General features: G+C 46.5%; 172 protein-coding genes and 3 long non-coding RNA genes across 297 annotated transcripts; 93 read left to right on the top strand and 82 right to left on the bottom strand.

Moving 5' to 3' along the window:
* The first annotated feature begins 7,827 nt into the window (after window positions 1-7,827).
* LOC117897921 (protein hedgehog) lies at window positions 7,828-21,792 on the top strand. Its single transcript, XM_034807005.1, has 3 exons — window positions 7,828-8,747; window positions 16,869-17,130; window positions 20,900-21,792. The coding sequence occupies exons 1-3, from the start codon at window positions 8,280-8,282 to the stop codon at window positions 21,577-21,579; spliced, it is 1,410 nt and encodes a 469-aa protein (XP_034662896.1). The 5' UTR covers window positions 7,828-8,279; the 3' UTR covers window positions 21,580-21,792.
* Window positions 21,793-22,921: 1,129 nt separating this feature from the next.
* On the top strand, window positions 22,922-26,555 carry LOC117897252. Its single transcript, XM_034805974.1, has 2 exons — window positions 22,922-23,013; window positions 23,068-26,555. The coding sequence occupies exons 1-2, from the start codon at window positions 22,960-22,962 to the stop codon at window positions 26,398-26,400; spliced, it is 3,387 nt and encodes a 1,128-aa protein (XP_034661865.1). The 5' UTR covers window positions 22,922-22,959; the 3' UTR covers window positions 26,401-26,555.
* Window positions 26,556-27,228: 673 nt separating this feature from the next.
* LOC117898059 (histone RNA hairpin-binding protein) lies at window positions 27,229-28,373 on the top strand. 2 transcript variants are annotated; one of them, XM_034807227.1, is made up of 3 exons: window positions 27,229-27,481; window positions 27,544-27,693; window positions 27,760-28,373. In XM_034807227.1, exons 1-3 carry the CDS (start codon window positions 27,326-27,328, stop codon window positions 28,213-28,215), a joined length of 762 nt encoding a protein of 253 aa, XP_034663118.1. In that variant the 5' UTR covers window positions 27,229-27,325; the 3' UTR covers window positions 28,216-28,373. The 2 variants fall into 2 exon arrangements, with proteins under 2 accessions (XP_034663118.1, XP_034663117.1); XM_034807226.1 differs by having other exon boundaries at window positions 27,544-28,373.
* Window positions 28,374-28,748: 375 nt separating this feature from the next.
* Window positions 28,749-30,661, top strand: LOC117896290 (eukaryotic translation initiation factor 2D). Its single transcript, XM_034804508.1, has 2 exons — window positions 28,749-29,210; window positions 29,267-30,661. Exons 1-2 carry the CDS (start codon window positions 28,811-28,813, stop codon window positions 30,583-30,585), a joined length of 1,719 nt encoding a protein of 572 aa, XP_034660399.1. The 5' UTR covers window positions 28,749-28,810; the 3' UTR covers window positions 30,586-30,661.
* LOC117896295 (phosphoglycerate mutase 1) lies at window positions 30,632-31,774 on the bottom strand. The gene is made up of 3 exons (XM_034804516.1): window positions 31,587-31,774; window positions 31,024-31,521; window positions 30,632-30,966 (listed from the first exon to the last, which is right to left on the bottom strand). Exons 1-3 carry the CDS (start codon window positions 31,687-31,689, stop codon window positions 30,800-30,802), a joined length of 768 nt encoding a protein of 255 aa, XP_034660407.1. The 5' UTR covers window positions 31,690-31,774; the 3' UTR covers window positions 30,632-30,799.
* A 173-nt stretch (window positions 31,775-31,947) lies between these two features.
* LOC117896294 lies at window positions 31,948-33,101 on the top strand. The gene is made up of 2 exons (XM_034804515.1): window positions 31,948-32,113; window positions 32,210-33,101. Exons 1-2 carry the CDS (start codon window positions 32,010-32,012, stop codon window positions 32,967-32,969), a joined length of 864 nt encoding a protein of 287 aa, XP_034660406.1. The 5' UTR covers window positions 31,948-32,009; the 3' UTR covers window positions 32,970-33,101.
* A 280-nt stretch (window positions 33,102-33,381) lies between these two features.
* LOC117896293 (UDP-xylose and UDP-N-acetylglucosamine transporter) lies at window positions 33,382-34,671 on the top strand. The gene has a single exon (XM_034804513.1). The coding sequence runs from the start codon at window positions 33,503-33,505 to the stop codon at window positions 34,496-34,498; it is 996 nt and encodes a 331-aa protein (XP_034660404.1). The 5' UTR covers window positions 33,382-33,502; the 3' UTR covers window positions 34,499-34,671.
* Window positions 33,848-42,809, top strand: LOC117896298 (UDP-N-acetylglucosamine transferase subunit ALG13 homolog). The gene is made up of 3 exons (XM_034804519.1): window positions 33,848-33,858; window positions 40,757-40,761; window positions 42,167-42,809. The coding sequence occupies exon 3, from the start codon at window positions 42,170-42,172 to the stop codon at window positions 42,686-42,688; it is 519 nt and encodes a 172-aa protein (XP_034660410.1). The 5' UTR covers window positions 33,848-33,858; window positions 40,757-40,761; window positions 42,167-42,169; the 3' UTR covers window positions 42,689-42,809.
* Window positions 34,499-41,826, bottom strand: LOC117896286 (aminopeptidase N). 2 transcript variants are annotated; one of them, XM_034804491.1, is made up of 8 exons: window positions 41,416-41,826; window positions 37,589-38,316; window positions 37,373-37,528; window positions 36,590-37,306; window positions 35,863-36,526; window positions 35,603-35,808; window positions 35,241-35,549; window positions 34,499-35,180 (listed from the first exon to the last, which is right to left on the bottom strand). In XM_034804491.1, exons 2-8 carry the CDS (start codon window positions 38,290-38,292, stop codon window positions 34,946-34,948), a joined length of 2,991 nt encoding a protein of 996 aa, XP_034660382.1. In that variant the 5' UTR covers window positions 38,293-38,316; window positions 41,416-41,826; the 3' UTR covers window positions 34,499-34,945. The 2 variants fall into 2 exon arrangements, with proteins under 2 accessions (XP_034660382.1, XP_034660383.1); XM_034804492.1 differs by having other exon boundaries at window positions 41,458-41,826.
* LOC117896287 (V-type proton ATPase 116 kDa subunit a) lies at window positions 42,717-49,713 on the bottom strand. Of its 8 annotated transcripts, XM_034804496.1 has the most exons (13): window positions 49,625-49,713; window positions 49,003-49,156; window positions 48,763-48,939; window positions 48,576-48,704; window positions 46,579-46,679; window positions 46,060-46,101; window positions 45,490-45,616; window positions 44,276-45,431; window positions 44,004-44,221; window positions 43,757-43,762; window positions 43,448-43,658; window positions 43,207-43,378; window positions 42,717-43,138 (listed from the first exon to the last, which is right to left on the bottom strand). In XM_034804496.1, exons 2-13 carry the CDS (start codon window positions 49,117-49,119, stop codon window positions 43,033-43,035), a joined length of 2,562 nt encoding a protein of 853 aa, XP_034660387.1. In that variant the 5' UTR covers window positions 49,120-49,156; window positions 49,625-49,713; the 3' UTR covers window positions 42,717-43,032. The 8 variants fall into 8 exon arrangements, with proteins under 8 accessions (XP_034660387.1, XP_034660384.1, XP_034660391.1 ...); XM_034804493.1 differs by lacking the exons at window positions 46,060-46,101; window positions 46,579-46,679 and adding an exon at window positions 47,589-47,749; XM_034804500.1 differs by lacking the exons at window positions 46,060-46,101; window positions 46,579-46,679 and adding an exon at window positions 47,589-47,680.
* A 76-nt stretch (window positions 49,714-49,789) lies between these two features.
* LOC117896289 (augmin complex subunit dgt6) lies at window positions 49,790-52,160 on the top strand. Of its 2 annotated transcripts, none has more exons than XM_034804507.1 (3): window positions 49,790-51,185; window positions 51,242-51,813; window positions 51,877-52,160. In XM_034804507.1, exons 1-3 carry the CDS (start codon window positions 49,892-49,894, stop codon window positions 52,015-52,017), a joined length of 2,007 nt encoding a protein of 668 aa, XP_034660398.1. In that variant the 5' UTR covers window positions 49,790-49,891; the 3' UTR covers window positions 52,018-52,160. The 2 variants fall into 2 exon arrangements, with proteins under 2 accessions (XP_034660398.1, XP_034660397.1); XM_034804506.1 differs by having other exon boundaries at window positions 51,874-52,160.
* Window positions 52,077-57,668, bottom strand: LOC117896288 (CTL-like protein 2). 3 transcript variants are annotated; one of them, XM_034804504.1, is made up of 4 exons: window positions 57,509-57,668; window positions 56,940-57,257; window positions 54,928-55,275; window positions 52,077-54,869 (listed from the first exon to the last, which is right to left on the bottom strand). In XM_034804504.1, the coding sequence occupies exons 3-4, from the start codon at window positions 55,249-55,251 to the stop codon at window positions 52,794-52,796; spliced, it is 2,400 nt and encodes a 799-aa protein (XP_034660395.1). In that variant the 5' UTR covers window positions 55,252-55,275; window positions 56,940-57,257; window positions 57,509-57,668; the 3' UTR covers window positions 52,077-52,793. The 3 variants fall into 3 exon arrangements, with proteins under 3 accessions (XP_034660395.1, XP_034660393.1, XP_034660394.1); XM_034804502.1 differs by having other exon boundaries at window positions 56,944-57,257; XM_034804503.1 differs by having other exon boundaries at window positions 54,928-55,277; window positions 56,952-57,257.
* Window positions 57,669-57,866: 198 nt separating this feature from the next.
* On the top strand, window positions 57,867-63,137 carry LOC117896285 (yemanuclein). 2 transcript variants are annotated; one of them, XM_034804490.1, is made up of 7 exons: window positions 57,868-59,014; window positions 59,079-59,297; window positions 59,362-60,217; window positions 60,292-60,439; window positions 60,508-60,747; window positions 60,811-61,380; window positions 62,712-63,137. In XM_034804490.1, the coding sequence occupies exons 1-7, from the start codon at window positions 58,790-58,792 to the stop codon at window positions 62,770-62,772; spliced, it is 2,319 nt and encodes a 772-aa protein (XP_034660381.1). In that variant the 5' UTR covers window positions 57,868-58,789; the 3' UTR covers window positions 62,773-63,137. The 2 variants fall into 2 exon arrangements, with proteins under 2 accessions (XP_034660380.1, XP_034660381.1); XM_034804489.1 differs by lacking the exon at window positions 62,712-63,137 and having other exon boundaries at window positions 57,867-59,014; window positions 60,811-62,548.
* Window positions 63,138-63,275: 138 nt separating this feature from the next.
* On the bottom strand, window positions 63,276-65,154 carry LOC117896291 (beclin 1-associated autophagy-related key regulator). Its single transcript, XM_034804509.1, has 3 exons — window positions 64,770-65,154; window positions 63,649-64,700; window positions 63,276-63,586 (listed from the first exon to the last, which is right to left on the bottom strand). The coding sequence occupies exons 1-3, from the start codon at window positions 65,054-65,056 to the stop codon at window positions 63,432-63,434; spliced, it is 1,494 nt and encodes a 497-aa protein (XP_034660400.1). The 5' UTR covers window positions 65,057-65,154; the 3' UTR covers window positions 63,276-63,431.
* A 466-nt stretch (window positions 65,155-65,620) lies between these two features.
* On the bottom strand, window positions 65,621-68,443 carry LOC117896292 (pyruvate dehydrogenase E1 component subunit beta, mitochondrial). 3 transcript variants are annotated; one of them, XM_034804511.1, is made up of 5 exons: window positions 68,411-68,443; window positions 68,100-68,345; window positions 67,596-67,757; window positions 66,146-66,677; window positions 65,621-66,080 (listed from the first exon to the last, which is right to left on the bottom strand). In XM_034804511.1, exons 2-5 carry the CDS (start codon window positions 68,289-68,291, stop codon window positions 65,869-65,871), a joined length of 1,098 nt encoding a protein of 365 aa, XP_034660402.1. In that variant the 5' UTR covers window positions 68,292-68,345; window positions 68,411-68,443; the 3' UTR covers window positions 65,621-65,868. The 3 variants fall into 3 exon arrangements, with proteins under 3 accessions (XP_034660402.1, XP_034660401.1, XP_034660403.1); XM_034804510.1 differs by lacking the exon at window positions 68,411-68,443 and having other exon boundaries at window positions 68,100-68,397; XM_034804512.1 differs by lacking the exons at window positions 65,621-66,080; window positions 66,146-66,677; window positions 68,411-68,443 and adding an exon at window positions 66,773-67,283 and having other exon boundaries at window positions 68,100-68,404.
* Window positions 68,444-68,979: 536 nt separating this feature from the next.
* Window positions 68,980-69,961, top strand: LOC117896297 (uridine diphosphate glucose pyrophosphatase NUDT14-like). Its single transcript, XM_034804518.1, has one exon. It carries the CDS (start codon window positions 69,008-69,010, stop codon window positions 69,716-69,718), a length of 711 nt encoding a protein of 236 aa, XP_034660409.1. The 5' UTR covers window positions 68,980-69,007; the 3' UTR covers window positions 69,719-69,961.
* On the top strand, window positions 69,809-70,754 carry LOC117896296 (uridine diphosphate glucose pyrophosphatase NUDT14-like). Its single transcript, XM_034804517.1, has 2 exons — window positions 69,809-70,268; window positions 70,333-70,754. The coding sequence occupies exons 1-2, from the start codon at window positions 69,865-69,867 to the stop codon at window positions 70,562-70,564; spliced, it is 636 nt and encodes a 211-aa protein (XP_034660408.1). The 5' UTR covers window positions 69,809-69,864; the 3' UTR covers window positions 70,565-70,754.
* Window positions 70,755-110,300: 39,546 nt separating this feature from the next.
* Window positions 110,301-128,252, top strand: LOC117897428 (protein serrate). 2 transcript variants are annotated; one of them, XM_034806267.1, is made up of 14 exons: window positions 110,301-110,960; window positions 114,481-114,598; window positions 115,245-115,432; window positions 119,011-119,065; window positions 119,341-119,656; window positions 121,393-121,526; window positions 121,688-121,863; window positions 121,961-122,198; window positions 123,333-124,073; window positions 124,206-124,418; window positions 124,489-124,584; window positions 125,622-125,993; window positions 126,062-126,672; window positions 126,731-128,252. In XM_034806267.1, exons 1-14 carry the CDS (start codon window positions 110,661-110,663, stop codon window positions 127,484-127,486), a joined length of 4,314 nt encoding a protein of 1,437 aa, XP_034662158.1. In that variant the 5' UTR covers window positions 110,301-110,660; the 3' UTR covers window positions 127,487-128,252. The 2 variants fall into 2 exon arrangements, with proteins under 2 accessions (XP_034662158.1, XP_034662157.1); XM_034806266.1 differs by having other exon boundaries at window positions 121,958-122,198.
* A 4,317-nt stretch (window positions 128,253-132,569) lies between these two features.
* On the bottom strand, window positions 132,570-133,671 carry LOC117896880 (DNA repair protein RAD51 homolog 3). Its single transcript, XM_034805409.1, has 5 exons — window positions 133,470-133,671; window positions 133,301-133,407; window positions 133,082-133,239; window positions 132,890-133,018; window positions 132,570-132,826 (listed from the first exon to the last, which is right to left on the bottom strand). The coding sequence occupies exons 1-5, from the start codon at window positions 133,661-133,663 to the stop codon at window positions 132,656-132,658; spliced, it is 759 nt and encodes a 252-aa protein (XP_034661300.1). The 5' UTR covers window positions 133,664-133,671; the 3' UTR covers window positions 132,570-132,655.
* Window positions 133,672-133,959: 288 nt separating this feature from the next.
* Window positions 133,960-134,426, top strand: LOC117898131 (serine palmitoyltransferase small subunit A). Its single transcript, XM_034807325.1, has 2 exons — window positions 133,960-134,118; window positions 134,180-134,426. The coding sequence occupies exons 1-2, from the start codon at window positions 134,022-134,024 to the stop codon at window positions 134,335-134,337; spliced, it is 255 nt and encodes an 84-aa protein (XP_034663216.1). The 5' UTR covers window positions 133,960-134,021; the 3' UTR covers window positions 134,338-134,426.
* On the bottom strand, window positions 134,412-136,163 carry LOC117898130. The gene is made up of 5 exons (XM_034807324.1): window positions 135,815-136,163; window positions 135,539-135,755; window positions 134,827-135,482; window positions 134,661-134,767; window positions 134,412-134,602 (listed from the first exon to the last, which is right to left on the bottom strand). Exons 1-5 carry the CDS (start codon window positions 135,964-135,966, stop codon window positions 134,439-134,441), a joined length of 1,296 nt encoding a protein of 431 aa, XP_034663215.1. The 5' UTR covers window positions 135,967-136,163; the 3' UTR covers window positions 134,412-134,438.
* A 972-nt stretch (window positions 136,164-137,135) lies between these two features.
* On the bottom strand, window positions 137,136-138,728 carry LOC117898071 (phenoloxidase-activating factor 3). Its single transcript, XM_034807246.1, has 4 exons — window positions 138,581-138,728; window positions 138,359-138,513; window positions 137,970-138,298; window positions 137,136-137,903 (listed from the first exon to the last, which is right to left on the bottom strand). The coding sequence occupies exons 1-4, from the start codon at window positions 138,657-138,659 to the stop codon at window positions 137,294-137,296; spliced, it is 1,173 nt and encodes a 390-aa protein (XP_034663137.1). The 5' UTR covers window positions 138,660-138,728; the 3' UTR covers window positions 137,136-137,293.
* A 1,541-nt stretch (window positions 138,729-140,269) lies between these two features.
* LOC117898015 (serine protease grass) lies at window positions 140,270-141,885 on the bottom strand. Its single transcript, XM_034807143.1, has 6 exons — window positions 141,755-141,885; window positions 141,508-141,680; window positions 141,225-141,438; window positions 141,116-141,164; window positions 140,857-141,050; window positions 140,270-140,791 (listed from the first exon to the last, which is right to left on the bottom strand). Exons 1-6 carry the CDS (start codon window positions 141,822-141,824, stop codon window positions 140,367-140,369), a joined length of 1,125 nt encoding a protein of 374 aa, XP_034663034.1. The 5' UTR covers window positions 141,825-141,885; the 3' UTR covers window positions 140,270-140,366.
* Window positions 141,886-142,464: 579 nt separating this feature from the next.
* On the bottom strand, window positions 142,465-148,941 carry LOC117896898 (NADP-dependent malic enzyme). Of its 3 annotated transcripts, none has more exons than XM_034805433.1 (7): window positions 148,688-148,941; window positions 145,934-146,135; window positions 144,822-145,871; window positions 144,611-144,763; window positions 144,252-144,546; window positions 144,055-144,183; window positions 142,465-143,976 (listed from the first exon to the last, which is right to left on the bottom strand). In XM_034805433.1, exons 1-7 carry the CDS (start codon window positions 148,702-148,704, stop codon window positions 143,942-143,944), a joined length of 1,881 nt encoding a protein of 626 aa, XP_034661324.1. In that variant the 5' UTR covers window positions 148,705-148,941; the 3' UTR covers window positions 142,465-143,941. The 3 variants fall into 3 exon arrangements, with proteins under 3 accessions (XP_034661324.1, XP_034661322.1, XP_034661323.1); XM_034805431.1 differs by having other exon boundaries at window positions 142,469-143,008; window positions 144,018-144,183; XM_034805432.1 differs by lacking the exon at window positions 142,465-143,976 and having other exon boundaries at window positions 144,014-144,183.
* Window positions 148,942-149,077: 136 nt separating this feature from the next.
* Window positions 149,078-150,129, top strand: LOC117896900. 2 transcript variants are annotated; one of them, XM_034805435.1, is made up of 3 exons: window positions 149,078-149,128; window positions 149,186-149,691; window positions 149,750-150,129. In XM_034805435.1, exons 1-3 carry the CDS (start codon window positions 149,119-149,121, stop codon window positions 149,984-149,986), a joined length of 753 nt encoding a protein of 250 aa, XP_034661326.1. In that variant the 5' UTR covers window positions 149,078-149,118; the 3' UTR covers window positions 149,987-150,129. The 2 variants fall into 2 exon arrangements, with proteins under 2 accessions (XP_034661326.1, XP_034661325.1); XM_034805434.1 differs by having other exon boundaries at window positions 149,080-149,128; window positions 149,747-150,129.
* Window positions 150,130-150,906: 777 nt separating this feature from the next.
* Window positions 150,907-171,594, top strand: LOC117896323 (lateral signaling target protein 2 homolog). 4 transcript variants are annotated; one of them, XM_034804555.1, is made up of 6 exons: window positions 150,907-151,700; window positions 168,233-168,373; window positions 168,441-169,181; window positions 169,246-169,883; window positions 170,010-170,303; window positions 170,362-171,594. In XM_034804555.1, exons 1-6 carry the CDS (start codon window positions 151,665-151,667, stop codon window positions 171,356-171,358), a joined length of 2,847 nt encoding a protein of 948 aa, XP_034660446.1. In that variant the 5' UTR covers window positions 150,907-151,664; the 3' UTR covers window positions 171,359-171,594. The 4 variants fall into 4 exon arrangements, with proteins under 4 accessions (XP_034660446.1, XP_034660447.1, XP_034660449.1 ...); XM_034804556.1 differs by having other exon boundaries at window positions 169,246-170,303; window positions 170,362-170,863; window positions 171,048-171,594; XM_034804558.1 differs by having other exon boundaries at window positions 169,246-170,303; window positions 170,362-170,727; window positions 170,858-171,102.
* A 1,323-nt stretch (window positions 171,595-172,917) lies between these two features.
* On the top strand, window positions 172,918-175,898 carry LOC117899248 (cilia- and flagella-associated protein 58). The gene is made up of 4 exons (XM_034809128.1): window positions 172,918-173,565; window positions 173,636-174,253; window positions 174,311-174,627; window positions 174,682-175,898. The coding sequence occupies exons 1-4, from the start codon at window positions 173,060-173,062 to the stop codon at window positions 175,896-175,898; spliced, it is 2,658 nt and encodes an 885-aa protein (XP_034665019.1). The 5' UTR covers window positions 172,918-173,059.
* Window positions 175,895-178,903, bottom strand: LOC117896981 (cilia- and flagella-associated protein 58). Its single transcript, XM_034805536.1, has 7 exons — window positions 178,777-178,903; window positions 178,499-178,718; window positions 178,158-178,447; window positions 177,655-178,103; window positions 177,280-177,596; window positions 176,257-177,218; window positions 175,895-176,202 (listed from the first exon to the last, which is right to left on the bottom strand). Exons 1-7 carry the CDS (start codon window positions 178,867-178,869, stop codon window positions 175,927-175,929), a joined length of 2,607 nt encoding a protein of 868 aa, XP_034661427.1. The 5' UTR covers window positions 178,870-178,903; the 3' UTR covers window positions 175,895-175,926.
* A 54-nt stretch (window positions 178,904-178,957) lies between these two features.
* Window positions 178,958-180,649, bottom strand: LOC117896982 (palmitoyltransferase ZDHHC16). Its single transcript, XM_034805537.1, has 6 exons — window positions 180,606-180,649; window positions 180,393-180,540; window positions 180,022-180,331; window positions 179,750-179,961; window positions 179,364-179,689; window positions 178,958-179,304 (listed from the first exon to the last, which is right to left on the bottom strand). Exons 1-6 carry the CDS (start codon window positions 180,647-180,649, stop codon window positions 179,199-179,201), a joined length of 1,146 nt encoding a protein of 381 aa, XP_034661428.1. The 3' UTR covers window positions 178,958-179,198.
* A 204-nt stretch (window positions 180,650-180,853) lies between these two features.
* On the top strand, window positions 180,854-181,985 carry LOC117899240. Its single transcript, XM_034809116.1, has 2 exons — window positions 180,854-181,378; window positions 181,435-181,985. Exons 1-2 carry the CDS (start codon window positions 180,925-180,927, stop codon window positions 181,983-181,985), a joined length of 1,005 nt encoding a protein of 334 aa, XP_034665007.1. The 5' UTR covers window positions 180,854-180,924.
* Window positions 181,986-182,201: 216 nt separating this feature from the next.
* LOC117896486 (NKAP family protein CG6066) lies at window positions 182,202-183,876 on the top strand. Its single transcript, XM_034804826.1, has one exon. It carries the CDS (start codon window positions 182,283-182,285, stop codon window positions 183,756-183,758), a length of 1,476 nt encoding a protein of 491 aa, XP_034660717.1. The 5' UTR covers window positions 182,202-182,282; the 3' UTR covers window positions 183,759-183,876.
* A 57-nt stretch (window positions 183,877-183,933) lies between these two features.
* On the top strand, window positions 183,934-187,243 carry LOC117896485 (Y+L amino acid transporter 2). The gene is made up of 6 exons (XM_034804824.1): window positions 183,934-184,903; window positions 185,387-185,900; window positions 185,981-186,181; window positions 186,260-186,409; window positions 186,476-186,653; window positions 186,721-187,243. The coding sequence occupies exons 1-6, from the start codon at window positions 184,473-184,475 to the stop codon at window positions 186,780-186,782; spliced, it is 1,536 nt and encodes a 511-aa protein (XP_034660715.1). The 5' UTR covers window positions 183,934-184,472; the 3' UTR covers window positions 186,783-187,243.
* A 2,215-nt stretch (window positions 187,244-189,458) lies between these two features.
* LOC117896483 (carbonic anhydrase 2) lies at window positions 189,459-192,411 on the top strand. The gene is made up of 6 exons (XM_034804822.1): window positions 189,459-189,642; window positions 190,997-191,109; window positions 191,176-191,266; window positions 191,330-191,598; window positions 191,658-191,808; window positions 191,997-192,411. The coding sequence occupies exons 1-6, from the start codon at window positions 189,588-189,590 to the stop codon at window positions 192,251-192,253; spliced, it is 936 nt and encodes a 311-aa protein (XP_034660713.1). The 5' UTR covers window positions 189,459-189,587; the 3' UTR covers window positions 192,254-192,411.
* On the bottom strand, window positions 192,306-193,592 carry LOC117896484. Its single transcript, XM_034804823.1, has 5 exons — window positions 193,433-193,592; window positions 193,249-193,341; window positions 193,034-193,190; window positions 192,815-192,948; window positions 192,306-192,756 (listed from the first exon to the last, which is right to left on the bottom strand). The coding sequence occupies exons 1-5, from the start codon at window positions 193,521-193,523 to the stop codon at window positions 192,404-192,406; spliced, it is 828 nt and encodes a 275-aa protein (XP_034660714.1). The 5' UTR covers window positions 193,524-193,592; the 3' UTR covers window positions 192,306-192,403.
* Window positions 193,593-195,103: 1,511 nt separating this feature from the next.
* LOC117897838 (multiple epidermal growth factor-like domains protein 6) lies at window positions 195,104-198,993 on the top strand. Of its 2 annotated transcripts, XM_034806904.1 has the most exons (6): window positions 195,104-195,254; window positions 195,310-195,479; window positions 195,540-196,703; window positions 196,803-197,854; window positions 197,954-198,829; window positions 198,886-198,993. In XM_034806904.1, the coding sequence occupies exons 1-6, from the start codon at window positions 195,153-195,155 to the stop codon at window positions 198,939-198,941; spliced, it is 3,420 nt and encodes a 1,139-aa protein (XP_034662795.1). In that variant the 5' UTR covers window positions 195,104-195,152; the 3' UTR covers window positions 198,942-198,993. The 2 variants fall into 2 exon arrangements, with proteins under 2 accessions (XP_034662795.1, XP_034662793.1); XM_034806902.1 differs by having other exon boundaries at window positions 195,107-195,254; window positions 196,803-198,829.
* Window positions 198,994-199,059: 66 nt separating this feature from the next.
* Window positions 199,060-200,309, bottom strand: LOC117899365. Its single transcript, XM_034809344.1, has 4 exons — window positions 200,081-200,309; window positions 199,774-200,023; window positions 199,585-199,718; window positions 199,060-199,526 (listed from the first exon to the last, which is right to left on the bottom strand). The coding sequence occupies exons 1-4, from the start codon at window positions 200,217-200,219 to the stop codon at window positions 199,147-199,149; spliced, it is 903 nt and encodes a 300-aa protein (XP_034665235.1). The 5' UTR covers window positions 200,220-200,309; the 3' UTR covers window positions 199,060-199,146.
* Window positions 200,310-200,476: 167 nt separating this feature from the next.
* LOC117899368 lies at window positions 200,477-201,582 on the bottom strand. The gene is made up of 4 exons (XM_034809347.1): window positions 201,479-201,582; window positions 201,173-201,419; window positions 200,975-201,108; window positions 200,477-200,905 (listed from the first exon to the last, which is right to left on the bottom strand). Exons 1-4 carry the CDS (start codon window positions 201,561-201,563, stop codon window positions 200,595-200,597), a joined length of 777 nt encoding a protein of 258 aa, XP_034665238.1. The 5' UTR covers window positions 201,564-201,582; the 3' UTR covers window positions 200,477-200,594.
* Window positions 201,583-203,193: 1,611 nt separating this feature from the next.
* Window positions 203,194-204,568, top strand: LOC117899369 (activating signal cointegrator 1 complex subunit 2 homolog). Its single transcript, XM_034809349.1, has 2 exons — window positions 203,194-203,385; window positions 203,719-204,568. The coding sequence occupies exons 1-2, from the start codon at window positions 203,374-203,376 to the stop codon at window positions 204,421-204,423; spliced, it is 717 nt and encodes a 238-aa protein (XP_034665240.1). The 5' UTR covers window positions 203,194-203,373; the 3' UTR covers window positions 204,424-204,568.
* Window positions 204,569-207,440: 2,872 nt separating this feature from the next.
* On the top strand, window positions 207,441-210,990 carry LOC117899357 (tyrosine-protein phosphatase non-receptor type 23). The gene is made up of 4 exons (XM_034809329.1): window positions 207,441-207,756; window positions 209,649-209,821; window positions 209,878-210,151; window positions 210,214-210,990. Exons 1-4 carry the CDS (start codon window positions 207,748-207,750, stop codon window positions 210,826-210,828), a joined length of 1,071 nt encoding a protein of 356 aa, XP_034665220.1. The 5' UTR covers window positions 207,441-207,747; the 3' UTR covers window positions 210,829-210,990.
* Window positions 210,991-211,829: 839 nt separating this feature from the next.
* On the bottom strand, window positions 211,830-216,240 carry LOC117899342 (loricrin). Of its 2 annotated transcripts, none has more exons than XM_034809293.1 (4): window positions 215,932-216,240; window positions 215,513-215,867; window positions 214,903-215,112; window positions 211,830-213,277 (listed from the first exon to the last, which is right to left on the bottom strand). In XM_034809293.1, the coding sequence occupies exons 1-4, from the start codon at window positions 216,238-216,240 to the stop codon at window positions 212,493-212,495; spliced, it is 1,659 nt and encodes a 552-aa protein (XP_034665184.1). In that variant the 3' UTR covers window positions 211,830-212,492. The 2 variants fall into 2 exon arrangements, with proteins under 2 accessions (XP_034665184.1, XP_034665185.1); XM_034809294.1 differs by having other exon boundaries at window positions 211,830-212,123.
* Window positions 216,241-224,647: 8,407 nt separating this feature from the next.
* On the top strand, window positions 224,648-229,825 carry LOC117899350 (protein spaetzle). Of its 14 annotated transcripts, none has more exons than XM_034809309.1 (8): window positions 224,649-225,705; window positions 227,087-227,335; window positions 227,560-227,637; window positions 227,795-227,956; window positions 228,020-228,095; window positions 228,250-228,601; window positions 228,666-228,897; window positions 229,433-229,825. In XM_034809309.1, exons 1-7 carry the CDS (start codon window positions 225,643-225,645, stop codon window positions 228,847-228,849), a joined length of 1,164 nt encoding a protein of 387 aa, XP_034665200.1. In that variant the 5' UTR covers window positions 224,649-225,642; the 3' UTR covers window positions 228,850-228,897; window positions 229,433-229,825. The 14 variants fall into 14 exon arrangements, with proteins under 14 accessions (XP_034665196.1, XP_034665200.1, XP_034665199.1 ...); XM_034809308.1 differs by having other exon boundaries at window positions 228,247-228,601; XM_034809306.1 differs by having other exon boundaries at window positions 228,226-228,601.
* LOC117899376 lies at window positions 228,891-229,300 on the bottom strand. The gene has a single exon (XM_034809358.1). It carries the CDS (start codon window positions 229,132-229,134, stop codon window positions 229,006-229,008), a length of 129 nt encoding a protein of 42 aa, XP_034665249.1. The 5' UTR covers window positions 229,135-229,300; the 3' UTR covers window positions 228,891-229,005.
* Window positions 229,826-230,913: 1,088 nt separating the features above from the next.
* Window positions 230,914-235,861, top strand: LOC117899377 (endothelin-converting enzyme 2). Its single transcript, XM_034809359.1, has 9 exons — window positions 230,914-231,376; window positions 232,694-232,880; window positions 232,932-233,026; window positions 233,087-233,660; window positions 233,713-233,992; window positions 234,056-234,887; window positions 234,950-234,998; window positions 235,119-235,317; window positions 235,376-235,861. Exons 1-9 carry the CDS (start codon window positions 231,238-231,240, stop codon window positions 235,718-235,720), a joined length of 2,700 nt encoding a protein of 899 aa, XP_034665250.1. The 5' UTR covers window positions 230,914-231,237; the 3' UTR covers window positions 235,721-235,861.
* LOC117899372 lies at window positions 231,378-232,229 on the bottom strand. The gene has a single exon (XM_034809352.1). The coding sequence runs from the start codon at window positions 232,132-232,134 to the stop codon at window positions 231,571-231,573; it is 564 nt and encodes a 187-aa protein (XP_034665243.1). The 5' UTR covers window positions 232,135-232,229; the 3' UTR covers window positions 231,378-231,570.
* Window positions 235,862-235,937: 76 nt separating the features above from the next.
* On the bottom strand, window positions 235,938-303,342 carry LOC117899343 (RYamide receptor). 2 transcript variants are annotated; one of them, XM_034809295.1, is made up of 8 exons: window positions 302,868-303,342; window positions 276,732-277,610; window positions 275,415-275,531; window positions 274,329-274,527; window positions 237,031-237,099; window positions 236,665-236,972; window positions 236,257-236,348; window positions 235,938-236,184 (listed from the first exon to the last, which is right to left on the bottom strand). In XM_034809295.1, exons 2-8 carry the CDS (start codon window positions 277,427-277,429, stop codon window positions 236,078-236,080), a joined length of 1,590 nt encoding a protein of 529 aa, XP_034665186.1. In that variant the 5' UTR covers window positions 277,430-277,610; window positions 302,868-303,342; the 3' UTR covers window positions 235,938-236,077. The 2 variants fall into 2 exon arrangements, with proteins under 2 accessions (XP_034665186.1, XP_034665187.1); XM_034809296.1 differs by having other exon boundaries at window positions 236,738-236,972; window positions 302,868-303,336.
* Window positions 242,043-264,226, top strand: LOC117899379. Its single transcript, XR_004649175.1, has 3 exons — window positions 242,043-242,053; window positions 244,240-244,244; window positions 263,998-264,226. It is a non-coding gene; the product is annotated as an uncharacterized LOC117899379 (long non-coding RNA).
* Window positions 244,700-246,577, bottom strand: LOC117899378 (loricrin). The gene is made up of 3 exons (XM_034809360.1): window positions 246,522-246,577; window positions 245,913-246,417; window positions 244,700-245,845 (listed from the first exon to the last, which is right to left on the bottom strand). Exons 2-3 carry the CDS (start codon window positions 246,274-246,276, stop codon window positions 245,328-245,330), a joined length of 882 nt encoding a protein of 293 aa, XP_034665251.1. The 5' UTR covers window positions 246,277-246,417; window positions 246,522-246,577; the 3' UTR covers window positions 244,700-245,327.
* LOC117899358 (pancreatic triacylglycerol lipase-like) lies at window positions 280,133-281,254 on the top strand. The gene is made up of 2 exons (XM_034809332.1): window positions 280,133-280,188; window positions 280,253-281,254. Exons 1-2 carry the CDS (start codon window positions 280,149-280,151, stop codon window positions 281,236-281,238), a joined length of 1,026 nt encoding a protein of 341 aa, XP_034665223.1. The 5' UTR covers window positions 280,133-280,148; the 3' UTR covers window positions 281,239-281,254.
* LOC117899359 (phospholipase A1-like) lies at window positions 283,687-284,849 on the top strand. Of its 2 annotated transcripts, none has more exons than XM_034809333.1 (2): window positions 283,687-283,751; window positions 283,819-284,849. In XM_034809333.1, the coding sequence occupies exons 1-2, from the start codon at window positions 283,720-283,722 to the stop codon at window positions 284,810-284,812; spliced, it is 1,026 nt and encodes a 341-aa protein (XP_034665224.1). In that variant the 5' UTR covers window positions 283,687-283,719; the 3' UTR covers window positions 284,813-284,849. The 2 variants fall into 2 exon arrangements, with proteins under 2 accessions (XP_034665224.1, XP_034665225.1); XM_034809334.1 differs by having other exon boundaries at window positions 283,714-283,759; window positions 283,827-284,849.
* On the top strand, window positions 286,144-289,097 carry LOC117899360 (phospholipase A1 VesT1.02-like). 4 transcript variants are annotated; one of them, XM_034809337.1, is made up of 3 exons: window positions 286,211-286,265; window positions 286,324-286,415; window positions 288,187-289,097. In XM_034809337.1, exons 1-3 carry the CDS (start codon window positions 286,226-286,228, stop codon window positions 289,072-289,074), a joined length of 1,020 nt encoding a protein of 339 aa, XP_034665228.1. In that variant the 5' UTR covers window positions 286,211-286,225; the 3' UTR covers window positions 289,075-289,097. The 4 variants fall into 4 exon arrangements, with proteins under 4 accessions (XP_034665229.1, XP_034665227.1, XP_034665228.1 ...); XM_034809338.1 differs by lacking the exon at window positions 288,187-289,097 and having other exon boundaries at window positions 286,144-286,265; window positions 286,324-287,352; XM_034809336.1 differs by lacking the exon at window positions 286,324-286,415 and having other exon boundaries at window positions 286,206-286,265; window positions 288,095-289,097.
* On the top strand, window positions 289,818-290,943 carry LOC117899362 (phospholipase A1-like). Its single transcript, XM_034809341.1, has 2 exons — window positions 289,818-289,857; window positions 289,921-290,943. The coding sequence occupies exons 1-2, from the start codon at window positions 289,818-289,820 to the stop codon at window positions 290,895-290,897; spliced, it is 1,017 nt and encodes a 338-aa protein (XP_034665232.1). The 3' UTR covers window positions 290,898-290,943.
* Window positions 291,655-292,847, top strand: LOC117899361 (phospholipase A1). The gene is made up of 2 exons (XM_034809339.1): window positions 291,655-291,757; window positions 291,824-292,847. The coding sequence occupies exons 1-2, from the start codon at window positions 291,712-291,714 to the stop codon at window positions 292,795-292,797; spliced, it is 1,020 nt and encodes a 339-aa protein (XP_034665230.1). The 5' UTR covers window positions 291,655-291,711; the 3' UTR covers window positions 292,798-292,847.
* On the top strand, window positions 293,058-295,681 carry LOC117899339 (phospholipase A1-like). Of its 7 annotated transcripts, XM_034809283.1 has the most exons (6): window positions 293,058-293,150; window positions 293,216-293,492; window positions 293,548-294,374; window positions 294,408-294,671; window positions 294,729-294,769; window positions 294,860-295,681. In XM_034809283.1, exons 1-6 carry the CDS (start codon window positions 293,102-293,104, stop codon window positions 295,580-295,582), a joined length of 2,181 nt encoding a protein of 726 aa, XP_034665174.1. In that variant the 5' UTR covers window positions 293,058-293,101; the 3' UTR covers window positions 295,583-295,681. The 7 variants fall into 7 exon arrangements, with proteins under 7 accessions (XP_034665174.1, XP_034665173.1, XP_034665175.1 ...); XM_034809282.1 differs by lacking the exon at window positions 294,729-294,769 and having other exon boundaries at window positions 294,408-294,706; window positions 294,797-295,681; XM_034809284.1 differs by having other exon boundaries at window positions 294,408-294,731; window positions 295,047-295,681.
* LOC117899344 (tenascin-X) lies at window positions 296,122-297,741 on the bottom strand. Its single transcript, XM_034809297.1, has one exon. It carries the CDS (start codon window positions 297,708-297,710, stop codon window positions 296,205-296,207), a length of 1,506 nt encoding a protein of 501 aa, XP_034665188.1. The 5' UTR covers window positions 297,711-297,741; the 3' UTR covers window positions 296,122-296,204.
* Window positions 303,343-304,258: 916 nt separating the features above from the next.
* Window positions 304,259-305,771, bottom strand: LOC117899351 (extensin). The gene is made up of 2 exons (XM_034809318.1): window positions 305,479-305,771; window positions 304,259-305,411 (listed from the first exon to the last, which is right to left on the bottom strand). Exons 1-2 carry the CDS (start codon window positions 305,741-305,743, stop codon window positions 304,444-304,446), a joined length of 1,233 nt encoding a protein of 410 aa, XP_034665209.1. The 5' UTR covers window positions 305,744-305,771; the 3' UTR covers window positions 304,259-304,443.
* Window positions 305,772-311,022: 5,251 nt separating this feature from the next.
* On the top strand, window positions 311,023-311,962 carry LOC117899373 (leucine-rich melanocyte differentiation-associated protein). Its single transcript, XM_034809353.1, has 4 exons — window positions 311,023-311,170; window positions 311,244-311,480; window positions 311,536-311,684; window positions 311,754-311,962. The coding sequence occupies exons 1-4, from the start codon at window positions 311,135-311,137 to the stop codon at window positions 311,881-311,883; spliced, it is 552 nt and encodes a 183-aa protein (XP_034665244.1). The 5' UTR covers window positions 311,023-311,134; the 3' UTR covers window positions 311,884-311,962.
* A 675-nt stretch (window positions 311,963-312,637) lies between these two features.
* On the top strand, window positions 312,638-315,678 carry LOC117899346 (aldehyde dehydrogenase X, mitochondrial). Its single transcript, XM_034809298.1, has 6 exons — window positions 312,638-312,793; window positions 313,897-314,001; window positions 314,064-314,164; window positions 314,225-314,796; window positions 314,859-315,208; window positions 315,272-315,678. The coding sequence occupies exons 1-6, from the start codon at window positions 312,758-312,760 to the stop codon at window positions 315,563-315,565; spliced, it is 1,458 nt and encodes a 485-aa protein (XP_034665189.1). The 5' UTR covers window positions 312,638-312,757; the 3' UTR covers window positions 315,566-315,678.
* A 351-nt stretch (window positions 315,679-316,029) lies between these two features.
* Window positions 316,030-323,802, bottom strand: LOC117899352. Of its 2 annotated transcripts, XM_034809320.1 has the most exons (6): window positions 320,726-320,895; window positions 319,769-320,116; window positions 317,155-317,409; window positions 316,921-317,094; window positions 316,716-316,857; window positions 316,030-316,649 (listed from the first exon to the last, which is right to left on the bottom strand). In XM_034809320.1, the coding sequence occupies exons 2-6, from the start codon at window positions 319,830-319,832 to the stop codon at window positions 316,082-316,084; spliced, it is 1,203 nt and encodes a 400-aa protein (XP_034665211.1). In that variant the 5' UTR covers window positions 319,833-320,116; window positions 320,726-320,895; the 3' UTR covers window positions 316,030-316,081. The 2 variants fall into 2 exon arrangements, with proteins under 2 accessions (XP_034665211.1, XP_034665210.1); XM_034809319.1 differs by lacking the exons at window positions 319,769-320,116; window positions 320,726-320,895 and adding an exon at window positions 323,481-323,802.
* A 439-nt stretch (window positions 323,803-324,241) lies between these two features.
* Window positions 324,242-334,675, bottom strand: LOC117899335 (probable Rho GTPase-activating protein CG5521). 2 transcript variants are annotated; one of them, XM_034809272.1, is made up of 8 exons: window positions 334,093-334,675; window positions 332,624-332,734; window positions 331,912-331,929; window positions 331,440-331,611; window positions 330,409-331,375; window positions 326,157-330,349; window positions 325,898-326,094; window positions 324,242-325,839 (listed from the first exon to the last, which is right to left on the bottom strand). In XM_034809272.1, the coding sequence occupies exons 1-8, from the start codon at window positions 334,196-334,198 to the stop codon at window positions 325,574-325,576; spliced, it is 6,030 nt and encodes a 2,009-aa protein (XP_034665163.1). In that variant the 5' UTR covers window positions 334,199-334,675; the 3' UTR covers window positions 324,242-325,573. The 2 variants fall into 2 exon arrangements, with proteins under 2 accessions (XP_034665163.1, XP_034665164.1); XM_034809273.1 differs by lacking the exon at window positions 331,912-331,929.
* A 647-nt stretch (window positions 334,676-335,322) lies between these two features.
* Window positions 335,323-336,646, top strand: LOC117899223 (putative gustatory receptor 97a). Its single transcript, XM_034809097.1, has 2 exons — window positions 335,323-336,351; window positions 336,405-336,646. Exons 1-2 carry the CDS (start codon window positions 335,323-335,325, stop codon window positions 336,636-336,638), a joined length of 1,263 nt encoding a protein of 420 aa, XP_034664988.1. The 3' UTR covers window positions 336,639-336,646.
* A 135-nt stretch (window positions 336,647-336,781) lies between these two features.
* LOC117899336 (coatomer subunit gamma) lies at window positions 336,782-340,194 on the top strand. Its single transcript, XM_034809274.1, has 6 exons — window positions 336,782-336,938; window positions 337,237-337,892; window positions 337,961-339,431; window positions 339,496-339,681; window positions 339,754-339,906; window positions 339,975-340,194. The coding sequence occupies exons 1-6, from the start codon at window positions 336,899-336,901 to the stop codon at window positions 340,103-340,105; spliced, it is 2,637 nt and encodes an 878-aa protein (XP_034665165.1). The 5' UTR covers window positions 336,782-336,898; the 3' UTR covers window positions 340,106-340,194.
* On the bottom strand, window positions 338,040-346,177 carry LOC117899337 (protein pygopus). The gene is made up of 4 exons (XM_034809275.1): window positions 345,349-346,177; window positions 342,481-345,280; window positions 342,227-342,352; window positions 338,040-338,050 (listed from the first exon to the last, which is right to left on the bottom strand). Exons 2-3 carry the CDS (start codon window positions 344,964-344,966, stop codon window positions 342,232-342,234), a joined length of 2,607 nt encoding a protein of 868 aa, XP_034665166.1. The 5' UTR covers window positions 344,967-345,280; window positions 345,349-346,177; the 3' UTR covers window positions 338,040-338,050; window positions 342,227-342,231.
* A 210-nt stretch (window positions 346,178-346,387) lies between these two features.
* LOC117899334 lies at window positions 346,388-353,626 on the top strand. The gene is made up of 13 exons (XM_034809271.1): window positions 346,388-346,582; window positions 346,642-346,979; window positions 347,040-347,390; window positions 347,454-347,653; window positions 347,712-348,175; window positions 348,236-348,693; window positions 348,752-350,025; window positions 350,091-350,494; window positions 350,562-351,070; window positions 351,123-351,757; window positions 351,817-352,654; window positions 352,724-353,357; window positions 353,423-353,626. The coding sequence occupies exons 1-13, from the start codon at window positions 346,487-346,489 to the stop codon at window positions 353,531-353,533; spliced, it is 6,312 nt and encodes a 2,103-aa protein (XP_034665162.1). The 5' UTR covers window positions 346,388-346,486; the 3' UTR covers window positions 353,534-353,626.
* LOC117899364 (putative tricarboxylate transport protein, mitochondrial) lies at window positions 353,567-354,639 on the bottom strand. Its single transcript, XM_034809343.1, has 3 exons — window positions 354,343-354,639; window positions 354,055-354,278; window positions 353,567-353,993 (listed from the first exon to the last, which is right to left on the bottom strand). Exons 1-3 carry the CDS (start codon window positions 354,618-354,620, stop codon window positions 353,590-353,592), a joined length of 906 nt encoding a protein of 301 aa, XP_034665234.1. The 5' UTR covers window positions 354,621-354,639; the 3' UTR covers window positions 353,567-353,589.
* A 652-nt stretch (window positions 354,640-355,291) lies between these two features.
* Window positions 355,292-357,037, top strand: LOC117899348 (acyl-coenzyme A thioesterase 9, mitochondrial). The gene is made up of 4 exons (XM_034809300.1): window positions 355,292-355,482; window positions 355,544-355,614; window positions 355,679-355,921; window positions 355,980-357,037. Exons 1-4 carry the CDS (start codon window positions 355,361-355,363, stop codon window positions 356,903-356,905), a joined length of 1,362 nt encoding a protein of 453 aa, XP_034665191.1. The 5' UTR covers window positions 355,292-355,360; the 3' UTR covers window positions 356,906-357,037.
* Window positions 357,038-357,282: 245 nt separating this feature from the next.
* Window positions 357,283-358,792, top strand: LOC117899347 (acyl-coenzyme A thioesterase 9, mitochondrial). The gene is made up of 2 exons (XM_034809299.1): window positions 357,283-357,478; window positions 357,537-358,792. The coding sequence occupies exons 1-2, from the start codon at window positions 357,298-357,300 to the stop codon at window positions 358,757-358,759; spliced, it is 1,404 nt and encodes a 467-aa protein (XP_034665190.1). The 5' UTR covers window positions 357,283-357,297; the 3' UTR covers window positions 358,760-358,792.
* Window positions 358,793-358,795: 3 nt separating this feature from the next.
* LOC117899367 (60S ribosomal protein L6) lies at window positions 358,796-359,912 on the bottom strand. Its single transcript, XM_034809346.1, has 2 exons — window positions 359,752-359,912; window positions 358,796-359,592 (listed from the first exon to the last, which is right to left on the bottom strand). Exons 1-2 carry the CDS (start codon window positions 359,860-359,862, stop codon window positions 358,915-358,917), a joined length of 789 nt encoding a protein of 262 aa, XP_034665237.1. The 5' UTR covers window positions 359,863-359,912; the 3' UTR covers window positions 358,796-358,914.
* A 2,221-nt stretch (window positions 359,913-362,133) lies between these two features.
* LOC117899341 (cyclin G) lies at window positions 362,134-377,126 on the bottom strand. Of its 3 annotated transcripts, XM_034809292.1 has the most exons (7): window positions 377,029-377,048; window positions 374,448-374,450; window positions 366,562-367,367; window positions 366,257-366,496; window positions 365,816-366,190; window positions 365,530-365,744; window positions 362,134-364,237 (listed from the first exon to the last, which is right to left on the bottom strand). In XM_034809292.1, the coding sequence occupies exons 3-7, from the start codon at window positions 367,345-367,347 to the stop codon at window positions 364,162-364,164; spliced, it is 1,692 nt and encodes a 563-aa protein (XP_034665183.1). In that variant the 5' UTR covers window positions 367,348-367,367; window positions 374,448-374,450; window positions 377,029-377,048; the 3' UTR covers window positions 362,134-364,161. The 3 variants fall into 3 exon arrangements, with proteins under 3 accessions (XP_034665183.1, XP_034665181.1, XP_034665182.1); XM_034809290.1 differs by lacking the exon at window positions 374,448-374,450 and having other exon boundaries at window positions 377,029-377,126; XM_034809291.1 differs by lacking the exons at window positions 374,448-374,450; window positions 377,029-377,048 and adding an exon at window positions 374,769-375,265.
* Window positions 377,127-377,206: 80 nt separating this feature from the next.
* Window positions 377,207-381,432, top strand: LOC117899338 (mothers against decapentaplegic homolog 4). 3 transcript variants are annotated; one of them, XM_034809276.1, is made up of 9 exons: window positions 377,207-377,921; window positions 377,987-378,258; window positions 378,500-378,854; window positions 378,980-379,210; window positions 379,312-379,953; window positions 380,015-380,300; window positions 380,363-380,531; window positions 380,586-380,712; window positions 380,781-381,432. In XM_034809276.1, the coding sequence occupies exons 1-9, from the start codon at window positions 377,864-377,866 to the stop codon at window positions 380,990-380,992; spliced, it is 2,352 nt and encodes a 783-aa protein (XP_034665167.1). In that variant the 5' UTR covers window positions 377,207-377,863; the 3' UTR covers window positions 380,993-381,432. The 3 variants fall into 3 exon arrangements, with proteins under 3 accessions (XP_034665167.1, XP_034665168.1, XP_034665169.1); XM_034809277.1 differs by lacking the exon at window positions 378,980-379,210; XM_034809278.1 differs by lacking the exon at window positions 379,312-379,953 and having other exon boundaries at window positions 377,208-377,921; window positions 378,980-379,124; window positions 380,068-380,300; window positions 380,781-380,972.
* On the bottom strand, window positions 381,220-382,067 carry LOC117899371 (N-acetyltransferase 9-like protein). Its single transcript, XM_034809351.1, has one exon. The coding sequence runs from the start codon at window positions 382,039-382,041 to the stop codon at window positions 381,442-381,444; it is 600 nt and encodes a 199-aa protein (XP_034665242.1). The 5' UTR covers window positions 382,042-382,067; the 3' UTR covers window positions 381,220-381,441.
* A 101-nt stretch (window positions 382,068-382,168) lies between these two features.
* On the top strand, window positions 382,169-383,642 carry LOC117899356 (transcription factor Ouib). The gene is made up of 4 exons (XM_034809328.1): window positions 382,169-382,349; window positions 382,464-383,209; window positions 383,273-383,383; window positions 383,438-383,642. The coding sequence occupies exons 1-4, from the start codon at window positions 382,218-382,220 to the stop codon at window positions 383,577-383,579; spliced, it is 1,131 nt and encodes a 376-aa protein (XP_034665219.1). The 5' UTR covers window positions 382,169-382,217; the 3' UTR covers window positions 383,580-383,642.
* A 355-nt stretch (window positions 383,643-383,997) lies between these two features.
* On the top strand, window positions 383,998-387,626 carry LOC117899340 (colorectal mutant cancer protein). Of its 2 annotated transcripts, none has more exons than XM_034809287.1 (7): window positions 383,998-384,579; window positions 384,968-385,217; window positions 385,282-385,605; window positions 385,660-385,799; window positions 385,860-386,161; window positions 386,222-386,920; window positions 386,976-387,626. In XM_034809287.1, exons 1-7 carry the CDS (start codon window positions 384,280-384,282, stop codon window positions 387,106-387,108), a joined length of 2,148 nt encoding a protein of 715 aa, XP_034665178.1. In that variant the 5' UTR covers window positions 383,998-384,279; the 3' UTR covers window positions 387,109-387,626. The 2 variants fall into 2 exon arrangements, with proteins under 2 accessions (XP_034665178.1, XP_034665179.1); XM_034809288.1 differs by lacking the exon at window positions 383,998-384,579 and adding an exon at window positions 384,713-384,903.
* On the bottom strand, window positions 387,517-388,584 carry LOC117899366 (pre-mRNA-splicing factor SPF27). The gene has a single exon (XM_034809345.1). It carries the CDS (start codon window positions 388,522-388,524, stop codon window positions 387,634-387,636), a length of 891 nt encoding a protein of 296 aa, XP_034665236.1. The 5' UTR covers window positions 388,525-388,584; the 3' UTR covers window positions 387,517-387,633.
* Window positions 388,585-388,892: 308 nt separating this feature from the next.
* Window positions 388,893-389,661, top strand: LOC117899374 (S-phase kinase-associated protein 1-like). Its single transcript, XM_034809354.1, has 2 exons — window positions 388,893-388,909; window positions 388,965-389,661. The coding sequence occupies exon 2, from the start codon at window positions 388,983-388,985 to the stop codon at window positions 389,469-389,471; it is 489 nt and encodes a 162-aa protein (XP_034665245.1). The 5' UTR covers window positions 388,893-388,909; window positions 388,965-388,982; the 3' UTR covers window positions 389,472-389,661.
* Window positions 389,662-389,925: 264 nt separating this feature from the next.
* LOC117899349 (UNC93-like protein MFSD11) lies at window positions 389,926-395,341 on the bottom strand. The gene is made up of 4 exons (XM_034809302.1): window positions 394,894-395,341; window positions 391,296-391,465; window positions 390,768-391,225; window positions 389,926-390,708 (listed from the first exon to the last, which is right to left on the bottom strand). Exons 1-4 carry the CDS (start codon window positions 394,978-394,980, stop codon window positions 390,113-390,115), a joined length of 1,311 nt encoding a protein of 436 aa, XP_034665193.1. The 5' UTR covers window positions 394,981-395,341; the 3' UTR covers window positions 389,926-390,112.
* A 1,034-nt stretch (window positions 395,342-396,375) lies between these two features.
* Window positions 396,376-401,373, bottom strand: LOC117899353 (acyl-CoA Delta(11) desaturase-like). Of its 3 annotated transcripts, none has more exons than XM_034809322.1 (5): window positions 401,226-401,373; window positions 398,188-398,508; window positions 397,532-397,868; window positions 397,285-397,470; window positions 396,376-397,220 (listed from the first exon to the last, which is right to left on the bottom strand). In XM_034809322.1, the coding sequence occupies exons 2-5, from the start codon at window positions 398,495-398,497 to the stop codon at window positions 396,902-396,904; spliced, it is 1,152 nt and encodes a 383-aa protein (XP_034665213.1). In that variant the 5' UTR covers window positions 398,498-398,508; window positions 401,226-401,373; the 3' UTR covers window positions 396,376-396,901. The 3 variants fall into 3 exon arrangements, with proteins under 3 accessions (XP_034665213.1, XP_034665214.1, XP_034665215.1); XM_034809323.1 differs by lacking the exon at window positions 401,226-401,373 and adding an exon at window positions 399,212-399,231; XM_034809324.1 differs by lacking the exon at window positions 396,376-397,220 and having other exon boundaries at window positions 397,281-397,470.
* Window positions 401,374-403,222: 1,849 nt separating this feature from the next.
* LOC117899216 (coronin-1B-like) lies at window positions 403,223-403,876 on the top strand. Its single transcript, XM_034809089.1, has one exon. It carries the CDS (start codon window positions 403,223-403,225, stop codon window positions 403,874-403,876), a length of 654 nt encoding a protein of 217 aa, XP_034664980.1.
* Window positions 403,877-404,170: 294 nt separating this feature from the next.
* LOC117899215 (coronin-1B-like) lies at window positions 404,171-405,329 on the bottom strand. The gene is made up of 2 exons (XM_034809088.1): window positions 404,535-405,329; window positions 404,171-404,473 (listed from the first exon to the last, which is right to left on the bottom strand). Exons 1-2 carry the CDS (start codon window positions 405,327-405,329, stop codon window positions 404,171-404,173), a joined length of 1,098 nt encoding a protein of 365 aa, XP_034664979.1.
* Window positions 405,330-405,706: 377 nt separating this feature from the next.
* LOC117899375 lies at window positions 405,707-412,850 on the top strand. 2 transcript variants are annotated; one of them, XM_034809356.1, is made up of 3 exons: window positions 405,707-405,831; window positions 412,266-412,531; window positions 412,596-412,850. In XM_034809356.1, the coding sequence occupies exons 2-3, from the start codon at window positions 412,286-412,288 to the stop codon at window positions 412,599-412,601; spliced, it is 252 nt and encodes an 83-aa protein (XP_034665247.1). In that variant the 5' UTR covers window positions 405,707-405,831; window positions 412,266-412,285; the 3' UTR covers window positions 412,602-412,850. The 2 variants fall into 2 exon arrangements, with proteins under 2 accessions (XP_034665247.1, XP_034665248.1); XM_034809357.1 differs by lacking the exon at window positions 405,707-405,831 and adding an exon at window positions 409,894-410,009.
* LOC117899214 (coronin-1B-like) lies at window positions 407,398-408,051 on the top strand. Its single transcript, XM_034809087.1, has one exon. It carries the CDS (start codon window positions 407,398-407,400, stop codon window positions 408,049-408,051), a length of 654 nt encoding a protein of 217 aa, XP_034664978.1.
* On the bottom strand, window positions 408,346-409,568 carry LOC117899200 (coronin-1B-like). Its single transcript, XM_034809073.1, has 3 exons — window positions 409,062-409,568; window positions 408,710-408,982; window positions 408,346-408,648 (listed from the first exon to the last, which is right to left on the bottom strand). Exons 1-3 carry the CDS (start codon window positions 409,566-409,568, stop codon window positions 408,346-408,348), a joined length of 1,083 nt encoding a protein of 360 aa, XP_034664964.1.
* On the bottom strand, window positions 412,771-415,111 carry LOC117899354 (acyl-CoA Delta(11) desaturase). Of its 2 annotated transcripts, none has more exons than XM_034809325.1 (5): window positions 414,971-415,111; window positions 413,893-414,203; window positions 413,497-413,833; window positions 413,252-413,437; window positions 412,771-413,191 (listed from the first exon to the last, which is right to left on the bottom strand). In XM_034809325.1, the coding sequence occupies exons 2-5, from the start codon at window positions 414,191-414,193 to the stop codon at window positions 412,873-412,875; spliced, it is 1,143 nt and encodes a 380-aa protein (XP_034665216.1). In that variant the 5' UTR covers window positions 414,194-414,203; window positions 414,971-415,111; the 3' UTR covers window positions 412,771-412,872. The 2 variants fall into 2 exon arrangements, with proteins under 2 accessions (XP_034665216.1, XP_034665217.1); XM_034809326.1 differs by lacking the exon at window positions 414,971-415,111 and adding an exon at window positions 414,546-414,648.
* A 663-nt stretch (window positions 415,112-415,774) lies between these two features.
* On the bottom strand, window positions 415,775-417,325 carry LOC117899355 (probable enoyl-CoA hydratase echA8). The gene is made up of 4 exons (XM_034809327.1): window positions 417,234-417,325; window positions 417,072-417,174; window positions 416,224-417,012; window positions 415,775-416,168 (listed from the first exon to the last, which is right to left on the bottom strand). Exons 2-4 carry the CDS (start codon window positions 417,169-417,171, stop codon window positions 415,918-415,920), a joined length of 1,140 nt encoding a protein of 379 aa, XP_034665218.1. The 5' UTR covers window positions 417,172-417,174; window positions 417,234-417,325; the 3' UTR covers window positions 415,775-415,917.
* Window positions 417,326-417,615: 290 nt separating this feature from the next.
* LOC117899370 (proteasome subunit alpha type-2) lies at window positions 417,616-418,831 on the top strand. The gene is made up of 5 exons (XM_034809350.1): window positions 417,616-417,774; window positions 417,876-417,952; window positions 418,021-418,276; window positions 418,333-418,488; window positions 418,550-418,831. The coding sequence occupies exons 1-5, from the start codon at window positions 417,734-417,736 to the stop codon at window positions 418,722-418,724; spliced, it is 705 nt and encodes a 234-aa protein (XP_034665241.1). The 5' UTR covers window positions 417,616-417,733; the 3' UTR covers window positions 418,725-418,831.
* On the bottom strand, window positions 418,802-420,073 carry LOC117899363 (SUMO-activating enzyme subunit 1). Its single transcript, XM_034809342.1, has 3 exons — window positions 419,906-420,073; window positions 419,403-419,831; window positions 418,802-419,347 (listed from the first exon to the last, which is right to left on the bottom strand). Exons 1-3 carry the CDS (start codon window positions 420,010-420,012, stop codon window positions 418,870-418,872), a joined length of 1,014 nt encoding a protein of 337 aa, XP_034665233.1. The 5' UTR covers window positions 420,013-420,073; the 3' UTR covers window positions 418,802-418,869.
* Window positions 420,074-420,222: 149 nt separating this feature from the next.
* LOC117897747 (interleukin enhancer-binding factor 2 homolog) lies at window positions 420,223-421,716 on the top strand. The gene is made up of 3 exons (XM_034806787.1): window positions 420,223-420,445; window positions 420,520-420,648; window positions 420,707-421,716. The coding sequence occupies exons 1-3, from the start codon at window positions 420,269-420,271 to the stop codon at window positions 421,601-421,603; spliced, it is 1,203 nt and encodes a 400-aa protein (XP_034662678.1). The 5' UTR covers window positions 420,223-420,268; the 3' UTR covers window positions 421,604-421,716.
* LOC117897749 (sialic acid synthase) lies at window positions 421,644-423,030 on the bottom strand. The gene is made up of 2 exons (XM_034806788.1): window positions 422,517-423,030; window positions 421,644-422,459 (listed from the first exon to the last, which is right to left on the bottom strand). The coding sequence occupies exons 1-2, from the start codon at window positions 422,850-422,852 to the stop codon at window positions 421,677-421,679; spliced, it is 1,119 nt and encodes a 372-aa protein (XP_034662679.1). The 5' UTR covers window positions 422,853-423,030; the 3' UTR covers window positions 421,644-421,676.
* An 824-nt stretch (window positions 423,031-423,854) lies between these two features.
* Window positions 423,855-425,781, top strand: LOC117898591 (serine/threonine-protein phosphatase alpha-2 isoform). Of its 2 annotated transcripts, none has more exons than XM_034808137.1 (2): window positions 423,855-425,027; window positions 425,118-425,781. In XM_034808137.1, exon 1 carries the CDS (start codon window positions 424,019-424,021, stop codon window positions 424,925-424,927), a length of 909 nt encoding a protein of 302 aa, XP_034664028.1. In that variant the 5' UTR covers window positions 423,855-424,018; the 3' UTR covers window positions 424,928-425,027; window positions 425,118-425,781. The 2 variants fall into 2 exon arrangements, with proteins under 2 accessions (XP_034664028.1, XP_034664027.1); XM_034808136.1 differs by having other exon boundaries at window positions 425,113-425,781.
* Window positions 425,782-425,992: 211 nt separating this feature from the next.
* LOC117898602 (c-Myc-binding protein homolog) lies at window positions 425,993-426,860 on the bottom strand. Its single transcript, XM_034808151.1, has 2 exons — window positions 426,748-426,860; window positions 425,993-426,689 (listed from the first exon to the last, which is right to left on the bottom strand). The coding sequence occupies exons 1-2, from the start codon at window positions 426,757-426,759 to the stop codon at window positions 426,117-426,119; spliced, it is 585 nt and encodes a 194-aa protein (XP_034664042.1). The 5' UTR covers window positions 426,760-426,860; the 3' UTR covers window positions 425,993-426,116.
* A 110-nt stretch (window positions 426,861-426,970) lies between these two features.
* Window positions 426,971-430,249, bottom strand: LOC117898577. The gene is made up of 2 exons (XM_034808098.1): window positions 430,070-430,249; window positions 426,971-430,009 (listed from the first exon to the last, which is right to left on the bottom strand). Exons 1-2 carry the CDS (start codon window positions 430,148-430,150, stop codon window positions 427,163-427,165), a joined length of 2,928 nt encoding a protein of 975 aa, XP_034663989.1. The 5' UTR covers window positions 430,151-430,249; the 3' UTR covers window positions 426,971-427,162.
* Window positions 430,250-430,729: 480 nt separating this feature from the next.
* Window positions 430,730-431,940, top strand: LOC117898589 (beta-sarcoglycan). The gene has a single exon (XM_034808133.1). The coding sequence runs from the start codon at window positions 430,795-430,797 to the stop codon at window positions 431,857-431,859; it is 1,065 nt and encodes a 354-aa protein (XP_034664024.1). The 5' UTR covers window positions 430,730-430,794; the 3' UTR covers window positions 431,860-431,940.
* LOC117898576 lies at window positions 431,923-440,442 on the bottom strand. 3 transcript variants are annotated; one of them, XM_034808097.1, is made up of 13 exons: window positions 439,967-440,442; window positions 439,499-439,909; window positions 438,643-439,437; window positions 437,105-438,609; window positions 436,561-437,042; window positions 436,333-436,507; window positions 435,737-436,273; window positions 435,534-435,674; window positions 433,726-435,474; window positions 433,420-433,555; window positions 433,142-433,353; window positions 432,924-433,074; window positions 431,923-432,861 (listed from the first exon to the last, which is right to left on the bottom strand). In XM_034808097.1, exons 1-13 carry the CDS (start codon window positions 440,091-440,093, stop codon window positions 432,719-432,721), a joined length of 6,564 nt encoding a protein of 2,187 aa, XP_034663988.1. In that variant the 5' UTR covers window positions 440,094-440,442; the 3' UTR covers window positions 431,923-432,718. The 3 variants fall into 3 exon arrangements, with proteins under 3 accessions (XP_034663988.1, XP_034663986.1, XP_034663987.1); XM_034808095.1 differs by having other exon boundaries at window positions 437,105-439,437; XM_034808096.1 differs by having other exon boundaries at window positions 431,923-432,858; window positions 437,105-439,437.
* A 178-nt stretch (window positions 440,443-440,620) lies between these two features.
* Window positions 440,621-442,334, top strand: LOC117898584 (xaa-Pro dipeptidase). The gene has a single exon (XM_034808128.1). It carries the CDS (start codon window positions 440,768-440,770, stop codon window positions 442,226-442,228), a length of 1,461 nt encoding a protein of 486 aa, XP_034664019.1. The 5' UTR covers window positions 440,621-440,767; the 3' UTR covers window positions 442,229-442,334.
* A 365-nt stretch (window positions 442,335-442,699) lies between these two features.
* LOC117898587 (palmitoyltransferase ZDHHC6) lies at window positions 442,700-445,865 on the bottom strand. The gene is made up of 5 exons (XM_034808131.1): window positions 445,712-445,865; window positions 444,625-444,809; window positions 443,860-443,941; window positions 443,282-443,802; window positions 442,700-443,215 (listed from the first exon to the last, which is right to left on the bottom strand). Exons 1-5 carry the CDS (start codon window positions 445,770-445,772, stop codon window positions 442,784-442,786), a joined length of 1,281 nt encoding a protein of 426 aa, XP_034664022.1. The 5' UTR covers window positions 445,773-445,865; the 3' UTR covers window positions 442,700-442,783.
* Window positions 445,866-446,300: 435 nt separating this feature from the next.
* Window positions 446,301-447,744, bottom strand: LOC117898588 (saccharopine dehydrogenase-like oxidoreductase). The gene has a single exon (XM_034808132.1). The coding sequence runs from the start codon at window positions 447,611-447,613 to the stop codon at window positions 446,333-446,335; it is 1,281 nt and encodes a 426-aa protein (XP_034664023.1). The 5' UTR covers window positions 447,614-447,744; the 3' UTR covers window positions 446,301-446,332.
* A 547-nt stretch (window positions 447,745-448,291) lies between these two features.
* LOC117898585 (saccharopine dehydrogenase-like oxidoreductase) lies at window positions 448,292-449,782 on the bottom strand. The gene has a single exon (XM_034808129.1). The coding sequence runs from the start codon at window positions 449,608-449,610 to the stop codon at window positions 448,318-448,320; it is 1,293 nt and encodes a 430-aa protein (XP_034664020.1). The 5' UTR covers window positions 449,611-449,782; the 3' UTR covers window positions 448,292-448,317.
* A 141-nt stretch (window positions 449,783-449,923) lies between these two features.
* On the bottom strand, window positions 449,924-463,362 carry LOC117899199 (suppressor of lurcher protein 1). The gene is made up of 7 exons (XM_034809072.1): window positions 463,245-463,362; window positions 463,015-463,195; window positions 460,810-461,033; window positions 460,169-460,750; window positions 450,587-451,000; window positions 450,324-450,528; window positions 449,924-450,260 (listed from the first exon to the last, which is right to left on the bottom strand). The coding sequence occupies exons 1-7, from the start codon at window positions 463,360-463,362 to the stop codon at window positions 449,924-449,926; spliced, it is 2,061 nt and encodes a 686-aa protein (XP_034664963.1).
* LOC117898581 (DNA ligase 3) lies at window positions 450,953-453,673 on the top strand. The gene is made up of 4 exons (XM_034808123.1): window positions 450,953-451,390; window positions 451,461-452,259; window positions 452,323-453,483; window positions 453,544-453,673. The coding sequence occupies exons 1-4, from the start codon at window positions 451,036-451,038 to the stop codon at window positions 453,656-453,658; spliced, it is 2,430 nt and encodes an 809-aa protein (XP_034664014.1). The 5' UTR covers window positions 450,953-451,035; the 3' UTR covers window positions 453,659-453,673.
* On the top strand, window positions 453,854-456,284 carry LOC117898582 (probable cytochrome P450 9f2). Its single transcript, XM_034808124.1, has 4 exons — window positions 453,854-454,127; window positions 454,765-455,287; window positions 455,348-456,005; window positions 456,063-456,284. The coding sequence occupies exons 1-4, from the start codon at window positions 453,922-453,924 to the stop codon at window positions 456,227-456,229; spliced, it is 1,554 nt and encodes a 517-aa protein (XP_034664015.1). The 5' UTR covers window positions 453,854-453,921; the 3' UTR covers window positions 456,230-456,284.
* Window positions 457,557-459,772, top strand: LOC117898583 (fatty acyl-CoA reductase wat). Of its 3 annotated transcripts, XM_034808127.1 has the most exons (6): window positions 457,557-457,736; window positions 458,131-458,243; window positions 458,306-458,590; window positions 458,684-458,816; window positions 458,882-459,578; window positions 459,636-459,772. In XM_034808127.1, the coding sequence occupies exons 1-6, from the start codon at window positions 457,664-457,666 to the stop codon at window positions 459,724-459,726; spliced, it is 1,392 nt and encodes a 463-aa protein (XP_034664018.1). In that variant the 5' UTR covers window positions 457,557-457,663; the 3' UTR covers window positions 459,727-459,772. The 3 variants fall into 3 exon arrangements, with proteins under 3 accessions (XP_034664018.1, XP_034664016.1, XP_034664017.1); XM_034808125.1 differs by having other exon boundaries at window positions 457,585-457,736; window positions 458,306-458,816; XM_034808126.1 differs by having other exon boundaries at window positions 457,585-457,736; window positions 458,306-458,816; window positions 459,622-459,714.
* LOC117898594 (calmodulin) lies at window positions 461,450-462,565 on the bottom strand. Its single transcript, XM_034808141.1, has 4 exons — window positions 462,308-462,565; window positions 462,023-462,244; window positions 461,701-461,957; window positions 461,450-461,638 (listed from the first exon to the last, which is right to left on the bottom strand). Exons 1-4 carry the CDS (start codon window positions 462,347-462,349, stop codon window positions 461,467-461,469), a joined length of 693 nt encoding a protein of 230 aa, XP_034664032.1. The 5' UTR covers window positions 462,350-462,565; the 3' UTR covers window positions 461,450-461,466.
* A 944-nt stretch (window positions 463,363-464,306) lies between the features above and the next one.
* Window positions 464,307-466,199, bottom strand: LOC117898593 (glutathione S-transferase D7). 2 transcript variants are annotated; one of them, XM_034808140.1, is made up of 4 exons: window positions 465,710-466,199; window positions 464,918-465,133; window positions 464,721-464,862; window positions 464,307-464,669 (listed from the first exon to the last, which is right to left on the bottom strand). In XM_034808140.1, exons 2-4 carry the CDS (start codon window positions 465,118-465,120, stop codon window positions 464,343-464,345), a joined length of 672 nt encoding a protein of 223 aa, XP_034664031.1. In that variant the 5' UTR covers window positions 465,121-465,133; window positions 465,710-466,199; the 3' UTR covers window positions 464,307-464,342. The 2 variants fall into 2 exon arrangements, with proteins under 2 accessions (XP_034664031.1, XP_034664030.1); XM_034808139.1 differs by lacking the exon at window positions 465,710-466,199 and having other exon boundaries at window positions 464,918-465,208.
* A 500-nt stretch (window positions 466,200-466,699) lies between these two features.
* Window positions 466,700-467,753, top strand: LOC117898592. The gene is made up of 2 exons (XM_034808138.1): window positions 466,700-466,979; window positions 467,042-467,753. Exons 1-2 carry the CDS (start codon window positions 466,743-466,745, stop codon window positions 467,657-467,659), a joined length of 855 nt encoding a protein of 284 aa, XP_034664029.1. The 5' UTR covers window positions 466,700-466,742; the 3' UTR covers window positions 467,660-467,753.
* An 884-nt stretch (window positions 467,754-468,637) lies between these two features.
* LOC117898598 (glutathione S-transferase D2-like) lies at window positions 468,638-469,427 on the bottom strand. The gene has a single exon (XM_034808145.1). It carries the CDS (start codon window positions 469,372-469,374, stop codon window positions 468,739-468,741), a length of 636 nt encoding a protein of 211 aa, XP_034664036.1. The 5' UTR covers window positions 469,375-469,427; the 3' UTR covers window positions 468,638-468,738.
* A 1,137-nt stretch (window positions 469,428-470,564) lies between these two features.
* Window positions 470,565-471,276, bottom strand: LOC117898599 (glutathione S-transferase 1-1-like). Its single transcript, XM_034808147.1, has one exon. It carries the CDS (start codon window positions 471,229-471,231, stop codon window positions 470,596-470,598), a length of 636 nt encoding a protein of 211 aa, XP_034664038.1. The 5' UTR covers window positions 471,232-471,276; the 3' UTR covers window positions 470,565-470,595.
* A 920-nt stretch (window positions 471,277-472,196) lies between these two features.
* On the bottom strand, window positions 472,197-474,171 carry LOC117898606 (glutathione S-transferase D7-like). The gene is made up of 2 exons (XM_034808156.1): window positions 473,516-474,171; window positions 472,197-472,962 (listed from the first exon to the last, which is right to left on the bottom strand). Exons 1-2 carry the CDS (start codon window positions 474,142-474,144, stop codon window positions 472,290-472,292), a joined length of 1,302 nt encoding a protein of 433 aa, XP_034664047.1. The 5' UTR covers window positions 474,145-474,171; the 3' UTR covers window positions 472,197-472,289.
* Window positions 474,172-474,910: 739 nt separating this feature from the next.
* Window positions 474,911-496,179, bottom strand: LOC117898607. The gene is made up of 3 exons (XM_034808157.1): window positions 496,174-496,179; window positions 477,315-477,972; window positions 474,911-475,595 (listed from the first exon to the last, which is right to left on the bottom strand). The coding sequence occupies exons 2-3, from the start codon at window positions 477,944-477,946 to the stop codon at window positions 474,926-474,928; spliced, it is 1,302 nt and encodes a 433-aa protein (XP_034664048.1). The 5' UTR covers window positions 477,947-477,972; window positions 496,174-496,179; the 3' UTR covers window positions 474,911-474,925.
* Window positions 475,972-476,712, top strand: LOC117898597 (glutathione S-transferase D5-like). The gene has a single exon (XM_034808144.1). It carries the CDS (start codon window positions 476,019-476,021, stop codon window positions 476,655-476,657), a length of 639 nt encoding a protein of 212 aa, XP_034664035.1. The 5' UTR covers window positions 475,972-476,018; the 3' UTR covers window positions 476,658-476,712.
* LOC117898600 (glutathione S-transferase 1-1) lies at window positions 480,429-481,706 on the top strand. Of its 2 annotated transcripts, XM_034808149.1 has the most exons (3): window positions 480,511-480,560; window positions 480,615-480,626; window positions 480,911-481,706. In XM_034808149.1, the coding sequence occupies exon 3, from the start codon at window positions 480,911-480,913 to the stop codon at window positions 481,538-481,540; it is 630 nt and encodes a 209-aa protein (XP_034664040.1). In that variant the 5' UTR covers window positions 480,511-480,560; window positions 480,615-480,626; the 3' UTR covers window positions 481,541-481,706. The 2 variants fall into 2 exon arrangements, with proteins under 2 accessions (XP_034664039.1, XP_034664040.1); XM_034808148.1 differs by lacking the exon at window positions 480,615-480,626 and having other exon boundaries at window positions 480,429-480,556; window positions 480,904-481,706.
* On the top strand, window positions 482,919-486,042 carry LOC117899193 (glutathione S-transferase T2-like). The gene is made up of 4 exons (XM_034809056.1): window positions 482,919-483,015; window positions 483,074-483,737; window positions 483,819-483,873; window positions 485,258-486,042. Exons 2-4 carry the CDS (start codon window positions 483,088-483,090, stop codon window positions 485,903-485,905), a joined length of 1,353 nt encoding a protein of 450 aa, XP_034664947.1. The 5' UTR covers window positions 482,919-483,015; window positions 483,074-483,087; the 3' UTR covers window positions 485,906-486,042.
* On the top strand, window positions 486,158-487,088 carry LOC117898595 (glutathione S-transferase 1-1-like). Of its 2 annotated transcripts, none has more exons than XM_034808142.1 (2): window positions 486,158-486,303; window positions 486,362-487,088. In XM_034808142.1, exon 2 carries the CDS (start codon window positions 486,376-486,378, stop codon window positions 487,027-487,029), a length of 654 nt encoding a protein of 217 aa, XP_034664033.1. In that variant the 5' UTR covers window positions 486,158-486,303; window positions 486,362-486,375; the 3' UTR covers window positions 487,030-487,088. The 2 variants fall into 2 exon arrangements, with proteins under 2 accessions (XP_034664033.1, XP_034664034.1); XM_034808143.1 differs by having other exon boundaries at window positions 486,242-486,308.
* Window positions 487,775-488,507, top strand: LOC117898601 (glutathione S-transferase 1-1-like). Its single transcript, XM_034808150.1, has one exon. It carries the CDS (start codon window positions 487,817-487,819, stop codon window positions 488,444-488,446), a length of 630 nt encoding a protein of 209 aa, XP_034664041.1. The 5' UTR covers window positions 487,775-487,816; the 3' UTR covers window positions 488,447-488,507.
* LOC117899192 (cadherin-89D) lies at window positions 488,447-497,085 on the bottom strand. The gene is made up of 11 exons (XM_034809054.1): window positions 497,050-497,085; window positions 495,487-496,574; window positions 494,463-495,423; window positions 494,234-494,406; window positions 491,053-494,169; window positions 490,439-490,507; window positions 490,110-490,346; window positions 489,439-489,744; window positions 489,217-489,375; window positions 488,927-489,145; window positions 488,447-488,867 (listed from the first exon to the last, which is right to left on the bottom strand). The coding sequence occupies exons 1-11, from the start codon at window positions 497,083-497,085 to the stop codon at window positions 488,537-488,539; spliced, it is 6,696 nt and encodes a 2,231-aa protein (XP_034664945.1). The 3' UTR covers window positions 488,447-488,536.
* Window positions 497,086-501,619: 4,534 nt separating this feature from the next.
* LOC117898605 (putative gustatory receptor 89a) lies at window positions 501,620-502,802 on the bottom strand. The gene is made up of 2 exons (XM_034808155.1): window positions 501,887-502,802; window positions 501,620-501,820 (listed from the first exon to the last, which is right to left on the bottom strand). The coding sequence occupies exons 1-2, from the start codon at window positions 502,790-502,792 to the stop codon at window positions 501,641-501,643; spliced, it is 1,086 nt and encodes a 361-aa protein (XP_034664046.1). The 5' UTR covers window positions 502,793-502,802; the 3' UTR covers window positions 501,620-501,640.
* A 194-nt stretch (window positions 502,803-502,996) lies between these two features.
* On the bottom strand, window positions 502,997-504,210 carry LOC117898590 (caspase-3). Its single transcript, XM_034808135.1, has 3 exons — window positions 503,824-504,210; window positions 503,425-503,757; window positions 502,997-503,361 (listed from the first exon to the last, which is right to left on the bottom strand). The coding sequence occupies exons 1-3, from the start codon at window positions 504,152-504,154 to the stop codon at window positions 503,093-503,095; spliced, it is 933 nt and encodes a 310-aa protein (XP_034664026.1). The 5' UTR covers window positions 504,155-504,210; the 3' UTR covers window positions 502,997-503,092.
* Window positions 504,211-515,470: 11,260 nt separating this feature from the next.
* Window positions 515,471-572,996, top strand: LOC117898578 (collagen alpha chain CG42342). 22 transcript variants are annotated; one of them, XM_034808101.1, is made up of 18 exons: window positions 515,474-516,188; window positions 516,225-516,686; window positions 551,920-551,999; window positions 552,069-552,176; window positions 552,295-552,363; window positions 553,230-553,283; window positions 553,498-553,668; window positions 554,104-554,209; window positions 557,785-557,882; window positions 566,390-566,752; window positions 566,815-566,883; window positions 566,959-567,054; window positions 567,133-567,177; window positions 567,261-567,323; window positions 570,743-570,769; window positions 570,851-570,904; window positions 571,211-571,408; window positions 571,762-571,995. In XM_034808101.1, exons 1-18 carry the CDS (start codon window positions 515,933-515,935, stop codon window positions 571,933-571,935), a joined length of 2,493 nt encoding a protein of 830 aa, XP_034663992.1. In that variant the 5' UTR covers window positions 515,474-515,932; the 3' UTR covers window positions 571,936-571,995. The 22 variants fall into 22 exon arrangements, with proteins under 22 accessions (XP_034664010.1, XP_034664012.1, XP_034664011.1 ...); XM_034808108.1 differs by lacking the exon at window positions 571,762-571,995 and adding an exon at window positions 572,514-572,996 and having other exon boundaries at window positions 515,474-516,686; XM_034808107.1 differs by lacking the exon at window positions 571,762-571,995 and adding an exon at window positions 572,511-572,996 and having other exon boundaries at window positions 515,474-516,686.
* LOC117898604 (putative peptidyl-tRNA hydrolase PTRHD1) lies at window positions 572,982-573,645 on the bottom strand. Its single transcript, XM_034808154.1, has 2 exons — window positions 573,377-573,645; window positions 572,982-573,283 (listed from the first exon to the last, which is right to left on the bottom strand). The coding sequence occupies exons 1-2, from the start codon at window positions 573,560-573,562 to the stop codon at window positions 573,110-573,112; spliced, it is 360 nt and encodes a 119-aa protein (XP_034664045.1). The 5' UTR covers window positions 573,563-573,645; the 3' UTR covers window positions 572,982-573,109.
* A 1,405-nt stretch (window positions 573,646-575,050) lies between these two features.
* On the bottom strand, window positions 575,051-592,391 carry LOC117898603 (calexcitin-2). Of its 2 annotated transcripts, XM_034808153.1 has the most exons (6): window positions 592,369-592,391; window positions 590,559-590,562; window positions 579,390-579,454; window positions 578,048-578,100; window positions 577,560-577,679; window positions 575,051-575,686 (listed from the first exon to the last, which is right to left on the bottom strand). In XM_034808153.1, the coding sequence occupies exons 3-6, from the start codon at window positions 579,445-579,447 to the stop codon at window positions 575,363-575,365; spliced, it is 555 nt and encodes a 184-aa protein (XP_034664044.1). In that variant the 5' UTR covers window positions 579,448-579,454; window positions 590,559-590,562; window positions 592,369-592,391; the 3' UTR covers window positions 575,051-575,362. The 2 variants fall into 2 exon arrangements, with proteins under 2 accessions (XP_034664044.1, XP_034664043.1); XM_034808152.1 differs by lacking the exons at window positions 590,559-590,562; window positions 592,369-592,391 and adding an exon at window positions 583,912-584,008 and having other exon boundaries at window positions 579,390-579,536.
* Window positions 592,392-593,784: 1,393 nt separating this feature from the next.
* On the top strand, window positions 593,785-595,824 carry LOC117899739 (transmembrane protease serine 7). Its single transcript, XM_034809984.1, has 4 exons — window positions 593,785-594,436; window positions 594,492-594,681; window positions 594,740-595,435; window positions 595,499-595,824. Exons 1-4 carry the CDS (start codon window positions 594,331-594,333, stop codon window positions 595,752-595,754), a joined length of 1,248 nt encoding a protein of 415 aa, XP_034665875.1. The 5' UTR covers window positions 593,785-594,330; the 3' UTR covers window positions 595,755-595,824.
* On the bottom strand, window positions 595,779-603,171 carry LOC117899735 (sensory neuron membrane protein 1). Its single transcript, XM_034809980.1, has 7 exons — window positions 602,355-603,171; window positions 597,903-597,994; window positions 597,330-597,842; window positions 597,113-597,273; window positions 596,757-597,037; window positions 596,582-596,700; window positions 595,779-596,521 (listed from the first exon to the last, which is right to left on the bottom strand). The coding sequence occupies exons 1-7, from the start codon at window positions 602,389-602,391 to the stop codon at window positions 596,054-596,056; spliced, it is 1,671 nt and encodes a 556-aa protein (XP_034665871.1). The 5' UTR covers window positions 602,392-603,171; the 3' UTR covers window positions 595,779-596,053.
* Window positions 603,172-607,272: 4,101 nt separating this feature from the next.
* LOC117899742 (neuropeptide F) lies at window positions 607,273-608,664 on the top strand. Its single transcript, XM_034809986.1, has 3 exons — window positions 607,273-607,422; window positions 608,035-608,322; window positions 608,378-608,664. Exons 2-3 carry the CDS (start codon window positions 608,047-608,049, stop codon window positions 608,408-608,410), a joined length of 309 nt encoding a protein of 102 aa, XP_034665877.1. The 5' UTR covers window positions 607,273-607,422; window positions 608,035-608,046; the 3' UTR covers window positions 608,411-608,664.
* Window positions 608,665-609,073: 409 nt separating this feature from the next.
* On the bottom strand, window positions 609,074-610,926 carry LOC117899191 (synaptic vesicle glycoprotein 2B). The gene is made up of 6 exons (XM_034809053.1): window positions 610,833-610,926; window positions 610,447-610,771; window positions 609,849-610,385; window positions 609,642-609,786; window positions 609,170-609,575; window positions 609,074-609,108 (listed from the first exon to the last, which is right to left on the bottom strand). Exons 1-6 carry the CDS (start codon window positions 610,876-610,878, stop codon window positions 609,074-609,076), a joined length of 1,494 nt encoding a protein of 497 aa, XP_034664944.1. The 5' UTR covers window positions 610,879-610,926.
* A 43-nt stretch (window positions 610,927-610,969) lies between these two features.
* LOC117899740 (ATP synthase mitochondrial F1 complex assembly factor 1) lies at window positions 610,970-611,934 on the bottom strand. The gene is made up of 2 exons (XM_034809985.1): window positions 611,648-611,934; window positions 610,970-611,587 (listed from the first exon to the last, which is right to left on the bottom strand). Exons 1-2 carry the CDS (start codon window positions 611,893-611,895, stop codon window positions 610,993-610,995), a joined length of 843 nt encoding a protein of 280 aa, XP_034665876.1. The 5' UTR covers window positions 611,896-611,934; the 3' UTR covers window positions 610,970-610,992.
* Window positions 611,935-612,994: 1,060 nt separating this feature from the next.
* On the top strand, window positions 612,995-614,838 carry LOC117899738 (fatty acyl-CoA reductase wat-like). The gene is made up of 5 exons (XM_034809983.1): window positions 612,995-613,152; window positions 613,210-613,322; window positions 613,381-613,891; window positions 613,945-614,653; window positions 614,713-614,838. Exons 1-5 carry the CDS (start codon window positions 613,077-613,079, stop codon window positions 614,798-614,800), a joined length of 1,497 nt encoding a protein of 498 aa, XP_034665874.1. The 5' UTR covers window positions 612,995-613,076; the 3' UTR covers window positions 614,801-614,838.
* A 184-nt stretch (window positions 614,839-615,022) lies between these two features.
* On the top strand, window positions 615,023-616,955 carry LOC117899736 (fatty acyl-CoA reductase wat-like). The gene is made up of 5 exons (XM_034809981.1): window positions 615,023-615,174; window positions 615,294-615,406; window positions 615,469-615,979; window positions 616,039-616,762; window positions 616,832-616,955. The coding sequence occupies exons 1-5, from the start codon at window positions 615,099-615,101 to the stop codon at window positions 616,920-616,922; spliced, it is 1,515 nt and encodes a 504-aa protein (XP_034665872.1). The 5' UTR covers window positions 615,023-615,098; the 3' UTR covers window positions 616,923-616,955.
* A 304-nt stretch (window positions 616,956-617,259) lies between these two features.
* On the top strand, window positions 617,260-619,122 carry LOC117899737 (fatty acyl-CoA reductase wat-like). Its single transcript, XM_034809982.1, has 5 exons — window positions 617,260-617,387; window positions 617,445-617,557; window positions 617,617-618,127; window positions 618,179-618,890; window positions 618,948-619,122. The coding sequence occupies exons 1-5, from the start codon at window positions 617,312-617,314 to the stop codon at window positions 619,042-619,044; spliced, it is 1,509 nt and encodes a 502-aa protein (XP_034665873.1). The 5' UTR covers window positions 617,260-617,311; the 3' UTR covers window positions 619,045-619,122.
* Window positions 619,123-619,623: 501 nt separating this feature from the next.
* Window positions 619,624-621,505, top strand: LOC117897956 (fatty acyl-CoA reductase wat-like). The gene is made up of 5 exons (XM_034807058.1): window positions 619,624-619,791; window positions 619,846-619,958; window positions 620,018-620,528; window positions 620,586-621,291; window positions 621,356-621,505. Exons 1-5 carry the CDS (start codon window positions 619,692-619,694, stop codon window positions 621,447-621,449), a joined length of 1,524 nt encoding a protein of 507 aa, XP_034662949.1. The 5' UTR covers window positions 619,624-619,691; the 3' UTR covers window positions 621,450-621,505.
* Window positions 621,506-635,039: 13,534 nt separating this feature from the next.
* On the top strand, window positions 635,040-636,296 carry LOC117899022. The gene has a single exon (XM_034808782.1). It carries the CDS (start codon window positions 635,761-635,763, stop codon window positions 636,070-636,072), a length of 312 nt encoding a protein of 103 aa, XP_034664673.1. The 5' UTR covers window positions 635,040-635,760; the 3' UTR covers window positions 636,073-636,296.
* Window positions 636,141-756,476, top strand: LOC117899019 (probable serine/threonine-protein kinase mps1). 3 transcript variants are annotated; one of them, XM_034808778.1, is made up of 8 exons: window positions 636,141-637,024; window positions 693,892-694,073; window positions 707,825-707,943; window positions 708,007-708,230; window positions 740,053-740,118; window positions 750,566-750,657; window positions 755,296-755,493; window positions 755,563-756,476. In XM_034808778.1, exons 1-8 carry the CDS (start codon window positions 636,440-636,442, stop codon window positions 756,437-756,439), a joined length of 2,343 nt encoding a protein of 780 aa, XP_034664669.1. In that variant the 5' UTR covers window positions 636,141-636,439; the 3' UTR covers window positions 756,440-756,476. The 3 variants fall into 3 exon arrangements, with proteins under 3 accessions (XP_034664669.1, XP_034664670.1, XP_034664671.1); XM_034808780.1 differs by lacking the exon at window positions 636,141-637,024 and adding an exon at window positions 692,996-693,180; XM_034808779.1 differs by lacking the exon at window positions 740,053-740,118 and having other exon boundaries at window positions 636,146-637,024.
* On the top strand, window positions 670,998-679,107 carry LOC117899023. Its single transcript, XR_004649168.1, has 3 exons — window positions 670,998-671,014; window positions 675,552-675,559; window positions 679,017-679,107. It is a non-coding gene; the product is annotated as an uncharacterized LOC117899023 (long non-coding RNA).
* LOC117899020 (histone-arginine methyltransferase CARMER) lies at window positions 752,349-754,936 on the bottom strand. The gene is made up of 5 exons (XM_034808781.1): window positions 754,316-754,936; window positions 753,916-754,250; window positions 753,290-753,848; window positions 752,825-753,235; window positions 752,349-752,761 (listed from the first exon to the last, which is right to left on the bottom strand). The coding sequence occupies exons 1-5, from the start codon at window positions 754,515-754,517 to the stop codon at window positions 752,673-752,675; spliced, it is 1,596 nt and encodes a 531-aa protein (XP_034664672.1). The 5' UTR covers window positions 754,518-754,936; the 3' UTR covers window positions 752,349-752,672.
* Window positions 756,477-766,390: 9,914 nt separating the features above from the next.
* Window positions 766,391-767,714, bottom strand: LOC117896980 (putative gustatory receptor 85a). Its single transcript, XM_034805535.1, has 2 exons — window positions 766,595-767,714; window positions 766,391-766,543 (listed from the first exon to the last, which is right to left on the bottom strand). Exons 1-2 carry the CDS (start codon window positions 767,570-767,572, stop codon window positions 766,391-766,393), a joined length of 1,131 nt encoding a protein of 376 aa, XP_034661426.1. The 5' UTR covers window positions 767,573-767,714.
* A 181-nt stretch (window positions 767,715-767,895) lies between these two features.
* Window positions 767,896-770,518, top strand: LOC117897957. The gene is made up of 3 exons (XM_034807059.1): window positions 767,896-768,733; window positions 769,160-770,389; window positions 770,454-770,518. Exons 1-3 carry the CDS (start codon window positions 768,314-768,316, stop codon window positions 770,463-770,465), a joined length of 1,662 nt encoding a protein of 553 aa, XP_034662950.1. The 5' UTR covers window positions 767,896-768,313; the 3' UTR covers window positions 770,466-770,518.
* LOC117897958 (tctex1 domain-containing protein 2) lies at window positions 770,405-771,850 on the bottom strand. Of its 3 annotated transcripts, none has more exons than XM_034807061.1 (3): window positions 771,512-771,850; window positions 771,107-771,453; window positions 770,405-771,064 (listed from the first exon to the last, which is right to left on the bottom strand). In XM_034807061.1, the coding sequence occupies exons 1-2, from the start codon at window positions 771,765-771,767 to the stop codon at window positions 771,194-771,196; spliced, it is 516 nt and encodes a 171-aa protein (XP_034662952.1). In that variant the 5' UTR covers window positions 771,768-771,850; the 3' UTR covers window positions 770,405-771,064; window positions 771,107-771,193. The 3 variants fall into 3 exon arrangements, with proteins under 3 accessions (XP_034662952.1, XP_034662951.1, XP_034662953.1); XM_034807060.1 differs by having other exon boundaries at window positions 770,405-771,038; XM_034807062.1 differs by having other exon boundaries at window positions 770,405-771,033.
* Window positions 770,540-771,049, top strand: LOC117897960. The gene is made up of 2 exons (XM_034807063.1): window positions 770,540-770,661; window positions 770,830-771,049. The coding sequence occupies exons 1-2, from the start codon at window positions 770,574-770,576 to the stop codon at window positions 770,964-770,966; spliced, it is 225 nt and encodes a 74-aa protein (XP_034662954.1). The 5' UTR covers window positions 770,540-770,573; the 3' UTR covers window positions 770,967-771,049.
* Window positions 771,851-772,483: 633 nt separating the features above from the next.
* On the bottom strand, window positions 772,484-818,220 carry LOC117898453 (F-actin-monooxygenase Mical). 12 transcript variants are annotated; one of them, XM_034807866.1, is made up of 22 exons: window positions 818,139-818,220; window positions 817,242-817,270; window positions 812,317-812,416; window positions 799,841-799,907; window positions 790,687-792,353; window positions 790,494-790,626; window positions 789,896-790,428; window positions 789,607-789,671; window positions 788,701-788,964; window positions 787,420-787,944; window positions 786,734-786,997; window positions 786,260-786,674; window positions 786,087-786,202; window positions 779,769-779,930; window positions 775,570-779,709; window positions 775,364-775,396; window positions 774,240-774,525; window positions 773,931-774,135; window positions 773,794-773,871; window positions 773,626-773,726; window positions 773,366-773,562; window positions 772,484-773,300 (listed from the first exon to the last, which is right to left on the bottom strand). In XM_034807866.1, exons 5-22 carry the CDS (start codon window positions 792,350-792,352, stop codon window positions 773,295-773,297), a joined length of 9,189 nt encoding a protein of 3,062 aa, XP_034663757.1. In that variant the 5' UTR covers window position 792,353; window positions 799,841-799,907; window positions 812,317-812,416; window positions 817,242-817,270; window positions 818,139-818,220; the 3' UTR covers window positions 772,484-773,294. The 12 variants fall into 12 exon arrangements, 11 of the variants coding, with proteins under 11 accessions (XP_034663757.1, XP_034663758.1, XP_034663759.1 ...); XM_034807867.1 differs by lacking the exon at window positions 817,242-817,270 and having other exon boundaries at window positions 818,139-818,155; XM_034807868.1 differs by lacking the exons at window positions 812,317-812,416; window positions 818,139-818,220 and having other exon boundaries at window positions 817,242-817,260.
* Window positions 794,085-794,692, bottom strand: LOC117898456. The gene has a single exon (XM_034807878.1). It carries the CDS (start codon window positions 794,602-794,604, stop codon window positions 794,173-794,175), a length of 432 nt encoding a protein of 143 aa, XP_034663769.1. The 5' UTR covers window positions 794,605-794,692; the 3' UTR covers window positions 794,085-794,172.
* On the top strand, window positions 798,659-799,331 carry LOC117899182. Its single transcript, XM_034809042.1, has 3 exons — window positions 798,659-798,724; window positions 798,786-799,103; window positions 799,167-799,331. The coding sequence occupies exons 1-3, from the start codon at window positions 798,659-798,661 to the stop codon at window positions 799,329-799,331; spliced, it is 549 nt and encodes a 182-aa protein (XP_034664933.1).
* Window positions 818,221-818,545: 325 nt separating the features above from the next.
* On the top strand, window positions 818,546-819,920 carry LOC117898454 (WD repeat-containing protein 61). Its single transcript, XM_034807876.1, has 5 exons — window positions 818,546-818,648; window positions 818,704-818,995; window positions 819,049-819,287; window positions 819,360-819,547; window positions 819,609-819,920. Exons 1-5 carry the CDS (start codon window positions 818,646-818,648, stop codon window positions 819,880-819,882), a joined length of 996 nt encoding a protein of 331 aa, XP_034663767.1. The 5' UTR covers window positions 818,546-818,645; the 3' UTR covers window positions 819,883-819,920.
* LOC117898455 (protein NDUFAF4 homolog) lies at window positions 819,905-820,850 on the bottom strand. Its single transcript, XM_034807877.1, has 4 exons — window positions 820,619-820,850; window positions 820,473-820,564; window positions 820,159-820,405; window positions 819,905-820,087 (listed from the first exon to the last, which is right to left on the bottom strand). The coding sequence occupies exons 1-4, from the start codon at window positions 820,761-820,763 to the stop codon at window positions 819,948-819,950; spliced, it is 624 nt and encodes a 207-aa protein (XP_034663768.1). The 5' UTR covers window positions 820,764-820,850; the 3' UTR covers window positions 819,905-819,947.
* A 72-nt stretch (window positions 820,851-820,922) lies between these two features.
* LOC117897802 (dimethyladenosine transferase 2, mitochondrial) lies at window positions 820,923-822,576 on the top strand. The gene is made up of 4 exons (XM_034806851.1): window positions 820,923-821,484; window positions 821,546-821,685; window positions 821,739-822,055; window positions 822,115-822,576. The coding sequence occupies exons 1-4, from the start codon at window positions 820,998-821,000 to the stop codon at window positions 822,518-822,520; spliced, it is 1,350 nt and encodes a 449-aa protein (XP_034662742.1). The 5' UTR covers window positions 820,923-820,997; the 3' UTR covers window positions 822,521-822,576.
* Window positions 822,517-823,864, bottom strand: LOC117897803. The gene is made up of 3 exons (XM_034806852.1): window positions 823,618-823,864; window positions 823,062-823,158; window positions 822,517-822,987 (listed from the first exon to the last, which is right to left on the bottom strand). Exons 1-3 carry the CDS (start codon window positions 823,735-823,737, stop codon window positions 822,596-822,598), a joined length of 609 nt encoding a protein of 202 aa, XP_034662743.1. The 5' UTR covers window positions 823,738-823,864; the 3' UTR covers window positions 822,517-822,595.
* Window positions 823,865-824,164: 300 nt separating this feature from the next.
* On the top strand, window positions 824,165-826,413 carry LOC117897101 (protein cereblon homolog). 2 transcript variants are annotated; one of them, XM_034805745.1, is made up of 6 exons: window positions 824,165-824,294; window positions 824,364-824,440; window positions 824,477-824,720; window positions 824,782-825,457; window positions 825,517-826,019; window positions 826,083-826,413. In XM_034805745.1, the coding sequence occupies exons 1-6, from the start codon at window positions 824,273-824,275 to the stop codon at window positions 826,388-826,390; spliced, it is 1,830 nt and encodes a 609-aa protein (XP_034661636.1). In that variant the 5' UTR covers window positions 824,165-824,272; the 3' UTR covers window positions 826,391-826,413. The 2 variants fall into 2 exon arrangements, with proteins under 2 accessions (XP_034661636.1, XP_034661635.1); XM_034805744.1 differs by having other exon boundaries at window positions 824,364-824,720.
* Window positions 826,414-826,547: 134 nt separating this feature from the next.
* Window positions 826,548-827,944, bottom strand: LOC117897102 (E3 ubiquitin-protein ligase FANCL). Its single transcript, XM_034805747.1, has 3 exons — window positions 827,780-827,944; window positions 826,722-827,714; window positions 826,548-826,654 (listed from the first exon to the last, which is right to left on the bottom strand). The coding sequence occupies exons 1-3, from the start codon at window positions 827,891-827,893 to the stop codon at window positions 826,613-826,615; spliced, it is 1,149 nt and encodes a 382-aa protein (XP_034661638.1). The 5' UTR covers window positions 827,894-827,944; the 3' UTR covers window positions 826,548-826,612.
* A 371-nt stretch (window positions 827,945-828,315) lies between these two features.
* On the top strand, window positions 828,316-829,575 carry LOC117897103 (mite group 2 allergen Lep d 2). The gene is made up of 3 exons (XM_034805748.1): window positions 828,316-828,566; window positions 828,970-829,077; window positions 829,133-829,575. Exons 1-3 carry the CDS (start codon window positions 828,500-828,502, stop codon window positions 829,489-829,491), a joined length of 534 nt encoding a protein of 177 aa, XP_034661639.1. The 5' UTR covers window positions 828,316-828,499; the 3' UTR covers window positions 829,492-829,575.
* A 1,557-nt stretch (window positions 829,576-831,132) lies between these two features.
* LOC117896767 (NPC intracellular cholesterol transporter 2 homolog a) lies at window positions 831,133-831,822 on the bottom strand. Its single transcript, XM_034805242.1, has 2 exons — window positions 831,727-831,822; window positions 831,133-831,662 (listed from the first exon to the last, which is right to left on the bottom strand). Exons 1-2 carry the CDS (start codon window positions 831,812-831,814, stop codon window positions 831,253-831,255), a joined length of 498 nt encoding a protein of 165 aa, XP_034661133.1. The 5' UTR covers window positions 831,815-831,822; the 3' UTR covers window positions 831,133-831,252.
* Window positions 831,823-836,341: 4,519 nt separating this feature from the next.
* Window positions 836,342-837,162, top strand: LOC117896957 (NPC intracellular cholesterol transporter 2). Its single transcript, XM_034805502.1, has 2 exons — window positions 836,342-836,583; window positions 836,645-837,162. Exons 1-2 carry the CDS (start codon window positions 836,385-836,387, stop codon window positions 836,938-836,940), a joined length of 495 nt encoding a protein of 164 aa, XP_034661393.1. The 5' UTR covers window positions 836,342-836,384; the 3' UTR covers window positions 836,941-837,162.
* Window positions 837,163-837,861: 699 nt separating this feature from the next.
* On the top strand, window positions 837,862-838,516 carry LOC117899174. Its single transcript, XM_034809034.1, has 2 exons — window positions 837,862-837,909; window positions 838,010-838,516. The coding sequence occupies exons 1-2, from the start codon at window positions 837,862-837,864 to the stop codon at window positions 838,514-838,516; spliced, it is 555 nt and encodes a 184-aa protein (XP_034664925.1).
* Window positions 838,517-838,620: 104 nt separating this feature from the next.
* Window positions 838,621-839,254, top strand: LOC117899173. The gene is made up of 2 exons (XM_034809032.1): window positions 838,621-838,710; window positions 838,760-839,254. Exons 1-2 carry the CDS (start codon window positions 838,621-838,623, stop codon window positions 839,252-839,254), a joined length of 585 nt encoding a protein of 194 aa, XP_034664923.1.
* A 1,940-nt stretch (window positions 839,255-841,194) lies between these two features.
* Window positions 841,195-842,086, top strand: LOC117897680. The gene is given in 4 exon segments (XM_034806690.1): window positions 841,195-841,643; window positions 841,711-841,878; window positions 841,935-842,007; window positions 842,010-842,086. Coding segments are annotated over 4 exon segments (492 nt in total). The 5' UTR covers window positions 841,195-841,469.
* Window positions 842,087-842,661: 575 nt separating this feature from the next.
* On the top strand, window positions 842,662-843,327 carry LOC117899172. The gene is made up of 3 exons (XM_034809031.1): window positions 842,662-842,874; window positions 842,939-843,106; window positions 843,166-843,327. The coding sequence occupies exons 1-3, from the start codon at window positions 842,662-842,664 to the stop codon at window positions 843,325-843,327; spliced, it is 543 nt and encodes a 180-aa protein (XP_034664922.1).
* A 3,432-nt stretch (window positions 843,328-846,759) lies between these two features.
* On the top strand, window positions 846,760-849,276 carry LOC117898476. Its single transcript, XM_034807910.1, has 3 exons — window positions 846,760-848,214; window positions 848,270-848,478; window positions 848,575-849,276. The coding sequence occupies exons 1-3, from the start codon at window positions 846,940-846,942 to the stop codon at window positions 849,008-849,010; spliced, it is 1,920 nt and encodes a 639-aa protein (XP_034663801.1). The 5' UTR covers window positions 846,760-846,939; the 3' UTR covers window positions 849,011-849,276.
* Window positions 849,277-863,318: 14,042 nt separating this feature from the next.
* Window positions 863,319-864,081, bottom strand: LOC117898485. Its single transcript, XM_034807922.1, has 3 exons — window positions 863,776-864,081; window positions 863,541-863,708; window positions 863,319-863,485 (listed from the first exon to the last, which is right to left on the bottom strand). Exons 1-3 carry the CDS (start codon window positions 864,055-864,057, stop codon window positions 863,336-863,338), a joined length of 600 nt encoding a protein of 199 aa, XP_034663813.1. The 5' UTR covers window positions 864,058-864,081; the 3' UTR covers window positions 863,319-863,335.
* Window positions 864,082-878,216: 14,135 nt separating this feature from the next.
* On the bottom strand, window positions 878,217-885,874 carry LOC117898475 (synaptic functional regulator FMR1). 3 transcript variants are annotated; one of them, XM_034807908.1, is made up of 11 exons: window positions 885,700-885,874; window positions 884,565-884,940; window positions 883,651-883,700; window positions 882,105-882,428; window positions 881,877-882,042; window positions 881,748-881,815; window positions 881,375-881,684; window positions 881,171-881,302; window positions 880,616-881,108; window positions 880,453-880,524; window positions 878,217-880,388 (listed from the first exon to the last, which is right to left on the bottom strand). In XM_034807908.1, the coding sequence occupies exons 2-11, from the start codon at window positions 884,613-884,615 to the stop codon at window positions 879,946-879,948; spliced, it is 2,109 nt and encodes a 702-aa protein (XP_034663799.1). In that variant the 5' UTR covers window positions 884,616-884,940; window positions 885,700-885,874; the 3' UTR covers window positions 878,217-879,945. The 3 variants fall into 3 exon arrangements, with proteins under 3 accessions (XP_034663799.1, XP_034663798.1, XP_034663800.1); XM_034807907.1 differs by having other exon boundaries at window positions 880,453-880,527; window positions 885,700-885,873; XM_034807909.1 differs by having other exon boundaries at window positions 880,453-880,527; window positions 881,384-881,684; window positions 885,700-885,871.
* A 2,922-nt stretch (window positions 885,875-888,796) lies between these two features.
* LOC117898478 (carbonic anhydrase-like) lies at window positions 888,797-903,718 on the top strand. Its single transcript, XM_034807913.1, has 5 exons — window positions 888,797-889,097; window positions 893,383-893,454; window positions 893,962-894,120; window positions 894,177-894,985; window positions 903,705-903,718. Exons 1-4 carry the CDS (start codon window positions 889,070-889,072, stop codon window positions 894,830-894,832), a joined length of 915 nt encoding a protein of 304 aa, XP_034663804.1. The 5' UTR covers window positions 888,797-889,069; the 3' UTR covers window positions 894,833-894,985; window positions 903,705-903,718.
* On the top strand, window positions 897,126-898,061 carry LOC117899171 (carbonic anhydrase 6-like). Its single transcript, XM_034809030.1, has 4 exons — window positions 897,126-897,228; window positions 897,291-897,446; window positions 897,508-897,947; window positions 897,999-898,061. Exons 1-4 carry the CDS (start codon window positions 897,126-897,128, stop codon window positions 898,059-898,061), a joined length of 762 nt encoding a protein of 253 aa, XP_034664921.1.
* LOC117898477 (mediator of RNA polymerase II transcription subunit 15) lies at window positions 900,649-901,777 on the top strand. Its single transcript, XM_034807912.1, has 2 exons — window positions 900,649-900,672; window positions 900,755-901,777. The coding sequence occupies exons 1-2, from the start codon at window positions 900,658-900,660 to the stop codon at window positions 901,664-901,666; spliced, it is 927 nt and encodes a 308-aa protein (XP_034663803.1). The 5' UTR covers window positions 900,649-900,657; the 3' UTR covers window positions 901,667-901,777.
* LOC117898481 (chymotrypsin-2-like) lies at window positions 901,816-902,707 on the bottom strand. The gene has a single exon (XM_034807917.1). The coding sequence runs from the start codon at window positions 902,700-902,702 to the stop codon at window positions 901,851-901,853; it is 852 nt and encodes a 283-aa protein (XP_034663808.1). The 5' UTR covers window positions 902,703-902,707; the 3' UTR covers window positions 901,816-901,850.
* On the bottom strand, window positions 902,852-903,948 carry LOC117898482 (chymotrypsin-2-like). Its single transcript, XM_034807918.1, has 2 exons — window positions 903,043-903,948; window positions 902,852-902,985 (listed from the first exon to the last, which is right to left on the bottom strand). Exons 1-2 carry the CDS (start codon window positions 903,755-903,757, stop codon window positions 902,855-902,857), a joined length of 846 nt encoding a protein of 281 aa, XP_034663809.1. The 5' UTR covers window positions 903,758-903,948; the 3' UTR covers window positions 902,852-902,854.
* A 416-nt stretch (window positions 903,949-904,364) lies between these two features.
* LOC117898483 (chymotrypsin-2-like) lies at window positions 904,365-907,653 on the bottom strand. 2 transcript variants are annotated; one of them, XM_034807919.1, is made up of 3 exons: window positions 907,423-907,653; window positions 906,600-907,144; window positions 904,365-904,609 (listed from the first exon to the last, which is right to left on the bottom strand). In XM_034807919.1, exons 1-3 carry the CDS (start codon window positions 907,629-907,631, stop codon window positions 904,524-904,526), a joined length of 840 nt encoding a protein of 279 aa, XP_034663810.1. In that variant the 5' UTR covers window positions 907,632-907,653; the 3' UTR covers window positions 904,365-904,523. The 2 variants fall into 2 exon arrangements, with proteins under 2 accessions (XP_034663810.1, XP_034663811.1); XM_034807920.1 differs by lacking the exon at window positions 904,365-904,609 and having other exon boundaries at window positions 906,494-907,144.
* Window positions 907,654-907,782: 129 nt separating this feature from the next.
* On the bottom strand, window positions 907,783-908,885 carry LOC117898480 (chymotrypsin-2-like). The gene is made up of 2 exons (XM_034807916.1): window positions 908,073-908,885; window positions 907,783-908,012 (listed from the first exon to the last, which is right to left on the bottom strand). Exons 1-2 carry the CDS (start codon window positions 908,850-908,852, stop codon window positions 907,941-907,943), a joined length of 852 nt encoding a protein of 283 aa, XP_034663807.1. The 5' UTR covers window positions 908,853-908,885; the 3' UTR covers window positions 907,783-907,940.
* Window positions 908,886-909,287: 402 nt separating this feature from the next.
* On the top strand, window positions 909,288-910,308 carry LOC117898484 (chymotrypsin-2). The gene is made up of 2 exons (XM_034807921.1): window positions 909,288-910,141; window positions 910,209-910,308. Exons 1-2 carry the CDS (start codon window positions 909,411-909,413, stop codon window positions 910,279-910,281), a joined length of 804 nt encoding a protein of 267 aa, XP_034663812.1. The 5' UTR covers window positions 909,288-909,410; the 3' UTR covers window positions 910,282-910,308.
* Window positions 910,309-910,955: 647 nt separating this feature from the next.
* On the top strand, window positions 910,956-911,892 carry LOC117898479 (chymotrypsin-2). The gene has a single exon (XM_034807914.1). The coding sequence runs from the start codon at window positions 910,997-910,999 to the stop codon at window positions 911,861-911,863; it is 867 nt and encodes a 288-aa protein (XP_034663805.1). The 5' UTR covers window positions 910,956-910,996; the 3' UTR covers window positions 911,864-911,892.
* On the bottom strand, window positions 911,889-913,792 carry LOC117899170 (serine protease 53). The gene is made up of 3 exons (XM_034809029.1): window positions 913,023-913,792; window positions 912,870-912,962; window positions 911,889-912,757 (listed from the first exon to the last, which is right to left on the bottom strand). The coding sequence occupies exons 1-3, from the start codon at window positions 913,758-913,760 to the stop codon at window positions 911,921-911,923; spliced, it is 1,668 nt and encodes a 555-aa protein (XP_034664920.1). The 5' UTR covers window positions 913,761-913,792; the 3' UTR covers window positions 911,889-911,920.
* Window positions 913,793-913,954: 162 nt separating this feature from the next.
* LOC117896714 (chymotrypsin-2) lies at window positions 913,955-914,799 on the top strand. The gene has a single exon (XM_034805173.1). The coding sequence runs from the start codon at window positions 913,988-913,990 to the stop codon at window positions 914,789-914,791; it is 804 nt and encodes a 267-aa protein (XP_034661064.1). The 5' UTR covers window positions 913,955-913,987; the 3' UTR covers window positions 914,792-914,799.
* Window positions 914,800-919,545: 4,746 nt separating this feature from the next.
* Window positions 919,546-950,512, top strand: LOC117896556 (filamin-A). 10 transcript variants are annotated; one of them, XM_034804945.1, is made up of 18 exons: window positions 919,546-919,716; window positions 923,249-923,612; window positions 930,375-930,519; window positions 930,587-930,922; window positions 931,286-931,300; window positions 932,436-932,527; window positions 932,600-933,892; window positions 933,957-934,343; window positions 934,459-935,025; window positions 935,339-936,143; window positions 936,207-936,659; window positions 936,714-936,849; window positions 939,970-940,050; window positions 940,390-940,480; window positions 947,216-947,356; window positions 947,418-947,587; window positions 947,651-949,682; window positions 949,747-950,512. In XM_034804945.1, exons 1-18 carry the CDS (start codon window positions 919,702-919,704, stop codon window positions 949,929-949,931), a joined length of 7,308 nt encoding a protein of 2,435 aa, XP_034660836.1. In that variant the 5' UTR covers window positions 919,546-919,701; the 3' UTR covers window positions 949,932-950,512. The 10 variants fall into 10 exon arrangements, with proteins under 10 accessions (XP_034660836.1, XP_034660837.1, XP_034660840.1 ...); XM_034804942.1 differs by lacking the exon at window positions 919,546-919,716 and adding an exon at window positions 921,389-921,794; XM_034804946.1 differs by lacking the exon at window positions 931,286-931,300 and having other exon boundaries at window positions 919,547-919,716.
* Window positions 925,517-926,407, bottom strand: LOC117896565. The gene is made up of 2 exons (XR_004649034.1): window positions 926,077-926,407; window positions 925,517-925,982 (listed from the first exon to the last, which is right to left on the bottom strand). It is a non-coding gene; the product is annotated as an uncharacterized LOC117896565 (long non-coding RNA).
* On the bottom strand, window positions 950,435-953,912 carry LOC117896558. Of its 3 annotated transcripts, none has more exons than XM_034804958.1 (3): window positions 953,895-953,912; window positions 953,591-953,689; window positions 950,435-953,539 (listed from the first exon to the last, which is right to left on the bottom strand). In XM_034804958.1, the coding sequence occupies exons 2-3, from the start codon at window positions 953,669-953,671 to the stop codon at window positions 950,660-950,662; spliced, it is 2,961 nt and encodes a 986-aa protein (XP_034660849.1). In that variant the 5' UTR covers window positions 953,672-953,689; window positions 953,895-953,912; the 3' UTR covers window positions 950,435-950,659. The 3 variants fall into 3 exon arrangements, with proteins under 3 accessions (XP_034660849.1, XP_034660850.1, XP_034660848.1); XM_034804959.1 differs by lacking the exon at window positions 953,895-953,912 and having other exon boundaries at window positions 950,435-951,807; window positions 951,895-953,539; window positions 953,591-953,763; XM_034804957.1 differs by lacking the exon at window positions 953,895-953,912 and having other exon boundaries at window positions 953,591-953,763.
* Window positions 953,913-954,331: 419 nt separating this feature from the next.
* On the bottom strand, window positions 954,332-956,778 carry LOC117896559 (serine/threonine-protein kinase 26). 2 transcript variants are annotated; one of them, XM_034804961.1, is made up of 2 exons: window positions 955,212-956,778; window positions 954,332-955,097 (listed from the first exon to the last, which is right to left on the bottom strand). In XM_034804961.1, the coding sequence occupies exons 1-2, from the start codon at window positions 956,634-956,636 to the stop codon at window positions 954,648-954,650; spliced, it is 1,875 nt and encodes a 624-aa protein (XP_034660852.1). In that variant the 5' UTR covers window positions 956,637-956,778; the 3' UTR covers window positions 954,332-954,647. The 2 variants fall into 2 exon arrangements, with proteins under 2 accessions (XP_034660852.1, XP_034660851.1); XM_034804960.1 differs by having other exon boundaries at window positions 954,335-955,002; window positions 955,128-956,777.
* A 334-nt stretch (window positions 956,779-957,112) lies between these two features.
* On the top strand, window positions 957,113-959,050 carry LOC117896561 (CDP-diacylglycerol--glycerol-3-phosphate 3-phosphatidyltransferase, mitochondrial). The gene is made up of 2 exons (XM_034804963.1): window positions 957,113-958,386; window positions 958,442-959,050. The coding sequence occupies exons 1-2, from the start codon at window positions 957,325-957,327 to the stop codon at window positions 958,859-958,861; spliced, it is 1,482 nt and encodes a 493-aa protein (XP_034660854.1). The 5' UTR covers window positions 957,113-957,324; the 3' UTR covers window positions 958,862-959,050.
* Window positions 959,051-959,691: 641 nt separating this feature from the next.
* LOC117896557 (mitogen-activated protein kinase kinase kinase 4) lies at window positions 959,692-969,658 on the top strand. Of its 3 annotated transcripts, XM_034804956.1 has the most exons (9): window positions 962,266-962,394; window positions 962,817-963,052; window positions 963,444-963,644; window positions 964,482-965,278; window positions 965,335-965,608; window positions 965,671-965,919; window positions 965,975-968,705; window positions 969,143-969,322; window positions 969,386-969,658. In XM_034804956.1, exons 2-9 carry the CDS (start codon window positions 963,039-963,041, stop codon window positions 969,464-969,466), a joined length of 4,527 nt encoding a protein of 1,508 aa, XP_034660847.1. In that variant the 5' UTR covers window positions 962,266-962,394; window positions 962,817-963,038; the 3' UTR covers window positions 969,467-969,658. The 3 variants fall into 3 exon arrangements, with proteins under 3 accessions (XP_034660845.1, XP_034660844.1, XP_034660847.1); XM_034804953.1 differs by lacking the exons at window positions 962,266-962,394; window positions 962,817-963,052 and adding an exon at window positions 959,693-959,983; XM_034804954.1 differs by lacking the exons at window positions 962,266-962,394; window positions 962,817-963,052; window positions 963,444-963,644 and adding an exon at window positions 959,692-959,983.
* Window positions 969,659-969,708: 50 nt separating this feature from the next.
* Window positions 969,709-970,127, bottom strand: LOC117896564. The gene is made up of 2 exons (XM_034804966.1): window positions 970,038-970,127; window positions 969,709-969,968 (listed from the first exon to the last, which is right to left on the bottom strand). The coding sequence occupies exons 1-2, from the start codon at window positions 970,042-970,044 to the stop codon at window positions 969,760-969,762; spliced, it is 216 nt and encodes a 71-aa protein (XP_034660857.1). The 5' UTR covers window positions 970,045-970,127; the 3' UTR covers window positions 969,709-969,759.
* Window positions 970,128-971,135: 1,008 nt separating this feature from the next.
* On the bottom strand, window positions 971,136-994,715 carry LOC117899169 (choline O-acetyltransferase). The gene is made up of 9 exons (XM_034809028.1): window positions 994,509-994,715; window positions 993,904-994,105; window positions 977,900-977,979; window positions 976,687-976,878; window positions 973,123-973,884; window positions 972,651-973,061; window positions 972,449-972,595; window positions 972,181-972,381; window positions 971,136-971,959 (listed from the first exon to the last, which is right to left on the bottom strand). Exons 1-9 carry the CDS (start codon window positions 994,713-994,715, stop codon window positions 971,762-971,764), a joined length of 2,400 nt encoding a protein of 799 aa, XP_034664919.1. The 3' UTR covers window positions 971,136-971,761.
* On the top strand, window positions 974,072-975,029 carry LOC117896563 (peritrophin-55). The gene is made up of 2 exons (XM_034804965.1): window positions 974,072-974,198; window positions 974,259-975,029. The coding sequence occupies exons 1-2, from the start codon at window positions 974,111-974,113 to the stop codon at window positions 974,930-974,932; spliced, it is 762 nt and encodes a 253-aa protein (XP_034660856.1). The 5' UTR covers window positions 974,072-974,110; the 3' UTR covers window positions 974,933-975,029.
* LOC117896560 (vesicular acetylcholine transporter) lies at window positions 984,250-987,695 on the bottom strand. Its single transcript, XM_034804962.1, has one exon. It carries the CDS (start codon window positions 987,600-987,602, stop codon window positions 985,845-985,847), a length of 1,758 nt encoding a protein of 585 aa, XP_034660853.1. The 5' UTR covers window positions 987,603-987,695; the 3' UTR covers window positions 984,250-985,844.
* Window positions 994,716-1,003,022: the final 8,307 nt, after the last annotated feature.

Here is a 1,003,022-nt window from a genome sequence, read left to right as displayed (position 1 = left end):
GCAAAAGTGTTGCCATTTTTCATGTTGGCCCAAACTCGAGGGGGAACTCGGGCACCCACTCCCCGCACCAACTATTTTTAGATGTTGGCCAAGTGGACATGTACAAGAGCATCAGGGAACAGAACAGATCGCTTGCCTGAACGGAACAGGGATCAGGCCGAGGTCTCAGGATCGGCTTGGGCATCGGGAGGCTTCTTTCGCGTCGCGTCGCGTCGCGTCGTTTCGTGTTCATGTTCTGCAGTGTTTCGCACGCTGCACGCTACACGCATTTCCACTCGAAACTTGTTTCTGCTCTTTGCTGGTTGCTGTTGCTGCTTGCTGCTTGCAGGAGATGTTGCCTCCGCCCGCACGCCCCGCCGTGATTTGTAACACGATACATTTCGCCGCCGTTGACTGTGGCTGGGGGGGGATTCGAATCGGGGAAGCTGTGCGGGGGCTGGAAGGAGAGACTAAGAACCCGAGACCCCGGACGGATCCCTGCTGCTTCTAATGCATTTTTCAGCTCTTTTGCATTGGGCCCCGGCTCCGAGCGGCTCATTAGGCATTTTTAATTTGACAACGCGCGCAATTTATGTGGGAATTTCGCGGCGTATATTGTTTTGAGTCATCGCAAACGAAAGACTTAGGCAACGAACTCGTTGTCTCTCTGACTCTCTGACTCTCTGCCTGTGTCTCTGCTCAAAAATCAATTTTCAATTTGCTGCAGCGGTACCCCGGGACATGGTGCTACCTTTGAGCTTGGGCTCGAGCTGACGTCCTGCCTGCCACAGCAACACAGATCAAAGCCAAGGGAAGGCGAGCGCAAAAGCGACCCAAAAAAGAAAATAAGAAAAAGTGTTTAGAGCTGCCGAAGCTGTTGATACTCTTTGGAAAGTCTTCACGATGATGAAATCATGGAAAAACCGATTACACATGGGAAGTTTCCTTTTCCTTTGGCTTTCCTGTTTGGCAAACTTTTCTTCATTTTTTCACCAACCAACTCGCAGTCAAAATAAATTCTTTTTTGCCCACAAAATGCACCCAAAGTCGGTGCAAGCCGTGGCAGAACAAAGGGTATTAAAAATCTATTTAACCGACACAGGCGTTGACGTTGATGTTGATGTTGGCCTCAACTTAACGAAGTGTTGCCTGGCAGTCGTTGCCACGGCACCGCCCTCCAGAGCCCCCTTAACGCTGGACTGTGGCAGTGGCTTGGACTGTGGCTGTGGCTGCATTCCGCACTTGCGGTTAGCCACGAGCGGCGCATAACACAAAAGGGAGACATTGGCATTTGTGAAATTGAAAACCTTTTGCAGAGAAATGTGCAATTTTCTAAGACCTAAAAGTGGGGAAAGAAGTGAAGAAGCTGCAGACTGGAGGCTGGAGGCTGTATTTTTGGTGTTTGCTGTTGCAAGTTGTGTTGGTCATCAACTTTCCATAATCGGCGCGCAGACAACAAACAACTTGAGCCTGCGGCGCGGCCCGCCCGCTGGGGCAGCCAACAACAAGAGCAACAAGCGCCACTTTGCTGTCAATTCAAAATGATAAAGCAAACAAATATTAACCCACTCCAAGTGGACGCATGTGGCTGCCGTCTCATGGCACTTTCTGACAGCCCAGCGACACTCGAGCCGAGCCGCCGACCTGGGATCTTGGGATCTTTGACTGTGGGAATGTGGGAATGTGCCACGGTCTCCCCATAGCCACACATCCACACAGCAAGAGAGACAGACAAACAGAGAGACGATATTGCCACGGCTTAAATGCTGTTCCAGGCCATAATGACTTTTAATTTTTATGGCACTGGCTGCCGAGGATGCCGATGCAACATCAGCAGTGGCAGCAGCAGCAGCAGCAGCGGAGCTTAAGTCGCATATAATTCAAGTCCATCAACGCATGCGCTTCACTTGACCACCGCCATGATACACATTTAAATACTCATACGCTGCATGTTTGCTGTCTGTCCGCTCTCCTCTCAACTCCACTCCTCACCCATCTGATCCCATGCGATGCTGTCGCCTGTACGGCCACTTGAGAGGGCATCCATGTGACTCGTCTGCCTGGCCCAGCTCTAGGCTCTCAAGGTGCTCGAGAGGCTGTTGCTGCTGCTGCTGCTGCCAAAGGCTCGTCGAGTTGTTTAATATTTTAAGTAAGTGCTGCCGCACTCGGCTTTGTGGCAAGCTCACCTGGAGTTTGCAGCTATGGCAGGGGATTGTGCAATTTGTTGGTTTATTTTTGATCAAATATTTGTAGAACATTTTCTAATAGCTGCGGTACACATGTTTCACAGTATCTATCACAACTTTGATTTGTGGATAGGCTGTGTGGGCGACATGACTGGGGATAAAATGTTGAACATACTGGCTGCATTTTTGTGGTTTTGTCTCGTGCAAAAACTGTTGGCCAAATACGCGCCGCATGTGGCCATAATGTGCCCTTCCTTTGGGCACTGCTTACTCACGCTGATCGAGAGACTGTTCCGACTGCTGCTGCCACAAACCGCATCGATCGCTGCCAGCTGATAGCACAATGGGCCCAGCCCAGACGCAGGCACAATGATAACTATGCCGCTTACGACTTTTTGACTCTCGTGCCGGCCAGGATCAAAAGGCACAAAGTTGACAAATGTTTGTACACAAGAGAGTGAGAAGGAAGGCAGATAGGAATGGGCTGTAATGGTGAGAGGGAGACCCTTTTTATGCTGTCAATGTTTATGTTACATGCCCATGGCCCTGTGGCCCTCTGGCCCCTGGCGACTCTGCACGCCTTCCCCTTCCGTGTCGTCCCATTCAGTGGCATTCTCCTTTGTGGCAGCGCAAATTCCAGGGAATGCCGGAGGCACATCCTCTTCTCTCCTCTCCATCCATTTGCCTAATTTCTATCTGTAAAGCAATTCCCCAATGGCATTTCACTTGGATTTATTTATGTGAATTAAACAGGCCTCTCAGCTCACGCTCCTTCGTTCCGTACCGTTCCTTTGCCATTGAGCCAATACGAATCCATAGCCAAATGCACATCCAAAATCCCTGGTAGCCGTAAATGTCAACATCCATTAGAGACCTCAAACCGTTAGTGGCATTTGTCGCACGCTATGAGGCCGCAACAGCAGTGCCAGCAGCAGTGCCAGCAGCAGTGGCAATGGCAGGCAGTCGGAGGCACTCAGGGGCAGTCGGAGACAGTCACAACAAGAGGCCAAGCAACTCGGGGCATGATTGAGTGCCTGCTTCTTGGAATCAAATCGAAATCAGCATTGGCCTGATATGAGAATTGGGACTGTGATCTGTGGTGATTGTTGGTAGTTTCTGTGTGCGTACCCCGCACCGTGAAAAGGGGTTCCACGTTGCACCTTGGCACTGGAAATATTCTCGTAAATATTAGTTATTAAATTATTTATTAAATAACGCCGACCTTCACAGGAGTTAGCCGAGCAGCAAACCGGTGCGACAGGCCAAAGCACGCGTTATGGCCATTATCTATTAATTATGTGGCCAGCAGCTAATGCTCCATCTCTCTCTCTATTCTAATGCCAGAACTCAGGCAAAGTTGTGTGCAGTGGAAACAAAAGACTTTGGCAACAAACTTGCGAGCAGCCAACAGTCAGCGCTGTGACCATAAAGCACTTTAAAAATTCAATGAACCCCAAGCGAGAGCGGCATAGTTGGGGTTACCGAGAGATTTTGTTGACTATTAGATGCTCTTTAGGGGGCGAAAAATAGTGGAAAAAAAGATTGAACTGGGAGCAAAAGGATGGTGCAAGAAAAGAGCTAAAATCCAGGAAACCGGGAGAAAAGATTGGAGAAAAATGAAAAGAAATATTGTATGAAATAGTTTCTCATTTATTTCGAGCTAAAGGGAAGCTATGGGGAACCCTTAGTTATATGATATTATTGTGAAAAGGTTGCAAAATATGAGAAATATTTGCAGGCCTAAAATTAAATTAAAACAGTTGAAGTCTCAGTCCTATTTAGATTTTTCTAGAAATTAACAGAACTGTTTAAAATTATTTACAAAGAATATATTAAATTCTTGATACTTTTCCATTACCTTCGCAGACATTTCCCATCTTTTCCAAGCACCATGCCATAGCAAATATGCCCCCAAACCACTGACAAAACATTCCAAAAAGAAAACCAAAAAATACAAGTTTCATATCGAAGTTTTATGATCGAAGAAATAAGAAGAAACAACAACAAAAAAATGAGTAAGAGAAACAACAAGGAAAAAAAAGAGCAAATCAAAAGCGAACCCATGGCGTCGGTGGGAATGGTGGGAAGCCAAGTGGTTGGTGCCCCCAACTGGCAGCCATAGGGGGAGAGGATGGCTCCCTCCAGCGAGGGATGGCGAAGGCGAAGCTGAAGGCGATGGCACAGCCAGTTGGCCAAGAGAAGCAGCAGCCATGTTAACAACTTCCATTAAAAGAAATTAAAAGCAGACGGAGCCAAAGACGAAGACGAAGACATTGCTGGCGCACAGAAAATGGCGTTCCATCTGCTCTTTGGCATCTGCTGGCCTGGCCCTGAATCCCTGGATGGATGGATGGTTGGCATTCCTTTTCCTGGCCAGCAACGAACCTCGTCTGAGCATTTCCGGTTCTATTGGTCTACTGTTGGAGGCAGCAGCACTTGGAGCAGGTTGCCATTAAAATTCAATTTCGGTTTTCGGTTTTTTACGTACACATTAAAGAACGAGCTGTCCGTCTGTCTGTCCGTCTGTTGTCCCATTAATATTCACATAAATCAATGCGGGACCACGCTGGACCAAATCTAATTACAGAAACTAATCTTTGGCATTTTATCTTTTATTTCTTGCTTTTTTTTCGGTTTTTTTTATTGTATTTACGAAAGAGCGCGCGGATCTATATGATCGTGATTATGATGCTGCCCTCTCCCGCTCTCTCTCACAGTCTATTTTCCTGAGAGTCTTTTTCCAAGCAACTTTTTGGTGCGGTGTTGGTGTTGCTGCCTCTGTCGATGCCATTTATTCATGCTCATTAAGTGCTGGAGCGATTGTTGTCTGGGCCTCTGGGATGATCGGTCTCCTCTCTGCCGCTGTTCACGGTGTGTTCATTCACAAATGAGCGCCTTAAGCAGCTCCGCCCCATATGCACACAGATACGCACACACAGACACGCACACCATGCCACATAATGAGTTGCCGCAATACAAAGAAGCTGGAAATTTATGTGGCAGCCACATAGACACACAGACACAGGCACTCACACAGCAGCAGCATCAGGCAACAGACTCCACAGCCTCTTTGTGGTTGTTGCTGCTTGGCTGCTTGCTCTTACCGTTGCCCCCCTGCCCGTACAGCCCGCTGCTGCTCGCACAGCCCCCGCCTCGGAGCCAGCTTCTTCATCTTTAATTTGGTTCCGTGTATCTTGTTGATGGCGTTTTGCCTTCTCTTATATCTTTGCCGCCGCTTCCAAGCGTTCATTGCTATTGAATGTTGTTCCTTTTCTTTTTTTCTTTTCTTTTTCTTTTATCGTTCTCTTTCTTTTCTTTTCGTTTCGTTTTTTTGTTGAAATTATGCTACGCCTGGCATTCCTCGGCTGCAGCCCCAAAATGGGGTAGACGGGGCCAATAATGGACGCCTCATCGTTGGGCGAAGGCAGCCGTTCAAGTTCCGTTACAGGTGCACTTCGAGATAGAGATACAAATCAGATTGGATTCACATCAAACTATGAACGAGTACAGTGCCTGGACATGCCCTTTGTGCTGCCTGTCTGATCGCATCGCAGGTGACAATTCCTTGGACAAATAGGGCAAGCGTGTTCCTCTGTTCGCGCTTATAAGTGACAGTGTCAATACGCGCACATCACCAACGCTGGCAGCAGCAGCACCACTCAAGTGCAACCGCAAAAAGTTCCCCCAACAAAAGAGCACAGGCCTGGGGGCGGCAGAATAGTTGTAGTCTGCGGACCCGAGTTCAAAAGGTGCGAGAAATCACTGCAAAGTGGAATAGCGAAAAGCAAAAATCGTACCAGGGAACAGTTCAAGCGAAACTAAATGAAATGACCTTTCGACTTTAAGATACCCGCAGCAGGGCAAAAGACCAAAAGTGCTGGAAAAATATTTCAAAATAATTTTCTGGAAGGCAGAAGTATCCTTTATTGAGAGTTACAAATGCCGCAGGTGTTTATGATTAACAGAAATGTACAGCAGTCCAAGAAATTGATGCTGCTGCTCTAAAAAGTTCCTTTATTTACACCTTTATGAACAGAAAACATTCTCAAATGCTGCTGTTCCTTGTGCACTCCATTTTGATGCACACAACATACCCCTGTGTGTCATGTACATATACCTCGTATAATTAGCAAAAATCAACAGCAAATGCAAAGATACATCTGGCGAGTGAGACCCGAGCGTATAGCAAATTTACTGATCATTTGTCGAGCCCACTCGAGACCACGTTTCGTGGCGGTGCCGTTGAAAAATCAATCAAATTTGCAAATGTACATCTGTACATACACATATTTGTATTAAAATGGTTTTTAAAAATAATTCGCTGTTTGTACAATCTATTATGAGGGGCATAAGTTTCGTCTGTCAATATGTACATTCATATAGTATAAAGTCTTTGAGTCGAGCGGAACCTGCAACGATTAGATGTACCGATTTGCTCAGCAATTTATTGGATTGTATAAATGTATGATCACATATTGATAGCTGCACATCCTGTGCCTCATATCTAATCGAACTTCCGTGCGTTGTTGACACTTAATGAGTCATTAAGATGACATCAGCTGGAGGATGGCTAGAAGTTGCTTGAAGTTGCTGGAAAAGTAAAACCAAAACCAAAACTAAAACCAGAAACTTCCACAAACGGAAGTGGTTGTGCAGAGCCAGCAAAAGTGCTGTAATGACAAAATGAGGAGCAACGTTGGCAACTGCCAGCAGCAGCAGCATACATATGTACATAAATATGTATGTATACATAAATAAATGTATGTATTTATGTACAAGGAAGAGTGTGTGGCTGGCTGGCTGCCGCAGTAGCCCAGATGATGATCAAGAGGAGTGCAAGCGGTGGCCAAGACAAGACAAGACAGTCGGCGGCCACACAATACACAAAAAACCGGAACATTATTAATTTACAAGCAATAAACCGAAACACGAACAACAAAACGAAGAAAGCCAACGGAAAAATGTGAACAATGAGCAAAAAAAAAAAGAAGACAGAAAGAAGGAGCAAGAGCCGGGCCAGGCCAGAGCCAGGCCAAAAACCAGAGTCGAAGCCCAGAGCACAGGCGGCAGCTAACAAGCCACAAGAGTCGAGCGAGTCGAAGAATCGGAGGAGAGTCAATAGTGCAAGTGTTAAGAGAAATTGCAGCCAAAGATGTGGCCTGAGCATGAGGATGCGCCATGGGTGTATTGGCTCCGATTGTTGGCCATATACAACGCACACCAATGCAGCCAATTGGCAACACACCAACACACACACACACACACACAAAGAGCAGAGCCCATGGCCACAATGAACCATCATCCAACATCTGTTGGCTGCCATCTCCCCCCCGCTCCAGCAGGGAGCATGTACATAAGACCCGAAAACCCAACACAAATACACAAGCAGCGCGCTGTGTAGCTGTGCCTGTGTGCTGTGCTCTCTATGGTTATCTCGCTTGCACTTGTGCCGTGCAGCGGGCAGCATAAAAATGAACACCAGAGCGACACGATCGTGTGGGCCCGTTACCAATGAAGCGAGCCACCAACACAGCCGCAAGCAGAATGAACCGCAGCGATGAATGTGTGCCTCTGTGTGTGTGTGCCTGAGTGTACGCCGCCGCAGTCGGCTACAGCCTAGGGTTCTTGAAAGCACCCTCGCGTACACTCGTACTTGTACTCTATAACCGCTCGTTTGCTCACTCGCTCGCTCGCCCGCTCGGCCTGACTCTTCGTGCGCTCGGAAATGTCATTTGTCAATCACAGTGCGAGCGCAACGGTTGTCCGAGAGAGAGCTGCCAGCCGCTGTTAATGCCCAAAATACACACTGCTAACACGGCTAAAACACTGCTAAACAGTTAACACTCAATCACGACTTGTAGTAGGAAGTTCCAGATTACGTCTGTGCGCAAATTGGGCAAATCCCCTGGCAACCGAATTCGAAATCGAAAAAAACGAAAGACGAGCCACCGACAAAATTAACCAATAAAAGCAAAAACCCAGCAGCAACGGCTGCGGAGTGTGTCTCAGTATGCCAAAAGTGAAGTGCTAAACAACCAAAAAAAAATACAGCGAAGAGAAACAGCAAATTACACAAAGATATCGAGTCCAACAAATATTGAAACCGTTCAAATAATGGATAGCCACGCAGTGCCAATGTCCGTGCCTTGGGCGAGTGCCGCCAGTGTCACCTGCCTTTCCCTAGATGCCAAATGCCACAGCTCCAGCTCCAGCTCCGGCTCCAACTACAACACAGACTCTGCCAATACAAAGTTGCGCCACATTGCGTATACGCCGCGCTGCAGCAGCAGATGGACAATGCTGGTGACCGTGCTGCTGCTCCTGCTGCCGCTGAGCTTTACGCCAGCGCACAGCTGCGGCCCCGGCCGAGGGCTGGGACGTCGCCGGGAGCGCAATCTCTATCCGCTGGTGCTGAAGCAAACCATACCAAATCTATCCGAATACCAGAGCGGTGCCAGCGGCCCACTCGAGGGCGAAATCAAGCGCGATTCACCCAAGTTCAAGGATCTTGTACCAAACTACAATCGGGATATTCTGTTCCGGGACGAGGAGGGCACCGGCGCCGATCGCCTAATGACAAAGGTAAGTCCATTCATCCAATAGCTCTCTCTCTGTGGCTTTCATTGATCGATCGATGGAGCGATAGTCCCCCAGGGCGGGACTTCCCATTGGGGCTAGGCTAATACCCTGCCTATTGCGCACCGCTCGCACATACCCTCACATCTCCTCCATAAACCGAATGAATCGCTGCACGAACATACATACATTGTCGCGCGAGTGTCGCGCTGCTTATCAGCGATCGGCCGATCGTGCAAGATTAAGATTGTGGGCACTGTGTACCCCCCCTCCAACATCGCCATTGATAACCGCTACGTGTGTAGACCGATTGGTGCTGTGACCGAAACTGGCAACTCATCGACGCATTGGCTATTTATTTTATATAATTTATTGCGGCTCATAAATGGTGGCGAAATATGAACTCGAACATCGGCAATTATGATTAATTATGCATCTTATCGGGGGCACCAAGTGCAACTATTTTCAGCAAAGTGCAAAACAGGAAGACCAAACACTCGAGCGCCAAGGCAAAGCCAAGATAACCAAAGGAATTCGCCAGAACAAAGCCATAAAGCCATCACTTCCCCTCTCTTGGGCTCTAAACAAATACGAGTGCGTTCAACAACCTCTCATCCGCTGAGCCATCGAGCCGTTCGCCAATCGATCCGATCCAATCATCATAAATCGTTCTATGCCAGCACTCGCAAAACAACATTGTGAGCGAATGCGTTTTCGATTTCGCTATGAACAACAAACAAATATCAAATATGATCGATTAAGGGGGGTCCGCTCTGTGCCCACGCCTTCTCCTGCTGCTGTCTTCACTCACTGCGAAGGCACGCGAGCATTTGCCGTCTTATCTCTGTGTGTGGTGTGTGAGGCGTTAGTCTGATAAGAGTCTCTCACCTGGGAGCAAACTGCAGCCAAGTGCCACAAGTAGCTTATGGCCAGCCGTTTCGTGTTCGTTTTATTTGCAAACATATGTAGCTACAATGTGTACAGAGTACGAGTACGAGTGGCTTGTTCTATATTGGGAAATAACGAGGAAATGAAGTGTGGATTGGCAGGCAGAGTTAACCTGGTTGAGACTTCTTTACTAAGATTAAATTTTGGCTTAAATATTTGGAGTATACTAAGGGATTTCTTTGAATTATGTTCGGTAATGCAGAGGACTTCTGTCAGGGGTTTATTTTTAGAGCTAATGCTGCTGTAGCTAGGATTGATCTAGCAATCATTCCTGGGATAATTCTGTACGAATCTGCTTTAGATTTGTTCAGGTTTAACATCTCCCCGTTCGTACATCAAGTCAGCAGTTGATTCTAACGCTAATAGTGACTTTATTATGGTACTTGAATCCCAAGATTCAGCGGCATAGAGTCACAAGTCACAAATTCCCCAACTGATAAATCTATACAGCTACAATTATTTGTTGTAAATATTAGTCACTATTCATGACATCAGTTACGATTGGATTGGAGGTTCCTTTGGTGCCAGCATCAGCCCCTAAGTCCGAATGCCTTTTCGAGGGTATGTCCACATAATTTGTGTGCTCCACGCGAGTCACCTTATCAGTCACGTATGGGCATGGGCTAGGGCTGTAAACGGTGACTCAGTGTAAAGTTTTTTGCAAGTGTAAAACGCTCCAAGTACACGCTAGTAATTAAGGCGACAGCAGTTCTAATTAGCAGACGGTTGTTCTGCTTTACACACAGCATTTAAGGCATTAAAATAAAAGTCAGTTTGGGGACGTGGGCGCCACAGTCGGCACTGGCATTGGCACACTTCCCAGGCAGCACCACACACCCGGCCACAGGCTTATCTTAACAATTGTTGTTATTTTAATCAATTTTTAAGTGTTGACTGTGGATTTCGAAAAAGGAAATATGCAATGTGAACATTGATAAGCTGCTATAAGCGGTTGGCTATTAACGTTTTATGGGAGACTTCCAGTTTCCTTTTGAGAGCACTCCAACAGCGCGAAATATGAGTTATCTTTATGATTACCTGGAATCGTTGCTGCCAAAACAGTTGATTTAAGATTATAATTTAACACTCATTTTAGAATTATTGCACATAAAATACAATAATAATACATCATAAAAATGAACACCAGAAATAGCCATTGGCCCAGACATGAGAAGAGTGTTTTCTGTGCACGAATGTTCACTGTACTCTAACCAATTTGAGAAAAACTTGTGCCAAATGGCCACGCGCCCCTCGGGGGCCAAAGGCCATTAAGGCAGCCTGAAAAACAGTTGGTGCCCCGTTGGTGCCTCACCTTGAATTTGATGTGCAAGCGGGGCCCAAAGGGAACAGTTTTTCCTGCAAAATGAAGCTGCGAAACAATTAACAGTTGCACTGCACGGCAGCCACGGAGGCAGCGGCAACACGGTGACACTCGTTCAGGGCAATTGTTCACGGCAGTCAAGGACATGCCCGCCTGAGAGTTGGGCCAAGGCCATCAGCTGAATGGCCAAGGACAAAACCGAAACCCAAAATGGGCAAACATAAAACATTCCCATTGTGGCAGGGCAAATATTTACAGCCGTTCCGCTCTCCGCTACCGAAAAAACTCTCTTGCTTGACATTGAGAATTGGTAGCAGAGCAGAGAGAGAGCGCGGAGAGCGGAGATAGAGGGGGAGAGAGAGGGTGAGTGCAACCAGCAGCGCAACTAAATTGTATTTTATGTGGCACGGCTGCGGAGACCGATTTTGGACCCGATTCCGGACTGTGCGTGAATTTCAGTTGTTGGCGAACAATTCGTTTCGTCTCGTTTTTGGCCATTTACACAAGAAGAACGGCTGTCTGTGTGTGTGTGTGTGTGTGTGTGTGGGTGTGGGTGTGTGTGTGCGCAGTTGCATAAACAAATTGCAAAATTACACAAATTGCCGTAAAGTGCTAAAAATAAAACAAAATCTGTGCAAAACAGCAGCCAATAAAATGAACAAACTTATGACAAGTCATTGCGCAAACCCCCCAACCCAACCCAACACCCAACTCCATCAGCAGTTGTGCTCCAGGTAATTACAGGTAATGTGTGCAGCATGTGGCATGCCTCAGGATTAGACAAGGCAGCAGTAACCGCAGGCAGGGACACAGAGACAGACCGCCATCAGACCGTACAACAGACAAAAGAATGCGTCAAAAGCCGCAGCATAAGTTCTAAAATTTCATAAATTGTAGCAACAATGGGGCCGAGCCGAGCATTGCCGGGGCCTGTGGCCTGAGGGCAAAGCCAATGGGTAATCCGATATGATTATTGACATGCATGCAGCAGTCCCAGTTCCAGTCTCAGTCCTCCTCCTCCCTCTCCCTCTCCAGACGACATGCACATCAACATCAAATCAACTCAACTCAACTCAACTCAAATCAAATCAAAGTAAGCCCACAGCTAAGGCATTTTAATAGAACATTATGACTCAAAAATTGATCCTATTATGACAAAAAAAAAGCAGTCAAGGAGAGGGAGAAACAGAAAGAAAGAGCCGGAGAGTGGGAGAGTGTCTGTCGATGATGTCAGAGTCTCAGTTTCATTTTTGAACTCAAATCAAATCACGTCAAATGCTGCGATAAGCACTAAAAATTTAGCATATTTCGTGGGAACATTCCTACACTCCATCCCATGCGCTTATGAGACCACAAAGTAATCAAACTTATCAAACAAACATCAGTCAGAAAGGCAAAAAGTGGACAAATTGCCAAATGCCCTGCTGCTGATCCGCCAAGAGACACTCCGCGCTGGCTCTGTGTTGTCCCTGCTGTATACTCGTGGTGCTGTTTGTGTGGCTTTTATATTATTATTAATCAATTTGATACTTTTACGAGGGCACTCAAGCGCAAATGTTCAAGGATTTGCTTGGCCCCCAAAAAATGCCATCGATATTTGCTTCGGGCTCTCACGTTTGGTCTTAGCTTTTGCTTTATTTGCATAAAACTTTTATGAACTTGCTGGGATCAAGTTGGAGTGGGATATGGAGATCTGGTGGAGATCTTCGATCGCGTCGCGGCTATCACATTACTGCCGCGAGAGTGACTCACATTTCACATGCTGTTCTGGGTCTACCGATTCTTGCCAGTCATGGCAGAGGGGCACTGGGTCGGGGGCAGCCACATGCCCATCCCACCATCCCACCATCCTCCCTCCCTCCTCATCAGTGCCAATGTGCGGCTCATAACTCATCATCAAAGTTAATCACACATCAGGGATTATGGCGCTTATCATTTAAGACCCAAGTCCCAAGCTCTTACCTGCTGCCTCTGCCTCCAAATGACTTTTGCTGATCCTCTCTCTCTGTGGCTGTGTCTGTGGCTGTGTCTGTGGGGGAACATTAAATGTGGCGGTGTGTTGCAGGTGACGGGGAATAGGCCTCAACTGAGATTTAATTTACGATTTCTGCAAATTAATAGCATTTAATTAATAACAATAAAATGACGCCTTGCCTTTTATGGACATTTATTTGACATGAGATTTACGAGCGGTTTGTGTGTGGCAGAGGGAAACCCAAACCCCCCTGTGATGCATTTTCCCAGTGATTAAGCGGAAGCGCAGTCTCACATCATTGATTGAGAATTCCACACAGAGTGTCCCCCGTCTGGCAACAGAAGCGTTGGAGCATTAATCCAATAAGCAAATGCAAAAAAGGCTGCCCTTTCCTCTCCTTCCTTTGTTAATCATTTCCCATTTATATTGACAGCCCAAAAGGCAAAACAAACAGACAGGCAGGAGCAGATTTCAGATTTCAGATGCCAGACTGCTGATGGAGGCGACTGGCCTGGGGCACTCTGAGCTTTTCTCAGAGTTACGTATACGTAAACAATAAATAAATTACTGCGCCCAGAGTCCAGTGCCATTTTCTGATTAATTAAAACTTCAGTTTTTTCGCTTTCGATTTTTCTGCTCGCTGTAATAATTGCGCTGCCATCGCATAAACAAATCAAAGGCACGCCGATGGTTTATGGCGGCATTGGAGCTGTGAATAGATTTGCAACACAAATAAGCACAAAAATTGGATAGTGGATAATGGAGCGGCTTGGATTGGCATTGGCCCTGCACTTGAATCAATCAGAGGAAACATTCTCCTGCCACTGCTCTTCCCACTGCTCCCCTTTGGTGGCGCACAGTTCGCCAATTAAGTGTAGGAAATCTGTGTGCCTCGAGTGTGTGGGCCACACAGAGCGTGCCGCTGACAGACAGGCGAGGGAGAGAGAGCGAAAGTCTTTAAGTTTTGTTTTTTGCCTCCCTAAGTGGCCTAACACCCGGGCCACAGGGTCTACTCAAGTGGGCAACGCTTCAGTTCATCCTCTCATCCTCTCATCCTCCCATCCCCCATGCTCCTTCCTGGGGCGGCTGTTGACACACATATGTATATAGTAGTGCATCGAGTGGGTGACGTGATTTCTTGCTCCTTCCTTCTGCTTCGTTTTTTCTTTACTTTTTTTCGTTGTTGATTATATCCTGTGTCGTTGGCCTCTCTGGCTGCTTCCTCAGTTGTAAGTTTTCGCTTCCTTTTGCGCTTCCTTTTTGGTTTTTGCGATCGCAATCAGTGCACACCAGAATCAAAGGATATGCCATATCTGCTTACAGCATAGAGCACGTGCATCTGCAGCATAAGTAACACAAAAAAAAGGGGTGACACACAGGGAGAGCGAGCGACTCCTTGGCAGGCAGGAGTGCTGCTCCTCTGCCTTAACGTAACTTAATGCGCACTTGAATTATGTCGTTAAATTGTGTCGTTTCCTAATCGGTTTCCCGGGGCCACAAGTAATCCGAAACGGGCCCCAGAGTCCCAGTGGTTGGGGCCTGCCGCAGGAGTTGCCACAAAACAAACAAAGGAATTGCCTTGACTTGACTTGCCTGTGCCTTTGCCTTTGCCTGGCCATGGCTAATAGCCAGTCGCTGTTCGCTCCTCAAGTTGACTTGGCCTAATGATGATGAGTGCCTAATAATCTTCGTGCCATAATAATTTTGCCAGACCATTAAAAGCGTCAAATTGGCAGCCAGCCAGACAAATTTAAATCAATAAAACTGCAGTCGGGCGGCAATTAAAAACGCATCAAGCGCGTAGCTGAACAACAAAAGTTGAGACCCCAAACAAAAAAAGAAACTAAAGACACGCAAAGGCTATACAAAAGTCAAATGCAGGGCGTGTCCCTGTGCCTGGGTCTGAGGCTGAGGCTGAGGCTGAGGCAAAGTTCACACCTTGTTGGATGTCTAATTAATGCAGCTTTCAGGTGTTGGAGCAGGGGTGGATGTGCGTACCCCTTGCATGGGCCTATTTACACTTGACGCTGTTGTCTAACGGCCACTTACAATGCACACACATTATTTAGCCATCTTTTTGGGCCGGTGCCGCCGCCGCCGCCGACGCCGACGAAGGAGACTAAAGCAAAGGCGACCCCAGTCGATTCGGTGGGTAAATGTTTACCTTACGCACCCGTCGGCATCGAGGAGATCCCAGGCCGATCACTGGCATCGGGAGAGCTACACAGAGAGATCTGAGATCTGTCCGTTGTTTGTTCATTGCGCGTCGATTCGAGATTCGGACTCGGACTCGGACTCGAACTCAATGCATTAGCATGTTGGGCAAACATCGTTGTCGATGTGCTTAAGACAAAAGCGTTTGCTCTCGGCCACCCGTACCCCGAACCCCTTCACGCTTCTCTCTGTCTCTGTGTCTCTCTGTTGGCATCTTGTTTGCTCTTTGGCGTTACGCTTTTGTGCTCATTAGCACAGTCTACCAGTCCACACAGCCAGCCTCTCGACTGGTTAAGCCTTTTAATAAAGCAAAGTTTCAGCAGCAGCAGCTGAAGCAGCAGCAGACCCCCAGAGACAGTCCCCGTTCAAGCAAATATCATTGAACTCTTCTTGGAATGCGCTGAATGCGGTTGTGCCACCAGCACCAACTCAATTTGCCACAGTTTGCGGCTGTTGCGGCTGCTGCGGCTGCCCGCTGCTGTGTGACAAATTCAAAAATACGAATATTTTGGCCAAAATAATAGCAAACAACGAAGCAAACGAAATCAAAACATAAGCCAACAGCCAAAAAGGCAACAAACCGAAAAGGATCACCGCTCTCCGCTCTCCTCTCCCTGGCTCGATCTGCTTGAAAATTGATTTTACGCTGGCGAACAAAACTGCTCTGTGTTTGCACACAAAGGCAACATCCTGTCAGTGTCTCAAAGTCGCAGCCCGAAGTCCGTTGATAATTGATTTTTGTGGCTGGGCACAATCTTAAAGATACTTTTTGGTTGCTCCGTTGCTCCGTTGCTCAGTTTTTGCTTTTTGCTTTTTGGGTTTTTGGTTTTCTTCTTTTCTCTTTCAATATTTGCATAGACTTATACGAATCCTTTTTTGCCTGATTTGTGTGTGTGCGCTGGTAATTCTCGAGCTGTGTTAAAAAATCAAATGAAAATGCGCCGACAAAGAGGACAGGGAAATGGAAATGGGAAAGCGATGAGCACCCACCACATTGGCAAACAACGCGTAAGCATTTTCATATTATCGACAGCCAAGAACAAAGAGAGAAGAACACAAACTAAAGGGAGAATAATAATAATAAGACATAAGAGGTCTACAGAATATATCTTTAATATTTACCCATGGCCCATGGGCTGCAGCTACAGCTAAGGTTAAGGTTAAGGGTCAGTGTTTGAACTGCGCGTAAGCATGGGCAAATAAGCCTTTGGGCAGCAAAAGGGAACCTGCCCTGGCCCTGGCCCTGGCCCTGGCACTGTGTTTGTTGAGGTTGCAGCAACAGGTTCAAAGGATGCACCGAAGACGATGATGATAAAATAAATAGAAAACGGCATAAATACTCGTGTAGCGCGTCTCTCTCTCTCTGGTTACAAAATGAACGCGTTGGTTGGGCCCTTTTTGTGGGCCGACGGAATGAATGCCCGAATGCCCCGCCAACGCCAACGCCACGCCTCGTGCGTGAGAGAGTGAGTGAGTGAGTGGCAGCGAGATCGATCGCACACACACACACAGCAGCAGCAGCAGCAGCACCACTCTTGCTCTCTATCCATCTCTGTCTTACTCTCTCTCTCTCTCTCTCTGTCTCTTTTGGTGCGTGAATTAAACATGGCGGCGTCTTATTATTACTTTTTGGTACTTAATTGATTTCCTTTTCTTTCTCTTTTTGTAGCGCTGCAAGGAGAAGCTGAATGTGCTGGCCTACTCCGTGATGAACGAATGGCCCGGCGTTCGCCTGCTGGTCACCGAAAGCTGGGACGAGGATCATCAGCATGGCCAGGAGTCGCTGCACTATGAGGGTCGTGCCGTTACCATTGCCACCTCCGATCGCGAGCCCTCCAGATACGGCATGCTGGCACGCCTGGCCGTCGAGGCGGGCTTCGATTGGGTCTCCTATGTGAGTCGGCGTCACATCTACTGCTCCGTCAAATCAGGTAAGCGTTGCACTCCCAGCACTTTGTATCCCTGGCCTGAAGTGAATGTCCCGGCTCTGGGTGTTGGGTGGCCTTTTGTGGGGTGGAGTTCGTTTCCCAGTTAGCCAGAAGTGACACTAACAAGCGTAATTTCGCATGTTTGCCCCTTTTTCTTTGCGCTGAACTTACAGCAACGATTGCTAAGCTGACAGGCGTTGGCAAATTTCTTGTTTCATTCTGCACAGCGCTACAACAAATTAGCCACGGCTGCAGTTCACTTCCATGGCTCCCATGGCCACAGACTGAGGCTTCAGCTTGAGTCCCACGAAGAACACAAAACAGGAAGTCAAGCAGCTGCCATCGAAGTGTTGAATACCCTTTGATATTTATGCTTTAAACTTGGATTGGAATAGCAACAAGTTTGGCCATCGATTGGAGTTATTTTTGGCTATTTTGATGCTTAATTTATATGAAAAATAGACACAACAAAGGAACAGTCGCTGCTTGGATATTTTATGCCCAATTTCAAGCACTCCTCCGAGCACTTCCGCCATCTGTTGCACAGCCATTAATGCCCTCCGCTGGTTAGGGTATACAAACAAAAAGAACAAGTAAAAATGGGAAGCAGCAACAAAGTCCAAAAACCGGACTCGTACTCAAAGTCGTACGATGACTGGGTGCCGGGACGGGCGGAGAACTCTCTCGAAACTCACTTCGTATCGACTTGGATCGGGATCGGGTCTAAAGAGAGGCGGCAACTCCGACTAACCGCATTGGACTGCTTGTTGTTGCTGCTTGTTGGCTGTTGTTTTGACATGTTTAGGTTTGCGCCTGTCAAATTAAACGAATTGATGATACGACACCCAAAGCGTTTCTCAGGCAAACAGGCAACAGGCAGCAGGCCGCAACAACGAGGAGGAACCAGCGACCATCGAGCATTCGAGCAGGCAAAGATGAATTAAATGCCGAGCTAAAAACCTGAGCGCGGACCTAATTGAAAAAAAATAATACAGTGAGGCTTGTGCTGAGACTGGAACTGAGAGACTGGGACTGGGGGAGATGGCCAACAAGTTGGCATCATCAGTTAAGTGTGTGTATAGTTGGTAGGTGGTGCTGCCTGCAGAGAGTTGTTCGTTTGTGTCTGTGTCTGAGCTGCCATTATGGCCAGCAGCAACAACCAGTTTTCCCCGAAACACATAACGAAACTGCCCCAAAGACCGAGAAGGAAAATGCTGCGGCTTCAGCCAACCAAAACGGCCCAACACAATTCGATTTTTCTTTTGCCAGCAGATTTGTTTCGACATTTTGCATTTCTTTCGCTGTGTCTCTCTGGCGAGGGATTTTGTTGCCTTTCAAGTTTCCGTTTTCCCACACATTTAATTTCCATCTACAATTACAACATGCCACGCCCCATTCCCACACACGCAGCAGCGCCTCCTCGACGCGTCACAATATTTTGACTTTGGTGGCGGCTCATAAAGATGAAAGAAAGGAAAAAGGAAACCATGGTGCGCTGCCCAAGAGTGTCCTTGCTCATTGATTCTAATTGCCTATCAAAAGGAGCCGCCGTGGGTCCTGCAGCAGAGGCCCTGCTGTCATTCGACTGCCCTTGCACTCTGAAGAAAATCAAAAGGTCAGCCGACAAACGACAAATGCCGAACAAGTGGCAAAAGGGCAGCCAGGATACAACAGCAACAACAGACTGTGCCCTGTCATGCCATGTGTGTGGTCCTGTCACCTAAGTAACCCCCTACCACTGCCCCATGCTTGACCATGTGTGTGTGTGTGTGTGAGGCACAAATGGTTGCAGGCTATCAATAAATTACGATGCGATTGATTGCTGATAGGCCGCTGCACATAAACCACAAGCTTATGACAGTTTTGGCACAGGCCCAGGCCTAGACACAGCCTCAATCTCTCGCTCTCTCTTGCTCGCTCTCTCTCGCTCGCAGCTTGAATCCCAGCTTCGGCTTCAGCTTCAGCTTCGTGCCTGGCGTTCGTTGCCTAAGTCTTTTGTATGTTGGCCCAAACAGCAGCGGGCCACAGCAGCGACGAAGAGTAATGGCTGTAAACCTTTTTGTCGACACTAATTTTTTTTTTGTTTCTTTTGCTTTTTACCCATTGCTGGCCTGGCCTGGCCCGGCCTGCCTGTTGTTGTTGTTGCATGTGTCGCGCGCGCGCATTAAGGCCCCAAGTGTGTTGCTGTTGCTGTTGTTGTGGCATGTTCATGTTAATGCTGTCCAAACGATCAGTCACCAAGCCAACACACAGCCACACAGCAGAGAGCAGAGACCACCGCCGCCAAACAAGTGGTCGAACGAGCGAGCAGATCGGAGCGGATCGGTGCGGCTCTGTCCTCTGTTTTGTAATAATTTATCAGTTTAGTCTTCACAACAAAGATAAAATAACGATAATTTTAACCACTTTAATGGTTTATTAATTTATGACCCTTCAAGTTCTTCACTTTCCACTCACCGCCGACGAACGACGACCAGACCGGACCCGACGCCTGAGATTTTTCTCGTTTCCCCCTGCCTTCGTTTCGGTCTCTCTTTTTTTCGTGCTGCTTTTTGGTTTGGTTTTCTGTTACGAGCGAGCGAAGCAGCTCTTTAGGGCTAAAAAGGTAGATTTCACACCAATTTTTCTTGTTACTACTGCCGCCGCTTCCTACTTGTGCTGCCCTTTTGTTTTCGTTCTCTCTCTGGTCTCCGTCTATGGTCCATGGTCTACTGTTCTTCTGCTCCCGATCCCCCCATCGATTATGGGTTTTATAGACCCGCTGCCCAATACATGAGTATGTATTTAATCCGATTTTTATTGTTTCTACACTTTTGTGTGTCTGTCTGTCTGTCTGTCGAACTGTTTACCGAATGCATCAATGGGAATTTAGGCTGCATTTTCATTGGAATTTGGTTGCAGCAGCCACAGCCGCACAACCACAACAACCACTACAAAGGCCACTTTATGGCCGCCTCATTATAATAAAGCGCACGGTTAGTGGTCGGCCTTTTGGTCTGGAATTTTTAATTTGAATTTTACAAGCAGCATTACGACGGGTCGTCAGAGTAGGAGGCGCTTCGGGTGTGAAATATGCCTGATGTTGAAGGTGGAGAAAGTTCTAAAAATGGCCAAGCAAATGGAGCTGCAGCTGCTAGCCTGGGTGGGCTGATTGTGCACCCTGTAATCCAATATCTATTAATGATGATTAATGTTAGCGTTTGCCAGTGGCGGTATCGTTGCGCACTCTTATTGTTTTGGGTGGGTTGCCGCATGTTTGGTAATTGCCAACAGGTTGGACAGCAAAGCAGAGGCTGGGAACACATTTCGCTACCTGGCATCCCTTTTTCCCCGAGTCGTTGCCGTGTGGCCCATAAGCTGCTTTGGCTCGAGCGCAGAGCGAAGAGCTCTCCGGAGTTGGCTGATCCCACGGCTAATCTTGCAAGGAAAAACAAGATCACAATTTTGCACACGACTGCGGCTGCTGCTGCCTTTTGTGTGCTGCAATTGATATGCCGGTTATCTGCTGAAGATCGTAGTGATCTCTCGCTGAGATCGCAGATCGCATTAGGTTTCTGGTCTCGTGTGTTCAGTCCGTTTGCTGGCAGCATTGTTTCGCCTTTGGGCGGTTACGCTGTGCCAGCCCAGGATCTGTGAAAACCTTTTTGACTTGTTGGGTTTGGCAATTGGATGCTTAACGCCAAATTAGATTAGCCAAACTAATGCCATTACCTGCTGCTGCTGCTGTATAACAAACTCTAACCGAACCTCTCTCCCTTTTTGCTCTTTGCAGATTCCTCGATCAGCTCCCATGTGCATGGCTGCTTTACGCCCGAGAGCACTGCGCTGCTGGAGAGTGGCGTGGCGAAACCGCTCAGCGAGCTCTCCATCGGAGACCGCGTTCTGAGCATGGACAGCAACGGGCAGCCCGTCTACAGCGAGGTGATTCTCTTCATGGACCGCAACCTGGAGCAGATGCAGAACTTTGTGCAGCTGCACACGGACGGTGGGGCGGTGTTGACTGTGACGCCCGCTCATCTCATCAGCGTGTGGCATCCGGAGCGCCAGCAGCTGGACTACGTCTTTGCCGATCGCGTGGAGGAGCTCAACTATGTGCTCGTGCGGGATGCGGCAACGGGCGAGCTGCGTCCGCAGCGGGTTGTGCGGGTGGGCAGTGTGCGGAGCAAGGGCGTGGTGGCACCACTCACCCGCGAGGGCACCATTGTGGTGAACTCGGTGGCCGCCTCCTGCTACGCGGTCATCGACAGCCAATCGCTGGCGCACTGGGGCCTCGCGCCCATGCGCATTCTCTCCATGCTGCAGTCGTGGATGCCCGCCAAGGATCAGCTGCGCAGCTCGCAGCAGGCGGAGGGCGTGTCGCGGGCAGAGCAGCAGAACGGCATCCATTGGTATGCGAATGCGCTCTACAAGGTGAAGGACTATGTGCTGCCAAGGAGCTGGCGTCACGACTAAAGCTACTCGATGCGGGATGCGGAATGCGGAATGCGATAATTGTATTATATTTTGTAGTTATGTATATGCCTAATGTATGTTTAATGTATTTCAATGTTGAATATGAATATTAACGATCGATCGATACTATTTATTAACCACCCACACACACACACCACACACACACACACACAAAGATCATAAAAAAGAAAACGAAAAGAGCAAAAGAGCAAAAAGCAAACAAAAATCAAAATGATGTGAAAAATGGCAAAAGAAAACTATTGAAAAGTGTCCTTGACGTTTTTTGTTTTTTTTTTAACCAACATTCTAGCTATAAGTAGACAATCCTCGGCGCAGATCCTACAACAAAAAATACATTTTTCCTCGATAGATGACGCCCGAACTGTGGATCGTGGACCGTGGACCGTGGACCCTAGATGACTGTTATATTGTATATTATAATGAAAATTGAATCGGATAATTTATTAAAGTGCGGCAGCGTTCATATTTGTATATAGATGAAGCATTATAGTGACTGAATATTTTATTGTAATTGTGTATATAATACTTATATAGTTAACTCCGTATTTATACTTAATATTTAATGAATTATAACGAAATTGTTTGATAAATCAAAAGGGTGTTCTTATTAATTTAACTGTTTTCGAATGTGGATGTGATATTCCCGAGCCAAGCCTACATTAAGTCTGATTTGAAATGTTATTGGGTTATTTCTTGAATGAACCGCCAGATGCAATTCACCACAGACAAAAGGCTGGTCACTCTGCTTAGAGGGATCAAAGGACCTCATGGACACCTATCGTCGATGTGAGCAAATCGTAGCAGCGCCATCTGTCGCAGTAAAGGATTCGGTACATAGAAAATGTGAACTTGTGAAGATGGAAGAACTGCCCCCCAAAGCACTCCGAGCCAATTAAATTATTTACTTATGTTCCCTTTGTGCAATTTTCAGAAAAACAAAATAATTCAATATCTTCTTTGTTCCGCACGCTATTTTTCAAAAATTTGCATGATATCAGTTAACATACATACATGTCTATGCATGTTACATACATTTACATACTGAACACAAAGCTCCATTGCTTCCACAAGGGGTGATTTGAATGAAAAATTCAAATACAAATTTGTAAAATAGAAGGTCATAAGGTATACAATCCAATAAAAATTAGAGTTTATACTAAGCAAAATTGATTCTTCAATTGGATTAAATTATTGTTTCAGTGCTAAAAGTCTTTACAAGCTAGTAATATTAAATAGAACATCAAAATCGAGGAAAATAATTTAGGATTCGCGGTATATTTACAGTATATTTTGAAAATGCAAGGGTATATTTCGTTGAATACCCTTGCTTGAGAATCGAAATCAATCGAAATTTTGGGCATGTCCACCGGGAAAACGCAAATTAGCCACAGCGACTGTCTGTCGTATTTAAAGGTGAGTTGGGATGTCTCGAACGTGCGAATCTAAATGGTTTCTAACCCTCCATAGACTCTCGGCGATGTCAAGCCTGAGGAGGCGGCCCGGCAGGTGGCCCAACAAATTTCAGCGGAGGAGGAGGCTGCGCAGGGTGACACGTGCGGGGCAAACCAGGCCGCCCTGAATATCAATTTTCGTGTGTACTACCACATTCTGGACAAGTACGCCCTCAAGGATGAGCACTTTGCGGATTTGCCGCAGCGGCTGACCTGCGAGCAGCCAATCGCATTCCTAATGCTGCAGTCCGTGCTGCTCACCGACCACTGGAAGCGGCTGGATGCGGTTCTGCTGGAGGAGAGGTGCATCGCAGCCATACTGGCTGCCCTGGCGCAAAACAGCCTCAGTCTGATACCCGTGCTGAAGGCCACGAATCTGCTGGTGAAGAAGTTTCCGCAGCTGGAGCTGCTGCCGCTGAAACTGGAGCACTTTTATCACTGCCTGCAGCGTCAGAGCCAGACGGGATCACGCGAGGAGGCCCTGACGCTGTTCAATCACTGCTGCAAGCAACCAAAGCGAGCGTTCTCCTACTTCCGCCTGATCATGCAGTTCTGGCCGTGGACGAACCGCAACAAGTATTACCTGCTGAGCGGCATACTCAACTGGCACTCCCTGCCGGACCTGCTGGCGGCGAGCAACCAAAGCGAGTCGGAGTTCTTCAGTGGGCTGCGGCTCAGCCTGAGCTACAAGGGTCTGCGGGCAGCCAGCCAGTATCCGGTGAAGAGTCTGAGCAATCAGCGATCCCCCGCCCTGCTGGCCGGCAGTGTGGAGCTGCTGGTCAATGGCAGCGTCGCTGAGATACAAAACTTTCACTCGCAGTGGTTCCTGCGCATCCAGCAGCGCATTGAGCTGTTCGAGCTGCTGCAAGCCAATCCGCAGATTGTGGAATTTCTGGCCTGCTCCGAGGATGTGCGCACGCCCAACGACCAGCTGCGGCTGATACTCATCTTCAGCATGTTCGCGAAGGAGATTTACGCCACCTCCAAGTTGCACTTCTTCAAGATAAGCACCGAACTGCTGACCAACTGCAGTCAGTTCGAGACGGAAGCCCAGCTGCTGATATTTCGTTTCCTAGTGGAAAATCTGCCCAACTTTGCCGTCGAGGATTGCCTGGAGTTCTTCTACAGCTTCATCGAGCGCCATCGGGGTGTGGAGAGCTCCGAGTTTCGCAACACAATGCTGGGCAAGATGCCCACGATCATTAACCACACGGCCAAGCACTTCCACAAGGTGCTCAAGGTGGACAACGGCGTGCGCGTGGATGGCCTGGCTCAGAACATAAAACGCTTCTTTTCGCAGCTGCAGGAACTCATCGATCGGGACATGCACTGCGAGGTGTATCAGCCCAAGATCTTTGCCCTCAAGCTGCTGGAAATCCTCAACAGATCTTTGTACGCCGACCATGTGGCCAAGAATGCCAAAATGTGCAGCACACAGCAGAACCAGCAGATGGGCGCCTTCCTGCTCGATCGCGGCGTCTTTCGGCCTCAAGTGGTGGCCCAGCAGCTGTTTGAAACACTCAACAATCCCCAAGGCTTCGACGATGCCCTGGAGCTGACCGTCTCGCTGATCATTCAATTGGGACACGTGAACACGGCGCAGTGTGTGACCCGCTGCCTGTCACTTTGCTCCAGCTCCGACGTGGATGAATGTGCGCTCGTCTCGCTGTATGCCCAGTTGGCTGTCAAAAGCCAACAGGAAGCCAGCTGCCTGTACGACGAGTGCGTTAAGCGATTGCCTGAAAAGCTGGAGTCCTACCTAAAGGATCCTCTGCTCACTGCCAAAGCTGGTGGCAATCTCTTTGGCTACCTCTGCGTGCTGGACGAGGTGGTCAAAGCAGGAGGCCTACACAAAGAGTCTGAAATTAAGGATCTGCTGCCGCTACTCGAACGCATTCTGGATGGCATCTTGAAGTTTCTGAATCTTTCCAATGCCAGCAGGCAGTCGGAGGAGGCTGACACGGCGCCTAGTTTCCAGGACATGGACGAGAGCCTACAGCTGCTGGTCAGCGAGAGTGCATTTGATGCCAAGGCGGATGCCGAGGCCTGCGGGAAGTATCTGCTGATGAGCTTCTGGCTGACGTTGAAGGGCCTCTGCGACTTGGCCGCCAGCATGGGCTGCTCCCTGCTGCAAACGGATGCGGCACCCCATTGGGATGCCCTGCGTCGTTGCTTGGACATCAATGTGGCCGTGCTGACACGCTGCCGGCACAAGGGTGCCATTGAGTCCGGCGGTCTGAGCATTGGCCGACTCACCCGTGGCATAACCAGCACACTGAAGAGTGAGGATAAAGGATTCCAGCTGCTTCACGAGTGCCTCGAACGGGAGCTGCTCGCCGAGAGCCGCCAGGTGAGCACCACACGGCGTGGCGCTGGCTTCGCCATCATGTTCCTGCACGTCCTGAAGAACGACAATCCGCGGCAGCGTTTGCTCCTGCACCGAGCTGTGCAGGAGATACTACAGAGGCTTAACGAAAGTCGTCCAACGGCGGCCACAGACAGCAATCACGACCGCTGGGAGGCTCTGGTCCTGCACTATTTGTGCGTTTTGGTGCGCGATACGGAGCTGAGGCCGGCCATGAGCAAATACTACAACGAGATTATGATGGTGGCCATGGAGCACATCGACAACGCCGAGTGGACCATCTCGAATGCGGCCCTGCAGCTATTTGGAGCGAGTCTGGGCAAGCTGGTGGGCCAGCGACAGGCCACAGAGTTTGAGACGCGTCCCGCCTGGGAGCCCAGCGAGTTGAACTACGACGAGTTGGCCTGCCTGCTGCCCAGAGCCTGCGAGCACATGCTGGACTGCTGCGACAGGCGCGAGGTGGTCACCTCCTCCATTATACTCTTCCTGGGATTCCTCTCCAAAGTGGAGCATCTGCGCACCAGCGCCCACACTGACGTGGACCCGCGACTGCAACGCTTCCGCCGCCTCAGTTGGCGCCTGTTGCAGCACAGATGCGAGCAAGTGCGTCAGCTGGCGGCCACCTGTTTCGTGCGTGCCCATGAATTCCGCTGCGATCTGCCGGCGGCGCTGCTGGCCAGCGCCAAGCTGGCTGCTCAGCTCAACAAGGAAAACTTCTACGAGGGGCTGCTGTACACGCTGACAGCGGGCGTCCACAAGCTGCAGCATGAGGCCCGTCACGTGTGGAGCGGTGAGCGTCTGGAGAAGTTCTTTGACGATCTGGTGACCTCACTGGAAGTCAGCGAGCGAGTGCGTCGCTTCAAGCCATTCACACTGAACGTTCTGCTGGAGCTATTGGAGCTGCTAAAGGCCGTGGAAAAGGCGGCGCTGGTGCGGCAGCTGCTGCTGGAACAGACACAGACAGAGCGCTCGCTCGCTATTTAATCTGGATAAGCCAAAAAGTAACCATTAGTTTAGTCTCACTTTTGCAACGCTTTTACAAATATTCAAATGACGGGGCCGCTAGAAAATTCAGTGATGATATTCGTATGGAACCGATAAGAAATGTTTACGACCACAAACTGCTTTCTAGCGGCTGTACGCCGGAGGTATACAATCTAATAAAAAGTAGTATTTATAATAAGCTAAATTGATTCTTCAATCGGATAAAATTGTTTTTAGTGTTTCAAGTATTTGCAATCATATTGAACTGATCATCACAATAGACTCTATTGAATAGAGGAATATCACTCGGATTCGGTACATTTACGGTATATTTCGAAAACTATATGGTATATTTGATCGATATATCCGGAACTCAAGTGTAGGGCTGTCGAATCTTTAAAAAATATCATATCGGTGAAATATATTTTTTGTTGAAAATATATCAAAATAATATAAAATATATCACTGCAAAATTATCAAATTTATTGATATTTTTGGTACATTTTTGTTTTGTATGTATTCTCTGCAACTCAATTCCACGCTCTACGGAAATACATAATTCCCAAAGAGAATACATTAACCTGATATGTATATGTTTATAACATTTTAATCCTTATTTAACTTTTCTTTGCTTTCCATACTTAATCCTTTCAAGTAAGTGTAAGTAAGTAAGTGTTCAAAACACGGAAAGGCTTGTTCAAAATATGAAAATAGTCCATATCATAAAACAAATTTAATATATTGTTATATATTAAATATATTTTTATTTTGAAAAATATCGACATATTGATATTTTGATATTGTTGACAACCCTACACTTCACAACAAAAAACGCGCGAACGAAAGACGAAGAACAAGCCTGTCACAAACAAAAACTTAGTGTCGGCTTCTGAATTAGTTTTCTGTACTAATACTTAGTACAATCATGCTGTGTGAGGAACAACATATGTCTGTGGACAATACACCAGTGAAGGGCTCCGGCAGCCTGAATTCCTCAGCGTCCTCCATCTCCATAGATGTGAAGCCCCTTCGCCAGAGCTGGGCCAAGGAGGTCCGCGCCGAGCTTGGACATAGTGATGAGGTAGGGCGAAGCAGTCACACTTCCGATGAGACCACGACTAACCACTTTGTGCAACATTTTAGGCTTCCACTTCGCTGAACAGCAGTGCTGCCAGCAGCAACGCCGACCAGGGCCCGGTAGTTGATAAGATGGAAGCAACAGCGGCAAAGCTAGAGCTTGTGGAAGGAGCAGATCGTGGGATGGCGTTTGAGTTTCTGGATGATGTAAATGAGGTAAAGTTTGATCGTCTGCTTAAGGAGGAAAAACTAAAGACCCCCTACAAACGACGCCACTCGCAGACGCCACCGACAAACGAAAACAGTCGCTCAAACAGCCCAAACAGCAGCTTGTCGTCCGCGAATGGCGATGCTAATCCAAGTGCAAATACGAATCCTAAAATCAAGCATAGCCAGTTCAAGGGCCACAAGGAGGAGAAACGCGTGCGCCACAACAGCTATACATCGTCGACTTCCTCCTCCTCCTCGTACACCGAAACCGATCCCGCTGTCTTGTCGCGCCGCCAAAAGCAAATCGATTACGGTAAAAACACGGCCGCCTATGAGCGATACAATGAAATGGTGCCAAAGGGAACACGTTCGCGTGAGGATCCTCGCACTCCGAACAAATACGGAAAGTACAGCCGCCGCGCCTTCGATGGCCTGGTCAAGATTTGGCGCAAGAGTTTGCATTTCTATGATCCGCCCACACAGCGCCGCGGCGATGCCTACTCCAATTCCGACTCTGACTCGGACTAGGATTAGATGAACAGCAGTAAAGGCTTGCAGCAGGGGCGGTTAATGTTTCAAAAGGGGTAATAATAATAATTACTAAAAATATAAGTACAAATTCTATGAATCTAACGCATTACATTACCTATTACAAGGGCGTCGTCCTGTACATAGAATTGTTACCACATACATATGTTTTGTTTAATAAAATGGCGTCTTCATCTTCAAAATTTCTACCTGAAGAAAATGGAATTGCCTACGAAAAAAGGACAGCAAATTTTCCACTGGGATGGGCGGCTGTGAACGACGGAGCTGACCACTCGCTATTTGGCAACATCTAACATTAAGCATATCAAGTTATATTTAGCCCGAATTCACATAGAAAGCTATCTAATCTTGTGCAAAACAGATTTTTAGGGCTATTAGACCGAATATTAAAATCGAGGAATTAGGAAAATAACCGTTTTCAATTGGGGCTTTTGCAGGTTAAAGTTTACATTGCTAATTACATTTACTTCGATAAAAACGGCATATCGTTTACGGTACATCTCGATATATTTCTGCTTGCATGTGTTTTTTGTTTTGAATTATTTCATTTATTGCGAAATATTAGAAAGTGCAAATGTTTTTAAAACCATACAGACCCAAGAGCAGTGCGGCCCTCAAGGGTTCCGAGAGCAAGAAATTCCGACAGCGAGTGGAGCTGGCCTTTCCCAACATTTCGGTGGATCAGCTGGTGCCGGCAAAGTCTGCGGTCACCCACGTCAAGATTCTCACCCATGGCGGTGTCCAGAGCGTTGTCTACTGCGTGGACAAGCAGCCCATGTTCTTTGAGCTGGATGGCGGGCAGCTAGTGCCCACATTGTATGCAATGTGGATTGTGCCCAACATTTTGCCTTACTACACGACCCACGAAGGCGTCCTACCCAAACTCACCAATGGCGCGGACCTGATGCTGCCGGGAGTGGTGCCCCTAGGCGTTGGAATGAGCATGTACGGACACTACAAGAAGGGACAGTTGAGTGAGTTAGAGGCACACACTTTAAAGCTCTTTAATAGCTCTTTTTCTTTGTTGCAGTGGCCGTAAATCTAACCAACAACAAGTCTGCGGTGGGTGTGGGACAGTTGGCGCGTTCCAGTGATGATCTGTACATGTGCGGTGGCCATGGAGTGGCCGTCAAAATGCTGCATTTATTCGGCGACAAGCTCTGGGCCCACGAACCCAGTCTGGTGCAACAAATACCGCTGGTGCGGACCAAAGCCCTGTCCACCGATGACTTTCCTGCCCTCGGCGCTGAGGCGGAGAGAAAGAAAGCACCAAAGGCAGAAGCTGCGGATGCGCCAGACACATTTGCATCTGTGACACAGGCAGCGGATACAGAGCAGCTAGAGTCCGGCACCGCTTCAATGTCTCTGGCTGAGGACGAAGAGCACACTGAAACCGCGGACACATCCCCGCCAGCGGAATCGAATGAAGTGTCCCCAGAGTACATACTGAGAAACGCCTTTCTGTCTGCACTGAAAAACAATGGAAAGAAACTGCCACTGCCGCTGCTGACCAGCAACTTTTACCGACTGTACGTGGTGAACGAGGCGAGCGAGCAGATCGACCTGAAGAAGACGCGCTACAAGAAGCTGTCCAATTTCCTGGCCGACATGGTTGACCAGGGCTTCATTGTGGTGCGCGAGGAGAGCAAAGGCGTGGATAAGATTATCTCGGTGGATCTGGAGCATCCCGAGCTGGTCAATTTCATCACAGACGTGAAGGCAAACGAAGCGAACGGAGCGGCGTCCGAGACGCCTCTGTTTCACTCGGAGCTGAAGGAAATGTACATTGTGTCGGACGTTACGGCGGCCTTCTTCACCAAAATGAACTTCAAACGCGGCGAGGGCATACCCGTGGGGCAGGTCAAGAAGATTGTGCGCGAGTATGTGGCCAAGCACGGACTGCAGGATGTGAAAACCAAGCTGGTGCGGCCGGATGAGACGCTGCAGGAGCTGTATGGCAATCGGGAGGGCACGCTCAGCGAGGTCTGCTCGATAATAACCAGCAAGATGGAGCACTCATATCAGATGTGCAGCGGCAAGGACACGAGTGGCAAGCCCATGATACAAATGTCGCTGGCCACGCGATCCGGCAACAAGAAGGTGACGCTGGTGAGCAACATCGAGGCCTACGGCATCATCCTGGCAGAATTCATAAAGCTGTGCAAGCAGGGCGCCGCTGCCAGCACGAGTATTGTGAAGCTGCCGCATCAGAAGCTCGAGCAGCTTCAGATCCAGGGCAATCAGGTGCGATTTGTGTACACGCTGCTCACGGAAACGTACAAGGTGCCGCCCAAGTGCATACTGGGACTGGAGCTGGCCAAGGATGGCAAGAAGAACAAGAAAAGGTGATGGATGTCTGACAATAAATAACCCTGGATGCCTGGGCCTGCGTGGATGTGTTACAATAAATTATTTATTAACTGTAGAGAGTGTGGGGATGAACCATTTAAACTGCTACGATAACAACAAGAACAACGACTATGGGTTACCATGAAGAAGAACTAAAGCGTTGTCAGAGCCTCATCGTCTGTTAGAGCCGGATTTGTGCGGGGTTTTTTTCGGTCTACTTGGCCTTGCCCTGGGCAGCGACAGCCTCGATGGCCTTCTTGACGGTTTCCTCATCGCCGAGGAACTGCATGGACACCACCGGCTTGAAGTTCTCGTCCAGCTCATAGACGAATGGGATGCCAGTGGGCAAGTTCAGGGCCATAATGGCATCCTCAGAGAGATCTGAAAGGGATCAGCGTTGTTTACCAATGCAAGTTACACTCTTCGTCTCAGACTCACTATCTAAATGCTTGACGATGCCACGCAGACTGTTGCCGTGCGCTGCGATCAGGATGCGCTTGCCCTCCTTCATCTGGGGAATGATCACATCGTTCCAGTATGGCAGTGTGCGTTCGATGGTCAGTTTGAGCGATTCGAACTGGGGGAACTCCTCGGGCTTGGGGCCATCGGCGTAGCGGGGATCCTTGACAATGTTGTCATAGTAGGCGTGTCCGGGCTCCATGGGTGGCGGCGGTGTGTCGAAGCTGCGACGCCAGATCTGCACCTGGGCCTCGCCGTACTTGGCGGCAGTCTCGGCCTTGTTCAGGCCAGTGAGTCCACCGTAGTGACGCTCATTCAGACGCCAGGTCTTCTGGATGGGGATCTCCTTGTGGCCGCTGGCCTGCAGAATGCTTGCCAGGGTAACCTGAGCGCGAGTCAGCACCGAAGTGTGGGCCACATCGAACTCCAGACCAGCGTCCTTCACAGCCTTGCCAGCTGCCTGAGCCTCCTCCTTGCCTGTGCCGATCAATCGAAATTAAGTATGCGCCCTGTTGGATAACATCACTTAAAGCCCCCCTTACCCTTGTCGCTGAGATTGGCATCGTACCAGCCGCAGAACTGATTCTTCTGGTTCCACTCGGACTCGCCGTGGCGGACCATCACAATCTTGTACTTGCCACCCATATTTGCTGCTCGGAGTAGGTTGCGGAAAATTGTGTATACCTTTCGGGGCTGCTTATAACACAGCACTGTCGCTTTTCTTTGAATTTGCTCAAATTTGACCTACAAGGGGCCTCCTCAAGGTCGGAGTTGTCAAACGCGGGCGCCCGGTTGTATTTCGAGTGGGTGGATTTCGCAGGGTTGGCAGTCCATTCCGCGCAACAAGTTGGCAGCCACGTTGTGTGTTATCGAGTGTGACTGTGCCATCTCTAGCAGTGTTTTGATTGTACGGGCAACGCTTTTTTGTTATATTTTCGCCGAAATATTTTGTTTACAATTAAATAATGTCCGTCCCGGTGACTGCCCACTGCAGCTGGACTCAAACTGCTGGCAGTGAGCTCTCTAAACTGGTGCCCACACAGCTTTCCGATGATGATGTGTTTGTGAAGTAAGACAAAGGACTTCACGCCCCAAAAACTGGTTTCCATATACAATTATTACAAGCATTACATGTACATATATGTCTTTGTCTCCTTGTCCACAGACCCGACCTAGATGACGTTGTCAATGAGAGTCGCGCTGTCCTGTTTTCCCACAATGATGATCCGCCACCGCCGTGCGAGTTGCGTTTTCAAATAATTCCTCGGTTCAAAATCGCCGCCCTGACGCTCGTCTGCAGCGCGCCCAAGGTGGAACTATTTATAGGACCATTGCAGGAGTACTGCGAAACGATCTATGGCACTTGCCTCGAGGAAGAAGACGAAGATGTGCCCATACGCCCGTATCGCTACGATATGGAAATTGATCGTTCCGGCATTGCCGATATAAATCTCAAATTGCTCACAGCGGCCAATGAAATCTGCGTTTATGGGGCCATCCTCCATGTAGCGCCGAATCCGAATGGCATTACCACACAGCTACCGCGGCCTGTGGACTTGCAAAAAGTCAAGGAGCTGCTCCAAACAGGTGCCACTGGGGATGGCAAAACTAAGGCAGAGGAACACGGCGATAAGCTGCAGAAATTTATGTCGCTCATGAAGAGCTGTACAGTGCCTGCGGAGACGCCATCGGCAGCAAAAGTTGAGGATGTCCCGCCAGAGCTTATGTCCCTAATAAAAGGCTGTACCACGCATGCCGAGTCGCCCGCACAGGCTGTTGCTTCAGATTTGCCCGACCTCCAGGATCACATTGACAAGAAATTCGAGCAGCTGGAGCAACTTGTTACGACAAGACTGGAGGCGTTTGAGGCTCGGCAAACGGAAAAATTGAATCAAATTATTTCACTACTGCTGGTCAAGAACTGATTTCGGGAATCAAATCTCTATTGTTCATATCCCATATCCATATCTATATCTATTTGTATTTGTTTCATCTGTTTCGAATGTGATTAAACGAAATTTTCATTTCCATGACTAAATGTACGAATCCGAAGATTGCATTCATTCGTTTTCGTGGGTTTGATTTCCACTTCGACGCTGTCTCCGTATGAACTATCAATGCTTATCATCACTCAGCGGACCGAGTCGACACACAGTGGCTTCGACTCCATTGTTCTTTGCAGATTATCAGCTTCCAAGAGTCTGCACTACATTTAACTTTGTTTTGTTTTGTTAACTATTTTCTCACCACCGCTTATCGCTAAGGCTATCAGCTGTTCTAGAGATGGTAGACTATCGATAGCCACCTGTTGACCCTTTTTGTTCCTTGTTTGGTCGAAACCAAATTGGCTTACAAGTTCATCATAATGACCAAGATCAAGCAGAACCAGAGCCAAGGCCAACCGGTACCTTGATGATGTTCACTAGTTTATTCGTAGTCGTGCATTGAAGGCATAAAGATGCAAATAAGCCCTCGGTGTGTTCTGGCCATGGGCGGCGTACTTGTGGGCTGCTGCAGTGGCGGAGTCTTTCTGGAGCTGCTGGTGAAACTCGATCCGGGCATCGGAAACCTCGTGACCGCTGCCCAGTTTGCATTCGTAGCCCTGGAGGGGCTCATCTTTACATCCCGGCTTGGACTGGCCCAGAGAAAAATCAGCCTGCGCGACTATGCCCTGCTGGTGGCCATGTTCTTCGTGACGAGTGTGTGCAATAACTATGTGTTCGAGTTCAATGTGTCCATGACGCTGCACATGATCATACGTGGAGGTTCCCTCATATCCAACATGTGCCTGGGCACCATAATACTCAAGCAAAAGTATCGCTTGTGCCAGTATATATCGGTCGTCATGATTAGCGTCGGTATCTTCATTTGCACGTACGTCTCCAGCCGGGATTTGCCCGTCCAAAGCGCTAGGGAGAGCGCCACGGAGGCAGACGTTTGGCGTTGGCTTCTGGGTGTAATGCTGCTGGTGCTGGCCCTCTTCATCTCTTCGTACATGGGCATCACCCAGGAGCTGCTCTATCGGCGACATGGGAAGTGTGCCCGCGAGGCCCTGTACTATACGCACCTGCTGCCACTGCCTGCGTTCCTCCTCATGCACGACAACATACGAGCCCATTGGCGGCTGGCCTGCGCGGGTGAAGCCTACACAGTGCCGCTGCTGGGCGTGGCAGTGCCACTGATTCTGCTCTATCTGCTGGGCAACGTGCTAACACAGCACATGTGCATCAGTTCTGTGTATGCTCTGACCACGGAGTGCAGCTCCCTTACCGTAACGCTGATCATAACGCTGCGCAAGTTCATTTCGCTTGTGTTTTCGATCGTTTACTTCCGCAATCCCTTTACGGCCTACCACTGGCTGGGCACAGTGATGGTCTTTGTGGGCACGCTCATGTTTGCCGATGTCCTGAGACTGCCAGGCAGCAGGAGAGCTCCGCCTGTGAAACGTGACTGATGATGATCCATTTGCATTCCATTTAATTCGATTTACATTTAAGTACAAGTACAGGGTAAATACGGTTAGCAATTAAAACTAAACAAAATTATTACAAGACTCTCATAATTGTAATGAACAAAAATATGAACAAAGTACGAGCATACATTAAAAAGTACCAGAAAAAACATCGATACGATACGAGGCAAGGCGCTTCAGCTTCAGCATTGGACGGACCGTGGCGGGGTGCCGTCGCATTTGTTTCACCATCTGCCAAAGGCCAAAGGTTCAATCTCCTTTGGCGAAAACACTGGAGAGATATACATAAATGTAAATATAAATACTAAATATAAATGCATTGGTTGCCCAAGACAAAGAACTTAAAAGGTAAAAGCTAAAATGATAATGCAGTTGCAGTTTGCAAAATGTTTTTCTAATACTGCTGCAGCATTGATCCTGCAATCCTGCTTACGCTCCCTCGATCTTTGCTTCGATCTTCAGCCACTCGACAATCGACTTGTAGTTGCGGTTCATCCAGTCCACGCTGGTCTCCACCTGTTCCACGATCTGCTGTATGGGCCGATCGTAGTCCCAGCGTGCATCCTTCACAAAGTCCTCGAACTCGGCCAACTGGAACTTGGAATTCATGCGCTTTGTCGCAAACTTCAGCAATGTGTGTATGTTGGATATCTGCGAGCCCATGCTGCAAGGAAGAAATTACCAATTAAAATCTACAGAGGAACTCGTTTGGGAAGTGCCTTACTATGTGTTGATCTCTTGCCAGTTATTGCGTAGGAAATCAAAGGCTATTTGCTGACCCACCACCGTATTGGAGACGGCAGCAAACACCCGAAAGACATCCTGCTTGCGTATGTGCTGACCGGCAATGCCACGACGCAGATAGCGATAGAGCAGCCAGGGCTCCTTGGAGCAGCCGAGCGCACTCAGCAGCAGCTCCTTCTCCGCTGGTATGCTGGTCTTCAGATACCGCTCAAACGCAAAGTCCCACTCGTATTCGGTGCCATATTGTATGGCCGAACAGTAGACAACACCACGCAGATTGGGTCCAATGCTGTGCAATAGAAATCACATTAATTTGGGAATACATTTTAGGTTCCTGCTTACGGATTATTGGCATCGGGATTGGCGCTTTGCACCCAGTTTTGGAAGTGCCTATTGCTCTCGGAGATGCACTCCTGATGCCCCAAATGGCAGGCCATATTCAGTATCTCGGAACGTTTCAGCAGCAACAAGATGTCCTCGCTCTCCCGCTGCGAATCCTTGAATCCCACCTCATCGTAGACCTTTCGCAGCTGTTTCAGCAGATAGTTCTAAGGGGAAAGCTTGATTAATATGGAAAGTAAGTCCCATGTGTAACCCCATACCTTGAGCAGATCATAATCCCCAGAGTTGACAAACATGGAATCAATAAAATTAAAATTCGTGATGGCCGCCTTCCAGGGCACATGGCCTGTCTCGTGGCCCAGATACCGTGTGAGATTCATGGCCGTGCCATACGACAAATACGAGCCACGTGCCAGATTCAGCACATCGTCAATAAGCTGGGCCCGATTGGCTGGCGCAATCTCCTCAAAGTGCTTGGCATCCATCAGATGTTCGGTCACCGCTCGCCAATTGTCCAAATCGTAGTTGACGCGATAGTAGCCCGTCTGTTGGATGTTGAAGATGAACCACTTGGCAGTGGATAGATTACGGTTCTCCAGCTCGTACAGCTTTGTGCGCGGCATCCAGGTGGTGGGGCGAGTGTTGGCAAAATTCAATTCCGAGGCGGTGGTAAAGGTGATGGGTATCCACCAGAGCAGACCCTCATCCTCCTTCGTGGTGTTGGTGTAGACGAAGCGCACTTGCTCCAGCCGTATGGCGTTTGTGTTGGGATGCCGCGAGATCTTGACCACCGGATAGCCCGTCTGCAGCGTCCACGTGTCCATGATTTCCTTGACACTGGTGCTGTGATCCAGCAGCCCGGAGGATTTCGCTTCGTTGGTGAGGAAACGCCAGAGATCGTCCTGCGTGGCTGAGTTGTACGCCCTGCCAAGTAAATGGAGTTGAGGAGAGGAATTCTTGAAAGGTTTCTAGGGACTCTTCACTTACATCTCCTGCAGATACTTGCTGAGTCCGCGGCGAAACACTGGATTGGTTAGGAAGTGTGCCATCATTCGTATGATGGCCGATCCCTTGGCATACGAAATGCGATCGAATATCTCGGATATCTCCTGCGGATTGAACACCTGATGTGAGATCTTGTGCGATGTGGAGAGCGCATCCAGCTGGAACACCGTCTGCAGTTCATTGACCACAAACTGGTCCAGCTGCTTCCACTCGGGCGCCACAGCGTCCGCTGTAATGTACTCCATGTAGCTGGCGAATCCCTCATTCAGCCAGATGTCCGACCACCAGCTGGGCGTCACCAGATTCCCGAACCACTGATGGGCCAACTCGTGACCCACCACCGAGGCCACACGCTGCTTGTTGTTGGCCGTCGCGACACCCGGATCGTACAGCATTGTCGTCTCCCGATAGGTAATCAATCCCCAGTTCTCCATGGCGCCCGCCTGGAACTCGGGCAGTGCAATCATATCGATCTTTGGCAGAGGGAATGTCACATTGAAGAACTCTTGCAGAAAGTTGAGTATCTTCGGAGCGACACTCAGGGCATATTCCGCTGACTTGATGGCATCGGCTCTGGCCCACACCGAAATGTTGCCCGAGGAGATGTGCGTAAAGTCGGAGATGGCATAGGCCACCAGATATGTGGACATGGGCAGTGATTCGGCAAAGTGATCCCACACATAATTGGGTATGTTTTCGCTGTGGAAACACAAGAGAGGGAGCATTAGTGGGTCTCTCTTGGAGGGTAATCCCTTTCAGCCTTACTGATTATTGCTGTGTACAATGGGCATATTGGACACTGTGGTCATGTTGCTTGGTCGTGCAATGTGCAGCGTAAAGTTGGCCTTTAGCGCCGGTTCATCGAAGCAGGGAAAGGCGCGACGGGCATCCGTGGCCTGGAACTGTGTGGAGGCAACCCACCTGCAAGTGGAAACACAACTAGAACGGGGGAAACTTCACTGATAGGCTGCTAAGACTCACCTCGTTTCATTGGCCACTTCGTAGGAGCTGCGATAGAATCCCTGCAGATAGTCCTGAATGATGCCATCGAAGCGCAGATGCACCACATACTCGGCGCCACGCAGCAGCTTGTCGTACAGTTCGATGACAAAGAACTGCTTGGCTCCCACCAGATACTGCTTGTGGATACGCAGAGAGTCCTTGTCCAGCTCCTGCTTGGCCAGCACTCGGTAGACGGCGGCATCGCTGCGCGAGATATTCAGCTCCTCGGCGTGCATGGTGATGTTGTAGCAATCCTCGAGCACTCGAATGCGTATCTGCACGGTGCCAGCGAAGCTAAAGTTGCCGCTCAGCTGCGGCACCAGCGTGATGTTGTACTTGAGCGGCTGTATGGAGCGGGGCAGGCGCACATCCCGATCGTACTTCGGCTGTCCATCGTTGTGGCCGTGGCGCTGCTTGTGCCGCAAATGGACACTGGTGCAGACAATGTCATCGCCCTCGCCGGGCGCCTGTTGTTCGCATGTGGCAAAGTTGTACACAATAAGGCCCACGGCGAGCAGCGTGCACAGAAAGAAGGAAGCGAGGATCACGGCTGTCGTCAGAGACAAGCTGTAGCGTCGGCCCACCCGCGAGAAGCTGGTCGTTGTGGTGGTTGGGGCGGATGCACTGCCCGAGCGATTCTCCATGCTGAGATTCTCGTGCAGAGGCATCTCCTTGACGACCATCTTGTAGTAGTTAACCAATCAATTCTGCAAACAAACAGGAAGAGGCTATCGATTAGTAGTCAGGAACACGACAGGAACACCACTTCCACTTCCACTTCCACTTCCTGCTGGTGTGCTGTGGTTTGGGGTGGCAGGTAATGTGATATCCAGCTGCAGGTTCGCTGCAATCACGACAGTTCGGAGTATTATTAGTCTCTCCACTTAAGTGGTTTCTCTCTCTTTCTCTGGTGGCTCTGTGTCATGTGTCACCGCCGATCAAATTGTGCATCCCAACCCCATTTGTGGCTGGCAAAAGGAAGCGAAGCCAAAGCAAAAGGGTTGCCCGCACGTAAACGTTTTGTCAACGAAACCAGCGGGGAGGGGAGTGGCCAAGTACGTAACGCTGCCATTAGCTCATCCCAGACTGCTGCTTGCTGCTGCTGTATGATTAACAGCGGTTAACAACAAATCATTCATTGTTCATGTAAAACTTCATGTAGCGACAATCCCACTGCCAGACGAATAGATAAACATGCATATTCAACTGCCTTTTGTTAGCCCCCCAAAACGCACTTGCATATGTCAAGTAGTGGGGTTTTTTAAAGATCTACATAGATCTATAAGTAGATGTTTACCAGCATTCGCAACTTGGGGTTTTCCCATCAACGTAATCTTTTGATATTTCCCCACTAAACTGGTCCAAGAATGAAATTATAATATTACTTGACTTGAGAATGCTGTGTCTGTGTAGGCAATTCCTAATCGTGTGTGGTCAAGCGCTTTTACTCTTTACTCAGCAGACCCAGTATACAGATCTTCAGTATACAACAAGTTGGGGTTTTGTTGGGTTTTGGGCAAGTTCAAGAAGCCACAACGTTGCAGAAAAATTCCTTTAAATCAAAGTGAAGTAATGCTCGACTCAAGATGCGCAAGAGGATGCTTCAAAAGAGAATACAAGAGAGTTGCAAAAATATTAAAACTTTTTAAATTCCATTGTTAAAAGCTAGCATTTCCTTTTTTTGGGATTTGCTTATAAAGCAATGCCAAACACTAATTAATTTCAGATTAAAAGCAATAATAAAATAATTTTGGGTGGTGACCCTTCATCTGCAATTCTGCGAGATTACGATTACGGGGCTCAAGGTATGGGTACAACAGAATGTCCGAACTCCCGGCGTTATTATCAATTGGCAAAAGTTTGAGAATAAATTGAGGAGCGCAACAACAGCGTCATAAATCAGCTCATACGAACGAAGCAGAGGAGAGGAGAGCAGAGATGAGCAGAGCATTCATGCAAATATGTCCGCCCCGACTAATTGAGTTATGACATTAATTTGATCAGCCACTTTTGCTGCTCTGCTCCCCAGCTGCTGGCCCCTCTGTGGGTTGGGGGTGTGGTATTCCTCCTTCTCCTGCTGTTACTGTTTTTTTGTTATTTTTTTGCAAATTACAGCAATTAAACGCCGACAACTACTACAGAAGTCAATCCCCCTGACCCGATGCTGACACGATGCCTGACCTTCATGAAAATAAGGCTGCAAACGATATGACGCCCATGGGGGGTGGTGGGATGCTGGTGGAATGAGCGGGGACAGACTCCAGCTGGGGATCCAATTTATGGCTATATTTCATTGATAAACTGCGTGCAAGCCGATGGCGAGGCGATGATGATGATGGTGATGATGCAGCCATATGGCCATAGATATACTTTGTAGTCAATTAATTAAAACGAGGACATGGATGTCGTAGCGCCTTTCCGTCTGGCAGAAAGAGAGAATGTGATTTTTTTCCGCGAGAGACAGCGAGAGAGTAGAGAGTGTGGTCTGTTTCAGCGGACATGTAAATAGTGCTTCCATCTCTCTCGCACTCTCTCACACCCACGATTAAGACATTAAAACAAATTTAATCGCTCATCGCTTTTCCTCTCCTCTCCTAGCAGCAGCATCAAACGGGCATCACAAATACCAATAAAGACAGAATTTATTGGGCGCTGAGTGATTTCGGGCGCTCGTGTGGGAGGGGTGCATGCATGGGTGTGCGAGTGTGTGTAAGTGTGTGTGCTCTAGCACATGGTAGAATTACTAATAGGTAACGGATTCACCACAGTGCTTCTCATTCGAGGCCGGTAAATCTTGTCAGTCGTTTGCCAAACGTCGACGAAAGAGGTTGTGCAGCGCACGAATTTTTTCATTGTCTTCTTCTTCTTTTTCTTCATTGCTTACGAATGAAGACGTAAGCGGAAGACAATGAAATTAAGTACTGTACATGCAAGTACTTTTTTATTTTGGATGTATTTTTTATTTTTAGAAATGAAAATGTCTGCAAAATATTGTTTGCTGTGCCGATCCAAAACTTTGCATGGAAGTATTTTAGCTCCATTATTTAGCTCATTTATTATCGAACATCTTTTCTTTGCTGTCAGCAGAAACAATAAAAACGAAGAGTGCAGAACGTAAAACGTTTGCTATCTGCTAGAGAGAGATAGCTTGCCTCTCTGAGAGCTGAGAGAGCGTGGTGAATAAGCTTATGGGCCTGCACTCAGCTGACGACGTTACCTATTAGTAATTCTACCATGCTCTAGCAAGCAGGGGGCTGGCCGGCCGGACACAAATGAAGAACTGATCTCGGGTTGGGCCTCGATAATTTGCACTACCGCTCTAATTGGATTTCGGGAGTACGAAGATGATTTCTACAAATTTGTATTTGCAGAATATTCACTTTTTTCTATTTTCAATAAATATTTGCCATCATAAAAAGACGAGCCGACCGCCAAGGAAAGTTTTTTGCTTTAATTTATGGATCCTGAAAGCGTGAAGGCATAATTAGAATAGAGGAAGAGAGAGAAGAGGAGAACTAGTGCGCTGTGTACTCTGGCCAACTGTAAATATCATTTAATCGTTTCCAGATGCCGCCAAGTGAAGCGCAAATCCACCAGCAAACAAAAACATGAAAACGCCAAATAAAATAAACAAAGTTAAAAGTGTGCAGAAATAAAAACGAAATTAAATGAAGTGTTGATTAGTCAATTACTTTCCCACACGCGGACCCACGCAAAGAACATTTGAGTACAGACACACACACCTTCACACGCACAGCCGTCGAAGAGCAAGAGCAAGTAAGCAACGTGAGAATAATTCAATTTACCGTTTGGCCCTTTACTGGATTCGTTTGTTTACTCTTTCACACCTTTACTGTTATGCTGGAGACGACGACGACACCCACGCAGAGTGCACTAAATCGCATTTGAGTGTGGGTCACCCACACATAAAAACCACAACACAATTACACTGGCAAGAGCAAGTTTACATATGCATATATTCGAATATTTTGTATGTAGGTATAGCCGTAGCGTAGTGGCCAAACTTTTGCAGGCGCACGTTGTTGATTGATAATTGAATTAAATCTTAACAAATCACACTTCCACAGCACTTGTGCGCCGGCGTGCTAAGCTTGCAATTTGTCCCAGAGACCACGACGAAACGCCGTTATATGTATGCACCGGAGCACCGAACACAACAACCGTTAAGCTCAACGGCTGACAACGAACAGAACAGTGGTACGCGGTCTTATCGATAAAATACACCTACAACTTAATTTCGACGTCAAAACAGATCGCGAAGCTCATGAAAAATAGTGCATGTGTGTGGGTGATAAAATGAATGTGAACATTACAAGTTTCAAGTAAATAGTTAAAAAAACACTCAATACCATAAATTAATGTGTATTTAATTGTTTATTGCGTTTATTTGTAGAAAATATGTAAAAGTAACGGTTAATTTAATCGAAAAGCATGAGAAGCACCTCCAGTGAATGGCAAAGCGAAGACGAAGAAGAACGATAACTGCAAACAGCTGATATTCGCAAAACACGTCAATGCTGATACAAAAAAAACCCGTAAATGCATTTAAAAACCGTTTATGTGACTGTTGGCACTACAAAATTCGATGCCCTCATTGAAGCCATAACGTCGGAGTCGGTTCTGAAGGCCCTACAATCCCGGGAGTGCCGCCAGCTCATCCTCCAGCATGGCAATTCCCTGCCGAAGAGTGTGGAGGAGTCTCGCCTAATAAGTCAGCAATACGGCATACAATTGGAGCAGTACACGTTTCGACCCAATATAGAGGATATAAAGGCCGCCGATTTGATCATTGGACATGCCGGCGCTGGCACCTGCATGGATATACTGACCAACGGCAAGGTCGGGCTCATTGTGGTCAACGACGAGCTTATGGACAACCATCAGCAAGAATTGGCAAGGCAGCTGGCCACCGAGCGGTACCTTTACACATGCAAACCCAGCCAGTTGGCCGTGCAACTCGAAAGCCTAGACTTTGAGTCACTCAGACCCTACGAGTCGGCCGATGAGAATATGCTGAAATTTGTGAAAGCTCTTGACGAACTGACGGTCCAGCGATAGACACATTCCGCTAGCAAGTAGTGTTTGTTTTTTGGTGCTGACCCCTTAAGCGGGCGCTATGCTATTTATTTATGAGTATACGATTAGATATAATAAACACGACGGCAGACGACGAACTACATAGAACATTAATCGATTATGTATTAACATTTAACAGACGTGCTGAGGGTTGGCTATAGATACGTAAATTCACGATTATTGAACATTGAAGCGTATTTTATGTTTTGTTAAATTCCATTTAAATAGATCAGCTTATTTGGATAGTTATTTATAACTCAAAATGAGACTCTCAGCATGCTTTGGTTATCGCTGTTGCTGTTGCTGCTCCTGTGCCGCGGTGTCTCTTACTCCACCTCAGTTGCAGCTGATCCGTTCTCAATGATGGCATCAAAGGAGAATGGCTGGAAAGCATAGCCCTGACCCTTGTAGAACTTGCTCTGGAACTCGACCCTGTGGTAAAGATTTAAGAAGTATTTGATAAGCAGAGTTTTCTTTGAGCTGCTTCACTCGGAACCCACCAGTGCAGACGCAGTGTGTGCAAGAACGCCGACAAGCCTTCCATTAGCACCAGAATGCCCACAGTCAGTATGGCCCAGAAGGCAAACACACAGGTCAGTATGACGCCGCCGAACCAGCCCTCCTGCTTCAGACCAATGGACAACACCATGGTCCACAAGACCTCAGCCAGCTCTGTGGGTGGGAAAGAGGATTACACATTAGTTGGAGGCATCTGTACTTTGGGTAGAACTCTAAACTTACGTGCATGGGCCAGGGAGAGCGCCCACAAACGCAAATAGGAAGCGGTGTGAGAGACTGAACCCAGGACATATTCGATGGTGTGTATGCTCTGATGTATGAAGATCTCTGACATCTCCTCCTCCTCTTCGTGTGGACCGCCGCCACCATGTGGACCGCCATTGGACACGCCACCAGTCTCCGCATCGGATGAGGCACCAGCAATGGGCTGAACCTGTGCAAAAGTGAAAGAAAAAAGTCTGCGATTAGCAAGCAGGTCGAAGGGTTCACACAACAACACACATGGGGAAGTTACACTACGACACGACTAACCTCTTCCTTTAGTATTTGGTTTGGTATTACGTGTGGTTATTGGTGTAATTTGGTTTGGTTTAAAGGTGTGAATTAGTGTAGTGGTGTGTGTGTGTGTGTGTTTCAATGGAAGGACAGAGCACACAATAAACGAAAAGCGGTTAGTATACAAAGTCTGAATGGAGTCTGTAGTGCCATGTGAAGTGATGTTGTGATGATTTCTTGGGGTGATTGGGTGTGCGCACACGACCGTTGCGACTCAACTTACGTTGGCCAATTTGCGCGCCTGCATGATCAGCATGGGCTTGGCCAGCAGCATGATGGGAATACAGCAGAGGGCCAGCAGTACGAACAGAACTTGAACAAAATGCTGTCCCCAAAACATGTACACCTCACAACCCTTAACCGGATCCTTGGGTTTGTTAAACAGCACCATGTCGATGAATGTAATCAAAATAGAAGGTGCACAGGCTTCCGAGTAAGGTTCTGCAAGAGGAATAGTTAATTAAATGAAAAAATGGTTAATAGATTGCAACTCACTCGGATTGGTGGCCGCAAACTTAATCCATTTGATGAACATCAGCAGTACCATGTAGAAGAAGAGCAGCAAAAGGAATACCAACTGGGGAATGAACTCGTAGATCATCGAGATTCTGTTGCGGAAGTAGGTGTGATTGTGCCAGCTCATGACAACGCCAAAGACCATGTGTATCACACCGAATATAATCGATATCTTCATCTTGTAGGCATTGTGAAAGATGATCTTGTTGGAGCCTGCCACCTGCCAAATCGGATCCATGCCAAACGGATATGGCGTGCCCTCGTAATCATCCTTGGGACTGAGCTGCAGATACTTGTTCTCCATCACCGTGGACTTGTTGTACGACATCTGCCAGTGGGAGCCGAAGATGTTTAGCGACTTGGAGAATATATCGTTGTAGATCAGGCCCGTGTACATGGAGAAAACGCCCATCAGGAAGATGATGTAGCGACCGCCAAAGAATATATTCCAAATCTCGTTGTCCGTCTTTTGGGCAGCCAGCCCCTTCTCCTTGCGTATCATCCACAGTCCAAACAAGGCCATTATGGCGCCATGGCCCAAGTCACCAAACATCACGGCAAACAGAAAGGGAAACGTGATGATTGTGTATGGAGCCGGATTCATTTCCCTGTAGCTGGCCACGCCATACGCATCGATCAGGGCCTGAAAGGCCTTCGTGAACTTGTTAGTTCGATTATACGTGGGCGGATTCTCGAACGTTTGCATTCGATTAAGAATCGGCGGCACCGACGAACCCGATCGCTCTGTGCCACGACGCAGCGCCAGCTGAATGGTCTCGAAATCCAGCAGCGGCACCCAGCACTCGGCAATCAGACACTTTTGTGTCACATCCAGATTGAAGAGATTCAGCGTATGGTAGATGGCCTTGATCTTGCGCACCTTGACGAACCAATTCTTGAGGTTCTTGGCGGCCGCAACCAGCACACGATGGCGATGATCTTGTGTCTGGCCCAGCACCGTGTTGAGATCCTCGATGCGCGTCATCACACCCATGGCCATTTCACGACGATCGGCCGGCGCCTCGGGGCAGGGATACAATGTGGCACGGAAGCCCTCGCATATTTTCTTGACGCGCGTCTTCAACTGATCGCCCTGGAAGAAGATGATGAACACCGACTTGTGCACCTGATCGCCCTGCAAAAATAATTAACATTAGTTTTTATTATGGTTATTTATCTCTCTATTGACTTACATTTGTGGGATCCTCCAGCGGTGTCTCAATCATGGCCTGGCGCAGGAACACATTGCCTCGACAGGCGCGCCACAGCATCCGCTCAAAGGGCGGCAAACGCTCGCGCAGTATAACGCCAGCCACAAAGCTAGAGGAGAGTAAAGATTAGCCATGGATCTTCTATATTTGCAGCCGGGACATTCAACAGAAAGACATTCCAGTTATTTACGACAAAAAAGGAAAACTAAACTCTCAAGCACAAAATTTACCAATGGAGCGAGCGCAGCACGCGCAGGGAGGAGGGAGCATGGAATGAACAGATCGAAAAACGGCAAGGAACTTCTTGGGAGGATTGGAGGACAGGTAAGACGTTAGCACGTTGTACGGGGATCATCGGAGAAAGGTATGGTATGCGGTGCGGGTGCGTGTGCGGGCGAGCGAGCGAAGCTTATGAAATGGTCTCTATATATACAGCAGATGCGACAGAATCGATCGATTGAGTGGATGGAGCGAGCGCTTTGTTTGATCGATTGAGAATGATTGATTGATTGGTTTCCTAGACTAGTTCGGCAGTGTGATCAGGGTACCAACCATGGAAGAAAATCCTCACGTTCACTCGATTTTTCCATGTAACTAAATATTTGCAACCAAAGTTGTTTTGTTTTTGTTTTGTTTTTTTTTTTTGGACATTTGGAAAACGTTTTTTGTGTGGGGGGAAGAGAGGAAGCATAAGAAGAGAAGGACGTTTGTTTTAGTTGTTGCTTTTTGCTTTTGCTTTGTTTTTGTCTACACAGAAAATTATTGCTTCTTTGGTTATAGATTGTAGGGGTTAGGATTTCGGTTCCGATTTCGATTTGTGTGAAGCGCGGCGGCGGCGGCGGCGACTGCTGATTTCTCAGTTAGTTTTCTGTTTTGGCATTTGGCGGCGGCAGTAAGCAATAATTTTGTGTGGCATTGAGTGGAGTTCATTTAAAGTTAAATGGTTAAATGTATAGTTTATATAGTTTGTAGTAAGCTATGCGAAGGAACACACATTCCTTAGACCGAACTGGCGGAATGTGTGTGTGTGTGAGTGTGTTGTGTTGTGCCTGCCGAATGCTGGATACGTACCCAAGCTGAACGGGGCCCATGGAAGCACCAGCGGTGCGCGCCTCATCGGTTATTAGGGCGCGCGTCATCGATTCGGTGGTTTGGTTCGCACCGCCTTCTTGCTAGAAATTCAGTTTTTCAAAATTGATTTCGATTTCGGGTTTTTCGGCTAAGCATTTTACATAAGCTAAGCTAAGATACAACTTATGGTTAGTTTAGTAGCTCGCTGGTTAGTCAAGAACCGCCTCCAAAATTAGAAACTCATACGAGTCGCTTCGTGTGGAAATGTGTGAGGATTGTTTGTTGGATTTGGACAGGAGGAGGTTAGGAGGAAAGGGAATAGGAATAGTTGAGTATAGCCGAATGGATAGAATGGAAACCGACACCACAGCAAACGTTATGTAGATTATGTGCTTTTTACGCGTATATATTTGAATTCGATAGTCGCAGCCTATCGACACCGCAGCAAACACATCGATAGACAATTATTGATGGGACTGACACATACACACACACAAACACTGACATATGCATATATGGAAAATACTTTTTAACTGTACAAATGCAGATAACACCTAATGGGAGAGGGAATAGGCGAAACAAAAAATAGCAGCTATTTAGCTTCGGGCACCGACGCTTAAATACCCTTGCAGATTTCAAGTGGGTTGAGGTTATAAATTCGTTGATATGTGATGGAGAATCTACAAATCAAATGAAATGATGATCCTTTTCTTTGCATTGAAAAACAGACAAACTTAAGTTAAATGAATGCGAGAATAGATTTACTTAACCCAACGCAAACCTCACGTATGAATGGTAACACCGACTGCAAGGGTATCGTGTAGGACAACCAAAGAGCGGGAGGAGCAGGAGAGCAGATTCGAGATGGATTTATCTTTTTTTTTTGCGAGTTTTTTTGGCCCTGAGTTTAGTTTTCCCATTGTTGTTGTTGGCTTGTGTGATTTTGTTTGTTTGTTGCTGCTGCTTCTGTTGTTGGTTGTGGGATGTGTTCCGACTACAGCAATATTTACCCAAGTTTCAAATTTTGGACCGGCTGGCTGGCACGCACCGCCTCCTCGCCCAGCAGCTGCGCCTGCTCATCCTCGTTCTGATTGTCGGCCATCTGCAGAAGGCGCCGATATTTGTTGGATGAATGTGAGGGAGCACTCGACTTGTACACCGTGGGCACCGACTGGCAACACAACCGGGCAGGCAGTACGACAGCGGGGAGTGTGTGTCGTATGTGTGTGTGTGTGTTGTATATTTGTGTGGGTTGGTTGGGTGTTTTTTCGTTTTTTTGGTCAAGGTGTGTTTTGATTGATTGGATATTGATTGATTGATTGGATATATGGAAAAACAAAATGTAAAAAACGAATCATATAATAACCGAAAATAGCAAAAAATAATCATAAAATTAATACTAAACAAAAAGGCTGGGGAGGGGTCCTGGCATATGCATACATACAGATAATTTATATATGTACAATATACAGACTTAGAAAGCATTGAAGGTATAGAAGTATATAAACAAATAACCATAAACTGATAACTAACGCACACGGGAAAAACAAAACAATTACATCTAAGAATTGTGTACAAAAAATCATACGCAAGGGGGAAAGGGAAAGCACATATCATTTAGGGGCAGAATTGTGCCGAAAATAAAGGAACATCATCTGAAGGGATGTGCCAAGAGTTGTGTGTTTGTTGTGTGTTTGTCTTGTGTTCAGAGTTTGGATTTGGATTTGAACTCAACCGGGTGTTTTTGGGGGGAAAAAGTTTTAGAGATTTGCTTATGAAAACTAGAAACCAGAGGCTGCTGCCACACTTGTGTTGTCGGTGCAGGTTCTCGGTATTATTGCTTAGAAAAGTGGGTTAGTTCTTTTTGTTGTTGTACTTTTAAGCCATACATATGTTAATTAGAAATTAGGAATTGTCCGGCGACTGGGACTGGTTTATTTGGTTTTAGTGCCAACCACCGTCATGTACTAGTTGCTGCTGCGAAACCGCATGCTTACCTCGTCGAAGAAGACCTGCGTCTTGCGCAGAATATGCTTCAGTTCGGTCAGCTCCAGAAAGTTGCGCTTCAATGCCTCAGCATTCTGGTTGACTTCCCTCAGCTCGTTCTCCAATTTCTCAAAGGTGGCCTGTAAAAATAAACATGAAGCCATAGAAATCCATGTCCAAAGTGCCGCAAACACTCACCTCCAAGTCGATCATTTCACGGGGCTGTGGTGCCTCGGGACTCTCGCCCGTGTCCAGCATGGGTATGCCGTCCTTCTTAATCTCCTTCTCCAAATAGCGCAGCTTGCGCTCCATCTCATCGCAGCGGCGTACCTCATTGACGAACTTGCGCTGGAAGGCGTTCACATCGGGATTGAGCTGAAAGAGGGGCAGTATGCAGATAAGTCCACGTGTCTCTCTATATCAAAGGGAAGTACTTACATCACGGAACTGCACCAGGCCTAGTTCGCCCAGCTCCGAAACGCAGGCGTAGGCAGCCTCACTTTGTAGGAAGAGCTGGCATAAAGCCATCTCCTCGCTACGGAACAACGAACCCATCTTTGCAGCCTCAAAAGCAACGCCTGATTACTGATTTCTGCGAATTACAAATGTATACATAAATGCGTAAATTAAGTGAATCATCAACATGCGAGCAGTTTTAAGTTCAACTCGGACGGGGGACTCATTGCTTTGCTGGCTATCTTAAATTACAAGAACACTGCCTGCTCTCAGTGTGGTTATATTTTCAGTGCGGTTCGTATTACTGATTTGATTATCGCGAGAGTGGGCTGCGGCGGAGCACTTGTCCTTTTCCAGATATCTGCATAATCAGACCACTGCCTCTATACTATACATATTCGATTTCTATACCCCATACACATATTGATTTTTCGCTGGCTGCAGACAAAAAGAAAGTGCTACGTTGTACCCCGCACTCGATCCGCACTGACATTATTTCCGCCCCTTTATGTGTCACAAATTCACTTTGTTTTATCACTATCTAGCTAGCAAATTACTTTTAGTTCATCTAGCTGTATTACTCGTGTGTAGAATAATCCATTACCTATTGTTTAATAATATAAATAAATCAATTTCTGCACAAATTTCCAGGCAACCGATTCGACGAAGTTAGTGATGTGAATATGATTTTCATCGGTAAATTTACGATATGTTTTGCATGCTCAGTTGGTATATTTGTCGATAAATCCGCGGTCACACTGATATTCGCGAAACTTCAAACAACAGCGGCAGGCACAAAAAAAAAACCAAACATTGGGGCCATATTGGAAAATAAATTAATTAAACCAACTTGGGTGAATGAAAAACGAGCATGGACCGCACCGTAATTGCACCTTGGAAGGCCGAGGAGAAAGAGCAAAGCGAGAGGCTGCACAAGAAGCTCCAGGGCCTGGCTTTGCTGCATCCCATGGGCGACGAAATGCGAAAGCTGCTCTGCTGGGACATGTTCCTCAAACCCAATCAGGCGGCGTTCTTTCAGGTGATGCACTATCTGTTCCGACTGCTGGATCCGGCGGAGTTCAAGCGGCGCTTCTTCTGGCCAATTGCTGACAAAAAGGCGGAGGCCAATTTCCGCTCCTGCACCGTGGAGTACCTGAAGCACTTGAACGAGAAGCATCACCTACAGTGGGCGAACATCAAATCCTATTTGGTGGTGATGCCTGGTGGCCATAAGTTTATCAACTTTCTGCTGGAATTTGTTGGCTTTGTGGTCCAGGAACTGGTCAAGCAAAGGGAAAAGATTTTACTCGTGGACACGAATCCGGCGCATCTGCGGGATTTGAATGCCAAGGCAATGGGCAGGCAGAATGCTCTACTGAAGGAGTATGCGTCCTCGTATGTAGAGGAACTGGAACGGAATGCGACTCAGCTGCGAGAGAGTACGCAGAAGATAAAGAGCATCCTGGCTGAGATCTCCGACATCACGGGAGTACCCGAGGCACAGCTGCAAGACGATGCCTTCCTGGAGGAGTTTGAGGCAAACAATCGACTCGCTGTGCAGCATCAGGTATCTGCGCCTGCGGCCAGCAATGCCACACTAGAGACACCCCTGAGGGACCTCAAGGATAAGATCGAACGCTTCCATGCCAAGCAGGTGGAGCACAATCAAAACGAGGAAGCCATGGACCAGACACTGCGCGACATGCGCCAGCTCTACGACTGCGATGCTGAGCCTATGTGCGGCTCCAACATGGATGCTCTGGTGGGTGCCTTCAACATGGTCAGTCACACAATTGCAGAGCAACTGGATGCCAACGATCACTACAACGAGTCGAACGAGTTTGTGACCAAACAACTGCAGGAACTGCGACTCGAACTGGCTGAGATGGAGAGCCAGGTGACCAGAGTTCAACGGAAATTGAATGTTCGACTCAAAGAGGACACCGGCAGCAGCAGCAGCCTTCATCAGCTGCAGAAGCAGCAATCGGTGGCGGGGACACCGCGTCTCGATCTGCGAGCCCATGGCATTGCCAAGAAATTTGTATCCACGCCGCCCATTCGCTTCGATTTGGCTGGCAGTAATGTGCGCACGCCACACGTGCGTCTGCCACTGCAGGAGGACTTTAAGGCCAAGCAACTGGACACGTTTAGCAACAGTTTATTGGGTATGAAAAATGCATTAAATTACGCTTGCTACTCCTGATTTTCTATGCTCTTTCAGCACCTGCACCGCCACGTTCGGCACGCAAACTGAAAGCCCTTGAGCAGTCCACTGATCTCAACTGCACACTGAACCGCTCCAAGGTGGCCAATCCCATGCAGCTGTTGCGCACCATTGGCAAGTCCACGTCCAGGCCACAAATGTCCGTCACGCAGCAGCAGCAACAGCAGCACAATCTCTCAACGCTGGGCAGCAAATGGAAGCAGATGCAGGCCTCGTTCGGCTTTGATGATGCACCAGCGGGAATTTTAGTGCCTCCCGTTGCAGCTGTTGCTGTAGTTGCTGCGTCCCCTGCAGAGTCTTCCCCTGCTGCCAGCGAGCCATACACTCCTTCCAGCTGCAATGACTGCACACGCATCGAGCGCATTGCGCCAAGGTCTTCCAATGCCAACAGCTCGCTGGTGGCACAGAGTGCGGCTGTGCGCAAGGTTCTGGATCTGTCGCGTAATGTCCAGAATCTGAGTACATCGCCATCGGGCAGGCTGGATCCATTGGTGGCCGATACGCCACTCCACGAACCAATGCAACAACAAATGATGCCACGCGTTTTACTCAACGACAGGACAATGGATGTGAGTAGCAACTCAGACTCTGCTCTTAGATAGACTTCAGTTTAATTTTCTGTTTTGCAGCAGTTCGAGGATCCCTATGACAACAAGGAGAATGAAATGAATGCAATGAATGATGTATCCCAAAAATTTGACCTCGAGCTGAGCGACGATGGTGATGACCTGCACGACATAAGCGACAGCGTACTCAAGGATGTATCCATGTAGACGACAGTGGGCCAAAATCAAAGATTCCCTCCCACCGGCTTCCTTTTTTATGTGTGTTGTGTGGCAGTATTTAATGTTTATTATTATTATAATGATGTATTCGAAATTTATAAAACTTACGAACTAGCATTTATTTCACTTTTGTTGCACTTTTCGCACCAATCAGACTTTCCATTGAGCCTTCTTTCATGGAAATAAAAGGAATGGAATGGAATGGTAAAAAGGTGAAAGAATAGGAAACAAAAAGTAAACAAAAAAAAGGTTTTTGGGGAATTCAATTTTATTAAATTCGTTAAATATGAGTGCCAATTTGTATGCAAAAAAGAAATCAAATGGTTCAACGAGAGATATGTAAATCAGTGGATTGGCCAGGGCTACATCTTGCGGGTATATCAATGGCCAAACACTGCATGTAAATGTTTGTGTAAACTTTTATATTGCTTTTGTGTGTCTTTAGTGTCGTATGCGCTTATCACATGATGTCCAGGACAGACTTTCGTTCCATCATCCATAAACAAATTAAATTTACAAACTGTAAGGGTGTTTTGTGGAGATTAAAGGTACTGGCAAATTCTTTCAACAAAAAAAAACGTTGCATTTGCATACATTTGATGTAAATCTTATTGCAGCTCTCTCATCATCTTCATACTCGGCGGCGGCTTTGAGCAATGGTTTTCGCTCACAACCCAATAGATAAGGGTTTATATATGTATATATATAATATAATATTTATAAATATAGTTTTAGATGAGTTTGCACTGTCTTTTCCGTTCTCCTTACTTGCTGCGACGCTGACGTGGCGGCAGCTTGTTCTTCTTTCCGAGAATTTTCATTAGCTGCTTGGACATAAAGAAGGGCTTCTCGGGCGTGCCATCGTTTCGCTCGCAATCCTCGAGGAAGCACAAGAACAGCGTATCCACGGCCGTCGAGTAGACGCCAAAGAACACGCTGGTTATCAGAAAGGCGGCTATGACCACCACGGTGGTGGGCACGGCCCTGTAATGTAGCTGCACAATGGCCGGATTGTTGGCCAGAAAATAATATGTAGCCACGCCCGCACCGGCAGTGAGCAACAACTTGGATATAAAGAAGAGAAAATCGGTGACCTGATCCAATGTTATGACGCGTAGAAAGTTACGCATTATCAGATTGAAGGCATCCTTGGCGCTGGTGCAGAAGTTCTTGCCATGAATGGCGCACATGATGTACGCATTGCGATTGAGGAACTTCAGGAATGTCTCCAGCAGCCAGAAGAAGCAGCGCATGCAGCAGAGTATCGCTCTGGTCACCGCATTGTCGTACTTCTTCAGCTTCTCATTGATGTACTCCAGCACCAGGCGGATGAGACGCACCACGGCCAGGATGAGCGAGCCAAAGGCCAGCGTGCCCAAATGATAGAAGGCCGTCTGGCCGAAGGCACGTGCCAGCGTAAAGTAGGGCACATCGCGCTTCTTGAATGTCCAATACCAGCTGGCGAACGTGGCCGCCAGCACCATGTCGCTGAAGGCCGATATGAAGAAGCTCAGCCACAGGAAGCCGAAAATGTTGTAGAAGATGGCCCACCTGACCAGAGGCGGGTTGTCAATGTCCAGGAAGCTGCAGGTCGTCTGGGAGCAGGCCACACGCTGCGATTGCTGGAAGAAGCCAGTCGTCGAGGTCTGTTTGTTGTAGCAATGCTTCTCAAACAGCTGCGGATCACAGGCACTGCCCACCGTGTAGTTGATGGCTGGTCCCTCGCACACACAGGGCTCGTTGGTCACTTGACCGGCCTCGTTCAGTCGCTGCACCATGCGGAAAGACAGTTCTCCAATGGAGCCAAGATACAAGCCCACGCCGATGGCAAAGGCAATCGTGGCTATGAAAAGCACCCACGAAAAGATCGGGAAGAAGACTGTGCTGAAGACACTGCTCACTGCCTTGCTGCCCTCCTTGGTCAGGGCGATGGCAATGCGGATGCGCTTACGCAGGACAATAACCAACAGTAGGATCACCACAAAGCACACGCCCACAAAGATGGACAGGTAGAGCCACGTGCTTTGGTTCTGCAGCACATTCTTCACCGTCGACTGCAGATTGAGGCCATGTATGGGCACAGTGGGTGTCTTCTCCCAGAAAATGTACTGCCGCACAGTGTAATAGATGGCCACCAGGAGGCCGGTGAGCACGGCAAAGATGGAGAACCACAGTATGGGCGCCGAGAGCCAACGCATCAGGGCAATAAACACCAACGAGGCGATCAGTGTGCAGAAGCAGGCCACGAGGACAATGGACCACGAATTGACGAGATCCTCGACAATCTCCTCGCCCAGTCGCTGGGCATCGTGGGTGCCGTTGTAGAAGTGTGCCACCAGATTGCCCACCATCTTAGCCAGTCGCGTGTCCGTTTGCTTCATCTTCTCCTTGATGACGGCATCGTTTAGTCTTCGTCGGCACTGAACCGCCGGCTCTTCCTCCACGGGCTCCAGCCTGCCATTCGATTGCGGCAACACCAGCGCCTGCGACATGCTCAAGGCCATGGCTTGGGCCTGCAGTTCCGGCTCTGAGGTGGCATTGCCGGGCAGCAGCATCAGCTGGCGACGCGAGCGTCCGCCCTTGAGCAGAAACGAGGGAATGAACTCGCACATCTGTGGCGAGAATTCGAATATGCAGCGATTGAGGAAGGGCGCACTCTTGATGTACCAGCGAGCGCAGAGATTCTGATCGATGGCGCGCTGCATGTCGGCCTTGCTGCGAATGTTTGCCTTGTGCTCGTCGGTCAAGCAGATGAGGCGACTTCGCAGCTCCTCATAGCTCAGGCTGTCGTGCATTGTGTCCCAGATGAACGTCTGAGTGGGACAGCTCTCCACGCAAACCTGCGCAAGGGAAGGATTGGGTTCAAGTTTCAGGAATATTTACTTGGATTTCACTTACCTGTGGTGTGGGGCAGCCAGTAATCGGCACGAGCGGATCAATGCACTGCTCCAAATTGAAGAAGAACAAATGCTTCTTGTGTAACACAGAAGAATCAATGCCGCACTTCTGGTTGAACGAGTCCGTGGGCACCATCAGCTTATTGAGATCTCCATGGGTGATGGCATAGTGGGCAATGAAGCCCCAGCCAGCCAGGAAGAGTGCAAACAGCAGCAGGCAGGGCACATCCGTGCAGCTGCGATCCCTCTGTCGTGGTCCCTTGAAATTCCGATCATAGCGCAAGGGTTCGCCATACTTATTCATCAGCTCGTCGCTCTCCGTCATGTTGTCTGTGCAGCTTTTCGAGATCTGTGGGCGAGAATATTCATACATAGAAATGAGAAGAGTTCTCGTGATTGAAATCTTATCAACGCTGGGCCTCTTTTCGAGTGCTTTTTTGTCTGTGTAATGAGTGTCTTCTGCTCTGGTCTGGTTTGTTCAATTTGTAAATACATTTCCGTCCATGCGTCATCGTTTCTAAAATGGAACCAAGAGACGATACCAGAGACATACGACTAATAGTTCTCGTAATATGTATATGTATGTACATATGTACATGTACCGGTGTATGTACATACATACGTTTACATGTATTCGTATAGCGGGTGTTAGAAGTCACCCACCGGTACTTTTTGTTCTCGATATTCATTGTCAATTGTACGTGGGGAAATAAAGGGTATATGACGTGAGTATTTTATGTTCTTTCAAACAGACAAAAGCAAATGATCTCACTTAAAGTTGGTCTGTCAGGCAATGTCTGTTTTATTCTATTTTAATTATTCCTCCAAAATCAATCTGGATTCTGAAGTTTTAAGCGCGTTTTGCTTCTAAGCTGATAAATCACAATTTTCACTAATTTGCATATAAATTAACATTTGGCCAGCAAATAATAAATATACATCTGCAGCTTTCTTTATCTTTTATTGCTTTCACATTAAATATGGTTTTCCTGAATTATTCTTGAATTAATGAACTTATTTTTTAAAGCGTGCATTTTGTTTACTTATTTCCGCTTTTTATTTGTATACCCTTACAGAGGGTCTTAGTATTTTGCAATGTGGTTTTTAGATCAGTCAGTTTTTTGTCAGTCCATTTTCAATTGGATATGGCAACTGTCGTTCAGCTATTTAGTTCCACAGATATACATATGTATACATATACACGTACATATATCTGAATCCACGGGACGTTCCCTAGCTGCAACGGGAACTCTCACTGCAATCAGTTGTCAAAAGTTGCTGCTGCAGGGTATCTACTGCTTCGGTGCGTCAAACCTTGGGGCTTTCCCTCTTTCTCTTGTTCCTTTTGGCATCTCTTTTATCGCTTTTGCATGTCAATGATGCGAGATGTCGCAGCTCTTTGATAATGATCGTGAACTTTGAGACAACGACGACGACGAAGCGAACTCAATCGGGAATGATCAGCGCTGCCGTCGGCTGCCATTTGGCGTGTCGCAAAATGTCATAATGACGCATTAAAAAATAAATTAAATTCGTACGCGCTACTTGTTGCTGCTCTGCTACGGCTGCTGACTGCTGGTTTATTATTTGTTGGGTTTTTGTGCGGCCTGGCCTGGCCACTGCCCAAATGAAAAACCAGTTGACCGCCTCAAATAGACGTATTTTCAAACAAACATTTCGCTTATCAGGGAAATTCATTGGCCACATTTGGATTGCACAAGGCGACGACACATGCACAGATATGTTATTCAAGGTCATTTACCGCGTATAGTAAGTACATTTTGGGGGCTTTGTTATTTCGGAGTCTAATTAAAAGGAGAGACACGTTTTCTCGACACTTGTTTGCTTTGGGATACGTACGTACCGCTGGTACTTATGGGCCTTACGGAGGAGTCTGATAAAAGTGCTCTCTGTACACAGAGATAGATTCTTATCGTTGATGACGTTCAACACTTTTCCCTCCACTGTACACTTACTAGGTCCAGGTAATTGCTAATGGATGGCATTACTCACTCACTTCTGGGTCTGGCTATGCGTGTTGCTGCTTGCTGTTTTTCCGTTGCAAATGAAATGGACAAAAAGACAACAAAGAAGCTCTTTCTTTATTGTCGCTTCGCGCCTGCCCTGGAGACGACTGCTATGTGTGGGCGGGGAACTGGAGACTGCTTTGTTTCATTTGATTCCTGTGTCGTTCAGGGCCTTCGGGAGAAAGTCATAAAACGATGAGTGGGGCGGGTGGCTCCCTTCCTTTGTTGGTGGAGACTTTTAAAGCACCGAACGTTGCTCTTTGAACGGCGGCACTGGCGGTCACTTGCACTCGAGAGGGGGGCACTGCAAGCATAAAGGCAGCATAAAAATACATATATATGTATACACGAACGAGTGGCCTGGGACCACTGCACTGCACGGCACGGCACACTTTCATTAATTGCTCAATTCTTATCGTTTTCATTTGATAGTGGTCACAGTCAACCCATTTTCATTAATAACAGCTTGCAGTTTCGGTCGAATTTCTTTGCATGCAACGATTTATTGGAGCACCAGCGCAGCGCAGCACCTAGACATGTATGAACAAAACTCACGTATTTGCTCCAATCCACTTGCACTAATTATAAGCAAACACTTGGCGTAGTTCGTAGTTACGTGAGAGGCAATGGCAGCCCCACAATAATACTGAGAGAGACCCCAAAAACCCAAAACACTGTCAGCCCCCACTTGCTAACAACTTTCCAACCAACAGCTGCTCGCTGTCAGTGTTGCGCAGCAGAGCGATTTCTTCAAAACAAAACAGAAATGTGCAGCACTAACGAGGGCTGCACCAGCACCGTCAGCTGTTTGTTTAATTTTTAAAGATTTCGTGGAATTTCATCTACACTTTTTCTCAGGGGGCCTAGAACTAAAAATATGTGGTTCAAATTAAAGAAATTAAAATATGTACTACTTAAAAAAGGATATATTAAATGATTCCGTCCAGTGTAAGTCGTTGTCTTATCATATCTTAGTTGATGCTAGCGGGACAGGTATATTGCGAATTATCCGCGTCCAGTGCTGCAAAATGCTGGCCTAAAAGTTAAACGCGGGGTCGGAGCGAAGGCGAGAATGTGTAGCGTTGAGGACGGGCCACGGGATTTTAATAAGAAACAAATTAACAGCAGCCCGCCTGCAAAACCTGCAAAAGCGCGTATTTAATGCTTTTTAATGTGTCCTACTTAGTCGCGATTAGCCAGTGTTTGTGGTTCCGGTTGTGAGTGTATTGTTTTTGTGCCGGCAATCAAGTAAATTAAACCGAAATTTTTTTTTCCCAAACCAAACTGCAGAAAAGTGACAAATAATCCGTGGCCTGCATCTGCAAGCGCGGGAGGGGGGCGGCCAGATAAAGAAAGAGCGCAAAGAACGAGGGAAAATCGCTGTTGATTAACTTACGGGAAACGACACCACACCGAGGGCCCGTCGCGTTTGCATTTGTTTATGTTTTTCAAAGATTGTTTTCGTGTGTTGCAACTAAAATAAAAGCAGAGTAAAAGTGAAAACAGGCTATCAACGCTGCTGCTGCTATTGCTGATGGTAGTAGTTGTTGTTGGTGGTGTACGTGCAGAAACATAAAGAGACACATCCCTCCTCGTCCCACCTCGTCTCTCCCTCCGTCGCTCTTCGCAGGAGGTGGGAGAGCGAATGGTCGTTGACGTTGTTTTTGTGTGACACACAGAGGAGAAGAAGAACACGCGGCGCGTTGCGGCTGCTGGCAGCGGCGGCGGGCTCACGCTGCTTCCATCATCCAAAAGGGCGGGAAGCAGTCAAAAGAACATTTCTTCTCTTCGCTCTCGTTCTGTGCGTTTGCGCTTGCCGCTTGCCGTTGCTCGGAAATGTCGAGGGGGGGCGAACATAAGCGTGTCTCCCTTACTTCAATCATCCAAAGCGAATCGGTATTCTCGAGATTCGGCGGCAACATCTTGGAGCCGGAGGTGCCGGCCGTCCAAAATAAGCCAGCAAAGACAACAAAAAGCATTCGCATCAATCTCAAACTCTTCGAGACGGACACCGTCAACTATCCAGAGTTTAATTATTCAAAGCTTTTGTACTTGGAGAAGGTATGTTCAAGGATTGTGCCTGGGCTGTGCTTCCTTAATGTTCATCTTCATTTTTATTTTGCAGAAAAAGGCCAAGAAGTTAAAGCTAAAGACTGGCAACGGTTTCAGCAGCAGCGATCCGTTTGCCGACAACGATGATGACGTTCAGCGCATTGCCAAAGAGCTGGAGGCCAAATATGGCAACGCCTATGCCAAAGGACGTGGACGCAGCAGAAAGGAGGATCATCGTGACATTGGCGTGGGCTACGATGACACCGATTCCTTCATTGATAATTCCGAAGCGGTAATGCACGCAATCAGCACTCAAATTGGCTTCGGTGCTAACATTTTTCACATTTCCTTTGCAGTACGACGAAGTCATACCCGAGGAGGTGGAGACCCTGGAGGGTGGCTTCTACATCAACTGCGGCGCCTTAGAGTTCAAGCCGTTGACCAAGAAATCCTACACCACGCGAACGGATGCGATCATCAAAATGCCAGAGAGATCGCGCAAGCGCATCGTTTCCTCGAGCTCCAATAGTTCATCGTCGTCTTCGTCCTCGTCGTCGTCGTCGGGCGAGGATAATGACGCTGACGACAACAATGGATCGGATGATGATGATGGCTCATCGGATAGCGAATCGAATAGCGAGGACGATGACGACGATGATGATGATGATAATGATGAGGAGGACTCCGACAGCGAGAGCCTGGACGATGGCGACTCTGCCAACACAGCAAAGTCCAACACCAATGAAATGTACAAAGGCAATCATCAGGCAAAGAGAGCCAAGATCAGCTCTGGCGTTGGTGATGCGCCACCCAAGTCAAAATCAAAGTCAAAGTCAAAGTCCAGTGGTTCCAGCTCCAGCACCACCAGCACCAGTAAACCCACCAAAACGCTGACAGTGACCTCCTCCTCCTCGAACTCGCCGCGACCCAGTGCCGTGGATAATTCCGATTCGGAGGTGCGTCAGGCCCAGGCGCAGGCACTGAAGAAGGTGGTCAAGACAACGACCGTCAAGGACATGCTCAAGGCCAAAAGGGATAGCTTCCTGAAGTCACAGAGCGGCACAGCATCGGTTGCAGGTACTGTCGTCAATGGGGAACTGAAGTGCCATTCCACGGATGATCTGGAGAGCAGCTGTGACACGGACTCCGTGCCGGATCAGGCCATGACGGACAAAGCAGCCAAGAGCCAAGGCCAAGGGCAGGCTGGTGAAAGTATGTCTCACTCCACCGAGCAGCATGCTTGTGAGCGGAATTTAATATTGTTTTTCTGTTTGTTTCCTTTAAAGATCTGCGAACGGCTGACACGCTGCTGCCGACATCTCTGGATGCGCATATTCTAAAGACCGTCAACTGTTTCAAGGAGGTGGTGAAGAGCCGCGACATGTGCGGCAAAAAGTTCACGCTGGATAGCAATCTGAGCGCTCTGCTGCTAAAGTGAGTTTCACAAAGACTGACCAGAGGGAAGCCCAAACCTAAATGACAATTTCTTGCTCTTCTCCTAGGGTCTACGAGGCATTGCTCTGCGCGGATCGTAACGAACGGAATATGGTCTTCTCGCACATTGAGTATCAGCTGCAGCTGCCCAAATACTATATGCTGCGCAAGGGCAAGGCCATGCGCTCCAAGGAGGAGAGGAACAAGACAACCATTGCCTTGGACAAGCTGCGGCGTGCGGTGTCCGAGTCCATGCCCAAGGCCGTAGCCAGCTACGAAATGGAGTTGCATCATTTTGCAGAGCAAGCGTAAGATTAATTTAAACATTTACCAAGGGATTTGGCCGCTCATTCATCAAAATTACCTTTCAGTGCGGCGGATGTGAACTCGGAGGTGCCGCTCAAGATGCCGCGCAAGAAGTTCCAGTGGACCAGCGAGCTGCGAAGCCTTTTGTTCAGCGTCTATCAGGCACGCTGGACCTCCTATGCTGTGCTCGGCAAGCGCAAGGACTCGCTGGAGGAGTTCATCAATGGTTTTCTCAAGTCAAAGGTCCTTGAACTGTGGCCCATGGGCTGGATGCGTTACGATGATCTACAAAATGAAATCACCCGCCAAAAGAACTCCATCAGAAGGTCCACAGAGAAGACAAAGACTCCAGCGAAACCAATTGCCGTTGTTGCAGCTCCAGCTCCTGCTCCTGCTCCTTCTCCGGCGGCTGCTGCCACACCAGAGCCACTGCCGCAACCCAATAATTATCTAAGACAAGTGGAAGAGTTGCCGCCGGGAGCAGGACCAAGTCGATCGCGTGGCAACTCGGACACGGACTCAGCTACAAGTGCCTCATCCAATAGCCTGAAGCGCAAGCTCAAAGAGCAGCCAACCGGCAAAGCCACCAAGCCACCGAAAACAAAAATGGCAAAGCATCAGCAGCAGCAGCAGCAGTCGCAACCGCAGCCACAGCAGCCTCAACCTCAAGTCCAGGTAACGCCTGCTGCAGCAGTTGTGAATGTGGCTGCTGGCAGTCTGGAGAATCTTTTATGCATGCCCAGTACATCGGCACAGGCGGCTGTCTTGGCGGGAATGCTTGGCGATTTTGCTGTCTCGGCTAGGACACATTCGGACCAACACCAGAGCATGTACAATCTCATAACTGCAGCGACGCTGGCAGCTGCTGCCGCCAATCCTAGCGTCACGACAATCAACAGTCATCAGACAAACAGCAGCAGCAACAACAGCAGTCCAGCACATTCCAAGGTGATCAGTGGAGCACGACCATCGCCGCATGTCATCAATTTGGATGACTACAAGTGTCCCAGCGATATACTGCAGACATCCAAGCAGCTGGCTGCACATTCCTCTGCAATAACCATCACGCCGCAGCCCACTCCAGTCATTACCAGCACCAACAGCAGCGGCAGCAGCAGCCGCTTGTCCTATGCCACACAGTTGCAGAATTCTTCCGCAAATTTGGAGAGCAGCAGCGAATCCGATGGCGTTGAGATTGTTGGTGTCTATCCTGCCGGAGCGATGGCGATGGCAACTATAACAGCCACAGCAAAGCCGCAAAAAGCAAAAACAAAGACTCAAAGCAAGGCAAAGACTGCCACGGGCACAGGTACAAGCACGGGAAAGGCCAATGGAGCATCAGTGCTGGGCTTCCAAGCGGACAACATGTACATCTATAATAACAAGAACAAGAATAACAACAATAACAACAACAACAATCATCATCACCATCAACACACTGCCAAAGTGGGTGTGGGTGTGGGTGCGATGACTGTGGGTCAGCAGCAGCATGTCTACGATCTCAGCAGCAACGCCCAAGTAATGAAGACATTGTCCGAACTGAAATCCCTCGAGAAGCAATTGTCACTGCAAAACACTTGGCAAAAACAATTCAACGTCTCACCGAGCGGCGTCATGAAGGGAGGAAATGTCAGCGGCAGTGGCGGTGCGGGAACGTCAACGCATCAATGACCCTTGCTAAATGCCGCACAGCCATCGAAGGCACCAGTGTCGGCATTCTACAATCACGAGGCGATGGCAGCAGCACTCGTTCTCTCCTCAATGAGCTCCCTGGCCAGCTATGATCATCAGTTGGGTCTGCTCAACGGCAGCAGCGGCGGCAGTGGCTCCGTGGCGGTGCCCGTGCCCGTGCCCGTCTCTGTGCAGAGTAGCTCACATCTTGGGGGCTCCGGTTCCGTCCCACTAACCCATACACTGCCACAAGTATTTGTAAAGCCCTCCCCGCCTACAGCTGCCAGTGAGGCAGCCAGCAACAACACCAACACATCCATCTTACAACAACTGCCAACGAAGTTCGTTTAGCATAAGTCGTCCCTACTCAACCACTCGACTAAGATGCAGCTTGTAAACTGTGCTGTGCAGGTTTCATACAAACATTAGACAGCAGCGAGTGAGTGCGAGAGAGTGATCCTCAGTCGAATTCTCGACACATGTCCCGTGTGTGTTCGTTTCGCCTTTCCTTTTCATACAATTATACATACATCAATCAATCAATCAAGTAACATTTTAGTCTTTTAAGCAAGAAAGTAATTAGTCGAAGTCGGAAGTCGAAGTTGTGTGTGTAATTTGTACTTTGCAAGCATTAAATAAGCAACAAATTCGAAATTAGTTATTTATAGCGAAACATTTTTTATTAAATAAAGGAAAAACACAAAATAAGTTATGTAAAAACAAAACCCAATCGATTGCGTTTTACCCCTCATAAATATATATATGGGATTGGATATATACACACACACACATACATAGATATATATATTTTCATATCAATATTTGTTGTGTAAACCAAAAAGATAATGTTAAAACCAACACATCCATCCATACATTCTACTCTCTGATAGTACCCGCCCACTGCTCCTCCTCCTCCTCCGATAACTTAGCCTAATTTGTAAAAGATAACACACGTGCTTTGCTCGATAATTGCTGGGGGAGTGTGATGGGGAAGGCCAGCAGCAACATCTTGCGCTCACTTGATCCAGCGCAGCATAGAGGTGGCTGCCATACGCACCATGGCAATGGTCGATTGTTGGGCGACAGCCGGCATCAGATTGGGATCCGCAAGCTCTGGCTGTGGCGTCAGACTCGGCACCGATTCCCAGTCCAAGCGCAAGGAGTTCTCATCTGCCAGGAAAGTAAACAAATTTACAGATATAACTCCTTGATTAAACTCTATTAAAACGCACCTTCAGATTCCGATTCTGTGGCCGTTTCAATGCCAATTAATAGAGAGTCCACCGATTTCATGAGCGGCGCATTTGTCACATCCAAATGGCCAAAGCGGCCCAAGTCGCTGCGCTCCAGATCGAGTATGGCCAAAATGTTTTCGAGCGTGTGCTGTTCGTTGAGCGCGCGCAGCTTCACCTGCTGCGTGTAGGCCAGATACATGATATTGGAGTTGACACGCGACACCTTGCGCAGGAACTGCTCCTCGTTGAGCAGCTTGCGGCAAAAGTCCCCGTAGGCAATCTTATGTGGCAGCCGCACATTCAGATAGAAGCTCAGCAGCTGCGTCAGCTGCGCCGTGTACGTGAGGGCGCCCACAATGCGATACGCCTCGTAGCGACTGGGTGTAATCTCATTGGCCGTGGCCTTTGGCACATCGTCCTTGTTGTCCGACAGCCAGTCCAGGTAAGCAGTATAATCTCCGTTGGCAGGCAGCGAGGGTCCCACAATGCGGTACTGCACCTCGCTGATGCCGCTGCCATGGAACACCCATTTGCCACGTATATACGAGGTGTTCTTGGCATCGGCCAGTGCAGCAATTGTCTCTGCCTCCTCGCTGCGCTCGTTGCTCATCTTGCGCTGCTGCTCATCCTTCAGCACCACCTCTGTGATGGGAAAGATGTAGGTGACCAGCTGCTGGATGCCCCGACGAGCCGTCTGCTTGATGTTGTCCATCAGACCGAGATGCGTGTCGCGCAGCTTCTCGATCTTCTCGATGCGATCGAGCACATAGTCCTCCAGCATCTTCACTTTTATGGGATACTTGGGCAGGTTCTTGCGCTTCTCGTCATTGGCGAGACGCAGTTCATCACGCTGCTCGCCCAGCACCAGCAGACGCTGTGTGGTGCTACCAATCAGCTGCTGCAGCAGTTCCAGCTGTTTGCGCTTGGCTTTGATGGCCATCAAGCGATTCTCGTTCGACTTGTGTTGCTGTATGAGGCCCTCATAGCGATTGCTGTAGGTCTTCAGACCCGCCTGCAGACTGATATATCGCTGCTGCTTTTCCGACAGGCTGTAAAACCAAAATGATAAATGTATTAGGGGAAGAACGAATGGAATGACTGTGCAGAGAGTAGCAAACCTCTCGGCCCTTTCGGTGGCGGCGCTATGAGTAATGTTTCCATTTCTGACGCAATTTCGACAGTGGAAGCGTGTCGCAGTGCAACCGAGACAAAGAGGACATCGCAGACCAACTGCAGTCGCAGCAGCAGCTGCTATGGTTTCCTTTACGCTGTTGCCTCCATTTGGCTTCTTCTTTGTGTATCCTGCGCCATCACAGATGTCATCGTCGTCATTGGTCGAGGCACTGGATATTTGAAAATTCTCTGGGGCTTTGGAGCTTTCATCGGAGCTGGAGCTACTTGCCATTACAGCCAGAGCATTGTGTTTTCGAGTTTCATTTAATTGTTATTGTTATTGTTTTTGCAGTTTTCCTTTTTTTCTCTTCTTTGCCTGTCTATGGCGGACTTATCGACGAAATATATCGCCTGACCCTCACAAATGTACCGAAATATACCATCTCGTTTTCCAAATATACCGTAAATATACAGAGTCCTAAATCATTTTCAACGATTTTGATATTCTTTTTAATATTACAAGATAGTTACAACTCTCAGCACTACAGCTTTAATTTTTTCCAGTAGAGTAATTAATTCTTCACAAGATTGACTAGTTTTCATGACTTCCTTTTATTTGATTGCTCACAAACTACGGTTCATGCTGAAAAGTTAAATAAGAAATAATATTAGCATAAAACGTAAGAATGTAACGTTATTTGACTACTTGTTGCTAACATTTCGGCAGTGCTGCGCAGCGCATTCGAGTGGCCATGTGTTGCACAGCGCTGATATTGACACACGAATAAGCGCCACTCTCAAACGCGCAAATAATATTAATTAATTAAACGAAACATGCCAGCGGTTTTTATAATTTTTGTTTTTTAATTTCAGAAGAGATTTCTATAACCAAATAAATCAACTAGCAGGTTTGAAAGATCAACAAAATCCAATGGTGCTGCTTAAATTCAAACCCTTCCATTCCACTTTTCGATTTGTAGTTCGGTGCATTAATTTAGGGACAGCGAATGTCCATGTTTTCTGTTTTTTTTCGTTGAGGACAGTAAATTTAGTTAGCTCTGGGCGATATCGTGCGTGTGTGTGTGTGTGTGTGTTTGATTGGGTCTATTTTAGCGCAGCAGTAGCCTTGCCCGCCTTGCCGCCCAGCACTTTGAGGGCCGCCTCAGCCACATCGGCCACGCGGGGCAGAGCGTGCAGCTCGAGCGTCTTGGCATAGGGCATGGGCACATCCACACCGCAGCAACGCCACACAGGGGCATCCAGCTCGAAGAATGTCTCATCCTCCATGATGCGGGCGCAGATCTCAGCACCAACACCTAAAAAGCAGAAAAATAAAAGTTTATTCAGGGAGCTTTGAGCTGGAGCTTCTCCGATCGCTTACCGTGCTGAGGCCAGCCGTTCTCTAGGGTGACGAGATGGTGGGTCTTGCGCACAGAGGCAAAGATGGTCGCCGTGTCCAGGGGACGAATGGAGCGCAGATTGATGATCTCAGCCTCGATGCCCTTCTTGGCCAGCTCGGCGGCGGCCAGGAGTGCCGTCTCCACAGCCTTGGAATGCGCCACAATGGTGATGTCCTTGCCAGGCCTCATGATCTTCGCCTTGCCAATCGGCACCACAAAGTCCTTGTCGGTGATTTTATCATCGACGGGGAATGCAGTGCCGTACATGAGTTCGTTCTCCAGGAACACAACTGGATCGGGATCCCGAATGGCAGCCTTGAGCAGGCCTCGTGCATCCTCCGTGTCGTAGGGGGACACCACCTTCAGGCCAGGGCAGTGTGCATACCAGGCGGCAAAGCACTGAGAGTGCTGCGCGGCCACACCAGAGGCGGCACCATTGGGTCCGCGGAACACGATTGGTACATTGACAGCGCCAGCGGACATGTAGAACGTCTTGGCAGCGGAATTGATGATCTGAAGGGTGGCAGGGAAAAGGTTTTCAATTATTAAGGGACATACATCTCATGTGTGTGCCTGTGCCTCCTCCCTGTAGCTGCTCTTATGTCCAATTCAAGTTAATACAATTTGCATTTTATTTGCTGAACTTCACTTAATTCCTAATTTCTGCTTAATGATAAATGCGGGCAGGCGTCGTCCCTTCCAGAAGCGTGGCAATGGGTTATCGTTCGCCTGTCGCAGAATCTCGGCCACATGCTGCTCGGCACTGAACGATTCCGCCTGCTTGATCTGGGACATGAGCTGTGCCTGGAACGCCTTCTCCTTGCGCATCTCGCGACGCTGCCGCACCTTGGCCCACTCGAACTTCATCTTGCGGCGCAGCTTCTTCAACTTGTGCTTCTTCATCTTGCGCTTGCGGATGACAATGAGGCGGGCAGCCTCCATTTTGTCGGGTATGCTCTTGCCCAGCGGCGGCGAAATGATTGTCCGCTCGCCCACGCGATCTTTTTGCAGTATGTCGTTGATTTCGTTCAGCCAGGTGGAGCGCGGACTTTCAATGATCTTGGGCAGAGGCAGCTGACAGTCGCCAATGGGTGGCTTGACAGACTTGAGTAGCTTGGCCTGCACATAATCGGATAATATGGGAGTGGAGTTTGGAATTAGTCAAACGGTACAGAGGTGCCGGTTCTATAGGCTTTGTTTTTGTGTTGAGACAGGAGCCGCTCAACCCATATTATCCCATTACGCGCCGCCCCTTTTTGATTTTGTAATGAACTTGAATTGGACTAGTAGGAGTAATTAGCTAGCTGAGTGGGGGGGAGGGGGCACATTAACTGGAGTTAATCTCTCCTTTGGTGTTGTTTTTGGCAATGAGATAATATGAGTATTTAGGCAACTGCTTGGATGTAGTAGGGGGAACCAATCAATACTCACGTGATCAATGGCCTGCATGGCAAAGTTGAAGGTCATGAACTCGCAGACGGGACGCAGACCGGCCATGGCAGCACCCACAGCAATGCCAGCGAAACCCATTTCTGTGATTGGCGTATCAATGATGCGTGTGTCGCCATACTTCTTCCACAGTCCACGGGATACCTAGACAAAACAGATAAAATACAAATTGGAGCGATCATTCAGGGTAAACAAATCAGAAAGTTATTATCGCTGCTGCCCGTGTTATCAGCGTGCCAAACACACACACAATGCGTGACCTTGCCGATGCCAATCACGCAGCCTGCGAAAGGTAGGCAGAGACACGATTCCGATTCATTATCAGACACGCACTTGCCCTGCCCCCGCGGCTGGTTACTGCCACTGTCGATGTGGGCCCACTGCATCAGCTGTCAGCGCGAACTGTCACTGCTGGCCGATGCTGTTTACGTAATCGGCAAAGGGGGTAAATGTTGCAAGGGTTTTTCTTAGTTTCTTTTCGCTTACCTTGTAGGCACCGTCGTACTGGGCCACCTCCTCGCCCAGCAGGAAGACACGATCGTCCCGGCTCAGCTCCTCGTCGAGGGCACTGTTGAGGGCATCGCGTACCGTCATCTGCTTGGCGGCCAGCACCTTGGGGGTGGTGGAGAACGCACGTTGGGCGGCGCAGGCTGCCTGTGTCAGTCTCGAGCGCAGCATATTCGCTTAATTGATACACAGTCTGGCTAAATTTCAATCGGATTCGTTTCCCAGCTGCAAATCAAGTTCGGAAAAGGCTATTATCTAACGTTGGGGGAAAAGCAAAATATTTTACACACCGCACACCGACTGTCGACCCAAGATTTTCGATAAATGTCAAAATGAGGTGTCGTTGTTCAACACTCAGCGGCCATAGCGTTTTACAGCACGCACAATGTGACCACGGAATTATCGATCAAATAAACCGACGGAAATATACCGAAATATACCCTTTCAATTCATTTATCTCGACTTGGATCTTCTGTTCAATATTACCAGCTGGTTAAGACTCTCAGTTTTAAAAATTTAGTTATACTCGAATCAGCATTCAATTCCTCACAAGATTGGCTGATTTTCATGACTTATCTTTATTTGATTGATTGCCAATAAGGTTAAAACTTAAAGGGTCAACCAAAAAAATAGCAATAAAAGTTACGTGGGTGAACTCACGTTACATTGAACTAATTTTCGTGATTAAAATACCGCAAAAGTATTTGATATACTGTAAAGGGTAGCTCGACTGTCTCCACAAGATTTTCGATATATATGGAAATGTCAAAATGTTTGCGCAGTTGTTCAACACTCAATCAAAACTGCTGATTTCAAAAATTGCTTATCGAGTTTTGGCGTTTTTTACACACTGACTTTTGTTTATTTTAATTGTATTGTTTTTTGGAATGATTAAATTCTTCAGATCAGGCCTGCGTCGTGTCTGTTGTTCGGATGCAAAGAAGTCTACCCTCGGTCGACAAAGTAAAATTACGAGAATTTGGTTTTCCCCACCACCCGCGAAGTCCAAATGGATTCAACCCTGCACCGTTCATTACATGGAAAACGAGCGGCAGAAGGAGACGCACATTGTTAAAGTACTGGATGGTGTCTTGGTGCTTCTCTATAACAAGTCTCGGGATAAATTAATTTTTGTGCGGCAATTTAGGGCTTCGGTTTACCAAGCTTGCCTGAACTACCATCAGCCAACAGCCATGGGCGAAGTGGATCTGCAAAAGTTTCCGCCAGAGCTAGGCATCACGCTGGAGCTGTGCGCGGGCCAAGTCGACAAGGACAAGTGTCTGGAGGATATAGCGCGGGAAGAGATTCTCGAGGAATGCGGCTACGATGTGCCCGCCGACAGCATGCAGACAATATATCAGTACAGATCCGGTGTGGGTGTTTCCAGCGGCGCGCAGGCCTTATTCTATTGCGAGGTGTGCGATGAACAGAGAGTTGCCCCGGGCGGTGGTGTAGACAGGGAGGTAATAGAGGTCGTGGAGATGTCGCTGGATGAGGCCAAGAAGCTGGTCGAAACAGGCAATAGGACAAACGGCGGACCAGCGCTGCTTGTTGGCGTGATGTGGTTTCTGCTTAACAAAGCACAAAAATCTACGTAAAGTCATTCAAACGTTAGTGTGACCATGCCATGTTCTCAGTGAAATGTCATAAAGCTTGCTGGCAGCTGCCATGTCGTGTGCTTTTGTTGTTGTTTGTTGTCGGTGCTTCGCATCAGCTGTCTCCCGGAAAATATATTTTTAACACCATGGAAAACGTATCGAAGATCTGGTTGGGGCCGCTGCCCGCTGACTCCCCCTACGTGAAGCCATTCCGCATGTACTACATCCAGAATGGTGTGGAGAAGAACTGGGACCTGCTCAAGGTGCACGACAGCGTGGCCATCATATTGTACAACTCGTCCCGACAGAAGCTGGTGCTTGTGCGACAGTTTCGCCCTGCAGTGTACCACGGCGTAATCACCAGCGAGAAGGGAACGTTTGATAGTGTCGACCTACAGTCGTTCCCGCCCTCCATCGGTGTGACCTTGGAGCTGTGCGCTGGCATTGTGGACAAATCGAAGAGCTGGGTGGAAATTGCACGCGAGGAAGTGCTCGAGGAGTGCGGCTACGATGTGCCCGTGGAGCGCATCGAAGAGGTCATGGTATATAGGTTAGTAGTGCATGAAAATGTGGCATGTTGCATCTCATTCATCATCATCTCCTTGCATTTGCAGATCTGGTGTGGGCTCTTCGGGTGCCAAGCAGGCGATGTACTACTGCGAGGTGAGCGATGCCGACAAGGCCAACAGCGGCGGCGGTGTGGACGATGAAATCATTGAGGTCGTGGAGCTGTCCCTGGACGAGGCCAAGCGCATGCTGCAGAAGGGTGCCGTGAACAACAGTCCGCCCAGCTGCCTGATGGGCCTTTTATGGTTCTTTGCCAACAAGGCCCCCGCAGCGGTTTAGATAAACTTCCCCCACACAATGTTGACTCTCAAGGGGAGATAAGGCAGTTGTCTCGCAGATAAGATGGGGAACTGGACTGGCACTGGACGTCTGCCTTATAATACGTATGTTAACACACAAACACACCCAACACACACACACTTCAAATGCTTTCCAAATTGAAACATGTGAATGAAAAGTAAATCCAAAATTCACTGCCCCACGAGGCTATGTAAATTATATTTGTATATTTCTTTTGTTCCCTACATGAGAGAATAAACTGCAGGCATCGCACGGCACTGCGGCACTCGTATGAATTCGGTCAAGTGGAGGACTCCCACCTTAGCGGCAAAGTGCATAAATCGCTTATAAATCAAAATGCCCCAAAGGCCAGCAGAGAGCGGGGAGACAGAGCTTCTGCTGCGGCTGCCGCTGCTGTTGCTGCTTCTGAGGCTGCATCTAAACGGGTTCCGCCGCACCGCGTTCTTCCCTTCCGCGATGCGATCCGATTCAAACCGACGACTCGTGGTGTGCTGCGGCTGTTTGCCGTTTTTGGGGCCCCTGTCAGGCAACGTGTTGCGCGGCTCAGGTTACTTATTTATACACGGCCAGGGACTTAAGCTGCCGGGCCTGCTCCTGTGCCTCCATCGCGTCTGAAGATGGAGCCGGCTATAGCTTCAGCTTCGGCTCAAAACTCAAGCTCCATCTGCATCTGCATCAACGACAGAAGTTCAGGCGGTCATGGTGAGCGGTGGCGTGGAAATTTATTTACTTCAGAGCCATGATTTGGCAATATTTCAACATTGTAATAGAATTTCTTTCTTTCTCTCTTGCTTGCAGCCTCTTACAGACTTGACTTCCTTTTCGGCTGCAGCTCCCCACTCCCCATCCGCAGCTCACTCTTCAATCCCGAGGGCATGTGCGTGCATTCGATTTTTCAGCAGATAATCAAGGCCGGTTCTTTGTTGTTGTTTCGTGGCTGTTTGCTTGCGTGTTAACCTCATGTAAATTATGGCCAAAGAGGAAGGAGCCAGCCCCATGGTCAGCGCACAAAAACCAACAAAAATGCGAGTGTTGAAATTATATTTAATTTGCATATGTTGAAAGAGGAGCAGCAGCAAGAGCAGCAGCAGGAGCAGAAGCCACAGGTAGCCACAGTCAGGCCTTGGGGGCCAAGCCATGCAAATGAGTTGAGGGAGGCGCATCAGGTGTTGTCATGGAATTTGTCATGGCATCGCGAACAGTTCCTCCTCCCTCAAATGTAATGAATGAATTCCGCTTTTTCCCCCACTGCGTTTTCCTTTGATTTCTCTGGCAATCATCTGTCGCCTGTCAGCTGCTCCCGTTTGAAGTGCTGCGCATTGCTGCAGTTGCTTCAGGGCTCCCCAAGGTGCTGGAATGGTTGCCAGCGGAGCCAACTGATTGCCTTCTGTCTGTCGGGTCTGTCTGGGCTGCTGGCGCAAGTTGCGCAAGTCCAAAGTACAGAATTGCAATTATTTCATAATCACGTCCCAATTTATGTGGCCCCAGCGATAGGCCAGCGATTGCCATTTCGAATCAAAAGAGCTCTTCTGGCTGCTCTTCTATTCCTTTGGCACCGTGCTGACCTCCAGTGGCCGGCCATTGGAGTTGGCTGAGAACCAAAGCGCCCCGGGCACAACAAAATGGATTCCGCACACGAAACAGGAGCAGAAGGAGGGAGCAGTCTGGCCCGGGGGGAGCGCTTCTAGCATCGGGCATTGGGGATGTGGTGGCAGAACGGGAAGACGGAAGATCAAGAAATCGCGATCATGAGTCCGGCTCGGTTTTCAGTGCGCATGCGAAAATTAAGTGCAGCCAGCAACAATCATACAACAGCAACAGCGAAATTACCTGTAAAACAGTTATGGCTCTTGCGCGCATACACTGCAGTCACGGAAGGGTATGAGGGTTTTGGCAGGATGTGTGACAGAAGGTAAGAGAGCAGAAGGAATTTTCGAACTTAATCACACTTGATCACACTTTGGTGCAGTGAAATTCTTGAGTTGTACACCGAGAAGAAGGAATAAGACTTGAATAATTTGTAACATACTTTCACATCTTTATAGCCTAAGAAAATGGGAAACAAAATTACAGCAACGAATCGGTTCTGTGGCTTTGTTCATTGTTCTACTTATGATACTCCCATGTAACTCAAAGATCATCCAGCTAATAGCTCCCGTTTAACACATAATCCATTTCGAATACGCTTATCACAGCTCAAAAATACTCGCATCAGATATTGGGCTCATTCAATCTGCCCAAAAGGGTGTTCAAAGCTTCGGCCCCCCGAAGGCTTTCTTTCTTTGCTTGTCGGACATTGCTGCCGTTGCTGCTTCGGCTGCCGCTGCTGCTGCTGTGGAGCAATAATGAAATTTTTTATCGGATTTGATTATAAGTTGGCCCGGCCCCACCGCCTGGCCACCCCGCGGACGTCGTAATCTGCCAATAAGAAGAAAAGTACGAGTAAGCAAGGTAGGTTGAGTCGGGTTAGATGGTCTGCTGCTGCTGCTGCTGCTGCCTGGCTGGCTGGTAGCTGCCAGGGAATGGCATGAGGATTGGGAGCAGTGTGGTGGGGGGAAAGGCAACAACTATGTTGCCCACCGCTCATTGATTCCGCCTGCCGACCGACCACCCGTCCGTCGTCCGTCGTGATGCACTTTAATGAAATGAAATCTTATACTATCATGAGCCGCATGAACTGTAAAGCTAAAGCCCAAGCCAAAGCCAAAGCCAAAGAGTGGATGCTGCAGTGAGAATCGCGGGGCAGGAGAGACGTCGATGCCGAAGTCCGAGGCAGCCGAGGCTGGCTGCAGCTTTGGCCACTCAAAATGTATAATTATCTGGCGGTTTTATCCGTTTGCCAATATTAAATTTCTCATCACGCCCAGAGCGGGGAGCCTGAGAGAGGAAAATGCAGTTGCAGTTTGGAGTTCTTGAATGCCGCTGAAGCTAAGGGGAGTGGGCAGGGGGTACGGGGGGTGTCATGGGCACGGGCGCCGTCAAACAATTAATAAAAGGCCAAATGTCTGCAATGAAATTTATGCTGCCGCTGCCACCGATGCCACCGAGTTATATATAGAGTTTGGATTTCAAGTCTGGACTTTTCCTTGCTCCTTACTCCTTACTCCTTACTGTTGCTGCTGCTGCTTGGTGGGCCAAAAAGGAAATGGCTTTGGCTTTACCGTTTTAATATCCAGTGAACTTTCTAAAATCGATGCCGCCTCCGCCCGCTGCAGTCCACGGCACAGCCACCGGCACAGGTACACAGGGCTTCTTGGGGCGTTGTTCGGTCTGCCAGTCGCTGGTTGCACCTTGCTGGCAGAGACGACGGGCCGCAAGGTGCGCCATCGGACAGATCGGACAGATTGAGCACGGGAACGGAACAAATGTGTGTCATATGCCTGCCCATGCCTCAAGCACCGATTGTGATTATTGCCAAGCGGCCGTCCATGATTAACTTTGGCTTTATCAATTAATCAAGCTCCGTTTGCATTCACATTATTTATGCTGGGAAATTGTTGTAATTTTACGAGTAGTTTCTGCCTTCGCTTCCAGAGGGAAACAGTTATTTGCTGATCTCTCTCTCTCTCTCTCTCTCTCTTTGCTTCTCTTCACGCGACGCTCTTTTTGTGTTTTTTTTCCCACCCTTGACCCCACACAGAGTGGCTCCGTTTCGCAGCATTTTTCGCTGCGCTCCGTGCACGTGTGCACGTGTTGCCATTTTAATTACCCGCAAAGTGGCAACAAATATTTTTGGCCAAATGCGTGTAATTGAAATAAAGTCATAAATGGCTACAAATGTGACCGGCCCAATCGTCAGACCAAACCGATACACACTTGGCACACACAGAATGCGGTTAGTGGCGGCTAGAAAATATTAATGAAGTTGGTCCGGGCCTTAAGAAGCCATTGCCAGATGGCGAAAAATTTCACACTCTCGGCTTTGATTTATGACAGCGCTACGTTCATATATAGGAAAAGTCCCTGGAAGGAAACTTGATGGCTGAACGTGCCAGTGGTTGTCAAACTGGGCACAAGTTGCACCTGACCGGTGATTGGATTGAAAAGAGCGTAGAGTCTTAATTACAGGAAATTTTTGTTGTCAATATCGCACACAGTTTCTCTCTCCCACTGACACTCTTTCGAATGCTTCTCTTTCTATAAAGCTCTCTTGTGGTAAAAATAGATTTGCTGTAAAGAGAGCGGGTCTTTCTCTTCATGTTCCTATTGCCACTCTATTCTCTTTTAAGCGTAGCTGCAGGCGCTCTTTGCAGCGGCGTGCTCTTAAGACCCTGAAGTGGTGCGGTGCTCCGCCCACTGACATGGAAATTGGAAAAACCCACAAAAGCCACAAAGAAAGTGATACAATAAAGGTATAGTTATTTCATTAACTCTAATTGCAATTTACTACAAAACTTCAGCATTGTAACGGCATAAAGATGAGCTTTGCAAAAGAGAGGAAACTTTCGCAGCAAAGCTCTCCTGCCGGTATGGTTCTGTGACTCAGACAAAAAGTCCACCTCTTGTGTGGCCTTCCAAAACGAATGAGAGGGGGAAGCGACGGAAAGGAGCGGAAGGAGCCGCTTAATGACATTTCGATGAGCATTTAAATAGAGATTTCTTCAGTCTTAACAAGGCTGCAGATGGACCGCGCGGGCACACAATTAAAAATCATTTGCATATCAAACAGAAACAACAACAACAACGGCGATAAACGATAAACGGAGATGAAGCCAGAGAGAAGATTGGATAAAATGGAGGATAAGCGGAGAACAAAAGTGAAACGCGGACTGATCTTGTTGATAAGAAAGGGAAGGCAGCAGACAGGAGGCGAGGCAGCCAGGCAGGCCAAGCAGAGGAAGGCCGGCATTAAAAGTCAAAGTCAAAATCAACAAAGCACCGAGATGGCCTAAACAAGATCCTGATAAAGAACCAATACCAATCATGCATGGTCCCAAAACAGCTGCCACCGGCGACGATGACGATGGAGACGACGACGACATCCATATCCACATCCACATCCACATCCCCCCCGAATGTTGACCGCAACAACTTTGTTGCCTCAAGTTGTTGAACTTAACGCGAAATCTGGTTGTATGGCTGTGTCTGGCCCTGCGCCTGGGAAATTAACAAGAGTAACAACAAGAACACACCAGCAAACAGCAGCCACATTTCGGCAGAGTCCAAACAAGCATCCACATCCACATTCAGCTCTGGGGTCTGGCCTCTGGGCTCTGGGAATGTCGATGACGACGACTCTGTATGCATTTTGAAGGAGTTGAAACTGACTTGAGTTGAGTTGAACAGACAGCGAAAGATCGCTGGTTCTGTGCTGGTCGCTTCGGTTGGGTTATCTGATTTTAATTAAACGGCATCGCATAATAAATTATCTTCATTAGGGTTTACCTTGGGGGAGCAGCCCGAAACCGAAGCCGAACCAAACCCGAAGCGAAGCGAAACGAAACGGAAAAGAATCTTCTGCCCGATTCTAGTTGGACACAAATCCGAGTAAGTCCATTCCCTGCGTAAACCCCATTTCTATCCCCCCACTTTTCCTCATCCATAAATCAAAAAGCGAACGCATCCCCTTGACTGCAGTGCGTGTGTTCTCCGTACTCTCCGTTCTCCACCCATCTCAGTGGACCATCCATGTGTTCGCTGTGGTGCTCATGTTCATTAATGAAAAACCGGACTAACTGTCAAACAGAATCTGCAAATCATTCGACGCGACGGCTGTGCGCCGTTGACAGTTGGAAAAGCGCTGTGCCGCTCTGTGACCAGGAAAAATCAACACATGCTTAGATAATCAGATAAAAAACAACAGCAACAACAACAAAACCACAGGGAAAAAGTGCAAGCACAACTTGAGTTAATTGGTACAACACGAAGAGTGAATGTTCTTTCCCAAAGAGAGAGCAAAACTGTGCAGGAATTTTGTATGATTTGCAGAGATTTTAAGTCAGATTTTGATGGTGATTTGTGTAACAAAGTTTAAGGGAATAAAAAAATAGATATAGAGAATAGATCTATTTCCTTAGAATCTTCCCAGTGCAAAGCAACTCTACCAGCAGATATAGCTCCCTGCTCAGGGTATGGGATGATATCAATCGAGTGAAGAGTTAACTGGAAGTGGGGCACAAACCGGTTGCACATGGTCAACTGATTGACGAGTTGCGTACCTCAAATGTGCAGCTAACACGCACACAGGTGCGTGCCACTCCACTGTATGAGTGTGTGTGTGTGTTTGTGTGTGTTTGTGTGTGTTTGAGGAGTTCTTGGAGTCCCAGATGAAGGACTGGTACTGTGTCTGTAGCTGGAATCATCAATAATGGCAGCCAAAGGAAGCGCATGTACATGTCCATGTAGCGCTTAATGATCTTGAAATCGAAGTTGCATTAGCATTGAATGTGCCCCAAGCAGTCGCAGCAGCCGCAAAATGTTTCAATTATTTGTAAGCAGCCGCCAGCCGACAGCGAACAGCAGACAGACAGACAGACAGAGAAAAAAGAATGAGTAAAAAGAGTAGAAGTAGAAGAAGAGCAACAACAAATTATGAATAATCGAGTTCATTAATCAAGTGTTAATCTTCATGCATGGTCCGCAGCGCATTACATGGCCAAACACGCCGAAAATAATATGAAAATACACAACCAGAAACCAGCCCCCAACAGCCTGCTGGTCAAACCCTCTCCCCAGCCCCAGCCGCCGGTCTTAAGCGATTCGAGAGATTTCCGTAGAGTCCCGCAAAGCCGAAATCTCTAATTTATTGCTTTTCCAGCATTTTGCTAATGAAGACATAAAAACCGCAATCAAATTAAATATTTTTCTTCATGGGAACAAAATGTAAGCGGTACGGTACGCATTACTCATCCACATAGTCCATGGTCCACATGGTCCATGGTCCATGGTCCATGTCTTGCTTAGAAAATTGTTTGCGGCCATAACCTTGTGTCTGGCCACCAACTGGAACTAAACGGTTTGGGCGCCGCTTTAAAAGAACTTTGTCAGAAGCCGCATCGAAAGGAGAATCTTGCCCTATAAGTTCTATAAATTCGTTTCAATTTGTAACTAGTCTGGATACACATTTTAATCAGAAATTGTGAGAGCGATGGGTGTGGCCATTGATGGCAAACGGTTTGCTATGGTGCGAAGATTCTGATGATGAAGAGATGAACCAAAATGAAATGTTGAAATCAGCGCAGGAAATTGCTCAATCTTGTGAAATTCAAGAATTTATTCATGGATTAAAAATGCTTCACTTTTGCCACAGATTAAGGCCAGGAGTAAATACATTCTCCAGGATCAGCAACAATGATCCACCCAAGACATCTGTCCACTATGGCAGCTTTCACTTTAGATATTTTTGAGCCAAAGATTACCTTGTAAAAATCCTTAATGCCACATCGTTTAAATATAAAACTTTTCAGCGGAAGTCGTTGAATGCATCGGGCCCTCCCCTTAGCTTTTTATAGCCCAAAGACCCCCCACTCGTTTGACCCGAATTTTGTTGTGAAAACAACCGGAATTAACTTCCAATCAAATGCAAATGGTTTCTCCAGCTACAAAAAATTGAATGAAAAAATCTGAAAATTGCAGAGCTTAAGCCAGGCTTGAGCCACGCCCCAGCCAAAAGCCGGGCCACATAGCTTCCTCATTTCACATAAGTCAAACAAAATTCGCCCTTTAGTGGAGCTCGCGGCGGCAGATTATGGCTCCCCTTATTAAGGCAGCATAAACCCAAATTAAATTGTCGAATTAAGGCAACATCTTAGCGGCTGGAGGGGCTGGAGGGGCTGGCGGGGCATGAGCGGTGGCAGAGCAACGAGTTATAAATTTAAATTAAAACATATACAATAAAATGTAAATCTCTCGTGAAATAATAATAAACGTCTGCAAGGCGACTCTAAATGATGTAAAGCCCGCACATTTATACGAGTCCAAGAGGGTCCAAAGTCTCCGGCTCCAGCCGTGGAATGGATCAGCCAGAGCGCAACAATTTTGCTGCCACAAATTATATGGTTGGGGCAGCAAAACTGGCGAATTATTGTGCGTACGTAAAATATGAATTACACATGCGCCACAGCCAGAGCCACAGACCAGTCCCGAGCGCAGAGCATAAGCCAGAAATTAAGTTAAAAATAAAACTCAAGTTGAAGACCAACTCGAAAGGTAACAAAAACATGCAGCTACAACTACTGTACGCAAACACAAACAATACTCGCACCAGAAAAACAGAAAAAAAACACACCAGGAAAGCCAGTACCAAAACTGAAAAAAATTTACAAGTCACTCACAAACACATACGAGGGAAAGGGACAGGCACAGGGAGTGGGACAGGGATAGGGGCTGCATAGCAGGTCCCAAGCAGAAGACGACCCAGGAATATGTGTAAGAAAAAAAAAATCAAATTAAACTTCATACGGATCCCGCTCTCTCGGGTCGGTCTTCGAGAAAATATAAAGCTCCCAAAGTCCAAGAACCAGAGCACATCGCAAACACAGCAGAAGAAGACGAACCACCTCGGAACACAGAAAAAACACACACACACACACGCACACACTCACATGGGTTATAAAACGTGAACTGGGATGGGTGCTAGAGATGGCAGCGTGAGCGTGGCTGACGAGAACGTGCCAGGAGAGATGGGCATCAGTTGGGAGTGGATCGAACAAAAGTAAGTATATGTAAATGTATAAAAGTTTAAAATTTGGATCTACATTTATGGGGGAAACGGGCAGCGTTTAAGTGTTGGAAGAAGGCATCTAAAACTGCATAGAAATTTCGAACCTCAAACTTTTTCTTCCATTTACGGCTACTAATCGGTATTAAATTTTCAGTTTAGATTAAATTAAATTGATAATCCACTACTTTAAATCCAACCTAATCCAAGTCGAACTACAATTTTTTATGATTTACCATTACCACAACTGATTACCTTTTATCGTTCAATCAGAATTCCATATTGGGGAGTGCCCAACCAACTCACGCGCCCATCCCCAGTTTGAACCTCAGCGAAGCGCATAATCCAAAGAACCCAAAGAGGGCCCCTAAGAAACATTTGTGAGTCGAGCAAATAACACTTTATTTCATTCATTTAACAGGTTTCATTTATGAGCGGCCAACAACACCAAGAGGCAAGCAAGCAGGCAGGCAGTCCGTCAGTCAGTCAGTCAGTCAGTCAGCGTCCAAGTCAGCGTCCGCATCAGCGTCCGCATCAGCGTCAGAGGCCCAATGGTCAGCGGCACAGAGCTCTCGGCTGCTGCAGCCCGATCTGGCAATAGAGCTCGGAGTCAGTGCCAGACTAGGTAATGTTCCCACGAAACAGGTTGTGGCTCCAAAGCGCGGTCCACACGGTCCTGCAGCAGCAGAGTCTCGTGCAGCCAAACGGGGCAGCGGAGAGGCCTGATGCTGAGGCTGCGCTGACGCTGAAGTGTTGCGCCTTCGTGCATGGCCGAGAGCTATGGGCCACCGCCACTTGGGCCGGGCCGGGGCTCGGGCTGTGCCGCGCCGTGCCGTGCCGGGCATGGCTTGCTTCTCTTATTTTTTATTTACAGCTATGTGCGAGATGGAGCATTGGGTGTACGAGTGTACGAGTATATGGCCATGGGCAAGGCAGGCAGCGTCAGGGCTGCTGCTGCTTCTGGAAGCTGCAGCCTGGTAGCAGCACCTGGGGTTGGGTCCGCCGATCGCACTTACTTGCCGCCCCTTACTGCTGCTGCTTCAGACTGCTGCTGCTGCTGCTGCTGCTGCTGCAGGCAACTCCAAATCAAAATCTGTGCACAATTATGGCCTACACATCTGGTCGGTGGAGCCAGTCCAGGCATCAGGCATGTCTCTCACTGGCTCACTGGCTGGTTGGAGCGATCCGATGCTCGTGCTCCTCATAAATATTTAACGAGTTTCATTTTTAGCCCAGCATTGTCTGGCAGCATTTGCAACATTTGCCATTAGAAGCGAAGACCCCAAAGCTGCCATCGCCATCGCCATTGCCGGACGCCTCATGAGCTTCCAATTAGTGTTGGATTACATATTTGTAGACCGATTTTGTGGCATTGTAACCAAATTGGAACATATAAATTATGTACAAATTCGGTAGGAAATCCAAGCCGGATAAATGGAGATTATTACAGAGACAGCGAGAGACAGAGACAGGGAGAGAGAGTCTGTGGAGAAATATTCATTGTTGATTATAAGTTCAACTTTTTGAAGCATTCAAATTGGAAATTAAATCGCAATGAATCATCACAAAATTGAAGCCCGAAATGCGCTTCAATTTAACGCCTCGAAATTGTTATAAATAAACGAGAAATGTTCCGTTTGGGCTGGCGGACATTGTTAGCAAACAAATTTCATTATACATGAGAAACGGATTTGTTGGCGCAATCCATCAAAAGAGAAATGGGGAAACGAAGGAACGAAGGAAAGACAGCGGGTTGTCTGTCTGTCCCTCGCCCTTGCCCTTACCTTTTTGCCTCTTCCATTGCCTTTGCCTATTAATTTATTGTTGGTATTATTGTGTGGCTGGTAATCAACACGTTCCTTTGATGACCTTGCACTATACGACCATCGATCGTGTGATAAATCGAACGGAAATCATTAATAATCAAAAGCAAAATCGAAAAGCGTCGGCTCTGCCCTAATGACGGGGATCGGCACAGCCGTAGCCCCAGATAGGAGTACTTATGGCATGTAAAACGTTAACAGCAATTTGAGTTATGATGATTTAAATGTAGCATCCCAAAACCCATTCAAACACTTGACTCTCGCAGCCTTCGGAGTGGTCAGTGCGGCCGATGAAAGTTCAAATCAAATCGATCTCTCCGCGGCGGCGGCGGCTTCCCATCTTCGCCTGATGTAACTCTCGACCATCGAGTATTTGATGGCATCTGGCAAAAGGTCTGTCTGTGTGTCTGTCTGTCTGTCCCAGGCATTGGCGCGTCTTCGTTTGGCGTTTCGTTGACAGCAAAATTGCAACTTCAGTTTGCAGCACTTGGTCGGGAGTCTCCTCGTCGCTCCTCTCTCTCTCTCTCTGTTTCTCGATCCATTGTTTATTGGTTTTCGTTTTGGCTAAATTATATGGCAGCCATATAAAAAATATCAAGAAATGCATATTTATAAGCATTCAGGAGGAGCAGCAAGAGCAGGGGAGAAGGAGGAGCATCGACCAAACTCCGGGCTCACGTTTTCATTTGCCAGAAGGCAGGGAACATGCGATGACAAAACGACACGAAATCCTTTTTGTTTTTTTGTTGCTGTTCTTGCAGTTGAACTTCCCCTGCAACCGCCCCTAAGGTATGAGGCATTGTTGTTTGTTGTATGACGGGCTGCGACGCTTTTGACATGATCAGACATTTCCACAAAAAACAACGAGCAGGAAGACTCACACAGAAAGCCAAAGCGCATCAAGTGCAGGCTGGCTGCAGCAGTGGTACGATCCCAGATCCCAGAACCCAGAACCCAGAACGATCACAGAACGATCCTCACCCCTGTGATTCTCTGTGATCTGGTTGCTGCTCCTGCAGTTGTTCGCTGCTTGTTATTGTTCCTACTTAATGTCTTTAATATTCATGACCAAGCGAAAGTAAGCGACTTTGTCTCGATCGTGTCCGGCAAATCGAAGTCATCGAACGTTGATCGCACAACGTGTCGTACTCCTCTCCGCATTTGTTGTTGTTGTTTGCTGTTGTTGTTGCTGTTGTATCGCAACAACATCGAAATGTCGAAATGCGTGTTTTGGTATCTTCATATGAAGTTGAAGCACATTTCAAGGTATAACGATTTACTTAAGAAGCAGGGAAGTGCCTGCAGTTCTTTTGGAGGTAATAAAAGTACTTACGAAGGTACAAATAGGTAGCCATATATAGAGAGTTATTATCAGCAGAAAACTCATTAGATGATCAGTAAAAGATCTTACATATTGACAGCAATTTTGACTGCAAGAAATCTCATTGGAATCTCATAGGAAGATCTTAGATTTTGACTGACTTTTAGCTACAAAGAAAGATAGAAATTTGCAATTAATTCGAGGAGAATATAAAGTATAGAATTTATGTTCATTAAGAGTATTGAATGGCTGTAAAGTGCGACTCCATTAGAGCAATTTAAGCATAGAAAAATCATGTATCACATTATGCAAAAGATGTTCCTTGTCGAACGAGGACTTTGTGAACTCTTAGAATTTTGTAGCATGTTTATGATGCATTCTTGAAGCTTTTACTTACTCTGAAAATACCTTAAAGTAAATACCTGAGAAGACCTCAACGTAAATCATATTTCCAGACAGTTTCTACACTTTTCGAATATAAATATCATCCACTAAAATCTCCCACTAGTAATCCACTCCTCAGAGATTTCTGTTATTTGATATTCTGTCAACTTAATTATTGTCTTAAGTAAGCGTATCTTTCAGTCGCCTCTCCATTTCTTCTGGCTGATTAAATCGAACGCGTAATTCAGCCGGCGACTGTGCCTCGTTGAGGGATCGATGTCTTAGCCTCGTCACCGGGCACCCTGCACCCTCCAGTCTGCACTCTGCCCCCCTTGGAGTGTGCCCGTGCATGTTTATGAGCTTTGATGTTGCATGTTCGTGTTGTCGGTGTGCCTGTGTGTGTGGGAGTTTTGTGGCGTCTTCCTCGAGGGATCAACGATTAGTCAATCCATGAAAGACAAAAGACCTTTTGCGATGGGTAAATCCGAAACTTTGGACAGACTTTTGATCTAACAAGGCTAACAGCTGCCCCGTTGCCACTTTGCCTCCATAGCTGGTGTGTGGTGTGGCATATAAAGCAGCTACTTCCGCTGGTCGATCGATCGTCTGAGCAAACGCTGCAAATGCCTGTCTTTGGCTTTGATTGTTAACGCATTGGAAAACTTTCCAAGAACTCCAAGACTCATTCCAGACGTCCATCAGTTGGTCAGCAGCAGCGGCAGCGGCAGCAGCAGGCCTGTGAGGCCTCCCGTTTGATCCCCCGATCGGCTTGGAGCCACTCCAAGTGCTGTCCAGTGGCCAGAAACACACCTTCTGGGGGCTGCTGGCTGTCTAGCCAGCGGGCCAGGGGCTACGCCGACGGGCGACCGCGACCTGGCCGAGTCACGACTTGGGGAAAAAACATAAAAATATCGGCGGCAATAAATAATAACAACGATTTTCCAGACTATCTACCAGAGGCCGTTGCAGACCGTTGCAGCCAGATAGAGGAAGAGTTGGCCAACGGGTTGCAGCGAGGATCGGGGGGTGGGACTGTGCATGGGAGGACTTCATAGTACGCCTGTTGTGGCATTTGCATGGCACTCTGGATTTTTATTTATTACACACTCCTACATGGACGGACACACTTTTGGCAACGACTTCGGCACACACACACACACACACACACACAGGCGTACACATGTTTTTTGTGGCATTTTATTGCCGCGGCTAATTTGCCATAAAGAAAGCGCCAAAAATTATTTGTTACCAATAATTTTGTTGCCTTTCTGGTTGTGTCGTTTCACCCGGTTATTTTTTTCGCTTTTGAATTATTTTGCATTGAAAATTTGTGTGCGGCATTAACGTGAGAAATTCTGTGCGGATCGTTGTCGCTTTTGATATTTGAGACCGCACGCAGTGTCAGGGTGGGGTCGGGACGGGGCGGGGCATGGACTAGGCACGGCTACCCCTGCTAGCAGCTGCCACCCGCTGTGCCGGGCAGAGGCAACGCGTCCGAATGAGGTGTGAATTATATGAGCGGGCAGCTCTTAAGGTCTCACTGGCTTAGATGTCTCATATATTTAGATTAGCAAATAGAAGGCTTTTACAGGTGGATATTTGGACTAAAGTAGTACCTATTACTGGAGTAGAAGCTTTCGAAAATTATATGGAAAGATCAGGATAAACTATGAAGGCAAAAACACAGAATTCGGAGGAGGAAGGGCAAGTGCTTCGAGGTTGAATTTTGCTGGCATTTCTGTTGCATTTATTTTGACTGCTAATGGAATGTTATTAGAAATAAATATACCGAGCAAGAGGTGCATTTATCTATGATAAAATAAGTAGCAAAGATTACTCTTAATTGTCTTTAGATCATGGATAATTGTAGCTCATATCCCCTTACCACTTCCCAGCCCAGGGTACGCCCAAAACATTTATGCAAATAAATATAGAATGAGCTTCGGCGCGGGCTGCTTAAAGTTCGGTGCTGGGGGCTGCCCGCTGTGCATTTTGACAGCTTGTCGTACTCTTGGCCATCAAACTGCCGTTAAGTGGCCGACTTTATTGGCCTTATGGCCAGCAGCTGATAATGAGCAGCGCATTTCTAATCGATCTTGGAGATTCCACATCCCCGATAGAGGTGGAGCCAACTTGTTTTGGCATAATTCACGACCCACTTGGCCAACGCCATTTACTGACATTTGTGGCTTGTTTTCGAATTTCAACTGCCACATAAATTTCCCTCCCCCCCCCACACCCCACCAACGGTCGGCAAATTCTAAAATGTATAATCGTTTGGTGGAAATTTCGAAATTTGAATTCTAATCACATTTAGTGTCCATAATGATGGACATTTGTTTTATAATTTCATTAGCCGCTTGTCGGCCATCGGCCAGTGCCATAATTTAGCTCCAGAGCTGCGGTGGGGCCACCACCACTATAATTGCCTTTTGATTATAATTCGAGCAAAAAGCGACTGCGATTAGCATAAACATTTTATTGTTAAATTAATAAAAATTTTGTCAAAAGAAAAGAAACCGATAAGCTGCCATTCGATATCGGAAATCGCCGATCTGTAAATCTTGAAACATTTTCTGAAACAGCGACACAGACGACAGACGACGGCGACATCGATGGCGATGTTTTATGAATGTTTATTACATTTCCACAAAAATTGTCGCTTGTCTGGGGTTTTTATTGTCTGTCGGCTGCGCTGACAAGTGCTACATGTTTTTTCGCTCGTTTTGAATTTGATTTTGAATTGGTTTTACGATTTGGATTTCGGATTTTGGATTGTCTCTCCGTTTTCTATTGGCCAAAATGCATAAATTGATTGAAAGTTATGGCAGCGACGGGGCTGTATGTTTCCACCATGATCTGTGGGAGATCTGCCCAGCAGTGCCCCCAGAAGTGTGTAGTTTTTGGTGCTTCGGGTGCACGTCACTCCTCTCGTTGTGTGTGGCTTAACCCCTAATAACCTCGTTTGCTTTTTAGTGGGACAGCAGCAGCAGTCGAGAAACAGAAACCGAAACAGCTAAAACATTTTCTGCTTAAGGAAAAACAAATTGACAAATAACATAACCTCACTTAACCCAGGCTGCAACGCCTTTTTGTTAACCAAAATACCAGTAGCAGCAGCATTAGCAGCAGCCATGCAACGGCGCTTGCAACGCGCTGTGTGGCAGCCAGGCAGTGCGGCAAAACGACCAGAAAAAAAACTAAAACTGCCTCCGAGGTGGAGTCGAGGCGGTGGCTGTTTTAATTAGATGCCTCATGGGAGTATCTTTGCCTTTTTTTGCCCACCCTCTGCCACTCGTCTACAGTGGGCCTAATGGGCCTTGGGCTGTGATAAGCCATGGAAGTGGGGTTTCAATTTGCAAAGGCGGTAATGGACACTAAGTGGGTAGCAGAGTGGCGGTCTTAGGGGAATTAAATATTATGTTACTGATTATAATATTTAGTTGAATATTTATCCAAGCTGGTAATAATTTTTAGAGCTTAGAAATTGATGAAGTAATTTGTGGGAAATAATTTGCGATAGTTATTGATGAGTTTTATAACGTTAATAGATTTTTGATGAGAGATTTTTAATGATTTTGAATTAAAGAAATTGTTCTTAATAATTCCAGGAATTTTTTCCGAATTTGTACTATTTTTTATTAAGAATAAAACTAATATTTCTGTTCAGTATGAAACCAGTTGTGTGAGGATATCATTTGCTTGTCATTATTAATTAAATTACATTTATAACTGAACAGATGATTGCTCATTCAGTTGAGTATTTAAAGCCTTATTGTTGACCTTCGATTGTTCTATGAATTATATACTTTTTTCTTTATTTATATTTCTCAGTTATTAAGAATGTTACATATTAATTTAAAGTGTACATTTCAGCTCTTAATCCACCTAAAACCTCCCTATCCTCCAAGTACCAGCACTCCCGACAATTATAATAAATTCCCTTAACAGCTCTCAGCACCCTTTAAGTACCCATAAATCCCAACACACCCTGTGTGCTCTGCGTATACTTAATTTTTGGCTATTGACTTTCTATAACTTTCAGTTATATTCCGCTGCACTCCTCTTTGGCCAAAAACATTTTCCCATTGGCTTCTCTCTTTCACTGCTCGAAATTGCACTCTTGTTTTGGCCATTGGAACTTTTTCTTTGCTCTTTTTTTTACTACTCTTAACAACAAGACGAAGCCATGTAATGGCGACAATTCGCATACGCCCCAACAGTCAAAGAAAAAAGCCAAAGACAAGGCAAGGAAACCATAAAAAAAGAGAAGAAAATAAAAGGAGAAACAGAAACGTAACCGAGTCACCGAAATAAAAAGGTTAATTGAGGAAACATTGGTGGACGGGCGTGATGTGAGCATCGCCCAAGTTGAGGACCTCGATGTGATTGGCGAGAGGTCGCTGGGGTCGCAGCTGGCTGGAGTCGGCTATAGCCAGCACACACTGTAGATACTCGCTGCAGCTCTGGGGCTCCGACTGCTGCCTGTCATCGTCTTCAGTGGCAACTTGAACCGCCGCCTCGGGGCCATCTGCCCCCAAGCATCAGGAGGGGGCTGTCGACTGGGTGCGGTGGGTGGTGCTGTGGGAGCTGCAGGGAACTCCTCCCAAGCATGCCTGCCAATTGGAAAACAATACCGTTTCGCTTGTTTTTCGCTCAGTTCCGTTTGATTTACAATGCAACAGAAAAACCACAACCAAAAAAAAACAAGCCAAACGTTTGTCTATTGATTGTTGTGGTTGTAACTTTAGCTGTGGCTGTGTTTGTGGCTTTGTGGTAGGTAGACTTCGATCCAAAGCAACATGGACGCCATCATCGCCGCTGTTGCTCTTTCTGCACAACCGAAAATATTTTGCTTTTGCCGCACGAAACTCTGTTCCATCCCGAATCGCATCCAATGGGAGGGACTGAGTGGGAGAGAGCGGAGAGTCATTCGCTACTTGCTAACAACAAAAGTGTAACACAAAATCCGTGAGTTGATTTCTGCAAATACTCGTACATACATCGCACAGTACCCATAGCTACAGCCTCAGCCTCAGCCTTAGCCTTAGCCATACCCAAGCCATTTCATTCGCATCCATTTGGGGTTTTGCCTTCCCAATGTTTTCAGCTTTTTCAATTTTATTTTATTTCTATTTTGTCCCCTCTCTCTCTGCCTCTCTCTCTCTCTGTATTTTTGGGAACGTGAGTTGGGCGGCGATTTACTTATTTTATGACCCAACTGCAATCGCTCTCAGCATTTTTTTGGCAACTTGTAATTTTCGATCCGCGAACTCATTTTGCTTGAGAAGTTCATAGAACTTGGCCTCCCACCTGACCGCCCCCGCCGCCTAACGGTGCGCAGCAATAACGAAATCATTGCTCAATCGAAAAGCGTCCATAGTGCTCACGATTGTGCCACTTATTCGGTCAGTCGATAGATAGTCGATAGCCGATAAATTGGCTCGAGTCTCGAGATGTTGATGGCCCACTGGCTATGGGCATGGGCATGGGCATGGGGATGGGCCTCAGCCTGGGAAGCTGACGATCGTTTTGATTTCCAACTTAGTACGATTAAATTTGCTGCTTTAATGAAATCATAAATTATGCCGCCAGTGCAAGCCCATGGGCTGCCCTCGAAGGTACAGTGGTACGAAAAGGGGAAGACAGGCTGATTTTGGAGTATAATTTTGAACTTTTTGCACAACAATGTGGCAGTAAATTCTAGAAAATACCTGGAAAAGTACCCAACAGATCTAGAGTAAGCAAATGCTGTTCTACAGTTATAACTTTGATGTCTAAGGGAGTCTCTAAGCCTCTCGCACCACTGTGCATGCCTTTGGTTGGTGGTACTTGGTGGCTTGGCCTGCTGACCGCCCTGGCCGCCCGCTTGGCCAAAAACCTATTTGCGGTTTAATCGAATTTACTGTCCAGGCCCTGCCTGGAGTAGCGAGTAGGCCCCAAACCTGGGACATCACTTGCTGCAAGTGGCTGGCAGTGCAACCGTTAAGAGCTGGACAATCGGAAGGAGTTGCAGAACGGACAGATGGAGGCTGTGTTTGTGGCATGTACCAGATAGGATGTGGATGCGGGTTGCACATTGTGGTTATTAGAGGAAACCAAATTCGGCATTTTGTGTCGCTGCCATTATGATTGCATATTTCAATTTTGGGCAACAAAAGGCAATTTTCCTTTGGCCAAAAGGCTCGCACTTGGACATGAGTTGAACATGCGCTGGACATGAGACTGAGAGTGCAGCAGAGTTAAGCCTTAAGTGAAGCCAAAGCTAACCTAACGCGAACTGCACTTAACTATTTTTCCACCTTTTCGTCATTAAATTTTAATTGTGTTTCTCTGTGCACGCCCATTTCGTGTTGAGGTTTTTTCGGGGCTGGAGTTGTTGGAGCTGAGCATTTATTTAGTGGCCCTGGAGGGGATCGATTTCATTTACTTTCGAGTGCTTTGAGTGTTAACTGTTTGCACAAACAAAGAGGGGGGGAATGGGATGGACTGCCTCCTCCGAGTCCGAGTCCGAGTCGGAGTCCGAGTTGTTTGCCGAGTCAACAACATGGCTTTTGTTTTTATTTGCAATTTGTGGCTGACTTGCAGCAGTTGGAGTCTTACTTCTAATTACGAATTCCTTACGCTTCGTACCGAGGTGCTGGATGCTGGATGCTGGATGCTGGATGCTGGTTGCCAGTTGCTGTGACTGGGAATCGAATATTCCCCATACTTTTGTCAGATTTTTAGCATTTAAGCGTTAAAATTTGTTTGAACAGCAACGACGACGTCTGCGTGTCAATAGAAAATGTACAAACAAAAACACAAACACAAAGCAGACACCACAAAAGAAGGAACACAAAGAAGCGTGAAGAAATGTTTTTAGTTACGTTTTGTTTAACTCATCCACACACTCCGGCACTGGCACTGGCACTGGCACTCATAGATTCACACTCACGGGTGTCCCCGTGGTACATGGAAATTCCATCAAACGCAAGACAAATATGAGTTTTATAAGCCATGAAATTATAATTTGACTCTCGAGAGTGGTAAGTGGCAAAGTGGCAAACTGTGAGCAAACTGCATACACCATAGCTCATCCTCCTACCTTCCTCCTCCCTGCTCCAGCTCCATCTAATCCACTATTTGCTCATCACATTAGCTCTCGGCATAGTGTGGAGTCGGAGTCAGCTCGGGGCGAGGCGTGCGAACCACGCGAGTTCGTCGGAGTCTGGGGAATGACCGCATCCCCAGGGAAGTTGAGCACACACAAATGCGATTGGACATACCCTATTTATAAGGAAAGGTTCGTTTGTTCGTTCGTTTGGGTTTTGTATGCAACAAGGTAAATTCGGCATGCTACTTCTTTTGATTAGAACATTCCTAAGAAGTCGTTTGGTATTCAATGAGCGAATGGGAGTTACTAAGAGTACCTAAAATATACACCCATTTAGTGGATTATTTGCTTAAAGTAAGGGTAATCCAAAGCACTTAATTCCAACGGCAATTACTCATTAAATTATAATTAAATGCTGTATTATTTGAGCGACAATATATGCATGTGATTATGTAAATTTATGTGGGGGCTTCGATTTTTTGTAACAAGTTAAGTTTAATATTAGAATTAGAACGTCGCGACTTTCGGTGTCTGTTTTCTCACACACCCTTCTACGCCGAAGGCTGAAACTCCCCCGGCGAATCTCTCGCAAAAGCTGCACTTCGCTCTCGTATGAATTCGCTCTCGTTTGAATTCGCTCTCATTAGAATTTGCTCTCAGTAGAATTCGCTCTCCGTCGTTCTTGCTTTGCGCTTTGCTGTCGCTATCGGAATTCGCATTAACGGGTCTTTGCCCTTGCTTGTTTTTGTTGTCTAAAAATCGCAATTGGCAAAACCCACCCCACAATTACATATATCTTTGACTTTTGTTAGAGCATTCCTGCTTCGTGCAAACTTCTTTAAAGCAGCAACTAAATACGAGCATCTATTTCTTCATTTCTAATTAAAAAATCGCCACAGAAAGTGTCAGGCCCTTGCCGCCATGCTCGTAAGCCTCGCAAACATTTGGGTCGCTGTGGACCCGATTCTGAGGTTTGGACATGGTACGGGAATTGGTAGAAGGGAACATCGGATGGCGGAGGGACAGTGTCGTTTATTTGGGGGCCTCCGTAATCTGGCATGTCATCGCCTGGCAGCTTTCTGTCTGAGTCTGAACCAGAGTCTAAGTCTTGGTCTGAGTCTGAGTCTTCGTCTGCCTGTGCGCCTTCCACGAAAATGTGCGACTAATGAGCCGCCAAACCGCGGGAAAAATGACAAATTTTTGCTGCAGCGGCAACAGAAGCAACAGCGGCAGCGGCTGAGGTGCCTCGGCAGACAGCTGGCAAACGATTTGTAGAGCCGTTTAATATTTAAAACAAAAGACTCAGGCTACAAACCTTGAGTCGCAATCATTTGCCACAGAGCTGGGAGGAAGGGTAGGTGACAGGAGGGGAGGCAAACACATAAACCACCAAAACGAAAAGGCACGAAACAAACGTAAACGGAACATTTGCCATCGCTTTTGGGGCCCTGCTCCTCTCGCTGGGTTTCATGTAACTGCCATTTTTAACACTTAAATGAGGCAAGAGCGCAGTGGCAGCGGCAGGGGCAGGGGCAGGGGCAACAACCAGGAATCGTCGCTGGTCTTGTGGCCAAATGCAAATGAACCCACTAGCTGGAGCAGACAGACAGAGAGCAGCCCAGGGCCGCAGCCTGAGAGGCGAGAGACAAGCGCGAAATGGCAAATGGAGCTGCCTGTTTCGGGTTTCTGGGCAAATGTTCTGCAAAACAAAAACAGCTTCAACTCCCAACTAATTTAATTGATGATTCCCATTGGCAGACAGACATCTTCGATGTGGTCACAAAGAGGTGTCATCGCTTTCCTTCCTTGCGGCAGTCGTCCGTCGCCATGTCGCCAAGTCGTTTGCCATTGTCGTTGTCAGTGTCGTGGCAGCGAGAGCATGTCAACGCCGTGTTCATTAATGTCAAACCAACAAATCGAGTCAAATAAATTGAGGCTACGCGACGTTTAATTAGAAGTAACCAAACATCGAAACAACCCACCAACCAAGCAACCAACGAACCAACCAAACGATCCACAACTTCCGCATTTGGTATTCCAAAAAATAAAGTAAGGGAAAAGAAATGAAGGGGGAACGGGGGGAAAGAGAGTGCCAAGTAAAATGTATAAATCTTAAGCTGCAAACGCAATTCGATTGGCCGATAAATGCAATAAATCCTACAGCTCAGCCTCCACTCCAAAACACTGAACTTGAGTCGAATCCAACTGCTGGAAGCCAACAGAGAGTGGATCCCAGAGGCTGCAACTGCTGCTGTGCCAGCAATCATGCGTTAATTTAGTTGCATGTGAAGATTAATTAATTTCCAACATTTTTACGGCCTTCTCCGGGAGAATCAGCCGTCTCCTGTCTATGTTCTGCGCGGACTACCACGGCCAAAGCCAGCGGGTGCTGTCAGGACTGCGAAATTGCCAGAGGGGAGGTTGCAGCGGTTGAGGCTGTAAACGTTGGTAGCTGTAACTGGCTCGTAACTGCCATTTTACGGGGCCCCCAGCAAACGAAATCATTTTGTTCGAGGCCAATAAAAAAACGAACATTTGAGCAGACTCAACAAAGTCTCGTCGAAGTCTGGCAAAGACAAAGTTGGATTTGCTTTCGATCATAGCCATGGCCATGGTGATATTTACATAGAATTCTTCTGGTGTTGCTGTTGCCACAATTTCAAAATTCCATTCCCAAGAAGCAGCAGCAGTAGGGAATGTGATCCTGCCCTAATCCACACTGCACGCAGCAGCAGCAGCAGGAGCACTCGCTATCGGAGTCGCTTTTGGCCAATTCGAAACCTCTTCAAAATCGCATGTTTGCAACTGCAATCGAGCTAAATGGCGAAACGTTACCCATATGTCTATATGTCTACATGCCTATCTGTCTGTCCGTCCGTCTGTCTGTCCGTCTGTCCATCTCTGTGTCCGCCTGCTGGAACGTTGGCTCGTCGCTCGTTCGTTCGCTTGCTAGTCGCAGTCAGCATGTTTTCTCTTCTGGTTGGCTGCTCCTTGGCTTAGTTCTTGGCTTCCCTCTCCTCGCATTGTATTTATGGCTATTCATTTCGTGATCTACTGATTTCGCATGTGTTGGATGGGAATCCAGAACAGAGCCAGAACAGATCTCGGGATGAACTTGTAGCCTTTCGGTTCCATGGCCACGTACTGTGCAGCGGCAGCAGCCCCAAGACTGAGCAGCAGAAAAGATACAGAGACAGATACAAATATATGGATACACATTGCTTGGCTGCAGCGTGGAATGAAATAAAATAGAAATCATTAAGACCAAAAACACACATAGTAAATCTCATAAAGAATTTGTGGCAATTTCCTGTTCGATGATTTTAATGCCACAAGCAACCTGGGAAGCAGCCAGCAGCAACCTTGGCCAAAAACTCAACTTGGGAACCCTCGGCCTCTGGTCTGCTCTGATTCTGTGCCTGAGTCATGTTGCCGCCGCCCCAATGCTCGTGGATTGGTTTATTTCTCTCGTCGGGTCGTGTGCACAGTTCATCATCGAAACATAAAAATTCACTGCGTTCGTAAAAAACAAGAAAATAACCAAAAATCTCATACGAGTATCCAAAAAATCTTCATCTCATGCTGATGAGGAGCGCAGGCAGCTCCAGTTTCAAACGCATAGAGGCACCCGAAAAAATCGAAAAAAAAAAAACCAATGCAAACAACACGTGAGAAAATCTCACCCGAAAAAAAGACACTCGGCTCACAGACCAAAAAACAAAAAAAAAAGAAGTAGAGAAGATTCCCCTGAGCCAAGAACTTGAACGATTTTTATTTCTTGTTCAGCGGGCGACTAGGGCGACGATATCCATATGGTGACGAACGGCCACAGAATCTCTGGCCTCTGGGCCCCTTTCTTGTTGGCTTTCCGTTGGCTTTTTGTTAGAGTTTTTTCTTCTTTTTATTTATATTCCCATCACAACTGATTGCGCTTCGGTCGATGCGATTAGTGTTAAAAGGTATTAAAGCGGCAAATGCACAACACACGCAGGCCACGGGAAGCAGAGAAGGGACCAAGGGGACAACAGATCGGTGGATGTAGGGAATGGGAAATGAAAGGCAACAAAACGTTACAGTTGCCACTGTCCCACTGTGGCCCGCTTTTTTCGTTTGTCGCCCATTGTCGCCCAATTTGACACTGCACTCCGCGTCCCTCTTCCATCGTTCCGCGTAGCAGTCCACCGGCCCGGTCCGTCCCCATCATCATCATCATCGTCGTCGTTGCCGCCGCCAACGTCCGCAGTAAATTTGTTGTCATTTGATATGCGAGTCATGAGGATTATTAGGTTCAGCCGCCGAAGAGAAAAAAATAAACAGCCATGCGACAAACACACTATATAACGAGGGGGGATTTAAGAGTTGGCTGCGGGCAGAGGTTTAACTTTTTGGATAGAAAAACTTCATAGATTCCATTGATAAAATATTCCTTTCTCTAAATTATTTAACACCCAAATAATTTTGCAGTATAACAGAACAAAAGTAAACATTAAACTTGGGCCATAAAATATTCCAATTTTGATACCAAAATTAGCATTCTTCCATTGAAAATCCCTCGCTCTAAATATAATTAAATCTTAAATTCAATTTAAACATTTTTGAAATAAATTTACAAGCAAATATCGTAGTTGAACATGGTTTTTTTATGCTTTTCTCAATTCTCCTTCCATCAATAAATTTCCTCTTCCCTTTACTAACACTTCCAATGAACAGCAGAAACCCCCCTCGCAGTCGTTTAAGCCAGCACAAAGAAGACATTTGCCTGTGTCATTGTGGAGACAGCAATCCCCTCTAGTCACCGGCTCAGTCTCCCATTCAGAGACCCAGTCCATTCCCCTTTCCATTTCCATGTCCCCCCCGCTGCCGACGACTTCTGCTTCATCCTCATCATTATGATCATCATCGTGGTCGTTGTCACCATCAACGGGCTGTCATTATTGTCGTCTTTATGGTTTTATACTTTTTTAATTTGGAGCAAACTGTCGCTGAGACCCCTAGCCGATCCGATCCGATCTGAAGCCCGAGCCCAGGGCCCGAACCCGAAGCCCGAGAGCTGTGTTGGCTCGTTGGAATTCTCTTCTTTTGGGGGTATTTGTTCCTTTCTATTTGGTTTTTAGATTGCTTTTAATTTGAGTTATAGAACGTTTGCTCATTTAAGCCAGCATAAATCGAGATTTGGTTGCTTTTATGTATTTATTTTACCATACAATTTACACACTCCATTTGCCCCACGAGAGAGAGAGGAGACAGCTCCAGAGTCTGAGTAGCATCAGCTCTACTCGGCTCTCTGTTCTGTTCTCTGTTGGCTTTTCTTGGGCAGGTACGCACGCACTTCATTAAGGCTTTGTTTGCCAAAGGTGTCGATTGGTGTGTGCCCCGGGAAAAGCCATATTTGTCATCATAAATATGTGCGGCAGGCACACAACACAAAAGACTTGGGCCACAAACTTGGTCAAAGTTATGCGGCCGAGATCGGCATTCAGAGATTTCGAATTGAAAGAATCAAAAATCTGACACCTCATTTTGTACTTGGTAATTTCTCAATAAACTTCTTGAGCCCGCTGGGATGCGTGGGTAGATTTTCCACCGGGCCATAGGATGCCATTCAATCCCACTCTTGCTTTAGTCCAGTCATTAAGGGTAAGAGGGAGAGAGACCACCGCCGGAGACAGGCGTACATACACAGAACGTGGTTAGATTAGATCAATACAAGTGCCACCGTCCCCGGATCTGGGTCTGGACCTGCCCATGGACATGGATTGTGGATTGTGGCTTGGGACGCGTACATGGGGACGTTTGTCGATGTGTCTTTGCGATAGGCATTTAAATCTCCGCGCTGCCTCGTTCGTTCTTCTTTTTTCTGCGCTCGTTTTTCAGTTTTTTCTGTACTTCTCTTTTACTTTTTGCCTGCACCTTGAGTAATGCCGGTGGTTTGTGTGTTGATTTTGCACTCGAATGTGAAACGCAACGCGGCTCAAGTGGAGCATAGCATAAAGTGCTTAAATGTTTTCGATTGTTGCCTGTTGCCTGTTGCTGTTGTCGAGAACAAACAGTAGGCACTGTCAGACATACAGTCAGTCAGTCAAGTCTGTCCCTGTCGTTTGTTCCTGGCGGTGGCGGTTCTTGAGGTTCTTTATCATTTTGATGAAATCGGTAAGCTGGGAATGCGTTGTTGCACTTGTAATCTTGAGGCCTTCTGCCCAGCGACTTTTCCGCCTGTCCATCTCACCATCTCTCTCCAGGTCTCAGGTCTGTGGCCCCTGCTTTGCATGCTCTGCTCCTCCGCTGAGTGAGTGAATTATGTGGCCGGTGTCTGGCCGCGACTGCAACTTACTCTGACATGTCTCGGGAAAATGGGCCCATAATGAAGCGTATTTGACTTGCATTTTTAATCATCTGCAAGTTGCCACACTGCCCGCTGCCGCCCTGCCCCACTGGCCGCACGTTGGTCAGCTTTGTTGCACATTTGCAATTAAAATTCAGACTAATATAATGCACGTTCAAATGCTGTTTGGGGGTTTGTTGTTGTAGTTGCCCCATGCCCCAAAATGCGGCTGCTCCAGTTTATCGCTGTTGTGCCGCGACTGTAAATGTTTTCAAAATGTACACAAAAAACCTTAAACAGAAAAAACAAAACATTGTACACACGAGTAGTAACTGCTTTAGGCCATAACAAGTTTCAGTGCTGGCTGCTGTGGTGGTGGGATTTTATTTATTTATAAGCCTTATGGTAATTGCGAGGCGCGACCCGCTCCGAGGCGTAGTCGATCTGAATTACCCGCTAAACCAAGAGCCTAGCCCGACGCTGCCCGCAGCACTTGTCTAGAATGGCAGTCAGGCAGGCAGCAGCAGTCAGCAGTCAGCTGGCAGGCAGCTCAAGGTGAGAGATGTTGAGCCAAAAGTGTAGCAGTTAATGGAAATTTATTACATTCGATGGATGTTTGGCAAAAGGGATGTCAATAAATCGACTCAGCCAGAAGGTCAACTCAAGAGGGGAGAGTGGGAAACGGGAACTCGTCACGGACTTGTTGGAATTGGGTTTGCAGTTGGAAAAGAGCTTCACGGAATACTGCAGATCAGCTGTCAAGAGTGGAATCTGTCAGCTCGTAACAATAATCCTCAGATTTTAACATATATTCAATAATTTAATGGAGCAGGCTTTTACTTTTGATGGAACTACTTTTACTTGGCTTTACTTTGCTGTGCAGAGATTTTTTATGGATCAGAAATATCATTCACAAAAGGCAAAATATGTATAAATAAATGGTGCAGCATCATCATACTTGTTGAATGCATAAAAATACTTTCAAAGAAGCTACAAAAAAGTACTCAAAATTATATTATCATAGCGAATATTTTACACAACAAATTTAATCGTGGCCAGTTTATCTTTTAAATGATTATGTACAAATGTACTCTGTACACATCTATGTACATATTTACATAGATATGTATGTATTTACATTTTATTTGCACTAAAACAGTTTAGCCATAAGTTTGTGCATAATTCATTCCAATCATAGATGTTATTGACAGTGAAAAAAACTCTCAAATGTCAATGCCAAAAATTGAGTTGTCAAATTAGAGACCTTCACAGAATATCAATGTACAAAATTCACACATTAAATCAATCAAAATTATATCTGTTAACCCATTTTCTAGCTGCAAATTTACGTTCATCCCACGACCACTGCCTTTTATCACACATCCCAGCCCAAGATTACTCATCATTGCTGGCCAAATCTCCATATTGGCATTGCCTAAGCAAATACTGCTGCTATATGTAGGTACATAAGCGTATGATATATCGCATGACACAAATCGAGATTGGAATGTCTCTCCGATCGCACGATCGGCCCTCCGTCTGCTCAGGTGCCCAGTGAACGGCCGCCCCCACTCGTATTTTCTGTGTTTTTTAAAAAACTCTGTCCAATGTTTTTGCCTTTCCTGACTTCATTTACAAAATCTGTGCGTGCGCATTTAAGTCTCTGGTTCGTTGCTGGCCACGCAAAGTGTACGTTAATTTAACATTTAAGTCGTATTTTGTACCGACTTGAAGCTCATTTTTCTTCCACTCGAAAGAGAAACGTATTTGACACATTTTGCATTTTAAGCGTACCACAAAGTGTCGTATTTGTTGGGTAAACACGAGGGAAAAAAGGCCCAAAGAAAAGCCACAGCCAAAGACATAATCAAACAAAAGAAAAGCCGGAGAGGTGAGGCTTTTAAATCTCTGGCTTATTAACTTGTGGATGCTGTGCACGTGAGGCTGAGCATGGTGTAGATTTGTCACCTCGGATGCCACAAAAGGTGGCGTTGACAGGATTAAAGTGTTGCCACAAGAGAGACACAGAGAGAGATGCCAACCGAATGCAGATTCTGATTTATGTGGCATGTGCGTGTCCTGGCACTTGTCCCAGTGCTGCTCTGCCTGTTGCTCTACCTGTTGCCTGTTTGTTGAATTTGTTAATCAATTAGTCATAATTTACGGCTCAACAATAATCAGTGGACAGTGCCGGCACTGGAAGGCAATGAACTGAGATCTTGTTGCACTTGTTGCACCGTCTCTCTCTCAGATACAAAACGTTTTCAGGCCTGTCCCGCTGTACCTCCGCTCCGTCTGTGGGGCAAAAACACATTTGCCACAACGCTAATGATGCATTGTGGCTTGCATGTGTTGTCCGGTGCGCCCTTGCCTCCCCACCATCATCTTTCTCCACTTTTTAGCTGGCTACAAAAACAACTTAAGCGTTTAACACGATCTTCAATTTGCGCCGAGCAAAATATAAGAAACAAAACCCAAAAAAGCAAAGAGTCAGCCAGGGAACTGAACACACTGAAAGAAAGGAGAGGACTGAGTGCGGGGCAACAGCAACGACAAGGAGCAGGAGCGGAGCTGCAAAAAAGTCGTGCAGGGCTGCGCCAATTGGCATATAGCTACAGTGGGGACTCGCAGAGAGGAGACAACAGGTTAGAGATTGTAAGGGAGTGAGAGAAACTAAAGATTATAAGAAATATTAAAGAAATTGCACCCAAAACTTAGTCTAAAAGTGTGAAAAATCATTAGAATTATATTTCGCTCACAGAAAAACAGTGTTGGCTAACATTAAAATGATTGCAAGAGTGAATTAAACATTTTAGCACTTGTCCAAAACTTCTTTAGAATTTTTTGGCATGAAAATAAATTGTTTACCAATAATTTCCATGTAAAAACACTTTCCCCCTCGACTGCTACCCCCTTCCTCTCTTCGTGGTCTCCACTGTATGTGCACAGTTTTGGGGATGCACCAGGCACATAAGCAATGCCTCATGCTGTGTCGTAATCGCAAGTTCGTTGCCTAAGTCTTTCGCTTTGCCTGCCACTAAATATATCATCGATGCGCCCGCGCCGCTCGTCTGCACCGCACTGCACCCCTGCCCCTCACGAAGATTGCGGCTTTAAAAATATGTTGAGTTAAGCTAAACGATGCAGCAGCCAGTCCAGCCAGCATTGAACGGAAGGAAGAGCGGGTAGGGGCCGGGGCAGGGGCAGACACGGAATGAATCGCATGTATACGCCCATCAATGCTGCCACCGCAGTGGCAGGTTGAAATGTTGCGCCAAGTCTGGGCACGAAAGCGAAATGGAAACACAAGGATTTTTATGCCAGCTCGGCACCCTTTGGTGGCTACGTCTTCGTCGTTGTTGTTGGCTGCCCCATGCTTCGCTGGGCCACTGCCTCCTGCCTGAGAAACTCCTGCAGCAGCCTCAGCCAGAGTCCCAGCTTCAACTCCGTCTTCGACTGTGGCAATCGGATCGCGTACTTTGTGCTGTTCTACACGCATACAACAACAGACAGAGAGAGAGAGAGAGAGAGAGAGAGGAACGAAGTTGCAGCAATGAAATGCAGGTGCTTATGGCCTCCGTTTTGGACCCAGCTTTGGTGCCCCTTTTGGCCACTTTGTATGCCTCGGAGAGAGTCTTGTACGAAATTAACTACAAACAGCAGTACAAAATATTTTAATTAAAAATTCCTAATCGTGTGCGAAGCATTTTTTATCTGATTTCAGCTTGCCCCACGCCACACACACCACCACCAGCGTCTCCACCTTCGCCACCAGCAGCAGGAGCTGCGGCAGCAGCACCCAAGTGAAAAGGCTAAAAATGTATTAATAAGAAAAACGCCAAAAGGTTTGCGTGTGTGTGGAGGATGCCATCTCCCATCGCTGCCCGCCTGCCCCCATCTCATCTGATCTGCTTGCCACAGAGTCTCGGGATGCTGCACCGGGCACCGGGCAACGGGCAACGGGCACCGGGTCTGGCCCCAGACGTATAATAAATTGCATTTGCCTACCCGAGAAGATGCAGATATGAGGCCCCGTGCATTGGACTCAGTCTCTGAGTCTCTGAGTGTGTGTGGAGTTCGGTTGCATGCAACTGCAGACGACTGCAGATAGTTTTGCATCTAGATACTTTTGGCAGTAATGTGCGAAAATTTCATTGGGTGTCGAAAAGTTAAGTAGTGCTCGCTGCCGCTGTCTTTGCCTTTTGCCTTTGGCTCTGTCTCCGTCTCCATCTCCAGCTCCTTCTTGGACTCTGCTTTGTGTCTTTGCCTTTCGTTGTCTTGCCCCAGCGCTGCCGTTTACATTTAATGTGAGAACTAAACATTTGGCTTTTGAGCCTTCAATTTGTATTAAGTTGTTTGCATCCTCCGACTCAGGCTGCATCCCAGGCTGCGACTCGTCAACCCAAACACACAACAGCACAAAAAAAAGGAGAAACTATTCGCGATTGCTGGAAATTGCTGTCATGGCTTGACCGTGGAAAATTGTTTTGCCGCAACGAACGACTGTTATCAATTTCACTTGGCTAATTGGTTTCAAATTTATGGACCTGTAATTGATATTTATGTTTGTCCTCGCTTTACGATGCGTTGTCAAACGGTTGGCTGCTCGCTCGCTCCGGCAGCTGGAGCGGCATGCCCGCGTAATTGGTCAAAGTATTCTGCTATAAATCCTCGACTGGCGTTTACTGCCTCGGCTTACCGGCCGATAGAGACCCCCAATAGCTTGGCTACGGCTATCCCAAAAGACAATTTAACCATCCATTCTGAGATCGAACGAGTGAACGGTTATTAAACTGCCAGCCTAAGTTTCATAGCCACAAAATGTAGGAGCGCTGGAGTCAGTCTGCATTTGGCTTAGAGAATACTCCAAAAATATGTTGCAAGCGGCTCCAGCCTGAAGTTTTCCAATGGTTAATTACATTTGTTTAAGTTTGGTTCAAGGTCAAGGTGCCCATCACCATCTGGTTGCTGATAAAGGTGGAAAGGCAGTGGCGTCTGTGCATAAAAAGGGGAAGAAACTTCACAGAAAGCTGTGCCAGTAAATGCCAGAAAGTCGAACCAAAACAAGTCCACTTCTGGCTCTAAATATCTTCTATAACTTTGAGCCTAAAATTAATCATTTACCTACGCCACTGTTGCCACACCAAGTAGGATATGGGAGGCACCTTCCTTTGGTTATAAGAATTAGCATGCAAGCCCGAAAATAAAGTTCGTTTTGTTCGAATCTGTTCCCATTTTGTTCCTCTGGCCACAGCACGAACCCAAACAAACCTCCCGAACTGAAGCGAACGAACGAACCGAAAACAAAGAACGCGCTAATTAAAAATGCTAAAAGTTTTAAGCTCTCCACAGCCACAGCCACAGCCACATCCCAAAACCCAAATTCCAGCCTCCTTTTCAGCTGTCCATTTCGACTGGGATCTCAGACTGAGGCTACTCCGGCTGATGCTGATGGGCTCTACTGCTCGCTGCTCGCTGGTCGCTGGTCGCTGGTCTCTGTCCCGATCCCATTCCCATTCGCAATGCGATCAGAAGTGAATTTCTGTCCGGTTTCTGTTTCTGTTTTTGTTTTTTGGTTTTGTTTCTGTTTTTTTTTTGGGATCTTGTTGGAGTAGTAAACACCGCACGGCTGTCGATTTCTGTTTGCTGTCAGTTGAGGCTCTGGGGGTTGGGGCACTGAGGCTCTGACTGGGGAGACCCTGCCGTGGCACCAACCATTCATCTTTAGTTCGGCTCGAAGGGCCGAGCGCGTTTATTCGGCATTGGCTTCAGTTTTTTGGTCATTTGTTTGGAGTTGGCGTGTTGCTTATCCACAGACGATTCTGTTTTCTGTTTCTCGGTTTTTCTGAAATTTCCAATGAAACGAAATGTTGAAAATGCTCTGCCGCAAAACAGGACTCAACATGCAGAGTTTATAGGTATTTTAATTAGCTGAAATTTCTCGCTGGCTACACGGGAAACGGACAACACACGGAAAGGGCACCTACATAGGTGGTCCCACATATAAATAAATATCTTTTCTATGTAACACACGCAGACACATAACTCTTGGCTCCAAATGAGCAGCGATTTCCTTTGGGCACATCTACAAAAATTGATTAAAACTTAATGAAGCTTAATCAGCCCCGAAAATCCCCCCGTAAATGAAGCGATTACTCGTTAAAGCAATCCCATTTGGGGATTACGATCTCCCAAATGAAAGAAGAATTCAATTTTCCAGCAAAACTGAACTAAAAATTAAAATGTCGAGTTAGGACGGAGGGCGACACTCATCCGGACAGTGACAAGTGTCCGTCCGCAGCAACCCCGTGGCATCACTCTCAGCCTGTGTCTGCCTGCTTTTGTGGCAGGATTTTTATTGTTTGTTTAATTGCGAACAAATGGGGTTGGGGTAGGCGTGCGGCAGGGCAGGACAGGGCAGGGACTGTAGGGCGCACTTGAAAATTGTAACAGCAAAGATGATAAATGATTTGCAGCATTTAACCCTGCACTTGCACAGCTGTTGGGTTTGTGGCGGGTTCTGTCGGGTTCTGTGCGTAACATTTGCCGCAAAATCAAAAGAGGAAACCGCTGATGGTCGCTGGCTTGGGTGGTGGCAGGAACGCTGTGGGGAGGGTGGCTGGGCTGGCTGCCTCTCGGTGCACTTATAGCCACGAAAATGTAATAAAAACGTGCGTCTTCACTTCATGTAAATCATGTCAGCCTCGGCGAGTGGCGAAAAATATCTCCTTGCTGCAGAAGCCGCAGTTGCAGGCAGCACAAATGAGTAGTTGTAGTTGTCTGTGGCAAGTTCATCCTGACCGCAGTCGCGCTGGCACTCTGATGCTGATGCTGTGCGATCACAATCACCAAATGCTGCAGAAAAAGGTAAGGTGTCCCAGTCGGAGTTGGGAGATCGGGAGTTGGGAGTTTGCTGCTGCTGCTGCTGCTGCCGCTGCTGCAGTCCAGGGCGTCCACTGGCGGTGGTGGCGTGAACGTGCAAACATGTTGCACATGAGAGAGGCTGCCGCTAAAGTACTTGTACTTGTCATATTGTTATGGATTTATGGCGAACACGTATAGCGCTATAAAAATGACATATGCACGTGTATGGGTTAAAGTATGGGTTCGATATGCAGCGCCCATGCCCCATTGCTCCTCCTGCTCCTGCCACACTGCCACACCATCTTTGGTTTCTCGCTTACTGTGTTGCACATGCGGCACTGTCTCGAGGCGAGAGACATGAGCACGCGCAGCCATCTCGATTACCGCTCCCTCCCCTTCCCCTTCCCCTCCCCCATGGTAGCTGCTAACCCCCTCCCCTCCATGGCATTGCCTTGCCACTAATTAATCGCCTTTGTTCGTGTCATAATTCGATGCGTATGAAACATGTTTGCCTTACTGATTTCACAATTGCATTTCGTTCGCTGTCTAGGGGTGGGTTTTGGGTTAAATGAGGCATGCCACGAGTGTTTGTTCAACCCCTCTACGAGCTGTCTCCTCCTCTCTGCCTCTGTCCCTGCTGTTGATGAACATGTGTGAGGTTCACAGCGGCACAAGTGCTTTGGCTGCTCGCCAGCGAGGTGGTTGCATGTTTCTGGGTCAGGTCAGGTGGTTACATTGATGGATGGATGGATGAACGGTTGGGCGGTTGAGTAGCCAGTTCATTGTACCCCACATACCACAGAGGGTTGCATTTTTTAGAGTTTTTATTGCGGTTAGTGGAGCAAAACAATGGGAGGATAACACAGATAACATTTATCACTGGAAACTGTAAACGGAAATCTCTCTGCTGAACTTTATCTTGGTAGTTCTTGGCAATTTTTCAATTTCTTATTTAACTTAGGGTAGTTTGAAGGACAGCTGGGTAAGAGAATAGTCTGAAAGCAGGGGTTTTGTGTGGATTTTAGTCATGATATTGAGTTATATTTATTTTTAAGTCTTAGCGGCTGTAAACTGAAGTGTTTTATGGTTACAGCTTGATGCTTAAACTGGGTCAAAGTCCTTTAGAATACTTATTACTGTATACACAAACGAACTTATAAAAGAATAGCTCGGATTCCTGCAAAAATTTCTCGGCAAAAATGGGTTTAAAAATCTACTAGAAGTCTCCCTTCAGGTATGACCACAGCTCAAGGAGAAACAAGGCATTGATTTCAGCGATTATATCTCAAAGTCATCAGCTTTCTGAGGTTTATCTTTTACTACAAATTTCACTTTTGAATATATTTAACCAAGATTTCTTTCCGCATCTTTTACCTGTGTACAGTTTGCAGGATACCTTTGCTACTCCTTTGTACTTCCCCAAAAGGAAGTACCCAATGCCCTGCTCATTTCCGTAAAGACTCCACCTTTAAACTGAACTTAGACCCAGTTCCCAGTGTTTTGCCCTTAGGGTTTGTGTGTTTTTTGTTGTTGTGTGCTTCAAGTACCCGTAACTTCTCGCTAAAAATATGGCCCATAAATCTCTGTGGCCGGCACAAAACCAATAAAAGCCAACATAAACCACTAACCTAAGGCAATGTTTCATGCACCTCCGGCTAAGGGCAGTGCCGCAACCGAGAACCGCGAACCACAAAACCGCCACCACAGCAGCAGCAGCGGCAGCAGGAGTCAGAGGCAGCAGCAGCAGCAGCAGCAGCCAGGGGCACATCCAGCAGCAGTCGTCAGGAGGAGGCGGAAAAAAAGACACTTGAAAAATCTGTCATAAAATGTTGAGTGGTGTAAAACCAACTGCTTGAAATTGCCAACATATTTGCCTGTTTGTTTAATGAACTCAACCAACTGGTTGTCCAACGGGGGTGGCGGTGGTGGCTGTGGTGGTTGTGGTGCTGCTGCTGCTGCCTGATGGAGGGGGTGTGTCTGTCCCTGTGCGTTCCTGCTGGGAGGGTTGCTCATTGTTCGCTGTACAGATTTTTATTACTCAATATGTTTGATTTTATGGATTTATGTCGCTTCTACGCTCCACTTTTGCATCTGTCTGCTGTCTGCCTCCTCCATGTGGCAGCAAAAAAAAACAACAAACCAAAAATCGTCTCAAAACGAAAGCTAATTTCAACAAAGAAATGCCATTAAAGCCGAACAAGTGTCCAACTGGCGGCCAACACACAACACCAACTCGAATTATGAGAGACGCACACAAAAGACACCTGTAAGATGTTGACGATGTGCGTCCGTCCGTCCGTCTGTCCGTCCGTCCAGCTGGGAGTTCGCAGTCCGCAGTACGCCTCCGCGTCTGCCGCTGTCTCTGTTTGTGTCTCTGCCTGTCTGTGGCAGTGGCTCTGGCTATTAGCTGAAATCAAAACGAAAACAATGTAAACCACAGTCGGCTACAAGCCAGCAAAAATAATATCTCTGGAGACTCTGGTGTCTCTGGAGTCCCCAAGTGTTGCTGCTGGCCACCAACGCAAAAGTTGTTGCTGCTGCTCTGGTGTTTCCCTGGTGTTGCTGCTGTGTTGTCTTGCTCGTTGCAGAGGGTACTATGACTATGCTGAGGTGTTTGCAGAGCAAAAGAATGAAGGATTAGCGAGCATAGGAAGTATTTTCTAGATTTTATTTAAGAGCAAAAAAGGGAAATCTGCATTAAAGGCTGACAATTCTTTCAGTGTTTATATTGGAATTTGTTCCTTGTTGCCTTTGGAAGTATAAGTACAAATCGGAATATATAGCAGTTAGGAGAGTTCTACATCCTTTAACTGGTAGAGTGACACTTTGTCTCAATTCAAGTGAAAGTTTTGGTGGAAAATGCTATAGAGGAATATTTAATTTTGAATAAACTTTAACCCGTGCAAAAATTAGTGCAAATCTCAGCAACAGAACATATTATTCCCTTCCATTTCCATCTTAAAGTGTATCTAAACCGTCGCCACCAGAAGCTGGCAGTTCTTTTTGCTATCTTTTGTTGTTGCCCGTTGCTGGTCGTCGCCTTTTAGCCAATTTTGATATAACTGAAAGCGTCAATTATACGTGAAATTTATGATGCCGTGTGAAGAATAACACCAACTTGCAACATATTTGGACATTGCTTCGCTTACTGTGGTTGCCTTCGTTGTTGTTGCTGTTGTGCCGTTGTGGGATGTTGCTGTTGTCGCGGCACAATTGCCGCTCTGGGCTCTCTATGCTGGCAGATATGTACCTTGATAATGGGCATTGTGGTGCAGTTTTTTCCTCTTTCTGGAACTGGGAAAAAAGATGACAAAGGAGCAACAGGCCGCAATGCGACGGCTGCCCTCCCCACCCCCAAAGCCAAGTAAGTACGCGGAGGTACGCCCACCAAAACGGGACGGAGGGACGGCGGGACGGCAGCCCAATGGCACAAATAGCAAACATAGAGTCACATAGCAAATGGCCAAGAGAAGACATTTTGGGCACACACCAAGTCAATTTGTTTTATCTATTGTCGAACAAGAGTCATGTCACAATGGCCACAATGAGATTTACTACACTGCTCGAAAAATTGAGGCAACATTTTCAAGCAGATTTATTGGCCATAAATGTGTTAGCATTGCGAATGATTCCATAAAGCTTGGACTCATCAATGGAAAATGATGTAGAAATTATAGAAAACCAAATCTATGCTTAATTTTCTTACCGTGTAACAATTGTTGCTGCTGTTGCTGCTGCTGCTGCTGTTGTGGGCAGACAACTGTTGTTGCTGCTGCCGCTGAATGTTGCTGTTGCTGTGCTGCATTGGTAGCTGTTTGCTGTCGCTGCTGCTGCCACAACAATGGAGCGGCAGCGGCAGCGCAAATCAGCAACATGATTCGATATTTAGATATGCGCCTCAAGAAATATGAGCCGCTAACAACAACAGCAGCAGCAACAAGCAGCAGCAACAACAACAAAGATGCTGCCGCTTTAAGCCTGTCTCTTAGCTTGTTGGCCGCAGTGTAATTGCCAAGTTTGTGGCTTAAGTCTTTTGTTTGGGTTGCCCCTCGATTGGCCGGTTGCATTTAAATTTGATTTATACACACTCGCAATGCATATAATTGGATGGAAGTCGCCGCACCGCAATAATTGGCTAAAATCCGCTACGGGCCATGCCATGCCATGTCCACCCCCTCAACCAAAATGTTAGCCCAAATACCATTAGGGGGTGGGAGAGCCATTGACCAGGTGTTAATTGCCAACCCATAAAACGGTGTGCCCTGAGGCATGGGACTAGACTCTACAATAAGTAGAGCAGAATGCCAGCGCAGGGCCAACTTCCTTCCGTGCTGCCCTGCTGCCCGTGCCAACGGTGGCCACCGTCCACATTTGTAAACATAATTAAGTTGGAATCGTAAAAACCACAAGGGAATAAAGATCGCCTCGGGCTCCTACGGCCACGCATGCGTGCAGCCGAAGACGAAGACGAGACGATGCTTCGTCGCTTGCGAGAGTAGCCGCAGAAGCAGACGCAGGCGCAACAGCAGCAGCAGCAGCCACAACGGTGGCTCTGGCTCGTACTCGTAACTCCATTAACAAGTCAGGAGCCCGGGGCTCTGCGGCTGGACAACCAATCAGCGCCTGCCTAAAGAGCACACATTAAAGAGTAAACCGGTTCACCCAGAAGAGAACGTGTGCGAGAGAGAGTGTGTGTCCCCGAAGAGGGAGACTCCGCAGAGAGCGCTGACAAAGCCCGCAGAGCCCGAGCGAGCGGATGATCGGAGCACGATTGTTCCCCCCTGCGGCAATCAGTCGCGACTCGAACCCTGAAGCATACGCAAGCAGCGCAAAGCAGGCAGCGGAAGCTAGAGACACTTTGCCCATACGATTCCGTCTGTGCTTTTGGCTGGTACGAGTGCCACCACCACCACCACCAGCGAGCAACTGCAGCCAGAGCAACGCTCTCTTAAGCCGCCGTCACTGCTCTCGCGTGATTTGCTCCGCCCCCGTGGCTGCTGCTCGAGGGCTGAAAGTGCCGCAGGATTCGGTTAACGATTCGCGGCGACGCGTTTAGTCGAGTGCCGTGCTTCGAGCGGTGATGAGCCCCACACCTTCTGCAACGGTAAATCCCAACGAGAAATATTGGATTATTGTGATCTGTGATCCCACCCCACCCCTTTTGCCCAACAATTGTGAAAGTGTTAAATGTGCTACAATCCCCCAACCGCACCATTAAATTGCTGGCTGATTACAACAAATGACGGCAAAAAAAGCCAAAGAAGCGTAATCGAAGAGAGTAAATGGAAAGATCATAATTAACAACAACAATCAATCGACATCTTTCACATTTCTCCACGTGTGTGTTTGTGTGATTAATTTTTTCAAGATTGAGTAGAGCTGGTGGGAAGAGCAAACGGAAATAATTCTCAATTAAATACAACATTAAATACAATATATATCAAAATACAATGCCATCACATAATTGTGCGGAAAGAAAGGAATCACAGAGTGAGAGAGAGCGAGAGAGTGCGAGACATAAAAGTAAAAGTGCAAACAATGTGCGGCGGCCCCCACTGTCGTCCGCCTAGTGTGTCCCAGTGTCCCCACTGTGCGTTCCATTGATAAGGCACAAACACACGCAGACGCACACAGCGACACACAAACACACAGAGTCGTTGGCATAGGAACGAACACACACGCTACGAAATGGAATTGAAACGTGCCAAGTGAAAGAAAGAAATGAAAAAGAGAACACCAGAACAGCAGATAATACAAATAATAATAATGCAAAGCCAGTGATAGAGAGGGGAGACTCAGTGTGGGGGTGGCTATGTGGGGCGGTGGGAAAAGCCAGAGATCGAGAGCGAGAGCGAGCATTTACCATATGGCATGATTAAGTCGTCTGTTCTACAAGTTATGCGGATCGTTTCATTCAAGAGGCCGCTCGGCTCTGCCTTTCGAATTCTTTGATAAACTAGGAGTATTTATCGAGAACTGCTCACTGGAATATGCCAGAAAAATAACCCAGAAAGTACCCTGGACTGAAATAATAGAAGAGGAAAAAAGAGGGAAACAAAACATTATTGAAGAAAATAGGAAATAATATTCGACACCCAAATGATTCAATATTGATGATCATTTTTCATTATCAATGCATTATTTAAGAAGAGCTTTAGCTTCCGAGAATTGATAACATTTTGAGCCATTTCCTAGTATTCCATTTCCTTAGAAACATCGCATTATCCCGAGCCAAATCATTTCCTAGAGCTAGAGATAGAGCATTTACCAGTTACCCATAAATATGCCCACTTGGCTGCACTCATTCATCATTCCGCAAATTGCTAAAACAGTGTGCACCCTTTCGGTGAAAGTTCAGGTTGCGGGGGGTAGAAAAGAGAGTAGAGTGGAGAGCCATCCACTTGCAAAAGCCACTTCCGGTCATGCCTTACAGCAGCCACAGGCACAGCAGCAACAGCAACAACCGCAGCAGCAGCAGCCGCAGTAGCAGTGGCAGCAGCATCTGAGTTTCGCTTCAAAGTCAACGACTTCCGGGGAGGAGGCTGCAAGAGGAGGTCGCCTCAAGCAAATTACTTAATTAAATGGGCAATTAACACCCGGGCATCATCCGCCCGAGGATACAGTGGACTGAGAGGGCGCCTCAGTGGCAGGGGGGGACAACCGAAAGGCTGCCCCAAGGAGAGCGAAGAATGAGTAATGTGAGCAAGAGTGAAAATATCTGTAAATTAATATGCGCACAAGATGCAAATTGTTTTGTGGCCAAAGACACGGCTCCAATCCACCAGTAAAGGAAGAGGCAGCAACAGCAACGGCAACAGCAACGAGCCACTGCCAGAGGCAGGCAGCAACAGGCAGTGCAACAGCAACAACAGCAGCAACAACAGCGTTAAATTAACATAAATTGAATTGCATTTGCATTTGCTGCACGTTGCTGCCGCTTTTTTGCGGCTTGCCCTGGCAAAAGTAAATGTTTGCTGCGGTTTGCAGCCGGCTTCAGATGGTCGTGGCACTTGTTGCTGCCGATTTGCGGTTGCAACAGCAGCAACAGCAGCAAACTGCGTGTCAATTAGCGTTGATGATGCATGCGTCAAATGCATTGAAGTAGATTTGCAGCAGCACTTTGGCAGCCCGTTACAATTCCATTTTGTTCAACAATTATTTTGTTACAGCAGCAGCAACAACAACAATAAAACATCGCCGCCTATCAAGTGGAAGCTTATACAAAACAAATGAGAATATAGTACACAAAAAACCAATACTAGCGAACGCGTACGAGTGCGAGTACATATAAATAATAATAGTTTGTGATAACAACATTAACACACCCAACGGCGGGCAGAAAAGTGAACAAAAATGATACAAAATACTCGGAGCCCAAAGCCCACACAAACTGCGGCGAAAACAAATTGAAATTTTGTGCAAAAACGAAAATTAGACAAGCAAAACTACAAAAAACAAATACACAACAAAAATCTCCATATATGGGCTAATTAAAGAACCAAACTTCGATTTACATTCGTTGTGCAAACACAACCCGACCATTCCCCCCCATCGAGATTGTCGAGAAATCCTCTAAACCAGCATCACGCTCGCGAACGCCCACAGAATGTACACAATGTTTAGGAAACATTTTCGGCGAAAATCAACAGCATCGCAACCATCAGCTTCAGCATCAGCATCAGCCCCATCACAACACTCTGCCACATCATTGGCAGAGGAATCAGCAGAACCAGCAGCAGCAGCAGCATCCACAGACAGCCTGAGAATGTCGACGACAGCAACGAGGCAACGACAGAGGCCCAGGCAAAGGGAATTCTCGTCTCTGCCATCGCCCATCAGCGATTGTGGATCATTAAAGTCTGCCTGCAACTTAATTGCTTTAATTTTAATATTGTTAGTCCATAAGGTAAGCCAAAACAAACCCACAAACATGCAAAAAGCAGAGAAAAAAATAACCAAAAAAACTTTAAGCCTTTAAAGCGAAATTTATGCGGGTGTTTGAAGGCAAAGTTGATTCAACTTTTGGCCAAAGGCTAGGGCCCACAGCTCCAGAATTATGATGGGGGACGTAAATAATGATGATTTGCCTTAATACCAACTCAGTGATTTATCAATTTGGAATGCAGCGGCTTTGGTGCTTAATAGGGATCGTTTTTTATGGGGGTAAATGCTTTGCAGATTGCCAGGAGAGAAGCTGGGGGTTTTGGCAGTAAAAAGGTTTGAAAATATTGAATAAGGATTCGAACGCTCTTCCAATTAAAAGTAGACATGCCAATGATTCAAGGAAATATATCTAGTAATTAAAAGAAGTTCAAGCATTGGCAGCCAAAAAGAATTTTGTATAGTTTATGCTCTGATTTTAATCAAATTTATTCAACCTAAAGAGGTTCCACATTCCGATAGACTCCGTCACAAAATTAGTCTTAAAATAAAGACATTTCCATGACTAAGAATTCCAGACAAACTACAGATACGCGAGGACCCTTTTTGGGGTAACCGATCCAGCCGATTCGTGGGATGAGCTACAAATCTTTCAAAACCATCTTTCCGAGATGGTTCCCACACCAGGCTGACCGTCGGCAACGGTAGTCCGGGGGCATAGCTGAAGTTTTTTTGGGGTGTAGCCGCCATAAAGTGTTACATAAAGTGCCTAAACATGTATTGAGATGCCAGCGGAGAGGCAGCCCCAGCCCAAGTCGAAGAAGGCAATTAAACAGGCAAAGAGGCACACAGAGGCACACACAGAGAGAGGTACATGCATATATGGCAACGATATGGGATGGGGGGATGGAGAGGCCAGCAACGGCAGCCAACGAACGGTTCAAAAATACATAAAAATTAATCGCTGCAGCAACGGTGGGAGAACACACCATAAACCCAAACAACAATTTGATTAATACGCAGGCGATCGCGAGAACCAGACTCAGACTTGGACATTAGAATCCAAGAAGCGAGAGAGACAGCGGCAGGGGCAATGGGTATGCATGGATATGCAAGACTTTGGGGCAATCAAATTGATTACACACATTTATCTGCCGCCAGAGCAGAGCAGGAGCCAGAGCAGAGCCTGAATCTCGGGGCAGGGGATTGAGTGCATTGATTTAGGGTAAGCGAGGCGATAAAAGTCGCCGGCAGCGCCGTCCGTGCGTCCGTCCGTCTGTCCGGCAAATGAGAAATGGTCAGCGGACAGAGGCAAACAGCCGAACTGCCGACTGCAACTATTTAGTTGTTAATGAAGTAAATAAAAGTTAAATATTTTGTAGCGGCGATTAATGGTTTAGTTCCAAGGAAACGCTGCCTTTAGTCAGTCGTAAAGATTCGCTACGATCAGCCCACGTCAAGTCGAATTAGCCCAGTTTTATTTTTCGTGTCAGAGGATCTCTCTCTCTCTCTCTGGCTCTCATTTGAGCTGACATTTATTGATCATAAGCTGCGTATTAAACGAACTGAGCGGCAGAAACGTAATGCCAAAAGATGCGAAATTCAGAAATGTACAAAAATCAACAAAAAGCCCCCCGCACATTCGAAAGGCAGTCAGCCGTCTGGAGGCAAATGAGTTGGCAAAATGAGCTCCCACGATGCTGGAGATGCTGGTCCCCGTGGATCTGTGGATTCACCGATTCGAACGCATTTATGGCCAACAAAACGTTCCGTTTCTTGGCCAACTGCAGCTTTAATTAAAATTTCATTTAATTTCACATCAATTTTGTGTGGCGGCTTCATTAAGCGACCTGTTTACATGTGGCGCCGCAGCACTAATTCCTTAAGCATTTTCGGGGGAACGCTTTATCTAATCGAATTGATTACGTCAAAAGTTTGTCTCGAATATTAGCGGATGCAGCCAGGGGCAGAAGGGGTCGAGAGCTCCTAGCCAGCAGCAGCTGCACTTGCCTCATGAATGAAGAGTGCCCAAAAGAAATGTGATAAATAAATAGTAAGCAGGCCTGAGAAACCGGTTCACATCGCTCGATCAAGAATCCAATCAGCCTCAAAGTCGTAGCCGGTCTTGGCCAAACAAAAGGAAATCTCACATGAAAACGCTAAGAGAAAAAGCCAAAGAACTGGCCGCAGAGTGGTGCAGTCGAAGAGTGGTAGATGGAGAGTCGGAGGGTTTGGAGGAGCAAGCAGTTGCATTTGATTGATCTATGGCATGATCAACAATGCATGCGGCTGGCCGGCCACATCAACTTCGAGATGAAGCCGCAAGATCGAAGCTGGAAGCTGGGAGCTGCCAGCCGGAGTTGAAGTAGAAGTTTTGGTTTTTTGTTGTTGTTGTGTGGTTGCGGCACAAGGTGCACAGGTGCAGGTGCAGACTATGGCTATGGCTGCGACTTTGGCGACGTCTTTGGCTCGAACTAAACTGGCTAATGCCGTTAGCCCAAGCCTCGCCGCCTGCCTGGCTAAATTGCAATTTATTTCTAATAAACTTATCAACACTGCCAGCTACCAAAGCCAATGACAATAAATTTTCTGAAATATGAAACCATAAAAGCCAGAAGTCCAGGCCTAAGAGTTTTCATTAGCATATTTTCCACGAAGCAACAGCAGCAGCAAAGAAGTCCCCAAAGAGGCCTTAAAACTACAAAGTTGATGTTCGCTTCCAGATTCGTTTCGAGGATGCAGCAGGAGCCAGTTTTCTGCAGTTCTTGTGGCTAAATTATGATAAGCGATTTGCCTGAGAATAGTTAAACTTTATGCACCATTTATCAGGCAGCAGCGAGTCTGGGAGTCGGCGATCTAATGTGTTATTAATTTTATGGCAAATGCTCCTATCGATAGGCTTTTGATTTGTGGCCAGAGCACCGCCACTATTTCCACTATTCAATATACAGGTCCGGTTCGGTTCGGGTCTCTCTCCTGCCGCTGATGGCAGACAAAAGCATTCTAAATTATACAAACTGTTGGATATCTCGTTTGATTAAGTGAACCGAAATGCTGGACTCCAATCTTCAGTACAGTTAGGCATTGCTTTGTATTGGGAAAAGATTTCTCATTATTTCTCGTGTATCAAACGCTCCTTTCATTTGCCTATCCAACGAAAACCCAAGTCTTGTGCGTGTAGTATGCCCCCTCACACCATTCCATCTCTCATTTTTTGTGTTTTTAATTAAAACCTCTACCGTGGAGCCCAATCAGAGCGCCCTAGGTGGCTTATTAGCTTTTAGAGCTCCAGCAGCAGCAGCAGATCCGATACGATGCGATCCGATCAGATCCATAAAGTGTTGAGCATATTATTCGATTTACAGAGTCGGAGTTGGGGGATGGCGTTGCTGGAAATCCAGCTGGGAATGCCTTTGGGATTCACCTATTTTGGGCCATGATTGATTTGAACGATTTGGGGGCTTGAAATTTGTTCGCTTGTTTCCCAAACCATTCGATAATCTTGTTTCACTTTGATAATCATGTTCCTGCTCTCTCTCTTACAGATATCCGCAGCTGGTAACTTTGAGCTGGAAATATTAGAAATCTCAAATACCAACAGCCATCTGCTGAGCGGCTACTGCTGCGGCATGCCACCAGAACTGAGAGCCACCAAGACGACGGGTAAGTCTTTAAATTCTTTCAACGAAAGTAGAGTTAATCTTAAGGTAGAGATTAAGGAAGATTTTGCTTTTGTGTACTTTAAATATTTCCCAGTTTCAACTAAGTTTTCTTGAGAGATTTCTGAGACATTTTCAGTGCATTTTTGTGCTGTAACTTTATGGATAAAAATTGTCCAAAATGTTGCTTTAATTTACCCTAAAACCTAAGACAACATTTATAAGAATTGTATCAGATCTGTAGAAGCTTGCTGTCCGCTTTCTTTCTTGCCTCAACTCAAGTAATTCCTATCCGAAAAAAACATGAATAATATATCCTCAAATTAAGTTCTTATCCCAAAGAAAGTAAAACCAGTTCAACATGCTGCGCGATTATTACATCATTTCTGGAATGCTATCTAATAAATAATATATAAATGAAGCACAATGTTTATTTGTCCCAAAAAAAAATAACAGAGAGGCGGTCAAGGTCTTTTGCCTCGCTTCTATCACAATTTGCATTCTTTTGTTTTATATTTTTTCTTAAATTACTCGAATTATGCAATCTCCGACAACGAACTTTGAACAGACTTATACGCGACTCTCCCTAGTATTAACGAGCATGATAAAGCATATAGTTAACGAATGCTCTTCTTTTAATGTTCTTGCAGGCTGCTCACCATGCACAACGGCATTCCGGCTGTGCCTGAAGGAGTACCAGACCACGGAGCAGGGTGCCAGCATATCGACGGGCTGCTCGTTTGGCAACTCCACCACCAAGATACTGGGCAGCTCCAGCTTTGTGCTCAGTGATCCGGGTGTGGGTGCCATTGTGTTACCCTTCACATTTCGCTGGACGGTAAGTTTTCGTCTAGTCTTGAGTACTTATCCAACGTTTCGGTTCGCTTAGCGGCGCAGTTCCCACCCCCAAAAGCAGGCGCTCTCTTACTCGCTCTCTCTCTCTAAGCACGCTTTTGGCACGAGCTCTTCGAGCTCTCATTTTCGCTGCGGGTCTAGCCTTTAGATAGCGGGAGCTCGGGTCGCGGGTTCTCGTCTCGGCTCTCGGTTCCGCATGGAGAGCAGCAGAGCTGAACGAAGCGCAGCGATAAGCCCGAGCCGGCAGCATAAATGTGAATGAGCCGCTGCTGCCCAGCCCGTGCCGCGGCGACTTGCAGTGATAAGAAATGTTCCATACATCATCTATGGGGAGTACCGGAGGGTGCACAGAATTTCTCTCTCTTTGGAGCACTTCCTGTAGCCCAAAGAAACATTCCAGCGTTCCATAAGCTGGCGTGACAAGCGGCTTAATACGAGAGCATCTCCCCCCACATCTTCCATTTAACCCTTCTTCGGTGTAGATGCTTCCGCCGGTAGCCGAAAAAAAAGCAATTAAAAATTGTGTTTCATGTTTTTATGTGTATTTTTGCCCTCACTGCTCGGCTGCTCGGCTGCTCCTCCGCTAAGCGGCTTTCGGTTAATTAAGTGAGCATAATGCGGGCTTATGACTGCCAAAATGGTAAGAAATAAAACGAAACAAGAACTGTGAAAAATACCAACAGAATAAACGTGGCCCCAGCGCGATCTGTGTATGGGACATTAACTCGGTTAAGGTACAAAAATGTAACCTGACGGGGCGTACGAGTGGTCCGGTGGCTGTTGAATTAAAAGTGTTGTACAACGCTGAGCATATATGCATGGCTGTTCGGTCTTGTGTTCTTTCGTTTGCTAACTTGGTTAACAATTACACGCCTTGGCCCGGCCCAAAACTAATGCCAGCAGGCAGTAGAATGCGCAGTCGCAGTCGCTGTTGACGCCAACGTTGGCATGCGCGTCGTCGTTAGGCAGTTCTCCCTGTGCCGCAGAGGAGAAGGAGAATGAATAGATGGAGGAGATGGAGGAGCTGGTGGTGTTGAGTCAGTCGCTGTGAAGCGAGCATGCGTCAGAGTCTTGGCTCTTGCTCTGGGTCTCAGTCTCCGTCTTCGTCTTTGGGGTTTGGGTCTCTGCCTCGTTGCTGGTTCTGTGCCACCACCACCACCACCACCGCCTTCGACTGTGCCCCTGTGCCGGCGCGCACAAGTCGTGGCCTGAAGTGCGGACAACCTGTTTCGTGGGAACATTACCTTGTCGCGCTTGTCGCTCGGCCGATGGCGATGGCGATACGTTACGCTTCGCTTTGGTTTCGCTTTAATCTTTGTTGCTTTTGCTTTTCCTTTTTTGCACCAGCATCGAGCTGAAAAATGCTCCACACATGTGGCGGACCCATGGACTCCGTCTTCGACTGGGTGCCCAAAACGAACGAAACCTGGCAAAATGTTTGCCCTGGCTGGTGGCAAATTCTGCATACAGACAGACCGACAGACAGACAGACAGTCGGCGGGGAGTGAGGGTGAGAGCACCCTCAAGAAGCCTTTCACAAACTCATGAAAATCTTCAAAAAATCACCTGAGTTTGTCCCTCCCTCTCTCTCTTTTGGCTTTTATTTTGTTGTATTTTGCTGCTGAAGCTGCCGATATGGGGACCAACAATTGTCCCACTTTTTATTGAATGACTTCTTTTTTGTTGTTGTATTTCTTCTTCTCCAACGTCTGATGATTGAGTGAATGGCATGTTAAAACTTATAAACATGACTTAGGAAATACTTCAAGCCGAGGTTGGTTCCCTCAAGCAGCGACTACGGGGTATACGAGTACATCCAATACTTGTCGAGGTGGTGGTGGTGGTGGTGGTGCCGGAGGTACATACATCATAACATCATCAAGCCTTCAGTGTAACTGTCAAACACCGTGTGGAGATCTGGTGTTTGGTGGCTTCTCTGCCTCTCTGTTTTGAGTTTCACTTGACAATATTTTCCAACTGCTTTTTTGAAGATTTTTTGGAGTGCGCGTGCGCAGCCATTGAGCATTCTCGAGTGGATTTTGTGTTGTGCGATCAATCGATGAATGACTGAACATAATAAAAATTGTATTTCGCTCTGTTTTGTGATCCATTTTGGCTGCCCCCACAAATGCGTTGCTTTTGTGCTTTCATTTTGAAACTGAAGACAAGGTTCTTGACATTGTGTTAACATTTCAGTGGCCAACTTGAGGTTTGTCTTGATAATTGCTACTTGATTTTGGAGCGAAAGAAAGGGTTTTTCCATCCTAATCATCCACCCCATTGGCTCGTGTTTGTGTCTCGCTTTTGATGAAATTTAATACCAAAACTCAACGCCATTTTCAATTGAGAAACTTCCTGCTGGATTTTAGCTCGAGCCAACCACCGGAACAGACCCACAAAATGACAACTCAAATTGAATTGAAATTTGATACGAAGCCCCCCAGTATCATCAATTGCAAACGGATGGAATGGATGGATGGATGAATGGTTGGATGGATTTAGCAAAGTGTGTCAAGTTGTTCTTGCTGCTTTGCAATTAGCCAATGTCTGACTGGGACTGATTTAGTGTCGCGTCGCCATGGGCAATTACATGGGAACAGAACAGCACAGAACAGCACAGAACAGATCTCTGGCCTCGTCCAGTGCCACGATCCATGGCCTCCGCCTCCCACTGCTAAATGAGCATTTCCTGGCATCCAGCGGCGTCCAGCGGCATCCCCAGACAACGTCGTCGTTTAATTGCTTTTTGCCCAGCGAGAAATCTTCCTCAACGGCAAACGGCAAACGGCTCCAAGTCCAAGCAATTACAACAAACGGCGAATCTTCAATTTTTATAGGGCCCCAATGCAAAAAGGAGAAGAGGAGACGAACCAAAGGGGCAACAAAAGTAAATCTTAACTGCAAAGGTGATGGGACAGATTTCAGCAGCGAAGCTTTGATGCTCTGAAAGATCAAAGAATTAATCTGTACATTTGGATAAAAGTTGTTTGAGCTGGAGGGAGATTTTTAGCAGATTTTGGCATAAATAATATTTGTGTTTGCTGCTCAAAGCCGCTTCCTCTTGCTCATGTACCCCTCATTAAGTAGAGTATCCAAATAAAATGGAATTTGTTGTTGTATTTCGTTTTGGCCAATTGCTGCAATGCCATGGACATCGACATGGACACGGCCAGGCGATCTTGCTGTTTAGAAAGTCCAGCCTGGCTCTGGGTCTGGGGCTGAGTCTTGGATAAGTCTTGGCTCTTGTTGGGGGTCGTCGTAGTTGGCTTTGTCTTCTCCTGCGTGAAATTAAAGTGTTTTCCTTGGATATTTTCTTGCTCTTTTTGTTGCTTTGCATCTATCTGTTTGTTTGTTTGTTTGTCTGCTGTCTGATCGCTTTGTTTGTTTGTTTTTCTGTGTTTGCTGCTTGGCTGTCTTCATTTGCATTGGGGGCAGTCCGCATAGCAGTCCGACTCGACTTGAGATTAAACTGTCCATTAGCGTCAACGCAAAGTCAAACTTGAAAACCCCAAACTAAAGTTGCATTTTCTACTCCTTTTCCTTCTCTCTGTTCAATTACAGAAGTCGTTTACGCTGATACTGCAGGCGTTGGACATGTACAACACATCCTATCCAGGTAAGTGCGGTGGCAACTGTGGGGCTTGTCGACGCGAGGCATTTGGCTTAATTAGCCAGCGATGGTGGAGCCAAACGACAGCGATGCCAGTCGTGAAATGGTGCCAAACAACTAACTAAATTCTCTTCTCCCTCTGCCATGTCCAACTCCTTCGCTTTGGAACGCCAACGTTGATGCCACCCAAACAACCAACCAACCAACGACGACAACAACCAATTGTCATGCATCCAATTCAAACCTCTGCCACACACACAACACACACTCGGCAAATGCAGATGCGGAGAGGTTAATTGAAGAAACATCATACTCGGGCGTGATACTGCCATCGCCGGAGTGGAAGACACTGGACCACATTGGCCGCAATGCACGGATCACCTACCGCGTCCGGGTGCAATGCGCCGTTACCTACTACAACACGACCTGCACGACCTTCTGCCGTCCGCGCGACGATCAGTTTGGACACTATGCCTGCGGCTCAGAGGGTCAGAAGCTCTGCCTCAATGGCTGGCAGGGCGTCAACTGTGAGGAGGCCATCTGCAAGACCGGCTGTGATCCCGTCCATGGCAAGTGTGACCGACCCGGCGAATGCGAGTAAGTGGTCAAGTTTTCAACATTGTAATTACACGCACTCGAACCCCCCAACTGGAAACCCCCATTTAACGATGTGATTATGACACTTTTTGCATCTGGCGAAGCGACTTAATGGCTGCGAGAGGGGAACGGGTACGGGCATCGGCACACTGTTATAATGGCCAAGAGACGAGAGCCAAGAGCCAAGAGCTCCGAGTGTGGTTTGTTTTCTTTTTATGTGATCAGCAGAGAAATGGGTTCTATGGCTAGGCCGCTGCTCAGTTTGTTTTTCTCTTTTTGTGTTTTTGTGAGCCATCAACGGATGTGTGAAATAGCTGCCAGAGTTTCTCTCACATGAACGGAGTTGCAAATGATCAACCAGCCAGCAGACAGATCGACTGTGCAGAGCATCGATCTAATCGCGTTCCTAATCAATCGCAAAATGAAGCGAATTCCGCATTCCAATTGCGATTCCCATTGCCATGCCAATTCCTTATTAAATTGTTCTCACCCGGGAACTGCCCCATTGGGGGAGATAACCCCGAAGAGCCTCGCCCGTGGCTAGTGCTATAAAGTTGTAACCAACTTTTATAATCTGCAATCAAGTAAGAACCAGAGAGACTTAGTCTCTGGAGAGCTCTGTAGAGCACTCCTCGGCTCAAGTTCAGTCTAATCAAACGCCCTCACGATGGCCAAATGCTGATCGTCGCTGCCCGCCCCATGGAATGGTCATGCACAGCCGCAGCCGCAGCCACAGCCACAGACAACATTGCAACAGCCACAGGCGGTTGTGGCACGAAAAAACGTTTGTGTGCCTCGGTTGTTCCTGTTGCTGTTGCCGTTGTTAATGTTCCAGCGTAACACAGAATACGTGAGCCAGCGGCCATGATTGCATTTTTGCTTGGCATCATGATGCGCTGCTCCATGGCAGCTCCCCTCTGGCCGCTCTTCCTGCCTCTGGCATGGGTCCTGTGCCGATTCTAAATAGCAATAATTAGTGTGGCCTAGAAAGCATCAAAGCCAAAGCAACAGATGCCTGTCCAAGGCACAGATTTCCGCTCTGGCGGAACAACAATTATAAGCAAGAAGAAAAATTACTTTGCTGTTTGCACGTTGCTCTGGCTCTGGTCCAGGTCGGAGCTAGATTCGTTTACAGATAACAACAGGCTGCTGTTTTAATGAAATCATAAATTATGGACATCGAACAACGATGTCGACTGTCGGCTGGCCGATTGTTGGCCAGGGGTCTTGGGAGGCTGGCAACTCCTCTGTCCTATCGCTGGCAACGTCATGCCTGGAGCTTGTAGAGTTAGCACCTCGGCTGGCGGCTGGCAGCGATAACTGGATGGCCGGGCAATTTAACTTTGATCCCTCTGCACTTTGGCGTGTTGCAGCGATAAAATCTTAGCAGCTGAAGGAGCAGCGGTCCAAGTGGCAGCAGCCAACTTCTCTGCCACTCTAGCATTTGATGCATCAAGGCCAAAGTTCAAAGTGACCCAATTCGGTGGTGGCCAAATGCGTTCCCAGGCCCAAATTGAAATGTCTACGAAAAAACGAATGATCCAAGGGGAAGTGGATGAATGTTTTCCCCAGATACGGAGGATAACCCCACCAGAGATTGGTCGCAGTCGCAGTCCCCTTCCAATTAGGCCAACAACCAAGGCAACCCATTAGGGTTCTCTACGCTCAATTAGTGCTGTGCCCAGCCCCAACTCATCAACGTTTTGCACAACGTTTTTCTCTCTTTCTCATCACAGATGCCGACCCGGCTGGCGTGGCCCGTTGTGCAACGAGTGCATGGTCTATCCCGGCTGCAAGCATGGCTCCTGCAATGGCAGCGCCTGGAAGTGCGTCTGCGACACCAATTGGGGTGGCATACTGTGCGATCAAGGTAAGTGACCCAAGACCAAGCAATTACCAGATCCACATCTGGCAAGCAGTCTGGGAATGGACTGGAACGCGGCATCATCGATAATATCGAGGCTGCAACTGGCAGTGTGTCCGACCGTGGCTGAACATATTTCATAGTTTTGTTCGCTCTGCTCTCGACAGATTTAAATTACTGTGGCACCCATGAACCCTGCAAGCATGGCGGCACCTGCGAGAACACTGCCCCGGATCAATATCGCTGCACATGCGCCGAGGGACTCTCGGGCGAACAGTGTGAGATTGTGGAGCATCCGTGTGCCACACAGCCGTGCCGCAATGGCGGCACATGTACGCTCAAGGTAAGCCCTCAATTTATAGACATTTTCGCAGTGCCATAAAATAATTTAATATCCCAACGCCGTCTATCCTCGCTCTTCTCGCTCTCCCTACTAGCAGCCGATGAATGCAACGCGTCCGCCAGTGTATCGCATCATGCGTGGCATGAGCACTTCCATGGGCAGGCCGATAAGCCGTCGCAATTCAATACGTAGCCTGGCCAATCTGCGCCTGGAGTCACAGAATGGCAGCACCGGCGGTGCCTTGGGCTCCTCCCCAGGCCTGCCACTGAAGCCGCTGGTCGCTGAATTTACTTGCGGCTGTGCGGCCGGCTGGACGGGCCCAACATGCGAAATAAGTGAGTTTTGATTTAATTTTATTCTGCAGCACGCGATTAGCCACACAGCAACAGACACAACAGCTGGAGAGCTTCTCTTAGCAGTTACCTAAGCTAGTTGCTGCTGCTGCTGCTGCTGCTGCTGCTGCCACTGCTGGATGTTGCCGCTCGATCATGCAATTGAGCACACACGCATTTGACTGTAGCGAAATGAAATGAAATGAAACGTAGCACGCACAGGCAGTCGGTCCGCTTGCCGTTTCTTTTTATTTTGTTTTGATTGCTGTTGTCTGTTGCACGGGTGGCCAGCAAATTTGGTTCGATTCGGTTTTGCATTCCAATTGGAGCACGACGGAAAACACATTCACCAGCAACTATGCAATGAGCTAAAAGCTAATTGAGTTGCCGTTCCCCAAAAGCGAAAGAAATAACAGCAGATGGCAAAGTAATTGAAGGGCCGGACTCTTTCAATTATTGTTAGTAGAAGTCTATTCGTAGTGTATTACACTATTATGATTTTCACGCGTTCTCTTCAAGTCTCTTTTTTGTATTCTTTGTCGATTCCTTTTCCAACTCTGATCCGTTAGGTGTGACCGTACATTCATATCGATATAATACCAGCAGAGCAGGCACTCTAATATCTGCCTTGCATTGGCCCAATTAAATTTTGTGTTTCTTTGGCACTAATTACGTTGAAAGTTTCCCTGAAATTCCTGCTGAGCTGCAGAATTCGTTGCTAATGGCATGCCAAGGGTCAGAACTTTAGTTTTTGGGGGCGCTGCTTATCAGTTTTCGCACAAAAGCAAACAAATGAGTTGCGTGCAGCAGGAGCAGCTGAGCCAAGAACAAGCCAAAAGGAAGGAAGCGACCAGCCAAAAGATTTCAGCAAACTGATAAGCCAGGCACGCAGACGCTGGCTACCAATACTTATAGGATAAACATACATATATGTATGTATATAATATATATATGTTGTCCATCCACCATGTCAGTTCAATGACTTAGGCTTGAAGCTGTAGCTTAAGCCGCTGCTCTGGGAAAAGCCACCTGCTCGTCGGAGCATCTTCAACAACAAAATCAACACATTTGCACTTGAGCTCGGGGATGGCACTTAACCAATCTCTCTGTTTGCTCCTCTCTTTTTGTTGTTCCCAGATATCGACGAATGCGCCGGAGGTCCCTGCGAGCATGGTGGCACTTGCGTCGATCTAATCGGCGGATTTCGCTGCGAATGCCCGCCCGAGTGGCGCGCCGATGTCTGCCAGTTGGACGTGAACGAATGCGAGGTTCCCCATGCAGCCCAGGTCGGTGCTGCCAACACTCTGCTGACGACGACAGCCAGCGCCGTCATTGGGAGTAATCTGAGCAGCTCGGCGGCATTGCTGGCAGCGCTGACCAGTGCGGTGGCTGCCTCGAATGCTGCCTCCACCATTGGGCCCTGCATCAATGCCCGCGCATGCATCAATGAGCCGGGATCCTTCTCGTGCGAGTGCCTCGAGGGCTGGGGCGGTGCCACCTGCGCGGAGAACCTCGATGATTGCGTGGGACAGTGCAAGAACGGTGCCAGCTGCATTGATCTGGTGAATGACTACCGTTGCGCCTGCCGCACCGGCTACACGGGACGCGACTGTGAAACAGACATCGATGAGTGTGCCGCCTCCCCCTGCCGCAACGGTGGCGAGTGCGTGGACATGATTGGCAAATTCAATTGCATTTGTCCGCTGGGATACTCTGGCTCACTCTGCGAGGAAGCCAAGGACCACTGCACACCATCGCCGTGCCTGCAAGGACGCTGCCTGAACACGCCCGGCAGCTACTACTGCCACTGTCCGCCAGATCGCGCTGGCAAACATTGCGAACAGTTGCGTCCACTCTGCTCCCAGCCGCCCTGCAATGGTGAGTTTTAGAACCATGGGAACCGATTCTCAGAGCCGTCATTAAGCCCATCAATCCTGTCTCGAGCGCTTTTTGTCCCTGATCCTAGCCGCAGCTATGGAATAATAAGCCTAATCATGTCTTCTTCCACAGAGGGCTGCTTTGCCAATGTCACAGGAATGGGAACGGGGACAGGAATAGCTGCAACAGCAGCAGCGGGTACAACGACTAAGACAACAACGACAACGACAACCATGACGACACCGAGCGGTCTGCCCTGCAGCGGTCATGGCAGCTGCGAGATGAGCGACGTGGGCACCTTCTGCAAATGTCATGTGGGCCACACCGGCACCTTCTGCGAGCACAGTGAGTAATCAGCAAAGGGGAAGCGACGAAGGAAACAGCGAACTCAGCGAAACTCATTAACTTTCTGCAGATCTCAACGAATGCTCGCCGAATCCTTGTCGAAATGGTGGAATTTGCCTTGACGGTGACGGCGACTTTACATGCGAGTGCATGTCGGGTTGGACAGGTGAGTCGAGAGTCGAGTTTGAGTCGCAGTCTTCGGTTGAGTCTTCCTCTGAGTCTCGCGGCAGCAGCACCCCCTTTAAGCGGCCGCCAAAGTGAACGTCAAAGCGTTGCAACAAGTGCAGGCCGCTGGCATGGTTTTTTGTGATGTGTTAGGCTGTTGCTTACTTTCCTGCCCATGCCGAAGCATCGCACACCCTTTGGGTCCAGTTGTGTGAACAAAATCAGAGGGCAAAAGATTATCGAAAGTAGTTCTGCCAGGCAGTGAGAGTAGTTCTGAAAGTTAACCAGGTGACTGCTCTGCAATGCCCTGAAATATTAGCTGTCGTTTGTCTGCCACGCAATAGTCAAGCGACTCTTTTTTCGGTGAGCGCATTAAAACCTGCTATAAGCCGACTCGCGGACTGACTCCGGCTGGCAGGCGCATTATCAACGCTTGGGGGGCTCTAAATGGGCGCGAGTGAGAAGAGTTTGGCCACATTAAAAGCTCACCGACACAAAGAGGAGAGCATACACATACACACACACACAGAGAGAGCCGCCGCTGTTCGCGTCGGTCGCATTTATTTGAACATTGAAAGTTTGCAGTCATTACGGCTTCAAATTGAAGCGAATGCGCGCGCGGCTTTCGGAAAAAAAACTACGAGCCATGAGCTTCGATTGTAGCATTTGCCACATGTGGCAGAGCGGAGTGCCCAGAGCTGCAGCAATGGGGGGTAAAAGTGCCAGCCAAAAACCTCGGCGCATGATTTATTTTTGTTTTTAAATTGCGATTTGCATATTTCACGCGTTTCGCTTTTTTGTCACAGACACAGTCACAGATGGAGGAGATACAGATATAGAAAATGAAAATAGATACGAAAACAATTTAGTTACAGATACAGCAGACATCGATCTATGTCAGCGCACTTTTACTTTTTCAATTAGTTCAAGCCATGGCTCGGGGGGTCACGGCAATCCTCCGCCTTCTCCTTTCGTTTGCGAATAAAAATCTCCCACAGTTCGTTGTCTAAGTCTTGGGTTTCGTCTCTCCCTTTTCAGGCAAACGCTGCTCGGAGCGCGCCACTGGCTGCTATGCCGGACAGTGCCAGAACGGAGGAACCTGCATGCCTGGAGCGCCGGACAAGGCCTTGCAGCCGCACTGCCGCTGTGCACCCGGCTGGACGGGTTTGTTCTGCGCGGAGTCCATCGATCAGTGCCGCGGACAGCCGTGCCACAATGGCGGAACCTGCGAGTCGGGTGCGGGCTGGTTTCGCTGCCTGTGCGCCCAGGGCTTCTCCGGTCCCGATTGCCGCATCAATGTGAACGAATGCTCGCCGCAACCGTGCCAGGGTGGTGCCACCTGCATCGATGGCATTGGCGGCTACAGCTGCATCTGTCCCGCCGGTCGCCATGGATTGCGCTGTGAGATATGTAAGTTGGAGAACTCAATCCTACACTGACAGAGTGCTCTAATTTGTGTGTGTTGTTTCTGCCTTTAGTGCTCTCCGATCCAAAGTCTGCCTGCTTGAATGCCAGCAACACAATCTCCCCCTATGCGGCGCTCAATCAGAGCCAGAACTGGCTGGACACTGCCCTGTCCGGTCGCAGCGAGGACGATGAGCACTGCAATGCGTGCGTGTGCGAGAATGGCACCTCACGCTGCACCAATCTGTGGTGCGGCTTGCCCAACTGCTACAAGCTGGATCCGCTCTCGAAGTCATCGAATCTGTCGGGTGTCTGCAAGCTGCACGAGGTGTGTGTGCCGGCTCTCAGCGAGACGTGCCTATCGCCACCTTGCAACATGCGCGGCGACTGTCGGGCCCTGGAGCCATCGAGGCGTGTCGCTCCACCCAGTCTGCCGGCAAAGGCCAGCTGCTGGCCCAACCAGGCGCTGGTCAACGAGAACTGCGCGCGCCTCACCATTCTCCTCGACTTGGAGCGCGTGGGCAGGGGCGCCTCGGTGGAGGGGCTGTGCTCGCTGGTGCGTGTGCTGCTGGCAGCGCAGCTGGTCAAGCTGGAGGCACCCAATGCGCCCAGCCAGGAGCAGGGTCTGCTCATGGTGCTGTGCGATCTCAAGAGCGGCTCCAATGACACCATCGAACTGACAGTGGTAAGTCCGAGTGCCACAGGATCTTCCTAGAGCTACTATAACTTTCCTTTCCTTGCAGTCATCCAGCAAACTGAATGATCCCCAGCTGCCAGTGGCTGTGGCCTTGCTGGGAGAGCTGCTCAGCTCGCGGCAGTTGAATGGCATTCAGCGGCGCAAGGAACTGGAGCTGCAGCATGCCAAGCTGGCGGCACTCACTTCCATACTGGAGGTCAAACTGGAGACGGCTCGTGTGGCCGATGGCTCCGGTCATAGCCTCCTCATTGGTGTCCTCTGTGGCGTCTTCATTGTTCTCGTGGGATTCTCCATATTCATCAGCCTCTACTGGAAGCAGCGCCTGGCCTATCGCAGCAGCTCGGGCATGAATCTGACGCCATCGTTGGACGCGCTGCGGCACGAGGAGGAGAAATCCAACAATCTGCAGAACGAGGAGAACCTGCGCAGGTACACGAATCCCCTGAAGGGCAGCACCAGCTCCCTGCGGGCCACCACGGGCATGGAACTGAGCCTCAATCCCGCACCAGAGCTGGCAGCATCGGCGGCCAGTGGTTCGGCGCTGCATCGCTCCCAGCCGCTGTTTCCGCCGTGCGATTTCGAGCGTGAACTGGACTCCAGCACGGGCCTGAAGCAGGCGCATAAGCGGGGCTCTCAGATCCTGCTGCACAAGACACAGAATCTGGACATGAAGAAGAATACGGTGGGATCGCTGGACAGTCCGCGGAAGGACTTTGGCAAGCGATCAATCAACTGCAAGTCACTGCCGCCGCCAGCGTGTGACATCGATGGCGTCGATGTCCTAACCACTGTGATGGTCTAGCGGGGGCCTACTCTCTCTCTCTCTCTGTGCCGTGATCTCACCAACCGCCCAGACACCCCTCAGCGCTCAACGCTCACCGCTCAAAAAAGTTCCAATTTTGCCACAGCACGGGGCGCGATCTTCCAAGTGCATTAGTAGAATCTCTAGGGGAGTGGCAATGAATGAGTTAACAAAGTTATGTTCAAGTAGTGCTCCCACAGAGATGCCCAATTAGTTAGTTAGTTAGTTTAGTTTAGTTAGTTTGCCGCTCTACGGTTAGTGTAATTTCCGAAAACTCTTCTCTTCTCGCTAAGCAACAGACATCCTACTCAGTGTGATATTTAGTGTAACCCAGAAGCGCATTTACTCGTATTCGTATGTGCACTCATATAACAATTAATTAAACAATTCAAGATATGTGTACATATATGTGAAAGTTATGTACATATGTATGCGCGCTCTATACGATAGTTGTAAGCTGTAAATACTGTAAATTAGCAGTTACCGTTATTGTATTTGTGTCGATAGTTAACCCTAGTAAGCCCCCTACATAAATTATAAGCACCCCCCAAGCCGCAACATGTTGGACTTTAAAAGTTGTTTGCAATTGTACGCAATAATTAGTGTAAGTAAACAATTAAGCATTAAAGAAAATTAAGATTCAGCAGATGTATTTTATTGTGTATTATATAGCGAGATACGTGTATGTGTGTGTAGTAATATTTATTTATTATTTTAACATTGATCTAGCAGCAATAAAGCAAATACGAATAAAGTTAGTAAAAGATAAAACAATTTTCTAATAACTGGAGTGAAAGTATTTACACGACTAATGGGAGCCAATCAATGCATACTCTTCGCAGCACTGGAAAGAGAGGGACAGCAGAGCATTTCCTGTCGATCAGAAATATGTGTGTTTGTGTCCATTTGAAATATGCGCTAATTGAATGTGAAAAGCCAAATTGCAAGTCGGGCAAGTCGAGGAACAATGCCACAGAGGAGGAGACACGCAGAAACAGAAACAGCAAAGACATCGAAACAGATCAGCAGAGAAAAAAAGAGCGACCGAAAAGCAAAGAAAGCGAAATCGGGAATTGGGAATCGAGCAATGCATTTTGCGTTGTTTGGTTTCTAATTAAAATACCAAAAAGAGCACAGCCAGCAGACAGACAAACACACAGAGCCGAAAACTAAACCCAACGGATGATCAAGGTGCAGAGGCCAGCAGCAGCAGCCTCCTCCAACGTGCGTAAATTTCGTCAGCGGTAAACTTGGCTCAAAAACAAAACGAAATGAAGCAGAAAATGCCAGGAATTTTCGCTTGATTGTGGTTGTGCCTCTCTGTCGCCTTCACTCCACGCAGTTCCTCTGAGTGTTTTATTTAGTTATTGAACAGTGGTATCCTGTACCCTGGCCTCGGTAGCTGCCGCCCTTTTGGGACGACCGCCGCCTCAGAGGCGAAATTTTAGCGGAATTTTTGGCGCTTTTTTTGTTGCCAGTTGTTTCGGTTCTTTTTTTTAATTAACGCGCGATACGTTTTCAAGTTTTGGAGGTCCGAAGAGCAGAGCACAGCACATGATGGGCATATAACTCATTGGAATTATGGAGGAAAGAGCAAAAGCCGAGGAGAACCCAAGCCAAGACAAGGCAACAGACAGGCGGCCAAGGAGGAGCAGCGAGAACAGAACGTACATAAACTTTATCCGTCTATAATCTAAATATGTTTCTCTCTGTTGCTCTTCTTCGTTGTTGTCGTGGCTGTTGCAACAATTTGCTGCAAATTGAAAGCCAATTACGTTGTTTGCAGCATGCCAAGGCAGCGGCAGCCGCAGCCACAGCCACAGCCAACGATGCCCAGGACCAGGCTGCAGCCGCGACCGGTGCCAGGCCATGCCATACCACAGACCAGCCACAGATCCACGGCAGACAGGCACAAAATTGCGAGGCACACACAGCGCTTGTAGACGACATAAATATCAAATACAGGTCCATAAATTTGAAACCAATTAGCCAACTTAAATTGATAATAGTTGCTGTTACCGCCGTTGTTGTAGCTGCCGCTGCTGCCGTTGGTTCAGGGCATGGCATGGTCTAGCATTTGCCTATTGGCCGCAGGAAGCTGTCGCCGCAGTGATGCCTGGTGGACTCTTCTCAACAAGATCCGCTAATGGCAGTGCCATTCGATGACATACGTCGTTCGTGGTGAGCCGCCAATTTTCGTTTCGTCCGACAATTGCTGGCCATATATGCAACAGCAGCAGCAGCAGCAGCAACAAGAGAAACTGCAGCGTCTCATATGTCTCATGTCGTGCCTGTCGTGTCGTTCTAATCACAATTGCCTGGCCTCCTCCACTGCCGCTGCTGCTGCGCCTTTTTATGGCGCTTTTATGCAAAACAACTTAATTTCAATCCTCAATCCGCTTGCAACAATGCGGCGCGTAAAATATGCACTCGCAGCGAGGCAGCAAGGCAGGCTGGCAGACAGAAGGAGCAACAGCAACAGCAGCAGCAACGACAGCCAAAACGAAAGACTTTGGCCAACAAAGTTGTACAAATGTTTTGTCCATTTGCCTGTGTGTGTCGAGCTGTTATAGAAAATTATCTTAAACTGATTTGATATATATTCAAATAGGCGATGTGCGACACATGTTGCTGCTGTTACATGCAACATTTGCCGTATTTGTTGCACGCAGAAGCCAGAGGAGCCACAAGCAGCAGCAACTTGCCAGGTCGCTTGCCTGGTAGCCAGTTCGTTGTTATTTGTATGAAATGCAATGGATAACATCGCTTACAGTAAACGTTTAGTTTGTGTTTTAATTAAAATATTTTCATTTCCCCCGTGGCAGGCACCGGGAGACGGCCGGCCCGGCCAGGAGATTGCAGCTGAAAATAGCAGACACGCTGGGAGCTGCATCAAGATCCAGGCACATCCGTGTCGCTGTGGCCGACAAGTGGCATTTATAAGCAACATTATAAACTAATTTAGTAGCGCCAATTGATTGGCTAATAGAGCTGATGGAAAGTACCAGGGAAACCCAACTTTTCCATGATAGAATCTCAGCTTTAAGAGTCAATCCTCCAAGCAATTTAGTTGCCCCCTCAACTAATTGATTAACCAACTAGAAACGCGTAACCCTAATAGCCCACAAAAACAATGAAAAAACCCGTGTCTAAGCTGAGCTGAAAAATCACCCATTTGAGGCAGAACCACACGCTTTATAAATGTCGGAGGCGACATTAATGTACCACATTTATCTAATTAGACAAGCGTTCGGCGGCGCAAGATGCCCTGAGAGCCCCGCTTAATGTCTCACGCCAAATAAATTAATCAACTAATTGATGAGCATAAATTACGTGTATGCAAATGAGCAGAGCAGACGCTTATTGATGGCCAAACTGAATTAGATTGGCCAAATGAGTCGAGCAGAGCTCAGGCCATCAGATGGCCACCCACTGTGCAAGATTTGGCCACTCTCCAACACTCTTTATGTTGCTCTCTCTTTCGGCAATCCAATCGAAGTGCAGCGTACAACTCAATTAATAACAATTTCTGAGAACAATAAGGCAGGAGGCAGGCCAGGCAATCCTTTTTGGCCAACATTTGATTATCTCATGGCGGTTGTGGCTCTCTCGAGTAGTGGTTGGTGGCTACCCGCCGCTATCGGGTGCTGCCATCGAGGCAGCCAGTACGTCCGTCCGTCCGTCTGTCTTTCGGTCGCTTCGCAGTGTGGCGGAATTAGCCGGCTCTCGCCTGAACTGAACTTTGGCTGTGGTGCACGAGGTCGTGGCCAAATTGCCAGGCCATGCACAGCGGAATGTTTGTTGCCTTCCTTTTTTTTTTCGTTCACTTCACTTCATTTCTGTTTTGTTTTTTGTTTGGTTTTAATTGAAACCCGTACGAAATGGAAAATAGAAAATGGACTTTCAACTTGCGCCAGCAGCTCCAGCTCGGTAAATTAGCCAACAGACTATTTCTAATTTCTGCGGCCCCAGGGACCGGAGTCGGAGTTGAAGTTGAAGTCGGGGTCGGGTCTGCCCTGCAGTGCATTTGGAGGGCATTTGGAAATTTATGGCGGGCCAGGCGGTGTCGAAAATAGCGCCAGCGACAGGCGAGCGATGACGACCACGACGACTAAGACGATGCGAGGCTGATGTTGATGGCTTTTGCAAGTTTAAGTTACTTTCTAATAATGTAGCGAAGAAAACAACTGCGATGGCAGCGATGTGGATGTGGATGTGGATGTAGGATGAGGATGAAGCTGATGCTGAGGATGCATTGCACACGAAAGTCATAAGCGCAGCCGAGGCAATTAAGTTCGAGCGACAAGTTGCGCTGCTGGAAGCCGCCAGGAAACTGCAACGGGCAACGGCATCGGGCTGGCTGGCTGGGAGGGTGTGCAGCTGTAGTTACATGTTTATGGCTCGAAACGGATTGCACGTAATGGGATTTGTGCTGAGCGACAGCGATAGCCTGTGACTACAGCCAGCCCAGGTTCAGCATCGAGTTCGAGCTTGGGCTCGAGCTTCCACGGCAGTTTCAACTCCAGCGCCTCAATAAAGCCGATCGCATTACCAATTAGGCGTGCACACTCGGCTAAACAGCCTCCTCCTTGTTGGCCAGTGGAAATTGAATTAGTTGTCGCTGCATATGCGTGACTTGCCTTCGCTCGTATGAGCCAGTTCTGGTTTGGCTTGGGCTTTGGCTTGGTTTGGGTGTCGCTGCTCGAACGTAGCGTCCGTATGTGTAAACATTTTTTACACTTTGCCACATTCCTGCGTCGCGCGCATAAATCAGCCTGTGCTCGCCTGTCAATCTGCAACTGCAACGCCATTGATAGCATCGTCGTCGCAGTCGTTGTCGCCAGAGTGGCTTCGAGTGGTGCTTTTAGCAAGTGTTCAGCACCTGGCTGCATGGCTGCCTGGCTGGGTGTGCGCCGCCAGTTGTGGCTATGCCATGCCATTTTCTGTGCCAATGGGAATTATGGCAACTGCCTGGGGATCCTGTTTAGCCATTTTCCATCTCTCTGCAGTCATGCGAAAAATTGTATCAACTGGAGCGGGGAGTGGGGAGTGGAACTCATCGTTTGACTGATTGAGAGCGCAATTAAGCCGTGAACAACATTTGCCGCCAATCTATTATTCATTATCATTATCCAACTAAAAGTAAAAGTACAATCTACCAGCCTGGCCTTAATCCTTGACTAATCTGCTTGTTTTCCACAACTTTCCCAGTGAGCACTGGCCGCTGCGTGAAAACCAGATGCGCTCGTTGATCAAGTGCGAATACAGATCCCCCAGGGCGGGCACGACATGGAATTGCCGGCCGATACACCGATGCGTCAGCACATTGGTGACGACCCACTGTCACGGAGATACACAAAACTGGATTATTCAAGTCATTGGCAAACTTACAGCCGGACTTACAGCCACTGGGTGTTCGCGCTGCAGTCGCCTCATGCTTTGCAGCAGCTCCAGGAGCAGCTCGAAGCGCTGGGCGCCATCCTCCAGCATGCGCAGGGAAAACGCTAGCGAATCGATCACAATCACTTTTATCTGCAGAACAGGCAGGCGGGATCTTGAGTAAACAATTCAGTGAGCACGCATACATTAACATACATTTGGATGGGCAATCAGGTGCCGGTGAGAGCTCAGGACGGTGGCCATCAACTGGACTGCATCCGGGCAGCTCACGTAGTGAATGTTTTGCAGCATTTTGGACGCCTGAAAATCAGGTGCTTTGTGCTTATATTGCCTCTCCAGGTCTTCCGCCAGTTCTGCAGGTTAACAGGGTGTACATTTACATGAGATTCGACATTTAACTGAGGAACCACGCACCTTGCAATCTGTCTGGATGGAAATCCCGTCGGGTATCGATGAAAAGTGCTGCACCCTCCAAGCCGCCAGCAGATTTAGGTATTTGCACATTCAAGCATAGCTGCAGGCTAAAGAAACAACAGTCAAACATCATATAAAGCATAATTAATCATACATAAACGTAATTTACCACATTTTTGTTTTGCCGGTGCCCGAATTTCCAACCAATTCGGTTATTTGTCGCAAGGCAATTCCACCGCCCAAGTGTCTATCCAGACCTTTGTGACCCGTTGTAATCCTTGATTGGCTATCTCTTTGCAATATGTCCAAGCACGAGTTACTAAATAGATTTAACTTGTTCGACGATGAACTTGCATTTTCCATAGCCGCCAAAAATTGAAATATAAACAAAAAACAGCTGCTTGACACATAACTTGCATGAGCTGGCTGCTATGATACTTCTGAAACATTTTACAGCCCTGCGGGACTGTTTTATACGGACTACCTCAACACAATGTAAGAATTGGTTTAAATTCTCTTTAAAAAGTCAATTGCTTTACAATTTACTATCTTATTTATAGCGTATAAAATGTAGAGTGGGATACTTGACTGAAATCTTTTTCCGTTAGCCAGCACCTGATTGTTTTGCAGCCCTGCGCCTACCATATGTTCTTTGTTGACAGCCCACTTGCATTTTAATTCGTGGTTTGGCATTGGACTTTAGTCATTCGTAATTCAAAAAATGTTCAACCTTAAGCAACTAGCCACTCAGCTGTATCGCCAGTATGCACTGATCACATGCATTAACATGCTAGAGCCTTGGGAGAGGAAGCTAATCAGTGAGTAAATGTGGTTTTAATACGTTCAAATTTTTCTGATGGAGAATTTGCATTTTCGTAGATGGTTTCTTCCTGGTCATGCTGGCACTGGTGTTCTTCTCCAGCTATTGGTATCTGCCCAACTATCTGCAGAACCTACTTCAGGTTCTCACACCGCCCGCTTGGTCTGGTCAGACGGAAAATGTCGCCTATGTGGCACAGAAAATGGGCACAAGCTGAGCTTCCACCCAACTGCAGCCGTAAACAACAATAACCAACTAAACATTAATACTCTACCAATTGAAAAGACAACTAGAATGTAAAGAAAATGCCATTGTGATTTATTTTGACTGGTCCAGAATCTGTAAATAATTAATTGTGCCAAACCAAATTCGCTTGCCCCACTGCACGACCCTTTTCCTGTGTCGCACGATCAGAAAAACGGCCTCCACCATGCGCAGCGCGGAGGTGTTGAAGAACAGACCCACCAGGCCGCCCAAGGAGACTGCAAGAGGAGATTTAAGCGTTCATTGGAGTGTCCATCTGATCTGCCCGCTGCTTACTCAAGAAATCCAAAATGGTCTTCGACACACGCCGAACATAACGCTGCGTGGGCAGCTCCACGAGTGCCACACGCACTTTGGAGACTTCCTCCGCATCCTCATCATCGCTGAAGGAAGAAGAGAAATTCCATAAACTGAGGGCTTACTAGGACCGTGGCCCACTCACCTGTCTGCGGAGTTGTAAATAATATTATACTCGGGCTCCTCGCACGCGCTCATGCACTCGCAGGACTTGCGCTCCATCATTAGCTTCTCCCTGACTTTGGTCAAGCAAATCAAACCACGATAGTCGCAGACGGGCAGTGAGTTCTGCCCGGGCACTGCCATAAAGTGATTCGTGCAGTTGCAGTTGACGAGCTGCAGCAGAACGGTGCACTCCACCACGCAGCCCGAGTAGCTGTAGAACTCGTAGATGCCCTGACGATCGGCGACGTGCTCGTGGCCATAGCGACAACGCCGCTGCTCCATGCTCAAGTCCTGCACGCTCTCGTCGTTGTGCACTTCGATGACGTTCAGCACGAGCTCCTTGAAGTGGCCAAGCAGCACCGTTTCGCGAATCATGCCCTCGGACAGCTGAAAGGGCACATCGATGGGCGCGTGCACATAAAGCTGAACATCCGCAGCAGCATTGAATGTGAGATGTCCAGGGCCCGTCATGCGGTTGTTTGTGTACTGCACAGGGGCCACCTTGCGCGCCTGATGGGAGTTGAAGGAGTAGCACAATCCGTACTCCGTGGGCAGCGGCAGGAACTCATCGCAGCAGTCGAACAGCTGGTTCAGGTAGCTGCAGTTGACAATCAACTGATGGCACTTGGTGCGGAACTGCAAGGCGACAGATTGTGAAAGGGAAATCGAACTACCCTCCGGGTTGAACCTACCGCTTCCAGGAGCAGCGTGTAGTTTGCGGGGCAGCGCAGCTTGGCGCAGTTCTCGCAGCTGCTGCAGACGCCACGATAGAACACAATCTCGCTGATAAAGTCATCGATGTGCATTTCATGCTCGCTGCCAAAGTGACTGTCACTCAGCTCCCAAATCTTCTCAGCGTTGTAAATCTCGCACACGGTGATGGCCGGAAAGGTGGAGTTCCAATTGAGGCTAGGAAAAAGGCTTTAAGCAGAGGATTTCGGTCTTAATTCAATGCCAAAACAACTTACTAAATGGTATCCAAGCTAAAGGAAACCGAAGAGGATATATAACTATGCAGCAGCGACAGCGAGACACTGCCAAAAAATGGCAACGACTGATAAAATGTCACAAAGTAGAGCACAGCCTTTAGAGCGAAACCCTGCAGGCGGCTCCAGTTCATTGTGCATCGTTCAGCGGAAAAATACAAACTGTTGCCACAGGAAATACTTTTCGGGAGAGAGAGCTTTTTTCGTGGAACAATGGCAGCGATTTCAATGTCGGATATCCATCACAATCCTTTGTTCCGCGGCGTGTCCTACATTAGCAGCTGAACAAGCGGCACTACCCTGGTTTATTTCCATGGATTTAGTTCAATAACGCTTCGAATGTTAAGATTTTAATGGCATATATGGCATAAATCATATGTGGACCTGTCAAATTCGTAGGTCAGCGAGGCAATTAATTATTTTTGTTTCCAGAATTAAATAGATTAGAAGGTAGGGCTTTTCCCACTTCCGTAATCGTTATACTAGTATTGAAATTTCACTCAAAGAATCAAGATTTAGTATACAGCAAGTCTCTGAACTGTTTATATCATGCAATTAATTGCTTAACCGCAAAATTAAAGCATACCAAACGACTCACTTACGTCTTTACTCTTTCGCTGTGAGTCAGGGCTTTAGCATTTCAATCCCATATTGATGATAAAGTGTATAACAAGGGGAAAGAAATCACCACTGATGCTGTCAGAAATTGCATGTAATTCTTTAGTTGGTTCGGATTAATCACGCTACTGTTGCATGCCACATGAGTCACATAAAACTAAACTCCTGTCCATCAGAAAACTACACAAATGACTCAATAGCAAGGAGCCAATCAATTAACACTGCGGTTTCTTACCACCAAAGGGATTCCCATTGGAGACAAAGCCTTGAACCTCGCGACTTCATATCTTTAGATCTTCACATGAGTCAGTTCTAGGTTTTGGGTAAATTTCAAGCCAATTAAATGTGTGTATGAATCCCTAAAAAAAAACAAATAAACAAGCAACAAGAAATGTAGTTTCTCGTAAACACTAATTGCCCGAGGATTCCCATAGATTTCAAGATATTTACGCTGAGATTGAGGCACAGTAAAGTGCGTCAGAGTTTCAAGAGAAATTGTGTGCTGTGGAAATCATCAAAATCAACCAAATAAGAATATAGAGTGGTTTTGTTTTATGTTTATAATTAGTTCATTTTATTCATTTATGTTTTATTGTTTCACAACAACCTCAAAGTCAAAATAAGGAGAAGGCAAAACACTAGTGTTGACAAGTACCGAAAGTGCTGTAAGAAACCTTGTGCACAGTGTTGTATATTTTTACACATTTATTATACAAAAACTAAACCAAAAACTTTAAAAATATCTATGGCAAAGGGCTGCTAAAACTATGGACATAAATAAAGCGAAACAGTGGAGTAGTGGACGGTATTGGTAAGGATCTGTCAGGCAAATCAGACACCCAATCAGTATAAATTCTGCGTTATCCAGGGCAACATGTCAATGATGTTGGCAAAGACACCGGGCTGATTTCTGTTCGTGCCGCAGCGCTGGCCGCCAAACGAGATGACGCCGTACTGCACGAAGCGATAGTGCTGCTTGAAGCGATGCTTGAAGAACAGCGGGCCACCGGAGTCGCCGCGACAGGTGTGTGCAATGCCCGAGCCGGTGGCACAGATGTGATTCTCATTGACGGGCGCATTGTTGTAATAACTGCGGCACACGGACACATCCTTGCGGGTGATCAGAGCCCGCTGTTGTATGGAGGCAGCATCCTCCTTGTCCGTGCGACCCCAACCGGCAATCAGAAAGCTCTGATCGTGGGCCAGCTGCTTGGACTCGTCGTCGATGGGCAGGCAAATGGGTGCAATGTGTGACTTGGGCAGCACCACACTGCGATCCAGCTTGATCAGCGCAATGTCATTGTTGATCGATCCATGCGAGTAGCTGGGATGCACGCGAACATCCTCCACGCCAAAGTCCTCGTGGGGCGGCTGGCACACCCTATGAATGCCGCCCAAGTACGTGCAATCCTCTTCCCTGGCCAAATCGTGTTCTCCCAGCCGCACGCCAATTCTGCAATTAAGGAATTCGTTTAGCGTTAAAAAATGCATTTAAATTTCAACTTCTCGTTGTACTTACAGCGTTGGCTGTTGCACGATGCAATGTGCCGCGGTGAGTATGAAACGATCGCTGATCAGGCTGCCGCCGCACAGGAACTGCCGTCCGGAGGTCTCGTACTTGAGCAGCGCCACCCAGGGAAACTCTCCTGGCTTTGAGTTGCGGCCGCCACTCACCTTGGGATTGCCACGATTGCCGCACTGCGTGACAGAGTCGAGCAGCCGATAGCCCGCTGGATCGATGCGATTTAGATCGCCGGGTGCAGCCCTTGCCGTCTTCGTGGCTGTGGAGCGCTGTTCGGTTTGTTCCATGCGTGTGCCAGTGTCGCCGGGGCAGCATAAATGGAATTCCTGCAACAGAAGAGATTAATGTAGGAATCGAACATTCGCTTAAGGCTTTTCCGAACTTACATCCGTCTCCCCGTTGCACTGCATTTGCCGCATTTGATTCTGCAAGCGTCGCGGTATATTCCGTCCGTAAATGTCCTGCAGCTGCTTCACAAAGCCGCATTCCTGCGAGGGCACACACAGGCCCGAGGCGCCCACTGGTGTCAGACAACTGCGCTCTGCAAGTAAACAAAAGTTCCGGTTACGCCCATTCCCGACGAACCTCTATCGCTGCTGGGCACTTACGTGTTAGCGCCCGTTCTGGCCAGACGACAATCAGCCAGATGAAGCTCAAGCTGAGGCTGTTTGTGATTATAGAAGCCATCCTGCTGTGATTCGGTCTATCAACTGCCGCGCTCAGTGTTATTGAAACCAGTCTCTAGTTGGATATTTATTTATTTATGATCTGTAGACTACTGGTGGATAATTATTTTTCAACACGCGCGCTCAGCAGATCGACGGAGAATGAGCCGTAGATCGTCGTGTGCCGAGCTTTTGTATCCGAGCTCATCGCTCGGCAATCGCGTCTGGGGAAGCGCCAAGTCAGAATGCATAATTTGACTCGCGCAATACCCAGATCGCGTATACCCAACAGGTTTACCAGTGTCCGAGTAGCAGCGGCGCGCGCACGTGTTGACGCCCCAGATCTGGGCAAGATTATTGGCTACCATACTGCGCTCTCAGCTCAGCTCAGCTCAACTCGCAGCGTGCAGCGTGGGAAAAGCGATTAAATTCCAGGAAACCCCACATCGTACATCGATCATTCTCTCGAGAGTTTTCTCTCTGGCACGCGACGGGAGAGAGAGAGTGAGAGAGAGATCCGCGAGACACCCATTATAATCGGTACTTTTTTTTGCCTCAGTGAAGTGGAATTAAAACGTTTTTCGAAATTGTAATTTCTATCGCAAGTTCCCCACTCACACGCCCCAGTGGAGGACAGACAGACAGGTGTGTCTGTGTGTGTGTTTTGCTGTTCTAAAACTCGTTCTTTTGGATGCTCGTATGTGTAACATCGTTATGGAATTTCCAGAACTGAAAACCCCAAGCGGCTTGTGGGATATCAAACTCTTAGCTTAATTCGCAAATGCGTGGAGCACAATGCTACGAAAAAATTCCCCCAAATTTTGTGGTTTGCCAATGAAGCAAATCCTTTTAATTTATGTACAACGTACCTGTCAATCTGTCAACCCGTTTGGCTTGGGCACTTCCACACCCTCCATTAGGATAGGTCGGAAGAGCAAACACACACACGGTAAGGGAGCTTCCAGCTCCACTCAATAAATTTGTTTAATCATAATCAGTTTGTGTGTTTATTCCCACTAATAGATAGTGATAGTTGAGCTGATAAGCTAATTATATTATTGCTGATTTATTTTAAGAGCAATTCAAATAATTTTCTAGGTTGCCCATTGAATATTTTCATCGATTTATATTACTCATACGAGAGGTATGCATAATTATATTTATATATTTGAAATATTCATAAATAATGAGAAATTATTAGCCGGATGTGCAATAATCTTGGCTAGTAATGATTCATCAGAACAAACACAACGTAAATATATTTTTGCCACTGTTTTTTTTTATAATGAAAGCGGCGAGCGAGAGGTAGAGATGCTCGTAAAAACTCGCTTCGATTGTTTCCAGGCTGCAATATCTTAGTGCTAGCAGCTAATTTTATAATATAGGCCACTCATTTAATCGCTGTTCTTGGGAAAATGTCGCTATAAATGTTAAATACGTGGAAAGAACTGGAGCAAGCGAATAACACAAAGCTTCTGATTAAAATTGTTGCAAACTTTCGTATTTTTAAGAAGCATTTTCATAGCTTATTTGTGATATATTTGAGCTATCCCTTTAGATCCCTTTAGCAACTTCTCCCCACAATCTTTTCCCCCTTAAAACTCCAGAGACTTGTGAGTAACTTTAGAAATATTTAAATATAATATACTCGCATTTATTTATGGTTTTACTAACTACTTAAATACACAATAATATATTGGGGTGTAGAAGATCAACTCTCAGCTCTCGATTACAGTCCATGACTTGCCATGGTATCTGTGATCCATTGCACATACTCCCCGACATTCGTGTAGAGGCCGGGCAAACTTATTTGGCCACAGGAGACGACACCCTGGCTGACAATGCCAAACTCCACCATGCGTGGGGCAAACTCTCCGAGATAGCGGGCGGGCGCCTGCAGTGGGCCACCGGAGTCACCCTTGCAGGAATCCTGCAGATCACCGCCGCCGACGCACAGCTGTGTGGTTGGCACCTGACGACGATAGGCCTGAGAGCAGGCCGAACGTGGCTGAAGGGGCACATTCGCCTGCAGCAGCACATCAGAGGAGGAACCATTCTCCGTGGTGCCCCAGCCGGTGACAAAGAAAGTGTTGATCTGCTCCGCCTGCTGCTTCAGTTCATCTGTGATGGGCAGGCAGATCGGTTTGATGTGTTCTGCAAAGAAAGAGAAAAAGGAAACATTTAAGGCAAGTCTTGGGCTTGATCGTTAGAGAACTTACTCTGCACAGGAACGCTTCGCTTTAAGCGCAGCAGAGCAATGTCGTGCATGATGTGACGGGCATCGTAGTGCTCGTGGATGATGTACTTCTCAATGCCCACATCCACAACGGGCGGAGCACACTTCTTCTTGCGTCCCTGCTGGCGGCAGTCCTCCTCCGTGGAGATGCGATGCTCACCCAGGCGTATCTCATCGCTAGAGAAGAGAAGGAAGACGATGAGTTGGGTGTAAAAATAGATTTTAGCTGTGTTTTGTCTTACAGATCATCCTGGAGGCCATGCACACAATGAGCAGCAGTCAGAATGTAGCCTGAAAAGGGATTAAATTATGCATTTGCTAAGGAAAGGCACTGTCTGTGAGGTAACCTACGTTCTGAGATGAGAGCACCGCCGCAGAGGAAACGCGCCTCCCCGAATTGCTGGTAACGCAGCAGCGCCATCCAGGGCCTGGACGACAGCTTCACCTCATAGCCATTGGCCACACGCTGGCTGAGAAAATTGCCACAGTCGAAGCTCTCGTTCTTGAACAAAGCCATCACCTTGGAGTTGTGCTGGATCTGGGCAGCCGGACAGCAAAAGTGACGCTGGGCAAACAAAATCGAATCAAATCAGTTGACTTCTTGCTTGAGTTCTTTGCTGTGTGATTCGCTTACCACTCCATTGAACTCCCCACAGGAAGCCTTCTGCAGATAGCTGGCATAATCGGCTGGCACACTCTGTCCCGACTGCTGGCTCTGCGTCAGACGCTCCTCAATGTCCTTGCAGGAGGAGAAGGGCATACACTGGCCCGACTCCCCATTGGGCGTAGTGCACTCATCGGCATAGGCTGTACAGAGATTGTTTTTCAATGTTGAGCTATGGGCTATGGGCATGACAATTCTGAGAATTCATTACTCTAACCTGCTCCAGCGGCCTGTACACCGCACACGAGGGCAATGCCATAGACAGCGACAAAGCATCTGCTTATCATTTCAGAGAACAACTGATCGAAACGTAACACAAACCTGTGGGAAACTTTGCAAACTGACGCTCAAATCTCGACTGGGCGCTGCTGATCTCAGCGCTCAGGTTTTATGGCTGCGAGAGATACACTCAGAGCTCAGAGCTCAGGTTTTGTGTCTTAGAGAGATCATCTAGGCAGCGCTGGGATTGCATGCCTCAGAGAGATCTAGTCAGAGCTCAGGTTCTACATCTGAGAGTTCCACTCAGAACACAGCTTGAGAGCGAACCCGATTGAGAAGCTCTCCGATCTCCCATCTCCATTGTTGGCAAGAGATTTCTCTCTCTCTCTTTGTGATCAAGAATAAACACAGCACGGGAATATCCAAATATATACCTGCCTTTGATTGCACGACGACGTAAACAAAGCGACTTCATAAAATTGTTAATTTGACTCAAAACTTGTATTGGTGCTGCGCTCTCAAAGCGCCAACTTTGAGTGTATTAAATGTCACTCAATATTGTAGAGAAATGAAGGATTAAACATACCGAAAGAAAAGTGCAGTAACAAGTAGAAACTTCCAAATATATTCCTGAAAAATCGCAGAGCAAACTTAAGCCCGACTGAAGCTTGCTTCTGAGCTGTGAAAGCTAGAATAAAATATCTCACATTAATTTCTGTTGTTTAATTTTTATTGTTTATCGCACATCATCAAATCTAGTCAATTGTACAATGGCTGAATCGGTCCGATCGATTGGGGGGGCATTGGGGCATGGGGGTGTGTTCTCTCTATAGTTATATCATTGCTAGTTCGTGGTACATTTGGGTTGTAACAATAAATTATGTATAACAAAAGCTGCTTAACTGCGTTAATAAATATCAGACGTGGCTCAACAACAAACATAATCGATATATGGATAGATAAATGTGCGCACGGATATCCACACACAGGATACGCGTGGCAGACAACTAAACAAATAGGAATTTTAGACTCTATAACTTGAATGAATATTAATCGGCTGCTGCGAATTAGTTGCTCTTGGGGGGTTGTCTTTTTGGGGGGACTTATGCTCTCACCAGTTCTCGGAGCTGTTTAGCTTTGCTGTCTGTGGTTTTTGTGGGCCAATTTGTTGTGGGCGGTCGGTGGTAGTGGGTTGGTTGATTGCTTGCTTTGGGGGAAGTTGGTTGGCTAATTTATAGAATCTCTTCGTTTTCTGTATGGCAACGAAAGGGAAACATAGCAATAGATCAATCAAACAATTGTCGAATACCGCAGTTAATAGATTTGGTGTCGATATTTTGTGTGTGAGAGTAGAAGGAGAGAGAGTTATGAGTAAGCAATAGTTTTGATTTAGAAAATATATATAATATGTGAGTAGCTGCTCGCTTGATGCCGCCTTCAGAGTTAGTTACAGATCAGCAAGAGATAGAGATGGAGAGTGGGAGTGGTAGAGCGTTAGAGGGCAAGCGAAAGCCAAGAGAGAGAGACAAATGTAGAGATTAGCAAATCAAAAGCATGGCACATAGCAAACACATTTAGTAGTAGAGTTAATTGGATAAGGAATACTGCATTTGTTCAGTGTCATCGTTATCGTTATCGTCATTGTAATCGTCAGCGTCAGCAGTCGGTTTGTTATCGATCACAAAACAATAAACATTATAATTAATACATAACTAAAAACATACATATCCATAACATATACATATATAATACTATATATAAGAAACATATCGAAAAGGTGTACATTTAACGATTATTCCGTTGCGCCCGTCGCTCGAATTTCTACTACGCGCTTCCCTCTCTGTCAGGTGCGAATATTATTAACAAAGAGTGCACTCGTCGGGCGTGGGATGACAGCCGTAGTAGTAATAGAACCGTGGAACCATTCGCTGGCTGGAGGCAAACGAATCAATCGCAGAACATATTTATATATGAAGGATAATAGCAGTTGGAATCTGATTTTTTGTGTGTAGCTTGATTAGATTAGCAGTTTGATTTGTGGTGCTTGATGGTGAACGAACGAGCGGCATTGGAAGTACAAATAGTAGTAGTAGTAGCAGTAGTAGAAGTGGGTTAGGAGTTGCAACAAAAACATAGAGAGGTTGAGGTGGTGGTGCCAACACGCTTGAACTTGAACACGCTTTGCTTATTTGATGGCGGCAATGAGCGGGCTTTCTTCGCCTGTAACAGAATGAGAGAGAAATCAATAAATTAGTAATCACTTTTTTTTTCCATAGAGCTTGGTGGGCACTAATTCACGAGTCTTAATGTAGGGCATGCGAGGCCAGGTCCAAGTCACGGGCATCGAGCACTCATAGTTGAAATTATACAGCTGATCCTCCAGCCACTTGCGCTTATCCTGCGGCTCCGGATAGGTAGATGCCAGACCTGAACAAACAGCACACAAAAAGTCCAATTAATACATTATTTTGGCAGTTCTGAGTTCGATTCCTTACCCTTGTCATAGGCACACTTCGTAACACCAATGGCAATATTCATGGACACATCACGGATGCTCGCCAGCGGCGGGTACAGCGAGCCGCGCTCAATGTCGGTGGCCTCCGTAAAGTTGGCCAACTCCTGGGCGGCAATCAGGAACATATCGTCGGGTATGTGATGCGTGCCAGTGCAGATCACGCCCAAACCCACGCCAGGGAATATGTAAGCATTGTTGCCCTGACCCGGATAGTACGTCTTGTCGCCCACTACAACCGGTGGGAAGGGTGAGCCCGACGAGAAGATGACGCGAGCCTGCAAAAGAAAAGATTTATGTAAATAAAAGTCACTGGAAATTGGAGACTTTGTTGCTGCTCACATCCGTGTTTTGGTATGCCTCGTCGGCTGTGCATTCCGCCTTGCTGGTGGGATTGGAGAGGGCAAATATCACGGGCCTCTCGTTGTTGTCCGCCATGGTGCGCAGGATCTTGGGCGTAAACAGACCGGCACAGGCCGAGGCACCAATGAGCACCTGCAAAAGCAACAGTCAGCGCATCAGGAAAAGGAATCCAAAGGATTTTCCCACTCACATTTGGCTTTATGGCCGCGACAATCTGCTCGAGATCCGCCATGGGTTCCACATCCTTGGCATAGTTGACCTTGTGGCCGTCCAGGCTGCCCACCTTGCGGGTGGTTGTCAGCAGACCATCAATGTCCACCATGTAGATCTTGTGGTAAGCCTCTTCGATGGGTACGCCTTCGGCCACCATGGCCTTGACGACCAGATCGGCAATGCCGATGGCAGCCTCACCGGCGCCGGCAAACAGGAAAGTGTAGTCCTTGAAGGACTTGCCAGTGATGCGCTTGGAGGCGTACAAACCAGCCACAGCCACGGCGGCTGTGCCCTGGATGTCGTCGTTGAAGGTGCAGTAGTTGTTGCGGTATTTGTCGAGGAACCTAAATGCATTGTGGTTGCCAAAGTCCTCGAACTGGATGAGGGTGTTCTGGCCGTAGCGCTTCACCACCGCCTCCATGAACTCATCGATGAAGTCGTCGTATTCGCGGCCGACAACGCGCTTCTGGCGCAGACCCACATACAGGGGATCCTCCAGCAGATCGATGTTATTGGTGCCCACATCCACCACAATGGGCAGGCACTGGTGCGGCTTGATGCCAGCGAGGGCCGTGTACAAGGCCAGCTTGCCCACGGGAATGCCCATGCCGCAGGCACCCAGATCTCCCAGGCCGAGAATGCGCTCGCCATCGGTCACGCAAATGGCACGAACATTTGGCTCCGGCCAGTTCTTCATCACATCGAAGATGTGGCCCCGATCGTTGAAGGTGACAAACAGGCCGTGGGGACGCCTGTAGATCAGGCCGAAGCGCTGGCAGGCCAGGCCCACGGTGGGCGTGTACACAATGGGCATGAGATCCTCAATGTTCTCGGAGAGGAAGCGGAAGAAGAGCCGCTCGTTGCGATCGTGCAGATCGCTGAGATACAGGTACTTGTTCAGCGGCTCTGTGTAGCGATTCACGGCGATTTTGCACAGCTGCAGCTGCTCCTCCTGCGTCTTGAAGCGAGCGGGCTGCAGGCCATGGATGCCCAGCACTTGGCGCTCCTCCAAAGTAAAGGCCAGACCCTGCAAATGGCAAGAAATGGCTTAAAGTGGGGCACTCCTTGGGCTGTGAATGGTTATCTTACCTTGTTGAGACGCGGATCACGGATGTGATCGATGCCTCGCACCTGCGATGGGCAGATAATGTCGCCCACCACCTCATGATAACGACGGGCCTCGCACAATGCCAGAGCCGAGACAGCCGGCGATGTGGTTGTTCCTCCTGCTGCTGCTGCTCCAGTTGTGGAAGTGCCGCAGCGGCACAGTTTCCCAACAGTTCCACACAAACTGCAATGGAAAGAGGTGGGGGGAAAATTGCATATAATTTATCAGTTTGTCAATTGTGGGACGGCAATCCGCAACAAAAACCCCCCCACTGACAACGATGACACTCTTGACATTGTCACTGGAAGAAGTGCACGTATCTATCAAATTTAATACTATATATCTTTTATATATACAATGTGAGTGTGTGTTTAGATGTTTGTATATATACAAATTACTATTTTCAAGGTCGCTATCAGCTGGTTTTTGTTTATCAACGCATGGGGGGAGCTATACCATAACAAGAAAGGGAAGACTGTCTTTGAATGTCGAAGCTTATAATACCCTTGGAAAGGTTTATGATAAATTGATAAAACATATTAAAGTTATGTAAAACCATATCGTGAGACAAGTGTGATCCTTGGGTGGGATTATCTTTGGAAATATTTAAGTTTTACTTATAAAGTAAAACATTCCACTTCTAATCTATATTTCAAATGTATATTGTGTTGTTGAAAATATCTTTGCTGAAATATCTATGGGAACAAAGGCACTTTTCTAGCAAATATGAGTTTTTAGATCACTTGTTTCTAAGAAAGATTTCAGGTATTAGATCAGAAATCGATTTATGCTTCCAAAACTTTTAATCTCAGTAACAATACCCTCTAGCTCAGTGGGCCTCCAGTACAAAAAACTTTGGGTAAACTACATAAGTCACACTGCTGCTACCCCTGCTCCTCTCCTAAGATAAGAAAGATAAATGATGGATGAACAGCAACAAGAGAACATGGCGATAAAGCATGTATAACATATGTATTTCTAGTATTATTATTATTTGTTAAGTTGTCACTAATTGCAGAGAGAGATGAGCAAACAGAAGAGGGGAAAAAAACAGCAGCAGAACAAAATGTGTAGAGCCGTGTGACTGACTAATTTCTCTTTGCGGTTCATTGATGAAATCATGCTCTCCAGATCGTTGGCGATTTATGGCATAGCAAAAAACCCGTTAGTGACGTTGGCACAGCGAAGCGCATGACGCCGCCACGAGCCTCTAGCCCCTCGCCAGCACCCCTCTCCCCACGACCACTAATGTGTGTAACTTGATGAGAGAGCTTCTGGGCTGATAATTATCGAAAGAGTTGCTAGGGGCTGGCCTGGGGGAGCAGAGGCAGGGGCGGATGTGTTTAGGTAACGCTATCATTCCACCGTCAGTGGAGAACTCACATGAGCCCAGAAAGTGCTAAACAATTTCGCATATCTGCCTCCATCCAAACCAAATAGGAAATACGAATAAGTGCGTGTCACAAAATGTTTTCCAGTTGTTCAGTCAGTGTTTGTGTACAGTGGGACCAATAATTATTTTTTCGCCATTAATTTACAGGTTTATTGGTATTTAACTTTGTGTGAGGCTTAGAAATGAAATAGAAAAGCTTTCCATAAATCAACAAGTGTATATTTTACTGGAAGGAAGGTTTATCTATAAGCAATTTGCTGAACTATTTGTTTGCCCACTACTAAAAGTTGTAGAATTTAGATATCTAATCAAATCAATTAGTTTCCCATTTTTGTTAGTTTAGGATATTTGAATATATTTAGCTGCAAAAGCTTTACTCTTAGGGTGTGCGAATATATAACAAGCCCACTGTCTCTATGTGGTGGGCGACCAGCTGACCAGGCGGCAGCACCGCCCTTCGTGTGTGTGTGAACTTGAACAAGAGTCAATGTACTCTTTTTGGATTTTTGGAGTGCGTCAGCCATCTAACGGTTCGTCAGAGAAAGAGATGGTAAGTAGTCCATCCGGGCTAGGGGGCGTGAGCAGGAAGGAAGGTGCGCAGCGCTAGAATCAATTTGTTTTTGTGTTTTCTTGATGAACTTGGCAACGAAAAAGTGCTTACAAAAGCACAAACACCAGCAACAGCCTCATTAAGAAGCAGAAGAGCACAAAAAAAGGCCAACGCCAGCACATCTGTGGGTATACACACTAATTTTAGAATTTTTCGCCAGTTTCAACCAGAAAAGCCGTGTGCATATGTACATATGTATGTGTCCATGTCCATGAACGTGAAGGTGTCGTGTCGCCAGGTTTTTGGTATTGATTTTTCTCAGCTGTTTTTGGCAGCAAAGAGATAGGAGCAGAGTGCAGTCAAGTCTTATGCAATGCAGAAGAAAGAAAGTGAAAAGGAAGATGCCAAAGAATGTCCGATCAGCCAGCAGCTGGGAGAGAGGAAGCGGGTCAATGCCAGGCCATGTGCGAATATGTTGTACATCCCTCTCTCTCTCTCTCTCTCAGGCATCCCTTGGTAAGCACTCACGTGTGTTAATGTGTGAGTGCGACAAAAAGCGAAAGCTGCGCAAAGGCTGGATGCGGGAGGGAGGAGAGCAGACGCCTTTTGGCGGCCATCCGTCTGCCTCGTATGCCCCGCGTCGACGACTAGGTCACTGGGCTAACAGCTGGGGCAGTGCCTGCCACTCGTCATGTTGCATAATGCCCCACTGGCAGCCCCAACACATCCTCCCAGTCGTGCAATTGTAACTGGAGGCGAGTCCCTTTTTGCGTTTGCTTGGAATGCGCTTACCTTGGACGTGAAAACATTGTTGTTTCCTCGAATTGCTTTGTCGATGTTAACTTTTAGATAATTTTATTGCTTTTATGGAGTGACACTTATTCAAAGAAACTTGCTACACTTTTAATACTTTTTGTTAACTTTTTTGTTCGTGTGTCGAGCGGAGCGAATCGGAATAACGACCACCCTTATTTCCAGGGAAAGGAATTGACTTGGAGAACGCGCGGGCACAACAACCACCACGAGCGCGAGATGCCGATTTTGAATAAAAGCTTAAAGTTTAATATCGTTGTATCGATGTATATTATATGGCAGATAAAACACCATCGATACTTTTGCTCGATTTTTCCAACTGGTATTCAAATACCAAACGCAGGATTGCTTTCGATACAGCAGCAGCTGACAATTGTTTATTTTCATATTGTTGTGTTTTTTTTTCAAACATGGAGCAAAGTAAATCTTGTGTCAAAATTGTGTCAATTTCCATTAATTTACTTATCTGTATTGCAGGTGAAGAGAGAAGGTGGGACTCTGAATCCACGAAGCTACTACTCCAAATGTATTATGACAGAAGAGAAGAATTTCTGGATCCGATGAAGAGGAAAAGGGACGTGTGGAAAAGCGTTCTGCTAGAACTGGAGGAGCATGGTATTTGCGACATAAACGCCCAGCAGCTTGACAGGAAGTTTAGGAACTTGAAGAAAACGTATGAAGCGATCAAGAATCAAAAGAGGCAAACGAGGTGGGAGCACTTTGAGACAATGCATTCCATTCTTGGCAACATACCTGCAGCACCCTCTCGTTTAAAAAGGAGAAGCACTGAAGTATTGTATTTACCCGGCTGCCCGGAAGATCAGAATGATGTGGATGATGACTCGCATTCCGCGAGCACGAACTCAAAAACGATGAAAATGGAACCGGAGGTGATTTGGGAGGCACCCAGCTCCCCAATGGTCAACAACTCCCACATGCACGATACGGAAGCGAGTTCGTTATCCGAGAGTAACTACTCAATGGTGAGTATAAAATTAATAATGGATTTCTTAAATGCTAAACAAGTTACTTTTGCAGCAGACCAAAGAAAAGGAAGTGCAATGCATCTCTACGAATTCCAGTGCCATAGTAGACATTCTGCAGAACCTGGTAAAAGAGGCGAAGGAGCTCCCAACAAAGCAACCATTTAAGAATATGGAAGTATTGACCTACTGGGACTTTCTGCTGAACGATATGACTCCAGAGGCGGCAAGAGAAGCTCGCCATAGAGTCACGAATCTACTTCAAAACTCAGTCACCGCCAATCCCAAAAAATAATTATAGTGAAAGTAGAAAACTGATTAATAGTAGTAAGAATAGGTTTAAACCATGTAACTCTAAGATAAAGTCATTATTCGTGTTTAAAAGCAGCTTGGAAAACATAATTTTAACATACAATTATAAATAGAAAAAGTAGTCAAAGTAAAAGTAGTCGTTCCATTCCCACATTCTTAGTTTGAACATTTTCTGTAAGCAATACAATCAAATGTAGTCATGAAAACCTGACAATCTTGTAAAGAATTTATTGATGAATCACATAAAATTTTTGGTTTAGTGCTAAGAGTCCTCACTAGCAGATAATATTAATCCGAACATTAAAATTGGGAAAATGATTTACGCTTTACGGTATATTTTGAAAATGAGAAGTTATATTTTGAAGGGTTCTGCGGTATATTTGATCGATTAATCCGCAGTCACGCTTTTTCTCTTCGCCAATTCAAATCAAAGTGAGTACAATAAAAATGTTTAAATTTTAATAGCCAACTAAACATATCATAGGCGTCATGATTTGCTCTTTCAATTTCTTGCGTTTTAAATGAGGTTAATTTTGTAAAAAATATGTTGTTGACATGTAGAAAATGGGTAGTTTTCATGTAGTTACAATGTTAGATAAAATTACACTTTATCGTGCCTTTTCTGTTCAAACCTTAAAACACATAGTACTATTTAAGATATTGTTATTGCAGAGTGTTGACTCAGTATCGGTTAAAATTTGAGTTGGGAGTTTAGAGTCACAGCTAGCTTGTAATGTTACATGAAATGTTAAAAATTAGGATTTGGTATGTTTACGGTATGTATTGAAGATGAAAAGGTATATTTTCGTATATTTTCGAGGGACATGCGGTATATTTCAACGAGAAATCCGCGGTCACACTGCCAATCTTCCTCTTCGCCTACATTCCGCTTTGTGTTTTTGTTTCGCATTCGAAAAAAAAACTTTAAACTAAACGGACGACGCCGCTGACGGAAACGGCAAGGGCGGATGAGTGTTGCGCGAGTTTAATGGTTTTTTCGCTCCCGAAAAGCCAGTTTCACACATTTCGTTTAATATATTTTAAGAATTTTTAACCAAATCGACGCAGTTTCCGCCTGGTGAAATGCAGTTGCAAGTGTAATGTGCGGGAGTGGTGTGGAATAAGGAATAAGCGAGCAGGAAAAAAGTCACGCGTGTGATGTGTTGTTGTGGCTGCTGCTTCGAAACGCAAAGCAAAGAAAAAGTCAAAGCCAAAAAGCAAAGTGCAAAAGGCAGTCAAAAATTAACACCAGACAAGTACGATAAACAGGCCCCGAAATTCGGAAAAAATTATAAAAAAGTGTTAAGTGAAATAATGTGCATTTAGAGGTGAAATCGCGACGCAGAAGGCTCACAGCAGCGCCAGCAGAGGCAGCAGTCGCTAAACATATTGAACGCAGTGTGGCCAAGGCAGTTGAAGTAGTGCCGTTGTTGTTGGTCGTGTGTATTTCTTTGTTTTGTTTGGTTTTCGTGGTCCCCCCACTCCGAATCTCCTATCTCGCTCACACTCGTTCGTTGCTGAGTGTTGTTGGTGCGTGCGTGCTGTTGTACTAGTGTGCAAGGACAACAAAAACGCACTTCATTGGAAGAGGAAGCGATTGAGAGCATCAACAGCTGTGGCGGCGCTGCAACTGCATCGCTCCTACAACAACAACAGCAACGATGGACACATTTCGCAAGTGGCTGAACAAACCCAAGGTACAGTAAACGGTGACTCTGATAACCCAAATCATAGTTCCCTCTTATCACCTCTCACACTGGCTAAATATACGTATGTATAAAGAGTGTGCAGGGGAGGAGGGAGAGCTGTAATTAATTAAGAGCAGAGCAACAGTGCGAATGGTGTCAAAGCAACTCTGCAGTGTATGTGTACGTGTGTGTGTTGGTTCGTTTGTTAACTGTGTCGCTGTGACGTCAGCGTTTGCTTTGGCCCTGGTCAAAGCTTGCTCTCCTCTTCTCTCCCGCTTTGCCTCTCACTTGCTCTTTGTGTGCCAGCTGGGTTTTAACCGTTGCTGGATGATTAATTCGCTGACGCTGGCAGAACACGGCAAACAGCTATAGCACACATGCACACATACAACTGCATCAGTTGCATTAGCATTTTGTTTTTGCAGCATGTGCGACGTGTATGTGGCAGTGTCTGTGTGGAAACCGCATTCACTGCATTCGTTCCAGTCTCAATTCAAATTGGAAATACACTCTCACACTACAGTATGCACGCACACATGCTCACACGCACCAGAAACAAAAGCAGAAAAATGGCGCCAGCTGCCGCCTGTGTTCGTGTTTGCAAATTACAATTAAAACTAATTTATGTATCTACGTCTGGGGGTAATTTGGGATCTGTTCTTGATACTCGCGTTACTCGTACTCATACTTATGGGTGCAATGGAAAATTACTTGGAGTTTCCCATCAAAAAACTTGCAAAAAAAAGAAACAAAACAAAAACAATGTCAAAGCTGTTTGATGGGCCATCGGTAGCCTCGGCTTTCCAGTGATTGAGTAATTTATTTTTGGATTTTCGTCGGCATTCAGACACAATTCCATCACTGAATTCCACATTGCATCTATATTTAGCTCTCTCTCCCTCTCTCGGTTGCTGCCTGGAATATGCTGTACCGTTAGAAAGAGCGGGAGGGCGGTGGACGCCAAAAATAAAACATTGATGTTTCCATTCCCCCCGTCTCACATGCAGCCCCTTTGGAGTCAACCTCTCTGCTTCCGATGGCCGATCGCTCGTCAATCTGTCGATCCGCTTGACATTTTGATTGCCGTCGCCAGATTTTTGAGTGTATCCCCTAGAGGAAAACCAAAATTAGAAGCAATTTACACGTAAATCCACAATCCATTCAATCGAAGGCAAACACTACATCACTTTTTTGTTGTATAAGGTGTGTGAGTGTGTGTTATACGACGTCGACGATGACCTCGGGTTACCTGGAGGTCAGTGTCGACATTGGCTGGAAATCTCATTGTAGAAATAACGAAGCTAACAAGCAAACAACAGATGTTTCCAAAGGGTTTTCAGGTGTTTCAAGAAGAGGCCTCCATAGGACTGTCTATATCTGTCGTTAGATTAGATAAGATTATTGAAATGATGGAGATTTTGAAATGGTTATTGATAGTAAAAGGTAGTGGATACATTGCTAATGAAAAGTTACAACAAATCGAATATCTTGCAGTTTATTAAAATAGGTATTTTAAATCCTATTAGATGTTAAATCAACAACACTTCATGTACGTTCTCTAATCAAATTCGTTAAATAGCTTTCTTATAGTTTTCTCCACATAAATCGAAATGTCTCCCCTTCGTGGCAAAGTTCCGTCTGTGGTTAAACTTTTTCTTTTATTAATTTATTACGCTCTAAATAGATTTGAAAATTTAGAAATACAACATTTTCATTGCCTCACTTTCCGGATGCCGACACTTTTCTGCTTCTCTTTTGTTAATTAACACACTTCTCTCTGCTCCCTCTGAAGCCCCATCCATCCCCACCTCACAGTATTTTCCCCTTTTCAACACAATTGCAGCTCATAAATAACGGTACGTTTTCCTTGTTTTCTTGAAAAGCGCAAAGCAGATCAGAGCGTGGCAGCAGCGGCAGCAGCTGTGGGGCTGGCGGCTTACCTCCCAAACGAAATAGAAAATGCTGTGGGGGCCTACGGCAATTTATGTTTTTCTTTTTTTCCAGCAACTCTTTTTTTCCCCCACGTCTCGGGGTCTTCCCTCCACCTCCTATCCCTCTTCTATGCGGTGCCTGCTCTTCTTTCATTCATTCATTGACTGACTGCACACAGTTTTTCCGCACTCGTTTCCTGGTCGCCGACGTCTTCTTCTTTTTTCTGGTTTTCTTTGTTTTTGTTTGCAACTTTCTTTCTTCTTTGTGCAGAGATTCTGTCTCTTTCTCCCTCTTTATCTCATAAGGAAGGTTTGTGTCTTTGTCGCGAATCCAGATAAACCGTAATTTAATGCGACGACGGCGTTGCCAGATTTTACAAGCAAACCTCTTTGCCATATCAAATTCACCTTTCGATGTCGAAGGAATGTTTTGAAGAAACGGTATTTACGGAGAAGCAGAAGATTTCGGGTGATGATAGTTACAATAAGAGAAACACAGTTGCCAGATATGTAAATATGTATGTACAAATATGTGTACATACCTTTAAGTATTTCAACACGCGACGCGCAATAGATTCCATCGTTTCTAGCCAAGCATTTACATGTTAGCCTTGTGTACTACTCGTACTCGCACCGGATACAAATAATTAGTTATGCCTATGCCTCCCTTTCTCTCTCACACTCATCGGAACTCCCATTGTAAAACTTCTTCAAGTACTAGTACTACGTTTATTTCCCCGTAAAAGGGGTACAAAGCAATCGCCTTGCAATTGTTTTTCTTCTCGCGGTTTTCAATGTACAGAAAAAACGAAACCGACAACCGAGTGAACGTCGTCAGCGTCGTCGAAACAATGGAGGTGGAGGCTAGGCTGAGAGAAAGAGGCGCAACAGCCGTTGCCTGCAACCCACAAACAAAAACGCGATACGGATCCCAGTCAATGGGGCACTGAAAGGCAGCAAAAGGCAACGGGCACGCGCCACAGGCGATTGTAATTGATTATCAGATGGCTAGGAGGCGTCCCCCCCAATCTTTAAACTCTTTACAGAAGGAAGAGCCCACATAGCATTGCATCATTCCATGCCTTATAGCATACATCATTTTTGCATAAATATATAATCAAAACTCGTCCGACGGTGGAATATAGGAAGTGCCCCATGCTAAAGCAGACACTTTTCAATTCAATTGCTTTTACCCGTCTACTTATTTATAAATGTTTGACGATCAACGTATCACGAATAAACACGAGTGCGCGAGTACGGGTACGAGTATCTCTGTGAATATATCACAAATAGTGGGTGCGGGTCTCTATGATATTCATTCGTATCGGCAGTAGTCTGATCATTATTTAACACATGCTTTATACGACTATTACCGCCTCCCCATCGCTCATTGGCCATCCCCGGGGTATTCCCAGCAGTAGGGAAACTTTATATTTATAGTGTTCTCTCTTCTATGTTTACACCCTGTAATTGTAGGAGCATCAGGGCATGTGGGTTCTATGTTTCATCTACTGATTGTACGGGACGGAGATATTCGATCACTTTCTTATAAACATTTAGAGGCCTCTAGCTAGAGGAACTACACGTCATTTTCTGCTGATCATGTTTCAAGCTCTTTGAGCCATTAAATGTTGAACATCTTTAATTTTCTTTCTCTAATAATAGATTAAAATCAGCGGATATTTTAAATTCTGAATTTTCCATAACATTCCTGCATTATATCCTGTTTTCCTCTCTTGATTCGAATATCCCCTTCGATTTTTCGATGTTTTTATGTGTCTGTGATGTCTGTGCTTGAAATCTAATAAAATTTATACACGTTTTTCCTGTCTTTATTTTTTGTGATCGCCCATAAACTCATTTGAAGTTGGCATTGAATTGTTTTATGGCCAACAAATCCACAATGAAACAAAAGCAAAACCGTGGCAAAAAAAAAGTGAAATCTATTGGGCGCCTAGCAAATGTACAATTATTTTTGGGTTGTTTCGCCCTCTCTCTCTCTCTCTTTTTAGAGCATGTTGTAAGCAGAGCAGAGTAAAAAAACAGAGTAAAAAAAGAGTAAAAAAGGTGTGCAATTAAAGTCAGTTTCTATTGCGTAGTCGTCGTCGTCGTCGAAAACGTCCATTAACACAATAAACTCTGACTGTAAGGCCTCTGAAAGTTGAGGTTTTAAAGAAAAAAGCAAAGTTGTATTTTTTATAAAGAAAACATCATGAGTGGGCAAAATGGAAATTACAACAATGAGGACCATTTAACAATTGAATTTAAGCAAAAAGCCATGAAGGAGCGGCAGACGGCAACGAGGCGGTAATGGAGGGAGGGAAAAGAGGAGGTAGATCCGCTAAAAAGTCGAGTAAATTACACCGTAAAGTAGAGATTTATTCGGTACAGAAAATGGGTAATATCCGATAGAAAATTAGAGATATTTCCCCGGAACAAAAGAGATCAAATATCCCACAGAAAATTAGCGGAATAACTCTATCATAACACGACACTGGCATTATAGCAGAACAAATCTGAAAAGAAAGAACATTTACAATTTTCCATAATAAAGAAGTAAAGGAGTAGAAGAAGTAAAGAAATAAACTATTAGTATATCCACATAAAAGGAGGTTACTAGTGGAAGAAGAAGGAGTTCATGGAGGTACTTCAACCCGGTAGTCAGAAGTCGTCTGGCCATCTGTGGCATCTGGCATATTTTTAATTTTTTATGAAATTCAGTTATTTACGCTTTCTGAATCCGGGCAAAAGAGTAACAAAATAAAACAAAAAACAAAAGTCAACGATAAAGAAAAACCTCATTTATTTCTGAACAAAAGGGAATAAAAAGTGTTGAAAAAAGAGAAGTCTAAAAGAAAAGGTAGAGCACTACTGGCCTTAACTTGCTGAATGGTAACAAGTCAGTCATTATGGTATGCTCATTGCTTTCTCAATGATAAAACAGTGCGTTGCATAACTTTAAAGAAAAGGTATTGCAAGATAAACGAAAATGGAGAAAAATTGTCTTAAAAAAAAGAAAAATTATTTCCATCGAAGAATTTGATATTTAATGCCATTAAATGTGCAGCTAAGGGAACTGTGAATCCATCCGCATCTATCTCTATATGAATATTTGTACCATCTGTTTAATGTACCGCACTGTACTGCACACTGTACTCCTGCAACTGCATTTGTGAATGGCACCAAGCAAGAAGCAACATCGTCTACGTCTGACAGATTCAATCCAATGCCACACCAAAGTATTCGTGAGTGTATGAGTGACTGTAGGACTGCATGACTGACTGAGTGAGTGAATGAGTGCATGAGAGACAGAGTGAGCGATTGTGTGTCTGTGTGGAGTGAATGCCTGCCTGCCTGTTGCTGTGCCGCGTGTGCCAACAAAAGCAACAACCTGTTTCTTGCGGTGCATAATATTTGGGCCATATTGACATGTGCCGCCGTTGCCGCAGTCGCCACAGTTGCCGCCGTCGCCACCGTTAACGACTTGTGCTCTGAAAACTGTCCCCAATTTCAATTTGTTGATGTTCTGGTAAAGGCCAGTCGAGGTGGGCCACAAATGTTGACTCTACTGCCAGTCAACACATTACGAAAGCCTCTAGATAAAGAGCATTTAATTTTCACAGAGTAAACCAAGAAACAGTCGTTAAAGCCCACACGTAATGTTGAAAGATTGGAGGAGTTTTCCACTAGAAAATATGTTCATCTTGGTGCAGGAAGAATCTGCAAAGATTCGGTCTCCCAGAGGTTTTTCTAGCAAATGAATCATAGACTCGGCTTACAAACTATTTCATTCTGGAAAACTTCTAGAATTCGTTAATTTCGTTTAATTTCAACATATCTTCCACGATAAATATTTTCAGATGTAATCCGCACTGAAACGATGCCACACTGAATAGCTTCAACTATTTCATTTTGCTATGGCTGATTTAATAATCATTTTGTTGTTGAGCAGAACTTGTCAACAGACTCTCGTCAATCGAGAGAGAGAGAGGAAAACACTCGAAGCATTAGCCCCGAGTCCCCAGCTCCCTCGCCACTGTCTTTGTCTGTTTTTGCGTGTAACTTTTCCACTGAGCGCCGGGGATCTATTAAAAATTAACACAAAATTAGTTGATAATACGAATAGGAATACTCATGTGGCCAGGGCCCCTTTGTTCGAGCGTTGCGTGCTCTCCTCCTGATACCCTGACATCACCCTGACACCCTGCTTCCCTGATCCCCTACTTAGTAGTGGACTTTAGTGACGCATTTAAAGGCGATACACAGAAGCAGCGCCCTCTCCCTGATAACGCGACACACACACGGACTGTGAGGGTAAAGGCAGGTCGTGGGGAAATGACTGAATGAGGGATGGATCGCAAAAGCAAATAAGGAATATTGTAGGGCAGCGAGCGGGTTGCAAAACTCTACAAATGTTCCATAAAAAAACAGAAGATTAGGTGTAAAATTTCCAGAGAGTACAGAAATGAAGTAAAGTAAATGAAATTATGGAATTATTATAAAAATCTTGTATATAAATTCCAGCTACACCTTATTGTAGTGCATAACTTATTAACTCATTCCAAAACTATATATTAGATTCCTAGAAATCTTGAATGGAATGGAATTTCCCTTAATAAAGCCCCCAATCGATTTCAGTTTTCAGAGCAGAGCTCAAAAGTAGGGCGTGTTCCTAATGTTGGGCTTGGATTATTAGGCTGTCTGTCGGTCTGTCATTCGAGATTGATTGAGAGGTATTACAGGAAATAATTATACGATACGATACGTAGAAAAACAATTGCGATTATCATTGTTTTGTCAGCTGTTGTAAAAAGCGTACAAAGTTATTTATGTCAGAGATAATTTATCTCAAGATAAGTTAAGTTTTTATCATTGATGGCAAATAAATGCAGGTTTCCTCACCATAATATTACACGGGAAAACGATGACAATTTTTCGAATAAAATGTTGCCACATTTGGCATTAGAATGTTGTCACTTTTCACTGGAATATAACATTAAGGTCGACTAAAATATTGATTATATTTTTGCCACCTTGCCACTCCCGTATATTCCACTCACCATTTGTGGTAGATATTTTATCTATATCTTTTTGCCTATTTGCGATAAGATTATGCAACTGTTGCACGGCATTTGGTTTGCTGCTTCGTTGGTTTCCCTTTTTTTCCACTGTTGATTTTTATTGAATTTTCTTTGAATACTTTTTAAATATTTGTTTGGCAACAAATAATCCGCATATCTGGTGGGTAAATTTCCTGCCGAAACAAACAAATATTAAACTTGTACTCAGATTACATTTCGTGTGCAATATTGATGGATGGATGGCTGGGTGGGTGGATGGGTGGGGGATGCTATCACACAGACATCTCACACATTTGACAGCTGTCTGGCTGTTTGCCTGTTGGGGGGGCACTGATTAAGAGGCACATTCCAATGGGAATCCACTTGGATTTCAGGTTCAATGCAGGTCAAACGGTTGCACAATTGATGGATGGATGGAATGACCCCCAAGGCTGCTGGACAGCTGCAAGCAACTGCAGCTCTCCTCGGTGCATCGATAGTTCATTGGCTCCGAAAACATTCGAGAGTGGCCGGCAATATGTCAATTGTTTCGTTACGGTTTTTTGCAGACCAGACAGACACCACACACACAGCCACCAAAATATACCAAAAATATATATGAAAACGATTTTCCAATGGCCAGGCGGGCAGGCGACCAGTCGACCACCAGTCTGTGGGGGTAAAAAGTAAAAGCGGTGAAATTTTCACATTCACATTCACGAAGTGCAACAGCCTTGGAAGTAGCTGCAAGCAGCAGCAGCAGCAGCTGGCAAATACCGCCGCATCGATGCCACTCTCCTACTTTCGAATGGCAACAGCTTCAATTGTCGATTGCATTGCCGTTCCACTTATTACCTAATCCCCCGCCAGACATCAGGCATCCAGACATCGGAGTGGCGCAGAGTGGAGTCGAGTAGCCCTACCAAAGAGGGGTACAGAGACGGGGGTAGAGCGTTTCAGTTATCAGACAAACGTTGCATAAGAGTCGGCAGCGACTCTTTTTTGCGTCCGGCATATCAATGAGAGGAACAATGTGTGCGGGGGGAGAGAGATCGGATGCGCGTGTGGACAACCAACGCCCACGTATCGCACGTACTTACCACCACCCCCCCAGGAAAGAGCAGCATGTGGTGGCCAGCATTCGCTGGCTGTTTATTCAATTATCATCGACACTTCCCCGTTGTGTGACGCACTTTAACCCCTTCAATGGAATTGAAAATGGAACTGCAAATGGCAAAGCCAAAGGAAAGTGAAAGCGTTTTGCGGTTAACTTCTTTACCATAGGGGGGAAACCTTTGAAAGATTGAAGGTTTCTTGGGTTTCTGTACGTGGAAGGTTAAACCACAGACAGAGCAAGAGAAACATAAAAACCATAAGGTTTAAGGTCTACCATGATTGGAGGTAATGATTGCAAGTACGCACCAAAATGCATTGAGAACTTATTCCGGAGATAAATTCGGAGAAGATCAGGTTTCTTTATGGATCTGAGGGTATCAAAGGTACCAGATTTATTCTTCAGCTGTTGCACAAGCGAAAAGTTCAAAAGAGAAGGCCCGAGCATGCCATAAATGCCATAAAACTCTTCCATGAAAGTATTCAGATCTTATCCTAAACATCGCAAACTCTTTTCCCTTTTAAAATAATAATCACAAAGTTAATGACTAAAGGTCTTTGCGAAATCTACAGCCTATCTGTGGATCTGTTTCTGTTTTCGACACAGTGTTCGATTTATCAGATCTTAAACAGGTAATGCCTTAAGCATCGTATCGTATCGTATAATATAACTGGATTCCGATTCCACACCTGTTGGTTGAATCTACGTCGAACCCCGGCATGAGATAACAGAAAAACAAAGGAACAAATAAAGCAAAAAAAAAAAAATAACAAAAAACCATTCGCTTGGCCTACGTTTATCGATTTTTTCGATTGCGACATATTTTTTGTGTGTTTTTTGGTGTCGTGTTTGGTGATTTTTTTGTTGGGACTCATGAATATGCATTGGGGTTAATGGATGGCGCCAACGCCGCAGCAACCCGCACCTCCCCCATTTCCTTCATCTCTTTTGGGTTACTTTTCTCTTGCTTCATGGCAATATCTTCACTCTCTCTTTTTGTCTTTCTTTTGCACATTTTCTATTGTTATATTTTACTCTCTTGGAGTCTCTATTTCTCTTTGTATTTTTCACTATCTTCACTGTTTTCGTTTCTCTTTCTGCACTCTCTATTTCTGCATTATTTAATCTTTAATTTTTTCTGTGCTGTAATCATCCACTCCCTTCCCAGGGCACTCTTCGATGTATTTATATTATTTACTGTTACTTATGTATTTACTATTATTTACTATATTAATTGTTTAATTTTGCCAACGTTTCCGCAGTGATTTTTTCTCTCTTTGGTCTCATCTCTTTCTCTTTTCATTCTCTTTTCTTTTCTCTTTATTTAACTTATTTTTTCCGCTGCATTTCCTCTTGTTTTTTATGCTTTGATAATTTTTAAATGCAAATTTGTATTCGTTTAGTTTTCGAAATGGAATAAATTATGACATAATACCCTCCTCCGTTTCTTCGATCCGGATTGAATCGGTTCGATCCGCACATTAAGCGCTAATTTAGCGTTTCGCTGCGGTTCGTTCAACCTTTATTTGCCGGGTTTCGGTTAGCTCTTAGCTCTTAACTCCCAAAATAAAGTTATCCTTAAACGCAGCAACGACGCACTTCCTGCATCCCATAAAGGGATTGTTAATTTGTTTAATTTTTATGTTTTGAATGAAAGTTGAATGTCCTCCCACCCATTGGGGCTGATTTGTTCGGGTTCATTCCGGTTTTCGGTTTATGAGCAAAGTCTTTGTTTTTTCCGATGAGACATTTCGCGGAAATGCGTAATAATAAACGTCTGAGGAGGGGATCTTTGAAAATTGTTGATGATTTAGGGGAACATCATGTTACTTTTATTTTCACTAGAAGTTTCACATTTTTATTTATTTTATTTTTACAGAGTTTTCAAAACGTTTCTTACTTTTCTGCCAATTTTCAATATCTATCAAGCTCTTATTTGATCCATTATTTACCATCTATTTCCTAATATGATGTCCCTAAAATTGCTTTTGTGTTCCTTACATTTCTATTTCTATACATTTATTTCCGCTAGAATTTTAATTCTTTACTCTTACACACTTTTTCGTTTTACTTCTGCAGCATTGCTTTGATCTTTGATCATTGAGCTTTAATGCTTTGTGTGGTCCTTCTTTTGTCATAAAAATATAATATAATTATAATCTATATATAAACATAGGCCCCAGCCCTAGGAGATTTGTCTTTCTGATTTGTTTATATTGTGTTTGTTTTTTTTATCAGGCATCCCCTCGTTTATTTATATATATTTGTAGCTGTATATATGTATGGTGTATTCGTATTGTATGCTTTCTGTGACCGTGACTCAGTTTCCATCTCAATCTTTTACACTCTCCTCTCTCTGCTCTCTCTTTGTCTCATTATCTGTGTGCCACAGAGATGTGTATGCCCCGTCCTTAGCCTACTATAAAATGCTGTAATCTCATTTCAATATATTTTGGCAGTCATTAAAAGTGAAAATATATGCTATTTATAATGCCTTATATTCATTTGATTATTCATGCAAAAATTCATTGGAAAACCATCTCTATTTTGTTTTGTTTAGGATTTCCCCGATCTATCAACGTAAAGTAGCTGATGCACGACTTATTTATCACTCAAACGATTGTTTTCATTGTATTTTTTTATGCTGGAACACATTTTATGCTGGAACACATTTTATGCTGGATTTATTCCTCCACAGAATCAGAAAGAAAGTATTTCTTCTTGGTTAAAAGACTATAGATCAGGGCTCGGCACGGCCCTATCCCATGGGTGCGGGACAAGGCGCTGCTGCTGCGCTGCCCTTACGTACAAGCGTATTACAGTGATTCGTACCAATACCAATGTTCCGTTTTGCGTGCGTCTTCACACACAAACGCAAAAACGGCTCGATAATTGTATGGGTGCCGAGCCCTGCTATAGATCTTAGAATTAATTCAGCATTTAGCTCTAGACTTTACAGGAACAACATAACTTTTACTATTTCTACGAGTCAATGCAATAACTTATTCCAGTTTGAAACTTTATCCGTGAATGTTCTATGATCGCATTCCGTGGGGGACTTCCAGATACATTTAAATGAAATATGTGAAATGATTTATCAGCTAAGGGCGTGCACTCAAACGTTATATTTTTTATGGGTTTTGTAGTTAAAAGTAATAAGAGTTTTACACTCGATTGTTCTCACACTGTCGCTCTGTGTATTCCGCATTGCAAAGAACAATTATCACATGAAAGGCAATGATTTATAACCTGTTTTTGTGTATATTTCTGGTCTGGAAATCCTATAAGAGAGTAAAGTTTTGCACTTGATATGCAATTGATATACGTATTCGTAGTACTCGGCATTTGAATGATAAATGTATACGTAGATTCTCCGTCAATTAAATTACGACACTTAATTGTGCAGTTTGTTTGCAGAAATTGAATTCAATTTCAATAGTTTCAAACCGATCCGACCCGAGTGCACACAACATACTTGCCTCTGTATATATTCCGATGATCAATTAACCAACTGACTGATGGTGGGGCATGCCCCCGTTCAGGTGGAGTGTCCCCATTGTGCTCTCTACAAATTGGTTCGTTAGAAGGTCGTGGCTTCTGTGACCTCTACTTTTCACCTCTCATTCCTCATTCCTCAGTCTCCATTTCTCTTGTTCCAGACTTAGTATATATTTTCTTATTAAAGTCTTTTGCTCAATTGATGGCTGATTGGGAATAAAGTGAATTCCATTTCCATCTACAATATAGAAACAAATAATATTCAGGGTCACGTTCTCCTGTCTCCTGTCGCCTGTCGCCTGTCTGCCATCCATCTGTGCAAGACACTCCTTGGCGAATCCTTTGCGTCAGCAACAACTTTGAACAAAAGCCTCGTGCCGCACACAAGAATACTAGAGACACAGACAGAGACACAGGGTCCTTGCCTTTGTCCTTGTTCCCCTTGGCGAGATGGCGATGGCATTTCAAGGCTTCCACGAGGCAGACGCCTGTTGCACGTGGCACAACGAGGCCGTTGAATTTCTGACGTAAAAAACAAAACGTGTGTCCTTAATGTTAAGGTTATTGGCAATCACTGCTTTGACAGGATTCATTCAATCTTTTGATGGTAAATTTATGCTTGAAATAGATTTAACAAATGAAGTGGAAATCCATTAAAATTCAATCAAATTTGCAATTAAATTGTGATTTTTCCAACAGAATTGTTTTGAAATTGGTCTCCATCTTATTTATTTTGTTTTTTCTTTGATTTTGGCAAGACAATTTCTATAACTATTTGGAGTTATATTATTTATTTATTTACTTTTATCTGTAGCATGAACACAGCACCCCACCATATGGTTTTCACTTCAATATCGGTCTGTGTTTCAGTTTTCTTTTCGAGTGCGTTGTTTCTCTGTCCTGTTATCATCCCAAAAACAGAAGCTTGCTTTGTGCCTGTTGTGGTGTCTGTGTGTGCCTGTGGCTTTTAATTAGCTGATTGCAGGCAAAAACCAGTTGAAACAATAATTAAAATGCCTGAACAAAAGCATTTTCCACTCATACCCTATGCAAATAATCTGCTTTCTGTTTTATCTGTTCAAATATATACTCGTACGTACTTTGCAAGTGCTAGAAACTAGCAGAAACTTCAACAAAAATATGGCAAATATTTAAACTTCAAGTTCTTATAGTTTTTAACTGCAATGGAACGATTCTTGCTTGCTGACTGCCCTAATCGTAGAGCCAGGAAATTGCAAGATATAATTCCAGGAATAAATATGTATGATAATGGTATTTATGTAGGTTCCTTATCATTATTTCAAAAGAAAGGCAAATTTCTAATTTTTTAAGCAAACTTTTAATGTTCAAAAGCAGCTTCAAATATAAAGGAACTTTCGTTGGCAACAAGTGTTGTTTTGCCCTCAAGAATGTTCCGCCATGTAAATCAATTTCTCAAATGTTTGCTTGGCATTCTTTGGGCTAGTATTTTCCACTTGTTTCCACTTGCAAAGGTGAGGTGCAAACAACACCTCACATCTCTCACAGTTGTTTCTCTCTCTTGTTGCGTTGATTCCGCTCATGAATAAGTCACGAAGAAGCGTCATTTCCTCTCATTTAAAATGTATACAAGTGCCCAAAGAGAGGCTCAAAAACATGGCGGTATCCTTGGAGGCACATATATCATGAATTCCCCCTCCGCCCCGCGCTTCTTTCGTTCGTGGCTGCACCATGCGGGGTTGAACGTTCCGCTTGCCTCGAAACGAGCTTAAAATTTGTAATTACCATTTAACTTTTTTGTCTGTTGTTGGTTGTTTCCTCCGAATGGTGTGGTGGCGGGGGCTGAGCGGCTCTTTAATTACATTTGGGATTTGGCTAAATAATTTTAATGCATTTATGAGGCATGTAAAGTGCTTTTGTTGCTTAATGCGTTATTAACGTCAAGGCTGTTCGATATTTTATGGTGTAATATGTGGAAAACCATCACTTTTTTACTTCATTTTGTGTCGATTATTGCTTCGATTAGCCCGCTTTCGATACAAACTTGGTAAACTTTTAACGATGATTGATTCATTTGATTCCTTATCGATTGACCTTCTTTCGATACACATATGCTGTGAGTGCTTATCGATTGGTTCGAACAAAATTCAAAGATATCATATTCCCAGATAACTTTCTTCATAGAGTCAACAATTCCTACAAGATTTCGCTGTACTTCGATTCAATTGATTGAATATAAAGAATTTCGCTAACTTTCACTGACTTGAGATCACTTTTTACTGTACACCAACAATGATTGTACCCCACTGTGGGTGCTGATCCGCTCTCTGCATAGCTTTCACATAATTTTCGATCAATATTTGGACAGTGAGAACGAACGAAAAAAAGCAAACAATACAATTTACGTTGACTTCGGGCTGGCTGCTCCAATAAATTAACAGTTTGTATTTGTGTGTGTTATCTGTATTACTCGCACCTTATCCGTATAGAAGTACTCGTATAATATGGAACGTTCATATAGTATGGAGTGCCATATTTCCACTCACTTTTCCAGTTTTTTTGTTGTCCCTAAATTGCGACGCTAATTAATGGCTACAACGACACTTACAAAAAGTCTGTTCGGTGGCGTCAACACAACGTTTTGGCCACACAACGTTGTCATGACGGCCAGAACGAGAGAGCGGGAAATGAATGGGCCAGAATGGAGACAGAGCGGCGGAGAGAGAAGGAAATAATGGCTCAAACGGGGAGAGAGAGAGAACGTGTCGTGTCGAGTGGTAGACTGGTACAGGGGGCAACGCGGAGAACGTGTGAGGCACTGAGTGAAGCGTGCGGTGCGTCTTGTTTTTCCAGTCATTGAACCACATATTTACGCCAAGGCCCATGGCCTTGCCGCAACCCAAAGTATTCTCAATTACTTGCTTGATTTCAAAAAATGTTGCGTGGTTCGGTTCCCACCTTCAAACATTTCCAGAAAACATTTTCTGCTCATTTAATTGTTGTTTAAACAACCATAAAAGCTATATCCCTTTTTCGTGCGTGTGTGCGTGTGTGGTTCACCTTGAGGCCTATGTATTACTATGACGAAATCATATCGAACGACTATTGCCATACGAATACGATTTTCTGCAACGATTCATTGATTTGCTGTGTGAATCATTCATTGACATTCACCTGAAACTACGAGTAAACATTCATACTTGGAAGAGTTTGTCGTTGCTGTTTATTTTTGTTGGTCGCTTAATCGTGTAACTGGAAATCTAGCTAAAAGTGTAATTAACTTTTCTTTTTGCTGTTGTTGCACACAAAGTATGCTTGAATTATTTATTTGCATAAAACAGGGAATATTATGGAGAAGGTGAGGCACTGCCAAACACTGCAGAAATTCTGGAAATGCAAGGAGCTTATAAGAATGCTACCTGTACCTGGCTGCCCTCGCAAATTCCCTGCCAAACAACTCGCTTCACCTCAATTCCACCTCAGTGTCGGAGTCGTCGCCTTCTGCTGCGCAGTTTTGAAGGCAAAAAGTCAACGATATTTGGATTTCGGTGTGTTGGCTTGTGTGTGGTGTTGGTGTTTACCTTTATAATAAACACATTTCGTACATTTCGTTTCCTTTGCACTCTCGCAACGCTTGATATTTCGCTGCTCTCCCCTACTCCGTTTCACATGCATATTTGTTGTAATTCGTATTTAAAGAGAGCAAGCAAAAACAACCGCAAGAAGACCGAGACACTGAGCTTACCCAAGCACACACACACACGCATACAGACAGATATTCAAAGAAGAAAACAAGTTCAACTGCCGATAAAGCTCTGCTTAATCGTTGACTCTCTTTTGGTTCGCTCTGTTGCTCTCTGTATCTCTGCTGCTCTCTCCTCTTCTCGATATCTCGTGCTTTTGGGCAGGCGGCACCTCCGCTTAATTGCAGCCACGTGATTCTGCTAATGGCTCCTCCATATCATTAAAATTCAAATCACAATTGAGGGGCTCTGTGTCCGTGCTCCATGTTGCATGTTAGATAAGACATTTATTGTTGCTCGGTCTCCACACCCGAAGTTGGCAGCACCTGATTGCATCATCTTTAGTTTTCTTTTTTTTCCAGCAGTTTTGCTTTTTAACACGATAATTTGTAAAGGAGGAAGCTGGCTTGCAATGCTACAAAAGGGAGCACTGATTTTGGAGCCTTTCATTAACATCAACAGTCATTTCCATTATGTACTTCATAAATTTCGTTAGTCTTTATTTGTCTTCGGTGTAGTTTTTGATGTAATTTTTCCATATTTCTGGTTAGATTTGGATCACTAATTGGGAACACTTTTATTGGAATCTATCGGAACCAGTACCCTATGATTGCAGCACTTGAGTTGATTATTTTTATAGCGCCCACATAATGTTCCAGTTCAATTCATATATCTCGATATAATGGGCTTCAGTCGTGTGCGTCTAGCATTTTTTCTTAAGTGAAGATTAAAATAATGACGTTTTATTTTGTAAATAAATTATTTTCGTAGAAAGTTTATCCGTAATCCCAATTGAAAAAGGATCCACATCCCTTGCTTTATACATGGTTTGCATCTGCTTAATTGTCTACCAAAGATAACACCTCCTACTCATCATTTGATGCCATATACAATGTATACGTGCTTTAATGATTTGTTGTGAAATCCACCAAAAAACAAAAAACAAAATCAAAGCTTTAATTAAACGTCAGTCGGTGTCGGCGTGTCTGTGCCTGTCTACGTGTCTAGTGGCTGGCTGAGTCATAGTCACGACTTCCCCACCGACTGCCCCACCGTCGGGCATCAACTGCCATCCAACGACCCGTTGCACTTGTCACACGCTCTTTGCGGTTCAGTGATAATAATTTGCGTTGCAATTGGCTCTGGCGCGATAAGCCTTATCATTGAACTTATTACTCATACAAAATATCCGCATTTCCCCAACTCTCCTCTGCAGGCTGATGACAAGTCGCTGTTGGCGCGCTTTTTCCACGCTGATCGCTCCCTCACGGCAGTGGCCAGTGAACTGGACAGCTTTGATGGACGAGCGGAGCCGGATCGATGCTCCCGATTGGTCAGCAGACTGCGACAGAATCAGGTAAGAAAAAGGAGAAGCGAAGCGGCGTGTAAAGCCAACCACTAAAACCATTTATTTTGCCCCACAGGACAAAGTGCTTTCGATCACAAATCTGATTATGGAGGAGCTGCTCGGCGAGGATCGCGATCCGCGTGCGTTTCGCGCCAAGTTCCCCGAGGAAGTGCTGCAGGAGAATCTCGCTGGACAGCTGTGGTTCGGCGCCGAGTGCCTGGCGGCCGGCTCTTCGATCATGAATCGTGAGGTGGAGAGCAAGGAGATGCGACCGCTGGCCCAGGCCGTCACCAAGAGTCTGGGCAATGTGCGAGTTCTGCTGAGGGATCAGTGCCTGCGCAATAATGTGCCGAACAGCAAGACCCTCCACCTAGACCTCAATGACTTCACCACGGAGCAGCTGTACGAGAGCCTGAAGATCTTCGATCGCCTCTTTGCCGAGTTCGAGCTGAGCTACGTGAGCGCCATGGTGCAGGTGAAGTCGCGGCACGAGTACGAGATGCAACAGTGGATCGGCGTGCTCTTCTCGGAGACGCTGCAGCGTGCCCTGAAGATTGGTCTGCTCGATCAGGATATGGTGGATGCCTTCGATCCGGGTCTGATGTTCTCCATACCTCGCCTCGCCATTGTGGCCGGCCTTGTGGTCTATGCCAAGGGGCCGCTCGATATGGATATGCCTGGGGATCAGCTGTCGGAGATGTTTCGTCCGTTTCGCACGATCCTCATCAAGATACGGGATCTGCTGAGGAACCTCAACAACCAGGAGCTGTATCAATTGGAGAAACTTCTCTGCACCAATGAGGATATCAACACAAAGGTGGGAAATCGAGGGACTTTCCTTTGATTTTTGGTTTTCTAATGATTATTTCTCTGTCTTTCAGGTGCCTGTGGGTTCGAGCAGCATTGAGGCACCCACACCCGAGCATAGCGACACAGCGACAACAAGCAGCAACAATAACAACAGCAGCAACAGCACTGTCGGTGGTGTTGATTCGGGAACTGTGGAGCGACTGGTAGATCAGCGTAATAACAACAACAATCAGCAGAATGGCAACGAAGCCACAACAACGTTGCCGACACGCTCTCCGTCCATGTTGTCGCTATCGGCCAGCAGTACGCCCACAGCATCGCCGGCACCATCGCCAACGCCCTCGCATTCGATTGCCTCCTCGACATCGTCGGCTGTGAGCAGCAGCTCAACAAATCCCCCAGCCGATTGGTCAGATGGCGATGACGAAGACGAGGAGGAGGAGGATGAGGATGAGGACGAGGATGAACTGGAGGACACAGAGGATGATACAGATGAGGATCAGCTGCTCAAGGACATGGTGGCAGCCGACTGTGCCTCTGGGTATCTGATACCCAACACAAATCTGGGAAATCTACTGCAGCCGCAACAGGTTCCACTCACAGATAACTTCGTGGCCAGCGAAGACGATGATGAGCACGGAACGGGTGACCAGCAGCCGGCGCACAGAGAGCAGGATGAGGAGGAGCCCAGTACTAGTGCTGCACTGCAGCGGCTGTTTCTAGCCAGCAGCGATGACAGCGAACCACACAGAGACCAAGGAGAGACAATCAAAACGACAGAGGAACAAGGGCAACAGCAGCCGCAACAGACCCCACAGCAGACCCTCCAGAGCAGCCGACAACGGCATAGTCACAGTCACAGTCACAGTCATCGCCATCATCATCGCCACCATCATCATCATCACCATCAGACGACGCAGCCGCAGCAGCAGCATCCGCACCCACATCACCATCAACCGCATCCACATCGTCTGACACGCAGCGGACGTAAGCGTTGCAGCATTGAGGCCAGCGTGGAGGTGGAGCAGCAGGAGCAGGGTCTGGCCAGTGGCGACACCAGTGCCGCATCTTCGCTCTCAGACGATGTGTCGCTGGCGATGCGCAACACCACAGCACGGCTAAAGTTCAAGTGAGTTTTGCGTACCCCAGAAAAGGGAAAACCAATAATTAAGTCTCTCTTTTTGTAGGAGCACCGAGAACCTGCTGCATCGACTGTTTGTTTGCATTGCCGGCGTGGCCGATCAGCTGCAGACAAACTTTGCCTCGGACCTGAGGCAGATATTGCGCAGCGTATTCCTCATGAATATGTCGTCTGTGGAGGAGGAGCAGATCGAGATACCGGAAAAGACAAAGGAGTCGGAGCTGTTTGAGTTCCGTGCCTCCGAAAATGATGTGATACAGGAGAGCGCCGGCTCCAATCAAAGCATTTACTCAGCCGAGGAGGTTAACCCGGAGCTGGACAATGTGTTCAGCGCTGGCAATCGCCACTCTGCCGGCGCCACAATGCAGCGCAACAACACCATCGATAATCCGAGCAGCAGCAACAGCAGCAGTTCCGCCACGACCCGTAACCATGTGACGCGTAGTCGGAGTCTGGGTGATCAGCAGGAGACTGTTGCCAGGAGCATGCCAGCGGCAGTGCAGCAGCAGCAGCAGCAGGAACAGGAGCGGGTGATGCAACAGCATCAGGTGCAAGTGCAACTGCAGCGTCAGCGCAACAATTCCGTGGGCAGCAACACGCCCTCCAGCGCCTCCTCGACCAGCTCCAGCTCCGAACAGAATTCCCCCGTGAGCACACGAAGCGGCAGCAGTCGTCGCCGCCTGCAGAGCAACAACGAAACCCAAATGCCTTCATCCACAACGACAGCAGCAGCGACAGCAGCAGCAACGCTTGCGCCGCCAGCCTGGATACCCGATGGCAAGGCGCCACGTTGCATGGCCTGCCAGACGCCCTTCACTGCCTTCCGGCGCCGTCATCACTGTCGCAACTGTGGCGGCGTCTTCTGTGGCGTCTGCTCGAATGCCACCGCCCCACTGCCCAAATACGGCCTCACCAAGGCAGTACGCGTCTGTCGCGACTGCTATGTGCGGGAGGTCCAAGTCCGTTCCTCCTCCTCCGCCGCAAGCGTTGGCGTACAGATGCAGAGCCAGGCGGGACGAGCGCAGACGGCGAGCGCCTCTTAGGACCGGCCATTGGCGCTTTTCAGCGCAGCTGAGGACCAAAAAATAAGTGACGCGAGTGGACAGGAGATGGGAAAAGCAAACTGTGAAACGCAATTGTTCTTCAAAAATTGTTTTCTTTATTTTATACGTAAACCTAAACCTAAACCTAAACCCAAACCCATGCACAAAGCGGCGGGGGCTTGCATAAATAGATCGATCAGTTATACATATATATATAAATGACTATATATAATCAAAGAATTATGTATATAAATATTATTTTGTTTTATCCTCAAAAAACAATGACCAACCCAACCCAATCAAAACGTGAGGTAATGCTTCGGTTTAAGACTCTATTTTTGTTCATATCAAATCAGACTTGTCGACGGCTGGGCGCCAGCTATAAGTTTTGGCCAGCATTTCAATAGTAGATCGAAGAATACGTATTTTCGTTTTTGTTAGTGTTTATTTTTCGCTGTTTCTGTTTCTGTTTTCTATTGAGGGCTTTAGGGGAGCACCTAGCTCTAGCTTTAAAACATTGCAACAATCTTTTTGTCACTAGCCAAGGTCCAACGATATATATCGGGACAAATATATATATATATATCGTATAAGTGTATATTTTTCTAGCATTGATTGGAAGGATTGATCCACGACGTAGTAGCCGTTAATTGTAGCAAAAATTTGCGAAACATTTTTTGTGATTTATCGTAATTTTCTTATGTATTAATTAATTTTATTTGTAAAACGCTCGATCGCTCGTTCGTTCACCTCTTTCTTGACTTGCGATGGCATATGTTGTATGGTAGTCCTGTAATCTGTGTGTAATCGGAATCTGAAGTCCCTTAATTTCAAAAGTATTTCAAAAACAAACAAAAAATACAATAAATAGTAACCGAGTATCCAGTAAAGATACACCACATATACAATACAATACAATACCATACCATACCATACCATACCATATATATATATATATATTTTCTGATTCAGACTTGTATAAAACCAACAACAAAAAATAAGTGTAACAAAACGAAAATAATCTGTAAACAATTCTGTTTAAGAAATAAATGCAATTTTATGCGTAAATAAAATCCAAAAAGATTGAAAGTTTTTGGTTTTTTTAGGACAAATTGTGGCTCGACTCGTGATGCACAAGAGGATGCCGCAAAAGAGAATACTAGGGAATACTAAGCTACTCTGGAATAGAGAGTGCTAGACGTAACGAGTACTTTTTTTTTTTGTTTTGCTATTTAATCGCTACAGCGAAATTGGTTGGTCGCAGAGATGAGTCCGCATTGACCAGATACTTCAGTTTTGTGTTGAATATTATAAAAAGTTACTGAAAATTTTGAACTCAAAAAAGAGTTGTTTGCCGAACGAACACTAGAATTAGAATCTGTAACGAGTACTTGCAACGAGTGTAATAATAGTTGGGAGTCTTGGATTAACAGGAAATATCTTCCACAAAAATATTTAATTCAGAAACTTATCGAGAAACGAAACTTGTTCCAATTGCTCTCCTAGTAAGCCTCTCCGCAAACATCAGCATCATGTAGTAGTTGATATTAATTTCAGTTTGAATTCATTCATTACACCACACGTTTCCTTTTGCACAGGGAGTTTTCTTTTTTCCCTACTTACACACACCCACACACACATTTTCGTTTCGTTTGCACCTTTTGTGCATTGAATTCTGCAATTTCTTTGGCCAACACAAAAATGTCCGCCCGAAAGCGCAGCGGTTCTCGACCTCGAGCTACCAAAGAAGCCCTAGTGGAGCCCGAGTTGCCATTGGAAGAACTGTTTGCGGACAATGTGGACGTCGCACAGATCGATCTCCTGGAAGACCTGAATGAGGACTTCTTTAGCACATCCTATCAGCTGGTGCAGCATCTGTCCACACGAGATAACTTTGTGGCGGGCAAGATCAAGCAATATGTGGATATTCTGCACCGCATCCATGCCCGGTATGCCAGTGAGGTGGAAAGCGGCGTGGTCATGCGGCAGAAGGTGGCGAATGCAGACGAGAAGCTGGATCTGGCCCTGAAGGCAACGGCCATCTCGGAGTCGATGATGGAGAAGCTGCGTGAGGCTCTGACCGACTCCTGGCGCACCACAGACGCGGTGAAGCATCGGGAGGCGCTCATGCAGGGCCAACTGTTGACGCTGGCAAAGAGTGGGCCACGGCACACAAAGAGCGACACGCAGGATGATCATATCAGTCAGTAGGTTTAGCCCTTGCATATCCAAGAAGAGTTTGCTGTCTCCTAAAGATTCTCATTGTTCGTTTTGCAGGCAGGAGACGCGCATACGTGGCATGGTCTACAGGGAACGCGATCGTGTGGCTGGGGAGCTGAAAGACTATCAGAAGCGACTGGAGCTGAATCGCATCTACTCGGAGACACTGGACTCGGTAATTCAGTCGCTGCGCGAGACCATCTCTGGGCAGCAGATGCGCCTCAAGGTGCTGGAGGCCGAGGGCTACAAGGCGCAGCACAAGCATCGCAAGGACATCGAGATCTACGAGGAGAGAGTCATGTTAATGCGCAAGGAGCTGGATGCAGCCCAGCAGAGTCTACGCGCATTGCAGCTGAGCGAAAAGGAAAAGCTCGAAGTGATGGCCATGAACGAGAGACTCAAGCTGGCCAATGAGCATCTCTCCCGCGAAAACTACACCGTGTCCAGGACATTCCATCACAAGCAGGAGGAAAAAAATCGATTGGTGTTGAACCTCAAGATCTCCGAGGACATGAACAGTGCGCTGCGTCGGGACAACGACGATTTGGAGGCCTATCGGCGCAACATTGATCGCGAACTGAAGAAGAAAGTCGATGATGCGGTGCTGCTGGAACGTCGCTTCATTCAGCTGTCCAAAAAGAACTCCGACTTGAGTGATCAGATTATAGTTAAGGAGTGAGTCTTCCACCTCTATTAAGGATGCCTCCCCAATGATTCTTCCTCTCTCTGCAGCAACGAGATCAAAGCTCTGGAGAAGAAGCAGGCAATGACCATGGTCAAGCTGGAAGAGGTCACACACCAGAAGGATGACATCGTGCGCACACGCGGTAAGCTGCAACTGGAGATTGTTCGTGTTAATGATGTGGCTGCGGGTCTACGGCATGGCATGGCCGCTCTGCGCACTCAAATTCAAGATGTGAACGTGGATCTCACGCGGGTCAACAAGAAGCTGGACGAGAAGGAGCTAGACGTGCAGAGGATTGCCAGGGAGAAGCGAGAAGTCGCTGTGGAGCTCAATGAAGCGCACAAGAAGATCGAGAAAATAGAAGGTGAGACAGAGATGTGTGATTGCTGATGATGATTGCGTAATTTTCCTCCCTTAGAGTCACTGCAGATCAAAACCGAGCGACTGGAGCTGATCCAGGAGGAGCTGCAGCGCAAGCATCAGGACTTCATGAATGCCAAGAAGCAAATGGAGATTGCACACTCGGAGCGTGTGATGCTGCTCAAAACGATGGATCTGTGCTCGCGCGATCGTCAGATATTGCAGAGCACTGTGACCCGGCTGACGCATCAGATCAATCAGCTATCCAGCACGGTGGCCATGAACGAGAAGGACATCTCCGCGCTGCACAAGGACATTGATCAGCTGAACAGCACCATCAAGCAGAAGCAGAACGAGATCCACGCAAAGGAGCGGCTGCTGGCCAGCACGCGCGATGATCTGCGCGAGATGAAGATCCGTTTCGAGCAGTCACAGCACACGATCGATGAGGATGAGAAGCGCTTCAAGCAGATCTCCTGCACGCTGGAGGAGGTGTCCAAGGAGAAGAGCCTCGTGGGTCTGCAGATGGTGCGACGCAACGACGAGGTGCGGCTGCTGCGCGAGAAGGAGGCCATCATGCAGACGGCCCTCGACCGAGGCACATCGCAGTACAATCAGCGGCTGGAGGACATTCGTCTGCTCAAAATGGAGATCGTCAACGTGCGCATGTCCCACCAGTGCATGCAGCGGGAGGTGGGCAACAGGGCCACCATGCGCCAGGATGTGGTGCGACTGGAGCGGCAGCTGCTGCAGGAGCGTCTGCGCATCTCGGCCTGCACAGCGGAAATGGCCATTCCGCTGCGCATCCATCGCTGGCGCGTGATGATCGGCAAGGATCCCCGCCGCTACGAGCTCATACGCAAGATCCAGGCGCTGCTCAAGCGCAACATTCGCCTCAATGTGCAGCTGCAGAATATGTCCAAGCAGCTGCAGAATTCGGTGCGGCTGTACGACACGCTCAAGGCGCGCATCAAGCATCTGCCCGATCCCAGTGTACGGGAGAAGCTCTCCACGCAGCAGCGCATCAATCGAAGGCAGCAGAACAAGCTGCGCGCCTTCAAGGCCGAGCTGATCATCAACGAGATTGATCTGAAGAGTCGCGACTGTCTGCTCAAGGAGTGCCAGAGGCAACAGCAGCCCAACCAGAGTGAGGCAAACATTGCAGCGGAGCACAAGCGGCGCTTGGACAAGTACACGGAGCAGTATTACCACGAGAACTCCTCCGCCTCCGGCTATGGCTTCTGCAAGAAGAGGAAAGTGAGTCAGAGTGCCTGAGTAGCTGAGGTTTTATTTGTGCTCTCCATTAAAGCAATGTGGTGACCATCTTGAAGCCCGCTCCGAGGGTACGTGGCAGCTGCGGGGGTGCCGAGTAGCAGTGGGCCTGCATTTGCTCGAGGAGTTGCCGTTCCTCCAGCAGCTTTTGCTTGCGTTTCTTCTCCTCCAGCAGCTGGGTCTTGGTCAGCGCCAGATTCATGCGCATTTCCTCCAGCTTCACGACATGGGACTTCTCGTCCGCCTCCTTGACAGTCAGCTCTGCCTTGAGCACCCGCAGCTTGCGCTCCTTGGCTGAAAGGGAGGCCTGAAAGGGGAACAATGATTGGCAAACGAAGTGGAGTGAAGTTACCCTACTTACCTTAACGCTGTTCAGCTCCGCTCGCACCTTGTGGCTGGGCAGCTTCAGCATAAACTCTTTCAGCGCCGCATACAGCTGCTGCGCCTCGTTGAGGGCACGCTCATGCTCCAGCGCGGCCACATTTTGGGACAACAGCTGCTTGCGTAGGATGCGTATGCGCTCGAGCAGATCCATCTTCTCGGGATCCTTGCCGCTGAGCAGACGCCAGCGGTGCACATTCATGGGCGTGACCATTTCGTCCTGCAGCGCACGCGCCTTGATGCGCTCCTGGTTGAGCATGCGATGCATTTGCAGCAGCTCCTGCCGCAGATCGGCGGCACTCTCGCGATCGGCACGCAGCACATCGCGTTCGGTGCGCAGATTCTTGATCTCCACGCCCATCAGCCGCATGTCGTCCTGGCACTGACTGCACTGGCGCTCCGTTTGGTCGTAGACTGTCTGCAGATTCTCCAGCGTGTGCTTCAGTCGATCGTACTCCTCGTTGCGCTTGGTCAGCGCCGCACTGATGGCATTCTTCTCGTTCATGAGGTTGTCCACGTCCTTGCGCAGTCGCGCCAAGCGCTGCTCGTCCTCCTGCAGCGACTTGGCATGGCGATCGTTCTCCTTGCGCTTGTCCAGCAGCTCGGCCTTGGTGTGCTGCTGCCCCAGCTGCGCCTGTCGCACCTCGTTGCGCAGCATTCGGCGCTCCTTCTCCATGCGATCGATCTGCAGCTGCAGCTTGTTCAGCTCTCCATCCCGATAGGAGATCTTGCCCTTGAGCTTCTCGATGTGCGACTGCAGATTGACCAGCTGGTCGCGCAGCTTCTGGCGTTCATCGTCGGCCAGTTGGAGATTTCGCTGCAAACTCTGCCGCTCGTTGGCCAGAACATCGTGCTGCTGCTGAAACTTGGAGCACTTGGCCTCCAGGTCGCTGATGGTGCGCTTCAGCTCGATTTCGTAGTTCTCCTTTAAGCGCATTTCATCTGTGGATGGAGAGGAAACTCTTAGTAGAAACAGAACAGCAGAGTTCAGTCCTAAACTTACTCTGCAGCGCATCGAGCTTGTCAATCCAGTGCTGTATCTCATCCAGCTTCTTGGTCTTCTCCTTCTTCAACTTGTTGGCATCCTCATTGAGTTTCTTCAGCCTGATGTCCATGCTGCTGATGGTGTCCGTGAGGGCGCGCACCTCATGCTGTGACTCCTGGTGCTGCGCGCTCACCTGCTCCAGCTGCTGATGCTCCGCCTGCAGGTCCCTGCGCAAGATGTCCCGCTCCTTGGTCAAGTTCTCGTTGTTCTTCTCAAAGTGATGCACCACGCGACGCATCGACTCCAGCTCCTTGTCCTGCGTGCCCAGCTGTGTTCTGCATAGCAAGAGAAGGTTTTAGGTGGATTTTTATCTGCCAAGAAACAAACTCTTACTTCAGCCGTATATTCTCTTCTTCCACCTCCCGCTTGGCCTCATCCAGCCCAGCGTATTTGCGTGCAATTGTTTCCTGCGACTTGGCCAGCTTGCCATTGTCCTGCCGCACTTTGATCAGCTCATCCTCGCGCACCTTTAGCAGATTGATGCGCTGATTCAGCGCCCGCTTGTTCTTGTCGCGCTCCTGCACCGTGTACTCCAGATCCACGGTGAGTTTGGCCAGCTTATTGCTCGTCGCATTGTGCTGGGTATTCAGGTGTTCGAGGTTTGTCTTCAGCGAGAGAATCTGCAGATTCTGACGGACCTTGACCTTGGTCAGATGCTCATTGGCGGACTTCATGTGCGAGATTTGTTCCTGGTATTTGGTCTCGTCGCTCTTCATGGTGGCCAGCTCCTTGGCCAGAGCATCGCTCTTGCGCTTCAGATTGCAGGCATCGGTGGAGGTTTCCTAAGGGAAGAGCAGCTGCTGAGACTGATAAGACCAGGCAGAAAGTAAACTCACATCCAGCAGCTTGACCAATTCCTTGTTCTTCGCCTCCAGCCCCTCTATGGTGTTATCCAGCTCGGCCGTGCAGGAGCGCTGCATCTGCAGGCGCTTGTTCAGTTCGTTTATTTCGGCGGTGAGTCGCTCCCGTTCCTTGCCATCATCTCGCTTGCTCATGGCCAAACGCTTCTCATTCAGATGTGCCACCATTTGCTCGGATTCGTCTAGTTTCTCGCGCAAACTCAGCACCTCATCCTGTGCGGATTGTTCGCGGATCTGAGCGGCATCCTTCTGCTTCCAAGCGCCCTCTAAATAAAGGGTTGTAAAGCTCCTTTGTGGCTACACTGCCTCCCACTCACCTATGACCCCACGCAGCTCCTCGATGGTGGCCATGTCCATTTTACTCACACGCGCGGCATTCTCCAGACGCCCCTCGAGCGTCTCAATTGACTTTTGCAGCTCCTGCGCGCGCTCCCGCTCCAGGCGTAGATCATTCTTGTAGCGTGTGCCACAGATGAGCAGCCTCTGCACATTGTCAGCATTATTGGGCGTGTCCTTTTGCCGCAGTGCCTTGGTTGCCTGTGGATTAAAGGGGATTCAAATTGAGTTTATATCTGGGTAAACATTGAGACCTCACCTCTGGTATCTTCTCGCCCAGTTCGCGGTAGAAATCATCATCGAAATCATCTGGCACCAGCGGCTCCTCTTCAGAACCGGAAGCCTTCGACATGCTGCAGCTTTGTGCTTCGCTGCGCTAAAGTTATTGACAAAACCCGGCGCACAGGGGGCAGGGGCTGCCCGTGGCAACAACAGGTTTTGTTTGCTTGGAATCTCGTCATTTATTGGACAGCTGTGCAACTGAAGCGTCTGTGCTCTTAGTCGTTATGGAAACAAAAATAATCTACACTTGCTATCACTTAATATAATTAGGTTCACTTTGGAATTAATTAATTATCTATAAAGCTAGACTAAAGCTGAAGACGGAACACAATTCTTTGCATGCTAAAAACATTAAACTTAGGCTGAGGAATGCCACTAAATGGACTTTGTTTTTTTGGCCTAGGGCCACTCATCCACTAAGGCGACATCGTGCACCGTGTGAAAGCTGAGGCCAGTGCCCTCGGGCTTGTGCCATGAAGGCAACAGCACAGTACGCCAAAAGGATCTGCAAATGCACCGAAAATAAATCGTGCACACACACACGCAACGATTCTCTTCTCTCACCTGCCACGCACAAGGCCTAAGAATATTTTCCAGTTCTTTTTGGCACCGAAATTGTATGGGTTTATGTAAATGCGTTGCTCTTTGAGTAAACGTTTGCGCTCAGCTTCGTTGATGTGCGACTCCACGCTGGTCTCGCCGCGTGTAATCAATTTCGCATGCCAGCTGCAGAGTGTGCCCAAGGCTATGACCACAGCCACATTGGTGAAGGCCATGAACCACAGTGCCCTGCGCCTGCCCGGCGATGGAGCATCTGTGTCCAAGACTGGCGTGGGCAGATTGTGCACAGCCGGGGGCAGATCAAACTCATCGTACTCATGGGGATGTGTCTGCAGTGCATTGAATAAATAGCTTAAAATATTCACGCTACGATTTGTTAATGGATTTACCACTGGAATTATGTGTCCACTGAGATTAAACTTCACTGGTTGACCCACTAGCGGCTCCAGCTCGGTCCAATTTTCTCCGTGATCAAGCCAAAGATATTTATAGCCAATTTCCAGACCAAACAGAATGAGAAACAGGCAGCCCAGCGTGGTGTACAGCATGTAGAGGAAGAAGTAGCGATGATTGCCATATCCCACACAATTGTTTAGCCAGGCTGTGTGGACAAAACAAACTCAAAGAGATCAGGGGGCTGGCTTAAGGTTGAAATACCTACGACAGTGATGATCCATTTTCAGCACACAACGATTGCACACCGAACAGTGATGAGTGCGTGGCGGTTTTGGGGTCACACACTTGCCGCACATGGTGACCGCCTCCACCAGCAATACATTCTCAGGCGGATGGCCGGGCAGTGTGATCACAGCCATTATATAGTGGAAAATGACATTCAGGAGCAGCCAATTGCCGACAATTAGAACAAATGCCAAGGCCAGCTGGCCCTTGGCCAACCAGAAGGGAAAACCAATCCAGTAGGCTATGCTGACAACGGCCGTGGTCAGACAAGCCACTCCGATCACAAAGAACTGAAAGTGGAAGCTGCATGAGCATAATTATTGGCGGTGCTAGAAATCCCTAAATAAATACCGGTCCCAGGCAGTGGGTGTAGTTGTCCACAACCCAAAAGATGGGTGTCATGCACACGTCCGAGGCATAGGAGCTGTTCATATGAGCATTAAAGGTGAGCGAGTGCCAGCAGTGCTTCATGTAGGACCAACGCAGCCGGCACGACGAGCTAAAACAATAACAAAAATATTAGCAACGATTCAATGCCTCTAGCACGTGGAAGATGCGACTTACAGCAGCTCCTGCGTGGAGTTGCCACGCCATGTTATCCGCACCATTGCGGAGGTTTATGTGCTCCTAGTTTGATTAATAATTAGTGCATTTTTTGCATAAACAAATGGGACTATTTCGCAAAACAATTTTCTTCAGATTCGTGATCAGCTGTGAGAGCGATTGTACTATCGATTGGCATTTCGATGATTCATTTTCGATATGCAACAATTCAAAACAAAATTGGCAGTCAAGATAAGATAAAGTGCAGTTGTTTAATAGATTATTAAACTACAAGAATTGTTAATTACTGTGCAGAACGTGTCCGCATTTAAACTGTAAAATGCTTTCAAATTTGCCACTTGAGATCATTCTTAAAGTCTTTGGCTACCTCAGTGCCGAAGACAAACTGCAACTGGCGCAAGTCAACCAAACTCTTGGCAGTGCTTTTGTTTACCACAGTGAAGCCAAATATAAGAGACTTTCTTGCTACCTGTACACAGGCTACGAATTGAGTGTTATTCTGCCATTATGCGGCTCCAATATTTACAAAATTGATATAAGTGAGGAACTCACGGAGAAAACGGCTGAACTAATAACAAAATATTGCACCAACGTAGAATCTGCTACACTGGAGATTAGACATCAAATGTTCAACGCTTGCAAAGGGATTTTAAGCATAAAAAGCCTATCATCCATTTATCTGGTAAATGGCGATTATCGCGAACCGGATATGTTGCAGTACTTTAACCCAAACTGCAGAGTATTGACTTTATTTGACCTCTCCAATGTTCAGTGTAAGAGTTTTCATAACTTATCGAGAAGTAACATTTAAATGTTTCTGATGTTTCAGCTCAAAATTTACGGCGATTGATTCACTTGGAAGACTTGGATGTTGCTCCATTTGATTACTTGACAGACATGCTTAAAATATGTTCCCATTTAAAGAAACTTCGCTGCCTGAAACTTACCTATTGCAAGCTCACCCAGGAAGAGGATTTTCTGTATCCTGAATTGGAAACACTTCAAGTTTCGTATAGCAAAATTTACTCCGACTTGCCACGCTGTCCGAACCTCAAGCAACTATCTTTGATTTTAAATGAATATCATAATTCCGTTAAAATTATTAATTTTATTGTAAAATATGCAACGACACTGGAACGCCTGGTTATAACCATCGCGTATGATGAACACCACCCCTTTACTGCCCATAATTTACTAGATGCTCTCAGAGAGTGTACAAATCTGCAGTTTCTTCATATAAATTGTTTTCTTTTAAAGAATTTATTATCCGAAAATGTGGAGACTTTTATAAAAGTTTTAAAGGCAAATTGTTTCGATGCACAGCGTCGTTTTGTGTTGGAAGTGAGCCAGACAGCGCTGTGGGCATTGGTGAGTGTGTGAAATGAGTATTTCATTAAATGTAATCAATTTTTATTGCAGCAGAATGAAAACCAAACCTCAGAAGTGTGGAATTTAATTAGAGTTGTTCATTGTACCGAATATGATTAAAATTCGCTCAAATTATCGCACAAAAATACCGATAGTGTTTTGACGTAAATCTTTGCAGCGATAGCCATATCGATATATTAATATATCAATCGTTTAACATCACTATTAAATTTTGCGCCCGTCAAAATAAAAAATATTTGCATTTTCTTTTGAAATTAGAATTCGATTTGAAACTAACAGCAAATTGTAATGCGCTCGCGCACCAGAAGTCGCAGCCCACAAAGGCGTCGCGAGAGGCGTGAGGAACACTCTCGCTCGGACAGAAATGTGAGCAACAAGCCGGAGCGCCGCCGGTCGCCACTACGCAAGAGCAGATCCGTGTCCCAGGCACGCTCCCGCTCCGACAGACGAGTGAGCAGCAAGCAGGATCGCCACCGCTCGCCATTACTCTCCAGGGAGAGGGAGAGGGACAGACCTCGCCGCAATTCGCGATCGCCACAGACAGGTCGAAAAAATGAACGCGAGCGTCGCCGCTCCCGGGAGAAAGTATCAGCAGCACAGCGTCGTCGCTCCCGTTCCCGTTCTCTATCGTCCAGCAGCTCCTCGAGTGGCAGCAGCAGTGAGGAAAGCGGCAGCAGCAGCAGCAGCGACAGTCACACGACAAAGAAGAAACCGGCCAAGCCCGTGGATCGCTGGCCCAATGACCGCTTCAAGGACTATAACGATAAGAGCAAAAATCCCTTTAAAGGTTGGGTTGCTGGAGGCACCTTCATGGACGATCCTGCGGAGCCATCTACCCGTTCCTCCCACTACAAGGGCCGCGGTGTGCCCATCTATAATGACATCAGAGCCATCGACGCACGTCGCGAGCAACGTGTGCGCATTGGGGAAGAGGGCGTGCCAGATGTGTGGGCCAAGAGCCCGACCCGCGACGAGCTAGACGATGTGAAGCTGGTGAAGGGCTCCTACGTGGGACCCAAGAAAAAGAAGAAAAAGAAGGGCAAGGGAAAGAAAAATGATAAGAAATCAAAGAAGAAATCCAAAAAGTCGAAGAAGAGAAAGAGCAAGAAGGATTCAAGTTCCTCCGAATCATCATCCAGTTCTGGGAGCAGCGATTCCAGCGACGACAGCTCCTCCAGCGACAGCTCAAGCTCGGAAAGCGAGGACGAGGACGTGTGGCTGGAGAAGACGGCCGAGGGCATTAAGAAACCAAAAAAGAAAAAAGCCTCGGCCTCCAAGAAAGACAAAAAGGGCAAAAAGAAGAAGCGCAAGTCTGACAAGGCAGAGAAGTCGAAAAAGTCTTCGTCCGGCGGTGTCAAATCACGCTCCAAGGATGGCGGTAACAACGACGATGATGTGGGCCCATCTCTGCGCCCATCTGGCAGCTTGAATCAAAAGGATTTCGGACGCGCCCTGCTGCCGGGAGAAGGAGCTGCCATGGCCGCCTACATAGCCGATGGCAAGCGCATTCCGCGTCGTGGTGAGATTGGACTCACATCCGACGAGATTGCCAACTTTGAGTCCGTGGGCTATGTGATGAGCGGCAGTCGTCACCGTCGCATGGAGGCTGTGCGTATCCGCAAGGAAAATCAGTTGTACTCCGCGGACGAGAAGCGCGCCCTGGCCATGTTCAGCAAGGAGGAACGTCAGAAGCGCGAGAACAAGATACTGTCCCAGTTCAAGGACATGATTCACTCCAAACTCCAGGCAAAGGACAAAAAGTAGACACACAACAAATAATGTAAAACGAAAAGGGGAAAAATGTAAAAAGAAGGAAAAGACGGGAGAGAATTGTAAAAAAAATAGTTTTATAATAAAACACCCAGTTCCATGTCCCGCCGAATCTTTGGTATTTTGTATTCTACCGCCATTTGGTCACACTGTCGAAATGCCTGAAAACGTGGGGTTAAAAAACTCAGCAAAAAAGTGTCCTAATTTAATTGATTTACACTAAACTTACATAATTACATGGTTAAAACGACATTGGATAATTAGCAATTAGTCCATTGAATACGTTTCATCTGAACAAGTTCAAATTTTGTGGGATTTTGCATATGCCAATAACGCGGCAGCGTTGAGCCCCTCGAAGTGCAAGCGAGAAAGCAACAAACACGAAGCGCAGAGCAAAACAAAGTTCGCTAACCGGCAGATAAGGCAGAATATGAAGCAGAGGGCGAGAGTGAGAGTAAATGAATGATAAGAGCCGCCAACGACAATTGAAGCAGAACACACACACAAACACACACACCCACTCGTATATAGAGGCCCTTATATACAACACACACACACACAGACACAACAGTTGCGGCGCTTAATCAATTAGCTGGACACTGTCAGCGGAGGCGCCGTAGAAGTCCATTTCTGCTTTGACCGTCGACAGTCGCGTGCGTAGATAGCGTTTGCCGTCGGCCGCGGACATCCTCACCAACCTCCTCCATCATGCCTTCCAACGAGTTGCAGTCGCCCACCAGCGAAATGGTGCTGCTCACCCCCAACTCAGATAATCCGCCCAGCATAGTCGCTGCTGCCGCCAAGGATCAGCCACGCGAGGGCTCCGCCGAGTCGGACAACAGTCGCGTGGTGATGAAGAAACAGCTGGGCCTGCTGGAGGGTGTGGCCATCATCCTCGGCATTATCTTTGGCTCTGGCATCTTCGTCTCCCCCAAGGGCGTGCTACGCGAGGTGGAGTCCGTGGGCGCTTCGCTCATCATTTGGGTGCTGTGCGGCCTGCTGTCCATGATTGGTGCCCTGTGCTACGCGGAGCTGGGCACTGCCATACCCAAGTCGGGCGGTGATTACGCGTACATCTTCGAGGCCTACGGATCGCTGCCGGCTTTCCTATATCTCTGGGATGCAATGATGATATTTGTGTGAGTGTCACTCTGCTTTAATTAGATTCATTTCAGCTCTGGGGTCAATTACTTAATTGCTGGAACGCTGGAACACACAGATTAGACGGCACGGGTTCGGATCGGTTGTGGCAACAACAACCAGTTGTAGTTTGTTGTAGTCTGTGCGTGCTGTCTGTCAAGGTTAAGCCCGTGAATTCATGAAAAGTGAAACACATTCATTATCACCTGTAATCTATCACCGGCACGGCGCACCTACACATCGAAAAACATCACAAATGGATTTATTGGGGGGACCCATTGATAGCACATGTCTGTGTGTTGCATTAACTGTTTTACGATTTGATATTTTTGCTATTTGGAATCGCCGATAAGGCCACACAACCAACACTCGTTTGCATTAAAGTCTGTGACAATAGAGAGCGCGAGAGATAATCTCGAATTTCATTCGGAGTAAACTTTCCATTGATTCAATTGTTTTTCTTATCGTTTCTTCTTCTGCAGACCCACAACAAATGCCATTATGGGACTGACGTTTGCCTCCTATGTGCTGGAACCCTTCTTCGATAGCCCCTGCCAGATACCGAAGATTGCCCTGCAGCTGCTGGCCGCTGTGACCATATGCTTCCTCACCTACCTCAATTCGTACTACATGAAAGTCACAACGAAGATGCAGAACATCATCATGTTCACCAAGATTGCCGCTCTCGTGCTGATAATCGTCGTGGGCCTGGTGTGGATGCTCATGGGCAACATGGAGAACTTTGATAAGCCCTTCGAGAACACTGAGACTGATCCCGGCAAGCTGTCGCTGGCCTTCTACTCGGGCATCTTCTCGTATGCCGGCTGGAACTACTTGAACTTCATGACGGAGGAGCTGCGCGACCCGTACCGCAATCTGCCGCGTGCCATCTACATCTCCCTGCCTCTGGTCACTGGCATCTATGTGCTGGCCAATATGGCCTATCTGGCGGTGCTCACCCAGTCCGAGATGCTGGCCTCCAATGCCATCGCTGTGGTGAGCATCACCTAACCAATTGTCTGCAGCCAATCCAGTGCGGAATATCAAACAAACTTTTTCTCTTTGCTCATTCGCAGACCTTTGGCGATAAAATTCTCGGTGGATTTTCTTTGATCATACCCATCATGGTGGCCATCTCGGCCTTTGGCGGCCTCTCAGTGCACATTATGACCTCGTCGCGCATGTGCTTCGTGGGCGCCCGCAATGGGCATATGCCGGCAATTCTGTCCCACATCAGCGTGAAGAGCTACACGCCGCTGCCATCGCTGGTTTTTCTGGTGAGTCGAAAATTGACGCACAAAAGATGTATTGGAATTGCCTTGTAATTGGTTCTGTTCTCCCCCTGCCATTTGTAGTGTTTTCTCTCCATTCTGATGCTGGTGGTGAGCGATGTTTATGTGCTGATCACCTACAGCAGCATTGTGGAATCGTTCTTTATCATGCTCTCGGTGTCCGCTGTCCTGTACTTCCGCTACACGCGCCCCTGCATGGAGAGGCCAATTAAAGTGAGTTTAGCCGGCAGCGTGGAGACATAAATATTGTATAATCTATTGCTTGGTGTGTATGGACAGGTCTCTTTGTGGATACCCGCTGTGTTTGTTGTAGTGTGCGCCTTCCTAGTGGTCGTGCCCATTTATGTGGCGCCCGATGAGGTCGGCATGGGTGTATTAATCACCCTAATTGGCATACCATTCTACTATGTGGGAGTCGTGTGGCAGAATAAACCGAAATGGCTGGAGCGCACGATTGGTGAGTTGTGGTTCTCTTTCTCCATATTTTATTCTCATGTGTATAACATTTTTACGGGCTTTTATAGACTCTCTGACCTACACGTGCCAGAAGCTCTTCCTGTCCGCCAAGGAGCAGAAAGAGGATTAAACAAAGACAAACCGCAAACATGCATCACATGGAACACATCACAACTCAGTACAGCCGGCAAAATTTGTACCTTTTTCTATATTTATACCTACACAAAGCAGCTGGCGGGTGAAGAGTGGAATCTACCAAAAAAGAAAACCCCACAACAAAGTGAAAAAGTCAATATGTAATGAATCTTGGGACTTGCTTGGAACTAAGTGAAAATCTTTTATATATTTACATACAACATTGACCTTAAGTGCAAACAAAAACATGTCGAATAGTAGTTTATAGTTCTTAGCTCAGACCAAACGCTTCTTAGACTTTATTTCGACTGATTTTTTGTTCAAATTCGAGACCAAAACTGTTTTGCCAAAGTTGGAATTTTCAGTTCTAAAATCTGCCATTTATTAGCGGTTCCTTAACCACTATTTTGTTGCATTTCTAATTTGTTAATGCGTCCCCCCCTTATTTAAATTATTCATTAAATAAACATTTTTTGTACGTTTCGTTGTGACTTTTAGGCGCTGCCCGCCAAAGTATGCCACAAGATGTGGCCATCAGATAAGCCGAAAAACACTCAGATAAGGCCTCAGGGGAATCAATTGTAACAAAACCCTATCCGACAGCGTCCCTCCCGCTAATCAATTATAACTGATAGCCAATGGTGTGGTTTACCTGGAACGTTTTTCTATTTTTCTATTTTTAAGCCCCCGTGTGGACAGGGGAATGCGATTTCTGGCCAAAAATAAACCTCCCCTCTGACATTTTGGACATGTCCGGGGCAAACAGCACAGCATGACGCCAGCACTATACATATCAGCCAGCTGATAGAGTATTCCATACGGAGCACCACAAACAGACGCTTCGCGTAGGTGTTTTTTAATTGATAAAACTGTAGCGCGTATTGAGGATGCCTGGCACGGCCTGGTCTGGCCTGGTCTGGTCTGGCCTGGCCTGGTTGCGGGTGCGCCGAATCTATGCATAACTAGAAGGTGGAGAGAACACGCTGCCGCTGGCCTAATTTGTATGCGCCTGATTTAAGCGCCTCTTTTAATGGCTTTTTAAGCATATGCAAGGCAGGGAGAATATGCACACTTATTACCAGATCGATCGTAAAATCGCCTCCGTTTGAATTGTATCTTGATGATGGCTTAATAATTGAGTTATTGGTACGTTCCGTGCATGCAAAGCGATGCTTGGAGGGTGTAACTACTTTGTGGTTAGACAACGATCTCTGTTCTAGTTCGAGTCGCAAGTGCCGGTAGCTGATTGCAGGCACGTGAGTGCTGTGCTGCTGCTGCTGCCACACAAAGGAAAACAATATTTGATTAATTGTTCTACTACTCCTACGTATTCCATATTTATCTTAGCCAATTGGCAGTTGACTTTGTTGATTGATTCGAAGGCGTAAGCTAGCAAATATTTAGCTGGTTTTATCTGTAGATCAGTGTTTGTGTCAGCAGTTTGCATAATCAATTGACTCGATGGAAGAAGCCCATCCAATGTGGGTTGTGGGTTGATGATGATGATGGGGCAGTCCTTTGTCCAAGCCCATGTGATAATCATGCGATTATTTGCTGGCCGGAGCTCAAAGATTGACACCTTTGGGCAATGATCAAGCTGGAGGCTCTAAACAATCCGAATCGTGTTGCAGCAATTAAAGACGGTCAGTGGGAAAGCCAAGCCAGACCGACTAGAACTGGTAAGCGAAACTAATGGCAAATGATTGTAATTGGATTGGTCTTCTGCTGCCAAGAGCCACCAAAGTGTGGCCCACTCCCATGTAAGCTTACAGTGGTAAAGCCTTGCCCCAGACACATCGATCAACTATCAGACTTCGCGTGGCTGTGCATAGCCTATCATAAAGATATAAATAGCTATCGGTTCGGTTCGTTCTAAATGCCATTTACAATTCCCCCACATTCTCATGTAGATCACGAACTTCCTATACAAGTGTAAATGCGACTTTACAGATCGCTCGATCGCTCGGTCACAAAAAACTACAACAAAATGTGGAAACTGTAAAACGTGCGAAAAACGCTCAATGAATTTGATTCTGTTTTTGCCGCACCGATTGGCTGGGCGACTGCTGAAGACCCCGCGTTCAATTAGCGGCTTTCGGCATGACGTTGTCGCGACTTGTTGGCTTAGTAACGGCTACCGCTAAGAACACCCCCCTCCCCGCCCATGCCCCATTTGGGCCATAAGCAAATAAATAAATCAGCAAAATTGTATGCAAAACAAAATATTATCAGAAATGATCGAAAGCAGTTACCACTCTGGCTGGTGTTTGCCATTGGCATTAGGTGCGAATTATGACGAATTTTCTTTCCCTTTGATTTCGCCAATCGCAATCGGATGGCAATCGCAATCGCATTTGCACTCGCACGCCCCTGGCATTGATTCCTTTTGTGGCCTTTGGACAGTCGGCTCATGCCGTGGTGCAATAATTTCGGTTTTCTTTTATCCTATCCTAGTGCCCCGATTTCCCGATCCCCGACAGTGTTCTACAGGCAGCAGCCATCCATCCAACGATCGAACGATCGATCGTCGTCGTCGGCAGCGGCAGCTCGGTTCGTGCGCCTCGCGCTGTCTGTGTGTGCGAGTGTCTCTGTATGTGTGTGGTGCACGCGCTTCGGGCGGGGATTTCAGCTTTCGAATTTTCAAGTAGTTCGTTGACTGCCCGCTGAGGAAGTTGTGAAGGTGCCTCGCAAACGGAACGTCCCGCAGTTTAGAATCTGTCACCCGATCGGAAGGTGCTACAAACGCTTAAAAGGAGTTCACTTCTCACTCCCAATAAACAATTGAAATATAAACTCAATCATGAAATTATCCATAATAATCGAAGCTGCGTTCCTGCTCATCTGCTGGACTCAAGGTGAATATTACGTTCAAGGATACGCATTTTTTTAGAGTATTTTGTGTGATCGATCCACTGTCAGGTGATTCATAATGTTTTTGTTCGATTGTACTGTAAATAAAACAATAGTCAAACGATCATAAATCGATATCTATTCTGGTGAACTTTCGTCGGTTAATAATAGTCAGATGTGTGGACAGCTCATGCCTCGTGTTTGTTACGGGTTCCCCCTGCTATGTCTTGGCATTAACAGTCATAAGTACGCACTTCACGAACCTAATTTCGAGCAGTTTAATGATATTTATTACACTCGAAACTGTCAATTAGTACAGTTTACGGCAACCCATTGATTTTGATAGATTGCCTGCTCATGTAAGGTGTTCGGGAATCGCATTGGGAATCTCTTATGGGAACTTGCGTAACATGTAAATGGTTATCTTTATAGATAACATCTCTGGGATCTCTCCGATACTTAAAAGTAATCTTTAATTTGATTCTACAATCAATCTATTTTATCTACAAGTACGTGTATTTATTGGCAAATTTGTTTACAACGCACTTGCCACCAAAATGGTAATGAAAATTAAATGTTAGGCACTTGCTGGATGACATAATATCCAATGGTCATAGATGACAGCAGAATAAATTGAATTAATTGATTGCCCAAGCAAGTTGATAAGCGCGACTACAAATAAATAACAATCATAATATTATAATAAATAAACCAACTAATTAAACTAATTTATCAAATGGCCAAACAGCCATTTCTGCACTCCACACTCTTTCTCCCTCTCTCTTTCTCTCCATCTATCTCCCTCTTGCAGTGGAAAAACAGTGTCATATGATATGTTAATTCGCTGTGAAGCTTTTCAAACACAAATTATCACCAATCACATGCAAATTAGCCTTTAAACAAGTATTTCCTTTTCGCCTTTCGCGGGAACATTCCATTGAATTTTTGCACTGTGAAAATTAAATGAAAATTATTATTTGCCCCGTCTCCATTATCTATCCTACAATAAATAAATATATCTAAATCAACAATGCGATATCTAAATTTGTTGGCCAGAACGTGCCCTTGGGGCTCACGCTCTTTGTGCCGCACTTAGCCACTTGTCTGTCGGTCTGTCTGTCCATTGACTGCCGCTGAAAAAAACATTTCATATTTGTTTGCTGTGCCATCTATTATGCGGTAATTCACAAGTGCTCCTATATGTCAGAGATAGGATCCGCGAGAAGGTCGAAGTCGGCGCGGGGTGAAAGACATTCGGCACGTGATCGTCTGCAAATGTGGAAAACACTTTAATCGTTGTACATTCCATTAAGGATCGTCATGCTAATCAAATCCTTTTGCTGTTTTCCCCCTTTCCAGCTGTCAGCAGCCATGTGTTTGGCTACTCGGAGCCCAATCAGCGGCGCTGGGCCCGGCACCATGGCCACTGTGCCGGCAAGACGCAGTCGCCCATTGCCATCACCACGAGCAGGGTAAGCGGTGACCTAATTACCCCTTTGCCAGTCCTCTAATCGAGCGTGATTGTGTCCTTTTTGCAGACCATACCCGTTCATATGCCAGCCGTGGATATGATTGGCTACCACAACCTACTGCCGTATCCCCTGAAATTGGTCAACAACGGACACACGGGTAAGTGAGAGGGCAAACCAGAGAGAGAGAGAGAGGGAGAATGTTGATTGATGGTCTTTGCAGTCTCCATTGGCATACCCAAGGTCAATGCGAGCAACGCGGAGGAGGACTTTCTGCCCTACATTCGCGGTGCGAAGCTGCCCGGCGAATTCGAGGTGGAGGGCCTGCACTTCCACTGGGGCGACAAGAACAATCGAGGCTCCGAGCATGTCATCAACGACATCCGCTACACCATGGAGATGCACATTGTGCACCGCAACAAGAAGTATGCGACCATTGGGGAGGCGCTCAATCATCCCGATGGCGCTGCCGTGCTCGGATTCTTCTTCAATGTGAGTACGGATTGGACATGGAAATGATTTGTTAACCCATTATGGCAATCTCTCTGCAGCTCGATGAGGATGAGGGTCAGGGCTTGGTCACCATTAATCGTCATCTGCATTTGATAGCCGATGCCAACCAGGAGGCATCCCTCAATGTCACCTTCTCGCTGTCCTCCCTCATAGCCGGCGTTGATGTGGACAAGTTCTACACCTACAAGGGTATGTATCCACCAGGGGGGAAGCTGCTATTAAGCAGACATTTGCACATTCAATTAGCATTCAGGCGAGACTCTAAGTGGAACTGAATGGCAGACACTGATTACAATGACAGCGAATCGATGTCAACAACAACAAAACAGATGTTTATCCCACAACTCAATTAATGTCGCAATCTCTCTCTGATTTAGGTTCCTTGACAACGCCGCCCTGCTCGGAGGCCGTCACCTGGATCCTGTACTCCGATCCCATACCCATCTCCCCCAAGCAAATCTCTCGCTTCCGTCAGCTGTCGGACACGCAGGATGGCGCGTTGGTGGACAACTTCCGCACGCTGCAGCCGGTGGGCAATCGCCGGATCTTTGCGCGCACCGGACACGTGCGGCACACCTCAATTGCGGCCCTGAAGCACGAGGGCGACTATCTCAAGTACGATTGGTTCTACTGAACTCGAACGAGCAGGAGCAGGAGCTGGAGCTGGAGCACTGTGCCATGCCATGTTAGGTTACCATTTAAGTTTAGCATTTATTACTTTACACTAACAACTAGACGTAACACACCATCCGGGGCGGGATGTCCATTAAAAGAAATACTCTTCCTACGCGATCATCTGCGTTTTTCTACCGTACAGTGTCAGCGAGTTGGGTATGTCCTCCACGAAGAAGTTGGCGGGTATCAGATTGAACAACTTCTGCAGCAGCTTCAGCAGCGTTCGCTCCACAGTCTCGGCCACCAGGGGACGCAGTGCCTCAAACAGGTCCCGCCAATTGTCGTTGAAGAACTGATTGGTGCCGCGCTCCACCTCCTTGCTCTGGCCATTGAAGAGGTTCCCCATGTGGGTCTTCACCTTGCCCACATCCAGCTTCACGCGCGTTGATGTCACATTGTAGAAAGTGTAGCCGCCCTTTTCGTACAGATGTGTCTTGGTGCTCATCAGTATGTTGAGGTCATCTAGAAGTTATTCGTTTAGTTGTGGTTGATTTACCAAGAGGCAGGGATATTTATGTACCAATTTCGAGGAACATGTCGCCACCACCGCGCAGAGGCACGAGCAGAATGCGTCCAATCATTTGGTATTTGCAGTCCAAGCGCATTGTTGGCAAGTAGATTTTTGTCAGCCAGCTAAAGTCCTTTTTGCTGACCCTAAAAAGAGATTAAAAATCACTTTAATTTCCGCTTGAAAATTAACTTTATATGCAAAGTGCAAAGCATTCCAATCGACACTCACTTGCTCTCCTTGATCACCATTTTGCCAAAGCCGCGTATCAGCATATCCGTCAGATTAGCTGAAATGGTGGCTATGTCGCTGTTGTCCTGCTGAAACACCAGCTGATCCTGCTTCATGGGATCGATGGGTCCAAAGGACTCATCAATCTCGGGTATGCCTGACGATTTGGAATATTCCGATGAGCGTGGAAAGTTTTGTTAAGCTGAAAGCCTCACCTTTGATTACCTGATTCATGAATCGCTGAATCGAACGGGTTGAGCAGTTGGTGAAGGCGGGCTCATAGATTCGACACGATTCGATGTACGAGGCTGCAACATGAACAGATTTCCGGCATTAGCACAAGGTGCAACATGATTTGCGTTAAGAGTTCACACACTGACACATTAATGCTTCACTTACGCTTCTCCGTGTAGAATGCAACGCAGTGGCTGCCATCGAGCAGCAGCAACTGGAGCATGCCCGCGCACAGCAGTAACCCAATTATGTGCATTGGGGAAAAGTTGTCACTGTCACAGAGTAATATCACAGTTAAAGTCACCGCCTAATCGAGTTAGTCGCGGCTCGGCGAATGAGAGCTAACTCGGAGCGGAGCTGGCTTTTATCTCGCCTATTTATAGCCCAAGTGCATGTGCGGTCTGGCCATCCCAGCGACTCGAGTGCAATTGATGAATTGAGTGTGGCTGTGATGTGATGTGATGTGATGCCTGGGCAATACCAGAATCGAGACATTTTCATTTACTACGTCCACTTAAATTTATTCCATATTTATATTATAGATATACTTGCAGTGGCAGTCGTAGAAACTGTAGCGACTTCACCTTGCCACCGCACAGCGCACGAACCGGTAAGCTAATTTAATATCTAGATAATCGCACTGGCGGCTGGCAGCTGGAAAATACGTCGCCTGACAGTCAGGCTGTGTTCGCACCTAGGCAAAACTTAATTGCTAAACTCAGGTTGAAAACAAAGCAAAAATACCTGCACATTAATGGCCATAATAAAAACATTAAATGATCTTAATGCGCTGGAACATTGTTGAGCCAAATGGCCAATGTTACTATTGCACAAAGTATTTTCATCTTTGTACCAAACAGCAATAGAAATCTGGAGAACAGTTGAGGTTATTGCTGTGCCTGAAATTAGAATTTGAGTTTGAATTTATGTGGGTAAACTTCGCGCTACTTTCCGCGGAAATACAGAGAAATTAATGGGAGGCTTGTGCCTTCCTAATTTGCATTTCTATTTGTTTAATTATAGAATCTCAACGGATGTCTATCAGCCATCAGCCAGACATGACAGAAATGATTTACTTTACAACTGCTACCAGAAATTCTAGTATTGCCGTATCAAAATCTGAGCCCCCAAATGATTTGGACTCTAATTTTTAATCATTTGATGTGACTAATGCCAAAAGTATTTTCATCTTCTAACTAGACTGCAGCAGAGTCCAGTTCAAGTTATCGCATTCCATAATGATGTAATTAATGGCCTTGTAATGATACAAATAAATATTTTTGCATTGAAAGTTTCAATTTCGCTTGAATTTAAATGGGAGAGTGAATTTCGTGTACCCTCGTTTCGGGGGGAATACTTTAAACATGATAGGAGCTTGTGGCTTCTTATGTGCATAAATTTCGTAAATTTAATCTCTAAGAAAACAAAGTCTAAAACAAAACTGAGTCATGGATCTAAGCGATAGAGCATGTGGAATTCGGTATGTATAGAAATTAGTCCTATTCCCTAAGAGTGCATTTATTAGGGGTACTACAAGGGGGTTGGAGATAAGCATTGAAGATCTCTTCCCCTGCCAATTGCACGCATCAAATGAGCTCGAGTAGAGCTCTTCGGGGGGAACAATGTTCCATTATAATGCCGAGCCATTGCGACATTCGCCTGCTTTGGTGATAAGTCTTGTTAAAACGGATGCCATATACATATGTACATATATGTAATTGTGTACATACATATATACATATACATATACATATGTATGTATGTATGTATGTGGGAACTAAGAAGCGTTTGCAAACTTATGAATATTTTCTGATTTTTGCTGAGGCCTCTTTAGTCACATTTCTAAATGGATCAGAGTCAGTTGTTGGATATTTCTTAGGCAATCATGTTGATTGGCAAAATTCTAATACTTTCCCTACTTATCGGATTCTTGGAGGCGCAGATCTGTGAGGTGAAGCAGGTCAGAACTGTGAATGGCAAGCGCATGGTAAGGCAGACCTTTGGAGTCTCTTTCCACATACAATTGAAGAGTCTTTCCATAGGAGAGAAAAGTGCAAACCTGCTGCAGAGGATACAGAAGAATTGGGAAGGGTCCAAAGATTTCGTGTGTGGCCACCTGCCAGCGGCCCTGTGGGAGTGGCAAGTGCACGAAGCCAAATGTGTGCACCTGCAACGCTGGATATCAAAACTTTAACAAAGTTTCGTCTAATCGGTAGGAAGTTCCATATTTTATTTACTTAATAACTGTTTGGATTTCTCCATACCCTGACAGATGTGTTCCCGCCTGCAAGGGTGGCTGCAGCAAGGGCACCTGCCAATCTCCCGGACGGTGCGTCTGCTCCAAGGACCATGTACTGGACACCGCCAGCGGCAACTGTCTGCCCCACTGCCCCAGCGGCTGTCCCAACGGCAAGTGCGTGCTCCCCAACAAGTGCAGCTGCAACGCAGGCTACGCGCTGAATGCCACCAGTCAGACATGCCAGCCCAGCTGCGATCAGAACTGTGCCTTCGGCAACGGTGTCTGTGCGGCTCCTAATCGCTGCGAGTGCAAAACGGGCTACGTACTGGACAAAGACTCCGAGTCGTTCATGTGTCGACCAGTGTGCCGCATGGGCTGCGATAACGGCGTTTGTCGGGCACCCGACGTATGCGAGTGCAAGAAGCACTATCAGAAGGGGCCCGATAGGAACTGCGTGCCCATCTGCACCGACGGCTGCTTCAATGGCAACTGCACGGCGCCAGATGTCTGCGAATGCCACAAAGGTTACCTTGCCATCAGCGACTCGGTTTGCCTCCCCATCTGCAGCGCAGGATGCCCAAACGGGTTCTGTGAGGCTCCAGATATTTGCGCATGCAACGAGGGTTTTCTGAAGCAGGACAACATCTGTGCGCCAGTCTGCAAAGGCGGATGTGAGAACGGATTCTGCGAATCCCCCGGAAAGTGTTCCTGCAACGAAGGCTACGGAAAGGAAACTGAGAACAGATGTGATCCCATATGCGAGGGTGGATGCGAGAACGGATTCTGCGAGTCTCCCGGAAAGTGTTCCTGCAATGAAGGATACAGAAAAGAGAGTGAGAACAGATGTGTTCCCATTTGCGAAGGAGGATGTGAGAACGGATTCTGCGAGTCTCCCGGAAAGTGTTCCTGCAACGAAGGATACGGAAAAGAGAGTGAGAACAGATGTGTTCCCATTTGCGAAGGAGGATGTGAGAACGGATTCTGCGAGTCTCCCGGAAAGTGTTCCTGCAATGAAGGATACGGAAAGGAAACTGAGAACAGATGTGTTCCCATTTGCGAAGGAGGATGTGAGAACGGATTATGCGAGTCTCCCGGAAAGTGTTCCTGCAATGAAGGATACGGAAAGGAAACTGAGAACAGATGTGTTCCCATTTGCGAAGGAGGATGTGAGAACGGATTCTGCGAGTCTCCCGGAAAGTGTTCTTGCAACGAGGGATACGGAAAGGAAACTGAGAACAGATGTGTTCCCATTTGCGAAGGAGGATGTGAGAACGGATTCTGTGCGTCTCCCGGAAAGTGTTCCTGCCTTGAAGGATACGGAAAGGAAAGTGAGAACAGATGTGTTCCCATTTGCGAGGGAGGATGTGAGAACGGATTCTGTGCGTCTCCCGGAAAGTGTTCCTGCAATGAAGGATTTGGAAAGGAGAGTGAGAACAGATGTGTTCCCCTTTGCGAGGGAGGATGTGAGAACGGACTCTGCGAGTCTCCCGGAAAGTGTTCCTGCAACGAGGGATACGAAAAGGAAACTGAGAACAGATGTGTTCCCATTTGCGAGGGAGGATGTGAGAACGGATTCTGCGAATCCCCTGGAAAGTGTTCCTGCAACGAGGGATACGAAAAGGAAACTGAGAACAGATGTATTCCCATTTGCGAAGGAGGATGTGAGAACGGATTCTGTGAGTCTCCCGGAAAGTGCTCCTGCAATGAAGGACACGGAAAGGAGAGTGAGAACAGATGTGTTCCCATTTGCGAGGGAGGATGTGAGAACGGATTCTGTGAGTCTCCCGGAAAGTGTTCCTGCAACGAAGGATATGAAAAAGAGAGTGAGAACAGATGTGTTCCCATTTGCGAGGGAGGATGTGAGAACGGATTCTGTGAGTCTCCCGGAAAGTGTTCCTGCAATGAAGGATACGGAATGGAGAGTGAGAACAGATGTGTTCCCATTTGCGAGGGAGGATGTGAGAACGGATTCTGTGAGTCTCCCGGAAAGTGTTCCTGCAACGAGGGATACGGAAAGGAAACTGAAAACAGATGTGTTCCCATTTGCGAAGGAGGATGTGAGAACGGATTCTGCGAATCCCCTGGAAAGTGTTCCTGCAACGAAGGATTTGGAAAGGAGAGTGAGAACGGATGTGTTCCCATTTGCGAGGGAGGATGTGAGAACGGATTCTGCGAGTCTCCCGGAAAGTGTTCCTGCAACGAGGGATACGGAAAGGAAACTGTGAACAGATGTGCTCCCATTTGCGAAGGAGGATTTGAGAACGGATTCTGCGAGTCTCCCGGGAAGTGTTCCTGCCTTGAAGGATACGGAAAGGAGAGTGAGAACAGATGTGTTCCCATATGCGAGGGCGGATGTGAGAACGGATTCTGCGAATCCCCTGGAAAGTGTTCCTGCAACGAAGGATTTGGAAAGGAGAGTGAGAACAGATGTGTTCCCATTTGCGAAGGAGGATGTGAGAACGGATTCTGCGAGTCTCACGGGAAGTGTTCCTGCCTTGAAGGATACGGAAAGGAGAGTGAGAACAGATGTGTTCCCATATGCGAGGGCGGATGTGAGAACGGATTCTGCGAATCCCCTGGAAAGTGTTCCTGCAACGAAGGATTTGGAAAGGAGACTGAGAACAGATGTGTTCCTACGTGCGAGACCGGATGTGAGAATGGAGGAATATGCGTGGCGCCGGGGCAATGCTCGTGCATGGAAGGGTACATCAAGAGCGGAGAAAGTTCCTGCAAATTTCACTGCCCGAATGGATGTTTCAATGGATCCTGCGTCGCACCGAATCTTTGCGTTTGTGTCGACGGTTATGTCTACGAGTTTTCATCAGGGACGTGTGTTCCTAGGAATATTGATCAGCTTGAACCTGTCTCTTCGACTGACAGCTGGTATGAGGAATCCTCGGCCCCGTCGGAGAGTTCCTCCTCGATAGGAGATTTGTTGGTTTGGTGCGAGAAGTTCTGCTGGAACGGGACATGCGTGGAGGAGCAATGCACCTGCGAGCCAAACTACAAGCTGCAGAGAGACGAAAGGGATGCCGGACGGCTGCTGTGTCTCCCCATTTGCGAGAGGGAGTGCATCAACGGGTACTGCCTCTTCCCCGACGTGTGTGCCTGCTTCGATGGCGGAGAGCCAGCTGCCGGCTACCTCTGCCAGTCGCCAGACGGATCGGCCATGCTGGAGCACTCCCATGGACGGAGCACCGGCAAGAACCGATTGAAATGGCTCTTCATATTAGTGGGTATCGTTTCGGTGGTTTTGTCGATCGTCATTGCGTTTCTGATGTGTTATATCTACAAGAAGCACAGCTATCGAGTGGACAAGAATGGTGAGATATGCAAATTAAATCTGAGTATTTTATAATTAATTTTTTTGTCATTTCAGAACAAAAGTTTGGAGTGTACTTTTCAGCGAATAAAGCTGATATCATTCGAGCTTGAACTTCCAGTGTAAACCCACAATTTTCTCATTATTTAATAGAGCTAAGAGTACGATTATCAAAGGAATGATTAAATGTTAAACTCATTTTAATTGCAAATATTCTGTTGTACAAATAAAAAACATTTATTGCCACTGTCTCACCGACAAACCCTCAGCTCAAAACTGGAATAGACTCTCAAATGCACTAAACGGTTCTCCCAGTTCTCACTTTTCACTGGATTTGGATTCATTATCACTAGCAGCCACCTGCTTGGAGCCATAAAAATCCTGCGGAGTGGGTATATCTTCCACAAAGAAATTAGCTGGTATTAGATGGAACACCTTGGACATCACATCGTAGAGTATGTTCTCGACGGTTCCGGCAATCAACGGCTTGAGGGCCTCGTAAAAGTCTCGCCAGTTGTCGTTGAAAAACTGATTGGTGCTGCGCTCCACCTCGGGGCTGCGACCGTTGAACAGGTTGTCCAGATTGGTGTGCACTCGAGAGAGCTTCAATTGCACACGAACCGACGTCACATTGTCGAATGTGAAGCCGCCCTTCTCGTACAGCTCCGTCGTGGTTAGCAATAGTATTTCCAGATCGTCTATCGAGGTTGTGATTGTGATTTCTGAGGCTGAGCCATAAAATGCAAAAACACTTACGAATCTCTATGAATATATTGCCAGAGCCACTCAGTGGTATGAGTAGAATCCGTCCAGCCATTCGGTACTTGCCGTCCAGTCGCATTTTGGGCAGATAGATTTTGGTCTGCCAGCTAAAGTCCTTCTTGCTGACACTAATTGAATCACTTTATTGAAAAAGTGCTCCACTGGTTTGCTGCTACCACTCACCGGCTTTCCTTGACCTTGGTTTGTGCAAAACCCTTCACCACAAGATCTGTGAGATTGGCCCTTATGGTGGCCACCTCATTGTTGTCCTGCTTGAAGACTATGTCTCTCACATGCATAGGATCGAAGGGACCAAAGCTCTCGACTATCTCTGGAATGCCGATGTTCATTTGATCCAGCAGCTTCTGTATGCTGTTCGTGGAGCACTTGGTGAAGCCGGGCTCATAAATTCGGCACGAGGGCAGCCAGGATGCTGTTGGGAATCGTTGGAGTACCAGTAAAGTGGAGTAATTAGAAGGATGACACTTACGCTTCTCCGTGTAGTAGGCGACGGCTGAGACCATCGCACCCAAGGCAATCTCATTTAGGCAAAAGATCACAATTAATCCACCACAAAGGCCAAAAGACCTACGGCCATGGCGCGTGCTCATGCTGTGGCCGCTGCTCATGCTACTGTATCTTAAAGCAATTTTGTATCTAATATGTGTACTTGCGACTGAGACAGGCGCTTAGAGTCGCATTAATCGGTGTCACGACATGCAACCGACTAGCTGGAGGCGAGCTCCGGGCCTCAGTTTTATTCTCATTCAACGAGCAACGAGATCATAGATCCAAGATCCGAGTTGCGAGCGGTGACAACGTTCAACTGAGATGAAAACTTACAGCCATTTACTCGTAGTTTGAACACGAAGCCGGGTGCCAAGTGCAGCTTATACTTTGTGTTTAATTTCAGCTATTTCCTGTCCTACCAGGCGATTACAGTATTATTAAAAGTTATCACTTTATAAGTTATATTTATTCTAGGGCAGATAGTTCTTCCCCCTTCAGTGGAAGTCTTTGATGAAGTAACTGGCTGGCACATAGGCGAACGTCTTCTTCATGCGATCGAGCAGGACTCCTTCAACAGTTTGCTCGGCAGCAGGACGCAGCACCTCGTAGAACTCGCGCCAGTTCTCGTTGAATAGTGTGTGGGCACTGTCCTCTAGGGGCTTGTTGCCACCAAACAGATTGTCCAATTGGATGTGGAATTGCTTGATATCACGGAAGGAGATTTTCACACGATCCACCTCCGCGAAGCCACCTTCGGGTGTGACGCGTGGCCTGCCCGCCATTTCCATGTACAGCAAAGCTTTCTCTGCGGATTGCAATAAGATTAAAGATGGTCTTCAAGATGGTCTTAAAGATGATCTTCAACTAGTCTTACCAGCCTCAAAGTAGCCGCTGCCATGGCCATTGAGATTGAGGGCGACGACATGGCCTTTGAGTTTGTAGTCGAACTGGAAGCGCAGCTTCGGCACATAGATCAAAGCCTTCATCACATAATGTTTGGGATCATAGCTAAAGAGTAGGCGATTTCTTGAGTGAGTTTTCCATTTGTAGATGAAGAACTGGTAGATCCTACCTGGCTTCCTTGACCACCGCTTGACCACCACCCGTCACGTAAACATTCTGCAGATCCGCATTGATGGCTATGGCCTGGCTGGCATCCTGCGAGAATTTCACTCTCTTGATATACAGTGGATCCAAGGAGCCCAATGCATTGTAGCCGGGTATGCCATCCTTCCACTGATGGAACAGAATCTGCAGATTCTTGGCCAGGCAAGTATTAAGACTGGGATCGCCCACAACACAAGGTGTAAGGAAATCGGCTGCAAAAAATTGATTAATTTTCGATTGATTGTAGATAGAGTCCGCGGGAGTTCCTTACGCTTCTGAGCCAGATATTTCGAGCCTTCTCCACTGGCAGTAAGTACGACCAAAATGATTAAAAACTTGGCAATTTTTTGCAGCATCTTTGGACTGGGATATTAAACAGCTTTCAACAGTTTTGCACGTCTTGAACGCACCGAATGAAATGAGATTTCGAGCCTCGAGTCTTTGTGTTTTATTTGAAATGAATTGCCAAAAATCTAGAACTTTTGAAGCCATTTCATTGTTTGGATGTTTCATATAGACATCTTTAGTATATATATTTATTCTCTTTGTCTTTTTGTTGGTAGAATTAGTAAGTAAACAAGTTTGTCAACATTAGACCTGATGTGGTCGTACAGGGTGTCCAAATGAATTGTGGCCTGACATCTGAGCTGCTACCCTCTAACCGAAAATTGCACTCACCTTGATGTGACCCTTGGGCCTTTGACATCACGCTGTTACCTCGATTCCCTCAAGATCTGCTGTTGTGCACACACAATTATACTCGTAATATATACATATATCTATATGCCATTCTAGACAGCGATTATCTCACTTTCGCTAGAGCTCAACTGGTTTTACAAGACCATTAAAATGTGACGAGATCTGGTTGATTGGTGAAGTGAGAAATTATCTATGCGATTTTATAGAGCTACTTAGGGGAAGTGGGTATAAACTGCCTCGAGACCTCCTCTTCTGCAACTGATGATTGGTTTAGTAAGGCAAACAACCTGGCTCAAAATGCTTATCTGCATTCGACTGTGACCAAGGTCTGCGGATGGGCAGGGTAATGAACCCCCCATACGCTTCTAGCCATAACCAATCAAAAATGTTTATAAGTCCTAATCCTTTAGTTGCATTTGTGAAACTTTGGCCTTGACAGAGCTCGGCTCTGAGGTAGCAGACTGTTTAAGAATTCACAAAAATATACTAATTTTAGCTCCAAAATTTAATGCAAAAACTCAGCCAAAAATCATCACCTATTTTGTCATCGGCAACCAGTTTCTGCCAGCGGCAGACACATTGACTAGGTCAGTGGACCCCAAGCATATTTAATTTCTTTTTTGGCAGCTCAAGAGAAATGGTCAAAGCTCGATACACACACACAGATTATGCTCTGGCTGTGGCTGGGGCTGGCTTTAGTTGGTCGCTCGTTTGGCTGCTGTTAGTAATCGTTTAAAGGGGTGAGGGGGAATCGCTTTACATAATTGAAATACCTAACAAGTGCAGCCACTTCCGTGCACTGAATGTTGACTGCCGACAGAGTCTTGGCATTCAGCTCCGCTCTGTTTTGCTCCGTTCTCATTGCGTATGCGTGAGCGTTGGGAGCATAAATTCTGTTCGAGCCAAGAATTTTGTATGACGACGTTAATAACCTGATTGGAAATTGCTTCTCGCCCTGACTCCATGTCATATAATATACGTTGAGTGTGTGAGCGGGTATGTGGGTACTCATACGCCCAGCTGGCTGACTGCTTTCGATTTCTATGCTGCATTCCATGGCAGGTCCAAGTCGGTTCTCGTGCCCCGCCGAGACCGAGGCTCTGGCTCTGTCTCTCGCTTCGGTTTCGTTGTCGCAGCTGATCAGCCGATCGCCCGATCGCTCGACTTCCAGACTTCGTTTCACCGTCGAAGCTTTAGCTTATTTTTATATCGTAGAGTTTTGTGGGCCCCCTCTTTGGCGGGGCTTTGCGAAATGTTGCTGGTGGTATAAAAAGCGTTGCACGCCCTGATTTTCTTTCGAGTGTGTTGTTTCGTTTCGCAGAGTCTCGAGTGCAAGTGCAGAGCCATTTTCCATACATAATTTAATAACAAATCTTTGCAGTGTACATTGCGTGACTCGTGGTGCAACAAAGAGCGAGAGAGATTGGTGAAAACGATTCGACATTGATTGAAAATCAACTTGGCAAAATGATGAAATCGGTAAGACCCCGACCCAGAACCTAGGCGCTCCGCCAAAAACCCTTGACTGGGCGTTTGGGCAAACAATTTGCGCAGTGAATTTTGTAGAATGCATTCGACAATAAACCGGTTGAGCCAATGAGCACGTACAGCCCGCCCAACCCTCAAAATGTTGCTTGCAGATCGAAGTTTATGATAAAAAAGTGAACTAATTGTGGGTTTTTTTTGGTTCATTGTGTCCTTGAGCTACGGCGACTAATTCAATTATTTTGAGTTGTTTTATAAACAAACCATTTACAGTTAAAGTTAGCTTATCTCAATCCCAATCTTTGTCTTTCATTTTCTTCATTGTAGCCCATTTGTTGGCTGCTTTTGCTGTGCGTGGCCCACTGTGCGTTGGCGCAGTATCAGGACTACACCACGCCAGTGCCCATCCTCAAGCAGATCGACAAACACAACGATGATGGCTCCTACACTTATGGCTACGAGGCAGCCGACAAGAGCTTCAAGATCGAGACCAAGTACGCCAACGGAGAGGTCTACGGCAAGTACGGCTATGTGGACGATCAGGGCAAGGTGCGGGAGATCGAGTACGGGGCAAGCAAGCGCGGCTTCGAGCCCGCTGGCAGCCACATCAATGTGCCACCGCCGACGCTGAGCAACAGCAATCCCTACCCGCTGGGACCCAACGAGATCGATGATGGGCAGTACAGGGAGGATCCGGCCGTGTATTACAAGGACCAGAAGTACAATCGTCCAGCCATTGCGCCCAGCAAGTTCTCGCTGGGTGACTTTGGGCGGGGTCAGCAGCAGCAGCAGCAGCCGACGTATGCCCCAGCGCCGCAGCCTGCACCTCAGCGACCGTACTACAATCCCACGCCGCAGTACTACAATCCGCCCGCACCGCAGCCGCGCTACTACCAGCCCCCGGCGCCAGCCCAGAACTACTATGCCCCGCAGCAGCAGCAGCCACAGCAGCCGCAGCAGTTCCATCCAGCGCTGCGTAATCTGAACCTAAACACGGGATCCTACAGCATCGACTACACGGGCAGGAAGTAGGCGGGTCAGCGGGGGAGCAGGACAGCATCAGAGAGATAGCGACTGAAGTGTCCGAGGACAATGTCAACTTCACTACTGCCAAAAAAATCAGTCACTCCCGCACATCGGTTACACCCACTAAAATATACCAACTAAATGTATGTTCTTTTTGTGTTTTTGTGTGTAATAAATTGACTTTCGAGCGTCGAAGCGTTGAAGAAGTACAACTCATTTGGCACTCAATCCATCTAGCAAGCCACCAGGTTCCGCTTCAATTAGGCCGCCCCAAAACGAAGACAAAGACAAAGGCAAAGCCAAGAGCCAATGGCCAATAATCGTTAAGCCATTACGTCAACACAGAATGATCGGGTACAAAAACTGTGTTGCTGATTCGGGTAGAAAACCAAAGTGGATTGTGCCTCTGACTGGAATTTAGTGCACTTATGCAATGTGCTGTCTGTGCTGGCCGAAACCACTTTCAAATGCACTGCCACCAATGGTCTGGCCTGGCCAGCTGAATGCTGCCCCAAGCTGTTGGCTGGGTGCTTGGTGGTGCTGCATGGTGCTGGCTTCATGCCTTTTGGGTGTGCAGGGGCGTGTACTTACAGTGGTTTAAAGTTCACAGATAATTTCCAAGAAATTGAGATAATGCAGGTTGATTTGGTGGCCTTTCCGTGTACACGATCGTACTTTGAGAGCCTAATATGATCAGCGATGAAACCTAATTGGATTGCTTAATAATCTTTCTCATAATTCCACAGATAAAAGTGGAGTGAGGAGATTTTTTTCCCTATTTTATATCCGCCTTCAAATTTAATTTGAATTTCCATCCCACTGTAACTCTTTGGGCAAATCAAAAAATGTAAAACGCTCTGCTGTCAGCCCCACTGCAGAATCAAGTCCAGACTGCACCTATTGTGCCACACACAAGGCAAATATTTGTGTATTTATTTTTGCCGTATTTATATAATTTTTGCAGAGCAAACTGTAGTTTTTTTCTCTCTCTCTCTCTCTCTCTCTCTCTCTCTCTCTCTCTCCCTCTATTTGGAGTAGCTTTGAAACTTGTCTGGGCGCTGGTACCGGGCGCTGCCCTCGAGCATTGTCATGACTTAAGAATTTCCTGTAAATTTGTGAGCTTTGTTACTTCTGACTTCTGAACAGCTGCTGCTCCACCATGTAATGCTGGAGGTCGTGTAAGACTTGTACAAGTGGAATATACACACTCCTTGTACAGCCATAAGTAGGGCATCATTTTGTTGGAAAAATGGTAAAATGAATGGGTACAAATGGTTGCTGAATTAAGTGGAGTCCTGTTGGTATTCTCCTTTGTGGAGCAGGAGTACTTTCTGCTTCAGTTCTGCCACCACAGCTGTTTAAGTTGGTAGATTACTTCGTTGCACATTGTTTTCTATGCTATAAAGATGTGCATTTAAGTTGATTTAAAGTATGGTTTGCTTTTGTGTTTCGTGAGGTGTAAATTATTTACTCAATCCTTCCTTAAATAGTACAGAATTCACTCTTCTTAAGCTAAGTTCCTGCCCAAATAACTCTCAAGTGTATGCCAAATTCGTGAAATATTTTACCGCTTTTTTCAGCGACCTCCAGCGGCCTTGAGCCAGCCAGTGCGTCTACGCAGCCGCACAAGTTCAGGTGCACGCCCAATTGCCTCCTCCCTACACTCCTATTCGTGTGAAACCCGACCAGAAACTAGTATTTAACATGATACTTCGGAACAAAGCAAACACACACTCGCACAGAATAACGATCTTACGCACTTGAAGACTGACAGTGGGACTGGTACTGGGACTGGCACTGCCCTGCGTCATGGGCGGCACTTGAAAGTCAGCTAGAGCGGCAGAGAGAGTGTGTGAGGGGGTGACAGACATGGGCCTGGCAGTTTCCTGGTCTGGTATGTGGTGCAGTGGCCAACCAGTTTTCTCGCTGAACTCTCGACTTGCAATAACGGTCTGTGCCACTGTCTGTGTATGTGTGTGTGGCGCGACTTGCTCACTCATTAATTCCAACGGAATGACGACGGCAAGGCCACACCGAATGAATGCAGAATGTTGCGGGGGCAGTGAGGAAGGGATATTTTGTCGATGTTTCTTGCATTAAGCGACAATTGGTGACATTAGGCATACGCATAGGAAAATAACCATTGATTGATGACTGCTACTGCTACTGCTGCTGCTACTGCTTCCAAATGCCATCCAAGTGACCTCCAGAGACCACAAGGAGGCCACCCAATTGGGCAATGGCTTCTGCTCTGGAGGATTGCTTGGCATTTGGCGTCAAATTCGCAACACTTCATTTCACTTCAGTTCGTCGGCTCGTTCATTCATTAGCCACGTTGCCTGTCTGTGCTTCACATTGATTCATTTTTCACAATTTATGGGCCTAGCATTTTTGTGATTAATTGTCCATGTCCGGCCCCAGCCCAGCCCTTGTGCCTGTTGCCATGGCTTTGAGCAAGAGTTTTTTGCGGATGGCTGCCAAGTATTGCCCTTGGTTTGGAGTGTAATTTGTTAAATTTATTAAATTGTTGCCTGCTTTTTAATGATAACAAGTAGTAATTCAATTTGGACGAGTATTGGCACAGAAAACTTGAAATTAATTTGGGCGAGCAGTTGGTCAAAGTTGTCAGCACGAGGGTTGGTTGCTTTCGAGGTGGAAAAGGAGAGAGGCTGTAGGGTGAGTGAAGTAGAGGAAGAGAATTCCACAATCTGAAAGTTCAGCTTACGTTCTTTACAGTTTTCTATGTTCCCATATTGATCCAAGGAAAAGCTTGCAAAAGCTCTGCTCTCTCAGAGAAGCTGTCCAACACGCTCTTCGCACTCCTCTCTCTCCCGCTCTCCCGCTCTTGTTTGCTCTCTGTCCTTTTGCGCTGGCGTCGCTGACTTGTTGGTGAAGTTTCGTGGTGTTGCTGCTGGTGCTGCTGCGGCTGTTCCGTTGGTGGTGTCGGTGTTTGGTCCGTTAGCCGTTGGTATTGGAGAAATAAAAGGTTTTCCTCCAGCGGTATATAAAGCGAAATACAACAACTTGGGCGGCTCAGTCGGTCGGTCGTCGGTCTCCAGTCAATTCCAGCCTCAACGCGATCTCTCAGCACCCCCCTGGACAACGGCTTGCACACGGAATCGTTCGAGATTGTGCCGCTCCAGTACCCGGTTATATTCATTAGAGGAGTTGAAATTGAAAGTGCTTTGTTGTCTTGGATTTGTGGATTTTCGATATCAACGAATTCGTTGGGTGTTGCCCCGCGACGGCCTTCTCAGAGATTGCATTCACAGTCTTTAATCGATTCGAGATACAGTTCCAGCCAAACAAAAGCCAATCAACGGATACAACATGAAAGTGGTATGTGTGGGTGAGTGGGAGGGTGACTGGGTGATTGGGTGACTGGCTGAGTGGGTGGATTGGTTACACATAAACCACTCATAATAGCAAAGGTCACACGCTGAAGCCAGGCTCTGGGTGCTAACTGCTGAATGCTGAATGCGTGGCACTGTCGATGGTGGGCAATCAGGTGGTGCAACAACTCCAGCTGTAGCTCTCGAGGATTACGTCATTGGATTGCAGCGAATGTTGTGCAAATATCGCATAATTTGCTATGCAAATCGAGTGAACCGTTAATTTGCTCCCAGCCCCAGTCCCAGTGCCAGCCCCTCGATCGCAATTGTCGAGCAAGCAACCAGCAAGCAAGCAAGCGACATTTTCCAGCTCTCTTGTCTCTGGCACCCAATTTGGTAACTGGATTTTGACATAATTTATGGACGAACACAGCTCGTTTGGCAGATTCTTGGGAAAAGAGCACAGAAAAAGAGCAGAGCAAATAGTTGCAGGAACTTCAATCAGCAAAAGTTTTTACACACTAACAAGCGCCGCTACAGACTGTAACGTGATGCGATGCCGATGACGATGCCCATTGCCCCTTCATTTGCCCCTCCACTCGAGCGCGAAAATATCAAAGGCAATCGCTGGAATCCACTGTGGCTCTGGCTTTGGGTCTACCTTTGGCTATGGCTCTGGTTCACACGCGGTAGTCAAGTTTTTGGTCAGTTTGCAACGGTTTCTGCTTCGATTTCTGTGCCTCTGGTGCACCAGTGCACTGGGTCTCCGTGTGCATGTGTGTCCAACTTCGACTCCATGCCAACCAGACAGCCAGACAACCAGCCAACAGGCAGCTTCGACTCTGTCTCTCTCTCTGTCTGCCTGCCTGTCTATCCGTCTATCTTTTCGTCTGTCTGTCCGCAGGTCTGTCCAAGGCTGCAGCATGTGGTGCAGCGCGCTGTGGATAGTGAAAGGTTTTTGGCATGCGGAATGGTCGAGCAACAACAAAAAAAAGTAGCAGCTAAAGTCCGAAATGCCAAACGGGAGTAGAAGACAAAAGCAACTCAGCTCGATTCTTGGCATCGAGATTTTGTTTGCTGTGTTGGCCAAACTGTTGCCAGCAGCAAACATGGCAGGACTCTTGAGCTTGTCCTTCCACAGCAGCTCAACACTCTGAAGTGGAATTGAACTAGTTACAGGCTCGACTAAGCAGCAGCTTTAGCTTCATTATATGGGTTGCAGGCACTCTCTCCGTCTCTGGCTTAGTGCCCCTCAATCTGGCATCTGGCATCTGGCATCTGCCATTACCTGTCGTGTGGGCAATTTCATTGGCATTTGCATGCCACTTGCAACACATTTCCCTGGCGCTTGGCAAGTGTGGGAACTTCACATAATTTGCTGTGCCTGCCTCAGGATTACCCAACACCTCACAGCTGCTGTGGGAGTCCCACACAAATTGGCACTGCTCTTCCGTTTTGTCTTGCATCTTCGGTAGCATTTCTTCCTCCTGTTGCCACTGCCACTGCCTCTGTTGGGTATTCAATTAAGCCCAGCCCATATCGCGTGTCACTCTCCCTCTGGGTCTGGGACTGGGACTGGGACTGGGTCTGGGCTCTCACTGTATGCAACTCAACTCCCCATAAACGGGTATATCTGTGGTGTGTGTCTGTCGGTTCCTGCTTGGCATTGAGGGTGTCATTGGCCGGCGCAGAAAAGTGAAAGGCAAGCCTGACTTAAGACTTTTGTAGACATCGTCGCCGTCTGGCATTCTTTTGCCGTCAGCATTGTCAAGGTGTTCCGCTGTCCCAGGAAGAGGCGGAACGGAACGGAATGGAGTGGAGTGGAGTGGAGCGGATGTGGTGGCAATTAGCGAACCGGTTGCCATTTCACCAGATTCAATTTGATTCATTTCCTTGTAGCTGCAACGTTTGCTCTTGGTCAGCTGTCTGATTGGCGTGGGAATGGTGGGTGCCCAGGACTACCAGGATTACCAGGAGAACACACCGCGAACATCCCCAATCCGCCTGCGTCCCTCCAACCAGGCCGAAGTGGCGAGACCCACACCTGTGGCCATCCTCAAGCAGATCAACAAGTGAGTTGTCAGGCAATGTCTGGAAACAGTAATCACGCGATTCTGATGCTCCTTAGGCACAACGAAGATGGCTCCTACACGTACGGCTATGAGGGTGCCGATGGCTCCTTCAAGATTGAGACGAAACTGGCCACCGGCGAGGTCAAGGGCAAGTACGGATATGTCGACGAGACCGGCAAGGTGCGTGTGGTGGAGTACGGAGCCAACAAGTACGGCTTCCAGCCCTCGGGCGAGGGCATCACCGTGGCGCCACCCACACTGGTCGATGAGACGCAAAAGGAGGAGCCCGACTATGCGGATGAGCCTGTCCAGCGTCCCCAGAGGCCATACGTAAGAAAAAAATACATCTTCCGAGGCGCTTTTCCTTTTAAATATTTGTCTTGCCTTCGCAGCGTGTCCAGCAACAGCAGCCGCGTCCTCAGCCACGTCCACAGCCTCGCCCTCAGCCGCAGCCGCAACCACAGTACGTCCAATACGAGGAGGAGGAAGTGGAACCCCAGCCGCAGCCACCACGTCGCGTCCAGTATGCTCCGCAGCCACAGCCACAGCACCAACAGTTGGGTCCAGCGCCACCACGCCTCCAGGTGCCGGGCGCCCAGCGCACCACCGATGTACTGTACTCCCCGCTGCAGCGACCCGCCCGCCCCGAGCCCGACTACTCCCAGTCCCAGAGCTTCGGCGATGGACCCTCCAACGTCCGCATTTCGCGCCCCGTCTATGCCCTGCCTCCCGCCTCGCCGCCGTCAAACAGCGCTCGTGCCCAGGGCTTCCTGGCACCTGCTTCCGGAGGACGTCCGCTACTGGAGCCCGTCGGTTTCGGACCCTCGCAGGCGCCCGTTGCCCGTCCCGTGCAGCAGCAGTCCAGCTATCAGCCACAGCAGCAGCCACAGTCACAGCCGCGCAGCGGTGGAGGCGGCGGCAGTCTGCTGGATCAGCTGGCCCGCGACTACGCTCTCCCCCAAGGCAGTGCCCAGCCGCTGCACGACATCTCCTTCGGCTACTACTGAGCGAAGGAGTGGCGGTGTTGGTTGTCATGGCAGTCACGTTCGCTGCCTCCCAGTCCTCCTCTACAACCCAGAGATTCCTTGCTTTTAGGTCCTATCCGCCACAGGTGCACTCTGCCCCTGAGATTTTCGTAAGCGATAATTAAATCCATTATTAATAATCGAGTGGAGTGGGCTTTTGATTTGGGGAATGGGCGGGCAGTGGGAGAAAATTGATGTTGATTTTGAGTGTGGATTATTTTTTGGGCATTCCTTGAATGTTAGCTGGGATATCTAACTAGAGGAAGTTATTGGAAAGATTATCAGAGTACCTTGTCACTTAAATTAACACAATTTAAACCCGTTTAGTTGATTTAGATAACTATTATAGGAGTTGCGAGTAGCAGACTGAATTGAACTTTCAATTTCTTTGGACTTGTAATGTTTTTTCGTATATCCAAAATATACTACACGAAATTGATTTTCGTTTGCAGCATTTAGTGGCATACTTTTAGGCAGACCATTTCCACAGTTAATTTTATAATTTAATTTTTTTGCTTGAACTATTGAAAACTTATGAAAACACAGACTGAAAACATGTACCGATCAGTGTATTGCAGTGCATGTGTAGGCTTGCTTTGTCTCTACCTGCCTGTGTACCGTTAGCCGAAAGCACTGTAAATTGCAATAAAAAGGTTTGCATCGTCTGCTTTGTGCGACCTTCGCCTTCGAGTCGTGGGCATGCAGAGAATTGTCCCACAGGCTTTGCATTCCGTTTGTCTACCTGCTTCTGTGACATCACAGTCGTGGACAGCAAAATAGTTTCTGCCTGATATGATTTTAGTTTCGTCGAGGTATTGCTGCGTCTAACACTCTCCGTTTTTACATAACTTTTGATTTGAAATTGCAACCCCACAAAAGTATAAGCTCAAAAACACTTGTATTCAACGATTTATTTATGTAATTTAAATACTTAAGCGTAAGATGGGGGTAGGGGTAATTCAATTCAATTTAATGCACACTGCACTTGATTGTTTGGTTGGTTGGCACCCGCAAAAAGATTCTAGAAAACGTTTTCATCGGATTGGGAAATGCGTTTAGAATGAGAGGGGGAATTGCAACAAAAGTTATGGTGGTGGTGGGGGTGGCGGAAGGGCAGGAACGGTTTGACTAACTCTAGGATACATGAAGGCGGAGAGTGCTGTAAAACGGAATGGGCATGGTCCACAGCAACAGTTCGGTCCTGGTCCGCTACGAGGCTGGAAGGTGCTACGTGGCTACGTGGCTACGTGGCCGAGGTGGCGACTACTGCTGGTAGACTGTAAAGAGAGCGGTGAGAGGTGAGAAGGATATCCGGCTGATTTGATGGTTGCGGGTTGCAGGGTGTAGACGTGCTGTGTGGGTGCGGGCAAGCAGTGCAAGACAGAAAGGAGAAAGAAAGAGGAATAGCGAAGATAAAAGGGAATGGGGAAATGGTGCTCGGTGTCTGATTCATGCTGTGCTTTGGGACTATTCTCTCTTTTATTTGGGCATATGCTGGGGGAGGCTGCTCAATAAATAATTAATCACGATATAACGATGCCGATGAGGATAACATAAATAAGTTAACTGTAAACGATCTAGGATTAAATGCTGCACATGACTTAGAGGACTACAACTAGGTTCTAGCACACTTTGGTCTCTCCGGTTTACACCTCCAGCAGTCGGTTGAACATCAAGGGATCCTGAATCTCATAGTCCTGTGCCCGGAAGACACGCTTCGGCACATGGCGGCGCACCTTGTAGCCTCCGCTGTGGCTCTGGCGACCCGGCGGTGGGGCACTGTACACGTACTTGGACTTTTGCACCACCGGCGGCAGATAGTTGAAGGGCAACTCCTTGTGCACCTGCTTCTCGATGGCATAGTTCACGGGTCCGCTCTGGTGGTAATTGCCCTTCCGCTTGGCCACCTCCAGGGCGGCAATGATGGGCGACAAATCCTTCAGGGCGTTGCTCTTGGTGGCATGATAGTTCTCCACACGATACTCATTCACAACCTGTGGGGTTGAGGTTACTACGGAGGGTGCCTGTGCTGGTGGTGGGTAGTCATAGCCCTCATTGGGATGCTTCTGAATGTACAGCTCCTCGGCAGTCTGTCCTCCGCTCGGCCTCTTGGCCATCTGATGGTACACATCCGCGGGATTCTTCCCAGCCGGTCCATACGCTGCAGTTATCGATTCCGTGTGCGAGAGGGACTCCAGAGTGCCCAGATTATTGGGCAGCGGCAATCCATAGCTGTTGTAGACCTCCGCTTGCTCCAGTCCCGCGCCACCCGTGGGCAAATCCACCGTCTTGGAGGCCGTGTACTCAGTCTTGCCATTGGGCAGCAGATTGAGAATTTCCTGCAGTTGGTTCGCCGCTCGGCGTGCCTCGTCATCCGTCAGCTTCGTGTGGCGTCCATAAATGTTGAAGTCATTGCTGTGGGCGCTGGGCGCTGCCAGGATGGGGTTTTTGAAATTTGTTGCATGTTGTTGATTGAGTGTGTTTTGTGGTGTGTGGTGGTTTTGTGGGTGGTTGTTGCAGTTGTTCAGGTGGAGGTGTCGTTCGTGGCGGTTGTGTATGCAATGAGTGAGATTTCATTAGATTTACCAAATTAAATATTTGTTTTCTTTTTTTTAGCTGTCTGTACAATTGTTTGTCGTGTGTGTATGTGTGTGTGTTATATGTGTGTATGTGTGTTAGATGATTTCAATTTTCTGTACAATGATTTACACATTTTTAGTGCGCATTCTCTCTGCGGCTGATGATTTTCTTGATGATCAATGGATGAATTCCGTTTTTAGTTTTTTTGTTAGCTTTATGTGACACACGATCTACGTATATAGAGTTCTCCAGGGGAGTTTTCCATTGAAGCTTTTCTGTAGACCATTTAATGGGCCATTAACTGAATGGGTATGCGCACAGCTATCAAGTATGCGGCATGCGGCCACTGCAAATGGCTCTATAAATAGCTGCACAAAACGCTTTTAGTACTACAGCGTGTTAACGGACAGCTAGACGGTGACGTGATCAATTATTAAATAATGCTTAAAACTCTTTATATAGCTACATATTTATGTACATGGATTCAATTAATCTTCGCTTGCGCAATGTGTTAACAAAACCCGAATAAACTCAGCCCAGCAAATGTGTCAATGGAGCGCACTGGCAAGTCGATCCATGGATACAATGGATAGCACAAAAACACTGAGAGAAGAGCGCTATAGAGCGAGGGCTGTCGCGTGTTAATATTTACAGTATTTACAATGTATGTTTGTCGCTGTATTTGTGTGATTTTTGCTTCGTCTTCACGAATTATGAACCACGACGACGACGACGATGATGATGATGCTTTCACTTTCGCCTCTCGTTGTTTGCCAAGTGCGGAAGTGGGTTGCAGGGAAGCCAAAAGGGTGTGGCATGGTGGGGGGTTGGACTCTGAGGTAGTATGTTAATGAAGTTGAGTGATTTGCGCTTGTAAGCTGACGCGACAAGTTAACGCCTTGTGGGGGCCGAAGTTTGCTAAGTTTTGCTAACATTTTTAACAGCATCTTTAAGATACTCTTGTGGAAAAAGCATTAATATATATCCAATAAAGTTGATCCATAAGTGCAGTTGGGGGCAGTGAAAGTGATTCTGAAGGGAGTCTGATATTGAAGATTTGCTTTGTACAATAAGGGTAAGCATTTCTGTCAGTGATTTGCCTTAGATTTGCTTCAGATTTCGAGTGTCAGCTGTTCATAGCGTTGAGAAATATTCAGGGTAGATATTGCTTTTTTGCTTGAATCATTTTTGATAGTATTTTGATGGAATTTAAAACAAGAAACTTGAATACTCTTTCGCATATTTAAATCACTTTCAGTAGCAATCTTTAACGCTAAAATATAGTTCTCGGACATTTCTTAATTATTATATTTACATGTTGCATATCCAAAATATTTTCTAAGATTATTTTAGCACACTTCACCGCTATTAATATTATGATATCTGTATGTACAGGATAATGGAAGAGTATTTACAGTATTTACACCAAAACCACAAAGCATTTTCTTGGCATTTTCTGCTCAGAGAACTACGCACCATCGTGTCCATAGGCCGATGGCAGATAGTTGCTGGATGGTGCCTCAAAGGCAGCCGAATGGCTGACGCTGAATGGCGCACCGCCGCCGCTGCCGCCATAACTGCCACCAACCGGGGGCAGATACTGGTGCGTGGCACTGCTGTAGGACGGGGGCTTGGATGGCGGGCCGTAGCTGGCATGGCCACTGGGTATCTCGTACGTGGTGATGGCTGCAACGAGAGACAGTCAGAGTCAGAGTCAGATTCAGAGTCGGTGAGCCAAAATGGAACGCAGACGCCGATGCAGACCAAACGGGTTGGCCGCAAAAAAAAGTAAAAACGAAAGTTGCCGGCCAGGTTCAATGCACGATCCGATTTGGTTTTGGATGCCAAGCGGAGCAGCTGCCACCAGCACCATCGACCAAAGACCAAATCGGAGCTGGAAGTTGTCTCTTCCGTTTTGGATAGTGGACAGGGGGGACACGGGGGGAGACAGGAGCATGCATGCATTGCCTATTAGGCGGGTTAATTGTTATGCATCTAGTCCGGCGAGTGCATTGCATAAGCGAACGACAATCGACAATCGACAATCGCCCATCGCCGTGGAGTTCACGGCCCAATGGATACTCACTATCAGTATGGATCACGGGTGAGGGGGCGGACTTGTGGCCGCTGCTGCCACCGGAAGAGGCACCGGACAGGGAGCTGAGCTTCGCGAAGAGTCCGCCGCTGCTGCCGCTGGAGTGACTAGTGGAATAGGTGTGGGAGTTGATGTGCGCCGAATTGATGATGGATTTGCCCACATCGGTGACCTTGTCGCCGCCGGCTGCCACCAGATTGCCACCCGCACTCAGGGCATAGCCGCTGCCCTTGATCAGCTGTCCCTTGAGAGCAGTCACGCCGCCAGTGATGGCCTTGACCGCCTGGAAGATGGTGTTCAGCACGGACTTCTTGAACGACCACGGATCATAGTCCACAGAGTTGCCCTGCAAAAGCAAACAGAAAGTACATAGAGAGGCTGCCACGAGAGGAGAATTTCCATTCACTTACATGGACCACAATCTCGTGGGACTTGTAGCTGTCGCCGCCTCCGCCATGGCTGCCACCAGAACTTCCACCCGCAATCGAGGCCGAGGCCTGGCCAATGCCCGACAGCAGACCCGACTTCAGGTGCGCCACATAATCGAAGCTGCCGGAACGCTTGGCTATCTGTGACTCCTTCACGCTCTCGCCCTGATCGTTGTCCAGATCCGAGGATACATCCTCCAGGGAGAGGGATTTGTCCACTGCAGGATAGGCATGGCACAGCAGTGGCAAGGCAGCCAGCAGCAGCAGCAGGCTCACACGGAATGTCTGCATGGAAATGGAAATTGGAGTTGTTAGACAGCGAGTTGGTTGCATAATCTGGATAGGATCTATGTGAAAGGCACGTGATGGCCATAACAATGGCCATAGAAAAAGCTCAAATTCAATTGCCGAATTGTGGCAAGTCAGTTAGTCACTGACTGCGCTTGCAACACACCACAAAAAAGAGTCGAGTTTCCTCATCTGTGCACTCATTTGTCAACTGTCACCCACACAAACCCACAGAGGGAGACAGGGAGACAGAGAGACGGAGCCACAATGTGCAATCATAATCTACCACTTAATGTTGAACGTTTTGACAACGCAAAATATGTTATGCATAATCCTCGCTCTGCATCTGGTGTTCATCCCCCCCCATGGAGGCGGTTCACGGTTGAGCGGCGCTGGGTGGCGGGGTGGTGCAGCTTGACTGCTTTGACTTCGCTGCAGCGTTCGCATCGGTTTCATGCCCCATCGAGCTGTCAATGGCTTATAATTGAAACCAAAGTTCCCCCCGTATTGGCTGGCGCTACATTTAAGCTGCATAAATTGGGGTTGTCCTGATTGAAATTGAGGGAAATTGTTGCGTATTTCGTGGGAGCCAATTAATGGGGGAACTCTGATTGAATTGCAATCAATTGTTGCAAATTGAGTAATTGAAATGGAAATGATTTTTAATTGTAATGAAAGTTGCAACAAAGATTAAGGCAAGACATATAGCCAAAGGAATGAGATTAGTTCTGATTAAATATGCACTTAAATTAATGACAGATTGGAGGAGAATAATTAATAAAATATACAAAAACTGCGCTTTTTTCGTATTTAACTATTCATTGAATATTGTACATTCAATGGTAAACCAATTTAAATTTTATTTATTTTTATATCTATCAATAGCCCGACATTTTATGATGATTGAGTGCCTCTGAGATTTGCAATCCCTTCAACAGCTCGTTACAAATTTCATGAAATACAATCTTCAAATGAGATCGAATTCGGGTCAGTAAATCGATTGGGCAATGTGCAATTAGTGATATTGATATTTCAACAAAAAATGCTTTTTAAATTTGGTTTTTTAATGGGTTAAGTGGAACCACCTCGAAAAAATATTAATCAAATTTGCAGCCTTTCCCCGATGGCGCAACCCCGATTATGACTCTCCATATACAGGTGGCTGACAGGGTTTATGGTTCATTTCTTATACACCAGCATTGGAATTGGTTATGCCAGGGTCCAAATAATTGCAATTTGCATACAAATGCACAAATTAATACACACCAAAACAAAATCCTATCATGGTTCTCCTTCTGTGCTTGCGTTTTTCTTGGCAATTGCATAAGCAAACATGAAACCATTAGATTGGTAATAAAATAATAATTGAAAGTCTGATTTGAATGCTGCACCGGATGATGATGAAAATTATAATTGCCGATGGCCCAGACGATGTGGAATAAAAATGAAATAATTGCATGCAATGCGACTGCGAAATTTGATTGAATTCATGCCGAATCGAGATCGTTGGCATATTGAACTATTGGCCAACATTTACAATGGCCATCAGGCCATTAGCCAGCCATCTTCCCTTTGCCTGCCTTCTTTTATGCCTGCTCATTGTTACAGCCAATATTTGAACGCGTGCGAGAGAGTCTGAGAGTGAAAGTATTGTCTGTGCCGGCAGTCTCTCACCTCAACCGGTGTGCCGTTTGGGTGTCTCTTTTTTTGTTGTGCTCTGTGTTCATATTCAATTGGCATATTTTGTAGATTGCTCAACTCTGGATATCGTTCCAATACAGGGGCTAAGCATTAATTGCGGTAGGTTCAGTTTTCGGACTCGTTTATTGGTTTTACGTGCCCGCTCCTCTTCCTCAGCTTTATTCAAATTTTTGGAAAGCAGCCATGACACATAGAAGCTCAAGCAGGTCTGACATAATAATTATGCATGATGATATTTTACCTTCACACACGGTCAAATGGCGCTCCAGATGCATGTGACATAAGGTTCCATCTGAATGAGTGTTTTGACGATCAAATGTCGAGTGGGAGGAGCGAAGGCCCCCTCGAGTGCAGCGATGCATCAATTGGGATTTTTGGGTTAGCCAGAGAGCTTACATAACCAATGGTGTATCCATCTGTTCATTGGCTACCAAATGTCTTTGTCTGCGTGTGCGCTGTGGCTGGGAGAGTGCGATAGCCATCACGCAGCTCTGGCTTAGCTAATAAAGTCAGCGATGTGTGGCCAACATAAAGAAACGGGTTTCCCCACAGAATGCCTTGCACTTGAACTTGTTTCGACAAAAGAAATTGCATAAACGAGATATGGCAGATGGTGTGTGTGGGTGGGGGGCTTACCGATGCACTAATTAGTCCATTATCTGTGGCAACTTTCACTGCAGGATCAACAGCACTCGAACTTACCTTCATTGTGTCTGGATTTGAGTTTATTTTGTTTATGTTTTTTGGTAGATTTAGCTCAAATTGGGCCTTGGGTTAGCTGCTTCACTAATCCAGATCAAAATTCACTTTTACTGATGACGTCGGCGTCTGCAACTTTCTTCACTCCACTCCACCACATGCAATTGGCACTCGGGGCGGGCCTCAATGGCAAACCACTGCGACAGACAACCACACACTTGATTTTGGACCACTCTTTACGTATGCTCGTACCACGCTTCACGTTTGTTTTGTCATCGGCATTCGCACAGCCGTTTCGGGAGAAGAGAAGGAGAAGGAGTAGGAGAAGACACAAACCACACACTGAAATTTCACTCGCGACTTTCTTTCACCGTTGCGTTGTGTTTCGTTCCGTTCCGTTTCGTTCCGTTTCGGTTTCGTTTGTATCTCCCGCTCTGTGCTTTATGGTTTATTTCGGTAAGTGGGCTCCCTCCTCGGCAACGTCTGGGCTCGAACTGTGCTCGGGATTCGGCTGTTGGGGCTCTTTTAAAGAAAACGCTGAGAGCGCCGGTGCGAGTGCATTTCGAGCTGCTGTTCGCCTTGCTCTTAGCTGAACTCCAAAGAGTTGGCTCTCTTTCATGCTCTTTTTTGTCGGACAATTTATTACTGACAATTTTTTGTATTTTTTGGCAGCTATTGAGCTTGACACCGCAGAGAGTGGGGGCCGAAGCTGAGACAGTCTCTTGGCCAGAAACATGTGCGTCAGTCGAAACCGACACCGACATGAGCGAGTTCAATGCGTTTCGAGTGGCATGGCACCGGCACCATGGTGCAATCTACCAACTGCAATGCGGCTCATTAAATGTTGTGGCCCAAACGTGTTCAACACTAACTTGGCTTTGCTGACATGGCCCAATCAAAAGACTTAGGCAACGAACTTGAATTGTTTTTTGATCGGCTGAAGATCTGCAAAAGGAAAATTAGAACAAAAGACAATGGGGGAGGGATGACTCTTGATAAATGAGGCCTAAAATGCTAATGGAAATGGAATTGATCATGGCATTATGTAGTCCCATTTCGATGTAACTATTTAGATCAGATTTTCGAGACACTTCTGCTAACATTTTATATTCAATTTAAGACAATTTATTGGTTAAAGAACAGAAGAAGATTGACCGGAAATTACATTTCTGCCCCATCCAAAAATAACCCTCAAATACCAAAATTCTTGGCCCAGAGCTCACTTAACATTTCATCACGGAGATCATGGAGAGAGAACAACCTTGAACCCAGAGCCATTGCAATGGGTCTGCCTATGACTCAAGCCTTCAACTGCAGCCTCCGAGCAGTCAGAGGCCCCGCACGAACCCGGGGCAAGCCATTATCTAACGTTGCGCCAAATGATGGCCCAACTCTCAATGAGAGTTCACTGTCAGTATGTCAGAGGCTGCTGTCAGAAAGAGGTTCATGCGCAAACGCGCCACACAATTAAGGTAAACAAGCCAAAGGCGACGCACTCCCTTCTCCATTTATCATTATTTAGTACATTTTCCATGGTGACAAAAGAGTTAGCAATTGTCTGGCTCTGGGACTGCAGTCCTACGCAGCCAAGTGCTGTGTCCACATGCAAAATCTCCACCCCACAATGCACTCCCAGCTGTGGACAACGGTTATCTAACCGAAAGTGAAATGGGCCCAGACAGACCAACTGCCAACTCCAGCTCCAGCTACAGCTACAGCTGCAACTGCAAGAGCGTGGCACAGCCATAAATGCAAAATGCGAAAAGAGCATGAAGAAAACTTAACCCGAACATAATACTTAAGCACTCGCAGTTAACAAACTGTAAACTTGTTAAAATGCAAAAGGAAAACAGGCAGAAGGAAGGCAGACAGACAGGCAGACAGACCGACAACTGCAGAGTAATTGAAAATGAAAATATATATGTGCATGCACTCGTAAGCAAAAGCCCAACTCATGTAATAGCCAGCGAATATATACTAATGGGACACACTGTAATTGCAATTTGGGGGCGGAAAGTTGCCACAACCAGGAGTGTTTTTGAGCCACAGTTAGGCATCCAAAGGGATGCCCTGCAGAAAGGCGGCTTTACTTTTAAGAGATTTATTTTGAAACTCTGCTTGAAAACTCCTTGCAGTAAACATTCCTTGAAAAAACTCCTGAAAGCTGATCCTTATGGACCTCAGCGTATCTATTCACTTGGAACTAATATTTACCAGACAAGTCTTAGCTGAAGTTCATCTTCTTTAACCAAAAAAGGTACTCCACACTTCGCCTACTGCCCACCACTCACATTTGTTCCCAACATGAATTGTTTTAACAATTATTTTTATGTTTATTTTGCCCACTGTTTATGGGACTGTCAACCTGCCGCAGAGCTTGTGAATGTTTCTTTTGCTTTGTATAATTTGTGGTTAATACAAATTTCCGATGAACCGACTTTAGTTCGAGTTGATTGCACAGAAAGTGAATCTACTTTTTGGCCATGGAAGGAGGCCACGGCACCCCAACACATAAGTTTGAGTAGAAGCCAAGTCAAGCAGGAAGGAAGCCTCAGCTTCTGTCACATTTTGTATGATTTATTGCTGCGAGTGGAGGATGGAATAATGATTATAATATATGAGATAATGGTCAATGTGTAATAAAACAATAATAAAGACAACCCCAAGAGGAATGCGAGTCTAGAGTCCTCCAATAAAGGCACAAATTAATAAATAAAATGTCTTCAGCCAGAGTTCCACTTCCTGGCAGCATGGCTCGAGATCGGGTTTTAAATCGCGTCCAGCCAAAGTCCGAGGCCGGACAGCATGCACACATGTACTGTTAATTTTTCGCTCACTTTTCTCGGGTTTTCCTCTGCCTTTTTGTTGTTTTTTTTGTTTTTTTTTTTGTTAATTGACGTGGGGCAATTGCTGGCGCTGGCAAGCAAAATAAACAGGCGAAATGAAATGAAAATTTGTTGTGAAAAGTTTTCAGAGTGTAACGTGAAATGCGATAACAGGCCGTTGCGCATTGGGAAATGCTAGAAAAGCCCCGGCCAGAGCAGAGGGGCCAGCCACCAAAGAGCCACCGCTCGCTTCCTGGACTTCCTGTTGCTGTTGCAGTTGCAGGCCGCTCGTTAGTTGCGCAATGAACTTCAACTTCAACTTCAAAATTCGCAGCTGCCTCTGCCAGTGCCCGTGCCCCTCCTGCTACAGCCGCTGCCCGGCAGGCGACAAAATATTTCCAATCCATATCGGAAGTGGACCCGTTTTTTGGGACAGCATTTTCTGCTCTGTCTGTTGTATTTGTTTCTTTTTTTGGCGGAAACTGAACTGCATAATTCAATTCAATTTGGCACTTTAGTGTGTCGAGGGGATCTGGATCGGGATCTGGCTATGGCCAAGGAAAAAGTGAAAGCCTGCGAAGCTCTGCCATGATATTTGTCTAGCTCTTGACTAAGCGGGGAATCTTTACCACTCCTCTGTGGCAGAAGGAGACCCCGTGTGGCATTCATTTGGATTATGGCCATGATGCAATCGCCTGACAAATTGTGCTTGAGTAACATCAGGTGGTGCTACGACTAAGACTGCGACTACGACTACGAATACGACTACGGCTGCTGGTGCTGCTGGTGGGGCTGCTTCTGGTCCTGGTGGCCTGCGTCGAATTTATTTTCGAAGCCAACGCATAAGAAACCCCCCTAACACTCCCCCTCCCTTCCAGGTGGTGCTGGTGGCATGTGCAGCGTTGCATGTCGCTATGGGGCTGTCACGACGGGAATTGCATTTGCCGTACGATGAAGTGGTGCGTCCACATTTTTCCCCACTGCCGCTTTAATTGTGGCCAGTTGAATATTTTATTGAATGTGCAATGCAATTTCATTATTTATCAACACACACACACACACTTATGCACACTCGTAGGCAGGCTGTCATTAAATTTATTTCACCATTTTCTCGTTAACTTGACCCGGGAGCCGAGCGGCGAGTCGTTTGCTCGCTTGACTTGCCATGACTTTGGTGCCATCACATCGGCCGAGCGCTGATTTGCCAATCTGTGTGGCCACCACTCTAGTTCATTCACCACACACAAGGTGCCACATCGATTAGGGCTGCCTCTAATGAAGTTGCTTCCCTTCCCTGCCAATTAATAACTATTAACTTAATTGGATCAACTCATTCGCCAAATGAGAACCACTTTATAAGCACAGCTCTCTGTACACGTCTGTAGTTTTCCCATTGGCGTGGCGGGGTTTCTTGATTTACGAGGCGTGGCTAATGTTGCATAATCTTTGAGCCGAAAAGCCGAAGAAATCGCGATAGACACGCATTCAGTTTGTGTATAACCAGTTTCCATTCTAGAGTTTGCAATTTGTATATGAGTTTTTGCTTGATTTCATCACAAGTGTATCTATAAATAATTTTAGTGGTAGCTGGAATTGAATGTGGAAATGGCATAAATATCCTTACTATTCTTTAATTGTTGAATTCAGTCCAAAATCTTTTTTAGCTTCTGGGAATTGCACTAGGTACGTTTATCATGATTATATCCATGCTAAGGTTGTCCTTAAGCAGTTGCCCATCTATCAGCGAAACATAGATAATTGTTACATAAAATAACTCTCTTTCAGTAGTTTGAGATCAAAAACGCTCAGAAAAACAATGATCCAAACCCAGCCAAAGCCTTTCCTGCAAAAATTTAGTTCAATGTGTGTTTTCTTCACATCTTCATAATGATATTCGGAATTCATAAGCGGCCTATAAATATGCAATAAATAATAAACAAACCCTTAAGTATGTAATGAAATTACTTAAATTGTTTTCAAATATAAATCAACGGACTTAAACGCAATTTGAACTTAAAGGTGTTCAGTCCTTGCAATACTCTACGACTTTTCTTATCATATTTAAATACTACAATTTGTATGGAGCACTTCTTGGAGTTGCATCTTGTGATTTATTACTGGACCATCAAGAACTCTTTTGTGTATGCAGGTCAAATGCATAAGCAGATCCCATGACTTATCTGGGAAGAATTTCTAGACATGACTCACTTCAGAACTCATACAAGAGCATAGAGCACATTATTCTATAATTTTAGTAAACAATGCTAGTGAAATTCAAGCATTGTTATTCGTCATGAAATGCACTGATGATAATATGCTTGTTGGTTCAACAGAACTGACCCAGTGCACAATATTTCAGGGAATATTGAAACATTTATTGTAAACGTAATCAGTGAGGCTTCGTCACTTCCAGAAATACCTCAACCCTCGATAAGTGCCCTTAGCCAAGACAAGTTCAAGGCATGCAAGGGCCACGACATCTCTGGTCGCACTTTTATTGTTCGCTTTATGAACGGAGGCCGTTCATGGCATGGGAGAAACGTCAGCGTTCGGGTCTGGAGTGTGCGGTTTTAGTCGAAACTCTTGGAAATACCCATGATTCATGAATCAACGTCTTTCCCGCCGCTCGAGCCACGCTCCGTGCCAGATGGGGCTATAATCGGCCAGAATTTGTGACTCCCATGACGCGTGCGCCGGGGGATTTGACGTGTGTCGCACCGCCCAGCATACAAAGTAGGTAAACGCCTACGAAACGTGGAGAGCAGGTGAGCGCCCAGAGCTTTGGGAAAAAGCTCACGCTTTACTTTTACTTTCAGCGGCTACCAACGCAACATACAGCTGATTACGAACGAAAGTCAAGCTTAGGCGACTGCGGGAAGCTCTACAGTGGAGGGGAGACGACCGATTGCTTCACCAGTTTTAGTTGCTCTTTCTTCTTTATTTGGGTTTCGAAAGTATTCCAATATTCCTGCTAATCAAAACTTGTGTTTGTCACGAAGCCCCCAAACAATTAGCAGTAATAAAATCGAAAATGCCTGTGTTCTCCTCCCATCTTATGTTGGCTTCGCACTCGCTTGATCGCGCTCTCTCTCTGGGCACCTCTCTCTCTCTTTCTCATTCTCCGCGATTAAGCTCCGGCTAAAGCTGCACTTGACAATTGTTTGGGGCGCTTGTCAAACTTTGTGCTCAGTTGCTTCGCAGTCGCGCGCTCTCTTAGACGCTTTCGCCTCCTCCCGTTCGACCCGCTGCGCTCCGCTTGTGTGCATCTGGCTAATTAACTGAATGTCAAAGACTCCCCAAGACGCGCGCGCGCCCACTGTGTGCGTTACATTGTGAAACTCTTCAATCCGATACGGATCGGAAAAGCCCAGAGGCAGATGGTTCTCGTTCCATAAAAGCGCATGCCCGCTGCGATATTGGTTTCACTTTACGCCGGCTAAGGGACAGGCACAGGCACAGGCACATGCCCAAGCCCAACATATTACACCTCTCTCTCTCTCTCGCTCACTATCCGATCGAAGAAAATCAAAATTAAGCTTCAGCTTAATTCGGAATCGAAACCGAAAACAGAAACAGAAACGGTTCAGCAGAAACTAAAGTGAAAAGCAACACCGACTAATTGAAGTGTGTCTGTCTTCCACTTCCACTCTCCCTCCATATCGCGCTCTCTTCGTTTCGCAAGCGTGCAAAAGGAAACAAACAAAACGGAATAAAAAGCACATCGGAAAGAGCCCACCGCTCAAAAATATTTATAAATATATTAACCAAACGACAACTACGGCAGCAGCAGCAGCAGCAGCAGCAACAACTAAAACATCGTCATCATCATCATCATTATAATCAACAATAATACCTACCACTACCAACAAGAGCCCGGCATTAATATTTAGTCGTGCCAGTTTATTTATTTTATAAACGGGCGTATACGCCAAGCTCATAAAAAACGGCTACAACAACTGCGCGGAAAAAAATAACAAAAACAAAAACAAAGTTGAAGCAGTAAGAAAATCGGAATAAGCCCCAGACAGACCAAGCGATCATCGCCGCCGCAACTATATACACTCGTACCTGTATATCAAAACCCGACACAGACGGCTACCCCCACAGAGCCGTCCACAGAATCCCCTATACCCATATAGGAGTACGAGTGTACAGAACTGAACCCAACAAATCGGACAAGATGCCGCCCATGTGGTACCAGCTGATCAAAATTTTGGTGCTCCTCTTCGCACTCTTTACCACGGTGAGCCATTATTTTCAAAAATAATTATTATATCTGTTTTGTGTTGAGAGCATTTCCTGTTTCACATACAATATCATGCGGCACATTGGTATACACCACTCACACTCATATTGTCTTTCACACATACAAATGGCTTTTGGTTTTTATTGCTTCATATTTTGTATACATTTTCGGGTTAATTCAGATTTTTCATACACTCGAACGAAGGGCATCTTTGAGTCTGTTTTCCAGACGAATCGTAGCAGAACCTGTTCACAATGCCAGCAACAATTTATTGTATGTGCAATTTCCATGAGCACTTTTCTCTATTCCAACTCTCTAGTCCCCGTAATAAATGCATAGCATTGACATTGCAATAAAATTAATTGATATTTCTAATCCCATATGGTCTTCACACGACTTGCGCTGGGTTGATACAAAGATGATTGCGAAGGGATGATAATCTCTGTGCGAACAGCTGCTCAAGTCAATTACTCGGAACTAATGACAGATTGCACAATTAAATGTCAGAGAATGTGTTTGAAGCTCTCCCGCGCCTCTGCTGGTTGCTGCTTGATATGTTTTCCAGGAATTTCACAGATTACACGTCACAGCACGTCGCGACGATCAGCCAGCCATTTAGTTAAGTTCCATAGGGTTCGTGGAAAACCTAAAAGCAAAGATGGAAATACTATCCAATATTTGATAAACGGTTGCGAGATACTTGGGAAAAAACATTCCCGAGAAATTGTATAGCCGATGGCATCAAGTTCAAGTTGGATGGCATTTAAGATCGGGTTTTATGTGAAAGTCCCACAATGTTTTGGGTAAATTCTGAATGGCAAGGGTGTCATTTTTTTGGCTTATTCATTGAGCTTTTCCATGCAAATCATTGCCCATTGCATCACACTCATTCCCCTCTCTCAGTTCCCCTAACTTCTGCTGATTACACCAGCCACGATCGCTCTGTCCAGACCCAAAAAAACATTTGCTATTCGGAAACTACAAAAACGAAAAGTTTTGTCCAGCGATAAGCCTCGGAGGTTAGCCCTAGAACCGGCTATCAGTATTTGAACCCCAGCAGCTGTTGTCAGCCGTTGTCTAGGGTTCGGGTCCTAACTCAACGGCAAGTACTAAATAGTACAAGCGACTACAATCGACAGAGAGAGAGACAAAGAGTGCGCTTGCTCAGAAAACAGCTGTTCAAATGTTCAAAATACCAAATTGTAGTGTTTGAAAAATAGAGAGCGAGAGGGAAATCGAGAGAGACTTTGGTGGCAATCAGACAGACAGAGAGACAGACCATCGACCGTGCTTACCCCCTTCCTCCTTCCCAACACACTACGTTGTCCTGGCAATGTTGATGAACCGCAAACACAAATCTTCCACATGTATCTTTCAGATAGTTTGTATCAATAGCGAAATATCAAAACGACGCGAAGCTGAGGCAGCGGCAGCGACAGCGGCTGCGACCCTAGCAGCTGTCGAAGCTGCGGCGGGCCAGCTCAAGCCCAATCCCAACACAGACATGTCCGACTTTACGTCCGACAACCTGCTGCACATTCTACGGAGCAAGGCCAAGGAGCATCAGGGCAAGGAGCATCAAGAAGCAGCGAAGACAGTGGATCATCCGGAGTTGGAGCCGGCGGAGGTGTGAACCCAAGGCAGTTGCTGCCACATTGTGCCACGTACAACGACATAAACCCCCTCCTAAAACCCAATCCAATCCACGCCCAACCATTTGTCCTTTGTTTTTCTGTTGTGTTGTGTTGTTTGTGTGTGTGTGTAGTGTGGCCCCCTTCCGGTTTTCCATTTGCCAATCGAGAATAAAGCGTTTTTCCCTTCTTCTGTTTTTTTTTGCCATTTTCGCTTCAGTTGCCCGCCAAGGATCTCAATCAAACCATTAATGATATTTTCAAAGTGTACGACGCTCCAGGTGTACATATTTTTAATGTAAGTGTCTACACCCTTCATCCCCACACTGTGACCCCCCCTGCAGCCCATTTCATTCTCATTTCATTAAATCATTTGTTGGTTTGTTTGTGTTTGTCTTTGTGTTTGTGTCTTTGGTTTTTGGTTGGAGACTAACACGAGAATTTTACCTGCACAGACAACGACAACGGACTATGCACCCCTCATGCCCATACACACCATGATCGACCAGTCCCAGCCCCAGCAACCGACACAGCCACTGAAACAGTCAAAGCCACAGCCACCGCCCAGCCATTACCATCAATATCACAGCCTGAGCCAACAAGATCAATACTTCAAAGTGCAGCGCTCCCCGGATGGCAAGCTGAATCTGGTCTTTAACGATACGTTCGTCTCTTTGCAGGGCACAAATCCGGCAACGGTAACGATGCCAGACCAACAGGATGAAGCCCAAAGGACGCGACAGCCGCCAGAGAATCGTAAGTAGTCCGCAAAGTGGTCCCCAGTTCCCAGTTCAGTTACATTTTATACTCGCCCACAAATACAATTAACAACTAAATCGATCCCATACTCACACGGCCAACTGCCTTTGGCGCTGCCTAACTTCAGCTATTGTCTTTCCCGATTCAGCAGTCGTGCACCAGATGAGGACCCCCGAGCCGCCATTGATCAAGCGGGATATACCGCAGTGCGTCGAGGATCAGGACAACCACAAGTCCAAGTCATTCTGCACCGAAGTGCAGAACTATCCGGATCTGTCGCGCATCAAGGGAAAGCTGTCGCAGAATTTCTCCAATTTCTTCAGTGATCCCGAGCCCGTGCCCATGGATATCAGCTCACGCCTGGGACCCAACGATGAGGTATTTCTGTGCCGTAGCCATCGGAGGTATTTGTACCCCAAGTCGGGCCTGAAATCGGACAACACCTGGCAGTTTATAGTCAACAACGAAGAGTTCAAGCAGGGCATACTCATCGAAGAGTGCGAGTGAGTAGCTGTCAGTTAGCAAATCCCTTTTCCGATTATAAATATGTTGAATCTTCCTTTGCAGAAACGAGGACATGCCCTGTGACTACTCCTCGAGCTTCCCGCAGCGTTATAAGCCCATCTGCAAGCAGCACTATGTGATGCGAATGCTGGCCAGTATTCGCAACACGAGCGGCGAGGAGCTGGACGTGGCCCAGGAGTCCTTCAAGATACCCTCCTGCTGCAAGTGTGTGCTCAAAGTTCTCTAAACGAGACCAAACGAGTCGCTCGAGTAGCTGCGATAATGTGATTTGGAGGTATGATCATCATTTATTAACCCTCAAACGATTTGAACATTGAATTTGTAAACTTGTGCCAAAGACTGGAACAAAACGGACGAAGATCTGAGCTTTGGGGACGGCCATCTACTTGATCAACTTGCGCAGGGTATAGCCAACGGCGTAGAATCCCACCAGCTTCAGGGCCATGCCCTTGCTCTCCATCTTCATCATGCTCTTGAGCTTGTCCTGAACATTGCCGAAAACGCGATCCATTTTTACGAACAGTTGGGGCTAACAGACTTCAAACTTTTATACAAAAAAACGATCAACAACTTTTTGTTGGTTCGGTGCGGTGTTTGTTTTACTCGTTTCGAAAAAACTTGGAGGAGCCAAAAAATATTCTAGAGTTTTACGTGTGTACCTGCTTGAAACAGTTTTTAGAGACTGAGGAAAATTTGAATATTTCCATGTACGACTCTGTGACAGGCTGAGAAGAGGATTGAAAGGCTTGCTGTGTGCACAAAAGATTTAGATCCAATTTATAATTTTCCATTTTGATTTTTCTTTGCAGCACAAAAGTTTCACCCACCACAGAATGGCAGGCCAAACTGTCCCAGGGGTCGTTGTTTTATAATTTGTATTTCAATGCACAAAAAAACAAAATAATAATCCACCCATGGAATATAATCCAGCTGATCCAACTGGCAGATAGTCCGATCTAAGTTAAGGCATTTTAATTTCGTTTCTCATCGAGTCAGTGTAAACATATTCGTGTCATATTTTCCGCGCCTGGTTTCCTCCGGTGTGCCAGTGTCTAAGCTAAGCTAAGCTGCATGCAATTATAATGTAGTCCTAGAGTACGTAAAAATCATTTCAAAAATGTATGCTAACAACAAAAAATGTATAAAAAATGTACAATAAATGTATGCAAGTACATGACAGCAAAGTAAAGTTCTTTGAACCCAAAATAGAGAGCTGGTGGCAAATTTATTTACTTATTAATAATAATACTCATACCTCCCTTTGGGCAAACCAATTACTTCATGGCGAGTGTAAATACATCACACGGGGGAGCTGCAACAGAGTTGCGGCTAAGAGCGGGGCGTATGCATTCGTTCATATGTAGAAATCAATAGCATTTATTGATTCCGATTTCCCACCATAAACTATGTCAAAGTTAGGGGCCAAACAATGCGAATGCTTGTGGATTGCCAGTGGGCGGGCAAAGTGCCGCCATTTAATTACTATTATTAGGGGAATTCTTCCACGAGCGAAGTCAGTGCCGTGTCCTGATCGAAGCCAGACATTGGGCCATTGCTCAGGGTCATCAATCATGCCCCAACAAATAGCTACATACGTACATGTATGTGGAATTCCATATCAATTAGCAAGTACCCATAGAGCACACATATCCGTACCTATATAATACTTAATATTGTATATGGTTTCCCCATTGTAATGTCATTTATTTTCTCATTACGCCACTGGCCGGCCTGTGGCCATCGGATTGGATTGTGGTCGATTGGCCACTGTTCGTGTGAGGTTTGAATTCACAAAAGAAAGTACTGGGCACTCCACTGTGAAATGAGGAATACCCTAGAGAGGACTCTCTTATGTGAAAATGTCTCGGGAAGGGCATAATGTATTGACTTTATGTTGCACATGTTCTGATTGCTGCATTGACGTTGTTGTTCCCGTGTTATCCCTGTGGAAAATCAATGGACTCGTTCCCTTAAGGGGTATATGCTGGAACGCCACAACAATAGGGACAACATGCAGGACAGTCAGACACTGGCAGAGCTGTGGCAGTGTCTGCGTCTGTGTCTGTGCTTTGGCCTAGTGGTGCGGGCTCCTCGCTGGGCTCCCCGTAATTGCCGCGGCACATTTGCATGGCCAAAGGAGTTAATGGGGGTTGCCTGATTTGTTGGTTGTAGTAGTTCTGCTATTGTTGTTATTCGGTTGCTGTTGCTGGTGCTGGTGCCGTATCGGTGCCGACATATAAATACGTTCTGTTGACGACGCCAGGGCTCCAATACACCGGTTGTCGGCAGCTCCGTCCAGTCGACTGCAGCGCTGTCTCCACTTGAGTCGATTTTGTATATATAGAACAGTTGCTCCTGGCCTGTGCCTTTACTTCTTTTTGCTTGCATTATGCCAAATTATGCAATGGCCTAAAAGTCAACACAAAGACCCTTCAGAGACTGTTCCCAGACTGTAAATTGTCACTGAGATGAGCAACATGTTGACAATGTGATGAATAGTGAGTGTTCAGTTATCGCTGCTCATTGAGATGCCGTAGAGTGCTTGGAAAAATCACCAGAAGCTAAGGAAAAATCACAGTAAATGCACTTATTATCCGTGAATTGAGTCACTCGAATGGCTCGCAGGGGCAGCACGACCACTGACGCCATGGATGAGCGCAATCGCATCTGGACCACGGGCAATATAAATCATGGATTCTTTCACGAGAATCTACAGCAGCAGCCACTGCCCCTACAGAGACAGCAGACACCAGGTGAGTCACGTTTGCATTTACTTATAATTTATGTTAATATTTGTTGCTTTGATTCGTGTTTAATTAGCCAAGTTATGGTTGAGCATCCGAATTGAATCACCAGCGACCGCAAATATTCCATTGTGGCTGCACTCGCTCGTAATTCACTCAATAAATGACTTGAAGTGTCAACAGCCAGACTTTAGTTGGAGACTTTAGACCCTCACGGTTCGCCTGTGGCCAAACAATTGACAGCCAGCCCATTCACGTGTTCCGATCAGCATCGCCGAGTAGTTCTCGCCCTCCGTGGGCTTCAGTGTGATCTCGTCATCATCGATGTTCTTGTCCGAGTCTCTGCGTGTAATCATCTCCGATTCGCTAATGTCGCTCCTGATTTTTTGGGGCTTCCTGGCTAAGTTCTTGCTTCTTAGGTTCCACTCGCTGTTGATCTTTTGCTCCTCGGTTTCCCTGAAGTTTGCATTGCTGCCGCGCACGCTCTTCTTCTCTTTGATTAATTTCATTGGGGAAATGATTCTTGCTGAGGTGCTACGCTTGACCCTTCGCTGCAGCTTACTGAAGCAATTGTGCACCAGATAGGGGCCGACGATGGTGGCCAACACCACGAACACCAGAACATCGCAGATGCTGAGCAGATGCTCGATGCGTTTGATCATTCGGCCCTCGAAGCTGGCCGCCTCATTGAAGATCTCCATCATGTTGTACACATCGTCGGCCATCACGAACACATTTGTCTCCACCTCAGTCGTGTTGAACCACATCTTGGATGGGCGGATAATAAAACCAATTTCTATTTATTTTTTTACTGACAATTTGGGGGAGCCCGAAGGGAACGTACTGATACACAAAGCGTGACGGATAATGACAGGATACTCTGTGTCTACATTCAGTGGAAACCATTTTAAAATGGGTTAAACTGTCGCTGGACACGCAAAAACTTTATTTAGGGGCATTGAACCCAGTGTCCCTCTGGGGGCTATGCACCACGTGACGCGTGTGACAGGTGTATGCATTAGGAATGCGATTAGGGACACAAAAAGTGCAGGTCATGGGGCAGGAGACACTCGCCGAATGACGCACGGAGCTTGCGGTGCCCCCGATCAAGATATGGCCAGTGGCAGTGCCGCAGCTGTAAAAACATGAAGCTCCACGGAGGGTGTGTGGGGTGCGAGAGTTGTGACAGCAAAAATATTGACAGCATTAGACTAATTAGCGCTAATAAAACGTGCCACGAAATAAAAACACACATTCCGGGGCGACGATTGGGAGACCCAATTAGTGGCCCATGCCCCCGGCAATATATTTATTGAACCATTACAGGTGCTCTGAGCCTATTGTCCGCACCGGTTCGAGCCATAAGCGTTGATGGGCATGGCAGTGCGAATGGAAATGGAAACGGAAACGGAAACGGGATTGGCAATGGCCATGCATCGGCATCGGAGAGTGTTCGAGGCAAGCAACTGCCCTACCAGCGCATAAGCCCAAATCTGATTGGGATTCAATCAAAGTGAGTTGGATGTCCTCTTAATTACTCTCTCTGTAAACTCTATGCCTGCAGATTTCGACGCAGCTACTACCACAAGGTGGTGCTGGGTGCACTGCTGGCACTGGTAATCATTATGCTCATAGCAATCATAGTTCTAAGCGTATCCAGTGAGTACTCCTGGCACTGCCAGTGGCTGCCTGATCTGATCTTCCATTCCCCTTTTGCAGTTAAGAAATCGAATCCCATTTGCCGCAGTCGGGAGTGCATCCGCTCAGCGGCCAGCCTCATCTATGCGATGGACGAACAGACTGATCCCTGCGAGGACTTTTACAAATTCACCTGCGGCCGCTGGGCCGAGGAGCATCCGCGTCCGGACTCCGTCACCTCCAACGACTGGTTCCGGGAGCGACAGGCGCATATAATGCGGGTGGTGCGGGAGTTCCTGCGCTCAAACATCAGCAGCGAGGAGCCACAGGCTGTGGGCAAGGCCAAGACCATGTACAGGGCCTGCATGGACACCAAGCAGTTGGATGCGCGGAATCTGGAGCCGCTCGTGGGGTATCTGCTGCGCTTCCAGCTGCCCCTGCTGCCCACGTCCCTCAATCTGACGCTGGGCAGTGAGTCCAAGTACGCGGCGCAGGTGGCAAATGCCAGCTACAACTGGCTGGAGTCCATGGTGGCCATCAAGCAGCATCTCAGCATGGATCTGATCATTGGCTTTGATGTGTTTCCCGATCCCTTCAATCGCACCATCAATCGCATAGCGCTGGGCACGCCCGAAACAGAGTCAGCGTTTCCATTGTGAGTGTGGATTTTTCTCTACTTGAAGGAGTGTACAAATCCTTCGTTGCAGCAACAACGATGACTCGCACAAGCTGCTGCGCAAGATCCACCGAAAGACCATATTCATGCAGAACAGCGACGAGGATGACAGCGAGGATGAGCTCGAGAGCGAAGAGGAGGAAGCGGCCAAGCAAACGAGCGCCGGGATGTCCGCCTACCTCAACTACATACGCAAAGTCATCGAGAAGTATTTGCTGTACGTGGATCCCGATGTGAATCAGGAGGAGGCCACGCTGGGCATCTCGCAGCTGGTGAAACAGGGCGTCAAAGTAGCCAGGAAAATCCACGAGGTAGGAGCGACACAGAGAGGGAAGTTGCACCCAAAACTAATCAAAGAAATTCCCATTTTGCAGCTCAAAGAAGAAGCTGAAAACTCAACGAAACCTTCAAAGAACCCAGCAGATGACATCATCTACATATCGCTGCTGGAGCTGCAGAACCAAACGGACAAGAACATTGCCCCAAAGACGCTGCCCATTTGGCTGCGGTACATGGAGCTCATCCTGCAGGGCACACGGCATGCGGGCAACAGCCAGATGAGCACCAATCTGACGATCATCACCAGCCAGGCGGACATTCTGTATCTGCAGAACGTGGTGGAGTATCTGAAGGAGACGCCGGAGTCGCACATTGAGTCCTACCTCTGGCTGAGCACCATCGAGGAGTTGGTGCTGCACACGACCAGCTCCATGCGGCTGCTCCACTCGGAGTACATGCGTCTGGCCATTGGCACCGAGGGCAGCACACCACGATCCCTGTACTGCGCCAATGGTGTCAACAGTCTCTTCGGCATGGCAGTCAGCTATGTGCTGGCGGATGAGGAGTTCACCAGGGAGAAGCTGCCGCGCGTGGAGCGCATGCTGAGCGACATACGACGAGCCTTCGATCGCTTGGTGCGCTCCACGTCCTGGATGGATGCGGCCACCAAGCGAAAGACGATGCAAAAGTCCGCGGAGATGAAGAGCTTCATTGGCTTTCCCTCCTGGCTGAGGAATGGCACGGCGCTGAATGCGTTCTACGAGGGGGCAGAGGTGAATGCCAGCATGCACCTGGAGAATCTCATGGGATTCGTGCACTGGCAGATGATGGAGAAGCTCAACGAAATGGATAAGCCGGAGCCAATTGGCTGGGCCACCTCGCCCTCCAATGTCAATGCCTTTCACACATTTCAATCAAATGCTATAAGTGAGTGTGGGTGCCCAGTGCCTGTGCCAGTTCTATTGCTAATCCTTATTGTCTTTTTGCAGCGGTTCCCATTGCCATTTTGCAGTATCCTTTCTATGACCTTGGCCTCGAGTAAGTCTGTCCTCCACTTGCCGCACTTTTGCACAAGCCAACGAGCACCTCCTCCTCCTAGTTGCACTTTAATCCCCCTGCTGGAATTGCTGAACTGAATCCTTGGTGTGTCCTTGCTAGGGCTTTGAATTATGGCTCGATTGGCACCATCCTGGGGCACGAGCTGACCCACGGCTTCGATGACAGCGGACGGCGCTTCGACCGGGCTGGGAACATGGTCGAGTGGTGGTCCAACCGGACCATCAGCGAGTACATCAACCGCACAGAGTGCTTCGTGGAGCAGTACGGTCGCTATCATCTCGATGACATTGATGAATATGTGAGTAAATACACTGAGACATTAATGGCTTGTAAATCATCTTTGCGCTGCCCCGCAGATCGATGGCGAACTAACACTGGGCGAGAACATTGCCGACAATGGGGGCATGCGGGAGGCCTTCTACGCCTACCGCCTCTACGTCAAGGAGATGGGCAGGGAGCGCTCGAAGCTGCCCGGCCTGGAGCACTACACCCACGAACAGCTCTTCTTCATTGCCTTCGGCAATCTCTGGTGCGAGACTTACACCCCAGCAGCCTCACGCTACGCACTCAGCGACTCCCACTGCCCCGGGCAGATGCGACTGCGGGGGGTCCTGTCCAACTCGGAGGAGTTTGCCAGGACTTTCAGGTGTAAGCGCGGCACGGCCATGAATCCCAATCAGCCCAAGTGTCGCATTTGGTGAAGGCTAAACTTGGGGCTAAACGAAAACAGGAACAGTCAAGTGATTTTTCTACATCTTTGTACCACTTAGGAGCTAAGATTTTAGTTTTTAGATCAATTATACATACAGGATGTGTCTATTGCACGGTTCTTTACGATTGTGCAATAAAAAATGGTAAATGCTTAGCCCAAGTGGATTCCCGCACATTTATGCTCAAAATTGTGTCTCTCGTGACTCGTTCTCAACTGATTATCTTTAATATACATTCAATTAAATTTACAAAGATTCGACATTTACAAATACACTTAAGACATTCACACAGACAAACAGGGAAGTTGTCTGCGGGGAGATTCGGTTCTTTGGCTGCACATCTTCCACTTAGAACTCCGTGCAGTTGCCTCCATTCACATGAAACTCTCTTGAAGGCGGCACCTCGGTTGTGGCGGCTACCGCAAAACTGTGGTCTCTGCACATGAAAATTGGCTCTAATCGGATGAGAAGAATTTACCAAAATGTGTGGGCAATGTTTAGGAATGGTTTAAATGTTCGTTCCGTACCGCTTGCATAGAATTCGCTCGTAGCTTTCGCCTTGTGCTGATGTATGTGGTGCAGGTGTTCACACGATGCAGGTGGAAGGCCTCTTCGGTTCCTTCGTCAAACAAGAATAAGGAGAAAAGTTAGCAAACATTTCTGAGGCATAATTAGAGAGATTACAAATTGCGGTGCTGGTCATGCGACAATGTGGATACTGCTCCGTGCTGCTTGAGTGAGTGTCATGCAAATATTTATGTATCTAGATACTCGTAGAGAACAGAATGAAAGGAACAAAAGCTACGGCTACAACGGACATTCCCAGATCAGAGACGGAGAGACCGAACGACTGGCACAGACAGACGACTGAGAGACAATTAGATGTTGAAAACAATTACTAGAAAAACATATTTAGAGAGAGAGAGGGGTGGCACCTAATTCGTATTTTAGGTTTCCTGACTAGACCATCACCGTTTCGGCGATGATGATACTTGAAGGTCATCTCACCGGTTGCTTCGTAGCTGCGTTCGCCGCGACTGCGCAGATACCGATGCAGACAGCAGCAGCGACGCAGGCCGGGCACACGATACATAATCTGCAGGAATCCGCCGCGAAATCTGGCATTCATGTAGCAGTAAATGATGGGATTGTAGCAGCTGTGCGACATGGCCAGCCAGTGGAAGGCCAACCACACATACGGCAGCGGCTTCCACTTTCCGAACTCCTCGTCATTGAGCAGAAGCTGTCGAAGAGGGATTACTTTTAGATCTATCAAAGCTATGCCTTAGCTTCACGCTCACCTGCAGTATGTTGAATGGCAGCCAGCAGATGGTAAACACAATCACAACCGTCAGCATCATCTTAATCATCTGCAACAAGAACGGAAGTTTACTTTATTTATGTGTGCCACAAGTGCCACAATGACTTTGTCTATTTATAGCACTGCGGTCTGAGTGTCGCGCTTTACGACCTTGACCTCATGCCACTGACCCGTCGTCGCATGTGGCGACATTTTGGCCCTATCTCAGGCCATCTGTCAAGCCGTAAAAGCTGTGGCTGTAGCAGAGCCCTAACTTTACTTATAACAAAAGGGACAATGACTCGCTTTTATGGCCACTTGCAGCTAATTTTTATCGAAGCATCTGCTTTGAGTCGCAGCAAAAGAGTTGTGGGACTTGAGATTTGTTTAAGTTAATTAAGAATTGTGTGTGCCTTTTTGGCATACCTTTTTGGAGCATTAAATAAGTTTCTACATGCAACTTTTTACTACATTTCATATCTACATAGACATGTAAGGTAAACTTTAATGTCAGCTTAAAAGTCTGCAGCAGTTTGGGGCCAAAATTTAACCTCAAAATGCTTCAATATTTTGCCTTGTTCCGCCGCTTAGGATTTGTCTTCGTTTGTTGAATTTTTATCACATTTCTCCTGCAATCTATCGGAAGTGAAGGAACCCCTTTTCGCGCTCCAATCCCACCCTGACAACCGCTAAGCTGCGTTTCCTTATGTGGCACGCACAATACCTATAAAAATGCTACAAAAAGGATTTTGTTTTGCTTTGTTTTATTTATTGGGAAAAACCTCCGGCGACATGTGACAGCTGAAGGTAACAACTACCCGGCAAGCGTGTTGGCAGGGGAAACGCGGAAAATCCATAAGGTTGAGCTTTAACGAATAGTTTTGCCATAAAAAGTTACCCAACTGATACAAGACTTTTGGGTTTTTTTAGGTTTCTGTGCAGATATCATCGGGCTGCAGGAGAATGGCTAATATGATGGCATAATTTAGTTTGATGATGAACTCATTGGGCACGTCTCTCACGTGACCACCTGCGCTAGACATGGCATAAAGGTTTATGGCCCTAAAACGAATGCACGATAAAGTTGTTAAAGCCCGTTTGCCGCTTGCCGGTTGCCGTTTGCCCACTTGGCCAATAAAGGGAACGGCCATGGACAGACTTGGCTGGAAAAGAGCTACTGCGAATGCTGATGATGCAAAGGGCATAAACGAATCATATGCGAGAGAAACCTTTATTGAATTCTGCTGGGAAATCGGCAGCACAAAGCAATTGGATTGGCTTGCCATGCAGATATTATCGCATAAACGCCCAGATGCATATCTCTGCGACAGAGTCAAGGGAGTTTGTTGCTCAATGTTGCCGGCGATTATGAATTGATTCAATGGCCGCATGAATTCGAATCTATGTCCTCGAGTATATTTACCAGCGTCAGCAGCAGCATCTGCTGGCAGTTTGCTTTTTATAAAGGCAATTTTTATGTAGCTGAAGGGGAGGGACTGGGCACTGGCTCGGGGTCTGCGTCGCCCTACCAACTGCAGTTGCCAGGCGAGCTATTAACGAGTGCTCAACGAGGCCATTTGATTCGTTTTAATGCCTCGTTAGTTGGCTGCCCGGCTGCCCGGCTGACTGGCTGACTGGCTGGCTGAGTGTTAACAATGCAAACATTAAGTATACGCAGCGCTGTTCAGGCGTAAAAACACGAGAGACGCGAGGCAAACAAAGACGCAGAAGCCACCTAAGCTGGTAATGAATGTTTATACAAATACAAACACAAATATGTTTTTCTTGACGCCTCCGCTGGGAGCACACAGTCTGTGACCTTTGGCCCCGGCGCATGTGTCCGCTGTGCAGCCAAAAACTTTCCCTCAATCCAGTCGGATTTTGTGGGTGGCAGCTGCAACATCATCCGTGGCCAGCCTGCAGCTGGAGGGTGTCTACACGAGACAGGCACACTCAAGTCCATTACTCATGGAGGCATAAGAGCTGCCTGGAATTTGTTGCTGCCTGCGGCTCCAGTTTCATCTTTTTTGTTGGTCTCTGAGCTTTGACAGTCTCACGACTTAATTGGCGGCAGCGTCTGGTTGCCGGCATTAGCCACAATCATAACACACTTAGCCTTTGCTTGGGTTTTGGCTTTGTTTTGGTTTTGAACCGGTTGGCAGTGGCGGCAGCGGTCGCGCTTCTCCTTCGGTTGCGGTTACAGTTTATGGGTGCTACAAGTGTCATGCCCGCCCATCAAAGTTAAAGCCTTACATAAAAAACAGAGCTCCAGTTGTCCAGTACAGTCCGTGCTGTAATTCATCACAATGAGGGCCCCCGCCCACGCTAAGCATTAGGAACTGGGCCAACCAAAAAGTGAGAGGAGAGAAAGGCTGACAAATGAATTTTGATCCACTCTGTCTCGGAGAGTGTTCTCCGCCGAAAGACTGAATGATATTTCGATTTGAATAGAAGCCGCTCCACTCACCATGATGAGGTGCAAAGCGCTCGGCTCTTTCTCAGAGTAATTCACTAATTAAATTTCCTGACACGTTCGCGACTGCCAAATGGCTTCCACAGACCAAAGCCTCTCCTGTCCTGTCCTGTCCTGTCCCGTCCCCTGCTGACTGTCGTTCGTTTTGTTTAATTAATGAGAGGAGGGCGCCCGAAATTGATTGCTTTTTAAGTGCAAAGAATTTGATTTATATATTTAGCCAGTGGCAGTGGGAGGAGGAGGAGGAGGACAGCCGCCGCCTGTCGAATGCAAAATGTTTATTACGCTGCCGAAACTTTCATTACTCACGAGTACGAGTACGAATACGAGTCCCATGGTTATGGTTAAGAGTAAGTAGTTTTATGTTGGCTTTTCGCAAGATTTAATTTTGCTGCCGTTGTTTGGTTTTGGCTTTTAGTTTCTCAAGAGGGAGAAAGAGGCCCTAAGCGGTGAGTCCAATCAACAATGGGCGCGGTAAGCGCATTAAACGATTTTGATTGCAACTTTTTTTGGGCAGGGGCAGGTCTCTCGTCATTTTTATTATTACCCACAGACCCATACACCCGTCTCTGGGGGTTTTTCCCCCAGTGCTCAGCTTAATGCCATTGAAATCGTGTACAAAAATTGAAAGCAACATTTCATTCACAATTGGAAATCTCTTTTTTGGCGTGGGAGTTGGCCGCACAAAAACCAGTTTGCAGTCGGCGGGGAAGCCAGTTAATAATTACAACTGGAAACTAGTTCAATCGAGACAGGCATCCGGCATGGTTACGCTACTCGATTACCCGATTACCCGCTGCTATCTGTTTACAATCTATTAATCAATTCATTTGGCTCATCGATTAGCGCGTGCCCCGCCGGCTGCTCCGGCTGCTCTGGAATCCCTGGCTCAACTCTGGAGCTCACCTCTGGGATGCTGAGTGAACCCGCATGCCGAGCGCCCTGCGGTAATTGAAGCCACACTTAATTGCCAGACAATTGCGAAAGTGCCAGGTGAAGAGGTGAAACAGAGTCTGTGCTCAGCCAACCGCGGCTCAAATTGTTATCCATGAAATGGGCAAAAATCAAACGGTCATTAAACAACACCGTCGACAGTGGGGCAGCCCAACTAATCAGCAACTAATTTGCACAGCAATTTAACTCAAAACTTTTGCGGTTTGACTTTCTTTCAAGAAAGTGAAAAATTAATGTGGCGTGGGTGGTACTTCCCCTTTTGGCGAAGTTTCTGACACAGTTTTCATCTGAAAGTTTCCCCAACAATGCTTAGAAGTTCTGAAGGGAACTTAAGGCAAGGGACAGCAGATGAAAGGTCACAAATAGGAATTTTCTTTGTTATTTGTTTGGCATTTGTCTTGACCAAACATCGGTAATGGACGAAGTTCGTTAAAAGTATCATTAAAATCCAAAAGTCATAAAAAATAATCAAATAATCAAATAAAAACGAGGAGCACAATGAAACACGAAACCGTCTAAATATAGGAGCCGAGCAAATGGACTTTTTCTACGCTGCAATTATAGCCAAGGGCCAGGGTTTAATGTGGGGCCAAGAGCAAGGCATTGACCGCCCAAAAGTAGCAGCTAATAAGTAGATGGGAGAGATGGGAGTGTTACAAAGGAACAGCTCTTCCCTGAGCCTCTTTGGGTAAGCCATATTGGGCGATAAAACCACATAAAATTCAAAGGCCAGAGAAGCGTTTGACGGGTTTTTGATGAATCGCCATGACGGGAGTTTTTGGAAGTCTGCGGACTGCGTACGTGAGAGGACTTTTACTTTTACGACTGACATACATTATAATTAACACAGTTCGCGGTGGGGTCTGGGGCGTGTGCGTTGTCTGATGAGGTGCGTGAAGGGTCCGTCCAGGAAAGGGCCCAAGAAATACGCGCAATTAATTAAAGCGCCCAAAGTGTCATAAACCAGGGGCTCAAGGGGGAGCCCAAGCTCCGCCCTGGAAGCCCTGCAAGAGCCCCGTCAATTAAATGAAGAAACCGAAACCGTGAAAGTCGAGGACTGGCACCCCTTACTCCCCTGTCCGCCCTCTGTTTTTCCTTTCCTTTCCGCCTCGCTATCGCTGGCTCTCGGCTGACCGCGCGCGGAAGTGTTGTGCCTGCGATTTATTGTGGGCGTGTCACTTGCAGCCGGGGGAAAAATAACACTCCAAAAGAAAAGCCCTCGACGCGGCAGTGGGGGAGTGCAAAATAAAGGTCATAAAACTGTTCGTTTATGCCGCAGCATATTCGGATAAGATGGGGTGCAGAGGGGTCTTACGATAAAAGAATTTCGTGTCCGCGAGTCGAGAATTGCCTCTCGTGTTTACCTTATGGCCGCCGCTTACAAATTGAATTTTAAACATTTTTCTTTTGCACATAAATTGCTTTTTTCTTCCGCGTGGTCCTGGCCCTTGCCCTCTTTCGGTTTTATGCACATTTCTGCTGACATACATATTGAGAGGGTTTCTTCCAGATCATTTGCCTGGCAAAGTCTCTTTTTATTCGTGGGAGTTGCCTCGTTAGACGAATCCTTTGGGAGGCACACAAGTTGTGCTCTTCAGTTGACGGTGGCACGAACTCATCTCAATGCAAAGCTGACATTGTTGTCATAAAAGTTTCACTTGAGTTCTATCTCCGACATAATAGATTCTTGCGGCTTCTGTAGCTCTCGGCCAATGTCAAAGCGCTCAAGTGCCAAATGCATGTTGCCTAAAGAAAAATTGGCTAGCTATCAGCAAGAATGCAGCACCCAAATCCTGTCACAATAGAGGGGGAGATTGTGCTGCTCTGAACCAATTTTAGGGACAATGTTGCGGGCTGCCGAAACTTTACAAATTGCCTCCGCTGTGAGTGTGGGCGTGTGTGTGCCTCGTGTTGGGGCTTTTCCTATGTTTGATTTACACTCTGTCCAGGCTTCTGTACTGTACTGTTCCTGTCCTCCCTTGCGCACCACACCCCCTAACCATATGCAAAGCAATGTTTATAGTCTTTTTGGACTTTTCGTTTTGCGGACAATGTGCTGGGCGGACAACACGTTCGAACTTTTACGAGCAGGCACGGAATGGCACGGAGCAGGCCACACACGTGCAACGTGTGGCATGGCGGGTTTAGTGAGTGCATCAACGATATTGTTTCTCCAGCATTTTACGACCAACAATGGACACTTGGGGCAGGGCCACACAAGCAGGTCTGCTACAAGTCCGAGTAGGAGTAATTAGAAAGATGGCAGGCAGCTCCTTGCGAATGGGAATGGGAATGGTATCCATGGACATGCGGCTTTCAATCGGACATTGTGTGGCAGGCACAGGGCAAAGCCCAACATGACGGATTGCCATTGATTGTGCGAAGAGAGACACTCCACCAGCTACAGCTACAGCAAATTGCAGCAGTGTTTGCTGTTCGCCCAGACAGGCGGAAGCAAAATCATATGCCCGTAAAATATGATGCTGGGAACAAAGGCAGCGGCACAGAGCAAACCGAACCGAGGCAAATGATGCTGCCCAGACCAAGACCAAGACAGTAGGCAGCAGACGGGTAAAGGTACAAACATACATATGTACATACATCAGCAGTAAGCAGCAAGAGTAACAGTAACAGTAACACCGAAACAACCCCAACAACAACAAGCACACAAAAGTGAAAGTGACAAAGCAGAGAAGAGCAGCGCAAACCATAGCAGAGCAGAGCAGCGCAGAGCAAAGAGGAACAGCAGGGCAGAGCCAAAGCAGAGCCAGCGCAGCGCAGAGCAAAGAGGAACAGCAGGGCAGAGCCAGAGCAGAGCCAACGCAAAGCAGAGCAGCGCAGAGCAAAGAGGAATCAGCGCGAACGAGCGGCAAAGAGGAAGAAGATCAAGCAAGCGGCAATGACAATGCCAACGCTGTGCTGCTGCTGCTGTTGTCCCGTTGCTCTGCCGCTGTATACTTAAGGCATTAAAATACATTGTACGAGTGTGCCAGAGAGAAAGAAAGACACACAAGCAGAGCAGTACGTAAAATTAAACTAAGCGCAAATGCAACAAAAGGCACAAAAAAACAAAAACAAAAGCGACAGTTTGTCATTAACAAAGTAAAGCGGAAAGATCTGCCAAGCAGCTACCAGCATACACTCTACGAGTGTGCACTTAGTATTCCTCTGGCAACTGTCGACTAGAAGTTGCTTGAAAGATAAAAGCCTCAGTCAGAGAAAAACTTTCTGCAATTTTGCACACGGCCAGCGGCAGCGGCAGGGAGGTGTGGGTGCCAGTGGGTGCTGTGGAAAAGCGCATTGCTACAGATACTGAAAGTGTTTATAAAGTTTTCACACTCTTTCTATGGCATTCCCACAATTGCGGCATTCGAAAGAAAAACTTGCCATTCAAACGTTTCAATTTAATTAAATGGTTGGCCATTGCGGGTTCCGCTGCTGTCCACTGAATGTCACAAAGAAGTGCGAAAATGAGTGGAAAACTGGGAGCGTAGTTAAAGGATACCAAAATTATGTTCATAATATAAAGAAAGTACTTTTTAATTAGTTGCACAACTCGCACCAAGAACTTTCCCAAGAAATGCCCAATAATTTGCACTTTTCTTTTTGGTTGGGGATAAGCATAAATTTAGCGGATAACTGAATTAGATGGAACCTAATTGGCTAAGCGCAAAGGGAAGCCGGGAAAACGAGGTCAGCGGAAAGTGAGTCAAGGGAAAGTGAGTTAAAAAAGGAAGGGAATAAGAGTGAAATACTTCAGGATGTTCACTGCTAACCATAGAGGATATGTAGAGCTTATACACAGAAACGCTCGTAGTTGGTTTCTCGTTTCGAGCTCCCAAGGGAACTTTTATAAAAGTAGAACAAATGGATAAATGCGTATAAACATATAAATATAGTTACAAATAATGTATACCCCATTTGAACAATGTTAAGAAAATGTAAATGAGAAATGTAAGAAAATATGACCATAGAAAAAATCCTTTAAAAGTATTCCCTCAATCAAAGATGTTTTCCAGATCACAGGAAGTCATAGCAGATCGAAAGATCGGATGAGAAACTGAATAAAAAAGAAATTTTGTATGACTGGTATGATATGCTTTATGGGTTAATAGCTCAATCCAAAGATCTTGAAAGATGTTTCAATCCTGCTAGATGCAGGAGAGAGAGACTACTTCTGGAATGAGTTCTCCAGCAAAATTCAAATCACTTGTTGTTTGTTTTTTTTCGTAATTTTGTCACCGTTGTTTTTTTATTATTGAGCATAAAGTACTTATTGTCTAGTATAATTAAAATATATATAGATTTATGTGTATGCATGGAGCATTGTGTCAAAGCCCCGCTAAATCTTCATCTTCTATATCATCATCATCGTCATCATCATCATCATCGATTATGATCATCTTCTGTCATCGCTCTTTCGGGCGCCCAAGCGAGATTCCCATCCAAGGAACCCGCACTCGTCGCCTATTAGCTAATAGAATTTTCAGTTTCAAAGTTGAAGAAGTAGATGGATGGAGAGTAGAGTAAAGTGTGAGAGAAAGTGAGAAGTTTGGAAACGTATTATATACAAAAGTACCCCAATGTCCGGGGTCTGGATCTAGCCCCGTGTTGTGGAAAGATTGTGGCAGTGTGTCCAGGGGACCAGAAGAAGGGACACACTTTTGTGTGTGCTAAAAGATCGTCACGTTTCGGGTCAAGTCGCAGTGGTTGTGGTGGTGTTTATGCTGATGTGTGGTTGAATGTTGATATGTCGATGTGGTGGAGATTCATTGTGAGAGTGGGGGGTGTGGGGGCGTGTCAACGACAGGACTAGTCAGCAGCTTGAGCCGAAGTTGAGTTCGAAGTTCGCATTGTTGGTTGGTGAATGCTTAGTAGGGGCCAGACTTGCCGGGTGGGCCGTAGTTGCTGGACGGGGCCGAGATGGAGCCACCGCCATCGCCGCCAGAGTAGCCACCATCGCCGCCTCCGCCGGTGGAGTAGCTGCTGCCGCCGCTGCTGCCAGAGATGCCGCCAGAGATGCCACCGCCCGACTCCTTCTGGGTCTTGTACTTGATGAAGTAAACCTCGGGCTTTGAGGGCTGTGTGGGCGCGGGTGTGGGGATGACAATGTCCTGCTGATCCTCGGGCTTCTTCACCAACACATAGACCAAGGTCTTCTCCTCGTTCTGGGGCTGCAGGGGAATGACTGGCGCCTGGTACGAGGGTGGAGATGGAGCCTTAATGAAGATGATTTTGTAGTGCTTCTGGGACTGTCCGACGGGCAGATTGGGTCGCTGGCGCACTTCCTCCTGCTCTGGTGGCGGCACATGCACATAGATGTGCTTCTGCACCAAGGTGGTGCCACCGCCGCCGCCGCCTCCACCTCCGAAACCGCCAATGCTGCCGCCTGCAAAGTGAATTAAAAATAAAATTTAACTCCTGATCGAAGTTGCACCTTTGACGCTCTCACGCACCTCCGCCGAAACCACCGCCGCCTCCTGAGCCGCCTCCGAATCCACCTCCGAAGCCGCCGCCGCCGCCAGAGCTGAATCCACCGCCGCTGGAGCCACCGCCGAAACCGCCGCTGGAACCGCCGCCGAAGCCTCCGCTGGAACCACCGCCGAAGCCTCCGCTGGAGCCACCTCCGAAGCCACCTCCACCGGAGCCGCCGCCTCCGAAGCCGCCGCCTCCTGAACTACCTCCGAAGCCACCACTGGAGCCGCCGCCTCCGAATCCACCGCCGGAGCCACCACCGCCGCCGGGACGGTTGTAATTGTAGCCAGCCTCAGGACGGGCCGCGGCCAGGGCCAGACAGGACATTAGAATGAAGGCTTTCATGGCTGCTAAGTCACGGATTGATGGGCGTTGCTTGTGGATTGCACTTGGGGGCACTCGGATTGCCGGATATTCTGTTTCGGTTTCGGATCTAACAACACACGGCACACACTTTGCACTGGCACTATCACAGTAATCCTAGGTCTGTGGTGTGTGTTGTGTGTGTGTGTGTGTGTGGTGGAAAAACAAGACAAGAGTTAGGACGTTTTGGGCTGGAACACTTGGAGGACTTTGCTGGAGAGCCTCACGTTTTGGTATCCTCGACTTGGTGCTCGGATGTTGTTTATTAGACCAAATCAAATGCTTCACTGACGAACCACTGCAGCCGCATCATCAATTTATACAGAAATCCAGCTAGATGCAGGCTGCCTGCCGGCTGCTGGCTGCTGGCTGCCACAGAGCGCGGCACACACACAGCAACACTCAGACATTCGCAAAGCAAAGCCCAATGGAGATGCGAGAGGGTCTTTTGCCATGCTCATGATGATCATCACGTTGATGATGATGCGACTTATGGGGGATCTGCGCATGCGTGGCCAGGCCATGCCAAGTGAGCTGGCCAATAATGAGACTCTGCTTGTGGCCATCTCTCTCTTTCAGAGTCCGAGTCAGAGTCTCGAGTCTGTGTCTGTGTCTGGCTTTGGGGTTAACGTTGGCGTCTCTGTCTGTGTCTGTCTCCATGTGTGTAGGCTGCTGGCAAGTGAAACCGAAATTACCGCACAATCAACTTATTACAGCACAGCAACAACTCGAGCTTCACTTCGCTCTAGCAACGTTGGCTTCCCGTTGTCGGATGTGCAGGAGAGGAGAGTCACCGCCAGACTCTCTCTCTCTGTGTGGCTCTGCTCCAGTCACAGTCTGTATCCCAATGTCGTGCACTTTCGCTCTCTCACCGCTGGGCCTCTGAGGCCTGGGACCTCCGACTTGGCTTGGGTCTCGGCTGCCGCACTTGAGCGTCAGCTGGCCAACGGTGCAGACTCTGTCTTTGGCTTTGGCTTTCCTTCTGGCTTGGAGATTTCTGCACACGCTCACGATCACGAGCGGTGGAAAGTGAAAATCAAAAGAAAATCCCTGCTGCCGTACTCTCGAGTGCTAACAATGGCAATTTGAATAATTTTTCGAGACTTTTGTGGCCGAGTGTTGTGGATCTTTGAGCCATTGTGTTGTGTGGCGGGGGGGCAAGGAATGATCTCTCCCCCAACATATGACAAATGCGAGTACGTGCTATGACAGATTACAGACTGATTGAGTGGATGTGTGTGTGTTTTTTACGAGTGTGTGTGCAAGTGTGCCACTGTGCAAGGCCTACGCTACGATTCACAGATCTTGCCACAAAGATAATTCGCAACAAAAATTGGGTTGGTCGTGTTTGGGGTACAAAAGCGAAATTGTCAAACGGGATTAGCCTTGGGACTAGCCCCTAGACAAAGTCTAATGTCTAAGGTCTAAGGCCTTAACAATTATTTCGCCATGAATCAGAGACTTCATATATTTATTCTCCATTTAAACTTTTGTCTTATTTATTCTTGCATAATTGTTGTTCAAAAACTTTTTAAATGCCCATAAAATACATATTTTTGTGGCGCTCGCTCATCTTTTGTATTCTTCCTTCGCTCTTTCTTATTCACTCATTTAATTGCTTCAAGTTTAATGAAGTGCTCCCCACAAATCGAAGCGAACTTAACGTTCAATGAACCGAATCTAATGGCGAGGAGGGTGTGCGGGAAGGCAAGGGATAAAAGTCGGCGAGAGAAGAAAGGGAAAATTGTATAAACACTTTTTCAATTAGTTGGCAATTTTCGGGTCAGCAATTTAATGGGAGATTTTATGCCCAGCAATTCGCTGCCCAGCTGTAAGTTTTCGTTTGAGGAAGCTGCAAATATAAGTAGCATTCACTTTACTCTTTTCTGACACATTCAAGTCTTTGTTCGAGTGTTTGGGCGCCACTCAGCTCTCAGCTCTCGGCTCCCACTCGATTACTCATGTGTTGTGGCTAATGGATTGAGGCTTTCTTTTCAATCTGGCCAATTACCTGCGAATGGTTATGAATAATCTCGCGGATTATCATGCTCATAAACGACCATTGGGGGGGGCTTGTCTAGAGTGGGTCGGCTCGGGCGTAGATAATTATCACCCGAAGTCCATCAGGGGGGAGATGAACACAAATCTTCGGTTTATGATTGAGTTGCCAAATGGCAGAGAAACCCGTTGTCGATTCGGAGTCATACAAAAATAATAATAATAAAAACTGCAGTCCAGCTGTCAGTGGGAAATGGGATTCGTCCATGCAACACACACACACACACACACACACAGAGAGCATTTCCTGCCACAACAAATGGCCGTGCAGCGTGCAGATTTCACCTTGAATCTGGCACTCACAGATCTTGTTGCGTAACCAAAGCTTTGGCTGGGGCCATATGCAAAAATCCTAACGAGCGGCCAGCATCGAGCGACTTTTCGTGTATTGACAGACTTGCACAAGTACCACAATAAATTGCTCCACTGCAGGCAATGTGGCAATGTGGGAAACGGTAACCGATTCAATGTCGAAATAAAAGCCAAGCCGAACACCCGCAAAGCACTCCCAGAGCGACCACAGCCAGGCAGCTCCATTTGGAGCACTGGGAATGCCAAACGGAATCCAAGTTCGAGTTCACATCCGAGTTGCACTCTAAGCGCTTGCCTTGAAGTGCAAATCAAGGCTAAGTTGGCTAATTTCATGCGCTTTCTGTGGCTTTTTGCTAGGCATTTTCCCCACACAACTTCCGAATGCCTTTTGGGGGGAAAAGCGCCAAAAGCGCAGCGCCAAAGATCACCGAAAAAAATGAACAAAAAAACCGCAGCCTGCGGTAAATCTCACGCTCAATGGGGAGCATGAAGCATGCCCCTCTGGGGGTCAATAAAATATAAATAAATGGGAAGCAGCTTCCCCTCTTTAGGGATATCTTTAAGGGCAATTAGTTGGCTATAATTATCCCGTATTCGTGTTGGGTTTTAAATGGTAAATTCATTTAATTATTATGCAAATTTATCGCGCTTTAACCTCCTGCCTCCGCACCCCCTCTGCACTTCCCCTTTGAAAAGTGCTCCCCGAAGCCGCTGCAGATGGCTGAACTTTAATCGAAGAGCTGCCGCCTGGGGGGTGGCAGGGAAGTGCAATGCTTGTTGCATAAACGTGCAACATTTTCCATGACACTGAAAGATGGCGCCTGCCCCACGCTCTCAACGCACACGCAACGGGAGCAGCTTTGGCTCATCCCTATGCAACGGGAGGGATTTCGATGGATTGCTGGATGGTGGCTGCCGGATGGCGGGTAGGAAGCTGCCGACTACGACGACAGTTGTTGCTTCCTGCATCTATTGTCGCTTGTTATTGCCAGCGGGGGCACGGGGACTGAGGATGGCTTTGGCGATGGCTTTGGTGGCATCTCCACTGTCTGCCCAGCGCCACTTCCTGCTTGTTAAGCAAACGAAAAGAGAGACAGAGACGCAGCGGCAGAGCCAGAGGCAGACACAGACACAGAGACGAGCAACGTGCAAATTTTTTATATTGTTGAATACGAATTTTGTTTAAATTTTGCTTGTGGATTGCAGCATGAACGAGCGAGCGAGCGAACGAACAGTTTTTTGCCGTTTGACTGCTTTGCTTTTTACATTTGACATTTTTGGTGGCACTGGATGTTGCCTCTTGGCGCTGCCTCTTGCCGCTGCCTCTTGCTGCTGCTGCTGTAAATGTTTGTCGATGTTGCCGCTGGCTGGCGCCAATTGCATCTCCCATCTGTCCAGCGATGCTATCATCGATGGATGGGCAAGATGCATGCAAGATCTCTGCCAGACATATTATTTATTTTATGTTTGTTTCTCCGATTGTCTTCAATTGAAAATGTTGCTGCTGCTGCTGGCTGCTGCCTGTTGCTGCGGTTTTAAATGCTAATTAGTGTCAACGACTTTTTTGTTGCAGATTTAACGGCTGACCATTTGGCAATTTAAACACAGCAAATTGTCTAAGGTCGGGCGGCAAATGAAAATGTCTATGCCCAATAGCGGAGACCTGGCCCCACTCTTAGACACCCAACAAATATTTCCAGTCTGTGCTCAAGCCGTTTGTCATTAACCTTCGTTGGCAGCCAACAATTAAAAGTTGTTTTTTGGGCTTGATAAAGTTATTTCTACTGTAGGATTAGTTTGTGTCCCCAGCAGATGCTGCCCTAAACTTTTGCACAGTTTTTCACTTAAATTTAGGGCTAGAGGAACCACTAAATTTTGGCTTTAAGTTCTGCCCGGATGCTGCGTGGATGTAAAATCCAATTTGTTTGCACCCCAGCAGACCACATTCCAATTCCATTATAAGCAGAACAGTTGGCAGAACTTTTTTTTCACCCATTTCGCTTTTACTCTGCCGTTGCCCCGCTGCCTCATCGACTGCTGACTTGCAATCTATTTTTTTTACACACATTTTAGGGGCGAAAAGGAAGGAGATGTTAATTTAATTGCAGTACGTGTGAAGGAACGAATGAATGTGTGTACACGATGTTAAACCATTCCTTTGAATGCTTCCTTCCTTTCTTCCTTTCAATGTTGTGGCGGTGGAATTTGCATGACTTTCAGGCATTGCGGCATGTGGCAGGGCAGACAGATGGGCTGGGTTGGGTTGGGGCAGCTGCTGCCCCACTTTTTGATATGCATTCGTCTTCTAATGGGCTGCAATTTCCGTTGAGTGTTACATTATTCCAATTTGCTCGCCAGTGTGTGGACAACGGCAGACCCAGAGACCGTCCAGGTCCTTTTCTAACTGGCAAATGGAAAAGTCGTGTAGCGCGGCAGCGCATTAATCATGCGGTTGCACAGTTGCAGTGCAACACACGTGCCACACATGTCTCCGCGAAGTTCACACAAGTTGAAGGCAAACACTTGGCACTCCAAGAAAGTTTTTGGGGCTCAAAGTTGGAGCAGTTCTGCAGCAGGAGTGGCCACTTCTCAAAGCTGAGCTGGCAGGCAGCTGGGGGAGCTGACACAGTGACAGGCTGCAACAGCGGAAACGAGTTTCAAACGCGCACGCCCCTCGACTGCCAAAAGAGCAAAACTAAAACTCCAACTCCAAATTCAAATCCGAAAACGAAAGCAACTGCGCCAAAATCTGGGTCGATGTTGCCTGCAATTAAACGCATTACGTTGGAGGCGCACATAAATGCGAATGGCTCCATAAAAATAAGGCAGAAACGGGGTGGAGACGGGAGTGCTCGCGCAGCATGTCGTATGCGTAATTTTACAAATGAAGTGCAATTCGAGGCGCAAGGCTGGAAGCTGCTACCGCGAGTCGCGCGCCTCTCGTGTCTCGCAGCGAAAACGTGTGAAAAAGAAACTTTGTGCTGCGATTCCAATTGTGCTGCAGCCCCTGCTCTTTATGTCTGCCTCGTATCGTAAAAGTTTAGTTAATGAAATCGTAAAAGTCGGCAGCATTGAGGGAGAAACAATCAAGACGCGACGCCGCCCGGATGAAGGACGACTCGTGGATGGATGGCTGGATTATGCATTGAATTCCAATGAGGTTTTGCTCTCTCACACGGATTTGCATTTGCTGAAATTGTGTTGCACTCGTCAGAGCTAATAACTCGCAATTGATTCACCCCAGAGTCGGGAGTCTGTCGGAGTCGGAGTCGCAGATGAAGTTGGAATTTTAAATATTTGTATTTCACAGCACCCAGTGGAAAAGTTGAAATTGTGGCGGAGAAATCTACCAAATTGGAATTGGGTGAGCGTAATCTTTGGGGCAAATCTGGCGCTGGGATTGCGGTCACTGAGGCGTTGGTGCGCCTCTCCAAATGCATATTTAATGGCCGCCAATCGCTTGATGGATGTTGTACATAATTTCAGTGACATCAAAAGAGAGTTTTCCCAAAATTTGCTTTGCGCACTTCCTGGAGCCCAGCTGCACGTGCCCCGAAAACCAGAAACGCCAAAGAGGGAGACACACTCCGCGTCACGTGCGATTTTCGTCCCATCGATCCAACAATGGTCGAAGCTGAAGCCAAAGCCTTTTGCATTTGCATATCTGTCGAAATAACTCATCAAAGCGTCTGCCGTTCGTTGGGGTACTCCTCCCCCTCCTCCTACTCCATACGTGGCCAATTCCGCTGCAGTTGGCTTTTGTGGGCTGGCTCGTGGAATGATGTTTGGAGTCGGAGTTGGAGCTACAGTCTTGAATACTTTGTGTAATTTGGCGCGTTGGCAACTATGGAAGAAGATAATGCAAATGGTCATTAGGCGCAGAGTTGGATTTGCAACTTTATTGGCCGGCTTATGTAATCGGTGTGTGTCTCCTCTCTGTCTTCAGTGTCTCCTCTCTGTCTTCAGTGTCTTCTGTGGCTAGAAGCAACCACAATTATTTAAATTGCGCTGTCGAAGACTTAAAGATGCGTGGCCAGTGCCTGGGATTCCTTTTACTTTTGCGGCAAACACCAAAAAAGACTCTTTCGGGGGTATCTCAGGGGTATCTCTGCGTATCTTTGTATCTGCTTCATTGTTGCCTTGGCTTCCCCGACTCAAGTGGTCAGTGCATTCCTTGCCTCTCCATAAGCATTCTGCCTCTGATGTCACAGCTCTTGCGGTGCTTGCTTTGGGCACTCCTTGAACTCCTTGAGGCTTCTGTTTTGTTTTGGAGCCTTGGATTCATTTGTTGAAATCATTTCGAGGGCCTTGTAATTGAGTTTCCCCCCGCTCCCGCACTAAATTGCTGTTAAATTTCGAATCTGCTTCAACCCCTGAGAGCCGGAGATCTCCAACAACTTTTGGCCCAAATGTAATTGAAGTTGACAGCAGAGCAAAAAGTTTTGTGTACCATAGAGACGGGTGTGAGGGTGGGACATATTTGGTATTGTAAACAAGATGCGAAACATGGAATCATATTTTGCGTAAATGGGTTTCAGTTTTCACACTTTCGAGGGCCCTGAGACTGAGACAACAGACCGGAGAGCTGAGGTCACAAGATTGATGGAGCGTAGGCATGCCATGCCCCAAATGGCAGGGCGGTGCCGGAGGAAAAACACTTTGGACCAAAAAACAAAACACAGAAAGCGAGCACAAAAAACTTGTTAAAATCAATTAAGGGCAGCCTCAGCCCGCACTGACAGATCGGACCAAAAACCGAAATGAAAGTGAAAGAACGGCCCGACAAATGACAGCAAAGAGTCGGACCCATCGTTGGGTTTTTGTTATGTAAGAGCCGCCGTCAGGATGCAATCGGAATCGAGTTATGAAAGATGAGAGACTGCAGCGGTCTTCGCTTCGATTGAAAGTGCAGCCGAGCGGCGCGATAATCAAGGCGATTTATGGCGACGCAGCAAAACGCGTGGCAAAATGCACCAAAATGGATGCACTCCGAAAGACCTGCTAGCGCCCCCGAACAGAGTCTCCCCTTGCTCTTCGATTAGGTAAGCGGCCGGTCGAAGCGTAAATTGAGCCAGAGATAAACGACCAGTCCCCGGACTTCAAGCAGATTGAGATTCCCATCGAAGCGAACTTTACTTTCGCTTTTTGCGGTTTCGCCTGCCGAAGACGTTTTATGCCTGTTTTATTGGTTTATTTTGCGGATTTCTGTTCATGATTCACTTTGCAGAGGCTCAAAATTAATGTGAGAGCTTAGCCGGCATCTGAATATGCCAATCCGACTGGCAGCTGCATTACTCATTTGGCAGTCAAGGCAAAAAGGATTTTGTGCCGGGCGGTTGTCTGACTGGAAAAGGGTTACAGAAGCACTTGGAGAGCAGCAGGGAGAGGGCGTAGATCGTAATTGTGAAGTATGAAGAGCTGAGCTATAAGTTAAGTAGGGAATAGACAAGAGTTTTAAATTTAGGAGCGACACTAATCTCTTGGAAATGAAAACTCGAACGATTTTTGACTTTGCGGCTTCTTTTGTCGAAGAGTTATTGGGTTCAACATTGCTGGTAGACAATACAGAAGAAGTTAGATCTTATGCGACGCTTCTATTCTTCAGAATTACTTATTAGTTTCATATTTTCATCCCCTCAGAGTTTCCATACCTACGCTCCTTGGAGGGTTTCCAGTTCTAGCTTTCCTAATCTAGTTTCTAGTTGAACATCTATCAATATTGACTTCACTTTACACATATTCCTAGCGTATCCCCAGCTCGTTGTAATTGTTTAGTTTCAATTACGAGTAAATCAGTAATTTGATTTGGCTGTGCTGTGTGTATCTTCATGCAAATGTTGCTGCCGTTTGCTTGTTTTTGGCTGTTTGTCGGGTTGCCTCAACTGTGGTTGTTGCTGCTTTTGTTGCTGTTTTGCCTCCGGTCTGGTGTTGTCATCGTTTCAGTTGTTAAAGCACTCCGAAACCGCTTCAATTGACAGCGCAAATATTAATGAGCGAACGTGTCCGAGATGTTGACGATGCCCGACGGGTCAGGCAGGCAGACGGTGCAGACAGTCGATGGGGCGGCCACGATTTGGTATGCAATGTGGTGATAATTGTCCCTTAACCAAAATGACTTCATCGAAAATGCGGAAAACATGATCAATGGGAAGAGATACACACACAGAGAGAGGGAGAAAGAAGGAGAAAGATTACATCACTGGACACACGAAAGAGAAAGATTTCTGCGTTGCGTATTCTGTGGCAAGGCCACCGAATCATAAAACACCAAATTGCAGGCAATTTAAAACACCTCCAAAGCGATAAGTCCCCAAGGCACTTTGCCACTTTGCCAGCTGGCAGCTCACGCACAGCTGTCCGTTGTCCGCTGTCCGTTGATGAGGGACGCGGACGGCAGGCCGGACTCGTGGCACGCCAACGGATGCGGCGTGAAAAATGTATAAATATTTTGCAAGTTTCTTTCGAGCTGTAGATACATCTACTGAGTGCGCCGCCCCATCACACATCATCATCAACATTGACTGAACGGACAGAGGCTGAGTGGCAGACAGCCAGACACACACGCACTTGACACGCGGCTGGCTCGATTAGGGGCTTATGAAAATTGCACGAGGCACGCGGAAAAGGTCACTGGTGGAACAGGTTTCGATCTACATGGCTGCCACAGATTCGCGCATTTTCCCGTAGCTGCCACAACGAATCGAATCGAACAGAAACGAAACCGCAAGTGGTCGCATTAACGAGCTGGCCATTTGTAACCTTGCAGACCTTGCCACAGTTGCAGGCTTGTAAATTTGCAAAGCCACCGCACAGCTCCCCACACAGTCCACAGTCTGGTTTCGGTTTGGTCTGGCCAAGGCGAAGGAACCCGCTCAACATTTAACCTTTCGAATGGGGAAACGTGTCAGGAAGTGGCTCTGGCATAACACCAGACCCAAGGCGAGCCTCATTCGAAAAACACAAAATCCAAAGTGCATTCACAAGATACAAGATAAAAGACTAATCGCACAGTTGTGTGAGTTGAATTCAGCCACGACTTTGCCCTGCAGCCAGCAGATAGCAGACAGCCAGAAATTTAGCCAGAAATTTATCAGGAAAGTTATTGCCTTTTCATGGAACCTACTACTAGGACGTGTTTTAAATGTTTTGAAGTTTTAGGAGAGCATCTAAAATATGTACAATATAATCAATATTTACAATTCGTTTTAGTGTCGTTACTCATTAGTGTTTATTGGTTTTAATTCAACTTTAATTGGATTACTCTTGCATTTGCGATGGCCATAAATATCATTGGAAAAGTAAGCGGTTTACCCATCCAATTACATTTAATCTTTGAATATCGTTTTACTATGAGCAATTGCACTAACTTGATTATAGTTTTAGTGTTTAATTAAGAGAGTTGTTCTTCCAGTTATATTCTGGGAAGATCTTCAGTTTACTCAGCACAGCGTATGAGAAAGTTTTCCCACCACTTTTGCAATTGTTCCATAAGAATGCTGCTGCTGGGAGGTCTTCAGACTTACAGAACTGGTTCTTCAAGTTCTTGCCACAGTTGTTGCATTATCTGCCATGTAGTGGCACTTGTTCTTCAACTTTTAAGCAATTTTTTGGCTTTGGCCAGAGTCTCTCTCTCTCCTCTCTTTCGCATATTTTTGCCGCTGCCCGCTTTGGCAATACTTTTTCGATTGTGTTCGCTGAGGAAAGCTATTAGCCAGTTTCATTTTCCACGCCGTAAGCGGATTCCCCATGTGGCTGAATGGGCGTGGATGCCACACAAAAAATATGGAAGGGAATACCAAATGTCAAGATGGGTAAGTGGAAGCCCAAAATGCATGGCCAATGCGGCAGGTCTGCCAGGTCTGCTCGGAGTTGGTCTGCCAGTGCCATTAGCATTAGGATTATGTTTGGATTTCGGTCACACATGCAGGCCCGAGCGCGTATCTTGTGGCTGCTTGCAACGATGCGTTGCACCGTGTGCCACAGTGGCAACATGTCGCCGGCTTATGCAATGTCGTTGCATTGCTTGTCGCAAAACTCTTTTCGCAGTTATGCTAAATGGTCACATTGTCGAGGCAGTTAGGCGCCGCCCACTAATTGCCATTTCGCACGAACGCAGCTCCCAAATGGTCAGACGTGCAGCTGCAGCTGGAGCAGCAGTGGATGTATCTGTTTGTGTTTCTGTTTCTGGAGTGCGTGTCTCTAGCGGAGACTTTAATCAAACGGCGCACTCATTAATGCAATTGCTCACGGTTTTAATTAAGCTGAACCGAAGGCGCAACTGGCCAATCGGGGAGCAGGGAGATTAAAGTCTATCTGCAGCTCATGGACACATCTGCATGGACCACATTGTGTCATGTCGTGTCGTGTCTGCTGTTGTCGCTCCGCGCTCTCCCCCTCTGTGTGTGTGCACATGCAGAAACGTTGTTTATCTTTTCGGTCAAAAAAGGAGAGAAAGTGCTCTTCTTTCACCACTTCCTACCCGTACAGAGGGTGCAGTGGGGAGAGCGGGGCTTCTGCTAGAGAAATGCCCAAAATAAATTTTCCCAGCCAATTTTTTTGTTCGTAGTTTTTCTTTTCGTTTCTTTTCTTTGATGGTCTTGTGTTAACATCTTTCATTACACAGCGAAAGCAATCCGTTTTCGGACCTTCAGTTGTGGTTTCAATTTACAAACTCTGGAATTTTGGCGAGTCGTGAAGGGGGAAAGGGGAAGGAGCTTAAAGCCTTTGGGCACACAAAAATTTAAGTTGATTTAAGCTTAAAGTAGGATTTTAGTTAGTTTATTTATTTAATTCAACAATTACAATAATTCGCTAGTTCTATTGACTCTTTCTGGCAGCCCAAAAACGGGGGAAAATTGGGGAACTCCTCCTATTGCCAGCACGCGACATTTCCGTAAACGGCAGACAATGGGACAATAGTAGCAAAAGTCACACACACAGCGGACGACACCTAAATAGCACCATAAAACGTGGCAACAATACCCACAAAAGGCACACACAGACACCCACGAGGGGGAAGGGAAGGGAAGGGAAGGGATAGAGCTGGAAAAGGTCAGGCTGCTGCGTCGTCCAAGTCGATGATAGCTCCACATTATGCCCGTCATGAGAGCCACTAGCCCCACACGTATGGGAATGGTAGATGGTGGCTGGGGGTGTTCTGGGGGCAGGTATAATATTTACTGTTTGAAGCGGTTTATTCGAAAATGGCGTGACAACAAGCCAGGCTCAGCCGTGCCACATAACGAGAGACTCTGCACTGGGCGCTGGCCACTAATTCACTTCACAGTTTTTCGGAGTCCACAAGCCAGAGATGCGCTGCTGGCCCCGGCCCGGACTTGCTGCCTTCATCCACTTAAGGCTACAAATCATTTTGCGGCAGTTGGCAATGGGAATAAAGTTTTGGGCAAGGGTTTGGGGGTTGGGTATGGGGCTATGGGATGTAGATATAAAGTTGGGATGTGTGGGATGTGAAATTGCTGGCAGAAAAGAAACAAAACTCGCACACACTCCCATAGGGACACAGATAAGGATTGGGTTGTTCGTTTGTTCGTTTGCTGCCTGCTGGCTATTACGACACTTGTGGCAAGTGCAAGATTTATGCCGCAATTACGGCAAGTGTAAACTAATTACGGGTTTAAAGTGCCAGAGAGAGATAATGCCTCGAAACCAGACAACAACACGAAGCCAGAGCTGGCTTCAGTTCGGCTTCCACTGATGCTGCAGCGACACCCAGTGGCACACCAACCTCACGCCATCAACTGGCTCAGTGGCTATTACAGATTGGCTTATCAATTTGAATTATTTCTATGTCGAAAGTCCATTTGAGGGCTTCATACTTTCGTGACTGCCATTTCTCAAGTCCAGCCAGTCCACTTGCTACCTGTTGGCCTTTTGAATGCTGTGCCCCGCCGACTGCTGCCTGATGCTATCATCCAGCCACTGGAAATTTCAGACTGAAAATTAAACGGAGAAAAAGACTCCCGTGGAGCGGCGGGGCGTGCGCTTTCAGACAAATAAATGCCCAGCAGCAGCAGCAGCAGCAGCCTTTGTCCGCCTCATGGTGTTGTTCACATTTTAATTACAACGGCCCCGGTGTTGGCTGCCACCAGTCAGTGGCACTGCTGTGCCCAAAAAGGGGGGCAAGTGCGGTGCCAAGTGGCATTTCGGCTGCCAACATGAAGATCTCCGTGATGGCACGGCAAAGCCCGGGGGATAATGTGTCTGGCTTTTGGGTGGAGCTGTTTTAATGCTAATCCATTTCGGCCTGCCTGTGTTACAGCACCTGCTGCTGATGTGCCAGTCTTTGTTGCAAGTTAATTTGATTTTACGACTGCATAAAGTGCACGAGAAACAGTCACAGATTAAACCATAACTGGGAATCAGTAAATTTGCATTGGGCAAATGCATTTAGCTTGTTAGCTGTCTGCCTGGTCTCCATGGCGTCTGCCCGGCGTATACGCAATGTGACATTACAGGCAGCCTTCTCCGATGATTGCAGCTGCCATTTGATGCGTTCCAGTTCTGGCCAGTGCACAACATGTAAATGGACTTCATTAGACTGGTGGATAAACTGGTTCGCTGGTTCGCATTGATGTGCTCACTGACCCCGAGCGGAGGAGAACGCCTCTACACCCCTTCCAATTATGCGTGCCCCATGCTGACATCATGCGCGGGGCATCATCTTCATTAGGAGGCGGCTGATCGGTTTTAGTGCGTCACTGACACGGTTAGCTGGCATGTCGAACTGGCAACTCCGCAGTCGGATCTGCGAGTACCTTTCACTTTTGTAGAATAAACTTGTTCGAACTGCAAAGCAAACAAACAGCCGACAAACAAGCAGCAGAAACAACACTGCTGAGGAGGCTGCAGCGGGGCAGACAAGATGTTTCTTTATGCAACACAAGAGGCAACAAAGCAACCGTCGATGCAACAGATGTAACAACAAATGCTCCGACAGCTGTCGGCCAAACAGCAGCTACCGATGCCACACCAGCAAAGACAAGGCAATGCCACAGCAATACCCGCGATGACAGTGCTGCAAGTCATGCTGCAGAGGATGCACCACGAGATTAGAGGGGAAAGCAGCATCTCAGACAGTCTTGTAGATTTGTATTCTCCTTACAAGAACCGCACTGAAATTTATCTACACGTGGACGTGGCAGAGTTCCTTGAGCCTGGGAGCCATTAGAGTGTCTGTTTAATTTACGAACATTAATTGGTTAATTTATGGCTGCTGGCAGGCCAAACTCCTGCAACGTTGTGCCACAATAAACACGGCATTTAGTCTTATTGATTTAAGCAGAAATTACTAGCAAACGAGTAGAAGGCAAAACCGAAATGAATGGGTCCCGAAATGGCAGGCAGACGGATACATTTTATGGTCGGAGGGCAAACAGAGTTTCGGCTGCAGCGCGGCCCATAAAATCGAATGTTGATGTTAATGTCTTTCTGCGTGTTTGCTCAATAATTTATGGACACCATAGGCAGAGCCACCAGTGAGCAGAATGGACATTATGCAATATGCTCATTAGGAAATGATTGCACTACAAAACGCGCTTCGAATTTGGTGGAATGAATAATGAAGTCCAAGTCAATGTTTGGACATAAATCATCGGAGTCGCAAATGGTAGAGAAAACTTTGTGCTTCGAATTGTAAAGGAAATTCTAAGAGAAAGTTAAGGCATGATGTGGGATTTTTTCCTGCACAATGGGGCAGATAAAAGTATCAGTGAACTGTCATTTAATTGCCCTAAAAAGTATACTCCAGCGATGCTTTCAAGGCTCCAACTTTTCTAATACAAACCCTATTTCATTGAGGCAACTTTAAGCCTCAACAATGGCTCCATGTTCCATGCATGCCTAATCCATTTTGCAAGCAACAATTTAATTTCCAATTGCAATACAATTTCCCAACTTATTTGCATTTTCAATTCCCCATATAATCAATGGAAAAAGTGCATCTATCAATACTTAATTGAGCTACCAGAGAGAGGCCCCAGCAGACTGCTGGCAAGCTGGAGGAAAAACTAAAAACAAATATTTGCCCTGAACTAAAGCTGGCAATGTTTCAGCGTGAATTTAGCAACAGTTTCTGGAGAATCATTTTGAAATTTGTTGGCCAAACTGGTGACTGCAATTGCAGTTGACAGACAGCAGGGTAGAGGCAGAGGCTAACAAATTGTAGGAAAATAAATCAATGGCATGGAAAGGGCCTACAAGTATCTTGGAGAAAAAGTCTTGGGGCAGAACCGGAATTGCAGAGGGAGAGAGGGGCAGTTGGAGAGATGCAAACTGCGAGATAAACAAACGGCAGAAGTGGGGGGTGGGCAGGCGACTAATTGCAGCCTGTTGCTGAAGTTGTTGTTGCTGTTGCAGCTGCTGCAGCTGCTGCATCGGTGAGTTTTATCTTTTAATTTGCCACAAAACGCACAAAGTGCAACCCTGTGTGTGGGTGTATCTTTCCGAGTGTGTGTGTGTGTGTGTGTGAGTTGCAAGGCAGATCCACTGCCCAGGGGCCTGGGAATCCTCTCACTTTTTTTCACATGCACCGCCCATTGTGTCGGTATGTGTGCTGCCACTGCTGATGATGAAGATCCCAGCTGCCTGCCTCACTGGGTGCCTGATGCTGCTTGCTGGATATTGTGAAGGTTGCAGACCAAAAATACAAAATTTAGAATGTCTGGACAAAAATTGTATTAAGAATTTTTTTTGGGAACAGTCTTCTTATTTTATCGCAAAAATATTGAACCTTCCCCACTGTACATGCATTCCATAGAGAGCCCAAATGCAAGATCAGAAGCTTTTATCTTGAAAAGCTCTCTCTTTCGAAATTGCATGTGCGAGCGCCGTTCACATGTGAGCTTTTCTCTCCGCAAGCATAGCTTACGGCTAGCCCTTCGAGAACCTTCTTAGCTCTCTCATACCCAGCTTTTGGAGGGGTAAAATAGTTAGGCTAAGTGCATGCTGCACAGAACAAAAAGTGCATTCAAGGTTGGAAGACTTAATTAATGTGCGTACAGAACATATAAAAAGAAAAACGTGGTGAAAATTCTGCAAAACCATAAAAGGGAACATAAACCCAATAAAAACCATTTGAAAAGTGTTGTGGCTGCAAAGAACAAAAACAAAAAACCAAACCCTGGATAAGGTACGCAAAGAAAATGAAAAAGTGACCTTATTACATAATTTCACGTATGTACTGTACATACATAGGTTATGATCCACGTGTGGCAGAAAATTGCTGACCTGGCCTGACCACCCTCAAGGAGGGGGGGTCCGCTTCATGACGATCATCAGTCCTTCTTCTTGGTGCCACCGGACCTTGCCTGCAGGCATAGAAACGGATGGACTTGGCGATCGGGACCGAGCCGTTTATATACATATATCTCACGCGCAATTAAGCCGCTCAACAACAACGACAATATAAAACCATCTAAAAAATATTATATCACCGCGCCTTGTGTAAAGAAAATGTTGGTGCTTGCACATGTAGGGTGTGGAAAAATTAGCTCAGCGGTCATTGCCCTTGCGGCTGACCATACACCTATGCACACTTAACTAGACCCACCTGACCGTATGTCACCTATTCTCTCCTTTTCTCAGGTTATTAAAATTGTTCGATGCCGACATTCTAAAAGCCACTTAAGGGAAGAAAAAAAAAATCACAAAAAATCTAGAAAAGAAAATTTAATGAAAAGTTATGGATCGAAGAAAAAATAGAAAAGAAAATTGTTAAATAATATTAAATATTCCTAGACGTTAACTTAGAAATAGAAGAAGAAAAAAAAAAATGAAATTTATGCCTAGTTAAGAATAGATTTTAAAAGGTGCATCATCGGTCTCATTGTGTCCATGGAAGGGTATTGGTAAAATACCTCTTCATAACGCTTCTTGTTATTTTGCATATTTCTACATTTCTTTAACAGTTTTTATTGCAAACGTGAAATTGGGCCCAACGACACCAGCAGCTGTTTAAAAGTCTGTAAGTAGACACACATATATACACATACACTCCGGGTCAGGAGAATAGCGTCTACACAGTGAGACATGCATGCTTAACCATATATAAAATGAATTATTATTAACTACAATCACTACAATTATGCCACTTAATTCCTTTAATTAATTCATTCTTACTTTATATTTTTTGATTATATTATTTTTATTCATATTTGATCATTCTCTTGAATTCCTATGTCTTAAATTAGCCCCACATATATATACACATGCAGTAAAAATAGTTTTAAGGGTTAGGGTAGAAATAATGGGGGTTACAAACAACATGAAGTTATACAAGTCAAAGTAAAATTATAACGATTAACATGAATTTCTAATCTGATTTTTGGGAGGGGTTCCTAAGGCACATAGCGCAGCAGCAGAAGGTTTTGGGTAGAACCATAATGGCATATTCTTATGTTATTCTACATGGAGGGTGGGTCAAGAGGGAAGAGCACAACCACCTTGCTCTTCACAGTAGGTAGTGGACCTTAAGTTCCGTCCGGGTTTGTAATTCCGATCCCAGTTCCCGTAAATCTGTCTACGATTTTGTTAGGTGACGGAGTTCGTTTTCGCAGCACAACACCCACCCCATTTTCCCTGAGCCTAGCCGGCCAACCTTTAGTAGACAGAGAGTGCTGACGAGACGACACTTCCCGTGTCCGTTACATAACAAATGGCGCCCAACGTGGGGCCCAAATGGTCCGTATCTACCAACGTGTGGCCCAAATGGTCCGTATCTACCAACGTGGGGCCCGAATGGCCGTACCTACCAACTATATATTCTATGGTTATAGGTTCCCTCACGTTTTCCCCAATAACCTTCCCAATCCCTTCCGCAACCCAATATTGATCCAAATTTTAAAGTAGTTCAGTTTTTGTGTTATATATCCAGCTCGGAACAGCTGGGAATCTGATCATTGTCGGACCCAGACCAGTGGATATATTGCATAGAAGAAGATCACAGTAGACTTCATTATATCATTTCATCAGGATACTAGGAACGATAGTTCTGAGTAAATTGTTTCTATACCTAGTAGCGAAGACGAATGACCTTTATTCTCTCGAGATTAATTGAGACTTGTTCAGACTGGAGAATTCGGTCCTGTTCCTCTTTTTCTCGAAAGGATCAACAACTAAATTTTGTTTTCTTTTTTCTGCTTACGGACTTAAGGTTATAACAACTGAAGACATTCCTTCTGCTGTGCTGGTGCCTGATAGGAGACCCTCACAATCATTGCCCATATTTTCGAATTTATAATCAAACAAAAAAAATCTTTCGGGTCTTAAAGACTATATCGTTTTTCCTTAATCATAATTTGTTACAATGGCGGTAAGGCGAAGTATTGACAATATAAATGTTAATCTTGGCGAGGTAGTCGTACACTGCACTATATGCAATGATACTAGCCAGGACACCGACATTGTAGAAACCCATTGCAAACACAAATACCACAGGTCGTGTTTATCGGATTGGTTGACATCCAATGAGACATGCCCGATTTGTAGGCAGCTGTGTTCGTTACCGTTGCGTTCACAATCTCAATCGAATTTACAGAGTGGGGAAAATGCCGCGGCGAATTTTTCGTACACCGGAGCAATTCCGAAAAATCGTCCTAAAACAAGGTCACAGGTACGAAATACCCCAAAAGCCTCAAGTGCACGACCTAACCCACGACCAGGACCTGGCCAGACTAGACGTGTGCCGGAATCCAATGTTCTTTCCGAAGGAAATATCCAACGACTTATTTCAGAGTCCATGACTAAATTTCAGGAAAATATGACCGCAGTTATTTCAGAGAAAATAACAACGGAGTTGAGGAATCTGAACCTGACAAATGTTTCTAGGAACTTCAGGGATGAGCCCCAGCTGGAATGGGAGAGTGATATTGCTCCATCCTTCCCTCGAATGAGCAGCGCTAGTAATCTTCGTAACAATAGTTACAGGCCACGCCCATCTAGTGCTCGTGCGAATTTCACAGACATTCCTAGTGAACATCCTGATAAGATCTCAAATATCATTTCCAAGTGGCGTATAAAATTCAGTGGATCTTCCAAAGATATTCCCATCGAAGATTTTATTTATAGAGTGAATTGTCTTACCAATAATTGTTTAAATGGAAACTTTACCTTACTGGCGCAGTTTGCCAGTCTCTTATTTACTGATTCAGCCTTGTCATTTTACTGGCGTGTTCATAGGACCACGAATAACCTTGACTGGTATGAGTTATGCAGCCGGTTGCAAGAGAGATACCAGGATCAACGTTCGGATCGAGAGATCAAAGCAGCCATGCGTAGGCGTAAACAGGGTAGTAATGAAAGCTTTGACGATTTTCTAGATGCGATGCTATCTATCGCAGACTCTTTACGAGAGCCTATGCAGGATGGTGACGTCACCATAGAGGTTCGCGAGAATTTAAAGTCGGAACTGAAGCTCGACTTGCTTCATATCGAAACTCCAGATTTGGCAACCTTACGCAAGGAGTGTCACACAAGCACGAGGAATTCTTTCGAAATCTGAAGTCAAAGCCTTTTTCGCGACACGAAGTAGTGAATAGCAAGAGGTTTGTGAACTCCATAAGTCATGACGAAGAAGCTGAAGATAATTCCGAAAAAGAAGGGGACTCCCTTGACGAAGTTTATGCACTCCGATCTTCCGATTTTTAGTAAATGCTGGAATTGCGAAGAACAGGGCCACAAATACCAGGAATGCCTAAAACCTCGTCGTATTTTCTGTTATGGTTGTGGTGTACCTGATACGTACAAGCCCAACTGTGCAAAGTGTAAATCGACTACGGAAAACGTATCCCAGGATGTCCGTCGGTTAACAAGACGCGACATCCGACGTTAGTCTCGGATGTTCAACATATACATCTTATTACCGGACGTGAACTTAAACCAGACATATCCAAATCATCCTCAGACATACCAATCCCTCCACATTTCAGACCATACCATGTTAGACTTCGAGAATATCAGAAGCGTAGAGCCGAAACCTTCCAAACTATCCCAAACCTCCTTTAGCGGTGTTGTCTCGTTCAGCGGAACGAATGCGCGAATTTTGGAAGCGAAAGAGAAGCCTACGTCACGTCACTGTTTCCTCGGTCGTTCACAAAGCGAGCGATATTCGTCCTTTTACTCAAGTTGAGATACTCGGTGAGAGCTACCTTGCGCTATTAGATAGCGGAGCCAATAAAAGCGTCATCGGAGGAAAATTAGCCGATATAATTCTCTCGAAGAATCAACAAAAAAAAAAAATGAAAGGCGTTGTTCGTACTGCTGACGGTCAGACTCAGATGGTAGCTGGTTTTATTAAAGTTCCTCTGAATTACAATTCAATACACTCGGACTTTGAATTTCTAATAGTTTCATCTATCCAACAGGATATAATATGTGGAATGGACTTTTGGAAAAGATTTGGCATTTCTATCGTTCCATCATCATCATGGACAATAAGCGAATTATCATTTCAATCCGAGCACGAGTTGCTCAAGTTAGCCTTGTCGATTTCTCAAAATAAGCAGTTACAGCACGTGATCGAATTGTTTCCGTCTTTCGAAAAGAATGGACTGGGGTTAACAACCCTAATAGAGCACCACATTGATACGGCTAACAGCAAGCCAGTTAAGCAAAGATTTTACCCTTTGTCTCCAGCAAAGGAGACCCTTTATGCGCAGAGATCGATCGCATGTTGAGTATGGACGTTATTGAAGAAGCTCCGAGCTCCCCGTGGTCATCTCCTGTCACACTGCACATCAAACCTGGTAAGGTGCGACTTTGTTTAGATGCCCGCAAACTCAACGCAGTTACAGTCAGAGATGCGTATCCAATTCCAATCATGGATGGCTTGTTAAGTAGGTTGCCGCCGGTTCACTGTATTTCAAAGATAGACCTTAAGGATGCCTTCTGGCAGATTAGATTAGACCAAGAATCTCGTGCGAAAACAGCTTTCACAGTACCAAATAGGCCGCTTTATCAGTTTAAAAGAATGCCGTTTGGATTGACAAACGCGCCACACACGATGAGTCGGTTGATGGACATTGTAATTCCGTATCAACTCAAATCTCATGTGTTGGTATATCTTGATGACTTATTGGTGCTTTCAAGCAATTTTGAAGACCACTTGCTACATTTATCGGAAGTTGCTCTTCAATTACACAAGCCGGACTGACAATAAACGTGCAGAAGAGTCAGTTCTGTCTGAAACGGGTGGACTACCTTGGGTATCTTGTGGGTGAGGGACGCTTCAAGTTAATTCAGAGAAAGTACGAGCCGTGGATGAATTCCCGATACCGAAGACTCAAAAGCAACTAAGGAGATTTCTAGGAATGACTGGGTGGTATCAACGTTTTATTCCCAACTACTCTTCTGTTATCTTTTCTCTCACTGAACTACTCCGTGGAAAGTCGTATGAATGGAATGAAAAGGCACAAGCAGCGTTTGATGATATCAAGTGTAAATTATGCTCAGCTCCATTTTTAATTCATCCTAATTACGATAAGCCTTTTGTAGTTCAATGCGATGCATCTCTTCATGGGGTAGGTGCAGTTTTAGCCCAATGTGACGACTCAGGTTGCGAGCGTCCGATAGCTTACATGTCCAAGAAGCTGAACAAGGCTCAGCGAAACTACACGGTAACGGAACTCGAATGCTTGGCGGTAGTACTGGCCATAAAAAATTCCGCATGTACATCGATGGTCATCCCTTCAAAGTTGTTACGGATCATGCAAGCCTCCGTTGGCTTATGAACCAGTCAGATCTCAGCGGTAGATTAGCCAGATGGGCAATAAAATTACAAGGTTACTCGTTCGAAATCGAGCATAGGAAAGGAAGCGAAAATGTAGTGGCTGACGCTTTGTCTCGTTCATTCGAAGGTGTTACGGAAGTAGCGGTTTTGGAATGCGAAGTGTTACCGGAAATCGATTTAAAGTCGGATGCGTTCAGTCGCCGGAGTATCGATCACTCAGAGAGAAAGTCGTGCTCTCAAACTCCCAGATTTTCAAGTAATCGACGATTACATATATTATCGTACAGGGTTTTCCGTGTTGGATTCTGACCAAGCCGATGAGTCTTGGAAATTATTTGTTCCCGAAGCCTTGAGACAGGGCGTAATTAAAGCTGCGCATGACCAACCTTCCTCTGCACATTGTGGGATTGCCAAATGCCTCGACCAAATAAGGGCAACGATTTTACTGGCCAAAAATGGTAATAGACGTCCGCGATTATATTTCCGCATGTGATGTATGCCAGACCACAAAACATCCCACACGCTCTCTCAAACCTCCTATGGGCGCTAGAGTAGTTAGCGAACGTCCCTTTCAACGGTTGTACGTTGATTTTATTGGTCCCTTTCCTCGAAGCAGAAAGGGCAATATAGGAATATTTATCATCCTGGATCACTTCTCAAAATTTACCTTCTTAAAGGCGGTCAAGAAATTTACTTCCAAGATAGTGATTGACCTATTGAGGGAAGAGATATTTTCATGTTATGGAGTGCCGGAAGTGCTAGTGAGCGATAACGGTACGCAGTTTAAAAAGTAGTGATTTTTCTAAATTCCTTTTGAAGTACGGTGTTCAGCACTTATGTACAGGGGCGTATGCTCCACAGTCGAATGCCGCGGAAAGGGTTAACAGATCGATTAATGCCGCGCTCAGAGCGTACGTTCGTACTGACCATCGTGAATGGGATGTGTTCCTTAGTAGCATAAACTGTTCGTTGAGAAAATCAATACACCAATCAGTTGGTATGGCACCTTATTTCGTGGTCTTTGGTCAGCACATGATTTCACATGGCCAAGATTACAAAATGTTGCGAGAAGTCGAATTACTCAACGAGGGCGAGGGAAAATTGTCAAGAGCTGACGAATTTCAGAAGATTCGCTCAAACATCGAGAAACACCTGACAAAAGCTTACGAGAGAAATCAACGCACTTACGATCTGAGATCCAAGCCTCGTTCGTTTGAGGTAGGTCAAGAAGTAATAAAGAGAAATTTTTCTTTGAGTAGCGCGGCCAATAACGTTAACGCTAAACTAGCTCCAGTTGGAGTGAAGGCTCGCGTAAAGCAGAATTGGCCAACTGATTTATCTACTGGAAGACTTGAACGGTAAAGAGCTGGGGAAATTTCACATTAAGGATATTTGGTAGCTAGAAACAATAGTCTGCACCCTTCCTTGTTGTTGTTTCAGTTTTATCTTGGGTCAAAACCCTAAGATAAAATCTGGCGGGGGGGTGTGAAGGTTGCAGACCAAAAATACAAAATTTAGAATGTCTGGACAAAAATTGTATTAAGAATTTTTTTTTTTGGTACAGTCTTCTTATTTTATCGCAAAAATATTGAACCTTCCCCACTGTACATGCATTCCATAGAGAGCCCAAATGCAAGATCAGAAGCTTTTATCTTGAAAAGCTCTCTCTTTCGAAATTGCATGTGCGAGCGCCGTTCACATGTGAGCTTTTCTCTCCGCAAGCATAGCTTACGGCTAGCCCTTCGAGAACCTTCTTAGCTCTCTCATACCCAGCTTTTGGAGGGTAAAATAGTTAGGCTAAGTGCATGCTGCACAGAACAAAAAGTGCATTCAAGGTTGGAAGACTTAATTAATGTGCGTACAGAACATATAAAAAGAAAAACGTGGTGAAAATTCTGCAAAACCATAAAAGGGAACATAAACCCAATAAAAACCATTTGAAAAGTGTTGTGGCTGCAAAGAACAAAAACAAAAAACCAAACCCTGGATAAGGTACGCAAAGAAAATGAAAAAGTGACCTTATTACATAATTTCACGTATGTACTGTACATACATAGGTTATGATCCACGTGTGGCAGAAAATTGCTGACCTGGCCTGACCACCCTCAAGGAGGGGGGGTCCGCTTCATGACGATCATCAGTCCTTCTTCTTGGTGCCACCGGACCTTGCCTGCAGGCATAGAAACGGATGGACTTGGCGATCGGGACCGAGCCGTTTATATACATATATCTCACGCGCAATTAAGCCGCTCAACAACAACGACAATATAAAACCATCTAAAATATTATATCACCGCGCCTTGTGTAAAGAAAATGTTGGTGCTTGCACATGTAGGGTGTGGAAAAATTAGCTCAGCGGTCATTGCCCTTGCGGCTGACCATACACCTATGCACACTTTAACTAGACCCACCTGACCGTATGTCACCTATTCTCTCCTTTTCTCAGGTTATTAAAATTGTTCGATGCCGACATTCTAAAAGCCACTTAAGGGAAGAAAAATAAATCACAAAATCTAGAAAAGAAAATTTAATGAAAAGTTATGGATCGAAGAAAAAATAGAAAAGAAAATTGTTAAATAATATTAAATATTCCTAGACGTTAACTTAGAAATAGAAGAAGAAAAAAAAATGAAATTTATGCCTAGTTAAGAATAGATTTTAAAAGGTGCATCATCGGTCTCATTGTGTCCATGGAAGGGTATTGGTAAAATACCTCTTCATAACGCTTCTTGTTATTTTGCATATTTCTACATTTCTTTAACAGTTTTATTGCAAACGTGAAATTGGGCCCAACGACACCAGCAGCTGTTTAAAAGTCTGTAAGTAGACACACATATATACACATACACTCCGGGTCAGGAGAATAGCGTCTACACAGTGAGACATGCATGCTTAACCATATATAAAATGAATTATTATTAACTACAATCACTACAATTATGCCACTTAATTCCTTTAATTAATTCATTCTTACTTTATATTTTGATTATATTATTTTTATTCATATTTGATCATTCTCTTGAATTCCTATGTCTTAAATTAGCCCCACATATATATACACATGCAGTAAAAATAGTTTTAAGGGTTAGGGTAGAAATAATGGGGGTTACAAACAACATGAAGTTATACAAGTCAAAGTAAAATTATAACGATTAACATGAATTTCTAATCTGATTTTTGGGAGGGGTTCCTAAGGCACATAGCGCAGCAGCAGAAGGTTTTGGGTAGAACCATAATGGCATATTCTTATGTTATTCTACATGGAGGGTGGGTCAAGAGGGAAGAGCACAACCACCTTGCTCTTCACAGTAGGTAGTGGACCTTAAGTTCCGTCCGGGTTTGTAATTCCGATCCCAGTTCCCGTAAATCTGTCTACGATTTTGTTAGGTGACGGAGTTCGTTTTCGCAGCACAACACCCACCCCATTTTCCCTGAGCCTAGCCGGCCAACCTTTAGTAGACAGAGAGTGCTGACGAGACGACACTTCCCGTGTCCGTTACAATATGACACAGATTACGTAACACGAAATTAACATTTTAACACAATTCAACAGAAAGAGAAGACTGCGACGCCGACGACGACGCTGCGCTGCGCTGCGTTGCAATGTCTGCAGCCGGAGAAATAAAAATGGATGAAAATAAAACGCCAAATGGGAACCAGTTGCGGGACTGCGGGGACTGCGGCTCTGTGCGGACTGTGCGGACTGTGCAGTGTCCGCCTCTCTTGTGGACCTGCCCATGTCTGGCGATGGGTCATCAGTCTTTGTTCCGTGGCATGGTCAGCGAGCATTGGGCTGGGCTGTGGCATCCACAGGGGGCTTAGTTATCAGGATGATGACGATGATGCTGCTGCTGCTGCTGCGGCTGCTGCTGATGATGGCCAATACATGAACACTTTCGGGCCATAAGTTACGCCTCTTGCAGTCAATTATGCAATTAACGTTTTACATTCAAACAAGAAGCAAGTCGCGTTAACGGCAACCATCGGCATACCCTCAGTCAGCCAAATGAGGCAAAGTTTCCTACCGGCCAACACGTTGACAAAACAGATGCAGTCGCCAGCTGCCTGGCAAATCGATGAATGGAGGTATGCAGAAAAAACAAAAAAAACGACTGATACTCAATCCAAAAGCTGCAATCGCCAGCGGCTCAGAAGAGTGTGAAGTGTCATCGCCCCAGGTCGGCAATAGACCTGCCCTCTCGCTCTTTCCCCATCACTTTATGCTCACATTGTGGCTGATTGTTTTCGCCTTTTGGCACGGGTGGTGGGTACAGTGGGGTGTGGTGTGTGCGTTTCCCAGCAATTAGATGGACTGTGATTTGCAACTCGTGCAAACGAATTTAGGAAACACTTGACAAATATTGACAAAGTGCCACACAGCAAACAAACAAAAACAAAACAGAATACGAAAAGGGAATGCAATTTATGAATGCACGTTTTTTGCAATGATAAATTGAAATTCATTTACGGGCAAACGTTTTGCTGTACAAAGGGAACTATTATGTGATGTGAAAGATTATGATTGATGTCTCACTTTTGTGCTTTATTGCACTGTGCTTTGATGGTTGAATGAGTGAATTTAGTTGCAGTGTTTGATGGAATAATCTGGCTGCCATGACAACTGAAGTTAGCTTGAGGAATTTCGGTAATTTTTCCTCTCACTTCTAACCACGTATATCCACTCCTCCTGTTTAGCCAATGCACTCATCATTGCTGCGCTTCAGCCAACAATTAATTGGCAGATTACAAAATAATCTTGTAATTTTCAATTGATATTTAACGAGACAACAAAACGACAATTACGACCACGAGGAAGCTCGAACAGTGCAGCGCAAAAATGAGTAACGTCTCTCCCCTTGGGGAGAGCAAGAGAGCACAGCTCCCCCCCCTTGCGGAGAGCACTTGTACCGTAATTTGCTAATCATCTCAGCTGGCGATTGGCAGAAATAATGTTTGAAAGACGTAAGACACACACTCTCACACACACGAGGAGGAAACTGTCAACGGCAGCAGCGGGGGGAAGGGGAGCAGCCCGCTTGATAGGCGGGTCGAAGGGAGTTCGGCCGTCTGGCCATGAGAAAATGAGAAATCCAAGTCAGCAAAAATTGTTGCCGGGTTAAGTAACCAAATAACTGTTTGAAGCTGCTACTCGTAGTCGTACTTTTTGGGCAACTGCATCGAAGGATGGTCAACCATCACAGGAGGGCGATGGTGAGGCCAAATGAATCCAAAAAATCCAAAAACACAAAAAAAATGCTGAAAAGTGAATGGCAGATGAAGCTGCAGTCAGTCGTCGCCGGAGGCTCAAATTGGGTAACATTGCAGCACGGCAGTGGGCGAAACTGTCAGCCGCTGCAAGATGACGGAGTTCCTGGCTGCTGTCTGCCATCCGTCGGAGTTTTGTCTCCCTCATTTGCGGCCCTGTCTTTGTTCTCCCTCAAATATGGCGATTATAATTACTGCCCACTGACGGGATGTCTACAAGTAAATGTCGAAGCGGGGGCTTTGATTGCCAACCAAAGAGAGAGGAAGCTCCGCAATGTTCAGCTGTGCGAACCAATGGCCAGGAAAGGTCGTCATCGACAGCATACAAATTTTCACTCTCTCAGCTGAGCAGCTTTCTTTGTCGTCGTCGTCGTCTGGCAGTGGAATCTCAGCTGCACAATTGGCCACAGGCCGAAGGGGGCTCGTTTGACAACTGGTTACGTGGTCGTCTTACCACCCGCACCAGCACCCGAACCGACCCGCACTCGCACTCACAGTTGCAACTTGCAAGTTGCCAATGATTTCCTGGAAGACCACAAACTGCTGGATGCCATCTTCAGACGCAGCCAAAGTTGAAGACGATGTCGAAGTGACTGTCTTAGTCGCAGCCTCAGCCTAGGCCTCCAGCTGGCAAGTGGATAGGCGCTGGCGGCAAGTACGAGGTGTACCGCATAAATCTTTACTCATTTATTTGGCCGAAGCTCTGCTAGTTGCTGCGCATGCGCCGTGTGATTATGTGAGCATTACATGCCATTTGGCACGCTGCCAAAGCCAAAGCCTCAGCCCAAACCCAAAGACCAAACCCAAAATCCATGCACAAAACTCGTACCCAAAAATCCATGACAGTCGCTCAGAGGAGCAGGAAGCCAGCCTTGCCACGCTTGCTCCTCATTGACCCCAGAAATGGAAGAAGAAAAAAAATGCAAAATCAATTTGAAGATTGCTGCTTCACCAGCTGTCGTCGCGTCGTGTGGCACGGCTCGAGTGGATGCCTCTGTAGAGCAGCCTCAGTTCGCGGCAGTGGCAAGGTGCTGCTATTGGGGTTAAACTTTAAAGTCAACAAAAAATGCTCAAAGAAGATGCCTCGAATCGATTGAGACTCTTTGTTACAACTTATGAAACGATTCGATGAGTCAGGGAGAAAGAAATTCAAAATAAAGTTGTAAAATGTGAAATCATAATCAAAAAACTTTATTCAATTTTTTCCAGCAGATTAATTCCTTTGAAATGCACGGAGCAACTTTAAAACTCATCCATTTCTGCAGATTCAAATACCTAGAATCCCTTTTGAGTTTCCTCTTGGATTTGCAATTCAATCAGGAATCATCAGAATGTCCGAACAATGCCCAGTTGCATGCGGCAACACGTTCCACAGCAACACACGGCAAATGGGGAAAACATTTTAGCATATTAAAGGACCCCCTTGAATGGCAGCACAGAAAAGGGAGAAATGCCAAGCAATTGTCTTGTACTTGGGGCAGGCATGCCCAGCCCCAGACCCACCCAATAGACAGCCCAAAGGACGCACCAACCATATGCCGGCTCTTGTGCCATTTTATCTAATCCCAGAGTCCCAGGGGAACCCACAGGGACTAATGGCTGGGAGCTACCTTTTTGGAGTAAATTAGTTTTTGCGGTTGGCAGATGATTGACTTACCTTACGCTTGGAGCGCGCCATGCGCTGGTCCCGCGAGTTCTCCGCCTCGCCGGGCGGTCGCTTGCCCCACACGGCGATGGCGATGCGCGTGTACGTGAAAATGAGCACCAGCAGCGGCACAACGAACTGCAGCGTGAACAGGGACAGTGTGTAGTAGTACTCCTGATCGCTGGATGGCCACATCTCGCGGCAGATGAATCTGAGGTTCCACAAGGAGAGGCCATAGAACGGAGAGACAAAAGGCAAATGCATTAGTGGGGGTGAGGCTTCTCGTGTGGGTTGCATGTAGGAATCTGCTGGCTGGCTCTCAACATTCAACTGTCACACAAAGGCTGCAGGGACACACGGACACACCCGCATTCATGGCTGAGTGGGCCATTTCACTTTTATGCTAAGCACTTTTCCAGCAAAAACAAAAGCGGAAAAGGGCATCTACCCAAAAAATCATTGGCCCTTCGTTGGAGCTTAACGGGAAGCAACTGTTAAATTTGTTGCAGCGTTTTTATCATACGAAGCTGCAGGGCTGCACTTGAGGGTCCTGCTGCCGGACAATGGGTTCCGTCATCGCCGTCGTCCTGTTGTCGCAATTAGACATGACTTTTAGCTTTTTACTACGTGCGCCCTGCCATGGCTGGAGTGGAGCATAACTGAGGGTAAGCAGCCTGCAGATGAGTTTCCTATTTGCATTTACATTACACTTGATCCCAGCTGCCACCTACCAGCTCCAACCTCCATCCTGCTCCTTTATCTTGGCGAATAAAAGTTAAAAATACCGTCGAGAGCAGCCCAGCCCAGCCCAATGCCTGATTTGTGGGAGAGGCACAGAAGAAGAAAAATGCTTGTAATATTTTTTATTTGCACGCCACTCAAGAGTGAGTGTTTCGAGCAGCTCAAGCGGCAGCAGGAGTTTCTCTTTAAGTTGAAGTCCTTCAAGTATAATGCCCCAAACATCCATTTACGCACGAAGTCATTTCTTTAATGCTACATTTGGCACACACACCCACACACACACGGACGGGAGATGGATGTGGCAAACACAAACACTGGAGAGAGGAGGCCGCCTGCTCGCTCATTGTTGGTACTTACTTCTCGCATTTCTCGTGCCACACCGACGAGGGCATGACGAGGCGGGAGACGACAGGTATGGGAAACGCGGTGGCAAGTGCAATAAACCAAACGCCGCCAATGATAAATTTAGCATAACTGAAACGAGACACAGACAGAGAAAAACAAAATTTTATAAGTGGCCCATAAGTACATTTGATTCGGTCTCTTAAATATTTCAAAACATTTTATGCTATTTTTATACGCATGCTCTGACAGCACACCCAACCCCGCCGTGCCACGCTGCAAAATGCCTTCGTAAATTCTTAAACAGTTTGTAAATTCCCCGACACACGTGACGTATGAGTGATGCCGGTGCTGTCTGTCTTTCCGGCTGCTTATCCGCCGTAGTAAGCGTGATAAGCGAGCATTTACGGTGCGGTAGGGTTGTGGCTGAGGCAGTGGCTCCGTTGCGTGTGCGTTTACTATATTACAGTCACGTTGAATAATTATCAACCGTATTTACTTTATGGGCCCCGCAAATATTTGCACAACAGGACACTCACCCCCCGTCACACACAGAGACTGACGTAGGCTATGTTGAACCTCCATTAAGAGTCGCCCGGGCGTGAAATACTCACGCCAGAGCTCTTCAGCACTCCGCTGGAGATGGATGGCAGTGAGAGTGACACCGTCTGATAGTCGAGTGTGAGTGGCAATGGCAATGCCAATGCCGTATCGTATCCAGTTACCAAGCAAATTGACGTCCGGCAACGGCAACGGCAACTCCAGCTTGGGTGCCTTTTGGATTCAGGGTCTTGGATTACTATTTAAACCAATTAACACGAGCCGGCGAGCCATTGACGCCGCCACCCTGGAGACCAGCGATTCGGTCAAGTAGACACCAAAGTGGGGGCCCAGCAATGCAAATAGCCAAGTGGCTACCACACTTAACGGTGAGCGGGCACGCCAATAAGACGTCAAGACTTGCCTCCACTTGGCTTAAAAAGTTAAGGCAAACTACTTGAGCCAACGAATGAATATAAACTGTAACTAATATGGTCTTTAAATGCAATGTACTTAAGGAAATTTCCACGAATTTGACATTTGATTACGAGTTTTCCCAAAAATAAACATTAATTTCCCACCAAAAAACGAAGCACTACAAAAGAAAAGTTTTCAATTAATTTAACTGGCAATCAAAAGCGTCTCGTAAATTGTTTACAGCCTGATTTATACGCTGATACCCAAGCCAAGGCAATAATCATCGTGGTTTGGCATTTAACAGCTTTCCATGTGGGCGTAAATGGGGAAGCCAAAGGAAAATCATTACGCGGGAAGTGCTTTCCTCGTACTTACCGCTTTGTGATGCGTGGCCTGAGAGGCCACATGATGGCTATGTATCGATCAATGCTGATGGCCACCAGTGTGTAGGCGCTGACGAGCACAGACACCGCCTGCGAGTAGTTGACAAAGTGACAGAGCACAATGCCAAAGGGCCAGTAGTTCAAGATGAACAGCGAGATGAAGGACGAGGGCACACAGAACAGGGACATCAGTATATCGCCCAGTGCCAGATTCGCTATAAAATAATTCGTGACGGTGCGCATGCGCGGCGTGGACTGAACGATGTAGCAGACGGTGCCATTGCCGATCAGTGCGAAGATGAAGATTGGAATGTACAGCAGGTAGACGGTGCTCTTAAAGTAGTTGCTGGACCACACATCGTCCGAGAGGGACTCTGTTTCCTCGCAGCTGAAGTTCATGAGGACCGTGACATTGAGGCGCTCAAAGTCCAGGCCATTGAGCGTGGTCGTTGATGCATAACTGTAGACCGCCTCCGCATCGCTCACCTCCAGCTCCCCCGAGCCCACAGTGGCATTGTAGAGCAGCGAGGCGGAGTCTGTCAGTGAGAGGGCGGCATCCGGATAGTCATCCTCCTCGTTGCGCAGCAGGGGCTGCTGCGGGGCTATGTAGTAGAGTCGCTCGTCACTGAGCTCACTGCCGGCCGCCGCACCGCGCTGCCACTGCCACAGCAAGCCATTGTCGAACTCCATTCAACCGCGTTGTGGGGCACCGCAAACTCTTGAGGCAACTTTCAGTCGTTGAAAACTTTTGTGTCTCCTTGTGGCTGCGGCTGCTGCTGCGGTTCCTACGGTCTTGTTGTACTCGTCAGCATTCTGGCCCGAAATATTCCACGCTCTTCAAAGTTTTCCCTCGCCTGCTATCACAGGCAATCTGCAAGTAAACAAGTTGGAGCTGCAATTAGCGGGAATCACAAAATGTGCTGCACTACATTGCGGCTACTTAATAATTTGGCTAATCTGCTTTGAGCCAAAAAGCATTGCATACTTGCAGGCGGTGGTGAGTATAAGAGTTTCGGTATAATAAATTAAGGAATTTATGCATTTTTGTGGCTGTTTTTTCACTCTTCAAGGAAGCTAATAAAAGGACTTATATGAACCAAAGTGTACCCATTCTCACACACACAATTTCCGCATTCAAACAATGGAGAAAATTTTCTTTGTTTCAAAAGACAATGAAGTACAGGCTCAGGGAGAACAATGCATTAATAAATGAAGTTTTACAAGCTGTTTCACTTATTCTAATAGATTATTCTGTATCAATAATTTCCAACAAAGAGAATACTGACACCACTCCAACTCTTATTAAAGCAAAGTCAAGTTTATTATAATATTTCTCATTAGGTTTCAAGCTGCTCTTTCCACTCCAAATATTATAAAATAACTCCCAAATATGAAGCCCGCAAAGTTAATTTAAAGCAAGTTATCAATGTGAAATGACAGCCCATTGAAAGCAATTAAAAGTCTACTCGGTAATCGAAAATGTTAACAAAACAGAAGGGAGTGAGTGGCACACATACATATGTGTGTGCCACTTGGTAATTTAAACTTCTGTCTTTCGATACGTTGACAAAATGCCATCTGCCTTCAGCTCTCATCTCATTTAATTTCATATCATTTGGGTTCAGCTCACTTGGTTTTAATATCTCCTTGAATAAACTCTGACAACAACTGACAGACTCAGCCACCCACCAGTCATCGCCCATCACCCATTACCCATCATCCAGCAGCCAGTGCCAGAGCGGAGTACTGCAAGGGCAGGATAAGGTTATCAAGTGGGTAAATTGCTTATCTCAGCGCAATAATGAGGCCTTCGACGGGGTCGGCGTGGGACCCTTCCGAGTGCCTGAATATGTTCGTGACTCGGTTGTTGTCATTCCCTCACTCTGTCTCCTCCTTGTGCCTTCTGTTTTTTTTTTTATCAATTATCTTGCCACATTCCTTGGCCCCCGCATGTGTGCCAGCGTATCCCGAATCCCATTTGTGCGGATTTAAAAGGTTTGACAGTGGCGCAATGGCATCTCAGACCTTTTTCCGCTGCCGTTTCCGGCACACATTTGAGGAATTTCTGGTTGTATGCAAAACATTTTATCTCAGATTTCCGATAAGCATGGCAGAAACTTAATCAAAAATTTGTTGGAATGATGAACCATTAAGTAAGGTGTATATTAGATTAGCAGGGAAGAGACAATGGCATGGAATTACGCCCTGAAATGCTCCTTCTGTGAGAGAAAAACTTAATTAACTGGGCCACTTTTTGTGAGGAATCCTAGAGACTTAAACAAACTCCCATCAAGCGCATTATGAATTGAAACTTGTTCCAGCTTCTAAATTATGGCTAATACAAACTTTAATTTTAGTTGTGGACTTGCATACAAAATTCGTGTGCCCAAACATTGGTCGCACAATATTAATCATGCGCCAGGCAATCCAAAATTCGCACATCGATCCGTTCATTCATATGTGAAGCTGGTTTGGCAGTTGATTAATGGAACAGCTCATCAATTTTGTATTTGTATTTACAAGAACCGAAAAATGTGCCCGGAATGCCAAAAGCACGCAACATAATTACAAGCTACCGAGAAGAGCTCTCTCTCTCTCTCTCTTCTCCGTTGAATATTCGAACGGCTTCAGCCAATAAAATACAACAAAAAATACCAAGAAAATATTGAGAAAACCCGCCACCGCATCGAAATTAAAAGAGAAGGAGAGCCCGCAGGCTGGCGAAGGAACATGGAAATAAAATGCAAAATATTGACAGGAATCACGTACAAAAAAAGTGGAATATATGTGTGCGCCACACAGAAAGCCTAATAACATCTTAGATATCCAGGACAAAGTACCGCCAAGGACTAGGGCGGGAGTGGAATGGAATGAGAGGCAAATCAGATTTTTTGGGCTTAGTTGGCGCGTAATTCTGTTTAGGCTGAAAATTCAGTTTGGTGCAAAAGCAGCGGCTCCCACAACAAAGGCTTCCAACGAGAAAAATGAAAAGAAAAAAACGAAAAACAGGTGGCTGACAAAAGCCTAAATGGTATTTCATAAATTCAATTTACAGAAGAGCTACAGGGGCGAATAGCTAAATGGAAAGTAAAGCACTGCGTAAAAAAGGTACAAAAATATTGAACTAGGAGAAAGCTTAGGACTTTTCGCAGGTTCGTGCTGAAAAAATTGAAGCATTTGATAACGGAACTCAACAGATTGAGAATCCGTCCATAAATATCATATCTGATGCGGCATTCCATCAAAAACCGCAATGACCACTTGTACCGGAGGTGCTATCAGATATTCTAAGTAGTTAGTCCACCTCCAAGTGAGTCTAATCGGTTGATGATAAGTGCCCCCCGATTTGGCCTATAAAAGAGCGAGCCATCGACACATTTAGCAATCAGTTTTCGATTCTGAAACAAACATGAAGACCTTTATTCTTTTGGCATTCTGTGCTCTGGCCGGTAACTCCTTCGACTAAGACTCCTGCTAATTGTTTAACTAATAAACTATCATTATTTCTGACAGCTTCGGCTTACCCCGTGAATGAGGCTGACCGCGTCAATGGCGAGAACGGCTGGTACGTTCCCCAGCAGGACGGCAGCTTCGAGTGGGTGGACAAGGACGTCGCAGAGGAGTGGATGGCACAGCAGGAGATTCTCGAGTCTCGTGGCCTGACCACCGTGCCGGTCACCTTCTACCTGTACACTTCCTCCAACCCCACCAAGGGCCAGAAGATCTCTGCCACCTCCAAGTCCATCGACAACTCCAACTTCAACGCCGGCAATCCCACTCGCTTCGTCATCCACGGCTGGACCCAGAGCTACACCGCTGGCATGAACAAGCAGATCCGCGCCGCCTGGCTGGGACAGGGAGACTACAACGTCATCGTCGTTGACTGGGCCCGTGCACGTTCCATCGACTACGCCACCTCTGTCATGGCTGTCTCTGCCACCGGCAAGAAGGTCGCCAACATGATCAACTTCCTGAACTCCAACTACGGCATGTCCCTGAACGATCTGTACGTCATTGGCCACAGTCTGGGAGCCCACGTTGCTGGCTACGCCGGCAAGAACACCAACGGACAGGTTTACACCATCATCGGTCTGGACCCCGCACTGCCCCTCTTCAGCTACAACTCCCCCAACAAGCGTTTGAACAGCAATGATGCCTGGTATGTCGAGTCCATCCAGACCAACGGCGGCCAACTGGGATTCCTGAAGCCCATCGGCAAGGGCGCCTTCTATCCCAACGGCGGCAAGAGCCAGCCCGGCTGCTTCATGGATGTCACCGGTGCCTGCTCCCACGGCCGCTCCACCACCTACTACGCCGAGGCTGTCGCCGAGGATAACTTCGGAACCATCAAGTGCGGCGACTACCAGTCTGCCGTCAACGACCAGTGCGGCAGCACCTACAGCGGTGTCCGCATGGGTGCCGACACCAATGCCTACATGGTTTCCGGTGACTTCTATGTGCCCGTGAACAGCAACTCCCCCTTCGGCATGATTAACTAAACGAACATTAATAAAAAGCCCTAAAACTGAAAACATTTCACTCGATTCGGGCACAAAGTTTAAACTTTCTGTGGGCCAAACATCTATTAAGATTTTGCTCGTAAATTAAGGCGAATATTACAGCTAAGACCTGAGAATTGTATTCCATAAATTAAATTTGCAGCTTCCTGTAGCAAAGCGAAAAGGTACACAAATTTAAGGGGAAAGCCTCTGACTTTGTGTAAATCTTTTCATTGGCCCACTTTGTTTGGTGAAAATGCTTTGGGGAAAACCCCGAAACAGCAGGTAGCCTTTTGGGTTGGCAGAAATGTGTCTAAAGTTTGCCACAAAGCGTGGCGCTTCCTGATGCAGTTAGCTAGACTCAATGGCATTGCAGTGGCAGAGCAAGTTGGTATCCAGCTGCTGCCAAATAGCCGGCAAATGGTACACAAAGCTGCGTCCTTTGGGAGGGGAGCGATGGGAATGCTTTCGCAGCTAAATATTTACTCAGCCAAGACCAGAAATAACTTTTGGTGAACTCTTTTTCCCCTTTTACTCGGTTTGCCGCTCTTGCTTTTGCCAGTCTTCACTCATGGCTGCTTGAACCTCAAACCCCAAACCGCATTTATCTTTAGCAATGTCGTCAGAGGCACTTTTTGCCACCTTTTGCGGCATGTTTGTAATTATAATTAATGAGCAGCCCAACAGGCGCAAATTTACTCGGGGCAAAGTCAACAGTCGCAACATCTACATTGTAGTTGGCCCAGAGAAGAGAGCAGGCAGCGTTGAAGCTTGTGTGTGTGGCAAGTGCTTAGCTCTCCGTATGTCTTGTATTTAAATACGGAGAGAGACGTCTGCCCGGCAGGCAGTCCTTGTGCCCCAATTAGCTCATGTCGAGCGATGGCTGCAAAAATATGCCAAGTACAAAATGTGCGCAAAAGCATGTGCAGCGTTCCATATATGAGGATAAAGATTGAAGCTCCTCTTCAGATAGTTAATTATCTCTAGGAATATATAAATAAATTTACGTTTACCTAAGTACCCCCAAAGTAGGGGACTTTTATTCATAACATGTTTAACCTTCACCCTGAAAGTATTTCCAACACAAAAGAGCAACAAAATTTATTTGCCTCAAATGCTTATTTATGGGTTCAGGAATTTATTGTTTTTTCCCGGGGCCCAGGATGAAATTGAATTTTATTGTGGCTCAAATCCCTATTATGCGTGTGTGGTCGACCCTTGATTTGTGGCTTGAGGTCCACCCACACGAAACCACTGGCCAAAAGCGATTTCAACTTATCGCAGAAGTACCCAAAAATGTTGCTCTGATCTGTGGCCCACTCACGATGACATAATCCGCTGCGAAGTGAATCCGCTTCCCGTGGGGCAAATTGGATATGCAAATTGGTCCGTGTTGCCATTTAATTTGCTTAATCAAACGTAGCTGAACGTTTATCAGTCCCCCGGGCACGTGCCACATGAAATGCGACACTTTTCAAAATGCGATTAATTTGAAAATGTTCATTGAATCTGTCATCGACTGCGATGCCACAGACCCAACTCCTTGGGGGTCTTTGTGGTCGGTGCTGTGTCCACAAAGGCAACTCCGGGCAAATAGAACAAGGGCTGGGACCATTTTTTGGTTGTGGTTTCGCTCCCTTTTTGTGGTCATATTTGCGTTATTAATTGAATTAATCTCACAGTGAGGGAGCCTGAAAATATGCAACAGCTTTTCACCGATGAGTGGGAGTGATGTAATTTATTTTCAAGCACTCCAATTATCGCGTTGGCTGGGACGGTAACAAAAGTGAGAAGTCAATTAATGCCCAGGTGCCAGGTCAAATGTACCGGGAACGGTTCCAACTATTGTTGGAACCAGCTGCAAGTGCTTTTTCCACCAGAACATTCCACGACAAGGCGAAGCCGCTCAAATGCATTGAAGTGTTAAATTAAATGCCCATTTAATGACGCAAACAATTAAGCCCACTCGCCGTGGCTTACATGAGATTACGTTGGTCAGTTGGGCGCAGTTTGAATTATTTCTATGGGCGGTAGAGGGCCTCCCGGCGTAATTGATAGCTGCCGACAGATAGGCAAAACTTCTGATAGCGTTCGCTCTTTGTGCGATTGGAGACCCAGGTGGGTCTAAGGTACTCATTGCCACTCCCAAAATATACACGAATCACCATGGGTCCCCATTTTGGCTAGACACTTGACAGACCCCACCACAATAATAATAATATTCGCGAATCGTGCGGGAATGAAAGGCAATTGAAAAGTCAATCAATAGATAAATATTCCATCTGATTCGGCATTCCAGAAAGAAAACAAAAAACAACTTGCAGCGGGGGTGCTATCAGATGGTCGGCCGGTCATATTCTAAGTAGAATGTCCCCCACAAAGTGAGCCTAATCGGACGCCGATAAGTTTTGCCACCGGTTCGCCCTATAAAAGACCGAGGTGTCGACCTATTCGGCAATCAGTTTTCGGTTAAACAAGAACATGAAGACTTTCATTCTTTTGGCACTTTGTGCTCTGGCTGGTAAGTCCTTCGACACATGCCCCCCCAAAATATTTCTTAGCTAACGAATTACTATTATGTCTGACAGCTTCGGCCTATGCTTTGGACGAGGCTGACCGCGTCAATGGCGAGAACGGCTGGTATGTTCCCCAGCTGGATGGCACCTTCGAATGGGTTGACATGGATGTCGCAGAGGATTGGATGGACAAGCAAGAAGCTTTGGAGTCGCGCGGTCTGACCACTGTGCCCGTCAAGTTCTACCTGTACACTTCCTCCAACCCCACCAAGGGCAAGAAGATCACCGCCACCAAGAAGTCCGTTGATGCCTCTAACTTCAACGCCGCCCACCCCACCCGTTTCGTCATCCACGGCTGGACCCAGAGCTACGTCGCTGGCATGAACAAGAACATCCGCGCCGCCTGGCTGGGACATGGAGACTACAACGTCATCGTCGTTGACTGGGCCCGTGCACGTTCCGTGGACTACGCCACCTCTGTCATGGCTGTCTCTGCCACCGGCAAGAAGGTCGCCAAGATGATCAACTTCCTGCGCTCCGACTACGGCATGTCCATGGATGACCTCTACGTCATTGGCCACAGCCTGGGCGCCCACGTCGCTGGCTATGCTGGCAAGAACACCGACGAGAAGGTGCACACCATCATCGGTCTGGACCCCGCACTTCCCCTCTTCAACTACAACAAGCCCAGCAAGCGTTTGAACAGCGAAGATGCTCACTATGTGGAGTCCATCCAGACCAACGGTGGCACCCTCGGCTTCCTGAAACCCATCGGCAAGGGAGCTTTCTACCCCAACGGAGGCAAGACCCAGCCCGGCTGCCCCCTGGACGTTACTGGCGCCTGCTCCCACGGCCGCTCCACCACCTACTACGCCGAGGCTGTCGCCGAGGATAACTTCGGAACCATCAAGTGCAACGACTACGAGGCAGCCGTCTCCAAGGAGTGCGGCAGCACCTACAGCAGCGTCCGCATGGGAGCCGACACCAATGCCTACATGGTTTCCGGTGACTTCTATGTGCCCGTGAACAGCAAGGCCCCCTTCGGCATGATTCACTAAACGAACCGAACATGAATAAAACCTTAATTCAATCCAACTGAAAAATCCAACAAATTTCTCAAAAATCACTCGGGGCCATTAGGGGCAGGAATTGCCTTGACAGTTCTTCAATGAACTTCCCTATCAGGCCAATCAAGTCATAAACCTTAATGTCGTCCAAAGACCTATCAAGATAAGCCATAAATTGCGCTGAATTTGCTCATAAACTAGTCCTCGTCATCATAACTTTATGGCCATTTATGACAGCACTGTGCCACTTCAAGTAGATTTCTTAGCTGATTTATTACTTATTGTTCAGAAAATGTTTAATTGACTGGCGATCATTGTAGCGAGGTTCTACTGTTTTTGAGGGGTTATCTACCAAAAGGCTTTCCTAGGAATGCAAGAACTTATGTGAAGTACGGGCTACATATGTACATACATATGTGCAATGCATGTGCAATGCAAATCAGCTGGAGACTATTTGGAAGGGCTGACAGGCCGAACTTGCCGTTCAGCAAAGCTTAAACAGAGAGCAAGAGAGCCAGAGAGCGCGATATCAGAAATGCGTGAGTGCAGCTCAGCGCTGCTGCTGAGCGTGCACGAACGTGCATGCACGAATAAGGCGGGATAGATAGACGAAAGAACGGCCGCTGCCGCGCGCAAGCATGTGTACACATGCTGCTCAGCTTCTACCTGTACAGTTATATTTCAATTTCGCTATTCCCTTTTCAGCGCATCAGGCAAACCTTTCGCGGTGCTTCTTTCGCGTCGCTACTGTGGCCTACCTGCTTACAGAGCTATCCCTCTCTTTCATTCCTACGCCAGGGTACGTTACACAAAAGCTACCCACAAAAGTGCAAAGAAGCAAAGCGTACCGTGGTTCAAGAGACAATGATTATGGGAATACAATATACAGTTCGTTTTTAATTAAATTTAAAATGTGTATGTATGTACATACATGTACATATGTACATACATATTATTCTTTGCAACAATAATAAATATATAGTTACAAGGTAGGGATTTCATGGCTAAATATTGGCAACCAACCAACATAGCAAATACAAAAAAAAACTATAAATATTTTATTTCCAACAAAAACAAAATATTATTTCATTATAAGTCAAGTCATGGGAACGATGGATCTGCTAAAGTTGTACAATTAAAGCCAAAATTCCTTTCTTATCCTACTTGCCATGGGTTTTCCCATTCAAGTGCGGGATATTCCTAAATATCAACTATTCTTATCTACCTCGCCGCGGATATGACGGAGCTGTTATCAATGCTAATTTGAATCCGCGTAGCCCCACAATCATATTGTTGGATCAAAAATAGCTCTAAAGTGTTTACTTGCATTAAATTGCGATAGCTAGGGGGTCTATATAAGACTGAGAATGGCCACTGGACAGCACAATTGGTCAAGACCCCAATATGAAACTGTTATTTGTTCTAGCAGCCTTGGTGGCAGCAGGTGAGTTCTCCTCAAATATTACCCTGAAAGTAATTCCAATAATAAAAACATTTTGCAGTGAGTGCCCTTCCCGTTGACGATCGTGTCAATGGTGAGAATGGCTGGTTCATCCCCAAGCTCGATGGCAACTTCGAGTGGATGGATATGGCCGATGCCGAGGAGCTGCTTTCCGGAGACGATCAAATGGAGGGTCGCATCAGCACCAACGCCGTTAACTTCTATCTGTACACCAAGTCCAACCCCACCTCCAGGCAGGAAATCAAGTCTGATGCTTCCTCCATCAGTGGATCCCACTTCAACAGGAACCATGGCACCCGTTTCGTCATCCACGGCTGGACCCAAAGTGCCCAGGACGACATGAACACCCGCATCACCAAGGCTTGGCTGTCCCGCGGAGACTACAACGTGATTGTTGTGGACTGGGCTCGTGCACGCTCCGTTGACTACGCTTCCTCCGTGCTGGCTGTTCCTGGTGCCGGTGCTAAGGTCGGAGACATGATCAAGTACCTGAACGAACAGCACGGCATGTCCCTGGACAACCTGGAGGTCATTGGACACAGTCTGGGAGCCCATGTCGCTGGCTATGCCGGCAAGACTGTTGGCAGCGGTCGCATCCATGCCATTGTCGGTCTAGACCCCGCCCTGCCCCTCTTCAGCTACGACTCGCCCAGCAAGCGTCTCAGCACCTCCGATGCCTGGTATGTGGAGTCCATCCAGACCAACGGCGGCACCCTCGGCTTCCTGAAGCCCATTGGCAAAGGTGCTTTCTACCCCAACGGCGGCAAGACTCAGCCCGGCTGCGGCCTTGATCTGACCGGCTCCTGCTCCCATGGCCGTTCCGTCACCTATTACGCAGAGGCCGTCACCGCGGACAACTTTGGATCCATCAAGTGCGGCAACTACGAGGCAGCCGTCAACAACCAGTGCGGCAGCACCTACAGCAGCGTCCGCATGGGTGGCGTCACCAATGCCTACATGGTTTCCGGTGACTACTACGTTCCCGTCAATAGTGCAGCTCCATTCGGCAAGGTGAATTGAACCCCATGATCCCCCCTATTCAAGCAATAAATTGATTAAAAGTTATAAAGAAAAGTACATATCTGGTTTGTGGCATATTTGCAAACATTTTCTCTCGAAAGAGAGTCTTGGTTGGGTTATTTTCTCGTAGAGGCAGATCACAGATCTCTTGTTGATCCAACTTAAAATAATTATGTTGAAGCATATAAAAGCTACCCGTAAACAAAGATGTTCTCACCTTAATCGGCTCTTCAGCTATTAAGTTATGAACAAAGAACTAATCAGGGTACCCCACTGCTGTTATTATTTTCCCAAAATAGTTCAACAAGCCATTGATAAATAATGAAAACAAAAAGGAATAGTTTTATCATTTATGTAGATCTTTTAAGATATCAAAAGTTTCGACGCTTCCCTATCAGTCCTACGTGTGCTGTACAATCACAGAGTATTCAAAACGAACGCTAATTATGGCCCCATAAGAGTGTTAAAAACCCAAGTGTCCAATACTGTTGTGATTTCCATGCTTATCAGCTACCGAGCTAAGGACATGTACGGTTATCAATAATATTTTTAATCCAGCTAAAGCTACTATCTGATTGTTGTACAAAAGAGAGTTCTTGAGTGGTTACTTGTATTAAAGGGCGATTAGTTGGGGGCCTATAAAAGGCAGGGAATGGCTACTGAACGCCACAATTGGTTGAGACTCCAATATGAAAGTGTTCTTTGTTCTAGCAGCCTTGTTGGCAGCAGGTGAGCTCTCCTCAAATACTAAACCAAAAGAACTATTAAGACTAACAAAGGTATTCTCTCAGTTACTGCCCTGCCCGTTGAGGAGCGCATCAATGGCGAGAATGGCTGGTTCATCCCCAAGGTGGATGGCAGCTTCGAGTGGATGGAGCTGAAGGATGCCGAGGAGCTGCTTTCCCGCGGCGAGCAAATGGAGGGTCGCATCAGCACCAACGCTGTCAAGTTCTACCTCTACACCAGGTCCAACCCCACTGATGGCAAGGAAATCAAGTCCACGGCATCGTCTATCGGAGGATCCCACTTCAACAAGGACCATGGCACCCGTTTCGTCATCCACGGCTGGACCCAAAGTGCCCAGGACGACATGAACACCCGCATCACCAAGGCTTGGCTGTCCCGCGGAGACTACAACGTGATTGTTGTGGACTGGGCCCGTGCCCGTTCCGTTGATTACGCTTCCTCTGTGCTGGCTGTTTCCGGAGCAGGCAGCAAGGTCGGAGAGATGATCAAGTACCTGAACGAGCATCACGGCATGTCTCTGGACAGCTTGGAGGTCATCGGACACAGTCTGGGAGCTCAGGTTTCTGGCTACGCTGGCAAGACTGTTGGCAAGGGACGCATCCACTCCATTGTCGGTCTGGACCCTGCTCTGCCCCTGTTCAGTTACGACAAGCCCGACAAGCGTCTCTCCAGCGATGATGCCCACTATGTGGAGTCCATCCAGACCAACGGCGGCAAACTGGGATTCCTAAAGCCCATCGGCAAGGGAGCTTTCTATCCCAACGGCGGCAAGAACCAGCCAGGATGTGGTGTGGATGTTACTGGCTCCTGCTCCCACGGTCGCTCCGTTCTGTACTACGCTGAGGCCGTCACCGAGGACAACTTTGGAACCGTCAAGTGCCACGACTACGAGGCAGCTGTGGCCAAGGAGTGCGGCAGCACCTACAGTAGCGTCCGCATGGGTGCCGTGACCAATGCCTACATGGTCGATGGTGACTTCTATGTGCCCGTGAACAGCAAGGCTCCATTCGGCAAAATCGAATAGAGATCTGTGCCTTCTCGCAACAACAGTAACCAGAGCAAAGCTTCATTCGTTGCGACCGAATAGAGACCTCTGCTCAACCAACTCAATAAATATGTTGAAAAATTTGAAATCAAATCATCTTCACTTTTGCTTAACTGAAAATGTGTTCCCAAAAGGTTCAACCTCAAACCTAGTTACTTCTTTTGTTAAAATAATTGGAAAGTATTGTACTTTGTGTGTGGAAGCATTTGCAGTTGCAGTTTTCCGGGTATCTACAATTTCTCAATAAATACAAAATAAAGAACAAAATTGCATCGGAGATTTACTGAATGAAAGGCTCTAGCCAAACATTGGAAGGCTTTCTTGAGGCTTCCAAATTCTCTTCCGCTTTCCGTGATCCTCTTTAGTTTGAATTGAATCATAATTACGATTTCCTTTCACTTAGTTTATTCTATAAAAATAAACAAGATAAAGACCTGGGGACCCCTGAACCCCACCACGTCATATTCTCGCACCCGAGTCAAAGTTCCAAGTACAAACAATTTTCATTGAGAACATCTATATATCAGCAAAGCTGGGGAAATGAGTTGTTATCAAGTGAAGTTCTAATCTTAGTATCTGCGCATTATCTGATCGTTTCAGAAATGAGATTTCTCAAGTGTTTTCCGCTTGGACTCGTTCGATGATTAAAAAGCGATTAGCTTGCACCTATAAAATGACGGAGTACCCCACCTCTCCATACCACAAATTGGTGAGATTCCAGAATGAAAGTGTTATTTGTTCTAGCAGCCTTACTGGCAGCAGGTGGGTGCCAAAGGAAAATATCCAGAGGATAGCCAATACCCATAACAAGGCATTTTCTTCCAGCCTGTGCCCTGCCGATTGAGGAGCGCATCAATGGCGAGAACGGCTGGTACGTTCCCCAGGTTGATGGCAGCTTCAAGTGGATGGAGCTGAAGGATGCCGAAGAGCTGCTGGCCAACGCCGAGCAAATGGAGGGCCGCGCCAGCAATGACGTCCGTTTCTACCTCTACACCAGATCCAACCCCACTGATGGCAAGGAAATCAAGGCTGAGGCCTCCTCCGTTGACGATTCCCACTTCGACAAGGACCACGGCACCCGCTTTGTCATCCATGGATGGAATGGACGTTACACCGATGACATGAACACCCGCATCACCAAGTCCTGGCTGTCAAAGGGCGATTACAACGTGATTGTCGTGAACTGGGACCGTGCACAATCCATTGACTACGCTTCCTCTGTGCTGGCTGTTCCCGCGGCAGGTGAAAAGGTCGGAGAGATGATCAATTATCTGCATGAGCATCATGGCTTGTCTCTGGACAGCCTGGAGGTCATCGGACACAGCCTGGGAGCCCATGTCGCTGGCTATGCTGGCAAGAAAGTTGGCGACCATCGCGTCCACACCATTGTGGGTCTTGACCCTGCCCTGCCTCTGTTCAGTTACGATAAGCCCGACAAGCGTCTCTCCAAAGATGATGCCTTCTATGTTGAGTCCATCCAGACCAACGGCGGCAAACTGGGTTTCCTCAAGCCCATCGGCAAGGGCGCCTTCTACCCCAATGGTGGCAAGAAGCAGCCAGGATGTGGTGTGGATGTGACTGGCTCCTGCTCCCACGGTCGCTCCGTTCTGTACTACGCTGAGGCCGTCACCGAGGACAACTTCGGAACCGTCAAGTGCCACGACTACGAGGCAGCTGTGGCCAAGGAGTGCGGCAGCACCTACAGCAGCATCCGCATGGGTGCGGTGTACAATGCCTACATGGTTGAGGGTGACTTCTATGTGCCCGTGAACAGCAAGGAGCCTTTCGGCAAGATTGAATAGGAATTCGCACACTCATGGAGTGAATAAAATGAAACAAAGAAACGAACTTGAAGAGTGTCCATTTGTGTACCATCATTATCTGCATCTAGATACGGGGCTGTGGGGGTTCTAATCAACGTATTTTGCGTACGTCAGAGACTGAGCGCAGGGGGGACGAGCCTCGCAATCCCACAATCCACACACTCGAGGAAATTGGAGTCGCATTTGAAGAGAGTCTATTTTGGCTCAATGTGGGGAAGAAAACATTACTCTTGAGTTGAATTTTGTTATTGAGAGCTTCGATCATAAGGATGCAGATAAAAACCAAGTGGAGACGTGTGCCCTGTGCAAATCTATTTTTCTCTATTTATACGATTCGATTATGGCAGATATTCAATAATGATTTCGCAACAAGTAGCCTGACGGATTGATAAGACATTTGATTGACCGCAAAGTGGTGCGGTTGCTATATGATAATGCCTCTCGGATCGCGTCATGTGTAACCGAAAGCCTGAAACGTATCGGGAACGTGAACTACACGAGGCAGAAATAAAACCCTTCAAATCGAATCAATCTAGATGGACATTCTACTTAGTGCAAATTGCCAAAAACACATGTTCCACTCTTCAGGTTCCCCCGTCCAACGACCGTTCGTTCGAGTCCCTTATCGGTTGGGTGGGTCTATAATGGCGTGAGTGGCCACAGACCATCCAGTGTCCGTATCTCGAGTGTCCGCGCTTCAAAGTGTCTGAGATTCAATCTGGCGACTCGATTCTGATCCATATAAAGGGAACGCCGGTGTGGGCACAAATCGTCAGTTGAACGTTTCGTTGCCATGATCATGAAACTGCTTTTGGCTTTGGCTTTCTGCCTTCTGGCAGGTAAGTTAAATCTTTAGAAGATCCCAAGATCCAATCCAATTAAACCTATACTTCCCCCATCCATAGTTAACGCTGTTGAGGTGCGCGAGAACGGAGAAAATGGCTGGTATGTGCCACAGGCCGATGGCACCATGGAGTGGATGGACAGGGATGTGGCCGAGGCCTTCCTGGAGGCTCATGCCGAGAAGGAGGCACGCAACGTGCTCAACCCGGTGACCTTCTACCTGTACACCCAATCGAATCGCGGCTGGGCCCAGGAGATCAAGGCCTCCTCGTCGGTGATCTCTTCGTCCTACTTCAACCCCAACAACCCCACGCGCTTCACCATCCACGGCTGGTCCTCCAGCGCCGATGAGTTCATCAACTACGGAGTCCGCGATGCCTGGTTCACCCATGGAGACATGAACATGATTGCCGTCGACTGGGGACGTGCCCGCTCCGTCGATTATGCCTCCTCCGTGCTGGCTGTGCCCGGCGTTGGTGAGCAGGTGGCGAATCTGATCAACTTCATGCGCGACAACCACGGCTTGAACCTCGGCAACACGATGGTCATTGGCCACAGCCTGGGCGCCCATGTGTCCGGCTATGCCGGCAAGAACGTGAGGAACGGCCAGCTGCACACCATCATCGGCCTGGACCCCGCCCTTCCCCTCTTCAGCTACGACTCGCCCAACAAGCGTTTGAACAGCAACGATGCCTGGTACGTGGAGTCCATCCAGACCAACGGCGGCAACCTCGGCTTCCTCAAGCCCATCGGCAAGGGCGCCTTCTACCCGAACGGCGGCAAGTCCCAGCCCGGCTGCGGCCTGGACATCACCGGCTCCTGCGCCCACAGCCGCTCTGTGACCTACTACGCTGAGGCTGTCTCCCGGGACAACTTCCCCACCATGCGTTGCGGCAACTACGAGTCGGCTGTGTCCAGCAACTGCGGCAGCTCCTACAGCTCCGTGAAGATGGGCGCCACGGCCAATGCCTACATGGTGTCCGGCGACTATTATGTTCCCGTGCGCAGCGATGCTCCCTATGGCATGGGCAACTAAATCGATTTGCAATCAACAAATAAACTAAGCAAAAGCTCAAGCCAAAAGCTCTCGCACTCTCTCTCTCGAACATACAAGGCGAAAACGTTACTCGCTGCTCGCTCCACTCTCTCTCTCGCTACCCGAAAGCTCTTTTTTTTCAGGCAAAAGCTTTTCTGCAAGGGGATTTAAATCTTTGCGATTAGAAACGATCTAATCTCGGTGTTGCTGTTGTTGCCCTGATTTCGATTCCGGATCGATTTTGGGCAGACGGAAGGTATAAATACCGGCGACAGGTGTAGCTACCGAACCATTTAAATTTTCCATGCGAACGATGAGATTGTGTTTCCTTTTGCTGGTCTGCGTGATAGCAGGTGAGACTTTGCACTCCAGCCGCGGCATCCGTGGTGCAATTCAATGACAAAACACTTTTCTGCAGTGAATGCCTGGCCCATTGAGGATCTGTCGCTGCGCGTGAGCGGCGGCAATGGCTGGTATGTGCCCCAGACGGACGGCTCCCTGCGCTGGGTGGGCAGGTTCGAGGGCGAACGAGAATTGGCCCACTACGAGGCACAGGAGGCGATCATGGGTCGCCTGTCCACGAACACGGTGAACTTTTATCTGTACACGCTGAGGAATACCAATGCGGGGCAGCAGATCAAAGCCACTCGTGCCTCCATTGATGCCTCCAACTTTAATCCTGAGAATCCCACGAGGTAAGCTCCTACTTTAGCTCATAGTCAGAGTGAATCTGGAACAGTGCTTTTGCAGGATCACCATTCACGGCTGGAATGCCAACTACAAGGATGGTGTCAACACCAAGATTGCCGCCGCCTGGTTCCAGATGGGAGACTACAACATGATTGCCGTCGATTGGGTGCGTGGCCGCTCCCTGGAGTACGCCTCTTCCGTTTCCGCTGCCTCTGGTGCTGGCAAGAAGATCGCTGCTCTGATCGATTTCCTGGTGCTGGAATACGGCATGTCCCTGGATACCCTCGAGGTGGTGGGCTTCAGTCTGGGCGCCCACGTGGCCGGACACACTGCCAAGCAAGTCAAATCGGGAGAGGTTGGTAAGGTTGTGGGTCTGGATCCTGCCATGCCGCTGATCAGCTACAGCAACACGGCGAAGCGTCTGTCCAGCGATGATGCCAAATATGTGGAGTCCATCCACACAGCTGGCGGTACCATGGGCTTCACCAAGCCCATTGGCAAGGCTGCCTTCTACGTGAACGGTGGCAAGTCGCAGCCGGGCTGCGGCCTTGACATCACCGGCAGTTGCGCCCACACCCGCGCCGTCACCTACTACGTGGAGTCTCTGCTGTGGAACAACTTCCCCACCAAGCGTTGCGACACCTACAAGGAGGCCAACAAGAATGCCTGCGGCGACAAGTACAGCTCCGTGCTGATGGGCGCCACAGTGAACATATTCGTGGCCGAGGGCATCTTCTATGTGCCAGTGAACAAAGAGTCGCCCTTCGGTCTGGGAGAGCCGTTGGAGGAGTCCACAACTCTGGCTCCTGCCAGGCCCACAACTGTCGCTGATGACTCCACAACTGCTGAGGATTCGACTACTGCCGATGATTCGAGCACTGTTACTTCTGAAGTTGTAGAAGATTCGACGACTGCTGCAGCTGAAGAAGATTCCACCACCGCAGCCCCTGAGGAAGGAGGAGATGACTCTTCCACCGCTGCCCCTGAAGATGATTCTACCACTGACGGTTCAGGGGATTCTACAACCGCTGCCCCAGAAGACGACTCCACCACTTCTGCCCCAGAAGAGGGAGGAGATGACTCCACCACCGCTGCACCAGAAGATGATTCCACTACCTCACCACCTGAGGAAGATTCCACCACTGACGCCCCAGTGAAAGATTCCACCACTGCTGTCACAGAGGATGAAGATTCTACCACAGCTGCACCTGAAGATGACTCCACAACTGAAGCTCCAGAAGATGATTCTACCACCGAAGCCCCAGAGGAAGATTCCACCACTGACGCCCAAGAAGATTTGGAAGATGATACCACCACCGCAGCCCCTGAAGAAGATTCTACTACTTCTGCCCCAGAGGAAGATTCCACCACGGCTGCCACAGAGGAAGATTCTACCACTGAAGCTTCAGAGGAAGATTCTACCACAGCTTCACCTGAAGATGATTCCACCACTGAAGCTCCAGAGGAAGATTCCACCACTGCTGTTACAGAAGATGGAGAAGAGGTCTCTACCACTGCTGTCCCAGAGGAAGATTCTACCACTGACGCCTCAGAGGAAGATTCTACCACTGCTGTCACAGAAGATGGAGAAGAAGATTCCACCACTGACGCCCAAGAGGAAGATTCTACTACTTCTGCACCCGAGGAAGATTCCACTACTTCTGCATCTGAAGAAGATTCCACAACTGACGCCCCAGAAGAAGATTCCACCACTGACGCCCAAGAGGAAGACTCCACTACTTCAGCACCTGAAGAAGATTCCACTACTTCTGCACCTGAAGAAGATTCCACCACTGACGCCTCAGAGGAAGACTCCACCACTTCCGCCCCCGAAGAAGACTCCACCACAGCTTTCACAGAGGAAGATTCCACCACCGCTGTCACAGTCGATGGTGAAGATGATTCCACCACCGAAGCTCCTGTCACAGAAAATCCCACAACAACGACACCCGAAGACATCAACACACCGATAACCGATGCCCCTGGAGAGCGTCCCTCAACCGATGGCCCCGAAGATAACGATGTCTCGGGCAAGACCAAGAACATTTACATTTTCAACTTGTTTCTGATAAACGTCAAAGTCAACAAGAACTAAAACTATACAGTTCCTAACCTAACCAACTGAGCCCTGAACCGTGGGCGTGTTTCATTTCACAATAAATCCAAAAGCAATATGCAGAACATTTCCACATAAGCGTTTCAATTAATTGAAAGTCCTAAGGTCCTTGCAGACACGCCCATGAACTTAATGGGTATTCAATTTGATTTTAATTACGAATCAAACATCTTTTGAAGTTTCTGGGCCCCAGTTGGGACTGGAACTACTCGTATTCCTTTGTCGTGGAAGGCCAACTGGTGACGCACACACCCAAATTCCTTTGTGAGTCAAATCTGATTGCTGCTACTGCCACTTATCTGGTGGTCTAGCACTCGTACGTTTCCCAGTACTTTAGGGCATAATCAGTTCAAGCAACCAGCTGATTAAGAGGCAGCAACAGACATTTGCTTCGCTTATCGCATTTAGACCCAAAATTCACTTCTGCTGCTGGCCCAAAAGTCACTTCTGCTGCTGGCCAATAACTTTTGCCAAAAGTCCCAGCCACCAAAATAGAACAAACTTAAGCATCAGCTTCCCATTTAATTAGATTTATTGCAGCAGAACCAATTATCGGCGGGGAAGTCGGCAAATTGTGAGATAATTTATTGTGCATGAGGAATCACTCCTCTTGCTCGGTGGCGCAGATGTGTTGCTCGTCGAAAGCACAGCCCCTTAGTGTGGTCTCGAAATAACTGCCTTGTTCGCAGGACTGTTCCACGAGCTGCCCCTCGATGCATGCCACATAGCCAGCACAGTCCTGGGGATCAGCCGTCCGTCTGCCCTCAATGCATCTGCCTTTGGCACCACATCGGCAGTTGCTGTGACAAATTTTTAGATCATCGTTGAAGCATTCCAGCAATCCCGGATGGAAGTACTCTCCGCTGCCACAGCTATTGGCTACAAACAACCCATTGACACAGGCCAAGTAACCCCCACAGTTCTCGGCATCCTGCATCAGTTCTCCCTCCGTGCAGCCTGGCTTCTGGGGCACACAAACTTCATCCTCGTCGATGAGGCAGCCACTTGCTGTGGCATTGAAGTAGCTGCCAGGATCACACTTTAGTTGCACGAGCTCCTGGCCCACACACTGCTGGTAACCGGCACAATCTTCAGGATCTTCTACCATCTCGCCCTCGGTGCACTTTCGCACAGTTGGCAGACAAATTCCCTCCGAGTCGATCAAGCAAAGTTCTATTTTGGCATCAAAGTAGCTGCCGCTGGGGCACTGCTCTGCGACAAACTCTCCATCGATGCACTTTAGGTATCCGGCGCAGTTGTTGGGATCCACATCAAGGTCCCCTTCCTTGCACTTTTCGGGCGGTGCCACACAGATGCCATTCACATCGATAATACAGATCTTGAGGCTGGAGTTGAAGTAACTGCCACTGGCGCACTTCTGCTCCTCGAGCTCTCCATCGTTGCACTTTAGGTATCCGGCACAGTCATTCGGATCGGCTTGGAGCTCTTCTTCCGTGCAACTCTCGGCAGACACGCAGATGCCATCCGCATCTACAACACACATGTTATAGCTCACATCGAAGTAGCTTCCCTTCTGGCACTTTTCCTTCACTAAAACTCCGTTCACACACTGCAGGTAACCAGCGCAATCTTCGGGGTTCGCTTGGAGCTGCTCATCTGTGCACCTCGCTTGCAGGGGCGCACAGGAAACATTCCCATCCACGAGACAGTTTTTCGAGGTCAGATTATAGTAACCGCCAACGTCACACTTTTGCTGCACAAAGTATCCACCGATGCACTGCAAATATCCGGCACAATCCGTGGGATCCTCTGCCAACTCCAGTTCGGAGCATTTACTGGCTGCTGGCTTGCAGATGCCCTGGTCATCGATGACGCACACCTCATAGCTGGCCTCGAAGTAGGCTCCTTCGGGGCACTGCTGATGCAGGATGACCGAATCGAGGCACTGATAATAGCTGCCACAGTCCTGGGGATCGACTTCCACGGAGCCTTCCATGCACTTGCTGAGGTCCCTAACGATGGCAGGTAGCGATGGACTTGGCAGCAGACATACGAGTAGCAATGTCCAGAGGGTTAGCGATATCCTGGGCAATCCATCTCGTATCTCACCGTGGTAAAACATTCGCACTTGATGCGACTTTCTCATTTTTCTTAGCTCTAAAACTAAAACAGCAAACATCGCAGAATGCACTTTTATATGCCAGAACCATTACCATAATGGGTAGTCCGACTGCAGTGTTTCTGCCAGAGATAAGATCGAATGCTGGACGTTATCTGTACACCACTCGAATGGGAAAACTCAAGAGAACAATGCAACGGACAGCGGACAGCTGACTCAGCGGACAGCGGACAGCGGACAGATGACTCAACGCAAAGTCTTTTCTTTTGCATAAGAAAATACGAGAGGGAATTCTCGGGTAGCTTCGGGCACATGCCGGAGTCAAAAGGGTTAGTCAAACGATTCTTTCACAACCCAAATCTGAAATGTTCAACCCAATGAATGACAATGCTGAGGGGCTCCGAATTCAAGCTGCCGAGTGATTTGCATATATTTTCTTTGGGGCAAGTTTTCTCCCACTTGTTCGAGCTTGTTTCCGCTTGAAGTTCTGCATATGGTCGACAAATTAACATCATAAAAGGACAGAGCGAACCCCCATCTCCCCTGGGGCATTTGTTGCTTTTGTGTGAAGGTCGCACATGGCAGGCACATCATCTGTCAGTCGCCTTCCGGGCTCATTATTCACTTTTGCCGGGCGCCAAGACACGTCCTTAAAGCTTCCTTAAGCTCAAATGACCCTACACAATCCTTGTGAATCCCATGTTCCCTCTCCTTCTGCGCTTAGTTAATTTATCAAAGCTCAACTCATTTGATTCGTTGCCATTTTCTAGGGTTTTTAGGTTTCACTTTTCGCTCGATTTTGTTCGATTGTTGTTGGGGGTCACGAAAACCTTTTGGAGAATTCCACAATGGCTGCGGTCAGGACCAACAAAAAGAACAGGCAAATATCACAAGCATCTGTGGCAGCAATAAATATTCCGTTTGTTGCTCAAAGGGAAATCGTTTGGGTTGCCCTTTTTTCGGGAGGGTTGGTAGAAATTTTTAAACACGCTCATTCAAACGTTTTCCCCAATGACCGAAAGAAAAACACAGAACTAATGTTTCCTGATGCTTCCACCTAATGATACTCGTCCTCGTCGGGCAGTGAAAAGTCGTGCCTGGAAGTGTGTCAACTAACAATTGTCAGCGTCCTGGGAATAGCCCTCCTACCTAGCTTCACTCGTGGAACTCTGCTAAGGTGCAATTCTGCCACAGCAAAGGGCATGCCAGTGAAGTGAAATTGAAACGCCATTCAACGGTCGAGCTGTGTCCGCAGTTTTGCACTTTAATGGACTCGGGGAGATGCCCTTGCTGGGACATAATGAAGCCGATGGAGTTGTATTTAACAGCAGAAATAATTCACCAGGTGTGGGGCAGTGTCAAGGCTCGCATGTCCTGCAAATTAAAGCAGAAACTCGCTCACTCTGCTTTGAAGCAAATGCGAAAATGCTCATAAAATTACAAATTTAGCTGAATTAATTTTTGATTACATTTTATTACCGGCTGGGCGTAGGGGCCAAAGCCCCGTCGCATGCGTGGTCAAAAAAGGCTTCTGCTGGTTTTTCCCAAGCAGATTTTTTTACATTTCCACATGCATGAACACTTCTTCACTTCACTTGAGTTGAGTTCTTGTTGCTTACAATCGAAAAGTGGAATTCGACGAAACACTTGAGGCTGCCAAACAGAAGAGAAATTTTCTATCGCAGAGATGTTGAGCATATTTGGACAAGAAAGGACAAGAAGTCAAACAAAGAACCGGCAGCAGCTTAGCCGAAAGGCAACAAAATGTTGATGGATTTTCTCCTTTTTAATAATTTCTTATACTTCAATGGGGGCTGTTGAGACATTACACATACGCACCATTAGCAGCGAGATGTTTTCATGCTTGTTGCATGAACACGCTTCTCTTCCGGTCTACATATTTATAAGAACATTTGCATATCATTGGCAGCCCCAGCTCTAAAGCCCAGCATAAATCTGCGCGCCTTGAGCTCGAAAAAAAAAGAAAAAATGAATAAATTCTGCAGCAAAGAAAAAATGTAAGCCGTAAAAAAAACGTTGAATGACAAGAAACTTTTGGGCAAACAAAATGGCTAAGCAAAAGAGCAAACTTTAAGCCAAAGAATTTTTAATATTCCTTTCTTGAGCTGCTGCTCCACCGCATCCATCTTTTGGCTAGAGGTAAAAGTGCATTTTGCAGTTTTCGAGTTATGTATGTATATTTAAAAGATGTAAAGGAACAGCCAGAATCTGCCTCTCCCTGTCCCTTTTTATAAGTCTTCTTCTTCTTCAAAGTCTTCTTCTCTCCTAAATCACATTTTATAAACACCGACGGGTGGAAGATTTTTTTGTTGTCTTGTTTCTACCTCTAGTCAGTCAACTATTTGAAAGTTTGCTCTCCTGGCGTGTGTTTTCGTGTCTATTTTGTGTATAAACAAATTCAATTTGTTGTCATGTCGCTCCCCCTCCGGTTATCTTTGCCACAGTGTTACACAGTGTTCTTGGCAGCGTACACTAAGTGCTTTGAAGAACAGCGAATGGTAAATGGTGAATGGTGAGCAGCATCTCAAAAAATAACAACAAAAGAAAAAAAGCTGCTTATAATGTGTGTTTGTGCGTGTGCGAAACTTTTTTCAGTTTGCCATTTAAATTTGTTTAGTTTGCTCTTTTCAATGTGATTTCCGAAGATGTGGATAAATTGCCCAGCATCCGCCAGCCCCCTACCCTACGCCCAGAAGTAATCACTGCGCTGTGGACACATATTTCCTCACCTCAGTTTGGGGCATCTTTTGGCCAAAGTTCTGGGTCAGGAATTTTAATGCAGGCGTTGAGTTATTTGTGCAAAAAATAAATAACCAGAACTACGTGAATGTATACACAAGACCCGGGCCATTTCATTGAGTGGCCATTTCAATTGTGTTTCGATGAGTGCTGAATGGAAAGCAAAACTAATTTCCACCAAAATTAACCGCCACGTAAATATGTACGCAAACAAATCCCGCTGATTTGATCCAATTTAGTAGAATGCAATTTGGGAACTAGTTTGGTATTCATATTCGATGGCCAAATATGAAATTTACGAAACTGATTGGTTGGAAATGTACTAAATAATTTAATTATGTTGTGCTGGCATTGTAGGCAAGGATATAAATATTTAAAACTAATATTTGTTATGTTAGTAATAAGAATATAATATTAAATGGAGAACAATCAGAAGCGGGAGAAATTTTGGGTGGATTTTTTATTGAAAGTTGTGAATTACCTAATGGAACATATAATTCATTCTTCGGAAACAAATTTGGAAGTAAAATGACAATAACTTCTTAAAGATTATAAGTAGCAGAAACAGTTGGAGAAAATAAAATTCCTTATCAAATCAAACAGAAATTCCTTGCACATTGATCATTTCCAGAACCCTCTGACAACTTTTGTCTTTAACTTGTAAATGCTGATGTTTCCATGAAAATTAATCTACAAATTCTCAATCAATTTTCTTCTTTCCGCTCTCCCTATATATCCATTATAGGGATTTATTTGAAGTCAAGGCAGCTTTAATTTTTCATTGAATTTTCCCAATTTCCGTCTGCCTGTTTCCCGCCATCTACTCACATTTTTTAAATGTTTCTTGGAGCGCTTTTTCACAAGTGAAATTCACTTTTGCCGCGAATAAAACTATAAACTGAAGTACATAAAATGGGCATGACAAGTGGGCGTGTATGGGTTTGGGGAACGTGGACTCGTGTCAGAATCGAGCTGTCAAAAAAACAGCCTATCGGCAGAAAAAAAAAAACTTAAAAAAGGAAGCTGAGCAATTGCGACTGTCTGACATTGAATTGATTATTATTTATGATGATGCTGGGGGAGAAATGAAGAGGAAATGTCATTGCTGTCGTTAGGTAAACAAAAGTATTCCCATCAAAAGTGTTCGCTGTGTCAATATTGATTTTGACAGCTCAGTCTGTCGATCTGATTATCTTTAAGCAAACAAACAAGCAGACACACAATACACATGTAAATGCCAGGGAAGCTGTATCATAAGTGTGGATTTTATAAATAAAAAATACTGCCCGCGACAGCAACTGAGGATACATTTTGTGAGGACAAGACAAACAGATAAACCGATGCAGACAGGCACATAAATCTCGGCCCGCCTCGACACGCGTTGACATTAAAGCGACACATAAACCCAGCGAAAGTGTCAAGCAGTAAACAGCACAGGGCAGAGAGCAAAGGACCAGACTTAAATCAGGCCCAAACCAATTAAAGCTGTCGGTTCAAGGAACGGCCTTTGTCCCTTAGTGCGTCCCAAAAAAGCGGCAAAGAGATTCCGCTGCAAAATTGATGATAAAATACACGTTCACCTGCAGCACACACATGTGAGCAAAACGTTGAGGGGATTGCGTGCTGCATAATTTATAATTAGCCTCCTCTACAACGCCACCTTTTGTTGTACTCCCCCTGTCCTCTGTCAACGAGAGGCAAATGGATGCCTGGCGGACTTAGAGGACCGTCCTCGTACTCGTATCATGCAATATTTAGTTGCTCCGACTGGCGACAACAATGCGTATGCTTAATATACACACACACACATGTCCATGAGCAGCTTAACAGGAACAAACGGCTGATTGATGATACTTCCGGCTAAGGCCAAGGATAATGTAATATAAGTACAAAATTTGCAATGAAATTGTATTTCCCATTTGAGTGGAATAAAACGAAATAAGCAATCATAATGGACAGGACAGCCTTAGAGTCCACTGAGGGGATTTTTCTTAAAGCCAATCAGCTTACTGGATGACAGGTGGACTCTATCGCTCGGATGTGAGCCACAATGGCATTCAATTAGGAGTAGTTCCGACTCTAATCGAGCTGTTGAAATGGGTCTTAAATTGTATTTGACAGCTGTGCATTGTAGGTGCCGCAGGGAAATCAATTCTGACACTTTGAGGAACCTTCTCGGAGCTCTAAAATATTTATAGAAAAAAGGCTGGGTATGGACTGCCATTAAATGCTGGTCATGTGCCACTGAAAGTGAGACCCCAAAGCGAAGCTGAAGCTAATCCCACCCAGAACAGAACAAATGCCAAGGAGAAATGTGCGAAATCTGACTGAATGCTAACAAGTAGAAACAACAGAGCGACAAGCCCCAAGACCCAAGCGGAGGACAAGCTGATTAGCAGGCAAATAAAGCTCATTACAACTCACCTGGTGGCGAGCACCTCCCTCCTGCTGCTGCTCCTCTGTTCTGCAGCGTTTTGCCGGAACTGCAACTGCCCCCCACTGAGTGAGCAGGCGGCAATGACAATGTCAATGTCAATGGCAGAAATAGTAGCCCGAAACAATGTCGAACAATTTCACATCCGAGCCACACACACACTGGAATTTATCACTGGAATTATGTCTACCGTTTTGGGTATTGCGTATACGCAGACCACTTGATGAATATTCGCAGTTTGTTAATTGTTTATTGGTTATTGCATCGCGTGCCCATCTTCAATTGAATCGAATGGCTTTTTTATGCGTTTTCAAGTCGCGATTTCGTACGTGGGCCACATGGAAGTCAGTGTCTAGGCGATTGAGAACGCCCACCAGCGGTGCGAGTCGCACGAGCACAGAAAGCGAACTGAATGCCGCATCCGTCGGCAGTGGCTGTGTGGCAGTGGCAGCGCGCCCACCAGCCCTCCACTGCAGATCAGCCAGGCACGAAGCTACGGCACGAACCACTCGAGGCGGCACACTCTCATGCCCACTTCTGGTCCTTCCGGTAAGGCGACGCAACATGTTGCCATCGCTTTGCGCAGGCACCGCCAAACAACTGTTGGTTTTTGGCGGGAAACACGGCGCAACATGTTGCACGCAGCCACAGCCACAGAGGCCGGCACATGCCGGGGCAATGAGGAAAGGCATTAGCTTTGGCCAGTACTCAGCTTAGGCCTAACCGCAGAAAATTAACACAACGTAACGCAATTAAACGTGCTGTAAATCCAGCAAGGTCGACTCTTCGCTTAAAGGTCAATTATCATTTTTAAACGGCAGCACGAGTGTGCGTAAGTGTTAAACATTATTGAATCAGTGGAACGGGTAAATATGTGCAGGTTCAGATTTGTTTAGGGTTAAAAGATGGTAGAGGAAGAGCGTGGAAAAAAGTAGAAAGAATTAAAGCTGACCAGAAAATGAGATGCAAAGGAAAGGAATTTGTTCAAGCATCGACTAACAGTTGATTGTTTGGTTTCTTCCAAATCAAATACTCGAATTTGTATGCAGATTATTATACCATAAATTTACAGAAAGGAATTAGGGAATATCCTTGAAACTTCTTTGTATCTAATTAGGCACAGATCAGGCAAAGATTTATGTGAACATTCCCATGAGTGCGGAACTTTGTGAAGTTTCCCACAAGAGACCTTTAAATCCATAAGAAATTGCTTAGAAATCCTTCTACTACTGACTAAATCCTTTTCATATCTTTATCTTCGCTTGGCCTAACCTTTCTTAGACACTTTAAAAACCTTTTGAAATCCCATTCTACCTCCCCAATCGTACTCCAACTTGCTGTTTTTTCTAAAAATTCGATCTTTATTATCTACACAAAATGTAACAAATTTAACAAATTTTACAAACGAGCAAAACAACGTGAGATGCATGTGTGTGCGTGTGTGTGAGTGTGTGCATGGGGAAGTGTGAGCTGTGCAGGGGGTAAGGGGAATGCATCCATTTGGACATTAGACTATGACAAACGAGAAATTGGCTAAGACATCTCCATTTCCATCGTGTTTCGATCCTACTTCAACTTCTTGAGGAAGAAGCGGTTGGGAGGACCGTAGTTGGAGGCGGGAATGTGAGCCTGACGCTGCTCCTGCTGCTGCTCCTCGACAATGATGGGCGCCATGGAGGGCTCCTCGATGGCCAGGGCGGCGGGGGCAGTGGCAGGGGGCAGGTACTGGTTGGCAGGAGCCGACAGCGTGGTCTGCACCTCCTCGCCAGTGTAGGCGGGCGCCGTGGGTGCGCCATAGATGGCGGAGGGCTGCTCGATCTCGGGCTCGGGTGCCAGAGTGGTGGGTGGCAGAACATCGGCAACTTCGGCCAGCGGGGCAAAGTCCTCGGCGGTGGCCTGACGGGGCTCCATGTCGGCGGGTGGGACACCATAGACGGGCGCCTCCTCCTTCTTGGTCTTGTACTTGATGAAGTAGACCTCGGGTTTGGATGGCTTGGTGGGTGGTGGCGTCGGGATTACAATATCCTGCTCCTGCTCGGGCTTCTTGTGCAGCACATAGATCAGAGTCTTCTCCTCGTTCTGTGGTGGCGGAGGCACGATGGGTGCGCGCAGTGCCGGTGCCGATGGGGCCTTGATGAAGACGATCTTGTAGTGCTTCTGCTTGGGTCCCACCTGATGGGTGACGCGTGGCTGCACGGCATCCTCCTCCTCGAAGTCCTTGGGCGGCACATGGACGTAGATGTGCTTGTGGATCTTGGTCTCCTGCGGTGCGTTGTTGTAGCCGCTGGCATGCTGCACACCGGACAGGCGGTGGGCCATGTTGTAGCTGTCATCGTAGGAGTTCAGGGGCTCAGCGGAGGGACCAACCTGCTCAAAGATGGCATCCTGCTGTGGCTGCTGCTGCTGTTGCTGTTGCTGCTGCTGCTGGGGTGGCAGGTAATTCATTTGAGGCTGCTGCACTGGTGGCGCTGCAAAGTTGGCAAACGATTGCTCCTGTGGCAGCGTCTGATAGATTTGTGGCGCAACGGGATGAACTAGGAAAGAGCCAAAGAGTGAAATGTTAATGGATCTTCACCCCTCCGGGCTGCTGCCAATACTCACCATTCAATGGCAATGCCCGCTGGCTCTGCTGCTGTGGTAATCCATGGTAGGCATACGGGGATGGTGGCTCAGGACGAGCAACAGCTCCGGCGACCAGCGTGGCCACACAGACGACAAACAGCGATGAGACACGCATGGCTAACGATTGGATCCTGTGGATGATGATGAGGTCTAACCCGTAATCCTTTACAGCTCGATTGACTGACTGCTTCGATGGAGAAGCTCGAACGTTGACTGATGCTGATTGGAGCACCGCGTTGGCCATTTATATGTTTCGAGCGACGAAGCGTCGGAGAGTCAAAGAGTCAAAGAGTCGAAGATTCGGACACGCTGCTCAGTGCGCCTCAGCGCCTCCAACCAATCTCAAAATCTCATTACAAAAGGTAAACGGAAAAAATGAATTTAATTAAGCATCAAAAGAGATACACAAACACTCAACGGGCGAGACCGAACGAGAGCGAAAGAGTGGACACAAGAGAGAGTGCGAGAGCGATTGCCATGGAGATGAACTTGGACCAAGGCAGAGAGAGGACAGACGGAGGCAGCAGAGGACAGAGAGAGGCAGCAGAGCGGCAGCAGAACGGCAGCAGAGCGGCTGGACACGTGTCTTCTGATGTCTTCAAGCGAGAAATTAGAGCAATCCAAAATGGAGACAAAAACCTCAAGCTGTAAATCCATTTCGTTTACCGTTAAGCCAGCCACTGGCTGACCCACAGCCACAGCGGGTGGGAGCGAGCGAGCGAGAGAGATGTAGCGGGATGCCCCGAAAGCTTCCTCATCAGTCTGCGCCCCAGGCCGTAGACGCTTTTGTGTAACACTCTCACACACACATTTTGTACATTTTGTGTGTTTGTTTATTTGTATCTTGTCTCTGAGAGATGGGATGCAGCGGCAGCAGCAGCAGCAACCTTCGGCTGAGTGCGCCAAGTGTTATTTTCACAATTGGAGCGCACTCGAGCCGCTGTCTCGGAAATCGAAAGTGACCCACGATTACGCACTCGCCACAGGCACCCTCTGCACCCATTGAAGGTGCAAAAGTTCATTCATGTGGCAGCAAGTCGAACTTGTTCATGCAGTTGGTGGTGGGTCAGGTCAAGTGATTCCAAGGAATTCCTGCCCACAGATAAGCCGGTGGGGCTTAGATAATGTAAACGGAAGTAGAAACACGTGTAGGATATTTTTTGAGAGGTGGAAATGGTGTGAAAATAGAGCCTGAAAGTGCAAGTTCCTTTTTGTAGGTTCAGGATTTGTTGGAACTTAATTTTGCATGTACAAAAAGTGGAGCAGAGGGAGAACAATACAAGCTTAAAACTCAGCCAAACAGATGCAAGGCACGGTATACCCTTTAAAAAGTGTTCTCAAAGTGGAACCTGAGCCTGAAGGAATTTCCAGAATCTTGAAGTGAGAAAAAGGGCTACAAATTCGAAACCAAATCAATAAAACTCTCCTCGCCGGAACTCTCAATCAAAAACTGTCATTCATTACCACATTCTTACCTACCGAATTTCCCAATTAAATCAAAACAATACTTCAACGTAAATTCAATTAATTGAACATGAATAAAAAGAAAACAAAAACCCAAAGGGCCATTTCAAGGCCACTCACATAGTTTCCACCCAACTGTCAACGGGGGACAGTCGGACAGTCGTTCAGCCATCAACTCGTACTCGTACCGCAGACACTTTCAACACCTACGACAACAATTACGAAACGAGCGTAACAAAATGAAAATCAATTTTATAATTGAAGCCAAATGAAAGAGAGAGAAAAGAAGAAGTCGAAGCAATAAAATGATAAAACAAAACAGCAGCAGCAGCCGAAGCAGCAGCAGCCACCCAAATCACATGAGTAGCAGCGTTACTCTTGGATTGTAATTGGATTTGGTGCACGTTGGAAGATGGCAGATGGAAAGCAAATAAAGCGAACCCGAATCGGAATCCAACAGACACTTGTCCACTCTGCTGTCCACACACGAACAAATCATAAATCGTAAGAGTAATTGCATCGAGAAATGGTAAGTACATTGTTGGTACCACACACTGGACAAGAAGCTGGGGCGTACATAATGGCAGCAAGGTTGCTTTACGTCATCAGCGAACTGCCAGCGGACGGGCAGTGAATCAATGGAATTGATTGGAAATTGGTGCACTTGCCACCGCACTGAAGAAGCCGCAACTGTCCCTCTCCAGAGAGAGAGTGAGAGAGCTGCAGAAGGAAACCCGAAAATCAGGTCACCTGTGCAGTAGCCATCCATTGATTCGCACCGATCGCCTCACCTTACCCTTCGCCTCTTGGCATTGGCGCTGTGTCTCGTGCCCTTCGATTGTGCTCCATTGACATTGCCGCCAGGTCTGTGGTATTTCCAATCGATGGAGCACAGCTAGCTGGGGATGCTGCACACTCGACGTGCCACTTGTTGCATGTCAAGTGCCACGACGCTCAGCAAACGGCAACAAAAACGCAGAAGCTTTGGGGCTTTGTCATTGAGATGTGAACCCACCAGTCGATTAGGTGGCCAAGAGAAGAGCATTCCACAGAATGCGTAGGTCAAATGGTTGATAAAAATAGAAACAATCGACCAGCCTCTCTGTCAATTGCTGCTCCAAAGAAGGCTGAGACACAATGGGCTCTCGGGGGAAGTTGGTAGAAAGAAAACTCAGCTTAAAGTTGAGACTGAGGCAGCTTCCTGCTCCCACAATTAAAACTTTAATTTATCAATTAAACAAACACCTAAAAGGCTTGTAGTTATTCCTAGCAATGCCTTGTGGCAATAATCATTAAATTTCATTTCACTTCAAGCCCGAAAAAAAATGTTATTTTTACTTTTACCTCGGAAAGGAAGAGGCAAAGCGTAAAGATGCAAATCATGGCAGCAAAAAGAAGTTAAATTTATCCGCAAAATGTGTGTTATACATTTACTTAAATGCTTCAACCTACATTAACAGACAAATTATGACAAATGGCAAATGAATGTCGTTGTCGGTGTAGCCTCCGCCTCCTCACAGACTGGCTGCCACTCTTGCCCAGATGCGTTGACAAATCGCCAGGCTAAATGGTTTGCCCCCTGGCCACATACTGTAATGATGATGATTACAGCAGTGATAATGGCGATCGGCGATTATCTCGTTAATTAGAGGTAAACATCGGGTAACTTGAGCAGTTTTCACACCAGCACACATAGCCGCCAGGGGTGTCCCACCCATCAAGGTCATTCGATTTTAGCACAATTATCGAGCTTCCCTCATCACTCATCCCAGTGCCCAGCACCCAGTCCCCCCGTCTTGGGTTTTATGTAACTCCCACCATCATCATCGTGGGCCAGTGGGGGGAAGTAATTAAAATTGGAGCAAGTTTGAGCACTTTTTTTATTTCTTTGGTGTTTGGGTTTGGGCTGTGGGGCGGTCTCTATGGCAATGTTAATGAGGCTAATGCGGCGGTCAAAGCAAATTGGTTTTGGGTATGGGCTTCCCAATTTATTCTATTCCTTTATGCGACGAGCACCGAATTAAGTGCTGCGGATTAGTCATCAAAGCGGCAGGTAAAAATACAATTTAATTGCAGCTCATACTTGGAGAAAGTAGTTGCAAGGAGCACTCATTTCTCACTCCCCAACCGCTGCCCCTTGCCAGCCTCTACCCTTGAGCATCGAAGATTGCTCTATTGAAGATCACTGGCTATGGAACAATGGTCTGCTCAATGTTGACATTGAATTATAATGCCTATTGAAACGAGCAGCAATCAAAGGCCTATATATAGCGGCATAGCCTCTGCATGTTTACCACACACATGCGAGCACCGAGCGCCGAGCACCGAGTACGAGTATTACCAAGCAAAAGTCGAGTGCAGGCCGAGGGAAATAATAAGATGGTTAGCGGACAAAAGATCGAAACGCTTCGAGAGTGTCACTGAGTGTGAGTGGCCCCCTGGGAAGGGTTAAGGGAGCAAGAGCTGTCAGTCCCGTCAAAGGTCTGCCTGGCAAATCGATTACTTTTACCGCTGCGTGGACGTATCTATCTATCTGTATCTCTGTCTGCATCTCTGCCTGCCTGTGGGAGTGTCTTTGTGCGTGCGCGTGGTTGGGTTTCATTGAATTAAGTGCCTGGCTAAATGCCTGTGAGCCGTAATTTGTATCTCGCAGCTTGTTTATTTATGCTGTCATCTCCTATTGTTCGGCACTAGTTTGCCCAGCCCCCCCGTGCCCCTCTGCACTAACAATTTGTTAGCAGTTAGCCATTTGCAGTCGAAAATTGCTTGTCAGGCCGCGCTGTGGTCTCTTCGCTTTTGCCTCTTGTGCTTGTGGGCCGTCATTTCTGTTTGCCAGCCTAACTGGCAATTAAAAATATATTTGGCCGCACTTTGCCATTGTGGAGCACTGCCCCCCCTCACGCACCAACACTTGACCAACTCCACTCCAAGTGGTTAAAGCGCAGTCGAAGGATTTGTTCATATAAAAACGAAACATTTTGGTATGCCTGACAGCATTTTATGCTGGACATCGAGCAGCGCTGTGGCCGCCGGGTGCACTTGCCGCGGGATACTCGCCTGGCGCCCTCTACATGTCGGCTTTGCCTGCCGGCTTATCAGTACTTCGCATGCTCCGCTGCCAACTGCTCCCCTTTCTCTGCCTTCAAAAAGTACGCGCAACCATGGTAGAATTACTACTAGGTAACGGATTCACCACAGTGCTTCTCATTCGAGGCCGGTAAATCTTGTCAGTCGTTTGCCAAACGTCGACGAAAGAGGTTGTGTAGCGCACGAATTTTTTCATTGTCTTCTTCTTCTTTTTCTTCATTGCTTACGAATGAAGGCGTAAGCGGAAGACAATGAAATTAAGTACTGTACATGCAAGTACTTTTTTATTTTGGATGTATTTTTTATTTTTAGAAATGAAAATGTCTGCAAAATATTGTTTGCTGTGCCGATCCAAAACTTTGCATGGAAGTATTTTAGCTCCATTATTTAGCTCATTTATTATCGAACATCTTTTCTTTGCTGTCAGCAGAAACAATAAAAACGAAGAGTGCAGAACGTAAAACGTTTGCTTTCTGCTAGAGAGAGATAGCTTGCCTCTCTGAGAGCTGAGAGAGCGTGGTGAATAAGCTTATGGGCCTGCACTCAGCTGACGACGTTACCTAGTAGTAATTCTACCATGCGCGCAACGAAAGAGGCGTCAAAAGCAACAACCAAACAGCTGCGCAGAAGCCAAACAAAATAAAGCAAATACAAAAAGACTGTGGGGAGTAGGTAGAACTGATAAAATCATGGGGTGGACTTGCGGAATACCCCTTTGTGAAGATCGTTGACAGAAATTTGGGTAGTTTGAGCCTCAAATTAAGAGTCAGTCAAATTAGAGCTTAAATTGTACAAGCAATCAGATTTCCTTTATTTAGGTTAGTAAGGAGACACTGAGCCCATACTCCCTTCGCTCGCGGCATCGTACAGGGTACTACAGCAAAGAAAAAAGTAAGTTAAAACGCAAAAACAAAAGCTATTCGTCTCTGCGCTCGTTTCAACTGCAGCAACTGAGCAAACGGGGCTCGTTCGCCTCATTCGAGCCGCAGACGATCGCCGAAAAGGTATCCGAAAGCTCTACGACGCGCACTCCCAACCCCCACAGCAGAAGTAGAAGATCTCTCGCAGAAGATAGGGGAATCTGATGGCAATGCAAACGTTGACAGACAACGACACTCAGGTAGGGTAATTATTTTTGTTTATCTATGAGAGTGATTACAAACCGCACGACAAACAAACTGCCGCAAATGTAGCTCATTTTGGTGCAGCAGAATCTGCGATCACTGCACCCGGAGCTGGTCAAGCGGCATGCGGAGCACGTGGAGCTGCTAGATCTAAGCCACAACTGCCTGAAGGATCTGTCCTGGCTGGCGGAGTTCGAGCAGCTGCGTCACTTGGTGCTGGACAACAATCGGCTGCATGAGGCACAACTACGAACACTGACCCAGTCCCTGCCGCAGCTGGAGGTGCTCATGTTGAACAAGAATGAGGTAAGATCCTTTCTATCTTCTCAACAGAGTGTCTTATACGTTTTTGCCTTTGCAGTTCAGTGACCTGCCCTCAACAATGCGACTGATCCGACGACTGTTCCCCAACCTGCAGTACCTGAGCCTCCATGGCAATCCCATTTGCCCAGATGGCCTTGAGCTTCAGCCCTTCTCCGGCTACCTGCGCTACGACTACGCGTACTACAGGTAGGAGTGACCCCATCTTCTATTTTGGTATCACTTTCGGTTCATTGTCTTCTCGTTCCATCCACGCAGCAATTACATTGCACAGTCGCTGAGCAAACTGAAATTTCTGGATCATGGTCTGGTGCAACGCACCTATCAGTACGAGAGTTTTCCCATCAACAGCTACGGCAAACAGCTGATAAAAACAACAAGCTTTTGATAAGACAAGGATTTATTTTGATGGAATCTGCTAAATGGAATTTTGGTACACTAAAAAGCAAATCGAGAGAAGTTATATTGGGAGTTTGTGCATTTATACCTATAGAAATGATTGCTATTTACATATATAAAATAAATCAATTTATATGTTGATAAGCCCAATTTGCTTTAGATTCAATAAGATAACTGAAAGCTAGAAATCATGCACCCTGTATAAGACCCAAGCGTATAAGACTAAAGCCAAGACATGCACTGCTTTTCGGTTTAGCCAAGACAGCAACCGCCCAAAAGCTTGCATTCCAGTTGGCGAAACTTAGCAAAAAGGGAATTAGACGATAAAGGACAAGCTATAGAGAAGAGACTACAAAAACTTTGAGAGCTTAAGCTGCAAGTGGTTCGGAATGCGCTACGATAAACACAACAACTGTTAATATGGTGGATACATTAAAATATAATAAATTAATTCTCAAAGAAAAAAATTGTTAGCCTCTAACAGATAAAAGTTCTTGAATTTATCTACCTACGTTGGGTATTCATCAATCCTTAACAAACTGCTTAATCAAACCCAAATGCCCTTCGCTATTCATTTCATTGCAGGGTGCCAATAAATAATACAAGTTACGAGTATGTGTCTGCCTGCCGCTTAGCCTGCCGGCCGGCATATAGCAAAAACAGAGATAAATGACAATCCGAAAACAGAACCGCTGATAGCAGCGATGGCAGGCAGACTCGCAAACGTATCAAGCAGCCTATAAAAGCAGCATCTGGCAGTAATTCGTAGCATTCGCGTCAGCAGCAGCTCCTAAGACGACAGGCAGCTCCACTCCACTCCAGAATCCAGCTCCAGCCAGCAGTTTTTACAATCATCCAACAGTATGGCCGATCCCAACACAAAGCCCAAGTACACAAAAGTGAGTACATAAAGAGTAGAATAGAATATATTTTGTGGCCAATTGCATTTTGTATGCAATAAGTGTTTTGCAATTGATTAAACAGCCCCTGGCACACCTCAAAGCAAACTTCAGATAAGAAGTAGTACGAGAATAAAACCCAGACTCACTCTATCGTGTTTCTAATAGTAAAATCCAACTTGTTTCGAACTTGTTTGTGTCGCAATTTTCGAATATTCGCCAGTTTTTCTTTATGATTTGCGTGTGGGGCTGCGATACATACTCAGACCCACACACAACATACAGGGTGTTCTGTTCTGACCGTAATCTTGTGCTGTTTGACACTCAATAAACAAATCTGCCATGCCATAGGCTGTGGCGATAATAATGATGTGGTTGGTCTTCTGGGGCAAACAATACTGATAACATTACGGAAAGTTTAGGGGGGTCCAATGCTGTTATTCGAAGACACTGATATGGCGGAGACTTTGACACCAAATGTACCTAATGGGATTACGAGTAAATGTGTGTAAGGTGGTGTGAGCAGAGATGTGGAGCACAAAGTGGATAAGGGACATACTTTAAGTAAGTGAAGCTCCAACTGCAGAGACTTTAATTTAATTGAATTCATTGCATGTGATTCAATCCATTGACCCCGAAGTTCTATATGTAGTCACTCTGTGATTATGTCTCTCGGCCGTTAAAAGCATTTATTTATATCCCTAAATGACTACCAAATACCCCAAATCGAGAGATTACTTTGTTGTGTCAACAGTTTTGCTTGTACATAAAGTTGACAGAACGAAATCGTGATGGAACTTAAATATTACATTGAAAACAATGTCGCGTGCCGCTTGGAAAACTGAAATGGGGCAATCAGTGTGCTGACAACTTGTTGGGACACACAAAAGCTTGCCATCCCACAGATTAATAATCACAGATAGCAATGCACAAATTGCAACAATTACTGCCCAGGCCGGGGTGGAGTATGAGAAGATTTAAACACAGCCTCGAGAATTGTCAGGTTTTGCACTGTGAGGTTGGATAGTGCTATATATAAGTCCTTGATTCTACTTTGATGTCTGCTCGTTCATGGCCTACTTTTATTCCCCTTTCCATTGCAGCTCTTCATCAACAATGAGTTCGTGGATGCCGTCTCTGGCAAGACCTTTGCCACAGCCAACCCTGCCACTGGCAAGGAGATCGTCAAAGTAGCCGAAGGAGACAAAGTGAGTCAATGTTTCTCCGTTCGATTTAACACCCAAACTTATGTGAAATTTCTTCGCTCAAGGCTGATGTGGATCTGGCAGTGATTGCGGCCAAGAAGGCGTTCCATCGCAACTCGGACTGGCGCAAGTTGAGTCCCCTGCAGCGCACAAATCTGATTAACAAGTAAGTACAATCAGAGCCAGAATGAATCAATTTCCTTTAACCATTCCCACCCCCTTCCAGGCTCTGCTCACTGATGGAGCGCGACAAGGAAGTCCTTGCCAGCCTGGAGACCCAGGACAATGGCAAGCCCTATGCCGAGGCCCTCTTCGATGTCACCTACTCGATCCTGACGCTTCAGTACTATGCCGGCTGGACCGACAAGTTCTTTGGCGACACCATTCCCGCCGGTGGTTTCACCTCGATGACCCGCAAGGAGCCCGTGGGCGTTGTTGGCCAGATTATTCCCTGGAACTACCCGCTGCTGATGCTGGCCTGGAAGTGGGGACCCGCTCTGGCCGTGGGCTGCACCATTATCATGAAGCCGGCGGAGCAAACGCCACTCACCGCCCTGCACATGGCTGCCCTGACCAAGGAGGCGGGCTTCCCAGCGGGCGTCATCAATATTATCAATGGCTTTGGACCCACAGCTGGCGCAGCCATCAGTGAGCATCCGGACATTGCCAAGGTGGCGTTCACCGGATCCGTGGACATTGGCCGCATCGTGATGCAGGCAGCAGCCAAGTCCAACCTGAAGAGGGTGTCCCTGGAGCTGGGCGGCAAGAGTCCAGTTGTGGTCTTCGATGATGCAGACAGTAAGTGGCGACTCTGCAGCAAATCTTCATTTGGTTTTAGCTCGTATGTTTCCTGCTCTTAGTTGACTTTGCTGTGGAGACCACACACGAGGCTCTGTTCTCGAATCACGGCCAGAGCTGCTGCGCCGGCAGTCGCACCTACGTGCACGAGAAGATCTACGACAAGTTCGTGGAGAAGGCCGCTGCCAAGGCCAAGGCCCGCAAGGTGGGCAATCCCTTCGAGCAGAATGTGCAGCAGGGTCCACAAATCGATCAGGAGATGCTCACCAAAGTCCTGGGCTACATTGAGAGTGGCCAGAAGGAGGGCGCCAAGCTGCAGGCTGGCGGCAAGCGCATCGGCAATGTGGGATACTTCATCGAGCCCACTGTCTTCTCGGATGTGAAGGATAACATGAAGATTGCCCAAGAGGAGGTGCGCACATAGAGAAATTCTTTCATAAATTATTCCTTAATCGGTTTACATTTCTGCCCTTAGATTTTTGGACCCGTTCAATCCATCTTCAAGTTCAGCAGCCTCGATGAGATCATCGATCGTGCCAACAATGTGCAGTACGGCCTGGCCGCTGGCATCATTACCAACGACATCAACAAGGCGCTGAAGTTTGCCAACAATGTTGATGCTGGCTCCGTGTGGATCAACTGCTACGATGCCGTGCTCCCACAGACGCCCTTCGGTGGCTACAAGCACTCTGGCATTGGTCGCGAACTGGGCAAGGATGGACTGGACAACTATCTGGAGACCAAGACCATTACCATGAAGCTGCTCTAGGGAGTGGATTGAGGTTTCGTTTATGTATACTTGTATTTTATTTGCACAGTTTTTCAGTTGTCAGACGGTTAGAAATATTATTGCATTTTAAATAAAACAAAAAAACACTTGGATTAGAGCTTCGTTTTAAAGGATTTCTAGTCGAACGACCGACTAGCGAATGTCGCTTAACTTTTGCTTATTTATGGAGTAGGAATGGCAAATGGAAAGCCTGAAAGTATGTGAAATTTTCGCAATATCAAGAGCCATATAATTGACACCAAAATCATCTAAGTAATTCCCATTTTTCCCCTTTTTCTTCAGTCAAGCGACATTTTTCACACTACAAATTAATTCTGACTTCGAGGCACGAGTTCGCTTAGCTATAAAACATTGAAAATATCAGAAAACTATTCACTAAAGACTCCAGCTAGAGGAGAATGCTAAAACTTAGACTAAATTCTGATTGAAGGAGATGATTCCCCCTCGATGTAAGAATAAATATAAACCTGAGATTGCCAATTCTGCTGCCACGCCTTAGGCCAAACTGGTGGCTCGAACCGAGACTTGTGGCTGTCCATCCAGCAGCGGCAGCGCCACTTCACTCAAGTGCGACCTGGCACTCTGATAGTCCTCCTCGGACCTGGGCCTCAGCTGCGTCTGCTGCGTCTGCTGCTGATGCTGCGGACTGCTCTGCTGCACTATCTCCCTGTAGACGGGCTGAATGGGAGTCTGGAAAACGGTGCTCGGCCGATGCTCGAACATCTCATCGATGTCCACCAGCTGAAAGTCCACGGCGAAGATGAACCGCAGCACCATCACCAGCAGGGCCATGAGCCACAGCACCATGCCGATCACATAGCTGCAACGGAAGAGCTGCAGATACGTGTCATGGGAGACATTGTGCTCATGGACGATGGGCCGCAGCAGGGCGATGGCATCCCCGCAGCTGATGGCTGTGGGATCGGTGAGATTCTCGCGCAGTTGTCCGCACAATTGCTTCAGGTGTCCGTTGGTTAGGATGGTGTAGAGTACACTTCCCAGGCTCATAACGGAGAAAATGATGATGGAAGGCACTACAATGCGCCAGGGTTTGGGCAGGACACTGCAAGGAATTAAGATTGAGTTTGAATTGAGGCAAAAGTTACAGAGAAGAGGTTCAAACACTTACGAATTCTTTTTGCTGCCCGTCTGGAAGATCAGGCACATGGCTGTCCAGATGATGGCCACAATCTCTGATATGAGAGGAAATGCATAGACAAATTGTGCGCCAATGCCGGGATTCCAAAACGTGGCATGTGCATCGAGGGCCACTGGGGGGAGAAAATGCTTATAAAAGATCGAAGACCAAAAGGGTGGCATGATCGAAAGCTTACTGCTGGCGAGGAACTGACGATCTGCCTCCGCATTGAAGACAATTTTTGGAGTTGGCGCCTGCGTGGTGGTCTGCGATTGCTCCTCTTTATTGTCAGCTATGAGACGCTCCAACCTGGGGCGGTTCTCCCTCGACTCGTAGATATGTGGGATCTTGAAGGTTGGCTTTGTGGGTTCTGCAAAGGAAAATGCACATTTAGAATGTGTTTACAGTGGATTCCCCTGAAATCTCTTACGGCTCTCGCTCTGCAGCGATTCGGGTGCGACATCCTGGACGGAATATTTAGCTCCATAGGCCTGCTGTGTGGCCTTGATGTAATCCCGATGTAGAATCTCCTTGCTGCGATTATCCATTTGATCAAAGTTGCGCTCACGAAAGATGAGTTTGGCACTGACAATTCCCTCGTACAGATCCCCCGATATCATGTGCAGCGAAATGCTCCATATAATGGAGAATATTGCAACGAGTATCATAAGACATATCACGGTGTCTAAAAGGGAAGAAAAATATGAAATTTAGGTAAATAAAAGAAAGGGTTTACAGGTGAATCTATAACTATGATGGGTGCAAAGAGTTCCTTCTTCGCCAAACCCCATTTAACTCTCTTCTCCCTTCATTTAACTTGCTTTCCCCCTTTCAATTATGTCTCTAATGGTGATAATGAAATCATAAAAATAACCTCTGCCATTATTAAGCATTTCATGCACATTGTCACAACAAAAGAGCCGCTGACAAATTTGAATTGGAAATTAACAACAGCTCAAGCAGGCAGAGAGCTATATTTGGAAAATCAACTATTTGTTTATGGATCTGCAAGGAGCCGTTTGATCGCGTAGATCATATACAAACATTGCGAATAATGGATTACGACATTATGAATGCTATTCATAGAACGAATGAAATATTGTGCGGGGCATGTAAGCGACTGGTAGAAGGTTAGAGCCACAAGAGATGAAATATTATTTTCTCGCGCTATGTTTTTGTGGGACAAGTTTTTGGGCTGGAGCGGCGGCCAAGGTGGGTTAAATAATTTATTTGGTGCTTTGTTGTTTTGTTTTTGTTTTGCTTGTAAGATTCAGTTAACTGTGAACTCAGTCTGAGTTGCTCTGTGTGTGCGTGAGGTTATATCTGCGGCTATGATATCATTCCGAATGAACAAATTCAAGATGACGTCGATATCGTGACTGCTGGCCAATAAAATTCATTTCAATTGATGCAAAAAATATTCCCCTCCCAAATGCTTTCATTTCACATGATTCTGGATACTCGCACAAATTAAACAAAAGAACAAAATATGTACAAAATATGTATACAGAGCACTGCAGAGTCAACAAACAGATTCGCGGGAAAATATACGATGCCAAGATATGCGGAAAAGCATGCAGTGGGTCTCATGTCATATTACCAATTACATTTTTACAGACAGATGAGTTTTACAATTTCCCATACACCACTCGTATATCATAGCTACAGAGATCTCGAAATGGTTCCACAATTTTCATGCCCCAAGTGCTTTGAACGCATTAAGCGGAATGGTTTGTGTTCTTTTTTTTGTGTTCTGCTATTTGGATGGGCACAGACACCAGCACACACGAACAGAGACCATTTACTGTACGTTGCACGATCCCCCAGAGAGTGGGACAGTCGCTCTCGGTCTCTCTGTGGCATGACATCATGTGGCCCCTCATCTCTGCGGGACTGGGTCTGGTTCTGGGCACTGGGTGCGGGCAAGCACGAAGTTTTGTGAGTCGTTAGCGGTAGGCTAACCGCTTTTGGCCAGTTTTGGTAGCGAAATATGGCCCAAAGAGTAGGAGCTTTGTAAAGCAAACTATAAATAAAGATTACTAAAACGATGATACGATCGAGAAATTGTACGGAAGTTTCCATTCCCTAAAGCTGTTAACAATTTCTCCTACTTACAGTGTTTGTTTGCTGCTCTAATTGGCCCCGGAAGTTTTGCACTCAAGCCAATATGTTAGTGCCATTAACAGTAAGCACATGGCGTATGCGTATTTCTGATGGCGCCCACTCAAACAAACATTTTGCCACCACTTAGCAGCGGGCCAAGAGATGCAACAACTTGAATGTTTATTAACAATTCGGGGCAGGAGGTCTGTACCCAGCGTCAGAGCAAAAGAGGAAGCAATGTGCGAAATTGTTTATAAGCAAGCGAAACGAACTTAATATTAGCACACTTGCCCAAAGGCTTTAGGGCAGCATTTAGCACCTTTTGATTGGGTCGATTGCGGGTATAAAAAAAGACACAATAATTAGCACATTACAGTGGGGGAAATGGGTGATACATGAGGCTGTCTCTTGGATGTTAAATCAGCACCTGCTTGTAAGACAACTAACAAAAAACAGCGAAAGAGAAGCAGATTTATATGGAGATTTCATGACCTTCCCATTGACTTTGCCCCACTGTTCCCCCGTCGCAGCATCTGTGAATTTTCCAAACATTTTGCCAGCTACTCGCACAATTTACTCGGACTATTTATTGATGCTGAAAGACGCGCCCCTTGCAGAGCAGCCACCGTGACTGATGGACACAGCAAACCCAAACCTGAGTCTTACAATAATTGATTCGAACATTGTCTGTCAATGCCATGGGGAATCGCCGCCATCCGCTGTTTGAAAATTTGACATTCGAAATGTTGTTTTGGAATATAATTTTTAGTTTTATTTTAGCTTGGGTTTCACCTTCCTCTTGCGGCCGTGAAGGCTGCCCTAAAAATATGCCCAGGCCAGAACTAAGGGCGACCAAGGGCCAACTGAATGTTGTACATAATTATACATAGAATGTGTTTGGAAATGAATATCTAAGCGAATAAGTGAATGAATCAACGTACGGTTCAGATTGCGTATATCGCCAGTTGTGAGCTTTCCCTGTTTGTACTTTTTTATCAGCTCCATTGTAGCATGTTTTTTATGTGATTTATTATGTAGGAATTGTTGGGATTATTTCGCTCTCTCCCTCTGGCTGTGTGGTTGCGGCTTCCGTAGGATGCCAGAGTTTATCAAATATAGTTTGAATTATATTTATTTATAACGTTTTTCACATGGTTAGCACATCTTTTGTGTGCAGATTTGTTCACGCTTTTGTCCAGCCTAAAGTGGAAAATAGTTTTTACCTCACAGTTGGCCGTTTTATGGTCGTTTTTTATGGTCCAAACGGGCTATGATATTTATGGAGCCAACTGGCAGAAAACATTAAAAATAAGCGCACAGAAATTTATTAGGAAAACAATAAACAATTTTACAGACAGGCAAGTAAATTTCGAACGTAAACCAAATTCAATCAAGCAGAAGAGAACATTTTATATTTTTTTTTCTCTAATTTTTTTGTTTTTTTGCTCTGTGCCGTTGAGCGATTGGAATAATTGAAATTAATTGATTTGGAATTAATGTGGGAGAAGACAAATGGCGTTTGTGTTTGCCTGTGCTTGTGCGAAAGTTATTTCAATTGGATTCGGAACACCTTTGGCTATCAATTTACATTTGGCACACCAACAGAGGTTCAGCTTTTCAATTTTCAATTTCTATTTGCATGCCGCATTACGTATGCGTAGCGAAACCGAATTTAACACCTTTTTTGAGCTCGTTCTCGAATGTCTACTCTAATTAGCGCCAGGGGCTCATGGCATGTCCGTGTTTTTTTTTGGGACATGGGGGGATTTCGGCTGGGAAAAGCGTCAATCGTTTTGAATTCACAATTCCCGGCCAACACACACACAAACACAAACAGTTCAAGGTCATTCCGTAGTGTCTTTTTCGAATCTTGTTCTTTTTTGTTTATTTGTTATTACATTGATATTGATATCTCTTTGATTTGCATAAATCGTTTCAAGCAAAAGACACCGTTAATTGCCGAAGCCCCCAACCCGTGAAGAGGAGAACGACGCCGAAAGAATGAAATTTTGAAGCGAACTCCGTTAGCGACCGACCGACTGTGTCGTTCGTGAATGTTTCAGCCACTGAGGCGGCGACGAAGCCAGCAACGACAGCAACGACGAGCAATGGAGCGTTCTCCAGCTGACTGTATATATGTATGTACATTTGTTTGTGTATTTTTCGTTCACTCTGCCTGACAAAAAAGGTGTATTAGTTGGCGGTGGAGCATTTTCTGAGTTTCGAGCTTCTTATGCAGCTTTACTGCTAGAGGGCAGCTATGTACGAGTGTATGATTAAATTATGATATAGCCCAACGAATTTTGAAGCATTCTGTCAGATCTGCTACATTGATACAGAAATTAAACAGAAATCCAAGCGGAATAACAAATTGTTAGTCATCGTTGTGTGAAAAATATGTGGGAGAACCTATCCTAAGCCGAGGGCACAGAATATGCCCAATTGGCAAATATCCACCGTTATCAAGAAAGAGAGAGAGAGGCAATGACAGAGGCCACCCTGTATAAATTCACCTTGGGCACCGTACAACAATATGCCGCTCTCTCTTCATGTGTGTCTCTCTCTAGCTTTCTGTTTCTTTGGCACTCTCGTGGGAAAGAGAGCGTCTTCGGTTTTGTTTTGATTTCTCCGTTTTGCAACTAGTTGCTCCCCCACCTTACCCCCGCCTACCAACACAAACATGTTATTTTTTGTAGGTTTCGCTTCTTTCTTGTTTCTGTTTTGGTTCGGTTCCTACGATTTTGTTGTTTTCGCACTCGTTGCCCTCGTTGGGTTGCTGGGTGCGGGGGTGAAGTTTTTGTGCGTGGGAATAGGAGGAACGGAACGGAACTGATTGTTTTGTTTTGTCTATTGTTGTTTTTGTATGTACCTCTTGTTTTGTATTTAAAAACTTTTTTGTGTTGATGTTTTCTTGGATTATGATTGTGAGAGTGGGAGTAGAAGACGTTGTTTATATTTAAATATTATTTAAAAATAATAATGCGTAGTCCGAGTTCAACTACAATAAATATATGTATGTACATAAGTACATTTAAAGCTCTGATAGACGGACTTGATTCCATGTACATACTTCTGCTTGCTCTTGTTACTGCTTCAATCCACACTGTAACCAGGAACCCATCAAGTTTTCCCCACGCCTGATCCATACATATTTCTTTGAACTGTTCTTTACTTGTACTTACTCTATAAATAAAGTCACACACTTTATCAACACTCTATAGTTAATTATATTTACTGTTCCCTTCAAAACAAGCTTATCATCGAGTTGAAAGACTCGGAGGTTCCCATACTAATGGTCGTAGGCCACAACTTTATACATTTATTTTCGCGTTTCCCTGCCACGATAACCACATTACAGATTAGTCTCACTTATAGGCAAATAACCAAAATGTATATCACTTATTTGTTAGTTTTATCCTTAAATAGAAACATGCATTAAACACTTAGTCAAACAATAATCATCCCAGGTCCTGCTGCTCCACGTGTATTTCATTTTGTTTCGGCTTTTTCGACTGTTGCCATGGACGCAATTATCGACGATGACCTTGAAAAAACACGCCGCTTTTTTCATGTCCAAGGTGAGCTTAATTAGCGGCCACAAGGCCCAAGGACTTGCTTTTGAAAGAGAGTGTGTGTGTGTGTATAAAGTATCCCACAAATCGCGTGCCTGGCAGGCATCTAGCTGAAACTTCATCTGCTCGCCCCTCCAGGGACACATTGCGGTCACAGGGGCATTATTTTAAAGGCTTTTACCCATTTTAATTTGAATAATTTTCATTTGGGAACAATAAAGTAATGTCATTAAATATTTATGTATGTTTAGTAAACAATTCAATGAAACTTTTTCGATGTTAGTTCCTACGAAAGAAGTTTCATTGATCTATGTTTAATTTGGATGGACATGTGTCTTACATGTGTTATTAAAAAAGCAGAAAATCTAAAGACCAAAAGAGAAGTTCAAGCAGACGCAGCGGCGTGGTGGGTCTACATTTGACTATGTAAATTATAGCTAGTACATGGCACCATAGAAACGATTTATGTAGACAACATTTGAATGAACAACTGCTCGTAAATTTGTAGTCGTGGTCATTTCTTTCACACTTCAAGGACTTAAAACAGACAATTCCATTTACCAACTTCCATTTCATTTCACTCTTAAATTTCCCTGCAGTTTATCTTTAACTGCCAGATTGTATATGTAGATATTGTCCTACGTTCCGCTATTTAATCTAGATAACTTTTCACAGCCATTTGCAAATATTTGTTGTTAGCGATTTCCCAAATGGAGCAGACAACTCACAAGTAAACAGAATGACACACACACACAGCACATCATAATAGGGCTTCCACCTATAAGTGGATACACATGCAAATTGGGGTTCCATGCTTCAATGTTGAAATCGGCGATGACGTCGCCTGTTTATGCAAATCCACAATGGGGGCCTACAGGCAGTGCGACATTTCATGAATTTATTACAGCGGCATAGACAGCAGATACCCGTAAACAAACAAAGTGGAGAATACCATGAGGGGGAATTATGATTGCTAATCGATCAGAGAAGTTGCTCCATCCCAAGGAGCGGAGGTTCACAGTCCATAAGGTGATGCAATCGACCGTGTCTCAACGCGGCGTATGTGCGATTTTCCACTTACGTTCACAGCGCACCACCTCTCGACGAGCCTCACGCGTTAGCATCTCCAGGCTGTCGCCTATCCTGCGTATCCTCTGTGGCGTCCGGCCCATCTCGCTATGGGTAAGAGATCTCCGGCAGATCTCTCTGGCACATCTAATGTCACATCTAATTATAGTCTGGTTTACATGAGGCAAACAATTAGCAAAATGGCTATGCAAAAGCCTAAAACTTGGCTGCGCATTTCGATTCGCGACTTGAGTTTATCTTTGGAAATGAAACGACGCAACGGCACTGAAGTGGCAGTGGCAGTAGGAAAGACGTTCACACGACACGACCGCTCGACGAGAACTGTGCGGCAGCCAAGCAGCAGCGACAGACCATTAGGGGCATTTCTGTACCGGGGGAATAAATTCTAATTTGATGGCGTCACTAGCCGACGGTGGTTACAACAGAACGAGAGATCCCCAGCCAGGCAGCCAGCCAGTTTGTCTAGTCTGCAGTATGAGGGTGCATTGCCACCCCTAAAAAGGGATACCAAGCCAATGACCCCGCCAGAGTGTCTGTGCCAAGCCAAATGAGTGTCAGCAGGACGATTGCGTGTCCTTTAATTACCACAAAAATGTTCTAAAACATCTGGCCCAGAAGCACACCTGAGGGAAGGCCCAGCAGGGAGTGGACGCGTCTAAACTCTTTTCTTTTTTTTTGGTTTTCATTTTGTTATTTATTATACGAAAAAATACTCGCGTTTGTTTTCTCAAATAAATTAGTAAATATCATAAGTATATTGCAATTGTAAATGTACATAGGTTGTATATAACGCCATTTACTTGGATGTTAGTTACAAATTTTTCACATACTTTGCTACCTTTTGCTCTTCGATTTTCGATCGTTTCTGCGTTTCTCGTTTTTGCTCTTACAAAAATTTCCTTAAATGTTAATTGTGTGTTAATTCGACTACAGATTTCATAAAACATTTTTGTGCAACAAAAAACACATTGCAATTCACTTTACAGTTGCCCGTAATTACATTTTTAAGTATACAAAAAATTAACATATATTTTGTTTGTGTATGCATTGTAAATATATATAAATATATCAATTTGATCAATTCAATTCGTTGGAAACAAAGCGAAAGATATACACAACGTAATCTCTACAGTTTGTTAATAAATCATCCATGTAACAATTTCACGCACACACACACACACAAATAAAAGGCCTTTTGGGTTTGAACAATGTTTTTTCGCAAAGAGTAAGAGGAGAGGGGTATATGCTTAAGTCTAGGGGGGTGGTGGGGTGGGGGTTATATATATATCTATACTTAGAGCTCAGTTATATAATACTAGTAGTTGATGTTTGCTTTTAAAACGGGCAGCAGAGCAAGTTACCATTACAAAGAGACTTATACTTATGCCTAAATATTGGATTTTCAAATTTCTTTTTTGATTATTCTTGCATTTTGTGCGAATTTCGAATTCTTTGAATTTGTTAAAATATTTAACATGCAATTATGTTTAAAAAATAAAGGTATTGCATAACAGTTTGCTTTGAATTTAAACGCACACTTAACTGCTAAACAAAATGCAAATGAAACCATTAAACATTGCACTTAAGGCTAACATCAAATCAAATTAAATTAATTCTATAAATCGTACCATCATGAACATAATTGAGTGCAGCGTTTAAATACATAATTTCAAATCATTTGAGTGGACGTAACATGGTAGCGATAAATCATCAATAAATACGTAAAAAGATATATAGATAAATATCTCGTAGATGTGTGTAAAAAGTAAACTAAATAAAATTCACAAGTACTTAAAACACAATGTGATCTTGGAAATGGAGCGGGGAAGAGAGTGCAGCAAACAAATAAATAGTTAAATACATTGATTAGTTAGACTAAATGGAAAGCGATTAAAGAAATAAATTACAATAATTAACATAGGAGGAAACGTGTTTCGCAAAATACTTTTGTCGCAGGACTCTCTGGGAATCTGGACTGTGGCATCTCTGCATCGTGGGATTGTGCATCGCCTGGAACAAACTGTTAGGGCGGCGGTTGGCTGGGGGGGAATGTTAGTATTGGGCATCGAAAGAATACGAGAAATATTATTTAAAGCGTCGTTGCGGCATTGTTGGACTCTCGGGCGGTGTATCCCCACTGGCACTGACGCTGCCACCGCCAATGACAATCTGCTGCAGCGAATGCTTTTTAGTCACACTCTTGAATGGTGCGCCCAGCTTGCGGGGACCGCGTGGCGAGGCAGATGTCATGCTGCTGGCTGCCGCCGCCTCCATGGCCGCCGTTGAGCCTGCCGAGGCAGATGGGGCAATGCCCAGCATGGGCCCCGAATCAATGGAAGCCTGTACCCAACCTGCAAGCAGAACAGTTAGCCATCAAATTATCTTCAGAATTCTCTTCGCTTTGCTTACCCTTCACTGAAGCGCGATTATGATCGAGCAGTGCAGAGGCCAGTGGCGCTGCTGAGCTGCTGGCATTCGACTCCCTTAACATTCCCAACGTGGACAGCGGCATTGGGTTGTAGATGCGACTGGCAAAGTCCTCAAAGGTGGTGCTCTCCTTGTATCGCGACGAGACGCTGTCCAGCGAACGATTGCGCTCCTCGTAGCTGCAAAAAATTAAGCAAAAGTCATTCAAATACTTCGATAAAAGCTTCTGCTGTGAACTCACAATTGCTGATAGAGCGGCAGGGCAGCGCGCTTCGTTCGACTGGCATTGATCGCTGTCGCTCGGATGAGCGTGGCCAGGCAGGCGCCACTGACAACGCTCTCGTTGGCCAGCGGCCCGAACCAAGGCACCTCCGGCTTCCGATTGACAGTCACCCGGAACAGGCCGTTCCTCAGCGGATATACAACAATGAGAACGTCGCAGAACTCTGTGGGCAGAATGTCACGCCGGTAGTCCCTGTGGTGTTCGCTCCACACAATGTGCACCTCATCGTTGCCCAGATGACGCGTCTTCAGCAGCATTGCCTCCGATGAATCCGAGGGCATTCTGGTGGCCACATGGTAGACAACCTCCAGGAAGGGTGTGGCATAGTAGGGCGCCGTGGCACCGCAGCCCTGTCGCGGCAGTCCACCCAAGAAGCCATTGTGCGTCTCCAAATCGATCTCCCAGCCCAGCGCCGAGATGAACATCTCGTAGGTGCTGCTGCCGCTGGTGTTCCTCAGTATACTGCCCTTGTCCTCCTGCCCGGCGGCCACATAGATGACGGCCATCTTGTGCGTTTCGCGGCACTTTTGTAGATCCACATTCCGCAGCTCTCGCATCAGCTTCTCCGTGCGCTGCAGCAGATGCGTACGCGAACGCCTCTCCCAGCCAGCGAGTCCCAGGTGCGAGAAGAGCAACCGGCAATACTGGAAGGGCATCTCCGTGCGTGTGGGCAGCGAGTCAAACGATGCGCAGGCCGAGTGCAGTGATCGCTGATCTACAGACGATGATCCTGCGTGTTGCTGCAGCGAAGAGCTGGAGCCCGCGTGCCGCAACGCTGGCGAATGCGCTCGGGCTGTGTGCATCACAAACTCCTGCTCGAGCAGGCGCTGATTCAGGATCACAGAGATGGCTTGTGCCTCCTGGTTGTTGCCCAGCGCACTGCTGGTCGGCGCATTCAGTTGAGCGACATTCGGGGCCACACACTCGGGACTGGTGTGCCCGATGTAGGCCAGCATGTCGTCCAGCTGGTCTAGGTCCGGCGCCATGTCCTTGGCCAGCGGCAAAACTCCAGCCGGCCGATGGCGGAGCGTGTGACGCGGTGGCTGCATCTCCACACCCATCATGGAGGACACCATCGAGTCGAGGGCCTGCTGCTGGTGCTGGTGATGATGCAGCTTGGGCGTTGGTCGCTGCTGCGTGGTCTCCTCCGTCTTGCGCGGCTCCGAGTACAGAATGGAGGCATCCCAACAGGCCTTCCCATTGAGATCTCGCATGAGCACGCGCACCTGCTTCTCGGCGGTGACCAGACCCGCGGTGATGCCGCCTCCGGGCAGCTTTAGCGTGGGTAGCTCTATGAAACTGGCCACCAGACCCGAGTTGAGCATGAAAAGCTGCACATTTTGGGCACTCACCACCGACGGCAGATCCACAGAGTCGCGCCGAGAGTCCAACTGGTTGCCCAGCGCCGCACCGCCAATGTCATCGTGCTCCTCCACCATCGAACTGAGCCTCGAGGCGCCAATGCCCATGGGAAAGTGACCGATGTGGGTGACCAGATGCATGGACACGGCCTTGGCGCACAGTCGGATGGCCGTAATGCACGCCTGAATGGTCTCCGATGTTTGGTACGTGGCCTCCGGCAGTCGTCCATCGCCCTGCAGATCGTCGTGGGCAATGTGCATATCGAAGTCATCGTCGGAAGTCAGTTTCACGCGCTCGTGACGCGGTGCACCGGATGCCACCTGCAGTAGCACGCGCAGCACTTGCAGCACCAGCGTGTCGCCATTCTCGTTGAGCGGCGCCAGCATCAGGGCGGCGGGTATTGCCATGCAGAACTCCCCCAGGCAGAGCATCAGCGATGTGAGAACCACCTTGTCCGAGTCCTTGGGCTTCGAAACGTTCTGAATCTCCAGCGCCTTGCACAGCGCCGTGATGATGAGCTGCGGCACGCGCTCGATCGCCGCCAGTTGACGTCCACGCTCCGCACAGAGTTTCAGTGAGTCGACGGCCACCATGGCAATGGTGTGATGCTTGAACTGGAGCGCCTGGAGCAGCACCTGGAGCACTTCCTTTATGCGCGGATTGAAATGTTTCGACTCTTTGGGATGGACATCCTTGGGATGTGGCACTGCCTGCTGGAAGGGCGCTGCACGGCCAGCGGCAGAGTTCGTTGAGGGCTGGGAGAGGCGCTGGAGCAGCCACTGCCCCAGCTGGGACAGGGCTATGCAGCGGGCCTTGGACGAGGGCTCGCGACGCGCACAGCGCAGCACAATGTTGAGTATGTGATCTTGCAGATCCGGGCACTCCATCAGCTCGAATTTCTGTGGCGAGGGCTGCAGCACAGGACGCGGCAGCAGCGATGAGGGATAGCAGAGCAGGGAACCCAGCAAAGCTGCCACTTCGGCTCTCGGCGTGCTGCGGGAGACCTCCAGGGAGGTGAGGAGTATGGCGCTGGCATGCACCAGATCGAGCAGCAGCAGCGTGTGTCCCGGCAGCAGCAAACTGAGCAGCCGCGGTCCCTCCAAGTACTTGAGAATGGCATAGATGAGGTCGCGATCCTCTCCAGTCAGCAGCTGGTGCAGCGCATGGTAAAACAGCGGAAACTGCTGCCGACCCACGGCGCCGTGCAGAGCCAGCGAGCAGAGCAATTGCAGCGCCCACAGCTTGCCCTTCTTGAAGGAGCGATCCAGAGTGAGGGAGCCATAGCACCAGGGTGCGACAATCCCGATTGGCGGCACAAGTGTGGGTGGCGGCGGTGTGCTCTGGTTGTCCGTGGATATCCCTTGATTCTGCTTGATCTTTATCAGATTCTGTGTCATCTCCAGCAAATGCATAAACACCTGGGCATGCAGATCCGCTTTCGGTATGCGATTCACATCGCCCAAGGCGCCCAGCATCCGCTTCCACATGATGGAAGTGGAGTCCGGGTGCCAGCCCTCGGCTGAGCCGCCGAGTATGATGCAGCGACGACCGGAGACACTGCCCGAGCCACTGCCGCTGCCATAGCTGCCGGAATTGGCATCATCCAGGCTCGCATCGATGTGCAATTGTGCGTCCTTGATGGATCCCCCTTCTATTCCACTGCTGGCCGTTGGCGATGGACTCCTCGACCCAGCGCCACTCTCATTGTCGCCATCCTGGTAGCTATCCGTCTCGTCCGCTTCGCCACCCTTTCGCGAGGGTATCGCTGCCAGCGAGTCCAGCGACATGGCGCGCCGCAAGTCTTGCGCATTCGCTGTTCCGCCGCACTGCTGCATTCGATGCTCACCCAGCAGCTGCTGCTGCGACTGTTGCAGAGGCTTCGGCTTGGGCGTCACTGCTCGGCGACGGCGAATGCGTGAGTTTCTGGCCGCCGACGCTAAGCTGCCCTCGCTATAGCTTCTGCTCAGCATGGGTGTGAGGGGCACAGGTCGCGAGCCGTGCCCGGTGCCGCCCTGCGATTGCGAGTGCTGATGGCCGTGCGGCCGTTGGTGGTGCCCCGCGGGCAGCAGTGCCACCTGCGTGGCCTCGTCCGAGCGACTGCTGTTCGACTCGACCAGCGATTCGCGTTGACGATTATGCCCGCTGCTGCTGCCAATCGCCGAGCCAGCGGCGGGTCCTCCATTGGCCGTGCTGCTGCTGCCACCCGATCCCTGCCACACGGTCCCAATGCGGCGACGCTTCTCCGCGCGACTCTCTGCCACACGATCCAGCGGCAAGTCGAGCAGACTGATGCCGTAGGTGTAGCGCGAGAAGACACGCGTCAGCGTCTGTATCGTTTTGTTCCACTCGACAATGAGCTCCTCGCGATGCGTCAGCGACTGCAGGACATTGAGGAACTTCTCCCAGAGCAGCACATTCACGGGCACTTTGGTGTGTGCCCGTATCCACGTGACTATCAGCGTCTGGAAAATGGCTGAGCCCAGGATGCCGCCCAGAGTGGCGGTCTTGGGGCCACCGCCGCCACCTCCGCCGGTCGAACCATGATGATGTTGATTCTGATGCAGCACCACGGAGGTAACCTGCAGCAGAACGAGCAGCAGTTGCTCCCACGTACGCGAGTCCATGTCCGTGTTCATAACCATCGTGCGATAGACATTTAGAACCTTCTTGCAGATCTCCGTCTGCTCCTCCAGCGGCGTGGAGCGATAATTGCGCGATCGAGCGGGGAAGCAAATGTTCAGATTTGCCGTATTCACGAGGAACACATTGGCAGCATTCGTGACAAACACCTGGAAGAGAAATACTCAATGAAAACAGATCAAGGAACTCTCAAAGGGAAGTCCCTTACCTGCAGCACATTCTGCCTGCCGGCTCGCACGGCCAACTGCTCCTTGGAGCCCGCTATGGCGCCCACATACGAGGGCGTGCGCAAACGCTGGCTGCGTGGTGTGCCACCTGCTGTCGAGGCAGGCGGCGGATCATCGTTGGGCTCCAGCAGAAACGGCGGCGGCGTCTCGCCCGTCATCCAGTCCCTATAAACCGCAATGGCCGTGCGTATGGCCTCAATCTGCGGCTTGGAGGTGAAGTTCAAGAGGAATGCCTGACGGTAGACCTCGTGGACAAAGTTGATGTTCTCGCGGCTTACGTAGAACACGTCCCGCACGATCAGTCCCTGCTGATAGCCCTGCAGGCGCACATGATCCACATCCTCGATGTGTAGCGTGCAATCCAGACGGTGGCTGAGCAGACGCTCGTGGGTGAAACGCGACACCCAATTGATGAGAACCACCACACAGGAGGCCATGACCTCGTCCTTCTTGTTGATGGAACGCATCACAGGCATATCCAGGCGGGGATTGTAGATGGAGCAGGTGACATCGAAGTTCGGCGAGAAGACGGGCAGAAAGACGTCCATGAAACGTTGCAGCAGGAAGGCAAAGGCTCGATGGTCCTTCTGTGCGCGATTGTCACGCCAGCGCAGACACGCGGCCGTGTGGACCATGCTATTGAGCAGCACCTCGAGTCCATCGCGGGGATCTGGCGGCGCTGACTTCTCGCTGGAGGATGGCGGCAGCAGTGCCATCAGCTCTGAGCTCTGCACGGGATGGGAGAAGGCATTGTCGTGGAAGACGGAGGCCATGCCACCGTCTGCCTTCATATTCGGATGTGTAAGAAAGTCCGAGGCGCTGAACTCCGTGTCGGGGCCCAGCACGCCCTTTTGGGGGACAATTAAACCGGGTATCAGATCCGCATACATGGCATGCACATAACCGGGAGCATTCTCGCCCAGCGTCTGATACCAGAGCAGGAAATATCTGCAGGAAAGAATTCAGAGATTAGGGGAGAACTTTGAGAGCTTTGTGTTGCCTCAGCACTCACCTGACGCCTTCTCGTCTCAGCTTTGGGGAGTTGCCCAGATGCAACAGCTTGGCCATAATGCGACTGAGAGAGTGACACTGCCAGCGACGTGCCAACAGCTCTGGCAGCAGGCACAGAATCTTCTCCAGCAGCCATAGTGAACCGTCTAGCTCCTCGCGGTGTGCCTTGTGAACTGCATGATAAAGTTTCGATTAGAAATCAATGAAAAACCAAAGCTGAAAACCCATTTTTTGCTTCTAGCTAAACATTCCAATGTGTGGACAAGCACAGGAGACATACAGATAGAAGATAAAAGATGCATGTGGTGCAGATAAATAGATAAATACAGAGAGAGAGAGAGTGAGAGTGAAAGAGAGAGAGGAGTGGGCATATGGACACATGAGGATAATGAAAACTGAATTCAAAGCACGAAAGTTCTTTGGGGGAGGAGGATGCAAATTCAATTTTGTGTCAAAAAACCACATAAACTTACCAATATGAAACGGAAGTTCTGCCAGTTAGGGGATTTACAAAAAACACACAAAGAGAGAGTGAGAAAAATATATATAGAGAGAGAGAGAAAGAAAGATATTTTGTTGGGGGGGGGTAAAAGAATAGAAGAATGGAAGTCAATTTAGAATATTTTGCATACACAAATCTCATTTGTTGTCGGCTATTTAATGGGGTCTAAGCATAAAGATTAATGGTAAACCCAAACATAATAAGAAGCACAGACCCAGTGCCAGTGCCATTTACGGTCGTCGCAGTTTGCTTTTCTGCTTTGCTGTTTAATTGCTCGAAAATAAATCGTCGGTAAAGATACCCAGAAAAATTAACCAAATTTAAGTGGGCCAAAAAAAGAGAGGGGAGATACGTTAAACATTCGTTTATGCTGAAGTTTGGATACTCTTTTGATACTACAAATTATATTGAAACGAAAATCCTTTCACTTATGGGAAATGCTACAAATGTACCAAAAGGAAGGCCACAAACTACAGTTTTAATTATAATTGTTCTCCCTTTAGGACTCTGTTCTATAACTAGTCTTAAAACATAAAACAAATACTCATTCATTACCAACAAAAACTACAAATAGCCCATGGATAGTATAGGGTAAAAACACTCCATATTTGGGCCACTATCCAACACAACGCACTCCGTATTTGGAGCACTGTCGACGAACTCAGAATTAAAGTTGAAATTACCTTTCTGCTTTAGGTTCGCCTCCGCCTGTATGAAGGTGTCGTAGAGTATGAAGTACACATGGCTGTAGTTGGTCTCGAACAGCGACTTGGACTCCTCCAGCTCCACATTATCTACAAAAGAAAGAGGGTGAAAAAAGAAACGAGGGCAATTGTTAGGAGATTGCGTGGTACAAATTGCATATTGCTTAAATACAATCCATCAAAGGTTTCTATTTATCTACAAGTAAACGATAAGAGGGGCAAAACAGAAGTTTCTGAAGCACCTGCCGGCGCACTGATAAGCGAGAGGGAAGGTTGGACTGGGGACTGCAAATCCAATCCAGGCAGTCAATATCAACATTAGCGAATTATCTATGGAAAACCACGCATGACGATGCACAACAACAACAACTAAAGCTACACAAAAAATAATAAAATAAAAACACGTTATGATGGGTGCTCAGTGGGTATGAATCATGGGAGGGTTGGCAGCGGGCTGGAGTGGGGTGTGGGGTGCCAGTGGTGCCGGCTGCTGTCATCGGCAAAAGGCACACTGCAAAACAGAAGAAAGCTAAACAAAGAGTAAAAGCCAAATAAGAAACCTCTGTGAAACCGGTTTCATAGAAGGCCAAAACGAAGATGTCTGCCGCGCGCTGACTGATGATGATGAATATTGTGTGGCAACAACAACAACAACAATAGCCAGCAACAATTGGAAACGCTCAGCGCAATGGGAAGAATGTGTAATGCGTGTAATTTGCCAAGGGACAAAGGCAACAGAAACCAAGAGAGCAATAGCTACGGCACCTGTTGGAAATCGTTCGTTCAGTGACACAAAAAGAAAGCCACTCAAAGTCAGAGTCAAGCAGAAGGAGGAGGAGGGAGTAAGCTATGGCTAGAAGCAGGGCACACGGCACAGCACATTCGTTGGTCATATCTAACGTACACGACTTGGAACTGAAACCCGTCGACAGCACAGTTGCCACTGCCGTTGGGCTCTAGCTTTTTGCGCGCTCTGTTCGTTTCTCATTTAACGTGAAGTTTTCACACATCCCGATGATTGCCACATAGCGTAGTAGCGGAGCATCGTAGATCCATTTGTGTGTTGCTTTTTGCATACATTAATGTTGCCCGTTGGAAAAACAGAGAAGCGTGGAACGGGAGAGAGAGCGAGAACTGTGTTTTTGTTTGTGCTTTGTGTTCTTTTGCGCCCAACAGGAAATGGCCATCGCTACGGCTGTGCCCCCCCCAGCCCAACTGATGGTCTGTGGGCAGAACGTCATTGAGCGAACTCAAAATGGCTTGAGCGACGCCCACCTGCTCGGACAAACCATTCCATTTCGACCAGTTCCAAGCCATTGTCATTGCTATGAATGCAAATAAATTATGAAATAATTAACACTCGAACCACTGAACAACAGCAAATCCAACGTCAACACAGTGTGGGCAGTGGCCTTTCTACCTCCGCCTCTGGGGACCTCAGACCTTACCCAATATCATGCGCAGATGTCGCAGGCGTGAGGCTGAATCCTTTTTGCAATCCTGCAGCTTGGCCGTCGACTTCTTAACGTCTGCATGCGATTTTTTGGTAAACATATTTGCACCTTGTGTTCTCTATTGCTCAACGCAGAAAATTGCGCACACAACAGGCTCGTGTAGGGGCAGGGGCGCAGGCACAGGTTGGCGGCACAGGCACAGGCACAGGCATGTGGGGGTATACACTTTCTATTTGCTATTTTTCAGTGCTATTTATTTATACGCGCACGCTAACCAAAACACTTTGTCCAGCGGAGCGCCCCCGGAGAAATTATTAGCAACGCCCGCTCGTCCCTCTCGACCACTCGCCCGCTCGCCCGCTGACGTTGCCAGCAGAAGCACCAGCAGCGTTAAGGGGGTGCTTGGGTGGCTTTTCTCTGCTGCTTTGGTAGCTCTTTCTTGTGGTTTTCCCGATTCTATCTCATTTTTGATTATTCACTGACACACACGGCGGACGCGAAGTAGCAATTGCAGGCACACGGAGACGATTTTACAGCACATTCCAAGTTTAATGTTTTCTTTTCTTTCGTATTAGGGATTGTTGATATTATATCGATATATCGATACGGACGGCGGATTTGTCGAGAAAATATACCAAAAATATACCTTCTCATTTTATAAATATTACGCAACTATGCAATGTTTTTCTCGATTTTGATATTCTGCTTGAAATTGCGACCTAGTTGGGATTCTCAGTACTAAAAATATGATTTTATCCCATTGGTGTATCAATTTTGAATAAGACTGGTTAGTTTTCATGACTCCCTTTTATTGGATTGCTCGCAAAGTAAGACTACAACAAAAAGGTCAACCAAAAAAATAGCATAAAACGTTACGAGAGTGTGCATGGAATGTTTCAACTCGGACTTGTTTTTGCATTGATTGGAGGCCTTGAGATTTCAAACATTGCCTCAATTCGAGGATCCTCTGTGCATAGACCGAAATACAGATGTGCGTCTGTATCGTTTCCATACAAATATTAATATTGTGTCAGTCAAGCGAAAGCTTAGTGCATCGCGTACTAGGCTTAATACGATGGAACATCGTTATTTTAAATTACTTGGCTCATCAAAGCAAATGCGATGGATAGATATCAACAAATCAGCGATAAGGACGAAGCGTAATTAAACGGCAATTAAATCAGTGGCACTGTGCAAGCGACGATTCCTAACCAATTTAGTACAATGGGAATCCTGAAAGGTTACACAACAAAAAGGTTACTACCACGTCGTTTTGACCGCTGGAAGATCCACAGTAAAATAGTGCTGCCATGTCTAACCATGACCATATTTCTGAACACTCTCTACGGAATTTACTGGGGTCGCTTCAGCTTCAAGCGTTCCAAGTTTATAATCTCAAAGCCGGTGGCTGTGTACAGCATTTTGGTGGGCTTGAGCTTTGCCGTTTACTACGTGCGGCAGGTGTATGAAGAGTTCACCAGTGGCCGCATCACCAGCAGGGATACCATTAAGATATACTGCTACATGAATGTCTGCGTTTGCCTGCTCAACTATGTCACACAGTGGGCCATCGCGGGACCTATTGTACGTTTCCAGAACAGTGTTCCCCTCTTTCCTGTTGCCAATGCCCTGGATGTGTCCATGATGATGGTGTGGCGGGCACTCCTGCACTGTGTCCTCAAGATGATGGTGTGTCCGTTGATTGTGTACGTCACACTGGTGCTCTACCAGCATAGAGCCCATCCGGACATGGAATGGACCATCATAGCCTCCGTCCGAACCATGATGCCTCTGATAATATCGAATCAAGTGAACAATTGCTTCTTTGGTGGATTGGTGATTGCCAACCTAATAGTTGCCGCCATCAATAAGCGGATACGCTGCATTGTCAGGGAGGCCAACATGCTGCAGACACCAGTGCAGATGGAAATGCAGAAGCCCTTCTACCGCATGCAACGCTTCTGCGAGCTGGCCGACAGTCTGGATGAGCTGGCCCTCAAGTATGTCGTGACTGCGTCCTGCTCCAAGGGATATCTGCGCTTCACCGACTGGTCCATGATCGTATCGATGGTCATGAATCTGATTGGCATCACTATGGGATTTTACAATCAATATCTGGCCATTGCCGACTACTACATCAATGAGGAGGAGCCCTATGATCTGTATCAAGCCATTGTCCAGTTGGTGTTCCTTTCGGTGCCGTTCATGGAACTCATCCTGGTCTCTCGTATCAGCAGTCAAATGCTGCAGGAGGTATGTGTAAGTACAAGAGGAAGTATATATTATAGTGTATCAATCATTTATAGACCAAGAAAACTGGAGATCTCTTGCAGCGCATCGATCTGCAGCATGCTGATGTTCGTTTCAAGCAAGTTGTCAACTCCTTTTGGCTGCAGGTGTCCACATTCGACTATAAACTTATGCCACTGGGACTCCTGGAGCTGAACAGCTCGTTGGTCAACACCGTTTTCTCGGCAGTCACTGGATTTCTGTTAATTCTGATACAGAGTGATCTCACGTTGAGGTTTTCGCTCAAGTAAAAATAATAAATACATGAATTTTCAAACAGTATTGTTTTCCGCGGTTTAACTTAAGCAGTGGGGTGCCAAGTGGGTTAAGTTCGTTTACTCATCTCTCATTTATTGTATATCGGTACATAATATAGTACACTTAATCGATTTCGGTATATTTCCGTATGTCTTAGACTTATCGATAAATCCACTTGTGACGTGTAAACGCAGGCCGAAAAAGTAATTTTATTTGTTTTCTATTAACGATTTTTAAGTAAGTTTTATCAATAATGGGTTCGTTCCGCCGAGACAAAGACGAAGAAGAAGACGGTAAGTAGCAATTTAACTCACAGAACTTACTAATCGCACAGAACGAAGAGCCCCAGAACGACCGATAAGAGGGGAAACTCCAGGCTCTGTGAGAAAGGTGCTCCGCTGGCAACCAGCAGACACACACCCGCTTACACACACACACACCCACTGAAACTAACACAAAAACCAGAACAAATATAACAAAAACATAAAGAGACAACCAACAACAACAAACACTGCTAAGTTACTAAACAAATTTCGTATGTACTGACGGAAAACATGAAATATTTTTCCTCCCTAAAAAAACAACGCCCAGGCCCGACAAATGCATACCAGAACCTGGAGAAGACGTCGGTGCTGCAGGAGACGCGCACGTTCAACGAGACGCCGGTGAATGCCCGCAAATGCATTCACATTCTCACCAAGATCCTCTACCTGATCAATCAGGGTGAGGTGTTGGTGCCACGCGAGGCCACCGACTGCTTCTTCGCTATGACCAAGCTGTTCCAGTCCAAGGATGTGGTGCTGCGTCGCATGGTCTATTTGGGCATCAAGGAGCTGAGCTCGGTGGCCGAGGATGTGATTATTGTCACCAGTTCCCTGACCAAGGATATGACCGGCAAAGAGGATCTGTATCGTGCCGCTGCCATTCGTGCCCTCTGCAGCATCACCGATCACACCATGCTGCAGGCCGTCGAGCGTTACATGAAGCAGTGCATTGTGGACAAGAATGCCGCCGTCTCCTGTGCCGCTCTAGTCAGTTCGCTGCGACTGGCCACCACCGCCGGCGATGTGGTCAAGCGTTGGGCCAACGAGGCTCAGGAGGCAATGAACAGCGACAACATTATGGTGCAATACCATGCGCTGGGTCTGCTCTATCACATTCGCAAATCGGATCGCCTGGCGGTCTCGAAGCTGGTCAACAAGCTGACTCGCAGCTCCCTGAAGAGTCCCTATGCTGTGTGCATGTTGGTAAGTGAAGGAATGGCAGCTTTGACGCTGGAAATTTTATTAATGAATGTTTCGTGCATCCCCCTTAGATACGTATTGCCTGTAAACTCATCGAGGAAGAGGATATACCATCGGAGGAGCTGTCCGACTCGCCGCTGTTCACCTTCATTGAGACGTGTCTGCGCCACAAGAGCGAAATGGTCATCTATGAGGCCGCCCATGCGATTGTCAATCTGAAGAACACCAATCATCGCATGCTGTCGCCGGCCTTCTCCATTCTCCAGCTGTTCTGCAGCTCGCCCAAGGCCACGTTGCGTTTTGCTGCTGTTCGCACGCTCAACAAGGTGGCCATGACCCATCCGGCGGCTGTGACCACATGCAATCTGGATCTCGAGGGTCTCATCACGGACTCCAATCGTTCGGTGGCCACTTTGGCAATTACCACGCTGCTAAAGACTGGTGCCGAGTCCTCGGTGGAGCGTCTGATGAAGCAGATCTCCACATTTGTGGCAGAGATCTCCGATGAGTTCAAGGTGGTGGTGGTCCAGGCCATCTGTGCTCTCTGCACCAAGTACCCAAGGAAGCACACGGTCTTGATGAACTTCCTCAGTGGCATGCTGCGCGAAGAGGGCGGCCTTGAGTACAAGACATCCATTGTGGACACCATCATTACGATCATTGAGGAGAATGCCGATGCCAAGGAGTCTGGCCTGTCGCATCTCTGCGAGTTCATTGAGGACTGTGAACATGTCTCGCTGGCGGTGCGCATTCTCCATTTGCTGGGCAAGGAGGGACCATTTGCAGCCACACCCTCCAAGTATATTCGCTTCATCTACAATCGTGTTATCCTGGAGAGTCCCATTGTGCGTGCGGCTGCTGTGACCGCTCTATCGCAATTTGGAGCCTCCTGCCCGGCTTTGCTTACCAACATTCTGGTTCTGCTCGGTCGCTGCCAGATGGATCCGGACGATGAGGTGCGCGATCGTGCCACCTACTACCTGAGCATCCTCAACTCGGAGCGTGCCGATCTGTACAAGAACTACATCATCGAGCGCGAGAACTGCTCGCTGGCGCTGCTGGAGAAGGCTCTGGTGGATCATTTGAACGGCGATCTGGAGAAGCGCTTTGACATTTCCGTTGTGCCCAAGGCAGCGGCTATTGTCCGTCCAGAGATCAGCAATGATGTGATGCTGGTCACCAGCGCACCACGCCCGCCGAAGATCACACGGGAGGAGGAGAGCGCCTCGCGTTTGGCCCAGCTGCCGGGCATTCAGGTGCTCGGTCCCGTGCACCGCAGCACGGCACCCATACAGCTGACCGAAAGCGAAACGGAGTATACGGTGCAGTGCATCAAGCACATCTTTGGGCAGCATGTGGTCTTCCAATTCGATTGCCTCAACACATTGTCCGATCAGTTCCTGGAGAATGTGCGCGTAGAGCTGACCCTGCCCGAGGGTTTCACCACCAGAGCTGTCATACCTTGCCCCAAGCTACCGTACAACGAACTGCAGACAACATATGTCATTGTAGAGTTCCCACCAGATGCGGGAAGTTCCATAGGTAAGGCTCCACACTCTGCCAGAATATCCTCAGACTGTGCTCAACCGCTGTGTTCTCTTTTCAGCAACCTTTGGCGCCACTTTACGATTTGTGGTCAAGGATTGCGATCCGAATACCGGAGAGCCCGACTCGGAAGAGGGCTATGATGATGAGTATATGCTGGAGGATCTGGAGATCACAGTGGCCGATCAGATACAGAAATCGAAAAAGAACAACTTCCAGGTGTCCTGGGACGCTGCCGATAGTGAAGGTAGGAAAGGAAACTCCCTCTGAAAAAGTCCGATAAATATTTATATATTTTCTTTCTTGCAATCTTTCGCAGAGTGGCTGCAAGCCGAGGATACGTTTGTGCTGTCAGCCGTCACAACGCTACAGGATGCTGTCAATACCATTGTGAAAATCCTTGGCTTGGGCTCTGCAAATCTATCCGAAAAAGTGCCCGAAGGCACTCACCTGCACACGCTGCTCTGTTCGGGTAGGAGTCTCGGTCTCAGAGGATCAGAATTGCAATTTAAACCTTTTTTCCTCTTTGTGGTATTTCAGGCACCTTTAGAGGCGGCGTCGAAGTTCTGGTGCGGGCAAAGCTGGCACTCTCCGAGGGCGTTACGCTGAATCTGACGGTGCGCAGCACAGATCAGGATGTAGCAGAGCTAATAACAGCAGCCATCGGATAAGACAGCGAGCCATGCAGGAATCTTGTTCGGTTTCTGCGTGCCGTCAATATAATATAAACGAAAACTATAAAAAAGAAAATGAAAACCCTAAAAATTAATCGAAAAATACATAATTTTATACGTTTAAGTGATTGTCTCTGTAATATTTGTGCCCCTAACTACCCCCCATTGGCCCTTAACTGGCAACAAGCACTCCAAAGCGATGGCTTGGCCGACAGCGATCCACACACAAACATTCTTTGAATTGAATTTGAATTGTTACAACGTAGGGGCTTTGTGAAGCATCTTGCTCCAGCATCATTTAAATTTTAAAATATATTGTATGTATATGTTAATGCCTGCCCACACCCCCAATTAGCCTGGCCTGTGCATTTAGCCTAAGTATAAAACTAAAATTATGAATACATACATGTACTATATGCAATGCAATCAGAGTGAAGTTTGAGTGTTTTATTTTGTGAAGAACGTGCTTGATCTTAGCATAAAGCGGCAGATTGATGACTCGGGGACTCGTGGTGCACAAGTGGATGTTGGAAAAGAGAATACCCGTGCATAAGACTGCATACATGTCGTGTGCATAACGTGAGACATTGATTGTAGACTGATGAGAGTTTTTATTTTATTTTTACGTTTTTGGACAAACTTTCTATTGGCTGGCTTGAAGTGTTCGACGAGAGATGAGTACTTCCACAAGCATAAATCCAGTTGCTTCGCTGCTAATATGTTCCATAAGTGAAAGGACACTACGGAATTTTTTACGAATTATAAAAAAGTAAATAACAGAAAAATCCGCAGTAGACAACACAAATGTTCAATCCACAAAAAAAAATTCGATATTTGAAAAACTCATTCTTACTTTATTTTTTGTGTTTATATTGTAGTTTTTATTTAATTATAAATAACTTAAAGTTGCAATATCCTAGAGTACTTTTTTTGTTTTTCCTATTTTTACAAATTTGTTTTTGCCTTTTTTGAATCATCGTCGTCGTCTGTTCTGTTCCTTCTTCCACTGTTCATTTTCTGCTGCGTTTTCAACATTCGTCTTAAATTACAAAATTTTGTTTATATCTCGTTCGCAATGAATTTATAATTTCTTGTGCTTTTTCGTTTGTTTTTTGTTCGCAGTCGATTTACGCGATTCTCTTTTTTGCTATATTTAATTGTGTAAAATGTAACTCCAATCAATCAATCAATCAATCAATTATTTAAAATGTAAGATTCACACGCAGGTATAAAAAAATAAAATAAAATTGATATTAACAAATAACACACACACTCTCGCACACGCACAACACGCAGCACGCACTTTTTGCAGCACAATTTCACATTGATAATTTCATTTCGTTACAATTTGTTATACTATTTTTTTTCTCTTTTGTTTATTTAAATATGTCATTAGATATATGCATGTAATTATATAATTATGTCAGTGTGTGTGTTTTTGTGTATATTTGTCTATGTGTGTGTGTGTGTGTTGCACTTTTTCCCCCATTTAACCCGCGGACAAGAGACGCTCTGACGGTCGTGTGTTTGTTTCTTGTTCCTTCATTTAGCGCTTAGCTTTTCCAATTTTGCTTTATAATACAAACTAGATTGTTGTTCCCTAGCTTGGGGGCTTGCATGGGTTCCCTGCTGGGCACACACAACACACTGCTGCTGGCTGCTGACTGCTGGCTGCGTCTGGTCTGGGTTTGATTGCTCTTTTTTGCTTCTTGCCTGAACGAACATACATATTACATATTACATTTATATTACAATTAAACATATTTCGTTTACAGATTTCGTTAAGGTTTGCTTGCGCATAAAGAGGATTTTGGATTGGAGTTTGAGCCGAGTGGGTGAGTAGGGTGGTGCGAGCCCGGAGCTGAAAGTCACAACACTGCTCCGGCACTTTATAGTTCTCGGGTCTCCTGCCATCGTCTGTCCCGTGGGTTATCTTGGGGGGCGGGTGTGTTGGTACATAACTTGACTATTGAGCAGCTTATAATTGTACATTTAAGATAGTAGAGTATGCTTGGATATTTTATACAGTGAGTGAGTGCTAGCTGGTGTTGTTGTTGTTGTCGTTGGTGGTGGTTGATTGATAGGTTCCTTGTGCTGCCTGCCTTCCGCCATTCCTACGCTCTTCAACATTTGAACTTGACCATGGGAATATGCTTGGAAGACACACACTTGTCGCAGCACCACTCTGCAAACACCTCCTTGTTGAGCATTTGGAAGGCCGCCTCTGTCAGGCCCACGCAGGTTCTGCAAATATCCGATTAAACGGAGAGAGAGAGAGAAAGAACACAAAAGATTTATGTTTAGTTACGGGGAAACCCTTTAATGATTTGCTTATTGCTAGTTGCGCACTTTGCTGGTGGCTGTTAATTTACCTGTGAAAGAAGAAGTTGCATCCGGATTCACAGAACACGGCCTCATCGTTGTCGTTCACCTCCTTGTGGCACATGCCACACGGGTATATGGGCGGCGCATTGGGATTCTGGGGATTGAAGACCATCGGCTGGCCAGGCGGATACATCTTGCCCCCGCTCATTGTCATCGGTTTGGGTCCCACGCCCATCGGTCCACCCATTGGACCGCCGCCACCCATGGGTCCCATGTTACCCATTGGGCCGCCTGGACCCATAGGTCCTCCGCCGCCAAACATATTGGGGCCGGGGCCACCCATGGGACTGTGATGATGGTGGGGATGTCCATGTGCATGGTGGGGCGACATGTGCGGGTGCGGGGGTCCATTCATGCCACCTGGTCCTGGGCCCGGCCCTGGCACACCGCCCATATGCCCGTGTCCCATATGCGGACCCGCATTCCCATGCGGTCCGCCCATCATATGGGGATTGGGGCCGCCGCCACCCATGTGTGGTGGCATGCCGCCGGGACCGCCATGCATGCCGCCGCTCGGTCCGCCGGGACCCATCATATGAGGCGGCGGCGGTCCACCCGGATGATGGTGCGGATGATTCATGAGCTGCGGGTGCGGTGGACCAAGATGCGAAGGTTGCTGAGGCGGCAACATCTGATTCATGCCCATGCCAGGGCCGTGTCCATGGCCATGACCGTGACCGTGACCGTGCCCATGCCCGTGACCATGCCCATGACCGTGTCCGGGTCCATGTCCCGGAGGACCGCCCATGTGCTGCTGCTGTTGCTGCTGCTGTTGTTGTTGTTGTTGTTGCTGCTGTTGTTGTTGCTGCTGTTGTTGCTGCTGTTGTTGTTGCTGCTGTTGCATAGGAACATTCGGGTTCATTTGCTGGCCCATCATGGGTCCATTGTTATTGTTATTGTTATTTTGTGGACCATTCGGACCGGCGGGCGATTGAAGCGGACTGGGGCCAGAGTTGGGCATGCCCGGACTTGGGCCGGCACTGTTCAGCGAGTGATGCGGTGACATGGCGGGCGGCGCTGGCGAGGATGTAGGCACTGACGTGGACATCGAGCTGGCTGTCGTCGCTGTCGATGTTTGCGTGGGCGTTGACCCCGTTGCCGATGCCGAGGAGGCGGCCGACATTGTGGGGCCATTCGATTGCAGTGACGTGGGCACTCCGAGACGGCCACCGGCTGGCGACAGATGAGGATTTTGATTGTTGTTGCTTGAATTGTTGTTGTTGCCGAGCATGTTGTTGCCCGGTCCGCCAACTCCTCCTCCTCCTCCGACGCCGCCGCTGTTGTTGTTATTTGCAGGAGACATGCCACCAGGTCCGACGAGGCCACCGGGCCCAGGACCAGGCCCTGGACCGGGTCCACCTGGCATATGACTGCCATGATTCGTCGGTCCATTGCCCAGCGGACTGTGCAACGGAGGCGGACCCATTTGTCCATTGTTCATGGGTGGCTGCGGAGGTTGTTGCTGTTGTTGTTGCTGCTGCTGCTGTTGCTGCTGTTGTTGCTGCTGCTGCTGTTGTTGCTGCTGCTGCTGCTGTGGCCCAGGACCACCGGATGGCGGCCCAAGCGGGCTACCAATCGGATTACCCATCGGCGAGCCCATGGGCAGCGAATTCATGGGCGAGTTCTGGCCAGGACCACCAGCTCCTCCCATGGGGGAACCCTGCATGGCCCTCTGGTTGGGTCCATTCGGACCACCGCCCATTGGCGAGAGTCCTCCCATGCCCATGTGATGTGGTGATATGCTTGGTCCTCCCATATTGCCCATTGGACTCATGCCGCCCATGCCGGCCATGGCGCCCATCGGACTGCCCATAGGCACGGGGCCACCGGGACCAGGTCTGCCGTGGTTCATATGCGGCGGCAGTCCCACTCCAGGTCCGGGTCCCATCGCATGCGGATGCATTGGACTCATGCCGCGCATCGGCGGCGGACCGCCCATGTGGTGGGGTGGCCCATGCGGGTGTCCCATCGGTCCACCGGGATGGTGCGGATGCATATGGGGGTGCATATGCGGCGGACCACCGCCCATGCCCATGCGATCCTCCCAATGCGGGTGCGGATGGCCGCCGCCAAAGTGTCCCGGTCCGCCAGGACCTCCGCCCATTTGGTTCATGGCCGCCATCGCTGCGGCGGCCGAGCTCGACATGGCCGACACCTGGGGACTGTCGTCAAAGGGATTCGAGGCAATAATGGTGTCTCCGAAGCCACCCATCGGCGGTGGCGGCAACAGATCCTGGGGCGTTGGTGGTGCTGATTGTTGCTGCATTGAATTGGCAGCGGCGGCCGCAGCTGCTGCCGCCGCCGCCGCTGCCGCAGCTGCCGAGTTGGCGGCATTCGAGGTTTTCCGCCGCTTCTTCGGATTGCTCGGCGCCGAGATGATATCCGACGGAGGCGGCGGTTTGAAGTCAGGCGGACAGAGACCGCCTGCTGGACCCGGCAAACGATATGGCGCCATACCGAGATTATGGGTCATGTTAGAGGTATTTTTCTTCCGAATGGTGGCAGCTTTTTCTTTAACTACGGGGGGAAGAAATTCTATCTAAGCGGCGTCGTCAATCCCTCGCTGGAGATCTCGACGCGGTGTGAAGAAAGGAAGAAATGCGGCTTCGGGGTGGACTGCCGATGCGGCGTGTGATGCTGGACTTGATGTTCCTGTAGCTGTTGCCGATTCGATGGTGATATGGATGGATGGCGGCGCACAATCGCTTCACGGTGATCGGTGATCTTCTGCTCTCACTCGACTGTTATCCACTTGGTGCGGCCTGATACCGCCAAAAGCATATCGACCTAAGCAAAGAGGGCAGAGCGTGAGTAATTTTGTCAGCTAATTGCTCAATTATTTTTCACATATTTACCGAATCATCTTAGCACAAGGACAACAAAATTTTTAAAAAACTATTCCCAAGAACGAGCACGGGCACGGAACAACGGCACAACGGCAACCTTTGCAATTTGGAGCTGGCAACTCTACGCGCGCATGTCGTCAGCGTTGGCAGCGTCGTGTTGTCTCGAAAGCGCCAAGCCAAGCAGCAGCACCTGCAGCGGCGCGGCTGCAGCACACACAAAAACAAATATGCACTGGATCTTTTTCGTCGTTTATTGCAATTACGTGCTGGCTTTATATTTATTTTACTTCCGATTTAATTGGTGTGGAAGCTGTAAGTGGACGCACGCTACGCTGCAATGCGCGTTGCCTTTTTGTTTTATTTTCTCACACACAGCGCCACTAGCTCTGCTTCTTCTTCCTCTTCTTGCCAGCGATTTTATGTTCTCTTTGCACCACCGCCGCGGCAGCTATTCGCTGCGTTTGGCCTTTAATTGCAGCACTATGGGGTATAGTGCCCAATATTTAGCACACGATAATGGTTAGCGACAATTATTATTAAATAATACACACTTTTTGTACTTTGCACGCGATCGGGTTTCGTGGTTTTCTTTTTTGTTGATGGCCGCTGCTGCGCTACTGCAGCATCAACTTTTAATGAGTAGCGGATTTGAGTAATGCCGCGGCCCAAGGTAGCACACACTATCGGGGTTCAGTGGGAACGCACTGTGTCGGATTTTATCATTAATGCATCCAACTTTGTTTATTTTGTTTAATTTTTGCGTTAGAAGAGCGAAAAAATATAAATAATTTTCATCGCCTGCCAGCCAGTGTGACCGTATCTCGATAAACCCCAAAATGCCGGAATTCCACAAGACGAAAAGAGGGACCAGAGCAGGCAAATGCATGTTTGCCCAACGATAATGTAAAATGAATTACAGAAAATTTAGTTTAACAATGAAATTTTTAATTATTTGATTGTTAATTCCTTTTTTCAGTTAAATTATATTAATTTCAAATATTGTCAAATAACTTTTCCTCGATTCGAGTCCACCGATAACTAGTTTTAACTATCAATGGCATCCCATCTCTAGCTAGGGTGACGCTTGTTTATTGGCGCTGTTTGTTTAAAATTTGTCAAATTCTTAATTTAATCGAAGTACTGCAGAATGTGGAGCAACTTTGAGGCGTCTCCTTGCGAGGATGAGACCATATCGAATGTGTTCTCCTCGCGTGGCATGTTCCGGATAAGCAGCGAGGAGGAGGTAATGTTCGCCATTCAAACGAATCAACAGTTAGCTATGCTACAATTTCCCTTTGTTAGGTCGAGAAATACCCAGAGGTTTTGGCTTCCGTGCAATGCGGCAAAATGGTGATATCCATAGACAAGAGTCTGCTGCTGCTGGAGGACGAACTGGTGGCGAAGTGCAGCTTCCTCAGTTTCAGTGCGCAGATCGAAGCCATTGCCATCTCCAGCAGCGGCAATCTGATTGTGTGCGGCCTCAGCGATGGCGAAGTTCACGGTGTGTTCATCAAGGGATTGCTTTTGTTCAGCGTTTGCGTGAAACTGGAGGATGTGAGCCTTACGGGTGGCACCTTCAGAAGCATCCACCAGTGCGATCAAAGATTCTACTTTACCTGCAAGAATGGTAGCATCTATGGGTGAGTCGCTGCATGGAGGAGTTCCTTTGGCCTGAAATGACAAACGATTCATTCCTGTAGCTTGAGCGAAATTGATGAAGCCACCTTGGAGTCTGCGACGAACATAACCCTCAATGACAACGAGACCATTGCCTGCGAGAAGGCCATCCTGGACGATGTCACCATCAAGCGCATTACCAAGGGTCGCCCAATGGGCAATGTCGACTGCGCTGTGCTCTTCAAGCAGCTGTCGTCGGTGGGCCACATTTCCGCACAGAATAATCAGGAAGTGCGTGGCGCGGATCACGGCTTGATCATCTCCGGTGATCAGGGCACGGCCAACTTCAAGACGTCGGCTAATGATGTCACCCGCATCAGCCTGCCTGCGCATTATGGCAGCCTGAAGCAGATCTACAATTTGGATGATTGTGTGTAAGTTGTGGAACAAAAGTTTTCCGTGGGCTAGGTCTTATTCGGATTTCATATTTGCCTTAGGATTGCACTCACCAACTCTGGTCACCTGCTGGACATCTGTCCGTACACACGCACAGTGAATTTGTGCCAATCGTCACAGGGTCGCACCTTGTTGATCGAGGATCTGCTGGTCATGGAGTGCAGCGAGGAGTGCATTGAGCTGCTGATTCTCACCAAGCCAACGGATGAGGGGCGCTTAATGAAGATTGTGGAGTATCCATGTAGGTTTTTCTTACCATTTCACGCCATTATTTACTTAATCTTCTATAAATCCCACAGCTCTGAGATGCAAAAATGAAGTGGAAGTGCCAGAGCATGCCTGGCTGGTGCGCCAGCCAAAGTGTGCCGTCAATCTGTACTATTTGGCAGCCAAGGAGGCGAACCAAAGCAGTCTGCCCTCAGTGGTGGAAATGATGCTGGTCTCGGAGACGGATCCCAGTGATCGATTCAAGAAACTCGTGGCCAAGGGCCGGCTGGAGGAGGCCGAGGAGTTTGGCAAACAATTCGAGCTGTGCCTGCAGCCGATCTTTGAGGCCAAAGCCAAGCGCATACTGGTGGAGCTCTGCAACTCCGATTCCCAATTGAAGGACCCTGAAGTGGATGCTAAATTCCAGATCCTGCTGCAGTTGCTCTCGCAGATTGAGAGCAAAGCGTTTATTAAGAACAATCGCATGATCAACCTAAGTTCGCGGCACATTCTAGAGCGCTATCTGCGCGAGATTCAAAAACGTTTAAGCTTCGAGGTGGGTCTGGGTTTGCTTTGCTTGTGGGTTTGGCTTTAAATTTATCTTTTTGTTTTGCAGGAGGATGAAGAGGATATGCTGGAGATTGACGAGCAGCTGCATCGTCTCAAGACTCTGGCCATTACCGATCCGTACGAGTGCAACAGCGACTGGCAAAAGTTCATTTACGACAACAATTTGGTGCGCGTGGTCAAGTCGCTGTTCAACACCGATATGCCCACGGCCTGTCTCATCTGGCGCCGCCATTCCAGCAGCATTCTGCCGCACCTCAACGAGGATGAATTGCGCACACTGCTGGGCTTCATACCGAGCAACACGAAGCCGTTTAATGTGGTGCAATGGCTGCGTCAGTTCATACCGATGGTCAGCAATACGCATCCCAGCATTATGCCATTCATTACCGACTGGAGCATTGAGATGACGCGCAAGCTGCAGTATAACACGCATTGGCCAAATATTGGCCTGGAGTTCGCCACCAAAATCTTGGAGATTTTTGAGGAAATTCAATTTACATATTCGTAAGTTCCATTGGAATGCAATCCTCAAACAAAGTTGTGATTTGTTTCCCCTTTTTAGTGACGTGCGACGGCAGCAGGAGCGGAATGTGGGTAAGCTGCGGGACCTGGTCAATGCATTGCAGGATTTGTTTGTGCTAAAGACCAACTACAACATGGGCTTCACATTGGACAACTACATGCAGGACTCGATAGATGCCACAGCCTTGAGCATACTGCAGCATGTGCAGCTGGATAAGCTGCAGCGACTGGTGAAGGACTTTATGTATCCCATATTCCAGGAGAAGGGACGCCAGCCACTGGCCGTCATCAAGCAGTACATTGCCCAGCTAGTGGCCAGCCGTCAGTCGTCCAGCAAATGGCTGGAGCGGGCCATGGCCTGCATTGAGCTGCTGCACAACGAGGACAGTCGCTTGGAGTGCGCTCTGTCGGTGCTGCAGAATGCGCCGTTGCCTTGGCCCGAGACTTTGGGGCCGCTGATCAAGCTGCGCAACTCAACGCATCCGCTGGCCGCGAAGATCAATGCAGAGTATGAGATTCAGGTGATCAAGATCATGAAAGTGAAGTATGGCTGGCCGGCAGACAGCTCGGCGGACATCAACCTGGAGCTGTTTATGATGCGCATCGTGAAACTGAATCTGCCCGACATGCTGGACGATATACGCACACTGACCAAGGCGGCGCCAGAGATCTCCACCGGTGCTAATTTCAACTGCTGCTACCAGATGGCCAGACGCGGGCAAATCGAAATGGCCTACGAGTTCTTCAAGTCTCTGGGCAGCGAAACGAACGACAAGCATCGCCTGGATGTCGTGGAGATCTTTGCCAATCTGCTGGAGAACAGCTCCACGGCTTCGTTTGTCAACGAAACCAAAGTGCAGGAGCATCTGAATGTGCTGGAACTCTTTAAGCTGTTCCTGCCACACGTTGAATCTGTGTACGAGCGTCGCTACCTGATCATCAAGCATCGTTTCCATCTACGCGAGAAGTTCAGCATTGAGCTGAGCTGCAGCGGCGAACTTATCCCACTGTGTCGCCGCCACGAGCTGCTGGATGAGGCGATTGAGAGGATCATTGAACGTGCGCAGGCCACGCTGAATGTGTCCGCTTTTATGGCCAGCGAAATGGGTGAACTCTGCACGGCGCTGGATCTGTCGAAAGTGTTTGGTCTGCAGCGGCTGTGCCAGCGTGTGGCATGTCTGCCCCTCAGCTGTGCCTTGGCCTATCATGTCCTGCAGTTCTTCGATTGTGTGCCAGCCAACAGCAGTGATTACATTAACCTGGCCTTGGAGTTGATTGTCCAGCAAATTGACTCGGCAAAGGGCAACAATCAGGGTGGGTTTTGGCAGCTAAAAGCGTGTCTGGCTTTTGCTTATCTCTCAAGCTATTTCCCTTTGCAGACTCTCCATCATCGCTGCAATTGATCAACGAGAGTGATCCCTTGAGCTTCCCTCTGGCCTACGATCTGCTCACGTCTGCCTTGCTGCATGAGCGAAGCCGTCGGAGGGATCTTGTGGAGCTCATTCAGTACATTCGTGTGGCAGTTATACACTATCCCCTGGATGCCATCACCACGCACTACAATGGCAAGGAGCAGGCGATCAATGAGAACATTTGTCGCGCCCTGGATGGCACGCCAATGGCTTTGGGCGAGACAACGCTTAACTTTACGAGTGCCCTGAATGGTTCGTTTGATGTGAAACCACTGCCGCAGCAGCTGCAGCAAACAACATCGAAGAAACGCTACTCGGTGTCCATGTTCGATGAGGTGGAAGTGCAGCCAGCACAGCAGCCGCAACAGAAGGTATGCCTGATCTTTGCTTGATGCCCTGTAGCATCTGCTAACCAAAGAACTTCCCTCTTTTGTGCAGCGAAACATCAGTGGTCGCCTGCCCATTGTCAAGTTCTTGGCCCGCACGCTGCTGGTGATGATTACAGAGGCGGAGCCCACGAATTCAATGCTGCTGCAAGTGCGCCAATCGCTGGCGGAGAATGTCAAGGCAGACATTGATGGTGCACGCGCCGATTTCTTTCTGTCGCTGGAGTATCTGACCAAGGCCAAGGAGCACGATGTGTGGTATGTGATGTCGCAGTATCTGCTGGAGTATCAGAAGCAGAACTGCAAAAAGAAGCGGATCATCAATGAGGGCTTCATCTCGCTGCAACTGAGGCGCATCTTCCGGAATGCCATGAACAACAAGGATGCTAATTTCATAGAGCTATTCAGCATGCTGGTGGCCGATGGTGAGGCGGTGGCACAGCTCGATAAGCTCTCCACGGAGGTGAAGACCGATCTGCAGAAGATTAACTTCCTGACGCTCTCGGCCATGTACAGCGAGCACATTGAGGACATGGACAATGTGCAAATAATACGCGCCAAGTGGGTTAATTTATTTCTTCATTTAGTTGCTTATTCATGGATGTTCTTTCAGGCGCCTCAAGCTCTATTATTATCTGGAATTCTGTCAGCAGGATCCACGCATCAAGGGCAAGTTCAATGCGGACATGGACAACATTGAGCATCTGCTGAAGGAGTTCCACAACAAGCAGCTGGACGTGACGCTGCTGGAGCGCATGAGCCGTGACTTTGGCTTTGACTATCAGAAGATTCTCATCACTCAGATTCTAAGCATACTGAATGCCCAGGAGCTGCGTTTCGAGATCAAGCGTGACACCTTCGGCGACGATGAATTGGTCATGCTGAGCAGCGCCCAGGAGATGCAGGAGATGTGCCAGCCGTACATCAATGAGATCAAAAACGTGGAGCTATTTACCTCCAAGCTGAAGCAATTTATTGAAGAGATCAACATCTACTTCTACGAACTTTACATGTGCGTCATCAACATCTTAATGTTCTTTGATGCTGCACCCAAAGAGATGGAGATCTGGACCAATATTTTACACTTTCTGCGCCACAAGATGATCACGCGACGACGCAATCGTCCGGGACAGCTGGAGACGGACATGTGGCTCAAATCGCAGCGGGAGAATGGCGTGCTACCGAAAATCTCGCGCTATCGTTTGCCCTTCAAGCCAATTGTCGAGCAACCGCTGAAGGATATACTCGGTATGTGGCCAACAATATTTACCCCTGGGAATTACTCACTTGTTTGCCTGCTCCTACAGATAGCGAGCTGAATGTGGACAACTGCCAGAGCTGGTTTCCGCTCATCCAAATGTATACGGCCCTCAAGGGCTCCAAGGACAGCAACCAGAACTGTGATTACTTCTGCATGTCGGCGGTGAAGAACTCAATAGCCGAATACAAGTCGAAGAACGAGTCGGAATCGTGGAGCTTGCATCCCACAAACAATGCCTTTCTCAAGTCGATCCTGCGGCTCGTGAAGAAGGTGCACAATCCGAACAAAGCCTTTCTCATACTCTACTTTGTGTCGAACTATGCTCGCGATGGTGCGGACATGGTGGAGGCCTCCTACGAGTGCTGGAACTTTATCAAGGAGAGCGGCCATCTGATCACCGATGCCAAGAGTCAGGAGCAAGTGGCGAAGGTGAAGCGTCGCTATCCCATACAGAAGACACAGCACTTGCTGTATGTCTACGGCCTAACCGACGAGAAGCTGCTGCGACTGGTGGAGAATCCCACGGAGCTGATACACAGCCTCTACCACCACGAGCTGATCATCAAGTCCAGCAAGGTGGACATCAATGCGCTGGTCACGGAGATAGCCAATCTGCACGATCTCAACTTGGGCTCCATACAGTTCCGTTTGCTGCAGAAGTGGCTCTCGGTGACCATGGAGCCGGCAGATGGCACTATGCTGGAGGAGACTTTCTTGGAGGATCAAAACTGGTCCGATCAGCATGGCGCGGGCGACACCAGCTGCATTGGCGGCAGCAGCAGCGATGATGCCAGCGAGAATGTGGTGCGCGCATTTTATATACTCAGCAGCTGGCCCAAATCGGAGGCTGTGAAGTTTCTGGTGGGCCTAATATTCAAGGGAGGGTAAGGGGAACATAAAACTTTGTATATTTATAGTAGAACAATATATTTATCGCTCTCTCTCTGTGTTAGCTCCGTGAACACCTCCACACAGCTGCAGATGTACGAGTGCTATTCGAAGCTCAACGATGGCAGCAACTCCTTCACGAACACCATCAGCCAGCGCCAGTTTATCACCATCAAGTGCGTCCACGAGCTGAAGGCGCTCGGCTACAAGTCAAACATTGACAAGTTCGCCGATGATCACTGCAACAAGATTGATATTCTGAAGATGATTTGGCAGCGCAATGCCGAGAATCCGCTCTCGCTGGAGGTGATGGCCAACATTTGTCTGGGCTTTGATATCCACTTGCCCAAGATCTGGAATGGCATACTCAAGCGTATGGTGATGTTTCATATGCTGCGCGAACTGAATGCCCTGCTGGATGTGCTCAGTTGTCGTCCACAGTTGCTGCATCTGGATGGACTGGCATTGGCCTGGGACTATGTGCTCTGCCATCCGCTGAAGAATGCCGTGCAGACGCGTTCGTTTGCCCAGGAAGAGCTGCTGCACAAGACGCTGTTGCGGCTGCAAGGCTGTCCAGTGGTGCATGCCCTCAATCTCGTACAGTTTGCCGAGCTGTGCATACTGATCCATCGACCACACATGGCAGCAGCTCTACTCAGCTTCTGCCAAAGCAGCGAGCAGCGTGAAAAGGTCAAAAAGGTGGGTGTACTTTCAATTAATTTAAGGTATAAAAGAACTGTCTTTAAATGTTCATTTTATTGCAGCTAATTGCGAACCGACAAGGAGACAATCTACGGCAACATATCTTGGATTTGGAAGAGGCTGGCCTGCTGCCTGTGGTACTCAATTTTGCACTCAAAGAATTGAAGCTGTAGACATGGATTTGCATTATATTTTGCCCATGCAAACAATATTTAATTAATGTTTAAATCTATTTCCAAACTAAATTAAACAAATCCATAATCGAATCGTAGATCATGAATGTAATGGCCACATCGAGACAGACTCTGCCCAGGCGTGGCACTGTGCCTTTGTAGAAGGCCATGGGACCCTCGTGGCGTATGATCTTCAGGGCACAGTCCACCGAGTTCTTGTATTTAGCCGCATCCAAGCTCTGCATGCGTGTCTTGACCACATCGATGGGATTATTGCCAAACACCGATGCGGCACCGGCAATGGCACCAAAAATACCAACCAACACTTTTGGCACCGACTTTGTCCGGTCTTTGCCCGTGTACAAGTCCTTCAGCGAGAAGAGCACAAAGAAACGAATGGCCTGATTGGAGCCCTGCTTCACCACAGTGGCTGGCAGTCCCTTGTAAATGCCACCAATTCCTAGGGCAGCAGAAAGACAATTCAGCACATGGAACCTTATGTCAGTCTCTATGATAATTACCTTCACTCTTGAAGATCTGCCCAATGCCATGAAACAGACCCTTGTACTTGGGCTTTGCGCTTCGTTGATCGCTGATGAAACGCACCTTGATTGTCTCCATTGGTGTGACGGCCACAACCGCCTCTGTCATGCCAGCCAACATGCCGGAGAAGAAGCGTTTCGTCATGGTCAGTTCTCCACCATCACCGCGCATCTTAGTGCTATAGAACTCAAAGGCCCCAAACCTAATCCACAGTAGTCCATTCAAATTGTCAATCTATATCTTTATCTAGAGGTCCAGCTCCTTACCTGGCTGCACTTTTTGGTATGCTGCCCAGCAGCAACACGCTCAAGCCGCGATAGAGGCCAAAGAATCCCTTATTCTTGACCGTTTTCGTCACACAGTCGGCGATGCCATTGAATTTCTTCAGTTCCCCCTTCTCGTCCAGCTGCAGTTGTGTCTTCACGAACTCCGTGGGGTAAGTGATGAGAATTTCCAACCCACCAGTAATACCGCCGGCAATGATGCCCTTCAGACCTTTTTCTCCACTGTTGGCTGCAACGGGAGATGGCACAGGCGGCTGCATTATTACTTTATGCCTTTTGAGCTTGAACTAAATAATATTTTAACAAAACGAGAAAAGTCAAAGCCGGTCTGCTAGCTCGAGTGACAGACAGGAGTGACAGTTTGTATTCGATTGCATTTAGAATTCGAATACGTCGGCGACTCCTTGATTAATTCTTGTTGTAAATATTCGTCAAACTTTTGTAAAAATGTTGCATTGAAAACTCGATGAAGAAGTGGCACTCTAGGAACAGTTAGTTTGAACTCCAACCATAATTTGTTGTCTGCAAATTTCCAACTTGCAGCAACTTTCCACTTAGAAAGCATTATTTCATTACAAACATAAATAGTCTCAATTATCAATTAATTCATTCACAAAATAACTACAACGAGTTGTAAATTGTGTTAATTGAGGAGAGAATTTGGGGAGGCTCGATTTTCGTATTTAAAATTAACAACCTGCACGCTGACGTCATATTTATCGCTATCGCTGCACAGTAGCAACAGTGGCTGAAAAAATGAAGAAAAATGCAGTTAGGTATTAAAAAATGTTAGATATTGGCTTGAAACTGCTTTAATTATAACTAATTTGCATTCCTGCTTGCTTCAAGTTCTACAATGAATACTTTTTCGTTGCCATTGTACGTTTCTTGTGTTTCCCACACGCATTTGATTGTGTGCCCACTGTGCCAATCAGCTGTTTCTGCCAGCAGACTGGAATTTTGTGCCGAAACAGAAGTGGAAATCTAAATTAAACTAAAAATGCTGCGTTCGCTGTTTGGAGCACAAAAGTGCTGGGGCTTGGTCAGCAGATCTGCTGGTCAGAGCCGAAAACTCATCGATATGAGCACAAAGGTGTCGCCCGCTGCCTGGACAGTGTCCAGGTGAGAGTTCAATCGATAATAGAAATCTTGCAGCTATAATCAAATGTGTATCTATAAACAGAAGGCATTATTCACCGCCCACGCACATCAAGCAGTCGGCGGTGCCCAATGATTCCGGCACCATGGCTGAGAGTAAGAACAGCAGTGACATCAATCTTCCGGTACTCTCATTTCACACCTGAATTTTCCTTTGCAGTCAAGCTGGAGATGATGAAGAGATTGGGCCTGGAGCCGGGCTATAATCCGTTGCCCAAGTCTCGCGAGCATTTACTCAAGTATCAGCCGAAGCTGGAGGATCTGCCGGCACGCGCCATGCAGGACTCGTTCACGTCGGCTATTCTGCCCCTGAGCACGGACCGTACGCTGCAGGACAAGTATGTCAACTATGTGGGCAGTGTGCGCTTGGGCAGGCTGCTGGAGGATATGGACATGTTTGCAGGTAAATGGCAGACATCAGAAAGAGTCCATTCATTTGCCCACCAATTGATATTTTCCAGCCTGGTGCTGTCACAAACATTTGAAGCTGCCCTATCTGCCGGAGGGTGTGCATCTGCCATACACTTTTGTGACCATACTCGTGGATCGCATCGATTTCACCAAGCTCAAGGCCTCCGGCACCGAGGATATTCGTCTCTCCGGTCATGTCTCCTGGGTGGGCACCAGCTCCATAGAGGTTGTGGTGTGGCTGGAGCAAATGGTGAATGGCAGCTACATGAAACTGACGCGAGCTCTCTTCCTGATGGCCGCCAGGAATGCCATCAACACGGCAGCTGCTCCCGTCAACCCTATACAGCCGGCCAACGATGAGGAGAAGGTCATTCTGGCCGGTGGCAAAGATCGCAAGCGTCAGCGCCAGATCCGTTGCGCAGAGTCCGTCTTCAATGTGGAGCCCAACGATCCCGAGCAGACGCTCATGTATCAGCTGTACAAGCGGACCACGCCCAGCACCACGCTGGAGCTGAACAAGCGCATTCTGCCGCCCAACTGCCGCTGGATGTCGGACTCGTACCAGATGAGCACCATACCCTCCTTCCCGGAGCATCGCAATCACCATAATCGAGTCTTTGGCGGATTTCTTATGCGCAGCGCGAGCGAGATAAGTTGGGCGGCCGCTTTCCTCTACTGCAAGAAGCGGCCCAAGCTGGAGCACATCTCGGACATCAGTTTCGAGAAGCCAGTGGGTGTGGACAGCTTCATCAAGATGACCGCCTATGTGGTCTTCACGCAGCTTAACTACATGCAGATCATGACCGTGGCGGATGTGCTGGACACGCAAACCGGCAATCAGGTCACCACGAACACATTCTACTACACCTTCTCGGCGCCGGATGCAGTCACAGAGGTGCTGCCACGCTCGTATCACGAGACCATGTGGTACATACAGGGACGCCGCAAGTTTGAGGCCAGCATGGGCATGAAGTAGACATATGTATTTACATCTGTGGTAAAACATAACCCAATGATAATTAACCGAGCCGAGGCTATATGATATGATATGAGATACTTAATATTTCCTGTTCAGCTGTGCAATGTGCTAATAAAATGTAATCCTCTATGCTGATAGCGTTACGTCTAGGGCCCCACAGAGACTGTTGTGGGCCCAAAAGCTTTTTCAACGCAGATGTTAGATTAGTTCTCCCTTCAGCGGCAGCGACGTGTTCTGACCTTCTCTTCGTGCTCAACGTCTCTCCCACTCTCTGAGCGCTTTGCACCTGCATCACTGCAAGTTCTCTGTGCAAATGTGTTTGAGTTTTATTACGTGATATTTTTCAACAAGCAGGCGGGCCAGTAGTGACAGCAAAACTACTCGGAAAGATGCATCGTTTGATGGCACGTGGAACGTGTAGAATTCTAGCAAAGAGCTGGACCCACAGAGGTTCTTCAGAGCCCTGCACATTCATTGCCAGCCGGAATCCCAGGCCATATGGAACGCAGAAGTCCGATGGCTTCAGCCACATGCTGACATCCGATCACTGTTCGGGCAACCTAGCAGATGGTGAGTGACAAAAGTGCACCGAAGAGAATTTACTCAATGTATCCCCATCCCTGCACAGTTGTTAAGAGCATCCGCGATCGGGTAGATGTGGATTTTGGCTATCATACGGTGCCCAAGCCGCGCGATCATCTCTTAAAGTACCAGCCAAAGCTCGAGGAGCTGCCCACACGCAGCATGCTGGACTCGCACACCACGGTCGTGTTGCCTCTTAGCTCGGATGAGTATATACGGGAGCGGTATGTCAACTATTTGGGTAGGGTACGCATGGGACGCATCATGGAGGAGCTGGATATGTTTGCCGTGTGGCTGTGCCACCGGCATGTGCTGCTGCCCAATCTGCCAAAGGATGTGCCGCTGCCGTACACATTTGTCACGCTGCTCGTCGACAAGGTGGAGTTCATCAACATTGAGCGGCTCAAGGCCAATCATGACATCCATCTGAGTGGACACATTTCGTGGACGGGTCGCAGCTCCATGGAGATCACCATCTATGTGCAGCAGCTGGCGGATGGCGAGTACATCGATGTGACAAAGGCTCTCTTTCTTATGGTGGCTCGCAATGCCACAAACACTGGCTCGGCGCCCGTTAATCCCCTGAAGCCTGCCAATGACACGGAACAGGCCATCTGGCAGGAGGCCGAGAAACGCCAAAAGCAACGCCGCACAGCGCAAACCGAATCGGTGCTCAATTCTCCACCGCGAGAGCACGAGCAGGCCATTATGTATGACCTGCTCAAGCGCACCACCATACCGGACAACATGGACCTCAATCGACGCATTCTGCCCCCCAAGTGCCGATGGATGCAGGACTCGCAGCAAACCACCATGATATCCCCATTCCCAGAGAATCGCAATGCCCAGAACACCATATTCGGTGGCTACATCATGCGGCAGGCCGTCGAGATTAGCTTCATTATGGCCAGCATCTATCTGCGCGGCCGTCCAATACTCCATTGCATCTCGGACATTAGTTTTCTTAGCCCCGTGAAGGTGAACACGTTCCTGCAGATGACCGCCTATGTGGTGTACACGAACAAGAACTATGTGCAGCTGATGACGGTGGCACACATTTGGGATGTGCAGAGTGGCGAGGACAGGACCACAAATATCTTCTACCTGACCTACAAGGCTGACAAGATTGTGGACGAGGTGCTGCCGCGTTCGTATCGCGAAATGCTATGGTATATCCATGGCAGGCGAAAGCTACTGGCGGCCCTCAAGCTGGAGCCCGAGTACCCAGGCGAGACCGATGGAGAGAAAGCAAAAACTGAAAATAAATGAGACGCGCTTAGTTCTTTCATACCTCGACACAGAGTGTTGTTCCGTTTTGTAATGTTTATTTTACAAATCATTTTGTTGTTGTTTTGTTTGTTGTAACCAGCGGGCTTGTACAAAGTATTTAAAAATCCTTAAATTGAAGTAGCATGGTCCACCGCTTAGAAGCGCATGCGGTGTGGGTATTGGGAGGAGTGCAGGGCGAACATGTTCTGCAAGTACCTTGCGAAGTATTTACCCTCGGGATGGGCCTTGATGAGCTTCAGCAGGGCACCGTCCACCTCCTTCTGGTCCTTCTTGCGCTGCTCGTTGGGCACGAAGCGCTCCTTCTTAGCGGCGAAGATGTCAGCCTCACCCGACTTCTTGTCCTTCTTGGCCTTGAGGCGACGGAAGTAGGCGTCGTTCAGGTGCTCGGGCACCTTGTACGAGCCCAAGTCCACACGCGACGACGTGCCGATGACGAAGCGCTGGGAGATGCGACGCAGTGGGCACGAGTTGAGTGCGAAGGGACCGGTGACCAGGAGCAGGCCAGAGTTCAGCACCTTCAGCAGAACGACGCGCTTGCCCTGGTGGCGACCAGCCAGCAGAATGAGCACGGTACCGGGCTTCAGGTTGCGGCGAGTGTTGCGCTTGTGCTCGGTGAAGTTGGCCTTGGAGACGCGCTTCTTCACGAAGGTCTTCGTGGGGTAGTTAGCCTTCGACTTGTTCAGGAAAACTGTGCGCTCACCGCCGTTCTTGGGGCCACCGATCTTCTTCACCTTCTTGATTGGCACCTTCTCCTTCTGCACCACGGGGCTCTTCTTGTCCTTCAGGCGGTACAGGGCACGACGCTTGTACATCTACAATCAAAACAAAGCGCACACGGTCATAAACATATCCATCCGTTCGTAGTCACATCCAATGCGGTGGGGCACCACCACGCTTTGTCACCGTGGAGGCGTCACATCAAAGCGAGAGTTCAATAGACGAGTTTTCAATGTGTTTGGAACGCTATTTACCTGAGCCTTGGAGTAACGCAAGATTCCGCCCTTCAGGTACGAGTTGAGGGGGTGCTTCTTGCCCTTCTTGGCCGATTTGGCGACTTTCTTAGCTTTTTCGACGGGTGCCATTGTGGAGAACACGTGTACACAGCACAAAATTTATTTGGAAAAGGAAGGTTATGTTGCTCAGCAGTGTAGGGTTGTCATAACTATATCAAAATATCGATATATCGATATTTTTCAAAATGCAAATATATTTATATCGTGATATTTTTTTGCGATATTTTTTGATATTTTATGTTTGGTAACTAACCACAGGATCTTATTAAATAAATAGGCTTTATTGCATTTGTGCACAAAAGTTGATGTATGTAACGCACAGAAGGAAATTTGTTATAGCCCTTAAAGTATATATATTCTTGAATAGGCCCAATTGCCGAGTCGATATAGCCATGTCATATACACGCTCAAAAGGATTATATATGTGAAGCAAAGAAATATTGAATAAGTAAAATTTAAAACACAGAAAAGTGGAAGAAGGATAAAATATGTTATATTCAACTGTAAGGTCTCTGTTTTCTTTATGGGAACTATTTTTTTGAGAGCGGAATTGACTTTCAACAAATTTATACAACCAAAAAAATTTGAAATATATCGATATTTTTGCAGTGATATATTTTATATTATTTTGATATATTTTCCAAGCAAAATATATCACTGATATGATATTTTTTAAATATTTGACAGCCCTAGTTTTCGCGGACTAATCGACAAAATATACCGCACATTCCTCAAAAATATACCAAAGTATACTATCTCATTTTAAAAATATACCGTAGTCTAAAGTCATATTCCTCGATGTTGATGTTCTATTTGATATTACTAGCTTGCGAAGACTTTTAACACTGAAACAATAATTTAATCCGATTGAAGAATCAATTTGGCTTATTATAAATACTACTTTTTATTGGAGTGCCGTCAATTTCTTCCCGTGCAACTGTGGACGAAAATGTAGTATCGTAGCAATGGTTTCCGCGCTCATCGACTAACGAGGGTTTCGTCTTATCGCAATCAAATTCAAATTGGGAAACTTGTTGACCATTGAGCTGAAAAGATCGCCCCAAATAAAAATAGAAAACAAGTTTTGGTTACGATTTAATAATACTTTTTTTTCCATTTATTTGTTGTAATGTGTGTACAATGATTTTAATCACGATTTTTCAGTTGTTTTCAAACAACATTATCTCATTTTGTTTTTACACAATGATCCATTTGTTCATGATTTGTTTGGGACTGTCTCCTCCTCCTTAAAGTAAAACCTAATTGCAGGCCGTGATTTCGAATAAATTAAAATGAATGGTTTATAATGTACAGAATGAATTCATTTCGCGTCTGGTTAAAATTCGTAACTAATCCTAAGGCTAAACCTCAACCAATGCTTTCGCAAAAATTAAGCTCAAACTTCACCAATGAGGGAAATGAGACAACTAAAAATAATACCTATAAATAGACATGTTTGTTGGATCTTAGTACAGGGGTGTTTTTTTTTCTGAACCATCAACATAAATGAATTGTATAATAATTGAGATTTTGTTTTCGTGTTGTTCTTGATTGCAAATATTTAACTAACTCCGCGCTAAATACAATGTAAAATTTGCTAGTTTTAAAAATACGAAATACATGCAAGTATTTTCTTGAAATCTCAGCCCGCCCACCAGCCGCACAGCGGGAACATGGTGGCGTGGTGGCAGTCGACGGCATTTTAAAAAAACTTAGCTCTAATCCACCGCTCCCGTATCATCGGCTTGGCTTAATCATTATTTATCGCTTATTTGTCAGTTTGCCCTTACAAAAAGTTAGACTAAGCTTAAGTTGATTTCACATCTTGTTGTTGTTTTTGTTTGTTTGTTTTTTTTCTCAGCTTGTGGTGATTTGCCAGGCAATTGAACACATTTATCTCTCTCGCTTAAATATATGTGAATAAAGTAAGTTTTTGCTTTCACCTACTCGTATTTTCAGCGCTTGACGTTCGACGGTGTGTTCCCATTTCATAGCTGAACAAAGCTACTCGAAAGTGAGTTATTGCCAAGAAGAGGAAATAAATATACTAGAGGGGGGAGAATACGAATCTATTGCACAACTTGAGGATTGCTTGGGGTTCGTTTAAACAAATGAATATTTACAGCAAATTCCAAAAGTTTTATTTTACATTTGTCCGAGTGTCATGCATCGGTTTGTGTTGTGTTTGAGGCTGTGTATATGGATGGTGGTACTCACATTTCGCTGGAGTTGTTAGCTGCATTTTGGGGCGGCTGATCCCGGTCCACGTCTTGCTACACACACACACACATACACTTGGCACATGCACACGCAAAAAACAAAGTTAAATAAAACATTGGATTTTGTTGTAAATACTCATTGAAAAGTGTCTACCACTGTGGAGGACACAGTGGCAATCGCATTTTATTTAAATTTACAGAAATAGTGTCGATCCAAGGATCGCAGGCACATAAATCTATGTGTGAGTCCCTTTATCGGGGGAAAGATGTTTAAAAAAAAGAATTTGTAAAATTTGAAAATTGTTTTTATGTTTCTCTGATCAACTTTTTCTCCATTTGCGGTAGTTTTTCTTTTCATTTATGTCTGTCTATGCTCTCCACACACGTTTCTCTCCTTTCTACTCTTCCTTCTACACATATCTCTCGCTGTCTCTCTGTACATCTTGCTAAATAATGCATCATAATTTCTGCTTAAAGTTCGCCGCGCTTCAATCTTAATTTGAATTTCGGTTTTTGTTGCGGTTCGAATTTTTTGCTGGTTTACGTAAACTAGGATTTAGTTGATATTTAATGTACTACAACATATGTTTGTTGGTCTTGTTTTTTGTATGGTTTTTTTTTTACATATCGTTTAATAAATTAAATAATATTATATAACAAAAAAGAAAGTGTATACGGTTGTGTAGGGGAGGAGTAAAATATAAAAAAAGGATCACCGTGTTTATACTCATTTCCAAGCATCAATTGTTTTGATTGATTGTTTGAAGCTGTCTAATAATTGTTGATTCCACCATGATAATGAAAGATTTTCAGTTTTCTTTTCGGGCGGCAAATGGTTTTTGTTTGGTTTTGTTTGTTTCTTTTTTGTTATACAGAGAAAAATCTACTAGACACACACTACTGGTACAATATCGTGGATTTTCTCCTTGCATAATTGATTTAATTTAATTGGTATTGTTATTGTTAAGAGTTCTTAGTTGATATAGGCGGCGAATTATGTTTTTGTATAGTTTTTCTTTCATCTTTTTTGTTTTTTTGAGCGCGGCTAAAATTATGGATATCGCATCTGATCGGTTTCTGTTTTCTGCTACCTTAAAGTTTAGGTCTGTCTATACGTAGAGAATTTTTGTACTTTTTTTTTAAGATTTTATGATTTTTTTGTTTGTATTTTTGTGGGTCCTTTGATTGGGGGTTGGGATTTTATAACAGAACTGATAAGAGCAGCACAAACATGGGGAGAACATAAAGTTTTTAAAACTAATTGGTTTTTTGTGTGTTTGATGATTTTGATGTTTTTTTGTAATGTTTTGTTTTTTGATATATTTTTTTTTGCGGTTACCACCAAAAAATTGCATTCCCATTCCAGAGTCTGGTTTTGTGTTTTTTTGGGGCTGGCAACTCTGCAATCGTTTCCTCCTTCTCTCTGATCTCAAATAATGATCCGGAACGGCATCAATCTTTTGTATGATGGTCCGCAGCATTCGTTTTTGTTTTGTTTTTTTTGTAATTTTTTTTTTTGCTTTTGATTTTTTTTCACGTATTTTTTTGTCTGCCGCAAATAAATTGAAAAAATGGTTGCCTCTCTAACGGGCGCGCCTAGTGACGCTTCTCTGGCAACCTGTTCTGGCAAAAGGGGAGACATGGGGGGTGCTACTTTGCTGCCTCTCTCCTTTTTTGGCTTCGCCTAAAACTCAATTGTTTCTTAAATGTTAGAACCAGCGGTAATAATATATATGTGTATGCCAAAAGAATTATGATGCAGTTTAGCAAAATATACACACACTCTCTCAATCACCTCTCTTCTCTCTCTCTATGCACGCACGCACACGAAACGCTCACTCAATCCAATCCACAACACACTGACGGTACACACACCACACACACGCAAATGCAACAGCAGTTGGTTGTTGTTGTTGCTGCTGCAGCTTATCCTTTGTTCGCTTTTCCAATGCAGTGGGATATGTTTGTGTGTTTTGCTGCTGCAGCTCCTGCCGCTGCCTTGCATTCCAGGAAGATGGCGGCTCCATTTGATGTCTGTGTCTCTGTGTGTGATGTGCCCGTCGAGTGCGTTTCCGTCGTCTCCGTTTCGTGGCTTAATCCTGCTCCAGCTGTTATCTTGCAGTGTGGGGTGCTGCTGAGTGGCTGGATACTAACATTGTTCGAATATTGGAATTATGGGTGAAGTTGGCCAATCTTCCTCCTCCTCAGAGCTAATACTCTCGGTTCTGCAAAGATTGCAAAAAAAGAGTAGGGAAAAATAGTTCAATATTTGTTCATTATGCAATAAAATTTGATTGATCGAAAGCGGGGCAATTAATTATATGGAGGGACCCTGTTCAAGTTCAAGTTGAAGGTCTCCGCCCCACACAACCCACTCGATTCGTATCAGCTGATTATTTGCCAAGTGCAATATTCCCGAATACAAAAGTCGCCTCCAAATAGTGCATTGAACTTTCTAAATGTTTATGACTAACGAATGGCTCGCAAAAAAAAAACGTTTGACTAAAGTATAAGATAAGATAGCAATTAAGAGAAAAGGCAACACACAAAGAAAGCTAGCAAATAAAATAGAAAATACAAAAAAAGAAGGAATACATTCAATGACATTGAACATGCATTCTAAGTTCATTGCTAGAATTCAAGGACAAACACATCCAACAGCTGTCTGTTTGGGTGTGTTGTTATATCATTGCGAGCGGGAAGCAGACGACACTAGTGATGAAAGAGTGCAAAAAAAACAGGCTATGGCAAACACATAAACACCATCATCTACATACGCATCTAAAATGTGAAAAGATCTGCGAAGAATGTCTGATCAAAATATACAAAGTTACGTAAAAGCTACCGAGAATTTGAGCAATATAAGTATTTTGGTTCTATCAGAGCACTCTCTATGCTTTCATCACTACTCTGTTTTCCTATAACGAGCTTCTCCTGCTCTCCTCTCGCTTGCTACCCCCGTTACTCTTTTGTCTACCCTCGCTTTGGACTTTCTACGGGAACGGACAGGCGGGGTTTATGTGCGTGTGCCGCTGTTATTTCATTTCGATAAGATTGTTGCCGAAAAATAACAAAAAACAAACGTATACACGCGCACGCACACACCTACATACTATACATAGAGGTCTATGGGCGGGAGCAGAGGTGTGGGGGCGGGGCGGAGACGGCTGGTCGAACGAGCCAACAAGTCTCATGACACCCATAGGCTGTTTTGTTGTTGATTTTTTGGGTGCCGTGCCTGATAATGGAATCGCTAATATTCTAGAAACTTGTTTACGCCAAAAAAACGTTCAGTTCAGATCGTCATCGCTACATTTTGCTTACATATTAGGATCGCAAATACATATAAATACTAGAAATGTGTGAGTGTGTCAAACCATAAAAAGAAGGCACTAAAAATACAATTTCTATGGCCAGGTTTTGCAGGGGAAAAGTGAGGTCTTCCGTTAGAAAGATCAAGGCAGGAAAGGGCCAACCTTGCAGGGGAAATGTTTGTTAATAGAACTGAGAAACTCACCTTGAACGCAGGCCATCGTCAAGGGCATTGGAAATGCCTTCCTCAATGGTGGGCAGGTCGGAGGAGAAACGATTGATTGGGCGCAAGACGCGCAGCGTGCGACTGGACAACTTCCAGACAAGCCGTTGCTTGTAGGGCGCCTTGTTCTGACCATTGTAATGGGACAGAATGCCCGAAACAATGCTAAAGCCGCAGGTGAAAACGCGATCGGGAATCTGCAACAATTACAAATCATTAGAAATACATTCCAATCTCTTAATGTCGCGTTGTCTAGACAGACACTCACCCTCATGTATTGCTGCAGGAAGAGAATATACTCAAAGACGTGCTTCAATTCGGGACTGCCGCGGGTATACGACTCCTTGATGTGGAAGTCCAGATGCAGGCAGATGAGCACCAGAGCCAAAGTTGAGGGCGTAATGACGGTGGTCTTCACGTCGCACAACAGGATCTCCAGACGGTTCTCGAGCTCCTCCAGCTTAATCAGCTGCTGGAAGAACTTGAAGAAATCGCCGCCAATCTCCTTCGCCAGATTGCGGAAGAGGGCATAGTAGATGCGCAGGTAGCTTACGGATGTGATCGGTGCATGTCCCATCTGGACACCCAGCTTGTTGGCAATCACGCCAGCCATGCGTTCCAGATCGCCAGCGGTACAACCACACTGAATCAAAGAATACACCATGAAATGCTGCTCCTTATAGACTCGAGAGTTGACAAGAAAACCCACCTGAGATATTGTAACCAGATCCTCGGCAGGTATGGGCTTCAAGTCCAGCTGCTTGATGGCCAAATGGAAGGAGGCCACGCTCATGCAGGCCATGTGCTTGGGCTTGACAGCCATGCGGTCCAAAAAGCGATCCACCAGGCTCATAGCCGAGAACAGGACATCAGATGGCAGCTCATACCACATCTTCAGGCAGCGTAGCACGTACGCAGAGCCGTCACGTCCTCCGGCAGTCACCTCGCGCTAAAAGAGAAAGGAAAGCTGTTAGTGATGCGCGCTTCAGGGCATCAGATCTCTTGTGGACCTACCCTCGACTCCTTGGGCAGCAGTAGGACTGTGTGATACTTGTCCTGCAAAACATCGTACTCCTTGAGAGTCTCGTAGAGCTCGTCGGAGGTGAGAGCGTGCAGTTGGTCCTCCAGCTGCTTCTTCGCGGAAGTTGGTTCATTGCCAACACCGCCGACTGCTCCTGCCTCGGCCTCCAGATCCAGTTGCTGTTGCTCTTGTTGTTGTTGTTGATCGTACTTCTGATATTCCAAGCCAGCAGCACCCGGGGTCCCGTACCGGCCCTCGTCCGCAATCCTCATCCAATCAGTTGGCATCTCTGCATTGTGGTCCATGACATTCCCCAACTTGCCCCCAACCGAAGCCAAACCACCGGCAGCACTAACGCTGCCGGCGAGAACAGATGCAGCCGCTGCCTGGGCCGATGTCGAGGGTTGCTCATCATCGACCAGGATCGCGTTAATGCTGTTGGCGTCCATGTTGTTGTTGCTGCTGCTGCTGGTGGGGGGCAAGGCGAATCCTGACATAACCGACGACGACATCGATGTCCTCTGCTGCATCAACTGCTGCTGCTGCCGCTGCCGCTCAACCGCCTCCAACTGGCAATAGTACTCGATATCCTGCTCCTGTTGGTACTGGGACTGGTATTGGTATTGGTACTCCTGCTCGTAGTGGTTGGTAGGTGGCTGCTGCTGATGGTCTAGCTGTTGCTGTTGTTGCTGGTATTGGTATTGAGTATCCTCCAAACCACAATCAACGACGTCGGCGGCGTATTCGGCGGCAGCAGAGTAGCGTACAGGGACAGACATTGTGAGGGCTGGCCTAGTACCTGTGTTGGTGGTTTTAAGGTTTCGAATTGTGGTTTCAAGGAAATGGTTTTTTATATAGTTAACGTAGTAACACGCCACACTCTCTCTCTGAGTGACTCTCTCTGTCTCTGAGCAAGAGCAAGAGCAAGAAAGAGACAGCAAAGTAAAGTGCCGTTGCAAAAGAAAACTAGGCCACAACACACACAAATTGCGTTGGAGGAGGAGAAGTGGAAATGAACAGGATGTCTCGATTTCGTTCTCGCAGTCCTCTCTCACTTGTTTGACTTTTATTTTCAGCTTTTTTTTATTTGAAAAAGGAACAACAATTTCAGGCTTCCCAATCTAAGGGCGATATCAGCGAATGAAACTCTCGCAGTTGGAAAGTTCAGTCTCAATCTACAGCTCGAATTTGTTGGTGTACACAGCAAAGGAAACACCTGGCGCTTCTCTCTTTGGTTCTCTGAGAGCAGTATGGAACTGTCGCGCTACCGAAAATAAAACAAACTGTTTGCTACTTGTAATGCACACACTGGTCTCAGGGCTCAGGATTCCGTTGGAACGGATAATGCTTTGCAGCAACTTTCTTCTGGCTATACGGTTAAGATATAGCAGCTCTGTGACCTTAATGCAATTCTTTCAACAATTTGCAAACAGCGAACAAACAAAAACACCCTCAACAATGGCTGGACAACAAATTTGTAATAGTCAGTGTACCAAAGGACAATTTAACGATAGCAACGATTCAATTATTGTTGTCGTATCAGTCAGATTTTGTCTGGCGTACGCTGATCTCTCTCAGTTGTTGTCGTATATGTAAATCTCTCTCGAGCGAGAGAAATATCTTTAGAGAAAAAGTGAGTTCAGGGGCAAAAGCGCTAGAAAGTACGGTTTATTATGTGTTCGCTCAATGCTTGTCACGATAATAAAACACTTGCGTTTATGCCAACTCAGTTTTTCAACACTGTTACTGTTACAGTTACAGTTATATTTATGTATTTTGCAAAGCTCGGTTTAGTGAGCTTTTTATTGCTTTTAGCTTGACGCTTTTATGATTTTTTGGCTATATTCAAAATAAACTTACTCGCTGCAAAAGGTTTTTTTGTTTGCACAATTAAAAAAAGTAAAATATTATTACAGTGTTTCAAAAATAAAGTGGAATAATTAATGGAATGAGATGGGGTTTGTCATGCATGAACAAGTGCAATGCACTTTTCCGACTGATTTGGATTCGTTTGTTGTTGTTATTTTGTTGTGTTATTTTTCGTGTTCAATACGTTTCAACGAACTCTTTAGACTGGGGGGAAATCAACCGAAAACCTGCATACTTTTACACCTGCAAGCAGCGAGCGAACAGTGGTACGAGAACCATTTGTATCGTCCATAAACAATGCTAATGATGATGATGACATTGGAATACATTTTATTTTGAGTGACCGACCGAACGATCGACCTCATGAGCGACGACACATTTTTCATTCAAATCGCGCCAACACAAGGCTGTGGGCGGACGGGACGGGCGACAGTTGTTGATGGACCCCAAGGCAAACCACGTAAATAGATCGAGATATACATAAATGCCCCATTAAACCATGTACAAGTATTTTGCATCCAAATTATTCAACTCTTACGACAGATCAAACACGAAATCTAGCAAATAAATGCTCAACAGTAAACTCATACTAAGTGCTGGAAGAATATCACTTCACACTTCCGTCGAAAGTCTCGTTCTTCCCCAAAAAAACTGGCGATTAAAAGTCGAACAACAAATGAAAACCCAAACAAAAAGAGCACTTGAACAAACAACAATAGTAAAAGCTTCCCACCCCAGACGCCATTTTGTTCTAGATTAATTTGAAAGAAGATTGGAAAGAGCAAAGGGAAGGGGAGAGTAGTGGAGGCAAAAATCAGTTTGTTTGCAGTGATCATCTTCGCCCAAATGAATGCTTTCTCCTCTTTGAAGCAAAACAAAAACTTCAAATCGTGTAAACAGTCGGATGATAAATGACATAAACTAACCAAACAAAACCGAAATAACCATACAGATCTCGTACCACACCATCCACTCGAATATGAAATCGCATAGTCGGAGGCCTGAACAATTGCCTCCAGATGTTTCGAATGGGCATAGGGCAAGAGAGTGATGATAAATACATTCGATGGAAGTGGAAGTACAGCCCAGCAGATCGCACAGATATTTATTTATAGATTTACAGATTGGATTGTAGACTCGCTCTGAGAGGCGTTGAGGAAATAATCACAACAATCCCAAAGTCCATGTCCGTGGCGCCAAAGGTTTCTGTTTGAGGCAGTAGCAACCTCAATTTGAATACGAAAAAAATAACCACAATTTAAAGCATTTAACCTGCTTCACGGCTAACCAGATGAACAAGGCTACTTTGCTTATTAACAAAACAAACAGCTGTTAAAGGCAACTACAACTGATACGCCAAGTGCATGCATATCTGAGCCGACTACAGAAAACCCAAAATATTCAGTAAGTAAACCCCGAATTTTGATGACTTCGGTTTTCAGTTATAATGGGGTCACAGACAGAAACGACGACCGCGCCCTGAATCATCTTTTCGAAGTGACATTCGAGGCAACGATCCAAAGAAATGAATCAGATGCGGGGTTTCAGTGACGCATTGGAGAAGGGGGGAGTCGAATCGAATCTTTTGAAAGAAACCAAAATGTCTGCATTCAACAAAATACTTCCGTTTGACTTGTTATTTACCCAATCAGTTCTATTTTTAAGCTTAAAAGCACAGACAGAATCAAAACAACAGACAATGGTTAAAGCCAAGTTAGCTTGTGGCAATTCAAGGTCGCCCACCCACCAAAAACTAGTTTTGAGAGGGGAAAACACACACACACACACACACACACACACACGCACGCCACAAAGCTTCTGTTTCTTCAGTGCATGACGGGCATTAAGCGATCGCAGCTTAAAGCGCTCAACAAAAGCTTCCCTGTCTCGCCCCGAAACGACAAATGATAACGGTAACAATCGCTGTGCGGGCTAAAGTTCAACTGTTATGCTTCTAGCTCTGTGCAAACCACCACCAATCATAAATCAAGAGAGAGAGAGGGGCAGCTAGCCATAATTATAGCACACAAGCATCACACATCACCTCTTCTATGTATTTTTCGCTCTGCCCAACCCTCACACAGGTACCATTTCCTTCCAGATATTTGAACAAAAGTTATCACTCTTGTGATCTTAGCCAAGGTTTTCTGCTCGACTGCAATTCCAACAAAAACCAAAAAATTAAAAATATTTTTTTCCTCAATTTCTCAACTCAATTTTTTCATAGTTTCTGTTTTGTTTTTTTGTCGTTTTCCTTTGCTGACGCAAAGCACGTACGCACACAGACACATACACCGTAGAGGTCTGGTCTCTGTGTGTGTGTGTATGAGCTATGGCCATATATAATATTGTTGTGGGGCTGTAAAAAGGCCAAAAAACTTTTAAAAAATTTCACTTTTTGCCTATTTTTGTAACGGCAACGGAAGGCAACCGACATGGGGCGTGGCTTTTAACGCTGCGCGACAGGTGTGAAATATTTTCAGCGGTAAGTATAAATTCCATAATGCTGCCACCGCCGCTTGCAATTGAAAGCGTTGCGCTTCCAAAACGAAAGTGAGATTGTTTATCTCTCAAGCCAGAGACGCACTAAAATATGTTTCATATTTCTTCTTCCCTCCACAAAACAGATGATCAGCACAGAGCGGGATGGCAATTGCTTTTTAGTTATTACGTTTTAGTTTTTCGTTTCGCTCTTTTCCCGCTTGCTTTCGGTGAGGAGATCGAGCCTTTCGAGCCAACAACAAACAGTTTTTGTTCATTTATCATCGTCATCGAATGAGTTTTCGAATTCGATGAAGGTCAGCCAAATGACAGGCGGTGGAGAGTGTGTAAGCAAGAGAGAAGGAAAGAGAGATCGATTGAAAGAGATGCATCTCGGTAGAGACTGGAAGACTGGAACGTGATTAAAGTCACGTAGAAAATGAATGTGGAAATCCAGCTTCAACACATATTCCAATTATCAACCCCTGCAGGAAAAAAAAGGTGAAAAGAAACTTTTTGACTCTGGTTTAGCATTTAATTAACAGAAGGAAACTGCAGTCAGCTTATTACAGGGTTGGTTTCAACAACCCTCCGAAAAATAAAAGCCTCAAGTTCCACCCTGCTGACAGACATTGGGTGAAAATTTAAATAAATATTGCCACCAGAGACACTCGGGCACGAATGACTCAACAGTGGAGTAAGGGGAGGGGCAAAGAGAAAAGACAGACTGAAGAGAGCCTGTGCGCCAGTGCGCAGGCGCGCCGCCAGCCAACAGCAGCTGCTTCTCTCCTCTGGCATGTGCTGGAAAAGATACGAAAACGAATGCGACGACTACTCACAAGAGGAGATTTATGTTCATTTCCCAACAAACAAAAGAAAATACATTTTTTTTTGTGGGCCCCTCCCTCGGCTTCCTCTACGTGTTCCTATAGTAAACAAAAAAAGATAACCTTAAACCGAAATAACAATAGAGAAGCGAAGCGATCCAACCGATCAGCGGGCATTGTCCTCAATCTCTATCCCTCTTGCTCCAAAGATAGTGAGCCTCATGCCATCCCTCTCTCTCTCTGGTTCCACAGAATGTTAGCAGTGTAAAGGCATTTTCCCGCAACTGTCCCGCGTTCGACCTTTGGGCGGGCAGAGCAGAGCGTCTGTTCATTCCACTTTTGCTAGTTCTCTTCCGTACTATCGTACGACTGTCTGTCGAGTGTCTCGGGAATCCATTGAATACAATTTGCATTGCCCACATTATCTATACCCAACTACCTCACCTTAGACTCTAAGGCTTAGAGCCATAGTACAGAAAGTACTACACAAGCGACCAAAACCATTTCGTTATCAACGGAAATGCAATTTACCATTTTTCCGCCGACGTAAAGTCTTGACTTGGAATGATAAGCATGAGCTAATCGTACGAAAACTACTTTGGACTTTGAATACCCGAAAAAGTATATAGCAGAGGCAAAACTGTAATGTTTCACTCTGTGATTCACTGAGGAGGAACAAAGGAACTTTGCATCTGTGTTTCTGTAGAAGGGATTTCCACACTGCGTGTTGTGGCTTACATCATTGTAATTGCTCGCTGGCTGCACTTTAATTATACTCATAGTAACCAAAGGTCCCGAGGCGTACAATTACAGTTAGATCATATGTAAATATAGTTAGTAAGTTCCGCAAACAGACAGTTATAGATAGATAAGAGACACCTACACAAACTGCCATCCAAGGTGCCCCAGATGGACAAGCCATTTATGTAGATATCATCCGATACTGATAACTGATAAAAATGCAATCCCCATTTGGCAATGTCTCATGATGACTTATACTCTGTAGAACAACGGGCGGGCTGGAGCTTATCATCATTCGGACAGTCGTGGCGTAGTCGTGCCAATATTTCGTAACATTCCATGACGTAAACGCAAGCTCGATAAAGCAATTCGATCTTATCTGCCTGTAGCTTATTCTCAGTTCAACAAGAACCCATAGAAATGCCCACAGAGCAGCGGATAGCAGCAGCTGCAGGGTGCAGCAACAGCACCAGCGACAGCAGCTGTCTCTTTCTCGCTCCCAACGGCTCAGAATATTGGAATTTTTCGTCACCTTTTCAAATTAGTTAAAAAGGGGTGGAAGTCGATGGCTGGTGTTTAGAGGGATTACCAGGAAGAAGGGTTGATTGGATTGGTTGCTTCAGTTGAGAGCTTTTTCTGCTAACCATTTGATATGTCAACTCTTTTGGGTTCGTCAGCTGGTGTCCAGCCAAAAAAAATGGCATTTCAGGCATTAAATTTCACTTTTGGCCGACGCATCGTCGCGTCAAATGTCCAACAGCACGCTGTTTTTGCATGAGAAGTTTGACTTGGCCGCATACCCAAGAAAACAGGTAACAGACGGGTGAGACGGCGCCTTCCTGGTCCTAAACCGCAAGTGAAATCTTAATAGATGACGGTTTAGGGGCAGACGTCAGATGGATTACGGTTAATTGAAGGGCGGACGGACATCGGCTCTTGTCCGTTTTGTTCCAGAAGAAGCAGCAGAGAATGAAGCAGCTACAAAAAGGTAATTTTTAGCCAGCGTAAAGAGGAATAGAGGAAAACCAACGGTACAGCAATAGCACTCCCACGCCACACAAATACTCACGCACTCTAGCTGTTGTGTGAGTGTGTGGCGAAGTTCCCCCCTCTTATTTTTGAGCGTTTTTGGAGGCTACAGAAAATATGAAAATCAACAAATTAAGCAATTTTGTGTGCTTGCAGAGCGCTCTTTGGTTTCTACGGCTGCGCAACAAATTGAAATCAACAAATATGACCCAGAAAACAGAAAAACATTGCTGAAGGTGAAATCAGCCAGCAAAAACAAGAGACTCGGCCAGATTGGACCACAGAGCTAATACTTGTTAATTGTGTTGGAAAAAGAAACAACTTGTTTTCGAAATTATCCAAAAGTTATTGAAACCAGACAGCAAGGAGTTTTATAAAGTATTTCTTTATATTACTTTGGCTGACGCAATTTCAAGCCCGCACACACTAAGCTTTTGTATGTGTTGGAGTGAAACTGTATGCATCTGCATTGGTATGGGGTATGTATGAGGCAAAAATCCAAATGGGCACACAACACACACTCAAAGGCCTTTGTTTGCAGTCGTCTGTGTTGGGAGAGGAACGCTGGCGATGAAACACTCTGCTGATTGTGACGAGCACAAGAGAGACAGAGAGCGAGTCAAGAAAACAAATGGGGAGAATGAAAACATAGAATGAGGAGGTTACAAGGGGGGAGCAAACAACTGACGTAAAATGAAAGGAATACTTAAATGCATTTGCGTATGCAAATATAGAGGAATATAAATTCGTCTAAGAAATTCTCTCACGGGCAAGTACAACTGTACTTGAGAGTGCGTCTAAGTCTAAATGTATTAGTTTGATTAAAACAAGTTGCCAAACAAAGGCCTCCCTCCTCCAATGGCTGTACAGCTTGCATAAAAAGCATAGTAGCCCCACTCACACATACACGTACACACTCCAGCCCCAAAAACTCGCTCTCTCGCACTCACAAACACACACCAACACACACGCAGTGACAGCCAAACAGCTGTGAAACGAAATGAGAGTGGAACAAACACGTAAATTATTTCTTCATATGTACGCGCACTCGTATACATATACTTGCATATGATAAATTCTGTATGTATGCCTCAATTGTATATTATTTGATTTCTTTTGGCAAACAAAACATCATCCGACAGACTGAAAAACAATTTGCCAAACTAGATAGATAAAGTGTGTGGAAGACCTTGATTTTCTTTTGCAATAAGATTGAAAATAACATTTTTTGGTTTAGTTTATTTGTTGCTTACATTTTTACAGCCATTTTGTTGTTGTTTTCTGTTGCGCAGGAATGTTGAGATGAATTATTTTATTTGCAAATGGTTTTTATTGCACTTTGAAAATATTTATGCGTAGAAGTTGTCGCCTGGCAGCTTGATTCGTGGTTCTGGTTAAAAAAAGGTTTCGCTATAAAACTCGTTTTTCTGCCATTTACGCTAGGTTTAACTAATTTGTACTGCAAATTTCTATCACAATTGAAAGTTTTTCTGCTTCTTTTGATTGTTTTTCGAATCGATTTTTCCCACACACTAGATTAAGAGTGGTTGGGATTTTTCTCACATCAGCTGCACTTCATAGTTCTGCAGGTTGGGGTTGCATATATCTGAAGGCCCTCTTAGCTAAGCTTTGTACATTTGCAGGAAGAAAACATACGCTGGTTCTGCAATGAACTGGCTTTTCGCAGCATACAATTATACAAAAATTTCTATTTCTATGCAAACACACGTACAAACGACACACACAACGGTACTTCGCTTTGGATTTTATTTTTTCAATTTTTCACGCGCCCGCAGCAACCGTTCGGTCCAAATGAGTCCCGCATTGACCAGGTACTTCAGTTTTGTGTGTTTTGTGTGAATGTTATAAAAAGTTAACACGCTTGTTCGGGTTTGGGACTTTCTTGTCAGGGAAATCCTCTCCTGTGACTAAACGGTCAGGGAAATCCTCTCCTGTTGCTAAACGGTCAGGGAAATCCTCTCCTGTTACTAAACGGTCAGGGAAATCCTCTCCTGCTACTGAAATTACTATTTTTTATGTTGTTTTCGCTGATAGGTGCAGTGTGACCGCGGAACTATCGATCAAAATACACCGCACAACTCTAAAAAAGATACCAAAATATACCTTCTCTTTTTAAAAATATACCTTAATCTTAATATTCCTCGAATTTAATATTCTGTTTGATATTACTAGCTAGTTAGGAGTCTCAGCGCTAAAAGTATAATGTTATCAGATTTATCAATCAATTCTTCACAAGATTTGCTAGTTATTATGACTTTATTTTACTGGTATCTTTCCAAATTGCGTTTAAAACTAAAAAGGTCAACCAACACAAAGAGCCATGTTGCTCATTCCACGGAACATGTTGCTGGCCCAAGTGAATGTTGCAAACGTTAAAAACGTTGGAGGGCAAGAAATTATGGGAAATTGCAATGAAAATAGCTTCCACGAAAAATTATAAGCAAGTTGCAAGTTCACAACTCAGCTACTGGATATTGCTAGACTAATTCCATTTGCTGGATATCTAGACTCAGTCTCCCCTAAACTGTAGCCTCATACAAGGTGTTGTCGACACAGTTTTAGATTCACTGCTGTAAAAATACCAAATACAAATTCAGACAATTATTTGGTATTGTAGCAAGGCGCCAGAACCGGAAATTCAAATACCTTCTACAAACAGTAAAACACCTTTATATTAAACTTTGATATATTTTTGCTTAAACAAGTGCCTGTCTGAGATGCGTAAACATTCTTTGATCTTTTCAAGGTTTGCTTTGAGAGGAATCGGAAACTTCCTACATATTTCACAATCAATGCCAATACGCAAATATTCGACAATATATGTATTATTTACGTGCATACATACATATATGTAGTAATGTGAAAGCGTAAAGATTAGGGAGGTTCTAAGACGTTGTTGATAAGATATCGAAGCATGGAATTTACGCAGTCGGTTTTTCGTGGGTTAGCAGCAGCAATGGGAAGTGCACTTGCAGGTGGCTGGCCTTCGAAAGGGAAACTTTGTACTGTTACCAAGCGCATTTTCAAAGGGGGGATGGGGGAAGAGATGTGAGCTATTTCAGGGGCCCAACACACACACACACACATAGTAACGCACTTCTAGAAATTTGTGAGGCACGAACAACAACCTGTACACACACACTTGCATAGAAATTACACATGTATTCAACGTATGAATGAATTGGGCGAAAGTACGTGCGTTGCTATTAGAACATTTCTATGACGCAGAAGCCAAATAGGCATCTGGTGCACATTTAAGTAATCACTTCTTTAATTCAACCAATTGGGAGTTTGAACCTGAAGAGTTTCCCCAATTTCGTCATCATTCATGCACACGAACACACACACACACACATAGAAAGATAGAAAAAACGCGTGGCGAATGTGGGACATTTTCAATTGATTTTACAGCCGAAAGAGTCGTTTTCTTGTATTGATTAACACTTTAAATTGATGATGGGTGGTTAGTGAATCTGTTTTATATCCACTTACCCGGATGCCTCCGTTTTAATCAGTATTTGCGCTTCTTTTTTTTCACCGGGGCCAAAAATATAAATCTTATTCCAAATACAGTGTGACTGTATCTGATTTATCCAGCGTGACCGTATTTTCAATATATTAAGTGGTATATTACGGTATAGTCGCGAGGGTCAGACGGTATATTTTTTTCGATAAATCCGCGAGCACAAAAGGCAAAGCAATTGGGTGGAAAAACTGGATTCGCAAACGAAATGAAAATAAACTAACAAAAATAGCTGCAAACAACTGTGGGAGAGCAGAAACAAACAAAGATCGAACTCAACTTTCTTAGCCTGTGTATTTGCTGGTGTTTTTGTGTGCCTATGTGTGTTCGCCTTCGTTTATATCGCTGCAGCAGGAGACCAATAGATTGTGGAGGAGGAGAAGGAGGGAAAGCATTTGGTTTTTGCAAGGAAAAGCATAGCCGCCACCTTTGTAATTACGCCAACTTTGTGGGAGTTCAAGTTTAGCTGCGCGCCTGTGTGCGTATCCGTGTGTGTTTGTGCTGTGTTTGAAATTTTGTATGCTCGTGTGTGTGTGCAACACCCCCCAAGCCTGAGCAAAACACACGCATACACAGACATCCAAGAGCCACACGGATTGTGTGGGCCGCCAGGAGTAGGAGCAGGAGGAGGCTGAGGCTGCTGCTGCTGATTTCCGTTCCCCCCTTCTTCTGGTGGCGTTCACCGGTCGCGGCAGCACCTTGTGGCCATCCGCTGGATACGGATTTTGTGACGGCGGCGACACCACAAACGCCGAAGTGGATGCCCATGCACGCGGTGGCCTGGGCATTGCCCAGGACTTTGGCATGGGTCCCGGTGCCGGTCCGCCCGCTCACATGTACGGCGCCGTAGCCCCCCAGGACAGTAAGTTATCGCATATCCTTTGCCTTCCAATCACTAATTGGTGCATCGTCTCCCCCCTCCAATAGTTATTGTCCGGGACATGGTGCAGATGCCACCGCCGCCGCCCTCGAATGCACCCACATCGGCGGACGCCTGCCTGAGCATTGTCCACTCGCTGATGTGCCATCGGCAGGGCGGCGAGAGTGAGGGATTCGCCAAGCGCGCCATTGAGTCGCTGGTGAAGAAGCTGAAGGAGAAGCGCGACGAATTGGATTCACTGATAACGGCCATCACCACAAACGGTGCCCATCCGAGCAAATGCGTGACCATTCAGCGCACTCTCGACGGTCGCCTGCAGGTGAGCGATCTTTGGCTGGAGCGAGTAGGAGTCTATTTATAGATGACTCAAGCCATTCGCTGTTGTGTGGTTTGTGGCCTGCCCCTTATCGCACCTGGTTTGGCTGGATGTCTCGACTCTGTTTGCTTACTGAATTTCCGGTTTTCTGATAGCGCTATTGAAAGGGGAACCCAAACGCGCGCAGGGGTCAAATCTCTTCGCTTATCTGGCATCAAAGTTTAATTGAGTTTTCTGTTTGCAGGTCGCTGGACGCAAGGGCTTCCCGCACGTGATCTATGCACGCATCTGGCGTTGGCCCGACCTGCACAAGAACGAGCTGAAGCACGTCAAGTACTGCGCCTTTGCCTTCGATCTCAAGTGCGATTCGGTGTGCGTGAATCCCTACCACTATGAGCGCGTCGTCTCGCCGGGCATCGATCTGTCCGGCCTCAGCCTGCAGTCGGGTCCCAGCCGCCTGGTTAAAGACGAATACTCAGCTGGCCCATTGGTCGGGGGCATGGACATTGATGGCAATGATATTGGCACCATTCAGCATCATCCCACGCAGATGGTGGGACCCGGCGGCTATGGCTATCCCCAGGGACCCGCTGAATATGGTAGGACTTTGCCCTTTCTTGCTTGGATTTCTTATAATTTGATTTGATTTCATGTTGATTTCGTTTTTGTTAATTTTTATGTTTTTGTTTTTATTTACTTTTTGAATTTGGGGTTCTTCGTGCAGTTGGCGATGGCAGTCCTTTGGGTGCAATGTTCTCCACTGGCCGAACAATACCAAAAATTGAGCCACAGGATGGCGTTGCTGGATCGCGCAGTTCGTGGATGGTGCCGCCTCCGCCGCGGCTTGGCCAGCCAACGCAACAGCAGCAGCAGCAACAACCCCCGCCGCCCCAACAGCAGCAGCAGCAACAACAGCAACAGCAAACCCAATCCCAGGCAGCCCCGCACGCACTTTGTAAGATTTTTGGTTTTTACTTTTTGTTTGAGGGAATTGATTTGAGGGAAATATTTCTATGTTGCTTGGTATTTACCCCGTTTTTTGTGCCTCATTTTCAGCTGTACCTCATGGTATGCCGGGCATGCCAGGACCCATGAATCCTGGCCCAGTTATGGCGCCGCCACCCCCGCCCCAACAAGCACAGAATCCCCAGGGCAATGGTGTGCATCATGCCCAGGCCAATTCACCCACAGATCCCGCCTCCGCAATGGCCATGCAGCAGCAGCAACAGCAGCAACAACAACAGCAGCAGCAACAGGCGCCGGGTGGCGTGCCCAATGGACCGAATGGAGCTGTCAATGCCAGCGGCGGACCTGGCAGTGGTGGGCAGTACTATGGTCCACCACCCACATCCAACCAGATGCAGAATGTGGGCGAGAACAAGTTCAGTGGCAGCGGAGGTGGCGGTAACGCAGGCCCCGGTTCAGCCGTTCATCCGCAGCAGAATGGTTATGTGTCGCAGTCAGGATCCGCCAATGCAGCAGCACCCTTTGGGGCACCACCACCCACCTCCCAGCAGCAGCAGCAACAGCAGCAGCAACAACAACAGCCGCCATCCAATGTTCAAGCCAACTCATCAGCTGGCGGAGCACAGGCCAGTGGTGGCAGTGGAGCTGCTGGGACCTGGACCGGGCCCAACACTCTAACCTACACACAGTCCATGCAGCCGCCCGATCCGCGCTCACTGCCGGGTGCTTTCTGTAAGTGAATGGTTAGGATTTCCATCTCTGTAATCTCTAATCTCTTCTGTCTATGCCTTAGGGAACTCATCAATGTCCGGTGACCTGGCCTCCCCACAGCAGACGCCGCCACAGCAACAGCAGCAGCAGCAACAACAGCCACGCCTGCTCTCACGTCAACCGCCGCCAGAGTACTGGTGTTCCATTGCCTACTTTGAGCTGGACACGCAGGTGGGGGAGACCTTTAAAGTGCCCTCGGCCAAGCCGAATGTCATTATCGATGGCTATGTGGATCCCTCCGGTGGCAATCGCTTCTGCCTGGGAGCCCTCAGCAATGTGCATCGCACAGAGCAATCGGAAAGAGCCAGGTGGGTGCTTTAGACTCTAAATATAGACAGGAAGATGACTCATTTTCGTGACTCTTTTGCAGGCTGCACATTGGCAAGGGCGTTCAGTTGGATCTGCGCGGTGAGGGCGATGTCTGGCTGCGCTGTCTCAGCGACAATTCTGTGTTCGTACAAAGCTATTATCTGGATCGCGAGGCTGGCCGAACGCCTGGCGATGCTGTGCACAAGATCTATCCGGCAGCGTGCATCAAGGTGAGTGTTGGGATCGAGTGTTTGATTTCTTTTACTTACTTATTTCCTTTGCAGGTGTTTGATTTGCGTCAGTGCCACCAGCAGATGCATTCGCTGGCCACCAATGCGCAGGCAGCTGCCGCAGCACAGGCAGCCGCTGTGGCCGGTGTCTCCAATCAACAGATGGGCGGAGGCGGCAGAAGTAAGTAGCCAGAGAGAGAGTGACACACTCCAACTCCAACTTATCTGGATCCTTCCATTCTATTGCAGGCATTACAGCGGCCGCTGGCATTGGTGTGGACGATCTGCGACGTCTTTGCATATTGCGTCTGAGTTTTGTCAAGGGCTGGGGACCCGACTATCCACGACAGTCGATCAAGGAGACGCCCTGCTGGATCGAGGTGCATCTGCATCGTGCCCTGCAGCTGCTCGACGAAGTGCTCCATGCCATGCCCATCGATGGGCCACGAGCGGCTGCCTAGCCGCCGTAGGATCCCGGCAGCATTCATATTTATTAACCATAGCAAGGCACACACAACGCATGTCTACGTTTAGGAATCGAAAGTTTGCAAAGAGAGAGATTTGGTTTTTGATGATTTGATTGCAATTCTGGATTATGTTTGCCTTTAATTATTTAATAATGATTTTTATAAAAAATTGAAACAAGTGAAGCGCAGTTTTAAGCAAGCAACTAGTTTTATGTACTATAATTAAATACATACAAAGTACACGCACCCCCCAAACACACACACAAGCTGATGGACAGACAAGAAGCATACACAATCATCATCATCCTCCCCAGCCAGCCACAAATTCAGCAGCATCGATACAGCACACACATACATACATATGGATGTAAAATGCAACAAGCGAAACAAGTAGTTTGTAACAAATAAGTTTAATAAACAGAACATAAACGAAATGCGAATGATTAACTATTATAATCCTCCATCTTCAGCTCCACTTGCTTGTCCAGCCAGTCAATCCATTCCGTGGTAATCTCACGCTGCATCGTTACCTCGTGGAAGACTTTGACGCGTGCGGTTTCCACAAATTGAAAGCTCTCAAACAGACGCAGCGACACGGCATTGTCCATGTCAATCTTCACCTCGAATTTGTGCAGCTGCAGCTGGGTTTGGGCATACTTCAGCATGAGCAGCATGGCCTCGCGTCCGTAGCCCTTGCCCCTCGCTTGGGGCTCCGCGATCATTATCTCTGCCTCGGCCACCCGCTCATTGCTGTCGGGATCAAGGCGCAGGAAGAGATTTGTGTCGCCCACCATGGCGGCAATCTCATCATTGTCACGGGCATAGATATCGGCGGCGAGGATTATGAACGTAAGTTTGTCGCTGTCCTCGCGCCAACTCTGCTGCATAAGGTACTCCTCCGAGAGTGTCAGCTCCTCCGAGGCCGTCAGCTGCCGCAGAGTCTCATTGCTCATCCAGTCGTGGTATTTGGGTACATGTCGTGCCTCATAGGGGACTAGGGTGATCTTGTTTCCCAGCAATTTAATGTTTTCATTCAGATGCATGATGCGAAGAGTGTTACATAAAAATAGGGTATGGACAACAGGCATAACTGACCAGAAAGTGAACGCACGAGAGGTGAAAACCACCCTTTTGCTCACATACCTTTCTTTGACCGACAGAGTTGCCAGGCTATTCAGCACAAACGTATGAAGTTTTTCAGTAAATTCGCACTTAAATAATGGAAAAGTCGAGCATATCTCGCGATTGCCGCGCTTGCGGCAAGTTTATTTACAACACAACATCCAAGAACCTGTTCCAGGACCCGGAAAACGTAATGCTGAACCAAATCGAGGCCTTAACGGGACTATTTGTAAGTATCCAGGTTTTAGACACGTTCAGACCAACTGATGGATTGGGAGGTCTACCATCTCCACACATCGGTCCCAACCGTCTTTTGACTTTATGTTTCTTGCTTTTGCTGTAGCTGCTCGAGCATGCTAATCTCCCAGCTCGCATTTGCGGCCCCTGCGAGGTGTCCCTGAGGGAAGCCGTGCGCTTCCGGGAGCGTGTCATCCAAACCCAGCAGCTGCTCCAGAGCGGTCCAGAGAATGTCGAAGAGATTTACTTGAACGCCACTAAACAAAAGTCAAATGAGGAAGCACAAGAGGCACAGTCTGATTCTGAGAGCGAGGAGGAGAAAGAAGACAATGAATGTGTGACGTCGATAGAACTAGAAACCTTCGAAGAGGACGAGGAAGACGATGCTGCGGTGGTGGTACCGGAAGATGCGACACTTGACTCGACTGCTCCATCCAAACCCACGACCGAGACGGAATCAAAAGTTGCAAGATGCCAACCGCCACCACGTACCCCCACCGTTTACACATCGATGACTTTTGTGGACAACAGTAAGAGTCGAAACCAGCCGCGCACCCAATGGGACAGGCTCACCGAGGAGGAGACGGTGGCTTTGAAACGGGAGCGCCGCAAGCGCGACTGCATCTGTGAGCAGTGCGGCCGTCACTTCTCCTGTCCCAGTAATTTCAAAGTTCACCTGCTCCGGCACTCGGGTGTGAAGAATTTTTCATGCGAGCAGTGTCCACAGAAGTTCTATACGGCCCACCTGCTGCGGCGCCACGAGATGCTGCATCGGGGCGAGCGTCCGTTTCCCTGTCAGTACTGCAACATGTCATTTAACAACTCCAGCGGACGCATCCAACACGAACGCATGTAAGAAACTAGGAAACGTCCAGCCCCCGCAAACTTCTCTGATTTTAATTCTTGTACTTGCAGTCGCCACACCAACATTAAGCCTTACAAGTGCACCGAGTGCGATAAATCCTTTGCTGTGAGTGGGAAACTCAAGGTGCACATGCTTAGCCACACAGGTGTGCGCTCCTTCCAGTAAGTTTAGCTCTACACCGACTTATCACACATTTTAGATCCTATTTTTTGTAGCTGCGAGCTGTGCAAAGTGTCGTTCATACGGCGTCCCCATCTACAGGCACACTTCCGCTCGAAAAGCCATGCCCAGAACTTGCAGGCCCAGGAATCCTCTGCCAAAGTATTGGAAGTCGATGTTGAGACGCTTCTTCAGTAGAATCTTAAGCTAAGCACAGTTTGTAATATTTAAATACAAGTCATATTTATTTAGTTGTGTAAAATTCTCGCTGAAATCGTTCAACACAGGGTAAACAAATTCCCATACTACAGGTTGACAAGCAGCTGTAGTCAAATAACGTAACATTCTAACGTTTTTTGCTAATTTATTTTGCATTTACCTTTTTACTTTGAACCGTATTTTATAAACAATCCAAAAAAAGGAAGTCATGAAAACTAGTCAATCTTGTGGTAAATCGATCCAGCTCTCGGAAAAAATTATAGTTTTACTGCTGAGAGTTCTAACTAGCTGGTAATATCAAATAGAATATCAAAATCGGTAAAAATGATCTTTTTCAATTGGTATATACGGTATATTTAAAAAATTAGAATGTATGTTTCGGTATATTTCTTTGGTATCACTGATGTATACACATTCTGATAAGAACGCAGTAAACAGTTTTTGTTGATTGCAAAAAACGTTAATTTTTGAGTTAAAAATGCCTTAAACAACGCATCAAAAGTGCCATGTAGAACGTACCCAGTGCCACAATGTGTGAGAATGGAGCACAAATCAAAAACCAGCCCACAATCTTAAGCAGACCGCAACAAAGCCGAATCTAGTCCAAGAGAATTTGCTACCACCCACACACACACACACACACACACACACACACACACAGCCTCCCACACACAACGAAATGTCAAACGATGTGCAAATAGCAAGTGACGCCAAGATTGGGATCGAGGTGCACCGGCGAAATGAGAAACAGCAGCACCACCAGCGAGAGGTCACTGGGATCACAAAGAATGCTGCTGGCAGCGTCGTTGGTGAAGATATCGAATATGTTTTCGGTAGCATATCGCCGCGGGGGGGCTGCACCAATGCCAAGCACCTAGTGGGCTCCTACGAGCTGGAGTCGCCGGAGCACACGCCGCGCGACACAACCGAAAGTGACATCAACATTTCGAGCTGCTCCACGCTGGACATTGTCAATAAAGTAAGTTGTGACGGGCATATAGTATATTGGTTTTGTGGTCTGTGCGCACAGTGCGCAGATGCGTATCGAGCCGAAGGTCAAACTGCAACGGAGAATGCACCACCAGCAAACGGCTGACGACGTAATAGCCAGGGACAGTCAAAATTTTCCACTGTGGCCATGATTGCGGAGCAACTGCTTCCGCGCAGCCTGAGCTGCATGTGCTGCAGCGACACACCTCCAGTTCCTGGTGGCGTTGGCGGCTTTGGGATTCAGCGCGCTGAAAAGCGACACAGCTGGGAGTACACGCTGATGGCCCAGCCACTGGCCAGGCGACCCATTAATGTGATGACGACATGGTAGCGGACTCCATTCGTGTTACTAAGTGCCATTCTTTCTTGTCTTGCAGGTTGAGCAACTGTCGGTGCAGCAGCTGGAGAATCGTGTGCGCGAGCTGACACAGCGCCTGCAGCAGGCGGAGCGCCAATTGTCGGAGAGCAATGCGGAGCGGGAAATGTGCCACAAGCGTTTGGAGGTGGTCAGTCAGGCGCACGAGTGTCGCATCACGGAAATGCACTGCGTCATTGCGGAGCTAAGCAAGAAACTGCGCTCCAAGCAGGATCATATCATAGTCGAGGAGCAGGAGCCCGAGGGCAGTGGTAAGCGAAACCTTCTTGGAATTGAAATTCATGGAAATTCTGATTCAAGTCTCCACCCTTTTAGAGCTGAGCTATCAGGAGGGTTCTGTGTACAACTCGGAGCTGAATCTGACCAATCCAGATGCAGAGTGTCAGACGGAGCCCATGGAAGATCTCTACAGCGCCGCTAGCGTGGATAAAATCGGCCTTAAGGCACAGGAGCTGGGCAACAAGGGACAACTAGACGCTCTGCAGGAGGAAGTTTTGCATTTGAGGGCCAAGATCTCGCTGCTCCAGTCGGAGATTGCCACCAAGGAAACACCTGTCGTTGAGGAGCAGACGAAGGTGGACTTTTTTGCTGGTGAACAAGAGGCCAACGAGAGTGGACAGCGTCTCAACGATTTGAATGGTAGGCGGAAAGCTCTGACCATAACCAGGCTCCAGCTAACCATTTCCATTCCAGCTTGTGTATCGCTGACCAGCCCGCAGAAGCGAGTGCCTGCCGTTCCCAAAATGGCCGAGCGGGTGAAGCTGCGCTGCGCCAGCAAGAACGAACAAGACGAAGAACCAACCAGCGAGGCACACACGGAGCTAAGCAATGAGGTAGGTGGCTGGAATCTCTCGCTTATCCTCCCACTAATCTATAAATTATTTATCCATCAGCACATTAACTTGGTGGAGCATTTGGTGTGCGAATTGAAGGAACAAAACTCTTTCATGGACAGCATCATGGAGCCGCTGCACCTGAGCAAAGATATGGAGCCACATCAGCGTAAAATGGAGTATCTGAAAATGCGAAACACAATTCTGGCCATGACGCTGGACGAGTCGAAGGAGCACACCGAACACTTGTACTTGCTCTGCGGCAAATACGAGTCGAATGCGGTGGCCCTGCAGCTGGCGCTCAACTGCAGCGATCGCGCCATTGAGGCTTACGATGTGATGCTGGCACTCTTGGAGACCAAGTAAGTCCAGGACGGAGCCTGGCAGAACATTTTAAAATCATTTAAAAATCTCTTAACTAGGTTGGCACTTCTGAGCGATAAATCAGCGGCAGCGGAGGAGAGTCGCCGTTCGGTTGAGGCGGTGGCCAAGCATCTGTTGGCCCGCCTGGACAGCGAGAAGAATGTGTGCGAGAACAGTCTGGGTCCGTGGCAGCACAATATAAATCTGGGCGGCGAGGATGATCCGAAGAGTGCGCGGCCATGGTGTACCGATGATGACAATCGTCTGCGCAATCACGTCTCGAAGCTGAAGGGCCGCCGCTCGACGGTGCAGCATACAATCGTCAATCTGGAATCACCATTCAGCGATGTATACGAAAGGAAGCGTCTGGCCTTGGAGAAGGGGCACGAGTACAAGAAGTCGCCCATCGATTTGGATACGGCTGTCATCATGCAGGAGCTGCTCGAGCTGCAGGACGAGAACATTGAACTAAAGACCAAAATAAATGAGGCCGAGCAGGACCGACAGCATTCCAAAGATCGCGTGGCCATACTGCACGTTGCGCTGCAGCAGCTGCAGCTGGCGAATCGCGTGTCCTACTCTGAGGCGGAGCATTCGGCGCTCACCGAGCAACAGTTGGTCGAGGCCCTAACCCGCGAAACAGAACTCAAGGGCCGCCTGCAGACGCTTTTGGGCAACTTTACGGCCACGCAACGAGCCTCCGAGGAGAAGTACGAGGAGCTGCAACAGAGCGTACGCGAGCTGCAGCAATCCAATCAGTAAGTGTTTGCCATTCCAGCTGGGCTGCAATACTAATGTATAAATATTCTGCAGCAATTTGGGACAAATGTTGGAGGCCAGCAGGCGCAAGTATCAGGCGCGAGTAAACAAACTGGAGCAGAGGATTGCAGACTTGCGGCTGGACCATGAGCGATGCAACAAGCATGTGCCTGAGACAACGCTGTAGATGTAAGGATGTCCAAAAGCTGACGCGTCACCCAGAAGGAGTGGCTGCGGCGTGTGCTGTGCGCTAAGAATCTTTACTTAACCCAATCATATCGCTTCTGCTAACGCTATTCCCACCATTATCCAACGCACCGCACGCTCAGCATCCATTACCTCCAGTGTGTCGCGTCAGGAGCAAGACAAGTATCACGAATGTGCCATGCGACTAACTTGTAGCCGGTGGCAAGGCCCCGCGGCGTATCAGGCTGGATAAACTACATACATATTTACGTAAACATATAAACAACACGGTGCCACGGGAACTGAGCTCCAAGTTGATTCTTATTAGAGCTGGGAGCTAACTCCTGGGCGCCACAAAGCAATTACTTATACGATTAGATGAAACGAAAAAGAAACGAAACGAAAGAAGTTACTCACGACGGGAATCCTATATTTATACAACGTATTCGCATTATGCTGCTTGTTATATGAACTCTATATGTATTTAAACTTGTACAAATTATATGTCTACTGAATCTACATTCATTCACTCATTGGAGGATTCATCCTCGGCGGCAGCATCACCATCAACACCAGCATCACCATCACCATTGGCATCAGCGGCATCGTCTGCGTCTGCGTCTCCATCTGCATCTGCATCTCCATTGTTACTGCCACTACCGCTGGCACTGCTATTACTATTACTATTCGAATTGCCATTTCCATTACTCTCCATTGCGATGTCCTCCTCCACATGGCCGTTTGTGTGCTCTGGCGTTGGCGCGTTGTCATTAGCTGTGACCGGGCCAAGGGTTTGCAAGTGTTCTCGGGCAGCCTGTACCAGCTTTTCCAGCTCCACGCACTCTGTTTCAATCTCGTAGTTCTTCGAGACGAGCAAAACCCAGTGAGCGTCCAGGGAGCGCAGCCTTTCGCCCGCCAACGTCTGCGCTTGCTTGCGTTGCCAGTTCACGTCCTGTATGTCCTTTTTCAGTTGCTGCAGCTGCAGTTGCGCTTTGGCCTGCATGGCGGTGAATACCTCCAGGTAGGATTTCCACGCTTCCGTGCCGTAGTCCAGCAAAAGTTCCAGATTTAGAGAGCGCACGCACTGGTGCTCCAGCTGGGCCATGGAATTTTCAATGGCCTCTTGCCAGGCAGACACCTCGCCTAGCTTCCCGGATGGCGGAGGTGGCAGCTCGTACCGCTTCATGGAGAGCGTTTCCATGGGCAGGCGATTCTGTATGCGCTCAAATTCGTTGACCATCAGCGGTGTCTCGAATGGCGAAGTGGCCGGCAGCGGCAGATGGTCCAGGTAATTCTTTGTCGGCCGGTAGCGTCTGCATTCCTCTTCCACCATGGCGAGCGCCGATTCCCTGACACCAACGTCGTCGTATCCATGGTCAATGTAGGGCAAGGCATCCACAATAACTTCTCCAGCCATTTTTTATTCAATTTTTGCAAATAAACAACACTTTTAATGGACACAGAACGATTAACATTAACCCATAGTCGATAAGTGGGTATTTATATTCACACACGCATATTATGAAACTTGAAGAGTTTTAACGCAGCTTGGGTGAAATTTTTTCTGTCAATAATTGTTTGCAATCAAGGGAAAAAGATAAATCTATAAGTAGCATTAAAAAATTACTATTTAACACGTTTCAGCTCAAGCTGTTCAGCCGTGGAAATGGAGCGGGAAGCAGTGGGTTAAGTTTATTTTCTTCTTCAGTAAATATACGGTATTTTTATCTATTTGGGAAGGTATTTTTGGTATATTTATCGTCAGCCACACTGCTCTGCACTTTGCTTTATTTTCCAAAAACGTAATTATAATTGCAATTTGCAACTAGTAAAGTAACTTAAAACCATATCTTGCAGCAAACAACAATCGTCAAAATGCCCAGCATTAAGCTTCAGTCCTCGGACGAGGAAATCTTCGATACCGACATCCAGATCGCAAAGTGCTCTGGAACCATCAAGACAATGCTTGAGGATTGTGGAATGGAGGACGATGAGAATGCAATTGTCCCTCTGCCGAATGTGAATTCCACCATTTTGCGCAAGGTGCTGACCTGGGCTCACTACCACAAGGACGATCCACAGCCCGTCGACGATGACGAGAGCAAGGAGAAGCGCACCGACGACATCATCTCGTGGGACGCCGACTTCCTTAAGGTAGACCAGGGCACACTCTTCGAGCTAATACTTGCCGCCAATTATCTGGATATCAAGGGACTGCTCGAGCTGACTTGCAAGACCGTGGCCAATATGATTAAGGGCAAGACTCCAGAGGAGATACGCAAAACTTTCAACATCAAGAAGGACTTCAGTCCCGCCGAGGAGGAGCAGGTGCGCAAGGAGAACGAGTGGTGTGAGGAGAAGTGAGGTGTGACGGGCCAAACAGCGGGGAGGGAAAACGTGGATCAGCCCACAGCTGTTGTCTGATTACACAATAATTTAAGAATTTGGATTATTCCGAAATAATATTGTAGCCAATGCGTAAGATAAAATGTTTCCTTCACATACAAATATCTCTAACGTCACTGAGTTCGAAATAAATAATTACTCAACGCTATTTAAGGCATTGTCTTAAAATTCTTGTACACTATATTTCTCTTCGACACGGCTTTTGAATATATAGCTTACTAATACTCAAAATCTGTGGTTGAATTTAATTTACAATTGCACATCGTTGCTTAAAATAAATAAACGCACACACATATACAATACACACATATAAAAACATATACATATATATAGACAACTAGATTTACAATTACAATATGTTTTTTTCGGTTATCGGTTCTGGAATTCCAACATTAAAATACATATAGCAACATTAGCGCACAACAACAATCAATTTATCAGTTATTATCAGTTGTCTAGGAAGACGACGCAGTCGCACGCATTTCAAACGTGCTCACAAGGAATATAACAAACATTGGACAAAGATTCGCTAGCCCTAAACGGAATTTCTTCAGCTAATACTAGGTTTAACACACGGACAGTCCCAGCCCGGCCAAGCCTTACTTTTCCAGTGCCTCCTGTTCGCGATGCTGCCGCTTGAAGCCCCACTCGACAAAGACAAAGGCAATGGTGCCTATGGTGCCAGTGACCACAAGTATTGCCAACTGGACGTACAGCCCGAAATGTGAGGAGTAGAAAAAACTAATGGCCGCCGCCACGGACTGTGTGAACTTAAACAGGGCAAAAGCGCCCACGGCATTGTTCACGTACTCGCCACCCAGCATCGAGTAGATCTGGGTGTTAAAGCAGGCATCGCCCAGGCCGAGGAGGAAAGCACAGACCAGGGCAATGCTCGCACTGGGCGTTTCCAGGTACGATATATCGGTGGTATCCTTGAATGGTGCGCTGTTCGGCAGATTAATGAACGTCATGAAGAAGGCCGCCATGTGCATGATGTAGCCAACAATTACGATGGGATCGCGTCCAAAGCGTGTTGTCTTGTTGCCCAGTATGCCAAAAAGTCCGCCTCCGAAAACTTCTCCAGCGCCAATGCAAATTCCCACGAGGCCAACAATCTCCTTGGGCGTTTCAGCGATTTTCGTAGTAAAGCCAATTGCGGACCCAAAGACGCCACTAAAGAACGACAGCTCCAGACCTGTAAAGCAAGCAAAAGTCTATTATTCATTGCCCAAAAGGAGCAGCTTCCAAACGCACCTGTGTAGAAGAAAGCCAAGCTAAGGAGCAGCATCTTCTTGGTAAAGAAGAGTTGACCTGCCGACTTAAGGGCATACATTGCCTGATCCCAGCCCGTGTGCTTCTGCTCCAGCTCATTGTCGTGCTCGGCGTTGTCGGGCATGGAGCGCAAGGCAGCCAAAAACACAATGCCCAGCACGGCAATCACAGTGAGCACGCCTATGACCAGATTCCGGGTTTCCTTGTCGATGCGTGTCTTGTCCTGGAACTGGTAGTAGACAAACAGATTGCCGATGAACATGCTGCACTGCAGCAGGGCCCAAAAGACGCCCGAGTTGCGGGAAATGGTCGTCGATTCGCTGCAACGCGCCAGATAAGTTCCCTGGCCAGTCCAAGTGATGGAAGCGCCCAGGCCCAGCACAGCGCTGCCCACATACAGCAGCACCGTCGAAGGGAACATAAAGGTGATCATAAAGGCGCTGAAAGAAGGAACGGGTAGAATAATCGTTTTTACTGAACCATTTTAAATTCCTTTGCGGATCTACTCACGTATAGGTCAATGCTCCAACCACCATGGCCACTCGGGGACCCGTGAACGATATGAATGACGGCGCCAGCCAGTTGGAGAGCGAGAAGAATAGATAAATAATTGCCAGACTTGTGTAGCCCTCGCCCTTGAAGTTATCATCTTCCTGGGAAATGCTGTCCAGTATAGTTTTCTAACAATGAAATTGAAAAGAAATTGTATCATTTGATTATCATTTGTAAAACGTGCCAGCCGTGCCAGCCATGCTAATGAACCGGCAATCAAGTGACTCGAAAAATATAATATATTTTATTGTATTTCTGTTTAAAAGTTATACACAAAACGTGTTCTCGATTCAAGTACAAATGGAGCTTCAAATACAGGTATTTCTTGTCCGGATGCAATATGAAAAATAAATTAAAAATATTTCAATAATTTACTAAGAACGAGTATGCTGCACTCTGCAAGCAAATTCAAGTGCAATGCTGCAATTCTTGCCCACATTCTAAATATGAATGGAAAATTACTAGCTGAACGAATACGAAACATGTTTTCGGTTTGGGTATTTTCCATTCAAAAGGACGCATCTGAATGCAATGTGGAATGATATCGTTATCTCGCAGCAGAAATGCCGACTCTGACTCTGACACGATTTTGATTTAGATTTGCATCAATTAACTGATACTGGCCCGGTCTGGTCTGGTCTATGCTGGTCCTTGTGCCCAATATTGAAGTCCAACATGAGCGTGGAGTGGTGCTGCATTATCAGTACTCGATGCAGTTCTCGACGCCCAGCCCAGCACTTTGACAGCTTTAAGCAGGCGAATGTCAGTACTGCGCGTCAGATTGTGGAAGTGAAAGTTGAACATTCCGATGTGAGCTTTTATTTTCTGCAGTGTAACTAGCCTTCCACCCACCCATTCCGGATGAGCTTTTCGAAACGGAAGTGCTCAGACACTGTACATAGTCGTAAGTAATTGCAATGGAATACAGGAACTCTCTAGAACGGGAAGTTGTTGGCTCAATGCTGAACGGGGGACTTTTTTATATGGCAGTTCATATAGTACATAGTAGAGATGTACATACATAGTAACTAATACAAATGTTAATGTAGCTGTTTTAATTGTTCAATTGCTACCACTCACAGGCTAATTCTTAGCCTATTTATAGGTATGCTTACACGTGTATAGACATTAGAAAACTATTTTTAAAGCCGAGCAGTAACCATCAAATGATTCCGATAAGAGCACTCGAGTCTCAAGTGCAATCTATGCTTATCAGCAGCCAAGCGGCTAATGAGCACAATATCAATGAACTTTTTGTATACGATCTTTTGATTGATTTACCATTGAGGTACGTAGCTGAGATTTGGGTCAAGTTTTGTGCAAACAAAACAACAAAATTGAATGAAAAGAAAGCTGCAGTCAATGGCTGGAGTATGCCAGGCCATGCCAGACCCCAAATATATGTGGACTACTGATTTATTACGCAAAATAAACTGGCACAACGACTCTCAAAAGGTTCGAAAAAATGCAGAAACAAGTTTCGATTTTATTTCTGTTGCTTTTGGGGCAGACATTGTTGCTGCAGCGGTGCGGGCAGCGCAGTTGTCGCTGGGAAATTGTGGGCTCGTCGGGCTAGCACACCCACTTTTTGTTGTTGTTGTGTAAGCGGAGGCAGGCGCCTAACGGTTGTCTGTGTTATGTTTTCGCGGGGCGCAGGCGCAGGTGCTCCGCGCGTGGCGCCCACTCAAGCACACACACTTACATGCATATATGAATGTATGCATGTATGTATATTTTATGTACATTTGAATGGAATGGAAGTGTGCTTATGTATGTATGTTGGTCAACCTGGCTCGCTCTTTATATTTATTACTGACGTGGCCTTGAAGCCCGACGATGCTTTCGTTGTGTGTGTGTGTGTGTGTGTGTGTGTTTGTTTGCAATTGCAATTTCAATGACATTGAAAGAGTTGTTGTTGGTGGGCGCTCCATTGACGCGTTTTCGCTGTCTGGTTTGACTACCCTTTGATTTTGATTGCGCAATCAGCTGGCAAAAGGTCTGAGCAGCCAGTCGCTGCTTGCGGATACTAAAATTCCCCAAGTGAGTGTTCTGCATCCAACTCCTCGTACACTGATTGCACCATATGAGCCAAGGCCTCACTGCTGAGAGACTATTGTCGATCGATAGATTGGTAGTTGGTAAGTCTCGTTGGTTAAAGCACGCCCTGCCTGGCATTCCAACTGGCTTTGGCTGTTTTTTTTTTGTTTTTTTCAGAAGCAAAGCCAAGCGGCGTAGTAAATTGTTTATAAATTGTACAAAAACACTAACTAGAGGGCATTGCGCATGCGCCGCCGTCCGTGCTGAAAGGCCACAAACATTTCAACAAAAAAAGGCACACAAAAGTGAGAGTATTCAATCGGATAATTACGAGTACTTAGTGTACATTTCGATAATCATTTTTTCTGCGGGAATTTACAGAAGGTGGAACAGCAACAGTCCATTGAACCATAACAAAATGCGTGAATTTAAGCGCACAAAACAACGACTGCGTCGCAGTTTGTAGCCGGTTTTTTTGGGTTTATAATAAAGAGCGCTATGCTATGCATACGTAATCAAGCCCACCAGTTTTTGGCCATATACATAGACGTCAATCCCGTCTATATAAATATGTACATACATATGTAGGTACATAGTTTCATATCTACATTCATACATTTGTGTGCAAATCTTTTCCGGTTTATTTTTAGCAAGGCTTGGCCTTGATCTATTGGCTTTTCGATTAATCGGAACAGATAATAAACAAATGAAGCCGTTATGCATACAAAAAGTGAATGAAAGCTTCGATTGTACTAGATATTGCTATCTTTTATCATTGTCAATAGTCATCAGCGGTGCATGTTGACAACAATTATAATTATTTGCTCATATTAATTAACTAATCACCGTTGACAGATAACGGAACACAATTTCAGATAGAGGGGCGTGCCTCATGCCTATCCGTATATGAGTTACAGACTTCTCCATCAGTGGAGTTAACCCTAATTGAAATATGACCTCTTGGGGTCACCGTCAACTCCATTTCCATTTTCATTTTCCATTCATAACGAACGCTGAGACTGCCTGAGGCTTATAAGCTGCCAAGTGCCTTTGCGTTTGCCTTTGTTTGCTGCTTATCAATTGGATGGTCCACCAGTCCACACCCGACCACATTTTACTGCCATCTCAATGATGAATATTACAGCGAGAACAATGGATTCATGATTTATGAACTTTGAACGCTGTACTAAGGGAAAATAGAATGAAATTCCTCCCCATTTTATGTGCACTGCCCCAAATCAGGGTAATTTACTCAATTACTGATTGAGGGGTGGCGTGGCGTTTTCGTCCTCGGCCACTGTGTGCGTCGGAGTTACTGTGTGGGGTAGGGCCAAGGATACGAGAACGTCTATTGGCAAGGACAAGGACGAAAATGCCAGTGGCAAGGATGTCAACAACGCCCACGCATACATACACACACACGTTTCGTGGCAGCGACAGCGAGAGTGAGACGGACAGATGCCAGATACCAACACAACGGACAACACAAAACACACACATGGGCGGACTCTTCTCTTACCTCAATGTTGCACATGGTTTGGAACGCAGTAAAAACGAACATGAAGCCGCAGCCCAGGACGAGAATCATCAGGAATTTCCTATCCATGATGCTGCCTCTGGTCTCAGTTCTTTGTCGAATGGAATGCAATTATAATTTACGTTTACGTTCCGTACTGCATTTACAGTTTCGACGTCAGAGCCACCAATCGACGACAACAATGGCGCTCAACGCGAGAGGGCGGGGGCGCGTATTTTCGGTTATGGTTGATGAGTAGTCAGCTTGTGCTAGGCAGTAATTAATTTTGAGCGTCTGCATGTATATGAAACACTCGTTAAAACATTAACTAAATGCAAATGGCTTCGATTGGAAATGAAACAAAAACACGCAAAAACCCAAACCAAAACACACACCACACCACGATATTTAAATGCAGTGTTTACGCGACGACGGCTGAGAGTTGAATCGACTACAACAAATAAATAAAACTCGGAGATAGTAGCTATCACGAGAATTGGTATAAATGGCTTAGAGGTATGGACAACTTCTCTCTTTGCGGGACCAATTTGTTTATGTCCCTCGAAGAGTCCAACTCTGTCCTCACCTAATATCGTAATACCATGATTTTGTTGTGATTTTCGACCTTTTCATTCACATGCGTGGCACCGCCTATCGATAGATAGATAGATATTTGCCCGCGAAATAGATGTATTCCATCAAAATCAAATTGAAATGAACAGTGGATTTCAAATGTTGTCCGATGGGTAACCTTGGGAAAATTAGCTGGGATTATTTGGAACAATTGACAAGAAGTCCTCTGAAATTTACGCTACGACGGTTGGTGGCAGTGTACCCGCGGACTTATCGATCAAATTTACCGCACGACCCTTAAACATATACTAAAATATACCTTTTAATTTAAAAAATATGCGGTGAATATACCGTAGATCTTAAATCATTTCTCAGCGCTGAAACTATAATTTTGTTTAATTCCGCAATCAATGGAATGTTACTATTATAGAATTTTCAATGAATAGGGAGGGAGACTTACAGAATCTGTTCCCTTATCCTTATATATGTCTCTTTTGAAAATCTGCGAGATTCACAAGATAACAACGTATCGATACTCGCGCGCGAATTGGATTTATTGCATCAAAACCAAATTGATTTGAAAAGTGGTTTCATGATGTTGGGTTTTTTAATGATCTAATAGAAAGTGAAAACCCAATTGTTGAACCCAATAGATAACTTGGGAAAATTACCGGGGATTACATGGAAACATTCAAGTCAAAGCGATGGAAAAATAGTCTACGGAAATGGGGTTTCTCACTTTGTTTATTAACATTTAAAGAAATATCATGTTTACGTGAAGGTTTCTTTCCGTGTGCTAACATCGATCGTTTGTTATATAATATTTATGTATGTATAGGTATGTATGTGTATTAGTTTATTGATTATTCCTCTTGTATGTTTTTGGCTTACTCTAAACACTAAAATCATTCGTTTGCAGGTATTCCTCGTTTTGAAACAGCAAGTTCAACTTTAATGTGTATTTATTAAACTTAGTTTTTAGCTGAAAATATCTCCTCCTCCTTCCTCTTCCATTATGAACTCCAAAATAATAGTTAATACAAAGCACAAATTTGACTCAATTGTACGATGGAATTACAAATCAAATCTGAATCTGAATATACAATGTTTTGTTTAATCAAATGTATGCACATGTAAATTTTAAGGTAGTTTCTGTCTGTCTTCAAAAGCAATTCCAGAGCGAAAAAAACATATTTCCAGAGCTGGATTAACACAGACGGTATAGAGTTACGATAAACAACAAACATTTATCCTCAACGTTTTATCTTAAAATTAATTAAATGGTTTTACTTTTTTTTACGTTTTATATGCGCTGCTAAGGAAATGTTTCGCGGACACGTGCAAAATGGAAAATTGTGTTGGTTTTGATTGATTTTCGGCTAAACCCTCCCTGATCAGCTTCCTATTTGCTTGCTTGCTCCCTCGCTCGCTCACTCGCTTAATCGCTTTTCTTGTTAATAATCAGCGCTTCTTCGATCTCATCCGTGGGCTGATCGCGGTCGCCCCAGCCCCAAGTGGCATGGGTGCCGTCACCAGTGCGCTTCACACGCTTCTTGATGATCTCTGCGGACACGGTCTTTAGGTCGTAGGCCCAGCCAATCTTGGCGAAGAAGTCAATGAAGGCGGTGGTGAAGTTTAGAGAGTATTTGCCAAGCTCGGCCGTCTTGTAGTCCCAGGGGAACACATGATGATAGTTATGCCAACCCTCACCGAAGGCCAGAATTGCGACGGAGATGTTCTGGGAGGGGCTGATAACTCTGTAGACGAAAGAAGAATATTACCTTTCAAAAAAACAAAGAATTACTGCATGTGCACACTTACTTGTCATAGGGGCGACCACCGAACTTGTGGGCGGCACTGTTCACCAGCCAGGTCACATTCAGGATGAAGCACCAACGGAACATGGTGGCCACGAACCACGCATTCACAAACGTCTCATTCCAGAAGTACATGGGAATGATCGTTGGCAGAATAAAGCAGGCCAGAGGCATCAGAATCATGTAGTATCTGCAGGAACAAGTTTGACTTAGACATTGATACGATGGGATGGCAAAACGCGTCCACTTACTTCTTCTGGAACATCAGAACGGGGTCCTTGCGCAGATCAGATAGATCAACACCCTTACCCTTGGCCTTAACCTCGGGATGCTTCTTGCACAGCAACCAGCCAATGTGCGAGAAAAAGAAGCCACGGGTGGCATTGTGGGGATCGGCATCTGTCTCCGAGTACTTGTGATGGACACGATGATCGCGCGCCCAGTGATAGGCGGCATCCTGGAAGGCAATGGTGTTGAAGGTAGCCAGGATCACACGCAGCGGCCACTTTGCCTTGTATGAACGATGGGCCCAGAGACGATGAGCGCCAGCAGTGATTCCCAATCCGGAGACGGCATATAAGATGTAAGCTGCAAGTTCCAAAGCAAATTTGAATTACTGTCTGAATCTTTGATGAGCAAACAAAAGGTTGTAAATCGATGATTTAAATTATAACCGCATGCAAATAAATGTGAATAGCTGTCACTGAATTTATATTAGAGGCCGACTAATCAGCAGTCTATGAATGTTCTGCCCAGTCGTCCATAGATGCCACTTGGCGAAGGTTATCAGTGCTGAATGAATGTTTGTCTGAATGACAAAACATTGATAGCCATGGCATATTCAAGCGTCCGGCACGCGCTAGGAAGATGACCATAATGGGTAACCATAGGGATAGGGATTTCTTACCTAAGCCGATTGTCTCCCACTTCGCGGAGGTAATCATCAGATAAGCGCCGTAGAGTGCAGCCAAATGCAAGTATCCAAAGGCAATGATGTTGCGCCAGACGAGCTTCATTTTGCGCTTGTCCGCCTTCTTCATCGGCAGAATGTCCTTGACCAGGCCGCCATCGGTGGTCTCCACATCGCACTCGAAGAGCACACCAGTGGAGTCCTGCTGCAGCTTGGTGGGGTTCTGATCGGAATCAGCGGCTGCATTAGCTGCGGCGATCAGCGAGTCCGTGATGGACTGGGCACCGGCATGGGCGTTGGGCGGCATATTGCATCAACCTTCAAGTGAAACAAGAAAAATAACAATTTAATTAGTGTTTGTTTGGCATCATTCGGTGGGGTTAAGCAATTAGCTTTTGCACTTGACACGCTTTGGGTGAGGCAGAAGGCAGTGACTCCAAGTTTTATTACTGCCATTTGCAGACCTGTCTCTATTACACCTTGAAGCAGCAGCATTCAATTCAGTGTCTTGCCAAATACGTTTCGTCGGCATGCTGGCTAGACCAGGCTAGCCGCAGAACAAAGCTACAAAAAATCAATACAGCTGGCGCACATCCTGGCCAAAGTCAAAAGGATTCATTCCGAGCGTGAATAATATGCCGGTGTGGGAAAGGGTACAGTTGGGGCTATATATGGGTCACTGGGAACCTTTCCTTGCCCCAAGGTTAATTGCTTATACCGACTTCCTGGAAGTGCGTTTAATCTGAGCTGAGCTGAGCCTCCGCTTGTGGAAAATTACTAGCTCATCAAATTTGGGCATGCTTTGTTATACACACACACACACACTCACGTACTCGTACAGAAAATTAGCAAGAATTGGCGAATCGGCCGAGCACAATATAGCAATATGTAATCATATGTTTATATGTGTGTAAAGTCTAGTCAGCTATTTCCTCAACACTTGGGATTGCTCCGATATGTTCCCTGTGACTCTTTTTACCTTATAAAAACTGTAGTTTTCTTTTTTATAGGAATATAGTACTATATTTGCACTGACGACAGCCGGACGAGCCGCTTTGGTTAAGTTTTAAAACCGATATGTGTATAAGTTTCGCACGAAGAACTCTTGCTGTGCAAAAAGCTTTCCGCTCTGGCTCTCGTTATCGCTCTCACACACGTAAGCTCAAAAGTCTGCAGGGTGGAAGCTTTTGCAGGTGTTCGCTCAGCGCGCTGGACACGATTAGATTAAATTGGATTTCTTTTGGCCATCTCAGCGATCTGCCTATTAATACTTTTGTGCACCTGCTAAGGTCAGGGCTAACAATTATAATGTATGTCTAGACTAACTGCTTTGACTAATCTAATCAGTATGGACGACCGAACACGTGTATGTTGATGGTGCGTGCTATTGGACTTTATGCACACCACAACACAACACAAACATCTTTTCAAAAACAGATGTGAATCACATATGTGTGTGTGAATTATAATTATGATGTGTCTATTGCTGATTTCATCAGCTCACAAACAATTGCAAGCAAGAACAATAGGAACATTACCCAATTCAACACGTGAACCTGTGTCAAAGTGAAAGCTTTTGCATCATACGATGCTCACGCCAGAAAAGTGGCGCGCTTAGGAACGCCAATAAAGAAGGTAGAGAGATAGTAGAGGAAAATAATAAGAAATAAAAAACTGTACAAACACGCGCACATAAGAGTGTTAGGTGTTAGTGTAAAAAAAGCAGATCAAATCTGAAAGCTTTTTCGCAGCAAGAGAGGGAAACATGAGTAACAGCTGTTAATTCTTGTACAGAAATAAGCTTTAAATTTGACCAAAAGCCGGCAAACAAACGCACTAATGACCAACACCAACAAGACTTTTATCAAGCACCGCAAAATGTGAGTCGCGCATTGAACTTGAAATATGTCGACGTGTTGTCTGTCTCTCTGTTTGTATGCCATTCTCATTTATTGGTAGCGTGGGAGCTTACAACAGAGAGAGCGAGGGAAGCAGAAAGAAAGTACAGCCCAGTGCGAGTTGGAGATAGAGAGAGAGACAATTATGTATATGTATACAATGTATACTATACATGTACATATGTATGTACATTGTTTGTTCTCTAGAGAATCACGTTGCAAAGTCGTGATGCAGTGGCTACGCTTCTTGGGTTCAACAACGCTGTCGGGTCGGTAATTGGAGCTTGCTTCACATGACTGTTGTGGATTTAGTAATGTTTATCGAATTTAAAACATTTAATTGGTTCTGGTGTAAATGAAGTGAGAAATTGTGTTGAACTCTCCCCGAGCAATATGTACATTTAATTTGCAATTCCATTACGGTTTAGTTGGTTGTCCTGGTTTAACCAATTTGCAATGCTAAGTGCCCGTTTAATTATTCTCAAAGTTCAGTAGCCGAAAAAAAACAATGAGGAGTTTAGTTTAACAGGAAAAAGCATTAAAGAGTAGCAGCAAAGTGAATTAATGAAGTACACCTAAGCACCCACCCCCTCCCCTTATTCAAGTCTGAATGGGCGAACACTCAAAACTAGCCGAAAAAAACAAAACCAAAAATAAGCGACTAGACCGACATCTAACCTTCCGTTAAACACTTTGACCGTTAAACTGAAACCTTGGCGGACTACAGAGGTATAGTGGCTGCTTAAAAACTCGACCCCAAGATCGTCCAGTTAAGAGTTTGAAGAGCAAACGCTGAGCGCAAAAGAAACAGAAATACATGGCAGACAGAGATCGGAGATCGAACTACAAGCTACGCGTACATATGTACACACGAACGAACGTCTCGTTTGGTACATCGTATTTGTATATACATAGTATACAAGCAAGTATCGGAGATAAAAAGCGCAGAGGAAATGAAATCTAGAACTGTGTAGAATAATTGTTGTAATTTCTTGCTTTGCTGGCGCCTGGCATGCCGCTTTTACGTAAACACTAGACACACAAAATCCTGTGGCAATGGCTCAACAAGTCATTGCACTGCCTTAGACACTATATTATGTACATGACATCTGGAATAGTCCATGGCTAGTAACCAACCTGTTTCCTTGACCAAGTCGCTTTTAACTTCTTTAACTCGCGCTTTTCTTTTCGCACAGTTTCTTGTTTCAACTAGTATTTGTTGTGGGAGCCACAGCACGTCCGCACGCTAGACAATATTAAGTTCAACTAACTAAACTTTCGCGCACTCTCAAAAACGAAAACATTCGTACGAGGAAAGCAACAGCCGAGATGGAAGCGAGCAAGCGACCGAGCCGAGCGACAACGTCAGAGCTTTTTTCTGTCGGCGTGTGCATTTCATTTGTGCCGGGGAGTCGATTCTTGCCTAGGTTCTTTAGATTAGCAGCATGCACGTAGCCCACCAATCGATGTGAATTTACAAATTTGGGAGAAATTGTAAACATTCACTCTTTAATGACTTCAATTATCCAAATCCTAAGTGAACGATTGAATCCGAGGCAGTTTTGCATTTTATCTGAGCGATAATATCAATACGCCGCTTGTAAACAATGCAATTTCTAAAATTAAAAGCCGCACACATGGACTGGACCAGCCACCAGCCCGGTCCAGCCAGCGGGTTTAGCCTTCGCACTTTGTACCAGCAGTAGGTTTGGACCATGTTAACCCAATCTAATCGATGTTTTTCGCTCGGTGCGCCGTGTTAATGATAATGGGTTAGGCCGTGAATCCAGTTGCCCTGCCTTATATTAATCTGCGTATAGATAACTTTATTGTTCTTGCACTTTGACCAGGCCAAAACCAGTTGGTGAGTCCAATCCCTTCACGCAGTGGCTTGAGCCAATGTTTTTTTTAATAGCAGACACATTCCAGATTCATTTGCATATCGCCGCTTCTTTCAAACACAGAAGTTCAGGTTAAGTAAGCCGAGAATATTTACGAAAATACGAAGGCCATATGGCTAGTTTCAATCTTATTGCATTATTCATACCTCCACGATGATATTGTCTGCCCATTTGTATATTTGTGAGCATGTGCAGCCGAAGCCATTGGTTGCAAATAAATACAACATGATAGGTGTGGGAAATAGTATCAAGCTTACAATCAAAGAAGTGATATTTAGGATTGAATTCTGATATTAGTAGTATGAGGCTTTAAAACCGGGCGACGAGGTTTCATTGACACGTAGTTTTGACCATTTCTAATAAAGAATATTAAATACATACATACATATGTATGTAGATGTATACCTGCATACGTACATATGTATGCATTCATCGACATTCAAGGACAGGCTTATCTGCACACGTAGACAGCAAGTTTGGGTTAATGCGCATTAGAATTATGAGCTTGAAATCTGCAAAGGTGCCTTTAGCGTAGATGTATGGATGTATGTAAATACATATGTACATATTTATATACATACATACATTATGCATCTATTGTTCCTAGAATGGGGTACCAACTATTTTGCGTCATAGCATCTGATGTGATGTGATGTCACTGCATATGTATGTATGTATGAGTACGCCTCAGCTTTGCGTGCAAACAACGTACATATGTTGGTAAGTGCGACGTACTGCATCTATAGATTATGGAACTATTAATTAAATGCGATTTGCCATTACTTGTAAATCTCATCTGTTCATCCTAATCAGGTGCGGCGTTTGCAGATGGATGTCGCCAGCCGCAACAGGCACGGTGTGTGGTGTCGCTTATCTCAGCAATTGTTCTGAGTGCGTAAATGTGCATAATGTTGCTTGCAGGATATTGAAACTTACGGGTCCTCTGAGTAGCTTCCACAATAAAAAATAAAACACTTCCTTTTCGTTTGAAAAAATTCAGCAATTTTTGCGTTTGTTTTTGGAATTGGAGATGAGCGTCAAGTATCGATTATCTGAGTTGGATACATCGATATATCGCTTGCATTTATTGCACTTAATTACACATCACCTGAGACGGGGACAGCCTTAAGCAGTTGCATGCAAAAATAACACAACGATTGCACAGCCTAAAAATTTACTAATTTCCAGCTCCCAAAAGCGAGAAAAAAAATATTTTTTACAGTGTGAAAAAAAATGTCCAAGTTTATTTCAAAATTCCGTCAGCTACAGGCGCGCACTTTGAGCCGCGAGTGTTGCCATGAGAATTTGCGCGTCACAAAATTCGGCTGGGACGCGACCATCTGCGCGGTGAATCCTAAATTTGTGGAGTCGGTGGGCGGTGGCTCGTTTGTGGTCATACCCTGCGCCCGTGTGGGTCCCCTGCCCATGGACTATCCGACAGTGAGCGGACATGGCGGCTGGGTGCTGGACATTGCCTGGAGTCCGCACAACGATAACATTATTGCCACGGGCTCCACCGATGGTGTGGCACGTGTCTGGGCCATACCCGATGCCGGACTGTCTGAGCCACTCGAGCGGGCTGTCGTTGATTTGAAATTTCACAAAGGACGCTGCTGCCTCGTGCTGTGGCATCCGTCGGCCCTCAATGTGCTGGTCACCGGCGGCTCGGACAATCAGCTGGCCATCTGGAATGTGGGCACGGGACAGCTGCTCAAGCTGCTGGACACGCACCCGGCCCTGGTGTACAGTGCGTGCTTCAATTGGAATGGATCCCAGCTGGTGACCAGCTGCCGTGACACAATGCTGCGTGTCCTCGAGCCACGCACGGGCCAGCTGCTCGGCTCGGCGGTGTGCCACGAGGGCGCGCGTCCCACTCGACGGCTGTAATGGCTGGGGTGGCCGCAAACAGCTGCTCGGGCAGCTCCTTCGGCATCGTCAACGACATAATCTCGCAGACACCTTTGCTATTCAGGCGAAAGATCTTTCCCAGCTCCCCGTTCGGCAAGTTGCAGCCACGTTTGGGCATCAGGCAGACGCCACGCTGCGACTCCTCCGAGGCGATTGTGTTGATGTAGTGCAGAAACGGCGGCTTGTCCGTTACCTGTGTAACGTGTGGCGGAGGTACAGTTGTGCTGCGGTACAGTCCTGCAGCTTATACTCACCTCATAGTAACGCAAAATGTTATCCCCGCGTCCGCACAGAAACAGCAGACCGAGCTGCTCGGCTCGGCGGTGTGCCACGAGGGCGCGCGTCCCACTCGACGGCTGTAATGGCTGGGGTGGCCGCAAACAGCTGCTCGGGCAGCTCCTTCGGCATCGTCAACGACATAATCTCGCAGACACCTTTGCTATTCAGGCGAAAGATCTTTCCCAGCTCCCCGTTCGGCAAGTTGCAGCCACGTTTGGGCATCAGGCAGACGCCACGCTGCGACTCCTTCGAGGCGATTGTGTTGATGTAGTGCAGAAACGGCGGCTTGTCCGTTACCTGTGTAACGTGTGGCGGAGGTACAGTTGTGCTGCGGTACAGTCCTGCAGCTTATACTCACCTCATAGTAACGCAAAATGTTATCCCCGCGTCCGCACAGAAACAGCAGACTTGTGTCCGCATCATAGATGGGAAAGAGCAATCCAATCTGCGAGTCCACATCGACCAGGGCCAGGGGTGGCTCCAGCTGCTGCAGCGAACGCAGCGAGTACTGGCGCTGCATGCTGCGACTGTACCCGGTGGTGAAGATCAATCCCTGGCGCAGCACAATTACGCGTGTCGGACGCGCGCCCTCGTGGCACACCGCCGAGCCGAGCAGCTGGCCCGTGCGTGGCTCGAGGACACGCAGCATTGTGTCACGGCAGCTGGTCACCAGCTGGGATCCATTCCAATTGAAGCACGCACTGTACACCAGGGCCGGGTGCGTGTCCAGCAGCTTGAGCAGCTGTCCCGTGCCCACATTCCAGATGGCCAGCTGATTGTCCGAGCCGCCGGTGACCAGCACATTGACGGCCGACGGATGCCACAGCACGAGGCAGCAGCGTCCTTTGTGAAATTTCAAATCAACGACAGCCCGCTCGAGTGGCTCAGACAGTCCGGCATCGGGTATGGCCCAGACACGTGCCACACCATCGGTGGAGCCCGTGGCAATAATGTTATCGTTGTGCGGACTCCAGGCAATGTCCAGCACCCAGCCGCCATGTCCGCTCACTGTCGGATAGTCCATGGGCAGGGGACCCACACGGGCGCAGGGTATGACCACAAACGAGCCACCGCCCACCGACTCCACAAATTTAGGATTCACCGCGCAGATGGTCGCGTCCCAGCCGAATTTTTTTGACGCGCAAATTCTCATGGCAACACTCGCGGCTCAAAGTGCGCGCCTGTAGCTGACGGAATTTTGAAATAAACTTGGACATTTTTTTTCACACTGTAAAAAATATTTTTTTTCTCGCTTTTGGGAGCTGGAAATTTGTAAATTTTTAGGCTGTGCAATCGTTGGAAGCTGTTTGGTAACTGAAATTTCCCTGCGACAATTTGCTCTACACAAAAGTCAGGGCAGACCTGATCCCCTGCTGAGTTTTGGGGGTCCGTTACTCCGTTGACAGGCAAACAACAGGGCTCCTTGGTGTCGTTTCCCTGTGTTATTTTTGCATGCAACTGCTTAAGGCTGTCCCCGTCTCAGGTGATGTGTAATTAAGTGCAATAAATGCAAGCGATATATCGATGTATCCAACTCAGATAATCGATACTTGACGCTCATCTCCAATTCCAAAAACAAACGCAAAAATTGCTGAATTTTTTCAAACGAAAAGGAAGTGTTTTATTTTTTATTGTGGAAGCTACTCAAAGGACCCGTAAGTTTCAATATCCTGCAAGCAACATTATGCACATTTACGCACTCAGAACAATTGCTGAGATAAGCGACACCACACACCGTGCCTGTTGCGGCTGGCGACATCCATCTGCAAACGCCGCACCTGATTAGGATGAACAGATGAGATTTACAAGTAATGGCAAATCGCATTTAATTAATAGGTGTCACATGGCATAGAAACTTTGAGGGTCACTCTTTTCCTAATGCAGGGATCCAGAAACCACGTCTTGGTTTTATCTTCTAACAATTTCATGCGCTCGTATACGGCCAGGTTAACTAACAGATATTTGAATTTTATATTATTTATATGTTTTCCTCTCAATAACTCATAAAGAATTTGTAGTTCCCAACTTTTCCCCTATACTTTATTCCTGCGAATTAAACGGCCTTGGTGCGCATTCTTAATAATTTAAATGCCATTTTTGTTGACTTACAAATTTGTGTGAAAATAAACATCTGGTTGACCAGATGGACTACCTCTGCATACTCTTGGAGTAAACAACGGACATTGTTTCAAGGTTAAGCTATGTCTTGGGCATAGAATTTCTTTATATGAATATATAGGATATGGATAATGGCGCCTTGCAGGCAATCAGCATGGCATGCCATGATCCGTCTAATCATTCATACCTAGCTGCTTGCGACTTTGTGAAGGTTATCAGTCCTTAAATCAGAAAAACACCGATAACCCTTGTGAATTGAATCGTTTGGCACGCGACCAGACGATGATAACAATAATAAAGATCGCATGTCCAGTGTACGTGTACTGTACATTAAAATATCACTCGCCAACAAAACAAAATGCCAGCTATCCAGATTACTTTCAATTTCAATGGCCGCCGCAGGGGCACGCGCACCATATGCAGCATATTTCATCGCTAAACATCATGGATTATTTATAAACATTTTTAGTAATTCATTTCCGTTCTTTGACGTCAAATGCTTGGACAATAACAAGGCCAGAGTTCACAACTTTCTAGGGGACTTTGACCAGGTATTATCCTTGATAAGTGGCTTGTCACTGACCACTTCTTTTGTTGATAAGTGGATGCCACCGTGTGGAAACCCCGCGTAGCCGCCCCCCCAATTAGTTAAACTTATCTTGGTTTTCCTTTTCCCATGAACTGAATTTATTCTGGGACTGATTATGATTGCATGAGTAAGACAAGAGATAAACACCTGCAGCTCGAATATTTCAATATTGTTTGTTAATAGATAAGAAAATTTAAGTAATTATAGAAACTGCAATCAAAAAGGGATTAGCAGACCAATTTCTGCAATAAAAATTAGACGGCCAGATTACTTAAACAATAAAAGACTAAAAACTAATTTGAAAATTAATTTTTGTGCAAGGTAAAAGGGTTCAAAATCAACAGGCATCGATATATCGCTTGCATTTATTGCACTTAATTACACATCACCTGAGACGGGGACAGCCTTAAGCAGTTGCATGCAAAAATAACACAACGATTGCACAGCCTAAAAATTTACAAATTTCCAGCTCCCAAAAGCGAGAAAAAAAATATTTTTTACAGTGTGAAAAAAAATGTCCAAGTTTATTTCAAAATTCCGTCAGCTACAGGCGCGCACTTTGAGCCGCGAGTGTTGCCATGAGAATTTGCGCGTCACAAAATTCGGCTGGGACGCGACCATCTGCGCGGTGAATCCTAAATTTGTGGAGTCGGTGGGCGGTGGCTCGTTTGTGGTCATACCCTGCGCCCGTGTGGGTCCCCTGCCCATGGACTATCCGACAGTGAGCGGACATGGCGGCTGGGTGCTGGACATTGCCTGGAGTCCGCACAACGATAACATTATTGCCACGGGCTCCACCGATGGTGTGGCACGTGTCTGGGCCATACCCGATGCCGGACTGTCTGAGCCACTCGAGCGGGCTGTCGTTGATTTGAAATTTCACAAAGGACGCTGCTGCCTCGTGCTGTGGCATCCGTCGGCCCTCAATGTGCTGGTCACCGGCGGCTCGGACAATCAGCTGGCCATCTGGAATGTGGGCACGGGACAGCTGCTCAAGCTGCTGGACACGCACCCGGCCCTGGTGTACAGTGCGTGCTTCAATTGGAATGGATCCCAGCTGGTGACCAGCTGCCGTGACACAATGCTGCGTGTCCTCGAGCCACGCACGGGCCAGCTGCTCGGCTCGGCGGTGTGCCACGAGGGCGCGCGTCCCACTCGACGGCTGTAATGGCTGGGGTGGCCGCAAACAGCTGCTCGGGCAGCTCCTTCGGCATCGTCAACGACATAATCTCGCAGACACCTTTGCTATTCAGGCGAAAGATCTTTCCCAGCTCCCCGTTCGGCAAGTTGCAGCCACGTTTGGGCATCAGGCAGACGCCACGCTGCGACTCCTCCGAGGCGATTGTGTTGATGTAGTGCAGAAACGGCGGCTTGTCCGTTACCTGTGTAACGTGTGGCGGAGGTACAGTTGTGCTGCGGTACAGTCCTGCAGCTTATACTCACCTCATAGTAACGCAAAATGTTATCCCCGCGTCCGCACAGAAACAGCAGACCGAGCTGCTCGGCTCGGCGGTGTGCCACGAGGGCGCGCGTCCCACTCGACGGCTGTAATGGCTGGGGTGGCCGCAAACAGCTGCTCGGGCAGCTCCTTCGGCATCGTCAACGACATAATCTCGCAGACACCTTTGCTATTCAGGCGAAAGATCTTTCCCAGCTCTCCGTTCGGCAAGTTGCAGCCACGTTTGGGCATCAGGCAGACGCCACGCTGCGACTCCTTCGAGGCGATTGTGTTGATGTAGTGCAGAAACGGCGGCTTGTCCGTTACCTGTGTAACGTGTGGCGGAGGTACAGTTGTGCTGCGGTACAGTCCTGCAGCTTATACTCACCTCATAGTAACGCAAAATGTTATCCCCGCGTCCGCACAGAAACAGCAGACTTGTGTCCGCATCATAGATGGGAAAGAGCAATCCAATCTGCGAGTCCACATCGACCAGGGCCAGGGGTGGCTCCAGCTGCTGCAGCGAACGCAGCGAGTACTGGCGCTGCATGCTGCGACTGTACCCGGTGGTGAAGATCAATCCCTGGCGCAGCACAATTACGCGTGTCGGACGCGCGCCCTCGTGGCACACCGCCGAGCCGAGCAGCTGGCCCGTGCGTGGCTCGAGGACACGCAGCATTAATGTCACGGCAGCTGGTCACCAGCTGGGATCCATTCCAATTGAAGCACGCACTGTACACCAGGGCCGGGTGCGTGTCCAGCAGCTTGAGCAGCTGTCCCGTGCCCACATTCCAGATGGCCAGCTGATTGTCCGAGCCGCCGGTGACCAGCACATTGACGGCCGACGGATGCCACAGCACGAGGCAGCAGCGTCCTTTGTGAAATTTCAAATCAACGACAGCCCGCTCGAGTGGCTCAGACAGTCCGGCATCGGGTATGGCCCAGACACGTGCCACACCATCGGTGGAGCCCGTGGCAATAATGTTATCGTTGTGCGGACTCCAGGCAATGTCCAGCACCCAGCCGCCATGTCCGCTCACTGTCGGATAGTCCATGGGCAGGGGACCCACACGGGCGCAGGGTATGACCACAAACGAGCCACCGCCCACCGACTCCACAAATTTAGGATTCACCGCGCAGATGGTCGCGTCCCAGCCGAATTTTGTGACGCGCAAATTCTCATGGCAACACTCGCGGCTCAAAGTGCGCGCCTGTAGCTGACGGAATTTTGAAATAAACTTGGACATTTTTTTTCACACTGTAAAAAATATTTTTTTTCTCGCTTTTGGGAGCTGGAAATTTGTAAATTTTTAGGCTGTGCAATCGTTGGAAGCTGTTTGGTAACTGAAATTTCCCTGCGACAATTTGCTCTACACAAAAGTCAGGGCAGACCTGATCCCCTGCTGAGTTTTGGGGGTCCGTTACTCCGTTGACAGGCAAACAACAGGGCTCCTTGGTGTCGTTTCCCTGTGTTATTTTTGCATGCAACTGCTTAAGGCTGTCCCCGTCTCAGGTGATGTGTAATTAAGTGCAATAAATGCAAGCGATATATCGATGTATCCAACTCAGATAATCGATACTTGACGCTCATCTCCAATTCCAAAAACAAACGCAAAAATTGCTGAATTTTTTTTCAAACGAAAAGGAAGTGTTTTATTTTTTTGTTGTGGAAGCTACTCAAAGGACCCGTAAGTTTCAATATCCTGCAAGCAACATTATGCACATTTACGCACTCAGAACAATTGCTGAGATAAGCGACACCACACACCGTGCCTGTTGCGGCTGGCGACATCCATCTGCAAACGCCGCACCTGATTAGGATGAACAGATGAGATTTACAAGTAATGGCAAATCGCATTTAATTAATAGGTGTCACATGGCATAGAAACTTTGAGGGTCACTCTTTTCCTAATGCAGGGATCCAGAAACCACGTCTTGGTTTTATCTTCTAACAATTTCATGCGCTCGTATACGGCCAGGTTAACTAACAGATATTTGAATTTTATATTATTTATATGTTTTCCTCTCAATAACTCATAAAGAATTTGTAGTTCCCAACTTTTCCCCTATACTTTATTCCTGCGAATTAAACGGCCTTGGTGCGCATTCTTAATAATTTAAATGCCATTTTTGTTGACTTACAAATTTGTGTGAAAATAAACATCTGGTTGACCAGATGGACTACCTCTGCATACTCTTGGAGTAAACAACGGACATTGTTTCAAGGTTAAGCTATGTCTTGGGCATAGAATTTCTTTATATGAATATATAGGATATGGATAATGGCGCCTTGCAGGCAATCAGCATGGCATGCCATGATCCGTCTAATCATTCATACCTAGCTGCTTGCGACTTTGTGAAGGTTATCAGTCCTTAAATCAGAAAAAACACCGATAACCCTTGTGAATTGAATCGTTTGGCACGCGACCAGACGATGATAACAATAATAAAGATCGCATGTCCAGTGTACGTGTACTGTACATTAAAATATCACTCGCCAACAAAACAAAATGCCAGCTATCCAGATTACTTTCAATTTCAATGGCCGCCGCAGGGGCACGCGCACCATATGCAGCATATTTCATCGCTAAACATCATGGATTATTTATAAACATTTTTAGTAATTCATTTCCGTTCTTTGACGTCAAATGCTTGGACAATAACAAGGCCAGAGTTCACAACTTTCTAGGGGACTTTGACCAGGTATTATCCTTGATAAGTGGCTTGTCACTGACCACTTCTTTTGTTGATAAGTGGATGCCACCGTGTGGAAACCCCGCGTAGCCGCCCCCCCAATTAGTTAAACTTATCTTGGTTTTCCTTTTCCCATGAACTGAATTTATTCTGGGACTGATTATGATTGCATGAGTAAGACAAGAGATAAACACCTGCAGCTCGAATATTTCAATATTGTTTGTTAATAGATAAGAAAATTTAAGTAATTATAGAAACTGCAATCAAAAAGGGATTAGCAGACCAATTTCTGCAATAAAAATTAGACGGCCAGATTACTTAAACAATAAAAGACTAAAAACTAATTTGAAAATTAATTTTTGTGCAAGGTAAAAGGGTTCAAAATCAACAGGCATCTGGCTATTTTCAATCTAATTGAATATTTATAGCCGCTTATGCATGATATTAAGTGCTGGCAAATAAAGGTTTGAACACCATCCTCATTGCACTTGATGGAAAAAAACTAAAGCACAAAGTGCGGATTGGAAGTGGCACTGAACATCGCTGATCTTTTCAAATCAAGTACATTTGAATCTTTTACAATCTCCTTGAGATCAACAGATCCCGTGGATCACGTTATATTCCATTGGACGTCAATTGGAAAAATTACAGAACCCTAATCAGATGACAGATGAACGCGTGATGCCAATTGTCCCTTAGAGGGTAAATGTATTTGATGCATACATGCTGTGGATGCGTCATAGCATGTATGATACTGTTACTAGAGCGTGTCCGAGTAGGAATTACATTATAAAACTGGGCAGTAACCTCTTAATCATTTAAAGCGAAGGAAAACCCTTCATACCCCTCATAGATTACAGCTAATTTCAAAGTTTCTAACCCTTTTTGCCTTGTCTTCGCAGAGGTGGAGGGCTCATAGAGACTAATCAACGCTTTGCTCTCTGGCCAAGTACATTAAGCACCCTACAGCGCATTTTATCCTCTTGTTGATAACATATTTAAATCATTAAATGTCTCCTGTGAGATCTCATATCATGCAGCAATTTTCGCATCTTCTATTGGCCAGGTTATCGGCGGCGCTGATAGCCATAAGGTGCCTGGGGGAATCTCTGCCCCTAAAGATTTTCCACTTTTGCAACAAAGTTTCTACTAACGTAGGAATCATGACATGGCTGTCATTCATTTTCAGCAGCAGTAGCATTTTCCTTTTTGGCAATTGTCAAATTCCGTTTTAACGTAATTCTTTTCAGGAATTTTCAGCATCAAAAAAATGTCGCAAGCAGCACCTGAACAAGCTGCAGAGCCGGCAATGGAGCCCCGACAACGTGTGAACGACTCAACACATCTCAAGCGTGCTCTAAATGGCATGTCTGCACTGATGCAAACAAATTTGTCGGAGCCAGCGCTTGATCTGTGCCTCGAGCTACTTGAGGATGGAGTGTCCCCCAAGGCTTTGGCTAACATTGTGCTGCGTGCACAGGAGATCAAAAGAACAATGAACAATGAAAGCCTAAATGTAAGCATTAATTATGATTGGTATTCCCAGACGTTTTTTCCATTCTTTTCAAACTTTCCTACAGACATAGCGATAGCCTTATCGGAATCGTCACACCACAACACGACTGGCAACTGTTCCGGCCGGCTGGGCCGGAGCACCACGTCACGAGTACCACGTAATCAGGAGAGAAGCACACTACCAGCACACCACTCATAAAAATCACTCGAACAGCTCTTTGATAGACAAAATCAATTATATTTAGTATAATCGCTCAATAGCTGACATTATCACACACCATCTATAAATGGCCAATTAAATTGTTAACTGTTAATGATTAGGGGGAATAGTAGTTCTGGAGCTCACTCCGACTTTTTATCAAGAAATAGTACATCTTTGGCATCCTCCGCGGTCAGATCCTTGTCGCCCCAGCCCCACAGCTCGTGGGTGCCGTCGCCCGTGCGCTTGACACGCCTCTCAATGGTGTCCGGAGCGACGGATTTCAGATCATAGGCCCAACCGATCTTGGCAAACATATCAATAAATGCTGTAGTCATGTTCAGGTTGTAGTTGCCCCACTCGGCAGTTTTGTAGTCCCAGGGGAAGACGTGATGATAGTTGTGCCAGCCCTCGCCGAAGGTGACAGCCGAAACCGTGGCATTCTGCGATGGATTGATGGTTCTATAAAGGAAGGCACACATTTATTATTAACAAATCAATGAATTTGTTTGTAAAACTTACTTGTCATAGGGACGACCACCGAATTTGTGTGCGGCACTGTTGACCAGCCAGGTCATATTCAGCTGGAAACACCAACGGAACATGGTGGCCACAAACCAGGAGCACAGCAGCGACTCATTCCAAAAGAAAAAGGGTATGACGGTGGGCAAAATGAAGCAGGCCAAAGGCATCAGAACATGGTAGTGCCTAGAGTCGAATATTATTTATGAGATTTTGTAATTTCCCCTTCTTCTCCGCACACTCACTTCTTTTGGAACATCAAAATGCGATCGGCACGCAAATCGGACAGGTCCAGGCCCTTGCCCTTGGCCACCACATCGGGATGCTTCTTGCAGAGCAGCCAGCCCACATGCGAGAAGAAAAAGCCACGTGTGGCATTGTGCGGATCGGCATCCGTCTCCGAGAACTTGTGGTGCACACGATGATCGCGCGCCCAGTGATAGGCGGCGTCTTGGAAGGCGATCGTATTGAAGGTGATCAATATTAGGCGCATCGGCCACTTGGCCTTGTAGGAACGATGGGCCCAGAGACGATGTGCGCCGCCCGTAATGCCCAACATGCCACAAACATATAGAGCGGCAGCTACAGAACAGTCGGAGTTCAATTTCGAGCTGCATTAAGTTGGATTTGAATTTGCTTACCGAACAGCACGGTGGCAGCCTTGGCCTGGGTGAGCATCAAGTAGCCACCATATAGGGCAGCGAAATGCACATAGGCAAACAGCATAATATTACGCCAGACCCACTGCAACTGGCGGCTCTCGGCCTTCTTGAACTGGAAAGTGTCGGTGGCTAGGGCACCATCGGCTGTCTCCACATCGCCCTCAAAGAGCACGCCCGTCTGCTTGGATGACTCGTCCTCCATGTTGTTCTCCTTTAGCAGATCGCTGTGGACAGGCACCTTTGGTAACGTGTCCGGCAGTCCTACGGCATTTGGTGGCATGTCGCCTTTGCTGTAATGAATAGAGAGCACATCACATCACCTTTTATAAGCTTGCATTTCCTTATCGATTCGCCATTGAATATATTAAGTGTGGATTGCAATTTTGAAATGCATTCAGGTCGCATGTACATTGTACATGTTACATATAGAGACTTTACTGAATCAAATGTCGATTATAAAATATCACGAGCACAAAGACTGAACAGCCCTAAGGCGAGTATCATAGAGATCAGAAGATAATGGATGCTGAAAAGACTAAGTTCCAGCCTGAATTTTGGTATCGTTTCTTAACAGATTCAACTACAAAATAAGTCCGAAGGTGCCTTAAAATACAAACTACTAATTCACTTACTTTTATAAAGACAGAAGGCCAAAGACAAAAAATAGCAGCCTGAATGGCTAATGAATTGAAATGAAATGCTCGGCATTGCAACGATTTTTTGTATTTATACCCCCAGACAGTATATATGTACAAGTGATTTCACAAATATCGGACTGATCGCGGGCTTGATATCGATGTGGTTCTATATAGTCGCAGGAATTCGCCGTACTTATACTTCGAAAAAAACACATTTAGCGCGCGTTTTAAATTCAAACAGACTAAATCTGAGGCAGTAGCCAACGCGGAAAAGTTCATAAATATATGAAGAAGAATTTGCCAAGATGGAACATCAGATTGGAGCATCACCTGATTTTTTAAATATTATTTCACACCCGCAAAAGCGAAGATTGCCACTGAAACGCGCCACTTTTTATGTGCAAAAATCTTTACTGTACCTGAATTATTCACTTTGCTTTTTGTTTAATTAAATTTAATGTGACGGTGAACTTTTAAAGGTTTATATTTTCAAAACTGAGCGCTCCTTGCAACCGCTTTGAGCCGTAGCTGCCTTAGAACTGTTGCCAGGAGTGCCCGTATCCCCAGTACGACTTTCAAAAGATTTATTTCACAGATTTCACTCGTTACCCATATGCATGTACATATGTACATATATTTCTATATACAAATGTACATGTATTGGTACACATTTTTGTAGTTCTCTCAATCTATAGAACTTGAAGGTACATTCGCTACACTTTTGATGCTGCGCATCCGTGAATAATTTGAACACAACACTCACCAGAAGGTCTTTATTAGTAATCAGGAAATGGAATTTAAGTTTTATGTATACTACGAGGAGTACACAAAATGCTGGGAAAGGTAAATGTTTGGCCAAAGCGGTCTTCCACCAAGAATCAATGAGTTCCTACTATTACTGCTACGCCCAACACCTGCTGCTCTTAAAGAACTTTGTTGACTTATTTTGGACTTATTATTATTTAATCGTAAACGACTACGTATCGAGATTGTAAGTTCGCCCCCTCGCAACAAAACAGAGCGCAAAGTTCAGAGAGTACGATCCCGACGATAAACGGCAACGAATGGAATATGTCTAGACTCTGGACACATTCAGTGAATCATCCGTCCAGGTGGTGGTTGGTTGGCAGATTGTTTTCACAATATACATTATAATTTTGAGCGCTTTAATAGCTAGGCCTGATAACAAACTCGAAGAAGATTCATCGGCAAAAGCAGTTCTCTAGTGATCAGAGCTGGTACGCCTTTGCAGCGTCAGCTTATAATTTTGTATTTGAATAAGTTAACAAGGTCAAATGGATCAGTTTCAAACTGTGGATGAGAGTGTTATATGTACAAAGCTATAGCATATGATGGAAAAGCTCAACTATGTTTCCTTTGGCTTTTCTTTCGATTCAATGTTCGGGTCACTGCTTTCGGCTGGCTTTTCCTCCGTTTTCTTTGACTTTTTCTGAGCCTTTTCGGCCAGCTTTTGTTTCTCGGCCTCAGCGCGAGCGGCCTCTTCATCTTGCTTTTGCTTCTCCTTGGTCGCAGCCGCAGCTGCCACCTCCTCATCATCCCAGTCGGCCATCGAGCGATCGCGCTTCAGCCACGAGTGTGTGGTGTCCGGCTCAAAGGCTGGAACAAAAAGGTAATTAAATTGTGCATAATTTATGCCTCGTTCGCAACCTACTCTGATTGAACCACTTGATTCCGTTTTGCATGTCCTCGATTATCTCGCGCGACGTGTACATTACTTCGTTCTGCACTGCCTGATGGAACGTCGACGTCTCAAAGGCGCCTGAATACACCGAGTTGCGGTCATGATTTAAAGCGCGTTGTGGGAACTTTGCCAGGCAAGTGGCCAATTCCAGGGCATTGCCCAGTGCTGTGCCAGTGGGAACTATGCGATTTACCAGCCCAATGTCGTGGGCCTCTTGCGAGCCTACGGGGCGACCCGTGAGTATTAAATCGAGAGCACGAGACAGGCCAATCATGGCTGGTAAACGAATAGTGCCACCATCCAGCATGGGTACTCCAAAGCGACGATTGAAGAAACCCAAAACTGCAGACTCCTCCATTACGCGCAGGTCGCACATTAGCGCCAACTCCAGTCCATTGGCGATGCAGTAGCCGTTGATGCCGCACACGACCGGCTTTTTGATCTGGCGACGCGTGGGCCCAACTGAGCCTTCGGGACGCATAAGTATATCAACGCTGATCTCCTCCTTCTCATCTGTACTCATTTCCAATATATCAAAGCCAGAGCAAAACGACCCGCCTACACCGTACAGGACGGCCACCGGCGATGTGTCGTCCGCCTCGAAATTGGCAAAGGCATCGCAAAGCTGGGAGGCGGTAATTGAGTCGATGGCATTGCGCTGCTGCGGTCGATTTATTCCAATCAGCGTAATGTTGTTGTCTTTTTCCACAAGTATATTCTTTGGTGGCCCCGCGGCAGCCTCTGTCTTGGCTGCAGCATCTGCACAATCAGAGATATTTGTTAAAGTGCAGCTTTCCATTATGTCATGGCGTGCTTACCTTTACGCAGCGCGTTTGTTGTCGCCAGCGTGCGGCCTAAGGGGAAACGTGCTTGCCGTCCCACCTGCTGTCCCAGGAGTTTGCCGAATTTACGCAGCATGTTCTGTCGGATTGTCGCGTTACATATATTGCAAATTTACTTGGATTAGCTACTGTGCTTACCTAAAAATTAAATAAGTTCGTAAAAACAATTCTACAAAAGTCGTGAGTCAGGGTTGACGCAGTTTGCAAGGGCTAGCTTTTTGAGAATAGCGTTTGCCCATTTTTTTTTTAAATATACCACAAAGGTTTTCATATTCATACGATTGTGAGTTGCCCTGGTCGATACTTTTGACGCCGGTTGACAACTTTTTCACGAGATATCACTGTTTCTTTCCTGGAAGTATATAGTATTTTAATTGTTTCTGCAATTTCTTCGATTTCGTCATCAAAACTTCTTAAATAGTGGCTAAAACAGTTCGATGTTGAGGAACTATATACTTTTCGGTATATTTTTAAGTCGAAATTGAATTTTGATATTTCGGTGTATATTTAAGGGGCAGACGGTATAGTTTAGTCCGCGGTCACATTGTTTGCTGTGTCATTTAGTGTTTTTTCTGTGCAAAAAAAAAGTCGGCTTTCTTTATTTTCTATATAAATTACTGCAAGTTGTGCCGATAAATATGGCTAGTGAACGCTATAGCTTTTCGCTGACCACCTTCAGGTAACTAGGCCAATTAATTCATTGACAATGCCGCATATTTCCCTCCTAAACTTAACCTACAACAATGACTGGCATAAACACAACTTTTTGCTGCATTACAGTCCTTCGGGAAAGCTGGTCCAGCTGGAGTATGCTTTGGCGGCGGTATCCGGCGGCGCCCCCTCCGTGGGCATCATGGGTAAGGCTTCATGCACTTCATTATATTGCACATTGAACATTCTGATTCCAATGGTCTGGTTCTCCTAGCTTCCAATGGTGTCGTTATTGCCACAGAGAACAAACACAAGTCGCCGCTGTATGAGGAGCACAGTGTGCACCGCGTGGAGATGATTAACAAGCATATAGGCATGGTGTACTCCGGGATGGGTCCCGACTATCGCCTGCTTGTGAAGCAGGCCCGTAAAATCGCTCAGACCTATTTCCTGACATACAAGGAGCCGATTCCCGTCTCACAGCTGGTGCAGCGCGTGGCCACCCTCATGCAGGAGTATACCCAATCCGGGTATGTAGAGAAACAAACTGAATAATCGCTTCGAGTACTTACTGTCCTCATTTTAGTGGCGTGCGTCCCTTTGGCGTATCTTTGCTGATTTGCGGCTGGGACAATGACCGTCCATATCTCTACCAGTCTGACCCATCGGGCGCTTACTTTGCCTGGAAAGCCACTGCCATGGGCAAGAATGCAGTCAATGGCAAAACCTTCTTGGAGAAGCGGTAAGTGTGCTTTAAAGCAAGTTAAAGATTTATTCATCATCCGTTGGATTTCCACCTGCAGTTACAGCGAGGATCTTGAGCTGGAAGACGCTGTTCACACAGCGATTTTGACTTTGAAGGAAGGCTTTGAGGGTAAAATGACTGCGGACAACATTGAGATTGGAATCTGCGATCAGAAGGGTTTCCAGCGTCTGGACCCTGCCTCCATCAAGGACTATTTGGCCAACATCCCCTAAGCGTTAGGCGCCCCATAAAATCGATAAGGAAACCCAAGCTAAGCTTTTTGTACGAGTACGGGACATTAAAAAACAAATAAAATTAGAACTGTGGTGTTATTTGAAATTATTAGAGAAATGCAAAATTTTTGTTTAATGGATTCCATTATCCTCCGATGACTTGAACGTATCCTGCACATGTATCCGGATCAAATATGAATAGGTTACGATGGGGAGCCTCCATTCTGGTCACCACTTTGATGATCTCTTGTGCCACAACGCCACCCACCACAGCGACTGCTGGTGAAATCTGCGAGAAGAGAACCTCCAACGAGTTGTCACTTAGTGCAGATTTTGGGGCCAGTTCAGCTCGAATTGCTTTAAGCAAGCCTATGTCCGCCTCCCTGGACTTGTAGCTGGGGTCGCGTTTGTGTGCGGTGCGGAACTTTTGAAGAACGCCTAGCAGGATCACGCCAGGTCCGTCCTTTTTCAATTGGCGCTGGTAGCCGGCAGCATTTGCATCGAAATCAATCCAGGCCGAGTATGCAGGGTAGTTCACTTCCCGCTGAACTGGAACAGCATATTTTTCGAACTTTGCTTTCTGGTTGGGCTTGGCTTCCACTTCTTTGAATTTGACAACATCCCTGGGAGCAAGGAGAATTAGGGCTTAGAATACATTAGGAAGCAAAGGGAACTTACTCGACATAGCTATGGCGCTGAAGACTAGCAAAGTAGAATCCAAACATTCCCCACACATCACCGGCAAAGAACTTGACACCCAACTCTTGGCAAATGGCATCGATTCGCAGCAATTCATTATTGCTCTGACCAATGATCAGCACCACGTCAAAAGTGCCAAAGAACTCGGCTGTCTTCTCCTCCAGCGGTTGAGTATCGGCAGAGATATCCACCATGGGATTGAGAGCTCGTGCACGCTCCAAGGATGCCTTTGCTCGGTTCTTACCCAGAGATTCGCGTGCAGCGAGGAACTGAGAGCAGAAGTCCTCCTCAGTAACAACCTGGACGTCGTGGAGCGTCACCGAGTTGACTCCAGACAAAATAATGTTCTTTGTAACCTCGGCACCCAAGCCATTTAGCCCGGAGATGAGTATCTTTGCAGTGCGTAGGCTGGAAACAAATAAAACATAATTTTGTTATTCCGCCGCATTGCCGCCATTCAGCCGGCATTTGCCCGTACATACCGCTTTTGCGATTCAAGGCCCCAAAGTCGAATTTGCCTGTCATAAAGCTCGGTCTCAGCCTCCGTGAGCTCAACGGCAGTATCCTTATTGTCCACTTCAACACCCATTATTAGTTTATTAAATATTTCACGTTCACTGAAATTATATGCAGAAAATTTTCAATGGACGCTGCAGGCTCCAGCCAAATAGTATATACTATTTGGTTAGTGCTGCAGCATAAAAGTACTAACCAGTGGTATATTGAGGTATATTTATCGGTATAAAATGGTATATTTGGTATATTACAATTTCTGGTCACACCGCTCTACGTCAACCCTTCCGATTGTTGTCGGCAACGCTCTGTCGCTGCAAAAATAATTTAAAATGCATTTTCCGAGAAATATGGTGCGTGGATCGCTCCGCGGTGGCCGGCCCATGCGAGGAGGCATACGTCCGCCCTTTAAGAAAACGTTTGTTCCCCGTCATCCATTCGACCTAACGCTGGCTGAGGTCTTTTTCCCCAAAGTGGCACCGGCGGTAGATGATTCTGCTCTGACTGCGGTAAATCGATACACACACACACGAACACGCATAGACACATGTATTTACAACCATTCAAATTTCCATGTTTCTAGGCCCTGCTGAAGCGCAACCAGGACTTGAGCCCCACTGCCAGTGAACAGACAGCAATTGGTAATTTGGTAACCAAAGTTCAGGCTGTTCTGGATAACCTTGTTGTTGCCCCTGGAGATTTTAATACATGTGTAAGTTAATGGGAAATCGAACGAAAAGCAAGGAGCTTAATGTCTCTTGTTCTTACAGCAACTAGAAGAGGTGCGCCAAGTGGGATCCTTCAAGAAGGGAACTATTCTCACAGGCAACAATGTGGCTGACATTGTGGTCATCTTAAAGACGCTGCCAACGAAGGAGGCGGTCGAGGCTCTGTCGAAAAAGGTGGAGGCCGACCTGAAAACAAGCATGAAGACTGAAGTGCTTACTAAGGGAGACCAGCATACAATTCAAACTCACTTGCGGGGCTTCGATGTGTCCAATGTACAGGCCAAAGTGCGCATTATGATTGCCACATTGCCGCAGAACTTGCGTAAACTAGAGGCTGACATCCACATGGACCACAAACTGATGCAGAACCATCTGGCTGCCATCCGGCACACGCGTTGGTTCGAGGAGAATGCCCACCACTCGTCAATTAAAGTTCTCATACGCATTCTGAAGGATCTCACCAAGCGTTTTGAAGCCTTCTCACCGCTCTCCGCTTGGATGCTCGATTTGATAGCTCATTTGGCAATTATGAACAACCCATCGCGGCAGGCTTTGCCCATCAATTTGGCTTTCCGACGCGTATTCCAACTGCTCTCCGCTGGACTGTTCCTGCCCGGATCGGCAGGCATTACCGATCCCACGGAGCCTGGACACATACGTGTACACACTGCCATGACATTGGAGCAGCAGGATCTCTGCTGCTACACTGCCCAGACACTGCTTCGTGTCCTGACACATGGCGGCTACAAGCACATTCTCGGCATGGAGGGCAACACTAGCATAGTACGCGAAATGTCAGTATGGAACGGAGTGTGCGTGTCTCCCCTCACTGCCGTCTATGAGAAGCCAACGGACAAGAAGGAGGGCGACCTCGAGGAGGACATTGAGATGATCGAAAACGAGAACGAGGAGGAAGGCAGCGAAGATGGAGCCGAATAAGTCAGCGAATATGATTACTTTTTAGACATTTATTTAATAATGCACGCGCTGTATTGAGTGCTAAAGTATTGACTTAAAACTTTACCATGTTCCCGGTTATGGGTTCATCCTCAGAGACACTGTCTGTTAATTCCTTGCCGACTATATCGAAATATGTTTCGGCAGGCAGGCCGTTTGGCTCACTAACTTTGATGGCCACATTGTTCAATTGAAGCTTGTGACCTTTGTGCAGGCTGCGAGCAGCTACAAGAGATTTTCCGAGCTTATTTCGACATGGGAGCTCGCAGGGCAAAATCTCTTTTTCTCCAGCGTGCCGAAGTGCTTCTTCCAGTTCCCGACCATTACCCAACACGGAAATTATGTCATGTGCAGCCAAGGGTAGTTTCTGGAGTTTAAAACTTTCAATTGCCACAATTAAAGACTTTAGTTCAAGCGGTTCAAGTGAGCAACGATGGTCTGAACCTTTTTGATTCTTGTCCAGGGTGAAATGGCGCTCCACTATCCTGGCGCCCAGCAGCACAGCTGCCTGGGTTATGGCCACACCAAGCTCATGTCCGGAATAACCAATGACTACATTGGGAAAGCGTTGCTTCAGCATGGAAATCAGCCGCAAATTGCAATCTTTGGGTGGTGTGGGATACGCCGAAACACAATGCATGAGTGCATAGTCCGATTTACCAGCATCCTCCATTATGCTGACAATCTTGTCAACTGTTTGGAGTGTCTGCATTCCAGTTGAAATGACCAAAGGTAGCCCGAGGCCAGAGGCTTTTTTTAAGAGCGGAAAATTGTTGGCATCCCCGGAACCTATTTTAATAAATGGAACCTTTAAATCTGCCAGAAAGTCCAAAGAGAGCTGCAACAAGGGGAAGAACTATCAGATATAATATATAAGATTTAATTATTAATTTACCTCATCCATTGCGGAGGCAGTAAAATCCAAATTTAATTCTTGGCTGTAAGCCTGCAGCTCTTGGTACTGCTCTTTGGAGAACTCCAGATATTCCTTGTGCTCTCCATAGGTCTTGCCCCAAGCATTTTCGCTCACGTAGTCGCGTGCCAGTGCGGACCGTGTAAACTTTGCTGGTAAATTTGATTTTTGAAATTTCACACAATGGCATCCTGCTTCCTTGGCCTTTAATATCATCTTTTTGGCCTCCTCCAGGCAACCCTGATGGTTTTGGCCAATTTCAGCTATTATGTAGACACCATCGTCTGTTTTTTTCTCCAAAATGTCCAGTAAGAGCATGGCGGAACAATCTGATTAGCTTAATTTAACAGTTAATTGAAATAAAGTGGGGCGTGGGGCTAATCGGATTTCGCGGCTTGTCGATAGTTTGATACGATAAAATGGCGTCTGTTCCACCTTTATTCACTGATGTGGCAGCGCTCGAATAATTGCCACTCTAGTCGTCCTGCTCACACCAAAACTGCAAATAAGTGCAAACGAGACAACATGAGTGTGTGCAGCATGACTATACTCGTTTCGCTTCTTCCTGCAGCGGCTAGTGTGGACACACTCGAAACATTTTCATCCCAACATTTAGTACCCTTGTAGGAAAGGATGTCCTCGAGTTGAGGAAATGCTGGACAGGCTCCAATCCATGCACGAACAAGTCAATCTGTGTTGGAGATCTATCTCAACGAAATTTTGTAGATTATTGGTATCGATTGTATATATTTCTATATATTTACATATGTATATACATAGAAAGTCTAAGATAAAGACATTATTAATGTTTGAGAGTAGCTTTAATAATATAATTTTAATAGTACTTAATGGAAATAGGGTATAATAATGTCCGAACCATACCATACCTATCGGTTGACATTCCCACTCACGTAACGTGTTATGCTATTTTGGTTGGAAGAACTTTTTAGTTTTACACTTAATTTGGAAAGATTCCAATCAAAGGAAGTCCTAAAAACTAATTAATCTTGTGGAGAAGTTATTGATAAATCGTATAAAATTATAAAAGTAACGCTGAGACTCCTAACTAGCTGGTCATATCAAAAAGAAAATGAAAATCGAGAAATATGATTTAAGATTAAAGGATATTTTTCTAAATGAGAAGGTATATTTTTGAGGGTCTTGCGGTATATTTGATCGATAGTTCCGCGGTCACACTGCTGGTAAGCTGTGAAGCTCTAGTCGTCCTGCTCACACCACAACAGCAAATAAGTGCAAACGAGACAGCATGAGTGACAGCATGACTAACTACTCGTTTCGCTCCTTCCTGCAGTGTGTGCTGTGTGGCTAGTGTGGACACACTGGAGAAATTTTCATACTAGTAAGCTGTGAAAAGTATTTTGCGGAAATAGATTTGAAAAATTCAATATTTCAAAGCTATTTCGGCCCTACTATCCATCGTTTTTGGAATACTCAGGAGCAGCGCAACAAAATAAAACAGAAAAATGGCCGATGTCATGAATATAGACAGCATAATATCACGTCTTCTGGAAGTGCGTGGGGCACGGCCAGGCAAAAACGTTCAGCTCTCTGAGGGCGAAATTCGTGGGCTCTGCCTCAAGTCGCGCGAGATATTCCTCTCGCAGCCCATTCTGCTGGAGCTGGAGGCCCCGCTGAAGATTTGCGGCGACATTCACGGTCAATATTACGACTTGCTGCGCCTGTTCGAATACGGTGGCTTTCCGCCGGAGTCAAATTACTTGTTTTTGGGCGACTACGTTGACCGTGGCAAACAATCGCTGGAAACCATCTGTCTGCTGCTGGCCTACAAGATAAAATATTCCGAGAACTTCTTTCTGCTGCGCGGCAACCACGAGTGTGCCAGCATTAACCGCATCTATGGCTTCTACGACGAGTGCAAGCGCCGCTACAGCATCAAGCTATGGAAGACCTTCACCGATTGCTTTAATTGTCTTCCCGTGGCTGCCATTGTGGATGAGAAGATATTCTGTTGCCATGGCGGTCTGAGTCCGGATTTGACTTCGATGGAGCAAATCCGTCGCATTATGCGCCCCACTGATGTCCCGGATCAGGGTCTGCTCTGCGATCTGCTGTGGTCCGATCCGGACAAGGACACCATGGGATGGGGAGAGAACGATCGCGGCGTGAGCTTCACATTCGGAGCCGAAGTGGTGGCTAAATTCTTGCAGAAGCACGAGTTCGATCTCATCTGCCGTGCCCATCAGGTGGTCGAGGATGGCTACGAGTTCTTCGCGAAGCGTCAACTGGTCACTCTCTTCTCGGCACCAAATTACTGCGGTGAATTCGATAATGCTGGCGCCATGATGTCCGTGGACGACACACTGATGTGCTCGTTCCAAATCCTGAAGCCAGCAGATAAACGTAAAAAGTAATATCATTTAAACCTAACAAATCCTTTTCTATACAAAAAACAAAAGAAACAACCCAAGAGAAAATAAAAATGCTTAGAACACATCGGATCGTGGATTGAACGTAAGTGGCTAGAACCAAGCAGAACCCTATTGTGCGTCACAGCTGAACACTTATCTCTCTATCTTGGTCAATTTTTTATCGACAGCGTAGGCAGGCCAAGTCGAAACAACTACATACCAGCAGCCACACCTGCAGAGGGGAAGAGCATCGAACAACCACACACACATACACACACAGACACACAAAGTCCAATCCGACGAACCAATGACCTCCTGGACAAACATCTAATGGAGTTTTAATCAATTGAGATATGATCAACAATTACAAAACAAACAATTGACAAACAACATAATTAAAAGCAAACATATTTATTTTTTTCAATCCAATCCCATATAAATACGTATAACGGGAAACGATCATACACACAATCACATCTATACACACACACACCTGCAGATTAAGCAGGTCCGAAGAGGAGAAGGAGGAGAGGAGAGCTCCCAGCAGAAACAGGAACATATTTGACGCCTGGAATTCAGTCGGTCAAAGGACAAAACATATACATAGAAGAAGGGGGGCCCTGTAAAGCTCTTTGGCCTTAAAACATTCAACAAAAAGATGAAACAAAAAAGGGAAAATGATAAAAAAGAAAAGAACGCTTGCCAAGAAAGTGAAACGAAAACACTTAAGTTTTGACCTTCAAATTGAAACAGAATAAAATACGTTTTTTTTTCGTCCACCAACCCCTGCAGCTCGATGAAATGATAAGGGACGAGGACGCGCCCGCCATGCACTCCGACGTCAATACAAAATCAATGAAAATTATTTTGCATCTACTTCCATTTTGCCCCCAAACCGTGTTTGCTGCAGAGCAAGGCGAGCCACAGACCACACAACAAAAAATACATGTAGAACTTTTTCGGTTATCCATTCTCTTATCATTTTAAAGGATGTGTTTTTTAAAATTTAACTATTATTAATATGTATTATGAAACTGATTTCAATAAATATTTGAAAAATCCATAATGTAGCATATCGTGAGTGCTTTTAATGTTGTAGTTTATTTACATTTAAGAAAATACTTAAACATGTTCTAAATGGATGATTTCATTTCGCATGGAATGTGTTTTGAGTGAGAGTCAGAAGTGAGATTTACTCGGTATTGTCGGTGGTGCTACTGGCTTCAGCCTGGACGGATGGGCTTTGGGTTGGACTATCATTTGCAGCCTCTGCGACAGCGGCCACAATTTTCTCCTCGATCTGACAAACTTCCACAGCGGCTGTCAGCTGCTCAACGCTGTTGTTCACAGCTGCAACTGCACCTGCAGCTTCTTCAGTTACAGCGCTTGGCTCTGGCAAAACCGTCTCGACACCATGTGGTCCCACGTTCTCAATAGCAGCCTCAATTGTAGCCACATTTTGGAGCTCAGATTCGTCGAAGAGCTCGCTCGAGTGGAGCGAAGCTTTTCCCTCCAGAGCTTCGGGGTCAATGGTGTTAATAATGCCGCGAAGTCGTTGTATTTCCTCGTTGGCCGACTGCAATTGCTCCTGAAGCCGCTCGTACTTGTCATGCTGATGGCGGACCGCACCAATGTTGTTGCGAATGTACTCCATTGGATTTTCAGGCCGCTCTTTTATGACGCGTATGAAGACCTTGGTGAGCGAATCCAGAACGCTGCCGCGCTCCAGATAGCGACGGATCTCATCTCGTTTTGGGTCAATTGGCTGTTGGACACAAATCGCTTTAGTTATATAGTTAATTTCGTATTTAATAGCAACTAACCTTAAAGGACATCTTGGAAAAGAAGCATATCAGTGTGACAGCGGGTTCATCGATCAAATATACCGCTCTGACCCTCAGAAATATACCTTTTTAATTTCAAAATATACCGCAAATATACATTATATCCTATAACCAATATTAACAATTTGAATGTCTTCGATTGACTTAAAAAGGTTTAATACTTGAGAACACATTAACGATAGATTATTGACTATTATTAATGTTTTGTATTATTGTAATCAATGGATATTTTTATTTACGTGAAGGAAATCAAACAAAATATTTTCAAATTATTTCATAACTCTGCTCATCGGATGTTTTGAAAATATCAACAAAAATATACGATACGAACTAAGGAACAAGTATTGAAATCAATTTGTTAAACTTAACATTATACATATTTAAAACTGCCAAATCAATCATCTTTGGGGTTCCCCAGAACGCTGTACACTTCCCCGTATCGCTCAAAGTGTTCAAAGATGTCATCTTCGCTGGAACAAGACCCACTGGAGGTCTCCAACTCGTGCACCAGAGTATGGGCAGTGTCCGGGCTGGCACTGAGTGCGGACGCCAGCTTGGGAGAGGGGCGATAATACACCGAGCGACGGCTGTCGTAGCTGCGACTGCCAATGTGATACTTGAGATATTTTCTGGCCCGTCGTTCTCCAATCACCCGCCCAAGATCCTGCTCGGTGAGCGTATAGGTTTCCGATCCGGCTGTGTTGCTGCTGTGCAGCAGGATGCCCCTCTTGGTGGTGAAAAGTGGTGACGGCTTTGCCCCTTTTGCTTCACAGCTGGTTGTCGATGTCACCACAGTGCAGTCAGCCTCTCCGCCCGCTTTGTTTGGTTCCTCACCTGCTATGCTCTCCGTGGATGAGTCAAGTATAATAATTTCATCTATTTTGGGTTCCTGCTTCGAGCTGCTCACGGCAGAACGATTCTTAGCGTTCAGTTTGTTGGGTAGGACCCGAGTACTGGCCGTATCATTGGCCAGGGCGGTGGAGTTGCAGGCCACGCTGTTGTTATGGAACAGAGACTGCTCCTGCGATGTCGATTGTGGGTCCACCTTTGCCCTATGGTCTGGTCGGCGCATCAACTGCTCCTTTTTAAATGTTTCTTTTGACAAGGCCAGTACTCTGTTTATTTCCTCATCCCTTTCATTTAGTTTCTTCGAATTGCTCTTACTTGTTGACGTGCTCGGTGGCCATTCATAGGGGCTGCGGGAACTGGCTGGAGTGGCGCATGGTTTTGGTTTTACAATTGCTTTCTTTGACGTTTCTTTGTTGGATGTGCATTGGAAATCTGTTGCTTCTTCGCTGATTTGAGGCAAACTTGAAGCAGATTTCGTATTTGGTTTCTTCTTGGCAGCAGTTTTGGGTCTCACTCGCTTTTCCTTGGACGCGACAGGTGTGGAAATTTCCACGGATGATTCTGTTGCTACAATCTTCTTGAAACATGCACCAGAGTTGGGAACTGGCTGCTCACTTTGATCATTTATGCAAATCTTAGCGAATGTTTGGCTCATCTTGTTTACATCTGGCGTCACGCCCTTCACAGGCTTGGCTACATCTTCGTGGAGGGTTACCGGCAAGGTTGAGGATTCTTTTGCCTTTGCCTCGTCTACCCCGATTGCAGGCAAATTCTTTGTCTGTCCGGACACCACAGTTTTCTTCTTTTGTGTCTCTTTCACAGCCGACATTGGCTTGCTTGGTGTTTTCACCGCTTTTTTATTTTTGGCCACCGTTTTCTGTTTTCGCTCCGAGAAACTCATCAGACGGCTTCTACCTGTGAGTTCGTTGTCATCCGAAGAATCCGTTTCCATCGCCTGAAGCGCGTGGCGATGCTCTTCAGCCTTTGTCTTGGCCACATTTTCGCTGATTGGAGGCAGTCTGGAGGCAGTTGATTTGGCTTTCTTTTTGGGCGCCTTTTCTACAGACAAGATTGCTGGCTTATTGCGCTCCATTCGCTCGTCTTCATCGGAAGTGTCGCTGCCCATTAAATTTCTAGCCATTTGCCTGGTCCGCTCACGCCGTGGAGTATATGATGCTCCAGCGGAAGTTGCCTTTCTGGTCACTCTATGCGGAGTTTCACGCATAGCACGGTCACGGCTGCACTTCGAGCGAACGCTCTGTGGTGCTTTTAGCAGCCTTAAATGTTTCTCTCTGCAGGTTTGCAGACGATTGCTGCATTTGGTGGGCGTCTCCATAAGCACGGGACTGTTGCAATTATCCACAACCCATTCCTCCGTCGAGCTGTTGGCAATGTGCACCACGTCAGTGCACAGACGGTCGCTGTCACAGCACCTGCATTCGTTTTCCAAGAGTCGTGGCCGACGGTCCAGCTCCTCCCGAAAGCTGTGTGGATGTCGCAAGCATAGCATGGAGCGTGATGATGCTGATTGGTGATGATATTCTCGCCGGCCGCGGTATGGACAGTATTCATATGCGCTTCTGGTTAGCAAAAGTCTCTGGCAAGATTTGCAATCGCAGCCGGCTAAGGCGGCATCTTCCCCGCTCGACGGCGACCCGAACAACGAAGAATCGGGGCGTCGCTTACGCAGATACGAGTGATGGCTGCGGTTGCTGTAGGAACGGTGCAGGGAAGTGCTGGCTATGTGGACCAGTTTCCGCTTCCTCTCACGACGGCGTTGCAGCACAACCTGCATGTGACGGCGGTGCTCTTGCTCGTCATATGCGTACTTGCCATACAGCTCGTCAGCACGCCTGCGTGGATGAGTGCGATACATTTTAATGGTCGACCCGTTGGACATCTTGGGGTTGGGTGCATTGCGTCTGGGAGTCTGAACTAGGTAGTTGTCGCTTTCATCGGAATGGGAATGTTCATGCCTGTAATCGTACATTCGGGAATTCTCCTCCTCCAGATAGATACTGTTGTTGCGGCGCATCCATTGGCCCACATGTTGTTCGATCTTTTGCGGATCGAAGGTGTCAAGTATTTGATCTAGTCCAGCTGCCTTCCACTTGCGATTGTGCTCCTGGAGAACGGGCATCGTTTGATTGAGAATCTCCTCTAGTTCGGCCGTTTCAGCTTTGTTCTCTCCAGCGCACAAAATCATCGTCAGCTCCGCCTTGCTCATGGCCATTGTTGTATTAATGTTCCCCATGCCCAGGTCCTCTTCCTGCCGGGCATCTTCTTCTGCCTCCTCACCCTCCGGCACATCGGGGTCTATGTCTTCGCCTTTAAACAGATCCTCAAAATCCTCCAAATCAAGCTCTTCGCCATCGTCCATTTCCATGAAGTTCTGCAACAACAAAATCGCTTAGCATTCGGAGCGCAAAGCAGAAATGCAGGAAAGCCTCACCTGTATCATGTTCGCCCAGATTTTGGAGCGCTCGTACACTAGCCTCTCCAATGTTTCTTCGTTCACTACGGCGTGCGACATGTTTGCACATTCAGCTTTATGCTAATTTCGTTTTTTAATAAACAAAAAACAAAGCGGCGCCAGAAAAGAAGCGGTACATTTGAAGTAAAAAAAAGGCTATTATTGTGAACGCGGAACATACCGAAATATACCTTATCTTTTTCAAAAAATACCCAACAAAAAATATTCGTGAAATTGTTTATTCAATTTGCTATTGCAAGCTAGTTGGGAGTCGCAACACTGAGGAGGAGGAATTTGAGGAATACATTTTCTTACGGTTTGGCTCATTACAAAGGGCCCCTTTATTGTATTTTGTGTAAAAAAAATGTTCAACACAGAAGGTATACAAAAAAAATTTTTTTTTACATAGCAACTACATGGTATTTTCACAATTACTACATATCAACAACATATAATGAAGTATGGACCCTATCTATACCCTAATTCCTTTAATGAACGTTACAATTTAAATAATATAATTATAGCAGATTATCTGTCCTGCAAATCCAAGTAAATAGTCATATAAATATTTAAATTACGCGCCTATTGATATGTCTGCGCATGTCAAAGACTCGTCTATATGTACCCACGCACCTATTTTAGTATCATTAGATACATATTACTGGAGAAACTATTTTGCAAGAGCCCCGAATATCATAATTAAAATGAATTCATTTGAAAACACCTTTTTCCGTGGTCCATCACCGTCCTACTCCGATGATGCAAACTCTGAAAATGCTTTGTCGCTGACTCTGCCCATTGGACAAGCAGTTGAGGATAATGATTTTTTCCATGATGATCCCAAGACGGACCCCGTGGACTACTTTGACGAGAAGTTCGACAGCGACAGCTGCTCGCGCTTGCACCCTGGCCAGCATGGGCGCAACTCCTTCGCTTTCTGGACCATTGTGATTATACTTCTGGCCCTGACTGTGGGCAATCTGCTTCTTACGCTGACAATTGTGGGTGTCCTGCGCTTGGGCAAGGGTGTACAAGGTATGGAGCTGATTCCCGAGGTGGATGTCGTCAAGTTCTATGGCTCAACCGATGTGGAGCGCCTTCATACCAACTCAATTGGTCAGCTGCATGGCTTCACGGATGTGCCAGTGACCATCAGTAGTGATATGAGCAACAACAACAAGACCGATGCGGGCGTGCATGTGCGCGTTTTCCGCAATGGAAATGGTGCAGCCAGTGAGCGCGACCGCATCGTCGTCGACAAGGATTCCATTCTCATAGATGCTACAAATGTGTTTGATGTGAAAGATCCCGTCGATCGGCAATCCATTTTTACCACTCATCGTCCCCAGTACAACATCCCGGATGGTGTGGATGCTCTGCAGGCGAAGGTGGTGAGTGCGAGCGGCATCTCCAGTCCCATTGACGTGCCCTTGAATTTGGAGAGCGATGGCCGCATTGTCATCAAGGGGTCTGAGGGTTTGTTCTTCGATGCCGAAAGTATTGATTTACAAGCCGAGCATCACGTCTCCATTAACTCCACCCAAGGCGCTACTGTGCTAGAGGCTGGCACTGGCATATTCCTGGACATGGATCGCATCCCCATTGTCAGCTCCGAGCTGGGCATTCGCACGGGCAGTGTCCAGTACAAGATATGTGTGTGCATGCCACAGGGAACTCTTTTTCGCATAGCCATTCCACGTATCCACAATGGACCGAAGATTTCGTGTGCCCACTTCAATAGCCAGGACGATCCGTGTGAGGTCAATTAATTAGTTGCATTTATTCGAAGCTTATATGTAATCCCAGTAATACAGATAAATACATGAATCATATATCCTTAAATAAAAGTTTACTTAACAGTTTTGGTTTTTATTTTCGAGGAAATGTACAATTTTTGTTGATGGGGAGAAAAGGGAGTTTGGATATGCTTTTGAAAACCGATTCCTACTGTTGTTTTTTCACTTTTAAGGACAGTTAGAACTATTTGTTCCAATTGCTTGCTATATATAATACAGAAATGGTATTCAAATCGCTGCTGTATGAGAATGTACACGTGAATGGGAGTGACAGGGCGAAATATATAATTTCGAATGAAATATTGAACTCTTTTCCGAAACTAACAACAAATACTCGTACAAGAATTCGCGTCTAAAACTACACTAAAATTATTTCGAACGCATTCCTAAGCAGCGTTCGCATTCACTACTCCGGAGCAGCACTCGCAACCGCTCTCACTTTTGAACGGAGCCGCAGCAGAGCCATAGCCGCAAACGGGAGAAAGCCTTAGGCTCTGCTCTGGTGTAGTTTTTTCGGGAGCAATAGCGGATGAGAGCAGAATAATTGAAATTACGGTAAACTACGGCTCTCAGGTGTTTTTGTTGTTGCGTCGATTCTGTGAGCGTTTTCTTCGCACTCTGGTTCATAAGGCACCGTTATGCAGGTTCCTCGCTTGATGAGTGCGAACCAAACGTTCCCAGAAGCCAGCTTTGAGCTATTGCTCCCAAAAAAACTAGAGCAGAGCAGAGCAAGTCCTTTTTAGTTTTTCAGCTATGGCTCTGCTACGGCTTCGTTCAAAGTATGAGAAAAACGAAAGACCACGGAGTAGTGTATCATTTTCAAACGCGGTCCCTAAGTATTCGGCGGTGGGGGATTATGAAGTCGGTTCTTTGAAGTTGTGGGTGGCACCAAGTCTACCAGATTGTCCGGCACCATGCTAAGAAGCTCAGCTTCACTTAGATGCGCCAAACGGCCTTTGCTCTTAGTCGTTGCTGCTAAAATAAATAAATTAAATGAATACGTTTCGCTTATATCGCATTGATTGTTGGAGTCTTACCCGTTGCATATGGCCTGAGTGTGGTTATTGCATCCTCGGGATTGTATTCCTCACTGTCCCCAACCTTCGCCGCAGAGTCCGATTTGTCCTTAATGCTTGCCAGGATCTTTGGAAGATCTGGTGGAAACGATATTCTGGATAGGGCAGATCCCTGCACAAAAAAAAGTAAGCCCCAAATGAGGATAATTGGGTTGGGAAAATGTCAATGAATATCTTACAGAAGGTTCCACATTGAGCAGGTCCTCAATTTCCAATTTCTGTGCAGCGATTTGTTTGTTTAACTCATCCATCTGTCGCGCCAGACTGCTGGCAGGAGCTGGCGCCGTAACACATTCATCGCCGGAACTACCGCCTGGCGAGTACGGTTCATTGGCGTCATCTTTCAGAGCTGGCAACGCTGGCATTGGCACTGCTGGCGGCACAGTTGCAGCTGCATTGTAAGATTTCAAGTAAGTAAATGGATAAACAGTGTATTGTTGTTGTTTCTGGTGCTTACTCTTTCGCATTTTTGCAATGGGTGCTTTGATGATGGCATCAATATCGAACTCGTCATCCTTAGAGCTGGTCGAGTGATTGCTCGGCTTACGTCTGGGACTACTTGGCGGTGTAAATGATGTTGTGCTGCGTGACTTCTTTAATATAAAAAGTGTAAGTGTTTAGAGGAGCATATCTAAAATATCACACCTTAATATACAATTAAAAATACGCGAATATGTTAATTTATATTTATTATAAATATTGTCTGTCTGCTTCGAACAGTAATAATACTTCCTTTTGTCAATGGACACTCAATTCTCCTTACCTTTGCTGCCTTGCTGCTGCTGCTGCTGGTCGCGGGAGCAGACAAAGACGTTGGCAGACAGTGCACCATAATCCCCATCAGTGTATTGGGCCTCTCCGTGTCCTCGTAGAAGGGCACCAGCTCTGTGATATGCTCCAGCACACTGGGCAATTTATCCTTTGATCCCAACGGAAAGATGTAAAAGTCTCGAATCTGATCCGCCTCAGCCTGAATCACACCCAACCGTTGCCGCGAGTCCAGATATTCAAAGAAGTGATCAAACTTTTTAATCTCACTCGGTCCGGATGGGAACAGATTCACTAAGACAACCTCTTTGGTAGGGATCTTATTGATCTTCTTGATGTATTCCCAGACATTGAGGCGTGCTATGCGGCCAATCACATCTAGTTTGACGGGCATTAGCTTGGGCAGTTGATGCGAATTGCTGAGAAGAGGATGTGCCACCACCTGGAAGTTTGCCACATCTATCATGCTGAGGCTGCCGGACCACAGCGTTCGTTTGGGCAGACCTTGCAAATAGCGAGTGTAGCTGTCCACCGGACTAACTGGCGAGGCTGCAGGTGTGGCAGCCTTTGCAGCGACTGTCGTTGAGGGAATAGCCTTGACAGGGTGCTGCTGCTTGGGAGAATTGTCCATGGTCTTTGTAGACTCAAGAGTTTTATCAATCAGGTTATAGGCATGACGAGTGCCTCCTCTGGTCTCCTCTGGCTTCTTTTCTCTAGGCAAGGCTGCTCGGTCATTCTCCTCTCTTCTTTTGGTTGGCGTTGGAATACGTTCATCTCGATCTTTACTACGCTGCTTATCGTGATGACGGTGTGTTCGTTCCCCGCCAGTCTCCACATCGTTGTGGTGCCTTCGGTGTCGCTTCTCAAGGCTGCGCGTTTGACTGCTCGAACGACTGCGACTTCTCTTGTGCTGGTGATGTCGCTTGTGGCTCTTGTGCCGCTTCTCCTTGGACGAACCGGACTTTTCCCTAGAGCTGGCATGCTCTACGCTGACATCCTTGCTGGAACTGTCGTGATCGCTCATCTGAGAGTTGTGCTTTGTGTCCGACTCCAGGAACGACTCTTCAGGCAGAGTTACGTCCAATTTGGGTGCAATCTCCTCCTCCCCTTTGTGGGTTTTCAACACATAGTTCTGCGTACAGGACAACATGTCTAGCTCTGACTTCTTAATAATCTCCAGCTGATGACGCGTCTCTTCCTCCCGCCACTTGGCAAGCTCCTGGCTGGCTAGCTCCTCGGGCGTCATGGCCACCAGTTGCTTGGGCTCCACCTGCTTGGCACAGATCTTCTCGAACAGCGTCTTGTTCTTGCGATCCTTGATGTTGAACATGAGTGAGCGATATTTCGACTTGTACTTGGCACCCACATCACAACCAAACGAATGATACATTTCCGACTCCACACTCTTGACGAACTGCTCCGCCTCAATAGCTGTCAGCCATTGCGTGGTAGTGCTTGAGCTTGAGCCCGGTTCTGCGTCTTGAGCCTCCTTGATGCGCGCCAGCAGCTGCTCCTTGAGCGTGCGTCGCACATTCAGCCGTATGGGCTCGGGCTTGCTGGGAGATCGTGGCGCGACCACGTGGGCCAGCGGTTTGTTGTTATCTCTTTTGGGCAGGGCGTGAATGGGTGGTGTGGCTACTCGCAGCTGCTGTTGGACCTTCGTTGCACTTGTGGGCAGTTTAGTAACCGCTGGGGATGTCTCGGGGGTTGCTGGGGTATCCGAAATCCGTTTGAACTGACGCTTCTAAGGAGACAAACATTCGTGTGAGCGCTTGAAAACTAATAACAAATATTTAAGCTTACCTCTGTGTCTAGGGACTGAAAGCTACCCGAAGGCAGCACCTCAAAGGTGGGATTGTCTTGTAGCCATTTTCTGAAATGCTGAGCTATGGGTGCCAAGTGGCCAGTAATGACACGCCCACTCTTACGCTCAATCACATTAATCTGAAATAATTACAATTGGTTTAGTCTGTTGGTATCGAGTGGGCTGCTTGTAGCTTTTGTACCCGCTCAATTTTCGACACAGCGTCCGCCTGACGCAACACATCCTCAAAGAGATCCTTCTTTTTGTGCCTCTTGGCTGCCTCTGCGCTGTTTGGGGAATTCATTTGCGCTGATTGCATGTCCAACGACATCGGCGACACCGGACTGTCGGGACTCTTGGCAGACGTCTGCGCCTGGACTGCGTTTTGTGCATATTTTCGTATGCATTCATCGCTACAATAAACAGACTGGGAGCCAGCTGTCAGTCGCCTGCAGACCACACAACTGGTGGCACTCGGCGCTCCTAATTTGACAAACTGTAGCTGCTGCTGCTGCTGTGGCTTCTGTAGCATCATTTTACCCGGCGGCTGCTGTTGATTGGTTGGCATTCGCTTGGTCAAGGAACTACGCAAAGGCGCAGTGGCGACAGTAACGCCCATTGGCAGCGTCCGATTGGGCTGTGGAGCAACAGGCTCCGTCAAAACTTTGGTTTCGCTTGAGGTTTCCTCTGTTTGAATGGCCGGCCTCATGATCAACATATCCGTAATCCTTGGTTGGTTCTATGGAATGCAAAGATTAGCGAACTATTGATGGATAATGTAATTAATTTTGCGCTTACCTTTTCCTCCTGCTTCTTAACACATTTGGGACACTTCCACATGATGCTCTTTTGCTCCATTTCAATGCCCATGGATTTGGTGACACCCACACAGGTGCCGTGAAACCAATCCTCACACAAGTCACAGCAAATCATGAACCGATTGTTGTGTGGCTGACGGCAAATGCACCAGAGCCTAAAGCATTTAACATTAACTTAGTCTTTAATTAACTTTAATAATTTGCTTACTTGTTTGGGTCATCATCATCCTCCTGAGATTCTGAGGCTTCGGTGTCATTCGACTGACTCGCATTTAACTTCTTCGTTCTTCTGGGCACAGTCGAGCGTCTCGCCAGGGATGGCTCTCGTGGATTGGCACGCTTTGGCACGACTCCAGGTTTGTGGGGCGTTTGGCTTTCGTTGCTGAAGCTGCTGCTATCCAACGTGACGTCCAGAATCGTCACACTGCTCAGATTCAGATCCCCCGAACTTGAGGCTGCAGAATTTGTGGGCGTGAATTGTGCGCGGCGTTTCGCGCGTGTTGTCGGGGCTTCTATGGGGGGCAGGTAAATGACTCGTCCATTGCCACGCACAACCTTACCCTCGGGACGCATTTGTGCTCCGACTGATGCTGGAGCGGTTACTGCGCTGCTTCTCGATGGTGTGCTGCAGGCCATGGGCATGGGGGTTAGCAGATGGCTGTGCTCGGCGAGAACTGCAGGTGGATGTGGCTGTAAGGCAGAGATTTAGAGTTAAGGTCAAGTCCAAAAGGGAACAGATGGGTTTCTCTTACCTCAGAAGAAGACGTATGCATAATAGAAGGGTGGACCAGTGCCTCAACAGGTGGAGGTAGAGACACAATCGCATCTAGACCGCCAGGGTCGGCGATGGCCAGCACTTGCTTCTCCACCTCAGCCTTAAAGTGCTTATCCTCTTCGATCAGACCAACCACATGCTGCAGGAAGTCAGCCGTGATGGCATCTTCATCTGGAGTATTCAACAGACGGGCAGTGTCCAAGTCAATGGCATCATTATCATCCACTGGCACAACGGCATTCAACAGACCCTGAGTGACCACCGGTTGGACGTAGTCCGTAAAGATTTCGTCTTGTTTTACTGCTGGCATTGATACTGTTGCGGCGACCACTGCTGCTGCTGCTGCTGCTGCTGGTCCCTGATCCAGCACCGATGCCGTACTCTCCAGCATCTTGACCAGTTTTGGTATATTTTCATCTGCATTCACGACTGCTGGCTGCTCGACGAGCGTCGTCTTGAGTAGTTCATCCTTCACTATCGAATCGATGAGGTCCAATTGCTTGTCATTTTCGGCGGCCAGCTCGGAGGAGCTCTGATGCGTTTCGATGACAATCTGTGAGGGCAGCTTATGAGATTGAGCCGTGCCCACGCCGATGGGCATAAAGCCCTTGGCTGGTACAGGAACTGTAACTGCAACAGCAACAGGCGACTGCTGCACATTAGCCGCATAGCTGGAACGCGGAGTGACGGGCGACATGTTGGATCGCTGCCTATGTGGATCGGGCGAAGATTTCATGTTGGCCGCGTGATTCTCGCCCAGCAAACTGTTGAGATTGGTGAAAACTCCCTTGGGGCTAGACGTGTTCTTGTTGATTATAATTTCCTTCACGTCCTGAGGAGGCGGTGTACTGTAGCCACTAGGCGCTGAAGTATTTAAAACTTTTCCCACATGCACCAGCGGTGTCCGACGCACCTTGCCCCCTGTGGACGCCAGTCCGAGCGCTTCGCTGGACAGCGGTGGTTTCCTCATGGCCAGCGTCTGATGGGTTGGTCGTATTTTAAGAAATGAAGTGCTGGTGATTCCTCTGCCCAATGGTATCACAGTGGGCGGCGCCTTTGGGGTTGGCAGTTGAATAATCTGTCCAATCTGCGGCGCACTCTGCTGCTCCTTCCGCTGCGTTGCAGCTGGCTGCATTTGTTCCTTACGCTGTATGGCAGTCTGTGGCAGTTGCTCCTTCCGCTGCGGGGCAGTCTGTTTCACCATCTCCTTCCGTTGCTGGGTAATATGTGGCGATTGCTCCCTGCGCTGCTGGGTAATCTGTGGCGATTGCTCCCTGCGCTGCTGGCTAATCTGTGGCGATAGCTCCCTGCGCTGCTGGGTAATCTGTGGCACCAGTTCCCTACGCTGCGCGGAACTCTGTGGCAATGGTTCCCTACGCTGCGCGGAAGATTGTTGTACTGGATCCCTACGTTGCGGCGTAATCTGTGTCACTAGTTCCCTACGCTGCGCAAGACTCTGTGGCACTGGTTCCCTACGCTGCGGGGCAGTCTGTGGCATTTGCTCCCTTCGCTGCGCGACACTCTGTGGCACTAGCTCCCTGCGCTGCGGCGCACTCTGCGCCACTTGTTCCCTACGCAGTAGCACTTGCTCCTTGCGCCGCTTGAGCTCGGGGAACTGCTGCTGCGGCGGTGCAGGATGTGGTGGCAAGGGTTTCGACTGTCTGGTCGGCCTACTGCTAATCTTTCTCGCCCGTTTCCGCTTGTTGGAGCTGCGACTGTCGTGCCGCATCTTGAAGTCCATATCACTGTCCCTGTCATTGTCCGTGTCCTGAAAATCGTCGCTCTCCTCGCTCATCTCTTCGGTGTCGTACAATTTATCGGCATTCTCGTCCTCTGCGGGATCCGAGCTATCTGCTTCCTCATCATCTTCTATGCTGTCGTCCACGGGAGCCATTACTTTGACGATGCTACGCCCAGACCTTGGCCGGGCACTTAGCATAGAGTTTGTAACAATTTCTCGCCGCTCTCGGGGCAGTGGCAGTGTCGGCGTTGGCTTCGGCTGGTGCTTGCGTGGCAGCGGCTGCTCCTGCTGCGGCGGCTGAACGGGCAGTCGGTGGACCTTGGCTTGCAATGGAGTGAAGGGCATGGCCGGCATTCGTTTTTTGGCATTGATTATTTTCACATTTCCCGGTGATTGCATAACGATTTTCCGACTCTGAGCTTGCTTTTCCATGGCTATTTTCTCGGCTTTCTTGTGGAGTTTCATTTGCTCCAGCGAAGTGAAGGGTGTATAATTGTGATCGTTTTTGATCACTTCCAGGACAGCATCCGTCTCCGGTGTCCTCTTGAATATGGACAAGCCAGCGAGCTCTGTGAATAAAGCGTACTTTAGGCGACACCAAAATGGATTGGTTATTTATTTGATACTTACTTAGGGCATTCTTAACAAGAATGTCGGCAGTGCCCTCGGCATAGAATTGCTCCACACGCAGGCCCACAATCTGCGGCCGTTCTTTTGGTTTGCGTCGCTTCTTCTTTTTGATTACTTTTGGCTTGCGGCCCGGACGCTTTCTGGTTTTGGGAGCCTCCGTTTCGGTCTCTGTAGAGTCATCGTTGACCTCGTCGTCGGTGTTGTTGTCATCATCGGGGGGATTGTGGTCCACCTCGCTTTTGACGTCATCGCCGCCACTTTGGCTCCCATTGTCGCTGTCCCACTCAGAGTCCGTCGCAGCATCTAGGAACTGCTCTAGTTCCTTTAAGCGTTCAGCCTCCTCCTGGTCCACCATGCTAGGCGTGGGCGAAGTGATTCGCACCACGCTGATGGTTGCAATCGATTTTTCCTCTAAGAAATGAAATTGTAGTGGAGCATGTAAGTGTTATTAACCATAAGTGTCCATACCCATGAGGTTCTCCATGGCACGCTCATCGAAAGAGATGCCATTTTTGCTGTAGACTACAACCAGATTTGAATCTCCCTCAGCCGCTCGTCTGGCACTCGGTGCCTCGACGAATACCGAACTAGACATTGTGCTGTCTATTCGTGGGATGGTCAACTACAAACACATTGCAAAACTTTGGCCCACACAACGTTTTCAGTGCTCTATTCTATGGTCTTCGTAATGCTTTGAGGCATTTGTTGTTTTGCTAGTGCCCGCCGCGTTGCGACGCCGACATCCGAATCCGGGTCAGCGTTCGGAAACAGTTGTTAATATGTAATACTATAGTTGCACCACGCCACGAACACGTGCTAGAATATATTGCTTTAGGATCACACTTTAAATGGCTTTTTCTAGCACTAAATTTGTAATTCTACTCAAATTTATTGAAATGAAATTCGCAAAAAATTCTTTACGTGTGACCAGATTGACAAATGCTGAAAAGTTATCGACAATTTCTAGTATTTTCCATTATGGTATTTTCGATAGCAAAAAAGAAAATCCAGATTTTCTATTTATCAGTATTTTCGATTGCACAAAGTATATCGACATTTTCTAGTATTTGGCGTTGTCGGTATTCTTGTATGTAGCCTGTTGCGGTTGACAACAAACAAAGACAGAAACAACAACAAAGTGATAAACATATAATTTACAGCTGCTATTGTTCAGTTTACAGATATCGCTAATCGCCTTGGGGTGGGTAGAAAAACCCATTGCAGCCATACAGTTATTACTCTTTCGTATTCCAAACTCATCGCATCAACATGGCCGCCTTTCAAATGGGAACGGGCTACGCAGTGCCCATGAGCCTGTTTAAAAACAATAGAGATCGCGTTTGCAAAGCTCTGTTGCAACAGCTTCAGAAGAACCTCAAGTTTGACTCGGGCAACCTGCTTGTGCTGCTGGAGGGAGGCAAGGATAAGAGTTTGTACAACACCGACGTGGACTATGTGTTCCGACAGGAGTCATATTTCCAGTATCTGTTTGGAGCCAAGGAGCCCGGCTGCTACGGCATCCTCACAATTAACGTACGGACGGGAGGTGTCGCCAGTGTTCTCTTTGTGCCGCGCCTACCCGAGGAGTACAGTACTTGGATGGGCGAGCTGCTTACACCAGCTGAATTTAAGGCCATGTACGAAGTGGACGAGGTCTACTATCTGGATGAACTCACTGACTATCTGGAGAAGGCAGCACCCAAGCTGATACTTACGCTCAGTGGCACCAACAGCGATAGCGGCCTCACCATGCAGCCACCCGAGTTCGATGGCAAGGAAAAATATGTGACCGACTGCGACCTACTCTATCCCATATTGTCCGAATGCAGAGTCATCAAGTCTGCCGAGGAGATCGAAGTTCTGCGCTATGTGGCCAAGGTCTCGTCGGATGCCCACATTAGGGTCATGAAGTTTATACGCCCTGGCAAGATGGAGTTCGAGGGGGAATCACTGTTCCTCCATCACGCCTATTCCGTGGGTGGTTGCCGTCATGCCTCCTACACATGCATCTGCGGCAGTGGCACCAATTCGTCAATTTTGCATTATGGCCATGCCGGCGCCCCCAACAGCCGACCCATTCAGGATGGTGAAATGTGCTTGTTTGACATGGGAGCCAACTATTGCGGCTATGCGGCAGACATTACCTGCACTTTCCCGGCCAACGGCAAGTTCACGGATGACCAGAAGTTCATTTACAACGCTGTGCTGGATGCTCGCAACGCCGTGGCCGAAACAGCACGCGATGGCGTGTCGTGGGTGGACATGCACAAGCTGGCGGGCAAGGTATTGCTGCAACGTCTCAAGGCGGGTGGCATGCTTCAGGGCGATGTCGATGAAATGCTCGAAGCTGGACTCTCCGCTGTCTTTCAGCCGCACGGCCTGGGTCACCTGATTGGCCTGGATGTGCACGATGTGGGCGGCTATTTGCCCACTGAACCAAAGCGTCCGAATGAGCCGTGGCTGAGCAAGTTGCGCTTCGCTCGTGTCCTCCGGGCTGGCATGTACGTTACCATTGAGCCGGGCTGCTACTTCATCAAGCGACTGATGGACGGCGCTCTGGCCAATCCAGAACTAAGTAAATTTATCAATGTGGATGTCTTCAATCGTTTCCGCAACTTTGGCGGTGTCCGCATCGAGGATGATGTTCTCATTACCCAGAATGGCATCGAGAATTTTGCAATTGTTCCAAGGACCGTTGAGGAAATCGAGGCAACCATGAGCTCCGACTAGCTCAGTGAAGGTTGAAGGTGTATCTAATGCACACAGTATACAATATCTATATAAAATATTGTCATAATCAAATTATGGTTAACCAATAAATACATTTCTTGTGGGATATGATCGATAAAATCGAAAATTAATTGTAATTTTGTATGCCATTTAAATTTACGGTTTTTTTAGTGTTGAACAATGAAATGTGCTTTTCCTTTGAGATTCTGTGGGTCGCAATGGAAAATCTCTTTAAACATCATTCAAGTGAAAAGTAATTGCTGTGCTTATACTCAGTTCAGGCACTGTACACGCTATACACACATTTAGGAATGTAATCGCTTATCACAAAACCCAGATTGATATCAAGTTTCGCGTTTGTTTATTGGCCAACAGTGTTAACAATGTGAACGACAGAGAGAGAGAGAGAGAGAGCGAGGGAGGACAGGAGGGGGCTGGGAGCGGCAGCTGGTTTAAGCGAAAAAAGTCGAATGTCTTTCAAGCGTTTACTAATCTATGTACAAGCTGGGGCGACTGTGTGTTGCCGTGATGTGTACATTGCCCCGATTGCTCGGGTTACATATACTTCTTGGCGTGTCCATTGCGTTGCTGTTGCTTTAGTTGAGCATGTCCTCCGTTGCATGTTCCGTTCTCGGTCAGATTGTCGCTGCCAGGATCTCCGCCGCACTCATGTACCTCGATAAGCTCGACAGCGCTTTGACGTGGAAACCAGCCACGAGTATGACCCCTACGCTGATGCTTTTTGTCACCGCGTAGCTCCTGCTTGGTGAGTTCCCGCTCGCCAAAGAGCCAATGCTTGCGAAAGCGCGTCACCTTAATTATGTCACCTGGCTGCAGGCGTATACGCGGTTCATCCGTGCAGGGAGCACCCATGCATACGCTCCAACCCTGTGAACAAACGGGCAGCCAGCGACCCGTAACGGGACTATGACACTTGTAGGTACGTGTCCGGGCTCGCTTTTCCTCCTTTTGCGCCAGCTGCTCTCGCTGGTGGAGGGATAAGAGAAACGGGATTTAAAATTCAGCATCTGTCTTGCGTCTGGCCACACTTACTGTCAATGTGTACTGATCACAGCCCTGTGCCACGGGCCACTCGATGCCGTCGCCGAGTTTTTGGCATTCGTCATTGAACACCTGCTTCAGATTGAGCCGCCAGCCCAGATCGTATGGATAGATAAAACTGTCCACTTCCTCGCCATTCGCATAGCGGCGGTACTGTGCCTTCTCGACTATCCAGATTTCAATGCCCGTCTGATTGGCGACAATCGTCTTTAGTTGAATGAACAGCAGCATGCCCAGGCCAATGACCACGCCAATGGCCAGGCCCATGCCTGTGATGCACAGTATGATGCTGACCACTGTGAACTGTACGCTGGCCAGGTGCACCAGTCCATGGGTCAGATAATAGTAGCGATAAATTCCACGATAAAACGATCCGCACAGGATGACAGTGGCCTGCATGCTGCCCAATATGGAGAAGAGCAGGAAATACGAGAAGTAGGCATGATTGGCCCAGCCGACACAATGGTTGATCCACGGGCAGTGATGATCCATCTTCTTGACGCAGCGGTTGCCTAGATAGAAGAGAAATGATTAAAGTTCTTGCTTTGTGGGTGCGAGGATCGACCTACACTTGCGACAGTGATGGGAGCGTGGAGCTTTGTAGCCATCGCACGTCTTGCAGTACTGCAGGTGCTCTGTGTCCTTGGGCTCCTGCCAAAAATATGGATATTAAATATATGTATATATGCGTGATTAATGCACCCTGTCGCTAAACTACGGCTTACAACAGAAAACTTAACGACGCACAGCTCATTAGCTGCCGCCCCTCTTGTGTGTCTGGGACCTGCCTACAAAACATTTATGCAAATTTCAGGTAATTGCATTACCCGGACCCGGAGTGGACTGCGTTCGCGTGCAGGGCATGGCCGTTAAGTCGCTCCATAAATTATTTGTGGGCCACCGCGTCATGGCCAAGGAAAAAATTAATGTGCGCCGAAAAACGTTACCGGGTTCGGGTCCTGGCCCAGCACGACATTTACGCGATTCAAAACACACGCCACAGCAGGGCTGGCTGTTGGCCCATTTTGCTTGAATACAAATAAAGCAAAGAAATTCCCTAAGTGACGGCCAAGTGTTGATGGCACCCCTGGCTCGACTCTCCGTTCTCTTCTTCTCCTTTCATTTGTGTGCTAAACTAGAACTTCCGCTACAGAATGACGATGCACAATGCGGACCACGAAATCCACAGTCCACACTTCGTGTCGGTTCAACAATTTGTTGGGCGCCAATTGGTGGTTGGAAAAGATCAAAAAGGTAACAGGTGTTCGGGAAACACCCCTCCAGGCCAGCTCTAATCGTGTCAAAACAAAATGTATTCTTTTATTGTTATTTACCTTTGGCTGCCACTGTCTGGGCAATAGGCCGGGACCTGTAAGTGTGGCCATGACGTAATTGAATGTCGCCAGTGTGGAGAGCATTAGGAACAAGGCCTGATGGGCAAAGCCAGCGAATGATTCATTTGGCGGCCACCACATCGAGTTCATGTAGAGCGTTGTCAGCGTTATGCACTTGATAATGCCTGCAAAACGGGTCAAATAAAAGATAAACATGTTAAAATAAAATTTGTTATTATTATTCAGCTTATTTCAGAGTTAGGGACTGAACCTGGTGGTGGGTTATTCTTCGCTTCGTTGCGTGTATAGGAAATGAAACTCATTATTTCGTTTATGGCCAACCTTTTGGGTTGATTAAGCGTAACCGCGCCCCAGCAATGAGTGCCTCCGGTCTGGCCAGGGCCCATCCCTACTCCTGGCCATAAGCCAGCAACAAGCAGCCGCCGTCCAATTTAGACATTAAGGCTGAAGGCACACAATTACAATTGTACATCAAATTCGATATCAAAAATTTCCGTCTACTTGTACTGCCAACCGGAAGTCTTACGGTCGTTTCACCGTCTCTGCCTCGCCAAAGGACCAAATGGTCAATTTGCACGCTATACTTGGACTGCGTGAAATTTCCGATAGCACAGGAGCCAACGACACTTTGAACAAGAAGAAATAAAAACCGAAAATACATGCAACTAAAACGCAATTAGCGCAGCACATTAGGAAAATTAAAAGGCAAAGTTGCTGCCGGCTTTGTGACACTCGATTGGGGGCTCCGTGCAGCGGATGTGTGGCGTGCCGGACCCTCTCTGTGACCCGTCCATCATAGCAATTTGAAACGCGATATCTCGATCCAGACATATACAAAACGCGGGCGTTGCCTTGTGGGCGTTTGCAAGACCCACCCACGTCTTAGAAAGAGTAATTGAAGCCTTGTTATGTGCTATTTGTGGCCGTCTGTCTGTCCAGTCCCCCGAGCAGTTCATTCACTTCACTTAGAGCCAATTTGCAAACTTTTCTTTTTAGCTTGTTGCTGACAACCAAACTGCAAGCTGCTCTCTTTACACGGGCCAATGGTTCTTTCGGTCGTACTTACTCAGGGCTGTGATTGGGCCCCAATGTATAAATCGGCGAAAGCCGGATATTTCAGCATTCATAATTTTTAAATATCGCGTTGGCGTCCAAAATGGTAGTGAGGAAAGGTAAACAAAAAAATAGTTGTAAAAACAGATAAGTGTGACCGAATTTGGTAGGCAAATATATACTGTACCGCCGAAAAATACTATAGCAAATAATTTGGTATACGCACGTGCAAAGCTTGAAAAATACTATCCATTCTATTTCTAGTGTTCGTTCGGCAAACAACTGTTTTTTGAGTTCAAAATTTTCAGTAACTTTTTTATAATATTCATCAACACAAAACTGAAGTACCTGGTCAATGCGGACTCATCTCTGCGACCAACCAATTTCGCAGTAGCTATTAAATATCAAAAAAAAAAAAAATACTATCAATAATTTAATGTGCAAACTTGTAAAAGAATTTCTGACAATAAAACGAACGGAAAAGTCATTATAAAATCAAATAAAAGTCCTTTTCAATTATAGAAAGCCCTTTTTGAACCATGTGATTGAAAAAGTAGAGTGGAATACCACTTCCGATAACAGCGATATGCACAGTGTGGCCGTTAATTTCCCGCTTTAAATTCATATACAAAATTTACTTGTTGGCTACAATCTCGTACTTAATACCATGTTCGTGCTTCTCCAACTCGCTGATAAGGCTTGTCTTGGAAAATGCGGCTCCTGGTGGCAGGACTCCGCCTGTGCTGGGCATTTTATCGCTCTCATTCAGAATGGTCTTTGCCGTGGACAACAAGGCGACACAGGCGGAACCGTAGGCAGGGTTAGGACCCGTTATTTGTACTGTTAAGGTTTTGGAGAGTGGTGTGGAGCTTTCGACCAGCTTCTGTGATTTGGGCCATCCGGTGGCTTTCATTGTCATCCTAAAGAACGTGCGCTCCATGCGCGCCTCGCTAGGACCGTCCCGAGATGCCATACCGCCGGAAAAGAAGCTTGGATATTTGAGCAGCAGCTGACGACCTAACGAAAACTTGGCCAAGATTCCAATAACAGCAGCTAAGAAAACAACAACGCCAGCGACCCACCGCGAGGGATACAACATGTAGGCTTGCATCTGAACCGGACGTTTCTTCTCATTCTCGTAAAGGTAGCGCTGCGAACGCATCACCACAGGTAGGTCCGGTTCCGGGAAGGGCAGGATCACTTTACCCACCTCATTCGCAATGGATAGTGCCGCTCGTGGCTTCAGCTCGGGATGGAATTTGGGCAGACGGTCTGGGAAAAGCTTCCTGCGTATCGCGATTGACTCGCTCCTGTTCGCGATGGCGTGAATGGCACTCTCCCAAGTGCCAGTGTTGACGGAAGCGCTGCCCGTACCTTTGGTACCGCCCTTGACTCCAAAATGGACGAAATTCTCCACCGAGTTAACAACTCCATCAAAGTTCTTCTCTACGAAGACAACGCCCAAGTCGGCGGGAATGGAATCGAAGCCACAGGCGCTGATTACGTACACTCCACGCTCCCTGGCAAGATCGTTGTACTTCAGCTGTATGGATTCCATATACTGAGGCTCACCGCTAACGTCGACGTGATGTGTGCCTGACTCAATACAGGCTTTTACCACATTTTCACCAAAAAAGCGATACGGCCCGGCAGTGTTCACCACAATGCGGCAACGCTGTGCCATTTCCAAAAGTGACGCCTCATTGTTCACATCGGCTATGATGATGGGTGTCTGCGAAAGATCTGTCTTGGTCTTTGCACTCATTTCCTTAAGCACCGACTGAAGTTTTTCCTGGTTACGTCCAGCGATGCCCCAGCTCAGTCCCTTGAGAACGGACACAGCTTCCAGGACGGTGTATTTGCCGGTAAAACCGGTGGCACCAAAAATAATGGCATCCAATTTCTTAGCTTCCATTGTGTAGGGGTCACTGCAAAACTACGACGAATATATAATTAGTTGCTTAGTAATTGCCTATCAGCTCGAAATGATTTGCTCCTTTTTGGTGTTCTTGCCGTGTTCGACAACCGAATAGTTATTAGTAACGATCAGGCTAGACAAGTGTATTTATTCCTCTGATAACAAGGCGGCACCGGTGACTCCACAAAATAAAAGCAACTTTTGCCCAGGTGATTAGCTGTTAAAAACACGGTGGCTAATGATAACATGATGATGAAGTTCCGTCATCGATGGCACTCAATACCCATCGATATTTAAATGCATTATTTTTATATATTATGTTTTATAAATGAAATTGTAACCAAAATAAGAGCAATTAGGTTGTAGAAATGTGGGAGTGGGACCGAATTGGAGAGACAAATATATACCGCCAAAAAATACTATAAAAAATAGTTTGGTATACGAACGTGCAAAGCTTGAAAAATACTATCAATAATTTAGTGTACAAACTTCTGAAAGAATTTCCGACAATAAAACGAACGGAAAAGTCATTATAAAATTCTCGAAAAAGTGGAGTGGAATACCACTACCGATAACAGCAATAGCCACATTGTGGCCGTAATTTGCGATATGTATGTATGGAAATGTAAACATTCGAATTAACTTTGTTGCTGTGGTTTATTATGAAAATCCAAGTCCCGCTTTAAATACATATACAAAATTTACTTGTTGGCTACAATCTCGTACTTAATACCATGTTCGTGCTTCTCCAACTCGCTGATAAGGCTTGTCTTGGAAAATGCGGCTCCTGGTGGCAGGACTCCGCCTGTGCTGGGCATTTTATCGCTCTCATTCAGAATGGTCTTTGCCGTGGACAACAAGGCGACACAGGTGGAACCGTAGCCAGGGTTAGGACCAGTTATTTGTACTGTTAAGGTTTTGGAGGGTAATGTGGAGTACTGGTCTGTGCTTTCGGCCAGCTTCTGTGATTTGGGCCATCCTGTGGCTTTCATTGTCATTCTAAAGAACGAACGCTCCATGCGCGCCTCGCTAGGACCGTCCCGAGATGCCATACCGCCGGAAAAGAAGCTTGGATACTTGAGCAGCAGCTGACGACCAAAGGAAAACTTGGCCAAGATTCCAATAACAGCAGCGAAGAAGACAACAACGCCAGCGACCAACCGCGAGGGATACAACATGTAGGCTTGCATCTGGATCGGACGTTTCTTCTCATTCTCGTAAAGGTAGCGCTGCGAACGCATCACCACCGATCGATCCGTCTCCGGAAAGGGCAGGATTACCTTACCCACCTCATTCGCAATGGATAGTGGCGCTCGTGGCTTCAGCTCGGGATGGAATTTAGGCAGACGGTCTGGGAAGAGCTTCCTGCGTATCGCGATTGACTCGCTCCTGTTCGCGATGGCGTGAATGGCACTCTCCCAAGTGCCAGTGTTGAGGGAAGCGCTGCCCGTACCTTTGGTACCGCCCTTGACTCCAAAATGGACGAAATTCTCCACCGAATTAACAACTCCGTCAAAGTTCTTCTCTACGAAGACAACGCCCAAGTCGGCGGGAATGGAATCGAAGCCACAGGCGCTGATTACGTACACTCCACGCTCCCTGGCAAGATCGTTGTACTTCAGCTGTATGGATTCCATATACTGAGGCTCACCGCTAACGTCGACGTGATGTGTGCCTGACTCAATACAGGCTTTTACCACATTTTCACCAAAAAAGCGATACGGCCCGGCAGTGTTCACCACAATGCGGCAACGCTGTGCCATTTCCAAAAGTGACGCCTCATTGTTCACATCGGCTATGATGATGGGTGTCTGCGAAAGATCTGTCTTGGACTTTGCACTCATTTCCTTAAGCACCGACTGTAGTTTTTCCTGGTTACGCCCGGCAATGCCCCAGGTCAGCCCCTTGAGAACGGACACAGCTTCCAGAACGGTGTATTTGCCGGTAAAACCGGTGGCACCAAAAATAATGGCATCCAATTTCTTAGCTGCCATTGTGTAGGGGTCACTGCAAAGCCACGACGAATATATAATTAGTTGCTTAGTAATTCCTTATCAGTTCGAAATGGTTCGCTTCTTCTGGTGTTCTTGCCGTGTACGACAGCCGAATAGTTATTAGTAGCGATCAGACTATACAAGTGTATTTATTCCTCTGATAACAAGGCGGCACCGGTGACTCCACAAAATAAAAGCAACACCTCTTGCCCAGGTGATTAGCGATAAAAAGCACGGTTGCTAATGATAACATGATGATGAAGTTCCGTCATCGATGGCACCCAACACACATCGATATTTGAATGTATTATGTTTATATATTATGTTTTATAAATGAAATTGCAACCAAAATAACAGCAATTAAGTTGTAGAAATCCTGCTGTGAGGGCGCCTGAGACACATAACTCTGCATTGAGGCATTGCCCCGCAAATCGGCGTTGGAGTTATTCGTTGGAATTGGCTCAAATGTGTACAGCGCGCGAAAGCCAATGGCCACAAAGCGATCGTTGGAGTGCAGTGTCACCCGAAAGAAATGACCATCCGAGCGCATTTCAAAGTCCTGCAGCTTGCCACAGTATTTACTGTACTTGCGATCTGTGCTCATGAAATTCGAAAACTCCACATAATCGCTGGCGGTCTGATGATCACAGCTGTAAAGAAACCACATTGTCAACACTGACACACAAAAGCAAATAAAGCGAAAGTGAACCTACGCGCCAATGCCCTCCACATCAAAGTAAGTAAAATGTACCACAACTCGTTCGTCTCTGCCGGCGTAGAAGTAATAGTTGCATACCACGTTCTCCAAATAAAAGCCAGGGAAATTGGGAGAATGGAAGAGCCCGCTGATGCGTTCGCTGCTGTTGTAGACGAAAGTGCATTCCTCGCCCTGTTGGACGCCCGACATGATACCAAAATCTATAAGAACGTTAATAGATTATACATAGATTACGCCAAATAGATTTTGTCTACTAACTTGTTAGGAACCTGTACTCCGCACGAAATCCGTAATATTGCACCTTGTTGGTCATTTCAGGTGGATACTTTCCAAAGTACTGCATATGGATCTGCGGGCCATTCGACATCAGAGGTTTGGGCAGAAACGCACCACAGACAAGCTCACGTGTCTCGTATCTGCCGCGCACTTCAATCATCACGTGGAGGGCATCATTTGCCTGGCATTCGGTGGAGTTTTCGTGTATGGTTGGTATATTAAAGTCATGAAAGCGGATTTGAATGCGTTCGGGCGGTTGCGCTTCAAAATCGTAGCGGCAGAGAATGTTTCTCGTGCCAGTGTTGGCAACGCCAAAGTTCTTGCTGTAGAACAGCTGATTTGACTCGAATGTTCCTGATTTGTTTACACGCGAATCGTACGTGTGCTGGCATTTCTCTGTAAAATTTTGTTATATAGATGTTTTATATTATATGTTGAGTCTGGTAAAGGGGAAGAGTCATATTCGGTTGTTAGCTCGTCTTGGCAGCAGCATCATGGGCAGCAAGCAGACGGAGAATGAGGACAATAAATTGGACACATTTCGGCGCGTTTGTGATGAAATAGCGGCAGAGTCAAGCTACCTAAAGAAAGTGGACAAACTACAGAATTTCTTTGAAAAGGGCACCAGTGGCACTGGCTTCGAGGGCGACACATTGCTGTGGGTGCAGTTTCTGATACCAGTAGCCAACCAGCGTGTCTACAATTTGCAGAACAAGGCGCTGATTAAGCTATTCTCACGCATTTTTAATGCCAACCAGCAGCAAATGCATCTCGATCTCGAGCAGGGTGAGCTTTGCACTTAGTAGTATGATGCGAAAAATGTTAATAATACTTTTTTCCTATATACTCCCCGCAGATGGTGACGTGTCCGAGACTCTACGCAAGCATTTTGCTGACTCAACCAAACTCAAACCGCAGAAGCAAAGCAAACTTTATTTGCAGGAAGTGGAGAGGCTGCTCACCCAGCTCGAGGAGCGCACCAAAGAGGATGAACAAACGGAACTTTTGCAGGAGCTGTGCAAGAAGGCAACCGACTTGGACTTGCGCACCTTCATTCGACTGATTAAACAGGATCTGCGCATTAATGCACGCGCCAGACACATTCTGGATGCCTTTGGCCCACTCGCTTATCCCGCGTATCAATCGTCTCGCGATCTGTCAGCCATTGTGGAACAGTTTGCGGACAAAGGAAACAAGGCCTGGGCGCTCAGCAAAGTGAAGCAGACTAAGAAAATTGGATTGAGCGGCAGTGGGATTCAAGTAATGACTCCAATATCGCCCATGCTGGCCAACGCCTGCAAATCTGTGGAGGAAGCGTTCAAGAAGAGTCCCGGCGGGCTGTACGGTGAAGTCAAATACGATGGCGAGCGCGTGCAAATCCACAAGCAAGGCACCGAATTCAAGTTCTTTAGTCGCAACCTGAAGCCAGTGATGGACCACAAAATCAAAGCTCTAAAGGACTATATACCGCGAGCCTTTCCCGGCGCGGGGGATATGATTCTCGACTCTGAGATTATACTGGTGGACACAGAGACGGATGCCATGCTGCCCTTTGGCACTTTGGGTGCGCACAAGAAGCAGACGTACGCTAATGCTTCGGTTTGTCTGTTTGTCTTCGATTGCATACTCTACGATGGAGACGACTTGACGCAGCTGTGAGTGCAGAACAGATCCTCCATCCAGTCCCTACAATAACCGCTTTTCCCTTTTGCTCTTAGTGAGTTCCATAAACGTCGCAAGATACTCGAGGAGAACATCAAGCCCTTGAAATCGCACGTGCAGCTGTCCGAGTCTCAGTTTCTGAAGACCAAGAACGAGCTGGCCATGATGACGGCCAAGGTTTTGCATGCCAATCTGGAGGGTGTGGTGCTGAAGAGTCCCAATGGCAGCTACCAGCCGGGCAAGCGCAACTGGCTGAAGGTGAAAAAGGATTACCTCTTCGAGGGTAAAATGGCAGACACAGCGGATCTCGTGGTGCTGGGCGCGTGGTTTGGCTCCGGGAAGAAGGGCGGCGTGCTCAGCATCTTTCTGATGGGTTGCTACGATGAGCGCGATCATCTGTGGAAAACTGTGACGAAGGTGCACTCTGGCCTGGACGATGCCACCAACGAGGAGATGCATGCCACACTGATGAAGCTAACGGAGCGTGCCGATGCCAGTAAAACACCCAATTGGCTGCTGTGCAAAAAGTCACTGGTGCCCGATGTCCTGGCCAAGGATCCGGCAAGCATGCCAGTGTGGGAGATAACTGGCGCTGAGTTTACCAAATCCGAGGCACACACAGCGTCCGGCATCTCCATACGCTTTCCCAGAATAACACGTTTGCGTAGCGATAAAACAGCGAAGGAAGCGAATGATTTGGCCCATTTGGAGGACCTGTACGAAGCCTCCAAGAAGAGCGTCAATGTGGATCTGCTGCTGGCCAATTGTGATAAGGGTGCGCTCGATGCGGAAAAGACGCCAAAAAAGATAAAGCCAGACGCCAATGCCCGTTCAAGCAGTAACAAAAAGCTAAAGAGATCCCCCATTGAATCGGACGATGACGAGAAGGCAGGTCGGGCGCCAACGAAGACCAAACGCAAGATACCAAAGCTAGAAAGTATTTCACCATCACAAAAGGGCCTCAAAGATTATTTCAAATCCAGCAAAACAGAAGTAAAAACTGAAATAAAACAGGAGGAAAAGCCATCGGGTTCCAAGCAAGTGGAGAGCCAGTTATTTGCGGGTCTGTTGGCTCAATTTGAGATGAATCGCGAACTGAATAAAGTTAAAGATGAATTTGTGAGGCACGGCGGTTCGCTCACAACGGATACAAAAAAAGCCGATTTGGTTTTCTACGATAACGATGCAGAAAAGGCTTTGGATTTCGACAAACTGAGGTACTATTTCATGTATTTTATGGGTTCTTGCTTTGTAAACAAATTGAATGTTTTCCGCAGGTCTCTTTACCGCCGCAGCTGTCGTCATCTCAATGTGCGCTGGCTCCAATCATCCATTGAGCATCAGAGTCGGCAGCCCTATCCACTTTATGCTGTATTGCTGAAGCGTTGCTGAGTTTTGCATTTGTTTTGAACCATTTCAACATACAAGTATGTTAGATTAATTGATGAAATTATATACTAGATATGTATGTTTATCAAAAGCGGTGCACGATTTCATACAGCGGCGACACCACGCAAAGCTCTGTTTGAAAGCTTTGCGCGGTGTCTAATAAAAACAATTCCAGTTGTTTGGTGGCGTCGCAGTTATAATTTGAACGCTGGAATCAACGAACGCGCACTGCTTGCTCCCACGCCCGTACTGAGATCATCAGCGAAATGTTATTAGAATTTCTGGCACTGTTTGGCATTGCCTTTGCGCTGTTCTATCGCTGGGCAACGGCAAACAATGACTTCTTCAAGGAGCGCGGTGTTAGCTTTGCCAAGCCAAAGCTCTATTTTGGCAACATGGCACAAATGTTTCTAAAACAAAAGGCCATGTTTGATATCGTGTGTGATTTGTACAACAAAGGCGGCAGCAACAAGTGAGTGTGAATCCACATCTAGTTAGTTAATTCAAATCAACGCACTTTGAACCTATTAAGAGAATATAAATAGATACACACACTTATGGGTAGTGATGTGTAAATCAACATACAACTGTCAAGGTCAATCGATCGTGTGTATCTACGAATAAATATGGGCTGGGTGCGGTCACGTTTGGAGAAATTACATATTGTACCTGCATATATAGCAAACAAATGCTGATGATTTCTTAACGAAATGTGTGAAATTATCAGGCCCAAACAATGTACTTCAGGCATATGGTGGTGGCAAATAGTTGAGATAATTTTTAATCAGTTTATCAGTCGAGTTGATTTGAATGTTATCAATGTGTGGAAACGCTTTGCTAGGTACAAAGGCATAACAAAGCTAATGCCAGGTGTACACAGATAATTATATACACAGATACAGGTTTTGTTTTATGTCTGAAATTTAATCAATTAACTAAAGGAATCAAAGCACATCTAAGACCAGTTAGAATTCCAGCAAACTTTTGATGTTTTAGCTAAAAAAAAATGTTTATCAATTTCTAATCTAATTTCACATGACAAATTGGCGTACAATTATCAGTGCAAACGTTTATCAGTCAATAACCTTGATTACTTTATTTTCCCGCAGAGTTTTTGGCATCTTCGAGCAGCGCCAGCCACTGCTGATGATCCGCGATCCGGAACTTTTGCGGCAAATAACCATCAAGGACTTTGATCACTTTATTAACCATCGCAATATCTTTGGCACCGGCACCGACGATGATCCACATGATATGAGCAATCTCTTTGGCAGCTCGCTCTTCTCCATGCGCGATGCACGCTGGAAGGACATGCGCAGCACTCTCAGTCCCGCCTTTACGGGCAGCAAAATGCGACAAATGTTTCAGCTTATGAATCAGGTGGCCAAGGAGGCGGTGGATTGCCTGAAGCCCGCGCAGACGGCAGCCGGAGAAGGCACGGATCTGGACATGAAGGATTACTGCACACGCTTCACCAACGATGTGATTGCCTCCACGGCCTTTGGCCTGCAGGTGAACTCGTTCAAGGAGCGCGACAACACCTTCTACTCGATGGGCAAGAAGTTGACTACATTCAGCTTTCTGCAGAACCTCAAGTTCATGATATTCTTTACACTCAAGTCGTTGAATAAGGTTTGTGGTTGGATAATGGAACGCCGAAAACAGATCTAATAATTCGTTCTCCCTTTGCAGTACCTCAAAATTGATCTCTTTGACAAGAAGAGCACAGAATATTTTTGCCGTTTGGTTCTGGATGCCATGAAGTATCGACAGGAGCACAACATTATCCGCCCCGACATGATCAACATGCTGATGGAGGCGCGCGGTCTGTTCCAGACGGACAAGACCAAGACGACGGTGGTGCGCGAGTGGAGCGATCGCGACATTGTGGCTCAGTGCTTTGTCTTCTTCTTTGCCGGCTTTGAGACCTCCGCGGTGCTTATGTGCTTCACGGCCCAGGAGCTGATGGAGAACGAGGATGTGCAGCAAAAGCTGTACGAGGAGGTGCAGCAGGTGGACATCGATTTGGATGGCAAGGAACTAACATACGAGGCCATCATGGGCATGAAGTACTTGGATCAAGTTGTCTCCGAGGTGCTGCGCAAGTGGCCCGCAGCCATAGCCATAGATCGTGAGTGCAACAAGGACATAACCTACGACCTGGATGGCCAGACCTTGGAGATCAAAAAGGGTGACTACATCTGGCTGCCCACCTGCGGCTTCCATCGGGATCCCAAATACTTTGAGAATCCCAGCAAATTCGATCCCGAGCGCTTCAGCGATGAGAACAAGGCCAACATCCAGCCATTCACATATTATCCCTTTGGCCTGGGACAACGCAACTGCATTGGTGAGTGGGAGTCAGTCCTTTAACTTGCAGAAAGTTATCTTAATTTTTGTTTTTTAGGTTCCCGCTTTGCCCTGCTCGAGGCCAAGGCTGTCATTTACTATTTGTTGAAGGAATATCGCTTTGCTCCAGCCAAGAAATCCTGCATTCCCCTGCAGCTGGCCAGCAATGGCTTCCAGCTGACGCCCAAAGGTGGATTTTGGGTCAAATTTGTTCCGCGCAATTAATTTCTATGCTGTGCCACAATGCTTGTTATAATTATTAAATATTTGCCTAAAAGTATGCAGCGTTATTTTGTTACTGTTACCGCCAGCAAGCCTGAGCGATCGAAGCTCTGTAAAGTAAAAGATTTCTTAATTTCTGTACTTCACTTTCTGGTAGATGGCAAGGGGTTCATCTGTGACATGAATTCTCCCTGAATTACAATTCTAAAAGTTTTTTGGACGAGAATGCGTCTATATATTTGTTCGTGGAACCTCCTACGATAGCTGCCTGTTGCCTGCCTGGTTGCTGTTCTCAATTTCGCATTAAAAGTGCCTTAAATTTCGGTTGAAAATGTAAGAATAGAATAACGGCTATGACTTTTATTTATAAATAAAACAATGGCGCATCTTTGGGCTCTGATTTACGTAGACGCCTATGTACACACACTCTGCTCAAATGTGAAGTATTTGCTTGGTTAGCTAACGAAATTCGTACACTCGGTAATCCTAAAGATCCAGAGGTGTATTCTCTGAACGGAGGCAAATGGAACATAGAAAGATTTTCGGTAAGTAAAAGTGTAACTAAAGTTTCTTTAGCGTGAAAAATAATATAATTTTCATTGAGAAATGGATGCACTGTCTGTCCGTTCATCTTCCCTGCACGTGCAGTGATTTGTGCAACTGGAATGCACACATGTTTGACCAAACTGAACCTTAAAAGATATTCAAATCCACACTATGATTACGCTGTGCACTGTGCAATTTTAACTGACTTCAATTTGCACCTTAATATTGCGATTTACTGTGTATAAAGGGGGCTTGCCTGCAGTCAAAGCATTCATTAATCGAGAGACACCTTGTTTTTTTTCTTCAGAATTACGGGAGCGCAGCACTCACCATACGAAGTGCTTATTTGCTTTTGCCCACAAAGATAACTACCGGGTTTTTGTGTGCGCTTATCTCCAGCCTCGGCAAATAGGGAATGGGCCAAAGTTACAGCGTTTTTCAATTAGTCAAATGTGGCAGGTCCAAGCTAAGTTGGGTCTGGCATGGAGTGCGCTCACCCTCCCAAGGGTTCAAAGGGTCGCAATGCCACTTGACACGGGCCATGCAAATTCGCACATGAGCCAGAACCAACAAGTTCCAATTTCTAAACAGGGGTCAGGGCTAAGCAGGGGATAAGAAATTATTTAACGAGTCTCTCTGGAAACAACCCATAATAATATATGAGAATGCGCTTTGCTTTGCTTTGTTTTTGGTTCATCGATCAGCGGTTTGGCTATAAATACGGAGTGAAAATTCTAAGCAACTCTCATTCAAGCAGCAGTCGCGTTCGGCCCATCAATTCTTGGGAATACGTTTAAAAAACATAGAAAATATACATAAATATATATTGTACATGTCTGTGTTTGTGCGTTTAAATAAAGAAAGGAAAAGGATTAACGTAGCATCAGCAGAATGTCGGAAATGCAGCAATTTTATAAAGACAAAATCATGTTGCTAACTGGCGGCAGTGGATTCTTGGGCAAAGGTAGCCAGAACTTTGTTTTGTTTTTTGAACAAATAATTATACACTGGACCGCACATAAATTACACAAAAATATGCAATTAAAATGTGCTCTTTATGAACTTCCAAGCCAAAGCCAAGCCAAACTTCATGTTTGCCCGCTTTGAGGCAGTGTTTTCCCTACAAAATAAAATGTTTTCCTTTGCAAATATCAAAGTTGAAGAATTTCAATCTATTGGCTAAAATGTGTGAATAGATTTGGCATTTTTGACTTATCATACGCTGCATAACAAAAGATTGAGTGACACCCCCAGATAAGGCGCTGAGAACCGGCTGCAAAGGCCATCAATCGCGACCAGATCACAATTCGAATTCAAGTTGAATCTATATTTTGTTTTTGTGTGTCTTTTGTCTCCAGTGATCATTGAGAAGCTGCTGCGCACCACAGAGGTGAAGCGTATCTATGTGCTGCTCAGGGCCAAGCGCGGCCAGGAGATCCAGGAGCGCTTTGTGTCCTGGGAGAGCGATCCAGTGAGTAGTCCCTTCTGCTGCTCTCTGGCGAACTAAGTCGAATAATCCGAAGCATTCTGAAGGTCTTCGATATACTACTGAGAACCCAGCCCAAGGCCATGCAGCGTGTGACGCCCATTAGAGCCGATTGCCAGTCGTCCGATCTGGGTCTCAGTGCCGCCGATCGGCGGCTGCTGATTGAGGAGGTGCAACTGGTGCTGCACGGCGCTGCCACAGTGCGCTTCACAGAGCCGCTGCACATAGCGCTGGCCATCAATACGCGAGCCGCGCGGCTGCTGCTGCAGCTGGCCAAGCAAATGCAGCGCCTGGAGGCCTTTGTGCATGTCTCCACGGCCTACTCCAACTGCGTGGTGGAGAAAATCGAGGAGAAGTTCTATCCGGAGCATCTGACCTGCTCGGCGGACAAGGTGCTGGAGCTGAGCGAGTCGCTGGACGCTGAGCTGATAGACAACATGGCACCCGCGCTGATGGGCAGATATCCCAACACCTACACCTACACCAAGGCGCTGGCGGAGCAAGTGATGCAGCGGGAGGCGGGCGACGTTCCCGTGGGCATCTTTCGACCGGGAGTTAGTAGGTGTTTGGTCCGGTAAAGCTGTTGCTGCTTTGGTAACTCTTCCTCCCTCTATTCCTCCCAGTCATTGCCAGCTATAAGGAGCCCATGCCGGGCTGGATCGACAATCTGTACGGACCCATTGCCGTGCTGTATGGCGTGGCCTTTGGCGTGCTGCGCATCACGCGACTCAATGTGAAGGCACAGGCGGGCATTGTGCCCGTGGACTACTCAGCCTGCATGGCACTGGCCACGGTCTGGCACACGGCCATAGAGGCCAAGCCGCAGGGGGATCCGGCCATCTACAACTTCACGCCCAGCGAGGAGAACCTCATCACCTGGGGCGACTTTCGCGACAAAGCCGAAAATCTGGTGCACAGCTATCCGCTGAGCAAGATGATGTGGTGTCCATTTCTGCACTGCACCACCACCCCCTGGCTGTTTAGACTCGTGGCCTACTTCTACCATCTGCTGCCGGGCTATGCCATCGATGTGGTGCTGCGTTTGCGTGGCCAGAAGCCGCGCATGATCAAACTCTATGGGAAAATACACAAAAACATCAACATCCTGGCACCCTTTGTGGACACCACGTGGAAGTTTGATACGACCAACACGCAGCGGCTGTGGCAGCGCATGTCCTCGCTGGATCACAGCTTGTTTGACTTTGACATGCGCGGCATCAACTGGGACGATTACTTTCTGCACGCGCTGTCCGGCATTCGCATTTACTTGGGCAAGGAGCAGCCCACCACCATAGGCAGGGGCAAGCAGATACTCTGGCGGTGGGTACGAGATTTTATTTATATTTCCCATCAATTTTTGAAGATTTTTTCTCGCAGCTTTCAGGTCTTGCATCGCATTTTGCAGCTGACTTTGTGCAGCGTCGCTGCGGCTCTCTTGTGGTCTCTGCTTAAGCTCCTAGCTGCCTAGGGAACACACACACACCCTCCACACACACACACAAATCGTAGCTTAATTGAGTTCTTAGTGTAATAAATAAATGTTCTTGGCCCAAAGCAGACTCACTGGCGGGCAATGGTGCACAAACGGCCAACGATTCGCGCAACGAAGAGACCAGCAGCAGCAGCGGCAGCAGCAGCGACAGGCGCAACATTTGTACGCGACGAGAGCTCAAGACAGACTGAATCTATCCTTCGACTCATTGCTCCACTCAGACCCAGTCGATTGGCCACATCCGCTTCCGGCCACAGACAGACGGAAGCTGTCGAGGAGGCAAGGCGTCAAGGAGCAGCAGTTAAGTTTTGCCGCCATTTGCCAACGATTAGCATAATTCGATTGGGTCGATTGGGTCGATGGGGGGATGGAGGGGGGCTGTAATCTAGGCTAATATATGAGGCGCCAGACAACTCACCAAATGAACGTCCGGGCTTCGACAGCTCCGCATCCGCCTGAAGACTGTTCGCGCTGTTGGCCAGCGACGATTGCTGATGCTGCAGCTTCTCCTGCTTCGATGCCACACTGGCCGCCTCCAGTATGGGTGCTGCGGGTGGGGGCAACGGCAACCCCTGCCCCGTCGACACAAACTTGTACTTGCCGCGAAATCCTTTAGCTGTGAGATTCGAGCTGGCATTAAACTCCAGCAGCATGTCCGGGCCGCTGCTCACGAGTCGTCGCGTGGGGCAGGGCGTGCAGAGCACATCCAGCACGGCGTTCATGTGCGCGGACTCCGCATCGAAGATGGTCAAGGCATCCAGTTGACAGCCGCCGCTGAGCACTGGCGGCAGTTGCAGCTCCTCGAAGAGGAGTTCCACGCGCGTATCGGGCCGCCCGATGAACTTGTAGGCGCACTTGATGTGCGCGGGATAGTGGGCCGGAAAGCGGGGCGAGTGAAAGTAGCCCTGCCCCAGGCTGCCCACCTCCCCGGCCAGGCTGGCAAAGAAGTAAAAGTCGCAGTAGCTGTGCGGCACCAAGCGCCCCTCCGTCTTGAAGTTTTCTGCAATAAAAATAAACAAAAAATTCAAAAAATAAACCCAAGAGCGGTTCAGGGCTCACCTCGTTTCAGAAACCTATAACTGGCCGTGAGGTTCAGCTGCCAATTGTCCAACTTTGTGGGCGGATGCTGGAAACGCAGCCGCAATCCCAGCAGCCTGCCCGAGCTATAAATAGGCGTGGCAGTGCGATTCTTGCTGTGCTGGCAGAAAGTGTCCGCCGGCAGTGTTGAGTTCTCGATGACGGGCTCGCGCAGATACGGAAAAATCTCAACGCTGTCCAAGCACCTGTCACGAAAATTGCAATGCAGAAAATAAGAAAAAACGATGCAGGAATTTTTGCCTGCCATGGCAGATGCGTAACGATGTCTGAAATTTATTGGCCGATACTTTTGGGGCTGGCTCGTTGGTCAGCCAGCCTATAAATATCCCAACCCGCTTTGCCCATTAAGAAATAATTCCCATCGCTCTCTGTGGGTTCTTCACGATTTATTTTGACAAAAAAAAGTCGCACAAAAACTGGCGCCAAGAGTTATACGATTCGGATATACGAGGCAGCTGTTTTTCAATATCTTTGGAGATGGGGAAAATGGAGGCTGCAATAAATTCCTTTTAGTTTAAGGGATTTTTCAAGGGAAAAGTTTTAATTTTTCATCATCTGAAAGGGGAAGTTGTGCTCTCGAAAACCTCTAAAATAAATTATGTATTCCATTTCGGTTCCTTAGGTTTCTTTTCGCTTGCGCATGCCGCCGAGCATGCGGCAGAAGGCTGGATAATCAATCATTGGCGGCTCCTCCAGGGACTTGGGCTTGGCCATTGGCGCATGACTGAGCGCCTCCTTGGCCTCGTTGAGGCTCATTTTGTCGCCATAGTTGGTCAGTTCCTCGTAGATTCTAGAGTGTGCATAAGGGTTGGGGGTATGCTTAGTGTTTTCACCAGAGATTTTCACACCCACTTGCGTTCTTCGATTTTGCCCGTGCCATGGTCGTCCCATTTGCTCCAGGCCTCCAGCAGCACATCCTCGGGATCCAGTTCCTGTGTGCGGCGCGACATCAGACGTACAAAGGCCTCGTAGTCGAGCGGTTCTTTGGCCTCCAGCATCATTTGCTCCAGCAGCTGCTCGTTGGGCTCGTTGCCCAGGGCAGTGTAGGTGAAGCGCAGATCATCCTTCGATATCAGGCCATCGCAGTCCGTGTCAAAGAGCGCGAACACCTTTGGTCGGTAGAATCCAAACAGACAGTCAGTCAAACCAGTTCCTGTACTCGCTGCCAACTTACTTCCTTCAGCTCCGCTAGCTTCGAAATGTCCAGCTCGTGGGGCGCCACATCATCGTCGGCGCTCATCTCCTCCGGCAGCGTGTAGTGGCCACCGCTGTCGGGCAGCTTCAGCGAGGGATTGAATATCTCATTGATCACGGCCATGGCCTCCGATTCGGCCAAATGTGGCGGCGGCTGAGGTGTCTGTGAAGCCTTTCGCGCCGAGCTGGCACGACGACGACGCTGCAGTTGGAATTTATGGAATTTTTACTCTCCAGTCTATGGGTTGGCTTTTTGTTCACTCACACGCTCCAGATCCTCCAGGGAAACTGTTGGATCCATAGACATTTTGAGTCGTTGAATTTGTAGTCTTACACACAAAATTTAAATTATTATTTTAAACGTTTAACTTTCATTCACTCGATGACCGTGGAGCGTACACATTCCTGCGACCCGCGACTGTGACTGCAACGGCGACGCGACTGTTGCACTGCGACGGCGACTGTCGAGGAACACTTTAAAATTTATTCATACGTACGACGGCGCGCTCGGTCCAAGCTCCACTGAAATCTGCGTGGCCAGTGCTCTCCAATTTTATTGACAAATCGATTCCGAAATTTGTGTATGTAATTTGTATGTTCCTTGGCATATCCGGGGGGTAGGGTTGAGTGGTGTGTGCGATGTGCATGGGATTTTGCATAGAAATTGACACAAATTTGCGGGCGCTGACCATTTCCCTCGATTTATATAAATAACCAGGCGTGCCGGTGGCCACGGCGTCTCCACCGAACCATACCGCCCGCATGGCCTTCATAAGGTATTTTAATTACATTGCGCGCTGCGCTTCCCTCTCTCGGATATTTGGCAATCGCGTTCACCCTGCCCAAGACAAGACGGGATCAGCCTTATCTATCGATGGTGCATCTCTTTTCGATTTATGATTTCTGATGGCTGTCACAGACAGCTGCCCGATGCGCAAATACGCAGATCAGGGCGGAAGCAATGCTACTCACCCGACGCGCAGCTGCAACTGCTCAAGCTGAAAGGCAACCAGCTCATCATCCATTCCACCAATAAACACCATCAGGCAGTTGTTCTTGGCGCCGAGTGCCTGACTCGCGTTGATGCTCAGCCTGCCCCACTGGCTGGCATTCCGCTCATTGGCATGCAGGCAGGAGCAATCTGCAACGGATTAACTGCATCAGTGGGGGTATCCTTTGGCATCCGTTACTGGCACACCTACCCAGCCACAGTTGCGACTGTTTGCTGCTGCCAGCCACTTGCTGCTGCTGGCCATCGCTGCTGCGAATCGCCGCCAGAGCCAGAGCTAATCCCAGAGCTAATAACCAAGCGGCCTCCATATTCAGCGGCCAAAGTGAAACTGTGCGGCCAGCAATCGTTATCCTTTTGCTCCACCCAGGCTGCTGTGGCTGCTGCTCGGCTCGGTCCTTGTGGTTTAAAAATAGCCAACACCTCGCATCCAACTGGGCTTCTGCTGCTTCAGCTACTCCTTGCCGTGCCATTAAATCTCATTTGAGGTTTTTATGCTGGCTTTGTTGCAGGTGTCGTCGTCGTCGTCGCCATCAAAGCCCGTTGATTAGTTTCTGATGCTGGCGCCGGCTTATGCTCCCTCTCTCTCTACCTTTATCGCTCTCTCTTGGCTCCCCACTCAAGTACACACGTTCCCATATTTGCCTGCGGCAAAGTCGGGCAGCGTGTCCCTTCCACGGTGTTTTGGTCAAGGTATTTTTAAATGTGTGCCGTTTCGTCATTGTTTTTTTGTGGATAGCTATTGCAGCGGCAATGGGTCCGCTGTCCAAGTTGTAGCAGCAAATTCATCTCAAATTTTGAACAAAAATTCAATTAAAGTTAGGGCCGATAGAAAAGGAAATTGAATTTGTGGCGTTGCGTACTTCTACGTGCAGGCAGTTGAAGATTTTGTGTTTCTGTTTTTCTTCTCAATGATTTGTGTTTGTCTGTTCGTGTTCGAAGCTTCACTAAACTCCCAACTGCGCTCCAAACTGCAGCAACATCCAAAAGCTCAGATCAAAGCTCAGGTAAGCAGCGATCAAAGTCAACACAAGCAGAGCGCGAGCTTTAGCGGGAGAGAACTAATAGAGCGAGATGGGCAATAAGAAACAAGAGCAACAACAAGCAATTTTTCACTCTGGAATTTACTGTAAATATTAGAAATTATACGCCGTTCTGCTGCGAGCACCTTGATGTAAATAAACCCACTCTGACTAGTGCATAACGTTTATTAAATACAACACTTACGAATACACAATAGATAACTGCACGGGCATAATAAACACTACGCGTATAAACTCATATCTACACATTATTGGGCTGCTGCCTGATTCATCTTAGCCTTGAACATGTCACCCATTAGGGTTGCCTTGCTGCCATTCAGCTCCTCGTAGTCGTATGGCGCCACGTGCTCCTTGCAGCGCTCCAGCCACTGCCTGATGTGCTTATAGGGACGCAGTTCAAAGTCAAATGCCTCCAGCTGGGACACGGTGACAAGCAGCGTCAGATCGGCAATGGTAAAGTGTTCGGCGGCTGCAAATTGTCGACCCTCCAGAATGGTGTTGAACCAGCCCACCGCCTCTGAAAGCTTGGCGCGTTTACCCTCATCCAGCGGAGCGCCAATAAACATTGTGGGGAACTGGGGAAAAGGGATTATGACTGCTGGACGGGAGGCAGGGGATGTACTCACATAGTAGTCCGTGAGGCGCATGTAGAGTGTGCCCAGATCGAACTGCAGACGTTGATCGACCAGCGCACGCACCCGTATATCCGTGGGATAGAGTTCATCGCTTTTGCCATAGGCAGCCACCAGATATGCAAGAATAGCGCGACTGCAATGCAAAGACTTTAAAGTTAAAGGAACTTTCCTATGGCAACAAAACTCACCTTTCCCAGAGTACCAAACCCTCATCGTTCATGGTTGGTATACAGTGCTGGGGATTCATGGCCACAAAGTCCGGCTTCAGCTGCTCCCCCTCCAGTATGTTGACGATCTTTAGCTCAAAGTCCAGGCCCAACATTTTGGCCAATAGGAGAATACTGCGGCAGGGCGGACTGGGTGGCAGGTAGTACAGCACGGGTGGTGACATTCTTTTTCCACCGCTGAGCAGTAAACAATAAACGAATTCGGTTACAATACGCTTCGTGTCGCTCATTGGCTGAAATTCAAAACTGAAATGCCAACACGCTGCCCATTGACCGCTCGAGCAGCCCCAAAAACTACTGGCTGGACAGTACACACCGCAAAAAATCAATGCATCGATTTTGTACATGTATTTTTTATTATTTTGACTTGAAGGACAAGTCCTGCGGCTTGTCAAAGTTATTTAAAAGTAATTAAAACTGATAGAATACTTTTTGCGGTTTTGCGGCAGACTGATCTTGGCAGTTTCACAGCAACGAGATTTTGAGAGCAGTACACTCGTGAGAGTACCAAAAGTGACCGCTGTTAGGTGTGATGGCGCCACTTAAGCCGCCCAGCAGATGGTAAAATGTTGAAAGTTTTGAAAAATTCAAAATAAAACAGGGTATGCAACCATTCGATTCGCTTTCACGCTGACAGTCTAAGAATATGGCATACTTCGCGTCGACAGCAGTTTAATTGCACTCACTTATTTATTCATTATGGGATATGCAACGAACGGGGGCGGAGGCGGGGCTCTGTTGGAGTCTACTCACACAATTTTGTGCACCAGCTTGTGCTGCACCACGGCTACCGAGTCGATGTCTATGCAATTCCCCAGTGTGTGGCAGTGTGCCGACGAGTGTCGTGTGGCAAAGTGCGTGGCGTGGCTCCAACTGCTTGCCCCACAGCTTCAGCCAGCTGCTTCTGCTCCAAGTTCTGTCCTGGCTGCAGTTGATGCTGCCGAACGGTCTCCGGGATTGCAATCTCTCGACTGTCGCAACTTGGCGATGTCTCTGTCCGTTGTTGTATCCGCCGTCTGTCTCCTTTAATTTTCTGAATAAGTTGTCCGCTGTCTTTGGAGTTTCTTTTGTTTTCGTTTAGTTTTCATAGCGAACGTTGCCAGGGACGACCACCCTTGTCCTGGTCTGGTCCTTCCTCCTCCTGCCCCTCTTCTGATGAGTGTTCGCCTGTCCGCTGTGTTCGTGCGGGGGCAGTGGGCGTGTGCTGGTGCCGAAACTCGGTCAAAATTTTCCTGTTCGTGTCTAAAATTATACGACTACATAATTTTTCCCAAGCTATGTTTCGCCTTTCTTTTTTTATTGATTGCTAACAAATTTTCCAATTCAATGCACTTCATAGCGGGCCACCGCTCTGGCTTTGGCTTCGGCTTGGAGGTGGGGAGCCACTCGTATGGATACCGTTTTGATTGGCATCACTTGAAATTTTTAGGAATTAACTAAACAATGAAGATACCCATACCCATCCCCATGCCCATACACCATACACCATCGCGTGCTGGTTTCTTTAGAGGGCCGTTCAAGGACATGCCAGGGTCGGTAATTATGGCCAGCACTGTAAGGATTATCCCGAATCTCAGGCTCATCTACCTGTACTGAGCCGGACAGGTAAATGGCAGCAACAATGCCTCATTTAGAGGATTCTGGAAAAGGCTCTCTGGGCTGTCATTAAATTCCCGGAAAATGTGACATAAATTGCAAAATGTAGCCCGAAAAATGGCCTCAGCGAGCCTATAAATAGCCCAACCCGAAGACGCTGCAGGATCAGTCGATAGTCGAAGAGCAAGTGATGAAAATGTTGCGCCTACAATGCAAATCCCATTCGGTGTTGCTGCTGCTGCTGATGATTCGAGGAGCACTCAGTGTGCCAGCACTGGATGCAACACCCGCGGCAGCCACACCAAACACCATCGACGAGAGTGACAAAACGGCCGACGGGAGACCACCACAGGGGGAGGCTCCACTCAGCAACAACAGCAACGAGACGAGTTCACAGGTGGCAGACTCCTCTGAAGTGTCTTCAGTGGTAAGTTCTCGCGCAGACCAATCTTTAACCTAAAGCCGGAACTAATAATCGAAGATTTACAGCCCGACAACGAAGCCAGTGCCAGCTCCATTGATCCCACAACCATCTATGCCAGCGGACTCATCACACCCGAGGCTTTCCAGCAGTATCTGAGCCAGTACGGAGCTGCGGCTTATGCGCGCTTTGGCGGCAGCTACCCAGCACCGATATCCGCTGGAGCGCCTGGCCTCTATCCCTATCCCGGACCCATTGTGGTGCAGACCGGCTATGAGGGTTTTCTGGTGCCCGCCAATGCCGCTGGCCAAGCAGACTCCACAACTGTGGAGGCAGCTGCACCAGCTCCTTCCTCCTCCAACAATCCACTTCTTGCGTTCGCCTCCAGGCTGCTGCCGACCATCCTGATGTCCACGCTCTTCCGCATCGCCGCCGTGGTGCTCTCCGCCGTGGGCGTTATACTCTTTGGAGGCGCCATCACGAACGCTCTTTGCCGGATCACGCCCATCTGTGATATACCCGCCAAGGCGGTGAACATTCTGCGCACGGGCGGCGCCCAGGATGTGGGTCGCATGCTGGCCGAGGAGATGACACCGGAGCGGGTGCGACGTGCCACGGAATTCGTGCGGAATGCCATCCGCAAGTATCGACAGCTGCAGAAGTTGGTGGAGCCAGAGTCCAGCTAGGGTGGTGGCGCTGGCCTGGAATGGGTTTTAGATTTATTGTTCGCTCGTTAATTAAATGAAAGGCAAAATGTACTTTTAATGTGGTCATAAAAAAAACAATTTAACATTTTCTTGTCACTGATGGGACTGTGGTACACTCCCTGCCCCTGGCGTAAACTTCTCACGCAGCCCTCTCGCGGCTTTTATGGCACACTGAGCAAATGCAAAATGTAAAATATGTATGTATGTATGTACATATGTATGTGCAAACACTGCCATATGTAATTGATTTACGAGCGTTTGTGTGTGTGTCTGTGTTCAATGCCACTAGCTGCACGTTTGTTAGTTAACTAAACTTGCGAATGTTCTAATCGTCCAACGGTCAATGGCCGTAGCCCAGCCCCAGCACGGGGAGATTTATGTGAGGGGGATAATCATCGCGTGCATTCAACTTTATTGCGATTGCAGTCGTGCCGGGCACATGGAATTCTCATAGCAACTAACAAGTTAACAATCTCACTTTTTTGATCAATGTCAATTAGTTGAATGACGCTTTGAATGTTAAATAACTGTGGAAAATCTCTGTGGAGTTGAGAAAGTTTATTTCTGCGCTGAGAGATGAGTTTCTGCACTGCCCGGAGCTTTTCTGCCAGCTGGCTTTTTGCACTGCCGCCCGCTGTACATAAACATTGTTTACCGCAAAAGCTTACGCACGTTTTTTCGGTTCTTTATCCCGCCACCTTCGTTTCTTCAGTTGCATCAGGTTTGCGCTGTTCTCTCGCGCTCTTTAGTGCAGCTGATCTAAAGAGCTTTCTTCTATGCATGGGAGAGGAGTCATAGCTATGACTCTTTCTTGCTCTATTTATAATTAAGAAGCATTTTCCAAAACTAATATGCCACAAAAAATATCATACATTTCCTTCAGCATACTCCACTCTTGAAATGTTAATAAATGCCACCCATTACATTACAAGCGCAACTAATTACAAGATAAGAATATATATAATTGGGCTGCTCCCCAAGGCAAAATTTATTATTTTATTTTTATGATGAAATAAATATGTGAGGTATATTTGACAGTATGATCCTATACATCACTTCTATTTGGAATCCATGAACCCTTTGATGATCAGTACACCCTCCCAGTTCTGCTCCCAGCCGGGAGTCACCTCCTTGGCAGTCTCGTACCACTTGGCCACATTCGGATACTTCGAAAAGTCAAAGTTCACAATTTCAAAGGTGGAGACAGTGGCCAAAATGGCGATGTCGGCCACAGTCAGACTTGAGCCGGCAACAAACTCATCCTCCTCCAGGAAGGTATTCAAGAGCTTAAAGGCCTTGTCCACTTTCACCATTTCCTCTGGAGGAGCTGGCTTTTTGGTACGTATCTGCGGGTAGATAGCCTTATAGAAGCTTTGGAACAAAGGGTCCATGTCGAAGTAGAGGCGTTGGTTGATCACAGCTCGCTTCTGAGGATCTGAGGGATAGAGGGAGTCGTCCTCCTTGCCGTACTTCTCCACCAGATAAATGATAATGGCACGCGACTCCCACACCGAGAATCCGTTGTCCACGAGCGTGGGAATTGTGTGCTGAGGATTGAGCTTCACAAACTCTGGCTTCAGCTGATCCCCCTCCTTGATATTCAGCACCTTCAGGTTAAGTTCAAGTCCCAGTGCCTTGGCTGTCATAACGACGGAGCGGCAAGGTGCCGAGCCCGGGTGATAGTAGAGATCCATGTTGAAGAATGTTGTGTTAGCTGCAGAAACTTGTTGCTACTGAACGGATACAAATAATACGACCGGCTTTTATAGCAAAGTTTATAGCAGGCGGCAAGCCCCCTGCGCACTCGTATAAGTGTATGAAGCTCTTTTTGGGCTACGTGGTACACGAAATCATATCGATCGAATCACTCATACACGTATGAACATATGTATAACTCGTACTCGAAAATCCCTATCAAAAATAACAACTCTTTTCTGTTCAGTAAACATTTCTTGAATATACCAAACATGGGCATACCACTCGTACATACATACATACATACATATATTCGTATTATCTTCGCGAAGATAACATTTGAGTGGAATTAAGTACGGACTGTGACCATTTATTTGCTAGTGGAAAGATAATTATAATAATACGTCCATATGTATGTATGTAAATATATATGTACATACATATGTACATACATTGTATGTACCTACGAGTAGCTTCCACATATTCTTGTACATGTACATTTATTAAATATACTTTAATTTTTTATAAATTCTTAGTTCTCACAGCTCATTGAACGGGAATATTTCCTCCGATTATAATCAAACTTGGTTGGTCTTACCTTGGCCGTTTAAAAACTGTGGAAACCCTCTGTGGAGTTTAGAAAGTGTATTTCTTCGCTGAGAGATGAATTTCTACACTGCCCGCCGCCTACTGCGTGTCTGTAGCATTTCTACCTGCCGGCTTTTTGCACTGCAGCCCGGAGTGCATAAACATTGTTTACCGCAAAAGCTTACGCACGTTTTTTCGGCTCTTTATCCCGGCACCTTCGCTTTATAGCTGCAGCAGGTATGCGCTCTTCTCTCGCGCTCTTTAGCGCAGCTGCTCTAAAGAGCTTTCTTCTTTGCATAGGAGAGGAGCCATAGCTATGACTCTCCCTTGCTCTATTTACAAATATAAATAAGAGTCATATTCCAAAACGAATGCTACAAAAATAGGTTAAATTCCCTTCAGAATTCTACTTAAAGGTAAAAAATGCCTCCCATTACATTGTCTAAAAGCTAATCCAACACATGGAGTTTCATACCAAAAGCGGAACTAATTACAAGATAAGAGAATATATAATTGGACTGCTGCGCAAGGGAACATTTATTATTTTATTGTTAGTGTGCCCGTGTAATCACTATGATGAAATAAATAAGTGATTTATCTTTGACAGTATGATTTTGTTCTACACGTCACTTTTAATTGGACTCCATGAACTTTTTGATGATCAGTACACCCTCCCAGTTCTGCTCCCAGCCGGGTGTCACCTCCTTGGCATTCTCGTACCACTTGGCCACATTCGGATACTTTGAGAAGTCAAAGTCCACAATTTCGAAGGTGGAAACAGAGGCCAGAATGGCGATGTCGGCCACAGTCAGACTAGAGCCGGCCACAAACTCATCCTCCTCCAGGAAGGTATTCAAGAGCTCAAAGGCCTTGTCCACTTTCTCCATTTCCTCTGGAGGAGCTGGCTTTTTGGTCCGTATCTGCGGGAAGATGGCCTTAATGAAGCTTTGGAACAGCGTGCCCATGTCGAAATACAGGCGTTGGTTGATCACAGCTCGCTGCTGGGGATCTGCGGGATAGAGGGAGTCGTCCTCCTTGCCGTACTTCTCCACCAGATAAATGAGGATGGCACGCGACTCCCAAAGCACGAATCCGTTGTCCACGAGCGTGGGAATTGTGTGCTGAGGATTGAGCTTCACAAACTCGGGCTTCAGCTGGTCCCCCGCCATGACATTCAGCAACTTCAGGTTAAGTTCAAGTCCCAGTGCCTTGGCTGCCATAATGACTGACCGGCAAGGTGCGGAGCCCGGGTGATAGTAGAGATCCATGTTAAAGAGTTTGTCGGTTGTGACGATTGTGTTAGCTGCAGAAACTTTTTGCTACTGAATGGATACAACTAATACGATCGGCTTTTATAGCAAAGGTTTGTCTCTATCCCCTCTGCGCACTACTAAACGTGAATGAAGCTCGTTTTAGGGCTACGTGGTACACGAAATCATATCGATCGAATCACTCACACACCTTTGTATAAACCGTACTCGTATTTCCCCATTAAAACGAACCAGTTTCTCTTTAGTAAACATTTCTTAAATATACCAAACATGGGCATCCCACTCGTAAACCCGTATTATCTTCGCTATGATAACATTGGAGTGGAGTTCAGTACGGACTGTGACCATTTATTTGCTAATGGAAAGATAATTATAATAATACATCCAAATGTATTTTCATAATTTTTCATCAATTCTCAGTTCTCACAGCACAGTGAATAGGTAGGCGTCCATAACAATTTTTCCTTAGATTATATTCAAAATGTGTTGGTCATGGTTTTCACCATTTCACCACGACCTTGGCCGTATATTTATTTTTGTACTTACTTTATACATACATTGACATTTACATAGTCATAGACACAGCCCTAAATGCTCTCAAAGTCGAAGCGCCTGATGACCTTTGTGTGATTTCTGGTCATCCAAGGATTCGTTATGCCAGAACTGTTCCCATGGAAGCGCCCCTTTTCCACAAAGGACACTAATCACTAGAATACACATTTGATTGTACCTAATTATAGGTTCTTGGCTAATGACGTGGTACACACATGCAAGTACCTACGCGTAGCTTCCACAAATTCTTGTACATGTGCACATATGATGATGGGTACATTTAAAATATAAAACATTTATAATGGGAAGAAAGACAAATGGGAATGGGAATTATGGGAACGTTTGGCATATGGAACAAAGGTAAGCATAACATGAGTAGTGTCTAAAAATGATTAAAAATAGGGTAAACCTTTATATCTGCATTGAAAAAGGACCATATATATTTTGCGACGCTCTTTTATTGCTTAGTTTTTCTTTAATATAACACTAAAATGACTTAAATTCTACTTAAACTCTGGCTTCTTGGCATCAAACAAGTGTTTCCTGGACAATAAACCTTCCAGTGTATCCTCCCAGCCGGGCGTCTCCTTCTTGGCATTTGCGTACCACTTGGCCACATTCGGATACTTCGTCAAGTCGAAATCCACCAGCTCGATCGTGGCGATGGTAGCGAGAATGGATATGTCCGCAATGGTTAGCTGGCCGCCAGCCACATAGTCCTGTCCCTCCAGGAAGGTGTTGAGCAGCTCGAAAGCATTTTGCACCTTCGTCCACGCTGCAGCGTCGCCGTAGCTGCCAGTTCGGAGCAGTGGATAGTAGTAGCTGGCAAAGGCTTCATACAAGGTGTTCATATCGAAGTACAGACGCTGGTTGATCAGGGCCTGCTTTTGGGGATCCTTGGGGTAGAGGGAATCATCCTTGCCGTACTGCTCCACCAGATAAATGAGGATGGCACGCGACTCCCAAATGACGAATCCATCGTCCACGAGGGTGGGAATGGTGTGCTGTGGGTTTAGCTTCAAGAATTCCGGCTTCAGGTGCTCTCCCAACTTGGGGTTCAGGAGCTTCTTGTTCAACTCCACACCGACAGCCTTGGCAGTCATGACCACAGCCCGACTGGGTCCGGGACTGGGCAGATAGTAGAGATCCAAATTAGGCATCGCGATTAAAAGCAAACTGTGTGCTGCTGAGTGGAGAAGTGAACTAAAATGAAAACAGCAACAGGCTTCATTTATATAGCCACAGCAGTCTGGAATTATCTACGTTTTGTGCGCTGACTGTATGGAAAATATGCCCGTCACCGTTTGACATCATCACAATTCACATTTCAATTTATTATCACATATGCTAGCTCATTTCGGCAATATAAACATTGATGAATTGTTTGATTGATGCAGGACTGCATTGGTGATTCCACAAAATATCTGTTATCTGCAGGAAAATTTACTTAAGGAACAACTTTCATATGAGTTTCCCAATTGTTGTGGTTGTGATATCAAAATATCTGTCTACGATAGGATCTCAGGATTTGTACGTTGAATTGGTTTAATATAATTGCTTTCAGCTTTATTATCCACTCTGAGGTTGAATGACCGAAATGAGCTGGGACGGGACACGCTCTGGAACAGTCTTATCGCACTTATCACTTATCAAAACAAATGCGTTAAGTAAACAATAAACAATAACTAACTAGCTTAAGAGCAGACATTCTTAGGCTTTCTTTGGCTGCAGTAAGGCTCTCATTATATCGAGTCCTGGCCGGGTCTCCTCCCAGCCGGGCGTCACTTTCTTGGCATTTGCGTACCACCGTTCCACATTCGGATATTTCGACAAGTCGAAGTCCACTGCTTCGATCGTGGAGATGGTAGCCAGAATGGAAATGTCAGCAATGGTTAGGTTGCTGCCGGCCACATATTTCTGACCCTCCAGGAAGGTGTTGAGGAATTCAAATCCAGTTTCGAGCTTCTTGAACGCCTCTGGAGTGCCGAACTTGCCAGTGCTGAAGGCCGGGTAGTAGTAACCGGAAATGGCGGCATAAAGCGTGGCCAAATCGAAGTAGAGACGCTGGTTGACCAAAGCACGCTTTTGAGGATCCTTGGGGTAGAGAGAGTCATCCTTGCCGTACTTCTCCGCCAGATACATGAGAATGGCACGCGACTCCCACAGCACGAATCCGTCATCCACCAGAGTGGGAACGGTGTGCTGTGGATTGATCTTCACGAAATCCGGATTCAAGTGTTCCCCCGCAAAGACATCCACAACCTTCTTGTTCAATTCGACACCGACAGCCCTGGCAGTCATGATAACAGCGCGACTGGCACCGGGGCTGGGCATGTAGTAGAGATCCAAGGTAGGCATCGCGATTGTACTGTGAAAGAAAGTCAACTGAACTTGGGCTGCCAGAGCAACAGCCTTATATACCAAATGGTACTTAATCTATATAAAATAAATGACTGCGGTGCTGTTCATTTATGATTGAAAATGTTGTTCGATTTATGTCATAAATTATATGGCCACCAGTAACAAACATATGTATGTATGTTTATATGTACATACATATGCATGAAAAGCGCACAACAAATGTTTTTCGGTAATTCCTTCTTTGTTTCTGTAGTCACAGCATCTACTTACATACAAACATACATAAGTATGTAAGCTTCTCTCTCTCGCTCTCTATCAGCCGGCTTTTTGCACTGCCGCCCGCTGTACACAAACAATGTTTTTTTTTACCGCAAAAGCTTACGCACGTTCTTTCGTTTCTCTGTGCCGCCTTCTTCGTTTCTACAGCAGCTCTCTCGCGCTCTTAAGCACCAGCTGCTCTAATGCTCTCTCTCTCTCCTATGGCTCTCTCTTGATATATTCTGATATTTAATAAAATCAAATTTAATATGCGCATTTGGCGATTTAAGAAGGTTAAAAAGGGCATGTTCCAAAACTATAATGAAATATTAAGTAACAAATATTTTGCTCGCTCTTTAAAGTTCACAAAAGCGTAACTAACAACAAGAAAAGAGAAAATATAATTTGGCAGCTGCCAAAGGGAACATTTATTATTGTTTGATTCGTATGCCCGTGAACACATTATGATTAAATAAATAAATACAATTGACAGTATGATAATATCATGCACGAGTCACTCTTAACTGGACTGCATATAGTTTTTTAACCACTGCACACCTTCCCAGTTCTCCGCCCAGCCGGGTGTGACCTCCTTGACCTTCGCGTACCACTTGGCCACATTCGGATACTGGCTGATGTCATAGTCCACCACTTCGAAGGTGGAGACAATGGCCAGAATGGAGATGTCGGCCACAGTCAGAGTAGGGCCCGCCACAAACTCATCCTCCTCCAGGAAGGTGTTCAGCAGCACAAAGGCCTTCTCCACTTTCTCCATTGCCTCTGCAGTGGGTGGCTTTTTGGTCACGATCTGCGGGAAGACGGCCTGATAGAAGCTTTGAAACAGGACGCCCATGTCGAAGTACAGGCGTTGGTTGATCAGAGCTCGCTGCTGGGGATCTGCGGGGTAGAGGGAGTCGTCCTCCTTGCCGTACTTCTCCACCAGATAAATGAGGATGGCGCGCGACTCCCAAAGCACGAATCCTTCGTCCACGATGGTGGGAATTGTGTGCTGAGGATTAAGCTTCACAAACTCGGGCTTCAGCTGTTCCCCCGCCAAGATGTTGCAGAACTTTGGATTAAGGTCCACACCCAATGCCTTGGCTATCATAATGACGGAGCGACAAGGCGCCGAGCCCTGGTGATAGTAGAAATCCATGACAACGCTTGTGGCAGCTGCTGGGAACGTTCTGCTACTAAACTGAATGACAAACAAACAACCAGCTTTTGTAGCAAAGCTTTCCAAGAGAGCTTTCCCGCTACATCTAAACATAGCTACGCGGTACCCGAAATCATATCGATCGGACTACTCGTACAGATACAACTTGCACTCGTATAGTCACTCCGATAATAACAAACATCAAAAGTGTCTGTTGCCACTTTAATATAATTTCCTGAATTATAGGAGGAACATATTTTACTCGCCCTTGCCACTGTCCACCTATGAATTTGCATTGTTGGGTTGTCAATCGCCGTTTAGTAATTAATTTGATGTTGATAAATGACCAACAAATTTCACAGATATTCTGCATTGTTTTGGTATATAAGGGAGTTGTTCTGATAGCCCTCAGGCAGTTCACTTTCCCAATCCCTACGAGTAACACGGAACAATCGCAATGCCCACGTTGGATCTTTACTACATGCCCAGCCCCGGTGCCAGTCGGGCTGTGGTCATGACTGCCAAGGCTGTCGGAGTGGACCTGAACAAAACGGTCGTGAATGTCATGGCACGGGAACAACTGAAACCAGAGTTCATCAAGATCAACCCACAACACATCATTCCCACCCTTGTTGACGATGGATTCGTCCTGTGGGAGTCGCGTGCCATTCTCATTTATCTGGCGGAGAAGTACGGCAAGGATGACTCTCTCTACCCCAAGGATCCTCAAAAGCGGGCTCTGGTCAACCAGCGTCTCTTCTTCGATTTGGCCACTCTGTACGACGGTTTCTCCAGCTACTACTACAAATTTCTGCACACTGGCAAGTTCGGTCCCCCAGAGGCCTTTAAGAAGCTCGAAACTGGATTTGAGTTACTCAACACCTTCCTGGAGGGACAAGTCTATGTGGCTGGCAGCAATCTCACCATTGCGGACATTTCCATTCTGTCTACTATCTCCACAGTCGAAGTGGTGGATTTCGACTTGGCAAAGTATCCGAATGTGGCCAAGTGGTACGCAAATGCCAAGAAAGTGACGCCCGGCTGGGAGGAGACCCTGCCAGACCTTCTAGCCATGAAACCCTTCCTACAGCCTTAGAAGGATTAAGAGCTTATATAATTGTTAGTTAATGTTTTTCAAATGAGTAAAATAAATATTTGTAACATATAAATTAATTGAAGGCATTGAAATTATGATAATTTTGTTCGCGGATACTTAATGTTGATTTAGGACGACATAAAATCGAAACTTGTAGTTTTCATCGATGATTAAAATTATTCAGCAGCGATGAACCATGTTGTTGGAAGTACACAAATAAATACATTATTTTTTCTCCAACCAACCTTTATGGGTTATTTTTGCATCTAAGATAAGGTGGGGACATTTAATAGAACGCTATCATATTTTTCCACTTACAATTTTTCCAATCAGTAAATTTGTAAACATTTTTCCACTCACAAAACTTATCTATATCTGATTTAATTCCATTTGAACGATCAGCCTTGATGCGTGGAAATAGTTCAAGCGTTTTTATGTGCAAACTGTTATAAAAAGCCTCAGAGCTCCTGTGAGTCAAGAGAGGATTTACTAGGCCATCTACCAGGCAGATAAGATAAGTAAAAGACCCACTCGTAAATGGTATAGAATTTGACCCAGAAATAAACCATTAAAGCATGAATATACATGAGTACTCTTAGCTGTTTTTAATTTACATAAATAATATACAATTGATTTCGAATTTACTTTGCCTTAGACGTCATTTCTTCGATAATTTTCTTCAGCTGCAGCAAGCCATCCCAGTTCTCATCCCAGCCGGGAGTCACCTTCTTGGCATTTGCGTACCACTTGTCCACATTCGGGTACTTCTTCAAATCGAATTCGACAATATCGAAGGTCGAGACTGTCGCCAGGATGGCAATGTCCGCAACGGTTAGCTGGCTGCCAGCCACATAGGTCTGTCCCTCCAGGAAGGTGTTGAGGAAATCGAAGGCGTTTTCCACCTTCTTCAGTGCCTCAGCATCGCCAGGTTTGCCGGTTTGGAAATATGGGTAATAGTACTTGGCAAAGGAATCGTACAGGGTGCTCAGATCGAAGTAGAGGCGCTGATTGACGACGGCACGCTTCTGGGGATCCTTGGGGTAGAGGGAGTCATCCTTGCCGTACTTCTCCACCAGGTAGGTGGCAATGACACGCGACTCCCAAATGGCGAAGCCGTTGTCCACCAGCGTGGGAATGGTGTGCTGTGGATTGATCTTGACGAATTCAGGAGCCAGTTGCTCCCCCTTCATGGTGTTCAGGAGCTTCTTGTTCAGCTCCACACCCAGTGACTTGGCTGTCATGATGACGGTACGGCAACCACTTCCACCCGGCATATAATAGAAATCCATGTTCAGATATTTATGTGTGTTTTTAACTGTTGCTCGCTGAAGAGGGAAAAGTAAACTGACTTGCGACTGGCAGACAAACCCTTATATATAGCAGAATTATGTACAATATTACTCATGTCAACGCGTTCGTTTGTTTTTTTGTTTGGCTGATATTCGCTCATAAGTACCCACCCGACGCTTCAATGAAAAAGTGCTCATCATGGTGATTATTCGTTGGTTTGTTGGGGAAAGCTTAGGGGGCATAGAAAATTACCCAAATGAGTACATTTCTTCTAGGCTTGTCGTGATTAGATGTAGATTTTTGAACATAGCAACTATTGGCCACTTTATGTGGTAGGACAACTAGCGCTAATTAACTGCAAAGTTCAGTATTTATTTAGGCAAACAGCAACGCAGCTGCACACAATAGAAATATAAGCATCAAGTGGTTTAAATGATATTCAGCAAAGCACACACTCTGCTCTCCTCACACCATACACGCCTATGTCTTTATGTTTTAGATAAAGCTTTTTAAGCTTCCAACGTTTCTCTTTCGCAGATTTGTGCTCTTCATTTTCGCATCTCTTGCACTCTCTTTCGTTTGGTTTGTTTCTTTGCATTTCCTTTCCTTTTTTGTTTGTGGCCGCGTACCTGTGACGCATATGTACATCTTGTTGAATGCTGTCCAACTGGTTCTCTTGGTCTGCTGTGACCTTTCTCTACATTTTACGCTACAATTTTGGGCCGGCTACAAACCAGTTAGTGGCGAACTTCCATTGTTTATGTTTTTTGTTTCACATGATTCAGCGTATTGTATTTCCCAATTCTATCCGAATGAGTAAGTTCTAGGGGTTTTGGGGTTTTACGTTTAAGTATGTATGTATAAACTATGTATACATATGTACATATATTTACATATGTACATAGTTTATGCCGTAGGTGTACGCACAACGAATTCCCTTTAGCAATTTCACAACTAAGAGTCGGATTATTCTGGAACTCAATTAAGAGAAATTAGTTTGCCGCAGTCGTCGAGTGACGTGTCGCTCCCTCGCGAAATATGTGTGCTGCCTCTTTAATGTTTTGTTATTGAATCTTTTTGCCGGTCATGCTGATGGATGATATTCCCGGTTACGAAAATGATAAGAGAGACTGTCCACCACCTATCCACCCCCAGCAAGTTATCGGGGAACGTTCTAGAGGTGGTGTCTGTCTTTGGAAAATAACATTTCATGAAATCCGAAGTGGGTGTACTCTACGGACAAAAAACAAATCTAGATTATGGCTCAATTATAGATTTAGAAACACATTTCCCAACTACATTAGCCTCTGCAAGGGGTAGAAAAGGTTTTGGGTCGGTTTTCCATTGATTTTTACTAAGCAACAATCTATTTTATTTATCTGTGATTATGTACTATAGCCACAACAATAGCCAAGGTCCCCAAAACATTTTACCTAAATGTAAAAATATGTACAACTAAGAGGCCATCACATTTTTCTCTTGTGGCCATTAATGGAATAATTACAGAATAATTTGAAACCAATGTGACTCTCTAATACAAAGTTTGCATGTCCCTTTGGCATACATATGACTAACGGGTGACTATCAATCGATAAGAGACTACGTGTTCGGAATGACTTTTAATTTGGACAACCCTCTAGTGGGTCTAACTAACTAGCCCAGTGGCATGAGTCACAGTCCATTCAATATCAAGGCTAAACGTTTGGCTAATTCCATTTTTGCATGATTTATTTATGCAGTAAACACCGACCCATGAGCATGTATTGGCTTGTGCATACATATATGGTAAAAGTACAGTAGGTACAGGCAAACCACTTTACTTGGGAATTTCTGCCAACTGTTGCTGGTTGGTGTGTTGCTGTGTGTGGCGGCTGTCAGAAATGAGTGTTTGCCAGCCGGCCGGCATATGGACTCTTATCTCGTTTGTTGTTTGCTTCGTGCTCAGTTTTTTTTTTGCCTTTTGTTTTTCACATTTTGTGCACTCGATAAAAGTGTTTATTTTCAAGCGAAAATTTGCATTTGTTCCACCGAACACAGATGTTTGCTCAACAGAACAGTAATAAATGAGATGAGAGAGAGATAAAAGAACCGCGCAAAGCAATGCTAAGAGAGAAAAGAGACAAAGAGAGAGGCGAAAAAGAAGAGCAAGAGCCACGTTCCGCTATGGGATCGGATCATTAGAAAGTTGCAGCTTTCTGTGGCAGCTGCAGGCAAAAGGAGGCAGCCACGCCTACGTAAATGCACAAACACCTAACAGGCACACATTCGTGCTCGTATGTCAAGCTCTTTTTATTCACTCAGCCAACGTTATACATTCATCAAATATACATACATATGTACATACATACATAAATACGTGTGTATGAGAGAATGTGTTGCGTGTGTATATAGCAGACACGAAAAACAACTTGCGGCTGTTTCTCTTTACGGTGACTCCCCACCCAGTCAACCCCCCGCAAACCCACCAATGAGACGACAAACAGCGCTGGTTTGCCGGCCTGGGCTCGCTCTCGTAGGCTATAAAAGCTGACTGCCTCCGCGAAGTGTGTTCAGAAAATTGTGAATTTTGGTACAGTGTGCTTCGGTGATTCTCCAACAAACAAACAACTGTAAGTTTCCATCCAATCCCACTATCTGTTTGTGTGTGTGTGTGTTAGTTCGAGTGGCAAAAAAAAAAATAAGGAACAATTTGCAAAAGAAATATGAAAACGAAGGAATTGTTGGAGCTTGGCTATGACTATTTATGACATCATCGTCATCAGTGTGCCCATGACTTCCATGGGAGTAATTTACCAAGTGAATTTTTATAATCGCCGACCAATTAATGCCTTGCCTTTGTCTGAAACTGAAATTATAGAGCGTGTCTACTGTAATTGCTGAATATCTTTTCGCTGTTCTTTTCGTTTCTGTTCTATTCTTTGCTGACCAGTTCTGTTTTGTGTGTTTTTTATTATAGGAAAAACATGGCTGATTTCTACTACTTGCCCGGCTCCTCGCCCTGCCGCTCGGTGATCATGACCGCCAAGGCCGTCGGTGTTGAGCTGAACAAGAAGCTGCTCAATCTGCAGGCCGGAGAGCATCTGAAGCCCGAGTTTGTGAAGATCAACCCGCAGCACACCATTCCCACTCTGGTGGACAACGGCTTCGCCCTGTGGGAGTCGCGCGCCATTCAGGTCTACCTGGTGGAGAAGTACGGCAAAACCGATTCTCTGTACCCCAAGTGCCCCAAGAAGCGCGCCGTGATCAACCAGCGTCTGTACTTCGATATGGGAACGCTGTACCAGAGCTTCGCCAACTACTACTACCCCCAGGTGTTCGCCAAGGCGCCCGCAGATCCCGAGGCATTCAAGAAGATCGAGACTGCCTTCGAGTTCCTGAACACCTTCCTGGAGGGACAGGAGTACGCTGCTGGCGACTCGCTCACCGTCGCCGACATTGCTCTGGTCGCCACTGTGTCCACCTTCGAGGTGGCCAAGTTCGACATCAAGAAGTACGCCAATGTGAATAAGTGGTACGAGAACGCCAAGAAGGTCACCCCCGGCTGGGATGAGAACTGGGCCGGCTGCCTGGAGTTCAAGAAATACTTTGAATAAGTTAAACCTAAACACCTGCCTGATATTCGAGTTTTTACACTACACATAAATATATTTGATCTAATATTTATTCACGTTACAAAACAATTCCAAATTGGAGTGTGTCCATTTGCAAATTGAAAATAATTTATTCGCATTAAATGAGTGTTCACTTTTTTGAATGCAACAAAACAACAACAAACGAGAAGGGACGTGGGAGACGCTTCTTACGTGTCACAACATTGATACCCGGTAGTCAGTACTACATCTGTACCTTAGCGGTTTTTTTGGTTAAATTTTCCATTTTTCCTTCATCTGTAATCTATGTACATCTACAACACTTCTCACGCCAACACAATCTTTTAGCTCGCCCCCCTCCCCTAGATCCACACACTGCAGAGTCACGGTAGAGGCAGAGGCAGAGGCCGCACACTGCGCGAAGCAGAGTGTGAAAGAGAGAATGTGCAAAAAACAAATACAAGCTGCGGGACGGGGTGGGTTTAGCCACTGGAAATTATTTCTTTTCTGTTTCTATATTCTGGCTATAATAATGATCCAATCGGATCCCAATTGGGAGATCTGATAGATATGGTCATTCCCTATAGAATGGCGTTGTTAGTTTTTTTATCTTTAAAATTGTAGGTTGGGGAGGTTTTTGCCCTTTTTGGGGATGGAAGGGGACGGGGCTCATTTTTGAAATACACTTGTAACAGTGTGAGCATACAGAAGTCTGGATGGTTGCTCTAGCTCTTATAGAATCTGAGATCCAGGCGCTCATAAGGACGGATGGACGGACGGACAGACAGACATGGCCCAATCAATTCGGCCATTGATGCTGATCAAGAATACATATATACTTTATGGGGTCGGAAACGTTTCCTTCTGTGCGTTACATACAACCGTTATTCCCCACAAATACAATATACCCTATTTACTATTCGAGTACCGGGTATAAAAACCTAAAAATATAATTTCCTATTTAGGAAGGGGAAGGAAGGGGACGGGGCTCATTTTGGAAATGCACTTGTAACAGTGTGAGCATACAGAAGTCTAGATGAAAAATTTGGTTGCTCTAGCTTTATAGTCTCTGAGTACTGGACGGACAGACGGATGGACAGGCAGACAGACATGGCTCAATCGACTCGGCTATTGATGCTGATCAAGAATTTAAATACTTTATGGGGTCGGAAACGTTTCCTTCTGTGCGTTACAAAAGTCCTTTATTCCCCACAAATACTCTATTTACTCTTCGAGTACCGGGTATAAAAATGTTCTTAATTGTGTATGTGTGCGCGTGTGTGTTTGTGGGTGTAGAGAAATGTAAATGCAAACAGTTACGGCTCTGTGGGCTTATCTCTCTTAAATTGCAAAAGGGCGTGTGCAAAAGCTTTCGTTTGCTATAAAAGCACTAGCAAATGCCGGCTATGGCACAGTTTGAATTGCGAGCGAGAGCGAGCAGGAAATCATCAATAAAGAAGATCAGCAGAGAACAACAAGTAAAGTGAAAAGAAAAACATAGTTCCCTTAGGAAAAAATAAATAAAAAATCTTACAGATTTCCACACCATTATGTTGGACTTTTACTACATGCTATACTCGGCACCCTGCCGTTCCATTCTTATGACTGCCAAGGCATTGGGTGTGGAGCTGAACAAAAAGAAGGTTGACCTTGACGCTGGCGAGCATCTGAAGCCGGAATTTCTCAAGATCAATCCGCTACACACGATTCCAACACTCGTGGATGGTGACTTTGCCGTGTGGGAGTCGAGGGCCATACTCATTTACTTGGTGGAGAAGTACGGCAAGGACGATTCGCTGTACCCCAAGGATCCCCAGCAAAAGGCTGTGGTCAATCAGCGCCTCTTCTTCGATTTGGGCATACTCTACCAGAGCTATATGGACTACTATTATCCGCAATTGTTTGACGAAGTCAAGAAGCCGGCAAATCCCGAAAACTTCAAGAAGATCGATGTGGCCTTTGGGCAGCTCAACACCTTATTGGAGGGGCAGCAGTATGCGGCAGCGAACAAGCTGACAATCGCTGATGTTGCACTCCTGGCAACCGTTTCCACGTTCGAGATTACGGAATATGATTTCAAAAAGTTCTCGAATGTGGTCCGCTGGTACGAGAATGCCAAGAAGGTCATCCCCGGCTGGAAGGAGAACTGGGAGGGTTGTGTGTACTACAAAGATTTGTATTTGTCGGATTTGTTGAAGAAGTAAGACATTTATATTGAGTTAGCAATAAAGTTGCATCAGGAGTATGTCAATGACTTCTCGAACATGATAAGCACGATTAGAACTGTTGTGAAATTGTCAAAGGTACACAACCTCAAACAATTTCTAGGAGCTGGGGTAGGTACACCGATGCGATAGGGTTATAGTGTAAGTATAAAAGATTTCCAGATAAGCAACCAGGCCACAAAATAACTAACAAATAACAAAAAAAAAAAAACACTTGAAAACAGTGTTGTTTTATGGTCCTAAGTTTTTCCTACTCTCAAGTTTTTTTCCTACTGGAATCAGTTTCAGTTTGAAAGTCATTTTTCCCTTTAATATTTTTGTTCTCTCTCTGTCTGTGATCAAACCGGTTTAATCGCCCAGCCAAAATATTTGTCAATTATCACTTCAACCTAATTGAACCATCAGCGAAATTGTATTTTTAGGTTTTTATACCCGGTACTCGAATAGTAAATAGGGTATATTGTATTTGTGGGGAATAACGGTTGTATGTAACGCACAGAAGGAAACGTTTCCGACCCCATAAAGTATATATATATTCTTGATCAGCATCAATAGCCGAGTTGATTGGGCCATGTCTGTCTGTCCGTCCGTCCGTCCGTCCTTATGAGCGCCTGGATCTCAGAGACTATAAGAGCTAGAGCCACCATCCAGGCTTCTGTATGCTCACACTGTTACAAGTGTATTTCAAAAATGAGCCCCGCCCCCTAGTGCCCCGCAAAAGGGCTCCCAAACCTAAAATTTTGAAGATAAAAGAAAACTAACAACGCCATTCCGTAGGGAATGACCATATCTATCAGATCACTAAATTGAGATTCGATTGGATCATTATTATAGCCACAATGAAAAAATTAATTTGCCACCCCGTCCCGCAGCTTATATTTGTTTTTTGCACATTCTCTCTTTCACACTCTGCTTCGCGCAGTGTGCGGCCTCTGCCTCTGCCGTACCTCTGCCTCGTCCTCTGCCGTACCTCTGCCTCGTCCTCTGCCGTGACTCTGCAGTGTTTGGCCCTGAGAGAGGGTGGCGAGCTAAAGGAGCGAGTTGGCGTGAGAAGTGCTGTAGATGTAGATGACAGATCAAGAAAAATTTTAAATAAAAAAAAAACCGTTAAGGTACAGATTTAGTACTGAGTACCGGCTATAAAAGTTGTGACGCGTAAGAAGCGTCTCACACGTCCCTTCTCGTTTGTTTTTCAATTTTTGTGTGTTTGCCTTTTGCATATAAAATACTGCCTTACCGCTGGAGCGATATTCAGTTTTTGAACGTGGCTGGCGGTTAATAGAGCTCCCGGCACACAATAGCAGCTACACAGCTAATTTCTCGTAAGTTCCATGGGGCGAATAAACATTTTTGTTTGGTTATTTTTTGCTTGCTCATCATGGGCTGTTATGTCATTGAATTCACGGAGTACTTTCGGCACAAAAGAAAGTGATTAACTATTCGTATTTGTCCGATTTGTTTGCTTATTTGTTTGTTTGTTTGAACGCACTTTCAGAACTTTTTCCATCACACAGAAATGGATTTATACTACAAACCCGGATCTGCGCCCTGCCGTTCAGTTCTTATGACCGCCAAGGCCCTTGGCGTGGAATTCGATAAGAAGATTTTTCTCAACACCCGTGGCGGGGATCAGTTCAAGCCGGAATATCTGAAGATCAATCCACAGCACACGATACCGACACTGAATGACAATGGCTTTGCCCTGTGGGAGTCGCGTGCCATTATGGTGTATCTCGTGGAGAAGCACGGACAGCATGACAAGCTCTTTCCCAAGGACACACAGAAACAGGCACTGATCAATCAGCGTCTGTACTTCGATATGGGAACGCTCTACAAGAGTTTAGCCGACTACTATTACCCGCAGATCTTCCTGAAGCAGGCGCCCAATGCGGAGTCCTACAAGAAAATCGAATCTGCCTTCGAGATCTTCAACGCGCTCCTCGAGGGACAAACCTATGCAGCTGGCGACTACAGCCTGGCTGATATTGCGCTCTTGGCCACTGTGTCCACCTTCGAGGTGGCCAAGTTCGACATCAAGAAGTACGCCAATGTGAACAAGTGGTACGAGAACGCCAAGAAGGTCACCCCCGGCTGGGATGAGAACTGGGCCGGCTGCCTGGAGTTCAAGAAATACTTTGAATAAGTTAAACCTAAACACCTGCCTGATATTCGAGTTTTTACACTACACATAAATATATTTCATCTAATATTTATTCACGTTACAAAACAATTCCAAATTGGAGTGTGTCCATTTGCAAATTGAAAATAATTTATTCGCATTAAATGAGTGTTACTTTTTTGAATGCAACAAAACAACAACTGAGAAATGTTCTTTATTGTGTGCGTGTGTGTGTGGGTGTCGAGAAATGCAATTGCGAACAGTTACGGCTCTCTGCGCGCTATCTCTCTTAAATTGCCAAATTCCGAGCTTTCGTTTGCTATAAAAGCTCAAGCAGATGCCGGCTATGGCACAGTTTGAATTCTAAGCGAGAGCCAGCAGGAAATCATCAATAAAGAAGACTCGCAAAACGAGAAAAAAAAGTAAAGTGGAAAGAAAAACATAGTTCCGATAGTAAAACATAAATCAAAAATCTTACAGATTTCTACACAATTATGTTGGACTTTTACTACATGTTGTACTCGTCACCCTGCCGTTCCATTCTTATGACTGCCAAGGCATTGGGTGTGGAGCTCAACAAAAAGAAGGTTGACCTGAACGCTGGCGAGCAACTAAAGCCGGAATTTATTAAGATTAATCCGCTGCACACGATTCCAACGCTCGTGGATGGTGACTTTGCCGTGTGGGAGTCGAGGGCCATACTCATTTACTTGGTGGAGAAGTACGGCAAGGACGATTCGCTGTACCCCAAGGATCCCCAGCAAAGGGCTGTGGTCAACCAACGCCTCTTCTTCGATTTGGGCACACTCTTCCAGAGCTATGTGTACTACTACTATCCGCAATGTTTTGAGGAAGTCAAGAAGCCGGCAGACCCCGAAAACTACAAGAAGATCGATGCGGCCTTTGGGCAGCTCAACACCCTATTGGAGGGGCAGCAGTATGCGGCAGCGAACAAGCTGACAATCGCTGATTTTGCGCTCGTGGCCACCGTTTCCACTTTCGAGGTCTCGGAATATGATTTCAGAAAGTTCTCGAATGTGGTCCGATGGTACGAGAATGCCAAGAAGGTCATGCCCGGCTGGAAGGAGAACTGGGAGGGTTGTCTCTACCTCAAAGATTTGCATTTGTCGGAAATGTTGAAGAAGTAAGACGTTTGTTTTGAGTTAGCAATAAAGTTGCATCAGGAATATGTCAATGACTTCCCAAACATGATAAGCACGATTGGAACTGTTGTGAAATTGTGAAAGGTACACAACCTCAAACAATTTCTATGGACTGGGGTAGGTACACCGATAAGATAGTGTTATAGAGTAAGTATAAAAGATTTCCAGATAAGCAGCCAGGGCACAAAAAAAACACTTGAAAACATTTCGGTGTTTAGACATGTTTTATGGCCTTAAGTTTTTCCATCTCTCAATTTTTTTTTCGGACTGGAATCAGTTTCAGTTTGAAAGTCATTTTTCCCTTTAATATTTTTGTTCTCTCTCTGTCTGTGATCAAACCGGTTTAATCGCCCAGCCAAAATATTTCTCAATTATCACCTCAACCTAATTGAACCATCAGCGAAATTATATTTTTAGGTTTTTTTTCAGTTTTTTTCACTTTTTGGTTATCTTCTTTGTGTGTTTGCCTTTTGCCTATAAAATACTGCCTAACCGCTGGAGCGATATTCAGTTTTTGAACGTGGCTGGCGGTTAATAGAGCTCCCGGCACACAATAGCAGCTACACAGCTAATTTCTCGTAAGTTCCATGGGGCGAATAAACATTTTTGTTTGGGTATTTTTTGCATGCTCATCATGAGCTGTTATGTCATTGAATTCACGGAGTACTTTCGGCACAAAAGAAAGTGATTAACTATTCGTATTTGTCCGATTTGTTTGCTTATTTGTTTGTTTGTTTGAACGCATTTTCAGAGCTTCTTTCATCACACAGAAATGGATTTCTACTACAGACCCGGATCTGCGCCCTGCCGTTCAGTTCTTATGACCGCCAAGGCCCTTGGCGTGGAATTCGATAAGAAGATTGTTGTCAACACGCGTGCCGGGGATCAGTTCAAGCCGGAATATCTGAAGATCAATCCACAGCACACGATACCGACACTGAATGACAATGGCTTTGCCCTGTGGGAGTCGCGTGCCATTATGGTGTATCTCGTGGAGAAGCACGGACAGGATGACAAGCTCTTTCCCAAGGACACACAGAAACAGGCACTGATCAATCAGCGTCTGTACTTCGATATGGGAACGCTCCACAAGAGCTTTGCCGACTACTACTACCCGCAGATCTTCCAGAAGCAGGCGCCCAATGCGGAGTCCTACAAGAAAATCGAATCTGCCTTCGAGATCTTCAACGCGCTCCTCGAGGGACAAAGCTATGCAGCTGGCGACTACAGCCTGGCTGACATTGCGCTCTTGGCCACTGTGTCCACCTTCGATGTGGCGGGCTTCAACTACAAGCGGTACTCCAATGTGGCCAAGTGGTACGAGCAGGTCAAGGAGGTCACGCCCGGCTGGGTCATCAATTGGACTGGTTGCCTGGAGTTCCGCAAATACTTTGACAACTGATTGGGTTCGGTTTATTGCACTTGGTTCTTAGGAATAAACATCTAAGCTAAACTTAACTAGACTAAAGATTGCACTTGGTTTACGTATCAACTAGAAGAGCGAATTCGATTTGCTGAACTCGAGCGGTCGCTGAAAGGACTGCTCCAGGTTGTGCAGCCGCTGCTCCAGATCGTTCATGGAGTTGCGCAGCGCATGGCCACGCGGGCGCAGCGAGATCTGTGGCGAGCTCTGCATCAGGTCATCCTTGACGCCGGAGAACGAGTGTCGCACACAGGAGCGCTTCTCGAAGCGTGTGTTCTGATAGTGGGGATTGTGCTGCTGCTGCTGCGAATGGTGATGCTGGCGATGCTCACAGCTCCCGGTGCGACAATTGTGCGCCACCAGCGGTTCATCGGTCTTCAGGGAATCCTCGTAGGTGTCGCTGAAACAGCGACAGGATCGATTCAATGATCGAGAGTTTATTTTTACTGCGCCACTCACCTGCTGTCCGTGTTGGGCAACTGTTGCTGCTGTCGTAGCTCTAGGTGGGCCTTGGCATGTCTGGGACAAAGTACTTCGGGATTATTGAGGCGCTTCGAGCCGCCGCTGTGCTGAAACGAGTCCGGCGAGGTTTCGTACAGCTCGCGGCTGCTCAGGAACTCCACACCCGAGTCCTGGCCCGTCGAGTGCAGCGAGAACAGCGACGTTTCATAGTTGTTTCTGCAATTTGAGAGCAAAAAGGTGTTGGTTATGGGTTGACCCAGTCATGTCTTGGTGCATTCTCCACTCACAAATTGTTCACTGGCTGACAGGCATTATATTTGAGCACAAATGGAGTGCTGCCTGTGCCAATGTTGGCATCGGTGGCTGCTGCGGCTGCTGCTGCTGCCGCTGCCTTGGCAATGGACTTGGGCAGCGGCACATCAATATATTCTCGCTGTCGCTGCTGCCTGAGGATGAGAGGAGTTTGCTCGATTCATAGATAGAATGGAAACCCGTTTGGGGCTGCTTACTCGTTCAGGTACTGATGATGCTGCTGCTGCGTGGCCAGAGCCTGTTGCTGGTGATGATGATGCAACTGCTGCTCCAGTTTCTCCGTTGCCGTCGCCGTCGACTGTGTCTGCGCCGAGGAGCACACCGACTCGGGCATGAAGGCGCTCGTTGGCCGCTGCCCGCTGCTGCCCTTGCTGCAGCGCTGCGTGTGTCGCTGCGGACGTTGGCGTCGCTGCTTCTGGCCACGGGCAGAGGAGCCAATGCCGGCTATGGTGTATGTGAGGCCGGCATCCGAGGCAGCAAAGTCGCGCTGTGACCAGAGGCGGCTGCAGAGAGACATTCGATTTAGAGTGGCAATCATTGCCATTTGAGTTGCAGTTGTCAACGCAGCTTCTGCCTCATCTAATTGCCTCATGTTGCCTGCTTTGGTTGTTGTGTTTGTTGTTTTTTACCGTTATAATTTAATCGGAAAGGAGAGGCCTGGGGGACAGTGAAGCCGGTTTGCCAAGCATCAACAAGAGCCCCAACAGAGCAACAACAACCAAAGCAGAGCCACATGAAATTGCAATCATCTAAAGATTTATTGCAAGCATTAAAAATGCCTCAAGCTTAAGGCTACTCCTAGTTACTACAGACTATAGACTATGGCTAACACTGGATGCATCTTGGGAGCAGTCTTTTGATTCTTTACCGTTTCTGGCGCATGCACAGATAGCAGCAGGCGGAGAACAGTGCCCCCAGTGTGATCAAAACCAGCAGCAAGACGGTCACAAATTCCAGTCCACCCATGAAACTGGCTGCGGTGGCGTGGGTGGGTCGTGCCGCCTGCCCAAACTCGGCCAATTCGATAATGCGCGGCATTGACTTGCTGCCATCGACTTTCTGCTGCTGCAGCTGCAGTGCATCCAGCTGTAGGCCCGCCAAGGAGCTGCAAGCACGCAGAGAGAACATCAATGTGGTATAAATTTGTGAGCTTTAATGCGGTTATTGGTTGGGGGAAAGAGTGGGAGGGAGACTTACTCCTGCAGCTGTTCCATTTCGACAATGGCATTTGTGTGGGGATCAACGGCGTAAATGTAGGCATTGGTGCTGTAGAAGAAACAGTTAAAAACGATCAACGATAAGCTGACAAAGTGGATTCGATTTGGGGAAGCCAAGCTCTAAGATCGCAGTCTTTTCTTGGTAATTATTGCATCTCTATTTGCATATTTTTAACAAGTATTTTCTGCGGTTACTTAGCTGCTTGTCAACGAAGCTTCGGCTGCCGTTTGCAAGCTCATTTCATGCACACAATTACAAACTCTGCACAGAACACCAAACTGATTCATGTGCTTTGAGCTTTCCGGCTATGTTTGTCTCTTTCTGCCCTGTGTATGATCAAAGCTGCAGGCAAAATGCTGCAGCGTGTAAAAAAAACATGCAGCCACACATATTCCCATGAAAGCTTCACGTGCTCTCCGATGCACCGTTTACAAGCGGCTTTAGCACAGTTCTCTCTGCATAGGCAAAGCCACGCGAAGCTTTTACGCTGTGTGCCGACTTCGCTGCCAAATGCCTTTTTCTATGCACAAAGAATACGATACGACGTTGCCAAACTTCTGCTTTAGTCAAATAAAAACCGTAATTGTACTTACGCTGGCTCCAGTGCATTCGCGTGTGGCTCCAGCAATCTCACACGCACATCCCTGCCAATTGCTGAGCTTAGCGCCTCCATGAGACCCTCAATGCGACGCTCCACCTCCACGGGTTTGCCTGCGACCACCAGACGCACCTGCTTCGACTCATCGATGATGTAGACAAAAACATTGACAATGCCGCTGCGCCCATCGTCGGCGCCCAGGCGATCGGTGGCCTTCACATCGAAGCCATACAGATGCTCATCGCGTGGCAGATCGCCCAGCAGCCGTATATTGCCGGTCGTCTCATCGATGCCAAAGAGACGCGTCGGCTCGTTCAGCAGACGGTAGCGTATCTCCGAATTGAGACCCTCATCTGCGTCGCTGGCTTGCACGCGGGTCACTGGATAGCCAAAGCTCGCGCTCTGCGGCAACACTGCCACAATGGGCTGCCCGTTGGCACGGAAACGCGGCGCATTGTCATTCTCATCGGTGATGTGCACCAGGATGCGGCACTCGTTGAGCGACAGTCCTTCGATGCGCTCATCCACCACGGGGTAGGAGACGCGGGCAAAGTTGCGCGCCTCCCTGCTGAGGCGATCCGCGCGTATCCTCAGCTGATAGCGGGAAATGTGCTCCCGATCGAAGGACTTCAGTGCGTAGAGCAGCATATTCTTGGCATCATACTCGAAGGGGGGATGTGCATCAGTCTCGTCCAGGCCCTCCTCCAGCCACAGCGACCAGCGGTAGTGCTCCGAATTGAGTCCCGCACTGAGATTCAGACGCATCACCTCCAGCGGCGCCTCATTGTTCTCGGCCAGCTTCACCTCGTAGTAGGCGTGCTGGAAGATGCTCACATTGGCGGGTGGCTCGGGCTTGGGCGTTGGCTTCGGTGGATCGGTCACCGCCTGACCCTGCAGATTGACAATCACCACAGCGGTGGCCGAGAGCGAGGGGCTGCCCACATCCGAGGCAATCACAGAGACATTCAGGTGCTCGTAATCGTTGTAGCCGTTGATGCGGGACACCGTGCTGATGGTGCCATCCCGCGAGTCGATTTGGAAGAGCGGCTGCACACCCTCCTGGTGCCGCATGGAGTACAGCACCAGCCCGTTGCCATTGCCCACATTGTCCTTGTCGATGGCCGTCAGTTGCCGCACAAAGGTGCCCGGCTGTGTGCTGCGATCCAGATACGCCTTGTAGACGGGCAGCATGAGCGTGCGATCCGCCACATTTGGCCAGTACTTCACGGCCTTGGTCTGGTCATCGTAGCCAATGAACTCGGGCCGATTGTCGTTGATGTCCAGCACATTCACCTCCACATCCACGCTGCTGGACAGGCGCTGCAGCACCGTCGCCGCATTGTCGGTGGCCACCACCTGGAAGCTGTACTTGTCGCGCAGCTCCCGGTCCAGCTGCCCGTTGATCTTCAGCACCCCCGAGGCGGGCTTGATGGCAAAGGGCAGCGTGAGGTCGCTCAGGCTGTACGTGATGTTGGCATTCTCGCCGTAGTCCATGTCAATGGCCATCAGCTGGCCCAGCACACTGTCCTTGTAGTCGCCCTCGGGGGTGTCGAAGCTGTACCAGGACTTCCTGAATGTCGGCGCGTGGTTGTTCACGTCCATGACGGTGAAGCGCAGGCAGGTGGTGTCCTTGAGGCCATCGATGTCGGTCACGCTCAGATTCAGCCAGATTTCAATGTTGGCCGCCAGCGGAAAGTTCACCGACAGCTCCCCGCTCAGCTTGTCCATCGTGAAGTGCCGCACACCCTGCACCCTGAGCAGCGGCATGCCCGGCGAGCGCTCCACCTGCTCCCCCAGCAGCTCGTAGTGGAGCTGCGCATTGCGGCCAAAGTCCTCATCGCTGGCACTCAGCTGCAGCAGTTTCGCCCCAATGGGCGTGTCCTCGTAGATGGCAAAGAGCGGACACTTGTTGGGCAGGGCACGCACCATGCGACGACGCGACTTGGCTCGGCCCACCACCCCAATCCCGACTGGAGCTGCCACTGCCCGCTCCCTGTCCATGTGCAGCCGCGGGGAGCCAGGAATGTGATAGGGCGGCGGGGCCAGCATCATGGCAGCTGTGGCCTGAGGCGCGGCCATGCCGCTGGAGCTCTCCACAAAGTAAATCTCCATGTCCGTCGTGTACTCGCGTATCTCCAGGCGCGAGTCCTTGAACACCGAAATGCGCTCAAAGATGGGCGCATTGTCGTTGACATCCGCCACGAGTACAGTCAGATGGGCATAGCCCGACAACCCGCCGCTGTCCGCGGCAATCAGCTTCAGGTTGTACAGCTGCTGCTTCTCCCGGTCCAGGCCGCGCTTGCCCGTGTAGCTGATGCGGAAGTAGGGGCCGGAGCTCAGCTTGAAGTTGGACTGCATGAAGGTGGTGTGCAGCTCCTGGTACTTGAACTCATCGTTCCACTGGTCCGTGAGGTTGAAGATATTAAATGCGCCCGTGGTGGGTGGCAGCTTGTGCTGGCTGCTGTTCCCCGCGCTGCCGTTCACGTACTCAATGCTGAACTCCTCGCTGTACTCGCCCTGCAGCTGCACACGGAACTCCGCATTGGCGCCCTCGTCAGCGTCCTGTATGTGTATGGCATGGTTCATGGACAGCTCCGTGCCCGCGGCACAATTCTCGTTGATCAGACCCACATAGGTCAAGGCATTGAACTTGGGCGCATTGTCGTTGACATCGTCCACCTTGATGTTCACCTGGTAGATGCCGGCGCCGCTCACCAGACCCGTGCTGTACTCCACAATCACCGTCAGCTCGTAGCTGGGTTGTTGCTCTCGATCGAGTCCAATCAGCGTGAGCAGCGTGCCATCCTCCGTGATGGAGATCTTGTTCACCACCTCCTGCTGGTTGGCAATGATGTAGCGCAGCTTCACATTGGAGTCACCCACGAGGCGACGCGGCAGCCGCCGCTTGGTCTTCGAGCTGCGACTGCGGCTGCGATTGCGACTGCGGAAGCGGCTGCCCATGGTCAGGTTGCCCACATCCGAGGGCAGCTCGCGGTAGCTGCCCAGCTCGTTGTTCACCAGATTTATGCCATTCTTGTACAGCAGCTGGCCAATGATGCCGCCCACAACATTCTCCTCCACGTGGAAATTGATGATGTTCATGTTGATCTCTCTGCAGGAGAAGGAGGAGACAGATTAGCGCCAGCGTTGAGGCTGTTGCCCGTGGTGTTACTCACTCTATGACAGGTCGCAGCGGCACCTTCTGCTCGGGTTTGTGTACAATGTGTATCGTCAGATTGGTGATGAGCACGCCCTCATCGCTGAGCTCCGCTGCGGTGGGTGCCGCTGCTGTGGTCAGCCCCGAGGAGCTGCGTGACATGACCAAGGACTGCGTGGAGTTGGCAAAGAGCTGGCAAAGAAAACGTAAGGAAAAGCTATACAGGACACAGCTTAAAGTGAACTCACATAATTCGCCACCGCTTCGAAGTTGTAAACTTTTCTGCTAAACTCGGACAACTCTCTTATGACAGTGATGATGCCCGAACGCTCCTCGATGGCAAAGGGCACACCCTCCGAGTAGGTGTGCAGCAGATCGTACATAATCTCATCCTCGCCCTCGTAGATCAGCGAAGTGCGCACCTGCCCCACCGAGGTGCCCAGCGGTGTGCTGGCGCCCACCCAGAACTCGTACGGAGCGCCCACAAAATCTATGGCCTGATCATCGATCGTGGCATAAACTTCAATGGTGATGACGGCCAGCGAGAAGCGTCGCTCCGAGGGATTGGTGGGCTGATCACTGGCCTCCACGAACACGGCAATCCTTCCGCGTCGGAGTGGTCCACCCACGAAGATGGTTCCGTTCTTGTTGTCCAGCCGGAAAGGGATGTAGCCGCTGCCCTTGGGACGCTGCAGCTCGTACAGCAGCTGCCCGTTGGGTCCATCGTCCGGATCGTTGGCTGCCACCTGGCCGATGACATAACCCGTGGGCGCTGTTATGGGCACCTTGAACTCGTACAAATTTCCGTGCTCGAACTTGGGCGTGTTGTCGTTCGTGTCCAGCAGCGTAATCTCCACCTGCACGCGACTCGGGCCCGGCTTCTTGAGGTGCTTGTCATCCAGGTACGAGGGATTGCGCTCCAGAGCCTCCACATTCAGCTGAATCGATCGGCGCTGCTCACGATCGAGCAGTCGATCATCCCGGACCGTGATCCAGCCCGTGCGTGAGTCAATGCGAAAGGCGCCCGTGGCCTCCTTGGTCTCCACGAGATTGTACAGAAACTCCGAGTTCTCGCCCTGATCCCGATCGATGGCATTCACCTGCAGCACACTGAAGCCCGTGGGCAGGTTCTCCACAATGGAAATGTTGTAGAAATCGGCCTCAAACTCGGGCACATTGTCGTTCAGATCGAGGACTTCCACTTCGATGCTGCAAATGGAGAATAATCAATCATTTCTGACTGCCAGAAGCCCTCAGAGATTTCCCACTCACCGCGCCAGAGCCTTCTTCAGAGGATTATCCTTCTGCCGCGCCTCCAGCTGCAGCACGAAGGTGTTGCCCGGCAAACTCTCCTCCTCCAGATCGATCTCCTTCTGCAGATACATCACCCCGTTGTGGGGATTGACGCGGAACAGCTGCCGCTCATTGCCCGATATGATCTCATAGACGAGCGTCGCATTCAGCGAGTCCTGGTCGAAGGCCATGATGGGTGGGGCAAAGTACAGGGGAATGCGCACGGGCACACCCGTCATCGGGTGGAACTCGTTGATCCTTGTGCGATAGACGCCCTCGGTGAACTTGGGCGGCAGGTCGTCCACGTCGCGCACATTGATCGTGATGGTGGTGTTGGCCTGGTTGGCGGGTGTGCCACGATCCCAGGCGAAAATTGGCAGCTTAAACTGCCGAATGCCGCTGTCAAAATCCAGCTCTCGCTTGAGGATGAGCAGCGGTCGGTGGGGACTCTTGAGCGCAAAGTACGGACTGCCATCGCCGGACAGCTGCTCCGGCACGGTGGACATGCTGAAGTGCACCTCCGAGTTGGGGGTATTCGGCTTATCGCGATCGAACGCTTGCACACCCTCAAACACGATGCTCTCCACGGACGTGTTCTCATCGACATCCACGACGTAGGGCACATTGAGGAACTCCGGGGCATTGTCATTCACATCCTCGATGTACACCGTGATGGACAGGTAGCTGCCCTCCTCCAGCTTGTCCTGCTTGCCGGCGCAGAGTATGCGAAACTTGAGCAGATTCCGCGGCACATCCCGATCCACGAGTCGCTCCAGCGAACGGGCCAGACTAACCACCAGCGTGGTGGCATTGTGCTCCGTCAGATTGAAGTACTTGTGATCGCCGCTGGCATCGGCGCCCTTGAGCGCTGCCGTGGCGCGCGGATAGGCCTGCACGCGGAGTATCTCCTTGCCCACTTGGGCATCTTCGCGCAGTCGAATGAAGCGGACACCTTCGCTTTCCGCCGACACACCGTCGACCGTGTGAAAGGCACAACTGCCGGAGCTGCCTAAAGTGGAGCAAGAGCGAAGACCGTCAGAGATTGGACAGAGGAAAAAAAGTAAAAACTAAAAAGGAAACAGCAACAACGTTGACAAATTGTTGGTGCTGTGGGTTTGGGCATGCAAATTTGCATCACGCTGAGAACCAAAAACGGAACAACAATTGGGAAATCGCCACAAGGCGGCGGCGGCGACGTGCGAAGCGAAGCGTGGGGCGGGGCGGGGCGGGGCGGGGCAGGGAGAACTGGCGCCAAACCGAAAAACTTTCTACGTTTTGTCGCGTGGCCCATTCCGCAGCGATTTTCATGTGCAGTTGCAACACTTTTCCACATGCATTCAAGTGTCTGCCCCGTCTGCCCCGTCGCGGTGCTGGCGCTGATTGCCAGGCAGCTCTTTGCAAATTATTTGCTGCCTGCCGTTCCCACCCTCATGACATAATTAAGACCTTTTTTTTGTGCTGTTTGCTGCCTGCCAAAGGCAACCAAATGCGTACCAAGTGACAAGGGGCTGTCCCTGTCGTCCGTCCGTCTCCCTGGCTTACTGACTGACTGACTGACTCTGCCTGGCTTGCTGACATTTCTCCACTTTAGTTTTCTTTCTTTCAGTTTTTTTCGGTGCATCCACTACGCTGGAAAATTATCATTGTTGGCTGCAGTCTGCAGTGAAATCTTCTTCATCTGTTGAGGCTGTCGCAGGCCCCTTGTAGGCCTTTGCTTGTTTATTGTTTTATTTGCGGCTTGGTCTTATTCCATTTTTTGTTGCTGCCGCTGCTGCTGCTTATTGCAGTTGTAATTTGAGTTCGCAATTTCTATTATTTACTTGCAGTTTCTGGCCCACTGCGGTGAGAACTGCTGGCTGCAGGGTTTTCCCTCAGATACTTAGACATGATATGAAGCTCTGATGCCGCCATGGCATTCCATCAAGCAGAATCAGACAAGCCGATGCAGATGCAGCTGCAGATATTGTATGCCAGAATATTAATTTTGAGTGTGTGCATATTTTAGGCTGTACTTTTATTGCATTAATTAGAACACGAATAAAATCCTGCATCCGGCACTGTGTGCACATTTAAAAATTGAATTTCGTTTAGAAAATATTTCTATGTCTGCTCATAATCCAATTTTGAAGTCTTAAAGCAGTTTCTAAGACAAATTTCCAGTCTAATTTTTATGTTCAATTGTGTTAAATATAATACTGAGTTATCATTAGTTGGTTAGTTACTTTTTAGTTACTTTATAACTGCTGCCCTTTAGTTTTTAGTCGAGCTGTAAGCCTCCCTCTCTAGTAACCCTTTCGGGTTCGAGCAATCGTTTATTTTGTATTCCAAGAACCAAAGTAAGGGCCGCTATGTCCTCTAATATCTTTCATAAATATGCTCAATCACTGTATATTCAGCTTATTGATTGTAGCTTTTCTAAATGAACTTCTTTTGTTTTTTAAGATTTTTCTTAAGATGCCTAAACCCAGCACTAAAATGCACAACAGATTTTATGTGTGTGTTGTCTAAAGTCATAAAAAGAAGATGAACTGCAAATGTAACGGAATCTCATCGGGTTTCCAATTCCAACATTCCAAGCTCTCCAAAAAGGTATCACTTGTTCCATTTGGAAGCCCAGAAATGTCTCAAAAGGAGTTCAGCTGCGCCACTACCACGATTTCCGTTGAGAATTTGTATGTCTAATCTTTTCACTTATTTGTTTAGCTCATATTAATAGATAATCGCTTTAAATAATCTTATTCCTGTGTCATATCCATGCGTTATATGTATTTCCACACACTGCCAATGCAAATGTTTCCCAATCACATAATTCCACTCGAGTGTACACTTAATAATGAGTTCGCTGCCTCTCCTCGATGCCACTAAACACTTTCAAGATTGAATACTTTTCGTAACGGTGCCCCAGCTCATTTCCCACAACATAAATGTCATTCCCATTGTTCTCATAAAGCAGAAAATTATACGAGCAACTCATATGCACTATTCCACATCGTTCTACACCATTCTACACATTGGGGCTGAACACTTTAGCACTTGCTGGTTCATTTTCCATTCAAGTTTAGCCCAGAGCACTCGTTTGGCTGGCTGCTTGTCTGGCCATCAAAGTCAAGCGGTCATTCCAACTAACACAAAAGAATTACAATTTTAATTAGAACATTGCCACAGCACAGCACAGCACACACTCCAACTCGCACTCTCCTACTCCTCTGGGGCGCCCAAGCTGCTCGCTGAGTTCAAGGCGGTCACGCCCAGAGTTGGCAGCAAGGTGCCCCCGCTCCAGCGCTGGCCAGGAGCAGGTTGCTGCAAATGGGTCAGCCAGTAGTCTTCCCTGAATGGGATGTGGGTCAGTCCACTGTCCACTGTCCACTATCCACTGCCCGGTTGCATAAGCAAATTGCTCGCTGCTGTTTTAGTTGTTGATCGATTTCCTTTGCAACATTTTGTTGTGTGAGGAAAAGCTGTCGCTGCAGCAGCATTTAAATTTGAAATTTGGGTTATTTAACGGTTTTGGTTTCGGCAACAGCCGCCACAAACGACCATTGCCACAACGAGACAAACGGGTTGATGGGAAGGCAGCAGGCAAGACGAAAGACTTGGGCGACAAACTGCGATTGTCCAGCATCGATTAACGCGTACACACATTAGCGGGTAAGTAACTGGAAGATTGATATTGGCACAAACACACAGCGACACACACAGAGACACACACTGCGAGATTTACGAGCATATCCCGTCAGCTAATAAGGCTATAACGGCTTTTTGGCCATGCCAACGAACAGAAACAGAAACTTGCCTTGCACTTGTCCCGCTTTTGCCGCTTGGCCCACAACCAATAGCCAGGAGAGCAGCCAAAAGGCAAGGGCACAGGCACTGGGTTGAAGCGGGTTTCGGTAGGTCATAGTTAGGCTTTAACTAAGCTTTTATCCTTGTTAGTTTTGCTGCTGCTGTTTTTTACACACTTTTTAGTGGCCGACTCTCACATCGCGACGCTCACAACCGACTGGGCAAACACCGCACGACCAACTGAAGCGATCTTCACCACTGCAAGGCCCACTCGGGCATGGGGCTGGGACTGAGGCTTGGGACTGCTTGGAGCTGCGATGAGACTAGTTTTTCACACACAGCGCCGAGGAAAACAAGAAAAGCCATGACAACAAGTTGCAGACAGAGACTCTGCGGCAGAGTGGGAGGCAGGCTTGTGCACATCCTTGGCTCTGCGCTCTAAGCAGAAACACAGTTGCAGAAACACAGTCTGCCTGTGGCATTGCGTGTTGCAGAAAAGACAAAAGACAAAAGGCATGAACGAAAGCGAGAGAGAAAGAAGCGCGAGCAACAGGGAAGGAAGGTGTCCGGACGCTGACAGCAAAAGCCACTCGGAGAGTATAAACAACAAAAGTGATTAACATAAAGCATAAACAGTGCAGGCAGGGCCGGAGCCCTGTCGATGATGTGCCACAGAGTTGTTGATGACTGCTGGAAAGCAGTGAGCGAAGCCAAGTCATCAAAGCACAAAACAAATCACTGAATACGGAATACGAAATGCGAACGGACAGACAAAAGCCAGCGATAAGCTGCTGGGCACTCCAATCAAAGGTAAGCCCCTCGGCTTGCAATAAAGGCAGCAGCGGCAGCAGCAGCGGCAGCAGCGTGTTAACGGTTCTTTGGCTATGCTGCTGCAGCGATCGAAACAGAACAGAAACAACACAAGGGAACTGCAGGGAGGCGCACCCAAAAGGCAACAAGAAAATTGTACAAGCGAAGAAAAACTGAAAAGAAAGGCAAAAGGCAGAGGCAGAGCCATAACTTCCATAACTTTACATAACACCCGAAGAGTGCAGAGGGGAGTGGGGAGAGCGAGCAGCAACTGACCGACAGCTTGAATCAACCTACGCAAAGGCTGGATGGTTGGGGCAGAGGGAAGGGTAAGCAGAAGGTAAGACGATCCGAACCGATGGAGTCAGCGGCTTGGAAAATTGGCGCGTGCGAATGCTCGCAGAAGCTACTTGTGCTTGGGCCTGGGCCTGGGGCTTGTGGTTTGCTGTAGCTGCCTGTTGCATCGGGCAGAATTAATGCTAATCAGCGAGGGTGGGTCCAGAAGTTTGCCACAGCTTGGGCAAGTGAAAGCAGGAAGGGGAATGCGCCGCCATACGATATGCAAATCAATGCAGAGCATTCGATAACACCTGACGGCGAGGCATGAGGCAAGCAGCATGCATCGTTGGGCTTGGATCGACTTCGAATACGTTTCAAAACCCTACAGAGATCAATTACTCCATAATATCTACCCCTCTAGATGCACATTCGCAACTAATTTATCTTTATGCCAATCATAACTTAAGTCTTGTGACTAAGTTTATCAATTTTTGATGTTTGTTTGACTGCAAATCCATGCCAACTCGTTTGGGGGATTTCGTTGCGCTTCGCTGTGACTTTCGTTTCGTTTCCAGTTTATGCAATGGAATGAATGGACGCGGCCGCTGCCGGGGCCAGGTTAGCCAAGTGACAAAAAAACGTTTCTCTAAATCAAATCATATAAAAATTCACGAATGCGACGAAATCGCCAGCGAAAAAATAATATTTACGAGCATGTATTGAATGAATGGAGCTTTATTATATCTATTTGGGACTGCACTTATGTGAGTCGTAGCTGAACTTCAAGGCCTCGGATGAATGTACCCTGAATAGCAGTTGAATTAATTTTTTGAGCCGCATTTGGTGAAAGGATGCCAAAAAAACAAACGAGCATCTTTCAATTTTTGCGCGCAATATTTAACATTGGCATTTAACATGAGGCATTTAACATTGGACATTTAACATTAACATGGTAACTGACAGAGACTGGCCCACATAGCACTGTTACCACTGTGCAGCTAATGCTCAAACCATTTAGCAGAGGCATGCACCACAACACCGTCTGGCAACACTGCATGAAGCGCATTTATTTGAATTTATTTATTTGTTTTCAAAAAAACAACCTTAATGGACTGAAAACTAGTAACTTAAACAATAATTGATGCATTTGTTTGTGTGCTGCATATATTTAAGTGCATAAAACCTTATTTCGAGTGAAAAAACAGTGGATTTATCGCGTTAATCTCCGAACATGTAATATCAAGTGAACTTTTCCTTACTTTCAGTAATCTGTGTGCTTCATGTTCTCCAGGCTGAACTGCAAGATAATGACAATAAAGTTCATGGCATACGAGACCAGAAAAAGCCAAAACGAATGATCCAAGGTGAACAGGCCCAAAACGGAGAACTTGAGGCTGTCCAAAGGTGCGACCAAAGGAAATGATGTGCTGCACTCCATTTCCTGCAAAGATAAAAACAGAAAGGGAGACTTGAATGGGCTACCCCCCACTGTGTGGCAGCCACCCACCTGCTGGTTCAGTGCTGGCGGCAGATAAGCCAATTCCAGGCAGCGCTGACGCAGATGGGCGTGTCGCACCTGGCAGAGATGGGCGGCCAGAATCAGGGCATAAAGCTGAAGGGCGGCAATCAGACAATAGTTGGAGATGGTCAGCGGAACGCCGTGCTGCGACACGAAGTACGACATGTAGGCGTACATGTTGGCCAGAATGTTGACAAAGTAGCCAATGACCAGGAGGAAGATGCCCAGCTGAAAGCGGCCAACAAACTGCGTGGAGAGGCGCAACCAGCGGCGCTCGCGTTGCAGCAGCCGCGCCAGAGCTGGCGACTCCTGCTCTAGATGATCCAGACTAGCCAGCAGCAGCAGCATGCCCCCGAATATGCCATTCGCATACACGCTGCTCACATGCTGCACATAGAGCTGGACACTGTAGGCCAGCAACTGGGTCCAGGGCAGTCGACTGCCCGCAGCCTGGAGGAAGGGCACGTTGCAGAGGAGTTCGTAGAGCGACAGGAGCAGCTTCAGCCACAGCAGCAGCGTGGACCACCAGCCCAGCCTCCGTTTGCGATGCAGCAGCGCCAGGCCAGTCAGCAGCCTGGCCAATCCACGACGATGCCACAGATGGGCGCCCAGCAGGGCCAGCGAGACGAACACATCGCCCGTCATGGCCGCCAGCGCGATATTCTTGAAGATCAGCGAGTGCCGCACATTGGTGGCATCGTACATGGCCGCGCTCTTCCACAGCATCAGCGGCGCCAGTCCAGTGAGCAGCAGCCAGCGGAGCACACCGCTCAGCGTCAGCAGGCGGCGGCAACGGGCTCCCCGACGCCGACTGTAGCTGAAGGGCGCCAAGGCCAGCAGCTGCCACAGCCAGAGGAGCAGGCAGAGTCCGCAGACGTGCGGCAGTCGCGACATGTTCCGCACAACTAAGGACACCAAGGACACCCTAAGGGGCACTTGTCCGACTGCCTGTCCGTTCTATCTGCTGGAAATCAAGTGCAGCCCCGCGACACGCTCGTTATCAGCGCACCCCAGGGGCACTAAGCCAATTCCTGATAAGTGCGATCGATAGCCACTCATGCATGTGTGTGTGTGTGTGTGTGTATATATTTTGTTATAAACAAATTGCAAACATTATTACTCTACTGGTATGGTTTCTGTTTGGCTTCGTGTTCCTCCTTTGGGGTGTCGTGAGTCAGCTCTGTGCCGCGGCGTTCAGGTCTTGCTTCTGGGCTTCACACGCAACTGGAAGGTTTTGGTCAGCGTGGACATAAAGTTGGGCATTTCCTTCATTTGATTGAGGGCCTCGTTCTTCGTATTCGACTGGTACTCGTAGGCCACCTTCCGGTTGACGGCGGTCAGCAGGCGCAGCAGCTCGACGCCCTCGGGCTGGCCAGCCTCATTGAAGGCGGCCATGTCCAGGACGCGGCACAAGCTCTGAATGAACCACGAGCCATCGTCCACATTGCGAAACGAGAAAAATTCTAAAAGGAAAGCGAAAAGAAAAGTATAAATTGGAAAAGTGCAATTTTAAGTGCAAAACTCACTGTCGAAGGTGGAGTAAAAGACGAGCATGTCCGCCGTGCTGGGTATGGCGTAGGTAATCGGCTGCACCGGCGCCACTGCGGCGGGAGCCAGTGATCGGGTCATCACCGAAAAGGACTCGAACTCCACGGCCTTTTCCAGATTCTCGCCACGGCAGGCCTGTATGAAGAAGAGCTTCGGCTTGTTCTTCAGCGTCTTGCATTTGTCGCCCAGGAAGGGGTTCCACAGACGCTCCACCGGGTAGGACATGTCCCTGGCATAGACCTTGCCCTCGGTGCCATGCGACATGACCACAAGCACAAAGCAATCATTGTCGCTATGATCCTCGAGTGCCACTGAAAGTTGCACACACAGAAAAGACTTCAATTGTAATCCTCTCTAATGCTTTGAGGCTTACTCACCCTCCTTCAGCATATCGTTGATTTCCGCGAAGGTCAGATCGTTGTAGGTTCGCACATCGAAGCCGAAGGTCTGCAGCGTGTGCTGCATATCGTCGCGATCCCGTTCGGTGCCCACGCGCTGCTTCTGCCCCTTGACATCCTTGTGGTTGAGGATCAGCGCGATGCCGGCGCTCGCGCAGTTCTCGTAGGTATCCTCCACCGTGGGTCGGGAGGTGATGATCCGCTTCAGATCCGCCTCCGAAGTGGGCGTCTTGGCGATCTGTGTGGCATCTGCTTTGTCTTTCTTGTGCTTGTTCTTCTGCCCGAAGAGCGAAAAGTCCGTGTCGTCCATTTTCCGTGTCTGTCTGCGCTGGGGTACGGGCAACCTGTGACTAAGCGCCGTTCCACAGTTTCTAACTTCCAAAAAGCTACCTCTCCAGCCCCGTTATCTTATCAATGCAACCGCCGTCGTCGTTTTATCAGCAAAGGCCGTCTCCACTCTTCGCTATAAATTTTGGAAATGTTTATGGTGAGGGCGGCCCTCTCTCCCTCTCCCTATGCCTCTCTGTGAATGTTGATTAGCCTGCTCCAGGGGAAGTTACATTCATTGCCGGCAATTGGCAGCAAATAAAATTGCACGAGACAATTTGATTTGGAGTCGAACGAGTCGGTCACGCCCCGTCCATGGGGTAGAAAAGTCGAGACGGAAAATGGAAATTGCCAACATCCGCCAAAGTGTCATCCTTGCTGCTGGCCTGTTTGCCTGCTGCCACTTGATGTGTTTTCAATAATTTTCAGATGCGCAAAATGTCAAAGTTTGCCACCAAATTCAAATATTGCACGCACACAAAGTAACGGAAACCGGAAATGAGTATGGCACCCCAAAAAATTGGCAAGCAAAAGAGGAGTGTGAAGGAGTAGGATAAAAGTGCCATCGCTGACAAGTGTACCCATGTACCCATGTACCGGGAATTGGGTACCGTTGAGTGTACCTCGAGCTGAGACTTCTACGTGGGTCATGTTCGAGTATTTTAACATAATAATCTCTTGATTATTGTTGATCAATGTTGGCTTGAAGTGCACAATTTCCGCTAGCCAACTGAAAAACGCTAGATCTGTAAGAAACTAGCTAAGTTGCCAACACTGTTTTCAATTTCCATTGCTGAGCGAGAGCGTATTGCTCACTTTTGCGTGTCAAGTATGAGCTGCTCTCTCGCTCTTTCGGGGAATTGCTTGTTGTCAGAGAAATTCTCGCCTGTGGCCGATCCCATTGTGAATGGGCATTATTGTCATATTGTGAATGGGCAAGCAGTGTGGCCAACTCTTCGTAAAAAAGCTACAACACTTACACGAACCCGGTCGTGTTCAAACACACGAGCACCAAACACAAAAATCCAAAAATTCGAACCGAGCGGTCGAGTCGCGCGTCAACGAACAAAAATAACGGAAGGCAAAAACGCGTGCGTGTTTGACGGCAAGAGCTTCATTCGCGCGAATTTCGAAACCCAACTCCTCGGCGCGAGTTTCGTTCCCTTGTTGTTGTTCTTAGCAGCAGGAAAAGAAAGCAGAAAAGAAGCGAAAAAGCAAAACAAAGTTGTGACAAAAAAGCAACACACCGACAAAACAGCACCCCAGTGTTTGTGAGTGGCAAGTGCAGAAAGTATAAATATATTGTAGTTGCTGTATTTTGTCGAAATTAAATTATGTTGAGTGCTTAACACAGCTCGAAGGTGAAGTGCAAAGCGAAAGGAGAAAAGAAACGCCGCCGCCAGGCCAGGGCATAATAAAGCAGCGCGTCGCAGCATCCAGCGCCCCCCGCCACATCCATCCATACGTCCACCATCCTCGCCAAAGAGAGGTGCAGGCGGCGCAAAGTATGTAAAAGGTGAACCAAACAAACTGTTTGATTATAATAAGCGGCGGGTCGGGTCGGATCGGCATCGCCCACGAGCAGTGTGCCGGGTGCCGGGGTAAATGCATATGCACACGAATCGGTCATGTTCATTTATTATACCAGGTACTCGGCAGGGGCACAAAGGGTATGTTGTGTTGGTGCAACAGTCAGATGGAGTGGTGGATAAGTTTTGATTATCATTAAGCCAATAGCAGCAATGATGAAAGATACACTGGAATGTTCTTCCGAATAAATGTATTACTGTATGCCGGTTGTGTTGCTGTTCGTATAAATTCCCGTTGGCCGCTGTGTGTCCCGTTAGCTTATCAGAAATTTGTGCAACGCATCAGTGTCACTGACAACTGCAGTTTTCGCACTTTTTATGTTGTGGAACTCTACTTTCGTTCGTTTTGGCTGTTATTTTAGACATTAGCTGATGAAAATCACATCCTGAGTACAGGATATGGCATCCTGCCTATGGCTACTTTGGAGTTTATTTTTCTTTCTATAACTATTTGGTTAAGTACTTCCCGAGTAGCGGGTATCTTATAGTCGGAATGTTGTTTTTACCTTTTTTTCCTTACACACACACACACATGGCCATGTACCGCTGCATAGCCATGTGTGTGTGCGTGTGCTTTGTATGCAAAACGTTGACAAAAATACAACAAAAATTAGGGGGTTGGCCGACGACCGACAGGATGACAAAAGAAAACAAAAACCGAAATACGTTTTTGGGCTGTTCCCAAAAACAAACCAAAACAAAAAAAAACGAAACGAAAACGAAATCAAATCAAAAGCAACTCCGCGCCGACGAGCAAAATAGGAACACAGCAAAAAATAAGAGAGAGAAGAAAAATCTTCAGTTTGCTTTTAGGCGAATGGCCCGGGCAAAGCGCATAAAAAAATAGATTAACATACGGGAAAAAACATTGAAACTCTGTCCCAGCCCCAGCCCTAGTCGGGCCCTAAGCTCCTGCAGCAAAAACAGAAATCCCGCAACAACAAAAACAAATTGGCATCAAACCAGTTGGCAGAGTGACCAGGTCTAGGCGATTTGTATGCTTTTTATGCGCCTCCTCTGCAAATGAAGTTGCAGCGGACATCTAATGAAGCCCCAGACCAGGCCAGTCCCGGCCACGGGCCCCGGGGGGGAGACCCTTAAATTACTGACACACCTTGCTGAAATATTCAAGATACTTTATGGGCAAATATGCCTGCCACAGCACTCCGAGCGGCGTGCCACGAGCCACAAAGCCATGCCAGACATGCCAGCAGGTTGCTTGTTGTTCCCTTCCAGGCATGTCCCCCCTCTCTGGGTGGGTGTAAATTCTGTAGCAAAACATTCATTTATGATCTGGCGAAGGTTGCGCTTTTCGCTCGACCCTTTTCATTATGCTCCCTGGAGGCCTCTTCGGGGTCAGGTAGTCGTCTGTTGCCTTCGGGTTCGGCCATTTCTACAACATTTTTATGAACTTCTCAGCCTGAGGGCAATTATTAAATATTCAAGCTTTTTGCAGCTTTAAGATAAGCTTAGGTTGGGCTCCTCTTTGATGTTTTTTTTGCTGGCAGGGAGGGAGAACACACACAACCCCCGACAATCTGTTGGCATGCGGGAGACAGCAGCAAAGGCAAACAAACATTAATTGTAACTGTAAATGGTGTGAAATGAGTGAGTGAACTGAGCAACTGACTGAATGAGTGAACGAATGAATGGATGAATGGATGGATGCTTAGCAGCAGCTTGAATGAATGACAGTCAAGTCGAGTGGCGGCTCCGACTGCTCCAACTGGTGCTAGTGCTGGTGCTGCTGCTGCTGCTGCTTTTTGGTGCTTCTGCTCTCAGAGCACAGAGCAGTGAAAATTGCGTTAAGTGGATGTCATCGCAGCCCAGCGACAATTTTGATGAACTCAACAAGAACACTTGACAGCGTAGTGGCAGAGTGGTAGGGCAGGGAGCAGGGAAAGAGGCAGAGCGAGAGCTGAGGGACGGGCGGGCGGGCACTGCGAGTCCGAAAGTAAACGAAACGCTGTCGCAGGCCATGCAATAAACGAAATTATGACGCTAAATTGAACACAAAACGCCCAGAGAGTGAGAGGGAGGGAGATGCAGAGAGAGAGAGATCCAAAGAATAGTCCAGGGAAAGTGTAGTTGAACGGGGAGATGGAGATGTTTGATGGGGTTTGAGCATAGGCAGCCGGGGTAGGTAGGGTTTCATTTTCAAAAGCATCATCGCCATCCCACTTCCCTTCGACACTCCACTGCGCCTCCTCCTCCCCGTCCGACCGTCACATTTAACGCGCGAATGAACAGCAATCAGCCGAATGGGGGGGACTTGGACAGGGAATGGCCCTTGCTCTGGACCAGAAGCTGGGCAAATGGAACTGAACTTAGTCGATGGAACCCGCAAAACTGTAACTGGTTTTGTGTGGGGTTCAAAACCATCGTGCAGCAGGCAGGCAGGCAGGCAGCCGCTGCTGAACATAACAATAAAAGTCATGATAGACACGGAAATACGGAAATGCTATTTTTGGGGTTGTGCCTTCACACGGGAATGCGAATGGGAATGGGAATGGGCATCGGAATCGGAATCGGGAATGGTCCACGTCCGCTCTGCACTAAGCGGAAGGTGAAAATTAAGAAATTAGCGTGAACGTTGGGGGTGGGGAGTACACAGCAACGCATACACGTTGAGAGGATGAGCGGTAATCGCTGTCTCCCTCTCTCTTTACGAGTTTGGGAGACTGGGAGCTTGAAGCTGCTCGTAAATTGCCAGCCACAGCAGCCACCGCCGCTCACTTTAACTTAATTATATAATTTGTGAGACAGCAGCAGCAGCAGCAGCAGCAGCAGCAGCATTCACCACTGGGAAGGGAGACCAAAAAAAAGCAAAGAGAAGCTACACCCAGCAAACGTAAGGTTTCCAGCAACTAAAGTCCGGAGAAATACCCTCAGAAAATGTTTGTAAAAGGTTCTTAAAAGTTGTAATTTAGTGCAGGAATTTCCATTTTGAATTTGATTTACATTAATGGAAAGGCAAACAAATAATACTTACATAATCCATAAATTCCTGGTAAACATCTCAGGCAAAATAGGCAAACCTCCCTCTGTTATGACAGGGTATCAAGACAAGCGGCAGATTGCCTGGTTTCTGCGGTGCACTGAAAATTAAATGAGCCGAATGCATTTAAGCCCAAATCAGCGCAAGCCGTCGGCTTAGTGCTGGCAAACGACGACGAGGACAAACTCTCTGTCTTGAGTGAGTCAGCAGGCAGGCAGGCAGGCAGCAGGACCAGAGCCAGAGCCCAGGCTGACAGTCGGTTGTAGCTGGAAAAAAAAAAGTAAATAATCCTTTAACCACAAAGCAATTATGCAGCACAGCGGCAAAGGAGACAGGCCCAGACCGAGGGAACGAACGAACGGGCGAACCAACGACACAGACGACAACGCCAGCAACGGCAACGGCAAGCGGCAACGGCGACATCTTGTCAGCCAGTGAAAAATTACCAACCAATGACAGAGACAGAGACAGAGACAGAGAAGAGAGAGAGAGATAAAAGAAGATAGTGGCTGCCCACAGGTTGCTGTTGCTGCCAGGAAAAATTACTTAAATGTCCACCAAGCCAAAAAGTCTAGCAAAAAGCTGATGTGAAAATTTAAATGGCCCGACAGCTGCACATGGGCGCCATGTGCCCCACATGGCTGCGTTGCACTAAGCTGCAGTGGCACGCAGAAAGGGCCAACAAAATGTTGATAGTTGCCGAAACTGTTTACAATTAATTATACACACATTTTTGGACACAAAAGGCAAACCCCCTATAAAAATCACTGTTGAACATTGCAATGTTTTCACGAGGAGGTGACAGGGCAGAGGACACGACACAATGCTGCCATTACTTATCCAACCTTCTGTCACGGCATAGTACGTGCTTGCGGTTAGGCCGAGCAGCGTTCGGGGAATACTGTCCAGAGGGAGCGGAGGGCACTCTGCATTGACCAGCCCAAAACGGGTGATTTGATGCGTGTCTGCGTGTCCTTTTGCGGTCAGCCTAATGCAGGGGATTAGCCCATCATTTTCTAATCCTAAGAGACAGTTCAGAGGGTGATTTGGGATTTGTTTCCTGTTTTAAGCGGTGTAGTTTTCTGAGTATTTTGCATCATTTACAAGAGAGTTTTAATTGTATTATTTCCATTTCCCACGATATAAGATCAAACGCAGCTCAGGTTGCCATCCATTCTTGCAGCTTTGGGTGTAATTTAAGCGATTTTCTATGCCTTCGTAGCCAGATCAGAGCACAATTGATGGGCAACTGCTTATGGCCTTTGCCTTGAGCCCCCACACAGACCACAACATGTCCACACAGGCACACACACAAGCACGAAGAGACCCAGACAGACCCCACTCCTTGTCGTGGAGCTGCTCGAATGTCCAGCTGTGTGTCTGTTTACATAGCTGGCTCCGCTCTCTCGCTGTCCTGTCCGGCCACAGTCCAGACGGACGTTGCTTAATGTTCCTCGGTCTATCCTCCCCTGCCCTGTGCCTCAATTTGCGCCTAAGTTCTGACAGACAACAGACGGTAGACGGCACACAGAGACGACGGGTAGCAGAGTCGTCGGAGCAGACCTCGCCTGCGGCTTTGGTCAGGCGGCGAGCAGCCTTTGAGCGACCTTTTAACGGGGTCGCGGACTTACATTTGTTGCTTTCCAGTGGCCCGGGGGAGCCCGGGGCCCTGCCACAACTCAACTCATTCATAAAAACGCACGCAAAGTCAACTGTTGCAAGTCCAAGGTTGAAAGTCTGCCACTGCCACTGCCACTGGTTCATGGACTACAGTGCCCCTGCACCCTCCACCCTCCACCATCCACCTTCTGTGCTGTGCTCGAGCTTTTATGCAGTTAAGTGCTTAGTTGCGTGTAACTTTACACTGTTAAACAAACTCACTCGCTGCCTGACTGCCGCCGCCTCCCTGCAGTGCAGAGTCGTGTGTGTGTGAGTGGCAGGGAGGGGTCTGCCCCCACGGATGAGGTGTGACTCTGCCGTGTGTGTGTGTCTGTAAATAGAGAAGCGAACGGGTTTACACCCAAATGCAAGGACACTCATTAGAGTTGGTTAAGGCTAAGGCTAAGGCATTCCAGGGGGGAGTGAGTGGCAGTGGCAGTGTCAGTTAATTGTGACACGAACATTACTTGGCTAAATACCTAACTGAAATCAAATAAAAAGGAATTTGCCAGAGAGGGAGAGACAGTCTAGACTCCAGAGAGATGCCAGAAGAGCAGACTCCACGGTGTCTGTCTGTCTGTTTTCAAGCTGTTTTGTGCAACAAACTGTGGAAACTCCAGCCACAGCTACACCTACTACCGAGAGGCATAAGGGAAAGAGCTTGTGGCAGAGAGGGAGGGGCCTCGGTGGGGCAGTTAAGGGAATGCTGTGTAAACAAAGGCAGACATTGCGTGTGCCAAAAATTCCGGACATTTTTAGGAGTCAGAGCATGTGTAAGCTGGATTTTTACAAGCAGACACATACTTACACACACATGTGCCACATGCCACACACACACACACACACACACACACACCGAGCAAACCAAACAGTCGATTGCTGTCGCAGGGAGCAGGGTCCTGCTGCTGACTCCTTGTTTCCCTTCGCATTGCCATGTTTCCTGTCCAAGTGCTAAATTGAAATTCCAAAATTAAGTAATTTCTCCCAAGGGCAACTTCTGCTGGGGAATCTTTCTTACACACTCGCCCGGGCCACCCACCCTCAGCACATAAAAGCACAAAGACGCCTCCCAACAATGAGTTGCACTAATAGTTTGTAAGTTGCAGGGAGTGCCAGGGGGAGATGTGTGGCAAGAACATAAAAAAAGAGGGAGAAGAAAGAGCCCTAAACCGATGAAGAAGGAGCCACAGCAGCAGCAGCAACAGTAACCACATCAGCATCCAGAACAAGTTGTAAAAATTACAAGGAAACATATCCTGTACATATCCATTCCTCCCCCACACTTTCTGGTACTCTAAGAAACATTAAAACTGAAGCCAAGATTGGTTGTGGCAAAAGTGATTCGCATTATTTCATCGTAAACTGAAGTGCTGACATCAAAACGGAATACAAACTGAAAACATCTCATAACAAGGAGGAATTGTAATGGATTACGAGTAATGGCAGAGGGAAAACTACCAATGAAACTATCAGATATTGCTCTGAAAATTCCTATTTTGCTTACCTTAAAGCTTATAGAGGATTCCTTTCAGAAGATTTTGAGCTCAGTTGCCAATCGCTTTCGCTACGAACAATATCCAAAGTCTCAGAGTTCTTAAATTCATTGAATGCAACTTCTGTTTCTTTTTTTGGGGTTTGGGTTTCCACTTCCACTTCCAACTTCTGGCCCTTAATCAAAACTGAAATGGGGGTACGCAGCACTTTCTATGGCTTTGCCTCTGCACTGTGCCCCAAAATCGAAAGTTGCCCAAAATCCGTTACGCCCTCCCAGCCCCCCGCTGCCTGACAAACATTATCGCCATGTCTCTCTCCCTCTCTCTCACTCTCTGTCGCTTTCAGTTAACTTCAAGGAACTTCCACTACCACTTCAGCAATTTTTTCTTTCACTTTTTTCAATTTAAATGATGGAGCAGTAAAGAAGAGAAAAAAGGAGCCGAAGGAGCAGAAGGAGCGGAGTAGGAAATGACGCTTCACTCTTGTGAGCAAGGGGCGTGGGTTCCGGCTGCCAAACAACAAAAAAGAAAAGAGGAGCAAAAGGAACAGCAGAATGGGGGGAGGAAAACTTAAACACTTCTTGCATTTTTCTTATGGCACGACAACTATTTATTGCCTCGTCCTCGTCCCTGGCCTGGCCTGGCCCGGCCCCAGACGAAGCTGTCGAGGATGCCACATTGCAAATGTTGCCTGCTGCTTGCTTTTCTAGTGGCAGCAACAAAGTTGTTGGATTTAGCTTTGGCGGCAGCCCATGTACCAACTACCATTGCTGATGTTTGACTACGATGATGATGCTGCTGCTGCTGAGCTGATGATGATGATGAAAAATGCACATGTGTTGCTAACGGCCCCCGATTATTTTTATTGTTTATTTGCTTTGATTTTTGCCTCCTTTTGGCATGTTCCTTTTATATGTTTCTCTTTTTTTTGTTGGTTGGGTTTGCGCATTTGTGCGTAACGAATAAATTTAGCAAAATAAATAAGGACAATAATCCTTTTGAATGCATTGCAATTGAGCTTTTTACAGCCATTGAGCAGACCAGGCCACCACAAACACACTCACACACACACACACATGCGAGCGTGTACGTGTGGCACTTAACTCCACATTGTGCCGGACTTAGAAAAGCTGCTGCCTCTTGCATAGGATGCGATAGGATTTCATTTGTGGGCAGCAAACGTCCGGGCTCGGTACGGTCCGGCTGGGTCCGGCTCGGTCCGGCTGGGGCCATTGAAATTTCGCTTGATTTGCATTTCAATTCGAAATCAAATTTTTCAATTGCCAGCTGGGCACACACACTATCAATATGGGCATACTAAGTGGCTACACCACCCACTCAGACACAATCCCACACACACACACACACACACACACACACATGGGTGGCAGCATAATTCAATTTGCGTTGAAAAGTGCGAGAAAAATAGGAAGCAGAATCCATAGCATACTTTCTAGAACAGCATTTGGCAGAGTCCAAAGTCATTGGACTTTATCGCACACACACACACACACACACACACACACACGCACACTCTTACTCTGTGTCTGTCTCTCCCTCACGTAATTGACAAAAGCTGCGCGCACCAAATTGTTGAAATTTTAAATCAATTTACTTTATATTGAGTTACTCCCCAGCCAACCACCCCAAATAGCATTAACCTTTTTGGCTTCTACAATGTGTAGCATCGAAATCGATATGGAAGTAGGGTCTGGGCTGGTCAGTAGCTGGAGCCAATTGCAGTGTCAGCACACATGCCACCGCCTCTGCACCGCTCCTATTTGTGGAATTAAAAGCATCTTTCCATTTCCACTGCAATTGTGGCTGCTGCTGCTACACAGACTGCGCCGTCATCATACTCATTGCTAGCATCATCATCATCATCATCATCATCATCATGATGATCATCATCTTCATTTGGCCATTATTGGCTTCCAGAGGAGCGCACAAGACTTTCAATTAGTTTTATTAGGGTGTTCCAAACATTCCATTGACTTGAGCTGGGTGGGCTTTAGGGGGAGGCTGCGGAGCGGGGTGGCTGCGTTATTGTTGTTGTGGCTTGTCCACCCGTTGCCGTTGCCTCCCGTTTGATATTGGCCTTTTGACTTTAATGCTTTATTTTTTGTTCGGCTCAATTTTTGTGGTTGCGGCTTAGGCGGTGTTCCTGGTGGGGGGCGGCCAGCCATCGATGGTGCGATTGTTTTTGAGTTTTATGTGAGAGCTTCAGTTATTTTTGTTGTTCGCTTGTTTGGCGCTTGATTGCGCAACACCCACGCACAATCCATCAGCAGAAAAAAAGAGTAAAAGAATAAAATGTGAAATTGTAAAAATTCTGTGAACAAAAATCAACCACAACGAAAAAAATGGAACGATTTTTATTGTGCCATCAGTTGGGTTGGGGTTGGGGGGGCAGTATCATGTGCATATTTAATTTGTAAACTTATTTTTTAATTAAATTACCACATAATTTCGTGAGAGAGAAAAAGGAAAATTTTATAGTTTTGTGAAGCTGCTTGGAAAAGTTGCTGCTCCTCCTCCTCCACCCTCTCGCCCATTGGTCAACTTTTTGATACTTTTTAAACTGTATTTCGTTGTTGTTGTTTGCAGTTGCAACTTGCGAACAAAGTTCTCAAGCTCATTTCATTTCTCTAAAGAGCATTTCAGTTGGCGCTGTTCACGTTGCTTCCACAGGACTCCCAACCCAAAGCCCAGCCCCAGCCCCGCCATCAAACAAAAAGTATTCTTGTTTCTTAGCTATAATTTCCACTTTATGACTTTTGTATTGCTGTTGCCACACCTACACGCCGCACACGCCCCCCCTACACACTCTGATCACCCTGTTGATGGTCGGTCGGTGGCATGTGGGGCGCAGAGTTGAAGGCAACAAATGTTTTTGACACGACAAGTCTATGGGTCAAATGCCCTCGTACTTCTGCCCGACCCTTGTGGCGCTTCTTGCTTCTTTATTTGAGTTTTTTCTTTGTTTTCTTCTCTCTCTTTTTTTTGTCAGTTGTTGCCGCTGCCACTTGAGCTAGAAAAAAGTTTCGGAGTAAAAAAGTTTCGGTTGCCCGCGTCTTGCGAGGCACTTGGTTGCCACTGGCAGCCACTGGGGGTGTCGCCACTGGGCTGGTGGCACGGCTGGGTGAACTTCAAAACGAAGTTAGCACCAGTGGCAGAGCCAGGACAGGACTTGTCACCCGTCCGTGGCAACCGAGCCTGGCTGATTATTGAAAATGCGGCGACACATAATTCGAGTGGCATGGAAAAAAAGTTTTCCCTACCTCCTTCGCTTTCCTCCAACTTATTTTTCACTTTTCTTCTCATTTTGCTGTCGTTGCAGTTGAAAAGTGAACGGATTCGCCACGAACAGCACCCACTAAACAAGTTGCAATGTGAAGAGCCCTAAAAGGACAAACCAACGAACAGAAGTTGTCAACGAGCATCAGCAGCAGCAGCAGCAGCAGCAGCAGCAGCAGGGAGACAAGTCCAAGACGAAGGAGCACCAGCAGCAGCACCAGCAGCAGCAGCATCTGCTTCAACGATTGACAGGACAAAAACAAAAGGCAACCAAAACCAAACCCAACCCAGGGACTTGTGTGCAGCGGAGCACGCAGCAAAAGTTTTTCCCCGTCTATATTATTCGGTTTTCCCCGCTTTCCATGGCCGCTGCGTTGCATGCTGGGCAGGCAACAACGGGGCAGCAACATTAGAAGCGCAATGTTCTGGCCAAATACCGCAACGAAATAGAATCGAGAACGTGGATAGTGGATAGTGGATAGAGGATAGCACTCGACAGAAAAAAAGGAGCAAACGCCAGTGACTTGCCGCATATGTGTGTGTTTTGTGCTGGCTTTTTCTTTTTCCCTGTGTGATGCCACAAGGACACACTTCAAGTGACAGCAACAGCAACGTCAGCGGCAACAGACTCAAGTGCAGCAGCAGCAGCGGCAGCCCCACAAGGAGGCAAGTCTAGGGAGTGCTGAGGGAGGGGTCGAGAGACAGCTTTCCATCTTAAACGCAGCATGCGCAAGCACAAAGCGCCGCCCAGCGGCAGCCCAAGGACACAATCAGATCCAGCTGCAGCAGCATCCACAGTGGAAATTCAGGCAGAGCAGCAGCAGCAGCAGCAGCAGCAGTGCCTGCTCCTAGGACACAATCAAATGGCCAGCAATGGTCCCACACCAACAGCAGCAGCAGCAGCGAGCACAGCTAGTCGCCTGGCAGCCCCCACCGCGAGCTGTCAGGACAAGCCGGATCAGCAGCAGCAACAGCAACAGCTACAACAGCAACAGCAACAGCAGCAGTATCTGCAAGCATCTGCCAGCTGCAGCAAGGAGCGACCTCAACCCACAATAAAGCTCATGTCCATGCTGCAGATCGCCAGCTATGTGCTGTGCCTGTGCGCCTTCAGCTTCGCCCTGTACGCCAATGTGCGACAGACGCGAATGGAGCAGCGCCTGCAACGCCTCCAGCAGCTGGACGCGCGCATTGTCGAGCTGGAGCTGAGGCTGGAGCAGCAGCAGCTGCTCCACTGGCCCGCCGAACAGACGCCAATTCTGGACAACAGACAGAACGGCACCCAGCACATGACGTTGCATGTGCGCCGAGAGTTGCATCGCCTGCGACGCGATGTGTCGCACCTGCAACTGACGCGACGCCAGCAGCGACGGCAGGCCGCGGAGGCGGCAGCAGCAGCATCAGCAGCGGGCGAGGGTGGAGCAGCAGGAGGAGGAGGAGCAGGTGCAGGAGGTCACGGCGAGTGCCAGTGTCAAGCAGGTGAGTCTCCTAACTAAGCTTTTAAGCTGACTTCTAATGCCTTTTAAAGGTTAACCACGAAGACAGAGATTTTCAGTGCTGCGGTTAATTATGCATGGAAATTGTTACCCTGTGCAGAGGGGGGATATTGGTTTTTATTAGTGGTTTGTCAAGCAATTTGGAACTTCGTAGGGTGTATATATTTTCGAGAGTTATTGCGCAGCAAGAACAGTCTTAATTCGACTGTCCCTGTACAAGTTGCCCATAAGCGAACGGAACCATTTTTCAACATTTTCACCAATGGAGAGCAATAGCAGGCAAAGACTCTGAATAGTTTGTTCTGATATAAAAAATACATTTAATATTATTCGAATTTGGTTGGTAGTAATAAAAATAAGGAGCGATCTTCGTCATGCACACTCCATGTATTTGGTTTTTGCTTTCTGGGGAAATTCTCTTCCTTATTGTTCACTTGAGCCAAGGGAACTTTGATATACCGCTAATTATCGATTGGATCACAATATCATAAGGCTTATAATTCCCCTTCCCTTGCTGCATTTGCCTTGGGTATCGCAGCCTTTTGCCGGCCTGCTTTTTCTTGTCAAATTGGGACCAAAAATGTGTTGGCCATCAGGCGCCTACATTTGCGGTTGGGTCAGGCTGATGGTCAATGTGCAATTGGTCAGAAATGTCAGACACAGCCACACACTCATGTGCCACACACACACCCACACCCACACCACCATGCCCATAAGTCAACAAGTCGTTGTGGCATGTTTGTGTGTGTGTGTGTGTGTGTGTGTGGGGTCCAACGAAATTTAATTATTTGCGCTCGGCTAAATTTATGGCAGTTTAGAGATTTCATTAATTGGAAAAGTGTTTTCCCAGACCCAAAAGCGACCTCCCACACCACACCGCACCACACCACACACCCACGCAGAGCGGAGGGGTACAAATAAGAAAAAAGAACAAAGAGGACGAAGGAGGAGGTGTGGGAGTGGCCTTCTTGCCTTCTCTGTGTGTTTTTGGCATTCAGTTTTCCCCCAAATTTTTTTTGCCGAAGCTTTTTTTTTCCTTCAGCTGCTTGTCTCTGTCCGTCGCTCTCTCTCTCGTGACATTACCGAAACTTTGATTACTCGGGGATTAGCAGAGGGCTCCCATGCACATATTCACCCAACCAGAGGGGGTGTGAGTGTGGAGCACTGAGCCTGGCTTCCTTTTGGCAGCCAGTTTGCCTTGGTGGTTTGCATAAATTTTGCTTAAAATACTTTTTAAAAACTTTTTGCGACACCCACGATGCAGGCGCAGAGATACAGTGAGAGAGAGAGAGAGAGAGCGAGAGAGAGACAACCATGTGGCATATACATACGGCCCCCCCCGTTGTGCTATGCTTGTGGGAGTTGGGTCCTTGTTGTGCTGCTGGCCTTGTCCTGGCAGCACAGCCTGGTCGTATTAACGCAATTTGTCTTGACATTCGCACAATTAACTCACCCGCTAAGCTGCCGGGCAAACTTTGCCTGCTAATCCCGATGAAACTGGAGCCCGGGCATCGCTCCTCATGATGCATCGAATTATATTCCCAGCCAGAGCGGAGCAGAGTCTAAGTAGGAGTCGTGGCATATGAAGCATACGCACAGCATTGGCCCAAGTAAACGCTCAGCGCAATTATTTAACAACTTTGCCAATTCCAGGCAGTCAGCCAGCCAGTCAGCCAAAGTCTGCCCCGTGCCCCCGTCTCACAGGATACTCGAGACAAGATAGGACACAAAGTTTTATAATCGATGCGCAGCCAGGTCGAAAGTTTCTGGGCAGGGCAGGGGGCGGTCCAAGTTTCTTTTCAAAGTCACTGCATATAAATAAATTTCTCTCGGCTGCCCCCCCGGCTGCCCGCAGAACGACTGCCCGGGAGAGTCTTGATAAGAGCGTGCCAGGCGCCAGGACACACAGCCTTTTCACAACTTTAAGCCACGCACAATAAATCAAAGCCCGTGTGCGGGTGAGGGGATGGATTGGCAGAGGATTGGCAGAAGATGTCGCTTGCTTATCGGAGCCCTAGACGACAGGGAGGACGACGATGCGGCAAAGCAAAGTCATCATCGGTTAAGCCAAGTTTTGCTGCATATGCAGGTCCTGCTGCTCCTTCAGCTCCTTCTTCCTTTGATTGCCTGCAAAGTTCATGTCAAGGACATTGCAGTGACAGTCGAAAGGATGCTGCTTGAGGGACTTGTACCACTGCCGCATTCCGATTAAGTCCGATTAGTTCTTTGGGTTTTATCGACATTTTCCTCTCCTTTCTGTACTTTCTGCAGTTGGGCATAAAATTGATAAAATTAGTGCGACAGCAGGCAAGTGGCATGCCACCACAGTGGGAGATACTCAGAGGAATTTCAAAGTGCAAATATATGCAATTTAATGGACACATCCCCAAGTGAGCCGCAAACAAAAACTCATTAAAAATGGAGGATGAAAAGTGGGAAATTCCATTTTTTATGTGTTATTATTTTGGAATGTTTAACGACTGAAAGTTGTGCTGCATCCCATGGTGGTACGTGGCCACATCCCTGTCCCTGTGCTATCCCTGGCTTTGGCCTGTCAAACTGCAAATGACATTTGGCCACTTCTCATCTTCTCGCATCCTCATCTCTCATCTGGTGGCTGCTGCATACACAAAGAGCAGAGTGGAGGTGAGTGTGTGGTGTTGAGGGTTGAAGCACGAAGAGTTTTAGGTAGCACCCAGGAGTACCGCCCCAGCCCCTCCCCCCTGTTCGAGTTTAGTCTGTCTAAAGCTGACCATACGCTGGTGATGCTGCTGCTGCTGCTGCTGCTGATGCCACTCTCGTTGTGTCCAGCTGGAAACCCTCAATTTATCATAGCCAAGCGCAAAATCCACTTTAGAACCCCACCAGCAGCAGCAGCAGCAGCAGCAGCAGCAGCAGCGAGAGCATCGTTGACTGCGTGTGACATTTTGCAAAGCCAAAATATGTAGAACAAGCCACAGAGACACATCGAGCGAGGACACTCGCATATGCCACTCAGTCACAACAACAACAGGAACAGCAGGAACAGCACTGACAGCAGTTGGAGCAAATGTCATATGAACTATGGAAATTCCCAATTAGGTTTTAATGCGTACAAGTGCTCTCTTTATTCACTGCAATTTCTCATGGGCTAAAGCCAGACGCAGACAGAGGCAGACTCGGAGGCAGAGTCTGACGATGAGCTCCTGCTGCAGCTGCGGACTGGAATTCAGCTCACGATTTGGGAGTAACGCAGAAGCAGCCCCTGTGGACTGTCTTTATGTATACTTTTGGCAGTCATAAATTTCAATCACGTTGCCAGGGGATAACGATAACACCGACTGGATATACTGCCTGCCTTATATGTATATCAGGTCTGTACGAACGATTCGGAACATCTCTTTGGACATATGCTGTCTCTGCTGGCAGCCACAACATCCCTCAACTCAATGACTCCTTTTTTGTGTGTGGTTGTGGTAGGGCGTGTCAAAGCAGCAATCACATAACCCCCAACCCCAACCCAAATTCCGCCTGTTCCTGTTCCTTGAAGCGTACCCACAGTGGCTTGTGTGCGTGTGGTTTTTGGAGCCCATACCGGACTCAGAATCAGAATCAGAACCAGACCACACCTCCGTTGCCATTCCACTCCGCTTCGCTCGACTCGGCTTGACTTGGACCAGTGCGAGTACGTGGAATCCCCAGTATCGATTGTCGCTCTCTACACATCAACTGATTTCCTTTTCGATTTCAATTTGCCAGGCCCAGGCTGCCGCTCTGCCTCTGCCACTCCTCTCTCAGCCTCTGTCTTTGCTTGTTGTTTTCTTTTTTTTGGTGATTTTTGTTTATGCCCCTTCATCGAGGCAGTCAGTCGTTAGTTTTGTTTGCCTTGTTTTTGGCCAGTTGTGTTTGTTTGCTCATTCGTTTCGCCTCGTTCCTGCCTGTGTGTGTGGTGTGTGTGTGTGTGTGTGTGTTTGCCGGCCTACAATTTGTGAGTTTGCGTGACTTTTGGCTTACCTGAGCGGAGGATGCCCACCACGCCTTGATTGCCATTTAAATGCTGCGCTAATAGCCCAATAAAACATTACAGTTTGTTGCACTAAAGATATCCGACAAACAACAGCAGCAGCAGCCACATAAAAGCCAACACCAAACAACAAAAACAACAGCAACATTTATTAATTAGTGAAAAAATTAATGCCCAACTGTCAACATTATTCGTGGGCCCCCCATCCTCTCCCCCTCGGACCAGGGGCGCTGCGAGAAAGCGCAAAAGGGATCGGTATTGGGGTATGGTTTCTCGCACCCACACACGACGACGACGACGACGTCGACGCCGCCACATTTGTTGACAAATTTATTTGTCGTGTGCCATGCGGACAGCCGGCTTTTGGCTGCCACATGTTGTGGTACCCAGTAATTGTTATGCCCAGAAGGTTATGCCCGAATAAAAATTCTTTTATAAAATTATGGATGGTTACAAAGAGGAACAAAATAATCACCTGTAGCTCTACAAACTCCACTAATTACAGGGCATCCGCTAGTCGAATTACTCCACCGCATAACTGCCTCTTGTTTCATTTTATTTGTGGCCCAGGCATCCCCAGCCAGCCAGCCAGCAGCTTCATCTCATCGATGTTGCTTGTTGCCGAGCATCGAAATTCCTCAGTGGAGAAAAAATGCTATTAAAAATGCTATCACAAGAGCCCCAGCGCCCCAGAGTCAGAGCCATGGGCAGAGCGGCAAGGGCAGGGCAGGGGCAGGGCAGCAGCAAACTAAAAGAGAAAATAAAATAAATTCATTGGCAAAACCACAGAAAAGAAGAGCCGAAATGAATTACCCGGCAAGAAGAATTTCATAAATTTCATCTGATTGCGTTCCAGTGTGTGTGTGCCTGTGTGTGTGTGTGTTGGGTGTGTGCTGACATTTATTTTTGGCACGTAATGCTATATTTTTGTTCCATAGTCCAGAGATCCTTTTAATGAGCCAAAAATGTAATTTGGTGCTGGAAATGGAATATCCGCCGCTTGCCCCGTTTGCCTGTTAGCCTGTTAGTTCATTTAAATTCAAAAGAGCTCAAAAGTAATGCCTGTTGGAGACACAAAAACTGTGTGTAAAATTATGCAGTACAATTTTTAATGTGGGGATAATCCCCCAATAAGCTATTCCACATTTCCATTCGCATTCATTGTAGAAATAAATTCGTTTGATTTAAGTCTTTCCATAATAATGCTGATGTTCCGCGTGTTCCACATTTGTCGGATGAAATTAAAAGTTTTAAATACGAATTAATTTATGGGAAAAGAGCTGCTTCCTTCCTCACTCAAATTGCTGATAAACTAATTAACGATGCGATAAATTAATTAATGAAAATGTTGCTATGGCTGTGCGGGGGCGGAATGTCTCTATTAAAATAATTTCGTGGATTCTTTCAATTTTCAGGCAGTTGTGCTTAATTTTTAAACCAATTGTGTCAAGCAGCCACACTGTCATTTCTCTTTGGCCATTACGTTTTTGTTGCCAATTAGCTAAGAAAACTTTTGGGTTGGGGGATAAATGGAGATGGAGACATCCTGCTGTCTCGCTGATCATCAATCAACTGGAATCCCAACACCCTGGCTCTGTCTTCGTCTTTGTGTGAGCTCAATCAAGCATTCGAAATGCTTAAGGCACAGGTACAGAGGGAGCTCCAAAAAATGATACAAACATACGCACGAGAGTGTATATTTGTGGGTCTGTGTGCCTCTGCAGCTGTGACCGGCTCTGGCAAGTGCCTTTGGTCTGCTCTGGATTCGGTTTGGTTTGCAGCAGCAGCAGCAGCAGCAACGCTTTGGTCTGGTTTATTAGCCACATATGCTGGGATTTTCTTTCCCGTTTTGGGTGGAACTCATTCCGGGAACTGCTGCTGCTGCTGCGTAAATATTTCAGCGGCAAACTGAAATTTATTCGACTTTTGGCTTGCACACACAGGGAGAGGCGCTTGACAGGCGCGCGACGACGACGACGACGACGATGGCGATACAGTTCCAATTGCCAACGGAGCAATGGGTTTGGTTTTGGGGGGAACGTAGACAGATTTCATTTTTATACATTTACGTGATTTTCAACGACAATTCAGCGACACAGCGCGAGCGTACAGCGACGCACATGCTCCAATTTCATGGCAAACTCTCACGTACGCAGGCAGGCAGGCAGGCAGCAGCGTCCAATGGCAGAAACTCCACGCCGCACTCGACTCCATTCGATGGGAGCTGTGGGGTGGGGACAGGGATTGGGTTTGGTACTGCGACTGCTTTATGATTTATTGCCTTGACACTGCCTGCGTGATGCTGCCTGCCCCTTGCTCCATGCCTGTCGTTCTCTCTCCTGTTCTGCTCTGCTCTGTTCTGTTATAGCCTGTCCTCTGGCCGTTTATTTAAGCCATCTCTTTGTTTGTTTGACTGACTATCCGCAGCCATAGGGAGACACAACTATTCGTCGTCAGGATTTGTTGGGACATTCTCTGGCACGGCATGACATGTCTCCCCTCCACATTTAGCGATAAATACAAGTTTTATGATGGATAATAAATGGCTTTATTCGCGTTGACAAATAGTCTGCTTTCATTTGTTTTTCCTCACTGCGTTTTCTTTCCTGCTTTGGCATTGGCATTGTCTTTGTTTTGTTTTGTCTTTCCTTTTCCTTTCTGTCTTGATGCCTCACGTTGATGAAGCTTCCAGTCCCCAGCTTCCGGCTCCCGGAGGCAGAGGTGGGCCCGATAAAGATGATATATGGACGGACGGGGCTGGCTGCCTGGCCAAGTGGGTGGATTATGTTTTCAGTCTGGGATTAGCAATTACGCTTATAAATAGAATTTCCCTCAATTTATCATGCATTTTTTTTGGCTTTCTTGGTCGGAAATCGACTGAAAATAAACGTTAAACGTTCACGTTTATTGCATCATTCCGGGAATTTGAATATGCCACCCAAAATAATGATAGACAATAATTTTTGGCAGTGCTTGCTGGCTGGTGGCTGCTGGCTGGTGGCTGCCACACCCAGTGCGGATGGATGCGTGTGTCCCAGTGGATTTAATGGCCAAATCATTTTGTAGCCTTTTATGCCGAAACTCATTAACATTTTTCCCAGACGACAGACGACACAGCCACACAGCCACACAGCAAAAACAAAGTTATTCATTTTCAATTTTCGACTATTTATGCAAATGAAGTGCGAGTATGAAGCCATGATGTGTACCAAAATATGCATAAAATCTGAAAATGTCATCATTGTTATTTTATGCCCGATGAAGCGAAAAATATCACTCATACGCCCCATGGCGAGGGTCCCAAGAACGCCTCATTAGGCTGAAGTCCCCCATCACCCAGCCAAAAGCCATGGCCATGGCTTGATTCAGTTTCAACTTCGGTCTCGGCTGGTTTATCTCCCCTTTTCTGGCGGGCGATTTTGTGTTTTTAATGTTTCAATCAAATGAAAAATGAAAATGAAAATCAAAACCCCCATCAATGTCAATCGCTTCGTTCGTTTTGCCTCTGCCTCTGCCTCTGCTGTGGCTCCTCAACTCATTTGAAGTGTTTTACAATCTGGTAACACAATCTGCTTGTAATGACTGTGTCCCCCCCACAGCAACCGAAAGCCAAAATCAATCTTGACCGCTTCTCAGTCACCCATATCCATTTCATGCACTGGGAATCCCTTCTCTTCTCCCTCTCTATCTCTGACTCTCTTTTGGGCTTCCTTCACGATTCGCCTGCTTAGAAATTAATTGATTAGAGCGACTGGACAGCGTCGACATTCTTACAAATCACAATCGATCATTGTCGAAATAACAAACCATAAAAAACACACACAAAAAATAAATATATATTAATCGTCAAAGAAAAGAAAACGAAATACGCTCCTCCTCTTCCCCCTTCCTTGGCTTCATGCTCGATTGCTTGTTGGTTATAATTAAATTTTCCTTCGTTTTTTACGTTTTTACATCTTTTTCCCAAGAAAACTCAATAAAATTTTGTGTGTTAAAAGCATTTGGCTGAGCGGAGCATCGCATCGCATCGATGCCACTCTCTGGAGAGTAGTTGGACGGAAGGAGTAGGGTGAACAAGTCAATAACCATTTCAATGCTACTGTGCGTGATGCGAGAGGCATGAGTAATTGACTATCAGCCAGGGAGAGTGGCAAAGAATGAGCAGCGCAGGGGAATGCCGAGGGAATAGGGCGACAGTTGAGTCGGAGTACGGGGCAAGTAAGGATCTCTCTGGCACTGCAGTGGACATGGCAAACTGGTTTCTTGCAGTTGAGGTTGATAAATTATGGTCACATGAGAGCGCTATTAATAGTGTCTGGGGCTCCGAGGGTTTTTGCATATGCTGGGAACATAATTCCCTCAAAAGATGGAATTTTCCCTCTTTTTTTGTTTTGTTTTTTTATCTAAAGATTTCACGGTTGCTCCGCATTTCAATTGAAATTCAATCTGGCTTATCTCTCGAACTGTCTTGATCTTAAGTTGAGGCTGAGGCCCGTATCTGATTTCTTGAAGAGAACACAAGGGAAAAGGGAAAATGAGTAGAAAAAAAATGAAACCAAATCCAATCGATGGGAAACTCAATTATTGGTAGCAGCTCTTCCGCCTGTGTGAATCACTTCAAAGGTAGTTTTTCAATCACACCGTGACAGTGGCAGTGGCAGTGGCACTCCCCCTGCTTCACCCTTCCCTTTTAATAGAGTGGCGACAATTACCTCTAGGTGCTGGTACGGGGGAGCTTTGCTTTTGCTTTTGAAGCTGAATCATCAGCAACCTACCAAAAGATTCGTGCTAAAACTCAATCAAAATTGTCGCCATTTGTCAAAGTGATGGCCCCACGCTCCACACCTTCTCTCGGTCTGTCCCCCAGCCCAAACCAGCAGAAACTTCTTTGTCCCTTTGCCGTGCCACACCGCACCCTTATGGTGTGGTGTGGTGGGTCGTGGTGTGTGTGCAATTAAGTTGAGCTTTGCTTTTGCTTTTGCTTTGTGGGTTTTTCCCTTTTTGACTGTCTGCGCGCGGCGCGCCTTGTCTGGTGCCGGGGCCACGGCACAGTCTCTGGGCCTGGCATTTGCATTTTGTCCTAAAACGCGCATTGTGGGGCATGCATCAAACCAGCACACAATTGGAGCGCCAAAGCGTTCCTAAATCTAATCAAAATGCGACTCTTTGGTCGGAGTCGTTGTCGCCTGTTGTCGCTGTCGCTAGTTGTCGTCTGTTGTCGCTGCTTGTCGCCTGTTTACCATTCGCTGACGCCTTTCTTTCGCACTCTCTGGGCCCGGGCCGGGCCAGGCCGGGCCGCCTTCCAATCAAGCGTGTGAGAGCGCGCGGCATCAGAGTCTGGCCATAGTCGTGTACGTGTATTAGCTACCATACTAACTCGTCCCAGTACTCGACTCTCAGTCGGCTACGTAGGCCGATCATCGGTCGCCATTTCGCCATTCAAATTACCAGCAACAGCGACAGCAACGGCAGGCAGCAGGCGGCAACAACAAGTTTTTCAAGTGCATGGCAGACAACACCTTTTGACATGTTCGTTGCTGCTGCTGCCGCTGCTGCTAGTCGCTGTTGTCTCTGTCATCAGTGTGTCTGTTGTGTTGTCTACCGTAATACAGTGATACACTGCCAAAGCGACAGACAGTAGGCGACATGTCAAGTGATTTGGAGTGCAGGGTAGTGGAGGGTAGAGATGTGCAGCGTAAAGTCGAATTATTTATGCAGAACATCTAACGTTTGCCGTTTGGTTTTTATAGCGACTATTTCTGCAGTTTCTGGGAATATTCTTCATACTAGAACTTTACTGTTGTTTTGCTAGTGTATCTGCTGCGTCGTTGTGTGTCTCTTTGGTGTCTTCTTTCTTGTTTTCATTGCATTTGCCTAGCTCTGGCTGCGGCACTGGACTGCACTAGTGAGTCCCCCTGTCTCTGGTGGGTTTTCGGCTGGCCACTACCCCTGCCCTCGCCCCTGCCCCTGTTGGCTGGTTTGGTGACTCTGTGTCGTTGCCTTTGCTGGGGCTTTGCGGTTTCTGCGTTCCGCCTGTCTGGGGCTGCAACTGGGACTGGGTCTGGGCTCTGGGGGCTTTTGTCACACTCATCTTCGTTGGCCCGTTGTCACGTCAATTTCATTGGAATTGCATTTTGGGCGGCAGCCTTGTCGACGACGCAGAACGCATGCGCAACGCTGCAAAAGCTGCCACACGGAGATGGGAGGACGAGCAGCCGAGCAACCGACCAGCCGACTGGCCGACCAGTTTGTCAACCCAAAGCCGTTGCCGTGGCAGCTTACAAATTTAATCAGCTTTAAGCGGCGTACCTCTTTGGCGACTGCGACTGCAACTCTCCTCCCCGCCAGTGTCTTCTGCATTCTCTACGCTCCACTTGGACTCTGACTCCCCCTCCCACCACTGGTCTCTCTCTCTCTCTCTGTGGCCCACCCTCCCTCCACTGGTCTGTCTCTCTCTCATTCATAACTACGCATCGCCTTTTGGTTTCCAGTTATTCACTCATTTCGTATGCAAGACATCGGCTGCATTCTGGAGCAGTGTGCACAGTGGTGCGAGGGTTGTTGAATCTGATTATGTTAAGTGGGGGATGTGCATGGGATGTGGATGTGCGCTCGCGTTCACTTAACACCTTGCACCCAAAGAGCGGAGCACTCATGCATGGCGCTCTCATATTTATTTATATTTGGCCTTTTCTTTGGCTCGTTTCCCCCCGCATCCCACTGCCTTTTCAGCGGCCTCAGGGTTTGTGTGAAACGTTTTAGCATCTCTCAAGTGCTGAACACACTCCAGACGCGTATAAACAGGGCAACATTTCCATAGTTAAACACATTAAGCATACACATACACAGCATCGTCGAAAATGCATTTGGTGTAAGTGAAATGTTTGTGTAAACAGAGTAACAGTGCCACAAAGAGCCACGGGTAAACATGAGAATTCGGATGGCAGAATCCACAGCACAAACTTTCACGCAGATGATTCACGTGTGCACGTACCACTGTGCCATGCACCTCTGTCGCTGTCGATGGCCATAAGCTCTACAGTTTACTTATCTTCTTCTCCTTCTGCTTCTCCCTCTCCCTCTCCCCTGCCGTGTGTCGTGTCGTCTCTGGTGGACCAACAACGCCGAAGAGTTGTCAATTAAAGTCAACACTAGAACGAAGCATGATTATAGAGCTATAGAGCGACAACGACAACGATTGCCGCCTTATCAAGCGTACAGCGAGGGGTTGCGGAGGGGGGAGCCCGCATCTCTTAACTGGCGAGCGAGTGGAACGGAGTGGAAATGACTGCAAGAGAACCTGAACTGAACACACACAAATATTGAGGAGAATCACATTTATTATGTTTAACAAACCCGAATGGCGTCAATGTCCCAACACCTTCAACTCGGCGCTGGTCTCTAGTATCAACGTGGAGTTCAAGATACAGATACGGAGATACAAAGATACATGGGCAGAGACATTTTTATGGCGCTAGGAAATACAGCTTACAGTTGTCACTACAAATTGGTTATGCTGCTAGTTGGGGTTCGCTTCGGTGCGAGTTTGAGTTCGAGTTCGTTGCTGCCCGTCTTGGTCTTGAAGGTCTGATTAAACGCCATAAATCTTCAGGGATTCTTTTTGTTAGAGTGGGAAAGTGTCGGGACTAGGGACTGATGCACCAAACACAAAAAACGTTGACAACAAATGGAATCTTCTCAAGCGTTTTGTTCTCTATCCAAAAACGGGAGTGGGTTCACTGATCTCTTCTCAGCTGCTCGACACATTTAACACTTTATATAATTTATTGTAATTTTTCTCGCTTCCTCTGCTCCGTTGGGCATTTTCATTGTGGCAGGCAGTGAGGCAGGGCAGGGGGATCCGTTGTTAACAAAACGTTTTCAACATACATAAACCTCGCACCTTTTTCAGACTTTAGACTCCCTCTCCCAGATGCGGCGCAGCATCTGCATCTGCATCTCTATTGCAGCCATCAAACCCACTCAAAACTCACGATAATTTGTACGAGCAGTTACGAGCAGAGTGTTAGGCCGGGGGCAAACGAGTTGCACAACTCCGGCAACGCGGCTTAAGACCCTGCTAAGCTCCAGCGGATTGAGTAAATACAAAGTTTATGCGTGGGCTGATCGTGATTAGCAGATACATCAAGATCGTTACCCTAGAATAAATATCAATTGATTGAATCTCACAGAGACTTGACCCTAATGAAAACTCGAAGCGAATACCGTTTGAATTTTTACATTTGCATCAAATCGAATTGAAGCAGAACTAGCCTGGCAGCTTGATTAAATGAATCCAGTTGGAAAAAGGAGTTAATCAACCAGTTGACGGGCCGGAAAATACCAGCCTTTGAACCCTCATCAAAAGCCTAATCCCACGTGTAAACACAAATGCTGCGCTGTGGTCCGCTCGCTCTCTGTCCCTCCCCTTCTGCGCTCTCTTTATCGGTTGCCTCTCTGCGAAATATGCATCGCCCTTGTGCTAATTGCCGTTTGTTCCCGGTAACAAGCCACTGCCTGTACTGCGTCATCTCATCTCATCCTCCGCATAAGAGTGTACTCACAGCGCACCTCAAGAGTCTCTTGGTCGTGGTTAGTTATTAGAACCTTGTTCGATCTCTATCGGAATCGGTTTTGTGCAGCATTAACTCTGTTTGCCTTTCCCTGCTAAGCCGACCCTACGCCAGCCTGAGGGCTCTGGCTTACCCAGCACCCAGTACCTAGTACCTGTGCCCCCCTGTTATTCCCTCTCCTTTGTTACGTTGCTGCTGCTGCTGGTGCTGGTGCTGGTGCTCTTTACATGTCAACGGGTCCTAAGCTGGGAGCAGCAGACATCCTCCTACCTGCCTCCCTCCATCAGTGCTGCTTTTGTCTCTGCCTAGCTGCTGCCCTGCCTGACATCTCTCTCTCTCTCTCTCTCTCTCCGTAGGTTGTGTGTTGCCTTCGCCTTTTGTCTGCGATTTGTGTGTTTCTCCATCGCATCGCCTTTTGCCTGTTCTCTTCTCTTTCTCGCTGTGCTGTCTTTGTGGAACTCGTTTGCATATTGTCATAATTTCTGCACTCACACATGGACCCTCCTCCAGCCGCCTCCGCCTAAATAGCACAGCTCCGAGTCGCGTCGACTCCGGGGTTCACTCATTTCTTTTTATTTTGTGGCCATTTGTGGGCAATGCTGCATGTTTTATTGTTACTTTGATTGCATTTATTGTATTATTAAGCTGCATTGTTATGAGCTCTAAGCCGTCGCTGCCACAGCCAGCACCCACAGCAACATTGACAGACCGACGCGACCGAGCCACAGAGCGACCCTCGCTCCCTGCTTCCTGGATGGTATGGATACAAAATCTAGGCAGAAAGGGTAAATCGATTGCCACGAAATGAGCAAAAGGGAAATGGGGGTACATAGTTCACTGAATATTTTTGTCAATCATCAAAGTACAACAGAAAACTGCCAAAAGAGAGGAGGGGTAAAAAAAAAAAAAATATGCATGGATTACCAGTTTTACATAAATTGCTACATTCCATGTTGCTCTGGCGTAATGGGGAAGGAAGTTTGTTATGTATTCCCATAATCAATTTTAAGGGTAAGAATATTTCAGAAATCGGTGCTCATATGGATTACAATGACGTAAAATATGTGAAAGGACCAACGTTTTGCATGAGAGATTTCTGTGGTACGCGTACGAATATTATCCTCTTTCCGTTGCCTGGGTGATCCGCAGTTCGTCGCTCTTTCTGTTTGACTAGCGGCCTGCAGGCGTCTGTCGTCATTTGGCATTTCCATTAGCAGCGCGATCACCCAAACTCTGGCGTCTACGAGTGGAGTTGCTGCCACTGAAACTGCAATTGCAACTGCAACTGCAACTACATACATCTGCTTCAGCTCATGTGTGAAAGAACCGAAGGTGTCAGCTTACCAGCCAACCAGGCAGGCAGGCGGGAAAGCAGGAAAACCACTGGCGGGCAGGAGAGACTGTCAGAGAGAAGGAGCAGGAAGAGGAGGAGCATTGGCTGTCATAAAAAATCGTTGAGCGTAATTAGGCGTGTTGTGCTCCGCGTTGTCGGCTCCTTCAATGACTCACATGTCGGGGTGCTCGAGCGAGCCGATATATCAATCTGCACGCACTGACGACGGCCCATTAGACATGCAAGCCATATGCAAATGTGCGCGACTGTCGGATGGGATTGTTAAATGCAAATGCCAGACTCTTGTCAGGGTTGTCGTTTGCGACAGGCCTGCCAGGGTTGCTCAATAAACTGCGCTAATTAATCTCCACTGCCGTTCAATAGTACTTGCCACAACTTGTAACGCAACGCCAGCTGCCAGGGCCCCTTGCCTCTGATTAGCAAACCCTAATTAAAGCAGAGCAAACTTATTTTCCGCCACGCCCTTGTGTGGTGCCTTTGAACTTGCCACATGCCCCCCCTCCATCCCCTCATGTGTGCATAGGAATGCTTTTCTGTTTGCTTTGGTAACTTTTCTTTCTTTTCTTTTCTTTTTTTTTTTGCGACCGGGGAAAACTTTTGCTACCAATTAACGAAAATAAATTGTACGAGCATGAAGGTGAAACTATATTTCAATATGGGAATCAAGGTTGGAGGGGGAAATGTTGTTTGATTGGAAAATGTCTGAATAATTGAAGAGGGAGCACTGCGAAACGCTTCAAAGGGGCAAACACTGGCTTTAAACTCTCGTAGATCCCGAGGACTCTTGAATGCCTTTGCCATTCCTCTTTTTGCCTCGTGGCAACAACCAAATTGAGTTAATAACTATAATAGAGCAATTGTGGAGCTGGTGGGTGGTACTTTAGAGATAAACAGAAAACACCCAAAAAATCACACACACAAGCACAAAAGTTGTCGAAAAAGTTCGCCAACTCTGGGGCAACAAAATTTGTTGACGGTTTTTACGGGGCGGGCCACAAACAAGCGGATAAATATTTAATGCACTTCGTGCTCTCCTTTTTATTGAAGACCAGAGGTTGGGGAAAATTTAGAAAACTAGTTAAATATCCAACCCGCCCCACAAAACGGTAAACCAAAGTCAAGTGGGGAGCGCAGCAGAGCAGAGCAAGCCAAAAAAAGAAAAGGTTGCACTTTTTATTGATTTGCTCTTTCTCGCTCGCTGCAATTTGTTTGCAGATAGTTGTTGTTTTTTTTGGGGACTGGGGTTGGCATTGTGTACATGTAACCTAGAAAAAGACACCAGTCATAAATAACGAGAATGTAAGTCGCCAGTGGATGGCAGAGAAAAATGAATTGAAAATATGTAGGGAAACATTCACCGGAAAAAACTGGAAGGCCCCACCAATATCGCCACTCGCCGGCCCATTGTTGTGGCTTGTGTTGTTGCTGATGGCGTTGCTCTATTGTTGTTGTTGTTGTTGTATTTAAACAACGACAAGGAAAATGCTGCGCCTGCAGGTTTTATTTGGGTCCGACAATACAACAAGCAGCAGCAGCGGTGGCAGCAGCAGCAAGAAAACCAAAGAAGAAAAATAACTTTTAGCAGGCCAAAAATACAGCAGCGGCCAAAGAGAGTTAGAGTGAGAGAGATAGAGCGACAGAAAGGTAGACAACAAGACGATCTGGGCAGGAGGGGAAATTGGACAGCTAGACAAACGAAAAGTAACCGAAAAAACAGCAACAATATAACACAAATTGTTGAAAATGCTACAAAAGTGGCAGCCTTTACATTTGCCTCCAACAACACATAATAACAACAACAACAGCTGGGGCAAGACAGCTCGAGGCACTTTTTTCCTTTTCGTTTTTCTCTCTTTAATTAATTGCCAAAAAGCGAGTCAGACAAAAAACGAAAGCCAGGCCAAACACTTGTGGCCCAGCAGAGTGGGTCCCAGACCCGGACGAGACCTATGCTCCGGCACGGGGTCGACTGCTCGACCGGAAGGAAGTCAGTAAGATTGTGCACAAAAGCCTCTCACACACACTTATACTGTGTGTGTGTGTGTGTAAGCTCAGACTGTTGCCATTTTGTAGCATACTTTTGTGCGCGCTGCCTCTGTTTATGCGACTTGTAAACTTGGTCGTTGGGCAAACGCTGCTGCTCCTGCCTGCTGCCTGCTGCTGCCTGTGTTTTGTTGTTATTTTCTCACTTCCCTGCTGATTGCCGGCAACATATTTCGCAAATTGCTGTCAAAGTGTTAAGGAAGTTGACTTGGCTCGGCCTTTTAGGGGCCAACACCACCCCAAAAAAAGGACCGCAATGAACTCGAGTAGCTGCCTACATATTCAATGACTCTCCCCAGTCTCTCCTGTGTGTGTGTGCTTCTCTAATTGCAGGAAGGGCAACAAAAACTGTCTCGAAGATGAATTGCTAATGGTTTTGTGTTCCCCTTTTTTGTTTGGCTGTAAACCCTGCCTTGCCTGGCCGCAAGGCAACAAGAAATTCGAACAATGCAAACAGTAATAATAATTATAATCATGAGGCGCAAGAGTTGTTATAGCCCCAGTTTACAGAGTTTCAAGTGTTGGCCAACAAAAGAACCAAGAACCGTCAAGATATATGGATAGGCGGCTACTTGGCATAGATGCCATGATGATGATGATGATGGGCTCTCAAAAAACCAAAGTAGAGAATGAATGTTGATGAAGATGGAATACGAGTGGGAACACGAGTGCACCACTCCCAGGCGGACTCCTCGAGTGTGTTTGCGAGTGTGCGTGTGTGCGTGAAAGTTTTCAATTTCCATGTTGAGCTAGAGTAGTTGTTGTTGGTGTAGAATCTCACTTGAGAAGCGTTTTCTATGTGGAGAAATCCCTGCCCTAAATCCACCTGCAGTCACTTCAATTAGTTGCAAATGCAACAGCAACAACAACAACAACAAGTAGCACGAATAAATTCAAGATATTTTTCAATTAGCAGGGCTGCTGCTGCTGCTGCCGCTGCTGCTGCTGGAGGCAGGAGTGTCTACTGTCTTGAGCATTACTTGGAATTGGCAAAGACAGCGTCAAGAGTTTCAGTGGCTCTGGGCATGCAATTAACGGCATCACGTGACCTGCAACCCAAACCGAACATGCCACCATTGAGTGGCATGAAAAATGAAGTAGAATCGAAGCCAACGCAGTCGTCTGACTGCAGTAGGCGAGGCGCCTCGTCGTTCCACCTCCATCGCTCTTCGACCGCACTACGTCCCTCCCCTCATGCCCATTCCGTGCTCAATCACAGCCTGAATTGACTTTTGGGCTGCTGTGCATCATTAATTTACTCAAACCCCGAAAATTCCATTCCCGAAAATTCGAATTGAAATTGACTTGGGGCTAGAGAGAGAGAATCGAAGGGCGTTCCGTTTGCGCCAAAAACCAAATGAAAATAATAAAAATGTAATTAACGCCCAGGCCATAGACAAAGTGTAAGTGGGGCATGGCCACAGCTCGGGGTCCCAGGGTGCCGTTACCCCCCTCTGCCTTCCTTCCCTCTGCTCTTTGACTGTGGGTCTCCATTTGGCTCATTTCTTATACAATTAAGTGGCCACTGCTTATGGCGAGGCCGGACAGGACAGGGACAGCGGCGAAACCCCGTAGATGTCTGCCCTTCTTCAACTTTGTCTATGGCTGTCATGAATCTCATTGTGCAGGGGCGGCTGTGGGCGTGGCTCTTTGTTGCTGTTGTTGCTGCTGTGGCTGCGGCTGTGTTGTTATTGCTTATCTGATTATGCGGATGGCTGAATACTGAATTCCGGCAGCAAACAGCGGCAGCATCTCCGCCATGGGTCCCGGGATGACACGTCAACGACAGCTCCGTGGAGAGTTCAAAAGTTTAATTACCATTTCGCAGTAATCAGTGCGTTTGGGTAAATAGAACCATACACAAAATAAAGATTAGCTGGAGACCCAAAGAAAAAGTTAGACAAAAGTTGACTTTACGATACGCTTCGAGCAGAAATTTGGAATTCCAAGAAGATCGAATTACAGCGGAGAAATACGACTTGAATTCTAAAATATAAAAAAATATCCTACAACGATTTGCCATCGTACTAACAGACAATATTTTCTTTTCAATTTCAGGTATGTTCTGAGAATATTTATGATGTAATTGATTGATCCATCCCAAGTATGTACGATGAATATTATCTTATTCTTTCACAATGATAATGGGTTTAAACTTCCATTCCCAAAGAGTATTCACATTCTTTGCTACTGCCCCAAAGGAATCTCTCGAGGCGCTGGCTTGCCCAACTTTCCTTCAGGTGTGGGGGCAGTGGCTTCCTGTTCCCCATGGGGCTTATTGGATAAAAATAACAAAACAAAAAGTTGATGAACAACAAGACAATGAACTATGTTAAACTTCCAGCCACAACGGACTTTGCTACACTCCGTAAAGCATCCCACAGACACATTTTTGAGACAAGGACAGGGGGCCAGAGTGGCGGACAAAGGGTCCGTGCTGGCCCTCGGGGGAACTGGGCCAACAGAGCGGAGAATGAATGAGAAGCGAATCTAAGATACAAAGAAGCTAATAGACTGGCCAGGGGGGAATGAATGCTTCGGCGTGGCAAGGCTTGCTGGGATGCTGGGGCAGATGGCAGCAGGCGGCAGGCAGAGCAACTAAGTGGCAACTGTTCGACGCAAGATAAGCCCCGTTGCATTGACCACTTGGTCGATACGAATAGATTGGGGGCTACTTGGTGTCCACTTAAGATATACAAAAAGCCAAAAGATAATGGAGGAGAGCCCCACAAAAAGCTAAAGATGCTGCAAGGCAAAAATCGAAAAAACAGGAGAAAAGATAGATGGAAAAAGAAACAACAAAAAAATTGATTAATGGATGCAAATGATTGAAAAACGACAAGCACAAGAACAACAAATGGAATTTAAAGAAAAGGGTAATGGGAATGGGGAGGAGCTGTAGAGTAGTGGAGAGAGGGTGGGCGATCTGTTGGAGAGAGAACATCAAAGTTGAGGTGCATGCCACGCGCCATCTGGCCGATGCCTGCTTATGGAAGGTGCTGACCCCAAAAGCAGGTCCACGGGAAGAACAGAACCAGACGCTGGTCGCTCGGTCTCCAATCAATTAAATGGGCAGCCGTCTAGTCAGATTCTTCCATGGTACATGGGCATGCAAATATGTACACACATATGTACATATGTATTTACGTTTGTACTATGTACACGAGTATGTACTACGCTAAACAGCCTGCGTTTGCTTTTTATTGCACACTAAAAATGATCCACAACGACTTTAGATGCGGTGGCGTCAATCCATCCATCCATCTGTCCATCAATCCAGTTGTCCATCTCGTCTGCTGACTGACCCCGACTGCAATTGTTTTGTTTGCTTTAAGTCTGCCTCGCCACGCAAAAATGTACACACACGCACGCAAACACACATATGAATCACAAGAGAACCCTGCAAACGTGTGATTCGGTCATTTGATACCCTTCAGTCGTTAAATCAATAAGTCTCCTTCTTCATCACGACTGTTCTAGCTACCAAGTCCTTACCATTTCTGGTACATCAACAGACAGATAGTTCTCATAGTTACCCGGATGCCTGACTGGACTGCAACTCTCAAGTGCAAATTTCCATTACAAACATTCCACGAAACATAATATACCTTTAGAATGCACACCACCAGTACTGGGTATAAAAACAAAACCAGTGGACAGACACACGAGAAACAACAGCAAAAGAGGAGAGGAAATTGTAGCGCAAGAATAACAAAAAGCAGCAGCATCGTCGCCGTTGACGTTGTTAAAGTACGGTAAATGTTTGTGGATTTTATTGTGACTGCAAAGAAGAAGTAGAAGATGAAGACGGAGTCTGAGACTGAGACGATGACGTTGATGAATTTCTATTTACTTTGTTTAATTTGTGTTTTTATTTGCCATTCGCCCGAGCCACTCAATAGCCAGCATCGAATGTGGTTGAAGAAGGAGTCAGAGGAGTCGGACTCGTCTGCCTGCAATTAACGCAAAGTGCTTCCCTGTACTTCTCATCGAGTAGGTGGGTGGTGTGTTGTGGGTCCCCAAGAGAGAGGTAGTAAGAGAAGCGAAATTTTTAAGCTGCAATTACCGTTCGCCTGTTGCCCATTTAATTGATTTTGACGCCGGTCCGTCGTATAACGGTGATGGGTTTGCGCAGTGCCTCTCCTACTCCTCCTCCTCTACCTACCCGTCCCCTCTCCTTACGTTTTACTGCTGCAATTAGTGCACAGGGCTACCTGCCTGCTGTGCGTCGTGCTGCTTACTGCATTTTCAATATGTGCTAAGTACACATCTCAACCTCTCTCTCTCCCTCTCTCGGTCTTTCTGTGCTCTTGCTCTCGCTCTCTCTTTCTTTGCCTTTCTTAAGGTCAGTTGGTAATCCGAAATGAAATCTTAGAGAGCTCATTGAATAACTCTCATTTTTCTTCGGCTGCCGCTTGTTTTCTTTACTTTTCTTGCTTCCTTCCTGACTGCTTTGTTTGTCCTGTGATTAACTACTGCCACTCGTACTATGTACACTCTCACCCGCTCTCTTTCTCTCTCTATGCTACTTCCAATACCCTTTCAGAAGTACTTGTGATATTAGCCAGAACGTTGCAATGTGGAGGAGAGTGCTCCTAACCAAGCAAACCGTGAACCTGTTTTAGGCATTGATTTGAAAGGGTATCGAAACCTTGGGCCCCGAGGCTGGCCTTCTTTTCGTTCACAGAGATTTTGCTTTGCCCAGTTCCTGATATCCTGTTTCCTGCAAAGGAAAGATTTTTTCTAAATTATGTACACAATTTGTAGCTGGTAAGCATGAATCTGCAGAAAAAAATCTGGAGTTAATTATTTTCACTTTCCTGAGAGTTTATTTTTGCACTTTAAAGTTTAAATAGGAATAAAATATCTAGAAAAGCAACAGAAAAATAAGAGCAGATAAATCCAATCCTTCTGCCACTGAATTTCCATTGGGACATTCATCATTTCCATTTGGTGCACGCAGGGGACTAATGCAACAAAAAAGAAGCCAGAGATGGAAAGTCAAAATATGGAATTACCATGAAAATGCAATAAATTTTTCCCTAACCCCAAACCAAAGAGAACATCCAAGCCAACTAATTTATGGAATGACATGAATAAGATTTGCTAATCAATCAAAATTATATCTTACTCATCTAAACAATTTCGGGCATATTTAATGAAGTTTCAATGTAGTTTGCATCCCCCCACTACGATTTGAGACGGCCCTCTCCCATCATTAATCATCTTTGCTCCAATATAATAGTTTTGGCAATTCTCCCAACAAAAAAAACACGGCAACTGCAACCACAAATAAGAGCAGCTATTGGAAGCAATGCAGTAAATCAATTGCAACCGAAACTAGAAATTATATGAGCCGTATATATGCCCACAAAATGGTCTCATAACTTTCCGCGCCATTGCCGAATGGTTGCACAGCCTCAATCTGATGCCAATTCCCTTGCCCCTTGCCCCTTGCCGCCCACTGCAGTGGAGAGTGAATAACTCAACATTCGAGCTGAGCGATTCATGAGTGTGTGCTAATGCTGTTTGTTCTACTCGTTCTTTTCTTTTTGGTGTAGAGATGGAGATGGAGATGGAAATGGACATGGAGAAATGAAAAATATTTCATGAGAGCGTTGAAAGGCAAAGGCCTGGCCTAGTCCTGCTGTGGAATAACTAATAAATTGGCGCTTAATCAAGTTCTGGGGGCAACAGAAACCAGATGCAGAGATGCCCAGCCACACAGAATGTTGCAAGCTGTGTGGTGGGGCCGGGATGAAAATTGTGTATCAAGTGGAATTAATTTAACCCACGAACCGAGCCGCAGCCGCCGCAGCAGCAGCAGCAGCCTTGGCGCCTCTTTCAGCAACTCTTATGTATAGATATGGAAAAAGTAAATAAAATGCAATCAAATTAAATGCAGCACAAACAAAAACGCAACAACAACAACAACTGAAGTGGCAGCAACTTCAACAGCAACAACCAGCCACAGCTGCGAGTGCACTTGAGAGCATAGAGAGAGAGCGGGAGAGCGGGAGAGAGAATGGGAGAGAACTTTGGGGATTGGCGAGCTCTGGCGCTAGTAGAGTCCAAGTAGTTGATACTTCTGCCACTCCTACGGCTACTCCTACTCCTGCCACACCATTCCCTATCAAGCCATCAGCCTCCCAGCCTCCCAGCCTGTTGCTTGTCTTGTGCCCCAGCATGGTGCAACATTGTTTTTGCTGCTCCAGACTTTGCTCGACTCTGTGGAGCGCTTTTGTTTTTTCGTTTTGTAGGCGCAGCGGAAGCAGGAAAAACAATAACAACAAAGCGCATGAATTGTGGCAACCACAGCAACAGCCACAGCGCAGCCTCCTCCCACTTCCCCAACCAATAACAACAAACAAGCACTACTTGAGGGGCATTGAGGGGGCGGAGTGGAGTACTAAAACTGGACTACAAAATTATAATGCTGGCCCCCCAAATGCTATTGCCATGGCTAAAGTTGTTAAAGAGCTTCAGCCCCGAAAAGTTGTTGCTCCAGAATCTTGAACTTCTTTTTGGCGACTGCCTCCTCTTGTGGCATGACAGCAGCGGCACACACACACAGTCTCGCAGTCTCTCAGTCTCTCAGTCTCCCAGTTGCTAGTCGGCTTTGTATTTATTTTGATTTAGCAAGTTCTTTCCGCTTTTTTTGTTGTGTTTGGTTCGTGGCGCTAGTGCGAGTATTTTGTTAATGATGATGAAGCGCAGCATGTTGAAAGCTAAATAAACAGGCGCAGGGGGAGGCGGTTGCAGCTGCTTTTTTTCACACACACACACACACACGCACACACACACAATCACTTTAATTAAGCAAACATTCAAAATGCTCAACGCTGCGGCTAAAAAATTCATTAAAACAAAGTTTTGCTTCGGTTTGATGGCCCCAGCGGCGGCTAAAACAGCGCAGAAAACGCACAAAATTGCTTGCGGCGGTTCTGGGTTGGGATGCTCCCACTACTATATCTCCTGCTGCTGCTGCTCCTGATGCTCCTCCTACTGCTGCTGCTGCTCTGTATTGCCTTTAAGCAAACAAAACGCACGCGCGTCACTCGCAGACATTTAATTTGCATAAAAAGTTTGCCAGCTCACGGACTCCCGCTCCTCAGTCACAGGACCCAAACGCTTTAAAAACAGAGAAAAGGGACCCAACAGAAGCAGTAGCAGAACCACCCATAGCCTCTGCTTTCTTTCAGGGATACACAGGGATAGGGCTAGGGCTGATATCTCTCCGCTGTAAAGTCTTTCGTCTTGCGATCCCTTTGTGGGCGTTTGGATTGTTTGGCCGCGGCAGCCACCCGCGACAATGTCGGCCAGCATAATGGCAATAGACAACATTTGCATAATGTTAATTTTAATTTGAAATTTGGCCACTCAACGTTGGCCTACTCGGCTCGTCTCTGTACCCTGTCCTCCGCAATTCTCTTACAACGTGTTGATGCGGCACATTAAAATTTCAGTCACACTAAAAGCCCACAAATCATTGCGTGTCCCGTTCTCAAGACAAGACAAGACAGAACATAACTTTTCCACGGGATTCAGTACTCAGCTGCGCATTTGGCTCACTGAAAAATGATTGCACTTCGTTGCTGATCTCTTTTATCGTACAACTGTATCCAGTTTTTGGGGGTAAAGCATGTTTTCTGCTTGGGCAGCAGGCCTTGTCATAATGCGACTCTACTCTGCTCGGTCTTGCTTGAGGTCAGGCCTGGCAGGCCACAGAGTGCAGCCGCAGCAGTCACAAAATCAGGATTTATGTGACCCGTTTATGGGGCCACGGCACGGCAAGTGGCTTTCCGCAGCCATGCAGCCATGTCCTGGCACAAAGTGCATAATTGGCAATGCTGCCCTAGTCGGAGATTTATGCAGCTGCTGCTGTTGCCTGTTTCTCTTGCTGCCATTGCTCCTGTGCTGTGCTCCTGCTGTAAGCTGCATAATTAGCACATTGCCACTTGTGGCTAATGACCCTGTTAGACACGAACACATCACATTAGGGGCAGTCGGATGAGCTTACCGTCCAAAGGACATGCAGCAAAAGGTCAACCCACGCACCGGGGCCAGCAATAAATAATATATATGTATACACGTTCAGCTGGGCCCAGGCTCATGTCTCTCCCTCCATCTGCATGTTGATCTGAGTGGGTCTCTGGCCCCCAAGTGCATTGCCCCCGCACGGCCCCGAGGGTTCGTTGTGGTTCGTTCCCTTCTGGCTGTGCAGCGGACGTTGCTCTGGCAAATCATGCTGTCTAAATTTGTATTTATTAGACAATGCGCCACGGGGCGTATGTGTAATATGCCATGCCATGCTATTAGATGCATTCCAATCCAACATGACAGCCTCTGCGCTGTCGTTCGTGCCTGTCTGTGTGTGGGTCCATGCCTGTGGTTACAACATGAACTCCAATCTCTGAGAACGTGGAGTGGGTGGAGCCTTGACGCTGTGTTTGGCTGAAAGAAAGCTCGGATTAGCGCTGAGATTCTGGCTCGTATATTTTCGTGCTCAGAGAACGGTTCTATTGAACCCGTTTGAAGTGCTCACATTATCATATTCCCCAGTTGCCCAGAGCGCAAAAAAGATCCAATAAAAATAATGAAGCTAGAGACGGAGCAACAGCAGCAGCAGCAGCAACACTGCTCCTTGGGTGCACATAAAAAAGGAGGAAAGCAGCGTCTGAAAAATATAAAAAACTTAAAATAATAGCAGAGCAGAGCAGAGCAGACGCTGACGCTGGTGTATGGTCTGCTGCATATTTTGACTCCGGAACAAATAGAATTTTGCATTTGACCAAAGAGTGGCGTGAGGAGTGTTTGTGTGGTGTGTGTGTGTTGTGGCTTGGTGTGCGGCACATACTCAATTTATTTACAGAGCGTAACTTTCAGTCACAACTCCTCAGTGGCACTGGCACTGCTGGGCGTGGCTTGTGTTTTGTTCATTTGCACGCCCAACACTCTTTCCGTTCTTTGTTCCATCCTTTCGCTCAATGGACAGCGACAACCAACTGCACTTTCGTCAGACATTGGGGGGTGGAGCGGGGGAGATAGACTGCAGTCTGCCACTCACACTCAATCACACACTCAGTGACCGTTCAATGAGCAAATAACATGTCAAGTCTCATTATGTTTCGCTCACAATTCGGTTAGACGGGGCCAGGCCATCAGTGGCACAGTGGCGGAGATGCTATCACAAGTCAAGAAGCTATAAAAATAAAGGCAAGGGCTTTATCTTTATGGATCTTTATGGATATTTATATGGACAATAATGTAGGCAATGAAATAAGAAGCGGAGTGTGTCCTTGGTCGGTTCCTAATTCTTAGATAAGGTGCAGACGTGCAGGAGTCTGAATACCCTTTCAATAATTGCTGTAAGAATATTAATTCCTGTGAAAACTTCCTCTGTAAGTTTTTAGCACCTCGTAAAATATTTCCAGCATTTTTTCTAGCTTTATTTTCATTATAAATTTAGCATTTAATCAACCTCTGGACCACTGTGGCTGCCCGCTCCTATGCTTTGCTGATGCTGGGCCTTTGCTGATGCTGTTGTTGGTGTCCGTCCGTCGATTGAACTTACTCTACCGACAGCAGCATCGTTTTTATCAGTCAACCAGCGCCCCTTGGCCCTGCGGCCATTGTCCAGACACGGTCTAGCCCCATCCACCTCTCTCTCGCTCTGGTTATATATGTACATATCTACCTCCAACCCTAGTCCATCTCGCTCTGCTGTGTGTCTGCTAAAATGGCTGGCAATTTAGAATTTATGGCAGCTGCATGATTTGTATGATACGAACGTAAGCAGTTTGCACTCACGTACTCGTACTCGTACCTCGGAGGGGAGGGCTATCATCCATCGTTGAATGGGGAGCAGGAAGTGGAACCGAAAAGGGTTGTGCCTGTATCTGTATCTCTCTATCTCTGTCTCTGTCTCTCTTTCTGCTCTGTCTCTGTCTCTATGCCCCGGGGCAGCGGCGCATTTGTCTATTTGAACTTGCGTTCGGGGCGCTGTGTGGCAATGTGATCATTTAATTTGAATTCGCGTCTGAAATGGCCGCCGGGCTGAAAATGAAACAACGCAGGATGCCAGCCATGAAGCGAGAGAGAGAGAGAGGTGCATAAAAGGTGTATAAAAGCGCAAAGCTTCTCCTTCCACTCTCTGCTCTGTGGTACGAGTATTTTTTTAGTCGCTGCTCATTTGCATTTGTCTGTGAAATTGGTTAATTTCATTCGCGCAGTCGAGGCTTGCAATTTGCTCATTAAAGTGCAGCGCCAGCTGCAAGGACAAGGCTTGGAGGAAGCAGAGCCTTAGCCAGGCCGGGACATCCGGCCATCAGCTGTTGTTGCCACTGCCTCAGCTGCTGCTGGAGCTGCTGCTGTGGCCATCGCATTATGCGCGTAAGCGTAAAACTTTCAATTATTTAAATTATGCCACATGAACAATGCCACAAAAGCTTCTACCCCAGCACACACATATGCCACACCAACACCAGTGGCAGGAGCAACAGCAGCAGCATCTGCACCAGCTGCAGGCTGTGTTCACTCCGCTGTTCTGTGTTGCTGCTTCTCCTGCTGCTGTTGCTCCAACAATGTCGCCCATCGTCATCTGCCCCCGTCTGCTGCTTGCATGTTACAAAATTGCCGCAAGTTAAACGCATGTCGACACAGAGGCAGAGGATCCAGTACATGCGGCATGCGGCATGCCCCATCCACTCCCCACGCCGCCGACAGACTGCACGTTACCCACATAATTCATTCATATCATCAGCGCTTCCACAGACACAGCGCAAGAGGAGCAGGAGAAGAGACACAGCCAGATGAGTGATGGCTCCCACATATCGCGCATATCGACATCATAACCATTGTGTAAATGTCACTTCATCCCATGCCACCGGGACAGGAGAGCACAGCGAGGTGTCAGGCGACAGGGAGTTCCTCTACCTCCCTCCACACTGTCTTTTGCCTTTCACAGCTCTTCCTCGGTCGTCTGTGCGCGTTATTTATTGAGAAATGTTGCACATACGCCGTGTATTACGCGTCAAAAAGGAGGACTTACTAAAGTGGGTGTGCTCTCGCGATATCCTGGGATTTTTCAAAAGTGGGAACAAGAAGTGGGAACAGGGACTGGCTGCTATCTCTGACAAATACAAAAATTACGTGGCTCAAAACTGGCGATCCACTGCCACCGCCGCCTCCCACGCCGTTTGCTGACAACACAATTAAGCCATAACTCATCGGCCAATGGCCAGCGGGCTGCTGCTGCTGCTGTTGCATTTTGTCAGTCTCTGTGTTCTGTCGCCCCTCGGTTACATTCCATTACAGCCATAAAAAGAGGCTTACCGCCGGGCAATGCCATGCCAAAAGTCTGCACGAAAATGAATGCCACACACGAACGGCAGGCAGCAAAATGAAATAAACCGATCCGAGGCGAGGCGAGGCGAGGCAGAACAACAACAGCAAAAAAAGAGCAGATGCCGCGGGAATTTCTGCAGATACAGATACCGATACAGCTGCAGATACAGATACAGATACAGATACAACTGGCCGTGCATACATATAGATACATATTGCCATTCATTGGTGTGCCCTGCCCTGCCACGGATGCTGCGTCTCTCGTCTCTCGTCTCTCGTTTCATATTCGCATGTATTTACTTTGTATCACTTGTCACATTTTTTATTATCATTGCCTCTTGCCGCCGCCGCTTTCCACTGTTGCTGTGGGTGTTGTGATTTTTTTATGGCTCATCTGCTGCCCAGGGACAAGCTGGCTGGGCGGGCGGCGAATATTGTTATTATATCATTCTTCATCAGCTTGATTCCCCCATTCATTGTTGTGTTTATAAGGCACACAGCACAAAAAAAGAGGAGCAAAAAAATATATATATTTGTTTTGCTGCTGCTGCTGCTGCTGTGGCAGCTGTTGAAGGGATTAATTTCTTGATTTACCCAAGGAATAGCAATGTGGCAGTGCCAGTGGAAGTATATCCACAAATGCCATTTGGTGGAGCATTTCTTTGTTCTTTTGCCGTTGTCCCTGGCACCAGCTAGACGATGATGATGATGCCATGCAATTGGTTGGAAGCGTACTCCTCCACTCATCTTGTCCCGCTGGCATCTACTGGAAAATATGCTAATGCCATTAAAGGAGAGCGCTGGCGCGGCATCAGGCATCAGTCAGCAGCGTATCAAGAATGGGGGCAAAAAAAGTGAAATGAAATTCTTATTTTCGTTTTCGTTTTCTTTTTCTTCACATCCGCGCGTCAAACACTTTCTATTGTTAAGTGGGAGGGAACCCAAACCCATCATCAGTTTCGTATTTTTCCACGGGATTATCATTTCTCCTATTTCTGTTTTGTTTTGTTTTGTTTCCCCACCCATTCGGGGAAGATCTCTTGAAATTGTTTTACATTTTCCTCCTCATTCATTGGTTCATTGTGAAAAAAACAAAGCAACCATTTCCATGGGATTATCCCTGGGATTTAATATTAGTTGTGTATTTATTTTCCATTTGTGTGTGTGTTATTTTTATGCGTGGCACAAAAAAGAAAAGGTTTGCATATCGCGGAAACTGTTTTTGGGTTCGTTGGCCAAGCAGCAGCCAAAGCCCTTTGCCAATTACTTAAACATAAGGTAAAGCCTCCGGGGATTTACAAGTGTTTTCCCACCTACCCGTGGCAAAGGGGACAATCGCTTTAATGGACTGACGAGCAGATTGCCCTTGAGCCAAGTTCCGCCCCCAAAGTTGCGCCAAAGTTTCGTGCCAAAACGGGGAGGCAGCAGGCGTATCCATTGCGTAACTCACACGACTGCAAAAGTTAGAATTGATTAATGCCAGTGCCGGGCTTTGTTTTGAGTCATATTTATCCGTACATTTGCATGCAACTTAAGCCTCTGGCAATGTATCCTTATTGCTGCTGCGACACTTACCCAAATTGGGAGTTTAATCGAATTGCATTTGAGAGGCAAAAGCAGAGAAAGGCTGCGTCGTAAATGCAAATGTAAATGCTGCGGCTTTAATGCACAACTGAATGAATTATTTTATTAGCGTTTAACAAAGGAAAAGGAGCCGGGCAGAACACGCTCATAAATATCAAAGTGATTTCAATTCCCCGCCGCTCCATTAAAATCACATTACCCGTCACAAAATGCCATTTAAATCATAACAGAAAAATGTTCGAAATAAATTCATGTGGCAGCGAAACATTAAAGTTGAGCAAATAAAAAATTATGCGCCGCTTGCATAAATCAAAGCATAAACTGCAATAAATTATGCAATTTGCATTTAAAACTCAAATATAAACAACAAACAATTCGTAAAAAGGAAGCGCAACAGAAAAACAGCAGCAGAAAAATCGTGGAAAATATTGCCAGAGACGACAACAAATAGAAATGAAATGACAAACAAATGTGAAGCTAATTTGTCAGCTTGTTGATGCCACACATCCACTGACAGACGGAGCGACAGGCACACACACAGCACACACACAGCACGATGAGTGTGGCAGGCAGGAGCTGGTGCTGCCGTTGCACAGAGCGACAGAGACCGACCATTCCGTGTGGGAGAACCAATGAGACCACAAAAGCCATGAAGCCGTCACTCAATCAGATACGCAAAACGAATTGAAATCCATGGATGCTGAGGGTGCTGCTGAATGCTGACTGCTGAATGGTGAATGCAATTTGCAATTAAAGCAAGAATGCAATGCATTTTTTGTTCATTGGATAATTTCGAGGCAATTACCTACAATATTTATGGCCAGACCGCAAACACATTTGTCCAGCGCTGCTTTTACATGTGTAATTGGCAAACAGCAGAGTGAAATGCAGTCGGGGCGGGGGAGAGGCGGGGCAATTGGTGGGCGTGTCACTGTGCACAGTTTGTGTTAATTAATTGCCCAAACTGTGACACCTGTTGGTGCAGTGTGCGTGCCATTAGAGCAACAGCCAAAAAACACAGAAAGAAATCTACACACAAACTGCCGGCAATTGCCACGCAATTAGCAGCACAAATGAACAAGAGCACGCCATAGATTTAGAGCTAGAAAATGCCTCCGCAGCAGCAGCACTAATCAGAATGCACAATTTATGGCTGTCATTTAATTGGGGGAACGGCAAAGGCAACGGCAACGGCAAAGGCATGCCACGGTTGACATGTCGACAAATCGAGGATCAACAGGAACAGCAGCTACAGCTACAGCAGCATATGGGTTCCATAATGCAACAGATTTGTCAGACATTTGCCTGCTGGCCATGGCAGCACACGACACACAGAGAGAGAGAGAGAGAGAGACCTGCCTGCTGGCAAACATTTGCAGTTGTCGTCTGTGTGTGTGCTTGCCAGGCAACTGCCAGGCATATACCTCGTGCAAATTGACGCCTGTAACTACAGAGAAGAGAGTGCCACATGTGTGTGTCTACGTCTAATCCAAAAGGCCAATAAAAGTTTTGCCATAATGCATAATGTCGGATGTGTTGCCCGAAGGAAAATAACTAACTTATGCCTGGACTCTACTTGGCTGGCTGATTATAGCCTGACTGCTTTCGTGTGTGTGTTTGCTTCTCAGTTTGGGAGTTTCCTCCCCCCATCACGACTTAACTCAATTAGAAGGCCAATTGTGTTCGCTCAAGTGCAATAATTAGTCGTATAATGGGAGCACCCACGAGACGTTGTGGCCGTCATGGCAACCACTTCAATTGAATTATAGTTTAGAATCAAGAGATGCCCGCCCAGCCAGCTTGTGTGGTGCAATTTAATTTGTGCATTATATTGGCAGCATCCTTGACCTGTTGCCAAATCGAGACCAAAAGGACAGGGAACCAGCCACTGTGTCAGCCCGTATCCGGTTACTAATTTATGGACATTTATTGCATGGCAACCAACGCATAAAACCGGCTACGAGCCTAATGAGTGGGCAGACATAAATCACAGGCGAACAACAGGTTCCCCGATAATCCCACAATCATATGCGACCGGCCAGGTTTGGCTCAAAGGCGGGCCCTGGCTGCTTCCTGGAAGTAACCGGATCGCTCTACAATTACAGTATCCTCTCGGAGCATGGCTCTGACAACATGAGACACTTGGCGAACAAAACACCGTTAGCAAAGAAAGCAGCAAAAAAAAAAAGTGAAGGGCCAGGAGCCAGGAGCCAGCAGCAGTACAAGGAGCAGAAGCAGAAGTTGAGCAACGAGACGACACAGGAATGATATTGTATGGAAAGTATCGCATATCAGCAGACGACAAGGACAAGGACAAGGACAAGAACAACGCTGAGAACCGAGGACACTTGGACGTGTGGGAGGAGCAGCAGAAGGAGCACCCGGAGCAGGACTCCACCATTGTCTGAATGTAATGTAGCGCCACATTTTCGTGCGGCTGCCACTGTTGCCATGTTTTATTGTTCGCTTCTCCTGCTTTTTGGGGACACAGACGCACATTTATTGAAGATTTACAGCGGCAGCTTGCAGACAGACAACAAACAGCAAAAGGGACACGGACGGGGGCAACATTTGGTGCGCCTTTTGGCAGCAGAGTCGTACAATATTTTCCCTTGTCCATGGACCATAGACCTTCGGCTACGTAATTTCATTTGCGTTAGGAGAATCTCACGAATCAGACGAATCGAATGTGGGGGAAAAGTTTTGCAGTTATGTCCGCAACAAGAAGGAACACGAGCAAATGCTTATAAGTATGCTCGCCATTTGTCTGCGTGTGTTTGGCTGCATTTTGCTGGCAGTGCGACTGCCACTGGGGCTGCCACTGCCACTGCTGCTGACGCACGTACCGGAAGTGTGTCCCCGGGAGGGTGACAGGCAGAGATGGAGAACGGAGAATGGAGAACGGAGAATGCAGCACAAGGACGACACACGTCACGGCAAAAGTTAAAAGTTTGCCATCAATGTTTGCATTTCAAGTTTCACTCCTGGCTGGCAGTTCATTTTGCTGCGCACAGACGTCCTTGACAGGATGACAGGAGGAGCTGGAGCAAAAGCAGGAACAGCTGCTGCAACAAGCAATGCCTCACGCAGTGGCACTGGCAGCATGCCACTACTTTAGCTAGCATCCACTTTCTTTTTTTCATGCCTTTTCTGCTGATGAAAAGCTTATGAAAAATGTATTGAGTGGCTTTAAACTTGGCAAAAGTCAGCAGAGACTTGTGCCATATCCCAGAGAGCTGATCAGCAGTTGATTTGTTGCTTAGAAAATCAGCTCTCAATAAAGACTCTGCTTGAAAGAGCTCTGACCATGGCCAATCTCTTGATTTGCCCCCCGTGCCATGTCTTTGGAGTAGCACGAGTCCCTCTGGTGTCTGCTGTCTCTGGTGGTGGTGCTGCTGCTGCTTAAGGAACTTTCGACAAATTAGATAATTCTCTGGAAGAATGAACAGGGTTCCAGCTCCCAAGTGTGGCGGCAAAGTTTGCTGATGGTTATACGGCATGGAACAACTTCAATTCCCCGATCAGGTGCCGCCACTCGAAGGGTCTTATGCCAGTCCCTCATGTGTGTCTGAGTCTGCCTGTCGTGTGTTTTATTTGTCTCGCTTTTCTCTTGCCTTTTGTGTGTGTGTTTGTCAAGTTGTTAAGCTGCTGCTTGTTGTGTGCACATGGGTGTACGTGTTGTCCTGGTGTTTTACGCACAATAAACGCTGCCGGGCGTCGAGTATTTATTTCGCGCACAACTTGACATAATTTCTATTTTTCTGCCAAGTGGCTGATGCAGCAGTGGCACATCGATATAGAAAGTGTGTGCATCATTATCATCATCAGCATTAAGAACCCACATTGAAGACGACAAAGCCTGGCACAAGTTTTGACTTCAACAACTTCATCTCTCATCTCTCATCTCATCAGTTTGGGGGAGCGAAGCGCGCACTTAGTTTATCTGACAGCCTATGCGAGTACGTGCCAGTCCAGTATGTGTGTGTGTGTGTGCGTGTGTGTGCACAATAAGATTTCTTAGCGCATTAAGCAGAAGTATCAACGGGAGAAAGAACAACAACAACAAATAAATGCCATTAGCAGCCAGAAAACTGTAAGCCAAAATGGCGCCATCAACGCGAAAATAATACGGCAAAATGCGGCGTTAATGGCAACGCTGAAAGGCTGAGTGAAACAGAGACAAAAGAGAGAGACAAAGAGAGACTGAGCAAGAGAGAGAGATGGAGCATGAAGGGCTGCTGGGCGGGTGCTGGGTGCTGCTGCGGCGCATGTGAAGGCAAACGATATTATGATTATGATTATTATGTTGCTATTAGATTAAGAGCAATTTTAACTTTTTCCGCTTGCAGACAAAGGCTTGCCCGCCCGACTACCCTGCGCCCCCTTGAACTCATTTCCTTGCGACTTCTCATCTTTTCTCTTCGTTTTCCTTTTGCTGTTCTTTGCTTTCCTTTTTCCTGCATCAACGCCTTCCGTTTGGCTTTGGCTTACGACACTTGACGCCCAAGAGGCAGCAGTCCGCACAGTCCTCTCTCCGCATCACTCTCCTTCCCCCTCAATCCTCTACCCAGCTTCTGCTCCTATCACAGTCCGGGTCTTAGCCACGCTTAATTGGTTGGCTTTTATTACTTGGCAAGTGCTGCAAGCGCATAATTTGCCACGCCACTGTACTCCACTCCGCTCCACTGTGCCGTACAGTGGGCCATGCGCTCTCCGGGCTTAAGTAAATTCAAAGGTGGGATTATGTTCGTTAAAGTTCTGTCTCTGTGGAGCATGAGAACAATTGAAAATGGTATGAAAATACCTGCATAATTGATCAATTAAATGGAAAATGCCATCAACTATTCGACTGCTTGTGAAATTCCATAAATTTGTTGACTGTTTTGGGAAATGCTCCAAAAATGTGAAGGAATTTTTGGCATTGGATTGGAAATACATATTTTTGTGTGGAATTTCTTTTGTTCTCAGCGCTTGCCTGAGATTCGTCTCCTCCTGCTCCTCCCACGTTTAGGTGTGCGTGCGAACTGGGAAATCTTTTTTTAATTAAATAAGCAGCCCGTAGCCCGTAGCCTGTAGATTAGGGGCAGGCGGGCGGACAGCGCTCCCTCCTTGGGAGTCATGCTGGCTGCCTGTGTCGGCTCACTTCGCACCTAATACACACGACCACGCCCACACGCCCAAGAAGCCATTCAGCCAGGCACCCAACTCCCCAAATAGCAGGAGGGGCGTCCGTGCGTTTGGTAGTTTGTGGCGCCATTTTAGCGCGAAATGAATTTAAATTGTTTGCCGTCGCTTCCTGCATTAAGGGCAGCTTCCTTTTCTGTAGACCCAAAGCTTGCCTCTTGGCCAAAAGAACAAAAACGAAATTACTTAATTACAACAATTATTATATACCTACTTCGCCCCCCTGCCACACTCCGGGCAGCAGCATGGAGGATGTGGCTGCTGCCTGCCTGCCTGCCCTGATCTTTTGTTGCTTTTGTTTGCTGTTAATTTAATTAAATATTTTCACACCTTCTGCTGCTACATGCACATTCTACAAAGGGTTCGCCATAGATTTCCTCTTGCTCTTTAGACATTTTTAGGTGTTAATTTCCTGTCTAGTGCGAGTAAATGCAAAGCAACAGCAACAAGCTGCCTCCGCTGCCTCCGCTGCCTCCGCTGCTGCTGCAAGTCGGCTCCAATAAAAATAATTGCCATGACCAGACAGGCAGGCAGCAGGCAGCAAGCAGCAGCAGCCGGAGAAAATTACAAGGCACTCACTTCGCTTCGTGTCCGTGTCCGAGTCCTTGGGAGTTTTATGCCACGGAAAATTGCATGCGAAATAATTGAAAAGCATCGACTGCAGCTTTGTCCTGCTGCAGTCCTGCTCCTTGGCTGCACTCTCTCCCCGTCGTAGATAAAGTTTTCCCGCCCAGCACCGAAATAATAGCAGCCAAAGTGGTTGTAAATATTTTGTGCCCAGCATCCGCTTTGGGCCCCTCTCCACTCTGTGTGTCTGTGTCCGACTGTCCCGCAGCGTGACAAAATGCTGCGAAAAGTCATTTTTCAGCTAAATGAATTTGCGCCAAACTGCGCAAAAAACAACCAGCAGAAGGCAAAGAAAATGGCCGAGCGCAGCGCACTTTTGGGCCATCCCAAGGAGCTGGGGCGAAAATGGCTTTGTCATGGTGTGTCCTGCGAGTGCTGTGGGCCAGGCGGCAAGTTCAATGGGCAACTAATGAGGCGACCTTAAGATTACTTTTTCACGATTTACTCAGCGCAAAAAGTTTGCTCTCTAACCAAGTGTCCGTTTTCGTTTCTATCATTGCAGGTCCTCCAGGACCGCCTGGGCCGCCCGGCAAGCGAGGGAAGCGCGGCAAGAAGGGCGACACCGGCGACAAGGGCGATGCGGTAAGTGGCAGTGTGCACCGAGATGCCTCCATATGCTAAGCAAGAGAGAATTTTCCCCACGATCTGCAGGGTCTCAATGGCATCAGCGGCGAAAAGGGCGCAGCTGGGAAGCCCGGCGACAAGGGCCAGAAGGGCGACACTGGCCATCCCGGCATGGATGTCTTCCAGACGGTGAAGGTAAGTTCCGTGTTTGCAATCCAATAAAAGCATCTGCTGCTGCTGCTGCTGCTGCTGCAATTCTCGGCTCAAAGTTGAATAGAGTCTAACTGGATCTAAATTGCTTTTGCATTCCTAGGGTCTGAAGAGATCGGTGACAACGCTGCACGGCGGCACGTTGGGCTATGCGGAAATAGTTGCTGTTAAGGTATAGCCACACCCAAGAGCTCCCCTAATCCTTGCTCTATCACTCACTCACTTGAGTTCTCCTGTAGCCTGTAGTTGTGGACGTGGTCATGGCCACTGCTCAAAGGGCAAATGCAGATGATGGCCAGGAGATGGCAACAAATTATTTGCAACTTGTTGTCCTTGCCTCCGCACGCTCTCCGCCACTCTCTTTTCGTGTGGTCCTGTTTGCTGGTTGTCTGCATTTGTCCTGCCAGAGTCCTTGTAGTCGTTGTAGTTGTATTTACGAGTATTGTAGCTCCCTCCCTCCCTCCCTCCCTCGCTGCATTGTTGTTTCTATCCGTAATGCTTTTAAGTTGTCTCTCCACTCGGCACAGTCTGTGTTGTCTGTTGTCCTGCTGCTCCTTTGTTTAAACTGCACCATAAATTTGTTGCAACATCGCTGTTTGCTAGACTTCTTCACCTCCTTCCATTTCGCTTTCCTTTCTTTTTATTTTATTTTTTATTTCCCTTCTTTACTCTCCAGTGGCTGACACTTTTTGGCTGCCTTTTCATTTCGTAGATTTCTGTGTGTAATTCTTAATGGAATTTTCCCATGGCCATGGCCATGCTGTAGACTTTGACTCACTCCATTTGGTTGTTGTTGTTGTTGTTGTTCTTAGTGTCGCTTTTATTTGCTTTTCATTTGCTTAATTTTGGCTTTTTGCAGCAGCCGAAAACGTTCTGCGGTTCTTCTTGGTATTTTGTTGATTTATTAACCAATTTATTTAATCATTTTTCATTTGAATTTTACTTTTGATTAACTCATTTTTGATTAACTTTTTTTCCAACTCTTTTTGGTTTTTGTTGTTGTTGTTGTCCTTGTTTTGTGGTTGGCGCCGCTGTAAGGACTTGCAGGAGGCTGGCGTCAATGTCTCTGCTTCCACAGTCATACAGCTGAAGGTAAGTCTGCCTGCTGCCACACCCACACACGCACACACGCACACACCCCGAGGACGCATCCTTTACTCCTACCGCATGTCCTTTACTTTATGTCCTGCACGTACATCCTTCTACTTCTTCTGCTAACCATCACTCCCTCTAGTTAATCTCCGCTCGAGCAACTCCATGGGCGATCCTAAGCTAATAAACATCTCTCTCTCTCTCTTTGCATCAGGGTGAGCCTGGCGAGCCTGGTCCGCCAGGTCCTGCCGGCGAGCCTGGGCAGCCGGGCGTGCCCGGAGAGCGTGGCCCACCCGGAGAAACTGGAGCGCAGGGCGTCCAAGGTGTGGCCGGAGAGCCAGGTCCCGTCGGACCGCCCGGCGTGTCTGGTGCACCTGGCACGAAGGTGAGTACGAGCACCCCCGAAGGTGATTCACCGGAAAACCGAAACCCCAAGACAAAGACCCCAGATAAGGACACCCAGGCACACACGAAGAACGAGCGAGCCCAAAAGAAGATGTCAGCAGGATTAATGCATTATCCGTATCTGTTGCATAAACATTGTGACATTTTAAGTGACTGACTGCCAAGTGATTCGTTGTCGTAGTCCCATGTCCTCCCAGACTGGACATGTGTGCCTGTCCGCCTTTTGTTCGGCTCTTTTCTCGGGGTCTTTCCACATTATTTATCGTTTATTTATGTATTAAGCGCCCGCTTTCGGCTGCCACACCTTTCCCGTTTGACATTTTCCTTTTTCTGATTTCTGTTGCATTTTCCACTTAATTTTCCACAATGACTCACTCACATCCTCTCTCCCCCTCTCTCTGTCTCTCGTTCACAGGGTGACAAAGGCGACCGCGGCGATCGTGGCCTAACCACAACCATCAAGGGTGACGAGTTCCCCACGGGCATCATCGAGGGTCCGCCGGGACCGGCTGGACCACCTGGTAAGTGGCAGCTGTACGGGTCTCCGTCTGTCTGCCTGTCTGCCTGTTTGTTTGTTTGTTCATTTCATCCAACAGCCACTTAAGCGCTCTTAGATACGCAGATACACGCACTCTCAGATACGCAGATGCATAGATGCAATCGCTGGCTTGGGCATTCCGACGTTCGCTGAGTTTTTCAAGTGTTGCCACGCGGCTGCGGGTCGCCTAATTTATTGTCATCCTCATCTGGGAATGCACTCACTTTGCCTCTACGCCCCCGTCCCACACCTAATTGAGTCATTGATGAACGCGCCACATTGCGTCCCATGATTTTGGCCTTTGATTTTTGGCCTCTTATTTGTTGGCGTGAAGAGCGGCGTGGCGCGGCGTTGCGGCATCGTTAAAATGGAAATCAAAATGCCAGCGAGTTGCATTTCCGCCGCCTGCCTGCCTGCCAGATTTTTATGGGCTCGCACATTTTTAAATATTTTATTTGATGCCTTCGCCCATATTTGGGAAATATTTTGGGGAATTTCAGTCGGCGCTGCCGCATTTCGCGATAACATTTACGACCTTTGGCCCATTCCCGCCATAGTTCGACGTCACTTAAATGCGCACCAAATTGTTGGGGAGCTCCACAGCCGCTCCAGCCTCCAGTCTCTCCATCCTCCGATCAGCTGCCTCCCACTCGCTGCAACAACAATAGAATTTCCATTTGTTTGCCTTGGCTTTGGATTTTATGAGCCTCTCCCCCACCAACCGACCAGAAACACATTTCCGCACTTTATTCGAATTTAATAAACGAAAATAGACCCGAAAAACATAGTATTGAAGCCACTAAATCCAGCAACTACATGTCCAACGATTTCCATAAAAATTTGTAGACACCGTGGAACTCGGAACACTTTGAGCAGTCGTAAAAATGCAACTTTATGTCATTTATGTTGCTTTTAGCGGCTCATTAGCATTGGGACTGGACTCCAAAACAATACACGGAGCCATGGGGTTGGGGTTAGAATGGGTTGTCGTGGGGGGCAGAGACTTGTACTAGGGGCACTCAGGGGGCATCATAAATAAGGCCAATGATGAGTGGATAGATTGATGGCCCCATAAATGTCGTGTAAGCTCCTTTTGCCCAATTGATGGATTGTCAGACGATGGCCGAAAGGAATTTTCAATTAAACTGCTCCAACAGAGATTCGGAATAAGTCCATTTATGTTTTCTTGGAGTGCCCCTAATGCATTTTGAGCGTGGCATCAAATAAGCGCTTGTCCGCAGCTTGTACGAACCCGCATCGTTACGACAGCAGCCGGAGCCTCCTCCTCCACTTGCCGCTATCTGTGGCCTGGCATCAAAGTGCCTCCGATGCGGTTGCAGTTGCATTCGATGTGATTGCGCGATTGCGCTGACGCTGCTCATGTAATGGCCATTGTTTCTAGATCTGCGGCAGTTGATAGCCCAGCAGTTCCAGAGTTGCACTGTGGCAGAGTTGCACTAATGCCGCGTCCCCTCCGCCTCCTCTGCGTCTGCCTTGATGGACATGAAATTGCAATTTATTTGTTCCGCTTGGCCCCCGCCAATCAACGACCAACAGTGGCAAGTCGTCGTGGGACATCTTTTGGTCTTGATTTGAATAAATTGAGTGTCATTTGTATTTGGGATTTCCTTGCCGGCGTTCGTCCGGTCTCGACGGCTTATCTTATCGCTCACGTAATTAGTTAAGCTTTTGCCCAGCAGCAACCATCGCTCACACACAGCAATTGAATGTGTTCCATGCTGGACCCACACGAGTCTCAGCTGTAATGGCGAGAGAGCAAAGGAATTCAATTTATTTCATGATTTATTTGAATTTCATTTCATTTTGGCTTCTGGGTTTCTGCTTTTTTTGCTTGATTGCATTTCGTCTCTCTGAAATTAAAACTTATCTTTGGGCTGGCATCTGCAAACAAGGCAACAATCCGCAACAAGACCGGCAATCCAATATCCTGGACACTATAAATCCACAATCCTGCCACCCGAGTGTACACTGGCTGCCAGGCTCGGACTCTGCCTCGGACTCTGCTGTCTGCCTTTTGTGGAAATAGTTTTTATTTGTATTTTGTTTTGTATTTTGTTTGCAATTGTCGCCTAAAATGCTTAACGGTGAATTATGCAACCATAAATGGGAAAACTCTGCCACAGACAATGAAAGAGCGGCAACGGGGGGCAGGGGGCAGACACATACTTTATAAACAAATGGGAAACGACATCTACAGGATCGTCGTCCCCGGGTTGGCTGGCAAAATTTATGCTCAACGAGCAACTGACCAAAGGACAGCCCCGCAGCTCACCCTAAACCCAATTTTACGAACTTAATACATTTTCTATATCTTTTCGCACAACGCAAACACACAGAGACACACACACACACAGGGGCAGTTTTTGACAAGCCACACAATTGGATTTATCTATGAAATGACTCTCCTCACTTACCAAACCCATTCCTGTGCCCTCCCCTCATTGTTGGCTGTGCAAACGGTCGCATTTAATGGCCATGGTAAATAGCAGTGCCAGTGCCAGAACCCATCATGGCATAGAAGGAACGAAGCTATTTCTCATTATTTTAACTAAACAGGTTGCCCCGTGCCACCGTGGGGCAAAGTCGATTTAACGCTGATGGATTTATGGGCCACTTGGAGGTATTGCCAGCTCAACAACTGAATCCGCAAATTGAGTGAGAAGAATGAAGGGGACGGAGGGGAGGGAGCGGAGTGAGCGGGTCTTTGATGGGTAGAAGTGGCTGTCGTTGGAAGACCAAGAGATTGGAAACAGATGAACACAAATTGGATTTGAATGGGTCTCGAGGAGGCAGGAGTGCGACGAGGAGGAGCAGAAGTATTTGCTGTGCGAACACAGATTCAATTTCATCTGCAGTTCATTGGGCATCCTTGATGGCATAAATAAATTCCAGCAGCTGGGAAAGTGCAACTTTTGCATATTAAATTGTTATTCTGCATCTGTTTGCCTTTCAATTCCGTTGAGTTGCAGCTGCAGGAAGGCTGCAGGTACGGGCGCTTGATGGCTGCCTGTCTATAAGTAGGTCAAGTCGCTGCAAGCCAAATGCATTCTCCTTAGCGTCATTAGCATAGTTCTTCAAGCAAACCTCAAAGCTACCTTGAACTACGATGAGCTCAGATCGATTGGCAACCACTGTGCACAGGGAACCCCGAACCCCGAACCCCAGTTTCAGTTTTATTTCATTCTTGGGCAAATAAACAATTTGCATTTTGAACTAAGCCAAAGCATCCTCCAACCCATCAAGCGGCAGTCCGTCCCTCATCATCAACCAGTTGTACAAATTGCTGACCAAAACCAACAGATGATTGTGTGCCTTCGAGTGGGGGCTTACCTGTGGGCAGGGCAGTCAGTTTATTGAGCTCTTGTTGCCGCCATAATTACAAAAGGTAGCGCCAGGTCACGCCCCAACCGCTGCACTGTAGCTGTATCTGCGTATCTGCGTATCTGTATCTGTGTTTATCTGTATTTTGTTTGCACAAATTTGAAATCTGTCACTAGAAATTTGAGGCTAAAATTAACATTTTTCCCGCCTGCACAGGTCCACCGGGGGAGCCCGGCGTGCGTGGCGAGGCGGGACCCATTGGACCAGCTGGACCACCCGGCGAGAAAGGACCGCGCGGCAAGCGTGGCAAGCGGGTGAGTAATCAAAATGAAGAAAAAACTTGATTTCCACTCGATTTTTAATTGGAAACCCAACTCGCGCGCGCCTGTAAATTTGGTTGAAAAAAAGAAGCAAAAACAGCGCAGAAACAGCGCGAAACAAGAAGTGTATTATCATGTAAATTACTTTTGTATAAATGTGTGTGTGTGTGTGTGCGTTAATGTTATGCTAATCTGTAAATAAAAGTGCGTACCCAAGGGCGTTGGGTTGTAAATATGAACGTGACACACACGCACACACTGTGAGCTCTATGCTATCCTTCCGCATGGCCGGGCTGAGTCCTCTCCTACCCACCTGCATGTTGAATGCTTCTTTCCCATATGTAATGAGCATGTTTACACGACTCCCAGCCAGGAAGGTGCTGCTGCTGCTACTCATTACACACAGCCAGAAAATGTAATGAGAACTGTGTACATAGATGTACAGACTTACACCTAAGTTTGCGGAGTATGTGCCTGAATATGCTTAGATTTTGTGAGCACTACTTTGACAGGCTGCGAACACCCGAGAAGCTGTAAACTACAATCAAAGTTCGCCCGGAACCAAACGCTGATGTAAGGTGGAAGCATCCCAGAGACACTCTCTGCCCTGCTGAAACTATGTCGCAGCTCATCGAAATTGTCAAAAATGTGTGTTTCGCGCGGCTCTAATCTTGGGCCTTAATTTATGGGAGCATCTTCCCGGGAAATACTCTCTGTCTCTGCCCCCAGATACAATCGGTCCCGTGTCTAGTATCTGCAGCATTTATCTAGTCATTTGGTATCTGCGATGGGCGCTGTGGCGGCTCTTCTTGCTCGGGAATGTCAACAGTGCAAAGATACTTAACATTTTTATTGGCACTTGAAGTGTCGGCAGCTGTTGCCGCCCTCTGACGTGTTGATGGATGCACGGACATGGAGCGGCAGGGAGCGCCCATGGTGGTGGAATTTTCATTTCATTTTCCTTTTCTTTTCTCCGCTTTGCTGTGCTCTGGGTGCTCTGGCTGTCGGTGGGGGCATATATGAATATGTAGCCCCAGCACGTGTTTGTGTACGTTATGAAAAATGCATAAGCGCCGCCAGGCGAAGCAGGAAGATTGTCAGAGTGTGTGTGTGTGGGGGATGATCTCCCTGATCCTGTGCTGGCTGTACACAGGAGTATTTGCTATTGATATGGTGTGGGGTATACACATTTGCGCATTTTGCCAGCATTCAGGGAGCTCTGAGGGGGAATGGCAGACAACATTCTGATTATTGTGCAAGAGGCAAAGTCAAAGTCATGGCTGTACACTCGAGTTGTTGCTGTAATAACGCGTAATGCCATAAGAAACAGACGATGTGCGACGACTCCAGCTCCAAACCGAATGCCAATACGCCCGGCAGCAAAACAACAAACGGCGGCAGGCGGCAGGCAGCAGGCAGCAATCGGCAACGTGCAACGCCGCTTTTATGACTCTGCCGTGGATTTTCTTTCAATCCCAACGAGGGCAGCTCCATCATTCTGCAAGGGAACGCATTAACTGTCAGAAACAGTACCATAAATGTTAATTGGTTTCCTGGTTTGGCATTTAAAAACTTTTAATTCATTTATTTGCTTAATTCCCACTTGAAATTTTAGCTCCTTTTTCTCCAACAAACTCCCAACAAAAGCAAGCAAAAGTCTAGGCAATCGATTGGTCGCTTCTTTTCTGCGAACAACTTTTCAATTGCCACCCGGAGGCAGCTCTTAGTCGCTGCCCCACTGCGTGACTCGATGTACGCTTGCCGCAACTCCTGCCACCAGCATCAGCTGTGGCGCTGCAGCAACGTGATGTCAAAACAAATGAAAGTCATAAGAAACGGCAGGCAGGCTGCCACACTGCCACTGCTGGTGCTTGGCTTTGGCTTTGGCTTTGCCTTTGGGGGCCTTCTTCGGCAAACAAACAAAACTTTTTGGCAACAAACAGAAGAGCAAAAACAAAGAAAAAAAGTATCTCTATTCGCACCCATGCGCTACGCGCCACAGGCAGCGCACAGCATAAAAAATTATTTGCAACAATTGCCGTCATCTTCCGCTGAAACGTGACGCCCGGCAGGCCCAATGCGGCTTCGATTTTTGGCCCACGAAACGGCCGCCCATGTGGAGTTGGAGGATTCCCAAAAGGATTCAAATCGCTGGGAATTAATGCGAAGACGATGCCCGCGCCGTGCGTCAGAGATTCCCCCATTTTGGCCAATTTGGAACTGCAATTCATTTGGGTTAAAAATTCTTGTAATTAGTTCGGCAAGTCGTAAAAAATGCCTCAATTGCTGGTGTGCTATTTTCAAATTGTACATTTATCCGTCGCCTGCCTGGCCCCCCGCCCCCCCAGCACAACTGCCAGATGCTTTGGCCAAAGCCATTTCATTTCCATTCATATTTTTTGTTGCCTTCCTGGTTTTTTGGGGCTACAGCCCGTCGGCGTCATAAAAAAAGCATAACGCAATTGTTGGCATTATAAATTTTGACATGTTATTTTCGTCGCCTCGTCAGAATAAAATGCTCGTATAGATTGCCACATGGTTGGGGCAGAGACTGAGGCATGATGATGGGTTAGCATATGAAATGAATGTGATGTGTCTGGTGAGGCGCGAGGAAAGAATTGAGAGCCGAAGCTGTGCCCTGCCCAGCCCCCAGGGTGTGTTTCGCTTCCGCTCAACTTTGGGTCCAGGCAAGCGCTAATCCCAGTGACAAAAGACAAACCAAATCAGCTGTGAACAGCAGCGCTCAGCGCTTGCCAAATGCCATGAAATATCGGCAAAGCCCTAACCCAAAATAGAGTATGAAAATGATGATGATTTTAGCCTGCATGGCTGCGGGGCAGAAATGAAATGTACGATCCGGCGGCATATTAAAAATTTAAATTAATTTCAAACTGTGTGTGTGTGGGGCAAATACGGCGGGAATTTATTTGTATTTATTATGCGCACTCTGACAGAGAGAGAGCTGGATTGGCGCGACTCTTGCCACATTTAAACAATATTTTTGGTTTTAATAAAGTTGCAACAATAATTCACAGATAACCCACAGCATGGCAGGGGCACAATCTCGGCTTGAAACAAAAAAGAAAAACTGTTTGTGAAGCGTTTATGTCAAATTTATGTTAATATATTTGAAAATCGTTGCTCAGTTCGGTCTGGGGCCCATGGCTGGGGCCCATGTCAAGTTTGTTGTCTTTCGGGCCGGCTGCTCACATCAGCATAAATTTCCCTGCGAAGCGCAACCCGTCGGCTCGCATTTCTTATCAACGAGAAGTTTTCCCTGCTGCCAGGCTGTCTCCGTAAATAGAGTCATAAAAATTGCGAAAGTCGCAAAAAGAGATGCGAAGGGGCAAAACTTGTCAATTCGTTACACGTCAGACGGTGCCCAAGTCGAGGGGTTGGTAATGCGATCCCAGGAACTTCACACAAGCAACCGCAGCCGGAAGCTGCCTTGGCGCAAATCAAAGACTTAAAGTTGCTTACATGGAAAGCTAAATGACAACGAGCCAGACATGGCAGTGGCTGAGGCTGAGTCAGACCCTTTTCGAGGATGTTTTGCTGCCACTCCAAAGGGTTCATCTCTTGGCCAATTCGTTCGCTTGGGTGTTGCCTAAACGACGCAATAAGCTTAACACTTTCAGCACTCCCCTGCAGCACTCCCCCTCCACTCCGCTCTTTGCTCAATCCTCAGATTTTCATTGCTTCAGCTTGAGTGGAGCCAAGTTGCCTTCCTTTGTTTGATATTTTCACTGATTTGGCAAGCCCCACGCAAGGCCTTTACAATTCACCAAATGGCCAACAATGTGAGCTGCTCACACATGTGTGTGTGTGTGTGTGTGCGGTGTGTGTGTTACGTCATTGTTCATTGAAAAGTGCGCAGCATGCAAATTTGCACAGGCTCTTCCACTTCCTCCCTTTAGCTCTTTTGTGCGCAATTTTCCAATTTTCCTTGGCTGCGGCAATTATTTGCGGTCAATGTCCATATATCTTATATGGATGGCGGGATTGGACCCTGGAAACTGGCAGCACAAAAAAACAGAAACCCGGTCAAGCATAACGTGGCCCAGGACATGCCACAGGACATGCGTGGGACCATGTGTGGGTGTGTGTGTGTGTGCTGGGTGCGTGGCCATGTAATGTCCTGGTGCCCCAAGGGTGTGCGTAACTTTTATTTTATGGCCGCCGATGATGAGAGCGCTGTGGGAGTCACAAAAACGATTGAATAAAGAAATCCTGGCACACACAACCTTAGCGACAACACACACACACACCCCCCGGAAACCCCAAGCCCCCCACCAACTTGCTCCACGCCTAGTCAACCTCATAGAAATTTATAGGCACGCGTGCCACATTGACGTGGGTTTGAGGTTACACAGAGAGAGAGAGAGAGAGAGAGAGAGGAAGGCAGGCAGCATCCTGGGGGGTTGGGTGCATGCAAAAGTAGCAAAATTATTCAGCCAGAGAGCCCTGCCACGCCACACACAAATGCCAACTGCTGCCATCTTGGCATTGATGTGCCACCAATTGTTGTTGTTGTTGTTGTTGTTGCTGTTGCTGCTTGCTACTTGCGTCGTCTGTGGCAGCAAAACGACGAAATCTTTAACAACGATTTCCCTAAATACTTCCGAATTTCATACATGTTACAATATCACGGCAACGGCATCAGCGATGGCAGCAGTGGGGCAGGGGGCAGGAGATTGGCAAAACCGCAGCAACAATGTTTGTGGCGGTGGGGCAGTGGCAGGGGCAGGGGCAGGGGCGTTAGCGCGAAATCACGTGAAATTTTTACAACAGAACTCAACTTGTTTTTCTTTTTCTTTGGGTGCTGCGGGTGCACAGTGGCTGCGAGCAGCGTGAAAGCAAACAGAAAGTTGCAGCCAACGGAGAGGATATTGAGAAAGTTGCACGCAGCGCAGCGTTCGATTAGTTTTTTATTTGCTTAAACTTATGCGTGGAAAATAAACTGCCAGTTCGGGTTGCAGGATATATCAGTGGACACTTATTCATATTGTTTATAACTGCTCGTAGTTTTCCAGTTTTACCACCCATTGTCCCATCTCCCCCATCAATGGGAAGCGGCGGAACATATTACGAATTTAATGCGCTCGCGTACTTGCGAAGAACTTCCCTTTCCCCATCCCCCATCCATTCCCGAATGTTTTGTAAACTTTTGTGGCAAACGCGAAACGCATTACACGCCATGAAGTGGCGGGATTTCGGCTGTGCGCCCTGGCATGGGGCAAGTTGTGTGTGCGAGAGTGAGCCGGAAACGGGCTGCAAAACTTTCACCTCAGGCGGGGGAGCTCTTTTTTTTCGTTTCTTTTGCAACTCCTCGCTGCTGTTGTGGCCTGAGAAAAATATGAAATTTCCAAAGAGGAAACTGCCAGGGAAAATGAAAAATTGAGGGAAATATGCGCACACGCAAGATGGTGGCGAAGCAGACGGTGGCGCAGAATGAACGGATGGAGCCCATCAGCTGTACTTGAAGTTGAGTTGCTGCCCTGCCCCTGCCCCTGCCCCTTGCTGGTCGCTTCCTTTATCTCTTTCGCACGCAGCGACATCCATCCGCCAAAGGTCGCGTCGAGATCAAAATGATTTTCAATTTAACGCGTTTACGTGCGGCCATTTGTCTGTTTTACGCGCTCTTCGGCGGGGAGCAAGCTTTAAATGGCGAAACTACGCCGGTCGCATGCTGAGAGGCAGTCCAATGATGCGGCAGTCGGACGGACGGACAGACATGACACGAAATTCAGGCAATTAATTTACAATTACAATCCGGCATGGGCAACTAAATTGGAAAAAAACAAAAAAAGAAATGAAAGGTTGCGCCTGAAAGTATGCTGCAAAAACGTGTGTTGACTGTGGCATGGGGAAATTCATTTGCTGCATCATTTGTGCGTTAAATTGAAAGGCGTTTGTGCAAATATTTCCAATATTTACGCATAATTGAAGAGAAAGTCCCAACACACACATACACTTATTTGAGTGCTTGTTGTTTGTGTCGGGTGGTCGGGGGATACTTTGAAAATTAAATTCAGCCCAAGGCGCTCGCTCGCACAAATATTGATACATTCTAATGGATTTCCTTACAGACAAACACACACTCACACACACACACACATGCACATGCCGTAGCTGATTGGGATTTTGGGCTGACTGCCGAAAAGGCACCAGCAGCGGGAGCAGCGGGAGTGGCAGCATCAGTTTCAGTTCTTCTTTTTTTTTTAGGAGTCCTTTCGTAGTTAGGCAGCTGCGCCAACAATCGTCCTTGCGAGTCTAACAAACATTCAACCAATACACTTGGCCCCCGTCCGCATCCCCATCTGTATCTCTATCTGTATCTGTATCTGTGTTGCTGTATCTTTTATTTATGTTATTTATCGTATCTGCTGGCTGGCTCCGGGCTGCTGCCGCTGCTGCTGCCTTTAAAAGCCTTTAAACCCTCTGCGTATGGCCTCTTTGCTCTCGAGTTTTTTGCTTGAATGTCTCGTAATTATCGCAAAAGGCAAATGTTAAGCGCTCGGCTTTAATTCAAATCGCTTTAATTGCTCTACAAATGGCCAGCTGTGCGGAGAAGCCGCAAAGGAATTTCCCCTCTTCCGCATTGGAAACAATGTGCAAAAAGTTGGGAACAAAGCGCCAACTGACGCATCCACTGGCTTCCTATTCCACACCTGCACACACACACACACACACACACAGAGAGAGAGAGAGAGCGCATCCATATGCAGATGAGCTCCCGGGCGTACTCCTGAAGAAAATGCGCAAAAGAGAAGAAAAAGTTGGGCAAGAGAGTTGGGGGGAGGGAGGTTAGCATGGGAAGTGCATTTGTGGTTAGCTTTGGCTGCAGCTCCTGCGTGTCCGTGTCCACTGATGATTCCTTCGCAGCTTCCTTCTGTGCAACTTGTCCTTGGCTGTCTCCCCTCTCCTTTGTCTTGTGCCATTTGGGTGGAACCAACAACTTGTGCATATGCCACGCCACATCCTGTCCGTACAAGTGTGCGTTAAGCGGTTACATTGTTGTGTATGCTCTTCCCCTTCGCTTCCCCTTCTCGCTGTGCTGTGGTGTGGTTTTTGTGCTCATTGTTACAGCCACTGCCATTGCGCGATGCTTTTCTTGCTGGGTTTTAATAACTGTAAGTACGCTACTTCCTGTGACAACAGAGCGGCAGCAAGAAAATGTAATTGTTGCACATGCCTGGGCATTTTGCAAGGATATTACAGGACATACACACGCACAGACAATGGCTCAATGGCATAATGCCCAGCGCGAGGACAACCCAATGGGATAATGGATACATTTAATCGGATTTAATCGTCATAACTCAATGCCAGACGAATAAGAAACTCAACTTTAAGCGCTTATGTCTCGATTCGAGTGTCTCTATTGGCTCGAGCCACTCAAGCAAATGGTTTTTCCCTCTATTTTGCTCGCTTCTTAACATGTTTTCCCAAGCGCTTTGGAGTTGTTTTTGTTTGCTTGCCTTTTATGACTTTTCTAATAGAGGTTTTTGTGCGGCGGCTGCCACACGGTCGGGTCTGAATGCAACGCCACAAAGCTTTGGGTAATTTTCCACCATCTTTACTTCACGGTGGTGCAGCTAGGGGGGAGATCTGTGTGTGTGTGTGTGTGTGCACTTTGGACTCATCGAAGCTTGGGTCCTGGTGCGGATTCGGCTCGTTGTTGTCTCTCCAAGGCAGCACTCTGGAAATTTGCCTAGAAGCGCACACATTAACCACACAAAAAAAGAAGCAAGAAAAAAAAACAATTAATTGTCTTTGGCTATGCACACAGCCACACAATGGCATAGGAGCCAAAGAGCAAAGCACACACACACACACATGGGAGTACATTTAGGTATAAAGCACACACACAGGCACACACACACACACAGCCATAGACTTAGAAGCACTCGCACAGGCACTCGAAGCACGTAGAGAAGTCGCTGGCTGTCGTTGACTTTATTTTCGACTCTCGCACTCGCACACACCCCGCTGCCCGCTCCCCGCTCCCCGCTGCTCCACGGTTCCATCTATCCCGTCATCGGTTTTAAAGATTTTCTATGCAGGCATTGTCTGAGCCTTGGAGAGCGAGTGGGTGGCAGGCGGCTCCAACTTGCACTTAACACAATTTCGTGGCACACAAAAGACTTTCGCTGCGGCGCACGGCACCAGCCACCAGCCACCAGAGCACACCGCACCACAGCACCACCGCACATCGCACTGCCCCCAATCTAAGCCACACCCAACCCCACTTCGGTTTTTGGGTTTACTTTTCTTTCTTGTTTCTGCTCTCTCTTAGCGGCGAATTACGCGCCGCTTTTGTTGCCTCTTCAAAGCGTGTGGAACGAGCGCGTGCAACGCTTCGGGCGATGCCACGTGGCATAAATTAATCTTCCCCACTAAAATTTGCCATCTTATTTCTCCCCCTCCGTCACCCCTCAACCCCTGCCCCTGCTCACTCATCTCCAACCATACCCACATCGAACGCATTGCCACTGCAGCTGTTTGGACCTGGTGGCACGAAGCTGGACGAGGACTACGATGATCCGCCGGTGACACTGCTGCGTGGTCCTCCCGGACCGCCAGGACTTGCTGGCAAGGATGGCCGCGACGGACGCGATGGCAGCAAGGGCGATGCTGGCGAGCCGGGAGAACCCGGCTCCCTGGGTCCACGCGGCTTGGATGGTCTGCCCGGCGAGCCTGGCATTGAGGGGCCGCCCGGTCTGCCTGGTTATCAGGGTCCGCCTGGGGAGAAGGGCGATCGTGGCGACATTGGGCCTCCAGGATTGATGGGTCCTCCTGGACTACCTGGCCCACCTGGCTATCCTGGCGTCAAGGGCGACAAAGGCGATCGTGGAGACTCGGTGAGTACTTTTCAAATTCTCTGGCATTGAATGTGCAGCTCAAGGATCTCCTCCCATTTCAGTACCGCAAGATGCGTCGTCGCCAGGATGACGGCATGTCCGATGCCCCGCATATGCCCACCATCGAATACGTAAGCCCCGACACACACCCCCCAAAATGATTAAGTGCCAAGTGATTTGATTTCTTTCCTCTGCCCCACCCGCAGTTATATGGTCCGCCGGGACCACCCGGACCCATGGGCCCGCCCGGGCATACAGGCGCCCAAGGCGAACGCGGCTTGGATGGACGCAAAGGGGATTCGGTAAGAGGAGTTTGAGTGCTGCTTCCAACTCTCAAATTGCTAACCAACTACTCTTCTCCTCTCTCTGTGTTTTTGCAGGGCGAAAAGGGCCACAAGGGCGATCAGGGCCCCATGGGGCTGCCGGTAAGTAACTGAAAATTGCGAGGGAATCTTTTTCTGTGGCAGTCAGTGCTGTACTGTACCTTTCGGTTTATTTATGATTTCAGGGCCCGATGGGTATGAGAGGCGAATCGGGGCCCTCCGGTCCGGCGGGCAAGGCTGGCATACCGGTAATTTTTTGAATTGAATTTGAAATTGAATTTAAATTGTGCTTTATTATTGGAAAAACCTTATTTGTTTTTTGGCTTTTTAATTTGTGTAACAAAATTTGGAATTAATCTCCCGCTTCCTTGCTTAGCCCACGCACTAATCCTTTTGGCTTTCTTTCGTTACTTTTCGATGGCTCTCGTGACTAAACATTTGTCTAACATTTTTTGTGTGTTCTCTCATCTCTTTCTTTCTGCTGCGGAACAGGTGTGGGGCGACTACTAATACCATTAAAAAGGGTGCAGGCAGAGAGAGTCTGTTAAACAATAACCAACAAAAAACACACGAAACATTTGCGCCAAAAAAAGTCTAAATGAATTGCGATAAAAGAGCTAAACATACCAACACACACGCACACACTTACACACACACACACACACCTACACATATATAGAAACAGAATGTCTGGACGAACTCATACATATGAAGAGGAAATGAAAACAATTTTAATCAAAGCAAAACAAATGTTCAAAAGTTAAAATGCCGCCGCGCAAACGCTTGTCAAATGTGCTCTCAGTTGTCGTCTAAACATACATATATGCACATATATTATATACGTGTATTTGTAACAGTATACATATGTATATGAAAGTTGTAAAAACACGCACCCCATGTACAGAGAATTGAAATTGAATGGAAAACAGCAGCATGTCAGCACAGTACCAAATAGGCAAACAAATGGCACACCCTGGCCCCGGCCCTGTCCCTGGCATCGATCGCATGCAAGAAAGCATTAATATTAATATTAATATTCATATCATTTAAAAACAACGCCCCAAGAGTCAAATAAGTATTTATGTATACAAGCAAGTGAAACAGAAACGAAAACAGAAACAGATATGACAGACCAGACACATGTTCGTGGGTCTGCAGAGTCACATGTATTTACACACACACACAAACACGCATCCATAAATTGGAATCAAATAGCAACCTGTACCACACACACACTCATACTTAATCACACAAACACACATCAAAATCAACTAACAAATATGCAATGCAAATATTTTAATTGCATTTCATTCGCCACTGCTCTGTGAGGAGCGAGATTGCAGCAGCAGGAGAAGCAGGAGTAGGAGCAGCAGCAGCAGCGGGTAACGCGGGTAGAGCCTCTCGAAAATGCATAAATCATACGCACCGTTGTACGTGAAAACAGCACACAGAGAGAGAAAGAAAGGATGCCAATCCCGTTGCTGGTTTCGAGTGCTTTCCACGGGTGCGAATGACTAATTGATAGATTATACTTCAACCGAAATCTCAATCGTTTGGCAATCGTTGCAGTAAGTGACTTAATTAGTTCACTAATTAGATTGTGTGAAGGATTGGTCCGATTCCAGCTGCCACTGCCACTGCCACTGCTTCTGCCCCTGCCTCTGCTCTGCTGCATTGTCTTAGGTGCCGTCCATTGGCTTTGTTTGAATACTCGAATACGAATAGTTCTCATTCATACAAAGCATATCTGCCAAACGCTTCTAAATGTGAAGAAAGCAGCAAGAATAAATATTCTACCCACAAAAATGAATATAAATATACAACATAAAATATACAATGGATAAATAATAAATGTGTATTGCCCCCCCAAAAACCCGTAAGAATAAAGCAGAAGTTGTAAGATATTTTGATCCAGTTTTAGCTCTCAATGTTTAACGATTGTAATGTCTACAAGCATATGGATATGGTTTGAATATTTACAATATAAACTTGCACTAAAAGAGATATTTATATATACACACAAGCAACTCAACGTACTCGAACTATTTCCACTTGGTAAACCAGAAAACAAAAACAAAACAAAGAGCTATCCAATACAATTGTGCATATTTCTCAGTGTTAACTCTTGAAATAATCTCAGCAGCGACTAGTTAGGTTAAAGTTGAATTCAAATTCAGTCCCAGATCCCCGAAATATCAAACAATAAATACATAAGTAAAGCCCACTATGTATCCTATTGGTTTCATCGAACATCTCAACTAAAGTAACGCAAAACAATTCTATATATGTATGTACATACATACATATATGTATTATGTAACATATAATATGTATTATGTAAAGGCAAAATGTAACTGTAGCATTTTCAATTTTTGGATGTTCAAACTAAATGCAAAGGGAAAGGACAAATAAAAATCAGCCCCAAAAAATGAAAGATAATCAATGCAAATGAAACAATACAATGCAAATGATGACAAAAGTACGAGAATGTATGTACATTCTGCCACCCTCGTCACAGGCCGCACAATTCAATGGAAAATTATATTGAATATGCAAATGAGAAATGGAAATGTTTGCAGCTTTAACAAAAAATAAATATAAACGCACTGCGAACGTACTGCGAACGGGCATCGAAACTCACAATGAATATGTCAATTTGTTTTCAATTAGATGTGTCTCTCCTCTCGTTGTCGTAATGATCCCCCTACCCACTGCCCACCAGGAGTGGAAAACAGCACACACAGAAAGCAAACAACAGTTTGCATGTCAATTTTCATTTAGAGTCAAAGAGCCTCCCACACGTGTACATACCAGCCGATGCTAAGTCTTAAGCCTTAAACATAATTAATGTATTAGTTTTCTAGCCATCTTATGCGCTCCCTCTCTCTATACACCTACAAAATACTCACTCTAGATCCTTCTTTCTCTTTCCTAACTAACTATAAAATCAACTTTAAACTTCAGTCTCTCCTTCGATGGATCCATAGGCTAGAATAATGAATAAATTGTGTGTTTTCGCGATTAAATTATAACACTTACCCCGAAACTATTGTATAATTAATTAAAGAGGAGAAAGTAAAGAGGTGCGACGTGCCCATGCCCCTAATAAGCCAGCCGCTAACAATAATTGTAAGTGTAAATTTGTTAATTAAATTACATGCTAAAAACGAGCAGAGTTTGCAAGCGAAAAAGACACAAATAAAAACATATACAACCTAAAAATGTATGAATATAAATTGATGTGTATTTATGTCTATATAATTGCATACATATGTACATTGTGCACGCGAATACATACATAAATATATTGCGAGTATTTTTATCCATCTGTGCACTGCATTCCAAATGTACTGTATGATTCGAGCAAATAAATCTAACCCCCCAATTGCTAATTATTCGCCAGCATTGGAGCATGGTGTGTGTGCAAATATTGAGATGGCAAACAGACGACAAACAAGACGAGGAAGTACAGTTGTAAAATGGCTAAATGAAACAGAACTAACATAATTTTCGTTTTAATAATGCATTTTTCAATAAAGTGATGGTTTTTTACTAAACACAAACAAATATTCATTGGCAAAGAGTGGCATTTCCCCACCATTTCGCACTGCTTAACTAATCACACGCTAAACCCATCTCTCTCTCTCTCTCTCTTCACTGGCTGCAGGGTCCACCGGGCTTGGATGGCATGAAGGTATTTTCCATTAGGCTGCACTGACCTCCTCCTCGTATGTTTCTTGGCTATAACCGATCTTTCTTTTTGTGTTATTCGCAGGGAGCGCAGGGCGAGACGGGCCACAAGGGCGAGCGCGGCGATCCAGGACTGCCGGTAAGCACGCAGCAGCAGCATCCTGTCCTGCCCTGAACAACACTTCCCTGTATTTATATGTATCTACTTTATGTGGTTGCTAATTTCAATAATTTGTGTCTTCTTTTCTCCTTTTTTCACTGTTTTTATCTCTGTTTGCATGCACATCTCCATCTCTCTCTCTCTGTTGGCGTAATACACTGTCCTCCAAATGCTCTTTGCCACACTCTTTGACCCCAAAACGAAACCAAACACCCTCCTACACACGCACACTCGACACTCTCTCCACTTTTGCACACACTTTTGTATGTGAAATCCGAAAAAAAGGGCACCGATGGCATACCCGGCCAGGAGGGTCCGCGCGGTGAGCAGGGCTCGCGTGGGGATGCCGGGCCGCCCGGGAAACGGGGACGCAAAGGAGATCGCGGCGACAAGGGCGAACAGGGCGTGCCTGGACTGGACGCACCGTGCCCCCTGGGCGCCGATGGGCTGCCGTTGCCCGGCTGTGGCTGGCGGCCGCCAAAGGTTAGCATGTGATTCGTTTTACACAAAAAGAACCTCAACCCCAAAACCCAACCCTTACCCCACACCCCCCAATTGGCTAACAAAAAGTTGATCATTGAAATTTTGCATGCATCAGTCCTGAATCCCTTGGTTCCAGATCCCTGCTCCCATTCCCCCTATGTAGCCTATTCGTATGTATCTTTTTGTCTAACTTGGTTAACTAACTTTTGCTTTTGCACACACAAACACACACACACACACAACACTAATACACTTGCGTATGAAAACGCATACAAACAACCGAACTATTCGACACCCCAATGCCACGCCATGCCGCAAAACGTGAACCGGATACGATGCGAAATGCGGAATAGGAGCCAATCATCTCAACGCCCGTGCACAAGGATTATTTGCCCGATGTAACACAGCCGGAAAGCAACGCCAGCGATTACGAGCAGGAGGAGGAGGACGAGGAGGAGCAGGCGGAGGCGGAGGATAATGAAAACGAATATGATGAATATCAGGATAATTTGCATAACAATGAGTGAAAAGGAAACAGGCAGGCAGACAAGCAACCAACCGACCCAGAAAATGGCAAACACAAACATACCAAAAAGCAAACAAACAGAAACGCCGCTCCCTCTCACTCTCCCTCACACTCTGAGAAACACACACACAAAATCCACTTACACTTCCACTTGAAACGCACACACTTAAGCACACACACAGGCACTCACGCACACTGGCACACAGAAGGCTTTGGCAATGGCAATGGCGACTAGTTAAGCATTTCCGATTTCCGCTGCGAGTGAGCTTTGGTTTCTGTTTCGCTCTGTTGACATTTGCAATTAGCGTTAACAAATGCCAAGTGGATAGCTGCTGCTGCTGCTGCCAACGGTCCGCTTAAGTAGTTGCCATTAGCATACACTCGACCGCTCATCCTCACTCTCACTCACTCACTCTCCCCCCCAGCAATTACCCTTTCGCCTAAACATAGATACACAAACACTATCGTAGCTTTGCTCTAGCTTGGTGATGGTTCGTGCCGCTCATTTGTCTCTTTTTGATTCCGCATCCAACAAACTGTGGCCATTTCTTGGTTAACCCATCTGTTTCAACCCAGCAGGAGAACTGGCAGGCCTGGCTCAAGGACGAGCTAAACGCGCTGCAGCATACGCACACAAAAAACTAATCGACAGTCGCAGTCCCGGTCCCGGTCCCCATGCGGCAGCTGCATCGCTGGCGTACCGCAATATCCATACGAAGAATCTAAGCGCTTTGCTCATAATTTTAGTAATTTGTTATTGTTAAATGTAGAAATCGAACAAACAGCTCTACACACACACTGTACTGTATAATCCTCCAATTACTATATCCTGCATCCTTCATCTGTGCCAAATTGCTCCAAAAGTTGCAAAAGTTCGGACTACCAGCGCCATGACGTGTCACTTTGGACACAAGCAACATTTAATTCTAGATTTAATGTACCTCTATAAATATCTACGAGTATTTCTACGGCAATAAGCACACAAAACCGGAATGAACCCAGCTATTTTTTACAGAAACTATTTAAAAACAAAAACTTAAATAAAAATCGAGAAAAGTTAAATGCATTTTTAAGTCGACTGCCACGAGGGTCGCAGCACTTGGGACATGCTTGGGGTGGGGACAAGGGGAGTGCTAGATCCAGTTGAGTAATTACTTTTGAAACTTTCATTTTGATTACTCTTTCAGGAGCTTAAGGTGCTTAACGTATTTATGAACGCTTTCCTTCACATATGGCTTCAATGCGATGCAGGTGGGAATGTTCTCCGGCTGCTCAATCCACAGTTTGTGTTTTATTTCATTCTCCTTCAACTTTTCGCCGAGTTTCATCAGCGCCGCCTCGTCCTTGGCCTGATGGAAGGAATGGAATGGAATGGAATATAATACTTTGATTATTGTCTGTCCCATCTGTCTGTCTCTGCCAATGCTGAGTCGCATACGCACCTCCAGCACAACTTTGTGCATATTGTCGAGATCCGCCAGATATTGCTTCGTGTCGGCATCGTCGGCATTCAAGTGCATCACGGCGGCCGTGGCATGGCAGCATTGTGCAATAATGGCACCCAAGGGCCAATTGAGCGCCGAACGCAGGTCACTCCGCACCACCACATATTGCACGATATTACTCATAGTTTTGGTAGGTTTTTAATAATTATTTGCAAAAAAAAGCTTAAAACGCGGGCGGAAAACAGCTGTTGGACCGGTGATTAGTGTGACCGCGACATTTTCGATCAAATATACCTCATGAGCCTCAAAAATAAACCGACAAATAAAAATGTAGTTATCAATGACAAAATGTAAATAGGGACCAGAGTGATATTTGATATTCTCTTTAGTATTACCAGCTAGTTGGGACTCTCAGCATTGAAAATATAATTTTACCTACTTGATGAATCAATTCTACACAAGATTGGCTTGTTTTCATGGCTGCTTTTAGTGCATTGTTTACAAAATAAGGGTCCAGCAAAGAAGTTGCTGCCATATTGCCACCTAGCGAGAGCGTTGCCAGACGCAGATAAAAAGCAAATATACTCAGGAACTCAAAAAGTGCTACTCATCATTTGAGTTTGAATTTGAAAATGAGCGCCAGGTGCACTTAGTACCGAAAACAAACACGTTGGAGCGCCACAAGTTAGTTTCTGTGTTACATATTGAATGTATAAATCATGTACAAATGGCTGGCAAGGAAAGGAAGGACGTTCAACTATTTTGAAATTTATGTGAAATATCTCTTAATGTTTTTGATTCTAAAAACTTTGCTGACTCACTGCACTGTTGCTCCCTTCCAATGTTTAAATTTGTTTTTGTGGAGAGGGATTCACATATGCAACTTTAGTTGGTTGAAAGATGCTTCACATGCAGCGTGTAAGTATTCATCATCAATTCAAAATTTTTCTAACCTCCCCATATCCCCCCCTTGATTGCCCCAAGGGGTCCATTTTCTGAATGCAGAAAACACTGTCATTATGCTCCATTAGCGATTGGGAGTGCTGATAACATGGCTAATCCACACAATTTGGCTGCCACTCACGACGATGGCCGTTCGCAGTTTAAGTGCTGCCTGCATGCAGTTGCATAAATTACGACGTTCCGCCTCCCCCCAGGGAGTGCCAAGGAGTGCTGCTGACAGGATTTTAATATGCATAAAATGCTGACCAAAACGCAGATCTTATCTGAGCCAATCCAAAGCGAAGGCAAATCAATTCACGCTTTTTGAGCAACAAGTGAAGGGATACGAGCAAGGATGCGTAGATATTTGTTGGATTTATTATTGTAATTTATTGGAACACTTTACATTTACAATTTATATTTAAATTTAAATTTATGCGCCACAGATGCGAGGCGATAAACGACGACTACACACACATAAACAATTTGACATTTGACAGTTTAATTAATTTAATTGCTGCTCCAGCACCACCACGCAGACACAGGATCTGGCCTGCGGATATATTTGATATCATTGCAAAGATATTTAGTCGTTTAGTTCGTAGTTCGTAAAGGTACAGTCACGCATAAATGTGCGGGTATTTGTGTTTAAATGTTTAATATGTTTTTCTTGCTTTGCTGGCTACGCGCTTTAGGATCGGTATATAAAGTATAAATAGACAGAGATTAGATTTACTCTCTACTAAATTAGAACAATTTATTTTGGGCAAAACTTGAGATACTTTGGAGAGAGAGAAAACAACACTCAACTATGCGTACGAGTAGCAACAACAACGACGATCGATCGAAATCGAAGTCGAAGTCGAATTGGAAGTTGTCTTCCTGCTGCCCGCACCATTATCAATCAATTAACGTTTACATATATTAAATATTTTCTTTTGCTATTTCTGTTTTCATTATAATTTCACTTGTTGCGTTCATCAGTTGGTGGCCATGACCAGTGGGGGGCTGAGGTCTCGGTCTCCGGTTCTAGAAAGTGGCCTAAAATGTGGTCTTGCCAAAGATGAAGTTGCCGGGCGCATTGACGTCCTCGGCGGCAAAGTACTCCTTCCACAAGGCGGCAAACTGCTCGCGAGTGACGTCGGTCTGGCCCTGGGCCATCTTGCTGAATGCCTCCTCGCACTCGTTCTTCTCCAGGCCGTAGCTGGAGCAGACCAGCGTGAACTCGGTGACATCGATGCCGCCATCATGCGAGGCATCCTCCAGGTCGAACATGAAGTTCATGTACGCATTCTGCCAGCCCATCACGCTGCTCGGATCCTTGGCATAGGCGTCCCACATGTTGCACCACTCGTCCACGCTGACCTGAGGAGTACACGAGACAAGAGGCAAGAGTCAAGATTGGTTGGGTTAAGAGCGCCAGATTTATGTATGCAGCCCCGCCCCGCCCAGTGCCGACAAGACCATTAGCTGGCCCAACCGCAGGCGGAACGACGGAGGTACATAAAACATCCATCCCACTGCCTATTAAACGCGTTATGGCCGTGTTATGTTGGGTCTGTCGGAAAGTGGTTAGTGGGTGGAGGGGGAAGGGGAGGTCACTGGGGTCCACTAGGGGGTGTAATTTATGCGTCATGGACGGCATCTAGCGATGCGTTATTAACGTTTTGCTGTCTGCCAATACCAAACAACGGCAATTACCGCAACACAACGAGGAACGTCGACCATCGACGGCAACGCCTTGACCAACTTGGCAGCGGGTCCTGCCCCGATTGCAGTCCTCCCCATTAAATGCGGCATCTTCGACAAAGCCAAAGCAGCCGTTTCGCTTTGCCACGTTTTAATATGGCCATAAATAAGCAGACAGACAGACCGAGAGCCAATTGTAGTGCCAAAACCAAAGCGAACTCTAAACAGCAATCGAACTACATGGCGGCATATTTTTATGTTTATGGCCCATTCAGATCCTTGACCCTCAATGCAAAGCCAAAGAGGGTTGGCTGGGTGCTGCGTGAGCATCTTCCATCCTTGGCAAGTCTATTTTCCAGCTAATTTGAGGGCACATTCCCATTACCCCCGTGACACGACTCTCCCTTACTTTGTGTGTGGAGAAAGGAGAACAATAAATCTTAAGCCGCGACCAACAATAGTTGTGCTCTCCCTTCACCCCCTCTTTCTCTAGCTGCTAAACTCCGTCAAGTTTGTTGGCCAGTGGCCAAAAAGTTTTGCGGCTTTGTTGCATTTGAAGTTGCGCCACCTCATTGGGCCGTAGTTGAGCACAAAATATCAGTAACCCGATTGCCCGTAACCCGTGCACCGCTACAATAGAACTAAGCCGAGGTTTTGTTGGTCTGACATTTCAATTTCTGTTCACTTTGTATCCATTTCGAAGCGCATTGCATTGCGTTGCATTTGGCGTTGGTGCGGCTTTGGTTTGCTCGATGCTGGCATTGGCCGTGCGCGGGGGAGTGGCGGGGTTGTTATAGTAGTAGGATTATAATTTAATTTGCTGCACTCTCCGTACGATTATGGCATATCCATTGTGCCAAAAGGGGAAACTTGCGCCAGTTTCTCTCCACTCTCCACTCTCAACTCTCGAGTCTCGAGTCCAATGACAAAGTTTGCACTTCGTAATGAGAATGTGGCTGGCTGGCAAAAACGAAGTGAATAAAGTCTTCCTGCTGCCAGCGGAATTCCGATTGAATTTCTCAAATAATTCACAATTCAATTTCCGCTCGTTGGTGGGGAATTTGTTTACCAGCCCGCCACCTGCAAGTGCCACTCCCACTTGCCACATTTCACACCAATAAAAAGTGGGAAATTTATGAAGCAATTTTTTGTCTTCTTTGGTTTTTCGTGTGTGTCTGCCTGGGCCCAGACAATGCCAAAAAGTGCACGAAATTTGTAATGTGCTGGCCTTTACATGGAAATACATATATGTAGGTGAATGTGTGTGTATGTGTGGTCTGGAGTGTCTGTGTGTAGGTGCTGGACACTTGTCAACTGCTGCCACAATGCCATCGAGAGCAGTCCATGGATTTCAGCACTTTCGGCACTGACAATGAAGCCAGAGCCGTTCAACAAAAGCCCAACAGCTGCAGCACCTACCACCCCCCAAGTCCCCTTCCCACTCTGCAACCACCAATCGAAATCCAGGACACTTGACATGCAGTTGCCGTTTTCTTTTTTCCTTACGAAATTTACGACACAACTGAAGGGGAAAAGGTCGGTTGCTCACCTGTCCATCGTTATCCTTGTCCGCCTTCGATCGCAGTCCAGTCCAAATTTCCATCATCAAATCGTACGTCTCCTTGTTCTTCGGCGTGTCCTTAGCCCAGCCGCGCAGCTTGCAAACGCGCTGCAAATGGACACACCAGAGAGAAAAAAAACAATAACCGTCAGTCAGCACGCGTACACAAATTGAGTTATCGGGAGGGAGTTGGGTTTCGATGCCAGGGAGCGGGCCAAACTGAATGCAAATCAACAAAAAACATTTGCCCAATTCGAGCATTGTTTTTGCCCTCTCGCCATTGTTGTTTTTGGGCTGAGGTGGAGCACATGTGAGTGCTTCGCTCTGCTCCGCATTTATTTGCGGCATGCAGCAACCAAATTTTGCGCAGAGTTTGCAAGTATTTTGCCAGCACAAAAATTTATTCAAATTTTTTCGGCTCGGTTTGTATTTTTTTGTTTGTTTTATTGGTTTAGTTTCCGGGCTGCTCCACTTACCTCGATGGCCAGTTCGAAGTCCTTAACGTCGATTTCCCCGCTTTGGTTCACATCTGTTTCGTGGGGGAAGTACCGTCCATTCGCATTGTTGGTTATTTTCGGGCAATTCAGTTGAATGCAGCGAGCGAGCATAAAGTGCATGGGATGTCGACGCAGTTGTGGTCCCGGGAGGTACCGAGAACAGAAAGAAAAAGAGCGACGATGAACAATGTGAGCTGGCTAAACGGATCTCATGGCAAATGGCGGACACCACAACGCAGCTGTGACAAAGTTCCGGCCCACGAGAGTGTGTGGACACCGCGTTCCATTCAACAGAAACATCAAAACAGTTGCAGGCCAGGCAAGGCCTCCTCTTCCCGCTTTCCGCTTCCTTCCTTCTTCTCCAACACTCCATAAACATTTGGCTTTTGGCCATGGCGGACCTGTCATTATCATTTGCAACGGTGTGCTGCACGCGGTCGGGTCCACTTCAATTTCAGTGTCAAGTGTGCGGCACTTGCGTTTTATGACTCTTTTGCTGGCACCCACAGGGGCCTCCTGCCCTTTGTTATTTTCGGACCAGCTGCTGTCAATGAGGGGACCGGGCAACGAGCCAACCCAAAGCATTGTTGCGGTGTGTGTGCAGGGATAAGCCAGTCAGTCACACAGGTGAATTAGTAGTCGTAATTGAAAAGCACTTAGCTGGACCTCACTGCGGTGTTGCACTCCTCGAAAGTTTTCCCTTTCTTTTTTTGGCATTTGCATTTGCCTTTTAATTCAATTTTAAATTTGTTGGCAAGTTTTGTTTGACTTCTCCGACAAGTTCTCGAGCATTGAAGAAGGTCATAAAGTGGAATGGCGCACTTGGCGCACTCAAATGGAATTTATGCTTGGCTCATATTACGTATACGCGATGCGCGTCTTGTCGGCTTGCCAAAAAGCTAAAGAAGATGTCGCCGAAATGGAATGGCATGCTAATACACATATGTCATTCGTATTATGAGTTGGCGGGAGTGTGTGTGTCCCAGTGGATAATATGTGAAATCCTTTTCCATGTCCCACATTTACTTTCGGCACTTGTCTCTCTGATATATTTGACCCATTTAACAATCCCCCACATTAGACAGCAACTCTCAAACAAATCGTGTGCAATCTAATCAAAGTTTTCTCTGCTTGTGAAACGCATGCGGAATTTCTCGTTGGCTTCCCTTTGGCCAATAACTCGTAGCAAAGAACAATACACTGGCATCGATTGAGGTGGTTTGTCTTGAGCAACTCCATGCTGGTGGCTGATGGCTGATGGCTTTCGGGGCCATGGCCATGCATCATTCTGGCACGCACACTAGACTCCTCTTGCACTTACCAAAGAACACGTTGAACAGGAACATTAGCTTCTTTTTGCGGAAATCGGAGATCGACATTTTGCTGCTGGTTGTGGTTCTTCCTCTTCTATTGTTGTTTTACTTGTGCAGTTTTATTGGCTGTGGCCTGCTGTGCTGTCCTTGGGAAACTGCAACGACAACAGAAAACAATAAATAAAATAGAAAACTCAATTTATTGGGGGGCGTACTACCCAGAGGCAAGTAATATCCAAATTGGTAATGAAGTGTATCCCCGTAACGAGACTGCTTTCGAATTTAAATCGCTCTCTCAATTAGGGGCTGTGGCAGTGCCAAGCGAAGTGCTTGGATCGTAAAATTAACAGTCATGGCCAGGAGCAAGCTGGTAAGGAGCCAAACTCAGAGCTACGGAGACTGTGCCACAGCCACAGCCAAGACAGAGAGAGAGAGAGCGGATTTGGTGTGCTCTAGTTGACTGGCTTAGTTTATGGGAACTAATTCAGCCAAAAAGGAAATAAAACAAGACAGTCTAAGAATGCACAAAAAAAGCAGAGCCTCGCGTAATGCAAATGCATCCAAGCAAGGGTCGCAGGTGTAGGGGGTAGGGGTATTTTCAGCCAAATCTGACACAAATGCAGGCAATGGCTTTGGCTGCCTCTTGCATCCTTTGTGTGTGTGTGTGTACGAGCTGCTTGGCTCATTTAACCTTCAATCAAAAGCACACCGAGGGAAGGGCGGCCACACGGGAGGAAGGTTGAGCGGAAGCAGGCAGGAGCAGGGGCCATGTGCTGAATTAAACAAAACTACGAGCAAACCCGCACACGAGTATGTGGATACATGTGTGTGTGTGTGTGTGTGTGTGTATGTGTGTTTGTATGGTGGAATTTACTGGCATCAGGCCCTGTCGAGCCATGAGGCCATCATCAGGCAGCAAATCATCAAAAGGCATGGTCATTGCCATCCATTCCTCTGAAAGACTTCGTGTTTGCTTAACTGCCATTAAGCGGGGCACGGTTGGGCGTGGCATTGTAGGTACGAGCACGGGGGCGTGGCCAGAGGCCATCACAATATTTACTTTAGTTTTACTTTCGGTGAACAGAGTCAGGCAGCTCCCAGCTCCCAGCTGCCTGGCAATTTATTCATCTCGCAGCGGCACGGCACGGAGCAGTCAAAGCATAATTCCACAACAGAAGGAAATTGCAGCAAGGCTGCTGTCGAGTAGAATGCAATGAGGAGACAACGATGCAACAACGAAAACTGTTGGCCAAGTGCTGCCAATGGCTGATGGCCGATGGCGGATGGCTGATGGAACCGGCGGCACTAAAACCAAAGCATTCGTGCAATGTGCTTTGCCATCCCGTTTTCGTTTTCGTTTATGTCTTGTTTTGTTTTGTTTTCCGAAAATGCACTTTGCCTTGGAAATAAAATTAAATGGCATATCTCCGTAGTCACAAATTTGATGAGCTCATGAGCGTAAAATGGGAAAAACGAAACGCAAAACAACAAGAACTGCCTGAAGAAGGATGCGCTGGCAGGTCAGCTGCAGGTCTGCCCAGGTTGCTCTCTCTTGCCAATGCTAATATTTGTTGTTTTCATTGGCGAATTGGCTGAGCTTAGTGGCAAAACGATGCTCGACCTTTGGGAGAGTGTTTGGTTTGCGGGGAGTGTTGACTTATCGCTTATGGACAGACAAACCATCAAGATGCGGATAAATGTTGTTAACAGGGTTGTCCCTTTTCACTTTGTTTAATTGGGTGAAAGTGGATTTAGAAGTGTCTAATTTGAAGTGCAGAATGCACTGGAAATTAATTTAAAATATGTAAATACTTGTAGCTTAAATTTGGCATTCAAGTGTCACAATCGGAATGATTTAAGCTGGCAGAGAAAAAGAGGAACAACAATTCCCTGACATACGAAATAAATGTGCACAATATTTGGAAAGAATAAATAATCGCACGATAATGAGATACATTAATAATTGAAATTTGTATGATTATGCCGCACAATGTTGCCTTTAGTGACACACACTAACACACACACACACACACACACACACACAGGACACGCCACCCACAGCCACATCCGACTGTCACAGTTCATTAATTTTCCACGTGCGCGTCAATTAACAACAGCTGAAGGGGAACGGAGGCAGGAATTGGATAAAAAATAAATATTTATAGCCTGTGCACACAAAAAATAAACTCAGATCTCTCAACTTACTGGCAAAACAGAACAGAAAATGTGAAATTCAATTTGGCGCGCTTTTCATTTTCAATTTCAATTGCAATTGCCAGACGATTGGGCATTGCCTTTCATTCGGGCTGTCAAGCTGCCACCTGCTATAAGACCCTGCTGCTCCACAGGACGGACGCAGCAGCAGTTTAAGCCAATAAATCGCCTTTAATTCGCAAGTGGAGAGTGGCAAATGCAGTGGAAACTTAAAGCCTTTTAAATGGCCTGCCGTGAGTATTGTTTGTCTGCGAAATGAATAATTAAAAGTGCGCACAAATTGAATTCGGCGGCAGGCAGCTTACGCATACGCCGTGTAGCGCCGATGTTTGCCGCTGTGGCATTTGCATTTATATCGGCATCGAGTGGCTTTGTGAAGCTTACCCCTCGCCATTAATTACTAATACTCATGCGCCAATGCATAAAAAGCAAGCGTTGCCAGCCACAAATGGGCCGGGCGCCTGGCTTTCGTGGCACAAGGCAACCACATTAACATCGCTGAACGCTCGTTAATTAGTTTCTCTTTGAGTTTCAGTTTGAGCTCTGGAGATGTCTTTCTAATAAAGTCAATATGGCAGCGCCTCGATTATTTTTTATGGGCCATTCCTCACATAAATATCCATCAGCAGAGTTCATAAATTTCGTTATGAATACATAAACATTTTAATTGCAGTTTTAGTGGGCTCTGAGCAGTGGAATGGGCGATTTGATTTGATACCACAATTTATGGAGAAAATCGAATTAGAGGGCGGGGAGGGCAAGGCGCAATTTAATTTACATAAACCATTTTTTGGTTTGCTCGACAAAATTAAAATACTCACAGGCCGCACAGGAGAAAAATGGCAATAAATTATGTGGGATTGCAAAACCCAATTGACAGGTGGGTAAAATATAAAGTGCTGAAAAGTATGCTATGTCCACAATCAAGCTGAGGGAATTTGCCAACAATTTTCAAAAGAATTAAAATTCTTTTGTTGGCTGCTTTGATTGCAATCGAATGAATATTCATCTCAAAGGGGAAAAGAATTTTCTTCCCTGAGATATTTAAAATATTCGATTGGAACATTGATTGACAGACAATTGGAAAACTTAAATTTGTTTAATCCCCCACTGGCCTCAGTGACCAAATGACCCAGTCGCCAATCGTAAGTCTCAGCTCCCACCTCCGCACCCGTCCAATTCCCAGTCCCAGTCGCAGTCGCAGTCCCAGTCCGAGCGCCTTTGATTGGCATGGACTCTCTTTCTCCGTTCCGTTCCGCTTCGAGTGCTGCGGCTGTGGCACAGTTTTTTCAACGGTCGCTAATTACTTTTGCGTTGCCGTAAATTTGCGCAGCCAATTTAAAATAATAGACAATGCAGGCGGCGGCGTTGTCGTTTGCTCTTTATCTGCTGATGCAGCTCCATGGGCGCACCGCAAACTGCGAACTGCGAACTGCAAACGGAGCACAAGGTTCTGCTTTTGTTGCATTGTCCGTCCGGTTCTGGGTCCGGCCTGCTAGTAATTTCGTGTAATTTGCATTAATTTACATTTAATTTACTTTACTGGGCCGCCACAGTAACGGCAAAAGCGAAGAGGAGCGAAGACAATGCGCGGCCTAAGGCCAGCGACGCATGCCTGGCCAAACAACAAGCGCACGCGGACAGGACGAGGATCCTTCGAGGGCGAATCTGTCTGCTGTTGGCACATTGCGCTATTATTTTTCTTCGCTTCTCCCTCTGGGCTAGCAAAAAACTTTACGAGAAACTTGTGGCCGAACCGCCCAGCACCACTTGCAAATGAATTCATTATGCCAGCGAAAAGGTGCAGAAGTATAAAATTTTCTTTTTCTTGTCTGTGTCCGTGTCCGCGTCCGTGTTTGTGTCTGTTCTCTCCTGTACCTTTAACGTTGCCGTTAGCGTTCCCGTTCCTTTAGAAACTATCTGCCCACTTAGCCAAGAGCACAACTCAAGGAAAACTGGGCCTCTGGTTCCTGTTGAGCCATCACCCTAGCCTCCCGACTCCCGTCTCCCCTCTCCACTTGCTCTTATTCTTTGGGGCACTTGTGCTCGTTACTTTTGGCTTGTTCTTGTTCGCTTGTTCTTTTGTCGGTTTTGAAATGTGTTTTTTCGAAAATTGTGTGGGTTTATTTTTGTTGTTTTTGTAACGGAAACTCTCAGCACTAACACAGGCACACGCACGGGGCTACATGAACACCAAAATCAACACCAAAAGTGAAGCCAATTGCAGCTCCAACTATAACTTCAACTGCAACTGCAACTGCAAATGCATCCGCACCTGCACTCACACAAACGAAAGACTCGAATGTTTCACTTTACCGTTAGGTTCTGGGTCTGGGCTTCCACACTCTGGACTCTGGGTTCTGGGTGCTCGTGGACTCGTGTGTGCTCGGCAACGCGGTTCGCCGTTCTGTGATGCTCGCTCGGGTTGAGCCAGCGGCTTTTATACTCGTAAGCGCCCGCCCAGCCAACAGCAGCAGTCCATGTCCACGGCGTCGACGTCGCTGCTGGCATCGCTGTTGCATCGAGAACTTCGTTGGCAGACGAGCAACGCTACGTCGTCGACGTCGTCGTCATCATAGTAGCTCTGGGTGCTTTTTGTCATCGTGCGCTTTATCTTATCGCAGCGTCGTCGCTGTCGCTGTTGCTGTCGCTGCTGGCGTGCTGTTCTTTGAGTGTATTTGTGTGCAGTTTATTTCATTTTTTGGCCACCACGTGCACTGTTACGGCCTCAGCATCAGCATGCGGCATATTTGGTCATGGGTTTGTTTTGAGATTTAACACTCACAGAAAACTTCATGCTGTGATTTCTTGTAGAGTTTTTACTTTGAAGTTCAACTATACAAAGTGGCGAAATTAATTAGATAAGATACATAGATGGGGGAGTTTAAGCAACAATTTACTGGTCAAAGGCTAGCTTGTTACTTTGTGTAAACTTGAATAAATACTAAAAAGTGGCTCGAAAATAGGCAACAAATATCTAATGTAATTTTACAAATATTTACGAAAAGTGTGGCTCTATTTTTAAGGCCTAAAACAATTGATTACTCTGCATTTGCCACTTAGAGGATGATAATTACTGTCATATATCATGGTCATTGGTTTTAGTTTTAATAGCTTGCTGGAGAATGTTCAGTTCAATGCAACAATACAAATTGCACCCACAACCAAAGAACATTCCCGAACTCTCCATTCCATTCCATCATTCCCCCAAAGTACACCATTGCAGTGGTGCATTGTTGTGGCACTGCAGCGCACTTCTCGCAGTGCACCACAGCATAACAAATCAAAAATGTGCAAAAGTCCTGGACAAATTTTTAGCATAGCCTTGACACACAGACAATAAAATAAGCACACACACACACCAACGAACATAAATATGTACGATTATGTGTATAGAGCTCCCTCTGCTAAGGTAAATTGTGGACCAGCTGCGGGATGCATCGGTGGCAGTTGGCAGCATAATTTTTGGTAGCGCACTCAATCTTGTGCCAAAGTGTGGACCACCAACCGGGCAGGCAGCGCCAGGCAGCCAGGGAATGAACATTTAAGCAGAGCAATTTCCCGCCTGTCTCTCTCGCTTTTAATTACACAAAAAACACTCCTACAAACACATCCACGTGCACGCAGTTGAGCTCAGCTCATGTATTTCAGCTGTTAATTGTCAAGTTTTGGGCTGAAATGTCGCTGCCAATTTATCAGGCGTCTCAAGACCAGTCCACAGTCCGCACAGCTCGTCTCTCCTGCCTTGTGCTGCCTTTCCCATGCTGCGCCGTGTCGTTGTCGGCTCAGCTCACAGCAGGCGGTCATTCGGGCACGGTCACTCGGTCAGAATGTTCCAATTCCATGTTGTTGCAGACAACAGATTTTGCTGCTGCTGCTGCTGCTACTGCTGCTACAGCTGCTGCCTATTGCAGATGACCGTTTTACCAATGTTTCGTTCCAGTTTGGGGCCCATCCATGGCCCTGTTCATGTGCGCTTCTGCACGTGTGTGCAACGCGACGATGCGTGTTGGAGTAGGCAAATGTTTAAATTTCTTTTTACCTGTTTGCATCTCAAGTGGCCAGAGGCGGTTCAGCCCCAGCCAGCTTCTCCCTCTCTGTGATTGTGATTGTGTGTGTTTGTGTGAGAGGAAACGGAAGCCGGCATTGACACAGTTTGAAATTTACATGGGCCCCAGCAGTAGCAGTCCCTGGCTGAAGACCAACTCAAATCTTGAATGCCTTCTAGCGTTTGGCCCCATTTCTCGGCGTTTAGCTGTCCACCTATTTCATGTTGTTTTTCTTTAGTTTTTTCCTTCTTTCTTTCTTTCTCGTTTACCATTTCATGTCTCCTCTTCATTTTACTCTCCGCTTTTGGCCCCCGCCGCTGCCGCTGCCGCCGCATAAGTGCTGCCACTAAGCGTTCCGTTGTGGCTCACACACGAGTGCCCTGGGATACGGTACGAGTACACACGTTAACCTGAGCACGGCAACGGCGCATTATTTGAAGGCAGGGCTGTCTGTACACCCACGACAGAGCCACCCCAAATACACCTGACATGCCCCATGAACTGCCTACAGCTGCAGCAAGCTGCTCCTTTGGCTCTCGCTGTTGGTTGCCTTTTGTGCGGAGAACGTTTCGTGCCAGCCAGCCACACACACAGACACACACACACACACTCGCAGTCTACCTGCCTCGGCAATGGCAATGGCAACTTGATTAGACCAACATGAAATTAAGTAATTTTGCTGTATTGTTTAGTGTTGTTTCTCAGCAATGGCAACGGCAACAGCAGCCACCACAATGGCCAAACGAGAACAAAGCGACTCTCGAGTCTCGAGTCCCGAGTCCGGGCCAGCCAGGAGCTGCACACAAAAGCGAACAGAGAAACCACGAAACAGACCGAAATTAATGAAAATATTTTTATCTCAGCTGCGAATGAGTCGCCCAATTCGGACACTTTCCCAGGCGCTCCCTAAAACAGTTCATAAATCAAACGAGCGACGAGTGTATCTGCAGCAGCAGCACTAAACAATAATAAAAGGATTTCTGGCATTAATTTTAAAAACAAAATGGAAGAGAATACAATTTAAATTGTATGTTTAAAACAATTGAAGGCATTTTTAGGTTGAAATTTGAGTTAAAATGTGTTCTCTATGCATAACCAACAAATCGTTTACCCATTAGACTGTGATGCTCTTAGCATAATCAGCATAAACGGTGGTTGGGAGGGGGGAAACACTTCTGGCCATGAATTCTCAAAATGCATAAGCAATTGGAGGGAACATTTCATATAATCCGCACCCGTAATGAACTCATTTTGAATTTAAATTCACTTTTGCTGAAAAACTGTGCTACAATTCAGCGACGAGTTCTAATTTCCATATTCGCTTGCCCCTTTACGAGTACGAGAATATACCTGGAAGAGGACCAAAGCCACAGCCAGATGCAACTGCTCTGGCTCTGCTCTCGTTCTGAGGCATTTGTGGCGTTGCAAATTGCAGCACACTGGGCGGGGCGGGGATAGGTGAGTAAACCGTTAACTCTTCAACGCCCACCGCCCTTGTTTAGACCTGGACCAGGACCCAGACCTGGACGTGGACCTCGACCTGTCCCTGCTCCTGTCCCTGCCTCTGCCCCTAAGCTGCTCCTGGCCTTCCTTGAGCGTGGGATTAAATCAGCTTGGCCCTAAAAATAACGCAAGCTTGTCATGCATGGCAGTGGCAGCACCAGCACCAGCAACGTGTGGCATGGGGTGGCAGCTCTCGAGTTTCCTTCATGGGTGGGCGTGTCGTGGCGTGGCGTTGCTCGCTGCTTTTCTGTGTAATTTACTATTATTTTTTAAGCACTTCCCTTTCAGGCACCGGTGCTACATACAAACAATTTTATTGTTTGTTTCATTTGGCATTTTGTTTGTGTTTGCCGCCTGCGTCTTTTCTCTCTACGCCACTTTGTGGAGGTGCCTCAGGCGCCTCAGCAGCACGTGGGAAATTACACATGTCCCATGTACCCCCGAAAGTGTTTTCAACATGTCTGCCCTGCAATCTGCATGCATCCTTCCAGAGACACAAAAAATATATCTGCATCTGCACCCTTACCCTTACCCGCATCCGTATCCGTAACTCTGACTATTTGTTTGTCTTCTCATTTTGTTGTTTGTTCGCTTCTTCTCTCCGCCGCTGCTGCTGCTGCTGCTGCCGCTGCTGCTGCTGCATGTTTTGTGTGTTGGCTGCCAGATTTATGCTTTGGCAAACGGAATTTGTCTCGTGTGCTACAACCCTCCCCCGCAACGTAGCGAAACGAAAGCAACGCAAAGTAAAGCTTTCCCCAGCATCCATCCATCCATCCATTCATCCCATCCTCCACCCACAAATCCGAATAAGAAATTGATGACCCGAGATATGCGCTGCAGTTGCAGATTCTCCTCAGGCCAAATTGAATTTGCCGCTCGGTTCGTTGGTGTATCCGACGCTTGCGTAATTATTTCCACGTGCTTTGAGGGTCATTTCGGAATTATTACATTTCCCACCCACAAAACAAAGGCCTGTACTTACCTAATGCTTTTTGGCCTGCTCTGCTCTGCTCTGGTTTTTGGCTTGGCCTGGCTTTCGCCCCTCTTTTGAGCCCATAAAATGAATTTTAATTTGACCTGCCACCTGCCTGTCCACAGAGCCCCAGGCCAAACATGACCTTACCCCCCAATCTCCCCCCAATCCACACCCCCAACAAAAAATGCAGAACACTTTTTGTGTGTTTACAACCCGAAACATTGCAAACAAAATACTAAATAAGGAATTAGAATTTTGCGAATTTAATGCCCAAGAAATGCTCTGTAAATGGCAAATTTTTTGCAATTATTTTCGTTAATTTAAATATTTGTGTAGCTTACAATCTAATCTTCAGTCAACTGATGAATAAGTTTCTTGACAGTTTCTAAGCAAAGAATTAGAGTCATCAAGTGCTTATCTCAGAGATAGCGTTAACATGTTTAACAAACTCTCCAAAGATCCAGCAAGTGCCTCCCATTCAAGGTCTCATTTGAATGGTTGCTAATTCCGATCCAATAAGTTAGAGTATCGCCGGAGCTGGAAACAAATACGAGTATGTACATATGCAAACACATATGCAAAATAAATACCAGACCAAACGGATGGTATAATAACAATTATTGCTTCGCCCTGCCCCAAATTTCCCAATCCTCTTTTGGCTCGGACTTTCCGCCAGGCTCGGACCAGGACGGGGGCAACAGGACAGCGGAAGCTGAAAATTTCATTGATTTTGGCAACGGCAACGGCAGCGGCAAGGGACAGCGGCCAGCGGGAAACAGGCGACGGAAGCCATGAAAAAGCCACCAGTCAGCAGTGTGCCAGTCAGCACTCAGTAGGCAGTGGCCCAAAAATGTTGGTAGGCCCCAGTCCAGGAGGCCACTTGACTGGTAATTTATATCTTCGACGACCTCGTGTATGCGATGGGCGGGGACAAGGATTTGGGAAGGGTTGGGTGCTGCCTCTGGTAATGTGTGAGGTCTAGGCTAAGGTTATGACATGCCCCCGGCCAAACATTGCCAGCCAACAAATTTGTCTAAACAACAATGGGGTCGAGTGCGAGTATCTTTGTTTTTTCAAGGGAATTTTGCCGCATTTGTATCTGCGACTGCGTCACTTTCACCCGCAAAATGTTTGTCAGATAGCAGGAAACATTTTGCCAAAAAAGAGCTCAACGACTGATCTCCGATAAGGCGAACAGGGGGATGCTGTCTTATCAACGTGAAATGAAGACGTCAACGGAGGCAGAGCATCATCCATTAGGAGGCAGCTGCTGCTGTTTTGTGGGGATCTGAGGCGGAGGCTGAGGCCCTAATTGGAAATTCAAATTTCATTCAATTGCCTTGGCATCTGACAGGCCTCCGGCCACGGCCTCGGCCTCGGTGCCTGCAGCTGCCCCTCCCCAGCCCCCGGCCATGCGAAGTGCAATTAGCAATTGTGCCCCCAACTGGGGAGACAGCCAGCCAGCAGTCTCGCTCAGCCGCTTAGTTATTATATTTATTTGTGTTTCTTCGCGGCCTGCATCTTTCTACTCGTATTTAAACGAGCATTAGGTAATTACTGACTTTATCTGCCTTTTGGACTGTGGCACATCTCTATCTGCCGACTGACTGCCTGCCTGCCTGGCTGCCTGCACTGCGGCACAATCCACAAACGACAGCAGCACCTCCAACAGTCGACAATCAACAGCAAACAAAGATTCATGACATAATTTTGGTATTTAATGTTTTCTTCACTTTGATTAGACAATCTCTTTGGGAGAGGAAAAGGAAAGACAGCGCTGCGCACCGGTTTGACTTGCTGTCGGGATGCTGCTGCTGCTGCTGCACTGCATTCGACTGCGGGTTCAAATGAGTTCGAGGCATTTAAATGTGCAGCCAAATAATTTGCAACTTGACAAGCTTATATGTATCTGCCCCCCACTCGCATGGGCCACATGGAAACCACAAATTTTGCGCCACATAAAACAACCGCCAGAAGAAAACCAAAACCAAAAACCAACAGAAAAGCCAACAAACAAGAAACCAAACCGCAACTTCCAGACAATATAATTTTTTTGTTGTTTGTGTTTTTTGTTTTGTTTTGCTTTTGCTTTTTCCGCCAACTAATTGCTATTAATAAAACAGCACAAAAAAGCGAGCAGAGGCGGAGTCGGAGGCTTCGGCATTGACAGCAGGTGAGACGCTATTATGGGACCGTCTTGGGTGGGCGCTGCATGGAGCAAAGCTTTGGCCTAGGCCGATCGGAATGGCCAAAAGTCGTCAGCAGCCGATGATACACTCCACACAATGGGGCCCTTGCTCTTGTTAGCCCAAACTGCTTGGTGGCTGGTGGAAAGTTCACCCGAATTGAATGCCATTGTCTGGATGAAAGCTGCAAAATGGGAGCTGAGCTCATCTGTGATTAGTCTTTTGTGGGGCTTCCCACACCTGTTGAACGCTGCTAGCCCGAAATTCCACTCACGACCACACAAAAAACGGGCAAACCAATATGCACATAAAAATTCCAAAATTTATTGCAGCAGCAAGCAGGAGCAGCAGCAGCAGCCGCAGCAGCAGCAGAGCTAATTGTTTGAGTTGCTTACAATTAAACACGCGCAAATACCGAGCAAAAGTAAACACTAAACGTACTGCCGTAGAGAAGATGAACGAATGCAAAATACTCTTAGCATGAGGCATCATAGCCTGGGCTGTGGAAACCCCCTACAGAAAGCTACGATGAAGAGACCCGCATGCCAGTTGCATTTGCCCTTCGTCATCGGTGAGAACATTAGGCGGGAAAGGTTTGTACATTTTCAATTAAAGTTATGTCAATCCATGCTGTAACTTTGTGCTCTGGCTGTTACCCAACATTAGCTAACAATTAATTACGAGTACAGAGATGTTAGGGCATTGACAAGGCAATATTGCCACTCTGCATGAGTCTCATGAGTCTCTTTTTGTTTGACAAAGCCAAGCAAAACACTTGGCACTGCTGGGGCGTATTGTGTGGCATGTGGCATGCCATTGCCATTGCCATTACCACTGTCAGTGGCAAAGCAGCGGCCAGCATAAACTTGGAGATACAGGAAACGGCAGCAATGAACACCAACAACAGTGGATAAATTTGAGCACCATCCGAAGGGGCAGCAGCAGCATCAGGCAGCAGCAGCAGCAGCAGCTTGGAAACGTGCGAGTCAAGTATACAAGACAGCAGCTGCGGCAGCAACCACTTGAGGCCAGGCAGGCAGGCACTTTCGTTTTCATCTGATCGTCAGTCGGGTGGAAAGCGTCTGTTGCCACAGCCACTGCCACTGCCAGAGAGGTTCGTTGGTAATGTAATGCGCGCATCTTGAAGATACACCACAAGGTGGTTGCTGCTGCTGGTGGCATGCAAATGCAAATGCAACCTGATATCGATCAGCTGTAACGCAGCTATGAAGTTGTCCAACTATCCCAACATTTGTCTAATTGTTGAGTTTCTCGAACTCCAGCAGAGTATCCAGCAGCTGATGGCCGATAGCCAGCCACATGTTGCTTGCTGCTACAACACAATGATGCAACTGCAATTGAATAACATCAGAAGTGGCCAGCGGCCAGCGGCCAGCGGCTGGAGAGAAATTGCAGCCCATGCACACAGCGGACACTCGACAACATTCAAGGTCTCGAACTTCGATTTCTCTCAAGCCGACTCTCCCAGAGATCTACAGAGATCTACGTGCCCACTTTGTCTGGCTTGACTAATTCGTCCGTCCATTGCCATTGCCATTGGCTGGGCTGACCCGCAACGCTTCCGTCGATTGTCATCGCAGAGGCATGCGTAAAATTTTATTTTATTTCAATTAAATCCGTTTTTATATTTCAATTTTGGTTTTTTTTTGCGCAGTTTGGCTGGAAAGTTCCCAGCAGAGAGCAGGGAACTTTTCCTCTAAGCTGTCTGTTGATTTTCGGTTTGGATTGGGCAAGCGATTTGTGATTTCTGTTTGAATTTTTTTCGATTTTTTGATTATCCGGCAGCAAACTTTGTTCGTCATCGTCAAGCATCGAACAAACATGTACGGCACGGCGCCTGTTAATTGAACAACAACAACAAACTGCAATAACAAACAGCATTGGGTAAATGCCAACGCCCACCGCCACCACTGCAGCCACCAGAAATTGACAGGCTGCTGCTGCTGCTGCTGGCCAAGAGCAACTTCGGCAGTCAGCGTCTTGGCTTAAATGATCAATCGGCTGCACAAACAAACTTCCCGCTGCTGCAGCTTGCAGCTTGTTGTTGTTGGTGTTGCCGATGTTGCATTAACAACTTCCCCATTGGCTTTGTGTATGTTTTTTTTGCTGTTGCCTGGGTTGTGGCTGTTGCTGTGGCTGTTGCACCAACAAGCAACATGACTTATGGGTTTGTGCATCAACACGGAATTCAAGTAAGTCGCTGCTGCTGCTCACGCTGCTGTTGCTGCTGCCTTCATCGCGTAATGAAAACGAAAGTAACTCGCACTCACTCACCTGGCTATGCTGCCGGCCTGCTCGCTCATCCCCCACTCATTCTCCCACTCGCTCGCTCACTCACTCGCAGTCGCTCAGTCGCACGCTGGGCCGGCAGCCACACGCTGCATCATTCACAGTCGGACGGTAGCCGTTAGCCGCGCATATTTATGTGCATATTTAACATTAAACGCAATTAAGCTAAACACTTACATTGACATCGTACATTGAAGCAGGCGTTGAATAGTTGGCCTGCTAATCACTCACTTAAATGACGCACAAGCGAGTAGGGACACGAAATGTGCTCCATATGCCACAATGACATTCGATTGAGTAGGTGAAATGAAATAGATTAGCCACAGGTCCCTCAACGATTGTGAATTGTGAACTATGCCTGTCGCTTGGCATTTAAATGAGTTTTAGATATAATTGGTTGAAAGGTTGGTTTGCCATTTCTCTCACTCACTCTGTGGACTGGTAAACAACATCACGAATGCCTTATCTAACAATCTAGTGTGCTGGGATTAAGATGCAATTCAAATTCAAATTAATCAATATTTAGCGCACATTGCCGGCCGCCGACTCATCATCATTCAGAACGCTTCTTATGCATACCTAAGCAGATATATGTATGACAAGTGCGACCTAATTTTCCATCAATATTTGCCGTCTTCTCACTTTTCACTGTGAATGATTTCGGACTGTGCGGCCCGTCCAACTTACCCTTTTCAATCTCATCCAACCATCGTCTGTGTCCCCCAGCTCCGATCTGCACACCGCACCGCACCGCTGCCTATTTTTTTTTCACTTTCGTTCGCTTTTGTTGTAACGGGCGGGGGCATGCAACACTATAGCGCTGCCAGCAGTCGACTGCGCAGCATCCAGCGCGATGTAAACGAAACGGTAAATGTTTGCTGGCAAACCCGAGCAGAGCACAGTTGCATTTTGGCGCTCGTCCCAAGCGATTCGAGCCCCATCCGCCACATCCGACACTCTCGCTGCCGTCGCCGTCGCCGTCGCCGCGCACGCGCTCAACGAAAACGAAAACAAAAATCTGCGAGCCAGCAGCGGCAGAAACACAGAAGCAACAGTAAACGCGAATAACCGTTAATATCGAACAGCCGCAGGGCGCACAACAGTTAGCTTGGGCCCCTTACATAATCGAGAGAGGAGAGGTGGGGGAGAGCAGCTTCTGGTCTCAGCTGGCACTTCCACTTCCATTCCCACTTCCCCTTCTACTTCTGTGCGGAATTTTTTGGCGATTTTGACGACGCCCAGCTGGAGCTCTTGCGAACTGCTAATTAATGCTCAGTCGTGAAGTGAAAAGCCAAAAAGCGAAGCTGGGAAACCTCTTAAATTATTATATTTAAGCCATTAAAAAGGTCTGGGCCAACCCAAGTCGAAGCCAAGAGCCAAGCCGCGAGTGCGGACTAATAAAGAGACGCCAGTGGAAGTCGCAGTCGTAGTCCACCTCTCGTGGCACCCCCTGAACCTGAACCGCCACCCTCTGTGCAGCCTCCGCTCAGCTCATTTGACTGCGAGCGTGAAAGTGAAAAGCATCTGGACAGTGGACAGCGGATAGTCGAACGTAGACCGTCGACAGTCGACACCAGCATCATCAGGATACAGCGAGTCTCTCTCTCCATCTCTCAAGACAAAGACATCTGGCTGCTGAGGGTCAGTCATGCGGACGATGAGCAGCAGCTGAGCAGCAGCTGCCCGAGGAGCAGGCAGCGAGATCCACGAGATGAAGCAATCACAGTCGCCACAGCATCAGCTGGCAAACGCCCTGGCCCTGGCTTTGCTGCTGCTTCTGCTGATCTTTCCCAGCAGCTCCAGGCAGTTTGAGACGGGTAAGTCCGTTACGGAAAAGTTTTAGCTTCCAATTTATCATCTTCCCACTGGCAGATTGCGGCTGTCGTCCATCGTCAAGGCGAGGACCTCGAATCATATCTGGTGCGACGACAAACGAGGGCCAATTTCCCTGGCAGGCATCGCTGGAGCTGCTGCATCCGTCCCTGGGCTTCCTGGGCCACTGGTGCGGAGCTGTGCTCATCCATCAGTACTGGATACTGTCCGCCGCACATTGTGTGCACAAGTAAGTAGGTTGCAAGACAGTCGTAATCCGCTGCTAATCTGTTTTGATTCCTTCCCAGCGATCTCTTTAATCTGCCCATTCCGCCGCTGTGGACCGTGGTGCTGGGGGAGCACGATCGGGACGTGGAGTCGGGCAACGAGCAGCGCATACCCGTCGAGAAGATTGTGATGCATCAGCGCTACCACAACTTTCGGCACGACGTGGTGCTCATGAAGCTGTCCAAGCCGGCAGATCTCACCCGAGCCTCCAACATTCGACGCATTTGCCTGCCCTTCATGCTGGCCGAGTCGCAGCCGGATGAAACGGCAGCCGCAGCAGCAGCCACAGCAGCAGCGAGCGAGGATGTGCTCAGCCAGCAGCTGGAGCTGGAGGATGTGCCCGAGAAGATAGACAACTTTCTGCGCAGCGTGCAGAGCAGAAGGCGCTATCGGAATGTGACTTCGCCCAGCATGCGGGAGCTGATGAACATGAAGATTCTCAGCCGGATGCGCCAGGCTCTGGCACAGCGTTCCTCCCCACGCAGTCTGAGGCGCACTCGAAGGCGCAACGACAAGCTGATGAAGCTGGATCGCAGACCTGCTGACGGGGAATCAGTGGAGCAGAAATATCTCAAGACAAATGGGGAGCTGGACATGGATCCGCGCGAGATGGCCTTCGTGGACTGTGTGGCCACAGGCTGGGGCAAGGCCAACATCAGCGGAGATTTGTCCAGTCAGCTGCTGAAGACGCAAGTTCCTCTACACCAGAATGGCAGGTGAGTTGGTTGCTCCCTCTCAGACTAGATGATGGCTGTCTTCAACCATCAATCGAATTCCAGGTGCAAGGATGCCTACGGCAGCTTTGTGAACATCCATGGCGGCCATCTGTGCGCCGGCAAGCTGAACGGTGAGGGTGGGACGTGTGTGGGCGACTCTGGCGGACCGCTGCAGTGTCGCCTCAGCCACAACGGACCCTGGATATTGGTGGGGGTCACCTCTTTTGGTTCGGGCTGTGCCCTCGAGGGTTTCCCGGATGTCTACACCCGCACATCGTTCTACATGAAGTGGATCGAAGACACAATTGCCTCTCATTGACTGGACTTCACAATGCATAATTATAGCTAAGGCTATAGCTATCGACCTGTATTTATCGAATGGGGACAAACTCAACTGTACATTACCCTAGCGCTATCGTTATCGTTATCGTTTCCGTTATCTTTATCGTTATCGTTATCGTTAACTATTACGTAAGCATAGAATGTTCCCTAAGTTGTTTCCAATGAGCACAAAATAATTTACACCGAATCTTAACTCATAATATCACAGTGGGGGGAACAGTCCACAGTCCATCCATCCCCTTCTTGAGTTCTCTTGCCTCTGCTTGTGGCTGTGCCCTAAGCCTCTGCTGGTAGCTTTGGCTTCAAACTGGGGCTGCCGTCGGACAACAGATGCTGCTCCTCCTGCTCCACCTGCAGCGACGCCACAGCCGAGGACTTGCGGAGCGTGGACGCCGCCAAAGTCAAACTGCACGGCCGACCGCCCTTCTCGGCCTGCTCCACCTTGAGGAACTGCTGCTGCGCGGCCGAGGGCCAGAAGCAAACCATCAGGGCCGCACACAATTGGTAAACGCCGGCCAGCAGCATTCCCAGGGCGGCGGTCCACTGCAGCAGATGGAAGCCCCACTTGATGCCGTGTATGAGCATCCGCAGGCTAAAGGAGAGCACGTCGATGTTCAGATCGACCCACAGCAGAGGCAGAACCATGTCCTCAAAGGGTTCCATTAGACTGTTGAAGTTCACTTTCCCCACCACCTGATTGGCCTGCAGTCGCAGATGAGTTCCCTGCATGGGAGCGCCCAGTTGCTGGAGGGAAAGAAAGGATTAGTTGGGGAAGAATTCTCTGGTTTGGTGGGTGGCACTTACTGGTTGCACCACAAAGGTAGAGCCGAAGCGGGACTCGTCTGGTTTGAGTCCCTCGAATGGTTCCAGCAGGCTAGGATCGCCGTGCATGAAGTGTGGATAGGTGATGGCCAGTGGGATGTCTATAAAAGGGAGAGATTAGATGTGTTTCCTTCATCCATTTGCTATCTGTACTCACTGTAGTAGCAGGGCGACACGCTGCCCACACCCTTCTTGAGGCAGCGATTGTTCTTGCAGAAGCACGAGGAGTTCGGATTGCCCAGCTCGCTGTCAAAGACATCTGGAGCCATCACAAACTCGTACGCATCGATGCCATTCCGTGTCCGAGTGGTGTTGAACGTCATGGGCAGGCGGCGGCAGAAGGTGCGACGATAAATGTAGAACGCGTCCTGCGCGTTCATGTCCCGCGGAAACAGAGTGGCATCGTGGCTGCCCCAAATGCGATTGCACATCGTGCCACTACCAAGAGACGAGCAAACAGTTTATAGTTCGTTTTTACAAGGGATATAAAGGGAGGAGGGTTGTGGCACTCACTTGCTCTTCGCATCGTACTGCCATTTCGAGAATCCGCGCTCTCCATTGATGCTGTCCAGCGTGTAGCCACGCGGAGAGTTGGGCAACTTGACGCCATATTTATCCTTGCGCTCCGGCAGATTCATGTTGACAACATTGCTCTCATTTCCCTCACGGAAAAGCTAAGGCAGAAAAAGTTATAAGTTTCCCTGCACATCGGTTGGGGTTGGGCACTTACCTTCTCCATGATGCCAAAGCTGGCGAAATCTATCCAACTGGGCACAAACTTGGCCGCCAGTTCAACTAACTGATCTTCGTAGCCCCACATGTACTCGTGGACACTCATCTCGAGTATGGGTTGAGCATTCAGACGCTTGGCCACGGCACTTAACCCGAGCGAGGCGAACAGCGAGAGGCTGGAGGCCAGGGTGGTCACTCCCATCAAGGGAATGTTGGGCGCACGAATGCGATCGACCTTCGGATCGCCCACGGAGCGCTCCGGCACAAAGATGTACTCACGTCGCGGCGAATAGGAGATTGTGTTGTTGGCCTCGTTCAGGGTTACATTGTGATTGGTCAGCACCTCCTTGTACACATACGGGCCGACCTCAACGAGCTTCAGCTTGGCATCTGTCCCGCCCGTAAACGCATCCACATTGGTGTAGTTGAACATGTAGACATTGATGTACACATCAATCGGTGGATCGAGCCACAAAAGGTACAGCAAAGTGCCAGGCTTCAGGCTCAATTGCTGTGCAGAGTGGGTTGCATATTAGTTGGGATCTAAGCAGCTCTTTTGTTCATTACTTACCACATCCAAGATACTCTGCACTGGATCTGATATCAGGATGAGTGACCCAAAGAACAACAGGGTCATCCCAAGTGCCGCACATCGCAGCAGCTCTGCAATAAATTAGATCAACAGGTGAGTTATGTGTTGTCATGCAACGTCTGGCAACTGGTTTGCCTTTGCCACAGTTCCAGTTTCAGGTTCAGTTTCAGTTCCAGTATCGCAGATCGCAGATCGCGTGCGCCTGCCGTATGCCGTCTGCCGCCTGGCCTGACCTTCGGCGCGGCTTTCGGGGCAAAGATCTGCGACCTACCTCAATGGCAGGAGCCAAGCGGTAGCAGGAACCCAACCAAAAACAGAAGCAAAATCGATGACGCAGCCACGATGACGATGCCCAAAAATGTGCGAATTTCGATGTGCGGTTCAATGAACGTTCTTCGATTTAACAGGGAAAGGGCAAGGATAAGGGGCAGCAGAAGGCTAACCGACTTGCTGTTGATTCTAGGAAAAGTCAGACTCAAAAGCGAGTTTCTTTGGCCTTGTTTAGAATTGTTGACTGCACGGAAGATGGGCAGGGCAAGGCGATCAATCTATGCTGCTGCTGGACACATTTATATCAGATTTCACATTTCATATTCATACTTCAAGTGAAAAATCACTCACTTTACGACACACCGACTCAAACTCGTTATCGCAGTTCTCGGCTAGCTTTGAGGCTCACCTTCCTCAAAGATTATTGGTCTTTGCACACTTGCCGCGAGTATTTCCGCATTTCCGCACTCGAGAAACCCTGGCCCCAGACGCGGCATCCAGTCTGGGCCTAATCCAGACTATGGTCACACCCCAAACACTCACTCGCTCGCTACTCATCACCGGTGCGAGTGTCGATCATGGCCAAGTCGTTGCTACGTTTCTTTGTCATCAATCAAGTGCCAAATCTTAGCCCATTTATCAGCCAGAAACAGCAATAATTGTTGCCAAAATAAGAGGCATTTCTAATGAAATAGGAACAGAAACAAGCACCTGCCCAAGATCAATGAACTGGCAAAAGCAAGCCCCTAGCAAATAGCAAAATCCACAACCGAACTGGAAGGGAGGGGAGTACAGAGCCAAACAGCATAAACACATTAACAATTTCTGCTTTGATGTCAACTTTGGTGTCAGAAATAGGTTCAAGATTTCACAATCAAAACAAACCGCGATGATACATGGCGAGCGAGCGGACGAGCGTTCAGCTAAAACCAGTAATACATTTAAATATATCTATCTTTGAGAGAGGAAACGTAGGCTCACAGTGGTAGACTCATACATATCCTTGCCTTGAGCGTGACAGCAGAAATTACCGATATCAAATGGCCCCATCCATAAATTAAGCCGCAGACAAAGCGTCGCAAATTATTCTGGTGCAATGGAGAGACGCAGACGCAGATCCAAAGTTGAAAAAAAAACCAAATACCAAAATAGCAAAATCAAAAAACCAACAAAATCTCCATTGAAAGACAAATGCGAAGAGTTGTTGCATTATGCAACAATTGCATTGCCAAAGCAGTGGCCAAAGCCGAAACGACGATGACAATTTGAAAGATTGTCGAACACGAGACTAAAACCCAACCACAGCTCAGCTCTGAGCTCCAGCTCGCAGTTCGCAGCTCCAACTCTGGCTTCAGTATGAATGAAAGACGACGCTTGTCTTGCCAGTTGCCAGCTGATTTCAGTGATCGTTTTGAACTTGTTTCTGCCAACAGCAACAGCAAAAGCAACAGCAACAGCCAGCAACATGTCTCGGCTCAATATCAGTCAGTGCGAGGCGCCATGAGGCATGCCGTACAGATATATCAGTTACTAAGTATGAGCCGCTGCCGCTGCTGCTGCTGCTGTCTGTCTGGCATTGCCTCTGCAGTCGGTTTGAAGTTCAAGTTCGCTGCAATTTGCCGGTTAGTATACAAATAAAAACCTGAAAATTAAATCCATCTTAAAATGCACGCGGACATACGGGCGGACAAAGATTTTTTGGGTTTTTTTCTCGGCTGCTTTTTGTCTGTCTTTTAGTTTTTGTCCCGATGTTGAGTCAAAGATCGACGACGGCCGGACAGTGTCTGAGTGTGACCCACAAAAGTCAAGAATGAATATTATTTTTTTGTTTCTGACAGCCGGACGTCGGACACCGAACACCGAACGGCAATGTGTTTGAGCCACCTTCAAGAGCGTGTGAGCCAGCCGGAGAGCTTAGAGCCAGCCGACTGCACGGCTGTGTGCGTGCGTGTCCGAGTCCGAGTTCGACTTCAAGTGTGTGACTTCCGTCAAACGACAATAAATTAGGCAAATATACTAGGCGGGGAGGGGGTGTTGGTCAGGTTGGGTCGGGCTGTGTCGGGCCTAGAGAGATATTCGCACTCGTGTATCCACAAGAGACGCTCGCCTCGCACTGGAGATTCCATTCGACGGGTCTGTCTCTCTGGCTTGTGCCGATCGATCGATCCGTTTGGTGTTTTGTTAGCTTTTTGCTGTCGTCGTTAGAGTCATGTCTCAGGTCTCTGGTCTCAGCTCTCCTCAGTGACGATGTTTGTTTGACTGTTTGCCTGCCTGTTTGACTGTGTTTAGCTAATGATTAATCCCGCATTTGTTGCTATTTGCTTTTAATCATCACCAAAAAAACCCAAAAACCCTTAAATAGTCGCAGTCAAAGTCTCGCTGACAATTAGATGACTGCCAATAAGGAAAAGTAAATATGTGCGAGCATCCCGTGTAGTTTACAACTTCCCCAATCCGATTACAGCCTGATTCAGTATGCCTTTGAAATAGATACTCCATATACATAAATATGTACATACATACATATGTACATGTGTACATACATTCGTACATACATATGTATGTACATTGTTGTTCCTCTTTAGATGTTCTTTTTCTTGTTTGTTGTTGTTGCTTTTGTTAATGCCTGTACAATAGCTATTATTTGCATTGTTGTAGATTGTATTGATTTATTATGAGAGCTCTGGGTAAATTAGTTAATTTGTTCTTAGGAATTTCTAGGAGCAATGCAAGTCATTCCACTGGCCGGTCAACAAGTTGAATGCTGGCAAGGGATTTCGTATCTGTCATCATCATGTGGTCTCTGGCTCTGACTCTGGCTCTGACACTGACTCTGCTCTGGATATATTTATGTGTGTACTTATTATACGGGTCAATCTCGCTGGGCAATCATCGCCGCGGTTCACCTTCAGTTTTCCCACCGTGTTTATGTTGATTGAAATCATCGAACTTCATGGTAAGGTAATACGTGACATTTTCAGTCACAACCGATTTCATTTCAAATCTTAATTTATTCAAACTTAATTGCATTATTGCGTCCGGATAGATCCGTTAATACAACACACACACACACACACACACACACATACGTACACGTACACGTTGAAGACTCAACTTTGGAATTAGTTTATTTTCAATGACTTTGCCTAAACGCTTTAGCATCTATCTACGTACAATGTAGATACGTATGGCAGTTATTAATCGGACTACAATTAATTAGAGAACCCTACACTACGCCCTTGGTACTCACTGGCAGCTTCCATCAGTGTCATGTTGTTGTCATGCTAATTTGCTTTGCCCTTTTTGTGTTTTCGATAATAAGCCAACAAAGAGAATAAGCCTTGGCCGAGAAGAGAACTCATTGGCCGTGTGACAAACGAACTCTAGAATGCAATAATTAATACAACACAAATCTACGTTTTGTTTGTTTTAAAACCAATTAATTAATTCACAAAAAATATTCTATTTTTGGCACACACGAGTGTGTGCGAATGCAAATGAGTGTCGACGTGCTGCCCAAAACATACTCGGACTTTAGATCCGATCCAGATCCCGTTTCCCCCGCCTAACAGCCAACAGCTAACAGATCGGACATAAATTTAAATGAATATTCGAGCGTGTGCCAGCTGTCATTAATTTGGACAAATGACGTGAATAAATGTGGGAATAAGTATGTGTACATTTTGCATTAGAACTACTTATTTCGGTAGGTGCTAATGTTCCCCTGGGAACTGGCTGAGGAAGGGGAGAGACATTTCCAGACATTTCAAACACTCGAGAGATCTGCTTGATTGGCATGCAAAAGCGTTTACAACTTGCACAATCCCTCTGCTTAGCTAACTTACTATCTGTAGCTATGTACATTTCAGCAGTTTTCAGCAATCGAAGCAATTTGAGCAGTTTTGTGCAAGATTTGTTCGTTGTTGCTATTTTGCTGACGTTTTTACGATCGCGTGGGGGCAGTATGGCTGGCGGACTGCCTGGCTGGGTATCTGGCTTTCTGGCTGCTCCCTTGGCTGCTTAAGAGGCGGCTCGTATTAACGTTTATGGGCCTTTGGCTTTGACCAATGTGGACAACGGTCGCATGGCTTAATTAAGAGTCGATCCAACCACACTCGAGAGCGGCGTTGCTCTGGCTATTTTCGGTTATATAGTACTCACTTGCATTGCGCTGGTTTTTGTTGGTAAATAGTTTCATTTCAGCACTTTGAAAATGTGTCTCTGGCCGTACGAACGAACAAACGACTGACTGACCGATAGACCGACAGACCGGGTTTATGTGACTTTTCTCAAGCCGATTGCACTTGATGGAAAGGAACTGAACTGAACTGAACGGAACGGAATGGCGCTCTGGTTTCTGGATAGGGGCGGTATGTGATATCGCAACCGCTTGAAAATTGATTGGTTATTTACTGATTTATGACGAAAATCAATTAATCTTTGTGTTATTATTTATGGCCGCAAATTAAACTATTAACAGGTCTGCCGATCCAGCTTTTGATTGAGATTGAAATTGAGATTGATTCAGATTAAAATTCCGATTCCTATGCCGTTACCGATTAAGCGCTGTGTGGGGATTCAATTTGCATGGCCCCTGCAGCGGATTAATTTGTTTTGATTTTCATATAAATATGATTCGAATTAAACGGCAATAAACTTGTCGTTATACAAAAAATATGAATTATTCCTGGCTATATTTTCTGATTATCTTTCCACTTGACTTCACTGCTGCACCGCGTGTCCCGATTCGATTCGATCCGATCTCATCTGATCTGATCCGTTATGTTCCGTACATCAAATCTGATCCGTCTAAGCTGACTTATTCCTTCCACCAGGGTTAGGATAGAATAATCCGTCCGTCCGTCCGTCGGTGGCTAGTGTTTTGTTTTGTGATGTTTTTGTCGCTGCTGTTAAGTTGTGATATTGTTTTGTTTTGAATCGACTGTCACGCACTTCCTATTCCCACAAATTTTGACAACTTAATGCGGCGATCTAGACTGCAGTGGGGACCTTTATATGGACTATTGGGCCGAGCGGAGCGTACCCGACCCCAGTCTCCCCCGATTGTCCGCCCCCCAAGTCATAGCCACAGCCACTGGCCGAACGAGAGCGACCCGAGCACCGATCGAGTGTTTAGCAGCGAGCTGGCGTCTAGCATCGAGCATCTCTCGCTCCAAAGCGCGAACCGGTCCACACTCAAGCCTCTGCTGGGCTTCGGGCTTGGGTTCGTGCTCGTGCTGGGGCTCGGCTGCGGCTCAGGTACGCGTACGTATCACACACGGAGGAACACGCGAGTTGTACACAGAGAAAACATCGAGGAACATTAAGTCTACATGTTCTGTGGCAAGAAATCCCCCAACTGAGGTGCGGGGCAGCACCCCTTGAGTTAGTTAGAACGATTCCGGACAGTGGAGTGGAGTCAGTGGAGGGAGGAGGGTTGGGTGGGAGATCGCTTTAGCTTCGCAAATTGTTATTTCATATATTTAATGGCCACAAATGACTCTATTTAATCTCCGGGGCTCGAGCCCCGATATGTACAGTGAACACGCACACGTGCCCGTGCCCTTTTCTCTGTGTATAAATATGCATGAAGTTTTTGCCCGCAATTAAAAGCCACTTCTTGACGCAATTACACATCCAGTTCTGATTCTTAGCAGATAATAACGATTAGCCATTAACTGGCTGTTCTGATAATTAGCCATCCGCTATTTAGTTTCGATACTAATTGATGGTGTGCACTGGTACTAGTACAAGTGCAAGTACAAGTACTAGCTCGATCACCCGATCGCCCAAGCTCGCTCTAAGACCACTGGCTAACAATGCCTGAGCGACAGTAAATCTAATAATAGTGTCTACTTAATGTCTCGTTAGTTGCTGACCTATTTCCCTTCGAACATAAAATGGAGCACAGGCATCGAGGGAACCTTTGAGCGATCGATGTGGTCACATGTCACCAAAGCCGGTCAGCCACGTGCGTGCTCCGTGCTGGACCCCTAACAGTTCCCTGTGCTGTCTCTCTCTTCTCTCTCGATTATGAGCATTTGTCTGAGAATTGCCATTTTCTTTGTTTTTTATTGCCCGCGTATTACCCGGAATTGTCTGGGGGTCTCTGTCTGTGGCTCGCTGTCTGAGCCGTCTGGACTCTTGGCACCACACACGTCAACAACTCATATGATCTGATCCCGAATGTGCTCGGTTCAGGCCACTAACTATCACTTGACATGCATGTCGCCATTATCCCCAACGTTTTGCTGGTGCTCCCCCCAGATAATTGTTGTTGTTGTTTGTTTGTTTATAGCAGCTCGTGCCGCCATTATGGCCTATCACAAAGTCCCCCTCGCTACCGACGCTAGACGCTTTTTATGCTTTTCACGAAAGTTCTAGTGCACGCAATAAAAAAGCTAAAGCAGAGAGCTGAAAGGTGTGTCATGTCCTGGCTAAAATGAAAGCTTTTCTTTACTAGCTTTTGTGTATTTGGCAATGCTGAAAGGATGACAGAACGATGCTGTCTTTTGTCTTTTTTTCCCATCAGCTATCTCCCAGAAGTTTTTGTTTCACACCCAAAAACCAAAGACCTAACAAGCATCTATGAATTGAAACCACGCCAAATATTGACTTTTGCTGTGCTGTTTATATGTTTTCCTTTGACGTATGTGAACAAACCTTTGACCCCTCTCCCTCTCTCTCCCGCTGGCACACGGAAAGTGGAAAAATTCAAAATACCACGAATCCGTCTAGCCAGTTAGTCAGAGTTGTTGGATATAGAACAATATTTGCATGAACAACAAAAGTTGTTATTTAGCCGTGAAATTTGGAGGTGCAATTATCATTTGGTTGCAAATAAAGTCAACGATTGTCTACGATGGGCAACCTCTGGCCAATTAGCTCTGCTCAATCCTCAAGGCTAGGAAAGCCCCCAAATAGCTGCCTGAAGGAAACGGAATGTTCACGAAACTGCGAGAGAAATTGTGTAAAATAAAAAATTAAAGTAAATACTAAACCTAACAAGAGGGTCTCCAAATTATTTCGCATACATTAAACGCTCAATTAAACTAAGTAGTTTCTTAACGAGCTGCAGGGGCCAGCGGGGATCATCCCAGAATCCCAGCCGCACGCTGGATTATTAACATCTACAAACAGATTCTCAAGTTTTGAGCTCAAATTGGTAACTGGCATGCAAATATACGAGTTTATTCCACTATGGTATTATGTACCCAGAAATGAATTGGCATGGGCATGGCATGGGAAAAGGGAAATCCCAGCCAGACATGCAATATGTGGAATGGGACGCTGTCCGCCCACAACTATAAAATTAAAACTGTATCCGACCAAAATACGAGCCACTTTCGCGTAATTGCAGCGCCCAGACTCTTTGCCTTTGCATTGTCTTGACAGGTTTTCGATGACATGGAAAGGTGACAAAAGCGTAGAGACTCAGACCCAATCCGCAGAGAACAATGAGATGCATACACCATGCAGCGGCAGCGGCAGCGACAGCGACAGCTCTCAATGCGGAACTTTGAGCCGCTGACATCCTTGAACCAGATGCCGACCGACTGGCCGCTCTAGGGCTCTTTTGCTCCGGGGCTTCCCTGCCCAGTAAAAACCCAGAAAGTAACTCTGGACCTTGATTAGTCTTTGTTCGCTGCACGAGTAGACAGACGACTAAGTGTTGACCGGGGTGACAAGGTAAGCATATGGAAAGCTGGCACTTGTGGCAGACTGACCTGCCGTGTTCAGGCTTGACCAGATCACTGCTCCAATTATTAGAGGCGGCAGTGGGCGGAGGGCGGTGGCAGTGGCAATCAGCAGCGCTTAATGGAACTAGAACTGGAGCTAAACTCTCAGGCGAACAATGAGGAACCAACAATGTTGGATGGCAATTAGATTTAAATATGAATGGCTACCGCCCAACCGCAAATGAATAACTAACAAGTTTAATTGGAACGATATTCTCAGCAACAACAGCAACCACAGCATTAATACGCAGAGATATCCCCCGTATCCAGCGTACCGCAGAGACTGGCAAGGGGAATGACAGAAAACAACAACAAAAAAGTTAATGCTGAGCGATAATTAGCTAGAACGTTTATAACAAATATTAAGTTAATAACATAAACGCATAGAAGAAGTTGTCGTTGATGTGACGTCACTCGTCGCACAGCGCTGGAATGTAGCGTGCATTACGTATACGCACTCGGACACTTTCGAACAGATTAAAACACGCTCGACCGCTCGGGGAAGTGCTGTGGAAATTACCTTACCGCATTGACCCCAAATTAGACGGCAATGCAAAGTCGAGCAGTTTATGCAACGCCAAGCCCGATGCCCGATGGCGTTTGCGTCGCGTTCGCGTATCGCAATTAGCGTCGCCAACTAAGCCAACAGTTATTAAACAATAATCAAAATATTATAATTAATGATAGAGTTGCCAAGCGGCAGGAGCCCTCTCACACATAAATCAATTGTACGAGCGACCCGGCTGACGGTATGCAACATTCAGGTGGGAGCAGCAGGCGCTAATCCTTCTTATCGAAAATTTGTCATTTATTCATTTATGCGTAATTCTGTATCTGCGGCTCTCTAGATATCTCGTTAGCCAACTGTCATCATTTGTTAGCGCTCAACAATCTCCGTGGCCCCCCACCCATCCAATTGCCCCTGACCCCTGCCTGCTCTGGCTGGCATTCTCATTCTAATTTCCATTTCCATTCGCATTTTCCGAAAACAAAAACAAATACGAGTCCCATTCGAATCGCATTGCCACTGCCACTGCCACTGCCACGCCCACTCTGTGGCACTTTTCCGTTCCAGCTGCTGCTGCAAAACTTCAAACACAGGAGCTGAGCAGCCACATAATTATCTTGCATATGAAAATATTTTAGAGGCTTCGCTCGGTGTTCGGTTCGGTTTGTTTTTGCTCCCACAATTTCCGCTCGTTTCGGATTTGTTCTGCTGCTGGGATGTGGTGGGCGGCGGCGGCGGCTCTGGCCACGATAAGCACAGGCCTCGTATCCTTCTGCATCATGGCACGCGTCGGTTACGGCCCCTATAAATACCTGTTGCCAATGGCTTTTGGCCAACATTTATTCACGATTGCGTCCGCTGTTTACACACTCCGCTGCCGGTGACCAATTGCATTGTGCATTCTCCCTCGCTCTCTCGTTGTGTGATTACATTTCACAACCATTTGATAAATACTCAACTGTGTGGCGGTAATCTTGACCAGGTAAGAATGGTTTCTGCCTTGAAATTCTCCCTAAAAAAATAAAGTTAAAGTTCTCGAGAGTTCACTTCGTCGAGTGTCGTTAGCAGTGGCTATTTTTAGCCATTAGGAAATTAAAATGTGAATCTTTGTTCTCTGAATTAGTCGAGAAAGCAGTATAAAATGCTTAGGTTTCGCAGGCAGTAAAGTAAAGTTCTGATTCGTAATTGCAACGCTTCGCATGGGTCAAGAGTGACCTTAGGTAGCAGCTAACTGATATATAATGGTTGTAATTATTAGTTGTATATTGTATATGCGCTGCACTGCTCGTACGTCAGTACGGCACATCCAAATCATGGGTTGGGATACCAGAAACGATCGTCAGCAAAAGCAAAAGCAAAAGCAGAGGACAGAGCACAGGCCGTGCGCCCATTTAGCTTGCTCACCCCGTGACTCCCTCCCAGCCATAAATTATCCGGCGAGAATGCCAGTTATTAAATGTGGCCCTACGAGGGCCCGGCCCCAACCCAACCCAAATGGATTAGTAATAGGCCGCAATGTCAATTAGCTCATAGTAAATAATGTAATTTCCCCCATCGTTTCCCATGCAAATTTTCCACTTCCAACGCTCTCCAGCAATTTCGCATCATGTCCAATACAATGCGTTGCATTCTGATTGTCTGCGTGGCACTGGCACTGATCGCCGCCGGCTGCAACGTGGAGGCATCCAACTCGAGGCCACCGCGCAAGAATGACGTCAACACCATGGCGGATGCGTACAAGTTTCTGCAGGATCTGGACACGTACTACGGGGACAGGGCACGCGTTCGCTTCGGCAAGCGAGGCGGTCCACTGATGGAAATGCTGCGAAATCGCGAGCTGGAAAACAATATGCCCAAAAATATCAACAGCGGCGGGGAGTTGGTAAGCAAAAGGGAGCGAAATATTGACAGAAATCTCTTTCATTTCCCACTCACAGATCCGCTCCCTGGATGACGAGGGGATATTCTAAGGCCCAGAACCGTGACGACGACTTAAACTCATTTATTTGTTGTTACTCCAATTGTTTATAGTATTATTTAATGCATCTTTTTTGTCGGGGCAATAGTTTAACGCATGTTGAGAAGATTAGTTGTAGTTGCAGCTGCACACCTAACACTTACGGATAGATATATCTTCCAGCTCTAGTCTTGATGTTAGTTGAATAAATGACACACATAAAATAATCCAACAAAATATTCGCCTACTGGATCTGAAGCAATCGAAATACAAACTGCAAAGATTAACTGATTGTTTTTCTAAGTAAAGTCGCAAGAGGAAAAGCCCAAGTTTTTTGGCAAGGAAAAAAGAGGATGAAGCCAACAGGTGAGGGCTTGCAAGAGAAGAACATTTGTTTCCCAATCAAATCTGGCAAGGGGAGGGTGCTCGAATGCTCGAATTTGTGGGAATAAATGCATTCCGTTCTCATTCCGTTGCCTACTTTTCGGGCCATTTGCTCTAGTAATCTTTGGCATGTAATTGCAGCTCTTTGTAGGAGGCATAAGCCAATTAAATACATCTTTGGACGACAGCTTTATATCTGTATAGAGGCTAGCATTATTTACGGGTTCTTTGAAAAGTTGTAATGCCATTTATCAGTCTCAAATTATCGCAAATCTCTCGCTTTGCACATAGCTTAGATTGTTAAAAAAGCCTCAAGACTAGCAGAGCCTGCAAAAGGTTTAAAGATAATTAGTTCTTGGACAGATTCAGATCTTGCTCTTGCTCTTACACAGCGGCAGTATTGCCATTGCCAAGAGAGTAATCTCGCAGTGTTCCTCAATATTTGAACCGACGATGGTCGTGCCCACAACAGCGCCCCAGCGGCACCACATGAGACTGATGCACAGAGCCTTGGCGCGTATGTAGGTGGGCACAAACTCCAGCAGGGCGCCGCCCATCAGTGAAATGATCAGGCCCGGCAAGGACACTAAGAATACCAAGCAGAAGAGCTGAACATGATGATTGGCCACGAATATCAAGGCAAATCCGCAGGTGGAGGCAATGAGGAGGGAGATGACCAGCAGGCCCTTTCGCGGCACATAGAAGAGCAGCAGCCAGCAGATGTTGTACAGAATGATGTAAGTGGCGCCCAGAATGAGCGAATCGTAAAAGCTGTGCAGGTCATCGTTGCACACCTAAGGGATAGGAGGAGGGGCTGAAATGAATGAGAGACACATAAAGCAGAGCAGCGGGATGCTAACGACAAGAATATCCTCTTCGGTTTCCTGCATCAAGCTGGGATTATCCTCGAAGAGCAGGCTGCACAGGGTCATGTGTTCGCTGGGTCCTACGCGCATATTCGCACGATTACGCATCGAAGTAAACCAAATGCCCAGACCGTTGGCTCTGTGGAAGTAGGGAGAAAGTAGAGCTGGAAGGGAATACTCTCCGGAGAACACTCCACTCACAGCAATCCCATCACAAACATAACCGCACAGCCGCTGACAAAGTAGCCGACGAAGGGCTTTCGGAAGAGCGGCATCGCATCATTGAGCATCGTGCGGAGGATATTGTTGGCATTCTTCTGCCGCTTCACCTGCGCCTTCTCCTGGAACTTGAGCATGTTCTCCACCTGCTCGGGTGTGAGGGGATGACCGGTGTTCTTTCGGCACACCCAATCCATCACGTCCATGCCCTTCTGCGTCTCGCCAATCATGAACAGAAACTTGGGGCTCTCCGGCATGCGGAGCAGCAGGAAGAACGCCAGCACTCCGGGCAGCATGAACATGCAGCCAAGCAGACGCCAGGGTCGCAGCGTCAGGTCGCCCACCAGCTCCATCTCGAACTCCATGTAGGACGTGCCCTGGAACAATATGCCCCACGCTGGGCAGTACAGCATGGCGAAGCCCGCGAACATGTACAAGTGGGTGACGACTCGTGCCATGATCTGCTTATTGCAGAACTCACTGAGGTAGGTGACAGCCACAAAGCTCGGTCCGGCCACGCTGCACATGATGCGGGTATAAAGTTAAAGCTGCAGCTGGCAGGGAAGAATATCCTACTCACAATATGCCCGTGACAAAGCGCATGACATAGAAGCCGGAGAAGCTAACCATAAACATGGAAATGATCGAGCAGATATTGCTCAGCGAAATGGTGCGCAAGAGGATCCAGCGGCGACCCATTTTGTCCGTGATGTAGCCCCAGAAGTACGAGGAGCAAATGATGCCCATGAAACCTGCGGCCATAATCGAGGACAGCTGCATCAGACTCATCCGCAGGTCGCACACAGCCGCTGGTCCTATTATGCCAACGCCCATTGTCTCCAGAATGGCCATCATCTGCAGCAGGCCCAGGGTCAGAGTGGCAAACAGATGCACTCTGCCGAAGCCTAAGGGTGTGTGAGACACTCTTAGTTGTCCTCCAAGCACATGCATTGACAGCCACTTTACCAATCTGCTCCATGACAGTGTCGAACTCGGTCAGCTGCTGATTCATTTTGTATCCAAATCGAAATCCAAGTCCAAGTTCTCGTTCGAGTCTAAATACAATTTCAATTGACAGAGCAGATCGCTCTGCTTTTGTTTTATTTTGATTAGTTTGTCAATGTGTCTATGCCAGCTGAATGTTCTCCACCTCCTTGATGAGATCCGTGTGCTTGAACTCATCGGGGCGCTTGGTGAACGTCTCCAGGAGCTTCATCTTGCTCTCGTCCGTCTTGTAGTAGAACATCTGCAGCTCGTTCGCCAGGCACTGGGCCTCCTGGGCAGTCAGCACCTTCGAGTCGTACTCGCCGCGCATCAGCACCACGCCCTTGTCCTGCACCTCAGTGTAGTGCACAACGGTGAGGCACTCGGGTGCATTCTCGTGGTGCACCTGGTACGCGAGCAACGGCGTGAAGTGGACCGTGTTGGCTGCAAACTGCAGCAGGAAAAATTCGAAGCCCTCGCTGCGCGGCAGTGGCAGCAGGAAAATGGGATGCTCCTTGGCGCGGCCCATCAAGGTGTCGTATTGGGCAGTGGTCAGGGTGGCCGCCAGCACCTCCTTGGTCTTGTGGTACTCGATCCAGATCTGCGACAAATCCTCGGCGCTCTTGTCAGCCAGCAGCTCCAGCTTCATGATGTCCGACAGCTTCTTGTGCGGCAGCTCGGCAGCCTCTTGCTTCTTGGCCAGCTCCTGCTTGGGGTTTAGCAGCTCGGAATAGGACCTGCAAAATGGTCAACCAATCAATCAATCTGTTATTGCTGCCCACTGTATTTGCACTCACCTGGCCTGGCTTTGTCCATCTTTAATAGGATTCACCACGCGCTCAACACGATCGAGAAACTCCTCGGCGGATGTCTGCTGTATCTTGGCAATCTTCTCCGCGTACTTCCAGTAGTAGGGATTGGACTCCTTCAGCTTTTCCACGGCCTCCTCGGCGGCGCGACGTGTCTGCGACATGGCAATGCTCCGTTTAAAGGCTAGGTTATTATTTTGGAGAACGCGAAACAAAAATTTCCGGGCGCATGCCATTTCCAGCAAAAAAACACAATTTTTTGATATAGAGATTACACAACAACAGCTGTCTACAACAGCTGTCACAGTAGGCACACAGAATTGATCGATAAGATATACCGAAATATACCTTTAAATTTGAAAAATATATATAAATCTTAAATTATTTCCTAAATTTTGATGTTCCATTTGATATTACTAGCTAGCTAAGAGTCTCCACGCTAAAACTATAATTGTATCCAATCTATCAATTAATTCTTCACAAGATTGGCTTATTTTCATGACTTCTTTTTATTAAATTGTTTGCAAAATAGATCTACAGCTAAAAAGGGCATGGTTATTATAATGAAGATACAACAAAAAGTAGCAGTATACCGAAAAATACCAACGTGTGACAAACACCATTTTTCGTTGATATGGCACCTCTTCCGCGGGCTTTTTGAATTTCAACTCGTATTGTATGATTTATTAATATATTTTTCAATTGCCTGTTGTAAACTGTCATTCGAAAGCTCATTGGCTGATGGAAAATCTCTCCCTAAAAAGTAATTTAATTTGAAAAATATAGATTTCATTGATTTTTGTTTAGTAGGGCAATGAATTCATAAAATATTCGTGAATTCGCACGGGTTCATACATATGTACATATGTATGTATGTACATATGTGCATGTATGTACATACATACATATATGTTTGTATGCTTGTCAGCCAGCAATCAAAATCAACGGGGCGAGTTTTACAAATTTATTGAAGACTTTTGACATTCCTTTGGCATAGATTTGGGTAACAAATGAGTCCAATCCGCCCGTGAAGTTCATGTACGAGTAAATATACCTGTGCAGCAGGGATGCGCACGCAGCTGGAGTTCGATTTATGTTTTAATTATTTATTTATGCTCAATACCAGCATCAAAGATCCATCCAAATGCGCGAAATAGAACACCCAATAAGGGGTAGATCTATGCCACTTGGTTGCCATCCCTGGCACCGACTTGCAGGGGTTTTAATAAAGCTATATATAACGGCAGCCGACACAAGGTGCACTCACATTTAAGCTATTCCTCGCGATTCGCGGCCCGTGAATCGTTTAGCGTTTTGCTGTTTGCATATATTGCACGGGTTCCGTTCTCTCATGATATTTGCAGTCCGCCAGCGCCCCAGCCCCCCCAGCCACCGCTCCAGACCGTAAATCTCAGAGATGGATTCTGACATGCAAAAGTATTTTGCCCACAAAACAGTTTTCCTCACGGGTGGCACTGGATTTTTGGGCAAAGGTACATATTTCCCATTGTCCCTGGCCAAGTCCTTAGCTTAAGGCCCCTTCCTTTCAGTTGTCGTGGAGAAACTTTTGCGTAGCTCTGAGGTGAAGCGAATTTATATCCTGATCAGACCGAAGCGTGGCGTGGAGATTCAGGAACGCATCATCGTGTGGTCACAGGATCCTGTACGTAATGACAAACCATAATAGCAGGTTCTCTCATCCAAGACTCCCCGCCAAAAAGGTATTTGAACCGCTGCTGAAGACCAGGCCAGAGGCGCTGCAACGAGTGTGCCCCATCGCTGGAGATTGCCTGGAGCCGGATCTGGGCATAAGCGACACGGACCGAAGGCTGCTCTCAGCAGAGGTGCAGCTCGTCATTCATGGAGCAGCCACAGTGCGGTTCAACGAGCCGCTGCACGTGGCACTGGCCATCAACACTCGTGCCACGCGACTGATGGTGCAGCTGGCCAAGCAAATGCTGCAACTTGAGGCATTTGTACACGTCTCGACTGCCTTCTCGAACTGCGTAATCCATTACATCGAGGAGAAGTTCTATCCGGAACACTTGACGTGTGATTCCGAGAAGGTGCTGCAGATGTGTGACCAGCTGAGTGAGGAGCTGACGGACAACATGTCGCCTGCCCTGCTCGGATCGTATCCCAACACCTACACCTACACGAAAGCCCTGGCGGAGGATGTGATACTGAGAGAGGGAAGCGACCTGCCCATCTCCATCTTTCGTCCAGCAGTTAGTAAGTGATTTGTGGGGCAGCTTTAACCCATTTTTATGTTCATTAATTTGCAGTCATTGCCAGCCACAAGGAGCCCATCTCTGGATGGATTGATAATCTCTACGGACCCATTGCCATTCTTTTTGGCGTTGCTCGCGGGGTTCTGCGCATCGCCACAATCGATGTGAAGGCCCAGGCCAGCTTGGTGCCCGTAGATTTCTGCGCCAACCTGGCTCTGGCCTGTGCCTGGAGAACCGCACAGACTGAGCAGCGGGAGGGAGTTGCTCCGCCGGCCATTTACCAACTCGCACCCACCGCAGGGAACTGCCTGACGCACGGAGAGTTCAAGGACTATGCGCTGGATGGACGCCAGCAGTGTCCACTCACAAAAATGATTTGGTATCCATTCTTCCATTGCATCACCACGCTGTGGCTCTTTCCCCTTGCAGCCTTCTTCTATCACACCCTGCCCGCCTATGTCTTTGACCTGGCCCTCTGGCTGAGTGGCCGCAAGCCGCGACTGGTCAAAGTCTACCGCAAGATACACAAGACCCTGGGCATATTGGGGCCTTTCTCCAGACAAAGTTGGTACTTCGATATGCGGCAGACGAATCAGTTGCGAGCGATCATGTCGGAGCAGGATCGCAGCTTGTACGACTTTGACATGGCGAGCCTGAACTGGAAGGAATACTTCGAAAAGGCGCTGCTGGGCATACGCATGTACTTGGGCAAGGATCCACCCACCACAGAGTCATTAGAGCAGGGACTGAGAGTGATAAGAAGGTATATTTAATCACTGTAAGTTCAACTTTTCGCTGCTGCATTTTGCTTTCTACTCTTAGGCTAAAGATGTACCACCACCTGCTGCAGCTCAGCCTCGTCTGCCTTGCTGCATTCATTTTGTATTCGCTAATCAAACATTTTTCCTAGATTTTTGTATCAGTTATTTATGGTTTTGTGTGTGTTTCGAATAAAGTAACCAAATGCAGCGCCCACTCTTGGCCCCCTTCCTCGCATCAACTGCATTATGTTCCTGTTATGACTTGACTAAAATCAACTTGCAAGTGCACAAAACTGATTTGAATTCTGCATTCCGAGTGTGCAGACTGACCTTTGTGGGGCGGAAATTATATTTGTCCATATAAATAGCGGCACTAGTCCGCGATGGCTCCTCAGTCTAGTCTTTCTTCTGCGCGGCAAGCTAACTAATTTCTAATCCGTGGTCACCATGAATTCCGACATTCAGGGATTTTACAAAGGCAAAACCATTTTCCTAACCGGTGGCACAGGATTTTTGGGCAAAGGTAGGGCCACCTCCACCCATCTAACTCCTTTTCCCACACTCTTTTTGTGGTGGAAAAACTAATATCAATATGCAAGAGTCTAAGAAGCAAGTGCAAATTGTTTGTGGTTTGTCTTTCAGTTATCATTGAGAAGCTTCTGCGGTCAACGGAGGTGAAGCGCATTTATTCCATGACGAGACCCAAACGCGGTCAGAGCACTCAGGAACGTGTGGCCAAATTGGAGACAGATGTGGTGAGTAATGGAACGCCCCCCTGTGAATCTTGAACTCATGCCAGTGACCCCAATCCATGCAGTTGTTTGAGGAGCTCTTGAAACTAAACCCCGATGCCCTGAAGCGCCTGGTGCCCATCGTTGGAGATTGCCTGGAGCCGGACCTAGGCATAAGTGCGGCGGATCGCAAGCTGCTGGCAGCTGAGGTGCAGATCGTCATACACAGTGCAGCGACAGTTCGCTTCGACGAGGCACTGCACCTGGCGCTGGACCTCAACACCCGCGCCACCCGACTCATGGTGCAGCTGGCCAAGCAAATGGTTCATCTGCAGTCCTACGTCCACATATCCACAGCCTACTCCAACTGCGTGGTGACGAGCGTCAAGGAGAAGCTCTACCCCGAGCACCTCAGCTGCAGCTCCGACAAAGTGCTGGCCATCCGCGAGCACCTGAGCGACAAGCTCATCGACGACATGACCCCCGCGCTGCTCGGCCTGTACCCGAACACCTACACATACACGAAGGCTCTGGCGGAGGACGTGATCCTGCGGGAGGCTGTCGGCTTGCCCGTCTGCATTTTTCGCCCAGCAATTAGTGAGTGTTTTTCCCGCCCTGCCTGATGATGATGATTTGCTACTGACTCTCTTTCGCAGTCGTTCCAACCTACAAGGAGCCCGTCTTGGGCTGGTCCGACAACATGAACGGACCCATGGCCATCATGTTTGGCTGTGCCCTCGGAGTAGTGCGCTTGCTGTGCATCGACACGGAGGCGCACATTGGCCTGGTGCCGGTGGACTACTGCGCCAATGTGGCTCTGGCCTGCGCCTGGAAAACCGATCAAAGTGCGCACAGCAGCGGCGGTGGGGAGGCCGGAGGTGGCAAGCCGACCGTCTACACGCTGGCACCCAGCGAAAAGAATCTCATTACGTTCGGGCGGTTCATTAATCAATCGGTTAGTTGTCGCGACATTTTCCCACTCTCCAAGATGGTGTGGTACCCGTTCGTGCATTGCGTCTTGAATCCCTGGCTCTTCAGCATCGGTGCCTTCTTCTATCACATCTTGCCGGGCTACTTTATGGATCTAATGCTGCGCCTCTCGGGCCGCAAGCCTCGCATGGTGAACATCTATCGCAAAATTCACAAGAACATTGCGCTGTTGGGTCCATTTACGAGCAGATCGTTTGCCCTCGACACGAGGAACACGAATCGGCTGCAGGAACTAATGTCAGCCAAGGATCGCCTCATCTTCCAGTTCGACATGGCCGTCATGGACTGGGAAGACTACTTCAAGACGGCGCTGCTTGGCATTCGAATTTATTTGGGCAAGGATCCCCACACTCCCGAGTCCGTGGCGCAAGCGCTCAAGCTGCTAAAGCGGTAAGTGGCAGAAGAAGATGTCTCTTGAAGAATTAATTATATTCTCATTCCCCCTCCTTCAACTTCCAGTTTAAGGTTTATGCACAACACTTTGAAGGCTTCGCTGGCGTGCGGTGCGGGCGCCATTCTGTGGTCACTCTTCAAGCTAATAATGAACTAGAAACCGTGATTGAATAAAGTGTGAAAAGTCGCAGAGTTGTGGGCTAAACCTCAGAGGGTTTCTTTTTGTTGTACTTTAAATATTTGCCAATTGGGCAGACAGACAAATCGATTGCGGATCGTGTGTGCTATCGAAACACCCCGCTGAGCAATCGAATAGCTTCCAATCGACTGTACGACTAGCGATTGCATTTGCATTAATTATTTGGTTTTATTTGGGTTTGCATTCATTAAGAACACGGGGAAGGCAGACATGACCTGACCCACCCAGTGACAACACGACTTAATGCATTCGTTTCGCATTCGCAAAATCACATAAAAAGTGACGCGAATTCTGCTGAGTTCTCTGAGTACTTTTGGACATTGCCTGCACATCGACTTGCCCTCAAAATGGAGTCTGGCATGCAAGGATTTTACAAGGATAAAATTGTCTTTATCACCGGTGCAACCGGATTCTTGGGCAAAGGTATTTCTAAGCCCTACAAGCTCCATGTACAAATTATAATTCCAATGCCAATTCCAGTTATAATCGAAAAACTCTTGCGTTCGACCGATGTGAAGAGGATTTACATACTGATTCGGGGCAAGCGTGGCAGGAACATTCGGGAGCGTATTCTGGCATGGGAGAAGGAAACGGTAGGTCTACTTGTAAGTCTCAGACTCAAAGATCAAAGTATTATCTAACCATCTACTAGCTCTTTGAAGGACTGCTGCAATCGAAGCCAAAAGCCTTTGAGTGTTTAATGCCCATCGTTGGAGATTGCCTGGAGCCGGATCTGGGCATAAGCGACACGGACCGAAGGCTGCTCTCAGCAGAGGTGCACATTGTCATTCATGGAGCAGCCACAGTGCGCTTCAACGAACCGCTGCATGTGGCACTGGCCATCAACACTCGTGCCACGCGACTGATGGTGCAGCTGGCCAAGCAAATGCCGCAACTTGAGGCATTTGTTCATGTGTCGACAGCCTACGCCAACTGCGTAATCGATCACATCGAGGAGAAGTTCTATCCGGAAAACTTGACCTGCAGCTCGGAGAAGGTGCTGCAGATGAGTGACCAGCTGAGTGAGGAGCTGACGGACAACATGTCGCCTGCCCTGCTCGGATCGTATCCCAACACCTACACCTACACCAAGGCCCTGGCGGAGGATGTGATACTGAGAGAGGGAAGCGACCTGCCCATTTCGATCTTTCGTCCAGCAATTAGTAAGTGATTTGGGGGGAATATTAACTAAATTGTATGTTGATGAATTGCAGTCGGTGCCAGCCACAAGGAGCCCATCTCTGGATGGATCGACAATCTGTTCGGACCCATTGGCCTGATCTACGGCGTCGCTCATGGAGTCTTGCGCATCGCCAGCATCAACAAGGATGCTCTTTCCTGCTTAGTGCCTGTCGACTACTGCGCCAATGTGGCACTGGCCGCTGCTTGGCAGACGTCCAAGCACAGAAATCGCCTCGAGAAAGCGGCAGTGCCCGAAGTGTATACGCTGGCACCCGCGGCACAGAACCCACTCACTAATGGGGATTTTCTCAAGTATTGCCATAGCGGCCGCGATCAGTTTCCACTCACCACGATGATCTGGTACCCGTTTCTCAACTACGTCAAAACACCGTGGCTCTATCAGTTGGCGGCTTTCTTCTACCACACCCTGCCCGGCTATGTTTTCGATCTGGCACTGCGTCTCACAGGAAGGAAGCCTCGCCTGGCGGAGGTCTATCGGAAGATTCACTACAATATGGACATGTTGAAGCCCTTTACGCACCGAACCTGGCAGTTTGACACCAAAAACACGGACCGCATGCGGGAGTTGATGTCCGCCGACGAGCGTCGTGTCTACAACTTCGACATGGGGGCTCTGGAGTGGAAGGAATACTTCGACAATGCACTGCTGGGCATGCGTCAGTATCTGGGCACGGATGCCAACACGCCAGAGTCTATTGAACAGGCTCAGCGGCTATTGAAACGGTAATTTGGAATACACTTTATGTTGATTTTTGATGCCACAATCCGCTATGTTTTCAGCTTGAAGATGTTGCACCACAGCCTACAAGTGGCAGTCTTTTGTGTGGCAGGACTCCTGCTCTGGTGGCTACTCAAGCCCTTCTTTTTTTCCATTTAGTGTTCGAAGAGTATCCAATTGGGGTGTTGGAATAAATAAATATTTACCTGCCCAACGGTCACTTATTACTTGATTCTCGTAATGCCAATCGCCTTTCCACTTAAACTGCCGAACTAAGCACAACGAATCGAGAATATATACTCTCCCGAGTGTTTCTCCCATGCAACATTTTAAACGAAATCAATATGCTGGCAGATTGAATACACAAATAGTAGCAGGGGTGTTCTCGGTGTAAGTTGGCTTCTTGCATTCATTAATTTTAAATAAAAGAGACATGCTGGCTGACCTCTTGGATACAGTCCCCCGTTCGTGGCACTATTATGCGATTCCATTCGGAAATACGTAGCACAGCTACAGTAGACACCAGCGCAGGCAACACTTTTCTTTTGGGGGGAAACTCTGAGATCTGCATGAAATAAATAAATATTTGAGTACTCGAAAGGCTTCTAATTCTACTTCAATTATTTATGCGACTTTCTAGTGGTAGTTCTCAGGTTCCCACTGTACACAATGTATTTAATTCATACATATAAAAAGGGCCACGCAGTTGAAACTTTTTCTATTTTAAGTTTCCACTTTGGCCCGTGCAAACGCTTCGCTCCGATCCACGATTAGTCCAGGGGGATTGAGGGAACTGCCAAATCAAAATGAAATTGGAAATGGAAATGCAAGTGGAAACCGAAATCCAAGCGTTTTACAGAAACAAAACCATTTTCATAACTGGAGGCACAGGATTCTTGGGAAAAGGTAAATACTCAGCGAGATTCGGATACGAAATTGAAGCATTTTTCGCTCTTTTAGTCATCATTGAGAAGCTTCTGCGCACCACGGAGGTGAAGCGCATTTATTCGCTGATTAGGAAAAAGCGTGGACAGGACATACAGGACCGCATAGCCTTGTGGGAAAAAGAGCCGGTAAGCCATCATTTAAGCCATGAATACCCTCACATCAGTAATGCCAAATGGGGGCAAAGATTTTCGAGCTGCTCTTACAGTCAAAGCCTGAGGCTCTGGGTCGCGTAGTGCCCATCGCCGGAGATTGCCTGGAACCCGATTTGGGCATAAGCGACACGGACCGAAGGCTGCTCTCAGCAGAGGTGCAAATTGTCATTCATGGAGCAGCCACAGTGCGGTTCAACGAGCCGTTGCATGTGGCACTGGCCATCAACACTCGTGCCACGCGACTGATGGTGCAGCTGGCCAAGCAAATGCTGCAACTTGAGGCATTTGTTCATGTGTCGACGGCCTACGCCAACTGCGTGGTGGATCACATCGAGGAGAAATTTTACCCTGAGCTTCTGACAAGCAGCTCCGAAAAGGTGCTGGAGATGACTGACCAGCTGAGTGATCAACTGATCGACAACATGACCTGCGAGCTGCTCGGATCGTTTCCGAACACTTACACCTACACCAAGGCCCTGGGCGAGGATGTGATCCTGCGGGAGGCGGGCGATCTGCCCGTGTGTGTCTTCCGACCAGCCATAAGTGAGTGCTTGAGGGTTGCCATTGGAGGAGGACCTTCTAACAAAATGTTTTCCACAGTAATTGCCACTTCCAGGGAGCCCGTGGCGGGTTGGATTGACAATCTTTACGGGCCGATCGCCTTGTTGTACGGCGTCGCCTACGGGATCCTGCGCATTGCACTGGTCGATGTAAAGGCGCAGAACAGTGTGGTGCCAGTGGACTACTGTGCCAATGTGGCTTTGGCGAGTGCCTGGCAGACGGCTGCTGTGAGAACCGTGAGCTCTGCGCCCCCTCGGATCTACAACTTTGCGCCCAGTGAGGAGAACCTCTTGACTTATGGCGAGTTCAGGGACAAGACGCAGTCAATTGGCGAGAACTATGCAGTGTCGAAGATGATCTGGTATCCGTTCCTGCACTGCATGACCACTGCCTGGCTGTATCCCCTGGCTGCGTTCTTCTATCACACTCTGCCCGGCTTCGTGGTGGATCTGGCGCTACGTGCAGTGGGCCGAAAGCCGCGCCTCTTGCAAATATACCAGAAAATACACATAAACATGAAGCTGTTGAGGCCATTCACCTGCCGCAGCTGGAAGTTCGATGCGATGAACAGAGATCATCTGTGGCAATGCATGACGCCGCAGGATCGGGAGCTGTACCACTTTGACATGCTGGCTCTGGACTGGGATAACTATTTTATGCGTGCCCTGCGCGGCATGCGTGTCTACCTCTGCAAGGAGCCACCCACTCCCGCATCCATTGCCGAGGGTCAGCGGATATGGAGGAGGTAACTGCAAGTGACACTTCTAGGCATCCTTGAAGTTAACTTTAACCTCTGCTCTTTCACTTAGATTTCACCTGCTGCATCGCACGTTGCAGCTGATCCTTGTTGGCAGTGCTGCAGCTCTTATTTGGTGGCTTCTCAATCTCGTTGCATCCCTTTAAAACAAATACTTGAATCAATTCGAAAATATTTAAGCATTAAGCTAACTGGTACTCTATTTACATCCATTTGTACATATTTATGTATGCATTTATGTATCACTATGTAAAAGCCACAACACGCCAATCTTATGAGGGATGGCTCGAATGGGGCCTGGCTTCGAGTACGAGTATTACTGGGGCAGAGACTAGAGACTACAGAGCTCTCTTCGATTATATGCCTGGCGTGAAAACTCACCCTTAACTGCAAGGCCACACTGAAAGAAAGAGAGGGAGAGGGAGAGGGAGAGGGAGAAAGATTAAAAGTTTATATTCTTTCGTTTAAGCTCAGCCGTCTCTCCATCGATTTTAATGAGGCCAAATTTCTGCACCTTAAACCTTAAGCTAAAGCTAGAACCCTAAAATACTTAATAGATGCATTCATCAGCTTTTCAGACTGCGATACCTCTAAAAAAAATCCGTTTTTTTAAATGAATTAAACAATAGTTTTTAAGAAAAATTTTAAGCACTTATTTTATCAGAAAACTCGGTTTGGAGCATAAATAAAAACTTTAATTTTGTCGGGTAGTAAATAAAATGTTTAAATAATAGAATGTATTTTTTTTTATTAAATTTGTATGTCAAACTTAAAATCAGAGTAAGAAAAGAACTTCTTTACTCTTTATTTTATTCTTCTTTTATGTATTTTCTTATGCTTGAACCCATTTTTTTGTGTGATCTATGCACACAATGGACTAGAACGCGAATAACCTTGCTAAATCCAATTGAAAATTCAAGCAAGTATGCAAGTATTATTAACACTGGTGAAATAATACCATAAGTATCGTTTTACTCTCATCTCTAATAGCTTATTTTTCATAGCACGTAGCACATGCGAGATAAAAAATTTTATGAATTAATATTTTATAAGCCATACACAAGGTCAATGGTTATTTTCAATGCTGAGATGTCAAAGGTGAGAAATTATGTACATGTATTATGTATTATGTATTACGGTTCTGAAACGTGCTCCGAATCCATCGATATATGCGATATGACTCATGTGCTTCCGGTGCACCGAAGACGCAGAAAAGCGCAAGAAAAAGTAACATAAATTGGATTAAGAATTGAATACTCTACAATATCTATGCAGTTAATTGCTTCCGGCGGGAACCGAACACTTTGTAAGTCTATTCAAAGATAAATTTTCGTCACAAATATGGACTTGTTAAAAAACTAGCCATTAAACATATTCAGAGGTCAGTTTTTTAATTTCAAACTCACAAACAACTTTTTAATACCTGTCTGAATCAAGAATTTTGTAAAACATTTACTTAAATTGGTCGATTTAGCAATTTTTGCACTTTAACTTCATAAAAAAAATCAGTTTTCCGAAAACCTTATATTGTTCGTAGCAAACAGCTGACTTTAACAGCTGTTATCTTAACAGTGGTGCGCACTGTTAATTTTCTGGGTATGTTACATTACGGACTGATGTTATCCCTATGTATATCTTCTAAAAAAATATTACTTTTTTGACTTTTGACAAATGAGTTTCGTCCAGAAAAAGTGGTCAAATGCCCCATAGTGCGGTGTGAATGTTTCATATTGGATTCCATGCGAATAATTTCTTGTAATGTTCATTTCAGACTGAAGTGATTGTATTTTTCATTGCCCTGGCAATGGGACAGGTTGAGTCAGCCCCAATGTGTTCAGTATGTGCTTGCTTAATCAATATCGAAATCGATGGCAATGTGACTGCGGATTGCTCAAATCTGCCAAGACTGGACTTTGAATGTTTGGCAGAGTTGCAGCCACACACCCTGAAGCTATCTGGCAATGGTTTGGAGGAAGTCCCATCAAACCTCAATATGACGGGGTTTAAAAACCTAAAGCACCTCGATCTGTCCGAAAACAAGATTGGAAGGCTATCCAGCTGGAACTTTGGATCAATGGTTGGTCTGGTAAGAATAAACCTTAGCGGAAACCAACTCACAGAGCTGCCCCGATCTATTGCAAAAATGAAAGAAATTGATGTGAGCAACAACCAACTCACCGACATCTACAGCATCATAGGCTTGGTAAACATTGTCGCAATAGTCAAAGGAAATCCAATAAAATGCAACTGCACATCTCCGAAAGTGAAGAGGATATATGAAAAGGTTTGTGTAGTGTGAGAACATATTTCCAAGCATTAATAATGATTTATTTATTTATCAATTAGAAAAAAAATGTTACTCTGGAATGCATTTATGGCGATTCGGAAGTTCCGCGCCCCTTACCAACCCAGTGCCGAAGTGACATCATCGAAAATGTAACTCCGTGGAATATTTGGATCTTTCTACTTTCCATCATTGTAATCGTCGTTTGCATCATTAAGCACTGCAAATGTCAGGTTTGCTGTGACAAAAATAATTCAAAGACGTTGATCAAGGGGCAAAGCAACGACATTGTCTCAGACGTGGAGTAATTTGTGAAGAAAGGGAATCGCTGCCAATCGTAACATATCTAATTGTAACACTTAAAACGATGCATTTAGCCGAAGGTTTTCATTGTGTACTGTTCTTACATACATATGTATGTATACATACTTTTATTCGCACATTCTTACGCACGGCAGCGGACGCTTCTCTCCAACTAGCTCCAAATAAATTATTATCTTTAAAACCAAATTTGCCCAAGCCAAATGTTTCTGTTAAAAAAAAATAATATTAGTTTTTCCCCTGTAGGAATCATAACTGAGGTACTCACATCCCATTGCCGATGCCCATTATCCTTTGTTTAAAATCACATCACTCAAAGCGTTTTAGAACTTGGTCATTTTATTTCAAAAGTCAGCCACATACTGATTTCAGCGCATTCTATGCTCACTCAACCGAACTGACTCAACTTCAAAATATAACGAGAAGGGACGTGTGAGACGCTTCTTACGCGCCACAACTTTTATACCCGGCACTCAGTACTACATCTGCAACTTAGCGGTTATTTGTCAAATTTTACATTTTTTCTTCATCTGTCATCTACATCAACAACACTGCCCACGCCAACACGCTCCTTTAGCTCGCCACCCTCCCCTAGAGCCAAAAACTGCAGAGTCAGGGCAGAGGCAGCGGCAGAGGCAGTGGCAGAGACGTGTCAGGGGTAGAGGCCATAAACAGCGCGAAGCAGAGTGTGAATGCTGCGGGACGGGGTGGGTTTGGCCACTGAAAATTAATTTCTTCATTGTGGCTATAATAATGATCCAATCAAATCCCAATTTAGTGATATGATAGATATGGTCATTCCCTACGGAACGGCGTTTTTAGTTTTCTGTTATCTTCAAAATTGTAGATTTAAGAGGTTTTCGCCCTTTTGCGGGGGCGGAAGGGGGCGGGGCTCATTTTTGAAATACACTGGTTGTGTGAGCATACAGCAGTCTGGTGCCAAAATTTGGTGGCTCTAGCTCTTATAGTCTCTGAGAACTAGCCGACAAACAAGACGGACGGACGGACGGACGGACAGACAGACATGGCTCAATCGACTCGGCTATTGATGCTGATCAAGAATATATATACTTTATGGGGTCGGAAACGTTTCCTTCTGTGCGTTACATACAACCGTTATCCGCACAAATACAATATACCCTATTTACTCTTCGAGCACCGGGTATAAAAATACTTTTGTTATGACGAACAGAAGGAAGTACATAATACATTAGTACTGTACATCTACATATATGAAAAGGCTACTGATAAGTCGACTTTAAATAAGAAAATTAATAAGTCAATTCAACTGCAGCTAAGCTGTTTGCGACTGTTGCGAAATTGATAACGCTCGACACTCGACAGCCACAGATCTTTGGTCAAATAATCTCAAAATACAAATTATTCGTCATTTCGCTATGCAAATGGGCCAAAGTTTGTGCTTCACTTGTCTTATTTGATTTAAGGTAGAAGCAAACAGAGCACTTACCAACTTGTAGCACAAAGCTTGGAAATGTATAAAACTTTTTAAATCTGTTAGGAAAACCAATCTGAAAAAATTCTTACTTCTCATATTTGTATATCATTTCAACAAATACTAAGTGATATTTTTAGGCTTACCAACTGCTGGATGGTTTTTTAATTGGAAATCTTCCACATAAATTATTTTTAGTTTTTGTTTCATACCGATTTTCCTTCTTTATTACTGAGTATGGTAAGTTTGCGACTTGTAATATAACGACCATAAAGATCGATATATGTACTTGTGGTCTCAATAGCTTTTGCTCCTAAAGCAACTGTCCCTGGACTTATGTAAACATCGATAACACAAATAGAATATTTGTTTAACAAGCGGACAAATTATTCAGTTTTGCTAGTTGCTAGATTTTGTGGTTCTGAGATTCCTTTTTTCGGATGCTTTCTGAGTGCTTATTATACGAAATAGTCGATACGATAGTTGATCACGATATACGATAGTAAAGGAAAGACTATCGTTCGATTGCACAACCCTAAGCCTATAACCAGATTACTAAAAATTTCTACAAAAATAGTCAAAATTTAGATTTTACATCATATTCAAAAAGGAAAAAACAAGCAACACATTCGGATAAAGAAAGCTGCCAGCTAATATGTGAGCAAATAAGTGAAACCAATATACCAGCTCGTATCAGTTGCTTTTCTTTTGCGATTTTCTTCGTTTTTGCCAGTCATCGTTGTCTCTTCTCAACTCAAGCACCGGTACCCGCAATAGGTAAAAGCTAGAAAAGTCACACGGTGTCTCGGGCGATGTCTCTCCCGAGTCTCTTCTCGTTTTTGGAATCCTCTAGAATCGCCAAAGCGATTCAGCCATTTAAAGTCAGTCAGATAATAATGTACGTTTGTGCATACATACATACATATGGTATGTATTTTCATCACACTTTCGTTATCGGTTCCGTCTGGACGTTGATATGCAATGACTGCACCATCAAGTGGCCCATGCGACACCAAGCCAAAGCCTAACGTTCGCATATACAGTAAGCACACATATTATTCGCACACCACCTTCACCCTAGTTTGAACACCTATAACTTGGCGTACGGTCAACGTAAACCGATTTCCATTTGGTCATAATTCGAAGTTAAACTTGACCCATCCCAAAAAAATTACACAAAATTTAATATTTTTGCTTCTGTATCTGTGGAGAAAATAGGGCATGATTTACTCAAAATATTAGCATCAAAATCAATTCAAGAAGTTTAAGTACACAGAGCTTAGCCATTCGGTTATCCGGGATTCGTATCAAGTATCCGGTATCTGGCACTACACTCCCCCTTAATCAAGATAAGGAGGAAACACGTATGCCAATGGCCACTTGCAAGCTCAGAATAAAAGAGTACCATACCTTTAAAACAAACAACAGATGGCAAATGGTCTCGGGTTGTCGCATCACCCGACAAACGTGGCCAGATATCTCGAAAAAACGCACCGCTGAACTATGCAAACTCAGCAGACATAGGTGCAGCGTAGTCATTCGCTCTCTTACTGGGCATTGGCTGATAGGCAACCACGCAAAGCTGTAGAGACGAGGATGAGGAGGAGACAGTAGAACATCTGTTCTGCTCCTGCCCGGCTCTCAGTAGAAGGAGGCTAAGATATCTGGGCTCACCTTTTCTTAACGACATTTCACAAATGGCTACTATGGGCCCCAGGAAGATAGCAAACTTTGTGAGAGCATCTGGATTGGAGCACGGTTGACACTATGGCAAACGGGAGGAGAAGAGGAAAAGATCCAAGCGAAATCACAACGGGCCGAAACCGGCCTAAGTGTGTGGGGATTTTGAAATTCCGACAACCGCCTCAACCTAACCTAACCTAACATCCGGTATCCAGATCCGTGCAGTTTTCTATTTTAAAAGCAACCTGCAACCTTTATCTTAAAATTGAATGGCCCTTCATCTTGTGCTGTTGGTCGTCGCATTGCACAAAAACTTTGACACTTCCTCTTAATCTCTCAGCTAAAAAAGTGGTAATACTTGACCGTTGCAGATCACTGGATTTATGCAATCAATCTGAGATCAATGGACTGAGTCACTTTAGAATCGTTTGAAGAATCGCACATGCATAAAAGTATATGCAGATCTAATGGAGAGAATAGCACCGCAGACAGACTGTGTCAAGTTGTTTTATATTATTATTTTTTGGTGTGCCTATGCACAGCTTTAAAGACAGGTAAGCCTCTTCGTAGCACTTTCTGGACTGATTAGGAAACACAAAAATGACCACCTTTGGCGGGGCCTTAGCAAAGATTGTGCATGTGGTTTTTTTGTTTTCCCCGCGATTAATTAATATCAAAAAACCATAAATTTCTGTCATATATGTACATGTCTACAGATTGGACTTCTTTTTATTTTTAGGATGGCAATAATACTTGTTTTTGTCTTCACTACTTTGGTGGTAGCTGCTGGAGCAAAATATTACAAAAGGGTTGACGAGTGGACGGATACGAAATGTGGCTGCCCGATCAAAATCAGCTTCGATCTCTATGTAAATGCAGATTGCTCAAATCTGCCAAGACTGGACTTTGAATGTTTGGCAGAGTTGCAGCCACACACCCTGAAGCTATCTGGCAATGGTTTGGAGGAAGTCCCATCAAACCTCAATATGACGGGGTTTAAAAACCTAAAGCACCTCGATCTGTCCGAAAACAAGATTGGAAGGCTATCCAGCTGGAACTTTGGATCAATGGTTGGTCTGGTAAGAGTAAACCTTAGCGGAAACCAACTCACAGAGCTGCCCCGATCTATTGCAAAAATGAAAGAAATTGATGTGAGCAACAACCAACTCACCGACATCTACAGCATCATAGGCTTGGTAAACATTGTCGCAATAGTCAAAGGAAATCCAATAAAATGCAACTGCACATCTCCAAAAGTGAAGAGGATATATGAAACGGTTTGTGTAGTGTGAGAACATATTTCCAAGCATTAATAATGATTTATTTCTTTATCAATTAGAAAAAAAATGTTACTCTGGAATGCATTTATGGCGATTCGGAAGTTCCCCGCCCCTTACCAACCCAGTGCCGAAGTGACATCATCGAAAAGGTAACTCCGTGGAATATTTGGATCTTTCTACTTTCCATCATTGTAATCGTCGTTTGCATCATTAAGCACTGCAAATGTCAGGTTTGCTGTGACAAAAATAATTCAAAGACGATGATCAAGGGGCAAAGCAACGACAATGTCTCAGACGTGGTGCAATTTGTAAAGGAAGGGAATCGCTGCCAATCGTAACATATCTAATTGTAACACTTAAAACTATGTGCTTATGTACATATACATACTTACATATTCTCACGCACGGCAGCGGTCGCTTCTCTCCATTGAGCTGCTCTCTCGCGCTCTAACTATTAGTAATTTCACTATGGGCTTAGCCGCACCCCGAACCATGGTGAATTTACAAACTGTAAATTGCTGAGGACAGCTATTGTAACAGCTAGCTTAACACAAGTATTAAATAAATGCAGCCAACTCATAGTAACGAATTTAAGATCATTCTGCAAAACGAATGTCAATGTCGATGGTGTGCGACACCAGTCATGGCAAGCCATCCGCGGTAATAAGGTATGGATCATAAGCGGACTCACCGATTTCCATCCGATCAAGGGTCCTGGTGAAGGCGCCCATTGAGCGTTCAGGATCGCACACCGGGGCAGGCCGATCTCTGTGCCCCTTCAATTGGCGCCCCCTGGCGACAAAGTTCCTAAGATTTCCGTTCATACCGTTTAGCCTGTGTCCCGCTTTGATGGTATCTGACACAAGCTGGGAGCGATGGAAGTACAATAAAATCACTCAATGTTGTTGACTCAATGTTAAATCTTGAAATGTTAAATGTACGCTGCTGAATTGTCTTCTTTGTTTAAACATTTCTTAGCCCTGGACATGCTACATCAGGAGCAACGAAAGTAGGTCAATCTGCCTCCTCATTATCGTGGCTGTTGTTGTTTCGGCTCTCATTTGTCCTTGATGTTGAATGGCTGCAACATGAAAGCAAAAAGATGTGCTATGATTTTGTTTGTTTTTATTATTTACTTATTATTATTTGTTTACTTACTATTATTATTACTTATTTGTATTATTAGTACTTATTATGTAGTATAAAAAAACACAGAAAACAACAAATAAAAACGCTGAGTTTTTCGTGCACCCGAAATATACTTTACAAATTCGATTTTGAATTTTGATTGGTTGAAAGTTGAAAACGCGTAAAAAGTCGGAAAAAGTATTAAAAGTATTTGTTTCCGATATAGAATTTCAAAGTACTTGGCAGGAAATAAGAAGAATCTTTAATATTTAGATCTTCAAGACAATACGTACTTGATTTAGAGCAATACAGTTGAGAGGGAAAACAATAATTAAATTTAAAAATAATTTTTAAATTGAATTTTATTGAAAACTCACACTCACACTAGATATGTACAGTTGCGGCGAAAATAATAGCACCGCGTGGTACAACAGTCTTTATTGTTTAACAAAATGGGTTCCATACAACATTTTTTGCACTTTGAAGTAATATAAAGGAGGTTGAGATGTCTCCTATCTGAGAGAAGTGTCCTTACTCTTACAACTTTTGCGGCTCTCAATTATTTAGGCAATTTTTTGAAAAAGAAGCGAAATTGAACGGCAACAAAAATGGCACCAAAATTTGTATATCATAAAAACTTTTACTTTTCCGAGCTTTTTGATATATTATGTTTTAAATTGATATAATATCCGGTAGCTTAAGTCGTTTATAAACAGACAGTTACAAAATATTAGTTTTTATGGGTAGTCGAAAGCACTTTAGGGAAGAAAAAAGCCAAACTTTAACTCCAAAAGAAGTTTGTATCTAAGTTAAGTTCGAATTCATGTATGTATGTATGTACATATAGTAGTTCTGATTGATTCGGTACTTTATTGGGCTAAAATGGAAGTTCTTCGCTCGAAGGTAGGTCCGATTGGAGACCTGACAATAAACCCTAACTTTTAATATTTTTTGAAAATCTTAAGTTAATTCGAACTACACTGAATTCTACTTAGCGGTCTGCTCAAACTCCCTGACACAATTTTCCCTTGCGCAAAGTGGGTCATGCCAAGTGACGTTCGTTGCCTTTGCCGGTTGACCCATTTGTTTGCAGAGTTGCAAATGCTGCCAAGGGTGCCTGCCGTGTCGAGGTTTGGTTTGGTCCAAATTCGGGGTAAGTTTTGGGGGTTAATTTGATTTGATTGTTTTCTGTTGTTTACGCTGTTTATGGGGTGGGGGAGTGGGATGCCAATTGTTTGACTCTGACAGCTGGCCGCAGCAGCTCTCTCCCCGCCCCACCCAATCGCAACGAGACATTTATTTGTCTATTACTGCGTATCGATGTTTGTCTAGTGCCCATATTTGTGTATTGTCCAAACAAACGTCTTGCATCTGAGCAGCAAGACAATGAAAACTGTTGTCTGTTTTTCCACCAGAATTTATGAGCCAATGTCAACAGCACGCACAGTCGGAGTGCCAGTCCCAGTCTCCCAACCCGAGCATGGAATGGCAATTGAATCGTCCATTGGTGAAATCAACCGTCCAAGGAAAGTTTCTGTCAGGTGAATAATGTCCGATGTCCGCTGTCCGCTGTCCGATGTCCGCTCTCCGCTATCCGCTTGACCCCAGCCATGTAGGCTAGAGGTGCTGGAACCGGTTGTCAAAACTGAGACTCTGGACATGCTTTTTTGTCAGTCAGTCTGTTCAGACTGCTGCACATGACATAAATTTGTATCTGCAGCCGATAGTGAGTCTTGTAATGGCAGCATGTAGCTTGTATCGCTGATCATCTTTGTCTACAATTTATGCTTCCTGCTGACAAAAGCCTCGGCATCCACAGCCACATCCACAGCCACATTCACAACCCCATCCTCATGTCCAAGTCGGTGCTGACATGTTCACATCAATCACACGACGACCCTGCTGGCCGTTTGTAACTTGATTTTCCATATCATACCCTAACCCAAGCCGACCTGCTGGATGTCAAACAGAAGATACTCCAAACAGCGAACAGGTAAACATTCTAATGATCCAAACACGCAACTCAAAATGTCATAGAGTACGGGTAGGAGTAGGAGAGTGGGAGTGGGTGTAGCAGGAGTTAATGTTGTAGCTGGAATCAGAGTCTGAAGATTTCTGAATGTGGAGTGGCGCACTCAAGGGCGATTTTCATTTTCCGCCATCCGCCATCTGCGACTTGCGACTTGGGGTTTTGTGTGTGTTTGTGTTCGGTGTGTTTGTTTGCTGGCAACTGACAGCTTTTGATGGACATCTCGACGCAGTGTCGGTGGCATGTCCACATCAACATCCATGTGCAGGCTCATGTCCATGGCCATGATTCCACGTCAAGTGCCCCCGTCATGCTGGCAAATTTGCCCAGCTTGACAGGTGCTGCCCTGGACACTGTGGGGGTGAGGACAGGCGGCTCTAATTAGTGCTCAGCCTTGGCTAAGATGGGGTTGATTGCGCATTAGTGGAAGGAAGTTCCCAAAAATATACATATGAAACTTTGAAATTCTGCAGGGATCTTGGGCATTGAATCTGTGGTGCATCATCTTGCAGCGATCGTGGCAATTTCAAGTTGATTTCTGTTCAACAAAGCCCTTCCATTGTGGCACCTACAACCTACCCCTTCCCCTGCCCTACCCCTCATACTCATATCTACTGCCACTCATACCTATGGCTTTAGCTAGGCAAAAGCGTAATTGAATGGAACGGAATGACATACATATTTTCGAAATCCGGTTTCGAAGGCAATCCAATCACACTCAAACAGATCTATGTATGTACATATGTATAGGCATACATACATACATTAATGTACATTAATGATAAAGGAGAGAATTCGAAATGAAAATACGAAATAACAGCGGACAGCGCTGAAATGCAGCGGATATAATAATAAGATGCTGTGTCTCATTACAACTTTACAAAGAAATCCCAAAAATCCGGTTTAATTTTCATAAAATTCCAATTAAATTACCAGCGCTCTTGTGTGCTGAAGGGCGAAGGGTACAGAGAGCGGTACAGAGAGAGAGAGAGAGGGAGAGAGACATAACATCAAGTGCAACAGCTGCTCGCTCTGCTGTTCAGAACTTTGTTGGAAACCAATGGAGCCAACCCACCCCCATGACACCATACATTGGATCTGTTATGCTAAAAATGAGGCCGCTGTTGGCTAACAGAACCGTTCCCGTTCTAATTGTTTACAGTGCGCACGCTCTCTTACACGCTCTGTTACGTTACACCGCTGGTCTTACAGCTGTTATCGCTCTCACATAATTCTCTGGGCGACTCGACTCTCTTGCGCTCTCAACTGGTTGACCTATTTTCCAGTTTGGGTAATGTGTCAGTGTGCATGTGTGTGTGTGTGTGTAAGCATTTGCTTTCCTGTATCTGTATCTGTGCATTGCCTTCTGGTATCTGCATCTCACTCTCTCTGCCCCATCTAATGCCGATGCTTTGTTTTGGTTTTGCCTTTTGCGTTTCTTTTGCTTGTTTTGTAACCTCACGGATTCACGTATTGCATTCACATTTACATTTACATTCACTTGAGCGATGCGATGCTGCTGCTGCCTTTTCGTAACTGCGTATTCATTGTAGCTCTGGCAACGCACTGTTGACTCCATTCGTTGTTGTTGCTGCTGCTTTGGAATTTTCACTAGAGAAATGATTAATTGAATTTGTCAGATGGTTCATCTTTGCACTTGGCCGCCGTTTTCTGCTGCTGCATGTGTGTGTGTGCGTGTGCCCCTACGGGTTTCCTATAGGTTTTTCTTGAAGCATTATCAGTTCTTTTGAGGCTTTTCTTTGGCCACTTCATCACCAGATTACAATATGCGGACTGCTCCTATCGCATTTGCTGTCCTGCCTCTCCGTTTTAACTGTACTTTGGTTAAATGGTTCCTGCAATCAGGATTTTGACCTCCCCCCAGACAAGATCAAAACTAAATACGCAGCGAACTTGTTCGAGAATGACGTCTCAAAATGCTGGTGGCATGAAAATCCCTTAAATCCACCCCGAAACTCGAAATCAGATAAGGGGAAAAACTGGCAACAATAACAACTACGCAAATCCATGGATGTTGGATGAAGTTTGGAAGTTGATTGAAGTCGCAGAAGTGTGTGTACACCCCACGCCCCAGAGGAATGGAAGATACCCCTGCCACTACACAACAAAATGGTATACATACATACATACATATGAATGTACTATGCCTACAGAGGTCATTCCAAAGGCAACAACAACGCAACATAACAGCCAACACACAATACAGTACATACTCGTGCAACGTAGCAGCAGTGCGGCCCCCAAAAATACCAAGAATACGAATAACAACAGCAACAGCATGGTATCCATGTATGCCCAAGCGATGTAAACAAAATCGAATGAATATCAAAGCATTAACAGCTGTGAGCTACGCGAAGAGAGTGAGAGAGAGAGTGCCAGTGAGAGAGCGCCAAACACAACACAGACACAAAACTTCTCACAAGCGCGCGGCTCTCTTTAACTGTTAAATTCTGTGACGTTGCAGACCAGAAAACCGGCCGGCGCTTGAACATTGCCCTACAATAACATCGCTTGGCATATGAAACAGAAACGAGAAGAAGGGTAGGAAACTGATGAGCGAAACTAACTGTTAAATAATGCAAAGTAAATTATTTCTTATAATCAAACTTCACGAATGATTCCATTTTGACACTGTGCCATTAGGTTTAATCCCAAGATATCTATAATTATTTTGTTAATTAAACAGCAAAATGTACATCTGTTAGCTCAGGCACACTCTGCACTCTGTAAATTGTTTAACAAAATGTATCTGAAGGGCAGCAGAGAATGTGAGCGCCGAACATGTTTGGCTCTCTCTCTCGTTTGTTTTGCTCAACAGCTGTTTGTTGCTCTGGCTCCACTCTGTTATTGATAATACAGAGCGAAACGCAAGCACACGCACACACACACAGCCACGCGGACAGTTATGCGGGCTCTGTTGACAAGTGTCTGAGTTTTTTTTTTACTGCGTAGTATATTTCTTTTTTGGGCCAACCAACGACTACGTCGGCGCTGCCACCTCCTGGCGATGGCGTCATAGATACAGATACGGGGGATAGCCAGCAAGCAGAGAGCTAGAGAGAGAGAGGCCGCTGGCTGCTGATAAGCGTTCGCTCCAGCAACTGCGTCGCGTTGGCAAAAACCACATACAGTATCTGTGGGTTATTGTATGTGGAAATCTACCCAGGCAAATGATTGACATGAAAAATCCTTACTGGGTCGTGTCTGTTTCCCTCTTGGGGTGTGATTACAGCGATTGTTCGTTGGTGCCGCTGTTAACCAAGTCACCAATGCATTTCTAACAGTTTTATGCTGGCTCACACACACACAGTCAGACACACGCTCCACAAATTTATGTATACGTATGTTGTTTTGCTTTTCCAAGCAGGTAGATAGATCCGATAGATACAGATACGTTTGTACATAACAGAGAGGCAGAGAGAGAGCGAACACAGCAGAGCGAAAGAGAGACAGAAGTATCTGTGAGTGTGTGTTTGTGTTTGTGAGTAACTGTAACTCGCCGTTCGTTCGCCGTTGGCCCGTTCGCTCGCTCGCTCGCGTCAGTCATCAAAACGAAACTCTCGGGTGCAGACGATAAGCGCTTGCGAGAATTCATTTTGTGTCCGTGTACGCCAAACAATAACAACCCACTCCACTCCAATCCACTCCCCCCCAAAAAAGATATGTGTATTTTCAACAATAGCCACAGTCATAAAACAGTATAAAACAAAAACAATCGACACAGTGCGTGCGTGTGTGTGTTTGAGTGTTTGTCTTGCTGTTGTCCAGCAATCAATCGCCGAAGTCGCAAAGTCAAAGAGTCCAAAGAGTCGCCACGGAAAAACAAAACACAGCACAGCCCAGCACAGCAACACAACAAATCAGTGCAGCAGCCCGCGAGAAGTGCATCCATATTGCTCTCTGGCGAGTGTCGTCTCTGTGTGTGGGTGTCTCTGCATCTAAATCTCTGCCGCCCTGTCGGTGTGTTTGAGTGTGTGTGTCTGTGTGCCTGAGTGTCGGAGAAAAACTCGAGAAAAAGTGAAACGACCGGCGAGCAGCGAAAGCAGCGCGAAAGCAAAGAGCAGTAATAAGCATCCAGCAAACAAAAGAAAAATCTACGATAAAGTGTGTGAGAACTACGGGAAAAAGCTTCAATTTTATGTGAGCACCAACCAGCACCAATCATTCCCCTCACCTGATTGACCGATTGACTGATTGAGACTCCCCCCAACAGCGTGTTAGCCCCCAAACTGACGTTCAAAGCGGCCAAAATTGGATTATGCTCAGGCACAAACGCAACTGCCACGCCATTCAGACGCCCAGCGACGACGAGCATGTGAAACTAAAGACGAGTGGTGCCCCGATTGATGCACTGCATCCACTCCCAACCCAATCGCAGTCACTGTCATCCTCCTCGCTGCTGCTGCTGCCGCTACTCCCGCTCATCCTGCAGCGCCTGCAGAACAATCAGCGCCTGAATCAACGCGTCACCTTCTCCCTGGAGCTGTACCACAAGAACGTGATCAAGAAATTGCCCGCCCTCAAGCAGCTCGAGGTATACAAGCTGACCAAAAACATCTCACAGACTTAAGTTCCCCCAAGCCCCATCCAAAATTCAAAGCAAAAACTCCAACAAAAGACCAGAAAAGTGCAAAGTAAAGGAAAGTGAACGTGAAACATACGGAAAAGTGCAAAAATTAAAATCGAGTGCAATAAGTGCAAGGAAAAAGTGTGTCCCACCCAGTGCGGAAAATGTGGCGAGTTAGCAAAGCTAAAATCTGGCACTGAGTTTGTAGAAACAGCACAAAAAGAAGAGTTAGAATTCGGTTCCAAGCGGATCTTGAATCAAAGTTTAAAGCAACAAAAAGAAAAACAATAACGCAGTTTGCGGGATTAAGTAATCCCGTAGAATTGAGATTTTCGAGAGAGAGAAATCGCCAGAAAAGCAACGTACAAAAATGTCCACCGGTCGTCGTTTGGCAAAACGCTCAATCATTGGCACCAAGGTGTGCGCCCCGGGTCCCGAGGGACTCCTGTATTCGGGCGTCATCGTCGATGTGAAGACGCCTCCGTCGTATATGTCGGGCAAGGCTCTGGCACCGCTGTCACCGCCACCGCCGCCGCCGCCCACCTTCCTGGCCCCCGGGGAGCCACAGCTGAACGCGGACACGCGCTATCTCGTCCGTTTCGATTTCAAAACGCAGCAGCTTCCGATGCAACACGCTGCCCCGTCGACAGTGTCCGCGTCCTCGTCATCGTCTACGTCCACGTCCCCTTCGGACGCATCGGTCATCGTGGAGGCCCGCCGGGTCGCCAGCGTGCACATCAGTCCGGCCCAGGCTCTGCGCCGGAACGCCATGATTAAGGAGTTCCGCGAATCGGATCTTATTGGACCCGGCTTCCGCTCGATTATGGGCATACAGCTGCAGCCCGGCCAGCGAGTTTTTCTCACCTACAACGGACGCGAGCAGAGCGGCGATGTGGTGGAGCACGATGCCAGCAAGGACGAGGTGGTTGTCAAGATAACCACAGTTGGAAATGAGGTGAGTCGAGTCGGGTCGGGTCGGGTCGGGTGTGTGGGTGCCACTGCAATTGCAGCTGGCAGTGGCAGAGACGGAGGCAGCTCTGTCATCATTGTGCGACGCCAAAGTATGTCAAGGTTGGCTCTGCCCCATCCCCAACATGGCTGGGGCGCGCAGCATACACACATACAATATCTATGCTGTATCTATGTACAGGCGCAGGCATATTCGGAGCATATATGTACAGCATGCAGCAGCAGCCCCAGAACCTACACCAAGTACCTATGTACATAGAACTAGTGCGGGGTGCATGGGGGGACTTCTATGTGCAATCACGTTCTATGTGGCACGACGAAAAAACCAAAAAACAACTCGAAAAAATGCTTGTCGAGGGTCGCATTCTGCTTTTTGGCACGTAATTGGGTTACTCTCTGGGTTGGCCTTCTTGGACATGTACACCCGACACACATTTCGATACGTGGGGCAGAGGCTCCTTGAAGGATGGTCGTGGGTTGGTGGGAGCTTGCCACAAAATCTAATTAGCTTTGAGCTAGCTTCTGCTGCCACATAATCCTTCTCCCCCACAAGCACATTGATAGATACAGATACAGATACAGGCAATGCCCCCTTGCCGTTGCGTCACTCGTCGAATCGTTGAACTGATCCGCAAACAAAATGCACGAGTAGATCAGGAACAAAATTAATAATAAATAAACGGCTATGAAAACGAATTCGGGAGTGAAATATCGAGTCACGAGTCCCACATATGCGAAGCGAATCCGATTCGAGTGCGAACCCAAAGAATTTCAAATCGTCAGAACAGATCCGATCCGAACCGATCCGATCCGATCGTTTGCTCCCCAATGACGACGACGACAACGAATACGAATACGAATACGACTATGATGTGGCGGCTGATGTTGGCGATGATGATGTCGTAATGAAAATTTGTTTAGAATTTAGTTTCGTGAAAGAATTTGTTGAACGTGAGATAAAAATTGTAGGAGAGCGCCCACAACAAGCAAACTAAAAAGGGGGAAATGCGCTACAATTTCAGGGCTAAATAGAGATGTGTACGCTTTACAGATACTTAATTATATAGATTAATTCCACTCCCGGTGCGAGTCTGTTTGCCGCGCCCTAACAATCACAGCGAGAGAGAGGGAGAGGCAGACACAGATCAGATGAACTTTTTGAATTGCGTCATAAGTCGGGGCATACAGCCACAGCCACAGAGCTACAGCTACAGATGCAGCTACAGATGATGTGTATGAATAGCCGGCTGAATGTAGATGGCAAAGATAGTTAGATACATGAGCGAAACACATGCATCTTGGAGATACATTGAGACTGAGGCCCAGGCCAAAAGGCAAGCGGTTTGCCGGCTGACTGCGCTCCAGAGAGAAAGAGAGGGGACGAGATAGCGCTCTTACCGGCATCAAGCTGTGCTCTCCTCTCTTCTCACTTACCATCTGTATCCATTTGTATCTCTCTCTCTCTCTCTCTCGCTGGTTCCCTATGCTCCCTCCCATCTGGTTCCCATTGCATTTGGTTTTTGTTTTTGTGCCTTCTGCTTTCCCTTTGCCTTGCAGTTGCTGTTGTGTGCTTCCACTCTCAACTAATAATCGCTTAAAAACATTTGTAATTGCTGCATTCTACGAAGCGAGATACAAACGCAAAGATACAAGCACGCCAGTTACAGATACAGATACACAGCTACAGATACACGTTCGGATAGACGGACTTCAATGCCAAGTCAACTGCCGCGTATCTTTTCCGTGCGGCCAGTCAATAAATTTGTCAGCTCTAGCTCTCTGCTCTGCCAGATGTGTGGGCTTGTCTCCGGCTCGATGTCGGACCCATTGTACGACCCGCAAGATACAGCTACAGATACCGATACTACGATACTGCCATACTGCGGCTTGGATCAGGTCTGATGTGTTGCCCAAAATGGAAAACGCTGAAAAATGTATTGTAGTTTTTTGTTTGCTTTTACGACTTGAAGCCGACTTGAAAAGCCTCCAATTTTCGACTCAAATCTTTTGGCATAATCAGCTATGGAAATGTAAAGCGAGGGCCCACTACCCCCCAGCAAACCATCTGCTCCATGACCTCATCATTAGCCACCAAAATTCGACAAAAAATAACTGGAAAAGTGAGGAAGAAGAGACTCCGGACTCCGGACTCCACTTCGTTGTAAGTCAATCAACAATTGGTTGAACATTTTTTGTTGTTGTGCGGCGGCTGGTTTTTGTAATTGAAAATGAAACTGGCAGGGGGATGGGCATGGTAGGGGGCAGGGGGTTGGGGGAGTGGGGAGGTTATTTGTTACATCTATCAATAGTTTTGTCCTCGCTGGCATGTGATGGTCACGTGTGTGTGTGTGCGTGCGGGGTTTGGCTCCAACACGACAAAAACCCAAAAATTTGTTTTTCGGTTCAACTTGAGCAATTGCCTTTTGTTTAGATACAAACACAGTCAGAGGAGGGGGAAACCAGTTGGAGAGCATTTTATTTGTTGTATGTTTTTGTTGTGTTTGCCTCGGAAACGTGAGGCAATTAATTCTAAGGTTATTCCAGCAACGAGAAACTTGTTGCACGCATTTCCAACGCCATCTTTCAGTCCCATTACCATTTACCATTTACCATTTCCATTCGCATTTCAATTACAATGAGGTATAATTGTCGGGCCATGAATCAAATGTCCGGCAGGACTCTAGTACGTTCTCCTCCTGCCAAGTGCCCGGGCAGCATATAATTTGCAGGTCCATTTAATGGAGGGCGCATGGCGCAAGAATTAAGCTCGAATGCCAGCCAAAATGTCGGGAATCATTTGTCAGTTCAGTTCAGGTCTGTGGTTGGCCCCTCAAGACGAGTAGCAGTTACATGCTTCCCCCTCACTTCCGCATTTTCAGGGCCTGGCCGGACCGGGACCAGTAATTTGTATGTAGTTTCCTCTCGGCTGCCCGGCTTTTGCATTTAAAAAGAAATTCATTTTAATGACATTGAAATTGACATCGCTCCGTGATTTTGTACCGCACACGCAACTTCTCCTCTCCTCGCCTCTCCTCTGTTTGTTTTTTATTTATTTTTGGGCAGCAGCTTTCTGTTTTCTGGGTTACCCCATTTCTCTCTTTTTACTTTCATCGCTTTTTGGCAATTAATTAACGTGTCTGTGGGTTTGTTTTGGCCTCTCACTTTTCGGGCTGCGACCCATTTTGCGACTGCATTTTGACCAGGTGAACGGCAATGACAGTGGCAGTGATTTTTTTTTATTTTTTTGGCACGCTGGAAGTTTTTTTCTGTTCCAAAATAAATGGCCTTCTGGTTGAGGAAGCTGCTGAAAGTTGTGAGCCGATAATTGCCCACTTTCCTCACTTTCTGCTTACATAAATCCATTAGCTCTCCAAATATATTTATCTGCGTTCATTTATCAGTGCCTTGCTCCGCGGAACTACTGTCCATCGGTGCCTAGAGCCCATCCAATATCCCTTCAATCAGGTCGTTTACGAGGCATTTGGCAAAACGTTTTCCGAGGCCATGTTTTCTCCCATTATTCCTGCCGTGATGTGTCTGTTCCTGTCCCACACTCGGTTGTCCCTTTTGGCCTGCCCCTGCCTGTGTCTCATTTCGGTTACTCCCCGCTGGTTCGACGGGGTCTCGGTATCAGAGCGGCTAACGACCTGCCATAGAGGGTATGGGTATGATATCCACTATCCTCTGCTCTATCTCTCTGTCTCTTCCGTTCTCATTCGCACTCTTTCCAGCACTAACTATCGCGCTCTCTTTTGCGCTGCACAGCTGCATTGCTATGGTTTTATGATACCGGCAAAAACATTCCTTTTTTCGTTTGCTTCTTGTCGTCCTGCGTGTCGTTTTTTGTTTGAAAACAGGCCACAAAAAATGAAGGCCTGGCAGGTCACTCGAGGGCCATTGTCTGGGGACCTGCATCAGAGTGTGGGCATTCGACGGGCTATTATTGCTGCTGCACTCTCATGACTAATCGACCTTGCAGTGCCGATCTTTCAGGTAGAGAAAGTCCGGCTTTTGCCAAATGCTACCCAAAAATGTGCACTCTAATTGGAACCGATAAACCGAACTGAGAGCTGAGACTGAGTCGAAAATTGTCATAAAACATGTGGCACGTCGTGTTCTTTGGGGTCTTTCAAATCGGCCAGCCTGCTTCGCTGACCTTTCTGCGAGGGGTGTGCGAGAGCTTGAACGTTGACTCGTCTCGATGCTCCGAGTCTTGGGTGTTGGGTTTCAGGCGGCTCACATAAAGAATGTTTATGTGCTCTCCGCTCTGCTCTCCATCAAATGTCATAGCATTCATTTCTCTGTCCATCAAAAGACAGGTTTTGTTTTTTGTTGTAGCTTCTGACTCATAAAGTGCCCCTAAACGAAAGGGAGCCCAGCCAGCCGCTCTCACCCACCGAGCAACCACCAAGCGACTCCGAACCGAACCTTAACTCTGAAGGTAAAACTCTCGGACAAGAAGCCCAAAATCGAAACGACTTTCAAAATGCATGCAGCTTGTTTCGGTTTCGTTTGAGTTTGAGTTTGAGTTTTGATTTCAAAGCGCCTTTTTGTATCTCGGTTTTTGCTGTTTCAAGCGGCATTTCGGCATAAGCTCCAACAACCAGATACTCACACACACAGAGACAGCTGGACATGGTGCACACCTGATTGCTGCTTGGTTTTCGAGTGTGTCTCTGTGTGTGTGAGCTTGGCGTTTTGGGTACATGCCACCTTGGTATGTGGGTCAATTTGAAATGGGGTTTTGATTAACGCTCAAAGACAGACACAAAAACACACACAGAGAAACAGAAAGACAGAAAAGTAGAAAATAGCCAAAATAAATGCAGGAAAAACTGAATGATTACAAAACAGAAACCAATAAGCAAAAATCCTTATCACAATCCCCCATTCGACTAGAATAACTTTTAGCTATTTGTTTTCTCAGATAATAAAATCTATAAAATATAAATTCAAACTTTAATTGCTGTTACGACGCCAAAGGGCTAAGTCTCATTCCCAATTGGGGGCTTTAATTATTGATCTTCGACAATTTGCGCTTTATTTGATTGTGTTTTTGTTTATTTATTTTTCGGTTTTATTCACACGAAAGTAGGTTAAGTTTTTGTTGCTTTATGAATCTTTTTGTGTGCTTATTTTTGGTGATTTTTATTATGACTTAATTTAAAAGTGAAAGCGTTGAAGCTGAGCTTTTTGTTGCTGCTGCTGCTTTTGTTGATTAAGTAAGGCCGGGAGCAGTGGGGTTTGTGGCTGAGGCAGGGGCGAGTGCCGCAGAATGTACGCACATAAATATTATAAAATGCAGGAAAGAAAACCTGAAGCCAAACTCCCATGTAACAGACACAGATACAATCGCACACACAGCTGGAAGGGGCAAAGATAGAAGAGAGAGACCACGGCGACCCGGCACAGTCAGCGGGGTGCGTGGTGCTTGGTGCGTGGTGCGTGGTTGGGTTGGGGCGTCGTCGGAGTGTGCGTGTCCGTGGCGTGGTGTCTCGTCTCGTGTGCGTGCGTGCCACAGAACGTAAACAAAAATACGAATGTAAAGAAGAAGCGGAAAGTGCGAGATAAACAGAAAACAGCTGTACACACCAGCCACCATGTGCGACAGAGATGGTTGGCCAGAGAGAGAGAGAGAGAGAGCGAGAGGCAGCAGTTGGAGAGCGAGAACGAAAGAGAAGAGCAGGCAGGCAGGCTGACTGGCAGGCCTAAGGCCGAAGCGAAGGCGGAGGCCAAGAAGTTGTCCCCGTAAAACCCGTTTCCGACAACAGCAACAACAGCAGCAACGATAGCAACAACAACAACAACAGTTACGCACTTTACGCACGCTCAACTCGACATGATTGTGCCTGTCTCTGCATGTGCGTGTGCGTGTGCGTGTGCGTGCCTGTGTGTGCGTGTGTGATTGAGAGAGTTTTTGTTTTTCTTTTATTTATACTTTGATGAAAAACCGGCTCTGGGTTTTGGGTCTGGGTCTTGGGTTTTCGAGTTTTTGGGCTGGGCTGGGGTATTCTTCGAGGCTCAGGGCTCAGCTCGGGCTTCGATTCTGTGGCCTGAGCGGAAATACGCAGCAGCAGCACTCACCACACACACACACACACACACACACACACTCAAACAGCCATGCAAACACATGGGCTGGAAACAACGAAGAAGCCACGCATGAAAATTGCTTTTCATGTGGCAGCCGAAAAGTGGATAAAATAAAAGAAGACGTCAACGTCAGCAGCGGCAGCGGCAGCGGCAGCAGCAACAGCAACGACAACGTCACCAGTTCTGCACATAGAAACTCCCCCCTCCCCACTCTCTGCCCTATCAACGGTTATGTTTCCCTTGCCAGTCCCTCAACCTCCTCACACCCTTGGCCATTCTTTCTCCCCTTTTATCACATTTTTGATTTTGTTTTGCGCTCATTTCGCTTCTTGCTTCTGCTTTTGCTCTGCTCCCTCTTCCTTCTCTCTAATGCGAGGCCATTGTCACTCTTCCTGGGGGGTAGTGTGTGCGAGGGGGAGGGTGTGCGTCTAGGGCATGGAGAATAACTGTTTCCGGTATTTGGGTCACATGAAATTTAATCAAATTAAAATGTTTCAACGCCCTGGCTCTCTGGTTTACCTAAATAGAACAAAATATACACACAGCCACGCGGATTCCCCCCTCGAAAATGGAACCCAACTGATGGGTGGAGGGAGGAATGCATTCCAGTGGAGCTGCAAGCAAATTGAATGCAGCTTGAGCTGGCACTGGCTGACTGCAACACTTTTTGCTGCTTTCTCAAAATGGTTGCAAAGTGTGGCTGTACGCTGTGTGGCAGCATGAAGCTGCTGGTGCTGCCACTGCTGCTGCCGTTGCTGACTTGAATTCGACAAATTTGCTGGCAACGTGTGAGGCAACGCTGATGTGCAATTGACAGTGGCAACTGGCACCCTGAGGGTGAGACGAGATTCCCGTGGGGAATCAACAGCAGCTCAAGTGGCAGCCACCGGCACACTCGTACATACGAGTGGAATCAAATCTGGAAATGCCTGAAACGCAAGGCGATAGTAAATCTTGTATGCTTATCGTATGGCTTATCACAGCCGAAATGCTCCTCTCCACAGCCAGCCCGAGGTGTCAATTGAGCTCAAGGCGTTGCCGAGTAGTGTTTGGGGAAATGAGAAAAGTTGTTTTCGGCGGATAATTGAAGAAAGAAAGAAAAATTGCACAAAAGGAGTTGGTTCTCTGAGCTCTCAACTATTTCAATGCTAGTCTGAAATCCCCAGATAAACCACCATTATAATACAAGTAATGGACAGTTAAAAACAAACTCGCAAACTTCACACTTTCTAGCGCTGTTTGGCGTTTGGCTCCGACCACTTTCTACCGCAATTTCGAATGCAGGCGTCTGCGGACTCTCATTCATTCATTCATTCATACAATCTGTCTGTCTGTCTGTCTGTCAGTCAGTTAGCCACCGGCCGGCTGGACCGCTGAAACCGCCAAAAAATGTTTCCCCTACCCCACGAAGAGAGAGAGGGAGAGACATCATACGCATATGTTACAGAGCGGGCGGATGGATGGCGCCAAAAACAAAATGGCAGCCTCTCAAGCTACGAAAAAACTACAACGCAATATGGTCGCCATTTTGTTTTCACACCGTTATGTTATGCTGGCCCTATGCTCACTCGCGTGAGTGTGTGTGTGTGTGTGTGTGCGTTTTGTGCTTTCGATTTTTGTGTTTTTTGTTTTGTTTATTTGGAGGCTTCTTCTTTTTGGTTTTCCCTCGGCCGCGTAGGCGCATAGTCGACGACGACGTCATCGGTCGCCTCTCAACGTCTCCTCCCCAGCCCTTCCCCTGCTCTAACAGCTCCGTCAGTCTCCCCCCAAACCCGCGCGCTATTTTCGTATATTTACATTTCGAAAGCTACACAGAAAGAAACGAAACGAAACAAAAGGAAACCGAGAAAAAGCTTGCGGAGTCACCGATATCTTCACGCATTTTCGATGCCAATCATGCGTAAATTACGCGATTAAATTAACTTGAATGAGCTTCGTGCAGCATGCAAAACAACACAAAATAGAGGCGGCCCATCGCAACTCCCGTCTCTCCACCCCACAGACAAATGCGCCGTGTTCGGGCTTTAACGGTTTTCACCTCGCCCCACATAACAATCAAATTTGCCTTTTGCCTTTGCCTCGAGTCTTTGGCATACTTCTTTCGGCCATATAAATTCCAAAGGGGCGGCGTCCACAGTGGCGCCCCTGCTCAAGGGGTTGACTGGCTAGAGGTGGGTTCTGGGCTCCTGCGCTGCGCGTACTCCGCCTCTGGGCAGTAACAATGCTTCCGTTTCATGGGCATCTGCTACGCAATTTCTGTCGTCATCATCGCTCACTGCGTATACGTAATGACAGAGAGACAGCCAGACAGACAGACTGAGAGACAAACTGGAACTGAAAGTGTTTGCTGTTTGTGTTTTGTTGTTTGTCTGCTTACGTCGCATTTTCGATGGTTGTGCGGACGGACTGCTTATCACTAAGCCGCTTCTTACACTTTCAATTCGCTGGGAAATCCGGAGAGGAAAGTGGCAAAAAAAATAAAGGGGGGCAGGCAGGCTGTGTTATTTGTGTGTGCGAAACAAAACGCTCCCCATCGTCTTCTGGGTCTGGGTCTGCCTCGTGCAATTCTCATTGCAGTCCCCTATTTATGTGTCGATTATTTGCCAAAACGATCCCGGGCCCGGGCCACCCTGTGCGTTTTATATTAGCTGATTCCGAGGCTGGCTGTGGGTGGGTGGGGGCGAAGTCGTAGGCCTCGCTGGGCGTGGGTGTGGGCGTTGAAATGGGGCATAAACAGTGCGTACAACGTCACAGCGTAAATATAGCCTCAACATTTGCTTGACTCACTCCACGAGGGGTTGTTTCCTCCATTCGTTGTTGGTATTCGTATTCCGGCATGACGATGACGTCGTCGAACTGTTGTACTCTTTGGATATTAATTGAATCAATGCAAAAATTCCTTAAGCACTTGCCATAACAGTTTCTTCTCTTTCTTTCTTCTCTTTTTAGGTATGTGTCTAGGAAGTTTTCCCTCAAAAATGTTTGCCGGCGTAAGTAGAAACGCATAGAAAATGGCAAAGCGCTAAGCCAAAATTCCATTGGCATTTTCTTGACAATTTCTGTGTGTGTGTTGTGCTGCTGCTGTGTCAGTCTGTGCTACAATGAAGGCTCGTAAAATTTTATCGACAATAATAAAATTTAATTGAAACAGGAAACTCTCGCATAAATTCCCAGATCCGTATTGAGACTTGAATGACATGAAGGGAGCGGGGAGGACGACGACCAGGACTGTTTTCTCTTTTGTATGCAAGCAGCCAGGCGGTGGGGTTGTTGGGTTGTAGTTTATGTACATAGGAAATGCAACTGGATATATTCAATGTCGATAGTCGAGGGAGCTGTGAGATTTGAAACTTTTTAATATTGGGGCAATCCCTGAAGCGCTGATATCATAAAGCTTACCCAATCCCCAAGCTTGCGCTTAGCCTTGGTCAGGTCTGGGCATCGATTTCCGGTTACAACAGCCACACAGCCGGGCTCCATCACTCAACTAAAACGTAGAAGAAAAGCGGAAAGTTGAAGATTTCTTAGAATTAGTTCAAAGTCAGGATTAAATATTCGATTTCTTGCATTTTTAACTCATAAATATTATCATTCTGGTGTGTTACCCTCAACGATTTGTCACACTGCTGTGGCTTGAACCCCGATTATGTGTGGGCAACCCGAGGCGTTGATCATCTTCCAATGAATTCCACATTACTCATGGTCACTCCATGTTCCTGTTGCGGCGCCTGTCTCTCCGTTATAATTTCATGTGATTGTGAGTGGCTCGGGGGGAATCAAAATTATGCATAATAAGCCGTAGATTTGTACGAATAAAAACACACACACAACTGGGCAGCAGGCTCTGTCCAGTCCCAGTTCTTGGTCCCCGTTTCATATCTGACGAGTGCCCGTGCCCTGGCTGGCCGTGCCTGGCGTTTTCATTCTCTCGCCTCGCCTCTTCTCTTCTCTTCTCTTCTGTTCTTTCTTTTTGTTTATGCGCCCATTTGGGTTATTCAACTTTCGGGGAATGAGCAGAGCCGAGTGCCGAGCCGTTGATCCCGTACGGGACTGTGTCTGTGCGGTGTTCTGTTTTCGGGTTTCTCGATTTTCGACAGTTTGTGGGGGGGTAACAAACGCATTTACATATTATTGATTGCCCTCTCTCTCTCCCGCTCTGCCGTTCTCCCGCTCTGCCGCTCGCTGTGTGCGTTTTCAATCGCACGCTGTTTAAATCGCCTGGAATTTCAGACTGCAGTCGTCTCTGGCGGCACTTGTCGCGTTCGCTCGCTCTCCTTCTCCCTCTCTCTGTTTTTGCTGTTTTGCTTTCGTTGATTATGAAATTATGTAACAATTTGTGAGCCGAATAATCGGATTGCAGCCTTGAGTATTATTGAATCATTTGCTTATTCCCATTCAAGTTTTGGTGTGAAAGAATGTCGAGAGCAAAATCCAGCCGGGGGTTGCTCAAGAGGGTTCAACGTGTTGCGCTCTCTCGCTCTCTGCGGCCAACAGCTGCAGCAACAGGTGATCCTGTGTCTGTGTGTGTTCGTGTCTGTCTCGCCAGATTTTGATGAAGGTCAACAAACTGCGGTGGTGGATTGGTTTGGATGCGACGCCGGCAACGCCAAACCTGAGGCAAACGAACTCATTCTCTATTCCTCCCTCTCTTTCCCCGCCTCTCTCTCCCTCTCTGTCTGCCTGTCTGAGCATTTGTGTTCCTTTTTTTTGTGTCGGCATTCAGCGAAGCCTAAAAATCGTAATTTGAATCCAATCTTCTTGGGGATTCTCCCTCATACCATAGCCCATGCCCAAACCCTAAGCGGAATCCACAACGAAACTCCGACCGAGTGGCCCGACAATAAAAACAGAAACCATACAACTGCAAGACGCTGGAAATTGGTTACAAGAAAAACCCATTAAATGGAATAAGCGAAATAAAACTCGAGACCGAAATGCGTGTCAGATTTAATTCAATTCAAAACTATGAAGGAACGTTAGACAAAAAAGAGTCATAGAAACAAAGGGAGAGACGGAGGAATACGGAATACGGAATACGATTTCGTCATAGATCCAAAAATATATGTATGCCGTGTGCCCGTTTGCCCGTTTGCCCGTTGCCCGTTGCCGTGTGCCGTTTCGGAGTCGGTCAAGAAACTCGGGAACACAAACACAAAAAAATAAAGCAAAATAAATAAATAACTATGAGACAATGACTCGACTCGGCAGCAATTTAAGTCTTGTTGCTGGGCCTCTGCCTCAGCCACTGTTCTTCCCAGGTTTATTGACCATCCGTTTAGGCCCAATGACGAAATAGCTGCCTGCTTCCAGACCGGTCAAAGTTCCGCCATGGGCTGGGAAGCTGTCAGCTGCCGGCTGCCGGCTGCCGGCTGCTGGCTGCTGGCGGGGCCTCGTCCCTTATGCTAATGGATGAGTGTTTGGCATGTGCCCGCTTCTATTAGATTTCTATTTGCATTTAGTTGGGCCTGCCTCATTGAGCTAATTGAGTACGTGACGGGGATTCTGCCACGAACAAATAAGTAAAGATCAAGTAAGTCTCTACAACCCCCCACAGGGTGAGGGATTAATCAAAGTTAGTCCACTTGACAGCGGCATCAGCTCACCGTTGGCTAAAATCTCATTTGGGGTGGGCAGCGGCCACCCTTTAACCTGCGGCGGGTGTCTGGTATTTGACCCAGTTGAAGTTCTACACTGTAAAATTAGTTACAGAGAGATCCTACCAGAATCCAGATCCCATATCCATCGGAAAACAGTTTTTACATATTTTTTGTATGGAAAGTTTCTTCAATTTCCAATAGTTTTTCCAAGTGTATGGCTCCTGCTTGCCCCCAAAACAAAATGGAGTTCCTGCTTCACTCAGTTGCCTAGGTGCTGGCTGGTGGGGTGTGGCATGAATAAAAATGGGTCAAACATTCGATGCCGGCAGGGCAAACTTGTTGTTATGGCTGAAACGGAGACGCTGCCACCTCAATCAGCGGCATGCAAATTCCCAACGTAAACAAGGCAACAACAGGCGGGCTCAACAAACAAACAAACAAATGCTGAAACGGAGGAACGAACCAACGAGCCAACGAAGGAAGAAACGTTGAAACGAACGAACGAACTATGAGGCAAATTATGACATACATTTGACGGAGCCTCCGCCTGTCGGCAGGAGTGCAGATATCATCGTGGCATGGAAAATCCACTAGATGGATGGCTGCGATGATTGAGTTCGTGTTTGGATGGAACTTTGTTAGGCAGGGATGTGGGGGAAAGACAGACTGGGTGTGTTTCCCTTTGAGTAACGGCGGGTACACATTAACTTGGCCCCGCACGAATATTGCGTAGCCAACGAGGTGTCCAACCAAGTCTAAGTGTGTCACCAGCCATCGACGATAATACAGGCGAACTTCTCTAGGATGGAAGCGCAATATGGCAGAGAAATGTTGTGCCAGAGAACTGGGAGGTCATCTACGAGGAATGGGATTTGATGGATCGCTGATGTTACCTTAAAGGCAGTTTTGACTTGTGTGAAGTTCGAGCTGCAGCAATTCGACTGTACAAAAACTTTGTGCTACTTTCGTAGCTTCTGCTAGACTCCCTGACACACGGCACAGTCTCGTTCCGGAGCCAGTGAGTCTCAGCCAGCAGCAGCAAGCAAATTTAGCGCCTCGCCTTGTAGCAGCAACTAAATTTAAACTAAGTCACAGCCGCAGCAGCAGCAGCAGCAATGCCAAATGTTTGTGGCAGAAATTTATTTGGTGTCAGTGTTACAATGTTGTGTGTCATGTTGTGGAGTCCGAATGCCCCGTCGGGCAGTGCGTAAAATGAAAAGCGAAAAAAACGAACACGAAAACGAAAACACGAAGCTCGCACAGACAAACACAAACAAAACTAAATGAGAGACGCCCACTGAAATATTTGATATGCAAATGCGGCAATTGCCAAAGTCATTATGCAATTGTGGATCGCTCAATGCCTTACCTGTGAGAGATGTGTGCTTCCACAGCAATATGCACAGCCAGTGAATAGTTGAGCAAAAGGTAGAATACATCGTCGGAGTGTGAACTTTTCTTGGTGTGAATAATAACTCGTCATTATTGGATATGCCTTTTCCCAGCCGTGTTGTTATGCAGCGCTCCGAATATTTACTCAATCTTTCAGTCAGAGCAACTGCAGCTCCCCCCTATGCTCGTTGCTCTTTTGTCTCCTCCAAGCAAACACATAAAAAAATAAATAAAAAAATAAAAGATGAACAAATTGCGCAATTTAATTGCTGCGAGCAGACTTTTTGATTGAAATTTATGGCCTATGTTGTCCTCCGTTTTGTGTTTTTCATTTTTTCATTTTCCATTTTTCACTTTTCATCTCTGCACATCGTTTCTACGTTTTTACAGTTTTACATGTTCGCCGCCAAAGCCGAAGCCTTCTGAATGTTGGTCAATGGCGTTGAGAATTCGGAATTCTGCGTTTATATTCTTGGCCCAGATGATTTTTTATAGCACCAATGAGGCATGCTTAGACGCTCCAATTGGGAAATGCCTGCCTGCGGAAATTACAATATTAATTTATCTTGAGGTGATTTACAGCGCCTCGAGCACAGCATAACTGATTGAGATACAGTGGCTCGGGTGATGCGGGGAGAAGCTATTTTTAGCTGCCAAAAATTGTTTGTTTTTGCACCTCAAGGAGAAACTATTTCGAGTCGCTTCCTATGTGCGGTGCATTCTACTTATACATACCACTCGGCACTCGAGTAAATACTTTGCTGATACATATTCAGGCTGCAGATAATTGATAGGCGAACAGGGGGAAAATATTAGCATACAATCTCGTGTGTACATGTGAAGCTGTGGAGCTGAGCTGGAGATAATGTCAGCCAGGGGGAGAGGCTGAAGCGCACAGAGAGTGGCCTAATTAGTGTCAAGTGTTGCCCCAACAACGACAACGAAGACAGCAGCAGCAGCAGCAGCAGCAACTTCAATGAAAACGACAACATCGCTGACAATGGCTGGACAAAAGAGGGAAGTCAATTAGAAAGATACAAAAGCGAAGCACACAAAACTCTGGAAGCCATGGGATTCGGATGAGTAGCGGAGTAGTCAGGGGGTTGCATTGCAGCATTGCAGCACCCGACTGGCTCCTCAATATGCAAGCTCGTGTGCTGCAAAACAGTGGCTGAAAAAAGTATCTACAAGTACGCTTTGTTGACAGCCAGTGGGCGCGCTCACAAAACGAAATACAAATCGAGGCGATAGCTGTTGTTGTTGTTGTTGTTGTTGTTGTTGCTGTTGTTTCTGTTGTCGTTGCTTCGAACTGAATCATGACCCAATAACCCAATTTTCCCCAATGCCCCGTCTCGCTCGCACTCCGCAACCGCAATGACAGCTGCAAGTGGCCCCAGAGGCAGCGGCAGCAAGCGGCAACTGTGCAATGGCAAAATGTATCGCTCAGATACGAGATACTCGCGTACAGCAGCAGCAGCAGCAGCAGCAACAAAAAACTCGGATAGGCTTTTGGAGCTTAAAGCGTAAGCTGCCGCAGCCGTTGGCATTGAGCTGCACGGATGGGACGAGGATTTGGCGGGGTTCAGGGGGGATTGGGCTGATCGGCACGAGGAAGGTGAACGGGGACTCTCATGAGTGTGAGCGAGTGTGAGTGCGAGTGTGAGTGCATTCATTTTCATGAGTGCAACGGAAGACAAAGCAAAAGCAGCAATAAATAAGCTTATTTTTAGTTAACTTGTTCAATGTTGTTTGCCGCTCGTGTTCGCATTAGCGGCAAAACGAATTCCGCAAGCAAAGAGACATGCAGATCGAATGTATATATAGGAGGAATATATGCACGAGTATGTGCCGCACCCCCTGCCGTGCATTGATAAGACCTCAGCCAGATTTTGGGTCGCCGCAAAAGTGAACTTTGAAGCCGCTTCAATTTCAAACTGCACTCAATAACAATTGCAAATCAAATAAATGAATGCAAATATGCCAATCAGTCGAGTCACTCCAGCCAAGAGTCGTTCACGCTGCGCTCCCATTTCAGTCCCAAATATTTATTAATTAAAACCAAATCAAAGCCGAGTGCAACCAGAGAAGAGTCCGGTGCAGGGGCTGAGGCAGGGAGTCTGTCTGCTTGGACAGCATAAATTTTGATAATTCCCCAGTAATTTGGCTTTGAAATTTAAGTTCATTTATCTGTCAGGCTGGAAAGCAATTAGAAAACAAAGATTTAATTTCCTTGACAGTCCAATTAGTTGTTGTTAAGGTGCCCAAAGTCAGTCACACGCACTGCTGCGCAATGTTTATATGCTAAGAAAATGTTTTAACAACCTGCCCCCACTCCGCTCCAACACATATGAAAATGTATTTCTTTTGGCTATATGCTATATGGAATTTATGACGTAGATAAATTTTAATGATTGGCGGCACGCCTTGAATTTTAATGCACAGCCTTGGACATTCAAAAACGAGACGAAAACAAACGAAAAACGAGACTTTTTCGACAGTTTTGAATACAAAAGCCCAGAGCCAAAAGCCATAGCCAAAGCTTAACCCCACTCGAGATCGGTGCGGAACCGAGACTCAACAACATTCATCCACTTCCACCTCCAGCTCCAAATCGAAAAACAAACAAAACGAAACCAAAACCAAAAAAAACTGAGAAATATTTTTAGTCCACTTTGCATGCTGCCATCACGTGTCGCCTGCGCCTGAGAATAATGTTTGAATTATGTTGATTTTATGTGTTCGATATTTTTGTGGCCTAAGTAGTAAATGGAATGGTTTCATCCGGGGCCAGACAAACTCGATACGAGTGACGTCCGCCGTTGTTACCTGAAACACACAGACAAAACAAGAAATACAATCAACAAAATCACAGCGAAACAAGTTTGTTACGACATCAATTTCCCAAATATCTAGAAAGCAAACTCGGTCTTGGGGCAGGCAAAGTAAATGTTTCGAAATAGCTAACTTGTAGCTCAAAGTTGTGTGTCTACGCCACTCGTGATTCTGATTGTTTTGATACCCTTATGGAAGGTATTACTTATGATTTTATTATCCATCTTTTTTTCGTATGTGTTTCCATGGAAACTAATCCCTTGGTCGTGGCTTACATATCGTTCTACATAATTTAATCAAAATCAGACTGTTATCGCTCTCAAAATACGAACGGTGCAAATTCTAGCGTATATTATGCTTCGCTTCGGGGCCCTGAATATATCTTTTTCTTTCTGGTTTTTTTTTTGTGTTACATTGTTTCCGTTTCGTCGAACATTTTGTGGTGTGGTGTGGTGTGGTGTGTAGGCGCTTCTAAAACGAATTCAAGGTTGATTACCGACATCGGCGGTCCCCCCTCCACTCTAAACCCCCACTCCTCGCTATCACCTTCGTGAGTTGCTGATTTCGATGACATATGAAAAATTCTAGTGGTCCGACAGGCAGACTTTACTGTACACGAATAAGGGCCCAATGTTTTTTGCCGTTCTATTTTTCTTTCTCATGTGGTTTTTTGTGGTTTATTTTATTATTATTTATTTGGTGTGGCGGTTGGCGAGCATAGTTTTTATCGGTGGCGTTGTGTGTTTGTTAATTTCATAAATTAAGCAGCCATTGTACACCACTGCTAGACCCCTCACTCCCCTGCCCATACATTTGTGTGCTGGGAAAATATGAATAACATCAAATGGTACGACGATATGTATTTCCCCCCATTTAGCTCTCCATGTAAACAATGCCCCCAAAAAGAAGGAAAAAAGAAGGAAAAACGATGTTGATTGTGTCATTCAAAAATATCTCGCAGACTGGAATTCAATTTATTTATCAATCGCAGCCCTCGCAGCACAACTCTTTGAGTTCTGGCTCTGGCTGCCTTTATCAGTTCTGGCCTGTAATTTTTGTTTGGATTTCTCCTCTCTCTCCGGCCACCGTTCAAGGTGAATTATATTAAGGAGAACGAGCGAATGCTTGTTTATGTAGCTGTAAATGGGCGCTGCTGCTGCCTACGGAAACCTCGAACTACAAACAGATTTTAGGCATTATTTGGCTTCAGCTTGTTTTTTGCCGATATTTTTTGTGTTTTTTTTTGTTTTTTCGGCATGTCTTTACATGGCAGCTAGTGGGTTTCGTAAGAGGAAAACATAAATATACAATACAGACTGGGAAAACACAAGGTTTTCCGAGCTTTTGCGAGTTTTTAATAAATCCCATGCAGCCACCAGGTATGCGAGGGCCAGTTTTGGGCACCCGCAGTATTTACATAGTTCGAATGGAAATTCAAATAAACTTGGCATGAAAAAACGTTTTCGGTTCTGTTCAGCATCCATCCATCCGGGTGGAGTAAAACTTTAAATTTCAATTTATTTTGCTATTCGTACCGGATTGGCACCCACCACTTTCATACCCAAAAAACTGAGTCACAAATCCGTCTGCGTTTTTGGATATTTGATTGAATCCACATGGCTGGGGCGGGAGAGACTCGGAGCAGCCAAACCAGTGCTAACGAACAACACGCGCCTCGTTGCACAGGTTGTACATCTGAAAAAGTTGTGCAACAACCAAGTGCAGTATCATCTCTCCGCTGCACCTCTCTCCCCCTCTCTCTCTCTGTGTCTGTCTGTGCCGCTCTGTCTGTTTGCTTTCGACTGTCATGATAACGAAAATAAAACTATTAACTTTTAACAAGTAAAATTAACAACTATTGCCGGCATTTGAGTTTTTTACGTAAGTGCAAAAATATCTAGTTGTACACAGCTAAGCAGCAGCAGCAGCAAACAGCAGGAACGAGCCGCATTTTTAATTGTTTGTCATGCTGTTGGCCCGTCTGTCTCGTGATGCAACAGAAGGAGTCTGTTCCACTTGCAACTGCCTTACAAAAATCAATCTAATGAGTCTATTGGGGGCGCGACTAACCTTGCCTGGGCCAGGGGCGCGACTGACTGAATGACTGACAGGTCGCGAGACCCTCACTCATGCTGCTGGTGCTGCTGGTTGGTGGCTTCTGTTCTGGCTATCAGTGGTGGTGCCACAACAGCTACAACAGTGCGCCCTCATAATATGGTAAATGCAACCTTGGGGGCAAGAACAGACGGCAATGCGAAATGAAGGCGAGCCAATGGCATAAATGGAACTGACATTGGCTATGCAAATGCATCTATGCATGCGAGGGGGCTGCTTAAAGAGTTGCAACACAACAAACAAGAGGAAACCTACCTCTGAACACACTTCTCGCGCAACCCTCGCTTGTGTTCGATTCAGCATTTGCCATTCAAATTGATGGATTTTGGCACGTTTTGCCCAAGTTTGCTGAAGCGGGTGTTTTGTTTCGCGCTCCACTATCTGTCGCCGGTTCAGCCGCTGCTTTGCCCAAGGATGAGCACATCGACAAGGCTACCTACCCTCCGCTACCTCACACCACTCTCCATCCACCGGCATGCATGTGGCCCGCCCGGAGCTTTCTTAGCGGCAGTGCGAGAGAGCGAAACACCGGAAGGTTGAGTGCATTTTTTGTGCACATCGCTAATCCGCGTGACATTGTCAGCTGAAATTCCTTTTAATGTCATTTCGTTGTCTCTCTCTCTCTCTGTGTCATGCTCTCACAGCCATCGCACAATCACTCTCACCTGCAGGCATTTCTAAATGGACAGCTAATGGCACCAGAGGAGAGAGAGAGAGCGAGCACAAGAGCGCGCGTTTAAGCTGCTGTCTGGAGAGGGAGGGAGGCAGGCAAAAGAGCGCGGGAGAGTAGTGTGAGCTTGCGAGCTTTAATCTGCGTTTTAGTTTACACATTCTGCCTGCTCCCCCCTCCGCTGCTGATTGTGGTTTTTACTGTTGCATAAAGCTTCTCGATCTCGATCTGGCATCTCGCTTCCACCACACGCGTGAATATCTACTTAGTGTATTGCAAATGTGTGTGGGGGTGCATACGTGTGTGCCTAACCTTGCGCAAATATTGCAAATTGACCTTTACATAAATAAACGTTCCGGCTCCGCTGCCGCAGTCGCTGCTGCAGTCGACATCGACGTTGTCGTTGTCGTCACACATGTGGAAATACGTGTGTGGAAATGCATGAACTTTTATTGCAACGCCCTGCTCTGCCGCCCGGCTTTAGCAGTATTGTTATTGTTGCTGTTGTCGGCCTGCTCTGCTCTTCACAATTTAACGCTTTTCCATTTTTCATGTACAACCAGGAATCTCTATTGTTTCGCTATAGTTATTTTTTTGTTACCCATTTCCCTGGCAATTTGTTTGTGCAACATTTGATGCGCTTGAAAAAATACTCATAATTATTCAGAACCCTGGAAAATCTTTTCAAACTGTTTTCCCCGCGCGTAATCTGGGGAACTATTTGATGTGTTTATTTTTCGGTTACACAATGGCATTTAGGGAATTTTTTGTGTGGAGATTACTGGAAAGAGAAAGGGTTTTGGTTTCCATAAAATCGATGACATGTTGGTGCATTTATCTATCAAAACTATCCCCTTTACTACAATTTTTTATAGAATTTTAAATCAATTAAAATAGTTTGAAAATTCCAGAAAATTCAGATAAAATTATTTCAAAAGAAAAAAAAACAAGATAACCCAGTGGATCCCATCGCTGCGCTCTCATCGTGAAAGCTTTTCCATGTCAGCAACAATTAAATCACTTTCCGATGCATTTGCAACTGTTAATGGTCTAATTTTAAGCCAATTTCAAACAGAATCAACTCAGTCTGGAGACACACAATAATGTTTCTAGATTTTTGGAAAGCCCTCAAAATGGTTTCAGGGAATGTTGAAATATGCACGAGAATGCTGCTCACCCCAAAAATGTGCCTGGCTGGCACTTGTTAAGCTACTTAACTATTAGTGCGCTGAGGATGGAAATTAGTGTCGGAGGAGAGTGCGGAGCCAAACAACAATGTGACGTCAATTTTAATGGCATTTTAATGGGTTCGGGGGGAGATGCTACGCTTCTACTTGTACGAGCACAACCGAGCGACAGCAGCCGCCATGGCAATCAAGTCTTCGGTAGTCGAAAACGCAAACGAAGACGAAGACGAAGTCGCAGACAGCCAGACTCTCTTTCTCTATCTACTGTCTTCTTCTTTGGAGACGCAACCATAAATGCCAAATATGTAATTTGCATTTAATTTGACATCTGAAATGTATCTGCATCTCTGTCTGACTGTGTGTCTGTAGCCAGTTTGGCAGTTTCAATGGCAATTAGAGTGACATTGTAGTCAGGTACTTGCGGCTTCCTGGCTGACATTGTCTGACACAATGCCACCAAAGGAATGATGCATCCTGCCTGCCTGCCTGGCTGGCTGCCTCGAGTGTTCTTCATGGCTTTGTCGCTACTTTCACTTGCACCTGACCGACCATCTTTGGGCGTAGGTTTTGTTCCCCTAATCAGCTGGATGGGGCTTATTTGTTAAGAGACGAAGGTTTCGCATTTCGCTTTGCTATTTAACCGCTCTTTATGACATCAAAAGGAGCTCCTCCTCACCCTTCATATTGTCAAGTGCAGTGGCAGTGGCAGTTGCAGTGGCAGTGGCAGGATTGCAGATGGCAGTCCCCTCGCTGGCGCTGCTTTGACCAGTTTCCGCCTTTTGAAAGTGTATCAAATTTCCGTAGAAAAAAGGGCTTTTTGTTTATCCGTTCAGTAATGTTCCAGTCTTTGTAGTGTGCCGCCAGAAGGGGTGGACAAGCAAACTTGTATTTAATTAGTTAAGTTCTTCACGTCACAAGTTCCTTTTCCTTTTTTTCCATTAGTTCTTTGTACTGGAAAAATATGAAAAGAAAGCCGGCTTAATTAATAGTTAGAAGAGAGAGAGAGAGAGAGAGAGAGAGAAAACTCAAGCTGCTACAAAATGTATGCATCTGAAAATGGAAAGTTTTTTCTCTTCTCGAAATTATTTTCTGCACATTTACTTTAGTTTCTTTTGACCGCCTAAAATTAGCAACCAATTTCACAACTGATTTCGTTTTTCCGACTAAAACCAACCAAAGAAGCAGCGAAACAATGACTTGAAACATTTCCATAAATTATGTTGCCATTTAAAATGCCATAAACATAAATTTCTTAAAAGGTTATTATCGTATGGCAGCGTCTTCTGGCTGCTTCTTAACTTGTTTTATGCAAAAGCAGAAAAACGAAACCGAAAATTGTGCAAAATGCGAAATGTCTTTTAGCGCGTCGTTTACAAGCCATTTCCATTTTCATTTTAACTGCAATCGACAGCATAAAACTGTTGTTAAAAGCAGCAGAAGCGGCGGCGACGGCAACTAAGTTTAAAAACAGAATTGCGTGTAAAGTCAGTGCTGCAACAACAGCAACAACAACAACACCCAGAAACAACGACTCAAAAAACTACAACAATAGCAACTGGCAACAAAGTGCGCGAAAATGTTCAACTTGAAGTTGTTTTCCCTCCATCTGTCTCGCTCGCTCTCCAGCGCTCTCTCCCTATCGCTCTCTGTCTAGCTCTTTGGTACTTGTTTTATTGCAGTGCATTTGCAGTTGTCCATTTCTCTATTACCCCCAGGGGGTTTTCACTTTTTCACTTCGATTCCCCCCCCACTCTCACTCCCACTCCCACTCCCATTCAATCTCTCTATCACTCTCTCTCTTTCTGGCACTATCCCCAGTCAACAGCTTTTGGCGTAATTATGAAACTTTTTGCATTTTAATTGGATTTTTATTGATCTTACGCACGTGATGGTCGGACATGGCCCACAGACATTTCCTCGGTGTTTCCGATTGCAATATTGCAATATGATTAACGGCCGAGCAATGGCCAGATCATAAAACAATGCAATATGGGGGCCTAACGGTATACGCAGCTCAGCGCAGCGCAGCGCAGCCACCACGGAGCGCTGCGGAGCCCAAGACAATGGCCGTTTGGGATGGAAAAACGAGAAAAGCGGCACAGAAATGCTAATGGGAAAACGTGAGTTTCGCTCGGGCTCATTATTGCAATTGAAATTTGCCAGCATTTTCATGGATTGTTGTCAGTGGTGGAGAGAGAGAGAGAGAGAGAGAGAGATTGAGAGGGTAGATGCGGGCATATTGGGACAAGTAGAGAGTGTAGAAAAGAGAGCCAGGAAGCCTCCACAACGAAACCTTAAATAATCCTTTATCCAAGGGTATCCAGCAGCTCTTTCCACTTCTCCATTCATACTGCAGCTGATAAATTTCATAGACCGCGATAGGCATATTCGGAACTCGCACCATAAACGGAAACCCAGGCCAGCTGTGCGTGTCCCCCGGTGCAGGACGCCTCCCCGCTCCACCTCCGCTCCCCGCTCCACTGTATCAATTTTGCAACAGCAACAAGTTGGCGTGCGCACAATTTCCGAATGCGATAACTGCCCAGAGATATGTCAATCAATGGCTGCGGACCCCCCCTAGGCTTAATACTAATGCTCAATTTATTGGATGCATAATTATGTACATTTTTATGTACTTATGTACATATGTAATAGTCAGTGTGCAATTAACTCATTTTGTATGCCATTTCTCCAGCTACTTTTGATTGCAAATTATCTTTGCTTTAAGTGCAACGTTTTATCCATACTTAAATCCTTGAATTCAATTCATTGAGACCTTTTTTCATGCAGATAATGAATGTTTCAACTGTTTTTGTTAAAGATTTATGAATATGTAAAGGCAAAAGGGTTTACAGCGCTTCATGGCTGATGAAATAATGCACACAGATTCCGGGGGGATTATTTCATTTCATTTCGCTGGAGCTGGAGTTCGAGTTGGAGTTCGCGTTGGGGGGATCATTAAATCAATGAACTTTGGTGGGGGAGACACTTATAATGGGCAGATATCAGATTTATAACCGGGGCGCACACACCCTGGACTTTAACGGTAAACCGTGAGTCAAAAGAAATTCCCAAATTTATAACGCACAACCGGTTGGAGTTTTTATTTTTGACTCGTTTGGATTTCAAGAATTTCAGGCAGCAGGAGACCCTCTCCCTCCTGCCTCTTTCTGCCAGCAATGTTGAAGGGCAACCTTCACCTTTCGATCCCTTCGGTACGCGCCACTTTCCACCTTCTCTCATGTGCACCACAATTTCGTAATTTCGAGACAGAAACTGAGAATGGCCGTTCGAAATTCGAAAGTTATTACCGCTTAATTTATGGGTCAAATGTGCACACGATGCGTTTCCCTTTTTCGCGTCACAGATTTGAAAGTGCAGATACCACGAGGAGCGACCAGCGACCCTAATTTATATGATTAGCAGCAGCGTACCGGGCATGCAGATAAGAACGCCAAAAATGATTCACTGGGAAAAACGGAGAGCCGTCCCAGGTCTCTCTCCAACAAGTGGGTCAGAGGTATTGGACGAGCGAACCAAACCAAACCGAACACAAAAACCGATACGTTGAACAATGCAAATTTCAATGCTGTTGTTGCTGCTGTTGTTGTGGCTTTTGTCATTTGGCAGGCGTTTCGAATTACAGCCAACAGGCAACAGCCAAACAGCTCCTTTTACAGTCAGGCCAGAGGCACAGTATGCAAAAATCCAAAACAGCAAACGGAGCGGGGGGCTGGGAGAGCGAAACGCGTCTCAAGGCGAGGCAATGTCTAAATTTCCAAATACGCAAAAATGCTAAAATGGCACGCCGGGTTTTGGTGTATTTTTTGTACGTTTGTTTGCGAATAATTGAAGGTGGCTGGCTTGGCCTGGCCCCGTGTCTGTCTCTGTCTGTTTCGAGTAACGCACGGAAAATGCATTCGCAATTGGAAATTCAAATTCCGTTTCACGGGGAAACGGGGAAACGGCGCAAGGAAAAATCCCGAAGAAATGTTTTGCCTGAAGCTGGGAAATCGTTTCGTATGCGCAACGCATTTGTTGCAACCTGAACATTTGTATGACAATATCTTTTGGCACCCAACAGCAGAGCAGTGGCAGCAGCAGAGCAGCAGCTGCCACATTCATTGCCACATTCTGTGGCTGCCATAATTAAGTTACCAACGCAATTACAGGACTTGCAATTATGATTGGACTCTGGACTCTGGACTCAGGGCTCCGACACTCTGGCTGGTATTTGGACTGTGTTTGCATTTACATATGGCAGCGACTGTGGTTAATTAAAATGCAATTGTCAGCAGCAGAAGATGGAATTTAATTAAGTTGTCAGCTCCCTCAGAGACAAGTACCTCAGCCGCAAAAAAGGAAACCCAAAAATGGCATAAAATTCAGCTGCAAAAATGAATTTCTCTGAGCAAGAGGCATCAATCTTTGGGCAATTTCCTATAGTTTATGGCCTTAACCCATTAGCAATGGTCATTAGCAAATGGGTTCGTTCAACCACGAGCTAAACAGCGCTTCGGGTGCCCACAATTTCAGGTGCGATTCATTCGAATGACTAATTCGAGACCCGAGCCCGATGGGATCCATCGATCGCTTATGTCTTTATCATTTGATCTCTCGCCAGGCTAAGCTACGAACAAATTGGCCAACACACTGCTACCAGCATCCAGTTATGACCATTTAGGCCACAATCTTCCAGCGCCAATCGGGCTCCATAAATATTGCGCTCATCTAGTGTTTGGGACTGGGGCAGAAATTGATTTGCGGTGTTGCATCTCTCAATCTATTGCAAAATTGAGTGCGTTGCCGCTGGTCGGTATGGAGAATTGATGGAACCACTGGCCGGCACATGACATAATTAAGCCCCAGCCTCATGCCCCCGCAACTGATGCACTCAAAAGAAGTTTTGGCCATTGATTTATGGGCTGGCTAAAGGATAAAGGAGAGGGGAGAGGGGAACGTGGCTGGCCGGCTACTCATGAAGATTGAAACATATTTGCCTTTTGCAGCTCCTTTGTTTGGCCAATGCACATGAAGCATGGAGCATGGGCATGGAGGCGCAGTCAAAGCGATACTTTGGGGCATAAATCACATCGCCAGCTACCGGGCTTTTGGGTGATTCGAGACCTCAAGCAAAACCCAACCGGTCTGTGGTGCCACAGAGCACAGATATGCGTTTCATTTGTGCTGTCCAAATGGCGCACAAAGGGCCGGGAATGGGGCACCAGCATCCAGTTTTGACATGGACATCGGCCACGACGATGCGCGTTGGCATTGGCAACACGAACACACAAAGGGACGGGAGGGGGCGGGGCTGCACTCCCTGCGGACTGTGATTCACGGCCCACCTTAAGGCTCATTAAATTTCACCGCCACATAAAGTTGCATGCAGAATTACCACACTAATGAAATTATTTTTCACTTTTACTATTACCCGAATGCACTCTCTGGAAGGTGCTGGAACTTTAGCCAGAATTTTGTGACGTGCAGGGAAATTAATGAATGGGAGAACACAATTTTAACTGCTTAAATTATGATCTTTATTCGCTCATTGTAGAGCTGTGCTCAGCTCTTTAGTCGGACAACTCTTTACACAAATTCTGGCACTAATTTTGATCTGATTTGGAATGCGATGTGAATTTTTCCAGTTCGTTGGCTGCCTTTGAAGTCTTTTCTTTGGAGTGTATTTTATGTTTAGAACAAGGCAAACACTTGGCATTTTCTCTTCTAGCTTTTCTTTTCTTTTATGAGTCGGTCTGGTCTGTAGTTTATGACAGTTTTTCGGGCTTGGGAGAATTCTTTACGAGTGCTCGTAAACCGCCGTCAGTGGGGAGAAATTGTTATCGCGCCACATTCAGCATCCCGAAAATGATTTCTTTAACTCCATTTTTATTATTATTTATGCATGTGCGACTATGTTCTAGTTTGTTGTTCACTCTGCCACGGCCATGTCCTGCATGCATGCATTTCGTGGCTGCTCTTTCCACGTCTCGCACTTGGCTGCGGAAACTGAAAGTTTTGCACGTTTGGCAGTTTGACGAGCAATTACGTGACATGATAACTCTAGCACTGCGAGTGCTATTATTAACATATATTTGACACGTTTCGCACAGAAAAGAGTGCAGCAAATATATGAGCGAGTGAATAGTGCAAATTGAAACTAGAATAAAGACAGAGTCAAGGCCTGATAGCCACTAAATGACGCAGGGGAACTATTTCTTATAGAAAGTAAAGTCAAGACTTGTTCCCTTCCGCACCCACTGCAGTTCGCCCTTTACTTGCCTCTCCCCTGTCGACGATTAATTACTAACTCTGATGTTTGACATTTAAGAGCCAAAAGTTAGCGCTGGCATTTCGGATTATGGCTTTGTTTTACGCTTAATAAATGCTGTAAACTTTATTCTGTTTGGAAAAATGCAGAATAAATTATTGTGCGACCTGGACAAAAGGCACTCCAACAAAGCCACGAAAGCAAACTGCAGCACAGCTCCTCCTCCCGGGCCACCTGTTGGCTGTAATGTTTTTGTTTGTTTTTGTTGTAATTAATTGCCACTTCTGCCTGGTGGCTGGTGGGAGGTCTGTGCATGGTGTGCGCTTCTCATTAAGTTACGCGGCAGTTTTTTCTCTATGCAAAAAAGAGTATTTCAAAATGTCAAGAGCTGTCTTCCAGAGAGCGTAAGCCAGCGTCAAAAACTGTGTTGCGTGTGTAAGCCGAAGCCACAGCAATAAAAACAACGAAAAATATGTAACAAAAGCTGCACAGAAAAGCTCAGAAATGATTGAAAGTCAACGGCAAAGTTTGAAGTTGAAAATTTGAATTTAATTGCTGCCGGCAATGGTTTCATGGCCAAAAGTTGTTGGCTGTTGCCAGTTGCAGTTGCTGTGATTCTTTTTTGCTGTGTTTTTGGGTGTTGCCAAATGAATTTACATAATAAATTGCACAGCTTGCTGCTGCTGCAGAACTTATACAAAATATTATTGCGTATGCTTGTATTAATTATTATTTTTCTGTTCTTCTCTTTGCAGGTAAGACACGAATTTCGACAGCAAATTGTGCTTTGCATTTGTATAAACATTTTCGGATGGGAAAGGGCACAACTTGGAGATAATTTCGAGCCCGATTTGACTTCCGTTTTTGCTGGCATTTTGCATAAAGATAAAGCGCGAAAGCTGCAGCTATCTGTGGATCGATAGACGCCGTACAAGTAAATGGAGCGAAGTTGCATAATTTCATGCGCATAGAGCAAATAATCATAATCACTACGCAGCAGCCCCGACACCCCCACCCTCCCCCTCTCTGCCGGAGCAGAGGGTGTCAGTTTTCAATTTCTCACATATTTTAGTGCCATGAATTTTGTGTTTTTTTCTTTCTTTCTTTCATTTTTTGCGATTTTGCTGCACACAATTTGCGTGACTTTTGTCAATAACTTTGCTCTCACATCGCACTTGACTCCCCCCCAACCACTGGTGTGTGTGTGTGTGTGTGTGTGTGTGTGTGCGGTTCAAAGTGTCATACATGGATTTCCGCATATTTCATGCGCTTCGCCTTCAGCTCGAACATAGCATTCCCATTTGCCGTATTTTTATGTTAATTTATTTGAATTGGGGAGAGAAAAAAGTCAACACAAAAGTTTTTGTGGCACCGCCACCCACCCCCCCAGATCGACTTAATGACCTGCCAGCCCTGCAGCCCCGCCCCCTGCCTCCCTGGCTTACCCTTTTGTGCGACCCACGACAACGCACTCACCTGGCACTCATCCAGAACGGTAAACGGAGAGGGAGAGGGAGTGGGAGTGGGAGAAAGAGAACTGTAACGGGAACGGGAGCAACAGTGGGAACCAGACATCATAATTCAGTCACATTTGTTGTGCCTCCAACTTCCGGTTAACTTGTTTCCCTGCCGCACTCAAAGATTAAGGAAAACTGGAAAATACAACACAATTATTTCTGTTTTGGCCACGGCTTCGGCTACGACTTGGACTTGGGCGAAATCCCACAGATGTTGCTGCTGGCTGACCCTCTGCTCGGCCAAGTAGCAGCTGCCGGATAGATGAAAATCCAAATGGTTTTCCACAGTCCGCAGTCCTCAGTCCGCGATAGCGTATTCGGTATTCACTTGCATTCGAGTCCTAATCAAATGAAATGAGCGAGTGCCCGCTCCCGCATTCAAAAGCGAACGAACCTGAAGCAGCAACAAAAAATGAAGTTTGACTTTCACTTGGATGCGAGGGGGGAGGACCGGCGATAGGAGGCCTATCAGACTCACAAATGAGGTGCCTATCCGCTGCACTGTGGAGATTGCCCTTCGGCGCGGCTGTCAGGTTGAATTAAGCCAAACAATTTGACACGAAGACAATTAAGCGGCTCAAGACTATCAGCCAGCAGCAGTGGCATGCCAGTGGCAGTCCCCAAAAAAATGAAAGTCGCAAGTTCACTTTCGGTTTTGCTTGTTTCTCTCTCTCGCCTGTGTTGGTGTTGTGCAATTGTGCCGGTGCCACGAGGCCAACTGCAAAATATGCCGTAATCGTAATTGCTGCGGCACAGGCAGGGGCAGGGGCAGGGGGCAGGGGCTGGCAGCGGGGGCGACGTCATCGCCAGCGCATAATTCAATCAAATAAAAAAGACAAGAAAGAAAGGAACGAGCCCAAAAGACCGAAAATGTAGATACCCTAAAGCATAGACTGTTCAATGCCCTTCCCTTGAGCCTCTTCCATCAGACACTTCCCCTCTCTGCCTTGCAAATGAATTCCCCAGAATGGTAATACCCACTGCAAGGGTATCCAAAACATTCCGCCACTTGCCGCTGGGTGCTGCCAGTAAAAGTTGAAAATTTACTTTGCCACCAAGAGGTGGGAGGAGGGAACTCATTCGCACTTGGTGCCGGCGCTGGCCCATTCACTTGGGCGCCCAAGAAGTAATCGCAAAGTGCATCAAGCATACGCCGCGTTGTCATTGAGATGAAGTTATTTTTAGCTCCAGCCATAACCCACATGCCGAGCAGAGTCGCAGTCGCAGTCGCAGTCGCAGTCGCTGCTGTTGCTGTTGCTGTTTGCCGCTGTGCCACATTTTCCTACATACGATTATTAATTTGAGCCCGCCAACTGGTTTACGAACGGCAGAGATCTGGCAGAAAAAACTGTAATTCATTTGTAACTTGCAGCGACGACGACGTGTTTCGGGGTGGCAGTTGCTGCAAACTAGAGGAAGGTGCACCCAGTGCTCCGTGCTCCGTGCTCCAGCGCAAACCAGTTCCAGTATTGACCGGCGATAGCAGCAATGGCCCAGAGGCCTCGTTCGAGTCGCGATAAAATGTTAAATGCTACACAGATTGATTTCGCCCAGCATTTTGCGTTGTGGCATTTTTGAAATGAATTATGTAGTCGTATGCAAATTGCCTCAAATGCACAATCGAATTGGGTTGCTTGCTGCACGGCATTTGTCGCATCCGACTCGAATCTGAAATTCAATTTGTTTTACAATTTAATATGCAAATTTACCAGCAGCCCCAGCGCCAGCTTGGCTTGGCTTGTCCCGATTTCCCTTTCACATTGATTATGCCATCTAAATAATGGGGCACAGTTTTGAGGAACAACCAGCAGAGTCTATAAATAATATTGAACTTCTTTTGTTCAACAAGCGAAACACATGTTTTGGGCGCATAATGAGGGAGGGGGGTGTGTGCCTCTGCCCCCTGCGTGTATTTATAGGTGCTTAATAAAGCCATTAACTACGGATAAGAGCTACGTGCAACCAGTTGAATGCCCTTGCCACGAATGCGAATGTCCGCAGAATTGTGCTTGGATATGGAAGGCTTGTGATAAGCAGCTCAAGGCTTCTAATTAGGCACTAGACGGGTTCCCAATACGAGTCCTGGCGCCTTTTGTATCGCGATTAAGACACACACAACAGAGCAATGTGCAACTGTGCAATGCTGCAGATTGTTGCCATATCTGGCAATTATATCTGCTTGCAGCCAACACCCCCAACCTTTGTCACCACCGCCAGTTCGATGGATATTAAATTCAGTCATGCGTTAATTTCGCCCCAACTTAATTACCGCACCAAACAATCTCTGGGGCAGCCCAGCCCGGTTTGCATACCGGTTTCATATCGTATTCATATGATATTTTTCATGTCCGTGGGCACCTGCAAGCTGGCAAACTGGCGAACTGGCGCACTGGCGAAACAAAGTTGTTGATCGCAATTTCATTAACTGCAATGTTTACACACGACCAATAACAACCAACAACCGTATTGGTGCGCGCCAGCAGCGCAAACATTGCGACAGCCAATACAGTTTTTTATTCATGTTCGATTATCACTCGAACAAAATTTCATATTAAAATATTTAAACATTTTTTATGCACATTTACTTTGCTCTGTGCCCTCCTGCCTTGCGGAGCCTTCCTTTAAAGTCTCCTGCTGGAAAATTACTTTGTGGCCAGGTCTAAGCTCCCAAATTAACGCCGGGCCCAGGACATCGTTAGAGCCATAATCCCCTGGATTTTGGCCATCAAAATAATTGACCAGGCCCAAGTGTGTGTGTGTACATGTGTGTGTGTGTGTGAGCTACTCGAATTTAATTCAATTTTATTCAAATTTGTGTCCGGCAAAATTGCCGACACTCGACATCGGCAGCAGTGCAACATGGGAGGAGGAGGGTGGCATGGGCAAGTGAAAATCATATTTGTATGCTCGCTCCCCTCCCCTCCCCGGGAGTGTGGGGCAGCAGTGTAATTTCATTCCATAAATTTCCACTTAATTAGCGGTCAGGTCCGGTCACCTCAACTCAACTCTCTCACAGCTCCTTCCTCCCTATCCTGCTCTGCCCTGCGTCATGGTCAGCAATTTATGCTTAAATTTCCGCTGCACATTTTTCAAGGCGATTGCGTACACGCTTTTCAACTTCCACTTAACCTATCCCGCCGTGCTATCCCGTAATTTATGCTAATTTTACGCAATTTTCTTTATATATCCGTGCTCTGTCCGGCCGCAGGTCGCCGGTCGCCGGTCTCCGGCATGGGCGTGGCTCCGGCCATGGCGTGACGTGGCACACAGTCGAGTGCAGTGCAACATGTAAGCCAAATTGTCATGAAAATGTAACAGAAAAGTAAATAAAATAAAGCATAGAAATAGCTTGTAAAAAAATACGTAAAGAAAAAGGAAAAACTGTGTGTGTGGCTGGCGTTGATGTAAGGTTAAAGTGGAATCAAATTAGTGGACGGACGGACAGTTCGGAAAATTTATTTCACGCACCTTGGACTACTTAGAGGCGTTGTCATCGGGGCCCGAAAAGCGGGCCAGACAAGTTTCCCAGGCGACGCTGCGGCACGCACTTTGCCAAGTCTCGAGACACAAGAATGAAGTGAAATGTGTAAGGGAAACGACAGCCGAAATACTCTATCTAAAAAATAAAAATAAAATAAATGTGATAGCTATTGGACTTTCGGTTGCTAAGTTTTGTTTGAAGAATCTTTAGAAATAAAACTTAAACCTAAAGTAATATTTAATTGTTGCTAGCATATGCTCTAACCCATCATACCCTCTTGGTTAGGGTATCAAAACCAGAGAGCTACATACAAAAAGTCTTGATGTCAACACGCAATCGACGCCGGCCGGCCGAGAGCCACATAATAAAAAATAAATGCATTAAAAATCGAAAATCTCAGCCCGTTCAAACTGGCACAAGCAACGGTACTCACACACACACACACACACACACACACAGCCGATTGCCACACACAGTTGCAACACGACAACTTTTCTATCACTCGCACTTAATTCATTTTGATTTCAGTGCAAAGTGGAAATTTATTTGCATAAATTAAAACACAGAAAATGAGGCAAACAAAAACAACAAAAAAAGGGGGGATAAAAAGAGGAAAATGAAGAAAAATGAATAGAAAATATACATACAAAAATATATGTAAATACACGGCACTCTGCACATGCAACTATGTAGATGTGGGCGGGGCACACTCCCTCCCCGCTGCACCACCACACAACCACCTCCATGCATCCATCTATGTATCTATGTATCTATGTATCTATCCGGCTGTATCTATGTATCCTCTATGTATGCATGACAAGTTGCCGGCTGGCTGCCGCTTTGGGCCCGTTATGTTGCCTGTTGCCGTTGATGTTGCTTTGGCTGCCACACCGCAGAGCGACACAGAGAGCGTGATGGAGAGAGAGAGAGAGAGAGAGAGAGAGTGAGAGCGTTGGTCTGTTGCATAAATAGAAAATTTATTTATTGATTACGCCGTCTGAATTCCCATATAAACACAGTTTTATTTTTCTGCCTTTTCGGTGCTTAATTTTATTCGAATTATTTGTAGATTTAGTATTGGGTTTTTTGTTTTTAACGATTATTGACGATTAAATATGTTAATGGCCATCGAAAAGGGTGAAAATAATGTTTAATTGGGTAGAATAATTAGTATCATAATTTGGTAGGCGATGGTAAGGCAGAGATAATAGGTGATAATGATGTGCAAACCAATGGGTAATCCCTCGCCACTTTGGAACTGCTAATTGGTGGAGCGGGGTTATCCATACAGAAAGAGACGCTGCAGAGGGACATGTAAAATGCTGCTAAAAGAGGAGATTGGATTCTCCCATTCCCTCTGCTACAGACACAGACTCCTTGCCACCTTTTTAGTCGCCCATTTCCAAGCTTCTGCTGCTTCCCCCAGCCAATTCCATCCACAGTTAATCCGGTCTTAAGCCCCTGCGTTTCCTGTCCGCTCATTTGGCCAGCTTCTGTTCAATCAGTCATTGGGAATTAGTCAATTTAACTGCGACTTCCTCAGCACTGGCAAATGGCCTTGACGGCAGTAGGAAGCAACAATGCAGCTGCAAAAAGCAAACAAAAACAAAAAAACAGTGTGAAAACGACAACAAAGAAGCAAAAAGAAACAGAAGCAGAAGCAGAGGAAGAATTGTGAACACAAACAGCATTTTGCACATTATTAACAAGTTGAAAAAGAGGCATGCAACCGATCATTAGAGAAGCTCGTTTTCCAATTTGTTGCTTTGTTTGTTTTGTTATTGAGGCAATTGCTGTTGCTGCTGAGTTTCAATGTCAATTTGAATTAATTAATAGAGAAAAGCAACATGAAAGAGGCAACAAAAAAAAGCTTCAACGCATCGAAGCGTAACAAATCGCCAGGGACAGACGGAGGGGCAGCATCAGGCAAAAAGTCAGGCTGGAAATTATCATGCAACAAACGATATCAGCAGGCAACAATCGATGCAGCAAGCCATCAGTGGGGCAGCATCAACATCAGCTTCGACAGTTTCAGTTGCATTTTTAATGATTTCCATAGAAGTGAATCTAACAGCAACTGACAATCGTTTGGGCAGATGGAGACACAGAACACATACAGATGGAGATACAGATACAAGTTGCTTGGTCGAGCATATGGTAGATGCCAGGCACGCCCTACCCGCTGCCGCTGCCTGGCTGCTGCTGCGGTATGTGTGGATTGCATGTGAACAATGTGTAAATAGTTTTAGCAGAGAGAGAAATATCATCATCATGTAAGAGAAATCAATTTGTTGTTGGCACCCGGCAGCAGCAGCAGCAGCAGCAGCAACAGCGATGATAATGATACTGTTGCCACAACAACAACAACGAGCTGCAGTTCCCCTCCTCTCTGCCATGATGGACAGTCCGTCCGCCCACTTGGGAAATGTACCAACTTTTATGCAGCGAATGCTCAGCCATGAAGTTTTGATTATGGCATTTTAATCAGCTGCTGCTCCTCCCCACAGGAGAATTCCGATCCATTGAGCACCGAAACAATTTTGCAATTATGTAGCTCAGCGCAGGGGCACACGCAGAAATATTTAAATATGTTTTAATGCAATTTCGAGTTAATTAAATGTTCACTTATTAATTTTAGAAATTATTTGTATATTTAAAAGTGGATTTTCACACTTAACTTATGCTTTCCCCTCCGCTCTTATCGTTTCAGGTATGTTCAAAAGAACTCCCTGGGAATGGTAATGCTCATCTCAAGTGTAATGTGCCAGAGTCCACTTTGTTTTATAATTTCGAAACCAATCTGAAGCTGGAGCTGAAGCTGGTGCTCCCAAACCGCCACATCACCTGGGACGCTGTCTCTCATATGCACATATCTGAGCAGCAACAATAATTGCCAGTCGAGTGTGGGGAACTTCAGACAACAACTGCAACTGCAAGTTGCAACTCTCTGGAGCTGAAGCTGAAGCTAAAGCTTTGGCCGCGGAGTGGCAACAAAATGATTTACAAAAGATAACACAAAAAAATTGCCTGCTCGCCTCGTACTCGTATGTTTTGTGGCCTACAAAAATCTGAGGGAGAAAAGCAAAACAGAAAATCCATGAAAAGCACATTTGAGAGCGGTTAATGTTTGTGGCTGTTACTCCTCGGCTAATGGTTCTGTGCCCCACCTCTTGCCTCAGCCACTGCCTCAGCCTCTGCTGCACTTTAAAATGATTTTCCAAAGTTTTGCAGCAGCAGCAGCGATGGCAGATACAGATACGAGTACGGGTAAAAGAAAAACCAAAGCGTTGAAAATTTCAGCTGGAAATTACTTGTGCTGCTCGGTAATTCTTGGTGCATTATTTAGCCAGACAAAGCGGCAAAATGGTGAAAGAATTTCCTCACAAACGTGAGAATAGTGGCAAAATAATTGCGAACGATTTTTGTGGCATTTGTTTTTCGCCAAATGGAAATTGATTTTCAATAAAAGAAGAAAACTTTGGCATGGCAAAAGCATTTCAGCCAGCGCCGAACGAACTTGTTGAATGAAGATGTATGGCTCTCGACTGCGTCTTGGCATTTTCTTTCGTTTTTGGGTTGGCAACTCCCAGTGCCAGTGCCCAACCCCCTGCCTGGCAGTGCCTCCTCGATCAGAGGTTAAACGTTGCGTTTGCCAAGCGTTTTTCCAGAACCAGCTGGAGCAGCAACTTGATGGCTGATCATCAACATTAAAGCCAAGTGCCTTGCTTCGCTGCCCATGGGCTCTTTGGCCATGGCTCTTACCCTTCTTCTCCGTCTTCTTCTGGCCAGAAAGTGCAGCTAACCTATATTTTAGCCGTGTTCATGTTGCTGTTGTTGTTGCTGGAATGGCGTTGTGAAAAACATTATTAACCGATTTTTATTGCATTCTGCTTTTGGTTTGGCTCTGGCTGTTGCTGTTGTTGGCATTGTTTTGGTGTTGTGCTCTGCGGCTGCCGTCGCCGGTCTGAAGGCATTTGAAGGCGGTTAACTGGCCATTAAGGGGCGTTCCTAATGCATCTCGATGGAGCGATGGAGAGACCTGCCTTTGGCTCTGACTCTGGCACTGACTCTGTCTCAGCTTCAGCTTCAGTCAGCTCCATCTTCGTTTAAATCCATTCGTGCCACGATGAAGAAGGAAAAACATTTTAGTGCCTGGCTGCTGCCTGCTGCCTGCTGGCTACATACAAATTTTCCTTGGCTTGGCATTTGGCTGCTTGTCGTTGGTGGGTTGTGCCCGGGCTCGTAAAATCATAAAACAAATTAATTGGCACTGTGTGTGCGTGTTACCAACCGTGTCTATGTCTCTGTATCTCTGTGTGTGTGTGTTTGACCTGGTCAAGCTGCATGCAGCGTTTGTGCATCAATTTTTATTCTTCTCGAGCCGTTTGTCCTTGCCATTTTCGCCAGTTTTCCGCTGGTGCGGTTTCCGCTTAGCTCATTTGCATTGCAGCCTTTGCTGGGCATTGTTTTTTCTACTCTTTTGCTTTGGTTTTGGTTTTTTTCCTATTTTTTGAGGCCACTTTTGAATGCAACTCGTCGTCGTCGATGGTTGAATCGGTTTTGTGTGTCGTGTCGCACTTTTAGTTTCTGGTTTATTTAATGACTTTTTGCAATTGTTTTCGTGAGCGGATTTTCAAAATTGGTTTCAATGGGCTTCGCTTTGTTGCCTGGCTTGGCTATGGTTCGCTTTTGCCTCGCTTTGGTTCGGTTTTTTCTGCCTTTTTGCAGCTCAAGGTTAAGTGGCATTCGATTCGTTATTGCAAGAAATAAAAGCTGCGCCCCTTAGCGTCGTTCTCGCTGTGCTCGTATTATGGTAAAATTTCATTGAGCTGCTATTAATTGCCGCCCCGCTTGGCTTATGAGTTTTCAATGTGGGCTTGCCAGCTACAATCCAAGTGTACCGCAGCCACACGCGGGGCACGCGGGCCGCGGGACGTATACGCAATGTGTCGGCGATTCTGGCTTCATTAGCAGTTGGCTGCCCTGTGCACACATTTTGATAGATGAATGCCGAGCACTAAGTCATCATTAGCTCGACTGCCATCTATCATGATCTGCAGATCGTTGCGGGATTAGCTTTACAGATTGATTGCAGATCGTTGATCAATGGCAGGGCAGATACAAGCTGGAATGTTGTTTTGTTTCTCTAATCTGGTATCTTTTAAGCATAGTAAATCTTGCTGCAACAAAGGCATCCATCAATGGTGCTATCTTCTAGCGTTGATCGATGTTCTCTTGTGATCTTCTCTCACTCCACCCTCAACCGTTTGCACTTAACTGCCCATTGCATTTGCTTTTGACATTGCCATTTGCCATTGGCATTGCCATTGGAGCCAGAGCCACAGCTCCAACCCTCCGAGTTGGACATCCCATCCCGAGTGCTCGTGCAATTTACGCATTTCATTTGATTTCAGACATTGCAACGTCGTCAACGTTGCTGCCCGCTGCCTGCTGTTGCTGTTGCTGTTGCCATTGTTGTTGGCTGCTGGCCTGGCACATGGCGACCTTCCTTGTTACCAATGTGCCATGGCAAAATTAACGGCAATTAACTTGATTCGCTTTTGTTTCAGCCATGACTGGCACTGCATTTTTCTCCCGCCCCAACGTCTTTCTCCTGCCTGCTGCCTGCTGCCTGCCAAGCCAATGGGCATGAGGTAATAATTTACGAAATTGACAAGTGAATCATTCAGCGAGGATGGAAACGGCGTTGGCTCTGGCGTTGTCGATGAAGACAGAGTGGACTGACGATGACGGTGGTCTCTGGTCTCTGGTCTGGCGGAGGCAGACGGCGAACGGGCAACGGCGACTAAGCAGAAAATTAACGAGTAATTAGAAGTTCCACTGAAAGACGGCATCATCTTTATTGTCTTAGTTGGTTGATGTTCCCGTTCCAACCCCCGTTCCACCCCCTCCCTGTTGCTGCTGCTGCTTCTCTGGGGGCGTGCGTCAAGGAAGTGTCGCCACTTAGAGGCTTCTTGCTGCTGCTGCTGTTGTTGTTGTTTTTTATTCGCCTCCGTTTTTGTTTCCTTTGTTTTGTCAGGCATTGATTAATGAGCTGCGTGGCTGCCTGCTGGCATTGGCTTTGATGTGGCAATGTTGTCCCCCCAGCCCCTTTGTGCCTCCACATGAGTGCAACGTTTATTTAGTTTGCATGTCGCTGGAGATCGACAAGCAGCTGATTAGCGCGGAACATGCTGGAGAGTGGAGAGTGGGGAATCCATACAAATATGGCAGCAGCTTCATGTCTTGTCTTGCAGCGAACGTAGCAGGGAAACACACATTATGGGGCTACGATCAGCGATCTAAGAGCATTGAGAAGTTCATTCTAACAGTGTGCCTCAAGGCAGAGTTTAGCCTGATGATCTTTCATTAGTGAGTAGATCAATGGAGCTGATTGCAGGCCAAAACCCAAATGGGAAATGGCTAACAGTAACTGCAATCAAAGCTGTAACGATCAGCGATTGATGGGAGATTGTTCCACGATGGAACCTCCAGCAAATATTAATTTATTCCCGCAATGAGTCAGTGATCGATCTCCTTTCATTATCACTTATAATTCAGTGATAATTCGCAGCAGGTAGCCGCATTTGCTCACTCCTGCGTCGCTTGTTCATCAATATTAAACGGAGCTGACCATTTTTGGGCACTGCAACTTCAACACAAATTGTTTGTGACTAATTTACACACTGCAAAGGTCATTGGTTTCCACTTCAATTAGCCTTTTGCACGACTTGTGGCTGCCGCTGACCAAATCGGAGTGCGTCTCCGACAGCGGCCTGTCTCTCGCCCGTTTGCTGATCGAAGTCTGATGCCACAAGACACTCAGCGGGCTTATGACAACAGCGCATGGACTCGAATCGAATCGAATCGAGTCGAATGGATTGCATTCAATTGCATAAAATGCCAAATTGTCTGGCCGGAGCGATGGGGACTGAAATGTGGCCAAATTTGGCGCTGCCAAGTGGAAAATGCAATGCAGTTTTCCCGACTCCGGTTCCAGCTGGTTTATGGGCTGGCTGCGACGGGTACCGGCCGGCCGGCTCGCTGGCTAGCTGGTTGCCAGGCCCAAAATTGGTGAGCAACTGTTGCCTGGCCGCCGGCTGGTTGCATGCAACAAAGTCAGCGACTGACTGTGGTGCCGGTGGTGCCGTCTCGCTTGCGCCCATCCATTTAATGTCAGAGCGCGCAAATTAAACGGTTTTATTATGACAGCGACTAATTCGCAGCCACAGCAGAAAACCAGAAATGTCGCGCAAGTGCAGCGATCTTTGGACACCCAACAAGCAACAAACAACCACAACAAACAAGCAACAAACCAGCAACAAGCCAACAGCAAAACAGCCAAGGCAACCATCAAGGAGCCAGAGTCATAAAATTAAATTTAATCCGCATGAAAGTGGCTTTGCCTGTTGGCTCTTTCACCTTTACAGACACCCACCGCGTACCCTCCGCCTCTTCACCGAGCTGAAGTTTTGCACACACTCACATACATTTATTTGCCAACTCATTTAAGCAAATGACCAGGCCAAGACATTGTCCAGCCAGATCGCGATAAGTCGGGAGGCGAACACACACACAGAGTGTCGGGACTCTCAGCTGATGGCATTCAACTCTTAACTCTTAATAAATTGATGTCTCGATCCCCCCCTGAGCGCTGCCTGATTCCTGTGGGAGCTTTTCTTTGTTGTTTATACTCTTTCGGGGGGTACTTTGATTGTGGCAAGAGCCTAAGAGTTCTGTCCGGAATATTTCCAAATGATTCGCCATCGAAGATAAAAATAATCTGGAAAGAGATGATTGATTTCTTCACATACTTCCATGTGGAATCTCGCTGATGATTCACTGAATAAGTCCCCTCCAAATCCAACTGTATCCCATCATCAGTCGTTTGCCCTTCCCAAGGGTATTCCAAGATTCGTTGCACAGCCTTCGTTTTTATTTTTCTTTCTTTTTTTAATTTAAAATTTAATTCTGGTGTATATACATTTTTGGGTAGCTGCTTATCGGCTTGTCGTCTGCTTAAAGTGTTAAAACATTTTTGAACTCGATTGCCGCCGACACAGCGAAGAGCCGAGCAGCTACTTGAGCGGCTTTTGTTCCTTTTTGTTTGAGTAAATGCCGCATTTGGGTTAATTTTCAGTTTGTTTCATCTCTTTCTCGTGTTCTGTCGTTGTTTTCAACGCATAATTAATTTAACATGCACTCTGAGTAACCCGAAATGGGCATCTTTCAAGTGGTACTCGAGTGAATCAATCTTGAGATTTGCTCGACGGCTGCTCCAGTCGAGGCTCTTGTTGAGACATTTTTAAATACTTCATGAAAAGCGCTTTAAGCGAAATTTGTCACCACTCGAAGGAAGGGAAATGGCCAGAGGAATACCTTGAATCGGAATCGGTATCGATGGGATGCCATTTCCCAAGCACTAATTAGTTGCAGGCCACCAAATGTTGTCTTTTGTGTGGGGAAAAGGGCCACAAATGAATACAAACTTGTCGGTGGCATCCATTAATGTGGCAAGCGGCTTTGAAAGTTATGAACAAGCGGCATGCGGCTGAGTGATTCATTCTGGCCGTCACTCACTCACGTAGGCCTTCATGGCTAATTAAATTGCTTAAATTGATGCAAGAGAAGGTTAAAGTGTGGGTGTTGGCAGCCATGTGGCAACATCAAGAGAGGCACACACATACCTTTACATGCAGCTGCATTCGATTGGCATATGTAAATGTTGAATTTTGGTTAATGGCTGTTGTCATGGGCGATACACCCCCACACAAAACGCTGAAAAAATAAACATGTGACACATTTTAATACGTGAAAATGTGTGTTGGTAAATCAAAAGTGGATCATGGCTGTTAAGGAATTTCCAACACATAAAAGAAATTACAGCGCTCCTTCTGCTTGGTCCAATAAAATTGCTCCAACAAAGACAAAATGCAGCAATTAAGCAAATTGGAAAATTGCATGTTCGGGGCAGTGTTACGGACACTTTTTAGCCTTGTTCCGCGTGAGTGTTGGCTAATGTCAAAGATATGCATCGACAGGGGTGCGAACATGCTGCGATCCCCTCCACAACCGATGGGGACTGGACAAAGCCATTAAAGAGGCCATCATTGGCTGCACACACTCTCCACTCTCCACTCTCCACTCCGCACGAGATACAGATGCAATGTCTGCAGATAAATAACACAAAAAACGAGTGAAAAAATCTTTAGAAATATTTATAAATTAATCAGGCGACGCAAATATGCAAAGCGGCTGCTGCAGCAAGGCCCCCTTTTTGTTGCAAAATTTATGTGGCAAGCGTCAAGCGGTACCAAAACGGTAAACGAAAAAGTAAAACCGCTCCCCTGCCGCTGCGCCTGCGCCCGTTCATCGTTTTGGCTTTCGGGGTTCGGGGTTCGAGTTCTGGGAGTGGCGCCCCAGCGCTGACTTTGGCTCTGGGGTCTCCGTGTGTCTCCGGGGCCAAGCGTATCGTTTTGTAAACAATTTCTGTCTGCCGTTGCTCATTTCATTTTTCATTTAGTCTTTTTTTTCGGTGTCTGCTCTGCGGCTTAGAGACCCAAATGCTGACAGCCAAAATGGATGGCAAAAGGCGAGACCTTGGGCCTAGACTCTGCCACTCACTCGATGCTGAAAATTCTGAAATATTACATAATTATGACCCTGGCTGGTTAATTGAATTGGAATGGAGTGGACTGGAGTGGAGCGGAGCGGGGCTTGGGCAAAAGTCAAGAGTTCAGCAAATGTTCTCGATTCTCGGTGATAGATTTTCGTTGCTCAATGCCCGAATGGTTGCCCAATTTGTAATTTGAACTTCACAGTCGAATGCCTCAACTGTATCTGGATCTGTCGCTGTGCCCTTAGCCCTCGTCTCTAATTGAATCCAAAGTTTTCCCATTAACCCACTCCGCTGCTCCTCCCACCCCTCGGAAAGTGTAAAACAAAACGCAAAACTGACAGAGGAAATATTTTCTGTACAGTTTTCACTGCGTGAGTTGCATAAACAAGGGATTGTTGCTGCTGCTGCTGCTGCTGTGGTTGGCTGGCTGATTGCCCCATGCCCCATGCCACAGCCAACCTGCCACGGAGTTAGTTGCTTAACGCTTCGTCAATTCCCCTCCTCTCCTACTGTTTGCTTTGCTGCTGCATTTTGTAGGCCTTTTCACAAAGTTGACCTCATTCCCAAAAACAACAAAAAGAAAATAGAAAGAAAGAAAGATACAAAAAGATAGATACAAATTAGTGTAGAGTTCTTGGGCTAATGAGTGTGTCTGTGTGGGGTTAGTCTGTGTCCCTGTGTGTGTGTCTCCACATAATAAATGACTTATAAATATGATGAGGGGTCTGCGCCGGCTGTCAAGAGTTTGAAAACTGCTCGAATTCCCCTGGATTTCTAAACCAATTAACTTGACACACAAATGTCACGTTGGCCTTTTGCTTTTCTGTAATATTTTTTAACAAAAAAAAAATGCCACACAGGCGTTGACATGCTGGGCGTGACGTTGTAAGTGACTTTAGCTGTTGCTGTTAATTCGTTGCACTTGACGACCGTTTTGGCATACACTTCCTGGTCACCCTCTCTCTCTCTCTCTTTTGCTGGAGCCACCACGCATCTACACGTTTCGCTATCGAAGTGCAAAGATCAAATAGTAAAGTAGCCGCAAGAAGCACGAAACACACAAGACACGGAGTCAGGCTCCAAGCCCAAACAACTGTCAACTGCTGCTACTGGCCGTAATTAATTGCCAGCTAAAACAAGTCGAAACAGAGACAGAGGCAGAGGCAGCAACTCCAGCCTCAACTCTGCCCCCTGCCCAGACCAGACCTCGCTCTTGGACACTTTATGCGGCAGATGTGCCTCGTAAAGATTTCCTCACTGTGGAACGTGTGCATAAAAAGCATTTCAAGCATTTTCACCGGCAGCTGTGAAGAGTCTTTCGTAAATGAAATACAAAACTTGAAGGCAATGTGTGTCAACCGTGGCTGGACACAGCACTAAAAACTTTTCAAAATAAATAAAGAAATTGCCATGCTTGATGAATGTTTGCATATAGAATTGTTATCTGTTGAAAGAGTTCTGTGAGCATCAGCGGGCAGCTTCATTGAACCTCACGCTCCACAGACCCAAAGAGACACTCCACGCCCCTCTTCCGCGACTCATTTGATTGTTAACTGCGCATTTAGAGATGCGCTTGAGATGCATCGCCAATGAATGCGGCAATTAAATCACTTCTAATGAGCTAATTAGAAACAAAAAGGCACCAAAGACACGAACAATTGTCGGAGATTCTGCGCAAAAAGGCAAACAATAAAAAAAGTGCAGCGAAATTTGTGTAATGATTTGTTCTCAAGTGCACGCAGCTGCGCGAGAAATACAAAAATTGAGATTAATGTCAACCAGTCAGGCAGTCAGTCAACAATGGCAGGCTCCAAGATTGAGCTGTGCCCCCACACACCCCTCTCCCCTTCCACCTACAGCTGTGACATGCGCTAAATCTGTCGACGCCACAAATGGGGACGTGCCAAAGTCGCGATTTGCAAATGACACGTGTGCGGCGGGGCGGCGGGGCGGCGGCGATGACCAAACAAAGCGGAGACAGAGGCAGAGACTGTGGCAAGGTGAGGCTAAGCCAAAGGGAACGCAGCTGAATGCGTTTTGCCTCTAGATAGCGATAAGCAGCCATTAATCAGGCCAGAAGTAGAAGCAGCAGCAGCGGGGGCAAGTAGTCTGTTCCGTGCAACAGGCACGTGAGCGCTGATAACTCGTAGCGGAAGTCGGCTGGCTCTTGGCTTGCTGCATGTTGTGGCTTGTGACACTTGGCTGGCTGATAAGACGCAAGCCAAAAATATTACGAAACAATTTGACTGATAAAAACGTTAACCGACTGAGGCTGAAGCGTCGCTGCCAATTGAGCAAAAGTTTTCTTTTTTACTGCCTGTTATCTATGCAGCAAAAGTTGAACTGGCAGTTATCTATGCAGGTGCCCTCGCGATTGCGGCAGCTCAAAATCACTGCCACGCTCCCATTGTGTGTGTGTCTGACAATGAGCAGCCGCCAGGGGCAGATATGTCGCCATTAATCGAAGTAGTTGAAGCAATTTTACTATCAGCCATGGCCCTTTTATTTACCCATAAAAAACGCATCACACACGATGCTTGGGCCAAGGCGTAAAATTTAAATAAATGCACTTGAAAGGGATTCGAGGCAGGCAAATGACCCCATTAACATTTCCACGCACACACGGAAAACCCCTCGGCAAAGGGAGGCAGCGGAAAACTCTCTTGGGTGCATGCCTGCACGTGTAGGTATATTTTTAGGTTTCTTCTTTTTTGTTCTCCCTTTTTTTCGGGTACCTCGACGATGAGTTTGAATAAATTAGCAGCCGCTCCCGCTGAAGTATTCGCCTTTAATTACATGCAAGTTGTCTCGAAATTAAGTGGCCGCAAAGCAGTCCCAGTGTCGCTCCTAGTCTCTGTGTGTGTGTGCCTCTAATTAGGCCGCTCTGAGCACCTGAACCTGTGTAAAATATTATGCCACGCCGTGGCAGAGGTAAAGACAGACAGCGACAGCGACAAAGATAAAACAAAGTAAATACGAGTGGGGACGGCACGGCAAAGGCACGGCACAAAGGCAGCTCAGATCTGCGGCGCAGCAATGAGCAGCGGAGAGCAGCAGCGGAGAATGGTGGAGACTAGTGGAGAGTAGCACCGAAGAGCAGCGGAGACTAGCGGAGGAGCAGCGGAGAAGATAATCATTGGACTGCGGTCAGAATGCCTGAGAATTCCCGGGCATAAAAAAAGGTGTTGAGCGGCACCAAAAAACATGCCTGCAGATACGCATATCTTTGTGTATCTATGTGAGTCAAGTGCTTACTCTTCCTCCCGCTCTGCCTGTGTGTGTGTGCGTTGCTAGCTGGGTCAAAGGTCAATGTTATGGAGTGCTTAATCATTCCCAGAAATGATCAAGGTAGGTAGCAGGCAGCAGGCAGCTTTTCTGTATTTATTTTAGGCTGAAAAATAATTATATTCAATTTCTCCTGCTAACAATAATCTTTGACAATTCCACGCTCCCTTCAACAGACAACTTATTTACGAGTATGTACAAGCATATCTGCATTTTTGTTCAATTGTCAGAGCGTAACTGCAAGACAAATAGCGGAAGGCCAGCCAGCCCGACAGCCACTCCGATAGCCAAGTCTCGTCATGTTCAAACTAGCGCTAACAGTTTAGGCAAATAAACAGCGGCAAATCTACCTCATTTTGACCATAAACCCACACACGGGGTAACCATTGTGTTTTGGCTGTGTTTGCCTAGACACCGCCACGGGCCCCTGCGCCCACCCTCCGCGCAGGGAGCAGAGCAAACATTTCCGCATTCGCATGCAAAACGCAGCCATCGCTGCTGTTGCTCTTCTCATTATGGCTAATGATTTTATGCTGCCGCTCGTTAGTTTTTTGACAACTCAACTTTTCGGCCAAGCCAACAAGCAACAGCCAGCAGCATCAGCTTTGACTCAATTACAATGTTTCCTTTATCCTCCCATTGCATCTCCCATTTGTGACTGCAAGCAGCCAGAGGTATCTTTTTCGTGGAATTTGTGTGTCTCTCTTTGTGGTCTCTCTCTGTGTGGAAGATGTCTGACATTCGATTGGGACAGAGAGAGCGAGGGGCATGCCTGAAATATAATCATACTTTTGGCAACAATTTTTGCAGATTGAAGTTGGTTTTTGTGTTGCTTTTTCTCTTCACAAATTCATTCACCTGTGGAAATTTGTATATGGATTTTTTTCTGCTGCCACTACCCACCCATCCTCATGCAACTTCTGTGTTGTTGTTGTTGTTGTTTATGGCCTATTGGCTACTGTTTTTGGCCACATTGTTGTTGTAACTTTGTTGCATTACTTTCACTTTTTTTCGCACGGCAAAGCTCGCAACTGGCAGCGAGCGGTTTCTTCTCTTCTTCTGCTTCTGCTGCCCACTTGCTTCTGGGGAGCAACTTTGCTTTATGCAACAACTTTAACAATTCCCTCCCGTCCCGCATATTTTTCTGCAGCATTTGCCGGCTGCCGGGCGCGCTGCCCCACCGAACGATTTGTGGCCCACAGGTGTTTACCAGCTGTCGAGGAAAAACTAACTCCAAAATCGTTTTTGGGTTTCCTGCTGTGGAAATTTAAATGCAACATTTGTTTGCCAACGCTTTATTGAGCGATTAAAGCAAGTTGTAACCCACTTTTTTCCGCTTACTCTCTTTACAGGTGCGTATAAAAAAAGACATAAAGGGGGAACACTCGTATAATGTGATCCAGGTAATCCTTACGATGCCAAGCGGTAAGTAGTGCTGGGCATTCCTCTCTTCATTATGTAGTTTAGAGCCAGAGCTCACAGAGCGCCTCTCTGTTGCGAGGAGATTCCTTAATTAAACTTTAGTTTCCATGCACTTTAAGTTGTTTTCAACAAGTGCCTTCTGCCTCCATGCTCATGCCACATGCCTCGCTGCCGTATCATAGCAAAATGGGCAACAATTTCAAAAGTTTTCAAAGCTGCCCGCCGATGCATCGGCAATGACTGCCCCGTTGCCGCCTTCCTTAGCATCTTGGCAATTTTCAAAGAGTGCAAATACTTCGACAGCAGCAGCAGCAGCAACAACCAGCAGCAGCAGCAGAGATAACAACAAATGCCAATCATTGTTTGCGTAGCACATCAGCAGCTGTTTGCACCGTCGAGCAGCGCCGACACATAAGATACACGCGACTTGCTGCCGCATCGCAGCCAAGAGCCAACAGCCATGGAGATGCTTTTATTTTGTTTGGCTTTGCCGCCAAGTGGCGCGAGCTAAAGCTCCAACTCGGACTCGGACTTGAGCTCATAGTCCGTGTCCGCAGCCATGCGAAAGTGTTAAGCTAGTGTGAAGTTGGAGTCCCAAGTGACAGAGGCAGGAACGGAGTTGCATATCAGAACTGATTCTATCTGGAAGACTTCAAGTAACTCCAGCACTTAATCAAGATAGCGCTAGGATCATTTGTAGATCATTAATCCTTTATCCATTCATCTACATATGTATCTCTGTAGGAAATTAGGTCTATCCCTTATAAATCTATAAAATATTCGCTGCGCTCCACAATCAAGATGTCTCCACGCTAATGAAGCTCTTCATAAATAACTATAAATAGTTTATTATTGTTTATTTTTTATATCTTGAGCATAAAATAACTCGAAATGGTTTCCTCCACTTTTGGTCTCTATGGAAGGTCTTTTGTGGCTTTGATTTTTGTTTTGGTTTTAGTATTTGCTTCTTGTTTTATTTTGTGTGCTTTTGCCTTATGCTAATGCCGAGACGTGCAAAAATTCGCACTTTCCAACTCGTTTGGCATGCCAAAATCCCATTCCAACGAGGCGAACTTTGCATTGTGGCTTTTGGTTTTGGTTTTTGGTTTTTGTTAGTTTTTGCGAATTTTATAAGCGAGTGAATGGCCCAAATATCAATTAAGGCCAGCATGTTTTCACTTTCCGTTTGGCAAGTGGGTCAGACACAGCGGCACAGACAGTGCCACAGTGCCACGAGTGGCAAAAGAATGCTGGAAAATATATGTGGAGGATTTTTCTTCTCAGCATTTGCACGACGACGACGATGGCGACCCACTTCTTGCTTGGTTGACCAAAATCATATAAACCATAAATTTGCGGCATCTAATGGCATGGCAAACAAGTTAATTTGCAACTCCAGCAACCAACTGGGACAGGCCACACCTGCAACATGAGTCAGACCGGGCCGGAGGGTGGGGGGAGCGTGCAACACCCTCCAGTCTCCATGGAGGCAGTGCAGGCGCAGCTGCGTAAGTTTCCGGGTTAATGCTAATGCTAATTTAGTGTTATGTCTCATTGTTCTCAGGCCAAAGATACAATTGCCCAGATAGAGAGAGAGAGAGAGAGAGAGAGACACAGAGGGGCAGAGTGGAGCAGCGGCAGACGCGGATGCAGGCAAATGTCAAAAGTGAAACAAAATAATTATTATGCTGGCGGTTGGTTTGTTTTTCAGTTTCGAGTGCGTTGAGGCACCGTTCTCTAGCTCCAACTTCCATCTTCCATCTCTGCCCGCCTTGGCACAGTTCTCTGGCAACTCCAGTGCTCCGCTCTTGAGCATAATTGCATAGCCTCGACATGAGTTGGCCCACATTCATGCTCATTACTCGGCTGCCAGTCCCAGTGCCAGCACTAACTCGTATCTGTATCTATGCATAAAGATAATAACACGGTCTGTGCCTGTGCTACACCCAACTCTTCACTCAACTTTCCACAAAAAACTGCACTGAAATTTGTCATGTTCGTGGCCATTTTGGGGATGGCTTATCAAACAACTAATTCGAAAATCATTAACTTTTATGGCTCCATTCCAATGAAAGAAACGCCCGAGCCGCTTCCATGCGCAAAGCAACTAGGAGTCGGGTTTTGATAGAACATTAAAGACTATTAGATACCCTTTAATGCCATATAGTAAGTGTATGACAAGACAGAAATTCAATGGGAACTTTATTGTAAAAGTTTTCCACACATTTTCTTGATTTTCATTCGCTTTTAGTTTGATTGAAGTTCTGTATTCCATACTGCCTTTTGGTCTACGATTACAGGGTACTCAGTGGGCACTCATTCGCGTGCTTGCCACACGTCAAACGCGGAAATTATGGCATTCAGCTTTGGCGGCTAATCGCTGCTGGACGACGACTGGCAGCCGCAGGATAATGCGCCTGGATCCGATCCCCGAATGCAATTGCCAGCGACTTTTTCTTCTAATTTGCCGCTTCCTGCGCCTGTCGCCAGTAATTGCAGTCCAGCCACCGCTCTGAGCGGGGGGAGGGTTACCTATATGAAAGCCAATTTTGAAAACGCTCAAACGCTGACACAAGCGTGGATTTGCCTGGACTGGACTGGACTGGACTGCGTGTTGGCAGCGAATAAAACGATGGCAGTTAGAGGCTAACGGCATCTAATAGATACTTTGCCACCTTGGCATTAACAGATACTCGCCGCTTGTGTGTCTGCAGATGCAGATGCAGATGGATGTTTGCATTTTGCCTTGGCTTCTGTGTGCGTGAAAAAGAGGCCATAAAGCAGTGGGAAAATAGTTATATCCAGAGCAGCAGGGCAGTTTGATTAGAAGTCTCATTTTTAATTGAATAAAGCAACTGCGTGAAACAATAGACAGGGCTTAGATTGTCCCTACTCCTGCTGTCTCATATAATTGAAAAATTCTATGAAAACATCAGCCCATTGTTGCGGAAAATCCTCAACAACTAAGACACTTTTCTGATATTTTCACACTAGACAAAAACACAAATTGCAATGTGTAAAAGAGCCAAACCAAATGTGTTATTTCGGACATGCCCGCCTGTGGTTTGGTCATCAATTTTGGGACGGCTCAGCCAATCGTTTAATTAAAATCTTTATTGCTGAGCCGTGCAGAGAATGCCACCTGCGATGCACTCAAGAGGCTGCAAGCTGTAAGCCTGCAAGGCCCGAAAGATGTTGCCCAAGAGTGCTTCGGGCCTAGCCGAGAAGCGATTTCAATCCGTTGTGAAACTCTGCGAGAGGGAGAGCGAGCCCAAACCGTGTCGAAATTCGAGAGTTGGGAGTTGCCACCCGCAAATCTTTCACCTGCCACAACGCCCCCGTCAGACCCGCCCGCCTTCGTCTACAAATTGAGCGCAAACGCATAATTAATTCCAGTGCCGAGGCAACGGAGGAGAAAAAATGAGAGAAAAAATTAAGTTAATGTTTGGAAATCAGCAGGTAGCCAGCTTCGCCCCCAGACAGAGACAGTCGCACCTCAGACATAGCGGTAATTGTGCGGCAGCAGCAGTGGCATGCCCCAAGCAACAGTTTGGCTTTTGCCTAGCAACAAGAAAAAGTCGAAAAATAATAATTGTGCAGACTGTGAAAGGGCAAAGCTTGAAGATCCTTCGACTCAGGGTTGCCACAGTCGAGGTTGCTATCGATTGGGGGATCCTTCAACTTTGGACAAGTCAATCTTGAGGCAAGTGCTGCGGCAATTACCCCGCTAATGCGTTTGCGCATGCGTCTATGGCCTCCAGACACGCTCTCGAGTCCCGCATCGAACGGCCACAAATGTGCGAACAACAACATCATCGAGTCATTGAAATTTGAATTTGAATTTCAATTCGATTTTGTTGGTGGAGTCAGTGGTGGTGGAGAGTCAATGCCGTTGGCTGCTGAAAGTTTCTCGCACCTGCGCAGCCGCTTGCATGACTTGCCAGTCTGCACAGAGGCCTCCTGCTCAGCCTCAGCCTCAGCCACACTGCCTCTGCGTCTTCCATCTTCCAACTTCTAGTGTATTTCCACTAGCTGGTTGACTGACTTGCGTTTCATAACACCCATGAAAGCCGAGGAGTCGTGGTTGTTGCTGTTGAAGCTGCTTTTTAGTTTCACTTTTTTGTTATTTTTTGGTTTTTACTTTCACTTGCGAGCTGTGGCTCTGCCGCTGCCGCTGCCACTCGTGAAGTGCCTGGGCGATCAAGAAATCAAATTCAATTTCATTGTTCCCCGCTCCACCCCTCTCCACCCTGTCTGTCTCCCCACCCCATGGGCTTTCTAAAATGCTACAACAAATTTGATTCGCATTTGATTGAAATTGTAACGCATTTAAAAATTGTTTTTGGCTTACAATTATGCGAAGACCGAGTCCTAGCCTGCTCTGAGGTTTGGCTTTTGCCTTCACTCGCTGCACTTTCGTTTTCCGCTTCTACTCGCTGCAATTACACTCCGCAATTACAGTTATGTTTATGTTTTGAATTTATGTTGGCTCCGAAAAACCGCAACAACAATCAAAGCAACAATCACAGCTACAACAACAGTTGTTTGTTGGCCAAATTACCCGTTAGCCATGTTACGTACGTGCTACTTAGAAACTTTAAGCGGCGTCTCTCGAATGTGTTTTTCGTTACATTTTATTGTCGAATCGACTTTGCAGGCATTTCCATTTGTTTTGGGAAAGTTTTTAGAGTGTTTTTCCGCAGAGAGGGAAACAAATCAAAGCCCAGAGTAATTGCTCAATTGAGATATCAATAGTCATTCAATAGCAGAAAAGAGAGCCATCCGCTGTGGCAGCTTAACTGTCTGGGCATAAACCTCGATCACATATCACATTTCAGCACACTGTTCCAGCCTTCCCGGTCTTCTCTGTAACTAAGTTTAAACTTTAACTAACCCTCAAGCACCACCCACTGATCGGAGACCAAAGATCGATCGCTGCTCAGTGGCACTCTCCATGCAGCTTGCATCATCTCAGACCCGAGACCTGACCAGGCCAACATTCATTGCGAAAGCAAAGCGAATCGCACTCATAGTCGACAGCAGTGAGTGTGAGTCGAACCGATCGGACGATCCGGCGATCGGCTTTACTTATATAATGACCCACAAACTGCTGTGGCATCCAAAAGAAAAACAGTTTCTTTAATGACTTTTCTGGGTGCTGCCTGGTGCCTGCCTGCCTGCCTGCTGTTGTGGCTGTTGCTGTTTATTCAAACTTCATTAGGCAGGCAGCTAGCAGGCAGCCGTCGCATCTCTCAACCAATAAAGCTGAAGAGAGCGCCCATTAGACAGCTCAAACTGTTTCGCATTATGCTCGAAATGGGTTAAGTGGCTTTCAATTTAGATACAGCAGCGAACACAACACAAACACAACAAAAAATGCGAACGAACACAATATTCCATTTCGTTTTGCTGAGTGACTCAATGGGAGCAGGGACAGTGTCGAAAGGGGGGTGGTGCGGCCACGCCCATGTTCATGTTCACATGTGCACAACAGCAGCAACAACAAGAAGAAAACTTCCGGCATACTGTGGCCCAACCAACCCCATCATTGACTCACACCCGCAGCTCCTCCAAGTGCAAAAAGTGCGATGCGCTGCGATACAAATCAAATTTGTCATTCAATTTCGATTTTCCATTTGCACGTTGAATCGCAATTGGCAGGCAGAAGTTGCATGATCGTGCAGGGGAAATTACGTAAATTCTGATACACAAAGCCAGATGGATGCGAAAGGAGAACTTGCGCTTCCAATGACAATGGCAAAAACATTTATTATCGCGGACTCAGCTGAGTCAGCCTGCGAGCGGCTCGGCTCCCCGCTCGATCATATTGGCAGCGAGTGTCAAAATTATCAGGCGTTAAGCAGCCAACAATGGGAGTTGCATTTTGCGGGACAATTAACCCAAATTGTGCTGCTCAGCACGTGGGCAAAGCTCCCAACTCCACTCCCCTGTGGTCCGCGTATTCTTGCAAAATTGCAGCAGCCGGAGATGGAGACGCAGATGGAGTAGCAGATCATTGCCCAAGCCAAGCCAAGCCAGCTGGCAGCAGACCTCGTTGGACATTTGAAAGTCTTTGCTGTTGCATTTGCAGTTAACTCAAATAAAATTGCCAGGGCCGAGGCAGGGTAATGGGCAATTAGCTGCTGCAACCTTCTGGGCCTGCCTGGGCCTAGTAGTCAAACAAATGAGCAAAGCGAAAAACCCACTCGGGGGGACTCTGGAGTTTAGTTCGTCTGACATGGATATGGCAATTTGCTCGCCGGTCAATGGGATACAAGCACTCTCGCAGATACGTTCGGGCAGATAGCCTTTAATTGGACTTAACTGGCTGTCAATGGTGGCAGCAGCCAGCAGTCGGTAAAGGCAGTGCTGAAGAGGGTGCCGGGGGTGCCAGGCAGTCGGTCTCTACATGATCATGCAGGCAATGAGTGATCGCAGTCGACTCGTAGAACTGCCAATAGAGGAAAGTCGAAGGCAGGCAGGCTGGCTGCCGGCTAGAAAGGACTTTTACTTATACGTTCTAGCCTACGAAATCTAAGCACACAATTTATATTGAGTGCTGAAATTAGTCATGAAACGGCTTAAATGCAAATTGAATGCATTTCATTTCTGGTTTATGGTCAAAGCACGTCTAAATATATGTTTATTTCAAATGCAATTCAAATGCAAATTAAGTGAAAGCAAATAGAAGTGCATGTAGGAAAACATAAAGTGGATATTGGACCCCAAGGAATGAGTCATCGTTGGGTAATATGTGTGGAAAATCTTGATGTTTTTTAGCACCAACTCTTTACTAACATTATGTGAAGTTATCAAAGAATCTTGGAAACCTTTTGTGCTAGAAATCTTTCATCAAACTCCTCTCTGTTATATTTATTTCTTTTATTTAAAGTTCATTTAATTTCTGCCTGTATTCTCTGTATTTTGCCAGGAATCTTTTTATAATTTTGCATATTTTCTGCTTGCAAATATCTAAACTCTAAACACTTGTCATGCAGCTGAGCTACACAGCAGAATATAAAGAAATTTAAGCACCATTTTGGCTATCTAACCCGCATCGATTCTCCATAATTAGACTCCACTTCCGACCCATTTTTAATGGCAGTAAGCGAAAGGCCACACAATTCCCAATTCCCATTCCGCTCTCATACATTTTTGCGCTTTCAAGCTTCCCAAAAGCAAAGTGCAGATATTTACGAGTGCGAATGCGAATATCTTTTTGCTCGTTTTTCGTGGCGAAATTGCGCATGCGCCTCAGGTTTCCGGCACGCGTTCACGCATTTCAAAATGATCAATGTGGCAGCGAAGGGGTGCAACAGGCAGGGCAGGGGAAGGGGCAGGGGAGCCTGGCACGTTTCCCTGATAAACATAATGAGGATGGTGACGATGCAGCAGCAAGTGACAAATCTGTGCGCATGCGCCACTGCAGATACGCAGGGTAACTGGACCGGTCCCAGCAACAGCCCCAGCCAAGACCCCGAGCTCATTCGATTGTTTGCTTAGTTGTTGTTGTTTAAGCAACGTAATTGCTTTGACGCGTTAACCGCATGCTCCGCCCTTGCCCTGCCCTTGCCCTTTCCCTTTCCATCACTCCTTCGGGCAGCAGACACAAATATTTATGCATAAGTATGTACATGTGTATGTAGGCTGCTAGCCTTGTGGTTTCCCCTTATCTGGTGTACCGTATTCATTATCAGCTGTGGAACACATATGACGATTCCGTCTGCTAGTCGGTTGGGAAGGGGAAACGGGGAATGGCAACGTAATCGGCTCACTCGCTGGCCGCATTTCCCAGGCTGCATTCGCATTTCGGGTGCGGTTTTGCCCACTTTTGTGTGGTATGAAAACAAAGAAGAAAAGAAGGGCACACACACATACAGCCGTTCTTATGTGTCTCTGATAAGCTGCACTGCGGTGAAGTTACTGATACGAAGGAGAGTGGCTATCAGCAGCCAGCATTGGTCAGCATAATCGCAGAAGCAGCAAAACAGAAGCAGACTTCCAGTCGCACTCCAAAAATGTTTTTGTCTTGCATTTGGTTTTGTGCCATGGGGTGGTAATCTCTGCTTTCAAGCAAAATGACAAACACGTTTCCACTTTCCCTGGAGTTGGGAAGACAAAGCACAGACGGGTTCGTCTTGTTTCACGAAATTTGAATAGTACCCAAATAGGGCATGGGATCGGATGAACCTCACTCAATAGCCCCCGATTGAGGTCAAGAATCATCATCAGCTTTCCTCAAAACAGGCCCCAAGCAGGGCTTTCCCCCAGCATAAACTGTGTAAAAATTAGCCTCCCCCTTCCGCGCTCTCCGTCTTCCCATCACAGCCCGGCACACAGCGTGATGAGTAAATGCTCCAACTGCTGTCACTGTGTGCGTCATAAACACTGCATAAACATGATGGCATTACAGTCTTAAACCTAAAAATCCCCTACTAAGTGCTAAAATCCCAGCATGGGCTAAGCCAGAAAGTGAGAAGCAGAGATAGAAAGGCAAACAGATAGAAAACACGTGTTTGCGCAGGTCGAAGTTTGGAATACACTTCCAGGTAGATCGGTAGATGGAGAACTAATACTCAGTGCGGCCTGGAGGTCTGACCTAAAGTTAATCAACTCTATGCAAGAGTATTGTGCATGCGGAATATCCAACGAAAAGCGCCGTTTGCCGTTTGCTATTTGCCGTTTCGTCATCGCATCGTCAGCGGGCCGGCGCGTCATAAACAACAGAAATATTTCTCTTAAGTCAAAGTTAATTGCTCTTAAATCAAAGCGAACAGCGAGCGGCGATTAGTGGCAGCGGCAGCGACAAAGGCTTCGCGATCAGGGAACACAGAAGAGCGGGAGAGGGATATGTTGGACAGCGGGCGACAGGTAAACGTAAACACATTATATAAAGCAAGTTTTGTGACTGCACTGCGCCGACGCAGGTAGCTGCAGCATACAGCGGACAACGGTGGACATTGGACGTCGGAAAAGCTCAAAGATATACCGCGATAAACTAAACCCGTACATTTTGCGTTGAGTTACGTAAACGTGAATCGCTTTCGAGTGCTTTGAGTGAGTTGTTTTTCGGTGCCGTTCAGGTTTGCATTTCGCGAGTCGTTCGCGAAGTGAGCGAGATTGAGTGAATGGGAGAGCAGCGGCGACGGCGCAGAGAGCACATCGCATCGTGAGTGAGTGAGTGGAGCCGAGAGCGGAAGCGAGCGCACGGCTGTTGCAGGGATTGAGATACATAAACAAAACGGCAAGCATGCGAAAGGCCAGCACAAAGCAGAGAAACAAAAACAAACGTCGCGAGAAACCGGAAAATTCGCGAGTGTCAGAAAGGGATGGCGAAGGCCAGAGCGAGAGCGCAAGCAGGGTGGTGGTCGTTGCCTCCCCCGCCGCCACCTGAACGGCAAAGAGAGCAGAGCGTGCCAAAGAGAGCCCGAGCCGCAAAGCCCCCACGAAAGCCCCAAAGCCGAACGAGGCCGGCCGAGCGAGCGCAAAAGCCGAGTCCACTGCGGCCCGGCGGCAAAGGCAACCAGCCAGCACCAGCGAGCACCGCACAGAATCATTCTTGAATGCGCGCGCGAACGATTCGCACCAGCCAAGAGAGCCATCCGCCAGCCAGCCAGCCCCAAAACAGATACAAAATCCGCCAGCTAAAAATTCGCAAGTTCGCAGCCGACAACTCCAGCAAGTCGAAACAAAATACAAGGGAGAAAAGTGCAAGTGAAGTTCGTCGAAGTGAGAAGTGCGAGTGCCGTTGCGATTGCGAGTGCGTGTGGAGATACACAGATACGGAGATTCTCAGATACGCAGCTACGCACCGTTTCCGCCGTGATAGAGAGAGAGAGAGGGAGAGCGATAGATAGAGAGCGAGAGGCGGCATACGCATAAAAACAAATTAGGAACGAGGCCTAGTACCCCAAATTCACAAACCAAAACGAAGAAGAAGTTGGCCAAAAAAAGAAAAAGCAAGAAAATAATTTAAATAATTAAAAATAAACACACGCCGCTGCGACGTCAACGTTGTGTGTGAGTGAGTGAGTGTGTGTTCGTGTGTGCGATTGTTTGAGTGTGTGAGAGTGCGTGTGCGTTGTATCTGACAGATACGGATACGCCGCCCCGCCGCCGCTGACGCATTCGCCCAGCTACCGTTATACCGCTGTCGCTTTCGCCGCTGCCGGCCGGCGTTTTGTGCCCAATCAACGCACATCACATTCAACAAATTGAAAGCCAGAAAGCGGCCTCGACTCGACACGACTCGAAAACCGCTCAACGGAAAACGCGAAAATGTCAATCTAGTTGCCACACAATCCTATCGATAATCGCGGTTGTAATAAATATCTAGCACCCAAAAATACTAAATATCATCAAAACTAAATCGTTTGTGCAACACAGCAAAGGGAAAAGCAGAAACACACACTTTCATTTGGTTTTTCATTTTATTTTGGCTCGCTTTCCTCGCTCTGTTGCCAGTGCAAAGTGACAAAAAGAAATACGAATTAAAAAGCTTGAGGGAAAAATTGTGTATAAATAAATTAAAGATACACTATACTTGTGCAGCAATAACTGAATGCAGATGTTCTGCTGCCGTTCGGCATTATAAGTGTCACAATCAATTGTTGAACCTGCAAGCGGATTGTGCAAGAAAATAAATGCTGCAAGCACCCAAGGTGATTACATAATAAATGCTCGTAAAACAAAACCCCCGCATGCCCTAAGAGCTGCAAGTCTGGACAAATATTTGTTGTAAAACCAAGTTAGCAGCGTTCAAGGTCGCCAGATATATTATATATCTACATATCTTAAAGATACATTTACGAGTATCCGGCAGAGAGTGTGGTTTCTCAATTAGCGCAGTTGCATTGGCAGCACCCACGCGCCAGCTCACAGATTTTTGCATTTTACCCCCCACCAATGTCTGTATGGAGCCCTGAATTGTGGTCTGTAATTAACCTTGAAAGTCCCCCCACCATTAGAATTTCCCTCGGATTGTTATTTTGCTGTGACTATCATTTAATTGGTTTTCATTTCTCGGAAATTATTAGAGCCCTACTTTTTTTGTGTTCCTGGAAAACTGCAATAGAAATTAAAGTATTTTTTTGTGTAGATATTTTCCTTGCGTGTCAGTGGAACAGTGCCCTGCGGGGGGTGGCTGGGAAAACCACATTAAATATTTTTTGCCATTTATTCAATTAAGAATCGCTTGGCAAGTCTGCTTAAGTACATTTACCAGTCATTTCTTTTTTATGGGATGCTCAATAAACTTGCACAGCAACAATTAAAACAAATGAGTCACAGACTCGACAACAACAACAAATAAAACATTGCGACAAGACATCGAAAAGCCTGACTAACCAGTGTCTCCCTTCTCACTCCTGCAGGAACCGATTGAGCTGAAAAAGCGTCTGGAGGAGGTGCGTCTGCTCGAATCGAGACGCTCGGCACGTCTGGCCGACCAGGATCGCGACACGGACTTTGCCCGGCTCGCCGACATGAGTGGGGACCGTCGCCGCACCACCACCCACAGTATTGAGGTGCTACCACATCTGACGGGCCACAGCAAGTGAGTAGATGATCCCATGTATAAAACTAACAAAAGTATGAATGGTGGGCTGCCTGGTTGTACCCGTTTATAAAGATATATTATTCCGTTTTCTGCTTTTTCGATTGTTTTTTGCATAAATATGCAACGTCTGTGGCGTCTACATACTCGTGCACATATCAATAATTTATAAGCGGCGACAAATTAGCGGAACAAGACAGTCCCCAGCCAGTCACGGACATTATTCTAGGGACAAATGTACAAATATCTCGTATATAGAGTTGTATTCAGTCTGTCTTATCCGAGTGCTGTGCTGCGCCTCTCTGCTGCCGGCCATGCCACGCCCCAGCTGTTTAGCATAGACGCCGCCGCCGCCGCCACAGCTGTAAATGCACTTACATAAAGAGCTCCCAAACCCACTCTATGCAGCCCTCAGACGGCCAGACAGAGAGACATCGAGACAGACGAGTGGCTCAGTGCCTGGCTGCCTGGCCTGGCCTGCCGGGACGGAACGACAACTGATTGCAAAATAATTCAAATTTTCAATTACTGTCCGCTCAGACGTCGCGACGACTACGTCGAAGTTGACGACGTCGACAAAAAAAAGAAGCAAACAAAAAACAAAATAAGAAATACTAACATTTGATTAGGAACGATAAGAATATGATAGAGAAAGGGAGAGCAGAGCAGCAATCTTCTTTGCTGGATTTAAGTAGATCAGGGGAGCAATAAGTTCTCGAGCTGCCAAGTATTTAATCCCGTCTGGGAAATTCCTGGAAGATTCTGTGAATCTTCTGTGAAGAGCATTCGCTTTGCGACTTTCGTGAAACTGGGGGAATCGCCACGCTGATTGTTGCGTATTCCATTTCAATTTAAATTGATAAGCCTCGCGCGCCGCTGTGCTGTCGAAACTATTAGTCGAGTGTGCAAAGGCTGGGCAGGGACAGGGCCAGGGGCTGGGGATCGGATCGCTGAATGCCGGCCACGTTCTCAATTGATAATAAAAATAATAACAATAATAATCAAAATAAAGAAAGCAAAAGGCGGGCGGCTAGCCTAGAGAGAACAGAACACAGAAGCGGAAAACAAAAAGCGCAAACGAGCGGGCAAAATATGGCGCGTCATGTCCCAGGCGTTGGTGGGGATTCATTTGGAGGGAAATGGAACTTCAATTGCGTCGCAAATGCGAGCGACGACCCATCCAAAGTCGAAACAACAAAACAGCTGGAAAAGTTGCAGCTAAAACTAAAAATCATTGTAAAATAGTTGCCGCTGTCGGCAAAGAGAAACTGCAATGCGCCAAGAGGAGGCCCAAAGTCAACAGCAACCACGTTCCATGCCAAACCATACCATACCATACCATTCCGCTCCGTTCAGTTCCATTGTGTCCGTTGTCTGTAATAAAATTCAAATAAAATTCAATTGAGTTCAGTGCGAGTCGCTGCGCCAGTTTAATTTAATTAATTACAATGCCAGCGCAGAGCAGAGCAGAGCTTACAGTTTTCTGTAGCGGCATCGGACACCCTGTAGTACATGGGATAGCAGCAGAATTAGTTATTAATGTCCAAATATGCATCACAAATAGAGAACAATTATTGAAACTGGTATTTTCGTTAGCTCTCAATTTTAGTTCATTCTTTGTAAAGTCTTTCAGCTCTTCCTTATGTTTCCGTTACACCCACGCACCCCACCCCACCCCACCGTCTACCCTTTTGCCATCTCCAGTACCCGGGGCATACCCTCGTACGTAGTCGTTTGCCGGCTTTCGCCGGGTACGTCGCACTTTGTTGTTGTTGTTTCAGTTTCGTTTATCTTTTACTCAGTCGCGCAGCCTCTGCCGCCGTCATTCCATTCCATTCCATTCCATTCCCTCCGTCTCAGTCGCAGTCGCAGTCCAGATCCATGTTGTTATTGTTTCATTGAGTTCGAACTCGAATGCGAACGCGGAAGTATTTTTCGTTTATAGTATGTTTTCGCACACACTGATACGCAAATAAGCTCTCCCACTTGAGTCAGTGTGTGTATGTGTGTGTGTGTGTGTACCGTCGTCTATCGTCGCCATATTCTTTATGTGGCTTGATGTTTTGATATGCCAACCCCCTCCGATACAGAGAGCGAGAGCGAGAGAGAGACACACGTGTAATGATAACAACTCGCTCACCTTGCACGGAGCCCGCTTCCGCTGCTGCTGTTGCTGCTGCTGCTGCTGCTGCTGCTGCCTCTGCCGGCACAGCTCCCACCGCCCCCGTGGCTCATCGAATGACACGCGCTTCTCACGTAATGCGACGTAATATCAAAAAGCCCCCCGCATGCTCCCGCGTGCCGTTCCAGTTCCACGCCATAATCTGAAATGTGCTTTTCTCGTTTACGTGCGCGAGCTTCTTTCCTGCCTCCCCCCTACTCCCATTGGTATTTTGTTTTTAAAGTGTTCTCTCTTTTTATTATTATTAATTTACATAGTTTACCCCTTCACCGATCTGCCAACCATCCCCGCTCTCACATGAGGAGTGCCTGCTCTGATAGTTCGAGTAAACAGAAATCTATTTTCCCGATGCGAGCAACGTTTTTCTTTCATTTCCCTCTCCCAACGTGTTTTTATGATAATTTGCTGGGTAAACAAATCAACAGTTAAATAATATTTACCTCTTGCTCAGTCCCAGATTTAGTCATATAATAGTTGTTATTGAGGAAATAGTTTGCCCAGAGACACTTCTGAAAATCGTTTTGTACTTGCGGCTAATCTCTGCACAAATCTTCGGGCATCCCTCGCTGGCAAGTGCCCGGCTGCCAGCCCACCCTTAAACTGTCATTTAGGACCATAATATGGCAGTGTAATTGCAGACAAAGAACACGGAGGAGACACAACGAGAAGGAGTAGGAAAATAATGCAGAAAAAGCTTCGAAGTGCGACACAAAAGATACCCTATTTGAGCGAGGGATATCCACTCCGATATCATAGTTAAGAAACGACTCAAAAAAACAAAGAAAAACCCATAAAGTACAGAGAACAAGAACAGAAGGTTCGAAAAAAATGGCAAGCACTGAATTAAATGCGGCAAAAAGTGGTAATAAATATAATAAGCGCGTAATTATCGCGTAAATGTCAATTTACGCGGCGAATGCGTTGCGTCAGTGCTAATTTTTAACGCTCGAATGATCCTTAGTTCCCCCCTGTCACCCGCTGTCAAACCCATTTGTAGTGGTTCGTGCGGGGTGTGGGGCAGAACGCCCGCTCGTCTCTAATGGAAGCGTGTAAGCGTCAATTGGCCAGGTTGCTCTGTCGCTGCTGCCTGTTGTAATTGCAATGATTAACAAAGATGCAGCAGGGTGGACAGCAGGGGGGCAAGCTGCAGTCTCCCGGTGCCGCTGCTGTTGTTGTTTATTGCAAAAACAAACAACATGAGAAAATTGCAATGGAAAAAAAGAGAACAGAACAGAAAAGAACATCAACAAAAATTAATAAAAATAATTTACAAACGAGTTTACCGTTGCGAAACAAAAAGCAAGCAAAATGCACACAAGCACAAGCAAAAGCAAAAACAAAAGCAGAAAACAAAAACAAATGCATAATTACAAAAGCAAACAGATAATGATAAAAGAACGAATCGGTCTGTACCCTATAAAGAGCTGTAAATATTTCTTATAAATATCTGCGCATTGCACTGCTTGGAATTTTATTTAAATAATTAATTCAATGGAACAGAATAGACGAGTAAAAGTCCTTCGAAAGTTATAGAAAAGTTTACCCGGATGATAATTCGGTTTAGTTTTAGTGTTAGTCATGCTATTCGCTCAAAGTTCGTCCCTTTTATTCCGAGTTTGCGGGTTTCCGAGTTTGCCAGCAATTTCCAATGCAAATTGGTTGAGAATCTCTGGCTACCCTTCAGCTGGGACATTCCAATGACGAAAACTGCATAAACAACAAGTTCAGGTGACGTCAAGAAATTAGCTTTAGCAACAACAACAACAATCATCAAAGTGCACGACAATTTATAGAACAACAACAACAGCAAGTGGGAGCAGGCAAATTCAGCTGCGGATCGTGGCCAAGGAGCAGAATAGAGTAGAAGAATTCTGAATCCCAGCCGGCAATTAGCCGAGACTTGAAAAATATTTACCCCGTTGTTTTGTTCTCAGTGCTGCCAAAAGAATATACGTATGTACAAATATTATTATGAGCGACTGTGTTTGTCTTGCCCTCAAAAATACGCGGAGAGCAGCAGCAGCGAGCCGGCAGCCAGCAGCAGCGGCAGCAGCCATCGCACACAGCAGAGAAATAAAAGGAAAAAAAATAATACTTAATTTCAGTACAATAAAAAGTCAAGTCGAGCGCAAAAGTGGGTCAAAATTATTATTGAAGCAGAACAAAAACAAAGCCAGCCAGCAGCAAGGCAACGATAATGGCAAATGCAGCAAGGGGCAGGGTGGCGGAAGGGTAGCATTGGGGGAGAGACCAACAGAGAGAGAGAGAGAGAGAGAGAAAAATTTATAATAATTTTCTAAGCGACGGCCCCTCGACGGGCAAATTATTGAAATGCATTCGCATTTCGCATTCACCCCGGTCCGAGTCCGCGAAACCAAATCTGAAACGGCCCAACAGTCAGCAGTCCCCCAGTGCCCAGTCCTCGGCCTAGGTACCAGAACAAAACAAAAACGGAAAGATACATGCTCCAATACGAAGGTAAGACAGAGAGAGAGAGAGAGAGAGAGAGTCGGACCCCTCCATGTAGTATCCATTGCCCAGGCAGCGTTCCAATGAACGTAAACACAATTTCCCAATGTTCTGCACGAATAGTTTGTTTGATCGTAAAATTTTATTTCTGCATTCAAATCGCAGCGCAAAAACAAAAACAAAAACAAAAACACCAAAATGCCATTGCCATTGCAGTTGTTGTTTTGCATTTTCGTTTGGTGCCTGACGTTACCTTTTAGGTCTTTTGCCTATGATTTGTGTTAGAGTCAGACCCAGAGTCTATTTTGTTTTGTTTCGCTCACTGGCCAAGAAGTGCTTCGTGCGGAGAAGGGAACCGAATCGATGCGGTTTAGTGCAGAGTGTGTAGGGTCATGAGTTCTCCCCCCCTTGCGAGAGGTAGACGCTCTTGTGGTCAGTCGAGTCTAGAGAATGGTTTGAATAGTCAGAATTGGGATAACAATCAAGACCATAATTTGTATGGCAAATAATGGTACGTAGCTCGTAGTACAAATATCAGACAAAACCCTCATTACCCCATTTGCATTCTGCATTTGAGATTCTTTAGAATTTTCTTTTGCCTTAACCGACGAACACCCTGCCCTGGCTATACTTTCAAATGCATTTTCCACTCCACTCCACTGCGAGTTTTATCTTGCATTATTTATGCCCAAATGCATTAATGGGCATCCCCCCCCAAGACCCACTCCAACCATCGACCCATCAACACCCGACCCCACGGCACTGATGTGAAAAATACTTGGCCAATATTCTCGTACTATTAGGGTTAGATGGTGGGGGCTCCAGGCGTGTGGGGCGGCGGGACAGTGAATCTAAAACGAATGTGTTGACGTTGATGGGCGAAACAAGCTGTTGAAAAACACATCGAGTGTGAGGGGACGGGGACGGGGACAGGGAGACTGAGACGGAACCCCACGAAAAAGGGGCCAATGAAAATGGTCCATTTTCGTCAGCTAGTAAATTTTTAGTGGCCCCGGCTACTGTGTCCACTCCGAAAATGGGGGCACACAGCGACGGACACTCGAGTATTGTGGCAAAAAAAATAGCGGAGATCTCTGTTGCCTCAGCAACCGTTGCTCATAAATTAAAGTTTCGTCTTGCGATTCTCTGCGCCTCTGTGGCTCGTCGATTTCCGAATCGCAGGCAATAAAATTTAACGTGCACACTTATGACCGAAAGCTGCCCGAATTGGCCAAGAGGAGGGACAACGGACTGGAGTGCTGCACTGAGTACTGAGTGCAACATGCAACAGAGCACGCAAGACGCAAATGCTCGTAGAACGAGAAATGTGCAGAAATTAGATTGAATTGTTCTGTTTCTGTGGCAGGGAGTGAGTGAGTGCGGCAAGATAGGGGGAGGCGGCTGCATAATGACTGGGTCGCCGGACTCCGGCCAGGGCTGAGGCAATTTGATTGAGTTGTTTCCAATTGAAATGGCAAAAACGCTGCGGGTGTTGGCACTGATGTCCGACAGCAAATGACTCCACTCGAGTCCGCTCCACACTCCACACTAGACTCCAGCTACACCCCTGCACCCAGCAGAAACAAAAGTCATTTGGCCAAAGGAAAACCAAACCAAAAGCAAACCAAACCGCACTATAATTTCCAGTTACAGTTACAGATTTCTAGCCTTCTAGCGGCCCAAACGGTGATTTGGCTTATTTCATTCGCTCGTTCGGGGCTGCCTGCGGTGGCCACAATTGGATTGCATTTTCAGTTCCTTCAACTTCAACTTGCAGCGCTGCAGTGCCACAACTGTGGCCTCCACGCGGCAGGCAGGCAGGCGGACTCTCAATTAGACCGAAGTGGAGTGCAGTTCCCTGCCCGGTGCCCTGGGGCTGTGTCATTCATTTCGGTGACCTACAAGATCCATCATTGTGGGTTGCCTGCTGAAATTGTTGCGTCACGTTCCTTTTTGGCCAATTGGCAAGGCGAATGCAAATGCAAACTCAAAATGCAATATGCAACACGCCCCCGTGCAACAAGGGATTCTCACCTTGACTTTGCGAACTCTTCATTAAATCAAGCGTCCAACACTTGGCTCTGGATACGGGCAGTAACGAGGGTAATCAAGTGCAGAGTCCGCGTGGGTTAAATAGTATTTTCCCGCTTCTACGCTTTTCTCTTGCCGCTTTTGTCCCTCTTGTTTGCTCCCTCCCTGATCATCCCCCCTCCGTGGATAATTAAAGTGCCACGGAACGGCGCGAGTTTTTCCTCTTGTTTGCGTTGGACTGTCACTGTTGCGATTTGTTAATTGAATTAAATGCTGGCCATGCGGCAGTGAGCAGCGAGCAGCGAGCGGGTCATCAAAATGCAGGAGACGGCATTGCCAGCACGATGGCAGGGGATGGGGGCTGCTGTCCCTCTCCTCTCTCTCTGTGTGTGTGTGCAACCCATTTAGCCCGAGTGCACGGTGCACGGTGCCGCAGTCGAAACGTAACTGTAAATGCAAACGCACGTACAAGTGCCGCCAGCGGCTTGGACTAGGCCAAATGTGCCGCAGCAGCTCGGCTCGCACAGTGGCCAGAATATCGCTAGAACATTTGAATCTTTTTCTTTGTTTGCAGGAAACTCTCTTTTTCAACCCACTCGAAACTCTCATTTTCTGTGGCTTTCTCTTTGATTATTTGTTGCTGATATTTTTCCATAATCCATCCTTGTCGGCCATGTGTGCCACTTCCTTTGGTGTTTGCCACTGTGCCCCCGTAGGCGACACTGGGTAATTCCCATGGCCAAGCCAAGTACCGCTAAATTGTTGCAGCAGCGAGACTCTGCGCGACGCTTCCTGACGCTTGGCGCTCTGCATGCTAAGCAGCTGGAGGCGATGGCGGTGACACATGAGCGACAACAGCAGTGGCGGTGGCAGTGGCAGTGGCTCTACTCTGCCCACATACACAACGTACTTTGCATGCGTTCATGTCCGCCCAGAGCTACCTGTGGCAGGTGCAGCCATGTCTCTCTCTCCGTCTAACTTCCATGTCCAAGTGTCCATGTGCCGTGTGCCGTGTGACAACTGCCAGCTTGTTACGCCCTTTCGACTGCCTGTCACACGCTTATTGCTCTTGTCAGTGACTGTTGCTGGTCGGCTGCTGGTCGACTCTGTGGGCTGCTGCTGCTGCTAACTTCATTTGCTCTTTGCCAGTTTTTTGTTTGGTTTGAGTGGGAAGCTTTGCGGAAATCCCATCACGTCACGTGTACAGCGGCAACTTTTCAAATTGAATTTCGCCGATTTATCAATTTCCCCTGAACAAAAAACAAACAATAGAAAGTGGAAATGGAAATGGAAAGATGTGGCAGAGGCACACACACAGCTGACAACGTTGGCCAATGTCTAATGACATTTCGGCCAAGTACAGTAGGCCCCCAAAGGCAAGGTGCAGCTACAGAAACAGAAACGGAGAACTGCCTGGGGAAAAGCACTCGCCCCCAGAGCACTTTGAAGTTGCTGCTGCTGCTGCTGCTGCCTTGTTGGGCCACTGAGGCGGCTCATGGCCGCGCATTTCCAATAAGCCCACGGGGCGGGCACACCTTGGAGAGTCGCTCAAGTTCAAGTTGAGGCCTCCTGTCGCGTCGCCCAGTGGCCCTTGTGGCACAGCAAAAATAACAAATAACAAATAGAAAAGAAAAGAAAACGCCGGGCGGAAAGGCAGTGGAAGACACACAAAATCGACATTGGCGCGGAATTAATACGATTTTTATTCATGACTCCTAGGCAGGCGAGGCAAGGCAAGGCTCGAGACCGGGCAGCACAGGGAGCTGCTTGGGGTGGGGCGATAGCCAATCTGCTGGCTGCCGGCTGGCTTCCGTTCCCGGAATGTGGTGACAATGTCTTCTTGGGCTTTTCTCTGCCACCGTCTGTGTCTTTGCCTCCGCCTCTGTTTTTGTCGTTAGCCTCGGCTTGGCTTTGGCTTTTCCTTTTGGCTCAGACAATTGCATTGTTGGCTGTGCCGCTGCTGCTGCTTCTGCTGCTGTCTCTGTTGGCCGTTGTCGCAATGCTAGTAATTTGTGCAAATGAGCCTCTAAAAGGCGTGGAGTGGAGGCACTCGGACGTGAGACAAGCCACCCAAAAGGGGGCTGGGGGGATAGTAAAATAGAAAAATAGAAAAAACGAAATGTTTAAAGCGCCATTCGGCTATGTAAACGATGCGGGCCGCTACCCAAAATGTACACGAAAGGAAAGCTGTTAAATGCTTTTGCCTCGACATGTTCCTTGGATTTCGTTGCCTGCCCGTAAAATGTAATGATAATGCTGCCAAAGACTTGGACTTGATTTTGCAGTTCCTTCCCCCGTAGCAAATACTTTCATTCATGACACGACATGACGTATCCAATTAGATTTGCTTTTTGCCGAAAACAACAGCACGTGCTTGGGTCGGCTCGTACCGCCGAAAACTACCGCCAAAAAGCCGTAAAAAACTACGCAACGAAAAAATAACAATGGGAACAGCAAAAGTATTTACTACGATATCGCAGCGCGAGCGCCTCTGACGTTTCAGTTTCACGCAGAAATCTGAGTCAAAATAAAACCAAAAGTCAACAAAGCGCCAAAGAGCGACACACACGCACGAAGATCGTGAGAGAGCGGAGAGTGGAGCGGGAAGAGAGCGGGACTGCGCCATTCGCTTACGAGTCGTCACGCACGACGCACGACGCCCGCTCTCTCGCTCTCGGCGCTCACACACTTTACAGTTACGCACAAAATTTGCAGCAGCAACAACAAGAGAGCACAGCGCAGCTTTTATTTGTTTCTTCTTAATTTACTTCCCTCTCTCACTCCATCTCTCTCTTTGGCAATTTGTCCGCGTGGCGCTCACCTGCGTTTGCCTCCAAAAAAAATAATTCAATATTTGTTTGACTTTTTCCTGCTGCTTTTTTTTCGGTCTGTCTGGCGCTACCTGACTTTGAGGCCACATTCCCTGCGTAAAAGCCAGGCTTTTATTTGCTCACTGTTTGTTATTCGCTTTTGGCAGAAAGACAGATAAAAAAGCAAAAAAAAGAAGAGAGTGAGAGACAACAGAAATTATGTGTGTCAGCGGTGGGGCTGGGGCGAGGGAGGCGGCGATGAAACCTCCAAATTAACAGCAACAACAGCCAGAAAGAGGTCGCCGTTGCCTTGTTTAAATAAAACGAACAAATAAAGGGGGCAGAAACAACAAATTCAAATTGTGTCATGTGAGAAAAACTCTCAATGGCGGTGGAGGAGGAGGCGGCGCTATGGGCATATGGCAAGGAGGCCAATTGACTCACCGCACGCAATGCAGACTGGCAGACTGGCAGACAGGCAGACTGAAAGCAAAACTAACATCAGGATTGCCTTGAACAACAACTAACAACAATCCCAGGCACTTGTCTGCGCTGCGTCTTGGCCTGGCCAAATATAAAAAAACACAAAAAAACAACAGAATTCATTTGGCAACGTCATGGGCAAATAGCAAAACAACAAAAAAAAACCCCAAAATATGCGAAAACAAAAATACGAAAAAAATTATTTATAAATAAAAATGCGTAACATTCCCCTGCCCGCCGCTCTTTGGCTTTGTTTTGGTTTTCTCGTTTTATTCATGAGCAGCGAGAAACTATTGAGAAGCCATTGAGAAGATGGCAAAAGATCTTCACGGACAACTTCCTGTTTTGGGCCATCAAACAAGATCGATTTGGGTCAAAGATTGTCATTACAAGGGGTTCAGGTTTGGCTTTGGCTTTGGCCTCTCCTTGTGGCATTCGTATTTGCCTTTAGCTTTTAGCTTCGGTTTCGGTTTCAGCTTCAACCTTTTGCCGGAACATTTCCGTCTTTGTTTTCGTTTTTTTGCTGTTGCTGTTGACATTGGCGGAGTTACTTGAATAAACTCTGGCTGTACGTACTTTTGTACCTATTTTTGTGTATTGGGCATTCTCTCTTATCGTGCAAACTGATAAGCGAAAGCTCTTTCGCAAGGCAGCTCCAGGCTGAAAAACCTCAATGAAGTTGAGTGGCCAGCACCCCACCCCACCCACTGCCACTGCCCCTCCTCCTGCTGCTACTCCTCTTCTAATCAGTGAAATCAGGCAGCGACTCTGCTTGCGTTTTTTTTGTTGCTGTTTTTCTGTTATTTTCGCCCTGCGTATAAATTACACTTGAAAATTGTTTAGATTTTGATTGGCGATATCTGCGGGCTGCCTTTTGCCAGTCGCTTTGTCTCGCTGGAATCACGTTGGGTCTGGAACTGGGACTTGGGTTGAGGTTGTGTTTTGGGGTCGAGGCACTTGCACTTTCCCCTGCAATTTCGGTGAAAGTTGCAACGGGATAAGGTTCGCCCAGCAAAGTCCCAGCAATTACCAGCCAAAGTGAATCCCCCAGCCCCAGCCCCAGCCCCAGCCCCAGCACGTGGCTAATTCAATAAACTTTAATTGTAAGCCAGCACAGAAATCACAGCAAACACACACAGAAAAGTGGGGCTGGAAAAGCAGCAAATTTGAGGCAATTTTCACTAATTTTTGTGCAGCATGCAAACAACTTCCATGGCACCATCTTGCCTCTGCCGGGTGCCTCCTGCCCGCTGTCCCTCTTGGGGCATATCATATCGCATCTCTTGTTTCACCGACATTCGCTGAACATTGCAATGTAATTTTGCTTTCAACACCTATTTTTTGTTGCCTTTGCCTGCTGCTGCTGCTGCATGCAACTTCACGTTGCAGCTCCCAGCAAACGTGGGCAAATAATTGCCAGCAAAACAGCAAACAGCAAACGGAAAACGGGCAAACGGCATAAACAGAGACAAGCTCTCTGTCGAGTGAAAATCATGGCGCATTTCCCAGGCTCAGCTCCGAGCTGCCAGAGCTGGAGCTGGCCCCAAAATCGGGCGCGAATATATCGCATTTCAATCACGCGCCACAAACAACGATCCTCAGCCTCCTCCTGCCGCTGCTCTCTCTCTTGGGGCAATTTACGTGCGGCCACGCAGTGAGTAAGCCAAAAAGGAGACCTGGTCAGAGAGCAGCACTAACAGCGGCCCAGGCCATGCCATGCCAGGCCATGCCACAATGCAACTGCAACTGCAACTGCAGCTTGCAGTTTATTAAAGTTTTGTGGCTGCGCAATGGGGCGGAAAGCAAGGCAAACCGGGCCGGCCTATTCCCTGCCTAACGGTACCGATTGTGCGCATAAAATGGCCACATCGTGATGGCCCAAACGCCTCCCCCTGCACTGCCCATCCACTGTGATGTCTGTCAGGCACGCGCCTTTTGCCGGCCGGCACAAAACACTCAATCTGTGACCGCAGCTAATGCAGCAGCAGCAGCAGCAGCAGCAGAGAGAGACTTCCACTACGACTTGGAGATCCAAGAGATTCGAGTGGGAAACGCGGAGCGAAGTGCAGCTTAGACGTTAAAGGAAATGGCGATTTATGCGCAAATTTACTTTTATGCGATTAGCAACGATCTGAAACAGAAATTTATCGGTGAGTTTAGTAAATTTAATTGGGGCGCAACGTACGGCAGAAAGCAGAGGAGCAGCAGCCGGAGCAGCAGCAGCTGGGAATTGGCCGGAGAAGGTGCTGGCTGCTCACTCAACAGTGGAGGCTGTCAGCCATGGCATTAGACAAAAGGCACAACAGCAGCCGCAGCAGCAGCAGCACAAAACCTGGTAGCAGTGTAATAAAATTTTATGGCTCTGGGAGCAGGAGCGCTGCATTCACTTAAATGCAACAACGGCAACACTGGATGGAGTCTGCCAACTGCCGACTGGCCTGCCTGCCTGCGGCTTTTTAGATTGCACAATGGAGTCGTAGAGTCGTAGATTTTGTTGGCCAGAGAGCCAGCCGGGGCACGACAGCAGATGGCCAAGAGATAACGAAAGTTGAGAACACACTTTGGTGATAATGAAGGGAAAGGCCTGGGCCCAACCCTCGAACTAAAGTTTGACCAGCAAAAGCTACTTTCGCAGTCCCGCTCCCTGCTAGAGTCTGATGTTGCCACTAAGCCGCTTAAGTCTGAGCATCAATAATTGCTTAGTGCAGCAGCAGCAGTGCATTCGGCGGAGCATAAACAGACAGCCACACCCACAGCCCACTCCACCTGTGTGTGTGGGAGGCAGGGAGAGGTTCAATGGCGTGCACTTGGAATATTTTAATCCCGGCACGCAGCAAGTGTTCGATGGCATCCTTTGGTGCACTCCTTCAACGCCACTCAACGCTGATGATGGCATGGCCGTGGCCATGACGACGTCTCAATTGTTGGCATTTGGCTCAATTACGTCTGAGGGATCGAGGACGAGGGCCAGCGAGAACAGAGGCAAAGTCGCACTCCGTTTGATTACTGGGAGTGTGGGGAGGGCATTCCAAATCAGTTTTTCCGTTTCAAAAATGTTTTGAATTTATGACACGACTGCGGCTGTCGCGTCTGGTGTCCCCATGGCTGCTGGCCCTCATTGTGTTAGTGCCATCGAAAGCTTAGCTGGCTGACTGCATTCTTATGCGAGTTGGCCATTGTCGCCGTCTGCCTTTTGTTCAATTTATTTGAGCGTGCAAACGCTCTTCATAAAGCAAATGCAGAAGGATATCATCTCCGATTTTGGCCACTGAAGGTTGCCGCAAGGTTGGCTTAAAGCAAAGGCGAAGCCCCAGGGCTCATGGGTCTGTGAAGTAAATGCGTTTCCATCGCTGCAAATATGTGAGGCCATCGGAAAGAGGCCAATTAATGACGAAACAATGACGCGCGGCTGTGGCTGTGGCTGTGGGCACTGCGGATTGGGGCAGAAATTAGTTAAATGGAAAAATAGTTTTGCGATGTTTTGCATTGAAATGCCGCTGTGGGCGATTATCGCTGAAAAGACCTCGCGGCATTGTGGCTGTTGTTTGTGTAAATTGCAATCGCGGCGGCGGCTTTGAAGTCAAAGCTGCCTGCGTGTCTGTATCTTTATCTCCTCATACAAAATCTGTACTGCGCATATGTGTGTGTGTAAATGTGTGTGCGTGTGTGGGTGTGCAATTAAATCATGTCTTAGAACTAGGCCAGCAGCTGTCAATGAGCCTCGAAATATCTGCCATTACTTTTGATATTAATTTCGAAACAATTTCTCATTTCAGCTCGAGGAAACGTCCGTCCAGCGATCATCAGGACTATGGCAGCAATCCGGGCAACGAGGATCAGATGGTGGAATGCAATGCCGCCATGATTCTCATGAAGCTGCACAATCCCAATGGCGGTAGGTCGAACCCGCACCGAACAGACCCCACAGCCTCAAACTCTCTTTGACATTTGTTTCCAGTGTCTGACCATTGTCTGGGCTCCAGTCCCGGCAGCAGCTCATCGGCCTCCTGGAGCTCCGGCTCCGCCTCACCGCCCCTCAGCGATGATGGCCACGGGCATGGCCATCACAGCCCGAACATATTGTCGCCGCACGATGCGGCCAATGCACGCATACGCACAACATCGGTGTCCACCTCGGACGAGGGCATTGTCATTGATTTCAAGGATGATCGCAAGAAAAAGGTGAGTCGAAGATTCCACTCAAAGATCTAAAGATAAGAACTGTATCTTAAGGGGCAGGCGGGCGGCCAGGAATGCGGTCAAAAATGTTTTGAGGCGGTAAACAGAGCGTGACACTTGTGTGTGTGTTGCAAGCGCTTTTAATTGCAACTTTGTGCATGGTTTTTAATTGCCATAATTATGTAAATGTCGGTGCGGGTATTTATTTTTGGCACGTCCGCCTGGCGTATGCTTGATGCAACACTGCAGCGACACATTGCTCATTACTCATACGCACTGGCACACAGAAGCAACAGACTGCAGATCAAAAATCAAATAAATGTCAAAAATACTAGAGGAAAAGCAGCAGCAAGCAGCAAGGCAGGGGAAGAGCCGATGTGGCATAGCAGTCCATGGGTTTTTGTACAAATTTTCTCTGAGTTTTTGTGCCCCAGCAATTGCCAACGCATCAATCACACTCCCAAACACAAACACACACGGAAAAAAGGGCAATGTCAGCAGCTCACACACATTCATTACAGCAAAATCAATAGCCCCACACTCCGCCCTCAGCCCTTGAGAGCCAAACGTTTCCACATTTCAGCCATTGGACGCGACTTGGCTCTTTAATTAATTATGTTTGAACTTTAAGGGCCTCGCTCTGCCACCGCCAAAAGTCCAGCAACGAAGACGCCAACTGAAACGGAATCTTACGCAATGGCTAGCCAGACCCTAACGCTCCCACTTCCCTTCCCTTTCTGTTCAGGTTCCCCCTGCTGATAGTTTTCGTCGGGCAAGCGGACAGTCTGGCGTTTGTTTGTTTGCCCACAATCTATGTGCCTCAACCACCCGCCGTCGCCAAACCCTAGCACAACTTGTTATAAATATCTGTGTGTAGTGTGTGTGTTTGGTGTGTGTGTGTGTGTCTATATCGTTAGTAACGTTTAAGGGCTCTTAACAGCAAACACACACAAAAGCCTCACCAACAACCAGCATGAGGAGGAGGCGGAGGAGAACAAATATCAAAAGTGAACAGCAGCAGCCACGGCACACCACAATTTGTTAACCTTGAAAGTCTGATTAGATTTTTCATATGCTGCTTATGTATTTGTGGTTGTTGTTGCGGCAAGCCCCAAAGTTTCCGCTGTTTTATGCACGGCAAGAAAATCTAGCAGACTTCTTTCTAAGCCCCCCTAGAGTTTTCCTTTCATTTCAATTAGTCAAACATTTTCAATTATTGCTAAACCAACCAACAATCGATCTATCAGCATGCATCCCAGTCTCTGTCTGTGTCCATCTTTTGGCCAGCCAGCTGCACTTTCACTTTGGTAACCTGTTGCACAAGCCGCAGCCAAAAGAGTTGACCAAAGGCTACAGAAAAAACTTCCTGCTGTCCGCTGCTGTCCATCTGTTTTTGCCAGTTTTGCATTTAAATTTATGTCAGAGTAGGCAGACACGCCCACATTATCCAGGGGGGGTTGGGGAGTGCAGGGAAAACAAACAAATGAATGAATAACAATGGAAAAGTTTATTTTGCCAAGTCAAGGCGTGGCTCTGGTTAATTGAAAAGATATGTGCCGCATTTCCGCATCTTGAATCGCAATGCAAAATGCAAGCCACAAGCAAAACAGATGGATGGATGGATGCATGCATAGATGGACGGCTGAGCAGATGGATGGATGGATGGGTGGATGGAGGGATAAGTGATCGCAGTTCACTGTAGCTGCTGCCTCTGCCGTTTGCTGGCATTGCGAATCGAGAATGAATGCAATTAATGTCTAATTGTGCGCAATTATTGTCAGTTGTCAGTTGTTTTTGCTCGTGGTGGGCCTGTGTGATGTGCCGCAGCCCCGAATCAAATGGAGATCTTCAAGGTGGCCACGTGGCGCATACGTAATGCTCACTCTGCATTACTCATACGCACCGTGTGCGGCTGCTGCAACCTTCGCTTGCAATGGCATCCAAATCCAAAGTGGAATAACTATAAAGTGCAGCAATGTGAAGTGCATAACAAGAAATTACTCATGCGCCGTGTTTGCTCAGCCTTTGTGTCATCAGCGTGCATCATTATGATGACGATAATGATGATGATGATGTTCATCAGCGTCGTTTTGGGTTATTACTTTAAATGCAGATTTATGTGCATTTACTGCCACCCAATGACAATCACGCGCTCGAGCCAGGGACTCGCTCGCTCGCACGCCTTTTAATCAAGGCCTTGGCGGTTGCCGTTTGCCGTTTGCCGATTGCCGCTGCAAGGCTGCAGCCAAAGCCAGAGCCAAAGCCAAAGCCAAAGCGAAACCCCAAGGCATCCGCAAACCGCAATGGGTGGTTAAACGTTGCGGCTATAAATTTATATGCAGACACACACACACATGTGCCCCGGTTGGCCAAAGGAAGTGCCCAAGCGCACAAGTGGGCAAGCGCTCGACTGACACACAAAGGGAAGGACACCGAGTGGGTGGCGCTGGCGTTGGGTGTTGAAATTATAAATTAAACTCCCATGATTGCATGTGACAAGCAATTAGAGCGAGCAACAATCTGCGAGGACAACGAGTCCGAGTCCGAGTCCGAGAATTCTGTTGCGAGTTTTCCCCGCAGCTTTTCCAATACGCGCTCGTGTGGATCCCCACCGCACACTGCATATTCCCTTTGTCGCTGCGGCTAATTGCATGTGCCCGTGGCCCCTGCCCCCTCTCTGTTCTGCTCTGTTCTGTTCTGCTCTCCCTGCCATATACTATGCACTTTATTCCAACTAATTTGTTTTATAATATCAAAAGGCAGCAAAAACGAAACACACACACAAATTATAGTGCAGAATGCGAGGCAGACAGCGCGGCGTGTGCAAGGCGATGACTAGGGGTTGGGTGGGGGCAGGGGGTAGCTGAGGGTTTCAGCGCTGTGTGTGTGTGTGTGTGTGTGTGTTGCGGTTAGCTGGCATTAAGCTTTCGCAACTGCCTGACAGTTGAAAGCGGCAACAAAAATCGCTCAAAACACAGAGAGAGAGAGAGAGAGAGAGAAGGGGAAGTCGCGGCCAGCCAATATGGCGCGGCACACGTGTCTAAGTTTTTGTGTTTGTATGGGTAACAGTGTGTGTGACTGCAAGTGTGTGTGTGCATGCCACCGGCTTAGCTGCTTTTCTGTGATTTTATTTGACAAATGTGCAGCTGGCCGAAGGCACAACAAGAAGCAACTGCACTTCCCCCTTGCCTTTTGCCCTTTCCCCTTCAAATGAGCTTAAATTTATACTCTTATTTATGATCTTTGTTTTCGGTTTGGCCTGCATTAGTTCCTCCTTCATATTTCTTTGCTTAACTCTGTGCAATTTATTTTTAAACACCAAGCAAGCAGCAAGCAGAAATCACAGCAGCAAAGCCAACACAAAAATGTGTTAAATTTTAATTAAATTTTTGTATAATGCTTCGGGGCTGCTCTGCTCTGCTCTGTGTGTGTGCTCTGCAGCAACCTTGAATCAACATTCACTCTGCACAGATACACAGAGCTACAGATACAGCTATTGGCAGCAGTCACCTGAATAGCAATTGCTGCCTTTGGCACTTGCCTGCCACTTGGCCACATAAAGCCACACACAACATCGACGTCAGCGCGGTGCTCGGTGCGCGGTGCTCGTTGCTCGCCTTCTCATATGGCAGTAGACCTTGAATTCTGATTAGGAAGCGATTTAGATGTGGCTCTCAGGCACCGCTCTCTCTCTGCCCGCTTGCGCGTGAATTTATTGAGTTATTATTAAAAGTTAATTGTGCTGCTAAAAGCCATTTGTCTCTCCACCCTGCTGCGGTGTGTGCAATTGGTGCGGCATAAGCGCAACAATTGCAAATGACTTGGCCAAAGTGTCGACGACTTGGCTGCCTGCGTTGGCTGTTTGCTTGATTGGGAAAGACACTCACAGACACTCGGGACGGGACGTGTATGAGTAATGACTGAGAAGCGAAACAGCTGGGCGCAAATGTAATTATACCTTAAAGGAGAACGAAATGACAGGCAGGCAGGCAGTCCAAGCAACCTACACCCAAACATCAAATAGAATCCCCAAATGGCTTACTTGGCCACACAAAATTCATTTAGTTTCATTTCCATTTCTATTCGAATTTCGCATTTACATTTTGTGCATTTTGCACAGTGAAATCTACCGCAAAATGGTGACTTTATTTATGTATTCCTCGAGCGAAGCTCTGAGGCTGTCAAATGCTGCCTTTTGTTGTACAATTGCAGCCACAATCCGTCAAAAGTCAGTTGCAGGAGTGCCCCCAGACAAATAGCCATCCATTCGTGCGTGTCAGTATGCGTGCCATGAGTGTGTAAGTGTGTGTGTGTGTGGGAGAAACGAACTCATAAATTTGTCATAATTGCAGCAATGAGACTAAAGCAAAATGCCATTGGAGCAGCTAAATAAAAATGCAATAAAAATATCTCATACGCAGTTAGAGACACAGAACACAGGGGAGAAGCAGGGGGGCAGCAGAAGTGTGGAAGATTTTCCGTATTGGAAAATGTAAATGCAATTTTAGTCACTCTTGTCCACGCAGCGCGAGATCTGTGCCAAGTGCAAGCAAAAATGCAACAAATGCAGCGCCAAATGTTCATGTTCAAGGTGACAAAAATGCCAAAAATGAACCCACACGAAGCAGCCAAATGCCACCGAGCTCATCGTTTGGCCTCGTTTGCAGTTTTGTTGCATCTTCGATTCTGCTATATTTGTCTTCCAGGGGGGAATTTCTAGGTATATTTTGTTCACTCTGCTGCCTTGTTATGCCCACTGTTCAACGCTGCATTCGCTGTCATCCGCTTCCAAAAAAGCGCAACGCCGAATGCGGTATTTGGCATTGGGCGGAGGCAGAGGCACACACCGCACCCCCCGCTGACACACTTTTGCCGGCACAGGCTGCTCCTCCATATTCAATATACACATCAGATCTGTGTCTATATCGTGTCTTCTATTTTAATATCCCTGTCCCCATTGTGGCAAGGTGGCGGCGGCGCGCCATACATTGTGGTCAAGTTGGGGAATGCATTTGCAATGTTTGCGAAACATCTTTTGGCAAAACGTTTGCCACGAGCCACAAATGACACACAGCCACTGCCCCCCCGCTCTGCCACACCAAAGTCTCATTTCGATTTCATTTTGCATGAACGAAAAAGAACTTAGATCAGCGAACAAAATAATAGAAATGGGCTAGAACGAGAGGAGCAGCAGGGAGAGTGCAGGGGCAGGGGCAGTGGCAGTGGCAGTGTGCAAGGGCTGCCCGGCGAATTGGCCTAGTTTCGGGCGTACCACAACAAAATGGCGGCCCTTGCAAACTGTTGTCGTGGCTGTACTTTTTCCACAGCGCCGCGTGTGCAATGCCAGCTCAGTGTCTCAGTGTCTCAGTGTGTGTGTGTGTGTGCAGTTTTCTAGGTTACAGCAGACCATATATAGTACATAACTATGTACATTTATGTACATTTATGTACATTTATGTACATTTATGTATGTGGACAATGTTTGTATGCGGATGCGAATGATGATGCCGCACTGTTGCAGGCCGGCCGGCAAAAGCGAATGTTGCGCAACAAACAGCAGCGCCTAGGCCATGAAAATGCATTTCTCTCTCTCTCTCGGTCTACCTCTTACCCTCTCTCCCTCTTTGTCTCTGTGTATCTCGTTTGCCATGCGCACTTACTCACTCACTTCCGCTCAGCTCGCCGCAAAATTCAAACACACACAGGCACCTCTCTCTCTCTCTCTCGCGCACACAGTCAAGCCTTGCTGTTGATGATGCACTTGGGGCTGGCTGCTGGTGGTGGGGTGTTGCAGGGGTTTTTGTGTGCTCTAAGGGCTACGGGGCAGCGCGCGACGTAGGAGGTGCAACGGCACGTGTTCGCACACAGATGCACAAATTGTGTGCAATTTGTCGCTGCCAGCGCTGACTGCGACGGCGACGTCGACGCCGAAATTGCTCTGACGTCGTCAAATGGCACGGCACAGCGGGGAAATGTGTGGCAAATCTGGCCACAGTTTTGTGGCACTTTTGGGGGTTAGCCAAAGTAATTCATATCGAGCAGATTTTAAACAGATTTAGACACAGAGAGAGCGAGCTTTTAATTGGGTTCCTCAGCTAAGATGACAGCTCGAGGAATGATTTCCCACTCAATTTATGCACCGATCGCTGATCAGCGACATGCCTCGTTAGGCATATTTATACGTTGCTCGTTTCTATTTGCCCAATCAATGCTAACAACAGGCAAACACATGTATTTTCGCTCATACTTAAATTTCCATTAATTCTGCTCCAAAGCATAAATTAAATCAGATCCACAGCGATCTTCTTCCGCTCTTTCTATGCAGCAGTCCACTTAATTGTACAATAAACCATTTCGGGATATGCGAATGCATCGCTGGTGGAATTGCTTTTGCGCTCGATTCACTTTTCATGGCTAATTAATTTTCGCATTGCGCAAAATGAATTCATAATGCGAAATGCCATGAATATGCAAACGTGCGAGTATATCACCCTCCCCTCTCTCCCTCCCCTTGTATACATAAAAATATATCTGAAATTTATTGTTGGCGTCGCCGCAGTCGCCATAATTAAAAGCCAAACAAGCGGCAGCCAGAAGCCAGTAGCAATCGACTTGACGCTGCTGCCCGCCAGGTGATTTCATTTGCAAGTTGTTTGGCTCAGTTTTTGCTTTGTGTTTTGTTTTGGCTTTTGATATGGCAATCTTTGTGGCTAATTATACGCTTAGTTGACTGATCGAGCGGGCGTCGAGGGTGTCAGCTGCAGCAGCAGCAGCAGCTTCCCCTTCGCTCAGTCAACAATGAATGGAAAATTGCTGCGGCTTACATCACTCACAGCAGGCAGGCAGGGCATGGTCGGCCAGGGGTTTGTCAAACAAATGGCACATCGTGCATGTGTTTTTCTATTGCATTTGTTTTATTAATATTTAAGCGCTCAATTGGTGGATGATCCAGGGGTTGGGCCATGCCTCTCTCGAGTACGTACACGTGTCGAGCATGGCTCCAAGTGCGCAACAAGCTGACGTCAGCAGTGTCAGTGGCGGAGACTGCAGCTGAGGCAGTGGCAGTGGCAGTGGCTCGTTGACATTTGCATTGGGTGGGCGTGTATTCCGGAGTGGAAAGGCAAGACCGGCTTAATTAAAGCAGAGCAATAGCATCGGCACGCCTCGCAGCTTAAAATGCTTTGCCTCGTTGCCCGGTGCAACCCCACAAATGTTGACAGCCGCCGAAGCGCGGCACTTGTGGGCGGGAAGCAGCAAAACTGCATTAAAATTCAAATGCCGGCAATGTCAGGGCTGTCCACAGAGGGAAGGCAGTAAAGTGCAGCGGCAAGGGCCGGAGGCACTGGCATTGGGATTATTGTCACAGCGCAAAGGCAGACAGTAAGAGCAGTAAGAAATGAATGTAAAGATGGTGGGCAAATGGAGGAGAGTCTAACTTATAAATATCCTTGTGCATGACTCACACAAACGGCTCCAAGTCGGTGGATTCTCTGCTCCCTTTCCATTGATATATTTGAAGAATCATTTATTATATTTAGAGCTCATTCAACAATGAATTTCCTTCTATACATCATGATGTATGGTCTCTGGAAGATTGTGTTCTCCGTCAGCAAACAAATGTTCGCAGAAATGTTTGCAACAAGTCAGAGGAAAGGCAATTCGTTTTCACCTAAGCAGCAAACATGACAGCAGTTCTCATCTCGGGTTTGTTTGCTGCTTGTTTTTGCTTTCTTTTTCCTTTTTCTTGCATACCAAATTGTTGTCGGGGGCAACAACAAACTTGAAAGAGAAGAACATCAGCGGAGGAATGTGTGTGTGTGTGTGTGTGTGTGTGTCTCTGTTTGAGGTAAAAAACAAAACAGAGCAAAACGAAACGAAACGGAAAACAAAAAGTTGGGCAAAGTCAGCGGCCAACACACACAGAAGGAGGGAGAGAGAGAGAGTCACACACTGACGTGAAGGCAAGTTGCGGGCCAAAAGCAGAAATGCCGACAAACACACACATACAGCAGCACACTTAAGCGCGCACACACACACACACACTCACACACACGGACGGAGGGAAACATTAGTTGGCAGCGCATAAAGGAATTGCAAATGTATTCAAGGTCAGGGCAGACATGAAAAACGAGAAACGTCGCCGTCAACGCAGGCAGCGGCAGTGGCAGAGAGCCGACAGAGGCCGAGAGTGCCACAGGGGAAGATTCCCAGTGGGTGGATGAGCCACCCACACACACACGGAGAGAGGGGAAGCAGGAGCAGAAGCAGCAACTAAAATCAATATGGCAACACTTTTAAGGGTTGCGGCGAAAAACCGCCAAACCCTTGAAACCAGCAACCCGCACCACACTTCCTTCCCCCTGCCAACGGGCTGGCAAAAAAGGAAAACAAGCGCAAAAAAGAAGAAAAGAGGTGACTGGGGGGAGGGAAATCAACGTCATCAGAGTGGTTCAGTGGGTCGTCATAAATAATGCTTCGGTTTTCCCGCGCATTTTCGGCTCTCTCGCTGTCTTTGTCTCTCCTTCGCACTCGCTGCTCTGCTCCTTCGCGCAATGAGCACAAAAATGGCGGCCCACGAAGCCGGGTTCGAGTCGAGAACATTGCGCAGGCTTCAACGAGAGAGAGAGAGAGAGCGAGAGAAGCTCTGCTCGTTGCTTAGGCGAAATTTAAAATCGGGAATACATTTAATTATAGCCAGAAACCACTCAGAGGGCGACACCATTCCAATTAAGTCCAGCCAATTACACGCAGCAGCAGCAGCAGGCAGCAGCCAGCAGCCAGAGAATTGCAAATTGCAAAATTAAGTTTGAGTTTTTGCTTCATCGCCTCCGCTGCTGCTGCCACGCTGCCTCGCTGCCACGCTGCCTCGCTGCCACTCTGCAAATGAATCGATAATGGTTCAAGGTTAGCTTGCGTGACATTTTCCGCACCAGTCGCCGGGCGAGCAACAATTTGGCGGGGGGGGGCCGAGCCGAGCCGCTCTGCACGGTGCGGCAGTAATTGGAAAAGTCAGACTGAAGTAACCGTAAAGTAAAGTAAAGTAAAGTGGAGGGGAGGGGCAAAGCTAAGCCACAGTTGCGTGTGCCATCATCATTATGGCGATTGTTGGCACGAGTATAGAAACGGCGACTGGCAGACCCGCAGACCGGCAGCCTGGCAGCCGACTGGGCGTATGTGCGATATTGCATTTATGTATTGATTTTTATCCAGTGGGAACCAGAGGGAGCCAACCCGATGCCTAGAACCAGTTATTATCATAATTATTGCATGGAATTTCCCATGCGAAATGCAAATAGATTTCTTATTCAAATTGCAAACGTTTCCTAATGCCATTTCCTAATCCCCCCGTCTCTCTCTTTGCAGGTGAGTAATTTGTCGCTGGAGACAGGCTAATGTCTTCTAATTGACTTCTGTGAGTATGAAGCGATCCAATCATCATGTTCTATAAATACCAGCCATACTCGTAAGCATATCCGTGTGGGCAGCGAGTGGGGACCTTGACATGTCAGCAGCAAGTTTTTAAATAAATAAATGGCAACCCAATCGGATTGGAAAGTTGTCTGCTCCTCGAGCGTCTGGAGTGGGTTGTTCTCGGGGTCTATGCTCCCAAAAGTATGCCAGGGCTCCCGTCGATCCTTCACACAGCACGCCTCAATTGTTTTAATTAGCATAATGACACTTAACAGTGTCTAGACGGCAACAAACAGCAGCAGTGCTCGGTATTTTTTTTTGTCTGCTTCTGCCTTTTCTCCTTTTTGCCATTTCGGCTGCTAGAATTTCCCATGCCCCCAAAATCCGGCATAAATCAGTGTAAAAACGGCGACATCCGCGTGTGCCCGACTCCGGTCTGGTCGGGCTTTTTGCTGCTTTGGCCAATTAATTGGTTAAACATAAATCAAAATGTTGTGTTTGGCCAAAGCAAATTTGTGCCGACAGTGCAATAACAAAATGTTTGCTTGGCTGCCCAAAAAGTGCTTTCAATTTGGGAGCAAAAAGCTGAAAGCAGCAAGAAAAACCCCATTGTAAATGTGCCGCCTGGCAACAGTTTTTCGTGTAAATTGCCGAATGCATTTCGGTCGAAAAAAAACCACAACGAACGATTTCTGAAAGTGTTTATCAATGTTTAACAATTAGTCATGAGGAAGAGCCGCACAGAGCGACGCAGATAAAGATAGAGAGAGAGAGAGAGAGAGAGAGAGAGGCACACACACGCACACACCTTTGGCCATAATAATAATCATTATAATAAAATAAAAACCGCTGGCCACTTGGCCTTGGACTAGGTTGATTGCATTCTAGCGGTCAATGCCGCCGCCGGCGTCGTCGTCGTCGTCTTCGTTGACGTTGCCGACTAACAACAACAACAACAACAACAACAACAACAACAGCGGCAGCAGCAACGAAAATTGAAAACGATCGCTTAGCTGCTGTCTCTGTCTTGCTGCCTGCCAGCCTTTGGCCAGCTTTCTCCATCTCTTTCCGGCCTGCGCTGCGTTCAAATTTGATTTCAAATTTGTATGCGCTCTCTCACTCACACTCACACTCACACGCGCTCTCCGCTCTCTCTCCCTCGTAGTATTAAAAATTGTATTTATTTGTTTTGTTTTTAGTGTTTGTTTTTTTTCTGTTTTTTTGCAATGACAAAAGAAAAATATCGGAGAAGCCAACAAACAACATTTTCGAATCAACAGCAGCGGCAGCGGCAACTATTTATAAAATGCGCTTGCCTGGCCAAAGTATTTCTCTCCCTCTCCCTCCTTCGCTCTCCCTCTATCTGTTGCTCACTTTGTATCCGAGTGTGTGTGTGTGTGTGTGCCCGTGCGAGACCTGCAATGCCGGAAAGCAATAGCAAAGAAAAAACGTCGTCAGAGCATCGCTGTGACGCCAGCCCATGACGACAGTTCGCACTCACTCAGCGGCAGCAGATACTCAGATACTTCGTATCTTTTGGATACATTTCAAAACAGAAATAAACACATAAGAACCGCCCGACGCCGGTTTACCTTTGAATGGCATTTGCATAACAAGTGTCAAGCCGAGAATCCACACCCAACCCTGCAGCCAGCAGCCAGCCGCCAAGCCATCCTCCAGCTAAATCGGCTTGAAGATGATCCTTCTCTCTCTCTCTCTCTCTGCCCACATAAATAATTCAGAATTTAGAATACGCCTCGGATCTGTTCTGTTTCCAGCCACAGTGCATTCAACCTCTGCGAGGGGTTTCGGTTTCGGTTTCGGGTTCGCTCGCCCCGAGTGCCCCCGACTCGGGCGGCAGTTCATTCGCTTTTGGCAAATATTTAAATTTAAAACACTCGTAACTACGCGCCAGTATTATTAGCCATAATACGCAAGTGGCAGCCCCGCACCGGGCATGCAAATTGTATTATTTTGTATTTTGTATTTTGTATTTAAATTAAATTTTGTATCTGCTGCTGCAATCTGCCTTCTCTTTATATTTCCTGTTTTTGTCAGCAGCATAGTAGATACATCCCATGATAAATGATAAATTACCACTTAGTTAGTCTTTGTTTGAACCCAATCGCTTTTGGATACGCTCAAGATCACGTCATCGCGCCGAAACAGGTTGCACTGCAGGCAGAATTGATGAGACAGTAGCGGCAGCAACAAATCTGTAGAAAAGAAACCGTTATTGTTATGATTTTAATGGCCCCAAAAGCAGTTAGCTAAACGCTTTCTCCAGTGCTCAAACAAACACACAAAAACTCCAAGCGCGAAGCCGAGAAACAACCTGCCGAAAAGATAACCAAACTGTGGGCTGGCATAACCTTGACGTCGCCTGCAATCGGTCAGGCCAGAAATATACTTGAAATGCTTCACACATTCACACATTCACACTTTTTGGCAACGCACTCATTTATGGCCTTGCAATGCTTAGGTTTTGGGTTTTTTGAGTGGCTCCCAGCCCACTTCCTGTACGGCTTAGAGCAGTCCCTCATTGCTGTGGTCTGTGTGGGCGAGGCTAGCTGGTTCAGGTGCTTTCAGCTCTTTAGATCTCAGATCCGCTGACCGCCTGGCATCATGATGAATGACTGCAACATTTATAAATATAAACAGAACACACAAACCCCAACACACACCCGTGTGAGCAGCGAAAGCCGTCGAGCAGGCCAGCAGCCATCATCATAATGAAATAAGCTAAGCATAACAAATGCGTCGAAATATTTGCGACAGGTTGCAATAGCTCCCCACAGACAGCCAACATTAGGGGGACTGGGGAAGCAAAAAAATTATATAAAATCAGCGAGCGAAAACAGCAAAAGCAACAGCAAAAAAAGCCCGAGTCACTCGATGTGCATGGCCTTGAAGATTTCGCTACAAGCAGCAAGAAAACAAAAAAAAACCAACCCAACACCAGAATGAATATCATAAAAATATTCACACAAAACAACACAAAATGAAAGCAAGCCAAACACAACAAAAAATGCTAATAATGAAAGCCACTAATTTGCAGCAGCAACAGACAACAAATAAATAAAAAAACATTAATAAATGCAATAAAAAGCGAAGAAAATGTTGAGTAGAATTTCCAGATAAAACTGAGCAGCCTTAATGATTATTTCTGATTGAATTGTCATTAGTTTTGGTCAAACATTCAAATGATTGCCAGGGATTAGCATCATAAATGCTGGCTAATTGAATATACAAAAATGTACTAATAAATGTACAGAAACATATTTACATACATATTTACATACCCGTATGTACGGGCCATTTTTGCTGCCTGTTCAATTTTCAATTAAAGTTTTTGTAATCGCATTGTGGCCGGTCAAGTGGCTTTTGGGCCAAAATATTGATTAATTGCAGTCATGAGGTTAATAGGATTACAAATTGTTTTTGTTGTTGCTGCTGCTGCCGCTGCTGCTGCACGCTAGATGGCGTGCCAAGTAATGCTGTGTGTGCGGATCGTCAACGATTTTGACAAGTCAACAACGAGATTTGACTGGCGCGAGGGAGATTGATGTCGAATGACTTGCCACCTGCCATTGGCCTCTAATTCGACAAAAAAAGAATCTCCTGTAAGCCGCTTTCCGAAATGTTTGCCAACTTGCAACTTCTGCTGCTTGGATGTGTGGCAGCAGCGCTGTCTGTGTCTCTGTCTCTGTCTCTGGTTTCATGGGGCAACTGTTGATTTGTGGTTTCTTAGTCATTGTCATTTGCATTTCCTAACCGCAATGTCTTGAGGTCACTCTGGCAGCTATGATTTTATTACAAACTGAAATGCAACCGCACAACAGCCACAGCAACATTGTGCCGGCTTTTGTTTAAACTTTGGACACAGACACAACGGGAATTTCCACAGCAAAAGCCACTCTAATTGCCATTGTATGACTGGCAACAACTACAAGTGCAGCAGCAGCAGCAGCAGCAGCAGCAACAATTGCAAAAAGCTTCATCATCATTACAAGCTGGGCAGGGGAAGCTTGGGGCTTTGTTTTTGTTGTTGTTGGTGTTGCAGCAGCTATTGCTTTTGGCGTCAAGCTGTCTGAGTCGAGTCGAGTCGAGTCGAGCGGCTTTTCCAGCCATTCACTCGCATGCATTTTTTATATTTTCCAACTACCAGCAGCAGCAGCAGCAGCAGCAGCATTCGAACAGCTTTTATGTATTTATTTATTTATTGCATATAAATGCACGCCTTAATTAACCAAAAACCCACCGTATGCTGTTGCTTTTTTTATGTCTCTCTCACGGATAGTGTTGTTGCTTTTTTGGTGTTGTTTTTTGCTTATGTTTATCGCGACTTACTGACTAATTATTGCTTTATGAGCTGGAACGTTCTTTCCCTCCATGGAGTGTGCACTCCACTCATAAATCCCACCCAAAACGGGCACGAACAAAATAATTACTCAAAAAGTGGGTGGCAAGGGGCGGTTGCAGGTGCCCCAGGCGGACGCAGACACAGACACAGCCACAGACACACGCTGCACATTGCGTGCAATTTCCAACTGAAAAGCGTAAATTATGGCGCTATTTATTTATGTTGCTGCTTTTATTGCCGTGTGCCAGTTGCATTTGTTTAAAATGCCGTTTGACAAACATCAAAGCCGTTAAATGTTACTTTGACATGTGGCAGGCAGTGCCCCCAAAGGGCTTTCCATTGGGGGGTGTTTGCAGTGCCTGGCCTTAGGGCCAATTAGATGAGTGAAATGTGTCACCGAGCGAGGTGGAGGGAACGCTTCACCATCAACGTTTATGCACCCTGCACCCTTTGGACTACTCAATTACAGCTTGTGTTGAAATAGGTGCAGGGGAAGTACCTTTTTACAGACAATAAATGTGAGTCCAAGTCTGAGTAATGCAGAAATTCGACGGAAATGGCTCGCTCGCTCGCTTATCGCGGCAGCTCGCTCTTGACCAACATTTCATTCAGTCCAAAGTCCATCCCAAGTACCGATGCTCATTTCACATTTCACATAGATTCGCAATTATATTAAAGTGCTTTGGCAGTAAACAAAATTCCGGATACGAGCGGGCGGGAGATGCGGAAATAAAGCGCCGAAAGCAGAGCAGCAGCCAAAGAGAAGAGTTCTAGAGTGCATGGCAAGGGGTGGTGGAGAGCAGAGTGGATAGAAAAAACGGATCTGGTTTGCTGACACAGCACAAAGGACTCCTCTTCGCATCTAAAAAGGGACTTGCTGACATTTTTGCACCCGGCAAACCCCCCAACCGCTTTTCCTGACTCCTTCTGGCCCTGCTCTGCTCTGTTTTCCCTTTTTTTTTGCTGTTGCTGTTGCTGCTGTCATTTGATAGACGTAGTTTATTCCTCTATATAGACAGTTTTGTATCCCTCACCCTCACCCTCCCCCTGCCACTGTCCACTGCCCCACCGCAGGTCACACAAGTCGAAAAGCCAAAGCCGAATCCTAGGCACTCAAAGCTTTTTATTTCCCTTTTTTTTCGCATTTGTTTTTGCTTTTTGTTGCTTCTATTGCTTTATTTTGTGTTGCCCCTTTTTCTGGGCGTTGCCATGGAAAAGCGTTTTGTCAAAGCGACAGGTGAGAGTGGGCTATGGCTATGGCTATGGCTATGGCTGCTGGGATGCTTAAATATTTAAACAGCGAGTGGACCGGCCCGGCCAGATGCTGCTGCTGCTGCTGCTGCTGAGCCGAGGTGTTGTTAGGTAGGCGGAGGCCAAAGGTAAAAATAAACGATGCCCTGGTTAATGGCAGAGAATCAGCCAAGCAAGGAGCCAAGCGAAGAGGCCTCAAAATAGCAGCAGAGCCAGTCGTAGGCGTGGCAGAAGCTAAATGGCCTGGAAAGGCTGGCCCGGAACAGTTAGAAGCTCCAAGTCGAAGCCGTTAAAGCTGGCCAAGATGATGTCTTCAGTTGCTGGAACGACTGCCAGACTGGAGTTTTTCTCTTCGATTTTTCCCCGAAATCACTTTTGACAGCTGCAAGCTTCTGCAACTGTTGCTGCCACCGATTGTTGCACTTCAACTTGGCTACTAATGAGGCGTGACATTGATGATGACTCGGGCACGCTGAGCCCGAATCGCTGGCATCATTTGTAATGTGTCATGATTATGCAATATTCGTGCAACAATTACGGGCCAGACATTTGCATAAAAGCGGACGCCCGTCAGAGACCCACTTTGAGTGGCAATTTTCCACTCAACTCGGCCAACAGCGAAAGCCCAATGGAAAAGCAGGCCAACACGAGCAGCGAACGGGTTGCAAAAGACAACAGGAAGCCGAGAACTGCAGGCGGGCTGCCTGTTGCCTGCTTGGATTCAGTCGATCTTTTGGATCTGCGCATGCGCCGCGGCGAATGACAGCTCAGCCGGGACTGTGGACATTGGACAGTCACTGGAGAGACACTGCGAACCGGCCGGCTGCCGGCTGCACTGACAGCTGTTGATTGATGAATCCTACAGCCAGCCCCCCGGTCCAGCCCCACGGGGGCTGCCGACCAGACCCGACGAACACTGTCCAGTTGACGTCTGTTGCAGCTTGCGGCGATCTTTAAGCTATCGAACTGTCCAGCTCCCAGCTCTCCCTGCTCCCAGCTCTCTCTGTCTTTTGCTATCTCCGACTGGACCTGGACTGTGGCTAAAGATTGATGATGACGCAAGCCCCCATGGCCGCTGCTCCTCGCTCCGTTTTATGGCCGCGCTTGTGCAATAAACACTTCTAATTGTAATTAATGAGGCGATTGTTTAGTTTTTATGTGTTGATTTTTCTGATTTACCGCCACAACAGTGCAACATACAGTGTGTGTGTGTGTGTGTGTCCCTGCCACAACTGCAACTGTCCCAAGTCCGAGTAAAATGGAGCATTGAACCTTGAACGATAATCAACACTTGGACACTTGGTTAAAGGGCCGGCCTGCAACAGAAGCTCTCCTCTCCATAGATTAATTCGTTCAAGCCGTAAAGTGGCCACCAACTGGCTCTCATGCAGGCATAGGCCCAGGCCCTGCCTCGGCCAAGACAAAGCCCAAAAGACAACGAAACTGAAAAGAAAAGCAAAGAAAACAAATGAAATGAAAGGAAGACAGAACTCAGGACTGCCTCTCGGTGGCTGCAGAGCTGGAGCTTGGCTTGTTGCTGTGCATTGAACTTGATTGCCATTGCAACCATTTTCCTTCTCTTTTTGTTTTTTGCTGCTGCTGCTGCTGCTGTTGCCCGACCCTTACGGCTGTCCTGTCCTGTTTTGTGCGCTGTCCTCTGTGCGCTCTGTCTACCATCCTGTACACGTACGCCGCATACTCGTACTCCTCAGCCTCAGCCTCAGCCTCATCTCTTGTCTGCACTCGTCTGCAGCTATCGACGCGGATTTATCTTAAATGCTGCGTTTAGTTTTCTGTTTTTCCTGGCTGTTCCCCACTCTCCACTCTCCACTCCCTGTCCATGTAGTCTGCGCTTTTCTCTGGCCTTTTTAGCTTCGTGTTTTCGTATATTGGCAAACACTTTTCGGGTTCAGCTCAAATTAATGGCTCCGGGGTGCGCCTAATGATGCCCGGCCCGGGCACAAAACTACTACAGAAAATTCACTCCAATGAAAATGTCAGCCGAAGCTTTTTTTTTTATTTGCTCCAGCCATGCCATGCCACATGCCCCAGAGAGGCAGAGACACAGTAGAGAGAGAAGGAAACACGACTACGAAATATGTTTAACAAAAATCAAAATAATTGCATTGCTGACGCGTCACGCTGCTGCCAAAGGGGCGACCGGGAGGAGCTGGAGCTACGTTCTATCTGGGGGCGTGTCCAGGTGTTTGTTGACATGGCGCTTTGCATGCGGCCCTCTCATAAATCAGCGGGGCCAAGGGGTCAAGCGGTGCTGCAAAACGGGCTTCGAGTGGCTTATAAAAGGCAACAATAATATGCAACAATCTCTGCCATCTTTCGGTGCATGTGGGACAGGCAGCGGCAGCGGCGGCACTTTCCCCCAGCGAATGGATGTTGCAGCCTCGATGGCCGCTCTTGTCTTGACTCTTTTGTCAGCATTAACATACGTAAGTGTCAGCTGCATGTTGCTACTGTGGCTGCAACTTCAAACAGAGGCACAGCACAACATCGTTGGATGCCCCCGATCGCATGCGGCTTGCATGCGGCTGCCGTGTGGCAGTGGGGGCATGGAGGCCAATTGATTTATCGTGACAATGAGTGCAGCTCCCGAGCTTCGCTATCGATGTGTAAATTTGAATTTCGTGGCTCATAAAGCGGACAATGGGGGCAGCATTGAAAGACAAATGTGGCAGCTCCAGATTGTTGTCGGCAGCATGTTGCTGTTGTCTCTGCCACTGCTGCCACTGCTGTTGCAGCAGCACTAAAAAGTGAATGCCCTCACGGTGACGTCACTGGTGCAACTCCAGTTCCAGATCCAGTTTCTCGCCTGCTTGCAATTATCCAAAGCCCAGAGAGAGCGACAGAGAGAGAGAGGAGAGCGAACGATGAGCAAAATACAGAATCCCGAAGAAATATGGAAACCAAAACAAACTGCACGATATCAAAACAAAGCCAAATGAGGGGCAGCACTGGGCTGTGTGCCACAGGGAGTGGAGTGGAAGTGCAGTGCAGAAAGAGGAGAGATGAAAATCGAGTGGAACGAACTCTGTTGCACTCTGCAGTGAGGCAGTGGCAGCAGCGGCAGCGGCAACTGTGGGAAAGGCAATGTGCCGGGTCGACGGGTGTTGAAGTGGAACGTAACGAATGAGCGGGCAACAGGCGATGGCAAAGAGAGAGTGCAGAGGAGAGCAGTGCCAGAGAGAGAGAGAGAGAGAGAGGATGCAGGCTCTGTGGCAGAGTGGCAGCAACGATGACTAAATGCAACAAGCTGCGACTTTGACTTGCATTTCGCATTCGCATTTGTGGTAGTAAACTAAAGTTGATGAGCAACTTCAATGGCAAGTGGCAGCAGCAACAGCAGCAGCAGCAGCAGCAGCAACTTGAGCATTATCTACTGTTGCAACAACAACATCCAGCCAGCCATTCGAGTGTATGTGGCACACAGGCTGAGGCTGAAGCTGGCAAGAGGAGAGGCTTGGCTGGGGCTGGCTGTAGCTGTGGCTGTGGCTGTGCCGAGTGCCGCAGCACTCGCAAGTTGCACAAACATGTTGCTCACTGGCTCCGCGACATGATTCTGAGGCGCAGATATAAAACCGAAAAACAACAGCCACATCCAGATCCACATCCCCAGCAGAAACCAAAAGCAAAAGCTGAAGCAGCAGCAGCAACTTGCAACTTGGAAGGCACAAAACAACACCAGCTACGACGACGACGCCGACGATTGGGGGATAGCCAGAACAAGAACAATGTTGGGTTAGGTTCCTCGCGAAACTGTTGCACCCCGAACCAGCCCTCTCCTCACCATCCCTGCAGCTCTGCTGTGTGTGTGTGGAGCCTGGCCCACAACGTCTCCGTCTCGGTCGTAGATGCCGTTTGGCCGCTCGCCATCGTCATTATTATCATCTGGTTTTGGTCTGAGGTCTGGACTCTGGACAATTCTCTACCTTCAATCGTAGCAGCCCCAGTCCCATCCCATGCCCAGAAACAACTATTGTCCATAGCCTCTCTATAGGCTATACTCGAACTAGCTGCTTATTTCAGTGGTCGGGCAACGGGCAATGGGTTCGGGGAAGGGTAAGCGGGGAGGGCTTATGTTTGTTGCCTTTTGGTTAAGGCTCTTGTCATTGTAGTTGTTTCTGCTTTAATTTAGATGCATCTTGAACAGTTTCTTTTCTTTTTTTTTAGTTTTGTTTATTCCAAGTTTTTCCTTTATTTTTTTGTGGTTTGCAAACATGGAAAATGCCAGCAAAAAGGAAACTTTCATAAGATAAACAAAAGTTATATATGCATATATGTATGAGAAGAAGAGGCGGGAGAGGGGGATTGGGTTCCCAAATTGGTGGGGGTTTTACTTACATGCCTAGAAAATATTTACCATGTCAGAAAAGTTCCATAACTAATTTTGTGTTTCCATCTCTCTCGTTTCAGGTGAGTTTTACCCTCTGCTGATGTGCACAATCTGAGTTCTGAGTAAATCCGAGTAAGTCATGTGTTTAGCATTAAGGTGGATAAGCCCCACCTCTGCCCCACACTCGTCTGCGTTCCATTAAAAGCAATCAGAACTGCTGGTCGCGCCCCTTTTTGCGAATCACAATCCACAATGAGACAGGAAACAAGGAGCGTAAAATTGTTCAAGCAGCTGCTTTAGTCACTTGTACATGCCCTTACACAGGGTATTATGATTATGTGCAGCAGAAAGCAGCTGTAACCGATAGAAATATTCATAACAAGACTCTTTCGTGGCTGTATTTCTCTTGCGATTTCTCTCTGAGCTGCACTCTTTAGGTGTCAATCTGCTGCAGAGTATCAATGTCTTCGACTGTTTCAATTCCAGTCATTCCTCCGCTTTGTTTTTGTGCTGCTGCTGCAGTGGCAATCAACTCATTAGCTAAAGGTCTCCAGCAACAAGAACAAAGGCGGCTTGGGAGAAACCAACCGCGTTACGCATTTTTAATTGCCAACTTGGCCTGCCCAGACAAAAGGCAGCAACAACAGAAAACACACACACACACACACAACACTGCGGCGGCAATTAAAAAATTAAGCAACAAATATTTTTTGCATCAGCTGTTGGGTGTGGAGCGGGGCAGCAATGTCAACGAGTCGCAGAAGCATTTCCTGGCAAACAGAAGTGGAGCTCGAGAGACCCCGAAAGCCCAAAGAACAAACCCCAAAACCCAACCCGATGGAACTTCGTCTTAGAAGTCGAATGGGAGCGTGGCTGTGTTGGCTTTCCGCCTTTGCCCCTCTCCCCCTCTGTAATTTATGCGCCTCTTCGACGCGCTTGCCAATTGCCTGGTGCCGTTCTTCTGCGTTTTGTTTTTGTTTCCAAGAAGCAGCAGCAGCAGCAGCAGCCACCAAGCAACCCATCCGCTATTCGTATGATACGTACGAGTATGCCTTGCTCCATCCTCTTCCATCTGCCATCCTCCCTCCTTCCTTCGTATGCCATTCTACATCATCCGCCCGTCAGCTTTGCGCCCCCGCGCAACATTGCAAAGATTTCTTTATTACTTGGGCACGTTCGTTCCCGTGTTTGTTGTTGCTACTCCCGCTGCTGCTGCTGCTTGGGGTCGAGGCCGGTCATTAATATCCACGCATGGAGTTCACTTCAGTTCGGTACGGCTACGGCTACAGCTACGGCACTCCCCTTGTGCACCACCCACCCACTCACAGCTCTCCCTCCACTCACAGCACATCTCTTCATCTGCACCCACCCCCCCTTCGACGATTCGTTCCAATCTGAATCAGCTGTATGCATAATATTTGTTGTTTGTTGATTCTGTCAGCGTGTTGAGGATCCGCTTCGTCACCTCATCGCTTGGGCTCTTCATCGTTTCTTTTTCTTTTACTTTTTGTGCTTTATTCTCTGCAGTTTCTTTACCATCTTTAGCCTCATCATCCTCTGGGTCTGTGTCTCCATCTCTGTCTCTTGCGATTCTTTTGCGCGATTCTTGTGCAGGTCAGTTCTGCCGTATGCGGCGATACTCCCCCTCTCTCTCTCTCTCTCTCTCTTTCTCTCTCTCTATCTGTTGTTGTTGTGGCTATACGTCAGTGGCTTTGCCAAGCAGAAATCTTTGTCTCTGCTACGCTTCTGTCGCCATTTCTCCACAGAGCCACAGCAGCACGACTTATCAATGTTGTTGTTCCTGGTTGCGCTCTCTCTCTCTCTCTCTCTCTCTTTTGGTCTGTTCTTCTGTTCACGAATGCAGCCTGATAATGATAATGATAATGATTATGATGTTATGGCTGCTGTGGCCTAGATAATGATGTTTGTTTGCTGCCAGCTTGTACACAATGGATCTAGTAATGCTGCCAAAGTATGAGTGACAACCATAAGCAGTGAGATATTTAGTTACTCCTACTACTAGCTGTCTATTACTCTTAGTTCTAAATCCTCAACTTTCTATATGCTGCTTCAATGAAGATTATTCCTGACCCTGCCTGAACCTCTTCCTTGTTGCATCTGAGCTCCCTTTTCCTTCGATCAGGTGCTGGACGTTGTCTTGCGCAAGTTGCTTGGCCTCCTCTTTCCATTTCTGCTTGCTGCCCATTTGCTAGTCTTAATCTTGCCTCGATGTTGTTCTCCGCTCTTCGTTGTTATTGTGGCTGTCGGTGCCGGCCGGCCGGCATTATATCTCATTACAGAGATCAGCATAAATAAGCAGCGAGCACGAGTACCGCGAGCAGCAGCAGCACCAACCCAAACCTGAGGAAAGAGCGGGCCATGCAGCGATTAAGCGATACATTCAGCCATGTTCATGTATTCCCCAAAGACCAGAGAATGGCAAAGAGATGGAGAGACAAACGAGAAACAGAGGGAATGAGGAAGAGGAATACAGCTGGAGAAAGGGCACAAAACTCTTGCGTACTTGCCCGCCGAGGCAATTGAACTCGATTGCAGCGCGTGAAGGTGGACATGACGGACCCCGTTCGCTGTCTCCCTCTCTCTGTCTCCGTTCCCGTACCCATACTCCACTCCATTCCTCGATGCTGATCTTCTGTGTCCGTGTTCCATCGAGCAAAATAGAATTTGTTATTGTTGCCGTTGCCGTTGCAGTTGAGGCAGGGCAGGGGCAGTGCCTGTGCCTGTGCCTTGACCACATGCGTCATCATCATCATGTTACCCGTGTGTAAGAACATGATCATTACGCAAACACACACACAGCCAGAGACAGATAGAGAGAGAGAGAGAGAGAGAGAGCTAGAGGATGAGTGTGGATACTGATTCCCCACTGGACATGAAGCCGGCTGCTGATTCAGCCTCAGCCTCCACCTTCTCCTCCTCCTTCTCCTTCTCGCTGGATGCGCCTCGTTCAGGCGTTTTTAATGATGCGTCAGAATATTGTTTACGCATCATTTTACATGTCGGCAAATGGGAATGGAATGGAATGGGTTGTGGAGTTGCAGTGGCGTGGATTTGCCATGAAGTGGAGTGGAGTGGTGGCACGAGGAATATCATAGATGCTCCCTCCGGGCATATGCTGAATGGTAGATGGGTTGCAGCTCCAGCTCCAGCTCCAGCTCTTTCTGCTATAAAATTATGAAACCTCTTCGCTCTCTCGTGGTGCCTCTGCCAAATTCCATCGTGATGTGTGCATTAAAGCACGAATTAGCCCCCGGCCATGGCCGTGGCAACAAAGTATCTGCAGAATATGTCTTAACCCATCTCTCAGCTGCGGCCGAGGCTGAGGCTGGGGTACTGGATGCTGGGATGCTGCCTTATTAGCCAGTAGACCTTCCAGGCAGACCCAGACTCTCCCCCCTCGAAAACTGAAAAGAAATTTCAATAAACATGAAATTGTGAAATGTTTTAATCTCTCCCCCGCTGTCCGGCATATTTTCCTCCAAAAAATAAAGCGCTTAAATGTAGGTCTGCCTCCGCTCCTCTCTCCCTCCTCCCTGCCGCTGTCGAAAAACTTTTGAATTTATGATTGAACAGCAGCCATGCCAGGGAATCCACGCTGTGCGGCGCACAAAGAAATTCCAATATCGTTTTTATGCCTACGATTTTTCGGGCTGGGTAAAAGTGTTGGCATGGCGCCCGGCCCCAAACAATGGCAAGGGGGAATATGCAACAGCAGCAACAAGAAGGCTCCTGCCACTCCTGCTGTTGCATTTATGCTTGAGCTTCTGTTTATGCCACTGCCACAACTTCGTCTTCTCGCAGTTGTTGTTCCTGCTGTTGCTGTTGTTGTAATTGTTGCTTTGGAAATTAAGCGAAAAACTTGTCAAAGGCATGTCCTGGTGCCACCATCCTGCCAGCTACTGCTCCAGCTCCAGCTCCATCTCATGCCATCGCCCACACCTGGCGAAGGCAAAGTCAAGTGCAGCGTGGCGGGGGGGAGAGTGGGGATCCTACCTATGCCTTACTTGGGCTCTCTCCTGGCCCTCGCTGACATGCAATCCGAGGTACATGTGCCTGCCTGCCGATTCTTGGCCAGGGTTCAATGACACACAGGATAAGCAACACAGGAACAGAGCTACAGAGCAACACTGCCTGCCACTGCCACTGCCACTGCCACATCAGGCAGCCTAAGTACAACAACAACAACAACAACCGGCATAAACTTTTGCTGGGGCAAGAGCACACAAAACGTAAACGTTGCAAAAAGGCGGCAAGCAAAAGCGAACCCGAAAACAAAGCCAAGTCCAGAAGCAGGCCGTCGACCAGCAAGGGGGTGCAGAGAGGGGCAGCAACATAGGGAGCCTAGGCAGCGGCACGTACAGCACAGCTACTCATACAACTCCCTGCTGCCGCTGCCGCTGCCGCTGTCGTTGCACTTGAGGTTAAAGGCAGTGGAGCAGCCAGCCCCAAGCCAAACCAAACCAAACCCGAACCCGAACCAAAACCGAACTGAGGGGAAACCTGTGTACAAATACTCGACATGCACGACCATGCCCCATGTCCCCTCCCATCTGGCACTCCACTGTGTATCCTGTTTGCCTATGTGTCGCCCTGCCCTGCCAGTCCCTATCCCTACTTTGCCCTGCCTATCCCTACCCATCCAGTGCATATGTTCGAGTTGAATGGATTCTTTGCCCGAATCCCTTGCCCTGGACATGGGCATGGACTGGGTACATGGACATCGACATGGACCTGGAAGCCCTAGCAAAGCTTTTCTTTTGCATTTTTCGGAGAGAGTGGCACCAGGTTGCGTGGCAGGACACGGACACAGGCCCCTGCCCCCTGCCTACCATTTACTTACCCTGGTTATTAAAAATTCCTCTCCACTCGGGCCCAATATGAATTGAATTCAATAAAATATGAGTTGAGCCCCAGCCGGGGGGCTGTCTTCCCGTAGCCCAAGCAAAATCGGAGATGAATCTTCAAAGCATACAACGGGGCGCCAGCAAAAGTTCATTTGAATAGACTGCAAACAGTCGGAGGTGTCTTCTATCCATCCTGCAGCTGGGAGTCCCCTTTTGATTGTTCCAAAGAGGCGATCAAGTACGCACCAAGGAAATGTACTCGGGCAGGGGCATATTTGTGCCTTAAATAGACCCTGGCCATTACCGATGCATATTAAATAATATATTGAGCCCTGGCCATTAGCTTAGATCGAGGAGGAGTGCAGGAGGATGGAGTGCAGATGGAGCTGCATTTTCATAACAAAACAATTTGCAAGAGCCACGGAGCGAGGGCAACAGCATAAAACCGGAAATCCTTTCCAACTCGCATATGGCACGCAAAACGAAGGCAACTTTTCCATTGGTTGTTACTCTCCTCCTCGTTGTTGTTGTTGTTGTTGTTGTTGTTTTTACTTGATGTTGTTGTTGTTGTTGTTTTGTTGGGTTAGGTGCCCCGAAGCTACGATTGTTGCTGTTGCCAGCGCCGCGGAAAATTGCCGCTTTTAATATTACCTTTTATTTGCAATTTCTGCTGGGAGAGCTGGAGAGCAGAGCAGAGCAGAGCCTTTTGTAATAATGCAGTGCGCATGTAATAGGAGCCAGGTGCCAGAGTGCCGACTCGCCTCCATCCATTTATACCTATATTCGTATATATTGCAGCAATCATTTTCCCACCCAAACCCCAAGCCCTGCCACCACCTGCCGTTCGCCGTTCGCCGTTCGTCGTTGTCATCTGCCACAATTTGTACGCTGTTATTAACTTGGACATGCTTGCATAGAGTATTTATTTATTTTTTTCATAGCACACATTCTTTTTGTGCATTTCTGTTTTTCATTTCATTATTAATGGCATGATACGGGGCAATATGTAATATTTTACAACGTTTGTCAATTGGCCTCCTCCTGTACACAGAGTTGCAAGCGGCAAGCGGCAATAGCAAAAATACAAGCAGCCAGTTACAGTACTTATTTGCTTTTGCTTTTTGCCTTTTGCTGCATCGATTCATTTTAATAACATATCCCCACTGGCAATTCCTGCAATCACTGCAATCACGGTACATACACTTATGGGTGGGACTGTCGCCAGGCCCCTCCCCTGCTGCTGCTGCAGATTTGCAAACTTGGAAGTTCTCCTCAGTCGGCGCTAATCAGTCGTTGCCCCCAAAAAAATAACAAGTGCGAAATACATTCCCCTGATAGACAGATAGGCGGTGATAGAGTGCGGAGTGGTCGGTGTTATCTGATGTTGACCTCCCGTTTCGAAAAACTGCGTTTGCGTTTCCTTTGTGACACTCAAAAATTGCGATTCACAAGCAGGTAGCAAAGGAAATCCAAGCAAAAGTAAGTCATTAAACCTGACATTGACACGGAATACGATTATTTATAGCGTTACACAAATAAACACAAAAGAAATCAAAATAAACAAAGAAAATTATCGCATTTGAAGTCTGCACTTCCTGTTCAACCCATAAAACCCATGACTAAATTGGGGTATTGTAAAAATTGGAGTCCCCTTGGAAGCAGACTTCTTGGCAGCCACACAAACAAAATAGTTGGGGAAAACAGTTGAAATAGTTATGTTTGCTTTTCATTTTATGATGCAAATCGTTCGGGCGGAGTAGTTCCTATCTTATCAGAGGGCAGTGCACATAAAATAGATGTTTTAATACTCGTATGCAGTTTCAACGGCAACAGCAGAGAGACAGAAAGACAGACAGCTACAATGGAGACATACATACATACAGTTGTGTTCAATGAAATAGTAGTGCCGCGCCACACAATTTTCACAACTATTTTTGAGACCTTTCCAGTCTTTCGAATTGAACATGTGATACCTTTTTTTTTTTGGAAAGCCTGATATGTACACATTATAGCCCAGAAAGAATCCTGGAACATTTGCATTCCATCTTCTTGTTTTACATAACTTTAGAAAAATACCCATGAAAACTGCTGTTCAATAAAATAGTAGTTTTTTTTTAGAAAATCGAAAAAAACAACGAAAGTGGAATTAATGCATATGTTTCATGTTCTATATGTTTCTTGAGGTTTAATATGTAGTTTTTAATCAAATTTGTTTTCACTATGGCCCTTCTCGAACCTGGCATGTGTAAATAAGGTACTGCCCAAGCTTAATTAGGATCTGAGACTATAATTGTTAAACCACTTGGCCAACTTGACTCTGGTTGACGGAATTATATTCATAATTACACATTTCACATTCCACAATAAGATTTCGTTGGGATTTTGGTCTACAGACTGAGCCAGACATGGAAAAGTGTCGACCTTTTCGGATAAAATTCCATTGCTAGCGAGCTTTCTTGCGTGTTTCAGATCATTATCTTGTTGATCTATTTTTTTGCGCGACATTTTTCAATAGTAATATTAACGTATTGTATTAAAAAGTTTGATTGCACACACCACTTTATGAAATACGTCAATACGAGGCCAGGAAGTAAGAGTTTATATGGGCTGTAGCTCTTAAGGGCCAACCCAACATGCCCAATGTTGTTCTTTTCTAGAATTTGGGCAGTTATCAGATATCTGTGAACGCCAAACATATTCTTTTGAGTCTTCCTTGCCATATAAAACAACTTTACACTCATCCGTCAAAAGTATTTTTCGGACTGTGACACGGCCCAGTCCACATGCCTCATGTCCTCATTTTTCAAAACATGAGTCGTGTACCCATGTGCTTTTATTCTCAAACGCGTAGCTTCCGGGGACCTTTTGCAACTAAATAATGTGCAATCAGTCGTGTATTAACTATCAAAACACTTTCAGAGCGATATAAAATTGTTTTCATAACTTTTGAGGATGTTGAAGACCATGGTCTTGCCTTCAACCATTTTCGACCATCTACTAAAAGACAATTTTTTTGCATAAAAAATCATTTTTCAGGGTGCTTCTTTTAGTTTAAACTATTTAATATAACAGTAAAAGCACATTCAAATTAGTTTTGAATTCCATTATACCTCCTGATTTTAGTTTTTAGTCGAATTCTTAAGTCCTTCATATTAGACCGTTCAATGATTACGCTCTACGCTCAAAAAACAAAAGTACCGTTACATTTAAACATTTCATTCATCAAAATATTCAATATATAAATTAAGCTTACTGATGGTAACTTTTTTGAATTGATTTAATTTGTTTTTAAATTTTTTTTTAATACTTGCACCCAGCACTACTATTTTATTGAACAGCATTTTTTATGGGTATTTTTCTAAAGTCATGTAAAACAAGAAGATGGAATGCAAATGTTCCAGGACTCTTTCTGGGTTAAATTGTGTACATATCAGGCTTTCCAAAAAGGTATCACATGTTCAATTCGAAAGACTGGAAAGGTTTCAAAAATAGTTGAGAAAATTGTCTGGCGCGGCACTACTATTTCATTGAACACAACTGTATGTACATGACTGAATGTTTATATTTATACCTTGTTGTGGCATGGAAATGGCGATCGAGAATGGGAAAAGCTCTGAGAGCAGGAGCAGATACGCGTGGAGGGTGTAGATGTGCCTGGGGTTGGGCGAGTTCATTGTCATCAAGGTCGCATGGACACTCTTGCCCACAAAGTGTGAATGTCGGTCGGCTGCTCAGGGGCTCGGGGCCAGACGTACATACTTAGCTTCTGATAAGCCACCGCCACCGAATATCAGCTAAAAATCTATAATGGCAGACACAAAAAAATAAAAACACAGCAGCGGCAAACCGCAACAAGTTTGCCCGTGCTGAGGGGGTCGTTGCCCTTGCAGTTTACACTAAATTAAGTGCATTAACATGCAAATTAAATTTAGTTTAATTAAATTATGTATAAACATTCGAGTCGCCAAACGAGTTGTTGTTTTTGCCTGTCCGCAGAGTCAATGCACTTGACTAACTGACTGATTGACGGTCCAAGAAATTAAAATTTAAATTGAAACAAAACAAAACAAAACAAAGCGAAAACAACTTTTACGTATAGACAGCCATAGGCGATATACCGTTGGTATCCGTTGCGCAGGTTTCTTCAATTACTTTTTGTTGTTTTTGCTAATAAGAAACTGAACTGAAAGCAAAGGATTTTGGCTTGAGCCAACACGCGGGTAGGGTATGCGGGAGAGCAAAAGCAACTGCGAAACGTGCGGTAATCTGTCTCTCTCTTTCTCTGGATTGACTCATTCTAACCTCGAGCATATGCATGCACTCCCCCTATTGCACTTCCCCTCTCTCTCTATTCACTCTCCACTCTAGTGTTTTGTGTGTGTAATCTGCTGGCAAAGTTTCATTGACTCGCGCGTAGGCAAAAACGCTGCAATTAAAGTATAAAATGTGCCGCTGCACAAAGGCAGGGGAGGGGTGGAGAGAGATGACTGCTCGGCCAGAGGTTTAAAGATTATTTACGAGTCGTTGCTTGTTAGTCACGTTTTTGGAGCAGACGTTGCTCAGAGTTCAGCGAGAGGTTGCTTGGAGGGAGGGACGTTGTCCAGCGGCAGCCGGCAAGCAGCAGGTAGACAGCAGAGTGGGGAGAGCGGGAGACGAGAGAGCAGCAGAGCGGGAGAGCAGAAGAACATGCAAGCAGCAGTAAGTGTAACAGCGGGAGAGCTGCAGAAAGGGAGAGCGGGAGAGCAGAAGAACATGCGAGCAGCAGTAAGTGTAACAGCGGGAGAACATCAAAGCGGGAGAGCAGAAGAACGGCAAGCAGCAGAAAGGGAGAGCGGGAGACGGGATAGCAGCAGCGCAGAAGAATGAAATGAGATAGAAACAAATCAAATCAAATGACAAAACAAAATGTCAATTTGCAAGGCAAATGGAATAGAATGGAATCGATTCCGAAACACACGGAATGGAATGTGTGTGCTTTGAAATCGGAACCAAAGGAATTTCCTTATAAAGGTCATTGGTTATACCCGTTCAGACCGTTAGCTCAAAGTGTCCTTCAATGTCTAGACGTATTGGGCAAAACGCACACAGCCACAAATAATGCGTGATTCTGTGGAAAATTCATCGGGTTTATTCAACTCTGCTCAGTGGCTGAGTGGCCTCAGTGGGCGAAGAAAAGTCTACAAAAGTTGCCACAAAATTTACGGCCTTGCGACGCCATCAGCAGCAGCAGCATGCGGCCCGTGGCCAGTTTCACTTTTAACGGTGTGGCCGGGCCAGCAATTAGTGTCGAGTAGATAGGAAACGTAGTTAACCCGCCATGAAATATGTTTGATGTTTAAACACTTTAACTTCCTTAAACAAAACCATAAACCATCAGGCCCCAATCCTTTGCCCCTGGTTAATGGGCCACCGCCTAGGCCCTCCGCCATCCGCCCATTTGGAGCTTTTATGATTTCGGATTTAACTTTCTGCCGTCGCCGTCATTTACCCACGATGCGTGCCAATGACACAATAAAAGTTGCCACAGGCAACCAGCCACACCATGGCTAGGGCATCCCGAGATCCTTGAAATGAGGCGTTCGCACGCAGGAGCGATGTCCCCCGCCGAAGCCCCGAAACCAAATCCATGGACGGCAACGCACCTCGTCGTCTGCCTGCCGCCAAGCCATAAAAATAGCTAAAGGAGGAGGGCGGGCAACGCACTGCAAACAATCGAGAACAAAAACTTGATCCACCAACAAAAAACAACAACAAAAGACAAGAGAGAGAGGGAGAGAGAAACAAAACGCGGCCACAGACAGACTTGAGGCAGAGAGAAGCTGTTTGTGGCAGCAGCCAGGACACGACTAAACGACACCCTGGACAGCGAGGATTGGCTGAAACGAAGCTGTTAAGCAGCCTAATAGGCCCACAGATTTTCTACTGGAAAAAGTGCGTGAGTCGGCCTCGTTCATTGACTCTGCTCTCGCTTTGTCCTCGCGTCTCCTCTTCTCAGCAGTGCTCTGCCTTGGCCCGCTCTTCTTGGCCTTCTTAGCGTGTTGTATCTGTTAATATTTTTGTTTCTTTTGGCCGCCGGGCTCAGCATGAGCTGGGGGAGAGTGAGTGCCAGCCGTCAGGCAGTTAGGCAGCCTCCTTGGCTCAGTGTCAATGGCATTCAAGCTGCGAGGCAAGTCGACTCGACTCGACTCGAATCGAGGTTATTGGACCCACCAACGCCATTGCCACCCATCGTCCTGTGCCATATTTTTAGCCTACTTTTGCGAGGCAGCAGTGGCAGCAGCAGCAGTGGCAGCAGCAGCAGTGGCAGTGACTCCCAAGTATATTTGGAGGTCAATTATCTCAGCTGGGCCAATCCATCATTTGGCCATTGGCCAACGCCCGTGCGTATGCAACGCAAGTGGGAGAGGCGACTGCCACCTGCCCTGCTTCATAATGATGAGTAATTTCGGGACTCATTTCTACCCAGGCCACGCGCATCTTTAATATCAATTAAGAGTGCGAAAGTACAGCTCCGATCTTATCACAAGCCTTTTATTTTTTGGCCACCTTTAGTACTGGGGAGAGGGGCAGTGTGCGGGTCTGTTGTGGGTTATTCAACTTTTGATTAATGGCGGCGCATGCATGACAAATGGCCGCCGGTTGCTGCACTTGTAATTGTTTTTTCGCCATCCCCGTTCGCTCATTTAATTAACTAAATTTATCGCTGTGCCAAGTCAGACTCAAAACAACTCCGGACTGGGCTGGGGTGTACTTACTCCTTAGTCATGTATTTAATTTTCGATCGAGGCGCTTTGTTAGCCGTTAGTCGAGCTCAATTAAAGTTCGCCTTTTTCCCAGAATGTCGGCTGGCCGAAAAACCTGGAGGCCAGCGTCAGAGTCGCGTCAACATGCAATCGCCAAGGCAACTCCTAGTAATTACTCGCAATTAACATGAGCAATTAAGGAGTGGGGGGGCCGGCGGACTGATTCGTGAAATCATGTCAATGCCTCACATTTATTGTTAATCAACGGCCAGCGAACATGAAAATGGCAAAGTAAAAGCCTCCAACCAAAAAACAGTAACAGAAACAGTCGGAGAAACAGTAAAAAATCCGATATAAATCGTCAAAGAAAATGCAGTGCATATTTATGGGGAATGAATGGTGGCGGCAGTCGCTAGTTTGCTCACGAAAGTCGGCCAACAATTTGACCCCGACATGGTAAACTTGGAAATGGGAACACGAGGCTATCTGTGCCGCTTCCTCTGCCTATCCTTGCCGCATGCGAACCTGCGGCCTACAAAGCTGCGTTGCGCTGCGCTGCGCGTTCAATGCCAACAAAAAACGTGGAAAGTTTCACAGCAAAATACCCAGAAAATTGAACTGTGCTGGTGGGTTGGTTGGTGGTGTTTAAGGGAGTGGAAAAACCTGAAAGCTTAAATACCTCACTGCCACTTGACACAAACACAAAGCTTCAAGGGAGGGAAATTACTCGTATTCAGAGTCTCGGAAAGGCCTTCAAAGATATGCAGATAAATATGAAAGCGAGAAATAAATGAAATGAAATAAACATTTTAATTAATGATTCTTTTTTTGTGTCTCTTTTCAGGTGAGTGCCATGAGGTCTCTTATCCCGCATTATGGCTCAACCTTCGCATCGCCCACTGCCAGAACTGTAAGTTGACTTTTGCAAATAGCTAAAAAGGCATTAATGCCTGCATACCCCATAAGCCAGTGGCCAGAACAACTTTCGGTTCATTGGGCGTGACAGCCAAAAAAAAATAAATACAAAAAAAAAACCAAGAAAAAGTCGAAAAAAAAGTGGAAAAAAATAGCCGAAAAACGCCGTAAAAATTCATTGAACGGTTAACGAACGAACAGTCGAGAGCGCCCCATTGAATAGAGTCAGAAAGGCAATTTAAGCGCCTTTTGTTCACATTGCGCATACGCCGCGTCTGCCGCAGTTGCCGCAGCTGCAGGCCACAGACACGGTCCAGACCCAGTCATTACGAAAGTTATTCAGCCAAAATGTTTGCCCTGGCCATTACATCAGGAGAAAAAAATGCGGAAATTCAGCTGGACAAGGCAAGGAGGAAAATTTATGAAAATTGCCAGGTGCCCGTGTCTGTGTCTCCTTTTTTTCACTTTCGCTGTCAATTGTTTGGACTGGGGGGACAGCTGCTGGCTGGCCAAATTCGGGTTTACTCTAGCGAGCCGAACGATTTGCATTCCATTGGTGTCCATGTCCATGTCTGTGTCCATGACTGTGATGACTATGTCCATGTCCAGCAGTTGTCAAATTGTCAATGCAAATGTTGCGTCATGTCAATTGGCAGCATTCCATCTGCTGCTGCTCGTTGCCATCTATTTGAGCGTTGAATTTCAATTAAATGTGTTTGTAACCGATCCATAAATTGCATTTGACCGATATCAGGCGACATTAGGGCTAAGCAGTCAGAGATCGTGTTTCCCCCACAATGTTTCGTGTGTGCAACCCTCTGGGGGTTGGCCATCGCCTTCGATTATCGTTTGGCGCCATCCGGCTCAACTGACTCCTGCAAGTCACGAACTTCTCGTTCCACATATCAAATTGCAGTTGCTCAGCATTCGAAAGCCACAAACCCCCCGAAAACACGACGGAGATGCCCAACCGCAAGCAAATTGAATTAATTAAGAAATGTGTATTATATTACCAAGAAAAACAGCAGGGTGGGCTGCGAGTGGGTGGTGCCAGTGGGCGGGGGCTAAAGGCAAATGATAAAGCAAAATTAATAATGAACCAAGAGGGATGGAGGGGGGGGGGAGACTAAGCTCGGGTCACCGCCAAAGCTCCCCGCTAAGCTATGCGAAATTATGAAATTGATTTAAGCTGCCAAATTGCTTAAACAATATTTCTTTTGGTCCGTTCTTGCTGGATTCCTTCACTTGAACAAGCGAAAGTCCCTGCACAGTTTACTGTTTATTGTTCGAGTCAATAAGAGCCAAAGGGGGGCGGGCTAGGGAGTAAGCCAAGGAAAATTCTAATTAAAAATCTTCCGGCATTTGGCATTTTATCTAAACAGGAAGCGGGCAAAGAAGCCGCAAACTCGAGCTGAAGCTGTAGCTGAAGCCACACAATGGCCGAAAGGGAGAGCAAAAAGGAGGAAGAGTAAAGAGAAAGGAAAAGGAGAGTGAGAGTGAGAGAGAGAGAGAGAGAGAGAGAGAGAGAGAGAGAGAGCTTGTGATGACACTTTCGCTGGCTCTGCTTGGCTGCTCTTGATGCTGCATCAGGAAAAGTCTTACCGAATTGGGTCAACCAAGAAATTAAAAGGTTCCGCCGGAGACAAGGAGACGTGGCTACAGGGGGGCGGAAATGGTGACAATGGGGGTGGCAAAAACAAAAGGAAAAGTTAAAAACTTCCACTTAAAGCTGCGCTGCCCCGTTATCATTTGCAATTAGACGCGTTGACACTTGGCCAGTGTGAAAAGTTCCAGCAAAAAAAGTGAAAAGTGAGGCAAAATTCAGCGGGAAAGTGAAAAGTTCAGCTAGCGAGGGGAAAACTGAACCAAAAGTGGTTGGTTTGGTGGTAAGCAGCTGCTTGCCTTACTCCTTGGAGTGTGTGTGCGTGTGCAACGAATTGAATATTTAAATCCCACACACAAATCCGTGCATGCCTCAAATTGAAAAGGGTTGCAAAGTCACCCTGCCACAGCCGCTCTCTTTCTTGTGCCGCATTAAATATGCAAAGAAAATGGAATGGACACAAAATTATGCTTGTTGCAGGTTATTTGAAGTTATTTTTTGCAGCTTTTTCTTTGTGCAATTTCTCTTATTTTATTTTTTTGGAAAATTCGAAATTGGTTTTAAATTTGGCAACATTTTTTCCTTGTTCCCTTCTTGTTTATACCCGAAATCAACTTTACTTTGGGCTGCGTGCGTGCGTGTTCAATCTGCAAATGCATTGGAAATGAAATTGAAATTTTCCCTGCCTCGGGCACTGTGTCTTCCCGCCCCGCCAACTCCCTGCCTCCGCAGCTGTCTGTCTGTTTGTGTCTCTCTTTTTGTGGAGTTTGACTTTTTGGCTGTCTGTTGTTGTGCAACAAGCAATTTTCAATTGGATTTGTATGGCTTGCTTGCACAATTTCCAACTCTAAATCAAAAAAGAAATACTCTGGCAGCAGCTGGTGCTGGATGTGGCACAACTTTTGGGCAGATAATACTTAAAGCAGATGCAGATGGAGATACAGATACAGTCTACAGCTGTCCCACTATGTACATAATCATTCTAATCTCTGGTTTATTGATTCAGAGACTTGGCTTAGGCAACCGAAAAGTGTTTTTGGGTTAGTCAAACACACACACAGGAAATGTTTGCCAAGCCACAAGTCCTGAGCCAAGCCTTCAATTCAATTCGAAGGACTTTTCCGGCCACTTTATTAACAGCTTTTTGCAGCAGCATTTTCGCCTGGCATTTGCCTAAGCTCGTATTAACCCATTTTTGGCCACGCACACACTCGGCGTAGAGAAAAGTTGGCTTACCTTTGTGGGGATTACGAGGGGGGACCTTCAACATGTTGCATGGTAGGGCGGAACATGGCTGGTAGTCTGTATATGAATATGCCTCCATTTTCGGCGACACTCGAAAGCCGATTGCCGTCCTGTCTAATTTGCTGGCCATACGCAGCTTATGGCTACAACTGTTCCCCGCTCTACGTTCATTTTGGCCATATTAAAACGGCATTTTAAACACACACACACACACTTACACACAAGGGCCACCTCCATCTCCCTGCTGACTCTGGTCCTCCTGCAACATTTATAACTTCTTTTTTTTTTGGTAAATGACAACGACAACTTTTGAGTGGCGCATAATACCTGAAAAGTAATGTGCTCCCCGCAACCATCCCTCATCCTCCTTCACTGCCCTTGGGGAAATGATAGACTCCGTCGAATGGCACATCCCAAACCATTCCCACTCCAAGCAGCGCCACAACCCAATCCCATGAAGCAGCAGCTCTTGCCCCACAAGTTGATTATTTTTTGGTCATTTTGTGAGTGTGTTTCCCGTGTGTGTGTGTGTGTGTGTCTGCCATTCTGCGCAGTTTTTCCGTCAGTTTTCCTGTTGGAAAATTATTAGATGGCCATTTTTCCGTTCGCTTGTCGACGACGGCACGTGCCCCGCCCCGCCCCGTATCGAGGCATCAAGTTCCTCTTGTCAGGGCCAGTTTACGAGGCGATTGCCTGCGAGGGCCAAATTGAAATGCGCCCCTCAAGAGACCCCAAACAGTCTTCAAATGGTTGAAAGAGTTTTTAGGGCAAGAACAGGAAAAGAAAGCTGAAAATGGAAGGGAGCAAACCCATCTACAGTAGAGATATTTTCTCCATTTGCTAGATGGCAAATCGGGAAAAAGTGAAGCTTAACTCTGCTGAATAACTGATTGCAGCTGCAGCTCTTTCATTTGCCCATCGAAGCAGCGTGGCATTAAGCCTTCAGCTTGCACAGAGTGACAATCTGCTTTGGTGTGTGTGTGTGTGTGTGTGTATACATCACACGTACATACACAGATGCAACTGTAGTGGTAGCTGTGCACATAATGGCATCTACGCTTGACCTGGTTTAGTTCTGCTCTCGCTTCCCCCCCAACACGTTCACAGAGCAAATGGCAGGCCCATCCTTATCCACAGCATACATAAATTTGGCCAAGTACAGTTGCTGCCATATGTATGCTCACACAAGCAGGCCTTGATGGTGGTGTTGGTGCATCTGTTGTTGCCGCTTTTGTTTCGGAAGCTTGGCAATTGCAATTTCGCAAGGTCATCCAGGCGCAAAGTGATTTCTCTCTCCCTGCCACTCGCTCTCACGCTCCCTCTCCCTCTAGCTCTCCCTCTCACTCTCTCTATCAGCGACAAGTGCTGTGTTTGACCTAGTTACTGGGACCCCTGGCACACTGCCTGCATTCTGGGTCAAACATAGCAGCCAAGCCGGCGATGAAGGATGAAGCAGAATGGAGATGCAAAGCGCGAGAAAGCGAATGCGGGTCAGGCCGGAGCAAATGGCAGCCAGTGAGGGGAGCTAAAATGAAAATGGATGAGTTCCCTTCTACATCTATGCATTGTACATATACATACACATTTACATATATGTATGTACATATGTATGTATAAACTGATGTAGGTACAGTCTGTCGTTTGCTGCTTGTCCCTGGCCTCTCGTGTCACCGACTCTGACATTTCGTTATAAGCCAATTACTTTTTAGGTTTAACGTCCAGTTCGGTCTCTGTGCGGCCACCCCCGTCAACCGCAAAACATGTGCGAGTCCGTCTTGATTAGGAGCGCCTTCCACAGGCAGCAGTCAGGCTGACAGTCAACCCATTCAAGCTCCATTTGGCAATTACCGCAGCAATAAAAGTCAACGGCAAGTGCAGCCAGCCACAAATTGTAGCGAGTATCAACACCCCAAACGCCCACCGTCACTTACGTGTGTCAAATAATAATTCCGTTGTCCTGCGGGCGGCTGCTTATCGGTCCCGGGGCCAAGTGAAAAAGGATTCTGCCAGGGTGAAAATTTACATTTTACAATTTACGCAAATTTTTATGTCATAATTGGATTCTGTCTCGGGCAGGGCATTGTGTGTTGTTTGGGACAGTCGAGCGAGCTGCTCCCCCCCTCCCCGATAGATGTGACAATGGGCAGTGATAACGAATGCAGGGGATGGGGTGGAGTTAGGGTTGAGCTGCCTCAGCCTGCGGTGGCCATTAAGTTGGCCCGAAGGATGCTCGCCTTGTTATTCGAGCATTTTCACTGATAAGAAATTTAATGCCCTGCGCCCGGGGGGGTTGAGCGCCGTGCCTCCTGCCCCATGCTGTGGTAAATTGAGCGTGGCCGGATATTGTCGTCGCTTGCACACATAAAGAGGCGCTCCAGCAGCAGGAGGAATATGAATATGTATGTGGCATGTGTGCTGCACATGTGGCAGGTGACGAGTGTTGCCTCTGAGCTCCTGCATTTAGACATCTGCCTGCCCCGTAGCAGCTTCTTCTCTTAAACTTTTCACTTTCCCCTCAAGATTTATGCAGATTTATTTATTTATTTAAGTGTTGCACACTTTTGGGCTGCTCAGTCGTTGGCCTTCATCCTGCTTCCGTTTCCGTTGCTGCTTCAGTTTCCGTTCCATGCTGGCAAACTCTAACTATTGCATCCTCCTCCATTATTTTATCTAATTTGCCATATACAAGTATTTATGGCTGTGTGAGTTTCCACACAAAAGTCGCTCACGAACTTTTCGCATAAATTTTATATACGCAACGTGTCAGCGTTTGTCCGTCTGTTGGATGCTGGCTGGCAACCCCTTGAGCTGAGCTGCGATAGCTAACAATTTTGGCCATGTCAAGCCAAGAGTCGGTTATTGTGCGGCGCTGTCTGTTCGAAATATCAAAATCAACGCCATTGTCATAGTCGGTATTTGTTGAATGAATGAGCACTCAACCTCAATTTCAGCTTCCATCGTTTCTCCCTCTACATTTCCGTTCATTTCCTCGGCTTTTCCCGCGGCAATGACAATTTCGCGTGTGTTTGTCACATCAGTTATGCAGACGTGTGTTTCTCTGTGTGTGTGTCTGCGTAGTTATATATTTATGACACTCTGTCACTGTCGACCTCTGGCTCTGCTCTGCTCTTGCTCTGGCGCTGGCTCTTGTATGCTCCTCGTGCGTGCTTTTATTTAAACGCAATCAAATTAAGCACCCAGCAAATTGGCAAGGCCAGGCAGCGGCAGCGTAATCAAATTTTCCAAATTTGTTTTAAAAGGTGGAAATCAAATATACAGCCAACCCCAAACTATGCCAACCCCCAAGCCCAAACACAGCCGGGGCAACCCCGGCAACTCGTTACAGAAAAATAACATCATTTTCCCCAGCAAATTTACTGTGTTCTCGCTTGATGATTGCAGATGATAAAGTAGACCAAAATGTTGTTGAAAGCAGTCCCTGTGCTTGTCTCTCTCTCTCTCTCTCTCTCTCCCTTTCTCTTATCTGATGTGACCCAATTTCGGGCCAGCCCTGAGACTGCTGCCTGTACGCTTGCCGATAAGACTTTAAAGCCCGACTCACACATGCAAATTGTAGCGCGGATTGCTATTCCAATTCGATTTGTGGCAGGGCTGGCAAGCAATCACTTCCCCTGCATGTCTCTTGTGTGTGTATTCTCCACGTCAAATATCCAACTTCCACTTCAGAGTCTCCCTGCCAGTCTCTCCGTCTGCCTGGCAATGCAAATTATAAAAATTGCCATGACGAGCTTAGCCAGCTTTAATGGGGCGTATAAAACGAGCAGGACAGGGCAGGGCATGGGCCCCGCGGGGCAAGCCCATCATTTTCGTTGCCTACTTTTGTGCGCCGCTTAGGGTGGAGGTGTGAGGCCGTGGGCCGTGGGCCGACATTAATGGGATGCGGGCGTTGAAATGTAAACGGCGCCGTGAGTGCAATTCGAGTTTGCCAGAGTATTAAGCCCTATTAGGAGATTTTCGGGGCAAGCACTCGCAGCAAAACCTTTTAAGATTTTCACAAAGCGCAAAGCGAAAAGAAAAATGGAAGAAAAAAGGCAACCAAATCCCTACGTGGGCGCATTTTCAGCTCCTAATGAAAGGCATTTCTGCCTGGCACACAAATTGGGGCATGCATGCAGCAGGGAGAGTGGAGTGTGGAGCGGGAGAGAGCGCCACCACATCGATATTTTGTGTACAAAATTGTGTGCTATTTTCGGTCTGCTGTGCGGGAGTCAATAAATTATGCTTCCGCTCCATTTTGCGTGCTCCGCGAAGGAGGAGTGTGGTGGGGGGTGGAAGTAAACGCCCGTTATGCTGTGCTGCTTCCAGTGACCCAATTTCGTTAACAGTAATAGCACACTTCCAGCCACTCGCGCGCTCTCTTCGTGCTCGCTCTTTGGTGGCACACTGTTGCACGGTGCGCGCTCTCTCTGCTCTCTGGCGCTCTTTTGCACCCTCTGTAGCTCGCTCTTTGGCCTGGCTGGGCGCTCTCTGGCCCTGTTAAGCGCTGCAAGTGACGTTTTCATGTGGCACGGACAGGGCCAACACACACAGAGACACACACACAGAGCCAGAGACAAGCAGGGGCATGGCCAACCCCCAAGCAGCCACTATATACAGTTGACCCAATTTCGAGTTTGTCCTTCCACAGCTGTTCTGATTTCGGTTTCGATTTCGGTTCGCATTTCCTCCTCGCTTTTTTCCTTTTTGTGTATTTTTGGCTCTCGGCCATTTCTCTGGTGGTTTGGGGTTGTTTATGCTTCCGCCAAATGCAGAGCCAAACCAGAAACGGGAAAACTCCAAGACGAGCGAGAGAAAGAGAGAAAGGGAAAGGGAAATAACTTTTATTTATACATCGCACGTAGTCTGCGTGGGTGTGGGTGTGTGTGTGTGTGGGTGTTTAGTGCTCTTCAATTTGGGGCTGTCAAGTAAATTTTCATTGAACATGAAGGCTGCAGAAGGCATGGCAACAAAGGTCTGCAGATAGCATCAGAATAATCAATTGCTGTGCAGGTGGGCAGCAGACAAAGACTAGATCAGGCAGAAGAACTCTTAGATCTAGAAACCTGATCATGCCCTGCTCCTTCCCTGCCTTTTCTCTACCCCGTCTTCAGCAAATATTTGCTGAGCAATGTGCAGGAAGCTGTTCCGCCTCCCAGTTCCAGCAAATACAAATATACTTCCCTGACATCTGGGTCTTTGCCTGGAACTGGCGCCAGACAGCCTCTGACTCTGCCAGAGGGATGAAGCCGCAAGCAAACCGGGAATGCCATTCCACCCAACGCCCACTTTCTCTTTCCGCTTCGAGTTGAAACTGCCGTAAAGAAGATTCATGTTATGCCGCCCACTCACGAGACCCGGACACAGACACAGTCGCAGTCGCAGTTCGCAGTTCTTTTCCGTGTTCCCAGTCCCTGTCTGTCCTGCTGCGAGCCGCCAAATCAGGACATAGTGCGGTAGTCATGGACCAGGGTGGAATTTTATTTCCCTTTCTTGGAGCTGGGGGGAACGCCTGCTGCCAGCTGGAGTTTTGTGCCGCCAAGCGACCAGAATGGTTTTCATTCATTAGGAAACGAGCGCTGGCCGCCCCCTGCGCCGAACGTCCCTCATTAGAGCTAAATAATTAACACACAGACACAGACACAGACAGAGGCGGAGACCTGAGACTGGAGACATAACTTGGAGCTGCTTTAATTTACTTTTCGATTTGGCCAACTTGGCAGGTGGCAATAAAACGCAGCTGACGGGGCAGGTATGGCGGCAGAAGAGAATTGATAGCACCGCCCACTCCACTCCCCTCCACTCCACCTGCCACACAAAATGATTTGAAACTTGTTCCGGGCATTAATTGAATATAATTGAAACGCCAAGGCTAAATCGAGTTGAATTTGAATACTGCGTATACGCAGAGCGATTGACAAATGGAGGAAATTAAATTGCTGCGCCTGCCACAGCTTATCGGGGAAGCAAAACCTGTACGTTGGCAGTGGCAAATGAAGAGTCAGTGGCAGTGGCAACTCATTGGTGGGCAAGTCACGAACAACTTGGAGCCAGAAGCAGCAGAAACAGCAGGAAATATGTACTTGGCCAACACATCTGGCACAGACGGCCACAATTGTGTGACTCTTACGTGTAGGTGTGGAGTCTGCTTTGCTGTGTGTGTTTAGGCATTTATTTATGTGGCAGGATGTGCCTAGCCGCTGTGGTAGGCTGGCCGCAAACGAATTATGTGGCTCCAGCCCCCACTAATTGCGCCAAGTTAAAACGAAAAGTGTGTAGAGCTCTCTCCACGCTCTCTCCCATCTCCATTTCAGGCAGTTAATGTTGTGGCACACACACACACACACACACATGCTCCCACCATAGATGAGTGGCAACCACGTGCGTCTACAATTTACGCCGCTTAAGTAGCGCAAGTTATTTATGTTTATGATTACGTTGCGGTTCGCAGAACCTCCCTCCGCTGCTCTTGTGGCAAGGCTGCTCCTGCTTGCTCCCTCTGTATGCTGTGGCAGTGAAACGCCTGCATAGAAAACCTTCTACAATTTTGTGTGGCATCATCTATGCATGCTCTGCAGGCGAACAACAAACGAGCCGTGACCACAATTGTTTGGTGGGTTAAAAGTTGTAAACAAATCGTTAATCATTTGGCGTGCAAGGCCAAGTTGGGGTAGCAGCGAAAAATTCAATTTTCAATTTGTACAAGGACATGCGAGCTAAGCAAGGACGCAATCAGTTGTTTGCAGTTCTGCCCGTGCCCCCGGAACATAAGCCAGCATAAAAGTGGGTCAACAGCGATGTCGCTGCCGCTGGCGCTGCCGCTGCTGCTGTCGATGCTGCTGCCTCTGCCTCTGCCTCTGCTGCTATCCTAACCTTCATCATAAAGCGCAGCATAAATGCAGGCGCATAAAAAGTTAAAAGCCAAAGAGTAGGAAAAAGCGTGTCAAGGCGAGTGGCAAGCGGCCAGTGGCAAGCAGAAAGCAACCCACAAGGTGACCCAGTAAATAAGAGTCCGTGGAGCGGAGGGGCGTTTTGCAATTGGGCCACTCGGGCAGCGGCAAGGACGAGAACGCTGACGCGGCCCGGGACCAAGACCGGACTCGGACCCGGGCCCCTTATCAGTGCAGGCAGCAGGCAGCTGGCGGCACGCTCATTCGTGCGGCATCGTTTTGCTGCTCGTGCGCCTTGCTCCTTGCAGCCATGGCAGGCAGGCAGGCAGTCAGCCAGTTGCATTGTCCGCACCCACACAGTCGCATTTGGCACCGGGCCGGCACCGGTTGATAAAAACGCTCCAGCTCGTGCTGCACTCCCTTAATACCGCCGTGTCTCCGAATCCTATTCCGATTCCTTCCCTTTTGTGCAACATGAACACGCTGGCGCTCAACTATTACGTGGAGCGTAGTGAATACGAGAGCTTTGGCGGCGATGGAGAGGCCAGTGCGGAGGGAAACAGTTCCTCGCGCTCCTCCACACCGCCCACAGACAACAGCCATTCGTATATCCATCCAGTACGCTAAGTTAACAACCCGAAACTTACCCCCAATCTTTCCTTATTTAATGTCACTCATCAAAGACTTTTTTCTCTACTTAATTGCAGTCCCGCAAGTTCCGCTGTACCTATCCAAATTGTAGCTTCAAGGAGCACGATGAATCGAAAATGAAACGTCACATTAGTATCAATCATTTGAGGTAAGTAAATCACAATTTCCATTACCATTCCCCATCAGTTTTTTCTCTCTCTCTGGTGTGCTGTGCTTCGAGAGTCCTTGGCAGCCAGGCACAAAAGCCCCAAGTGATGGACACACAGCAACACAGAATGAGCAGCAAGTGGATTGGGCCTTGACTTAGCCTGCACATATCAAAAGCGGGGCTCGTGGCTCTCGGCGCTCGTCTCTCGGCTTGTACAGTGTTGCCTCAGCCTCAGCCTCAGGCGACCTTCTGTAATCGTTCCCAGAAGTGCACTTCATCGAGTTCCGTTTCACTGTGTGCCCAAGTGCGCTGGGTGGTTGGTTCGCTCGTACGTTCGGGGCGCTCAAAAGTAGAGCACTTGTACATAGCAAGCGGGTCAAATGTGGCATGTGGCATGTGTGTGTGCATGCTGCCTCCCCCCAGATTACTTTGCGCACTTGCAGCAGCAGCAGCCGCAGCCAGCGGTGAGTGTGAGGCACGAGTGTGCGGGGGCCCGTCCGCGACTGCGCTGCACTTTTTGGGGCCAAGGTCCCACAAGCCAGCAGCTCCCCCACACACACACTGAGCTTTGACACTTGTAAATCTCGTTTCCTATATAAAGGCAAACACCCCCAAGCACCAGTCCGCCTCGGTGGGGTATGGAAATAAAAGTGCACAAAATAAAAGACAGTTTTCGGGGGAATTTTTTGTGTTTTTGCTGCTTTTGCATTGACATTGTTGTTGTTGTTGTTTCTCTCTTCTGCATAGTAATATGCGCGACATACATATATGTATAGTATATATTTAGGTTTTATAGGTTTATGCTTAAATATTTCTGGTATTTGTATGCATTATTGTATGAGTGTGTTGGGTTGGGTTGGGTTGGTGTTGTCGTTGTTGCTGTTTGCTGTTGGTGGTGTGATTTGTGGCTTGACTACGCTAGAAAGTACAGTACGTACACATATGAGATGCACAGAGAATGTATGTAAATGTATGTATTATGTAGTAGTTATGTATGCTGTAGACTACGTGTATATCTCTAGTTATATTTATATAGATATAATGCCAACTATTCGCTTGGCAGGCTGGCAGCGTTGTAGGATCATCTATGATGGGACTCTTTTTAGTAGGGAAACTCAAAGCCAGAACATACTAACACAATTCATATTGGTTTTTTGTAAGCATAATTCATACATTTATAATCTCTAGGCGGGAATCAGTTTTATAAATAAAAGTATTTGTTTCTTTTTTTTTTTTGCTTTTGACTTATCCACTAAATCCTATGAGCAAATTTCTTATAATTTCACAAAACTAAAATATAAATCGCTTGAGGCAAACGCAGACAAAAAAGAATTGAAACTAGCTTGCAAGAGGTACACACAATTCAATACAATATAATATAATATAAGATAATATAATATAACACACAAATAGATACAAATACAATCTGAATATGTTACGAGTTTTGTTCAAAGCTTTCAAAGACTGCAATTAGCAATTGGCAAATTGGCATTAACTAAGAATCAATTAATTCCGAATTAATCATTCAGTTGCAGTCCCACACACAAGTTGATTAAATATCGTTATTACATTTTACATACGGTTAAAAACACTAATTACTATGGGCTAAAATTAGCTTATGCTTATTGAATATGCTGCGTGTGTTCTAAACAACTACTTTTTAGTCTGCCTTGGTTTCTTGATTGTTTTTCTTTTGTTTGCGGGTTTGCTGGTTTCTGGCTGGGCTTCCTATCTCTTCGTTACATCCGATCGTTTTTAAAATAAATGAAAATATAAATATTTAGGCGCATACAATAGGACAGTGGAGGCGGGAGTATAAAGTTGCAACTAAATTTCGAGAGTACAAAAATAGAATTTACAATTGTTCAATAAATAAACCTAATTATAAAAAAACAGAATTATAACAAAACAAATCTGACAGAAACAGAAGGAGTAGAATCGGTTGCAATCGGTTAACTTAGGGCACGAATTTATAGCAAGGAGCATTGCCAGCATGTTGCATGTTTACCGTCAAACTAGTGCGGATGCATGAGTCCGTGGGTTATGTCCATGCTGCCATCACCGATTCCATTGACACCAAGAGCACCATTTAGCATGCTAGAAGCTAAACACACAAAGGGATTAGTTAAAGAACTTTCAACTTTTATAATGTGTGTTGAGTGCTTACAATTTCGCGAGCCCTGCGTATCGACCTGTGTCCAGTATTGTTCAGACGGGCTCTGCGTACTAGTCCCCGGCGGCGCCTGGACCGGCGCCCCCGTGTACCGAAAATACGGATTCTTAAGATCCAAAGTGTTGCTCGATGATATCAACGTGCCCTCAATATGCAGATCGATGGTGACATCGTACGACTGCCGCCGATTGGCCTCGAGCAGCACCCGTCCCGTCAGCGTCTGGCCCTGCTTGATGAAGATGGGCATGGGCAGCAGGCAGCGCACCTGGTACCAGTGCGTCAATGGAGCCGTGGGTGAGGTGGAAAGCCACACGTTCTGGCTGCTGCCACTGAACTCAACGTCGAACCAGAACGCCAGCCCATGACAGATGCCAGTTTGGAGTATTTGGAATTCCAGGGGGATATCTAAACAACAGATTTTTAACTAAATTGTAGCCAAAAGTAGGCAGCAAAACATACCAATTAGATGGAGATCATCCTCCTTGTCGTTGAGGAAATCGCAAACATGCCTAACAGACTTTGCCATGCAGATTCGAATGTCGAAAGTGTCCACAATCGGCTGGCGGAAGTACTCCTTCATGCCCTCCTTGTGCAGGGTGGTGAGGTCGACGCCATGGAAGGCCGACTGGTACCAGAAATTTGCCTTGTTGTACTGTTCCGAGTAGAGCGACTCGTCAGAGAAGGGCGCAATGTGGAGGTCCCCGTGTGTGGGATACATTTTGCCATTGGGCTTGAGCCACTTCCTCGCATGCAGATAAGTCTCCAGCATGCGTTCGTTGTACAGCATATAGCCCATGGGCTCAGATATGATGACATCTACTTTCTCGGGCAATTCGATCTCCTCTATCTTGCCGGGTATCACAGAGATCTTATGCTGCACGCTGTTCGATTCGACCAATTGCTGCGCATACTGAGCCATATTAGAAGCCTCAATGGCATACACCTTAGCCGCACCAGCCTGTACGGCAAAGAACGACAAAATACCAGAGCCAGCTCCCACATCCAGTACGATTTTATCCTGCAAAAGAAGGGTTGAGGCGTTGATTAGCGGTTGACTCTAAGCTGATGTGCGACTGTTAACTGACTTGGAAGTCGACTGCATTTCCCAGAATGGCCCTTTGGTACGTGCTCGTTCTCACATAGTCCTGCATCATGTTCTGCTGCTGACTCAGATAGCCGTAGAATTGGAAATACTGCGATGCGGAAGACTCCTCGGTACGCTGCGAAAACACAGACTTGGGCCTTAGGTGTTTCACATTCTCCACCACCTTGCGGAAGAGCTGCTGGTCCTGGTCGCTGGCAAACCTCAGCACCAGGTTGTCCGACTCCAGGGTGACTGCATAGCTACGTCGGCCCAGCTGGGCCGCGTCCGTGTCCGCCGCTATCATGTACTCCTTGAGCACATTCTCCCGGTCGGCATCTTAAATGAGAGAACACAAATTATGGTGGGACGACCAGATGGCAGACAGGACAGCTGATAATTACCCAACACTATTCGCAGCACAATGCCCTGGGAGTCGTAGCTGCAGAGCAGCGTACAGCTGCCCTTGTATTTGTTGGTAAATTCGAGCTTCTGCTCGTCAGCGATGGCGCTAATTACGACGCCGCTGAACTGGCAGTTGCTGAGCGGGCAGAGGGCGGCGGCGGCGGAGAACTTCTGGTGCTCCTCAGGTCGTGGAGTGGACATGCTGGCGTAGACTGTGGAAGTGCTGGCGGCGCGTTGGAAAAAGGGTGATCACAGTGTTTCGCGCTTGTTAATTGACAATGTAGGCCGTGCGACACGGATATACACACACACACACTCAAACTGGCGCAGGCACAGACGGGCACAGACGACGCGCAAATTTTTTTTTTCGTTCGCTCGTTGGCGGCAGCGGCGGCGACGACTGCAAAATTTTCCACAACAAAAGTGCGATTGCTTTGTGGTTGGCTGTCGGCTGGCAGCTGGGGAAACACGCGCGTTGGCTGTCGGACAATGAGTAATGCACTTCTGGCGCGTTCTGTGCTGCGTCTGTTGCAAAATCGATCACTTTTTGTTGATTTCGTATTGATTTCCACACGGGAACGTGCGTTCTTTTTGCAAATTTTTTGAACAGTGTGACCGCGGATTTGCCAATGCGCGAGAATACCGCCTGACCTACACAAATATACCGAAAATATACCGGATAAAGAACGAACTTAACCCACTAAGCACCCTTCTATTAAAAACGGTGAAACAGCTTGAGTTGGAAATAGTTCTTTATGTTAATGCGCCTTGTAGCTTTATCTTTACTACATTACAAAAACGACAATTGATATTACAAGCTCGTTAGGATTCTCACCATTGATTGATGATTTGATGAAGTTTAAGCATCGATACCTAAGAACGGAACTTCGGCTCCGGAACAGGTTCACTTTCCGTGTGAATTGCAAAACAAATAACCGTCGTAATTATTTAAATGGAATTTTTTCGGTTAATTTTGCAGCAAAGAGGAGCCCGACTCCGGCGACTATGACTCCTGCAGCGAGCACGAGGAGGATTTCTACTACACAGACGATGACGGCGATGATGAGTTGGTGAAAAAGCCTAGTCTAGCCTCGGAGCCCACGCTCAGCCACCGGGACATGGCACGTCCACCGCACGAGGATCCCGAATACCAAAAACTGATTGTCGGGAACTTCAAGTGAGTGCGAAAGAGAAGACAGTAAAATAAATTGTGACAATAATGCTTATTCCCCTCCCTCCCTTACAGGCAAGGACGAGCTTTGCATAATTATAACCACCAAACGCATCAGCAGCAGCTGACGACGGCACATCACAGCGGCGGCGGGCGGGGCATGCACCACATAAGCAGCATCCCGAGCAACCAGCAGCAGCAGCTGCAGAACAACAACACCAGCTGCACACCGACATCGCACCTGGCCCACCACAACTACACAAGTGGATGGCCGACCAGCAGCCCGGGGGCGAACACGACGGCCATGCCGTCCCCGGTGTCCACGCTGAACAAGCACGCTCGCACATCGTCTTCTCGTCCGTCCCACTCGGTAGCGCCATATCCATCACCGACGTTCGTCCAGCAACAGCAGCAACAGCAACATCACCGGCACAGTTCTTCTTCGAGCAACAACAGCAATCCGGTGAGCCCGGTCATCCACTGCAACAGCAGTGCCAACAATATGCTGCAGCAGCTGTCGCAACAGAACGTGACGGTGACGGCGCACGCGCACCACAGCCAGGTGCAGCACCACCTGTCCAGTGTGACCATAACGCCAAACTATCATCCGACCCAACAGCAGCAGCAGCAGCAGTCGCTGCCGCCGCACCAGAGCCAACAACAACACCAGGAACAGCAGCCGCCGCATCCGCACCAGCCACATGTGCGCGGCCAGCAACAATCAACTGCCAGCAACCTGGTTGCAAACAACAACAACAACAACAACAGCATGCCTCTGCAGCACGTTGCCGTGCAACAGTCTGTGGGCGTGGCCAAGCACACGCCCAACTCCCCGAATCGTCGCACGCGGGGCGAGAACAAGAAGTGCCGCAAGGTGTACGGCATGGAGAAGCGCGACCAGTGGTGCACTCAGTGCCGGTGGAAGAAGGCTTGCAGCCGCTTCGGCGACTGAAAGCGGCAGAAGTCGTCGACGGAGGCGGTCAACCAGGCGTCGGCGTATCTGTCCAAGGCAGCAGCAACAACATCCGCAATCACAACCACAGCCACATCCACATCTACATCCACAGCAACAAATGCAACAACAACAGCAACTACAGCAGCAGCAGCAGCAAAGATGACAACAACGATCGTGAGACTAGCCGCCGAAGTGGCTGCCGGCAAGCAGCTGCCCGCCGCCCTCACGATCAAAACGAATCGGCGTTACGGAGGACAAGCACAAGCCCACCACCACAACCACCACAATCACCACCAGAATCAGAATCCGAATCGCCACCAGAGCCATCACCATCCGTATGGAGTGACGGCCAACAGCAACACGATCTGCAACAGACCCGTGCGCATCCGCAGTGTGGCCACCTCGGTGATAGTGGCGCCCATTTCGTCAACGTCAAACCCCACCAATGCTGATGGAGTAGAACGAGGAGGAGCAGGAGGAGGTGGAGCAGCAGGAGAGAGTGGATCCGAGGCCGACAGCGAGGAGCAGGTGGCTGCTGCCAATGGATTGCTGGCCTGGAGCCGGGCTGCTGCCAGTCAGCAGCAGCAGCAACAGCAGCATCCACAGGTGCACCACCAGCACCAGCAGCCCGTGCTTATGCAGGGCTAAGGCCCCACACCCCCAATCCCTTGTTGATCCCCTCTCACTCAGTTGTTGTAGATTGTTGTTGCCTGCCACGACATGCGGAGGCTGGAGGCAGGAATGCTGAGCGCTGAAGCAAACAAAAAAAAAAGCAAAAGCAAATGAAAAAATGGTCTCTTACATAATTTTTACTCTGCATGGAATGTGCACCTTAACACGTAACGGTATCTCTTTTGTTGTTGTGCTGGTGTTGCCAACTGCCGTGCAAATGTTGCAGACATTTGTGCCCCGGGCAACATTTGCAATCTACAATAATCTAATTATTATTATTATTATTATTATTATTATTATTATTATTATTACTATTGCTACGCGTAACTATACATTACATACATATATACATACAATATTTATTTCTAAAAATGACTTTGTTAATTCTTATGTTAGACACAAAACAAAACCAAGAAACACGGTAGACGGCAGACGATGGAACCAGAACCCGGACCCATGTACCCGGGATCCCCAACGGGCCACAGGGTTCGGTCGTTCGATTTTTATATACAACAACAAAACACAAAAAACCATATGAATGTGTGTATGAACATTGAACATTACAACAAACAAAAAAAAAGCAAAAGAAAAAACCACAAAAAAAAGCGGAGGAACACAACATAAACAACAACCAAGAAAGAAGGAAGAAAGGAAGGAAAGAAACAAACAAACAATATTTAAAGCAAATATACATTTGATTTTTTAGTTTTAAGGAACTCTAGTAAATTTTTTTCTAGTATTAAGTGCAATTTCTGTTCTACTTCTTGCTCTAAAAAAGAAAAACCAACTCAAAACAAACAAATCAAAATGGAACTATAAAGCAGAATATTCAAAACGAAAATGAAAAAGAGAAAACGAAAACCTAAAGATATGCATATTACGAGTAAATATACAAGGCGTTGCATCTACACACACAAACAAACACACACACACAGAGACAAACACATTGTATAGGCATAGAACAAGAAATAGTTAAATTACTTGCATAAACATAACCGTGTGGAATGGAACTCAATCCAAGAACCGTTTAAACAATCGTACTTGTGTTTTACGCTAAGAGTTAAGTATTAATCAAATTCATGCAAGCAGCGGCAATAGTTAAACACACCAGCTAAATATTCTAGTTAGTTAAGCACCCAACCACAGTCGACATACACCCAAGACCCCCCCAACACACACTGAAACATCTATAGAACAATTGCCCCGATCCAAAACGCGAACCCGAACCTAAAACCCGAACCCAAAACACAGCTACCCCACGCGCTAATATATAGCATATAGACACATAAAGCAAACTTAAACTTAAACTGTAGAGAATTTTAAACAAACCAAGCAACAAACAAACAAACAAACAAACAAACCGACAGACAGACAGACCTACAGATAGATGATACAAAATGGAGGAAGGTCTTCTAGTAAGCAGAAAGGAACCGTCAAAATTTCTATTGGAGCCAGAAGGAAAACGTTTTTCAAAGCATGTTCAAATTTTTACTACGTTGTTAAGTTGATATTTTCGAAAAACAAAACAAAAAACAAAAACAAACGAAAAATGAGGAAAATTTGTCTATTAATTAATTTGTAATGAACTTATGACTAAAATCTAAGAAAACAAAGAAAACAAAAAACAAAAACTTTTTGCGTTGTGCCAGCAACTATTGTGAATTGTTCAAATTACGGTATAAACATATACAATTACAATGACGTCACAAAAAGACCCCAGCGAGAAGGGAGACGAAATGAAAGATAAAGGAAGAACTTAATGAGAGAAAGCCAGAGATTGAGATTGAGAGGAGCATAGCCGATGCCGGTGCCGATGCGTATCGGAAACTTATATGTAGACGATGAAAAAAGAAAGAAAATACACAAGGAATTCTTAACCAAATTGGAAGTACAAACTAAAGTCTAGAATATGTATATATAGAACCCATACACACACACACACAACCAACCACACACACACAAACACGCGCATATAAAGAAACAAAAAACGAAAAACAAAGCCCCTATATATCTATATATGCATATACACATACGAGTACATATATTTTTCGAATTAAGCGCCGGTAGAGAGTCGCCGATTCGGCAGAGCATAGAAGCCAAGTGCAATGGGACAAGCAAATTCGATGTCGATGGGACACCAGGTCGAGATTTGGTCGAGAAGATGAGGCAAATTTGAGCTTAAGCAGCCAGCAGCCAGCAGCTTTAAACAGTTTTTTGTAAGGCAAAAACAGTAAAGTGAAACACAGCAAAGGAAAAAGGGAAAAAGCAAAGCAAAGCTGAAAGCGATAAACGGAAACGGGGAGCGACAAATTTCATTGAAATTGTTTGCCGTGATTTGAATGAAATTCATAATGGTGGCCATTTTTGTGTAATGCGAAAAAGTTTAACAACATTTTTTACACTTGTATTTCGTTTTTATTAACTTTAAGTTTAAACAAACCCAAAACACACAAGAACACACACACATACAAATTATAAATAAAAAATAAACAAAATATCGATTAAATTGTAAAAAATGCAAAACTGATGAAAACGGAGGAAATACAAAAACATTTTTGTCTGTGTCGCCCCTTCCCGGGGGCGAAACCTATTCTTTATTACGATTATGATTACGATTGCACGAGTATGATTATTGTTATCATTATTATCATTGTTTTTCTTCTGCTAATTTTCGTGCACCACACTCACACAAACACGTACACGTACACATACACGTACACAATCCCACACATACGTATGTAGATAAGTATGTGCACTCGATCTATTTCGTTGCGTTCTGGAAATTATTTACACTTAAGTGATATTTTTAGAGAAACAAAAGGAAGATGAGAACTATCCATTATTGTATAATTATCGCTAATATTTCTTACTATTTTATGTGTACGATATGATTATCAATACCATGCCACGAAATGAGCAAGCACCGCACGGGTATCCTCAGAACACCCAGATAGCCAACACCCAGATAAATCTAACCCGAAGAAAACAGAAGAACAGAAGAAGTGACAGCAAATGAAGCATAAAATAAATGAGAATGAAAATGATATCATAAGCGATGGAAGATGAAAGATGGCAGAAGGGCAGTGGAAGTGTCAGTAAAGGTCTGGGCTTTAATCCATCAAGATTAATTCAATAGCGAGAAATATGTATTTCTTTTTAATTAATTTTTTTTCATGAAAAGAAAACAAAACACCACAACAAGAACACCCATTTTATTAAAAAATATACAATTGTTATTTATAATTAAACAAAACAAAAAAAACCAAAAAAACCACCAACTGTTTTCATTTGATTTTTGATTTTTAGTTTTCAGTTGACTTTGAGTTTTCCTCAGTTTTAAATTTGATTTTGATTTGAGCAAAACGGTTTCCGGATACACAGAGACGGCCCCAAGACATCAGCATTTCTCGAACAGTCATGGTTTCTCCCAGGGTCTCACACATAGAACAGATCGAATCGAAATTGAAATCGAATCGAATCGTAATAGAATTGTATACCTTTCTACTTTCTACTCATTGATATTGATATTAAAATGTTAGTTAGCAGGAGCCACTGTCTCCTTGGACGAGCGATCATTATGAGGTAAATTTTGAGTTCTTCTTCCGACAGAATATATAACCAGAAACAACAGCAACAACAACAGAATACGAGTATATATATATCTATGTATTATCGGGCATATTTGCCCAAGTGTATGTGAATTGTATGTGTAAGCAGAAACCATATGGAATATGCAAGTAGATTGGAAAAACACTTATGATATTTCTTCTAATATTTATCGTCGTTATTGATGTGTACACATAAAACTTAGCTCTAAGATATGATTGAAAGGGAGCATCCGAGAACAGAGCAAGAGTAGCAGGGGGGCAGGGTTAGGGTTGTCCCTTGTGGAGACGAGTTTTGATTAAAATTAGAAATCTCATCGGCAGCTGGCGGTCGGAGCATGTTCCGACGCAGCGATTGCTGGTACAGCGCGGTATGTTGCATCCACTAAACGATAACTACATAAGTAAATGTACTTGAAATACATTATATACATACATATACATATATATACATATACATATACAGTACAGTACAGATAGGTGTGTGTATAACTAAGGCAAAGAAGAATCGGTGCGGAATCGGTGCCATTCCATAACCCAAATTACTTATTGTACGAGTAGAGGGTATGGGTAGGCTCTTGAATTGAAATTTGAGCTCTTTTTTGACCGTTACTGCGGCCCTGGGCGTTTCTGTGTGTGTGTGTTGGTGTTCATTTTTTGAATAATTGGAAAGCGAAATTAGTTTTAACATAAAAATTGCATTCAATATAAGGCTGATTTATTTGACTTGTTCATTTTTGATATACTAACACGAGAACACACACACACTCGCGCATATCAGCCAGGCAGACAGGCAGGCAGGCAGCGAACGGTGCTAAAAAACATTGGAAAACAAAACCATTGGAAATTCCATTTAAATTTAAGTGCATTAAGTCGGTTAGTACATACAATTTAGTGAGTATCAAGCAAAAAGACTTGCGCATCATTTACTTAGCTGCGTATCCATTAATCTCATTCACAAGCCATGATTTCTGCTGTAAAACTATTACTCCTTGCACCACATATGTATAACCATCTCATTGAGTAAAATCGCATGGCAAGAACACACGGCAAAGAGCTGAAGAGCTGGAGACAGCCGAAAGGGCAGCAGTTTCCATTGCATACCCCCAGGCGTCACAAGCGAAACGTTAGTGGTCTTCCCGCAAACGTTTTTAATATGATTTTTTGGCAAAATGAGTTAAAGAATAATTGTGTGGCATTTCCAACAAAAAAAAATGCCTCCAATGAGAGCTCAGATAGCTCTACTTTAAGCCCAAAATTAATGAGAAAACTCCCGGGAAAGACCACTGCTGTTGGATATAGAAGAACGATTGATAACTGCTTTACACTGCCAGCAAGACACGCTCACGCCTGAACGATTCATACATTCATCGCCTTCTCAAAAGTCTTGATGTAATTCTGATGAAAGCAATAAGCTGTTTATACAATCAAAGTCTTTCTACTGCGAATAGTTTCACACTTCATGCATTGCATCGCATTTCACCCTATCCACGAATCAATCAACAATATTCATGTATGTATACATATGACATTCTTGTAAACTGACTGAAACTTCAAAGCAAACCAAAACTAAAATACGAAGAGAGATATTGTATAAGGCGGAGAGCTAAATCATCTGAGAATGGAGGAGAGGCCTCTGAGAGCAGCTGCATTGTTGCCTAAGTTAAGTGAAAGCGTAAATTAATTTCAATAATAGTTTTTAAATAAGTTTTTCTACCCAGGCAGGAAGTATGCAGTTGTTGTAACTTTTTTACAATTTAAAATTTATGATAATTGGCAAGACAATTTTGTTGTTAAAACTGAAACTGAAAGAAAAAGGAGAAGGAGAGCATAGGACGAGGCAAAATTCAATAAATTGTATTCAATTATTTTGCATTGATTGGCGAACGGATAGAACCACAAGATGTCTTCAAAATTGGCTAAATGTAAACTTAATTTCAAGAGACTTTTAGTTCTGGGCATTTCCCAACCCCAGCATTTTGGCAACTCAGACAGAACCCACACGCGGGGACATGTCGCAAGTAAAATTAATATTTAAAATTAAAACTAAAAAAAGATTAATGCCCTAACACTTAAATATTGTAAAATTAACAATAATCGGTTTAGTTGATCGTGTTTTGTAAGATCTAGACGATATGAGAGATACTTTGAATGACTTGACTTGACTTGATTAAATTTAGACGTACGCTCGTACCCATAAGGGGCACACCCCAGCCCCACACCCACACCCACACACAGCACACACCCCAGCCAGCATTCATCATTGCCATGTTTCCAACACTATGCAGAAACTTATCGTGTTTGTCTATATAGTTCGTAATCTATGAATAATGCAAAAAATCTCTATATATTGTTGTTGTGTCTACTAATCTATAGAAGTTTACTTCCCAATCGGATTGAGATTGTGAGACATTATAGTGTATCTATTGTATGTTAAGTTGAATCGATGGCACCCCATCCACATCCCTGTTTTGTTTGAATTGTTGACTCTTGTTTGCTGTTACATAAAGATACTCATCATAAATGATACTTACGCCCTACTAGAATAGTTAGAATAGAACATACTCCAAAAGGGAGAGAGAGCAGAGAGCCGTCGCAAAAATGATCACCGCATGACAAGGTACAAAAAGAGAGGAACACCCACACAGACACAGAGGGGGAGAGGGGAGGTAAGCCGCCACTAGAGCAGGTGAAAGCAAAGCAGACACAAAACTACACACACAAGAACACAATTAAACAAGTTAGTATAACTGAGTTTGCATTTCCGAACCGAAAAACGAAAAAACGAAAAACAAAAACCGAAACCGAAAAAACCAAAACTAAAGCAAGTAATTAACCAGCAACTAAGTGTCGTGTATATTCCATGTTAAACTTACATCAGTATAAACAAATAATTAAACATTAAACATGCATATATAATATATGTACATAATCTAACCGATATATGATGAACAGCGCAGCTCCTTTCTGATGGCAAATGACGAATGTTCATGCATACATATACCTATACATATATGCAAGTACTCCTAGACACATTCTACATATATAGATACAGATAAATAGATGTGCATAATAAATGTAAAGCCATAAATATACATACATGTATACAGTTGACTCAATGTGAAATAAGCTTAACCCAACTACAACACAGAAAATGTAACCAGAAACTAGCCAAGCCCAGCACCGCAACAGCCGAACACCCGAGGACCCAAAATGTAAGCAAAACAATTGTGACCCCTACTCCCTACCTACAATACATACAATACAATACATAAATACATACTGTACTTAAGCGTAAAGTAGTTACAGAGCAGCAGAGATGTTTGACACTTCAATTGAACATTGGTGAGAATCGAGTACCTATGAAACTGACAGAGATACATAGATATGTAGAGCCTGCACCGCCGCACCCAAATACCGCCCCGATGCATCGGGACTGTACCGGGCAGTGGTGGTTGGCAACTATATTTTTTGCAAAGCAAATTGTGCAACAGAAACTAAATGCAGAAACGTTTTAAGCGCAGATACTGAAACATTTTTAGAGATACTCGTACGAAAAAAAAAATAAAACAAAAAGGGAAACAAAAACAAAAACCAAACACACATATTGTATGTACATTGCACAGGCTACAGATCGTACACGGAATATACATAGTAGATATATTTTGCGTCTTTGTATACAGGAAACAACAGCATGTTATATTTGTATATTTACAACCAGTGTACAGATCAGAACATAAAATACTTACAGGTGCGAAAGCTGAACGGAGAGTTAGAGTTACACTTAAGTAGGTCTTGTTGGCTCGGTTGGCTTTTTATGCTTCACATTTTCCCCCATCATGAACTACTCTTAAGAACCCCGTTTCCAGACCAATCATTACGAGTACTACATAGATAAATGTCTCTCCACCTGTAACACCCATCCCTCCATCTCTCTCTGCATATGTATCTATATCACTCACACACTCCAAACCAGACACACACCACAAAACATTAACTTTTACATCATTCTCATAGGAAAAAAAACCCTAAAAAAACAAACTACATTTTCAAAACTATTTTAAGCGAACGAAAATATACAACAAAAACAAAAAAAAATTCAAGAAATAAAACAAGAAACGAAAAGAAAACAGAAATATAAATAAAAAATAATAATATTTCAATGGATGTGTGTTTATGAATGTTGATTTTAAAACAATAAATCGCAATCAGAATAAACAAAAATAAAAAACATAAAAATTAAAAGTGAACCACTAATTGTACGAGTTAAGCAAACAAAAAGAAAAACAAAGAAACGAAATAAAAATTCTATAATAAAAATATAAAACGAAAATAAAAATAAACAAGAAAAAAAACGATACAAGCAAAATGATACTTTCAAAAACTAATAATGTTTGTTTTTTTTTTATACCCGGTACTCGAAGAGTAAATAGGGTATATTGTATTTGTGCGGATAACGGTTGTATGTAACGCACAGAAGGAAACGTTTCCGACCCCATAAAGTATATATATTCTTGATCAGCATCAATAGCCGAGTCGATTGAGCCATGTTCATTTTTCAGTCGCCAAGTAACTAAAACGAATTGCGGTTTCATAGCATCCAGCTTTTGACACAGTGAAAAAACATGGAAACCAGTTACCTTCTACTGACTTCTGTTCGCCTGGTACTTGGTCTGAAAATTTTCCAGTTTTCGGCCATTTCAGTGAAGCAATTTCAAAAGTTCACAGTGGCGTCCCAACACAGATCGGCCAATTCTCGAACTACTTTATTTTAGTTCCAGAAATGACCGTCTTCATCGCGTGGGCGCCACTGTGCAAAGAGGTGACTGTCAAAATTTGACAAAAATAACAGGAGAGATTTGTTTTGTTGTTTTCTCCTTTATTTGTAGTCCGTCCAGGATGTGCCACGCCCCTCGTGATCGTCACAATGACCTGGATTCTTTGCGACCAGTTCGGGTGCAAGGACATTAAGGATTTCCATTTTCACGTTGTTTTTTCTTTTTAATCTCTACAAGGCTATAGCTCAGCTGTTTCCTGTCGAAAAAGGACATGTCACGCCTCCTCGGGATCGGGAAAATGTCCCGGATCACTTCGGGTGCTAGGACATTAAGGATAATGCCATTTGAATATTGTTTTTCTATATAATCCCCTTCAACGCTATAACTCGGCTGTTTCCTGTCGGATCAGGACATGGCATGCCTCCTGGCGAAGGTACGAGTCTCCTGTATCGCTTGAGTCCATCAAGGACCACAAGGACTGCAGGATATGGCTGTCCTACGCTATTTTGTAATTGGGAACTTTTCAGCCTGAAAGTATGCTATACTTTTGAGAACAAAAGCAGCCCCCAAAAGATACTTCAGTTTATTGGCGTCTGCCCCTGACACGTCTCTGCCGCGACTCTGCCCTGACATTGCAGTGTGTTTCTAGGGGAGGGTGGCGAGCTAAAGGAGCGTGTTGGCGTGAGTAGTGTTGTTGATGTAGATGACAGATGAAGATAAAATGTAAAATTTGACAAATTTGACAACTTAGCGGTTGCAGATGTAGTACTGAGTGCCGGGTATAAAAGTTGTGACGCGTAAGAAGCGTCTCACAATTCTCACAATCTCTCTCTCAATTGAAAGTGGGGTTGAAAAATTTATTTTTAGACATAGAATTAAATATATTTTATTTCTCACATAGATCTATAATCGCTTTGAACCATATAAAGTGTGTGCAGTAGTATAACCGAAGCGCTCTGAAAAACCAAACGCCGATTGATGCGATAGGTGCCATACACGTGGATGTTGGTGTGCTGCCAGGCCAGTTGCAAGGAGAACCACTGGAGCTGCAAGAATTTACATTTTCATATATTCGAGCCTCCTCTTTCAATACTCACACTTCGCTCCACTAGATATGCCTGTACCTGCGATTCCCTCACAATCACTTTGGTCGTCGCCATCAGCGAGTCCGTTGTGTCCGTCAGGAAGTTGAGCAGAAGCGAATAAAGCATGGGCTGTATGCATATAACAAACGCCAGGTAGAGCTGATAGAGATGTAGTTCACTGACCCCATGGCCGCAGAATATGCGAATAATCAGATACCCAATCACAATACCACACCAGACATTCCGCACCAGAAAGCACATCAGCACGAACTTGAAGACGGTGCAGAACTCCGCAGTTATATCGATCAGGCACTGGTACATGGCCTGCAGCTGCAGCAATTGATTCAGCTGCTCCGGCATTGGTTCCTCCAGAAGAATCCTCTTCAGTCCAGTCTGCAGTCGCCACCAGCATTGGCAGATCTCTGCCATGATGCCAAATCCCACCGAATGTATCCCCAGGAGCATGCACTCAGACAGGAAGCAATTGCAGCGAAAATCAAATCCCAACTTTGTGCGAATCGCATTCAGGCCCACATGAATGAAGAGACGAAGTGCCAGCAGTGGGGTTATAGAAAGCACCAGCAAGCCAATATATCGCTGGTGTGACTTTGGAGCAATGTACCCAAGCTCGTTGCTGAGTCGATTGAGGTCCAAAAGCTTACTTAACATTGCGTAAATCCGTTCCTGCTGCCGATGGGCACACTCAATGCAGCTGAGCAACGACAGCACAACGATGGCAAAGTGGGCAAGGGTGTTCAGCTCCATTAGCTGAGATCTTGAGTTCTTCACGTGGGTGTGGAACTGCCAGAAGTCCGACATAAACTTAAATGTCAGACCGATGACAATGAAGTTGTGAACAATGCGATAGAAGCCGAGGATGCGACACCAATGTAATTTTCCTGTATTAAAACCGAAATAAAACGCACCGACACCATTCAGGGCACAGAAATAGCCAAAGCTCAGTTGGATGAGACGTTCCAGTGATGACATGATGGCATTATGCAATTAGTTCACTTATCTATGAGTGAGGAACTGTGGAAAGTTGCACCGGCAGACACGACTTGGTCAACGGTTTAAACTACACTGACTGAAGCTCCCGAGTAGCTGCAGATTTAATGCAATATTTCATTAGTCCACGACTGCAGATAATCAATTAGATAATCCGCTTCATTAGCGAAATGAATTATATTTATGACGTACCTTTCCGTGTGTGTGTCTGTGCCCTGTGGGGATTCGTTCATTCATTTATAGCCCACCCTTTGCCATGGAACATCTGCTGGCCGAAACGCGAGCCCGAGCCCCACTGTGGCCCGAAACCATGCGGATCGATCGGATTTTCGTACTTTATTTAGCAGAGTGGCGCTTGGGCCACAGTTTCAGTTTGGCAGCAGCAATCACGCGAATCGGTTCGAATCCCAGAGCGAAGCTGTAAGCTGGAAAAGCTATGTGGAAAACGCGATCCGCTTGACGGTTGACAAATTTCCAAATAGTCATCACCTTGACATTAGCTGTGAGGGAGAGAGAGAAGCACTCAATTCAGCTAATTGATTCGAAATTGGCAGCAGGTCAAAAATAATGAGTGTAGTGCAATTTATGAATACGGATAAAGCTCGCAAAATTATTCGCTAAAACAAGGCAAAAACACACAACACAAAAAACAGCCGCAAACGCGACAATCAAAGTGCTAACTGCTATCAGCGCCATCTGGGCAAGGTCAATCATTATTAAATTATGTCTCGATTCGCGCTGTGCCTCTGGGTGCACGCCCACATCCTCTTTGGCGTCCAACCACACTACATACAAATCGATCATGAGGAGTTTCGTGCCAGCGGCTTTCCGCATCCACATTTCCCACCGCCACCGATGACACCGCTCGACCATCTGCCGCAGGTGCTGGCCGTCAAGGAGCTGACACCCGCCGAGGTGATGGTCGATCTGACGAATGATCTCACCCACCGACTGCTGCACTACCACTCCATTCTCAATCGCAATAACTTTGCCTTCTCGCCGACGGCGCTGGTCAGTGTCCTGGTGGCCCTCTACGAGGGTTCCTCCAGCAACAGTGCCAACGAGCTGCGCAATGTGCTGCAGCTGCCCAACAATCGTGACGTCATACGCGTCGGCTACCGCGACATCCATCGACGGCTACGGGTGAGACTTGGCCCATTTATTCCACTCGATTCGGCGTTGAACTTAACCTACAGCCCAGAGTGTGCTTCACTGCTCCAAACTATAACCAAATGAAATGCCAACATAACGTTCATTTACATGGCTGGCTAAGCACACATTGGGCCAGTGGAGTGGTCATTGATAAACAGAACAAAAAATATAATTAAAATAAAGCAAAGCAAAAGAGAATGCCCCGAGGGCTAGGCCAATTGCGTATGACCATTCTCCAGTGATCTGTTATCGGCTGTCAATAGTGCGTTGACCTCCCAGCCGACCAATAAGTGTAGCAGCAATTGTCCAAGTGAATAGAGTGTTTAATTGGCAGCAGTTATGTGGCTTTCGGGATTAACATTTACCACAAATAGAGCATAAAGATTCGTATTTTATTGATTGTATCTCTCTTTGCAGACTTATTTCTTTGGCTCCGACAATCCCCTGAAGGGTCTCAGCCTGAACAAGAACAATGTGACGGTCCTGAAGGACTTTGAGACGGTGCTCATGTTCTATGGCTACGATCTGAGTGTGGATATGGTGTCCACAACGCCTGCAAATTTGACAGCCGATGCTGAGATGGTTAGCACGACGACGCCCAGTGGGAATACCACAACAGAGGAAGCGGAAGCTGAAACCACCACCAGCAGCAGCAGCACGGTTAAGGATGAGGAAACCACCACAGAGATGCCAGTTACAACGACCACCACGGAGGCACCCACCACCACAACCACAGAGGAGCCAACGACCACCACAGAAGTGCCGCCTGAAACGGAGACAACCACTGAGGCACCCGCAGAGTCATCCGGCGAGGAGACGGCAGAGCCTGCTGGCGACGATGAGGCTGCTGAGCTGGTGTCTGCCTTCGTGGCCGAGGAGGATTCCGAGCCTCTGTTGCGCATACAAAAAGCTCGCGTTTCGCGATTGCCCACCAGCAAGCTGCAGGCGCCACTCAAGCACTCCAATCCGATCACGCCGAAGCCCATTTATCTGCCAAGTGCGCGGAGCGCGACCATGCCCATGATGGCACGACAAGTGGCGGAGAGGAAGCCTCCAAACACGCGACAAATCATTTCCATTTCAGCTCCACCATCGGCAAATGGCTCGTACGCGAGAAAGTCCAAGATGTCGAGGCACAAGCGACACGCTCTGCCCTACAGGGATCTCGATTCGAATCTCTTTCTGACGCTGTTCAACCCGCAAGCACCACATCCAGCGCCCCATCCGTTTCAGTATCCACCATCTGGCGCCTTTGCGCCCATCCACAATGACTTTGAGCCACACTTTATCAGCGAGGCGGCCGAGAGCAAGTCCAACTACAACACGGACGTCATCAGCCATGTGTTCTATCTGGGCAGCCATCAGATTGTGCACACCACATTCAAGGTGTACAACGCGGTGCTGTACTACAAGTACTTCGAGCATCTCAAGATGAGCGTCCTGGAGCTGGAGCTGGACACGCCAGAGTACAATCTGATGATTCTGCTGCCCGACTACCACACGGACATTGTGGCTGCGGCGGCATCGCTGAAGCTGGGGCCCACATTGCGGCTGATGCGCAAGCAGCTGAAGCCACGTTGGGTGCAGGCCATCATACCCGACTTTAAGCTGCATGGAACGATGTTCTTGACCAACGATCTGCAGAATGTGAGCAGCTTTTAGATGAATGTACATTTATTTGTGATTAATTTATGCTTTGGTTGTCTTACAGATGGGCATGTAAGCTGCTTGCTGCGTGCCATTAGTGCTGCGTCTCACTTTTACTTTCTTTTGGTCTGCTTCTCGTTGCAGCTGCGATGTCTTCGAGCCAAATCGCGCCGATTTTCGACCCATGACTGATGAGAAAGGTGTCTACGTGCGACACATTGAGCAATCCATAGACGTAAACATTCGTACGCATCCCATCAATCAACTAAAGCGTAAGTAGTTGCAGTTGCAGCACACCTGAACGAAGGCATTGAAGCGAAACGCCCCACCTGCAACTCCAGCGAGATGGAGATGGCGATGGCAATTTCGATTGCGCCAACAGTAGCTGCTGCTAGACAAAGGTGCAATAACTACTTCCCCTTTTATTTTGTTGATCTCAGGCAACTACGGTGCTCAAACGAAACCCATTCAGATATCTGTGAACCATCCGTTTCTGTTTTTCATCATCGATCGAGAGCTGGACGTGGCGGTGATGGCGGGCCGCATACTGAATCCATTGAATGTGCGCATCCAATGATGCAAGACGAAGGTCGCGAGTAACGAAAGTGAAGTTGGGTCATTGTTCCCTTGTTTCCTGGTGCCTACTAATCTGCAAGAAAACAAAGCAAAACAAAACTAGTTTTAAATGTAAATACTGTACACTGCTGTCGCTCTCACCGTGCTAAGAATAAATATATTAAGGGTTTTTCTTATCCTAATCAGTTCTGGTGCATCGTCCCTGCTGGCCGTGTGTGAGTGTGTGCTTCAGTACTGATAGGTGCCAAAGACTGTGCACACACAGAATATGCTGGTATTGGTGAACACCTCGGAGACGGAGGTGTCACAGTCGCAGTCCCAGCAGCAGCGCGAATTATAGAAACCTCCCGCACCGAGCTCCTGGCCAAGCATCACCTGCACCACATGCTTGTAGCGCCGCACCTTCGGGTTGGAGGCTATTTTCTGGTTCACCTCATCGGCTATCTCGAGCGTCCATGTCTTGGCCACGTCCTTGTCGTATGTCTTGTCTGCAAAACGAAACCAGTTGCTTAGCGACGCTCACGCCATAGATTTTTCCGTGCTCACCTTTGAGTTTCTCGGCCATGACACTGTTCATGATGTTCTTCACAATGGGCAGCGGAAACATTTCTCCAAAAGCCGGTCGCATGCTGTACGCAGCAGCCTGGACCGCCTTTTCTGTCTGCTGCTCTTCCTCATCGGCGCCTGATGCCGAGAATAGCGTTGGGGGATTTGGCTTCATTGGCGTCTTAGCAGGTTCGTTAGTGGCTGGAGATGTCGGTGCGGGATTGGCAGCATCTGCTTTTGACTGCTCTTCAGCCATATCAATTATAATCAGCACAAGTTTCGTTATGCATGGGTTTTAACAAATTTTAAATTGTTAATTACAAATTTTGTGTAAAAGCAGTGTGACCTATCGATCAAATATACCAACGGACTATTAAGAATATACCAAAATATACCGAATAAACAATTAACTTAACCCATTTGAGGTAAAAAGCGGAAAATAATAGTGCTTGTAGATGTTCTTTATAGCACATATCCTATACATTTATTTTAAAAATATAATCACCATGATATCATTCAGCTGAACTGCGTTAGAATTCTTCAAGTTTTATAATTTTAATTTTTGTACTTTGATACCCAGTGTTTGACAATGGGTTAATCCCACCACGGAAATGATAGAAAACCCACCACGACAGGAGAGAAGTCTCCCGAAATCTGCAGAGGCCTTAATTCCCCAAGTGGGACTCTGGGCTAACTCAGCGATGCACAGGGGCGAGGGATAGAAACAGCATCCTAAATCGTACTCTCCGCTGGCTAAAAGAGTGCATTCTTCCGTAGGTTTCATAAAATCTTTATTCACTTTAAAATAAATCGAAAAGTTACATAATAAATTCGATAAATATGTTTATATATGCAGGTTATAAATAAAATTACACAATAAGTTAAATCATTTTCATTAGTATACAGTAAATGTTTGCTTTGCCTTGCCTTGCCTCCTTTTATATCGTTATATCGTTATGTGTACGCTCTTTCTCGCATATAGAAAATATTTGTGTGTATATCTTTGTGTTCACTTTGATTCTGGTTCTGGGGGGCAGCAAATAACATTTTACATACATGGATGTGCTGTTGAATAATGCGTGTGTGTGGTGCTTCTTCAACTAAATAATAATACATTGAGTACATATACACAGAAATAGTTGACAAAAAATAGACAATCATTGCTAAACAATGATAACCTAACAACAACTCAAATACACCATTTACAATTGCTCAGGATCACAAAGCTTTTGCACATAATTCACATTTCAAAATAAAATCCAACTCGTTATATTAAGAAAAGAAAGAAAAAAACACAACATGTACAAAGATCAAACAGATTTCACTCGAATCGTCTGCAAAACTAACTAAAAATACATTTGCGATACATTTAACAAAATAGATAATTTAAATATTCTCCAAAAACAGTTTAAAATTGCAATATTTAGTTTTTGGTTCTCGATTCCATCTCCTTACGATTTTGCTTGTTCTTTTTCTAATTTTTTTACATTGACATTGCGCGCTTCTCCTTCATTACTGAACTTTACTCCTCTTTACCCTTTCTACTTAATGTAAATATAATATTTTGTATATTGAAATTGTTTCTTTCTCTGCCAGCTTAATCACTCTGAATAGGTTTTTGCTCGTTTCTTTTTCCTCATGCTTTTTAGTATTTGTTATTGTAGTTGTAAATGTTCAGCTGACTTTTTGGTACGTTTCTCTCTTGGTTCTTATTAAGTAATTGGGCTTAAAAAATCCATGCTTTTGCCCAAATTTGTGGCGCCACCAAGCTCCAGGGACAGTTTCAAATCTGTTTTAAAATACGGAAATAAAGAAGGTTATTTACAAAATATTTGATATGCAATCACCACTCACATTCGATTCTTCATGGTCATGCGGTTGGCCGGTCAATTTTATGCCCGCCGCCTCGGTTGAGGTCGTTGCAGTACCCGCTGCACTTAGGTCTAGCTGTGAAGCCGTCGGACGCAGTGCCGCACGTTTTGCCACAATTTCCAGCATCTCATTGAGTATTGCGCCCTCGGCGGCTACATCGGCGGAGCTCTTGTCTAGTTCTGAAAGTTAGAAATCGTTTTTCAATATGATTCTGGCAATTTCGTATCTGTCGATTCACTTACTGTGACAAGACAAGCGCAGATTGAGCTCTTCCTTGAGCTGTGCATGCCGATACTCCAGTTGCAGTTCCTGTTGTCTTATGGTCAGTTCCTCATCGCGTTTCCTGGCAAAACAAACAAACCAAAAACCAATTAAATTCGTTGCCAAAACCTCTCGATTGCTTTGCTCACTTGAGTGCTGTGATGTTCCGCCAAATCTCCAGTAGTTCTTTCAATAGTTTCTCATCGTTGTCCTTGGACGTGTCCAGGCTATAAGTGAAATTTAGATTTAGTTGCGATTTAATTCTTTTAGGTTTTTTTGTATTTACTTTTCAAAATTCTGCGCCTCGCCCCGCAGGGCCTTCTCAATGAGTACGCCGCGTCCTTCCAAGTCCTTTAGCTGCACCTCAATCTCCTCCTGTTCGCGCTGTATTTCTTGAGCGATTCGCAGTCGCTTGAGCTCAGCCTGTCGTGAAGCCTTCGATATGGCACGTTGCTTCTTATGCTCTCGTGTCTCGTTAGCGTAGCTCTCATCTACAAAGCACATTAAAAATGTATTAGAGGAACACTTAATAGACTTTAAAACAATGAGACACGAAGAGTTAAGAGATTGGACATATAAAACGAGAGCAACAAACCATCGGATCTTTGATAATTCAGTGGCAGTGGCGGTATGGGTGGCGGTATCTGGTCGTCCATTGCATTCGCTGCGGCCAGATGATGGTGGGGCTTGTGTATGTAGAGCTGCGGGCTGGATGATGAGAACGTTTCGGGTTTCGGTTTCGCAGTGTTCGTTTGCTTTCGATAGCGACTGTTGTTTGTTGTGGTGTTCAGATAATCTTGAGAGTGATTTGTCTGTGATCTTGGGGCAGTTGCTGCTGCATTTGCGCCGCTTGTGGCACTGCCGTTGAGCACATCCTTGTCCTAATTGTGGCATTGTATTATGAATATCAGTTTTATAGAGAGTATAAGTATGGGTTGTGTGTGTGTGAAAGAGATTTATGTTTGCGTGTGTGGAAAAAGTAAACAGTTTTTCAGTTCTCATATTAAACACAAATTGTTATTTGCTAGAAAATATAATCGTAAACATGCAGGGTGTCCATGGGGTAAATAACAACAAACTTAACAAATATTTCTTCTAAAATACCATAACCACTAAACGAGAGGGGGATCCTTTGGGGGAACCCATTCTCAGCCCATTCCAAACATCGATCCATGCAAAAAATTCAAAACATTGAACTTAAACCAGTTTCCAAAGGCTTCTCCTTACATTTAAATAAAAAAACAAATCTTAAACCAAAAAAACTAAACTTAAAATACAACAAAATAAAACACGTAACAGCAAGAATATTCCTAGCTTCCGGCATACTCTAAATAAACGCTAAAAATTAAAACAAAATTAAAGTTCCCACATAAAATGTTATTTAAAATGGGAGGCACAGCGGGCAGAGTAGAAACAGGTGGAAGGGCAGCAAACTTAAACCTTAAATTTATTTACTTAAATATTTTTAGCTGGAAATGTTTTGTAAAAAAAGAAAATGAAAATAAAATAAATGATAAACAAAATTATAATAAAATTCTTGCAAATTGTAAGTGGGGGAAAAACAAATAAAGCCAAAGCCCATGGGAGTGAAACAAATAAAAATGAAAATTCGAGTTAAGTTAAGCTAAATTCATGCCATAGATGGATGTGTGCTCAAATTTGTGTGCTCTAGTGAGGGAATAGGGAAGTGAAAAGTAGAATAGTGAAAAATATTCTTACACCAAAACCGAAATTCCTCAGATCAAAGCAAGACTGCAAAAATTGATGGAAAGATTTCGAAATGTTATATGTGAATGGAAACATTTATCGCGCACAGTACACCGATTTGCTCGAGACATTTATCCATGAGTAACACCACAACTTAGGGCTAAGACATTGGACCACAACCAGAGACTTTTCTGCAATTAAAATGGAATGAGACTCACCTTTGACTTCTCCTTGGATTTCGGGGAGATGCGGAAGCGACTGAACACCCCACCGCCGCCACTGTTGCCATCGGAGATGGTGGGCGTGCCGCTGCTGCTGGTGCCGGGACGCTCTGACTGCTCAGAGTGACTGGCAGCCACAGGGCCGCTCTGCTCTTTGGGACTGGTGGATGCGGACGCCGACGTTGATGCAGACGCAGAATGCGAGTGGCTGCCCTTCTGGAAAAAGCTGGACAACGACTGTATGAGACTCTTACGTCGCTCGGGATCCTTTTGCCTGGTCTTTGTCTTCATTGTCTTCTCCTGACCGCTGCTGGCCGCCAGATTCGGGTCCGAAGTGAAGTCTGCGGCCTTGGCCTGTGCCACCGCCTCCTTGTCCAGGCTCGAGTGCCCCACCTGCTGCTGGCTGTTCACGATGTACGCCAGATCATTGACGCTCTTCGAGGCACTCATTTTGCGTGCACGCGCTGCCAGATCTACGGACAGCGGCTCCTCCAGCTGCTGCTTGGGTTTGAGAGGTCTGCTAGGGTCATAGTGCAAACGTTTGCGCATCAACTGAATCTTGTCCTCGGGACTGAGACCTAGATCCGTGTTGGACTTGAGCCGAGCCCTGGCCCGTGCCTCGATGCGCAGGTTCTCCGTTGAGGCGGAAATATTCATTACCTCCACAGAGGGAGCAACTCCGACTCCCACAGCGACTCCTCCACCGCGATGCGTACGAGCTGGAGCTATCGGAGCAATGAAGCCCCCGCCCTCTCGTGCACTTCCGCTGTTGAAGGATGCCGTCTTGTTCAGCTTGTAGCCGCCCTCGAGGGCACGCGCATCGATGTGCTCGCTGAAGGGACGCGGCGGCTTGTACAGATCCGCGCTGCGTGTGGGCGCCTGGACAGTGCGATACGGGGACACATAGGTGGACGTGGCCGACTTCTGCAGTGGATTGCTGGGCGCTGGGGCAGAGGGTATAGCGATAGGCGCTACAGGCTTCTCCGCAGCCGTGGATGAGGCATGGTAGTGCGCCTGACTGGAGCAGTTTGAGTCGTGAGTGCTGGCGGCAGCGGCCAGCTTGGGCGTGGGACTCAAACTGGCGCCGCTGGCATAGCCGCTGGTGAGCAGGCTGCGCTGGCGACTCCTGTGCAGTCGCTTCTCGGTATTGAGTTGCTTCTTCGACTGCAGCTTGTCCATGACGAGGTCATGGATGAGATCCTTCTGCTTGGTGCGCTCTTTGGTGATCTCCTCCAGCTTGCTGCTGAGCGTCGGTATCTCAGGCACTTTGCTGGAGCTGCTGCTGCTCCGAGGACGCATCGCTGACAACTCTGGACTCTCCGGCGGCTGCTGCTGAAGCTGAGCCTCGGCTGATTCTATCACAGTTGTGTTCGCCTCCCCCTTGGAGCTCTTGCGCCGTTGCGTGCTGATCTGCGAGATGCGCTGCTGCAGGGCTCGCACATACTCGAACTGGATCTGCAGATCCTCATCCTGGGCAGCGGCTGCATCTTTGGCTTCATGGCCGGCTGTTGAGCTGTTGGCTCCACCTCCTCCTCCACCGCTGTTGCTGCTGCTGCTTGTCGTCACTGTGGACGTCTTTGGCTGCTGCTCGGAGCTGCTGGCCGTGGAGTCTGCCTTGCCCGAGGCCAGCATGCTGGCAAAATGATCCAGCATTCGCGGCGAGGAAGTATCCAGCGGACTGGTGACCACTGTCAGCGCCTCACTCTCCTCCGTTGTGGTGGGCAGCGTCTGGGACAGACCCATGCCCGAGCCAGCCATGCTGTCATCATCCAGATCGTTGAGAGTGCTCGAATCCGTCAGGGATTGTGTCATTGCCGCTGGCAGCTGCTCGTTCACCGGCGTCTTGGCATCGTCGTGCATGATGTACGCTCCCTGCTCGATGTAATCAATGCCCAGCTTCTCATCCCGTTTGGTCACGAGCGGCGGCAGGGCCACCACTGCACTTGCACCTGGGGCAGCTGCCTGACTGGGCTTCAGCGCCAATCGCTTTGGCTGCGTCTCAATGTACTCCATGTAGCCGCGATTCTGCAGCATTGCCGTGTTCGTCGCCGAGTAGGCCTCCGCGCAGGAGCCCTCGGAGCCCGTGTCCATAAACTCAATGTCATCGATGTCAATGGCGCTGAGTATGCCCTCCATTTCCACCACCGGCGCCTGCGCCTGGCGTGCCAGCTCATGGATCACCTGACTGCCGCTGGGCAGCCTGGCTGCAGCGCCGCTACGCCTGCGCTCCTTCCGCCGCTTCATTGTTCCCTTGTTCGAGTTGAGCACAAATTCCATGTCCACAAAGTTCTCCGAAATGCAATCGTCGGCCGTCCAATCCGAGAGCTCTGTCTCTGTCAGCACCTGCCCTGTGCCCGTGCCCGTTCCCGTGGGTTCTGTCTCCGAATCGGAGCCGCGAGACAGCAACTCCCCCGTGGGCGTCTTGTCGCTGTCATGCGCTGTGGGCGTGGTCGGCGTATCGGGCGTTCTGGCTGCTGCGCTGCTCAGATTCAGCGTGATTGGCTTCACCACCTGACTATGCTCCGCCGTGCGCTCCACAATCAGCGGCAGATTCTTGAGGCTTTCGATTTTGTTTTCATTTTTGGTGTCAAAGCGGAGCTTTGGTGGTCCCATCTCGGGCAACGGAGGAGGCGCCTTGCTGAGTCGTTCTGCCTCGATGACCGTGCACTCGGCTGGCTCTGGTGTGGCCGTCACAGGCTCCACATCCCCATCCGCATCGTGTTCATCCTCTGGCTCCTCCAGTTCGTTGGTTTTCAGAGCCGCAACTGGCGGCACAATGACATCGGCTGGCATGTCCAGAAACTTGACATCTTCGGGATCCCCAATGTACTTGCCATTGACAATCATCAGGCTGTCGACTTGCATCAGTGCGCCGCTCGTGTCGTGCACCTCGAGGCGCGGCACATTGTGCTTGCCGCCTGCCGTCTGTGTGTCCGGACTGGTCGTCGACTCCAGTATGTAGTGCTGTATGTCCTCGATGCTGGAGGTGTTCGAAGAGCTAGAGCAACTGGTGCCGCCACTGCTGCCAGTCGTGGACATGGGCTCCAGCTTTGTCTTGCTCCAGGGTATATTGGGCACTTGGATCTGGACCGTGTCCTGCTCTTCTTGTTCCTGCTTCTCGGGTGAGTCGCGCTTCTCCTCATCCGACAGCAGACTTTGCTGCTCTTCGCTGCCCGTGCCTGTGCCCTTTGTGCCCTGTATGTCCCCGAGTATGTCGGGTATGCACTCCTTTACATCCTTGGAGACATCCGGCTTGGCCACCTCTTCCACCTCCTGCTTCTCCTGCTGCTGCTTCTCGCTCAACTTGTTGCTGTCTGTGCCATCGATTTTCGGTTTCTTTGGTGTCTCCAGCGCGAGTGTCAGATCAATTATCTCCACTGGCGGCAGCTTCTCGGGCGTCACCAGATCAATCACCTCGATGACAGTCTTGTTGTGGTTGTTCGTGGGCGTTGTGGGTGAACTCTTGCGATTGAGCTGCTCCAAGAGCGTCGCATTCACGGCATCCGTGTACTCCATGCCCTTGTTCAGCTCGTTCTTGCAGTTAACGAAAACATTCTCCTTCTCATTGTCCGTCGAGTTGCTGGACGGCGCCTTCTGTATCTTGAGCTCCACACGCAGATCGTTGATCACATTGCTGGTGGCCGAACGCATCAGCTCATTGGGCTCCCCGAGCTTCGTGCGATCGAGGAAACTCCTCATGCCAGCGCTGATATCACTGCTGGGATTCAACAGCTTCTGGCACTCGGAGATGTTCGACTGGAAGCTGCGAATGCGCGAATCCAGCACCGAGGTGGAGCCAGACTTCTGTATCTTATTGCCATTGGCCGGCTCGCCCAGCAGATAGCGCTTCTTCAGCTCCAGACTCTTCTTCGAGGCAATGCCCTCCGTGCTGGCAGTTTTGTTCAGCAAATAATCGCCGGGACGGGGATTTTGTAGCGGTGTGGCAGCAGCTGAACGCTGACTGCCAATCAGCAGTGTGGGATCCACCTGGACCAGCGGCTTGAACTGCGGCAGCGGCGGCTGTGGCTGATATTTTTTCAAATAGCTGACGCCCTTCTCGCGGGCTGCCAGCTGCTTCTCGTGTAATCCTGGAGCGGTGGCAGCAGCAGCATTGGGTGTGATCATGCTGGACTTGATCTGAGGAAAATAAAAGCAATTAAAGTTAATACTTTAGGATTAAAGATCTCCCCGCTTACCTGAACTTTTGTGGGCTTTCTTAGATGGGTGTCATCGATAAAGATTTTCGGCGCTGTCTGCCGTATGATCTCATCGTTGTCGAACTCTGAATCGGTGGATATTTCAGTGGCAGAATTGAGCTCAATCTCATCGGGGGATGTGCTCTCGGATTCGGTTTGTACCTGCAAGAGTTACGGGCGCCACAAATTGATTAATTCACGGAGTTCAGTGCCAAAAAGAACAAGCGATAAACAATAAACAATAAACGATAAAAACACGCTGCAGCGTGGGGTCAATATTTGCAGCTAGCTGTCAGGAGCATCGAGTGCATGCGTTAGTCAGAGTTTAAATTTTAATCAGAGAGAGAAGAGGGTTAATCAGCAGCAGCAGTGGCAGTGGCAGCGGAGCATTAGCATGCCTTTAGGTACGATCCAGAGAAAGGTACAACAACGTAACAAAAACGGCAACAGCAGATCTTTTGGTAGTAGAATACTGGTAGTAGATCGGCATACATATACAGGGCGGAGTGTTAGGCATGGGGACAGAGACACACGACAAAACGGGGCCTCAACGGAGACTTTGATTTAGAATTTAAACTTTGTGGCTGCTCGTGGTGTTAGGCGCAACATTTTGTTTTCGTGTACAAATCTTGTGTGTGGATTGCTTGAATTTACCTTCATAGATCGTACCCCAGATGCAATCAATATACTTGGATTTTGGTTCTTTTTTTTTTTGGTGGCTAACAAAGGAAGACGCTGGCACGGGCAGGGCAGGCGGGCGGGCGTTTGGTTTGTTTTTTGTTGGTTTGCTGATCTAATATTTGGACGGACCTAAACGTGCGGTGTGTGTGGGGTGTGCGTGGTTGTGGGTGTTGGTTTCGGGTTGGGTCAGGGATTGGTCTTGGCTGGCTGGTTGCTGGGGCTTTGCTTGTGGTGCCCTCAGTAGAGATAGTAGTTGAGGCGTCGTCTGTGCATTAACGAGGTTTAAATATATAAATATGTAAAAAGAGAATTGATAATTTTTGGGGTATTTGGTTTATGCTTTTAGGAGATAACGCACGACTCTTTGCTGGCGGGCAGTCCGTAGTCGCTGCTGCGTCCATAGCTGGGGACGGGACTGCGGCGTCGCGGCTTGAACAAATCACTCAAATGGGAGCTGCGCGGTGTGGCGGCTGTGCTCGGATAGTAGCTGCTGCCCGTCGTGGATAGATTCAGCGTTGAGTAGGGTCTCCTATGGCTGCTGCTGCTGCTGCTGAGGTAGTCGCTGGTATGGTTGCTGCTGGGACTGAGGTAGTCTGAGTAATTGTGGCGCAACGCGGTGCTGGGAAAGCGACTCGAAATGCTGCTTGTGGTGGGACTGGCATAATGACGCGGCCTATAGCTGGCCAGATCTTCCTCCGATGCACGTCGATCCGTGCTGCGTATCACCTCCCGCATGTAGGGATTCCGCTCCACCACCCGCTCGTTGACAAACTCTCGCTTGCGGTTGTGCAGCCGCTTGCTGCGATCGAGCAGCGCCCGCGTGCTGGCATCGTCATAGTTCACATAGGAGCTGACAGGCCGTGCCACCGTGGCCACTGTTGTGGCTGTGGAGTGCGTTGTGTCCGTGTCCTGGCTGCTGCGTGCCGACAGCGACTGCAGCGAGGGACCCTTCTTGAGGTCGCTGTACGACTTGGAGCTCTGCCGGGAGCTGCTGGAGAGCGGCTTAAACGGCTGCGGCGACTGCGAGCGTGGCTTGTGCTTGGACACGCGCCGCCTGGCCTCCAAATATTTGCCCAGAATATCTTCCTCCTCATCATCATCATCATCTGCCTGCCCGTTCGTTGTTTGATTTTGATCAAAGATCGTCTTGCCATCGGGCCACTTGCGATTCTTGAAAGCCGCCGCTGGAGGAGAGTCAGAGCGTAGGTAATCCGGCAGCAGCTGCTTTGCCGCCTCATCATCCAGCTCCGGATCACTGTCCAGATCGGCAGACACACCCTCGATCTGCACCTTGGGCCAGGCTCTGCCCTGGAACACCTCCGGCACGGGCTCATCGCTGGCCACCGGTTCGGGCACAAACTTGGGCTCCGCCAGCTTCGGCAGCTTCAGCTTCCTGGGCATTGGCACAATCACCGGCTTGTTGTCCTGTAACTCTATAAATGCAAACGAGCTGCGACGCGTCGAGCAGGTGGTCGTCGAATCCAGTGGCGTCGCCAGGCAGCTGCTCTCATTGTCCAGCTCCAACTTCTTGAACATCGGCGGCGTGCCCTCGTGCTTGGTCTCCGATCGTGCGGTGTCTCCACGGCGTGCCACGCTGCTGCTGCTGCTGCCGCTCGTCTTGGGTGGCGGCAGACTTCGCTTGCTGCTGGAATTGCTGTTGCTGTTGCTGCTCTGCAGGGAGTCGCGTCTGCGCTGCTCTGCTGCGGTCGCCTCAAAGCTCTCGTCGCGTCTGATCAGCGCCTGGCGACGCTCACGCTCAAAGTCCTCGATGAGTCGCCGCTGCGCCACCTCATCGTCGCCATCCGCTGGCAGATTGTTGAGCAAATTAATGCTGCTGCTGGGTGAGGCATTTCGCACTTTGTTGCGTCGCGGCGGCATGGGGCTGTTGGGCAGCTTCTCCATGTCCCATTCCAGGGAGCTCTCCTTGCTGGCTGCTGGCTGTGACTGCGGCAAACGACGTCGTGGCATGGGGCTGTTGGGCAGCTTCTCCATGTCCCAGTCGAGTGAGTTCTCTTTGGCCTTCGACACTTTGGGCACTTGCACATCGAGCAGACTGCTGTGTGAAGAGCTGCCGCTCTGACTGGCAGTCGTTGTGGGTTTGGCAGCCACTTCCTCTTCCCTCTCTTTGTGTTCCCCTGCCGCATCTGCCACATCTTCATCAACCACTAAACTGGGAAATTTCAGTGCTGTTCCCTGCTCCACGCCATTTATCTCCACATCCTGCGGCTTCGCGTACACCTGCTGCAGCAAATCCTGCACTGAGGGCGCCATATCCTCGGGATCCAGCTTTGCCAGCTTCGCCTCCAGCTTGGCCGGCAGCGCTGGCTCACTGGAGGAGGAACTGCTCTTGGCTCTGCGCTGCGGTCGCATGGGGAAATGGCTGCCATCCAGCTCATCGTTGGAGACATTCTTGGCATCCTCCCTCGTTGGCTCTTCATCGCGCTCCAGCGACTCCAGTTTGTCCAAGTAATCTCGCTCCTCCGATGGGCTGACTGGTATTATGGCCACCGTGGGCGTTATGCCCACCAGTTCATCATTCGAATCGAACTCCACCTGCACCAGCATTTCGTCGGAGAAGTGTCCAAAAAGCTTCTCGATGCTTTGATCCTCGGAGCTGCCACGTTTGACTACCGTCACGGGCTGTGCGCTGGGACTCTTGCTGATGGTGGTGCACAGGGAATCGGCATCCAGGTCCTCATCGTTGGCCTCTTCATCCGGCTCCGGTTCCACCACCATATCCTGGAAGAGTTCATCAAAGTTCTGGGCCTCCTGCTGCTCCTTTTCCAGGCTGCTGAGCGCCTCCAAAGCATCTTGCTGGAGCTGCTCCGTGAGGGCTATATCCAGCGACTGGCGTCGGGACAACACCAGACTCGACTGAGAGCCGCGACGTGAGCTATTCAGGGACTTGTCGCAGCCCGTCTTGGGCAGGTTTTTGATATCCTCAACGGGCAAAGGAGCAGCAGCAGCTGGCAGTGGCACCTCTTCGGCGACCTGCTTAACAGCTGGACTCTTTGTCTTGGAACGCTCCACCAGCTCCTTGGCCTCTGTGGCCTTCTCCAGCAGATCCAGCACCTCAAAGTCATCCGGCACAGGTGTGGCTGGCTTCAGCGGCGCCTTCGGGGGCATGGCTTTCTGGGAGGACTTCTTGGCTGCCTGCTGCTTGGCCTGCCGTGCGCTGCCAATCTTGGCCAGCTCCTCCAGCGAACTGTTGGCCTTTGCGGCCACCTTTGGGCTCTTCTTGGGACTGGGCGACTTCTTCTTTGTCGTCGTTGTCGTTGGTTTTAGTTTCTTGTTGGGTGAGCGGCGCTTCTCGGGCGACTTACGCGTGCCCAGTCCAAAGAATTTCGCCAGCTTGGAGTCGCGATACTGCACTGGAAAATCCCTCAAGGGATCCGCTGCGGCGGCTTTCCTCTCCTGCTGCTCAACCTCCTTCTGGGCATAGAACTTGTCGCGTTTCTTTTGCAGGAAATTGGTGGCCTCGTTGCGCCACTCGTTGCGCAAATGGTCCATCGTACGCTCCAGATCGCTCATCGAATCCAGCGAGGCGAGGGACTCGCGGGAGCGTGTCAGGCTGCTCAGATTGCTGGTGGTGGACTCCATGCGGCGCAGCTTGAAGGCCGCCTGCTCGTCGCTGTTGTGCGTGGACGAGGCCACCGAACTCATCGACTCGAAGCGCTTGAGAATGTTCTGCACTCCTGTGAGCTGCGAACTGGCGCTGGGCTTTAGGTCAAAGTCCGCTTCGCTCAGCGACTTGGTCTTCTGCAGCTTCTTGCTGCTGCGTCGCGGCAATCCCAGCTCCAGATCCAGCCCCGACTCCTCCAGGATGCGATCAATGTTGTCGGACAAATCGCTGGGTGACTTTTCATCCTGGAAGAGCCGCTGATACTCGCTGCTGGGCGAGCGCACCTCCCCATCGCCACCTAAAATCTCATCTAGGATGCGTTCAGCTTCGTCCTTTGGCGGCTGCTTCTCCAGTGCTTTGGCTGCTGCTGCGGCTGCCTCTTGTGCGGCGGCCGCCTTTTTGGCCTTTGTGCCCTTGGGCACAATTTTCTTGATAATTTTAATCTTCCCTTTGCCTGTAGCCGTAGCTGTGGCGGTGGCTGTTGCTGTTCCTGTGGTTCCTCCTCCCGCCTGCTTGCCGACTGTCACCTTGGCCACCTTCACGGGCGACGCTTTCTTCTTGGTCAGATCCAGCGCCCCATCCATTTGGTGCTCCCGCAGGCTGAACGTGTTCAGCGAGGCCTGCCGCTTGGGTGGCACTGGCTTTTCCCTCTCCTTTTGCTTTTCCTCTCCCTCCTTTGCCGGCTTGGACTGTGTCTGCGCCTGCAACTTAGCCAGCGATGCTTCTGTCTGTGACTTCTTTAGACGATCTGCCACCGTCTCCACAGTTCGACGCTGCGGTGCCGGGCTGCTGGGAAAGTACTTGGCCAAATCCACATCCTTGAGGGTCTTCTGATTCTTGTTCGTATTGAGAGCGGCACTCTTCTCCAGCTTCTGATTGGGAAAATATTTGGACAGATCCACGGAGGCTGGATCTGCCTGCGCGCTCACCGTGGGCATTGTCAGCTGGCTCCGAATGTGATCCATTGTGCCCGCAAAGCTGCTTGCTTGGATCTCTTTAAGTTTGCTGTTGAGCTCCTTTTTGCCCTGCACATCCTCAGCCACTTCCATGTCCACATCCACATCCACATCCTCCTCTTCCTGCTGCTGTTTTGAGTTGCTTTGCTGTCGCTGCAGTTTCTTTATCGTTCCCAGTATTCCCTCAATGTTCATTTTCGTGTCATCTTCCTTCTTCTTCACTCGAGGACTGCCCGTGCTGGCGTTGCTCTTGAGGCTGCTGGAGCGGCTGACATTCGCACTGCTCCGTGGACTCTTGAGGTTCTTCCCCGGCTTCTGCAGCAGCTCCTTGGGCCGCTCCTCAAAGTTAGGCTTGCGTGGCTTCAGCTCATCCAAATTAAAGTCAATGACGGGCTTGGGCTTGGGCTTTGCTTCAGGCATCGACTGCAGCTTTTCGTATTTTTCCTCAAACTGGGACTTGGGCTTCAAAGGAGCAGCAGCAGCAAGGGGAGCAGCAACTGGTGCTGGAGCAGCTGTAGCTGGTGCCTTCTGTGCATTGGCCATTCCCGCTGCTATTGCCGCATTCTCGGCCAGCCATTTCTCCTTGAGCGTCAGCTTGCGCAGAATGTCGCTCTTCACGAGATTCTCCTTGGCCAGCAGCTCGAGATCTTTGTTCATTTTAACCATATTGGTCATGTGGTAGAGCTTCTCGCTGATGGCATCAATTTCGCTGCTAAACTTGCGTGGGGCATGCCGCTCCAGCTGTTCCATTTCCACGCGCGTGGGCGTTGGTGGTTGACTGCGCGCCGACTCAAAGGAGTTGGCGGAACGCAGAGAGCTCCGCTCCACATTCTCCTTGTCCTGCTCAACGATAAGCTTAAGCTTCTATGGGATTTAGAGTGTACAAAAAGAGAAACCAACACCACAACAGGGGGGTCAAAGGGTCAGGGTATCACAGGGAGAGGGTATTGGGTCAAGTATTACGCGAGTCGGAGAGAAATAAATGAGAATAATAATGAGAATTTCAGGTTAGTCTCTTCCCACAACCAGTGGACAGCGCCGCGTCGTGCAGTGCCTCACCTCTGTCTCCGTATCCGTTGGCAAATTGGCGGGCAGCGGCTGTAGGCGCACCTCCTCACGTCGCAGCTCACGAGCCTTCTTAAAGTCCTCACCCTCAGTGTCGTCCTTGCCATCATCTGTAACAGAAATTAAACTTAAGTCGCTGCAAGGGAAACCTACTCCCCTCTGCTTACCCGCAATGCCATCACTGGAGTCATACGAATCGGTTGTATCATCGCTTTCCCCGCAGTACTGTTTGCCAATCCAATCGGAGGCCAGCTGGAGCGTTTGTGCACCGAAAGGTGAGTCGTCCGCCTCCTCGTACACCTCCGAATCGGATTCCGTGTCCGATTCGTCTGAGCTGGAGAGCTCCGACTGCGAATCGTTGTTCGATTCGGGCAGGAAATTGCGGCCCGACCACTCGTGCTCATCAATCACGTTCGCCTCATCGTCGGACATGGCATCCGCTTGCAGTGTCGTCTCCAGCAAGTCCACTTGATCCCGGGCTGGTGATCCCTCCTGGCCGGTGTCCATGCGTTCGACAGTTGCAGCGGCAGCAACCGCAGGCGAGGCAGCCTGTACAGCAGCAGCAGCAGCGGCGGCAGATTTCTGTTGAGAATAAATATTAATAAAGGTTTCTGCATAGAGATTCTGCTTGTGATACTCACTCTAGCCTTGTTGCTGCGCTGTGGCAGTGGTTTGGGCGGCAGCCGGAAGTGCTGTGTGCAGTAGAAGCGGCCCTGCGGATCATCCCGATCGAAGGCATAGCCGCCCAGTCGCAAATTTGTGTGGCAGTGATGACACTTGAGGCAATTGCGATGCAACACCAGACCCTCCACAGTGGTCTTCTCCATGAGGTAGACGGTCTGCCTGCAAAAGCGGCACTTCTCCGAAGCGGCTTGCTTTTTAAAGGCCAGCGCCACTTTGGAACTCTGTTGGGAAAAATGGGACCAGAATTAGGATTAGAAGTTGTTAATTTTTTGGAGAAGTGTTTAGTCAACAGTTAAACAATTATTTTGGTTATTTTCTGGCATTGCATTGGCGATGAATGTCGATGGCTTGTGTATCGTTGATGAGAGAGATGTGGAAGCGCCTAAGCTAGCAACAGCCAACAGCAAACAACGGATGGGAAATAGGTTTGGGAATAAAGGAAATAAGGTATGAGGAAGGGGGTTCGGGGATTCTTGGGGTACACCCCACAACCACTAAAAACAGCAACTGTAGCATCAGCAGCACAGAAACCACACAACAAAAAGCCACAAAAATCAAAGAAAATAAAAATCAGAATAAATTTTACAAAACGCGAACAAATAAAGGGGAAAACGGTACGGGGAAAACACATTTAATTACTCACAGATTTGGGTATGACTGCATTGGATTGTACCACGGTATTGGTGGCCTCATCCGAATTGGCCTCGTCCTTGCGCACAAATTGGCCGGCTATGGAGGCCACCTTGTTGCGCCCACGTTCTCCCACATCTAGATTGTGGCCCTCCTTCAGCTGTTTATCCAAATTCTTGATTGTCTGATCGATGTCCTTGAACTTTTCGGCCTCGCGTGAGTCCTGACGCTGCGGCTTGGACATCTTGTGCTGGCGTGCCTGGAACTGCTCCTTGCTCCACTTGGGCACCTTCTCGCGACCCTTGGGCCCATGGATCTCCGTCTTCTTGGACAGTTCAATCTTTTTCTCGATCTCGCGCACATTCCAGTCTGTCGAATCGATCTTGCCGATGGCACGCATCAGATCCTTGGGCTTCTTGTCACCGCCCAGGCCACCGCGTCCCGTCATCCGTTGCTCCATGCTCTTGATGCGATCGCTGAATTGTTCATCGGCGGCGCTACGTGGCAGTGCCGATGGTATGTCTCCGCGTTCGCGATCCTTTTTATAGTTGGATTATCAGGATCGGGTGGGAGAGGGGTTGATAAAATCAAAATTTTATAGATATAGAAAATATTTAAGGTCTCAAGAACGTAACGAGAACGAAACCATAAACAAAACGAACGAACATCAATCAAAAACTCAAAAGGCAAACCAAAAACGTAAAACAGAAACGTGGAAAACTCTTTTCCTCTTTTCTTCATCGATTTTAAGACTAGTTAGAGACTTAGCCTAGCCTAGGGACTACAATTAGTACGAGCAACTGGCGGGTTGTGCTTACACTCAGAGAAAAGTGGCTTGGTATTTGAATAAAAATATTTTAAATCAAATATTTGGCACATTTTTATTGGAAATATTTGAAAATAGTTGAAATAAATATAGTTTCATTTTGTTTTCCATTTAAAAATTAAATATATATATTTTAAATGAAAAATATATTTCTTTTTAATATGCAAATACTTCAAGAACATATTTTTAAATTTTACTTTTACTTAGGGCTTTTTTTCTGAGTGTAAGTTAAATATTAGAGCGGAGCGCAACATTCAGTTAAACAGTAACCCACAGAGGGTTCCAAAAAACAACGCAGATATCACGTAGATCAGTGGAAAAAACAGCGAAATTTCCTTGGTAGTCACACACAAATATTTGTTGGCCAAAAGTTAACGCTGAAGCAGTTAGTTCTTCTGCCTCTTCACAAAACAAACAATCGAGAAAGAGAGCAGGCGACGTGCAGCAGGTCGGGTATCCATTGCTTACGGGAAACAGCAGCTTCCGTTCGAGATCCTTGACGCGATCATTGAATATGGGCGCCTGCTGCCTGTACAGGAATATCGAGTAATCCTCAAAGGCGCTGCCATCCTCGGCCACACCATCCTCGCCCTCACGCAGCAGCTTGCCCGCCTGCAGCAGCTGCAAACTCTTGTAGAAATTCTGCGTCTGATGGAAGCGCTGCTGCCGGCGCTTGCTCATCCGCTCCTGACGATTCTCTTCGATATTTTGCAAACGCTGCTGGCGCTCCTCCTGCGCGTCATAAGACAGAATCGCGGATTCAGAAAGGGTTTCGGGTGCAAGGGAATACGGTTTGTTTTGGGGGATTGTGTGTGTGATTGATTGATTGATTGTTGGGTGCATGGCATGAAACAGACACAAAACGATTGACTAAAACTAAGTTCTACTTTGATGGCTAAGGGTTTTAGTAGTTGAAGTTGGATGTTGGGGGGGAGGTTACATATCACACGATGGATAACAATGGGGATGGGGGACACCACTTGGACACTGATCGAACTGACCTCATTGATGGATGATTCGAATGCACTTATGGCGGTCGAGAGTTCATGACAGAGAGCTGTTCTCAGTATTAGCTGAACCTTTTGGGGGAACAGATTATTCTCTTGTTGGTTTTTTCTTTTGTTTTCATTCATGGTTTCAATGTTTTTATATGGATTATGATATTAGATATTACTAATGATAATACAATTTATGAAATGTTTACATATCAATTCGGAATGTATGAGAGAGCGCGCGCGAAACGAAATAAATGTACAAAGAAATGAATGCAACAAATTGACTGAAAAGTGTTCAAATCACTTTTCAACCAGAGTGTGCATTATTCTTATCAACCCAACCCATCCATGATAATAATAATCTCCAGCATCTACTCACAATGTTGGCCGTTTTGTCGGACGTCTGGCGACGCTTCTTCGATCGACGTGGCGTCTCATTTTGACCTGAAAACAAAGAGCAGTTTGTCAAGCATGGCCTTAAAGCGTAGACTAATAATGAACCAGAGTGTGTGTGGAAGTAGGAAATATAAATACAAAGCGGCGGGTGGTTACACCTCTCTTTCAAGTTGAATTTTTATTATTTTTATTTTTTATATTATTATTTTAATCCACACTCTGAGATCATTATTTTTCTGTTAGACGACGATGTATGATGGTTATCAACACACCCGCGTGAAGATTGCTTCCCCCAGCACTGGTGCCGACGCCGCCGCTGTTTGCAGCTCCAGCTCCTCCAGCGGCAGCTGCACCTCCGGTGGCTGCCACTCCGCCAATGTTCAGTAGCTGCTCGTGACGCCGCTGCCGCTTGGCCCGCTCCTCCTCCAGCACTGAGCGACGCTGCACCGTGGTGGGCACATCCACAGCATCCTGCATGGGCGACTTGGCCTTGGGCTTCGTTTGCAACAACTTGGAAAAGTCTGGCGGTGCGTGCGTGTGATGAATGCGATGCTTCTGTCGCAGATCGCTAAAGTCCATCTTGGGGTGCTTGATGTGCGGTATCTCGCCCCGAAACAGCTCACAGATCTGATCCAAGTAGTTCAGCCACAGCCGCGACTCGATGTCCGTCAGTTCGAGCGATTGCTTGGCACTCATAATCCGCTTAACGTTCAGCTCACGCTCCAGAACGGCAAAGGCCAGCTCGTTGCACTCCAAGGGACTCATTTCCTTGGTGGCCGCAAAGTCAATAAGATCCGGGCGATATCTAAGCACAGAAAGAAATGATTAATAAACAAGTTTCGCAGTGAAGGATTAGGCGGAAAGGCTTACCGACTGATTAGACCACAGAGCACACGTCCATTGCGTAGCACATCGGATGGCTCCTTGAGCTCAGGCACAAATTGATGCGAATGCAGTTGGGCAGCGATCCAGCGTAGCAGCGTGGCGCCCTGCGGCAAGGAATCTGTAGAAAGATGGAGCATTAGCAGTTGCAAGACACTCGCGACTGCCTCCCACGACTCACCTCCGCTGCGTCGCTTGCGTCTGCCCGGCGTCTCCACATGCGGCGTGTGCAGTGCTGCTGGCTGCGTGTCCATAAATGTCTGCTCCAGCACCGACGGATCATCGGTGTCGATTAGATGCTTCACCTGCCAACTGTTGACCGATTCCCGATTGAGATTCGGATAGCGTGTGGCGGGATCCACGGTATACGCGCTTATGTCCCGCTGCAGCGTGTCCGGCGTGGTCTGATTGAGCAGCCGATAGATGCTCTCCCGCTGCGCCAGCACACCCAAAGTGCTGTTCTGTGGATTCGACCACAGCTTGATGGCATAGGCGGCATCCATGCTGGAGAGAAAGCCACGGGCACAGCCCGAACCGGTGGGCCAGAACGGCTCCAGCAGGCTGTCGCCGACGAGGCACTGCAGCAGGCGGCAGCCTTTGCGCACAATGACGCGGCAGGACATTTCGGCAGCGAACATGGAGGTAAAATCAAACATGGCCACGTCCGGTTTGCCATAATGATTGACGGCAAACTCGAGGTTGGGCATCTGGTATTGGGTGGAGAACTCGGCCGCCTCGCGGGCATAATCGTGCAGCTTCTGGGTGTCGACATTGGGGCCGGCCAGCAGTTCGGCGGGATCGGCCATGTCCTCGATGATGACACCCTTGTCGATCAGGCTGTGCTTCTTCGCGGTCATCACAAAGTAATGCGTTTCGTCCTTGTAGTAGACGATATTCTCCAGATCGATGCCCGTCTTGCCGTACAGCTCCTTGAAGAATGCCTGATTGAAGATGAACGCCACGCCGCTGATCTCCTCCACCTTGGCCTCCGCCTCCGTCTTCTTGTTGATGAAATTGGCCGTAATGGCAATGGCCAGCTTGCCGCGAAACTCCTTGCGCCGAAAGTCCAGCATATTCCGCTTGCCATCCGCACCGATCAGCACATCGAACTCGTAGTGGGAGACCGGATGATCCGCGGGAGTTACGGCAGCCCGCCAGCCATTGACATCGCCGCTGGGCTCCAGCGCATGCTCGAAGCTCACGCCCTCGTGGATCTCGACGCCCAGCAGCAGGGCCACCTTCAGCAGCATGCACTGCAGCTGCCGAATGGAGATGTGATCGATGGAACCCGCACAGAACTTCCCGTAGAACTTCTTGGCTCCGAGATTACGCAGATCCGTGATGACAAAGGGCCACAGATGCAGCACATTGTTGCGGCTGATCCGATCGCGTTTCTCCAGCACCACAACCTTGGCGCCCAGCAGCTGCGCCTCAATGGCCGTCCGCAGGCCGCACGGCCCAGCGCCAATGACCAGCACGCGGGTGCCCGAGCAGGCGGTGCCCTTGCCGTAGACCCGATGGGCGGCCCTCGCATCGAACTTCTTCCACAGCGCTGCAGCCTTCCACGAGCGCACCTTCGCCTTCAGCTTCGGGTAGTAGTCGTTGAGGGGCGACGGCCGCAGTCCCACCGCCTCGCACATGGCCCGATGCAGGGCCAGGATCTGTCGCATTGTCGTGGCCACGCACAGCAGATCGAACAGCTCCGCGGCCTCGGCAGCCGCCGCATGTTCGGCCATCAGCAGCTGTTGCTGCTGCTGCTGTTGCACCGTCAGCTGCTGCTGCTGCTGCTGTTGCTGCAACTGCTGCTGCTGCTGCGTCTGGTGGTGCCGCTGATGTTGGCGGCTCATTCTACGAAAGAGAAGCGGAAAGATGGAAAGGAAATGATTTTAATGAGAGACAAAAACAAAACGTATATCCTAGAGTTTAAACTTGCATTTCAGTATTTAAATATGGGGCATATATCTCTCGCATGTTTCAAAATATATTTATATACTTGCTTGTACGTTTGTTTCAATACTAAAATTTGACATAAAATGACAGAGTATTCCTGTCTAGCTCTCTGGTACTCCTTATCTCGGATAAAATATGTCTAACCATGCTCCACTTTGGCATTGGAATATGGCTTCAAATTAATGTGTCATGCCCAAGCAATGTTTATGGTTTTAGGCTTCTTGGTACAGAGAAATTTATTGGATTCTGGAGACCAAAACAGACGTATTCACCACTCATTTTATATCTTATTGTAATATGTAAGTATACGTATGGGTGTGTAGTTTTAGTTTTAAATAGTTGAACCCCCAAGGATGGGTTTAGAGTATTTATATTCCTCTGTCGGGGCTGCTTGAAAGTCAACGAACCACCATCACATCGTCATCTGTTCACTTATTAATGATTTCACTTCCTCATTACGAATGTAAACAAAGTTTTACGTTTTTCATTTTAAATATTCCCAGAAATCTAAAAGTTGTGTGCAAAATAAATGCACTCCCCCGCCACACATCTCTCTCACAGTCCTTTAATGTCAGATCTCTATCTCTCTTTCACTCGCTCTCTCTTTTCATATCCTCTTTCTCTTTGCATCTCTTTTTCTCGGAACAAAAAAGATTTTTCATTCAACTTTTGTCTTTGTCATCATTTTACTCTGATTTATTCTTGGTTTTGCTTTCGTTTTGCTGCACGTTGTACATATTTACATACATCTTTATGTACATATATGTGTGTACATATGTTTCTTTTTCGCTTTTAAGATTTCGGAATGACAACAGAGATTTCGTCCCGTACAATATTCTTCAATTAATTGAATCAGAGCTGAGCGAATTATTAAAAACACTCATGATAAATGCAAAAGGCCACACGATAATGAGATGACGAAGTAGCGGACGACGACGATGGGTCAGGGGACGACAATAAACCCGCAAACAAAGCAAAGGAACGGAAAACTGTGCTGGCATTAAGGAAGCGATGGAAGCGATGCATGGAAAACAACTGCGAACGTGATAAATACCCTCTAAAAGCACCTAAAGAATATTTACCCAATATTTACATTTAACATTTATTGCCCTTCAACTGTTGTGTGTCTTTATGGAATCGCTAGGCCAATCCATACACTAACTTGTCATACCTGTCCAGCTGGCTGTAGGGTATCACACCTGAAGAGCACACGTACAAGTGAACCAGACAAAAGCCAAAGGCAAATGAGCCAGTAAAGCGCTGCTGCAACTCGAGTTTGAACTTTTCCTTGGGTTTTTTTTTATTCCTAGACAGGCAACAACCTGACAATGGACACAGGACACGGGGAGAGAGAGAGCTACTGGGAACTGGGACCTAGTTTGGGGAATGGGAAACTATAAAGTGGAGTAGTAGAAATGGAAAAAGTAAACCACAAGACCGACGCAGCTTTTTGTTCTTTGTGAGTGTTTGTTGAATGCGGAATGTGGATTGTGGAATGATGTGAATGTCCCGCACACAAAGGACAATAGCCCCCGGAGCAGAGCACTGAATGGGATGGGCGTCGATGTTCTCAGTTAATGCAAGTTCCAGAGTGTTCCACAAACGAGGAGGAGTCATTGCCCCATTTTCAACGCTTCAAAGAATTCCGCTTTATTGGATTTCAATGCAAATTTAATTATTGGACTCTGAATTGCACTTAAGTTAAGGACTCTGAATCTCAGTTATTGTCGGAGACTGAACTCCACCGTGGATAGTTTGGATCGTGCATGTACACCAAACGATTGCTATTCCCAGGCACCAGCGGAGATTTATCCAACCGCTGGAGCATCAGCATCAGCGGCGACATCTGAGCTGTTTCCGTGGTAAGAACTCTGACGGCGTACTCATCAATATCCCGACTCAATTGCTCCACCACGCTGGGCACCACCGAATAGCAGCCAAAGCGGCACTGGAAGAATCCGTAAGCCACGCCAGCGCTCAACACATCGGCCACAACGGGTTGGATGGGCTGCAGTGGGAGCTGGTACACCGTGGATACCCGTTCGGCCACCTCCGAAATGCTGGCGGGTCGACCCAACACCTTAAGCACCTCCAGCACCAAGGCTCCGTTCTGCTTACCCAAACTTGTGGGATTTGGACTACGATTCATTATCAAAGCAACGAATTTTCGGTGAAAATTTAGAAATTACGCTAAAGAGATTTGTGTAGATTTTACTCCTTTTTTCTGGAAATTTATTACACTGAAAAATACGCTACTGAATCCGTTTGACAGGGGATTGCTTTAGCAAAGGTTGCTGCGTTGAAATCTTTTCAGAAAACCAAACAAAAGCAGATCCATTTCATGGAAAGGGAAATCCTGCTCTCGGCAAATGCCAAAGGATATATCAATCCTTTTTTTTGCGTACTCTATTCCCGACAAATTCATTTCAACAAAAATGCCTTGCTCAATGCCAAACCAATTTCTAATTCCTGATGTCTCATCGGAGGGAGTATTGGCGCCAAGAAAGTCGTAAAAAGAGCACGCACAATGACCCCCCGCCTTCAGTCCAAAGCTCTTGGGAAAACAACACCCCAGAGGGGGGAGCCAGTCAATTGGCGACAACTCGACGCCTACCACTCTCTTTCTCTTTTTTTTTGGTTCCTTCTCTTTTTCGCTCTTTAAACAACAGCCTTGTGGGGAGACTCTTCAGGGGGAGTTGCCAGAATATTATGTCATTGCGTGGGTTTGGGGGTTGGGCTGATAAAAATTAAAGTCCAAAGAAAATAACAAACTTTAGCGCTTATCGATTTCTTTGTTGCTGTCTGTTTTGCATCTCTGGGGAGAGACTGTCGCCCGCACAACGCTTTGTTTGTTGAGGCAGGAAGGGTAATTCAAATTCAAATTCAAATTAAACAGGGAGAAGCCACAAGCCACGAACCGCGACAAGGGTGAACATATTTCCATTCTGTGGGGTTAACACTGAACCGAGCGAAATGACTCATCTTTGGCCACATTTTTCAAGGGTGGGCGGCACACAAATATCCACCAAAATTACTCGCAGATACAAAACAGAAGCAGAGACATGCAGAGAGATGGATGGAAAACACATTTCATAGTTTTTAAAGTGTTGCACATGGCCTCGGCTGTTGCCGGACAAGATCAAGGTTCACTCTCTCTCGAGAGAGAGGATAAAATTTAAATTGAAAATTCCAAAAGAAAAAGCAAAGAAATCTTGGCCCATGGCCAGGAAAATTTTAATAATTATTTGAAATAGACCATGCACAGAAGTCGCTCCCACTCGAACGATTTTCCACCATTTATAAACAAATTAATTGATTTTCTTTTGTTCCTAAATTAAGTTTTCTCATATCTCACCTGAAGAAATCTTCTTTTAGTACGTTCCGCGTTTAGTAACAATATTTTTTAAGTCGTTATTAATTTTTAATATTACTTTTTTTATCAATTGAAATTTGCAAGTCCTTTTTGCCTTACGATGCGCATGGAGGTGCCACTTGTTCGTTAATGAGGCTTCGCCCCTGCAGTGGCATCATATTTAAGGCTTGTTTCCCTGCAAAAGCCACTGACAAAGACACAATGGGGATACACATGGAACAAAAGTCAGGAAAAGCCAACCCCAACCCCAAACCAACCCAACAACTGACAAGGGAATCGAAATCAACCAAGAACAAGCAACGTGAGAACTTTTGTCACAATCGAAAAAAAAGTAACGAAAAACATGAAGAATACTCTAATTATAGATTTATAGATATTGTATCTACAAACGAGAACGCATCGAACAAATGTTTTCAATATCGTGGGACCAAAGGTAGGCAGCGGGAAAGACGCAGTTGGAAGTTATTGGTAACTGACGCCGATAAGAAACCGCTTGAACACTTTCTAATCCATTTCTGTGATTTGACGATGTCAGTCACGTAATTTGAATATATTTTTGGCATTTTTATTTGTTCAAGAATCGCCGAATGGAAATACGAGAAATGTGACGACAATTTTAAAGCGTTTCTTTTATTTTAAAGTGAGATTTTCGAATCGTGACTCAACGTGCCTAGGTCTTGCTACAGTCCTCGCAATAAATTTCCTCACATTTCAAGTCATTTTTGGCAAAGAAAAATAGCAACGGAAGAATATTTCTTCTGTGATTAAAATATAGTATTTATAATAAAGTTGCTTAGCAAATAATTCACAGCTTGAGTTCAAATCAAGTTAGCACCTCCACCGAGTCTGTGGGGACTCGAGAATTCTCGCCTCTGGGGGTATAAGTAAATATGCAAATAGTCAGAGACGCTTGATTGATTTGTGTATGTCTCGTCTGTGTGTGTTTTGTTCTCTAATTTTGGTACCTACGCCTCAATTGATCGACACGCAGACACACAAATTCCCGCGGAATTGTTTAGATTGCAAAAAATTGATTTATGACGAGAACAACAATGCGGAAATGCCTGAGAAACATTTTCAAATGTATGTAGATTGAATCTTTAGATATTTAAGCCTTAAGAAACCCGAAAATAAATGGAAATGCATATTCATTCGGGTGTGACAATTAAAGAGACGTAAAGAGATGCACACGCCCTCTGGCGCTTTTCTTTTTGGATTCTTTGCAACAAGATGACAAGTGAAAAATGATGAGAAAATTCGTATAGTTTTTGTGATTGGAATAAAACTTGTCGCCGGCTTTTGGTTGGGCGCCAACAAATGGGTATGGGACTCGGACTCGGACTGGGACTGGGCAGCTCTGATTGTTATAAATTCGTTCATGTAATTTACTTGGCAGCAAATGGGGGACATGAATAAATAAATTATATGCATTTAATTAATTAGAGATGTTCCAAGCGATGACAGAATGGGTTCAATAAATTATCTAGAATTTTTGAATAGTTCTGCAGTTTAGATTTAAGATGACAAAAATTATTTCTTATTGTGTGGGAATAATTATCCTAAGTGAATGATTTTCTGCAGAATATTTCCTAGAGCAAGAATGAATTTGTATTTGCATAATTTTGTAAACTGAAAGTACGAGTATCTGAGAGATGTCACTGCTGCTGCCTGCTGCACTTCTCTCGTCTGTAATTTGACGCAGAACGATGCTCGAAACCGACAAGCATTTTTCGCTATTCTTAGCTGGTCAAAATTGGGTCAGCAAACGATGCTGCGGTTGGCCAACAGCAACCCAACAGAGCCACGAGCCAAACATTTTCCCATCCACAGCCGCAGATTCAGAGGCACAGAGTGGGAGAGACTGAGAGAGCGAATAAGAATCTGCCAGGCGCCTCTTTCAACTTTTTGTTGTATATTTTTTTTCATTTCTATTATTTATATAAATAGGAATTTAATTGATTTTTAGTGTTGTTTCCACGCCTCGAATTTTGTTTCGCACTTCGGTACGCAGCAAACGGAATTTGTTTCTTAAGCGAATTTTAATGCAAAATCAATTTTATAGCCAGCCGCAAGGGTTCCTTCCTCTCTACCGCCTCCAGTGACATCATCGATGTGGTACAACACAAAACAGAGAGAGAGCGAATGGGAGGGAGAGTAAAGTTCTTAAACGATTCAATTTCCTAGTGGCACAGCGCAGCATCCTTTGTGGATTATACATATGTACATATTTATGTATGTATGTATATGCATACATCCTGCTGACATAATTTAACGCCTTTTCTGTTCAAGTTGTTCAACTGATGTTCTCATTTTCATATTCTCACTCTCTCGCGTTCTTTTTGCTGCCTCTCACTTCCCCGTGTTGTACTTTAACAGGGAAATAATTCGACCTGCATATTCGAACACAAGGACCGAAGTGTTAGATACTCTACAAGACTCATGCATTACGTTCTTCCATTAATATTTACATCAATTCATGAATTTTAAGCTTGGCACAGAGCTTAACAACAAAAAACAGTTGGTTCTCTCGAAAAGCCAGGCAATGAGCTTTTGAACTCATTCTTAGCATTAGCAGATCAAGCTTGGACTAATAGACACATTAATGTTAATGTATGTATTCGGAAAACGCGGCAGAAGATAATTTTACATTAGATAATTAGCACACAAAAACAAATTATTATCTAGTGTACATTTAAATGCTTTCCAAACACGATTCCCGAATAGATAAATGTGTAAAATGTGAAAAAACTACTCGTGCGCATAAAATCTGACTAAGATTATTTCATTATTAGAATTAAATGGCCATTCGTTGATCATTCGTTCAGTAGCAATGAAGTCCAAGCTAATCTTCTGTGTGCTATTCGGAATATTTCTAATTTCAACATTCGATCAAAATGTAAGTAAACCCCAATACTTGTTACGAAATATGTAAATCCTGCATTAAGAGTTCCTTCCAGGATGCGTTAGTTTTCAAGTTTACGAACTTTGTCTGCGAGAGTTACAATAAATCCTGGTTCGTTTTCCAAAACTGTCGTCTGAAGGCCGTCAGTCGAAACAAAGTGACTTTCAATATGAATGGGACGATATTACATCCGGTCAACAATGCCTCAGCATATGGAAAGATGTTTAAAAGGGCAAATGGCTATAAGCTATGGCTTTATGAGGTCAAAGTTGACATCTGTCAGTATTTTCGAAAGCCAAATAATCCCCTTGTAGCAATCATTTATGCGCTCTTCAAACAGTATACCAATTTAAATCACACATGCCCCTATATAGTAAGACAATAATCCAACGTTAATTTCACACTAGTACTAAAGCATCTCAAATTCCCATTACAGGGTCCACAGATTATTAAGGATTTCTATCTAAGACCTGACCTGCTGCATGTGCCCTTGCCGACGGGTGATTATTTGTTGATGATTCGATGGTACTTTGATAGGAAGCTACAGTTTGATACGAACGTGAGTTTTGTGTTCGAAGAGGACCTTATAAACAGAAATTAAAATAAAAATCGATTGTACAAAATATTGCATATGTATCTCCATAATTAAAATTATAGTTTACAAAAATTCAGTGTTCAATGTAATAAAACTCTATCGTGCGGAAAATGGACCAATCGAATAATTTTTGGTTTTTGGCTATTGGTTCACTGTTAAAATATTCCTAAAATGCCGTCAAACATCTAACATTAGGAGAGAATTTGCTTTAACTTAAAGGGTATACAAATCCGCATACATTGAAACCCATTTTTTATTATATACAGAAAAAACTATGTCCGCCTGCACAGGAACCCAACTGGGAAATGGGAGTGGAGGAGCACTTGTACCCGACCCTACCCTACCCTAATCCTACCCACAAGTCCTCCCGCTGTCTGCTCCATTTGAAGCACAACAACTCGGATTGGGGTCAGGCCAGAGACAAAGTTTTACTCTTTAATATTTGCAAAAATTTACATAAATATTCTATAGTTTATGCGGGGGGTTTAATTGCACGCTTCGTGCTCTCAACTTACGTGTCTCTTCAGTCGCTGTCGCTGTCGATGTCGATGTCGTGTGGGTCTGTCATATATGCAGCATTAACTGGAATCAAATATAGGAAATATGATCTGAATAAGTAAGGTAATACTCGGCAGTATTCGCGTACATGGCATGCAAATAGCCTGTGATCATAATTTATTGTCTATAATTATTATGCTACCGACTACTCACTCGTCTGACATTTCAATGTTGAGGCCAATTAAAGATTTTAGACGGTCTGCGGGTTGGGATATGTGTGAGCAAGGGGGCTCCATTCATTATTGTATATAATCATGTGGGTTGTTTGCTCGAAAAGCGAATCACAACAGCAACACCATAAGCAACAGCAACTCAGAAAACCAATTTATAAATGTCTTTCGGGCTTATGACAGATTTCAGGTTTTTCTTTTTTGTTTCTGCAAGTCGCGTGGGCCGTCAATACAAGCCAAAGAATAATGCCAACACATCAGAAAAAAGTATACAATATAATATCAGAGAGAGAGAGGGAGCAAAAAGAGAAAAAGAATTTGGTGAGGATATATGTATTTGAATACCCTACAAATATCAATTGAAATCCTTTGAGACCACAAAGATTGTTTCCTTTCTTACACAAATAGTCCCTGAATATCACCGAATACCAATTCACATGAAATGCAAATAATAATAATAAAAATAGTGTAGGTTTCCCCCATCAAAGCTCGATCGAATCCATTTTGTGTTTGTGCAATTGCATGGGAAAACAAACAGAATATCCGCAGACGCAGACGCACGTAAACACCTGCTTGAGTAACGTGCAACATACGTCAGCTACCTGTGGTAATTACCACATCCCAATTGCCATTGTGCTACCCTGTCCCCTGGCACCCTCCACCCTAGCCAACAGACAGCAATTGAATTGAGCACCAGACACTAGGGGGAAAACTGCAGCCGGAAAAACTCAACTCTGTCTTTGGCTGTGGGCATTTATCGAAAGCAACAGCCAAGGCACGAAAATGGCATTAAAACCCAGTGGAGACGACGTTGAAGAAAATCACTTGCGAGTAGTCTCCAGTCCCCCCCCCCAACAACAAGCCTCCCATCGACAACAAGCGAGAGGGAAAACCTAAGGAAAACAAAAATTTCACAGCTACAAAGTTGGAAGGAGAGAGAAAAAAATTAAGTAAATAAGTTCGAAGTTGAAATTCTCTAAGAGAAGGAAAAATGAATACCTGTCTTTTGAGCACACGAATGCTAAAGCTTTTAACAGTTACCAAACGGTATGTCAAAGCTAAGGGGACTCCATAAAAGAGAGGGCACGACGACAAACGGCAAGCAAAGTTTTGCGTCTACTTTTTGGCAGTTTTCCGTTTGCCGCTTGACTTCCAATGAATGAAATTAAATGGTGGCCAACAACAAATAGTTAGAAATACTAGCGCTCATACTAGTACTAGTATTTCGTACTATCAACCAAAACAACAAACAGCAAAAACTCGTTTTTGAATAGCGGCTGCCGGTTTTTCGGTGGATTTCTGGGCTCTGGCTCTGGCTCTGGCAGCCGTCAAAACCGTTGCCAAACTTGGCCAAGAGTGTGGCAATGGCAAGTGTTCGGCTATGTTCGGGTGTTCAGTGTTCAGTTATTTTTATAGCCAACCGCAGCAACAAATGGATAGAAAGAAAGGAAAAAAACTGCAACCACGACCACGACAAGTGCAGCAAACTCTGGCGCAGAGGTGAAATATGATTGCAGTATCGTCTGGGGGCCTGGGCCTTAAGGAAAACCAAAGACAAGATACCCACGTAAAAGATGTTGGCGCTTTCACTACTTGCCCCCAGCTGCCGCTGCAGACTTTTCCACCCCTCTTTACGAATTGAAACGCGTTTTGGGTCTACCATTTGTGGGCTGCTAAAAGCTCGAGTCATGCTCTTGCCCTGATAAGAGATTCTACAAGTATATCGTATCTACTGCCATATCATTTTTGACCACACCCAAAAAATATGTTTAGACATGTACATTTTTTTTTAGCAAAAAATAAAAAAAATAATATGCAAATTTTTGAAGCAAAAAAAAAATACATGAAAGGGGAAAAAATATTAGTATGTTAAAATCCAATGAATCTTAGGTAATTTAACTAACTTTTAATTAAATTATGATTGTGTTTCCTTTTAAGGTGTAATTTGTACAAATTTCCCATAATCGAATGGCCACACTCTTTAGAGAGTCCATTTGCCAGACTCTCTACAAAATCTAACTAAATACGGCATATCTAAGACTCGAGTGAGTGCTACTTTCATTTTCATACAATTTTTATCTCTCGCTTGCCATGACTCATGCGAGTGTGTGGATGTTTCTTGTGGCTTAACTATTTTATGCCAGTTTAAGCCCGTTCCAAATGCGGCAGCTGCCAACAGTCTCCATAAACTATAAACAAACAGACAATGGAGATAAAAGTCTCTAGAGATGCCCAAAGCAGAGATACGAGATGTATCAATGGCGTGCCATAGAATGGTGCAGGGTGGTGAGTGGAGAGACCCACAGCGTTGGCTGACCTGACCTTTAGGCAAAGACAGAGACAGAGACAAAGCTGAAACTGCTGGCAGTTAATCATGTGTTATATCATTGACCTCGCCCTCTGAGCGTTCGAGGGTGTGTGTGTCTGTGTTGCTGTGGCTGCTGCATAATCAGTCAGAGAGGTCGCTCCACCCGTCCTCTGTCTCTCCCTCTGTCTCTCCCTCTGTCTCTTTGTAATTAACATCTAAACGATAAATGTAATTAGCTGGCGGGCAGGCAGGCACAGCCACAGCCATTGCAGGCCTCCACTTAATTGCACTTTCATTGGGAGTTCATTGCCGCAGTGCAGCAACGTAGGGGAGCGTACATCTAGTATCTAGTATCTTGTTTCTTTTTTTGTCAAACACTGTATTGAGTTTTCCTGGGGGCCGCTTGACGCTCATCAAAACCCATCTCTAGCCACCGCCCCGGCACTGAGTATCTGCGAGATGCACAAAGGAAAGGCCAGTACAGAGCCAACAAACAAACGGGCCACAAAAAATAAACACACGCACACACACACACACACACACAGAGACGTGTGTGTATCACACACGCACACACTTACATAACGCTGCAGAGCTCTTGGGTCGTGCACTTTGTTTAAAAATAACAAGAAAATAAGAAAAAATGTATCTGCGCCTGAGATGCAGTATCTTCTATCCGAAAGATACGCGCCGCGCCATGCCGGCATCTGGGCCCACTCGACGCACACAGCTGCTGCTGATGCTGCTGCCGCCCAATGGGTGGATGGGTGTTTTTCTTTCGTTTGAGGGTGGGGCTAGTGGCTAGTGTAAACATTTGGCTCTTCTGGAGAAATCTCATTCATCGGTTAGGGCGTTCCAGCGGATGTGTGTGGGCAAACTTTAAAGTTCTTTCCGACTTAAATCAAATGGAAAATATTTTTCAAAACAAACTAAAAATTCGAGCAAGTTAAAGATAGTGTGAAGAATAATCCCATCTATTTTCTTAGCTAATAAAATATGAAAATTTCCAACTTTAATCTTTAGGCAACATAAAAGTAGTCTTTAAATATTATTTTTATAATTTTAGGACAAAGAAACGCGGCTACCCCCAGAGAAGTGACAAGGCTTTGAGGTGAGAAATTGCCAATTTCACGCATTACCCGCTTGCCACAAACCACGGCACCTGCAAACTGCACCCGACACTTGCCACTCCGCCACACTTTGATGTCGCTCTGTGTGTGTGTGCGTGAAGTGCGGCTATTAAGACAAAATGTGTCTCTCGCAAAGGCAGTGCAACTATTTTTAGTGCCATTGGCTTCGTGCAATGCCAGCTTAAGGCTGTTGGCCATGAAAATGTATCTGCCATCTATCTGCTGGGGGCTGCTGTGGCTGCTGCTGCCTGCTGTGCAATTGTGCATCTGTGGTGCACAGGTGAAAGTATTTAATTATGCGTCTGCCGCATGACAAATCGGATGGTGTTGATGAATTGCCATTGCAATGCAAAATATCCTTGGCTGACAAGCGAATTTCCCAAACGAAAATGGTTAGACAGGAAAGTAAGCGCACCAAAATTGGGGCCTGGCAATTTTTCATTGGAAAAAGCGAGTCGGCGCAAGGCAAGGCAAGCGAGCTCGCCTTGTGTGGCAGTGGCAGTGGAAGTGGCAGGGGCACTGACAGTCGCAGTCGCATCGCGATAACAATAGGCAAACATTTATCGATAATGAAAACAAACAAAAGACTGAAAATGATTTTCAGTTTGCCTTGCAAATTGCTCTCATATGGCAGCCAATTCCCATTTCAAAACGAAACGATACGAGACATCTGTTGCTGTCGGGGCGGGGTGGGTAAGGGATCGGATTGACTTGCGTGTTTATTTGTTTGCCAAACGTGTTTGTTTCTCCATCTGCCAAGCACCAACCGCTCCACTTTGCTTACCAATTCCCACTTGTCCGCCAATGAATGCTTACTCCCAGGGTCTTGGACACATGTCACTAAACAAATTTCACTTTCTAATGCATTGGCCCCAAAACGAAGTGCAAGAGAGAGCGTTACTCCCTGCAGCAGAGTTTTCCCCTTTATGGAGAGAGACTTCTAGAATTTAATGATACTTTGGAATTGCCTTTGAATCACAGTAGCGGCACAGCAACAGGCACAGGCGTATGAGTAATATTGCACAAATTAAATAAATAATTGCCGATAGCAGTTATACGATGCCAAGGGCAATTCTTGAATGCCAATTAATGTAAGCTATTAGGTAGCTTATTTTTTATAATTTAAGCGAGTTTTTCTTCCATTTTTTGTCTAGGTGCAGAAGCAATTTTGGCATTCTTTAAAGATGATCTCAACATAGAAAGGCCTTGGAAGCTTCAAATTATTCTCTGATTTTAATCAGATACAAATAAAATCTCTATCTGTGAATTATAGCAGCGGATGAAGTCTACTCCTTGGCACACTTTCACATCAGAATACTGCACCAAAACAATTTATATAAATAAATAAAAATAGACACTTGCATATGAGTCTGCATTTCCTCCATAAATTTCCAATCATTGCTCAAACATTTTCTTTTGGAAACTTATCATTGACACTTTTGAAATAGGATTTTTCCTTCAAACGCAATACTTTACGCATGAGCAATGCTGAGCATTTCCGTTGCAAAAATGGCAGACAGGAATTCCTCTGAGAAATAGTGGCAAATGTTAAGGCGAAAATCAAGATTCTTTATGGAGAGGGGGAGAGAGGCACATGATAGAGAGGGAGAGTGCAATTGAGAGTCGCGGAGCTAGCTCCAACGCTTTATCGATTTCGATTTGATGCAAAACTTGTTGCCACTGGTGGACCCGTTGCCTATGGACTGCTGTCCCATGCATGAATGACGCAATTTAATTTTCAGATAATTTCTTTTAAGTGAAACGTTTTTCCCATGACAGCAAAATTTGATTAGTGTAAATCGCCATCAATCAGGCAGTCAGACCATCGCTCAATCATTCTGTCAAACAGAACTTTTCCTCAATATTTTATGCCACAAAAGTTCACTGACTTTAAAGCAAGCATTTGACCCAAAACGGAAAAAAAAAACACTTGGAAAATTGTTGATGCGCAGTGGAAATGGAAGCGACATGAACTGTCATCGTCTGACAGCAGCATCAGCCGCTAGCCATTGCAACAGCTACAGATACATACATATGTACTTCACTGTATATAATAGTAGCAATCATAATAATAATAATACTAATCATAATGACGTTGATGATGATGCTGATTAGACGATCAGGCTGTGCCTGTTGCTGCGGGACAAAAGCCTCTTGTCAGTCCGGTCAGCCACTAAATGAAATGAAACTCTTTATCGGATTAAATTTATGACAAGTTTTACGACTGGAGAGTGGACACTGGGGGGTTCAAGGGGATTTTCGGACCGTGGTTTGGCAGTTTTGGTTGTGGGCTTGCCAGTGGGAAGACAAGTGGAAACAAGAAAGTTTTAGTGGAAGGCTTCAAATGAGAGATCCCCGATTAACAGATTAAAACTGATAAAAACCCAGAGAGAGCTTTTGTACTTAGCTTACATATAACCCACCTGCCCCATATACCCTTCATAATCTACGCGGTATCAGACATAAAGACGATGATGAATTTTAGATGTTTTTGTTTTTTATCGTTTGGGCAACTTCCTTGAAGTTTATGGCGTGTGTTGCATGTTGCCTGTATGATGTTGCATGCCTCGTGCTGCATGAGGCAGAAACAAAGTGTGGAGCACACGATGCCCCGATGGCTAGATGTTGGATGCCCCACATTAAATGCATGTATCGGGGGGGAATTGACTCTCTGCATCTCAGCAAGCAGCCAGGTCTTGCTGCGTTTTTCATTTCTCCTCTAGAGCCCGCCGCCGCCTGACAGACAGTCGGACATACTGACAGACGGGCAGTCTGTGCGTCTGACTGACGGACTGACTGCCTGCTTGTCGTGTGCTCACTCAATTAGCGTTCAGAGGACCGAAACAGAAACAGAAACTGCAACTGCAACAGCAACAATTGCACTGGCAGTGGCAGTTGCAGTGGCCCGAGGATTGTGCAAATATTTGCGAACTGCAATACAAACTGCAAATGAAATTGTCTAACAACAGGCCTCGGATATGTTCGAGTAGTTCGAATTAGTAGCTCAACAATTGTTGGGGTGTGCTTCAGCTTCTGCTTCTGCTTCGGCTTCTGTTGATGCAATGGAAATGCCAGAGGGGCATAGAAATCGAATCAAAATAGCAACTATATTATAAATAAAATACTCGTACAATTTTAAAATAGTTTCAGTTGCACTTTAAAAACGATGTACACACAAATGTTCAAAAGTTTTGCTTTGCTTCGTTGGGTTTTTGCTTTCGAATTAGCAGAGCTTTTAAAAAGAGGCACAGATAAAATAGAAATAAAATTTAAGACCCCAAAATTGCAAAAATATTGACAGCTGAAACAGAAGACATCCAGAATACACAGCGCCTAAACGCGGAAATTACTTCTTCCGTAAAGTGAATACATACTTTGAGCGTAATCTGTAGTGGATCACTCTGACACTTTTTTTGCATTTCTTCAATTTTATGTCTTGAGCGCAGTGCAGTGGCAATTGTCTTATCTCTTGATCTTCATTTTACTCTCGCAATTGCTTTGTTCTATTGCTCTCACGGCAATTTCTACTGTTCTTGAGCTGTCGCTCTCTCTCCGGCAACCACAACAACCATGTGAGCGAAGGGCAGCTGCATTTTGTTGCTGTTTGCTTTCGAACATGTTCGATCGTGTCAGCAAACGGCATTTTTGCATACACTTCCATTGCCCACGTTCTCTCTCAACAGAATTCGTTCTGTGCTTTGCCTATCCCTCTCTCAGCAAAAACAACATTGAGCTTTACTTGGTAGAGATGAATTCTCTCTCCCAAGCCTCGCTCTCCGCAAATTCGTGATGCATGAAGAATAAACGAACGGGATCTTAACAATTATAAACACCCTTTTAATTCAGCAATCACCGACAACACAATAAACACAAATCTAATCGAATATTAAATTCCCCTATATGTACCTAAGATTGTGTATCTGACATTCACTTACTCCACTTCCTTTCTTTTCTATTAATTTTCTCTGTTTTGAAGCAGCACGTGCTTCGGCTTATGCTGATCTATTTACATTTATTTATTTACCTGCCCATGGCCACTTGAGTTGTTTTTAATAGTCTGTTAATAATGGCCAACTTTTGGCGCTTAAAGCCCACACACATTTTCTCCCACTTAGCACCGTGGGGAGACGCGACACCTGTTCACCTTCCCACCTTTCCATTTGGACAAGTTGCGGTTTTTGGTTGCCAATAAATGTTGCCCCCATAATAAGCCTGGCGGGCGTGGGCGTGGCTGGTTACTACTATATAATATAATCCCATGTATGCAAGTAAGATTTGGCATCGCGTGTGCAGACTTTTTAATGGGAGCTTGTCGTGTGTTTGTGTGTATGTGTGTGTGTATGCGTTGGCGTGCTTTGAGCCATTTCTGAGGAGCATTTCTGACTGATTCATTGACCAGATTCCATGACGCTGCACAATGTAAATGAAACAATTTTTCTGTTGCTGCTTTTGTTATTGTGCTACCACAAGGTGCCTTTGTTTAACTGTTTCTGTTGTTGTAATTGTTGGTGTAATTATGCGGCTTGAAACATCGTTGGCAGCCATTAGGCGCACGAGTTGACCATGAACCAGTGACGGTTTTTTGTTTCCATTTTTATTATTGCTTGTTTTATTCTCTTTCTTTGTCTTTAATTGAATTTTATACAAATAATTGGAGGTACTTTTGCTGAACGTTTAAAAAGTGAAACCATTTAAAGGGAAATTTGAAAGAAAATGTAATAATTAAAGCCCATGGAACTGACTGCTGTTGTGGATACTCTTCCAATGGAAATGTGGTATTCAATTCTGAAATTCCATTTATGGCACACACGAACCAAGGATCAAATTCTGAAGGTTCCGGCATGCAGGGGGGCTGTACCATATGGGTTCTCCCCAATGCATCGTCAATATCCGCTGGCAATGCAATCAAGCATCAAACGAAAACAAAACGGTAACAAAAACAACCAAATTCCATTGATTGACGGACGGACTGATTGCCTGACTGACTGACTGACTGGAGTGAATGAATAAGTGATGCACTGCCAGAGGCACTGAATGACAGAACGAGAGCTGCACGCTGCTCTGCTCTGCGTGGGGATGGGATTGGATCCAATATTCATTCACGCACGCTGTGCGCTTGGGTGATCGGCAGCGCTGCTTCCGCCTGCTGCTGGCTGGGCAGAAAGCTCGCCGAAGCTTAGGGGGCAGCGGTGGGCGACGGCGGCTGAAATGATAACTGTGCCATGCTGTACAAGAACCAGTACGGCATAGCATTATGGCGGGGGTTAAGTGCAAACGTCATAAACTCAATTTCTCTCTCCCTCTGTGCAGTCTGCCCTTTAACAGTAAATTGCTATATGTGTATGCCCGTGCGTGTGTGTTTGTGTGTGTGTACATTGTTTAGTTACCTTTCGGAAAGACAAAGCAGCACAAAGCACAAAAGCAAAGCAGAGAACAAATCAGAACTTTGATTACCCTTCAAGCTATGAGGATACCCTGGACTAGGTACTTATAATGTATGGGAACAGATATGGACATTAGTTTTATTTTTCAGATACCGAGTGAGAGTATTCGAATAATTTAATTTAAAAACCTAAGATATTAAAATTCTGATATGTTTCTCTTTGTATTGTCCTCCCTGCAACATTTATTACTGACAACAGAATATGCCCTTAAACCCTACAACTCCAGGGTATTAAAAAAGTGATTCATGCGCAACCAAAAACAGAAACAGGGAAAAGAGTAACAGAAAAAGAGAGTAAGGAGAGAAAAACTTGTTTACTAAACCCAGGCACGAGGCAACGGAGCATCACAGATTCGTTGGAGAGCAGGGTGCCGCCGCCGCGGCCGGGTGAAAAAGAGAGAACCCAACCCAAAGCAAAGGTTTCCTCAGCGCAGCTTTATCCAACTTTCCTTAGCCGAACCGAGCCGAACCGAACACCCATCCTTAATTGCATTGACACGCCCCGTTTATTGGATTGTCAGCCTCTCTTTGCGGTTGCCTTCTCGGCGCGACTTTCCAATTGATCCAATTGATAATTGGATTTGCTTTTGCGTTTGCTGATTGGAAAAACGAAGTGGCGGCGGCATCGAATGTAAGAAAATGCCTTTCGAAATTGACTCCACCAGGGATCCCCCACTTGCTTGGATCCAGCCGCTAAATGATCATCGTCAGCTGATTCATTAGCCCCAATTTATTGTTGGTCAAGGTTTACGATCGTTTGCTCCAAATGCGTACACGTTCTTATCTGCGACCAAGCAACAACACCTTTCGCAGGTCGATTTCTAATCGTTATCAATGCTATCAACGGACGCTCGATTTCAATAGTCGAATGATAAGAGTCCAAACTCGTAGCCATATATGGGAATGTGGAGGGCAGAGTACCTGCCCTGTATAAAGATACACAATCATACGAACATACAAGTTTTGTTTGTGCAGTGGCGCCTCATGCCTCACGATCATTAAATTATAGTACAAATATTTGAGATAAGGCAGGGCTGCGCAGGCAAAACGGGAAATCGCAATTTGTTTTCATTTGTTCAGCAAGCAATAATTAGTGTAGAATTATTTTCACACTCTTTAGCCATTTTAATTGCATTGAATAGAAGAAAGTTCTGTTATGAATATCTTAATACATAAAAATCCAAGAGTTTGGAACAAAGGAATATTAGTTGGTAAAATAGCAGTCAATGAAACATTAAAACCCACCACAAAAAAAAATTACTTTCAAATTTAAACTAAAATCTACATGAATTTATTGCATTCTTGCTTTTGGCTAATCATAAAAATTATCCACAATTTGTGCACACCCCAAAAAAGTTCCAATTAAATTTGTTTAATCATAATAATTCAGAATCAATTTAAAGCCACAAATGCTATCCCCAAAGTGTAATTACAGGCGTGTGGGAGTCATTAGATCAATGAAAGAACAAGTTCAACTCCAGTTCCCGCACCTCAGCAAAATCCAAAACGGGGGCAGACACACACAAACATACATACATATTTCTATCATCTACTGACAATATCTAGTGCTACCTGAAATATATTTATCTAACATTGCCAGGCGTATACGGCAATGAACCATCAATATGTGTTGCGTGTGTGTTTGTGGCTTGTGGTACCCCCCGACTGGCCCTTGGCCATAAATAGCCGCCACCGACAAAACGCATAAACATGCCCGAATGTTGTAGTTTTTTTTTGTTGTGGGCAGCCTCTGTGTAGTTCAATAAACTCACCACAACAAAAAAACACTACAACAAACAATGAACTAAAATTAAAATTTAACTACAAAATAATATTTGGGGGGAGCACACCCAGAAATAGTTCTGAACCAGAACCGATTCTAGGCTGGTGGGGATTGGATGGCTAAAACGACAGTTTGTTTAACTAAAGGCTACAAAGTAAGCCCGTCAGTAAGAGTTCTCTCTGCAAAATTTAGAAATATAAATAAAGACCCCATCCCCTTGCAACACATGCCTCATGCAATCGGCTTTTGTTGAGGCTGCTAAAATTAGCAGAATGCCTCCCCCGCACACCTCGCCACTCTGTAAAATAAATTTCACAAAGATTTTCACAGATTCAAAAGGAAAGTTTCTCCTTTCATTTAAATTGCCTTTTTCTGACTTTTGTTTATTGAATCTGTCTAAGTATGCGCAGCTTTTCACAGCTTTTCATTTCTTGTTGGGATCTCTTTCTTTGTGGCTAACCAACCATGGCCACCGCCGAGTGTCATGCCCCCAAAGGCAATCAATTACACAGCAAATTGAAAAACCGAAACTAGAAATTGAAATTGAAATTGAAACTGTCACAGCAGCAGAGGCAGCAATTAAAAATAGTCCCTGCCCTGTCATTTGCTTTTTGGGGGCTGCTGCTTGCTGCCACTGCTGTTGGCTGCCTTTGGTTTCGATTTCGATTCTTGTTCGATTATTCGATTGGCCCAATAAACTTTGCACTTTTCACGCTTTTCAAGCTGGCCCAGGGCCAATAAAAAGCGCAGCAGCAGCAGCAGCAGTGGCAACGGCAGCGCCGATCAACTTTTCATTGAGTGTCGTGGCGGCATTTGCTAATTAAAAATGCCTCAGCCATGAGCCATGCGCCATGCGCCCCAAGAGCCCACCATGAGCCATGGTTATGAGGGAGTAGAGTAGACTAGAGAGACCACGGGGCCAGAAGATTGATGGGACAACTGCAGGTGGGCCACAGAGCAACCATTCAAGCTGTCTGTCTGTCTGTTTGTCGGGCTGACAGCCTGTCAGGGGGGGTTATCGTCAGGTGCAGCTAGTGGCGTTGGAAGGTGTTTGAGGCATAATTATTTCACCTTGAATGGAAAGAGGAACAACACTTTCCGCTATCACTAAACTGTAGATTAAAGATCTACAGCTCAAAAGATGCCGGAAACTTCTTCATCTCTTCACGCACAGCTGTACAAATTTTCCATTCAGCATTTCAATGCCAGAAAAATATTCAAATTTAGCGCATTATTTTACCTATTGCAAAACATTCCTTTGGCAGCCCTTTTTTCTATTAATAAACAATTTGAATCTAAAATCTGCTGCAGTCTTACCCCCCGAAACAGTCCAGATACAAAAAGATTGCCACACACATCGAGTGGCATTATCTAATCTGTCATATTTTATGGCCAAAACAGCTAAGAAGAGAGGGAGAGAAAGAGTGAGACAAGTCACAGCAGAGCTCTTGTCCATCAGCAATTATCAGTCATTAAATGCGGCATTCACTTAGTCACTGACACATGCGCCAATCTACACTAATACACGATCCGTTGAGTCTTGATACACAATATATAATTATATATAGATATACATGTATCATTATATGGTTAACAACTCACCTTAATAAGCTGATTTGTTGGCCGAAAACATTTGTGGTGTTGCAGGGAGGGGGAGCAAGGTGAAAAATTATGATTTGTTGAGGTTTGAGTTTTTAGTTTACTGAAAAATGGTAAAAAGAAGGGGTTGGAAAAAATTAATTACATGTATTTTTGGTAAATATAATGTACAAATATTTTAATGCAAACATAAAGAAAATAAATCCCAATCAATTTTTATGTACACTTCTCCGTGGTATTTTCTCCAAGTGTAAAAATATGTCTTGATTTTGAGGTGATTTTTTTGCCTTCAGTCAAGGCCAAGCAGACGTCATCTCCTGATCTTTGCTTCTGACTGTTTTTTTGTATAATTAGAGAATGTGATTCATGTGGCCAGAAACCAAACTAACCGTACTACACGTGCCTATATCGAGAACCAACACATCATATATCGTACAAGTACAAGTTCCTTCCTATAGCCAAATAAAATATGTCTGGTTATGGCCAGGGGTTTCTCCTGCCTTTTGTTTTGGTACCGCGGCACATCCGGCGACTGTCGAATTTCTCAAGAATGATGTGCCAATGACATGAACTCAATCTAGAAATATCTATTTATATGCTTATATGCTTATAATGGACATATCCACGGATACGCTCTTGCGATCTGACATTGTCGCCTGTCAGCACTTTGAATTTGCATTTCGTTTGGCTCCATGGGAACGCTTTGTGCCATTCCATTAATTGGCCTTCGCTTAGAGTTCTTCCCCCGAGTCGAGTGGGGGCAGAGCCAAATGCAATTTGTTTGGACGGGCTTCAATTGAAAAATTGAAATGAAAACTATTTGATAGAGGGTTGGGGGGGGCTGTGTGCTGTTTGCATGGTGATTCAAATCAATAGATGGCAAAAAAAGTGTTTAGTCAATAAGTTTTGTTTTACAATAGCAAAATGCAAGGGCAAAACTGATTCACATGAACTTGAACTGTGTGGAAATACTTCAAGTGTTTTGACTGTAAAGATTTCTTTCTATGCAAAATCAAAGCCAAAATGTATATCTAAGCCCTGCTTATATCGGCTGTGAGTATACTTTTAGCGCACACTGTCTCACAGTCACATGTCACATTTGATTGAAAATATTCCATGACATCATGCATATGCAAGACTTCGGATTAGGATTAAGTAATTCAAGAACCTTCACCGCACTCCAGTCTAGGGGATGAAATTGATAAACTTATGGGTGATATGTATAGCTACAAATATGCACGATCCGAGCACTGTCGAAGCATAACAACTTAATCATATTAAGAGAGCTTGAAGCAAACCGGTCTGCTCGGTGAGGTCTAGGGCCTCTGTTGAATAAATGATTTGAATGAGCCAAGTGAATGCCTCTCACTCTGTGGCTGGAAAATATGCATCAAATTGTGGAGGCAGGCGGCTCCAATTAAAAATGCAACAACTCTTGAGTGGGCGTGGTCTAATCGCTGATGTGTTTTGTTATACAAATTCTGATTCACTCAGATCAGCGAACTTTCAGCGAGAAATGTAAAATATCACAAAAGAAATGAAAACAAAGAAAAAACGAACCTCAGACCCACTCTTGGGAGGGTCACGGTCATCATCATCATCATGTCTGGCTGTCTGTCTGTCAGGGTTTTTTTTAATTAATAATAAAACTACGTAGACAAGGCTCCCGCACAAAAGAAAAAAAAGAAAACTTCAGACAACAAGCAACAACAGCAACAAAAAAGATGTAAAATTGTAAACGACCATTGAACATTGAACATTTTGATGATGTTTCTTTTTTTTTCTTACTTTTTGTTTGATAAATTGTGAAAGTGTTTTTTGGGCCCAGACGACAGCTAATTGACGCCTTCTTTTGCACCTCTAACCCCCACCCCACCCAAACGGCCTATCTCCCTCCCCAACCATTCACCCAAGGGGGCCTCACCCACTTGCCATACGGCACAAACTCAAGCATCACTCGCACTCGTACCCATGTGTTATTAAAATGGCGTTAAAAATGCGATTAATAATGAAGCAAACACACATTGGAGAGGGTTGTTTGGGGGGTAGGGAGCGGAGGCCTGAGCACGTGAAAGGCGTGAAAAAGAAAAGAAAGAAAGGCCTCAGCTCGTGGCTGAAGCTTTGCATACTCTAACAGAGCTGGGAGATCATTTCATTAGCTAAAGCTATAAAATATGTACATATGTATATTTATGTTCATATGTATGTAAGTATCATCGATGAAATGTATTGCACGTGGCGTGTGGAATACCTTCATATGCATAAATGGTTATATCTGGAGTTTTTATTAATATATCGTAATAAATTGAATCAGCATAACTTCTTTTTGTAGCTGTTCCGATTTGTGTATGCTGTGAGCAGGCAGTAAAAAGAAGACTTTTGTGTGCATAGAAACTTTCTTTGTCTACTTAAAAATAACACTCTGTAGTATTACAACAAACTACAGCCACAAATAGAAAGCAGAATGGCCAAAAAGAACAAGCAAAATGTTGTACAAACGAACTCCGGCATTGATCGTAGAGATACACAAAATAATCGGCAATCTCTTTGACTTCAAAAGTAGCAGAAATAAAAGTAACTTTTACTAGGAGTATTAAATTATCTAGTCCCACTTTATAGTAGATACGGAAAATATAGCACAAAGATATTGTAGATTGATTAGGGGAGTGAATTTATAACCTTGGCCGCAACTTTATCTAATTTGTTTGACATTTTATCAGTTGTGGACTTTATGTAATATCAATTTGCCTTTTTAGGGGTTCACAAGGAGAAACACTACCCAGGGAGAGGGTAGAGAGGCAGCGAAACACTACTCAAAGACAGGGCACAGAGTGTAAGAGACAGCTGCTCAAATATCAAAAAGGTTTGGGGTAAAAACACTCGATTTTCAAGTGCTTCCAGGGAAGAGCAGGGTATTAATTTCTTGTACATTTGTATTCTGCCCTCAGACTATCTGGACTTGATGGCATTTTGCATTGGGGCAAGGTCAAGGGTAAGAGATCAACAGAGTTATGGACGGGTTAAGTGCTGCATGGGTTTGAGCTGTTAGTAAGGGTAGGAAAAAGGAGAAAAGTTTGTGTGGTTTCTCTCTTTACAAAATATCAAATAAAGTCATAATTTCTATCAGTCATATTTTACGTAAATCAAACATTTGTCCAATGATCATTAACCCATCAGCCACAGGCAGACCCAAGGTAAATGCCATTAACGCCTCTTGGTTTGTGCCATAAAGTTGGTTCTTCGAATGGTTAATGAAAATGTTTCACAACAATTCTTCTGCCTGAGGCTACGGCAAACAAATGTCGTTTATTGTGGCCCTAATTTGGAGGGGTTCCACTTTTGAAGAGTAACCTTCTACATTCTACAAAACGAAATGAATCGCTTTTTGCGGCTTATGAAAATTATGGTTTAAAAATAGCAGTGAAATAATTATCTTATCTATGGCTAAAAGCCTCTTTGGCCATGGCTATATAAGGCGGCAAAAGCAAAAAGTACTTAAGTTGACATTTTCTTTGCCCCTGCCGCTACGATCAGAGGAGAGACATTTCCACTGCCATTTTGCTAGAGATACTCTCAAGATCTTCGCGTCTTTGTTGCTTGAAGATGTCTGGGCAATGCCCCTACAATATGTGGCCACGGAGGGAGAGAGTTCAATGAATGCTGTTGATTATTGTACAATAATACGCGAGTATTTCTTATCAGTTATCAGTGCGAGAATGGATGGTTGTCTGAGAACCCTGCACCAGCAGATGATAGTGGCTCGTGATTGTGTCTCTCTTCTACGTAACTGTTTATCATGCCCTCTCCCTCTTTGTTTCCCCTTCCTTTACCACCGACTATCTGCTGCACTTTTCCCTAAAATAATGTCAAGGCTGATGCCATCAAAATCTTTGGCGGACTCTTTTCGCCAGCTCAACAGCATTTTTCTCTTTTCTTTTCTCGACTTTTCTTTTCGTTTTTGGCAGACTTCAAAACTTGCTCTGTCATTGTCGTCTCCCCCCTGCTGCAATGATGTCACATGAAGTTGGGAGATGTTTTTGGCCCAAAAAATATTGCTCCAGTTTTGGCTTGCTTTTGACTTTGTCACGCTTTTCCCAGACAGCGGTTTTCCGCACTTGACTTCACTTCCCTCTCCCCCTCCCTCGATCTAGGCTCTACGCTCTCGAATAATAACTTGGTTTTTGTCGTCATCGTCGACGCTCACATTCCGCGAGGGCAGGCAGGCAGGCACAAAGCACAAGACGGTCCACAGTTGCTCATCGGCTTAGGCTTTTTTCTGTGTTTTTTTTTACACCCGCTTTTCCCTCTTGGCCTGCCCTGGATTTCCATTTGTTTTTTCGTTCTTTTTTTTCAACATGATATTGTGAAAAGTTTTCACACTAATGGCAGCAGGCAGCCCGTGAATGCATTTATGTTTTATGGTCTAGTTTTTTTACCCCATTCCATTTCTTTTTCCAGTGCGTTTTTTGCTGTTTGTTGTGTGTGGAGCACCTCTTAGGGGACAGCGTTTTTTCTTATCCATAAATACCATTTACATACAAATGTGTGAAGGCTAAAGCAGAGCAACAGCCCGAGAGGGTGTAGGATGTTGGATTGGATGGGTCGCTAAGTGATGGCAGGGCGTAGAAATCCGTTGAATATTTCATGCAAGCAGTTTACTTATCAGCTGTAAGTACAAGCAGTGCTGTTCGGAGGAGCAGTTGCCAGGGCAGAATCTCTCTCTCAGCTAAACAGTTAGCAAGCAGTTATTTTCAGATTCAAACAAAAACAAATAAATATAAACATGCAGTCAATGCATGAAATGTTAAGCGTGAAACCCACAGCGCCTATTCTTAAAAATTTTGCATAAAAAACACATTTGATTACATAAAACCAAGTTATGTAAATCTGCTTAGAATTATTTATATTTATCATCAGATTTCACTCACCTTTATGATTAACAAATTCAGCTAAAAAACTGTTTGATTTGATTTATTTTTCAGGCGATTTGCAAATTAAATTTGATTGGAAATGCGCGATTATAATTCAGTCGCGTAGAAGAACCACAACAAAAACAAGAATAGAAGATGAGAAGAGACAAAATTAAAGATAAACTTGTTTACACCGAACCGAATCAAGAGAGAGTGAGAGAGATAGACTCTGAGAACAGTTAAACAGGACTTGTGGGAGAGAGACACGCGAACGGGGGGACATATGGATGCGAATGGGAATCAATAAAACAAACACAGCACATGGAACACATGGAAGAAAGTGCGGCGAATTCTGGTTTTATTATCATTTTCTTCTTATTCTCCTCTTCGGTTATTTGCACAAATGGGTGAACATGAGAGGAAGAATGGGAAGTGCGTGTGCAGCGGCAGACAGTAAGAGAGAGAGAAGCAGCGGCAAATCCTGGCCTTAAATATATCACATTGGATTTTCTTTTCGTTTTTTGACGAAGTTATGAATGATAAAATATTCTTCAGCTGCTGCTGCTGCACACACACGCAGACGCCCCCCGCCGCACTCTCACACACGACACACACAACACACACACATTTAAAGTTTCACTATAAATGTTATTAATATATTCCAGACACGCGGCTCGGCTCCCGGACACACAGACAAAATACGAACGAAACGAAAAATCAACTAAAATAAAGAACACGCGCGTTGGTCCGTTTTTCGCTGCTGGTCGTCAAAATCGTCGGCGACAGCGTCCGCACTGTTCCTTTTTCCACACTTTGGGTGCGTTTTTATTCAACATTCGCATTATATAACGACACTTGCATTCAATTCAGATTGCATTATTGCACTTCTGCAGAGCAGAACACTGCACTACTCACTTGCACTTGTTTTGATTTTCCGGGCAACAATTTCACGTCGTGTTCGTTCTATTTTTTTTTGTATTTAAACAGCGAATCGGTGGTGGTCGCCCGATGATGAATCTGCTGGGGCTGTCGATATTTTGTTGTAGAGGGCTATCGATGTTTGTTGCAAGGCTGGCAAACAAGGTTGGCAATGGAAAGGTGTTCTTCTATTTTTGCATATTTTCCAAATATTACCCGGTTGAGCAGAGGAAAAATTCATTTTGCGGTCTGAGCCACAAAAGTATTAGAATTTTTTTAAAATTAAGAGCTTATATAAAAGAATCTATGCATATTCAAAAACAACTTATTGCGACAACTTTTTATGTTGCCCCGATCAGACCACCTTATTTACTTTCATCATGATTTCAATAGCTTATAGAGACCGATATATTTGATATATGTAATTGGCATATTTTGTCAATAACTACGCGGTCACACTGCAAGGCATAAGAAAGTCTTTAATTTAATTTTTTTAATTTTAAAATGGTAAGTCCGTTGTGGTGCTATTATTATGTGACTATTGTTCAGCAATCATTTTCAGTTCTCGCTGCTGCACAGAGAGGAGAATGCGCATGAGAATTCGCTGTGGAGCTGTACCTGGGGCCGCGATCCACTGCCGGCTGAAAAAGATGCCGCCACGGAGCCGGAAGAGGAGAATCCCTTTGATTTTGACAAAAAGGAGCCAAAGCCGAAAGAATTTATTGTGACGGGTGGGCTAGATGATCTGGTGAAAGTATGGGACATTCGCGAGGACAACACACTGAAGCTACGCCACGCGCTGAAGGGGCATGCCCTGGGCGTCGTCTCCGTTGCCGTCAGTTCCGATGGTCAAAGTGAGTTTTGAATGTGCTTTATAGAATTAAACTAATGGTTTTTCTATTGATAGCCATTGCCAGCAGCTCTCTGGACTCCACGATGTGCCTGTGGGATGCCAGAACTGGCGACAAGAAACATTTGCTCACATTCGGGCCTGTGGATCTGTGGACCGTGGGCTTCTCGCCGTGCGACAAATACGTGATATCCGGCCTGAACGATGGCAAGATATCCATGTACAGCGTGGAGACGGGCAAGGCGGAGCAGGTGCTGGATGCCCAGAATGGCAAATATACTTTGAGCATTGCTTATGTAGGAATTACCACCACAAGCCACAGGCTGTAGACTGCGCACTCCATGAAACTGTTCCCTTTTGCATTGCAGAGTCCGGATGGCAAGTACATTGCCAGTGGAGCGATTGACGGCATTATAACCATATTTGATGTGGCCGCTGGCAAAGTGGCGCAGACACTGGAGGGACATGCCATGCCAGTGCGCAGTTTGTGCTTCTCCCCGAACTCTCAGATGCTGCTAACCGGCTCCGACGACGGACACATGAAGCTCTACGATGTGTAAGTTGGTAACCCCAGGATTGTAGCCTCCTTCATTCATGTACCCTTCCCCCCTTTGCAGCGCGCACTCTGATGTCGTGGGCACACTCTCGGGGCATGCCTCTTGGGTGTTGTGCGTTTCCTTCTCTGAGGATGGCAAGCGCTTTGCCAGCTCCTCCAGTGATCGCACAGTGAAAGTTTGGGACTCCTCGGAGCGCAAGTGCCTGCACACATTCAACGAGCACAGCGATCAGGTGTGGAGCGTGCGCTACAGCCCCGGCAACGACAAGGTAATATCCGCCTCCGAGGACAGATCGCTCAACGTCTACGAATGCCCACCGAATGCCATGGTCTGATGTGTACACAATAAATCGTAGCTAGGGTTAAACAACAATTGGTTTCTATTTATGGTAGAGGCTAACTATGAACTACTACTGTCCGGGACACTGGGCTTCTCCCTGAGCAGATTTATCTTTTGCTTTGCCTGCGTCAGCAGCGTGTCCTTGTACTTCTGGTCGGGTATGTACACATTAAACGTCTTGAAGTAGTGCAGAATGTTATCTGTGAAAGTGGATAAACAGCATGAAAAGAAGAGTTCACGGAGGGAGGGAATGCGGCCTCTCCATTCGTACCAACATGCGTCTCCTTCAACTTGTACTCGTCGGCGATTTTCTTTGCTGGCCACAGTTCCGGTTCGTTCTGATGATCGTTGATGAACTTCAGGGCCTGCCGCAGTGTGCAGCGGCCGCCCAGGATGCGACTAGGCTCCTTGTAGCCATACTCAAAGTCATCCGGCGTCTTGCGCTCCAAGGGTAGTGGCCGCTGCTCTTTGATATCTGCCGCAGCCTCTGCCGCCTGACGCTCCTGCACGCGTGCAATCTATGAAAGAGTAAATCAGGCATCAGTACGGGTCCAACTGGTCAGATTGTTCCTTTTTTTAACCCACAAATCGATCCTGGGACGTTACATAAACATCTTTTAGTCTCGTGTCCAAGTGCGAGTCCTTTAGGTTGAGTTTGTCCACAAACTTTGGATCCACTGCAAGCAAAGCAAGATTAGAAATTGGCCCTATTCAGTGTCCCAGTAGCATACATTCTAGAGTGCGTTCCATGTCCCTCAGATTGGATTCATATTTGGGTGCCGGTGTGGGTTTCTCGCGCTCAATGATGCGATGGGCGCGATTCTCGGCATTGAAGCGATTCGCCCGGCGGGCAATCATCGAAGCTACCTGTCCCATGGCCGCAGCACTTTGATTTCAATTTACAATTCACAAAATATGCATAAGTTCGATTAAATCGAAATTTCTACCCGTAAACATAACCAATAAACAATGAGTGCTGGTAAACAGCACCCGACAAACAGCTGTTGTGTCTTATAAGTGCTGCATAACGCCAGCGACACAACTGTTGCTTGTAAACAAAACCGGCCGGGACAAAGTTTTATTTGATTTGTTTACTACATTTTAATCGCCATGCTGCCACTGCGATCCAGCTGGAGGTTCGCCAGGGGTTTCGCCAGCGCCAGCAGCAAGGCCAAGCGCGAGTTGCTGGCCCGTTACAGTGGCGAGTATCCCGATAAGCTGCTCAGCAAGAAACAGAAGACGCCCACGCACATGTATGTGGCCAATGCAGAGACGGCAGAGCGCATCTCGCAGTACCTGGAGCCGCATCTGCAGCAGACCAGCTGCGACACAGTACTCGAGCTGAATCCCGGCGTGGGACACTTCACCAAGCACCTGCTCGACCGCGAGTCGCAGTTCCGCAAGATTATTCTGCTCGAGAGCATGGAATATTTTATGCCGCGGCTGCACGAGCTGCACACACTGTACCCGGAGCGGGTAAAGGTGCGCCAAGGGGATCTGGTGAACATTTGGAAGCTGGTCTTCATGGACAAAATGGACAACGGAATGCGGGTGGCCGAGCTGCTGCACGATGTGCCCCAGCGGCCCTACACCGATGGTAAGCAGAAAGCAAACCCCTTGCAGGGCTAAACCCTAATCGGAATCCTTGATTTTGGTAGATATCAACATGCTGGTCTTTGGCGCCGTGGGCTCGTATTCGTTCTTCAAGCATCTGATCAACTCGCTGATCTTCCAGACGAGTCTCTACACCATGGGACGCTGCGAAATGATCCTGGCCATGCCTCCGCCCATTTATATAGTAACTAAAATCAAGCACAGTCCATGATCGATCTTCAATTTACACTCCTGCAGCACCTGACCTGCGACAATGATGTGGGCTACCTCATCTATCGCTCCACCACTGTGCTGTTCCAAATACTCTTTGAGCATAAATTCATTGCCAAAGTGCCGCGTGAGGATTTCCTGCCGCTGCAGGCCGAATACAAGCTCACGAAGAGCAGCAAGCTGGGCAAGGTGCGCTCCGTCAATCCGGAGTACTTGTATTTGGTGAAATTTGTGCCCCGCCGCAACCTGCACGAGCTGTGCCCGCCCCAAGACCTGGTGGCGCTTTGGTTCTTCATCAAACAGAATTATGTGAGCCGAAGGAATCGCATAATACCCAATCTCGAGTGAGTTGTAACCAATGTTCCCCCCGAGTGGCTTTTAATTTCTATTCTTTCTGCTGCAGAAAGTGGGTGCCCGGCTGTGGGCCCAGGCTGATCATCAATCCGCATGCCTCTGAGCCGATTACTCCGACATACCCCGATGAGTCGCCGCAGCAGCTGCCGCAGTACACCACACAGAGCACGACGATGAGCAACAGGGACTATTATCCGGGCATCAATATTTACACGCAGTTTGGCGACCTCAGGCCCAGTCAGATGCTGACACTTTTCACACAGTTCCGCCAGTGGCCAGAGTACCAAGAGAGCTCCTTCCTCGCCTCCATGGAGAATGCGCTGCTCAAGCTGGAGACTGTCAACGACGAGGATGTCGTGACGCTGCCCGAGGAGGATGACATTGGGGCGGAGGAGCTGCTCGACGAGGCCAAACCCAACCCAGCCACGGGCCGGCAGAAAGCCAAAGCCGCTTAGATTTTGTTTGAATTATTATTTGTTATGGTTTAAAGTTAAAAATCTCTTGAATTCGATTCGTTTTGTCTCCACGGTCTATGTGCATTTGCCCTGGGCCAGCAGTCGGCTGCCGCGGGAGCACTTCGCGGCCAGCTCAATGTGATACTCGGGTGGTGGAGCGGCTTCGTCCAGCGATATGCGCGTCTCCAGCTGCACGGACAGCTTCACGCAGTCCACCATCAGATTGATTGGGTTGACGCCCAGCACATAGGTGTACTCCTTGAAGGGGCAGGGATTGCCCTCGTGCTTGGTGTTGCCAAACTCGTAGCAGGTGTCGCGTATCATAAAGTGTCCGTCCGTATTGCAGGGATTCCTCACGCACTCCGGTATGATCTTCTCCTTGTACAGCACCAGCATCTGGCCCTGTTCGCAGGGGCCCTGCCTGTAGGCGGGATAGCAGGCGTCCGTCTCCGGGTAGTAGAGCGTGGCTGGCAGACACGGGGAAGTACCCCGTACACATATTATGTCATCGCTCGCTTAGTGCTGATCAACAAATGCTCACCTGGCGCACAGTCACAGACCCAATCGAGCTGCTGATCCCCTGGATATAGAAGCTGATGCCGCGGGCATCGCGCCGGCGAATAGAGCGGCTTGCGACCCTGTACAAAATGGGAGAGCAGCAGCAAATGATTAATTGATTGATTATTTATTATTCTATATATATATATAAAGCTCTTTTTTTTGGTACACTTTCTGAGGGTAGCCTAGTTGTGATTTGGTATTGGTAGCTCAATGATTCCTGTATTATCTGGACTGATCCATTCAAAGTACATTTCTGGGAAGCCTTTCTACGCGTATTAGATCCATAAATAATATTATTCCCATCAAAAACCAGTCCGTGCAGCAAAAACTTGTTCAATGCACTCCAAAATTTCATTTAAATTTGATTTCTCGCTCTTTTGGCGCCATCTTTTAAGATTCGCAAATAAATTTCCGCCTTCAGGGCATACAAAATTCGGCATTCCCGAAATTTAGCTTTCACTTTTTGTACTTTTTGTTGCCTTATCAAAGCAGAGCAGGGACAAAGCTCGGGTTCGTCTCTCTCTCTCGCAGCTTACCGCCAAGTTAACTTTCTTCATATCAATGTCCGCATCCTCCACGAAGGCTATTTGCGCCTGGGTTATGCCCACGAGAAACGCCGATACGGCGCAGAGCAGCAAAAGTCGCGTCTTGATCATTCTGTGCGATGTTTATTTGTGATTTATGGCTATGTAAAACAGGTCGCTATGGTCGGGCTTTACAAGATAACGATAAGCAGAACAAGTCGCGACTTTCCCCTTTTGTGGATTTGACAATTGTGCGCGCAACTTTTGGCGTCGATCGTTTATATATACGCAAATCGGGGGATCGGATCAGCTGTTGATGTGGGAGCCGCTGTGGGGACTCCTGAAACGGATTATGAATCGAATAATAACAATTACTGAAAACATTACCAAATCAACTATAAATTTAAATTGTAGCAACAATTCCTATCTGTCACACGCAAGGGGTTTCCCAGTGGGTTTCCCTCTTGAAGTGTAATATGTAGCTCAGAATCTATTAAAATCACTTGCTCGAGTCCCCATAACTTTTATTAAAAATACGAGGGTTTTCGACACTGGTCGACAGAGTTGCATTTTATAAATTATCGATAATCAAATGTCGAATAAATAAATGACAAAATAAACGAAAATTACAGCTTCAACTCGCAACTCCCACACCCAAACGGATTAAATGGATGAGGAAGACACAGCAGGTAAGCGGCAACTAAATTGAATACACAAACCCAACTGCAACCACACTTTGTACACATTTTACTGCGCAGAAATCAATGAAGAAGTGGCGGAGGGTGTTGCTGACTCTGCGGGGGAGGTAGCAGCCTCGAGTGGGGCGGAACTGCAGGCAGAGGCAGCTGCAGCGGCAGCGGCAGAACTGCAGCCGAGTGATGAGCCACAGACTGTGGAGAGGGTCATAGATGTCTACGAGGAGACGGCCGAAATGGAAGCGGCCATGATCGAAAACTTCTTCGGACCGTCCGCTGAGGAGATTCCTGGACCCTCTGCAGCTGGCAGCTCCTCCAATGTTGGTGGTGAGGACATAGTGCTGGATGATGGCACCGAAAGCGACTTCAGCCCCTTGCGCCCCAGCAGTGACATGTCCCTGGACAGTCCAAACAGCGAGGGTAAGTCGATGTCTTCCATCTGCTGCTGCTGCACAATTTTCATGTTTCGAATTCCACTCAGATGACTCGGATGTGGAGGCCATGCCACGCTGGATGATACCACAGAATCGTCTGCGCTTCGCCGTGGACATGATGGTGTCGCAGGCACGCAATCAGGATGGAGGCATCGCCGCTCTCCTGAACCGGGACAACTTTTTGCAGCGCGTTCGCAGCATGGTGTTCAGCCAGGAGCGTAGACGGAGTCGCACCAGCGATGAAGCCAGCCAGGATGCTGAAGATGCTGCACAACCGCTGCAGCAGCATCCGCCGCCGCCGCCACCACCACCACCGAGACCACCCATAGATATCGACATGGAGGAGGGAGGCGTGCACTTTGACACCAATCTGCCGGCAGAGCATTCGTACTTCGGGCCAAATCTGAATCGTGTGCCCGGCGTGGACTACCAGGAGGTGGGCAGCAGCCACCACATGCTCATCTTTCTGCATCAGCACATTCTGTTTCCCGGCGAGGTGCTGCCGTTTATGATCGATGGCAGCCTCTTCGATGACGATATGCCCGGACTGGATGGCCTGATATTTGCTGTCGCTTTTCCCCTGATGAAGCCGCCCGAGGATAGCCAAAAATTGTACGGGGTAACCTGCCAGATCTATGAGAAAGGCGACAGCGGACAACATTTGACGTTCTACAAGTCTCGGGCGCTGCAGCGGATTGTCATCAATTGCAGCGACATCAAGGGGTGAGTGGTGCCACCCTCCACGTCTGATCACAGCTAATCTTTGAGCCCTTCCCTTGCAGCCTGCCCCAGTACATTGCACGCAATCCAACCAACAAATGCCACAGCAAGGTGAAGATTCTGCCGGAGTACTTTCTGCCCGAGCCGCTCAAGTGCATCGACATGGGCTCGATGAGTCGCTTTCGGGACATACCCTCCATGAGGGACAAGTATCAACGCTATCAGATCTCCAGCACACCCTGGCCGGTGGAGGCGTGCCGCGAGTACGCCTACGAGGAGATTGTGGAGCGTGCGCGCAAGAAGCTCGAAGTACACAAAATCGACACCATGCCAAAGTGCCCCATTCAGCTGTCATTCTGGTTGGTGCGCAATCTCCATCTGACGGAGAAAATGATGAGCCAAACGTTTCTCACGGACTCGGTGAATCTGCGCCTGCAGCTGATTGGCGGCATTCTCAAGGAGGAGACGCTCTTCTATTGCCGCTACTGCAACAGCAGCTTGGCCTACTGTTCGGATCTCTTTGCCATGTCCAAGCACGGCGTGCAGACGCAGTACTGCAATCCGGGTGAGTGTTTGAACGTAGGAAATTCACGCTGAGTTCTAACTGAATGATTTTCCCTTTCCGCAGGTGGCTACATACACGAGACAAACACTGTTTATCGTGTCATCTCCCATGCCATTGGCTACAGCGGCGAACCATCCACCAGGTTCAGTTGGTTTCCCGGCTACCAGTGGCACATTATTTTGTGTAAATTCTGCGCGCAGCATGTCGGCTGGGAGTTCAAGGCGGTCGAACCCAATTTGGCACCCAAAATGTTCTACGGCCTGGCTGGGTCCAGCGTGCGCATTGGCAAGGCCGGCGACAGTGCCACCGTCAATGGCAACAACTTCGTCGTGCGCAACATGCTGCGTGTCATTTCCAGTGAACTGGAATAGGACTTACACTAGCACTTGACTCACATAAATTTAAACAAACAAAAATCTGATTGTCTAGACAGTATCTTATAGGGAGAGAACTTGAGGATCGTTCTATACACGATCTGCGGGCGCAGGTGCAAACGGAAAGATTGATTTTAGTTCAAGTAAAAATTATATTTAATTGATGTTTAAGATTAAATTAAAAAAAAAAACGCTGCTCCATCCTAACAACTGGTTGGTTTACGCTGCATCCAAGAGTGCAGCAAATGAGGTGGACAGCTTCTGCGGGAGAGAAAAGAAAGAAATCTTCACTCGACTCCCCAAGGCAGTTCCTTTGCCACCCACTCACCGCCTTGCAGTACGGACACAGCCCAAAGGAGACATCCAGGAAGGTCTTCCCATGCAGCTGCGTCTTGAACCATTCCTCCAGGCACGCCGCATGACACTTGAGCACACAGCGTGCATTGTCGCACGAGACAATGGGCACCGCGCCACTGTCCAAGCGATAAACAAAGCAAATGTTGCAATGCTGCTCCTGTTCCTGCTCCTCCGGCTTGTGTACCTCGTTCCAGTCGGGCATGGGAAAGTAGCAGAGATCAAAGATGCGCAGCAGATTCTTGTGCATGTCCAGCTCCGAGTCCCAATTGCCGAGACCATCGCTGAGCACCTGCCGCAGTCGAGCCACCTCTTCGGTGGGTCCAATAATCTTCAGCGCCATGGAGGCAATGCTGGCAAAGGGATCTCCAATGGTCACCTTAAGGTAGACGCGCTCTTTCAGTGGGAAGACGCGTGCGTTGTCCTTGGTGGTAATGGGCGATGGCTGCAGCACATGGCACAGCACATCAATGTCCATAAAGTTGTCGTAGAACGGCCGCAGATCCTCCAGCAGCTTGAGGAAGAGATTCAACGCGTCGCTGAGCGTTCGTGCGCTCTTGGCCAACATGTCGCCCAGTGGCACGCAGTCGGGCAGACTGTGCTCCAGCAGACGCATCGTGGGCAGCTCCAGCTCTAGGTAGTGCTGTTCGAAATCGGGAAATTGACTGAAACGAATCCGCGAGCAGTCAGCGTCCATCTGCAGGCGGTACTCCTGGGGCTTGTGCAGCGCCAGGATATCAGCGTATATATTGCTGGTTGGGCTGGCATCATTTAAGCTGCAAATCGATTCCTTGGCTGGCAGCAGCTTCGGCAGATGCGACAACAAATCATCCAGCAGCCAGTCAGTCTTCACCTGCAGGTTGCTGCCGGTGTAGCACTTGTACTCCAACTCCTCCTGCACATACAACTGAAAGCCCACCAATGCTGGATGCTGGGGCAAGTAGAGCTTCAGGCGACGCCAGTTTCCCTGTGCAAATATATTTACTTTAGTTCAATTGGGCGGGAAAAGACTTTGCAGTCTTGGGAACTTACCTCGCTGCACACCACGCCACGGATTATGATGGCACCGCCTTTGTTTCGTTCTGCGGTAAGACCAGGATACTTGACTGCCAGGAAATGCTCCAAAGTGGCCCTGTCGCTGTCCATTATCTGGCTTAAAAAAACAAAAACAAACAAATAACATACTTTAAAATAACATGAGCTAGAGGTGGTGCGATGGCACCGATAGCCGTATCGATAGCGGCTGTTATCGATGGTGCGAAAATACCGGCATATTTGAATTTTTCTATCAAATTTAAATAAACGCAGAGGTATGCCATTTCCATAAGGAAAAATGGGATTTTCAGGGGTATATATATATTTATAGTTTTCGTTCTACTTGGCGGCTGTTTTCCGCCACTCTGCGGCAACTCTGCCCCCCAAAACTAGCCTCTCCAGAGCTTATCAGACGTTATGTACTGATTTGATTTAGACGTATTTACTCTTCGTCAGAGCGCAACACCTGCAAGCCCCACTCTGTTTATATTTGTAACACCTGCGTGGCTGTCTGGTATCAATCCCCAACGAGTTTGATAAACCCTCTCATTGGTCATCGCTCGGTCAAAGCCACATGCAAAGCTGTCTGCTATTTAAACTTCTCCACTTGCCCCAGTAGTTCCATTCACGATCATCCACTGCGGGCGCGCGTACCAACACACAATCTCGGCACAGTCCAAGTGAAAGATTACAGGGAAATTCCACGAATCTACAAAAATGTTGCGAATTATTTTGGCTCTCGCCTTACTGGCGGCTGCAGCGAACGCCACGAATGTAAAGCAATGTAAGTTCACATAACAAATATTTAAAATATATTTCTTAGTGGCAGATTATGCCGGAAATTCTTAACTCCAAAGTGGCTCCAAAGATTAATGTCGGTTATGAGTTTTAATCGAGTGAATCACGTTCCAGACTTTAGGTTTAGCTGTCCTCAAACAATCTAAGTGATAACTGGCTACTGATTTTAAATATATTTATGTGTGGATCAGTGGAAACTCAAGCATTTTGATAGCAGAAAGAACTCAAGAGAGAGCTCCACAATGTTGCCTACTTTTTTGATCAGTTTAAAAGCGTTTCCCACTTCGATATTCTCAAGAGAGTTTCCAGTTGTGATAGCGCTTATCTTGGCTCTAATCTCCTTGCTGTTTTTTCCTCAAACTGTAGCCCGCTTTTCTGCTTTCTTTCAGGCAAGGATAAACCATTTCCCTTGCAAGTCAAAGTGCACGGCTGCGATGAGCCACCGTGCGTCGTGTACAAAGGCAGCTCAGCCATCATGGAAGTGCAGTTTCTGGGCAGTAAGTACACGAAATCACTCAAACACCGAACATTATTCAAGATAAATCTTTGCAGATAACAACAACATCCAACACATAACCGCCAAGACCACAGCCAAGGTTTTGGGCATGAATCTGCCCTACGAGCTGCCCGATGAGGTGTCCAATGTGTGCCGTAATCTGATGTACGGCGCCATGTGTCCCATTGACAGGGGCGAGGATGTCACCTACCAGTTCAACTTCTATGTGGATCCCAGTTTCCCGGAGATCACCGCAGATGTTACAGTTACCCTCGACGATGCACAGGGCGAGGCCATCACTTGCTTCATTTGCAGCTGCAAGATCCGCAAGGGTTCGTCGGAGGCCAGGCAGGAATACCTCCTGGACTGGCGCGACAACCAAACCGAACAGAAGGCATTCGACACACGGCTGTAGTACGCGACGCCACTCGTGTGGACTGACTGAATAGCACAAAACTTTACCACTGACCAATAAAGGCAAAAACCATTCCCAAAAAGATGGAAAACATTTGTTTACTCTCAGTACGTCATGGATTCCAGTGTACCCAACGAGTCGTCCAGCCGATTAGCACATTTCCTCAGATAAGATATAGGCGGAATATATACTTATATAGCAGTCATCGGTGACGTTGTGATTTGCACCGAAGGCAGGGTAATTTATTTCACTGATTTGACTACTTCAATGGGCAGTAAAAAGCGATTTGATAATCATTTATTGACCGCCAGCGTATAGCTCGAATTCGCCATATGGTCAAAACTTGGTCGCTCTTCCCCTTATCTTCCCCTCGCACACCTTTCTAGCTGGGTGCAAATGTACACTTGTCCGAGTTCTAGGAAAAATACGTTGTTGCCACAAAAACTATAACAAAATCAATGATTTTTTAACCGTGTACGAGTGCATATGTGCGTACACATTAATCTTGAGGATTTGTGATTTTTTTAGAGGCTAATCTTTCGTGCCAACAGCTTAGTTTTCGTTTTTGCTTCTTTGTAGTTCGTTGAAGTTATTTAAACGTTTCTGGAAAGGTCTTTACTTTAGTTCTTTCCTATAAGTAGTTCTTTTTTTTTCGGCTAATCTTGACCTAGCACTAATTTTTGTAAGTTGGGCAATTGGATAAGTAATCGCACAGGAGGGAGTTTGATGCGAATGATTTTTTACAGGACGAGGTTCAGTGAGCGCTTTGGAACATTTGTATGCGAATAATAAATTAGTTTAGCCTTCATTTATTACAAATTGTATTAAATAAATATAAAATATAAATAGAACTATTTTCTTCTACAGTTTATTATTTAATGCCTAATATCAGAGAATTATTAGAGCTAGAGCAATGGCATTTTGTGTAGTGTAGAGAGACTCACACAGAATGCATTTTATTTGCAATTTTTAGACCATGTTCCGGACCAAAAATAGCTTTAACGATTGTCTTTATATAGACAGAAATGCACACCGATAACTCAGAACCAGATCAAAGATTTTATCAACCAAAATTTAAATTTAAATCAAATATATTTTGAATATCTTCCCTTAGTCTCAGCTGTTAGTCTACCCCAGGAAACCCATCATAAATCATCTTTCAACCCACTTTTGCCAGTGCATTTTGAAATGAACTGACATCTGATAAGCTTGGGTGATTCTTGGGGTTTTCGGATAATTAACATTGATAGCTCGGTACATTTCTCTGCTTCTTGAATACCTGCTTGCCCGGGCTGAACAGGTGTGTCCCGTCGCTGGCTAATCAGGCTCGAGATTTGCGAATTATTATTTGATTCGATTGTACGAGTAGGTGGCTTCCCGAGCACTTAATTTTACACTTTATTGGCTGCGTGTGCAGATAGCAAAATGACCAATGGCAAGTTGGGATTATAAGCCAAAAGAAAAGTACGCGAGTGTCCCTTTTGGTTGGCATTTTGTTTTCCATAAAATGAATACACATTGTGGCATACACTGGTAATGCAAATCACGCTCCATATACATATATGAGGGGGTGGCGCTGCTTTTAAAATTTTATTAAATATTCATGGGACTCCTCCGCGGAGTAAAGGTAAGCTGAGGGGATTGGGGATTGATTTGTGCCCAAACGGGTGGGGTTTCTTTTTTGCTTACAGATGCAAAATGTATCACAGAATTTAAGGCCAATGAATGAAAGAGAATTTGCTCGAGTTTTACTTGGGGTTTTCAGCTGCCACTGCCACTGCCATTGCCCTTGACCACCTTGATGTCACACACAAAACAGGTGGCAATGTCACCATCCTGATCCACCAAATAGATCTCCACCTTCACTCCAATCTCCGGGTACTCGCCAATGGGAAAGGCAAACAAATAAGTGACATCCTCGGTGGGGTACAGCGGGCAGTAGGCGCCAAACATGAGGTTGGGGCACACGGCAGCCACCTCTGGCGGCAGCTCATAAGGCACTGTGATGACACCCAAGGTGGTGGCCTTAACCATGGCCTTCATGCTGGTGATGAACTTGTCCACGGCGAAATCGATCTCGAAATACTGCGTTGAGCCCTTTATAATGTTGCAGGGCGGCGTGATGCAACGGTCGACACGAACCTCCAAGGGAAAGGGTTTGTTGCCAGAGCCTGAAGGAAAAAGTTGTCAATTAATACTCAGAGTATTGAATTTATGAAGAATATTGCTACTCACATCGCCTAACTTCCGTGGCTAGATCGCTGAGTGCCTGGACCGTGGCCAGTAGTCCCAGAGAGATAAAAATGTACAACTTGGCCTGCATGTTTCTGCTTTTGCATTGGTTTCAGCCAACCGTGCGGACATCGTTTTTATAGCCCAAGAGACGAAGCACAATTGAGTGAAGTTTTTAGTCGGATTTGCTGCTAATCTAATCGCAGACAAGACTCGAATTGGTCGTGTGTTTTGGCCTTCGAAGGTCGCTGCTTTGGCACTCGATCGCATCTTTGCAAAGAGGCACATTGCGGGGAGCTAGAAGTCCCCAAAAGTGGAGCTAAAAATCCACCATTTTCAAGTGAAACGATCCACATTTCCGTGTCCCAAAAATCACTTGAAACCTTTGCGAATGGCAAGAGAAAATCATCAAATCGGGCCACCGAATTTTATCACTTCATCTCAGTGGAAAAATAAATCCTTGAGCACTCCGCAGCCACCACAGGCAGGCGGGCCACTAAGCCTGTCCACAACGCAACAAAAAAAAAGGAAGAAAAACCCACAGACATTTCCTACTCGGGCCAAAGCCACTGACAATGGCAGGGAGAAATCTATAAAAGAAACAGACTAAAAGTAAGCTGGAAAATAGAATTCTGCCCTTGCCAAAAATGTTTGCCAAAGGTGGGCAGCGAGGTGTGCTACAAACGTTCTCTCTCGCGATTGAATGATGGGAAATGGAAATGCTACCGCTACGATCCACCCTTGCGGATATTTCGCAACCTTTTGGATGGTGGCTTGTGGGTTGGGGGTTGGTTTGGTGACTTGCCATGTGGACAGCTTCAGCGCAGCATGAGATTTCCTACAAAATGCTTTTGAACTTCGGCAACGTGCCCTGTCCCATATGGCCTCTCTCTTGCTGTCGTCGCCGCTTCTCACATGTAATTGTTGTGACATTATTTAATATGTCAAAGCAATGGAAAATCCTGCACGACACAAAAGCGTGAGGGAAATGCGTATCTTCCGGGGCAAACGCCGACAATGGGAACCGCAATATTTGATTAGCATCAGTCAGAGCCGGAGCCGGAGCCAGAGCCAGAGCCTTTAGCTGGGATTCATTGATTCCATTCGATTCTATTTACGGCTGTATCTAAGTAATGCAATTATTTGGTTACTCTCCGGAAAATCTGATGCCAGCCAGCATACTTTTGCAGGCAAAAACATTTCCACTTAGTCCGGTTTCCGTTTGCACTTTTTGCTGTGTGCCAAAAATGTGCCAAGGCTGAGCCTTTCCCCCTCAGCTACTTCCTCTTGCTTTTTTGCATATTCCCAAATGTATTGCACGGATATTCGGCTTATCTTTGATGTACCTTTTTTTGTACATCGAAAAGGTGAGTGGAAGTTTTCCGTGCGAGCTTTTGCTTATTGATTTTCTGCTTTGGAGGCAAAGTATGCAACTGAAAGTGAGTAAAATGTGTCCAGGAGGAAGCGGCATTTGCTTGTTTTAATATTTGAATAGACTGGTTAGAGCTGCACAGCCCACAGCCCCGCAGTTAACTCAATTAATTTGTCAAATCAAGTCCGACAGCAAATGCCAGCGCCAAAGCCAAACAATTTGTCACGCCAATCCCCGTGGCCCGGTGACTTCTGACAGTCAGGAAGAACCCTCCAACCCCCAGCCTGGCGCTGTCTGTTCTATTTCAATTTGATATTTGTTTGTACGTAATTCAATACACCCAATGACAAACTGGCTGGCTGGCTCTGTTTGCTGGTTGCTGCTTTTGTGTCTCAATTAGGCGACAATTTGATTTTCGTGTTGTTAATTTTTCATTAAATTTTTTGGGAGCACCGCCGCCGCCGTGTGTTGTCAATTAATAAAGGAATTTCTGAGAGTCACGCCCAATTGCACAGCAGACCTGCTGACCCCCCAACCACCCCCTCAACAGGTGCCTGTGATTGGGGTCAGAGCAACCCTTGGAACCAGGCTGGGTCCTCCCTCTAGTTGGAACTATTCGAGTGCATTCAGCTGTTTCCTTTTTAACAAGGCAAAGGCAGGGGAAAGTGTGTGTATTTTGTATTTGTTTTGTGGTGTAGCCAGTGTCCACTGACCAACTGGCCTTGAGACAATTTTTCCACAATTTTCCACCTGCATTGTTAGTGAGGAGAAAGCAAAGCAAGGCAGGACCTTCCCTTACGCTTTGCTGCACACTTTGATATGCTCCGTGCATTGAGAGTCGGCTTGCCTTTTTGCCAAATTGCAATTTGCATATGCCGTCATGCAAAAATGGTTTTTATTAAATATTTCCAGCATGTCAGCCACTGCCAGGGGATGCTAATTAATTTGCTCGCAGTCCACCCGCCACCCGCCTGCCGCCTGCTGTGAGTCTGCACTGTGGGGCTCGGGCCTCGCTCTGTAATTAAATGAATGCAAAATTCATGTTTCCCGAAATCAAGAGAAACATGCGTTTCAACAAGTTCTTCTAGCTGTTGAGTAATTTCTTCCCCTGACGTGCTGGCATTTCTGGTGGGGGGGAAAGCGCCTGCCCCAACTGCCAGCACAAATTTCACCTGAGCAATGTGAGCGCTTCAAGCGAAAAGAAGTTTACGACATTTGAATAATAATGTACGGCTTTTCACTCAAACTCTCACTAGCGGGTAAGTATAATTAAAATGTTAGTTTGAAGCCTGGCAATACATAATTTGGGAGCTATGCCCGCTGCTATAATTTCCACTTGCCGCTGGCATTGATGTTGCTGGGTGTCGTGCCCCCAGTACAAGGCAGAAATTCCAAGGAAAATACTTGGCAATTTCCAGGGAAATGTTAAGGGAACTTGAGGTTAGCAGTAGAAGCTTCGAAAAGTCACTAAAATTCATTTTGGCATAAGGAAAAGTAAATATTATTTTTGACTAGAAAATTTAATTTCCTTGCAATTTTCGGATAAGAAAGTAAGCGGATTAGAAGCACATAACAAAATCCTGTAAATTTTCACAATTAGCTATTCCTAAACTACGTAACTTAACCCTTTTTTAGAGCACTTCAAAACTAATAAAAGTATTTTCAATCACTCCCAAGTTGCCTTTTTATTCCACCCTCCGTAGTTTTTGCGCTTCATAAACTGTCACGTAAAATGTATTAAATCCTCATTAACGCACATTTTAATTATAAATGAAAAAAAATGCAAATTAAACAAACTGTTCCACAAATTGAATGCACACATCCCTGCGCATGGCATGGCATGTCCTGGCAATCATTTACCCATTTGGTACGTAAATATTTTGGAAATCAATTGCCTGCTGGGGCGAAATCGCTTAGCTAATTTGCATATAAAACAGTTGAATTTGTGAAACAAAATCTGAAAATATTGATGAAATTTGGGCACAAGGATCTGCCCCTTGACTTTACCCTGACTTTCCGTGCTGCTCGGCTCGTCTGCTGCTCTCGTCGAGTCAAGTGGGTGTAAGAAATTGTATAAAACTGGCTGCAAATTGGCTATGCATATAAATTGACGTTAATGCGCCGCTCTACAGCACGCTTAGGGTTGCTCCAGTCCGCTCCAGTCCGCTCCATCCAGTAGCCCGAGAGTATGCCATGGATATTGTGACTCTAATCTTGTCCGATCGGCCGGGCCCCAGTATATACTTTCTAATCGTTTCGTTAATGTTGATGGGTCCAAGTCGGCCTGCACCCGAATTTTTGATAGCCCAAGCCCCCAGACCGCAACAGGTGTTCGTACGCGTTGGCCGACCGACCTTATCGGAGAACCCAAAATAAAGTGAGTTTGCACTTGGAGGGTGCAAGTGTACTGGCTACTGTATGGGTGCGAGTACGAGTACCAGTATTATGACCATCGATTATGGCTGTTTTGGCATGACTAATGTTTTGACTTATCTTTGGCGATGTTTGCTCTTATGTTAATCGGGAGGATTCAAAAACAATTCATTAGAATAAACATAATAATCATCGATAATGAGTTTATATTTGAAACTGGAGCAAGTGGCACACGTGAGCCTACACCACACTACCAGGTACTCAGTCTCAAAGAATTACCATCCATCTCTCCCCCCCGACAGGAGGCGCACATTGGAAGAGGAAAAGTGTGAGCGGGAGAGCGCCTGGCAGTGGATTCGGCAAAGGGAAGTTGCTGTTTCCTTTACTCTGAATATAATTAAAAAGATATCTGCTACCGATTCGCCACTATATGCTTTAGATCTGATCCTTCTCTATGATTTCGCGATCAGTTTTCTCGTACCTGCAGAATTGTGTATGCCAGAGCTCTCTCTTTATAGAGCTGCGAGAAAGCGCGCTAAAATGCTGAAATTCACTTCTTTCAGTCTACTTATCCATCCTTCTGACTACCCCATACATCTACATAATCTTACTACGCCCATTTGCGTTCCCGGTATGCTAATCTCAGGCATTTCCGATCTAACAATGATCAATCTTGCTGCCAAAAAAAAAACTATTGAAAGGTGTTCCCTGCCTCATCCAATTTTAAGTGCGATTGAGACGTAATAAGAGCCATAAACAGTGTTCAATGTTCCCCCCTGATGCAAAACGGATAAGATTATAATCCGAACCGAGTGCGAGAGTGCGGGTATAAATACCCCGTCGATAGCCCAGTTTGCGAACACAAACCAAAGTGCTTGCACAGAGAACAGAAGCCAAAATAAAAACCACAAGAAACATGTCCAGCATTAAGAAAGTTTGCCTGTGCCTAATGCTGTCCCTGGCATGGACACTGATCAGTGCGGATACACCCATCAGACACTGTGCGGATAGCAGCATTCCACTGCCGCTGATGGTGCAGATCAATGAGTGCGACACGCTGCCCTGCGATCTGTGGAAGGGTTCCGAGGCCAAGATTGACATACAGTTTGTTGCCAGTAAGAGAGACAGAGATGAGCCAAAGGAACGAATGCTAATCGTTTGATTTACCTTCTGTAGCTCGCAATACCATGAAGCAGTTGACCGCCGAAGTGCGTCTGACCTCGCTGGGCGTCACCCTGCCCTACGATCTGGAGGCCAAACGTGGCAATGTGTGCCAGAATCTGTTGCACGGCGCCTACTGTCCCCTCGATGCCGGTGAGGATGTCACCTATGAGCTGCTGCTGCCCGTGGAGCAAACTCAACTCGAGGTGCCCACACGCCTGGAGGTGCGACTGCTCGATGTGGACAATGGCAATCAGGTGGTGTCCTGCTTTGTGACGGACACGCGCGTCAAGAAGCCAAATTCGTTGTAGGAGCTCAACGGGAGGAGTGGCAGTAGGTTAAGTGGAGACATTGCATCAATGTTTCTGCACTGAGCATCGGGGGCGATGCCAAATTAATAGGCGTAAGCTGTTTGGCCGGACCCCAGAGCCCGACCAAACACTATTAGCAATTATGAATAAGTAATAAGGGGGAAAGGAAAGCATTATGAATAATAAACATGAACATCTGAGTTAATTACTCTCACACATAAACACTCGCATGTGTTTTTGTGCAGCTTAGCCACAAGTCCTGCCAGTGTGGGGGGGCGGGAGGAGGAAAGGCGCTATGAATCGGCTTAATTAAATGACGCAGAAAATTACGCAACACCGCAGAGCAGGAGTTGGAGCTGGGGCAAAACTTGCAGGTGGTGCCGTGCGGTTTGTTTTTCCCGCAGCTCCTTTTATAAAATTGTAAACTTTTCGCTCTCTTTTCCATTTACACGCAGCTGGCTCAGGGCACCTATGGCTTCGCTTCCAAGACTTCCTTCCTGCCTACAACGCGCGCTAATTGGCTTTTCAACACTTTGGTGCTTCCGACTCGACTGCTTCGATGACTGCTTCTGGGCTCTGGCTCTGGCTCTAATGAATAAGCTCTGATGGCGTCGCATATCCGTCGGTTAGCTAATTGAGTCGTTGACTAGGTGGTGACATACAAACCCTGCAAAACTAAGGAGCTACAAATTGGCAAACCCCCAGCCGCAGGTGCCCTTGCACCCATCCAGTTCAGCTGTACTTGGAAATGAATTGCTGGCCGATGTTCAGTCAAACGTAGCGATCTGCTGATGATAACATTTAAGCAAATTATAGAACACAAATAAAGCCCAACTAATTAATAGATTTGCTTAGTCATGAACAGATATTTAGTCTGTTAGTCAGTCCAAGGATCGGCTGAGCTGTCGAGCTCATTGCAAAATGAAACTCACGCGCATCGGTTGGCTCTTGGCTTTTGTGTCGCTGCAAGTGGCTGGGGATGAGAGCTCCTTCTTTGATGCTGATCCATATGAAAAGGCAAGTTGAATATTCATTCCAATGCCCCATATCTAATCCCCATTCTTTGCAGCGCGCAATAGTGTCCATCCGCCACATAAAGGTCTTCGGGGAGTCCCGCTACATGCGGGTCAAGACTCACATTCACGAGGATCGCACACACTTTGATCTGAATGTGCGCTTGGTCCGGGAGCTGGGCAGCAATCATTTGGTGATGAATGTCAAGGTGCGGGTGAAACCCGATGGCAAGGATAAATTTGTGCGTTTGTTCGAGCTGAAACGCATCAATTTCTGTGGCTTTCTGAGCGAGTACAATGCCAGTCCGATGCTGCGACTTCTGTTCAAGAAATCAGTCATTTTGAGCGACATTATAGAGTGCCCCATTCGTGTGGGCAACTACTCCATGCTGAATGCCGATGTGGCCGAAAATATCTCACCGGATGGTGTCCAGAATGGCACCTACAATTTCTTTACGGAAATTGTCGAGGAGAGCGGAGAGATAGCAAAAGTTTTTGCCATGCAGGTCACCTCGACTGTACAGATAATAGAGCCAGAGCCGGAGCCAGAAAATGGCGAGTGATTTTGTTTGGTAATCTAATAAATGTCCAACATTAAGCTGCAGCATGGAGCAGAACATGACTACCGATCCACCGCTGATCTGCCGGTGGTTGTGCCCATTGCGCAATGAACCTCATTCAGATCGCATTGTTTGTGTCGCTGTTTCAGTTTGGATTCGGCAAATCGTTGTGGGATGATGAAGATTCCTCGTATCAGGTAACGTAGTTATCCCTGGGTGAACCAAGTCTGAACCCTGCCCTTACAGAAACCCATACTCCGCATCAGCCACATCAACGTTTATGGCGAATCCCGCTACATGAAAGTCTTCACCTTTATCCATGAGGATCGCGCACATTTCGATCTGAAAGTGTTACTCAAACAGGAGCTGGGCAGCAATTTTCTCATCTTCAACCTGAAAGTGCGTGTGCGGCCCCAGGGTGGAGCGAGCTTCGTGACTCTGCTGCAGATGAAGCGCCTGGATCTGTGTGGCTTCCTCTCCGACTTCTCGGGCAACTCCATGATGCGTTATTTTCTCAAATCCAATATGCAAATGAGCGAAATCATTTCGTGTCCCGTGCGCGTGGGCAACTTCTCGCTGGCGAATGTCAGCGCGTACGACATCTATCCGGCGAACTTACAGAATGGCACCTACAAGTTCTTCGTGGAGGTGGTCGAGGGCACGGGCGAGATAGCCAAGGTCTTTGCGCTACAGGTGACCACGGACATCAGCGTGCCAGCATGCCGGGTTGCACAAGAATAAACTGAAAGCCGTCGAGTGTTTGCGAACAAAGGACACATACATATGTAATTACGCTAGAGAGAGCAAACACATCCCCTTCTGCCGTGTGCCATGTGCCAACCCCCCGGCTTGCCTTGTAAGCGGATTGCCTGTCGATTTTCCCTTAGCAATTCCGCATTTTCCGCCGCTCAGTTTTTCCATTGTGCGTCATGCGTTTCCCCCTCAAGTATTGTATTGAAAATCGCTTAAAGTGCAGAGTCCGATTATGGTGATTATCTGTAGACTATCTGGGACTTGCGTGTCTCTGTTTTGTGGTTGGATTTCCCGCGGGATACTTGCGGTATTCCGAAGCCATATGTGCTCTTTGTTGCACGTAATTTTCGTATAATTAATAGAAAAACAATATGTTCAATGGCCAATCAATGGGGAAGCCACACCAGTCGGGCAACTACTCGTAACTATTAGCCGGGATAAATGCTAGAAGCTTCTACGCCACTAAAACCCTTTCAAAAAAGTCAAATCAAGTCGCTAAAAAGCATTCTCAGAGTCTCTCGCTCTCTCTTCATGTAATTTGATATTTTAATGGATGTTGAAATATTCCTGCGACGCCTAATTAAAATCCGTAATGCGGTTTTCAGACCGTATTATTTTCTACAATTTTTTATTTGCTGTATTAAAGGGGTTGGCCCTGCCGCCTGGTCACACCCTTCGATCGGAAAATGTCTTTATTCACGCACAATCAAATCACTTTGCCAATTCAATTTGGCGAAAATAATGTGAATATCTTGGGGGATGGGCAAATGGAAATCCAAACAGGAGTAAATGCTTGCTGCAGCGTAAGGAAAATTCCAACAACTTCAAGTAGCAAAGAAGCGGAGTAACAGGAGGGGAAATGGACCAACTCACGTGAAGTGCCAATGCCTGCTATCAAGTGTCGCACTTATGTGTGACCTTTGCAAATTCAATTTGTCGCCTTTTTATCTACAAATATTTTCTATTAGCCACGTCGATAGCGAGGGCAACTTTTCAATTTCAATTTCAGGCGTTAGAGAGAGGTCAATGGCTCTTAGAGTTCTCGGAAAAAATCGAAACTAGAAGATTTATTTCTTTCGTTTTTAGCAACCTTTCTCCAACATATCTCCCATATTCATATTAAAATTTAATCAATCCAAATCGATTTTGTAGCCAGCCAAAGTCAGCGTAAAATTCAATTTAGACTCGACTTAAAACGAAATTTTAAAATAAAACGAAAAAATTGTGTGGGCCCAAGCCATGAGCCAGTGTTTTTCTGGCAATTAAAAAGGCGTTGAGTTGGGCAATTAAACACACGAAGCCTGCCTCAAAAGTAATTCACTTAAATAACGCAATGTTGCGTAATTCAGTTTCACAGTTTTGTAATTAAAAGCATTTGCATAAGAATCACATAGAGCTGAGGCCTCAGCCTCGGGCATACTTTCATGCCACACTAATTAAAACTGGTAGACCCAAGACCCTTCACGGGTGCTGCTTGGCTCCTGCTGCTCCCTCAAAGGTCATCAACGTCTGCAGCGAGGCGACACTGGACTGCACTTCCACTTCCACTCCCTGCCACTGCCACTGCAGTCGCTTGTTGTTGGGTTTTGTCAATAGCGTTTTGTCCACTGCGTGGCATACAGGAAGTCTTTAAATGTCCCTTCCAGCGCCATTCAATAGAGAACTTAACTTGCTGAAGCATGAAGTGCATTTGGTGTTTTATAGTTGAAAGTTGTTGAAAATATTTCATTGTCAGAACTATTCTATGTTTGCCAGATCAATATTTAATGAGCTTTTCAGTATTGCTTTCTGATTAATATTTCCTCAAATTAATATTCAAAGCGTTAGCATTTGTCGGTTATTTACTGAGTTGCTCAGTCGTTAAATAGCTGTTATGACATTTATATATATTTATTTCAGACTTTAAAAACCCTTTTCAATAGTTTTTGGAATATTTTTTGGAATATTTAATATCGCGCGCAACAAAAGTTTATTTATTCTCACATGACTGGACCTTATTATCTTTTGAAGTTCAACTATAAGCAGAGTATTTAAGTTCTACATAAACCGAGTATTTAGCGAAAATCGAAATTGATAAATATGAAATATGATCCATGAAATAGCCAAACTCCGATGCTGATGTTGATTTTGTGCATTTCGGAAGTTGCGCCTGAACGATGATGGTGCCAACATTCCGTTCCGAGTATTTACATTTGTGGCCTTAATGCTAATCCTTCACGTATCGGATGGACTTTTCAAGTACAAAAATATCAAGTGCAAGTGCTATGAGAAATCTTATTGCGAGTTTACGAAATGCGAGCTCAAGGTTCTCGGTCGTGGCATTGTGGGACTCAATATCTACGCAAAGGCGAATCAGGTGCCCATCACGAAAGCAAAGGTAGGTTCGCTTAGTTATGATTAATCCTGTACAAGTGAAGTAAGAAAAACCCATATTTCCCATTCAGGCAGTCTTGACCATGTTCCGAAGATTCAATGGCTTTCGACCCTTCCTGTACAACATCTCGTTGGATGTCTGCGACTTCTTGAAAAACCCAAAGCGCTATCCGTTCTTCTTCATGGTGCACGATGCTTTACGCAACTTCAGCAACTTTAATCACAGCTGTCCCTACAATGTAAGTGAATTATAATCGGTATAGCGCCAGTATTTATTTTTTTATTCCCCTTGCAGCATGATATCATTGTCAATCGAATGGTGCTTAGTGACGAAATGTTACGCCGAGTGCCCGTTCCTACTGGATTCTGGTTCTCGTGGCCACCGAAGGCATTTGGCGCGGCGAGGTGGAGGCACATCTGGAAGTCAATTTGGGATACGATCGCTGAGGGAGCAAATAACTAAAAGAAATATATTAACTATGTTAATAAAATTATGGTTACACCCGGTATTCGAAGAGTAAATACGGTTTATTGTATTTGTGCACAAAGTGGATGTAGCCATGTCTGTCCGTCCGTCTGTCCGTCCGTCCGTCCGTCCGGATCTCAGAGACTATAAAAGCTAGAGCGACCAAAAATGCTCACACATTTAAGATTTGAAAAAAAAACCGCTTAGGTACAGATGTAGTACTAAATATTGATTTTGTGAATATATATCCCTATAATACAAAATGAATTGATACCGTAGAAACTCTATTTGTATGTGTTTATGGATTCTAATAATAACCAACGAGGTTTTGCAAGTTTTCATGACTAAACATGTCTGAAATAAATAATCTGTTCAAATATAAACGGTACTTGGGCTTAAAAAATTACTCTGATGTTAATCTTTCAACTGCCATTTATACATATTTACATATTTCGGTATGTATTTATGTACACACCTATTGTAAAAAGTGTTTTAACAAGTCAAGCTCTGGTGATGATTATTGATTCGTGTCCAGTACTGTCGCTGTGCCTCAACGATGTGGAGTCCAATCGAAGCATTGAAATTTATAGCCTTGATGCTGATCCTGCAGGAGACGGAAGGCATTTTCAAGTATAAAAATATCAAGTGCAAGTGCTATGAGAAATCGTTTTGCGAGTTCACGACATGTGAGCTCAAGATACTGGGCCGAGGCATTGTGGGGCTCAATATGCATGCGCAAATGAATCAGCTGCCCATCACCAGAATAAAGGTATGTGCTCGTATTTAGACTAGTCCTTCAGGACACTCCAATGTGCAGCTTCATTGCATTGCAGGCTCAGGTGACTACGTTCCGACGATTCAGCGGATATCGACCATTTCTGTACAACGTCACTGTGGATTTTTGCGGCTTCATGAAAAACCCAAAACGCTATCCGTTCTTCTTCATGGTGCACGATGCCATACGAAATTTTAGCAACTTTAATCACAGCTGTCCATATAATGTGAGATTAACTTAGGTAAACCATGCAGCCTGTACTTATACTTGTATTCCTCATTGCAGCATGATATCATTATCAATCGAATGGTGCTCACTGATGAAATGATCAGTAAAATACCAGTGCCGAGTGGATACTACAAGCTATTGATCAGTATGGCCTCCGAAGGCATTTGGCGCGGCGAAGTTGAGGCGTACCTGGAGGTCAATGTGGGCTACGATCGCTGAGAAATGAAAGAACTCATGTAGCAATGGGTTAAGCTGATTTAATAGATGGAACGTAATAGTTTTCGTTCATCAATCACATTCTATTTAATGAAGCGCATAACATTATGGGATATTATCTGCACTTGCCTCATTTCATTCATTCCCTCTCGCAGCGACCACTGTGATCCGTTGGGCAAACATTTCGTAAATCTGTTACCCATACAAAATCATCATCATATGAGCCTAATTAAGAGCCCATTACCCAACCCTCGCTGTGTAAACAGACACCGCAGACCGCAAGTCAGCCAACCCAAAAACCCAAACCCAAAGCCATGGAAGCCACCCTCCCAGTCGAGGGCTGCGGGGTGGCATGCAACGTGTTGCGGTTGATGGGTAGCAGGGGGGCATGGAATTGTTACGTGTGTAATTCGACACTTGAACATGTTTACAGCAAACGACAACAACCAGAGCAATTAGCCCATGAAAATCTTCATGCAAATGAGCGGAAAATGTTTTCCATTCTCGTCAAGAACATTTCCTTAGACAAGTGTCAGGAGCAGGCACAGGCCCAGGCACACAAAGGCCCCAGATATGCTAATGAGCCCCTGACGAACTGACAATTAGCCAACGGCCAGGAAAAAGCCACAAAGTGAAACCTGTTGACCTCGTTGCCGGTGGAAATCTTAGCAAAAGCTAAAAAAACGAAATGAAGCGATCTCTTTTTTTTCTGCCTGTTGTGCTGTGGGGGAGTGAAGGAAGCTGCGTGAGTTTTCGGTTGTAAAAGTTCATAATTAAATTCCTGTTTATTAGTCGTTGAATTGTTCTTGGCTCGGCAGACTGTGGAGGCTGGCTGACTGGCTGCTGCTGCCGCTGCTGGCGTCCCGACGCAACAATTTAATTAAGTTTTTGTAGACCTTTTTCGCTCTAATTAATTGCATTCAGTTGCAGCGGAGGCCAGGGCTGTGTGTGTGGCAGGAAAATGGAGCTAGGGAGTGAACCGGAACTTGGGCAACTTTTGTTGGCAGGAATATATTTTTAAAGTTTATTTTGAAACAGAAAAGGAGCATGGAAATGGAAGCATTTGGAGTACTTAGTGATGGAAACAGCTAAGGAAACTATTCAGCTGCTGAGGCTTCAATGTATTAACCAGATATTGAACCGCAGAAGAGCAAAAAATGTATAAGGCAAGAGTTAAATTTTATAAATCGAAAAGGAATCACCTACAAATAATATTTACCCTAACTTATTACCTTCCCTAATGCCAGTCTTCGCTCCAGCCCTGTCTCCAAGTTGCTTTTTTCCTGCTAGCTGCCGCCGCCATTTTGGAAAACTCAGTCCAGTGCCCTGGGAAGCTACATTAAAATTTCAAAACCACAAAAAGAATCCTTTGGTTCTTAAAATGTCTGAACAAAGATGACCATGATGATGAAGTTGGCAAGAAAGGAAAAGAGAGCGAGTGAGAGAGGCGCACAAAGTACAGGTAGCAAGGCAACAAAAGGCTCAATCACCTGCCCCAGTCCTAGAGCTCATCCTCATCCTGCTCCGACCCAACCTAGTGGTGGTGTGCGGAGGGGAGGGTTGGGGCAAACTCCAATGCACTGCAATGAAATTCTTCATTTTCAATTGAATGACATTCCATTCTGGTTGCTGGCTTGCGAAGGCGTGGCCAGTCCATGGCCAGGGCTGCTGCTGCCAATGGGCGCTGCCAGAGCAGAGCAACAGATGCCAGCAGCTGGGCCCCAGCCCCCCTGTCCACTGTCCCCAAAAACATTCGCAGACTGGCACGTTCCATCAGGGGCGTGTCGGCGCATGCGCCCTCGGGCTGCGTGGGCGCTGGGGGTGGGCTTGTCACGTCAAGCTATGCGAGCGACGGGCGAATCCCAGAGCAGCCCGCACAGGATTCCGCAGCTGTGTGCGAGCGAGAGCCGTGCGGGCCATGGGCATCTCTCGGCCTGGCCCAGCGGTGGGTGAGCTGCTGGGTGGCTGACCTCGCTGGGTGCTAGGAGGGTGGGTGGCGGCTTCCATTGGCTTCCTCGCATTCAAACCCAATTTCAGCGCAGAGCATTGCGACAGGTGACCGACCAGCCACAGTGAGTGCGACAGCGCTTCCACCAGCCACGGGACACGGACACGGACACGCTGCCGCGCGGCCTCCTGCCTTCAGTTCGTTTCAACGGTTGCCACGAGAAAGTTGCGTGTAACGGTAAATCAGCCATCTAACGGTCGAAAGTTCAAAAGGTAATGAGTGCCAGCAAGGATATTTCAATAACAATGCATCCAGTGATCCAATATTATGTAGTTTGAAAATAGTTTTGTAAAAGAGTGATTTAAAGAGTTTCGGATGGAAAGTGGAAGTGGAGAACATTCTAAGAATGTTTCTAGAAAATTATCTGGAAATGAGCGTTATATAATTTAGAGTGTTGATAAAAGTAAAGCAAAATTTATGATGCAATTCAAATATAGATTCGAAATATAGAAAACAATTTAATTGTCGATGAATTATCCATCTGAAAACTGACAAATTAAATGCTTTTAAACATCCCTTTTATGATAGTATTCAAATTATATAGATATATAAATATGGATGAATGCATTTCTGCGCATTTCATCATTTCTGTCAAAAACGAGTTTAAGTGAAAGTTATCCGAGATCTCCGTCAGGCGAACACGTACACAAGTTACATTCGATTTACTTCTTCCCTTGAAACTGCCATTTCTCTTCATTAATTGAGATATTGAAACTGTTAAGTGTCAAATATGTTTAGTGGAGAACAAAGTAGTTGTTACAATTCGCTAATATTTAAGGTGTGCTGCTGTCATAGGCAGACATATTGATTTCAGAGCTTTTAAAGATCTTAAATAGATCAATCCTCAAATGTACTAGAAATGACATGGATGCCAGGAATAGTTTTACCAGGAATAGTTTTAAAAGATACTTTTGAAAAGTAACACACAATTTCTAGATAGAAATAACAATTGTTGAAGTGGCAAAAGAGAACATTTTTCTGGGTTTTAAAACCCTTTTTAAAAAGAATTTACATTGTATTAGTTATAAATCGTATTTGGCTTTAATGTGTTTCTGTCCACACCCAAATCTGACACACAAACTTATCTAAACATTTAAAGTACGGCTGTAATTATCCTGTTTTTGCAGTTAAGTCAACCAAGCCACACAATAAATATATATTTTCCATGAAAGCAGCACAACGGAAACCTTAAATGAAATCTCAAGTGTTGCACTCCGGAATAAAATAGAGAAAAAACCAAGAGAGAGCGAGGAAAAATGATGAACATGAATCCACTGTCGCATCCCCATCCTCAGTCACTGTCGTATTCGCAACTAAGCCAGCAGCAGCAGCATCAGCAACTGCTTCAGACACAGCCACTGCATCCGGGCATCCCACCGAACCATTACGCCGAGTCTCAGGCCCAGTCTCAGGCCCAGTCTCAGGCCCAGTCTCAGAGCCAGTCCCGGGCATTACCAGCAATCAACGAGACATTTGCGCAATTTAGCCAGCATCGTCCGGCAATTTCGCTGCTCTCCCCGCTGGACCTGTCGCTGCGTGCAGCGGCCAGCATTGTGCCAATTACGCCGCCATCGACACCCTCGCCGCCCCGCAAGCGCCAGAGATTAATGTCCGAGGAGAATTACCTGTGGCGGCCGCACATGGTGAATACACCAGCACCAGTAGCAGCAGTTTCTGTCTCAGCTTCAACTCCAGCTACGGCTCCAGCTCTGCCTGCAACCGCTTCTCATGCCTTACACGGGATGCAGCCAGCCACGAGTTACTTTCATCATCTCCATCAACATCATCATCAACAGGGGGGTAGCTGCTATGGCATACGCGGCTTTGAGGGTGCCTCCATGCCGTCGTCGTCCTTTAATAAAAGTCATTTTCACGAGACAACGAAGAATAACTTTGAGCAAATTCCGGCAAGTCAATCGAGCGCAAGTCAACGCCCCATGCCCGTTGCCAGCTCGCCCATCTATGTGGACGATGAGGATGAGACGACCATCGTGTTGACCGAGGACGAGAATGAAACAGTTGTCAGTTCCCATGACTACAATGAGGAGGCCACCGACACGGAGGAAGTCAACGACGGTGATGATGAGACGGTCCAGGTTCAAGTCAGCGATGAGACCCAAGAATGTGAGATTGATGCTGCTGGCGCGGGTGCTGCTGCTGCTGCTGCTGAAGCTGATGATGAGGAAGTCTTTGTGGATGTCCTGGGAAGTGACGATGATGAGACTGTGGACCTGCGCAGCCCCACCTTGAGACTGCAGGCCGAACATCTCGACCCCAAGGCGCTGAAACGCAACGAGCTGCTGTACGAGGACGAGGAGCTGCACAATCAGGCCGTGGATGGTTTGGCTCGATTGTTTGAAAGGGATTTCCAGCAGCCAGAGGTGGAGGCGGGCAGAGAAGAGCTAGCCGCAGCTAGGGAAGAACTTCGCGCGGAGAAAACTTACACGGATCTGAGTTGTGTGGGCGCTGGGGCCGAGCTGCCTGTTGCCCCCTTTCAGCCACCGCAACTGCCTGTCCCGCCAGCTGCAGCTGCAGCAGCTGCTGCTCCCCCCATGCGGACACACAAGACCGAGCGGAAGAGGGCCAAGCTACGCAAACACACGGCCATTGATGAGGAGACCATAAGCCCGGTGTCCGGCACCATCATACGCAAGCTGCGCGACGATGAGGAGTTGGTCGTGCGCAAAGGTGACATTGATCCGGCTTTCAATGTGGTGGAAATCACCGAGGAGGCCAAGGCCATACTGGCCAGCATCGATAATAAGATTGGCGACTACTTGTGTCAGCTTTGTCGCACCGTCTACGATGATGCCTTCATGCTGGCCCAGCATCGCTGTCCCCGCATCGTACACATCGAGTACAAGTGCTCCGAATGCGAAAAGGTTAGTTCCGTCAGTGTCACAGCAAGGACTTGCTTTGAATCTCTCTTCTCTGCAGGTTTTTAATTGCCCCGCAAACTTGGCCTCCCATCGCCGCTGGCATAAGCCCAAGGCGGAAGCGGCTGCTGGCACGGTCAATCCCGCCAAGAAGCGGCTGGGCAGCCTCAGCGAAACAGCTACAGAAATCAATCAGGAGTCGGCCAGAGCCAATGATGAGGCAAGTGATGGCATTTATCCGTGTCATCTATGCGGCAAGACCTTCCGACGGTGAGTTAATTTTATCCCACAACAAACTCTAAGCGAAAAAAAATCTAAATATTTATTTAAATCAATTTATTTCCCTGATTATCCTGCCCCTGTCAGCCATGCCTATCTAAAGAAACATCAGGCCTCCCACCAGATGCTGGAGAATCTCAAGAACTTGGACTTCTTCAAGGCCCAACAACAGCAGCAACAGCAGCAGCAGCATCCACATCCACATCCCCTGCCGGAGCATCCACAATTGCAACAATCGTCGGCCCATGGCCCAGCTACTGCCACAACCTATGGCACATTGCCACGCCCACCGCATGGAATACCCCTTTATCCGCCGGCAGCGGCCAAGAGCTATGTGGGTGGACAACGCTTTCCCGGCTTTCCCTTCCAGCCCTTCGATCAGCGGCGCTTCTACTCTCTGGGCGAGTTCTATTTGTCGCAGCATTTGGAGCGCTCCTCGGCCTTTCAGTATGTCCAGGCGAATCATCTGCGGCAACTGTCGAATGTGGCACAAAATCTGCTGCCACCGCTGCCCGTCAAATGACCCAACACCAGCACGAATGTACTGCGGCCCGTGCCCCGCATAGCCGCCACAGCCACAGCAAGCGCGACGGTACCAGCCACGCTGACGAGGCAGAGCCAGTTGGAGACTTCAGCGGCGGCACCCGCAGCTGGGCATGCCTTCAATTGGGTGGCACCATCAACGGCAGCGGTGGGGGGTGGGGTGTTGCCGGCCATCGAGTCCGGCGGCAACGTTATTATGTGACTTACAAACCATTAGAAGCATTCAATAAACGATCTCTAGTTAAAGTTTAATAAATCACGCAACAAAGTTTTTCTTCAATGGTGATGGGTTTTAGGTCGGCACAAAGGGAATTTGTGGCATTTTGATTGGCAGGAAAAGCAGAAGTCAGTTCTTTGAAGAAGTAACTGAAGAACTGAACAGAATAATAAAATATATTCCAAGCAAGAAATGGATGTTACGGCAGCACAATCTTGTCTGCCAGATGCAGACTGCCCAGCGGAATGCATCCAATTAGGCATTTTCAAACAGCATTTAATCTCATATTGCCCATAGAAAGAGCCCATCTCTATCCGCCTTTTTGGGAAGCCTCTGCCTGGCACTGCTTTTTGAGAAATCTAGGTAGGATTTTGGACTCACGCGAGTTGCAATTTCCTTTGATTATGTTTGCATCAGCCCGAAACATCTAATCGAATCCGTTTATTGTAATTGTTGCCAGTACTTCTTTCTGATTTAGTCCCATCCTATCCTTCCAGTATCCCATATCTATGGTGAACCTTCGTTTGCAAGAAAAAGTTATGTGGACAAATTATACCTAAATTCCATAACTTAAAGCATTTTAATTTGACAGGAATTCTAGCTCTAATTGGGCTCTTCTATTATGTTTTCTATGTATCGTACAAAATGTATTTAAGCGTCTTTAACAACCAGGAAAACGTAGGCCAACTGAGTCAGTTTGTGGACAGCAATTAACAAACCTCATAAATTATTAGTGCACTAATTGGCAGACAAACTAATGCAGGTACACTGAGGGAAAACAATGATTCAAATATATAATTAATTACAGAGCAGGCTTTGGGTTTGGAGCAAAATAAGATGTCCATTTGAATATATCTTTCATAGTGCAGCTCTAGAATCTTTCTCCATCTCCTTTACATCTTAGATTCTAATTCATTCTCTCTGCTTATTTTCTCGTGTATCTCTCAGTGCATTTGCATTGTAAATTCCGTTCAAATGCAAAGTTCAATTGCTGTTTTGAGGGGTCAACAACGTCTCTGTTTTGTTCATTAACAATTTCTCATATGCAAATGCTCTGAGTGTGTGTGTGCGTTTGTGTGTGTGTGAGAATTGATTTGTAAGTTTGGCCCTGGGAAAACACTAATTGTCATTCGGCATTCAAATACCATGCCATTTTCCACCTTGTTTCCACCCCCTTTCGTCGAACTACATTGTACATATTCCGGTTATGAATTCTCTTTTCCAATTAAATTCGCTGAGAGAAACGTTTTGTTCATTTGCCAGTTATGCGAATGCGAAATTGTTTTCCTCAATTACCTGCCATTAACCTGTACTTATGGCGCACACCGCACCCTCCCCCCTGTGTACCCCGTGTACTGTCCATCATTTCGTCGCTTTGAAGTTGCTTTGCATTGACATGTGGTCAGCTTTACCCCCAAGTCGAACTGTCACAATTTCCATTTGAGTCCCACTGAACTGACAATTGCCGTTGGGTGTCCGGTCGGGTCGGCTCCTCATTCGGTCGGGTATCACTTTGATTATCGGTTTGTCTATTCATCTTGACGGGTGTAAGGCAAATGTACTGCCTGCCTGACCAATTTCAATGACAATTTTTCAATCATGCTGTGATTTTACATTATTTAACCTGTCAACCTGCGTATGCGTTGTATGGGGAGTGTGGGATTGCTTCCGGTCTTGCGGTCCTCCTATGCGTAAGTCTCGCACAGCGGGTAGGGGGTCGTAGTTTCTCCTCGTGAAGTTGGCCAAAAGCTCGAGTGGCGCATTTGTGGACAAGGAGAGGGTGCTAAAGGATTCCCACATTAGTAGATTTATTGAAATTTACCACCATAAAGCAGCTATTTATTTAACTATAAACATCAGAGCCGGAAAGCGTTCATTTATTCTGCAAAGTTAACAGAGTCGAAAAGCTGCTAAATTCTGTTAAATTAACAGAGTCGAAAAGCTTTTATGCAGCGCCATCTATTGGTATGTAAATGCACTTATAACTCCCGTTACACTTTTGAACATCATAGAAAAATGTGTCTTCAAAATACACAAAAATTATTTAATTACAAAAAAAAAATCCATAAATAAAAAAATTAAAATTCCCGTATCCAAGTACTTAACCATTTCTAAAATATAATCTCCGTTAACTTTCCAACTAAAACTGTTAGTTAAACTTTCTAAAGTTCTTTGAAAAATGTTTAAAAATGCAATTTGTTCCCCCAATCGATAGCCATCTGAATGCTGATGTGCGCACATGGAAATTTAATTAAAAATGGATGAAACACTAAACAGCTGCTGAAATCTGTTGCGGCTTACGTCAAGGAGCAGCTCGCTGGATTGGTCTGGTATCTCGTTTCTGGTATGCATTTGACAAGCGCCACAGGACACAATTAGCGTCGAGTGGCCATCAAGCTGCAGCAGCCAGAGGTTGGCAACAGCAGCGTCGACGGGAATGACGCATATGGGTCACTTTGTGTGGCCTTTGCAGGACGGAGCATCCATCCAGCTGCCACAGTCACACAGCCCCAGCCGACGCCCACGTCCCACCGAGACACGAATATACATATGTAAACGCGCCCAGCCCCAAGAGGAATACATACTCTCTTTTCAAATGAGAGCCTGGGAGAGAGAGAGAGCGAGCTGCAGCACAGCCTTGGTGCTGACCTTGCCCTCTAAATAGCGCATTTCCATCATTCGAGTGTTGTTTGCATTCCAATGGCGCCTCCCCGCCCGATTTCCATATGGAAAATATTCATATTTAACAAATGAGAGCTAAACCACGTATGCGAGAGATCCTAATAAAACTGTAATTAGTTGAGACAAATGCGAATTACAAAAACATTTCGCATGAAATTTCGCGTAATTTGTTTGAATGCAATTAAACTTAACGCTCGCCATTAAATGCAACGCAGTAAGTAGTTTACACACAACTTGATTTTGTACAATCGAATCGGCTTCTATCAAACAATTCACGGACGTAGTTGGGGGGATTTATTCAGTAAATCTTGCTCTGAGGAACGGAAAGCTAAGATTTATTCCTCTGAATAATTGTTCACTGAGAATATGCGAGCATCCCAGTTTTTAGAGGAAATATTTTCCAAATTAAATGTATTACCAGCTTTGAACCCCTCTTTGGTGCACTTCCCTGCATTTAATTTGGGTTTCGAGCTGAGAAATGTTATTACTCAGCATTTTGTTGATGCCGATTACCGCATCTGCCTCCTCCGTATTGGGGAAAAACACTGGAAATCCATTACGAAAGTTTTACTACCGTATCACATATCGAATATGAAATACCCTGAACTCATCAATGCGCCTCTTTGTGCTCTTGTTAATGGAATGGCAATAAAAAGAGTTTCTTAAAAAGATGCATGAGCTAATATGTATTTAAGTAGTTTTTATTTAAGTAGTTTTTGATTTTATCATTCCTTCCTTTTATAATTGTATTTATAACTAAAAGTAGTCGTAAACTCAAACAATTGAAACAAAATAAAGGGGATAAATGCCTTTTGGGGAAAACCCATCCTAAGTTTGGAATTGCCCTCTATTGCGTCATTATGATAAGAGTTATCCAGTTAGCCCACACATATTGTATTATTTTCTATAATTGGTTATTCTCTATATTTTACGCTTGATTGCATGGCATTTTCATTGCCATTGGCGGCAAATTATATAATTTCAGTAGCGGGGGGCAGATAGACTTTATGGCGTTCCTTGTCTTGTTTCCCCGTGGGTGCAATAACTGATGCAGTGGGATGGAAAATTATGCATTTAAAGTGTTTCCTAGACAATTTCACAAGCAGTAGTTCTGTTGTACTTCTTCCATTTAAAAACATTGAAGATTTTCTTGATTTCATCAGATTTGGAAATTGTATTTAATTCCTATTAAAATTAGAGAACAAACTAAGGTAATATAATTCGATTGGGATGCTGTTTCCATTTTTACAATATTTATGAATTATATTTGATACCAAAAAAAGTTTCCAGCTCCTCCACTGCTGGTTTACTTTTCTTATTTAAGAAATGCAGTCATCTGCAGACATTTGTCAGCTTCCTCGATTCTTTGCCTCTTCCGTTCGCTCTTAATAATAATAATGTTTGACAAACACGAAGATGTGCCAGAAATGCGAAGAAGGGCAGCGATAACGTGAAAAAACAAAGACAAGAAAACGAAACGGAACACAGATAAAGCTGAGAAATTGCAGTTTATTGATTGTGTGTGTGTGTACTTAGTATGTACACACACATTGCTTGTTTATGTATTTGAGCTTTTGCATTTGTATCTGTGTGGTGGCTGTACTGAACATACAGTTGACAACTGACGACAGCACATGCACATAGTTACTCGTCCACATACGAGCCTTTTCATGTACATAGCACACACACAAACACACACACACTCATGCATTTGGTGGCTGGCCTTGAACGTGAATTGCATTTGCGCACAAAAAATAAGAGTAAAACGAAAACTAAACGAAAAACACAAGCAACAACAAGATGCTCACTGAACAGACGAGAGTGTGGGTGGGAGAGGGGAGAAGAAAGAGTAGGAGATAGCCAGTGGGTGCGAGCGAGAGGGCTAGAGGTTCACTAAGCACGACGGCCGTTCCGTCGGCAAAGAAATGTGCCAAAGCGAAAAGTTTGAAAGCACAGACACACATATGTATTTATGAACATACATATTGAGCGCCGCTGCAACTGCACTTCCCGCTCGCTCTCACTCTCTGGCACAGTCGCTCTCTCTGGCTATGTGTTTGGTGCTCTCTCAATGACGCACACCACACCCTTTGTCCCAACTAAAAATTCAAAGCGTTCCCTCTCAAGGTTATTGCATACAGCTCTCTCTCTCTTTCTCTCTTCCTCTATATATTTTCTATACCCCTACGATCTCTGGCTCTATTCCCCCACTCGCAAAGCGCACTGCATTGTTTGCACATTTCAGTTTTTGGCAGATATGGAAAAGTACCGAAAAGAATTGAATATTCAATTGCAATTTCAGGTTGTCAGCACACTCAACTTATCTACCTTATTATCTATCTCTGGCACACAGCAGCAGCACCTGATTCCACACTTAGAGAAAACACAGATCCCTTAAGGTTTCAATTGTTATATCTTGATTTAGAATTCAAAAAGAAAATATATTATGTATTATAAATACACTAAAAATAGTTCTGAAAATAAGAGAATTTATTTTGAAATGATGCACAAAAAGTGAAGTTTTGTCCTGCATACGTTTGGGACAAATCTGAGAGATGATTTCAAAGTGCAACTGATCACAACTTTTATCGCTTTTTTATTTAATTTCTTGCCTACCTCTGCGAATTATGTATATTTGCCGACAAAAGGGAGACACTAATGTGTTTTCTTATCTTTACTATTAGCTTGCTTTTCCGGAAAGAACTCCATTATCCAAACTTTATCGTGTGTTCATTTGCTTTAGAGGCGATTATGTCTGCTTGTCTGTGGAGAGTTTTTTGGTTAGTTTGCGTTTTTAAATCTGCCTAGTTTGAGAAGATTGTTTAGATTCTTTATCGATTAATTTTAACGTCTTAAGCTTTCATATTCTTTTCAGACACAGTTTTCCGTGCACAAGAAGTGGCTCCATCGCTGTGCACTATTCCCAGAAAGTCTTAATCTGTCTTTATGCAAATTGTAAATTGAACAGATGATGTCGAGGTACAGAAGGCATCATTGGGGGGACAGTGTTCAGTAATTTTGTCAGCCTTTAACTTTGAATCCCTTAATCTGTGCTGACGCAAGGCAGTGCCAAATGCATCGACAGTAACATGGATGGTCAACAAAAACATACATATACATATGTATATGTATGTACATATGTACATATGTACATACAAATGTATGTATAACAAATCCACCCTGTGGCAGTTTGTGTAGACCCGTAAATGTCAAAGTTGAATGCACAAAACAGAAGTAGATGAAAATGAAAAGTAAAACTGCACATAAAATCGAAATGGGAATGGGAATGGTAATGGCATTGGGAACGGGAATGATTTGGCACTTTCCTTGCCTTCCCGTTCGGTGCAACAGCATATGCTCGACATTAGCCGTTTGGCCTGCCTGCTTGTCCGTTGCATAAACTACTCCCCTGCCTCTCTGTCCTGCACGCTTTCGTCGCGTCTCGTTCCCATACGAAAGCGAAACATGAAAGCGAAATTTCTGGCACATATTTCACAAATGTGCACGACTGCAGACAACACGTCGCAGCGCGATGATTCATACCCTCTAAAAAGCCATCGCCAGAGAGAGAGAGAGAAAGCTTGCCTTGTCGTTCGACACCCATATATAGAACCAATGCGGGCGGAGAGGTTGCCCTGCACTTCACCTTCACCCCCGCGCACACAACCAAATGCTAGAGCAAAAGCTCTCTCTCTCTCTCTCTGGCACCGTTCTTCTCTCGCATTGTATACAAGCTCTCTCTCACACACACACACAAAAGTACACACTCGTACAGGCTTGGAATCCTTGTGTGGCAGCATTATTTCAAGTTCACTGTCAAGGTCACCTACTCTTGCCATGCGCTGCAGCCGCTCACGTGAGAAGGGTAAGGGGCAAATGTTGCAGCAGCAGCAGCAGCAGCAGCAGGAACAGCAGCTTTGCATGTCGCCGCTCCTCTACCTACACAGTGCTGGCTGAATGTATGTGCTCTTCCTTCTACTCCCCTAACCGAATTTTCATCACTATTTATTCCTCGCACTCGCCTCCCACACTCAAAATATATTGAGAGCTGCGCTTTCGATTCGCCAGCTCGTTCCAGTTTTTCCCCAAAGTATTGTGTATACACAATTTATAATAGATATCTAGACTCTCCCCGCTCAATACTCTCACATATGTATGTACATTGTACAAGTTCAGTCTCAGAGCAAGTGCAAATGCATGTACAAATTTGTATGTGTTCACTATAAAAACGAATAACTATCTATGGGTACTACCGATGGGTAAAGACAGTTCTGACCCCCCATTGAGCTAAGCTTAAGCTATTTTTGTTTTGGCTAGATATTTTTGGCAGGCATGAATCATGACTTATGTATAGTCATATTACTTTATTAGTTTTGTCACCACTTTTCCTACTTTAAAGATGGAATATTTAATATAAATAGTGTCCAGAATTCAAATGTTTTATCCCCTCAAATTATATGAAACATCTTCATCATCTTATCCCTTGACCATCTTTAATTTTAATCTAACCAAATTACTTTTGAGCAACTTGTAACTGAATTTTCTTTTCCTCACAGTAATAATAAGATAAAAGTTTCGCACTTTGCTGCGCAGGCAAAGTGACCGCATACGAGCGAGTGCTACTGTAAATGTGCAATCCCTGTGTGTGTGGCTGCTCAGTATATGTATTTACATATGTGTGTAGGGGGGCTATGTGCTTGCAACTGTGTTGGTATATACATATGTACATATCTGTGTGCTCTGTGTATCTTCGTACCCTTTAAAGCGTTGCGATGCGCATGACATAAGATGCGCAGCAGCAGATGGGTAAATTATGAAAGGCCACAGCACACGGCATGCAATAACATCTGTTGCATATAGCCGAGGCAAGATATAGAACATACACACACACATCTATGCACACTATACATATGTACATATGTGTATGTATTTATGTACATGCAAACGCTGCAGTCAAGGCATTTAATTAAATTAAACAATTAAACAAACATGGCGGACTGTGCACTCTCTCCCTCGCCCATATATGTATGTATGTACATTGTACATTCTTGCGCCCCTAAACAAATTCAATTAAGAAATTAAAATCGAAGATAAAACGTACAGCAAAACGCAGAAATTATTTCACTAAAGAAAAAGGCGATACAGCGATAGAGACTGGAAAGGGTCGTCTGACATTGTATCAGCCAGTAGAAAATTGCAGCACACGCACATTTGTCAATCGCAATCGCATATACAACAGTATGTACATATGTACATTGTAAGTCGCTGTCATATGTACTATATGTATTATGTATGTATACTAAGTCAGTAAGCAAGCTAGGTAATGATTGTTGTTATGTGTTGCAAACGGCAGTTAGTCAATAAATGCGCTAATTATATACAATTCGCTGCCCCTAGTCCCAATCCCAATCCCAGTACCCAGCACACGAATACGAACCCAAAAGCCCCATTGCCCAACAGATACACACCACACAGAAAGTGCATATACAGTGGGCACTCCATGGAAGAAATATTTTCCGGAAACAAAATAGAATGAAAAAACAGAATGCAGTTTGGAAATCCAGTTCTAGGTGAACAAGATGGATAATACTTTGTAGCTTTGGTTATGGCTTACCCTAATGTTCCTTGTTCACCGATTATCCACTGTATAGGGGCAGTAACTAAGGCGCGGTCAGGGTAGACTGCACAACTTAAATTGCAAGTACATCATGTCAGCAAAGGGAAAGAAAGAGAGAAGAATGCGAGTGCGAGAGAGGGGATCATATCATTCCACATTGGTATAGGTCATACGAGAGAGAGAGCGAGAAAGAGCCTCGCCTCTCCCTCTGGCCCACACTCACTGCACTCTCTCCCTCTCACCCATTTCACTTGCCCATTCGCTTTTCTTCATTACATAACATCCTTGAACTTGAGCTCAGCTTCTCTTCCTCTTTTTTTGCGAGTTGTGTCTTTATTTTGTTTTTGGTTTTTGGCAGTGGGGACGGACGCGCTGCAGGCTCCTTTCTGCTCTTTCCGCTTTAGACTGTCTTCTCTCCCACTCTCTTCTTCTAGCTCCTTCTCGCTCTAGTCATCTTTCTCCCTCTCTTTTCCGCCTGCAGTGCCAGCCAACCCACACTTGTTCGTTTCATCTCTGTTTTCGTTTTGTAGAGCTTTCAGCTCTACAGACAGCCAGCAGCGTCGACATCGACAGCGACAGCTCTGCCACTTTCTGCTGGGCTGCGCGTTGGCATTGAAAGTGCGACAAGCAAGCTGCGAACAACGCTTCATTCCCCAGCAGCCCAACCAACCCCATCAGAAGAATTCTAACAAAAAAGCAAAACCAAAAACAAAAAGAACCCCAAGCAATTCCTTATTTGTTTGCTATAAATTGGACACGCAAATGACATCAACAGGGAAATTGAATTTGTCAAAATCAGCCAAATAATAACAATACAGAAATAATTGAGAAATCATTAATTAACCAATAATCAAACATGAGAAGTGCCTGTCAAATATGCATGTACAAAAATTAAAAAACTAATTAAAAATGATACCACGACATGTTCGAAATCGAACGCAATTAGAAGTGCATTTATTGTGTGTTTTTGCGGAAAGAAATACAAATGTAAATTAATTTCACAAAGCAAAATTCCAACCATTTTGATTACGTGCCGTGCCCAAAACATGTGAATTCTGGTTATATAAAGAAAGAAACAACAACAAAGATACGAAATAATTGTACCTACAAAAAAGGTAAATGTCAGTGAAAATGAAATGGAAATGGAAAGAATTGCATCATCAAAGTGGAATGGAATGATGGAGGGTAACTACTTTGCATCTGATGATCAAAGGTACGTTTAGATAAATATCTGATATTTTTTGCACTAGAAATTATACTTGATGTTTCAAAACCCCATTGTTATAAACATAAATTTAAGTAAATTAAAGCTGGATTTGGGAACTCCCTTCCTATTTTTCTAAATGCAGAGTAGAACATGCGATATTATGATTATTATGCACAAATACGTATGACAAATCCGTGTAAGCTCACTCTGAAATAAATATGTACACACACACACGTGACTGCAAAGATAAATACATATTTACATATGTACATGTACATATGAACAGGACTGGGAAAGCAGTTGCGTTTCTGCGCCTTCGTTTTCATTTTCAATGCTTTGAGTTGTAGGCTGGTTTGGGGGTCTACAGATGAAACGTGCGACAAAGAAACGTAAATACAAAAAAACCCCCTTGGTAAATATTCGTGCTAGCCTTTACAATCAGAATGAAGTCATTACATTATCTGAGAAATGGAATAGATTGAACTTTCCGAGTGGTAGTACTCGTGTAAAGTGATTTACCAATTGCAAAAAGTATCTGGATGTGGTGCTGCGCGATCAACGGGGATACGAATCTCACATATTTGGTGAAATTTGTTTTGTTTCGACTAGAAAAGCGTCGCAACAAAAACAGGAATTCGCGAAAAGCAAAAGTCATAACACAAGCACACTCACAAGTACATACATAGACGCAAAGATAAAAGTTTGTCGTAGGAAAGGAATGGAAGAGAGTGGCAAAAGCAAAGAAGAGAAGATAACTAATTTTCGTCAAGAAAAAAAGCTGAAAACTAATGTGCAACGTATGAGGGAAAAAAAGAACGTGGAGAATAAGGCTTTAATGAATGAAAGAATGGTAAGCAGCAGCGATACAGACAGAGAGAGAGAGAGCCAGAGAGAAACAGAGCCAATTGAAGGCCATGAAGTCATGTGGTTTGAGTGTAGGCAACGTCGGTGTGTGGGGCAGTAGGGCAAGCCAAAAGGTGGCAAGCAAAAGCGAAACAGCAACAGGAACAGCGGGATACAGCGGAGGCAGAACAAAATCAAAGAAGCAGGAACAGGAAAAAATGAAAAAACTTGACGAAACTTTTTGCAGCGTCAAAAAGAGAGACAGAGAGAGAGAGAGAGCGAGAGAGCGGCGCTCAAAAGCCAAACTAGAAAGATAGAAACTCTGCCGGCGCGCCGCCAGCAGAGGAAGGCCGCAACAGCGCGCCGCGAGAACTTTCCATGCGGCCTGTCAGACATTGCAGCGGCACCTTCAACCGATCGCAGGCGGTCCACAAACCCCACGACGACCCTCGGTAACAATACAATAAATAATACTACGCGTTCCGTGTTTTGCTGTGACGCATCAATATCCTGAAATCCCAAAGGCAACCCTCAGTTATCTAAAAACAAAGTGTTTGAGAAAAAAAAAGAGACAACAAAGCAAAACCAAACCGGAGAGTAACGTAACTGAGAGAAATGTGAGTAAAGTAAACGAAATTGCGTCGTAGTTAACATTTTTTCGACGGCGTCATCAAGAGGCCCGTTCGTTCCCGTTCCCCCCGACTCAGCCAACGCAAAACATTTTGTTTTGATTGCGGAAAATACAGTCAACAATTGCGAAGAGCAAAGTTGGCAAACACACACACATATGAGGAAGCTCTCTCCACTCTACACAAAAACACCCATACACTCCCCCCCACAATATAGCTCAGGCAGTTTTCTCCCAATCTTTTGTTGTTTTTTGTTTTTTTGCCCCCGGAATTTGCAGAAATATCAAAATTTATTTATAATATAAACAAAACGAATTAAGAAAAATAAAGAAAGAGAAAATAATTATTTGCAAAACCAAAACAAAGCATACAAGAACAGTTCCGAAATTTGGCAAAAGGGTATTATGATTCTGTGAAACTTTGCGAAAAAACTGGATGAAGTGCTTGTGAGTTGTGCCATTAAGTTTTACTGTTTTTCGACTTGTTTATTAAACGCTCCACATATTGCATCACACCTCCCATCCCATGCGTCTGAGCGTGGGACAAGTAAAAAATTCGGTTGAAATGTTGGGAGCGACACTTGGGACTAATGGAAATCAAAAGAAATTGCATTTTTAATGACTTTTAGTTGTATGTGCCACGCTATTTATGCATAAATATTGATAAATTAGCATGTAACGAAATCTACTATAACTACATGAATGTCGGATACTTCCAGGCTGCAAATATCAATCAATGCATTCATCTATCAGTCGATCCCTCTTCCTACATATCAATGTACATACATATATATCTCGTCAGGTTATTCGATATTCATTCATTCATGCAAATGAATGTGTGTTTATTCATAGAACTGCTTCCACTTTTTGTCAACATTCCATCCCATAGATTTCCCATTGCCTCACGTGTCAGAGCGAAGATCAAAGCCGCAATATTCATGCCCACATACTATTCATGACAGTGCATGTGTGCTTGTTGCTCAGATTAACAGCGGACACACGATCAGTAGAATGCGGTAAACAATTTTGTGAAATATAAAACTACAATTCACTCAAACAGTCATGCCACAAAATATTGCAATGTGATGCACTCAATCAAGACTCTGCCAGTCTCCTGGCCATACCAAGCAGGCCGCAGGGTTCCAATAATAAATAAATAACTGATATACCCTTTCAGGGGTGCTGAACGAATTATTATTATAGAAAATATGGAACTGCAATCTAATTTATCTAAATTTAGCAACACACACACGCTCATCGATGTGGATGAGTGAGTTTCAGAAATTCGTTTACGTAAGAGATTCGCCCCCAGCTCCACCGAACAGCCTCACAGCGAGAGAATACTCATTACGGAAGCAGGAAAAATGGGTTGTTGGATTAGGAAAACTCATCTTCATCATATTCTCGCTTTAATTGCCGAAAGAGAGAGAGAGAGAGAGTGGCGTCATCCTTCTGTTTGCGTGTTCATGGGATGGGATGGTTGTTGGGTGGCAGTCTAAATAAGGTTAGAGGAAGCTGATGCCTCGGCCCAGGTGTTCGTTGTATTACGTATGCATCGCGTAAGCTGCACTTCCCAAAATGTCAGTAAAAATATAGAGGGTATCGAGAGAGCGAGACATACATACATATGTACATGCAGACAGACTCATAGGCAAACAGACAAAACGCATTCACAAACACATGGCAGAAATAAAAGCGCTTTTGCTCTGTCGCCGTCAGCGCCAGCGTCGGCGGTAGCATCGCGTGCTTGTATGTGCCTCTGTGTGTGTGTGTGTATGTGTGTTTCAAGTTCAAGGTTAAGATACTAGTTGTACATACAGACCGGCCAGCCTCTTGCACAACGCGAGTGAGTGAGATAGTCATACGTAGCTTTCATAGTGCTGTGCTGTACCTGCATATGTGTGTGTGTTTGTTGTTGTGTGGAAACCAGTTTGGCACGTTTCTGTGCGAGAGCGAGACGGCCACACGTTTTATTTCGATTCGGTGCGAGAGCAGCAGCAGCAGAAACAGCCGACCCGCCGCCGTCAAACAAAGAGGAAGCAAAAGCAGAGGCAAAGCCAAAAGCAAAAAAAAAGCTTCAAACATGAAATGAAAGCAGTTGGCAGCGGAGTGGGCTGTGTGGAAGGGGGTGTGGAAGCCGGGCAAACATTGCACATAAAAAGCCGACCACTCTGATATGGCTATCTCGCTCCGGCCGACCGATAAAAGCGCAAAAGGCAGAAACAAAAACGTTCTTGCACCACACGCTTTGCCACACTTATTCGCACTTTTGTTTTTGCCTTTCAGTTTTATTATCTTTCGCACACACATGCAGGAAAGTACAACGCATATCTGTACATGTACGGTGGAGCTTTAATTGAATTGATGTTGAATGATTATTACTGAGTGGCGAATGCAATCATTCCAGCAACCCTCCTCACACCACCACCTCACCAGTCCCACCTGCCAAAGCAAAACTAGAATTTCTGTTGGCTATTTAATTAATCGCCTCCTTGTTCCTAAGTTAATTGAATTGTGGCTTTAGCAGAGAAAAGCAAACAACAAAAAAAAGCAACATGGATCACGCCACAGCTGAAACCGATCCTCTCCCATTCTGATCCCAAATATACCAAATCCGAACATCAAAATGGTTCCATTAATTCCTTTAACAGACAAAATTTCCATAGCTTTATTCACCAAAGTATTCTGGAAATATGCAGTTGTACTCTGGCCATATTTATGTAAATACTTTATGCACTACTACAAATTTTCCATTGCCAAATGCGAGCCATGTTTTATGGCCTCATAACACATTTGACTTAACTCATTTGCCCCCGCATAACTCATACTAGTTCCGAGTTCGTTGCACCAGTCTCAACGACCCGAACGATGGCCGTGTGCAATGCAATGCACTCGACAAGACCTTGGGGGCGAGTGAATTTCATGTAAAAATACTAGCAAGCGATTTTTCCCGATGTTTTGTTCACTAGGGTGATTCAGTATGATTCGCCAGAGAGCTGATGCGAGAAGAGAGAACATTTATAAAAGCGTGCACAGATTATTCATTAAACCCAACTTAATATATGTAGATACAAACACATTACACCAACTTTATTTGAAATAAATCGCTCGCTAGACCTCTACAATATCGACCATAACTTGAGTTGAGCCACGCCACTCAGGACTGCCAACAGTCAGCTGCAGCATGTAAGATCCGGTGGGGAATGGTGTCTTCTCCAGCATGGCATCATTCAGTATCATATTCGATACAATAACATCATGCTGAAAGCAGAAATCAATGCAAATTTCATGCTCTTCATTGAATTTGGGTACTCACATTGTAGGGGCAGCTATGATTAAGATTAGAGAAACTCGAAATTTGGCTGTGGCCTATGCCAAACGCGGGATAGCGTTTCGAATGTCGCATAAAATCACAAAAGTTTACAGTCAAATTGTATAGAAACGGTCGATAGCCATTGAATCTCCGATAAAGACTTGCATTTACCTAGAAGAGGAACGTTCATTTATACTTTGCTTCTTCCTCTTTGCGATTCCTCTATCGAATCACTCACCAGCACTTTCTTCACTGGCAGTTGATGGATCTTAACGTATATGTTGATGGCCACCAGGCCACGTCCAACCACCTTCAATTCGCATTGCTTAAACTCACAAAATGTTTTATCATAGCATTTGCACTTGATGTTTGTGGCTTTGAACAAGCCGTGTGCACCTTGAACAAAAATTATTAGAACCAAAACTATGCAGACTCTTGCGAGTACTTTTGATGATGTACTCATACTTCTAGATCTATTTGTCGACTGTTTTCCAGTTTTCCATACTTCATATAATGCCATTTGATTGATTTTAGAGTAGAAGTAATCACCAGCAATGCGGAACACACATTAATGAAATGTTAGAAAAATAATTATGTATTTGTTTTTGAAAATCGTTTTGACTCCATTGAATATATTGGCCAGTCCAATTTTATGTGGCTGTTGCATGTGCGCCACTCAAGCGTAGCGCCTCTCATGGTTCTGGCGCCGGCAAACACGTTACAGATACGATCTTGATAATAAGAGCTAATGATTTATGGATAGGATTTAAGGAAAGATTGGGTTCAACTGTGATTAAATGGGTTTCAAGTTTGCAAAAGTGGGATGGGACCGGGACAAAATCGGGTATAGAATAGGCGAGGCACATCGAGACTCCTCATATTTACGCCCTCTAACAAAATATACCAACAAATAGCCAGCTTCTGGCTAATCGATAATCTTATGGTGTTTTTGATGTTGCCATTTCAACAATGGAATTTTCAACAAAAAAATCCCTTTATTTATTTTTAGTGCGGGGCACTGCGTCAGCATGGAAATTTAATTAGCGACAGTTCAGTGCAGCTGAGCGGCTGGCTCAATCGCCATTCCCGTATGCGGGACGCGTTACTGGAGAGGAGGTTGGTGGGGCACACAAAACGATTTTGTTGATTTTTGCATGACGACAGCAAAAAGCAAGCGACGGGGAAACAATCGAAGTGCACCACAGAACCCACACTGCAGCGTGCGAAAGAGAGAGTGAGAGAGAGAGAGAGAGCAGGCGGACAAACAAATATGGCGCAGACCTGCGCACTCTCTGAGAAACTTGAACTTGAAAACCGGCAAACCGAGAGAGAGAAACAGTCCAGAGTGAGAGAGCACAGCAGGTATGTATGTTTGTATGTGAATGCAATTGATTAAGTAAAACAAAAACAAATGAAAGCAAAGCACCAGCTGAGAGGGAAGCCAGAGCGAGAGCGAGAGACACAGTTCTCCAGAGCTTTTCCTCTGGCATAGCTTTTGCGTGGGCGACTTAACGACACCGCGGCGCTGCTCCGCTGTCAGCGTCAGCGTCGGCATCGCTGTCGACGGCAGCCAACTGTTTGCTTTTTGCTGCTCTTGGCCTCCAACTGCTGCTGCCACTGCCACAGCCACAGCCGACTGTCGAATACTGTTGCATATTTTCGGGATACGACGGCAGGGGGACACCAGTATACACCTGTGCGAGCCCACGCCCCGCCTCCACATTTCACAGGCACGCTGCAGCTTCCGGATGCTGGCCGCCGAGTGGCGGCTTCCTTGCTGGCGCACGGGAACGGGCATTCCATTCAGTGACGGGCATGCCTCCGATGAGGTCAGCCAGAGTTCCGAGACTAAGTATGCGCTCAGTGCGCCCGCCCTTTATTCGAGTGAGTGTTCAGCCGTGTCCAAGTTCATTTTAAAGGCGCGTCGCCTAAATGCCTGAATCAGGTGTGGAAAATTGATTAGCAAAGCCTGAAAATAAACATCACAGGCAGTGCCTGCCCCACCACTGTCAGTGACAGGAGCGGTTGTGGGGGAGTGTGAACATAAAATCCGTGTGACGCAGGTTTTGGTGGCAAGCATATGGCAATTAAAATTGAATTATTAAGCAGATGAGTTTTACAGCAAAAGTCACCCACACACACTCTCCTTAGACACGCACACTAAGAAAGAGACAGAGAGAAAGAGCCCCTTGCAGTCTCTCTCTCTTTTTGGAATACATATGCAACACTTCCATATTTCCTGGATTGTTTGGTATTCTGAGCCTTGACCTTTCCACGCCCGTGCAGCAAACTGCGTAGGCAGCTCGTACACAAGAAAAAGCACACATATACACTTGTATATGTGCATATTCGTATGTATTGGTATGGTAGAAGTATATAAAACAACCCACAAGTCGGCTGGCAGCTGTTGGAGCCGAGCGCAATAGGTCGGAAACGGACGAAACAGTGGTCAAAAACCGATGGCAAAAATACCATTGAAATTTGGCAAAAAATAATACAAAATAAAACCATATTAAATCGGTTCATATCGATTATTTACAGCATTCCTTAACTGTGCTCATAGTCCCAAGTTTTAGTTTCAAAATGTTGTGAAATATGAACTACAAATAAGGAAAATCTAGTACAAATTGTGAAATTCAAGAGTTACTTACTTCTGCCCCATTTGCAATTGCATTTGTATGATTTATTGGAAATGCATGAATAATATACAAATATTCCATGCATAGTATAGGAAGTGCCTCCCAAAAGAACAAGAAACAGCAAGGACAGCAACCACATCGAGAGAGACGAGTTTGTGTCCGCGCTAAGCTTTTAGCTGAAAGCTTTTCCGTCTCTGTGCAACTGCCGCTGGGATACCACCCTGTGCTCGCTTTGAATATGGTGCAAGCAAGTGAACACAGCTGGTGGTATACCCAGTGGCCGTTCTGCAACAATGCAACAACAGAAAGAACAACAACAGCAGCAGAAGCAACGAGAACAACTTACAGGGTGAGTGATGCCAACAGTTGAATATTTCGTTTGGATTTTATTTTAAAATACAATTTTTGTTTCGCAAGTCCAATTTATCAACAGTTTTCGTTTCTTTTACTTTGTGTTTGATACATTTTTGGTTACTTAATTTTGCCATCCTAAAATGAAATTTCCTTAGCCATAAGCTTCAGTTTGATTCATTTAAACCCCTCCTTCAAAAAACCAAAGAAGGGTGAAAAAAACAACGATAAATTGGAATTTGAGTAAAATAATCTTAAGAGTTTTTTAAGCATCGTTTAAGAAAAATAATCAGTGAGAAAACAAAAATTGCATATGATTCTATTCAGCATCTTCTTGTTGCCCATTTATAATATTTCGTTTGGTTTCGTTACGAATTTTATTTAGATTTTACTGCAATTTGATTTGATTTTTACTGCTTTTACACACCACCTCTCTCTCTCCACACACATCCATCAGGGGGGCCTGCAACGCTCTGAAAACGCCTGAAAACATTAATTATGCCACACACACCAAAAGCAAGCCGTCCGTAGTAATGAGTGAAATTTTCAAAGCAGCGAAATCTCTGGCAGAAACAATTAAAAAGATGTTCATGCTGCAAATTGATTTGGTTTGTTATTTATATTTATTTCCCTCTCTCTTCTCTTGCCGTCCCCCGCTGCTGTTTTTTTTTTTCGCTGCTTTGGTTTTCTCCCAATCGCGTGGCGTGGCTGCAACTGCTGCAAAATGAAAACCATTTGGTTTGGCATTTTCTATTTTCGTTTCGCTTTGCCTTTTTGGCTCACTGACAATGTACGGATTGAGGAGGGAGTTACGGGGATTTGGGGTATGCGGTGGTGGGTGCCACGGGTGTGAATTGGCCATCTACTAGTGGGTTCTGGCTGTGGCAAAGCCAAAGGCAAGGCAAATGCAATGGCAAAGGCAAAGGCATGCTGGTGACATTATTTCGACATTTGTTGCAGCCACTTTTGTCACTTTGCATTTCAAATGACCGTCAATTATCCTTTGTCGACACTCTCCTGCTGGCTGCCCCACATCGCTCTGTCTCTTTCCCTGCCTCTGGTTGGTGCTTTTTTGGATGTGCTTCTTGGCGGACTGGGGACTGGGCCCCCATGAGGTCAAGGAAAACGAAATTGATTTTCTGCTCGAACACGTTTCTTCTTTGTCCCTCTCTCCACATCTACGAGTACGAGTATATATTGTGTGCATTTACTTTTTCACGTTATGCAATCGCTGCAGGTTTTTGTCAATGCAATGACTTTCTCGACACTGCCAAAGTGAGATGAAACAATCAAACAATTATCATATAGGGTGTACTTATAGCCAATCCCATTCCCAGCGGTTTGTGTGCATTTTGTTCGACGTGGCTGTCCAACCCGGATGACCTCATGACAGGTCTATGATGAAATACGTACGATATTCGCGTATAAAATGCCATCAAACTCAATAAAAAACGTAAAAAAAAAACCGCAATCAAGTTCCAGCTAACAGTTAAGTTAACTCGGTATTAAAGCTAGTTGCTATTCTTAGAAACGTGAGACAACAATAGCAAGTTTATTTTATGGGTTAAAGGTGGAATCAGTAGTTCATGGAAGAGCAAGATAAATAGGGGAAATAATTTGGAATATTTAGGAGACAATCCCTAGCAAGAGGAGTCTAAAATAAACAACATTTTGAGCCACTATTTGTCTATATTTTATCACAAAAATTCTCTACAGCTTCAGAAACGTTTTGCATCCCCAAACGAAATTCCTTTTTTTTTCTTTAGCGATAAAATCCTCTCACATCTTTAACCGCCACCCCAACAATTATTCTTTAATTTTATCGCTCCTCAGCTCGCTTTAAATCATTTAACACACAAATGTGTCAGATTAAATTAGTATCGAAATAATAATAGTAACAGGGGAGAGGGGTAGGGGTAGCCTAATCGCCACACGAAAGGCTTCGGGCCATGCATGACAAGATTAACAATTGCGATAGCCCAGCTGTTGGCTGTTGTGGCCTCAAACAAAATAATCGCCGTGGAAAACTGAATTTTCAATTTAAGGTTGACCTTAGAGAAAAATTTGATCGATAATTTCGCATAATTGGGTGGCTCTCTCGGCACAAAATACAAACTGTGACATGCACATAGAGAGGGAAAGAGAGAGAGAAACCCACACACAGAGGTACATAGTGAGAAATACATACCGAGACCTTGAACATTAACGCCCAATGCAAGCTGCAACTGCCATGAGGGAGAGAGACAAACTCGTGTGAGGGTGTGAGGGAGATGCAGTCACGGCACACTTTGGAGCTTGTGCGAGAGAGCGATAGATAAAAAGAGAGACAGCAACTGAGTGCATGTAAAAAGCTTTACCACAAAAGCACGCGCTCGCTCTTGCTCTCACGCTCCCGCTCTCTGTATCTTTCCGTGTCGCGTCGCTTCATGTGGGGATTGAGTGCCGAGTGTTAGCTTTTGAACGGAATCGAAGCAGCTGACAGTTGAGCTTCAGCATTAGACCAAGTAGTTTGACTTTTTAGTTTTTTCGAAACGCGAAACGAAATGAAAAGTTTGCCGACAAGTGTGTGCGTGTGCGTGTCCATGTGTTCTGTCTCTCTGTGTGTGTGTGTGTTGCTGTTGTGGCAGCTGGTTCTGCTGCTGCTGCATTTGCAGCGGCGTTGCAGCGAGAGCAGACCGTACAGAAATACATTCCGCCCTGCATTTAGTATATTTCACCTTAGAGCGTCTTTGGTCTGCCACACACACACACACACACACACTAGAAACCCTCTCCACACACACACACTCACCGCACACCGTCTCAAAAAGCGCTGCAAGTTTCTTTCATTCACGTCCGCGTGGTGGCCATCAAAACGGAAAGCAAAGCAAAGGAAAGCATTGTCGTCGGTTCGCGTCGCGTTGCAGCGCATCGTTCGGCTAAAAAGAAAATCGGCCTAAAATTGTAACAGTTTTCCTTTTGCAACGAAAAGCCAAAAAATAACGCTGCAGTCGTCGTTGCTGCAGTCGACGCTGCCGCTGCCGCTGCCGCTAACGTTGTGGGGCCTGCCGCTGGCTGCGGCCGCTGTCGGCTGCTGGCCTGCTCCCGGCCAGCGTCAGTGTTCATTTCCCCATCGAGTCGGCCACACACGGGCAGGAGGCGGCGGCCAACACTGAGGCAGGTGTCCAGCGGCAGGTGTCGACGGTCGGAGGACAGACACAGGCGCATCCGAGAGTCAGTTGTGGATTTCGTTAGCTGATTTGGCGGATTTGAGCACGGATTTGGAGCTCCTCCACAGCTGTTTGTTTCTCCCCCCACACCCCACTCCATAGTTTTCTTTTGAGTTTTCCCCGCAAGTGTTTTTCTTTGTGTGTTTGTTTCCCTTGGTTTTGCGATTGCATGGGATTGCATAAACCAACAGCAACATTTTCGGTTTTCGTATACGTAACATCATTTCAGTTCAGTTCAGTTCAGTTCAGTTGGGAGAGCTACGGCACGCCAGGGCAAGGCACGGCACGGCAAGGCACATCTGCTCTGCAATTGCATTATAATTTGTTGTAGTACTTCCCTGGGCATTATGCAATTGCAATGGCAACAGAAACAACAACAGCTGCAACACACACACAAAGTTGTTAGAGAGACACCCTGTAATTGCCACAGCACGAAACAATGCCAATGCAATGTGAACAATATTACGGGGGACCCACACACACTCATCAGCCATAGATACAGATACACACACTCATAAATAGCCCACACTCGGGCGTCTGGCCTGGCAATTTGTTTAAAACAATCAACGGCCACTGTGCGGCCTTCCATCTCTTTCGTACGCTGCACTCTCGTGCGGTGTTGCTGAATGTTTTAAATTTAGTTTTTCTGCACTCGCTTGTAACCCAAATTTCTGGCAAGTCTTCTCTTTTTTTGCTGGCACATTCACTCGTTTGCGTATTACGTAGATTTTTATATAAGATGCAGCAACATTTTGGTCAAACAATGTCAGGCAATGGGGTGACAGAGAAAGGGTTGCACAGAGACAGGGTCACAGCGGTACAGAGGCAGCGAGAGCGATGAGAGACAATGGGGTACACCTGAAGTTAATTGCACACGAAAACTGGGGATTTAATTTCCCAAGTGAAACAGAGTCTTGGCTCAATTAAAGCACAGCTTTGACAGGCGGCGGCATAACATGAAAGGCAAACACTCGAAAAAAAATCTACAACAAGCTATAAAATAACAATTATAGCAGGAAAGACAGAGAGAGACAGAGACATGCACTTGCAATTTGAGAGATTCAAAGCAACAAAAACAAACCACACACACACAGCCACGTAATCACTTGACCTTGCACGGTTTTTTTTTGCAATACAAACAAAAACAGAGATACAATATACATATAACACATAGCTAGATACAATTCAAACATGTGTAGAGAGAGCGAGCTAACAGCCAATTGCAATATTTTCGTGTAAAAATAACGAACAGAACGGACTTTTATATAAGGCCCCACAAACACACACCGAGACTCTGTGGGAAAACTGCAGGCGTGTGGGTGTCTGTGTGTCCATGTGGGTGATGAAATGACTGCAATGCCTCTGCCATGAGGTCGATTTTTAGTAGAGGCAAAAACACTCACTTTGACATGTGTGTAGGTATATTTATACGAGTAGTGCGCGGGGGGGGGATGTATGACTGAAAAAATGCATTTGACACAGAAAACAGCAGCAGAGCAAAGCAAACGGAAACATCCAACAGAGCAGACATAGTCATAGCCAAAGGAAAATGTATTTCAATGATTCAGCTAATGCCCTAAATAATGAGTATCTCACAAATATTTAATAATTCACGACAATCGCCAATAGCCGCTGATTGATTTGTTGGAACTACATTTCGCGCGTCGCCAAAAACCAGTTTAAGGCCTTCAACTTCAAGCTAGAAAAGCTATAGAAAAATGTTAGCCAAAAGCCAACAACAACTTTGATATATGCAAGAGAAATCTCCGCACAGAATACACAGAGTCCAAAAGTTGTCTTCTCCCTAGAAAAGTTTTTCCAAACAAAAAGCAAAATATATTTAGCATATCAAATTTTGTTAGCTATGCCGTTGGACTTTGTGGTCTGCTCTTTTTGTTTAAATTATATTCGGTATACGCAAAACTTGAGCATATATTTTATATATGTACATATTCAGCAACATCTTGTCAGTTCGCTGCTACAAATTTGCATTTGGAATTTGAACTTTAACTGATATCAGCAGCAGCAGCCAGACCAGACAGAATCCCAAAACATTTTTAGCCTAAAGCAATTACTCGACTGTCATGAGCAGATATCGTTATGACATCATTGCCGGCGTCATTTAGTGATGGATCGTTAGCTAAATACAAGCTGCATATGTACAAATTATGTATACATAAACGTACGTACGCAGGTTAGTCAGCATTTTATTTGGAGGATGCTGAAATAATCTCTAAAATGTACGAGACGAGTTTATGGCTGATAAGCCTGTCTGGCATTCCTCTAGCTTTTGCTTTTGTCTCTTTTTGTTGTATGAATCACGTGTTTCGATTCGAAAGTTTCAAAGTATTTAAATATAGGTACATAAACGCTCGCTCTTTAGAATGTCTTTTGATATTTGCGGCTGTTTTGTGGCGACCTTCAGCCCGGGCCGCAAGGTCATATGTGCGGAGATTCCGTTGCAGCAGCCACTGCAAAAATCATTCCAAATGGAGGTCAATCTCGACCCGCTGCAGTGCGACTCCCCCTCGTCCTTCACAGCCAGCAAAACAGTTATGTAAAGAAGGAAGTGGGTCAGTGTTATGACCTAGTTTCTCAGTGGGTGGTTTGGGGAATACCCACCACCACCACCACCCATTGACATTTCCATGCACAGCTTCAAGCTCATTCGCTTACCCATCCTCGGGTGCTGTTTGATTAGTTTGAAATGTGTTTTTGGCACCTTCAATAATTACAGCTGGATGGGCCGCAGCCGCTGCCGCTGCCGCTGCCGGGCTATTGATTTTGAAGTCGGTGCAGTTATGCGCTTTGTGTGTGTTTGTGCATATAGTATATCCAACCTAGATAGCTTTGGCATGGCCCAAGAGTGTACGACTAAAAGTATCTATCGCACAGGCATGCAGTTCGCGAGCTTAGCCAAGGAGCCAAAAATAAAGATTATTTTTTGGCTCTGAGCCAATATGGCAATGCACATTTGCAAGGGATGAAAAGGCGGGTTGGATGGGCGGAGGGTATGTGCTGCAGGGTAAAATGAAAAGTGAAATGTTGCCATGCAAAGTGGAAGGCAGAAGAGCAGCCCCAACCATCCATCTATATCTATATGTGGTCTATATATATAGAGGGAGAGAACTGACATTTATTAGTTTGCAAAGTCGAGAAGTGCTCTATAAATATGGCCAAAATGCACTCAAATGACAAAATTTATGGCCAACTGCATAACTCATCTATTGCCCACCTCTGACCCAATCGCTTCCCTCCCCCCCAACTACCCTAGCCGTGAATGCATTGCGCACTTGTGTGTCACTTTGCTTTGCCACTTATTACATCACCGAGAAGGCAAGAACCGACACGACACGGATAGACTTTTGCTTGAGGCCTTTACCGATTTGGGTCAACCTCTGAGCCTGCCAACAAATCTTCACAGACACAGACAAACACACCCACAGACACTCTTTGATATGAGGTTTTGTCGATGAGTCCTAGTCGAAGTCACTTTTTGTTGTTCTTGGCCAAACAAAAGTTCTTTAAACTGCAAGAGGGGTGGTGAAAGTTAGACAGAAACATTAAAGATTTATGTGTGTCAGGGCGGAGTTTTATTCAGCTTAATTTCCCTTTTGCTTTTCATTGGTTGTTCCACTCTCTATCTATCGGATAAAACATTCTCTTTTTGTTCTCCAACGCAAATCCCCAGTTGATCTTTCGCTCATTAGCTATCACGCCTTTGGCGCATGAGTCAGTTTTGTTGTTGTCTTTAATTTTAGACAAAATTCCACATAAAACCAAAAGAAACAAAAACATATACCGCCTTATGCTGCTGGCATCAGTCGTCATTAGTTTGCTGCGTCAATTGTTTTTATTTATAAATGCCGCAAAGGCACGTAAATGGCGCTAGAATACATGAAATTCCTTTTTTCCAGCTAATCACGAGCACGTAATCACGGCTGTTGGCTGTTGCTAAGCGCTTCATGCGCTCACTTGAAGTAGTCGAAAAATCATTCATAAAATTGTGTGAAATGAAATATTTTGCCGGTCAGACAGACAGACACAAGGGTTGCTCTGTCTGTCTGTCTTCATGTCTGCTAGTTGTTGTTTTCCCTCTGTCTGCAGATAGCGCACGGAATGGCAAACATTCCGCCTTTTTGGCATTACGTATACGCAGCGTTCTCCATGCGATATGATTTTCTTCGCTGTATTTTTGCGCGTTCCTCAGACTATTGCGTGTGCGCGCGCGTTCGTTAGCTTCTATAGCTACAGATATATACATATAAGTATATATATATTGTATATTTCACTGGTTGTGTGTGTGTGTGTCTGTTTAGCAGATAATAAGTGCCAGAGTCAGCGTGTGCGTGTTGGTGACTCGCTCGCGCTGATCATGCGACCCACCAAATTGTTTGAAAAAAGGGGGAAACACGTTCTCTCTAATGAATACTTTTCATTGAGTGTGTGTGGAACCTTGCTTCTTCGCTGTTACAACACAAAAAGGGGCATCCCAACTTCTGTTTCTCTTTCCCAAAATTGTTCTAGTGTCTGTCGCTTGTTTTGCATTTCGCATTTGCAATTGCCAAATCTATTTTTTTTGGCCAAGTCAAAGTGTAATTTATTTAAGTAGCGCTATGGGCCACTTCCGGTGACGACAACACTTCTCCGAAAACTTTGTTGGCAGTCGCAGGCGGGCAGGCAGGCAGGCAGGCAGCTTTGATGACCCAGATAGTGGAAACGTAAACGTGTTGGCCAACACACATACAGAGGGAGGGGGGGCAGGCACACGGGTTGGATTCATAAAGTGCTAATGAAAAATGCTCAGCATTTGCCTAATGAAATTATAACTGAACCACTAAGTGCGCCATAAAGAGGGAAAGAAGAAGCGTTGGGAAGAGGAATAGGAATAGGAGTAGGGGTGGAGCAGGAATGTTTTCGGGGCAGTTTAGAAATTGTTCGGTGGCACTCGTGGGCCAGGTCGAGCATGTAGCCCATTTAACGCACATGGAAACAAAACCCAAACCAAAACAAGCACATGGAACCGCATTTCGTTGCTTTATTCAGTTAACGCTTTTTAAGCTCATGAGCTAGCTTTTCATTTATCAATACACCAAAGCGCACAGCACACAGGCACACACCCACACACACAGCGACAGTAATGAACAATAATTTATTTAATTGACCGAGCTCTTGTTCTTTCGAAATTAGAACACACAAACACCAACACACAGAGAGAGAGAGAGACTCTCGCACGCGATTAAAAACTAAATGGTTTACACATAGTATTATGAATTTTTATAAGCGGAAACTTTTTTTTATTGGCTGTCTCTGTCGTACATTTAATCCCACTCGCGCCACAGATGACGCATCACGCATACGCAGCAACAGTAGCAGCAGCAGCGTGTTGCAAGCAAACATGGTTTCAACAGTGTTTTTCTGTTACTTTTCCCGTCCAAGCAATATGGATTTTATTCTCTAATTTGCTGATTTTCTTTGTTAGCTTTTCGGTTGCGTTTCTTTTTTTGTGATTTCGCTGTCTACTTTTTATTTATTTTTCGTTAATTTGCGCCCAATGTCTGCTGAATGTTTGGCCTCGTTTTGGATTTTATTTTGCCACACCCCGAGTCAGAGTCAAATGCAGCCATGCAAGTCGAGATCGAAGGCTGGCTGCGTTTTGGCAGAATACAAAACGAATCTTTGCTCCAAATAACATTTGGCACTGTTTGGATGGGCAGTAGGAGTCCCCCACACACAGACTGAGAGTTTCCCCTTAGTTCCCCCCTCGTTTAGGCGTTGTCTGCACTCTGCTGCGTTTCAGTTTATAATCGTCTTTCCTATCTTATCTTCTGGGCAGGCAAGCGGTACGGTACGGTGCGAGGTTCGATGTGGGGAGCACATTTCATGATTTTACTTTGTTAATTTCCGCATGGATTTTACCGGTGACTGATGGGGCCCGAACATGCTTAGTGGGCAAACTGATGCCAGAACAAACGACATTTTGTGACATACAAATGACTTGTATAACCGATCACCGATCGCCAATCAGCGATCCGCATCGACCCACTTTCCACACCAATACCAAGACAATCATAAACCCCAGCTGCCATTATCGGCTCCGCACCTTGGCACCTGCGATTGCTTATCACTCATATTCGAGAGGTCTGACATGGCTTACATTTTCGGGTGGAGCTGATCGCACAGAAATCGCTGCTGGTTCATTGCACCTTCTCGTTTCTCGTTACTCCCCCCCAACATGTTCAGCTTTATTCTGCATGAGTTCTGAGTTTTGGTTTAGTTATGAAAGATTCCTCTTTGGTTGATGTTTTCTGTTTGGTACGTCCCTCGTTTGTTTCCCTTTCTTTTGTGTTGTTCTGCCAAATCCAGTAACAGCTGCAGGAAAATCCACTGACTGCCCGAAACGCTGCCGCACGGCTCTCTGTACGCGATGTCGCGACCGCGACGGGCTCAAACAAATCGATTAAACGATACACCGATCAACGATAAACGATTAACTGAACATAGCAAAGCATCCTTTAAATGTTTTGGGTTGCGTGTCAGGAGTGCATTTGCACTGAAACATTCTGAAGCTTGTAAATGCACTATCTGGTACGACATTCCAGAACGTACAATCTTCCCGAATGCAAGACAAATGCGAATAACTAAATCAAATTATATGCAATTTTTGTGATAGTGTGAAACAATTTCTCAAAACTGATTTACTTAAATTATTTTTACCTAGAACTTAAATAAGCTACTGTAAGATTTACACATTTATTTGTAAGAGATTTAATGCAATAAATAAATGAAATTAAATACAAAAACTAATTGTCTTCCATGAAGAACTTTTTTATTATGAATATATATTCTCGTTTATACTTTGTGGTTTTATTTTACCCCAGGGGACTTTCCATTTAGCGAGCAACCAACTGAAGATCATCTATAGAGATAGCTCCATATTCATACTATAGCCTTCATCTCCGAACAGCTTGAACTACGACTCTTAGTCGAGCTTTCGATGACCTTGAATACTCCAACTCTAATTGGAGCTGCTAGCCATAATTAACATAATAACCTCACTTTTAAGCAGGTCTTGGCATGTGGCATTGAACCTAAAATATATATAAATAGGGACAATCTAAATTGTATGTTTTATTGAGCATGGCTGGGAATTAGTTTAAACTAATCCCTCCCTATAGTATACCAAACATAATCTCCATTTGAACGGCTCGATAACTAAAAGCTAATATTGCATATTTTACAGCGAACGCAGCAAGAGCTTTCGGCGAAAATCGAAAGAACACGCAACGTAGCATAAAAAGCAGCATAGAGGGAAATCCCCCAAAACGACAGCCAACCAACCCAACAACCAATCCGTCCCGCCCGTGCACCACAAGCTACCCAACACCAGCCAAAAGATGGCGTGCCGAAAAGCTTCGCAACGCACCGAAGCGGGTGAGAGGAAAGAAAGAGATTTTCGGTGTTTATCAGTGTTTCATGTAAATGTTTTTTATATACCCTTTCCCACGTTCAGTTTGAATGCTCAGTTGTACCACGAATCCAATCAATCCACCCAACAACCATCCCAAAATGAACGAAATTCAAAATCAAAACCAGCAAATTCAATTGGCTATGCGCTTTGGCAGTGTGGTTAGCTGGTTGTGTAGCCAAAATATTGCCTTTGACCATTCACAGCCACTATCTTCACTGCCGCCGCGACAAGCCATTACAACGTTAAGCAGCATAAGCAAGGAAACCAACGGATTCGTCGGATTTAAATAAGTGCATCACCCAACTGCTGCATGGCATGGAGATTTTTGCGGCGAATTCAACAATGTGTGGAAGTCATGCGGCATAAGAGATGGCAGCGGAACGGATTACACGGACACGAAAGAACACGCACGGAAGCGGCAATATATATATCAAGTATTTAGATATTTGTTTCCTTTTTTGGTTGATTCACGCAGCGGAGATTTGCAGCAAGGTCCAAGGTGCTGCTTGGAGAAACATACAGCCATGTTATCATCCAAGTAGCAAAAAGTCGTCACGCATTTATAACATAACTAACACCTCCTGAAGCTGTAGAGAAACTAATGAATAAAATTGCACAAATGGAAAATCCAACAAAGCACTTCAAAAGATAACCCAAATTCAGTGCACCCCCATTAGAATGTTCCAAAGTGGTCCTATTTGACCTTAGCCATTTGTTTGTTCATCTAAAAGTGTTTTCATATAGGACCTCGTTGGAAAAACTCCAACATAATAAAAAGAACTGTAGCCAGACACATAAAAAAACTCATAAAAATTCGCATGGGTTTTGTTTGATGTTTTGTTGTTGTTGGTTTTATGTATATATAAATTTTAATTTAATAAAATTTACTTGCTATATTTCTATTCTTTATAAGTTCATCCTCATATAAATAATAATTTTAAATCGCACATTTTTTTTTCTCATTAAATTTATATTATTATGTTTTTTTGTGTTTATGTTTTTATGCAGTTTTTGTTTGTTTTTTACTCGTATTTAATCTGAATTACACAACATTACTTTTTATTTAGCATTAGCTTTATCTTTATCTGTACCGTTATGTTAACCATTATCTCCTTCTTCAGATGAATGTTAAAATGTTTTGTTTTTTTGATTTTCTTACATATTATTGACACTGTTCCTCAAATAAATGGAACAATTCCATTCTTCTGTTTCGTTTCTGCTTCTGCTTATATTTTCCGGTTGTTTTTTGCTTTTTCTTCTTAGATGGGTTTGCATTCTAGTTTATGTTTATGTTTTCTGTGTTTTGCTTTACATTTATTTTTGCTGGTTGCTTGCTGTTTTTGCTTCAACCAATTTAAATTATTTTGGTGGCTCCTATTTCGTATGTTTTGCCACTTCATGTAGATTGTGTTTAATGTTCGGCGCTGTTTTTGTGGTTGTGGTTGCTTGGTGTTTAAATAATTTAAGAGTATTCAATAGAGGACTAAGTTAGTATACGCGTTGTAGGTTTGGCAACTAAATTATAAGTATGTATATTCATAAAACAAAATCAAAATTCAATGCATTATCTCTCAAAATGTTCTTTTGCATGAGCGAGCGAGCGCGTGCATGAGTGTATGTATATTCGTGAGTGTGTGTATGTGTGTATGTTAATAATAGTGAATAAATACAACATTATACAAATAAGAGAGGATTTTTCTATGTTGTAACGCACAAAAGGAAACAATAAAACGCTGCAAAAGCACAATTCAAAACACTTTTCTTGCAAGCACTCGCCTCCAAATTCGCTTCTTTGCTTGGAGGGTGGTTCGTTCGCTGGTTAGCAATAGCAATTTACACTTGTAAACTAAACAATAATAATACAAAGAAATTATGTTTAAAAAAAAATGAAAAAAACATCTGGGCGATTTAGTGGTTTGATCGCACGAATTATACACAAAAAACAGAATGAACTTAACATAATAATTTAACTGAAAACAGAAAATTGCAATTATATTGTTCTCCTTCTTAACAATTACAATATGCATACAACTAGAGACTTTTCAAGCAGACGTGAGTGGGGCGCTTTAGAAGCACAATCTCCGCCGGCTTTCAATGGATTTGTTTTTCCTTTTGCAAAAACTACGCTAATTGCCTGGATTAGAGTTTAAGTTTTAGTTACATGATTAAATTTGCCTTTTGTCTCGATTCGATTCAATTCGTTTCGCATGATTACAATTGCTTTTGAATTTGTTGAATATTTTCGTACATAAATATAATTCATTTTTCATTTTTGATTGTTGAAAGTAAAAACTTTCAATTTAAATTATAAGCCTAGCCATGAATTTTATTTAGTAATTCTTTTGTGTATAATTCGAACTGTGTGTGTGTGGGGTTTGTATGTATGTGTGGGTGTTTATGTGTGTGTGTTAGTATATGCTGTTACAATTATTACATATCTCATGTATATTTAATTTATGATTTCCTTTTTTAGTTACTCATTTAGTTTCTCTTCTCGAACATGTTAGTAGCGGATCTTGTTTGCCTAATGGATGTTGTTTTTGTGATTGTTCTTGTTCTTTTTGTTGTTGTTTCAGTGTCTGTTGTTGTTGCGGTTGTTCGGTAATGAGAAGGCGGCGACGACTTTAACGATATAAACATGAATATTTATTCCTCTGCCCCGCTGCGCTTTCAGCATCGTTTCGGTTACGCGAACGATGTGCCATTTGTGTGTTGTTCGTGATTTTCCATTTCTCCGCCTAGGACGTGCCATTGACCAGACCTTCCTTCTTGATGTTCTCCGTCAGCTGCTGTTGCTGCTGCTGTGGGCCGACCTGCTGATCCGTGTGATTGTTGCTGCGGTTTTTGTTGTTGCGGCGAGGTTTGGACTGCTGCTGCAGTGGCGCTATTTGCTGCTGCTGCTGCAACTGCTGCGCTGCCTGGGGCTGCGATGGTTGCTGCTGCGGCACCTGCTGCTGCGGCTGTGTGCCCGCCTGCTGTTTGTCGCTATTACGCGATGGATCCTTGGGCTTGCTCGTACCGCTGGCCGTGTTCGCATTGCCAATGCTGCTCTGTTTGCTGTTTTCCCCGGCGGCATTCAGCGACGCCTTGCCCGGCTGCGCCGGAGTCTGCTGTGGCAGCTGTTGCGCCTGCTGCTGCTGCTGCTGTGGTTTGACGCTGTTGTTGGCCACCGCACCGTTTGCTGTCAGATCGAAAGTATCCAAGAGATTACATCATGGGAAGGATTAGCATCGAGCTTTACTTACTGTTGCTGGGACCATTGTTGCTCTTCTGCTTTCTGCGCCTCCTCGAGCTGCCCTCATACGACGAGTTGCTGTCTGCTGCGAACAAAATGGAAGAAGATGATTTGTTACAAAATAAACATTAAATTTGAACCAACTAATTGGTTAATTGTTTCATTGAACCTACCCCGCTCCACGCTGCTCACTTCGCGCGTCTCTCGCACCTCCTCGGTGTGATTGTGGTGCTGATAGTCTCTGCCATTCTGCTGCTCGTTGCGTGGCGGCCGGCGGTTGATGCCACCGCCGCGACGGTTGTTGCCGGCGCCACGATAATTGCCAGTGCCCTCACCGGCGCTGCCACCACGATCGTTGTTGTAGCCTCGCTGGTCGCGCTGATGGTCACCGCGGGAGTTGTAGTCGTCCTCGTCGCGTCGATTGTTGTGATAACGCTGGTTGAGGCCGCCATTGCCACCCGGACCGCCGCCACCGCGTCCACGTCCTCGACCGCGCTGGCCGCCACCACCGCCGCGCATCGAGCGCACCGACTCAATATCGCTGCTGTAGCCGCGCTCGGAGCGCCTTGAGACGGGGAAGCTTGTTGTGGAGCCCATGGAGGATTCCTGTATGGCTCGCAGCTGCTGATCGATTTCCATTTTCTCCTGGCGCAGCTGTTCCACTTCCTGGCAGCATAATTTTGAGTGAATATCAAACAGCCACAGTCACAGTCATGCGAGACACTCACCTTCAGATGCGACAGATGATACTCCAGCAGCACTTTGGCATTCGCAATGCTCTCCACGGTGCCAATGAACACAAAGGGTACATGCGCCGGCGCACGTGGGATGTTCTGATCCTGTTCGTCATCGCCAGCGATCTGTGTGTGGATCGACGAAGGGCGGGAGGGACAGATTAGGCCTGGGGCTCTATGCTAGCGTACAATACTCACAGCACTCACCTTGATTCGAAACACGCCGCTCTTGTCCACAATCTCCTGTATGATGCGACCATTCTTGCCGATTACCTTGCCCACCAGCTCCCTGGGCACCTGAAAGAACTCCTCGGCATACTCGAGCATGGCGCGTGCCCGCTGCACTGACTCCTCGGTCTCGCCACTGATCTTAAATGTGCAGGACTTCTCCTCCAGCTCGATATTGGTGACGCCGACCAGCGTGCGTGCCGCCTGTATATTCGAGCCATGCGAACCAATGGCCAGGCCCATGAGATCGTCGCGCACTCGGAATTCCTCAACATAATTTCTGCAAAACATTTATCAGTGTGAGAAAACAGAGTCAAATGTGTGCTTGCAAGGCAAAACTTACCCACGGCTCATCAGTTTAGTCGTTTCGAGCTGACGTGCAGCTTCTTCAGTCCTTTTCAAGAGCATAACCTGAAGGAGAACAAACAATTAGCAGAAGTTCAAAGAGAAGAGAATGTGTGTTGAAGCTCACCTTCTGTGAGAGATTACGAAAATGCATATCCTTGAGCATGCTGGCGCGCTTCTGAGTGTGCTCCCATTTTGAAAGTACAATCAGGGCGGTTAGGTCGCGGTTGTAGTTGCAGACGCCAGCATCGATTGTGCGCTGAAACTCCTTGTGTATGCCATCCTTCTGGGCTCTGAAAATGGAACACTTATAGTTTAATATATTTGCTTTGACATGACTGCGATGTTAACTCACTCTTCGCGCAACTCTTCGGGCACGGGCAGCGTGAATTGGTAGAACGACTTGGCTGTGATTGGGGGATTTGAGTTTTTGGCGCGCAGTCGTCCCAGTTCACAGATCTCGGTGTAGGGCGTCTCGAAACCAATGTAGGCCACTGCACAGATGTCCGCTTTGAGCATTTTGATGATGGCCACCCACCAGCCGCAGGTCTCGCGCTCATTTGTGCGCGTAAACACCTCCACCTCCATGCCCTCCTCAAAGGTGGGCGCCGCCACCTCAACGGTCTCCTCTGGCGGCAGGCGTACGCTCACAAACGGATACTTCCTCACTTCGGTCACGCTGAAATCGGTTCAACAATCGGTTGGTTGGTTGGTTGGTTGGTGGAGGCCAAAAGAAATCTCATTTATATAAATTGCATTTCCCAAATTATGAAAAAGAATCTGCAGACAGGTGTTTGCCATCGGCAGCAGGCAACCACGCAGCATCAGCAGCTGCCTTGGCAGAGGGCCAAGCGAGAGCAAACAGCAACAGCAGCAGCAGCAGCACCAACTGTGAGAACAAGAACCACTGTGGGGGTGGTCGGCAGTGCGTATCCCTAGACCCGCCACGAGACACAGATCTCAGATCGGAAATGCCACACAGACAACGGACAGGATAGTGGTGCAACTAAATTTAGATCCAGCTGCCGCTCAGCTGAAGCTGCGCCGATGGAAGGTGGAGGACAACAACGAAATGAAACCCAAAAAACCGAACAACTTTCGTTCCAAAAATGTCACAAGAAATGCAGTGCTTAAAGAAGTGAGAAAGCACAAGGAAAAATATGCCATGCATAACGATATTTGTATACACTTTCTGCAAGGAATTTCCCTCGAAAGTATCTTTTAACCAGAGATCTTTCTGCGTTGCTAATCCCCCCTTACCTCCTTTTCCTAACTGCTCTAGCGTCACAAACTGCATCAAGGAAGCCTCATAATCAGATTGAAAATAAATAAATATATATAAATCGTTTCTTTCCGCGGTTAAAAATAGTTTAAAATAGCGGCAGCAGCGACGCTGCTTAGTGGCATTTGTCGCTCGCACTTGACAGTTCTGGCAGAGACGGCCTGGCCTGCCGTACGCCGCTTTCCTCCCGCCTTCTGCACACACTACACAGTTATTGCCTTTGAAAAGCTGTCAGAGTGGGGCGGACAGTGGTGGACAATCGTGTGGATCGCCTTGGACAGTCTGTCTGTCTGTCTGTATCTGTCGTCAGTCAGCAGTTTGTCGCCGCCAAGGAGCCTGCAGCGGCGTTTAACAAATTGCGACAAATTAAACATTTGCCAGACTGCAGGGAATGGTCAAAACCAGGAGCAGGGCAGAGCAGCATACGCGCAAATGATGCGTGGTCGGCGACATCTCTAATTTCTAATTTCGATGCCAAAAAGGCGACCCTCAGTGTCGTTGTTGTTCCTGTTGTTGCTCTGATTGTTTTAATTGTTGCAAATTAGTTGGAAAATACATTTTATAAAATTTCGCTCAAGCATTCGCACTCAGTTGGAGTTGTTTTTTGACATTAACTTACCCATCCACATCCACAAAGATGCCATCATCGGCCACAGCTGTCACATGGCCCTGTTTTTGTTGCGTTTGCATTTGCAGGTGTTGTTGTTGCATTGACGTAGCCGGGAATGAAGGAAAAACAACAGCGTCGACGACACAGGACGGGCAGCGCACGAGGAAAAACATAGAGAAAAATGTGTGTCATTAATGTGGCCTATGCCTATGTTATTTTTCATTTAGCTATATAAATATAAATGATATTTTTATGAAGGTACCGCCCAAAGGTATTCAAAATATAAGAACGCAAAATGCAGATGCGGATAAGGCAGCCACCAAGTGCCCCTCTATATCTGGAAGTTTAGCTCGTAAATTGCCAGAGCTCCATGCATGAGCTTTGCTGACGAAGATCTTTTATATTATCTCGAATCTGCTGGATCATCGATCATCAATGGAGTTCTGCCTCCCATCACGCAAAGTATCAAATTTGTTTGTTTACGAATCAACGGAGCCAAAGGCAGAAGGCCGCAAAATTTAATTGGCGTAGAGTTGCAAAGTTTCGAAAATTAAATTTGCAAACTCAAACTAAAATCAATCGCACTTCTCTTGCTATAGAAAGGGGGAAATCCATCAAATTCGAGTATGACCAACTCGCGTCAAACGGGGCAGCGCAGTAAACAGCGCTGCTAACGCTAACACCCCCACGCTGCGCGGCAAGCAGCGGCGTCTGCGTCGCTGTGCACTGGTGTGCGTGGTGAGGCGGCGATGATGTCGAGAGACTCCACTCAACAAATGTTGCAGGCTATTTATAGAAATAAAGCTAAAAATCACTAAATTAGAAACTGAGGCGGTCGCCGCCATGGGGCAGGGCGTCCGAAACTCCCTCTCCACACGGGGAACAGACACTATCCCGCCCACCCACTGGGGCGAGGGGCTCACCTTGTAGTAGGCGCCATTTTCGAGCCGAACTTCCACCAATAGATCTTCCATGCTGCTGCTCCTGATGGTACCACTAGTGAAGCAGTGCTTGGGCTTATCCACTTATTCTGATGTCCTTCCCGACTGCTCCTCCTCCAGCACTCTCACGCACGGCTTGTTCTAGCCGAATGCAGTTTGCTGTGTTCCCGTTTCCCGCTTCTTCTTGTTGTGGTTGCCTTTCGGGGTGACGGGGGTTCGTGACGGTGTCAGTGACAGTTCTCGGTTGCAGATGAATAAATTCTTGAATTTTATCCTCTCCTCTCCTTTTAACAATTCCTTCTGCTGGATGCTTCAACTACTTTGTAATCAGTCTTTTCGCTTGCTTTTGCGGAGGTTCCTGAAATCGAATACAATTAGCAGAGGAGCGCAACAATTAAAACAGAATTTGATGGATATTTTGATTGTAAACACATATTGACAAATGCCGCATGATAGAGAGCAGTGGCGCATTGGCAATCAAAAAGTTTTTGAAGTTATTTTGGGCTAAACAAAATGCAGCGACGTCGGCAGAACAGCACGCTTTTGCCGGCAGCGCGGCGGCGGAGTGCTTCCTCTTCCTCTTTGTCTTTCTTTTGTGTGTCTTCCACACCACCTTAAAAAAGCGTGTGCGGCGCGCTCTCCCTCTCACACACACACACCACCACCGCGGCAGAGCAGCAGCCGCCGCCGAAATGTTTCGCTCGCTCGTTCGTTCACACTGATGAGCACGCTTTTCCAATAAGAATTCCACACACACTCACACAAACACACGAGAACGCACCGCACACACCCCTCCACGGCACATGCCGATTTTACATATCAAATTTACACACAATTCCACTCCAAAACTGGAACTGATACCCTGGGATGGCGGTGTAAATTCTATTTTACTATTTTATCACTTCGTTGCGTAGCCGTTTTTCATCTTTCAACTGCTCCCGCTCCCTTTTGCCTACACACATTCATATTCGCCGCAGCCGCTGCTTCTGCTTCTACTTCTGCCGCCGCCGTCGCCTACCGCTGTGCAAAATTTTTTCGCTTTTCGGTTCTTGCTCAATTTTCGAAATGCCAAAAGCGCCTGCAATACGACAAATGCTGTAAAGATTTGTTAACTTACGGCTGCCCGGCACTTGTATCCTTTGATTTCGACTTGCAAATCACTTTCAATGTAGCTACAAACTTTTGAAAATAGAAATATAACGCGTGCAGTGCTGCTTCAAATTTTTTTTCGGCTGCGCTGCGTTCTCTTCGTTTTTGCTTTACACCTCTTTCGCAGCGTTTGCATGTGACCAAAAACGAAATTTTGTAAAAATACCACACAAAATGCACACTGTCAGTGTGACAGTAAACTCAAAAAAAGGTCAAAACCGGATATAACTTATCGCACAAATATATCGATACCTTAAAGAAATCAGTCGATACATCGGTTGGATTTTGAAATCAAAGCGGGTTTTTAAATAAAGCGAAGGACAATGAGGGAAGCAAGGAAATGTTCTATTGACGACCATGCTGATACTGGACACCTAAGTAGTGCCTCGCCTTTAAGATCGTATTGATTATTAAATTCCTGATCTTGTTGGTCCTTCCGTCTGCCGGTGATCTTGTTTTGATTGACTTTAACAATAGTTGCTCACTCTGCTGCCCATATTTAACATCTTAATTGAATTGTTCGCCCACTGGCGATCACATGAAATCACATGTTCTCCGTTCTGCGCACTTCAATTGATTTCAATTCGATTTTAATTTGCAGAAATTGCCATTTGGCGCCACCGATTGACACTTGTTCAACAAACCCAGAGCCGGACCTCTTACAGACACATTCTCGTTGGCCCTTTGCCGCTTAATGTAATTGTAACGACTTTTGAGGTCAATCATTTGCACAATTTGTCACATGGGCTGGGAGTGGGGTGGTGGGGTTCATTCATGGGCGCCCACCCCACGCCCAATCCAATCGCGTGACGTTGCCGGGCCGTTAGTCAACGCGCTTGTTGTGTGTTGTTTGTGTGTATTTTCGCTATTCATAAAATGCATTCACACACTCGGCTGATGGTGAATGCCTGATAAAAGTACGCTAGTAAAAGGTGCAGTGGTGTGCTGTCTATTTATAACCCCATTATATCTGTGTTCTAGGGGGTGGTGCGCTGAATATTTGGGATCGGGTCGCAAGAAACACACAAAACGAAAGACCTGCGCTCGAAAACATGCAATTTCGCTATTTGTTTGGTGACTCTACCCATACATCAAAGTGCAACATTTTCATGGCCTTAAACCATATTGGAACCATTAAATCTCTAAGGACCTGCTAGATAGATATCTGCTACTGGCTTCCTATGAACAAACACAGCTGGCATATGGGGATGTCAATCAAATGTGCATTTTTATTCTCCTCAAAAAGTTATCAGAAGTTTGTAAAATCATTTTTGTTTGGAAAGTAAAACCATCAGCTTTGGCCAGCCTTGACGTGGATCGTTCAGCTCTGATGCTCGTGTGGTCCTGTTTAATCGGTAATTGAAGAGAAGAGAAACGGAATTATCCACAGATAGAAGTTGGCAGGTAGATTATTATTATTATTACACTAAAGTCAATTATTTTAGCTGCTGTTTTGCCGACCTTAAAAGCCCATCAGCCATGTTTTGCAGTGGCCCTCCAGGGTATCAAGATCTGTGTTTCTGATAGTCATAAATTGCCATTCGCGCTGACAGTAATTACTGTCAAGAGGCGATTTGTTGCGGAAATGCATTCAGATTTTCCCTCTCACTTGCCCTTAGAAATCCACACACACCCACTAATCCGTCTGTCGCACTCTCCTCTCACTCTCTTTCTCTCTATCTGCCTGCCTCCTTCTGCAGCTGCCGTTTGACATTGACTTTTGTTCTGCCTTTTGGCACATTAACTGCACACTCTAATGACGTTGACGTCGAATGGTCAACAAAAGACAGCAACATTAGCGACGACAGCAGCTGTGGCTCTGCCCTCTCACTTGCTCGCACACGGCACTGCAATTGCTTTCAACAAGAATTTGTCTGTCAATTAGCATTTGTCTCTCAACTCGGTGCGGTTCTCCCCTGCACACTCTCTCTTTCGCTTTCTCTCTCACAAAATGCATATGGGTGCAACAATTGGGCACTTAATTAATATTAATTCTAATTCCAATTCCAATTCAATTAAAATTTATGCTCAAAAGTGTGTCAAAATGATTTGCTTGATCTTGACATTTGTGTGATAAAACGCCAACGTCATTTCCTGTGCTGCGCTTTGCTCCCTCTTTCTCTCTCTCTCTGCTTTACATCTGCTCTGCAGGTGTGTCTGTGTGGGTGGGGGAGAGCGTGCGACGTGTGCCATTTCTACGCTCTCAGCTGTCAGTCAGCTCTCATTTATGTTCGGCTACATTTTACAGTTGTTGAAAGACGCGAATGACTTTAGCTGTTAAAATGTCCCGTAAAATAAAACATTATTTTACCGTTAGTAAAGTGTTTAAAAATTACGCAAATGTTGGCTTCAGGATTTTTTAATTATTCACACCCTCACGCACCCGACAAGCAAGAAAAGTAGCAAACAACTTTGCAGAAATAAACAAACGAATCACCGAACCACGTACCACACCGTATGCAAAATATATTACAGGCTTACGCATGGCTTTCTACCTGCAGCATTCAAGCGAAATCTTAGCAACGGTATCCCCTAGTCGAAATCCCGCCTAGACCCTAAGCCCTAAAGCATTTTCTACCTGCTTATCAATTAATCAGCTTCTAAACCGCGACGCTGCCTCCGTCGTTGACTGCGAAGCTTGACGCCAGCTTCGGTTCGGGGACTGCAATTTTGTGTCGTCGCCTCGTCTCGCCGTCGCTTCGGCTGATTTAGCTATTGCATCGCCGCTGCTGTTACTGTTGCCTGCTGTCTGCTGTTGCTTCGGTGTGGGTTAGTTGTCGTTCTCGGGCAACCCGTAAAAATCTGCTCCATTTTATTGTCAATTTTTTCGGGCGAGAGCGGAAAACGGAAAACCGAAAACCCAAAAAGAAAGAGCACACCAACCTGAGTATACTCGTACGAGTAGTATATCGTTTGCCATAACTCAATTCAATTCGCTCGCCTGTTGGGTGTGTGAGTGCACATGACTATGTCGCATGGGTGTGTGTGTCAGTGTGTGTGGGAGAGTGGGTGTGTGCCAGTGTGTGTGTGTGCAGTGCCCCGATGCTCGCATCGCTTTTCAGTAATCATTCTGTGCCTGACCGCTGCGGGTTCTTTTCTTCGCCGCCCACCCCGAGGTTCCGTTATAAAAGACGCGTGCCGTTCCACACTTTGATGGAGTTCTCATCGAGACCGCAAAGGTTCAGTGTCCTGCCTGGCAGCCTCTAAACAAAACATTAAAAAAAATATAATCCAAAATAATTCAAAGTGAAACTAAAATAGCTGAAAGTGTGTCATTGAAAGAGCATTTAAAGTGATATTACTGCAATAATATTTTAAACAATCCAAAACCAGGGAAAATGCACATCGTTACCTTCTCTATACTGGGTAAATTTCTAACAATTTCAATTATAATTTTAATTCTAATTTTCATTTCTTGTGTGCTAAACACACCTGTGAGCCAGTCAAAAGGGAATTGAATGGAGTCGTACTTCTCACGGCAGTGATTAAACATACGAGTTAAATGCCTCAAAATAGAACCCGACTTCCCTTCAAATTGGTGTTCCAATCGGCAAATTGCATTGATTGCATTCTTCTACCACTGGACATCGAAAATGTCACGTCTTGGGTTTAGATTTTGATGGCATACCAAAAGTTCCACATTCAGAGACCCACAAATTGTCGCTGCCATTCCTGCCATTTGTTCTGTAATTACTTTTGATCATTTGAGTTGATAAGATGCCAGCCACAGAGATAGACCTGTACAAATATACCTTTTATGCTTGACAATAGATCGTAGACTCGCATGTGGAATCCTAAACTAGGCGAAGCGCTGATTGCCAGAGGAAAAACATAGACAGATCAGCTGGGTGCCTCAGTTGTATTTCATAACATTCAAAGTCGCTTTGCCGCTTGTCATGTTGATTAGGAAACTCTTTGCTTACAATCAGAATATGAATCATGATACCCAAAGTCAGGTGAATCATCAGCAAATAGGTCAGGAACCTGGGCAGATAGGTTTACTCAACCCATCGATGGTGTTTATTATGATATTTATGCTATAAAAAAGATAAACGTAGATTACTAGACTTATTCAGGTGTTCATTCAGCTAAGTAATGCCAAAGATATTTGGCAAAATCTGTGTCATACCCTTCATGTAATTCCATCAAATTTGGGGATTTTTCCCCGTCATGATTAATGTTGCGCTTGTTCCAATCATTCCAACATAAAACACAGAGCCCATCAAAACACTAAGCCCATGCCTGCCATACATTCTACAGCACTCCAGAGCACTTGAGAAGAGAAGTACTTTGGACATGGATCACGCGCCCGAACAGATATCAGAATAAGCGGCAATCTATTGCCGACTTGTTTGGAAAAATACCCATTTAATTCGCTTAACACCCGATAGATAGCTAGCAGAGACAACGACACATCACAGCGGTCAGACAGCCCGTACGCTGGGGTCACTGGAAGTTAAATATTTGTAGAGCACGCCGGGGAGTGTGTAAATTTATAGCTGGTGCGGAAAAACTGCTGACCTAATCGAGATAATCGAAAGCTGGGCCATAAAGTAGTTTCAAGAACGCATCGATAAGACGTGCATAGACTGTAGAATTACCACTTTGATTAGCGAATCTGAAGAGAGAGAAGAAAGTGCGAGCTGAGGCAATGAATATTAAACGATTAACTGGCAATTAACAACATTCGTTTTATGGATCTGTGAGCGCTTCGATTAAGCCTAATCGATCCACTAAAGCACAATAACAAGGCGCCAGAGTTGAGCACTGCTCCACCCTATCGCTCCCTCATATATATGTTTTTTTTGGGCTGTGCCTCAGTTAGCCTCTGATTAGCTGCGATTTTGTGCCAAAGATATATGACACTCATATGTCGGCGAGTGATTAAATGTGTATAAATATATTTGCTACTTCATGCCATTGATTCTGGCTGCTGTTGTTTCGACTCTGATTAGGGCTACCCCTGCTTCGGTGTGACGTGGGTACGACTCTGTGTACACTCCCTCCTCCCGTTGGGTTTCATTCACTGCAGCCACTGAAGCGTTCTGCCTGGGTCTCTTCTTTGTCCGGCTGAACGAAAGGGAAACTGCAATTTCGCTTTCGTGATAGCCACTCCAATACTGTATGCTGATGATGCGACTGAACTTTGGTTTACAAAGATCTTTGGCCTGTGCGGCAGACGGCACTCACTATCTCCGCTATTTGTTTTCAACACTTTAATCAACTTCCTTTTGCAGTCTTCCCCAAGCATGCACAAAGTCCAGTAAACTGGCAAACTCTCATGAATGGAAAGTTTTCCAGCCTACAATCGATCATCCAAGCGCCAAGCCCTAAAGCAATCACAGCAACAGTTTATGGTAACCAATCCAGACAAACGTCACAATGTTGTAGCAATTCATAAAAGCCCAAAATCTGGCTATCTGATTAGGCATTCTCTGTGAATTCTTTGAGTGCTCTCAGCTGGAGTCACCCGGCAACAGATTAGATTATTTTCTGTATTACATTGGAGGGCCTGGAATTTCTTTGGGCTGTTGGAAGAAGCTTCTTAATATCCAATAGAGCACTCCCAATCAATTCCAATTGTCTTTATTCACATGACCTGCGGCTTATCAGAGAGCTTATCAGAGTCTTCACACGCCTCCCTATGTGACGATAAAATGACAATAGAATATAAAACTCTGCGCACTCCCGAAATTTTTTATCGTTGGTTGGAATATATCTTTGATTATTGCGCACAGTAAAACCTTTATAAAGTTAGTCTGGAAAATCACTGAGTGCTCTAACAGGGGGAGATCTCAATACCGCCAGTGATTTGACACAAATTCCACACAGAGAACGAGCCACAGTCTTTATCGCCGCTGCTGAGCCATGCGAAATCATTTCAATTATATTTTTTGAGCTGACACGGCCGAAAATGCGACAATAAACAGCCGAGACAAGTCAGGGTAACACAGCCACTTGACGACCGATCCGACAGAGTGCAACATGATGCAGAATTCTGTTTCTATTCCAGTCTCGAGTGGCAGAGATAATCGCGCTCGCACTCATAGATTGAGATATTTTCACTTGACGCTCGCTCGGCATTTCCCATTTCCACTGGCCGGTTGTTTGTTTTGTGCTGATTTTCACATGATTATCCGTCATTTGCATTGCCCGTATGCAATTACAGTTTTGTTAACTTTTACACCCCGAGGTTCTCAAATTACAGAACACCATTCGACTATTCCCATTATCGGCTATCAAAGTTTTATCCGCTCAAATGTAATTGTCCGTGCTTTGAGGGGGCTTTGCATGTTGCAACAAAAATTTAATTGCCGTTTAAATTGTTGCTCGACATTTGTGGCGTGTCAGCCGCAGGGGAGGGAAGGGGAAACACTTCGGAAGCGATCAAGATGCAGTGATTCTTTCAACAGTTCCCAGTTCTGGCGTTTGCATCAGAAAAAATGTTATATAACCGCATGAGTCTTGTGATCATTTCTTCGTTAAAATTTCATTGCTTTATAATCCATCATTCACTGCAAAATCACTCAAATCTCTAAGTACACTCTGGCTGGCCACCATGTGCTCGCAAATATATTAAAAAATCATTAAAGTCTCGCGCTACAGACTAGAATAGATTCGAAATGAAATATTATTAGGTTCTGTCTAATCGCAAAACAAATGGCATAACTTGGAAATCTTTTCCCTCGCAACCCATTGCGTCACAGGAGGGCGACCCAAGAGGCAAAACATCAGCCGATGAACACGTTCCTCCCCACTGGCAAAAAGTTTATTAATAATATTTAAACATAGCTACATATAGTACTCAACTTTCACAGCTGCCGTTGTCGTTTGTCGCTTGCAGTGAAAAACTTGCAAAATTGTCAAACAGTGAGCATAAATTTGCCAAAGATTAAAGACAGAACCGGACAATAAATTAACAGTCCGTTTTTTGCGGACTTTTTATGAACCCATTAATGCTGGTTATGTCTTAATAAACACATATATTTGATCGCACAGATCACGGATCACCGAGTGCTGCAGAGTTATGCTGATGGATCAGCGCTTTTTAAATACCCAAATGGATCGTAAAAATTTGCTCCGACCGCACGCATAAAATTTAGTTGATATTTTGATGTGCAGATGTCAAAATGCTTTTAGCCACAAAACAAGGAGAAAGCCACAGCGGCAGTCGAGAGAAAAAACCACCAGAAAATAAATGATTTTGGTCCAATTGTTGTGCAGGTTAATGAAACATTTATGCCATCGGCAACAGCAGTTGATTGAAATAATATAATCCCGTTTATATATATATAGAGATATACCCACCAAATCATAAATTTCCTGTGTATTTTTAGCTGAATTCAAATTCAAGTGCAAGGTGCTGCCTGTCGTCTGCTGACGCTGCCAAAACAATATATAGATTGACCCTCTGTCGCCTCTGTCCGTCCGCTCTCTCTTTGCTCTTTTTTACTCGTACTTTATGGCCCCCATCAGCAGACAAGACCAGAGCAGACCCAGTGCAGTGTTTTAGTGTGTTTCGGCCCTGAGCATTTCGTTGACATTGCGAGTGTCGGTCAAGTTGAAGTTTACACGTTTTTGTTAATTGTTGCCATTAGCAACGTTTGTGCGTATACTTGATATTTATGTGGCTACTTTTCTTGCATTGCAGTTTGCTGCTCGCTGGGCCTGAGCTGGGCCAACGACTGGTCCTATCCGGACTTGGAAAACAATAAGGATGCGCGTAAGTAATGCCAATCTGCAAGCCATTCAAGTTTATTTGCTAAAATTACTTAATCAACGCTCAGAGTGCCCCCGTTTTGTGTGTGTTTTGTCTGGGGAGTAGGTTACTCTCGAGCCATTTCCCATTGTCAAGTGCTTTGCATAGACACAGAGACATTAGCGGTCTATGTGTATGACATATATTTATTCATTTTTGTGTGTGTCCCGGGTCGGGTCACTTAACGTACACGCTCCGGGCTTGAGTTTGTGAGGCTTAGTTAAATTGCGCCAAATTGCTGGGCATGCAAATTGGACAGAGTGCGAGTATGCGAGAATATATATCGTGAATGATGTTCAATTTGGGCTCAACAAAATTCCGCGAAATACCGAATTTCGGGTTAAAGTTATTTTCAATTGTATAAAGTTTGATTTATGAGCATTTAATTTCTAATAAAAATTGCCAGAAATTTTAATAATGGAAATTGATTTGCAAGAAATTTAAATGTTCCCTTTCTCTTCCTCTCTGCAGCATTTCCCAGTTGGGGCGGTCTGTGCGACAGTGGCAAGAGACAGAGTCCCATCAATCTGGAGGCCAAGTGGGCACTCAGGGGCAAGTTTGATGAGCTAAAGTTCGAGAACTACGACGATGAGCAGAAAAATCTGGAAATGGTCAACAATGGGCATTCAGGTGAGTTAATTATAGTAACTAGATTAGTTCCCTTACTGAAATTCCCTTTCTTGTAGTACAAATCGATGACTTTGATGATGAGCTGGTGCTGCAAGGTGGCGGCCTGGGGCATGAGTACGAGTTGGAGCAAATCCACTTGCATTGGTGGTCGGAGCACACCATCAACAGCGTGCGCTACCCACTGGAAGTGCACATGGTGCACCGCAACAGGCTGTATCCCAACATGACGATGGCCACCAGCTTTAAGGATGGCATCGTGGTCGTCGGTGTGCTCTTTCACGTTTCCAACACGCCCAACGAGGCCATTGCCAGCATCATCAAGAACCTGGAGGATGTGCAGGCCTACAGTCGCTTGAACAAGCCCGTGACGGTGGCCAATTCCATGGCGGTGGGCGATCTAATGCCACAGACTCTGGGCAACTACTACACCTATGCTGGCTCCCTGACCACGCCCTCGTGTGCCGAGTCGGTCATTTGGATTGTGCTCACCGAGACGCTGCCCGTGACACTGGAGCAGGTCGATGAGTTCAAGAAGATCGAGTACTCAAGCGGCAAGCAGCTGCGCAACAATTACAGATTCCTGCAGGCCGTTAACAATCGAGTTGTGGTGCTGGTCGAGTCCGATCATCGTTCAGGCGGCGCAGCCGGACGCACGGCATCTTTCGGCCTCATCCTGCTGCTCGCAATGGCGGCACAGAAGCTGCTCCTGTAGATGCAGCCTGGAGCTGAGTGCTGAGAGATGAGTGATGATGCGGAGCAGCAGCCATAGACATACTCGTACCAAAGAATGCACTGAGGACACTCCTCGGTGTAGCTACAACGAATTTCTTGTAAAGTTATCCATGACAGGGAGAAGATGCAGGGAGTTAAATGTTACAAATAAAATACTCATTAGTTTGTAAATGCCGAACAAGTCAGCTAGTCAGCTTATGTTAGAGTGCAAAGTTCACCAATCGCAATAAAACCAAAACATTTTACACACTCGCAGTCGCAATTCCTTCGATTCTTGTTAACTGGAATGTCGAACGAGACTTGAAAGTGGCAGCCGCTCGCCTGTAGCCCATTTATTCCGCTGAAAGTTCAAACTGACCAGTAAACCTTTATGGCCATTTTGTGTCCCAAAATAGACGGTGAGCCATTATGTTACGCTGAATATATTAGTTAATCACAAGACCACAGGCATAGTACTCGTATTTTATGGCTCATTTCGGTCAGTGTGATTCCTGGAGGGACTCTCGTGGCTTATGGCCAAATATAATTCGAAAAAATCACTGATAATGGGTATCGTCAACTGACCAATTGCGTTCCCTGATAACACTAATTGATATTGCAACGATGCTAAATCACCACAACAACAACTGCTGCTAGCAGCGGTTTTTTTATATCACCTTTTATGACCTGTGTCGTCGGTCGAGGAATTTGATTTGGACTTATGGTGTGCTGACCACCACCAACCACACTTCATCATCGTTCTTCATTGTGAAATGACACTTGGACGCACTTAATGTGATTGGTGCCGCAGTTATTGATGGGACACAGTAATCACTATAAACTGCACATGCACAGTCCGAAAAGCAATCTTATCTATCCGTATATATGGGAACCCAAAGGGAGGTAAAGCAATCAGAGTACTTGGACAATAGAAAATGATTTTAAAAGTCTGTTTTTAGAGTGCTACAATGGCTATTAAATACGAGAACTTAAAGAGGAATATTGTCAATATTTGCCCAGTTTGAGCGGAACTTTGTACAGTCAACAAATTACAGGGGAAATAAAAAATAAAAAAAGAAGAAAAAGAGAGCTACAAGATTATCTAATGAAGCATTTCCAGATTTTCATAGTTTAAATTTCTGTGTGCACATAAAAAATATAAAAACATTCTCCAGGCCTATGTTTCACACTTTACGCAGCAATTTCTTAGTCCTGCTCCGGCATGGAATATAATTCCCGCACATTATTAGCACAGTCCAAGTCTTAGTCCATCGGGGAATATTGAAATGGCGCCTTGTAATAATTCAATCTTATGCTTCCAATTAATTTCAGCAAATGTTAATCTAGATACCATAATCTAAAGTACTCCTAACTAATCGTTGGCCCCAATCAGATTATTTTTTCAATTTCGTATTCCTTTAAAACAAGTGCTTCTAACTAATCGTTGGCGCAGATCAGATAGGGACGGAGATTTTTTGGTTTTCTTTTGTTAAATTTCATTCCTAAACTGAATAAATTGATAGCATTATCACAAATTGAGACCAGCAAACGTACATATATTTTTAAGAAGACTGCTCGCGGTCTGCCCATATTTATTTATTTATTCCCTGAACTTATTGTGTTACTTTTAATCATTTTTCTGAGCAGCATTTGAATAATGATGACACAAAACATGATTTACGAGTGTATTATTCTTATCAATAAATGTTTCACAGTCAAATATTCAATTTCTGTTGCATACTTTTTGGAAAAATAAATGGCTTAATAATGTTTTGAATGCCTTACGATTAAATCTCTTTATATTAATAATATAAAATAAAAAATATTTAATATTTGAGTGAGAATGTGTTCTCATTGGGCTAACAGATTGACAGGAAGTCGTGAACAAGTGTGTGGAAACCGAGAGATCTAAGGAGAAGATCTTCATTATCACAGATCCACAAAAACAGACTTGTTGGGGTTATATTGACAAATATGGAGTCCAGAAGAAACCATTTAGCTGGGACCTGGCCAAAGTTCACCTTGTTGTCAAGGGGTTGTCCGATAAGGGGCAGCAAATTTGCCACAATCCCCTCCCTTCGAGCATTCGAGACGCATTCCTTTCCCGGTAGAGGCCGCCTCGCTGATAAATAAATGTAAAAAATACATTTCCTATCCACAAAAATGATAGTTTCATGTGGGGCATACTTTTGGGGCTTTTTGTTCAAGTGGAAAACAAAGTTTGAGCGGATCGGAAAAATTTATAAATATTTTGTCAGGCCTTGAGAAACTTGTCAAAATATTTCAGCCTTAAAATGAATAACTTAAGGCTTCTTGTTATCATCGCAATTCCACTGGCATGTGTGGAAGCTGAAGAGAATTGGCTGGATTTGGAACACTCCACGATAGGGAATCTGTGTAAGCTGCCAGGCCTCTCTCTCTCTTTTATTTGGTGTACAATTTGAAGCTTTAACTTGTAGCTGAAAGTGATTGGCCGGGTGTATGTAACACCGGCCATAAGCAGAGTCCCATCGAACTGAACGAGGCTTATGCCACAAACGGACCAACGAAGTTGCATATATTGAACGATACCGTGGAGCAGCCACATCTGGCACTGCTCTACAATGGCTATGTGGGTGCGTCTGTCATAGAAATTAACTCCTTCCTTCTTCATCCTCGGTGACAAATTCTTTCCAGTGATTTTGCACAACTTCACCCAGTTCCGTGAGCTGGTCTATGTGGCAGAGCAGATTCACTTCCATTGCGGCGCAGAGCATGTGCTGGAGAATGCCCGTCATGACATGGAGGTGCAAATCGTGTTCCGCCTGGAGTCGGCGGCCAGTCTGAAGGAGGCTTTCAACCAGACAAAGGGTTTGGTTATTGTGAGCGTCGTCTTTGCGGTCTCCTATGTGCGCAGCCGTGCCATGGCCGCCATTGTGGACACGCTGCGTGGTCAGCCCTTGGTGAATGAATCCACATGGAAGATCAACGAAATTAACTCAATATTTCTGATGCGGGAGCTGTACGGTGACATTGGAGCCTACTATCAGTATCGAGGCTCCCTGACAGTGCCTGGATGTGGGGAGAATGTCGAGTGGATTGTCAAGGCCAAGGTGCAGACACTGACACGGGATCAGGTGGGTTTTTTTCCTCCTGTCATTTAACTTTGATGTAACTCTTTTCCTTAGATGGAGCTATCGGGAGCTGCAGGATGCCAATACGCGGCAGGTTTTCTACTTTGCAGAAAGTAGCGCAAACAATATTCGAGTGTGCTGGATATGTGTAGGGTTTATTTATATATTTTTGAATGGCGCCAACATTTTTTAGAGCTGAAGAAAATGCGTAAAATAATTGTTTGTACTATTATCTGACGCCTTAGAGAGAGTATTTAGTTACATTCAAATAAAATGCAAAGCATTTTCACAGTTTACAACATTTAATGACTATATTTTGGCTTTTTATCTATTCTCATCCAAGTTTCTTCTTTCTTTAGCTTGCATTCGCTCCAACCATTAATCAAAAGTACTCACACCCGCTCATGCGACACTCATCCTCATAGATGATGGCAAATCAACTGACAACCATCTTTACCATATCCATCCCCACTCATTTGTCTAAAATATATGCCTGAGCCCATGTTAAAACTGTCAGCTTAAGCCCCGGCAAAGACAATGCCGCAACGAATTCATGCCACAAACAACAATCGCTTTATTTTTTGTGTATGCAAAAATATTTGGCTGTGAGTGCAAGATGTCCCATAATTAATTTTGACTCCATTTTAGGCCAATAATCAAAAATGCATTTGTTATGTTTTTGTTTTTTTTTGCGCGCCGATAGGCCTCGAAGGGGCGTTTAGCGCCCCATCAAATGTTGGACTGATGGATTTAGATGGGGACTTGGATGCGGATTCGTGGTCGTAGACGAAGTTCGTTTCGGTTGCTAATGCTATGCGTAGAAATGGACAAAGGCCAATGTCAAAATCTCACATTGGTGTGAATTAATAAATTATTAAAATAGTTTTGTTACGCAAAATCATAATTTGTGTGTGTGCGTGTGCCGTCAACATTCACTTTTGTGCACCGAGTGTTTTGCATTTAATTTACTGGATGGGCATTTTAGCAACAAATTTTGGATTTGCATAAAATATGCAAAGTGCGGCAACGCTTGACACTCATTAATCAGGGGTCACAGACACTACCACGTTATTTTATTTTGTGCATGTAAAAAGTAACTTTCGTTGTCTATTAATTAATGGCAAAGTAATGCCCGGTTTCGCATTACCAACTGATATTTATTGTATACTTCTTTGACAGATCTTTGCATCTTTAAAGGCCTCCCTCACACTCCCGCAGAAAAGAAACCAGACAAAAAGTTATGTTTTCATTTGCATTTCTCTACCAATTTGTTGCTTTTCGTCATGGCCCACGAAATTGGCGTGAGAAAGTGTGAAACCAGTTTCGAGGCAGTCAGAAATGTGAGCCAACTTTTCATCGTGAAGGTTGGCTGACTGACTAATCAGATGCACTCCAGTCAGTGCATTCAGTTCTTGCATAAGTTAGCCCCAAGAGTGGGTGAAATTACATACAAATCGTCCAAGAAATTGTCAAATTTCCTCTGTAACAAAATTGGAAAGGAAATTGAAAGATGCTTCAGCTATTAGCTCAACTTTTTTACATTTACCCATCAGTAGAAGGGCAGCCAATTAGCTTTATAAGGGATTATCGCAGCTCATTCGTTATGCATCTATTTCATTTTTGTTTTTGTTATGACAACTCATTTCCGTTTGGTAGCTGAACCAATTTCAATAGCCGCAGCGCATCCCGACCATATGCGTAAATGCTTTCTGATTTATTGGCTCACTTACCTTCACTTTTTTTGTGTTTTTTTGTGTATCAATTTGGCACATTTAGAGCTGACAATATGTCGCCCAACAACCCAACTAGACCTTGGCCCTCGCTCACGGCAGCTGATGCGAAATACAGTCCCCGAAATATATTCAATTTACATTTGATGGTTCCAGTTGCAGACAATAAAGACCTGGCCACAGACAAAAGGCCCTACACGAACAAAAAGTGCATTTGAAAAGCAAAAGTTTGTAACCTCGTCGCTGATAAACAACATCGATATATGGTGGGTATATCTAGTGTTTAGTATACAAACTAAATGTAGAAATGGATGTGGATGTGTATCAATTTGGGTCATTCAACTTGATGGATAAAAACTGTCAGCAAATGAACTGTTTAAAGGGGCAGCAGGGATGTAAAAGAAACCGAATTTTGGGATTTATTTGAAAGCAGGAATCAAAGTGTACAAAATGGCAAAAGACAGGAAAATAAATGCAAGTTTCTATAAGCAGAAATGTGCTCAGAAATGACTAATTGTTGACAGCAAAGAGTGGTAAATTTTCGCACATTTTGAACACTCCTCTTGGGGCTCCTCTTGCTGGTGTGAGAATAAACACAATAAATATTCAGCGCCGAGCCAGTTTCATTGTAAATTTACCCTCTCGCTCGACCTTTTGTTGGGCACAAAAGCTCCCACTGCCACTTGCCACCCAACCAGGCGGAGATCTGTCGAGATCTTCTTTCGCCTCCGTTGACTCCGCATAACAAAACGAATTTTGTTTGTGTTTTATGGCCCAAAAACTGTTGCAACTTTTTGGGTCTTGCTGCCGTTTCATTATTTGTTTCCGATTATAAACTTGTTATGGCCGCATAGAGGCGAGTCGTATAAAAAGAGTTGCTGCCACTTGACCCATCATCACAGCCACAGAGACACACGAAGCGAGAGGAGTAGCCAGAGACCGACAGCTAACAAGAGCGAGAGAGACCAAACCCAAGCAGCAGCATGAAGATATTTGTGGTGCGTTTTGCCCCCAGTGGATTAACCCAAGCGGACACCAAAAAGGATTACTCTAATCTCACACTCTCTCCCTGCCTTACAGACGGTTCTGATGGGCGCACTGGCGCTGGCCCAGGCTGACATCAGCCTCACCCAAGCGGGTTACAACTACCGCATCCAGCAGCAGCAGGGACAGGTGCAGCTCCAGCCACCAGTTGTGGCACATTTGCTTAACCAACAGCTGCAGCAGCAACAACAACAACATCAGCAGCAATCGTCACATCCGGTGCTGCCGCCGCTGCCACTGCCCTATCTGCCACCCGCTGGCCAGTACCAGTCCCAGGCTGCCGCTCGTCCCACCTCCGCCTCGTTCCCCATGCCCGCTGGATTCCCCATCAACTTCCAGACAGCTCCCGCCCAGCAGCATCGCCGCCCTCGGCCACGTGTGCGCATACCCAAGCGTCCGATTGTGACCAAGAACTTCTTCATTCACTCGGCGCCCGAGGAGTCCGACGATGAGGTGCAGGACGAGCTCAACCAGCTGGCCCAGCAGCCGCGCAATCACTACAACGTGCTGTTCGTGAAGACTCCGGCTCAGACGAACCGCGCTGCCGCCCTCAACCTGGCCAAGACCCTCAAGCAGGAGAAGACTGTCGTCTATGTGCTGGCCAAGAAGACAACGGCTGCTGACCTGCAGGATGCCATTGCCGAGGCGCCGCAGCACATCAACAAGCCGGAGGTGTTCTTCATCAAGTACCGCACACCCGAGGAGGCAGTCAATGCTCAGCGACAGATTCAGTCGCAGTACGACACGCTCGGCGGCAGCTCCACCATTACCGATGAGGGTGTGGCGCCCATTACCTCTGTGGTGGGTTCGCTGGATCCCCCAGAGGAGGATGAAGAGGAGCAGCAGCAGCAGCAGCTGCAGCAGGGCGAGGGCAACTTCATTGATAATGGCAATAATGGCGGAGGTGGCAACATTGGCAATCATTATCTGCCCGCGAACCAGTTTTAAGTATTCCTCTCATTGCTAGATAGTTAGCTGTCATTACCCCCACATAGAACCCTCTCTCACCCAATGTTGTATAAGTTTTAAGTGTTTAACAAATTTCGTATTAAAAGTTGTGAAATTTAAGCAAAAGTTTACTCAAAATCGATGCAGCAAATGCCCAAGATTTATTGCCTGTAAAATCTTGCCACTACAAATCAAAGAATCTCGCCTGAAAACCAAACTCCTGTGTGCAACGCACACAGCCCCTCATGATGGTTCTTATAAAATCATAGTAAAACGAGATTCGGGTGGCTATGAAAGGTTCTCCAGAGGCGCATGGGGCCCCAAAGCTGCTGAGACCCGCGAGCTTTGTTTTGTGCACCAGCAGACCGCCAGTTTCCCTGAGGCAATAGTCTTTGTCCCTCGGCAGATTCAAGCACATGTGACCGGGTCCAATGGGATTGCGCACCCTGCTCTCAAAGTAACTCAAACACAGGGCATAGGGAATGACCCTGTGATAGACGCCACGCATTTCCTTCTCGGCCACACCTTTGCGCCAGGACCAGCCCGTGTGCATCACGAGGCTATCCCTGGGCAGTGGCGAGCCCAAGCACTTAATTTCCTTCACCAAACTGTTGAACTCGATGCTCCTGTGCGTGCGTATCAGCGCAATGTCATTCGATTTCTTTGGCTTGTCAAAGTGCGGATGCGGAATCACATATTCGATTTTGTAGACACCGATTCTCGCATCTGTGGCACCCAATGTCTGTGTGCCGGTGACTATGCGATAGGTGGACACATTAGCCCGCTTCATGCAGTGTGCCGTCGTGACAATCCAGTCTTTGGAGAGTATCGCGCCACTGCACTTGTGTTTCTGGTGGACGTTTTGTATGGACACTTGAAATGGCGATAAGTTCCGAGGAGCTACCACATCCCCAATGCTGGAATCTGGTTCTGCTCTTAGGTGTAACTTTCTTCTGTGTCGTGATAAAGTTGGTTGTGCAGTCAGGCAGATTAGCAGCAGCCACAGAGAGCAACTTGTTTTGGTAGCTCCAAACATGTTGAGGATCCGAAAGCAACTGAAATGCATTTACCAGGGGAAGCTAAAGCAATTGCTGGAACAAATCCGCAGCGAATTAAATGATTGGCTGAGCGCAGCTTCCATTTTCACTTTATTAAGTAAAGTAAAATATATTTAGAACCATTTTATATTCAGCTGCAATGTCTGCCACGCTGGGACACATTCAATTCCTCTGGCTTACCCTCCGACTCACTCTCCGTTTCGGTTAGACTCAAGTGCGTGCGTATGAAGTCGTGATAGTAGGCAACAGAGGCATGGGCATCTAAAGAGCACTCCAATCAAACAAAGTCAATGACAAGCAGCTTCGATCTACACTCACCTGGATAGCCCCTGGCGCAGGGCATGCCCCAATTGACCAACGCCACCAGCCGACCATTGTGCACGAGGGGACCACCCGAATCGCCATGACAGGCGCCACGTCCCTTGTCGTTGTAGGTGCACACGTGGCCAATGTCCACGCGTGAGCTGTTGTCATGTGCCGCACGGCACTGCTCGTAGGGCACATACTTGACCTCCAGGCTCTGCAGGCGAGTGGGCACATCGCCACCCAGCGAGAGGGTGCCCCAGCCAGTGAGCAGCAGACGAGACCCAGGCACAAGAGGCTCATGATCCAGCTCCACCTTCTGCGTGGCATTGTCAAACACAAACGACTCGTTCAGGTGCAGCAGGGCAATGTCGTTGCGGTACTTGCGCGGCTCATAGTTGCAGTGCTCCACGATCCTATCCGGATAGTAATACTTCGTTCCATTCTGCTGCAGATCCTGTGTGCCGGCGAGCACACGGAACTCGCTCGCCTGCTTGCCGCGTGTACAGTGGGCAGCCGTGATGATCCAACGCTCATCGATGATGGCACCGCCGCACGAGTGCCGCCCACTGGCTGCTCCTTGCAGCGATATTTGGTAGGGCGCCAGGCCCTCGGGCGCCTCCTCACCGCCCACAATGCGCGTGTTTGTGTACTGTGGGGGATACAGCAACTGGCAGGAGACGCAGCAGCTGGCAGCGAGTGTTAGGAGAATATAGAGGAAAGGCAACATAATGAGAGCTACTGAAGTTGGTGTGCTTTTGGGGGTTTCTACTTATAGTACTTAATGCTGGAGATTGTGGAGAACAGAACCCTTTTGCAGGCAAGTCACGTTTTGCGCTACTTCTGGGACATCCAGCTGAGTGATAGGAAGGCAGCACCCGCTGAGCTCTGCAGAACTATAAACAAACTTTGAAGTGCAATGAATGTTAATTGAAGTACCTCCAATCAATGTCAGCTGAGTGATAAAACCTGACTGTTAGTACAGACACTGAACCTTTAGTCTGTGCGTAATCAAAGTAATTCCTGTAATCTACTTCCCCATTGCATTGGCCAGCACTTCGTTTCGTCATGAGATAGCCAAGAGCTTCCTGAAACTTTGAATTCCCGCAAACATGACTGGCCCTGGGACTTGTTTGTTTGTTGACTTCGATTGAGTCATTTCTAGGAACTAAACTACTGGCAATATCATGACAGATCAGCGATTGACTGGAACTTATCTAGGCGGGGGGTTACCTTTTGGCAGTGGAATTCTTTTTGTTTGTTACCAAAATAAAGTAAGGAAAACGAAATTTGTTTGTGTAAATATGCGAAACGCAATTCATTCGCGTCTTCTTTCATTTTATTTGTTCATAATTTATTATTTTATGACTACGATATTTGGTGTGATAAACGTTTACTGGCTACTTTGATCGATTCGCAAACGCCGCTTGTATATGGCGTTTGCTATTTTTGTTCTGTGTGGCTCTTGAACCCAACTTTGGCCCCGTGGGGTGACTTTAGCAGGCGGTGCCCGCGTCTGTCATCATCAAGTTGATCCAATCCAGATAGTAGGCCACAGAGCCATACACATCCGGATAGCCAATGGCGCAGGCCTCGCCCCAGTTGACAATGCCCACGAGGGTTTGGTTCTCGTCCACCAGTGGACCGCCGGAATCGCCATGGCAGGAGCCTTCGCCGTCCTGCGTGAAGGTGCACAAGTGTCCCTCGCTCAGCCAGTTGATGTTGCGCACCTTGGACTCGCACACCGAGTGATCCACGTACTTCAGGTCAATCTTCTGCAGATCCGTGACATAGCGTCCCCAGGTTCGAGTGCTGCCCCAGCCGGTGAGGGTGAGCTTGTCCCCGGACTTCGGAAGGCTGCCCTTGCTGGCCAGCTTGATGGGCTGAGTCAGGGCATTGTAGACAATCGGCTTCGCCGTGTGGATGAGTGCAATGTCATTGTGATAGGCGGGCTTGTCGTGGCCGCAGTGAACTTTGGCCCCATCCACCAGATACTCGGCTCCCGGCTTGGTGTAGTCATTGCTGCCGGTGACGATCTTCAGGTATTGTGTGGGCCACTCCAGGCAGTGGGCGGCTGTGAGGATCCAGCGATCGGCAATGATGCTGCCGCCGCACACATGCTCCCCAAAGGTGCTCATAATGGACACCTGGTAGGGCGCAAAGCCAGCTGGGGCCTCCGAGCCACCCACAACCCGCGTCTCTGCCTTAACCGTGCCCAAATGATGATTCCGCTGATGATGACGAACGAGTCCCACCTCTCGGGCGGAGCACTGGGCAACGAACACCAGGACACTGATCAATAGAATGAATTTCATTTTGTTTTTTTTAACACTAAACTTCTTTTTTCTATATGTTGTGGTAGCTTCAAGTTTTGACTACGTTTTGGTGGAACTTTGGGCCTTCCTTTTGCTTTTATAGCCCCTGGCCCTGGGGCGCTGTGCGAAAAACTCTCTTATCTGAACGGAGACTTTCTTTGAATACTATCGCTGATAAGGGGGCCCGCAGCTCGGGGGAAGCTTTCGATAATGACAATTACCATAGCCAATACGCCCGATAGGTGTGCGAGAGCTTGGGGGGAGAACAGCATGCGCAGCTGCAGGTGTGTGGCAGGTGGGTGGGTGGCAGCACGACACACACTTATTACTCATACGTACTGTGGGGGCGAACTTTGAACGGGGACCCGAGCTCCGTACGCGAGTGATCTGCAGACGCCGACAGCTGATAATGCGGTAATCGGCGCATGTGTCGGCTACCAGTGGAACTTTACTTTACTTTACTTTCCCAGCCGGAACCGCCAATCATACCCTTCGAAGTAAATAAATAATTTTGCGGTGATTTGATGGCCACAGATAGCGGCAGAGGTAAACAAAATTAATTAATAAATAATGATTTCAGTGAATTGAATAGTTTTGAGCACTAAGGGGAGTTCTAGGTACTCTATAGGTGTGATAACTTGAGATTTAAACCATGGAAAAGGGAAATGGATTATAAATATGAGTTGAATTTTGTTGGAAATATATTTTAAGGGATCCTTAAATTAATTTCTTCCAATAAGTTAGGTTTGTTTGAGCCCCTCCACTTTGTGTGCAACCTTTTCGAGCACAAATATCACCCAACCTTGACACCCTTTCCAGCTCTAACTTTAGAGTATTTCCATTGACAGCGAAATACCCAACCCAATTTGTGTGGGTGCACAGCACAAACAGTTCTGACGTATCACTTATCTGCCTTTGGTTACAACAACTTCGATAACTTCGATGATAATCCAGCCAGACGTCTGGTCTGGCGATTGCCACGATCAAGATCCGAATTTATGCCAATTGTGTGTCTACATCATGAATGGTTGCCGTGCTCCTCAGTTCGTTGTAGACTTTGGCCTAATCAAAAAGGTTTATTAAGGCATAAAAATCAACGAAATATTCTGAATGAAAGCGGAAAGTTAGGGGCCCAAAGAAAAGTCTGGCAACAAATTGAAAAACATTTTATTGCTTAGGAAATGCTGCAGCCATTAATGGTGGACTGTATCCAGCTGTAGTAGAAGCTAATGCGAGCGAATACATCGGGAAATCCATGACCACAGGGCACGCCCCAGTTGCCGACGCCCACGAGGCGTCCCTGGCTATCGACCAGCGGTCCACCGGCATCACCGTGACAGGCACCAGCGCCCAACCGGCCGACGGCACACAGATGCCCCAGATCCAGATCCTCAGTGCCGCCATAGGTGGCATTGCACTTCGATGGGGGCACATAGGTCAGATCGAGCTGTCGCAGCTCCCACTCGAAGTCACCGCCAGCCGAGGTGCTGCCCCAGCCGTACATCGTCAGCTTTTCGCCCTCCACAAGATCCTCCAGCGGGGCAATGGTTATGTTCTGTGTCACCTCATCGTAAAGGAAGAGCGTTTTTGTCTTGATCAGGGCAATGTCATTGTGGTACAGCGGCTGATCAAAGTGGCAGTGTGGAATGATCTCCTCCACGGCATACTCCCAGCCATCCAGGCCCCAATCGTTGTACGTGGTGGTCACCACTTTGACGTTGCTCTTGCGCAGTCCGGCCAAGCAGCTGGCTGCGGTGACCACATACTGATCGTGAATGATGACACCGCCACAGAAGTGGTTGCTGGAACAGGCAGAAGGGAGGATTTGAATCGGGTTGGAATGGGATTTGAGGTGTCGAGAGACTTGCAGAATGATTTCAGATTTTTGTTAAGTTTTTGAGCGGATTTTGTAGATGAATTTGGAGATCGATGAAGCTTGATTTGCCATGAACCAATGGAATAATTATCACACAAATACCAGCGAATTGCCTGTCACAGATTGGTTCACTTTTGATTGAAGTATTGGCATTCTGTATCAGCTCCTTCACTCTATAAATCACAACTAAAATTCTGTAAATACCCGTAAGAATTCTGCAGCGAAACCTGATACGGTGCCGCCTTCACATCGGACACTTGGCCGCCTGCCACGCGCGAACTAAACTTGTCCGCGGAGCTGCCACCAGTTGCGGCAGTAAAAGCGCGACGTCGGAGTTCAGCCTGTGTGCAGGACACCAGCAGCAGCAGCAGCAGGCAGACTGGTAAGGAGAGTGCTCGATGACGGCAAGACATGTTGGATATAAAGTAGAAGTTGGACTGATTTGAGGCAAGTTAGAAATCCAAGCAGCAAGACTTGGATAGCTATACGATCTACGATATGCGATCTACGACCTACGATATAAAGTCTGATGACTGGCGTGATATTAATGATTTGGCCATAAAGTCCATGGTGCAATCTCAATCATGGGTGACCATAGAAAACCCAACACTTTGGGCATGCCATAAAAATCCCATAATATTTATTAAATCAGCAATACAAAACTCCAGAACTGATAGTGGTTTGTGGCTAATGGATGGCTGACCAATGTCCGCGGGGAGCGACTAGTTGATGGTGCAGCCGTTCATGGTGGTGCGTATCCAATCGTGGTAGAAGGCCGTACGTGCATAGACATCCTAAAGGGTGGAGGAGTTGCTGTTAAACAATCAATAAATATATGTTTGAACTCTGCTTACTGGATAGCCGCGACCACAGGGCACACCCCAGTTGCCAATGCCCACGAGTCGCTGCTGCTCGTCGATCAGTGGGCCGCCAGTGTCGCCGTGGCAGGCGCCTTGTCCGGCCGGTGGCTGCACGCACACATGTCCCAGATCCACGTCTGAGGTGTTACCCAGCTGCGTGCGGCACTGGTCCACGGGCACATAGCTGCCCGTGGCCTCCTGCAAGTATCGCTCGTAGGTGCCACTCGCCTCGGGGCTGCCCCAGCCGGCAAAGGTCAAAGGTTCGCCCGCCTGCAGCTCGTCAATGTCGGCCAGGGTGATGTTGCGGGTGTTATCATTGTACTCGATGGCCGCCGACAGGTGCAGCAGTGCCACATCGTTGTGGTAGAGCGGCTTGTCGAAGTTGCAGTGGACATGAATGCTGTCCACAAAGTAGTAGATGGCATAGAGACTCCACCAGTCGGTGGTGCCCGTGACCACAAGGATGTTGCGTGGCCTCAAACCAGAGACGCAGCTGGCGGCTGTCAGAATCCATTCATTATCGATGATGGCGCCACCACACAGATGATAGCTGTAGATGTTCTGCAAGGAGACAATCCAGGGCCAGCTGTCCGCAGCGGCTGTCGAGCCACCAGTCACACGTCCCTCGGGGGCCGGATCTGCCTCGCTGCTGCGATGTTTGCTGAGCCCAGCCACACCCGGAAGCTGCTCCCCACGCAAACGCAGGGCTGTCGATGGCTGCAGAGTCAGCAAAATGAGGCCGAGCAGCCCCGTAATTTTCCACAAAGTTCTCATTGCTGTGCCGTGGAATCGCAACTGAAACTGAAACGCCTTTGCTTTTGGCCAGCTTATAATTACAGTTCCAGACGGATCTTATCGGCGGTGGACAAGTTGGATAATGGACTACATTTTATGGAAGAAACGAACCAAGATAAGTGGCATTACTCGTGGGGCATGCATAGTGTGGGCCTTGCGGCCTGCGGATATTGTGTGCCGTCCAACGGGTTTGCTCAGTGCATTTATACAGGACTGAGATTTGACAGCGCCGCGGCATCGAAACAGTTTATGACTCTTTGGCTCCAATTAGAACTTTTGCGCCGATACCGTTTGGGTTTTATCCTTCGAACCGTAAAGATATCGCTGCAGGAGGGCCATAAAGATTCGGCCAGTGGTCAGTGTTAGGTGGAAAGAGCCGAGAGCCGAGCGATAAGAACGCTTTATATGGGGGAATCCATATAAAAACGCCCAGTTGGGTCATACAATTTTCCATTGCCGGTCATTAATTCGTCTGGATCTGTGCCCGTTCGTCGTCTGTCTCTCTTTTTGCGTGTCTCTGTCTCTTTCGGGTTCACTATGCCACGGCCTGGACTCCGTTTGTCTTTATTTTGGCTGCTTCTGCTGGGAACTTCCATTGACGTCACATTTTCGAAGCGTTTGGATCGTAAATTGTCGCACAACCGCATTGTGGGTGGCCAAGAGGCTGCGGAGGGTGCGGCGCCTTATCAAGTGTCCATACAAACCGTCTGGCAGACGCACATCTGCGGCGGTGTCATCCTCGACAAGGAATGGATCCTCACCGCCGGCCACTGTGCTCTGGACTACGGCATCAGCGACATACGGATCGTGGTGGGCACCAACAATCGCCTGGAGCCCGGACAGCTGCTCGTTCCGGATGAGGCTTTGGTCCACTGCCTGTACGACGTGCCGCACCTCTACAACAACGACATTGGATTGATTCACGTGAACGAATCGATCATCATGAATGAACGCACTCAGGCGGTGCAGCTCAGCTCCGAGCAGCCACCCGCAGGCGCCACAGTAACCCTCACAGGTTGGGGTGCTCCCGAGAGCAGTTTTCCCACCGTGGAACGTCTGCAGACGCTCAATCTGACAATCATTGGACATGAGGAGTGCCGCGAGGCCTGGGACTATCACACGGGCATCGACATTGGACACATTTGCACCTTAACAAGAGCGGGCGAGGGCGCCTGCTCGGGTGACTCTGGAGGTCCCATCATGTGGGAGGGCAAGCTGGTGGGTTTGGTCAACTGGGGACGACCCTGCGGCGTGGGTTTGCCGGATATGTAAGTGGATAAAACTACTTTCTACTCTTTCTTCACTTAGTTATGTATTTGTAATGGATTTTTGCAGGTATGCCAACACAGTTTACTATCAGGATTGGATACGCAGAACACCCACGGGCTGCAAGAATCGCGTTAACTAGAATAAGGAATAAAGAAATGTGAAATATCAATTTATTGTTAATAATTATGATTAATGGAGGGAATAGCCGCAGCCAATGACCATTTGCCTGGTCATGCCTAGTTTTAGACGTGCAATCAATGCCTTTTATGGGTCTGTTTGTACACAAAAGCTATCGACACATACTGGGATATAATCGTTTTACGATCAGCGATTAGGTTCTGGTCAGGGCTGAGGAATGTCAAAGCAGGAAATTGATGGCTGATGTAACTGGGGAAAGGCAGAAGGAAATGGAAATAAATGTTGAATTTTATCAATTAATTTTTAAATCGAAATCAAATCTTCTTCTTGGGGGAAACTCTGGTTAGATGTGCTAATAAAAACATTCCCAAATTTTCCCGAATTATCTTTATAATCTCCTCGTTCTACCCTCTCCCTGGCTGTTCCCCGACCCCGAGCCAATGTCCATTTGCTGACCGATTCCGCACCATATCCACTGCTGACATTGATAAAACCCCGGCCACAAAATCATAATCAGAGTGACTCTATATCACTTTATGGCCTCTGCTTTATGGCACAGATAGAACAACATCCAGCCAGTGTGGAACATCGATTCCGATTTACGATAAAACCAAAAACTTACGATGTATCCAAGATTTTCTGCGGAGTATAAAAGGAAAATCACGACCTGTGGATACGCTTAATAGGCGCGTACAAATTCAACCAAAGCAAACACAATGCCGCTACGCCTGGCATATGCTACCACGACGACGATCCTGCTGATCCTGCTGTGCAGTGGAGTGACAGCTATACGTGTGGCACCGCTGAGTGCCAAGCAGCAGGAGCGGCTATCCCAGGGAGCCAGTGGGTCGTTCGAGGGACGCGTCATTGATGGCAGCGATGCGGAGTTGGGTCTGGCCAAGTACCAGATCTCGCTGCAGGGATCCTACTACTACGATCACATGTGCGGTGGAGCGATCATCAACGAGAGGTACATACTGACGGCGGCCCACTGTGTCTACGGGTACAATCCGGACTATCTGCGAGTGGCCACGGGCACGGTGCGCTGGGCCGAGCCCGATGCGAGGTACTTTGTGGAGGAGTATTGGGTGCACTGCAACTACAACTTTCCCGACTACTCCAACGACATTGCGCTGCTCAAGCTGAACGATTCGATTGTGTTCAATGAGGTGACGCAGCCCGTGGCGCTGCCCACGGAGCCGCTGGCCAATGGCACGGAGCTGCTCCTCACTGGCTGGGGCTCCACCGTGCTGTGGGGCGACACGCCCGATGTGCTGCAAAAGGCATCCCTGACCTACGTGGACTATCCCACCTGCCAGCAGATCATGGGCAACGATCCCATGAATGCCCACTGCCACGTGTGCACCCTGACAACGGGCGGACAGGGCGCCTGCCACGGCGATTCGGGTGGTCCGCTGACAGCCAACGGCATGCTCTATGGGCTGGTCAACTGGGGTTATCCCTGCGCCGTGGGCTATCCCGACAGCCATGCCTCTGTCTACTTTTACTTGGACTGGATACGCTCCATGATGAACGGACCCTGCCAGAGCTGCCACTGCTATGCCAGCAATTACCCAAATTAAACAAAAATAAAGCCAAAATCGGGATAAAAGTTTGACCTTTATTGTGGAGAATCTCCTCTAAGCAGGACACTTGTTGTTGCCACTCAACCTGCGGCGTATCCAGTCGAGATAGTAGTAAACATTGGCCTGAACATCGGGCAGACCCACGCCGCAGGGACGACCCCAGTTGACGACTCCCACCAGCTGCCCATCGCTGACCAGTGGTCCGCCCGAGTCGCCGTGACAGGCGCCTTCGCCCTCACGGGAGTACGTGCAAAGGTGACCCACGCCCATGCTGCTCGTCTGATTAAAGATCCTCAGGCACTCGTCGAGCGGCACAAAGCCAAGGGTTAGCTTCTGCAGGTACTCCGCTGAGCTGCCGTAGGCCTCCTCCGCGCCCCAACCGGTGAGGACAATCTCATCTCCCTCGCGGACAGCCCTCGTGGGCAGCTCAATGGGTTGGGTGTACTCATCAAAGGTGATGTTCTGTGTGAGCTTCACCAGTGCAATGTCGTTGTGCATGTAGGGCTGATCGTACATGCAGTGCATGTGAATCTCCGAGGTGTAGTAGACCGCTCCAGGCTCCTCCCAGCGATTCGTGCCAGTTATGACATTCACCAGCGCTGGAACGAAGTTCTCCACACAGTGGCCAGCTGTGATAATCCACTGCTCGTTGAGTATGGCTCCACCGCAGTTGTGGGCACCCACAACGGGCTGGAGGGACACTTGGTAGGGCGCAAAGCCAATCTCTGCCTGCTCTCCGCCCTTGATGCGGGTAGAGGGAGCTGTAGGACCCTCTCCCACCACCCGCTTGGCCTGGCTCTGTCCAGCTTGAAGCAGGAGAACTATGAGGCAAGGGTAAAGCAACTGCATCTTGAACGTTTCGCCACAAACTAAACTAAAGACCCAAAGGTACTTTCATGCCTTTATTAATGGGCCTTGTCTTATCGTAAATGGTTTTTGTGTGTTTTTTATCGTTAATGTTTTATTTTATGATCAAACGATAGCCAAAACGATAGTCCCTCTAGCGCTCTGTGGTGCCGTAGCCTCCACACTTTGTGTTGCCACTCATGACATTGCGTATCCAATCCGTGTAGAAGTAGACATTGGCATGGACATCCTGCAAAAGAGAGATTCAAGTTGGAACCAAGAGTCTATAAAGAGTTTGATGAGCTCTTACCGGCACACCAGTGGCACAGGGCCAGCCCCAGTTGACGAGCCCCACCAGCTGGCCATTGCTGACCAGCGGACCACCCGAATCCCCATGGCAAGCGCCTTCGCCCTGCCGCGAAAAGGTGCAAATGTGACCCACATCGCAGTCCTCGTCGCCGCCCAAAGCCTCCTTGCACTCGCGATGTGGCACGTACTTGAGGTAGACTATCTGCAGATCGATGGGCGCACTGCCCCACAGTATGGTGGAGCCCCAGCCCGTGAGAACCACTTCGTCGCCCGGCAGCATGGGCGCCACTGGCAGCGGTATGGGCCGTGTGCGCTCATTCCACACAATGGACTCGGTCAGCTGCAGCAGAGCGATGTCATTGTGCATCAAGGGATTGTCGTAGTTGCAGTGGATGTGCACGGCCTGCACAAAGTTGCGATTCTCCCGATTGTTGTACTGATTCGTGCCAGAGACGACCACCAACAGCAGTGGATTGGCGTACAGCACACAGTGAGCGGCGGTCAAGACCCACTTGTCGGCAATGATGGCACCACCGCAGGAATGGGCACCCGAGAAGCTCTGCAGAGAGATCTGGTACGGGGCAATTCCCTCTGGGGCTGCCTCACCACCAATAATACGCTGATCCTTGTAGAAGCTGCTGCCGCTCCCGCCACTGGTGGAGTTGCTCTTGATGCGTATGCCTGATATGCAGGAAAAGGCGCAGATGGCCACCAGAAAACGCAGAGCCAATGCTGTCATCTTGCGGCTATGCCTGGACAGCTAATGACAGGTGAAAGTTGCCATGGAACCTGGTCAATTTTTACCCTCCACTTATCGAAGTCTGATAAAAAAATCTGTTTATGGCCGAGATTGGGCGGAACGGAGCGGAACCTTTGGTCAGGCCACGATATTGCTTTACGAGCGTCGCAGGGTGGAGCCAACAACCCGTCGGCTATCCAAGTCCAGTCTTTGTTTGGATACCAGCCATGACGTTACCAAAGTTCTACGTACTCTACCTCTTTGTTGGATTTCTTCATAATATTTTTGTGGCATCGCAAGAGCACTTTATAGTGGGTGGCCAGAATGCCGCAGAGGGCGATGCCCCTTACCAGATCTCACTGCAGATCCTGCAGGGCAGTCATCTCTGTGGAGGAGCCATCATCTCGGAGCGTTGGATACTCACCGCGGGACACTGTGTGAAGGGTTATCCAGCGTACCTCCTGCAAGTGGCAACGGGAAGCATTTTCCATGCGCTACCTGGAGCCGTGTACTATCCGGAATCCATTTATCTGCACTGCAACTACGACACACCCAAGTACCACAACGACATTGCGCTGCTGCGGCTGAACGAGAGCATTGTCTTCGATGCTCTAACCCAACCTGTGGCTCTGCCGGACTCTCCCTTTCCTCAGGGCACAGCGCAGTTGCTCTTCACGGGCTGGGGCTCCCAGTCTGTAGCTGGCAGTCTGCCCGCTCAGCTGCAGCGTGTCCAGCAGCAGCACATCACCAGCCAAGTCTGCAGGAGTCTGCTCTCCCCCTACGAGGATGTGCAGCTGGGCGCCTGTCATGTGTGTGCCTATCGTCAGGCGAATACTGGCGCCTGTCACGGCGACTCCGGCGGTCCGCTGGTGTACGACGGCACCTTGGTGGGCATTCTCAACTTTTTTGTGCCGTGCGCCCAAGGTGTGCCGGATGTTTTTATGAATATCATTTACTACAGGGACTGGATGCGGCAGACCATGAGTGGCAATGGAAAATGTGGACAGGTCTATAAGCAGCAAATTGGCTAAATAAATATTTCGAAAAGAATTCGATGTGAATTTTTGTGCTGGCAGACAGACAGGCAAAAGGCAGAAAGCATTCAGACTGAGTCATTCCTGCCGCACAATTTTTAATTTATGTCAGCAATGGGGAAATTGTCTCCCAACTGGCTGCACGTGTCCGGCTGAGGTTGCTCTAATTAGAATCAGGTGGAGCCCAGACAACAACCAACTCTTAGTCATGCTCTTGCTTGGAGGAGAGCAGTGTCAAAAGTTTGCTGATAGAAATCGCTCACGGGATGATCTCGAGTGCCGAGTGACGGCGCATGGAAATTCTGAAAATATTTGGCTTTTTCGCGCTCGCCATTCAGCTACGAAAATCCACAGGGGATGGGGAAAAAACACTCACTCAGTTGTGTGTATCAGTTGTATCTTGGCATATTTCGAAAAGATTTTTCAGTTGCTGCATTGACTTGGACGTGTGCGGTGCGGTTGTCGAGTTCAGTTCCCCCTTGGAATACGCGGCGTATACGCAGTGTCCATATAGTACTAGTCATATGTAGGCGCGTGTGTTGTACATTTTATATATATTTTATATATGTACTCTCTGTTCATATAGAGCAGCAGAAATTTCGCAATTTCTTACAAGGCAGTGGAAAGAAACACAAGTGAAAATGTTAAAGTATGTGCAAGAATGTCTCCAATAAAGGCAAATTGAGTGATGAAATATCTATAGCTGATGTACACACATATATAATGTGATGAATAATACTCGGTAGAGAGCCAAAGTGTTCCACTACACACTCGCTGTTGATATATGTATAAATATAATAGATTTTCGGACAAGCAAAGCCAAAATATTTCATGTCTGGCTGCTTACTTATGAGCGTTCTTTCGTGTGTGCGTGAAATATGGCGTACATTTTGTGAGATATTTTCGTGTTTGGTTGTTGCCACAGTGCGTTGGAAGGGTCGCACAGTGCTTTCCCCTGGACGCCGCGTGGAGTGCCGTTAATTGTTTTCGGCTGTGAGAGCCGTAAAATGCATTTGCCTGTCGATGAAATGTTTACCTTGCTGCTGATCTTATTTTAGCATCGGTCGCACGCTCGGGCGCACCTGAGGAATGCGCTAAAAAAACAACAGAATTTTCTTTCGATTTTTTATTATATTTGAAACATGGTGGGGGAGGGGTGCTTGTTTCAGTAGAAGAAATATAATTTGCTGCCACCGCGAGGAATGTTGCCGCAGGGTCCTCCGAAACCGCCACATGGATTGGACGGGCTTGGAGCTGTTGTGGCCTCAGCTGTTGGATATGTGACAGCTGTACCTGTACCTGTACTGGTACTAGAGCAGCCAGCCATGGCCCACAGCAGCATAAGGACTGTGACTGTCAAGAACTTCATGTTGCTATCTCTTAATTGAAACTGATAGTTTGATGGAGAAATTGTACGCATTTATACTTTCCACCTGGCAAATTTACCATCAAATATTGACACAAATGCTTAATCCAGTTTGCGTAGTAAATCGGTGGACACCAAAAGGTTGCAGCTGGGCAAATATTTAATTTGGTTTTTGTTCAAATTTGTTGAAATTTTTAAGGCGTAAGGAACACGCGCTTCTCGTCAATTGCTTGGATATCTGAAGTTGGAGAGTAACAGATGGCATCAGATTGAACTTTTTCATCTGCAAATACTGGGTGCAGGCATAATGTCAGCATCTCTACCATAGCCTCTAAGTTAGAGACCAACAAATTATTCTTCTTTGGTTTGAGAGCACCAACACGATCGATTTAACATCTGAACTTTGACAAAGAATCATCAAAAAATCACGGAAAGTGCAAATTAAATATCTTTGTTACTTTTTTGGTTTGTAGCCATTTTTAACTGGTACTATTTCATTTCTTATCGTTCAGCGTTTGGATACATAGGTTTTTAATAAAAGAAATACAATTTCCTTGCATTTCGAGCAAGTTTTCCGCAAGGTCCATCACACGGGGACTTGGTTGTGGCAGGTGGAAGAGGCGCTGATGTGGTCGGTGAATATGTTCCTGTCCCGGTGGTACCCGTACCGGTAGTAGGTGTACCGGAGCCTGAACTAGCGGCAAACGCATAACCAGCCATGGCACACAGCAGCAAAGCGATTGTCAAGAACTTCATGTTTCTATCTGTCTGTTGAAACTGATATTTTGGCGGAGAAATTGGGTGATTTTATACCCTGAATGAAAGTCAAATATTTAGTCAAATGATGCATCTGCTGATCGTATTTTTTTGTTAATCGTTGAAACACCTGGCCAAATTATGAATTTTCTATTGATTTATTGATTGTGTTGAAAAACATTGACTCTCTTGGTTGAGTTCTAAGAGCGCGTACTTAAAGCGAAATTCAGAAACCCAATTTCTATTAACGATTCAGCTGAACATTGATTAATAAAAGAAGTATAATTTTCTGGCATTGCGTACAATATGGCCGCAAGGTCCTCTAATTCCATATCCTCCACATGGTCCGGCGGTAGCAGCGGGCAGAGCTGATGTGGTTGCGTCGTAGCTTTCGGCTGTGGTTGTTCCAGAACCAGCGTAGCAGCATCCAGCCACGGCATACAGCAGGAAAATTACAGCAAAGAACTTCATCTTACTATCTTTCGGTACAAAATGATAATTTGATAGAGTAATTTGTTGATTTTATAACATTTAATGTGTATTTGGAAGACAAATATTGAAACAATTGTAGGTGTTTGGGCAGATTGACAAATATTTATCTCTGTATTCTGTTATCTAATTGTTGAATAAACGTTGAGCATTTCTTTGCTGAAATTTCCTAAGATACCGCTGAGTTCTTGCTAATACAATTCCATTTTTTTGCGGGGCGAACAAAATTTTAGGAGCAGATACACAAGAAAACGGAGGAGAAAGGGAAAAATCGTGCACACGTGAAATTCTTTGACGGCAATGGGGCGTATGCGGAACATCAAAATTTAACAACCGAAACAGCTGTTGGAAAAATTCATAAATTATGGCATGAATAATTATACATAATAGAACTAAAATTTGTTTAAAATTGTACACATACGCGTGTGGCCACACACGAAATGCTAAATTGAATTTTGGACATAAAATCATGCGAATTTAGGCAGAATAACTCGATTAAAATTAACAGATATAATAATTAGCCTTATCCTAGCACCTAAAAAGTGCAGAACGGAATAAATTTGTTTATTTTTACATATTTTAGTGCCGATTGTTTGTTAAGATATCTTAAGATATTGATGGCAATCCGTCTTTATGCCGGAATCCAGCGTTCCAATCACGTAATCAAAATTAAATTTACGATATTTTTAGCGTTTAGCGTATTTCTCAGCGTTGCGAGTTTTATCTAGAAACAAAAGTCTCTCGACCCAAGCGAAATAAAATCGAAGAATTTATGACAGCTGATTGGACCGGAGGGTCTTAGTCATCTTCTCAGGCGAAACTAGCCACAAGAACATGTTGTTATACCCTTCCAGGAGGTTATATAATTATTATCAGAAGTTTGCAACGTTAAGGAAAAATCATTTACGAGTGTATAAACAGCCACTAAGATATAGGAAAGACTTTAGAAGATCTTTTGACGGTCGTCGAGCTGTAAGGGTATATGAACTTCGGCGTGTCAAGGTTTGTGGTCTTTTGAATTTAATTTGATTTAAGATTTTGATGCGGTTCGTTCATTTTGCATATTTTCATATACATATGTATGTATGCATGTCTCTCCTATTATGTTTGCATGACGATGAGTCAACTGGCGGGGGAACACGGAATGCGCATTGCACTTGGGGCGACCGCGACCGCCAACAAAAGTGGCAACAAATGAAGCATGGTCAGGAGGCACTTTCAGTTTTGGCCAACAACAGACAAAAGACGACGACTAATCGGATAAGCAGTTCTATGAATAGAATGCCAACAAAATCAGCTGCGCGCTGAAAATCACATTCGTGGGGCATAAAGATGGGCCTGGGGCCACGAGGGGGGCGGGAGAGAGCAGCAACGCGTCGCCAAAAACCTGCCAAACAGAGTCAAGACTGCAGTCGACGTTCGCGTTCGCGTCGACGTCAAAGTCAACGTCACATGCAATACCAAAAACACAACACAAAGCATAAAGCGAAACAAATATTGAACAAATTATGTATTGAAGATGTTATACAGTCGTGGATGTTGGCATAGGTACAGATAAACGAATATAAAATCTGGCGAATTAATAGTAAATAACAATTAGAAGATTTAGATTATATTGTAAGTTCTCTAATTAAAATTAACTTATGCCAAATTCATCATTGAAATCAATCAATTTATCATAACAGCTAATATATGTATTCCACTCATGCCAAAAAATCCAGTTCTACCTGTTCCACCTGCACTTATACTCACATCCACTGCTGTATGATTCTTCTGAGCAAAATAATAATAAAGAAATTGAGCAAAAAAAAAAAAGCTGCGCGCGTTTGGCTGCATTAAAACTTTGAGCAAGGAGGCGCAAGCAACTCAGTCGAGTTGAAAATTTGTCGCGACCAGCAGTACACATTACAACGTCGGTGACGACGCCACAGACGCCCCAACCCAACCTAAGACAACAGAACACAGAAAAGAACCCAACCAAGTGGAGCCGAGGCGAGACGAGACCAGAACAGAACTGAATTCAACGCCTTACCAAACGCGCGCAGCTCGTGCAAATTATTTTCAAAAACGAAAATTTCTCAAAATTTGTTTACCAAAAAAGAAAACTCATTAGAGAATTGCTCTCATTGTGCGTGTGTGTCTGTGTGTGTCTGTGCAGTGTGTTTTGTTTGTGAAAAACGTGCTCGACCTGCCAGGCATTGTGTAATTAGCGGGCAATCAAGTGAACATCAGTATTAGCCATTACTCTTCGAAGTATTACGACTTGAGATCATTCAACAAACAATCCACCGTCAGCATGGCGTCCAGAAAAGTGAGTTTGGATGGGTCTATTCTTGTCCCTTTCCTTCCTTTCCATCATATCTCCTGCATTTCCACAACACAAATTTCCATTTGAGGGTAGCCAAAATGGAGGACATGTGGCTTTCATTACCTTTTCATAAAAACACACACAAAATATTTGTCAATTTATTTTTAGTCGTAGAGACGCAGCCAATTTTGGCTCAGCTGTGCCAGCGGTGTGTAAATGTTGGGTGTAATTTTAGTCTCAAATAAATTCAAATTAATTATAATGGAAGTGAAAATTTATTTAGCATTTCATTGGGTGCTGATTCACGCCATGCCCCCGCGACAACGAGCCAGCCAGCCAGCCAGCCAGCGATGCAAGTGGCGCCTCACGTTCAACAGACGTCGTCGCAGTCGCAGCCTGGCTACCGCATTTGGTCCGGTCCGAGATGCACGTATATATTTCCATATAAGAGCATGCACTAATAGGTGAATGGGTGACCGTGTTTGGGGGTTCCAAAGTCAAAGCAGCACTCCCTTGTGGAATGTCGTGAAGGATGAGCTTCCAAAAATCTGATTACGTAGTCCCCAAGCAGCGATCTGCCATCGATCAGTGAGCCGGTTGTGGCTGCTCTGCTCGATTTTTGACTCATTTGGCTAAAATTAACAATTTCTAACCATATTGAGAAGGTCGTTTGCTGTCAGCCCCATTTGCTTCGCTCATTCACTTGTCTTCGTTCCACTCGTCGCAGTGCATTTGTGTCTGCCTTTCGTTTTTGCATTTGATCAGGCGGATCGCCTCGTTGCGGGGGGAACGGCACCACCCAATGAGAATCCAAAAGGCATTGCCAAAAGCAATCCACAGATATGCCAAATATTTACCAGAATTATTTGTTCCTCTTTGGGTTTTGGGTGTGCTTATGAATCATGTATTTTTGATCGGACTTGGTACACCCATCCCATATTCATATGATATGCATGTCGTGTGTGGCTGTTGTTTTTGACAAGGGGCAGTGTCAGGTCGCTTGAGGGATTGGTGCAAAGGTCAATCGTTCTATTTAATGCAAAAACAAATTTGGGAATTTGTATAACAAAGATATACATAGTTGTTGGTCGTCTAACTTCAAGGGTATACTATACCAGTCGGGGGTTCTATAATTCTTTATTAATTGGAATTTTATCAAATATTTCTTTGAAAACCTAATGAATCATAACCAAAATTCGTTAAAACTTTGAAATTGATAAGCTCTTTCAAAGGCTCTACTCAGACAATGCATACTTTGCGGCTCACAGCTTAAACTTAAAATGCACGGGCAAAAATAAAACTCTTAATAATTAATATACAAAAAATAATACTTCAAAATACTGAATATCCCACGAAATATAAAGCGTTCACGTTCTCACACTGAACTTGAATTTGTTGTTGTCAACAAAACCTGTTTCTATGCATGCACGAACATTTTTCACAGAGTGTATGCCATGCCGCGCTGAATAACAGAGAGCGAACAGAAATAAAGAGAGGAGAGAGAGTGATCAGAAGAGCGGCAAACATTTTTCGCCCCAGAGAGAGCGGTAAACAAACGTGAAAAGCTAAAAAGCAAAACGAAAACAAAATACAAAAGCAAGAGAGCGAAGTGGAGAGCAAAGCAAAGTGTGAGCAGAAGCAGCAGCAGCAGCGGAACAACAGCAACAACAAAACCGGCTATCAAAATGTACAACGGAGAGATAGAGAGACGCGAAAATGCCGGTGCGCGAGAAACTCCAACGGCGATCGTCGCGTCAAAAGCATTTTCGACGCGCAACAGTAACGACGCTGACGACGGTCCCGTCCCAGTCCCAGTTAACGCGAAATATACAAACGGTCAGACGGCGGCGACACAGGCGACCATATTCCTCAGCCACAGCAAAAATAGCCATCTCCACAATAGAAAAAACCCGCCAAATTTCCAGCCAAACGCGTGTGTCAACGGCAACGGCAGCAGCAACACACATACAGAGCAGAACGCATCGCAATTTGTGCCAAATTTTAGCAATTTAAATTTTTACGCCCAACAGCCAACGACAGCGCAGACCAACAACAACAACTACGACGTTTGCCATCAACAGGTGTGTGTGCGTGTGTTCCCCATTCTCGCCTGTAAAGGGTGGCGTGTGTGTGTGTCCTTAGGTCCGGTGTGTGATATTTTTTCTGTCATACCCCTCTCCACTTACAGTGAAACAAAAAAATTTACATACAAGTGGAAAGTTATATTTCAAAAAAGATCTTCCGTATATAAAATATTGATCAAGAAGTGAAACTACAATTAATAGTTAAAAAGAAACTTTAAGAATCATTGAGTGGCTTAACTTTTTCAATTCACTGTCCGTTACAGATGACGTGTGTGTGTGCGTGTTATCTCTTCTCCAGCATTCCAACGGGTGTTTGTGTGCATGTGGGCTTACTACAATTTGTAAACCTTCAAGAGAGGAGAGAGAGTATTGAAGATTTGGTCATTTATCGTTTAATTGCTGCACTCCACATTGCGTTTTGTCGCTCCGAGGCCTTTTGCAATTAATGAAAATGTTAATGAACTTCACACGCTGCGCACTCGGCCTGAGCGATCGCCGTCGCCGTCGCCACTCCAATTTCCTTTATATTCTATTCCGCTTCTTTGGCCAAGAAAGCAGACAGAGAAGGGGCCTGGCGGGGGGTGGGGTGAGCTGTCTGCCAGTCGCTCTCTATTTCTGTTAGTTTTTTGTCCAAAAGTTTCTTCTGTGTGGCACGTGAACTGGGTTCGCTCTCCTTGCTCTTCTTTTGTGCTCGTTCTTCGTGGGCATTCTTCTCTGCACTCTACACCCTTTTCGGAGGTTGTTTCGAAACTTTTGGATTGCTGGTTAGCAAAGAAGGGCGTTCAAGATACCTGAGAACTTGTTTCTCCGTTTGCCCGCAGATACGAAATTTTAGTGTTTCTGAAATCTAAAATTCTAAAATATTATGGGGAGTAAGAGAACCCCGATTAAAAAATACTCGTAGACAGGGAGACCCCCCACCAAAATACCACTGAGGATAAAACGAAATATGGATGTTCTCAGAAATATAATTAGCACTTTTATTATTGCAGTTATGGCATATAAAAACATTAAGAGTAATTATCCCCGTTCCTTGTATAGTGTATAAATTAGTCGACTCTGCCACCAAAATGTTATTCTGATTCCCCTCTTCTTCGTCTGCCAGTTGGGGCGGGACATGTGTGGAAAGTGGACAGACAGACAGACAGTCCACTCGACTGTCGACTGTCGACTGAGATAGGAGTTGTTCTGCTTGGCATCCGTAACCTGAAACTGGAACAAGTCTGGCTCCGAGCCCACTGGCCACACCTCTTTCGACTCGCTGCGGTATTTGGCTCCAGGAGTGGAGTTGACGGTTTTAATGGAGATCGCTTTTGCATAACTGTCAAGTGATTTTCCAAGTATCAACTCCACCAAAATCCCACGCACACACCACACGAAACCCACACCCATTCATAGGAGTACTACCCGGTACTAACTTGATACATATCTGACCAATCGCTAACCCACAGCCAAACGACTATTACCAGCAGCAGCAGCAGGCGAGTCAGCAGCAGGCGGATCAGTACGAGGAGAACTTCGACGAAGACATGGAGGCCGAACGTGATCTTGCCGAGGATGCGCAGTGGAAGAAGATCCAACAGAACACCTTCACACGCTGGGCCAACGAACACCTGAAGACCATCGATCGGTCGATAAACAATCTGGAAACGGATCTGTCCGATGGCCTGCGGCTGATTGCCCTCCTCGAGGTGCTGTCCCAGAAGCGTTTGCCCAAATATAACAAACGTCCAACATTCCGCAGCCAGAAACTGGAGAACGTATCGGTGGCCCTGAAATTCCTGCAGGATGAGGGCATCAAAATCGTTAACATTGGTAAGTAGTCAAATTTTATTCGCCCATATCTGTTTTTTTTTTGTATCTGTTCCCAGAATTCTCGGATTATCTTTTAGCGTAGAAACGATGGGTGGGGTCTAAACAATTTGAGTTATGCTTGGGGATCTCTAATAGTTTTTTTTTTAACCACAACAACCCCTGTGGTCATGAATGAGTCAACTAACTGTATAAATTAATTATAGAAATTGCAATTCTTTCCATTGAAAATTGCATAGTTTGCCATTTCAAAGTGGATATCTGAAGATCCAACCAAAGATGCGACTCGCCAACGCCACAAGAGTGGAGTGGGAGACATTTGCTGCGGCTGCAGCATTCCACACACTGTTTCAGTGTGGATGCGATTCTTTTTGTATTATTTTGTTGATTCGCTTCCAGACTACAAAACACACACAAAATGATGTCATTGCCGCTGTTATTCAAAGCGCCAGGCTTCAATGCGATTTTACTTTCATTTGTTGTACGATTGTCCGATTCATATGCATAATTCAAGATTGTGTGTTAGCAATGGGCTATTAGCAGTACCCCTGTATGCGACAGTATGACAGAGATAAACCCGATTTGAGAGGGTGTTTGATTCCATATCTCGTTGAGACACTGAAGAAAGCTGGATATCGAGTGGGGCACGTAATTGCTCTAAACTGCTGCCACATACTGAACATAATACCCTTAATTTCGATATACTTTAGGTATCCATACCTTAAAGTAGCAACCGGTATCTTTATTTCCCTTGTGTTTTATTGTATTTCACACTTTCGGCTATAAATTCGATATGCAACACAGTCAAATACTCGCCTGTACGTGTCTACTTTTCCACAAGAGAGCACCAACGAAGCGTGGACAAATGGGAAGGTTAATTTCATTAGAAACGAACGTATACGCCGTAGAGCTATCATATTCATAGACCAAGCGCCATTGCCAAATCACGAGCGTGGCAGAATCCGAATCCCCACTCTCAATGCCAGAAACCTGCTGCAACTGTTAATTTGTATTGATTAAGAGAGAACTACAATGACATCTAGCAGATGTGGCATGTGATATGAGCGCTTTATGAGTCAGTGTGCCTTAGTCGGTCATTTCATTCAGCAGATGAATGATTCTCTCGGGTATTACATTTCCAAGCGCACATTGTAATGGTGACCCCGTGACGCTATTGATAAGACTTTCCACCCATTTTTGTTTGTCCCATCTTCGAGAATATGCCGCCCCGCGTACAGCCCTACACTCCGTTATTTAATTACCAGGCAGACATTCAGTAGGTGCTTACTACTACTATATACAAGATAAGCGCTTGAAATACATACAAACATATGTATGTACACATACTTGTATAATTTCTGAAAAAAACGCGTTTGTCAATAATTGACAGCTAGGTAAATAATGTTTACAGAAATGTTTACATACTCTTTTTCTTTTCTTCTTTACCCTTTTTTATCAACAAAATGAAATGTGGGGTTCGCCTTGGAGACAATTTTCGAAGCGACTCTCCCACCTTAGCATTTCTGCCAGCCCAATCGCATTGGAGTTATTTTTAAAGCTAATCAGCATTGCTGGGGCACTTTCGCTTCGATATTTGCTCTACTTACCGATAAGGCCTTCCCATATCAAACTGACCAAAAAAAAATTCGTTGACGTCTGTCGCGAAATTTGAGGATTTAAATTCGCGAAATTCAAGTGCTCCCACTTTTTGCAAGGTTTTGGATGAATCACTCAATAATTTAGGTTTGTGACTAAATTTGTGCTTAATTGCTTATATACCCAGGAATTTTAACCGTAAATGGGGTTTGTCATCAAGTCAAACGATTGCCAAATTTTTGCCTTTACCCAAAAAACAGATAATGATTGAGTTATTTTGGCGATAATCGTTGCAAAACAGAAATGAAATATTTTAAGTAAATAGATTTAATTAATTTAACGAGGCGACTGCCGCACCTCTTCCTGTTGTTGTGTTTTCCCGTTGGAACAGTGAAAGCTGCCAAAAGAGAAATTCGAAATTCTCTGCAGAGGAAAAGCCAAACTTTTGCGACATTCCTGCTTTTTGGGTTTCCACTGTATCTCTCAATCTCCATCCACAGCCACAATTCATTTCTACGCGAGTATTTCCTTCTTAGTTTCTTTTCTTTTTCTCGTGCTTTTGTGCTGTCAATTGAATTAGCGCGAAATTTTGTGGCTCCACGCAGCTGCTGGGGCTCTGGCTGTGGCTGGCACAAGAGCTAAGCTTCCAGTTCCAGCTCCAGGGTTTGTAGATTTCCATCGTACGTGTATCGGCTTTGCCAAATGTTTGCGCTAAAACATCTACAAAAACAATAATAAAGCAATCGGGCAGCAGCAGCAGCCAGGCAATAAAAAAGTCTAAAAAAACATGCAAATAAAAGTAAAAAACAAAAAATTAAAATTAAAAGTACGAAACAGAGAGAAGAACAAATACATAATATCCCAAACGTACGTGAGCGGTGTTGGAGTAGAGATAAAGTCGCTCAGAGCGAACTTCCCATGACATCATACACTCCACACATCTGGGGGGACTGAGAATAGGGACTGGAACGAAGTTGGATTGTTGCCAGCGAAGAAAACTTCAAAGTCAGGCTCAATTTGTCACAGGCAATTGATTGTTATTGATGACGCCATCATATTCATAGCAAAATCAACACCCAAACATCATCAATATTACAGATTTTCCTAGGGATGAGTCAAGCGGCATATAAATATGTTTACAATTTCATTTAATGGAAGGCCCCCACCCTTCTTTATGAACCATTTGATCCACATTCGGATTCTTTCGATTGCTTGTTAATTATTTGTTCAAATAAATTGTACTTAAAAATTTAAAAACTAATTAAGAAATAAGTGTGCATAGAGAGAATAGCCCGAAAACATTCTTATCGCACACATTCTTAGTAGAACGTTCTTTGAAAAAGGCAAAAGCAAACTTGGAATGTTGATAAATTCGTTAGTTGTTTTTTTTTCCACTCATAAACAAGCTTCCGTTCTGCTCAACATATTTTGAGCGTATCTTTGGACACTTGTTTGCTAAAGCCACACTCTCACGTCAGATGAATCATAGAAGACTCTGAATATCAGCCTGAATTTCCGTTGAATTTTTGCTGAATTGCTCAGAAATGCCTTGTATTGATCACCTGCGCTGGCTGGCTGGCTGTCATGCAGTCAGCACGTACTCATCCGGTGTTCATAAGTCATTTGCAACAAGCCGTGACATGACGCCATTGAATAGGAGTTTGAACACGTCACCGATGTGGCCTAACCCTTGGATTCTGATGCACTCAATGGAAGTATAAATATAAATAGAAATGATGAAGTGATGGATGGCAATGGCAAATCATATTGTGATTAGATTAAGTATATAAAAGCATTTTTATTGCTTGAACCGCTGGAATCTCTCGCTCTCTCGCAGTCTATGGAATGCCTTCGGTCATTTATTCAAATTAGCAAGAGAGATCCAGAGAGATCGCGAGAGAGACAGACACCCGGTTCAATTAACCCCAAAACAAGTGACAAAATTACAGAGTCAGGGACAGCGACAGAGACGGCGACAGACACACAAATGTGGGGCAAGAAAACAAAGCGCCGCAGCCAGCAACAACCCACATCGAAAAGATCGCCCAAAAACGGAGCTTGAAGCGGCTTAAAGTGTCAAGAGGGAGTAGACATGCATTTGGTTTGGCCAGGGCAGGCTCCAACTTTCTAAGCATTTGGAGTAGGAGTTGGAGTTGAAGTTGAAGCCTGCCACATGCCCTGCCTGACTCTAATTTAATTAGCCACGCAACAGTTAGACGATGACTTCCAGTCTGGATGCGAGTGGAAACTGGTTTTTCCGTTGGGAAAATCTCAACAGACGTTGCACTCCGTCTCTGGTTGTGGCTCCAACTCTGTCTCTGGCTCTGGTATGCGCGTGCCGCTCTAAGAACGTGTCTGGCGACTGTGACCCAGACCAAAGCCGGTTGAATGCAAGCAAAGCTGGTGGCAGAGTCGGGTCTGTGGCCTCCAGAATCTGAGAAGTTGCAGCCTCAGCAGCAGTGGCTGTGACTTCGCCCCTCTGGAGTCTTGTTTATCTGAATGTTAAATACTTTTCCACTGCAGTCTGCAGCACTTAACATCATAATAATTCTTGGGGGCAATCTGCAGAGCATATAAATCATGTCAAGTCATCATTTGGCATGGCATGGCATGGCATGGCCAAGAAGAAGCCGATTGGAAACTGTGCAGTGGAAACAGTGTAGCTCCGATGTCCGGAGACGGACATGGGCGGGGTGGACATATCCGATTGCCATGGAACAGTCATGGGCTTGGACAATGACAGCAAAATGATGATGGATTGTGGCCTCCAATTGTTGAGAGGATGCTCCGATTCATTTCTCTCCATTTTTTTCAACAATAATTGCGGATTCTTGCAGCTATCTAAAAAGTAACTCTGTACCCATGGATAGATGGCGCATAATCTTTATAAGCTCTAGATGATATCATTTAAACAAGATCTTATCGTGCTATGATAGAGATTAATTCGCTTCCAAGAACTGTGTTTGTTCTCATGATCAATTCTGGAGTTTGGCGTCTGCATATATGTTTAATAGATTTGATGGATATAATGGAAACCCCAGCAGATTCTTCAGACAGACATTTTCTTCACACTTATGCATGTGTGTGCATGGCTCTGGAGTGGAGTTGAAGTGTCTGCATTCTTTATCACAGTTATGGCATCTTCTGCTACCTCTTCCACACGGATGGACATTAGCATATTTCTTAATAATTTACAGCCCATTTTCATGTTCGCGCTGTCGTGCCAAATACAAACTTTGGGGTTGACAAGCAGTTTGGGTATCCATGGAGCCACAACATCCAGAGTTGGAGACTCTCCCCGCGGTGTGTCTTGGAGATTGGCATGCCAACCGACTCCGAGTGCTGCCTAATTAGCCAAATCATTTCTAGCTATTTATTTATTTATCCATCTTCCATCTAACCATTTTGTTTTTTTTTTGTGCCGTTTTAATTGTTGCTTTCTTTCGACTCGCCAAATGGCATTGGCAGAGGAGCAAAGCAGATTGGAAATTGGCTGGAATTTTGTTGGATTGGAATGGAATGGAGTTGTTGCACTCGCCGTCGGTCATTTCAATGCGCTGCTTGCCATTCCATGTAATTTTTCATAAATATGTCAACAGGCTGAGCATACAGATTGGCAGGCAGTCAGCCAGGGAGGCAGGCAGCTAATTTGTCATTTGTTCAAGGCATTTTGTTTGCGCTTAAAAGCGTATTTGAAACCTGGTCAAACATAGAGATGGCCATGCCTGCCTGACAATTTGATGGCTTTTAGGGGCCAAGACAGGCCAGCAACCATTCAAGCAACCAATCCAGCCGGTTTCCCATGTCCAGGCTGGCAACAAAGACAAGTTGCAAATTTAGCTACAAAAAAAAGTTGTTATTGCTTTTGCGGGTGTCCGTTCAAGTCAAGGAGAGAGGGTGGGGAGCGAGGCGGCGGCAAAGGCGACTATCAGCAAACGTTTAACGGCTCGTTGAACAGACCCAAAAAAAATGGAAAAGAAAACTGAAAGATAAAAGTAGATAAAAATGTTCTGCTGGTAGCAAAATAAATCTAAGAAATTGTACATACAAATGTGTGATTACGTGTAGTTCCGACTATTTTATACTCTACAATTGGGAGAGAGTAAGAAATAATTCAAGGAACGTTATTTTCACTCATTTTACTTAGAATTTGGGAGCAGTAACAAGAACAACAGACAAAAAAAAACAAAGCTTATCAGATACTCATCGATTAGATCAGCAATGAGTCTCGTTGTCTTCTCCGGAATTCTCTGTATTTAGGGTACCGGAAAAGCTCTACTTCTATGCACAATGTGTTTCATCTAATGCGTCACTTAAGTACTTGCATTTGTCGTCACTTCTGTCCCTGTTACCATTACAATTGCTGCATGGCATGCACCGTGCTTTTTGTGTTAGCAACTTTCCCCCTATATGTATGTTGGACATGGCATTCCATTCGATTCGATACGCTGCCATGGTTCAGTGCGTGGCAAATGCATTCGCGAGCATAACCCCAAAGAGGGTCCGAGTGCGGACTAATCTGATGATAGGCAATTATGCCGATCTGCTTGGGGATGCGATGCCTTTCACTTTGCGGTGTTACGGCAATAAAAAACGAGTCCATTCTTAGGTTGGGTGTAGGTTCAATAAACCCATATCAAAACTTGCGCTCCGTTCGACTATTTTGAATTGTTTTGCATGACAAAAGAAGTCCGAGCTGCGAGCCGAGACGCTTTTTGGCCAAGAGAGTGTGTGACCTTAAACTTGGCCAGACAGAAACCGGCCAGGCAAGTTGCGTGTGGCAAACAGCCCTGAACTTGACCGGCAAAGGAGGCGGCAGAGGATGAGTTGTATGAGGTGGCTGAGGAGGGGGCAAAGTGGCTGTAACAGTTAGCGGACATCTTTGTACATAATTGGCAGCTTGTCGACCCCAGGCCGGGCCGAATGAATGGCAACAGGTTTGCAACAGGCAGCCGAACGGCCAACCAGAACGGTAGGCAGTAAAGTGTTGGCATTGACAGATGCCTGCAGCAATTGCAGTGGCAGCCACAGAGATTGTTAAGGCAATTAATAGATACATTAGGCTTACGACGGCTTTTGAGCACTCTTAACGGTTGCCGTTCTTCCCGTTTAGTCTGCCAATTCAATTCGATTTAACTTTAACCCACTCCACATTGTTTTTGCTTGCAGACTCCTCGGACATTGTGGACTGTAAGCTGAAACTGATACTGGGCCTGATATGGACGCTCATTCTGCACTACTCGATATCGATGCCCATGTGGGATGGCGAGGATGAGAAGCAGCTGAATGGCTCTGGGCCAACGCCCAAGCAGCGGTAAGTGGAGATCCTCATCCTGTGACTCTATTCGATACTTAATCTTGCTCTCTCGTGTGTGTTGCAGCCTGCTGAACTGGATACATGCCAAGATACCCGATTTGCCCATCAACAACTTCACCAATGACTGGACCACTGGCAAGGCGGTGGGCGCTTTAGTTGATGCCTGCGCCCCAGGCCTGTGTCCCGACTGGGAGATGTGGGATTCGAAGGATGCGGTGCAGAATGCCTCCGAGGCCATGGGTCTGGCCGATGATTGGCTGAATGTGCGCCAACTGATCAAGCCCGAGGAGCTGGTCAATCCCAATGTCGATGAGCAGTCCATGATGACGTACTTGTCGCAGTATCCCAACTCCAAGCTAAAGACCGGAGCACCATTGAGGCCCAAGACGAATCCCAACAGGTGAGTGCGGGCATGTCTCCAAGTCTCTAAGATATACGAGAATATCTGTCTCTAGTTGTAAAACTCTTTCTATCTCTCTCTCTCTCAATTGTAATGAAGTTGTATTTCCCTTTCGGCTAATGCATTATTTCCGACTCTAATCTCGAATCTCGTATACTCTTTTCTCTGTCTTTCTCTCTCTCTCTTTATCTCTCTCTCTTATCTTTCTTTATCTTTTTGAGCAACCTTTTAATGTATTTTGGATATTGTTCTTGTTCTCCCTACCCTTTCTCTCTCTCTCTATATATATATTTGTGTATATATCTACTACTACTCGTACCTTGTATTTTTTATTAAATGCCTCAAACAAAATGCAAAACTCAGCATTCCTCCGCCGCGGTAAGTTTTCGGCATGCCCTCTTCTGTTCTGTTCTCCTCTCTCTCTCTCTCTCTCTTCTCGTTCCGTTTTGGCCTTACACGTTTGGCCCCCAACGGTCTTTCGTTCGTTCCGTTTTTGGTTTTTCTTTTGCAGGCTTCCTTTTTTTTAATTTTTGCTTTCGATGATTTTTGAGTTTGATTTAAATGTTCTGCTGGCAGTTTGTCTTCTTTTCGGTTACTTTTGTAGCCGGCTTTGAGCCAAACATCGCTCTATGTAGCCCTGAGCGCTATGCGTATCTAATGGATACTTCAACGCTGGCTGACAGGCTACGGCTACCCGCTGCCTATTGCTGCTTTCCTGTTTGTTCTTGTTCTCGCTGGCTCGCTGGCTTTTGTTCGCTTCAATTAGCGCTTACTAAACGCATATTTCGTGGCCAAAGCGGATATAATTTCAGATTGGATTTGCTGCTCTGTTAAGCTACGTTGATCTGTGATACAAGTGAAACCGCCAGAAGCGGCCATCACATGTTCTGGTTAACGATTAAAAATCTGTAAAATTTTACAAATTATGCTATAATCAGCAGGTTCTTAAAATGCGTATTAATCATGTGTTGCCACATGTAATATATTTTACGCTTCTCGTTCCTTTTTATTTTTTAACTTTCAAATTTCTCTTCTTCCGATTGACACACATATCATGCGGAACTATCGGAATATTTGAATACCAATCGAAATCGTGTAGGTTGCATGTAGATGTATTATACGATACGACATCTACATGTCTTGCACAATGTAAATCATATATTCGACGCTTTTAGTACCACAAATGACCGCTGTGATCAGTGCTGGCGCTTTCACATACAAACGAAAATCAAAAATACACTTAAAGCGGTTTTTTGCGCCAATTTGCTGCTGTTGTTGCTAAAAAAACGAAAAACTATTATGTTTTTGTATCCGCTGTGTATTTAGCTTGTTGTAAACATAAACTTGCGTCTGCCATTGTCATAATAAAGCTAATTAGAGCCGCCGCCGCATGTAAAAACCTCTGCTCTGGGTCGACTGCGAGAATTTAATGTTTTCTCCATTTTGTATTATAATTTTCTGCATAAAGCTTAACGTTTACATTCTCATGCTCAACCGTTTCTCCCTTTCACAGAGTGCGTGCCTATGGTCCTGGCATCGAGCCGATTGGCCCTGTGGTTGGTGCCCCAGCCAATTTCACAGTGGAAACGTTCTCCGCCGGCAAAGGTGAGTCTCTCGAGTGCAGCACCTCCACAGCAAAGATCTACTAACTTACTCTCTATTCATTACCCCCCGCAGGTGCTGTCGATGTGGACATTGAGGGACCCAATGGAGAGGTCGAAAAGGCCGATGTGCGGTTCAACAATGACAAGAATCTCACGTATACGGTCTCGTACATACCCAAGGCTGAGGGTCAGCACAAGGTGACCGTTCAGTTCTCTGGCCGCGACATACCCAAGTCCCCGTTCCCCGTGAAGGTGGAGGGACATGCTGGCGATGCCTCCAAGGTGAAGGTTACTGGTCCGGGCATCCAGCCCACCGGTGTGACCATCAAGAAAGCAACCTTCTTCGATATTCTGGCCAAGGATGCGGGTCGCGGCGTGCCCGAGGTGATCATCATCGATCCGGCCAACCACAAGACCTCGGTGGCGGCCAAGGTGCGTCAGTTGGAGAACGATACTTGGCGCTGCGAATACGTCACGGCCCTGCAGGGTCTGCACTCCGTCAATGTGTTCTATGCGGGCACTCCCATACCGAACAGTCCGTTCCCCGTGAAGGTGGCGCCGCTGTCGGATGCCCGCAAGGTGCGCGCCTCCGGACGCGGCCTCCAGGCCACGGGCGTGCGTGTCGGCGACGATGCCGACTTCAAGATCCACACCGAGGGAGCCGGCGAGGGTGTGCCCGAGGTGCGCGTCATTGGTCCCGGCGGCATGAACCAGAACGTCATGCAGTCAAAGGTCGATGGCAACACCTACGATTGCCACTACTACCCCACCAAGGAGGGGCGCTACGTGATCATGGTGACGTTTGCTGGGCAGGAAGTGCCCAAGTCGCCGTTCGAGGTGAAGGTTGGACCCAAGAAGGAGTCCTCCATTGTGGCCTATGGGCCGGGACTGAGCAGCGGCGTCATTGGCTATCCGGCCGCCTTTGTGGTGGAGACCAATGGAGAGACGGGCGCCCTCGGCTTCACCGTGGCCGGCCCCTCGCAGGCGGAGATCGAGTGCCATGACAATGGCGATGGCTCCGCACTCGTCAAGTATCATCCGACTGCTGTGGGCGAGTATGCCGTGCACATCCTGTGCGACAACGAGGACATACCCAAGTCGCCGTTCATTGCCCAGATCCTGCCACGCACCGACTTCCATCCCGAGCTGGTGAAGGCCAGTGGGCCGGGCCTGGAGAAGAATGGCGTGACCATCAGTCAGCCGACCAGCTTCGATGTGGACACCAGCAAGGCGGGCAATGCTCCCCTGGATGTTGTCGTGCAGGATGTCTACGGCACAAAGTTGCCCGTACAGCTGGCCAGCAATCCCGATGGCACCAAGAAGGCAACCTACACACCCACCTCTGGCGTGCCACACACCGTTGAAGGTTGGTACACAGCTCTCCCTTACCCTCCCACTGCTCTAACAATAAAATCCCCTTTGTTTTACAGTCAACTACGGAGGCGTTTCCACGCCCAACTCCCCACATCGCGTGTACGTGGGCGTGCCCGTCGATGCTGCCAAGGTGCAGGCGTTTGGTCCCTGGCTGCAGCCGGGCGTGCGTCCCAATGTGCCCACCCACTTCAATGTGGATGCGCGCGAGGCAGGCGAGGCTGAGCTCAAGGTGAAGATCATTCACGAGGAGACCAAGATTGAGGTGCCCTGCAGGATCATCGACAACGAGGACAGCACCTACTCGGTGGAGGTTATGCCCCCAGCCAAGGGCGCCTACACCACGACCATGACATATGGTGGCCAGCGCGTGCCACTCGGCCAGAAGGTTGTGGTGGAGCAGACAGTGGATGTGTCCAAGATCAAGGTGGACGGACTCGAGCCCAGTAAGTATCCAAACCCAGAGAGTGTGTCCTTCTCCTTTATTGACAGTACAAACGTCCATTGTGAGTGAATCATGGTCTAAGTCCAAGTCATTTCATTTGTCCCTTACACCAAAAGCCGCGCCCCTGAACAGTTTGCAGCAGTTCCGCATCATCACGCACGGCCTGCCGAAGGCCGATCTGGCTGTGACCATCACCAGTCCGTCGGGTAATCGTGTCAAGGCGCACATAATACCCACAGCGGAGGGATTTCTGGTTAACTTCACGCCCACCCAGCTGGGCGAGTATCTGCTGAGCATTTGCTTTGGCGGCACGCCCATCACGCCGCGTCCATTCCGGCTGCAGTGCCTCACGGGCAGCGACTCCAACAAGGTACAGGCCTTTGGGCCGGGTCTGGAGCGCGGCATTGTGGGCCAGCCGGCGGAGTTTATGATCGATACACGCGGCGCCGGGCAGGGCGGTCTGGGCGTCACCGTCGAGGGGCCCTGCGAGGCGGCCATTAATTGTCGCGACAATGGAGACGGCACCTGCAATGTGGCCTATCTGCCCACCGAATCCGGGGACTACACCGTCAACATAACGTTCAATGATCGTCACATCAATGGATCGCCATTCCAGCCGTTGATTGTGCCCGTGCCGAATCTGAAGAATACACGAGTGAGCGGCATCGGCATACAGCCGCATGGTAGGCTATAAACGGAGTGTTCCAAGTGTTCCGACTGTTGCCGCCGCCACTGCCAATCTAATACTCCAAATCTAAGCCTCTACTACCCAGCAAACGCCTCGAAGAGCCAAGCCACACCACGCCACGCCTCGCCCTGTTTTTGCGTTGATCTTTCTGTTGTTAGTTGTCCTTTTCTTGATTGTTTGTTTACTGATAACTAAACGCATTTGATAACACTAATTGCATCGTAAAATCGTTGATTTTGTGCCTTGATTGTTGTATACAACCCACTGTTGATCCCTCGCTAATCCATCTCATTGTATCCCCCGTTTAGGTGTCATCATGAATGCCGCCACCGACTTTATGGTGGACATGAGCAAGGTGGGCAGCAACATTGACTCGGGCAAGCTGTCCTGCGCCATCTTCGATCCCATGGGCCATGTGCTGCCCAGCAAGATTGTTCAGGGACCCACCGACGACATCTTCCGCATCATGTACACGCCCTTCGAGGCGGGTCGCCACACCATCGAGCTGATGTACGACAACATACCCGTGCCGGGCTCACCGTTTGTCGTGAATGTGAAGAGCGGCTGTGATCCGGCCCGCTGCAAGGCCTATGGCCCGGGCCTGGAGAAGGGTCTGACCAACCAGAAGAACAAGTTCACTGTGGAGACCAAGGGCGCTGGCAACGGTGGCCTGTCGCTGGCCATCGAGGGACCCTCGGAGGCCAAGATGACCTGCACGGACAATCGCGACGGCAGCTGCGATGTGGATTATCTGGCCACCGATCCGGGGGAGTATGACATCACCATTCGCTTTGCGGACAAGCACATACCCGGCTCACCGTTCCGCGTGCTCGTCGAGGAGACTGTGGATCCCAGCAAGGTGAAGGTTTACGGACCGGGCATCGAGCATGGACAGGTGCGCGAGGGTGTGCCGACCCTCTTCAATGTGGATGTGGGCGAGGCTGGTCCTGGCCGCATCGCCGTTAAGCTGACCAATTCGGAGGGCATTCCCGTTGACAATCTGCGCGTGGAGGACAAGGGCAATTGCATTTACGCGGTCCACTATGTGCCGCCCAAGGCGGGCTCTGTGCTCACGTGCCAGGTGAAGTTCTCCGAGGTGGAGGTGCCATGCAGGTTAGTCATGATTCCAGCTACATAATCAACCTCATCTCACATGTCATTCCCATTCCCCTTCAGTCCATTTGTGATGACCGTTTTCCCCAAATCGGAGGCCACCAAGGTCAAGGTGAAGGGCGTCAATGAGCGCAAGAAGACACCTGCCTCGCTGCCTGCCGAGTTTGAGATTGACACAAAGCAGGCCGGCCAGGCGGACATCAATGTGGCCATCAAGAATCCCAAGGGCAAGGCCATGCAGCCACGCTTGGAGGAGGTGTCCACTGGCACCTATGTGGTGTCGTTTGTGCCCGATGAGTGCGGCACGTATCAGTGCAGCATCAAGTATGGCGACAAGGAGATCGAGGGCTCGCCGTTCAAACTCGAAGCATTCCCCACCGGCGAGGCCAAGAAGTGCAAGCTGGTGGAGCAGGCGCCCAAGATACAGCCCTCGGGCAGTCAGTCGCACCTGAAGGTGGATGCACGTGAGGCTGGCGATGGTGCCGTCACCTGCAAGATCACCAACAAGGAGGGCAGGTAAGAGGAGAATACATTGATGTATGTTTATGTATTTTAATATATTTTCTATAGCGAAATTGTGGGCATTGATGTGATCGAGAAGGATGGCTTCTTCGATATTTTGTACGCACTGAACGATCCCGGGGACTATGACATCAATGTGAAGTTTGGCGGCAAAGACATACCCAATGGCAGCTTCTCCATCAAGGTAGCCTGAACAGAATCAACATTTATCATACTCTAAAACCAGACACAGCCAAAGCCAGATCTAGTCACAGCTGGAAATTGTTGAAAAATTAGCAATTATTATAAAGAAACGTTTACATATACATAGTTCTATATAGATACATCATCAATGTATACATAATGTCCCCCTAGTCATTGTTTTGTGTTTGTGTTTTGTGCGTCCCAAACTCCACATAAATATTTGTTAAAAGTCCACAGCGAAAAAACAGAGTAAGAAAAGAAAAACACGCAAACAATTTTTACATACGATTAAGAGGAGCTGCTCAGTCGCTCAGCAAAAGAATACGATTTAAGTGCAACGATGTAAAACATGACAAAAACAACAACAAATAATAAAAAAAGAATACAGAAACCAAAAACTAAATGAAAACAAAACCGAAAATTCAAACAAACCAAAAAACAAAATCCTTTCGAAAAGAAATTCTTAAAATTAATTGCATGCAAATTATTTCGTTCTCAAAATTACTTCTGCTATGCCAAATTTGCAAATTGCGCTTTGTTTTACATATTATGCATTTAATGAACAAATTACTCAACTCAATTGTTTAATGCTTCTTTTGTTTTGTCAGCCAGCCAGCCCTTAGTCTATGTAAGTTGTTTGTGTGACTGTGTAACTTTTGTATTTTAATTGTTGATTCTTGGACACTGACTCGAACGCACTTAACACGAGCAAAACAACAAAGAAAACAGTTCCAAAAATCGTAGAACCACTCGCTTAAGCACATACAAATATTTTGCCAAAGCGTATTAATTAATATTTGAATAATTGCTAATTTAACAACAATCTACCTAACCATCACTTGCAGCTGATACTTTGCACTTGCTTTAAACAATATTTTCTTTCAGCGTGGAAGGGAATAGGGGGGAACGGGGGGCCTTGTAAGTATGTAGAATTTCTACGCGTTCATTCACGTGTCGCTCATGTTGACAGGCTGAGAAATGAAGCCTCATAAATACTTTTCTGTCATCATGGGACCTGACAGCCCAGGCCCAGCAACAATGCACATCATTTGGGGATTGAACAAGTCGGGGACCAACACTTTCGGGCATATTGCCCAAAAAATGAAACACATTTTCGGTGGTCGAGTGCTGCGATCTGTGAACCCAAGATTAATTGAGTTGTCTGTTGTTTTTGCGCAAAATTTATGTTTAACAGATATGCACAATTAGGCGGCTGTAAAATTAATTTTGTTCATATTTCTCACTGTGTTAAGGGAAACTTTGCCTGCTGTCCATGCCGTCCATTTCTGACAGCAGCAACTTCATTATCTACGTGATCCGCTGCACGCAAGCACACAAAATTAGGGAAAATCTCGGCTGCTATTTACGGCACTTCTACTCTCAAGACATATCAAAGTTGAACGAAAGCACACAAAAATTCGAAATAGAACATAATTTAACAAAAAAATTTAATTGAATTATGAAATCCACGCGGACATTAGGTCTCTGCCAGCCAACAACGAAATGAGGGGAGTCCATGTTAATGGAGGAATTTCGAAATTGCAGTCGGAATTATATATAAAATATACAATATATACATACATATGTATAAAGAAAATATATATAACACACGCGTAGCCAAAGATTTACAAAGAGGGGAATATTTGCCATGAAGGCACCAAAAGAAATCAACTTGGACTCTCTTGGGCACTTTTCTTGCAATTTCCATACCGTACTCAGCTTCCTATTGCTTTCAAACTATTGTACTATTATTGACTTGGCATAGGGTATATCCGAAAATGAAAACTATCAACACTTACTAGATGCAATTCCCCCCAACAAACAGGCCTCCTCCGTCTGCGCCCCTGTTGTTTATAGAGAATGTAAATGTTTTGCGGGAGGTGCCCATGCCATGCCATCCATGCCACGATGACAACCCATGCTGATTCAGCATGTTCCTTCTGTGTGTGTGTTGTTGTTGTTGTGGCTGTTCTTTCCGCAGGTCGCAACGAAATCACGTATACGCCGTATTGCACGGCGAGTGCATATGAAAATGAATTTGTGCTGCGGGCCAACACACAAAATTCGCAAGTAATTAAAATAAGAAAAACGAATTTATAATAAAAATGGCGCAAAGTGGGATTGTGCTGATTTCTGCTGCCATAAAGACATGGCAGGAGGAAGACGGCGCTAGTCAAGACGTGCCACTAGTTGTGGCAGCAGCAGCTTGCCGATCTCTAGTGGAGGCAACACTCAGCGATTGTTAGTCAGAGATTGTCCTGTATTCGTCGTCGACGTGATCGTTCCGCAGCGGCAACTGGAAGGTGCAGACAAAAACGGTGCAAAAGATTTTGAATTTGATTGTGGCTGCGGGGCAACCATGGAGCATGCCACCAGCATGTACGAGTGTGGTTGATTGGCCTGACCAATCGCCAATGTGCCACATACGCAGGAAAATACTAGACGCGGCAGAAGGAAAAAACTGTCGCCCGCTAGCGATTCAATTCGATTTTGCTTGCTGGTCTATTGATTGGCCGTGCATTGGCGTACTTCTTATTAATAGCCCAAATATTTTATAGAGATTTGTATCTTTGACTTTTTGCGATTTGGCCACGGATACCAAAACCAGACCAGCATGGCACGAAATGATTTCGATATACAAATACAAGAGTACATACATGTATGTACAAAATATGTGTATAAATATGTATTGGCATTCGTTATTGAGTGCTTATGTAACAGCTGCAATTGTGGAAATTCTTTTGCACAATCGTGTCCGCATCAATCAAGTCCACTTCCTCTCCAACCATTTCTGTTTTGTGTGTGCGCAAATGTGAGTGCCAGGAGTGTATTGTGTTGCATAGTTTCACACTTTCAAGTTTTTCCTTAATCAATCAGTGCCCCTGTGGCCGAGTCTTTAATAATAAGCAGACCAGTTGCGCGGTAGTTCCTCAATATTTGTTCACATCGCTTCACAAGTGCAAAGTACGATGGGCCTTCAAGTAACCCAGTTCCAGATCCAGCCGAGTGCCAACTAATCATGTTTCGGTTCGGCTCTGCGGCTGTTCGGCTGAGAGTGTGTTTGTTCTGGATTTGTTTTTTGGACATTCCTAATTTTCCATTTTATTTCCATTGACCTCAGGCTGTCGAAAGCATCGAGGAATACTCGCACAGCGAATACATCGAAGAGCACTCAACCAAAGTGGTTCAGAAAACAACGCAGGTAAGTGGGTTAACCTAACTTTAACATAAACCAGTGAAAGTAAAAAGAACAACTAGAACAAAACAGAAAAAATAATATAGAATTATTTATTTATTATATTATATTTTTGAAGAATATATTTACCAAGTGTTTCATATTTTATGCTAAAATTGATGAGAAAACTCCTTCTGGAAACTACAAAAAGTTGTTGAATTAATTAAAACAATTTTAAAATCAGTTTTTCAAAGTCAACTGCAATTAGTTAAGACACAAAAAAAAGGGAAAAGTATTTAAGAAGAAGAGGAGCAGAATGTTTGATTTATTATTTTATTAATTTTAATTTTCAAAAATTCTTTCCAGAGCGAACTTGTCAACGGAAAGTCCGAGGTCTCCTATCGAAGTGTTGCCTTTGAGAAATTGCCATTACCCACAACAGGCGGCAACGTTACAGGTGCGTACAGCCCCAACATTTCAACATATAAAATAATGTAGCAAAGACCCAACACAAAACAAAGATCATATCGCGAGGAAAGTTAATCATTTGTGAAAGGCGCACAAGAAACAGTGCATGGCGACGTACATATTTAATTAAACTAGAATAAACTCGTAAAGCAGTTTATTTGTTTAATCTAAAAAACATTTATGCGCCATTAAAGCGAACTGCTCATATCGTATCTTTAATAATTGCCAAATGTAGCTCAACCACAAACTGAATGTTGAGGGGAGGAACGGCTATTGTCAGACCAAAATATTTCGGACCAGCCAAGGTGTCGTAAATCTCTGAAATATATATAGCTAGAATTATACATAAATACCAGAATATATCTAAAAATGTTCACCAAAATGTTGCTTGCGAGGCGTCGCATTTAGATGAGACACAATGGACAAGTGGCAACGCCCCCCGGACACAGAGACAGAGGACAGAACAGGTGACGGGGGCTAGCCGTAGCCAACTGGCTGACTGACTGACTGACGGGTTATCAGGCTAAACGTTGACAGGCGACAACTTAATTAGACAATGCGCCCGTGGTGACATTTTGGGGGGTCTCTCCTCATATTTTGGCTGCAATTTGTGCAGGCAATTCACTTGAAATTCTCGTTGGGACTTTCTTTTGTTTTCAATTCCGTGGCGTTCATTGACTGCAGCCGCCACTCGTGGCTCGTGTACAATAATTGGGTATTAAACATGCATATTGGCCGGTAATTACCTAAATTTATTTGGCCATGTTTGGGCGGAGCTGCGGAGCGATTTACGGGCTGCAAAGTGTCCGGCCACAATTTAATGAACATTTCCCGAATGATTAATGGCGATTTCCACTGTCTGGCTGGCAAATCAATGAACATAATTCTGCAGTTGATTCTGTGCACTGAGTAGCACAAATATTTGTTCGATTTTTTACGCTTCCATGCAATATTCAAACATTTTCGTCGCATGGCTAGGTGGTCGGACCTGACGGCACAGAGGAGAACTGTTGGCTCCTGTTTGGTCTGGTCGAGACATCGTCATTAAGATCAGAAGGTGCGCCACGTATCATTTGATGGCACTCGGATCTATGATATTCTCAATGGATCTGAGTCAAGTGTCCGCCCAGCATAGTTGTGGGAGGAGCTGCTACGCTGCTGCTGCTGCTGCGGCTGCGGCTTTGGTTCTGGTTTTGGATTTGCTTTTGGTTTTTGGTCGGGTGTCGCGCTCCATTTGCTTTGAAGATGGTTTATTGTAAATGATTCGTTTTGGCCAAACGACATGGATTTGTTGCGCATTTGTTGCATTGATTTTTCATTGCCCGTCAAATGAATGGGGCGCAGAATTTGTATATAAATAATTGCCAGTTATAGGGTTATAGATATGTACTTGGAAATGTGAGAGAAAGTTGCAAGATTGTGTTTCGCACATTCTCACAGCTCTATTTAGATTTTTAATGATTTTTTTCTACTTTATTTCGGATTACCTTTTGTCCTCCAGCTCTTTCTCTAAGTGGACCTCTATCGCTATTAATTCTTTAGAAATGTGTTCTTTCATTTTGAAGCCCTTGAAAATGTTGCACAATTTCTTAGCTTTTGCCACTTAAATATTTTGCATTTTGCATTTTGCTCATGTACATTTGGATTTGTCATCAATTGATCGATTTGTGTGATTCATAGAAAAGATGCCAAGATGGCAGAATTCGATTGATTTTGGCCAATTGCTTGGCAGTGTGGTGTCGCAGCCATTGGGGCACACGAATCACAATCTCAATGGCAACAAATTGATTTCCAATTGCCAGAAATCATTACATAAGTGCCTCTTAGGCGGGAAAAGCGTGTTGGCTACAATATTTTCCAACCTAGCAACTCTGTGAACATCGATTAAAATGACATAATCCAGATATATGTAGATATCTGCACATATTTATGTAGCTGCAAAATGATTAACACATTTTTGGCATACCAGCGCAGACGGTATTTGCGTGTATTCCATTGGTTTTATGGTCGAATCTGTGCTTTCACGCCAATAAAATAAAATATAGAATTATCCATCTATATGTTTGTTCGTTTTTATTTTTAAACATTTTCTTTGCCCGTCTCTTTAATGGTAAAATATTAATAAATTCTCTGTCATATTTGCTGCAATAAGTAATAAATTTGACTGCCCTGACGATCATTCGACGAACCACACATGGAAAAGCCAAAGAATCTCAGAATCTGTGTGTAATATGCTTTTGACCCGAAGTCCAATTTGCACCTTTCGTTTTCGAAAAATTCGAAATGGCAACTGTTGGAATCGCAATCTCTCAACCCATACCAATATGCAGCTTATGTTTTGCCGAGTATATAGAAATTATATACACACACACTCACACACACAGTCGTGGGGGGAAATATTTCCAATTTTCTATCGTTTTATCTTTTATATGCCGTTCATTGGCTCGGCCATAGCAGAAGATATGATGGCGGCCATACTTTCGAGCATCCACCACTGTATCTGAGAGTGTATGTGTGTGTGCTGCTGCTGCTGCTGCTGCTGCTGCGCTGCTTCTGGCCCAGACGCATCTTTGTGGTAGGAGCCGATGTGATTTTATATTTTGGCCTTAATTTCGATTTGGAACTGTCGATGCTCACTCGAAATCGGGACGTGGAAACGCGTGGACCTAGAAACCGTCGCTGGCAATTAACAAAATAAAAAACGTTCGCAACCAAATTACACACACACAATAAATACAATAAAATAATTAAGCAAAAAATATAAATTCAAGTGCATTGCAAACGATTCCTACCGGTTAAGGACTCGCCTCTCTGTCTCACTCTCACTTCCGGCCAGTGCAGGACATTTAGCTAAAAGACATTTACATTTACATTTACAGAGCCATTAAGATTTTACAATAATTATCTACAAATTATATAATCAATTTGTTAGTTCGTTTCGCCAAAGTGTGAGTGTCCGATCTGCGATCTGATCCCCTTTTTGCAATTGCCATTTTGAGTGTTCTCAGTTTCTGGTTCTAAGTTCTAGTCAGCAAGGACATGCCTAGTTTTTTGAGCGCCACTGTGCCACATTGATTCCCTTTTTTGTTGAGTTTCGAGGCATATCCTTGCTGCTGCCTGGAGCCAGAGTAAAACAAGCAATTGTTTCGTTGTTTAAATTAAATTGTTCTAAATTTTAAGTGTCTTTATTTCAATATCAAACATCGAACGTGCGTGCGATAATCGATTGTCGGACTGTCGATTGTCGATTGTGTGTTGCCTTTGCAAATTGAAACTCTCAACAAATTAATCGAATTAATACGGAAAAATGCACTTCAGTTGGTTGTCGGAGAAAGCACCAGCGCCGCTAGCCACCTGGGCAGACCACTCCTACTTCTTTCGACCGCAATACTACAAAGTGACCGTCTCCGAGCGCGATCACCCGGAACGGACACACGTGTACTTCAATGAGACGATCATACCGGAGAATCAAGGAATAAATGGTTGTGATTTTTTGCCACTGAATTTCAAATCATCGTTTTCAATTGTAACACATCAAGGTAAATCCACGCACCATCAATCTGTGACACTCTGGAGGACTCTTCGAGCGACCCTCTTTTATTTTTGATAATTTGCCAAACGAAATGACGTCCGTCGTGCCATATATAATGCCACACAAGCTGGCAATGCAATCCTGACTAAAGCCAAAGAATTTTTCATTTGTGTTAATGACAAAACTGACACCAAAAATCGCATTCATATTTTGAATTCAATTGAAATCAAGTGCTGTGCTGTCCACCCCGTTCAAGCGCCACACACGCAGCGCGCTGTCCGGTCTTGCCAGTGCAACAAAATGTTGAATTATTACCCAAAAGTGCCCCGAGTGTGTGTGTGTGTCCCCAAACCCAAGGCAATGCAAGCCATTTGTCTGCAAATTATTTTCTATGATTTATTATCAGAATATGCAACAAAGCGTAAAATTCGTTTGGCTCTCGCACATGCGATTTCTCAATGGCTTGCGATCAACTCGTATGCGCCACCATAAAATTCATACACTGTGCAACAGGGGAAATATCTAGTTAAATTATAAAGGGTTTCTTCTGTTTTATTAGCAGCAAAAAACAGGACAATATTATTTACTAAACTAAGCAAAGAGAAGGGCTTTTTGTTGAAAACTTTTAGCACTCAACGCTCAAGAGATGGGACTTCATCTGCTGATTGCTTTAGGCGGATATGAGTATTAGTAAAAGAAGTAAAAACAATGTAAATATATGGAATATTCTCCTTCAATTGACAACTTTTTTGGCTTCACATTTTATATGTTTTTCCGTTTCCTACTAAGAACTGAAAGGCTTACTTGGGCTCGCGTTAAAAGAGGATTACAGATAAATTATTTCTAAAAAAAATCGTATATTCAAAAGAATTGATTAAGCGCTGAATTTCTTCTTTCCTCTACTCTGTTGACTAGTGTATCAATTTTTTGTTTGCTTTTCGCAAATGGCAAAGTTTCGTTGAGATATCGAAATCACACTTGTGCAAGTATCCACTCCCCTTGGACCCTTTCCCAGAGCGGCCAGGGCGGCCTGAGAGTCATTAAATCTTTCAATTGTATTGCCAGCGTCCATTAGATGCCAAAGATGCCTCCCCCGCGGTCCGCCCTTTGCATTGCTTTTATTTCTTCGTCGCTTCCCAGTCGTTTCTCATGCTTCAATGGGCGGCGCTGGCAGGCGATATTGGCCAGAGGGTGATGAAGCAGGGGGCTGGGATCGGAGACCGACGGACAGCAGCAAATGTTCAAACATAAATAATCAAAATTTTTTCGAGCATATTTTCGAGTTGCTTTTTAGGAATGTTACATGCCATTAAAATCATTCAAAAAAGAACTTTGAACAGCTGAAAGCGACTGTTGGTTCGTTTGTGATGTGAATAATGGGCTTATAGCAAGGGTTCATTAGGAGAGCTACATATTTGGGCTCCAAAATAAGTACAACCATATCTAATAATGTAAATTATTTGCCTATAAATCTTTTTGGATTCATCAAGTTGCCTTTTGTCAGCGCCTAAGTTGGCTATACAATTTTCCATCTTTCATTTGAGAATTCTGTGCTGGCAGGCAGGCCCCCCATTGTTTTCGGACTTTTGCTTATTTTCTTCGTCGATTAGTTTATTTTGAAAAGTGTCTTGGCCACGCGACACGCTGCTCTGATTTATCTCTGTTTACTGCCGCTTTTGTTTTGTTTGGACTCTCGGCAGTGCTCTCATCATGTGGCATGTGTCGGCTAGCCGTGGATATGTGTGTACGAGTAATATCATTAATTCTGCATGGATCAGATCAGGGCAATTTAGTTGGGAAAAAGGCTTAGCAACTGCTTGGAATGTGCATATTTATGATTATTTTGCTATCATATTTTTCAAAATTAAATGTCCATTTAATAAATTCAAAATTTATGCTAATGATCCAGCGTATGACATTTCTCTGTCTATAATTAACTGAAAATTGAATACTTTCCTCATAAATTAGCTGATAATAAATGGATACGCTTCCAAGGAGCTGTTTTAGATGATTCAACTGCTTCTATGCCAATCACGAGTGTATCTTCATTTATTTTGTTTATTCTATGAATTTCTTGTCAACATCCAAAACTGATGATGCCCAGTCCCACATTGTTATGAGAGTATATAAGAGATGATATTTTGACTGACGGAAATACTCAGGGGAATGTTGGTGTTTGTGTATATGAATATTTCCTGCTGCATATCCTATAAATACGCATCCCGAGTGGCTATAAAAAACGATCCAAATATATAAATATAATTTTAGGCACGTGCTCCATTAGGTTCTCCAGCATATGTGGACAGATATTTTATATAGAAATAAGTGGTAGAAAATATGGGAAGAGGGAGAGGAGATGTACATCCCTATGTATGTATGTATAGCCCACCTATGTATTTATGTATATAGAGAACCATTAGAAAACATATAGTGTGTGTCCTATATTTGACCTCAAAGAGTTTCGGGAACCGTTGGCCTCTTGAATGTTGTTGCCTTTCGGCGCGCCTGATGGCGTGGGAAAGTATAAAAGCAATTGTAGGCGTTGTGGGAAATTTCTTTGGAGAGCCACCAGATTACTGGCCCCTCAGTCGATGCAAAGCATTCGTTCAGTTGAGAAGTGAAATTTTCCTACCCGGCGTGCACCCAAAAATCAGCAAGGATATAAGCGAAAGGATAACTCAGCTCTCAGCCAGAAACCCAATAAGCCAGCGAACTTGTTGATCGAATATTTGTGGGCGATAAAGTATGTGAAATTAATGAAATATATTCGAAATAGAAATACAAATGCGAATGAATTTATTAGTGAGAAGAAACTTTTTGAAATCTATGGAATCTTTTGGATGGCAGAAACATTTGCTGCAATTAATTTACTTTTCTGTGCGACATCTTCGATCTTTAGATCTGTGCTATGAGTTCTGTGTGCTGTGTGTGTTCTGTGTGTGTGTGTGGAGACCAGAAATAGATTTTGTGGAATAAAAAATGGCAAAAAATTAGAACATAAAAACGAAATTATGATTTCTATCAACTTGTGGACCACTCGCCCACGCCGCTCCGTATGATATCTGCAAAAAAATATTAGCTGTATTTATGGTGACATCATTTTTGCGTTTATAGTCCCTGGGGGTGTGTACTGTACTTTTTCCAGTGTGTATATTTACTGATCGTGTGTGTCTGTCCCCCTTATATTTGCAGCTGAAGTCAAAATGCCAAGCGGTAAGGTAGACAAACCCGTTATCCAGGACAATCGTGATGGTACCGTCTCGGTGAAGTACGATCCACGCGAAGAGGGCTCCCACGAGCTGGTCGTCAAATACAATGGCGAACCCGTTCAAGGTAAGTTAATCGTTGCAGCATCAAAGCGGATTTTCTGATGGATTTTGATTGCTTTGTGCAGGTTCCCCCTTCAAATTCCACGTCGACTCGATCACCTCTGGCTATGTGACGGCCTATGGACCGGGTCTGACCCACGGTATCACTGGCGAGCCGGCCAATTTCACCATCTCGACCAAGGGCGCCAGCGCCGGTGGGCTGACAATGGCCGTCGAGGGACCCAGCAAGGCAGTTGTAAGTGCTCCAGCCTTCCACATTCTTTTTGTGTCTCTATAGCGTGTGGATTTTTCTTTGCAGATCAACTACCATGACAACAAAGACGGCACTGTCTCGGTGCAATATCTGCCCACGGCGCCCGGCGAGTACCAGGTGTCGGTGCGCTTCGGCGACAGGCACATCAAGGGGTCGCCCTACTTTGCCAAGATCACTGGCGAGGGTCGCAAGCGCAACCAGATCTCGGTGGGCTCTTGCTCGGAGGTGACCATGCCCGGCGACATCACCGACGATGATTTGCGCGCATTGAACGCCTCCATCCAGGCGCCCAGCGGCCTCGAGGAGCCTTGCTTCCTCAAGCGCATGCCCACCGGCAACATTGGCATTTCGTTCACACCCCGCGAGACCGGCGAGCATCTGGTCTCGGTGAAGCGCATGGGCAAGCACATCAGCAACTCCCCCTTCAAGGTGACCGTCTGTGAGCGCGAAGTGGGCGACGCCAAGAAGGTGAAGGTGAGCGGAGCTGGCCTCAAGGAGGGCCAAACGCACGCGGACAACACCTTCTCAGTGGACACCCGCAACGCCGGCTTCGGCGGTCTCTCCGTCTCGATCGAGGGTCCCAGCAAGGCCGAGATCCAGTGCACGGACAAGGACGATGGCACCCTCAACATCTCGTACAAGCCCACCGAGCCGGGCTACTATATTGTCAATCTGAAGTTCGCCGATCATCACGTGGAGGGATCACCCTTCACCGTCAAGGTGGCCGGCGAGGGCAGCAACCGGAAGCGTGAGAAGATTCAGCGCGAGCGCGATGCCGTGCCCATCACGGAGATTGGCAGCCAGTGCAAGTTGACGTTCAAGATGCCCGGCATCACCTCGTTCGACCTGGCCGCGTGCGTCACATCGCCCAGCAACGTCACCGAGGATGCGGAGATCCAGGAGATCGAGGACGGCCTCTACTCGGTGCACTTTGTGCCCAAGGAGCTGGGAGTGCACACCGTCTCGGTGCGCTACTCCGAGATGCACATACCCGGCTCTCCCTTCCAGTTCACTGTCGGTCCCCTGCGCGATTCGGGCAGCCATTTGGTCAAGGCCGGCGGCTCCGGACTGGAGCGCGGCGTTGTCGGAGAGGCAGCCGAGTTCAATGTGTGGACCCGTGAGGCGGGCGGTGGCTCCCTGGCCATCTCCGTGGAGGGTCCCAGCAAGGCAGACATCGAGTTCAAGGATCGTAAGGACGGCAGCTGCGATGTCTCGTACAAGGTGACCGAGCCGGGAGAGTACCGCGTGGGGCTGAAGTTCAACGATCGCCACATACCCGACTCACCCTTCAAGGTGTACGTCTCTCCGGATGCGGGCGATGCCCACAAGCTGGAGGTGCAGCAGTTCCCGCAGGGCAACATCCAGGCGGATGCCCCCTACCAGTTTATGGTGCGCAAGAACGGAGCTAAGGGTGATCTGGATGCCAGAATTGTGGCACCATCGGGCACCGACGATGATTGCTTCATTCAGGCGATCGATGGGGAGATGACTTCGGTGCGCTTTTATCCACGCGAAAACGGAATTCATGCCATCCACGTCAAGTTCAATGGCGTCCACATACCCGACTCTCCCTTCAGAATCAAGGTTGGCAAGAATGTGGCTGACCCAGCCGCTGTTCATGCCACCGGCAATGGCCTGGCCGAGGTCAAGACTGGACACAAGACCGACTTCATAATCAACACCTGCAATGCCGGCGTTGGCACGCTAGCCGTCTCCATCGATGGCCCCTCCAAGGTGGCCATGGACTGTACAGAGGTCGAGGAGGGCTACAAGGTCCGCTACACACCCCTGCTGCCCGGCGAGCACTACATCACGGTCAAATACAACAACGTGCACATTGTGGGATCACCGTTCAAGGTGGACGCTGTTGGCGATAAGCTGGCCGATGAGGGTGCACAGGAAACGTCGACTGTCATCCTGGAGACCGTGCAGAAGTCAGCCAAGGGTGGCAAGAACACTGGCGTTCATCTGCCCGCCTTCAAGTCCGATGCCAGCAAGGTGGTGCCCAAGGGCATGGGCCTGAACAGGGCCTACATTGGCAAGCAAAATCAGTTTAGCATCTGTGCCACCGATGCGGGTGAGTAATTACCTTTGTTATAATCCTGAACTTGCACTAATCATTTGTAAATTCCTCTGTTTAGGCAACAACATCTTGTATGTTGGTATGTATGGACCAAAGGGACCCTGCGAGGAGTTCCATGTCAAGCACGCTGGCCACAACAACTACAATGTGCAGTATCTGGTGCGCGATCGCGGGCAGTATGTGCTGCTGATCAAGTGGGGCGAGGAGCATATACCCGGCTCCCCATTCCAGATTGATGTCTAGGCATATATGTATGTGTAGGATATATGCCACTCCTCTTCGTCGCTTCATTTATGTATGTACCCGCAGCGCATCCGCATGTTCCAGGGTCAAAATTCGTGTGTCTGTTTTTTATTTCCTCTCTATCTCGCCCTTGTTTTCATCATGTGTAATTTCTCTTTGTTAAATTTTAATTTCTTGCTTTAACGCTCTACTTATATTAGGTAAGTCTTTTTTGTTATTTGTAAATACATGGAAGGAGCTTGTGGCTTTCTTTTTGTTCGACTCGAGACGCGCCATTTCGCACCTTATAAATCTTACATTAAATTTGATTCGATTCGTTTAATGTTTTCTTGTGAAGCAAAGCTCAAAACATAAAGATTGATTCGATAAACATAAATGAATATTCAACACACATATTTTTGGGCACACACAAGAAGTACAGTACTACAACTACTACTATTGCAATGCGAATAAATCTCTTAAACAATTATTTAATACTTAAGAACACAATTTATGATGGATTATTATGACGTATTATGTTTTTTATTATCACCTATCGACATTGTAATTTACGTGAAATAAATCAAACAAAAATCTACAAATAATTACAAAGTTCTTTCCACTCTCTCTCTCTCTCTCTTTCTCTCTACGTGGGATGTTTTAAAAACATTCCCAAATTATATTTATAACGAACTAAAGAACAATTTTTAATTCAAATGGATACAAAACTTATAGTTAAAACTGGCGAATCAATCCTCTTTGGAATTCCCCAGAATGCTGTACACTTCTCCATATCGATAAATGTTTTCCCAAATGTCTTCTTCGCTTGAACAAGAGCCACTGGAGGTCTCTAACTCGTGCACCAGAGTGTGGGCAGTGTCCGGGCTGGCACTGAGTGCGCTCGCCAGCTTGGGTGTGGGGCGATAATAAACCGAGTGGCGGCTGTCGTAGCTGCGACTGCCCATGTGATACTTGAGATATTTTCTGGCACGGCGTTCTCCAATCACCCGACCAAGTTCCTGCTCGGTGAGCGTAAAGTTGCCCGAATCGGCTGTGGTGGAGCTTCTGTGCAGCAGAATGCCCCTCTTGGTAATGTTAAGTGGCTGTAACTTTTGCTTTTTTGCCTCACAAGTGGTGGTGGATGTCACCACAGTGCAGTCGGCCTCGCCACCCTCTTCGATTGATTCCACCTCTATGACGCTCGGCGGGGAGGAGTCATTTTGCACAATTTCGTCAATTTTCGGTTCCTGCTCCGAGGTGCTTATGGCAGTGCGCTTTTTGACCTTCATTACCCGAGTACTGGCCGTATTGTTCGCCAGGGCGGTGGAGTTGCAGGCGACGCTGTTATTGTGGAAGAAAGACAGCGATGAAGGCTGCTCCAGCGCTGTCGTTTGTGGGTCCTCCTTGGGCCTCTGTTCTGCTTGGCGCTTCAACTGCTCCATTCGATAAGTTTTCTTGGACAAGGCCAGGGCTCGATTCAACTCCTTAACCTCTTCCGTGTCATTTAATGAGGTCATGTTTTGTTCAGGCAATTCATCTTCATCAGAGCTGGAGCTGGAGCTATAGCTGGCTGCTTCGACATATTTTGGTATGGTGCAACGTGTTAGTCTTACAATTGGTGACTTTATCTTTACATTCTGTTCATTGGCTGTGAATTGGGAATCTGGCGAGTGAGCCTTTTCTTCGCTGATTTGAGGCAAACTTGAAGCAGTATTCGAATTGTCTTTCTTCGTGGCAGCAGGTTTGGGTCTCAATCGCCTTTCCTTGGGCGCGTCAGTTGCAGAAATCTGTGCTGATGATTTAGTTTTTAAGATCTTCTTCGAGTTGAAGACATCTGCATCGGAGTTGGTGCAAATCTGAGCTGGTGCTTTGTTTGTTTCCTTTAGTTCCATTTTATCTTCGGTAAACAATTTCTTGAGGCGGTCAACTTCCTCCGCGGGCTTGGCTACATCTTCCTTGAGAGTTTCAGGCAAGCTTGAGGAATCTGTTGTCGTGGCAGCGTCTTCGCTGATGGCAGGCAAGGTCCTGACAGTTCTCTTCTGTGGCGTCTTTTCCATACAAGACATTGGCTTGTTGGGTGTTTTGAAAGCTTTTCTATTTTTGGCCAACTTTTTCTGTTTAACCTCCGAGAAACTCATTAAACGGCTTCTATTTCTGAATGCGTCTTCATCCGAAGAATTCGCTTCATCTTCAGAACTTGCCCTGATCACGATTTCGCTGATTGAAGGCAATTTTGTTGGAATGGCTTTCCTTTTGGTGGCATTTTCCACAGTTGAGATTGCTGGCCGCCTGCGCTTCATGGGCGCATCTTCATCGGAAGTATCGCTGTCAATGGAATGTTTAATAAATTGAATAGTTGCCTCACGCCTGGATGCTACAGCGGAAGTTGCCTTCCTAGTCAGTTTATGCAGGGATTCAGGCATGGCACGTTCACGGCGCTTGGAGCGCACGGTCTGTGATGTTTTCCTCAGCGTTAAATGTTTATTTTTGCAAATTTGCAGACGATTGTTGCACTTGGTAGGCGTGCCCGTGTGCACGGGACTGTTGCAGTTATCCACAACCCACTCCTCTGTCGAGCTGTTGGCAATGTGCACCACGTCAGCGCACAGCTGGTCGCTGTTGCAGCAGCTGCAATCATTTTCCAAGAGGCGTGGACGCAGGTCCAGCTCCTCCTGGAAGCTGTGTGGACGTCGCACGCAGTGTACGGACCTTGACGACGCTGATTGGTGAAGATGCTCGAGCTGGCCGCGATATGAACAGCATTCATAGGCACTTCTGGTCATCACACGTCTCAGGCACGATCGGCAGTCGCACCCGCTTAAATTGGCATCCTCGTCCTCGCTCGACTCCGACTCAAAAAACGATGAAGCCACGCGACGCTTACGCAGATGCTTGAGTCGCGAGTGATGGCTGCGGCTATGGCTGCTGCTGCCATTGTAGGAGCAGTGCCTGGGCCTGCTGGCGAGATAGGCCAACTTCCGCTCCTTCTCACGACGGCGATGCAGCAGTGCCTGCATGTGATGGCGATGCTCCTGTTCATCGTCGTAGCCGTACTTGACACGCAGCTCGTCGCGCCTGCGCGGATGTGTGCGATACATTTTGATGGTCGTCATGTTGGTCACCTTGGAGGTGGGTGCATTGCGTCTGCGACTCTGCATTATGTAGCGGGCCGTGTCGACGGAGTGCAGCGACTCGTTGTCGCTGGCATCGAAGTGTGAATCGTGCCGTTGGGAGCTCTCCGCCTCCATATAGACACTGTTGTTGCGGCGCATCCATTTTCCCACATGCTGTTCGATCTTCTGCGCATCGAAGGTGTCCAGTATTTTATCCAGTCCAGCCGCCTTCCACTTGCGCTTGTGCTCCTCGACAACGGGCATCGTTTCATTTAGAATCTTCTCTATTTCGGCTGTTTCTGCTTTGTTCTCCCCAGCGCACAAAATCATCGTCAGCTCCGCCTTGCTCATGGCTGTCGTTGTATTCATGTTTCTCATGTCCAGATCCGCTTCCAGCAGATCATCTTCGACCGCCTCCTCATCCTCCTGCACATCGGGGTCTCTTTCCTCGTCTTTAAACAGATTCTCAATGTTGTCCAAATCAATCTCTTCGCCATCATCGACTTCCATGAAGTGCTATAAAGAAATAGCTTAGCATTCGGATCGCAAACCAAAAGAAAGCCTCACCTTCATCGTGTTAGCCCAGCGTTTGGAGCGCTCGAACACCAGTGCCTCCAGCGTTTCTTCGTCGAATGCGGCGTGCGACATGTTAGCATTTGCAGTGTTCTGATAAGTTGGTTGAGTTTATTTAATTAAAATTGGGAAAGAAAAGATGCGCTTGATTTGAAGTAAGTGTGACCACAAGTGTGAGCGAAGTATACGTTCTCATTTTCCAAATATACCGTAAATATACCGCGTTGAATCATATTCCTCAATTTTGATATTCTGTTTGATATTAAAAGCAAATTAAGACTCGCAACAATGAACTTACAATTTAATCCGAATGATGGATCAACTTTCCATAAAATTGTCTAGTTTTCAATACTTTTTCTGGTTGAATTTTTCCACAAAATATGTTTCAAACAAAAAGGTAAAATCAGGAAACGTAATTGTGTCGGAATGTTAATTCGTTGTTGCTGGTCAACCCGATTTTAGTGGGGAGTATGGACATTTCTATACCCTATATCCAGTAGTTAATGTTAAATTTGTGTTACCTGTGATATATTCTTAAACAGTAGTAAACTGAGTAGTTTCTGTATTCACTTTAGCCTGAGCCTAACATTACCTCCATTCCATAGCATATAGAAGGTATGCAGGTACGCTGTTGCTCAGGATGCGAAACAATGTTGTTCATGCTGCCTTCAGTGTGACCGCGGACTTATCGCTAAAATATACCGACTGATCTTCAGAAATATACCAACAGGTATGTAATGATTTTTTCGGTCGTTTTTATTTTGAAGTTATATATGTTTTACATTAGATTAATATTGCAGATAAACAAACGAATACATATTGTATGCCTAAATAACTGTTCAATTGAAATACATATACATATCTCCTGCTGCTCCATTGGCCACTAAATAATGTCGGAATACAATACATGTCTATTTCTGGTGTTTTTCTCCTCTTTCTTCTTCGATTCTCTTCTTTTGTTTCTCTGTTCGTGTCGGGGGTTGTGTTAATAATTTTATATATATTTATATAGGTTGGTTGGTTTGGAATTTGGGTTGGCCGTTGGACGGCCCTACTTGCGATTGCGTATGGCGCGGTCCATGATATTGTTGATGCGCGTCTCCGAATAGCCCGGCACGAGCATGTGGATAAGCTCCTTCATGAACAGGTCACTCACTCCCGGGCTGGACCGTTCGGCCAGCTCGAACACCGACTTGAGGTCGCCAATGTCGCTGCCGACGCCCATGTTCTTGCTGGTGCTGCCGCCGCCGCTGCCGCCCGAGTACTTCCTCTGGATGTCGCTCAGTACGGGGAAGAGGAAATTGTTCAAACAGGCACTGTTCGTGTGGTTTACGCGGTGTTGGCCCGTTGGAGGCTGTTTCACATGATTGGAAGAGGGATGATGCTCGTCGTTGATGTTGTTGCTGCTGCTGCTGGCGTTTGTTGCATGGAATGATTCACGTTGGCTGCTGCGACGTTGCTGCTGTTGCTGCTGCTGTTGTAGTTGTAGTAGTTGTTGCTGCTGCTGCTGCTGCTGGTGGTGCTGCTGCTGTTGCTGCTGCTGCTGCTGTTGGTGGTGTTGATGCTGCTGCTGCTGCTGTTGATGTTGATGGTGCTGCTGTTGCTCGGCAGCAGCCATTGGCAGTCCCAGAGAGGCACGACGCTCCTCCACCTGATCCAAGGGAGCCGCTGAACGGGACTGACGTAGCTCCGGCTTGGAGCTGGATCGCTTCTGGATTAGTTCATTGGCCGAGGAGGAAGTGGTCACACCCGATGATGCCGTCACTCCAGCCGAGCTCGGAGGCTGAGCATTAAGCATAGTCGTGGTCGTGGCATGTTTGTTGCTCAAGTGATTATTGTTGTTGTTGTTATTGTGGCTGTGGCTATGGTTGTGGTTCGCCTGGGTTGGCAGAGCGTTGGCCGACGCTGTGGCAGATGCTGACGCTTCGTTCGAATTGGATGCAGAGTTGACGGAGACCGAGGAGATGGAATTGCCACCGGCCGGGGATTGTGTGGTCTGCATCAGCTTCTGCATGGTCAGCTCGTGCTCCTGCAGCTGGAAGCTGTTGACGCCCGCTCGCGGGGCACTGTTGATGTGCAGCCCCTTGACGGTCATGATCCAGGGCTCGTCCTGGCTGCTGCCGCTCTGCTTGGCATCCGAGTCCGAGTCGGAGTTCTCAGACTCCGTCTCGCTCTCGTCGCCCTTGGAGACCTTCCACTTCTTGAAGCGGTCAATCAGATCGATCAGGTAGGCGTTCTTCTTGGCCTTCTTGATGAACGGATACTTGAGCAGCTCCTTGGCTGTGGGCCGGTTCTCGGGGTCCTTGTTGAGGCAGGCCTCGACAAAGTCCTTGAACGACTTGGTGTAGTTGCCAGTCAGCTGGGGCGGATTGTTCTTGGGTATGAGGAAGAGGACGCGCATCGGATGCAGCTCGGAGTTGGGCGGTTCGCCCTTGGCCAGCTCAATCGCAGTGATTCCCAGCGACCAGATGTCCGCCTTCGAATCGTACTGCGATTGCTTAATCACCTCGGGGGCCATCCAGAAGGGCGTGCCCACGAAGGTGTTCCTCTTCGAGGTGGTGTTTGTCAGCTGGCCAGCCACTCCGAAATCAGCCAGCTTCACGTCCCCCTGCTCGCTCAAGAGAACATTGGCCGCCTTGATATCTCGATGCAGCTTTCTCTCCGAGTGCAAGTAGTCGAGACCTTTGAGGACCTCCCTCAGTATGATACCGATGTGCATCTCCTCGAAGGAGCCAGCCTTCATCAGATCCAAGGCTGAGCCGCCACCCAGATACTCCATGATGATCCACAGCTTGGTGCCCTTCAGGAAGGACCCATAGTACTTGGTCACGTACGGCGAGTCGCACTGCGACAGCACCATGATCTCCTGCTGTATGTCGTCGATCTCATCCTCGGCCTCCTCCAAATCGATTATCTTTATGGCCACCACCTGCTGGGTGCGATTGTCGATGCCTTTGAACACCTCACCGAAGGAGCCCTTGCCTATGCGCTCCTGTTTGGTGAAAATGAGCTCCGGGTCGACTTTCTCTGTCCAGGACATGGTTGCGCTTGCTGTGGTCGCCTTTCGTGGACCTTCGGGGCTGGGGCTGACGACGAATTTCTATGGGCTTTTGCTTGACTAATAATTTTTTCGCTTTTCGTTTTAATCCAAGTTTTCTACTTAGTGTGACCGCGGACCTATCGATAAAACATACCCGCTAGAGCCTCAAAAATATACCGACAGCAAATTTAGCATTTTCCAAATGTATTATCCGAACTTGAAATGCTGCCTCATAGTACAAACTAAAACTCTCAGCCCAGATTAAATTTTTTTTGATATGGTTCTCAAAAACAGCCCCAACAGCCCTAAACAATTGTGACAAAATACCCAAAAGTATTGGTTTTGTGTGCGATGTTTTGACGTACCTGTTACTTTTTTAAAATATTTTTAAATCACAGCTCCGATATTTAGTGGTGCATTTCTGTGAAATCGAAGATATACTATTTTGAAATCAGCTGGTTGAAAAGGGGACACTTTCCAACACCTACTATTTGGATAAACTTAAGATACTTAATTTCACAAAATAACCAGTCTTTTTGCATTAAATCGCCCTCCGATGACTGAAACTGGGGCCAAAACAGAAGTAAAACAACAGTGAACAATGACCGAGGGGCCCTTACAGCCACTGCGCACCGTTGATCAATAAGCAGTCCGCGAAGACGTCGCGAGAGAAATTCGCGCCGAAACAATGTTATATCTCCGCCGCTTGTTCAGCCAGGAGCTGAGTCCTGCCGCACAAACGGATATCCTCGGTTGCCTACAACAGGCACCACACCTGCTAACCAATGGCTTTGCCGGTGCGCCAGCTCTGGAGAGTCTTTCCTGGTTACACAATCTGGCGCCCTGTTTCCCGCTGCGCGGCGAGCAGATCCATGTGATACACGAGCCCCAGCACTTCTACGACACGTTGGTGCAGCGCATTGCCAAGGCAAAGAAGCGCATAGTGCTGGCCAGCCTCTACCTGGGCACGGGTCAGCTGGAGAACGCCATGGTCCAGACGTTGCGTCACAGCCTCCAAGCGCAATCGTCGCTGCGGCTCAACGTGCTGTTGGATTTCACACGCGGTACACGTGGCGAGCTCAACTCCAAAACGATGCTGCTGCCACTGGTACGCGAGTTCAAAGAGCAGGTGCAGCTGTCCCTCTACCACACGCCAGATCTGCGGGGGATGACCAAGCGACTGATGCCACCCCGCTGGAACGAACTCCTGGGCCTGCAGCACATGAAGGTCTACCTGTTCGACGATGCGGTGATCATATCCGGGGCTAACCTTTCGAATGACTACTTCACCAACCGACAAGACCGCTACATCCTGATCGAGGACAAGCCCCTGGCGGACTTTTATGCACAGTTCATCGAGCGGGTGCAGGAATTCAGCCTGGCGGTCAGCCCGGACGCCACTGAGGGGCTGCATCGCAACTGGAGCATCCTGCCCTACGAGGGCACTAAGCAGCAGTTCATTGAGCAGGCCAGGAAGCGAATATCGGACTTTGTGCAGGAGACTTATCAGCGGCAGAGTCAGGTGAGGGAGCAGCAGACGCAGGCGGACACCTGGGTGTTCCCGCTGCTCGAGATGGGCCAGATTGGCATTCATCACGACAGTGTGGTGACCAAGCGACTGCTCTCCAGCTGCATTGCCGGCTCCCGCCTCAAACTCGCCACCGGCTACTTTAATCTGACGCAGGACTACATGGACACCATCACGCACAAGTGCCTGGCGCAGTGCAGCATTCTCATGGCCCATCCGAACGTAAGCTTCCCTTTTTTCTTGATTTTTTTCCTTTTTAATGTTTATTGATTCACAGGCAAATGGCTTCCAGGGCGCTAAGGGGCCTGCCGGTGGTATTCCGGCTGCTTACACCCTGATAGCAAAGAGCTTCTACGAGAGTCTGGTGCGCCGCAAGCAGAATCATCGCGTAAATTTCTTCGAATACGAGAAGCCCGGCTGGACGTACCACGCCAAGGGTCTGTGGTACTATCTGCCCGAGGCGAAGCTGCCAAATCTAACGCTTATTGGGTCCTCGAATTTCGGCGAGCGTTCGGTGAATCGCGACCTGGAGACTCAGGTGTGCCTCGTGACGAGCAACACGGATCTAAGCCAGCGGCTGCAGGCCGAGGCGGATCGCCTCTATGATCTGTCGCAGACGGCGGAGCGGGAGATTGTTAAGCGTGTCGTGCCCCGTTGGGTGCAGGCTGTTGTACGCATATTCAGGAACTTTTTCTAGACTATTCAAAGTGTTAGTTAAATTGGCTGTTGTTGAGGCCCCCGCCTCCCCATCGTACCAGTTACTATAGTGTTTAAATCGTGTTTAATTATTGCATGTGTGTGTGCGCGTGGTTGATACTGCTGTAAATGGTTAGTTTTGTACACAGTTTAGAATTTGTTAAACAATAAAGTGAATTTTCAAAGGAAATATTTCACGGCGCCCAATCAGCTTAAACTGTGACTTCGCAGTGTTGGTTACCAGCATCGAAATATGAGCTTTGCTGCGAAACAGCTGTGGAGGGACAGCTGTGTGGTTGGACGCACTACTAAAACGCACTGAAATCATGTGAATATTTTGTGCCGACTTTTGATGTATAGCCTCACCAATGATTTTTAGCCAGAAGTGTTATGAGTAGCTGCATTTTGATAACAATTAATGTGGCATTTTAAACGATTATTTGCGCCACATCAATTTCAAACCGAGCAGTGTTGAGCACCGTTCAAATTTAAGTGTGTGTTTGTGTGGAGCCTCGCCAAGCTCCAAAGACCTCTTCACTGATTACTGTATTTTTTTGGCCCAGGTAAGACGCGTCACCTGGTTTGCGCGCTGTGTTCGGGAACAAATTGAATGCTGAGACCCATTTTGGTTTCGTTATGAGCGCCGCCCGTATGCGTAGCCGCATCTGTGTGTTTGTTTGCCGTGAAAGTTAAATTAAAATAAATGTGATTATCATCCGGCTAAAGCCGCCAGCCACTACAGCAACAGTAAAAACAACAGCAAAAGCAGCAGCAGCGCGTGCTACCAGTGCTTGTGTGTGTGTGTTTATACAGATGTATGCATATATGTAGATGTGTGTGTGAATATTTCCAAGAATAACAAAAGCAGCAACAACAAACAGTGCAAAATGTCAAACAATCGGCGAAGAGTGCGCACAATTGATTACGTCGCCCTTCAGAGCCTGCAGCTGCAAACGACGCCGGCTAGAAACAATACAGCAGCCCCGGCAGCAGCAGCATCAACAACGCAGGAGGAGGATGAAGATGGAGCAGAAACCACTGCCACTACCACTACCACCAGCCCACCACCAGTGCCCCCATTGCGGTTACGACGCGAACACAGCGTGGATGAGGATGTTGCAAGGTGAGCCCATTGCCGCCGGGCAAGTGGAATTTTTCGGGATTTTCCAAGCGAACAAGAAATGTTACGTTGCAGCAGCAGCAGCCATCAGCTAGCAACTTTTTTTGGTCTTTAGAGTCTGTTTTAGTCGCTCGACTCCACGCTCTCATTCGCTCTCCCTCTCTTTCTGTCCTGTTTTAAGCGCATTTCGCCAGTTTTTTAATTGTTAAAACGTAAACAACGTGTTTCGCCGTCGCTCAACGAACCCATACGACATTTCTGCAAGACAGTCATAAAACAAAATTCCAAAACTCTGCATTTTTGCTGGAAATTGAACACCTTTTCGTTCTGCTCTTTTTCTTGGCCGGGGTGGGAGCGGCGCAATTACAATTATACACCACACACTCTTCTGCCCCGTGATCTGATGTTCCAGTGCTGAGTGTTTCGGTGCGCTTGTGTGTGTGTGTGTGTGAACATTTATCATAACCCACCATATTCGGGTCGGGTGGTGCTTCAGCTGCAGGGAGTGGGAGTCGAGACTTTCAAGACATTTGCTGATAACGCCGCTAGCTTTTGCTTTTGCCTGATAAGACAACGCATACACACACATCCATCGTACACCTATGACATTCTCTGGTTACCTCGTTTATGTGTGTCCGCTGAGCGCTTATTCATAATTTGTTTAAAAATTTTTGATTTGATTTTTCCGGTAAACAGCAGAGGGTGAGACATGACATTCGCAGGAAAAGCTGCACATATTTCTTTTTCCTGTCGCATGTCTGTACGCAGTTAGCGGGAAAATCACGCCAAACATAAATTTTGATTTTTGGCTGGCACCTGCTCGCGCTGCTCTGCTGCGTCTCTCTGCCGTCTTCTATCCTCTGCGTCTTGTTCTTCTTCACCTCACATACCAGTTTGTTGTGGGGTGGGTGAGACAGGGAGATGCAGGGAGAGGGAGACAAGACACTGCGACCAGCTAAAACGCGTTTAATACGTGCGCTTGCACATTCTGCTTTGTAACCTCTTTCGTTATAGCGTCGCGGGGCAATTCTGTTTTGAAATCAAATTCGCTTTCTTCTCAAGTTACATACCCCGGACGGACCTTTGTCTCTTGTCGAATGAATGGAATTCCACTGCCCGAAGGCCTTTCCTAACTGTTGTTGGAAACTTGGCCAAAAGATCTCTCTCTCTCTCTCTTTCACTACTTCCAAAGAGATCCACGCTCTTGCCGCATCGTACTTGAACTTGCAACTCACACACTTATTTTCGTGTCTCTCTCTCTCTGTGGTTAATCAGTGGGCATGCCCGGCGATACCATCAGTTTGTTTGATAAGCATAACTACGGCCGTGTACTATGTATAATTAACAGAAAACATTTCCGCGTGCCCCCCACACACTCACACACGTGTCGTATGTTTCGATTTTTGAATTGTTTGTTTCGTGAACTTCTGTTTACTCTAGAGAGTGCCAGTGATCGTTTTATTGGCTGTAATATAATTGAGCAGAAAAATAACAAGAACCAAAATATGTGCAATCATCGGCAGCCGAAGACTTTGATACCCTTGCTGATCGTACTTCAATTTTTGAGGCTACCAATTATAGAAATTTTTATACAAACCACAGTTAGGGTCCCCAATGTCGTCTCACAGTGCGATCGACAGTGATCGTTGGAGGGGCAAAACTGATCAATTACTCATCGCACTCGCTTCCTGTCAACTTTTCTATGCCTCATGAATGATGCCTGCCATGCGTATGTGTAACAAAGGGTGTTACATATCAAGAATACGCCCTGGCGTTCACGTGACGTAGCATAGGGAATGGGACTACCCTATGACTCGAAGCCACTTGATTTAACAGATTGGAATTGATTTTCCCTTCGATTTGTGGCACGCATGCAGACAGACAGGCAGGCAGGTTTCGATTTCCAGCTGGCTGGAGTATACTATTGTTTATATTGACCGCCACCCACTGTGTGTCTGTGGGTAAACAAAGCTAATTAAGTAACGAGCGCGTACATAATAAAATACAATAAATTAATATTTAATATTCGCCAGCAGGCGGTGAGGCGCGAAGTCAATTACAACCCACAAAACAAACGAATGGCAAGCTGATCGATCGGCAGCCGCTCGCTCTCGCTCTATCACTCTCTCGACTCTCTTTATATGCTCTTTATATGCTCTCTCGCTGTCTCTCGATTTGCATGGTTAGCCACCCACTGAACTCTCCCCAGCACTCTCTTCGGCAGATGGGGCCCATAAACAATTGGATGGCGGTCGCGCTTTTAGTTTGCCGCCGTTTGCACTCGGCACTGAGCACAGTCGCAGTCGTTCGGGAAGCGACGCCGTTGTCGGGGGTACACGCGATATACATAGACTCGACCGAAGCGTTTGCCATATAGTATATATCGGCATATCGACGAGAGACGACTCGATGGGGTAAATTCTTGTTAAAAGTGCTAATAAATTGACTGCCGGCCGCCGCGCGCAACATTTCGCTTTGCACGACAAATGTCGGCACGGATTTCCATCGCGTTATGAAATCCCCCAAAACCCTGGCCGGTGCCCCAAAGGAAGCGAAAAGGCGTGTGAACTATGCCCTTTGTTGTAGGCGCGCTGATAAAACAGTAAAACTATAACAACACTTGGAGCCTCCTCCATTAAAAGATAGTGCATAAATACTATGTAAAAGAAATCGCCGCACTGAGATTCGGAATCGGAATCCCACAAAGTCCAGTCATCGTTCGGTCGCGTCTAAAGTTCTCCTCCGCTCTCTCTCGCTCACTCTGTGTAATTTTTATTTACTTTTCGATTGTGCTTTTTATTGTTTTTTCTTTTTTTTTACACATTGTCACTCACAGTCGGCAGTCGGCCGTGTAGAGTGAGCCGAGTCGAGCCGTACAATTAGATGTACATAAATTTTAGGGGGCCAGAGTACTATTCAAAAGTAATAGCCAGCTCCCACTCACCCCTCCAGCACCCAGTTTTGAGCTCTGCGCGAAAGAGTTATCGTTGCGATTCGCTGATCTCGCGGAAAAGTTTGAGAGCAGTTGTGGTGCTGTTCAAACTGTAGACCGTCAAAAATGCGTCGGAAAAAGTAAGTAAAATTCGGATTTAGAGTTTTCTCTTGTGATTTTGCCAACTGAAATCATGAAATTGGCTGATGAAAGTATGTGTTGCGATGTGGTGCGACGACAGGCATAATTGCCAACCGATGAAATAAATCAAACCTGCCCTCAAATTAAACCATAATCATGGGCGTGACAAGCGGCTGTCTGCAGCCTGTGCGATAAGATAAACGCATTTGCATGGCACATGGAAATGGGCAGGGGGTCCAGTCGATTTATCGTAACCAAACGGCGATTAGGCTGCGTGAAGGCACTTGCCTCTGCTATCCAATTAGCGACCAATTAGGGCAAACCCTTGGCTTTAGATAGTCAGTGTTGACCGAAACACTAAATCTCTGCCTCTCCTTTTGGCTCTTGCAGAGTGGAGTATCGTGTCAAACAGACGCCCTCGCGGCCAGTGCAAATGTCCAATGCCCGCATTGGGGCACTCGAGGAGGACTTGGCACCCGAGGATGAGCTGGCCGCTCACTATGCGGAATTCGGCACAACGCCACCACGCACAAGGCTCAAGATCAAGAATCGAGACTGGGAGCGCAAGCAGAAGGTGTCCAATGTTGCAGCGTAAGTAGCATCACAGATCGCCTGTAATTACCATTCCCATTTCATCATCAGCCTTATGGTAAATGTCCGTTTGTGTGTGTTCATCTGTAGGAGCTGTCGATTATGCATTTTTTTGGTACCCATAGCCATCCATCCATCCATATTCTTTTCATTCATTTTGTTCTGTCAAACTCGGCAGCGAAGGTTCTGTGTTGTTGGATGTCTCTAGTAACTAGAGTCTAGTTGTTACAATCTTCGAATTAGAGCACTGATCGTCATTTTATGACCACTGTCCTAAGCAACAAACATTTCGAATTTCGTGTAATTTTACATCTAATATTCATTCAGCGGATTTTCTGTTTTCAAATAGTATCTACAGTATTACCCCCGAAAAACATGTACCATCAACAGGTGGTAGTTATTTCAATACCATAAAACCTTCCATGATTGGCATATTTTGGGTATTTCATCATGAAACTCGGCAATCGCTCGTGGCAAATGCTCTCCCATTTAGTATCATTCAAAACGATTATGTGTCTGTTCGATTATGGGAAATTTGTACAGCCAATTAATGTCACTAGCTGCTGTCGGACAGGTTGCAGGTTTTGCATAGTGACAGATACCCTTTTGCTGTGCATAGATATGAGAGTTCGAGGGCGATAAGGGTTTGCGTCCGGGCTATGCGTTGGGCACTAGTGTCGAAAGCAGTCACTAAAATCTACCGTCCATATGCTCCCGTATGCCGCACTTTCGTTTTATGTTGCTAGGTGTGTGCATCCACTAACCAAATGATCATCAACATCATAATCATTATGGTACACCACATGGAACCCACTTACTAATTGATTTGTTCAACAGTTCCCCAGATCTGCCTGCCAGCGTGGGTGGTACGCCCAAGAAGGGCATGTCACGGATGGCACGATCGCGAGTCCTGCGTCGCAACACCATGGACTGTGCGCTGCTCAACGAGATGTTTGTGAACGAGGAGAACAAGCGAACGGACAAGCGGCTGCAGTCGCTGCTGCGCGACTCGGAGCGGGAGATGAAGAACTCGCTGGCCACCACGGCTGTGGCGCCGCCACGGGGCAGCAGCTTCCATGAGAGCGCACATCCGCTGGAGTCGCTGGACAAGATCATGCCACTCAGCTCGGATGCGATGCCGCCGCCACTACCGCTGCGCATTGCCTCCAAGGTGGTGGAGAGCTGCAATCGGTATCGCTGTGTGTCCTCGCGACCCATTGGCTACCGCTCGTCGGCACCGCCGCTGGCCTTTGCCGCTCAGCTGCCGGCAGGTCTTCTCAGCGGCGGTCATGGCAAGCAGCAGTCGGTGGGCATTGGCAAGCGGAAGGACTTCCACGAGACGTTTGCCAATCTGATCAAGCTGGGCAGTGTGGATCGGCAGGATGCCAAGCCGTCGCAGGAGGAGCACACCTGGCAGACGGAGCTAAAGGATCTCATATGGCTGGAGCTGCAGGCCTGGCAGGCCGATCGCACCGTGGAGCAGCAGGACAAGTACCTCTTCGAGTCCCGCCAAGGCGTCTCCGATCTTCTCACCCAAATCATCAGCTACAAATTCCAGCCACGGTATCGCCGTGAGCCGAGTCTGATCAGCCTGGACAGTGGCATTCATTCCGAGAGCAATTCCAATGCCAGCTGTAAGTGGGACAATATATTTTATACGAGTTCAGCTCCTTTATCTATATCTTCACAGCTCCTTTGCCCAGCAAACTGTGTCAGGGCTGCATGTCGCTGTACTGCAAGGACTGCATGGAGCAGCAGGAGTTGGCGCTGCGCGAAGTGGAGGGCATGCTGACACGACTGGAGGCTGCCGAGGCGCTCTATCCCTCGTCACAGGCGATGGGCGCACTGCATCCCATATACAAGTCGCAGAGTTTTGTGGGGCGCATCAAGTCCATGTGCCTGTGGTACAACATTACCAAGCAGAACAAACTGAAGCTCAGTATTTTGGGCATGATTCTGGCCAGGTGAGACACACGCTACATACTAAAGATGATCCTTATGCTCATGCGAATGTTTTCCCTTGCAGGCTGCAGGATGAAAAGTTTTCATGGCCCGTGCAAACTTCATGCCCCGCTGCCTCGGACAGCGGCAACTCATCCGCCTCGGGCGTGGACAACGATGATTCGGCGGTGAATTCAATGGACTCTGCCAAGCCGCCCAGTTGTCCAACTACGCGCAAGGGCTGCCGCAATGGCAGCGTCACATCCAGTCATAAAGTGCAGTTTATGCTCAACGATGCGGCGCATGTGCCGGGAGAGACATCCAGCAGCAATGAGTAAGTTTATAAAGCTTTCCCGAATATTAGATGATCCTTATTCTACCCCTTGCAGATCCACCTCCACTGAGGTCAGTCAGCTGTCCAGCGAGTGCCTGCATGGTCATGGCTTGCGCAAGGGTTCCATGCACGACATCAACATATTCAGCGTTGAGCCACTGGGCACCTGCAGCAACGATGTCAGCGGTGGCGATGGCTCCTCGGCGCTGTACCGAAAGTTCATTGAGAATGTGCTGAAGAGTCGTGGATTGGCCAAGTCGCTGGCTTTCCTGCACAAACTGCACAATGTGGCGCTGTACAAGGCGCACATTGCACTGGAGAAGCCGGGTGCGGAGGACTTCGACTTTGAGCTGGATGCGGAGGCGATTGAGGAGGATGTGCCGCGGCTGGATCCGCAGATAAGTCGCGAGCAGGTGATCGAGCTGCGCACATACGGTTACTGGAGCGAGGAGGCGCAGTCCATCAATTTACCCTCATACATTCCCACCTTTGTGTTCCTGAGCGGCATTCCGCTGCAGTTTATGCACGAGTTTCTGCGCATGCGCCTCGAGACGCGACCCGTTCGACCCAATCCGCTCAGTCTGGGGCAGCTGATGAAGGAGCTGCGCGAGGGCCTGACCCTGGCGCTAACCCATCGCGAGCGCTACCAGCGGCACATTACGACGGCTCTGGTGGAGAACGAGGCGGAGCTGGGCAGCTACATCAACATCCTCAATCAGTACGATGCCACGGTGCGCAAGACCTTTGAGCTGTATCTCGACTACATCGATCAGCTGGTGCTGGTGGCCGTGCCGGAGACGAACCAGAAGTCGGTGCTCGAGAAGGAGTGGATGTTCACCAAGCTAATCAGTCCCATGATCACGGGCATGCACACTCTCGCCTCGCAGAAATTCTGCGGCATCATCAGCAAACTCTTGCGCAGCATCTCGGAGCGGCTGGTCAAACGCTCCGTGGAGCTGGACCAAAAGATCGAGGGCACAGCCGACAATGATGACAACGAGGAGCTCAAGTGGCAGCTGCTGACCATCTGCCGGGAGACACAGTCGCTGCTGACCGTGGAGCGAGAGCGGTCCATCAAAGTGCTCTTCTTTGCCAAGACCTTCTGCCGCGACGTAGAGACGACGGACTTCCATCGGGAGCACTACGAGGACGATGTGGCCAACCATCAGCACGATTTCATATGTTCGGACGTGAAGGCGGCATTCAAGCTGCTGCAGCACGATGTGCTCGAGGTGCGCAACAAGCTGACGGAGATTATCGAGGGTGTCCAAACCCGCTGCTGTCTGAGCAACATGCGAGACCTGGACGAGCAGGATCGGCAGGCGGTGCTGTCGCGCACAAGGGAGATCCTCCATCAGGGCTACAAGTTTGGCTTTGAGTACCACAAGGATGTCATCAGGCTGTTCGAGCAGCGCATCATGGACCAAAAGGACAGTGGAGCGCACACGGTGGACCTTGCGCTGGGCATCATTACTTACGCCAAAATGTGGATGCATTTTGTGATGGAGCGCTGCGAACGGGGGCGTGGCATGCGTCCCCGTTGGGCCTCCCAGGGTCTGGAGTTCCTCATACTTGCCTGTGATCCGCAGATCACCCAGCACCTGGACGAGCATCAGTTCGAGGAGCTGAAACAGCAAATGGATCGCTGCATTTCGCACGTCATTGGCATCACCTCGGAGCCGGAGAAGGTGGCACGCAAGAAGGCATCGCCACGCACCCGCAAGACCTCTTCGCCGGCCACCTCACGTTCCCGCACGCCCACCCGCACCCCCATGTCGGCGGGCATTGTGTTGAATCCTAATACGCCGCCGCTGCAGTCGCCGCCCTACAACAAGCTGCTGCATCCGCAGTTCAGCCTCAAGGAGGACTTGCTGCAGCAGTCATCGAACGCGTACAGTTCCGTGGACAGCGGCGACTATGTGGACACCCCATGCCGGAGCAGTCCCAATGGGGAGCTGCGTTTGCTGGTGCCCCAGACGCCGCCCACACCGGCATCCTCGGGCAAGGGCAGCCTTGAGAGCACACCGCTGGCGCTGCGGCAGGAACGGGTGCGCGATGCCGTCAATCGACTGGACCTGGATCTGGAGGAGCAGCTGCGCGAACGTCGACTGATTGGCCAGGTCAAGGCCCTAAACTCGTGCGACAAGGTGCACATCCGTGCGCGCAGCGTCCACTTCCGCTGGCATCGGGGCATCAAGATTGGCCAGGGACGCTTCGGCAAGGTCTACACGGCGGTCAACAACAACACGGGCGAGCTGATGGCCATGAAGGAGATCGCCATACAGCCGGGCGAGACAAGGGCCCTCAAGAACGTCGCCGAGGAGCTCAAGATCCTCGAGGGCATCAAGCACAAAAATCTGGTGCGCTACTACGGCATCGAAGTGCATCGCGAGGAGCTGCTCATCTTCATGGAACTCTGCTCCGAGGGCACACTGGAGTCGCTGGTGGAGCTGACCGCTGGTCTGCCCGAGGCACTGGCACGCCGCTTCACCGCTCAACTGCTCTCGGGTGTGTCCGAGCTGCACAAGCACGGCATTGTGCATCGCGACATCAAGACGGCAAACATCTTCCTAGTCGATGGCAGCAACAGTCTCAAGCTGGGCGACTTTGGTTCCGCAGTCAAGATTCAGGCGCACACCACGGTGCCCGGCGAACTGCAGGGCTACGTGGGCACGCAGGCCTACATGGCGCCAGAGGTGTTTACCAAGACGAACAGCGATGGCCATGGCCGAGCCGCCGATATCTGGTCCGTGGGCTGTGTTGTTGTGGAGATGGCCTCGGGCAAGGTAAGCGTTGACACCACAGTGCTGTGGTTGGTACTTGTAGATAAGCAGAGCGGTTTGGCTTGCTTTATTTATTGCTCATTTCACAATGTTTCGTAACATAGATTTGGCTTCAGCCAGATACTTACAGCGGAGTTTTTTGCTAACTTAAATGTGGGGTAGATCGAATTTCCATTTGCATATTTACATATGTATAACATTATAAATAGTTGAGGTAATATTTCCATATATTTCATGAATCGAAAAATGATGAATGAAAGTACATAGAACTTCCTCTATATACTTGCCACAGAAAAGATCGGTTTTGGGTACATTTAAGTCTATTTTTCCACAAGTATTTCGATCGCAAGTAGAACCATTAGCAGCGAAGAATTTATTCCCTTTTTTTATACATAATTTAATTTTAATCTCTTTTTTTTCTCTATTCAATATTCTTCTAGCGTCCTTGGGCACAATTTGATTCCAACTTCCAAATCATGTTCAAAGTGGGCATGGGCGAGAAGCCCAAGGCGCCGGAGAGCCTGTCGCAGGAGGGTCACGACTTTGTCGATCATTGCCTGCAGCATGATCCCAAGCAGCGTCTGACAGCCATGGAGCTGCTGGAGCACAATTTCTGCAAGGTTTGTAGTGCCACAAAATAAATGTACTTATAAATCGTTTAATTTCTTCTTTCTTTTCTCCAGTATGGCCGTGACGAGTGCAGCAGCGAGCAGCTGCAGATGCAGGTGCGTGGCTCGTTTCGACGCAACGTGGCAACCAGCTAATCGTGGAACATGGAATGGATACCTCTTTGGGGTTTTCTATCTTAGCTCACCCCTACATATGGTGTGTGGCATATGTACGTGAGGTGTGCGTGCACTTTGTGTAGTGTTTAATTTATGTGAATGTCGATTAACTTAATGGCTGCGCCTAGTTGTATGTTGGACAATAAATAACCCAATTTAGTGAAAAGCCAAGTCGATCCGTATCCCAAACTCATTTAATCTAAGCCAAAAAACTAAGCAACTAAGCTTGCAATTGAATATTTAATTCAAATATCATCGGACACTCTCGAGCTTTAGTAAATTGGATATGCGGTGCTGACCACGGGTGTGGGCTCGGTGTCTGCAGCGCTTGGGGGTCCGGGGAAGCCTGTGGTGCCACCACCCTCGACGGGTGCTCCATTGGGAGGAGTTGGGTCCGGCAGGCCAATGGTGGGTATGGACTGGGCCGTGGTCCACGGTGTGCAGAACAGGAAGAGGCAAATGCTCAGCAGCAAATACAGGACTGCAAAGGGATTTTAACAATTGAATGAGAATTATATCCTATTTATTCTCGTTTAAAACTTGCACTTACATTTCATGGTGATGGCGTGACAAAGACTGTTGGCCTGTCGCTTCCGCCAAGCGGCTTTTATGGCCGCTAAAACGCTGATGACTTATTAATTAAATTCCCAAAATTAATCTTACTGGCATTGGGCTTATCGAAATTTGGATACTTGGATATGAACTGCTGCCTAACGTCGCCGTGGATTTAACCCATGAAAAATAAATATATTTTTCCTAAAAAAAGATAATCAATGAAGGCGATTATCTGTTCCTGGAAATAACCAAATCTAGCAGCATATTGAAGGTAGATGTGGATGTTCCTATGACGCACACTTCATCAACATATTGTATATAGCGTGTACCCAGATCGGAACCCAATTGTAGGTCAGGGAATAATTGAATGCGTTTGATTGGTAATGCATTTTATTTATTTGTTCATTTCTGGTGATTATTTTTGCATACAACACAACGGAAACAAGATCGAGTCAAACTTAACGACAAACATTAACGTAACATAGTTCGGTTAGACGGGGAATAGATATAACTCGTTGATATGTATTTATGTAGCGACAGTTTCAGTTAACAGTTTTTTAGAGTTTAAACAATATATAGATAGCAACAATGAACACAGCAACTAGTTTGATATACACACATACACATATACATATGTATATGCTCTATAGTATCTGGTTTGTTTCTCTAACAGTTTTCCATATATTTCATTTCTTCATGTAAATAACATACGTATATTTTATATAGAATATTTTTGATTGACAGCGATCCGTTAATCACTACCAAAACACACGTGTCACTAACATTTCAAACAGACAAACATATATATATATTTATTTATTTTCTATATAGTAGATATATAATTTCCCTTTTCCTTCTTTCGCTTCACACCCGCACTGGGGCGCATGTAAATTTATTGATATGTATTGTTACGTCTCAAGTCTATACGCGCGTACAATGATTTCTCTCTAGAAGTTTCCTCTATTTCTCAGATATGTATTGTATATATATATTCCTCCAAAAAGCCTTTAGTTACGGGCATAGTATACCATTTTTGCTCTCTAAACACACGCATGAATATATGTTTCTCTTACGAGTAATTATAATTGTTTTCAAACGAACAACAAGCAACGAAATTGAAGTAACAAGCATAGAGATAATACAGCTACTTGCTTTAATTATTAGTTCTCTTTTTAGTACATATTTTAGAACACAACGCAACGTAACTAAAGTATTGCATACTTATGGGCGGCATGGCCAAACTGCTTAGGGGAAAGGTTGTCAAACAAAGGTTCTAAGCTCGGCTAATTTAGTTTTTGTTAGTTGTCCAATAATTCATATTTGTTTGTTACGATTATATTGCATATATACGTTTAGTATAATTAACACACTCAGATAACAGCGCATAAAATTGCTCTAAAACATTTAATTGACTAGAATGGCATCTGCGGGCCATCTACGAGGAGTACTTTTAGTTAGCTGAGGGGACAACATGATAGCAATGATTGACATTAGTTTTTCTCGTTTTTTTCGTTTTTCGTTTCGAACCCAACAACGCTCGTTGGGTGGCTTCGCTTTGGTGGTGCTTTTGGTCACAAATGAAACGCCAGAAGGTCGCGCACTCAGTCGCGGACGCCAGTTAACCACAGATTTTACATGTTTAGTTTCGTTCGCTAGTTTTTGCTAAGGTACATTTACTGATATGTATATATATATTTTTGCATATATTTTATATTCCCTTTAATTCTGCAACAGATCCCGCATTATGTCCAGCGAGTCCTGCAGCGACTTGGCATAGCGAGAGGCGCTCGTGTCCTCGCACGAGTAGAACGCAGACACGCAGAAGACAATCTGCTCGGGCTGCGGATTGTAGGAGCAGCCATAGCCACGTGGTGTCACGGGTCCATAGCCCATAAAGCTGTCCGTGGTGCAGGCAACCTGTAGACGGATCGAGCGGCATTAACATCACACAACAGTGGCCGGACGTGGACGGGTAGAAGCCACACGACTAGCTGGATACGTACTTGTGCAGCGGGTGAGTGCTCTGGTGCTAGACTGTGCTGTGATTGTGGTGCAAAAATTGATCAAGTGGTGCAAACAGTGGTGCAGAGAGAGTGAAAGGTGCGGGTGTGGTTAGGTGGCTGCCTGCAAGTTACTACCTGACTGGTGGAGAGCAGGAAACACTGCGAAATCTTGTAGGACTCATCGTTGAAGAGCTCGGCCATTTCGCCGGTGACCTCCACACTGGCCTCACGCAGTCCCAGCAGCGGTATGTCAATGCCGCTGCCCAGAATGTTCTTCACCATCACCTCGGTCTGACGGGCCACGGCGCAGCGGAAGAGCTCACGCAGATGGTCCTTCTGTAGATAGATTTGGGCAGATAAGTTAGACATTCCCTTGAGTGTTGTTAGAGACTTGGTTACGCACACTGTAAATGCTAAATGTCACCTTGCGCGCCTCTTCCTCATCCTCGCGATCGCTCTCCAGCGTCACATTGGCGCCCTCACCCTGGCACATGGCCTTGGCCCATTCCAAAGCCTCCGTGCTGGCCGCTCGAATGCAGTCCACGCGGCCCTAGAAAACACACAGAAGCATGAGTTTAATTACACAGAAAAGTGTCAACACTCACATGCAGAAATCTCCTCGTGGAGGCACTCTCGTAGGTGGCCACCAGACGGCCATAGAGCTTGAAGTGTGCCAGCTGCAGGGCCAACTGAATGTACACATCCGGACTGACCTGGCACGACTTGATGAATGTCTTGCCATAGCCACGATAGCGATAGACATAAAAGTCCAGATCATCGATGGCCTTGTCCACGCTCTTGGCAGCCTGGCCGAATCGCAGCTGCAGCTGTGGGCCACTCACGTGCCACTCCAGGCGCTCGGGCGGCGGCAGATGATGCTGCGGCAGGCCATTGTCCTCGTCCGGATGGTCGACAATGTTCTTGTAGATCTTCTCCAGCAGCTGCACCACGGCAATGCCCTCGGATGTGGAGTGCTCGTAACAGAGGCCCCAAGTGCCATCGGTGCAGATGATGAGCTACGGCAGGCGGAGAGCTAAATGTTAACCAAATTCAAAGGGAACATCCTGCGGGACTCACCTGCATGGTCTTGTCGAACCAACGATTGCCCGAATTGTACTCACTGCCACCGCCGTGGATCATCTCGTGTGCCATGTTCGTCTCGTCGCGATCCCCGGCCCTGTGCATGGTGGGCGTGGCGCCGCTGAAGCCGCGAGCATTGAAGTTTCCGCCCAGCGGCTCATCCAGACAGAGCACCACCTGCGCCGTCTCGATCAGCTCCAGATTGCGCTGATTGCGCTCATCCGCCTGCAGAGCCTCGCGATCCCGAGCCCAACGTGTGCGCGGCTCAGCGGTGAGCAGGCCAACGGGCAGTGGCTTGGCCGGCAGACAGGGAGCATCGCTCAGCACGTAGAGGATCTGGGAGGCAATCTCGCTCTCGGACAGCTTGCCGCGATCGGAGGCCTGCAGCACCACGCAGTACATTTGGTTGCGGCAAATGACAACCACATGGCGATCCTCGTCGTTGGTTCGCTCACGCGACGGCAGGTACTGGGAGTCGCGCTCCACGCCGGGCCGGCGACAGGAGCCCAACAGCCGATAGTACTGGGCCATGCACAGCGGCTGGTTCTTCTCCCGCGAGGCGGTACGCTCCAGTGGCAGCTCCCCGCTGTCCAGCATCTCCTTGTGCGCGAGAATCCCATCGAGCAGTCGCGCCGCAAAGTGGGCCACATCGTGGACGGTCTTGAAGCGTCGGGGGGGGAACACCATGCCAGGATTCGAGTTGATTGGCAAGGGAATGCGCACGTTCATGTACATGTCATTGAGCCAGTAGTAGTAGGCCTGGGAAGGTCGCAAATGGTTGAGGTGTAACATGGAAACGATATTATTGTAGCCATTTCCGCTCCATGTTCGACACAAATTCAATTAGGGCCCCGAAATTTGGGCTTGCCCCCGATGCTGTGGCATGCTTTTATCAGTCCAGAATCGCATCTTATCTCAGACATTGCGTGCAGAGATCGACAGATACGCAACGATAGCATCGAAGCACTATAAATAATGGCAGCTGATGCGAACAGAAATCAGTACCAGCAACAGTACCAGAGCTCCCATCAGCATTCACGGATACCCCAAACCCAGCAGCCCCAATATGAAAGGTAGGACACGCTCGCAACTCTGTGCAAAAACATTCCCCAAACCTTTCCCTTTCCTTGCAGTATTTGCCCTTACCCTGCTCTGCCTGGCAGCCGTGGCCCAGGCTCATGTCAGCTACAAGCTGCAGTGCGCCCGCGGGGAGATTGGCATCCGCTGGCCCAGCTACCACAGCAACTCGGAGTACTATGTGTGCCAGGGTGTCTACGGCAGCCAGCTGACCATCCACTGCCCGGCCGGTGAGGTCTTCACCTTTGTGCTGCAGCAGTGCGCCGCTCCCTCCCACTACATTCCAGCGCCACCAATCGATGTCCTGCCCACGGCTGCACCCATCACCATGACCGTCGTGGATGATGCACCGCCAGTGATGGGCCCCGCTGTGTCCACCTCTGCACACAATAACTACGAGCAGAACGAGACCAACGAGCACCACGCCGAGCACTTCGAGCACCACGAACACCACGAACATCACGAGCACGAGCACCAGCCCGAGGAGCAGGTTATCGTTCACCCGATTCCCCCGACCCCAGCACCCGAGCCACCAGTTGTGGACTCTGCCCTCAAGCCCGCTGTTGCTCCAATGCCCCAGAAGGGCAGCGGCGTGAAGAAGCCAGTTGTGCCAGTGCCCGCCAAGAAGCCCGTGGCTGCGGCCAAGAAGCCAGTGGCTCCCGTACCCTCAAAGACCGCCAAGAAGCCAACACCACCCAGCAAGGCCCAGAAGAAGACAGAAACTGCCTAAGAGCAGGCCCAATCTCCATCGTTACAGCAAGCGGAAATTCCATTCACAACTCAGAAAATAGCAAATAAAAAAATTAACTAAATATCCAACTGCAAAACGGCCAAAAAAGGGAAATTTTCTATGGGCAAAGGAAGAGGTGTAAAGGGGGGCCTGAGGTATCGTTAACTGTCAGTAAAATGTCTGCCTTATCGCTGGAAAGAGAGTTGACATTTTAATTGATTGCGATTTCTTGTTATTTGCGGCATACTCTGACATCTGACATTTGTTTCCGATAATGTAAAATGGAAAAAACACCCAAAAAACAAAAGAGAGAAAGAAAAAGTGCTGAAGCGCCACAGCTAGGAATTGAAGCTCTCTAATTGGGTTACCGAATACCAAGGAAACTGCCATTTAAATGACAAAGCATACATCCGTTGAGAGCAGCACAAAGTGATTCCCAAATGATTCTGCGTTATCTGCGCGCCGAAGATAAAGTGCCAAGAATTTCAATTCAGCAGAAATGCCATGAAGTCACTGCCAGTCCGCACTGCTCACTCCACAGCTACTACTCACTCATAGATGATCTTCCGCAGTCATGCTAATTGTCGCTGGTAGTTTCCGCCATTTGTTATCTTTGGTTCTTCGGGCGGTTGAAGATTACCCAAACTTCCAGAGAGTGAGAGCGAGAGGCGAGTGCTCGTTCTAAGGCGCATTTCAGTTCAATTATTTTCAGCGTTTGGCATTTTTGTGATTTTAATTTCGCACCCAGCAATGCCCCACCAATGCCTGACAAGACATGAATTAATCTAGCAGCGGGCTGATTACAAATGTCTAACATGTTCGCGACGGTGGCATAAAAAGGCTTTGCCAACGCCACGGAATGCATCAGTGATCAGTGAGCCGAGTTAAGAGCGAGTCAGTCGAAGCGAACCCCAAAACCAGCAGCAGCAAATATGAGAACCGGTAAGTGTCTGGCTACAAGGATACAGAATACAAGCCCCAAAGAATGCCTAACCATCTCCCTTCGTCCAACCCCAAAGTGATCTTCGTGCTGGCCGCCATTGTGGCCGTCAATGCCCAGAGTTCGTGTGTCCGCACGCCCGTGTACACGGAGAAGATCGATCCGATCAACTGCCCCAAGGCTGGGATTCAGCTGCCCAACTATGAGAATGCCCAGACCTACTATCAGTGCGCCAAAGTGGGCGACACTGGCACACTGAAAACCTGCCCCAACTCGGGCTACTTCAGCTACGTGATGCAGAACTGTGCCTCCTGCGACTCGTACATACCCTCCACCACTTGCTCTGCTCTGCCCTTCAAAGCCACCTGCGTGCCCATTGGTGCCACCACACCTGGAGCCACCACACCTGGAGCCACCACACCGGCCGTCACCACGCCTGCACCAACGACCCCGGGTGGCACCACGGCTGCAGTCACCACAGCGGCACCCACCACCACCGCAGGTGTGCCACAGCCACCCACCGATCCTGGCACCGGCACGACCGCTGCCGGCGACACACCTTCGGGCACCACCATCTTCATTCCCCAGCCACCATCGCCCGGCGAGAGCAACGTGCCCACTCCGGTGACGCCTGTGCCCACGGCCCCGAACCTAGATCCCACTCCCCCCTCCGCACCCGAGGCACCTGCCCCTGCCCCGAAGTAAACGCAACGTTAAGCACTTCCGCACAGTTAAAGATATTCAAACCCATGAATAAAGTGTTCGCCAGAACAATGATCCAATATCCAGCACCACTCCCCCCCTCAAGGCTTACCCAGTTATCCTCCACCTCGCGCTTGTCCAGCAGATACTGATGCAGTCGCTCGCCCAGTGCCTGCGGTGCCGTGAACTGCCTGATCAGCTCCTTGGTGCGCTCCAGCTGCGCCGGCGTCGTTATGGGCTCCAGGGCGCGCACATAGTCGGCCATCGTTTCCTCCAGTGGTGGGACGGGTATCTTGGGTAGAGTCTGCCAAAGGATAAGGTAAATGTGAAAGGGTTTCTCAATGGTTAAAGCTAAGGGTTCGAGCTGAAAATTTCATTTCGTTTTGTGTCAGCTCAAGCTGGGGTTTTCCCTTATTTTTCCTCCCATTTTCCTCATTTGTATGCATGACATTATCGAGCTCCAAATGGAAAGTTTTCATCTACCAGCGCCAGCGGCAACACAGAAACTTTATGCCCCAGGGAACTAAATTGCAAATCACACAAAAAAACGAGAAGGGAAAGAAATGGCATGGCATTGGCACGAATCTGACAGCCACGGGCATTGAGTGCTTGAAATTTCTTTCGATTCAGTTTTCCCGGTTGTAGCCACCCCCACGCCGAGATCTTAATTGAGAGTTCTGCACTTGAAATTCCCCAGTCGCCTGGGGGGCTGCTGCTGGCTGCATTCCAATCGATTTTCGTGAATCTGTTCGGGTTCGGGATTCTGCTGCTTAAATGCTGAAACTTACAGCCTTGGGTTTGTTCTACTAGCTGGTGTCGCAAAACACAATTTGCCACTTAACAAAAAACAGTCGAAACGCGGAAAAAAGTGTCAGCATGTTGTTGACTTTCCTGAGCTCCGTTTTCAAAGGCAGCCAGCGACAAAGGAACATCCTGTACCCTAAAAATCTCTATCTTTTGGGGGTTGCTGCGGGGCTGCTGTGCTTTTTGTCAGGTGAGCGAGAGTGGGGGAGGCTTCGGGCTGGCTGGCAGGTTTGTTTGCCCAAGCTGAGAGGGCTGGCTGGCAGGTTGGTTGCCAGGCTGCCGGTTTGCCTTTTCCCCCTTCGCACTGGTGACGTACACAAAAGCGCTTGTTATTTGCATTTGTAATTATAACAAACAGGATTAGTCTGTCTGTCTGTCTGTCTGTCTGTCTGTCTATTTGTGTGTGTATTCGAGTTTGGTCTTTGAATAATTCAAGTAGCTTTTGGGCAAATATTTGAGCCAGCAGTTCCAGCAAACACAAAAAGAGAAATACGGAAATTTGTTTAATCAATTTTACTCACGTCAGGGAATCCAAATTCGTCTACGGACTCCGCCGTTGAGAGCCATTTCTTGGGAATCGACAATATCGAGTCTTTCCATCCTGAAAGAAACAAAAGAAAAACGAAAAACGAAAAACAAACAAACGACACAAGTCGTTGATCGTTGATTAAGCGCTTGTTGAACAACTAAATTTAATTGTTGAGTAATTTCATTTGTCGGCGAGGGTTGAGCGGTTGAGCGGTTGAGCGTCGCTTGTCACACAGTCACAGAGCAGACCGATACCGATACCAAAAAGCTAGTTAATCACTGTCACAAATCTCAAGTGGGTCTACGCAGCAGTTTAGCTGGTTATATCCCAAAAAACAAGGCCCATACCCCATGCTATCGGCCATTTGGAATGACAGCAAGACGTATGGCCTATGCGTCACCATGGCACGAGATTGCAGCTGAGAAATTCCACAAAACTGTGGAACCCTTTCCCTGATTTGGTTTAGCTCTATCTCAAGTTCGTATTATTCTTATTACTCTGCCCCCTAACCTTGTTTCCCACCCACACAGCTACCAAGGAACATGTGAGCTTCAGACAAATTCGTGCCAGTTTGCCATTCATTGTCTTGGCCAGGCATCCGCTCGCAAAATGCAATAAAATTGTGCAGAGGAAACTGAAAACTCTTGTGCTTAAACCCTCGTCCATTTCCTCTTAGACGTCCGTCTTGATTTTCCCCCCAATAAAACTTTCGACTGTCATTGATGTAACTCAACTGTATAAGCACTTCCGGCTGCCCATTCCCGTTCCCGTTCCCGTTCCGACCCCCAAGCAAATTTCCGGCTTTAGTTCGCATGGCCATGGCCCACGAGCGAGGCTGCGAGTGTTGTCGCTGCTGAGAATTTTCTACACACAATCAGCAAATACAACTGAAAATTAGATACCTAGTGGATGCTTTATTCTGTCTTTAAATTGGATCAACGGAAAGGCCTGCCTTATTTCACATTTTGCACAAAAAATATCCAAAAATTGCCAAAGCTTTCTTCTACCCATTTCTTATGTGTCTCTTGGCTCTCTACTCTTACAGGGGTTCTAAAAATCTAATCAAAAATGTTCGTCACTTGAGTGGGAAGCGCAAGTAAGTAAGTTTATCGAGCACTTGACCGCTTTGAAGCACTTCCGTTTTGAGTGGCGGAGTCGCAACATTGCCTGCACCCACCTTCTGAGCACAATCATAATGTTATTAATAAAAGTTATGCTATGACAATATCGGGATGAAAGGAAAACGAGTGGAATGGATACGGAAAACGAGTGGAGGTTAGCGGTGGCACGCGTCGCCCCAGACCCACACACAACGATGTCAAATTTAATGCAATTTATTATCCTTTTTTCATTATCTTGCTAAAGATGCCCCAACCCGGTGCAGCCAACTAGCTGGCGGAGGTAATCACACAATGGAGTCACGTGGCAGCAATTTGAGCGTCCGTCCATCCGTCCGTCTCCATTGTTGTCATTGCTGCAGCAACCACAAAACCAGCTCGTAACCAGCTCGAGCTCTAGCCCTAGCCCCTCTCCTGCCCAGCTGCAAATTGTAATAAATTGTATTAGGAAGCGGCGCAGAGGAATTCAAATTAAGTAATTAAAGCTCTGGTTTGGGTGCCATCTTTGGGGTTGCTCAGCCTTTGGGATCTGGCTAATAATTCCTCCTCTTAATGGAGCAAATATCAATTACTCAAAAAGTGCCGCTAAAGTTGTGTCTTTGATGCGTAAAGATAAATTCTAATTAAAAAGTTTATGGGCATTTCGGACTTAATAAATATGAATAGGAATTTTCCGATATAGAATTGGTAACTGCTGCCGGAGTCCTCGGCCCTCCTGACACTTGCTGGTGCTCCCGGCTGCCGCTGACAGGCTGCAATTTAAAAACATTTTCCATTAGGATTTCGCGGCCAGCCAGCGGGGTGTGTCACCTTCAATTAGAAGCATTGGCGAAGACACTTTTCCAATTGATTGATCGATTGATTGATGGCCGGGATTTCTGATTAGAGCGACAGACAGACAGACAGGCTAATCAAATATTCATGCACCATTACAATGGCAGCTGGAGCCCAATCCACACTCCCTTGAGCAACGCTCCCCCTTTTCTGTCAGCTTCAATTTGTTCGATTCTGTCAGTTTTTGTGCCAAATCATGATTCGATTTGGAGCGGGCCATAACTTTTGCGGCAACAGATCGATGCATTACGAGGATGGAGCAGAGATGGGGATAATACATTACAATTCACAAAGCGGCGAGGGGCTTATGTCCAACACGTCTTTCCGCTTCTTTAAATGCCGCTCCAATAAAACGCGTCAGTAAACCGAGCGGCTCATTATTAAGCTGCAAAAATCACGCTCGAAATCATAGCATTCCGCCCTGCCCCGCCCATGCCCATTCCGCCGCGACAGGCAACTGCTGCCGCCTGTCAGACAATGCGATAAAAATGTAATCCCAATGAAAAATAATGTTTCTGCTGGCATGATTCCAATTTAGCAACAGTCAACCCCAAGACCCGTAGCTCATTAGAACGTAGCCGGCAATGGCAGCTGCTAACCGAAGCAAATGAAGGAGAAGAATTTAAAAAGGCAAAACAAATCCGTACCCAAACGAGGCTGGGGAGTAAGTAAGGAGACCACGCGACACGTTGCGACTACATAAAACACCAGCGGTACAAGCTGTGACCCCCAGACCGCAGTATGGGTGCTGGTACCAGGCGGGATGCTGGGGTTCCTGGCTGCTCGCAGAGGGTCATAACATTGTCGAAGCCCAGGCCATGAATGGATGAGAGAATGAATGAATGAATGAGTTTTTCCGCCTTTGTTCGGTTCGGTTTGGCTGCTCGTAAAGGGCTTTATACGCTTGTAAGGGTGGGCTGTCCCCTGTCCCCCTGTCGCCCCCTTCGCACGCACATCACAATTGAGCCGTAAATCCTTTACGGTCTTAGCGGCTGGCTGTACTTCCCGTACTTCATTGCTCTTTTGTGGCCTGTTCCTAGCTCTGGCTCTGGGTCTGGGTCTGGTGCCTGTCTTCGCTTGGCTTTATTTAGTTCGTCGGCAAATGCCTGGCATACTTTTGTGCGCCAAACTCAAATTAACTGCCGCATTGAGGCATTGGAGATTTTTTGTAATTGTTCGAATTGACACAAGCGGAAAGCACAAATTGCTAACGTATTGTGGCTGAAACAATTGTGGGCAGAAATGGGAGCAGAACTGCCACTGGCGCTCATTGACTTGCTGCCCTGTTTTGCGGCTCAGCTTACCAGTTTTCAGGCAACTTTAACCAAAAGATACACACACACAGTCATCGTGGAAGGAGAGCCTGATTCACATCTCTGTCTGTGGTTGTGCTCGCCCTGAAGCCAAATCCTCCCCAGCAAAAAGGCAGCAACTTTTTCAGCCTCCACGTGTTTGCTGTTCGTGACGCAGCCCAAAGTTGCTAATGGAAATTGCAAACATAAAATCATTTTCCACACGAATCTCTGGCCCCAGGGCACGCACACAGTCCACACAGTGCACCCCCAGAGCTCTGCAAAGTAAATCCCCCACAAAAGCAGGGCGGAGAATCATGCAAAAGTTTTTGCTCCATCTTCCACCTTGGCTCGAATTGATGGCTCGATTTTTATCCAACTTGAAAGCTAACTCCACCCCCGAGCTGGACACTCTCATCTTCCTCCCTTTCATTAGCTAATTAATTGCATTAATTGTTAATAGATCGGATGAGCTGTCGCCATTGAAAGACACTTTTCTTTTTCCATGGTTAACAATTATATTTCAATAGTACATGTTTGTTTTTGTGTGTGTGTGTGTGTGTTATGTTGGTGTTTGTGTTTGTGTGTGTCGCTCTGTAATTATTCAATATCTTTCCTTTATAGCTCTTTGCCAGTGCTTATACGTTCGGTTATACGAGTAGTTGCTGTTGGTTCAATTCACAATTCATAACATTTGTTTTCTTTGGCCAGAGGCACTGCCCATTGAAGTTGGAAATTCTCAGTGGAAGCAGTTCAAATACGGTCACAGTCCAATGCCGAATGTGTGAGTGGTTTTCTGTGTTTGTATTTGGTTAGAAATATCCTTGAAGTCGTCCAGCAAAAGTGCCACAAAGTTAAGTCAGACTTTCGCACATTTAAGACTCCAATTTCAGGGATATTTGAGGGTCGGCAGGCCGAACCAGTTCCTGCTTCTAGTTGCCATCATCCTGTATACATTTGATTATAGAGGGGATATTTGGGGCGTATTCTTTTGAAAATATTGTATGCTCTAGCTATTTATTCGATCATTGATTCGCTTTCGTTTTGATATGCATAGCATTTAGTTTTTCTTTTGGGGGATAGCTTTAAGGTCTGTCGATATTCATCTGATACAAACATAATTAAGTATAGAATAGATAGATGGATAGACTTGGAAATTGAACAGCAACGTTGCAGAACTGGGATTTTGGATACATTGTTGTTAGAGTTGTTAGAGTAAGATTTCTTGTTTCCGCTTGCTTACTTTTATCTTTTGGTATGTTTATAATAATATTTATTTTGTAATATATTTAACAGAAACGTCTATAACATTAGCCGAAACAAAACTGCAAAGTCGCACAAGTATACGATTAAGTTACTCATTATTTATGTACTTGAAACACTTTGACCAAAATTACATTCTTATATACAAATACGAAACTGAACTGTGGGTCAAATTCATTCCATTTCATCTAGGGGTTACATTTAAATTTTCTAAAACTTTCACACAACACATAGAAACTGTCCAGAGAGGCATTTGACATACATTTACGAAAAAATATAAAGTATTTTTCTGTGCTACGAACGAATAGAAACTGCCCAAAAGAATACATTTACGTATGTACCTATATCGTATGATATTTGTTTTTTCGGTTTTTACTTTAGATATTTTTGGTTTAGTTTCTCGTTAATTATGTATAGCGCACAGTGTTGCGTGATTTATATATAATTCATATAATTTATATGTAATGCCATTGAACATTTAACACTTGTAATACGCAGAGTATAACCTTTCAATTCAATTCAATTAACTTCTATCGCTTGTTATATTCATTTGTCATATTTAATCATATAGTCTATTTTATTATACATATTTTGTAAATTTATACTCGTATTTATAGTTATATTTATAATTATATTTATATGCTTGATGCACTCCTCACGCTCTTACTCTTTCTGTAAGTTATTACACATTTTCCGGCACTCCCTCAACCAGGATTACTCCTGGGTTGACTACACTATGATGTGATGGTTATTATTAGCTTTTTAGAAATATTTGTAAACCCAAGTTGGAAGATTCTTCATATACATTTTGCCCTCTGCCTCTGCCTGGCATTCATCATTTTATATGCCGCCATGAACACATGTAGAGTTCAGATAGAATTTTATAGAATATTCGAATAGATCGAAGGGAAATTGAAAGAGAATTGAAAACAGATGTGGCCATGGCTCTGCTCTGATGATGCTTTAGTTCATTTTTGTTCAGGCATCTGTCAGAAATATTGCTTTTGGGTGTTACATTTATGTTTATGTTAAATTTTAATATGGTTACTCGCATTTAAAATTCTATTGTTAGTTAGCTACTTAAACAAACACTCTATTGATAGTATGGTACATAATTCTATATTCTTTATTGACTATTTTAATTACTGGTTTTTCTATTCATCATATATATATGTATATGTATATATAAATATGTTAATTTGCTTTAACGTCTCTCTCTATTCATCACCGCTTCCTTCCTTTTGTCCTTCCTTTTAATTGATACTTTTGATGGGAGATTTTTTCATGAGTTTAATTCATTTTATAGTTAAGAGTATTTCTACAGTTTCTCTGTAAATATGTATGTAGAACTGTGTATACATATATATATTCGAATTGTGTGTGTGTGTTTTTTGTTTGCTCTGTAAAATCAATTGAAATGATGTAAATATTGTGAAAAAATTTGTAACAAAAATGAAATTTATTCAATTTACTTTAAAACATTTTTTTCTCTTGTAAATATATACAAATAAATCTGAATAAAATACAGAAAATATTGGAAAATGTAAGATCTTCAAAATATAGTTAAATAATGTACGTTTTTTGAATTTTTATAATAATAAAATATATTTAATAGTTCCTATTTCTTGTTAAAACATAAAAAAATCAACCAACCGCTGTACTATTTATAAACTCCATGAGAAAAATGGGGATATGATAGATACATCCAATGACAAAACGATTTCCAAATTCAGCTTAGATCTTCTCTTCATTCCCACTAATTCTTGAACATAATTCATACATAATTCTTTCATTAAAATCAGTGCATTTCACATGTATAAGAGTACTTTTTGTTGTCTATATGCTATATCTATGTTTGTATGTAGGCAAGCTGATTTAACCAATTGCTCTTGTAATTCATAAGATACATATTTGTATATTTGCTGGCCATTTCCACTGATATGTGCACCGATATATGTAGAAAGTCTGGGATATACATACGTAAGTTGCAATTGCTGACTAGAACACATCTGAGAAATGTACATTGAAATCCATATACGTATGCATAAGTTGTATATAAAAGATCAGTTTGCTTATCGATATATGTATATATCTCTCTGTATGAGTAGATCCTAAGATTCCGCTAAAAAGGTGTATAATATAGGGCACAGTAAACTGCCTTCAAAAAAGTGGTGCCATCGAAATGAATCAAATATTTTTGATATATTTATCTTTAGGTTTAGGTTTAGGTTCTTAGTTTTTTCGCTTTTCGTTTTAACTTTATCTTATAGACAAGGTACACACATTTATGCTATGCTATAGATGATCTGCTATGGCAGCAGTGCCAGAGTTCACCTCTGAACCGCCTTCGCTCATAGAGTCAACAAGCAAATAATAATTGATTGGTAGGTAACTATGAAACTTTGAGTAATTTCAAATTGATTTCTTCGGTTTCTTTCGGTTTATATGTACACTCTATGTACGACCTAAAAGTAGGGTTTTGTTTTGTATGTTATCGATATGATAAGATATATTTTATATGTATATATATAAGTGTTTATGTATAGACTAGTAGCAATAAGTAATATCACTTTTGGTAATTTTAACAGGCGAGCCATTGAGACTCTGATATGTATCGTTACCTTGGTTGTGTCTTATGTTGTGAAACACTAAACTCAAATTCAAGTTGAAAAACTCTCAAATAATATGGTTTGTCTGGTCACGAAGCCACTCTCGGGACCCCAGTCCGCCACAATGACAACCGAAAGAGTTCCTTTTCTTGTTCAGCGGCGGGGGGTTGAAGGATTTCGATTTGTGCATTTCTTTGATATGTCTGCGATATGGATGCCATTGCCTGTAGGACGGCGGCACTTGGGTGAGAGTGGTCCGAGTCCAGCTAAGCCGCTTACAAATACTATTTTTGTATACAATATATATATGTGTAAGTGTGTGTATATAATATCTGATATATATATATGGGGAGTATTCGTGCTCTCCCATCCTTTAACCTAACTATGACTGATTCTTTGGTTTCTCTAGCTTCTCACTGACTGATAGACACGAAAACGGCTGCTTGAGTACTGAGTATAGGGCATAGGCGTCCCAAGATCTGGGCTCGCACTATATAGCTGCTATTACATACATGTAACATGTATCTACATGCATGTAGATGTAGTTGTTTTTCTGTTGTTCAACTTTCGTGTATAATACAAAACATTGGTGCGGTGCATTGGCATTAACTAGCTGCTGTATTAACTATCTGCATGTTATGCTCGTTATAGTGTACGTACCACTTGCCTATATATTATGTCTGTATGTTTCGTCTGTGTGTCTGTGTGTGTTCAACAAATGAAACGATAAACGAATAACTAACAAACTGTGCAAAACACACTGCCAAAAACCGAGTTTGAGTTGTACAAAAGAACACTCGAATTTAGATCTAGACAACAGTTTAAAATCCTTGTCTGAAGGGATTCGCCGGTGCGCCTGGACCTCTGCTTTGAGGCTGCTGTTGCTGCTGCTGTTGCTGCTGTTGCTGCTGCTGCTGGAAGGGATTGGCCACACGCGGCTGTCCCTGTTGGGCATAGCTGCCACCCTGCTCCTGATAGCCCGGCTGGTAGCCCTGATCCTGCTGATAGCCACCTGCCTGCTGGTATCCCTGCTGGTTGTGCTGCTGCTGCTGCTGGTACTCGTAACCCTGATCGTCCAGATTGGTCTCCTGCTCCTGCTGATACTGCTGCCCGTACTCCAGGTGGTTCTTCACCTCACCCTCGACCTGCTTTTGGTCGTGCATGACGTAGGTCTGGTACTCCTTGTTGGGCGGATCCTGCATGAGGATGTTGGCCTCGTTCTCGAACGGCTTGAAGTCGTAGATGTTGCGCAGCTTGCGCAGCACGGGCACATAGGCCAGGTTCGAGAAGGCAATCATAAAGTTGAGGGCAGTAAAGCCAATGGCCTCCACCACGCCGCCGGCAATGATCGGCCCCACGGCATAGGCGATCGAGTATGAGATGTCCGCGATGGCATAAATGCTGCCATACACGGACACGTAGCGAACGTCCACCAGGTAGCCCAGCGTGGGCAGCAGGGCAGTGTCGATGAGCGCGATGCCAAAGCAGATGACACAGATGGGCAGCATGAGCATCTTGTAGCCGGTACAAAAAGGTATAAGGAAGCAGGAGAAGCCCTCGAGTGCCAGTCCGCCCGCGGCCATCAGCCACTGATGCTGCGGATACTTGCGGGCCATCTTCACGGTGATTATGACGCCCAGCACATGCGGGAAGAACGCGGGCAGCCACACCATGCCAATCTTCCAGTTCTCCGTGGTCATGTTGTCCTCCATCCACAGCGAGATGGTGGGCTCCAGGAAGGCCAGCGCCACATTCGACATGGTCAGGGCACCGGCACACACAGCAATGTAGGGATCCATGAGCAGACGCCAGATGGGTATGACCTGATCCTGCACCTCCTTGCTCTGTCGAATCTGCTCCTTCAGCGGCTTCATTACCAGCAGCAGCATCACTCCATCGAGGGCGCAGACAAAGGCAAGGATCAGGAACGGAACTTCCTTGCCGGCAAACTGGTAGAGTGCACCGCCAAAGGGTGGCGCCACCAGACAGCCAAAGCTAATGAATGCCAGAGCAATGCCCAGCGCCTGCGATCTCTCGTTCTCTTCGGTGAAGCGATCTGCAATCATGGCCAGACCCGCTGTGTCCGCAAAGGCCGAGCCGGCGCCCTGCAGCGAGCGGGCAAAGAACAGAACGCTGTAGCTGCTGCCACAGGCGAAGACGGCCGTCGAGAAGAACATGATCGTGAGGCCAATCATCATGGGCAGATCGTAGCCGATCTTGTCGATGAGTCCGCCCGAGAACGGGTTCACCATCAGCTGCACAATGGCCTTCGAGGCGAACAGTATGCCCGTGGCCGAGTCCTGGCCGTGGTGATCGTGATGCACGGGTATGACCATGCCAGTCACATTGTCCCGCAGCGGTGGTGGCGTGGGGCCCTCGTCAAAGCTGCCAATCTCGCGCAGATAGTCGGGTATGATGGGCACAATCACCATGTACAGCATGTTGTCCAGCAGCAGCGCAATGGAGACGATGACCAGAATGAGGCGACGCTGGTTCACCGGCTCCTGGATCTTCTCCCACACGATCTCCTTCACCTCGCGCAGCTCCAGATTGATGACAGGTATTTGGAATGAGGCCATTTTGGTAGCTTTTGCTTAAGCTTTGAGGTGGTGTATGAAGAGTTCTTCTTTGTTTCTGCTTCCTGTTTGCTCGTTTGCTATTTTGTACTGCTGCAGCACTCTCTCTCTCTCTCTTTTGTTGGCTCTTTATTGGTGCAGCTGGTGGCCTGTCAAATTCATGGTCACAGCCGGAAATTGCTTAGCACTGGCTACAAATATGGCTGGCTTCCGTTTCCGTTCCGCTAATTGCCACTACCTTTTGTCTTTGCTTTTGCTTTTGCTGTTGCTGTTGCTTTGAGGTGGTTTATAGTTGTTGTTGCTGTTGCTGTTGTTGTTTTTTTTTACATGTTTTCGTGTGGTTGTTGTAGTTGTAGTTGTACGAGTTGTGGGCATGCCAGTGAACAACCTTTAACGACACAGAAACAAGATTTCGTTAGTCTTTTCTTTTGTTTGTTTGTTTGTTCATTAATTAATGCCTCCCATCCTCCCGCTAAGTTGGTATTTTTATTTGTTGTTTCTTTTTTAGTAATTTTTCGATTGCTTTTATGATTGAAATGTTGTTTCTGTGTTGCAAAAGGCTGCCTGCTGGTGAACAGAAATTGTATTGTATTAGGATTAGTTCGTGGCATGAAGCGCGAGCACAGCATTCGGATTTCGTTTTTTCATTTTTCTTTCAATTACATAAGATTAGTGTTTGCTTTTTCGAGTGACACACATTTCAATCATAAAACAAATACCGAACAAAAGTAAGTACATTCCTACAATTAAGTCATTGAATATGCCCGCTGCCTGACTGACTATCAAGCCATTATTTTAATTGGATTTTGCGGCAAAGTTCGCTTCAAATGTGGCCATTCATTCAAATGGGTTTTCCATGGAGTCTGTTCCCCGCAGCCCAAGTGGAGTGTATTCGAGTGGAGGACCCTTGTGGCCACGTGGTTGTACTCATTCAAGCCGAAGCCGAAGCCGAAGCCTACGCTCTGCTGTAATTATAATTATTGCTTTTGCCACACAAAAAAAAAGGTCGCAGGTCCACTCGAGCCGCACGCAAGGACCAGGGAGCAGGGAGCAGAACTTGAACTGCAGCAAAGAAGAATACAAGAACCCACACACAGGATACAGCTCTCACTTTTTCCAGGAAAATTCTCGATTGGATACACGCCTTTAAAAAGATTCCGGCTTTAGCCTGAAGTTCGTTTCTGTGTTCTCTCTGCCTATCAATGCTGATCCAATTTCAACATTTATCTACCTTGTATCGCTCGCTGTGGAGTAGCCACCCCCAAAATGGGCTAACATGAACATGCGACGTGTGCAGGGTATAAATATGACTACCCGCCGCCCCCCACTCGAAGCACCTTCTCCTGCTCCTACCGCTGGCAGAGCCGCCCCCGCAACGGGCACGAGACGTAACAAAAACATTTCGTTTTATCATTAAATTTTCATGACCACGCTCGTGGATGTGTGTGCCTCATCAGCCTTGGGTACTGCCTTGATCGAGGGCGGGTATAGACACACACACACACACACATGTACAGTCATATACACCCCACATGGCAGATGGATACTAACAGCCCCCGTGATGTCCGTGAGTCAATTATGTTCTGTGGCTGTCTGCGAGACTTTAATTTTTGAGCTTCCCCTAACTACCATAATGGGAATGGGCTGGACCGGGCCAGGTGGGTGGCCGTACTTGACCCTGTGGGTGGGTGGGGGTGCGAGCTTTTTATCTAAATCAGAGGGTTGTTCGCCAACGCTTCGTCCGCCTGCAGCAGCAGCAGCGAGCCTCGAGTCAAGTGCAGAAACGTGTGCCTACATGTTGATTGTAGCAACACCATTCAGTGAAAATATATCCACAAGGAAATATAATCACACACGCAGCATAATTTACGTGTATATTCACGCTTTTATAATTTTATTGATTTTTCCGCACTGTCTGGCAAAGGGCCACGCGGACAGCTGACGAATTTCCCAGGCCCCATGCATAAACATTGGGTTTTTGGGCTCTCCGTTGAGGTTGCCTGTGTGGGGGCACTATTTGGTTTCCTTTTCATGTTGTGCAGGGAGCAACTTCCGACTGGCTCAATTAGTCGCCGGAGCGTTCATATTTTATGCAGCTTCCACCGCAGTAAATTATGGCAGCCCATGAGGGAAGGAAACTTTAGTTTTTGCTTCATGCCGCATTATTAATGTGCCGCCTGGGGCACGACCTGCTTCGGACTACAGGTGCTCCGAGCAGAGACGTCTGCCTCCACATGAAATATTCAGGCAGCTTTAAGATGGGAGCTGAGCGAGTGCCGAACCCATCTCTGAGGCAGTCTGAATGGAAATTCAATCTACTTCTTGCCAGACAAAGACAAAGTGCACTTTCGCTAGCTACAAAATGGGATTTTGTGCCAGCAATTGAAGTAAAATTCTCCGCATTCAGAGGCTTACAGTTTCACCCACTTCATCTCGAAGATGATCCTCGACTTTTGCCGCTTTCTGTTTGCCGTTGCCGTTGCCATGGGAACATTCGCAGCCTGCTGCTGTCAGTCTCTCCACAGGAAGACACCAACGAACGTTCGGGTTGTTTGCTTTTCCAACGCAAAAAGAAAAGGGGGAATGAAATTACATTCAATTTCTTCTGCTGCTTCGCTGCGGGGGCGTGGATGGCTGGCTGGATGGGTGTGCCGTCTGTCTGACGAGGTAATCAGCGTAAAATAAAATTTCATTTTCCTGAAGGGTAAGACATAAAAAATGCGATACAATATAGCAAACATTCTGAGCCCGAAACCGACCGACCTCTGGCCCTGTCGAGGCTGTTTGCATTCACAATGAGATGGCACGAAAAATGGCAGAAATTGTTGGCAGCTTTTGCCAGGGCAACAGATATTATGTTTTATGTATAACACCTCCAGCTCCACCTCCCTTCCCGTTCGTATATCATTAAAATTAATAATCTAGAGAAATGTTCGCTGAGGATTTTAGAGGGGGTGTGGGTGCTCCTGCTTAAATAAACAGCAAATAAAATATATCATAATATTTATGGTAAGCCGCATTTCACACGCGCTGCCTGCCTGCCTGCCTGCCTGCCGGTCTGCCACTTGACAAAAGGCAGCGGAAAATCCTCACAAGTGTTCGACCTACACACAAGCCCAAAGCCAGTCCACCTACAGAAAGCAGAACCCCCCACCACGTCTTGTAAAACTCCCCGCAAGTGTTGTAAGCTGCTTTGTTCAAGTGGCGGCCTTGCGAAGGGTTGATGCGGCAAAGTTCTGGCTCTGAGGAGGGTGTCATGCAAGACTTTACCAGACCATTCTCTGTTCGATTGTCTGCGCAAAAGCTCCAACTGCTCTTTGGTTTGTGTGGATAATTCGCTGAGGCGTGTGCGCATATTTGTGGCCCTCGCAGCACCCTTTCCCAATTGTATCTAATGAACTGTGGCCAGCTAATGAGGCGCCACCTCACCTTGTGCCACTCTGGATCGATTTACTTGGCAGCCTTAACCCCCTTTGTCGCCTGTCTTGGTGGCATTTCTGTTTCAAGTTTAATTGTCTTGTCTTGTATCGATTTGCTTAGCTTGAACGGGGTTAACTAAGCCAGCGGCTAGCGCATTTTCTAATTGCTAAAGAAAGAGAAAAAAAACATTTTAAGGTCCACAAAATCCACTCGGGTAGAGAGGAAACGTGTCCGCAACCCTCTTCACGGGTTGGTTGCTGCTTTTATTGTTGCTCTGGCCGCTGCTGATGTGCTTTTATCAACTCCCAGCGGACCAGCAGCCACTTAGCCCGAGGATCCATTTCAAAACTTTCTCTTGAAAACAAAAGAAAAGGCAGCACAGAGGCGCCATTTTGGGTTGCTTTGATGGCCTCTGCTGGGGCTGCTGGGCTGCTGGCTGCCTATAAATCAAAACATTAACTGGGCGGTTCCGGGAGGTGCTCTACGCACAATGGGAGTTGTCTACAATAATGGGAGTGACTCTCAAAATGTGTTTTTCCCTCCTGCGAGTGCGTGTCTAATGTGCGTGTCTTTCTCGCACACATGTGCACTTTTCCCTCCTCACAATCCATTCAGGACGTGGTGGTGGTCAGCTTCCAGCCTCGGATTACAAATTGATTTGCACATAAATTACTTTGGACTCCAGGTCTAGGCATTTATGGCTCTTTGTGTGTACCAAGAAAATAAATAAATTACCTTTATGTGCGACCAAGACGTTTTCCCATTTTCTCAGTTAATTTTCTCAGCAACTACAAGTTTTGGGCCATGTCTATGTATAGTTTTTGATTAATAGTAGCGTCTGTGCCTCTATCAAATTGCTAATTTCAAGCATCGAATCTAGTATCTGGCATCCAGAAAATGTAACCATTTGTAGCCGTGCAAATGCGGAGCAATCAACAACACCATCAGCGCCCGGTTTACGACTTTTGATGTCGCTACTCCTGCTGCTGTTCCGTGTCCTACCCTGGCCTCTGCCATTCCCCCCTTTTCGGCTGCTGATGGCTCAATGTTCGCAACCCTCGAGAGGCAAGCCTGTCCGGGGTCTCAGTCCTGGTCCCGGGCACACTTTTATCAGACAGCATCAAGACAAATGCGTTACTTGTTTCTCGTTTAGCTTATTACGAGCTACCTTCCTGCCAGCCTTTGTTTCTGGGCGCTTTCCATCCCCTCAGGCAGTGGCTGGGTCTCTGCAGTAGAGGCTGGAGCTGGGGCTATATCTGGATCTGGATCGGAGGCTGTGGCTGTGGTGGCTGGTTGCGCCCCCTTTGTTTTGACATGAAACCGCTATGAACACATCAGCGCTACAAACGCGTCTACAAGGCAAACAATCTAATGACAACGGCGCGGCGCTCTCCTCTCTTGTTTGTATTCGTGTCTCGTGGCCTCCGCTATGTTTGTGTGTGAAATTTATATTTATTGCCTTCATTATGCAGCAGCCGCCGCAGTACCAGAGAAAATTTCTTCGCTGCGTCAGGTGGCGGTGGCATGATGGTGTCTACACATTGATGAACCCAAAACTAGACCCAGCCAAGGCGAGACTTGTAATGATTTAATGGCACAGCCGACACAAATTTGATTAGTTTGCTCAGAATCTAATAAAGAAAACTTTGCTTGCATTTCTTCTGTCTAATTGTTTGTCAATTGCCCATCGCAAGAATGTTTTTGCAGAGAGCATCTAAGGCAGCAGAGATCGTTAAGTCGTTTGTCTGTTGATGGGTTATGGGAGACAAGAGGAGGAGCAAGATAATCGATCGGAAGAGGAAGTCTTGCACTGAAAAATATACGAAATGGTTTTGGCTTAATTTTGGTTTAATTAAGGGAGTATTTTCTGGCGTCTTCCATGATATTTCAAATATTTTGCAGAATTATTTACGCATTTTTTAGAGCTTGAGAAGTGAGATAAAATAAATCTTCTTCGACTTTGAGTTTTGGCATAGCCATGACTTAATTACTGCGTTAAGTTCTTCATTAACCTGCGTGATAAATGTAGTTCTTTTCGAAAAATAACCCAAAAATATATCCCATTAGCCCTAAAGATTCCATCAACGTTTGATTTGCCTCAAAATGTTATCGAAACAATCATTTAATCAGCTAAGAAAATTCATTCGATTCCCGGTTTAGTTCCTAAGAAATAATTCCTCATAAGTTAGCGAAAATTTTGTCAAAAATGTACCCAACCCGATCAGTAACTCGCATTTAATTCAATTACTAATTATAAACTCTGCCTAAAACTATAATTAAAATGTGATTAACTAGCTCCCTTCCCACTTTATTCCTCTCAACTTTCTTGCTGTCTTTGACGCTCCCCTTTGACACGACTGGCACCTGGGTTTGCCGTTTTGCCCTCGTTCGTGTTACATAAGCAGAGAAGGCGCTTTGGCCCGCACACGAGGTAGGCAGCCCAACGGTGACTGTTCCATTCCAGTTCGTTCCGCTTGCGTTTCCCGTTTCGTTTGCCCATTCAGTGAAAAGTGAACCTACGCGAGTCTCGTTTTTGGGGCCATAAATAAAATGTGTCTACCCTGTGAAATGTGGCAAGTGTCGAGGAACACACACACACACCCAGGCACAGACACAGAAATGTACACCTTATACAGCAGTATGTACAAGTGTAATCTATGTATAGCAAAGGACAGCAGTGCTGGAGGGGTGGAGGAGTAGACTTTGGACGAGGACAAAACACTTTTGCACACAGAGAGAGAACTATTCTGGTGTAGTGTTTGCGGACGAGAGATGTTGTTTAATTTTAATTATATGCAGTTTTCGAGGCGTCACGTTATGTAAGCACTCGAAATAGATGAGCAAAAGCTTGCTCTGCTGGGAGTGGGGGAGCTCTGGGGCTTACCTGTGTCGCTCGGTGTGATATTGCTGAGGCGATGGGTGAGGAAACCGCGCAAATTGGATACAACTCGCTGCGGCGAGTTCGGCCCACTGCCAATGGAGAAGCTACGCAATTTGGAGAACAGGGCGGCAGACTCCGCGCCACTGCCCGCGGCGCTGCTGTTGCCCTCGTTGGACGCCACGTTCGCTCCTTTCGCACTGGGATCCTTTTACAAACTTTTACAAACGCGCGCGCTATGCTTTCTGCCAAGGTATTTCGGGGACTCTTCTTGGGCCAACACGCGCTATTATGTAAGTGAGGAAACGTAGGAAAACGCGCGCCAATCCACACACCGAACACACTGACACTCTACCCGTTTCACCGTTGCCACACCGTGCGGCAGGGGGGGAGGAGACACACAAAAAGAAGCAAAATTCTCTCTCTCTGGCAGCACCACCAAAGGACAACGACAGACAACGACTACGAGGCAGCAACGTGCGTTGTATCGTCCGGGCAGGAGCAAAGGTAACTTCTGTCTGGCACTGGCTCTGGCTCTGCCGCTGCTGCTGCTGCTGCTGCCACAGTGCTGCCTCAGCTCTGCTCTGCTCGGCTCTCTGCGTGCTGCATACACCGTTATTTTGTCGGTATTCAGCCTGGAATGTTTGAGGCGTCGCTGCCCGAAGACCCGTTTGTGCCCGTTTGCCCCTGGTGAGCTTTCCACGGCGCAGGATACGACGCATGCGCCTCCAAGGGGCAGTCAACCAATTGGCTGGCGCTGGCGGAGCTCCGCACGGACGTGCAGACAGGCGGACAAGTACGCCTGTTCCCATGCACATTACTCTCGCCCAGTTGAGCACATTTGAATAAGTTTCTATTCGCGCAAAGCGAGGAAAATCAATTTCTCTCAAACATTCGTACCTGTCTGTCCACTCTCCTTAGCTCTCTGTGTCGTCTCTTCTCTGGTTTTGGGTTTTCTCAGTTCTTTTCTCAGTTCTTTGCTGTTCCGTTCCGTTTTCTTTGGCTTGGCTCTTGGCTCCCTATGCGTGTTGTTCGCTTCCGTTCTTCGTAGCATACATTTTGGGGCTTATGTAAGGCAGGTATGGGGTGGAAGAGCCTCTGGATGGATGACTGGCACTTCAGTTACTGGACTTTCCGCTTTGGATCAAAAGAAAACAAACACACAGAGACAATGTAATTATTTTAGAGCAGGACAATCCAGCGATTTCTTTGTTAATTCCAGCAATTGCCCAAAACAATAAACAGCAATTCCTTGCTCACTTTCTATGTGTTTCCATGTGTACTTATGTACCCACAAATGTGTCTCTCAAGTGCCCACAACAATGGACTCGTAATCGCACTTCTGATTAATATCTGGAGAGCACTGCAATGCAGAGGTGCCTGACATCCCTGTCCACCCTCTAGAGCTAAGGTCCACGCTGCCTTTTGTTAGATATTTTTGGCAAACACCAGCAGCAACTGTCACACAATTTGCCAATTTCATTGTCATTTATCATCTGACAGGCACTTTCTGCAATTTATCAAGACTTAACTTGTGCTCAACCCCAGCTCAAAGGCCACGCATTTATGCAGCGACTTTTGTGTTCCCATTCGCCACAAGACAGCGAATATACAGATTTATTATTCATTGGCAGATGACAAAAATTGCAAAGTTCTTTCCTCTTGTTCACGCACCTTTTGTCTCCACACTCTCTTCTGTTATTTTTGTCTACACTTCTCGCTGTTGATGTTGTCGCCAACTCTTTTTCATTTCTCTCGTTTGCTTATGTTTCATTTTTTATGCGCAAAACTTTTTGAGAAAGTGGGTTGGTAATTTATTCAACGCTTGGCAAGGTTTTGCTTGGTTTCTGTGGGTGATTAGGGCGATCCAGTGGGGCAGGATTCTGCTTAAAGTTTAAGACCCAAGAAGCACACCTTGAAAAATGAACCCACTGTCGGAGAATAGCTCAGAAAGAAATGCGAGAAGATATATTTATCAATGTAAGTATCAGGGTCAAGGGAGGATACATTAAGTTTCATAAATATCTGTAGAGCTCTCCTTCTCCTTAGCTTAATTCAGTTTTAATGCTTTAATTTTCTTCAACTTTCATTTCAAATTCAGCAGCCCCAACCACCAGGCTTACTGTCCGTGCACTCAATATCCATTGCTTCACTTTGAGTGCCACCGAAATCCCATTTCAAATGAGGCTAACACCTAAGCTGTAAGTCATGTCAAGGTTATAGCAATTTTATTGATTGATTATTGAACGGAAGTGCATAGAAATGACTCCACCAACAGCTCCCAGTGGATTCTTTACTCAGAGTTTGCTTTCAAAGTTTTCTTTTGAGTAATTTCTGCGCTAAGAGCCTTTAAAATCCAGCCACGTAAAAGCAATTACGAGCGTAAAAATTCTTGCTAAAACTTGATTTTTCTTATATTTTGTGTGGTAACTTTTGGTGCATCGATCGATATGAGCCTCGGCAGCGAGAAAGTTGTAGAAGTCTGCTTGCTGCTCTCCTGCTCAAAGGTAAATCAAGGTGTGCCCTCCGCCCTCCGCCCTCCCAGGGTGTGTGCGTGTCGTGGGTTGTGGGCGTACAACTTGGGCGTGGGCGTGGGTGGGTGTGTCCGCCTGCTGCGGATGTTTGCACGGCGGCTTAAATATAAAACCACCGATATATATGGTATGGAATGGTGAGGTGAGGTGAGTCCAAATTATATAGCGCAAACCATCATCAGCGCTGTGGCTCAGGCTCTGGGTCTGCCGCTGGCTATGGCTCTGAGTCGGGCCAACGTACTTTGGGTTACCCAAAGTGGTTGAAAACAAGGTTGTTACTGGCCCGCGGCGCGGTACGTGGTACGCACCAAGCAACCGAACCCACCCACCCATCCGGCCGGGGCCCAGAAAAATGTCTACAGGGCACGCAAGGCAAAACGAGCCCGAAAAGAAATGCCGAGAAGAAAGGCAACCGCGTCAAGGGCCCACAATAGACCAAACAAAAAGCCAGGTACACAAAAAAAACCTGGCGGGGGGAAATTCTAGACTCTATATATAGAAAAATTGCGACTTTGTATCCGTTGTCGATTTGCACGGCACTCGAACTTAATTCAATTTTAATTTACAGCTAATTGTTTGACCCCCGAGAGATGTGCCATCATTTGTCATTGCCTGGAACTGGGACTGGAACTGGGACAGGGACTGGCACGATTAATTAATGCTCCGCGGGCGCAAGTGGAGCCACAGACAATTGAAATGTGACACCGAGAGGTGACTGTAAGTCAACGACAAAACGCTAGTCCCAAGATGCTGCAGGGCAATCGAAACTGTCAACTTGGATAAGTGGGATATTTTTTGTCGTGGAGCGATACTTGGGTCCAGTAATGAACCGCCTAACCGATGGAAGAACAACCTGAAACCAGAATAACAAGAACAAGAACGAGAACAACTTTGCGTGGCTCAATATTTATTTTCAATTAGGAATTTACTCATTCCCCCACGGGGGAAGTGGCATAATGCTGGGCATACTCGCACTTTTAATGTGTACGTACGCCTTTGGCCAATTAGAGGATGGGTTAGAGCAGGCATCTGCTTGGATGTAAACGAGCCACCACCACCAGCCGTGGACCCACCCGCGACACGAGCCACCAGCAGCGAGAGGATAAAACAGCAACAAAAACAAAACTTACACAAGCAAGAAAGGATTTCGAGTGGCGAAACTTTGGATGCCCTTTTGCATAGCACTATTTATGGCAGCTATAAGCAAGGTGCTAACGTCTGGCAAAAGTCGAACTACCCTTGGGCAGTGCATCAAAAACAACACTTGTAAAATATCACGCTGCGCCTTTGGGCTCTGGGCTTGGCCAAGGTAAGCCGTTCCCCTGCCATCCACCATCCACCCACACCCTCTGGTGTCCACCCACCCTCTTCCCCCTCGTTATATTCCATCGATTTTTATACCGTTAGCATGTTTGGATATATGTACGTACGTACGTGCCTGGATTTGTGTGTGGGTTTTTTTTCGTGTATTTTTGAATGTCTATACACATATCTTCGCCGGAAAGCGGTCTGCCAGCGGGTATCGTGGGTCGGGGTTACAGCAATTTAATCGTAATAAGAACTAACTGTAAATGGTTTAAATCTTGCAGGACTACAGCAGGACTACACGCATCGCCCTGGTCTAATTGGATTGCTCCAACCACAGCGCCAGCCATATCCTCGTGTGCCAGCGCCAGTAACCAATCCTGCCCACGTCCTGCCCTGTCTGCTGTCTCCTGTCAGAGTTGCTTTAAATTTATATTTACCTTAAAGTATTTCCACTGCTAGCGTCTGCTGCCTTGATGGCTTCATATTGCCGTTGATCCTTTCAGTGTCTGCTGATATTGACAGCCTGATAGACAGCAGGATACCTGCTAGGGCTGTCGCCTCTGCTGTGGCTTGGCTTGAGTTGGATTTTTGTTGTGGTTCCGTTCTGGCTGTTTGCTGCTGTCATTGCCAGTGTCTGGATTTGGTCTCTAGCTGAGCTGTGGCAGCTCCCCCAGGGCGCAACATTTGATGGCAGGGCGGGAACGAGAGCCAACAATCTCCCGCTGCGATGAAGTTCATTCCAGACTCGATTCTGCACGGTGTCAAGAAATGGCTGCCAAACAACAAACAACGCTTGATAGGAACTCAGAAATTGAGATTCTGGCAGGTGAGATAAGAGTCGAAATTGAAGCTATTTTTTGAGGGATTTTGAAGTCAATCTTAATATTGAAACGGAGTAATGGAGTGATTGATGTGAATGTTGAATAAACGAGAATTGTGATTGATAGATGTTAAGAGCTTTAATGGCAAGCTGGAATATTCATGCCTGGCATTAAATCAAATATTGATGGCGAACGAAAGAGAAACACGAAAGTAACTAAAGCTTTTGCTGTTATGATTTATACGACAAGTCGACAAGTTAACTTACGAACTGTCGCTGTGTTGGGCAGTTGGAAAAGTCTCTAAATATTTAATGCAACAGAAAACAAGAGTCCGAGCCAATAGAAAAAAATCTTTAATAATTTATTGTCCATTCCATTCAGAATAAATCTCTCACTGACACACAAATATCCCATAATGCACCCTTTAATATTCGCATTAATCTCTTTGTAACCTTCTCCCACATGCGTATCGATCTGAAACCAATGGCAGCCTTCATTTATTATTCATTCATAAAGGCGCACTCGAGAGCGGAAATCTTTTCCATTTCACATGCACATTTTCCACTCGTTTTATTTGCAATAATTGCATAAGCCCTCGGGAGATCCTAATTATGTGTACTAATAGTTGCAATTGATTGGGTACTTTGTGCGGGACTCCTCAACGACTTGACTCTTGATAGAAGCAGGCAGCTGGTTGATGGGTAACACGAGCTGCAGCCTCGTTAGGCAAAAGGGCAAAGGTTACAAGCGAGTGGGAGTCAGAGAGCAATCAGCGGATGGGTTGGGCGATTTTTCAGTATTGAGTTACCAGTCAATTAAGCTGAATCTCGAGCAAACGTAGCCCATGCTGGTCATGTAAAACAAATTATGGGAAACAATTTCACTGAATGCACATTTTATGCGAATGGCAATCAAATCTAATGGGATCTGCGCCCACAGCATAATATTAATAACATTAAAATTAAGTTCAATATTTGCGCACAAATCGCCAGAGAGAGGCAGGCAGTCCTTGGGTAGGAGTTCAGAGCGAGAAAGAGAGGAGAGAAAGAGTCAGGAACAGCGAAAATCTATTGAGGAATTTACTTCCAAGTGTGCGTGACTTTGTGTGGGGGTATTTGTGTGTGTGTGTGCGAGTGGTGGAATGCCGAAGGAGCAGCATGCCGCCATCAAAATGGCTGCCGAAAGTGTTGCCGAAACTAACAATGGCCGACATCAAAGCCGTTCTATATGAGAAGAGAGGGATGAGTGCAAGCAGCTGATTGCCCAAAAATTAAAAGTGCTGCCCAGCGATCGATCAATAATCCTGCTCCTACGAGACGGATTTGCAGGCCAAGTCCAAACAAATTAATTGCAAAAATGTCGAAGACACGCACAAGCACAAAGCGCACACACTCTCGCATGTAAGTGACTGTACTCCGTGTGTGTGTGTGTGTCAACACTCTTGTGCCATGTGCGTGCTCTGCGCTGCCCCCTCCAAATCACCTTCCAGCCCCTGCCCCAACACTACTATCGTTGCCGTTTTTGTCGCTGTCACATCGGGAGAATGCAACTTTTGACATTTCGATGACCTTAACTAAGTTAGCTACAAAACGCCCTGCAACAACAACAGCAACAACAACGACAAGCAAAGGCGCGCACTTGCAGTTAATTTCTGCTGCCGCTCTCCCCTCTCTATCTCTCTCCCTTTTGCGGTAACCTAAATTCGTATTACTGTGTGCGCGGTGCGGGCGGGGAGACTGTTCCATTTCTCAATCGTTGCTGGAACATGATGTTCCATTTGCCATTTGGTTTCCTTCCGCTCCTTCTGTCGTTTCTCCATCTTTCATTCCTTTTATTGACTTTGCCATTTGCCGTTTGCTTTTGCTTTTTTCCTTCTTTCATTCAAACATGGCCGCGTGGGTGTGGCCTTGTTACACACACAATCACACACAAACACACACGCAAACACCCACACATACAGCGGCTAGGAGACGACTCCGGCTCTGTGGTAGGCGGAGCTCTCTGGCGCTCGTCAAATTCCTTTGCCTTTCCTTTGCAGAATGAACCCGAATCGAAGCGCCTTCCAGCCGTGGATACACTTCCAGTGGCTCTCTCTCAGAGACATCTGTGCCTTCCAGCTGTTCATCAGCTGTTCAACTTGCCTGGAACACAGGGGTAGGCCGTGGTGAAAGCTTGCCCACAGGAGGGGTCGCAGCACACTGCCTGCAATTTCTTTTGTCAATAAAAAAGTTGCTGCAATTTGTTCGGGATTTGTCGGTGTGGGCGAGAGACGTTTACGGCAGGGATATGGTAAGAGATTACCTGATAGTGGACTGGGGGGAATAGCAAATGGAATGGCAAACAGTGTTCTAATTATTTTTCACAGAAAGGAAAGTGTATCATGTCGGATGCTCAAATGTTTGATTATTTAACAGGTTTGGTCTTTGTCTTGATATAAATTTATTCAATTAGCAGCCGCCAGACCTGCCCACAGACCTCACTCACACGAAGGACACATCCGCAATAATCCTCTCAGAAACATCCGAAATAAGCTGCGACATTTGATTGCCTCCCGCCATTTGAGTGGGAATCAAAATGTAATGCATATAAATTGCGCATACTTAAAGCGGGTAAGATTCTGAAATATTAATGGGCCGCCAGCCAAAAATGAAGCTCTCTAATTTCCACCCACATTCAAAGCCCCAAACTGGCAGGGCAGGGTCTAACCTGAGGTGAGAACTGACAGGTGAGATGCGATGCGGCTTTGATGCTTCAGCTCCAGCTTCAGCGGCCCATTATTATTATTCTTGATGTGGGTACACACGTTCAATGCTCCAACGCTCTGCCGCTCTGACGTCAGCAATGGACTTGAACTCAAAAATCTCTGAATTGGACCCGCTTCAGCAGGCGAACTTTGACCTATGCCAAAGCCGATTCTCCGGCACAGCAAAAATATAATTTGTTAGATCGCTGCTGGAGTGTTGCTGCTGTTTTTTTCTCCCCTTTTTGAGCCGTGTCGCTTTGAATTTATTTGTCAGCTTGATGAAAGGTCATTTTGGGTTTTGTTTCTTGCACGGAGAACGTACGTCCGTCTGTGTGTCCGCCTGTCAGTGGGTCGCTGCCTGCCCGTTCTGTCTGTGCCCGTCTCCGTTCTGTCTGTCCCCATTTCCGTCTTCGTTTCTGTATGTTCCGAAGGTAAATTCATCATTTTTGCGACATGTCAATTTGTCATTCACCTGCCCTGACAGCCCCCACATGTACATGTATGTAGCGGCCATATACTAGCGTGTGTGTGTGTGTGTATATATAGAGGATACGTATGTACCTATGTACATACATATGTTTTCTTATCAGTCAAATCAGTGAAGCCATCAATCAAAGCTAGGCGGGGCGGAGTTGCGGCCTTACAGATGGATTGAGATAGATTGCGGGATAGATACACGTAATTAGGCGAAAAATGGCAAAGCAAAAAGTGAAGGAGGGTGTGGAAAATTCAACAAAGAATTGGCACTTGGAAGAAAGAAAAGTTCCCAGGGAAAGTAGTCCAGAAAGTGCACTTGAAAAATGACCTTGCATGGCGCTATAAAAATGCTCTCTGAAAATTATTGTATTTTCGTTTTTCCGTTCGTGAATCATTTAATAATCTTTTCGTTTTCATATTAATAATCTGAATTATCGCCCACTTTGCTGATGATTAATCCACAAACCCAAAAGTTCTTTATGAGTAAGAGCTGCCATTAAAACGTGTCGCCATTTACATGAGTATTTAATCATTATTACACACAAATAAATGTGTTTCAATGTCAGAGGCTGATAAATTTACACAACTTGCTAAAATATATGGAAATGATCATAAATACATAATGATAATAATTATGGCTCTCGTTTGAGTCGTCGTTTTTCGTTGTTCGTTGTTCGTTGTCATTGTCATAGTCGCTGTAATTGCTGGCCAAGTGCCCGCCAATGGCTGATGCAGCTCAACTTAACCCAGAAATACGAGTACGAATGTACGAGTACCTCTATACTAGATGAGCATCTGATAAGCCCACACCACACCGAAGCGAGGCGAAACTCTAATTGTGGTCTACGGGTATTGGCAAATGAAGCGGCAATGGGACTGCTGCAAGTGCTTTGTTTTTATGCCCCGATAGCGCCGCGTTGCCATTACCACCATTACCATTGTCATTGCCATTAGCTCAGAGCTAGAGTCGGTGCGGGTCGGGGTTGGGGGTCTTTATCTTTATGCAGATAATGGAACTTCCTTGCCTTGTCAAGGCCGTGTTAACTTTCTTCAAAGCTGCAAGGCAGCTGGGGCTGGGGTACCCGCAACCATCCAAAATTCATTATTATGTGATGCCATCGATGGGCACTTCAACTGCCCCGCAGGGCACCTACAACGAGCTCGTTCACGACCTCTTCAGCCTCGCTGGTGTGGTGCGGTGCGGTGCGTGTTTGCATTACGGCAATGATTTCTAACTAAATT

The sequence above is a fragment of the Drosophila subobscura genome, chromosome O (assembly GCF_008121235.1).
Source record: "Drosophila subobscura isolate 14011-0131.10 chromosome O, UCBerk_Dsub_1.0, whole genome shotgun sequence".
Taxonomy (NCBI): Eukaryota; Metazoa; Arthropoda; class Insecta; order Diptera; family Drosophilidae; genus Drosophila; species Drosophila subobscura.
This window is presented reverse-complemented; position numbering and strand designations above follow the sequence as displayed.

Coding starts and splice junctions, on each gene's coding strand:
- LOC117896982 (XM_034805537.1), bottom strand. CDS start 180,649: ATGGTGCGGATAACATGGCGTGGCAACTCCACGCAGGAGCTGCT. Junction 180,541..180,605: donor AACTCCACGCAGGAGCTGCT/GTAAGTCGCATC, acceptor TTATTGTTTTAG/CTCGTCGTGCCGGCTGCGTT. Junction 180,332..180,392: donor ACACCCACTGCCTGGGACCG/GTATTTATTTAG, acceptor TTCCACTTTCAG/TTCTTTGTGATCGGAGTGGC.
- LOC117899344 (XM_034809297.1), bottom strand. CDS start 297,710: ATGAGAAAGTCGCATCAAGTGCGAATGTTTTACCACGGTGAGATACGA.
- LOC117899199 (XM_034809072.1), bottom strand. CDS start 463,362: ATGGAGGCCGCTTGGTTATTAGCTCTGGGATTAGCTCTGGCTCTGGCG. Junction 461,034..463,014: donor CAGTTGCAGCTGCGCGTCGG/GTGAGTAGCATT, acceptor TTTTCGTGACAG/GTGCTTGGACAGCGTTGAGA. Junction 451,001..460,168: donor GAAGCCCGGACGTTCATTTG/GTGAGTTGTCTG, acceptor AAAATTTTACAG/AGAAATGCCAGCACACGTAC.
- LOC117899376 (XM_034809358.1), bottom strand. CDS start 229,134: ATGGATCGCGTTTTCGGCAATGTTCAGGACAAGCTCAAGAGCATGATG.
- LOC117898584 (XM_034808128.1), top strand. CDS start 440,768: ATGGCCGCCTTTCAAATGGGAACGGGCTACGCAGTGCCCATGAGCCTG.
- LOC117898059 (XM_034807226.1), top strand. CDS start 27,326: ATGCTGTGTGAGGAACAACATATGTCTGTGGACAATACACCAGTGAAG. Junction 27,482..27,543: donor AGCTTGGACATAGTGATGAG/GTAGGGCGAAGC, acceptor GCAACATTTTAG/GCTTCCACTTCGCTGAACAG.
- LOC117899240 (XM_034809116.1), top strand. CDS start 180,925: ATGCTTTCAAATTTGCCACTTGAGATCATTCTTAAAGTCTTTGGCTAC. Junction 181,379..181,434: donor TGACCTCTCCAATGTTCAGT/GTAAGAGTTTTC, acceptor CTGATGTTTCAG/CTCAAAATTTACGGCGATTG.
- LOC117898590 (XM_034808135.1), bottom strand. CDS start 504,154: ATGGACGACACGGACTTTTCGCTCTTCGGGCAGAAGAACAAGCACAAG. Junction 503,758..503,823: donor CAACGATATGCTGAAGGAGG/GTGAGTAAGCCT, acceptor TGCAACTTTCAG/TGGCACTCGAGGATCATAGC. Junction 503,362..503,424: donor CTTTTACTCCACCTTCGACA/GTGAGTTTTGCA, acceptor CTTTCCTTTTAG/AATTTTTCTCGTTTCGCAAT.
- LOC117899350 (XM_034809303.1), top strand. CDS start 225,643: ATGCCGCCCATGTGGTACCAGCTGATCAAAATTTTGGTGCTCCTCTTC. Junction 227,336..227,559: donor CGGAGTTGGAGCCGGCGGAG/GTGTGAACCCAA, acceptor TTTTCGCTTCAG/TTGCCCGCCAAGGATCTCAA. Junction 228,096..228,225: donor GCGACAGCCGCCAGAGAATC/GTAAGTAGTCCG, acceptor GCCTAACTTCAG/CTATTGTCTTTCCCGATTCA.
- LOC117896900 (XM_034805434.1), top strand. Junction 149,692..149,746: donor CCGAGAGTAACTACTCAATG/GTGAGTATAAAA, acceptor TTACTTTTGCAG/CAGACCAAAGAAAAGGAAGT.
- LOC117896285 (XM_034804489.1), top strand. CDS start 58,790: ATGTCGAGGGGGGGCGAACATAAGCGTGTCTCCCTTACTTCAATCATC. Junction 59,015..59,078: donor AGCTTTTGTACTTGGAGAAG/GTATGTTCAAGG, acceptor TTTATTTTGCAG/AAAAAGGCCAAGAAGTTAAA. Junction 59,298..59,361: donor TCATTGATAATTCCGAAGCG/GTAATGCACGCA, acceptor TTTCCTTTGCAG/TACGACGAAGTCATACCCGA.
- LOC117898594 (XM_034808141.1), bottom strand. CDS start 462,349: ATGTCTATGGATCCAACAGTTTCCCTGGAGGATCTGGAGCGT. Junction 461,958..462,022: donor AGCTAGCGGAGCTGAAGGAA/GTAAGTTGGCAG, acceptor TACCGACCAAAG/GTGTTCGCGCTCTTTGACAC. Junction 461,639..461,700: donor GGCAAAATCGAAGAACGCAA/GTGGGTGTGAAA, acceptor TGCACACTCTAG/AATCTACGAGGAACTGACCA.
- LOC117897102 (XM_034805747.1), bottom strand. CDS start 827,893: ATGGACAGCGACAGGGCCACTTTGGAGCATTTCCTGGCAGTCAAGTAT. Junction 827,715..827,779: donor GTGGCGTGGTGTGCAGCGAG/GTAAGTTCCCAA, acceptor ATATTTGCACAG/GGAAACTGGCGTCGCCTGAA. Junction 826,655..826,721: donor TGTGTCCGTACTGCAAGGCG/GTGAGTGGGTGG, acceptor TCTCTCCCGCAG/AAGCTGTCCACCTCATTTGC.
- LOC117899374 (XM_034809354.1), top strand. CDS start 388,983: ATGCCCAGCATTAAGCTTCAGTCCTCGGACGAGGAAATCTTCGATACC.
- LOC117896298 (XM_034804519.1), top strand. CDS start 42,170: ATGCATTTAAAAACCGTTTATGTGACTGTTGGCACTACAAAATTCGAT.
- LOC117899368 (XM_034809347.1), bottom strand. CDS start 201,563: ATGCTGCAAAAAATTGCCAAGTTTTTAATCATTTTGGTCGTACTTACT. Junction 201,420..201,478: donor GAAATATCTGGCTCAGAAGC/GTAAGGAACTCC, acceptor AATTTTTTGCAG/CCGATTTCCTTACACCTTGT. Junction 201,109..201,172: donor GCGGTGGTCAAGGAAGCCAG/GTAGGATCTACC, acceptor CCTACTCTTTAG/CTATGATCCCAAACATTATG.
- LOC117898597 (XM_034808144.1), top strand. CDS start 476,019: ATGCCCACGTTGGATCTTTACTACATGCCCAGCCCCGGTGCCAGTCGG.
- LOC117898582 (XM_034808124.1), top strand. CDS start 453,922: ATGTTATTAGAATTTCTGGCACTGTTTGGCATTGCCTTTGCGCTGTTC. Junction 454,128..454,764: donor AACAAAGGCGGCAGCAACAA/GTGAGTGTGAAT, acceptor ATTTTCCCGCAG/AGTTTTTGGCATCTTCGAGC. Junction 456,006..456,062: donor GGGACAACGCAACTGCATTG/GTGAGTGGGAGT, acceptor TTTGTTTTTTAG/GTTCCCGCTTTGCCCTGCTC.
- LOC117898604 (XM_034808154.1), bottom strand. CDS start 573,562: ATGAGTAATATCGTGCAATATGTGGTGGTGCGGAGTGACCTGCGTTCG. Junction 573,284..573,376: donor TGCACAAAGTTGTGCTGGAG/GTGCGTATGCGA, acceptor TCCTTCCATCAG/GCCAAGGACGAGGCGGCGCT.
- LOC117898593 (XM_034808139.1), bottom strand. CDS start 465,186: ATGAGCGACACGAAGCGTATTGTAACCGAATTCGTTTATTGTTTACTG. Junction 464,863..464,917: donor GGTTTGGTACTCTGGGAAAG/GTGAGTTTTGTT, acceptor TTTGCATTGCAG/TCGCGCTATTCTTGCATATC. Junction 464,670..464,720: donor TGCGCCTCACGGACTACTAT/GTGAGTACATCC, acceptor CCTTTTCCCCAG/TTCCCCACAATGTTTATTGG.
- LOC117899019 (XM_034808778.1), top strand. CDS start 636,440: ATGTCCACCGGTCGTCGTTTGGCAAAACGCTCAATCATTGGCACCAAG. Junction 694,074..707,824: donor CATCTGACGGGCCACAGCAA/GTGAGTAGATGA, acceptor TTCTCATTTCAG/CTCGAGGAAACGTCCGTCCA. Junction 750,658..755,295: donor ATTAGTATCAATCATTTGAG/GTAAGTAAATCA, acceptor TTAATTTTGCAG/CAAAGAGGAGCCCGACTCCG.
- LOC117896290 (XM_034804508.1), top strand. CDS start 28,811: ATGTTTTTAAAACCATACAGACCCAAGAGCAGTGCGGCCCTCAAGGGT. Junction 29,211..29,266: donor CTACAAGAAGGGACAGTTGA/GTGAGTTAGAGG, acceptor TCTTTGTTGCAG/TGGCCGTAAATCTAACCAAC.
- LOC117898015 (XM_034807143.1), bottom strand. CDS start 141,824: ATGATAAGCAGATGCTTTGTCGCTGTCTATGGCATTGCCCTCGTGTGC. Junction 141,681..141,754: donor TGTACAGGCCGCTGGAGCAG/GTTAGAGTAATG, acceptor ATCTCTGTACAG/CCTATGCCGATGAGTGCACT. Junction 140,792..140,856: donor GCGAAGCGTTCCTGTGCAGA/GTAAGTTCTCTA, acceptor CTTTCTTTGCAG/AACACATCAAACCGATCTGC.
- LOC117897957 (XM_034807059.1), top strand. CDS start 768,314: ATGTCTCGATTCGCGCTGTGCCTCTGGGTGCACGCCCACATCCTCTTT. Junction 768,734..769,159: donor ACATCCATCGACGGCTACGG/GTGAGACTTGGC, acceptor CTCTCTTTGCAG/ACTTATTTCTTTGGCTCCGA.
- LOC117899357 (XM_034809329.1), top strand. Junction 209,822..209,877: donor ATCCTCAAGCAGATCAACAA/GTGAGTTGTCAG, acceptor GATGCTCCTTAG/GCACAACGAAGATGGCTCCT. Junction 210,152..210,213: donor AGCGTCCCCAGAGGCCATAC/GTAAGAAAAAAA, acceptor TTGCCTTCGCAG/CGTGTCCAGCAACAGCAGCC.
- LOC117899174 (XM_034809034.1), top strand. CDS start 837,862: ATGAAACTCACGCGCATCGGTTGGCTCTTGGCTTTTGTGTCGCTGCAA. Junction 837,910..838,009: donor TGGCTTTTGTGTCGCTGCAA/GTGGCTGGGGAT, acceptor CATTCTTTGCAG/CGCGCAATAGTGTCCATCCG.
- LOC117899739 (XM_034809984.1), top strand. CDS start 594,331: ATGAAGCAATCACAGTCGCCACAGCATCAGCTGGCAAACGCCCTGGCC. Junction 594,437..594,491: donor CTCCAGGCAGTTTGAGACGG/GTAAGTCCGTTA, acceptor TCCCACTGGCAG/ATTGCGGCTGTCGTCCATCG. Junction 595,436..595,498: donor CCTCTACACCAGAATGGCAG/GTGAGTTGGTTG, acceptor ATCGAATTCCAG/GTGCAAGGATGCCTACGGCA.
- LOC117899347 (XM_034809299.1), top strand. CDS start 357,298: ATGCATCGTTTGATGGCACGTGGAACGTGTAGAATTCTAGCAAAGAGC. Junction 357,479..357,536: donor TTCGGGCAACCTAGCAGATG/GTGAGTGACAAA, acceptor ATCCCTGCACAG/TTGTTAAGAGCATCCGCGAT.
- LOC117899170 (XM_034809029.1), bottom strand. CDS start 913,760: ATGACAGCATTGGCTCTGCGTTTTCTGGTGGCCATCTGCGCCTTTTCC. Junction 912,963..913,022: donor CCTGTGCCACTGGTGTGCCG/GTAAGAGCTCAT, acceptor TCTCTTTTGCAG/GATGTCCATGCCAATGTCTA. Junction 912,758..912,869: donor GCTACGGCACCACAGAGCGC/TAGAGGGACTAT, acceptor AAGGCATGAAAG/TACCTTTGGGTCTTTAGTTT.
- LOC117899337 (XM_034809275.1), bottom strand. CDS start 344,966: ATGACCCATAATCTCGGTATGGCGCCATATCGTTTGCCGGGTCCAGCA. Junction 342,353..342,480: donor TGCAACTTCTTCTTTCACAG/GTAAATTAACAG, acceptor GGATATTTGCAG/AACCTGCGTGGGCCTGACAG.
- LOC117896561 (XM_034804963.1), top strand. CDS start 957,325: ATGTTATATCTCCGCCGCTTGTTCAGCCAGGAGCTGAGTCCTGCCGCA. Junction 958,387..958,441: donor TTCTCATGGCCCATCCGAAC/GTAAGCTTCCCT, acceptor ATTGATTCACAG/GCAAATGGCTTCCAGGGCGC.
- LOC117899367 (XM_034809346.1), bottom strand. CDS start 359,862: ATGGCACCCGTCGAAAAAGCTAAGAAAGTCGCCAAATCGGCCAAGAAG. Junction 359,593..359,751: donor TGCGTTACTCCAAGGCTCAG/GTAAATAGCGTT, acceptor TTTTGATTGTAG/ATGTACAAGCGTCGTGCCCT.
- LOC117898606 (XM_034808156.1), bottom strand. CDS start 474,144: ATGCCTACCTTGGATCTCTACTACATGCCCAGCCCCGGTGCCAGTCGC. Junction 472,963..473,515: donor GATATAATGAGAGCCTTACT/GCAGCCAAAGAA, acceptor AGCAGCACACAG/TTTGCTTTTAATCGCGATGC.
- LOC117899191 (XM_034809053.1), bottom strand. CDS start 610,878: ATGAATCAGCAGCTGACCGAGTTCGACACTGTCATGGAGCAGATTG. Junction 610,386..610,446: donor CGCTTTGTCACGGGCATATT/GTGAGTAGGATA, acceptor CATCATGTGCAG/CGTGGCCGGACCGAGCTTTG. Junction 609,576..609,641: donor CCGAAGAGGATATTCTTGTC/GTTAGCATCCCG, acceptor CCTATCCCTTAG/GTGTGCAACGATGACCTGCA.
- LOC117896293 (XM_034804513.1), top strand. CDS start 33,503: ATGCAAATAAGCCCTCGGTGTGTTCTGGCCATGGGCGGCGTACTTGTG.
- LOC117898485 (XM_034807922.1), bottom strand. CDS start 864,057: ATGGCATTATATGAAGTATGGAAAACTGGAAAACAGTCGACAAATAGA. Junction 863,709..863,775: donor TGCCAGTGAAGAAAGTGCTG/GTGAGTGATTCG, acceptor TTCCTCTTCTAG/GTAAATGCAAGTCTTTATCG. Junction 863,486..863,540: donor ATCATAGCTGCCCCTACAAT/GTGAGTACCCAA, acceptor TTCTGCTTTCAG/CATGATGTTATTGTATCGAA.
- LOC117897252 (XM_034805974.1), top strand. CDS start 22,960: ATGTCCACCGGGAAAACGCAAATTAGCCACAGCGACTGTCTGTCGTAT. Junction 23,014..23,067: donor ACTGTCTGTCGTATTTAAAG/GTGAGTTGGGAT, acceptor AACCCTCCATAG/ACTCTCGGCGATGTCAAGCC.
- LOC117899346 (XM_034809298.1), top strand. CDS start 312,758: ATGGCCGATCCCAACACAAAGCCCAAGTACACAAAA. Junction 314,002..314,063: donor AAGTAGCCGAAGGAGACAAA/GTGAGTCAATGT, acceptor TCTTCGCTCAAG/GCTGATGTGGATCTGGCAGT. Junction 314,165..314,224: donor CGCACAAATCTGATTAACAA/GTAAGTACAATC, acceptor ACCCCCTTCCAG/GCTCTGCTCACTGATGGAGC.
- LOC117897803 (XM_034806852.1), bottom strand. CDS start 823,737: ATGATCAAGACGCGACTTTTGCTGCTCTGCGCCGTATCGGCGTTTCTC. Junction 823,159..823,617: donor TGAAGAAAGTTAACTTGGCG/GTAAGCTGCGAG, acceptor CATTTTGTACAG/GGTCGCAAGCCGCTCTATTC. Junction 822,988..823,061: donor GGTCTGTGACTGTGCGCCAG/GTGAGCATTTGT, acceptor CGTGTCTGCCAG/CCACGCTCTACTACCCGGAG.
- LOC117897838 (XM_034806902.1), top strand. CDS start 195,153: ATGTTGATTGGCAAAATTCTAATACTTTCCCTACTTATCGGATTCTTG. Junction 195,255..195,309: donor CTGTGAATGGCAAGCGCATG/GTAAGGCAGACC, acceptor GTCTTTCCATAG/GAGAGAAAAGTGCAAACCTG. Junction 195,480..195,539: donor AACAAAGTTTCGTCTAATCG/GTAGGAAGTTCC, acceptor ATACCCTGACAG/ATGTGTTCCCGCCTGCAAGG.
- LOC117899216 (XM_034809089.1), top strand. CDS start 403,223: ATGTCCAAGTTTATTTCAAAATTCCGTCAGCTACAGGCGCGCACTTTG.
- LOC117899348 (XM_034809300.1), top strand. CDS start 355,361: ATGCTGCGTTCGCTGTTTGGAGCACAAAAGTGCTGGGGCTTGGTCAGC. Junction 355,483..355,543: donor GCTGCCTGGACAGTGTCCAG/GTGAGAGTTCAA, acceptor ATCTATAAACAG/AAGGCATTATTCACCGCCCA. Junction 355,922..355,979: donor GGATATGGACATGTTTGCAG/GTAAATGGCAGA, acceptor GATATTTTCCAG/CCTGGTGCTGTCACAAACAT.
- LOC117899193 (XM_034809056.1), top strand. CDS start 483,088: ATGTTGGACTTTTACTACATGCTATACTCGGCACCCTGCCGTTCCATT. Junction 483,738..483,818: donor TTGTCGGATTTGTTGAAGAA/GTAAGACATTTA, acceptor AAGCACGATTAG/AACTGTTGTGAAATTGTCAA. Junction 483,874..485,257: donor AACAATTTCTAGGAGCTGGG/GTAGGTACACCG, acceptor ACGCACTTTCAG/AACTTTTTCCATCACACAGA.
- LOC117898479 (XM_034807914.1), top strand. CDS start 910,997: ATGCCGCTACGCCTGGCATATGCTACCACGACGACGATCCTGCTGATC.
- LOC117896294 (XM_034804515.1), top strand. CDS start 32,010: ATGTCCGTCCCGGTGACTGCCCACTGCAGCTGGACTCAAACTGCTGGC. Junction 32,114..32,209: donor GATGATGATGTGTTTGTGAA/GTAAGACAAAGG, acceptor CCTTGTCCACAG/ACCCGACCTAGATGACGTTG.
- LOC117898454 (XM_034807876.1), top strand. Junction 818,996..819,048: donor CGTCAGTTCCGATGGTCAAA/GTGAGTTTTGAA, acceptor TTCTATTGATAG/CCATTGCCAGCAGCTCTCTG. Junction 819,548..819,608: donor CACATGAAGCTCTACGATGT/GTAAGTTGGTAA, acceptor CCCCCTTTGCAG/CGCGCACTCTGATGTCGTGG.
- LOC117899365 (XM_034809344.1), bottom strand. CDS start 200,219: ATGAGCAGCGGCCACAGCATGAGCACGCGCCATGGCCGTAGGTCTTTT. Junction 200,024..200,080: donor CGCCTACTACACGGAGAAGC/GTAAGTGTCATC, acceptor GATTCCCAACAG/CATCCTGGCTGCCCTCGTGC. Junction 199,719..199,773: donor ACCAAGGTCAAGGAAAGCCG/GTGAGTGGTAGC, acceptor TGATTCAATTAG/TGTCAGCAAGAAGGACTTTA.
- LOC117899356 (XM_034809328.1), top strand. CDS start 382,218: ATGGAAAAGTCGAGCATATCTCGCGATTGCCGCGCTTGCGGCAAGTTT. Junction 382,350..382,463: donor AGGCCTTAACGGGACTATTT/GTAAGTATCCAG, acceptor CTTTTGCTGTAG/CTGCTCGAGCATGCTAATCT. Junction 383,384..383,437: donor ACAGGTGTGCGCTCCTTCCA/GTAAGTTTAGCT, acceptor TATTTTTTGTAG/CTGCGAGCTGTGCAAAGTGT.
- LOC117898481 (XM_034807917.1), bottom strand. CDS start 902,702: ATGTTTGGAGCTACCAAAACAAGTTGCTCTCTGTGGCTGCTGCTAATC.
- LOC117896556 (XM_034804942.1), top strand. CDS start 921,399: ATGTACAACGGAGAGATAGAGAGACGCGAAAATGCCGGTGCGCGAGAA. Junction 936,850..939,969: donor ATGGCAGCTTCTCCATCAAG/GTAGCCTGAACA, acceptor CATTGACCTCAG/GCTGTCGAAAGCATCGAGGA. Junction 947,357..947,417: donor CAATGGCGAACCCGTTCAAG/GTAAGTTAATCG, acceptor TGCTTTGTGCAG/GTTCCCCCTTCAAATTCCAC.
- LOC117896898 (XM_034805431.1), bottom strand. Junction 145,872..145,933: donor GTGATCCGCGTCTCAACAAG/GTAAGATAACCA, acceptor TGCCATTTGCAG/GGTCTGGCCTTTACTTTGGA. Junction 143,009..144,017: donor AAGCTCTATGGAAAAAAAAA/GTGATTACTAAT, acceptor GTTGCCATACAG/AAAACGAAGAGATTCTATAA.
- LOC117897958 (XM_034807061.1), bottom strand. CDS start 771,767: ATGGCTGAAGAGCAGTCAAAAGCAGATGCTGCCAATCCCGCACCGACA. Junction 771,454..771,511: donor CATGGCCGAGAAACTCAAAG/GTGAGCACGGAA, acceptor TTCGTTTTGCAG/ACAAGACATACGACAAGGAC.
- LOC117899173 (XM_034809032.1), top strand. CDS start 838,621: ATGAACCTCATTCAGATCGCATTGTTTGTGTCGCTGTTTCAGTTTGGA. Junction 838,711..838,759: donor ATGAAGATTCCTCGTATCAG/GTAACGTAGTTA, acceptor CTGCCCTTACAG/AAACCCATACTCCGCATCAG.
- LOC117896287 (XM_034804493.1), bottom strand. CDS start 49,119: ATGGGTTCGTTGTTCCGTAGCGAGGAGATGGCTTTATGCCAGCTCTTC. Junction 47,750..48,575: donor CGCAGGTCTTCTTCGACGAG/GTAAGCATGCGG, acceptor TTGTGTTGCCAG/TCGGTGCCCACGGTGTACAA. Junction 44,222..44,275: donor GTTTGCGGCCACCAATCCGA/GTGAGTTGCAAT, acceptor TTCCTCTTGCAG/AACCTTACTCGGAAGCCTGT.
- LOC117898130 (XM_034807324.1), bottom strand. CDS start 135,966: ATGAACTGGAGCCGCCTGCAGGGTTTCGCTCTAAAGGCTGTGCTCTAC. Junction 135,756..135,814: donor TTTAGCTTGGATACCATTTA/GTAAGTTGTTTT, acceptor CCTTTTTCCTAG/CCTCAATTGGAACTCCACCT. Junction 135,483..135,538: donor ACACGCTGCTCCTGGAAGCG/GTAGGTTCAACC, acceptor GTCGCCTTGCAG/TTCCGCACCAAGTGCCATCA.
- LOC117899343 (XM_034809295.1), bottom strand. CDS start 277,429: ATGGAGTTCGACAATGGCTTGCTGTGGCAGTGGCAGCGCGGTGCGGCG. Junction 274,528..275,414: donor TGGCACGAGAAATGCGAGAA/GTAAGTACCAAC, acceptor GTGGAACCTCAG/ATTCATCTGCCGCGAGATGT. Junction 236,349..236,664: donor AAACCTAAAATACGAATTAG/GTGCCACCCCTC, acceptor TGTTTGACGAAG/GAACCGAAGAGGCCTTCCAC.
- LOC117898595 (XM_034808142.1), top strand. CDS start 486,376: ATGTTGGACTTTTACTACATGTTGTACTCGTCACCCTGCCGTTCCATT.
- LOC117898587 (XM_034808131.1), bottom strand. CDS start 445,772: ATGAATGCTGAAATATCCGGCTTTCGCCGATTTATACATTGGGGCCCA. Junction 444,810..445,711: donor GGGCCCAATCACAGCCCTGA/GTAAGTACGACC, acceptor CCCGTTTTGCAG/GCATTATCAAGTGCATAACG. Junction 443,942..444,624: donor CCAGACAGTGGCAGCCAAAG/GTAAATAACAAT, acceptor TATTTTTGGCAG/GAGCCCAAGGACACAGAGCA.
- LOC117896880 (XM_034805409.1), bottom strand. CDS start 133,663: ATGGAAAATGCAAGTTCATCGTCGAACAAGTTAAATCTATTTAGTAAC. Junction 133,240..133,300: donor CCATCCAGACAGATTGCAAG/GTGCGTGGTTCC, acceptor GTTAACCTGCAG/AACTGGCGGAAGACCTGGAG. Junction 133,019..133,081: donor ACCTGATTGCCCATCCAAAT/GTATGTTAATGT, acceptor CCTGTTCTGCAG/ATAAAAGTGATTGTGATCGA.
- LOC117899377 (XM_034809359.1), top strand. CDS start 231,238: ATGGCTCGCAGGGGCAGCACGACCACTGACGCCATGGATGAGCGCAAT. Junction 231,377..232,693: donor ACAGAGACAGCAGACACCAG/GTGAGTCACGTT, acceptor GAACCATTACAG/GTGCTCTGAGCCTATTGTCC. Junction 233,993..234,055: donor TAGCCAGGAAAATCCACGAG/GTAGGAGCGACA, acceptor CCCATTTTGCAG/CTCAAAGAAGAAGCTGAAAA.
- LOC117899223 (XM_034809097.1), top strand. CDS start 335,323: ATGGGAATCCTGAAAGGTTACACAACAAAAAGGTTACTACCACGTCGT. Junction 336,352..336,404: donor GCAGTCAAATGCTGCAGGAG/GTATGTGTAAGT, acceptor AATCATTTATAG/ACCAAGAAAACTGGAGATCT.
- LOC117896957 (XM_034805502.1), top strand. CDS start 836,385: ATGTCCAGCATTAAGAAAGTTTGCCTGTGCCTAATGCTGTCCCTGGCA. Junction 836,584..836,644: donor TGACATACAGTTTGTTGCCA/GTAAGAGAGACA, acceptor TACCTTCTGTAG/CTCGCAATACCATGAAGCAG.
- LOC117898588 (XM_034808132.1), bottom strand. CDS start 447,613: ATGGAAGCTAAGAAATTGGATGCCATTATTTTTGGTGCCACCGGTTTT.
- LOC117898601 (XM_034808150.1), top strand. CDS start 487,817: ATGGATTTCTACTACAGACCCGGATCTGCGCCCTGCCGTTCAGTTCTT.
- LOC117897921 (XM_034807005.1), top strand. CDS start 8,280: ATGGATAGCCACGCAGTGCCAATGTCCGTGCCTTGGGCGAGTGCCGCC. Junction 8,748..16,868: donor CCGATCGCCTAATGACAAAG/GTAAGTCCATTC, acceptor CTCTTTTTGTAG/CGCTGCAAGGAGAAGCTGAA. Junction 17,131..20,899: donor CTACTGCTCCGTCAAATCAG/GTAAGCGTTGCA, acceptor TGCTCTTTGCAG/ATTCCTCGATCAGCTCCCAT.
- LOC117897802 (XM_034806851.1), top strand. CDS start 820,998: ATGCTGCCACTGCGATCCAGCTGGAGGTTCGCCAGGGGTTTCGCCAGC. Junction 821,485..821,545: donor CCAGCGGCCCTACACCGATG/GTAAGCAGAAAG, acceptor TGATTTTGGTAG/ATATCAACATGCTGGTCTTT. Junction 822,056..822,114: donor CGCATAATACCCAATCTCGA/GTGAGTTGTAAC, acceptor TTTCTGCTGCAG/AAAGTGGGTGCCCGGCTGTG.
- LOC117898475 (XM_034807907.1), bottom strand. CDS start 884,615: ATGGAAGATCTATTGGTGGAAGTTCGGCTCGAAAATGGCGCCTACTAC. Junction 882,429..883,650: donor ATCTTTGTGGATGTGGATGG/GTAAGTTAATGT, acceptor AACCGATTTCAG/CGTGACCGAAGTGAGGAAGT. Junction 881,816..881,876: donor TTCGTAATCTCTCACAGAAG/GTGAGCTTCAAC, acceptor GTTCTCCTTCAG/GTTATGCTCTTGAAAAGGAC.
- LOC117897101 (XM_034805744.1), top strand. CDS start 824,273: ATGGATGAGGAAGACACAGCAG. Junction 824,295..824,363: donor GGATGAGGAAGACACAGCAG/GTAAGCGGCAAC, acceptor TTTACTGCGCAG/AAATCAATGAAGAAGTGGCG. Junction 826,020..826,082: donor GACGCAGTACTGCAATCCGG/GTGAGTGTTTGA, acceptor CCCTTTCCGCAG/GTGGCTACATACACGAGACA.
- LOC117897749 (XM_034806788.1), bottom strand. CDS start 422,852: ATGCTCTTACTGGACATTTTGGAGAAAAAAACAGACGATGGTGTCTAC. Junction 422,460..422,516: donor CTGCCTCCGCAATGGATGAG/GTAAATTAATAA, acceptor CCCTTGTTGCAG/CTCTCTTTGGACTTTCTGGC.
- LOC117899340 (XM_034809287.1), top strand. CDS start 384,280: ATGTCAAACGATGTGCAAATAGCAAGTGACGCCAAGATTGGGATCGAG. Junction 385,800..385,859: donor ACACGGAGCTAAGCAATGAG/GTAGGTGGCTGG, acceptor TTTATCCATCAG/CACATTAACTTGGTGGAGCA. Junction 386,162..386,221: donor CTGGCACTCTTGGAGACCAA/GTAAGTCCAGGA, acceptor TCTCTTAACTAG/GTTGGCACTTCTGAGCGATA.
- LOC117899339 (XM_034809280.1), top strand. CDS start 293,102: ATGCGAACGATGAGATTGTGTTTCCTTTTGCTGGTCTGCGTGATAGCA. Junction 293,493..293,547: donor AATCCTGAGAATCCCACGAG/GTAAGCTCCTAC, acceptor GTGCTTTTGCAG/GATCACCATTCACGGCTGGA. Junction 294,767..294,829: donor CCCCAGAGGAAGATTCCACC/ACTGACGCCCAA, acceptor GAAGATTCTACT/ACTTCTGCCCCAGAGGAAGA.
- LOC117896484 (XM_034804823.1), bottom strand. CDS start 193,523: ATGCACATAATTGGGTTACTGCTGTGCGCGGGCATGCTCCAGTTGCTG. Junction 193,342..193,432: donor TGCATTCTACACGGAGAAGC/GTAAGTGAAGCA, acceptor TTCATGTTGCAG/CCTCGTACATCGAATCGTGT. Junction 192,949..193,033: donor ATGGTGATCAAGGAGAGCAA/GTGAGTGTCGAT, acceptor ATCTCTTTTTAG/GGTCAGCAAAAAGGACTTTA.
- LOC117898599 (XM_034808147.1), bottom strand. CDS start 471,231: ATGGATCTCTACTATCACCCGGGCTCCGCACCTTGCCGGTCAGTCATT.
- LOC117898483 (XM_034807919.1), bottom strand. CDS start 907,631: ATGTCTTGCCGTCATCGAGCACTCTCCTTACCAGTCTGCCTGCTGCTG. Junction 907,145..907,422: donor TCGCTGCAGAATTCTTACGG/GTATTTACAGAA, acceptor TGCCTGTTCCAG/CAACCACTTCTGTGGCGGTG. Junction 904,610..906,599: donor CTGGGGCGTGCCCTGTGGTC/ATGGATTTCCCG, acceptor AGGCCTGCGCCA/TTGGCTATCCGGATGTGTAT.
- LOC117897428 (XM_034806266.1), top strand. CDS start 110,661: ATGTACACAATGTTTAGGAAACATTTTCGGCGAAAATCAACAGCATCG. Junction 122,199..123,332: donor GGGCCCAACATGCGAAATAA/GTGAGTTTTGAT, acceptor TGTTGTTCCCAG/ATATCGACGAATGCGCCGGA. Junction 124,419..124,488: donor CGGCACCTTCTGCGAGCACA/GTGAGTAATCAG, acceptor AACTTTCTGCAG/ATCTCAACGAATGCTCGCCG.
- LOC117898600 (XM_034808148.1), top strand. CDS start 480,911: ATGGCTGATTTCTACTACTTGCCCGGCTCCTCGCCCTGCCGCTCGGTG.
- LOC117898576 (XM_034808095.1), bottom strand. CDS start 440,093: ATGTCTAGTTCGGTATTCGTCGAGGCACCGAGTGCCAGACGAGCGGCT. Junction 439,438..439,498: donor TCTTGTTAAGAATGCCCTAA/GTAAGTATCAAA, acceptor CTTTATTCACAG/AGCTCGCTGGCTTGTCCATA. Junction 432,862..432,923: donor ACTCAGGCCATATGCAACGG/GTAAGACTCCAA, acceptor TATTTATTTTAG/CAGCAACGACTAAGAGCAAA.
- LOC117899022 (XM_034808782.1), top strand. CDS start 635,761: ATGCTCAGGCACAAACGCAACTGCCACGCCATTCAGACGCCCAGCGAC.
- LOC117899738 (XM_034809983.1), top strand. CDS start 613,077: ATGGATTCTGACATGCAAAAGTATTTTGCCCACAAAACAGTTTTCCTC. Junction 613,153..613,209: donor CACTGGATTTTTGGGCAAAG/GTACATATTTCC, acceptor CCTTCCTTTCAG/TTGTCGTGGAGAAACTTTTG. Junction 613,892..613,944: donor CATCTTTCGTCCAGCAGTTA/GTAAGTGATTTG, acceptor ATTAATTTGCAG/TCATTGCCAGCCACAAGGAG.
- LOC117899358 (XM_034809332.1), top strand. CDS start 280,149: ATGAAGACCTTTATTCTTTTGGCATTCTGTGCTCTGGCCG. Junction 280,189..280,252: donor GGCATTCTGTGCTCTGGCCG/GTAACTCCTTCG, acceptor TATTTCTGACAG/CTTCGGCTTACCCCGTGAAT.
- LOC117896297 (XM_034804518.1), top strand. CDS start 69,008: ATGATTAAATTCTTCAGATCAGGCCTGCGTCGTGTCTGTTGTTCGGAT.
- LOC117898591 (XM_034808137.1), top strand. CDS start 424,019: ATGGCCGATGTCATGAATATAGACAGCATAATATCACGTCTTCTGGAA.
- LOC117896292 (XM_034804511.1), bottom strand. CDS start 68,291: ATGCTGCGCTCGAGACTGACACAGGCAGCCTGCGCCGCCCAACGTGCG. Junction 66,678..67,595: donor CCATGCAGGCCATTGATCAC/GTGAGTATTGAT, acceptor GCCACCCTTCAG/ATCATCAATTCCGCTGCCAA. Junction 66,081..66,145: donor GAACGGCTGGCCTCAGCACG/GTAAGCGATCGG, acceptor TCTGCTTTTTAG/GTGTTGGTGCTGAGATCTGC.
- LOC117899020 (XM_034808781.1), bottom strand. CDS start 754,517: ATGTCCACTCCACGACCTGAGGAGCACCAGAAGTTCTCCGCCGCCGCC. Junction 754,251..754,315: donor TGTGCTGCGAATAGTGTTGG/GTAATTATCAGC, acceptor CTCTCATTTAAG/ATGCCGACCGGGAGAATGTG. Junction 752,762..752,824: donor TACGCAGGGCTCGCGAAATT/GTAAGCACTCAA, acceptor TTGTGTGTTTAG/CTTCTAGCATGCTAAATGGT.
- LOC117899335 (XM_034809272.1), bottom strand. CDS start 334,198: ATGTTTACCAAAAAATCGCATGCAGACGTTAAGAAGTCGACGGCCAAG. Junction 331,376..331,439: donor CTGAGACGAGAAGGCGTCAG/GTGAGTGCTGAG, acceptor TCTTTCCTGCAG/ATATTTCCTGCTCTGGTATC. Junction 326,095..326,156: donor CTGCCGCTCTATCAGCAATT/GTGAGTTCACAG, acceptor AATTTTTTGCAG/CTACGAGGAGCGCAATCGTT.
- LOC117898478 (XM_034807913.1), top strand. CDS start 889,070: ATGCACATCGTTACCTTCTCTATACTGG. Junction 893,455..893,961: donor GGAAAACAATAAGGATGCGC/GTAAGTAATGCC, acceptor TCCTCTCTGCAG/CATTTCCCAGTTGGGGCGGT. Junction 894,121..894,176: donor GGTCAACAATGGGCATTCAG/GTGAGTTAATTA, acceptor CCTTTCTTGTAG/TACAAATCGATGACTTTGAT.
- LOC117899336 (XM_034809274.1), top strand. CDS start 336,899: ATGGGTTCGTTCCGCCGAGACAAAGACGAAGAAGAAGACG. Junction 336,939..337,236: donor CAAAGACGAAGAAGAAGACG/GTAAGTAGCAAT, acceptor AACAACGCCCAG/GCCCGACAAATGCATACCAG. Junction 339,907..339,974: donor GCACACGCTGCTCTGTTCGG/GTAGGAGTCTCG, acceptor GTGGTATTTCAG/GCACCTTTAGAGGCGGCGTC.
- LOC117898455 (XM_034807877.1), bottom strand. CDS start 820,763: ATGGGACAGGTAGCTTCGATGATTGCCCGCCGGGCGAATCGCTTCAAT. Junction 820,406..820,472: donor TAACGTCCCAGGATCGATTT/GTGGGTTAAAAA, acceptor ACTCTTTCATAG/ATTGCACGCGTGCAGGAGCG. Junction 820,088..820,158: donor GTTGAAGGAGACGCATGTTG/GTACGAATGGAG, acceptor CCACTTTCACAG/ATAACATTCTGCACTACTTC.
- LOC117899372 (XM_034809352.1), bottom strand. CDS start 232,134: ATGTGGTTCAACACGACTGAGGTGGAGACAAATGTGTTCGTGATGGCC.
- LOC117898131 (XM_034807325.1), top strand. CDS start 134,022: ATGTTCAACCTTAAGCAACTAGCCACTCAGCTGTATCGCCAGTATGCA. Junction 134,119..134,179: donor TTGGGAGAGGAAGCTAATCA/GTGAGTAAATGT, acceptor GCATTTTCGTAG/ATGGTTTCTTCCTGGTCATG.
- LOC117896286 (XM_034804491.1), bottom strand. CDS start 38,292: ATGGTCGTCAAGGAGATGCCTCTGCACGAGAATCTCAGCATGGAGAAT. Junction 37,307..37,372: donor ATTGTACACAGCAATAATCA/GTAAGGCTGAAA, acceptor GTGTTTCCACAG/CGAAAACATACCCAATTATG. Junction 36,527..36,589: donor AGCAAGTATCTGCAGGAGAT/GTAAGTGAAGAG, acceptor TTTACTTGGCAG/GGCGTACAACTCAGCCACGC.
- LOC117899735 (XM_034809980.1), bottom strand. CDS start 602,391: ATGAAACTATTTACCAACAAAAACCAGCGCAATGCAA. Junction 597,995..602,354: donor CAAAAACCAGCGCAATGCAA/GTGAGTACTATA, acceptor AATTTATTGCAG/AGCTGCTGCGATGTGCGGCA. Junction 596,522..596,581: donor CTACCTTTGTGGTGCAACCA/GTAAGTGCCACC, acceptor CTTTCCCTCCAG/CAACTGGGCGCTCCCATGCA.
- LOC117898605 (XM_034808155.1), bottom strand. CDS start 502,792: ATGTCGCGACTGCCGCACGTCTGCGGACTCTGCCTGCTCCTCTGGCTG. Junction 501,821..501,886: donor CGCCAGCACTGAACCAGCAG/GTGGGTGGCTGC, acceptor TTATCTTTGCAG/GAAATGGAGTGCAGCACATC.
- LOC117896295 (XM_034804516.1), bottom strand. CDS start 31,689: ATGGGTGGCAAGTACAAGATTGTGATGGTCCGCCACGGCGAGTCCGAG. Junction 31,522..31,586: donor TGCCAATCTCAGCGACAAGG/GTAAGGGGGGCT, acceptor TGATCGGCACAG/GCAAGGAGGAGGCTCAGGCA. Junction 30,967..31,023: donor CATCGTCAAGCATTTAGATA/GTGAGTCTGAGA, acceptor GATCCCTTTCAG/ATCTCTCTGAGGATGCCATT.
- LOC117897956 (XM_034807058.1), top strand. CDS start 619,692: ATGAAATTGGAAATGGAAATGCAAGTGGAAACCGAAATCCAAGCGTTT. Junction 619,792..619,845: donor CACAGGATTCTTGGGAAAAG/GTAAATACTCAG, acceptor TCGCTCTTTTAG/TCATCATTGAGAAGCTTCTG. Junction 619,959..620,017: donor CCTTGTGGGAAAAAGAGCCG/GTAAGCCATCAT, acceptor ATGGGGGCAAAG/ATTTTCGAGCTGCTCTTACA.
- LOC117899351 (XM_034809318.1), bottom strand. CDS start 305,743: ATGGCCAACGCGGTGCTCCAATCAGCATCAGTCAACGTTCGAGCTTCT. Junction 305,412..305,478: donor GCGGGCATTGCCATTGAATG/GTGAGTATTGGC, acceptor GCTCTTTCCTAG/TTCATCCCGTTGCGCCACAA.
- LOC117896288 (XM_034804504.1), bottom strand. CDS start 55,251: ATGACGGAGAGCGACGAGCTGATGAATAAGTATGGCGAACCCTTGCGC. Junction 54,870..54,927: donor CTGGCTGCCCCACACCACAG/GTAAGTGAAATC, acceptor TCCCTTGCGCAG/GTTTGCGTGGAGAGCTGTCC.
- LOC117899370 (XM_034809350.1), top strand. CDS start 417,734: ATGGCTAGTGAACGCTATAGCTTTTCGCTGACCACCTTCAG. Junction 417,775..417,875: donor TTTTCGCTGACCACCTTCAG/GTAACTAGGCCA, acceptor GCTGCATTACAG/TCCTTCGGGAAAGCTGGTCC. Junction 417,953..418,020: donor CCCCTCCGTGGGCATCATGG/GTAAGGCTTCAT, acceptor TGGTTCTCCTAG/CTTCCAATGGTGTCGTTATT.
- LOC117896980 (XM_034805535.1), bottom strand. CDS start 767,572: ATGTCATCACTGGAACGTCTCATCCAACTGAGCTTTGGCTATTTCTGT. Junction 766,544..766,594: donor CATATCTAGTGGAGCGAAGT/GTGAGTATTGAA, acceptor AAATTCTTGCAG/CTCCAGTGGTTCTCCTTGCA.
- LOC117899366 (XM_034809345.1), bottom strand. CDS start 388,524: ATGGCTGGAGAAGTTATTGTGGATGCCTTGCCCTACATTGACCATGGA.
- LOC117896560 (XM_034804962.1), bottom strand. CDS start 987,602: ATGGCCTCATTCCAAATACCTGTCATCAATCTGGAGCTGCGCGAGGTG.
- LOC117899172 (XM_034809031.1), top strand. CDS start 842,662: ATGTGGAGTCCAATCGAAGCATTGAAATTTATAGCCTTGATGCTGATC. Junction 842,875..842,938: donor TGCCCATCACCAGAATAAAG/GTATGTGCTCGT, acceptor ATTGCATTGCAG/GCTCAGGTGACTACGTTCCG. Junction 843,107..843,165: donor ATCACAGCTGTCCATATAAT/GTGAGATTAACT, acceptor TCCTCATTGCAG/CATGATATCATTATCAATCG.
- LOC117896714 (XM_034805173.1), top strand. CDS start 913,988: ATGACGTTACCAAAGTTCTACGTACTCTACCTCTTTGTTGGATTTCTT.
- LOC117896559 (XM_034804961.1), bottom strand. CDS start 956,636: ATGTCCTGGACAGAGAAAGTCGACCCGGAGCTCATTTTCACCAAACAG. Junction 955,098..955,211: donor CCTCTCTGGGACTGCCAATG/GCTGCTGCCGAG, acceptor CAGCAGCAGCAG/CAGCAACAACTACTACAACT.
- LOC117896981 (XM_034805536.1), bottom strand. CDS start 178,869: ATGTCGAAGGCTTCCGGTTCTGAAGAGGAGCCGCTGGTGCCAGATGAT. Junction 178,104..178,157: donor AATTGGTCAAGCTGCTGGAT/GTGAGTTTACTT, acceptor CTCTTCCCTTAG/GAAACCTCCACCGATGCCTG. Junction 177,219..177,279: donor CAAGCTCGATGCGCTGCAGA/GTAAGTTTAGGA, acceptor CTCCATCCACAG/ATGAAATGCGCTTAAAGGAG.
- LOC117896486 (XM_034804826.1), top strand. CDS start 182,283: ATGCGCTCGCGCACCAGAAGTCGCAGCCCACAAAGGCGTCGCGAGAGG.
- LOC117896483 (XM_034804822.1), top strand. CDS start 189,588: ATGAAATTATCCATAATAATCGAAGCTGCGTTCCTGCTCATCTGCTGG. Junction 191,110..191,175: donor TTGCCATCACCACGAGCAGG/GTAAGCGGTGAC, acceptor TCCTTTTTGCAG/ACCATACCCGTTCATATGCC. Junction 191,809..191,996: donor CAAGTTCTACACCTACAAGG/GTATGTATCCAC, acceptor TCTCTGATTTAG/GTTCCTTGACAACGCCGCCC.
- LOC117899215 (XM_034809088.1), bottom strand. CDS start 405,329: ATGAGAATTTGCGCGTCAAAAAAATTCGGCTGGGACGCGACCATCTGC. Junction 404,474..404,534: donor ACATTTTGCGTTACTATGAG/GTGAGTATAAGC, acceptor CACGTTACACAG/GTAACGGACAAGCCGCCGTT.
- LOC117899375 (XM_034809356.1), top strand. CDS start 412,286: ATGTCGCAAGCAGCACCTGAACAAGCTGCAGAGCCGGCAATGGAGCCC.
- LOC117898589 (XM_034808133.1), top strand. CDS start 430,795: ATGAATTCATTTGAAAACACCTTTTTCCGTGGTCCATCACCGTCCTAC.
- LOC117898484 (XM_034807921.1), top strand. CDS start 909,411: ATGCCACGGCCTGGACTCCGTTTGTCTTTATTTTGGCTGCTTCTGCTG. Junction 910,142..910,208: donor GGCGTGGGTTTGCCGGATAT/GTAAGTGGATAA, acceptor GGATTTTTGCAG/GTATGCCAACACAGTTTACT.
- LOC117896767 (XM_034805242.1), bottom strand. CDS start 831,814: ATGCAGGCCAAGTTGTACATTTTTATCTCTCTGGGACTACTGGCCACG. Junction 831,663..831,726: donor AGCCACGGAAGTTAGGCGAT/GTGAGTAGCAAT, acceptor TTTTTCCTTCAG/GCTCTGGCAACAAACCCTTT.
- LOC117899349 (XM_034809302.1), bottom strand. CDS start 394,980: ATGGATAGGAAATTCCTGATGATTCTCGTCCTGGGCTGCGGCTTCATG. Junction 391,226..391,295: donor GTTGGAGCATTGACCTATAC/GTGAGTAGATCC, acceptor TCCTTCTTTCAG/CGCCTTTATGATCACCTTTA. Junction 390,709..390,767: donor CTTGGCTTTCTTCTACACAG/GTGCGTTTGGAA, acceptor CTTGCTTTACAG/GTCTGGAGCTGTCGTTCTTT.
- LOC117899171 (XM_034809030.1), top strand. CDS start 897,126: ATGAATAACTTAAGGCTTCTTGTTATCATCGCAATTCCACTGGCATGT. Junction 897,229..897,290: donor CTCCACGATAGGGAATCTGT/GTAAGCTGCCAG, acceptor TTTAACTTGTAG/CTGAAAGTGATTGGCCGGGT. Junction 897,948..897,998: donor AGACACTGACACGGGATCAG/GTGGGTTTTTTT, acceptor TCTTTTCCTTAG/ATGGAGCTATCGGGAGCTGC.
- LOC117899363 (XM_034809342.1), bottom strand. CDS start 420,012: ATGGGTGTTGAAGTGGACAATAAGGATACTGCCGTTGAGCTCACGGAG. Junction 419,832..419,905: donor GGCCTTGAATCGCAAAAGCG/GTATGTACGGGC, acceptor ATTTGTTTCCAG/CCTACGCACTGCAAAGATAC. Junction 419,348..419,402: donor CAGCGCCATAGCTATGTCGA/GTAAGTTCCCTT, acceptor CCTTGCTCCCAG/GGATGTTGTCAAATTCAAAG.
- LOC117899373 (XM_034809353.1), top strand. CDS start 311,135: ATGGCAATGCAAACGTTGACAGACAACGACACTCAG. Junction 311,171..311,243: donor TGACAGACAACGACACTCAG/GTAGGGTAATTA, acceptor CCGCAAATGTAG/CTCATTTTGGTGCAGCAGAA. Junction 311,481..311,535: donor TCATGTTGAACAAGAATGAG/GTAAGATCCTTT, acceptor TTGCCTTTGCAG/TTCAGTGACCTGCCCTCAAC.
- LOC117899248 (XM_034809128.1), top strand. CDS start 173,060: ATGTCCGCCCGAAAGCGCAGCGGTTCTCGACCTCGAGCTACCAAAGAA. Junction 173,566..173,635: donor CAGGATGATCATATCAGTCA/GTAGGTTTAGCC, acceptor TTCGTTTTGCAG/GCAGGAGACGCGCATACGTG. Junction 174,628..174,681: donor GAAGATCGAGAAAATAGAAG/GTGAGACAGAGA, acceptor TTCCTCCCTTAG/AGTCACTGCAGATCAAAACC.
- LOC117898453 (XM_034807875.1), bottom strand. CDS start 792,352: ATGAGCCGCCAACATCAGCGGCACCACCAGACGCAGCAGCAGCAGCAG. Junction 788,965..789,606: donor CCGACAAAACGGCCAACATT/GTGAGTAGATGC, acceptor TATGACGCGCAG/GAGGAGCGCCAGCAGCGTTT. Junction 779,710..779,768: donor GAAAGCCCACAAAAGTTCAG/GTAAGCGGGGAG, acceptor TATTTTCCTCAG/ATCAAGTCCAGCATGATCAC.
- LOC117898583 (XM_034808125.1), top strand. CDS start 457,664: ATGTCGGAAATGCAGCAATTTTATAAAGACAAAATCATGTTGCTAACT. Junction 457,737..458,130: donor CAGTGGATTCTTGGGCAAAG/GTAGCCAGAACT, acceptor TTTTGTCTCCAG/TGATCATTGAGAAGCTGCTG. Junction 458,244..458,305: donor TGTCCTGGGAGAGCGATCCA/GTGAGTAGTCCC, acceptor AGCATTCTGAAG/GTCTTCGATATACTACTGAG.
- LOC117896557 (XM_034804953.1), top strand. CDS start 959,748: ATGTCAAACAATCGGCGAAGAGTGCGCACAATTGATTACGTCGCCCTT. Junction 963,645..964,481: donor AAGGTGTCCAATGTTGCAGC/GTAAGTAGCATC, acceptor TTTGTTCAACAG/TTCCCCAGATCTGCCTGCCA. Junction 965,279..965,334: donor GAGCAATTCCAATGCCAGCT/GTAAGTGGGACA, acceptor ATATCTTCACAG/CTCCTTTGCCCAGCAAACTG.
- LOC117898581 (XM_034808123.1), top strand. CDS start 451,036: ATGTTGAGTCTGGTAAAGGGGAAGAGTCATATTCGGTTGTTAGCTCGT. Junction 451,391..451,460: donor GCATCTCGATCTCGAGCAGG/GTGAGCTTTGCA, acceptor TACTCCCCGCAG/ATGGTGACGTGTCCGAGACT. Junction 453,484..453,543: donor TTGGATTTCGACAAACTGAG/GTACTATTTCAT, acceptor TGTTTTCCGCAG/GTCTCTTTACCGCCGCAGCT.
- LOC117899182 (XM_034809042.1), top strand. CDS start 798,659: ATGAAGTCCAAGCTAATCTTCTGTGTGCTATTCGGAATATTTCTAATT. Junction 798,725..798,785: donor TTTCAACATTCGATCAAAAT/GTAAGTAAACCC, acceptor AGTTCCTTCCAG/GATGCGTTAGTTTTCAAGTT. Junction 799,104..799,166: donor ATCACACATGCCCCTATATA/GTAAGACAATAA, acceptor TTCCCATTACAG/GGTCCACAGATTATTAAGGA.
- LOC117896485 (XM_034804824.1), top strand. CDS start 184,473: ATGCCTTCCAACGAGTTGCAGTCGCCCACCAGCGAAATGGTGCTGCTC. Junction 186,182..186,259: donor TGCCATCGCTGGTTTTTCTG/GTGAGTCGAAAA, acceptor TGCCATTTGTAG/TGTTTTCTCTCCATTCTGAT. Junction 186,410..186,475: donor GCATGGAGAGGCCAATTAAA/GTGAGTTTAGCC, acceptor GTGTATGGACAG/GTCTCTTTGTGGATACCCGC.
- LOC117898592 (XM_034808138.1), top strand. CDS start 466,743: ATGAAAATGTTGCGCCTACAATGCAAATCCCATTCGGTGTTGCTGCTG. Junction 466,980..467,041: donor CCTCTGAAGTGTCTTCAGTG/GTAAGTTCTCGC, acceptor GAAGATTTACAG/CCCGACAACGAAGCCAGTGC.
- LOC117898578 (XM_034808099.1), top strand. CDS start 515,933: ATGCGCAAGCACAAAGCGCCGCCCAGCGGCAGCCCAAGGACACAATCA. Junction 553,284..553,497: donor CCACAGTCATACAGCTGAAG/GTAAGTCTGCCT, acceptor TCTTTGCATCAG/GGTGAGCCTGGCGAGCCTGG. Junction 567,178..567,260: donor AGGGCCCCATGGGGCTGCCG/GTAAGTAACTGA, acceptor TTATGATTTCAG/GGCCCGATGGGTATGAGAGG.
- LOC117898480 (XM_034807916.1), bottom strand. CDS start 908,852: ATGAGAACTTTGTGGAAAATTACGGGGCTGCTCGGCCTCATTTTGCTG. Junction 908,013..908,072: donor CCTGTGGTCGCGGCTATCCA/GTAAGCAGAGTT, acceptor TCCACCCTTTAG/GATGTCTATGCACGTACGGC.
- LOC117898607 (XM_034808157.1), bottom strand. CDS start 477,946: ATGGATTTCTATTATATGCCGGGTGGAAGTGGTTGCCGTACCGTCATC. Junction 475,596..477,314: donor AAAATTATCGAAGAAATGAC/GTCTAAGGCAAA, acceptor TCAGTTTAGTAG/CAGAACGTTCCCAGCAGCTG.
- LOC117899364 (XM_034809343.1), bottom strand. CDS start 354,620: ATGCAGCCGCCTGTGCCATCTCCCGTTGCAGCCAACAGTGGAGAAAAA. Junction 354,279..354,342: donor ATACCAAAAAGTGCAGCCAG/GTAAGGAGCTGG, acceptor ACTGTGGATTAG/GTTTGGGGCCTTTGAGTTCT. Junction 353,994..354,054: donor GCAGATCTTCAAGAGTGAAG/GTAATTATCATA, acceptor CTGCTGCCCTAG/GAATTGGTGGCATTTACAAG.
- LOC117898585 (XM_034808129.1), bottom strand. CDS start 449,610: ATGGCAGCTAAGAAATTGGATGCCATTATTTTTGGTGCCACCGGTTTT.
- LOC117897960 (XM_034807063.1), top strand. CDS start 770,574: ATGACTGATGAGAAAGGTGTCTACGTGCGACACATTGAGCAATCCATA. Junction 770,662..770,829: donor TCCCATCAATCAACTAAAGC/GTAAGTAGTTGC, acceptor TGTTGATCTCAG/GCAACTACGGTGCTCAAACG.
- LOC117899354 (XM_034809325.1), bottom strand. CDS start 414,193: ATGCCACCAAATGCCGTAGGACTGCCGGACACGTTACCAAAGGTGCCT. Junction 413,438..413,496: donor ATTTTGATGTTCCAAAAGAA/GTGAGTGTGCGG, acceptor ATTCGACTCTAG/GCACTACCATGTTCTGATGC. Junction 413,192..413,251: donor GGTGGTCGTCCCTATGACAA/GTAAGTTTTACA, acceptor CTTCCTTTATAG/AACCATCAATCCATCGCAGA.
- LOC117899371 (XM_034809351.1), bottom strand. CDS start 382,041: ATGCATCTGAATGAAAACATTAAATTGCTGGGAAACAAGATCACCCTA.
- LOC117898603 (XM_034808153.1), bottom strand. CDS start 579,447: ATGTCGATCTCCGATTTCCGCAAAAAGAAGCTAATGTTCCTGTTCAAC. Junction 578,101..579,389: donor CCTGTTCAACGTGTTCTTTG/GTAAGTGCAAGA, acceptor CCCACGAAACAG/ATGTGAACCAAAGCGGGGAA. Junction 577,680..578,047: donor ACTTCGAACTGGCCATCGAG/GTAAGTGGAGCA, acceptor GTCCATTTGCAG/CGCGTTTGCAAGCTGCGCGG.
- LOC117899740 (XM_034809985.1), bottom strand. CDS start 611,895: ATGGCATGCGCCCGGAAATTTTTGTTTCGCGTTCTCCAAAATAATAAC. Junction 611,588..611,647: donor GATGGACAAAGCCAGGCCAG/GTGAGTGCAAAT, acceptor ACCATTTTGCAG/GTCCTATTCCGAGCTGCTAA.
- LOC117899737 (XM_034809982.1), top strand. CDS start 617,312: ATGGAGTCTGGCATGCAAGGATTTTACAAGGATAAAATTGTCTTTATC. Junction 617,558..617,616: donor TGGCATGGGAGAAGGAAACG/GTAGGTCTACTT, acceptor ACCATCTACTAG/CTCTTTGAAGGACTGCTGCA. Junction 618,891..618,947: donor GCTCAGCGGCTATTGAAACG/GTAATTTGGAAT, acceptor CTATGTTTTCAG/CTTGAAGATGTTGCACCACA.
- LOC117899352 (XM_034809319.1), bottom strand. CDS start 323,571: ATGGGCCGGACGCCACAGAGGATACGCAGGATAGGCGACAGCCTGGAG. Junction 317,410..323,480: donor AGAGGTGGTGCGCTGTGAAC/GTAAGTGGAAAA, acceptor CTTCCCTTTTAG/ACACCGTGATATGTCTTATG. Junction 317,095..317,154: donor ATCGCTGCAGAGCGAGAGCC/GTAAGAGATTTC, acceptor TTTCCTTTGCAG/AACCCACAAAGCCAACCTTC.
- LOC117899359 (XM_034809333.1), top strand. CDS start 283,720: ATGAAGACTTTCATTCTTTTGGCACTTTGTGC. Junction 283,752..283,818: donor ATTCTTTTGGCACTTTGTGC/TCTGGCTGGTAA, acceptor ATTACTATTATG/TCTGACAGCTTCGGCCTATG.
- LOC117896289 (XM_034804506.1), top strand. CDS start 49,892: ATGGACCGCACCGTAATTGCACCTTGGAAGGCCGAGGAGAAAGAGCAA. Junction 51,186..51,241: donor GTTTAGCAACAGTTTATTGG/GTATGAAAAATG, acceptor ATGCTCTTTCAG/CACCTGCACCGCCACGTTCG. Junction 51,814..51,873: donor TCAACGACAGGACAATGGAT/GTGAGTAGCAAC, acceptor TCTGTTTTGCAG/CAGTTCGAGGATCCCTATGA.
- LOC117899736 (XM_034809981.1), top strand. CDS start 615,099: ATGAATTCCGACATTCAGGGATTTTACAAAGGCAAAACCATTTTCCTA. Junction 615,175..615,293: donor CACAGGATTTTTGGGCAAAG/GTAGGGCCACCT, acceptor TTTGTCTTTCAG/TTATCATTGAGAAGCTTCTG. Junction 615,980..616,038: donor CATTTTTCGCCCAGCAATTA/GTGAGTGTTTTT, acceptor TCTCTTTCGCAG/TCGTTCCAACCTACAAGGAG.
- LOC117899362 (XM_034809341.1), top strand. CDS start 289,818: ATGAAAGTGTTATTTGTTCTAGCAGCCTTACTGGCAGCAG. Junction 289,858..289,920: donor AGCAGCCTTACTGGCAGCAG/GTGGGTGCCAAA, acceptor ATTTTCTTCCAG/CCTGTGCCCTGCCGATTGAG.
- LOC117899353 (XM_034809322.1), bottom strand. CDS start 398,497: ATGCCGCCCAACGCCCATGCCGGTGCCCAGTCCATCACGGACTCGCTG. Junction 397,869..398,187: donor GTGGGAGACAATCGGCTTAG/GTAAGAAATCCC, acceptor TGGAACTTGCAG/CTTACATCTTATATGCCGTC. Junction 397,221..397,284: donor GGTGGTCGCCCCTATGACAA/GTAAGTGTGCAC, acceptor TTTCGTCTACAG/AGTTATCAGCCCCTCCCAGA.
- LOC117899169 (XM_034809028.1), bottom strand. CDS start 994,715: ATGTGCATGGGAACAGGCGTACTTGTCCGCCTGTCTGCACGTCCGTGC. Junction 994,106..994,508: donor AATACCGACAAAATAACGGT/GTATGCAGCACG, acceptor AGTTTGTAAAAG/GATCCCAGTGCGAAAGGAGC. Junction 973,062..973,122: donor GGTTCGACAAGACCATGCAG/GTGAGTCCCGCA, acceptor CGCCTGCCGTAG/CTCATCATCTGCACCGATGG.
- LOC117896323 (XM_034804554.1), top strand. CDS start 151,665: ATGGACACATTTCGCAAGTGGCTGAACAAACCCAAG. Junction 168,374..168,440: donor GCAGACTGCGACAGAATCAG/GTAAGAAAAAGG, acceptor TTTGCCCCACAG/GACAAAGTGCTTTCGATCAC. Junction 169,182..169,245: donor ATGAGGATATCAACACAAAG/GTGGGAAATCGA, acceptor TCTGTCTTTCAG/GTGCCTGTGGGTTCGAGCAG.
- LOC117899355 (XM_034809327.1), bottom strand. CDS start 417,171: ATGCTGCGTAAATTCGGCAAACTCCTGGGACAGCAGGTGGGACGGCAA. Junction 417,013..417,071: donor AACAAACGCGCTGCGTAAAG/GTAAGCACGCCA, acceptor CTGATTGTGCAG/ATGCTGCAGCCAAGACAGAG. Junction 416,169..416,223: donor AATCAAGTGGTTCAATCAGA/GTAGGTTGCGAA, acceptor TTTTTGTTCCAG/CCTTTGAGCCGGACACCACA.
- LOC117898482 (XM_034807918.1), bottom strand. CDS start 903,757: ATGTTGCCTTTCCTCTATATTCTCCTAACACTCGCTGCCAGCTGCTGC. Junction 902,986..903,042: donor CTGCGCCAGGGGCTATCCAG/GTGAGTGTAGAT, acceptor AGTGCTCTTTAG/ATGCCCATGCCTCTGTTGCC.
- LOC117899742 (XM_034809986.1), top strand. CDS start 608,047: ATGTCCAATACAATGCGTTGCATTCTGATTGTCTGCGTGGCACTGGCA. Junction 608,323..608,377: donor TCAACAGCGGCGGGGAGTTG/GTAAGCAAAAGG, acceptor TCCCACTCACAG/ATCCGCTCCCTGGATGACGA.
- LOC117897103 (XM_034805748.1), top strand. CDS start 828,500: ATGTTGCGAATTATTTTGGCTCTCGCCTTACTGGCGGCTGCAGCGAAC. Junction 828,567..828,969: donor CGCCACGAATGTAAAGCAAT/GTAAGTTCACAT, acceptor GCTTTCTTTCAG/GCAAGGATAAACCATTTCCC. Junction 829,078..829,132: donor GGAAGTGCAGTTTCTGGGCA/GTAAGTACACGA, acceptor AAATCTTTGCAG/ATAACAACAACATCCAACAC.
- LOC117896558 (XM_034804958.1), bottom strand. CDS start 953,671: ATGTCGCACGCCGCATTCGACGAAGAAACGCTGGAGGCACTGGTGTTC. Junction 953,540..953,590: donor GCTGGGCTAACACGATGAAG/GTGAGGCTTTCT, acceptor ATTTCTTTATAG/CACTTCATGGAAGTCGATGA.
- LOC117899341 (XM_034809290.1), bottom strand. CDS start 367,347: ATGTCTGTCCCTGTACGCTACTCTGCTGCCGCCGAATACGCCGCCGAC. Junction 366,191..366,256: donor ATCTGGTTACAATATCTCAG/GTGGGTTTTCTT, acceptor TCTTTGATTCAG/TGTGGTTGTACCGCTGGCGA. Junction 364,238..365,529: donor GACGATGGCCTGCGTTCAAG/GTGAGTTTCTCA, acceptor CAATCTTTGCAG/AACCGAGAGTATTAGCTCTG.
- LOC117899360 (XM_034809336.1), top strand. CDS start 286,226: ATGAAACTGTTATTTGTTCTAGCAGCCTTGGTGGCAGCAG. Junction 286,266..288,094: donor AGCAGCCTTGGTGGCAGCAG/GTGAGTTCTCCT, acceptor GTATTCTCTCAG/TTACTGCCCTGCCCGTTGAG.
- LOC117899361 (XM_034809339.1), top strand. CDS start 291,712: ATGATCATGAAACTGCTTTTGGCTTTGGCTTTCTGCCTTCTGGCAG. Junction 291,758..291,823: donor GGCTTTCTGCCTTCTGGCAG/GTAAGTTAAATC, acceptor CCCCATCCATAG/TTAACGCTGTTGAGGTGCGC.
- LOC117899338 (XM_034809276.1), top strand. CDS start 377,864: ATGGGTCCCGGTGCCGGTCCGCCCGCTCACATGTACGGCGCCGTAGCC. Junction 378,855..378,979: donor CCAGGGACCCGCTGAATATG/GTAGGACTTTGC, acceptor TTCTTCGTGCAG/TTGGCGATGGCAGTCCTTTG. Junction 380,532..380,585: donor ATCCGGCAGCGTGCATCAAG/GTGAGTGTTGGG, acceptor TTTCCTTTGCAG/GTGTTTGATTTGCGTCAGTG.
- LOC117897747 (XM_034806787.1), top strand. CDS start 420,269: ATGCATTTTCCGAGAAATATGGTGCGTGGATCGCTCCGCGGTGGCCGG. Junction 420,446..420,519: donor ATGATTCTGCTCTGACTGCG/GTAAATCGATAC, acceptor CCATGTTTCTAG/GCCCTGCTGAAGCGCAACCA. Junction 420,649..420,706: donor CTGGAGATTTTAATACATGT/GTAAGTTAATGG, acceptor TTGTTCTTACAG/CAACTAGAAGAGGTGCGCCA.
- LOC117899214 (XM_034809087.1), top strand. CDS start 407,398: ATGTCCAAGTTTATTTCAAAATTCCGTCAGCTACAGGCGCGCACTTTG.
- LOC117898071 (XM_034807246.1), bottom strand. CDS start 138,659: ATGGCTTCTATAATCACAAACAGCCTCAGCTTGAGCTTCATCTGGCTG. Junction 138,299..138,358: donor AGTGCAACGGGGAGACGGAT/GTAAGTTCGGAA, acceptor CTTCTGTTGCAG/GAATTCCATTTATGCTGCCC. Junction 137,904..137,969: donor ATCGTGCAACAGCCAACGCT/GTAAGTACAACG, acceptor CCTTAATTGCAG/AATTGGCGTGCGGCTGGGAG.
- LOC117898456 (XM_034807878.1), bottom strand. CDS start 794,604: ATGAATCGTAGTCCAAATCCCACAAGTTTGGGTAAGCAGAACGGAGCC.
- LOC117898577 (XM_034808098.1), bottom strand. CDS start 430,150: ATGTCGCACGCCGTAGTGAACGAAGAAACATTGGAGAGGCTAGTGTAC. Junction 430,010..430,069: donor TCTGGGCGAACATGATACAG/GTGAGGCTTTCC, acceptor TTGTTGTTGCAG/AACTTCATGGAAATGGACGA.
- LOC117899334 (XM_034809271.1), top strand. CDS start 346,487: ATGTGGAGCAACTTTGAGGCGTCTCCTTGCGAGGATGAGACCATATCG. Junction 347,654..347,711: donor GAAGATTGTGGAGTATCCAT/GTAGGTTTTTCT, acceptor TAAATCCCACAG/CTCTGAGATGCAAAAATGAA. Junction 351,071..351,122: donor GTGCAAATAATACGCGCCAA/GTGGGTTAATTT, acceptor ATGTTCTTTCAG/GCGCCTCAAGCTCTATTATT.
- LOC117899378 (XM_034809360.1), bottom strand. CDS start 246,276: ATGAAAGCCTTCATTCTAATGTCCTGTCTGGCCCTGGCCGCGGCCCGT. Junction 245,846..245,912: donor CGGCGGTGGTTTCGGCGGAG/GTGCGTGAGAGC, acceptor TTCACTTTGCAG/GCGGCAGCATTGGCGGTTTC.
- LOC117898476 (XM_034807910.1), top strand. CDS start 846,940: ATGTCCGAGGAGAATTACCTGTGGCGGCCGCACATGGTGAATACACCA. Junction 848,215..848,269: donor AGTGCTCCGAATGCGAAAAG/GTTAGTTCCGTC, acceptor TCTTCTCTGCAG/GTTTTTAATTGCCCCGCAAA. Junction 848,479..848,574: donor TGCGGCAAGACCTTCCGACG/GTGAGTTAATTT, acceptor TGCCCCTGTCAG/CCATGCCTATCTAAAGAAAC.
- LOC117896296 (XM_034804517.1), top strand. CDS start 69,865: ATGGAAAACGTATCGAAGATCTGGTTGGGGCCGCTGCCCGCTGACTCC. Junction 70,269..70,332: donor GAAGAGGTCATGGTATATAG/GTTAGTAGTGCA, acceptor TTGCATTTGCAG/ATCTGGTGTGGGCTCTTCGG.
- LOC117898598 (XM_034808145.1), bottom strand. CDS start 469,374: ATGGATCTCTACTATCACCCGGGCTCGGCACCTTGCCGCTCCGTCGTT.
- LOC117896563 (XM_034804965.1), top strand. CDS start 974,111: ATGCGAACAGAAATCAGTACCAGCAACAGTACCAGAGCTCCCATCAGC. Junction 974,199..974,258: donor CAGCAGCCCCAATATGAAAG/GTAGGACACGCT, acceptor CTTTCCTTGCAG/TATTTGCCCTTACCCTGCTC.
- LOC117899200 (XM_034809073.1), bottom strand. CDS start 409,568: ATGTCCAAGTTTATTTCAAAATTCCGTCAGCTACAGGCGCGCACTTTG. Junction 408,983..409,061: donor TGGACACGCACCCGGCCCTG/GTGTACAGTGCG, acceptor CGTGTCCTCGAG/CCACGCACGGGCCAGCTGCT. Junction 408,649..408,709: donor ACATTTTGCGTTACTATGAG/GTGAGTATAAGC, acceptor CACGTTACACAG/GTAACGGACAAGCCGCCGTT.
- LOC117896291 (XM_034804509.1), bottom strand. CDS start 65,056: ATGGCAAGTAGCTCCAGCTCCGATGAAAGCTCCAAAGCCCCAGAGAAT. Junction 64,701..64,769: donor GCCACCGAAAGGGCCGAGAG/GTTTGCTACTCT, acceptor TTGGTTTTACAG/CCTGTCGGAAAAGCAGCAGC. Junction 63,587..63,648: donor CACAGAATCGGAATCTGAAG/GTGCGTTTTAAT, acceptor CTTTCCTGGCAG/ATGAGAACTCCTTGCGCTTG.
- LOC117899192 (XM_034809054.1), bottom strand. CDS start 497,085: ATGTCAGCAAGCCAGGCAGAGTCAGTCAGTCAGTCA. Junction 489,376..489,438: donor CATCATCAGTACCTGAACGA/GTAAGCAGCCCC, acceptor TCTCATCCTCAG/GCAGCAGCGACAGCGAGAAT. Junction 489,146..489,216: donor TGTCAGCCAGTGAACAATTT/GTGAGTGGAGAA, acceptor CTCAAATTGCAG/AAACAACTATGAAACGTCGC.
- LOC117899342 (XM_034809293.1), bottom strand. CDS start 216,240: ATGCAGACATTCCGTGTGAGCCTGCTGCTGCTGCTGGCTGCCTTGCCA. Junction 215,113..215,512: donor ACCCGTGATCCATACTGATA/GTGAGTATCCAT, acceptor CTCTCGTTGCAG/CCATCACCACGTACGAGATA. Junction 213,278..214,902: donor ATCGGCCTATGGACACGATG/GTGCGTAGTTCT, acceptor CCATCCTGGCAG/CGCCCAGCGCCCACAGCAAT.